Source organism: Stenella coeruleoalba (assembly GCF_951394435.1).
Source record: "Stenella coeruleoalba genome assembly, chromosome: 19".
NCBI lineage: Eukaryota > Metazoa > Chordata > Mammalia > Artiodactyla > Delphinidae > Stenella > Stenella coeruleoalba.
In genome coordinates, this window is record NC_137165.1 from 45,686,617 (window position 1) to 46,589,211 (window position 902,595).

At 42.7% G+C, this 902,595-nt stretch overlaps 14 protein-coding genes and 1 pseudogene across 56 annotated transcripts in view; 9 read left to right on the plus strand and 6 right to left on the minus strand.

The window, feature by feature from the left end:
- MARCHF10 (membrane associated ring-CH-type finger 10) overlaps window positions 1–80,848 on the minus strand; it is a gene marked incomplete at its 3' end in the record, with an annotated part of 82,572 nt that extends 1,724 nt beyond the window's left edge. Inside the window, exons 1-8 of the mRNA XM_079905231.1 lie at window positions 80,753–80,848; window positions 71,622–71,741; window positions 48,783–48,954; window positions 35,783–35,926; window positions 25,133–26,546; window positions 20,084–20,250; window positions 17,280–17,389; window positions 7,719–7,832 (exon numbers count right to left, since the gene is read on the minus strand). Coding sequence (XP_079761357.1) covers window positions 7,719–7,832; window positions 17,280–17,389; window positions 20,084–20,250; window positions 25,133–26,546; window positions 35,783–35,926; window positions 48,783–48,954; window positions 71,622–71,741; window positions 80,753–80,842 — 2,331 coding nt within the window. The 5' untranslated portion in view covers window positions 80,843–80,848. The remainder of the gene's footprint in view (window positions 1–7,718; window positions 7,833–17,279; window positions 17,390–20,083; window positions 20,251–25,132; window positions 26,547–35,782; window positions 35,927–48,782; window positions 48,955–71,621; window positions 71,742–80,752) is intronic.
- Window positions 80,849–133,090: 52,242 nt separating this feature from the next.
- On the minus strand, window positions 133,091–227,276 carry LOC307178166 (uncharacterized protein; the record flags this gene model as incomplete). Of its 6 annotated transcripts, XR_013825137.1 has the most annotated exons (4): window positions 133,091–134,229; window positions 139,447–139,690; window positions 205,781–205,881; window positions 226,867–227,276. XR_013825137.1 is itself a non-coding variant. In XM_079905977.1 (3 exons), 2 exons carry the CDS (start codon window positions 227,274–227,276, stop codon window positions 205,812–205,814), a joined length of 480 nt encoding a protein of 159 aa, XP_079762103.1. In that variant the 3' UTR covers window positions 133,091–134,229; window positions 205,781–205,811. The 6 variants fall into 6 exon arrangements, 3 of the variants coding, with proteins under 3 accessions (XP_079762103.1, XP_079762101.1, XP_079762102.1); XM_079905977.1 differs by lacking the exon at window positions 139,447–139,690; XR_013825138.1 differs by lacking the exon at window positions 133,091–134,229 and having other exon boundaries at window positions 136,072–139,690; window positions 226,838–226,974.
- A 170-nt stretch (window positions 227,277–227,446) lies between these two features.
- On the plus strand, window positions 227,447–584,597 carry TANC2 (tetratricopeptide repeat, ankyrin repeat and coiled-coil containing 2). 11 transcript variants are annotated; one of them, XM_079905965.1, is made up of 28 exons: window positions 227,447–227,579; window positions 259,960–260,053; window positions 315,365–315,436; window positions 342,076–342,258; window positions 398,928–399,038; window positions 428,512–428,660; window positions 437,055–437,241; window positions 447,495–447,758; window positions 461,395–461,520; window positions 487,946–488,227; window positions 492,971–493,104; window positions 505,162–505,393; window positions 514,041–514,207; window positions 517,663–518,270; window positions 541,781–541,889; window positions 548,828–548,950; window positions 549,506–549,742; window positions 554,127–554,312; window positions 556,371–556,464; window positions 562,803–562,936; window positions 564,651–564,774; window positions 568,709–568,884; window positions 569,180–569,312; window positions 569,870–569,899; window positions 570,721–570,812; window positions 572,703–572,849; window positions 575,262–575,362; window positions 576,944–584,597. In XM_079905965.1, exons 2-28 carry the CDS (start codon window positions 259,987–259,989, stop codon window positions 578,898–578,900), a joined length of 6,225 nt encoding a protein of 2,074 aa, XP_079762091.1. In that variant the 5' UTR covers window positions 227,447–227,579; window positions 259,960–259,986; the 3' UTR covers window positions 578,901–584,597. The 11 variants fall into 11 exon arrangements, with proteins under 11 accessions (XP_079762091.1, XP_079762083.1, XP_079762086.1 ...); XM_079905957.1 differs by lacking the exon at window positions 227,447–227,579 and adding an exon at window positions 254,338–254,687; XM_079905960.1 differs by lacking the exon at window positions 227,447–227,579 and adding an exon at window positions 254,338–254,687 and having other exon boundaries at window positions 576,947–584,597.
- LOC307178063 (large ribosomal subunit protein P1-like) lies at window positions 424,650–426,459 on the plus strand. Its single transcript, XM_079905718.1, has one exon. It carries the CDS (start codon window positions 425,450–425,452, stop codon window positions 425,828–425,830), a length of 381 nt encoding a protein of 126 aa, XP_079761844.1. The 5' UTR covers window positions 424,650–425,449; the 3' UTR covers window positions 425,831–426,459.
- A 3,410-nt stretch (window positions 584,598–588,007) lies between the features above and the next one.
- Window positions 588,008–600,966, minus strand: CYB561 (cytochrome b561). 4 transcript variants are annotated; one of them, XM_079904918.1, is made up of 8 exons: window positions 600,808–600,966; window positions 596,431–596,533; window positions 594,588–594,706; window positions 592,120–592,350; window positions 591,063–591,161; window positions 590,719–590,822; window positions 590,171–590,328; window positions 588,008–589,986 (listed from the first exon to the last, which is right to left on the minus strand). In XM_079904918.1, exons 4-8 carry the CDS (start codon window positions 592,322–592,324, stop codon window positions 589,794–589,796), a joined length of 759 nt encoding a protein of 252 aa, XP_079761044.1. In that variant the 5' UTR covers window positions 592,325–592,350; window positions 594,588–594,706; window positions 596,431–596,533; window positions 600,808–600,966; the 3' UTR covers window positions 588,008–589,793. The 4 variants fall into 4 exon arrangements, with proteins under 4 accessions (XP_079761044.1, XP_079761042.1, XP_079761043.1 ...); XM_079904916.1 differs by having other exon boundaries at window positions 592,120–592,353; XM_079904917.1 differs by lacking the exon at window positions 600,808–600,966 and adding an exon at window positions 600,472–600,511 and having other exon boundaries at window positions 592,120–592,353.
- An 18,378-nt stretch (window positions 600,967–619,344) lies between these two features.
- On the plus strand, window positions 619,345–638,725 carry LOC307177036 (angiotensin-converting enzyme). Its single transcript, XM_079903721.1, has 25 exons — window positions 619,345–619,633; window positions 620,248–620,415; window positions 621,030–621,123; window positions 621,837–621,980; window positions 622,400–622,591; window positions 623,170–623,267; window positions 623,646–623,818; window positions 624,162–624,385; window positions 624,732–624,876; window positions 625,161–625,259; window positions 625,515–625,637; window positions 625,977–626,188; window positions 626,807–626,943; window positions 627,804–627,962; window positions 628,234–628,321; window positions 630,272–630,415; window positions 630,570–630,761; window positions 632,041–632,138; window positions 632,324–632,496; window positions 634,320–634,543; window positions 634,838–634,982; window positions 635,236–635,334; window positions 637,543–637,665; window positions 637,901–638,088; window positions 638,256–638,725. The coding sequence occupies exons 1-25, from the start codon at window positions 619,379–619,381 to the stop codon at window positions 638,483–638,485; spliced, it is 3,927 nt and encodes a 1,308-aa protein (XP_079759847.1). The 5' UTR covers window positions 619,345–619,378; the 3' UTR covers window positions 638,486–638,725.
- A 6,294-nt stretch (window positions 638,726–645,019) lies between these two features.
- Window positions 645,020–660,095, plus strand: LOC307177944 (angiotensin-converting enzyme-like protein Ace3; annotated as a pseudogene). The gene is made up of 14 exons: window positions 645,020–645,573; window positions 645,672–645,808; window positions 646,391–646,550; window positions 646,778–646,865; window positions 647,056–647,186; window positions 647,978–648,202; window positions 648,334–648,420; window positions 648,478–648,681; window positions 648,954–649,446; window positions 651,845–651,943; window positions 652,339–652,461; window positions 656,236–656,420; window positions 656,934–657,351; window positions 659,638–660,095. The product of its transcript is annotated as an angiotensin-converting enzyme-like protein Ace3 (transcript).
- A 279-nt stretch (window positions 660,096–660,374) lies between these two features.
- KCNH6 (potassium voltage-gated channel subfamily H member 6) lies at window positions 660,375–681,627 on the plus strand (the record flags this gene model as incomplete). 3 transcript variants are annotated; one of them, XM_079904357.1, is made up of 14 exons in its annotated part: window positions 660,375–660,450; window positions 661,239–661,469; window positions 666,550–666,711; window positions 666,810–667,015; window positions 670,184–670,609; window positions 671,942–672,341; window positions 673,115–673,314; window positions 673,501–673,753; window positions 676,695–676,888; window positions 678,443–678,527; window positions 678,852–678,971; window positions 679,101–679,269; window positions 680,199–680,388; window positions 680,709–681,627. In XM_079904357.1, 14 exons carry the CDS (start codon window positions 660,375–660,377, stop codon window positions 680,943–680,945), a joined length of 2,949 nt encoding a protein of 982 aa, XP_079760483.1. In that variant the 3' UTR covers window positions 680,946–681,627. The 3 variants fall into 3 exon arrangements, with proteins under 3 accessions (XP_079760483.1, XP_079760485.1, XP_079760484.1); XM_079904359.1 differs by lacking the exon at window positions 678,852–678,971 and having other exon boundaries at window positions 671,942–672,096; window positions 672,256–672,341; XM_079904358.1 differs by lacking the exon at window positions 678,852–678,971.
- Window positions 681,628–684,254: 2,627 nt separating this feature from the next.
- DCAF7 (DDB1 and CUL4 associated factor 7) lies at window positions 684,255–711,319 on the plus strand. 2 transcript variants are annotated; one of them, XR_013825145.1, is made up of 8 exons: window positions 684,255–684,609; window positions 698,208–698,366; window positions 699,066–699,177; window positions 699,796–699,914; window positions 702,579–702,788; window positions 703,693–703,810; window positions 706,011–706,248; window positions 708,438–711,319. XR_013825145.1 is itself a non-coding variant. In XM_079906113.1 (8 exons), the coding sequence occupies exons 2-8, from the start codon at window positions 684,472–684,474 to the stop codon at window positions 706,181–706,183; spliced, it is 1,029 nt and encodes a 342-aa protein (XP_079762239.1). In that variant the 5' UTR covers window positions 684,255–684,272; window positions 684,425–684,471; the 3' UTR covers window positions 706,184–711,319. The 2 variants fall into 2 exon arrangements, 1 of the variants encoding a protein (XP_079762239.1); XM_079906113.1 differs by having other exon boundaries at window positions 684,255–684,272; window positions 684,425–684,609; window positions 706,011–711,319.
- Window positions 711,320–717,893: 6,574 nt separating this feature from the next.
- Window positions 717,894–725,980, plus strand: TACO1 (translational activator of cytochrome c oxidase I). The gene is made up of 5 exons (XM_079904655.1): window positions 717,894–718,682; window positions 718,987–719,093; window positions 720,461–720,588; window positions 721,083–721,260; window positions 721,592–725,980. Exons 1-5 carry the CDS (start codon window positions 718,403–718,405, stop codon window positions 721,790–721,792), a joined length of 894 nt encoding a protein of 297 aa, XP_079760781.1. The 5' UTR covers window positions 717,894–718,402; the 3' UTR covers window positions 721,793–725,980.
- A 4,151-nt stretch (window positions 725,981–730,131) lies between these two features.
- Window positions 730,132–792,823, plus strand: MAP3K3 (mitogen-activated protein kinase kinase kinase 3). 3 transcript variants are annotated; one of them, XM_079904920.1, is made up of 17 exons: window positions 730,132–730,450; window positions 738,792–738,913; window positions 740,527–740,619; window positions 749,652–749,692; window positions 757,934–758,033; window positions 762,762–762,875; window positions 769,757–769,877; window positions 778,999–779,132; window positions 782,639–782,712; window positions 784,825–784,892; window positions 785,104–785,196; window positions 785,823–786,014; window positions 786,555–786,703; window positions 787,326–787,457; window positions 787,944–788,073; window positions 788,442–788,619; window positions 789,808–792,823. In XM_079904920.1, the coding sequence occupies exons 1-17, from the start codon at window positions 730,447–730,449 to the stop codon at window positions 790,034–790,036; spliced, it is 1,974 nt and encodes a 657-aa protein (XP_079761046.1). In that variant the 5' UTR covers window positions 730,132–730,446; the 3' UTR covers window positions 790,037–792,823. The 3 variants fall into 3 exon arrangements, with proteins under 3 accessions (XP_079761046.1, XP_079761047.1, XP_079761048.1); XM_079904921.1 differs by lacking the exon at window positions 740,527–740,619 and having other exon boundaries at window positions 789,808–790,052; XM_079904922.1 differs by lacking the exon at window positions 788,442–788,619 and having other exon boundaries at window positions 789,808–789,970.
- Window positions 792,824–792,924: 101 nt separating this feature from the next.
- On the minus strand, window positions 792,925–797,316 carry LIMD2 (LIM domain containing 2). 4 transcript variants are annotated; one of them, XM_079904923.1, is made up of 7 exons: window positions 796,679–797,316; window positions 795,456–795,550; window positions 795,227–795,271; window positions 795,008–795,147; window positions 794,790–794,922; window positions 793,440–793,537; window positions 792,925–793,057 (listed from the first exon to the last, which is right to left on the minus strand). In XM_079904923.1, the coding sequence occupies exons 1-6, from the start codon at window positions 797,007–797,009 to the stop codon at window positions 793,493–793,495; spliced, it is 789 nt and encodes a 262-aa protein (XP_079761049.1). In that variant the 5' UTR covers window positions 797,010–797,316; the 3' UTR covers window positions 792,925–793,057; window positions 793,440–793,492. The 4 variants fall into 4 exon arrangements, with proteins under 4 accessions (XP_079761049.1, XP_079761051.1, XP_079761052.1 ...); XM_079904925.1 differs by having other exon boundaries at window positions 793,032–793,057; window positions 794,700–794,922; XM_079904926.1 differs by having other exon boundaries at window positions 793,037–793,057; window positions 794,689–794,922.
- Window positions 797,317–798,970: 1,654 nt separating this feature from the next.
- Window positions 798,971–828,738, minus strand: STRADA (STE20 related adaptor alpha). Of its 12 annotated transcripts, none has more exons than XM_079903834.1 (13): window positions 828,616–828,737; window positions 820,090–820,145; window positions 817,148–817,205; window positions 814,874–814,902; window positions 808,232–808,334; window positions 807,709–807,830; window positions 805,799–805,907; window positions 805,570–805,693; window positions 803,815–803,986; window positions 803,185–803,289; window positions 800,494–800,735; window positions 800,160–800,202; window positions 798,971–799,881 (listed from the first exon to the last, which is right to left on the minus strand). In XM_079903834.1, the coding sequence occupies exons 2-13, from the start codon at window positions 820,099–820,101 to the stop codon at window positions 799,729–799,731; spliced, it is 1,272 nt and encodes a 423-aa protein (XP_079759960.1). In that variant the 5' UTR covers window positions 820,102–820,145; window positions 828,616–828,737; the 3' UTR covers window positions 798,971–799,728. The 12 variants fall into 12 exon arrangements, with proteins under 12 accessions (XP_079759960.1, XP_079759955.1, XP_079759961.1 ...); XM_079903829.1 differs by having other exon boundaries at window positions 820,066–820,145; XM_079903835.1 differs by lacking the exon at window positions 828,616–828,737 and adding an exon at window positions 828,354–828,487.
- Window positions 828,739–833,545: 4,807 nt separating this feature from the next.
- CCDC47 (coiled-coil domain containing 47) lies at window positions 833,546–851,748 on the minus strand. Of its 2 annotated transcripts, none has more exons than XM_079905655.1 (13): window positions 851,543–851,748; window positions 847,018–847,286; window positions 846,438–846,545; window positions 845,062–845,236; window positions 843,495–843,616; window positions 843,050–843,115; window positions 840,803–840,904; window positions 840,492–840,602; window positions 839,701–839,786; window positions 837,959–838,017; window positions 837,337–837,446; window positions 836,948–837,115; window positions 833,546–834,770 (listed from the first exon to the last, which is right to left on the minus strand). In XM_079905655.1, the coding sequence occupies exons 2-13, from the start codon at window positions 847,279–847,281 to the stop codon at window positions 834,690–834,692; spliced, it is 1,452 nt and encodes a 483-aa protein (XP_079761781.1). In that variant the 5' UTR covers window positions 847,282–847,286; window positions 851,543–851,748; the 3' UTR covers window positions 833,546–834,689. The 2 variants fall into 2 exon arrangements, with proteins under 2 accessions (XP_079761781.1, XP_079761782.1); XM_079905656.1 differs by having other exon boundaries at window positions 851,594–851,742.
- A 613-nt stretch (window positions 851,749–852,361) lies between these two features.
- Window positions 852,362–902,474, plus strand: DDX42 (DEAD-box helicase 42). 4 transcript variants are annotated; one of them, XM_079905651.1, is made up of 17 exons: window positions 859,996–860,136; window positions 860,753–860,790; window positions 862,151–862,384; window positions 864,332–864,482; window positions 883,460–883,521; window positions 884,821–884,857; window positions 885,688–885,837; window positions 891,933–892,037; window positions 893,481–893,600; window positions 894,595–894,771; window positions 895,317–895,445; window positions 896,359–896,458; window positions 897,051–897,098; window positions 897,614–897,711; window positions 898,659–898,935; window positions 899,909–900,135; window positions 901,712–902,474. In XM_079905651.1, the coding sequence occupies exons 3-17, from the start codon at window positions 862,167–862,169 to the stop codon at window positions 901,838–901,840; spliced, it is 2,028 nt and encodes a 675-aa protein (XP_079761777.1). In that variant the 5' UTR covers window positions 859,996–860,136; window positions 860,753–860,790; window positions 862,151–862,166; the 3' UTR covers window positions 901,841–902,474. The 4 variants fall into 4 exon arrangements, with proteins under 4 accessions (XP_079761779.1, XP_079761776.1, XP_079761778.1 ...); XM_079905653.1 differs by lacking the exons at window positions 859,996–860,136; window positions 860,753–860,790 and adding an exon at window positions 852,362–852,506 and having other exon boundaries at window positions 901,712–902,473; XM_079905650.1 differs by lacking the exons at window positions 859,996–860,136; window positions 860,753–860,790 and adding an exon at window positions 852,371–852,517 and having other exon boundaries at window positions 901,712–902,473.
- Window positions 902,475–902,595: the final 121 nt, after the last annotated feature.

Consider the following 902,595-nt stretch of genomic DNA (forward strand, 5'->3'; position numbering starts at 1 on the left):
CTCCTTTTTAAGCACCACCCCAGGAGTGCTCTTCTCCTGCCCTCTAGAGACGTCCCCCTTCCCTGGGGCTCAGGCTTGGAGCCGGGGTGCCCCTTCCCCATCCCCAAGCTGGGGTGTGGGTGGGAGGCTCTCCATCCTGCTCAGGGCCTCCCCAGGCAGCAGGGCGGCAGCGGCCCCCGCTGGGCACTAGGGGTCGCCCCTGCCCAGCCAGACCCACCCGGGCGCGCCCGGCAGCAGCAGGTTTCCTCCAACCGGGAAGACCGCGGGCGCCTCCGGGGCGTGCGCTGGGGAGGGGTGCAGCCGGGCGCGGCGCCGAGACCCTGTCCGGTGCCTCGGGCCACCGAGTCGTCCTGGCCGAGGCGCGGGGGCCCTTTCCGGAGCAGGGGCTCTCGCCAAAGGCCGGGCGCAGAGCGGGTGCGTGCGCCCGCACACAAAGGTCCGTCCTAGACTTCACAGCTCCCTGCCCGCTCTCCCTTCCCGGCTGCCCGAGGGGGAGCAGCCGCTCGGGGTTGGCCCAGGCGACGGCGCCGGGGTCGGGCCGGCCGCCCCGAGTGGCCCCAGGGCCTTGCGAGGGCGCAGGGGGGCGCTGGGCCCTCACCCGGCTCGGCTGGACCCCCGCGGTGGCGCCCGGGACTGGGACTCTGCGGGTTCCTTTTGTGAACGGAGGGAAGGGCCCTCCCCCCCGCTCTGAAAATGGTCAGCCCGGGTTCTCGGGACTGCGCGCCCTGAATAATAGATTGGGTGCTGTAGGGTCGTCATCTGGGCCCCACCCTGCGGAGCTCTGAGCTGGTTTAGCTTCTCCTGCAGACGGGTCTGTTGGGGGTTCCCAAAGCATCACCGTGACCGGCTGCATCAGGATCACCAGGGGCCCACCCCATCACCTGAAACGGAATCTCAGGGAGGGGCCCAGGAATCTGTACTTTTGGTAAGTTCCCCAGGTGATTCCCATGGCGGAGCCAGCGTGGAAATCGCTGTTCTAAACCTTTGAAGGCAGGCAGTTGTGAAATTTCTCGCCAGAACAGCCTCTGGGCATGGAATTGTCACCCCCCCAGTTCACTGTAATGTTTGTTCTCCCAGCTGATGGAGAAGTTCTTCCCAAGTCTGACTGCCAGCCCGCCTGCTTTAATTGAGCACGTTTTCTTCAGTTGGATTTTCTATGGGATAATGAACCTGCTTGAAGACAGCTGTCCCGCCGCCTTTGACTTTGCCCGACACCTGTTTTCCTTGTTCAACTTCTGAATCCAACAGGCCCACTTGAATGGGCCAAATTAGTGAGAAAATCCAGTACTAGCTTGTGAATGACTGTTGTCCCCTCAGGTAATGGCTAAACAGTGCCTTTCCAAGGTTTAGAAGAAAACCCAAGGGGCTCCCCAAGGGCTGGACGCTGGTGAATCCCAGCAAAGGGAAAGGAAGAAACCTGTAGCAAGTTAACCTACACCCGAGGAGGCCGTCCTCCCTTTGTTGGCCTTTCCCCTCGCTTTCGGGATGAATTAGAATCCTTATCTCCTCTGCATCCAGCATACTTGGACACGCCTTCCCGACTGCTGCAGTTAGAGTTTCCCAGGCTTTGTGGGGTTATTTTTGCCTCTGGGTGGTGGTCATTACTTCCTTCCACACCATTAGGTTCAACACAGTCACCGAAAGAGAGCACATTAGCAAACACCGCAACATGGCAGGACTGATCCCCAAACCTACTTTCATTTTCTTCCGGTCTGGGTTGTGGGTAATTTCTTGACAACTATGAGAAAGGAGACAATGAAAAATGAATCATTTTTCCAAAGCAATTGTGAACAGATGTCTAATTCCCTAGTCTCGGGGATGTTCTAGGAATCCCTCACGTCACCTTAAAGGGGCAGAGTAAACGCGCGGAGGTGCTGGGGGCAGTGCGATGGTCAGCACCTGTGGGGCTTAGGCTCCTCCTATTGACAGCCTCGGCCGTGGCCCAGGTCCCCGTCGCTGGTTCGGGGCTTCTAAACTTGGCAGCGTGAACAGACTTGCTTCCTTTCAGCAATTGATCTGAATCGCAGAATCCCATCCTGATGGTCCAAACCGCATTTACAGGCCGCGGGGTGAAGGCCGTGCTAACTGGCCACTTGCCTCACCACTGGCTTTTCAACAATCGGTTGTATTCTCTGCCCGGCAGGAAGCAGCGGGCCCATCAGGGCTCTGGGCTCCCTCTTTGTTCTGACTTTATGGCCTTTTATGCCACAATAAGAAACACTGTGTACTCCACGGGAGCCCATTGTGCCAGGCTGCAGAGGGGCCGCTGCTCTTCCCCCAGGGGGAAGAGGGGCTTTGTGACAGGCTGGGGGACAAAATAAGGGGTGCTGGACACTGTTACTAGGGCAACTGCCTGGCCAGCGTGGAGGCAGCTGTGGTCTCTGGGTCCCTCTCACCAGAAGGCCAGGGGGAGGGCAGGAGAAGGATGGAGTTTCTTCTAGAGCAGCAGTCCTGGTTACCTGGTAAATGATACATCAGGACTGTGCTAGCGATGGCCTCCATTCTCTCCAGGCTGCTAGGATGACCTCCTCCTGCCTCTAGATTCCACGCCAGGGGGTGGCATCTTTCTAAACCAACTCTCACACGCCACCAGGAAGCGCCGTCTTGGTGAGTGGGAAAGCTTTCCCAGCTGCGGGCCAAGCCCGGGCCTTGCATCCTTTGGGTAGATTCGGTCCTCTGAGGCAAGGGTTTTCGGTTTTGTAGAAAAGGTGTGAATGGGGAGGGCCTAGAGTAAGTCCATCTAGCCTCACTCGTGAATGGGCCAGTGGGGTTGCAGAGCTACTTCGAGACCCTCCCTGCCCCCCAGGCCAGCCACTGCAATCCCTTCCCCTCCCGTCCAGGTGAACATTTTCCTACAGGGGAGGTGTCAGTGCAGCGCACCGGGGGCGGAAGACAGAGGCGGGCGCTCACGCCAGGAGGGCCTCACGGAGGGCCTGGGGGCCCTTCAGTGCTCTGCCTTTTGACTCACTGACAGGGATTCTTTCTATTTTACCTAGTTTAGCAGATTAGGCACTTGAGGGGTTTAGGGGAGCTGCTATGGGCAGGCAGGGAGAGGAATTCGGGGTCCCGGGTCATTTCATTGGGGGGAATGGAGAGTGTGGTACAGATCACGCCCAGGGCTAGGAGGAAGCCCAGGACAGGGGCCCCGGGGTGTAGGCCCTGAATACTGGAGTGTCCCGCGTAGGCGCGGAAAGGGAGAACGGGGACGAAGGGCAAGCCCATTTAGCTTCACCTCGCAGGACAGCCCTGTGTCCCCACTAAAGGGTGAGCCCAAGTGGGATCAGGTGAGGCTGGTGGGGCGCTGTGTTCTCTGGAGACGCTCCCATCGTGAACAGCTGAAGTGAGAAAAGGCCACTTTCCTGCTGGGCATTTGCAGAGAATAACAGGCAATGCTCCCTTCAGCCTGTACCTCACTCTGTGCCCTCCTAAACCTGCCCCCCACCTCCGGTGCTCCCCACGTGGGGCCTCTCACCCTGTCCCAGGGCAGCAGCCGCCCAGCCGGGCTTTTCCCCCTCCAGCCCACCCTCCACATGGCCGCTCGAGTTCTCTCTCGGAAACGCAGATCTCCCGGCCTGCCAGCCCCAGGCTAGAAAGCCTTCAGTGGCCTCCCAGAGCTTCACACAAACCCTTCACATCCTGCTTGCTTCCTGCCAGCTCCGGCCACGCTCAGCTCCTTGGCTTTCCCAGACGCGCAAGTCTTTTCCTTTCTGAGCCTTTGCGTTCGCTTCTGCGTGGAATGCCCTTCCCTCCCCAGCAGCCCTGGTCCGAGATTCAGCTCGCATCACCCCCTCAGCTGATCAGTGGACAAGAGCAATAATGGAAGCAGCTTTGCCACCAGGCTCCCAGAGCAGTGGGAAGACTGAGGGCAAAGAGTACAACCTAACTGGGTGAAAAGCAAGCCCTCTGCAACGTTGGCTTGTGTCCCTGAAGGCCCTGACTGGAGAGTCTGTCCTGGAGAAGGAGTGGAAGGAGGGGGTGAGAACAGGGGCCCCTCCCGTCCTCTAACTCTGTTCTGTGTTCCTCCACATATGGCTCCATCTCCTGTCATTACACAAGGTACATTTTTTGATAATCTTGGTTACATGTCTGTCTCTTTAGACTCTTGAGTCCCTTTTAGGCAAAGCGTGTCTTTTTTTTTTTTAATTAATTGATTAATTTATTTTTGGCTGCGTTGTGTCTTTGTTGCTGTGTGCGGGCTTTCTCTAGTTGCGGTGCGCGGGCTTCTCGTGGCGGTGGCTTCTCTTTGTTGTGGAGCACGGGCTCTAGGCACATGGGCTCTAGGTGCACGGGCTTCAGTAGTTGTGGCACGCGGGCTTTAGAGCACAGGCTCAGTAGTTGTGGCGCACAGGCTTAGTTGCTCCGCGGCATGTGGGATCTTCCCGGACCAGGGAACGAACCCGTGTTCCCTGCACTGGCAGGCAGATTCTTAACCACTGCACCACCAGGGAAGTCCCCAAAGCCTGTCTTGATCATCTTTGTATTCCCAGAATCTAGTTTAGAACCTGGCACATAGTAGGCACGCAGAAAATCTTTGAATACATAAATATGCCTTGAACTCGGGAGTGTTCCTTTACCTAGGATACCTTTTTCTCTCCACAAATTTGTACTATCACTTTCTCCAAAACATAACTCAAGACTCGCCTCCTGGAAGAAGCAGGTATTGGTTCATTAGTTCATTGTTTGAGTATCAGAAGGTTACTGAGCACCTACTGTGTGCCAGGCATTTTCTAGGCACTGGAGGACTGTGATGTACAAAAGAGATAAGGAGTCCATGTCCCAAGTTGCCAGTGACCACATCCTCCCCCCACCCTGCCTCTGCAACCCTTAGCAGACCGCATCCTTATCTGACAGGTTAGCAAAATTTACAAAATTTAGCAAGTTTGTGAGCACTCAGTGCTCCTGGCATCCGTAGTGCCTGGGACTTGGTCAGCAGTCAGATATTATTCATTGTGTGCCCGGCATCATGGGAGACACGTGTAGAAGACCTGGGTTTGCCTTCAACAAGCTCACGGCCTCAGTGGGGAGGCAAATTATTTGTTTATAGGATCATTGGAAACCCCAGGAGGCCACAGTCAGGGAAGATCTTGGGTTATCAATGTCACAGCCGCTGGGAAGTCAGTGGGTCCGTTGGTTCTCTTGACCAAGGGCTACTTTCTGATTATTAACTGGTTTTCTAAATATGTGAGTCACATCTTCCCACTTGATCATAAGCTCCTCAAAGAAAGAGACATCATGGTATCATGTTTGGTAGCCATTTTCCCAGATTCCCATCTCAGCATCTGATACAGGCCAGGGCATGAATAGAGGAGTGAATGAACGATCTCTACCGTTGACAGGCACTCATCACTGGGTGTCTTACTGAGACACAGCCAGAAGCCTGGCATGAATGGGTTTTTTAGTTCTGGTAGGTGAAGGAGAGGGAAGGAGGGTTCCTTTCCCATCGTAGTGCCTCTCTTTTGCTAAACGTTACCCTTAGAGTGTGGGTGTTTTCTACAAGAAAATACTGAGACTCAAATCCAGAAGAGTGTGAATTTGACAGAAGGCACTTGTCTTCCGAGTTCCATTCAGGTACCTCTTTTTTTAAAAAATTTTTTTAAAAATTTATTTATTTTTGGCTGTGCTGGGTCTTCGTTGCTGCACGCGGGCTTTCTCTAGTTGTGGCGAGTGGGGGCTACTCTTCATTTCGGTGCGCGGGCTTCTCATTGCGGTGGCTTCTCTTGTTGCAGAGGACAGGCTCTAGAGCGCAGGCTCAGGAGTTGTGGTGCACGGGCTTAGTTGCTCCGCGGCATGTGGGATCTTCCCGGACCAGGGCTCAAACCCGTGTCCCTTGCATTGGCAGGCGGATTCTTAACCACTGCGCCACTAGGGAAGCCCTCTGGGTACGTCTTAACTGATTATTTGTGCCGGTTATTGCTTGGTGGTTTAAATGGGTGAGATCTATTTCAGGGAATCTCAAATTACATGTAAGCTTGTGGGGAGAGAAGAGTGTTGCCCTGTCCCTTCTGCTTCCTTCCTCTCTGGCTCCCGGCCTGCTCCTGGCATCACTTACTGCTTCTCTAGGATAGTTTTTACCAGAACGTTCTCTAGAGCCAATGCTTTAGGGCCTAGGTTTTCATCCAACGGGTTGTACTGTTTGTTGCCTTCTTGTGTGTGCTTTGCAGTCCTGGAGGCTAATGTCACTTGCATTTGTTTGTTGATGTTGTGGCCATCTGTAACCTCTCTCAAACCCTAGGTGCTTTGAAGTTCAGTGTGCAATAAAAAGTTCATTAAAAAGATGTGGAATCATGAAAATGAGGTTACAGACATGTTAAACAAAGGATCATTTCCTGCTTCCTGTACTTCTTTCTCAAAAAAAATGTATTTCTCTGAGGAATTTATGTCACCACTAAAACTACGGAAGAGTGAAAGGAAGGACAGGCCTGGGTCAGAAAGAGGGTGAGATTCCTGAGGAGACAATTTTGGCAAAGACCCAGCCTTTTGTCTTAATTGAGAGCTTAGGGTCTAAGGGGAGAATTGAAGTCAGAAAGATGTAGGGACAGATCTCGAGTTCTTACGATTAATGGTTTGAACCCAGCATTTCTAGCGGGGACGGCTCCAAACGGATCACCTCGGCCTCCAGTGGTGCGAGGACTGAGGCCATGGTGGAGGACTGGGTTGGAGCCAGTGGGGTCCAGCCTCCAGGCAGTGACTGGTGCCGACAGATGCCTCTTGTCCACTTGAGGTAGAAGAGGAGAGACACGGAGAGGAAAGTGAAGAGGAGAGGAACAGATAAGGGGGCAGAGCATCACGAAAGCTGTCTCGCGGCCCCGTCGGTGGCTTGCCCACTGCCATACTGGCTTTCTTTCCAGTGGTGACCTTCTGATGTGAGCAGAGGTTGAGTTCCAAGCCTCAAGGGGTGTACGGGCAACCCCACAACTAAGAAAATGTCAGCGCCTGGCATGGCTTTAAGGTAAGGGAGGTGCCCCTGTGCTGCCAGTGCTCTTTCCTGGCCTGGCCACAGGGAGGCATTTAACCAGGAGGGCAGCCCCTTGGGGCTCAGGGCTCTGACTCGACCACAGCCAAGTGTACTTGTACATTTCAGAGGTCGGCCTGTCCGTTGCCCGCATTTTGGTAGAGTAGCGGACCTAGGCTTCTCTCTCCACGCCACAGGGCCTCCTGGAGGGCCTCGGTTCTCTTATTAAAGGAGGGCAGCCGCAGATGATCATTTCTGGTACATACACTGTCACGTCTCTAATGACAGATGGGACCCCATCAGCACCTCTGTTTCTTGGCACACACACACACAGACGCTGGAATAACACACCCTAGGATCCAAAGCAAAACAAACAGCTTCCCCGGCTGGGGGCAGGGAGGGTTCCTGCTTCTCGTGGATCCTCCTTGCTTGGGCAGGGGGCAGCCACGCGTAACGTACACCCAGACCCCGCAACCTTGCTGGCCTCTATTCTGGGGGGGCAAATACCCCTAGACACTCACTTGCTTATATGGCCATTCCTGACCATTTCATTACGACTCCTGCTTAACAATTACGTGACTGTCACTTACTTTTCAGCCAGAGGGCCACTGTGCCTACACCCGGCAGCCGCTGAGTCCTAGTCCTAACGACGACAGCGCCACATCCCACCAGCTGACCTGGAGGACCTCAGGGGACGCACATCTAATAAACGGCAGGCAAGGCTGGCGGGGCTGCTGCCCGACGGCCCAGGCAGGGCCGGACTCACCCTCTCTCTTGCATCCTGACCGTGGTTGAGTCTCATGAGTTCTGCAAACCTCTGTTCGTAGAGACGAAGCAGCAGCACCAGGCACAAGCCTGAGTTCATCAGCTCGTGTTGTGCCTGCGTGTGGACAAGGAAGCTCTTGAGTTCATCTGTAAAATATACACGGTCTACATCATGGGGTGGAGGGTACCAGGCCAAGAGGGGACAAGAAATAGGACGAGAGCCCGAGCCCCAAGGCAAGCCCTGTCCTGGAGGACCAGAGAACAGAGCAGAAGCGGAATCCAGGGTGGAGGCCGTGCAGCCATCCTGGAATCCGTTACTGCCTAGTGGGGGATGCTTGAGAAAGCTCCAGGCTTAGCCCCAGGCCGTGGACGTTTACTCCGCGGCATGTGGGATCTTCCCGGACCAGGGCTTGAACCCGTGTCCCCTGCATTGGCAGGCGGATTCTTAACCTCTGTGCCACCAGGGAGTCCGCGTGGACATTTACTGAGCAGCTACCTGCCACGGCCTTGAGCTGGGTGTTTGGAGAACACAGGGCAAAAGGTCTCATCTCCCTGCTGGGGCCCCTTCCTGTGATGTGGGAGAGAGCGCCTCGTTCATAGATGGCTCCGGTAGCAGCTGGATGTGTCAATGGCCACGAGGGAGATGCGAAGGGGAAGAAAGAGCCTGGTTGCGTGTGACGTGGGGGATGGCATCTTTGGTCCTTAAAGGATGGGAGGGACTTCGGTAGGTGGCTGTGGGGGGCGGTCGGGGCCTTTCAGACAGAGGCACTGCACGCTGGCACACACACAGAGGGCAGAGCGTATGTTGGGCAAAATTCTCTGCTCACTGGTATGGCTGGAGTATATGGGGAGGGTGTTTGTTCTGAATTTTTAAAAAATCTTGGCATGGGCCGGGGAGATGGTAAGGTGGGAGACCATGTTAGGCAGAACTGAGGTGTTTGGACGTCACGCTGTGTATATGTACGTGTGTAGCTGCTGGCCTCTGAGTAGAGAGGTAAACACGATGAGATGTGTGTCTTAGGAAGGCAGACTTGTCTGTAGGGGAATCTGGGGCACAGGTGCCATGGGGGTGGGAGGGGGCACTTGATTTTCCTAGATGCCTCGTTTGCCCAGGGAAAGGGCCTCAGGCCTTAGTTCTGTACGCTTCTCCCTTTACAAATGGGCTTAACGATGGTCTCACCTAGGGGCTCCCCGACTCCCCACCCGCCCTGGCTGTTCTATGATCATTTGACCCCCAGAGAGGGCGTGCCCTGTGAACCTCAGGGCCTTTGCTCATGCTCTGTCTTGTGTGGTCTCTTGGCTTGTTTAGGTACTTCTGTTGTGCATATGCTCCTCTGCCACTCTCCACCTTTCTAAGGCTGCGTGCACGACTTCCTCCACAGCTGTCACAGTGTCACCTCCTTGCAGAAGGCTTCCTGACGATACCCTCATTTGATCTAGTCATTCCCCCCCGAGTCCTAAGCATTTGTCTTTACTCTGTACACGGCATTTCGCACTTGTTAATGTTTTTGCTTTTTCTCGGTGGGTGGGTTGCGTTGTATTTTTCTCACTGGTGCTGAGAGCACACGGAGGTTCCCAGGGAGGATCTGGCTGTCTGGATGACCACGGTGCCTCTGTCCTCGGCTCCTTTGGGCGTCTGTCCTCCAGAGCCTCAGCCTGTGGACCTGCATCGACCCTCAATAAGTTCGTGGATTGGTGATGACTCCTCCTTGCCGGCCACTTTACACCCCCATCTGTCCTCATGTCCAGTCTCCAGGGTGGGAGGGTCGGGGATGGGCCAGACGGTGCTCAGGAAGCCCTGGGGGTGCAAAATCCCCTGCGGAGGGCATGGCGCTTGACATCACCCTTGGGAAAGCTCGGCACCATCTTCCCAGGAGAACCGAAGCTCGGACTTGACCCAGAGAGCATCTCAGCGCCTCCTCCTTCCTTCTTCGGCGGCCCGAGGTGCTTCACAGGCCCATCATCCTGTTCCCATCCCGTCGAGGGCAGCTCAGGAAGCTGGCGCAGAACACACCTCTTCTAGGACGAAACAGCTGCCCGAAAAGGTGCCCAAGCTGAGCAAAGATCGATTTGCTCTTCCTTCTGCATTGGGGCCAGCTCCAGATCTTGGTGACCGCTGGCCCCAAGGTCACTGCTCGAGACCCCTCCACCACCCTACAGACCCATCTTTAAAGGCTCTAGTCAACAGTCCTGAGCGGTTTGCCTCCTGTTTTAGTCTTTCTCTCCTGACCTTGGCCTAGAGCAGGCAGAGAGGAGGTTGCTTGTTGCTACTTTTCTTCTGTGTTAATGGCCTCCTCCCATCTTCCCCAAGAGCTGGTGCCTCCTTTGCGGTCTTTCTCAGGAGCCACTGCCTCTGGGAAGCCTTCCCAGACTACCTACCGTTTAGCTCCTCCACACAAACCAAGCCTTGTCCCTCATTCGCTTTTCCTGGTGCGGGCGGCCTCCTGTGAGCTCCCGATGGCTCCCTCGCCCCAGCGCTCGCTTCGCCAGGAAGCCTTTCTGCTCACAGACACTCCGATGCGTAATGGCAAATCAATCAGCTAGAAAATGGCTTGGAACTATCAGGTTTGTCACAGCATTCAGGGAAATCATTTACTTTTTATGACTCCATAAGACCCGGAGGCATGCAGATGGGAAAATCTCCACTAATGTTTTCTGCAGATCATTTGAAAAGTCATTTCCAGCAGATTGTGTCTCTTCTCTGGTCTGTGGGAGGGAACCTGTTACCCGGTACCATAAATCTCACTGGCCCGGCTCCTTTATGTGTGCCCTTTGCAGAGCCTGTGATGCTGGACAAAAGGGCCGGGCCAGCCAATCAGTGCAGGCGTTTCATAGTCAGCTCAGAGTCGTCCTCTATACTCGGAGCCACAAGTGGGAGGGATTTGTTATCAGAAAGAGTTCCGTCCATGGTGTTTGTTCGGTCAGGGCAGAATGAGCTAGTTTTTGGAGCGTTATTTACTGGAGCTGCTCCCTCCCCTCCCCGCCCCAACCCAGTTGCATCGCCCTTTGCTGCCCACATGCAGCAGCAGAGGTGGGGATGGGCGTTGGGAGACTTTCAGGGGAGGGAGAGGCACGTGAAGCAGTGGACGGGGGCTCGGGAGCGCTCAGCCCACCTGCCAGATGTTTTTCTTCCTATTCTCCTGCCCCTTCATTTTGTTAAAATTCATTTCAGTCAAGAGATTTGCTACGGGTGGAAATTCTCAACACAATCCGCTCGAAGAAACAGACAGCCTGGCTGAACGTTCTGTCAAGTCTTCAGATGTATTCACGGGACGCTCCCAGGAGTGAGGGTGATTAGGTGACTGCGTGTGTCCGAGGACATCTGTCTGAGGCCAGGATGGAGCGAGTCAGGCCTGTGCTTCTGAGCAATGACAGCCGGAGGCCCTCTGAGCCCCTCCTGTGCGGCAGGGCCAAGGGCACGTCTCCGTCACACAGGGGGCCTGGGCCCCCAGAATAGGCAGCCTGGGGCCACCGTGCCCTGCGAGGTTGGGTAGACTTTTAACTGTGCATGGACAAAGGGACTCCATTGATAAACGGGTAGAAGTAGCCTCTGTTCTGCCTGTTTCTCAAGGCATTATGGCAAAATGAGCTAATACGAGTGGACATGGTATTTCGCAAAACCGAGAAAACATCCAACAAGAGGCAAGAGCTAAAGCTAGGATTCAGGGCAAGGACCACATGTGCCTTGCCTGCCCCTGCCCTTCCCATGTGCTCCTAGTGCCTAGCCCATGCCTGGTATATGGTATGTGCTCAATAAATATATGCACAGATGAAAGAATGAGGAAAAAATGTATAATTTTGGACCAGTGATGACTATTGACTCTAGTGGCCCCAACTTTAACATGTATCAGAATTACTGAAAAGGCCTTTTAAAATGCAGTTGGTGGGCACCCTTTTCCCCAGATTCTTATTCAGTGGGTCTGAGTGGGGCCCAAGAATGTGCATTTCTAATGAATTCCTAGGTGATGCTATTGCTAGTGGTCTGGGGACCACCCATCTTTGAGAACCCCTGCTTTAAACTAAGGATCAACAGTTGGTAGGCAGTAATCTGAATCTGGCCTGTGGATGTGCTCTGGTTGGAAGGAAGGAAGGAAAGGAGGACAGACATGAACTTCTTCCGTTGGAGAGAGTATTCGCAATTTTGTCACAATGGCCACCACTCCCAGTTGATGCCACTTGGGAGATTCTGATCATTTGTTTATCTGCCTGGCCTCTATGGCATTTGAATGTACAATCTATGACCTAAACTTTTCTTAAACCTGTTTTCTCCTGGTCCATTTTGCAACCTGGAATGTTCCTTGGAGCTCTACCTGCTGTCATCCTGGAGTTCTTCCTTCCACTCAGAAACCAATCAACCAACCAGTCAGTCAAGCATGAGTCCCACGTCCAGGTTAAAGAGCACACGGGAAGATGTGGGGTTGCTTCGCGGGCAGCACTGCTGGGAGGTGGGCGGTGGGTGTGGAACGCCTGCTGGGCTTAATTTTCAGGCATCTTTTTTTTTGCGGTACGCGGGCCTCTCCCTGTTGTGGCCTCTCCCGTTGTGGAGCACAGGCTCCTGACGCGCAGGCTCAGCGGCCATGGCTCACGGGCCCAGCCGCTCCGCGGCACGTGGGATCTTCCCGGACCGGGGCACGAACCCGCGTCCCCTGCGTCGGCAGGCAGACGCTCATCCACTGCGCCACCGGGGAAGCCCTCAGGCATCTCTGAGTTAGGGCGGGGGTGAACTGCTGCCAGCCAGTGACTGGACCACGAAATGCCCGTAGCCCAAGGTGCTTAGTCCAGGCCCTGGGCACCCCCCACTCCAGCTGCTTTAGCCTCAGGGGGCCGCTCTCCAGGCCTATAGGAGCTCCTAATCTAGCTGCTCCAAGTCTGGTAACAAGCCTTGACCCTACGGGGCCCAAGGGAACCGCTCAGAGTCTGAGAGATGGAGGGATAATCGGATTTCAGTGTTAGAGGCCGCGGGCAGCAGTGAACCAAACCAGGAAAACATACACTAACCCGAGCCCAGGGGCACCTCAGAGACCACTTAGGGTGCGGACTGGGCACCTGCTGGGTGTGTCCACCGCCTGTGGTCAGAGGCTGAGGGAGGTGTCTGTCTCCCACGTGAGTAGAGGGTTTTGCCCTCACGAGCCTCTGCCGTGGAGGGCTCACCCTTTTCCTCTCCGGTCTTAAAAGGCTCCTCTGTGGGGAGGGTCTCTCTGGTCCTGAGAGCAGGTCAGGCCTCTCTGCGCTATGTCCACAGCTGCTCGTCTACCCCCTGCTCTGATCCTCCCACACCGGGGTCGCTGCCTGCTGGTCCACTTCCCCACTGTACGGCAGTGACTGTGTTGACCGCGGGCACTGCTGTATCTCCCAGCACAGTATCTGGCATACAGCAGGCACTCAACATGTGTCTTAAAAGTTTGGGCTTCCCTGGTGGCGCAGTGGTTGACAGTCCGCCTGCTGATGCAGGGGACGCGGGTTCGTGCCCCGGTCCGGGAAGATCCCACGTGCCGTGGAGCGGCTGGGCCCGTGGGCCATGGCCGCTGGGCCTGCGCGTCCGGAGCCTGTGCTCCGCAGCGGGAGAGGACACAGTGGTGAGAGGCCTGCGTACCGCAAAAAAAAAAAGTTAATGAGTTAAACTTCTGTGTATTTTTCCACACTTAAAAAAAAAAAAAAAAATTGACCCCTGGTCCCATCCCAGACTAATTAAATCAGAATCTCCAGGGCTGAGCCTAGGCATCAGTATTTTAATAGAAAAAAAAAAAAGACATGCAGCTAAATGTTAATTTCAATTATGGGAGACTTTTGTGTGTTTGTGATTTTTATAACTAAGGAAAACCAAAAAAAATCTAAATGTGAAAAATGCACAAGAAAATAAGTTAGTGAGTTAGTTTGCTAGTTAGTGAGTTGAGGTTAAGTGCAGGCCAGTCTGAGCGGAAACCAGTTCTAAGCCTCTTCTGGTTTTGACCCTCTCTGGGTACATGTCTGCGTTTGGCATCAGCTACCCCACTTCTCAAGAAGGGAACCCATTTGCCAAGGAGTGAACGGCGTTGAGGGTTGGCTTAGAGGGCCCAGAGGAGCCAGGGTTTGGGAGTCGGAAGAAGGGCCTGGACCTCAGAAGCACAGGTGTGCACATCAGCCTCCAAGGGTCAAGGGTCTCCCACCTGGGGACGAGCGGAGATTGTATTCCATCCTCGTTATCTTTGTGCTAAATGACAGTTACTCTGGGCTTCATCCATGGAGAGTTTCTAAACTTGTCGAAGTCACACTTCCCTAGTGTCTCAAGTTTAACTCAGACTGTTAGCAGACAGACAGCACTGAATTCACCACGGGCCATCGGAACAGAACTGCTGTAAAAGTGTGAGCCGAACTGCTTTCCATCAGCAGATAAATATTGCACATTGGTTCTTGGGACCTTTGTTCTCCCACCAGGGTGGGTCTGTCAATCTCGTTTCTTCCTGTGATTATAATGAAGGGCATTTTCAAAAGGCTTTGACAGCCTGTCAAGTTCTCACTGAAACTAATTTGAACTCTCTTCTGCTTCTATGTCGTGTAATTACTGTGCTGGATATTTTCCATTTTCCCCTCCAGATACACTTTCCACCCTGCTCTGTGGCCCATCGTTGGCTGGTCTCAATGGATTGCATTAACTAGGCCCCCTTGTCCTCTGGCTCCCCACTGGGTTCAGCCAATGGGAGACCCTAGCTGGAGACCAGAGGGCGGGAGAAGAGAGAGGGGCTGGGGTAGTTATCCCCCTCGTCCCCTCTCTGCTGGGCAGTGGTGTGGCCATGGCAGCTTTCCCCTACTGAAGGTCGCAGGCTGGTGGTGACTCTCTCCTGTAGCCACAGCCCTCCTGATAACTGCCCCCTCCCCTTGTCACTCCAGGCCTAGGGGTGGTCAATTGCCGGTCCCAGAGTGCCTAATCATTCCTCGTTGCTTTCACTATCCACATTTTGGCCCTTCATTCAGCTCTCATCACTCGCCCCTTGTGCACGTGCCACCATCTCTTTCCTGCCCAGACCCTGGCTGACACGATTACTTTCATGGTTCTTTTTAGAATGTGCTCATAGCCCATTCTCTCAGCTGGTAGGATGCAGCGAGGCCGAGGTTACAGGTATGACCCCTGTGGGGGCCAGTTGGCTTTGTTCCGCGATGGATTCTGGCTTGGTCCGGGTACCCTTAGCTTTCTCCCTTGAGTCTAAATAGGTCAGGCATCTCTGGGGCTGTAATAGGACGGTTCTCATTCACCAAGAATCTTCTCTGCTCAGGCACTGTCTTAGGTGATGTACTGGGGTCCTTTCCTACATCCAATCCTTCGGGGTAGGACTTATCATCTCCCACTTCCTACAGATGAGAGAACTGAGATATCCAGAGTTGGTGTAGTTTCCTCAAGGTCACAGGGCCACTCTGGGGAAGGGAATAGGATTGAGGTTCACATCTTAGTCAAAGTTGGAGTGCTTTTTGGCGGGGGGGGCTGCCTCGGGCTGCACGCACGCACACATTTTTGTGCAGCTGGAAAAAGCTGCTGTTAGAGAGCCAGTTCTACAAGTGCCCCTGGTGAGCCAGCAGTGTGGTGGCGGCAGCAGCTTCGCAGAGGGAGAACGAGGTGAAAATGCTTGGGACCAACAGGGGTCTTTACTAGACAAGGCTTTCCCCTGGGCTGCATGGAGGTGGTGATGCCTGCAGAATATGCTGGTGGGATTCGGGTAACCCGGCCTTGCCTGGTCTTGTCCTTCCCGGCAAGTCCCGCAGGCTCCACTCCCTGCAATAATCTATTCTTTGAAATGACCTCAGAGAAGCTGTCTGCATCTAGCTGGCACCCTGACCTCAGGCACTCAGAGGGCCTGGTTCCTTTCAGTTGTTTGACTGCAGCATCCCCAGGGTCCAAGAATGTGAGTCGCTTCTGTTTCTCATCTCAGATCTCAGTGCCTGGGGGTTACGACTGAGTGCTTTGAGACCCTCAGGCCTCAAAATGTAGGGACTCAAAATACTGAATTGTTTTCTCAGGAAACTACTTTTTTCTTCCTTTCTCTCCGCCTCCCTCCCCTCAACTTCCTGACGCCCAATCTTCCAGGCTGGGATGGCGTTCTGTCCATTATATCACACTTACTGGTTGTGCTGCTCAAATCTCCCTTCTTTCTCTCTCTCTCTCTCCTTCCCTCCCTTTCCTTCCTTCCTTTATCCTTTCTTCCTTTCTTGTCTAGCAACCTTAGGATTTTAAAAAGGTAACTACAGGATTGCCCACACTCACGGGCACCATTTTGACTCAGCTGTACTTTTTGCAAAAAAAGGTCTGGATACAGACAGGCTAATGATCTGAAAGCCAAAGCGACTCCTCTGAAGAGTGACATTTTAGTTGCTAACAATGATTTTATAGTTTTGAAATTATGTGCTTTACAGTCGTGATTATTAATCATGTTTTTCCTAATTGTGTGAGGAGGGAGGTCAGTCTTGAATTTTAATGGGAATGATGGGCTCTCTTCTTTTGATAAAATATCTACTGACTGCTTATGTGGTTCAAGGCATCTTCCAGATCAGCACCACCACCCAGTAGAAATACAGTCTGAGCCACCAATGCAAGCCATGTATGTAACCTGAAAACTTCTAGGAGCCACATTAAAGTAGTAAAAAGAAACTGGTAAAATTAATTTCAGTAATATATTTTATTTAACCCAGTATATTTAAAATGTTATCATTTCAACATATAATTAATATAAAATTATTTATGTGATATTTTACTCTTTTTTTTTTATGCTGAGCCTTTGAAATTTGGTGTATAACACAGCACATCTCAGCGGGAAGTAACCACTTGTTCGTGAGCTGCCTGTGGCTTGTGGCTTCTATCTCGGGCAGTACAGCTCTAAATAGAAGATTGTTTGCCTGAGAATTGGGCAGTGAACTATTATCCTGGGCATAAGTCACCTTCCCACCTAAGGTTAACTCTTTCACGGTATTAGAACTTCAATCCAAATGCCACAGGAGAATTAATTCACGAGGTGTTAAAAAGCACCTTTTTAACCAGTAGGGGAATTCCCTGGTGGTCCAGTGGTGAGGACTCGGTGCTTTCACTGCTAAGGACCTGAGTTCAGTCCCTGGTCGGGGAACTAAGATCTCACAAGCCGAGCAGCACAGCCAAAAAAAAAAAAGCACACAGTAGGTGCTTCCTAAACCTTGAGCAAAGCAGTCCCTTGTTACCCCAGAGTTACTTGATATATAAATTGGAGACTATTTCCTCCAAGACCCTAATTTTTTTCTCTTGTTATTAAATTATTTCAGCAAATTTGGGCATGAAGCTTGCCAGACTATTCCTATTTCCGTGTGTCCAGTCAGCTACTGTAACTTCCTACTTTGTCCCTGACAGCAGTGGGACCCCAGCAACCAAGCAACCAAGTCTTCCAACCTTCCAGTGGTCCAGTTTAGTAACAGACCTTCTCAGAGAAGCGAGCTAAATTAGGAGCCTCCCAGACTCACCCCCTGCACAGGGCTTCTACGCTCCTTGTATCAGGGAACGTTTCTTCCTACCTTGTGCCTCTACCCGACTCTAGCCTGTGGACCCAGAGCCGGTGTGAGCAGCTCTTACCCGGGACTGCTGGTGCTTCTGGTAGAACTCGGCCACGTTAAAATCATCCAGGTCGACCAGCAGGCTTTGTTTACACATCTCACAGGTCTCCACGGCGCCAAGATCTGCTCCTTAAATGAAAGAATTTTGTTACACGTAACCCTTTTGGTGTGGACATTTTGCGAGTGAATTTGTGTGTGTGTGTGTGAGGAATGCTGCGTTTCAGTGGCCTTCTTTTTTCTTTTTTTTGGCCTTCTTTTTTAAAGTCAGTCAGTTTTCTTTTTCTTCAGGCTCAAGGTAGAAAATGACCTTGAACCTGAGATCCAAAAACTTTCCTTTGTCATCATTTTCATTATGATGCAAGCTTCCTGTGAGTGAAATTCCCAGGAATTTCACCTGTTTTAAATAACAGGTCTTGCTTTCTGTTTAAATATAAACATATTGGTTCATAAAATTAGAATTACTACATGGAGGCTGAGAGTCGGTAACACGAGCGTTTGCCAGAAGAGTGAATATTATGTCTATGTTACTGTTGTTTTTCCGGGCAGATCTAACACTGGTCCAAGCAAATAAATTAGTAAGGACCGAATTGGTGGCAGAAGCTATCCTCGATCTGTGGCTTAAAAATCTGTCTTTACTCCTGCCCAGGTGACTTGCCACCTGAGAAGAGTGAGGGACCCTGGGGCCATGTGTGGGCACTGGTATGGCAGTATCTGGGGCCAATGCTTGAGCCTGTCAGCCTCATTTGGGAAAAGAAACAGGAGAAGGCTTCCTTTGTTGCTGGTTTGTTGGTTTTTTTTTTAACGTGAATTCTGGATCAGCGCTTTTTCCTCCGCTTATCCTGTTCCCCAGTGCAAAAGTGGAAGATGCAGATCTGTGGCTGTTATGTCTAAGCAAGCATGTTGCCATATGCCCTTTCCCCCTGGCGTAGGTGCTGCATTTTGGCTGATGATGTACTAGTGTTTATTTTATGCATTAGAAAACAGAGGACTGGGAATTCCTTGGCGGCCCAGTGGTTAGGACTCTGCACTTCCACTGCAGGGGGCCCCGGGTTCAATCCCTGGTTGGGAACTAAGATTCCACAAACCAAGAGGTGCAGCCAAAAAAAAAAAAAAAAAAGAAAGAAAACAGAGGACTAATCAGTTACTTGAATTTATTTGGTAAAGATAGGGTTTTATACCCCAGTTCTATTTTTCCCCGCTGGGGATACAAAGAAGTAGTAAATAATAGAGAATTTCAAAAGACAAGGATGAACAGCGATCCCTTATCTGCATTTTGTTGACTTGATTTTTTTTTTTAAAGCATCATTCTATAACACTTAAGGCTACGGAAGGTCCCATGTGTCCTCCAGTCTAATCCTGCCAGATCACACCCAGGCCAGCATTAGCATTTACAAGCATTTAGCAGTACTTTCATCACGCATCTCATGAGGAATCTTTTCTGTGCTAGATGTTTAATTAGCCCAGATTTCTCGTAAGATAAAACATCGCACAGCACAGTCATTAGCGGCTGAGATCCACTTGTTCTTTGCTCTCGGAAGGGCTGGGTACCCTGCTCACTGTGTGGAGATGCATTTATGTAGCTCGGGCAGTGGGCGCTCCTACATTTCTCCTGCAGACGTGGAGAAAGGGCCTCAGGGAGGAGACCGTTAACGGGATCATCCTGTGTGTTCGTTGCCTGATTAAATGGTGTGCTGTGCTTGCTGAGGGGGCGTGGTGACACGCCACGGGGACAGGGTCAAGTTCTAGGTCTCCTGGGCTGTCTGGCACAATGATAACCAAGGAGGAGAACATGGAGGAGAAGCGAAACAGCATCTGGCTCTGGGGTAAAAAGTTTTCAGAAAGGGGAGTCTAAAAGCCTTAGGTCTTTTTGAAGCGAAGTGTTCTTTCCATTGGCGTCCTATTTTTTTTTTTTTTTTTTTTTTTTTTTTTTGCGGTACGCGGGCCTCTCACTGCTGTGGCCTCTCCCGTTGCGGAGCACAGGCTCCGGATGCGCAGGCTCAGCGGCCATGGCTCACGGGCCCAGCCGCTCCGCGGCATGTGGGATCTTCCCGGACCGGGGCACGAATCCGTGTCCCCTGCATCGGCAGGCGGACTCTCAACCACTGCGCCCCCAGGGAAGCCCTGGCGTCCTATTTTTGTTGTTGTTGTTATTCAAGTTGCTCTTGTTCCTAAATGTTTTGAAGAAATCTGTTCTCTGCCAGGGAAACTACAGCCGACCTACTGACATGGCTGTATTTAGGTTATAACCTCCCTCGGGAGCTGAGAACGGGGTTTCACACCCAGTTACAAGATCTGTTAAAGACAGAGCTGACAAAATGAGCACAATGGGACTCTCTTTATCTAATATGGCGGCAGAAAAATTAGATCACTGCTCTTTTCGTTGCCGCAAAAGGGCAGCTGGGCTCAGCTCCTAGGTGCTACCCCAACCCCTCTCCCCAAGTAAAAGGAAGCAGAACTGGTCTGTCTACCAGCTGCCGTGGCCGCTGTGTGTTTACTGAGACCCAGCCATAGCCCCAATTCTAGTTTCCTTCCTCCTGGGAGGCAATCTTAGCATCTCTGCTCAGGCCTCGAGCAGGGGTAAAATTCGACAGCACGTTCCAGGATTCTTCCCTCAGCCTTCAAAACAAAACAAAACAAAACTCATTTCCCTCCCATAATTTGAAGGCAGCTTAGTCCTGCCCCTGTCCTTCGGGGGCTGTGAGCAAGGGCCCCGTTCCCCCCGAGCGACTGCCGCCGTGAGCTGTCGTCAAGGCTGCGAGTCCCACAGGGCGGCGCCTCGTGTTAAGTATTCGGCACGTGTGTCGTTCCGCCTTTCCCACCTACCTGATGTTATTTTCACTTTCAGCCATGTTTTCAGGCACTCCGGATGGACAGACCGCAGGCTTCCCACGCAGCCGCACGGCTCCACGAGGGGATTGGCGGGGGAACCCCCGGCTATCTGACAGATGCGACACAAGTCTCCCTCATCCTCAGAGTCCTCCTCCAGGAGACTAAGTGGAAAACAAGCCCTCGTCACCAGGAGTCTACACGTTTGCAGTTTCCGCAAATACCAGTTCCCAGAGCGTAGGGTGGGGTGGGGAGGAAAAGGGAGCCAGCCCCCCCGCCCCCATGCCTTCCTGGGGGCTAACCCACTGCTCCCTCTGACCCTGCTGAAGATTCTTCCCGGCATGATGGTTACTGATAACAGGGTCAGGGATTCTTTCTCTTTTCTTTTCTTTTTAGGCCGCAGCAGGCAGGTGGTAGAGGTATTTAAAAATTTTTTTTAATTTCCTTTTTTTTAGGCCGCACCCCGCAGCATGTGGGATCTTAATTCCCTCAGCAGGGATCGAAGCCCGCCCCCGCTGTAGTGGAAGCGCAGAGTCTAAACCGCTGGACCATCAGGGAAGTCCCTAGCGTCACGATTCTCAAGTCAGGCCCCTTTGCAGTTACTGATCCGTGTGAGCTAAGCAGGGGCAGCAGCGCTCCTATCGCACATCCAAAGGTTGGGCAAGAGCTCCGGAGGGAACCTGAGCCAGCGGCTGGGAGCGCTTCTCCCCGCACCCGCCAGGGCCTGCCTTTGAGGTCTGCTTCTAAAACTTGTGAGTTTGATGACTTTGGACAAGGTGCTTGAGCTTTCCAGGTCTCTGTTTCCTCATGGGTAAAGCCATGATGATCCGACTACTGCTACCCACTTATAGGGGCGTGGGGCGGCCTGGAGGGGGTGGTGAGGGTGAACCTGTTGTGCAGACAACAAAGTGCATCTGGAGTCTGGTCAAGTATTGGCATGTGGAGACCACTCGGTAGATGCTGGTTGGGATGAGTGATGAACCAGTGAACCTGGACGTGAACTCACCAGTAACTCAACCCTTGCCAATAAACTGTGCCAACATTCCAGAATATAAGCTGCTGGACTGTGTTGAAGATGGAATTAATGAAGATGTAAGCAGACATATTTGTGTCTCATAAATGGTGAGTCAATAGCTGGTTGATGTTTCTGCAGGGAGGCTTCTGAGGAATCTGAGGCTAATCTTTTGTTCTTTAGAATCTTCATGGGCCTAGGGACTGCCTGGTCAAGGAAAGCAAAACTGGCTAGAGACTAAAATCAAAGGAGAGGAAGAAATGGACATTCCTGTGGATATAGGAGTGTATGCTCCGTGTCTTAAAAGAGTTTTCTCCCCAAGAAAGGGACGTTCAATGAAAAGGAACAGAATTATACTATCTCATGGTGGGCACAAATAAAAGAAGAGATATGCCATGTTTACCAAAGAAAGACTCGATGTCTCCAAGATGTCAGTTCTCCCCCAAATAATCTATAGATTCAATGCAATTCCGATGAACATCCCCAAAAGCTGATTTTTAAATGTATATAGTCAAGGACTCTTAAGGAACAAAGTGGGGAGGGAGGCTTTTGCACTTATAAACTTATAAATCTTCAGTCATTGAGATGGTGTGCCTTAGGGCAAAACAACCAAAAAAACAGAACAGACAGAACAGAGAGCCCTGAGACAGACTTATATATTTATAGTTATGTTATGTGACAGATGTGGCTCTGCAGGGGAAAGATCCTGGGACACGTTGGTATTCACAATGCATACCTCACACCACAAATTAAATATCACACTGAAGTCCAAAATTCATTTCACATGAAGTCCTAAATGTGCACAGGAAAACTGTAGAGATTTTGGAAGAAAATAGGAAGAATGTCATAATGACCCCAGGTTAGCAAAGGATTTCTTAAGACAACAGGGTACAAATCACAATCTGTAAAGAAGATGGATACAGTTGGCTACATTAAAATTAAGAATTTATTTTCATTAAAAAACATCAAGAAAGAGGAGAGACAAACTACAAATTGAGAAAAGATATTTCCAACACACAAGTGTCAAAGAATCAGATTAATAGCCAGACTATATAAAGGATTTAAAATATATATATATTCTAAAAGAAAAATGAGCAGAAGACATAGATAAGCATTTTATAGAAGAAGAAATAGAAATGGTCATTTAACATTTAAAAGAGCCAACAGGGACTTCCCTTGTGGTCCAGTGGTTAAGACTTCCTGCTCCCAATGCAGGGGCCACAGGTTCAATCCCTGATCAGGGAACTAAGATGCCGCATGCCACACAACGTGGCCAAAAAAAATTTAAAAAGAGCCAACAGAACACCTGACCTTACTAACAGTCATGAAAATGTAAATTAAAGCCACGGTATCATTTTACTCCCGTGCGACTGGTGACAATTTGTAAAGCCAATCAGTACAAGTGCTGACAAGGATGGACAACAGTATACATCACTGTTGAGACAGTACATTGGCATTACTTGTATGGTGGAAGCTGTGCTACCCACCAGTCCAGCAAGTCCGCTCCTGCATAACTATCCTAGAGAACTGTTCCCATGTGCACCAGGAGACGTTTACAAGAATGTTCATGTAGCACTGTGTACAGAAAACAGTAAAGGACCCAAATGTCCATCGACAGGAGAATGGCGAAATTGTCTGTAGTGGTGAAAGCAAATGCATTAAAGCCCCAGAATACCAACCAGGATGCACCTGGCTAACGATGTAGGGGAAGAAGCAAGTCACGGGAGAACAGATATTCCATTTCTAGGGAGTTCAAAAATAATAGGAACATTTCTACAGAATTCAAAAATATATACAATGTGTTGTTTAGGAATACATATGCTCATATGGTGAAGCCATGAAGCAAAAAAACTTCCAACAAGAAACTAAAAAGCAAAGGAATGATGATTGCAATGCAAGAATGATTTCCAGAGGGTTTAGGGGGTTGGGAGGGAGGAGATGAAGGAGGGAGATGAGGAGATAGAGTGAGTGAGGGGCTCCCAAGCTCCAGTGATGTTCCGTTTGCTGGAAGGTGGGCACAGGGATGCCCAAGTTTTGTTCTGCTTCTAATTCTCTAGAGTGTGCGTATGTTATATGCTTATCTGTATGTATCAAGCTAACTAATCAAGTGAACTTTTTTTTTTTCTTTTCTTTATTTTGCAGTACACGGGCCTCTCACTGTTGTGGCCTCTTCCGTTGCGGAGCACAGGCTCTGGACGCGCAGGCTCAGCGGCCATGGCTCACGGGCCCAGCCGCTCTGTGGCATGTGGGATCTTCCCGGACCGGGGCACGAACCCGTGTCCCCTGCATCAGCAGGCAGACTCTCAACCACTGCGCCACCAGGGAAGCCCTCAAGCGAACATTTTAAAGAGTGTAAGTGGCATTGAGAAATGGGCTTGAAATCTTAAAATAAGGCATATTATAAAATATGAACCAATGTTTACTAAAAATTGCATTTATATGCAAAGATAAAAGACTGGAAAGAGTTTTTCACAGTGCTTTTCTCTGGATTATAGGGTTATTGGTGATTTTTCTTTTATGTTTATATTTTTAATATTTCCTAAAATGAATAATTTTGAAATAATAAGAAAAGCATAAGGTTTATTGTATACAGAAAAAAGAGAGTGTCTGATAAACGAAGTACACAAATAGTAGCTGTTTAATGCATTACTACACCTAGAAGTGGGTGCATTTTTAAAAGAAGTCATTTTTAGCCCGAAGGCATTGCTTTGGGATGGTGGCGGTCCAGACCCCTGCCAAGTGGGTTTGAAGAGTATTTTTGGGTAGGTGAGGATGGATAGGTGCTGAGACCTTTTGGCCCTTAACCCTGGGTCTGTCTTTTGGTAGTTTGTTTGATATGGAAAAAAAAAAAAGGTGCTGCTAACAAGGAAATTACTTCATTCCTGCAGTCGAATGATAGACAGGAGTGTGTGAGCATTCTAAGTCGTATCTTTTCCTCCTTTTTGCATTCAGATTCATTGCCATGGAATTTTCCCACTTACAGATGAATATCAATGGGATAATTAATGACCCGGTGAGCCATGCTAACACAAAAAAGAGGGCTCGCATTCAAAGAATCACTTTCCAGATCAGTAAGCCAATATCAGGGCATGGCAACACCTATCATAAATTAAATGGTCAAATCCCGACATGGTGTTTAACGACAGCTTTAAAAAGTATTGCATTTCATAGTTGTGAAATATCCCAAAATCATCTCACAAGAAAGGAGAGATCAAAGAAAAGAGCAATTCAAAAAAGATCTTATTTCTTTCTTTCTTGTGCATGAGAAGCAGCACATAAAATGGAAGCAGTGGTCACCCCAGCGTGGCCCTTCAGAGAGCTGAGGTAGCTATGGCAACTGTTGGAGACCGGCCTTTTAGTTTGGAAGGTTCAAATTCTAGAACTGTTGGTTGGATTTGCGCAGAGCTCATGGGGGAGAGCTGGTGAACTTCCAAGTGCTGAATGGCTCCTTCTCTGGGGAGATAACAACCATTTCATAAAAAAATCTTGGTTCCTAATTGCTAGGGGGAAAGGGAAGCCCTATGTAGAAGTCAGAAACCCTTGGGACTTCCCTGGCGGTTCAGTGGTTAAGACTCCATGCTTCCACTGCAGGGGGCATGGGTTTGATCCCTGGTCGGGGAACTAAGAAACTGTAAGCTGCAAGGTGCGGCCAAAAACAAACAAGCAAACCCCAAAACCCTTATATTTGGCAAACTTGCCTTTTATTTTCTTTGTTTCTAAAAATTTTATTTATTTTTTATTGGAGTATAGTTGCTTGCCTTTCTTAAAGTTATGGTATTCAAGGAAAAAAACACTTTGGGAATACTGAAGAAATTGGGCTGGAACACCGAACGTTTCTTTGTAGAGACATATATTTTAAAAGCAACAAACTAGACAATTTTCTTGAAAGAAGAAATCATTAAAATGTCAAGGAAGGGCCTCCCTTGACTTAGAATCCCCATGACCCTTTAAGGAGAGCACTGCTTATTTTCATGTTAGAGAAATAGAATTTAGAAATATATATGTATATTCATATAATTATGAAAATTCCTCACCTTTGTTGTAATTTCTTGAGTTTCTCAGGGTCTGCCTTTATTTTAGTGGCTTCCTTTTCATCGGTGATGCCAGGGACCTCCATTCTGCTCCCATTGTCATTTTGATTTGGGAACTCAGACACTGCAAAGAAATTAAAAGGTATATTTTCTTGCAGGGACCTGGGCACATGCAAGTGGCCTTGTAAATTCGTTTCTGATGGAGAAGAGCTGGAAGACTCCACCAAGGACAAGCTGCTTTGAGGATTTAGTAAGAGATCTTCTGTATGTAATGGAGCCTCCTGAGATTGGCTTGTTAAAGTAATATGTTCTGCTCCCCTGACATCAAATTCATGCACACTGTTTACAGGAAAATAACTGTGGTTTTCAGCACTGGCAAATAGATTCCTGTTTCTAATGGGGGACAGTGGTTGACGAACATTAAACCTGGAGCTTCCCTCCGAGTCTGAACTGGGAGCTAAGGTAGGTGATGTGGACAGGTCTATTGGAGCATCATCTCTCAGAGCAGAATGCATGAATGATCCTGGGGTGTTATAAGATGAATTCATTGACGATCTTGGAGCTGTTGGTCTACCAGCAAGAAAACGGCCAAGACGATTATGAGAGTCACTTAAATGGGCCTGCCAATCTCTTTCATAATCATGGGTTCCGGGCCTGTCTTCCGTAGAAGTAACATCACAAAATACATTTTCAGCATTAAGGTCATCCTCCAGACTGCTTTTGGATTTGGTGTCCCATGAATGAAAGGTCTTCTCATTTTCACTGTCACTGCTGTCTTTCTCTTTAGCAGACCCCCCATCAGGCCGCCCAGGGTCTTGGAATATCCCTTGCCAGGTGGAAGGCTGCCCTGTCACTAGCTGCATTGCACTGCTAATTCGTAATGAGCCATGACTGGACTCACTTCTTACAGAATTCGCTCTGCAATTTGCAGGATTTTCTTCAAAGCTTTTATTTTTGGCCTGAGTGGCCAATGTCCCAAGAAATCTACTTCTCTTATGATTGGAAGGAGAACGGAGCGGGTGCATACCAGCCAGCAAAAGTTCTTCCTCTACATGGGTTTCCTCTTCAGTGTCATCATTTTCTTCTCCAGAGTTTGAGGATAAAACGGAATAAAAATCTTCATCTCTGAACCGAAACATCATTCTTCTTGGCCCTTCCAAGGTGGTAGCTATGCGTGGTGGCCCCAAGGACTCGGTCAACTCTTGAGGACTGTTCATTCCTTGGAAGGCCTGGGATAGGGCTGAGTGTGGTTCCTTCTGGGAGAGAGCACTCAGGCCTTTTTTTTTGGCTTTCTCGGGGGTATTCTCCATCACCGTTATTAGCTGTGAGGATGGGACCAAGTTTCTTCTCTCTCGAGTTGGCCTCTTCAGCTTGGTGTCACTTGCCCACATTGGACCTTCTTGTTGAACGATTGGATCTGTATTGAGAAAAGATAAGCTTATCATTTTACTGTAGGTGCTCACAGCTGAGAGACCTCTAACACCAAGGGTGAGGGTCCCATAAGGCAACAAACAAGCTCTGGAGAGGAAAACGGGCACGGTTAAGATGACTGGTGGTACCGAAGGAGCACAGGAGAGCTAGTTTCAGTTTACCGCGTACGAACTCTCTTTTGTTTTTGTTTCTTTTTTTTTTTTGGCTGTGCCGTGTGGCATGCGGGATCTTGGTTCCCTGACCAGGGATCGAACCCTTGCCCTTTGCAATGGAAGCACTGAGTCTTAACCACTGGACCGCCAGGGAAGTCCCTATGAACTCTCTTTTGTACACTTGTGGAGCTCAGGTTGGTCCTGGGGCAGCACAATGACCCTGAGGATACAGATCCTTTCTGCAGAAGCTCTGGGAAGACTGTCCAGCCCGTCAGTCAGGGCTGATGATGGGTAACATCTCTCAAATGATGGTTTCATACCAGTATTTACTGAGAAGGAAAACCAACACTCCAGGAACGACTACTACAAAGCCCACCAGTGCTTTCTCATCCCAATTTGTTCAACATACACTCAGGACACTCCTGCTTCACTTACAGCTTTACAAAACATTAAGAAAGGTACAGTCTACTCTGGCAGATGGGGAGGAAGGCTCTAGAAGCTGCTGCCCAGTTAAATTGATGGTCATGGTTACATTTACTACTCAGTGCAAATAAAAATCATAACCCTCTGATGAAATCATGATCTCCTCTTTGTCACTAGCCCCAAATCAGTTTGTAACCTCTGACTGTGATAGAATTCCTCTCCGTTGCCTCCTGAATCTAAAGTATGAGGAGATGTAGAAAGAGGAGAGAGGTCAAGTGCCCAAAGGGGTAGGAATGTCTACGGGTGGAATGGTTTGGTCAAAACTTGCCTTATAAAAATAACGCGTAAGCACTGAGGGCACCATGCTAATTGCGTCACATGCGCACAGTTAGGCTCACAACCCTGTGGAACAGGTGCCACAATCACACCACATCGTAAGTGAGAGCACCAAGGCTTAGGGAGTCACATAAGTTGCCCAAGATCCTATTTCCAGCAAGTGATGGAGTGAACATTTGAACTCGGATCTGCCTGATGCTACAGTTTGTAACCACTACCCTGCACTGGCTGGACTAACAATTTCCTTGTAAAAACAAGAATCCACTTCATTCCTAGTGTGTGCACTGCTGAGGGTTTTTACCCTCTCAACGTGGATAGGACACTGGACCTGCTTCTCTGATTCCACTCTCCTGTGTTCCCTCCTGCCATTGGCCACCCCCTTCTGCTCCCCGCTCTGCTATCCTGTAGGATCTGGTGAGGCGCTGCCATCCTTATCGTTCGGTTCCCAAAGCGGTTCACCCTGTAGAGTGGACAGGACTCCACAGCTTCGGCAAGGCCTGTGTGGTAACAGCTCAGGCAGGTGAAACGGAAATCCTCCAAGTGTCTGGCTTAGCCAGAGACCAAGTCAATACAGACTTGCTTTAGTGGAGGCGCCTCTCAGGGGAGCAGCAGTCTGCGTCTCCAACATCCTGATACTCCATAAGCCTCCTTTTATTGCTAACTGCATGGGACAATCAGGGACGCAGTGAGAATCTTTACTCATTGCCTCTTTAGAAATCAGTTAAGCTTTCTTATCAGGCCCCTCCCAAGTTTTTATAAACCCCAGTAAGAGACGTAGCAGCGATTCTAGGATGCTCTGGGCATCTGGCTATGGATGTAAAGGATTGGAGCTGTGTGCCCACCCAGGCTGGGCTGATGGCATTTTAAGGAACAAATGCTTCTATGTGACAATCTGAATTCTCTGTCTTTCTGTCTCTCTCTCTCTCTCTCTCTGTCTTTCTATATATATATATTTTTTTTTTTTCTTTTTTTTTTGCGGTATGTGGGTCTCTCACTGTTGTGGCCTCTCCCGTTGCGGAGCACAGGCTCCGGACTCGCAGGCTCAACGGCCATGGCTCATGGGCCTAGCCGCTCTGCAGCATGTGGGATCTTCCTGGACCGGGGCACGAACCCATGTCCCCTGCATCGGCAGGCAGGCTCTCAACCACTGTGCCACCAGGGAAGCCCTTTTTTTTTTTTTTTTTAAGAAAAAAATGATATGGAGGATTTGGAAGTGTAGGCTTTGGTTAATTACTTTCTGTTTTTTTTTAATTTAATTTAATTTATTTTTTTATACAGCAGGTTCTTATTAGTCATCCATTTTATACACATCAGTGTATACATGTCAATCCCAATCTCCCAATTCATCACACCCCCACCCGCACCCGCCACTGCTTTCCCCCCTTGCTCTCCATACGTTTGTTCTCTACATCTGTGTCTCTATCTCTGCCCTGCAAACCGGTTCATCTGTACCATTTTTCTAGGTTCCACATATATGCGTTAATATACAATATTTATTTTTCTCATTCTGACTTACTTCACTCTGTATGACAGTCTTTAGATTCATCCATGTCTCTACAAATGACCCAATTTCGTTCCTTTTTATGGCTGAGTAATATTCCATTGTATATATGTACCACATCTTCTTTATCCATTTGTCTGTCGGTGGGCATTTAGGTTGCTTCCACGACCTGGCTATTGTAAATAGCGCAGCAATGAACATTGGGGTGCATGTGTCCTTTTGAATTATGGTTTTCTCTGGGTATATGCCCAGTAGTGGGATTGCTGGGTCATATGGTAATTCTATTTTTAGTTTTTTAAGGGACCTCCATACTGTTCTCCATAATGGCTGTATCAATTTACATTCCCACCAACAGTGCAAGAGGGTTCCCTTTTCTCCACACCCTCTCCAGCATTTGTTGTTTGTAGATTTTCTGATGATGCCCATTCTAACTGGTGTGAGGTGATACCTCATTGTAGTTTTGATTTGCATTTCTCTAATAATTAGTGATGTTTGAGCAGCTTTTCATGTGCTTCTTGGCCATCTGTATGTCCTCTTTGGAGAAATGTCTATTTAGGTCTTCTGCCCATTTTTGGATTGGGTTGTTTGTTTTTTTAATACTGAGCTTCATGAGCTGTTTATATACTTTAAAGATTAATCCTTTGTTCATTGATTTGTTTGCAAATATTTTTTCCCATTCTGAGCGTTGTCTTTTCTTCTTGTTTGTAGTTTCCTTTGCTTTGCAAAAGCTTTTAAGTTTCATTAAGTCCTATTTGTTTATTTTTGTTTTTATTTCCATTCCTCTAGGAGGTGGATCAAAAAAGATCTTGCTGTGATTTATGTCAAAGAGTGTTCTTCCTATGTTTTCCTCTAAGAGTTTTATAGTGTCCGGTCTTACATTTAGGTCTCTAATCCATTTTGAGTTTATTTTTGTGTATGGTGTTAGGGAGTATTCTAATTTCATTCTTTTACATGTAGCTGTCCAGTTTTCCCAGCACCACGTATTGAAGAGACTGTCTTTTCTGTGTTGTATATCCTTGCCTCCTTTGTCATAGATTAGTTGATCATAGGTGAATGGGTTTATCTCTGTGCTTTCTATCCTGTTCCGTTGACCTATATTTCTGTTTTTGTGCCAGTACCATACTGTCTTGATTACTGTAGCTTTGTAGTATAGTCTGAAGTCAGGGAGTCTGATTCCTCCAGCTCTGTCTTTTTTTCCCTCAAGACTGCTTTGGCTATTCGGGGTCTTTTGTGTCTCCATACAAATTTTAAGATTTTTTGTTTTAGTTCTGTAAAAAACGCCACTGGTAATTTGATAGGGATTGCATTGAATCTGTAGATTGCTTTGGGTAGTATAGTCATTTTCACAATATTGAGTCTTCCAATCCAAGGACATGGTATATCTCTCCATCTGTTGGTATCATCTTTAATTTCTTTCAACAGTGTCTTATAGTTGTCTGCATACAGGTCTTTTGTCTCCCTAGGTAGGTTTATTCCTAGGTATTTTATTCTTTTTGTTGCAAAGGTAAATGGGAGTGTTTCCTTAATTTCTCTTTCAGATTTTTCATTGTTAGTGTATAGGAATGCAAGAGCTTTTTGTGCATTAAAGTTTGTATCCTGCTACTCTACCAAATTCATTGATTAGCTCTAGTAGTTTTCTGGTGGCATCTTTAGGATTCTCTATGTATAGTATCATGTCATCTGCAAACAGTGGCAGTTTTACTTCTTCTTTTTCAATTTAGATTCCTTTTATTTCTTTTTCTTCTTTGATTGCCATAGCTAGGACTTCCAAAACTATGTTGAATAATAGTGGCGAGAGTGAACATCCTTGTCTTGCTCCTGATCTTAGAGGAAATGCTTTCAGTTTTTCACCATTGAGAATGATGTTTGCTGTGGGTTTGTCATATATGGCCTTTATGATGTTGAGGTAGGTTCCCTCTATGCCCACTTTCTGGAGAGTTTTTATCATAAATCGGTGTTGAATTTTGTCAAAGGTTTTTCTGCATCTATTGAGACGATCATATGTGGTTTTTTGTTGGTTTTTTGTTTGTTTTTTGTTTTTTGCAGCACGCGGGCCCCTCACTGTTGTGGCCTCTCCCGTTGCAGAGCACAGGCTCTGGATGCGCAGGCTCAGCGGCCGTGGCCCACGGGCCCAGCCGCTCTGTGGCATGTGGGATCCTCCTGGACCGGGGCACGAACCCGTGTCCCCGCATCGGCAGGCGGACTTTCAACCACTGCGCCACCAGGGAAGCCCGATCATATGGTTTTTATTCTTCACTTTGTTAATATGGTGTATCACATTGATTGATTTGCGTATATTGAAGAGTCCTTGCATCCCTGGGATAAATCCCACTTGATCACGGTGTATGATCCTTTTAATGTGCTGTTGGATTCTGTTTGCTTGTATTTTGTGAGGATTTTTGCATCTATATTCATCAGTGATATTGGTCTCTAATTTTCTTTTTTTGTAGTATCTTTGTCTGGTTTTGGTATCAAGGTGATGGTGGCCTCACAGAATGAGTTTGGGAGTGTTCCTTCCTCCACAGTTCTTTGGAAGAGTTTGAGAAGGATGGGTGTTAGCTCTTCTCTAAATGTTTGATAGAATTCACCTGTGAAGCCATCTGGTCCTGGACTTTTGTTTGTTGGAAGATTTTTAATCACAGTTTCAATTTCATTACTTGTAATTGGTCTGTTCATATTTTCTATTTCTTCCTGGTTCAGTCTTGGAAGGTTATACGTTTCTAAGAATTTGTCCATTTCTTCCAGGTTGTCCATCTTATTGGCATAGAGTTGCTTGTAATAGTCTCTTAGGATGCTTTGTTTTTCTGCAGTGTCTGTTGTAACTTCTCCTTTTTCATTTCTAATTTTATTGAATTGAGTCCTCTCCCTCTTTTTCTTGGTGAGTCTGGCTATTGGTTTATCAGTTTTGTTTATCTTCTCAAAGAACCAGCTTTTAGTTTTATTGATCTTTGCTATTGTTTTCTTTGTTTCTATTTCATTTATTTCTGCTCTGATCTTTATGATTTCTTTCCTTCTGCTAACTTTGGGTTTTGTTTGTTCTTCTTTCTCTAGTTCCTTTAGGGGTAAGGTTAGATTGTTTATTTGAGATTTTTCTTGTTTCTTGAGGTAGGCTTGTATAGCTATAAACTTCCCTCTTAGAACTGCTTTTGCTGCATCCCATAGGTTTTGGATCATTGTGTTTTCATTGTCATTTGTCTCTAGGTATTTTTTGATTTCCTCTTTGATTTCTTCAGTGATCTCTTTGTTATTTAGTAACGTATTGTTTAGCCTCCATGTGTTTGTGTTTTTTACATTTTTTTCCCTGTAATTGATTTCTAATTTCATAGCATTTTGGCCAGAAAAGATGCTTGATGTGATGTCAATTTTCTTAAATTTACTGAGGCTTGATTTGTGACCCAAGATGTGATCTATCCTGGAGAATGTTCTGTGCACACTTGAGAAGAAAGTGTAATCTGCTGTTTTTGGATGGAATGTCCTATAAATATCAATTAAATCTATCTGGTCTATTATGTCATTTAAAGCTTGTGTTTCCTTGTTAACTTTCTGTTTGGATGATCTGTCCATTGGTGTAAGTGAGGTGTTAAGGTCCCCAATTTTAACGTGTTACTGTCGATTTCCCCTTTTACAGCTGTTAGCATTTGCCTTATGTATTGAGATGCTCCTATGTTGGGTGCATATATATTTATAATAGTTATATCTTCTTCTTGGATTGTTCCCTTGATCATTATGTATTGTCCTTCCTTGTCTCTTGTAACATTCTTTATTTTAAAGTCTATTTTATCTGATATGAGTATTGCTACTCCAGCTTTCTTTTGATTTCCATTTTCATGGAATATCTTTTTCCATCCCCTCACTCTCAGTCTGAATGTGTCCCTAGGTCTGAAGTGGGTCTCTTGTAGACAGCATATATATGGGTCTTGTTTTTATATCCATTCAGCAAGCCTGTGTCTTTTGGTTGGAGAATTTAATCCATTCACGTTTAAGGTAATTATCGATATGTATGTTCCTATGACCATTTGCTCAATTGTTTTGGGTGTGTTTTTGTAGGTTCTTTTCTTCTCTTGTGTTTCCCACTTAGATAAATTCCTTTATCATTTGTTGTAGAGCTGGTTTGGTGGTGCTGGGCCTCTGAGGCCCTGCATGGACTCCAGCCCTGACTGGAGTGCCTGCCGTTTCCAGGAGTCTGACTAGGTGCAACCGGATGTCGTGGGTGCAGTGAGATGAAACCAGAAAAAGCATCTCTCTGCCCTAAGACTATGTCTTTGGTCTAGACTTCCGCATGTGCTTGACCAACAGTTTCGTCCATTCTGACAGCCATAGAGTTTTGTTTTCCTCTGGTTAAAAAAGTAGTCGATGTCCATTGTAGGAAATTTGGAAGACACAGAAGAGGATGAAGAGGAAATAAAAATCACCCAATATCCAAAACTCAGAAGACCATTGCTACTGTTCTGGAATTCAGAGGTGGGTTGCAAACTCAAGACCCGTGGGCTATTTTCATCCTGTACTTGTCTGCTGGCTCAGTGTTTGAACACTGAGTTACCTGCCTTTAGGGGGAGCATGTCTGGTTCACCACAGGCCCCACAGCCTTTGTCATGTATTTCTCCTGCCATACCTGTCTGTTCCCTGAAGACATTTGAATTTACAACCCAGGGCTCTCTTATCTAGAAGTATTGTCTTAAAAAACAAAATTGGGATATCTGGGTATATACAACTTTACGTCCTGCTTCCTTTCCCTAAACATTTTATTGTGAGCATTATCTCCTGCCGTTAATTGTGAAGAACACAATAATAATTATACTGCAAGGGTACATTATATAAAATATCATAATTTGTATAACCCTTCTCCTATTGTTGGGTATATAGATTATTTTAAGTTTTTTTGCTGCCACAAATTACTCCAGGATAGATGTCCTTGCTTATAACTCCTTGACTATATGTCTTATTTTCTTAGAATAGATTCATAGGAGTGGAATTGCAAGCTTTCTAAAGACTTTGACACATGTTGCCAAATTCCACTTTGTACCAAGTTACCCTACAGGTAGACTATGAAAGCATCTCTCATAACTGTGTCATCAGGAATGCATGCCAAGGGCTTGGCAAGCACCTGACACATCAGTGCCCAGGAAATGTTAGTTATTAGTTTCACTACCAGTATTGAACATTATTTGAAAAAACCTTAGCCTAGCTAAGGTAGGCCAAATTTATCTCATGTAAGTTTACGTTCATTACTGAGTGAGCTTGAACTTTTTTTCCCTCCAATTTTATCAGCCATCTGTATTTCTTCTTCTGTGAAATTGTCTGCTGTGCCTCTTCCCCAACTTTTCTATTAGGCATTTGTGTTTTTCTTATTATTCGTAAGAGCTGTCTATGTATTACCTCTCTGTCCCATTTGCTTCGAATCTCTCACTGGTGCAATTCAAACATGTGACTCCTACTCCCACTTATGCAAACCACTTAGAATGTGAAAAAAAAGGACTACAGCGAGATGACTGAGGGAATAATTGGGGGAAGATGAGGAGTCCTGGTATAATAGAAAATTGGGACAAAATCTCAGTGAATCTCAGGATCATGGAAGATGTCTTCTGGGTGCAGGTGGCGGATTAGATGAGCCTCCCGGGTCCAGGAACGTCTGATGCATAGGGAATCTCACCTTTCAAATAACAGTCTACAGTTCACTGAGGACTGTTGGGGAGATGGCAGGAGAGAAACTTACAGGAGTTGAGTGCCCACTATCGTCAAGTCCTGGTCAGAATATTAGCTCCTTTAGTTATTACAGCAATGCAGTGAGGTAGATATCATTATCCTTATTTTAAGACAAGGGAACTGTAACCCAGACTGGCTACTTGACCACCCAAGACTCCATCGCTGGGAGGAAGAAGAGCTGGAACTAGAAGTGAGGTCTGCCCTTCCCAATGGAAGGCATTAGATCACTGGGAGCCCGTGGACATCTAGTTGCTAGAGATTCACATAGGCTCTAATCGCCCCTGACTTCAGGCCATCCAGATACATGTTCTATATTTGCGTGTGTCCACCACAGTATATATCATATTTTTAAAGAAAGGCGCCTGTGTTTATCGGGTGGCAAGGAAGTGTGATGCTCGGTGGCTTCCCCAAGGGGAAGAACAGGTCCTTGGCCAGGTGAGCTACCAAGCATCCCTTTCCTTGAATCCCAAGGGGCGTCCTTAGGACCTGTTCCTCCTTTCCTTCTGCCACCGCAGGAGCGTGGCTTAGGCCTTGGGATGAACGCTCAAGACTGAAAGAGGAGGTATCCGCCAACCAGGGCTTTGAAATAAAGCTTATATTCGCTTCGATGTTATTTCTTACACGGTAAGGTCTTGACGCTTTGGATCAGAGGGGAGAAGATTTCCGTGGGAGGTGAGTCGTCTGCCATCCACAGACCCCCCTATCCTTCCCTCCTGGGAAGTGGGCAGGAACTGTGGCCAGGTGAGACATCCCTGGGCTGCAGACTGCCTCTCCACCCCCCACCCCCACCCCATCCCCCAACACCTACCACCCACCACCCAAATACCCTCTCCAGAAGCCTGACGGCGGGCACCCACTCAAAACCATGCACAGTCTCACTTATGGAGTAATGGCAGAGAAAATTACAACTCCTCCCTGCCCTGCCTTTTCCCAGCAGCCTCCCTGGAGAAGGAAATTGGATCCAATAGTTTGCTTTTAAGAGTTTCACTGTAAGGTACACACTCTTCACATAAAAACGGAAGTGTCTAAAAACCACACGGAATTCACCAGGTTACAGCACAAGTCAGTCTCTCTGAGGACTGAGGTGCACGAGCTGCAGGTCCTTACCTACTCCCCTGAGGGCTGGCGCCTTCCCGGGCAGCTGCAGTTTCTCTCTGCTTCTGTCCCCAGACGCTCTCGGGCTCTGCATTTCTGGGCTGACTATTAGGTTTGGCCTCCTCTTGCTTGATAAAATCTGCGATGCCTGGGCTGCTGAAAGATGCAAAATCTTTTCAATAATTTTTACAGGAAAACATCTTCTGTAGAAAGAATGCTCAAAGGGTGGGGAAGGCTTTTAAGGAAATAGACCCAGGAGGTCAGGGAAGAGCTGGATTTGAAATCTGGTTCTATGACCTTCTAGCCATGGGGGCTTGGACAAATCACTTCTGGAAGCCTCAGTTTTCCCACCTGTGACATGGGAATAATAGTACCTACTTCACAAGGCTTTTATCACCATTAATGAGCACCCCTGACACCTGCAATGTGGAGTCTGTAGGGGGTGTTTCCTTTGACTAAGAAGTTTCTAGCTTCCAGTTCTTAGATGTTGGGATGGGCCTGTTGGTAAAACCGTCAAGAGCCTTTTACATTTGGGACACACCACAAGCCCTGCTCCCCACGTGTTCATCCAAGTTTGAATCACAACCTATTTTACACCTGCATATTCATATCCTCAGGTTGTTTTTTAGCAGCTAATCTGGCTTTCCAGAAAGGTTCCAAGCATCTGGGGACCAGATACCCTTTCTCTTGCCTGTGTGCTACCCACCACTGGGCTGGGATGATACACTCACAGGAAGATGGTAGCTGGAGTGCTAACTTGGATTGAGTTCCCAACATTTTTTTTTAAGATTCACATTTTGAATTAGGTTGCTAATTAGTACGAATAATCTCAAGTTTCTTCCTCACACGTATTAAGTGTCAGTGCCCGTGAGTTTAGGGAAAGAGTTTTGTTATTTTCCATGCAGCTCTACAAGTTCTCGAGTTCACAGGCAGTTAAATTGTGAATATCTAGATTAAATGCTTCCAAGAGAATTTGCTTGGCTCATCCCCTTTTGGACAGTTCAGAAATTTCAGAAATAGCCGTAGCCAGCAGGCCACGGGGGCAAAGCTGGGAAGGGTCCCTGAGTCCTGTGCGAGAGAACAGCCTTTCTTGGCACGTGAAGACAACTGAATTTATGTTCCGTGGTGTAAGCTGTGGTTGGGTGAATAGTTTTCATCCAGATTCAGGGAAGGAATGAAAGCTCTCCTTGGCAGTCCGTGAAACCTCATTTAAAACAGTGATTAGGTACTACCTACTTTCCCTGACAGGCCCTGGTAGGGGAAGGCAGTGGGTTCTGTGCTCTAAGACAGAGAGGATCGTGTTCCACAGGGAACTTACTAAAAGGGGGAGCTACCGGTGGTGTGGGTTCCAGCTTAGGGCACGTCGGTGGAGCCCAGAGAGGTTGTGGGCATGACCAGAAAGGAGAGAAGAGAATCCTCCAGGAAATGAGATGGTGTAGGATGGTGGTTACACAGGATCTCACTGACCAAGCGTGGGGAGAGAGGAGGAGGGACCAAGGCCTTACACTAAGGGACCGGCCATGGAGGAAAGCGGGGAGGCACTTAGCCCCAGGAGCTGTGCTCCTCTGGTCCACAGGCTTCTCCCCATCCCCCGAGGCCTCGTTCCTGTCCAGCGCTCAGAAGTCAGCGACTGCCTCCCGCCTAAGCCCCTGGCTGACCGGGGAGAAAGCAGCGGGGGTTATTACTTACTGAGGAGGAAACAGAGGGAGGATCAGGGAAGGGCCAGGCTCAGGGCACAGGCCAAGTCCAGTGTGTGTTCAGGACCTGGCTCAAAGGTCCTTGTCACAAGGATTTTACTCTGATTCCCAGCAGAATATTCAAGTTTCCTTCACAGCCCAGGCAGCAGAACTTCACCCTGCCTGCAGCCCCCTACTCCCCCTGCTCCACACCTGCACACCCTCGGGGGAGTGAACGCCCTCCCAGAGGGCCTTTCTTCTTCAGCCTGCGCTAACATGTGCCAGCCAGCAAGTCCCTGGAGGTCTGTTTCCAGTTTTAGGAGTCTGCTTTGGCCAGACGTTCAGGGTCCTTAGGGCCTTTAGCATTTAAATATTCCAAAATTGCCTCAGGTGTGTGTCTTTTCTCTCCAACTAGACTGTAAGCTCCTTAAGGGTGAGGACCCTGTCTTAGCCAGCCTGTGTGTTGCCTCAAATTCTACTGCAGGGCAAATCATAATCGCCTAGCAGGCCTTGAGAAGATGTATTCAGCTGAAACTATGGGGAAATTCCAGAAGTAGAACCATTTGTTTTTTCTTGTGCTGAACACCAAGGATGACTTAAGATAAAAGGTTAGTCTGTTTTCTTGTTCAAAAAAAGTACCTTCTTCAAAGCGTCAGATCTCTTAAATGATTTCCAAAATGATTTCCATAATCCTGTCTCCTCTAATTGAGTTCTCAGCAAACTAAAGTAATAAAGCTGAAACACGAGAGGCTGTTTGACCAGGTCTGGCAGTGAAGAAAACACTGCTGGTACTGTAAGCAGAATCCTCTGACTTTGGGCAATTTGAATCTCAGTATCTGCAGCTGTAAAGTGGGAATATTCCTATCTTGTAGAGTTATTGTGAAGATTAGCAATAATGTATGTAAATGCTCTAACTCAGTGTTTGGTGCTTATTAGCTGCTAAAAATGGTAACTGCTGCTTCCACCACAAATAGTGATACTACTAATAATAATAATTGGGAATCTGAAGTCACTCCCCTGAGAGAACTGAATTTGACCAGAAATTTATTATTATGCAGGCTTTATAGGTTGAGAATAACTTATTCAGCAGCCTTTATTTCTGTGTTATTCTTTTTTTTTTTTTTTTTTTTTGCGGTACGCGGGCCTCTCACTGTTGTGGCCCCTCCCGTTGCGGAGCACAGGCTCCGGATACACAGGCTCAGCGGCCATGGCTCACGGGCCCAGCCGCTCCGCGGCATGTGGGATCTTCCCGGACTGGGGCACGAACCCGTGTCCCCTGCATCAGCAGGCGGACTCTCAACCACTGCGCCACCAGGGAAGCCCCTGTGTTATTCTTGCTCTCTTCCTTAATCCTGTTATAAAATCCAAGAGGCAAACAGTAACTTGTTTTTTTATTATAATTTGTTCAACAAATACCCATGCACCTTTGCTATGCAATGATCCAGGGGTTCACAGAGATGAGTAACACATTTTGGCCTAAAGATTATAATCTAACTTGGCTGCACCACTGACTTCTTCCCTGTGATACGCTTTAGGTTCAGTGGAAAGCAAACTCCTGGGAATTATTCCTTCTTCTCCATCTGCAACTGAAGTTACAAATGAGGTGACCTAAGCTGCCTAGTTTGTATGTCCATGAATTCCAGTCCTAATCACCTTGCCCGCATCCAAAGTGAACCAAACCTCAGACCTCTGGGGCCTTTCTAAGATGGTCCTCACCGTGGCATGTTACATATATTAATCTGCAGGAAGGCCAAGTTATATTTACACTGAAAGGTGAAATGTAACTTCCTCTCCAGGTAGGAGGACAGACGCTTTGCCTTACAGAGAACGGAGGGGGTTGTGTTCAGGAGTTTCATTGCCAGCCAACCTAACATCCTGAAGTTTGTAGGTGAATTTGGGGAAGACTGTGGCTTGCTTTGGGCACCGTGAAGCCCACACCTTCTAGTATCTGGGCAAAGGGGTACCTCCAGTAGCAAAAAAACCAAACAGCTGTTTACATAGAAGGTGTCTGCCTCCGTTCTCTCTCTTTTTTTTAATAAGTTTATTTATTTATTTATTTTTGGCTGCGTTGGGTCTTCGTTGCTGCGCGCGGGCTTTCTCTAGTTGCGGCGAGTGGGGGCTACTCTTCGTTGTGGTGTGCGGGCTTCTCATTGCAGTGGCTTCTCTTGTTGTGGAGCACGGGCTCTAGGCGCGTGGGCTTCAGTAGTTGTAGCATGCGGGCTCAGTAGTTGTGGCTCCTGGGCTCTAGAGCACAGGCTCAGTAGTTGTGGTGCACGGGCTTAGTTGCTCTGCGGCATGTGGGATCTTCCCGGACCAGGGCTCGAACCCGTGTCCCCTGCATTGGCAGGCGGATTCTTTTTTTTTCTAACATCTTTATTGGAGTATAATTGCTTTACAATGGTGTGTTACTTTTTGCCTTGTAACAAAGTGAATCAGCTGTATGTATACATATATTCCCATATCTCCTCCCTCTTGCGTCTCCCTCCCACCCCTCCAGGTGGTCACAAAGCACCGAGCTGATCTCCCTGTGCTGTGCGGCTGCTTCCCACTAGCTATCTGTTTTACATTTGGTAGTGTATATATGTCCATGCCACTCTCACTTCGTCCCAGCTTACCCTTCCCCCTCCCCACGTGGCAGGCAGATTCTTAACCACTGCACCACCAGGGTAGTCCTGCCTCAGTTCTCTTGACAGTGCTGGGACACTAATTGTTGACTGAATAGTTCTTAATTTGACCAGGAAAGGGAGAAAAAGGTAGAAACCTTGTATTTATACAAGACTCTGATGGCTGAGAACCGAGTCCATTTAACGGTCCACGTTAATTCCACGCACCTGATAATTGTTCCGCCCCTCACATCACCTGCCGTACCCAGACACGGTTCTGGATAGACCAAGTTTGAAAAGCAAGGTGAAGAGAAAGACAATTCCTGAACATTTACCCTCCCCCACACCATCTTCACTTCGATGCCCGGTGCCCAGGAGGTGCCAAGGCTCTGCCTGAGATGCCTTTTGAAAAGATTTATTGCTTCTTTCAGATCGTGGGAAGAATTACAGCTTAATCGCAGGAGCTGCTGTTGCCTTGGTGTAATAGGCAGCTTTCGGTACAGTTACAAATAACAGGCCCTGTCTGTTTGCCAGTCTGAGTGTGCTGGAAATGAGTGTTGTCTCGCATCCCCAGAGGAGCTCTTAATTAAAGCTTCATTATGCACCATAAATATGTTTTATTTTGGGCCCCAGGAGGTGGGATTTTTGATTTGGGGAGGTGTAGGGCCTAATAAGGAGTCAGGAAAGAAACTGTAAGCAGCGACTGAGCCCTTGAATTTGTCTCTCCTCCGTGTGGTCCTGAACCAACAATCAGATCCAGCGTGGGCTGCCCCCAGAGGCCTGTCCCTGGTGCCACCCTCTCAGGGCCGGCTCGGCGGGCATAGTCACACCCCCAAGGCTACGAGTAGACCCGGAGGAGCCTGATCCGTTTCTGGTGGTTAACGATCGAAACTGCGCCAGACGCGGGAGTGAAGAAATCAGATGAGTCTCGAGAGAGGATGGGCTTTTATTGGTCGCTCACTCCTTTAAGTGCTGGAAGAAGGCCGAGTGAAGTGGGAGCAGCTGTCTTGGTCTTCCTGCTTCCCCGCACGTTACACCTCCTGCCGCCGGTCACGGCGCTGCCCTCCGGAAGCTTAACGTCCCCCTGTCCCCACTCCCTGACTCCACTGTGCTGTGTCCTTCACCGAGGGCGACTTACCACACGAGGTAAATTCTACTGGGCCTTCGGGAGTCCGGCAGGCACAGCACAGGGATCTCGGCCGGGCTGGGGCAGGAGATGGGGAAGTAGCACAGGGCTGCCGGTGACTCGGGTGCGGGGCCCGGAGAGGAGGGAAAGGAGACCGGAGGGAGAGGCGGGGAAGTGTCCCGGCCCCCCGGGGAGGCAGGCGGCAGTAGGGGCAGCTGGAGGCTGCAGAAGTTGGTATTGGGCTGCAGGACGGGGGAGAAAGCAAAGACGGAGCAGTAAGGGGAATATTCAACACAGAACAGGGGGCGCTGCCTGCCGTCACCTGCACGAAAGAAAAAGAGCAGTCAGGAGGCAGCCCTCAGGGTGGGAAAGGACATTTGGAAAAGGCTGTGAATGAATCTAAACTCAAAACTCGTTCTTCGGGGGCTGGGGGGTGGTGTGTCTAGGTGGCCTGGGGGCAGCCGGCCTGGCCCCTGCCCAGGAGGTGCCTGGCTTGGAGCTCAGAGTCACTGAAGAGCCAACCGGGGCAGTGGCATCACCATCACACCCTTCTCCAGCCGATGGTCTCCGGCGTCCCTGACAGATGCAGGAAAGTTCTTTCCCACTAAGTTCCCATGTGGAAGCTCGTGGGCCCTTCTCCCCTCCCACAGCCAGTCTAATTAGCTGTTCTGGCGGCAACATATGGTGGCCCGCTGGGTCTCACTTCGGTAACGCTCTCTCCCCCGATTTTCCAGATGCCCCGGGTTGGGAGGTTGTGGTCATGCCCTAATCTGGCCTTTCTGCTGCAGAGGGGAAGCTCGGGGAAAGAGAAAGAAGCAGAGAGATCCTGGTGGGCTCACGGCAAGGGAGAGAGAGCAAGCGGGGAGAAGCAGGTGGACGGGGGAGGTGTCCAAGTGAAGTTAATGATTTGTTCGCTAACCTCACACTCCATCTGCCATCCTTGCTGGACGCAGAATATGGGCACGTGATGCAGTCACGATCCAGAGAGACCCCTCAAGCATGACAGATCTCTCAGCTCTGCCACTAGCCAAGCCGGGTCACCTTGGATCAACGGCTTACCTCCTCAAAACCTGTTTTCTCTAGCCCTGCTCCTGCCGGGGTGGCCCTGAGACCAGCAGCGTGGCTGTCACCTGGCGGCTTCTTAGAAGTGCAGCCTTGCTACCCACTCAAACCTACCGAATCAGAACCTGCAGTTGATTGAGGTCCCCAGGTATTTCTCAAGAACTTCTGAAGTTTGAGAAGCAAGGCTATGAGGTCCAAACCTCTGGGATGAGAATCAGCTGTAGAGCTTGTGGAAAACCAGCTCTGCAGGCCCCTTCCTTGGAGAGTCTGATGCTCTGGGTCAGGACGGGACCCAGGTGTGTGTGTTTTATTAAGGACCTCCCTGGCGATTCTTATCAGAGAACCTGGGGAAATGCTGCGGCTGAACTCAGTTCCTATGCTAAGATGCCATCCGGTTGAAAGCCATGACCTATAACGGAGGGCTCTCGGTCCTTATTTACTTGAATCCGCTGTAGCTGACACTCTAACCCACTCATTTCCAAAGGCCTCCCTTGGCTCCTGGCGTGGCTCCTACTTCTCGGACCATTTCTCTGTCGTTGTCTTCTCCCTTCCCTCCTCAGGTGTTTGTATTTCCCGAGGTTCCTTCATCATCTCTCGTTACCCTGTCCGCTCTCGCAGGGGAGACGTTCCTGTAGTTTCAGCCACCTCTTACTCACTCTAGGCCCTTGGCTTCCTTCCGGTGGCCAAGAGTTCTCTGCTGAGCAGCAGACCTGCATACCCAGGTGCTTCCTGGCATCTCCTCCTAGCCCATCCTGGCTGTTCATTCACGGACAACGGCCACAGGATGGGCCCCACCTACTTCTTGCTTTGTCAGCCTTGCAAAGGCAACTGCCGTTGGCTTAGTTTTCTGGGCCAGACCCCCAAGATCTCTCTGATTCCTCCTTTTTCCTTCTCCCCATCCCCAGTGCTCACCAAGTTGTGCCAGGCTTAACGTCCTTAAACATCCCTCCAGCCCGGGCCCTCTCCCTCTGCTTTTGCTTCAGGTCAAGCCCTTCTCATTTCTCTCCAGGTCCACAGCAGCTTGCAGCTTGTCTCTCGGCTTCTGTCTGCCCTCACCCTCCCAGCCAGCCCCCTTTCATGAACACAGTCAGCATTTTTTTTTTTGCGGTACGCGGGCCTCTCACTGTTGTGGCCTCTCCCTTTGCGGACCACAGGCTCCGGACGCGCAGGCTCAGCGGCCATGGCTCACGGGCCCAGCCGCTCCACAGCATGTGGGATCTTCCCAGACCGGGGCACGAACCCGCGTCCCCTGCATCGGCAGGCGGACTCTCAACCACTGAGCCACCAGGGAAGCCCAGCACAGTCAGCTTTTAACAATGCCGATCTGATGCTCCATCGCCTCCAGCATGACGTCAGGGCCCTCGGTGGCCTGGTCCTTGCCTACACATAGGGCATCAACTTTACACTTCCTAACTTGTAGCCTGACCCTACACAAGCGCTTCTCAAACTCAGATGTGCACACAGATCTCCCAGGGGCCCTGTTAACTGCAGGTTCTGAGTCAGTAAGCCTGGGCTGGGATTCATGCATTTTTAACAAGCTCTCCCGTGATGCCTCTGCCCCTAGTCTGGGGATACGTTGAGGCCCTAGACTCTTGTAGTTCCTCCATGTCTGTCTGTCTGTCATCTCTTCCCCCTCTTCCTTGCTCTCTCCTCCATGCCTTCGCCCCCTCGGTACCTCCTGCCGGGCGCACCTTTCTCGCCTCCCTCCCCGGACCCTGGCTCAATCCGCTCCTTCAGGATTTTCTCCCCGCCGGCCCCTCCCCACACATCCTTAGAACTGGCCTTGGCTGGGGCGTGTTGGTGTCCTGCCCTCCCACTAGGCAGTGAGCCCCTGGAGGGCGAGTCCTGTGTGTGGGGCAGTTGAATGTACCTATGCTAACATCCCATAGGTACTGGGGGTACAAATGGATGAGTTTATTGGTAATCAAAGAGGTAAATTTTTTAATAATCAAGTTACGACCTCTCACATCTCAAACTAAAATTTCTTTGGTTGAGCTATTCTCTTATAAAGGTGCTAACCTGGGAGCAGTCTATGGTGTTGGAAGCAGGCTTCATACATAGAGGGAGGCTTCGAGATTAACCTTTACCTGAAGCCCAGTCTATACGCAGGATTTCAGTCCTCCTGTCTACCTGGTGGGGTTGGTAACGACTCCATTTTACTGACGAGGAAACAGAGTTTGGAGAAGTCGCCAGTTTACGTTTATAGGGCTAGTAGGTGGTAGACCAGGAATCTGAGCCAGAGCTTCAGATTCCGGGCTCTGGGATGCCCCAGGCCCCTCTGTCTTTGGAGCGTTACCGTAAATGGACTGAGAATTATGGTTCTCTCTATAAATGTGGGAGCATTTGCTTATTGTTGGTTGTTCTCTAACTTGGGCAGACAGCTTGGAAAGTTGTTGGATGCCAGTGGACTTGCCTGGAAACCCATCAACCTTGGCCTTTCAGAGGACATCTTCAACAGAATTTATTTGCCAGGTAAGTTATGAAGATTGGGATTCGCCCTCAAATTTCCCTTCCAGGCTGCTCTTCAAATGAATAGTTCCCGGTCCAAAAGAGACCACAGCTGCCTTAGACGTGTACATTTTAAAATCGGAGTTTACTGCAGTTTCTTACTTTTACAGTCTCCACCATAAGCCACGATTAATCTGACTAGGTTTTGCTATTCCTACAAATTCGAATCTGGTAATGACGAACACTGAACTCAATAAGGAGTGAGGAGAATTTCAGAACATTTGGCTTTGTTTTAAAGGGCAAGATTTTGGAAGCAGGCTCACCAGACTCCATCCAGATCCATTTTCCTGGCACATAACTAGTAGGACTCTGCCCGGGCTCCAGGTGAGAGGAAAGGGCAGGAGAGGGTACTTACTTCCTGTGAGCCTGGCACGGGGATCAAGAGTGACTTAGGACTCCAGGTGCCAGACCCCCACAGCACAATGGCCTTTGGATGCCTCTGCGTGTCCTGGAAAGGAAAGGTGGCTCCTTTCCAAGGCAGGATGGGGCTGGTAGGGGTTTTGGGAACAGGCAGGAGTCCAGGAGCTGATGGCCACCATAGCTCCCTGCACTCACGGGGCCTGCTGTCAGCTCTGCTTCCCCCTGATTCATTCATGGGAGGATGCAGATCCTGTGTACAGACTGGGCTTTCGGTAAAGGTTAATCCCCAAGCCTCCCGCTGCTTGAAAGAAGAATATGTAACTCGGCCAGGCTTATTTCTCACCCTGTGTCAGTGTTCACCTTGATCATGAAATAGGATTTCTGAATCAATTGCACATCAGACCCAGCTGGGTCTGGACTCACTGCCTGAGTTTTCCATGTCTTTTTGGAGGGGAAGCAAACCTCTCACTTGGTGAATGCTTTCTGATGGTTCATCTTTTTCCATTTGGTGTTTTGCTTTGGAAATTCAGGGCACAGTAGAAGTGTCTGTACCTGCGTTTGTGTTAGGAGTTTAAAAATATAACCCTGATTTTTGGGAAAGGAAAAAAGATTGGGGTGGGAGGTGGGGAGGAGGTAACGTGAAGACAAAGAAAACAAAGTTTTCTGGTCCATTCTCCCTACTGAATACAGCTGCCTTGTACCCGATACCTTAAGGCTGTCATGTATGAGCTATGGTGTCGGGGGCCGTTCTAATGGCTGAGCATATGTTTATCATTGAATCCTCACAGCCATCCCAGCAGGTAGGATCTGTGCTGACGCCCAGGCTCTGCCATTTTACAGATGAAGACACTGAGGCACAGGGAAGTTACTTGCTCCAAGTAACAGCAGATGAGAAACGGGGCTCAGATGCTAATCCAAGCATTTTAAAGACGCTAAAGCACTTGCCCAAAACTGCACGGAGGGAGATAACAAGGAGAATCACAAGCCAACTCATTTAGAAATAGTTCCGTGGAATGTATGAATTAATTTAAAATGCGTGAATTTCTTCTAACAGAGTGCGAAGTACAATGAAAATCTCAGTTATACATCTATTCGTAGAGGGCACTGATGGTTCCTCTGTTGTATTGATAAGTAGCTGTGTTAGGCGTTCCAGATAATCATTCACATAGAGGGATTATAATGGATTACCATTACATAGATCTGCATGTAGGTCAAGCCACATTCCCCAGCTGCATTGTTTTATTCAGGAAAAGTCTGGCGTAACTCAGTATGGAAGGTTAGCCTATTAGGCAGATGTTGCAAAGGGATGTCACTGTCTTAATGCTTCAGTTTTGCACAGAACTCAGGTCTGACATGGGAAGAAGTTTTGGTGACTTACTGCCAACTTTGGGTGACCCCCCCCCAAAATGCTTTAGAAAAATATTTCCCTACAGAGGTGAAGGAAAGCAGGAACCTATGAGTTTACCCAGTGAATCGGATCAACGTGTCCAGATAATTCAGGTCCCCAAGCCTCTTTTTCTATAATAGCAGCATGTTTATCTGAATTTTCTGAGTTGTCACCACCGCTGGACTCAACTTTGCCTGAATGGACTCAGCTTAAATTCTTGCCATGTCCCTGGTCTGTCATTTCACTGTGCTGATGAAGAAACTCTGAGCGTGAGACTATACATGTGAAACGAATGGATCCTAACACACCAAGGCTTTGCTTTTAGCTCACATGATCAACCCAATTTGCTATAGAACTGAGTCGGCTTCTGTAGTAACTGACATCAACCAGCAGGGCTGTTACGCTTGCTGGACGGCCAGGCCACAGTCCAGCTCATGGCTGCATGGGGCTTGGACACGGTCTAGAGCTATAATATGGTGATAAAGCTGGTGTTTTAAAATTTATTTATTTTATTATTATCATTATTTTTAAGCTGGTGGTTTTTAAAGGCTGTTTACTACAAGTAACATCTCTTACGTGGTGAAATAGATATCTTTCTGCCAACTTGGCTCTCTTGCCTAAACCTTGGTGCTTTCTAGCCTAGTGATTCTTCGAATTTGAGGTTTTATAGAAAGTGAAGTGAATTAATTCTCCCTTTCTGTCAGTGTTGTAAGTTCCGTGTGGAGTCCGCTCAGTCGGAAGAACATCTATATTAATCAGACAAGCTAAGATGGGGTGGGCCTAAGCTGTCCATTAGAATGATTTATCTCTACAGAGGACAAAGCACATCATGCAAACAGCTACCTAGTTTTAGCAAGAAGCCTAAAAATTATATCGAGTGACTGGTGTTGCCTTACTTAAATTTATTTTTTTCTATTAAAGACATCCTCAATTTGATACATGACAACATGGATTTTGAAATATTTGGGGAATGATCTTATCTGCCCTATTTCATTCCTTTTTTTTTTTTTTTTTTTTTTTTTTTTTTTTTTTTTTTGTGGTACGCAGGCCTCTCACTGTTGTGGCCTCTCCTGTTGCGGAGCACAGGCTCCGGACGCGCAGGCTCAGCGGCCATGGCTCACGGGCCCAGCCGCTTTGCGGCATGTGGGATCTTCCCGGACCGGGGCACGAACCCATGTCCCCTGCATCGGCAGGCGGACTCTCAACCACTGCACCACAGGGAAGCCCCTGCCCTATTTCATTCTTAAACAGCTGAATTAAAGACCTAATTCCTACTAAAAGGCTTCAAAATGAGAAGTTGTTAACTACGATGATACTTTCCCCTGGTTAAGGAAAAAGAGTTGGGGCTTTGTCTGAACGGACATCATTTCGGAAGTCAATTTTTCTTTAAACTTCATTAAAGCTATAAAATGTGGGTGGTTAATCTAAGTGAGAGCTGCCATTGTCTAAAAATGCATTAAGACTTAACCAGACGGGCGGTTGCACGACAGGAGCTATTTAGGATTAGAAAGTCATTGTGATTTGGATTTAAGCGAATTGCATGCTGTTTACGAATTCTTCGGCAGTTAATCTAGATCGCTTCCATTCCACCGCAAGCAGAAGGCAGACCTTTCTGCCTCGTTATCCCAACTTCCACGTCAGTTCCCAGAGGAATCAAGTTTGTCCTACAGATGTTGGCTTTAATGGGGATGAGGCTGAGGGACTCTAAACTTTCAGTTGCATTTATCCCCTTTCTGGATACTATTAAGTTTCTCCTGCCTTAAGCAGAGGACCGGTCTTTGCTTCAAAGGCAGCTAAAGAGTGAATTATTTACCAAATTGCACCAAGGGGAAGATTTACCAAGCCCCCTTTTTTTTCCCAGAGAGGACAACCCCAGAACTGGAGGACTTTCTCAGCAGTAAATTATGCCATTCAGATGCTTTTGAAAGCTTCCCTTCATGCTCTGGACTGAGTCATAAAATTTGATACCTGGGGCCAAATGCCTTTACCCCTCCCAGAAGGGTGAAGAAGATGAAAAGGCAGCCATTCTGGGCCAGGGCCACAGAAAGCCGATGACTGGGCAGAAAATGTGGGCAGTGGAGACAGTTACTCTGCAAAATTCACACCTCCTTGACCTGAGGGTCTACTCCGAAATGGATTTTATCATTTGCGTAAGATCATCAGACCCTGCAAAACCTGAATTGGCCGCTTGGAAAACACTAGGTGTAATCGGGACCACGAATTGATTGCTGTCCTTATCTCTGATGCCGGGATTTTAGAGCTTGTGAATTTCAATAAACCCGCCACTCACCTGGAGAGGGTTTGCTGGGGCCCCCGTTCTCTGATTTCTTTGGAGTCGTGGTACTTTTATGTTTGTGCTTGACTGATGTTTGGTCAATTGCTGGAAGTCTGGAATCACTCTTACGCGCAGAACTCTTGGCAGGTAATCCTGGTTCGGCTAGAGCATGCTTCTCACCAGAACTCTGCCGAAAATGAAAGGAGTCTGAGTATCTGTGGTCAATAAGCCATCTTGGCTGGGCAGAGGAAGAAGAGACAAGCCAAATGCAGCAACCCCTCCACAGAGACACTGGAGCATCCTGCGAGCTCAGTGTGCCCTCTCACCAGGTTTCATCAGATTTTCATGGACTGGGCGTATCAGTTTAGAAATAATAGCAAAGTTAATGAGTCTATTTTGTAGAACATTATGAAAAGAATGAATTCCTGACCCTTAAGTAATTGGATGACCAACAAACAGCTCATGTGAAGAGCTACGTATGAAAACAGGAGAAACCATCGTGCATTTAAACTTCTCGCTATTTGCTATTTGAACTACTTTGGGGGGAGGGGGAGGAAAAATGTTCCTTATGTTAATCATATACTTGACAATGAAAAGGAAATTTAGATAAGTGTGTTGGGACTGAATCAATGAGACCTCAGTTTAATACTCTGAATTATTGGGTGCAACATAAGACAGATTAATCTTTTTTTTTTTTTTTTTTTTGTGGTACGCGGGCCTCTCACCGCTGTGGCCTCTCCCGTTGCCGAGCACAGGCTCCAGACGCGCAGGCTCAGCGGCCATGGCTCACGGGCCCAGCCGCTCCGCGGCACGTGGGGTCTTCCCGGACCGGGGCACGAACCTGCGTCCCCTGCATCGGCAGGCGGACTCTCTACCACTGCGCCACCAGGGAAGCCCAGATTAATCTTTTTAAAAGGCCCCTACTTGTCAGTCTTCTATAAAGAAGTCAGTATAAATCTATGCACGGACAAATCCTGACTCATGCGGTGTCAGAATATCTCAACACAGCCTTGCAGACACAATAAAAATTATCCAGGCGTTCAATAGCTTTATACTTTGCCACACTTACACCCACCAAAGAAATGAATGAAAACAAACATGAACAATTAGGAGAAACTTGGTCCTGAAGGGCGATTTAAGTCCTGCCTTAAGGTCTTAGATCCTGGTGTTAATATGATTTGCTAGGCGATGCACCCAACAAACAAAACCACAGGGTTCCCCCCCACCCCAGGGGCAGGGTCACTAAATACTCCTGCACTGCACAGTGGTCTATATTGGCAAGTCCTCTGAAAGTGTAGTCCTCTGCAGACACAGAGTGCTAAATTAACGTCCTCCACGCCTCCCCAGCGGTGCCAATTTGTATTGATTTTGCTTCCCGTTCTCTCTGACAGTTGTGGCATTTTCATTTTAAGCCTCCTGACTCAGGAAAATACTCTGAATAGCTTTGAATTATTGGGGTAACGTAAGACAAACTACACTCTCAAAAAAGTCCCCTGCCTGTCAGTCTTTCTACAAGGATGTCGGTGCAAATCCATAGGTGGACAGATCACTGTTCTCCAGGATTAGAAATCATGTTTGGTCACTTAGAGCCTGGTGACAGCCTTCAAACAAATAATTATTGTTTCTCCCTGCATTTCAGAAAACAGACCACCCTCAGATAAAGGGACGGGAAAAAGGAAAGGACATAATGAGTTGGTTGTTCTCCCTTTTCCCTTTTGGTTCTGGAATTTAACAGAAATCCTTGAAAATGATTCTGAAATGTCAAAGATGAAACGTGAGGTCATTTCTGAACATGAGATAGGCTTTCCATTCTCAGAAAAGGAAATGTGGGCAAATTTTAATTCTGGTGCCTAAGATGGTCATAAGGCAAGAAGAACAGCAGTGAACATGTGACGGAATTTCTTCCACAAACTGCTCAACACGAACAACTTACATTAGCAAATGGAGAAGCCTACTCACACATCTGTTTTTCAGCCAGTGGAAAGGCAGGAAAGATGCTCCGGGCTAAGACTACCAATATCCATGGTTACAGCATCAGGAGCAGTAATAGTGTCCACTCCTGGTGGGTCCGTCCCCTTCACCCTCAGCCAGGACTAGAATTCTTTGCTTACCCCAGGCAGTGGTGAATCGGGAGGAGTTGGTGAAGAGACTTTTTATTGGGTGGGGTGTTAAGCCACGTTTATCCTTCCTTACCCATTCATTGTACCTCCAGCATTAATAGCACCAAAGGTGGAAGAAAACTTGGCCAATTAAACCATGCCAATTACATATGGTATCATGCACCTGCCTTCCAAGTATATCCTTCTCTGGTTCCTGGTTCCATCAACCTTACTTCCAGTTGCAAATCTTATCTATCTATCTATCTATCTATCTATATTTTTGGCTGCGTTGGGTCTTCGTTGCTGCGTGTGGGCTTTTCTCTGGTTGCAGAGAGCGGGGGCTACTCTTCATGGCGGTGCACAGGCTTCTCATTGCAGTGGCTTCTCCTGTTGCGGAGCACAGGCTCTAGGTGCATGGTCTCAGCAGTTGTGGCTCGCGGGCTCCAGAATGCAGGCTCAGTAGTTGTGGCTCACAGGCTTCGTTGCTCCGTGGCATGTAGGATCTTCCCGGACCAGGGCTCGAACCCATTTCCCCTGCATTGGCAGGCAGATTCTTAACCACTGAGCCACCAGGGAAGTCCCTGGGAATCACCCTTGAGTCCAGAAATTACAGCTGGAAGTGGGTGTTTTGTCGGTTGGAAACTAAAGCCACAATGGTGAGAACTATAATACGTATGAATGTGCTACTGGGTCTTTTCGTGCTTGCTTTGAGTAATCTTAAGCCAATCACTTCAACTCTTTGTATCTTCATTCGTGTCCTGTCATGTATTCAGCCATTCTCATGTGTCCTCTCCGTGAAAGCCCATTATATTATCCAAGGAGGATGCTCCTTGGGTGAAAGAAGTTGAAGTAACTCATTCTGGCACTAAAATGTAGTGTTTAAGACTCTGGAGCCCAGCTTCCTGGGAGTGAATCCTGGCTCTTTCACGTAGTGACCGTGTGACATAGGATTAGTTTTAGTTCATCTCTTTGCCGCTCAGATTTTCTCATCTGTGAACAATAGTGCCTTCTTTTTGGTGGTTCTGTGAGGATGAAAGGAGTTAAGATATGTTTATAGCACCAAGAGTAGTGGTGCCAGGCACTGAGAAAGTACCATGTAAGTGTTGGCTTTTGCAATTAGCCGTTCATGTTCAGCCATTTAAAAAAGTAACCAGCTAACCGCTGAAAATTAACTACCTCCTGTTGAAACCAAACCCATAAACCCCACTGAAAAATTCAAATGCGTTGTCACCTGCTTCAAAGAGCAATGGGCGGCGAGGTGGGGCAGTTCTGTGGTCCAAATTCTCTTTCAGACAGTAAAGTTCTAATGGCAAACATTTAACAACACTTAAAGATTAGCAGACAATAAAAATTAAATTATGTTGATTTTAAGCTGATTTTAAAACTGTCTCCTCCTCTCGCAATTTTGAAGAGTAGTTACAATTTTCTTCCCCCATATGTTCCTAAGTTGAAATGTCACATGGAGGTGGAGGCAAGAGCATACTGCTCTTCCTTTAGGGGAAGAAAACTAGCGCTGTGTTTCAAAATCAAAGCCTGAAACATTAAAAAAAAAAAAAAAAACTAAACTAAAAAACCCAGATTACATAATACATGTGTAGACTTTTTTTTTAAATTAATTTATTTAATTTATTTATTTTTGGCTACATTGGGTCTTCGTTCCTGCGCATGGGATTTTCTCTAGTTGCAGCGAGCAGGGGCTACTCTTTGTTGCGGTGCACAGGCTTCTCATTGCGGTGGCTTCTCTTGCTGCAGAGCATGGGCTCTAGGCACGTGGGCTTCAGTAGTTGTGGCACGTGGGCTCAGTAGTTGTGGCTCGCAGGCTCTAGAGCGCAGGCTCAGTAGTTGTGGCGTACGGGCTTAGTTGCTCCACAGCATGTGGGATCTTCCCAGACCAGGGCTCGAACCCATGTCCCCTGCATTGGCAGGCAGATTCTTAACCACTGCGCCACCAGGGAAGCCCCATGTGTAGACTTTAAGTTCTCTCTTGGTAATCTGATGAGCGTCCTAATAAAGCCACATTGACTGAAAGAAGTTATTGTCAAAATTAATATTTTTCTGGAGTATTATGGGTTTTGCAGTCAACATTTTCCAAAGATCCCCAACTTGCTCTTTTGGCATCATCCATAATAAAGTAGAGATATGACCTTGCTAGAAACTCTCAAAAGTTCAGAGCAAGACTCACGCTAGGAAAAGAAGGGACTTACATTAGGGAATTGGGCACTGAAGTAGCGACTTCGAAACATGATAATGGTTCTAGTTAGACCTCCTGGATGATGGAGACCCAAGGATTGCCAAGTGGGATGCGTTTCTTCAGGGATGTTAGAGTGACTAGATTTTTTTTTTTTTTGCATCACAGCTTTCATTAGTATTTAATGCAGTTCTTTCTAATATTTCTGTCTTTGAGTGTATATATAATTAAAACAACATCACCATGGTTATGATATTGGAACTTCTTGGAACTATTTTAGATGTAGGACACCTCATGGTTCTGGATATGTGGGAGAAAAACTTTTATTGTTCTTATCCTGGGATGGCTTCTGCCTTGTTTTTCCAGTTGATTTCTGCTCTCCATGTCACTCAGAACCTGGAGGGCTGGTCAAGTCCTGTGCTGGATAATGAGTGGCAGGGCACGTTGTGGGGAGTATGAACTGGGATTCTCGACCACAATCCTCAATCTTGACTCCTCCTACCCTGTCTCTAGCACTGGTCACCCATTGCAATATTAAAACTGAAAGTAAAATCTCTTCTCTCCTGGATGTTGTACATTGCTCTGGTTTCAGGACTTAATGAAGCCCAGGTTCTTGATGTCTCATCACAGAAAGAATTCAGTGAGAGACAAAGTGGTAAGAAGTGGATTTGTTTAGAGAGAGAAACACTCCACAGACAGAGTGTGGGCCATCTCAGAAGGTGAGAAAAGGCCTAGATTTTTAAACTGGGTCCTAACAATGTTGAGTCTGAAATGGCAAGGTGACAGTGAGCACAGATGATCAGAAAGGCATGGAGACAGAAGAAGTAGTCAGGGACAGAAAAGACCAAGTCATTTTCCAGCTCTTGCCTGATGGCTCATTTCCAAGATCTACAGAGCTGGTTCTCAACTGGTATGCCGCCTCCCTCCCTCCCACAAGGCGTGCTGATGAATTCTGATGGACGTGTACAAAACGCATTGTAGCCACGTGTCATGTGATGGAAGGCTGAGCTGAGTGGATCTTATGACATAGTGTAAAGATCAGGACACGACTTGCTCTGAATAGGAAAACAGACAAAGAGTAGTGTCAGGCTGGTGCCAGAGAAAGACAGTGTGTTTATTACCTTTGAGATAAAACGTTCTCCCGAGATCACGAAAGAGAACGATCAAGGCTGTGAACCTCGACACGCAAAGGTCACAACATGGGAAGGGTGACCAAGGAACTGTGGGTGCAAATGAGTATCTTCAGAGTGCTGTCCCCAAAGTCCACATTCATATCATGCCTCAAACACAAAAAATGGCCTTTGGGAATTAAGGGCAGCTTGTATAAATAGCATTCTGGACAGGATGGGGACGTTTATGGATTCAAGAAATATAAAGTTAGCATGTCCTACACAGAATGCTGATGTATCCCAAAGCTGGCTAAACATTCTCTCTTCTAGAAGAAACTAAGGGCAGCAAAGTCCTTCCCATGTTCAGGACAATTATTTTTATTTTTATTATTATTTTTTTGTGGTGCGCGGGCCTCTCACTGCTGTGGCCTCTCCCGTTGCGGAGCACAGGCTCCGGACGCGCAGGCTCAGCGGCCATGGCTCACGGGCCCAGCCGCTCCGCGGCATGTGGGATGCTCCTGGACCGGGGCACGAACCCACGTCCCCTGCATCGGCAGGCGGACTCTCAACCACTGCGCCACCAGGGAAGCCCCTCTCCTTCATTCTTTATTTGAATTCATATTCTCCTTTTAGTTGAGAGGAACACTTGAAGAACATGAAAGACTTAGTCATTAAATGGAGGTCATCCATGAAAATACTTCCTACTCAGAATAATAGGTCATGAAACATGGGAATTAATTGAACAGCATCATATGCATCTACTGTGTCTTCAACCCCATATAAAGACAAGATACTTGCAATGGGAGAGACACAATTTATACCATACTAGCAAAATGCAAAACAAAGTTTAATTAAGTGATAAATTGGGTGGCACCAATTCTAAACCTCAAAGAAACTCACAGCAAAAAAGTGAGATGTCAAGGGAGGCTTCATGAAGGGGATGGTGTTTTCTAGGAACTCAAGGAGCAGTAGGGACCAGCTTCGGCTGGAGGCAGCATGGGAGCCAAGGTACGGATGGAGTGACGCCCACGGCGTGATTCTCAGGCAGCAAGGCGTATGGCCAGAGCAGAGGGTGTGAGAAGGAGAGGTGAGAGACAAAGTTGGCTGGCAAGCTGGGGTCAGATTGTGGGGGGCTCTGAGAGTCAAGCAAAGAATTGAGAGTTAATGTGATGGAGAATAGGGTCCAACTGAAGGTTTCTGAGAAGAAAAATGCTTAATGTGGTACTTAAGATTAGCTTGTATGTTTCTTTCAGAGGAAGAAAACAAAGCATCTTTTTGTAGTTTCAATGGCTTATTTTTGTAAAGTGTAAGTCTTTTCTTTATTGCCAAAAAAAAAAAAAATCCATGTTCATAATGGAAAACTAAAGACAAAGAGAGAAATTTTAAAGCATTCAAAACTCCATTAACCTTGAAATAAAAACTGCAAATAGCTTGGTCTGTGTTCTTTCAGACACCGCCCCCCCCCCTTTTTAAAACATCTTTATTGGAGTATAATTGCTTTACAGTGTTGTGTTAGTTTCTGCTGTATAACAAATGAGCGTGATGGAGACGACTAGCTTTCCACTGAAATCCCTTCTCAAGTGATAAGAGCTACAGCTGGATGTGGCTGCCCACCTTGAACTGAATGACTCAGTTTCCACTGCAACTAGGTGTGGCCTCAGGAGGAAAGTCTCACCAGTGGAGTGGGAGCACAGGTGACATGTACAGCCTGCTTCAGAGATAATCTCTGGCCCTGCTTCTCGGCTGGAGAGGCAACAACTTTGAAAGTCATGTGTTGAAGACAAGAGAACCATCATTGGCCTGAATCCCTGTAAGTCCTAGTGGAGGAGAGCTGCCTGCTGATCACCTGGGCCATCACAGGTGCAAGAAATAAATTCTTTCTTGATTGAATCATATTTTTGGTCCTTTTGTTATAGCAGCTGACATTACTCTTGCACATATATTTAGGCAACTGTATAAATATTGTTTTTTAACAAAAATAGAATTGAGCCATACATACGTTGTCACTTAACAATACATTGCGTCAATAGATACCTTTCTATAATTTTGTCAACCTTATTTTGAAAATTTTCAAATCAATGGAGAAGTTGAAAGAATAGTACAAATAACATCCATTACCCTTTACTTGCCAATTTGCTTTCTCTCCCTCTCCCCCATCCCTCCCTCTCTCTAGACTTCATAATACTTTACCCCTAAATACTTCAATATGCATCTCCTATCAAAACGGACATTCTCCTACAAAGCCACAATACCATTATCTTACCCAAGAGAATTTAATAGTTCCATAACATTATTTATTATGTAGAGCATATTCAAACCAAACTGTCCCAAAAATGTCTTTTTAGCTGTGTATTTTGATCTATGATCCAATCAAGATACACCCATTGCACGCAGTTATTATGTCTCTTTCGTTCTCGGCCCTTTTTGTCTTTTCATGATTTTTACTCTTTGGAAGAGTCCCAGCCTCATAGAACGTCGACCGTTCTGAATTTGATGGCTTTCTCATAATAAAATTCAGGTTAATCATTTTGGGTTAGAATATTCCATAGGTGGTGTGGTATCCCTCTTCATAATATCACCTCAGTGCCTAACAATGCTGTTTGGTCTCTAGGGTAAGGTGGTGACTGCCGGATTTTTCCACTATAAAAGTACATTTTTCCCTTTTGTAATTAGTCAGAAATCTGTGGGACGATTCTTTGACACTAAATACCCTATTCATGATACATTTTACCCAGTGATTTAGCATCTTTTGATGTGCTTTGCCTGAATTGATAATTACATCAAGGTAGCAAAAGGATGATATTTCTATTTCTATCCTTTCTTCTACAATTATTAGCTGGCATTCTTCTCTAAAGAAGAACTTTCCTCCCTTCTTATTTGTTTGTTTGCCTCTTTGTTTGTTATCGTCATCATTGTGGTTTCAAGGACACATTTTATTCAATCATCTCATCACATTTTTTGAGGCTCAAATCGTCCCAAAATTGGTGAATGGGAGTTCATTCGAGTTTGCTCTGACTTGAGTCTCCGAGCACGTCTACGCTTTATGGCACAATGAAATTTCATAGCCTCACCTTGTACTTTACCTGGCTCAGACCTAGAATCAGCTATTTTCCCAATAAGCTCTGGTTCCTTTTAGTTTAGAAAGCTATTTAGAAATCAGTATCTTCATGCTATGTGTGTTCATTGCTCCTAGAGGGACATTGTTCCTAAGTCCTTTCAATGGAATTAATTAGAAATATGTATTTAACACTAATACATATTTAGTGGAAGGGGTTTTCCCTTCCTTTCTTTTGTTTTATATTTGTATCTTTTTATTTAAATCTTTAAAATCTTTATTTTTAAAGATTTTAAATCTTTATTTAAAATTTTTATTCCTTAATTATATTTAAAATCTTTATTCCTTAATTATATTAATATATGTATTTAATTTAAAATCTTTATTCCTTAATTATATTAATATATGTACTCATTTGTTTTACTCTGTAGTGAACATGAAATAATTTCAGAATCACAGTACAAATATACTCTAAGAATAAACCCATTAAGTAAACTTTAGTCTTTCTTGGCAGTTCTCATTGTCTTTACAATATATTCCTATTGTATGGCTCTGTCATACTTACTTTTGTTGGTCATTTAGGTTGCTTCCAACTTTTTCTATGATAAATAATGCTATGATGAATATTCTTATATATTTATGCACATCATCAATTATTTCTTTAAGTTCCCAAAGTGGGAATTTATATTAGTAGATTAACAGCATCACAAAGATTTACAATATTTTGTTCCCAAATTGTCCTCCAGAAACACTGTACCAATTTACATTTCCAGAGGTACATGAGAATGCCAATTTCTACATAACTTTTCCCACTACATATTATCTTTTTAAAAGCGACTTTGTCATTTTGGGAAAAGACTATAATTTTAATCTGTGACTTGTATGTAATTTTAATTTAATTATTATTATTTTTTGGTCACGCCATGTGGCATGCAGGATAGTTCCCCAACCAGTGATCGAACCCGTGCCCGCTGCAGTGTAAGCGTAGAATCTTAACCACTGGACCACCAGGGAAGTCCCCTAATTTAATTATTAAGTAGGTTCATTTATTTAGCTCATCTATTTAGAATCTATATTCCACCAATTTCTAAAAAGTGACTTAAAAGTTGAACTGAAAACAGTGTAAAGAAATAGAAAAAGAAAAGGCAAAACTAATTTATGGTGAAAATACTCGGAACAGTGGTTGCCTCTGAGAGGGACAGAGACAGGAATTGACTGGAAAGGGTCATGGGGTGATGGAAACTCAAAACATGGTTACATGCATTTATCAAAACTCGTTTAAAAAAGTGAATTTTCATACATTTTTAAAAAGGAACTGGGCTTCCCTGGTGGCGCAGTGGTTGAGAGTCCGCCTGCTGATGCAGGGGACACGAGTTCGTGCCCTGGTCCGGGAAGATCCCACATGCCGCGGAGCGGCTGGGCCCGTGAGCCATGGCCGCTGAGCCTGAGCATCCGGAGCCTGTGCTCCGCAACGGGAGAGGCCACAACAGTGAGAGGCCCGCATACCGCAAAAAAAAAAAAAAAAAAAGGAACTGCATGGACAACCATCAGAAGATAGAGCAGAGGTTTTTTGTGCCGGGGGCTTGGGCACAGTTGGGGAAAACCCCCCTGAGGAAGTGACCTGAGCTGAGATCTGAGACCTGGTGGGAAGGCAGGCCGAGTGCTTCAAGAAAAGGGAACAGCATGTGCAAAGCCTCCTAGCAGGACCCCAAGCCAGTGTGGTTGAAGCATAGAGCAGTAAGGAAGGCTAGATCCCAAAGGGCCTTGTTGGCTACATGATGGGTGTTGGTCCCCATTCTGAAAGCCACAGAACACCATGGAAGGGATTTAAGCGGCCAACAGAGTGATCTGGGTTCCACTTGTCAAATCACGTGTGGTAGAGAAAGTGGGATTTGGGGGCAGGACCAGGAGTTGCGAAGACCTGTGAGGGGGCCTTTGCAGTAACTTAACTAGGTGATAGCAGAGACGAACACACAGATGGATTAAAATGATAAGTAAAATGGTTGGGACTTGGTGACGAATAAGACGGTAAGGAGGAAAGTGTCAGATTCTGATGATACTGCGCAAAAGGAAGAGCAGGGACTTCCCTGGTGGTCCAGTGGTTAAGACTCCACGCTTCCACTGCAGGGGGCGTGGGTTTGACCCCCAGTCAGGAAACTAAGATCCTGCATACTGTGCGGCTCGGCCAGAAAAAAAAAAAAAAAAAAAGGAAGAACGAAGGGCCGGGCTGGGAACTTTAGCACTGGGCCTATTGAGTTTGAGACATCCAAGTAGAAATTATTTAGAAAACAATGGGATATTTAGATCTGGAGATCAAAAGCGAGGTTTGGGTTAGAAATGCGGATTTGGGAGTCATAGGCGGGTAACATCTTGGGCAGGTAACCTGAGGAGAATAGAGCAGGGTTTCTTGGGGGTGGGACATGAATATGCATGGGAAAAAAAATTGCATCTTTATTTCCACTAACCTCTTATTGAAATCTAAGCATATCTTTCATTTACTAATACAGGCGACAAACCACAGTAGTATTAGCCGTACCTGTGATGTGTCACCAATCGAAATCACAGGTATTGTCACATTTCATTAAATACGTTGCAGATGTCTCAAAGTACCTTTTACGCCCATCACTTGTTATTTCATGTGTTAAAAAAGAAGCACAGGGCTTCCCTGGTGGCGCAGTGGTTGAGAGTCCGCCTGCCGATGCAGGGGACACGGGTTCGTGCCCTGGTCCGGGAAGATCCCACATGCCGCGGAGCGGCTGGGCCCGTGAGCCATGGCCGCTGAGCCTGCGCGTCCGGAGCCTGTGCTCCACAATGGGAGAGGCCACAACAGTGAGAGGCCCGCGTACAGCAAAAAAAAAAAAAAAAAAAAGAAGCATATCTATTCCTGAGTCACAGATTTCTAAAAATATCTTGATGATTATTTCAAGGATTGCGGTTTCCTTTGAAATCCTGTGCATCTTATTTTATGCGTTTGAAAATATTATTGTGAGAAGAGGATCCAGAGAGGTCATCCGTATTGCCTAAGAGGCCTGTGATACAAAACCAGGATAAACCCCCAGGTGTAGAGTGAGAAGAGAAGCGAGCCTGGAGGAATCCCAGGACTCAGCGCCGAGAAGGAGGAGAAGCCAGGAGAACGTGGCTTTGCAGAAGCGTGGGGACGCAGCATTTTGAGGACAGTGGAGTGGCCAGGCGAGCTAAAGCTGCTGAGAGGTGCAGCGCAGTGAGGACTGCAAGAGACGCCCTGCATCGCAGACGTGGAAGGCATCTGACGAAGAGCCGTTTCTGTGGAATGACATGTGTGGCAGCCAGATTGCAGTGGTTGCGTTGTGCGTAGGAGGTGGGGAAACTGAGTCAGTCAGCGTAAATGATTCTTTTGAGAGCTTTGTGAGGGAGAAGCAGTAAGTGCAGGGGATGGGGGCTCAGGGAAGGTCTCTTCTGTTCTCTTAAGATTTTTGGTAGGAAACCTTGGATCGTGATTAAATACTGATGGGAAGGGAAGGCTCTGGTACAGAGTTGGAGACGCAGGAACGGAAGGGACAATGGATGGAATGAGGGTCCTGAGCAGAGATGGAAGGGTTGCTAACTGGGTGGGAATGAGGGGAGGGGGGTGCAGAGGGAAAGGGGTGGATGGGCTGGGCAGCAGAGAGCTGAGGGAGCTTCCACGTGAGGACCACTGTGGATTCGGGTGGAAGAGAGGAGGGATTGGGGAAAGGGAAGAAGGCTTGAAGTGGAAGGGACAGTTGACCAGGGAAACTGGGCAGCATCGAAGAGTTGCAGGAGGTTAGTGGCCGTGACCTTCCAGGGGCACCATTTTTCAAGGTTGGGTGATTTTTTTCCGGCAGTCACCAGTGGTATGGGTGCAGACCCAGAGACCGTGGATGGGCAGGATTTGGCCAGAGAGGTGTGTCAACAAAACAAAGGGCAAGGGAAGTGTTAAGAGGATCAAGCACAGAACATAGGCTGCTTGGGAAGGGAAAGGTTGGTACAGAGGGGACAATGAAAGGACAAAGGGAGAGGAACCAAGGGACCAGAGGTTATTCATTACTATATCCCCATACTACCCAACACAGTGTCTTGGACACCAGTGCTTTATAATTCCTTAACAAATAAAGCAATTGTTGTTGTCAACAAAAGAAGGTTTTAGGGTGAAATGCTGTATTTATAGGTTATGTTTAATGCGAGTATGCCCCTGAATAATCATGTCTTGCAACTGACTGAAAAAATTTTAAATTTTGATATCTGAATTTTAATAGGTTTTTAACAAGTTTCTTGGTTTTAAAAAGCAATTAGAACCATTTTTTTAAGTAGGGGATTTTAATAAGATGTTGTAAGCTGAAATATACAGCACTACATAAAATGCGAAAAAAGCCACTTTATCATAATCTTCACTCATGCAATTTCTGAGCCGCTGAGTCTAATTAACAGGGGGAACTCTTGGGGTCAGAGGTCAACATTGCTCGGCACCGGCGATTTCACTGAGCTGGGATGACAATTGGTGTTTGTCTCGCTGGGCCGAGTGGCAGAATCACCCCGTGGAAGGATTGACTCTAGGCTGTCCTGCTTATCTGTTCAAAAGGCAGGACGACATTCTGGAAGCAGCTGCAATTTAAACTGACAGTTGCCCCATTTTCCTGCCATGCCCTATTTTAAAATTACCTAGTGGAACTCAGGCAAAGCACAGAAACGGAGGAGAAAGGAAGCACTGCCGGCTTTGCCCAGACCAATTATCACTCGTTTGTGCCATTTACTGCTGTGAAAGGCTTCTAGGACCCTGGTTTGCCCAGGGGCCTGCACCCCAGGTCTTCCAGTTACTCTATAATATGATCACAAAGGAAACCTTCAGTTCAGTCTGGTGAGTTACCTGGTGGGACATTTAAGCACACCAAGATGACCTCTTGTAAGTGCGAGTGAGTCCTGGGTCAACTTTGGGCTGTTCTGAGTTTCCTCTGTCCACGGAGAGCTGCTTCTGTCTCTGTGTTCTTGCCCACCTGTGACAAAAGGAACTTACCCAGAGCTTTAAGGAAGCCACCTGTTGCTTTGCGGAGTGGTAGGCCAGGAAAAGAACGTTCTCTTTAGCCAGTCACCCTGGTTGCCACCGATGAGGAGGTGGTATCCAAATGGTTGATTGCGGTTTCAGCCTTCAGACCCAAACTGGCCATTGCACGTTGGCGGTCTCAGCAAACCACTCTCTTCTTGATGATTTCAAGCCAGGCCAGCGTCTGCCCACCACTCGTGGTAACGGTACCCCTTTCTTCTCTCGCTCGAGGCAGGGTCCTGCTCCGGCGGTTGTGGTTACACTGCTATGATTTCAACATGTGCACATTCCTAAAACATTCCTGTGACTGGCAGTCATCAAACATTCATGGAGCTCCTAGTGTGTGGTGGAAAAAAGAGCAACTAAGCCCGTGCGCCACAACTACTGAGCCAGCGCTCTAGAGCCCATGAACCACAACTACGGAGCCCGCGTGCCACAACTACTGAAGCCTGTGTGCCTAGAGCCCACGCTCCGCAACAAGAGAAGCCACCGCAATGAGAAGACCGTGCAACACAACTAGAGATAGCCCGCGCGCAGCAACGAAGACCTAACACAGCCCAAAATAAATAAATAAAAATTTAAAAAAAAAAAGAACTTTCTAACAACTAGTGTGTCTAAAACTGCAATGGGTGACTAGACTAAATGTCCTTCAAGGTCCCTTTCCTGTGCTGTGAACCTATGATTTAAAAAAAAAAACAAAAAAATGTGTTCTTCATCTACACCATCCACACGCTCCTGCCCGTGCACATGCGGGCCGCGGTACTCAGCGGGGTGCTCCTGTCTGCCCCTCACCTGGCCATCGCCCTGTGCACCAACGCCCGGGACTGGTTCCCGCTCAAGCAGTTCTAGAGGCTGGAAGTCCAAGATCAAGGTGCCAGCAGATTTGGTTTCTGGAAGAGTCTGGAAGTGAGTGCTGAAGAATGAAGTCTCAGAGAGCTGTTGGTGGGGAGGTGACCTGCCCAACAAGACAGCAGGTCCTAGAGAATGCCACCCTCTGAGGGACAGCATCATCTCTGCTTCCAGGCCCCCTGCACCATCTCTTCCTTCCTTCTGTCCCTCCATCTCCCTTGCCCTGTGCCCTCCCTGGGCACCTCACCTGGGTCCTGCCTTATAACTTCCTGCCCCTGGGTGGGGCCTTTGTCTCAGACTTTTTTTAATATGAAACATGGCAAAGTAGAGAGAATAATAATAAACTCCTATATACCCATCATTCAGGTTCGAAAATTGGCATGATTTTTCGCACATTTACTTCATTTATTCTTTTTTCCTCTTGCTGAAATCTATTAAAGCAAATTCCAACCATCAAAAAAGAGCAAAAATAACCAGTGCCTGCGCCTGAGTGGCTCCAGCCTAAGGGTGAGACAGACAGGAAGACGCATCCCAAGATGGGCTTGAGCCCAGACGGTGTTCTGGGGAATACAAAGGAGGGACGAGAACAAAGCCACCTGACCCCCAGGAGCAGCTCTGGAAGCTCTTCCCAGAGGAAGTGTCCTCAGAGTTGAGGGTCAGGCCATCCAGGGCCTTGAGAGCCATCAAACACTTTGCTAAGGTGTTTGAACTTGATCCCAAAGACATGGGGAACCACTAGACAGCTTTTAATAGAGGAGTGGCATGATCCAGTTTGCTTCTAGACGGATCCACTCATAATGCTGCCTGGGAGACTGGCTGGAAGGGGTGAGGTGAAGACAAAACGATCAGGAAAACGGCTCCCACAATAATCCAGGCCAAAAAAAAAAAAAGACAGGGCCCTGCAAAGGGAGGTGCTGGTGGACAGATTCAAGAGAGAGGAGGGAAGACGGTCTAACTCTGGTGTCTGACGGCCGTGAAGTTGTGAAGGGGCAACAGAAGGAGGCGTCTGAGATAATCTCCAGAATTCCGGCCTGGGCAGCAATGAATTCAGGAAGAGGAACCAATCTGAGGGGAGAAGACAATGGATTCAGCCTCTTGAGTCTGAGGGGGTGGTGGGACAGGCCAAGGAGGACAGACCAACAGCTAAAATGGAAAACAAACTCCAACGAAAATTCCCGACAAACCGTGGGCTGCACTTTCTGCCTCCCTGACGTCCGTGCTGGGCTCGAGACGCTGGGTGTGGAGCTGCATTGTGACTCAGGTGCACCTCGAGGGCACGGAATCTGCGCGAGTCGAGTCGCGAGTCGAGGGGGCGGCGGTGACCACGCCTGGCCAGGTGTTAGGGATGACTCACAGCCTCCCAGGTGGGCCCCCCCCACCCCCGCCCCGGCAGTCAGAGCCAGCATGCATGTGTGTGACCTGCCTCATTTTCACACGGGCCCGGGGCCAGAACGACGGGAGGCCCGGCCCACGGAGAGTCTGACAATGGACAGGTAGAAGTTAGAGAAAATTAAAAGCGTGAGTCACAGAACACATATGCCGTGTGCTAAGCTGGCTGCTTCCGTGACACCATCAGGGGTGTTGGTAGGTTGACACTGACAGATTAATGGGAGAACAAACAGCTCCCCAAGAGCGGTTTGAAAGAGGAGAAGCTGCAGGTTTCACAGGCAGGAGAGGCTGGAGAGGCAGGTCATGAAAGGAGACATGCAAATATACCCAAGTTGGAGGAAAACACCAAATGCAAAGCGAGCCAGCCTTCGCGGACACCTGACTCAGCAACGGAGAGCAAACGTTTGCAAGGAGCTGCGGTGGGCAAAAGCATTGTAGTGTGGAGTACGCGAGGACGGTTTCTGGGAAACAAAACCCCTTGCTGGCCCGTGGGATCTTGTTTCATCTTTTGGACTTGACCATAAACAGGAGCAGTGCTGTCCTATAGAATTTTCTTCAGTGTTGGAAATGTCCTATATGGCAGCCATGGGCCACATGTGGCTCCTGAGCCTGGAACTGCATTTAAAATGTTATTTTAATTAAATAGTCCCACATGGCTAGTGGCCGCTGTACTGGACAGCACAGTTTTAGGCTTTTGCTGCCCTCATGTAGGAATGCACTTTCTGACTTTTTGAGCCACTGCAGATTACTTGAAGAAGCTTTGTTTTTCATTTCAACCTCCAGCGTTTGTGTGGATGATCACGGACAAAACAATTAAGATGTTTATGTCGGGTGACCGCCTTCACACTTAGGCTTGCCTTGCCTTCTGGGAGGTGCGGGCGATCTCACGGATGTAAGCATCCTGCTGAGCCAGGCCTGGGGCAGAGCCGGCTGCTGCTGGTGGCAGGTTAGCCGCCTCCTTCCAGTGTGACGCTGGGTCCCGGTGACCTGGAATCTAAACGTTTAGCCGCCCGGTTGCTGCTCGTGAAAGGATGACAATCCTATTCCTATTACCGGAGCGAACGGTGCTCTTGAAAAACTGAGGGCTGGTCCCCGCCTTCTTTGCCAAATATAGTGACCACATGTCCTCGGTCCTTGAGATTTGTGCTCTTGGAAGTGGCCCATCCAGCAAGGATGCAGGATCTTGGAAGATGAGAAGGGGCCATGATGATTTTCTTCATTGAAGGTTGCTGTCCCCCAAGTCCTGGGCTAATCAGTTTCATCATTTTCTCTGGGGAAATTGGGGGTCCTGGCCCTTCTCTGTGAAGTCTTTTTTTTTTTTAAATTCAATTTCTTTTTAAAAATATTTTTATTTTTGAACTTATTTTTATTATGTAATTTTGGTTGCGTTGGATCTTCATTGCTGCACGCAGGCTTTCTCTAGTTGCGGCGAGCGAGGGCTACTCTTCGTCGCGGTGCACGGGCTTCTCATTGTGGTGGCTTCTCTTGTTGCGGAGCGTGGGCTCTAGGCTTAGGGGCTTCAGTAGTTGTGGCACGTGGGCTCAGTAGTTGTGGTGCACGGGCTTAGTTGCTCCGCAGCATGTGGGTTATTCCCAGACCAGGGATCGAACCCGTGTCCCCCGTATTGGCAGGTGGATTCTTAACCACTGCGCCACCAGGGAAGTCCCCTCTGAGAAGTTTTGAGAGGTCAAAATATCCTGGTGCCCCTGGCACCACAGCAGGCTCCTCTGGGCCAGCAGTGTACCAGGGACACTGTTTGCTGTTCATACTGAGAGACTGCTTTGCTTTTTTTTTTTTTTTTTTTTTTGCTGTGTGCGGGCCTCTCACTGTTGTGGCCTCTCCCGTTGCGGAGCACAGGCTCCGGATGCGCAGGCTCAGCGGCCATGGCTCACGGGCCCAGCCGCTCTGCGGCATGTGGGATCCTCCCGGACCGGGGCACGAACCCGTGTCCCCTGCATCGGCAGGCGGACTCTCAACCACTGCGCCACCAGGGAAGTCCCCTCTGAGAAGTTTTGAGAGGTCAAAATATCCTGGTGCCCCTGGCACCACAGCAGGCTCCTCTGGGCCAGCAGTGTACCGGGGACACTGCTTCCTGTTCATACTGAGAGACTGCTTTGCTTTTTAATGTACTAAATCACCCAAGGTGTAGTTGGTTCTGTAGAGCTGCTGTTTATTTCCCTGTTAAATTCTAATTTGATTAAACAGCTCACAAGGTTGTAGGTAACTTTGAAAAGGGTGTGAAATTAAGTTGCTACGTTAGGTTAGCTCTTTGAAATGTGGCCTGAGATGGGGCTGAGAGGAAAGAAGGTATTCTAGAAGCCTCAGGAGCTGCTCCTCTATCGATAAGTGTTGGAGCATCCTTTGCAAGCATAGCTGGACACCAAGGCAACTTATAATGAATCTAATGTTAGTATGACACTTGAGCATCTCACACGTTCTCACAATGATCCTATGAGATAATAGCATAATAATAAGGATCTCCTTGATGGGAAATTGAAGTACTTAGAAGTAAAGTGCTTTGTCCGAATTCACACTGTAATGAGGGACACTGTAATGAGGGAGCCCTTGATGATAAGTGTTCTTTGTACTGTGTCACACAACTAACCTAAATGCATTTAAGAGGTGCTGCTTTAGTATTATTTTTTTTGTAATTTTTAAAACTTGAAGTACCGTTGATTTACAATGTTGTATTAATTTCTTCTGTACAGCAAAGTGATTCAGTTATACATATATATATTCTTTTTTGATATTCTTTTCCATTATGGTTTATCATATGATATTAAATATAGTTCCCTGTGCTATACAGTAGGACCTTGTTGTTGATCCATTCTATTTTGTGTGTGTGTGTGTGTGTGTGTGTGTTGCGTGCTTTTGTGGGGGTTTTTTTGTGTGTATGTTTTTACTAATGATTTTTTTTAAACTTTTTATTTTATATTGGAGTATAGTTGATTAACAATGTTGTGATAGTTTCGGGTGTACAGCAAAGTGATTTAGTTATACATATACATGTACCTATTCTTTTTCAAATCCTTTTCCCATTTAGGTTGTTACATAATATTGAACAGTAGGTTATACAGTAGGTCCCTGTGTTATACAGAAGGTCCTGTGTTATACAGTAGGTCCTTGTTGGTTATCCATTTAAAATATAGCAGTGTGTATATCCATTCTATTTATAAAAGCTTACATCAGCTAACCCCAACCTCCCACTCCATCCCTCCCCCAAGCCCCTCCCCCTTGGTAACCACAAGTCTGTTCTTTATGTCCCTGAGTCTGTTTCTATTTCAGTTCATTTGTGTCATATTTTAGATTCCATGTATAAGTGATATCATATGGTATTTGTCTTTCTCTTTCTGACTTACTTCACTTCTATGATAATCTCTAGTTGCATCCATCTTGCTGCAAATGGCATTATTTCATTCTTTTTTATGGCTGAGTAATAGTCCATTGTATATATGTATCACATCCTCTTTGTCCATTCATCTGTCGATGGACATTTAGGTTGTTTCCCTGTCTTGGCTATTGTGAATAGTGCTGCTATGGACATAGGGGTGCGTGTATCTTTCTGAACTATAGTTTTGTCTGGATATATGCCCAGGAGTGGGATTGCTGGATCATATGGTTATTCTATTTTTAGTTTTATGAGGAACATCCATAGTGTTCTGCATAGTGGCTGCACCAACTTACATTCCCACCAACAACGTATATAGGAGGGTTCCCTTTTCTAGGAGGTGATGCTTTAAAGAACCCCTCAGCACAGGCTTGGTAGTGATTGCTTTATCTTGGCGTTTGATTGAACACAATCTCTGCATAACCAGCGGTTAAAGCCACGGGTTGGAGTGAGGAGGTTGTGCCGTAAGGGAGGGGCTGCCATGTTAACTGTGCATTTATCTGGGGATCTGCCCACCCCCAGGCAGGTGTTTAGAAATGGCATCTTGATACTGGATCTATTCCTTGATGGTAAATGCCTCACTTTTCCCAGGCCCATCAGCATTGTGATGGTCTAAGACTGGGTTAAGGAATGAACAAGTGATGGAAGTTGCAATACAAGTGTCAAAATTTGGTGGTAGCATGCTTCACATCGTGATTGTACAGTGGGAAAATTTCCACGGATTAAGCAATCCACTGTCACACAACCCACTCAGTCAGGGAATGAACTTGCCTTCTCAAATCAGGGATAAAATGTTCTTTTGAGTTTTCAGCCACAGCAATTTCTAGAAGGAAAATACTCAGGGAAATGTTCCCTAGGTAAGAGGGCTTGGGTTGGGTTTACACTGTCTCATTGGACTCTATCTTTCTCCTGCCACTTTCTGATTGACCGAGGATCTTTTGCAGCTCTAGTGCCTGATGTGACATTCCATACACTAAGCTCTGGAAATTGCATCAGTCCGGCCTGGGTTCTCCTTTGGGAGGTGCTAGCATTCTTTTTTTTTTTTTTTTTTTAATATTTATTTATTTATTTGGCTGCGCCGGGTCCTAGTTGTGGCGTGTGGGCTCTTAGTTGTGGCATGCATGTGGGATCTAGTTCCCTGGCCAGAGATCGAACCCGGGCCCCCTGCATTGGGAGCACAGAATCTTAATCACTGGACCACCAGGGAATCCTGGTGCCAGCATTCTTATCCTGGGAAACTAGCTCTAGGATCTCCCTGGCCTTGGGGACCCTGTAGAAAGAGGTTTCATAAATTCTGCGTTCCTTCAGGATTTGATACAGAGCAGGGCAGCCCCAGATTATGAAGGTTTAAGAACAACCAGATTTTCACAGAATTTGGGTGGGGGTCCAAACCTGGGAGGAGAAATCTTCAAACTAGCCCATGATTGTGGGAGTTGAAGATTTCTGGGCTCTGGTTTGAATGTCATAAGGGCTCTCTGGCTTCACTCGTACCAGGCAAAAGTCGAAGGATTGAGTGAGGAGGGATTGGGATTATAAGCACACAGTCCTGGTGGCTGTTGACAAGGATGCGTTCCATGACACTTCCCCTCACCCTGACCTTCCTGCACTTTTGTATCCGGAGGCAAAATCCTCCAGTATCCCCCAAAGAATATCTGTAACACAGGGAGCAAAGCAGAGGTGAAATTCACTGTGGAAAATTCTAATCTTGTCACTCTTCTTGATAGAGAAGGTGCAACTTGGAAGTTACTTGTACAGTCAGTACCCAAACCCTTGGGATAGCATCATCTGGAAAAAATCGAGAGTATCAAGTAATGTTGTTCCAAGTTCTCCGACAAACTGAGGTGCGGTGACATAAAGCAAACATGAAAAATCCTGTTCGCGTGCTTTAGAAATTGCCAGTTTTATGCACTTTACCACATATTTTTGTCTTTATTTCATAATTACTTTTATATGTACAGCTGCATCCTTTTTTAGATGTGGTCTGAGTGTTTTGCAATGATGCCTTAAAGAATGAGTAATTTGTGTAGCATGAAGAAGGGAACTACAGGAATCTGTCACCAGTTTGTCCCCTAAACACAGTTTGTGGAGAGGAGCGTGAACCTTCAAGTTCTAGAATATCCCAAATGCATGAATGTTGCCATGCGAAATGGCCAAGACTCTGCCTATGAGTCTTTGCATGAAAACAGAAGAACCCAGCTGCCCATTTGTTCAGTAATTCCAAACGAGGAATATGGCTTCATGCTACTGTTTGACTGAAATTACATTTTTTTTCATCTGTCCTTGATTTTTGTTTCTAAGTGCAAAACTGTGAGAATTTATCTTAATGCTAAAAATGTGTTGTTCGAGCCAAACTAGATTTGAGTTTTGGATTAATCTCACTCCCTAAGTTTAATCAGCAGCAGGCATTATATTTAGTCCTTGGCTAACATGAAAAGATGCAGGCAATGTGTTCTTCTCAGCGCTGCCGATATTGTGAGATAGTCTCTTTCACCTTCAGGCTTTAGGTGGAGTATTTTATTGTGTGATTTTATGTTCCTCAATAGGGAATATAGATCTCTCCCAGGGATACATCCATAAACATCAACCACTGATGTTTTTAAGGTGTCCTTCGAACATGAAATAACCACCATGTGAACATCCTAGGTTAAAGAAGAAACCCCAACAAGAACTTGATTGATATCAGGTATCCAGGATCTATCTTGAGGATCCACACCAGTGATAGAAAAGAGAGTCCGTCCTCTAGAGTATATTTCAGGCATAAAACATTAAATAAGAATTCATAAAAGGCATAGTACTCATCTTAATTTGCCATACTAACAACCATTGTTGAATGCAGCTTGCGGTATTCAGTGCTTACGTAGGATAAGTAAAACTCTCACACAGATAAGATCTTAAACATGAAATATGATCCTATAGCTCAGGGGTTCAGAGCACCCTCTCAGGGGTCAGACTGCCTAGAAAGAAAACTCTACTCCACCACATACCGGCTGTGAAATCTTAAGTAAAGTTTCTTAACTTTTCTAGGGCTCAGTTTTCTCATCTGTAAAATGAGGCAAATATATAGAGATTTATGAGAATTAAATAAGGTAATAGGTATAAAGTGCCTAGCACGGTACTGGAACATTGTAATCACTCAAGTAACGGTAACTACTCCTACTGTAATCATCATTTTCATATTGTTCTCATATTATACTGATCTTATTATTTATTATTATCATCCAGACAAAAATATTTGAACAATTTCTAGTTATTACATGATGCAATTATTACTGCATTTTACTCTATTTGAAATAAGCAATGCAATGGGTAAGACTATAAGCCTACATATATATATATACACATATATGTCTATATTAATATAGACAGATCAGGTAGGCATAGATATAGGTATATAGATACATTATGATGCAGTGCTTTAGAAGGCCCGGTGCTTCCGACTCTTAAAATCAAAGAATTGCAGCATTTCTGATTTGGGTGGTACCTCAGAGACCATCTCCATTGGTCTACAGGAGAGAAGAGTGAGGCCCAGCCAGGGGGAAGGGGGAAGGTCACACAGCAGAGGAGGGGCAGGGGTGGCACCCAGGGCGAGAGCTCCTGCCCCTGCCTCTCCCTACCCTGCCCTTTAAGATTCTTCAGCATCTCCTCTTGGGGCTGGCTTTTTCCTAAGTCAGTTACACACACACACAAAGACACACACACAGACACCCTACAGCAAAAGAATGTCTCCCAGCATTCTAAGTACCTGTTTGGAAGATGACCCACTTGAAAACTGGGATCTCTCAAAATTTGTCTCTTGTCCCCAAAATTGATCTCGTTTCTTCCCATTTGGGTCTCTTCTGTATTCCTGTCGTCTCAGACAAGCCTGCAGAACAAAAAAAAGATGTTTCTTTGGTTTAGGTCCACAACTAGCTTTGATAACTTTATACTTAATTCCTGTTGTGAGGAACATGCAATACAGGCGTCCATCTCTAAGTGTTCATCAATACCTGTTACCAGGTGTGAAGACACTCACCCAGGCATCACTCCCTCCTCCCTTTGCCCAAAATGTCAGGTCAAAAAATATTAGTCACTGCCTTAATAAATTCAAACAACAGACATACTAAGAGGCATTTTGTTAAGTACTTACCCGACAATTGCCTTCTTAAGGAAGTACCCAATACACTGCGTTTATTTCTCTTTCTGTTCTCTTTCTCTCTTTTTTAAATTGAAGTATAGTTGATTTACAATGTTGTGTTAGTTTCAGGTGTACAGCAAAGTAATTCAGTTATACATACATATACATGTGTGTATGTATATACGTATTCTTTTTCAGATTCTTTGCCCATATAGGTTATTACAAAATATTGAATATAGTCCCCTGAGCTATATAGTAGGTCCTTGTTGGTTATCTATTTTATATATAGTTGTGTGTATATGTTAATCCCAAACTCCTAATTTATCCCTCCCCCTTTCCCCTTTGATAACCATAAGTCTGTTTTCTATGTCTGTGGGTCTATTTCTGTTTTGTAGATAAGTTTATTCGTATCTTTTTTTAGATTCCACATATCAGTGATATCATGCTATTTGTCTTTCTCTATCTGGCTTAATTCACTTTCTTTTTTTTTAATATTTATGTATTTATTTGGTTGCACTGGGTCTTAGTTATGGCTCCTTAGTTGCAGCTTGCTGGCTTCTTAGTTGTGGCATGTGAACTCTAAGTTGTGGCATGCATGTGGGATCTAGTTCCCTGACCAGGGATCGAACCCGGGCCCCCTGCATTGGGAGTGCAGAGTCCTATCCACTGTGCCACCAGGGAAGTCCCTGGCTTAATTCACTTTCAACTGATATTTCAAATACTCCAAAATAGCAAAACTTCTTGCAGCATTTCTATAGATCCAACGACTGAACTCACCTTTGTCCTACCAGGGCCAAATTACCCACTGTAAAGAAGTACAGTGTAAAGACGGACACTATTGTTCTCAACTAGGCCCGCCATCTCCCTCTTCCTGCCTGTGTTGAGAAAGGAAAGACTCCTTCTCCATCTTTTTTCCCTCTGTTAGAAAATGCATCTCCTTCCTTGATGTAGAAGGACTTGCCAGAATTTCACGGCCAAGGAGAAAGCCAATATTCTGCTACAAGGTTAAGAGTAGAAATGACCTGATATTAATAAAACATTTACCACTTGGACTTGGGAACAGTGAATCAGTTACCTGCAGCTAGTGGAATCCTGGATTCCCAAGAGAAAGGTACTGTTTCACCCCACCTTGCTTGGAAAGGGAGAGCACCCCAAAATGGTGGGGTTCTTTTTCCCCTTGGGTTTATTTTCAAAAACGATGCCATATAGACAGCAACCCATTTTAATAATCCTGGATAGTGTTTGTTTTAATAAATAAGAAGTCCCCCCCCCCGCCCAATGCTGAATAGTAGTAACTATAATAAATAAGTTACACAAACAGACACCAAATAATAGAATAAACCAAGGTAAAACTAAAGAGAGCCAGCTGGAGAGTTTAATGGAGTTCAGCTAAATGTGGGCCTCTTTTTTCTTATTCCTTTACGATGACTTCAGATTGGAGCTCCCTGTTGAGGGGGGAGCTCTGGCCTGGAGTAGAGTATTGTTTCCTGGAGCCACAGATGTCTCTGTTATCCTAACCCACTTGTATTAAAGGCACGAGAAGAAAACGCTGATGGGCTGAAAGTGGAGGAGCCTGTTAGCTATTGCACGCAGGACCGAGGCAGACTTGGTGGGATGAACAGAATTCCTGTGGGCGGAGTGTTTTTTGAAACTTCTCTCCAAGAATGCATGCAACTTAAGTATTTCTTTACCAAAAGGGGAGGAGGAATAGAATGGTTTGCAACGTTGAAAAAAAACATGTTTTTCCCCTCTGATTCCTTATCCTTCCTCTCGCAGAGGACCAGGAGAAGAAACCAGTGGCAAGGTAGGTACTTCCTAATTTTTATCTTGAAACAGCCAAGCAATCTTTCCGTGTAAATCAAACGTTAGCCCTCTCCAAGTTATTGCTTCGCTGAGAAGGAACACGGGGACAGAGCCAAGTTCGGACTTCCAGTCCTAGAAACAGCAAGAACCTAGCCATACCTCCCCCCCGCACCCCCGTCGGGGGCTGGTTTTCTTGTTATTTGTAAAGTGAATGACGTTTTTGGTGTTTTTGATGCTGGTTTTGTTTCTGCTTGGAGGGTCCTGAAGGGACAGGGGCAGAGGCCCCTGAAATCCACAGGAAGGGGAGAAGGAGCAGATTTGTAATTCATCATCACCAGGGGCTCCCCTTACTCTGGCACTTTATTTCCCTTTCAATTTCACGTGTCTGGAGCTAGATTGCTATAAATAAGTTTCTGTTCATGTGACAAAACTGGCCGAGTCTTGAAACGGGAGGCTTCAAGTAACTTCTTCTTTCTTCTTTCTGCGGAGAATCGGGGCTTCCTCCTTTCGCGTCGCGCCCCCTCGCCCCCCAAGCCCGTCCCTCTGACTGCAGTGCTCGCGGTCAGGCTGCCTTCTGTGCAGAAGCTACCACTGTAGGGCAGAACACGGAATGTGCGTCTATGCCTGTGGGGGATGACATGGGTTTTGTGACTCACCGTAACTCAGTACGGGTAAACACGACAAACCACAGCTCTGCCACTTTCTAGCGTTGTGACCTTGGGCAGGCTGACTAACTCCATGGATTCTTGCTTCCCTCCTCTGTGAGAGGGAGATGCCTCCGTGCTGCAAGATTGCCGGGAGAGCATGAGGCACTGTTGGTAAGATGCTTAGCAGAGTGACCGGCTCGCGGTGAGAGTTCAATAAAACTGTTCAATGAAACTCATCATCATGACCATCATCACCACCACCATCACCATCATCAGGCTTTAACCGTTGTTTCCAATCCCATTTCTTGGTTTACTCCCTTTTCTAAACTCAGCCTTTGCTAAATAATGCGATTCTGATCTTGGTTGTGGAAGAAAAAAGACTTGAAGTTCATCCTTGTTTTTCTGAAGGCCCGAAGGCCTGCAGGCCTGAAGTTCATCCTTGTTTTTCTCCCCTGCAAGTAGAGGTCTGTTTCCTAAGACTGCCCGTTCCCCCGGGAAGCCAACTGAGGGAGCTCTGCAAACTGCTTTTTCTTCAGAATTACAGCTTTCTGAACCCACAGCAATGCTCAAAGTTTCTTTTGTTCCTTTTATTACCAGCCCCATTCTTTTAGTCATCATCCGGGCTCCTGGTACCTTAAGAAGCCATGCAGCACAGGGACACTTCCCAGCCTCATGGTTCTGGCCTAAAAAGCATTGTAGCATCGACATATAGACACTACCGAATGTAATATAGATAGCTAGTGGGAAGCAGCAGCGTAGCACAGGGAGATCAGCTCGGTGCTTTGTGACGACCTAGAGGGGTGGGATAGGGAGGGTGGGAGGGAGGCTCAAGAGGGAGGGGATATGGGGACGTATGTATGCATATGGCTGATTCACTTTGGTGTATGAGAGAAACTAACACAGTATTGTGAAGCAAATATACTCCAATAAAGATTTAAAAAAAAAACCACATTGTAACTATGACCCAACTCTACCTCTTCATCAGCAGTGGCCTCTGTCAAGGTTATTGTTACTTGAACTCTGTGAGTGTTTTGGGAAGTAGGACTTGCCTTCAGTTGCTTCTTTTTTTGTTGTTGTTTTTATGATCCAACATGTCTCAGAGTTTGGGGTTTTAATTATCACTGGGGACATTATCGAAGTTCATTCGTTTTAAGAGGTTAAGAAATCAAAGGTGTAAAAAGTTTGACATGATATTCCCCTCGACTGAGTTTATTTTTCTCTTCTGTGAAGAGCAGAGAAACACACATGTCACATGTCCCTCCCCATGACTCCTACGGGAGGGAAAGTTGAATTATCTCCGTTCCCTCAACCCCCTGAGTGGACAGACCCCAAACCCTCGCCACCTGGTATAGTCACCCATCACGTCCTTGAACAAGCTTATATCATCATTTAGTTGTTTGATCTGCACTTGAAAGAATCAGAATGAATAAGCGACATAAAATAAAACCCATTTGAACACATTTGATAGTCTAGAAAATCATCCTGAAACTCCAAGTGTAATCTTTCTCTCTAGCTTTCAGTGGACATTAATGGCTAAATTTCGCCACAAGTTACATAAACACATTTGACGGAAAGAAGGGGAAGAAAAGCTATGCAGCATGAACACCCTTGAAGACATATAGCCAAATTCTGAGATGTCGTATAATTATGTACTAGTTACCAGATTCTGAAATAGCATGTAATATGCCAAATAAGTATCTCCTCTTGTTTTTTTCAAACGGGCCCCACCCAACCACTGGAAGGAGTAGCATCAGAATAATTCAGGGTGGGTTTAACCTTCCTCTCCTGCCACTAGCAGACAGACCTATAAAGTCACTGCTAATTTGGTACCTACCAACCCATAGCATATTTGAGGCTATAGCAGGCATAGTGTATACAGGAGGTTTCCAAGGGCCTCAACCTGAGTCAGTTCATTAAAAGCAAGTCCATCTCAGGAAGGCATGTGTGGCAAATGTCTGTGATTTGGGAGTCATACCTGGTTAGTAGGTCTTACACTATTTGTACACCCTGAAACAGGGAATCCCTTGCACATCGCTGGGCTGCTCGTGAAAGCTGGGATGTCCACGAGTAACCGGCCAAGCTCATCAATGGCCCAAGCTTTCAATATCCATTCAGTGCAAACTCTACCTTAGCAAATAATCTAAATACACAAAGGTCGTATATGGACCAAGTTACTGAGGGGTCATTAAAGACATGCAATTCTTAAACCCCAACTTTAAATCTTTTCTGGAACAAGGCAAGGGACAGAGTCAATAATAAAACTCATTGCTGTTCCCGTCAAAGTAATCGTTTCTGTGGGTTTCTATATACTTAATTCGACAATCCTCAGAACATATGAAAGACAACCATATTTATCTTTGCAGACCTTGTGGTGAGTGGTTTTGAAAATGCTCAGTGAAGGTGGATTTAACTTTGAGGATTAGTTACAAGTCAGCTGGATCTATGTCTGATAAACAGAGTTGGTGGTCAAGTTCGGTAACGCTGGCTTTCATCAATGACAAGGCATTCGGTTCGACAGAGGAGAGTGAGACTCTGTCCCTGCCCTTAGGAAGCTGCGGTCCAGTTTGATAGGAAAACACACAAAAGACAATTTCAATACAATTTCATCAGCAATGAAAAAGAGGTATGAAAAGGGTGCTTTGGTATTGGACCGATGGAAACGTTCTAAAATCAGGTGATGGCAATGATGGCAAATTTGGTCAATTTAAACTTAAAACAGGTGAATTTTATGCTATGTAAATTATACCTCAATAAGGGTTTTTGTTTTTGTTTTTTAAAGAGGGTGCTATGGGAATACAGAGGTTCCCTTTAGTTCTAAGTTAAAACTATGGTCTTAGGACTTCCCTGGTGGCGCAGTGGTTAAGATTCCATGCTCCCAGTGCAGGGGAGCCTGGGTTTGATCCCTGGTCAGGGAACTAGATCCTGCATGCCACAACTAAAGGAGCCTGTAAGCTGCAACTAAAGGAGCCTGGCTGCCGCAACTAAGACCCGGTGCAAACAAATAAATATTAAAACAAACGAACAAACAACTATGGTCTTCACCACCCTTGTTGAGAGAGTAGGGAAGAGGGAAGAGGAGGTTAGAGAAGTGGTCGAGGATTGGACTGGTCTTGCTGTGGTTCTTGGGTCTGGGACACACCTCTACGTGAGAGAAACAACCGAATTACGTAGTTTGCATTTTACATAAATTTCAGTCTGAAAGGTGGCAAGGCTGGAGGCCGGGAGGCCAGTTATGAGGACATTGTAATAGTCTTGGAGCTAAACTATGGACATTGCAACCAGGGCGATGGCCATAGGATGAGAAGGGAGGCACGAGCTCATGAGGTTTTAGGTAAACTCAGCAGGACTTGGTAGCTGGGGGATATGGGTGGTGAGGGCGAGGAAGGAGTCAGGGAAGGCTTGGGTCACTGTCTTCAGAGAGGGGCTACAGAAGAGGATGGCAGGGGATGGACACATGGAGTCCAACTGTGGACACGCTGAATTCAATGTGCCCATGTGACACCCAGATGGAACCATACAGCAAGCAGGTGTGCATGGGATTCTGACACTTTGAGAAGACACGGGATTACAAGTCATCAGTATGATGTGGTGGTTACAAACATAGGAGGGGATGAGATGGGCCACAGGCATTGTGAATTAGGAGAAAATTGGGCTGATGGAAAGCTCGGGGAATTAACCTGTGAGGTGCAGGGAGAGGAATGTGAGTGATACAGGAGGAAAACCAGGAGAGTGCGATGTGAGAAAGCCAGAGAAGTAATGTTGCGAGAGGGAAAGAGTAATGGCGCCAAATGCAGGTAAAGCTTCAGGAAACAAAGACTACAAAGGTGTCTGCTGAATTTCGCTACTGACCTCAGCGAGCACCGTTTCAGGGGAGGTGAGGAGACCGCCAGGCTGCAGCAGGTGAGGGCATGAATGGGATGGCGGGGCGGAGTGGAGACAGAAGTGTAGCTGACTGTTTGGGGACATCTGGAGACTGGAAAGTGCCAGGGCTGTGGCTAGAAAAGGACACATTGTCCACAGACAGCTTTGTTCTCTTGTTCTCAGTGTGAGAGAGAGTTGAGCATGTTTGTGGGCTGAGCCAGTAAGAAGAGAAATTCCAAGGATGCAGCAGAGAGGTCCATGGATGGAGAGGGGCTGGAGACAGAGGGGCATGGACCAGGATCTCAGGTCCGGCACCAGTAGGGAGACTGTCCTTCACCCGTCGAGACTTGAGGGCTGGACGGGCGTGCAGCCTGGGATAGAAGGGGAAGCGCCGAGTGGCTCCCCACCTGACGGCCTCAGATTCTTTGTTTGGTTACACGTGTATGTAAAACAGAAAGAGACGGTCCTTGCTGAAAGTATGGGGACGGGAGGTTTGAAAAAAGTAAAGTTTAAACTGTGATAACGGAGGGAGCTAATGGACAAGAAAGCATGTTGAAGTGAGTCATCCTCTATTCCTCTCTTTCCCTCACTCCGCCTCCCCGTCGTCTATCAGCAAGATGTCTGCGCTGCTTCTGTATCCTGGCTCGGGCTACTTCTCGCCACCCCTGCTCCCACCACGCTGGTCTCTCCTAAATTTCTATCAGGTTCCTTACAAGTTTTTCTGATGCTTCTCTTGCCCCTTTCAGTTGTTTTCCCACACAGCAGCCAGAGTGATCTTAAAAAAACAACAACAAAAAAGGTAAAGCAGATCATACCACTGCCCTGCTTAAAATCATTCAGTAATTCTCACCGGGCTAAGAATAAACTCCAAATACCAAGCTTTGTCCTGAGAGACTCCACACGATCTGGTCCTAGCCACCTCGTCCGCGTTCTCCCTTGGTGTTCCAGTCGCTCTGGCCTTCGTTTGTTTCCTCCAAGTTAGTTCCCGCCTCAGGGCCCCTGCGCTTGCTTTCTTTCTGCTCGGGACGCTCTGATGGGCTCGTTCCCATCATTTACCTCCACGACCAAATGCTACTTCGTCAAAGAGGCTTCCCCGCCTGTGTAAAGGAGCATCACCCCAGCCCTGCTGCCTCTGTTTTTATAGGCTCATTATATTTATCATATACATTATATTGTCTTACCTATTTACTTTACTTTGTGTGTGTAGTTTGTTTCTCAATCCTAGAATGAGAACTCCGGGAGAGCAGGGACTTTGTTCAGGACATAGTAGGCATTTAATACATGTTATTATTTATAAGGACGGTGTTGAAAGTGTCCTTATTAACAAGGACAGTGTTGAAAGCCCAAATGAAGTTAGAAAATAAAACTGCAGTGGCTCCAAGCCACGCAGTTGTGCGGTTTTCTTCAGCAGAGACCATCAAATCATAAGATTGATTTTCTTACGTGCCTGTTCTAGAGACAATTTCAGACAAGTATTTCCAAACCTGGGCTGTGTGGCAGAGGCATCTTTGTGGAGAGGAGAGAGTCCCCCAGTGAGAACCGTTTGGATGTTTACGTTATTGTTTAGTTTGTAGAGACGCCCTCCACTTTACAGCCTTGGAGGTGGACCGGCAAGTGTAGGAGGAAGTTGCTGGCTCCATTTCCAGGCCCAGAGCTAAGCGGTGCTACACAGGTGAAATCAGGTTACTGAGATCGCTCTGGTTTCCTTGGTGCCCCGGGAGGTTCAGTTATATTTGAGATTGCTGAGGAGGAGGAAAACCTGATGACGACAGGCCTGTATTTTCCCTAGGGAAGGAGCGCTTTTCGATACTCAGTTGAGACTGAGGACCTGCCTCCTTGATTGGCGAGGGCTGACCTCCGGCCAGCGGGCTGAGTGACACTTTCTAACTGCTCCCAGAATCCCACAACCCAGCCTGGCAAGTTTGTCCTATGCCAGCTCTTGGTAATTACATCATGACTCCTCAGGCTCCCTGTCTGTTTTGTTTTTGCCTGTAAACACTGTAGCTAGGGCGACGAAGAGTTAGCTTATTGTAGAATGTGCTAACCACCTTTCTTCTGGCCGGAGGACAACAGGAAGGGCGTGTTATTTTATAAATGGTAGGGCGACCCGGTTAACTCCTTAATGTCTTTTTTCTTGGTTGCTGGTTTATCCAGTTTAAGCCCTGATGTCATTGGTTGATAACGTTTGTGTGCCAAGCTCTGTGCTAACTAGTTGAAAAATGTTATTTCCATGACAGTATTATAAGGTGGAGACTATTATCCCCATTGTACAGATGAGGAAACTGAGACTCAGAGAGGTAAAGTAGCTTTTCAAGGTCACACAGCTAGTAAGTGTGGGTTTGGGATTTTAGAAACCTATTACTGCTTATCATATACTGATACTGTAGCCTGAATTCTCTCCTAATACCATAAGTGAAAGTAGAAGATATTCTCACTTCCTGCCATTACCTGATATTCTGAGTCCGTCTTATGCTGTATGTCCCGCAGATATTGAACATCACTGACGAACTTCTGCCTGTCCTTTGCTTCATGAAACATGATTCTTAGTCCGTGACCTGCATATAAAAGATAAATAAATGTGCTGTGATATCATCCTTTGTTGCTTTGCCATATTTGGATTTCTCTTAGTATAATTGCTTTTATTCTCTTATTAATCTAATATCCATTGTTGGAAAGGCACAGATGCTCCTTTCAAACTGAAAGGACTCTTTGTATGGGTGTCGATGCCTTTACAGCCGTCTTGTTCCAGACGTAAATAGTGCAGCCACTTTCATGGGCTGGCTTCAGTGAGCCTGCTCTGGTTAGTCATAGGGAGTTAGACTGGCAGACACCTGATTCAGAAGCAGTTCTACCACACGACAAAAAAGAAAACCCAAGAACCTAGCTAACTCAGCAATGATCAAAGCTCTGAGCCCCTGGTGACTTAAATTCATTGACTCAACAAATGATCACACCCCTATTCCAACTCAGACACTCCGCTGGGCACTGGGGTACGGCGGTCGGCAAGATGACATGGCCCCGGCCTTTGTGTTGCTACCATCTAGCCTGGAAGAACGGCAATGAATGTTGCTGTCCCCCAGCCCCTTCAGACTCCACATGACTTTCTCACATACTTGCTCCTCCTTCCCAGTTTTCTGAAGGAAATGTTGCCATCGACCAGCCGGCTGCCCGGCCAGTAACCTGGGCAGTTTTCTTCACACTTCCTTCTCCTGCCCCATCTATATAAAAAACAAGTCCTGATGATTTTCTCCCCTGAGTATCCCTGGAATCCATCATGATCAGAGCATGGGTACTGGCGTGAAACTCTCTGGGTTCAAATCCCAAGTCTTTGAACATTGACAAGTGGATCCTGATGGTGATAAGTGCGATGGAGCAGAAATACGGGGTTCTCTGAGAAAGTGTCATTGGGGGAGGGGGAGGCAAGGTTTTCCTTAGGAAATGACACTGGGTTTGCTAAGGAGTGAGCTGGGCCAGAAGTGGAACAGAGAGGATCTGGGACAGAAAGGACAGCAGGTACAGAGGCTTCAGGGCTTCAGGGGCTGGTGCAGCTGGAGCAGAGAGAGGAGAGAACAGTAACGGAAGGGCTGTAGGATAGGCAGGGGCTGGCTCACGAGGGGCCTTGGAGGTCGTGATTCAAAGAGTCATGTAAAGCCACTGGAAGGTTCCAATCGGGGGAGGACATGATTAGATTTACATGTTTAAAGGTCCCTCCAGGGAATTCCCTGGCGGTCCAGTGATTAGGACTCCACGTTCTCACTGCCAAGGGCCTGGGTTCAGTCCCTGGTCGGGGAACTAAGATCCCACAAGCTGCAGGGCGCGGCCAAAAAAAAAAAAGAGGTCCCTCCAGCTGTAGTACAGAGACTGGATGGAGTGTGAGGGCGGCGGAGGACGAAGGGAAGTGGATGGGCCACTGGGGATATGTTAGACTAATCCCATTAAGGTGGTGCCCAGACTTGGGTCTCAACACTGGAGGGAGGGAGGGGGAGGTATTGAGCCTCTGGAAGTGCTATGTACTGGTCTAAACATTTACACATATTAGCTCAAGCAATCTTCACAGCCACATTGAGGCAAGAATTATATCTCTAGGGACTTCCCTGGTGGCACAGTGGTTAAGAATCCACCTGCCAATGCAGGGGACACTGGTTCGAGCCCTGGTCCAGGAAGATCCCACATGCCACGGAGCAGCTAAGCCCGCACGCCACAACTACTGAGCCTGCTTTCTAGATCCTGCGAGCCACAACTACTGAAGCCCGTGTGCCATAACTACTGAAGCCCGTGCACCTAGAGCCCGTGCTCCGCAACAAGAGAAGCCACTGCGATGAGAAGCCCGTGCACCGCAACGAGGAGTAGCCACGCTCGCCACAACTAGAGAAGGCCTGCGCACAGCAAGGAAGACCCAACGCAGCCAAAAATTTTAAAAATAAAATAAAAAAAGAAGAATTATATCTCTGTTTTGCAGACGAGGAACCTGAGGCACAAAGGGATTAAGTAACTTGCCTAAGGTTACAGAACTGGTAGGTGCAAGTGTTGGGGTTTGAACCCAGAGAGTCTCATGCCAGTGCCCACGCTCTAATCATGATGGAATCAAGGGATACTCAGGGCAGGGAATCATCAGGAGTTGTTGATAATACGAATGGGATGGGAGATGGAGGCCCAGGTTACCGGCTTGGGCAGCTGGCTGGTCGATGCCAACATTCCCTTCAGAAAACTCGCAGGGATGATCAAGTTTGTGAGAAGGTAATGTGAACTTTGAAGGGGCTGGGGGACAGCAAATGGAGATGTTAAGTAAGCAGTTAGACGTAGGGCTCTGGAGCTGATTAGAGAAGAAAAGAATTGGGCATTGCTGGCATTTTGGTGACAAATGAAGTTGAAGGCAGGATGGCTATTGAAGAAAGGAGGACGACCCAGGACAAAATTCTGAGGACCACTGGATCTTAAGAACAGGTAGGTAGCAGAAGAGGAGCTCTGGAAAGAAGCCAGAGAGGCAGGAGGAAAACTGAGAATCAGGTGGGTGCAGTTTCACAGGTGCTGCCAAGTGCAAGCTTCAAGGAGGGGAATATTAATAACCTTGGTGAGAGCATTTAGTGGCGTGATGGGGCTGAAGATAGATTGCATTGAGTTGTGTAAATGGGAGTAAGGATGTGGAAACGATGCTTTCAAGAAGTTTGTCTCTGACTGGTGTAGTCTAAATTTATGACCAAAACATTGAGTTAGTAAATGGCACTGTTCATAGTGAGTCTACTAGACCTCATCTATAAGGTCATCAAAGGTCCCACACTATTCCTGCTTATTGTCAAGTGAAGCTCTTTCATTTATTTCTACTTTTTTTTTTTTTTTTTGGTGGTCCGTGGGCCTCTCACTGCCGTGGCCTCTCCCGTGGCGGAACACAGGCTCCAGATGCGCAGGCTCAGCAGCCATGGTTCACGGGCCCAGCCACTCCGCAGCATATGGGATCTTCCTGGACCGGGGCACGAACCCGTGTCCCTTGCATCGGCAGGCGGACTCTCAACCACTGCGCCACCAGGGAAGTCCTATTTCTACATATTTTTTTTACTGAGATATAACTGACATATAACAATATATTAGTTACAAGTGTACAATGATATTTGCATGTATTGCAAAAGGATCACCACAGTATGTGTAGTTAACATCCGTCAGCCACATAATTACAATTTTTTTCTTCTTGTGATGAGAACTTTTAAGATCTATTCTCTTAACAATTTTGACATATACAGTATTATTGACTATAGTTACCATGATGTACATTACATCCTCGGTACTTATTTATTTTATAACTAGAAGTTTGTAATTTTTAGCTTCCTTCAGCCATTTCACCCACTTCCTACTCCATGCCTCTGGCAGCCACCAATCTGTTCTCTGTATGTTCTCTGTATCTATGAGTTCGGTGTTTTGTTAGATTCCATATATGAGTGAGATCATATGGTATTTTGTCTTTCTCTGACTTATTTCACATAGCCCTCAAGGTCTATCATGTTGTCACAAATGCCAAGATTTCCTTCTTTTTTTAATAGATGAATAATATTCCATTATATATACACACCACATTTTCTTTATACATTCATCAGTTGCTTCCATGTCTTGGCTATTGTAAATAATGCTGCAGTGAATATAGGGGTGCATATATCTTTTTGAGTTAGTGAATGTTTTCATTTCCTTTGGGTAAATACCCTGGAGTGAAACTGCTGTATCACACGTAATTCTATTTTTAATTTTTTGGAGGAAACTCCATACTGTTTTCCGAAATGGCTGCACCAATTTACATTCCCACCAACAGTGCACAAGGGTTTCCTTTTCTCCACAACCTCGCCATCACTTGTTATTTCTTATTGTTTTGATAAAAGCCATTCCAGTAAGTGTGAGGTGATATCTCACCGTGGTTTTGATTTGCATTTCCCTGATGATTAGTGATGTTGAACACATTTTCATGTACCTGTTGGCCACCTGTGTATCTTCTTTGGGAAAAAGTCTGTCCAGATCTTCCGCCCATTTTTTAAATTGAGTTGTTTGTTTACTATTGAGTTCCTTATAGATTTTGTATATTAACCCCTTATTAGATATATGATTTGCAAATATTTTCTCCCATTCTGTGGGTTGCTTTTTCATTTTGTTGATGGTTTCCTTTGCTGTGCAGAAGCTTTTTAGTTTGACGTAGTTCTACTTGTTGATTTTTGCTTTTGTTGCCTTTGCTTTTGATGTGACATTTAAAAAATCATTGCCAGGACGAGTATCAAAGAACTTACTACCTATGTGTTCTTCCAGGAGTTTTATGGTTTTATCTCTTATGTTTAAGTCTTTAATCCATTTTGAGTTGATTTTTGTGTACAGTGTAAGATAGGGGTCCAGTTTCATTCTTTTACATGTGGCTGTCCAGTTTTCCCAACACCATTTATTGAAGAGGCTGTCTTTTCCCCATTGTATATTCTTGATTCCTTTGTCATAAATTAATTGACCTTATATGCATAGGTTTATTTCGGATTCTCTATTCTGTTGCAGTCATCTGTGTGTCTGTTTTTCTTCCAATATCATACTATTTTGATTACTGTAGGTTTGTAATGTAAGTTTGAAATCAGGAAGCGTGATCTCTCCAGCTTGGTTCTTCTTTCCTACACATACTTTTTAATGACAGCCATGTGAGAGGTGCTGCTCTAGGTTCTGGGGAAACAGCAGGATAAGACAGACAACATCCCTGACCTCAAGTGTCTACATTCTATAGCTTTCTTTCCCTTTTCCGGTTTGTTTTTGTTTTTGTTTTCCGTTTGTGCAGATATCGGCAGAATCAGGTTGCACCTGACTCATGGTGGCCCAATGTCTGGTCTGGTCACTATGAACTCTTAAAAGGTTTATCATGAGCCCCAAACAATATCATCTAAGAACTTGTTCTGGTCCCTTGGGGAATATTTTCTCTCAATTATAGAAGGTTGGTCTTTGTGAGTCAGAATCTAAAACTACCTTCTGATGGGTAGTTCCACAGATGACACACAAAATCTAAATTTTGTCTCTGAGCATTTTAATAGTCATTTATGGAACTCTGCTTTAAGAGACCACTTTTAACTTTTCATGTGAATTTGTACCTGCATAGAATAAAGTTATGTTCCCACGCTTTTCAGAAAACGATGGTGTTAAACCCGGCAGAAAGATGGACCCCTGCTGCTACTGTTGGAAAGAAAAACCTGTCTGAATATTAATCAGGGAGAGCACATAAGGATTCATAATGAAAATATGTTAATGGTCACTAAGGGAGCACATCCCAGAGTCCACTTGGATGATACATTTTGGTTACAAAATTAACATAGAAAAGCCAGCTAATCTATCCTGGCTTTAATGTAGTGTAATTTTAAGGAGGCTTCTAAGTCAAGAGGCATGAAATCACTTCGTCTAAATAGGCAGGAAATAACACTATTTGAATTACTCCTTGCTAGGTTACCTCTGACTTCACAATCACCGAACAAATAAAGGACTTTAAAATTGCCTGCAAAAGTCTCTTTGCCCTCTCATAAACTCTCTATTATTGTACTCTACTGTAAAATGAATATTTAGAAGCATCATGGTGCCACATTTAATCTCTTAAGTACGTCAGTGCTTTGTGGGATTAAACAAATACTCCAGGCCCCAAGGAAACAGATTATTAGAGACAGATCAAGGAGATAGTAGGTAGATCACCACAGTTTAGGCAAACATTCTCAAGTGTCACTTGAACTTCATACTATACTTCACGTTTAAAAACGGACCAGGAGGAACAAGAAACGGAAATAACTCTATGGAAATAAATCCACATGAGATCATGCTTAATTCGTGGATCTCAGCTTTGTGGCCTTCCTCAACCAGATGGCCATTTGAAGCCAAAAAAAAATTTTTTTTCTTAGCAAATACAGACAGGTGGAGGGGAGGAGAGTGATAATAAAATGTGGGCAGGGCGCATGTTTCTAAAATAGCATTCTGTATTCTCTTCCGTTTCTCACCTTTGAACTGCTTTTCAATTTACTATCCACTCATCGTTATGCACGCTTCTGTTTTAAGTCTCTCGTGATGATGTGCCAATTTTGTGTTTTAGAAATCTACATAAGAAGCCATATTAAATGAGGGAGAGGGAGCAGGAGAGGAGAAGGCAGGAGGAGGCATGTGGGAAAGGAAGTCCTGCTTTGCTGGAAGTGAGAGTGAATGATTCATCTTGGCCTCAAAATTCTAGGGAGGAATATTCTAAGAACTTTGTGACATATGTCTTCCTCTCTAGAGTACACTTCCCATGAATTCAAACTGAATTTCCCTAAGGAGAACAAAATCTGATTGCAGAGTATATTTCTTTCAGTTCTCTAAAAAGCAATCATATGCGCTGTCTTTCTGTTCTATGGCTACGTTTGTCAAACGAATTGATTGGAAGGGAGTTCATTTTGTTAACAATCAAGCGATTTCACTGTTTTCTTACCGTGTTCTCATATTAGAAATGTCGTTAAAGTGAATATTTTGTTGGTTCAGTTATAAAGAAAAATGTAAATGTAAGCCCCTCTTTCGGCTGAGGGTTCCTTTGAACCAAAATCTAAATGGCTATACCTGACCATCAGGTTTATAAATTACCCCCCCCCCTTTCCATAACTGGGTGCTGGGAAGAAGCATTGCAGGAGACCTTATTCATCCTTTTACACAATTAATATTAATTAATATGTAATGACAAAGATTACAGAATTTGTTTAGCTTTCAAAAATCTTAGAACTTTGAAAATCTGAACAAAAAATAAAGTCTGAAGAGTTTTTAAATCTTAACTTATAAAAATATTTTGAGTTATAAGCCACAAAGATGAGTGATCTGGGCTCCATCTTCCTAACACCGCACTCCCGAGAGAATACGGTGACCAAAGAAAAAGACGGGGTAGATGGTAGATTGGTTCCATGCAATTTGCTTAGGAAATCAGGGGGCGGGGTGGGAGGTGCTGTGCTATAAAGGGCTTATGAGAAAAGCTCTTTGGCGGTGACTCTTCATTTTATTGTGTAACCGTGAAAGAGCTGGGCGGGCATACACTGACCATCAAGTCCATTGGAGAGACTCAACGTGTAATTCGTTAACTTTGGGACTGGGCCGGGATGTCACAGGCTGGACAAGCAATTCGATGCTCTCAACAATATCAATAATTTCGCACTCAGGAGCTGGAAAGGCCGTGATCCGTATACCTCTCCTGGACCTGCAGAAAAGGGTAGTCTGCGGGGAAGTTATGTACGTGAGGGGCCGCTGCCAGGGTGCAAATAAATGATCATAGAGCCCCCCCAAACCTGTCTCTTTGAGGCAGAAAAATACGGAGGCTCTGGTCAGCCGGAAGGAGGGAGCGGCCAGGCTCCCAGGCTTCAGGCCCGATTTCCCTCCAGAATCGTAGAAGTCGCAAGGAGAGGTGGTCCCCCCGCTACTGCCCCGACTTTCTCGGAGGATCAGGCGGGGACAGGGTTGGGGAGGGCCGGGCCGAGCCGGGCCATTACCTTTCGGGTCAGTCTTTTCCCCCTGCGAGGGGCTAAAGGGGCCGAGGGGCGGGGCAGGCAGACTGGTCCAGGGCGGAGGAGCAGCCCATCAATCGTGCGGGGGCCGTCCCTGTGCTCCTTTTCCTTCTCCTCGCTCTTCTCCCTTCCCTCTACCGGCCCCTCTTCCTCCTCCTCCCCGGAGGCAGCTTTTAGCGGCGGCGGCCGGGCTTTCTAGGGGCGGAGGCGGTGGGGGCGGCTGCCTGGCGTCCTCCCGTTTCCTTGGCAACCCGGTCCTCCTCCCTCGTGCGCGGGAGCTGGGCGCGGCGAGAGCGCGGCCGTGGGGGCGGGGTTGGGCTGCGGCCAGGCGGTCCCGAAACCGGACGTGGGCGCTGCGCCGGTTGCCTTGGGAACTAGTCGGGATGCGGTCGGGAAGGCAAAGCGGTGATGGCGGCGAGCAGGAGGAGGCGGAATGGCTTTGTCTTGAAGTCCAAAGCCCAGTCGAAAGCCCAGATATCGAGGCCTTCACTCCTGCCTCGACTCAGTGCTGTGCTCTACAAAAAATGAGATTAGAAAACGTGAGGGGAAAGTATTTTTAACTGAATAAAATAATATTAAAGGCAATACACGGATAGAGGAGGGAAAGAGTGCAGCCCTGCAGTTTGAGCTGTGCAGGGGATCTCTGAACTATCTGATCCAACATTAAAAGGAAGAAATAAATAATTAAGGGAGGCACCCCATCAGTGGCAGAAACGAGACAGGAACCCAGTTATATCTTGGTTATCAGTAATCTTGGCTGCCTTTCCCAAGGTAGGAGGTTCTTAGAGGCTTAGACTAGTGCCCACAGGTTTAGAAAGCAGGCACTGGAACCTGTGCTAGACACACCCTCTGCCAGGTTTATTTCTGTCTGTGGTTTTCACAGGCAAAGATGACTCTCTTTCATTTATTGTGCACATTTAGGTACTTGATAACTTGCCAACTGGTGTCAAGTTAGGGCATTTTTGACTGGGTAGAGAATAGGGAAAAAGGAGAATAGAAATTCTTGGACCTTTCATCAGTGCCCAGAATCCCCAGGTGTCTGTGGTTTGGGTGTCTTCTCAGCAACCCACAAACCCAGTTGACGTCCATGTCTCCTGCAGCATCACACCCTTCTTTCTATTCTTATCACCACCGCTCTAGTTTTGGGCTGCTTGACCTTTTAACTGGATTATTAGAAGGGCCTCCTATCCACACCCTGGGCCCCTGTCTTCCACACCCTATCGCCACCATTTTCCCTGTTCCATAATGGGCATAGATCCAATGTCCTTGGCCCCATGTTATGAAGCTCTCAAAATTCCTTGCTCCCTGGGGAGTGAAATCCCTTCCCCAGGGCTCACGTTCTTGGTTTTCCTCATTCAGCACTTCTTCAATCGTACTTCAGCCAGATGAGACTCTATTACACACTGAATATTACTCCCTGACTTTATATCAACTTCTAAGGCATATCCTGAGCCAAGCAGAGCCCAGATCGAATGTACTTAGGTGAAGTCTTTGTTTTGGGCACTTTGTCGTCCAAACTTTATTAGTCCTTCCGTAACCCCTAGTACCTTTCCGTCTCCAGTAGCCCAACCCACATTCTGTTCTTGTTCTCAGCTAGCTATCGAGTAATCCTTATTAAAGCATCAACTGATAATTGAAGCATTAACTGGTAAGTACTAACCTAAGACCTCTCCCCATGGTTTGTGCTTTTCAAAAGGAAATGCTTAAAAACGCAAAATCTTTAAGGCACACTGCATTGAAACTATAATAGTGAAATGGTAGGTAGAGAGTTTGTTCTGTTGGAGCTAGGCCCCCCTCAAATAAAAATAATTATAATGATTAATGATTAACAGAGAAGGAAGTTGAAACGCAGGTGAGATAGTCGAAGAGAAGTGACCTGCCCTAGGACACATGGTAAGTGGCAGACCAGGGCTCAAAAGCAGGGCTTCTAGACTTCCCTGGTGGTGCAGTGGTTAAGAATCCACCTGCCAGTGCAGGGGACATGGGTTCGAGCCCTGGTCTGGGAAGATCCCACATGCTACAGAGCAACTAAGACCATGCACCACAACTACTGAGCCTGCGCTCTAGAGCCTGTGAGCCACAACTACTGAGCCCACGTGCCACAACTACTGAAGCCCGTGCGCCTAGAGCCCATGCTCCGCAACAAGAGAAGCCATCGCAATGAGAAGCCCGCGCACCGCAACAAAGAGTAGCCCCTGCTCGCCGCAACTAGAGAACGCCCGCACGCAGCAATGAAGACCCAACACAGCCAAAAATAAATAAATTTATATATATATAAAAAAGCAGGGCTTCCCATTCCCAAATCCCTGATGTTACCTACCTAGTAAGAAAAACATCTTGGTACATATTGGACCCAGATTTTTCTCCTTCTACTTCAACATCTATATAAAATAATTGTTTCTACCTCAAAAGGTTGCCGTGGGGATTCAATGAGACAGGACAAGTGAAGCACTTACCGTCATACTTGGTGTACAGGAAGCACTCAGTAATCAGTAGCTCTACTTTCTGAGGCATATTTTAAGATTTTATTTAATGCGCATTGTGTCAATCATACATTTTTTAAGATTTTTAAATAACAAAGTTTGGAGACATCACTTCATGTCTCAGTTTTAAACTCTTCTACATTTCAAGTGTTTCTGAAAATTAAGTTCTATGAATAGCACCATGGTGCCCTTGAAAGAGGGTGAGAGTGCCAGAGGTCAGCCTGTAAAAAGTTACTGAGCAACTCCTAGTTCAGTGTTTAGTGAGTGAACTTGAGCTTGGCATGTAAATTGCCAATAAGATTCGTTCTAGCTTTAAAGAGCAAAATGCCAAGAAAGTGAAATATTAAAGTGAGGAAGAAACACAATTCCTGGTTGGGGAAAGGATCCTACTCTTCATTGGTCTTTGCACGGTGTCCCTAATAGGTGATAAATAAATTAAGGAAAAAACCCAACTTAAGTAGATAATAGATTCTAATGACTGAGATATTTGGTGTTTGCAAATAAGTGTCAAGAAATTTTTCAGTTTAATCTAAGAGTTCTGCAAAGGGCAACTTCAAGTATATAATTTCAGAAGTAGACTCTGTATTGGGTTTTGGAAATCACATTTTTTTTTAATTTATATTTTTGGCTGCATTGGGTCTTCGTTGCTGCACGCACGCTTTCTCTAGTTGCAGTGAGCTGGGGTTACTCTTTGTTGCGGTGCGCGGGCTTCTCGTTGCTGTGGCTTCTCTTGTTGCAGAGCATGGGCTCTAGGTGCATGGGCTCAGTAGTTGTAGCTTGCAGGCTCTAGGGCGCAGGCTCAGTAGTTGTGGCGCACAGGCTTAGTTGCTCCACAGCATGTGGGATCTTCCTGGACCAGGGCTCGAACCCGTGTCCCCTGCATTGGCAGGAGGATTCTTAACCACTGTGCCACCAGGGAAGCCCTGGAAATCACATTTTTGAGGGCAATGTTGAACTCATTGCAAAGAGGAAGCTGTGCAGAGGGGTAGCTATGCTTTCTAAGCCTCCCAAGTGTTAGGCACCTCATGAGACCTGGCCCAGCTACTCACTTGATCTGGAACAACCCATGCTCTCTTTGTCCACTGAGTATTTCCTCTTCCTAAGAGAGAGTCTAACTAGGTCGCTTTGTCATTATCCAGTCAGGAGCTCCCCTGATGGGCATAGAGCTTCAGGCCAAGTGGCCCCAGAAGGAGATGGGCTCTGTCATAAACAACGTGGTGGTTTTTTTACCTGGGCCTCACTGTGACTAACAGGCTTCTGTTCTCATCAGCTGAGGCCAACGAGGTGACGTTGCCTTCATTCAATGCACAAGCTATGTGCCATGGCAGATTGTTTACAGATAGAATCGCTAGGAGTGGCTTTCCTGAGAAGGGGACTGTGGGCATGTCGTTCTTGAAAGCTTCATGGATTCTCCTCCAGAACCCCTCTGGGTAGGGGATTCATCTGATTAATTTAAAAAAAATTTTTTATGAATGTTTAGTAAATTTACAATGTTGTGTTAGTTTCAAGGGTACAACAAAGTGATTCCGTTTTTTATATATATATATATATATATATAAATATAAAATATATTCATATATAATATATATATTCTTTTTCAGGTTCTTTTCCATTATAGGTTCTTACAAGATATTGAGTACAGTTCCCTGTGCTATATAGTAGGTCCTTGTTGTTTACCTATTTTATATTCAGTAGTGTGTATATGTTAACCCCAAACTCCTAATATCTCTCTCCCCCACGGCCCTCCTATCCCCTTTGGTAACCGTAAGTCTGTTTCATCTGATTAATTTTTAAAACTAGCTAACGGCTTATTGAATATGGCATGGGCTGTTGTGACATTCTGCATTCATCCCATAGAGATAATTTGGCCAGACTGTGGGTATGCAATGTGATCATCTCAACATCACTCATTAAAAGTGCTCCTTTATTGATGTAATTAAGGTGGCTAGAGAGCCTAGTAGGCTGTTTCAAGGTGAACCCTCTAGGCTATGTATACATTTTGATGGAAGTCACTGAAGACCCAGGATTGGGTCCTTGGTCTTTTAAGATCAGAAATGCCATTTTAGTTAATTCAGCGCTGATCTTTATAGGAACTGATTCCCAGTAATTCCACTCAGCAGAGACTAAATGTCCTCCACCTGACTAAGCTGATGCTTTATCCCAGAGACTAAAGCTGGCAGCTGACCAGCCCTGGTCATATGCACAAGGTACTTCCTCCTGGTGGAAAGGCATCCCCGGGAGATCAAATTAAAGATCTGAAGGTTCGGTGAATATTGAATTAAATCAAAGGGGATTGAGTGTTCTTGAGTGATATATCTAGCAGGCCGAGGAGGCTTTAAGGAATAACCTTCCTTCCCTCCAGAGCTGTTTCAGTCCGGATAACTGATTTGGACTATTCACCTCAAAGCTTTAGATTTTTTTTTTTTTTTTTTACCCCATCTTTGTTTCAGTTAACTGCCTTTTTACTCAACTTTACGGGACCATTTCTCTTCCACTTACGCCATTGACGGCATAGTTTGGAGTCGAGAAGCCCTGGGTTTGAATCTCATCGATGGCCCTTGCTGTATGCTAGTGAACAACTTTTATCCCTCTTCACACCTTGAGGTCCTCATTGTTACAATGGGAATAGTCAGAGCCTCCTCACCAGCTTGGTGTGAGGATTAATGAAACAGCAAGTGCAAAGTTTCTGGCCTTGAACCTGCCACCTGATAGTTTCTTCAGCAAGTGGTAGCTGTCATGGTTATTTGTATTATGTAGACTTAATTCTCCTTGTTGAAGTCTGAGGATACATCAAGGTACATCACCCCATGAATTTATAAAACATCTCCAAAAGCTTGTTATTTTTTTAAAAATGTTAATCTTATGTTGCTAATATCATGGTGGTTAATTTTAGATTGATATTTTTTTTATCCTGAATTTCAGAGAGTGACATTTTGTGACCTCATACCTAATCGTGAGGGTGTGTCCAATTTGGGGCTTGCAGCCATCCGTGAACTATTTGAAATTTAGTAATGCCTGCTGGGCTTTCATAGGTCAAATATTTGAGATATGATTCTCTTGTAGAATAAAGTAGACTCTACTAGAGATTGGCAAACTCTCTACAATTAAGTTTAAAACAGCATGTCCTTTGGGGGATCCCTTAGAATTTTCCTCATTTGGAATTGTAGCCAGTCTGTTGTGCTGTTTTACAAAGAGAGAGCAAACTCATTAAAGTTTGCTGGGATATTTCTCAAGAGTTCAAACAGGCTGTGATTTCTTTATCCATTTTGGAAGCTTCAGACTTTTTGAAACCCTTCATTATGGCAACTGATGCAGCTGATACAGGATTGGATGTGATTATAAGAACTTTGAGAACATAAAACATACTGCTTTTCTGAATTTCTGAGAAATTATTACCAAAGGAAAGAACTTGACTTTTGTCCAGAAGGGGTATCTGATTTGTTTGGACTTTGGATAAACTCAAGCCATATATGTTTGGCCAAGAGTTTAATCTGTGGACCGATCACCAAGCTCTGAACAAGACTCGGGCTTCAGAAAAGCTACATCAGGGATCTCATGTGATTATTAAACATGCTTCTGGACAGATGAATATTCAGGCCAAATACAACAACAACAAAAATCCTTCTCATCAACAGGGCGCTGAGCAACTTGTGGACCTTCATGAAATGGATGTTACTTGGTGATGTTTTGTTTGGATAAAAATGCTGAGCAAGTGAGAGAGAGCGCAGAGCAACGACCCGAAGGCAGCTTGCTGGAGGAGCAGGGGCAGCGAGGGGCGGGGGGAGCTCCTTTCTAATCATCTGTTTCCTGATCCTGGCAGCCATGGAGGTTTTTCTCTGTGAAGTGTCCTCTGTAATCACAGGGATGGAGGAGTGATCCATCAGGTGACCATGCCACACAGAGGAGCATTCATCCCTGACACAGAATATTTCTTTTTTTTTTTTAATATTTATTTATTTATTTATTTTGGCTGTGCCGGGTCTTAGTTGTGGCAGGCGGCATGCAGGCTCTTTAGTTGCGGCATTTGGGCTCTTAGTTGTGTCATGCGGGATCTAGTTCCCTGACCAGGGATCGAACCCGGGCCCCCTGCATTGGGAGCGCGGAGTCTTAATTTACTGGACCACCAGGGAAGTCCCTGACATAGAATATTTCTAATGCCTGCACACTCTTCTCTTCAGGACTACTTTTTTAAAATTTATTTATTTATTTATTTATGGCCATGCTGCGGGGCTTGCAGGATATTAGTTCCCCAACCAGGGATTTGAACCTGGGGCCACAGCAATGAAAGCGCCGAGTCCTAACAACTGGACCACCAGGGAGTCCCAGGACTCTTTCTTTTATGATTCACTTTCTGTTTTTCTAATTATATGGAAGTAGCATCAGATTAGTGGCTAACTAATTTATTTCTTTAACCCTTTGTGGCCTCTCATTGCCTCTCCCACCAAGGACAGATGCTTCCCTTCCCTCTAGCGAGGGCTGGGTGGGGGGAAGCCCTCTCAGAGTTTCCGCAGGCAGTGGGAATGGCTTCAAGACTTAGGTGGGTACTAGGTGAGGTGCAGCGGGGAGGAGGAGGGGACACTGAAGGTGGATTACTTGGGACTGCTGCCAGTGTTCCAAGCTGTGCACCCCAAACAAATAAATCTAGAACATTCTGTCTGTTCACTTAACAAATCTTTGAGTGGTAGGTGTCAAGCACAATTTACATGTAGACAAATCAGTAAATACATGCTGACAATGGTAATTAGCACCAGGACACGAATAGGGTGCAGTGAGAGAGAATATTGGGGGTGGCAAAGGGGAGGGTGGGAACCTATTTAGAGAAAGTGGTCAAAGATGGCCTCTCTGGTGAGACCCAAAGGATGGAGAGGAGCCAGCTCTCGGAGGGTGGAGAAGGGGCACAGGTGGGGCAAACAACGTTGGGAAAGTCTTGAGGTGAGAGAGAGCTCAGGGGATTCGAGGAGCTGAAAAGAAGCCAGTATGGCTGGAAAACTGTTGAGAGGGAAGGCTGGTGAGGTTGCAAGATCTAGGGTTGGATTTTATTCTAAGTACAGTGGAAAGCCATGGGGTGGTTTTTAAAGCACGTGTGCCTGTGTACACGTGTGTGTGCAAGTGTGTGCATGTGTTTGTGTGCAAGTGTGTGCATGTGCGTGTGTGTGCATGTGCGTGTCTGCCATATCATGTGGACACCTGTGAGGAGGTTCCCTCGCCAGAACTGGTAAATGTGACCACTTGATGCCCATTCCAGCCGTTGAGGAAACTTCAAAATGTCATTCAAGCATGTGCTTGGCCAGTGGCACAAGATGATTAACGATGAATTATTAGAGCTATTTCTCCTATTTCCAGGACACTGACAAGACCAGAGTTCCCATATTGGGTAGTGTATCCTGATTTTCAACTTCCAATCTCATTTCAGTGCATTTCTTCACGATGTCCCTTAGAGATGCATTTCTGTCCCACACTGAGTCATGCTCCTTTTCCTCCTGCCTCTTTCTTCCTGTCTTGCTTTCCTCCTCCTCTCCTTCCTCATCTTCCCCCTGCCCACCTCATCCCATTTTCCCTCTCTTCTCCCTCTGCCTTTCTCATTAAGAGTCAGAGTACCTTGCCAAACTGCAGCTCTTAGATTTCTATTTTCCCAAACAAATTTCTTGGCTGGTCATTTTGGTCCCTGGTTCTCTCCTCTCCTTCCAGGCTAGAGACTTCTCTGGTTCCCCTCACCTCTCCCCTCCCTCAGCCAGCCCAACCCGAGGTCACTCAGTTTTAGACACGTCAACAGGAAAAAGCTCTCTTGCTCGAGCCCTGTGAAAAGAACATGTGAAGGAATGAACCTCGGTGACATCAGTCCATGGGCATCAGGACCACGGAAGGCAGTTCTTGAAAACCAGATGGAACAGAAGGTATCACTGGGCGGCCTCCCTTCTTGGCTCGCTGCACCCTCTGAGTCAGGATAATGAGAGAACATTCTTAAAACATGACTAAACCACGCTCAGTCCTCAAACAAATTCCTGGATGTGTGTGGAATATGCTCCACCAGCAAGCCCGAGCACAAACGTGCAGGGCGGGCTTGTCAGCACTCTTCTCAAAGTTGCTACCTTTACAAAACCACCTTCCGAGCCAGTTAGTGTGTGTTCGGTTTTTAAAACGTGAAAAAAAAAAAAAGCCAGAGACACAGTGGGGTCTCTTACGGCTGCATTTTCATAGTTTTGTATTATGGTGACTGGGTCTCTATCTTGGGGGATTGGGGGCCCTTGACGTCACACATTAGCAGGAAGAAGTTATGGAAAATTCTTTCAGATAGAGAAAAAAGGAACAGGATATTGTCCATTACCAAAATCAAGCAGAGGGAGAGAGTCACAACTAGGGTGCGGTTTGTCCTTTATTTCACCTACACCTGGAGGGGTGTGTGTGTGTGTTTAACACAGGCAGCTTATCTGAGTGGATTTTAAGAAATTAATTTAACTGAAAATGATTAAATTACAAAGAGAGGAAAAAGCGTTTGGTTGGCCTCATATGGGGTCAGAGGCTGCTGCTAATGCAGTATTTCAGCAATTGGCTCATTGCTATTCTTGAATTGATGTGATTTAGCTTCTCAAATAGCTCTTATCGTGGCAGGCTTGCATTTTGGATACACTGTACAGATGCCTTATAATCATTTCAGTGTGTTTACTTTAAAACTTTAAAAGCAATTAAGCAATTTTAAATATATTCGTGTGTGTGTGTGTGTGTACACATCCACAGAGAGATTTTATAAATGTTCGGACAAGGGTTCTAAGTGAACACTATAGGGCAAGTGTTATATTTATACACTGTAGGGCCCTTCATGCATTTCAAAGAGTTTCGTGCAGACGAATGTTAAGCTTTTTTCATACCCATTGAATATACCATTATCTCCTTTAATACACTGAAGAAACCAGAGGACAAAGAGTCTCCCTGTGTCCCTTATCCAAGGCCACACAACTGTTACTGGAACCGTGGGCTTTCTGAGTGCCAGGCGCTCACATGCTGCACATCACAAGTGCTGGAAAACGGTGATGAGTCAGCTTGTTAAAAAGTAGAATAATCTACTATGGGGGGGTAGGGTTTTGAGATACTCTGCTTTTTATTTACTTTGATACAGGATAGAGCAAAACAAGTCATAATAATGCTTTTTTCTCATTAAAAAAACCTACTGAGGTCAGGGATAAAACAGTAACACAAGTGTCCACGGGAAAAGGCCAAGCAACGTTCTGGCAGCATCTCAATAGGTATGTGAGCACACAGTCGGCGGTATCTTCATGCCCCGACCTGTCTCAGGCCTCTTCCCCTTTGTCTTTGTTTCAGAATGTTGTGTCCAGAGTTGAGAAACACAGGCAGAGTTTGATGCAGGGGTTTGGAACCGAGTGCCACCAGCAGGATGATAGATTCTCCTGGTACCCCGGCCCCCGCCCCTCCCCCCACCATGAGGCAGGGCGGTGCCGTTACGGATTCATTCATCAAACATTTATTAAGCACTTAAGTGCCAAGTGCCGTGCTAGGTTCCACGGACTTAGAGGAATAAGACGCAGTCTTTGTGCTTGCGCGGGAGGAAGGAAAGTAAGACGATGGAGCAAGCCCCACAGCAGAGGAGTGTGTGGGCCTGGGAGACTGGGAGGGGGAGATGGAAAGACGGAAGGCTCTCACTGCGAGGAACGAAGTACCTCCAAGTGTTGCTAGAGGTCCCACTCAGTGCTGCCTGCCGGTGCGCCAGTCCTTTCTGGCGGAAGAATTTCTCACAGCGCCGGCAGAGCTAGAGGACGTCCGTCAGCTCTCCCTGCCTTCCGTCTCTGCCCTTTTCCTCCCTCCCCCACGTTCCTTTCCCTCCCTGTCTTACCAAATTCTGCTTAGGGCAGCTGCACGTGGTGGTCCATCAATATTTATCAAATCGAGCTCACCTAAAAGGTATTCACGTTAAGGTAGGAATGAATAATATGGGGGACACCTGGGAGCACGTGCATTTACCAGGCTTCAAAGCCTTAAGGGTAAAGAGCTTCGGCCAGCTACGGAACAAAATTTTCCTGAGTGTGCTGGAGCGCTCCTGGCACCTCTGAATTCCCAGATTCTGGATAGTTGCCTGCTCTTTCTGCACTTAAAGCTGGCCTTGTTTTTCCATTCAGTCTTACATGTTTTTCCCTCCCTGCCCTCTATTGTGGCTGCATGATAAGGCAAGGGTGGGAGCCAGATTACTGCTAATCTGAGACCTTTTGGCTGGAAATCCCACAAGGCTGCAGAAACAACTGCTTTGAAGCGTTTGAGACACCAGTGATGAAAAACAAAGTTGCTGTGAGTGGGACCTACAGATGCTGTCCCCTCCAAATGCACTCACTTGTTTAATTCATTCCTTATGGTTTGCATTTTTCCGGCTTCAGGACAGAACTCACGTGAGTGCATGAACGGGGAAAGCATCGTGGACCGGTACATATAGTGAAATTATATTCCTAATGTTGGGTGGAAGGAAGGAGGAAGTGGCCACTAACCTCCACATCATTCTCCCTTGAAGTTTTCCACTAGGATTCTCCCAAGGGTCCTGTTTGTACAAGAGTGTCCTGTTGCCAGAGCACTGCTTTTGAGTTTATTTGTGTATCCCCATCCAGATGAAGTTGTGTAGGTTCTATTAAGAATCGTCCCCTTGTAGGAGCCTGGGCAGTAAAGACTGGAAATAAAATGTTTTTCAGACCCCAACTTAGTTCATTCTGAGGAGTTCATTCTTCTTTTAAACACTATAAGCTTCAATGGAAGTTTCAGAAAGTGGACACCTCTTAATCGGCACTGTCCAGTAGAAATATAATGGGAGCAGCCAAAGTAATTTAAAATCTTCTAGTAATCATATTTAGAAAGGTAAAAGCAAACAGGGGAATTTAATTTTAATAATATATTTTATTAAACTCACTATATTAAAACATTGTCATTTCAACATGTGATGGACATAAAAATTATTAATGAGATATTTTACTTTTTTGGTACTAAACACACAAAGTTCAGTGTATATTTTTCAATTCCAGTGCATCTCAATCGGGACTCGTCACATTCCAGGTGTTCATGCAGAGGGTGTGGCTGGCAGTTACCTTATTATACTGTGAAGCTCTTGGTATCTTTTTTTTATTGAAGTATAGTTTTACAATGTTGTGTTAGTTTCAGGTGTACAGAAAAGTGATTCATATATAAATACAGATTCTTTTCCATTATAGATACTACAAGGTATTGAATAAAGTTCCCTGTTCTATACAGTAGGTCCTTGTTGGTTATCTATTTTATATATAGTAGTGTGTATCTGTTAATCCCAAACTCCTAATTTATCCCCCCCGCTTTCCCCTTTGGTAACCATAAATTTGTTCTCTATGTCTGTGAGTCTGTTTCTGTTTTGGAAATAAGTTCATTTGTATCATTTTTTTAGATTGCACATATAAGTGACATCATATACTTGTCTTTCTCTGGCTTACTTAGTGTGAGAATCTCTAGGTCCATCCATGTTGCTGCAAATGGCATTATTGCATTCTTTTTTATGGCTGAGTAATATTTCACTGTATATATGTACCACATCTTCTTTATCCATTCATCTGTCGATGGACATTTAGGTTGCTTCCGTGTCTTGGCTATTGTAAGTAGTACTGTTATGAACATTGGGGCACATGTGTCTTTTTGAATTAGAGTTTTCATCTTTTCTGGATATATGCCCAGGAGGGGGACTGCTGGATCATATAGTAGTTCTATTTTTAGTTTTTTAAGGAACCTCCATACTGTTCTCCATAGTGGCTGCATCTTGGTATCTTTAAATGGCAACAATTTCAATACCTTCTCCAGGATAAAAATATTTACAATATGAGAATCAGTGCACCTTGAACAAGTGATCCCTGAATAGGTTGTGGAGAGTGAATTTAAGGGAGTGGGTGTTAGAATTGGGGCTTCTAGTCCGGGCTTCTTTTAGTGATTTAATGAAAAAAAAAAATTTTTTTAAGGGTGAAATGGATAGCCTTTGCCAGCAATCCGACATAAAGGAGAAATTAACAGAACAAAGGCTATTCTCCTAGCACCCACACCCAATGCCTGAGACCACAAAATTGGAGAATGGGAAGGAAAATTGGAGATCCGGTGGAATCATGTCTCCCCTTGGAGACAATGTTGCACCGTTTCCCTATCTGTACCTCAGAATCACAGAGGGGAGTGTCAGGAAAATACTGATTCCTGGACCCCCATGGCAGAGAATCAGACTCAGGTGATCTGGACCATCAGTATTAAAAAAAAAACCTCCAGGTGATTCTAATGTATGGCCTGGGCTCTGAACCGCAGAAACATCCCCTTCATTTTTTAGGTGAAGAAACAGAGGCTAAGGATGAAGTGACTCACCTCAGGTCACACAGGTTGTTAGAGGCAGCGTGGGGTCCAGAATCCAGGAATTCTTCTCTTCCCCACCTCGTATACAGAGAGACGTTTCAATGATACCTCCATCACCAGTCTTTTTCCTGTTTGGTCCCAGAATTACTCTTGCTCTGAATCGAGATACATTACCCAGCTCAACCTAGATTAGACAAACACTTCCAGTAAAGGCTCTGAGTCCTTATTTCCCAGAAAATCTCCAGATCAGTGATAACTTGGAAGTGATTCTGATCTGGAGCAATGGCCCTAAATGCCTCTCCTTTTAGATTCAATCAGGATCTGAAACTCTACAGTGAATACTGGATTTTATTGGAAAGGATAGGGAGGAACCCAGGAGAAGCTAACACCGGAGTCTGATCAGGCGTCTTCACTGACTCACAGGTGGAGCAAGTTTCATCCAAAGGGGCCTCACATGCAAATATAGCCAAACGCCAAGCAGGAAGTGCACGTGCACATGCGCAAAGTGGGCTGGGGGAACTCTTGAGCCCCTGGGAGGAGAACCGCCAAGGCCCAGCTCCTGTCCCTCTGCCAGGGTGCAGCAACGTTGGTGCTGTGTTGCCAGAACTGCTGATTGCTCAGTTGCTCCGAAGACAGAAATGTAGGTCTTTGTTTATTTCTGTTTTTGTGAAATATCCTGATTTGTGAATGTCGGCAACCAATTCAGTTTTTGGAAAAACACTGTAAAGGTCAGATAAAGTCCATTCATGAGGTCTCTTCTACCTGTAAGCGTTCCGAGTGCAAACTTGTAGTTAAATCTAGGACTTCTTAATACTCAATATTGAGTCTTATTGGTTTACAAAGTGTTGGTCTCATGCCATCATGCTTACTTTTGCCCTGACCCTGTGAAGCTGTTGAAAGCAAGCATCAGTACCAGAACGAAAACTAGTAGAAAAGTAGTACCGTTACCAAAAGTGGGGTCCGGCTGCTCACGGCTCTGAAGACAGTAAAGAGTCAAGCTTGGTGGAAACGAAAGTTTGCTTTATTTCAGAGGCCGGCAAGGGGCTGGGGTGCTCGGACTCCTGTCCAAAGGCCGACTCCCCGCGCCCTCTTCCTCCCCACCCCCGACAACCAGTGGGCACGAGCCTTTGGAGGAGGGAGGGGGCTACATGCAGAGACAGCACAGCCAGCTCTGACAGTCATTTTGAAATTGGTCACGTGTTGGTCTGATCAACATCACCTTGATTGTTTTAAGGACAGTTCGTCTTCAGTTCCACAGTCGGTTTGTTCCTGTTTCCTTGAGGCCAGTTCTCGGAATGGTGGCAGCTCCTGTCATGGCTGCAGTCTGGTCATCATGTAGTTAACTTCTTCCACCTGGTGGGAGTTTCAGTAGCTACAAAACAGCTCAAAGGGTATGGCTCCGAATATTATCTATAGCCCTTGAGGAGGAACTAAAGGTCCTTGACTTTGCTTAATGACTAAACTATTATTTTGTCCAGTTTGCTTTCCTTTGCTTCTGTATTTTCTCATTTCTCTGATTAAACTTATTCTTTGGCTAAAGTTCTTCTACAGACAAAAGGCAGGAGGAAGACGGGGGTTGCGGGGTGGGTGTGGGGAAGGACAATAGGGTCTTGCGCCGTTTCAGTACCTCAGTTTCTTTTTAAATTTTATTCATTTTCTCACCATCCACATTACTTCTTTTGGGTTTGGCACCTGTGACATGTCATACATTTTCATAAGAAATTGAAAGTAGAGATCATTACGGTTCCTAAGATCTAGCATTATTTATTTTTAAATTCTTTTTGAACATATAACAAGTCAGGCTATTATTAGCATTGCCATGGGATAAGCTAGTTCTGCTATGCAGGGCTGTGTAAGGAAAAATGTTTTCATTCACTGTGAAATGAAATGGAAGTTTCCATTGAAGTCCTGGGGCAACCTCTTAGCCAATGAAATGATAATCCAAATAAAAATTAGAATGACTCTTACCCTTATTCTTTATTTCAAGAAGAAAACATCCCGGCTAAAAACACAGTGTGACTTCAAGAGCTCTTGATTTCAAATAATCGAAGATATTAATAACACCTGAAGGCTTTCTCGTTAACAACTTAAGAATTGATGCTAAATTACCCTTTAATCCAAAGTATACAGCAAAGATAAATGTAAGTTATTTGTGAAGCACATTGGAGATTAACGTAGAATATGCATGGCATTTGTATCTTGGCTATCCTCCTTACACATAACCTTGAATTTTGCCATGGTTCTTTTTTTAAATGTACAAGGCTTAAAATTAGAATTTCTACTTGTGAGACTGTGTTTCAGGTATATTTCTGTGAACAGTTCCCCTGTCCTCAAATAACCAGAGGTGGGTAAGAGTTTCTGACAAAATCTGAAGGCAACAAGATTAAACAAGAATTAGAGCGATGGTATTTTCTTTATCTAAAACCTTCGAGTCTTTGGAAAGCTGCTTCGTTTCTATTTTGAGCCAGGCTGCCCACAAATCTTAACGACAGAATTTTCGCATAATTTTGCTCTTCCTCTTTTTATCTCTGTTTGGGTGTATTTATTATTTCATATGTGATGATGCAAAGCTCGTTAAAAGGTCCATTTATATTCTTGTTATCTGTATGGGGATCTAGCTGTTTTTCTCTTACTGTTTATAGAACCGTCACTGTAATATTCAGATTTGCTGGTAACAAGCCCTTTCTAACACCATATACATTCCATTCCCCTCTGTGACTCTATTTATGGGAGCCTCTGTGATTTACTCAAGACTAATAAAGACAGTGCAAAAGGATGGGCCATGGATTTATCCATCCGTGGAATTTTAGCACTTTCAGAGGGAGGTTTATCTTATGTTCTTTTTTTCCAATTTAATTAAAACAACCACCAAAAAAAGCATTAGTCCAAGTGAGTGACAGTTGGCAGATCTACATTATTCAGCTGGAGGGACTCCAGAGCTTCTGATGCTTGGAGATGGACAAGTAATTACCTCCTGTCTGTGACTATTTTCTACCAGGCTAAGCCCAATGTTTATTGTAAACTATCTGCCATTAAAAGCTGTAATAGCAAAGCCTTATGTTCCCACACCATAAATTTGACTTGCACTGTTTTTTTATTTATCTTCATGTTTTATTATATTCTTTGCAATGTTTCATTATAAAGGAAGATAACAGAAGAATGAAAATTGAACAAATTCCAAATTCACACTTGAAAAAAGATACGCTTAGCATACATATCTTTTTTGCATATGCCCGGACAGCCCTGATGGCCACTTTCTGGAGATTGGCAGCTTCCGCTTAACTAACTATTAGATGCAGTTGCTATTAGTACATCACTTGTTAAATGGTCCAGAAAATAGCCTAAAAATTAAAGTTTAGTCAGACCACATAGGCCCGAAGCCTCAGTTCCCAAACTTTTTGTTCTCAGGACCACCCCTCCCTTTTTTTTCACATCTTTATTGGAGTATAATTGCTTTACAATGTTGTGTTAGTTTCTGCTGTACAACAAAGTGAAGCAGCTACATGTATACATATATCCCCATATCCCCTTCCTCTTGCATCTCCCTCCCACCCTCCCTATCCCACCCCTCTCGGTGGACACAAAGCACCGAGCTGATCTCCCTGTGCGATGCGGCTGCTTCCCACTAGTTATCTGTTTTACATTTAGTAGTGTATATAGGTCAATGCTACTCTCTCACTTCATCAGGACCCCTTTATACTCTCAAAATGTTTTTGAAGACCCCAAAGAGCTTTCATTTGTGTGGACTATATCTATCAGTATTTACTGTATAAGAAATGCAAACTGAGACCATTTAAAAATATATATAAAAATATTTATTTGTTTTAAAATAACTTAAACATTGCATGTAACATTCATAACATTTCAAGAGAAAAATTACTATTTTCTTAAAAAAATTTAGTGAGAAGAGGGATTATTTTTAGATTTTGTGTGATTTAATAGAAAGAAGATTCTCATATCTGCTTCTTCATTCAATCTGTTGTGATATGTTGCTTTGGTTAAAGCAGATGAAGAAAATCTGGCCCAACACAGATATGTAATTGGAAAAGAGTATTTTAACAGCCTTTTCAAATAACTATGAATATTCTTCTTTGAACACCAAAACCAGACTCAACAAGTGGTAGCTTCTTAAAGGTTAGTTTAATGAGGAATCTGAAATCCTATCAGTGGACGTTTATTATTTTTTAGACGAACAGACATTTTTAGAGAAGTTCTAGGTTTACAAAACATTGAGCAAGTAGTAGAGAGTTCCCGTAAACCCTTTTCCCTCTCAGTTTCTTCTGTTATAACGTCTTGCATTAGTGTGGTATATTTGTTACAATTGATGAGCCAGTAATGGTATGTTATAATTAGCTAAAGTCCATGGTTTACAATAGAGTTTACTCTTTGTGGCATATAGGTCTATGGGTTTTGACAAATTCATGTCATGTATCCACCATGACAGTATCATACAGAATAGTTTCCCTGACCTAAAAATCGTGTGCTCTACCTACTCATCCCTTCTCTTCTCCCCCCGAACCTCTGGTAACTATTAATCTTTTTATGATCTCTATGGTATTGCCTTTTCCGGAACATCTTACAGTTGGAATCATACAGTATACACCCCTTTCAGATTGGCTTCTTTCACTAAGCAATATGCATTTGATATTCCTTTATGTCTTTTCATGCCTTGAGAGTTCAATTCTTTTTATAGCTGGGTAATATTCCATTGATGAATGTATTACAGTTTGTTATCTGTTCACCTTTTGAGGACATCTTGGTTGCTTTCAGTTTGGGGAAATTATGAACAGAGCTGCTATAAACGTTTGTGTGCAGGTTTTTGTGTGGACATAAGTTTTCAGCTCATTTGGGTAGATACCAAGGAGTGTGATCGCTAGGTGCTCTGGTAAGACTATGTTCATTTTAGGCTTGTAAGAAACTGCCAGGCTCTCTTCCAAAGTGGCTGTACCATTACACATTCCTACTGGCAATGAACGAGATTTCCTGTTGTTCCACATCCCTGCCACCATTAGGTATTATCAGTTTTGTTTTTTTCAAAAAAGTTTAGCCATCTAATAGGTATATCGTAGTATCTCATTGTTTTCATTTGCAATTACCTAATGACATGTGATGTTGAGCATCTTTCCACGTACTCATTTGCTATCTGTATTTTCTTTGGTGAGGTGTCTGAGATCTTTTACTCATTTTTTAATTGGGTTATTGTTGTTGAGTTTTAAGAGTTCTTTGTATATTTTGGATACTAGTCTCTAATCAGATATGCATTTTGTAAATATTTTCTCCCAGTCTGTGGCTTGTCTTTCCATTCTCTAAAATCAATGAACCTTTCATACTGGTACAGTCTGGTGCCACTGCCTTGATTTATGCTAAGACACCAGAAGTTTCACCCACCGTTGTTTAATATCAGTGCAAATTTCAACACAGAGGAAAGGCAAATAGCATCTTGGTATTATTATAAAGAGTTTTAATTTTGTGGGCGTCCCTGGAAGGGTCTCAGAGATCCCCAAGGCCCATGGATGACACTTTGAGAGCCACTGGCTAGAGCAAACAAATACAACCCCATACTGTTTAGCTCAGGCCTTGGAAACACCAGATAGAAATAGAAATCTCTGCTTCCCAAATGTGAAATATGAACTTAGTTTTCTGCAAAAATGATTTAGAAGGCACAGAAGAAATATTACGCACTGAAGTCAGTGTTCTAATTCATTGGGCAGAGTCAATTTTGTTTAGATTTTTTCCCGCAGTGGTTCTTGGCAGGATATCATTCTTATTTTTCAAGAAATATATATAGTGTGTGTGTGTGTGTGTGTGTGTGTGTGTGTGTGTGTGTGTGTGTGTATAAATATATCACCTAAAGTTTGTGAGCCACTGAATGTCTCTTAATGGCCAAAAAACTGGTAGATGATGCCCAGTAATGGGCTTGCAGTATATTTGTATATATAGACAGTACATGGAGTCCTCAACTTTTTACTTCCTTTTCCCAATCCTCCACCCCCGTGTACAAGCACAGAAATGGGGGAAGAACTCTAGTTTTGCAAACCAGACAGACCTGGATTTGAGTCTCGCCTATATAATCTTATTTAACTTCTCTGAGCCTTTTGTTCTCCATCTGTAAAAGGGAACTATCATTGCCAAGGCTGTGAAGATTATAGAAGACAATACATGTGAAGGGTCTAGAACCTCACAGGTATCACTCAAGTAACCAACATCATCATCAAAATCATCCCTTCCATTTTTAACAGATTCATAGCCTCTTATTTTCTGGCCCAGGTAATTATGCCTTAGCGTGAGTTTACTGGAGAAAATACTAATGAGACTTGGTGCATCTCGCTAGGAATACTATGTTTTCACAGGGACCAAAACCAGAGAAATAAATCCAATATTGTCAACCCCTAGCAGAGGGACTAAATATGTGAATGAATATGAGAAGCAGCTAGACCAGAACCTAAGGATGGGACCCGAGGAGGTGTGATGTGCAGCTGATGAGGTGGCCGGGACCCATTCCAAAGGCAAAGGTCTAGTAATGGTCAAAAGTTAAGAGTGAAGGCAAATCATGGGGTGTGTTCCAGAAACAGTGGGAGTGGCAAATCGGTAGTGAGCCAGCAGGGAAATGCCATGGGGATGTACGTGCCCACACAGAACTCCCATGGACAAGATTCGTCGCATCTACCCTTCTTTCAGAAGCACTTTAATGCTGCTTTTGGCAAGTGTGACAAATCAAGAAACAGCTGGAGGAGGAGATATTTTTAGAGCAGAGGAGATCTTGACACCCTTGAAATTCAGAGTTTGGGTTCTGAAGCCATGCTTCCTGTGCTTTGAATCCTAGCTCCTCTGCTTGCATTGTGTGACTTAGGAATCACATAAGGCAGTTCTGCCTCCATCTTCTCATCTCAGAATAGGTGTTGTTTTGAGGCCATCGCTTCATGTACAGCACCCAGGACAGTACCTGGCATGAGGTAAGGGCTCAACAAATCTCAGCTTTTATCATTCATCTGCCACCCAAGTTGCTCACTCATCTGACCGACACCGGGTACAGCTGTGTGAACCTTCTGTGCGTTTACCTGTAGGCCTGTCTCCCTTACGTGCCATGATGCTTTTGGTGAAGTGATACATTTCACTTATGCTCCCATATCTATTTCCAAGTTAATGCAGGGCCAGGATGACCAGTAAATATACCCACAGCATGATGTTATTTATGGAGACTCCAGACCCTCCACCGATGACCACAGCTTCAGGCCATTGGGTTTTAAAAGCTTTTCACTCTAAGAATAACTTACTGTTTTACTCTTTTCAGATATAAAGTGTGATCATTGTAGAAAACTTAGAAGGTAAGGAAACGTAAATCACCCGTAATCCCAGAGTTCACATTGGGATTTTGTTTTGATGAATTTCCTTCTAATCATATTTGCTCCCATACCTAGAAAGCTAAGTTCTTTCAGTCATAAAGTGCAACAACTGATGGAGAAGGCATAGATCAAGTCTTTATCAATTAATAAGCTAATTTTTAGTCAGCTCAGTTCGAATTGTTGAGGTTTCTAAGTGGTAAGAATCTTCGATGCATTTAAGGGCACACGAGGTAAAGAATGAAGCCGTTCAGTCAATGCAGTTATTCATTCAATAAACATTACTTACCTGCTATGTGGCTTGGCACTACTGAGCCCTGGTGATAGAGGAATGAAAAGCAAGCAAAACTCCAACAGTCGACTCCCTTGTTTATTGCAGCATTGTTTTCAGTAGGAAAAAATGACATTTATTACCAACCCTGAATGGTCATCAGTAAACTGGCACAGCCCTCCAATAGAGCTCTTTCAAAAAAAATTATTTATTTAGTTATTTATTTTTGGCTGCATCCGGTCTTCATTGCTGCACACGGGCTTTCTCTAGTTGTGGCGAGTGGGGGGCTACTCTTCATTGTGGTGCACAGGCTTCTCATTGTGGTGGCTTGTTGCAGAGCACGGGCTCTGGGTGCTCAGGCTTCAGTAGTTGCGACACGTGGGCTCAGTAGTTGTGGCTCGCGGGCTTAGTTGCTTTGTGGCATGTGGGATCTTCCCCAACCAGGGCACGAACCTGTGTCCCCTGCATTGGCAGGTGGATTCTTAACCACTGTGCCACCAGGGAAGTCCCTAGTAGAGTTCTTTAAAAGAATAACAGGGAAGGTAGAGTAGATATACTTCTCCTTATTCTTTCCACTAAGTATAACTGAAAACACTGGACACTATAAAGAAAACAAAAGAAGACTCTGAAAGGTGGAGAAAAGGCAGAATGGCTAGGGACTTCGGGACCTGAAAAACAATATGGCGGTGAGTTTCTTGGATTTTCTTTTTTTCCTCATACACCCCAGACTTGGAGCTGAAGAAAGCCTGCAACCTGGAAATGCCAATAGGAGCAGACAAGGAAACCTCAACTAAAGTCTGCTGTCTCTACCCAAAGGATTGGAAAAGGAGCAGCCCAGCAAGACAGAAAAATTTTAGACAATGCTGTGAGCCGTATTCATATGTTGAAACCCTAACCCCCAATGTGTTAATATTTGGAGATGAGGCCTTTGGGAGGGAATTAAGGTTAGATGAAGTCATGAAGGTGGGGCCCTCATGATGGGATTACTGGTTTTATATGAAGAAGAGTGAATGAGAGATTGCTTGCTCTTTGCCATGTGAGAACATAGCAAGAGATGGCCTTCTGCAACACAGGGAGAGAGCCCTCACCAGACACTGACCCTGTTGTATTTAGACCTTGGACTTCCAGTCTCCAGAACTGTGGGAAAATAAATTTTGTTTAAGGTACCCAGTCTATGTTATAGCAGCCCAATCTGACTATAGCAGATTTTGTACGGAGAAGTGGGGTGCTGCTGGAACAAACACCTGTGTGTGTAGAAGCAGCTTTGGAACTGGGTAATGGGTAAAGGCTGGAAGAGTTTTGAGGTGCACGCTAGAAATATGTTACAATTGATTTTGGTGAGATCTGGGACAGAAATGAGAAACAGGTGTTTGGAAACTTGAGGAAAGGTGATCCTTGTTATAATTTGGCAGAGAACTTAGCTGAACTGTGTTCTAGTGTTTTGTGGAAGGTAGGACTTGTGAATGATAAAATTGGATGCTTAGCTGAGATTTCTATGGAAACTATTGAAGGAAGAGCTTGGTTCCTCCTGAATACTTATAGTGAAATGTGGAAGGGGAGAGATGAATTGAATAAGGAATTATTAAGCAAAAAGGAACCAGATGGGGCTTCCCTGGTGGCGCAGTGGTTGAGAATCCGCCTGCCAATGCAGGGGACATGAGTTCGTGCCCCAGTCCGGGAAGATCCCGCATGCCGCGGAGCGGCTGGGTCCGTGAGCCATGGCCGCTGAGCCTGTGAGTCCGGAGCCTGTGCTCCACAATGGGAGAGGCCACAACAGTGAGAGGCCTGTGTACCGCAAAAAAAAAAGGAACCAGATGGGACTCCCCTGGTGTCGCAGTGGTTAAGAATCTGCCTGCCAGTGCAGGGGACATGGGTTCGAGCTGTGGTCCAGGAAGATCTCACATGTCGTGGAACAACTAAGCCCATGTGCCACAACTATTGAGCCTGAGCTCTAGAGCCCGTGAGCCACACTACTGAGCCCACGTGCAACAACTACGAAAGCCCGCATGCCTACTGCCCGTGCTCTGCAACAAGAGAAGCCTCCACAATGAGAAGCCCACATACCACAACGAAGAGTAGCCCCTGCTCGCCGCAACTAGAGAAAGACTGTGTGCAGCAACGAAGACCCAATGCAGCCAAAAATGAAAAATAAATTAAAATATATTAAAAAAAAAAAAGACTGAGGGTCCCCAGAATTATGGTTTGTGATCTCACAGAGCTCAACAGTGGAGGGTGGGAGAGGAGAATGGAGAGGTTGACAGGGGCCAACTACACACTGTAATCACCTGGAGGGAAGGGGGGTTAAAAGTACCAACTAACATCATTCTTAGAGATCCAGAATTCAGCTCATCTATAGCAAGGGCACCCCTGTGCTTCCAGATGGTGGGGGCTGGTACACAGGCTCTGCTTGGGTCTCTGATAGCTCCCACATCCAGCCCTGGCTGAAATTATGGCTACATTAACAACAAGAAGAAAGTCATTGCTTAGAGATACATACCGAAGTATTTACAGATGGGACAGGTTACGGAGAGTATTGAATTCCATGCTAACAGGTTTGCTTTATGTTTTGAAGGCAAAGGACATCTATCGAAGGATTTCAAGTAGAAGTGGTTGCAAGGTCAGATTTGTAATTTTGGAATGCCATTGAGATTTGTCCCAGTAATGTCCTTTATAGCAAAAGAAAGTCCTGAATCACAGGTTGCATTCTGTTGTTACATCTCTTTAGCTACCCTAAATCTGAAATGCTTCCTTAGTGCTTTCATTGTCTCTCATGAACTTGACATTTTTGAAGGATCTGGCCTGTTATTTTGCAGAATGTCTCTTGAGTTGGTATTCATGATGATATTCAGGTTTTATATTTTGACAGAACTACCCCAGAAGTAATGCTGTGTCCTTCTTAGTGCTTGATATCAGATGATGTGCACATTAATTGTGCTGCTAATTTAGATCACTTGGTTAGGGTGGTGCCTGTCAATATCTTCATTGGAAAGTTCTTATTTTTCCTTTTGTAATTTGTAAATTCATTCTTTCTTGTGGAGAGAGATTTTGAGACAATTGTAAATAAGCTGTTATTCCTCAAATGTTTACCCTTTAGTAAAAATTAATGATTCTTGCTTGAATCAGTTATTACTATGATGGTTGCCAAATGGCAATTTTCTACTTCCAACATTCCTCCCATACTTACTGGTTAGTTTTTTTCTGTAAGGCAGAAATTTCCCTTCTCCTCCATTTATTTATTTAAACACACACACACACACACACACACACACACACACACACACACACACACACACAGATTCATGTATTCTTTTATTCAATGAATCCCTCGACTTTTTTTTAAACGGCTCTCTAGAACATTGTTTTGTTTTGTTTTGCCTTTTATTGGTCTTTTTTCCCCCCTTTTTTGTGCTTTTTTCTATTGAAGTATAGTTTATTTACAATGTTGTGTTAGTTTCAGTTTTACAGCAAAGCGATTCAGTTATACACACACACATATATATTCTTTTTCAGATTCTTTTTCCTTGTAGGTTATTATGAAATACTGAGTATAGTTCTCTGTACTATACAGTAGGTCCTTGGTGATTATCTATTTCATATATAGTAGTGTGTATATGTTAATCCCAAACTCCTAATTTATCCTTCCCCTCCTTTCCCCTTTGGCAACCATAAGTTTATTTTCTATGTCTCTGTGTATATTTCTGTTTTGTAGACAAGTTAATTTGCATCTTTTTTTTTTAGATTCCACATATAAGCAATATCATATGATATTTGTCTTTCTCTGACTTACTCCTCTTAGCATGATAATCTCTAGGTCCATCCATGTTGCTGCAAATGGCATTATTTCATTCTTTTTTATGGCTGAGTAGTATTCCATTGTGTATATGTATACCACATCTTCTTTGTTGTTTTTTTTACTTTATTTAACTTTTTTTTAACATCTTTATTGGAGTATAATTGCTTTACAACGGTGTGTTAGTTTCTGCTTTATAACAGAGTGAATCAGTTATACATATGTCCCCATATCTCTCCCCTCTTGCATCTCCCTCCCTCCCACCCTCCCTATCCCATCCCTCTAGGTGGTCAAAAGCACCAAGCTGATCTCCCTGTGCCATGCAGCTGCTTCCCACTAGCTATCTATTTTACGTTTGGTAGTGTATATATGTCCATGCCACTGTTTCACTTTGTCCCAGATTACCCTTCCCCCTCCCCGTACCCTCAAGTCCATTCTCTAGTAGGTCTGTGTGTTTATTCCTGTCTTGCCCCTAGGTTCTTCTGATAAATTTTTTTTCTTTTTTTTTTAAAGATTCCATATATATGTGTTAGCATACGGTATTTGTTTTTCTCTTTCTGACTTACTTCACTCTGTATGACAGTCTCTAGTCCATCCACCTACTACAAATAACTCGCTTTTATTCCTTTTTATGGCTGAGTAATATTCCACTGTATGTATGTGCCACATCTTCTTTATCCATTCATCTGTTGATGGACACTTAGGTTGCTTCCATGTCCTGGCTATTGTAAAAAGAGCTGCAGTGAACATTTTGGTACATGACTCTTTTTGAATTATGGTTTTCTCAGGGTATATGCCCAGTAGTGGGATTGCTGGGTCATATTGTAGTTCTGTTTTTAGTTTTTTAAGGAACCTCCATACTGTTCTCCATAGTGGCTGTATCAATTTACATTCCCACCAACAGTGCAAGAGGGTTCCCTTTTCTCCACACCCTCTCCAGCATTTATTGTTTGTAGATTTTTTGATGATGGCCATTCTGACCGGTGTGAGATGATATCTCATTGTAGTTTTGATTTGCATTTCTCTAATGATTAATGATGTTGAGCATTCTTTCATGTGTTTGTTGGCAATCTGTATATCTTCTTTGGAGAAATGTCTATTTAGGTCTTCTGCCCATTTTTGGATTGGGTTGTTTGTTCTTTTGATGTTGAGCTGCGTGAGTTGCTTGTATGTTTTGGAGATTAATCCTTTGTCAGTTGCTTCATTTGCAAATATTTTCTCCCATTCTGAGGGTTGCCTTTTCATCTTGTTTATGGTTTCCTTTGCTGTGCAAAAGCTTTTAAGTTTCATTAGGTCCTATTTGTTTGTTTTTATTTCCATTTCTCTAGGAGGTGGGTCAAAAAGGATCTTGCTGTGATTTATGTCACAGAGTGTTCTGCCTATGTTTTCCTCTAAGAGTTTGATGGTGTCTGGCCTTACATTTAGGTCTTTAATCCATTTTGAGTTTTTTTTTTATGGTATTAGGGAGTGTTCTAATTTCATTCTTTTACATGTAGTTGTCCAGTTTTCCCAGCACCACTTATTGAAGAGGCTGTCTTTTCTCCACTGTATATTATTGCCTCCTTCATCAAAGATAAGGTGACCATATGTGCGTGGGTTTATCTCTGGGCTTTCTGTCCTGTTCCATGGATCTATATTTCTGTTTTTGTGCCAGGACCATACTGTCTTGCTGACTGTAGCTTTGTAGTATAGTCTGAAGTCAGGGAGCCTGATTCCTCCAGCTCTGTTTTTCTTTCTCAAGATTGCTTTGGCTATTCGGGGTCTTTTGTGTTTCCATACGAATTGTGAAATTTTTTGTTCTAGTTCTGTACCACGTCTTCTTTATCCATTCATCTATCAATGGACATTTAGGTTGCTTCCATGTCTTGGCTATTGTAAATAGTGCTGCAATGAACATTGGGGTGCATGTATCTTTTTGAACTATGGTTTTCTCTGGATATATGCCCAGGAGTGGGATTGCAGGATCATATGGTAGCTCTATTTTTAGTTTTTTACGGAACCTCCTTATTGCTCTCCATAGTGGCTGCACGAATTTACATTCCCACCAACGGTGTAGGAGTGAATCCCTTGACTTTTAATCTTTCTGCCTCATGTTTTAGGTGTTTCTCTTGTAAACAGCACATTGCTAGACTTATTTTTCTTTTCCACACTGACTTTATAACCTTTCAACAGTGAGTTTTATTCCTTTATATGAATTGTGAAAGTAGTATACATGAATTTATTTCTATAAAAAAAGATGTAGATCTACACATACTGATGTAGAAAAGTGTCTAAGGTGTAGGTTTAAGGAAAAAAAACAAATTGCAGAGAAGTATATACAGTATGAGCCATCTGTGGGTGGAAAGAGTATTTGTACATATATTTCCATAGTCATGAACATTTCTGGAAGGTTATACAAGAAGGAGGTTAACATTGGTTACTTGTAAGAAGCTGGACTGGGGGTGGGGGGGGTGGGTCTACTCATAGTCTGATATATTAGTTAAATTTTAGCTTCTGTGAACAGGTATTCTTTTCTAATTGAAAGGCCCAACTTCTGCCAACTAGAAGCTCACAACATAGGACTGAGACTCAGGAACACTTGCACTGCATATTACTGAGGCAGTTAGAGGAAAGCCCAAGTGGGGCGCTATAAGAACAGGCCAGATGTGGGGCGGGGGGGGGGGGGTGCGGCTGTAGAAGACATCTGAGTGCAGCTCTGAAGTGGGGCATCTTGGCTTCATGGAAAGATTGTATGCAGTGGAATCAAGCAGCCCTGGCTCTGAATCTTTTTTTAGCTACTCATTAGCTGTGTGACTTTCAGCAAATTCTGCAAGTCCCAGGGGATTGTTGGGAGGATTAGAAATGATAAAATGTGCATTCAACAGCAACATAGTGCCAGTGTCAACATTCCATGCATTTTTGAAGAACGCATAGGTGTTAAGCAAGAGGAAAGATGGCCTTTCCCTCTTGATCACCCTTTCCTATTCAGAGGAATAGCACGTGGTTGACTGGGTCCAAGCTTTGGGTGCTGGCCTCGGGGAGTGAAGGGTAGCATGGGTACAGCCTTGAATTCCATGCTAAAGAGTCTGGTTTGTATTTTGAAGGCAAGGGGAATCTACTGAAGGATTTTAAGTAGAAATGGTTCCAAGATCAGATTTGTAATTTTGAAAGGTCATTGGCAACATCTTGAGGGGAGAGGGGCTAAAAGTCCGATGGGATTGCTGCAGTAATCCAGAAGGAGGATGGAGACCTGAATGAAAGCGCTTGGCTATGGAGGTGGACTCCTTAAGACCTTATCACCTACTGGATGTGAGAGCGGAGAAGAAGGAAGAAGTCCAAGTAACTTTGTCTTAAGCATGGTTTATATGGTGGTAGGTGCAAGTTGACAGGTGGAGAAGTCAATCTGGAGGAAAGAAGAGTCCAGCTTTAGGCATGTTGAGTTTAAGGTGTCTGGGACATATAAGCCACTGGATATGTGAGTCTGGAACTCAGAAGGAAAAGTCTGTGCTGGAATTAAACCCTGCTCTGTTAGTGCAAGAGAGGACGGATGGCCAGAAACGCAGTGATTATTTTGGGTAATGATCAAGCACGATAGGGTGACGACTCGGTGGATTACTTGGTCTTAGGCTTCTAAACAGAAGGTGGATTAAAAGTTTCAGTAACAACCACCGAGGCCTAAGGATGACACCAGGAGGCTAGTGCTGTTAAAGTAACCAAGTAATAGTAGATGTCTCCAGCAAAAACCTCAATTGTTTATGTTTCTAAGGGGAGCTATTGATATGACGTGTTGAAACACATTTGGCAAGGAGTAGACTTCACCTGAAGCTGACAGGTTATGTTATTTCTTTTGATTAGAGATCTGTAGATATGGACTGGACAGTAGCTGATAAAGCCTATTAAATCAGATGAATCCTGAGCGAAATATTTGAAAGCCCATGTCCACAATTTTGGGTATGGTTCATCCACATGAGGATAATCAGGAAAAATGATCAGAGTGGCATTAAAGAGAATGAAGAATCCAGAATTTTGCCTTCACAGCAGATACACTGTGTAACTGATAGGGTAACTGAAGGTTGTTGCTGTGGGTGAGGCCTCCCATGGAGATTTTCAACCTGGGCCCTAGGTGAGGGACTCCACCGTCCGCAGAACCTGACGGATGGTTTGCAAAGTATTATGTGAATATGTGTAAGGGTGCATTTTCCGGGGAGAAAGGCCCCAAACCACTACTCCAGCAATTAATCCTTTTCTTTCTCTGACTTTCCTCTTCTTTTATTGATTTCCCATGTTTTTTTCTTTCTTGTCCGTGCCTTGGGTTTAACAGACTACAGAAGGAATTTGCTTACCCCATTGTCTAGCCCTGTTCATCCCATATATGGTTGAAATGACTGCTGACTCTTGGTCTAGAATAGCTATTTCAAGCACCCCACCTTTTTTTCTTTAAATATGTATAATAGAAACTCCTCCGAATTTTTTGTTTTATCTAACAAAATCTTGCATGGAGACCAGTTTAAGAAACTGATTTTTTTTTTTTTTTTGTGGTACGCGGGCCTCTCACTGTTGTGGCTTCTCCCGTTGCGGAGCACAGGCTCCGGACGTGCAGGCTCAGCGGCCACGGCTCACGGGCCCAGCCGCTCCGCGGCATGTGGGATCCTCCTGGACCGGGGCACGAACCCGTGTGCCCTGCATCGGCAGGCGGACTCTCAACCACTGCGCCATCAGGGAAGCCCAAGAAACTGGTTTAAAAAAAAAAAAAAAAAACCAGCTCTAGGGACTTCCCTGGTGGCGCAATCGTTAAGAATCCACCTGCCAATGCGGGCGACACGGGTTCAAGCCCTGGTCCGGGAAGATCACACATGCTGCAGAGCAACTAAGCCCATGCACCACAACTACTGAGCCTGAGCTCTAGAGCCCGTGCTCTGCAACAAGAGAAGCCACCGCAATGAGAAGGCAGTGCACTGCAATGAAGAGTAGCCCCCTCTCGCCACTAGAGAAAGCCCGTGCACAGCAACGAAGACCCAACGCAGCCATAAATAAATAAATAAATAAATAGCAGCTCTGTATATACCCAAGTGGGAAAGTCTGGTCCTACCCACCAGGCCATCCCATAGATGTATATTTGAGGTATATTTTACTTTTCCCATAGATGTATATTTGAGGTATATTTTATTTTTTTTTAACATCTTTATTGGAGTATAATTGCTTTACTTGAGGTATACTTTAAAACCACCCGTGTAAAGCAGGGCATTGGGGTGGAGATCAAGAGATCAAGAGATCAACTCCATTAGAGTCCCTACAGGGGAACAGCATCACCCAAGCACACAATAAGTATATTTCTGGCTTAAAACATTATCCCAGTGGGGTGGCTCTTGAGGAGGGAAAGGAAGCCAGCTTTGGCCTGTCCTGGTTAGTTGAGCTGTAGAGGGTAATGTGAGTGAAACTGATGTCGCAGGCCTGATATCTTCAACGGCTCGATTTCATGCCTACGAGGCACACCCCAGGTTGCAGCTGTTCTCTGCAGAGTGGGCTACTCGCGAGAGACTTGGAGCAGGAGAGTTTAGAGGGCTACATGCAAATCCATCTCTAATACCGGAAAATGAAAACCACTTAAACTGCAAAATGGCGCATATGATTTGTCAGTTATAAAAAGAGGATTTTTTCGTATGTATGCAACCTCACATAGCTACTGGATATTTAAGAAATCATTAGAAAGTCATGTCAGATAAAGTCATTAGTCCCTGTTCCATCTTCACCTTTTATTGACTGTCCATAATGAGGACATAGTTATCCTTAGGTGGCTTCATCCTCTTCTTGGGACAATGGTGGGGCCAATCGGACAGTCTTGAAGATTTTAAGGTAGTTGTGGCCACTCCTACCAAGAGCAGAAGTGCCTGACACGCCCGTGGCCCCATGAAGCTACTTCCTTCCCCGGCCCTAGGTGAGGCCAGTTCCTGCGCTTCCCCATCTAGTTGTTTTGATGGATTCCATTACACACTTGGCCAAGGTTTTTTAAGCAGCTGGGTTCAGCTCTGAAGCTCCCCTCATTTATTGCTTTTATCCCCCAATGAAAGCTGTACTCCCTCCTCTATCCAGGGATTCTTTACCTGCCTTACTTGCTCCACCTTCCTCCTTGCTGCTGCTTCCTCCCTGCCACCTTGCTGCTGTCCTCAGGCAGATGTCCTCACTCCCTTGTAGGAGCAGAAACAGCAGAGAGAATCACTTGGAGAGGCCATGCCTTTATTCCAGTGATGATGCCACTGCCCAGTGATTTGTTTGTAACTCTTATTTTAAAGCCAATATCATGTTAAACATGATATTGTTTAAACATCTTCAGTGACTGTATTTCAGGGGTTGACTTTTCAAATGGCCAGACGTTATTCAGGGTCACGCACAATAGCAAAGACCATGATCTAACACGGCACCACTGTTTGTGTCAGCGAAGTAATAAGATTTGATTTTCTCTTGTAACTTGTAATCTGGGCCAAAAGAAATTCCACTAGACTATAACCATGATGGCAGGGGCTGTGTTTGTTCTGCTCATCACTTCATGCTCAGCTTGAAGACTGTAGGCACTTAAATAATATTTGTTGGGGGAATTCCCTGGCGGTCCAGTGACTGGGACTCTGAGCTTCCATGGCAGTGGGCATGGGTTCGATCCCTGGTCAGGGAATTAAGATCCTGAAAGCCACACAGTGAGGTCAAAAAAAAAAAAGAGGTCATTTAAATAATACTTGTTGAGTGAATGAGTCGGACGTCCAAAAATGTCTGGAGCAGAAGCAGCATCCTTTGAACAAGCAGATGATCTCTCATGACACCCGCCACGTGAGGACCCCACTGGCTGAGCACAGAAATCCTGATTCGTGTGTTCTTCTCCCCCTATTCCTTTCTGCTCTTGTGGAGATACACTGCCAATGAGTTGCAAGCCCGGAGAGTTAGTAACAATTAAATCAGGAATGTAAACCTTGGGATTATCTACATGTTGAAGCCATGTGTGCAGATGTTGTTCCCAAGGGAACTGCTGCAGAGGCTGCCGGTCAGTACCATGTGTCTAAGCCTTTCCATGATAAATCGTTATTACCAGAAATCTTTACAAAATGTTTTCAAGTACAGCTCAGTGCTTTAGATAGATTCATTTTTCTCTTCATGTGGTAGAACCACATCTGGACATTAGTTAGATATATTTCATCTAAAAATAGCATTTATCCAATTTACTGTCACTTGAGAGAAACCTTCTTTTTTCCCTTTTTTAAGGCAGACTCCACTTATAATTCTCTGCAGTCTAACGTGGCTCGCTGCCATTTAATATATTAAAAAAAAATAAAGGTATCAGGTTGTGTGTGTGTAAGTGTATAAATGGAAGTACAATGAAATCATGGTTTTTATAGACTGAAAAAATATAACTGCCTTCTCATTGCCCTTTTCTTCATTTTTTCTTTAAAGTCATCAGTGATCTTCCTGGTTATGTTGTTAAGCCCTAAACTCAGCATTGGTATGAACTCCATCAGACTCTCCTGAGTACTTATGTCAGGGCCACAGGACGTGACTTGGGGGCTTTTTGCTCGTTTCCTCTTTGACTGTCTTCTTATCAGTGATCGTGTCCTCTCGTCAGTCAACCATTTGGGTTTTAGAAAGAAAGGTGGAGAGAAATGAGAAAGTGCAGAATAAGAGATGAAGGAAAAAGGAGTAGCGGGGTTCAAGCACCAGGCTCGGGGCACCCTTTGGAGCAGTTTGCGCACCTTTGAAGGCAGAAACTGGAAATTAAATCTGACTAAAGAAAAATCGGCACACTGCTCCTTCTACCTGAGGCATTGATGTTAAGTAAATCAGAGTTGGCTCTGGAAGGGACTTGTTGTAAATAAGGAAGCACTGTGGTTCTGTAAGTGTTTATCTTCAGGGACAGTTCTTAGACCTTTCTTGCCTTGTGACACTTGTCTTGTCCCCCTAAAGAGAACTCTGGCTTTTGCCCTTTTTCTCTAAAGGCACATCCCCCGCACCCACACCCCTTACCAATGGGATCATTATTGTTGTCAGTGTGATGGGATGATTCCTGTTTTCCTTTTCAGTTCACCTTCCAACCAGAGTTAATGGGTCTGACCCATCACTGTTATGCTGTGTTGTCCCTCGAATGTCAGGGTGGCTTCCTTGGCCCTCGTTAGTAGGACCTGAGCTTGGAAGGGAAGGGTTTGACTGACTCCTTCCACATCCCCTACCCTTCTCATTTGTGACCTCCCACAGGGGTGTGTGAAATGGCAGGGAGGTGTCAGGGCCACAGCCTGAGCTGTGGAATTGAGTGACATTGGCTGAGCTGAGTGGCGATTTAACCCAGGACCTTGATATTGTTGGTACCATGCAAGTGTGGAAATGACTTGCCCACTGGGATGAGCTTAAATACATCTGCTCAGATTTTCTTCCAGTGCATTAACACAGGGGCCTTCTAATTCCTAAGCATATCCAGGCTGGAAAGCTTCTGCAGCGTCCGCCCTGAGATTGGAACTGCTGAGCCATTTTCATTCTGTGAAGTATTTTTATAGATTTTTTCCTTCGGATACATCTTGGCATAAATGAAACAACAGACTTAACATTTTAAGAGGAGACTCTCATTTGCCTTCAGTTAGTTGCAACCTTCATTTCTCAGCTATAAAAATTGAACAGATATGTGAGTATCATGGGTGGAATGAAATTAATTTTTACCACCCACAATAGTTCGTTAGTGAAATAAGGAATGTATTTAATGGATCTGTGCTTGGTGCACCTAAAATTATTTCACCATAATGAAAGGTCTTGAAAGACTAAGAAAAAGTATGATGACAATTAAATTGCCTATCTGAACAGTATTACTGTAGAGAAGGAAAACAGAGTCTTAAAATAGCTCATTGTAGAGTTGAAAAAGATGGAGCAATCCACAAAGGAAGCACAGAGATGTTGCAAATAAAATGAGAATCTTTTAAAAAAAAAATACCAACACGGTTCTTGTTCTTTCCTTGCATGGCGTCCCAGATTTTCAGGACCTTTCATGCTTCCATTTCATTTTCATGGGGGGTGTGACTTCAGTTTGATTTCCTAAGCGAGCTCTATTTCTCTGCTTTCAAAGGTAAACCTCCATTCTCCCCAAATGTACAAAAACAAATAAGCAAAAAACCGAAACCAGATGTACAGTAAAGCTTTGTATTCTTCATGGTTGGAAACCTACTAATTAAGAATTTGACACTCCCGGAGAAAAAAGGCCAACGGGGCAGAAAGACAACAGGAGGGAATATTTAACAAACAAACTTTCCCTCAGCCCTTGAATAGCGCCCCTCCTATATAATATCAGAGGTAGAAGGGGATCTTAGCAGCTGGACCAAATAGTCCAACACCTTCTTTTACAGATAAAGAAAATGAAGTATAGAGAGGGCAAGCGATTTGCTCAAGGGCACACAGCCAATTAGTGGTCAAATAAGTAGAGAATACAGTCCAGTGCCTTCCCTCACAATAGCACCCAAACGCCAATTGTCACTTATTTACTTTGATAAAGGCGTGCCAGCACTTCAGCAGGTATCCATTTTTATAGCTATTAGTCTTTATTAATGCATCTAATTAAAAGAAATAAAATTCCTCTGGAATGTCCTCTAATGCAGACATTTCACAGATCCTATTGCAATACTAAGTCCTTTGCGCTCCATCCCAAGCCCCGGTGAGTGCGGTTAGAAGGTTTTCCCGCACATCCTACCTCAAGCCAGTGGTTAACAGGCATTCTTTGGTTTGTTAGGTCAAAGAATGGTAACCCTCCTCAGAGTGAGCACGTTCTGGAATCATCTCAGTCCCATGAGGCTTGTTTGTCTAGGTCTTACCTCCCTCTGCTCCTCTTGACTCTGCAAGAAAAAATCGAGGAATAAAACCCAAATTTCTTTCTCGTTATCTGATAACATTGCGCCAACGCCACTGTTTTACGTTTCTGGTTTTCCAGCTGCTTGTGTTTTTATTGTCTGAACTTAAAACTAATTTTAATGACAGATAGTCGTATTCTGGAAGATCAAGAGAAGGGTGGGTGTGAAGTCTAGAATTCAGTGTGTGTCTTGTCATTTTGCTCCAATAATTCAGTGCTTAACTCTGTGCTGGGCATTTGGTATGCAGGGGGCAGGAATAAAAAAAAATAGATATGAGGGTCCCCGTACTCAAAGAATTGTTAGTCTGGGGTAAACAAAATAAACAACTGGAAATTATAGGTGGGTTACCGATCATAAAATAACCCTTACCGCTGGCCCTGGTAACTCCATAGAGCGAGCTGAATTAGTCTCTTCTTTCTGCCTGTCTGTGGCAGTCCCTCTTCCCTCATCACCCAGGGGGAGAGAGGGGCTAACATGGCTGGAACTAGGGTGAAGCAAGTGAGGCCTTGCCTTGGGCACACAATTTAAGGGGGTACCAAAAATCCAACAGCTAAGATTTTATTTTATTTTATTTTATTTATTTTTAAATGATCTGTCATGACCATTAGTTTCCCTATGGTGATGACTTAAAAAAATTTTTTTTTATTATTTTTATTTTTGGCTGCATTGGGTCTTCATTGCTGCGCGTGGGCTTTCTCTGGTTGCGGTGAGCAGGGGCTACTCTTCGTTGTGTATGGGCTTCTCATTGCGGTGGCTTCTCTTGTTACGGAGCATGGGCTCTAGGTGTGTGGGCTCCAGTAGTTGCAGTACGGGGGCTCAGCAGATGCAGCACGCGGGCCCTAGAGCATGCAGGCTTCAGTAGTTATGGTGCATGGGCTCAGTAGTTGCGGCCTGCGGGCTCTAGGGAGTGTGGGCTTCAGTAGTTGTGGTACACGGGCTTAGTTCCACGGCATGTGGTATCTTCCTGGACCAGGGATTGAACCCATGTCCCCTGTGTTGGCAGGCGGATTCTTAACCACTGCCTGAAGTCCCAAGCAGTCAAGATTTTAAATTGTGCATTAAAATCCAAATTAATGCAAAAACACCCATGAACAACGTATCAGTATTTAAATAGAGAACAAGTACTACTGATTTTTCCTTTTTACCTCAGGCTCTAATATAGTTTGGCATGGCTTTTGGAGTTAACATCCAGAAATGATGCAGAGTAAGTGTGTGTGTGTGTGTGTGTGTGTGTGTGTGTGTGAGAGAGAGAGAGAGAGAGAGAGAGAGAGAGAGAGAGAGAGAGGTGAATCACAAAGCCGGAAGAAACCTTAGTACCCAAAATTTAGTCCAATTTTATAGGTAAGGAAACTGAGAAGTTCAGTGTCTCACCTTAAGCCAGTCACAGATATCTTTAAAAATACTAAAGCTCGGGGCTCTTAGCCACCAGTCCTGTGAATACTTACACAATAATGGTTTCCAAAGCAGAGGAAAACTCATCTCCCCCTGCAAAGGAGGCAAGCTCAACAAATTGGTCAAATCAGAGCATTTTAATGGGCCACAGACATAGAGATAGAGCTTTAAAAATAGCTAAAGATCCCAGAGCACATGCATAGTCTCTCTTTGGATCCTGTGCCTATAAGGATTCCAGAAAAATAAGGCGTGGCCTGGAGACCCAGTCGCTATCTGATTTTGGATGGCAGTGCTTGCAGGGGGTTGAGGGGTAGAAGAGGTCCTGGTGTCAGGCTCAACTGGTTCTCCCCTGGCCCTGGCCATGAGACCCGCCCGGTTTTGGCATTGGGGCAAATACGCTTTTTCTCACGTACCCCTGCCTCCTTCTTTGGCTCTGTTCACAGGTGACTTTGCTGGCACGGCTCTTCCTCACGTTGGCGTGGTTTGACCTGAGGTTTGGGCTTGTGCTTTCGTTCTGATTCAGCCAGAGGAAGCCCTATCAGTGACTCAAGCCAGTTCACTGGAGTTTGACGATAGGGTTTGGGGCCAAAATGCCAGCCAGAGTAAGTGTCCCTTTGCCTCACTTCATCCTCAGTGAGTATAGCTTCCCTTATGACCTTGTAGGAAGGAGTGGATGGTGGAGGGAAGTTTGGTTGTTCCAGACTGGTTCAGACTGGCCCAATTGGACCAGTCATACAGTCCTCAACCTACAAATAACTGTCAAAATCCCACTTTGACAAGACTTAAAATACATTCCAGGTACATGGTGATCATGAAAATTCCTGGTCCTCCTTGCTCCTTCCCCATCCAAGTCTCGGGGGACAAACTATCCTGTACCTACAAGGGTTCTGAATACAGCAAGAGTTCTGAAGAACTGATCAACTTGTCCCTGGCTGCTTGGGACTTTCCTGGTTTTAGCACTGAACATCCCAAGTCCCAGGAAACCAGCGTAGTTGGTCAGCCTCAGTGACCAGCAGCCAGTGGTCACCAGGCCACACGGTGATCTCAAGAGTCATTAAAGAGGTAGAGCATTTGACCCTTTCTCAAGAACAGGATGGAACCCCAAGTGAGTGGAGTAAGGGGCAGCTGAACTTGCTTTTCAAGTTTGGGCATGGGAACTCTGGTAAAACCTGTCCTTCAGCCTCTGATAAGAATCACCTGCTTTTGGTCAGGGTCTGAGCTGAGGGCTGCACTTCCAAAGCAGTAAGAGTTTATTACTACCCCCATGGAACTTGGGCTGCGGGTCAGAGGTGTCCTGTGAGGATCCTTGAGTGATCGGCAAGCACTGATGCCAGCAATACATTTGATCCCTATCACCATCAGAATCAGGGCAGAGGGAACAAAGGCAGGAGCTACAGGACCCAAATCTCCAAGGACAGGGTTTCCAGCATGATACACCCTCCTGTAAGGTCAATCACAGAGTACCTCCACAGGCACCAGGCTCATCCTGTCCTTGGCCAAGCCTCTCTCCAGGGGCAGGGCTGATGGAGGTGTGTGAGCCCCTCAACACCTGCAGTCCCGCACCTGAATTTTTAAGAGGCAGCTGAGGACAAGAAGGCAAGAGAAGAAATGAAGGCAAACCCATCAGTTATCGTTTCCCCTTTGGTGCACTTGTGTGTGCACATACGCACTCTCTCTCCAGCCTGATCAAAGCATGGAGAACTCTTACGGGAGGAATCAGAAATGTGAAGTCCCAAATGAAACCAGAAATGAGAGCAGAGTAAGTGTCTGAGTAGCAAAAGTGGTGTGGGCGCCCAGCAGCTCAGGCAGATTTCCAGTGTTCAGGGTCTCCCTGGGGCATGTTCAGAGTCCGTTGACTCAGCCTATCTTAAAGGCACCACTTAACCTCCAGTGATAACTTCCATCACACTGGAATACACAAAGGCTGCAGAGGTTCCAAAGAGATCACATGCTACGGGAGGATCTCACAAGAGGGTATGGTTATGGAATGAGTAGCAGGAAAGGATGGGTAAGATGTAGATAGAAAGATTGGGAGGTATAACAGATGAGGGGCTGACAAAGGCTCCGATCAGAGAGCTGGAAGAGGTTTAAAGAATGTGGGTTGAAGCAGGTAATAGTCTTGTCTACTCTTTTTTTTTTTTTTTTAATTAGAGTATAGTTGACTCACAATGTTGTATTTCTGCTGTACAGCAAAGTGAATCAGTTACACATATACATATATCCCTTCTTCTTTAGATTCTTTTCCCATATAGGTCATTACAGAGTATTGAGTACAGTTCCCTGTGCTATACAGTAGGTCCTTATTATCTATTTTATATATAATAGTGTATATATGTCAATCCCAATCTCCCAATTTATCCCTCCATCCTCCCCTTTCCACCCTGGTAATCATAAGATTGTTTTCTACATCTGTGACTCTATTTCTGTTTTGTATATAAGTTCATTTGTACCATTTTTGTAGATTCCACATATAAGTGATATCATATGATATCTTTCTCTTTCTGACTTACTTCACTCAGCATGACAATCTCTAGGTCCATCCATGTTGCTGCAAACAGTATTATTTTGTTCTATTTTATGGCTGAGTAATACTCCATTGTATATATGTACCACATCTTTTTTATTTAATTAAAATTAATTAATTTATTATTTATTTTTAGCTGCGTTGGGTCTTCATTGCAGCGCACGGGCTTTTTCTCTAGTTGCGGGGAGCGGGGGCTACTCTTTGTTGCGGTGCGCGGGCTTCTTATTGCAGCGGCTTCTCTTGCTGTGGCTCGTGGGCTCTAGAACACAGGCTCAGTAGTTGTGGCACATGGGCTTAGTTGCTCCGCGGCATGTGGGATCTTTCCGGACCAGGGCTTGAACCCGTGTCCCCTGCATTGGCAGGTGGATGCTTAACCACTGCACCACCATGGAAGTCCTGTACCACATCTGCTTTATCCATTCCCCTCTCGATGGACATTTAGGTTGCTTCCATGTCCTGGCTATTGTAAAAAGAGCTGCAATGAACACTGGGGAGCATGTATCCTTTTGAATTATGGTTTTCACTGGATATATGCCCAGGAGTGGAATTGCTAGATCACATGGTAGCTCTATTTCTATTAGTTTTTTAAGGAACCTCCATACTGTTCTCCATAGTGGCTGTACCAATTTACATTCCCACCAACAGTGTAGAAGGGTTCCCTTTTCTCCACACCCTCTCCAGCGTTTATTGTTTGTAGATTTTTTTGATGATGGCCATTCTGACTGGTGTGAGGTGATACCTCGTTGTAGTTTGATTTGCATTTCTCTAATAATTAGTAATGTTGAACATCTTTTCATGTGCTTTTTGGCCATCTGTATGTCTTTTTTGGAGAAATGTCTATTTAGATCTTCTGCCTGTTTTTTTGACTGGGTTGTTTGTTTTTTTGATATTGAGCTGCATGAGCTGTTTGTATATCTTGGAGATTAATTCCTTGTTGGTTGCTTCATTTGCAAATATTTTCTCCCATTCTGTGGGTTGTCTTTTCGTTTTGTTTATGGTTTCCTTTGCTGTGCAAGAGCTTTTGAGTTTAATTAGGTCCCATTTATTTTTGTTTTTATTTTCATTACTCTAGGAGGTGGATCAAAAAAGATCTTGCTGGGCTTCCCTGATGGCGCAGTGGTTGAGAGTCCGCCTGCCGATGCAGGGGACATGGGTTCATGCCCCGGTCTGGGAGGATCCCACATGCCGTGGAGCAGCTGGGCCCATGAGCCATGGCCGCTGAGCCTGCGCGTCCGGAGGCTGTGCTCCACAATGGGAGACGCCACGGCAGTGAGAGGTCCACATACCGCAAAAAAAAAAAAAAAAAAAAATCTTGCTGCGATTTATGTCGGAGAGTGTTCTGCCTATGTTTTCCTCTAAGAGTTTTATAGTACCCAGACTTACATTTAACTCTTTAATCCATTTTGAGTTTATTTTTGTGTACGGTGTTAGGGAGTGTTCTAATTTCATTCTTTTACATGTAGCTGTCCAGTTTTCCCAGCACCACTTATTGAAGAGACTGTCTTTTCTCCATTGTATATTCTTGCCTCCTTTGTCATAGATTAGGTGACCACAGGTGCATGGGTTTATCTCTGGACATTCTATCCTGTTCCATTGATCTATATTTCTTTTTTTGTGCCAGTACCATATTGTTTTGAAGACTGTAGCTTTGTAGTATGGTCTGAAGTCAGGGCACCTGATTCCTTCACATACATTTTTCTTTCTCAAGATTGCTTTGGCTACTTGGGTCTTTTGTGTTTCCGTACAAATTGTAAAAATTTTTGCTCTAATTCTGAGAATAATGCTGTTGGTAATTTGACAGGGATTGCATTGAAGCTGTAGATTGCTTTGGGTAGTATAGTCATTTTGATAGTATTGGTTCTTCCAATCCAAGAACTGGTATATCTCTCCATCTGTTTGTGTCATCTTTGATTTCTTTCATCAGTATCTTATAGTTTTCTAAGTACAGGTCTTTTGCCTCCTTAGGTAGGTTTATTCCTAGGTATTTTATTCTCTTTGATGCAGTGGTAAATGGGATTATTTCCTTAATTTCTCCTTTTGATCTTTCATTGTTAGTGTATAGGAATGCAAGAGATTTCTGTGTATTAATTTTGTATCCTGCAACTTTACCAAATTCATTGATAAGCTCTAGTAGTTTTCTGATGGCATCTTTAGGATTATCTATGTATAGGAACATGTCATCTGCACACAGTGACAGTTTTACTTCTTCTTTTCTAATTTGGATTCCTTTTATTTCTTTTTCTTCTCTGATAGCTGTGGCCAGGACTTCCAAAATTATGTTGAATAAAAGTGGCAAGAGTGGACATCCGTGTCTTGTTCCTGATCTTAGAGGAAATGCTTTCAGTTTTTCACCATTGAGAATGATGTTTGCTGTGGGTTTGTCGTATATGGCCTTTATGATGTTGAGGTAGTTTCCCTCTATGCCCATTTTCTGGATAGTTTTTATCATAAATGGGTGTTGAACTTTGTCAAAAGGTTTTTTCTGCATCTATTGAGATGATCATATGGTTTTTATTCTTCAATTTGTTAATGTGTTGTATCACATTGATTGATTTGCAAATAATGAAGAATCCTTGCATCCCTGGGATAAATCCCACTTGATCACAGTGTATGCTCCTTCTAATGTGTTGTTGGATTCAGTTTGCTAGTATTTTGTTGAGGATTTTTGTGTCTGTGTTCATCAGTGATATTGGCCTGTAATTTTATTTTTTTGTGGTATCTTTGTCTGGTTTTGGTATCAGGGTGATAGTGGCCTCATAAAATGAACTTGGGAGTGTTCCTTCCTCTGCAATTTTTTTGGAAGAGTTTCAGAAGGATAGGTGTTAACTCTTCTCTAAATGTTTGATAGAATTCACCTGTGAAGTCATCTGGTACTGGACTTTTGTTTGTTGGAAGTTTTTAAATAACAGTTTCAATTTCAGTACTTGTGATTGGTCTGTTTCTATTTTCTATTCCTGGCTCAGTCTTGGAATGTTGTACCTTTCTAAGAATTTGTTCATTTCTTCTAGGTTATCCATTTTATTGGCATATAGTGCTTATACTAGTCTCTTATGATCCTTTGTATTTCTGTGGTGTCCATTGTAACTTCTTTTTCATTTGTAAATGTGTTTTTCTTTTCTTTTTTTTGGCTGCATTGTGTGTTCATTGTTGCGTGCGGGCTTTTACTAGTTGCAGCAAGTGGGGGCTACTCTTCGTTGTAGTGCGTGGGCTTCTCCTTGTGGTGGATTCTCTTGTTGTAGAGCACAGGCCCTAGGCACGCAGGCTTCAGTAGTTGCAGCACACAGGCTCCGTAGTTGTGGCTCATGGGCTTAGTTGCTCCACGGCATGCGAGATCTTCCCAGACCAGGGATTGAACTCCTGTTCCCTGCATGGGCAGGTGGATTTTTAACCACTACACCACCAGGGAAGCCCCTTCATTTCTAATTTTATTGATTTGAGCCATCACCCTCACCCTCTTTTTCTTGATGAGTCTGGCTGAAGGTTTATCAATTTTGTTTATCTTTTCAAAGAAACAGCTTTTAGTTTCATTGATTTTTTCTATTGTTTTCTTTGTCTCTATTTCATTTATTTCTGCTCTGATCTTTATGATTTCTTTCCTTCTACTAACTTTGGGTTTTGTTTGTTCTTCTTTCTCTAGTTGCTTTAGGTGTAAAGTTAAGTTGTTTGAGATTTTTCTTGTTTTCTGAGGTAAGACTGTATTGCTATATACTTCCCTCTTAGAACTGTTTTTGCTGCATCTCATAGGTTTTGGATCATCGTGTTTTTGTTGTCATTTGTCTCTAGGTATTTTTTTGTTTGTTTGTTTTGGGTTTTTTTTGCGATACGCGGGCCCCCCCACCACTGCGGCCTCTCCCGCTGCAGAGCAAAGGCTGCGGACGCACAGGCTCAGTGGCCACGGCCCATGGGCCCAGCTGCCTCACGGCACGTGGGATCCTCCCAGACCAGGGCCCTAACCCGTGTCCCCTGCATTGGCAGGTGGACTCCCAACCACTGTGCCACCAGGGAAGCCCCTGTCTCTAGGTATTTTTTTTTCTCTTTGATTTCTTCAGTGATCCATTGGTTGTTTAGTAACATTGTTTAGCCTCCACGTTTTGTGTTTTTTACAGTTTTCCTATAATTTATTTCTAATCTCATAGCATTGTGGTCAGAACAGAAAGATGCTTGATATGATTTCAAGTTTTAAAATCTACCGAGGCTTGATTTGTGGCCCAAGATGTGATCTGTCCTGTAGAATGTTCCATGTGCACTTGAGAAGAAAGTGTATTCTGCTGCTTTCAGATGGAGTGTCCTATAAATATCAGTTAAGTCTATCTGGTCTCATGTGTCATTTTTTTTTTTTTTTTTTGCTGTACGCGGGCCTCTCACTGTTGTGGCCTCTCCGGTTGCGGAGCACAGGCTCCAGACGCGCAGGCTCAGCGGCCATGGCTCACGGGCCCAGCCACTCCGCAGCATGTGGGATCTTCCCGGACCAGGGCACGAACCTGTGTCCCCTGCATCGGCAGGCGGACTCTCAACCACTGCGCCACCAGGGAAGCCCTCATGTGTCATTTAAGACTTGTGTTTCCTTAATAGTTTTCTGTCTGGATGATCTGTTTTTTGGTGTAAGTGGGGTGTTAAAGTCCCTCACTATTGTGTTACTATTTCCCCTTTTGTGGCTGTTGGCGTTTGGCTTATATATTGAGGTGCTCCTATGTTGGGTGCATGTATATTTACAATTGTTATATCTTCTTGGGTTGATCCCTTGATCATTATGCAGTGTCCTTCCATGTCTCTTGTAACAGTCTTTATTTTAAAGTCTATTTTTTCTGATATAAGTATTGCTACTCCAGCTTTCTTTTGATTTCCATTTGCATGTAATATCTTTTTCCACTTGCAGTCTGTATGTGTCCCTAGGTCTGAAGTGAGTCTCTAGTTGATAGCATATATATGGGTCTTGTTTTTGTATCTATTCAGCCAGTCTGTCTTTTGGTTGGTGCATTTAATCTATTTACATTTAGGTAATTATCAATATATATGTTCCTATTGACATTTTCTTAATTGCTTTAGGTTTTTGTAGCTCTTTTTTCTTCCCTTCCTCTTTTGTTCTCTTGTGGATTGATGACCATCTTTAGCGTTGTGTTTGGGTTGCTTTCTCTGTTTTGTTTGTGTACCTATTGTAGTTTTCTGGTTTGCATTTCCCATGAGGTTTTTGATACAGTAGCCTGTATATATACAATGTTGTTTTAAGTTGCTGGTCTCTTAATTTCAAATGCAATTCCCATTTCCTGCATTTGTACTCTCCTCACAGTTGCTGGTTTTGATATCATATTTGTGTGGGGGTGATTTCCTACTATTACTTTATGTTTGCCTTTACTGGTGAGCTTTCCCATTTGTCATTTTGTTGTTTCTAGTTGTGGCCTCCCCTCCACTGCCCCCCAACCCTGAGAAGTTCCTTTAGCATTTGTTGTAAGGCTGGTTTGGTGGTGCTGAATTCTTTTAGCTTTTGCTTGTCTGTAAAGCTTTTGATTTCTCTGCTGAATCTGAACGTGAGCCTTGCTGGGTAGAGTAGTATAGACATAGTCTTGTCTTACAGTCACTTGTGTATAGGTCTAAATTATAGACATAAATTAGGGGATTTATGTCTATAGGAGATTGTGCCTAATTCCCCTTCCACTCACTTCCTCCACTTTCAAATGACAAGATCCATAAAGACAGGGCTATGTTTTATTCGACTTTGTAACAACATAAGTGCTTAAAACAGTGCTTTTAACATCATAGGTGTTCAGGAAACGTTTCTGATAAAGTTGAAGTGGAATGGAAACAACGATTTATTGAAGTTTAGGGCATACACCTTGGGACAAAGAATTGATGCCATATATGTAAAGATAAACCTAGTGAAGTAAACTGATGTTCACATCAGTTGTAGCAAGAAACATCAGTGTGCCCCCAATACATGATGGATGTTTCTTGTATGTATAAGCCAAGTTTTTAAAACTGAAGCGTGAAAAGTACGTGGACTTCTTCGAGATCATACACATCCTTTCAATGAATACAACTTTCTCTCTTTACAGTTAGTCCGTAAAATCAGAATATAAATCATGTAAATCAGAATGACCAATGTGGGTAAATTAGAAGGGCTTTGTATTTGCAGTACTACACAGGCTGGTTCTACATTAGGGACAGCTGATCCCCCCACCCCCACCCCGGGAGAATGAAGGGTTTTTTATTACTTGCAGCAAATAAGAACACTGGGGTTGTTTCCCAAAGAAGTGTCTCTCCAAACAACAAAATTAGGGGACTCTTAAGCTGTGGGTACATGCATGTCCATGAAGGGGCTCGGACAGTAGGCAGAGTCTAAGCTTTAGTTGATTGATTGAAGGGGACGGGCTGACCTTCAGCACCAGGGAGCTGCTGACTGCTGGCTGACATCAACTTTTGTTGATGACATTTCTTCACTCCTCAGTTAATGCTTATCTTCCTTTTCACTTTGGTTCCTATTATTTTACTTCATCCCCCACCTTCTGTTCTTCTTTCTTTTCCTTTCTGTCTTCCTGTATTAAAGGGACTAATTACCCACATGCCCAGTCCCTTCTAGGGGCCTCTGTCCCTGTACACGGCCCTGCCTGTCCTTTCCCTGCCACTTCACTCCCCCACCAAAATTGCTGCTGGTTCCCGCTCTCCCCGAGGCCCGACTGCTCAGCTTTTCCTCGGGGTCCATGAGAGGATATAACCATCGCCCTCTTACTTGTCTAAGTAGGTTTCTGTTCTTACAACCAAAGGTGTATCTCAAGCCCCTACCCCTTCCTTCCTCTGTTGTAGGTACACCTGCCAGCGGTGCCCGGAGGAGTTGCTCAGCCTCCCTCGTGTCAGCCAGGATGTAAAAGGGAGACCACCTGGCCTGCGTGCTCAGAAGCATCAGAATATTTAGAAATGGGCAGACGGTTGGTTGAATTTTCTACCTTTTGGGGAACGTTTCAGTACCTTGTGGACAAGGCTCTTGGACTGCATTTAAGCACCTTGTTAAGACCACTGAATGAATTTTGTTGTGCAAAACAAGAAGTAGTCACATGGATACTGCCCCTGAGCCCTGCCTAGGTGGTAGGCTTAGCTGGATAGAGGTGGTTAGGGATTTAACTTTTTTTTAAGAATGAAAAGCATTTAAAATTGGGAAAGAAAGTGGACTTTATCTCCTTAAATGGAATGACTGTAGAACAGCAAAACCTTTTTCTGTCTCCAGCAGGGAACTGTGGCAGGAGACTATGAGCTTTATGGGGAATTACTGGTGTTATCAAAGGCTTTTCAAAATAGACTTGAAATGAATAGTTGTGTGCCTGTTTTGTTACTGCCTTGTGAGTTTACATTTTGTTTTTTGTACAGTATTTTTCTCCCCCTTATGAGATGGTTGCTAGGGCTTGCGAGCAAATAACGTTTATTGTGTTGAATTTGGGACTGAACATAATTACCTTACAATTGGGGTTCATAGTGCCATTTTTGACAGTCATATTATGAGCTTTTGGAGGAAAATTGAGCCCACATGCTGTAAGCTGCTTCCTATTCAGCTGCCCTTCAAGCTTTGGTGTCTCGGCTCTCCCTGCCCCCACTCCTCTGCCGCGGGGCAGCCTCGGGACCAAATGCTGCTGGAGGAAAACCAGACAATCCAGTGTGGGTACCGCCAAGCTCCAGCACCGTCTCCTCTGAAAAGCCCCTTGTCCCCAGTGTGTTTTTCCGGATGACTCCGTGGACATGCGTCTCTAGGGATGCTGCAGTTGGCTATCACTACAGGCATCCTGCCTTTCTCCTACCGGGAAAGTCGTGAGTAAACAGAAGTTTTGTAAACAGAAGTTTTGTAAATCGAGTCAATACTCCTAGCAACCTCCTTGACCATTTCAGAGATGCTTCATCTTCCTTTCTGGCCGGTCTTTCGCTGGTAGCACTTCTTACCTAATCTGTCCCATAGCGTTTCTGTAAAGGAAGGTAATGAGCGGTAAACAAACTCTTAAATGCACCAGGGGAGCACAGTGCTTACAGAAATCCTTCTTAAATAAGTCTTTTTTTTTTTTTTTTTTTCCTGTTCCTTCCTATTGCCCTAGCAGAAATTTGGGTTCACCTAGAAGCAGACCTTGAGATAAGGGTTTAAGTGCAAATGGTGTATTAGGGAATTCATGCCAGGGGACACCAGTAGGAGAGGGAATTGATAGTGGGAAGGGAAGGAAAGTCAGCACAAGGTATGTCATGGAGCAGGTTACTACTTAGGCAAGGGCTGCTCAGTCCTGCGGGGGGTCTCTAGGAAACAGTGGAAAGACACACCTCAGATCTGTGCCACCTGAGGGCGAAGAACCTGGGGCGTTTATATACTGGCTCCCTCAGTCGCTGTTGGAGGGCTGCTTCTGGGGAGCGGGTGGGTAATATCATCCTAGCGCTCTACCTTCTACTTGGGGAGGGGCTATCGAAATCCAAGAAAGCTCTTGGATGGTAAATGCTGGCAGTTGGAAGCCAAGACAAATGTAAGTGGCTGAAACGTAAACGGCTGTGGGCAGGACACCAGCACATCTGCTACACTTGGATTCTCAGAATGTGTGTGAGGAGGTGGCTTCTCCATTGCTCCTGAGTGTCACTGCAACAACTCTTCTTTATCGGTAAGTGTCTTCTAGATGCATTTTCTGCAAATCAGAAAAGGTTCTGAGAGACTTATTATTAGGAAAGTGAAGTCTTTCCTTCAAAATATTTTCTTTATACAGAAATACTAGGAAATGGAACCAGTGGCCACGACCAATAGATTAATATCAAGCCTTTTCAAAATGCTCCCATCCGTCATCTTCAGTGGATGGAGGATATAGAAGCAAATATATACAGCCTTTATTCTCGAGATTGTTTTTATTCCACCATCAGTGGATTGCCATGATGAGCAAAGGCTAATCTTAGATGCTTTTTCAAAGTGCCTGTGTATCCTTTGTTACCTCATGGACCATGGTGTGGCAGGCAGACCACTTGTAACTTGCCCAAGAGGGCAGGGGTCAAACAGAGGTATGGGGTGCTGTCCTTTATTCATAGGTACCAGCTCCAAACACTGACAACTGAAAAGAGTGATTAAATCCAGGCATCCTAACTCCCATATCTTGGAGGCCCTGGACCCTCGTGTTCCTGGTGACTCCTGCTACTGTCTTTATTCCTAATGGCACTCTGGCAGCTGAACCAATCATGCCCTGGCTGGTTTCCTACTGTTTTGAGGGTTGATGAGTCTAAGTTCCTAACACAGCATCAGAGGGGGATCTTGGTGCTGAGGAGAATTAAGCTCATGGAGTCTCTATGGCACACAGATGCCACAAAAGAGTGGAGCTGAACTTCCCTTGAGAGGCATATTGATGGCCTACCATCTTGGTAAAATGGAATTCAGCTCAGTGTTGTGTCAGACCTAAGTGGCAGCCTGTATCTGTAACAGATCCATGGACTTTTTCTACTCTGACTCCTAATTCTAGGCCCTGATAATGTAATTTGTGAGGTTTCAGAGCTAGAAAAAGCTTTAAAGATCATCCAGCCAACCTGTCTATTTTGCTGATAAGGATCCTACATTCCAGAATGGTTAAGTCACTGACCCAGAGTCAAACAGGGAGTCAAGAGCTGGGCTGAGAGAGAACCAGTCTTTTCTCACTTTGCATCAAGTTAGTTAAGAAAGCAGCAGAATTTCTCACTGGATTCAGGAGAAGTAAATGTTTGGTGCCACAAAGTTTTCTGAATACCTGCTGAAGATAGTGCAAGAGACCCTGTGCCCTCAGGGATCTTACACTGTCTGCTTGAGCTCTTTGCTCCTTGCTTCCCAGCTCTCTTCCCCTGTTGCCACTCCCAATTCATCCTCCATCCTATTTTCACTTCTCTTGTTTGTTTTTGGTGCCAAAACCTAGGAACTATTTTCTCTTTTCTTACAGCTTATGTCCCTCATTCCAACTCCCTGATTCCCTTCCTCCACCATTTCTCTGTTCCCATTCTACCAGGTTCTCTTTCTCTTCTCTGCTACTATATATTTCTTTTCCTCGTATTTATCTATCACCTCCCTTGAGCTGCCCCTTCCTAGGCCCCCTTGCTCTCCCCTCTGCTACCTTGGATCCTGGAAGCATACTTGGTTATTGTGGTCAGCGGCCTCTGCAATGGCCAGTGGTCCCCACCTACTGGTCTCCATGCCCTCGTGGAATCCCTTCCCTTTTGGTACAGGATGGACCTTGTAAGTCAATTCTAATGAATAAAATATGACCAAAATGATAGGACATCACTTCTACGCTTAGGTTAAAAAAAGCTTTGGCTTCCACCTTAGGTGCTCTTTGACTATAAGGAAGCTGGCTGCCATGTTGTAAACTGACCTACGGAGAGGCCCATGTAACGAGGAACTGAAATCTCCAGCCAACAGCCAGCAAGTACCTGAGGTCTGCTAACCACCACGTGAGTAATCCTCCCCCCGTGGAGCCTGGAAGCAACTGCAGCCCCTCCGATATCTTGACTGTAGCCGGTGAGAGACCCCAAGTCTGAGGCACCCAGCTAAGATGCTCCTGGATTCCTGAACCACAGAAACTGTAAGATAACTTTTATTTTCCAATTGGAGTACAGTTGATTTACAATATTGTGTTAGTTTCAGGTGTACCGCAAAGTGATTCAGTTATACATATATATTTTTTTCAGATTCTTTTCCCTTACAGATTATTACAAAATATTGAGTGTAGTTCCCTGTGCTATAGAGTAGGTCCTTATTGGTTATTTTATATATAGTAGTGAAATGTTTGTGTTGTTTTCAGTTGCTAAGTTTGGGGGTAATTTTTTATGCAGCAATATTAAAAATGCAGAGTTGTCCTTTACAGACCCCCACTCAGAAATGTGTGTCTTCTATGACCTTGAGCAAATCGCTGCTACTGTTTGGGCTTCAGTCTCCTCATCTGGGAGGCTTTGGGCTTAGAGTCTAGTGTCTCAAGTCTTCTGTCCGTGAAGATGTAGCCTGTGAGGTTACAACAAGGCCCATCTCTTCTACTGTTTAGTGTATGAAGCCCGGTTAAACCCGCACATCTTTGTATGTTAAGCTCCACGTCTTTAAATTTGCCTCACGTTTTTCACTCCTATTATCTGAAGTCTGTTTCTAATTTCTGACAGAATTGCAGCGGCCCATTGTGTGCCTCGCTCTGCATGACATGCCAATTTCATTTTGGAGTCACAGCTATTGTCTTTTTCCCCACTAATCTCGTTTTGCAAAATCCAATAGAACCTGTGAACAGAGAGAGTTGCCCTTGTGCTTGATCTGGGCGCTGTGTGGCCCCCAAACAGGGGTGGATGATAGACAGCCTGTCTGCCACCCGAGGCATCTTTTCTTGCTTAAAAATTTGTTCTCCAGATTGCAGACTCCCTTCCAACGCTAGCAAAGACTGGAACATATTAAATAAGAGCAGAGCTGAAATTGGATGGAATGTCTCAGCCACTTAGATTCAGACCTCTCTTTAGGGGGAGCACGTGGGGAAGAGGCCGGGAAGTGCCCACGTGGATAATGTGGAGGAAGACAGCTTCCATCCCTTTCTTATACCATTCAAGCCTTAAACAGGGGTAACATTTTTTCTTAAGCAGGGCCTATAACCCAGGATCCATCACTTATATATGGTGTCCATGGCAACCAGGCAATGGTATGGGATCCCTTCTCACTGGGGAATTCCTTTTATGGCTCATTTCCGAAACCAGCATGGCCAGTACAGGAGCCTGCAGTTTCCCAGTTGCTTAGCAACCAGCTCCTATGCTCTAGTCACTAGGAAAAGCAGACAGTTAAAAAAAAAAAAAGTGTAGTCAGAATCATATGTTACATTCTTTCTACTTTGTCTCTTTAGAATAAAATAGTGTGCGATAAGGATGCGGGAAAGGGCAACCGCTCCCTGTTAATGCCTTCACTGCTCCTGGCGGGCTTGCAGGCAGAGAGAGGGAGGAAAATGTTAGCACGCTTTCGGCTGGAAATTAAGCAGCGCGAGCCATCTGCACGTTGAAAGCTCTACATTTTTCACGTCTTGTGGGGGCATCAAGTAAGTGCAGGGCCAGCAATCTGTGTGCTACATTCCCTCCCCCAAACCAGAAAAGCCAGGCTCCACCCACAGGTGTCACTGGACCACTTCTCCTTGGCTGACATTCCTGGGAGGAGTGAATTGGTTTGTTGGGTTTTTGGTAGAAAGGCAAGGAGACCATGTAGCCCCCTTGAGTTACAGCTGTGGTTTTCAACCAGGGATGATTTTGCCCCCCAGGTGACATCTGGCAAGGTCTGTAGACATTTTGGGTTGTCATAGTGGTGGGGGAGGGGGATGTTGTTGCTAACCATCCTACGATGTTTAGGCAAAGGACAGCCCCCAACACCAAAGAAGTATCCTGCCCACAGTGCCAGTATGCCGAGCTTGAGAAACCCTGCGTTAGACAGTCAGAAGAACCATCTGTCTTGTTAAAGACAAGCACTACAGCCATTTGGAAAAAACGGCACAGCCCCTGTCACCCTGGCCTCAAACAGAAGCCTGTCTAGTTTGGACCACTTCAAATGCCTTGTCACCTCCATTCTTTCTTTCTTATAATGCATCAACCGGAGCTATACGTTCCCTATAAAGGTAATATTTTCTGTGTGTTTTTGTTCCTCATTCTTCCTAATAATTTTGCAAAACTGGTAGGACTTTGGGGGCCAGAGTCTTTGCTGCACACTCTTGCACTGAACCCCAAGTCCTTTTTCTGGGTCACAACAGCTGGTTTGTAGTGGGCAGCGTCTCACCTTCTATAGTTCGTACTTTTCCTCCCTGTCATGCCCTTATTCTCAGCAAAGTTTATCTGCCAAGGTTTTGCCCACTCACCCAGCCTCATTTGATCTCACCCCCGTTGGCTTCTTGTTCAACACCCAGAAGGGCCGGATGAGCTCTAAACACTTAGAGGTTTCACTGCCCCTTCTAGATTGTCGGGGGATCCCACCTGACTCAAGCCTCTCAGGGTTGCAGCTCTAATGTGTCACTGCTAGAATTTTTCTCTTCCGCAGGGGATAATTAAATGATACACTTAGAGGTTGCTTGCTCATCCCTCCCAAGCAGAATGATGGAATCTCACCTGGAAGCAGTGACAACCAGGAAAGGCGGAAGAAGGATGTTTACCAGACACACATGAACTCAGCTCCCCCAGAAGGTAGCACACAGGTACCTCATTTCTGAACAGGTAGCAGAAGCCAGATCCACAGTCACCCCAGGGCTGTGACTGGCTGGAGACGGGATATCTCGAGGTTTACCAGGAGGACCGGAAGCACTCCAAGTATGTGGACGTCACAGCAGTGGCTAAGAAAGAGTCCAGGTGGGCTGGGACATCAGGCAGCTGAGGGCAAGGCAGGCAGCACGTCTGGGCTCCAGGATGACAGATAGGCGATTTAAAACAGGGCACCCTCAGAGCCCTGAAACAAGGCAAGGCTTTATCAGGAAGGGGATCTGAGCCTCAGGAGTGAGAGTAGTACAACTGAGCCTGGCTGAAGACAGATCCTTATGACAATAAAGCAGAAGGGATAACAGAGAGGGAGGGAGGGGGTTGATGCCTCCTCCGGGGCAAATAATTTTCTCTGTATCCCTGTAACCCTCGTACAGGTTCCTAGAAGATCAGTCAGTTGGTCAATTAGCAGGTAATGTTGAATATGTACTCTGTGGGTATCATTCCTTGCATAAAGCTCCCGCAGAACCCTAACCTCATGAGGTGCTCCAAGAAAAACATTCTGTGATCACTATGATTTTTGCAAACTGCAAGTCCCTCTTGGAAATTCATAGTGTACATAAGCATTTTAGAAGCTCAAACTCCTGTGATATAGAAACCTGTTTTTAATCCAGTAACAGTTGACAACAGGATCCTTTTATTACGTGAAAACTATGAACATCCTGTGGACACACCTTGAGAGATATTGTTCTAAAGCATTCCTAATCTGGTGTTCCCAGGCCCTTCGCAACCTGGGCCTGCCCTTGTTTCCCGACTTTACCTTCCTTTATTTTCCTACATTCCAGGCACACTGAATTCTTCCCTTGTACATGCCCCTATTTCACATTTCCTTCTTTTCTCTACAGCAGGTGATTCATCATCTGCCCAAAAAAGGGAAAAAACGCTGAGCCTTCCTCACTTCAGCCCCCGCCCATTGCTACCTATCCTGTAAGGCTCACCTCAAAGGGGGGACACTTGATCCATCTCTGCCCCAGCCTCCCTGTTACTATAAACAATGCATTTTCTCCTCTGATCCCTTGTGTCACACTATCTATTGCTTTTAGAGCACTTAGTACCTTTTAATTTGTGTATGGCCATCTATGCCTTTCTTATTAGGAGACAGTCCATGTCTGGTTCATTTTGATACTCCTAGCCCAGAACACAGCTTACTCGTAGGATTGTCCAAGGGAGCAGGAAGTAAGAAGCTATGACCTCCAAGGCGGAAGTAAGTTTCCCAACACTCAGGCCAGAGATGGCAGATCTCTGGCTCACAGGCTGTGAACTCACACTCACCTGTGGTGAACAGACTCATCTAGCACCACGCAATGCCCCTGGGGCCCAGATGCCGCGCCCCCTCCAAAGCTTCTCAACACAGTGCTCGCAGTAGTCATAATCAACGGGTTAGAGTTGGCATGACAGAGGAAATCTAGTTGTCATCCTTGATTTGGACTTTTCCACGAAGTGAAAGTTAGGAGAATTTAGCAAGCTGAATATTGGAGCTGTTAATACTTCAGATCAAGGACTGTCCATAACAGAAAAGAGCAATTAGCAAAACTGTTCATTATACTTTCATGTTCAAGTCTAGTCTCAAGGCTAATTATCTGTATAATTAACATGTTACCAAATGCAAATAATTGATGAGCCTGATCTCTTGGAATGGAACACAAGTCTTGTGAAATGTAAATAGCTGTGAATTACTAACAGCTTTCCTTTACATGGCCTGTGTAAATAGGGCAGTGCCTGTAAAATTAAACAATTTAAGTATAATCCCAGGTATGCTAAAAGACTGACAAAACAATATGATGTGTGGTTCAATGCACAGAAAATGCACAGGTTTTTAAATTCTCACTCTACTACTTTCTAGCTGTGTGACCTTGGGCAAGTTAATCTCAGTTTACTCATTTATAAATCTATATTTATAATTTATATTAAATTATAACTTACAAATTGTTATTTATACATCTGTTTCCGCATTTATAAAATGGGTGTAACAGCAGCCCCTAGTTCACAGGATTGTTGAGAATTAAATGAGGGTTGACTCATTTGGAAAGAGTACACAATAAATGTGAGCCATTGTTTTCATTATTACATTTTGTATTGCTTAGATTTTGTTCAGAAATAAACATTAGAGGGAAAGGGAACGTATACAGATGTCCCTGCTATAACACCACCTATGTGTTCCTGAAAAGCTCCGTGGTCTACAAAATAGCCCACTGAAAAAAACTGGGCTGCTGGAAAAAAAATAGGGCTGGGCAGACCACTCAAAAAAACCTATGCAATTTTGTAACCCAAGCACTAACGAACAAAAACAATGTCAACATTAGCAAAATATTAGCCCCCACTAAACCTTAGCTTGAATATTTGCAGGCTGCATTCTGCCCTTGAGCCCTGGGGCTTCTTGTGAGATATAAGAAGTCCTGGAGGACATTCATTTCTAATAGGGATCAGTTTCATCAAAATTAAACGTGATTTAAGGAGTAGTGTTCTTCACTAATCTCTCCTAGTTTAAAGGGAAATGTCTTCACAGACTCATCATCAGTACCCTCAGCTTCTCCAGAAAGCACAACATGAGGATAATAGTGATTCTGAAAGTCACTGAATCAGTTGCTTTCTGCAGCTAAAAAAGGCAGCTTTTCCTTAAGGCCTTCACAGAGTGCTAAGGTTTTCTCTTATTAAAGAGATAGTTACTGGGACTTCCTTGGTGGCGCAGTGGTTAAGAATCTGCCTGCCAATGCAGGGGACATGGATTCGAGCCCTGGTCCAGGAAGATCCCACATGCTGTGGAGCAACTAAGCCCATGCACCGTAACTACTAAGCCTGTGCTCTACAGCCCGCGAGCCACAAGTGCTGAGCCCACGTGCCACAACTACTGGGGCCTGCGTGCCTAGAGTCCATGCTCTGCAACAAGAGAAGCCACCCCAATGGGAAACCTGCACACTGCAACGAAGAGTAGCCCCCGCTCGCCACAACTAGAGAAAGCCTGCATGCAGCAACGAAGACCCAACACAGCCAAAAATTAAAAAAAAAAAAAAAAGGTAATTATTATGAGAAAGCTTGCCTCTGGTTGCTTCAGAATATTAACATGCTAGAAAAAAAATTGCATAGGAACCAAAATGACTTCCATGTTATACCAATTCCCCATTTACCTACGGCATGTAAGGTCATTCACATTTAAGAAGCACGTGCTGTAGCAATACAGTTTGCATTGACTATATCCTACCAGTTGCTGTGGTGGGAGCTAAATATAACCATATGAATGAATCTGCACATTAATCTAAGTGTGGTGGGTATCCTTATCTCTGATGAGGCTCAGGGACATTAACTTGCCTGAGATCACAAGTTTTTAAGAAGCAAAGCCAGGACTCCTAGCTGGAATTGAACTGACTCCAAAACTCATGCTCTTTGAGACCACATTACCCCCTTAAGAGTGGCTGGAGGAAGGAAAGCAGACAGACATCCCTGGCTGTGGTGATGAGTGAAAGCCTGATTCCTAACCATAAGTCCCTAACGTTTAGTCTCATTTAATCCTCATGACACCTCTGCTACTTAGGTATTCTTACCACCACTTTATGGGTAAGAAAACTGAAGCTCAGAGGAGTTATAATTGGTTGGTAGTGGAGCTGGGATTCAAAATTAGGCCTACCCAGTTCCTAAAACTGAGGTGTTTCTCCCTATGTCCTTATGTCCTATGTATGTCTTTATGTTTAAGGACACGGTTCCTAAATATCTTAGTGTGTCTGTTTACTAGTTTTTTAAAAAGCTGTGTTATACATCCCCATTCTCTCAGGCAGTGGATTTCACTGTGCACCCATGTGCACACATATACAACTGGAAATCCTCACAGGTGCAGTTTATCAAGCATGTTTCATAGCACACACACAAAACACTAGCCTCTTCTTTCAGTGTTTTAGAATTTTTTCTTTGTGCTATTTAAATTTGCCTTTTAAACAGGTCAGAAGAGAGTTTATAACTAGAAAAATATTACCTACTGAGGATCCAAGAAAAGGAATTTGTTAGGTAGAACATCGTTTATTGATTCTGTTAATGTATTTTTCACTTTGTAATTATTAAAAATTAACCAAAAAGGAAATAGTAGTTTATTTTTAAAGAAGTGTATTTGGTCATTAACAAATTATGATTTATTTGCCATAATAATGCTGTTCTTCATATGGAAACGTGATACCAATCTACTGATTAGAAAACTACATAGAAAGAATGAAATAATGCCATTTGGAGTGACGCAGATTGTCATACTGAGTGAAGAGGGTCAGACAGAGAAAGACAAATATCATATGATATCGCTTATATGTGAAACCTAAAAAAATGGTACAAATGAATCTGTTAACAAAACAGAAATTGAGTCACAAATGTAGAAACAAACTTACAGTTACCAAGGGGGAAAAGGGGGGGATAAATTGGGAGACTGGGATTGACATACACACTACTATATATAAAATAGATAACTAATAAGAATCTACTGTATAGCACAGGGAACTCTATTCAATACTCTGTAATGACCTATATGGGAATAGAATCTAAAAAAGAGTGGATATATGTATATGTATAACTGACTCACTTTTTGCTCTACAGCAGAAACTAACACATTATAAATCAACTATGTTCCAATTAAAAAAAATTAACTAAAAGAATCACCCAGACAGCAAAAAAACCCAAACTTTTGTTTTAACTGATTAGAAAACTAAATGAAATTAGGAAAACAATGCATGAACAAAATCAGAAGTTCAGAGAAATAGAAACCATCAAAAACCAAACAAATCCTAAAGCTGAAAAATACAATGACTGAAGAATTCAATAGAGTTTCAGAAGCAGACTCAACCACACAGAAAAAAGAAACAGTGAAGTAGAAGACAGGACATTTGAAAGGTGCAAAAGGAAAACAAGAACAGTGAAGAAAGCCTACAGGACCTATGGGACACAACAGAAGCAATATTCACATTATAAGAATTCCAGAAAGAGGAGAGAAAAGGGAACAAAGTATATTTAAGACAATAGTGGCTGAAAACTTTCCAAACCTGGGGAAAGAAATGGACATCCAGACCCATGAGGGCCAAAGGACCTCAAATAGGTTGAGCCTGAACAGGGTTACACCGAGACACATTATCATTAAATTGTCAGAAGTGAAAGAAAGAATTTTGAAAGCTGCAAGAGAAAAGAGAGAAGTTACATACAAGGGTACCTCATAAGTTTATCAGTAGGTTTCTCAACAGAAACTTTTTAGGCCAGAAGAGAATGGAATGATATTTTCAAAATATTTTGAATGTGTTTTGATATCAGTATGCTTTGACTTCTTTATCTTATTCTTCTGTGTAATTACTACAGGTTTCCCCCTTGCGGGCACCATGAGGCTTACATAAAATATCTTAAAATTATAACACCCTATTATAAAGTGGTAACTTCAATAGAATTCTCAAACTTTACACTTGTTATTCTCCTCCCCCTAACATTTTAAGTTATGTTATTACAGTTTACGTACAATTTACAGTGACAGAAAAAAAAAAACCCTCTCAACCAAGAATTCTATACTAGGCAAAGCTGTCCTTGAGAAATGAAAGAGAAATAGAGACTTTCTGAAACAAACAAAAGTTGAGGGAGTTCATCATCATTAGACCAGCCTTACTAGAAATGCTAAAGGGAGTGCTCTGAGTGGAAGTAAAAGGATACCACTTAACTTCATAAAAATGTAAGAAGGTAACGTATAACTCACTGGTAATGGTAAACAGTCAAAGTTAGATTCTGTAATATGGTGATGGCAGTGTGTAATTCACTTACAACTCTAGTTTCAAAGTTAAAAAACTGCCACTGCCTCCTCTGCCCCTGCTGCCCCGCGGGCTTGTGCGCCCTGCCCATCACTGCCTCAGCCTCCACCGACCCGGGCAGGCATGCATGTGTGCTCTGGGGCAGCCTCGGGGAGCAGATGCTGGTGGGAGGCCCACACGCAAAGGTGCGGCTGAAACCATAGCTGAGCCTCGGGGCCGTGCTACTGAGGAAGACGAGCTGAGATCTCTCCACGCAGCTGCAGGGACCACAGATTTCCACCCCCACCCCCCCCCCAGCTTTGTAAACTCAGCACCTGTAGAACATCCAAATGGATGAGTGCTCCTATAGCTGAGATGGGTCTAGCTTTAGCAGGTGTGTGGGCTTTGTGGGCATGTAAATGCAGGGATTGGAGCAGGCCAGAATCTGAGCTGCCTCCATAGCCCCCAGGGCGGGTCCAGGTGCATGACTACTGCAGTTCTGGGACCTGACATTGGTGGATCTGCACAGGTGGCCTGGTGAAAATAATGCCTGAGAGACACCAGAGCCAATTGCCCACATACCCATGGTTAAGGTGGGACCGAGAGCAGTTCCAACAGCAGTGTAATTTGTGAGCCAGTAAAACAGGTGAGACGTGACACAACAGAGTGCACTCACAGGTGAACAGCTCCAGTGCAGGAATACTCAGTGGCTTCTCTCCCAGTGGGAGTGCTCCAATCCTGCTCACCTCACACCGCAGATCAGAAACACAGCTCAGAAACAGATTTGGGGGCCTCCAAAAACTAGGGAGCAGACCCTGCCCCTGACAGGGCAGTAACAACCACAGAGCAAAGGCGAGGCCCCACTCAATATCCAGTGCAGGCTCAGGTCACCACAACATCAGTCACACCTCCTATCAAGGGGATAATGGCCAGCTTACACTGAGAAAAGAAGTGGCAGACATCCATACTAAAAACAGCCCTCACACCAAAAATTATTAACCCACACAGGCTATGCAGGGATGTTCCCACATAAAAATAGGCCTCGAAGACAGTCTGAGGGTCAGGCATCAGGAGGAAGAACCCCCAGAGCATTTGGCTTTGACGGGCAGCAGAGCCTGAGTGCATGAGCTCCACAGGGCTGGGATAAGCGGAGACTCCACTCCTGGAGGGTGCACGTAAGACCTCTCACACACTGGGACCCAGCACAAAGCAATACCTCCATAGGAACCAGGGCTAGGCCTAATTGGGGATCTTGGAGAGGAGGCAGGGGTTGGCTATAGCTCACTGTGGGGGCAAGGACAGTGGTGGCAGAGGCCCCAGGGAATACTGATCATCATGACCTCTTCTGGAGGTCCCCATTTTGGCACCAAGACCCAGCCCCACCCAACTGCCTACAGGCTCCAGAGCTGGAACACCTCAGGCCAAATAACCAGCAAGACAGGAACAGAGCCCCATCCATTAACAGACAGGCTGCCCAAAGTTGTACTGAGCTCACAGTTACCTCAAAACACACCCCTTGGCATGGCCCTGCCCACAAGAGGGACAAGCCCCAGCTCCACCCACCAAAGGACAGTCACCAGTCCCTCCCACCAGGGAGCATGCACAAGCCCCTGGACCAACCTCACCCACCAGGGGGCAGACACCAGAAGAGGAACTATGATCCTGCAGCCTGCAGAAAGGAGACCACAAACACAGAAAGTTAGACAAAATGAGATGGCAGAGAAATATGTTGGAAACGAAGGAACAAGATAAAAACCCACAAGAACAACTAAATGAAGAAGAGATAAGCAATCTACCTGAAAAAGAATTCAGAGTAAAGGTAAGTAAAGATGATCCAAAATCTCAGAAAAAGAATGGAGGCACAGGTTGAGAAGACACAAGAAATGTTTAACAAGGAGTTAGAAGATTTAAAGAACAAAGAGATGAACAATACAATAACAGTGAAAAATACACTAGAAGGCATCAATAGCAGAATAACTGAGGCAGAAGAACAAATAAGTGAGCTGGAAGACAGAGTGGTGGAAATCACTGCCACAGAACAGAATAAAGAAAAAAGAATGCAAAGAAATGAGGACAGTCTCAGAGATCTCTGAGACAACATTAAATGCACCAACATTAACATTACAGAGGTCACAGGAGAACAGAAAGAGCCTGAGAAAATATTTGAAGATACTATAGCTGAAAACTTCTCTAGCATGAGAAGGGAAACAATCAAGTCCAGGAAGTGCAGAGAGTCCCATACAGGGTGAACTCAAGGAGTAACATGCCAAGACACATTAATCAAATTGACAAAAATTAAAGACAAAGAAAAAATATTAAAAGCAACAAGGGAAAAGCAACAAATAACATACAAGGGAATCCTCATAAGGTTATCAGCTGATTTTTCAGCAGAAACTGCAGGCCAGAAAGGAGTGGCAGGATATATTTAAAGTGATGAAAGGGAAAAACCTACAACCAAGAATACTCTACCCAGCAAGGCTCTCATTTAGATTTGATGCAGAAATCAAAAGCTTTACATACAAGCAAAAGCTAAGAGAATTCAGCACCACCAAACCAGATTTACAACAAATGCTAAAGGAAACTCTCTAGGCGTGAAAGAAACCATCAACTTAAAACAACCTTGTAAAAACAAACAAACAAAAAAACAACAAAACAACCTTGTGTGTGTGTGTCTATTGCTATATCAAAAACCTCATGGGAACAGCAACCCAAAAACTACAATAAATACACAAAAAAAAGAGGAAAAGCAAACCAAACACAACACTACAGATAGTGGTCAGATCACAAGAGAACAAAAGAGGAAGGGAAGAAAAAAGAACTACAAAAGCAAACCCAAAATAATGAAAAATGTCAGTAGGAATACACATATCAATAATTACCTTAAATGTAAATGGATTAAATGCACCAACCAAAAGACACAGACTGGCTGAATGGATACAAAAATGAGACCCATATATATGCTGTCTACAAGAGACCCATTTCAGATCTATGGACACATACAGACTGAAAGTGAGGGGATGGAAAAAGATATCCCATACAAATGGAAACCTAAAGAAAGCTGGAGTAGCAATACTCATATCAGACAAAATAGACTTTAAAACAAAGACTTTTACAACAGACAAGGAAGGACACTACATAATGATCAAGGGATCAATCCAAGAAGAAGATATAACAATTGTAAATATATATTCACTCAACATAGGAGGACCTCAATATGTAAGCCAAATGCTAACAGCCATAAAAGGGGAAATCAACAGTAACACAATAATGGTGGGGGACTTTAACACCCAACGTACATCAATGGACAGATCTAGACAGAAAATTAATAAGGAAACACAAACCTTAAATGACACATTGGATGAGATGGACTTAATTGGTATTTATAGAATATTCCATCTGAAAGCAGAATACAGTTTCTTCTCAAATGCACATGGAACATTCTCTACAATAGATCACATCTTGGGCCACAAATCAAACCTCAGTAAGTTTAAGAAAATTGAAATCATATCAAGCATCTTTTCTGACCACAATGCTATGAGATAAGAAATAAATTACAGGAAAAAAACTGTAAAAAACACAAATACATAGAGACTAAACAATATATTATTAAACAACCAATGGATCACCGAAGAAATCAAAGAGGAAATCAAAAAATACCTAGAGACAAATGACAACAAAAACACAATGATCCAAAACCTATGGGATGCAGCAAAAGCAGTTCTAAGAGGGAAGTTTATAGCAGTACAATTTTACCTCAGGAAACAAGAAAAATCTCCAATAAACAGCTTAACCAGGCTTCCCTGGTGGTGCAGTGGTTAAGAATCTGCCTGCCAATGCAGGGGACATGGGTTCAAGCCCTGGTCTGGGAAGATCCCACATGCCGCAGAGCAACTAAGCCTGTGTGTCACAACTACTGAGTCTGCGCTCCGCAACAAGAGAAGCCACCACAATGAGAAGCCCATGCACTGCAACAAAGAGTAGCCCCTGCTCGCTGCAACTAGAGAAAGCCTGTGTGTGGCAATAAAGACCCAACACAGCCATAAATTAATTAATTAAAAAAAGCCAAAAACAAAAAACAGCTTAAACTTACACCTAAAGCAACTAGAGAAAGAAGAACAAACAAAACCCAAAGTTAGTAGAAGGAAAGAAATCACAAAGATCAGAGCAGAAATAAATGAAATATAGATGAAGAAAACAGTAGAAAAGATCAATAAAACTAAAAGCTGGTTCTTTGAAAAGATAAACAAAATTGATAAACCTTTAGCCAGACTCATCAAGAAACAAAGGAGAGGACTCAAATCAGTAATATTAGAAATGAAAAAGGAGGGAATTCCCTGGCAGTTAGGACTCTGCACTTCCACTGCAGAGGGCACAGGTTCGATCCTGGTCAGGGAACTAAGATTCCCACATGCCGTGCAGTGCGGCCAAATAAATAAATAAATCATAAAAGACTACTACAAGCAACTATATACCAATAAAATGGACAACTTAGAAGAAGTGGACAAATTCTTGGAAAGGTACAACATTCTAAGACTGAACCAAGAGGAAATAGAAAACAGGAACAGAATAATCACAAGTACTGAAATTGAAACTGTGATTTTAAAACTTCCAACAAACAAAAGTCCAGGACCAGATGGTTTCACAGAAGAATTCTATCAAATATTTAGAGAGGAGTTAACACCTATGCTTCTGAAAATCTTCCAAAAAATGGCAGAGGAAAAAACACTCCCAAGCTCATTCTACAAGGCCACCATCACCCTGATACTAAAACCAAAGATACCACATAGAAAAAATTACAGGCCATTATCACTGATGAACATACATGCAAAAATCCTCAACAAAATACTAGCAAACCAAGTCCAACAACACATACACCGTGATCAAGTGGGATTTATCTGAGGGATGCAAGGATTCTTCAATATTCACAAATCAATCAATGTGATACACCACATTAACAAACTGAAGAAAAAAAGCATATGATCATCTCAATAGATGCAGAAAAAGCTTTTGACAAAATTTACCATTCATTTATGATACAAACTCTCCAGAAAGTAGGCATAGAGGGAATATACCTCAACATAATAAGGGCATATATGACAAACCCACAGCAAACATCATTCTCAATGGTGAAAAATTGAAAGCATTTCCTCTAAGATCAGGAACAAGACAAGGATGTCCAGTCTGGCCACTTTTATTCAACATAGTTTTGGAAGTCCTAGGCATGGCAATCAGAGAAGAAAAAGAAATAAAAGGAATCCAAACTGGAAAAGAAGTAAAACTGTCACTGTTTGCAGATGACATGATACTATACATAGAAAATTCTGAAGATGTTAACAGAAAACTACTAGAGTCCATCAATGAATTTGGTAAAGTTGCAGGATACAAAATTAATACATAGAAATATTTTGCATTCATACACACTAACAACTAAAGATCAGAAAGGGAAAGGAAACAATCCCATTTACCATCACATCAAAAAGAATAAAATACCTAGGAATAAACCTACCTAAGGAGGCAAAAGACCTGTACTCAGAAAACTATAAGATACTGATGAAAGAAATCAAAGATGATATAAACAAATGGCGAGATATACCAGTTCTTGGATTGGAAGAATCAATATTATCAAAATGACTATACTACCCACAGCAAGCTACAGATTCAATGTAATCCCTATTAAATTACCAATAGAATTTTCATAGAATTAAAAGATTTTACAATGTGTATGGAAACACAAAAGACCCTGAATAGCCAAAGCAATCTTGAGAAAGAAAAACACAGCTGGAGGAATCAGGCTCCCTGACTTCAGACTATACTACAAAGCTACAGTTATCAAAACAGTATGGTACTGGCACAAAGAAATATAGATCAATGGAACAGGACAAAATGTCCAGAGATAAACCCACACACCTGTCGTCACCTAATCTATGACAAAGGTGGCAAGAATATACAGTGGAGAAAAGACAGTCTCTTCAATAAGTGGTGCTGCAAAAACTGGACAGCTACATGTAAAAGAATGAATTAGAACACTCCCTAACACCATACACAAAAATAAAGTCAAAGTGGGTTAAAGACCTAAATTTAAGGCTGGATACTGTAAAACTCTTAGAAGAAAACATAAGTAGAACACTCTGACACAAATCGCAGCAAGATCTTTCTTGATCCACCTCCTAGAGTATGAAAATAAAAATAAATGGGACATAATTAAACTCAAAAGCTTTTGCACAGCAAAGGAACCATAGACAAAATGAAAAGACAATCCACAGAATGGGAGAAAATATTTGCAGATGAAGAGACCAAAAAGGGATTAATCTCCAAAATATACAAACAGCTCATGCAGCTCAATATATTAAAAAAAAAAAAGTCAAAAAATGAGTGGAAGACCTAAATAGACATTTCTCCAAAGAAGACATACAGATGGCCAAAAAGTACATGAAAAGATGCTCAGCATCACTAGTTATTAGAGAAATGCAAATGAAAACTACAATGAGGTATCACGTCACACCAGTCAGAATGGGCATCACCAAAAAAATCTACCAACAATAAATGCTGGAGAGGGTGTGGAGAAAAGGGAACCCTCCTACACTGTTGTTGGGAATGTAAATTGGTACAGCAACTATGGAGAACAGTATGGAGGTTCCTTAAAAAACTAAAAATAGAGCTATCATATGATCCAGCAATCCCACTCTTGGGCATAAATGTGGAGAAAACCATAATTCAAAGAGATACATGCACCCTGATGTTCATTGCAGCACTATTTACAATAGCTAGGACATGGAAGCAACATAAATGTCCATCAACATAAGAATGGATAAAGAAGATGTGGTACATATATACAATGAAATATTACTAAGCCATAAAAAGAATGAAATCATGCCATTTGTAGCAACATGGATGGACCTAGAGATTGTCATGCTGAGTGAAGTAAGTCAGAAAGCAAAGGACAAATATCATATGATATCACTTATATGTGGAATCTTAAAAAATGGTACAAATGAACTTATTTACAAAACAGAAACAGACTCACAGATTAGAAAACAATCTTATGGTTACCAGGGGGAATGGGGGATAAATTGGGAGATTGGGATTGACATATACACAGTATTATATATAAAATAATTAATAAGGGTCTATTGTATAGTACAAGGAACTCTACTCAATACTCTATAATGACCTATGTGAGAAAAGAATCTAAAAAAGAGAGGATATATATGTATCTATAACTGATTCACTTTGCTGTACAGCAGAAACACAATATTATAAATCAACTATACGCCAATAAAAATTTAAAAAGTAAAAGTAAAGTAAAAAAACATAGTAGGGCTTCCCTGGTGGCGCAGTGGTTGAGAGTCCGCCTGCTGATGCAGGGGACACGGGTTCGTGCCCCAGTCCAGGAAGATCCCATATGCCGTGGAGCAGCTGGGCCCGTGAGCCATGGCCGCTGAGCCTGCGCGTCCGGAGCCCGTGCCTGGCAACGGGAGAGGCCACAGCAGTGAGAGGCCCGCATACCGCAAAACAAACAAAAAACCATAGTAAAAAAGCATAACTACAATAATCTTATTGGTTACATGATATAAAAGTATGTAAACTATAACATCATAATCTAAAACGTGAGGGGGAAGAGAAGGAAAAGTGTAAAGTTTAGGAATGCTATTGAAGCTGTTATCACTTTAAAATAGGGTGTTATAATTTTAAGATATTTTATGGAAGTGTCAGGGTACCCACAAGGGAGATTTACCTGTAATAATTATGCAAAAGAACATGATAAAGAAGTCGAAGCATACTGAAACCAAAAAACATCAAAACACACACACACACAAAGACAGCAGTATAAGAATAATGGATCTACAAAAGTCAGAAAACAACAAAATGGCAGTTGTAAGTCCTGACCTATCAATAATTACTTTAATAATTAGATTCTCCTATCAAAAGACACAGAATGGCTGAATAATTATAAAAACAAGATCCAATGATATGCTGCCTACATGAGACTCACTTTAGCCTTAAAGCACACAGACTGAGAGTGAAAGGATGGAGATAGATACTTCAAGCAAATGGTAACAACAACGACAAAAGAGTAGCTATCAGACTTATCAGACAATGGTATAGCAGTAGCTATCAGTTACTTAGACAAAACAGACTTGAAATAAAAAATGGTAAAAAGAGAAAAAGGTCATTAATGATAAAGCGATCAGTACAACAAGAGGATATAACAGTTGTAAATATTTGCACACCCAACACTGAAGCACCTAAATATGTAAAGCAAAAACTAACAGAGCTAACAGGAGACATAAACAGCAATACAATAGTAGTTGGGGACTTTAATACCCCACTCTCAACAATGGAGAGATCACCCACACAGAGACTCAATAAGGAAACAGTGGATTTGAACAACACAATAGAGCAAATGGACCTGACAGACATACAGAACACCATAGATAACAGCAGAATTCACATTCTTCTCAAGCACTCATGGAATACTTTCTAGGACAGACCATATTTTAGGCCACAAAAGAAGTCTTGGAAAATTTAAGAAGACTGAAATCATACCAAGTATCTTCTCTGACTACAATGATATGAAAGTAGAAATCAGTAACAGAAGGAAAACTGGAAAACTCACAAACACATGGAAATTAAGCACTCTCCTGAACAACCAATGGATCAAAGCATAAATTAAAAGGGAAGTAAAAAAATGTGTTGAGACAAATGAAATTGGAAACACACATACTAAAACTTACAGGATGCAACAAAAGCCACTGTAAGAGGGAAGTTCATAGCAATAAATGCCTACATTAAGAAACAAGAAAGACTGTAAACAACCTAACTCTATGCCTTAAGCAACTAGAAAAAGCAAATTGAGCCAAAAGTTAGCAGAAGGAAGGAAATAATAAAGATTAGAGCATAAACAAATGAAATAGAGAACAGGAAAATAATAGAAATAATTAACAAAACTAGGAGTTATTTCTTTGAAAAGATAAAATTGATAAACTTTTAGCTAAGTTAACCAAGGAAAGAAGAGGACACAAATCAACAAAATTATAACTGAAAAAGGAGATGTTACAATGGATACCACAGAAATACAAAGGATCATGAGGCTTCTATGTAAAACTATATGCCAACAAACTGGATAACCTAAGAGAAATGGACAAAATCTTAGAAACATACAACTTACCAAGACTGAATCAGAAAGAAACAGAAAATCTGAACAGGCCAGTTACTAGTAAAGAGATTGAATAAATAATGAAGAAAAAAATCTCCCAATGAAGAAAAGGTCGGGATCAGATGACTTTACAGGTGAATTTTACCAAACATTTAAAGAAGAATTAACACCAATCCTTCTCAGACTCTTCCAAAAAATTGAAGAGGAGGGAACATTCCCAAACTCATTTTACGAGGCCAGCATTACCTGCTACCAAAGTCAGAAAAGGACACTACGAGAAAAGAAAACTACTGGCCATTATCTTCATGACAATAGATGCAAAAATTCTCAATAAAGTACTAGCAAATGAAATTCAGTAGCATTTTTTTAAAAATAAATTTATTTGTTTTAATTTTGGCCACATTGGGTCTTTGTTGCTGCACATGGGCTTTCTCTAGTTGCGGCGAGCGGAGGCTACTCTTTGTTGCAGTGCGTGGGTTTCTCATTGCGGTGGCTTCTCTTGTTGCAGAGCACAGGCTCTAGGCACGCAGGCTTCAGTAGTTGTGGTACATGGGCTCAGTAGTTGTGGCTCGCGGGCTCTAGAGCACAAGCTCAGTAGTTGTGGCACATGGGCTTAGTTGCTCCATAGCATGTGGGATCTTCCCGGACCAGGGTTCAAACCCGTGTCCCCTGCATTGGCAGGCAGATTCTTAACCACTGCGCCACAAGGGAAGTCCCTCAGTAGCATTTTTAAAGGGATCATTCACCATGATCAAGTGGGAATCATCCCTGGGATACAGGGATGGCAAATCAATATGATACGTCATATTAATAGAATGAAACAAAAATATGATGCAGGAAATGCAGGAAAACAATTGAAAAAATTCAACATCCATCCATGATTAAAAAAAAACTTTTAACAAATTAGGTTTAGAAGGAATGTAATTTGACATAATAAAGGCCATATATCACAAGCCTATAGCTAACATCATACTCAACAGTGAAAGGTTGAAAGTTTTTCCTCTATGGTCAGGAACAAGACAAGGGTGCCTATTCTCACTCCTATTCAACATAATACTGGAAATCCTAGCTAGGGAAGTTAGCGAGGAGGAAAAAAAAAGTGGAAAAGGCATCTGAATTGGAAAGGATGAAGTAAAGTTGTCTCTATCTGAAAATGACATGATTTTATATATAGAAAATCCTAAGGACTCCACCAAAAAACAGATCTAATCAACAAATTCAGTAAAGTTGCAAGATACAAAATTAACATACAAAAATCAGTAGTGTTTCTATATACTAACAATAAATTATCTGAAAAATAAATTATCCCAATAGCATCAAGAGCAATAAAATACATAGGAATAAATTTAACCAAGGAGGTGAAAGATCTCTACATTGAAAACCACAAGACATTAATGAGAGAAATTGAAGAAGCCAGAAATAAATGGAAAGGTATCCCAAGTTCATGGATTGGAAGAGTATTGTTAAAATGCCCATACTGCCCAAAGCCATCAATAAGTTAAATGTAATCCCTATCAAGAGTCCAACAGCATTTTTTTAAACAAAAGTAGAAAAAAGCATTCCTAAAATTTATGTGGAACCACAAAAGACCCTGAAGAGCCAAAGCAATCCTGAGAAAAGAAGAACAAATTGGGAGGCATCACACTTCCTGATTTCAAGCTATATTATAAAGCTATAGTAATCAAAACAGTGTGGTATTGGTGTAAAAACAGATACATAGACCAATGGCACAGAATCAAGAGCCTAGAAATAAACCCATGCATATATTGGCAAATAATATTTGATGAGAGCCGAGAATACTCAATGGAGAAAATACAGTTTCTTCAATAAATGGTTCTGGGGAAATAGGATATACCCATGTAAAAGAAAGAAACTAGACCCCTATCTTCCCCCACAAAATTAACTTGAAATGGGCTAAAGACTTAAATGTAAGACCAAAGACCATAAAACTAGAAGAAAATATACTGAAAAAACTCCCTGACATGGGTCTTAGTAGTGATTTTTTTGGATATGACATCTAAACTACAAGCAACAAAATTAAAAAAAAACAAGTGGGGCTTCATCAAACTGAAAAGCTTCTGCACAGCAAACCATCAACAAAATGAAAAGACAGTTTATGCGTTGGGGAAAAAAAATTTGCAAACCATATATCTGATAAAGGGTTAATATTCAAAATATAAAAAGAATTCATACAACTCAGTAGCAAAATAACCCAAATAATCCAATTAAAAATGGGCAGGAATAGACAATCCAAAGAAGGCCAACAGTTACATGAAAGAGTCTCAACATCACTAATCATTAGAGGAATGAGTTATAATCTCATGCCTGTTAGAACGGCTATCATCAAAAAGACAAGCAGGACTTCCCTGGTGGCGCAGTGCTTGAGGGTCCGCCTGCCGGTGCAGGGGACGTGGGTTTGTGCCCCGGTCTGGGAAGATCCCACATGCCGCGGAGCTGCTGGGCCCGTGAGCCATGGCCGCTGAGCCTGCGCATCTGGAGCCTGTGCTCCGCAATGGGAGAGGCCACAACAGTGAGAGGCCCGCGTACCACAAAAAAAAAAAAAAAAAAAGACAAGCAATAGGGCTTCCCTGGTGGCGCAGTGGTTGAGAGTCTGCCTGTCGATGCAGGGGACATGGGTTCGTGCCCTGGTCCGGGAAGATCCCACATGCCGGGGAGCCATGGCCGCTGAGCCTGCGCATCCGGAGCCTGTGCTCCGCAGCAGGATAGGCCACAACAGCGAGAGGCCCGCATAGTGCAAAAAAAAAAAAAAAAAAAAAAACAAGCAATAAATGCTGGCTTGGTTGGGGAGAAAAATAAATCCCTGTGCATTACTGATGGGATTGTAAACTGGTACAGCCACTATGGAAAAGAGTATGAAGTCTCCTCTAAAAAAGTTAAAAATAGAGTTACTGTGGGATCCAGCAATTCCACTTCTGGGAATATACCCAAAGGGAAAAAACCACTGTCAAAAAGATATCAGCACCTCCATGTTCATAGCAGCATTATTTACAATAACCAAGACATGGAAACAACCTAAGTGTCCACTGATGGATCAATGGACAAAGAAGATGTGATCTCTCTCTCTCTCACTCACACACACACACACACACACAGGAATATTATTCAGCCATAAAAAAGAAGAAAATCCTGCCATTTGCAACAACATGGATGGATCTTGAGGGCATAATGCTAAGTAAAATAAATCAGACAGAGAAAGTCAAATACTGTATGATGATGACATCACTTAGAATCTTTTTTAAAATGGGGAGGAGAAAAAAACTTATAGAAAAAGAGATCAGATTTGTGGTTACCAATAGGTGGGGGTTAGGGGGATGGGGAACTGGATAAATGTGGTCAAAAGGTGCATACTTACAGTTATAAGAGAAGTAAGTCCTGGGGATGTAATGTACAGTATTGTAACTATAGTTAACAAAAGTATATTGTATATTTGAAAGTTGCTAAGAGTGGATTTTAAAAGTTTTCATCTTTTATTTTTTCAAGAAAAAAACTTATAACTGTGGTGATGAATGTTAACTAAACTCGTGGTAATCATTTCTCAATATATACATATATCAGGTTATTATGTTGTACCCCTAAAATTAATACAATGTTACATGTTAATTATATCTCAATAAAGAAAAAGAGTTGGTTTGGAATTCGAGATATGAGTATTAACTTATGATTTTGTGTGTGTGTGTGTGTGAGAGAGAGAGAGAGAGAGAGAGACTGCTTGCTGTGAGAGCCCAGAAACAACATCACACCAGTAGCAATGAGCACATTAAGAGCTAAGATCTTGATTTCAAAATACTGAAAGCAACCACTGGAAAAAAGAGTAATTCCACATCTGAAATGGGAAAAGTATAAGATGAGCCTAGAAGATCTTGTTGTACTAGAGAGGGCTTGAAGACACCCCTAGTTGCCAAATATGAGACAATTTGAGCATCATAATAAATAATGATAGTGATAGATTATAACCTGTTTAGCAAAATAGGAATCTATGAGCCCAAACAGACATAAATAAATTAAAAAATTAATGCGGGAGAGGAGAAAGCTCTTCTTTATAGTAGCAAGGCAATAAGAATATAGAAGAAATGATGAAGTTTGGTGGTCATCAATGGATGCTAAAACCAGTGGGTAAATTTTTTATGGGGAACAGCATATTTACCTAGTCTCAAAGTATTTCCCAATAAACTACTAATTACAGAGGGAAAAGGAATAACTTTACAGTAGAAGAATTGGGCAGACATTATCTAACCTAAGGATCAAATTTAACATCACCAACATTGGGACAAACCTCCACCCTGTGGCAAGATGTTTTCAACTTATTGTCAAGTTGCTCAGAAAATGCATGTGTGCACTCATGCACACACACAGATTGATAAAGCAAATGTGACAACATGTAATTAGCAAACAGTGGTATAAGGGCTTTCCTTGAACTATTCTTGCTTGCAACTTAAGTTTGAAATTGTATCAAAATAAAAAGTTGCCAAAAAATGTTGGAAAAGATGCTGAGAGAAAATTTTCCATGGGTCTTGCATGTTTCTCTCTATCTTGTGAACAGAGGCACTGATAGCTTTTGTCCCAGTCTAACTTTTCAAGGATATTTGTAAAGTTAAAGAGCCTTAGAAGATAGAGATTGTATCCCCTTCTGGTGCAAAGGACAAGTTTGTTTACTGTCAAGTATAATAATATAATGTCTCCCTCCAGGGCAAAGTTTGGGCAGGATTGCTTGTAGTCCATTTAAAGATTCAGATCCCCTAAACTTAAGGTTCCTCAGCTTTGAGGCACATCCACTGCGTGCACAGCACCCACCTAGACCCCTTTGTGTCACTCTTTGAGACTTTGGGGGCAAGAGGAACCAATGGAATCATGAAGCTCCATGCTGCCAGATGTCCCATGAATAATAAAATCCTTTGTCTCTGACCTTGGAGTGTTACATCTTCTGCCAGCAACCAGGAAACTGTGACAGGCTAACTTCTTGATTTGCAAGTGGGGGGAAATCTCAGAACCATCACAGTTCTTAGCAAAAAGAAATGTAAAAATAAGAACTGTCAACCAATTTGACAAATGTTGATACGTGTTGTTCTATATTAGCAGACACTTAATGGAAGGCATGGGGGAAAAAGATCAATATATGTGGGGGAAGTGTGGCTAGAGAGGAGTCTGGAAGAAGTAGAGAACTGGTGTCAATCAACAGGGAAAGGAGGAGGGAACAAAGGGGGCAGAACAGTCAGCAGGGAGCAATGATTAAGATCAGAATTCTGAGATTCACAGTAATAGAAGTGTCCTGAATCAGTAAGAGTAGTGAAAATTCGTGTCTTGAATCAGTAACATCAGTGAAAATTCGTTTTGGGGGTTATTTTTGGGCACTGTTTGCTTGTTTATTTCTCATCACATATGTACACATAAAATACAGACTGGAGAGAATGTCTCCACTTGGGATTTTAAGATAACTGAGGCCAGAGAAAGTGACTATTTCTTTATTTTGCCCCTAGTAGCATATAACTCAGTGGTTGGTCCAATAAATATCTTTTAATTGATTGATTCTATAAGAAATAGCCCTCTTTTTGCACTGGTAGTAATGGTAAAAAATGAGTTTTCATGAATCCCCTTCTTACTATTTTACTAAAAAGTACTTTTTAAAATCCACATTATCAAAGTAATAAATGTTTACTGTTAAAGAGAAAATAATAAAGAGAAAATTTAGATCACCCTCATTATACTATTCAGAGAAAAATCACCTTTAATATTTTAGCTTATTTTCACTTTGTACAAAATTTAAATTCTATGGTATATAACTTTCTATCTTGCCTTTTTTAACCCAACATTATATTAAGCTATTTTTACATCATTAAATTTTCTTTGAAAGCATGACTTTGATGGCTGCATAATATTATAGCTAATGAATCTACTATCATGTATCTATAATTATTTTTCTGAGTTTTGTCATTTAAACTGTTTTTAATTTTTTGCTTTTATGGGATAAACTCTGATTATTTGGTTAGGATTTCCATGGGTGGGATTACTGGATGAAGTCATTATCAACTAGCTTTCTAGAAAAGTTCTGCTACTTTGCCATTCCATATAGAAACTTTCTGGTATGTATGTGTTACCTGGCAAAATCTTAACCAAATTTAAATAACCAAATTTAAGTAAAAACATGTGTTTTAATTTGTGTTTATTATTAGTGGTTTATATTTTAGAATATAATTATTAATCAAAACAGTATGGTATTGTCACAAAAACAGACACATAGATCAATGGAGCAGAATAGAGAGCCCAGAAATAAACCCATGCATATATTATCAATTAATTTATGGCAAAGGAGCCAAGAATATACAATGGAAAAAGGACAGTCTCTTCAATAAATGGTGTTGCAAAAACTGGACAGCCACATGCAAAAGAATGAAACTGGACCCCTATCTTACACCATACAAAAGAATTAACTTCAAAATGGATTAAAGACTTGAATGAAAGACCTGAAACCATAAAACTTTTAGAAGAAAACATAGGCGATAAGTTCCTTGACATTGGTCTTGGTGATGAAAAATTTTTGAATTTGACACCAAAAGCAAAGGCAACAAAGGCAAAAATCAAGTGGGACTACATCAAACTAAAAAGTTCCTGGTACAACGAGGGAAACCATCAGCAAAATGAAAAGGCAACCTACCAAACGGGAGAAAATATTTGCAAGTCATATATCTGGTAAGAGATTAATATCCAAACTGTATAAAGAACTCATACAACTCAAAAGCAAACAAGCAACCTGATTAAAAAATGGGCAGAAGATCTGCACAGACCTTTTTCCAAAGAAGACATACAGGTGGACAACAGGTACATGAAAAGGTGTTCAGCATCACTAATCATCAAGGAAATGCAAATCAAAACCACAGTGAGATACCACCTCATCATTGTTAGAATGGCTGTTACAAGAAAAAAAAAAGATAAATGACAAGTGTTGGCGAGGATGTGGAGAAAAGGGAACCCTTGGTGCACTGTTGGTAGAAATGCAAATTGGTGTAGTCCCTGTGGAAAACAGTATAGAGGTTCCTCACAAAATTAAACATAGAACTAGTGTACGATCCAGCAATTTCACTTCTGGGCATTTATCCAAAGAAAAGGAAAACACTGACTTGAAAAGACACATGCACCCCCTCCATATTCACTGCAGCATTAGTTACAATAGCCAAGATATGGAAGCAACCTAAGTGTCCATCGATGGATGGATGGATAAAGAAAATGTGATATATATATGGTAGGATATATTCAGCTATAAAAAAAGAAGGAAATTTTGCCATTTGCAACAAAATGGATGGACCTTGAGGGCATTATGCTAAGTGAAGTAAACTGGACAGAGAAAGACAAATACTGTATGATCTCACTTATACATGGAATCTAAAACAAAACAAAATAAAACAAAAAGTGAACTCATAGATACAGAGAAGAGATTGGTGGTTGCCAGATGTGGAGGGTGGGAATGGGTGAAATGAGTGAAGGAGGTCAAAAGGTATAAACTTCCCGTTATAAAATAAATTAGTACTGAGGATGTAATGTATAGCATGATGATTATGTTTAATAATACTCTATTGCATATTTGCAAGTTGCTAAGAAAATAGATCTTAACGGTTCTCATCACAAGAAAAAAATTGTAACTATGTATAGTGTTAACAAGACTTATTGTGGTGATTGTTTTACAATATATAAAACTATCAAATCATTGTGTTGCATACCTTAAGTTAATATATATTATATAATGTTATGTCAGTTATATGGCAATGAAAACAAATATTTAAATATGACATAGTAAGGAATACAATTCACATTGAGCATTTTTCTGTGAAAAGAAATTTTTAAGGGAAACATGACATCCTTCTTTCTAATCTTTGTTATCAAAACAGCTTACTCTAACCCTGTTCTTATTTTTAAAAATTACAATTATTGACATTTGTATTCTTTCACAACTTATCTGTTCGTGTTCTTTGCCTCTAACTTTTTTTTTTACTGAGACATTGATTATGTCATTGATTTGTAAGAATGCTTTAAATATTAAGATTGTTAACCTTTTCTCCATAATTGTCACAAACTGTGTTATTACTGCCTTTTAAATTTTTTGTGGCTTTTTTTTTGATATGCAGAAGTTTGAATTTTTATGTAACCAAATCTATCTTTTATGTTGTGTGTTTTTAAACTATTTTAAAACCTGGAATATATGTGGTACAAATTCTGATGGGAAGCTCTAACTTATTTTTTTCCCCCAATAATTAACCATTTCCCTCAGTATGAATTATTGAATAACTTTCCCCTGTTAATTTGAGATACACTTTTAATCATATATAAAATTCATATTATGGAGAAGTGGCTCTTAGTATTTTTTCTGTCTCCACAAAATTCAAACTCACAACATGCAGTGATTTACAAGGAGGGTTGTAAATGGAGGCATACTAGAATTTCCAATGAATGGCATGCACTGTTGGAAAAAGCTCCGCTTTTTGAAAATCACTACATTGGGAGTCACATAAACTATTTCATTGATCTAGTTATAAATTCTTGTGTTTTATTTATTGTAGCCTTATAGCATGCTTTCATTTCTGCTAGAATTAGCCTTTTTCTTCCAAAAATTTATTGGTTATTTTTGCTTGTTTATTCTTTTATATGAAGTTTAAAATTCCTTTGTTAAACATCTTCTTACTAGGATAGTAATTCTAATTATATTAAATGGGAATGTTAATCTGTAAAGCATTGGCATTTCCTCCATATTTAGACTTAATAACTTTTTATGTTTTCCAGTAATATTTTATGCTTTTCTTCATATAGGTTATTACTTGAAACTTTATCCTACCAGGTCTTAGTTTATTTTTGGATCCTACTCACCATCCAAGTTTCACTCACTTTTGCCTTTTACTCACTCTCCTAACTAGACAGGTTCCGTGATTTTCAGTAATTTAATATGAGGCAGCGTGGTATCAACCGGTGGCTCTCAAACTTTAGTGTGCATCAAATCACCTAAAGAGCTTGTCAAAACACAGATGCTCTGATTTAATAGTTCTAGAATTGGGTCCAAGAATTTGCATCTCTACCAAGTCCTCAGGTGATACTGATGCTGCTGGTCCAGAGATTACACTTTGAGAACCACTGGTAGAGACCAATGCTTCTCAAAGCATTTGTATGCTTCAATGTGCATACAAACTTCCCAAGCACCTTGTCAAATGCAGATTCTGGTTTAGTAGGTCTTCACCAGGACCTGCGATTCACTTCTAACAAGCTCCCAGATAATTCTCCTGCTGCTGGTTCACACCCCATATTTTGAGTATCAAGGGAATAGAATGAAGAGTCTGGACTCTGAATTCTGGCAGAACTGAGTCTGAATCCTGGTCTATGCTTGTTAATTGATGACCTTGAACACAGAAGTTCTTTTTCTTAGCTCAACTTTCTTATTAGTAAAATACTTTATATTAAACCAAGAACAATAAAACTTATTTTATGCAATGATACTGCCTGGCACATAACAAGCACTTAATACAAAGTTGTTCTCTGCCCCATATCTCAGAATTATATCTGCCCTACAGAATACTGATTCAGTACCAGAGTCAAACCAAAGCCCTAAAGCTTTTGTTTACAGTCGAATCACAGACACCTTAACTTGAATGTCTAAGGTAGTAGTATTCAAACTGTGTTCTATTGTGTTCTTTACAGTTCTGTGATGAAATTTGGGAAACAGTTCCATAGTTCATTTCCCTCATGATGCACATGAACACATTTTTAAAATGTGCATTAAAGAAATCTGTGTCATTTTAAGATATATTTTTCAGTTCTAGAATTTCTATTTTTCTGCTGAGATTTCATCTTTTCATTCATTGTGAGCTTACTTTCTTTTATAATCCTTGGACATCGAGAATAATACACTGTAGATACTCTGAATTCTATCATGTTCCTTTAAAGAGTTTTCAGTTTTTGTTTTAGCAGAAAGATAACGTGGCTGAAATCAAATTGCAAACTATCTTCCTTGAGAAGGGCATCAACTAAAATCTCAGTTTATTTATTTTAGTCTTAGCTGGGCTGCTTGGAGTCTGCCCCATGCATGCATGGTACAAATATCAGACAGAGATTTGGGCAGAGTTTATATAAAGAATGTGGGCCTCCCCCTTTCTGGTTCTCTCCTTTCTGAAATGCCTTCCGTTTTCTAGATGCTGTGGTCACCCAGAACTCTGTCTTCTAGTTCTTCAACTCAGTAATACTGAGTTTCTATTTGAATCTTAGCCACTCTGCTTGGCACAGCTGTCTGTAGGGGCCTGCTGTACACCAAGGCCAACAGCTATAAAAATGGGAAGTTCATCCCATGCCATCCCCTTCTTCATAGTGTTGGCCACGTTCAGTATCTGCTTGTATTCAGTTTTTCCAGTTTTTGTTTATAGTTTTCAAGAATTATATTTTCTCAAGAATTTAGCTTTTCTCTGCAGAAGCGTTGTTCTAACATGAGCTCCTGGGCCATCACTGGAAGTGGAACCTGTATAATTTTCTTTAATCTAGGATTCCCGAAAGAGATTCCTCATTTGGTAGAACCTTATGACTATATCACAGGCCTTAGTATTTCACAGAACTCATTTTGGGAGATGCTATTCTAAGATTTTTATCCTGGGAGACTTAAAAAGTGATGATAAAATTAACAGATTAGATAGTTAAGAAGCAAAATGGGTTTTGAGGGAAAGATGATGGAAATTAACTTGAGAAATGCATTAAAAATGCAATCTTTCTCTTAATATTCTCTGAGGGAAGAGTGGTGGTTTTCCATGATAATGCTCTCAGAAATTAGGGATGTACCCCCCAAATTACTTAATTCCTCTTAATCTATTAGGCAGCTGAGATCCACAAATTTTTCTCAACTCTTCTTGAACCTGTTTATATTTTCGACTATTATTTAAGGTCATAGTTAACTCGAAAACAAAACATTTGTTTGGGAGAATTAAGGCCCGTAATATTGTTTTGCTTAAAGTTCTTATGGCCAAATGTTGAGAGCAGGCCATAATGGATCTACACAAAGAGGTATATAATAGCAAATACTATATGGAATCCACACAACCAAAATTCTCAAATAACTACCTTTTTTTCTTTCTGGCCTCTCATTTTATTAGAAAAAGCAATTAATTAAATAATTTGATATTAGAATATGACATAGAATAGTATAGTTGCAGCCTTACCTACTCCTGTTTTATTTTTAACTATGATGTATGTGAAAGTAATAAGATAAAGCTGGGCTTCCCTGGTGGCACAGTGGTTGGGGGTCCGCCTGCCGGTGCAGGGGACATAGGTTCGTGCCCCGGGCCGGGAGGATCCCACATGCCGCGGAGCGGCTGGGCCCGTGAGCAATGGCCGCTGGGCCTGTGCGTCCGGAGCCTGTGCTCCGCAACGGGAGAGGCCACGGCAGTGAGAGGCCCACGTACCGCCAAAAAATAAATAAATAAATAAATAAATAAATAAGATAAAGCTAAGCCATGATAGTTGCTGTTTAGAGAAATCAAACTTGAGATAAAGTGCCTTTTTGATCACAATAGAAGATCAAGTTTTTTTCATTATGATTTTACTGTCAAGTAAATTTTGTTATATTCTCTTTCTCTGAAAATTGGCAAACCGTGTGCCATATGGAATACAGAGGGAGGCTCTCAAGCGTAGGAACCAGACACTCTGGGGTTTAATAATTCTTCAGTGTTGTAAAAATTAAATTAGATAACATTTATGAAATATATACTGTATGTAAAGTACCTAAATAATGCCTGACATTCAGTAAATGTTGGTTTTCTTCTCCTATCTGGTTTTCTGGGACTGCAAAAAGGAAATTCTTTGATACCAAACATGGATAGGAACATTTTACTATTATTTATTTTAACTTTGGACATGGAAAGGAATGAAAGAAATGTGCCTTTCTATTGATAGATCGACAGCCCAGATCCTAAACTGAACCAAAAGTTCCAAAAGGTGAACCTGATCTTGTAATATTTTTAATCCAAATTTTAATGTACTTCATGAGAATTGTTTCCCATCATTTATACCTTTATTCCCAAACTGTCAAAATAGCAACTTCCGACTTAAGTTATATTTATACAAACACATAAAGGGCTTCTTATTAAATTTGCTTTTGGTTGAATTAGATGGAATCTTTTAGAGGAAATAAATCATTCTTATAATAGTGAGGAAGTTGACCTTATGGGCACCTTCCTGAGTATAATGTTTCATTAGTCTTGGATCAGCTTTTGGTGACTGCAAGACAAATCTGAGGTCTGGAAACTCTGAGCAGTTTCTCTCACATGCATACTCCACAGGCTCTCTACCTGGGTCCTAATTTACCTTGACAGTAGCTTACTTTTGTCTTCATTCTTTGTCCCTGTAACATAGACTGGCGTATTTGAGACAAAACAATTAAGAAGGCAGGAGCTGGGAGCTGTTTCCAATCTGAGCATCCTACACAGGTTGAACCTTTAAAGATGAAGATGAAAAAGAAGCTGTCCACTATGGTCCACTGTGAAAGAGGTCCTTTGGCTCTCATCTCACAAATGGAGCAGAATAAAAAATGGGAGGAATGGAGTGAGATGGGGGAGGGTAGGCAGAAATTATGAGACAGGAGGTTAGGCCCTTGGTTTCTCAGCCCACAAATCCTGGCTATGATTAGATATGGGTGCATGAACTTTCCAAAGATGGCTGGAGAAGAAATCACCTGCGAACTGCATTCTGCTGGTTGGATTTGGAAGGAGTAGGTTTTACCCAAGACCTCAATTTTTTACTGCAGATACATGTGCCAGCACCAGAGGAGACTGATGGTAACCAATTGTCTATGTGCTGTTGTTAGTGCCTCTTTCCTGCTGTGCTGGGCTATGTAATTACTGGAGCCCTTGAGAATGCTGATTGTCAATGTGAGTAATTTCACATCCCATCCATTTAGTGAAAAGATGTGAAAGTTGATCTTGCTTCTGCGGTAAGACTGGAACCAGAACGCAGGCTACAAATGCCTTGGAAATAAATATGTGCCCATCATTGTTTTCATTAGGTGTTGCTGTAGCCCAGCCTCCAGGGAAATTAACTCTAGTCTGGCTGTCTTTCTGGAGAAGTCCAGATGTATTCTCAATCTTGTGAAGTAGGCCGTCAGTTTCACTTACTGTTAAATTTTTGTAGTGGTTGTCAAGTTAGATGTTGGCAGCCTCCAAGAGCACAGTTCTCCGTTTTATCCTCAGACAGGGGACATTGTAATTTGACACTTACTGCCAAAGAGGAACTCACCCTTCCAATTCAGCTTATTGTTTTGTTTTCCCTTACAGGCTTTTTATGGTTTCAAAATTCTTCTTAAAAGGGCAGCAAAATTAACCTTAAATAGTATTTCTTGGATTGCTTTTTAACAATGGCAAGAAGGCCAAAACTTCTAGTCTTGACGGAAGTGGTTTCTTTACAACTTGTTTTTATCTTGCCAGAATAAGAAACTTAAAAATGTGTTTTCATTATAAAAACATTTTAGCTGTTTCAGCTTATATCTCCTGCAAGGAGAGAACAACCTGCAAACCTCGACGATTATGTCTCTCTTTAGCTTTCTGCTCCTAAGGCAAAAAGTAGGTTTGTTTGTGTTTTATAGAGGACTTCTGCTTCAATTAGCACATTTAACATATCAAAAAGAATTTGTATGGCCATAAGTTCTGCATTTCACTGCAAGGAATCAGACTTTTAAAATGACATCTATTTACCAAGAGCTGTAATCAAGATGAAAATCTTTATCTTAAAATTTAACTTTGGAGGGACTTCCCTGGTGCGCTCTAGAGCCCTTGAGCCACAACTACTGAGCCTGTGCACCTAGAGCCTGAGCTCCACAAGAGAAGCCACCGCAATGAGAAGCCCACTCACCACAACGAAGAGTAGCCCCCCGCTCACCGCAACTAGAGAAAGCCCGCGCACAGCAATGAAGACCCAAAGCGGCCAAAAAAAATAAATTAAATAAAATAATTTAACTTTGGAAACAGAAGGCAAAAAAACAAAACAAAACAAAAAACCCCACCCATAACAGAAACTATTTTTCAACTCTTTTCCTTGCAGGTGACACTAGCCCGACTTTGATCTACAGACATGATATCATCTACAGGGTGCGCCCAGTGCCAAACTACTGAATTCTTTTGACCAAAACAGTGGTTTTGTGCAGCCTTACAGATGCAGGCTAAATAGCTGCAGAGTTGGCCTGCCTCTTCACAAACAGGTCAGAGCAGATTTGAGTTACACAACCCCTGCAGAAAGAGCCTCTTCCCCTGTGGCCAGCTGGAGAGTTTACTTTTGTCAATTACTTCCTTCAGGGCCTGGCTCAAGATTCATTTCCTCCAAGACTCCCTCTTTCAGGAACTTCCAGGCCCTCAGCCATTCCCTTATACCACATATGCTGATTACTAGTCTGATGCTCTCTGTTCTGCTCCGCCATGCACTGTGATGTTTTACCTCGTGACCATTCTCTAAATTTTACTTTATCCTTCAGCTAAATTAAAACTGCCTTGAAATTAGGACCTGTCTACTACCTCTTTTGTGTACTTCTATAGCATTTAAGTATAGTGCTATAGGTACCTAGTTTCTTTCTTTTTTTTTTTTTTTGGCATGACGCAGGCCTCTCACTGTTGTGGCCTCTCCCGCTGCGGAGCACAGGCTCTGGACACGTAGGCCCAGCGGCCATGGCTCACGGGCCCAGCCACTCTGCGGCATGTGGGATCTTCCCGGACCGGGCCACGAACCCGCATCCCCTTTATCGGCAGGCGGACTCTCAACCACTGCGCCACCAGGGAAGCCCCTAGTTTCTTAATAAAAGAGGAAGGTTTCATGGTGGTTGTGTTGGAGTTGGGATCCTGCCTTTGCCTTCTGTTCCTGAAAACCAGCCTCACCGCTTCCACTTCATGGGATTTTCCCAGACTGCTCTGGTGATGGCATGCCACTCTGGCATATTCCTCTCTGCTCTGACCCCAGAAATCTGTCACACGTTTCTCTCCTAACATCTCATGAATTTGATTTTTCCAAAGGTTAGACTGTCTGTAATCAAGATGGCAAGGGTAGGGAGGCAGGGAAGAGTGAGATCTGCAAAGAGTGATATTAAGTAGATAGCAGAGGACCCAAGAAGGCATGGGAGCAAACCTGTAAGTGTTGGGAGAATCGTGGGGGGAACAGGTAGTTGGGATATGACACGGCAAAGAGCTTAAACTCTTCACAGGCAGCTCAGGTTGAGGAGGGGCTGGGGGAAATTTAGAGCAAAAGTGTTCCAAATCAATGCCGATTTGAAGAATAGTTAGAGATGCAGTTAAAGCATCTCTGAAATAAAGGTTATAAGGCCTCACACATTCCTAAGGGATACATGACAATGTGCCGGGGGAAATATGAAGCCACAGGATAAACAAGGCACTTTTTCTGGAATGTCTATTTTACTAAACAATTTTGGAATCTTTCAGTTAGTTGCACATGAACTAGCTTAAGCAAACCTACCGCCCTTTTCTTGGAGGGGCTCACTTGTCTGGGAAGCCCATGAAGCTTCAGATATGGCTGGATATACAGGGGCTCCAATGATGTCAGAACTCTAGCTCTCTTTCCATCTTTTTGCTCTGCTTGGCCTCGTTCTATATGCAGGCTCTCTCCAGCTTACACTTAAGCTGATTGCTGGCAACTCGGGATCCTTATTTACCTTACTTAGCCAACCACAAGAAGGAAAAGAACTTCTTTCTCCTTATATCCATACACCTATGAAAAGACACTGCAGTTGTGCCTTGCTTGAGATATGTGCCAGTGGGGTGCCATGACTGGTAGGAAGTTGGTGCCTTCCCTAGTCCATGTCAGCATCTTAGCCCTGTGACAAGGGATCAAAGCCATTATGAATAACAGCCCCCTGGCAATGATGCAATAGGTGGACAGTGATTTCCCCCAAGGAAAGGATGCTGGCACAGAAAGCCATCAGGTCCACTACACTCAGTGTCCAATAATTTAAAACATTTTATATTCAAATAAACCCACTTTGGTCTACCAGCAGGGTTAGGGGTACGCGGTTTAACGTCTTCTGCTGGTACTGGAACTTTCATGAAAACGTTTGGGGGGCACTGATCAATACACATTGCTTTTTCAAGCCACAGCTACTGTGTTAGTTGTGACTGTCCTTATCACACAGATGTTATACTTTTCAGATGGAAGTCTTGACACTGTAGATGTTGTAAAATTGCAGGGCCTGTGTTTCCAATTTCATAGACAGCATCCATCTCTTTGCCCCCCAGACCAAACAGACCTGAACTGTCAGACTTGTGGGCAGCTACAATAAAAGCCAGTCATGGGTGTTGCCACCCTCTTCACCCCAGTGGAATGGACACCCTAGAAAATGATAGAAGGGATGAGAAAGGACTGGAAAAGCCACAGGAAAATGTACATAAGTATTAAAAAAAATACTGGCATGGAGGAGAACATGGGGTCCCTGTGCTCCAATCTGACCAGCACATGCTTGACCTGCCTAGCACTCAACCTACCATGGTTTCACGCTCCCCAAATTGAGGCAGAACCCGAACGGAGGAGCAGCAGACACATCAGTGCCCCCCACCCTTATCCCTTTGCCTATCACTTCCAGTAGACGATGACCAGACTTCTGATCGCCAGCATCTGCATTTCCTTGTCTGAGGGTGTTCTCTGGCTGCTAGTGTGGCTGGCTGGAAGTACCCAGATATTATTCCCCCAGTGACTGACTGGCCAGAGCTGAAGCAGCACCCCACCTCCCCATCCCTTGGATGGGATTGCTCCGAGGCATGGTCTGCACTGGCTCTCAGCTCTCCCGATGGGATTAAGCTCCAGTTGCTCGTAGTAGCTGGCTTAGTAACACATCCTTTATTGTCAAGTTTTCCTCCCTTGCATTACCCACTCCCACACTTACACCACTTATACTTGCACTTGAGTCCTTATCTCAATGTCAACTTGTGGAGGTCCCCAAGGCAAGATGAAGACTTCAGGTAAAGATTCAGGAGTTTTCTTTAGGCTAAGGAAGGCTTTCTGTGGTTCTGGATAGGAATGGTGGGCCTATTATGCAACTATCCTTTACTGTCTCTGTTGATTCATTTGGTTATTAACCCTTATGATATTAGGGCTATTCTGAGGTTATAGAACTACCTGGGGGGCCAATATGACCCCATAACACCTCTATTGGTTAGTTGCTGTTGCACAACAATAGTAACCGACCATAGTAATAATAATCCTTTATTATTACAGTTCATGCATCTAGGGATTGGTTGGGGTTGGCTGATCTAGACTGGGCTTGCTCATTCATGGGCAGTCAGCTAGGGGCTCTCTTGCAGGCTGAGTTTAGCAGGGCAACTCTGCTCCATGTGTCTTTCCATCCCCCCTCCTGGGACCAGCCAGCCAGCCTGGGCACATTCTTCTCTTGGCAATGGCAGAGGTAGAAGAGTAACATGTCCAATGGAGCAAGTGCTTTTTTAAGCCTCTATTTGTACCATCTATGTGAATATTCCTTTGGCCCAAGTAAATTAGATGACAAAACTCAAAGGGTAGGAAAATCTCTTCCTCTCTTGGGGAGGATCTGCAAAATCCCATGGCAAGGGGCATGGAGAGAGTGAGGGATGAGGAACTGAGGCCAAATCTACTCAACACCTATACATTTGTCCTCATATGTCTTTAACCTTTCTACTTGTCTGTCTCCTGGGAGAGTCCTGCAGGAAACACTTGGCTGTCATCAATTTTTGTAACTTTTGTAAATTACATTCTGACTTGCTTAGGAAGGACTTTTATCTTTTCTCTTATACAGTAAACAACCTGTTTTTACACTTTAAAATGGATCCAATAAAGGTGTCCATCTGAACTTGTCTTAGTACTGAACTAATGAATTTGAAGTGAAGTGTCTAGTTCAATAGCTGAAGCATGATAGAAAAACCAATTAGCAACCAGAGACACTGCTTCAAGACAACACACAAATTTCCAGAAGTGTTTAATTGGAGGATTCCTTCTCATGATGATTCAGAGGCATTATTTCTTAACCTTGACATAGATGGTCCTCATGCCTTCCCCAGACATGCTGAAATAGCAGTGAAATGGAAACACACATCATCAGTATTCACTGCTGCCCTTTTTTGTATTCTCTGCCCATCAGAGGAGTTAAAAAAAAAAGAAAAAAAGATTTATGACTCATTGTTTTCAAGGATGCTGCTCCCTCTGCAGTTTTCCAAGTTGTTTCTGGATAAGATTTTCTCCTTGTTTATTTTCTCCTTGTTTAAAAGCCCAGTGTTTTTACACTGTCCACTGAAGTTCTTTTTATATCCTAGGTTTGTATGTTTATGGGCCCATTAGCAAACTTCATAATACTCTTTTCTGCCCCTCAGTTGTGTTTGGTGCTTTGAAAGAGACCATACACAAAAGAGAAAGAAAATGTACCTAGGTTCAGCCAGTGCCATTAAAAACAATCATATTGTTTGACTCTCTGATGATAACCTTTTATAATAGTTCTGTTTCCTCAGATCTGCCTTTTGGGATTGCCTTTGGGCCATTTCTGAAGTGGTAGGCTCCCGGGGTTCTCTAGGGAATTGTCCCATTATCTGTGGGAGCACAGGAAGGAATTTTACAGTAATTCTGCTACAGTGAAACATTTGCCTTGAGGCCAGAATCGAAAATAGCAGCTGGAAGGACATTTGGAAAAGGCGGGGGAGAAGAGGGTGTGGGAGTGCAAGAGAGGTGGAGAGGCAGAGTTTTTCACATTTGGATAAAAAAACTAGCTCCAAGGCAAAACTGAGACAGGGCTGGCATCTCCCACCCTTGAAACTATCCCAAACTCAATTTCTCCTCGGGCTTGGCTCTCAAAGCCAGTGATTTCAGTGTCGAGTCGAGCGTGCTGGCTGGGGTCAGCACACTGCTCTTGGCGATGAACAGTGAGCACCAAGATTCCTGGATGTCAACCAGCAGCACCGGCCTCTCTTCCACCCGCACCAAGAGGTGCAGAAATACTGTTGCTCCTCCCACAGCAAGTTAGCCTCCAAAACGTACAGCAGTTTCCTGGAGTAACTTGAAATTGAAGGACTAGTGTCAGTCCTCTGAAAACTTGCAGAAGAGATGCTCAACCTTTACCAATAAGTGTCCTTGCAATAAAGGACACAAATTACAGAAGGTGAGGGCAAGGGCCTAAGAGAAATAAACAAAGGAAAGTAAACTAGGAACAGAGGCACCTACATAATCATGATAGAAGAGATCGTAGCAGCTACTCTGCCAAGATGGCCCCCAGTGAACCATACTTCTCAGCACCAGCCCTTTATGCCATTGTAAAATTTCCTCCCTTGAATCTGGGTTGCCTTGGGACTTACTCACCACTACTAGAATACGGCTTAAATGACACTGTGGGTCTTCTGAAGCTAGGTCATAAGCAGCCTTGCAGCTTCTGCTTTGGTCTCCTAGACAAAAGGAGACACTCCCTTGGGACCTTCCTTCTTGAACCCAGCCACCAAGCTGTGAGCAGCCCAAGCCACATGGGGAATCCAGGTGTAGACATTCTAGTTGACAACCCAGCTTTGCTCCTGGGTGACAGCCTGTATTGACTGTCACTTCAGATGACTCCAGCAGCAGCTGCCACTGGACTGCAACCACATGAGATACAAGAAAAACCGCCCAGTTGAGACCACTGAACACACGGAACATGAGATAAGAAGTTGTTGTGTTAAGCCATTAAATTCAGTGGTGTGTAATCCAGCAATAGGTAACCAGAAGTTATACATTTACACGCATGGACAGATACACTTATGGATGGATCCATCCATTGATGGATCAACTGAATGGCTTTTTATTTACTGACATTAATTTCTCCACAAGTATCTATGGAGCATGCATGTGCCAGGCACTGTGCTAGTCTCTGGGAATACAGTGGTGAATAAATTAATTATGGTGCCTGCCTCCAAGGAGCTTACAGTCTACTGGGCGGGAGTGGGGGGCGCGGAGATGACAATAAATAAGCAAACATATAAATCATTGTAAAATTATAAATTATGGCAAGTTTTATGATTTAAAAAAAAAAAAGACCATAGTGCAATGCTAGATAGAATAAGAGAGGGAGGCCTGGGTGGTCAGGGAAAGTCCCTCTGAGGTGTGATTTTTCTTCTTCTTTTTTTTTTTTGGCCTTGCCACGCGGCATGCAGGGATCTCAGTTCCCCAACCAGGGATCGAACCCATGCCCCCTGCAGTAGAAGCGTGGAGTCTTAACCACTGGACCACCAGGGAAGGCCTGAGGTGTGATTGTTAAGTGGATATCTGAAATATGAGAAGGAGCCAGCCACATTAGGGGTGGGAGTGGGTGCAAAGAACTTTCTAGAATAAGGGAATATAAGGACCCTAAAGTGGGAAGGACCTTGGGGTATTGGAAGAACCGAGAGAAAGCCAGTGTAGTTGAGTTGGAGGAATTCTAGGGGAGAAACCCTGGAGAGGGAGACCTGGGCCGCACTGGGCAGACTTGCAGGCCATGATGAAGAGTCTGGATTGTCTTCTAAATGCAATGGGAAAGCGTTAAAGGTTTTTAAACAGAGGAGTGACAAGATCCAATTTACATTTTAAAAAGGTCACTCAGGCAGCCTGATTGGAAGAGGGCAAGAGGGGAACCAGGGAGGCCGTCATCCAGGTGAGATGATGGAGGCCTACAACACTCCAGCTGGAGCCCTGAGAGACATCCCACAGCACCTGCTTCCCACTGTGTCATCTGGGTCACCGCTCCTCAAAGAGCCCCAGCAGCATTCGTTCTAAGGCAGGTGTTCTATGCATGTGCTTCTGATTGATGACAAATGCCACAGGTCCATCAATTCACATCCAGAGAATCTCTAAATTGTTTCAGTGATGAAAATGCTACCCTTGTTCTGGCCTGATGAGCAAGGCTTACAGCTAGCCCACCCTGGTGAGAGTATGTGTCAGGAGTGCTCAGCAAGCCTGTTTCCCTCACCCACCTCTCCCCATGCACCCTCATTTCACACAGGACACCACCCCAGGCTGGCTGTGCGCCAGGGACTGTAGCAATGCCACCCCCCCCACACAAGCCAGCAGCAAATCCTGCATCTTGAGGCACGTGATGTTCCAAGTGCCAATCCATCTGGTTGACCAGATTTACTGCCTGGGTGAAGCTGTCTTTCCTGACCAAGTTGGCTATTGTTACTAGCAGATACTGGGTCCTTGTGCTGTTGTTAAATTAGCTGTGAATAAAGGGAACCAAAGTAACTAAAGCCTACAATCCTCATAGGCTAGAGAAAAACCTGTCAATAGTAATTATTCCCCAGGATTGTCATTACAAAGGTATTTAGCTCTACAGGCTCAGCTTCTCTCCGATTTTCGCAGGATTTATAGATTGTATTTTCATAGAAACTGCCAGCCACATTTCTGACAAAAAAAATTATGCGTGTGTGTGTGTGTGTGTATGGCAAGCACTAAACTGAGCCCTCAGGGGAATAGATCCCATCACCTATCCCCAACCCACCCCTCAAATCTGCTTCCCCCAGGTCTCCCACTTCCCCCCAGCATTATCCACCCACTGCCTGTCTGGGAGTTGGCCTTGACCCTCCCTCTCCCTATGACCACTCAATGAATCTCTCCCTAAACCATTCACTTTTCTCCCTCCGCCCACTACTACCCTAGTCCAGGATGCCTAGGCAGCAACCTCTCTGGTCTCTGCATCCAGACTCCACCCATCCACTTTCTGCAGCTTTGTTTTTAACTCCCCAGACTCCTCCCTCCCTGCTTCCCCGTCATCCCCTCTGCAGCAGCCATACTGATTGACTGTCAGTGCCTCAAATAAGCTTTCTCTGAACACTGGGCCTTCCCATATACTAAGGAGATGGCAAACTAGGATCTGCGGGCCTGCTGCCTGTTTTGTAAATAAAGTTCTACTGGAACATATCCACACCCATTCATTTATGTTTTGTCTACAATACACATAACAACGTATTATTACATACAACAGTGGAAGTGAGTCGTTGCAACAGAGACTTTGTGGCTTGCAAAGCCTCAAATATTTACTATCTGGTCCTTTATAGAAAAACTTTGCTGTCCCTGCCATGCACGATTCCTTCCTGCCTGGAACTCTCCTCATCTTATGTCCCTTTTCCACTTCTAATCCTTCCCTCCCTTCACTTGGTTACATCTAATTATCCTTCAGCTCTTAGCCTAGAAATAACTTCCTCCAGGAAGTCCTCCCTGACTACATCCCATCCTCTGTATATGTTTCCCTAGCACTCTATTGTTGTATCACAACAATAATTACAAGGGCCTACTAGTCTCTCCCTTTAGATTGTAAGCTCCTTAAGGACAAAGACTGGGTCTGCCTTGCAGACCTGCTTCTCCATTATAGAGGGCCCTGGGGCAAGAGTATAAAGTCCTGCGTATCATTTGTCTAAATTTTTAAGCATTATAAACTACAAGCTAGCAAACCGTTAAATAAAATAACTTTATACTCTTACCCTGACAAGTATTCCTTCATATATGGTGAAAAATACATATCAAGCTATTATTTTGATATGATTAAAAGCTGGCAAAATATTAAAGACAATTTAATTATTATTGTGAATGTCTGAGTATTCCACTGATAGACCAATGTTTAGATGAGTAACAAAAATGACACAAAATTTAAGAACTACTGTATTATTTATTTTGTAAAATTTATTTTTGTTTTCGTTTTGGCAAAACCACCAATCGTTGTATAATCTAGATTTTCACATAATATGTGTTCAATTGCTTGTAATAATCTAAAGGATTAAAAATAAAATTGTATTAAAAGTAACAAAAAATTTGGATTACTTACATCAAAAAAGTAAATTAACAAATACCGTATGCTAACACATATATATGGAATCTAAGGGAAAAAAAATGTCATGAAGAACCTAGGGGTAAGATGGGAATAAAGACACAGACCTACTAGAGAATGGACTTGAGGATATGGGGAGGGGGAAGGGTAAGCTGTGACAAAGTGAGAGAGTGGCATGGATATATATACACTACCAAATGTAAAATAGATAGCTAGTGGGAAGCAGCTGCATAGCACAGGGAGGTCAGCTCGGTGCTTTGTGACCACCTAGAGGGGTGGGATAGGGAGGGTGGGAGGGTGGGAGATGCAAACGGGAAGAGATACGGGAACATATGTATATGTATAACTGATTCACTTTGTTATAAAGCAGAAACTAACACATCATTGTAAAGCAATTATACTCCAATAAAGATGTTTAAAAAAAGTAAAGTAAAAATAAGGAAAACGTGATTTTATATGTTATTTTTCTTCTAAGTTATTCAAAACCATGCATTAAAAAGGCAAAATCAGGAACTTCCCTGGTGGTCCAGTGGTTAAGACACTGCACTTCCAATGCAGGGGGTGTGGGTTTGATTCCTGGTCGGGGAACTAAGATCCCACGTGCCTCGTGGTACAGCCAAAACATTAAAAAAAAAAAAAAAAAGCTAAATTTAAAATTTAATTTTGTGAAAAATTAACGAAATCTTATTATATACATAAAGGATTTCAATTCTAGTGTGTAATGCCTATTAGTTGACAATGTAAAGAATTGGTATCACTCTTCATATAGTATATCTAGACCTACAAATGCACAAATATAATGTAAATTATTTAACATAGTTAATATCATGCTATTTGATAAGTACCCTGAGAACTGTAAATTGGAAGAATACTAAAAAGAAAATGGACTCTCAGCCCCCCTGGGAAATCATACTTCACTCTGCACCAATCTATTGCATTCATGCTGAAAGGAGGATTTGAGAACATATTTGTCTTGTCTCTTACTTAAGACCTTCCACTGCTCAAATCCTCCTTGCGTGCCAAAGAAGTGTGTTGCTCCAACATTAGCAGTGGCACGACACACAAACCTCTGTGGCCCTGACACAGTCAGCTATAGTTTTGAGGACATACTGCCAGGGATGTAATGAAGCATCTTCCTGGGGCCTGAATGAGCTGCAAAGGGTAGTTGCTTAGAGTTACAGGTCATGCTCTGCCAATGCTGAGCACAAGGGCTCAAGTGACAGAAGCAACATGTATTCTTTAATAAATTTGTGTCTGTGTGTATTTGTAATATGCATAGCCTTCTAAAGTGAGGACTCCCTGGTAGGGCTCCCTCTTGCTGGAGTATAAGGGCAATGGCAATATGGGTCTCTTGTCCACGGTTGTATCCCTACTTCTTACCATAGAGTCTGGCACGTCGTAGGTGCTCAGTAAATGCCAAACTGGGCACATTGTGAAGGATTTTTATTCTTTTGGACCAGTGAGACACTAATATATAAATGACTGGTCTCTGGCCTAACGACCATTAGGGTGTAGTCATCTACTAAAGCAGGGGTTGGTAAACCTTCTCTGTAAAGGGCCAGATAGTAAATAGTTTAGGCTTTGTAGGCTACTATGGTCTTTGTTGCAAATACTCTGTTGTAGTGCAAAAGCAGCCATAGACCATACATAAACAAGTGTGACTGTCCCCCAAAAAGACTTTATGAAAACAGGTGGCTGACCATCACCCTGATACCAAAACCAGACAAAGACACCGCCAAAAAAGAAAATTACAGGCCAATATCTTTGATGAATATAGATGCAAATATTCTCAAAATATTAGCAAACCAAATCCAACAACACATAAAAAAGATCATACAACCACAACCAAGTTGGATTCATCCCAGGGTTATAAGGATGGTTCAACATGTGCAAAATCAATATGATACACCACAACAACAAAAGAAAAGACAAAAACCACATGATCATCTCAATAGATGCAGAAAAAGCATTTGATAAATTTTAACATCCATTCATGATAAAAACTCTCATGAAAGTGGGTATAGAGGGAACATATGTCAACATAATAAAAACTATCTACGACAAACCCACAGCCAATATAATATTCAACAGTGAAAAGCTGAAAGACTTCCCACTAAAAACTGGAACAAGACAAGGATGCCCACTCTCACCACTTCTCTTCAACATAGTTTTGGAACTCCTAGCCATAGCAATCGGACAAGAATTAAAAGGTATTCAAATTAGTAGGGAAGAGGTAAAATTGCCATTATATGTAGATGACATAGTATACATAGAAAACCCTAAAGACTTCACACAAAAACTACTAGGAATGATAAACAAATTCAGCAAGGTGGCAGGATACAAGATTAACATACAGAAATGGTTTCATTTCTTTACACTAACAATGAAATATCAGAAAGGCAATGTAAACAAACAATCCCTTTTAAAATCACGTCAAGAAAAATAAAATACTTAGGAATAAACCTCACTGAGGAGGTGAAAGACATACGCTGAAAACTACAAAACATTAATAAAGGAAATTAAAGACGATTCAAAGACATGGAAAGATATCCCATGCTCTTGGATTGGAAGAATATTATTAAAATGGCCATACTACCCAAAGCAATCTACAGGTTTAATGTGATCCCTATCAAAATACCCATGACATTTTTTTTTTTTTAACAGAACTAGAACAAATAATCCTAAAGTTTATATGGGACCATAAAGGACCCAAAATTGCCAAAGCAGTCCTGAGGAAAAAGTACAAAGCAGAAGGCATAACCTTCCCAGACTTCAGACAATACTACAAAGCTATAGTAATCAAAATATCAGTAGCATGGTATTGGCACAAAACAGACATATAGATCAATGGAACAGAATAGAGAGCCCAGAAATAAACCCACACACCTTTGGACAATTAATCTCCTCAAGGAGGCAAGAATATATACAATGGAGAAAAGACAGTCCTTCAGCAACTGGTGTTGGGACAGTTGGACAGCCACATGTAAATCAATGAAGTTAGAACACACCCTCACACCATACACAAAAATAAACTAAAAATGGCTTAAAGACTTAAATATAAGACACCATAAAACTCCTAGAACATAGGCAAAACATTCTCTGACATAAATCATACCAATGTTTTCTTAGGTCAGTCTCCCAAGGCAATAGACATAAAAGCAAAAATAAACAAATGGGACTTAATCAAGCTTATAAGCTTTTGCACAACAAAGGAAACTGTAAACAAAATGAGAAGACAAACTGTGAACCAGGAGAAAATTTGTAAATGATGTGACTGATAAGGGCTTGATTTTCAAAATATACAAACAGCTCATACAATTCAAAAAAAAACCAAACACACATACACCCCAGTCGAAAACGGGCAGAAGACTGAAATAGACATTTCTCCAAAGAAGACATACAGATGGCAAATAGGCACATGAAAAGATGCTCATCATTGCTAATTATTAGAGAAATGCAAATCAAAACTACAATGAGGTACCACCTCACACCAGTCAGAATGGCAACCATTAAAAAGTCTACAAATAATAAATGCTGGAACAGGTGTGGGGAAAAAGGAACCCTCTTACACTGTTGTTGGGAATGTAAATTGGTACAGCCACTATGGAAGACAGTATGGAGGTTCCTCAAAATACTAAAAATAGAGTTGCCATATGATCCAGCAATTCCACTCTTGGGCACATACCCAGACAAAAACTGTAATTTGAAAAGATACATGCACTCCTATGTTAACAGCAGCACTATTTACAATAGCCAAGACATGGAAACAACCTAAATGTCCATTAACAGATGGATGGATAAAGAAGATATGGTGTGTGGTGTGTGGAATGTGTGTGTGTATATACACACACATACCACACACACACACAATGGAATATTACTCAGCCATTAAAAAGAATGAAATAATGCCATTTGCAGCAACATGGATGGACATAGACATTATCATACTAAGTGAAGTCAGAAAGAGAAAGACAAATACCATATGATATCCCTTATATGTGGAATCTAAAATATGACACAAATGAACATATCTATGAAACAGACTCACAGACATAGGGAACAGACTTGTGGTTGCTGAGGGGGAATGGGGGAGGGAAGTACTGGTAGTTTGGGATTAGCAGATGCAAACTATTATATATAGAATGGATAAACAACAAGGTCCTACTGTATAGCACAGGGAACTATATTCAGTATCTTGTGATAAACCATAAGGTAAAGAATATGAAAAAGAATATATACATGTATAACTGAGTAACTGCTGTACAGCAGAAACAACATTGTTAATCAGGTATACTTCAATAAAATTAAAAAAATCTAAAACAGGGCTTCGCTGGTGGCCCAGTGGTTGAGAGTCCACCTGCCGACGCAGGGGACGTGGGTTCATGCCCTGGTCCGGGAAGATCCCACATGCCGCGGAGCAGCTGGGCCCGTGAGCCATGGCCGCTGAGCCTGCGTGTCCGGAGCCTGTGCTCCACAACGGGAGAGGCCACAACAGTGAGAGGCCCGCGTACCGCAAAAAAAAAAAAAAAAAAAAAAAATTAAAACAAAACCCAAAAAACAGTTGGCTGGCCAGATTTGGCCCATGGGTCATAGTTTGCCAACCCCCATACTAGAGGATAGGAGGAAAGGGACAGTGCTGATGGAGAGAGGGAGGCAGAATTGGGAAATAGGAGGTGGAATTATCAGGAGCTGATGACTGCTAAGGGCATGGCCACCCTACTTGGATCCCCTTAATTACCGTGAGGTGCCAGTGGAAGCCCGAGCTGAAACTGTGCTGAGATGTTAAAGGCATCCTGGAGGCTGGCTTTCCTTTAACTGGGCTGCTCCTCCTTGGCTTCCCTGGTTAGTCACGGTGTTCGTCTTTTTATAGATATCTCGTTTTCTGTCTGGCTCAATGCTTCTCCAACCTGGCTGTACGTTAGAATCACCCGGGGAGTTTATGAGAAAGATCCCTGTCTGGACTTTCTACCAGGTGTATTAGTTTGCTTGGGCTGCCAAACAAAATACCACAGACTGGGTGGCTTAAACAAAAATTTAATTTACTCGGTTCTGGAGGCTCGAAGTCCAAAATCAAGGTGCTGTCAGGGTTAGTTTCTGGTGCAGCCTCTCCCAGGTTTCCAAATGGCCCCCTTCTTGCCGTGTCCTCACTTGGCCTCTCCTCTGCGCATGCACCAGGAGAGAGCTTGAGGGAGTTCTGGCATCTCTTTTTCTCATAAGGACACCAGTCCTATCAGACTGGGGCTCTACTCTTGTGACCTCATTTAACCTTAATCCCTCCTTAAAGGCTTTATCTCCAAATATAGTCACATCGCAGGTTAGGGCTTCAACATATGAATTTGGCAAGGGGGTGGGGGGAGACACAGTTCAGTCCTGTGATACTGTGATTTATAATAAGAAGTATATATTAGGTCTTCGTCCTAGCACATAGTTCCTAAAAGCCTTGTGAAGAACCATAGGGGCATCTTTTGTTACAATATTTCATTTTGTCCTCCTCAGTTCTTGAGATAGCTTCAGAGCATAAAGGTGAAATGCGTGTCTTTTGTTATTCATGACAAGCACCTTTCAACCACACTAAGTTTATGCTAACGAGGTAATTTTTGGAAAGCTCCGAAGGACAGGGCAGACTGCCAGGGGAACCAACCACATTTAGAGGGTTGCAACCTATAGTCCCACATCCCAGGCCCCCACCCCCATTTCTGGGGAGGGGAGAGCCGCTGGAGATTGAGTCCAGTTGTTAGAGGAAACACTGACCAACACCGCCTGCCCTGGCCAGGCCTGATAGTAATCACTTGCATGAATTATCTTACAACAGGAGGTCTTGGTAAGGAATGCGGAACTAACAAGCTACTACCAACCAGAAGAACTCGGGGAAAGGTCAAAAGGAGAGAGAAGACACCAGTCCATATGTCCTAACCAACCTCCCAAAATCCTTCTCACTGGAATTCATCTTGGCTTAGAGATGTATGCGACACCAGGAAGGACCCTGAGTCAGAATGATTGGCCAGAGACAACCTGGAAAATTAACCCAATTACCATAAAACTTGGGACTGGGAGCCGCGTGGCAGAACAGGTCTTCTGAGTTCCCTTACCCTGCTGCTCTCCACCTGGGCACCCCTTCCCAATAAAGTCTCCTGCTTTGTCAGCACATGTGTCTCCTCAGACAATTCATTTCCGAGTGTTTGACAAGAGCCCACTCTCGGGCCCTGGAAGGGGTCCCCCTTCCTGCAAGATGAGCACCAATGACCTATAATCTAATTATAGCTATGTTATGAGCCTCCTATAAAACCCCAAAAGGACAGGATTTGGAGAGCTGCCAGGCTGATGAATGTTAGAGTTGGGTTAAATTGTAGGACACTCAGTTGGTGTCACAGAATTGCTTGCAGTGTGGAAAACCTACACATCTGGTTTCAGAAGTGATGTACTGGAGTATCAAAAATAGAGGAGACACACAGGAGGTGTGCTTTTCCTTTCTAAGTCCATAACACCAGATTCTTGGATTCATTGGTTTTAGGTGGGTTCCAGGTACCCAGAAAGATCTAATGCTCAGCACAGTTGAGAAGCCACTTAGATTGGATATCCTGGCTCTGGTCTTATTTTCCCAGCTCTGTCACCTCTCCAGGACAAATCCAGTTAATAGCTCACCATTTCTGCGCTTGAGCTCTCCTTTGACCAGTCCCCATTTCAAGGGAAAGAGAAGTAGACAGTATGTGGAAGGCAAGGAATTAGAGGAAGATTTCAGGGTAGTGGCAGGGCCATTCACTTGGTGGGAACCATAAGGAAAGGAACAGGTTTATCGGGGAAGTTGATGTGTTTGGCTTTGCTATGCTGACTTTGAGAAGCCAGTGAGACAGTCCCATGTTGCTATCAATAAGTCAGTCTGGAATTGAGATGAGAGGTCTTGGCTAGAAATAAAGAATTTGGTCTTTATCAGCAAAGAGTTGGGAGTTACATGCATGGGAGTGACTGAATGAGGAAAGAGGATCAGAAATGGAAACCTGGAGAATTCTAACACTTAAGAGAGGGGCAGTCTTGTTTCCAGTGAACAAGACTAGCAAGGAGCCATTTGAGTTAGCTGGAAAACTAGAGGAGGGAGTATAAAGGAGGAGAAAAGTCAATTGTAAGTTATAACCAAGAAGCTAAGTTTAAAAACATCCGAAGCATCTCCTGGATTTGACATTTAGCCGGCAGTGGCAAACTTTGTGAGACATGGTGAAGCCTATGGATACTTTCAGTTTGTCCCTGCTCTGAGTCCTGGGAAGCTGACCTGTATGGGCAGCATCAGTGGATTTCTTGGCCCAATGGTTTCGGGCTGGGCTTGGTCAAAGGAGGATATTGACAGGAAATCAGAGGGAGGGAGGACAGGAAAGTGGAGGTACCCATTCTCTCCAGTTCCCTTGAGGAGGGTCACCATAGGCTGGCTGCATTCCTTGATAAAGGCCACTACTCCTGTTGGGTGGTTCTTTCCGCATAGCACTCTCTCAGGCTTTGCTCCTTCCCCTTTTCCTGCAGGCCCCCGGACAGTGACAGCTTCCTGCTGTTACCAGCCCCTGGGGTGCCACACTTTTCTGTTGGCTTCCCTGTATCCTGTCAGTATCTTTGTAAATAGTGCTTATATTAAACTCCCCTAAAGTTAGCCAGTTTGAGAGTGCCCTTTGTTTCCTGCTGGGATCCTGAGTGGTGCAGGACACAGTCCAGACTGTAGTGGGTGGGGGAATGAGTGGGAGATTAGGGAATAGAAAGTATTATTTTGAGAAGTACCATAGAAAAGTACAGATAATATAAAACTGTATATCTACTACCGGAATGAAAAAAAGAGGATATTGGATCATTTTGCTTCATATTTTTAAAAAAGAAATAAAATGAAGTTTCTTTTGTTTTCCATCCCAACCCCTATCTCTTCTCTTAATGGAGACCATTGCTCTCATGAATTAGGTATGAACCCTTATAGCCCCCCCTTTTTATCCTTTTAGTATGTATTTTAGAATTTACCTAAATGCTGCCATACTCTATATGTCACTCAGCAGTTCCTTTATTTTCTCAAGAATACACTTTTGAGAACTATCCATGTTGACATTTATAGGGCTAGGCCATTTAATTGTTCCATAGCATTTTTTTTTTTAATTGGGGCATAGTTGATTTACAATGTTGTGTTAGTTTCAGGTATACAACAAAGTGAATCCGTTATACATATACATATATCCACTCTTTTTTAGATTCTTTCCCCATATAGGCCATTACAGAGTACTGAGTAGAGTTCCCTGTACTATACAGTAGGTCCCCATTAGCTATCTATTTTATACATAGTAGTGTGTATGTGTCAATCCCAATCTTCCAGTTTATTCTTCCTCCTCCCCCTTAGCCCCCGCAAAGTTTTTTTTTTTTTTTAACAACAATTTAATTAGCTTATGATACTTTGTGTAGCCTGGGTGGCCCCTTTGGGGGTTTTTTGGTTTGTTTTTTTAAGTATAGTTGATTTACAATGTTGTGTTAGTTTCTGGTGTACAGCAAAGTGATTCGGTTATACATATATATTCTTTTTCATATTCTTTTCCATTATGGTTTATTACAGGATATTGAATATAGTTCCCTGTGATATATAACAGGACCTTGTTATTCATCTATCCTATTTATGATAGTTTGCATCTGCTAATCCCAAACTCCCAATCCTTCCCTTCCCCACCCGCCCTCCGCCTTGGCAACCAAAAGTCTATTCTCTATGTCTGTGAGTCTGTTTCTGTTTCGTAAATAAGTTCATTTGTGTCATATTTTAGATTCTACAAAATGGTATTTTATTTTTTATATCAATTTATTTATTTCCTAATAATGGACATTTTTATGATTCCAGTTCTTCTACTATTATAAACAATACCGTAATGAACATCTTTGTACCTTTCTCCTGATGTATGAGCCTTTCTCCAGGGTAGGTACATAAAAGAGGAATTGATGATGATCGGGTTTGTGCATTTTTGATCTTACTAGACATTACCGAATTGACATCCTTAGGAAGTAGTTCTATAAACTTCCATAAACAGTGGATACAAGCTCTCGTTTTTTCATTTCACGGTCAACATTTTATGTTGTTAGAGTTTACGATTTTTAAAAAATCTGATGGTTGTAAAATCAGTATATAAAAAACAATATACAACTATTGCTATTAAAGATAAATGTATGTTTTTGGAATAGATAATATATGCACATGGCATAAAATTCAGAAGGTACAAGAGCATATACAGTAGAAAATAAGTCTTCCCCCAACCCCTGTCTCTTAGCCACCTAGCTCTCTGCCCTGTAATCTGTTTCTTGTGTGTTCTTCAGATACATGTAACTGCATAGGATGTATGTAGTAAAACACTAAGACAATTCATTCTATTGCACTTCTTTTGTCTCAGTAGGTTCTATACAGTTTTATAGACTCAGTGTTAATTATTTCATTTTACCATAAACCCTGTTTCTGTAGATCCCACAAGCATAGGTTTGGGTGACAACTTGAAGAACTCCTAATTCCAAAGTCAAGGACCCATCAATTCTAAAGGTCCCATCACTACTGCTCTGAGGGGCTTAGGGAACATCTATATCAAGTTCTACTCTCCTAGACTTTCCAATGGAAGATTGTGGACTAGATCCTATTATCTGTCATGGTACCATCAGGAAAACAGTCAGCACTGTAGGTATTTCAAATAGGAAGGGATTTAACACAGGGAATTAGAGACTTTCACAACTCTGGGGAACTGGCAGGAAGGATGGCAGTTAAGATCTGTTTCAGGAAATCTGGAAGTGCAGGGATCACAAGGAAGCTACTGCCATTGATCTCAGCTGCCTGTAAAAGCAACGGGAAATTCTCAGACCACCCACCCAAAAGCTGTAGGCAAAAATCCCACGTCAGCCATCCCATCTGCTGCTGCCTATACTTCTGCCCATAACTGCCTCTAGAAGACAATGGCTTCTCTTTCTCTTCCCTACCAGATCTCATGCAAGTGCCTCTCATTAGTGGAGTCTAAGAGGACATGTTCTCCTGTGGAAAAATACAGATATTATACTGAATATCCACATATGGCAACTAGAAGGATTCTCAATAAACCCTGCTTCCCTTATACATAGGTGATTTTATTACTCACATTTGTAGTATTACATTCTGCTCCTATTAGAGACAGACAGCATGAGAATTGGTAGAATACGTAGGATTTATTTCATAAATTTTATATAAGGCAACAGTAATTAAGCACCTATTTTATCCTCCAAAATCACCCAGTAGGTGAGAAAGACTTTGGGAAGAGTAACAGAAAAGGAAGGAAAAGATCCATTTCCTATTCAAGCAAGCAAACATTATTCATTTAACAAACTTTGAGATCCTACTATGTGTTCACATCAGAAACCGGAGGAAAGCAGAACTTGATATGGACTCATACATATTCAATCAAGGGAAAAAAATCTGCATAGGAAACAAGCTTATGGTTACCAAAGGGGAAAGGTGGGGAGCAGGGATAAATTGGGAGTTTGGGATTGACATATACACACTACTATATTTAAAATAGATAACCAACAAGGATCTAGTGTATAGCACAGGAAACTCTGCTCAATATTCTGTAATAACCTAAATGGGAAAAGAATTTGAAAAAGAATAGATATATGTATAACTGAATCACTTTGCTGTATACCTGAAACTAACACAACACTGTAAATCAACTACAGTCCAGGCTTCCCTGGTGGTGCAGTGATTAAGAATCTGCCTGCCAGTACAGGGGACACAGGTTTAAGCCCTGGTCCAGGAAAAATCCCACATGCTGCAGAGCAACTAAGCCCATGCGCCACAACTACTGAACCGACGCTCTAGAGCCTGCGAGCCACAACTACTGAGCCCGTGCACCACAACTACTGAAGCCCGTGCACCTTAGAGCCCGTGCTCCGCAACAAGGGAAGCCACCACAATGAGAAGCCCGCATACTGCAATGAAGGGTAGCCCCCACTCTCCGTAACTAGAGAAAGCCCGCACGCAGCAACGAAGACCCAATGCAGCCAAAAGTAAAAAAAAAAAATTTAAAAAATCAAATTCTTAAAAAAAAAAATCAACTACAGTCCAATATAAAATAAAAATTTTTTAAAAAAGAAAAAACATACTATCTCAAAAAAAAGAAAAACAACGATAAGTACAAACCAATCTTTGTGGAGCTAATCAACTAGATCAAGAAGAGAAATTACGTATGAACTCTGCAACAAAAGATAAATTCAGTGGTGGTATAAAATTTCTTTTTTTTTTTAAACTTTCATTTTTAAATCAAGGTGTTCAACTTAAAATCCTTCTTGTTCTGGGAGGGAACACAGAATAAAGCTAAAGTCCCACCTCATGTTTTCTGTGATTCTACATCCGACAGAACACTCTATAGATCAAAAATGCAAGTGTAAAGAGATACGAGGTAAGGTGGCGAGCAGCACGAGATGGGGTTTCGCACAGCAGAAGGAGAGGGAAAGAAAAGGAGGGGAAAAAAAGGCAAGCATTCAAAATTCACTTATACTTAGGGCTATATGTTAGATGCCATGGAAAATTAAAAGATAAGACATGTTCCCTGGCCTCAAAGAACTTAAGGCAGGATTTGCCCAAAGGCTCTAAGGTGCCTAGAAGAAGGCTGTTTGCCGTGTGCCTTACAAGAATGGTCTCATTTAATTCACATACTAACCCCACGAGGCAAGCACTTCTGAGCCTATGTTTCAGGTAAGGAAACTGAGGCACAAATAAGTTCCATAACTTGCTCCCCTCCAGCAAGAGGTGGAGCCAGGAGTTTATGTCAGCACGATTCCTAACCGCTACCCTCTCCAGGGCAGAAAGACTCTAGTGGACAATGGAACTGATGTCTCCTAGAAAAAATTGTCTCTAGGAGGTAGAAGCATAACTCATTCATTCCTCAGCCCCCCTCCCCAGGTCCCATAGATATATTTTCTAACTCTGTACTATTTTAAAAATATTTCTTTCTTCTCTTGCCTTCCCCAATTCCCATTTCTCCAATGCTTATCTTCTCTTTCTGTCCCACTTCTCTCCCAAAGTCTGCAACACATACATAACGAATGTAAGCTGTGCTTTTAGTTTTTCCAAATTGTCATCTTTCTTTGGGTCTACACTTGGAGGAGATGGAATAGGTAACCCCTCAGACTAATTTTTCCCTCTGTCCTGCATCATTCCCATCAGCTTACATAGTTTAGTACTCTCATCTTAAAAAAGTATATAGTCACTATTTTAAAGAAAATAGTCCTTGGCCCCTCATGCTCCTGCAACTGTATTTCTCTATGCCCTGTTTGCAGCGTCAGCTTATAAAAAGTTGTTTGTAGCTACTGTCTTCATTTCTTACCTTTTCATTCTCTCTTCAGCCCACTTCACGGGCTTTTGTCCTACTCTCTATGCTGACATCTCCCAAATTTGTATTTCCAGCCCCAACCTTCTTAACCAGCTGTCTCCTTCACTGTGATGTGGATGTTTAATTTCGAAATTAACGTGCTGCCAAGGCAAACCCTTGTTTCCCCAGCCTGATCTATGCCTCTCCCAGCTTTCCTTATCTGGCAAATAGCTCCAACAGGAGCCCAGAGAGTCTGAGGATCATCCATTGCCTCATTCCCCCACCTTGAACCCACCAACAAGAGCTATCTACTCTACCTCAGACACATCCAAAATCTGTCTGCTTCTCTCCATCTTGATCCTCATCCAAGCCACCATTCTCTCTTACTGAGATTGTTATAGACACTTTATGTAACCCATGCTCCATGTGGTAGCCAGAGTAATGTTTTAAAAGGCAGATCAGGTAATATCACTCCTCTGCTCAAAACCCTTCGATGTCATTCCATCACGTTTAGCATAAATTCTGGCTTTCAAGGCTCTGCATTGTTAGGTTTCTGGTCCTCTCTCTGACTAGATCCCCCCCTCCCCTCCTCTCCAAGCCCCAGCCGTACCTGCTCTCTTTCTGCTCCTCGTGCAGGTTAAGGTTTGGAGCTTCTGCATTATTTACCTCCTCCCTAGATTATCAACTCCTTTGATCTTCATTGCTGGCTTCTTCCCAATATTTGGGTCTCAATTCAAATGTCACCTTCTCAGAATGGCCTTCCTGCATCACCCAATTTAAAACATTCACTCATCTACTCTCTATCACCCTGTCCTGTTTTATTTGATATTAGCACTTATTACTACCTAGTGTTCCATTGCTTTGTGTGAGTCTATCCACATTAGAATGCAAGCTCTGTGAGGACCAGAACCTTGTCTTTCTTGTGTTTTGCCACGTGCCCAGCACCTAGAATGGTGCCTAGCACATAGCAGGGGCTCAAATATTTAATAAATTAGCGAAAGATAAGATCCTTGAAATCTAGGACCATTATGACTCATAAATTGCTACATAATTTTCCCAATTGTCTAATGACATTGCTACATAACTTATGAGCTCTCAAAATGTGATTCATGATGATGAAAGCACAGAAAATAACTTTCCCTTAAAAATTCTGGAGAGACAAAGGAAAAGAGAAGATCTTAATATATGCTTTCATCTTAATGAATATTTGTTTTTTTTAGTTTTTTAGTTTTTAGTTTTTTTTTTTAAGGGGGGGATAAGGCACTTCCAAATTAAGTTTCACATTGCATTAATTATTTCTATCACTCAATGAAAATTTCTGATGAAAATCTGTTATGATATACTAACTGCAATCCCCCAAATATGGGAATCTTTTCTAGGTTTGGGGTTCAAACCTTTGAACCAATAAGTGGTTAACAAGTCCCAAGGGCAAAGCATTCCTCCTGCCGTCTGTCACACTTACCCTCCTTTCCCCTTCTACCCTGTGAACTATAGGAGCAGCGAGTATTTAATTGAGAATTCTTTTCTTCCATCAAGAAACAGTGTCAAGAATTCCATGCCCTGAAGAATTTTCTAAGGTTTTCAAGTCTATATTATGAAACACTTTTAAATAAGTGGGTTATAGGCACTTTTCTATCCACTCTGTATAACTCGAATAGATTGTGTAATGCCTTATGAAGGGCCTGGATACTCACCACCCACATCTCCAGTCTAAAACTAGGTTATGAGTAAAATGAAAACTCTGCAAAAAAAAAAAAAAATCCTTCTGCTTCTCATAAAGTCCTCGGCTCAATTCATATCTCACAGGCATGAAAATCCAGATCGTGTAAAGAGGTCAGGAACCTAAATAATGATTCAGCTCATAATGAACAGTAACAGACACTCCCTTTAAAACTGTGGAAATTCTCATTTCCACACTATAGCCAAGGGAACACAGGCATGCCGTCAGCAGGCAAGAAACTGAAAGGGTACTTTCCTTATTTACCTGATAGCTCTTGCCCTACTTCATCCTGAACAAAAGCAAGCCTGCCACACCTAGGGTTCAGGGCATTTTAGGGTGGAGGAGGGGTAGGAGGGAATGGGGAGGCTTTATCTAGTCTGGGAAAGTGCCCAAGTGAAAACAATTGAATACCAAATCATTTTCCCACGAGGCTGACAGAGTTCTCCATAGACTGTTAAGCTTCAACCACTCTGCAAACTCTATGAAGACATCTTTAAGGCCCTACTTTTTTCCCCTCTGGGGAAATGTCTTCACTCCAAGAGGTTAGTCTGGGAAGATAACATTATCTTCAAACCACAACAACAAAGCCCTTAGTCCCCCCATAGTGAAATTCCTGTGCTCCACCCTAATTGAGTTTAGGAAACTGATAAGACAGCTGTGAAAATAAAGCGGAAAACCATTCCCTCTCATTCAAATCAGCTGGCACAGTTTGCACTTTTTAAGAAGAAACCAGGAGGTTGTTTTTTTCCATTTTTTAAAATGGTTATGGACCAACACACAACTAAGCAACCACACATCTTGCAAAGTGAATCTGTCCACCCATTAGCTCATATGTGTATATTCATTTAAAACTCTGTATCATCAATATTTTGAAACATCCACAAAGGTAGAGAGAATAGTACAATGAACCCCACGTACTCGATACCCAACTTCAACGATTATCCACATAAATCCATTCCACTTTAATGTTCTTGCAATAAAACACACCATTCTGCTGTGAGAAATATGCCCATGTGTCTTATAGGCTATAACATGTGTTATGATACATAACAACTGCTTTAGAGTTTTGGGGCAAAAGAATAAAACTTCACAAATTCTGACTAGCTGGCTACAACTCTGTCCAAACTACTGAAAAAGCTGCCCTATGCTATTTTTTAAAGGGCACTTTTATCACTTCCAAGTTAAAGAGTATCATAAAAGCGTTGCCATGGAGAGGTCCTATCTCTCCTCTAATGAACGTACACACAAATGGTAACTGTAAAATGATTATCTTTGCATGCAAATAGGTGCTTCTAAAGTAATGACTGATGTATTTATCAGCTCAGGCTACCAAAACAAAACACCATAAACTGGGCGGCTTAACCAACAGAAATTAATTTTCTCACGGTTCTGGAGGCTGCAAGTCCAAAATCAGGGAGCCAACATGGTCAGGTTCTCTTCCTGGTTTGCAGACGACCCCGTCTAGCTGGGTGCTCAAGGCAGAGTGAGAGCACGCAAGTGCTCTGGCGCCCATTAATCCCTTCATGGATCCCACCCTCATGACCTCACCTAAACCTAATTATCTCTTAAAGGCCCTACTTCCAAATACGTCACGCTGGGCGTTAGAGCTTCAACATACAAATTTTGGGGAAACACAATACAGTTCATAGCAAAAGACATGTTTATTTCCCTTCAGTTTAAGATCTTTTCTTTACAAGTTACAATTATGTAGACATTATTTATTTGCCTAGCAAATCCTTTCAATTCAGGGTGCAAATACAAACTTTGGACAAGTTCATAACAAACATCACAAATTCCACAATAGATAAATTTTATGGAAGAGGTTTTATAGCATAGGAGATAACTATCTAGTCAGTACCTGCCAGACTGTTACTGTTCTCTTTGGGATACATTTTCCCCTAAATAAACTGATAAGGGGCAAGAAATAATAAGGAGTAGGTAGGCTTTCTGAGTCTGCCCCTAAGCCTGAAGTTGGGGGCAGGGTGGGGGGGAGGGTCTAGCTGATTTTACAACAAACAGGCTAGTTTAGGGTTTATAGAGTTAATTATCAAAGCTTACCTAATAATACTTAAAATAAATACTAAGATCTTCGAAAAGTAACCTGAATTTAAACCTTGTTTGTGTTTTTCTAAAGATCAGTAATTTTTTATTAACTGAAATTAGGTTGCTTACCAAGAACCTGGAAAAAATCCACGCCCTCAAAATTCCCCTTGAATCTTCAAGTAGGCAATTCATTATTCTGCTCCTGTCCCGTGGATGCCCAGCTGTTGGTAGCTGAACTCTCCCGCAAAGGCGACCCCCACTTGGAGAAGTGAAGTCCTGATTGCAGAGCACTGTTGAGAGCTCACCTTAGGAATGAAAAGGGGAATCAATTCTCTTCATAAAAGGGCTCTCTGACTACAGATGAAAGTGCTTTGGGGATTTGGGGCCAAACCTCGTGAACTGAGCAGGAAAAAAAAAGGTACTTTGTGAAGGGTATTTGAGTTGCCAATACCCTGAGATACCCTTAAGAATGATCTGCAACTGACTGTAGTGAAACTTATTTTGACATTTTCCCGAAAATGGGAAGTAAATATTGGAAATCAGAATGCTTCGGTTGAGGAGTAACAACAAATTAACTCAAATATGGCTCATTATTACATAAAGCCTTATTATATTGTATTATTGTTTGTGACGCTAAGAGTGTGGGCTTGGCAACACCTCTGAAGCTTCAGAGAGGACCCCAAGTTCCAGATGAGAATGCAACTGCCAACACTTTGATTGTAACCTTGTGAGACTCTGACCAGAAAACCCAGCCACTCCATGCCAGACTTCTAACCCACAGAAAGCTAATAAATGTGTATTGTTTTAAGATAAAAAAAAAAAAGAGTGTGGGCTTGGGATTTCAGGAAGTTCTGAATTCAAATCTTGATGCCAACATTTAGTACCTATGTGACCTCAGACTAATATCTAACTTCCCCGTTTCTTGTTTGGTTTTTTAAATCTATAAAATAGAGGTAATACTACTTACCTTCACTAAGTAAGGAATAAATAAGATAATATATGTAAATAGCTTGGCAGAGTATCTGGTACAGAGTAAGAACCAAATAAATGGTGACGACTATCATTAGCTTAGCATAATTGAACGTCAACAATTATAATTAACTACACTTGCAAAAATCTGAGGACAAGATGGCTTTACTTACTTAACAACCAGAAACACCTTCCCAAGGGGAGGGGAGTGGATTTTTAAAACTCTTCTCAGTGTTAGTTTGCATGTCTTTGGGGTATATTCAAAGGTGGTAAGCAGCGCTTTGAAGTATCCTTCTGGTTCATGGGTTTGGGGAGCTTATTTGCCACTTACATAAGAAGCTGTGTCTTCTTTTCTCACTTTGCAGAAAATAGTGGGAATATTTACCAAGCATTTTTCAGAAATGAGAGGTAAGAAATTCAGTCAAGGTTCTGGGGATACATAAACAGTGCAACAACATAAATAAGGGGTCTCAATGTAATATACAATACTACTAAAAAGAATAGTTTACTTCCCCAGTGATGAAGAAGTTGCCTGAATGGGCTTCTCTGACTATTGCAATCACAGTGAAAAGACCAGCTTGAGCTGACCGTAGCCCTGGGGTGCACCCAGTGAGATAGCTCGGCCTAGATAACGCCTGTTTCTCATTTATGGCAAGAAAAGCAGTGTTTGCCTCAGACAGTGTGAAATTCATCTGCAGATTTCAAGGGGAAAGCTGGAGGCCAAGGATTAAGTGAGAAGACACGAAATCTTTCAGTAAAACATTGGGAAGTGGTAATATGAAAATGACGCTCTTGAGTCCTATTTCCCATCAGTGAGATGCCTGAGAATAGTTGGTCTGATTAAGACAGGGAAAAAAATATTCATGAGCCAGAAAATGAGAAGTGGAAGTCTTGCTTTGTGGTCTTCCTCACTACAAACATCTTCTGCATATTAAGAGCTAGGAAGGGGTGGTGGTGGTGGAAATTTTGGTATTTATGAAGAGTGTAAATCAAGTTTTACTAACGGGATTCTAAAACAGGGGAGTGATTAGAAAATCGTGGAGTAAAATGCTTCATCAGTGTGAAGTTTTGCCAGCTGCTGCAGTTATAGCCTAATATATCCCTGGGTAGAATTATGGCATACTGGTGCCAAGAGGGCTCTAGTTCATCTGGATTTGATAGGATACTGACAATCACACAGCTCCGTGGGCCTGGGACTGTGTGTTACAGGTAAAGTGTTCAGGTTCCTTCACCCTAAAGGCTTTCATAGTGTTTCTCAATCTTGGGTAATATAACGAACTCTTCTAAGAGGAATGAAAATTCTCCAGGGATCCTTACATTTACTTAAATTATCCTTAGTATAATGTTATCTTAAAATGTACACAAATAAAACTAGGTGCAAACTCCTAATAGTTATAGTTCTTATAAACCAAAGGCTTTTTTTTTCAGACTAAATTTAAATAAAACTATGGAGCCAATGATATTTAAATTGACAATACTAATTTAATGAGATGAATAATGTTATTTTGCTGCAACTACATAACTGATTACAAAGTAAACATGCTACTGATTGCCACAGGGCAGGCTCTTTTGATGTTGGTGCATTTATAAAGTGATCTCTCAATTTTTCTTTATTTGAACTATTAGGTTACCTTCATTAATACAGTGGTAGTGTATCATTCACATACTAAGGCCAGCTCTAGTCTTTTCTTATTTGCCCGGGGCCAATTGGAGAATGCTAGATCGTGTCAATATGATCACAAACACAAAGCAAACAAGAACAAAATCATGAGGCTGTACTCAGTGATAAAGTATTTATCTTATTCTTAGTGAAAATGTTCTATATCTGCCCTGTCCAATATGGTAGCCCCTGGCCACATGTGGCTATTCAGCAAAGGGGACTAGAGTAACCCAGGAACAGAATTTTTAATGAATTTCCATTTAAAAAGCCGTATGTGGCTAGCGGCTACTGTGTTGGACAGTGCAGAATTCTAGTTCATGCATTTATTATAGTTTTTTAGATTATCATTAAAATGAAATCACTAGCTGTTTGAGTAGGGCAATGTATTTAACCTCTCTAAATCTCACTGCCTGCATCTATAAATTGGAGATAATGAGATATAATGCATGTAATCACTTAGCACAGTGTCTGGAACAGAAACAACACTCAATCACTAGGAATGTGAATGGGTGACAGGCCAGGAGGAGGGTTTGCCCCTTTTCATAGTCTCCATCACTGCCCCTTCAAGCCACCCCTGGGTGTGCTTGTTCTTTGAAATATGCAATTGACATTTTCTCCATTTTATGTGAACTGCCAGTGAAGGCATCTTTAGACAACATTGCTATCTTTATTAGTCTCTAACAGGCAAACTAAGTAAAACTAATAAAACTAATGTGTTTATCATGCAAAGGTAGCTTTGATAAGTCACCCACCTTCCAATTAGATTATCTCCCTGTGCCCCTCCTACACTGAAAATTTTTTTTTATATATCTTTACTGTAGTATAATGGCTTTACAATGTTGTGTTAGTTTCTGTTGTACAACAAAGTGTATATTGAAATTTTGAAGCTGCCTGAATAACTGGCACAGGGGCATCACTAGCCAAAGTGTTTAGACCTCATTTTTATTTCTCTGGAAAACAGGAAGCCTAAGCCCCTTCTGAGTTGTAGTGGAACACTGTGAAACTGGTTATGTCACAGTCCTTACTGACTGTTGCTGCTCGGACAGGGGATGCTCTTTCATTCCCCAGGCCCAACTCACACCCCATTTGCACCTGGCAAGCATTCAACATCATTTTCCAAAATCTGCTCAAGCTTCACCTCATCCATTACAACCTTTTTTTTTTTTTTTTTGCGGTACGCGGGCCTCTCACTGTCGCGGCCTCTCCCGTTGCGGAGCACAGGCTCTGGAAGCGCAGGCTCAGCGGCCATGGCTCACGGGCCCAGCCGCTCCGCGGCATGTGGGATCTTTCGGGACCGGGGCACGAACCCACGTCTCCTGCATCGGCAGGCGGACTCTCAACCACTGCGCCACCAGGGAAGCCCATACAACCTTTTCTGACTCTCCCAGGTAAAACTCATCCCCTCTCTCCCTGGCCTCACCATGTACTTGACACAGACTTCCATCATAGCAACTGTTAAGTTTTCACATTTATTTCACATTTATTCTTGCCTTGTGTTATGGACTGAATTGTGTCTCCCTTAAAAAGATAGGTTGAAGTCCTAACTCCCGGTACCTCAGAATATGAACTTATTTGGAAATAGGGTTTGTTGCAGATATAATTAGTTCAAAGAAGATGAGGTCATACTGGAGTAGGGTGCGCTCTGAATCTATTATGACAGGGGTCCTTAATGGAAGAGGAAGGAGACAGAGACACAGACACACAAGGGGAGAATGCCATGTGATGACAGAGGCAGAAATTGAAGAGCTGTAGTTATAAGGATTGCAGGCAAACCACCAGGTGCTAAGAAGAGGCTAGCAAGGACTGTCCCCAACAGGTTTCAGAGGGAGCGTGGCTCAGCTAACACCTCGATTTCAGACTTCTAGCCTCCAGAACTCTGAGACATTAAATTTCTGTTTTTTTAAAGCCACTTAGTTTGCGGTACTTTGTTATGGCAGTCCTAGCAAACACCTTACTAAACCACAAGCTCCTTGAGGACAAGGACCTTGTTTGATATATTTATTGGCAGTTGTCACAGTGTCTGAACTAATACGTGGGACGGATAAATGAATGAACACACTACCTATTCCTTTGCCTTAATCTGGTCTCAGATTGCAACAGCAGAAAAATCACTTTAAATACATTCAGTGCAGCTGCATTTGGCCACACAGGCTAGGCACTGCATGACTCCAGAGTTGTGTGACGTGGTGACCTTCAATTATTTATTATTGAATAACTTAATCAACGTAAGGAAAGTCAATAGAACAGTGAACCTCCAGGCCATGTGGTAGAAAAACCACTACTGTTGGGAGGTTCAGCTCTTACCCAGCCAAACAGAAGAAACCATAAATAATTCTCCTCTAGACTGGGAATTGGTAAACTACAGCTTTGGGCCAAGTCCAGCCTGCTGTCTGCTTTTGTAAATAAAGTTTTACTGGAACACAGCCATACTCATTGATTTACATATTGTCTACAGCTGCTTTAGTCCTACAATGAGAGAGTTGAGTGGTTGTGATGGATAGTGTTTGTGATATAAAACCTAAAATAGTTACTATCTGGTCCTTTACAGAAAGAGTTTGCAGAACCCTGCTCTAGAGAGTATAAATTGAGAGACATTGCCAAAATGTTTTATATTAAGTGGTAAAAAAAAAATCTCACCTTGAAACTGAAACCATTCGTTTTATCATACTTTGGAAGATTCTACGTTACTATTGTTAACGTCAGCATGCCAGGAAGACAACTATGTGTAGAAAATAATTTATTTCTATCTCAAAAATGGGAGCCAGGGGTGTTTTTTTATATATATATATATATATGTATGTATGTATTTTATATTATATATGTATTTTATATATATATATATATATATATATATATATATATATGAGCTAATTTATGTGTGTGTGAATAGGGGGTGTGGGTGGAGTAAATTCCAAGCAGATACAACATACGCAACTTACAAAATGAGGTGCTCTATATAGGGAATTTTTTGAACTGTGTCCAGCTCCCCAAATTGGAGAGAAGAAATGGATGGAGATCTGTCATGAAGTCCAGGAGGCGAAATGCTATTCCAATGTTTATGAGAACAGTTCTGCCTGCAGTTTTATTCCTTCTGGAAAGTATTGTGGAAAGTCTTTGACCTTTCTGAGAGGTCCCTTATGCATCAAGTACAGGCCTGCCATGTGACCGCATCACCCTGGCCTCAGCTGACTGGGTCAAGGCTGGATACCTGATCCAAAGGTCAAAGGCCTATATAATGGCCTGGTACAAGGGCTCTGCCCAATAGGGGTGAATGAGGGCCACACCAACCTCATGCTCACTCTTGGGGAGCTTAAAGACTTCTGGAGACAGTGAATCTATGTGTCAAGATTAGCAAAAGCAAAAACAGAGCGTACTTGTCACCACAATGACAGGGCAGTTGTTACCTAAGGGATAGGAAGAAAACCTGTTCACAGGAGCAACACTGCATCCTGAGTGATGCTTCCATTTCTAGAGGTCTCACTGTGCCACTGGGGCACTGTCACTAATCATGGTCCAGTGTGTTCCATTTTCGTGTTATCATTTGAGGATGGGTTTAGTTCATGGTCAGCTCAACTTCTGTATTTCATCACTTCATGCACTTGCTTCCCATCCTCTGTACCCTTCCCTGATTGTTCTTTATTTGTAACTGCCTTGCAAACTCTAACCCTCTACCAACCCAACCGTGTACTTCTCTACTCCTATACATGGGCAGTTTAGGGTTTAACCAGCCCTAAATACGTTACCTAGCCACTGTATTGGTGGCATTATAAATGCACGGTTTCCAACCTCAGTGTGTCTATTGAGAATTCCACTGTATATACATATTTGACTCACTCTCCTACTCCTCACAGCTGATACTGCGAAGCTTCAATGCTCCCCAGGCTTCCATCTCCATTGCTCACCTTACATCCAACCTCAGAGAAAGGAGAGGTATCTGGCCCCAATTTCCAGACTCTCTCCAAGCACGTAAATAAACCTGCACCCTTTGTTTCCTGCTTTCCTGTTCCTAAGGAAGAGGTGAAGCTACTCTTGTTCAAAGCTAATCCCTCTGCCTGTGGTCCAAATCCTAAGATCTTCCATTCTTGATTCTAGCCTTGTTCCTACACAATTATTCCCTCTCATTCCCATATCTTCCATTTCTCCCTTGCCCATGGTCTCTTTCCTTGTGCACATGTATATATGCTCATGTCTCTCCTCTTTAAAAAAATCTTTCTTGACTCTTCATAACCTACTAGCTATCATCTTATTGGACTCATTCATTTAAAGGCTATTCATCTTAAAAGGTATAGGAAATTCTGCTCAATATGGAGAATGGAGGTAATTTAAAAGAGCCCCAGGGACTTCCCTGGCAGTCCAGTGGTTGGGTCTCTGCGCTTCCACTGCAGGGGGCATGGGTTCAATCCCTGGTCAGGGAACTAAGATCGTGCCAGCCGCGAGGTGTGGCCACAAAAATAAAATAAAATAAAATAGCCCCATTCCCAAGTCCCTGCACATAGAAATGCTGCTTAAAATATAATAAACTACATTTTTCTTAAAAGAATAACTAAGCTCAGATTGTGTAAGAGGTCAGGGGTGAGGTCATACTGAAGTAGAGTGGACCTCTAATCCAGTTTGCTGTGTGTCCTTCTAAAACACCACACCATGTGAAGAGACACAGGGAGACCTCTACACGATAATGCTGGATTGGAGTGATATATCTGCAAGCCAAGGAATACCAAGGATTGCAGGCAAACCACCAGAAGCAAAGACCAGGCAAGGAAGGATTCGCCAACAGGTTTCAGAGGAAGTAGGATTTTGGACTTCCAGCCTCCAGAACTGTGAGAGAATAAATTTCTGTTGTTCTAAGTTACCCAGTTTGTGTTTTTTTGTTATGGCAACTAACTAGGAAACTAATGCAAACAGCAAAGCCATCTTTCCTCTCTGCCACACCATTTTAATATATTTAGGACAGGATTGGCTTATATGGGATGAGCAGAGAAAGAATGTGTGCGTAAAGGGTCTGGAGACTTCATGTGAAATCCCTAGGTTCGGAAAGTACCTCAACCATTTGACTTGCATTATGATATTCATGAATGTGAAGAAGTCAGTCCCCCAGTTGACCAAGTACAAGTTATTTCACCAGGAAGAGTACACCAGGGAAAATTAAATGCCCCCCTGGGCACCCTCCCCAACATGTGTTTCTCATTGCCCACCTCTCCACCTCCAAATTCAGAGTGATACCTAGGGACCTCCCTAATTATACCCAAGATGCTTCTCTTTTCTGTTCTTTGTTTTTTCTCCCCAATCTCTACCCCCAGCAACCTTTTTTTTTCTTTAGCTTATCCTGATTTTGCTTTAAAGCTGTCAGTGGCATCCAAAGTAATTTAATCCCTGTGGAACAAAACAGACTACCAAAATATCTAATCCCTACTCTAGCACTTTAACCCACATATATTCCTTCGAATAATATTATAACTCTCCCTGGTGCTGCTGTCAAGACAGGGAGTTGGGGGTGGGGAAGGCAGAGAGAGACAGGATCTGTGTTGCCAGGAGAAGAATAGAGAGGGTAAAAAGGAACATGAAAGTAGACATGGAGGTGGGTGACTAAAGGTCACCAGCCTTTCCTCCTGGAATGGATGTTCTGAAACCTCCTGACCCTTGGGAAAGAAGTGTTTTCCAATGCTTCCTTGCCTTCTGCTCTGAATCTCTGGTATTCTGATTTTTAGAAGTGAAAAAAATATTTTGATTTAAGCCATATGGCCTTTTTCTCCTTACGCTGGAGCTGCAGAAAACTCAGAGGGGCAGGTGTGGAAAGCAGTGGCAGCAGAGTGGGTGGGTACACAGGGTCTGCGTGTCTATAGCTTGTGCAGCTCTGTAGCTATGGCAACCATGCGCAATGCCACTTGCATAGCATCGTAACATGGCCCTAGAGTTACCCCTGGCTATTCAACTATTCCTTGTCACTGCACTATCTGTGCTGCTGTTTCCTAACTACTATAGCTCTATCATAATTTTTTGAAGTCATGCTTAAGTATTGTTTCTGTTGGTTATGCTAGTTTTCAGAACACCTTAGTTCATCTGGTAGAAAAACTAGATAGCAAAACCAAAAACCTATTTCTTACAGATATTGTTAATAGTTAAAAATTGTCTGTACTAGATATAGAAAACAAACTTATGGTTACCAAAGGGGTAAGGTGGAGGGAGAAAGGGATAAATTAGGTGTTTGGGATGAACAGATATATACTACTATATATAAAATAGATAAACAACAAGGGCCTACTGTATAGCACAGGGAACTATATTCAATATCTTGTAATAACCTGTAATGGAAAAGAATATGAAAAAGAATATATATAAAACTGAATCACTTTGCTGTACACCTGAAAATAACACAACATTGTAAATCAACTATACTTCAATAAAAAAAAATTGTTTGTACTTAAACATGTTGCGTTGGAAAGATTCTTGAGGCTGTGGTCTGGACAAGATGACCACTTGGGACTTTTTTTAGTTCTAAAGGTCCATATGCTAGATTCTGTTTAGAGCTAATGATAGTATTGATTGACTGCCTGCCTACTGAAAATCAATTTTTTTTGCCAGTTGTTACAATTTCCTAACTACGAGAGTAATAAAATTTAAATAAAATTCACAACAATATATGCAAATATATTATTTCCTATGGAGCTTTATGCAAGTTATTTATGCATATGTATCCCACAAAAGAAAGCTGCATTGTGTTAATTCTGAGTATATATACACAAATGGTTTCTTTTATTTGTTGTTAAAAGCAATCCCCAAATCCTCAGAAATATTTCTGCTGTAATTAAATATAAATGTTGTGTTGTTGTTTTTTTTTTTTAAATTCATGTGAGTTGGCAATTTACTATGTTCATATTTTTAGCTTCCTTATGTTTGGTCATTAATTGTGGTATCATAAACAGCTAAGATTTAAAGCCCTTAACCTTCCCAGACCCAAGTAGAAGCAAAATGTCAACACCCATAAGTTATGAGCAGTCTCCCACAGGAACTGTAATACAAAATACACTTATAATTGAATTAACTCAGGAGAGGATTCTGGGAAGATGACAGCATCAGTAGCATAGATTTTCATTCTCTCTGAATCCTTACATAGAAACAGAGAGAACAAATGGATAGCAAAACCTAAAACCCATGAACAACATTTACAACAAAACCAAGAACAAAGTATCCTCATGAACTCCAAAATACAAGTAGGAGGGTACAAACCATCAATAGCCCCAAGATCTGCATGGTATCAGTGTCTGTGTGAGAGAAAGGATAAGGAAGTTGCGCCTAGATCTGAGAACAGGACTCCAAAATAGCCAATAGGTATCGACTGAGAAGAGGCCAAGGCAATTTGAGAACATCAGCTGAAACTGGGAGAGGTTTGACCAAAACCAGTATAAAGCCCGTGGGAAAAAAGATCTGATGAAGCTGGAGCAGCCTAGCTCCTATGAACTCTGAAAAACAACTGCTTTGCAGGACAGAATCCCAAACCAAAGAGAAACTACTTGGAGTAGAATAAAAGTTGAATGGGACATGGACAAGAGAGAAGGGAAAGAAAAGCTCCAGACCAAAGTGGTATAATATTATAAAGCAAGTTGCCTTATCTTTTGACAGTCCTCAAAATCAAGAGAGGAAGTTCTGTGAAGTAAGGAAAGGTTTCTTGTAAATAAAAAATATATATATTATTTATTTTTGGCTGCGTTGGGTCTTTGTTACTGTGTGGGGCTTTCTCCAGCTATGGCAAGCAGGGGCTACTCTTTGTTGCTGTGAACAGGCTTCTCATTGCAGTGGCTTCTCTTGTTGCAGAGCACGGGCTCTAGGCCCACAGGCTTCAGTAGTTGTGGCATGCAGGCTCAGTAGTTGTGGTGCATGGGCTTAGTTGCCCCATGGCATGTGGGATCTTAATTCCCTGACCAGGGGTTGAACCCAAGTCCCCTGCATTGGCAGGCAGATTCTTAACCACTGTGCCACCAGGGATGTCCCCAAGGAAAGCTTTCTTGGACACCACCTTATAACAAAAATTCAGGAAAACGAATTTCACATTAAAGAAGCAACAGAAAAAAATCAAGGCTGCATAGATTTTATAAAGAAAAAGAAGGGGAGACAAAGCTGAGTAACATCCCTACAGACAATGAAAGCACTCCAGAAAGACATACCCACAAAACAGATACCGAGAGTTAACCTAGTAGTTCCAAATGAGCTAAAAGACATTAAGAAAATAATAAAAGATATGAAATAACAGAAATAAGAATTTGAAACTCAGAGAAGAAGTGATTGGATTCAGGAAATAATAAGAAATAAAGAAACAATAATTTAAGAAATAAAGAGTATTCTAGAAAGGAAATAAGAGCAAATAAATCGAACAGTAGTGCCTGAAGAGAAATCAGTGAAATAGAAGAAAATATTTTAAAAAAATTTTAGATGAAGAGACAAAAAAGGATTTGAAAGAAAGTGACAGATATTGAAGAGTAACCAAGAAGATCCAAAATATAGATGATAAGAAGATCCAAAATACAGATGACATAAGTCCCTAAAGAAGAAAACAAAAGTAAGGGAACAGAACTAATACTAAAACTATATTTAGAAAATCTTTCTGGAAAAAAAAATTTGAAATGATACACTGATAGAATATACCACAAACACAGAATGACAAATTCTAGTAAAATTACTGGATATTTATGAACTCAACATCTATGAACTCAAGAAATATTATTCCCATGAGCCTTTCCTGAGAAATATACTGGCAAATGAGCTTCAGACAAACAAAATGACTGGGGAGACATCAACATAAGGATTGGCGGCGAGCATTAAATACAGTTTCTGGTATAACTAAGACCAAGTGAGGGTTAAAGGAGAGAGAGTATGATATATAATGGCTATATGCTCCGACAATGTAGATGTAGTCCAACTATAAAACAGGGAAGCAGAACATTAGTAAAAAATGTTTAAATGTTTTTATTATCCATAACGGTGGTAGTATTAGTACTAGTAGTATTATTTTAAGATTGTCCTGGGAGACAAAGGTTGGAGTTCATAGTCTGTAGTAGTCAGGGTTCTCCAGAGAAACAGAACCAATAGGATGGATGAATAGATAGATAGATAGATAGATAGATAAAAGAACAGATTTATTATAGCAATTCCTTTTTTTTTCTTTTTGGCTGTGTGGCTTGTGGGATCTTAGTTTCCCAACCAGGGATCAAACCTGTGCCCTCTGCAGTGGAAGTGCAGAGTCCTAACCACTGGACTGCCAGGGAATTCCCAAGATTTATTATAGAAATTGGCTCAAGGAGTTATGGAGGCCAAGAAGTTCCATGATCTTCCATCTGCAAGCTGGAGACCCAGGAAAGATGGTGGTATAATTTAGTTCAAGTCTGAAGGCCTGACAACCAGAGGAACCGATGATTAACTCCTAGTCCAAGGCTGAAGGCCTGAGAGTGGGGATCCACTGGTATAAGCCTTGGAATCTGAAGGCCCAAGAACCTGAAGCACCAATGTCGGAGGGCAGGAGAAGATGAACCTTCTAGCTCAAGAAGAGAGAGAGAGAGAGAGAGAGAGAATTCACCCCTCCTCCACTTTTTTATTCTATTCAGACCCTCAACAGATTGGATGATGCCTGCCCATTTTGGTGAGGGCAATCTTCATTACCCAGTCTACTGATTCAAATGCTAACGTCTCCAGGAAACACCCTTACAGACACCCCCAGAAATAATGTTTTATCAGCTATTTGGGCACCCCTTAGCCCAGTCAAATTGCCACATAAAATTAACCATTACAGGGTCTGTCAAGGAGAAAGGACTCTGATAAACAAAGAAGGTTTTTAAGTAAAGGTCCTGAAAGGGCTATGCCCTTGAATTAGGGCAAGCCAGTCTTACCTGGATAAAGGCGATATGCCTGAAGTGTCTCTCACTGCCAGAAGGTGAATTCTTCTTTGGAGGAGAGTACCATCATCCAGAGTCTTAAAATTTTATGAAGTCTAGCATTCAAAAAAAAAAAAAAAGAAAAATCAATAATGCCAGGAAACAGGACCAAATGACTGAAAATCAAGAGACAAAACAGACCATGGAAGTAAACCTATAGGGGACAAACATACTTGTATTATTTATTTAGTCACAGTTGTAAAAAAAAAAAAAAGTAGTTAGTATGTTTAAGGAATTAGATGAAAATATGGAGAATTTCAGTAGAGAACTGGTATTAATAAAAAAGAATTAATTGTGAATCCTAGAATTAAAAAGTATAAAAACTAAATTAAGAATCCAATGGATGGGTTTAACAGTATTAGACCTAGCAGCAGAGATTACTGAACAGGAAAATAGAGCAGTACAAAATATCCAGGTTGAAGCACAGAGAAAAAAAGTATGGAATATAGAGAAAAGAATGTAAGAGACATATGGGACACGATGAAAGATATTATTATGATTATCACTGGAGTCTCAGAAGGAACACAGACAAGGAATGCAGCAAGAGCCACATTTGAAGAGATATTAGCCAAGAATTTCCCCAAACTAACAGAAGACATTAAGGTACAGAATCAAAAAACTCTATGAATCTGAAGCAGGATTAATACAAGGAAAACCACACTTAGTCAAACCACTGAAAACTAAATGCTAATATAAAAATGTTAAAATTAGCCAGAGTGAAAAAAGGTACATTATCTTCAAATGAGCTACAGTAAAACAGACAGCTAACTTTTCCAAAATAAATGATGGAAACCAGAAGACAGTGATATTACATCTTTAGAGTGGAAAGGATTACAGCAAACGTAGAATCCTAACAAAAAATATTCGTCAAAAATTAAGGTAAAACAGTGACATCTTCATAAAAATAAGAACCTACAGAGTTCACAGTCAGCGGATATACACTAAAAGAAATAGTATAAAGAATTCTTCAAGTAGAAGTCCAAAGAATCTGAGCTAGAATCCCAGAAATGCAGGAAGGAACAAACAGCACCAGAAAGAAGATATCTAAATTAGTATTTATTGTTCAAAACAATAATAATAAAGATGTCTTGTGATGTTCATTTTCGATTTTTATTTTTTTAACATCTTTATTGGAGTATAATTGCTTTACAATTGTATGTTAGTTTCTGCTTTATAACAAAGTGAATCAGCTATACATATACATATATCCCCATATCCCCTCCCTCTTGCATCTCCTTCCCACCCTCCCTATCCCAGCCCTCTAGCTGGTCACAAAGCACCGAGCTGATCTCCCTGTGCTATGCGGCTGCTTCCCACTAGCTATCTATTTTACATTTGGTAGTGTATATATGTCCATGCCACTCTCTGACTTCATCCCAGCTTACCCTTCCCCCTTCCCGTGTCCTCAAGCCCATTCTCTGCGTCTGTATTCCTAACCTGCCCCTAGGTTCTTCAGAACCATTTTTTTTTTTTTTTTAGATTCCATATATATGTGTTAGCATACGGTATTTGTTTTTCTCTTTCTGACTTACTTCACTCTGTATGACAGACTCTAGGTCCATCCACCTCACTACAAATAACTCAATTTCGTTCCTTTTTATGGCTGAGTAATATTTCATTGTATATATGTGCCACATCTTCTTTATCCATTCATCTGTTGATGGACACTTAGGTTGCTTCCACGTCCTGGCTATTGTAAATAGAGCTGCGATGAACATTGTGGTACATGACTCCTTTATTTATTTTTTTTATTTATTATTTTTTTTGTGGTACACGGGCCTCTCACTGTTGTGGCCTCTCCCGTTGCAGAGAACAGGCTCCAGACGCGCAGGCTCAACGGCCATGGCTCCCGGGCCCAGCCACTCCGCAGCATGTGGGATCTTCCAGGTCTGGGGCACAAACCCGTGTCCCCTGCATTGGCAGGCAGATTCTCAACCACTGCGCCACCAGGGAAGCCCACATGACTCTTTTTGAATTATGGTTTTCTCAGGGTATATGCCCAGTAGTGGGATTGCTGGGTCGTATGGTAGTTCTATTTTTAGTTTTTTAAGGAACCTCCATACTGTTCTCCATTGTGGCTGTATCAGTTTACATTCCCATCAACAGTGCAAGAGGGTTCCCTTTTCTCCACACCCTCTCCCGCAGTTATTGTTTGTAGATTTTTTGATGATGGCCATTCTGACTGGTGTGAGGTGATACCTCATTGTAGTTTTGATTTGCATTTCTCTAATGATTAGTGATGTTGAGCATCCTTTCATGTGTTTGTTGGCAACCTGTATATCTTCTTTGGAGAAATGTCTATTTAGGTCTTCTGCCCATTTTTGGATTGGGTTGTTTGTTTTTTGGATATTGAGCTGCATGAGCTACTTGCAAATTTTGCAGAATAATTCTGTCAGTTGCTTCATTTGCAAATATTTTCTCCCATTCTAAGGGTTGTCTTTTCGTCCTGTTTATGGTTTCCTTTGCTGTGCAAAAGCTTTTAAGTTTCATTGGGTCCTATTTGTTTGTTTTTATTTCCATTTCTCTAGGAGGTGGGTCAAAAAGGATCTTGCTGTGATTTATGTCATAGAGTGTTCTGCCTATGTTTTCCTCTAAGAGTTTGATGGTGTCTGGCCTTACATTTAGGTCTTTAATCCATTTTGAGTTTATTTTTGTGTATGGTGTTAGGGAGTGTTCTAATTTCATTCTTTCACATGTAGCCGTCCAGTTTTCCCAGCACCACTTATTGAAGAGGCTGTCTTTTCTCCATTGTATATTCTTGCCTCCTTTATCAAAGATAAGGTGACCATATGTGCGTGGGTTTATCTCTGGGCTTTCTACCCTGTTCCGTGGATCTATATTTCTGTTTTTGTGCCAGTACCATACTGTCTTGATGACTGTAGCTTTGTAGTATAGTCCAAAGTCTGGGAGCCTGATTCCCCCAGCTCCATTTTTCTTTCTCAAGATTGCTTTAGCTCTTCGGGGTCTTTTGTGTTTCCATACAAATTGTGAAATTTTTTGTTCTAGTTCTGTGAAAAATGCCATTGGTAGTTTGATAGGGACTGCATTGAATCTGTAGATTGCTTTGGGTAGTATAGTCATTTTCACAATGTTGATTCTTCCAATCCAAGAACATGGTATATCTCTCCATCTGTTTGTGTCATCTTTAATTTCTTTCATCAGTGCCTTATAGTTTCCTGCATACAGGTCTTTTGTCTCCTTAGGTAGGTTTATTCCTAGGTATTTTATTCTTTTTGTTGCAATGGTAAATGGGAGTGTTTCCTTAATTTCTCTTTCAGATTTCTCATCATAGTGTATAGGAATGCAAGAGATTTCTGTGCATTAATTTTGTATCCTGCTACTTTACCAAATGCATTGATTAGCTCTAGTAGTTTTTTGGTAGCATCTTTAGGATTCTCTATATATAGTATCATGTCATCTGCAAAGAGTGACAGCTTTACTTCTTTTCCGATTTGGATTCCTTTTATTTCTTTTTCTTCTCTGATTTCTGTGGCTAAAACTTCCAAAACTATGTTGAATAATAGTGTCTTGTGATGTTTAAGAAGGTTTTCTATACCCTTTCATAGAGATAGACCAAACACCATCAATCAAACATGGCATTTACTTTCTTGTCTCTGGGCCTATTGTCTCTCCCTTGCCCATCCTTTGAGGCTAAATTTATATTATAACATCTTCAGAAGAGTTCGCTGACTATTCATTTATATCTCTTCTCCCACCCCTCTAACTCATCACCACGTTGTATGGCTCACTTATTCAGAACTTAAACTGACAACTTTTTGTGTTATTTTTTGTTTTTATTTTGCTTTGTGGTTCTTGGTTTCTCAGAGTGCAAATTTAATGTCCTTTCTAAGTGTCTCCTATATGTTATCTATATAGTATGTGCTCAATAAATGTTGAATAAATTTGTTGAAGAATCAATTGGTAATGAGTGAGATGACCTTGCTGTTTTCTAGAACAGAACCTGCCATCTATTAGCTAATAAATTGTTACACTGAGATTTGATAAAGGCAATTACTATAAACATACATAAGAAATGTTTTAATAACTTCTTAGATGAAACAATCACGAGGGACAGATTAGATGTTCATATTACATCTTTAATCTTTTGAAATTGATTTGATACCTGTTTAATAAAATCTTTCTTGTTATCACTGTCAAACGTATAAGGCTGGTTCGAGTGTATCACAGGTATGGTATTTATTTTATGTTAATGTGAGTCTTTGTACTATTCCTGGATGTTAAGAAATAAAAGGCACAGCTCTTGAACTCTCCAAAAAATGTAAAATTGAACTGGAGGCTAAAGCATACACACAATTTGAGATGAAATCCAAAGAAATATTTTAATAACTGCAAGAAAATATGGTATAGTGTAGAGTAAAGCTGCAATAGATAAGGAAACTAGAAATAATAAATGATCACACTTGCTATGTGATTATTAGGGAAGACATGAAAAGAGGTATCTTCTGGTTTTGAAGGTTAGATGGGAATACATGGAAGAGAAAGGGCATAGATTTTTCTAAGCAGGGAGAAGAACACGCAAAGCACAGAGTGAAAATAGTAAGTCATGTTCAGGCAACTACGTACAGACAGGCTTGAGAAATGGAGGGAATATGTGAGGCTAAAGAGAGGCAGGGGGTAGTTGATAGAAGACATCAAATATGTTTATTTTTGAAATAGTGTGGAATTCTCCTCTTTTCAACAGAAATAATCTTCACTGTCAACAGCCCAGTCAGACCCCTTAGCTGATACAGTGAGGATCTCAGTTCCTAGGCTATTATTTTCAATAATTTCTGCCATATGAGTGTAATGGGGAAAACACACTGCAAAGTAAATTACTTTTATTTATTTATGTCTGTGCTGGGTCTTCATTGCTGCGCACGAGCTTTCTCTAGTTGCCGTGAGTGGGGGCTAGTCTTTGTTGTGGTGCGCAGGCTTCTCATTGCAGTGGCTTATCTTGTGGAGCACGGGCTCTAGGCGCACGGGTTTCAGTAATTGTGGCACATGGGCTCAGTAGTTGTGGCTCACGGGCTCTAGAGCACAGGCTCAGTAGTTGTGGCGAACGGGCTTAGTTGCTTCGTGGCATGTGGGATCTTCCTGGACCAGGGCTCGAACCCGTGTCCCCTGCATTGGCAGGCAGATTCTTAACCACTGTGCCACCAGGGTAGTCCCAAGTGAATTACTTTTGAAATGAATAGCATGCTGACATTTGGGAAATTAGATTCTGAACACAATGCATCCTGATTATTTGAAGTACCGTGCCATTATGAAAAGATAATTTCAGTCCAATAATTTAAAAAAATCTGCATGTTAAATTAATTTAAAGTTCTATCATTTGGCGAGGTTCTTCTCAAAACTTTCGGTCACTATTCAGATGAATAACCGTGGACAGGGATTGTTCCTTGCCTAAACAATCTACATGGGTCTGAGGAGTCCAGAAATGCCCTCATTCAAACATACTTTAGGCTAGCCCCTGGCAGTGACTGCCAGCCTAGCTCCATTTGTGAAGAATTCTCTTGTGCCCATTCTCTATGTCCCCTAATGTGTCACTGCTAGAGATGACCCTGCTCAGCTTTTTTTTGGAAAAAGCACAGCCACGCTCTCTTATGAAGAACAAACAGCTCTTCACTTCTCCATCCCCACTCAGCAAATTCCTCTGGCACCACTGGTCCATCTTGTCATGAATATACATTTGCTTTGGCCCTTCCTCCTCCTCCAATAAGTTTCTGTGTTGATGGGCTTCCAGGCTGAGCCACAGTAAGTCCTGAATCCGGGAGCACAGCTAGGGAATGAGTTTCACAAAGGGCCTTCTGAGAACTGCCATAAATGTTGCTATTTCAAGGCAGAAGCCTTCCTTGTTTACTGAACATTTCCAATTTGTGTGCTGAATAGAACAATGTGATTAGAGTATGGGAAGATGGACAGAGAGAAAATGAGACCTCCCATGAAGACTAGAGAGTAAATCTGGAAATTAACTAGGAATGCTGAAGAGGAATAAGGATATGAATGCAATAGTGGAGGGTCAATAATTTCCACATAAGTGAGATTAGATTGTTATTTTGATCATTAAATTGATCTAAGCATGGATATAACCATGACTTTACATATAAAATAATAGCTCCTGGTCATGAACCTGTGCTTTGGAGTTGAGAGACCTGAGTTTGAATCCTGGCTTTATTGCTTACTAGATTAATGACCTTGGTTCTATTATTTAATCTCTCTAAACCTTCGTTTATTTCTTTATAAAATGAGAATGCTAGTAGTATCTACCTCAGTGGGGTTATTGTGAGGATAAAAAAGTTAATACTTACAAAGAGCTTAGCACTTTGCCTAGCATGCAGCAAGCACACAATAAATGTTAGCTTTTATTATTTTTGAAATTTATGTAAGTCTAATTTCTCTAAGGCAAATTGGTTTATATTCACTAGGAGGAATGCCTAATTAAAAGAATCTTATATTGAGTCTTTGGGGGCAGCAAATTATCAATCTCTGACTGATCTTTTTGTATTTTCATTGAGTTGGCTTAAAAGAAGTTGCACCTGTAAATATAAACACGCCTCTGATACCACTGAGCAAGGTTTTTTGTTTCTTTTAGAAAGCTAGGCAAATATTTAATAGTTAATACAGTTTGCAGTTTCCCCAAAGCAGATTTGGTGAATATCCCTAATACCAAATTCTGATATATATATCATATACGGATATATGATATATATATATCATATATATGGTTAGTTCATTTTTATTACTATACTGCCGTTTTATAGATCAGGAAACTGCATCAGAGAGAGATTAAAGTTATTGCCTGCTGGACACATTTGCTTGACCATTTTCCAGGTGTCTTCTACCTAAGTATTGTCCAAAACTAAACTTATAATTTAAGCCTACAAATTTCCTCTTTTTATATTTCTTTTCTCAGTTAATGGTACCATCATCCACCCAGTGACCCAAGCCAGAAATCTGTGAGTCATCCCAGACTTCTCCCTCCCCATCATTTATCATCACACCAAGCTTTATAGAGTTTTACCTATTAAACATTAGTTTGAATCTGACCTCCTCTTCTCCATCCTTACCACCACTGTTTTCATTCACGCTTCCACCACTTCTCACTCAAACTACTTCAACTGTCTCCTAACTGACCTCTCTGATGCTAGCCATGCTGCCTTCATATCAGTCTTCTACACAGCTGCCAGGATGATAAATCTAAAACACAAAACTGATCATGTCAATCCCCAGCCTAAAAACTTTCAATGGTTCCCTACTGCCTCTGGAACAAAGCCCAGGTTTCTTGGTTTGGCCTTCATGATCCCAAAGCACACCTCTATCTTAGTCCTAACCAAGTTCGATTAAAGTGAAGTATGCATATGATGTTCTCCCCTTTTAGACTCTGGGCTCTTTAAAGGTAGAGACAAAGTCTTTTCATCTTTGTATCTGAGCATCTAGCAGCACCAGTAAAAAACTGTTAAACTCAAATGAAATGGTGATGTTAGGTTTGAAGTCAGGTGGATCAGCTGATACTTTTAAAAGCGATTTTTATACTTAAAAAATTAAGATATAATTCAGGTACCATGAAATCCACCATTTTAATGTATTATATATATACTATAACATTACTAATATATAATACATATTACTACATTCACAGTTGTACAGCCATCATAACTAATTCCATAATACTTTTGTCACCTGAAAAAGAAACTATTTACCCATTAATGGCCTCTTTCTACTATTCCCTCTTCTTCATCATCAAGAAAGTGAAAAGAATGGGAGAAAATATTTGCAAACCATATATCTGGTAAAGGGCTATTATCCAGAATATATAAAGAACCCTTACAATTTAACAATAAAAAGATAAATAACTCAATTAAAGAATAGGGAAAGGATTTGAACAGCTATTTCTCCAAAGGAAATATACAAATGGCCAATAAGCACATGAAAATATGTTCAACATCATTAGTCATTGGGGAAATGCAAATCAAAACCACAATGAAATACCACTTTATACCCACCAAAATAGCTATAATCAAAAGAATGGACAACATCAAGTGTTGGAAAGGATATGGATAAATTGGAACCTACATACATTGCTGGTGGGAATGTAAAATGGTGCAGTTGCTTTGGAAAACAGTTTGGCAGTTTCTCAAAAATTTAAAAATGTTACATATATACAATGGGATATTACTCAGCCATTAAAAAGAATGAAATAATGCCACTTGCAGCAACATGGATGAACCTGGAGATTAGCATACTAAGTGAAGTAAGTCAGACGAAGACAAATATATGATATCGCTTATATGCGGAATCTAAAAAAATGATACAAATGAACTTATTTACAAAACAGAAACAGACTCAGAGAATGAACTGATGGTTACTGGGGGGAGGGATAGGTTGGGAGTTTGGGATTGACATGTACACACTGCTATATTTAAAATAGATAACCAACAAGGACCTACTGTACAGCACAGGGAACTCTGCTCAGTATTCTGTAATAACCTAAATGGCAAAAGAATTTGAAAAAGAATTGATACTTGTATAACTGAATCACTTTGCTGTATACCCGAAAGTAACACAACACTGTTAATCAACTATATTCCAATATAAAATAAAAATTCAAAAAAAAAAAAAAAGAAATGAAAACCAGAGAACCTCTTCTTCCCCCCAAAAAAGTTAAAAATGGAGTTACCGTATGACCCAGCAATTCTACTCCTAGGTATACACCTAAGAAAACTGAAAATGTATATCCACACAAAAACAGGTACATGAATATTCATAGCAGCATCATTCATAATAGCCCCAAAGTGGAAACAACTCAAATATGCATAAAATGATGAATTGATAAATAAAATGTGATAGAGCCAAACAATGGAATATTGTTCAGCCTCAAAAAGGAATGGAGGGCTTCCCTGGTGGTGCAATGGTTAAGAACCCACCTGCCAATGCAGGGGACACGGGTTCGATCCCTGATCCGGGAAGATCCCACATGCCACAGAGCAACTAAGCCTGTGCGCCACAACTGCTGAGCCTGCGCTCTAGAGCCTGTGAGCCACAACTTCTGAGCCCACGAGCCAGAACTACTGAAGCCCGCACACCTAGAGCCCATGCTCTGCAACAAGAGAAGCCACTGCAATGAGAAGCCCACGCACCACAACGAAGAGCAGCCCCCGCTTGCCGCAACTAGAGAAAGCCTGCGCAGCAACCAAGACCCAACGCAGCCAAAAAAAAAGGAATGGAATATTGACATATGCTACACCATAGATGACCCTCAAAAACATTACGCTGTGTAAAAGAAGCCACATATTGAATGATTTCATTTATATGAAATGTCCAGAATAAGCAAATCTATAGAGAAAGAAATGGATTAGTGGTTGCCTAGAGATGGAAGGATTGAGAGGAAATGGGGAGTGACGGCTAACGGGTAAAAGGTTTCTTTTTGGGGTGATGAAATATTCTAAAATCTATGGTGGTGATGGTTGCTCAACTCTGTGAATATGCTAAAAACCACTGAATTATCCACTTTGAATGATGAATCTGGTGGTATGTGAATTACAACTCAATAAAACACTGTATATGAAAAAGAGCTCCCCCCCACAAAAAAAAGCAACTTAAATACAAAACTGGCCATTTACACTTAAAAAAGAAAAAGAAAAATGAAAAAGATGGCTAGTCTGTCTTTCCTGCTTAAGAATTGCAGAATCTGATCAGGTTGGCAGGAATTATCACTATGATAAATTGCTTGGAGCAAGAGAAAAGAAAGGGAATTTAAATATCCTTTAAATAAGAGATAATAGGGGTTAAGGAGGCAGAGGAGGAATTTTACATTTTCAAGTTCACCCCCAAACTCTGGTTTGAACAGTTGTTTCCAATTTGAGCTGCTAAGCCACTCTTGAAAATAGCTATCTAGTCCTGCATATTCTGACTGAGGTCTTGAAAGCGTAACTGAAAAGCACTGGCACAGTTTATCCCAGTCCAGGGCTTGGCTTGCATGCCAAATTTAGCCTTTGGCAACTTCTTTCTGTTGAGAGTCCCTGGGGACTTGTTTGACCTCCTTTTGGAGAGCTGCAAGGGAATTCACTTCTGGACGGTGGCCTGGCAAGCAGGGAGTGGCTCAGCCGGCTGCCTAATCCTCTATTAAATTAATGATAAAGTGTTCCTGGGCACAGTCCACTGGAAGGTCAATTCCCTATATGCAGCCTTTGGACTAGGAGTTTTCCAGATAACCCAAGGTAATTCCCAGCAGTAAATATTATAATCACCTTGAGAGGAAATCTTTCAGAATGTATCGTATACATTCCTGCCTTTTTGTACTTAGGCTTTTTTTCAACTGATAATAAAGTATTACATGCCACTATGGAAAACCTGGAAAGTATAATACTATTCTCCTTCCCTAGAGTTAACTATTGTTAATGGCTTGGTGTGTATCCTTTCAGACCATTTTTAAAATTTGTTTATAAACATAGCTATGCACAGATACACACAACTCACACCCATAGCAGATTTTTAAAAAACTTTTTAAAAAAAACACAAATGGGATCATACTCTACCTCTTGGTCTGTCACTTGCTTTTCCATTTAACACAACCTGGAGATCTCTCCATGTCAGTGCATTGTCAGTACATACAGATCTACCTTATTCTTCTATGCCTGCACACCATTCCATGGATGGATATACTATAATTTATTTAACCATTCCCTATTGATGCATATGTCCTACATTTTTAATTATTATTTCTAAATATGAACTCGTACATATACATCTTTGTGTATATGTGAGAAATTTGGGGGATAGATTCCAGGAAGTAGAATTATTTAGATTTTTGATACATCTGGAAATTATTTTTACGACTTTTTATTCTGAAATAATTTCAAACTCACTGAAAAGTTGCAAGAGTAGCATAATGAACTCCCATAACCTATGTGCTTGATTCCCCAATTATTATCATTTCATTACATTTGCTTCATCTCTTCTCTCTGTCCCCCACCTTACATATATGTTATATACATGTAGTATTTTTTTTCTGAACCATTTGAGACATCTGATCCATTGTGGACATGAAGCCCTTACCTCTAAATACTTCACTGTATATTTCCGAAAAACAAGGGCATGCTCCTATATAACCTTAGCACAAGCATCCAAATTAGAACACAGATATATAAAACGTTGAGTTCACACCAATTCCTCCAATCCAAAATTATACAGTTCATTTTAGGCTTCTCACTTTCCATACTTGCAACTCCCTTCTCCAAAAGAGAAACCTGCTCTCACCATCTTCCTTTATTTCCCCGTTTGCCCAAGAGCCCTGGACATAACAGATCTCCCTGCCATGTCGTTTCCTCTGCCCCACCCTGTGGCCTGCTGTCTGCTTGGCTTCAGCTCTGCCCATCCCAGCCATGCTGGCCTTCAACCTTGCTCTTCAGGCCTTGACCCTGACCAGGCCAGTTTCTGGGAAGGGGAAGTTAATTAATTTATTTTTGAATGGTGTGATGTAAGAGATATATCTTTTTTTTTTTAATGGATAACCAATAGATGTCCTGACATCTATTTTCAATTATTTGAAATGCTCCCACATATATTTGTGTCAGTAGTTGATGATCTATTCTCTTTCATTAATCTATTTTTTTAATTTGTGACCCAATATCACACTTTAATCACTGTGATTATATATTTTGATATCTGGTAGGAATAGGCCCCTCATTATACTTCAAAAAATACCTAGCTATTCTTAAGTATGTACTCTTCCAGATGAATTTTAGAATTAGCATGTCAATTTTGTTAAAAATCCTATTATAATTTTGATTGGAATTACATTGAATTTGTAAATTATTTGGGCAAAATGGCTTCTTTACAATATTGTGAGTCTTCCCATCAGGGAACATGGTATGCATTTTCGTTTATGCAGTTTTTATTTTCCTTCAGTGAATATTTGTAGTTTTCTTTGTGTGGGTATTGCATATATAGTTTTTTCCTAGGTTTAAAATTTTTTTTGGTGGCCATCATTAATGAGAGCTTTTCATCTTCTATGTATTCTGTACATTGTAGAGATTATGTTGCATATACAATTCTGTATCCTGTATTTTTTAAATAAATTTATTTATTTTATTTATTTATTTTTGGCTGCGTTGGGTTTTCGTTGCTGCACGTGGGCTTTCTCTAGTTGCGGTGAGCAGGAGCTACTCTTCGTTGTGGTGCGCAGGCTTCTCATTGTGGTGGCTTCTCTTGTTGCAGAGCACTGGCTCTAGAGCACAGGCTCAGTAGCTGTGGACAGGCTTAGTTGCTCCATGGCATGTGGGATCTTCCCCGATCAGGGCTCGAACCCATGTCCCCTGCATTAGCAGGAGGATTCTTAACCACTGCACCACCAGGGAAGCCCTGTATCCTGTTTTTTAACTTAAAATTATGTCATACAAATTTCCTGACTACCAAAATATAATTTTTATGGTTGCATAATTGTCCATCAAATTTTTATGTACTATATTTTATTTAACCATTCTTTAAGGTTGGTAAATTGGATTGCTTCCAATTTTTAAAATGCTAAATACTGCCATAATGAACATCTTTGTGCATAAATCTTTGTTCTATTTTGGATTGTTCCTTAAAATATATTCCTATTAGTGATATTCTCTATCTTATGCATAATACAGATATCCCCTGAAAGGTCCTGGATAACACAAAATCAGGGTAGGGTGAAAATATCTTCAGACTTGTTTAAAGTTTTAATATTTTGCTCTCATTCATTTTACCTACTCTTATAAACCGGTCCTGCCTTCTTCCCATCACTTAGCCACTTTTTGGACATGATTAGAAAGTAACAAAATGGGGAACAAACAAACAGTAGTGTCATAACATGAGCTGATGCAGCGAGAATCTGCATGGGGACAAAAGCCATGCAAGACTGACCATGGAAGGCCATTATCTCCTTGAACCGGCAACCTCTGGCCTTGTACACTTATTTTGCAGTGTTCATTTACACACTTGACTTCTTTGCATTTCTCAATGTGATATGAAATCTCTCATATCTTGGGGACTTGGCGGTCCAGTGGTTAAGGCTCTGCACTTTCAATGCAGAGGGCACGGGTTCGATCCCTGATTGGGGAACTAAGATCCCACATGCCGTGTGGCCAAAAAAAATAAAATAAAATCTCTCATATCTTCAAAATTTCATTATGTGCCTTATGGAACTACTTACATAACGTTGAGTGCTGCAAAACTCTGAGAATGTCTGTATATTGAATATAATTTTCTTGATTTACTCAGGGTTAATATAGACTCAGACTTAAAAATTTCTTCCCCAAGCTCTATGGAGGTACATAGAACTGTTTTTCCCTTGCTAAAGGCACTAAATTCCTGTGCTTTTTTGATCATTAAGTCAATTTTTATGCCTCTTTTCCTCTCTGCCCTGCTTACAGACTTGCAGTGTTCTCTTCTCACTGCTATCTGCATGCCTACATGGGATAGTTTCTCCTTCCTCTTCTAGTTTACCGCTTCTAATTTTTTATGAGTTTGGAAGCCACGTTGCCAGGTCTTTTAAAATCGAATCCAAGTAAAAATTAATAGCCTCTGAGAAAGGGCTTCGATAAATCTCTAGGAGTAATGGGCGTGATCTTTAGGGCATGGACTTTGGTGAGCTCTATTTTGTTTCTGCAGAGGTCTTTTTCCATCTCCTTTGTTTCCTTGGTTCCTTGCTGTACTTCAGATAGATAAGATTGTCAGATAGCAGAGTTTCACACAAATGAAGTTTTATTACAATTATCAGGTTGATAATGTAATATTAAAATGCCTCCTTTCCTTTTCCTCTACTGAATTCTGATTCTTTACTTCCTTTTGTTCCTTTCACATTGTGTGCCAGGTTGACTAAATCTAGAGAAATTGTTAGTTGGGCTTCGGAACCAATCGAAACCTTCATTTCCCTTTTCTTTCTCCCACCTCTTTTTAATAACTAAAACATCTCTACATTTCACATCAACAAAGCTATAATTCCCTTATATTAAAAAATCATTTCCTTGGTACAAATGAACTTATTTACAAAACAGAAATAGAGTCACAGATGTAGAAAACAAAGTTATGGTTACCAAGGGGGAAAGGCAGGGGAGGGATAAATTGGGAGATTGGGATTGACATATACACACTACTATATATAAAATAGATAACTAATAAGAACCTACTGTATAGCAGAGGAAACTCTACTCAATACTCTGTAATGGCCTATATGGGAAAAGAACCTAAAAAAAGAGTGGATATATGTATATGTATAACTTATTCACTTTGCTGTACAGCAGAAACTAACACAACATTGTAAATCAACTATACTCCAATAAAAATTAATTAAAAAATTATCTAAGGCCTCTTTTTATTAAAAAGAAATTAATTCATAATTCCATTATGTGAAGAAAACAAAGACAATTTACACAACTCTACTGCTTTCTTACCTTTACTCTTACTCATGGCTAATTGATAAGGGCTGTGGTACTAAACCATGATTGTGTGGTCATTCTCTGTAATGGCCAATCATTCTCCCTTTGCTGCTGATTGCTTCTCTTAATATTTAACTACATTGCAACTACTTAGGTGCTTTGAGTGAGGGGATATGGCAGGTTCAATAAAACCCACACAATGCTGGAGAGTCAACTCAATCTTCACGTCTTATTAGTGGTGGGTCAGTGGCATCATCTTTGTATTAGGGCACAATAAATACCCTTGATGATGACAGTGTTGTGATTCCTTTAGTATGTTGTCCTTGAAGAAAAAATGTTTCAAGTACGAGTGCAAAATAGGTGGTCATCAATGTTTATAGTTTCAACTTTGGAACAACTCAAACTTTCTTATACAATGCCACTCCTCAGTTATTTTAAAATACATTGAATTATAATATTCATGCATTTGCAGATGAATGAACGTTTTATGCTCTTACACAGTGGTGTAGCCTACCAGTCAAGAGTTTATTTTCAGCATCATCACCATTTTCAGTATTTGTTTATGCAATTATTTGAATATTTTATTACATTTTTTTACCACTATTTATAAATGAGTAGAAAATGGAAGTGCTGATACTAGTAATAAGAAGCATAGGTTTCCTAAACATAACCCAGTTGAGCAAAGGTGGAGTCATTAGCTATATACAAAGCAGGGACTCTATCGTCAGTCAGGTAGATGTTAGGACAAAATTAGGAAATATAATACACGCTGGAAATACTTTATCAAAGATCATATCTTAAATGTGAGTTGCAAATAGCAACTGAATACTGCTTTCAGCTCTTTGGGGGAAATGCTCTTGTATTATGTGTGCATTTAATTTTTTCATAGTCAACTTTTGTATATGTTACCAGGATTGTACTGAGAAATTGCATGGGGATGGGTAGGGAATAAACTAGGGGTCCACCTATAGGGAGTTCCAAATGGAACTTTATTTACCCTCCTTTTCCCTTCCAAGCATCTTTTATAGAATTTACATGATCAATACTAAGTACCTTCAAACTCTGTAGAGAAGCGAGGGAGAAGTCTGTGCCTAAAACAGTACCAGACATACAAATGTGCTTTCTGCCTATTGCTTCTCTGTATCCTTTGTTGACTTCCCTTTCCCCAAGTAAAGGTGTTTCTCAAGGTTCAGCCATAACCTAGGGTGTCTGAGTTTTAATCGTAAATGTACTTTCACAGTTTCAAGTCGTTACGAATTGAAAGGGCATGGCAAGAAGGTGAGGGTTCTTTGAGGAAGTTTGGTTGAAAGGTCAACTAGGTCCAGAGCCTTGTCCTCAGTTTTATAGGTCCACAAATTCTAGCTTGTCCATAACATAGAGTGGACTAGACTCTGAAAGTGTGGTTTAGGCTAACTAAAATCATGAGAAATGATTATATCTTCCAGAGGGCCAGTATTTAATTTTAATATGCAAAATTGTACATGGATTAGAATGGTTATGTTGGTATGAACACTCTTTCCATCCCCTTTTTTACAGATCTGGATGATTTAATAAATTTAATTCACAAATATATATCCAGCATCTATATGTGATAGACGCTATATGAGATAGATGCCGAATAAATATATATATACATAATTAGTATATACACATATATACACATTAATTCTTAGGATAGGTAGTATGCTCTATTAATTGTAATGAAAATCTTCCTCTTCATTTTCTATTCAAATATTCTGTATTTTAATTTGGATTTTGTCTCTTACTGTGGGATCTGGGGCAAGTTATTTTGAGCCACAATGTTTTCATCTAGTAAAATGGGAATAATTCCAATCCTGTAAAGTTTTTATGAGGATTAGATTAAATAATATAACATATGTGAAATGCCTAGGTACAGGCCTGTTACATTGAATGATAATAGTCCATAGAGACTTGCTATGGACCAGGTACTTGCACCTGTACCAACCTAAGCCTCACATCCACCCTATAAGGTAGGTATAGTTTTTAATCCCCAATCCACAGATGAGTATCCTGAAATCTAGGAATGCAGAGTAACTTGCTTGTGGTCACGCATTTAGTAAACAGTTAAGTTAGGATTTGAGTGCAGTCTGGGTCCAGGGTCCTTGCTCTTATACACCTGTGCTATATTCCCTCTCCTTGAGTATTCACTATGTTCCCTTTCTCACCTAAATCCCATCTTTCTACCAGCTATTTCCAAGTTACTTTAAATTAGGAGTTCTTACCTGGAGCCCATGGGTGGGTTTCAATTAACACCTTTAACCTGTGAATTAATCAGACCTCTCATATAAATGGCAGAAATGTGGCTCAAACAAGCTGAACCATGGAGGAATTCCAACAAAGGACTAGGAAACGTCCTGGAATCCAAGAATAGGAATGTGAAGGATCCATGGACTCAAATGCATTTGAGCATTCTTCGTTTCTCGGGCTCATGTGTTAGGAACCACATCAGCTAACAGCATCCATTGCTTCAGTTATTAGGGACAGATTGACTTGATCCTTTGGATATAAAGTACAAAAATTCCAGAAAGGGCTTTAATGTGCCCAGCTGGGGTCAAGAGCTCTCCAGCAGCCAAATCCATGGGTGTCCATTACAAATCATATAACATGTATAAGTATGAATCCATTTTTTTTTTCCTGAGAAAAGGATCCATTGATTCTGTCAGATTCTCAAAAGAAGTGATTTGTAACTCAAAAGCAGTAAAGAACTACAACACAAAATATGCCAAAACCATCTCTTTCTTCTCCTTAACACCAATCCTCTGACTCCCCTGCTTCTGTCACAGGCACCACAGTCTTCTAGGCAGTTAGTCTTGTCATCTTGCTGTATTTTCATTTCTCACTGTTCTTTACCCTCTGCATTCAGTTATTCAGAAAGTTCTGTTAATTCTTCCCACGCAATGGCTGTTGGGACTATTCCTTTCTATCTCTACTGTCACAGTTCTTGACTAAAGCTGTCCTCTTCTTTAGCTCCTTAAATAGTAATAGTAGTATCTTACCCATATCATTATTACTTGTGCCTCCATGCTCAAATCTACCCTATGAGATGAATATTTTAAACACTGTCTTCTTGTCACTCTTCTGCTCAGAGATTCCAGGGTGTTTCCCTTCCTGGGCAGTGCCCACTTCAGTTCAGTCCTGTCCCACCTTTCCAACCTCTTACCAACTGATGTTTTCTCCCCTGATTAGTAAATACTCTTCTGTTCATTCACACCTGTTGCTTTCTGGTCTGTTTTTTTGACTTGCAACATGTCTATTTAGAGTTCACGCCATTGCTTGTCTTTGTTAAGAAATAAAATAGCAACTCAGACTTCCCTGGTGGCGCAGTGGTTAAGAATCCACCTGCCAACGCAGGGGACACGGGTTCAAGCCCTGGTCCGGGAAGATCCCACATGCCGTGGAGCAACTAAGCCTGTGCACCACAACTACTGAGCCTGTGCTCTAGGGCCCGCGAGCCACAACTACTTAAGTCCGTGTGCCACAACTATTGAAGCCTGCGTGCCTAGAGCCCGTGCTCTGCAACAAGAGAAGCCACTGCAATGAGAAGCCTGCGTACCGCAACAAAGGGTAGCCCCCGCTCGCTGCAACTAAAGAAAGCCCACGTGCAGCAGCGAAGATCCAATGCAGCCAAAAATTAAACAAATGAATAAAATAAAAAAAGCAAAACCAAAAACTTACCTGATAGGATGTTGTGAGAATTAAATGAAGTAGTATATACAAGGCATTTAGTAAAGTATTTGCAGCCAGTAGGCAATCCATCAATGGTAGATGTTATGACTCTTTATTCAGTAGGGAGAGAGAGGTGGCCCTGATGCTTTACTTAAGAGACTTGGAGGTGCCAGGGAAGACATATGCCATATGCAGAGGTGAGTGAGTGTGCAGAGTTGACAAAGCAAGGAAGGTAATTTTGAATGGTATAGATGGCACTGAAAAGTTGGGAGGTATAGAGTATGGTTGGGCCACTTTATGGACAATTACTTACAGCTTCCTCTTACATGGCATAAATTATGTTTCCAAGTTTAAGTTATAGACTAAATTATCATCTTGACTAGAATGGAGTTTTAGTAGGTTAAAAAAAAAAAAAAAAGCATTCTCAGGATTTCAGGTATTAGTGACCGAAAAGGAAATCAGGGTGAGGAGTTGAGAACAGAGGTGGCTTCTCTCTACATTGTTGCTTTCCATCCCTACCGTACCCCACCCTTACCTCTGTCAGGGACAGACTGTTTCCTCCACAAAGTTAAGAGTGTGGCAACAAATAGCAAGACTTAACAGCAGAACTATGTGGAAGAGAACTGGCTGAGTAGCATCATGTTAGATGATTGAAACAGAGAAGCAATAAGTTCATTCCAGTGGGCACTGGCACTGCTCAGTGTGAACATGGGATCTTGGAAAGGTCGGCTGAAAGAAATGGAGACGGATCTTTGGAAGTATGATGAGGATAGTGAGTCAGAGTTACTCACTTCATCAGAGCAAGAGACCCTGTGGGTCACAGCTATTAGAGTTTACTGTGGGAAAATCCAATAAAGAGCTCTGCTGCTAAGACTGAACAGTTACAGTATTTTTCCCATTTCCAGGAAGAAGGGATTTAAAGGTTTTCATTTTGTGAATTGTTATTAAACTTTTGGTACTTTCTAGTGAAAAGTTGCAAACAAATTTTAGAGGAAAAACGCAGATGTATTATTTCTTAAAAATACATTTTTTTAATATGTGGGAGATCTGCATAAACATAATGTAGCCAGATTTAGTGCTAGTAAAATTGTGTCAAGTCCATATGGCAGAATTCAATCTAACAATATTTCATGGTGTTCCACAATGAGCACCATAATTTCTAAGTATCACCACCTGAACCAGTTTGAAAACCAATACATTACACCCCAACCGCCTTTTGTTATTTCTTAGGGAAAGGAATATTAGCTCAGTGAAACTCACAGGCAAAGGCTCAGAATCAAAGTAATCTTTAAAATAAATAAAAAGACCAAAAGAGAATTAAATAAGGTAAATTTGAGTGCAACAAGAATAGCATAACAATAGCTAATGTTTCCTGAGCGTTTATTATATACCAGGCTCTGTGATAAGTACTTCTCAAATATAATTTCACTTAATCTTCACAACCATCCTGTGAGGTAACATCACCCATATTAGATAAAGAAAAAGAAGGCTCAGACCTGCTCAAGGTCTCATAGGCTGGTAAGTGGTGGGTGACACTGACATTCAAATCTAGGTTTCCAGACTCCCATCTTGATGACGCTGTAATGCCTCTTTTGTGTATACAATTTTTAAAAATCTCTAAAAATTGAGATAGAGTAAAGCACACCAATTGTTTTGCACATATGTTAACCCTTGTAATCATTAACAAGATCTAGGTATTGAGCATTTCCAGCAACCCAGAAGGCTCCCTCCTGCCCCCCCCACTCATTCAATTCCTCCAAAGTAATCACTACTCTGACTCTATCACCATAGATAAATAGGTTTTAGTTGGAGTGATCTAACTTTTTGGAGTTATCACCAAAAGATTCCATAGACCAATCCTTCATCTTGCCATTTTAGCTGTAGTATTCAAAGCTGCTCTAGCTCTGACTTTTCAAGAATTCACTGTAGAGACTAGCTGTTGCAAAATGGCTTCATATTCAATTTCCTGCATTATTCTGAAATTAATACTAATTTTGAAAAAAACACAAAGAAAATCCTGGATGCAGCAGATTAAAGGACTGTTATCAAATCTCTCCATCTTAGAAACACCACAGACACAGGTTGCTTGACTGAAGTAATCTGGTGTATCTATTTCCAATCATGGTGTCTCATTAAGGAACGGATGACCACGAAAGGTCATCTCAGTTTACGGAAGAAAGGCTAACCAGGCAGAATAGGTAACAGTGATTGCTTTGCATCATCTTAAAGCACACGAACAAATTTATGTGCCGATATCTTCCACAGTTGACTTGTTGTTCTACGATGCAAGGGAAAGGAAGAGTAAAGGGGAAGAAGATCTAGGTGGAGGAAAGTGAGGGAAATATGACCTTCAAGGAGGCTTTGCTGTGGTGGCTTTCCGTGCCTTAACAACTAGCCCTTAAAATCACATTACTTCTTGTCCAACCTGGCAGCAACAGAAGCAGCGTCACAACTTCACCTCAGGCACTCAAGCTGTGGTTGGTGAATTTCAGCAATGATTCTAGATAATAGCTCTCCCTTCTCTCTCTCCCCTCCCCACTATCCCCCCATTCCTGGTTTTGCACTTCATTCTGTTTCCTACACCAGCCAACTATGGCATTTTGAAGCAGTCTACAGATTACAATTGAGCATCAGGGAAAGAATAACTGACATTTGTAGGGTTCGACGACTTATAGGAGTGATATGTGTATGAGGTGACTTAAGTGGGGAAAATCTAGAGGAACGTTCTGGCCATCAAAGCATCAGGACAGGCCCAGAAGTGGGCGCACGTGACAGCAGCAGCACCTCGAGAGTGACATCACCCTGGGGGCGGAGCCGAACCATCCAGGGCCTTGTCTGCTATTGAGCTCCCCTCCCCTCTTCCCCACTGAATGCCCACGACCCCACCAGTCAAAGCCCCTTGAGGAAAGAGAAATGCCCAGACCTCACAGAGAGGCAGAGCCAGGGCCAAACCTCTTCGCGGAGAAAACGGTTCGGTCTTCTCTCTCTCTCCCCGCCACTCCCCACCCCCAAACGGTGGAGGGGGCGGGGGCGCGCGCTCCACCACGCACGCGCTCCCACGCACGCGCTCTCCCTCCGCGCTCGCGCTCCTCCCCACCCCGGCCCGGAGGGGGCGGGGCTGCGGGCGGCCTCTGAGGGTGCGACGCCCCCGGCGCGGCGGCGGCGCTAGCGAGCGGCCGGCCGGGCGCGGGTTGCTGGGTACGCTGCTCCGGCGGGGCCCGCTTGCACAGCTGCCTCGTGCGAGCCGCCCGCCCGGCGGGTGAAGCTACGAGCGCTCCGAGTGCCGGGCCCGGGGCCGCCAGCGCTGCCCTCCAGCCGCCGCCCTCCGTGCCTCCTTCGGGCGGCCCCGCCCCCGTTCCCATCCCCCTCGCGCTCACCTCCTGGCTGTGCAGCGCGCGAGGCGGAGCAAGTTGCCCGCCGCCGCCGCCGCCGCCGCCGCGCTGGGCGAGAGCCTGCACCCGCGCCGCCGCTGACAGGAGGACCGCCGAGGGCTGCGCTAGCCGCCGGGCCGCGCCTTTCCCGGACGCAGACCCACAGCGGGCGTCGGAGCGCAGCGAGGTGCTCTGGGATCGCGGGCGGCGCCGGCGGGCGGCGCGGTTCTCACAGGAGACCCCGGGGACGCGGGCTTGACCCCGAGGTGCAGCGAACCCCTCTCAGAGCGGCAGGTGAGGGAGCCCGGGAAGGGAAGGTTGCTTCAGTGACAGCGGCGTTCGCCTCCGACGCCTGGGCTCCAGGGAGAGGGGCGGGGGCGAGCGGGGAGGCAGCGAAATGGGCAGTGGAGTGCCTCCGGTGTCCAGGGCGTGGGGAAGGTTGGCTCCAAATGTGGCACTCGGGGTGGCTTCGGATGGGTCCGGGATCGGCCACTTCGGTGTCACCGAAGGTGTCATGGAATTTGGTACCGAGAGAGTCTCTGGATGACGGGGACCCCGGAGGAGATGCGAGGCAGATTGCTGAACGTGGCAGGGAATGTGGTGCAGAACGAGTTGTAAAATGTGCCCCCTGAATGCAGCATGAAAGTAGTTGTGAAATGTGCCAGGTAAGGCACAGGGTGGGTTGGCCTGTGTGGCGTTGAAATTCACGGTAGAAGTGTTATTAGTGATATTATTAATTTCTCTGGGAAAGGAGGCGTAGTCTAAGAAGAGATTAATAAGGCTCATGGCTAGATATTTTAACACAGGGAATCGAGAGGAGCTATGATACGCTATTTTTTGAGATAGAGATAGTGCCCACGTGAAAGAAACAAGCAAATTGTGTCTGGTTGTGAGATGGGAAAGAAAAAATAGGGCTAAATAATTCCAGGGTTTGCCGTCAGCGTGTAGAGCACTGATATAATTGTATCCTGTGTTGTGTTCCAGGTGTGGAATGTTTAAAATGGTTTTCACCAAACATAAACAATGGTAATTAATATTAGGAAGAAGATTTGGTGTTTTGGGTGTCTTGCACTGTCTTCTCTGCTCCTCTCCAGGAAAAGGAAAAAAACAAACCAAAAAAAAAACCACACAAAAAACCCACCCCACATCTTGACCATAATTCTGAGTTCAAGATCATTAGGCAAAGGGACCTTTTTTCATAGGTGCCCCTTTCTTCAGTTTTATACAGGTGAAAATTTCTGGAATGAGGAAAACAAAACAATATGGTGAACAAAAGGGATAAATTTTCAGGCATTTTGAGGGTTTGAAGCCAAAAGCTGTTGCAGTGGCTAATTATGGTGAATGACAGTAGTGAAATATTCTTGATGTTGGGGTGGCAAAATAGGAAAAAAATTGAATACAATAAAGGTGGCATAAAAAGCAACAACATGGATACTGTCAGTGGAACGCTTCTTGCAGCATTTCCCAGGTAGATCATCTCAGGAATGTGAGCACAGAAATGAAATATTAAATATTCTCATTCTCTCTCTCTTTGTGTGTGTGTGTGTGTGTGTGTATATATATATATATCATTATCCACATGCTGCAAAACATTGTGACTTCCATTTAAGAAGAACATCTGTGTTTTGAGAGGATTGTCAGAACATAGCTGGAATTTCAGAAGTAACAAAAGACAGCTCCATGAGCTATTTAATATAACTTATATACATTCAGTGAGTGTATGTCTGTATAGTATGAAACAAGCAGAAATATCGGCATGTGTTCATTAGGGTATAGTTAATTATTGATGAGATTTTAGTGTCTTATGTTACAATTCTTGCAGAGAAACGGAGTTACTTGCCTGAATGTTGTTCTTATAAGAAGAACAGTAAGTAATTTGCCAGATAATTAAAATTCATACTGATTGGCTTCCTCCTGGATCCAGATTTAGCCATTGAGGGATTATTTGCTTCAAAGGCAAAACTGGATTTTCTTTGGTGATTAATTTTGGGTTTTAGTCTTTTCTGTTGATATGTCTCTCACCTTGAGGCTGTGTTGGGCCTAAAACATAGAGGAGAGGGCCTGAGGAGAATAAAGAGCAATTCTGTTGGGTCTTCCTGTTTTGTTCTGACTGTAAGCCATATGTACTGCCACCCCCTACTGTCTGTAGGAGGAGGTGTCACAGAGCCCAGTTCTTTTCTTGTTATCACTGCCCCCTTGTGTAAGGGAAGAAATTGATAGTTGCACTTTGGAAAGCCGCTCTCCCCAGATTGTTCTTGATAGAGTGGTTATGTAGATTTATAATCACCTATTCAGAGTTGCAGGGCTTTAAACTTACTGTCAGTCAGGCTTCAGGTTTAATGTCTATTTTTAATAGTATCTGATTTTAGCCAGTAATTCGAATTGCTAAGAATGTTTTCAGTATGTTTGGGAAGATGGTACTACTAGTAGTGCTAGTAGTAATGGCTCACCCTTACATAGCACCTACTTCGTGCCAGTCCCGTTACACAGGTTTTAATCAGTTCCAACACCCTACGAGGTATGTACTGTTATTTCCATTTTACAGATGAGAAACTGAAACACTGAGATGTGAAATAGATTAGTTAGTTAGCAAGTGGAAGAGCTGAATTCCAATTCAGGAACTCTGGCTCCACACTCTGTGCTCTTCATAAATATACTATATTGCCCTCAATCAAATTAGTATTGACACACATCATTAAAATGCAGGTGCCCATCATAAAAAAGCAAATACTGTAGATGTGGATAGGCCCATGTAGGTAGTAAGACTCATAAATGCTAAGCCTACACATACACCAAAAATACAGTTACTTACAGTATGAACATTTCTCTTTAGGAATTTATTTTTGTAATTTATTTCTGGGATTATGAGTAGAGGAGTATCAGTATTTTTTATGGGGTTAAGGTAATATTTGTGATGGAGGTTGGTTTTGGGGGGATCTTTGGAGGTAGAAAGTTTTACTTTAAAGTAATTTGGTGTGTATGTCTGTGTGTATATGTGTGTACACGTAGTGTGCAGGAAAGGTTTAGTGGTGCTTTTAAAGAAATAGTATATAGATCTCTGTGTAGAGCTATAGAAATTGTTTTCTACAGGAAACTTATTTTCCTACCTACTTACGTTTTTACGATCTCTATTTTAAAAATTTTAATTAATTATTTACTGGCCACACCTGTGCCCCCTGCAGTGGAAGTGCAGTCTTTTTTCTTAAATTCTAACCTCCTAGTAAACTTTTTTAAAAAACTTATTTAATTAATTTATCTTTGGCTGCGTTGGGTCTTCGTTGTTGCGCACTGGCTCTCCCTAGTTGCAGCCAGTGGGGGCTACTCTTCATTGTGGTGGAAGCGCAGAGTCTTAACCACTGGACCGCCAGGGAAGTCCCTATGATCTCTATTTATTTAAAAAAATAATTAGCAAAAACTGATTAGATGTATATGTACTTTTTACCTCTTTTTTCCAACAAATATTTGCTCAGATTTTTCTTGCACTTAAACATTGTTTTACAGATGTCGACTACATCTGAAATAATATTTATAAAAATGTGTAAAGTGTGGAAGACTAGTAATGCAGCCAACACTTATATACCTTCTACCCAGTTTAAGAAATGGAATATCTCCTCCTGTACTTAACAATTATTTTCTTCTCTTAATCAAACTTTGTGCCATTCTGTGAATCACATATGTCATGTAATCAAACACTTCCTTCATTTTTATATACATTGGTTGATAAGGCAATTTACTGATTATGGCTAAGACTTATTCTTGTATGTTTATATATTTTAGTTTATTTAATAAACCATCACAGACTCAGATCGTGCTCTGTATTTATATTGATTGATGGTTCATTTTAGCATACTTATAAAACCTAATTTGTTGTTTGCATCTTTATCATAAAGTTTTACTAACATGGTTAAACGGTAGTAGATTTATTTCCCTCTTCTGTCATTGATTCTTGACTGTCTCATGCTAACTCTCTAGCTTCCCCCGCCCTTCCTCATAAAGGCCTTTGTTCTTTTAGTATTTTCTGAATGACTGTGTGCATTGTTTTGAATGGAGAAGGAAGTAGGCCTAGAAAAGAGTATACTAAACCAGTAGTTCCCAAAGGGGAATTGTAAGGTAGTTGATGCTAATTAGATATAAGAAAGAATAAGTATGATTAAAGGAATGCATCAAAATTCTCTCCTTGTCGTATTACTTCCTCTTACAACAGAATTAAAATTGAATCTCTGAGATGTACGGATTGGGCACACTAGTTGAATTATGTTGGATTGTACTTACACATGATCACCAATGTTAGCTGTAATATTTTTCCTGATGGTACCCAGATTTTATTTCAAGGAGCTAGAACAAGCGGTTGCAGATGGTTGTTTACTTTTCTAGTACGAGTCTGATCGAGGTAACAAATGTTATAAAATAGTTTGGAAGTTAGTTTAATTATTTGGATTTTTTTTTCTCGGCATTGTATCTGTTGAGTGCCTGTAGTCATCAAATACTATTGTCATTTGGAGAGAAGGCACTGTGTAAATAAATAGTTTAGTCTTTGTTATAATACCATGAAAACTACCACTTGGTTTATTTGAATAGCATCTTTTGTAATAACTTGTATTAGATGAAGATTGTTTACAATTTAAAAAAAAATGAGTCAAGGAGATGTCTGTATGGTGATTGAGAGACTACATCACGACCTTGATGAATCTCTAAAAGTCTGTGGAGAGAAATAGTTTATAAGAAGAGCTTAAAGACTTACAGCTATATTTCCCCACCCAATGTCCTTTTTCTTTCTTTTAGAGGATATTTTTACCTTGAGTATTTACGATTCAAGATAATATTAGATGGGGCTTCCCTGGTGGTGCAGTGTTTAAGAGTCTGCCTGCCAATGCAGGGGACATGGGTTCGAGCCCTGGTCCGGGAAGATCCCACATGCCACGGAGCAACTGAGACCGTGCACCACAACTACTGAGCCTGTGCTCAAGAGCCCGAGAGCCACGACTACTGAGCTCGTGTGCCAGAACTACTGAGCCCATGAGCCTAGAGCCCGTACTCCGCAACAGGAGAAGCCACTGCAGTGAGAAGCCAGCACACCACAACAAAGAGTAGCCCCTGCTCTTCGCAACTAGAGAAAGCCCATGTGCGGCAACGTAGACCCAACGCAGCCAAAAATAAATAAATAAATAAATTTTAAAAAGAGATAATATTAGATGGAGAACAAGCTGTTTGGGCCTGGGTTTTAGGAGGCTAAAGCAGGTTGAGGATGCAATCAGTGAAAAAAGTTTCTGGTAGGGATCTTTCATATTCTAGAAAGCTCTTAAGTAAATAATTGTAATACCATAATTTTTTTCGGGAAACAAATTTCTTTTATTAGGTCAAATTATTTTATTTACAGAATGTTTATAAATCATTTGAAAGCTATGTTTGTGGATGTTATAAGTATCAGGTAAGTTGCTTTTTTATGGGCCACACATTACAACAGTATCTTGTTATGTTCAACTTCTGTTTGTTCTTGAGTAGTTAAGGGTAAACATGACTAAGTTTAAGAGGCAAAAGAATTAAGTTGGTGTTAGTCGTAATCACACCCTTTCTTTACCCTTTCCTTCCCCATAATATTAACTTCTGCCTTTATTCAGTGAATGGTATATCTTACTTCTCAAATGCCTTTCTTTTGATCGGAACTTGAGAGATTCTGGTGTCAGTTATTTAAACCAAGTAGTTGCGTTATAGTGAATAATGTTGTTGGTATGTTTTAAAAAAAGCTAATTGCCTTAGTAATGATTTATCTGACAGGCTCATCTTATGCCTCCTTATGACACCCATATTATGTCTACCTGAAGAAGTTTCTGCCAAAATACATTATTCGATTCTACTTTTTTTTCTCAGAAGAGGTATCCCAAGTGGAGAGATTTTGGAGCACAGCATGTAAGAGAACATTTTTCTTTGTTTGCTCCGGTTTTAGTCTCTCATATACTTATTTTGTATAGAAAAGGTCGTATGAAAAAAACATTGATTTTTGTATATTAGTTTATTGTACAGACACGTTATGTTTAAGGTATATGAGTTGAGTTAGATTTGTTATGTTGGAAAAATTGGAGTTTTATGCAGTATATTAATATATTAAATCCTTCACTTAAATATTTATTGACTACTATGTGTAAGTAGTTACCTTTAACTACTGTAATCTTTCAGTTGAAGGTAGACATATCATATTCTTCCTTAAATAACTAAATTTGCGGTTCAGAATTGTGTCCTGGGTATTCACTCTACCTCCAGGAAAAATATAGTTGAAAAAATATTTTAAAGTTTGTCACTTCCCTAAAGTTTCACTGGCCAATGTTGATAAATTTTACTGTCTTCTTTAGATGGCAAAGGTATCATGAAAAGAAAAACAGTGACTTATATATTTCTTTTTGTAAATATTAGCAAGTACTACAGACATAAAATTCACAATGAAAAGTATGTGAGCAATAATAATGGAAAACTTTTGTTATTCCAAGCAGATGTCTTTGGACCAGGTAGCCATGCTTGTCTGTAACACCATGCTTGCATTATCATATATGATTATATCAGATGACATATCTGATCATAGAGATGAACAACATGAAGAGATACGGCACCAGTTTTTTATTGCCATGGAAATTCCCTTTCCCCACCAATGGATCTATCCTTATAAGTCGATTCGTTAGTTACTAAATTTGGAAATGGGAGTGGGTATGTAGATACTGTGATTTAATCATTTAGACAGGAGACTCTGCCTCACATCTCAGTAAATTCCCTCTGCCTAAATGAAGGAAGTCTCTTTGTAGCCCTTTGTTCCTAATCTTGTGTTGTGAGGTCCCACAATTTCTAGCTCTAATTGCTGAAATTTGATAATGCAAAACTAAGGAAGCTTGATGGGTATTTGTACTCTAGAATTCTGTTTCTGTTCAAATTCCATGGAATCCTGTAGAGCTCCCAAAGATTGTGAATTAGGGTGAATGAAGGTAATTAGCTTTAGTAGACACGTGGGATGTAGACTTACTGCACACTCAAATGCTGCTTCAGCGTCAGAAAATCTTAGCTCTTCCTTTTTAGGGATTTAAAGAGGAAGAGAGACTTCCTTTGGAAGCTATTATTCAGATGTTGCTATATTGTAGGATGTGACAATACTGTTGTTTGGTTGTAAGTAGCTTTTGAAATTTTACAATCATGAGACCCTTTGTATAGTAGAGAGAACATGAATTTGTGAGTTTTTGAATCATGAAAACAGGTTGAGATTATCACTCTGTCACTTACTAGCTGTGTGAGGGGCTAAAACCTCTCTTGCAGGGTTTTGATGATGATGAAATGAAATAATGCCAGTGAAAAATCCTTAGGACAATGTCTAGATCTTAATGAATGGTAAGTTTTATTAGGTTTTGGAAAGTGTCCTGGATTTCTGTTTTTGTTTTTTTTTTGCGGTACGCGGGCCTCTCACTGTTGCGGCCTCTCCCATTGCGGAGCACAGGCTCCCGACACGCAGGCTCAGCGGCCATGGCTCACGGGCCTAGCCACTCCGCGGCATGTGGGATCTTCCTGGACCGGAGCACGAACGCGTGTCCCCTGCATCGGCAGGCAGACTCTAAACCACTGCGCCACCAGGGAAGCCCTGGATTTCTGTTTTTTTGATGTGTGCTTCACATAGCTCCGCCCCACAGTGTTTTACTAGCATTGTCTGTCCAGCTTTTCCTTGTTATTTTGTCTTTTCAGCCTAGCAAGGTATTTAAAACAAAACAAAAAAAAAAAACTTGTGGTAATTCGGCTACTCATTAATTTTGTGCTTTGAAATTTTCTTTTATGAAGGATTTGATGAGAGCTGAGAAAAAGTTCTTGAATAACTGTAAACTTAAAAATATAAACTCTTAGGCAGACTCCTAGTATGCATTTCTTTTTGCACTATTTCCCTTTAAGTACCACAAACTTGCGAAAAATTAATTTTTAATTTCCTCTATAAAATAGCAAACCTCAGCACTTCTTGAGACATTGAGCCCTTTGACAATTTTTTTTTTCAGTTTGATCATGTGCATATTTTCTACTTTTACAGACATTTCTCATTTTTGTGAATAACTGAAGTGTTCTCTGTCTGATACCTTTATCCCCCACTCACCCACCACCATGCGCCATGTTGTTAGCTTTTTGTAATTTTTCTTTTTAAAAAATTTGTGACAGTCATGGTGGTTGATTGTCTTTTGTGATCTACTTAATAAAAAGGACTTGTCTATTTACAGTGTAAAATTATACATCAAAAGAAGTTTGCCCCTCTTTCTTTAGTATAACAAGCTATCAAAATCTCACTTTCTTCCCAAGCTTCAAGGATTTCTGTAACATTTTGCCCATTTCTGCTAATCTGTTTACATATCATGCGAACAGTAATCCACCGACTATTTTTCTTTAAATGGACGTGACTCACTTTATCTTAGTTTTATTCTTGGTCGTTGTAATATCCATGAACTGATCAGTTTGTGCTAGTTGTAAGATAAAAACTAGTTCATCCTGAAGACATCTTGCTTAATGCCTTTAGAAAGACCACTTATATGCGACTTTGGTTCCAGATTGGATTGTTTTGTATTTTTAATCATTCTTTTTTTTTTTTACCTTTTTAAAAAAAATTATTTATTTATATTTATTTTTGGCTGCGTTGGGTCTTCGTTGCTGCGTGTGGGCTTTCTCTAGTTGCGGCGAGCGGGGGCTACTCTTCCTTGCAGTGCGTGGGCTTCTCATTTCGGTGGCTTCTCTTGTTGCGGGGCACGAGCTCTAGGTGTGCAGGCTTCAGTAGTTGTGGCACGTGGGCTCAGTAGTTGTGGCTCACGGGCTCTAGAGAGCAGGCTCAGTAGTTGTGGTGTACGGGCTTAGTTGCTCCCCGGATGTGGGATCTTCCTGGACCAGGGCTTGAACCCGTGTCCCCTGCATTGACAGGGGGATTCTTAACTTCTGAGCTACCAGGGAAACCCCAGGATTGTTTTGTATTTTTAAGTAAATGAACTTCATAATGATTCCTCTCCTTGTTTTAGATAATATAATTCTATCTTGTCTTTGGATGTATTAAAGGTAGCCATTTATTAGTTGTTAACAAATGTTAATTTGTCATTAATTATAGTAGGTAATTGGTATCTCTCCCCTTCCCCCCCACGCTTCTGCTTTTTTTAAAAAATTACAAAAGTATTTCTCCGCTTGCAACCACTAAAGTAACCAAACCGGGGTGAATAAAGAAAAAAATAATATTTTCCTTTCCTTCTCCACTTTGACCTTGTTGGTTTAGCCAGCATTAACCAACACTTTGTTTTTTACCATCTTTCTCTTTGCTCAAAAACCTTTAAGCGTATACACACACACACACACACACACACACACACACACACAGGCTTTTTGTAACTTGCTTTATTTATTTAAGAATATGTCATGGCTGTCTCCAGTTTAGTAAATGGAGCTTTAATTAATTTAAAAAGCTGAATAACATTCCATAGCATACTACACCATAGTTTAGTCTGTTGTTCTCCAACAGATGGATACTACGATTGTTTTCATTTTTTTTCTATTATAAACATCAGTCCAGTCTTACTCATAAGTAGACAAGCAAACATTCTAAATAAAATATTAGCAAAATAAATCCAGCAGTGTATATAAAAGACAGTATATTCCAGGAAGGCAAGGACAGTTAAATATTAACGTAATTTGTTATGTTAACAGATTTTGAGATTAAAAACTGTATGGTTCTCTCTCTCTTTTGGGGTGAGTTGGGGGACTTTGTATTGTATTTATATAAAACAGCAAAAGGAGATGCCTGCAGACAGTAGTCTAAGTTTTGTAGAATCCTTTGATCCTCAGAGTTGATAGACAAAAACCTTTTTTTCTGGACTCTTTGGGAGGACTCTGTGGGACCTGGGCTTTGGCTCTCACCGTTTGGTTGCTAAACCTGGTACTCTTGACAGTATGAAAATAAGCATACTTCTAGAAGCTGGGATGGATGTTATGGGTGAGCCCGTCCGATTTAGGGCTGGCACTTTTTAAGATCTTGTATTTGATTACTTTGGGCTTAATGAGCGCCTCTTTGGCCTCTGTACAGGTGCTCAGTGTCTTGAAAATGTTGGCCTGAATCTTTTTGAGGCCTTTCTTGTTGTGCTTGTTGGCAAAATATACATTCCTTAGGATCTACGTTTCCTGAAGTCATTTCTAGGACTGGTCATATATGATATTGTTATTGGGTTTGGCCACATCTCTACTGCTAGCCACAACTCTGGGAGTGGTGGAGACTAGAAAAAAGAGACTATCTTAATAGTCTATCTTAATAGGTGCTAGAAAAACATTTGATAACATTTTGGAGTCATTTCCTCAGAGTGTATGTGGCATAATTTCTGAATCCTTGCTTAAGTGAAGATGCCTTTCTTTTCTCTTGATCAGTAAAGGGTATCTTGGCTGGATATAGTGTTCTTGGATCATAATCCTTTTTTTTCCTACATAGCGTAGGCACCTTATACCACTGTCTTTAAGCTTCTTGTGCAATAGGTAAGTCTGATGCCAGTCTGATTCTCCTTTCTTTTTAAGTATCAATAACTCGTTCTTTATCTTCTACACAAAAAGTCTTGCCACCTTTTATGCCTTGAGATTATCAGGTCTAACCTCATTATGCACTTTATCCTTTTTATATCATGAGAAACTCAGTATTGCCAGTTCATCCCTCATTTATTGGAGTCTAATTCCTATCTGTATAGTTCTGTATTTCTTCCTTACTGACTCCAGTCCCCCCCCCCCTTTTTTTTACTTCTTATTCTTTAATGTTTAGTGATAGTAAAGTCATTTTGGTCATTCTGAGTTGATATTCTCAGGTACACATTGTGCACTTTCAAAAGGTAGTCTGAAATATTTTTTTATTTCATAAAAGTGTTTTTGAATTATTGTTTTGACTGCGTTCTGTTCCTTGCTTTGATTTTCTTCTTCAGGAGTTCCTATCAGCTGTATGTTCAATCTTCTTTGCCTGTGTTCAGTATTTGTCACTTTTTCTCAAATCCTTTTTATCTCTATTTTTGAGTTTAAATTTTTTTTCTCTTTTTTACCTTCTATTTTTCTTAAGGGACTGTTTTTATTTACTCTTGTCTTCATTTCTGGAATGCGTCTTTCCTTTTATTTTTAATTCTTACCTGAGTTATGAGTTTTTATAGTTCTTATATTTGTTATTCTTTCATGTTATGTCATTTTCTTAAGGTCTTTTAGCTCATTCTGAAATAGCATGTTTTAATTTTGATCTGTTATGTGGGCATGTCTTTCTGGCATACTTTCATTGTCTGCAGGGATGTCATTCCACTTCATGTTCTCTCTTTTCTTGTAACAACTTTATATGGGATTGACCTTGATACGTTTCCGTGACTCAGTTTTCCTTGAACTTAGTTAAATGAATCTTTTAGAATGTGGCTGGGTTCAGGAAAGCTGCTTCTTTCACTGAGCTTTTTCTTCTGTTGTTTTTGTGTAGTGTTAAAAAATACGGCAGCTTGCTTTCCGAGATTTCCTGGCTTTTTTCTCCTCCAGTAGTTTCATCTGGACCTTCTCTTTCCTTCATCTCTCTTGCCTGATCTCAATTTTCATCCCTTTATGATTGTGAAACGCTTCTCTGTGCCTTCTGGGTCTCATTGTCAGTCATCTGCAAAACTCCCTTTTATCTTTAACCTCTTCTCTAAACATTACTACCTTCTTGCTCTGACTGAAACTTAGCTCTCCGCTGAGGGCACTTACTTATCCTGGAGAGTTCTTAAGTGGTGGTTCCTCCTGGTGAGGTGGGTTAAATATTCTCTTTGCTTTTTCATATTTGCTTCTAGACTTCTTCTGGACTCACTGCTAGTTTCCTACTACTCCAGCTGTAATTATTGACGATTTCAGTATTCACGCACATGATCCTTCTGATATTCTGGTCTCTTGACTTCCTCTCCTCCACTCAGCCATTCACTTCTATGGCATGTCCTGTGCAGATGTTTTTAAACTCTCAGTGCATCTGCATTAACTGGAGAGCTTTGACAAACTACAGATGGCTAGAACTTACTCCCAGGGAATCTGTTTTGCCTGGTCTGAGGTGTGGCCTGGGATAATATTTTTAACAGTTTTCCAGGGTGACTTTAATGTGCAGCCAGGATTGAGAGACACTGCCCTAGAACTTGTTATTACCCCAAAACTACAAGTTTCTATAATATCAATTTCTGGCATTTTACTCTCCAATTACCACCTACATTTTTTCAGGCTTATTTCTTCTAGTACCCAACAACCTTAATTCCTTGATCTCACGGGGACCTTTTAATTTACCACCTTTTCAGCTGTTCTTCAATGCATTCATGTCCTCACTTTTTTTTTTTTTTTTAAACTAGCTGAATTCCCGTAGTCCATCATTACAATTGCTCTCCTGCCTCTACCTCAACCCCCTTGATTTTAACTTTTTTCCTTGGTTGTTATTGCCTGGTTAAAACTAAGTCTACTTATGTTACACCTGTATACTTGTAGCTGAATGTGGCTGGAACAGAACAACTGTGTTGACTTTAAATTCTTGGCCAGTACCAAATGACTTTAAATTCCTTGCTTAGTGCTGCCAAGCTGTCCTACTGTATTATTCTAGTTCTTCCATACTCCTATTCACTTAGATGATCCTGTCCTTCCCCTGCACCCAAATTTTCCACATTTCTCTCTTTCAGCTTGTGACTTTGCTTTCTATTTTACTAAGAAAACAGAAATAATCTTCTTACCACCTGCATACCAATGTTATTGTGAATTGTCTTTTCTTCTCTTGAAGGCCATTCCCACCAATTGTCCATTAGAGCTCACCCCTTCTTGCCTTCTCAAGGACATTCTTCCTGTAATTCTTCTCTATCTCTCCTTTTCTGGATTGCTGTCAACCGAATAAAAACATTGTATTGATAATTCTTTCATCTTAAAGGAACTCCCTCTTAACCTTACTTCTCCTTCCAGCTACCGCCCCATTTCTTATCTCATTTATACCAGACTCCACAAAAACAGTTGTCTTTGTTCACCTTATCCAACTCTCTTTTTTACAGCTTTATTGAGGTATTATTTACATTTAACAAAATTCAGCTATTGTAACAGCATAATTCAGTGATTATTGGTAAATTTATAGAGTTGTGCAGTCATCACCACAATCCAGTTTTACAGTATTTCCATCACCCCCCAAAATTCTCTTGAGCCCATTTGCATTCAGTCTCCATTCCCAGCCCCATCCCTAGGCAACAGAAAGATCTGCTTTCTGTTTCTATAAATTGGCCTTTGGGCATTCATATAAATGGAATCATGCAATACGTAGTTTTGTTTTATACTGTGCAGTCTTTTGCTTTTGTCTTTTCAGTTAGCGTAATGTTTTTGAGGTTAATCCGTGTTGCGCATGTATCAGTACTTGATTTTTATTGCTGAATATTATTCTATTGTATAGACATACTGCGTTTTGTTTATCCATTCACCAAATAATGGACATTTGGATTGTTTCTGGTTTTTGTTTCTTATGAATAGTGCTGCTGTAAACATTCAGGTACAAGCTTTGAGTGTGGATATATGTTTTAATTTCTGTTGGATAGATTCCTAGGAGTAGTCCCCATTTTGTTTCATATCCTTTTAATTTGCAAATGCTGGTACTTCATATACCTGTTTGGGCTGCATTGTTTCTTCTTTGTAGTAACTACTTATTAGAATGTGTTTGTGTACCTTACTTATATAAACATGTCAAAGAGCTTATAATAAGATATGTATAGGTGGGGATATTACAACAAGGAGAAATTATTATTTACACTGGGAGAAAAGCCTAAGTTCTCTTCTCCTCCTCCCTTCCCCACTGCCAGGATTCAAATCCCGTGGACCCCAGTGATTATAATTTGGTTGGGGAAGAAGGTTTGTCTTAAGGAATAGTGGGAATTTCCTTCTCTCTCCCAGTGGGAAACTTTGAATGTCAGAATAATTAAACTAAACGTATCCTTTCAGAAAATATTTATTGAATTTTACATGCCAGACAATGAGCTACATACTAAAAAATTTTTAAAACATTTTCTCATAGTATATAGGGAGGAAGTGATTACAAGCACAGGTTTTGGAGTTTGACAGATTTGAGATCACATTCTGACTTGTTTTAGTTGCTAGGTGTATGATTTGTGGCAAGTTATTTGACCCATGGAAGCCTCAGTTTTCTCATCCTGTAAAAGACTCGTTTCATAGGATTTTGGATTAAATTAATGCACCTAAAGTGCTTAGCCCAGTTTCTAGCATATAGTAAGCATTTCAATAATTATTATCTGCTGATGTGATGATGATGAAGGTCGTCATTAACCTTTAGTAGGGAGTAAATACAGTGGAGGGAAAGTGAGGTTTTTTTGAGGGGTGCGGTAGGGACAGGAGACTAAAATGTAGAAACAAGAGAAGTAACACGATTAGAAAAGCATGTTAGGAAGATTGATATTCTCCATGGTTTTTATAGTCAATATAGTAAATCTTTACTAAACACAATCTTTTTGATTCACCTGTGGTATTTTTGCTTGGTGAGAGCAGTAATTTTTCTTGCAAGATAAGGGACAACTATCTGGGAAATCAGATTATTTTGGTCTCAGGATGTCTTAGATGGGACCTACTTTCTTGCTCTAATTACTTTTTTGTAGATTTTCTTCAGCTTTCCTCATATTATACTAACATTTAAGCTTTCCTCATACTATAATGAGGTTTTTTTCTGACTGTATGTTGAGAACAGCAATGGTGTTCAGGTGTAAGAATAATTTTTGAAGTTTAAATGCAGTTGATGTACAGTGAGATTTTGTATTAAGGCATAGTAACAACTTCTTTGGGTTGTAGCCCCAAATAGTCAAATCAGGAGTTTGGAGGAAAATAAGGAAGGGAAATTTATTTTAATGATATGTAATTTGGGCTACATAATTAGGGCAAATATAATAAGGTGATTCTCAGTATGATTTGGATACCCCAGATTTACATATGCAGCACACAGGCGCAGCTCTGAAGTTCCTTTCAGAAGACAGAACCAGTGCCAGCTCCACTTCTTCAGCGTGCCCAGGAACCGAGCATAGAGACAGAAGGAGGCAAGGTTAATTGTCTACCTCCTTCAGGATGGAGAAAAGGAGTCGTGGTTTCTCTGTAAACTTTCCCTTGAACTTTATTTCAGAGAAGCTGTGAAAAATTATTTTACTTGTGCAAAAGTCTAGTCTGGGAAGATGACTTTTTTTTTTTTTTTGTGGTACACGGGCCTCTCACTGTTGTGGCCTCTCCCGTTGCAGAGAACAGGCTCCAGACGCGCAGGCTCAACGGCCATGGCTCACGGGCCCAGCCGCTTTGCAGCACGTGGGATCTTCCCAGACCAGGGCACGAGCCCATGTCCCCTGCATCGGCAGGTGGACTCTCAACCACTGTGCCACCAGGGAAGCCCGAAGGTGACATTTTTAAAAAGAAGAAATAGGCAGCCAGTGTAAGAGGCATATTATAAATCAGGAATTAAGGGGTTTACTAAGTGTCCATCATCGGATGAATGGATAAAGAAGATGTGGCACATATATACAATGGAATATTACTCAGCCATAAAAAGAAATGAAATTGAGCTATTGGTAATGAGGTGGATGGACCTAGAGTCTCTCATACAGAGTGAAGTAAGTCAGAAAGAGAAAGACAAATACCGTATGCTAACACATATATATGGAATTTAAGAAAAAAAATGTCATGAAGAACCTAGGGGTAAAACAGGAATAAAGACACAGACCTGCTAGAGAATGGACTTGAGGATATGGGGAGGGGGAAGGGTAAGCTGTGACAAAGCGAGAGAGTGGCATGGACATATATACACTACCAAATGTAAAATAGATAGCTAGTGGGAAGCAGCCGCATAGCACAGGGAGATCAGCTCGGTGCTTTGTGACCACCTGGATGGGTGGGATAGGGAGGGTGGGAGGGAGGACGCAAGAGGGAGGAGATATGGGAACATATGTATATGTATAACTGATTCACTTTGTTATAAAGCAGAAACTAACACACCATTGTAAAGAAATTATACTCCAATAAAGATGTAAAAAAAAAAAAAGAATTAAGGGGTTTAGAAGTGATGATCAGAAAATTTGGGAAAAATTGATGATGGTTTATATCCTCAATTAATACTGATTTTCATTGAACACTTTAATGTTTATTGATCGCTTAGTAGGTGCCAGACTGTGCTAAGTGCTTTACTTGCTTTAGTTCCCTTAATTTTCACAAGTGATTGGAAAGGTACTTTTCTGTTATTAGCCTCAATTTATAGATGGGAAGCTGAGGCTTTGAAAAGCTAATTAGTTTGCTCTTGCGCACAAAACTAGTAACTGGTGATGGGGACTGTCCCCCAAACCCCAATTCTTACAATTATACTATTATAATTATGTCTCTTATTTGTTTTGTATGAGGATTCCAGGACAGATATTGGGAAACTTGATTTCTATTACTGGTTCTGACTTGGTGAAAATTCTGGGAAAATTAAGCAATCTGCTCTGCATCTTCTTCTGAGCCTTCCTCTCATCAAACTTGGCCTCCCTTCTGGTATCTTCTGCTTCCTATGTCTGTCAATTTCAGAAACCAGAGGCTGGTACTGGCATTATCCATAAATGTTCAAAACAGACAGCTGGAAATAGGGTTGAAGCCAAGTAAAGGTGTATATAGCATTTTTGGAATTTTGAAGATGATTTGATCAGTTGATTTAACTATGTCCATATTTCATGATGAAATCATGGAAAAACTTGCCTTGGAAGACAGATACCTGGTAAAAGTAGTTAATTTCTTACTACACCTAGTCATCATTATTGTCATCCCTGGCATTAACTGTTTTGGTCAACAAACGTTAGCGTTCTTGTGGGTAACTTATTTTGATCTCCTTAATGATAATGACGCTATTGTATTAATAGCTTACAAATTATGAGTTTATTGACAGGTTTTTGGTTTAGGTTATTGCAGTGTCTGAGTCACTGCTTGCTAAGGATGTTCATTAGGAAACAGTAAATTGTTTCCCATCCTCAATACCCTAAAAATTGAGATTTGAGTATTTTCTTTCTTCCTTCCTTCTTTCCTCCCTGCCTTCCTTCCTTCCTTCCTTCCTTCCTTTTTGTATTTGGTGAACAGAAGCACTTATTTAGTCAGTTCTGCGATACTGCTTGTTTTGAGAATGTGAATTCTAATGTGATTGATAGACATTTACCAACTACCTCAGTTTACCTTGTGTGTTGAGTTATACCCATCCACATTTGGTGTTAAAACTTTATACTTGGTATCTGATAACCCTCCTTCTGTCACTTTACAACTCACAAGTTGCAACCCTCTGACATTCACTTCCACAAGCAAATCTTAGGTGTTTCTCAAGGTAAAGTACCATATTTATTGTGGTATTTATTACTTAGCCATTTGGTATGTGTAAAATTGTGTTTGTTTTTTTCCCATAAGTGCTCTGGTTTTTATTGCATAATTGTGCGTAGAATTGTAGGATGGGTTTTCTTATTATGCAAGTCTATTCTTTTTATAGTTAAATATTTTGTAGTTACATTTTTATTATGTCTAGAATTTATTTTTGTATATGGGTAAAAGTAGGAATCCATCCATCCCTCCCACCCCCTTTTTTTTCCTTTAATGGCCAGCCATTTGACCCAGCATCTACTGAACCTCTTCCTCTTTTGCTCTTCCCTTAGTCTGACATTTTATCTTTATCCTATACTTAATTTTGGGGGGGTTCTCTCTGTACCTATAACAATAAATTATTATTTTAATTATTAATGCTTTATGTCAACTGAAGCTTTATCTCTGGGTATCTATTGGGAATTAAAATAAATTAATGTATTGGTATAGATGGATTCTTGTTCTTAAAAGTCCTATTAGTGTTTTGACACTAATAAGAATGTTTAACTTTGTTTGACAATTAGTGTCTATAAACTGCCCTAGAAACCATCCTTAGGTCTAAAAACCATGCTTATAAAGATAATGATTTTTGTGATTGTATTTTTAAGATAGGGGATATGATGAGAGGATGTTACTTACACTTTTTTCTTTAAGTATTTTTTAACCCCTAAAAAATTATGTCAGTAAACCAGCAGGATAGTTTTAATTCATTAGGATTATTTTCACACACTATCTAAAGGTGGGTAGATAAGCATGTGAAGTTTTTTGTACTACCAGGCATTTTGTGAATACCTCTGTCACTGAATTTTATAATAAGCCATTTATAAGGTTTCTTGTTCACCTATTGGCTCTACGTTTCTTGAGGGCAGGACAGTGTTGCTATCCTAGTATCTAGCATGGTGCTAGGCACACAGCAGACACTTAAGAAATGTTTGTTTACTTAATCCTCTAAGTAATCTCTCCCTCTTGTAAATTCCCATTACATTTTGTATTTCTCTTGTGATACCTTTAGCACCTTCTCTCTTGAATTGTGCGTGGGTTCACTTTTCCTTAATTCTCATTACCTGCCTGGATGCTCCTTTTAGGCAGGAACTGTTATTAACCTTTTAAAAATTTCCTCCAGTATCTGTTCAAGGCCTTATCTTAGCTCGTTCATAATAAAGATTGAATAAATAGTAGATCAAAAGACACTTTATTTAAAAAATTTATTTCTAGGTTACTACTAGAAAAAGATTAGAGGTAGCTTTGCCATCTGTATTTTACGTGTTTTAGAAGTAGAGAAGTATTCCTAAGCCCAAGAATATAATTTGTAAAGAATTTTAGCTAATGTATGTTATTAAAATAAAGTTTCTGCTGTGTGTGTATATGTTTTGGTTGTTTCTTGATGTTATTTATAAGAATGCTTAGTGCCGGGACTTAGCCTCTAAAATAGTTTAATTTTAACTTCACAGGCATGCTGGACCGGTTCATTATATGGTTTGGAGAAACCAAGGGAAAGCAAATGATGCAGGGAGTGGTAGTGACAGTTCTGTAAATACTCTTCTTTTCATTTGACCTTTTACTGAACTGGTAACAAAACAGTTCTCTAATGTAACTTTAATTTTTTTTTGTTAGAAAATGGGTATATTAAGAAGGATCTAAACTTTTAAACTTAAAAAAATGATTTTTAATTTTGGGGGTATATATGTCACTGGGTATGCATTGAAACAATGTAGGTTGGTGGGATAACTGAGGAGGCAGCCAACTTGAAAGGCAAAGGTTTTCTAGAGTGCTCTCTCATCCTTCACCCTGTGAGATCTTATCTGCTTTTTGGGGGAGTCAAAGAAAATTTATGTCAACTTAATAATTTAAAAATTTATACTGACATCAATAATGAATAAATACTTTCGAGATGATAAAAATGTTTTGGAACTAGACAGAGATGGTGAATGTACTATGGGTCAACTGATTTTTATTTATTATTATTATTATTATTATTTTTTTTTTTGCGGTACTCGGGCCTCTCACTGTTGTGGTCTCTCCCGTTGCGGAGCACAGGCTCCGGACGCACAGGCTCAGCAGCCATGGCTCACGGGCCCAGCCACTCCGCGGCATGTGGGATCTTCCTGGACCAGGGCACGAACCCACGTCCCCTGCATCGGCAGGCAGACTCTCAACCACTGCGCCACCAGGGAAGCCCTATTATTTTTTAACATTAATACAAATACATTTAATTAAAAATTCACATTTATCTTCCTTTCAACATTGTATTCATCTCCTACGGAAACCACTGAGAAGTTTTGTGTATCTTCTCTCACAAGTTTTACTCCACAGTTTTAAGTACATATGTGTATCTAGTACAGGTCAACAAACTCACAGTTTTTAAAATTATAAGACTGTACTGCACACACTGCTCTGTTACTTGCTTTTTTTCACTTAAGGATAAAGCTTGGAGAATTTTTAATCTTAGAAGAGATGTGCTGCATACTGTTTAAACCATACACAGTGTTCCATAGTTCATAGTATTTCCTATGCCAAAATTTAATCATTTCCATATTAATGGGTCCTCTCTTCCTCTCTACCTCCCTCATTCTGTGCCTTCTTTCATTCTCTTTTTTTAAAAAATTAAGAAGCTTTATATTTTAGAGCAGTTTTAGATTCACAGCAAAGTTAAGTAGAACGTACAGAGTTCTTATGTACCCCCTGTCCCCACAGATACACAACCTTCCCCACAGTCAGCATCCCACATTTCAGTGGTACATCTGTTAAAATTGACGAACCTACATTGAAACATCATTATCACCTGAAGTCCATAGTTTACATTAGGGTTCGCTCTTGGTGGTATACATTCTGTGGGTTTTGACAAATGTATAATGACATATATCTACAATTGTAATATCATACAGAATATTTTTGCTGCCCTAAACATCCTCTGCTCTGCCTAATCATCACTCCCCCCAACCCTTAGCAGCCACTAATCTTTTTAGTATTCATAGTTTTGCCTTTTGTAGAATGTCACATAGTTGGAATCTTACAGTCTTTTCAGATTGGTTTCTTTCACTTAATATGCATTTAAGTTTCCTCCATGGTTTTTCATGGCTTGATAGCTCATCTCTTTTTAGTGCTGAATAATATTCCATAATCTGGATACCACAGTTTATTTATCTACTCACCTGCTTAAGGACATCTTGGTTGCTTCCAAGTTTGGGCACTTATAAATAAAGCTGCTATACATACCCATGTCTTCCTTTATTTTTCATACACTGCTAGAGTGAGCATCCTTGTGTGGACATTACAGTGAGATGATTGAGAGTAAGATGGAGCCCATCATCAATTTCTCCCCTTACTTGAGAAATTAATTGCCCTACATTCCTTCCTGTGCCCTCAAATCTTGAATGAGATTGCATGATTTGATGCTATTCAGTGCAGTTCAGAATTTCTCAGAGAAATTACCATTGTTTATCTGTGGACAGAGCTCAGCTAATTTTGTTCAGTCCAAAGACTTCTCTGGATATAACTTGTTCAAAAAAGTTAAAGTATGAGCAGACATTTTATGATTATTGTATATTATACTGGATACTCTGGATTTTCCCTTAGTCCTTCCGTCTTTATATTGTCACCGTCTCTTATCTTTGATTAATTGTAGGTACTTCTGGAGTTATTTAATGGAATGTATCTGACACATCTAGCAATTTACCTCAGTCAACATTCAGTGGAAAGTCATTCTTGATAATATACTGGTCATTCAACATGCCTTTCACAGATGGAAAAACATGCAATTTCCAGATAGTGGACAGATGATTCTTCATTCTTGTATTGATTTTGTCCTATCATTGTTTATCCTTTTTTTTTTTTTTTAACGTAGAGTTTTAACCATTTTTCAAAAACCCCAGTTTATGCTGCTGGATTTATTTTTTTTTATTATTATTTTTTTTTGCGGTACGCGGGCCTCTCACTGTTGTGCCCTCTCCCATTGCGGAGCACAGGCTCCGGACGCTCAGGCTCAGCGGCCATGGCTCACGGGCCCAGCCACTCCGCGGCATGTGGGATTCTCCTGGACCGGGGCACGAACCCGTGTCCCCTGCATCGGCAGGAGGACTATCAACCACTGCACCACCAGGGAAGCCCTGGATTTATTTTTTAACTAATATTCTCATGGTTCACATTATTGCATTTGTCATTGGTTATTTACTTCTCCTGTTATAGTTATGTGCATACTTTTTTGAGATCTTCTTTTCTTCTCTATTTCTCTCTTAGATTATTTGTGAGTCCATTTTTTGGAACCCCCTCATGCCTTTAACAAATACTCACTAAATGCGTTTTATGTACCAGCTTCTGTGTCTGGTGCAAGGTTTTCAGTGGTAACCTCGCTTTTACAGTCTAGTGAGATAAACATATACTAAATAAACACTAAACAACTTTATAGTCATTAATTACATTCTTGTGCCATGTTTTCTTTAAGGTTTTCTGTATGAGGAGTATGCTATCTTTTAGATATTTTAAAATCAAGGATATGTACTTAAGTGCTTAGCATCTTCCATTAAAACCATGTATTATAAAATGATATTATCATATTTTCCAACATTTCCATCATATCTGCATCATTAAGCACTGCATCTTTCCCTGTAATGTTTAAAATTTTTCTTTGAAATGTTTAGTAAGCATGGGTGTGTGTGTGTGTTTTTTTCCCTTGCGAAACTTTCTCTGAAGGGAAGGGTAATGCTCAAAAATGAGTGGCATCTACTTTAAAGATCTATAGTTTACTTTTCACAGTTATACCAACAGATTTGTTTTCAAGGGGACTCTGATAAAGGCAGTATCCAAATATTGTGGAGAGAATTCTAGAAGGAGATTTTGTTGGTTTTCTGGATAGGGAAAGGTGATAATTCATCATTTGGATCAGTATGTATTTTTGTTTTTGTAAATAAAATTCTACAGACAATATCTTAGTTTATTACTTTTCCTTGTTTTTTATTTTCTTACTGTTGAAAACATTTTCTTCAGATCCTGTAGAACTTTAACAGCATGTTAATAGTATAATTTATCTACTAGGTATAGTTCCAATGTCAAGCAACTTGTTTCTAGAATGAGAAAACAAAAAAAAGTAAGAATAAATTAATCTACCACAAAACCAGAAATAAGAATAAAAATGATACCAAACCACTGATAATGGAAGACAATTTAGGAGCACAGATTATTTTTTTTTGAAGCTGGCTAACAGAACGCAAAATGTCTGATATGGAAAAGTTAAAGGGAATTCTGCGATTATTTAGCCTGAATGGTGCAGAAGTGCTTAAGAGTTAATTTGATTACATTATTATTACATAAATGTTTGAATGAAGGGGATATTGTGCTCCTTTTTTGAATAACAGGATAAGAAAAGGGCTTTCTATGTGCAGGAGGGATGAACATTGAAAATGAAAATTGATTATCCACTAATAAAATAGTGCAAGAAGGTATTGAGATAGGACATTGAATTTCCAGCCTTGGTGGATCATTAGGGCCAGAATAGCCAATACTTTTCCTGAATGGTTTAAGCCGTGTGTCACAAACATAGAAGCTTCGGGGTCATGTAGATAACGTAAGGTTTGAATCAGTTAAGTACAAGACACTTAGAAATGATTGGGGGTCTGTGAATGTTGTTCATTATTCTCCTGCCAGAGATTCACTTGCCAGGACTTTAGATTATTTCTCCTAGAGAGCTAACATTTAAAAAAATTTGGATCTGAAACTTGGAAAAGTAGGGTGAAACTTAGCCAGATATTACTGTCATAAATCCAATTAGATCAAACTGTCATTTTCCACTTAGCTTCAGGTTTGTAGAGTTTCTGTATTAATATTTTATTACAATAAATTTTCTAGTGGTGGGTTAACTTGAATAAGAAAGTCATTTTATCAAAATGTAGCAATGAGATGGATAATTAGCCTTAAATAAGTATTTTATGTTTCATTTCATTCTTTATACATTTTAGTCAATTTTAATAAAATGTTTTAGGACTACCAAAGACCAAAAAAACCCCTCTATACTTCAAAAAGTGATTATCATTATAATTAATTTATTTCACCTGTCATCATTTTTACTTAAATTAACTGTAGAATGTTATCTTGGCTTATTTTTAGATATAAAATTTTTATTCTTTTTTACTCCTAGTTTTAGTAAATTTTAAGCAATAATTCATTTTTCTTCTAATAAAAATCTGTGCCTATACTTTTTTTCCTTTTGAAACTTTGAAGAACTATACATATATAGCAGTAAGGTCTGAGTTAGGCAGAAGTTTGAAGTATGTCTAGAATTTTCTTGATTTTTCCTCAGATAAAAATTTGGACTTGACTAAAATTTCTGTACCCTTCTCTGACGCACAATCATTTTAGTCTTCATTATTCTAGTTAGTTCATAACCTGTTTTTGTCTGTTGAAGCTTACTTATATTATATCTGTTTACCTCTTTACCAAGTTAATACTCTGATTAATCAAGTCTTTGCTCAATTATTCATTGATTTATTTACTAATTTAAGAAGTGTTGAGAACCTCCTATGAGCTAGGCATCGAGGATAAAAAGAGTAAGATCAGATTTCTCTACAAGAGATTCGATTTGGACAGTGATATACAAACTAAAGAAATTAATTGATTAATTTAGTAAATATTTATTTGGTACCTGCTGTTTACCAGGCATTATTCTCCAGTTATGGGCTTGCAGCAGTGAGTTAAATAAGCAGCTTTCATACCCTTGTGAAGCTTATATTCTAGTGGGGGAACTGACAGTAAAAAAAAACAGGTATATAATACATCATTTAGAGATCAGTATTTGAAGAAAAATAAAGAATAGAAAGAGATGGGTGAGGGCTTTGGAGCATAAATCACAGAGTTGCCCTCCTTGAATTAAAAGGAGCTGGTCTTTTGTACTCCTGCACTAATGAGTCATTGGTGGCTCTAGTCAGTCTAGAGCAGTTGTCTGGTGAAGGGGGACCAGCTCTCAGCCAATAGTAACACCTGGAGGGACGGATGCACTGATCCTGTAATGAGGATCTGGGTGGGACATCATAGTGTCCACTAAAGCAGGATATCTTTTCTCCCCCCACCCCCAAATGAGTTTTGTCATAATTTTTCTTGATGCATTTGCAAAGACTAATGCCAACCTGTAGCAGTACTTTAAAAAAAAAATTTACTAGAGTAAGGTAAAATAAGTATGTGGTAGTGCCACAAAAAGATAAATAAACGTATTTTAAAAACAAGAACCAAATGGAATACTGCTTCTGGGAGTTTTAATTTGGAAAGCTAGATTTAGAAATTTCATAGTTTCAGCTCTTTTAAATAGATTTATTAAGCGTTTCTTATTTAAGAAGAGACACTGAGGAGGAGGACAAAGAGCATGGGTTCAAATATGACCTTAAGCATTTATTAGCTGTATAACTGTGGACATGCTATTTTGCTTTTCTTTAATTCAGCTTCCTTTTCTTTAAAATGAAGCAAATACTACCTGTCTTAAGGAGGTTTTGATGAGGACTAAATGAAATCATATGTGTATAATATTTTACATAATATGTATTTTTCTCACTTGTACACACGCAGAGAATCTGATATATAAGAAAATAGTTGTTCATTCTCTTCTAAGAAAATATAAATTTAAGAATTCTAAAGTTTGCTATTTAAATTTCATGGTATGTTTTAAAGCATGAAATATATTTTTTATATATCCCTACATATAAAACAAATTTTTTAAGTCTTTCAAATATTAGTGAAGTAAGTACTTATCAAGCTTGGAACTTTTACTTCTCAGATAGTCTCTTAAAGTAAGATTAGGGGGCAGAAACCCTAAAAATGGCTCTCAAGTGCATATATAAAAGGAATATTTCATAAATGCTTGAAATATTTTTAGGATTCATCACCATATTTATCTTCACTGGAAAAAGAATAAGTTTATTTATTTTTTTTTGCGATACGCGGGCCTCTCACTGTTGTGGCCTCTCCCGTTGCGGAGCACAGGCTCAGGACACGCAGGCTCAGCGGCCATGGCTCACGGGCCCAGCCGCTCCGCGGCGTGTGGGATCTTCCCAGACCGGGGCACGAACCCATGTCCCCTGCATCGGCAGGTGGACTCTCAACCACTGCTCCACCAGGGAAGCCCAGAATAAGTTATTTTTTGATGTTCACCTTAAATCTTGTTTTACACTGTATCTAATGACCTTGCTAAATTCACTTATTAATTCTAATGGTTTATAAATTCTTTTAGGTTTTCTAAGTAATCATACTGTTTGTGAAAGTGGCATTTTTGTTCTCATTCTTTATACTTTCTATTTCATGTTCTTAGCTATTTGTACTGGCTAAGACCTTCAGGGCCATGTTAAGTGCAAGTAGTGATAATAGGTGGTCACATTCTTCAGTCTCGGGGAATGTTTGCAGTCATTCACCATTTAGTATGATGTTTGCTATAGGCTTTTTATTTTTTTTAATAAATTTATTTATTTTTGGCTGCGTTGTGTCTTCATTGCTGCGCACGGGCTTTCTCTGGTTGCAGCGAGCGGGGGCTGCTCTCTGTTGCAGTGTGGTGGCTTCTTTTGTTGCGGAGCATGTGCTGTAGGTGCGCAGGCTTCAGTAGTTGGGGCTCGTGGGCTCAGTAGTTGGGGCTCACCGGGTCTAGAGCGCAGGCTCAGTAGTTGTGGTGCACGTGCTTAGCTGCTCTGTGGCATGTGGGGTCTTCCCGGACCAGGAATCGAACCTGCGTCCCCTGCATTGGCAGGCAGATTCTTAACCACTGCGTCACCAGGGAGTTCCTCTATAGGCTTTTTAAAAGATACACTTTATGATATTAAAGAGCTTCTCTTTTACTGTTTTGTGTAAGTTTTTAAAAAAATAATGAATGAATGTTGAATTTTATCAATTGGTTTTGTTTCATCTATTGATAATATGATTTATTTTGTTACATGGTAAATTATATTGATTTTCATGTGTTAAATTATTTTTCATTTCTGAATTAAACCACCACTTGGTCCTGATCTATATATTGGTAGATTTGATTTTGCCAATATTTTGTTTAGAATTTTTGTACTTGTGGCAAAAGAGGTCTGTAACATTTCTTTCCTGTAACAACCTTGTTGACTTTTGTTATCAAGCTTATGCTGTCTTTAGAAAACATGTTTGGAAATGCTTCCTATTCTTCTGCGGTCTGGAACAATTTGTGTAAGATTGATATTATTTTTTCCTTAAATTTTTGAAATCATCTGGGCCTAGAGTTTCTTTTGTGGCAGTGTGTTTTTACCTCATATAAAAAAATTCAAACATATAGATATTTAACATAATTTTACATTTAACATATGTATATCTACTACTTAGAATCTTGTGTTAGCATTTTGCTATAATTGCTTTATTACATGTGTGCCTTCACTTCCCTCTATCCATCCATCATTTTGTCTTATTTTTTTAATGCATTTCAAAGTAATTGGATATGTCAGTATGCTTTCCTCTAAATATTTAAGCATGAATATCATTAAGTAAAGTTGAATATTTTCTTACTTTTTTCTTCTGAAGTAAAATTTATATGCAATGTGATGCATAAATCTGGTGTGAACATTGGCTGAGTTTTGACAAATGTATGCATATGTGTATCCCAAGCTCCCTCAAGATACGGAATATTGCCATCATACTGGAAAATTTACTCATGCCTTTTCTCAGTTAATTCTCATATCTATTCCTAAGAGACAACAATTATTCTGATTTTTTTCTTACCATATATTAATGCATACATTTTATTAATTAATTTATTTTTGCTGTGTTGGGTCTTCGTTTCTGTGCGAGGGCTTTCTCTAGTTGTGGCAAGCGGGGGCCACTCTTCATCGCGGTGCGCGCGGGCCTCTCACTATCGCGGCCTCTGTTGTTGCAGAGCACAGGCTCAAGACGCGCAGGCTCAGTAGTCGTGGCTCACGGGCCTAGTTGCTCCGCGGCATGTGGGATCCTCCTAGACCAGGGCTCAAACCCATGTCCCCTGCATTAGCAGGCAGATTCTCAACCATTGCACCACCAGGGAAGCCCAACTGCATACATTTTAATGTAAGTTTCTTTCACTCAACATACTATATTTTGAGATTTATCTGTGTTGTTGAACATATTAATAGTTCATACCTTTTTATTGCTGAGTAGTATTCCACTGTAAGAAGATCCCACAGTTTATCCATCTTCCTGTTGATGGGCACCTGTGCTAGTTTTTGGCTGTTATGAATAAAGCTGCTATGAAAATTGTTGTACTAGTCTTTTTAAGTACATATGTTTTCATTTCTCCTGGGTAAATATGTAAGGGGTGGAGTCATATGTTAGGTATATGCTTAGTTTTATAATAAACTCTCCAAAGCAATTGTATCATTATACTCCTAAAACAATGTATTAAGAATTTCAGTTGCTCTCCATCCTGGTCAATATTTGATATTGTCAGGCTTTAAAAAATTAGCTCTTCTGGTGGGAATATAGAGGTAGCTCGTTGTAATTTGTATTTACCCAATGACAGAATGTTGAGCTCCTTTTATATGTGTGTTAAAAAAGAAGATATATCTTTTTTTTTAAAGTGTCTATTCAAATCTTTTACCCATTTAAAAATTGAATTGTCTCTTTATTATTGAGTTGTAGGTGTTTTTTATATATCTTGGATGTTTATTTGTGTTAGATATATGTTTTGTGCATAATTTCTCCCAGTTTGTGATTTGTCTATTCATTTACTTAATGTTATTTTTGATGAGCAGATGTTTTTTTTACATTTTAATGAATTTTTATGGTTATTACTTGCTGTGTCTAAGAATCCTTTGCCTGCTCTAAATAATAAAGATATTCTCCTGTGTTTTCTTCTGAAAGCTTTATGAGTTTAGCATTTATGTGATGTTTGATGTTTGATTTACTTTGAATTAATTTTCATGTATAGTGTGAGACACAGATCAAGGTTAAGTTTTAAGAAATGGATATATATTTGTTCCACCACCATTTGTTGAAAAGACTTTCCTTTACCCGTTAATGACTTTGTTGAAAACAAATGACGGTATTAAGTATAGGTCTTTTTCTACACTAGCTATTCTGTTCCATTGATCTATTTGATGAATCTTACGACAGTACTGTACTGTCACAGTTACTGGAGCTTTATAGAGTTAAGTCTTGATTTCAGGTCTTATAAGTGCTTTAGCTTTTTTTGGTAGTTTCCAAGATTGCTTTGGATGTTCTAGGCTCTTTGCAGTACCATATGCATTTTAGAATCAGCTTCTCAATTTACACACACAAAAAATGCCTGCTGGAATTTGGTTGAGATTGTATTGTTTCTTTAGAGCAATATAGGGAGAATTGACAGTTTAACGATATTGAACCTTCCGATCTGTGAACATAGTATATAGGCATACCTTGTTTTACTATGCTTCACTTTACTGTGCCTTGCAGATATTGTGTTTTTTACATATTGAAGATTTGTGGCAACCCTGAGTTGAGCAAGTCTATTGGCACCATTTTTCCAACAGTATTTGTTCACTTCATGTCTCTGACACAATTTGGTAGTTCTTGCAATATTTCAGACATTTTCATTTTTTATTATATTTGTTATGGTGATCTGTGATCAATGATCTTTTTTAAAATTGAGGTATGATTTATACAATATTATATTGGTTTCAGATATACAGCATAGTGATTCAATATTTTTACAGATTGTACTCCATTAAAAGTTACTACAAGAAATGGCTGTAATTCCCTGTGCTATACAATATATCCTTGTTGCTTATCTATTTTATGCACAGTAGTTTGTATGTCTTAGTCCCATACCCCTAATTTGCCTGTCCCCTTTGGTAACCACTAGTTTATTTTCTGTATGTGATCAGTGATCTTTGATGTTATCACTATAACTTGCTGAAGGCTTGGGTGATGGTTAGCATTAAAGTATTTTAAAATTAAGGTATATATAATGCATTGTTTTCTCAGACATAATGATATTGCATACTTAATAGACTACAGTATAGAGTAAATATAACTTTCATATGCACTGGGAAACCAAAATTCGTGTGACTCACTTTATTGTAGTATTTACTTTTTTGCAGTGGTCTGGAACCAAACCCACAATATCTCCGAGGTGTGCCTCTGTCTCTACTTATTTAGGTCTTCTTTAATTCTTTTTAAAGCAACCTTTTGTAGTTTTCAGTGTCTTTCGTTAAGGATTTTTGAGTCGATGTTCATGAGGTATGTAATCTGTAATTGTCTTTTCTTATAATCAGTTAGATTTTGTGATTAAGATCATGTTGCCCTCTTAAAATGTGTTGGGAAGTATTATTTTTATTTTCTTAAAGAATTTTTATAAGATTGGTGTTACTCTTAAATGTTTGCCAGACTTCACCAGTGAAATAGTCTGGCCCGGTACTTTTCTTTGTGGGAAAAGTTTTGATAAATTCAGTTTCTTTAATAGAGATAGAGCTAGTTGAGATTTTCTGCTCAACTTTGTGTTTCATTAAGTTGTATTTTTCAAAGAATTTGTTTCATGTAAAATGTTAAATTTGGTGTAAAGTTGTTCGTATATCTTCCTATTTAGAAAAAGGCTTTAGTATCTGAAATGATGTCCCCTATTTCATTCCTGATATTGGTAATTTCCATCTGTTTTTCTTGATCAGCCCTGCTACTAGGTTTTTCAATTTTGCTGCTTTTCAGAAATCCAGTGTTTGACTTTGTTGATTTTATCCATTTTGGATTTGTTTTCTGCTTCACTCATTTTTACTCTTTACTGTTTCTTTCCATTTACTTCCTTTGGATTTGGTTTGCTGTTAGTTTTTGAACTTCTTGAGATAGAAGTTTAGCTATTGATTTTGACCCTTCTGTTCTAATACTGCATTTAAGGTATACATTTATTTATAAGCATTGCTTTAGTAACATCCCATATGTTTCCCTAAGTCATTTTTTCATTATCATTCATTGCAAATTTTTTAAAATTTCCATTGTGATTTATTTATGTTTTTTGACTCATGGGTTATTTAGAAGTGCATCACTTAATTTTCAAGCAGTAGGGGATTTTCTCAATTTTTAAAAATTATTCACTTGTAATAATTTGCGTTGTAGTCAGAGAATATACTCCTAAAGAGTTCAGTGCTTTGAAATTTATTGAGACTTGCTTTATAACCCAGCATATGGTCCATTTTGGTATATGTTTTGTGTATAGTTTGTGTATTCTCTTTTTATTTGGAAGAGTGTACTATACATATACCTTGTAAGTCTAGTTGGTTAATTATGTAGTTCAAATCGTCTATCAATATATCTTAAGTGAATTTTTTGTCTGCTTGATCTTGTAGCTATTGACAAATGTGTGTTAGTCTCCCACGTGATTACGGATTTGTCTGTATCATCTATTAGTCTTGGATATTTTTGCTTTATATATTTTTAAGCTTTGTTGTTGGGTCCATTGAGGTTTAGAATTAGGGTATCTTCTTGTTGGTATGACTTTTTAATTATTAAGAAATATCTTGCCTTGTCTACTTTGATATTGGCATAGCTATGCTAGCTTCTTTTTAATTGATTTTTTTGTGGTATATCTTTTCTCATCATTTTATATTTACTCTTTCTGTGTCCATAAATAGTCTTTTAGTAGAGTATTTAACATAATAACAGATATAATTTAAGTTTAAAGCTACCAACATACTATTTATTTTATATTTTATCCGCAGGTACCGTGCTTTTTCTCTCACTTCTTACCTTCTTTGGTTCAGTCAGATATTTTAATCATTCTTTTTCTCACCTCAGTTAGCTTTTAATGGCTATCCTAGAAATTACTACATGAATTTTGAGTTGTTGCAGTCTAGTGTAAATTATTACTTCTGCCACTTCCTGCACAATGTAGACAGATATCTTGGACACTTTAACTTCGTTTACCCCACTCCTCACTTTTCTGTCATTGTCGTTATGCATTTAAAATCTCTATATATTTTAAACTTAGCAAATTAGTAATGTTATATTTTTTTACAATTATAGTTCATTCATATTTGCCAATATACTTACTTTTCTATGGCTCTTCCTTTTTGCATTTCTATGTTTTTTTCTAGTATTATTTTCCTTCTGTTGGAAGAACTCCCTTTTAGTATTTCTTTTACTGATAAATTCCTGTTTTTGTTCTGAAATCACCTTTATTTCATTTTCATTTTTCAAAACATTTAAAACTGTGAATAGATTTCTTGATTAGCACCTCTTTTCTTTCAAAAATTTTAAGCAGTCATTCCATTGTCTTGTGCCATTCAGCATTTCTATTCAAAGTTATCGCTCAGTCTGTTGATTGTTGCTTCTTTCAGTGTGGTTATTTTTTCCCTAGCTGCTTAAAGATGTGGCTTTATGTCTCATCAGTGTTAGGAAATTCTTGATTGTTGTCACTTCATATAACGTTTCTTTCTTATTTTTTCTTTCTTTTTTTCTGGGATTTCAATGATATGTATGTGAGAACCTTTCAGAGGATTCCATATGCCTCTCATACACTTCTGTAGTTTTCAACCTTTAATTTCTCTGTGCTTTGGTTTGGAGATTTTCTGTTAACCTCTGTTCTAATTCACATTTGCTCTGTTCAGTCTGCTGCAGGTGCCGAGTACTGACACTTGGGAAATTTTGCTGTGCATAGCAAGGATATAGGAGCAGTAATTGGTCCTTGTGGGAGTACAGAGAGGGGCTTACTTACTTGTTTTTGGTTAGGACGTACTAGCATGTTTATGTTATGACTGGAATGATTCAGTAGAGAGAAAAAAATTAAAGCTGCGTGAGAGAGAAAAGGAAGATGACTTTTAGATAAAAGTTCTTGAGGTGAGAGAGGACATAATCCAAAGCACAGTCAGCAGGATTTTCCTTTGATAGGAGCGGGACATAAAGAGGTTAGTAGTATATCTGTATACTGATGTACTCATGTATATTAGTAGTCTCATGAGATGGAATTCTGGCTTGACCAATGGGAAATAGGCATCCGTTCTTAAGTTCTGAACTCTTAAACTTTGGGTGTGTGTATTGAGCATATGGGACAATTGTCCAAGAAATGGAGAGCTTGGTGGAAGGGTAAACTGTATTTATAGCAACCTAATTGTTTTCTATTTCTGTGTACCCTCAGTGATGTCTACCTTTGTCTCTTAGGGTACTCAAAGTATTATAGTATATTTTTAAGAAACAACATAAATGTTTAATTAAATTAAATTATTTAAATAAATGTTTCTCTCATGTAGTTAAAATTTCTGTACTATATATTTAAACAGAGTAGTTAATTCCTTATAGCACATTTAAAATTAATTCTTAATAGTATTTTGAATAGAAAACCAAGTTTTCTAATGTTTTCCCACATTTTCTTTTACAGTTTTGTGAATACCAGAATAGCACAACCATGTTTCGGAATAGTCTCAAGATGCTTCTTACTGGAGGGAAATCAAGTCGTAAGAATAGATCAAGTGGTGAGTGACTCTGCTACATTTATTCTGTGTGATGTTTTAGAAAAGAAAGTTTTCTTAGGGATCTGAATTAGTGCTACAACACTTTATATATTTATTAAATAGCTTATTTAATTTAGAAAAAAAGAAAGTGTACATTCCTATAGGCTGTCAGACTCTTTATTAAGAGGAACACTTGATGAACACTCATCAGGAATAGTCAGGTAAAGGAAGAGTTAATGAAAGAAAAATATTTATTTCTGATATATGAGGGTATAATGCTTCTGTGAACTATGTATTAAAGACTTTCTAGACCTAAATTTACTTTTGAATTAACATGTAAAATTATTTCAGTCCTAGATACTCTTTGGGGAATGAGACTAAAAATAATAGAAACTGTCCTCAAAGGGTTATACAGAAAGTGAAATATAAGTTGAACATTTTTCTAGTCATTAAAATAAAGATTTTTTAAAAATAACAAGAGTGTAATTCTTAGGCTTTTAAGGTAAAAACAAACCAAAACTGTATAGATACTTTTTTGGGAGAAATGTTGAAGATTAATGTACTAAATGTTTGTTTTCTGCAAATGGGTTGTTGGTATTTATCATATTCTTTTCTTTAATTGAAGTATAGTTGATTTACAATATTGTGTTAGTTTCAGGTGTGCATCATAGTGATTCAGTATTCTTTCAGGTTATATTCCATTATAGGTTATTATAAGATAATGGGTATAATCCCCTGGGCTATACAGTATGTCCTTGTTGCTATTATATCCTTTTAATCTTTTCAATTTCCTAATTTTTATGTATTTTACAAGTTTTCATAAGTAGTATGTTCATTATCATTCTCTTCAAATGTTTTTTAGCTCTCTTTGTGATTTCTTCTTGATCCATAGGTATTTAAAGTATAATTGTTAATTTCCAAACAGTTGATGATTTCCTGGTTATCTTATTATTAACTTACCTTATTTGTACTCTTATCAGAGAACCTATCCTGTATTTTATTCTTTTCATATTTATTGAGATTTCCCTTACAGCTCAGCATATGATCAATTTAGTCTAATGTTCTAGATGCACCAAATAATGTGGATTCTGCAGTTGTTGGGTGTAGTGTGGGTCAGTTTTTGTTAATGGTAGTCCTCAAACGTTTTATATTCTAACTTATTTTTTTTAAATTATTTACTGAGAAAGGTGTGATTAAATCTCACACTATGATTGTAGAATTGTCTGTATTTGAAAGATATCTTATTAGATGCATTGAAATTTAGACTTACTATATCTTCCTGGTGAATTAACTGTTTTACCATAACAAAATGTCCCTCTATATATATATATATTTTTTGGCGGTACGCGGGCCTCTCACTGTTGTGGCCTCTCCCATTGCGGAGCATAGGCTCTGGACACGCAGGCTCAGCGGCCATGGCTCATGGGCCCAGCTGCTCTGTGGCATGTGGGATCTTCCCAGACCAGCGCACGAACCCGTGTTCCCTGCATCGGCAGGCGGACTCTCAATCACTGTGCCACCAGGGAAGCCCTGGATTTTTAATAATGCCTTTTGTTTGAAAGTTGATTTTGTCTAATGTTAGTATAGCTGTACTAGCTTTCTTTTGATTAGTATTTATAAGGTATAATTTGTTCCATTCTTTTATTTTCAACATATATATATGTTTATACTGTTAATAGCACATAGTTGAATTTTCCTTTTTTATTCATTCAGACAAGTTTTTCTCTTAAGGGAGATGTTGGTTCGTCTATAGTAATTCAACCAGTGATATATTTGGGTTTAAATATAACATATTGCTGTGTGTTTTGTGCTTGTCCTGACTGTTCTGTGCTTTTTCTCTCTCCTGTATTGCTTTATTTTGGATTGATCAAAAGATTTTTTATATTCCATATCTCTCCTTATTGACTTGGAGATTATATACTCTTATAATTCATTCAGTGGTTAGCTTAAAGATTAAAACATCAATCAAAGTTTGGTATCAATTTGTACTTTTACCCACTTCCTGGACAATGGAAGAGCCTTAGAATCTTTTCACCTATATTTATTTAAATGCCACAAGACATTATTATTGTTTTATGTAGTCACTGTTGTTTGGGTTTATTCATGTATTTGACATTTTTATTGATATTTGTTCCCTCCTGCTTCCTTCACTTTCTAGATGGGATCACCAAATTTCTTTTTGTTTGTAGAACACCCTTTAAAATTTCCTTTAGTTGGGATCTTGATGTGGTGATTTTACTTTGCGTTTAGTTATCTGAAAGTGTCTTTATTTTGCCTTTATTTTTTGTAGGATGTTTTTGCTGGGAGTGGAATTATAGGTTGGCAGTTATTTTCTTTCAGCACTTTGAAATATTGTTCATTGTCTTCTGGCTTCTTGAATTATTTCTGGTGAAAAGTCAACTGTCTAATTGCTCCCTCTTTAAAGGCAATCTGATGTTTTTCTTTTTTGTTTTTAGTTTTCTACATTTACATTGATGTGCCTAGGAGTGGTTTTCTTTTTAATCTGTCTTTGTTTCTCTTCTATTTATTTATGTTTGTAGGGTTTTTTGAATCTGTGGCTTGATGAGTTTCATCCGTTTTGGAAAGCTATTACTCATTATCTCTTCAAATTTTATTTTTTTCCCCTTTTTCTCTTTCTCCTTTCTTTCTAGGACTCCAGTTATGCATTTGATAGACTACATGCATGTCATCTATGTCTCTTACACTCTCTTTCTATCCTTTTGTCTCTATATACTTTATGCTGCATATTTTCTTTTTATCTATCTTATAGTTCACTGATTCACTTTCCATTGGTATATAATCTGTTCTTAACCACATTCAGTTCTTAATTTTAGTTTTTGTATATTTCAGTTCTAGAACTTCCATTTGCTTTTTAAATTTTTTTTTAATTTGGAAATAATTTTTTTTAATTAATTTTTTTTGGCTACGCCGTGTGGCTTGTGGGATCCTTGTTCCCCGAACAGGGATTGAACCCAGGCCCTTGGCAGTGAAAGCACAGAGTGCTAACCACTGGACCTCCAGGGAATTCCCAAAATTTGGAAATAATTTTGAGCTTACTGAAAGGTTGCAGCAGTAGTACAAAGAACTCCATATACCCTTGCACAGATTCATGAACTTTTCACCGCACTTGTTTCATCATTCTCTCTCTATAAGTACACATGCACAGTGTCTCCATTTCTCCCCTACTTCACCCTTTCTCTCTCACTCACTCTTTTTTAAATCACTTGAGGGTGGGTTAAATACATCATGCCCCTTTACTCCTAAAAATTTCAACGGGTATTTCTTAAGGAAATTCTTTTTTATACCACAGTCCAGTTATCAACCTCAGGCAGTTTAAGATTGATATAATACTTTTATCCAATCTACCATCTATTCTCCAAATTTTGTCAGTTTACCTAGTAACTTTTAAAAAAAGAATTTTCCCTCTTCCTTTCCAAGATCCAGTCTAGAATAAGGTATTATATTACTTGTTATGTCTTTTTACTCTCATTTAATTCAAAACAGTTTCTCAGCCTTTCTTGACATGCTTGATGAATAACTAGAATGCTCCTAATTTTATATTTGTTCTGATTTTTTTTAATGATTAGATTCAGGGTATGTTTCTGTGGTCTGAATGTTACATACGTTCTTTTCTTTTTGGGTTATCACAGCTGGAGGCACATAATGTCCATCTGTCACTCATTAGTGATTTTGATGACCAAATCAGTGTACTGTCCAGTTTCTCTGCTATGTAGATCCTAATTTTCCCCTTTCAACTTAAAAACAGTCTGCAGGTAGACACCATTAGGTTTTTATTTTTTTCTGTTCTTTGTCAGTACTATTCTCAATCTTGTCTTTTATCTTTTATAAATATAGACCTACTATATTTATATCTATATTTTTTTGTCTAACTCTAAATGTGTCTGTTTCTGTTGATTTTTACTAATATAATTTTATTTCCTCCTATTCCTCTTTTTTTTTTCCATGAACTTTTCATTTTGGGTTAATTTTAGTTTTACAGAAAAGTTGCAAAGATAGTACAGAGAATTCCTGTATATCCTTTACCTAATTTTCCCAACTGTTACATCTTATATTACCATGGTGCATTTGTCAAAACTAAGAAACCAACATTGGTATATTGCTGTTAACTAAACTCCACACTTTTATTTGGATTTCATTAGCTTTTTCATTAAACTCCTCATTGTGTTCCAGAATTGAATCCAGAGAACTACATTGCATTTAGGTATTGCATCTCCCCAGACATTAACTGGATTTAGCAGAAGACGAATAATAGTTGATGTCACCCCACTGGTCACTTTTTGAAAGACACACACGCAGAGTAACTCATACATGTCAGAGATCCAAGCTGCCTCCACATTTGTCACTTAAAGAAATGGTTTATCCAAAATTTATTTTCTGGTCAACAACTATGATTTCCTTAGACACCTACAGTTGTTTACTTTTGACACCAGGAGTAGGATTTTCTGTCACTTCACAACAACTAATCCATATAAAATAACTAGTAGAAAACAGTGAAGCCATATTAAGATGCAGATGCTGGGTAGACTTTTTGCCCTGAGTACCAGGTGTGATTTATTTCCACATACTACCCTTATTAGAGGTAGGCACCAAATTTGTGCTTTAGCAAAATCACAAATTATTGTATCCTAGACTTCTGAGTAACTACTGCTTTAGTAGCAATCATATTATTAAATCCATATATGTCAAGGTTCTACTGTATTATTAAAGCTTATTATTTTGATTTACTAGGTATTTAATTATGTCAGTAATGATTTCGGGGGGTCTTATTCTAGTGTTTATTCTTCTCCATGGCTTTTCATGTAAAATGTTTATAATTTAGAGTAGTTGTAAGTTAGAGTAGTTATAAAAATAGTGATTTGTATTCTATATGGCAAGAATTTATAGAGAAGCAGTATTTTTTTTCAAATGTTCTCTAGGACAAGAATTCCAAAGCAAGAATAAATTTGATATTAAAAGAAAGAGTGTGTTTATGGGATGATATCATTAATGTTTTCATCATTACAGTTTTTTTCTTTAATCATTAATGAATAATTGGGTGGGTACTTTATTCTTTATATTAACTTTTGGCCCATGGCTTATTTTTAAAATTAGTAAGGTAAGTTTTCTCATGGCATAATCATTTGTTTTGTTTTGTTTTAGGGAACCAATTTAGTTTTTAGTTTGAAAAGCACTTGTAATAAAGGATATTGACTGTTCTAATTTGTCCTTTAAATAGTTGATCTCAACTCTTGTGTGGGGCACTACATAAATATTTAACAGAAATAGATTTTATATCAAGTAATAACAAATGAATTTTCTCAGGCAAAGTTTTCCCTCTAAGGATATGTGAATATCAGCTTTGAATTTTATAGCTTAATTCAGTTTTATGATGTGAAAATTGTTTCTGAGGTACGTAGGACTTGGAACTCTTGCTTTGTGAAAAGACAACTGTGTGGCTCTTTTGAATTATGAGTTATAAAGAAATCATGTGTGTTTTTATGTTTCCTAAAAATTAAATGTTTATTTATATTTTTCTTAACTGTTGTTTTTATTATTTAAAATCATGCAAGTAATTAGTAAAAGTTCCAATATGTTTCTTTGATATAACTAATGCCACTATTTGGTATCATTGTATCATTGTTTTGGTAAACCATCATTCAAGTATGAGGGGGGCAAAATACTGTCAATTTCAGATATTCAAGAACTCAGGAAGTATAGTACCCTTAATATAACGCAGCCATTGGGAGAAAAAAAATATCTTGAGGCTGTCTTCTACCAAAATAAAAAATAAATGTGAGGAAAGAAGGAGATGCAGAAAGAAAAGTGAGCAAAGTAAGTAAAACTTATAGTTAAATATAAATAATTCCTGATTGTGTACTACAACAGTAGAATTTGTTCCAGGAATGCAAAGACGTTTCTATATCAGAAAATCAATGTAAGTTTTTTACTTAGAAAAAAAATTTAAAACCACATTATCATATCATTATATTCTGAAACAGCATTTTATATATCTAAGCAGCCATTAAAAGCATTAAAATAGAAAAAGGATACTTTAAATGTAATAAAGAGTATTCACCAAATCCAACAGCCAGCATCATTCTAAACAAAGAAATGGATCAGCCATTCTCATTAAAACAGAAACATGATAGAGATTTCTCCTGTTACCACTCTTTTCCAAAATTGTTTGGAAGGTTCTAGTATACAATAAAGACAAGAAAATAAAGTGACTAATATAAATATTGGAAAAGACAAGACAGTGTCATTTTTATTTTTAAGCTAGGTAAAAACCCCAGAGAATCCAGTAAATATTTACTAGAAATAATAATGTAATTTGGCAAGGTGGTTAGCACTTTTATCCCTACCAATATTTCCTGATTAGAAATGTAAATGAGAAAAAAATTACATTCACAATGATAACAGCCATTAAATTCTCAGGAATAGATTTGACAAGAAACCTTATTGAAGTGTGTAAGACTTGGACAAATGGAAAAACATATCGTGCTTCTGGATTTACACATAAATTTGTTTCTTCCATTCAGGAAACAGCAGGTTCATTTTCAGTTGGGTAAAATAACTTTAAAATTCTGTGGAAGGGCTTCCCTGGTGGCGCAGTGGTTGAGTCCGCCTGCCGATGCAGGGGACAAGGGTTCGTGCCCCGGTCCGGGAAGATCCCACACGCCGCAGAGCAGCTAGGCCTGTGAGCCATGGCCGCTGAGCCTGCGCGTCCAGAGCCTGTGCTCCGCAACGGGAGAGGCCACAACAGTGAGAGGCCCGCGTACCGCAAAAAAAAACACAAAAACAATTCTATGGAAGAATAAATGAAAATAAGTATGAAAAGGAATAATTGATTTTGGTCAGGGTATGACTTAACAAGATATTAAAACTAGCTATAAATACTTGGTTACATAGGCACTTAGGCTAGACATATGTCTAGGAAAGAGAGCAAAGAAAACCATGGCATTACTGAGGCAAGAGCATTATTGCCACTTCATTTTGTGGCGCTGTCCAGCACATTGTAGGACACAAATGCCATTATGACCAAAAGATACATTCTAAATTTGAGAACAGCCAGAGGTTGCCTTTGATTTAGACTTAAACTAGGGATAGAATGGAGGTGTTAGAGCTTATGTTTTCTGGCATCATTGTATTACCTTTAATGCTTGGGGCACTGATTCTTCTGTGATGTTTTGTGACTTGTTCATGGTGGATCATTTCCGATGTGTTTTCTAAGTTTGTTTGTAAGCTCATCTCAGGCAGGAATTGTTTTCTGTGAGGATCCTGTGCTGTTAGTTATTGTAATGGTCTCTTGCTAGGCACTGCACTGGTATCATAGGCCACGGACTGATTTTTTTTAAGTTTTTTATTGTGGTAAATATATATAACATAAAGTTCACTATTTTAACCTTTTTTTTTTTTTGTGCGGTATGCGGGCCTCTCACCGTTGCGGCCTCTCCCGCCGCGGAGCACAGGCTCCGGACGCGCAGGCTCAGCGGCCATGGCCCACGGGCCCAGCCGCCCCGCAGCACGTGGGATCCTCCCGGACCGGGGCACGATCCCGTGTCCCCTGCATCGGCAGGCGGACTCCCAACCGCTGCGCCACCAGGGAAGCTCTATTTTAACCATTTTTAATTGTACAATTTATTGGCATTAATTACATTCACCATGTTATGTAACCACCACCACTATTTCCCCAAATTTTTCACTACCCCAAGCACGAACTCTGTACCCATTAGGCAGTAACTCCCCATTTCCTCTTCCCAGCCCCAATAACCTCGAATCTTTCTGTCTCTGTGAATTTGCCTTTTCTAGATATTTCACGTAAGTGTAATCATACTATTTTGTCCTTTTGTATGTAGCTTATTTCACCTAGCATAATGTTTTCAAGGTTCATTCCTGTTGTAGCATGTATCAGAAGTTCATTCCTTTTTATGACTGAATACTATTCCTTTGTATGTGTATGCCACATTTTGTTTATCGGTTCATCTGTTGATAGACACTGGGTTATTTCCATTGGAATAATGCTGCTCTGAGCATTGTCATACAAGTATCTGTTTGAGTCTCTGTTTTCAGTTTTTGGGGGGAATATATCTAGGAGTGGAATTGCTGGTCATATGGGGAAATGTACAGGGTTTTGTGTGAAGATGTGCTTTCATTTCTTTGGGGTAAATGTCCAGGGGTACAGTTGCCAGGACATACTTTAGTTGCATGTTTAGTTTTTAAAGAAAGTGCCATCTCTTTCAGAGTGCCTGTACCATTTTACATTCACACCAGCAGTGTGTAAGTAATCCAGTTTCTCCTTATCCTTGCCAGCATTTGGTGTTGTCACTATTTTAATTTTAATTATTTTGATAAGTGTGTATTGGTACCTCATTGTGGTTTAATTTTCATTTCCCTAGTGGCTAAATGATACTGATCATCTTTTCATGTGCTTATTTGCCTTCTGTATGTCTTCTTTGGTGAAACATCTCTTCATGTCTTTTGGCTGTCTTCTAACTGGGCTGTGTGTGTGTTTGCGTGTGTGTGTGTGTGTGTGTGTGTGTGTGTGTGTATTAAGTTTTGAGAGCTCTTTATATATTCTAGCCTTTGTCAGATATGTTGTTTGCCAGTATTTTCTCCCAGCCTGTTGATTGTCTTTCTATCCCCTTAGCAGGGTCTTTTGTAAAGTTTTTAATATTTATGAAGTCCAGTTTATTGTTTTACTTCTATAGATCATGATTTCATTTCTGTCAACAGATGTTTATTCATTAATCACTAAGTACTGGGTAGTGTACTGGTTGCTTGATATTTGAGTTTGAGTTAATTTCTCTTTAACCACTTCATGAGCAAAAATCAGTCCGTCTGTGAAAATAGGGCACTTTGTTAGAAGCATTTGTTATTGGCGTTCCCTCCGCCCTCCTCACCACCACCAACTGGGCATTGAAATTAATTAAAATCTTCATTGCTGTCTGAATAGTGAATGTTCATAATAAAATGTTCAAAGAAATATGTACCATAGCATTCATGTAAATATATTTTGCTATAAAAATATCTTTTTCCTTCCAGGGACATTAAGTTTTATTTCATTAGTAAACCATGAAATTACGGCATAAGCTTTTCAAGGGTTTTTACCTTTTCTGTACCCTGTTCTAACAAATTTGGTTAGAAAACATACTCCTGTTTAATATGAGGAAAGGATTTTACTTATTTAATTGTAGAGCTATAGCATCTTCTGTAATAAAACCCAAACCTGTCATTATTGACTGCTGTTTCCCTTTCTGTTCTCTGCCCGTCTATTTGCCCAATTTGTGTTTGTCAGTTGAGATATTTACTCTTTATGAAATTCGTTTGTCCTTGCCAATTAAGATAGGCTGTCATAGAACTTGAGGGGAAAAGTCATTAGAGGAAGTGACAGAGTGTGGCTGTGTTAAAAAGAGGAAGGATTCTTATTCGGTGGTGGGCTATGAAAATGAACATGACTGGAGAGTGAAAAAAGTGGTGAGAGCCTTGAAATTGCATTTTGAAACATATCTGATTTGACTGGTTTTATTTATATTTCAGGTATTTGTAGTGGTTTAGCAATTAAACTAATAGCACTTCTCATCAGATAGACACATACACTTGCACTCATGTTTTCACCTCTATTTCCAGTTTTATTTTTATCCTATTTATTCAGAGTTGTTTGAGTTTTGCTAACTTTACAAGATGAATTGTCATGGTTTCATCTTTTACAGTGCTTCATGTATCATATAAATTATTTATTCCTTGAAAGTTCAGTGGAACTCAGACATAAAAATGGCTAGCCTGAGCTTTTTGGGGGTTTTTTAGGTAGTTTTTTGACAGTATTTTCTATTTTATTTTCATCAGTGTAATTAAGTTTCCTTTAGGCAATTTGGATAATTTATTATTTTCCTAGAAAATGTCCATTTCATTGAGATTTTAGAATTTATTTGTATAAAGTTATAAATATTGTATTCATTTGAGTTTAATTCAGTTTCTCCTAATATTGAATGTTTTTATATTTTCTGTCTCTTAGCTTTGAGGCTTATCTATTTTATTAGCTTTTTCAAAAGATTCAACTCTTGATTTTACTAATTTTATTTTTCTTCTCATTTACATTATGAATTTTCTATGATATAGCTTATACTGTATTCCATAAATTTTGATATATAGTGTTCTCAATATTAACTTTTTACATAGTATGATTTTACTGGAACATAGTCACACCCATTTGTGATAGAGACTGTGTAGCCCACACTCTCGAAATACTTATGATTTGACCCTGTGAGAAAAAGTTTGCCAACTTTTGCTTTAAAACATTGAGGGTTTTGCTTTTTTGTTTTTGGGGGTCTTTTTGGCTGTATTTTGATCAGATCTTATAACTATCTAATGGATGCTAGAAAACAAAATGTATTTTCTTTTTATAGGACAAAGTTTGCTATATTTATTAAGTAAACTTTACTGCTTTTTTTAACTACTGTATGTTAATGTTTTGCTTAGTTGAGCTTCTGATACTTTGGCTTTAAGTCTATCTAGATTTTGTATTTAAGGTGTATCTCTTGTTGTAAATATGTAGTTTTGTCTTGTTGTTGAATCCAATCTGATTTTCTATTTTTAAGTGGTATATTCAGTCCATTTACATTGACTATATAACTATTGATGTGATTTGGTTTAAGTTTTTCATCTTGCTCTTTGTTTCTTTTGCATTCATGTGTTCCTCGTTCTTTTTTTTCCCCTGTTCCCTGTCATTTTTAGAATTTATGAAATATTTTAAATTCTGTTTTCTTGGCCTTTTAGCTATGCCTTCTTGGATTTTCTAAAAAAGAGACTGTGCAAAGGATTACCATATGCATCTTTAACTTTTTATGGTTTAACTTCAAATTTTATTCTACTACTCTGTGAGCACTGTAAGGACTTTAGGATATTTAATTCTATTTATATCCCACTTTTTGTTGTCTATATTTTACTTCCACTGTAGTATTGATATATATCCCACAATACATTTGTTACTTTAAGTAGTCATTAGTCTTTAAGGTGCTTTTTAAATGTCTTAAAAAAATTAACCCATATATTTCCTTCTTCTAGTATTCTTCATTCCTTCTTATAAAATGGTGTTTTATCTGGGATATTTTTTTTTCACCCTGCAGAACTTCCTTTGCATTTCTTGAGGTGTAGGTCACTGGCAGTGAATTACCTCAGCTTTCATTTTCTCATAATGTTTTAATTTTACCTTCATTTTTGAAGGATATTTTCCCTGGGTATAAAATCTTAGATTGGCAGTTCTTTCAACACTTTAAAGATGTTGTTCTGTTATTTTTTCTTTCTGATAAGAAGTTGGCAGTCGTTCTCATTGTTTTTGCCTTTGAATGAAATGTGATTTATTTATTTATTTTATTTAGTATGGCTGCTTAAAAAATTGCTTTATCTTGGCTGTTAGCATTTGGCTATGATATACCTAGGTGTATGCTTTTCTTTCTGTTATATTGTTTGGATTTTGGTGAGCTTCTTGAGTCTAAGTGTTGATGTCTTTCATCAGTTGTGGAAAACCTTAGTCATTATTTCTTAAGGCATTTCTTCTATCCTTTTTTCATCTGTGTTTTGGAACTTTAGTTTGTACGTTAAATTGTTTGATATTACCTAATGCATCTCAAACTGTTCTTTTTCTTTGTTTTTTTTGGTAATTTTCCCCCTTTGGTTAATTTATGTTGGCCTGACTTCAGGTTTATTAATATTTTTCTGCTGAGTCCAGTCAGCTTTTAAGCCCAGTCAGTTAATTCTTAATTTAGATAGTGTTTTTCAGTTATAGAATGTTCATTTGGTTCTTTTAAACATAGTTCATTTCTCTGTTGAAATTTTTAATCTTTTCATCTGTTTTTTCTGTTTTTAACCTCCTTTTTTTACTTTTACATAATAGCCAAAAATAATAGTTTAATAGCTGATGTGTCTGCTAAGTCCTGCATTTAGGTCAGATGTGTATCTGCTTCTGTTAATTCTTTTGCTGCTTCACACATCTCATTTTTCAGTTGTTTATCAGACATTGTGTTTAAAAGATCTGTAGAGGCTAGAGTAAATAATATTTTTCCCTTGATGAAATAAAATTCATATTTTAAGGCAGGACAAGCAAAAATAAACATAAAATTCCCTCTCTGTGTTTGTTTGGGCCTTCTCCCTCCCTAATGCGCAGTGTGCATCTGCATTACACATTACCCAGAGCTCCTCAAGGGTGGGAGTGCCTGCTCAACTGTAAAGGTAAATTTTTTTTTCTTCCTTCTGACACTAGCAATGTAATTTTTTAAAAGAATAGTGTTCTTTCCCAGCTCTGTAGGGGTCATGGTGCCTTGCTGTTCGCTTTGTACATGTTTACCTGCACCGTGTATCCTTGGTGAACTTTATGTAAAATCAGTATATCATTTTGATGTATGATCCTTTGTCTCAGAAATGTATATGACTATGCCTTCAACTTCTAACAGGTGGAACAGTTCTCAGAGCTTCTGAGCATCTGCTTCCTGGGTTATAATCCTCAGTTTGGCTTGAAGAAAATTCTCTTTTTTCTTCTTAACTTGATAGTTAATTCAATTTTCATCAACATGTAGAGAGGGAAAGCTTTTTCCTATGTAAGACAGCTGTGGTGAGGGTCTGCTCTCTTGGATCTGATGGAGGGTTGAGGTGGATAAGGGCTAGGTTGCAGTTTAGTTTGTCTCAGTTCACATGTGTTTCAGATGTCTAGGTTGAGGCCTGTTCTGTGTGTATGTCAGTCCTCTCCCTTTAGCAGGACTCTGGGATCTAAGTATCATCTCATTATGAGATCTTGCTCAACATTATTGTCAAGCTTCCAGTCTCCCGGATTGTTGCCTCCCTGAATTTGGTAGAAGTCTTGTGTGGAGTATCAGTGGACAGGGAGAACTAGCTTTGAATTTGGGGTTCCTTCACTTTTTATACCGGGAGTTGACAAACCATGGCCTCCAGGCTACATCTGGCCTACCACCTGCTTTTATAAGTAGAATTTTATGTGGCCATAGCCATAATCATTTGTTTATGTGTTGTCTGTGTCTGCTTTCATTCTATAAAAGCAGCATTCTATAGTTGGGAAAGAGACTAAAATATTTACTGTTTGGCCCATTCTGGACAAATGTGATGGTCCCCGTTCTATACTGTCAAGCCAGTTCACACAGTCGTTAAAAAAATTCGCTGATTTCTCTTTTTTCCCATATTTTTGTTCTTTCTATTTTTTAATTTATTTCTTTAATTTATTTTTATTGAAGTATAGTTGATTTATAATATTGTGTTATTTCAGGTGTACTTGCCTATGGTAGACCAGTCTTCCTCTTACTGCCCATGCTTTGACTTAGTAAATGGCTTTAGTGATCTTAAATCAACTTCATCGTATTATATCAGTCCTAATCTTAGAACCCTGCAATAGATTTCAGTAGGTTTTAGAATAAAGTTTGAAGTCTTTCACTAAGCTTATAGAGCCCTTGGGACTTCCTGGCAGTCCAGTGGTTAAGACTCCGCACTCCCAATGCAGGGGGCCCCGGTTTGATCCCTGGTCGGGGAACTCGATCCCACATGTTGCAACGAAGAGCCTGCATGCCGCAACTAAAGGATCCTGCATGTCACAACTAAGACCCAGTGCAGCCAAATAAATAAATGTTAAAAAAAAAAAAAAAGCTTATAGAGCCCTTGATAATATAAACACTGCCTGCCTCCCCACTCTCCTCCTTTTTTTTTTTTAATAGATTTTTTTTTTAGACCACTAAGGTGCATAGCAATATTGAGGGACAGATACAGAGATTTCCCGTGTACCATCTGCCCCTCACATGCATACAGCTTTCTTTTTTTAATAGTCATTGGTCTTTCTTTTCAGTCTCCTCACCAGTCTTCCTTCTCAGTCCCCACCACATTCAAACTACATCCAGTTACCCTTTCTGTCTTTTTTGCACATATCACTCTTTGAGGTATTTTACTTTGTTTGCATGGTTTTGTTTATTGTTTGCATTCCTTCATAAAAGTAAGTCTTACAGATTCATTGACTGTATTATTCCCAGAATCAGGAATAGTGCCTGGAAATTAGTAGATCAATAAATATTTGTTGAACGAATGAATAAATATACTGTTTTCTCTGACTCACCAGCACTTGCCCTACTCTCATCCTGCTGCCATATTAATTTTCTTAATTAGAAAATTCTTAGCTTGGCACCTGACCTTACCTAACTTCTCTAGCCTTATTCCCTATAACTCTTACTCAGAAACTTTCTACTTTATCCAAGTCGATCTTCTTAATGCTTTGTATTTTCTGTGACCCTTTGATCATGACATTCACCCTGTCTGGAATAAACTTGCCATTTATACTTAAGTCACCTCTTTAAATACTACCCAGTCAATCATTAAAGTCCAGCTTATATCTTATTCAGGTTCACAGTGATCACTCTTGTGTCTCATGTACTGTAGTGTTTATCCCTAATGTGAAACTTAATAATGTAATGCCTTTTATTGCATATAAACTTTCTAGAAAGGCTTCCCTAATACAGTTTAACTATCCTAAGGGTAAGAAATGCTCACTGCCTTTTTACTCTCCATCAGTTCATACTGTCATTATATTTACATTTATATATCTATATTTCATTGAAAGAGAATGTAAGAGGTTATTTGGTTAAATATCTTGTCTTCGATAAAAATGTATTGAGTAACAGTTACCTTACATTTACATGTGTTCTGTGGTTCACAAAAGGAAAAGACTTTAACGTGTTACTACCTCATTTAATCTGTATAGCAAACACCACTCCATTTTACTGATGAGAGATAAAAAGACTTGCCCAAGATAAAAAGACTTTCCCAAGTATCTATAGCTAGTAGACAGCCATAGGAGTAGAAGCAATTGAATTCTCACTCTTCATATGTTGCTGTCTCTGAGTAAATGAGACAATTAGTAACGGAATTAAGTCTAAATTGAGATCTGAACACTACTAAATGTATTTTCTTTGAAGTAGCAGGTCAGTTTTTAACAGATCTTAAGTTGCTAATGGTTGTATCAAAGCAGAAAGTAGCCAAGAGTTTGGTGACTTCTTTTGGTAGTTGAGAGAGATTTTATTTTAAATTGCATGCATTTTTGCTCTCTGATTTTTTTTTTGCTCTCTCATTTTTTCTGATTGATTGTCATGAAAACATTTTAAATATGGGTACCAATTATACATTGTGAGTTGATAATTTATAACTATGATACTAATTTTATTTCTGTAACAAATATGGTTTTACTTTCCTCAGATGAATCTGTGGTATATGTACATAAAGATATAAAACTTAGAAAAATACTTTGTTCATCTCTGCATAAAGTTGATTCAGATTTAGCATGCATTTATCGAATATTACGTTTTTTGCACTATATTAAACACTTTAATGAAACACTCATACATTAGTCTACATTAATGTGAAATATGTGTAATATGTGAAAATTGTGGGATGATTTCCTTTTTGCTCACTGAAGATTTTATTTTAGGGCGCCTATAGGTTTGATTAGGAATGGTAAATATCATTTATGGCTATTGTAAAGCATTTAGGTAATAGTCTGATCAGACCACGAATGTTATTGGGAACAGAGACATCTCTTATCCATTTTATTATCCTTGGTCATTGTTTCATAATAAATGTTTGTCACATAGCATGAATTTTCTTAAAAAGTTATGACATTATTTTGTCTTATGTTTTGTTATTCTTTTAAAAGTCAGATAAAACTGGTTTTGAGTCATTTTAAAACAAATTAACCCTTTAAAATAGTGCTGTTTGATAGAACTTGATGTGATGATGGATATATTTTATAAATCTGCATCATCCAGTACTGCAATGGAAGGAACTTATGACTGCCCCCAAATGTGGTTCATTAAATCATTCCACAAAGATATTTTTAGTGTTTACTGTGTATCAGTCATTGTGATACATGTTGGAAACAGTTGCTACTCCCAGGGAACTCAAAGTCTAATAGAGGAGAGAGCTTGCTAAACCAACAGTGACAGCAGTTGGGCGAGAGGCAGGGAGGAGAAGAGAATGCAAGTTGAACTTTAAGGATAAGTATGCGTTAGGGGTCTACATAGAGAAAGTCTCATTTGCCAGTAGACGAAGATAGGAGACTATATGGTGCATTCTAGCAACTACAAGAATTCTCGATTCCTGGAACCTAGGGTGAGTTAGAAAATTGCTTAAAAAAAAATGGACAGTTAATCACACATCAGTTAATGCAGTGTCTTGTATGCCCAGCTAAAGAGTTCAGATTATATCCTTAAAGCCTCAAGTGAGCCATTGCAGGATTTTAAACTGGTAAGTAAAGAAAGATTTTAACATCTAAACTCAGTACCTCTGTTCCATATTTATTAAATTTGAGATTTCTAGAGGAAATAATAATTTTATGTTAAAATTTAAATTTGATTAGATTCTATAGTCATTTCCCTGGTCATTTTTATTTGCTCTTGTAACAGAGTGGTTAGAATTACCAAAGATCCAATTTACAATGACTGAGATATGAAGGGGATTTATTAGTTCACATAATAAAGAATTTCAGAGGTGTGGTGATTATAGATAAATTAATTCTGAAACTCGATAACATCATCAAGGACCCAATTTCTTTCCAGCTTTCTGCCCTGCCATTTTTAGAATTTTGGTTATTCTTCTCAGGCTTATCCTTGCATAGCTGTGCGAGGACTGCTGTACTTTCAACTTGTATATCCACACACAGCATTGTTCAAAGACTTGTAGAACAGCTGCCCCTTTCTTGGGTCCATCTTTAAGATTGAGAAAAACTTTCCTGAAAGCTACCTCTCTCTCTCTCTCTCTCTCGCATTTGCCTCTCGTCCCACTGGCCAAATTTTAACACATAACCTTTCTTATACCAATTAATGGAATTGCAGCTGATGTTCTTAAGATTCATTTACTAATTAAAGTTTGGCTCTGAGGCTAGGGAGAGAACCAGCCTCCCTTGAAGCAAATACCAAAAATAAAATTGGGATTCTGTTAGTGTGAAAGAAGGGGTTGGGTAGGCAACCAGAGGAGTCCACCACTTTGTTTTACTAACCTAGTTATGGGTTTTGTTTATTTTAAAAATTAGTGGTGTTTCCTATGCCAAGAGTCAGAAGGACAAGCCCATACTTACCTCAAAATAGGAAAGACAGGACCTTCTTACATTTGTCAATAATACTAATATTTTGCTATGAAGTTTGCAGATGGTATAGAGCTGTTATGGTGTGACTCAATCTTTGAGTTTTATCCACTTTGAAAATCTTTAAAGACTTGGTTTCTGACCTACAAGGTTGAGGACTGGGCCTTGAACCATAGGATTTTACTGTATGAGAGGCTTTGCCTGGGAAATAAACCCACTGATCGTCTCAGAAGACAGATTTCTGTGATTGTTCTTGGCCAGGGGAATTCTTTTCTAGTCTAGAGTAAGAGTGGATGGGAGATTTGCTCTAAATTTTTTTCCTGAATATATATTTTTTAATGATAGGAAGGCTTTTTTAAAAAAATAATTTATTTGATGGCATGGGATTTTAGTTGCAGCAGGTGGGCTCCTTAGTTGTGGCACGCAGGCTCCTTAGTTGAGGCATGCGAACTCTTACTTGTGGCATGCATGTGGGATCTAGTTCCCTGACCAGGGATCAAACCAAGGCTCCCTGCATTGGGAGCGCGGAGTCTTACCCACTACGCCACCAGGGAAGTCCTGATTGGAAGCCTTTTTGTGTCTGTAAGGGGCCAGGTCAAATATTTGGAACAGATTTGTCTGCTTTCTTGCTGTCACCTAACCACAAAAAACTTGGCTGCTTGAAAAAGGGGATGTTTACTGGGAGAAGGACAATATTGAATAAAAAATTAATTTTTTCAAAATAATGCCTAGCTTTACTTTTTTGCTCTAAAAATTTACCTCAAGCCTCATTCCATTACCTCTGATATTTTTCATATCAGCCATTTCTTTACTCAGAGTATTGTGTTACTTTGCCATTCTTCTTTGTTCCTATCTTAGAGACTGATCGCCATACTGCTAGTAAATCTCCACTCTGTTAACCTTCCAGTCACTTCATACTCTGAGGCTACAGTACTATTAGATACTATTTAGATGCTTCTTTCCTTCCTCCCTCTCTGTGTTCTGTCTTTTCAACCCTGATTATGTAGTGAGTGCCTGCTGTGGGCCAGGTAAAGTCCTGAGGGATACAGTTTGCTTAGAGCTATAAGACATCGTCCCTATTAGATTTGACTATATGGCACAAGTAATCCAGTACTATTAAAATAGTGTGAGAAGTATTAGGATAAAGTTCTGCACAGGATACTATTGGAGTACAGAGGAAGGACTCCATCTCAGACTGGGAAATAGAACAATTCCTGGAGGAGGTAGTGGCTATTGTGGGACCTAATTAGTAGTTAGCCACTTTGATAAATGGAGAAAAGTAAGTTTCAGGCAGAGGATACAGCAAATATAAAGGCATGAAGTTGTGAGAGAGTTTGAGAATTAGCAGATGGAATGAGGATTGGTAAAGGGCAGTTTGCAGAAAGGGTGTGTGTGTGATGGTGGGCAGGCAACACGTCATCCTTAGGAGTGATTGCAACAGCAACCAGGGGGGAGTGATGAGAGCCTAAAATAAGAGGGTGGCAGTGGGGATGGAGGGATGTCAAGAAAGAATCAGCTGAACTTGATAGGTTGGGTGTGGGTCCAATGAAGAAAGAGCCCTGGTCTTATATTTATTCATTCACTCAACAAAACTATTGACTGAGCACTTGCTATGTGCTGGATACAGTTAGAGTTACTGGAGATACAGTAGTGCTATAGATCAAGTTACTGTCCTAGTTACGTAGTAACTCACAGAACTTATACAAGGACGACACCCATGTTCTGGCTTAGGTGACTGGGTGAATTGTGGTTGCCATTCATTTGAGGTTTGTGGGGAAATGTAATGAAATCAGTTTTAGAGATATTAAGTTTGAGGTGATGATGGGATAACCAGGAGAAGTTAGACACATGAGTTAGGTTCCTGGAGAAGAGGACAGAGTAAGAGATCTTAGAACCTCTGTAGTAGTGGGTAAAGTTTTAAAAACTTATCATAAGGTAAAATTTACTTTGTGTGTGTGTACCATTTAGTGAATTTTAACACGTATAGATGTGTGTAGCTGCCACTACAATTAGTATACATGATGGTACAGGTTGTATTATGATATCCTTTTCTAGTCATACCCTTACCCTACCCCGGATCCTGGAAACCAATGAGCTATTTATTCTCTATCTTTGTTGTTTTTTTTGTTTGTTTTTTTTAAAGAATGTCATTTAATGGAAAATGGAATAATAAAGCCTTTTAAGACTGGCTTTGTTCATTCAGCATAATGCCTTTGAGATTCATCCAAGTTGGTCCAAGAATAGTTTTCTTTTTTTTTTTTTATTGCTGAGTAGAATGCCATTGTATAGATGTATCACAGTTTGTTTATTCATTCACCCACTGAAGACCATTGGGGTTGTTACCCATTTTTTGGCAGTTACGAATAGAGCCACTATAAACATTCATGGACAGGTATTGTGTGAACATAAGTTTTCATTTCTCTAGGGTCAGTGCCTAGGAGTGAGATTGTTGGATTTTATGGTAAGGTTATGTTTAACTTTATGAGAAACTGCCACGCTATTTTTTTTTAACATCTTTATTGGAGTATAACTGCTTTACAATGTTGTGTTAGTTTCTGCTGTATAACAAAGAGAATCAGCTATACGTATCATATATCCCCAAATCCCCTCCCTCTTGTGTCTCCTTCCCACCCTCCCTATCCCACTCCTCTAGGTGGTCACAAAGCACCGAGCTGATCTCCCTTTGCTATGCGGCTGCTTCCCACTAGCTATGTATTTTACATTTGGTAGTGTATATATGTCAATGCCGCTCTCTCACTTCATCCCAACTTACCCTTCCCTCTCCCTGTGTCCTCAAGTCCATTCTCTACGTATCTTTATTCCTGTCCTGCCCCTAGGTTCTTCAGAACCTTTTTTTTTTTTTTCGATTCCATATATATGTGTTAGCATACGGTATTTGTTTTTCTCTTTCTGACTTACTTCATTCTGTATGACAGACTCTAGGTCCATCCACCTCACTACAAATAACTCAATTTCGTTCCTTTTTATGGCTGAGTAATATTCCATTGTAAATATGTGCCACATCTTCTTTATCCACTCATTTGTTGATGGACACTTAGGTTGCTACCATGTCCTGGCTATTGTAAATAGTGCTGCAATGAACAGTGTGGTACATGATGCTTTGAATTATGGTTTTCTCAGGGTATATGCCCAGTAGGATTGCTAGGCTGTATGGTAGTTCTATTTTAAGTTTTTTAAGGAACCTCCATACTGTTCTCCATAGTGGCTGTATCAATTTACATTCCCACCAGCAGTGCAAGAGGGTTCCCTTTTCTCCACACCCTTTCCAGCATTTATTGTTTGTAGATTTTTTGATGATGGCCATTCTGAGTGGTGTGAGGTGATAACCTCATTGGAGTTTTGAATTGCATTTCTCTGATGGTTAGTGATGTTGAGCATCCTTTCATGTGTTTGTTGGCAATCTGTATATCTTCTTTGGAGAAATGTCTGTTTAGGTCTTCTGCCCATTTTTGATTGGGTTGTTTGTTTTTTGATATTGAGCTGCATGAGCTGTTTGTATATTTTGGAGATTAATCTTTTGTCAGTTGCTTTGTTTGCAAATATTTTCTCCTATTCTGAGGGTTGTCTTTTTGTGTTGTTTATATTTTCCTTTGCTATGGAAAAGCTTTTATGTTTCATTAGGTCCCATTTATTTTTTGTTTTTATTTCCATTTCTCTAGGAGGTGGGTCAAAAAGGATTTTGCTGTGATTTATGTCATAGAGTCTTCTGCCTATGTTTTCCTCTAAGAGTTTGATAGTGTCTAGCCTTATATTTAGATCTTTAATCCATTTTGAGTTTATTTTTGTGTATGGTGTGTTAAGGAGTGTTCTAATTTCATTCTTTTACATGTAGCTGTCCAGTTTTCCCAGCACCACTTACTGAAGAGGCTGTCTTTTCTCCATTGTATGTTGTTGCCTCCTTTATCAAAGATAAGGTGACCAGATGTGTGTGTGTTTATCTCCGGGCTTTCTATCCTGTTCCATTGATCTATATTTCTGTTTTTGTGCCAGTACCATACTGTCTTGCTGACTGTAGCTTTGTAGTATAGTCTGAAGTCAGGGAGCCTGATTCCTCCAGATCTGTTTTTCTTTCTCAAGATTGCTCTGGCTCTTAGAGGTCTTTTGTGTTTCCATACAAATTGTGAAATTTTTTATTCTAGTTCTGTGAAAAATGCCAGTAGTAGTTTGATAGGGATTGCATTGAATCTGTAGATTGCTTTGGGTAGTATAGTCATTTTCACAATGCTGGTTCTTCCAGTCCAGAACATGAAATCTCTCTCCATCTGTTTGTATCGTCTTTAAATTTTCCATCAGTGTCTTAATAGTTTTTGCATACAGGTCTTTTGTCTCCTTAGGTAGGTGTATTCCTAAGTTTATTATTCTTTCTACTGCAATGATAATTGGGAGTGTTTCCTTAATTTCTCTTTCAGATTTTTCATCATTAGTGTATAGGAATGCAAGAGATTTCTGTGCATTAATTTTGTATCCTGCTACTTTACCAAATTCATTCATTAGCTCTAGTAGTTTTCTGGTAGCATCTTTGGGATTCTCTATGTATAGTATCATGTCATGTGCAAACAGTAACAGCTTTACTTCTTTTCCTATTTGGATTCCTTTTATTTCTTTTTCTTCTCTGATTGCTGTGGTTAAAACTTCTAAAAATATGTGGAATATTCAACTATGTTGAATAATAGTGGTGAGAGTGGGCAACCTTGTCTTGTTCCTGATCTTAGTGGAAATGGTTTCAGTTTTTCACCATTGAGAACGATGTTGGCTGTGGGTTTGCCATATATGGCCTTCATTATGTTGAGGTAAGTTCCCTCTATGCCTACTTTCTGGAGGGTTTTTATCATAAATGGGTGTTGAATTTTGTCAAAAGCTTTTTCTGCATCTATTGAGATGATCATATGGTTTTTATCCTTCAGTTTGTTAATATGGTGTATCACCATACACATTGATTGATTTGCATATATTGAAGAATCCTTGTATTCCTGGTATAAACCTCAGTTGATCATGGTGTATGATCCTTTTAATGTGGTGTTGGATTCTGTTTGCTAATATTTTGTTGAAGATTTTTGCATCTGTGTTCATCAGTGATACTGGCTTGTAGTTTTCTTTTTTTGTGACATCTTTGTCTGGTTTTGGTATCAGGGTGATGGTGGCCTTGTAGAATGAGTTTGGGAGTGTTCCTCCCTCTGCTGTATTTTGGAAGAGTTTGAGAAGGATAGGTGTTAGCTCTTCTCTATATGTTTGATAGAATTCGTCTGTGAAGCTATCTGGTCCTGGGCTTTTGTTTGTTGGAAGATTTTTGTTTTTCTTTTTTTTTTTTGTGGTACACGGGCCTCTCACTTTTGTGGCCTCTCCCGTTGCAGAGCACAAGCTCCGGATGCGCAGGCTCAGTGGCCATGGCTCACGGGCCCAGCCGCTCCGCAGCACACGGGATCTTCCTGGACCGGGGCACGAACCCGTATCCCCTGCATCGGCAGGCGGACTCACAACCACTGCGCCACCAGGGAAACCCTGTTGGAAGATTTTTAATCACAGTTTCAATTTCAGTGCTTGTGATTGGTCTGTTTATATTTTCTGTTTCTTCCTAGTTCGGTCTCAGAGGTTGTGCTTTTCTAAGAATTTGTACATTTCTTCCGGGTTGTCCATTTTATTGACAAATAGCTGCTTGTAATAATCTCTCATGATCCTTTGTATTTCTGCAGTGGCAGTTGTTACATCTCCTTTTTCATTTCTAATTCTATTGTTTTGAGTCTTCTCCCTTTTTTCTTGATGAGTCTGGCTAATGGTTTATCAATTTTGTTTATCATCTCAAAGAACCAGCTTTTAGTTTTATTGATCTTTGCTATTGTTCCTTTATTTCTTTTTCATTTATTTCTGATCTGATCTTTATGATTTCTTTCCTTCTGCTAACTTTGGGTTTTATTTGTTCTTCTTTCTCTAACTGCTTTAGGTGTAAGGTTAGGTTGTTAATTTGAGCTGTTTCTTGTTTCTTGAGGTAGGAGTGTATTGCTATAGACTTCCCTCTTAGAACTTCTTTTGCTGCATCCCATAGGTTTTGGGTCGTTGTGTTTTCGTTGTCATTTGTTTTAGGTAATTTTTGATTTCCTCTTTGATTTCTTCAGCGATCTCTTGATTATTTAGTAGCATATTGTTTAGCCTCCATATGTTTGTATTTTTTACAGGTTTTTTTTCCTGTAATGGGTATCTAGTCTCATAGCATTGTGGTCGGAAAAGATACTTGATACAATTTCAGTTTTCTTAAATTTACCAAGGCTTGATTTGTGACCCAAGGTATGATCTACTCTGGAGAGTGTTCCGTGAGCACTTGAGAAGAAAGTGTATTCTGTTCTTTTTGGATGGAATGTCCTATAAATATCAGTTAGGTCCATCTTGTCTAATGTATCATTTAAAGCTTATGTTTCCTTATTTATTTTCACTTTCGATGATCTGTCCATTGGTTAAAGTGGGGTGTTAAAGTCCCCTACTATTATTGTGTTACTGTCAATTTCCCCTTTTATGGCTGTTAGCATTTGCCTTATGTATTGAGGTGCTCCTATGTTGGGTGCATAAATATTTACAATTGTTATATCTTCTTGGATTGATCCCTTGATTGTTATGTAGTGTCCTTCTTTGTCTGTTGTAATAGTCTTTTTTTTAAAGTCTATTTTGTCTGATGTGAGAATTGCTACTCCAGCTTTCTTTTGATTTCCATTTCCATCCCTTCGCTTTCAGTCTGTATGTGTCCCTAGGTCTGAAGTGGGTCTCTTGTATACAGCATATGTAAGGGCCTTGTTTTTATATCCATTCAGCCAGTCTTTGGGTTGGAGCATTTAATCCATTTACATTTAAGGTAATTACCGATATGTATGTTCCTATCACCATTTTCTTAATTGTTTTGGGTTTGTTTTTGTAGGTCTTTTCCTTCTCTTGTGTTTCCTGCCTGGAGAAGTTCCTTTAGCATTTGTTGTAAAGCTGGTTTGGTGGTGCTGAATTCTCTTAGCTTTTGCTTGTCTGTAAAGGTTTTAATTTCTCCATCGAATCTGAATGAGATCCTTCCTGGGTAGAGTAATCTTGGTTGGAGGTTTTTCCCTTTCATCACTTTAAATATGTTCTGCCACTCCCTTCTGGCTTGCAGAGTTTCTGCTGAAAGATCAGCTGTTAACCTTATGGGGATTCCCTTGTGTGTTATTTTTCCCTTGCTGCTTTTAATATGTTTTCTTTGTATTTAATTTTTGATAGTTTGATTAATATGTGTCTTGGCATTTTTCTCCTTGGATTTATCCTGTATGGGACTCTCTGTACTTCCTGGACTTGATTAACTATTTCCTTTCCCATAATAGGGAAATTTTCAACTATAATCTCTTCAAATATTTTCTCAGTCCCTTTCTTTTTCTCTTCTTCTTCTGGGACCCGTATAATTTGAATGTTGGTGCGTTTAATGTTGTCCCAGAGGTCTCTGACACTCTCCTTAATTCTTTTCATTCTTTTTTCTTTATTCTGCTCTGCGGTAGTTATGTCCACTGTTTTATCTTCCAGGTCACTGATCCGTTCTTCTAACTCAGTTATTCTGCTACTGATTCCTTCTAGAGAACTTTTAATTTCATTTATTGTGTTGTTCATCATTGTTTGTTTGCTGTTTAGTTCTTCGAGGTCGCTGTTAAACGTTGCTTGTATTTTCTCCATTCTGTTTCCAAGATTTTGGATCATCTTTACTATCATTACTCTGAATTGTTTTTCAGGTAGACTGCCTATTTCCTCTTCATTTGTTTGGTGTGGTGGGTTTTTACGTTGCTCCTTTCTCTGCTGTGTATTTCTCTGTCTTCTTATTTTGGTTAACTTACTGTGTTTGGGGTCTACTTTTCACAGATTGCCAGTTTGTAGTTCCCGTTGTTTTTGGTGTCTGTCCCCAGTGGCTAAAGTTGATTCAGTGGGTTGTGTAGGCTTCCTGGTGGAGGGGACTAGTGCCTGTGTTCTGGTGGATGAGGCTGGATCTTGTCTTTCTGGTGGGCAGGACTGCATCTTGTGGTATGTTTTGGGGTGTCTGTGAAGTTAGTATGATTTTAGGCAGCCTCTCTGCTAACGGGTCGGGTTGTGTTCCTGTCTTGCTAGTTGCTTGGCGTGGGTTGTCCAGCACTGGAGCTTGCTGGTCAATGAGTGGAGCTACGTCTTAGCGTTGAGACAGAGATCTTTGGGAGAGCTCTCACCAATTGATATTATGTGTGGCTGGGAGGTCTCTTGTGGTCCAACGTCCTGAACTCGGCTCTCCCACCTCAGAGGCTCAGGCCTGACACCCGGCCAGAGCACCAAGACCCTGTCAGCCACATGGCAGTTTTGCCATTCAACCAAGTGTTACCAAACTAGTTTGCTCTTGCCTGACATCCCACAAACCAAGATACTGAGATGTAGAGGTTTGCAGCGAAGAGAGGGTTTATTCACAAGGCAGGCAGGGGATGAAATGGGAGAACGAATGTCGAATCTGCCTCCCTGAAGGCAGGGTATTTGTGGCATAAAGAAGCAGCATGGTGTGAGGGTCTCAGGAAATGTCTTCCGAGCTATTTTTCAGAGTGGCTGTATCATGTTGATTCCCAGCAGCTATGTATGAGAGTTCCAGTTGTTCCACATGCTTGCTAGCACTTGATATTGTCAATATATAAATTTTTTATTTTAGCCACTCTATTAAATGTGTACCGGTATCTCATTGTGGTTTTAATTTGCAATTCTCTAATGGTGAATGACGTAGAACATCTTTTCCTGTGCATATTTTTCCTTTTGTATATCCCCTATGGTGAAGTGTCTGTTTAGGTCTTTTGTTCAGTTTTTAATTAGGTTGTTCGTTTTCTTACTCTTGAGTTTTGAGAGTTCATTGTATATTCTAGATACAGGTCCTTTGCTGGATATGTGATTTGCTTGTTTTGTTTATTCTCGTAACGGTGATTTTTGCAGAACAAAGTTTTAAATTTTGATGAAGTTCAATTTATCTTTTTTTTTAAAGTGGATCATGCTTTTGGTATATATCTAAAAATTCTGCTTAACTTGGTCATAAAGATTTCTCCTATTTTTTCCTTAAGTTTTATAGTTTTATATTTAGATTTATGATCCTTTTTGAGTTTTTTAAAAATTATTTTATTTTTGGCTGCGTTGGGTCTTTGTTGTTGTGCGTGGGCTTTCTTTAGTTGCAGCAAGCGGGGGCTACTCTTCATTGTGGTGCACGGGCTTCTCATTGCAGTAGCTTCTCTTGTTGCAGAGCATGGGCTCTAGGCACACGAGCTTCAGTAGTTGTGGCACATGGGCTCAGTAGTTGTGGATTGCAGGCTCTAAAGTGCAGGCTCAGTAGTTCTGGTGCACGGGCTTAGTTGTTCCACGGCATGTGGAATCTTCCCAGACCAGGAATTGAACCCATGTCCCCTGCATTGGCAGACGGATTCTTAACCACTGCACCACCAGAGAAGTCCCTTGAGTTTTTTTTAATATCATGTCTGAGGTTAAAGTTGATGTGTATGTTTGTTTTTTTACATCTGCATAATGCAGTTGTTCCAACAACATTGTTGAAGAGGCTATCCCTTCTCCTTTGAATTGCTTTTCCACCGTTGTCACAAATCAGTTGACCATATTTGTCGAACAGGTCTGTTTCTGCACCGTCTGTTCTGTTCCACTGGTCTGTTTCTATCAATTTGCCAATACCACACTGTTTTGATTACTGTAGCTTTATAGTAAGTCTTAAAAACAGGGCCGTGTGATTCCTACAACTTCGTTGTTTTTCAAACGTGTTTTAGATATTTTAGGTCCTTTACCTTTCTGTATATATTTTAGAATCTTTATCTATAAAAACATCCTTTTGGGATATTGGTTAGAATTGCATTAAGTCTGTGGACCAGTTGGAGTAGAATTGAAATCTTTCCATGTGGGATCTTCCAGTTCATGAACATATGTTTTTCATTTATTTAGGTCTTATTTGATGTCTTTCATCACACTTTTTAGTACTGCCATACAGATCTTGTATTTGTTTTGTTAGATTTATAACTATTTCTTTTCTTTTCCTTTTTTTTAGCTATTGTGTGTTTAACATGTTTGTTTCTAATTGTACATTGCTAATATATAAAAGTCTAAATAAATAATTTAATTAAAAAACGATTTTTTTTTTGACTTCGTACTGTGACCTTGTTAAACTCACTTAGTTTTAAGAGGTTTTTGGAGGGGTTTGTTTGCTTTTGGTAGATTTCTTTGAATTTTTTTAAGTGTAAAATAATGTCTTCTGAGAACAGGGACAGTTTTATTTTTTCTTTTCCAGTCTGTATACACTGATGCGTGCTTCTAGTATGATGGTGGCTAGGAGTGGTGAGAGTGGGTGTTCTTGCCTTGGTCCTGATCTTTGGGGTTTGTGGGTAAGCATTCAGTCTTTCACTGCTAAGTATGATGTTGGCTGTAGGTTTTTTGTAGATGTTCTTTATCAAGCTGAGGAAATTTCCCTCTCTTCCTAGTTTTCTAGTTTTTATCATGAATGGATGTTGGAATTTATTAAATGCATTTTCTGCGTCAAGTGATTTTTCTTCTTTGAATCACTAATATAATGGATTACGTTAGTGATTTCCAAATGTTGACTAGCTTAGCATTCCCAGGATAAATCCCTGTTGGTCATGGTGTATGTGGGTCTTTTAAAAGTACACTACTGGGGCTTCCTTGGTGGTGCAGTGGTTGAGAGTCCGCCTGCTGATGCAGGGGACACGGGTTCGTGCCCAGGTCTGGGAGAACCCCACATGCTGTGGAGCGGCTGGGCCTGTGAGCCATGGCCGCTGAGCCTGGGCGTCCGGAGCTTGTGCTCCGCAACGGGAGAGGCCACAGCAGTGAGAGGCCCATGTACCGCAAAAAAAAAAAAAAATTACTGGATTTGATTTGCTAATATTTTGTTGAGGATTTCTGTTTCTGTGTTCATGACGGATATTGGTCTATACTTTTCTGTGGTGTTTTTGTCTGCTTTGATATCAGAGTGATTTTGTCCTCATAAAATGAGTTGGGAGTGTTTCCCTCTATTCTGTTATCTGGAGGAGATTGTGTAGAATTGTTATTTCTTTAAATGTTTGGTAGAATTTACCTGTGAAGCCATCTGGGCCTGGAGATTTCTTTTTATAAAGGTTTTTTAGCGCCAAACTTTATTTAATAGTTAATAGGAATATTCAGCTTACTATTTAATCTTTGGTGAGTTTCAGTAGTTATTAATTATTTATTAAAAGATGTGGGTAGAAATCCAGGTTTTGCTACTGACTGGCTGTGTGACCTTGGGAAAGGTACTTTAGCATTAACCTCTCTGGTTCTTAATTTGTTCATCTGAAAAATTAAAGAGTTAGATTTATTTGTCTTCTTTAAGGTTTCTCTCAGTTTTTAAATTCTATAATCCTGGTAGAACAAAAGTGTATATGTTTGAAGTTTATGTGAAAGGATTATGAGCTTCTGTTTTTTGTTTCATCCGTCAGTGTTTGAACAATGGTTTACTTAGGTTCACTTTGCCTTTTAACAGATAAGTTCTGTATTTTCTTCTTATCAATGGATTATTTGTTGTTGAAAAGATATGGTTAATGGTAGGCCTATTTATACATTTATTCATGATATACTTAAATGGTATGTGAAAAATTACTTGTAAAGCCATTCACGTAAGACGATGTAAGACATGTCACTTGTTACTTTTTAATGTTACACTTTCTTGAAAAAATTATCAATTTAAAATTTTTAAAATGTTAGAAATGTATTTCTTTTTTGGTGATTATTCCTCTGAATCTTCATAATTTGGTAATTATCCTCCTGATTTAAAAAGTCAGTCATTTTTGGCTACTTAATAGAGATAATATCAATATAAATATTTTGTGTAAAATGCATTTTTAAAAGATGCATACTGTTGTGTATCCTGTCCATTTATTGGGTTAAAACAAAGTGAAGGTAGCATACAGATCTGCTGCTGAAGGAAACACTAAGTTACAGGCTGCAGCTGGAGGATTTTACGTAGGCACCTGTGGGTTTGAGTGCGTTCAATATACAGACTGCAGTAGGAGGCTGGCACTGCCTCTGCTGACTTCAGTACACTCCTTCACTGCTGTTCTGCCGAGTTCTCCACTGTCCAGAAGACAAACAAAATGGTGCAGCACGTAGAGGGCATGGGAAAAAAATAACCGACAATATGATCCAAAGGTGGGTTTGCTACACTGAATAGCAGAGAAAATTGTCTAACAAGATTAAAAGCTTAGCTATAGTTCAGTATGTCAGATATCCTTAGCTGTTTTAATATTTGATTATGGCCACTTAAGAGTGAAAATGTATAGTTCTGAAATCTGCATGCCCTCTATATATAGAAGTTTCAGGTATATTGCATGTGTAGCTTTAATAAATGCATGCATGGTAGCTTATAAACAGATTTATACTTGTACTAAATATGTGTAATGTGTATATATAAAAATAGATACACATATACATATACATGAAGGGTTTTTTTCTTATTAATAGTAGATTTTTTTAAAAGTAAGCACTTACAGGTTTTATATTTTCTGTTGCATATCTGTCGCAGCTCCTAGCAATGTCTCTTTCCTAATAGTGTTCATTTTATAATAGTAGAGAGTGTTAGTAGAGCATTCTCTGGTGAGATGGAGAATAAGGAGAATGAACACTGGAGTTGGCACTTCATATTTTATTGATGACTGTAATGCAGTGTGAGTTCGCATTGCACATAGTCATGATTTAAATGACTACCTCTTTTATGAAAGCAAAATGTTAGTAAGAACGGCCATGTTGTACACAGTGAGTATAAAATAAGGAGAGGAAATAGGACAAGTAAAATTTCTCTGTCCTTGGTTTCTTGAGCAATGCTCCGTATTGACTCAAGGCACTGTCATTTTAGAAGTACAGTAAAGAAACAATTGAACATCAAGCTTAGAAAAACATGGGGGTTTAGTTTCTCACCCTCTCCTGGGAGCACTTATGTACTCTATATTTTGGGTGTCGGTGGCTGCATGGTACTGGGGAGCTGTCCAGTTGAGACAAGATGTATTTACTTAAGCCACACCCAACAGATTCAGCTTTTTAATGCATTCAGGCACTATTTTAATCCTGTGCTGATTTGTAAGCATCAAATGTGGGATGCCTTTGAGTTGTAAAAAGAAAGAAAAGACTAGATTCACAGGTTCCAGCTGGCTTTATTCTTGAATATCTGAGTTGTTATATTAATAGCACAGAAGAGCAGTATTTAAGTTATGCAGCATTATCTCTAGCAGAGAGAGAGAGAGAACATGAATATTTGCGTGGTTCCAGTAGAAGTGTACTGCAAGTATTCTGATCATATAGGTTAACAGTGCTGCTGGTATACTGTTTTTTTGGTTGGTATTGTGGGTGTTTATTTGGGCTACGACATACAGAGTTCAGATTTTCTTGTTTGAGGAAATATTTGTTTAAATATTAAATACTTAATTTTTCTGTGCTTTAAAAAAATTAGCAAAAGTTTAAGCCTGAGTTTAAAATCTATTTATAATGTTTTATTCTATACTAATGACATGTTGTATGTGATAAGAATTAACAAACTACATGGCTGTTTGCTACTGTGTTGGATTACCTCACCCACTTTACTGTAGACAGAAATAAGAAGAATCAGCATTAATCTTACTAGTCTGCAGAGTGCTTATATTTTATATTTTCAAAAACTCTTTCTTTTAGACAAAGCAAATTCATTCTATCTTCTCCCCAAAAAGAAAATATAACCTTTTCATCTGTACTGTATTCCTTGATTTATCGAATGACACAGAAGAATAATAGGGATTTTCATGTGCCAAATTTAGTGACAATAGATAACTAACTATAGATCGAAATACACTGTATTATTAGAATGTTTCATGTATCTAAAAGGTTATATAACCCTGATGGAATGTTGCAGATGAAACAAAGAAATCTGATTGGTTCCTCACAAGACACAGCAGCCTTGAAATCCATTCTAACCAGAGGCTTCTACAGCAGCCTGGATGGTTAGTTAACATCACAGTAAAAACAAAAGAATGCCTTGGAGGGCTTTGGAAGAGAAAATGAAGTTGTTAAAGCACTTTGATAATCCTTATTCTTGAGCATTTTATGTCCTTGTGGGTTTTTATCCCCTTCAGACTCTGTTGTTCATTGTTATTTCAAGGAAGTGTTATATTCTATTAAGTTAACAAACTTTCTAAATAGTATTATTTAATGAGCTAGAAGAGTCTCTCTAAAAGGAGTTTTATGTTAAGTGGAGTGGGTTAATGAATAATATAATTTCAGAACATTTATTAAATATGGATGAGTGGAACTTATTGGGGGAGGGGGAAGGATGGGATGGAAAGAGTTCTGAAGAACAACAGGACACTAATAGAAACTCTGGCCCTACCCTTTCCCATCATATTAAAATTGCATTAGATAGTTTGTCATCTAAGACTTTAGTGATGCTTGGTGGGGGCACATTGTTATTGACATTCAAACAGCAGGCTATCGCAAGTCAAAACAGGTGAAGACTTGTTTGCTGTCCGCTGGTTACTAGAAACACCCTTGAGATGTGAGAACAATATATGTTAGCTTTTAAGTATTTATTATTCTTGGCTAGGTGGCCTGCTGGAATATAGGTGTAAATTACAGTACCAAATATCCAACCCTTTTATCCTTTTACAGAACATATTTAAAATACACTTGTAGTTTATCCTATTAAAATTGGAAAAGTCTTATATTTAAACAGTAATAGGTCAACATCATTTATAGGACTTGGGGGAAGAAAAAATTACTGTGAGCAGGAATGAGCATTTATATTAAAAAATAATTATTAATTTCAATTATTATATTGAAAAGAAGTAGAGAAGCATCATTTTAAAAGCATATTTAAAGAGTATATCTATGTATTGTTATATTCTGATACAAACCAACTATATCTTTTAGTTCCATTTCTGTGCTTCTTTCGTAAATTATCCGATATGCTAATAGAGTCAGGCTGAAGGCAGCTGGCGGCTAGTGTTACAAACTGAAAACAAAATGGCTGGCAAGGATTAGTACTGTAAATTTGCAGTAGAGAGCTGGATGCAATTAAGATATCTTTTGTTGAAGGAGAATGTTGCAAAGTAAGTTGACGACTGAATGACTGTTGTATTAGGTGCTTTGACAATAAAGAAACATCATTTTATTAAAGAAAACGTACAAATACTCTTACAGAATAAAAACAAAAGATTTTACTCTATAGAGAATAATTCATTTTCAACTAAGCAATAAAAAAACTATTGCTAATATTCGTTTAACCATCTTTGTATTTATAATTCTAAGATCCAGGTAGTTTCTTAGGGTATTATTTATGATTTCACAGTAACAGTGTAGTTAAGAATAAAAGGGATAAAAAATGAAAACATTCTTAGAATGGGGTGAAATTTAGAGATAAGTTTCTGGGAGTTTTATTTATTCTGGGAGTTCATTTTAGTATTTGCTTTGTGTTACTACAAATAATGCTGCAGTGAATATCCTTACATACGTATCTAGGGGCTCTACCTAGAAGTGGAATTAACCAGATGTAGATTATTTGCATTTTCAGTTTTATTAGATAATTTCTCTCCTGTGTCACTATATCAGTTTAGACTCTTCTCAGAAGTGTTTGAGACTTCCTGTTTTGCCATATCCTTTCCAACATTCACATGGTCAGACTTCTCCATTTTCCCCAATCTGGTAGATGAAAGGTAATACCCTACTGCTTTAATTTCTCTTTCCCTAATTTTTAGCAAGGCTGAATATCCTTTCATGTGGTTATTGGCCTTTCACATTTCCTCTTTTGTTAACAGCCTTCTCATATCCTTTATGCATTTTCTCATGGATTATTTTTTTCTTATTGAGTTGTGAATATTCTTCATATATTATAGGCAGGGTTCAGCAAACTATATAGCCCATGGGTCAGATCCAGCCCACCACCTGTTTTTGTGCAGATAGTTTTTACATTTATTTTAAATGATTCAGAAAAAAATAAAATAAGAATAAAATGTCATAATGTGAAAATTTATGAAATTTAGATTTCAGTGTCCATAAATAAAGTTTTATTGGAACAGAGCTTTAGCACTACAGTGGCAGAGTTGAGTAGTTGCAACAGAGAACATGTGATCTGCAAAGCCTAGAATATTTGTTCTCTTTACAGAAGTTTGTATACCCTTACATTGATCCTTAGTCTGTGATGTTTAGGGCAGATATCATCTCTCAGTCTCTATCTGGTCTTAAAACTTTGCTTTTGGTTATGAGACTAAAACTCGAAACTCCTGTTGAATAGAAGTTAAAATTTTTAATTTATTCATATTTGACATTCTTTTCCCCCATTTTGTTTCACAAATCTTTCCTTAAAAGATTGCCAATATATACTCCTGTATTTTCTTAAAATGGTTAAAGTTGTGTTTTTCAGTTTCAGATTTTTAGAACATTTTGGTTTTCTTTTTTTCTTTTTTTCCATTTAATATTTGGTGATGAGACTATGGTGAGAGAAGAGGATATAATTATTTTTTCTTATATGGAGAAAGACAATTTTCCCACCTTATTTGTTGTTGAGTAACCTTTCCTTACTCCAGTGTTTTATAATACTATTTTCTCATATACACAGTTTCTTTATTTTTATGCAAGTCTGTTTTCTGGTTTTTTATTCAGTTCCTTGCTTATTCTTTGATTAAATATTTCTGTATTCTACTCGATCCTCAAGATCTCTATTATTCAACCACTTCATCATTGTATTCACGTTTCCAAAGTTCCTTGGGAGAAAAATACAAATTGGTAATACTCTAGTCTTACCTTACCAGTGGCATGTTTAGGGAAAGGAATATTGTTTTTGAGTTTTGTATATTATGTATATCAAGGTCATATTGTTAGCTTTAATAGCATTTTTTCCTTAAAGCATTTTGATCTTTTTTTTTAACATCTTTATTGGAGTATAATTGCTTAACAATGGTATGCTAGTTTCTGCTTTATAACAAAGTGAATCAGTTATACATATACATATGTTCCCATATCTTTTCCCTCTTGCATCTCCCTCCCGCCCACCCTCCCTATCCCACCCCCCACCATCCCACCCCTTTAGTTGGTCACAAAGAACCGAGCTGATCTCCCTGTGCTATGCAGCTGCTTCCCACTAGCTATCTATTTTACATTTGGTAGTGTATATATGTCCATGCCACTCTCTCACTTTGTCACAGCTTACCCTTTCTCCTCCCTATATCCTCAAGTCCATTCTCTAGTAGGTCTGTGTGTTTATTCCCGTCTTGCCCCTAGGTTCTTCATGACCTTTTTTTATTTTTCTTAGATTCCATATATATGTGTTAGCATACAGTATTTGTTTTTCTCTTTCTGAATTACTTCACTATATATGACAGAATCTGGGTCCATCCACCTCACTACAAATAACTCAATTTCATTTCTTTTTATGTCTGAGTAATATTCCATTGTATATATGTGCTACATCTTCTTTATCCATTCATCTGTTGATGGACACTTAGGTTGCTTCCATTTCCTGGCTATTGTAAATAGTGCTGCAGTGAACATTTTGGTACATGTCTCTTTTTGAATTATGGTTTTCTCAGGGTATATGCCCAGTAGTGGGATTGCTGGGTGGTATGGTAGTTCTATTTTTAGTTTTTTAAGGAACCTCGGTACTGTTCTCCATAGTGGCTGTATCAGTTTACATTCCCACCAACAGTGCAAGAGGGTTCCCTTTTCTCCACATCCCCTCCAGCATTTATTGTTTGTAGATTTTTTGATGATGGCCATTCTGACTGGTGTGAGATGATATCTCATTGTAGTTTTGATTTGCATTTCTCTAATGATTAATGATGTTGACCATTCTTGCATGTGTTTGTTGGCAATCTGTATATCTTTGAAGAAATGTCTATTTAGGTCTTCTGCCCATTTTTGGATTGGGTTGTTTGTTTTTTTTGATATTGAGCTGCATGAGCTGCTTGTAAATTTTGGAGATTAATCCTTTGTCAGTTGCCTCAATTGCAAATATTTTCTCCCATTCTGAGGGTTGCCCTTTTGTCTTGTTTATGGTTTCCTTTGCTGTGCATAAGCTTTTAAGTTTCATTAGCTCCCATTTGTTTATTTTTGTTTTTATTCCCATTTCTCTAGGAGGTGGGTCAAAAAGGATCTTGCTGTGATTTATGTCATAGAGTGTTCTGCCTATATTTTCCTCTAAGCGTTTGATAGTGTCTGACCTTACATTTAGGTCTTGAATCCATTTTGAGTTTATTTTTGTATATGGTGTTAGAGAGTGTTCTAATTTCATTCTTTCACACGTAGCTGTCCAGTTTTCCCAGCACCACTTACTGAAGAGGCTGTCTTTTCTGCATTGTATATTTTTGCCTCCTTTATCAAAGATAAGGTGACCATATGTGCGTGGGTTTATCTCTGGGCTATCTATCCTGTTCCATTGATCTATATTTCTGTTTCCGTGCCAATTCTGTACTGTCTTGATTACTGTAGCTTTGTAGTATAGTCTGAAGTCAGGGAACCTGATTCCTCCAGCTCCGTTTTTCTTTCTCAAGATTGCCTTGGCTACTCGGGGTTTTTTGTGTTTCCATACAAATTGTGAAATTTTTTGTTCTAGTTCTGTGAAAAACGCCAGTGGTAGTTTGATAGGGATTGCATTGAATCTGTAGATTGCTTTGGGTAGTGGAGTCATTTTCACAATGTTAATTCTTCCAATCCAAGAACATGGTTTATCTCTCCATGTATTTGTATCATCTTTAATTTCTTTCATCAATTACTTACAATTTTTTGCATACAGTTCTTTTGTCTGCTTAGGTAGGTTTATTCCTAAATATTTTATTCTTTTTGTTGCAGTGGTAAATGGGAGTGTTTTCTTAATTTCACTTTCAGATTTTTCATCATTAGGTTATATGAATGCAAGAGATTTCTGTGCATTAATTTTGTATCCTGCTACTTTACCAAATTCATTGATTAACTCTAGTAGTTTTCTGGTAGCATCTTTAGCATTCTCTATGTATAATATCACGTCATCTGCAAACAATGACAGCTTTACTTCTTCTTTTCTGATTTGGATTCCTTTTTCTTCACTGATTGCTGTGGCTAAAACTTCCAAAGCTATGTTGAATAATAGCGGTGAGAGAGGGCAACCTTGTCTTGTTCCTGATCTTAGTGGAAATGGTTTCAGTTTTTCACCATTGAGGATGATGTTGGCTGTGGGTTTGTCACATACAACCTTTATTATGTTGATAAAGGCTGTATGTTCCCTCTATGCCTACTTTCTGGAGGGTTTTTATCATAAATGGTTGTTGAATTTTGTTGAAAGCTTTCTCTGCATCTATTGAGATGATCATATGGTTTTCCTCCTTCAATTTGTTAATATGGTGTATCACATTGATTGATTTGCATATATTGAAGAATCCTTGCATCCTGGGATAAACCCCACTTGATCATGGTTTATGATCCTTTTAATTCTGTTGGCTAGTATTTTGTTGAGGATTTTTACATCTATGTTCATCAGTGATATTGGCCTGTAGTTTTCTTTCTTTGTCACATCTTTGTCTGGTTTTGGTATCAGGGTGATGGTGGCCTTGTAGAATGAGTTTGGGAGTGTTCCTCCCTCTGCTATATTTTGCAAGAGTTTCAGAAGTATAGGTGTTAGCTCTTCTCTAAATGTTTGATAGAATTCGCCTATGAAGCCATCTGGTCCTGGGCTTTTGTTTGTTGGAAGATTTTTAATCACAGTTTCAATTTCAGTGCTTGTGATTGGCCTGTTCATATTTTCTATTTCTTCCTTGTTCAGTCTTGGAAGGTTGTGCATTTCCAAGAATTTGTCCATTTCTTCCAGATTGTCCATTTTATTGGCATAGTGTTGCTTGTAGTAATCTCTCATGATCCTTTGTATTTCTGCAGTGTCAGTTGTTACTTCTCCTTTTTATTTTCTAATTCTGTTGATTTGGGTCTTCTCCCTTTTTTTCTTGATGAGTCTGGCTAATACCAGGTTTTAGTTTATTGATATTTGCTATCATTTCCTTCATTTCTTTTTCATTTATTTCTGATCTGATCTTTATGATTTCTTTCATTTGCTAACTTTGGGGTTTTTTTTTTCTTCTTTCTGTAATTGCTTTAGGTGTAAGATTAGTTTGTTTACTTGAGCTGTTTCTTGTTTCTTGAGGTAGGATTGTATTGCTATAAACCTCCCTCTTAGAACTGCTTTTGCTGCATCCCATAGGTTTTGGGTCGTCGTGTTTTCATTGTCATTTGTTTCTAGGTTTTTTTTATTTCCTCTTTGATTTCTTAGGTGATCTCTTGGTTATTAAGTAGTGTATTGTTTAGCCTCCATGTGTTTGTATTTTTTACGTTTTTTTCCTGTAGTGGATATCTAGTCTCATAGCATTGTGTGGAAAAGATACTTGATACGATTTCAGTTTTCTTAAATTTACCAAGGCTTGATTTGTGACCCAAGATATTATCTATCCTGGAGAATGTTCCATGAGCACTTGAGAAAAATGTGTATTCTGTTGTCTTTGGATGGAATGTCCTATAAATATGAAGTCCATCTTGTTTAATGTATCATTTAAAGCTTGTGTTTCCTTATTTATTTTCATTTTGGATGATCTGTCCATTGGTTAAAGTGGAGTGTTAAAGTCCCCTACTATCATTGTGTTACTGTCGATTTCCCCTTTTATGGCTGTTAGTATTTGCCTTATGTATTGAGGTGCTCCTATGTTGGGTGCATAAATATTTACAATTGTTATATCTTCGTCTTGGATTGATCCCTTGATCATTATGTAGTGTCCTTTGTCTCTTGTAATAGTCTTTATTTTAAAGTCTATTTTGTCTGATATGAGAATTGCTACTCCTGCTTCCTTTTGATTTCCGTTTGCATGGAATATGTTTTTCCATCCCCTCACTTTCAGTCTGTATGTGTCCCTAGGTCTGAAGTCGGTCTCTTGTAGACAGCATATATATGGGTCTTGTTTTTGTATCCATTCAGCCCATCTGTGTCTTTTGATTGGAGCATTTAATTCATTTACATTTAAGGTAATTATCGATATGTATGTTCCTGTTACCATTTTCTTAATTGTTTTGGGTTTGTTTTTGTAGGTCTTTTCCTTCTCTTGTGTTTCCTGCCTGGAGAAGTTCCTTTAACATTTGTTGTAAAGCTGGTTTGGTGGTGCTGAATTCTCTTAGCTTTTGCTTGTCTGTACAGCTTTTCATTTTTCCATCAAATCTGAATGAGATCCTTGCTGGGTAGAGTAATCTTGGTTGGAGGTTTTTCCCTTTCATCACTTTAAATATGTCCTGCCACTCCCTTCTGGCTTGCAGAGTTTCTGCTGAAAGATCAGCTGTTAACCTTATGGGGATTCCCTTGTGTGTTATTGGTTGTTTTTCCCTTGCTGCTTTTAATATGTTTTCTTTGTATTTAATTTTTGATAGTTTGATTAATATGTGTCTTGGAGTGTTTCTCCTGGATTTGTCCTGTATGGGACTCTCTGTGCTTCCTGGACTTGATTATTTCCTTTCCCATATTAGGGAAGTTTTGAACTATAATCTCTTCAAATATTTTCTCAGTCCCTTTCTTTTTCTCTTCTTCTTCTGGGACTCCTATAATTCGAATGTTGGTGTGTTTAATGTTGTCCCAGAGGTCTCTGAGACTGTCCTCAGTTCTTTTCATTCTTTTTTCTTTATTTTGCTCTGCAGTAGTTATGTCCACTGTTTTATCTTCCAGGTCACTTATCCGTTCTTCTGCCTCAGTTATTCTGCTATTGATCCCTTCTAGAGAATTTTTAATTTCTTTTATTGTATCGTTCATCACTGTTTGTTTGTTATTCAGTTCTTCTAGGTCCTTGTTAAATGTTCCGTGTATTTCCTCCATTTTATTTCCAAGATTTTGGATCATCTCTACTATCATTATTCTGAATTCTTTTTCAGGTATACTGCCTATTTCCTCTTCATTTGTTAGGTCTGGTGGGTTATTACCTTGCTCCTTCATCTGCTGTGTGTTTCTCTGTCTTCTCATTTTGCTTCACTTACTGTATTTGGGGTCTCCTTTTCGCAGGCTGCAAGTTCGTAGTTCCCGTTGTTTTTGGTGTCTGTCCCCAGTGGCTAAGGTTGGTTTAGTGGGTTGTGTAGGCTTCCTGGTGGAGGGTACTAGTGCGTGTGTTCTGGTGGATGAGGCTGGATCTTGTCTTTTTGGTGGGCTGGTCCACATCTGGTGGCGTGTTTTGGGGTGTCTGTTACCTTATTATGATTTTAGGCAGCCTCTGTGCTGATGGATGGGGTTGTGTTCCTGTCTTGCTAGTTGTTTGGCATAGGGTGTCCAGCACTGTAGCTTGCTGGTCGTTGAGTGAAGCTGGCTCTTGGCATTGAGATGGAGTTCTCTGAGAGATTTTTGCCATTTGATATTACGTGGAGCTGGGAGGTCTTTGTTGACCAGTGCCCCGAACTTGGTTCTCCCACCTCCGAGGCACAGCCCTGATGCCTGGCTGGAGCACCAAGTCTTTCATCAACATGGCTCAGAATAAAAGGGAGAAAAAATAGAAAGAAAGAAGACAAAGTAAAATGAAATAAAGTATTTAAAATAAAAAATAATTATTAATAAATAATTTTTAAAAAGTAAAACAAAACAAAACACAACAATAAACGGACAGACAGAACCCTAGGACAAATGATAAAAGCAAAGCTGTACAGACAAAATCACACACAGAAGCATACACATACACACTCACAAAAAGAGAAAAAGGTAAAAAAAATATACATGTCTTTGCTCCCAAAGTCCACCTCCTCAATTTGGGATGATTCGTTGTCTATTCAGGCATTCCACAGATGCAGGTACATCAGGTTGATTGTGGAGATTTAATCCACTGCTCCTGAGGCTGCTGGGAGAGATTTCCCTTTCTCTTCTTTGTTCGCACAGCTCCTGGGGTTCAGCTTTGGATTTGGACCCACGCTGCCTGTAGGTCGCCTGAGGGCATCTGTTCTTCGCTCAGACAGGACGGGGTAAAAGGAACAGCTGGTTCGGTGGCTCTGGCTCACTCAGGCGGGGGGTGGCGGGGGAGTGAGATGAATGCGGGGCAAGCCTGCGGCGGCAGAGGCCAGCATGACGTTGCAACAGCCTGAGGCGCGCCGTGTGTTCTCCCGGGGAAGTTGTCCCTGGATCACAGGTTCCTGGCAGTGGCGGGCTGCACAGGCTCCTGGGAGGGGAGGTGTGGAGAGTGACCTGTGCTTGCATGCAGGCTTCTTGGTGGCTGCAGCAGCAGCCTTAGCGTCCCATGCCCGTCTCTGGAGCTCCTTTAAGCGGTGCTGTTAATCTCCTCTCCTCGTGCACCAGGAAACAAAGAGGCAAGAAAAACCCTCTTGCCTCTCGGCAGCTCCAGACTTTAACATTTTGGTCTTGAATTTTTATTTTCATTGTCATCACTATCAAAATCGAATAATATGATAAAGATTAGGTACTCACAAGTGCATGGTACTGTGCTGAGTACTTGAAAAAAAGTATGTATATATAAATATAAAACAGTAGCAACAAAGTATTATTTACGGATATAGGATAAATAAAGAATAATTTATTTGAAAAAGAATTGAAGAATTTTTAGATAATGTATGATTTGGGGGCTTTTTAATTACTTTGGGTTTTCAGTGTGAATACATTTTTTTTTTCATTTTACAATTTTATTTATACTGGGCTTTTACTTAAATCATCTCTAGCTGATAACCATGGCTCCCTGTATCTATAATCCCCTTGTATGTTAACACTACTTTTAAATTTATGATGCTGTTTGCAACCCACAGATGACGAAGAGAAGTGGGTGGTACTCAGTGAGTTAGGGAATTTGTTCATAGGAAGTTCCTGCTGAGGAGTAACAGGCTGGGGTGAAGCCAGGCCTTTGTGCCCTCCCCCAGTTGATTCCCTATCTGCTCCTGTAGTAGTACTGATGTTCTACACTCATCGACCGAGGTTGCATTGCAGCTGGGCTAACGTGGCCATGTCAGTGTCAGTACATTTAAACATACTTATCAGTCAAAGCAGAAAGATGCTGTGCCTTGGGGATGAAGTGGGGAAGGGGAGATTTGAGTTTTAGTCTGTCAGTAGCTATCTTTCTTTTTAGGGAGTAGGAGGAATAAATATAAAGGTTTATTTTATTGTGAGCTATATGACATAAAATTCTCTATTACTAGTGCATTTGAAACTTATCCTCATATATGAAGGCAGGAATTTTGGATGAAAACCATTTTATCCTGACTCCACAAGTATATAGTAGTTGTTTCTTAGGTTTCTGCTCTAGGTATCCTGAGAGTAGAGATCAGAAAATGAAAGAAAGCCAGTATTAGGAAAACAAAGGAAGAACTAATTAGAAATGAAGCTGGAAAAGTAGAACCTTATAGATCATGTTAAGAATTTTTATCTATTCTGATGGCAGATCGTTTAAACATTTTAAACATTAAATGGGGTAACTACTAGATTTGCATTTCTAAATGATTACTCAGATGCTTTGTGGATAAACATTTAGAAGAGAATCAATATAGGAATGGATACAGGTTGGATATGGAGTCGGGAGGATGGATTCAAGAGACATTTAAGAAGGAAAATCAATAGTATTTGGTGATGAATTCATTGAGATGGGGAACTCTGATAGAGAGTTTCAGGTCTGAAGGGTGAGGGGAAGGTCAGAATTTCACGTTTGGATATTTCGAGTTTGAAGTATATTTAAGACATTCAAATACACGTTGCAAAGAACAGTTGTCATGTAGATGGAGCTTTCCAGTTTTCACGCAGATAGATGAATGAGGAGCTCCCTAATAGAATAATGGATTTTAAAGTAGAACATAAATATTTGGGTTGAGAATTGAGAATCAGTACAGAACTCTTATTTGAGAGTGAGTAATTTGGTTTTCAAGGGATTAAATAATTTCATTTCTGGCTGTTCATGTTTTCCTCCACCTGGTTCTAGATCTAGAAATTGATGAGGCTCTAAATAGAGGTGAAGATCAAATCAGATTTTAATTGACTCCTTGGTTACAGTGGCTTATTTTTTCTTCTTCCCAATCTCCCATCTTCTATTCTCTGTCTTGGTTAATGACATTATAATCAGTGCAGTGGAATTCTCAAATCAATAATTCTAAGGCATCCTTAGAATTTCTTCCTTTTACTCATTTCACTCATGCAAATTAATTCATTCAAGAGCTGTTTTTTGAGCACCTATTATGTGTCAGATACTGTTATAGGCATGAGGGATGAGGGATAGAACAGTGAATACAAAATTATTTACCCTCATGGAACTTAAATTCTAGTGGAGAACATGGCCAAAATTAAGATAAATAAGCAAAATGTAGAGTACGTTAGTGATAACTACTAAGAAAAATTAAGCAGGGAAGGGAGAAAAAAGTCTATTTGTGTAAATATGGTGTGTGTGGGGGGGTACAGTTTTAGATAGGGGTGGTGAGGGAAGGCATTACTGAGGGGACATTTAGGTGTCTCCCTGAAGGAGATGAAGCAACAAGCCATACTGATATCTGAGAGAAAAGTATTCCAGGCAGAGGTCTTGATATGGGTATATTCTTGGAGTGTTTAAAGCATGGTGAGGGGAACCAGTATGCTTCCAGAAGCAAGAGAGAAGCCAGAGAGGCAAGAGTAGTAGGAGGTGAAGTCAGAGAGGGGATGGGGGGCAGATCATATAACGCCTTGACCTAAGGACTTTGACTTTTACTCTTATTAAGGTGGGAAATCTTTGAAGGGTTTTCAGGAGAGGAATGTCATGGTCTGATTTGTGTTTTCACAGAACCATTCTGCTTGCTCTGTTGAGACTAGATTGAAGCCAGGCTGGGGCAGAAGCTGAGAAACCAGGTTGTAGATGAAGGTGGCTTGGACCAGTAGCAAAGGGTGAGAGATAGTTTTGATATGTTATGAATGTATGGCTGACAGGTTTTACTGTTGGTTTGTCTGTGCAGTGTGAGAGGAAAAGACGGGTTAAGGATGACTCCAAGGTTTTTGACTTGAGCAGCAACTGAAAGAGTGGAGTTGCTGTTTACAGAGATGAAGAAGATTGTGAGAGGAGCAGGTTTATGGAGGAATATTAAGACATTAAATCTTGAGATGTTTATTTGATATTCAAAGTAGAGAGGTAGGGTAGGTAACTCTATAAATACGGAATTAGTTCATGGATGAGGTCCAGATAGAGATATAAATTTGGAAATCATCAGCATATAGATGAAACATAAAACCCTGGATCTGTTTGAGATAACCAGGGGAATGTACACAGCAAAGAGTACAGATTAGAAAACTGAGCCCTGGGGCAGTACAACATTTAGAGATGGGGGAGATGAAAAAGAACAAGCCAGGGAGACTGAGAAGGAGGAGACACAGAGGTAGGAAAGTGTGGTGTCTTGGAAGTTAAGTGAAGACAAAGCTTCAGGGAAAAAAGAATGATTAACTGCATCAAATGTTGTTGATAAGTCAAAAAATAAGAAAACTGAGAAATGACCGTTGGATTTAGCAATGGACTTTATAGGTGATGCTGGTAAGTGTGAATATTCTGCAGTGGTGTGGGCAAATGCCCGATGGGAGTAGATTCAAGGAAGAAAAGGGAAAGAAAATTGATGATAGTTATTAGAAACAGCTCTTTTAACCGGCTACAAAGTCTTTGTACTTCTAAGTCCCAAATAGTCCGTGAACCTACCTTTTCCTCTTTATTCTTAATGTTAATGCATTTACTCAGGCTTTCCTTTCCTGCGGACTTACTTCAGCGATCTCTTTCCCTTTAGCCTGTGACCCCATAGAGCCAACTTGTATACACATGCCAAGTTTATGTTCTCAGAACACTAGTCAGATCATGCTCCTTCCCTGTTAACGCCCTTCATTTTCTTCCCCACACTTAACAGGATAAAGGTCAAATTGATCATCGTAATTATGCCGTTTGATTTTGCCTCTTGATTTTTATGATTTTGCCTCTGCCAACTTTTCTACTTTTATGTTCTGCCTCTTCCCCATACTTTTCTGTTCTCTAGCCATACCAGACTCTTTGAATTTCCCTAAATGCACTATGTTCTTTTACTCCTGTCTTTGCAAATAAAATATGGTACTGTTTCTGAACAACCCTTCTCATACTTTAGAAGCTATGGCTTCCCTGAGACTCAGGTTAATAGGAAGAAGCAGAGGCTATTCTAGATTTTAGAATCTTAGGGAACTTTACATTTAGATGAAATAATCATCTCAGTAATGTAACTTATCAAGCCCAGTACAGAGATGTACATTCAGACTAGTTAACTGTAGGTTAAACTCTTCTCCACTTTACTATCCCAGTTTAATCTACAACCCTCTGTGCAAGTCACCAAAGTAAATTATAATAAAAAATAAACAGAAGAGATCGGAGAGTGAACCTGTGAATATAATCTTTGTCCTCAATTGAGAGATCGTATCCTTCTCTGTAGTTAGTATCTTTGACTTACAGCATCTGTCTGTTAGCACTGGAAAGTTTCAGGTGGATTCAGTTCATCACTGTATCACAGCACCACTTAATCTCTACTAACGTTTCCCAACTTCGGCTGCAATTTGTAATCATCCAGGGAGCTCTAAAGAAATATTCATGCCTGGGTCTCTCTCTCAGTGATTCTTGATTAATTGATCTGGGGGAGTAGCTTGAGCACTGAGGATTTTTCACAATCCCTGGATTCCTAGATCATTCAAATGTGCAGCCAAGATTGAGACCCATATGTATGCTCTTCAGCATCCAGTTTCAACAGATAAGAACACTAAATATAAATAAAGTGTGTGTGTGTATATATACAGTTATTGTTGACATTCAGTTATATTTTTAACTATTATAAATTGCTGTGCTGGACTTTTTTTTAAAGCTTCAACTTCACAGAATGTTAAAAAAAAAATAATAAATTGACAAAAACAAAGAAACCCCAGATTCCTTCTGGCCCTGTCATTCTATGAATCTAAGAACTACTTATGTGTAGAGATATCTGTCTTACTAGGAAACTCCATGTGGAGAAAACTATTAGCTCAAGCTCAAGAATTTAAGTGAGCTATACTGAGTACCCAGTTTGAGGGGAAGAAGTTTGAAATCAGAGATTATTTCAAATTCACCTTGGAATTTTTTCATCTTTTTTTTTATATCCTACAACCATATTGTTAGAGCTCCTTAACATGTCATGGTATGTTTGTATATAGATGTGAATAAACTGTATTCCCTTTTGCAAGGAGGTGACCTAGAATTGAGAAGAAAACAGGCCTTAGAATCAGGCCATTTCAGATCCTGCGTCCTGCACTTACTAACTCTACAGTTGTGACCATTTTTGCTTAAAGTCTCGACTCCTGTTTCCCGATGTAGTAAAAAGAAAACTAATATTTATCTCATAAGGTTTTTTTTGTTTTTTGTTTTCTTTTAATTTTTGGCTGCATTGGGTCTTCATTGCTACATGCGGGCTTTCTCTATTGCGGCGAATAGGGTCTCCTCTTCGTTGCGGTGCATGAGCTTCACATTGTGGTGGCTTCTCTTGTTGCGGAGCACGGGCTCTAGGTGCATGGGCTTCAGTAGTTGTGGCTCGCAGGCTCTAGAGGGCAGGCTCAGTAGTTGTAGCGCGTGGGCTTAGTTGCTCCACGGCATGTGGGATCTTCGCAGACCAGGGATCGAACCCCTGTCCCCTGCATTGGCAGGCGGATTCTTAACCACTGTGCCACCAGGGAAGTCCCATCTCATAAGATTTTACTGAGAATTGAACTACATAAATTCGTAAAACATTTATCATAGTGCCTGACATAGTAAAGACCAAGTAGGTAACGACTTTTTTCATTAATGTTGTCACAGTCTAAGAAGGCTTGAGCTTCACTTTTTCCTTTTCAGTTACGTAGGATATTTATTTAACTAGTTTCATGCTATTAATAGTATGTATTCTTGAAATGATATGGTGAGGATGGCAATTTGCCTGTGTCTTCCTCCCCGAAACCTATAATCTCAGTCTAATCCCAATCTAATCATGGGAAAAACATTAAACAAACCCAGCTGAGGGACATTCTACAAAATTCCTGACCATTACTCCTCAAAACTGTCAAGGTCACCCAAAACAAGGAAAGTCTGATAAACTGTTATAGTCTGAGGAGACTTAGGAGACAGGATGACTAAATGTAATACGGTATCATGGAATGGAAAAAACATTAGATAAAAACTGAGGAAATCTAAATAAGTATGGACTTTAAAATAATAATGTCAATATTGTTTGATTAGTTTGGACAAATGACGAGACTCATCTAAGATGGGAAGCCAGGTTTAGGGTTTATAAGATCTCCCTGTACTATCTTAGCAACTTTTCTGTAAATCTAAAACTATTCTAAGATAAAAAGTTTACTTTTAAAAAAAAGCAAAAAATATATAATTGTAGACACCTTTGTTTTTAACAGAGTTACTCTATTAATTTAACTCAGTGTTAGGCTTGATATTTTGTATATTCATTGTGCACCTTGAAAGCATAGTAATCAACTTTTAAACTACTGACATTATTACTGGTGATTGCTCCATTTACAATTAGCAAGTCTGCTTTGTTTCCCTGTTATTAGTCATCATCATCATTGATGCATTAGCTACATCATGAGAATCAGAACATTCTGTGTTTAGCAGAACTTTTCTTGAGCTACAGATCAGACTTTCTAGGACATTTTGGATGCCTTAGGCAAATACAAATTAATAACTTATCATAGAGAAGTTATTATTTTTTTAATTTAGAGTATACAAGCTAGGTCTATGAAAACCTGTGAACTTGGCAGTTTTATATTCTGGCAAACTTTGAAAATATTTTATAGTATACTTTTGAAAAGTGTTAGCTGTAGTACTGATGGCATGTTAATCAGTGTATTTTATTTGGTGTAGAATGCTTCCTTTTCTCTTTAAAGAAACTCTGTATATGTTTTCTTAAGAACTAAATAAACTTTTAGGTGGGTCTGGGATTCCCTATGAAAATTTTTATTGATAAATAAAGATCATGGAGATAGATGTGGTGGATAAGGTCATAGTGCTTTCGAATGATGCCGCTCATCTTTTCTTTTCATAGAAATAGTTTGGATAAGAAAAGAGGAACACTGAACTCCTAAAACTGTATCTCAAACCATATCAATACCACTTTTTGGTTTTTTCCTTGAACTTAATTTGATGAATACATTAATTTTAGAGCTGGCTCTTGACAAAATTAATTCAACTGTTGTTTTTCTTTTCAAGGAATACCTTTTGACTCCCAAGTTGGCACTGAAAATACCAATATGAAAAAGGCTTTCAAAGGCACACTTAGAACATTTTACAGTCCAGAGATAGTCGTATAAATAATTATTATACAGTGTGGCAGCGCTATAAAACAGATATGTATAATGTGCTTTGGAAGCACAGAAGAGGGAACATTTAATTCTTTCTGATAGGCCTCCAGAAAGTCTTTATAGAGAAGATTGGAAATGACATTTAAGCCATCTTTTGGTGAAAGGATGTTGTTGATCATGATGATGATAGATAAAGAGTACAGTTATCATTTAATAAGTGTTTACTTAGTGCCAGATGGCATGCTGTGTTTTATATTACTACATTTGTTTCTCCCCACAACTCAATAGGGTATTACTGTATCAATTTCACAGAAGTATGTAGATGAGTGATCATGACTGTGTTCTAATAAAACTTTATGGGCACTAAAATTTCAATTTTATACAGTTTTTATTTGTCACAGAATACTATTTTTTAAACTGTTTTTCAGTTATTTAAAAATGTAAAAACCATTCTTAGCTCACTGGCTGTCCAAAAAAAGGCGTCAGGGTAGATTTGGCTTATGGACTAGTTTACTGACCTCTGGTTTATATGATGAAGGGGATTTATTGGATTATATAACTGTAGTCCAGAGATAGAGTAGCTTTCGTCAGTAATTCAGTGTCAACAAGGATCTTAGTGTCTTCTGTCTCTCTGCCATAATTTTCATAGTGTTAGCTTTATCCCATAGTTTATTCCCCTTGTGTTTACAAGATGGCAGTCAGAATATCCAGGGTCTCCATGTGTAATCTTCCATGTCTAGGGAGAGACAAGACCTTTTTCAGAAGCTCTTTCTAATCTCTCTTGAACTTAATCCCATCAGGTTTTACCCCTACCACTCCACAGGAACCATACTAAATCATCTACATTGACAAATTCAGTGATCAATTCTCACTCTTCATATTACTTGACCTGTCAACATCTGATCTTTTCCCTTCCATGAAACTCTTTAGTTGACTTCTCTACTCTTCTAGTTTTGTTCCTATTCTCTGGCCACTACTTCTTATTGTCTGCTGGTCTCTCCTCATACCTGCAGCCTCGACATGTTGAATTCAGCCCCAAGGCTTACACCTCTGACCTCTTTTCTCTCTCTCTGTCTCTCTCCTATCTGTACTCCCTTCCTTGGGAATGTCATACACTTTATTTATTTATTTATTTAATAGGCTATAGTTTATTACAGCAAAGGGATAAAAAGCAGGATCAGTAAAGGAAAAAGGTACATCAGGCAGAAGCTGAAGGATACCAGGTATAAGCTTCCAAGAATCCTCTCCCAGTGGAGTCACACAGGACATACTAAATCCCCCAGCAATGAACTGGAGAAACACATGCAAAATGTTTTCTGCCAGGGAAGTTTGCTTGAGCCTAAAAGTCCAGGGTTTTTATTGGGGTAACTTCAGTGCTGATTGCAGTTACTGAAACTTCAGACCCCCCAGAAGGAAAGCAAGTGTTCATCATAAATCACATTTTTTACACACACTGTCCACACAAGCTGGTATAATGTGGTTCAAGACCTCAAGCATGCACAGTGCCCTAATCAGTTAGTAGCATAGGGAACATTCTAAGACCTCAGTTCCTAGGAGCCAGCCAAAGGCTAGTTATACAAGTAAGCCCTTCTGAGAATGTACAAGATTTGAGTAACTCAAGGCTGCTGGGTTAATTCTTTACTTCACAGATAGGTATCAAATTATCATGAACTTAATGTACTATATATACATACCTGATAAAGCAGTACATTATAAAATACATATATCAAATTATTAAATTATAATTAAATGTAAATAAATATATCATAAATGTTTTATGACATATCATATATATGATAAGCAGCACATTAAGTGCAAGGTATTATTTTTATTACAAATGAGTAATGAGGGCTGGAGCTGTCCTAGGGTGTGACTGAGCAGAGCAATAATGGACATTTGCAAGGCAACTCCTCAGAGCAGTGAATGGCAGGCTGTAAAAAAATCCCACTGAGGAGTTTTTCTCTCTGATGGAGATAATTTTGTCACTAGAACCATTTTGTCCCTCTCCAGTTTGTGGGAATGTCATACACTTTAAATGTGATTTATGTAATGATGGCATATGTATGTCAATCTCTGCTTATTTGTCTGTTAGGCATCTCAGACTTAGTATGTCCAAAACTGAGCTCCATATACTCTTCTCATCCCCAAACCTCTTCTCTCTCAGTCTTTCCTGTCTCAGTAAGTTGCAGATCCATTGTTTGGGCCCCAAATAGCAGAATTACCCCTGACTTCTTTCTGTATCTTTCTCTTCTGACAGCAGATTCTCTCCACTGTTCCTTCAGAATATATCCAGAATCTGACCTCTCCTCACCACCTCTACTACTCACTTAGTCCAGGTGTTTATCCTTGTCCGGTTTTTTCAGCAGCCTCTTAATTGGTCTCTACTTCTGTCCTCTTCTGTTCACTTCAGTTCCAAACCACTACCACCACCATCTTAATGATTTGTTTGTTATAGTAAAAAGACAGTGGAGGGTCTGGAAATGAAGACAGATTTTTGAAACCAGACACTTTAAATTTTAGGATTGCTACTTACTAGCAGTGTGATTTGGGGAAAGTCACTTTTCTTCTCTGAATGTGTCTTACATTTAAATGGGCATAGGGCTTCCCTGGTGGCGCAGTGGTTGAGAATCCGCCTGCCAAGGCAGGGGACACGGGTTCAATCCCTGGTCTGGGAAGATCCCACATGCCGCGGAGCAACTAAGCCCGTGTGCCACAACTACTGAGCGTGTGCTCTGGAGCCTGTGAGCGACAACTACTGAGTCCGCCTGCGGCAACTACTGAAGACCGCATGCCTAGAGCCTGTGCTCCGCAACGAGAGAAGCCACCGCAATGAGAAGCCCACACACCGCAACGAAGAGTAGCCCCTGCTCGCCGCAACTAGAGAAAGCCTGCACGCAGCAACGAAGACCCAACACAGCCAAAAATAAACAAACAAAATAAATAAATTTATTTTTAAAAATGGGCATACTACTTGTTTCATTGAATTATTATTAGTATTAAATGAGATAATGTTGTAAAGACCTTACTGACCCCATAGCCAGCAGAGAATAGATACTGAACAAATTGTAGTTCTTTTCTCTTTTCTACACCAAACAGATGAGCTGCTTTTCATCTTTTCTGGTTATCATCGTGCATACGTAGCCAAGGAACATCTTCTGTATGTACCCCTTCATAAGTGGACCTTGGCTAATAAACAAATCTAGCTTATGTTCTTGGTCCATACTTTTGCATTTTCATTACATTCCATATATGTCCTCCAATTCATGTCTCCCTTTGTTGGCATTAAGTGTATACAGTTCTTACAGATTCATACCTGAATAGTAAAAGAGACCAGAGTTCATATCTGAATAGTAAAACTTTAATCTATATGTATAATAGATTATATGTATATAGTTTTAATACTTCCCACTCCTTCTATTAAGGTCATATATTTACACTTCTAAAGGAGGATTGAAGACAGTCAACTTCAAAATCTTAATTCATAAAATCTAATATTTATTCTGGCACATTATTTAACTGAGAATACTAAAGATGGGCTGGGGCTACCAAATTCAAGGTCACTTAAGTTGTTTATTTTTCAACTGTAATATTTTGATCCTGGACTGAGAAGAATAATCATTTGAAGTATCTTCTACTTGCAGGAAAGAAAACATTTGTTTTGGAATTAGGCACTTTCTTATAAGCCTTTCTCTAACTTAAATTTCTTCATAGGAAAACACTAAATATGGAATATCGCTATGTAGTTGGTATTTTTTTTACTTAGACTATTTTAGTGCATTTATGACCTGAGTTGAAAGCTGTTCACACTATGAAGTAAATATTCCTATGACATTTTTCCCTTTGAAATAATGGGATGAGGAAGTCTATTAAAGGTGTGTTGTTTTATATTATTTGCTGGATTTAATTTAGTATGCTGATAAAAAAAAATGTTCTCTGATGAGAACAAATCTAGGAAACCTAAGCTCTAATTTTAAAAGCTAGCACTTAAATTGGACATCAGGTCTTTTAAAATTTTGTACCCGTTACATTGAAGAAAGTCTTTAACTCAGCTTGATGAGTAAATTCTAACTTCACAGACACAGCCCCTTTCTCCCCCGTCTGCACTTCAGGGTGAGGTAATGAGTCTTATGCAAGTAACTTGACTTGCTTGATGACTGAAGGTCTTCTGTTTTGTCCATAAATGTAGATGTATGTATTATGTGTGGGAGGTCTTATCTGTACTGAAGGAATTGTGTTTTAAGCAAAGCAAAAATAGGCAAAGTACTGTACATCATTGCAGTCTTGCTGTTTTGGTTAATGGAGCCGTTGATTGCATAGCATACCACAAGACACTTTTAAAGAGCTTGAACTTCCTTTCTATACCATCTTGGGTCAATGGTGAGTTTATTATTTAAAAGAAAATCTTTAGCTGTTTACTTTTACCTGAGAGTTAATCTCAACTCTTATGACTAACCTCCACTAGAGTAAGACATGGTTAAGATTTCAGTTGTAGAGGAGTGAATTGCTCAAATTTACTGCAATGTAGTTCTAATTTAATTTTTTTAATTCAGGCAATTAAAACATTTTAGATTATGATGGTATCAGAATTGGTGACTTTTTGTCTTGCCATTGGCTGGCTGACTCAAAACTGTCTTAAACCATTTCTTGTCTGTAGTTTTCCTGTAGGTTGTTTTATTGATACGCTGACATACTGCAGATCGTGCAAATTTAATTTGTTTGAAGCCTTGTTTTTTTATTTCTTTTTCTCCTTTTATTATTTAGAAAGACATCCTGGTGAGGGGAAATGTCTGTATTTTATTCGTATTACCTCTCACATACTTCAAGGGCATGTTTTGATGTTAAAACAGAGAATGTGATGCATGTATGTAATTTTATCCATGTGGAAAATGAAAATTTAAGACAGGCCTGAATACAAGTGTTGCTCATTGTAATTTATTCCCAAGTAAAAGAGAAGAAAGAAATTTGCCTTAAAAAATTAGATGATCAGTAGGAAGGGAAATTGACCAGGACTGTATTTACACATCCTGATCCCTGATATAAGATGCCACAGATTTCTGGTATAGTTTTATCTTTTCATAAAATGAATTTTTGTTTCACAATAATTTAGGACCTCATAATACTTTATTTTTTTTCTTTACCTGTTGAGAGACCTGGATTGTTTGACCTGTAGAATTTCCCACAATCAGTATTTTGTTGATTATACACTCAGGAACAATTCAGCATTTTCTTCTGTCCTTTGTTTTTCCTGGAAACTGACAGCTAGTTTCAGAGGTTTGACTAGACTCAGGTTTGATTGCTTTGGCAAAACTGTAGTTGTGTTCCTATCATTAGGAGGCATATAATGTCCAGTTTTTTCTCTTTTTTGAAATTATTAGCCATTGATGCTCGATGGCTGCAGAGATACTAATTACTTGCAGTTTGTGAAATGGTGATATTTTATCTTTTGTTTCCCATTTATTTGGAATAATTTTATAGAGAGAGCTCTCATATACTTTTTGGCTACTAGTACAGTTTATATAGGGAATGTAGGATGAATTGCTGATTCTTTCTCTTCCACAGTTTTCAAGATAATGAACTGGGCCCCTCTCAACCTCAGAAGATGATCAGTTAGTGTAGTAGTGCTGTGGTTGGTTGGTTTGTTTTTTTTTTTAAAAAAACCATTACGATCTATAGTCAATTGTACACTTAGTTAGTTAGTTCTCTGGTAGAGCTAGGAAGAGGCCCATGGGACAATATTCCCTGAGTTCTTGAATGTTGATGAGCTTCTTCACTGTGCTTTTTTTTGACATGACCTCAATTTTACATTGTCTTTAATAGCTTCTTTACTGTTGCATATGTCAGGGTGTTCCAAGTTCATCTAGTACTTTTCCTTTGCTAAACCAGCTGGTTCTTTAAGAACTTCTGATTTCTTTTAATGGAGAATGGCATTTCAGGATAACAGTCTGGGCCCTAGGAGTGGTTAGTACTACTTGATTAGTCAAGGTGTTAGGTGTTTTAAGTGGACAGAGCTAGGACATACATGTGACTTGTAAGACTGTACTGATGTTTCCAATATAAATTCAATACTAAAGAGTTTTTACTTAACTTCTTCTGTATTCTTATATCTATAGTTCCTTTCTTCCACCCAGAGAATGCTGTTTCTCAAGGAGATGATACCATTAGAGTATCCCATAATTTTTCATTTGCTTTATCAATAATTTTATAATTATTCATTTGCTTTTTAAGTACAGTGGTCTCACAACATTCCAATTACCAATTTTGATTTCTGAAATCAGTTACTTTTTGTTTATTCTTTCTTCGTTTGTTTTGGCTGTACTGTATCTTCATTGTCAGATCTTATAGCCATTACATATTATAATCTCTCCATTTAAAACTCTCATTTAGTCTTTTTTTTTGAACTTTTTTTTTTTTACACAGCAGATTCTTGTTAGTTATCTATTTTATACATATTAGTGTATATATGTCAATCCCAATCTCCCAATTCATCCCCCCTGCCCCCACTTTCCCCCCTTGGTGTCCATACTTTTGTTCTCTACATCTCATTTAGTCTTAATTCTACAGTCAGTTGTATATGTATGCTCACCACCAGTCCTTATTTAATGTCTCTCTAGTCACTTTGGTTGCCTAAAGTTAGTTTTCTGGTAGAGCTAGGAAGAGGCCCATGGGAGCAATATTCCTTGAGTTCTTGCATGTTAGTAATAGTTTTTCTTTACTCTTTATACTTAAAGGTAAGTTTTACTGGTTGTAAAGCCTTTGGTTCAATTTTTTTTCCTTGTGTGTTTTAAATATATTATTTTGTTTTCTTCTGTTGTTTTCCCTTATTAATCTTGTGATGTATTTGCCTAAATGCCCAAAGGATTCTTTTTCCCTTTAAAGTCCATTAGTTTTAGTAGAAATTGTCTTGGTGCATTGATCTGAGTTGATGAAGTAGGACACAGGATGCTCTTGAAATATGTAGTTTCAAATATAGATGTGTATATATATATATATATATATATATATATGTGTGTGTGTGTGTGTGTGTGTGTGTGTGCATGTATAAATGTATTTATACACACGTATAACTATATATATTACACATACATAGCCACTTTTTTTCCTCTGGAAAGCTTTCTTGAATTATTGTCTTTCAGTATTTGTTCTATTCTCTCACTTTGGTTTTCTTCTTCAGGGACTCCTATGTTTATCCTTATGCTGGATCTTCTTTGCCTATCTCCAATATTTATCCCCTTCTTACAGATCCTTTTTAATCTATTTCTTCTTTTTAAAAAATTTGTTAAAGATTTTCTTCTTACCTTCTATTTCTTTTAAAACCTTTTGTGTTTGTTTGCTCTTGTATTTCTTATAGTCTTCATTACTGAAATGATTTTTGTTTGATTTCTCATTATTTCTTGGTTTCTGCCTCCTCATTTCTGAGTTTTTCTGATTCTGATTTATATTGCTCTTTCATGTATTATGTAATTTTCCCATTATCTCTCATAAAACATGTAAATGTAAATTTTATTAGAGTAAAATATATAGCCCTAAGGATTATTTGACATACTTTAGATTAAATAAGCAGCTGTAATTAATTTAGACATTGCTTTAAATCAAGGCTTTTAAATTGAAATTCTGTTAATGAACTTCAGAGTAGATAACATTGCTTTATTATATGCAAAGTAGGGTGTATATGTATGGGGGTAGGGAAAGAACACCTTCACTTTCTTTAGACTTCCAGAGAGGAGTGTAAACCATCCCCACAAAAGTAAGGGTAAGGACCTTTGCTTTGTGTATGAAAAATCCTCACATGTTTTAATGATTGAGCTTATAAGAAATGAAAACAAATGATAGATATAGTAGTGTTAAGATATAGATGTCGCCAGGGATGATATTACATCAATTTCATTATCTATTCGCTTATGATCGCTCTAATTTTATGCAGATGGAGGGAACGAGGAAGCACCGGATCGAAGACAGTCAAGTGTAGACTCTCGCCAAAGCCGCTCTGGGCAAGGTAAATTTTCCTCAAATTTATTATTAAATTAAAAAGAACAGATACCAGCTATTCCTTTCCAGTACTTAATCTGAGGACTGGGGTTTTCACTGGGTCAAGTTTAGATATTCTCATTTCTCATTTAGGAGTTCAGATGTTACAGTCTAATTAGTTCCATATGATAGTCATCTATTCAGTATAAAAGAAAATGAGAAATGGTCTCTTTTTTAACGATATTAAGGTTTTAAGTAATTTTGGAGCATTGTGGTGTATGTCCGGATATCACTTTTGGAATATAACCAAAAGTAAATTTTTAGCAGTAACGTTTGTTGCAAGTATCATCACACTGGCTTTTAAAAGTTCATCAATGCAATATTTGTTGTCTTAGCTGTCTCAGAAGAAATGGGTTTTGTTTATAATGATTACCTAAAATTAAGATCTTCTTACTTATTTTCCTTTTCTGTTTAAAATTTATTACCATAGGCTTTTGACTGGTTTTTTTGAAGTGACCACTTCAAAACTAGGTTAAAGTATTCTCTACCAGTGGGTTTTCAGATAGGCCTTCCCTAAGGAACATTTAAATTTGCAGGACTAGCACCTCCACATTTTTCTTTATAGTACTTATCACCTTTATATTTGTTTTCTCTATCCAAAACTAGAATGAATGTTTCATGATTGCAGAGATTTTTGGTTTTCTTTGTTCACTGCTGTATTTCCAGTGCCAAGAATAAGTACCTGGTATATACAATAATAGTTACTGAGTAAATACTGTTGGATGAATGAAGTCATCTCTAAGAGAATGAGAGTTAGGAACCCAGACTGATTAAAATACTGCAAAATTTCAAGCAGTCATTACTGAGTTTAGTTTTTTGAGAGTATTTACAAATAAAATAAAGCCTTAGATATACAAATGTGTGATGTTTTAATCCTGTAAAAGCTCCTGGTTCATTTATTCTGTAATTCTGTTCCCTTTTTTCTCCAACTTTGCTCTTCCCAAGTATCAGAGTTGTACTATTTTTAATACAGTGGTTTGTCGCAGAATAAAAAGTAGAATAATATATGCAGGTTGATTTGGAAATTTAAATTTACACCAGTACTTTTAATCATTTTTAAATAATATGCACGTATTATAAATGTCAGGAATTTGTATAAGTTTTTACTTTTTCATGTTACATGTATTTTGATATAAAAAAAGAAATTAAGAGAAAAACTGAATTGTAATATATAACTATATCAAATCAACACATTGTACACCTTAAACTTATATAATGTTTTATGTCAGTTATATCTCAGTAAACCTTGGTGGCGAGGAAAGAAAGAAAATGAGTTTATGTGTTTAAAATCCTTGTTGGGCTACACCCCGCAAGCCTGCATGCCCTGTACTTGCCCAACCTCAAGACAGAAGAAAGAGCCCAGAGTCAGCAACAGAGACATCGGTGGTTTAATGGATATGAGAATCTTACATGTCTGAAGCAAGGTCCTGTGTGCAGCAGACAGTGGGCAGGATATGGCAGCAGTCTTCACTCCCGGGAGCGGGGATGGGTGGAGGTGTTTACCAGTTATAGGGGGAATTGATGTCAGGTTGGCTCATCGGTTACCAGGGAAACCAGCAGAGGAGCACACCCCTCACTGCCCCTTTGATACTTATCGTGGTGGAGATGTTCTGATCTGAAGATTAGACCAGGCATTTACTGATTAGGCTCTATGATTAAGAGGGAAGGTCAGTCATGTGAGTAGGGTGTAGGTGAAGCAGGGACTGGTGAACAGGGCATGTAGAGAGAGCAAGAGAACAGCCACCTTGGGTGCCCTCATCATATAACCCTAAAAACAAAATTAGTACAAATTAATAGAAAAATAATTATACTAATTTTTATTAAAGTTTAATTTTATTTAATGTCACAGATATAGATGTGGGAGATTATTAATTTACCTTGTGCCCTCTGAATTATGTCAGTTGAAATATTTTTCAAATCAATGAGTGTAATTGAATTTTAGTAACGAAAGCTGAACTTAACAACAAAATCAGTGATTTTCATGATCTGAGCACAGGTGCCTGATCTCAGAACTCATCAGGACTGATCTCAATTAGAAGTCATCAGGAACTGTATCATTATGAGAGTTAACTGATATAAAAGCATGTTTCTCACCTTCTTAGAGAGTTTATTTGTAATACAGTAAGTCCCCTACATACGAATAACTTCAAGTTGCAAACTTTCAAAGATGCGAACATGTGTTCGCATGTCCACTCACGTAAGTTAGTTCACGTCTGACGTATATTGTCACGTACGTGCATCCTCTACAAGTGGTTGTGCTTTTGTGTACTTTACTGTATAGAGTACAGTTGTACAGTATCTTTATTTCTTTATTTCAAGCCCAGGATGTCTGGAAGCAAGCATAAAAGCAGCAGTGTATAGCCAACTGTGTTAGTTGTGTTGGACTTTCGAACAAATTGGACTTCCGAACGCACTCTTGTAACAGAACTCGTTCGTATGTAGGGGACTTACTGTATCTTTTTATTCAAAAGACAGAAATAAAAATACAAAGCCATCTATAATGAGTTGGAATGAATGAGAATCCACATTATCAGGAATGAAGAGATAGGATGAACACATACTTCTACTTTTTCTCCTTTCAGAAACCTGCTAAAAGATCAGCAAAGGGGAATTAGAGAGGAGACAAAATCAACACAATTTTAGAAACTAGGGAGTATATGAATAATTGTAGACTGGATGCTAAACTCAGTAGCAGAGAAAATCAAGAAAATAATCTGATTTACCCTCCAAAAGACTAAAAAAACTCAAGAATGGCAGCATGTGGAAGTGGAAGTGAAAGGAGGATTGGTTGAAAGTCAGTCAAAGAAGCCCTTGGTTCCTGGGACCTCCTTCTCAAAATTAGCTAACCAGTTAGCTTGACAAGTGCCCAGCTCTTCACCCCTAACTTTGGCAAAGGCCAGAAATTTATTCTTTGGAGAGAGCAAAAGTAGAGACTCTCTCTAGAGCAGAAGACACCAGGCATAGTGGAGGGCAGGAGTCCCATACTGAAAATAATCAACCTTTTAGTCTTTTCTCCTAACTGTGAGCAGCTGACCAAGGATTACTAGATATTTGAGGAAACCCTGTAAAGTATGAAAGGTAGAGATTAAAATAAACAGGATAGAGCAACTGAGAACAGATCTTTTGCAGAGGAAAATAACAACCATTATAAACAACTTCAGGGAAATAAGAGAAAATAATACAGCCATGAAATAAGAAGGAGTTACTGTAAAAGAGTTATAATTCTGATTTTTAAAAGAGGCTCTTAGACATTAAAATTCTGATAGAGATCAAAAAAGCTTTGTAGAAGTACTTAGAAAATTAATGTTGAAGAAATCTGTGAAAAAGTCGAGCAAAAGAACAAATGTTACAGAAGAGAAGTGAGGAGTATTAAGAAACTTACAGGGGCAGTCCAGGAATTTCAGTATTCAAATAATAGTAGTTGGGACTTCCCTGGTGGCACAGTGGTTAAGAATCTGCCTGCCAGTGCAGGGGACACGGGTTCAAGCCCTGGTCTGGGAGGATCCCACATGCTGTGGAGCAGCTGAGCCCGTGCACCACAGCTACTAAGCCTGCACTCTAGAGCCTGTGTGCCACAGCTACTGAAGCCTGCGTGCCTAGATCCCGTGCTCCGCAACAAGAGAAACCACACAACGAGAAGCCCACACTCTGCAACGAAGAGTAGTCCCCGCTCACCACAACTAGAGAAAGCCCGCGTGCAGCAACAAAGACCCAATGCAGCCAAAAATAAATAAATTAATTAATTAAAAAAAGAAAAACAACACCAGTAGCTCCCAGAAGAAACAGAGAAAATGGGGAAGAAATCATCAACAAAATGATTCAAGAAAACTTTCTTGGACTAAAGAACATGAGTTTCTGGTTCAAAAGGCTTACTGAGTACTCATTACAATGGATGAATATAAACACAAACTAAGACACATCATGGTGAAATTTCAAATCACTGGGTGAAACAGAAGGTCTTTTCATGCTTTCAGAGAGGGAAAAAAATGTGTCAAAGTAACAGGAATCAGTTGGCTTTGGACTTCTTAATGGTAGCATTAGATACTAAATGAGAAATGGAGCATCACCTTCAAAATTCTGAGGGAAAATAATTTCAACCCCTTTGTATTTCATATGCATTGAAACTATTAATCAGATGTAAGAGTTAAATTAAGATGTTTTAAGACATGTAAGGTTTTTTGTTTGTTTTTTTGTTTTGTTTATTTGTTTGCCTACCTTGTACCCTTTCTTAGAAATCTGTTGCAGGATGTGATCCATCAAAATGAGAAAGTCAGCCAAATAATAAAGGGAAAGGTTACAAGAAATAGGAAATTTAACAAAAGAGAAGCGTAAAGAAATCTTCAGCATACAATGAAAAGACAGGGTTGGAGGGTAAACAGACCAGATTGGAGTAGCTTAGAAGCTTCCAGAAGAGCCATTCTCAGGAAAATGAAATTGGTAGAAATCTGATGCATTTAATTATCTTTAGAAAAGTTTTAAGTAATTGATGAAAGCCTTAGGGTTGAATTGGTGATAAATACATAAAGTAGTAAGTGAAAAAAGATCTAAACTCAAATAAAAGCAAGTAATGTGTGAAAGGAGATGTTAGAATAAGTTCTCAGTCCTTGGGGTAGTGTCTGGAGTAGCTGAAGTTCATGTCAGTCACCTCCAGTGGTAAACCATATCTGTTTTTTCCAGTGTGGTACAAATATTTTTATTATTTGATTTGGACCATTATGGTTGAGCAGTAGTGCTCTAAAGCAGGGTGAGCAAATCTGGCCCGTGTGGCCTGCTTTTGTACAGTTGATAGATTTGATTTGCTAAGACAGTTTTAATTATTTTTGTATCTGTGTTCATGTGGGATATTGGCCTTTAATTTTCCTGTCTTAGGATGTCTTTGTCTGATTTTTGTATCAAGGTACTCCTGGTCTCATAGAATCAGTTGAAAGTTGAGAGATATTTCTCCCTCTTCAATTTCCTGGAGTATTCTTTATAGAATTGGTATTATTTCATTCATATATGTTTGATAGAATTTCCCAGGGAGGCATCTGGGCCTGGAATTTTCATTGTGGGAAAGTTTTAAAATATAAATTAAATTTCTTTAGTAAATATAGGACTATTCAAATTAACTCCTCCTTCTTGGACTATTCAAATTAACTCCTCAAGAAAAACCTTTTTTTTTTGTTTTTGTTTTTGTTTTTTTGCGGTACGTGAGCCTCTCACTGTTGTGGCCTCTCCCGTTGAGGAGCACAGGCTCCGGACGCACAGGCTCAGAGGCCGTGGCTCACGGGCCTACCCGCTCCGCGGCATATGGGATCTTCCCGGACCGGGGCACGAACCCATGTCCCCTGCATCGGCAGGCGGACTCCAAACCACTGCGCCACCAGGGAAGCCCGAGTAACCTTTTTAAATCTATAGAATCTGTAATGGTGTCACCTCTCCTCATTCCTAATATGGTTAATTTGAGTATTCCTTCTCCTTGTCTTGATCATTCTGGATAGAGATATATCAATTTTATTGATCTTAAAGAATCAGTTTCAGTTTTCATTCATTTTCTGTATTGCTTTCCTGTTTTCTATTTTATCAGTTTCTTCTTTGGTCTTTATTATTTCCTTACTTCTGCCTGCTTTGGGTTGAATTTTCTCTTCTATTTCTAGCTTCTTAAGGTAGAAGCTAAGATCACTGATTGGAACTTTCTTTTCTAATACAGGAATTTTAGTGCTATAAATTTCCCTCTATGTACTGACTTAGCTGCATTTCACAGACTTTGATGAATAATGCTTTTCATTTATTTCAAAATACTGCCTAATTCCCCTTTCGGTTTCTTCTTTAACCCATGTGTTATTTAGAAGTGTGTTGATGTAGCTTTCAAACATTTGAGAATTTTCCAGATACCTCCTCATATTAATTTCTAGTTTAATTTTGCTGTGGCCAAAGAACACATATTCTGAGTTAGATCACGTTTTATTGAGATATGTTTTATGGCCCAGGAAATTATCTATCTTAAATGTTCTGTGTGCACTTAAAATATGTGTATTAGGCTCTTTGGGGGTGGAAGGTTCTATGAATATTAGTCTGGTTGAGTTAATTGATAGTGTTGTTCAAGTCTTCTATATCTTTGCTGATTTTATGTCTGCTCATTCTGTCAGTTATTAAAAGAGGAATATTGAAATCTCAGACCGTAAGTGTGGATTTATCTATTTCCCCTTGCAGTTCTACTACATTGCTCATACCACTGATCCTGTGGTCAGAAAGGATTCCCTTTCCTCAGAGATTTAAGTATCCCCTACAGCTGCCATTACTGAAATAGTCTTACCTATAGGCAGGGCTGGAAGAGGAAGGTAAAAGAGAAAAAAGCCAGATCTTCCCACTCTCACAGTCCTATATGGACTGTCCCCCCACCACTGCCCCATTTATACTCTCTAATCAGAAAGAGAAGACTTGTATCTGTTTGACTCTGGTGTGCCAATCCAGGATTTGGATTTCCTTTGAGTTCAGGCTGGGAGTTCGGTGACATTAAAAAACAACAGGAAATGCATCACTGAATTGGTTGTCTTTCAAGTTCTGGTTTCCTTCCACAATTTGCCTGCCACTGTTTAGTTTTCAGAGTCCTCAGATTGCTGCTCCATCATTCTTTCCAGGGTTTTCAGTTACATTCATGGGTTTTAGTTATATTCAGTTAACACAGGGTGTGCTTACTCCATTTTAACCCAGAACCAGAACCAGAGCCCTTCCATTTTTTAAAAAAAATGGATTGATTTATTTTGGCCACGTTGGGTCTTCGTTGCTGCGCGTGGGCTTTCTCTAGTTGCGGCAAGCAGGGGCTACCCTTCGTGGTGGTGTGCAGGCTTCTCATTGTGGTGGCTTCTCTTGTTCAGAGCAGGGGCTCTAGGCGCATGGGCTTCAGTAGTTGCGGCACGTGGGCTCAGTGGTTGTAGCTTGTGGGCTGTAGGGTGCAGGCTCAGTAGTTGTGGCACACTGGCTTAGTTGCTCCATGGCATGTGGGATCTTCCCAGACCAGGGATCGAACCCATGTCCCCTGCACTGGCAGGAAGATTCTTTTTTTTTTGGCGGTACGTGGGCTTCTCACTGCTGTGGCCTCTCCTGTTGCGGAGCACAGGCTCCGGACATGCAGGCTTAGCGGCCATGGCTCACGGGCCTAGCCGCTCCGCGGCATGTGGGATCCTCCCGGACCAGGGCACGAACCTGTGTACCCTGCATCGGCCGGCGGACTATCAACCACTGCGCCACCAGGGAAGCCCCTGGCAGGTGGGTTCTTAACCACTGTGCCACCAGGGAAGTCCCTTTCCATTTTATTATATTTTGTGTTGGCCTGTCTGGAGGGTAACATTCAAAATATTTAATAATTAATATGCCAAAAATATCAACCAACCAGAACAGATGCCAGTCTATTCAGAACAAACATTATCTTTAAACAACTGATATGCCTGTAGAGGGCCATAATGCTTGATAATCTGCCCTGCCTAATTGTGGATATAGTTGCTATTTAATGTCTCTTCTCAGTAATAATGGCAGACACGTAAGGTAAGGTGTCTGGTGAGGTGTGTTAGTCTTTGGGCATGAGGGCTCTCTCCTGTGTGTTAACTAACTAGTTTGGCCTCTGATCTGTCTTTCAGATGCAGTGGATTCTGACTCACACATACCCACACTCATTGCTCTGGTTTAGGGGCAAAGACCTCTGATGTCATCTGCTTATCAAATGTAGGAGATGGGAGATGGCCTGACTACTTGGACTGAAACAGATCCCATGCCACTCACTAAGATTGCTGCCCCTGAGAACTTCCTGTTCCTTGCATCTCTTGCTTTTGTGGTTAAAACAGACCTGGAAACACTCTCATCTTTTACAGTTATCCTCCTACACATGCTGTGGGCTATAATTTCCTCCCTCCAGTTGCATCTAGTTTCTGTCTTGCATGGATTTCTTAACATTCCTCCTCCATTATTGGCTTTTTGTTTTGTTTTATAATTCTTTAAGAATTTGTTCTTTTTAAGATATATTTTCTATCATTTCCCCACCACCTATATTGTTGTCATTTTAGTCTGAACTACCATCGTTTCTTTCCTTTACTACTATTATAGTGTCCTAACTTATTATTTCCATTCTTGCCAATATATAATCTATTGTCCATTTGATAGCTATACTGCTCTAGTTAAAACAAATCAAATCGTATATTTCCCCAAACTTGAAAAAAAATTCTCCAGTGGCTTCCTATCACATGCAGAATAAATTCCAAAGTCTTTATCATTCCCTATGTGACCCTGCCTAAGCTACCCTTTTCCTAATACTTTATGTCCTCCCACTCCCTTCATTACCCACTTTGTTTCATCTATGCTGGCCTTTTTGCTTAAACATGTTAAAGAGTGTTTTCTTGGAAGGGCTTGTACATTTGTTCTTTCTTGACTAAAGGACTGTAGATTTCTTCTTAAGTGAGAGAGGCCTTCTCTCTGACCACCTAAACACCCAGCTCTAACCTTCATAATTGCCACTACTTTACTTGTTCATTGTTGTCTCAACTACCAGAAAACTGGTTTCATTTGAGCGGAGATTTCGTCTTATTCACCACTCTAGCCTTAGAACACTTGCATATAAAATTTTTTCAGTATTTGCTGAATGAAGGAATGAACAAATATCTGGCACTTAGTGTGCGTGGGAAAGTATGTGGATGTGCCCAGGTCACATATTGATCCAATATTCACTTCCGTTATTTACGTAACTGAAAAAGTAAAGCCGCAGTGTGAGGAATTTGTTGGATGTATGTAGTTTGTCAGACTATCAACTATCTATTGATTTGTGAATTGAGGCTCTTGAAATAAGACTGTAAAACTGATTGTGACAGTTTAACCTAGTATAGCCTTTTAAGGTTGGCTGGTTATTTTCTGCTTTCCAGCGTAGCATTTTGTGCATTATTGGGTTATATTATATACCACATCTGGTCTTATTTGTCGGTTGGATCTCTGTTTTTCTTAGTAATCTAGGAGTTCATTAATGGTAGGATCTTAGCATCTAGCACAGTACCAGTGTCTTGCATTTAGGCCATCGAATTGATGAAGGAAGCTTATCAATTCTAGGAATTCTGGTTCTGTATTTCAGGAATCATGGGGTACTTCATCAGAATTGTTTTTTTTTATTGTACTAGCTCCATTTTCTGAATCAAATGATTTTTCATTAGAGGTCATCTGTACATAAGCTGACTTACTGCTTCTAGATACTAAATAGGTGCATGAACTAATGTAATATGGCTGAAACCCAGTTTTGACTTACTCCTGCAAAGATAACATTATGCAGGCATTAGACTCTGATATATACGATATGTATTGGTATAATAATGCCTATGATCAGTTCATGCTGGAAGACTGGGAAATTGCACAGTATTTGACTTTGTGTGATTCCCATTATTTGTAGCTGGTTTCATTTGATTATTGCATGCTGGTGTATCTATAGTAATAATGTACTAAATTTTCAAATATGCTATCTCCTGGTTCTTTTTCTTTCCTTACAAACATATGAAATATTTCGTAGAAATGAGATGTTCGTGTGCTTGAAACGTATACAAATTATCTTTAGTCTGGTGACGATGATTTCTTTATTAAACCCAGAGTGTTTTATTATATAGAATGATAAGGAAAATTATTTCAATATTCAGTATATCATTTCTTTATCTCAGTGTAAGAGTATATCTGGCATAGTGGCATCACTAATGTACAGGATTATTTTGTTGTTTTAGTACTTTCTCCTTCTGATAAAAATTATTTAGCTTTCAACATAGATTGCTTTAGGAATAAAGAAAAAAAATTTAATAATACATATGTGCCAGGCTCTGAGCTAGGTGCTTTCACAAAATCCTCATTTAATTCTCAGAGTAATGCTGTGAAGTATTATTTTCAGTCAGAAAATATTTCAGGCTTTACACTAATCTATGCCAAAAGTTTCAAATCAGCCTTGTTGGTAGCACATATTTAGAATCTTTCCATTCTTATATTTAAAACACAAATTTGTTTGTTGGTGGTTGGACCAACAGAGTTGAAAAGATCTGACCTTAAATGACAAATCCCTCTGAAGTGTCTTTATTTCTTGTCATATGTTTCTTCTGAGATTTAACTTCTTGTTGATAATTCTTTGTGTAACACTCTTTTTTCCAAAAAATTAAACTTGAAATTGGCCCTCTAGCCAACAATTTCTTATTATCTTAGGGTGCTAGGGGTATGTCAGAATGTGTTTATATATTTCAGTTACACTTTATATTTTTTAATGTGAGATATAATAATTGTATTAAGTAAAAAATTACTTTTACCAAACAATGTAGACATTTAAAAAGGATATGTTAGGGCTTCTTCCTCTTCCACTCCCCTAAAGTAACTAGCATTAATTGTATTCAGTCTGTATCCTTCCATGTTTTCCGCTAAAGTCATACTGGCACATGCATGGATATGTGTGTGTGTGTGTGTGTGTGTGTGTGTATGTATTACTTTGAAGATTTAAAAAAATAAAATGCATTTTTTTGTTTTTGTTTTTGTTTTTCTGCGGTAGGCGGGCCTCTCACTGTTGTGGCCTCTCCCATTGCGGAGCACAGGCTCCAGACACGCAGGTTCAGCGGCCATGGCTTACGGGCCTAGCCGCTCTGCGGCATGCAGGATCTTCCCGGACCGGGGCACGAACCCGTGTCCCCTGCATTGGCAGGCGGACTCTCAACCACTGCGCCACCAGGGAAAACCTAAAATGCAGTTTTAATTCTCTTCTCCCTCAGTTAACAGTGTAGCATGGCCATCCCTCCAGGAACATACTTAAATTCTAATTTCTTAAAATCTGTATAATCCTCCTTAGCTAAGTAATCCATAATTTATTCCACCATTTCCTCATCAATGAGTGTTCAGATTTTCAAAGTGATTCATAATAATTTACTTAGTAATATCTTAAACTCTAGGAATATGCAACCCTAATCACGTTTTGTGTCAGAACATATTAAGTATCCTACTTAGTATTATGATAATTGGACTAGTTAACACTAGAAGGCTTGTAGAAGCCACTCCTTGCTTATCCATATTTATGAATGAAATGGAATAAAAGCATGGGAACTAAAAAGGTTGGAAAAGGTATGTTGGACATTTAGAAAGATTCTGATTTAAAATATTTTTATCTGAATTCTTCTCGCAAGAGATAAAAATGACAAAAACCTCTTTGAAAAACTTCATAAGTTTTATTGAAGGGTCATAAAGAGTTGGATAACAAAGGATGAGGAAGGAACCTATTAGTGAAGCCTAGGGTAAAATTATTATCTAATAAATACATTTTGTGTTTTGTTTTGTTTGAGGCCAGGCTGGATTTAATAAATTTTATTCCTAGTGAAAGATTGAAGAGCTGGTTCCCACAAGGGGGCAGACTAAGACAGTCTGAAATCCTTGACACTATAAACAATATTTATTTTACATTCATAATTGATTTACTAAGAAGGAAGGGGAAGTCACCAGGGACTAGAAATGAGTAGAGAGACAACTGACCAACCATCGCATGAATGGTACCGTGTATTGGGGGCATCCACCTGCCTCTTCCCCAGTGCATGCGTGAACTTTTGGCAGGTTGGACGCTCAGCTGTGGCTGTAGTCAGGTTGGCCTCGGTGAGCAGAAGCCCATATTGCTGAGCCCATGTATAAATTGCATCCTGCTACCATGGCCTCTTTGTTAATGAGCCCACTGGGCAAAGATAGAATGGCTGGGTAAAGAGACTGGCTTAGTCCTCCAAACTGGTCGTCTTATCTACGGGGTTATTAAGCACCTTCTCTGTAGAGTTTGCCCTTTGGTAAGCATTCACATGGGACATAAATTGCTTCATATTCTGTGCCCTTTCAAAGAGGTCTGTCCATATACCTTATCCCCAGATTTCCTTGTCACCAGTTCTCTAATTATTCCTTCCAAATCTCTGAATATCCAGTCGTACCATTAAACACTGTCCTTGAGTCAGTATAGAACAGTATCTCTGTCATCTCTCCTCCCAGGCAAAATGAACAACTAGGTACCCTGTTCATACTTCTGGCCCTGGAAGGGTTTCCCTTCACCACTGTCCTTCAGGACCCCAGAATGGGGCTCTAGTATTGTTGTCATCTGCATGTTATCATGCAGAGATATCAGTAAACAAGATTAATTTTTTTTCCCCCTCAGTGAGATGGTCATAGAGAATTCTCCATGAGATAAAATATATCCAGATTGAGAGAAAAGAAGCAATATAGCAGGAATTAGGAACCTTGGGCATCTGGGCCACTTGCTTATGCAAATTATTTATGCCTTCAGGACCTGCTCAAGCCTGATCTCATGTACATCCCTTCCTTCTGATGATGAAGTGCTTCAGTACACACCCAACCATATTGCTTTGTTGGTCCAACAAAACTTAGTTCATGATGGACTGCCCAGGTCACATGGTAACATGGTGGCCCATGATCAGGCATTCATTCTAAGGCCCTGTGGTAAGCCAAAAGCTGTTTTTCGAAAAAGGGTGATAGTTATTTGTACCGGATGACATAGCTTTTTTACAGAATACTGGAGATCTGGCCTGAGATTCACCTAAAGTTGTGCAATAACCGTTCAAGATCCCTATCTAGCACAGGTCTGTCAAGCAACGCTGGATCCTAGTGGGTTATATAACCCAGGTGGCAAAGCAGCTTTCACAGCAGCCCGTGTGTGTTGCAGAGCCTTCGATTGTTGTGGGCCTCTCTCACATCCAGCAGTCTTGGTAAATGGTTCATAGCTGCATACCCAAATGAGGAACAGATGGCTTCAAAAATCCAAGGAGGTCTACTGGGCATTGCACTTCTTTCTCAGTATTAAGAGAGAGTAGGTGCAGCAACTTCATCACCTTGGAAGGGATATCTTGAATTGCTCAAGACCATAGGGCTCACAGAAATTTTACCAGTGTGGAAGACCTGTGAATTTTTGTGGAATTGATTTCCCACCTTCTGGAGTGCATATATTTTACCACAGTATTTAGATCAGTTGCTGCTTCTTGTTCACCAAGTCTAATCAGCATGAAATTATTAGTGTAGTAGACCAGCATGGTGCCCTTAGAATGGAAAGGCAGTTAAGGTCCCTGTGGATTAGATTATTCCTAAGACCAGGAGAATTAATAGCAGGTAGGCCAGTGAAAATGTATAGCTAACCCTGACAGCTGAATGCTTACCACTTACGATGATCTCATTCTCAGGTCTGTAGCTGCAGACCTGGTACCAGGGATATGTTGATTTGCTTTAGCAAGAAAACCACATCTAAAGCAGCAGCAGCAGTGGGATACACAACCTGAATAAGTTACAAAAATCCATTGGCATTCTCTAAGGTTTGTCTTTCTTCTGCTTAGGCCGTATCGATGAGTTGAATGGGAATGTGGTAAGAGTCATCACTCTAGGATCTTTCCAGTATTTCGTGATTGGATCATACTTTTTGCCTTATATTCTAGAAACTAAATGAACTTGATTCTGGACATAGGTGTAAAGCTTTACTGTGCAATACAGTAGTTATTGACCACTTGAAAAGTGACTGGTCCAAAAGGAGATGTGTTGTATGTGTAAACTACACACTAGATTTTGAAATTTTCTGTCTTCCCATTCATTCAATAATGTTTGCCTTTACTTATTATTTCTTTTAATTTTTAAAATTTTTTGTTTTTTGCGGTACGCGGGCCTCTCACTGTTGTGGCCTCTCCCATTGAGGAGCACAGGCTCCGGACGCGCAGGCTCAGCAGCCATGGCTCACGGGCCCAGCTGCTCCGCGGCATGTGGGATCTTCCCTGACTGGGGCACAAACCTGTGTCCCCTGCATCGGCAGGCGGACTCTCAACCACTGTGCCACCAGGGAAGCCCGCCTTTACTTATTGAAGCATTGTTGTAATAGTTACTTTAAGGTCTTTGGTGTTTAATTCTAATATCTGTATAATCTTGGGAGTAACATCTGTTGACTTTTCCTTCTCATGTTGAGATTTCCCTGTTTCTTCATATGCCATATTATTTTGGATTGTATCTAAGACATTTTGAATATTATGATATGAGACCCTAGATTTTATTTAAGTTCTAAGGAGAAGGTTGGTGTGTGTGTGTGTGTGTGTGTGTGTGTGTGTGTGTGTGTGTGTGTGCGTGCGTGTGTATGTCAGTGGCTAGTCAACCAGATTATGTTCAGGAAACAGATTCCTACCTGCATTCTCGGGGCTCTAGTTGCAACGTCAGTTCGGTTTTCTGAGCATTTCTATTTAGATCATTTCCACGTGTGGGACCCAGTATCCATTCTGGGACCAGAGTGGTAGTAAGTATGTCTTGTTGCTCTGTTCTTAAAGCCTATGGTATGGATGTTTAGGGTCACGTCCATGCACGCAGAGCTCAGAGGTGAGCCCTGAAGTTCATATACAACTCTATGGGATTGTTTGCTTGATACACCTCCACACCCCAATCTTACCAACATTTTCCAGCTCTCAGACTCTCCCTTGCCAGTAGTCTGGCTAAAAAACAGGGACTCTAGTTTCCCTGTTCCACTGTTCAATTCCTACAACTGTGTTTGTATCCAAGCCAAGTGATAAGAGGACAGAGAAATAAAAAGCAGTGAGGATTTGCCTCACACTCCTGGGATTACAATTCCTGGGGTCAGAAAAAAGGGTTCACTTCTCCCAGGGTTTTAGGTCCCTGCCCAGTCACCACTACCATCTCTCTGCTGCTACTGCCGTAGAATTGGCTGGAGACCAGGATAGAAGAGAAGGGAAAAAGGAGGGATTTCCCCTAGTTTCTCAGACTAGCAAGGGCCCCCTTCCCTGTTCCTCACTAGGAAGGGAGGGATTTTCTTGGAGCTTTTTCTTACCCGGTGTACACTTCTCAGTTTTGGGCTGCCTTTGAGTCCAGGTGAGGCAATACCTGAGAAAAAACATGGCAAACTCACCACCACTTCAATGGAACTTCACATTCTGTGCTTCTTTTCCAATCTGCCTGCTACTGTTTATTTTCATAGTCTTCAGATATGTATTCTACCCATTCTTTTTGGTTGGTTTTTGGTTATAGATTTATTTGTTTTAAAAAATAGATTTTCCGGCTTCCCTGGTGGCACAGTGGTTGAGAGTCCGCCTGCCGATGCAGGGGACACGGGTTCGTGCCCCGGTCGGGGAGGATCCCACATGCCGCGGAGCGGCTGGGCCCATGAGCCGTGGCTGCTGGGCCTGTGCGTCCGGAGCCTGTGCTCCGCAATGGGAGAGGCCACAACAGTGAGAGGCCCGCGTACCGGAAAAAAAAAAAAAAAAAAAAAATAGATTTTCTATTTTAGAGTAGTTTTAGGTTCACAGCAAAATTGAGTGGAAAGTACAGAGTTTCTATATATGCCTCTTGCACCCACACACCCACAGCCTCCTCCACTGTTAACATCCCAGCACCACAGTGGTACATTTGTTAAAATAGATGAAGCGACATTGACACATCATTATCACCCAAAGTTCATAGTTTACATTAGGGTTCACTCTTTTTCATTAGGGTTCACTCTTTTTTTTTTTTTAAGGAAGCCTTTCATTTTTATTTAAAAATATATATTTTTTAATTAATTTTATTCTTTGGCTGCGTTGGGTCTTCATTGCTGCACGTGGGCTTTCTCTAGTTGCGGCAAGGGGAGGCTACTCTTCATTGCAGTGCGCGGGCTTCTCATTGTGGTGGCTTCTCTTGTTGTGGAGCACAGGCTCTAGACGCGCGGGCTTCAGTAGTTGTGGCACGTGGGCTCAGTAGTTGTGGCTTGCAGGCTCTAGAGCGCAGGCTCACTAGTTGTAGCGCACGGGCTTAGTTGTTCCGCAGCAGGTGGGATCTTCCTGGACCAGGGCTCAAACCCGTGTCCCCTGCATTGACAGGTGGATTCTTAACCACTGTGCCACCAGGGAAGTCCCTAGGGTTCACTCTTGATGTTGTACATTCTATGATTTTGACAAATGTATAATGACATATACCTACTATTATAGTATCATGTAGAATAGCTTCACTGCCCTAAAAATCCTCTATACTCTAAATGTTCATCCTTCCCTCCCTACAATCCCTGGAATCCACTGATCTTTTTACTGTTTCCACTGTTTTGCCTGTTTCAGAATGTCATATAGTTGGAATCATACAGTATGTACCCTTTTCCGATTGGCTTCTTTCACTTAGTAATACACATTTAAGGTTCCTCCATGACATCTCATGATTTGATAGCTCATTTCTTTTTAGTGCTGAATAATATTCTATTGTTTGGATGTACCAGTTTATCCATTCACTGAAGCACATCTTGGTTGCTTCCAGGTTTTGACAGTTGTGAATAAAGCTGCCGTTAATATCCATGTGCAGGTTTTTGTATGGATATAAGTTTTCAACTCATTTGGGTAAATGCCAAGGAGCATGACTGCTGGATTGTAAGGTAAAGAGTATGTTTAGTTTTGTAAGAAACTGCCAAACTGTCTTCCGAAGTGGCTGCACCATTTTTCATTCCCACCAGCAATGAACGAGAGATCCGGTTGCTCCACATCCTTACCAGCATTTGGTGTTGTCAGTGCTTTGGATTTTGGCCATTCTAATAGGTGTGCAGTGGTACCTTGAGTTGTTTTAATTTGCAGTTCTCTAATGACATATATTGAATGTCTTTTTCGTATACTTATTTGCTTCTTTAGTGAGGTATCCGGGTCTTTTCCCATGTTTTAATTTTTTTTCTTATCATTGAGTTTGTATACTTTGGATATATTTTAAAATATTTTCTCTCAGTATGAGGCTTGTGTTCTCATATTCTTGACAGTGTCTTTCGTAGAGCAGACATTTTAAATTTTAATGAAGTCTAGATCATCAGTTATTGCTTTCGTGGATCATGTCTTCAAGGTTATCCAGATTTTCCATGTGATGTTCTAGGAGTTTTATACTTTTGCATATTACATTTAAGTGTGTGATCCATTTTGAGTTAATTTTTTATGAAGGGTGTAAGGTCTGTGTCTAGATTTATTGTTTTGGAGGTGGATGTCCAGTTGTCTAAGGATCATTTGTTGAAAAGACTATCTTTTCTCCAGTGTACTGCGTTTGCTCCTTTGGCTATATTTATGTAGGTCTATTTCTGGGCTTTCTATTCTGTTCCATTGATTTGTCTGTCTGTTCTTTCATCAGTACCACACTGCCTTGATTACTGTAGCTTTATAGTACATCTTGAAGTTCAGCAGTGTCAGTCCTCCATCTTTGTTCTTCCCCTTCAAATATTGAGTTGGGTATTCTGGGTCTTTTGCCTCTCCATATAAATTTTAGAATCAGTTTTTCTTTCTTATTTATTTAATTTTTATGGCTGCATCTGGTCATAGTTGTGGCACATGGGATCTTCGTCGAGGCATGCAGGATCGTTCGTTGTGGCACATGGGCTCTTTGTTGCTGTGCACGGGCTTCTCTCTAGTTGTGGCGCGTGGGTTTTCTGTCTCTACTTGCAGCACGCAGTCTTCAGAGCACGTGGGCTCTGTAGTTTGCAGCACGTGGGCTCTCTAGTTGAGGCGTACAAGCTCAGTAGTTGTGGCGCATGGAATTAGTTGCCCCACAGCGTCGTGTGTGGGATCTTAGTTCCCCGACCTGGGATCAAACCTGCGTCCCCTGCATTGTAAGGTGGATTCTTTACCACTGGACCACCAGGGAAGTCTCTAGAATCAGTTTTTCAATATCAACAAATACTGATTGGGTTTGCATTAAGTCTGCTAGATCAGTTTGGGGAGAATTGACATTTTGACAGTATTGATGCTTTGTATCCATGAACATGGAGTTTCTCTCCATTTATTTGGATCTTCTTTGACTTCTTTCATCAGAGTTTTGTAGTCTTCCTCATATAGATCTTCTATATATTTTGTTAGAATTATACCTAAGTATTTCATTTTTTTAATTCACAATTTTATAATTCCAACATCTTTGCCATATCTGAGGCTGGTTCTGATGCGTGCACTGTCTCTTCATACTGTTTTTTGTTCATTTGTTTGTTTCTTTAACTTTTAGTATGCCATGTAAGTTTCTGCTGAAAGGTGAATATGGTGTACTGGATAAAATGAACTGCGGCAAATAGTAATGTAATTTTAAGGTGGGAGTGGGGTGGGAAGCATTCTGTAGTCCTATGATTAGGTCTCAGTCTTTTGGTGAGCCTGTGCCCCTGGACTGTGAACTTTACCAGTGCCTCTGAGTTGTTGTGTTCCATTGATTTTGTGTCCATTCTTTTACCAATACCACATACTGTCTGGATTACAGTAACTTCACATTAGTCTTGAAATGAGGTGCTGTGAGACTCCAAACTTTGATTTTACTGTTCAAAATTATTTTATCTATCCTAGTCCCTTTGTTTTTACATGAGTTTAAAATCAGCTTTTTGATTTCTACCAGAATAATTGACTGCTGGATTTTCATTAGGATCGCTTTAAACCCGTAGATCACTTTGGAGACCTAGCATCCTAAAATCTTCAGATCCATGAACAGGTCAATAGTACATCTCTCCATTTAGGTCTTTGATGTCTTTCATCAGTGTTTTGTAGTTTTCAGCATACAAATATTGTACATATATTGTTAGATTTCTTCCTAATTATTTCATGTTTTTAATGGTGCTATTTTGGTGTTACTGGTTTAAATTTTTTTTAATTTTCTGCATATTCATTGCTGGAAATTTGCTTCTTGGATACGGACTCTGTAATCTTTGAGTTTGTCTAACCCACTTGTTTTTTTCTAGTGGATTTTTTTCTAGATTACTTAAAATTTTCTGCATAGGCAGGCGTGCTGTCTGATTACATGACCCCATACTAGCTATTACACTTCTCTTGGCCTGTTTCCTGTCTGATATTATGGACACGTTATGAGACTATTACTGAGTCACAGAGTGCTGTAAGTTAAAATGATATTTGGAATAATTTCAGGCAAAACCCCTTTGTTTCTGAAATATGTAAAAGCCCTTTGACTTTAGGGACTAGTTTATCACCATGCTCTGTTTTGTTTTGTTTCTCTGTGTACTTTTTAAAAATAACTTTTAATAACATATAAACTGGAAAATTCATAAGTAATGTATACAGTTTAATGAATTATCATGCTAGAGGCTTTTGATTTATAAGTTTTATTTGTGGTTATTTATGTAACTTGAAAAATTAGAAGGCAGTTCTGTAGAATAGGTACGGCCTTCAGCTAAAGAATTTCTTTATTAACTTGAACTTTAATATCTCGTAATCATCTGTACTAAATATAAGACTTAGGACTGAAATTTTTTTGAGTCATAATTACTCCTAACATTTCTTTAGTGTCCATATACTTGATATCCCTGTGCTATCTTTATTTTTTTTTAAAACAAATTTATTTATTTTATTTATTTATTTTTGGCTTCGTTGGGTCTTCGTTGCTGCATGCAGGCTTTCTCTAGTTTCAGGGAGTGGGGGCTACTCTTCATTGCTGTGCACAGGCTTCTCATTGTGGTGGCTTCTCTTGTTGCGGAGCATTGGCTTTACGTGTGTGGGCTCAGTAGTTGTGGCTCTCAGGCTCTAGAGTACAGGCTTAGTAGTTGTGGCGTACGGGCTTAGTTGCTCCGTAGCAACTAATGGGATCTTCCTGGACCAGGGCTCAAACCCGTGTCCCCTGCATTGGCAGGCGGATTCTTAACCACTGTGCCACCACGGAAGCCCTCCCTGTGCTATCTTAATTCAACTTTTGAATATCTAATCTCCGGGTATCCAGCAAAACTGATTTTTTTCTGTCACATTAGCAGTTTATTTTATTCTGCCATATCTCTATCACATTATTTCAGTAACTTTTATTCAGTTGATTATAGCAGGAAAAGTGAGTGGTAGGAAAATGAAGATTGAGTAATTTGGAGTACCAGTAAATATCATCTTACATGCTTGGTAAATTGGATTTCTTTTTTTTTTTTAACGTTTATTTTTTTACTTGGCTGTGCCGGGTCTTAGTTGCTGCACGGGGGTCTTCATTGCTGCATGTGGGATCTTTGTTGTGGCATGCGAACTCTATATTTGCGGCAAGTGGGATCTAGTTCCCTGACCAGGGATTGAACCCGAACCCCCTGCATTGGGAGTGTGGAGTCTTAGCCACTGGACCACCAGGGAAGTCCTGGTAAATTGGATTTCAAATTTTTTACTTCCTTCCTGTTATAAAATTATACATCCATTTCTTTTGCTATGCAGCTTTTCAGTGGTTCCCACTGAAATGCACCAGGTGTATTTCCATGCCCCATTGATGTTGTTCTTGGACTTGCTTGGGCCAGTAAAATATTAGTGAACAGAGGTCTTAAATATGCTCCTCTGATTTAACTTGGTCTCCTGCAGCCCTGTGATCTACCATGACAAGAGTGTGCCCCACATATTCACTGCCCCTTCAGTGACTAGGCCCAATATGAATGACACATTGGAATAGTTCTGAACGTGATAACCCAGCCAAGATCAGCTGACCCACAGTCAATCTACAGATTCATAAGCATAAAAGTGAATGTTGTAGACTACAGATATTTTGAGGTTGTTAGTTACCCAAGAAAAAATGGCTAATGCAGTCAAATTCTGTTCATGCATACCAGTACTTTTCTTTACTTGAAACATATATTTTTAGTTTTTTCTCTGTATTTATAGGGCAGAGAAGATAGAGGAAAATATTTTTAAGCAAAAAAGTAAACTAGGACATCCATACTGGACTAATTGCAGTATTATTCCTTAAGGAGTATTATTAGATTCTAAAATTATCAGCTAAGTTTTAACATTAGAACATTTCAAATGAAAAGAGATACTTCACTAAATCAAATGCATTCCTCTAGATATATTTTCTTTAAACAATCTAGTGCTGATTTTTCTTTAATTAGGGAATTATTACACTAATGACATACCTCTTTGTAAACCTGTAAAATACTATAATTCCATATAAATCAGTCTCATGTCTATTCATGAAAGCCCAAAGATTAGAAATCTATTAATAAAGAGACTTGTGAAATAGGTCTAGGAGATTTCATCTGATCACAGTTCCAGAGAGAAAGAGAAGAGAACGGTTGGAAGAAAATAATTGGTCAATATAGTAAAGGAAAGGACCCAGTGACTAATGAGAAATAAAAAGTTAAGACCTATTCTGGTAAAAGTTTTGAAATCCAAAGATAAGGAATAAGTCCTAGATTTCTAGCAACAGAAGTTTGGGGGAAAGATAGTAGTGATCTGGACTATGGTAGTGATAGGAGAAATGAAGAGAACATGGTAGATTTGAACTCTATATGAGGTTGATACTCTGCAGAATAGCTATTGCATTTGTTGCAAAGGGAAGTGATGGGAAGAAATGAATGATTACTAGTCTTCTGGTTTGAATAAATATGTGAGTGGGTGGTAAATATCTACGTAATATTTTTTAATTGCGGTAACTTACCATTTTAACCATTTTAATGTGTACAATTCAGTGGTTTTAGTACATTTACAGTGTTGTGCAACCATCACTGCTATATAATCCATCACCCCAAAAGGAAACCCTGTACCTATTAAGCAGTCACTCCTCATTCCTGTAGTCATCCCTGGCAACCACTAATCTACTTTCTGTCTGGATTTGCTTATTCTGAACATTTCATATAAATGGACTCATACAACATGTGGCATTGTTTTTGTCTGGCTTCTTACACTTAGTAGAATGTTTTCAAAGTTTATCAGTGTTGTGGCATGAATCAAGCCTTCATTATTTTTATTGCTAAATAATATTTCATTTTATAGATATACCACATTTTGTTTATTGATTCATCAATTAATGACATTTGAGTTGTTTCTGCTTTTTGGCTATTATGAATAATGCTTCTGTGAACATTCATGTTCAGGTTTTTGCTTGAAAACCTGTTTTCATTGCCTTTGGGTATATACATAGAAGAGGGATAGCTGGGTTGTATGGTAATTCTGTGTCTAACTTTTTGAGGAACTGCCAAACTGTTTTACACAGCAGCTGTACCATCTTATATTCCCACCAGCAATGTATGAAGGTTCTAATTTCTCCACATCCTTACCAACACTTCTTTGTTGTTGTTGTTTTAATAGCCATTCTACTGGGTGTGAAATGGTATTTCATTGTGGCTCTGATGTGTATTTCTTTAATGAATGATGATATGAGTATCTTTTTATGACCTTATTGTCCATTTGTATTGTACATTTCTCTTTGGAGAAATGTCTGCTCAAGTTTTTTGCCTACTTTTAAATTGCATTGTGTCTCTTTTTGTGGTTGAGTACTAGGAGTTCTTTTTATGTTCTTGATTCTAGACTCTTTTTTTTTTAAGTTTTTTATTTTAAAAACTTTTTTTGGCTGTGCCACTCTGGCATGTGGGATCTTAGTTCCCCAACCAGGGATTGAACCTGTGCCCCCTTCAGTGGAAGCACGGAGTCTTAACCACTGGGCTGCCAGGGAAGTCCCCTCAATTCTAGACTCTTATCAGATAAATGATTTTCAAATATTTTCTACCATTCTGAGGGTTGTCTTTTCACTCTCTTGATAGTGTCCTTTGATGCACAAATGTTTTATCTTCCAGTTTGCTAATTCTCTCTTCATCTGTGTCTAATCTGTTTTTTCAATCCACCTATTGAGTTTTTATTTTCATAATTCATTGCTGAAATTCTAAACTTTTACTTTCTTTAAATATTAAGCATGTTGGGCTTCCCTGGTGGCGCAGTGGTTGAGAGTCCGCCTGCCAATGCTGGGGACACGGGTTCGTGCCCCGGTCCGGGAGGATCCCACGTGCCACGGAGCAGCTGGGTCCATGGGCCATGGCCGCTGAGCCTGCGCGTCCAGAGCCTGTGCTCCACGACGGGAGAGGCCACAGCAGTGAGAGGCCCGCGTACCGCAAAAAAATATATATATATTAAGCATGTTAATTTTTTTCTTTTTACATAACATGACACAATTTTAATACAGCATTTGGTCAGTATTTCTCAATAGAAACTCTCAGCACTTTTGTCTCAGTAATTGACTGTGTCTAAGAGCCATGATGTATATTAGGTCTCCAGAACTTATTCATCTAATAACTGAAAGTTTTTACCCTTTGACCAACATCTCCTTTTGCCACCACCATTCTCCTCTCTACTACTATGATTTTGACCTTATTTTTTAGATTCCACATATAAGTGAGATTACATAGAGATTATTTCTTTCTGTGTCTGGTGGCTTATTTCACTTAGCATAATGTCCTCCAGGTTCATCCCTGTTGTTGCAAGTGGAAGGAGTTCCTTCTTTTTTAAGGCTGAATAATATTCCTCAGAGAGAGAGGGAGGGAGGGAGGGAGGGAGAGAGAGAGGGAGAGAGTGTGTATGTGTGTGTGTGTGTGTTTGTAAAATCACATTTTCTTCATCCATCCATCCATTGACAGACACTGAAATTGTTTCTATATTGTGGCTACTTTGAATAATGCTGCAGTGAACATGGGAGTGCAAGTATCTCTTTGAAATAGTAATTTTACTTCCTTTTGATATATGCTCAGAAGTAGGTTTGCTGGTTCATATGGTAGTTCTAGTTTTAATTTTTTGAGGAATCTCCATACTGTTTTTTGTAATGGTTGTACCAATTCACATTCCCACCAACAGTGTATAGGGGTTCCTTTTTCTCTGCATCATTGCCAATACTTATTATCTTTTGACTTTTTGGTAATAGCTGTCCTAACAGGTATGAGGTAGTATCTCATTGTGATTTTGATTTTTGTGATTGATGATTGTTGATGTTGAGTACATTCTCATGTGCCTGTTGGCCATTCGTATGTCTTCTTTGGAAAATATTTATTCAGGTCCTTTGCCCATTTTTTTAAAAAATTTATTTATTTATTTATAATTATTTTTTTGGCTGTGTTGGGTCTTCGTTGCTGTGCGTGGGCTTTCTCTAGTTGCGGTGAGTGGGGGCTACTCTTTGTAGTGGAGCGTGGGCTTCTCCTTGCAGTGGCTTCTCTTGTTGAGGAGCACGGGCTCTAGGCACGCAGGCTTCAGTAGTTCTGGCTCACGGGCTCTAGAGTGCAGGCTCAGTAGTTGTGGCGCATGGGCTTTGCTGCTCTGCGGCATGTGGGATCTTCCTGGACCAGGGCTCGAACCCATGTCCCCTGCGTTGGCAGGCAGATTCTTAACCACTGCACCACCAGGGAAATCCTGCCCATTTTTTAATTAGGTTTTTTTGTTTGTTTGTTTTATTTTGCTATTGAGTATGAGTTTTTTACATATTTTTAGTATTAACCCCTTATCAGATACATGGTTTGCAAACATTTTCTCCCATTCTGTAGGTTACCTTTTCATTTTGTTGATGGTTTCCTTTGCTGTGCAGAAACTTTTTAGTTTGATATAGTCTCACTTGCTTTACTTTTGTTTTTGTTGCTTGTGCTTTTGATGTCAAATCCAAAAAAATCATTTTCAAGATGAATTTCATGTTCTTTTCCCCCTGTGTTTTCTTCTAAGAGCTTTATGGTTTCAGGTCTTAGGTTTAAGTTTTAACCCATTTTCAGTTGATTTTTGTGTATGGTGTAGGATAAGGATCCAGTTTCATTCTTTTGCATGTGGATATTCAGTTTTTCCAATGCTAGTTATTGAAGAGACTATCCTTTCCCCATTGTATATTCTTGGTGCCTTTGTCAAAGATTAGTTGACCGTATATGCATGGGTTTATTTCTAAGTTCTCTGTTCTGTTCCATTGATCTATGTGTCTGTTTTTGTGCTAGTACCAAATTGTCTTCCTACTGTTTTGTAATATAACTTGAAATTAGGAAGTGTGTTATGCCACCAGTTTTGTTCTTCTTGCTCAAGATTACTTGATTACGTTAGCTATTCAGAGTCTGTTGTGGATCCATGCAAATTTTAGAGTTGCTTTTTCTATTTCTGTGAAAAAATGCCATTGGAATTTTGATAGGGATTACATTGGATCTGTAGATTACTTTGGGTAGTATGGACATTTTAACAATATTAATTCTTACAGTCCATGAATACAGGATATCTTTCCATATATTTGTGTCTTCAGTTTCTTCATCAGTGTCTTATAGTTCTCAATGTATAGATCTTTCACCTCCTTGGTTAAATTCATTCCTAAGTATTTTAATCTTTTTGGTGTTAAGCATACTAGTTTAAATTCTGTGTCTTATTGTTCCATAGTCTGTATTCCCTCTAAGACTTTATTTTGCATGATCTTTCTGACTTGCTTTTTTCATGTTCTCTTTTTGTTATTGTTAGTTAAGGACCAGATATTGTATATGAAAAATTGTGGAAGTATTTTGAGATCTGTGGTGATGTTATCTTCTTCTAAGAAGATTTATGTTTGTTTTTGGCAGGGACTAGCAATCCAAGATTGCCTTAATTAAATTTTGTGGTAGACATTTGGAGCTGAGCTTCAGTCCTGTAAAGGCCAGTCTAGTTTTTTTGTTGTTGTTTTTTTTAAAATAAATTAATTAATTTATTTTTGGCTGTGTTGGGACTTTCTTGCCGCATGTGGGCTTTCTCTAGTTGCAGAGAGCAGGGGCTACTCTTTGTTGTGGTGTGCAGGCTTCTCATTGCGGTGGCTTCTCTTGTTGAGGAGCATAGGCTCTAGGGTGTGTGGGCTTCAGTAGTTGTGGCATGCAGGCTCCGTAGTTGTGGCATGTGGGCTCTAGAGCACAGACTCAGTAGTTGTGGCACATGGGCTTAGTTGCTCCGTGGCATCTGGGATCTTCCCGGACCAGGACTCGAACCCGTGTTCCCTGCATTGACAGGCAGATTCTTAACCACTCGCCACCAGGGAAGTCCCTAGTTTTGGTTTATACACACTCCTAGAATGTAGCCCTTTGGGGTTCCAAACAAAAGTGTTGGAGTTACACCAGCTCCCCCTTCGCAACTTGGTTCTCCAGCCATTCCAGTACTTGTCTTCCCAGCTCTGTAAAACTGTCAATGGCTTCTTAGCCTTTCAGATGCCACAAAGTAAAAAGTGGCCCCAAATACCAGGTCTCAGTCTTCTTGTAATTCTTCATCATGCTATTAACTCTCCAGTGCCTTCAGGAAGATTTTTAAAATGTATATAGTTGTAGTTTTCTTAGGGAAAGGTTGGTCTGAAGTATATAATCTGCCATTGCCGGAAGTAGAAGTCAACAGTACGTAAGTGGAAGTAAACAGCATATCATTTACTCTTTTTTTAAATGTTTGAGCAGATTCAAAAATCACCATATAATGTTAGTCTTACCCATTTATATTTTCAGGTACATTCTTGGAGAAAGAGAATAAGAAATAGGGTTACAGTGATCCTACTAGGAATTGCACAGATTGGATTGTCAAGCAGGGGAATATCTTCTTCCATGTTTGTCTTCTCAGGGACAACTGAAGACCATTGCTGTAATCTAACACTTGTTGCATTGTACTGTAATTACTTTTTATATGACTACATTGTTCATGAGACAGTGAGCCCCTTACGAGGAGGAATCCTGTCTTATTCATGTTCAGTTCCCTAGTGCTGGACCTGAAGTTAAGTACCCAGTTACGTAGAAATGAATCTGTGTTGGGAGTTCCTTATTTTCTTTTCACAGTGAAAAATCAATATCAGTGTACACTGTGCTGAGTCATCCAAAAAGATAACTTTTAATAGAGAAGAATTTTAGTAGAAGAGTATTTTCTCACCAGCTCTTTTCTCCCATTCTCTTCTATGTAACAGGTGGCATCTCCACAGAAAGCGACTGTGCTTTTGAGCCAGACTACGCCGTCCCACCACTTCCAGTGAGTGAAGGTATGCAGCACATTCGGATTATGGAGGGCATGTCTCGCTCTCTTCCATCCTCCCCCTTACTCACACATCAGTCTATCAGTGTTCGGCTCCAACCTGTGAAGAAGTTAACTGGTAAGGACTTTACCTAAATTTAGTATATTTAACAGGAAACCTAACAGTGTGGCACTCTAGGTCATATCAGATATGTTTATGTGCAGCTCTAGGTTTTTCCTCTTTGGCCTTACTAATGTCACAGACTCTTGGAAAGTGGAGCTCCTACCGATTTTAGTTTAGGGAATTAGAGTAGTGCTCCATTTGACAGAGTGTTGTATTTATTTCCTAAATGATCCATCTGTTGTAGACATATTTTTCTAGGCTTTCAGGAAATTTTCAGCTTTGCCAGAATATACTGTTGTTCTGATTGCATTTATCAGCTTGTTCGTGTCAGATTACCAAATGGAGATATTGTAATTCTAGAATAAGAAACGCTTCATAGTTTAGCAAAGGTACGTCAGTTTGAAATCCTGATGTGTATATTTCATACCTGTTTTTAAAAGCTGATCTAGATAGTTACCTCTCCATGGTACAGTCCAACTTGTTAGGATATTTACCATAATTGATAAGTTGTGGATTAACTTTAATATGATCTCACAGTATGTATTGTGCAGTCAGGTCTAGTTGTTAGGTGTGAAACTGTGTCTTGATTAAATGAACTTTTATCCCTTAAAGCTTTTTCAGGGAAGAAATGTTAATATATTAAATGATACTTATGTGCGAAAATACGTACACCTGGATCACTTTGTCAGGTTTCTTTTAACATTATTGGTTTATATCAACATCAGGAAGTTGACTGGTGTTGAATGGATTATGAGTGTATGGAGGCAGGAAATGAAGTCATTCCCAAAGCCTATATTGACTTCCTCCTATGCGTCTGGCATTGAGTTAGACAGTAGTGTTGATTATCGAATGACAATTCAAAAGAAAATAAGATGATAGAGGGGGAAATGAGATTTTTCACTCTTCCATCTATTTTGAATGGAACTTTTGCAATGTTTATAATTTTCATTAAAATAATAGTATTTCTTTATTCTGTAGTTCCACAGAGCATAACTTATGCTTCTTTACAACCTGCACAAAGCGTAAGTTATGCCTCTTATATTTTTTATTGTTTTTTTAGGCATCTTCAAATGACTGAGTCAAAGTCTACTTTGATTCTTGGGTCATTAGGTAAAAATCAGTAAAGTAGCTTAATAACATTTTACTAAAATACTTATTCCTTCTGTTATCTAAAAACAGGGTAAGTTTTATGTGATTGGGCTTGAATAAAAATTTCAATGCTTTGAAATCCCTGCTTTTTTTTTTACAGTTTAAGGTATTATTGATTACTGAAAATACAAATAATCAAATCTGATGGCAGTCAAGTGATGTGCTTCATTTTACTACACATATTGGAAGAAATAGTAAGAAAAATTCAGTTTCCTTATAGAAGTTAGCTGCATTGCCTGAGGTTTTAGAGATAGCACTTTCCTACCCCATTAGCCTATCTCAGTTTGAACTTTAACTTAAGTAGACAACCTTTAGATGACCTAAAAGATAAATACATATACTAACAAAGTCAACAACATGCCTGATATCACAGAGATAGTACAGGGAAGCAGTAATAGGAAGTGCACTTGGTTAATTACAGGTATGAACTATTCAGTTTTAATTTTACAGTGCTCGAAGTATAAGCATCCTCTCAAATAATTTTATTTACTGAAGAGGTTGTCAGAGGCCTAAGAATTTGAAGTTTGAGAATGCATTTTTAAATATCTGAATGAAAGAAATCTCTCTCCTGAAAGAGGATGCCATGAAAATTTTTCTGTGGCCAATTTTCTGCCAAGTGAATTAGATGATAAGAATTTTCTGGTTTAACCTGGAATTAAATTACTTTGAAATTTAAATTAAAAATATTATTTAGGGGCTTCCCTGGTGGCACAGTTGTTGAGAGTCCGCCTGCCGATGCAGGGGACACGGGTTCGTGCCCCGGTCCAGGAAGATCCCACATGCCGCGGAGCGGCTAGGCCTGTGAGCCATGGCCGCTGAGCCTGCACGTCCGGAGCCTGTGCTCCACAACAGGAGAGGCCACAACAGTGAGAGGCCCGCGTACCTCAAGAAAAAGAAAAAAAATTATTTAGTAGATTATTCATCAGTTATCTTTCCTTTCCTAATTATATTTTGTTATAAATAAGTAAAAAGAACTTTGTATGGGAAAAGATTAACTGACCATAAGGAAATGTCCTTCAGAGAATGGTTCTTAACAAAATACATTAATATGGCCATTAGGGCTACAGTAACTAATTTATGCATTTCCATTCATTTAAACTTCCAACTACCTTATCTTTCTTGTATTCATATTACAACCAAACCGAATAAGTAGGGCCAGAATAGTTATTTTCTTCTGTTTTCTTTCTGGCTTTCTAATATTTAGTCCCCTGTCTCTGCTATGGTCAGGGTAGTTTGCTCATTATTCTTCTGTGCTTTTCACTGAATCACTAAACAAATATTTGTTTAGGACCTACTATATGCCAGGCACTGCTCTAGATACAGTAAATAGAGTTGAATCTCCTGCCTTCAAGGTATTTATATTCCATTTGGGAGGGAGACTGATAATAAACATATAACCAATAAATAAATAATTTTAGATAGTAACTAGTACTGTGAAGGTGATAAAGTAGGAAAAGGGATAGAGAAAGACTGGGGTAGAGGTAGGTTCTTTCTATGAAGTGATCAGGGAGAGTCAGAGAAGGAGGTATTTGAAATGAGGTCTGAATAACAAAAAGAAGCCAGCCATGGGAAGATCTGGGATCAGAGGCTTCCAGGCAGAGGGAACAGCGAGAACAAAAGTCCTAAAGCAGAAAGCAGCGTTGGCATGTTCAAGGATTAGAAAGAAGGCAGGTGTGTTGTCAGCAAAATAAGTCAGAGGGGAGGGGAGTATGAAATAATTGAAGAGGTAGGCAGAAGCCAGAGTTTTTAGAATCATGGTAAGGAATCTACTCTGTAGGATTCTAAGCAGAGCTGGAATGGGAATAATATGATCTGATTTAGCTTTTAATCAGATCTTGGTGACAGATGTGCTCAGAGTAGAGAGTATGGGGGTCTGGAGTATCCCATTAACCTTGGGTGTGTTTTCCTGATCTTTAATAGATCTTTAACTTCTAACAAGTTAGTAGAGGTTGAAAAGACAATTAATCTTTTTTTTTGTTTTATCTCGTAAAACATAATGGAGCAACTTTTCCTATTACTATATAACCTTTGTACTCTCAACGTATTTGTTTTATACACAGAGGTGTATATGAAGATCCATTTCCAAATACTTTGATTCTCTTTAGTCTCGAGGGAGTGAGAATGGGGAAAGGTTTGCTCAAGAATAAAGACATGTAATTTGAAGCTGGAAAAATAATTTTATATATATATATAGAATATATATAGCTCTACCCTGTACAAAAACAAGTTACTGTAAAAGTGATCAAGAGAAAAACAGGCTCCTCTGTGGTCATACTGCTTGAGTTTGTATCCCAGCTCTGAGAAAGTCACTTTACTACCTGCTTCTGTTTCTTCATCTGCAAAATGGGGTTAACAATACCTCCTACCTCATGGATAGTCAGGTCTATAACCCATTGATGGTTATCACATTGCTTAATACTTGATTAAAACTGTGTTTGGCAAATAATAAATGCTCAGAATGTGTTCGCTGTTATTGTTAACAAAATTGTTAAATTTGGTGAGAAGTTTTTAAAAATTTCTTTTAGCATTAGACACCAATTCGGAACTTTAAGACTTTGCACGTTTTAAAAATTATACTTTTTAATGAGTAATAGTAATAATGATAATAATTCTCATTTGAGTGCCTGTTGTGTTGACATACACATGTCAACTCACGTATTCTTCACATGTATCTCAATTTTACACATGAATAAATTAAATCTTAGAGAGGTAAAATGTCTTGCTCAAAATGATACAACTAGGAAACGGTCAGAGCCAAGATTAAATACCTAGGCCTTTAAACCCTAAATGTGTCTCATTTTACCAATGAAAAAATTGAGGTTTAGAGAACTTAACCAACTCACCCAAGGCATCTGGTATATCGCTTAAGACTTTTTTGTTAAAAAAAGTAACATAGCCAAATGGTTTAAGCCAATATAGGGAAACTAGAAGACCTAGAGGTTAGTCAGGCCTCAAGGTTCACTTGCTCAGTGGATGTTGCTCTGCACTGGGGGAGGCGTGGAAGAGAGTATGCAGAGACACACCGTTGGCCCCAGTAACTGTGGTCGTGGGATTGCCCCGTTCTCTGGATTCTTACTCAGTGACCTTTTCCAGATGCTTTTGTTCATAATATCATAAAGCCCCTCAGCATACTTCTTAAAATATAGATAATTGCGAGTGCCAGTAGTTCGCTCATTCAACACCTAATGAATTTACACTGTCTGCCTACTATGTACACTGTAGGTTTAGTAAAAGCTAAATTTTGAGTATTCATACTGTTAGTAGGGCTGTAAATTGGTACACCCTTTTTTTATTAAAGTTTTTAAAAATTTATTTATTTATTTATGGCTGCGTTGGGTTGCTGTGCGTGGGCTTTCTCCAGTTGTGCCAAGCAGGGGCTACGCTTTGTTGCAGTGGGCGGACTTCTCATTGTGGTGGCTTCTCTTGTTGTGGAGCACGGGCTCTAGGCATGTGGGCTTCAGTAGTTGCGACGTGCGGGCTTCAGTAGTTGTGGCTTGCAGGCTCTAGAGCGCAGGCTCAGTAGTTGTGGCCATGGGCTTAGTTGCTCCACGGCATGTGGGATCTTTCCGGACCAGGGATCGAACCCGTGTCCCCTGCATTGGCAGGTGGATTCTTAACCACTGCGCTACCAGGGAAGTTCCAGTACGCCCTTTCTGTAGAACAGTTTGAAATATGTATCAAACTTGTAATGCACATAATCTTTGACACAATAGTTTTATTGCTAAGATTGTATTTTATAAATAAATTTGAAATGTATGTGTATGTATATATAATATTGTTTATGTAGTAAAAATGAAAATCTAAATATCAATAATAGTAATCCACTTGTGTTTTAAAATGATATGCAAACATACACACATCACAGGTGTGTTCATTTGGTGGTGGAGTGGAGATACGATAGCTCTAACTCAAAAGCAGGAGAATGACATGAATTTCGTTGTATATCCTTCTATCATGTTTGTATTTTTATGTGTAAAACCCAATGTATCTCATGAGGCAATATAACGAGATGGACCCTGAGTGCCCTTTTCTAATTGTGTCAACTTGTGCAAAGTTGCTTCGTCTCTGTACTTCAGTTTTCTTGTTTCTAAAATAAGGATAGTAATAGTATTTACCTCATAGGACTATAAGAGAATTGGATGAGTTGGTTTGTGTAAAAGCTCATAAAACAGCATCTGGCGTAGAATAAGTAGTCCAATAAATGTTAGCAATGGTCATTATTATAGTTTTAAAATAGATTTGGGTGACTTTGTGTCAGCTGTCAAATATGAATTCTGAGCCTTTGGAAGATGACCTTCAAGTACTTTATTTAATAGCCTTAAGTAAGTCCCTCTCCTGTTCTGAGGAGTAACCTTAAAATACTGATATCAAAAGGATTAGTATCTGGGAATACTAATTAGTGTTAGCCTCTGGGAAAAGATTTTTTGGCCTGATTTTTAAAGTATTTGCTACCAATAGATTGTAATGACCAAGTGGCAATCCAATTTAGATGGTAAATAAGTTACAATAACCAGTCTGATCATGCTACAGCCTAGTTATTTTAGATGCTAGCTAAGGCCAAAATATTATTTTAAAATACATTATTAATAAAATGGAATCATTGACTTCTTTCTGAGACATCCTGGGAAAATTGCTTACAGCTATTTTGACATTAAAAAGAACCTATACATAGTTAGTCTACATAGTCTGATATATTATAGTGTACTTATGATATGTTCTTCACATAAGAATAATTATCTTGCAATTGTTAGAAACACTGGAATTCAAGGTGTACTTTAGTAAATTTTATTAGAAAAAATACAGGGTTGCTATGAAGATTAAATAAGATTTCTTAAACATACAACCTAGCATGTAATAAACATTGATAAATGTTACTTTTTAAAATTTAATTAATTTTTTATACAGCAGTTTCTTATTATTTATGATAAATGTTAGTTTTCATTTTATATCTTGGATAAAGTGGAAATATAGTCTTGAGAAAATTATTGAAAAGCCAGTTTGGACATATAAAGAGCCTAGAGATCATGTTAGTCTTCGCAGTTTGATTTATCTTAGTGTACATGCTACTGTAGGATAGGAGTAAATACAGCTAGGGATTTATAACCAGGGAGGAAGATGGCAAGGGTGGCAGTGGATAGAAAATTACTAAGTGGAGACATCAAGGGTAGGGGAAGGGTTTGCTGAAGGCAAACCAGGGAATTAGATAAAGTGTGTGGGGTTCTTGCTGAACTGACTTTGCAGGATTCTTGATACAACTGGTCTAAGCTGGGTGTAAGATAGGCTACAAGGATGTACTGTACAACATGGGGAATAGAGCCAATATTTTGTAATAACTGTAAGTGGAGTGTAACTTTTAAAAACTGTGTAGATAGGTAGGTAGGTAGGTAGGTAGGTAGGTAGGTAGGTAGGTAGATAGATAGATAGACAGATAGATAGGGGGCTCAGAGCAGCCTAACTACATTTTAGTTAAGGAGAGAGTCTTTGTCATTATGTATATTTTGAACACCTAAATGGCAACATACATTATCAAATAAAGAGTTCTTTATTTGATGTTTGCATGTGCTGAATTTGCAACATAATTAAATCTGCTCTTTTTAGATTTTTATAGGAACTCAAGAGTTTGTATAGAGCAAATAATTTTCTCTTCTACTATTTTTTTTATATTTAAATGGAAGTCACTCATACAGAGTAAAAGCATTATTTATACCATTGTGGTATTTATAGTGGGATTATTTAAGGCAACTGTAGTGTTGCTGTGTATATTCCACTGAAATACAGTAGTTCTGTCTTCCTACCTCTATTCAACCACTGCTGGGTAAAGGTTGAAAAAAAATGCCAAAATGTCCCTTAACGGAGAAAGGGCCAAAATCCTCTGGTGAGGATCAACAGTGCCCAGGAACCTCTGGAGTCGAATACTCACATTTTAGGGTCTGAGTTGACTTAGCCAAGTATATGCAAGATTGTAAGAAACCATGACAGTATTTTTCAACAGAACTCTTATCAGTACCTACCTATGAGAAGTTGTTCTTTATAAACTTGTGCTCAGTTTCCCATTTCCTTGTATCTCTCTAAATGGTCATTACCTCCTACAATGTATTCTTTTTTATTTGTAGACTAATATTTTCTAGAAGAAAATAGTGTCTTTCTAGGAAAACTATAGCATATAGTACAAATGAGGGTAATTCCCAACACGATGTTTTTATAATTTTCCTGTGAAACTGTTATTTTTAGTCTTCATCTGTGTTTTAAAAAAAAAAAGTTCCTGAGAGGTGTTCTTTTCTTTGATGTAGAATTTAACTGGTAAGCAAATGAGCTGATCCCCTACTTTCTTTTTCTATCTTAGTAGTTGTTTGGTTAGGATCTCAGTTGTAGAAAACTGAGTTGCCTTGGCTAGTCTAAACAGAAAGACATTTAGTGAAGTGTTATGATAGCTTTCAGAATCTCCAGGAAGACCTGACTGCAGCCAGAAACTCCACCACCCTACAATCCTAAAGGAACAACACAACTACCTCTATCACAGTTGCCCTGGAGGAACCAGATGTACCCTCACCTTAGTGTTTATCATATGCTAATTGATTTCTTTTTTTCCAGTGTGCATATATATATATGGTGTATGTATGTTCAAGTGCTTTTATTAGAAAACAAGAAATACCGAAAGTAAATTTACTATTAATTTAACTCAAGGAGATAGAAGAAGAATAAGTAAACATAAAAGAAGTAATCAAAAAATTAAAAGCAAAAATGAGTAAAACTAAAAAACAAAATAAAAATTCTTGATCAGTGAAGCCACAAACAAGTTCACTGAAAAGATTAAGGGAGTGGAACAATCTTTGACAGGTATGATTTTTCCACCAAAGAGGAAAAGAGGAGAGAGAAAAGATAACATATGCGATACATAGAACAAGGAATGAAATAGCTGCTGATAATAATGTTCTTTATTGTAACAGAATATAGTATACAGGCTTATAGCAGAACAACCTAAAAACTAGATAACTGGAAGAAAACAAACTGTAAAATTGACTCAAGTAAACTTAAAAATATGACTAGCTCAGTAACCATAGAAATCAAAGAACCCTAAGACTCAGCAGGTCCAGATGATTTTACAGTCAAGTTTTATTAAACTTTTAGGTGATAATAATAGTTATAGTAATAATAGATAATGTATATTGAGCTGTTTCTCTGTTCCAGACGGTATGAAATGCTTTACGTAGTGAGCAGATTTAATTTTCATGGCAATCTAAGTGGATAGTCAGTGGCTTCTATGTGAAAAATTTCAGTGATGGCAAGCTTTCTACTTTGTACTTAGCCTATTTTGTTGAATAGTTTTAACCATCAATTTTCTCTTTACACATATGCAAATGTCCTCTATTGTTCCCACCTGCTAGTTCTAGTTCTTTTTATTTATGACATAAATGAACCTCCTCTTTCACATGGCAGTCCTTTATATCCTGGGAAGCCATTTTCATATCTGCTTTCTCTAGCTTAAGAGACTTCATTAAGACCTGTCCAGTATCAAGATGGTCCTAGGTCTATGTTATTTCCTTTATCTTCTAGTCTAGTAACTATATCAAAATGAACACGAGATTATTTCGGAATTACTTTTCTTTGTGACCCTTTATTGACTCTTAGTGAGCATTTTACCTTTTATGAAGGTTTTTAATAAACTATTTAAAATGCATATTTTCCCACTTTCTAGTCCTGTAGCCCTCCTAATTTCTTACGTGGGTTTACAGAGAATGCTATTAGTAGTTTCATGTTCCTGTCTTCATGTTCTTTTAGAACTCAAGTGTAAATTGTGTGGGCCTGGATTTCAAGTATATGTTTTTAAACTCATAACTTGGACTTCAGTGACTTCTTAACAATGTTTATTCTACGCTTTTTAGTTTAAATGTAATTAATGGAAAAGACTAAAGCAAAAAAAGGGAGTAATTGTTCTATGTCTCTTGCTTGGAGGCAGGTTGTTGTTAACCTTGGCAAACTTTGGAGGCAGTTATACTTGTTATGCAAGGTTCAAGCCCTTACTCTGCCACTTATTAGCTGTATGACCTTGGTCAAGCCACTTAAGTCCTCTGAGCATGTTTTCTAATCTGTATTATAATATTATTATTATCATTGTTCAAGGCTACTTAGTAAGATACAGTCTGGTAACAATCACTAAGAGGAGGTCTAAACAGACCCTAAACATTAGGGTGATCAGCTGTATGTAACTGGTTGTGTGAACAGGAAAAGGGTGAAACCTGTTAATCCAAGGGAATCTTGGGACAGACAGCAGGCACAGTTCCAGGGGGGACAAGTGGTTAATATTAAGGAAAATGTTTAACAGTGAGAACCCATCATAAAGCAATGTTTTGTTGTCAGCAGATCTTTATGGAAGAATGATACTGATATATCTATAATGTGGCAGAGTTAAGGCTCAGAACTCTAGGCCCAAAAGAACCAATAGTGCCATACTGGTCAAGAGCCCAGCCTTTCCAGTTGGACAGAGAACCAGGTTAAAATTCTACACTCATTCATTTGTAAGCTGTATGTCTGGACAGGTGAATACTTTTTGAGCTTCTCTTTCCTCTATAATATGTATAGTAGGAAAAATAATACCTTAGGGCTGAGAGGAATACAGAAATGTTTGTATAGAGTTTCTCTATGTTCCTAGCATTTACTGTGTCAAACATTTAAGTATGATTTGACAGTTACTACCATGAAGCTCTGTTACATTCAATACTACACCCTGGATGTAATTCTCAATATTTGAAAGAGCCTAAAAGAAAACATACATTTACTTGTCATAAAATTATACAGGCTAGCTTATTTTGTTTTGGGTGAAATTATATCACCTTTCTGTGATCAACTTATATTTATTCAAAACTCCATTTAATAGTTTATTATATCTCTGTTTAAATTAATAAATAAAATTTTTGACAGGTAAAACCTTTTAAAATTTAAGTCTATATGGGAGGAAATAATAAAAGGAATCCTAACAGGTGAAAAAGTTGGCAATTACTTGGTTGATAATCTCTGATAACCTTTTGAGCTAGTGTGTGATGTTTCTAAGAGTTGAATATCACTTTTAAAGATGGCAGTGAAGTTTATAGAAAAAAAATTCTTCATTGTCGATTCTTCCTTTGTGATTTCCCCAGAAAACTCACCATGATTTTCTGGCACAGTTCCTAGGAAGTCTATTTTTAAAGTTAACTGTCCCTGTTTTCCCTACTTATCTACCCACTTGCTATGGAATATGAGCAGTTCAAAAAGTGTCAGATACTGAATGTAGGTACTAAATAATGTTGGTCATCAGTAATACTCTTCAGTCACAAAGCATCATAAAAGGCAAATAAGTAAATATCCATGATTCAAAGGAAATCCTCTTAGTGACTCTCCAAACAGGAAGTAAATTATAGTATGGGATTATTTAAAGCTTAGCATAGAATATATATTCACATTATAACAGTGCTTATTATAATGCTAAACCATGTTTTTTTTTCTCATTATAGAAAATTATGTGCCCTAAATGATGTATTCAGCTTGTAAGAGTAATAAATACACGGCATGACAGAATACTCCCTCTTTGATGAACATTTTAAACACCAGAGGGCAGAGTGTTCCAAAGGACATTTTCTATTATCCCATTATTCATTCTTTCATGTCATTGGCTGCATTTTAAAAAAGTAAGAAATATGGCCATTTGAGAATCACCTATGTATCTGAGTGATCTGTTTTGTTTAGACAACATAATGAACAATGTTCTGATACATGCTAGAGTTGGTTAATCCACATGTTCCCTCCTTTTCTAGTTAAAGTCTATATTTCTGGCTTCTGAAAGTGACTTTTTTTAAGTCATATGTACATCTGTATCATTTAGTGAGTTTCATAAATTGAAGATTTATTTAGTGAATTAAGTAAAGTGAGAGAAAGGTGATCAATATGTATGTCTTGTAGTTCAGTATGCCCTTTTATGTTCTACTTATCCATAAAAACATTCTGAAAGAGCCACCTGCCAGCTAATGATCTTTTTCAAATATTGGGATTGTAATGTACAGATAGCATCACACACATTTGAGGAAATTTTATTCAGGGCTTAGGTAATAAAGTCAACATATCAAGTAAAAACTCTATATAATAAAAATTATCCTCTGAAATCCCTTAAGAGGATAATTCATAGCATTCATTAAACAGAAATACTGCTTTTCAATATGTCCAACCCTGCCAGTTTTTTAAACTCATTTATTGACCACCAGATGAATAGTTGACTCATGTATAGAGGCTACATTATATGATTTTTAAGAATATATTTCTTTCTCTTCTCTGTTAGTCATCACTCTTCTCTTGGAAGTTGAAGTCCTGATCTGGAACAGTAGCCATTCCTGGGAAAGGAAGAAACCAAAATTAGAAATTTGGCCAAAGCTTGAATTGCTATAATAAGTAGGATGGGTACTTTCTTACTTCTGTGCCAATAGAGATTTCATATATTCACCTCTTCATAAGTATTACCCTGCCTTTAAGCACTATAGAGTTTAACACTGATAATTACTCCTTAGAGAAAGCTTATAAAGGGAGAAGATTGGAAAAAGAATAAAAAGAATATAAAACTCTGCATAAGGTTTAGAATGACTTACCTAAATTAATCGTAAGGGAGTTAAAAATTAGTAGTCAGGGGAATAGCTTAGTCTCTTAAATCTCTTTCTACCCTTACCTTAAGTGAAATCCAATTTTTAAAGAAACAAAAACACCTATGTACTTTGTCTTTTAAAGTATCTTAACCATATCCTCATCTCAGTCAGCTCCTACAGAGCATAAGCAACATTAAAATGAAAGCCAGTGGAAAAATGATTTGTTGTCCAAGTTTGCATTTTTTCCAGAATTATTCTGGAATCCATCTAATGCATGGATCAGCTCAACTTGATTTGGGGGAGAAGGGAACTTGCCCTCTTTTTCCTGAAGTATTGAGTTATTGGTATTCTTAAAGACACAAAGAGAATTTCCCTGAAAAATAACCATTGGGGCAAGAAAATATTTGATTTAAAAAAAAAAAACACTAGATTGATTAGACTATCAGGGAAACAGAACAGAGCTGTGCTGTCCATAGAATTTTCAAACCTAACGGAAATGCTCATTTTTAGGTTTGCCTTACAGTTTTCTGGTTAGGTGAGAGAAAAAGTAATTGAAGATCATTTGAAACAAGTTTCTTACTTTGCATGATCTTTAGTATTACCATTCTATAGAAATTGCTTATACTTCTGTATCTCCAAGTTATCATTTTCTAAAGATGTTTATAAGTCATGTTGGGGTAGTAAAATTACTTTTGCATGATTATCTTAAATACTTCTTTAACACTAGTCCACAGAATCTCTGTTTACTATAATTCTAAAATGAAGTGTTTCCTTGCAACAAATACGTGCAATATGTTGACACCAAATATTCAGTCAAACATAAAACTAGCTGAAAAAATATTTACTCTTTTAGGCTATTTTCCATGTCTACTGAGTTCTATTGAAATCCATTTTTCCTTTTCATCTTTGCTATTTTGCTTAATTAGGTATTTTTAAATAAGATGACATAGATTTTTAGAATTTCAAGCCTTTGCATTACATTATTTTATTTTATTTCCACACTAGCTTTAGGAAGAAAGTAGAAAATATGTTATTATCCATACTTTACTCATGAAGAATTTGAGGGTTGGAGTTAAGTGACTTACCCAGGGTTATGTCTAATAAGCAACTGAGCCATTATCACACCTACAATCAAAAGTCTAGCCAAGTGCATGTCCTTCCTACTACATTGCAGTCCTTTTAATTCACGTTTTACTGAATTACGCAACATAATTAATTAATTATGTTAATTAATTAATTAACATAATTAATTAACATAATGCAGGAGAGTTATGCAACATAAATCTATGACTAACAAATATATAATTATACCAGAATTATTATTACAGTGGTAATGCTGCCCACATAAGAGAACAATATAGGGCTTCCCTGATGGTGCAGTGGTTGAGAGTCTGCCTGTCGATGCAGGGGACACGGGTTCATGCCCCAGTCCAGGAAGATCCCACATGCCGCAGAGCGGCTAGGCCCGTGAGCCATGGCTGCTGAGCCTGCGCGTCCGGAGCCTGTGCTCCTCAACGGGAGAGGCCACAACAGTGAGAGGCCTGCGTACCAAAAAGAAAAAAAGAACAATATAATAAAAAAAATTACCTTTTTTGCTTTACTTTGTTTCTGAGCATTTCATTAAATATGTGGTGATGGGAAAGAAACCCACACTGATTGATATAGAACAATTCCATATAGAATTGCCCTATCTAAATAGGTGAATATTTCCAGTGACCCATGCTTCAGAAGCCTAGTGAAAGATTTTTTCTCAAGTCAGTTCAGAACCATGTCTACAATACTGCAGAGAGAGTGCCGTTACCACTGCTAGATCCATGCATTGACACTTTCCCTAGCTCCCCCTTCTCCCATGGTTCTTTTTTGAAGCTATTCTGCTGTCCACTGAAAGAGAAGGGACTCTTCTGGATTCCAGGGAGGTGAGGAGAAGCTATGACAAGAGAAAAGTTCTCCAGGCCCTGAAGGGAAAGTTCATCAGAAGCATGGAGTGGGCTAGTAACCCTTTCTCACCAGTGACCGACACGAAGAATTTCCTTGATCACACGTGAAGACTGTGAGCGTTTTCAGGGCAGTTAGTGTCTTTTGTACCTTTCTGCATCTGTAAGGAATATAGGAGGTAGTGTACCTCTCTTTGAAATTGAAACCATTGCTACTATGTTAGTCAACTGATGGTTCTGCAGTTTTGGTCTATCTGATGATCCATCTGATGAATGAAAGGCACTTAATCAAGTTTTTAACATCTCTATTTAAAAATAAATTTTCTGCTGTCTCACATTTTAGACAGTTCCTTATTTCTCAGTGTCTAATTTTACCATTTAACCCAATAAACTGTGATGATATTACAGGCACATATTAGCTTGCTAAAGTATTATTAATCTTTTTAGAAACCTCAATATTGCAATTTTTTGTGTCTTATTTAGTTCCTTTTTTTTTTTTGATTTAGGAATTCAGAAGAGTAAAATCTTAGGAGAAATCAGTAAGAAAGGAGTTAACAGCTTTAAGGCATGAGGAGCTTACAGCTTTTTAATATAAATCGTTCCCAGAATCCATGTCACAGCTCCTTATATGGTGCTGCTTTTTTCCCTTTGGTTGCTATGACAACAGCAGCACTGCACCATTCATCAGCTCTGGACCTGGGCTGCACTGCTAGCCTTCCGTGTTACTCCTGAATGTTAAGAACATCCGTGAATCATTCACTATGTTAACGCTGCGCCATTAGAAACCTAAGAACCAGTTCTTCCAGCATTTTGCTGTAACAGAAGGGTAAACTAAACTGCGCCACAGAGGAAAATTGTACAAATATTCCTTTTTTCCTAAGGGAATCTTACAATCTATATTTGCTGCAGTATTCTGAAAGGATAAGCTCATGTCAAGCAGTCTAATGAAAAGAACTCGTCTGTGTAATCTTTCTTGAAATCATTAACTGTTCAAAACAAATACCACATTGCATCTCTGGATACAGAAAGCAGCAGGTGATGTTGTTAGGGGTTCTAAGGTCCTTTGGGAGCATCACTTGTGCTTTGGGACCATAATCAGCATCTGCTATGAGAAGTATCACCTGTAACACACAGTAAGTTCTGAGCAGTGTGAATTGCTGGCTGGGGAAGATTAAAGTGTGGATCGTTACTGACGTGTCAGCTCTGATAACAGCACGACCGGTGAATAAAAAGAAGCCTTTCAGGTTTTCAGGAGAAAAGACCATATAGTATTGACTAATGAGGAAGAAAAACTAAAGCCTGTGAGTATGAGTAGAGTATTTGTGTATTAGATGGATTTCTGAGCTATGAGGCCTACTTTGAGCTTTGTAGAAAAGCAAACGCCACCTAAGAGGATTTTACACTTAGTTTTCAGGGAAGCCATTAAGAAATGTCATTAGGTACATTTATTTAATTTTTAATTGTGTTCGTTTACTTGTGTGTGTGTCTATATGAATCTTTTAAAGTGATATATTTTTAAAAATAATATTTCATTGTAAAGAATGCTGTTTAACTCAATGTTTTAATGAAATGTGGTCAGATTGCTTTTTTTGTTAGATTGTGATTCCAGAATAGATTTCTACTTCCTATTGCAATATCCTTATAAGTAAAATACATTAAAAAAAATAACAGTATGGAAAACTAGAATTTTGTAAGCACATTTCCTTAATACATCAAATCTTTCGTATTAACTGGAGTACTTGCAGATGGATGTTCTTGCATAGTTTAAGGACTTTTTTTTAACTTAACATTATTTGCTAGTTGTGTTAATTTATATTATCTGTTTTCCCAAGTGAGAAAGGTGAATTAGAGATTTACCATTCTTACTTGTATTTTTAGACCATTTGGTAATTATCAATTTAAGAGAAATTGAATTTATAGATTACATTTTCTCAAAAGACTCTGTCCATTTTCTGGCTTCTAATTATTTTTTCTTTTTAGTTCTTCAGCTAACCATGGTAACTTGGAAATGTACTAAAAGTAGGAACTTGATTTTTCAAAATTAGAATATTTAGACTGATCTTCAGCCACCTCACAAAAGAAAAAGGCATTTCATCTGCACTTATTCTTGTAGTTATTCACCTTCTTAAATTGTTCTTCTTAAATACATGTTGTTCAGAGTAGATAGACTTCAGGGACATAAGTGGGTTCCTTTAATTTAGATTAAATTACTATCAGTTTACTTGTAAATTGATAGTGTTTGCCAGTACCATATTTTGATTTGTATTCCTTCCGTTTTTGAGATTTTTGCCTATAGAGCTAAACATAAGACTTTGCGCAATGTTTAAGAAACCTTTAAATAGGGAGAATTAATATATTAAAGGATAATGAAAGTACTAATCACTTATACTTACTGTCATTTCTGTCATTAGTAGTAATATTTTACTTTTATTTGAAAGCCTATAATTAATAGATTAAATAAATCGGTTCACATTTTAACCATTGCCATGCAAGAAAATACGAATTTAAAAATTTATGTATATTTAATAACTGTGTACATTGTAAGTTAACACTCCTTTTTGACTAGTCTATCCTCATAAGTATTCAAAGGATTTTGTATTCCATTATCTCTGAAACTATAATTCTTATTAATAGTAACAAAGACTGATTTGGATTTTTATTTTGTCTGCGTTGGGTCTTCGTTGCAGGGGCTACTCTTCGTTGCGGTGCGCGGACTTCTCATTGGTGGCTTCTCTTGTTGTGGAGCACGGGCTCTAGGTGCACGGGCTTCAGTAGTTGCAGCACATGAGTTCAGTAGTTGTGGCTCTCGGGCTCTAGAGCGCAGGCTTAGTGGTTGTGGCACACGAGCTTAGTTGCTCCACGGCATGTGGGATCTTCCCAGACCAGGGATTGAACCCGTATCCCCTACATTGGCAGGTGGATTCTTAACCACTGCACTGCCAGGAAGTCCCTGATTTGGATATTTTAAATAAGGATAGTATTTTTAATATCAGATTTATTCATTTTAAAGTAATTTTTCTTGGCACATCCTGTGATTTTTTTTTTTTTTAATGTTTGGGTCCTTGCCTAACGTATGTATTCCTAAAAGGTTGTATATAAGTATATTTGTTTGTAAATTGTCTAATTTAAAATCCACTAGTGAAGCTTCCTGTTTTGACAGATTCTGCCGTTAAGTTGATTTGGTGAATCTATATCATATCCTAGGTTTTATTAAAGAGCCATCCAGTTTATTTCAGTATCTAGGGATTCAAGTTGCAGATTTAACTGGCAGCATTCTGTGAAGAAATTAAACCTCATGCTTCGGACTAAAGTTTAACCTCTCAATTTCAAATTAGTTTGACATCTTCAGGTTTACTTTCTGAAATCCTTTAGTGTCTTTACAATATTTTTCATATAACAGATAACTGGGTAAAATCTTACTTGAAAGTAGGCATTGCTTTCATTTGGGGGGAAATGTGCTAGTGAGTAAATAATATATAAAATTTATAAATATAAAAGGCTTAGGGGGCTTCCCTGGTGGTGCAGTGGTTGAGAGTCTGCCTGCCGATGCAGGGGACACGGGTTCGTGCCCCAGTCCGGGAAGATCCCACATGCCGCGGAGCGGCTGGGCCCGTGAGCCATGGCCGCTGAGCCTGCGCGTCCAGAGCCTGTGCTCCGCAACGGGAGAGGCCACAACAGTGAGAGGCCCGCGTACCGCAAAAAAAAAAAAAAGACTTAGGTTTCTTCCCTAGTTTCCATTAACTAAAACTTAAATTTGTCATCCTAATACCACTTCTGAATATCTGGAAAATTGTTAGTACCACTAATAAGCTTTTACTAGGAAATAGGTGCCTAATTTCTCTCAGGATCTGCATTAAGATTGAAAGTCTCATATTGGTGATAAATTATTTTAAAAGAGTGATTCCTAGTTATTGTTTTCTCATGGACATCAGTCATAATATATCTATGATAAATGTGTCTTCTTTACACTCCAACATTATATAGTAAGACATTCTAACCACTTTTATAAGCTCTGCAGCTTGGGACATGTTTATCTCTCTGAAGTTTCTCTTTTATAAAATTAATGAAATAATGCCTTTTGTAGTGTCATTATAGGCATTAAGGAAGATAATATATGTGTGAAATATCTAGTATAGTACTTAGCACAAAGGAAACATTTTCTAAGTAATAATTCTCCACCCTTCCTCTCCATTGTCCAAAAGTTCTTGGACTTTTCCCTCGGAGTACCTTAGGACATAGGAATTTGAATGCATACCAAAAGAGTATGCGATGTAGCCTAAAGGGGCATCTAAAAGCAAATCTGGAAATTTCTTGGAAGTCTCATATTTCCCCTTTTAAAATAGTCTACGTTCTATATTTTTTTAAAATCATAAAAATGTTTTCCCAAAAAAATCTTTGAGTAAAACTCAACTTTTTAGGAAAATATGCCACATTTTCTCCTGTAAATTTGCACCAACATACTACTACCTATCCTTATGAATTCCCAAGTTTAAGACATACTACTCAGATCTCTTGGTCTGGGTATCATTTTTTTTTTTAAGATTTAACTTTTATTTATTTTTGGCTGTGTTGGGTCTTCATTGCTGCACACGGGCTTTCTGTAGTTGTGGCGAGCAGGGGCTACTCTTCATTGTGGTGCACGGGCTTCTCATTACAGTGGCTTCTCTTGTTGAGGAGCACGGGCTCTAGGCGCACAGGCTTCCGTAATTGTGGCACGCAGGCTCAGTAGTTGTGGTGCGCAAGCTCTAGAGCACAGGCTCAGTAGTTTGGCACATGGGCTTAGTTGCTCCACAGCATGTGGGATCTTCCCGGACCAGGGCTCGAACCCATGTCCCCTGCACTGGCAGGTGGACTCCCAACCGCTGTGCCACCAGGGAAGTCCCTGGGTATCACTTTTTAAGAAATAAAGATCCTTTATTAAAAGACACGTGTTTCTCTGGAGAAACAGATTGAGAATCAAGAGGCAGGGACGAAAAATGAATCTGGTAAAAGCTGAAAGGCTTATTACTCAGTTCAAAAGAGCGAGCAGTGGTATGGAGCTGGGTCAAGCTGTAGTGGGATGAGAAAGGAATACCTTCATGTCAGAAATGAAGAACGGTGATGGAGGAACAGTTTTAGCATTTTTAAAACTGCGAGAAGTCCTGAAATAAAGCAACCTATTTTAACTGCTTAACCTAGCATCTCTAAAACTTACATCAGGCCCCCTTACACAACTCCTGCAAACTCATGTGCAATAAGTAAGTGTTCTAAGGAGTACGTCTAAGGAAATAAGTGGCCAAAGGAAGTTATGTCATTCAGAAGGAAAGAAGAATGGATAACCGTACAGAACAAAGTATGAAAACAATCACCTGGGCATTCCAGACAATTATGGGAAAGTTACACTTTACTCAAATTCCCCAGATAAGTTGTGCTTTAATATTTTAAAGAATAGTATGTTTTGTTTTGTTTTTTAATGAGAGAAAAGGTTGTATTTATCATGTGGATTAGAAAGTGAAATGATAAATAAAGTGACTTGAATTAAAACTTGAAACAAGAGTGTACAGGACGCATTCAAATGGTAAATCAGTTAGTGTGGACAGAGGTTTCGCAAAGGATGATGTGGAAGAGAAAACTGCGACTAGATCGAGGAGGCCTTTGGTTTGGGGCAATGGTAAACTAAGATGGTAGCAGTGGAAAAGGTACAAAGAGATGAAGATTTTGAGGAATAAGCAAACTGGTGACTGACCAGTTACAGAATCCAGGAATATGGAAGATCTGTCCAAGATGAGTCCGAGACTTTAAGAATGGGAATTGGTGGCTTCATTAATAGGAACAGAGAGATTAGGACAGCTGTTTCTGAGAGAATGAAACACATGGATGGAGTTCAAGGTGATAGCAGAATATTAGAGTGGCAGTGCAGTTTCAACACTTAACAAGAGTAAGATTTTAGGATATAAATTTGGAATTTATATTCCAAATTTATATCTATATCCATAGAGAGTACTTAGAACACTAAGAATAGGTAAAAAAAAATCTCTTAATGAGAATAGAACAAATAAAGAGAAAAAGGTGGGAAATGAATATTTTATGAGCATTTACCAGGCATTATCACTTTAAGTCATTTGAGCTTTTCAGTAGCAGTTTGAATTATTATGGCCATGATCTTTTAGATGAAGAAAACAAGACCTAATCAGGTTAACCATTAAGCAATTTAGGCGTAAGAGATCAGGATTCCAACTTAGGTCTTTCTCTAACTATAGTTCCTACTCTCGGGAGTCAAGAAGTAAACCTTAACACGGCAGTTTCGGATCATAATTGCTCAGTCTTTGTTAATTTGTTATTAGTTAGTATGTGTGTAGTTTATCTCTTATCTCCTTACAAGGCAGAAACAGTATTTATCCTCTTTATTATTATATCCCCAGTCTTGAGTGCAATGCCTGGTATATAGTAGATATTCACAGTAGATTTTCAATACACATTTGTTGATCAGTAAAACATTGAGCTTACATAGTAGGGCTTCAATAATATTCTTAGCTTGAATACTTTCAGCCAAGCAGACCAAAGCAGATAACCCTCGCATAGTGTTAAGAGGTTTGCTTTGCTCACTGAGGTTTTTTTTAAGTGAAATCTTGAGCATGCTCTACTCACCATTTTGTTTATTGATCGCAGTTGTGATGGTAAACATTTTTAAACTGAGGCTAGAAGTAGGTATGACAAATGAGTGAGGCTCCTCCTCTCCTCCCTCATTCTTAGGATTCTTTGTAGACCTTGTAATGCCTAGAAAAGGAAGAAATAGCTTTCTTCATGCCAATTTTGACCTGGTTTAAGAACTTCTTACTGAAAAGTTGCCCCAACATATGAAGTCAGTTTACCAAGGCCCAAGGTTGGGAACATACTGCAGGTATGACAAAGTTTCTCATTTTTAAGTACCTAAAAAGGTCAGATTTAACTTGGCAAAACTGAAATTAAAATTTGCTGTTACTTTCTTACTCTCACCACTAGGTCTTCTCTATTGTATTTTGGAATTCTCTTCATTGTACCAGATGCCTAGTATTTGCTACTCTCCCCCATTCTGAGGATAAATCATTGCTTTAATGAACAGTTTTTTTAGACATGTCAATATCTAATCTATTTAGCTTAGATTATTTTTTTTTTTTTGCGGTACGCGAGTCTCTCACTGTTATTGCCTCTCCCGTCGCGGAGCACAGGCTCTGGACTCGCAGACTCAGCGGCCATGGCTCACGGGCCCAGCTGCTCCGCGGCATGTGGGATCTTCCCGGACCAGGGCACGAACCCGTGTCCCCTGCATTGGCAGGCGGACTCTCAACCACCGCGCCACCAGGGAAGCCCTAGCTTAGATTGTTTTAAACAATATTTCATTTGTCTGTGCAATGTGACATTGAACCGTGGGCTACCTCTTCTACTTCAGACTTAATTTTAATTTAAATTCTAATTAATATTTCCTAGATTATTTATGCCTTGGATTTTGAAAAGGAATATTTTTGGTCAACATTTATCTGTCTGAAATGGCTTTGTTTTATGTTTGTAGTGTTGCTTTTGACCCTTTACTTCTCAAATAGTTTCTTGGTAAGAGTATAGCTAGTAGAATGTCACAAAAATAGTATAGTTTTAGAGGATGAAACATGACAAAGTATAAACAGCTCCCTCTGGGGAAATCTATTCATGCTTTAATTTCCCACTCCGTCACTGTTTAGGTCATCACTGTCCTTTTAATTATGGACACTGGCTCTCATTAATCACCATAGGGGACTGGCAGAATTTTATACTCTGTGTTTTATTTCCAAATCTCAGTCTTAATAGTTGGTGCCTTACAGGCATGGTGACATCTGAAGATGTTCAGTTAGGCATCTGAGTCCAATCTTACGTTTTCATCTGCATTCTGCATGTAATCATGCCCCAGGCAGGGTAGATTAGCTCTACCAGTTACAGGAGATGCTTTCTTAACTGACCTTCACCTAACCACTTGCAGGATTAATGCTCTCCATTAATTAATTAATAATTAATGACACCTACTGATGGTTGCCAGGACAAGGTGGATTTTATAGGCCAGTAGGCTACCTTCTGATATACCCAGGTACTTCTGTTATCCCTGTAGTGGCATGTGCTTACTTACTGAGAGGCAGTTAAATTAATGCCCATTTTATGTCCTATTATGATAATATAGTTAAATATATATACATTAACTAATGAAATACCAATGCAAGTAGGAGAGCATTTATAAAGTTATTGTTCTTAGAAAACTATGTTAAAAGCTTGGAAAAAATCAATTAAAATGTCAGTAAAGGTAATTTGCTAACAAAAAAAATGCTATAATGAATTAGTGTGAAAACACTACATGGGGGATAAGGTTGTTAGTATTTAAGGGTAAAAACTTATAATGAGTAATAAATAAGCCATAGAGATCTAATGCACAGTATAATGAATATAGACAAAAATCCTGTACTATAATTACATAATGTGATAAATAACACTACATCAGCAGTCATATTACAGTATATCAGTATATCAAAATAACATGCTGTGCATCTTAAATTTACACAGTGTTACATGTCAAATTTATTCGGTTAAAAAAAAGCACTTTAAAAATCCACCTATACTTAGGTTGTCTATGTTTTTGTTTTATTTTAAATGAAATGAATAGAATACATTTTAGTGCAGTTTATGCCAGAAAGAAAAATTGGAACTGATATGCAAACAAGAAGGTCTTGGCTTTACATTAAAAGTTTGATGAATAAATGTACTTACATATTAAGTTAAAGAGCTTCATACATACATCATTTTTGTCTCTTCCCACTTCTTCCAAGATTTTTGATAGATTGATCAGCTGCTAGTCCCTATCAGGGTAGGAAGAGAGAACTTCTAGTATATATATAGCGCCATCATATTTTTTGATAGCCCTGATCAAGTTTGGGGGAATCATGAGACAAGCTATAGAATAGCATGGAACAGACCTATGAATTCTGGTTTTACCTCATGTGAGTTAGGTCCAGGTTTAACTGTAAGTGGAGATTTGTGTTTAGTCGCATGTCACCCCCCTATCCGTTGAGCATATATGCCCTCTAGCAAACCAGGGCTGTGTATAAAGCACTCTTGCACTGCTGGTGGGAATGTGAATTGGTTCAGCCACTATGGAGAACAGTATGGAGGTTCCTTAAAAAACTACAAATAGAACTACCATATGACCCAGCAATCCCACTACTGGGTATATACCCTGAGAAAACCATAAGTCAGAAAGAGTCATGTACCAAAATGTTCATTGCAGCTCTATTCACAGTAGCCAGGAGATGGAAACAACCTAAGTGTCCATCATCAGATGAATGGATAAAGAAGATGTGGCACATATATACAATGGAATATTACTCAGCCATAAAAAGAAACGAAATTGAGTTATTTTGTAGTGAGGTGGATGGACCTAGAGTCTGTCATACAGAGTGAAGTAAGTCAGAAAGAGAAAGACAAATACCGTATGCTAACACATATATATGGAATCTAAGAAAAAAAAAATGTCATGAAGAACCTAGGGGTAAGACAGGAATAAAGACACAGACCTACTAGAGAATGGACTTGAAGATATGGGGAGAGGGAAGGGTAAGCTGTGACAAACTGAGAGAGTGGCATGGACATATATATACACTACCAAATGTAAAATAGTTAGCTAGTGGGAAGCAGCCGCATAGCACAGGGAGATCAGCTCGGTGCTTTGTGACCACCTGGATGGGTGGGATAGGGAGGGTGGGAGGGAGGACGCAAGAGGGAGGAGATATGGGAACATGTGTATCTGTATAACTGATTCACTTTGTTATAAAGCAGAAACTAACACACCATTGTAAAGAAATTATACTCCAATAAAGATGTAAAATAATAATAATTTAAAAAAAAAGAATCTTCTGTTCCTTTGGGTAGAAGTGCATACTTTAAGGCAGTTTATAGAAGTAGTTAAGTTCCTGGATTTTGTAGTCTGACATACAGAGTTCAGGTTCCAGCACTACCACTCACCAGCTGTGTGACTTTTTACAAGTTATTCCTACTCTGTCGGTTTCAATTTCCTCATTGACGAAATGTGCATAATGAGCAACTGCCTTGCAAGAATGTTGAGGGTAAGCAAACAATGTATGTCGAGTATCTAGCAGTGCATAGCCCATAGTAAGCACTTATGCCATTAGTATACTTTTAAGTGGTCTTTATTACTAACAGTTAAATCATTTTGAAAGTTGTACAGAAATATGTGATAGAACTACTAAGTCTAAAGTACACCTGTGCACGGAAACACATAGCAACAACTAAGAGCAAGAGTCTTGGTATCGTATCTACAGTATTCTACCTGTTGTTATAAGTCCAATTAAATTGGAAAAGTAAATTATACTCACCACTTCCTATTTCCCTGTAGTAATCTTCTGTTATATGTCTACACAATTATAAAATAGGAAATAAAATTGGGAAAGCTATTTTTTTCCTTCAGTATTTAAATTAATTGTTTTTCTCATCTTAACCAAATTTTTTTCTTATTTAGGTAGCACAATAAAAGATTTACTGTCTTTTGTTAGCTATTTGTTAATTATTTTCTTAAAAGGAGTCAGTATTGACAATGACTTTATAAATCTGTTAATTTGCTGTCTGTTTAGGTTTCAGGGGACGTGGTCTAACCTAACTTGTTTATAATTGAATCTATACAATAGTAAAATGTTTTATTATGGTTATTATTACTAGACAATTCTACATATTCTTTATTAAGAGCAAAGTAGTTTATTTCTGCCTTGAGATTCCCCTAAGAATTTAAAGCTCTGATTTAGTACAGTTGCAATTGTATATAAAACACTAAATTCAGAAATAGCTATTGTAATATACATAACTCATTGAAGCTTACATTGGTATGTAAGAATACCACTAAAATCTATGGATAATTGATAATCAGTTTATTTTTCAGGAATCTAAAAACAAAATACATTAACTCTTTGTTCCTTCAAAGCTGTGGAAAAATGAATTTAGCAAAGTTTACAAGAGTCAGACAGCATCAATGAAGAGTAAGCTTCAGGGAGTTCAAATTGAGAAACATGGAGCAGATCAGAAACGCCAAAATACTGACTGGAATTTAGAAACCCAGGAAGGGTTTTTCTAGAATTGTGACTAAATAGAATTTAATTAAAAGAAAATAGCTCTAATCACATTGCTGTGGAATATGTTGTATTAGAGCTGTAGGAATATAGGCCTGATTCTCCACCCTGTTTTTTCAAGCTCATAGCACAGTTTGATAAAGTAAAATGTTTAAAAGTGAGAAGGAATACCAAATGATTTCACTCATATGTGGAATATAAAAAACAAACAAACAAAAAAACAAAATAAATGAACAAACCAAACCAAAACAAACACGTAGATACAGAGAACAGAGTGATGGTTTCCAAAGGGGAAGGGGTGGAGGGAGAGGAAAATGGGTGAAGGGGATCAACTGTACAGTGATGAATGGAAACTACATTTTTGATGGTGAGCGTGCTATAGCATATACAGAAATAGAAATACACTTTTGTACACATGAAACGTATACAATGTTATAAATCAGTTACTGGAATGAAAATAAAAATTTCTTAATTTTAAAAATTAAAAAAAAAGAATGCAGTTACTGCTACATCAATGTGCAGACTAAAATAAAATCGTAATAGAAATCTAGACTAAAATTTTGCCCTGTAGAAAGTCTGTGGCTGTAATGGCTAAGGATATAAAAATGACTGGGGAAAGGAAAAGGTCTAGATCACTTGCTGATTAGTTGTATGTTCAAACTTTTTGGAAGTACAGATTCTTGGGCCCACCCCACCAAAACATACAACTAATCAACAAATTCTTTTCTTCCTGAACCATCCCTTCTTCATCCCATGAACAAAAGGGAAGGAGAAGATTAAACATGTGTATCTTACCAAATGTCACATCATTATTACTTTTTCAACAAAACTTCTTTAGTTTTTCCTGGTTTGCACCAATTACATGGGTTTGTATGAAAATTTGCTTTCATCACAGGGCTGATAAAACCATCTGGTATTAATGGATATTCAAATCAAATGGAAACAACTTAACTTTCAAGACATTTTTTATGATATTGTTTCAGAGTGTTCAGATTTTGAATGAACTTTGGAGATCACCTAGATTCGTGAGTCTTAACATGTGGTCTACGGACCAGCAACAAGGGCATCAGCATCCCCTAGAAACCTTTTGGAAGTACATATTCTTGGGCCCGCCACACCAAAACTACTGAATCAGAAACTGTGAGGGTGGGGCCCGCCAATCTGTGTTTTAACAAGCTCTCTAAGTGATTCTGATGCATGCTAAAGTTTGAGATTCATTTTTCTAGACAACACAACCTCTAAGGAAGGTATTTTCACCATAGTGCTTCAAGTAGAATTATACACTACTTGCTTTTGAGGTCAGCTGGAAAGGGAACTCTACTTCCCAGGCAATAGGTACCTTGTATTATATCTAGAACAAAATGGCTATCCTTTGTGTGTTAGGCTGCCTGGCTATTCTCTCTGTAGTTGAACAGACTGGATATAAAGTTTTGGGGACAGCAAACAAACTAGTCTTTGGCCAGGGTTACCCATCAAGTTGGCTGTAAGATAGACTTGCCTTGTAGGGAAAAACTGCAGAGTTCTTAATTGCTTGAACTGCTTTACTTTAGAATTGGTGGGAAATAGCTGCGTTGCCCAGACTTCACAATGAAAAGAAAAAAATAGACATACCAGTATTCCCGTAGGAGTAGTGGAGACTTAGGTGACATTACCACCACTACTTATTAGACTCTAATAAGCGCCCTAAAGCAGAAGGTTTGGCACTTCTTTCTTGGTGAATGCTTCATGATGGCCTGTTATCAGTGTAGCTGATTCTGTTCTTTCTTGTGTGAAGGAAAGAAAGAGAACATTAGAAACAAAAAAAGAAGTCAAGACTGTTGGTTGAAAGTGACATGTTTATTTTTCTTTTTCATTCTCTCTGTGCCCTACATATTTTTTGAGTTATCCAGGGATTAATAAAACTTTTAAATGGATATTTATTCCATTTTAGTATACCTAGTAATATAGATTGTGCTATGAAAACATGTCTCTAACTTGCTATATAAAGGTTCTGCTACTTTAATAAGTGAGAATGAGATAAAATTGACTTTCTGGTAATGTTGTTATTAATAGTTACACTCAAACTAGATTGATCATTTATGACAGAGATCAGTAGACTTTTTCTTTCTTCCAGCTTTTGTACATTACAGGTTTGGTGTACAGCATAATGATTTGACTTACGTTCATCATGAAATGATTATCACCATCAAGTTTAGTGAACACCCATCATCTCAGATACAAAATTAAAGAAATAGAAAAAAAATTTTTTTCCTTGTGATGGGAACTCAAGGTTTACTCTTTTAACAGCTTTCATAGATAACATAGAGCAGTGTTCATTATATTTACCGTGTTGTACATTACATCTCTAGTGCTTATTTATTTTATAACTGGAAGTTTGTACCTTTTGACTGCCCTCATCCAGTCCCCCCTCTCCCCACCCCCTGCCTCTGGTAACCACAGATGGAGATCAGTAAACTTTTTTTAAAGGAACAGATAGTAAATAATTTAGGCTTTGTTGGCTAACAGGCAAAATCAAGGGTGTTATGTAGGTATTTATATAACCATTTAAAATGTAACTATTTGAAACAGTAAAATCCATTCTTAGCTTACAGGTCATAAAAAGATAGCCAGATGGCCAGATTTGGCCCTCAAGCCATAGTCTACCAATCTTTGGTTTATGATATAGAGAGGATTCTTAGATATTTACCCTTCATATTTTGAGATGGTGTAAGTCAGTGATTATATTATAGATTAATTATGTATTTCTACATAATATTGTTGACACTATAAATTTGATAATTTTTCCAGAATACTTTAAAAACTACAAACATTAGTCCCTCTTCAGATAAATTAACAAGCATTCCAAATTGTAGAGTTTAATTTCATGATACCTTACATTAATGGGAAATCAGGAAGATGGGTTCTTTTTTTTTTTTTAGAAGCCCTTCAAGATAACTTTTGAATACTGTGAAAGTATTATAGATAGAGATATGAAAATTTACATCAATTCATGAATAAGAAACCCTTAAGAAACTTATTAGTGACAGAAAAGGGGGAAAATGCATGATAATAAGAGAAACTAGTCATGTTTTTTTTTTTTTAATATCGAATATTTTTATTTTCCCAAGTTCAACTGACTTAATTTCAATTTTTTGAATGAAGAGAACCTCTACGATCTTACAAAAAGTCAACCAAGATTCCTGCTTTATATTTGGTTTTCATTTAAAATGAACATTTAGCGCAATGTTCCCCAAATTTAGTCGGAGTGAAGTAATCACTTGGGGTACTTCTTAAACTTAGGGATTCCAGAAAAATCTGGAAATCCATATTTTTAACAATGGCCGCAGTTTATTTTTATCATCAGCAAGTTTGGGAATCACTAATTTAGCCCAAAGCCACTTGAAATTTAACCTTTGATTTCTTTTTTTTTTTTTTTAACATCTTTATTGGGGTATAATTGCTTTACAATGGTGTGTTAGTTTCTGCTTTATAACAAAGTGAATCAATCATACATAAACATATGTTCCCATATGTCTTCCCTCTTGAGTCTCCCTCCCTCCCACCCTCCCTATCCCACCCCTCCAGGCGGTCACAAAGCACCGAGCCAATATCCCTGTGCCATGCGGCTGCTTCCCACTAGCTATCTACCTTACTACGTTTGTTAGTGTGTATATGCCCATGACTCTCTCTCGCCCTGTCACCGCTCACCCTTCCCCCTCCCCATAACCTCAAGTCCGTTCTCTAGGAGGTCTGCGTCTTTATTCCTGCCTTACCCCTAGGTTCTTCATGACATTTTTTTCCCTTAAATTCCATATATATGTGTTAGCATACGGTATTTGTCTTTTTCTTTCTGACTTACTTCACTCTGTATGACAGACTCTAGGTCTATCCACCTCATTACAAATAGCTCAATGTCGTTTCTTTTCATGGCTGAGTAATATTCCATTGTATATATGTGTCACATCTTCTTTATCCATTCATCCAATGATGGGCACTTAGGTTGTTTCCATCTCTGGGCTATTGTAAATAGAGCTGCAATAAACATTTTGGTACATGACTCTTTTTGAATTTTGGTTTTCTCAGGGTATATGCCCAGTAGTGGGATTGCTGGGTCATATGGTAGTTCTATTTTTAGTTTTTTAAGGAACCTCCATACTGTTCTCCATAGTGGCTGAACCAATTCACATTCCCACCAGCAGTGCAAGAGTGTTCCCTTTTCTCCACATCCTCTCCAGCGTTTATTGTTTCTAGATTTTTTGATGATGGCCATTCTGACTGGTGTGAGATGATATCTCATTGTAGTTTTGATTTGCATTTCTCTAATGATTAATGATGTTGAGCATTCTTTCATGTGTTTGTTGGCAGTCTGTATATCTTCTTTGGAGAAATGTCTGTTTAGGTCTTCTGCCCATTTTTGGATTGGGTTGTTTGTTTTTTTGTTATTGAGCTGCATGAGCTGCTTGTAAATTTTGGAGATTAATCCTTTGTCAGTTGCTTCATTTGCAAATATTTTCTCCCATTCTGAGGGTTGTCTTTTCGTCTTATTTATGGTTTCCTTTGCTGTGCAAAAGCTTTTAAGTTTCATTAGGTCCCATTTGTTTATTTTTGTTTTTATTTCCATTTCTCTAGGAGGTGGGTCAAAAAGGATCTTGCTGTGATTTATGTCATAGAGTGTTCTGCCTATGTTTTCCTGTAAGAGTTTGATGAGGCTGTCTTTTCTCCACTGTATATTCTTGCCTCCTTTATCAAAGATAAGGTGACCATATGTGCGTGTGTTTATCTCTGGGCTTTCTATCCTGTTCCGTTGATCTATATTTCTGTTTTTGTGCCAGTACCATACTTTCTTGATTACTGTAGCTTTGTAGTATAGTCTGAAGTCAGGGAGCCTGATTCCTGCAGCTCTCTTTTTCTTTCTTAAGATTGCTTTGGCTGTTTGGGGTCTTTTGTGTTTCCATACAAATTGTGAAAACTTTTGTTCTAGTTCTGTGAAAAATGCCATTGGTAGTTTGATAGGGATTGCATTGAATCTGTAGATTGCTTTGGGTAGTAGAGTCATTTTCACAATGTTGATTCTTCCAATCCAAGAGCATGGTATATCTCTCCATCTATTTGTATCACCTTTAATTTCTTTCATCAGTGTCTTATAATTTTCTGCATACAGGTCTTTTGTCTCCTTAGGTAGGTTTATTCCTAGATATTTTATTCTTTTTGTTGCAGTGGTAAATGGGAGTGTTTTCTTAATTTCACTTTCAGATTTTTCATCATTAGTGTATAGGAATGCAAGAGATTTCTGTGCATTAATTTTGTATCCTGCTACTTTACCACATTCATTGATTAGCTCTAGTAGTTTTCTGGTAGCATCTTTAGCGTTCTCTACATATAGTATCATGTCATCTGCAAACAGTGACAGCTTTATTTTTTCTTTTCCAATTTTGATTCCTTTTATTTCTTTTTCTTCTCTGATTGCTGTAGCTAAAACTTCCAAAACTGTGTTGAATAATAGCGGTGAGAGTGGGCGACCTTGTCTTGTTACTGATCTTAGTGGAAATGGTTTCAGTTTTTCACCATTGAGGACGATGTTGACTGTGGGTTTGTCACATATGGCCTTTATTATGTTGAGGAAAGTTCCCTCTATGCCTACTTTCTGGAGGGTTGTTTTATCATAAATCGATGTTGAATTTTGTCGAAAGCTTTCTCTGCATCTATTGAGATGATCATATGATTTTTCTCCTTGTTAATATGGTGTATCATGTTAATTGATTTGTGTATATTGAAGAATCCTTGCACTCCTGGGATGAACCCCGCTTGATCATAATGTATGATCCTTTTAATGTGCTGTTGGATTCTGTTTGCTAGTATTTTGTTGAGGATTTTTGCATCTATGTTCATCAATTATATTGGCCTGTAGTTTTCTTTCTTTGTGACATCTTTGTATGGTTTTGGTATTAGAGTGATGGTGGCCTTGTAGAATGAGTTTGGGAGTGTTCCTCCCTCTGCTATATTTTGGAAGAGTTTGAGAAGGATACGTGTTAACTCTTCTCTAAATGTTTGATAGAATTCGCCTGTGAAGCCATCTGGTCCTGGGCTTCATTTGTTTGAAGATTTTTAATCACAGTTTCAATTTTAGTGCTTGTGATTGTTCTGTTCATAGTTTCTATTTCTTCCTGGTTCAGACTTGGAAGGTTGTGAATTTCTAAGAATTTGTCCATTTCTTCCAGGTTGGCCATTTTATTGGCATACAGTTGCTTGTAGTAATCTCTCATGATCCTTTGCATTTCTGCAGAGTCAGTTGTTACTTCTCCTTTTTCATTTCTAATTCTGTTGATTTGAGTCTTCTCCCTTTTTTTCTTGATAAGTCTGGCTAATGGTTTATCAATTTTGTTTATTTCCTCAAAGAACCAGTTTTTAGTTTTATTGATCTTTGCTATTGTTTCCTTCATTTCTTTTTCATTTATTTCTGATCTGATCTTTATGATTTCTTTCCTTCTGCTAACTTTGGGGTTTTTTTTTGTTCTTCTTTCTCTAATTGTTTTAGGTGTAAGGTTAGATTGTTTATTTGAGATGTTTCTTGTTTCTTAAGGTAGGATTGTATTGCTATAAACTTCCCTCTTAGAACTGCTTTTGCTGCATCCCATAGGTTTTGGGTCATCGTGTCTTCATTGTCATTTGTTTCCAGGTATTTTTTGATTTCCTCTTTGATTTCTCCAGTGATCTCTTGGTTATTAAGTAGTGTGTTGTTTAGCCTCCATGTGTTTGTATTTCATACAGATTTTTTCCTGTAATTGATATCTAGTCTCATAGCGTTGTGGTCAGAAAAGATACTTGATACGTTTTCAATTTGCTTAAATTTACCAAGTCTTGATTTTTTACCCAAGATATGATCTATCCTGGAGAATGTTCCATGAGCACTTGAGAAGAATGTGTATTCTGTTGTTTTTGTATGTAATGTCCTATAAATATCAAGTCCATCTTGTTTAAAGTATCATTTAAAGCTTGTGTTTCCTTTTTTATTTTCATTTTGGATGATCTGTCCATTGGTTAAAGTGGGGTGTTAAAGTCCCCTACTAAGATTGTGTTACTGTCGATTTCCTCTTTTATGGCTGTTAGGATTTGCCTTATGTATTGAGGTGCTCTTATGTTGGGTGCATAAATATTTACAATTGTTATATCTTCGTCTTGGATTGATCCCTTGATCATTATGTAGTGTTCTTCCTTGTCTGTTGTAATAGTCTTTATTTTAAAGTCTATTTTGTCTGATACGAGAATTGCTACTCCAGCTTTTTTTGATTTCCATTTGCATGGAATATCTTTTTCCATCCCCTCACTTTCAGCCTGTATGTGTCCCTAGGTCTGAAGTCGGTCTCTTGTAGACAGCATATATACGGGTCTTGTTTTTGTATCCATTCAGCCAATCTATGTCTTTTGGTTGGAGCATTTAATCCATTTACATTTAAGGTAATTATCAATATGTATGTTCCTATTACCATTTTCTTAATTGTTTTGGATTTATTATTGTAGGTCTTTTCCTTCTCTTGTGTTTCCTGCCTAGAGAAGTTCCTTTAACATTTGTTGTAAAGCTGGTTTGGTGGTGTTGAATTCTCTTAGCTTTTGCTTGTCTGTAAAGGTTTTAATTTTTTCATCAAATCTGAATGAGATCCTTGCTAGGTAGAGTAATCTTGGTTGTAGGTTTTTCTCCTTCATCACTTTAAATATGTCCTGCCACTCCCTTCTGGCTTGCAGAGTTTCTGCTGAAAGATCAGCTGTTAACCTTATGGGGATTCCCTTGTGTGTTATTGGTTGTTTTTCCCTTGCTGCTTTTAATATGTTTTCTTTGTATTTAAGTATTGATAGTTTGATTAATATGTGTCTTGGTGTGTTTCACCTTGGATTTATCCTGTATGGGACTCTCTGTGCTTCCTGGACTTGATTAACTATTTCCTTTCCCATATTAGGGAAGTTTTGAACTATAATCGCTTCAAATATTTTCTCTTGAAAAAGAGAAAGTCCCTTTCTTTTTCTTTTCTTCTTCTGGGACTCCTATAATTCGAATGTTGGTGTGTTTAATGTTGTCCCAGAGGTCTCTGAGACTGTCCTCAGTTCTTTTCATTCTTTTTTCTTTATTTTGCTCTGCAGTAGTTATGTCCACTGTTTTATCTTCCAGGTCACTTATCCGTTCTTCTGCCTCAGTTATTCTGCTATTGATCCCTTCTAGAGAATTTTTAATTTCATTTATTGTATCGTTCATCACTGTTTGTTTGTTATTCAGTTCTTCTAGGTCCTTGTTAAATGTTCCGTGTATTTCCTCCATTTTATTTCCAAGATTTTGGATCATCTCTACTATCATTATTCTGAATTCTTTTTCAGGTAGACTGCCTATTTCCTCTTTATTTATTAGGTCTGGTGGGTTTTTACCTTGCTCCTTCATCTGCTGTGTGTTTCTCTGTCTTCTCATTTTGTTTAACTTACTGTATTTGGGGTCTCCTTTTTGCAGGCTGCAGGTTCGTAGTTCCTGTTGTTTTTGGTATCTGTCCCCAGTGGCTAAGGTTGTTTCAGTTGCTTGTGTAGGCTTCCTGGTGGAGAGACTAGCGCGTGTGTTCTGGTGGATGAGGCTGGATCTTGTCTTTCTGGTGGGCAGGTCCACGTCTGGTGGTGTGTTTTGGGGTGTCTGTGGCCTTATTATGATTTTAGGCAGCCTCTGTGCTAATGGATGGGGTTGTGTTCCTGTCTTCCTAGTTGTTTGGCATAGGGTGTACAGCACTGTAGTTTGCTGGTCATTGAGTGGAGCTGGGTCTTGGCGTTGAGATGGAGATCTCTGGGAGATTTTCACCATTTGATATTACGTGGAGCTGGGAGGTCTCTTGTGGACCAGTGTCCTGACCTTGGCTCTCCCACCTCAGAGTCACAGCCCTGACGCCTGGCTGGAGCACCAAGAGCCTTTCATTCACATGGCTCAGAATAAAAGGGAGAAAAAAAAGAAAGAAAGAAGATAAAATAAAGTTATTTAAAAAAATAAAGGATAATTATTAAGAAAACAATGTTTTAAACTAAAAAATACAAAACAAAATAAAACGGGCAGACAGAACCTAGGACAGGACAAATGATAAAAGCAAAGCTATACAGACAAAATCACACACAGAATCGTACACATACATACTCACAAAAAGAGGAAAAGGGAAAAAAATATATGTATCTTTGCTCCCAAAGTCCACCTTCTCAATTTCGGATGATTTGTTGTCTATTCAGGCATTCCACAGATGCAGGTACATCAGGTTGATTGTGGAGATTTAATCCTCTGCTCCTGAGGCTGCTGGGAGAGATTTCCCTTTCTCTTTGTTCACACAGCTCTTAGGGTTCAGCTTTGGATTTGGACCTGCCTCTGCGTGTAGGTCGCCTGAGGGTGTCTGTTCTTCGCTCAGACAGGATGGGGTTAAAGGAGCAGCTGATTCGGGGGCTCTGGCTCACTCAGGCCGGGCGGAGGGAGGGGTACAGAGTGTGGGGCGAGCCTGCGGCGGGAGAGACCAGCATGACGTTGCACCAGCCTGTGGCGTGCCGTGCGTTCTCCCGGGGAAGTTGTCCCTGGATCACGGGACCCTGGCAGTGGCAGGCTGCACAGGCTCCCGGGCGGGGAGGTGTGGAGAGTGACCTGTGCTTGCACACAGGCTCCTTGGTGGCTGCAGGAGCAGCCTTAGCATCTCATGCCCGTCTCTGGGGTCCGCGCCGGTAGCTGCGGCTCGCGACCATCTCTGGAGCTTCTTTAAGCGGAGCTCTTAATCTCCTCGTGCACCAGGAAACAAAGAGGCAAGAAAAAGTCTCTTGCCTCTTCGGCAGCCCCAGACTTTTTCCGGGACTCCCTCCCGGCTAGCCGTGGCGCACTAGCCCCTTCAGGCTGTGTTCACGCAGCCAGTCCTCTCCCTGGGATCCAACCGGAGCCCGAGCCTCAGCTCCCAGACCCCACCCTCCCTGGCGGGTGAGCAGACAAGCCTCTCGGGCTGGTCGGCACCGATCCTCTGTGCGGGAATCCCTCTGTTTTGCCTTCAGCACCCCTGTTTCTGCGCTCTCCTCTGTGGCTCCGAAGCCTCCCCCCCTCCGCCCCCCGCAGTCTCCGCCCGCAAAGGGCCCTCCTAGTGTGTGGAAACCTTTCCTCCTTCACAGCTCCCTTGCAGACGTGTAGGTCCTGTCCCTATTCTTTTGTCTCTGTTTTTTCTTTTGCCCTACCCAGGTACGTGGGGGAGTTTCTTGCCTTTTGGGAGGTCTGAGGTCTTCTGCCAGCGTTCAGTAGGTGTTCTATAGGAGTTGTTCCACATCTAGATGTATTTATGATGTATTTGTGGGGAGGAAGGTGAGCTCTGCGTCTTGCTCTTCCGCCATCTTGAAGCTCCTCCTGGTTCTTTTTTATAGTTTCTGCTTCTCTGCTAAGATTTCCTCCCTTTGTAAATTAAGAGAATATATTTTTTTACCATGCTGAAACTACTTATAATAGCTGCTTTTAATTCCTCATCTGCTAATTACAATATCTGGAGTGTTTTAGGGTTGGTCTCCATCTTTCTCTTGATAATGGGTCACATTTTCCTGGTTCTTCATGTATTGATTAATTTTCATGTATTGTATCATGGACATTTTATTTAGTGGATACTCTGGATTTTGTCATGTTCCTTCAAAGAGTGTTAATATCTTTCTTTTAGCAGGCAATTAACTTAGTTTGACTCAATGGAAAATTCTGTCTCTTGGGCATCAGTTCAGTTCAGTTTAATTGTTTTATCATTAGCCAACCTGCTCCATGTATGCATGGGTCAGAATCAGCCAGAGATCTGAGTGGAGTTTATACACAGAATCTGGGCCACCTCCTCTAGCTCTCTCTCTCTTTTCTGGAAATCCTCCTCCCCTCACTTTTCAGAGACTGTTGTTGCCACAGGCTCTGTCTTTAAATACTTAAGACTAGAAAAACTGTAGGTATTCTATTGGAGTTTTAATGACCCCATGCAGTGCTGACTGTGGTCTGCTTGTAGTCTAAAAGCCGGGGGAGAAAAAGAGAGAGAGAGAAATCCCAATCTGGTCTTATCTTGCAATTGTCAGCTCTCCTCCAAGAATCTCTTTATTGTATTCAATCCTCAGAGCCTTGAGGTGGTTGTGTTTTGTCCAGAGTTTATGGTTATTATCCGTGAGAGGGTCCATCAGATAGAGAAGCTTACTGTACAGAAACAGAACCTCCCCAAATAGGATTTTGAGATTTTTGTCTTTCATTAACACTGACACTTTCTCAAGTTATTTATTTCTAACCGTAGAAACATTTATGCATTGTGGAGCTTACATGTACCAAATTTTATAGAGACTCTGATTTTAGTGTTCTTTTCTTTACCATGATTTGTTACATACTTACATGTTTTCGCTTTTCCATACATCCAGTGAGATACATTATTAAAATGACAGAAATCATAAGAAAAATTTATAAACTTTTTAATTTGAGATTTACTTTTTGGCTTCCACTTCTCTTTACTGTATTATGTAACATTGCTTCTTACTAACATACAACCAAGAAGAGTAATAAAGCAAACAGTATTTCATGCCTTTGTATATTTAAGGAAAGCCAGAATAAAAATCTTGCTTCTACTTCTAAATCAGAGCCTTGCCTGGTAGAACAAGAGTTCTGTTCCTCCAGTTAACTCTCTTTTTTCATGGTTTCATTTGCATTAGAGGCTACAATTCATCTTTCCATACCCTGTTCTTCTTAGGAGCTTATCATCTTATTTTCCTCTCTGTTCCTTCCTAGTCAGAGATGATCTCAAGGTTTCTGAGTGATGTGGAGCAACTTGTATTGTTACAAAGACTGGGAGTTGCTGACAGATATTCTAAGATTAGAGAAATGTTGTGATTCTCTACCCACAGTTAGTGGATAATAAAGTATTCTCTGTTGTAAGTTCTTTATTATAAGATCAATAGCAACTGTACACTCCAAAAACAAGGCAGAAGGTATTGGTCCTTCACACTTAATCTTTGAAAATGTCTCAGTAGTCATTTTTGTCCATAGGACAAAGGTTTCATTTGTTGTTATCTATCCTTGTAGAATTTTATCACAGCCTGGCGCAATGTTTCCTTTTACGGCAGATTGCAGCGGTTCTCTGCCTCCCACCTTGACTGCTTAGGATGTTCTTCAGCATACTTTCCTGAAGTTTCGTAAAAGAAAAAAAGGGTTTAATTTCCTTCCTTAATTGTTAACTTTCTGTTTTCTTTTTAACCCTAGTCCTTTTGGAGAAATCGATTTGGAGTTGTCAGGAATTGATGGCTGACCATTATTTACATGCTAACTGACTATCCACATCTATTTCTCTTCACTTCCTAAGTATATGTAAAACTATTTTTTCCAAGGAATTTTATGTTATTGCACCTAGTCAGCATATTTTCAGCCATCATTGATAGCTGATGCAAAATGGAAAGCAGCAGTGTGATGGCATTATACATCATTCTCAAAACATGGTTCTGAGATGATTATTCTACAGTCCCTGCCTCAAAAGAGTTTATAATCTAGTAGGGTTTGACAGTTCAGGCGAAAATAATAGAGGGATGGAATTTGTACTTCAAATTTATAATTCCTGGATCCAATAACTTAACACACTTTTAAATTATACTTTGTAAAATGTTCAAAAAGGAGGTAACCACTAGATTTCTCATATTCTAAATACCACTTTTCCAACATACTGTACCTTTCCCCATCATATATGTAAGAGGACCTATACTAGTACTCTTGTTATAATACATATTTCAGTAAAGAGAATAACTTCATCCATTAAATAACAGCTATCCTTTTGGGTACAGAGAGATAGACAGAACTGAGGCAAGAAGCACGAGTAGATTAATTCTTGGCACTTTGACGTCATAAATCATCCCCTCTAGCTACCAAATTCTGATCAGCTCTTAAATTTATGGGGCTTCCCTGGTGGCGCAGTGGTTGAGAGTCCGCCTGCCGATTCAGGGGACACGGGTTCGTGCCGTGGTCCGGGAAGATCCCACATGCCGCGGAGCGGCTGGGCCTGTGAGCCATGGCCGCTGAGCCTGCGCGTCTGGAGCCTGTGCTCCGCAACGGGAGAGGCCACAACAGTGAGAGGCCCGCGTACCGCAAAAAAAAAAAATTTATGTAACCTCCATGTTCCTCTACTACCTGTGACATCCCCCTCCTCCTCCTCCTCCATCATCACCATCACCATCACATACTATTAACAACAACAACAGCTAGTATTGAGCGCATTCTGTGTGCAAGGCAGTATGCTAATTGCTTTACAAAGATGAGTTTGTTTAAACCTTTACAATAACCTTGAGGGGTAAGTGGCATATCATTACTATGATTTTGTAGGCCACTTAGTTTAGAGATGTACAGAGCATCTATTGTGGCATTATGGTTGATCCATGAATCCAATCACATTTTAGTTTCTCTTCCAGGGGTAGCTCAGTCTGTGGCCTTGAGTAGCACATTATGCTTCAGCTGCCTATTTCCAAAGAATGATAAACACTAATATCTTCTTTTTTAGCTTTATCTGTACTTTATTCTTTAAATTTAATCCTTATAACAACTCTGCGAGAGAGATTATGGCTCACATTTTACAGATGTGGAATCCAAGCTTGGAAAAGTTAAATAATTTGTTGAACCACATACATAGGCCATGTAACATAAGTCTCACTTTAATGTTCTTTCTTTTAATCACCGTGTTCTTTTCTTTATCCTGTTTCTTTCTTCCTACTTTCTCATAGGTGTATGATGAGAAAATATGAATTATACAGATGTAATATTTCTGTCATAAAGGTGCTAGAAAAGGTGTATTTTTCCTCTAATAGGGGAGAGATGGTGACTAATTTTTAGAACTCATTTTTAGAACATTTACAAGTACATCTAGCCTCATGCCTTCCAGTCATATCACATGTCTGTTCTGTATTATTGCATAAATTACATATATAAAGTACATATAAAAATGTTATATATTTATAAGTTACATATGTAAATTTGTTTGAGGCATTTTATATTTTGAGAAGGTAAGAGGCATTTAACAAGGAAAAACCTTTGGCTAAATATTCAGGTTTATATTAGTGATGCAGCTCTTCTCAGGCATCATACTGTCTCACTTCATGTAAAATGTTGCTCAGTGAATTCACTTGCCATTTTTAGGGTCTTAAGTATTCCTTTCAGTCATTTTTAGCTGCTTTAGTTGGCATTAATATTTTATATAAAATAAAATAATAGGAAAGGCCATATGCTCTGAAACTTTAACAGAGGTAGGATTTTGATCATTTTTAGTTGCATTATTTTTGCCTCTTATATTTTCTAGTTTTCCTGTGATGAAACATGTTTATGTACTATTTTAAATTTTCATGTAGTTATATAACGTAGGTACTTTAGAACTCAGAAGCTGGCCTTACAAATATATAGAATTGCTTATATCAATAAATCAGTAATCATACATAAGCCAACATACCCAAAATTTTGAAATTTGGAACTCTTTTTTTTTTAAACTATCAAAAACCCAGTACTTCTTCAGATGTATGGAAATGAAACCTAATACCATTAAACTACCTGGCATTTGAATATTGTATAAGCATATTTAAAAGGTTTTTCTAAACTCTGATTATTGATTTGTATATGCAAAGATATTAAAATGGGTAATTGAAATCTATGCTACCTTATTTTATCTCAGACACCCCAAGTTTTGCCATTCACTGCTGTAAAGAGATGGCATTTACAGCAATGAGTTTGTAGGCTATAATAATTTGTCTTTTTCTTTGTAGTAATGTATATGGTAAACAAAGATTTAAATCTCAATTTCTTATTGAAATGAGAATTTCTATTTAATTTTATTAAAAATTCCATTGAAGTAATGTCTTGTGGGAATGTCCTAAAAGTTATTGCCCTCATTTTTGGAGTAACTGTTTCTTTGGAGCACCATGTTGTCTCCATACTTATTGCTTGTATAGTCTATCTATATATCAATTTGTCTAGTATATCCCTTTGTATAGCACAACATAATTGCATGAAAATAGAACTTATGTGGGAGACTTACTCTTGAGTTAACCTTGGATACAGCTTAGAATCACCAGTTTCTTAGGCTATAATCACTAAATGGATGAAAGACATAAACAGATCATTTATACCTTCAAAAATATATAGGTAAACATAAATAGTTAATTCATTTAACAAATAATAGTACTTGCTCTGTGCCCTGCACTGTTGTAAGCATTATTAAGGCTGCAGTAGTATATAAAACAGGCAGAGGTTCTGCCTTTTGTCAGCCACATTATGAATACTAAACATCTGGAAAATGCAAATTAAAACACCATGAGAGACTTCTTCCCATCATGATGGATTAACCAGTACTGGACTTGCCCTTCCACTAGAGACAACTTTTTTCAGACATTGGACAGTTGACAGCATAGTAATGTGATCTCTGGGAGAAAGTGTGGTGGAGGAAACTAGGTGAATCCTGGCTTTTTGCCTAAAGGTATTCAAGGTGTTGTCCTGATGATGGAGAATTTAGAGAATGACAGTCTTGCCGAACTGAGGAAACAGATTAGAAATTGGTGTTGGTAGATGCAAACTGTTACATTTAAAACAGATAAACAGCAAGGTCCTACTGTATAGTACAGGGAACTATGTCCAGTCTCCTGGGATAAACCATAATGGAAAAGAACATAAAAAAAGAATGTCTCTGTGTATAACTGAGTCACTTTGCTGTACAGCAGAGATTGCCACGTTGTAAGTCAACTATACTTCAATTAAAAAAAAAAAAAAGGAAAGAAATTGGGAAAGCCAAGGCAACTGGAATTTACAGAGTACTGAAGAATGGGGAGCTAAATAGAAACATAACTACAAAATTCTGCATAGGGGCCCTTTTGAGTCTTTAACTTAATACTGAATGGCACATAGGTGGGGTGAGACTCCATGAGGCTGAAGAAAGAATAAATACCTATAAACAAAACAATTCTTAGAGTTCTCCCAGCAGTGGGAGATTTTTTTCATTCTGACCAGCCAGAGTGTAGAGTTCTTGTTAAAAACTTGGAGCATTCAGTAGAGATCCAAGAAAGGACACACTTTCGTAGTAGGGCTAAACGTCTTCTGAGTAAAAGGTTACTGCAGACCTGCCTAAACAAAGCTTTTAAAATAAGACTCAAAAAGATCAGACTGATCAGCCAGTGACTGATATGCCTTGGAGGGTCAGAAAGCAGCTGCTTAGCTTTCCTGGTGAAAGTCAAGAATAAAGAGGATGTTGACTTCCTTTGTTGATGCATCCTTCAAATATCCCTGAATGTGGAAGAGCTTGGACACAGCCAAAGTTTCTTTTGTAGTGTTTCCCTTTTAACTCGACTATGTTCTCAGCATATTTCGTTGGATAATTTTTATGGAAAATAAAGCCGAAGTTAAATAATTATAGTCTAATTATAATGATGATTTATACAATGTTTGTTTTCTGGAAGTCTAAGTCTCTCAGTGAGATGATTCATTCATCCATTCATTCATTCATTTATTTTTGGCTGCGTTGGGTCTTCCTTGCTGCGTGCGGGCTTTTCTCTAGTTTCGGTGAACAGGGGCTACTCTTCATTGCGGTGCACGGGCTTCTCATGCGGTGGCTTCTCTTGTTTCGGAGCACAGGCTCTAGGCGTGCGGGCTTCAGTAGTTGTGGCTCGCGAGCTCTAGAGTGCAGGCTCGGTAGTTGTGGCGCACAGGCTTAGTTGCTCCGCGGCATGTGGGATCTTCCTGGACCAGGGCTCGAACCCGTGTCCCCTGCATTGGCAGGCGGATTCTTAACCGCTGCGCCACCAGGGAAGCCCTCAGTGAGATGATTTATAGTGTGATTAACATTTATATTATCCACGAGTGCTTTTTTTTAATGCACATTATTTACAAAATTTAACTTTATTTATTTATTTATTTTTACATTTTTATTGGCGTATAATTGCTTTACAGTGTTGTGTTAGCTTCTGCTATATAACAAAGTGAATCAGCTATATGTATACATATATTCCCATATCCCCTCCCTCTTGCATCTCCCTCCCACCCTCCCTATCCCAACCCTCTAGGTGGTCACAGAGCACCGAGCTGATCTCCCTGTGCTATGCAACTGCTTCCCACTAGCTATCTATTTTACATTTGGTAGTGTATATATGTCAGTGCAACTCTCTCACTTCATCCCAGCTTACTCTTCCCCTTCCCCATGTCCTCAAGTCCATTCTCTACATCTGCGTCTTTATTCCTATCCTGCCCCTAGGTTCATCAGAACCTTTTTTTTTAAACATCTTTATTGGAGTATAATTGCTTTACAATGGTGTGTTAGTTTCTGCTTTATAACCAAGTGAATCAGCTATACATATACACATATCCCCATATCTCCTCCCTATTGATCTCCCTCCCACCCTCCCTATCCCACCCCTCTAGGTGGTCACAAAGCACTGAGCTGATCTCCCTGTGCTATGCAGCTGCTTCCCACCAACTGTCTATTTTAGATTTGGTAGTATATATAAGTCCTGGCACTCTCTCACTTCGTCCCAGCTTACCCTTCCCCCTCCCCGTGTCCTCAAGTCCATTCTCTACGTCTGGGTCTTTATTCCTATCCTGCCCCTAGGTTCTTCAGAACCTTTTCTTTTTTTTTTTAAGATTCCATATATATGTGTTAGCATATGGTATTTGTTTTTCTCTTTCTGACTTACGTCACTCTGTATGACAGACTCTAGGTCCATCTACCTCATTACAAATAACTCAGTTTCGTTTCTTTTTATGGCTGAGTAATATTCCATTGTAAATATGTGCCACATCTTCTTTATCCATTCATCTGTTGATGGACACTTAGGTTGCTTCCATGTCCTGGCTATTGTAAATAGAGCTACAATAAACATTTCCACAAGTGCTTTTTAAAGCTCACTTTTTAAGACATTCCTTTATTAAAACTATTATTTTTAATGCCTGGCTTTGCTTTGATTTTCTACTATATGCTCTTCATTAGCAAATAGTTACTAACCAGGTACCACATGCGGACGCTGTTCTAGGCACCGTAGTCTAAAGCATTACACTTGGATAAAAATAATCATGTAGATTTAGGCTGCTCCTAATTCTCGGTGATGTATGTTCAGCCCATTTAAAAGAAAGGGGGTGGGTGGGATGAATTGGGAGATTGGGATTGACATATGTACACTATTGATACTATGTATAAAACAGATAACTAATGAGAACCTACTGTATAGCACAGGGAACTGTACTCAATGCTCTGTGGTGACCTAAATGGGAAGGAAATCCCAAAAAGAGGGGATATATATATATGTAGAGCTGATTCACTATAGCTGATTCTGTAAAGTGGAAACTAACACAACATTGTAAAGCCATATACTCCAACAAAAATTAATTTAAAAAAAATAAAAAAAGAAAGGGGCTGTTTATATAGAATTTGCTGCTTTGTTCATTGGTTCCACTAATGAACAAAGTTCCATCTAACTTGTATGAATTTCAAAGCTGCTTTGTAGAATGTGGCAAAGAATACTATGCGTTCTCCAAAACCTATTCTCCTTTCCTCCTGCGCACACAGATAAACTATATATCCCAGCCTTCTTTGCAGATCAGTGTGTCATGTGACTGAATTTTGAATAATATGAGTGGAAATAATATATACCAATTCCAGACTGGGCTGTAAAAACGTCACATATGCAGTTCTTCCCTTTTTCCCCTGGTCTTTAGCTTGATGAATAGAATACACCAGAAAACTCTGAGCCTCTAAGATAAGACGCTGCTTACTGAGCATCCGTATTGAATGAGAACTCTATTCTGTTGTCTTAAGCCACTGAGATTTTAGGGTTGTTTGTTTTGGCTCTTGGTTTACCCTAACACAAAGAAGAACCGTGATTGTCCTATAACTGTGGTTATATGTCTGTGGGAGAGGACCATAATTTTTATGAATACAGAAGTCTAAAAGTGGGCTTGAGAGACTTAAGTCTTTACCAGCCAGTTTGCATGTACACCAGTTGATTAAGATGAAAACACCTGCCTTCCTTTGGGCTCTGGTGCTGGCTCTTAGTCTGCTTGAACTATGGGAAGGGCTGCTTTAATCTATGTACTTCCCATATCCTGTCCCATTTTCCCTGTCAATCTGTATCCTTCCCACTATCTCCCTGAAATAAAATACTTTTCTCTTCTCCATCTTCTCTATATTTCCTTTTCTCTTTCTTCATGACAAGAGGCAAATTTTTCAAGGGTTTTTCTTTCTGTGGCAAGTATGGTGAGTGAGCATATGAGACCCTTTACATATTATGAAGTGCGGTAGCACAATTTTGAAACTATAGTGTTAGAACCCTCTAATCACCTGTTTACCTCTAAGAACAACCTGATGGTTTATTCTCAGTTTAATAAAGTCATTAATGCTTTTTCTATATTGACAGACCACACTTGTCTAAGAATGCCACAATATAACCCTGTATGTAGGTTCTTCAGAGTTTGTGTATTGTATGTACAGCTGATTCACTCTGTGCTTCCTCTTTCCCCACTTTTGACCTCTGACGGTGCCATCAGTGGCTATTACAAGTATGTGGAATTGGATTGGCCCTCCTGAAAAGATGGCAAAAAACTTAAAGAGGCAACTGCTCTGATTATTTAATCAAATGACTAGATTGCTCAAATGACCATAAATCTATTCATATAAGTCTTTTTTTAAGTTATTAATTTATTCTCACCATTTACAACTGTTGTCTCCTGATTCTTTTATCTTTAATGCCTAACCAATATCCCAGTCATGACTGTTATAGATTGTTCATATTACCAAAATATTTTATCAGTTCTATTCATCCCTTCATGCTGGATACCAATTTAAATGTAGCTGCCTAAATAGTTTGCTAACAACTCAGCGTAGAATGAATTGAAAACAGATCAAGAGCTACGCTGCTGAGCTACAGTTTGGTACAATGCACTGTCTGAAGTTTCATTCACTGGCAGAGCATCTTCATGTTCTTGCCACATCTCCTCTTAACCTTTTTTAATCTAATGTTTTCTTCGAATTTCATGTTTTTATTTAAATAAATTTACTTTAAAAGAAACTATATTACTAGTCAAACTGGAAACTCAGTATCACATGCTATAACTATAAGATTAACTAGAACATTAATTCTAGCTAAATACTTTCACATGGCTCTGAAACTAAACTCTTCTCCCTCTTTGTTAAAAAGGAGGATTAGCTAGTATTAACACTACATTACATTTTTCTTCTTGACATATTCAGAAGAATTGAAAGATAATTGAAAAGGGAATAACATTGTAGCTATTTCATTAGTCAGAATAGGCTAGACTATACTGTCATAACAAAGAACCTTAAAAATCTCAGTGGCTGGGCTTCCCTGGTGGCACAGTGGTTGAGAGTCCACCTGCCGATGCAGGGGACACGGGTTCCTGCCCCGGTCCGGGAAGATCCCACATGCCGCGGAGTGGCTGGGACCGTGAGCCACGGCTGCTGAGCCTGTGCGTCCGGAGCCTGTGCTCCACAACAGGAGAGGCCACAACAGTGAGAGGCTCCGTACCGCAAAAAAATTTCAGTGGCTTAATACAACAAAGGTCTATTTCTAGTTTATCCAGCAAGCCCGGGCAACTTTCCAGGACAGCTGTCCTTTATGCAATAACACAGCAACCCAGGCTGCTTCAATCTTGTGTCCCCACCATCTCAACATGATACCTGTCTGTGGTTTGTGTGCCAGAGGAAGAAACAGACTGTAAAATCATTCAGGCACTGTGTCACCTCTGCTCTTATTTCCTAAGCCAGAACTAGGCACATAGTCCTTCCTAAACGTCACAGGAGCTGGCAGTTGTAGTCATCCCTGTGCCTAGAAAGGAATGGAGGCTGCAGGATGCTGGTAGGCACTTGTAAAGTCTACCATACTGTGTAATTCAGTGTACTGCCACTTTTATAGATTGTGTAAAATCATCTCTTCCTAAAATGAGTGCCACCTTTTGAAGAACTATATTGTGAATGAAATAATATTCTGAATCAGAAGTCTGTAATCTACCACTTGAATACTGTGATCTTGGGCAAGAGATCTTTTGATTCTATTTTCCCATCTGCAAAACAAGGTTAATGTGTTCATCATGAAGTATGAACGTTGAATGAGTTAGGTAAACTGTTATACACATGTTAGCTGTTGTTCTGTTGGTTGTTGCATATCTTTTTGAAAGTGAGATATTTTGTTTTTAGAGCTATGTACCCAGCATTAGAATTAGGCTCCAGCAAGAAGTTAGTTTCACTAACAGAAGAGGCTAATCAAGTCTCAAGCAGAATTACCCTTCCCACTGATCTTTCTAAAACAAAGTTTAAGCATATTTTTCTACTATTGGAATGCTCTTTCTACAAGATTTTTTTGTACTTAATTTTGCTTTGAACTACCAAATAAGATCAGAGCAAAATTATAATTTTTTATAACGCTTTATAAGAAAACTATTATCAATAGATGTAATATTGGAAAAAGCTTAGTTTTTAAACTTTTTTATTTGATAAAACTTAAAATGGTGTCATATTAACTAATTTTTAAAACAAGGCAAAAATGTGATGATATTTATTTAAGTGCTTAAGCTAAATATGAATAAACTAAATTCATAAATTAAATAAATATCACTACAGATTTCTTGTAGACTGTTGATACAAAATCTAGCCACATGTACCTAAACTAACCTGTTTTTCTAGGTCTCTGGCTCCTGTCCCAACTTCTTTCCTAATTTTCTGATAGAGTTTGCTCTTATTTCTTCTTTAAATATTTGGTAGAATTCACCAGCGAGGCCAACTAGGATTGGGTTTTTCTTTATGGGAAGATGTTAAATTACTAATTCAATTTCCTTACATGTAATAGTCTATTCAGATTTTCCATTTTTTAATGCATTAATTTTGATCATTTGTGTCAGGAATTTGTCCATTTCATCTAAACCGTCTAATTTGTTGGCACAAAGTTGTTCATAACATTCTCTTATAATCTGTTTCATTTCTGTAGAGTTGATAGCAATGTCCTCTCTTTCATTCGTAAGTTTTGTGTCTTTGCTGTATTTTCTTGGTCAGTCTGGTTTAAGATTTAAAAAAAATTTTTTTTAGGTATAAATCCTTTTATTTTTGTAAAATCTGAAAATTGTATGTAACTTTAAAATACAGTGCATCTTTTTTGTTTGTTTTTTGAAGTATAGTTGCTGTACAATATTATATAAGTTAACAGGTATATAATAGAATAATTCACAATTTTTAAAGGTTATACTCCATTTATAGTTATTATAAAATAATGGCTGTATTCCCTGTCTTGTACAATATACCCTTGTAGCTTATTTTATACCTAATAGTTTGTACTTCTTAGTCCCCTACCCCTTTTTTGCCCCTCCCTCCTTCCCTCTCCCCACTGGTAACCAGTAGTTCTCTATATTTGTGAGTCTGCTTCTTTTTCATTATATTCACTAGTTTGTTGTATTTTTTAGATTCTGCATATAAGTGATATCATGCAGTATTTTTCTTTCTCTCTCTGACTTATATCACTTAGCATATTGCCCTCCAAGTCTATCCATGTTGCTGCTACTGGCAAAATTTCATTCTTTTTTACGGCTGAGTAGTATTCTGGGGTGTGTGTGTGTGTGTGTGTGTGTGTGTGTGTGTGCGCGCGCGCGCGCGCGCACGCCTGCGCCACATCCTTATCCATTCATCTGTCAATGGATATATAGTTTGCTTCCATATCTTGGCAATTGTAAATAATGCTGCTAGGACCATTGGGATGCATGTATCTTTTCAAATTAGTTTTTTCGGGGGTTTTTTTGATATATACCTAGGAGTAAGTCGCTGGGGCATATGGTAGTTCTATTTTTAGTTTTTTGAGAAATCTCCATACTGTTTTTGACAGTGGCTGCACCAATTTACATTCCTACCAACAGTGTACAAAGGTTCCCTTTTCTCCACATCCTCACCAACATTTGTTATTTGTGTTCTTTTTTTTTTTTTTTTTTTTGCGGTACGCGGGCCTGCAGGCTCAGCAGCCATGGCTCACGGGCCCAGCCGCTCTGCGGCACGTGGGATCCTCCCGGACCAGGGCACGAACCTGCGCCCCCTGCATCGGCAGGCGGACTCTCAACCACTGCGCCACCAGGGAAGCCCTATTTGTGTTCTTTTTGTTGATAGCCATTCTGACAGGTACAAGGTGATACCTCTTTATGGTTCTGATTTACATTTCCCTGATGATTAGCAGTGTTGAGCATCTTTTTCATGTGTCTGTTGGCCATCTGCATTTCCTCTTTGGAAAAATGTCTATTCAGTTCTTCTGCCCATTTTTAAAGACTTTTTCATTTTGTTCATCTTTTCAAAGAATTAAATTCTGATTTCATTACCGTCCTCAATCCTCAGTTTTTTAATTTACTATTTAATGCTTCTGCTCTAATCTTTATTATTTCCTTTCTCTGCTTGATTTTAGGTTTAGTTTGTTCTTTTTCAACTTTTTAAAAACACATACTGAGCATTTTTTCCCCTAGTACCTTTTCAACTATTGTAACCATAAAACTCTTCATTGAAACTTTAAAAAAGGTGATAGCAAGATTAGTAATTCTTTCAAAATTAGCTTCTTAAATTAACCTTGTAATTTTGATTTTAATAGAAAATTAATTATATTTATTAAACTTCATACTGAATTGGGAGACATTCTGAAGTAGAGATGCTCCCCTGATTTATGATGGTTTTATTTAAGATTTTTCAGCTTTATAATGATGCAAAAGCAATATACATTTAATAGAAACCATACCCTGAACGTTGAATTTTGATATTTTCTTGGGCTAGCAATATGTAGTATGATATGCTTTTGCCATGCTGGGCAGCAGCAGCCAAAGCTCCCAGTAGCCAGGCAATCATGAGGGTAAACTACTGGTGCACTTAGGACCATTCTCTACTCAAACATCCATTCTGCTTTTCACTTTCAGTATGGTATTCAATAAATACATGAGGTACTCAACACGGTATTATAAAATAGGCTTTGTGTTAGATGATTTTGCCCAGCTGTATGCTAATGTAAGTGTTCTGAGCAAATTCAAGGTAGGCTAGGCTAAGTTATGATGTTTGGTAGGTTAGGTGTATTAAATGCATTTACAACTTTGGATATTTTCAGCTTACAGTGCGTTTATCAAGATATAACCCCATCATAAGTTGAGGAAGATATGTACATTTTTCTCTTCTTTAAACCCTGTAGCTTCAGTTTTGTACTTTTTTCATGGCACTTTCTCTGCTTCTTATCATAGCTGTTCTTGTTCTGTCTTATCCCATTGTTGCATTCCTTCAGGTCAGAGACTGCCTTAATCATGTTTGAATCCCCTGAAGTGTCTAGTACTGTGCTTTGCACATGGTAGGAACACAATAGCATTTATTGAATTGAATGGAAGAGCTCTTATGGAATTTTTTGTATGGAATTGGTTTACAAATGGTTGTATGCAGTTTTTTAAGAAAAAGAATTCTCACTTTAAAAGTATCAGTATTTATATGTAAAACTTTCATTTAGGATTAAATTTACGTTTTGAGTAAATATGAATTTTCATGTTAGTGAAGTATCCTAATCCTGTCAAATGATTATGATAATCCCTAAAATGTATTCTGATGCCTCCATTTTTATTACCTATTAGCATCTCTAGTAGAGGAGGTGCCTTTGTTATGTTGTGTTTTTTTTTACAAGATTATTTAAGTAAGGGGTACCTTAAAGATGAAAAAATTAAATAGGAAGAAATTAGATTCATGTTAGAGTTTTCAGCTATATGTGTTTATATATAAATTTATACCTCACAGCTATAACTTCTGAAGAAGAAAGTACTAAAAAAAATTTAGCACTGATCTCGCAACCTCTATATTTTGGTGGATAGACAGCTTTATGAATGTATTTGAGGCATCCTATTGCTTTGAAGTTGTTACTTGTAAATAAATAAATATACCAATGTACTATCTCAAGTTCCATTTACTGTTATTTGTAGCAGTTTGCTGTGTCACTGTTAGTGAATAGTTGTTCCATACTTTATTGAATTCTTTATAAATTAAAAATTTTTAATGTCATTTCAGTTATTTGGGTTTTGTTTCTTCAGAGTTTTTTGTTTTGTTTTCATTATTAGGAAGTTAGTGTTAAAGTTTTTAGGTGATAGGTACTTTAAAAGAACTTATTTTGATATTCAGATTGCTAAATTTCTCTGTACTTGGATAGCTTCTGTATTCTTTGTGTTATGTTCAAGTGGGACCTTCTATTCAGTCCTTACTTTCAGTGGGACCATAATGCTGTAAGTTGATGCTGATCAGCTACCTTTCAATTAAAAAAAAAAAGTAGATGTAGTTGCTGTTAGTTTTGGAAACGGTAAAACTATGCAATGTTGCTTTTTTGCTCAAATAAAATGAATTCTGGATTCCTTCTTTATAAAGCTGTTCACTGTGATCAGCGGAGATAGGAAATGTTCACAGGCGAGCCCACCCACTAGTTATCCAGGTGACCACACACTAACTGATATTTGTATTGGTAAACATAGTTGACTTTGTCACACTGCACACATTTCATATTTCACTTATATTTGTATAGGTTTCAAAGACATCAGATCTCTAATAGTCTGTTGTCAAGAATAAATATTGTATTTCTAGCTATACTAATATATATTTAGATTTAAAATAAATGCATTCTAATTATTTGATACTTCACTGCATAGTCTGGGTGTAAAACAACATGCAACAATTTTCATTTGTAGCTTAGAGTCTGGAAAGTGGGGAGACTAAAGAAGGTAACACATGGTATTTGGGGAAGAAGCAGGGTAAAGAGAAATGTGTAAAACATATACTTCATTTTTTAATACTTTTATAGAAGAAAAGAGAACCAGAAAAATACTTTGCCAGCATTATGTTAATTTTGTCATTGGTTAGAGCAGCAAAGTTTTATTTTTCATTATAATGAGTCGGAAACTCTTTCTGTAGTAGACTAGCCATTATTTGATAAAGACTGTCGTGTCACGTTTTAATTTCCTCTTTCTGGGTTGCCTCTGAGGGTGTTCATTTGTTTTATATGTATTTTCTTTTCTATAGACGGATACTTTCTCCTTGCAAAAAATGGGGAACTATATGAATTATAGTTTTCTCTTTGTCTGTGTTTCACTTACATCTAGCATGTGTCAAATTGTCAAATTCCGTTGGTTTTTCTTTCTCAGTTTTTTTTAGTTTTTGTTCCCTCTATTTTGGGGGATTCATTTGTTTATTGGTGCATAACTAAAAAAGAAAAGCTCCTTGGCATTCTTTCTTTCTTCAAGGTGTGGTTTATGTCACCATTGAAGCACAATTATGACAAGCAATCAGGATATTAGATAAATTGGAAGGATGCTGTTACCACCTATTTCCCGATTTTAAACTCACCATAGATTGGGGGTTAAGAAGGAGGAAATAAAGAATTTCTCAAATCTCTTTCCTTTTACCCCTTTTTCCCACCCCCACTCCAGGAAATCCATTTTTACTGAAAGGTTTATTTTCTAATAAACGTTTAGGAACGAAAATTTTATGAATGTCCTAAGATTCTGCCTATGAAAGCTCTGTTAAAAACTTTTAAAAATACAGTTTTCTCTTTCCAGATAAATTTTCCACTGTTTCTCTCTACTTTGTTAACAATTCTATAGTTCAGATCTTTTTCTCTTATGTTTTCTTCTAAGGATTTTATAACTTTAATTTACATTCAGGTTTTTGACCCATTTTGAGTTAATTTTTGTATATGGTATAAGATAAGGGTCCAACTTCATTCTTTTGCATACACATATCCAAGTTTCCCAATGACATTTATTGAAAAGACTATCCTTTCCTCATTAAACGGTCTTGGTACATTTGTCAAATCATTTGACCATAGGTTTTATTTCTGGAATCTCTATTCTGTTCCACTGTCTATATGTCTGTCCTTATGCCAGTACCACACTGTTTTAATTCTGTAGCTTTATAGTAAGTTTTGAAATCATGAAGTTTAAGATCTCCAACTTCATTCTTTTTAAGATTATTCTGGCTATTCAGGGTTCCTTGAGACCCATATGAATTTTAGGATGAGTTTTTCTATTTATGCAAAAAGTGTCATTGGGATTTTGATAGGGATTGCATTGAATCTATGGATCACTTTGGGTAGTATTGCCATCTTAACAACATTAAGTCTTCCAATTCGTGAACAAGGGTTATCCTTCCATTTATTTGTGTCTTTAATTTCTTTCAGCAACATTTTGTAGTTTCAGTGTTCCAAGTCTTTAGCTTCCTTGATTAAATGTATTCCTACGTATTCTTTTTGTTATTTTAAATTGAATTGTTTTCTTAATTTCTTTTTCAGATTGTTCATTGTTAGTGTATTTTTGTGTATTGATTTTGTATCCTACAACTTTGCTGAGTTCATTTATTAGTGGAATCTTTAGGATTTTCTACATTTAAGATTGTGTCATCTGTGAACAAAGATAATTTTACTTCTTCCTTTCTAACTTGGGTGCCTTGTATTTCTTTTCCTTGCCTATAGCTAAAATCATTTTACCCTCCTTTCACATTTAGTAGATACCATATTCATTTGACAGTGAATTTGTTTTTAGATGAAGCTTACTGAATATGCTTTTAATCTCAAAACCAACTTTGTGAAAGTACTTTCTTGGTACTTTATGTTCTGCACATCTTTATATTTATCCTTCAGTTCTCATTTTCCTGGTCCTTGCTTTATTTTATCTGCCCCCATACCATTCTTCCATGAGTATCTGAGTCTTGTGACAGTTTATCCCTAAAAATTCCCCTTTGCTATGAAACTTTTATCAAAGACAAATATTTCAATAGTTATTAAAATTTATATTTTAATGCCTTTGTAATTGCTTGAATTAGGTGTGCTTCAGCATCATCTATAGCATCTCAGTTTACAGAGGATCTCCATAGGTGGATTTTCTCTTTCACCATTAACATTTCTTTGTGATATATCTGAGTGCTCTTATTACCCTGTCCTCCACCCCTCAATGATCTTGGTAAGAATCAGTGAGTACAGACATATTTGGTCTCTCTTCAAAATAGGCCCCAAATAATGGATACTTTATTACTTGGAACTGTTTAAAAAAAAAAAAAAAAACCATAACACAAGAGTTATATTGCTAAAAGAGTGACTGAGAAGAAATCCTAACTTTCACGATAGACGTTAATTCTTTCAGAGATGAGGCCTTGATTTCTGTTTTCTTTCAACTTTTTTCTTAGAAAAGGCCTTTTAATGATCTGTTTTCATGAGGTATTTATAGATCTCTCTCTCTCTAATTCAGTGTCTACAAACTTCAGTGTGCTTCAGAATCACTTGGAGGGCTTGCTAAGCACAGATTGCTGGGACTGTACCCTCTTGAGTTTCTGATCATCAGCTGATTTGACATGGGGTCTGATCATCTGCATTTTTAACCAGCTCCCAGATGATGCTATGCTGCTGGTCCAGGCACCACAGTTTGAGAACCAGTGGTCTAAATCGTAGTGTTTAACTTTCTTTATGTACCCACATATTTCTCATTGTCTAGCCTAGACCACTTTGATTTGGGTATTCTACCACCTTCTAAGGTATAACATGTTTTCTTCAACATTATTCCCTTCTCAATTTTAAAAACAAAATTGGTAATATCACCATTTTTGTCATTCCACCATGCCATCTTAAAGGTCTTTGTTTTACCCCCCTCACACACACATTCAGACTTTCCAAATAGTGCTGCATCTGTGACGGTGATAATGATGACAACAACAGCAGAAACAATGATAAAAACAGCTAACATTTATAGAGGAGTGATTCTGTTCTAGGCGCTGTTCTGAGCATTTTATTTGAATTAATTAGTGTAATCCTTAACAACTCCCCCATGGTGTAGCTGCTGTTATTAGCTCCAAGTAACTGATGAAGAAACTTAGGCACAGAAAAATTCTCACAGATGGGAAAAAGTGGAAGAGATGGGAGCTAACTTAGGCTTTCTGGTTTCAGGGCTCAGACCCTTCATTCCTGTCTTATCCAACCCCTCGTTACTATATTACCGTGTTATACTGCCTCTCCATGCTATGTCTTGGAACCCCATGCTTACTTTGTTTTCAATAGCCATTGCCCTCCCTGCTCCATGTCTTAATAAACTCCTAGATGAACTATATCATCATATCCAAGCACTATGCTAAGTACTTTACATGCTTGGAATTATTTAAGCCTCATAATAATCCTGTGACTTTTTGAGAAAACTGAGCCTTAGTAACGTTAACTAACTTGCCCAGTTTCTTATTACTTATAAGTACTAGAGCTACAACCTCAATCTTTGAAATGACTAAACCCATATTCTTAACCAGCATGCATCCTCCTCTCAACTCTGCCAGATTCCCAAACTCAAGTCTCTTACAGCATAAGAATCATATTCCCATTGTTGGTAGTAGTTTCCTGTTCTCTCTCATATCATAATAAAATACCTGGTTTGGTTTTAGAGTCCCCTACCCATCTCATTTCAACCACTTTTTAAAAAAACTATCTGGTAAACCCTTTTGACAAAGATTTCTTTTACCCATCTGATTAATCTTATATACCATTTATTTTACAATAAAATATATTGGAATTCTAGGCTTCCACATGAACTACTGTGTCCCATCTTCCATGTTGACCTGTTATGTTCTCCACCAAGTAGTGTTAAGACTATTGGACAATCTGTCATGCCTGTGATTGTACCTCCTCTGTGTGATTGACTTACAGGTAACACTAGTTTTCTGTAATTTGACTGAGAGTGACATTATTATCTACCTTATAGAATAATGAAAATTCATTATTAGACATGTACAGTGTCCCATGGATCACAGTTAGAGATGAAGGTAGAAAAACAGAATTAAATGTCCAGTATGAGCTATAAAGGTAACAGTTGGGATTCCCTGAGAAGGGAAAAGAGAGAAAAGTCTGCATGGTGTTGAGTTTCACAGATGTCTAGGATCCTGATTTTCCCCCTTGACTCCATCTCATAATTCTTAATACGTTCTTCATACCTCCCTCAATTTCTCCTGCCATCTTTCAATTTCTTTCTTACATATCTACCCTAAGTTGCTGATTTCTGTCTGTCTACTAGCCCCAAATTTCATTATAGAAATTGTTAAGATTTTTAGATGTATAGAGTCCCTTGAACAGGGACCAGGGCTGTCTTTGTCAGAACTCAGCAGGTAAAATAATTATTCTACTGCCATGATAAAATAGAATAATAAAATTCTAGTAAAGGACTTAAGAGATTTAAGAATTAAATTATAATAATTTCTCCTATACAAAGCAATATTGGATAAATAAAATGTTTCATTATTTTCGAATTGGTGAGATTAGAGTGAAAGAGATTCTAATATTGGCTATAAGTAGCCTGCAGATTTGCGTATAAATCATTTGAGATCTTTGTTTGTGATAGTGATTTTTAAAAATAGGCTCAAGTTTTACCTCTCATCAGAGGTGAGGGTTCTGCTATTCCAGAGCTTGCTTTTGGCAGAGAACCATACTGTTAGCACCCTTAGCCTTTGTTGCCATGGAGACAGTAAGGCTTTAATCTGTTTTTTTTAACATACACTTAAAATATACATACATACCTTAAGATTTAAAGTGTGGTTTAGTTGACTGCAGGTTTTGAGTATTGGCACATATCAAAAATATTTTCTATTTTTTAAAAACTTTATATTTTTGTTCTCCAAAGAAAATAGAGGAGAATTCTGGTCATTGTAATGACAAAGTTTTATATTACTTTTTACAGGGTGTTTTAGGAATAACTTAAAATCCCCCTGTGAATCAGTAATGGATGAGGATTTTGAAGAACATGCAGAAACTTTTGAAAAAAGTAATGTGATCTTAAGCACTCACATGTCTGGGACACCTATAGTTATGATATGTGTAATGCATATAAGTCAGTTTCAGATTCAACCGTTACTTTTGCACCAGTATTATGCTAAGCACTTTCACCCTATTACAGTTTATTTAATAGAACTCAGTTTAAAAGTACCAAAGCAGTCTTCATAATTATAACTTTTAATATATTTAACTGATTATTTAAATGTATATCAATAATGTTCCTTAACTTTTCCCCCTAAAACCATTAAATAAAATTTATAGGAGCTTTCAATATGAAAACTTTCAATTCATGAATTATACTTTTTTCATTCATTCATTTCTTACAAGAATGAATGTTTTCCATGGCATGCAATATTACTGTTCCATAGACCTCATGATTATATTTGTAACTAAATCACATCTCTTTATCTTTAGCATCCAGTTGTAAACTGGCATGGCCTAGTTAATATTTTAGTCCACTAGCAGTTTTGACTTCTTACCTAACAGCTGAGCGGTTAGATAATTGATTTCCTTGTTAAGCTAAATATCAATAGATTAATCTTACTTAAGGTATTTATCACAACCCGGTATTATATAATAGTTATTTCTAGATAAAGAAGACTTTTGATTACAATTATTGTAAACAAAATCTTAAAACTTAGTCCTATACTTTACTCAGTCAATACCTGTATTTAACGGCAAAGGAAGACAAAATAAGAAAGCTCTTGCTTTATAAGGAGAGAGAAAATAGCTAAAGGTGATAGACAGTTACAGCTTATGCTCATAGTTTTGATTATTAGATTTTAGCTTTTCCAGTGTGCAGTGACTTTTTAACAAGACCCATCTCCTCTATGTAGAATGCAGTTAATTTTTTTTCTGGCACAAAAAAAATAGGGTAACCTGATCTGAGTCTGACAGAGTGTGTCGTTCATTTAAGTGCTTCCATCTGTTGCCTGCTGTTCCCCTTACTCATGACCCCTCTATGTTTCTCTTTCCTTTCTCTTTCCCTCTGTTTCTCTTTCCTTTTTCTTTCTTCCTTCCTTTCTATTTTCCTCTCTCTTTTTTTTTTCTCTCTCTCTCTCTCTCTGTCTCTCTTTTGTCCTTAGCCCCTCTGAGGAAGGCAAAGTTTGTTGAGAGCCCACGAATTCCAGAATCCGAGCTTGGCTCACCAACCCTCACTTCAGCTCAGAAACTGGACGTGGATGCATACTGCCCTGGTAAGCATGCATGCAAAGTATCTGCTTTGAAAGAGGGAGGTTTGGATCAGGCCCATCAAGCGGAGCAGTGTTTTGCACGTATATTATTCATAAAAACATAGCCGCTACCTCTTTTGCAACTGTGATTGCATATTCTCCTCACTAGAGCACTGTTTTTACTGAACATCCTTTTTGATTATTGATATAATTATGTAAGTATTGAAAACAGCTTCAAAGATAATTTTCAAAAGAATTAAAATAATTCTGTAGATACGTTTTCAGGGTGATTTTTGTGATCTGAGATACTTGAAATTTTGCTTTGGCCATGTGTAGTCAGGAACGTTCAAGTGTGAATAAAAATATTCATTCAACACTGGCCCTTTGCATATGACCTTTTTTGCCTAATCCCTGTTGGTTTTCTGGACAGTTACAGAAAATAGTTGTGATGGTGGAAACATTATACTTGAATTAAAAAAGAAACATTATAGGTTCCTGATTTGGACTCCTGGACGCTCACTGTTAGAAATACCTCTTCTCATGAATGGCCTGTAAGCACATGTGGGAGTTCACTAAAACCCTTCTTGTGTGGGAGCAAACCTGAGACAGACTCATTATCAAGGCTTAGATTCTTCCAAACTTAGACGAGTTGCCTGGCAACATCCTTTACACTCACTCTACAGTGAGTCTGTAGAGCTGTGTCAGAAATGTTCACAGCTCTAGTTGAGTATACAGATCAGAGCTTCAGTAAAAAACTTTACAAGACTTGGTTTTAGGTCTTTTGTTTATTCCTGCTCATTAAAATTGCCCAGTGGATGCAACTACTACATATTTAGAGCATTACAGATCAGCAGAATAAGGTGATTTCTAGTTCTAGGGAAGTTATCAGTAGCTGTAATCTGAAATAGCAGGATACTATACCTCTGAAGGCAAATAAGACATGTTTTAAAAAAAGACAGTAGGCAAAAACTTGAGCCAAACCTAATCAGAGACATTTGATTCTATGAATCAGTTTTGAATATTGAAAGACCTAGGGGATTTCGCTTGCAGGTTGCGGAAACTTGGGCTTCATCCACTGTTGTAAATGACTATTCAATTTAAATCACTCGCAGATATGTGTTAGGAATAGCTTTTCTATTTCTAAAAGGAACAAAATTTTTTCATGTTTTGAGGTACTGTCACATTTCTTGGGCAATGGAATATTATGCTCTGCATTTCCTTATGCAAATTTTAGTGTAATAAAGTAAAATAAATAAATGCACTAATTCTCTATTCCTGCATTGAGTTTTGGAAGAGAAACCCTATCAGAGGCCTTTTCTTTTCCAGATTTGCAAATCAGAATGATTGTAGGGAGACTAATCTTTCACTTCCTGATTGCCCATCTGACATCCTTAATCTAATCTAGCTTTTGTTATTGTCAAGAAGCAAGGTAGCTGCTGTTGGTTAGATTGCCAGTGCTGAATCACGGTGAAAAATCTTGTCCGTGTTATTACTTACGTATATTTTCCACAAGCAGGAATCTTTGCTGAACTGGAATTGAACCAAACTAAACCTCAGTTAAGATTTTCAGAAAACCGGGAAGAAACTAAAACATATTGCCAAAATGTTAATTGCCATACACTGCAGTCTCTCCTTTTCTTATCTGAAATAGATTTAAGGCACAGAAACTTTTTAATGATTTGTTCTTTTATAGTAAAGTTATTAAGCTCTGTGGAAATAAGTTTCTACTGAGATAAGATTAGTGACTTGAGGGTTGAAGCTATTATCTTCTACATAGTACCAAAAATTAACAATAAACAAATGAATTTAGTAGACTCATAAAGCAAACAAATAATCCATCCTCTTTGAATTTCTCTTGCATAGGATATATTAACCAAATAATGATCATATTTTATTGTATACTCATGCATAATAGTGCAGTTAAAGCTAGTGATCTGAAATCTTCCTGTCCACCTGCTTTATTCATTATCACATGCAGATTTAGGAAAATAGTATATCAGACAGAGGCAACAGTCCTAAGCTAAAGGTTAAACGAGCAGTAGTTCTCAAATTTTAGCATGCTTCAAGAATTACCTGGAGGACTTGTTCAAATACAGATTGCAAGACCCACCCCCAGAATTTCTGATTCAGTAAGCCTGGGTGGGTTGAGAATTCAATTCTCTAACAAATTCTCAGTTAATGGTGAAGCTGCTGGTTGAGGTGCCACACTTGGAGAACCAACTGGGTTACGGGGCTGCTGGAGGCTGCTTACAAACCTATAGGGTTCATTCTGCTGTTGACTTCTGAGGAGTAATTGGGGATGTTTCCTTATTATCGTAACTTAAACCTTTTGGTACCTGTATTTTAGGTGGGAAGAATAAAGCTTTTGTGTCTGAGAAATTGACATATATTTTTCCTGATCTGTCTTTTTGTACATGGTATCTGTGTACCCATGACTAGTTTTCAGTGTTGTCCTACAAGAAAAAGGAAACTGTGGATCAAACCAGAGCAAGTTGTTGATATTTGGTCTGCAAAGTTTAGGGAGAGCTGCAATGGGATATAGCTGTTGATCCAGAATATTTGTCTAATAAACTGAAGGATTCAGTCTACATAGCATTAGATTCTAGAATACTTAATTTGTTTTACTCTTCCTCAAATCAGATTTGTTATACGCAGAAAACCTGAGGAAAAGTTACAAGTTAACAGTATGTTTTGGTTCTGCAGCTGAACCATGGAGATGATTGATGATGTTATATAACTGAACTACCAGCGTAGGCGAGGTCAAGTGAATTGTGTTTGATAATCGTCTTACAGTGGGGAAATTAGGCCTAGAGAATTTAAGTGATTTGTGGAAGGGCACAAGCAGGATTTATTGTTGAACTCTTGAAGTGGACACAGTATAGTCCAGAAATACATTGTCCCTAATTCTATTGCTGTGGAAATTCTATAAGCACCCCTTGACTGACCCTTAAATTAAAAAGTAGAAAATTCAGTTTTTTCATATGAGACAGGGCTGTATTCTCTTTTTAGGGTAACCAACTGATATCAGTGATTTCAATAAAACAATTCCCAAAATAAAGGAACATGCTCACCCTACACTCTGACTTTTCTACCTACAGCATTAGGTATTAGCTGTGTGATTTTAGGCAAGTCACTTAACCTGTCTAAGCCTGTTTCCTCAGTTGTAAAAATGGAAATGGTAACCTTAGATTAATAAATCTAGAGCACTTAGCACAATGCTTGTTTTATAGTAAATGCTTATACATGTTATCTAATTCTGTTATTATCATAGTGATGATCCTGAGGTGTATGACACAAGATTTTAAAGTTTTTCTAAACAATCAGGAAAAACAAGGTGTAAAGGTTTAGGGTCATTTTTAATTAAATGTGTCTTATTGTGTTTCAATTATGATTTTCCCCTAACTAGTTCTGTGATCTTAAGCATGTCATGTAACGTCTCTGTGCCTCAGTTTCCTATCACAGCAACGTTACATATAACATGATGTTACTTATATAATTTAACAAATTAAGTATATATTTGTATAGATACATGAGTACACATTCAAAGGGGAAAATGTCCAGAAGAATACCCCAAACTAACATCGGTTGCCTGAAGAGGGAGAGAATTGGGATTGTTTGGGTGTCAGAGGAGAAAGTAGCATTGGTGAGATAATGATCACGTTAGCAGTGGTTGTATCTGGCTGGTGGGATTACAGATGATTTTACTTTTCTTTATTGGGCAATATATGTTAGTGAATGAGAGCTCTGGTTCTGAAATCAGATGTGAGTTTAATTCCTGACTCTGTCGCCTACTAGCTATGTGAATACATGTAACATTCATAGTCTTAAATTCCTTGTCTATAAGATTGTGATAAAAGTAGGTCTTTTATTATTTTTTACAATAAATCTATCTCGTAGAGTTGTTAAGATTAAGTAAAATAATGTATATGACAAATGATTAGCTCAGGCAAAACAAACGAGATATGTAGCACCCTTCCTGTTATTGTTGTTCATCATCATCATCATCATAATTTTCTTCATTTTCTAAAATTTCTGCAATGAATTTGTATTGACATTTTTCAGTAATCAGGTGCTGCTAAAGGATAGCAACATTCCTTATGTCTTAGTTTTTTAAGTTTTTAGTTTGCATGTTATAACACATAATTTCAAGTGTAGAAATGACCCTTGATGCAGATGGCAGGCCATGTTGACAGTTTTATGGGACTTTTGACTACATGTGCAAGGTTAAGGGCCAAAGTCCAGACCAGTGTTCTGAAAATAGACAGGCTTTTATCCACAGCAGATACTTTCAGAGGAATTTGAGATTAATCTTTTTGTAATAGATTCTTTTAAATCTCTTTAAAAATGGCACTGTCCTTCAAAGGACAGTGTTATTTAAAGTGACAACAAAATTAAGATGTATTTGCAACTCAAGAATGGAAGAGAGTTTTATGATACTTATTTGAAAGTACGTACTCATATTTATATAGTTTTTGAATTTGTAAAGGATTTTTCATTTGGATTTCTTATCAGCATGGTACTCTATAGCACAAGTACAAACCACTGTTGATAGCTGAAATATTTTACATAAAGTGAGTAGTTCCTTGAATCCTCTTTTTCCAACTCCTGTATAGTCATGGTCATTCCACTTAGAAGAAAAGGATGATTTGTTTTCTCATTTTCTTCCTTCCATGTTTTTCCTGAAAACATTATCAAATGTTATCTTTATCCTAAATAGTTAGGCATGCTTCTTTTTTTTTTTCTTTTGGCTATGAATTTTATACTTTAGACATAAAACCCTCTGATTTTTGATTGGTATATGGATACCAGAAGCCTTTTTCTTGTAATTCACGTCTTCTGTTATGTTGTATTTGTATTCCTTAAGTCTACTATGTTGTAAACACAATAAGTATACAGCAAGATTTTTAACCTGAATTAAACAGGTGAGCTTTAGGGAGGCGGGTTCTAAACTCCTTAAAATTACATACAAACACCATTCTATATGCATATATGTACTTCTTCGTATAACAGGTTCTCAAAATGGTCTGTAACACATACTTCCCCCCACCCCCAAGAAAAAGGAAAAAAGAAATGCTGTTATAAAGGTTGACATGAAATGAAGGTTGTTAATGGTACAACTGTTAGAACAACAACAACAAAAAGCACCTAAAAGTTGGATAGTGGACAGACTTGTAAATCGGATGAAGGGTATAAATGAACTTCAGTGCTGCCCTGATTGGGATATGAAAGTCAGTATAGCAACTAGAGATAGGAAGCAGAGAGATAAACAGGAATAATTTCAGTATATTTTAAGTATGAGAGATACTGCCTGAAAACTGATTATGAACATAAACACACCAAAGAGCTAGAATATGAAAATAAATAGCTTTTCATCTGCACACTCCCTTATCCAGTAGTAAGTTCTTAACATGTTAGAAAGTTCTTTCCATGGACAGATGCTTTGTTGAATAGAACTTTTCACTTTGAACATTTCCAGTTGTTTTATTGATTCATATTTTATCATTATTTAAAAGGTTAACCATCTTTTAACTAACTTTTAGATTAACTTGTTTCAAGGTGTTTTGCATCACAAATCGTAAAGACTTGGGCTGTGAGTATGGTGCTTAGATCCGTAATTTAGTTAGATATCCAAATGGACAGTTTTTTCATTAACTCTGAAAACCCTTTTAACTTTTGGTTTTTTGAGGCAGTAAAATGCACTAGTTTAGACAACAGACCCTGGAGCCAGACTGCCTGTGTTCAGATACTGACTCTACCACTTAGTGCTCGTGTGACCTTGGGCAAATTACTTAACCATAAGAATGATTACTTTCCTTATCTGTAAAATGGGGATTATAATATTACCTGTATCATAGGAATGCTATGAAGATGTAATAAAATACGTAAAATAATAAGGACAACTATGTGGTCCATAGTTAGTGCTAGATAACTCTTAGCTACAATTTTTAAAGTGTTTCAGAGCCTTTACTACCCTTTATCTAAGAATGTTATGGGTAAGGTTATATCCTTTTTATGAGCGCTTTGCAAAGAGGATAAAATTACACGTATAACCTGTTGTCACTGGCCTGTTTTCATAAGCAGTCCATGTATAGATACTAAGTTTTGTGGGTTTTGGTTGTTTTTTTAGTGGAGGCAGCTTTTCATAATGGTAAATAGCCCTGGGGTCAAATGAGCTTGGTTAAGTTCTAATTATGCCACTTACTAGCTGTATAACTTTTATTACTTAATCTTTCTAATTTTCTGGTTCCTCATCTGTAAAATAACCCTACTCCATAGGGTGTGATGATTAAATAAGATAATACACATAATGTGCTTAGCACAATGTCTGGAACATCAGTTATTATGACTAACAACATCTCTCACATTTATATATTATTATACATTTATTTCTAAAAAAAAAATGTTTTGTGTTTTTCTTTTCTTAAACAGTATATACATTCCGGCAGCCCAATGTTCATGAAAAATTCAGTGGGAACAAGGAAGAGACAGAAAGCTATTCTTGACTTGTGTGTTTTGTTTTTGTTTTTGTTTTGTTTTGTTTTGTTTTTACTGTGGGCGGGCCTCTCACTGTTGTGGCCTCTCCCGGTTGCGGAGCACGGGCTCCGGATGCGCAGGCTCAGCGGCCATGGCTCACGGGCCCAGCCGCTCCGCGGCACGTGGGATCTTCCCGGACCAGGGCACGAACCCGTGTCCCCTGCATCGGCAGGCGGACTCTCAACCACTGCGCCACCAGGGAAGCCCCTTGACTTGTGTTTTGATACCTAAGAAACTAGAGATTTATGAATTTTGTATCTGATATCACCACTGCCATCCTTCATCTCTAAGTCACTTAAAATCCTCTTTGTCATTTTGTTTTTTCCTTATCTGGAAGTTATTCATTATAACATTTTTTTTAACATCTTTATTGGGGTATAATTGCTTTACAATGGTGTGTTAGTTTCTGCTTTATAACAAAGTGAATCAGTCATACATATACATATGTTCCCATATCTCCTCCCTCTTGCGTCTCCCTCCCTCCCACCCTCCCTATCCCACCCCTCCAGGTGGTCACAAAGCACCGAGCAGATATCCCTGTGCCATGCGGCTGCTTCCCACTAGCTATCTACCTTACGTTTGTTAGTGTGTATATGCCCATGACTCTCTCTCGCCCTGTCACAGCTCACCCTTCCCCCTCCCCATATCCTCAAGCCCATTCTCCAGTAGGTCTGTGTCTTTATTCCTGTCTTACCCCTAGGTTCTTCATGACATTTTTTTTTTCTTCTTAAATTCCATATATATGTGTTAGCATACGGTATTTGTCTTTTTCTTTCTGACTTACTTCACTCTGTATGACAGACTCTAGGTCTATCCACCTCATTACAAATAGCTGAATTTCGTTTCTTTTTATGGCTGAGTAATATTCCATTGTATATATGTGCCACATCTTCTTTATCCATTCATCCGATGATGGGCACTTAGGTTGTTTCCATCTCTGGGCTATTGTAAATAGAGCTGCAATAAACATTTTGGTACATGACTCTTTTTGAATTTTGGTTTTCTCAGGGTATATGCCCAGTAGTGGGATTGCTGGGTCATATGGTAGTTCTATTTGTAGTTTTTTAAGGAACCTCCATATTGTTCTCCATAGTGGCTGAACCAATTCACATTCCCACCAGCAGTGCAAGAGTGTTCCCTTTTCTCCACACCCTCTCCAGCATTTATTGTTTGTAGATTTTTTGATGATGGCCATTCTGACTGGTGTGAGATGATATCTCATTGTAGTTTTGATTTGCATTTCTCTAATGATTAATGATGTTGAGCATTCTTTCATGTATTTGTTGGCAGTCTGTATATCTTCTTTGGAGAAATGTCTATTTAGGTCTTCTGCCCATTTTTGGATTGGGTTGTTTGTTTTTTTGTTATTGAGCTGCATGAGCTGCTTGTAAATTTTGGAGATTAATCCTTTGTCAGTTGTTTCATTTGCAAATATTTTCTCCCATTCTGAGGGTTGTCTTTTGGTCTTGTTTATGGTTTCCTTTGCTATGCAAAAGCTTTTAAGTTTCATTAGGTCCCATTTGTTTATTTTTGTTTTTATTTCCATTACTCTAGGAGGTGGGTCAGAAAGGATCTTGCTGTGATTTATGTCATAGAGTGTTCTGCCTATGTTTTCCTCTAAGAGTTTGATAGTTTCTGGCCTTACATTTAGGTCTTTAATCCATTTTGAGCTTATTTTTGTGTATGGTGTTAGGGAGTGATTCATTATAACATTTAAAGTTAGGGAATTCCCTGGCAGTGCGGTGGTTAGAACTCTGCGCTTTCACTGCCAAGGGCCTGGGTTCGATCCCTGGTTGGGGAACTAAGATCCCACAAGCCTTGTGGCCACCAAAAAAAAAAAAATATATATATATATATATATAAGATATGGGAAGTGTTGGTTATATTCTGTTTATCATTATTGGGTATCCTTGTGAATATAGGTCCTTGTATTGGTTATCTATTGCTATATAACCAATTACCATAAAACTTGGTAGCTTAAAACAGCAACATTTACTGTCTGACAGTTTCTGTGGGTCAGGAATCTAGATGCTACTTAGCTGCGTTCTGTGGGTCAGGGTCTCTCACAGGCTGCAGTCAAGATGCAGCCTGGGGAGTGTCCTGGCGGTCCAGTGGTTAGGACTCTGCACTTTCACTGCCAAGGGCCCAGGTTCAATCCCTGGTCAGGGAACTAAGATCCTGCAAGCTGTAAGGAGCAGCAAAAAAAAAAAAAAAAAAAAAAAAATGACAGCCTGGGCTGTAGTCATCTCAGGGCTCAACTGGAAAAGGCTCCCCTTTCAGGTTTATGCACGTGGTTGTTGGAAGGATTCAGTTCCTATGGGCTGTTGAACTGAGGGCCTCAGTTCCTTGCTGGCCTTTACCAGAGGACACCCTCAGCTCCTCACCACGTGGGCTTCTCCACAGGGCACCTCACACATGACAGCTTGCTTCATGAGAGCAAGCAAGCAAGAGGCAGAGAGAGTGCAAGCAATATGAGAGTAACAGTTTTTTATAACTTAGTCTCAAAAGTGACATCCTGTCACTTCTTGTTATATTCTTTTCATGAGAAGCAAGTCACCAGGTCCAGCCCACACTCAAAGGAGTAAATTGAAATTTTAAAGAAAGTTGTTTAAATGAAGCAGTGAGTTTTCCTTGCTTTTTCTACGTATTTGATATGTACCTTTCTGTGTCTGGAAGCATGAATCCTTCTCATCCTTGTCTTCCAATAGAAGAGTTCCATAGTATTCCTGGTATCCTACCCTTTTATATTCAGAATTCCCCTGCTGCCCTTCTAATAACTGTCTGTAGTTCTTTCTTCTTGCCTAACCTATACTATTATGGTCCAGTGAAATACTTGTTCCTAGAATGGTGTTTTTCTCTTTAAGTCTGGGTAACTACATCATGTCATTTTAACAAGTGCAGGTTCTAGAATAAATTCCAGATTTGGAAGCCAACAGAGAATACATTTGCCATTTAGACAAAGGTGACTCTTGAGGATAATACTTTTCTTACTGTGAGCAATATATAAATGCCTTGCTTTCCACATTAGAATACATTGTACGATGGGTAAGGAAATCCAGGTCAGTAGGGGAATAATATGGAAATACTGTATTACACAAGTAACACATTTTTACCATATTTTGTATCTCAAACATATGTCTGTTCAAAGCAGTTGTTAGAAACCTCAGTTTAAAATCCAAAGGAACATTCAATGATAAACGTCAGTCTTACAGATTTCAGTGAAGCGTTTAAGGTTCTTGAGCTTGTCAAATACTGCTTTTCATTTCAGCCAAATAGTCCTCATCATACATTGACGCGCACATAGTACTTCTTGTACATTGGGGGCAATTATGTAGGCAAGGAAACTAGTGTAAGTTTTGCCAAGCAATGAGTACTTTCTATCTCTAGGTGTCCTGCCTCTACAGTGATTCCCACTTCCAATGGGAGAGAATCAGAATAGTGGGATGTTGTAATGGAAGATTATAAGCATTTAAAAGCCTGTTCTCTTAGCTAAGTGCTAAAGTAATGAATTTTTTAAAATGCAAAGAGTCCCTAATCTTATAAAAATTTTATTCCTAAATAGCACAAGGGAGAACCACCGTCTGTGTGTGTGTATATATGTGTGTGTGTGGTGTGTGTGTGTGTGTGTGGTGTGTGTGTGTGTGTGTGTGTGTGTGTGTGTGTGTGTAGGACTTTTTTCCCCCATTTATTTGTGTATGTCTAAGTTATTAATAAAAAGTATAGGGGCTTCCCTGGTGGCGCAGTGGTTAAGAATCCACCTGCCAATGCAGCGGACACATGTTCGAGCCCTGGTCTGGGAAGATCCCACATGCCGTGGAGCAACTAAGCCCGTGTGCCATAACTACTGAGCCTGCGTTCTAGAGCCCGCGAGCCACAACTACTAAGCCCATATGCCACAACTACTGAAGCCTGCGCACCTAGAGACCATGCTCTGCAACAAAGAGAAGCCACCGCAATGAGAAGCCCGCGCACCACAACGAAGAGTAGCACCTGCTCACCACATCTAGAGAAAGCCCGCACACAGCAGTGAAGACCCAACACAGCCATAAATAAATTAATTAATTTTAAAAAAAAGAGTATAGGGTTATTAGGAGATAAATTTACTTTCTAGGGAGCATTTTTTTCCTTTTCCAGCTTTATTGAGATATAACTGACATATAACATTGGGTAAGTTCATTGTGTACAACACTATCATTTTATATATATATGGATTACTGATGACGTTTATGGACAGTCTTTCCAGAAAATTGCACCCACGTGCAAAATTTTGCATATTGTCTGAGTTTTGAAGAAATTAATAAAACATTTAGGTTTGTTTTCCCTGTGTAATAGTTTTATCTGAAAACTAGTCTAAGCAAACCAAAATTAATAAGAATCAGACTAGAGTCTTCTAAGGAAGTTACATTATTGCTAACTTCCATTCCATACCCTAAAGCTAGGTATCTAAATAATGCACCTGTAGAGATTCCATAAAAGTTGGTTCTTTAACTTAGGCTCTAGGTGAGTTAATTTAAAGAAGGCAGTTATTTAGGAAGGAAGTAGGGAAAGGAAGGGTAAGTAGGAGAAATTCAAACACTTCTGTTTTAAAGAGATGGGGTCCTGTGATTAAAGGTTCCTTAGATTTCTCTGCACCTGCCCCAACTAAGGCACTTTTTTTCCCTCAGTTGAGATTGACAGTGACCTGTGTCACTGGTACCCTGACATGGATCTAGTTTTCCCATCTACATCCAGGGACCATTCTTCCCTATTTTCTGCCCTCCTGATCCTCCATATTGAGAGGTGGCTCTCACTTAGAACTATGGAAAGCATCTCAGACCAAGACCACCATCTTAACCTCCAACTTATATTTAATTTTAAAACAGTAGACACATTTTTTGAGATAAGGTATTCAAAAACTGTTTAGCAAGCACATTGAAAAGAAATAGAGTGCCTTCAGCCTGGCTGTATATTCTGCAGCTCAACATACACTTTATCATTTCCTGCTACCATCACCCCTAGCCATGCCAGCTATATTAAAATTTCTTATATCCTGAAGGTATTTGAGTTTGCAACCTCTGCTGTGGGTTACAGGAAGTCGTTAACTTTTTTTAGGAGGTGGCAAAGAAGAACTGGAAGATGAAAGAATGAAAATTTCCCTTACTCTCTCCCTATTAAAACATGCAAGTTCAGGAGATTCATAGACTTCCAAAAGTGTATCATAGGATCTCACATCAAGAGTTCTTGATTCAGATCATTCATTAGCTGACATAAGCTACTATTTAGAATATCATTTGTTATTAGCTGCTGTGGTTTAGCTCTGCTAGGAGGAAGCATTATGCATGATTGAACAATTGAAATGTAATGTTACTTTAAAAAGAGAAGAACTAAAGGAGAATTTCCTCAACCAATAACCTCTAGTGGTGTTAGGGAAATATTCACCTTTTCCAACACGGTGTTCATCAAATGACTCTTATTCTTGTAACTCTCCCACTGCTCTCTCCTTCCTCCATCTCCACCACTCATCTTCCCACACACTCTAGCTCTTTTCTACCACATTTTTACAATATTATATTAAGAATAATCTTAAAAGATTGACTGTACTACTCTAACCCTATGACCTTTATCATTATTTCTTTTGCCTATTATTCTGCTAATTCTCTTGCCTTTTCATACCCCTAATTATTTTTGTGTGCTGGATTTAATATTTGAAAATATGTGTAGAAATAATCTGAAAGTAGGATGATTTCTTTTTTTTCCAGAGAGGGTTTTCATTTGCTTCCACCACCTGTGACCAGTTCAATCCAAGTTCAGGGTGTGAAGTTTTCCAAGCCAATGAAATGACACAAATCAGTACTGCAGGACCTAGTTTACTTCTGGTTCATCTTTACCCTTAGGTTGTAGCTCTTAAGGGTCTCAGCCTAAAGTATGGGGTGTTTTACTAGATTTCCCACTCCTGGAAGATCCTAGACTCCATTTTTGTTCCCCTGACCTTGTGAGACAGCTAAACACACAGCTCAGCTGCTCAGTCGTTTCTTCCCTGTTAAGAAATGCCCCCAGTGCTAAAGTGGCTCTCCGTGCTGGGCAAGATCTCCATTTCTGATTTCCATCTTCTCCCTGTTCTTATAATGATGACTTACCACCATCTTGTTGGATCTTTAATGCTTTCCAAAAGATTTTTAAAATATATTTTGTCCAGTTTTTAATAATTGTCATCAGCTGGAAGGTTTCCAATTACTAAAAGGTCCCTACCATCATTATTTCCTTTGGGGGAAAAAAATTCTAGCATTTGTATTTGTAGATCATGTATACATCTGAAGGTATGTATACATTTTTATTTTTCTGTTCTATGCTCCCCATGAAGCTACATGGGAACAGACTGTATGCTAAAACAGTCTTAGAACACTACCTTTTTGGACAAACCAGTCCCCATAAATTCTGGGAGCTATCTACTAAGAAATTGAACTGATAATATTAGCCGGTTGATTAAATACCAATATAAAGAACTTCTCTTTTCAAACAGGCCTTTAAAAATTATTTATTTATTTATTTATTTTAATTTATTTATTTTTGGCTGCGTTGGGTCTTCATTGCTGCACATGGGCTTTCTCTAGTTGCTGCGAGCAGGGGCTACTCTTCGTTGCAATGCGCGGGTTTCTCATTGCAGTGGCTTCTCTTGTTGCGGAGCACGGGCTGTAGGCACGTGGGCTTCAGCAGTTGTGGCACGTGGGCTCAGTAGTTGTGGCTCACGGGCTCTAGAGCTCAGGCTCAGTAGTTGTGGCGCACGGGTTTAGTTGCTCCACAGCATGCGGGATCTTCCCAGACCAGGGCTCGAATCCGTGTCCCCTACGTTGGCATGCGGATTCTTAACCACTGTGCCACCAGGGAAGCCCTGAAACAGGTTCTCAGAGTTGGTTCATGGTCCGTCTCTTTGAGCAAGTTGTCTCCTGTTTGGACTTGGAACTTAATCTCAAAGAAATTAGTATTTTGCATCAAAATTTTGGCAAGTTTTGCCAAGTGTGATTATGATATTACCCATGATACTGAATTGTTGAAAAACTTGCCTTTCTGTGCCTGATGTCTTTCTGGTGTTATTTGGTCTATTACTATTAGATTGGGGAGGAAAATGTCTGTTTCATCCAGTCACAAATCCCAAATGTATTTCATAGATTACTGAGGTAAGTTAAACATTATTATGTTTTCAGCTTTCATCTTACCTTCTACAATAGCCGTAATAGTTAAATTATAATTGTGAGTGGATGAAGCTGATGTTTATATTGCTGCCAGACAAAAAATTTTAAATAGGGAATAGGAGTCATCATGCAAAATGATTGGAGAGTTTCTTTAGTGTTTGAAGAGGATCATGAGACACAAGCTTACTACAGTCTGGCTTTCTATTGCTTGGCTCTGTTGCAAACCAATTTTAAAAGGAATGTTCTAATCTGCTGGTTAATGTTTCATTAAAACATTGAATATCAAAAGCCATGTAATCTATTTTTTGTATTTACCACAAAATTCCTAGTACATATATTAAAGACTCAATTTTCTATTAATCTATGTAAATCATCTTTGATACTATAGAACAGAATGCTACCCTTAAAATGTAAAGGTATTATTTGTTTCATATAAATAATTTTTCTGTTTATAAGTCTTTTTTTTTTTTTTGCTGTACACGGGCCTCTCACTGTTGTGGCCTCCCCGTTGTGGAGCACAGGCTCCGGACGCGCAGGCTGAGCGGCCATGGCTCATGGGCCCAGCCGCTCCGCGGCATGTGGGATCTTCCCGGACCAGGGCACGAACCCGTGTCCCCTGCATCGGCAGGCGGACTCTCAACCACTGCGCGACCAGGGAAGCCCTGTTTATAAGTCTTAAAGTGAAAGAACTCTGGTTAGAATTCATTTGTATACAAGTAAAACTTCCATTACAGTCAAGGACATAAAATATGGATGCTGTTTTCTGGTACCTTACCAGAGCAACGATGCTTATTTTCTGAGTTAAAATTTATTCTATACAATGAATTCTCTAGTACAACACATGCCTTATCTGGTCCCTAATCAAGTAACATTTTTTATAATGACCCAGATTATATGCTCTCTGCCTTAGAGAGAAGAAAGAATTAAACTATAGGTGAATCATCACAGCATTTCTCTAATGAAAGCTTTTGAATAACAGTTATCCCTAAATCATTTCTTCTTAAATATTCAAACAAGAAGAAAAGAAGGAAAAAAAAAACACACTAAAATGACCAAAAACACTCATCTGGACAATTTACACATTTTCTCCTTTATGCTTACCACTGTATCCACAGTGCCTAGTGCAGTGACTGACTAATACATAGTAGGTCTTCATTCAGTGTGTGTTGAATGAATGAAATGAACCTAAAAAGTCAGAGGAAGGCAAAATGAAAAAAAATTTAGTATGTTATAAATATGTGTAAATTACATGGTTTTCTCTCTACTTAGGAATATGTCTTTTTCTAATTTACTACAGAGGGGGCCTGTGAGTGTGAACAGCTGGAACCATGATTTCTTAATCTGTGCTTATAATGTAATTTCACTATGGTGTTGAGAAAGGGGAAGTAGTATTTCTTTCAGTGGTTTTTTAATTTGTGGTATCTCATTTGCTTTAAATTCCTAAACTTTCTCCTTCCATTGATAGACGTCTACCTACAAGGCCAATGTGACTAGCATATGGGAAGGGGCTTCAAGCTTCACTAGATAAGAATTCGGCCATGGCAGCCAACTGAGATCAGTCAGCTACGAGTGAATTGTAATAAATGTAATTAGAGAACATAATCAATGAGTATAAAACAAAGAATGAGGATTTCAGGAAAATATCTGCCAGCCAAATGTGACACATTTATCCTCAGAGGTCAGGAAAAAGAAAATAAATACATGAATAGGCTTAACACTATCCTTTGAGAAACTGAATATATATAACAATGACCAGACCATGTATAAAAATAGAGTTCTGACACCCAATTTGCAGCAGATAGCCTAGGAACCCAACTTACTATCTACAAGTCAGACTTGTAGGAAGTAAGACTACTATCTCTAATAACCAGTCCAGGAAGCCAAAAGTAACCCCTGTAACTATTGGAACTAAATGACCAGGGCTTGATTTTTAACTGACAGCTTCCCTAGTATTTGCCCTCACTTCCAGCTTAGGAGTAACCAGAGAAGGCTAAATACACACACCTAGCCGGTCATGTAGGAGGCTTCTAGCTAGCCCACCTTCAGCTCTTCTGTGCCAGGTGCCTCCGATCAGGGCATGACCTGAAGCCTCTCCCTTTTTTCCCACTATAAAGCTTTTGAACTCCTCTGCCTGCCTTTAAGTCTCCTCCAGGTGCAAGTGATAGTAGCTGATTCCCTTGCTATAGCAAGCTCTGAATAAATAGCCTTTTCTTGTTCTTATTTGGGTGGTCTTCATTTATTTCCATACCGTTTTTTCACATAACATCATTCCCAGTGACAAAGGCAGATCTTGACATGACCTTGGAATCTATTAATGCCTTGGTGGTGTATCACTTTCCACATTAACTGATTTTGATTTAGTCATCTCATGGCACTGAAGCTGTGCTGTGTGAGGTAAGCGCTTTTTTAGTATACCAGTATTACAGCTCTTGTCAGACTTCTAAATTAGAATTAACTTACTCTTTCGGTTCTGTACAGTACCCCTGGTTTTACAGCTCTTTTATTAGCCTCATTTTCTTACACCCTTACACCACCTCTATTCCCCTTACCTTTATCCCCAGCTGGAAGAACTCAGAACCAGGTTCCTGCAGTTAAGTTCGAAGGTACTGGAAGTGGCATCTCGTCTTCCACCCCAAATTGTTTCCCCTAGGAGCACTAAAAAAAAGTTTCCATATATGTCAGTATTTATGGACTTGCCTGAGAATTTAGAAGATAGTCTGTGACTATCTTCCTTTCCTGTTTAAGAATCCTAATGCCAGAACTAGGTAACACCTGAGTGTCTCATCATTGTTTCTCCCAAATTTGGTGTAAAGCAAGCCTCTGATAAGCTGCCTCGATATGTCAGTGTTCTATGTGGACATGGAGATTCCCACCCCAACTCTAACTACCTTTATATTATATAAATATGTTTATATACTAGCAGAGCAATACACAAACACAGACTAATACTTGCAAGATACATTTCCAATAACATTTATATAAATGCATTTATGTAAGTATAAAAGAAGGACAGTGAGGTCAGTATATAAAAATCAGGAGTGTTTCTATATTCTAGCAAAGAACAATTGGAAAATTAAATCTAAAAACAACTTCATTTACAGTAACATCCAAAATCATGAAATATTTAGGGGTAAATTTAACAAAACATGTACACTAAAAATTATAAATAAAACAGTGCTGAGATAAAGATCCAAATAAATGAAGATATCATTTATGGATTAGAAGATTCAGTATTGCTAAAGTAGCAATTTTGATTTACTACAATTCCAAGAAAAAAATGTTTGTAGAAATTTATAAGATTTACATGATTATAAATTTAGAAATTTACATGATTTTAAAATTTTTATAGGAATGCAAATGACCTAGAGTGGCCCCAGTGCTTTTTCAAAAGAACAGCAAAGTTAAAGGACTTCCATTATTCTTCAATAAAGGTGTCAGGGAAATTCAGTGGGGAAGTGAACATCAGTCCTTACATCATACCATGCACAAAAGTTAACTTAAAGTACCATAGACCTAAATGTAAGATCTAGGAGCAAATCTTTGCAATCTTAAGGTAGGCAGAGTTTTCTTGGATAGGACAAAAGAAGTGTGAGCTATAAAAGAAAAAATTTAAAAGTTGGGCTTTATCTAAATTTAAAACTTTTGTTCTTCAAAAGAGACTTTTGAGAAAAGGAAAAGGCAAGCCATAGAACAGGAAAAATATTAGCATACATATGTCTGACAGATTTGTATCCAATATAAAGAACTCTTACAAATAATAAGAAGAGAACCTAATTTTTTAAAGTACAGAAGATTTGGAGAAACATTCACAAAAGAAGATATAAGAATGGCCAGTAAATACATGAAAAGGTGTTCAGTATCTTTAGTCATCAGAGAAATGCAAAGTGAAACCGTGAGATACCTCTCTGCACCCATTGGTATGGCTAAAATCAAAATGGCTCACAATACGAAGCGTTAGCGAGGATATGCAGCAACTAGAACTCTTACACACTACTTGGGAGTGTGAACAATCTCTTTGGAAACCGGCAATTTCTTACAAAGTTAAATGTTTAAACTTTATAACCCAGCCATTACACAACTTTGTATTTGTCCAAGAGAAGTTAAAATATATATCCACACAAAGACTTTTATAAGAATATTCGTAGTTTCTTCATATATAAAAGCCAAAAAACTATTGTATATGAAATAACCCAGTGTTCATCAGCAGGAAGAAAAAAAAGGTGGTATAGCAATACGAAGGAATACTACTCAGCTATAAAAAGAAACAAACTGTTGAAACATGGATAGATTTCAAAAACCGAACGAAAGAAGCCAGACAAAAGAGAAAATACACTATTTAATTCCAGTTATATAAAATTATAGAAGATATAAACTAAGATAACAGAAAGCAGTGGTTTCTGTTTCTGATAATAGAAAAAGTGGTTGCCTGTGGCTAGGGTTTGAGAGAGGGTTTGACTTCAAAGGGACCTAAGGAAACTTCTGGGGATGATAGAAATGTTCTATATCTCAATTTTGGTGGTAGTTTCACAGATGTATATATCTGTCAAAATTCATTGAATTGCACACTTTATTGGAATATAATTTATTGTATGTAAATTACATCTTTAAAAAGACAAGATCAATAGGTGAGTAAGAAATAGAATAGAGTCCTGGAATAAGATGACAGCTAGAAGTGAGTGGGTATGAAGGTGAGTGGTTGAGAATGAGAGAATGGTTATACTGAACAGAAAATACATGGTAAGAGAAATCACCAGGGTTTCATTTTGGTCTACTAATAAGTTATGGTTGCATTTGAATCAAATTAAGTACCTAAAAAGTAAATGCTCATAATAATGCTGTGTAACAAACCACCCTAAAATTTAGAGCAACCAAAAAATAAGCAGTCATGGATTTTTTTTAGTCATGGATTTGCAAGTGTGGGTTGGGATGGCTCTGTCTCAGGCTGCAGGTTGGCTGAGCAGCTCTGGGGTTCAAGTTGGGCTCAGGCCTGTGGGTGTTCATTCTGGGGCCCAGGATGAAGGGGCATCCACTGCAGAGAAGCTCTTTCTCCTGGCGGATCACCAGAGCACAAGAACACAAGCCCAGCTGCTCAGGCACATTTCAAACCTCTGCTCATAACATTTCAAGGTCCAAATAAAGTCGCATGGCCAAGCCAAAACCGTCTTTCTTCGTGTGAAGCTTTAAACCTACCCAAAGAACCTCCCATATACCAACCCCACAGTATCAACAGTCATTTCATGTATTTTCTCCCCCGCTTCTCCAGTTATGCCCAAGGGAACTAAGAAGTGTAGGGATATGCTTTCAGGTCAGCCTCTATGAGTAGAGATGGGCTAGTGGTGTTGCTTTGATTCTTGATCACTGGATCACTGGCAGTGACTCTCACGATCAGGAGCTCAGTGTGGGGAGGATGTGGTAGAGCTCCACTCTAGCACTTCCTGCGGCAAACTGCAGAAGCACTGCTTTTGTCGGTCACCCATTTCCAATGTTCATCAGAAAAGGAGAAATTTAGGTTGCCATTTAAGAACTAAGAAATGAAAATATAACCGGGTTTGCTTTGGCAGTTGGGCCAAGCTAATCACAGGTTTTATAACTCTGTTGGAGAGAAAGCATGGGTTTCTTTATTTGATTAAATGTAGTACGAAGTTCTGAGTCTTGAAATAGATGAGAACAAGCAGTTTATAATGAACAGATCATAAAGGAAAATGTAAACAGCCCGATGAGAAAATACTAAGAGAATGCTGAGAATTAAGAGTCTGTGGAACTGTTCTATGTGTAGCCTGCCATGTTAGGAATACAGATTAGGGATTTGGATACATTAGCTAATTGTATCCAAGAAATGAATTCATTTCTTGGCACAGTTTTAATCATTGTTTAATCCCTCTGCAGTTTGGCTACTTAGAGTAAAAAATACTTTTTGCAAATGTTGTAAAGTATAAACCATCTCTGAAAAGAAAATTGATGTCATCAAAACACCAAAATATTCTGAAATATTCAGCATTTGCTTTTTTACAGCATCCTATTTCTTGCCTGCATTATATTTCTCAGAGTTTAATTTGCTATGATTCAAATTATTTATTTTCCATTTTTCCCCACAAGACTATAAGCTCCTTAAGGGATAGGGACTGCGCCCATTGTTCACAAATGTGATCTAATACCTCACACAGTGCTGGACACACAGAAAGTACTTAGTAAATATTTATTGAATTAATTCATGCTTTCTTGTATTGTCCATGGAGGTTATTCTGCTGGATCCCATTAATAAATAAAGTAACCATTTAAACAATTTGTCCTTAATAATCACATATTTCCTGGCAAAATAATGATTTCAGCAGCCAGGCAGCCTGGACTTCAACGTTGACTTTGTCACTTGCCTAACCGTGTAACTGTGGGCGAGCAAAAGCTTGATCTGTGTGTGCCTCACTTTTACTATCTGTACGATAAGGAAGGTATTGTGAAGATTGAATGATTTAATACATGTAAAGCACTTAGAAAAGTACCAGACGGTAATGCCTCAATAAGTTATTATTACTACTAGTACAACTATCAATATTATTATTCCAGAAATAAACTTAAAACACTCTTTTAAAACAATACTGAATATGCTATATTACTCAGTTTTGATCTCAGAATTCTATCTTTGTGTTGAACTGGTAAGTCTTACAGAATTTGAATCTGAAAATTGCTCCTCCCTCTGCTCTTTTTCCTTAACTCTACTGTTAAAAAATCAAACAAGTATGGCCTCCTGCAAAAAACCTTCTTTCCTCCTTTTCTTCCTCCATCTTTCCAGAACAAGTTTGTTTCTTTCTCTGTGCTCTCTACTACTTCCTTTAATTTACAAAATACTTCTTGTATATATACTGGCTTCTCTCTATCCTTAGGTCATTGCTCCACTTTAAGTTAACGGATGTAAGAGGGGAGTGGTCAGATAATTTTTTATTTTACACTCAATTTTTAATTATATATAGCATTAGTTAATTTTTCATAGCTGTAGACTCCTTTCTTGGAGGAAAAAAAGTATTGTGAATATTGTTTCATTCTCAAACCCAGTGTCCTATGTCCTTAATACACTTTCTGTAAGTTTTGAAAATTAAAATATAACATAATTACAGAAAGGTATACAAATAATAATTATGCAGCTCTATGAAATTTTCAGAAGTGAACACACTTGTATAACCACTACCTAAATCAAGACATAGAACATTACCGGCACCTCATAACCTTTTCTCATGTTTCCTCTGCATCATAATCCATTCCCTCTAAGCTTGACCACTGTTCCGACTGCATCATCAATGATTTCTTTTACCAGTTTTCAAACTTTATATAAACGAAGTCATTTAGTATGTACTCCTTTGAGTCTGTCTTCTTTTGTTTAGTAGTATGTTTGTGAGATTCTCTTTCATTGCTGTCATATTTCATTGTATGTCTACTGTTGATGGACACTTTCAACTTTGGCTATTATGAACAATTCTGTGAATGCTTGTTACATCTATTTTGATGCCCCTACATATACTTTTCCTTTCGGTATATACCTAGTAGTAGACTTGCTGGGTCATGGGGTTTCAGTCCCCAGTCTAAATTTTTTTCCAGATTTGATGCTACCAGTTTACATTCACACCAGTACAACAGGATTTAACTGTCCTTTTACCCCATATTATCAGGTGTTTTTGGTTTGTTTCTTTTGTGTGCTATCCTGCACTACACATACGTAGTGGTATCTCATTGTGGTTTTGATTTTCATTTCCGTACAATGTTGAACATTTTGTATAAAACAGGAGTTTTGTAAATTCCCGTGTGGAATTTCTTTTGTTCATCTTTTAATCGTATTGTCTTTATTTTTCTTATTGATTTGTACGAGTTCTTTGTATATTCTAAATACAAGTCCTTTGTTGGATGTATGAACTAAAGATATTTTTCCCACTCTATGGCTTGCCTTTTTACTGTTTTGTTTTGTTTTTTTGCGGTACGCGGGCCTCTCACTGTTGTGGCCTCTCCCATTGCGGAGCACAGGCTCCGGACGCGCAGGCTCAGCGGCCATGGCTCACGGGCCCAGCCGCTCCGCGGCGTGTGGGATCTTCCCAGACCGGGGCACGAACCCGTATCCCCTGCATCGGCAGGCGGACTCTCAACCACTGCGCCACCAGGGAAGCCCCTTTTTACTGTTTTAATGGAGTCTTTGGTGAACAGAAGTTTTTCTCATTAATAAACTTACCCATCTTTTCTTTTTTGTGTTCTGTTTAAGAAATCTTTGCCTAGTCCTAGTTCATGAAGTTATTCTATTAGGCTATCTTCCAGAAAATGTATTATCTTTCGTATTTGGTTCTTTTATCCACCTGGAATTGATTTTTGTGTATGGGATGAGGTTGGGACAGGTTTCATTTTTATTCATACATACTGATCCGTCACCAATGATTGAAAACACCATTTGATTACTAAAATATTGCAATGGTATCTCTGTCCAAATAAGGTGATTATACATGTATAGATATGTTTCTGGATTCTTTATTCTGTTCTCCTGGTCATTTTATCTATGCTTGTACCAATCATACTCTGTCTTAATTACTTTAGCATTAGATTAAACCTTGATATTAAGTAATAGCAGTCATTCTTCTTCACATTTTCTTTACTATTCCGAGACCTTTCCATTCCCATGTGAATTTTAAATCCTTTATTTTTTTTAATGTTTAATAATAATTCCTATTAACTTTAATGAAAGCTTTTCAAAATTACAAAATCCATTAAAATAGTTCATCATACTAATAGCTGTAAGAGAAATAAAAACAACTAGTTTTCTTCATAGAGGCTAAAAAAGGCATTTGATAAACATTCAATAACCACTTCTGCTGTGGAAAAATATCCAAGCATAAGAATCCTTTAGTTTTACGGTGCTGTAGTCCTCATTCAGTATTCTGGGAGCAAAGCCTATTGCATAAACACACTGCTCCCAAATAGCCAAGATAAATTTCAAGAGTTTTAATCAACATAATGTATGAATGATATGATTTATTTTGTGTATAATAGTGTCACGGTGATTATTTTCCAACAACCTACCAGCCATCTTGTTTTGTTGTGTATCATACTCCAAATTCATCATTATTATAAGGAGTCACAGTAGAATTCCACTCAAGAAAAGTACTGTCTTTGTTTAGGGACATACCTTAATTGGGCGTGTTTGGTTATGAAGATGACACCTTCTTCACATCGCCTGGATGGTCATGGATGAGACAGAAAGATAGGTAAAATATTTGGTATGAGGATTTAAAAGGAATTTTGAGAGTTTTGAACAAATACCCTGGGCAGAGGGGAGGTAGGAAGTGATGCCCAACAAAATGGTGAGAGACTGGAATCAAGGATGACAGTAGAGCTTAGGGGTTAAGAGCCTGAGTTCTAGATCCAGATTTCCTGGATCAGCTACTTATTAGCTTATGAATTTGGGTAAGTTACTCATCCCTCTGTGCTTCACTTTCTTTATTCATAAGAAGGGGATGTATGTGCCTACCTCATAGGGTGGTTATGATCATTAAAAGAGTTAATGTATATAAAGTACTTAGAAACAGTACCTGGCATATAATTAATCCCCATATGTGCTAGCTGTTATTATAATTAATAAAAGATAATCTGAAAATTTGAGATATATCATATTTTTTAGTTTCATTTAATTGTTCTGTGTCATGATATAATCCCCCACCCCTAACAAGCTCACTGTAACCCCAGTAAAGTCCTGTCCACACACCACCATAAGACTAAGGTTCGTTGAAGACTGAAAAGATTACAGCAGAATCTAGTAGTGCAGAAAACAGACCCTACACTCAGGAAAGAAATAGCCCAAAGACTAAAAATTCATTGTAAGTTAGAAATTGAAGTAATTTTAAGAATCCATGGAAGTAACAGGTTGGACACTGGTTTTCCTACTGACTGTGTGTTAAGAGTTCATCCAATTTGACAGATTTTAAAGGATAAGGTGATTCTAGCTGTTTCAGGGTTTCTCAACCTCAATACGATTTAATGACTTTAGGGGCTAGATAATCCTGTATTGTGGAGAGCTGTCTTGTGTATTGTAGGATGTTTGGCAGAGTCCCTGGCCTCTACCTACTAGATGCCAGTAGCAGCACCGCTCCCTGCAGCGTGACAACGAGAAATATCTCCACTCATTGCCAAACGTTCCCCGGGGGGCAAAATTGTCACCAGTTGAGAACTGCTAAGTTATTTAAAAGAAACTTCCCTGCATAGAGTTTTTTCCTCAAGTTCCAAACATTCACAAACAGAGAATAAAATAAGGCACTACTATGTAGTCATTTCCTAGCTTCAATAATTTTGACAACTTTGTTTTATCTATATCTTCTCCATTTTTTTCTGTAGTAATTTCAGCAAAACCTGGTCATTATATCATTTCTCCCATAAATAATGTATATAAAGTATATGAGCTTGTGGACTTCTTAAAAATAATAAATATTAGTATCTTTTTAAGAAACTAATATTTAGGGGAAAAAAGCACTTAAGAGAAATAGAGTGATATAATAAGACTAAGAGTAACATGAGTATAAGAGCCTAGAAGAAAAAGGAAGAGTTTGGTTTCTTTTCCCCTAGCCTCTTTCTTAAGTGAGTAACATTTGGACTTTTGCAAATAATGCATGAAATAATAATATAATTATCGCCTCTTGCCTGCCATTTGTGTATAGTGTAGTAGTGTGTTGTGAAATTTAAAGAGGTCAGGGACTTCTACATTTTATTATAGATGTCTTCATAATCACATTTAGCATTTTAACCTGAAACTGTTTACTTCAAATTTCATACGCTATAAATATTCTTGTTATCATAGTAGACTTTGATAAATTTTAATAATATTAAATAGTTGACTCAGTAGTTTAGAAATTCTACACACTGTGGTAACGAAATGAAAAATTCTTCATAGCAAGGGTTTAAAGGTGGAAATTTGCTTGAATGACGGATAGGGGATTTGTTTGTTTTTAATTGAAGTATAGTTGATTTACAGTCTTGTGTAAGCTTCAGGTGTACAGCATAATGGTTCAGTATTTTTGCAGATTATATTCCATTATAGATTATTACAAGATAATGGATATAATTCCCTGTGCTATATAGTATACCCTTGGTGCTCATCTACTTATATGTAGTAGTTTGTATCTTAATCTCATACCCCTAATTTGTCCCTCCACCCTTCCCTCTCCCCTTTGGTAACCACAGGTTTGTTTTCTATCTCTGTAACTCTGTTTCTGTTTTGTATATACATTCATTTGTATTATTTTTTAGATTTAGGGTACTTGTTTTGAAGATGCATTTGCATGCATTTTTAACACAGCTTTTTCCTGAGATTTTATGTTAGAGTATCATAGTTGGGCAGAGGTAGAGAGATAAGGAACTGTCTATAATGTTGGACATTATAGAGGTAATAAAGCCCCTGGGATATCTTTCTGGTCTGTGGCAGAGAAATCCGTTTTTGTTGCCTCTTGCAGAGAAGTAGGGAAGGGAATATAGATCCTGTTTTTCTACTCTGGCGTAATTTCAATGCGAATTCTTTTTTTTTTTTAATGGGACTTTAACGCTGGTAGAATTAGGTTTGAATGCCAGTCTAGGCACTTTCTTTTTTAATTAATTAATTTATTTATTATTTATTTTGTCTGCATTGGGCCTTCGTTGCTGTGCATGGGCTTTCTCTAGTTGTGGCGAGCGGGGGCTACTCTTCATTGTGGTGCACGAGCTTCTCATTGTGGTGGCTTCTCTTGTTGCGGAGCACAGGCTCTAGGCGCGAGGGCTTCAGTAGTTGTGGCACGTGGGCTCAGTAATTGTGGCTCATGGGCTGAGTAGTTGTGGCTCTCAGGTTCTAGAGCGCAGGCTCAATAGTTGTGGTGCGCAAGCCTAGTTACTCCATGGCATCTGGGATCTTCCCAGACCAGGACTTGAACCCATATCCCCTGCAGTGGCAGGCGGATTCTTAACCACTGTGCCACCAGGGAAGTCCTCAGTGAGAATTCTATATAGATTTTCCACAGATGGAGCACTTGAGTTCAATAATACTATACAAGGATACACCTGTAGTCCCTTCCTCTGACCTGCAACTTGTGACTTTAGTAGAGAAGTTAAGATAAATGTTAAATTGAATAATAAGAACATAAACCTCACTTTCTTGCCATTAGGAGTGATTTAATGTGCAACGCTGAATATCCTAAAAAATTAAGCTATTATATTTTAGCATCAAACCATATGATACTCTAGTTAATGCTTGCTATGGTGGAAGGACATATCTGACTCCAAAAAAAAAAAAAAAGATTTTTGTAATATCCTATATAGGATATGTGCTACTGTGGATTGTTAGCAGGTTAGACTGAATGCATCTGAACATAAAACAAAATCTGAAAAAATGTTGACAATGAATCAAGTTAATGTAAAGGGATATTCAGTTTAGGTAAATTAGTTCTGCCTCACATTTAAAATAGATCATCTTGAGTTCCCTGGCTATTTTTTATGTCTATAAATTTCTGTAAATTCTCTATTTGGAAATAAATTGAGCCCAAGGAAAAACCTTACACTGACATTATTCAGCATCCCTCAGTGAAAAAGTTTGAAAAAGAATAATTCCTGTAGTTGGTAACCACTGAAAAATAGCCTAAATAGAAAGAAAATTACGCTTTCCTCAGCTGCCGCTAAGGTGCTCGGTCCTTCTGAGGAAGCTAAGGCCGCATTGGGGTGTAGGCCCTCACTTCATCTGGCGACTGCACCATGCCCGGGAGCCCCTGCCTAGCACTCGCCCGCACCATGGCCTCCGACTCAGCGTTCACCTGCATCTACTCGGGCCTCATCCTGTCCGACAATGAGGTGACAGTCACCGAGGATAAGATCAATGCCCTCATTAAAGCAGCCAGTGTAAATGTTGAACTTTTCTGGCCAGGCTTGTTTGCAAAGGCTTTGGCCAGTGTCAACATCGGGAGCCTCATCTGCAATGTGGGGGCAGGTGGACCTGCCCCAGCATCTGGGGCTGCACCGGCAGGAGGTCCTCGCCCCTCCACCACTGCTGCCCCAGCTGAGGAGAAGAAAGTGGAAGCAAAGAAAGAAGAATCTGAAGAGTCTGATGATGACATGGGCTTTGGTCTTTTTGACTAAACCTCTTTAGTAACATGTTCAATAAAAAGCTGAGCTCTTAAAAAAGAAAAAAGAAAATTGCGTTAAAAGCTAATTGTATGGGAAGAGTGTAGCAGTCAGGAAGCACAGGATTAAAATGAATGCCAGAGATCAGGAATTTTAGGGGTCTAAATTCCAGGGCAAAAAAATGAACCTGAATGGGGTTTCTTTTTGGAGTGATGAAAGTATTCTGGAATTAGAAAGTGGTGATGGTTCCATAAACTTATGAAGAGACTAAAGCCATTGAGCTGTATACTTTAAGAGGATAGAGTTTATGGTATATGAATTATTTTGAAAAAATGACCCTGACTGTGGGGGAAATGATAGCTCAGGGCCATCTGGCATAGGGTAGGAACCCAACCAGGGTGAGTAGTGCACCTGTGTGCAGGGTGGCAATGAGCAGCGGTGAGATTTGTTACGTGTAGGGGGATAGATTAAATAAGTATAGTATTAAATAAGGAAAACAAGAACCAGATTGTTCACTATTGGAGAACAGAGTTATAACTTTGGAAAGGAAGAAATCTAGAATTAACCCTATGGTATTGAATTGGAATTGGAGCATCTTTGTGAGCATTTAGAGTGTATGTTTGTATATGGATTTACAAATAAAAATGAATATAGAGTTGTGTGTATGTATATAAGTGTATGAGCATACTGCCTAACTCTGTTGACGGAGTGGACCTGGGGGGCAGTGACATCCTGATCTCAATGAGCATACCTGATATTCTAAATATCTTTCCCCACTAAAAAAAAAAAAAAACCAACTCTTCTTGGGAAAAGGACTGATTCTAGGACTAGGGCAGGGAAAGTACAAGATGAGCCCGGAAAATCTGATGCCGGAAAGCAAAGAAGTGCTCAGAAAATGACAGGGATATATCAGAAGGTTACAGGAGCCAAATCGAAAGGGCTTACGTGGCCAACTTTGGGACAATTTGGGCATCAAAATTAATAATAATAGTAACAGGTTATAACTCATTGAGTAAGATAGGAGTCTTTGAGTTCAGATAGGTAGGTAGATAGGTAAAGGAAAAGAAACTAAACTATAGAAGAGTGATGGATTTAGAAAATATCACTATTTGGCAAGCATGATAGTAATTCTACCAAGAAACATTAATGGATGCTAAAAATAGTGGGCAAAATTTTATTGAGGAGAGATTCAGACTGCTACTTGTAAACCCATGTTCATACTACCATTATTCATAATATCTGATAGATGGAAACAGCTCAAGTGTCCAACCTGATGGACAGATGAATAGATAAACTAAATGTGGTATGTACATAAAATGGAGTCAGTCATAAAAAGGAGTGAAATTCAGACCCATGATCTAACATGGGATGAACCTTGAAAATTTGCAAAGTGAGATAAGTTAGACATAAAAGGACAAATACTGTGTGATTCCACTTATATGGGGTACCTAGAATAAGTAAATTCATAGACATAGAAAGTAGAATAGAGGTTACTAGGGCTAGTAAGAGGGGAGATTGGGGAGTTTTATTTAGTGGATACAGAGTTTCTCTGGGGGATGATTAAAAAGTTCTGAAAATGGAGATGGTTGCACAACATTGTGAACGTACTTAATGCCACTGAATCGTACACTTAAAAATGGTTAAAATGGCAAATTTTGTTACGTGTATTTTTATCACAAAAATTTTTTTTAATTTAAAAGTTTGTTGAAGAATGGTATACTTGCATACTTTCAAAGTATCCCCCCATTACATACTTATTAATTACAAAGAGAAAGAGTATAATTTTAGAGTGGAAATACCTGGCAAACACTGCCATAACCAAGTGATCAAAGTTAACACAGCATTGCTTCTGCAATAGTCCTACCAAAAATGCATAACTTGAATTAAGTCATGAGATAACTTCAAATTGAGGGACACTGTGCAAAATAGCTGGCCTGTAAGCTTCAAAAGTGTCAAGATCATGAAAGTTAAGATGAGACTGAGGAACTGTTCGAGATTAAAGGAGTCAAAGAGAACTAAGAACTCAGTGCAGTTGCTTAATCCTGAATTGGATCTTTTTGCTAGAAATGACATTACTGGATAAATATCAAAACTTAAATGGGGTCTGTGGATGAGATCATAATAATGTAAAATGTTAGGTTCCTGATTTCTCTGCTAGTACTGTGGTTATGTAAGAGAATTGCTTGTTTATAGGAAATGCATACTGTCTGGGCATGATGGGATATCATGTCTATATTTTCAAATGGTTAAGGAAAAAAATGTTCTTTGTACTATTCTTGAAACTTTTTTGTAAGTTTGAACTGATTTTAAAATAAAAAAGGATATTTACACGAACTGTAAGGAAAAAAAAAGGTAAAAGAACCTGAATGAAGGTGGTGATTATGGCCAGGACTAGATCCCAAGACTAGGACTTGTATTGGAAGGCTAACTGCCAAAGAAATGGGAAACTTCTATTCAGTGAGTTACAAAAACATTCTCTCAAATTCAAGGGTTTCAAGTAAATATATTGAGGATTCTGAGTAGACTATCAATTATAATATGTAACAGTGGAAAAATCAGCTTCTAGTCAAGGACCTAGTAATTTTGCATTTAGAATGTGAAAACAAAGGAAATGACCAAACTGAATGTAAAAATAGTTGCAAAACTGGCCATTTTATTTTGATAGATTCAGGTGTTTCAATGTCTTCCTGTTATAGGTGATGCTGAACAAGAACTTGGTCCCCCTCCATCTGTAGATGAGGCAGCAAACACACTCATGACTCGTCTGGGTTTCCTCCTTGGAGAGAAAGTCACGGAAGTTCAGCCAGGTGACCAATACAACATGGAAGTACAGGATGAAAATCAGGTAAACTGCTTCCTGTCAACTTAGTGAAACATGGGATGAAACAGCCTATTGTAACCAGGAAAGGAAAAATGTTGCAGGGTGTCAGTGTTCTGAGAAGAATAATCCCAAGTATAGAGTGCCTTTTGAGGCCTGGAGATATAACTTAATTTTCCATAATCACTGTATTTCTTCAGTTTATAGAACGTCTTTTAGTTTCCTTCTTAAGTTTAAAAAGCCACTTTAAGATTTTGACTTATTTATTGAATGAATGAGGAAATAAATAAGTAAATAAGCCAACAAACAAAATAGACATATATATGAGCACCGCACCCCCAAATTGCAGAATACATATTGTTTTCAGGTACACATGGATTATTTGCCAAATTGACAATATGCTGATCCATTGAACAGATCTCAGCAAATGTCAAAAGATTTCAACTACTGTGACCATAGTAGAATTAATCAATTATAAAATAACGTAGAAAATGATAGCTAAAAGATAACTCAGAAAATCAAAATCCCCAAGTGTTGGGATATTGATATACTCCTAAGTAGTCTTTAAGTCAGAAAATCACAAGAAATTGGAAAATATTTTAAACGGAAATGATAAAAAAACGAAATATAATAAAACTTGTAGTATATAAAATATGCTTTAAAAAACTTTAGTTTTGGATACATATATTAGAAAAGCAGAAAATCCAAAAAATTAATGATCTAGATATTTATCTCAGAAAGTTAAAAATACTAGCAATTTGAAAAAACTATTATTTCATAGACTTTTTTCTTTTGTCTATTCCATTCTTTTCAGTTAAAATGTAGCAAAAGAAGTATTAGACTCAGATTCATTTATGCGGTCTTAATCTTTAAAATGAACGTCCGGTAGTGAACCATTTTACTCAGAAGATGACAAATTAAATTCAAATTGCGTATTCTCAGTAATGTTGGTGAAGATTCTATGTCATATGTTAGCTTCACCATAAAGTGTACAAGGATTATTTGAATATATTTGTCGATCATGTGGTTAATGCTCAGATGTTCCAGCTCTCTCCTCAGACTTTTCCTTTCTTTATATTCTCACTCCTAAGGTCATTGGTTTTGCTGGCTGCACATTCTGATCACGTGGGCAGTTTCTGTAAAATTCAAATACCTGGAGATTCTAATCAGATTGAAACTCTTCCATTCTTATGTCTTTAAATACTGTCTTAACTCCTAAACTATCTCTAGCCCTGCCTTTCCCCTTAACTCTAGATCTGTATTTTTAGCTGCCTGCACTACCTTTTCTACCTATGTGTCCAAGATACATCTCAAATTTAACATGTCAAAAAACTGAACTCTCGCATTTTTCCCCAGAACCTGCTCCTTCTACTGAGTTTCCTGTCTGAATAGGTGGCATCACCTACAGGCATAAGACAAAAGCACTGGAGTCATTCTTGGCTTTACTCTGTCACACTCTACATTCACTCTTTCAGCAAATCACGTAGGCTTTGTCTTCAGAATTTATGCTAAATCTGATCCCTTTTCATTACTTCCACTGGTACACCTAAATCCAGGTCACTGTCATCTCTTGCCTGGGCTAGTGCAATAGCTCCTAGAATGTAAGGTTAGAAGGCTGGAACGTTTGCCTGTTCTATTTACGGCTGTATCCTCTGCACCTAGAACAATGTCTACTATTAGTAGGTGCTCAATAAATACTTACTGTCTGAATAAATGGCCTCCTAATAGGGCTCTGCTTCCACTCTTGCCCCCTGTAGTCTGTTTACACAGAAGCCAGCGTGATCCTTGAAAATGTGAGCCTGGTCCTTTGACTTCTCTTCTCTCAATCTCCCACTGTATTCCCCCACATTTAACATTAAATCTGAAATCTCTACCATGACCAGCAAGGGGCTACCTGATCTGACCCCTCGCTGCCTCTCCTACATCATTTCCTACCCCTCTCCCTTTCACCTGCAGCTCGCCAGCAACACTGGCCTTCCTGTCATTCCTCAAACACATAAAACATTCGTTTATACTGGAATGTTCTTCCCACATAACTCACTTCCTTACTTTATCCAGTGCTCTGCTCAAATGTTACCTCCTCCGAGAGGCCTCTTCCTTAATTACTTTATCTAATAGCATCTGCCCATCACTGTATCCCCTTATCCTGGTACTTTATTTTTTTTATAGCTCTTATTAATTTATTACATTATATATTTAGTTGTGGAGGGGGTTGTGTATATCATACAAGAATGTAAGCTGCATGGTGATAGGGATTTTTTTTAACTAATTTACATTGTAACTATGTCAGTATGCTGTGATCTGTGAATAAAAAATAGAAATGATACATGTTGAGAGCTTCATTTAAATTGGTATAAATAAAACATCTATTTTACTTTTTATCTCTTTATATTCACAGCAGGTTAAAATATGACTGTTCTAATAATGACCAAGAAACATGACATTACAATCTGAGAATTTGCCAAGGACCCTGTGTTTCTAAAAAGCTACATTTCTTGAGGTGCTAAAATTTATATTTGGTTGCTTTTGAGATGCTTCATGTCACAGCCTGTTGCAGTAATTTCTAAATGAAGTCACATGACTTGTGACTTCATTTAGAAATCAGGTAGCCCCTTCCTGGTCATGGTAAATAAAGATTTCAGATTAGAGCGTGCTTTAATCTGAATCTTTATAATTCGTCATAAAATAAGTAAATGAGTAGTATCATTGATTTAATGTAATTAAAGTGATATAGTATAACAGAAAAGTCACTGAACCAGGAGGTAGAAGATGTGTAGGGTTCATTTATATTTCAATTTTCGGGTAAAGAAAAATGGAAGCACACTGCCAGAAAGTGATGGACTAGTATTCAGATCCAGGCAGTCTGCTTTTACAACTTATGTTCTTAATAGCTACACCATACTGGTCCAGTATAGCATGAAATAATGACAGGATTGTTGTGAAGATCAAGTTAAATCATGAATATGAAATCACTTTGTAAGCTGTAAAGTGTCATATAAACAAAAGATATATATGCAATATAATTAGTATGTAAATGTATGCAGGAACTGTATGATTTGGGGGAAATTGCTTCATAGCTTGCATACTTAGGGTAGTTTCATTTTCACATTTCTCAAATGGGGAAATAATATTTATTATGCCTCATACTTGGTTGATAAGGAGATAATGAAGTATCAATTATAACATTTAAAAAATTTTAACTACGAAACATTGAACAAATGTAAAATATTAATAATGAAGCTACATGATAGCCCTCTTGGAATATAATATACCGTGAAACTATCTTGGAACCACAGAAGAAAGTGGCTGAATTGACCATTGGAATTTCTAGTCTTAGGAAAATTATTAAGAACTAGGAGGTCATGTTCACTTAGTGACTTTCTTCTGTACTAAACAACATACTGACAAAGATAGATTGCTTTGTTTAGAAAGACCCTATATAGTAATGGTGTCCTCAGAATAGTGCTAGTAATGACAAAATCCAGCAAGGCAAGTCAGCATATATCATTTTTTTGCAAAGGACAACATATTGAAAGTGATATTCAACTGATCACTATATTTTCTTCTCTCAGTAGTTTCTGGTGTATTAGGATGTACCTTATAAATTCCATCATTAGATTCTTGCCTTGGGTATTTGTAGAACCTTGAAGAGATCCGATTGGGAGTTTGGGATCCTTCTGGAGACCACTAAAAGATCAATGGGAAAACCACTGAAAGGTTTTAGAAGCGGAGCGGCTTAATTAGATGTCCATTTTAGCCTGCAATGTGGAGAGTAGATAATGTTGTCTTTCTGTGCCCAGAAGAGATTTCTATGTGTCATTAACTAGCCTCCTTAAATAAATATAAGGCTTGCCTTTTAATTCACAAGCCGTGAACAATTTTCTGCCTTCTGAATGGCTTGATCTTTAAGCTTTGCTTTTACAGTTAAAGCTTTTAAAGCATAGTCTGTGATAAATGCTTTATTTTCCAGAAAATAACTTGTAGTAAAAATTATGTGTCATTTGAGCCTAACCTCCACATTGGCTATATTATGCATATAATACAGTTTCCTTTCTCAAAGAACCGACTGAGAATCTTGTCTAAAAATGGAAATCAGTTGCTATAGAGGTAATAGATTTATACCCAAATTAAACTTTTTCAACATGGAATGACTATAGTATACATATATCTAATGTAGAAGACTCTAATACAGTTCTATTACAGTACCCACATATTTCTTAAACTGAGAATGAGGCCGTTAAAAATTGCCATGCCAGATTCTAACTAGGGAGGATTCTAAGTCAGTAAGACTGGGGTGGGGTTCAGTATCTGTCAGTTTTGTAGGGGAACTTGTTTTTTACATTCCACAGGAAATTCTACTGCAAGCCCAGTTTTTAAAAAATTCATTGCTCTGGTAGACCAACATCATTTTATAGAAACAGAGGAAATTACACAGAAATTGAAACTCCTCCCTCTTCTGGAGAAAAATTATATAGAAGAGAAATGGCATAGATTTGAGGGCTTATTGTGTTGTTAAGAAAAATCAGTTTCTAATATTATTCATATGATTGAAAAGATTTACTTGGTTGCAGGGTTCTGAGAATGTCACTTATGCTTAGTTGAGTTGAATGTATCTTTTATGACCTGGTTATAGCATTTAAATTAAAATCAAAACCTGGATTCAACACAGATAATTAAATATAAGAGATTGCATCTGGAAATCATTTGGGGACGAGTCAAAGAGCCTTAATATTCTCATATTCAGTGATCAGCATATTTTCCAGTCAAGTTATAAAATATAAATCTTCAATTTTAGCAGAGAGATTATGAATAGACTCTGTATGTAAAGTTGAAATGCTTTTTTTTAATTTAACATTTAAAGATGTTAAATTTATCATTAGTACTCCAAGTAATTTTGCCACTGATCAGGTACTGTTTTGAAAAGGATAACATTTTTTTTTAAACATCATTATTGGAGTATAATTGCTTTACAGTGGTGTGTTAGTTTCTGCTTTATAACAAAATGAATCAGCTATACATGTACATATATCCCCATATCCCCTCCCTCTTGTATCTCCCTCCCACCCTCCCTATCCCACCCCTTTAGGGGGTCACAAAGCACTGAGCTGATCTCCCTGTGCTGTGCAGCTGCTTCCCACTAGCCATCTATTTTACATTTGGTAGTATATATATGTCCATGCCACTCTGTCACTTCATCCCAGTTTACCCTTCCCCCTCCCCGTGTCCTCAAGTCCATTCTCTACATCTGCGTCTTTATTCCCGTCCTGCCCCTAGGTTTTTCAGAACCTTTCTTTTTTTATTATTCCATATATGTGTGTTAGCATACGGTATTTGTTTCTCTCTTTCTGACTTACTTCACTCTGTAGGACAGACTCTAGGTCCATCCACCTCACTACAAATAACTCAGTTTCGTTTCTTTTTATGGCTGAGTAATATTCCATTGTATGTATGTGCCACATCTTCCTTATCCATTCATCTGTTGATGGACACTTAGGTTGCTTCCATGTCCTGGCTATTGTAAATAGTGCTGCAGTGAACATTGTGGTACATGACTCTTTTTGAATTATGGTTTTCTCAGGGTATATGCCCAGTAGTGGGATTGCTGGGTCGTATGATAGTTCTATTTTTAGTTTTATAAGGAACCTGCATACTGCTCTCCATAGCGGCTGTTATCAATTTACATTCCCACCAACAGTGCAAGAGGGTTCCCTTTTCTCCACACCCTCTCCAGCATTTATTGTTTCTAGATTTTTTCATGATGACCATTCTGACTGGTGTGAGATGATATCTCATGTAGTTTTGATTTGCATTTCTCTAATGATTAGTGTTGTTGAGCATCCTTTCATGTGTTTGTTGGCACTCTGTATATCTTCTTTGGAGAAATGTCTATTAGGTCTTCTGCCCATTTTTGGATTGGGTTGTTTGTTTTTGGATATTAAGCTGCATGAGCTGCTTGCATATTTTGGAGATTAATCCTTTGTCAGTTGCTTCATTTGCAAATATTTTCTCCCATTCTGAGGGTTGTCTTTTCATCTTGTTTATGGTTTCCTTTGCTGTGCAAAAGCTTTTAAGTTTCATTAGGTCCCATTTGTTTATTTTTGTTTTTATTTCGCTTGCTCTAGGAGGTGGGTCAAAAAGGATCTTGCTGTGATTTATGTCATAGAGTGTTCTGCCTATGTTTTCCTCTAAGAGTTTGATGGTGTCTGGTCTTAACATTTAGGTCTTTAATCCATTTTGAGTTTATTTTTGTGTATGGTGTTAAGGAGTGTTCTAATTTCATTCCTTTGCATGGAGCTGTCCAGTTTTCCCAGCACCACTTATTGAAGAGGCTGTCTTTTCTCCACTGTATATTCTTGCCTCCTTTATGAAAAATAAAGTGACCAAATGTGTGTGGGTTTATCTCTGGGCTTTCTATCCTGTTGCATTGATCTATATTTCTGTTTTTGTGCCAGTACCATTACTGTCTTGATTACTGTAGCTTTGTAGTATAGTCTGAAGTCAGGGAGCCTGATTCCTCCACCTCCATTTTTCTTTCTCAAGATTGCTTTGGCTCTTTGGGGTCTTTGGTGTTTCCACACAAATTGTGAATTTTTTTATTCTAGCTCTGTGAAAAATACCATTGGTAGTTTGATAGGGATTGTACTGAATCTGTAGATTGCTTTGGGTAGTAGAATCATTTTCACAGTGTTGATTCTTCCAATCCAAGAACATGGTATATCTCTCCATCTGTTTGTATCACCTTTAATTTCTTTCATCAGTGTCTTACAGCTTTCTGCATACAGCTCTTTTGTCTCCTTAGGTAGGTTTATTCCTAGGTATTTTATTCTTTTTGTTGCAATGGTAAATGAGAGTGTTTCTTTAATATCTCTTTCAGATTGTTCATCATTAGTATATAGGAATGCAAGAGATTTCTGTGCATTAATTTTGTATCCTGGCACTCTACGAAATTCATTGATTAGCTGTAGTAGTTTTCTGGTAGCATCTTTAGGATTCTCTACGTATAGTATCGTGTTATCTGCAAACAGTGACAGCTTTACTTCTTCTTTTCCGATTTGGATTCCTTTTATTTCCTTTTCTTCTCTGATCACTGTGGCTAAAACTTCCAAAACTATGTTGAATAAGAGTGGTGAGAGTGGACAACCTTGTCTTGTTCCTGATCTTAGTGGAAATAGTTTCAGTTTTTCACCATTGAGAACGATGTTGGCTGTGGGTTTGTCATATATGGCCTTTATTATGTTGAGGTAAGTTCCCTCTATGCCTACTTTCTGGAGGTTTTTTTTTATCATAAATGGTGTTCAGTTTTGTCGAACGCTTTTTTCACATCTATTCAGATGATCATATGGTTTTTCTCCTGCAATTTGTTAATATGGTTTATCACATTGATTGATTTGCATATATTGAAGAATCCTTGCATTCCTGGGATACACCCCACTTGATCATGGTATATGATCCTTTTAATGTGCTGTTGGATTCTGTTTGCTAGTATTTTGTTGAGGGTTTTTGCATCTATGTTCATCAGTGATATTGGCCTGTAGTTTTCTTTCTTTGTGACATCTTTGTCTGGTTTTGGTATCAGGGTAGGATAACATTTCTTGAGTGTTTGAAAAAACATAGACTTTCATTCATTATTTCATTAATTTATTTGGGTAGAAAGAACTAAAGAAAAGCGAATTTAATTAAATTAGGTAAACCAGAATATATTAGCATCAGTCTTTTTGGTGATTATTCATTACTTCCCATCAAAAATGTGAAAAGGAGGTAACTTTAGGAGTAAGAATCACTCAGTGATCTCAGTCTGTAATCAGTTTCTACAGAGAAATTATTTCATTTTGTATTAATTAATATTGTTTGATCTATTTTATTTGACAAACTTTTAGATAAAGCATTTTCCCTGCATTCATGTATTGCCTCTGAGCAACCACCTGTGTATCAAAAAAAACCCATTTATTTGCATTAAGAACTTTATTTTTATTTCTCTTTGGCTGCAGAGATATTTTTTTTCTATCCAAAGAAAATTATTAGCAAGAAAAAGTTCCAAGCCTTCAGAAAAATTTCGATTGAAAATAGCAAGAAAATTTTGTGATTAATAAATTCCTCTATTAGTTCATAGCAGTGATAAAGACTGCTGGTCACTGTGAGTTTCCTAGGCAGAAAAACAGGCCAGTCTCTGCTCATGTTAAATTTATCAAGTTTCACCTTAATTATAGAACACAGGATGCTTTATCCCGGAAGGCAAAAACAAACAGAACCTAATAGATGTAAAAGTTGTGCATGTGAATTTTTTTTTTTCTTATCAAAGCATAAGAATTTTTTTTTGTTTTACCATAAGATATATTGTTTTACCATAAATTGTTTTACCATAAGATATATTTTACTTTAACAGCTGATCAGTTTATCTCATTTTTCATTTAAATTTTTCAGACCTCAGCAATCACCCAGAGGATAAGTCCCTGTTCCACCTTGACTAGCAGCACTGCCTCTCCACCAGCCAGTAGCCCCTGCTCTACTCTCCCGCAAGTCAGTACAAATGCAACTGCCAAGGATAGCAGCTATGGGGCTGTCACTAGTCCAACCTCCACCCTTGAAAGCAGAGATAGCGGTATCATTGGTAAGTTGGTTTTTATATTAATCATTAAAAAAGAAAGGATTTTGTGTCTTTTTTTCTTTTTAAAATAATTACACAAGCTCAAGGTTTTCAGAAATTCTGCTTTTGAGTTACTGAGTTGTATATATAAAATGTGTCCTTTTCTTTTTAATGGTACAGGAGAGAGACATAAAGGGTAAACAAAATGAGAGGTATCTCTCCCTGCTTAACCAGTCCTTTAAAGATATTATCTGATAAAAGAATGGATGAATAGAAAAAGTTCTTTCTACTTCTTCTTGTAAATTCACATGCATCATCTGTCTACCAACAGAAGTGGTTCAGAAAAAGTTTATCCCTCACTGAGCTAGTAGTTTCTTGGCGGTTCTCAGTTCTTCGTATTATTGCCTGTTGTATACTTGTTAAGGGGAGTCAGTCACATGTGAGCAAAGTTTTGGGAAAAGAAGACTCTGAAGACAAAGAAATGCAAAGAGAAGAAAAGAAGACTGAGCACAGAATCTTAGGGCATGTTCAAATTGAGCAGGGGGTGAGCGGTGTGAGAATGAGCCAGTAGATACAGAAAAAGGGTAGTCAGACAGATAGGAGAAAAACTGGGGCAGTATAATGTTACCAGTGCCAAGGAAGATAAAAGTTTCAAGGAAGGGGTGAGGAGAGGCTGTTCAACAAATGACAGAAGCTGAAGAGACTAGGAAAGTGAAAACGATAAAGGAATAAAGACAATGATAACCTTTAGAAGGAATGGCTTCCTTCTAAAGGTTATCAAATCAAAATATTTATTTGTTTAGATATTATTGCAAATATTTTAATGCCATGTCAACTAAGCATATCTCTAGTACTTAAATGAATATACATCGACGTGAATTTATTCACTTTAAATAAATAATGAGTTGATAAAAAGAATATTTTTACAGCAAAGTTACAGGATACAAAATCAACATACAAAAACCAGTTGCATTTCTATACCCTAACAATGGATAACCAAAAAAAATAAAATTAAGAAAGCAATTCCATTACAGTAGCATCAAAAAGAATAAAATACTTAGGAATAAATTTAACTAAGGAGGCAAAAGGCATTTACACTAAACACCACAAAACATTGCTAAAGAAATTTTAAAAGACTTAAATAATTGGAAATATATCCTGTGTTCATGGATTGGAAGACTGATATTGTTAAAATAATATTCCTCAAAGCAATCTGCAGAATCAGTGAAATCCCTGTCATAATCCCAACAATGTTCTTTGCAGAAATAGAAACACCCATTCTAAAATTCCTGTGAAATCTCAAAGGACCCCAAATAATCAAAACAATTTTGAAAAAGGAGAACAGAGTTGGAGGACTCACATTTCCTGATTTTAAAACTTACTATATAGCTCCTAAAAGGCAGGATTCATGTCTAATAATTTAATGTACCCTCAGTATGTAACATAATAATTTGTGACTTGTGCTTACTTTATATGAGAAGTCATTATGAAGGTATTATCATTAAATAGCTAAATATTTTAACTAAATAAAATACATAGATAAAATATGATGAAAATTGACCTCTTTTCCTAACCTCTGAAATAGTTTATAGAAAATTGGAATTACCTGTTTCTGGACTATTTAGTAGGACCTGCCATTAAAATATTTCAGACCTGTTATTTTCTTTATGTCAATCTTTTAAACTACTATTTCAATGTATTTAATACTATAGGACTTAAATTTTTTTCTTTTTCTTTCTGAATCTCTTTTCCTTAGTAATGGTTTTTCTTTCAAATTTATTAGCAAAAACTTGTCCAAAATATCCTCTTACAATGACATCACTACCTACCCAGGAACCCAAGCTAGAAAGCCAAGAGGAGAGTCCTTCCCACCTTCCTTCCCCCTGTATTTCTCATCCCTGTATCTTTCCTAGCATTGCCTTGATAGTCCGCATTATCTTAGACCTAGATTAATACAAATCTAACTGTTCTCTCTGCGTTTTTTGCCTTGTCCTAAGTCTATTTTTCACACAGCCACCAAAGTGAATTAACTGAAAAACAATTACTGTTTTGATTCTGTTATCTATAAGATGTAGTGAACTACCTGAAAATCAAATCTGATCAGATCACTCCTTTGACTCCCATTTACCTAGCAGATAAAGGCCAGGCTCTCTGATCTGACCGCAGACAATTTCTCTAGCCTTCAAGCCCACTACTTTCGGCCTTGTATATATTATTCTGGCAACTTTCGATTTTGTTGTTACCTGACACATTCATTTTTTCATCTCTGTGCTTTTGCTCATATTGATCATTCTGCCTTGTAATCTCCTCTCTCCCTCTTAAATTTGACTAACTCCTACATATTTTTTAAGATTCACCCTGAGTATTCTGTCACCACTACTACCACCACCTCTCTTCGCTTCTCCACTCCACCTCCTATCCAATACATATTATTATTCCATGTTCCCAGTAATACCTGTGCATATCTGTACCATTACATTTAACACATGGTATTATAATTACTTTTGGAGCCTGCTTTTCACCATTAGACTGTTTCTTGTTAGGCAAAATTGTGTCTTATTCATCCGTATCTGTAGCACCTAGTCCAGTGACTAACATATGGTAGCATAGTAGGTGCTCAAAGGAAAGAAAGCTTAAGTGTGGAAGGATAGGGGATAAAGGACTGACCTGGCACTTTACTTTTTGACAGGTGTTTAGAGTGTTTAGAGTGACCATTGGGTACAAGATGGAACTTTATTAAATTTTTAATAAATAATAGAGATTAGAATTCTCCATCGACTAATCTTATTCTCTTAAATTCTCTTTATGATTCATTTTGGCCCAGTGACTTTTATAATCCCAGCCACACCTCTTCCTGGGTTCTTCTGTTGATCTTATTAGAGTGTCTGTAACTGCATATCATCTATTCTGCCATACATTAAAAAATAGCTTTAGAAATACATTCATCCAAGCAGAAGGCATGGTACTGACAGATTGGATAAAATCCGTTTACAAGTAGTTACCTTTCGAAGTGGAAGCTTAACATGTCAGTGAGTGTTCAGAATAAATGTTCATAATGTTCGGAAAATTAAAAATGAGATCCTGCTTTGACTTATAGCCGACAGTGTTCCTCATTTTTTTTTTCTGATAAATTTCCAAAATTGTGTTCCTTGTAAATATAAGTGCCTTTGTGGATAAGAGAGCTAATTTGAAGAATAATGAACTTCCATTCTTTAATGTGTATAAATACTGAAACAGATTTACTTGCAAAATAATGAGAGAAGAAAGAGAATAATGTCTGTTCCTAAAATTACATAAGACTATAGAGTAGTTATCGAATTATATGTGAGCAGCTTATCTTGAGAAATGACTTGTTTCCCTTTAGTTTTTTTTCACTTCAGTCTGATTTGGAAGAAAATTGTATATGGCATAAGTAATAATAGTCAAAGATATTGTTATTACCTTGGAAATCTCAAGGCTAGCCTGCCTTAACTGTTAAATATGTTTCAAGTATTTTCCCCGCTGATTATAGAAACATCTGCTTTTCCAAATTAAATATTGCTTAATTATTTCAAACAAAAACTTCCAAGATGGTCTGTTGTTTATTAGTGTTCCATATTTAAATCTTGCCCTGTCAGCGAAAAGCACAAAAGTTATTAAATGTATTAATTTAAATTATCTATTTTTGATTTCTTTATATATCAGTCAGTTCAGTGTGAATTCCTTATGATTACATTTTGTAATTATAGCAATCAGAATTTCAGTGATGCCTGCTGTATTACTCTTACAGCATGCCAAAATATGTAGAATTCTAGTTATAAGAATCAGAATACTAGAAATGCAGAGTTCCTGAATTTTTAAGTATTGTTAATGTAAAAAGTTCCTCTCTCAGATTCTAAAAGGTTGTAAATAACTGTAACTTCTTAGATTCTATGTGGTCTAGATTCACCCCAGATGTAATTTAATTTTTACCACAGAAAGCATTCTCTGTTCCAGTCATAGCTTCCCTTTCCTCAAACTCACAACCTTTCTTAAATATGTGGTAAAATGTCACTGACATGATTGTCAGGTGTTTACAATGTAATTTCATATTTGTTACTTTTTTTATTTATTTTTTTTTTTGTGGTATGCGGGCCTCTCACTGTTGTGGCCTCTCCCGTTGCGGAGCACAGGCTCCGGACGCGCAGGCACAGCGGCCATGGCTCACAGACCCAGCCGCTCCGCAGCATGTGGGATCTTCCCGGACCGGGGCATGAACCCATGTCCCCTGCATCAGCAGGCGGACTCTCAACCACTGCGCCACCAGGGAAGCCCCCATATTTGTTACTCTTTTATTTTATTGGTATAACTTTAATGGTATAATGGTCTTATATATGTGGCTAGTTAAATACCACCAACTACATATAATCTCCTATTAGCTTATATATAAGCTCCTATATAGCTTCGAGCAAAAATCTTGATAATCATAAACTCTGTGAGATATACATCATTTTTATATCCTATTCCTTTTTCATGTTAAGTTTTAATAACGGGCTGTTTTGGTATGGTGTTACGTAGCAAAATGAATTTAAGCATGGATCCATTTAGGCATGTTTCTTGCCTTTTGTTTATCTGGAGATCACAGTTCCTTCCAGAAGGGTATAATTCTTTTTAAATTTCTTTTTTTTTAATTTATTTGTTTATTTTTTATTTTTGGCTGCACTGGGTCTTCATTGCTGCACGCGGGCTTTCTCTAGTTGCGGTGAGCGGGAGCTACTCTTCATTGCAGTGCATGGGCTTCGTATTGCTGTGGCTTCTCTTGTTGCACAGAATGGCCTCTAGGCAGGCAGACTTCAGTAGTTGTGGCACTCAGGCTCAGTAGTTGTGGCTCGCGGGCTCTAGAGCACAGGCTCAGTAGTTGTGGTGCACAGGCTTAGTTGCTCCACGGCATGTGGGATCTTCCTGGACCAGGGATCAAACCTGTGTCCCCTGCATTGGCAGGCAGATTCTTAACCACTGTGCCTCCAGGGAAGTCCCAGAAAGGTATAATTCTTGAATTCCCTCTTTTAATTAAATCTCAGAATTTTTTTTCTTTAGGTTCTGATTTATTGCCAAATTTGTTCTTATATCCTTTAGCCTTATATCACTTAACACCTAGGAAGATGAAACATCTACAGCTTTGCTCATTGTTCAGTGATTATGTTTTCCTAGTATTTCACATTAGTAACTAAAGAGCAAAATCAGAAACTCCTAATCAAAGACCTTTGTTCGTTTAGTAACATATATTCCAGTAGGATGTTGTATGTTCTTTTTTTGATCCAAATTTTCACGTTTAAAAAATCACCTCCCTGAGTCATAAACTTGAACATTAGATAACTTGAGTTATTTTTTTATATTTTCTCCAACCTGTTTTCAGAAATGTGCAATTGTATCTTCACTGCTAAGTTTCTCCAGTTATTGTGCCAGTGACTGTCATCCTTCCCACCTTCTACTTACTTAGCACTAATAAATTTTTGGTAGCTGTAGCGTTATATTTACATGGCATGGCATATATGTTAAAGAAGTCTAGATACTGCCTATTAAATTGATCAAGGAGACCAAACAGAGCATTTCTCTTGCATAATTGACCTAACTAAAATAACAATAATAATAATAGTAGTAACAACAACCATTGATTGAGTACAAAGTACGAGGCAGGTACCATTACTTATTCCTTACAATCATCTTATAAGAAAATAGTTGTAAAGGTTTCACAGGATCAGATAATTGAAAGCGTACATAAGACTCCGCAGAAAAATGCTTACAAAAAGGTTTTAGTAAAGATACAGTACAGCAGGCGAAAGAGAATGCCGGCGAGCACCGAGGATCCATTCCCAAGTGCAGTTCTCCACGTTCTTTTTTTCTTTTTAACATCTTTATTGGAGTATAATTGCTTTACATTGTTGTTAGTTGCTGCTGTATAACAAAGTGAATCAGCTATACATATACATGTATCCCCATATCTCCTCCCTCTTGCGTCCCTCCCACCCCCACATCCCACCACTCTAGGTGGACACAAAGCACCGAGCTGATCTCCCTGAGCTATGCGGCTGCTTCCCACTAGCTATCTGTTTTACATTTAGTAGTATATATATGTCCATGCCACTCGCTCTCTTCGTCCCAGCTTACCCTTCCCCCTCCCCGTGTCCTTAAGTCCATTCTCTACATCTGCGTCTTTATTCCTGTCCTGCCCCTAGGTTATTCAGAACCATTTTTGTTTTTTTAGATTCCATATATATCCAGGTTCCTTCTTAATCAAATAGGATGTGCCTGTCCCCAGAGTATAAATCACCGAGATTTCTATAAGGAATCTTGGTTTCAGGAGAGCTCCCCAGAAGTTTACAGTGAAGCTTTTTATGCCCCTCTGGTCACATAGCTAAGCCAGGCTGTCTAAGTAGTCCAGGTGTAAGCTGTCAATAAACAACTAGACCTGGTTGCTACCAGGGGAGTTTCAAACTTTAAACAGCAAATTATAAATCATTAGTTATCCCTGTTGACCTTATCTTGGCTAAGAGTCAGTACCAGAGTTCCAGGCATCCCCAGAGATAAGTGTAGGGCTGGCCCAGTCTAGCTGTAAATTAATTCTGTCTTACATAATACTATAACAATCTTTCTTAGACTTAGAAAACTGAGATTCAAAAATAATTGGTCCCAGATCACATAGATATTAAGAGGCAAAGCTAAGATTCAAGTTCAGGTCTGTATAACTTCAAAACCCATGGTCCTAATTATTACAAAACAGTGCATGGTTCTAAAATAATTCTCTCTCAGAACAGATGACCTAAGACTATTATCCAGCATTAAAAATTTAGTTTTTATCAGCAAAAGCAAAGTAGTGAATCAAGATAAAAATTATTACTATCAGTTATTTTTAATATTTATTTGTTTGTTTATTTGGTTGTGTCGGGTCTTGGTTGCAGCAGGCAGGCTCCTTACTTGTGGCTCATGGACTCCTTAGTTGTGGCTCGAGTGCTTCTTAGTTGCAGCACATGGGCTCCTTAGTTGTGGCAGGTGGGCTCCTTAGTTGAGACATGCCTGTGGGATCTAGTTCCTGGATCAGGGATCAAACCCAGGCCCCCTACATTGGGAGCGTGGAATCTTAATGACAGTGCCACCAAGGAAGTCCCTACTATCAGTTTTTAATTATTATAGATGACAAGCAAATGTGCTTGTACCCATGTACACTTACAATGGGTGCATTTTATGGTATATAAATTGTACCTCAATAAAACTTAAATATATGGAGCTAATTTTATTCACAATGAGCCTGTTTATAAGCCTGTAATTCCTACTTCCTCACACTATCTTCCTGGCCTATATGGCAATATAAACAGAAATGCCATGTAAGCAGTTCTTTGTACTGAGGTAGCAATTTATTTTTCTATATCAAGGAAGGAAAATGGAGAAATTCTCAGAAAAATCTCCTTAATTACTTACAACTCAATATTTCCCACTATTCTTTGTTCCACATGGGAATGACTAGGTCTAGAGAATTAAAATGGAGATAGAATAGGTCTAGTGGAAAACAAATATATATAATTTTCAATGCGAGGCCATGTCTTCCTCTTCAACTCCACTCATAGAAACTTTGCACATGGGAGTGCTTAATTTATGTAGGCCAGTGTCTGACATATAGACTGCTTGGGCTTTAGACTTCTGAAACTTGTAGTAGCCACAGGAATCAAAATATCATTGCATTCTCTGGAGCTTCATTCACCTTGTTGACTTTAAGTGATATGATAAGTTCTCACTCTAGAGTGGTTGAGTAAAATAGGAGCATCCATAAAATTGACTAATATGCAGACATTAGCATGTTGTTATTAAAAATAGCATTTCAGGGCTTCCCTGGTGGCGCAGTGGTTGAGAGTCCGCCTGCCGATGCAGGGGACACGGGTTCGTGCCCTGGTCCGGGAAGATCCCACATGCCGCGGAGCGGCTGGGACCGTGAGCCATGGCCGCTGAGCCTGCGCATCCAGAGCCTGTGCTCCGCAGCGGGAGAGGCCATGGCAGTGAGAGGCCCGCGTACCTCAAGAAAAAAAAAATAGCATTTCAGTTTGTGATTCTTCATTTTTTCTGTGTGTGGCCTCTTTTGCCACAGGATTGTCCTTTTTCTGGGATTAAAGATTTAGGACCTATCTTGTTCGCCACTGTAGTCTGACACATACTAGTTGCTCAATAAAATTTTATTGGCTAGATAAGTGAATGAAATAAACTAAAAGTCACCATATTCTGTGAAAAGCATCAATGAAGCAAAAATGTACAAAATTCCTAAATGGGAATGGTTAACCAGAGGATTTTACTTCTGGTATTTTATGTGAGTTGTCTGTTTTCACTCTTTCTGTGCCCCAGTGGTTCTGGACCATTGAGCATCCAATAAAACTAATCTATTCATCCTCTCAACAAATATTTGTTGATCATATACTGTGTGCCAGGGACTAGATACATTTCTCTCTAGTGAAAAAGGGCAAGGGATACTTTGGGTTTGAAAAACAAGTGAACTATGTAATAACAGGTTTGGTTCATGCAGATAGTACAGTTGTAGTGCAAAATGACATCACTGCTCTTCTCACACTGGGAAACTGGATGTCTTCCTTGTCTTTACTTTTAAATACCATGACCATAGAAGCCCTTCCTTATTATAAACTTTATCATTTAAATGATAAAATAGGGTCCATAGGCCAATGAATAATTCTTTGTACCATGAACTAATTCAAAGTTTCTCAAATCTTTTCACCACCAATGAGGACTTTTATAATTTTTATTGACAGGCCCTGTATTTTTGAAAAACTTTTCAGCATCACTCTATTCATTATCCAATAGCTTCTATCTCATTTTTTATTTATCAAATGTTATATATGTATGATATATATATATATGATATGTATGCATATACATATATATATATATATGCCAAAATTTCTGTTCAACGTGAGATAACTAATGTTATCACCCTTGATATAATTGCAGCTATGTTTATAGAAGCTTGATGTTTTAGGTAACTAGTCAACATATTATTACTTATAAATTATTTGAAAACATATTATTACTTACAAATTATTTGAAATATTGAAAATAGTGAAACCCATTACTACCTTCTCAGACCTTTAAAGGTGTCGTGTTCCAGTGTTTGGAGCCTACTGAATGTGCTCAGGGTTTATCTGGAGAAAAGGGGTATATTTTTGGAATATATACCAGGGTGAGACCACACAGATACAAGTGAATCTTAGCCAGCTCTGATTTGGGACCTAAGGATTAAAAACTTCTGCTGGGACACACCACCAAAAAAAACCATGAAAGGCAAAGGGTTAACTAACAGACACTTTACATGTAGACAAGTCCTCCGGGAAACAAGTTTTACATTCTCCAGCTTTCATCATACTGACCCTAGCAGCTGTGTGAACTCCAAGCCTCTAGCTAAGAATTAAAAGCCAGCTGAATCACCACATCTTTACACCAAATGAAATTATACTTCAGTCAAATTCTACAGAAAGAAAAATGTTTAAATATATTTTAAAGTAATAATACAATTTCCAGAAATTAGGAAAAGACGCATGCATCTGTTTAAAAAGAACGCACACAGACACATACACACATAATATAAATTTACACCTATATATTATCACTGAACATATTTAGAAATTATACAGTATGCTATAGAACCCATAAAATCTCATTGGGGAAGGTGTAACATTGTGTTTGGTGGCAAAAAGGTTAGGATCCGTTGGGCTATTTATGACTGAAAGATAAATATATGAACTGAATTTTTAATTAAAAACAGAGGCCTTGTAGTGTTTCCTTACTTAGACAGACTCTTTCTCCTATATTAGCATCTACTTAGGGAATGTTTCTATTTTCTCTAATTCTTTGTTTCATATAAAGGGCCAGGAAGGAAAAATATAGGGTAAAAAGACTATAAAGATCTTTTTGACACCTCTGGGGCTCTCCAGCAATCCATGAAAAGTATGTACATTCCCTTTTGATGAAATTCCACAGTTTTTACCATTGATGGGCCCTATTTGTAGGCGCTTTGGCACTGATATATGAATTTAATTCATTCAAATAGAGTTGTTAAAAGTAAATCTTTGAGAGAGAACCTGTGTGAGAGAGTTATATTTTGGTTTCAGTTGTTTAAACTTCATGATGGAGATGAGATCATCAGTAACTTTTTAAAAATAATGTTTCTGATATTGTCATTATCTAGTCATGTATTTGGAGAGTAGTAAACAGATTAACCTCTAGGTTTGGTTTTCTTTTTTAATTCACTTTACTCTTTTCTTCAGCTACCTTGACAAGCTATTCTGAAAACATGGAACGCACAAAATACGTTGGAGAAAGCAGTAAAGAATTAGGATCTGGAGGAAACATAAAGCCTTGGCAGTCTCAAAAATCCAGCATGGATTCCTGTTTATATCGAGTAGATGAAAACATGACGGCTTCCACCTATAGTCTGAATAAGATCCCAGAGAGGAATTTGGAAACAGTTTTATCACAGTCAGTACAGTCTATTCCTCTTTATCTTATGCCACGGCCAAATTCAGTAGCAGGTAAGTTTTATTTGTTTTAAATCACCATTTTATTGGCATATATATTGAAATGAAGATAAATTGTGCTCTCACAGTATTTAAATTTTCCATTCATCTTCTTCAACTAAGCTATTCTTTTATGTTTGGGTAATATACATGTGTATATCTTTTTGAACCTGGGGGAAGGTTTTGTGTTCTTTAAGTGATTGTTTAGTTCTGCTTCCAAAATATAAATATAAAATAGGGACTTCCCTTGCAGTCCAGTGGTTAAGACTTCACCTACCAAAGCAGGGGCTGCGGGTTTGATCCCTGCTCAGGGAGCTAAGATCCCACATGCCTCCGGCCAAAAAACCAAAACATAGAACAGAAGCAGTGTTGTAACAAATTCAATAAAGACTTTTAAAAAAAAAAAGGTCCACATCAAAAAAAATCTTAAAAGAAAACCAAAATATAAATATAAAATAAAAACACATAAAATCAAAAAGAGAACCTATATATTGTCAAGCTGTTAAAAGTCTTTTCTCACGTCAGAAGTCTTTCAGATGATTTCACTTCGAGATTTTAGGTTTTAAAAACTTTCGTTTTAAAAAACATTATTTGAGAATTCCCTGGCAGGCCAGTGGTTAGGATTCTGAGCTTTCACTGCCAAGGGCCTGGGTTCGACCCCTGGTCAGGGAGCTAAGATCCCACAAGCTGCGCTGTGCAGCCAAAATAAAATTTTAAAAACATTATTAAATTGAAGTATATTTCAGTAGAATTTATATTACCAGAAACATCACCTATAGTTTGAGAGAGTGACAAGCAGGCAAGAATTCAACTTCCCCATTCGAAGAGCTCAGTATTTTCACAGTACACTGGCTATCTTACCATAGTAGAATCATCAGGTACCTACATTGCTAAAGAATAACTCAAACACCACTAGCAGTCTCAGTCATAAGGGGATGATACAGATAATAAGTGGCTGGAATATGGAGCCATTATTCTTTAGCAGCTGTTCAGAACTACGTCAAGGGATATTTTTAATACAGCTAAGTTGCTGTTTAATAATTCAGACTAAGACTTTTGCAGAACGGTTGGGCATTCTGACATTTTCAAAATGCATCATCATCTGGACTTTGTCCATGCTACAAAATCAAAGTTATGTTTGTCTTTCTTACTTGCCTGATGAGTGTCAGGATGGGTTTATCTCACTGACACAAGATAATAAAATACTTATTGTAGTCAAGAGCTCTTTCCAGATGTAATTATTTATGTTACGCAGATGATGGTGTGATGCTTCTTGCCTTTCCCGTCTCCCTTCTGTACCTTTTCTAAACCATTACTCTTTGTTCCGTCCTCTGGAGACCATCAGCATCTGTCATCAGATGTGATTACGAGGAGCATGGCTCATCTGGAAGATCAGTAACTGCAGAAGATTTTAATATTAATTTTTCAAGATTATTCACTTTTATATAATGACAGAAAACTTTCTCTCCTGGGTTCTTTAAAATATGATGATCCCCCACCATGACATCATTTTTAGAATCCTAGACTGCTATAACTTATGAGAAATTGCTAGGCAAATTCAATCTATCCAAAAGAGAAGCATTTAAGTCCTTGCTTACATAAAAACAGAAAATATAGCTACCAGCCTTAATGGTACATCCCAATTTACTTCTTAACCAAGCTGCAGTGATTTCTAAGAGAATTCTGGCTCTGTTATTTGAGAAGAACACTGAGCACTTAGTAGGAAACAGAGGTATAAGCTTCTTTTGTTCTCTTTTTAGTTCACTAAAGAGATTATAAAATACTTTTCCCTTCTTGAGAGTAAGTGTCTGTAAAGATTCATTATTTTACCCTATGCAAAAACTAACTTTAGGTTTTACAAAAAGTTGTACAGGACTAATTAGACAGATATGATTCATCCCTCACTGTCTCTAAAGGTTTCTAACACTGTTGCTTTCCAGAAATTGTCATAAGGCAGCTGTCAGAAGCATCAATAAGTTATCAGACATTTCTCTAACTAATAGATATTGAAGAAATTGACTGTATAGAACCCAGGTTTCTATACCAGGTATTTTAATCACCGGGTAAAAGTATAATTTGAAATATGTTTTTTAAAAAACTTTAAAAAGCAAGCAGTATTTTATCAGGTGAAGAGTACATTCTTCCATTATATGGATTGTAAGATTTTTGTCTATTTAGAATTTTATCTTGTAAGCACTGTTATTCTAGTTACTTAATAAAATCTTTTAAATTGTGGTCAACTTTTAGGGAATTATTCAATTTGTGAATTTTTCAGACTTCTTAACTGCCTCTCATGGTATATTTTTGCAAACTGCCATTTAGCAACTTCACTGTTTGTAGTCGTCAACATACTTGTGGCTACAATTGTACTTCGGTAACTTTTTGCATATCCATTGGAACAGTGACTGAAGCAAATATTAAGATTTTTTGGGAGAATTACAGGAGGGAATTCTAACTGACATCCATTGTTGTTTTGGTAACCTACTTGGCTACAGTGTGATAAATGCTATAATACAGTAATTTATGAAGTACCATAGGAACACAGAGAAGGAAGCATCTAAGTGCAAAGGGGAGAGTAGGGTAGAGAAGAACAGAAAACATCACAGAGAAGGACAAATAAGAATTCACTAGAAGGACTAAGAGAAGAAAGAGGAAGGAGGCACCAAGAAGTTAAAAAACTTGGCATATAATTGGTATTTCTCCATGACTAGGACCTGGGGTATATGGAAGGAATGGTAGAAAATGAGGTTGAAAGGGATGCCAAAGACCTTATGCACTCTGATGTTGGGTTTACTTTGTTGATAGTGAGTTTAAACAGGAGCCATATTATCACGTTTGCAGTTCAAAAGAATGACTGTACGTATCCATCCCTTATAAGATAGACTGAAGGGCAAAAGCCTGCAGTTAGAGAAAATAGTTAAAAGCTTCTGGTATTGTGCAAAATTATAGTGAATTGAATTGCCAGGTTATATCAATAGAGTTGAGAGAGTGGCTTGAGAGATCTTCTTCTTTTTTACCTTAAAAAATAACATTTATTAGATTTTTTAATACAGAGAGATATAAAGAAGAAAACAAAACAAGAAATGAGCTATAATCTCCTTGCCCAGTGGTTCCTGCTGACATATTCTAGAAATTAAAGATTCATATATATTATATATGTAAAATAAAAATTCAGATTCAAACACAAAAGGAAAAGCCACTTTCCCCTCTCTTCTTAGTAAAACGTTAATATTATGATTCTTTAAAAAATATATATTATACATACAATATTCATATTATATACGTAATATAATATATATTATATAGCTACATGTGATTATAATATATGTAAGAGACATGTGAGGTCAAAAATCAATAAGATTTATACAAGAGAAATGAAAGCATATGTTCTTACCCAGATTTACACAAATCATAGCAGCTTTATTTGTAATGACCACAAATTGTCAGTATCCCAAATGCCCATCAACAGGTGAATGGATAAACAAATTAAGCATATCTTTACAGTGAATACTACCCAGCAGTAAAAAGAATGAACTGATACTGCAACAACATGTATGAATCTCAAAATAGTTAATGCTGAGTGAAAGAAGCCAGAGTTTTAAAAAGTACATACTGTATTACATTTATATAAAATCCTAGAAAATGCAAGCTAGTCTATAGGCACAGAGGGTCTCTCTTGCAATACAACCATCTGCACGTGCGAGTTTCACCGAGCCCTCTTTGTATGACCCTGTGGGAATTGGGGCTCATAACTGACACAATGTCGATACTCTGGCTACTGTTACTCCTCTGAGTAATAAACTGTCTTTCATTTATGACCTAGATGTCTCATGTCTTCTTCCTCAAGCATCCAGGCTTGTTAGCTTACAAGTAGGATAAAATATCAGATCCTTCACAGTTCTTGACAATGAAATACCATTATACCCATACCTAAAAAAATTAAAAGGAACGGCAATGCCAAGTGTTCGTGAGGATGTGATGCAATTGGAATTGTCATACATCGCCGATGGGGGTATATTAATAAATTGGCATTACCACTTTGTAAAGCTGCTTGGCAAGATCTGTTAAAGGTGTATAAAGCTATATGTGCATGTTATCTAAGACCTAGCGATTCCACTCCTGCATAGACTAGCCATCAAAAATAAGTCCTTATATTCACCAAAAGACAGATATAAGAATGTTCATATCAGTTTTAGTTATAATACCCCAAAGCTGAAATTAATCCACATGTCCATCAACAGTCTTGATGAATTGTGTACAACAATGAAAAAGAATGTACTACTGCTATAGACAACATCGTGGAGAGTGCACACTATATGAAGTATGTATATTTATATAAAGTTCAGAAAGACAGACAAAACTATGGCACTTCTGTGGTGAAGAACTAAAGTAGTGGTTACCTTTGGTGGGAGTATCAATTACGGGAGCCTTCTATATCTTGATCTGAATGGTGGTTGCATGGGTGTATACACAGATAAAAATTTATTGAGCCAAATACTTAAGATTTATGTACACTATGTATATAAATTATACCTCAACTTAAAATACATATAAAGTATATATTTAAGCTCTTGTCTTTCTAGAAGGGTTTTCCTTTGTCTTTGGTTTAGAAATAGCAGTCCTAGGTGACATCACTAGATCTTTGAAGAAATACCTATTTTTAGTGTTGATTAAAAATATCCAAATAACTTCAAGAACTGGATGATTTACTTAAGGTGTATCAGAAGTTTGTTCCTTTTTCTTGCAAATAGTATTCCATTGTACGTCTCTACCTCATTTTATCTGTCCATTCACCAAGTTGATGGACATTGAGGTTTTTTCCATTTTTTAGCTATTGTGAATACTGCTGCTATGAACATTCTTGTGCCAGTCTTTGAATGGATATATATTTTCATTTCTCTTGAATAGATACCTAGGATTGGAATTGCCGGATCATAGGGTAAATCTATGTTTAACTTTTTAAGAAACTGCGAAACTGTTTTCCAAAGCGACTGCACCACCCACAGTGTGTGGAGACTCCTGTTTCTCCACCTCCCGTCTACCATTTGTTATTATCTTACCTCTTATTATGGTTATTCTAGCAGATGTGAAATGCTGTCTTGTGGTTTTAATTTGCATTTTCCTAGTGACTAATGATGTTGAGTTTATTTTGTGTGCTTATTAGCTATTCATATATCTTCTCTGGTGAAATAACTATTTTTTATGGGCTGTCTGTCTTCCTATTAGTGAGTTGTTAGAATTTGTTGTATATTCTGCATACGAATCCTTATCAGAGATGTGTTTGTAAAATATTTTCTCCCACTCTGTTGCTTATCTTTTTGTTTTCTTATTGATGTATTTTGAAACACAAAATTTTTTTAAATTTTTATTCCTTTATTGAAGTGTACTTGATTTACAATGTTTCAGGTGTACAGCAAGGTGTTTCAGTTATACATATATATTTGTATGCTCTTTCAGATTCTTTTCCATTATAGGTTATTACAAGATACTGAATACAGTACCCTGTAGGTCCTTGTTGGTTATCTATTTTATATATAGTAGCGTGTATCTGTTTATCCCAAATTCCAAATTTTTCCCTCCCCCCTCCCTTTCCCCTTTGGTAACCATAAGTTTGTTTTCTATGTCTGTAAGTCTGTTTCTGTTTTGTAAATGAGTTCATTTGTATCGTTTTTTAGATTCCACATACAAGTGGTATCATATGATATTTGTCTTTCTCTGTCTGGCTTGCTTCACTTAGTATGATCATCTCTAGGTCCTTCCATGTTGCTGCAAATGGCACTATTTCATTCTTTTTTATGGCTAAGTAATACTCCATTGTATGTATAGACCACATCTTCTTTATCCATTCATCTGAAACACAAAAAATTTGATGACATCAATTTATCAGATTTTTCTTCTGTGGACCATGCTTTTGGTGCCATTTTTTTTAAATCATTTTAACAGAAAGTAAAACTGTTTATATCAAGTATTATAAAACACTGATTTTTCTTTGTTATTGAAGTTTATTTTAACTCAAGTACTGAAAAATACTTCCTTACATAGTTAAATGCTTTCTTCCTTCTTTTTTTCCTTCTACCCTCCCTCATGTTAAAACATAAATAAAAGGGATAATATTAGTCTAAATTGTTATTCTGATAAACCTTAATTATTGATTAGTTTTTCATCTATCACAGTGGTCATCTCATAACACTGGCCTTTCTGGCTAGCAGAGATTTTTCAGATTCCTAAGCAGTACTGATCATGCTTCTTCAATAGATCTGTCCTGGAGAATAGGATTTTATACTGTTGGAGGAGCACTTACTGACTATGTTGAACAAAATACTTCATCAGAGAATTATTTCTTGTCAATGTTGAATGTAATACAAACAGACCTGCTATTGCCTACAGGGCAAGTCATAGGTCAAGGAGTAGTTTGTATGGGAAACCATGTATCTGTATCTGTGACCATGTTCTGTATCTGGAAACCATGGTTTCAGATCCTCACACAGAGGCAGGAAAGTAAACCAAACGACTCAATTATTTTCAAAATTTAATAGATTATAGGTTGAAAGTGTTTCCAGAATGTAGAAGGACAAAATTACTTTCACCTGCTGACTGTATAATGTGTGTAAATATATGATAAGACCACAATCTCTAGTAGCTTAAGTGATTAGATACCTAAATCAGTTTTTACAGTAAATTGTATTAGCTCAGGAGGGTCCTCTCTTCTCATTTTAGCTCTAGATATATATGTTTTCCTTTACTTTCTAATGTACGTAGAAGTGGTTCCCCAAGCTGGGGGAAGATCAAATACTCACATCTCCTTGGTGAACAGGAATGATTGATGATTTCAAATATGAGATGAGTTTGAAATAGGGAAAAGAGTCAGTATATTTTACTTACTAAATTGTTCTAAGTATATGAATGGGGTTGGGGAGTGATGAATGCCAGTAATAAAAGGCTTTGTTCAAACTCAGCTTTTAAATTTCCTTCTTTTTTAAACTTTATCTCAGTATGAGTGATATAATTATTTATTTTAGAGACCAATTAATGTTGAATAATGATATGAAAATACCATTTTCATCACATTTTTAAAAACCTAGGGAATTAGTTGTTTAATTGGTCCTTGCTGTGTTCTAGACTTCTCCCCACCTGGGGAAGAGAAGCATCCTCTTTAGCTTGAGCTTTGTGGCATCTTTACAGGACCACATTTGTCACGACCAGGAAATTGTCAAGGAATTATATGAGGCTGATGCTGGATTGAACTCTGAAGAGTAAAACTGTCTGTGTTATTCCGTAATTCTTGATTTTAAAGAGAATTGGAAAGGATATGTGGCTTTTATAACACTTTTATTTTCAGGGAATGGAGTCAGCACATATAAAATGTTTATGGTGATTTATTTTTTTAATATTTTCTGAGATTTTAACTCACTACAGTGTATTGAAGTAACATATGTAATGAAATTTTTTAAACAATCATGTACTTTTTATTGATTACGAAAGTAGGTCTGATTGAATAAATATATTGGTCAGTTAGATTTAGCTATATACCTTTAGCAACATAAAGATTCTTAAACAAGTGAAGTCTAAAGTTAATGTACCAATTAAAAGCTCCATATACCACAAATGAAAATAGTACTATTTACTGAAAACATAAAAACTTTTATCTTGAATGATGAAGTGATTAAAGGTGAGTTTTGGCAGCCTAGCATTAAAGGTTGGGTTTTTCCTGGAGCAGCTCAGTTTTCTGAATATAAATTTAGAAGTTTATGCACCTTTAAATTAAAATCGTAAAATATGAAAAAATCAAAACTGTCTTTTATTGTTTTCAAAATGTAAATCACTATTGCATATTTTTAAGCCTGTTGTGTTGGAAGGAAGCAGAGAACCCTTGTGGACTTGCGGTTGCATGGCAGAAATTATCAGAGTAGGCTGTCTGTGGTCATCCTTGATGTCTTAAAATGAGATTGGCAATGAATTGGAGGGATATGAGAAGCAGGAAATGTTCACTTACAACAGCTGTCCTCAGTGCTTTGTGTGAAAATGAAGAGTCTATCAGGGAAACATGCAAACAACAGAAGTCAGTTAAAATATAAACCCTCACCATCTGCTTCTTAATGTTTGGTGCTGCACATTTTCCTAAGAGAAGGATCTTAAGAATCAGGTAAATGCAAAATGGGAATCCTGGGGGATTTAAATGAATCCAATCGGAAACTGTAATAAAGATTTTACCAAAAAGAGTAAAATCAGAAATGGGCTTTTCTGCAGTCAGAATGTTGGCTTTATGAATCAAGGGTGTAAGAACAGCAGAGTGGCTTCTTGCCCAGGCTGTAGCAAACATAAAGTGTCATTCCAGGCTCCCTGCTCAGGTCAGCCAGAATGGCAATTGTGCTACTAAAATCTGTTTGCATTAGTGGCAACTGATAGAAGAAGAAACAATTTAAACTGATTCCAAACTCTGTAATACAGAGTTGCCTCTGGAATGTTTTGTACCAAATGTCATCTGCTGGATTTCTTCCTGCCCACTTGTGTATTAAATTCAAAAAGTATGTCAGTTAAATGTTCTGTAAATGAGTCAGCTGTTCCAATCTGATGAAATCTCAGAAAAATATATGCTCCCTGTTTCCACTTCCCTCTTCCTTCTCTGAAAACAAGGATTTTTAATGACATAGATTTTATGGGCTTACTTTTTTAAAGCATTTTCTTTTTACATAAAACTTTTTATTGTTGACTTGTTTTTCCTATTTCATCAGTTCACTTCAACTTATCTGATTAATTCTTATATTTGTATCTAGAAAGTGTTCATTAAATATTACAGTATTGATTTAATTTGACAGAATTATCTCAAAAAAATTGCCAGGACAATTTCACAGTAAGAGTAGCACTACAAGGTGGGAATATATGTGTCCCTATAGATCTATCACTGGTGTTTTTATGGGATGATGATGTACAAGGCATTGTTGTTATAGCCACCTCCTTCATCCTTAGCTTTCAGATAACCCAATGAGACAAAACCTAATTTGTTATTCATTGATTGTTTAAGTATAGGCAAAACACAACGTGTATGTTAAATACAATTATTTAGTCATTAGAATAGCACTTATTGAGCATATGCTATATATGCCAGGCACTCTTCTAAGCACTTGAGAATCATCAATAAACAAAACAAAGATTCTCACCCTCGTGGAACTTACATTCTCACCAGGGAAAGTAAAATAAACAGAATAAATAAGTAATTTATATAGTATTCAATACAGTAGAAAGTGATATGTGTTATAGAAAAAAGTAAAGGATCAGCAGTACCTGAAGGAAGATTTTATGAATATCATTGGAGCCAAGCATATTACCATAGTGATGTCTGTTAAACATTAAGCAGAGCAATAAGGAAGGTGAGGATAGAGCCAGACAGATTTCTAAATCTAAGTAGGACTAGCCTGGAATTTAGTTCTGTATTGAGCATTACGAGCAGGGCACTCTGATTTACTCTAAAGGAATGTAGTTATCAAAGAAGAATCAGACATTTCCTAGTTGCCCTCAAGAACCTACCATAATCTAGTGAGGGAAGACAGACATGTAAACAATTAGCTGAATAACACAAGTTCTAATTAGCCATATATGTATATGGTTGCTGAAAGGGAGAAGCAATTAATTCTGCCTGGGGGATCTATCAGGGAAGCAGAAAAAGTGTAGCCTGAGCAAATTTTGACAATGAGTGAGATGTTTGGCAAAGTATGACAAAGACTTTTTCTCAGAAATTGGCTTGCAAATAGAAAAGATTCATGTGACTACGCCGGAGAGTACAACTACGTACAATTAGTGAAACAAAGGCCACAGCGCATAGAATTTCAGATCTCTTGGCTGATCTTTCCAGTATTTGTCTGCTAAGTCTTTAAATACTATATTTGAAGGGACAAGAATTTTGAAAATGATGAAGCAGAAAGAAACTGAAAATAAGACTAAGGAAAACAACTTAATAAGGAAAAGAGGCAGTAAAGAAATTATTTTGGATTATTTGATAAAATAGTGATAGATTCAGAGATCAGAGAAAAAGATATTATTGCCAAAATAAGAAAAAGAATGAATGTTTTAAGAGACTTAGGTAACACTAACCATAACTCAGTTGCAGTCTAGAATAAAGCAGTAGTTCCCCATTGGCTGGTTCAGAGCTATAGTGCTTGATACTGAATATCTCTGCTTTTCCTTAGTTCAGTTTGCCTGTGAGTATTTGGACTTGTAAAGGAATGACCTGTTTTTCAGTTCGGTTATTGCAATATTTTTTCTTTTTCTTCTAATGTCATTTATCTGAACTGAGAAATGTGCTGATTCCAAAATATATTTTACTACATTTCTTGGTTTTGTGAAAAAAAGCAATAGAACAACTGATGTTCATTTTTCTAGGAATTACTATGGTAAAGCTTAGTTTAGTAAAACTTGTTAAGTTCACAGTAAACATTTACATTTTATAAAAGCGGTCAGTAGCTCTTCATTTAATATAAGAAGTTGAACCTGTGAAATGAAGGCTGTGCCAGAAGATTTTTTTAATACAAAGAAATTAAAATGGATTATGTAACTGCTATTTAACTTAAATCTATACTCCAAGTATAGATCTCCCATAGTTTAATCTTTAAAAGAGTCATAGATGGATATAACGTATAAAAAGGAAAGACTTTAGGCTTCTTTTTTTAACAAAGCTTTTTGCTCCACTTCATGTTGTGTATTTCTATATCATTCTGCCTACTGTTAATGAAATATATATTCTCTTTTTATTAAAACATACCAAACCATCTTAGTGTGTTAGCATATAGAACCATTTTAGTAAAAGTACCCTGCTAGAACCTTGCTTTAAAATCATATAATGTACCATTAATATTGCCATAATGATAACCAGAAATTTCTATCACTCATCCAGCTGTTACAGTTTTTATTTGAATTTTGTTTTAATGTGAATAAAAGAAAATAAAAAATTCTCATTGTCATTGGTCTTTTCATATTACTCTTTAGTTTATCAGCTTAAAAAGTACCTTATAAGTATTTTTCTTATTAAAAAAATAACAAATTTGGACTTTTGTTCTTTTGTTTCTTCTGCAGAAAATTTTGAAGTGCAGAGATGTATTGGTCTGTGACATGCAGGGCACCTTACTGTGCATTGGCAAGGCCTTTATTGCCAAGTTTGATCACTGCTCTTTGAAACCATAAAAAACAGAGAATTCAGGGAAAGTGACAAAGATGAAGAAGGAATGAAAAATAAGCTTTTTAAGAAAGAATTAGATTTGTTTAGGTTTAAAAGGAGAGGAGGGTACAATGCAAATAGTGCTCACTGGATTGAGAGTTAAGATAGCTGGTTTCCAGGCCTGGCTGTCCAGTGAATAAGTGAGTCACTGTAGATAAATGACTTCACTGTCTCCTAAACTGTGAAAGGAGGGGATCTGACTAGATTGGGGTCAGCAAGTATTTTAGGCTTTGCAGGCCATATGGTCTGTGTCGAAACTATTCAACTCTATGGTAAACAGCTATTTAAACAAAGAGGCAAGGCTGTGTTCCAGTAAAACTTTATGCGACAGGCCAGATTTCATCCACAGGCCATAGTTTGCTGACCTCTAGTCTAGATGGCCTTTAAAACATCTTTTACATCTGCGTTCTGTGATATTGCTTTATTATCAACATCACATAGTAAAAGAATTGCTGTTCTGTTATTTTCTATGCTATCTCAGCCAGGGGCTAGCCAGGAGACAGAAACCCAGAGATATTTTAACAGAAGATGTTATATATAAAGAATTGTTAACTAGGTTTTAAAGAACTGAAAAGGTAAAAGAGAACACTGAGATATCATGGACTTAGCAACTTCAGGAAGCAGCTACCACTTCTGAGCCTGTAAACGAGAAGAGGTTGGGATGATTAAACCATAGAAGCTTGGGGGAGAGGCCCCACAAAGCTGAAACAAACATCTCTGTGAAGGGGCCATGCTCAGCTGATGCTAATATTTCTGAGTTCCAAGGAGGGCTCTGTGGGGACAGGACTTCTGGGGGCTGCCCACCCCCCACCTTTTTTTTTTTTTTTTTTTTTTGGTAGCTACACACATATGGATAAAGAACCTAGCAAAAGAAAATAGACTTTGGTTAAAACAGGAGGGATTGTATGAAACATAAGAAAGAACTAATTCACAGAACCAAATTAGAACCAGTGGGGATGGTGTAATTGTCTCCAGTGTTTTTAAATAAGAGATTAGAAAGTTATCTATTCTGGATAGTTTTAATTTCAGAATGCAGAAATCGAGATTATCTTTTATTCTTCTGATATTTATTCTCTTTCTGTCTCTGGTGTGTCATGTGTCATTTGGCTTCCCTTTCTTGGTTTAAGTTCCCTGGGCTAGCTTTCAAAGACTTTTATTTCCTTATAGAAACTATATGTATAATTTGGATAACTTCCTTTTGTGTGGGTTTCCAGTAGATCCAGGTAAATAAGACAGTTGAGGTAATTGAAGGGTGAGGGGAATATATGTCTCTTGCACTTGTTCTTATTCTTTTCTCTCTCCCTCTCCCTCTCTTCGATTTTCTCCATCTTTTCTCTCTCTTTTTCAGCTCATGGAGCTCTTTGTAACTGACTTTGTGCCATTCATCATAGCCCTCTTTATGTTATTGTTATGTCTTACCTTGACTGAGGATGTGGACGTTGCTTCACTGGAGCTCAGCAGCCAAGAGTGATCTCAGTTTGCTTCCTTTCACCCACTCCAAAATGTCCCAGAGGTAGACTAGCAATGGAGCCAGCAAGGGCACCAAGAACAGAGCCTGGCGCACAGGAGTCTCTCAGTAAATAATTGTCATGGAATTACTGAACTAACCCCCAGCACAGTATCTTACATAGTTGGCAACAGATTGAATTAACGGTTTAATTAATCACGTATGAGCTCTAAATAACCATTTTCTGATGGAAGTTTGGGGGTTTTTTCTTTCTTGTTAAAAGCTTTTTGTCTTCAGCACTTCCTGATTCTTGGACTCAATAGCTCTCAGTATGTAGCAGTGCCGTTTTACCCCCATCTTCTGCCATTTTCTCTTTCTCTTTCGTGGCTAGGTTAGGGGTTAAAGGATTTATAGACGCAGTGGGAAGCCACTGTTACTTGACCTTCATCTTCAGAGAGCAACAACACGTTCTTTGGAATTCATGGACATTGGCATTTCCCTAAATGCTATTTGGCAATTCTCTGTCCGTTGTCCCAGGTGCCCACCTTTCCATTATATACATATATATACACACATGTGAAAATTGTTTTTAGGATGTTTTCATATTTCATTCTTTACCGTGAATGGGAAATGTTGAAAATAGAGCTTCATGGTTCTTTTCTAGCTTAATATAATTTGGAACAGATTTCTCCACTGATGTTTATACAGATGGGATTTGTGACCCAAAAGAAGCAAAAACTAATAATCTTTGTTGTCAGGTACTAATGTGTTTGCCAACTTGTTGCTAGTATTCTCTATAAGCTCAGGCATTTGATAGTGAAGGAGCCACAGACAACTCTTGACATGTTTTCCTGGCACATGTTCCAGACACTGATGAGGACTTTGAGTTGAGCAAATTCTCAGTAAATGTATCTGCTCTGATTCTGAAGTCTGGAGATACAGACTGACAGTTTTCTAAACTTAGGTATTCTGACTAAACTCTTCTGTCTTATCAGCCACAAGCTCCACCCACTTGGAGGACCTCGCTTACCTGGATGAGCAGAGACATACACCTTTGAGAACTTCTCTTCGAATGCCAAGACAGAGCATGGCCGGTGCTCGCACACAACAGGATTTAAGAGGTTAGAACCACAAGAGGGCTTTGCATGGGGATGCCCAGGGGAAAATGGAAATGGGCAGTAGGCAAAAAGTTCCTTTGTTTCCAATTTCCACACCTATTTAAGCCTCCCTTAAGTGAGGATGTAACCAGTTCATTTCTGCTGAATCTAGAGAGAAAGGTGAACACAAATACATTGTATTCATCATCATAGAAAGGCAGTGTAATTACCAACAGTTGGAAGCATTGATTCCTTGAAATTCTGAAAGAAAACAAGTGGAAAGAGCTAGGGTTGATGGGGGAAATAACCTTTTTAAGGTCCTGGATTTTAGAAGTAATTGTTGACCAATTTCAGCCCTAGCCCTATTGCAGGTGAACTTGATGCTGCTAATTTGTTTCACTAGAGAATGCATTTCATTTACATTCTAGTGGCCATTTCTAGTGACATACAGTACTTTTATTTTCTTAGAATTTTAGTGCATCTAAACAACTTATCCTTTTCCCATTCAGACACCTGTTTTTTGTGCATGCTACATGCTTCTGCAGTCAGGAACCTGATGTTTTTGAAGACTTTTCATTTTGTTATAACCACAGTCTAGTTGAGAGGCCTGTTATTGGTGTCTCTGTTTGTGCCTCTTGTTTGTTCAATTGAACCAAACTGTCTGTGATAGTCTTAACAGATGGTCTGCTTTCTCTAGTATCTAGTAATCCATAGCTCTACTACCTCAGGTGCATTATTTATTTTATCTTATAGATTATTTGCATCTTTGCTCTTCTCCTCACCCCTTTTCCTGTGCCCTACTCTAATCTGTATAGTGCCACATGCATAACTCACACAGGAAGGGACTCAAACACGCCTGCTGTCCATTCTGGAAGTCATTATGCTGACCGTTTTTCACTGATGGCTCAGAAACTAGGAGCATAAGATAATTAGTTGTATTGCTACAATTACCATACCTCCCATCAACAGTGGTGAGTTGATGGCCTCAGTCATGGTTTTAGTTCCCAATCCTATCCATCCTGCTTGCTGTTTCTTCAGTTAGCCACATCTTAGTTGCTTATCCCAGAAAGTGGAATTATGTCAAGTATTACTTTAGTGCTGCTATACTGATCATGTCCAAAGCCTGAATAAATTTATTCAAAGGCCAACTAAATTATTTGTGCCATGACCAGAAGGCATAATAAAGAAGATGGGATATAACTATTGATCTGTATAGACCTTCAGATTTGATTGAAAATCTGCCACATTGGCATCACCTTGCATTGCATTACTGAAAAACATACTGACATTGTTGATTTTATTTTCTGCTTTGCTAGTCATTGAATAATGGATTTTATACCACATCAAAAACAAAATAAATGACAGATTCCAGCTATGTATTTTTGAGAACTCTTCATGTTGGGTTTTATTGATACTTGATGACACATGTCTACTTCCAGTATCTAAAGATTTTAGTAAGGTCTTCGGCAGATACGTTCTGGTGAGCTTGATGTTTACACATAGATATCAGCTGTGTATAGAATACAATGAAAATCCTTTCCATTTCACTGAGCTTCAGCCTAAACATTCAGCAAAACCAAAGTGCCTCCAAAGATTTTTCCAAAGCATACCTAAATCTTTAGGAAGCTCTCCACCTGAATAATGCATTCCTAACAAAACTAATTTCATATCCCTTGCAGGTAGGGTTTCAACTTACTGCTTACATTAATACTTAAAGATGGAGTTCGTCCGTTGATGAGTGTGCTATGGTATTAGTGTTTCAGTTCCTTAAAGCTGTCTTTTCTTTCAATAAGTTTTCTTTTAGCAGTCCAAAGGGTTGGAACATGCCATCCAGTTGAGTGTATTAATCCATAAGAGACAGGGTGTTTACTAAGTATTTTATCTTCTAAAATTAGCATACTTTTATTTAGAACTTTGAAGCCCTAGACAATAACCTTCCCTCAAAAACATGTTATCTTGATCACTATTTACAAATGAACTCTGTAGCTTAGACATTAACAAGAAAGGAAAGCAAACTTGGACAGATTTTCCTTGTGTTTCTGTAGACCTGTTTGGCAAGCCTTTATAATTTGTGGTTATTATATCCAAAACAGTACACTTTACTATAGAAACAGAATCATATTGTTTTCTTGGTATAATTTTAAAAAATCATGTCACATCATGTTTTCTACTTTTATTTTAAGGAACATACAAATTGCAGTCATATTTCAGTTTTATATCTTCTGCTAACTCTGGTTATGATTGAAGTAAAACAACTTTACCCCAGAAAAGTAATAAAGTGATTGAAAACTTTTTTAGTGTACATTAAGGCATCTCTTTCTACATTAGAGGTATATCTTTCTGTATTTTAAAGTATAACTCAAACAAGTCCTATGAAATAGTTTTTAAATCACAATTCCGGTTTTAAATGACCCTGGATCTTCAGAAGAAGGTAGTTAATGGTCATGTACACTGTAGTATATCCAGTGGGTACTAAATTAACTGACTGGTTTCAAGTGCAGAGATTATCTGAAGTAAAATCACTGTGATATATGAAGAGATGGCAAGCATTTATTGGGCCCTTCATACAGGCAGTCCTGCACTATTTTGTTCAGAGCTGTGGTTCTCAAACTTTTTGGTCCCAGGACCTCTTTCCACCTTAAAAAATTATTGAGGACCCTAAAAAGCTTGTGTTATATGAGTTGTATTGATTGATATTTACCATATTAAATTAGAACTGATAAATTGTTAAAATACCTATTCTTTTTCTTTTTTAATAGTAGACACATTAAGTGTTAATGTAAGCTCTGGAAAATTCCACCCTACCCTTGTGAGAGAATAAGAGTGGAAAAAGACAAATAATCTCTTAATATTATGAACATAGTTTTGCCTTTGTGGACCCGCGAAAGTGTCTTGAGAAGCCCCAGGGGTCCCAATATCACACTAAGAAAGACTGGTTTAGAGGATACCATTGTAACTGAAGATAAGTTTTATGCCTTTAAGGATCACGCAGCCTGTTTACAGAAATGTGGAAAAGTGTAGTTTGAGAGTTGGTTAGAAGTTATTCATGAACATGGTTTAATAGTACAGGCATAGTTCATTTAACAGTTATCTTAATAATAACTGCAGTTGTTTGATCATAATAATAGTCTTTTGACCGCTGAAGCAGAAGTTGCTGAGGTAACCCATGAGCTACAGTTTGGATCTTCAAGTTCAGTATTAACATTTGCTTCATTAGTAAAAAGTCTTTTTTTTTTTTTTTTTACTTCTCAAGACAGCTGTTTTGAACAACTGTTCTCCCAAAATTGATGTTTCCAGAGACCCAGCCCAACAGTGGGGAGGAGGTCACATAAGTGCACTGTCCAGGATTTTAGTGCAGCAAGTCAGTAGATTTCTAGCTGTCAACCATCCAAGAGCTTGAGCTCTAATGACAAAATAGTTACAGTAGATTGTGTCCTAATGCAGAGTATACAGCTAGTTAACCTACTACATGTGCCTTTTAAGTCCCAAAGCCTAATGTCCTTGACAGATATTAATTTGAAATCTTAAAGTTTTTAAGTCAAGTTTTTAAAATTATTTTCAGGGTCCATTTTTAATTTAATCACCTTGTGTAAATGTGGAGTCATGCTAGACCTGAAACCTCTCACTCTCTCTGACCACCTTAATGGAATCTCTTTTTACCCAGATAAAGAAAGAAACTGTTTACTGTCCAGTAAAAGGGAAGAAGAGGATGTTGGTTTTTATGGATAAATGTAATAAATCTGAAGAAAGAATACATAAATGCAACCAGGGGAAGTTAAAATACACAAAGCAGGGCTTCCCTGGCGGCACAGTGGTTGAGAGTCTGCCTGCCGATGCAGGGGACACAGGTTCGTGCCCCGGTTCGGGAAGATCCCACATGCCGCGGAGCGGCTAGGCCCGTGAGCCATGGCCGCTGGGCCTGCGCGTCCGGAGCCTGTGCTCCGCAACGGGAGAGGCCACAACAGTGAGAGGCCCGCCTACCGCAAAAAAAAAAAAAAAAAAATACACAAAGCAAATCATAGCATAATGACTTTGAATAGTAGCTACTTGGGGTAAATTAACAACAGATCATTATTGCTAAGACTCTGGAACCTGCCTGATGTGAAATCATCATCACAGTATTCTGCTTAAAGAGATTATACATTCCTAATTAAAACTTCATTTCTCAATATGTGTTGGTTTCCTTAGGACTTTTACTAAATCCCATTACATAAATGGCCATTTGCAGGCATTGGATTTAATTAATAGCTGCTTTAATAGATACTAGGTTGGGGCGTATGTGCAAATGATGGTCTGACTCATTGGCAGAACTGATGTGAAATTGACCCTGACAAAGTTCACTTGGCTTTGTCAAAGCAAAAAATTGAATTTTTATCAAATCAAATCAGTGTTTCATGCCATTTGTGAGTCCCCTACTTTTCCAAAACAATGAATCCTTTCTGAAGATGGCTAAGTTGTATGTCATGAAGCTAATAATCTTGCATTAGCCTACTGAGTCATACATCCCTGAGGTTGCTTAGTCATCTTGATCATTGCCTGGCTAGCTCTCACATTTACAAGGGAATATTTCCATCAGTCTTTTCTGTCTCACTGGTCATTGTTTTATTTTTCCAAGATAAAATTTCTTTCTTTTTAGGTAAATTGAAAATCCAGAAATAAAGTTGCATGCACATAACTGCCTATATATAAATATTAGGATAGATTGTAAGCTTTAGTTGTAGGAGGTGATCCTCTCACCTCCAGCCAGCTCTTTTGCAAAGTACCCTAAAATTTTAAAATGCAGTACTCAAACTGGATGTCTTTGTCTGCTAGAAAACTGATTTATACATTTTGGAGTAGTCTAGCTGTAGTTTTTTAAAGCAGATCGCTACTTGTTAAAGTAGCTCAAATCAGTACACAGATCTGGTTTTTATATAAACCAGCTTTAGTTGGTAAATCTGTCTTAAAATTTGAAGGCACAAACAGTGGCTAATATACAACCAAGTTCCTCCACAAGACCTGAAAGGGAAAATTAGCCTTTGGGAAAGAGAAGAGTCTATAAACCATTTAATCTTCTAACAGGGCACGTATTGACCTCTCGCATTAAATAACACACTACTTAAAGAAAGGCTGTGGAGTAACATGAAAGAAATTCTAATCGTGATATCTAGTTCTGCAAGAATAAATCACTGAAAATATTTTTAAATGCCTTAAGTGCAATAAAGAAAAATAACTGTTAAGCCATTTTTATGTTTTGATCTAAATTAGATTTAAAGAATAGCTTCCCAGTTAATCTTTCTATCATTATATTCTCCAAAAGTGACTAAATCTTATTAAACTAACCATAATGCCAGTAAATTTATTTAGGTAACACTTTGTAAAACATTTTTGATTCAGTAAAATGATCTAAGTATTCCAATCTTGCAGTATGTAATAAAAGACTTTTTATGTAATAACTTCCCCAGATACTAACAAAATATAGCACAGGAGAATTTCCTTTGTAGGGCCATAGCTGTTTCATCACTGAGTGTTCACTTTAAAAATGTTGAATCTGGGTTTCCCTGATGGTGCAGCGGTTAAGAATCCGCCTGCAAATGCAGGTGATACGGGTTCGATCCCTGGTCCAGGAAGATCCCACATGCCGCGGAGCAACTAAGCCCATGCGCCACAACTACTGAGCCTGCTCTCTAGAGCTCGTGTGCCACAACTACTGAAGCCCGCATGCCTAGAGCCCATGCTCCGCAGTAAGAGAAACCACCACAATGAGAAGCCTGCACACCGCAACACAGAGTAGCCCCTGCTCACCACAGCTAGAGAAAGCCTGCGTGCAGCAACAAAGACCCAATACAGCCAATTAATTAATTAATTTTTTTAAGTTTAATCTTAAATTTCAAGTAATTAGCCAGTTCTGATTCCCCAATAAAAATCTCACCTTCAAGATCAACAATCTAATAGCACAAAACTATGTTGACATAGTTATATAATTCTTTTATCAGATGTTTCACATTTTAAAAGGTTTACCATTTTTATACTTTCCCCACATTTTGAGATATTAAGTGTGAGGAAACATGTGAAAAGTAGCAACATTTAGGAGAGTTGGATTTTCCCTATTTCTTCCACTATTTTTCAAGGATCATTGTTCCCTTCCTGAAAATTCCACTCAGCAATGATTCCAGGTTTTTCTCAACAAATGTTTTTCTATAAGACGGATGTCAGAAAGCTGAAATTTAATATACAAGTTTTTCAGAGACTCAAAGTGTTATTTTCAAGAGGCAAATAAGCCTTTTCCCTTTTTTATCCCCACATTAGTAGAATACAATAGACTTCTTAAAACACTAAGACAAATGCTGAGAATGGGGCACTTTTAAACAGATAAAAATGATAGCTTACATTTATTGGAGTTCTTATTCTTTATAGACCCAGTGTTAAGAGCTTTAAACATGTTATTTAATCCTCACAACGCTTTGATGAAGTGGGGCAGTAAGGAAACTGGGACTTAGAGAGATTAAGTAACTTGCTTAGAGTTACAGGTCTAGTAGTTGGCAGTGCAAGGATTCATTTCATATGTGGAAGACTCTGGAGCCTGTGCTCTTAACCACCATGCTATCCTATGTCATAGACAATATAATATAAAAAGCTTTAAGTAATATAATAATAGCAATACGATGGCTTATTGTACATAGTTCAGTACACCGGGGTGTTAGGGATGGGAAACAGTTGCATATAAACACTAATTGCCGGATGGTGGTTGCTAAGCCCTGCAGGAAGTGGAAAATGGGGAGTTGCTGTTGATTGGGCATATAAAGTTTGAGTAATGCAAGATGAAAAAGTTCTAGGGATCTGCTGTACAACATTGTGCTTATTGTTAATCATCTCATATGATTATTTGCCATCAGATATCTTTTTTAGTGAAGTGTCTATTCAGATATTTTGTCCCCTTTTATTGGATGGTTTCTTTTCTTATTAATGAGCTTCAAGGGTTTGTTATATAATTTGGATACAAGTCCTTTATCAGATGGGTACTTTGCAAATATGTTTTCCCAGTTTTGGGCTTGTCTTTTCGTTTTCTTAACAGTATCTTTTAAAGAGCAGAAGTTCTTAGAAGTCCAGTTTATGAATTTTTGCCTTTGATGGATTGTTCTTCTGGGGTTGTATCTAAGATTTCTTTGACAAACCCAAAGTCACAAATATTTTCTCCTGTATTTTCTTCTAGACGTTTTACAGTTTTAGGTTTTACGTTTAGGTCTGTGATTGATTTGGGGTTAATTTTTGTATGTGGTGCAGTGTGTGATATGTATCAAAGTTTTCTGGGTTTTTGTTTTTGGCATGTAGATATACAACTGTTCTAACATCATTTGTTGCAAATACTGTTCTTCCTCTACGGAATTCCTTTTGCACCTTTGCACTGTCAAAAATCAGTCATCCATATATGTATGGATCTGTTTCTGGACTGCTTCTGTTCCATTCATCTGTTTGTCTTATCTTGATGCTAATACCACACCTTCTTGATTACTGTAGCTTTATAATAAAGCTTAAAATCAGGTATTGTTAACCCTCCAATGTTGTTGTTCATTTTCAGAATTGTTATGGCTATTCCAGGTTCTTTGTATTTCCATATGAAACCTTGTAAATTTCTACCCATAAAGCCTGCTGGAATTTCGATGGGGATTGCATTGGATCTGTAAATCAATTTGAGGAAAATTGACTTCTTATCAATGTTGAATCTTCCAATCCATGAACATAATATATCTCTCCATTCATTTAGGTCTTCCTTAACTTCTCTCAGCAATGTTTTGTAGATGTACAGAGGTTGAACATATTTTGTCATATTTACCCTTCAGTATTTCATATTTCTTATGCTATTATAAATAGTATTGCTTTCTGTTTCTAATTGTTCATTGCTAGTGAACAATTACATAGAAGTACTATTGATTTTTGTATATTGCTTCTGAATATCCTGAAACCTTGCTATTGCTTCTGTATCCTGAAACCTTGCTAAACTCATTTATTATTTCTAATGACTTTTTTTTTTTTTTTTTTTGCGGTATGCGGGCCTCTCACTGTTGTGACCTCTCCCATTGCGGAGCACAGGCTCCAGACGTGCAGGCTCAGCGGCCATGGCTCACAGGCCTAGCTGCTCCGCGGCATGTGGGATCTTCCCGGACCAGGGCACGAACCTGTGTCCCCTGCATCGGCAGGTGGACTCTCAACCACTGCGCCACCAGGGAAGCCCCCTCTAATGACTTTTTAATAGATTCCATAGGATTTTCTACATTAAGATAATCATATAGTCTGCAAACATAGTTTTACTTCTTCCTTTTTCTTTTTCTTATCTTGTGACTCTGACTAGAACTAGTACATTGTTGAATAGAAGCAAAGAGAGCAGAAATCCTTACCTTATTCTGATCTTTGAGAGAAAGCATTCAGTCTTTCACCATGAGATACATTAGTGATAGGTTTTCAGTAGATGCACTTTATCAGGTTGAGGTTGTTCCCCTACTATTGTTAGTTTGTAAGAGTTGTTTGATTTTTTATTTTTTAATCAGGAGTTTATGTTGGATTTTGTCAAGTGGTTTTTCTGTATCTGTGGAAATAATCATATGGTTTTTTTTTTGCTTTGTTAATATGATGAATTACATTGATTTTTCAAATGTTAAGCCAACTTTGAATTCCTAGTATAAAATCCACTTGATCATGGTGTATTTTTTTATATTGGCTTCAATTTACTATAATTTTTATATTTTTTTGCATCTGTGTTCATGAGATATATTGGGTTATAGTTTTCTTGCAATGTCTTTGTCTGGTTTTAATACCATAGTAATGAGAAAGTATTCTCTCCTCTTTAGTTTTATAAAGAGTTTGTGTAAAATAGATGTTATTTCTTCCTTAAATGATTGGTTTTTGCTCATGAAGCCATCAGGGTCTGCAGTTTTAATTATGGGAAGGTTTTAACTATCAATTCAGTTACTTTAGTAGATATAGGCTATTCAGGTCATGTGTGGGTTTTTTTAGTGGGCTTCATTAGTTTGTGTCTTTCAAGATATTTGTCTATTTTATATAACCTGTTGAATTTATTGGTATAAAATTGTTCATAGTTATCCCTTAACCCTTTTAATCTGTAGTCATGTTACCCCTCATTCTTGATTCTATCCTTATTGATATGTCTTCTCTTTCTTTCCTTATTAGTCTGCTTAGAGATTTATCAGTTTTATTGAGCTTATTAAATCTTTTATTTTCATTAATTTTTCTATTGTTTTTCTGTTTACTATTTTATTTCCACTCCGATTTTTATATTTCCTTTCTTCTGCTTACTTTGGGATTTTTTTCTTTATTTGCTAATTTGCTGAGGTAAACGGTGAGGTCATTGACATAGACCTTTCTTCTATTCTAATATAAGCATTTTAATGCTATAAATTTCCCTGTTAAGTACTGCTTTAGCTGTATTTCACAGATTTTTGTATTTTCACTTTCATCCAGTTCAAAATACTAATTTGCTTTTTGATTTCTTCTTCATCTGAGGGATATTTCTGGGGAATTTCCAGATATATATCTGCTGTTGATTCCTAACTTAGTTCTGTTATGGTCAAAGAACACACTTTGAACAGCATGAATTCTTTTACATTTATCCAGAATTTTTCATGAGCCAAAATATGGTCTGTCTTGGTAAATTTTTCAAGGCCTTTATAATACTTGTGTCTGGGGTGTCCCTCAGGTTCACTGATTCACTAGGAGGACTCACAGTACTCAGCATATAGTCATTCCCATAGCTATGCTTTATTACAGTAGAATGATACAAAACAAAATCAGCAAAGGGAAAGGTAGATGGGCGAAAGTCCAGAGGAAAGTGGACACAAGCTTCCAAGTGTTCTCTCTCAGTGAAGTCACACAACATGCACTTAATTCCTCCAGCAATAAGTTGTGACCTGTGTGAAATGTCTACCAGGAGATCTCATTAGAGATTCAGTGCCCAAGATTTTTATGGGGGTCTGGTCACATAGACCTCCTTGCCTAAAAAAAAATACCAAAATTCCAGATTTCCAGAAGAAAAGCAAGTATTCAGCATAAACAATATTGTTTGTACAAACAAATTAGGCACAGTGAGCCATTCTTCTTAGTTCTTGGAATGGTGTGAATCCTCTTGAAATCTACGTTCCCAAACTTCAGTAAGGGCCAATCTTGTAAGCAGGCTTTCTAAGGGTTAGTAGTCTTAGGCCTGTTATGTTAACTCTTTTCTGCACAATAGTATATTTCTGTTTCTCTCCTCTGAGCCTTTATGTTATTGTTGTGAGACAGTTTATTTATCTAAATGTTATAAACCCCACCATATAAAAGTCAGTTATCTTTTAAAGAGTTGTGAAAAAAATCTTATATGTTAATCCACATAGTTCCCATTTCTGGTGCTCTTCATTTCTTTTGTCGTATTTTTGTATCTGATGTCATTTTTCTTCTGCCTAAAGGACTTCTTTTAACATTTCTTATGTTATGGGTCTGCTGGTAACTAATTATTAATTTTTTCAGCTTTTATATGTCTGAAAATCTTTATTTCATCGTTATTTTTGAAAGATATTTTTGGTGGGTATAGAATTCCAGATTGACATGTTTTTTCTTCTCATAATTTAAAGCTTTAGGTCTACTGCCTTCTCATTTGCATTGTTTTTGACAAGAGATCTGCTGTCATCCTTATCTTTGTTCCTCTGTACTTAATGTGTCTTTTTATTCTGTGGCTGCATTTTTTTCCTCTTTATCACTGGTTTTGAGCAAGTTGACTGTGATGTGCCTTGGTGTCATTTTCTTCATGTTTCTTGCCTTGGGGCTCATTGAGTTTCCTGGATCAGTAAGTTTATAGTTTTTGTCATATTTGGAGATTTCATAGCCATTATTTACTTAAATATGTTTTTTTGTCCTCCACCTTTAAGGACTCCAGTTACACCTATACTTAACCACTTGGAGTTGTCCCACAGTTCACAGATGCTCTTTTTATTTTTTTTAATAGTTTTTTTATGTTTATCTCTTTTTTCTCTGTGTATTTCATTTTGCATTGTTTTTTTGTGGGTTTTTTTTTGGCGGTACGTGGGCCTCTCACTGTTGGGGCCTCTCCCGTTGTGGAGCACAGGCTCCGGACGCGCAGGCTCAGCAGCTATGGCTCAAGGGCCCAGCCGCTCCGCAGCATGTGGGATCCTCCCGGACCGGGGCACAAACCCGCGTCCCCTGCATCGGCAGGTGGACTCTCAACCACTGCGCCGCCAGGGAAGCCCTTGCATTGTTTTTATTACTGTGTCTTCAAGGTTACTCATCTTTTCTTTTGTAATGTCAGATTTGTCCCAAATCCCATCTAGTGTATTTTTCATTTCTGATGTTTTTTTCTGTAGAAGCACAATGTGGGTCTTTTGTATCTTCCATGTCCCTTTTGAACAGATAGAATATAGTCGTGGTTTTAATACTTTTCTCTGCTAATTCTAACATCTGGGTCAGTTCTGGGTCAGTTTCGGTTGATTGGTTTTTCTCCTACTTATGGCTCATATTTTCCTGCTTCTTTCTGCTTGCCTGACAATCTTCATTTGGATGCCAGACATTGGGAGTTTTACCTTATCGGGTGTTGGATATTTTTGTATTCCTATAAATATTCTTCAGCTTTTTTCTGGAATGTGACTTACTTATTTGGAAACAGTATGATCAATTTTGGGTCTTGCCTTTAAAATTTGTTGAGTAGAACCAGGACAATATTTACAGATCTCATTATTCCATACGACTGAGTCAAGGTCTTCCTGGATTTATCCAATGTCCTGTGCATTGTGAGGTTTTCCATGCTGGCTGGTAGGAGCAGGCACTATTCCTGGCCCAGTGTAAGCTGCAGATATTCTTGTCTCCAATCCTCATACTTGCGCTAATCACTATCCTGCTGATTACTCAAGGGTTACTCCCCACAGGTCTCCAGAATTACTTCTGTACAGCTCTCTCCTTTCCAGTACTCTGTTCTTTGAACAGTGGCTGCCTTGGTCTCCCTGGATTCTCAGCTCAGTCTACTCAACTAAGGGAGTCTGCCAGAATCTGACTGGGCTCTCTCTCCCTCCATAGTGGTCTGAAAATTTTCTCAATGTTGTGAGTGGGCATAGGGTTTACCTCATTTGTTTTTCATCTCTCAGGGATTACTGTTTTTCATTGCCTGTGTCTAGTGTCTTGAAAACCGTCATTTCATATACTTTGTCTAGAGCTTTATATGTTTGTTCTGGAGTTGTTTTAGGGGGGAGGGCAAATCTAGTCCTTGTTTCTCCTTCACCAGAAGTGGAAATTCATGTCAGATTTTTAAAAAGAAAATTATAGATGAAATGAACCAGAGCATCAACCCATCTCTCCTTAGAAAATGACTGGCTTGAGAGTTAGACTTGGGTTTTCTGTAAGCTAAAATACATATTTACTTATAATGATGAAGAAAAATATGGTTATTATTTGCACAGAATAAATCCCACATGTCACATTAGCAAGACTTTAGTTACTAAGTGGATATGTGTGACTTCAGCCTTCTCAGTAACTTTTCTAAAAGAAAGGAAAACTAGTCTTTAAAAAAATATATCCTGTCCTCTCTGGACACTAGCTCTAAGGCACATTTTCTCCCTTCCCCCAGCTTCCTGTAGGAATATGATTGTTTGTGTCTTGGCCAGCATCCAGGCCTTGCCTGTGATGTGTACAGAGCTTCGAAAATAAGTTTTTCTTCCCTGAATGTCTTGTTACTTAATGGCCCTCTTGTTTATGACAGAAGCCTTTAAACAGGAATTTATCCTTGAAAGGTGTCAAACAAATGATTCATTTCTTTTTATTATAATATGGTTCAAGTGATTTTCAAAGACTTTGGTTTGCATCCTATAACTGTCTTCCTGTAGCCCTGCTGTCCTACCAAAGCCAAGTCTATAAACATTTCCCTGCCGTTAAGAATGGAAAATTCATATTCACTGTTTTCATTCACTAATTCATTTATTAAATGTTATTAAATGTACATACCCTGTGACAAGAACTGTTCTAGTTAATAAGGACTTACTAGGTTGGGTGATTGTGGTAGGGTAAGTTGATGATATATGAGGGTAGAAGTGTAGGGGCTGAAATGATTATATCAGATACATATCATTGATGACTATACAGGAGGGCTGTGTGGAATGCAAAGTTATTCATTAAAAGCTTGTTTAAGTACATGGTAAAAAGCAAGAGACGTTGAGAATCTGAACTATATGACTGTCATTCATTGAGGATTAACTAGGTTCTGAACTACGAACTTAATGTACATTTTCTTGTTTAGCCTTATGAGATAGATGTTCTTATTATCCTCATTTTACAGATAACAAAACTGAGGCTTAGAGTAATCTGGCAACACCTCCAAAGATTATATCATTATGAGCAACAGTGGAATGGGAAAAGAAAACAGAAATTATATCTGGGAGATATTCCTCAAGAATAATTGATAGGACCTGTGACAAATTAGATGTAAAGGTCAAGAAAGAAGAAATCCTGGTGAGTCCCAAGTTACTATCTTGGGAGACCAGGCAGATGGTGATATTTCATTAACTGAGATAATGAATGGAAAATAAAGAATAGGTTAAGGTGAGTGAGAAAATAACTTTAGTTCTGAACATTTTAAGTTTGAGATACCTATTGGAAATCCACATAGGTAACTCTTGTAAATTGCTAGAAATGCTATACAGGAGTTTAGGAATGGGATCTGGAACAGATATGTAAACCATCACCACTTAGATGGTTATAAAAGCCATCAGTCTGTTCCTTTGAGATTACCCAGGGAGATCATGAAGAAGAAAAAAATAATAAAATATAGAACCTAAGATTGGCAATATTTTAGGGATGGGCAGAAGAGGAGGACTCATTAAAGATATATCAGAAAGAGAGGACCAAAAAAAGAACTAGAAGAAAGTATTATTATGTAAAGCCCAAGAACAGAATGTATTTCAAAAAGTGGGGATTTATTAGAAGTGTTAAATACTAAATCATGGTTAAGTATAAAGACTGAAAATAATTCATTGAACTTAAAATTTAGAAAGTCTTTAGTGTTATTACCTAAAACAATTTCAACAGAGTAACATGGGAGGAAGCCAGGCTAGGATGAGTTACTGCTGTGGAAGTGAAGATGGCAAGCATGGCCCTTTCAAAATGTTGCAGGGGGGTGGGGGTGAAAGGGAGAAGGGACATAAGTCAGAAACTCAAAGGGATGAGGGCTCCAAGAGAGCCAGTATGTTCTCAATATCCTTTTCATTATGTTTGTTTTAAATAAATGTGTGTGGGAGGGAGGTGATTAGGTTACACTGGACTCTTTTTTGGCTTGATCATGTGGATAGTAGTAGCAGCTACCAGAGTTAACCAGCAGACTCTGTCCTAGGCACACTACATGTATTAACTCATTTTAATCCTCACATGTCATGGTTATCCCTGTTTTAAAGATAAGGAGAACTGAGATCCCAAGAACATAAGTCACTATCTTAAGGTCGCACAGCCCATAAGTAACAGAGACTGGATACAAGCTGAAGCATCCTGGCTCTGAGTCCGCAGTTTTACCCACCCTGCTCTCTATAATAGTTTCCCTGCTCACCCAAAAAGTGACTCTGCTTTATTTAATCTTTTTTTTTTAAACAGAAGTTATCTGGAATGAACATTTCTCAAGCTATTATTTTTAGATTGTTTTCTAGGACCTGCTTCAAATTGCTTTACATTCTTCCAAAACTCATTTCCTGGGGTAGGAGTACCTGCCAATTGTAGTCCTATTCCTTAGTGCCATAAATAAGGAACAGATCCTAAAGAGATTTGACTCTTGTAAATGGAATAATGAGTCTTCTAGAAACTCAGTAGACAAATGAGCCCTGCCTTGGTTTAATAAATATACTTGAGAAAAAAATAAGCATGTTTTTTGACTTACGTTTGGCACTAAAGTGATACCAGGTTTTGTCTGAAGAACATGTTTTTATCCTCTGCTCCGTGTAGGGAATAGCATACATGGCCTGAACCCTAAGAATAAGCCTGAAATTATCTTTTGTTCTGAGGAACAGAGGTACTTCCAGGCTAGGCTGTGCAGCCATAATGGAAGAATGTGAGGAAATACAGCTCTGCTCCTGTTTGCACGAGACCTTTGTCTGTATTACATACACCCTTTCTTCTGCCAGTCCTGTGACTGACTTCTTTTAAGATGATTCATAGTTGTTTTCCATGAGTAAATAAGCTTTAGTCTAAATCCAGTTAGAGCTCTTTTGCCCCCACTTCCCCTTCCCCTTTTCCTCTTGCTGCAGCTGTTTATATTTGCCTTTGGACGAGCTGGTCTGTTAGCCTTAATGCACTTTTGTTTGTTTTTTAAATGTTTACTCTTTGCCATAGTTAAAGAAAGGTCAGTTTTCTCTATAAGCCTAGATATATAATTATTTGTATTGATGGTCTCACAGAGACTGTTTCCTAGAGAGTATTCATTTGTCTGTCACAAGCCTAATTTGCATTGAAGAGATGCACACACAGATCTGAGTCTTGAGTGGTTATTAAATTTCTTTAAAAAACTGCCTTCCAAAGCTTGTCTTATTTGTATACCCTGTTGGAATGTTTTTCCTCTTTGTGTATTTTTCTTCAACATTTTATTAGGAAAATTTTCGGATATACCCCAAAAAAGGACAATTTTACAGTAAACCCTCGTTTACTTGCCTTGATTATATCATTAATATTTTATTATTTTTATCACATATCTATCTATCCGTCCATCTCTTTAACCACGCATCATTTTTTACAAATTTCAAAGTAAATTCCAGATGTCAGTATACTTTGGAATATTTTGAGAAGGATGGGATGGTGTTCCCGTTCTGTTGCCACCCTGGGACTGCCACTTCTTGGGTGCCAGGGGTAAGAAGACCACATCTGTTACTAAATATATGGATTAGCTCATCTTTTATCCCTTGGCTCAGCTATAGTTGCAGTGGTCATTTCTCACTGGATTATTTCAGTGGTTTCTGCCTTAGAAAATCTCTTGGAAGCCAGTGGATATCCTAAACAAAGAAGCATTTATTTAGGAATATGAACTCCACAGAGGGTATTCATTACCTCCGTGTTTCACAGTGCAGGCCAAAGTGCCTTCTTGTTCGTATGCCCTAAATTTATTGTTGGTGCATAGGAGGTATGGCTTTCTTTTATCATATTGATCTGACAAAAGCATTAGATTCTGAGGTACAGAAATTGTTTCTAGGCTGTTCTTGGTGTCTACAGTTGTTTTACCATATGGTGCTGGGCTAATTTTGTCTGTTCTTCCCTTGAGGCTTTTGTAAATTGATTACATTTTTAGAAAAATTTTAAAATAACTTTTTAAAATGTCAAAGCTTTCTCAGTAGAATAAAATATGATGAGAGATTACATCAACATGAGAACAAGTTATCTTAATAGAGTTTTTCTCAAAAACTTCAGCATTTAAGTTGAATCTTTACTTATCCCATGTTATAAATTGGCACCGGTCATATTCATGAAACACCCTTTTGATGCAAAATGTTAAGTAATCTTGGACCTGAAGAGACAGGTCTGTTAGTTTAGAAAGCAACTGAGTGTCTCAGAAGCTCTTCTCTCTCTGGAAGGTCAAGCATGTAATTCCTAAAGGGGAGCACAGGAGAGATGAAGGAGAAAGAAGCCAGCCTAGCCAAGCAGCTAAAGTCTACTCAATTCTGGTCATCAGTAGTATAACTCATGACCAGATTTCAGACTTAATAGTGACATCCTATAGAGCAGCAACATAAAATAATAGAAAAAAAAACTGAATTTTGGAGTCAAAACTAGGTTTTGATTCTAGTTCTGAAACCAGCTGTGTGACCTTAGATCTCTCTAGGCCTAATTACACTTATCTCAAACCAACTGATCTATTTTCTCCTTCCTCGCTGTGAGTCCTGTGACTGCTCAGCCAGAGCTCAGCATGTCTGTCTGAGTGGCTGCCCACGAAGGGCACTCGGATACCCAGGAACCCCCCTGCATGGTTAGCAGCCCCCTACTATCAAGTGACATTATGGAAAATGGAGTAAGGAGCTGCAAGAATCAGTCCCTCCACTGAAGCAAGTCTGACAGAACTCTAGAATTGCTAAGCAAAGCAAGAAAAGCAGATTATGAAACAGTACCTATAGTATGATTTTTGTCTTAAAAATAAGTATATATAATACAGACAAAACTCGGGAAAAAAAAAAAGTGAATTGTGCAGGACTTCCATGGTGGCGCAGTAGTTAAGAGTCCGCCTGCCAATTCAGGAGACACAGGTTTGAGCCCTGGTCCGGGAAGATCCTGCATGCCGCAGAGCAAAAAAGCCCGTGCATCAAAACTGCTGAGCCTGCGCTCTAGAGCCCACGAGCCACAGCTACTGAGCCCATGCACCACAACTGCCGAGCCCATGTGCCATGATTACTGAAGCCCACATGCATAGAGCTCGTGCTCCCAACAAGAGAAGCCACCACAATGAGAAGCCTGCGCACCACAATGAATGGTAGCCCCCGCTCGCCACAACCAGAGAAAGCCCGCATGCAGCAATGAAGACCCAGTGCAGCCAAAAATTAAATAAATAAAATAAACTAATTAAAATAATTTATTTTAACTAAATAAATTGTTTTTAAAGTGAATTGTGTTTCTCTCTAGCCAATGGGAGTAAAATTATCATTTTGTTTATCGGCTATTCCTAAATTTTCTGTAGTGAGTATGTATTACTTCCATATAAAAAAGCAAAAGTAAAATAGAACAGTTTGGAAGTTTCTCAAAAAGCTGAAACATAGAGTTTCCATATGACCCAGCAATACCTCTCATAGACATATACCCAAGAGAACTAAAAACATCTGTACATAAAAACTTGTACATGGGAGGACCTTCAAGATGGCGGAGGAGTAAGACATGGAGATCACCTTCCTCCCCACAAATACATCAAAAATACATCTACATGTGGAACTTACAGAACACCTACTGAACGCTGGCAGAAGACCTCAGACTTCCCAAAAGCCATGTGACTGACTGGGTCTTGGTACTCCGGCCGCGTGCCGGGCCTGAGCCTCTGAGGTTGGAAAGCCGAGTTCAGGACATTGGTCCACCAGAAACCTCCTGGCCCCTCATAATATCAATTGGCAAGAGCTCTCCCAGAGATCTTGATCTCAATGCTAAGACCCAGCTCCACACAACGACCAGCAAGCTACAGTACTGGACATCCTATGCCAAACAACTAGCAAGACAGGAACACAACCCCACCCATTAGCAGAGAGGCTGCCTAAAATCATAGTAAGTTCACAGATACCCCAAAACACACCACCAGACGTGGTCCTGCCCACCAGAAAGACAAGATCCAGCCTCATCCACCAGAACATAGGCACTAGTCCCCTCCACCAGGAAACCTACACAACCCACTGAACCAACCTTACCCACTGGGGGCAGACATCAAAAACAACAGGAACTACGAACCTGCAGCCTGTGAAAAGGAGACCCCAAATGTAGTAAGTTAAGCAAAATGAGAAGACAGAGAAATACACAGCACATGAAGGAGAAAGGTAAAAACCCAGCAGATCAAACAAAAGAAATAGGCAGTCTACCAGAAAACGAATTCAGATTAATGATAGTAAAGATGATCCAAAATCTTGGAAATAGAATGGAGAAAATACAAGAAACGTTTAACAAGGACCTAGAAGAACTAAAGAGCAAACAAACAATGATGAACAACACAATAAATAGAATTTAAAATTCTCTAGAAGGAATCAATAGAATAACTGAGGCAGAGGAACAGATAGTGACCTGGAAGATAAAATAGTGGAAATAACTACTGCAGAGCAGAATAAAGAAAAAAGAATGAAAAGAATTAAGGACAGCCTCAGAGACCTCTGGGACAACATTAAACACACCAACATTCAAATTATAGGGTCCCAGAGGGACTGAGAAAATATTTGAAGAGATTATAGTTGAAAACTTCCCTAATATGGGAAAGGAAATAGACAATCAAGTCCAAGAAGTGCAGAGAGTCCCCTACAGGATAAATCCAAGGAGAAACAAGCCAAGACATATTAATCAAACTATCAAAAATTAAATACAAAGAAAAATATTAAAAGCAGCAAGGGAAAAGCTACAAATAACATACAAGGGAATCCCCATAAGGTTAACAGCTGATCTTTAAGCAGAAACTCTGCAAGCCAGGAGGGAGTGGCAGGACATATTTAAAGTCATGAAAGGGAATAACCTACAACCAAGATTACTCTACCCAACAAGGATCTTGTTCAGATTTGACGGAGAAATTAAAACCTTTACAGACAAGCAAAAACTAAGAGATTTCAGCACCACCAAACCAGCTTTACAACAAATGCTAAAGGAACTTCTCTAGGCAGGAAACACAAGAGAAGGAAAAGACCTACAATAACAAACCCAAAACAATTAAGAAAATGGTAATAGGAACAAACATATCAATAATTACCTTAAATGTAAATGGATTAAATGCTCCAACCAAAAGACATAGACTGGCTGAATGGATACAAAAACAAGATCCATATATATGTTTTCTACAGGAGACCCACTTCAGACCTAGTGGCACATACAGACTGAAAGTGAGGGGATGGAAAAAGATATTCCATACAAATGGAAATCAAAGGAAAGCTTGAGTAGCAATTCTCATATCAGACAAAATAGACTTTAAAGACTGTTACAAGAGACAAAGAAGGGCACATAATGATCAAGGGATCAATCCAAGAAGAAGGTATAACAATTGTAAATATTTATGCACGCAACATAGGAGCACCTCAATACATAAGGAAAATGCTAACAGCCATGAAAGGGGAAATCGACAGTAGCACAGTCATAATAGGGGACTTTAACACCCCACTTTCACCAATAGATCATCCAAAAAGAAATTAAATAAGGAAACACAAGCTTTAAATGACACATTCAACAACATGGATGTAATTGACATTTAGAGGACACTCCATCCAAAAACAACAGAATACACTTTCTTCTCAAGTGCTCATGGACCATTCTCCAGGATAGATCATATCTTGGGTCACAAATCAAGCCTTGGTAAATTTAAGGAAATTGAAATTGTATCAAGTATCTTTTCTGACCACAACACTGTAAGACTAGATATCAATTGCAGGGGGAAAAAACTGTAAAAAATACAAACACATGGAGGCTAAACAATACACTACTAAATAACCAAGAGTTCACTGAAGAAACCCAAGAGGAAATCAAAAAATACCTAGAGACAAATGACAACAAAAACACGATGATCCAAAACCTGTGAGATGCAGTAAAAGCAGTTCTAGGAAGGAAGTTTATAGCAATACAATCCTACCTCAAGAAACATCTCAAATAAACACCCTAACCTTACACCTAAAGCAATTAGAGAATGAAGAACAACAACAAAAAAAAACCCCATGTTAGCAGGAGGAAAGAAATCATAAAGATCAGATGAGAAATAAATGAAAAAGAAATGAAGGAAATGATAGCAAAGATCAATAAACTAAAAGCTGGTTCTTTGAGAAGATAAACATAATTGATACACCATTAGCCAGACTCATCAAGAAAAAAAGGGAAAAGACTCAAATCAATAGAATTAGAAATGAAAAAGGACAATTAACAACTGCCACTGCAGAAATACAAAGGATCATGAGAGATTACTACAAGCAACTATATGTCAATAAAATGGACAACCTGGAAAAACTGGACAAATTCTTAGTAAAGTACAACCTTCTGAGACTGAACCAGGAAGAAATAGAAAATATAAACAGACCAATCACAAGCAGTGAAATTGAAACTGTGATTAAAAATCTTTGTCAGGGGGCTTCCCTGGTGGCGCAGTGGTTGAGAGTCCGCCTGCCGATGCAGGGGACACGGGTTCGTGCCCCGGTCCGGGAAGGTCCCACATTCCGCAGAGCAGCTGGGCCCGTGAGCCGTGGCCGCCAAGCCTGCGCGTCCGGAGCCTGTGCTCCGCAACGGGAGAGGCCACAACACTGAGAGGCCCACGTACCACAAAAAAAAAAAAAAAAATCTTCATCAGGGCTTACCTGGTGGTGCAGTGGTTGAGAGTCCGCCTGCCGTGCAGGGGACACGGGTTCATTCCCCGGTCCAGGAAGATTCCACATGCCACGGAGTGGCTGGTCCCATGAGCCATGGCCACTGAGCCTGCGTGTCCGGAGCCTGTGCTCTGCAATGGGAGAAGCCACAACAGTGAGAGGCCCGCCTACCACAAAAGAAAAAAAAAAATCTTCCGCCAACCAAAGCCCAAGCCCAATGGCTTCACAGGCAAATTCTATCAAACATTTAGAGAATAGCTAACACCTATCCTTCTCAAACTCTTCCAAAATATAGCAGAGGGAGGAACACTCCCAAACTCATTCTACGAGCCCACCATCACCCTGATACCAAAACCAGACAAAGATGTCACAAAAAAAGAAAACTACAAGCCAATATCACTGATGAACATAGATGCAAAAATCCTCAGCAAAATATTAGCAAACAGAATCCAACAGCACATTAAAAGGATCATACACCATGATCAAATGGGGTTTATCCTGGGAATGCAAGGATTCTTGAATATATGCAAATCAATCAATATGATACACCATATTAACAAATTGAAGGATGAAAACCATATGATCATCTGAATAGATGCAGAAAAAGCTTTCGACAAAATTCAACACCCATTTATGATAAAAACCCTCCAGAAAGTAGGCCTAGAGGGAACTTATCTCAACATAATAAAGGCCATATATGACAAACCCATAGCCAACATCATCCTCAATGGTGAAAAACTGAAACCATTTCCACTAAGATCAGGAACAAGACAAGGTTGCCCACTCTCACCACTACTATTCAGCATAGTTTTGGAAGTTTTAGCCACAGCAATCAGAGACATAAAGAAATTAAAGGAATCCAAATCGGAAAAGAAGAAGTAAAACTGTCACTGTTTGCAGATGACATGATACTATACATAGGGAATCCTAAAGATGGTACCAGAAAACTACTAGAGCTAATCAATGAATTTGGTAGAGTAGCAGGATACAAAATTAATGTACAGAAATCTCTTGCATTCCTATACACTAATGACGAAAAGTCTGAAAGAGAAATTAAGGAAACACTCCCATTTACTATTGCAACAAGAAGACTAAAATACCTAGGAATAATCCTACCTAAGGAGACTAAAGACATGTATGCAGAAAACTTTAAGATACTGATGAAAGAAATTAAAGATAATAGAAACAGATGGTGAGATATACCATGTTCTTGGATTGGAAGAATCAACACTGTGAAAATGACTATACTACCCAAAGCAATCTACAGATTCAGTACAATTCCTATCAAACTACCATTGCCATTTTTCACAGAACTAGAACAAAAAAATTCACAATTTATATGGAAACACAAAAGACCCCGAATAGCCAAAGCAATCTTGAGAAAGAAAAACAGAACTGGAGGAATCAGGCTCCCTGACTTCAGACTATACTACAAAGCTACAGTCAGCAAGACAGTATGGTCCTGGCACAAAAACAGAAATATAGATCAATGGAACAGGATAGAAAGCCCAGAGATAAACCCACACACATATGGTCACCTTATCTTTGATAAAGGAGGCAAGAATATACAATGGAGAAAAGACAGCCTCTTCAGTAAGTGATGCTGGGAAAACTGGACAGCTACATGTAAAAGAATGAAATTAGAACACTCCCTAACACTGTATACAACAAACTCAGAATGGACTAAAGACCTAAATGTAAAGTCAGACACTATAAAACTCTTCGAGGAAAACATAGGCAGAACACTCTGTGACATAAATCACAGCAAGATCCTTTTTGACCCACCTCCTAGAGAAATGGAAATAAAAACAAAAATAAACAAATGGGACCTAATGAAACTTAAAAGCTTTTGCACAGCAAAGGAAACCATAAACAAGACGAAAAGACAACCCTCAGAATGGGAGAAAGTATTTGCAAATGAAGCAGCCGACAAAGGATTAATCTCCAAAATATACAAACAGCTCATGCAGCTCAATATCCGAAAAACAAACAACCCAATCCAAACATGGGCTGAAGACCTAAACAGACATTTCTCCAAAGAAGATATACAGATTGCCAACAAGCACATGAAAGGATGCTCAACATCACTAATCATTAGAGAAGTGCAAATCAAAACTGCAATGAGGTATCACCTCACACTTGTCAGAATAGCCATCATCAAAAAATCTACAAACAATAAATGCTGGAGAGGGTGTGGAAAAAAGGGAACGCTCTTGCACTGTTGGTGGGTATGTAAATTGATACAGCCACTATGGAGAACAGTATGGAGGTTCCTTATAAAACTAAAAATAAAACTACCATATGACCCAGCAATCCCACTACTGGGCATATACCCTGAGAAAACCGTAAGTCAAAAAGAGTCATGTACCACAATGTTCATTGCAGCACTATTTACAATAGCCAGGACATGGAAGCAACCTAAATGTCCATCAACAGATGAATGGATAAAGAAGATGTGGCACATATATACAATGGAATATTACTCAGCCATAAAAAGAAATGAAATTGAGTTATTTGTAGTTAGGTGGAAGGACCTAGAGTCTGTCATACAGAGTGAAGTAAGTCAATAAGAGAAAAACAAATACCGTATGCTAACACATATATATGGAATCTAAAAAAAAAAAAGTGGTTCTGAAGAACCTAGGATAAAATAGATAGCTAGTGGGAAGCAGCCACATAGCACAGGGAGATCAGCTCGGTGCTTTGTGACCCCCTAGGGGGGTGGGATAGAGAGGATGGGAGGGAGACGCAAGAGGGAGGGGATATGGGGATATATGTATATGTATAGCTGATTCACTTTGTTTTACAGCAGAAACTAACACACCATTGTAAAGCACTTATACTCCAATAAAGATGTTTAAAAAATTTAGTCATTAATTTTAAAAAAGAAAAAGAAGCAAAGAAACTTGTACATGAATGTTCATAGTAGCATGATTCATAATAGACAAAAAGTGGAAACAACCCAAATTTTTGTCAGCTGATAAATGGGATAAACAAAATGTGATATATCCATATAATGGAATATTGTTCAGCAGTAAAAAGGATGAAGTAATGATACATGCTACAACATGGATGAACCTGAAAAACATGCTAAATGAAAGAAGCCAGACACAAAAGGCCCCATATCATATGATAATATATATATGTGAACTGTCTCGAACAGGCAAATCTGTAAAGACAGAAATTCTCTGGTTGCCAGGGGCTGGGGGAAACGGAGACTAGAGAGTGACAGCTAATGGGTGTGTGGTTTTTTGGAGGGCAATGATGGAAATGTTCCGGAATTAAATAGTGATGTTTGCAACTTTGTGAATATACTAAAAATCACCAAATTGTATGCTTTAAAAGGGTGAATTTTATGGCATGTGAGGCTCAATAAAATAATGTTTAAGAAAAATAAAATAGAATCTGTTTAGCTAAGACACTAGAATTAATATTTTTAGCAAATTAAAGTCTAATTTTTCACTTAATTCTGTAATTATATGTGTATTTTAAAAGAGTACGTTCTGATAAGGAGATGTGAATCAGGAAATTATAAGTAACCATGTAGGTGTATCTCCACAGCCTTTTTTTTTTTAGTGAAAATTTGGGACATTTTAAAACTTACATAGGAAACAGTTTGCTTCTATTATTAGAGTTTGGCTTTATATTTTTAATTTTTGTACTACTTTTGGAATTGTTACCTTTTTTTTTTTTTTTTTTTTTGCGGTACGTGGGCCTCTCACTGTGGTGGCCTCTCCCGTTGCGGAGCACAGGCTCCGGACACGCAGGCTCAGTGGCCATGGCTCACGGGCCTAGGTGCTCTGCGGCATGTGGGATCTTCCCGGACCAGGGCACGAACCCGTGTCCCCTGCATCGGCAGGCGGACTCTCAACCACTGCGCCACCAGGGAAGCCCTGGAATTGTTACCTTTTTGAAAATGCTCAGCTATCATTCTAATGGCTTTCAGACGGTTTTAAATGAGTGTTTACATGAAGTGTGCTTGTGTGTGTTTTTTGAGTAAGCTGCCATCTCCAGGTCCCAATTTATGATGTATAAGTGGTTTAAGTATGTTCTAGAGTAATATAAGCCATACTAATAGATCTGATTTCCCCCTTTATGATTTCCCTTTCTCCTATCCTCGTTCCCTTCCCACCCCTGGACTTTATTCTTCAAAATATAAAATGGGGTGAGAGTGTAATACCTTGTTTTTAATTAATTCTTTCAGTAAGCATTTATTTAGCATCTACTGTGTGTCTAGGTACTGTGCTCTACTGTGTGTCAGGGTACTGTGCTAAGGTAAATGATACAGAAAATGAACTTTTAAAAAATAATAAAATGAAAAAAAAAGATACATGTAGAACTGCTCTTGAAACAGTTAAAAAGGGAATTCCCTGGCGGTCCAGTGGTTAGGATTCCGGGCTTTCATTGCTGGGGGCCCAGGATCGTTCCCTGGTCGGGGAACTAAGATCCCACAGGCCACACGGTGTGGCCCAAAAAAAAAGAAAGAGTTATGAAGGCATTTAACGCAGATGAGGGAGGTCAGGCAGGACTTGTTTTTACCGTCAATGTAATTAGAAGGTTGATCATTGAAACCAGGTTATATCTGTTATGCGTTTTTAGAGAGCAGGTAGAGCTCGTGCTTGGTTGGCCCTTAGCGCATCTCACAACTACATAAGCACAGAAAAAAATCTCGAGAAAAGCAGTAGGGATTTGTCCCCAAGACGTGTGTGTGTAAACCAGAAATCTTTTTTTTTCTTCAGTTGGCATGAATACAAGCATTACAGGTGCAGAGACATTAAATGAAAATTTGGTTTCTGCTTCCTTGACTGCTTAACATAGTGAAAACCTTTTAAACCATCACAGTTTTTAGGGGTTTGCTTCCCTTAATATACTTACTAGATTTTTAAAAACTACCATTGTGAACTTAAAGGAATTACTGTTTTTATTGGTATTTTTAAAGACACAAGTTCTCTTTACATTGCTTTCTACAGGACTGACGCTGTAAGCCGTCCCGATTCCCTGCCACACCCCAGCCTCTCCCCCAGAAACTCCAACCCTACATCTCCCCACAATCCAACATTTTGAAGGTTATCCCCAGGCATAGAAGGAGGCCTTAAGAACCCTGCATTTTGTTACTTTTGCATCCATCCTGATTGCCGGTGCCTGGGCCATCTCCATTGCTTAATAATTTTGAATATCACCCTGACTTTCTGCCTATAATGTAAATTATTACTGTTTTAACTATGCTTGTGTTCTGCCAGCTACAGTACCAAATAGCTCTAGCTCATGTGCCATTGCTTATCTGTGTAGAACCAAAATTCAGAGTTTTATTATTTTCTGAATAACCCAGAATACCATCATACTATAACTCCCAGTGGTCTCCTAAACCATACTGGTTTTTTTGTTTATTTCTTCAATGTTGATGGTTTGGCCTAAGTTCTGTATTCTCTTATTGTTCCTTCCAGTTCGCTTTGCACCTTACAGGCCTCCCGATATCTCCCTGAAGCCGCTGCTCTTTGAAGTGCCCAGCATCACTACAGAGTCAGTGTTTGTTGGCCGGGATTGGGTTTTCCATGAAATAGATGCTCAACTTCAGAGTTCAAATGCCAGCGTGAACCAAGGAGTAGTGATCGTGGGGAACATTGGGTTCGGCAAAACCGCCATCGTCTCCAGACTGGTGGCCCTCAGCTGCCACGGAACACGGATGAGACAGATCGCCTCAGACAGCCCACATGCCTCCCCAAAACGTATGTATCCCTTTTTAAAGAACTCCATGTGGTGGGATAGGGAGGGTGGGAGGGAGACACAAGAGGGAGGAGATATGGGGATATATGTAAATGTATAGCTGATTCACTGTGTTATAAAGCAGAAACTAACACACCATTGTAAAGCAATTATACTCCAATAAAGATGTTAAAAAAAAAAACACTAAAAAAATTTTTTTTTAAATAACTCCATGCTTCATTGCTCTGAAATTTTTTCCGGCATCTTTGTATTAAGTCTTATATCCTTTCATTTTCTGATCTGCAAAACCTGACTGGCACGTGAGGACCATTAACTCAGAGTCGAGGGAAAGAATGTAATACTCTGTTGACATTTAACCCACATATCCAACAGTCACCTGAGAGTGACTGAAAAAACCTTTCTCTCAGAATAAATGTATGCCTCTTCCCTCCTGACTGTCTGGCTGGTCTGTCCTTTGGATGATGACTACAGCAATTGCCCATAAGAGCTTGTTTGCATCCATCACTGTCAGCTTTTGCTCAGCCTGTGTGCAGGCTTCCTGTTCACACCGGCACAATCTGTTTGCGGCCTTCATTTCCTTGCGATCGATGTCAGTGTTGCACTGCTTGGGCTTGAACTTCATTGTGTCCTTGAAGGGTTTCTCCTGCTTCTATGTGAAAAGATGCTGAGATCTCATATATATTTATGCTTCTTTCATCACAGGCAGGTGCAGCTTAATGATCGCCATCAGGATCCTGTTTATTTGTTTTTAAAATACTTATATGGTCCTTAGTACCAGGCACTCTCTAAGAGCTTAACAAACATTCATTCATCCAACCCTCTTATCTCTTTCAGAGAGGTAGTTCCTGTTATCTTCCTTTCACAGATAAGTGGTTTAAGGCTCAGAGAGGTTAAGTAAGCCTCCCAGGTTTCGTAGCCAGTAAATAGTGAAACTAGAATTTGAGCCTAAGCAGTCTGGTTTCAGAGGCCAGTGTCATGCATTTTGCTGTGCTCCCTCTCCTTATTGATGGAACTCCCTTGAGTAAAGGAGATAAAAAGAAATGTACAGGGGTTCTTCCTATACACACTATATGTATCGAACCAGTCTACCTGGCTTCTGCTAGTTATAAGAAAACAAAAAGAAACTCTTGCCCTGCTAGTCCAAATCAATAATCTAGCTCACCACAGATTTCCAGACAGCAACCACTAGAAATGGTTTGTTTGGGATCATAGTATTGTAGTTACAGAGTCTAGAACGGTGCTGTGGGAAGTCAACAGGAACTCACTGGACACCCTCCAAACATCCTGGCTTCCTGTTGAAATTAATTCCTGTTTCATGTTGTTAAGTAGTCAGATTGCCTCTGGTAAACTTATGGATATCTGACACGTAGAAGAACTAGTGTCTAGAAAGAAAACTGGTTGGATCAAGAGTCCCATTTGCCAGGGTGTGGTAAGAATTGGTATGGAAGAATTCATGTCTTAAGAGCAGTATCATGCTTAGTCTCTGGATTAAGTTTATCTGAGGTAGATCGGCATAATGTCATGGGAGTCAAGAGCCCATAGTTTGGCTCCAGCGCTCAAACTTACTATACTTTGTAACCTTGAGAATTTTACTTTAATTCTTTAGACCTTGGTTTTTGTCATCTGTAAAATAAGTCAGTGGGATTAGGTGATCTTTAAGATTCATTCCTATGCTAAAATTCTGTGATTCTAAGATGTCTACATGGTTGAAAGTAACTTTCCATACCTATTCCAGTATTTTCGTTAGAGTGCTTAGCTTAAATATCACGCCAGACTACTTCTTATCTGCGTAATCCAAGAGGTTAACTATTTGAGTGTGTCAGAAAGAAAACCAGCTAGGTAATAGTCTCTCTGACTCCTCTATATATCCATCACTGTTGCAGATAACAGATGGTAGAATCATGGCTCAAGGGCAAGAAGAGCTGCTTTCTCTGAAAGCAAAGGTGCCTGGAAGTGCCCCCTCTAAGCCTGGGAGAGCAGGAGTTAATAGAAAACAGCCCATGTGCTCCCCAAAGCAGAGGTCCTTTAAAGATAGTTCATTAAGTTATTCTCTAACATCCATTGCCTTTTACCTCCAGAGAAACTCTAAAAATACCCCATTCATGTGATAAATGTCCACATGTCGAGACTATAGATTTGACCTGATAGTTAACGTAGAAAACTTGAAAAGGTGTTAAAGGGGATCGAGTATGTGGTTATATATTTATCAGAACTACACAGAACCAGCATTGCCTTGTCGTAATTTGATGTAATAATTTTTGTTGTCCGCTTTGATGTCCAAACTACATTCCACCTCTGCCATCTTAACCGAACCACTTAAGAAGGTCAAGAATAAGTGGTTGATGTCATTTACTGGTATTTAAATATTAACTCTGAAAAACAAAATCAACTCTTGAAATTACCCCAGTAGCTACACACATCTGTAAAATTTTCATTTTCTGTTATGCAAATGATTAATAATAAAATCTAACTTCAGTTTGTTTTAGAACTGGCTCTCATTAAATTTTCTAGTTTTGAGGACAAATGTTTTGTCTTTCTTGTATTATCCTTACGAGGTTTTGGTTAAAGCTTTTCAAGTATCAGCGCTCAAAAATGTTACTTTTTTAAAAAAAAATCAGTGATCTGTATGTTTCTGTTTTATATTTGTTATTTCTGTAAACAAATATGAACTGAATATATCTTAACCAATTTAAAGATATTTCTTTGAGGGAAAAAAAAAAAAAGAATAAGTGGTTGATAAAGAACAAGCTGTTTTTCGGCATTGATCTGTTACTTTATGAGCCGGCACTGAAAATGTTACTGGCAGTAGCAGAATTTTTTTCATTAGTGAATAAGAATGATGTCTTAGCGAGAGAGAGTTGGCTTAATGTTTTACAGTTTAATTTACATTCAGCTTTGATAGGTGTATTTGGGATCCCACTGGCCTTCCCAACCCTAAGTCAGTGATGCAGTTGTAGTAGTAATGAAAATAGGTGGAAGATTATTGGAGCTCCCCACCTCCGTTTCTGCATCCTGTGTCATTCTTTCTTCTGTCCCTCACTCCTCCACGCTGAGCAGCGCTGCTGTGGAAGACATGAGCAGTCGAGCCTGCAGCACTGCATTGCCTGGCTCTGTCCTTCCCCCACAGACACCCAGCCCCCAGCCGCCCCCTCCTTGTCATTTCCCTGGGAAGGCACAGAGAAGCTGTCAAGGCAGGCACTAGCCTGTCATCTTGCTGTCCACCTACACCCCGTCCCAAACCCAACTCCCCCATCAATCTCTACCGTCACCACCCACCCCGCAACACGCACGTACAGAGAACGGAAACATTTTGTGAAAATGGACCTGTTGTGTAATCCAGGCATTGTTACATTAACTACAAGTGTACTCAGTACAGTAGTTAGGGAAGTTCGGTCTAATTACAAGACTGTATTTTCCTATCACTGAAAGTCTGAGGGTAGTTACTGTTTGGATTTGACATTTGCCAACAGCTGCCATGTCCCCAAATAGCTGTTCAGTGAGTAACCCCTCCCCTCCCCACTCTGCTCATTCCAGAAGTCTGTGTTGCCAGTTCGCTGTGCACGCTGACTGCTCCTCCCTATTAACTTTTATTTCTACTGTTCTCTGAATACCAAGCGGAAAGTAAAGACACCCAGACAAAAAGGAGGGCCTCTCCAAAAGGGAACAGCTAGAAGACAGAAGGTACTCAGACACTAATTACCCACAAAACCAGATAAGGGGGAATGGGGTGGACAGAGGGAGTGAACAACAGGCATGATACAGTGACAGTCACTGAACTTTACTGCGCACATTTCTTCAGTCTTTTTCACTGCCGTCTCCCACACCTACCCCCCTACAGTTTATTCAGAACTCTATGCAGTGGCCAGGGAATTTACTTTGCCAGTTGGATGGAAGAAGTCTCAATTAAGTCCTACTGGTAGGGAGTTAAATGAGAACTATTTTCCCCTATTTCTTCTCCTTTTCAGTAGTTATTGACCATCAAATAACAGTCTACTTATTGTGTACCCATTTTTAAAATATGGTCTGTATTTATAAATAGAGTCTATAATTTCTAGTAGTAGTTAAGATGTTACCTAAATAATGTGAACGAATGGAATTTTTAAAAAACAGCTTTATTAAGCTACAATTCACGTACCGTATAATTCACCCATTTAAATGGTTCAATTCACTGCTTTTTACTGTAGTCACTCAGTTGTGCAGCAATCACCATAATCTTAGAACTTTGTCATTCCCCCCTAAAAGAAATCCCATGCCCATTAGCAGTCAGTCTTCATTTCCCCCCTAAATCCCTATCTCTACCCCTAGGTAACCACTAATCTGCCTTTTGTCCCTATGGATTTCCGTATTCTGGGCATTTCAAATAAATAGAATCGTATGCTATATGGTCTTTTGTAACTGACTTCTTTGAGTGAGTGTAACGTTTCAAGGGTTATCCATGTTGTAACATATATTGGTATTTCATTTCTTTTTATTATTGTTGAGTAATGTTCGACTGTGAGGCTGTACCATCTTTTATCCATTCATCAGTTGATGGACATTTGGGTTGTTTCCGTTTTGGGGCTATTATGAATCTTGCTTCTTTGAACATTTGTGTACAAGTTTTTGCATGGACATATGTTTTTAATTCTCTTGGGTACATACCCCTAAGAGTAGAATTGCTGGATCAAAGAACAAATGGGATTTAACCAGTCTTTCTTTAGAGTTTTATGATTATCTGATGCAAACATCTCATCTTTATAATACAGATATGGATGCCAACAGAGAGCTGCCACTCACACAGCCACCTTCAGCCCACTCATCCATCACCAGTGGAAGCTGCCCAGGAACTCCAGAAATGCGGAGGCGGCAGGAGGAGGCCATGCGGAGACTAGCCTCGCAGGTACAATAGGATTCTCAGGTTGCGGGCATGCTAGTTCCATTTTAACATCAAGGGGGCAATGGTAGGGAGACCCCTGGCAAAGTGAACAAAAGTATGTACAGGTGGACCATGAGAACATGGATAAAAGTTTCTCTCTCTTTGCTGTTCCTAGAAAAATACTTCGTTATTATGGAATCAGAACCTTATTGTTGGAAAGGCCCTTAGAAATAACCAAAGTCCCACAATGAATAGATAAGGAAATTGAGACTCAAAGAAGTTGTATGATTTACCCAAGATCACAGTATAAGTAATCAATAGCTTTGTATTTTCATTCCTAGCTCAAAACTCTTCCTGCTATACCACACTATCCATAACTTCTTTATATGTTTGCATTTTAATTTTCTGTTTTTATCAAAGTAACATATATACATAGTTTAGGAAATCAAGTAATGTTCAAAGACTTATAATAAAAACCAGAAATTCTTTTCCCCTCCTGAGCCCACCCTCTCCCCAAAGGCAGCTACTTTCAACATTTGGAGATGTTTCTCTGATGTTTACCTCCATGTTTCTAAATAATATTCATATACTGCTATAACTTTTTTGATCAGTTTTGTACATTATCTATTCCTTCTTATTATGGATGTTGAGAATGTTAGCTCTTTCACCTTCCTTCCTCCCTCTACCATCTCAGTACAGTTATATCATGATTTTAGTCTGAATCCATGTTACAGTATTTTCAGTATTAATACTACACAAATATGGTTCACTGTGGAACCAAGGATAACATTTTCTTCTTGAGCAGTTTTGTTTTTCCTGGGTTATGAAATACCTCATTGTAAAGTTTGCTTATTTTCCTTCAAAACTATGGCTGTCATTCCATAAGCCTTAATGCTTTGTAAAATGCCTCTCAATACAGTTTTCCACATCAGTTACATTCCCCCCCCCCCCAACCCTGGAAATCCTAGAGCTCTCCATCGAGCTAATCTGGACCTAGGATGCTCTCAAGTCTTACCACCTACTTGTTATCCTGGAAATTCCTGTTACTTCCCTTTTGTGTTTGATCCCATGTCATCGTCTTTCTTGATTGTATTCCTTATTTTGACGGAGCACGTCCTCTGGTAGCTTCCTAAGAAAGAATGCATAGGAGGTAAGTTTTTTGAGACTTAATGTTCCTAAAAGCATCTTTATTTCATTCTCATACATTACTCTTTGTTTGACATAATTCTAGGTTAAAAATTATTTTCCCTCAGAATTTTGAAGGCATCCATCTTGAACTTCCAGTATTACTATTAAATAATATGGTACTATTCTTATTCCTAATTCTTTATATATACCTTTTTTCTCTCCAGAAGCTTTTAGAATCTTCTTTTTTTTTTTTTGCGGTACGCGGGCCTCTCACTGTTGTGGCCTCTGCCATTGCAGAGCACAGGCTCCGGACGCGCAGGCTCAGCGGCCATGGCTCACGGGCCCAGCCGCTCCGTGGCATGTGGGATCTTACCAGACCGGGGCACAAACTCATGTCCCCTGCATCGGCAGGCAGACTCTCAACCACTGCGCCACCAGGGAAGCCCAGAATCTTCTTTTTATCACCACTGTTCTTGGGTCTTTTTTTCATATTCTGTTGGTACCTAGTGAGCCCTGGAGATATTTTTTGATTCAGGGAAATGCTTTTGTAGTATTTATTGAAAATTTTCTCACCACCACTTCCTCTGTTCTCTCCTTCTACAACTCCTTTTAGTCAAAAATTAGATTGCCTGTATTGTTACTCTTCTTAACTTTTCTGTTTCCTATTTGTTTATCCACTTTTAGGAGATTTCTTCAACATTACCTTTCAATCCTTTCACAAAAAATTTTTTGGCTATCATAGTTTTAATTTCCAATAGGTCTTTATTTCCCCCAGTTGTTCCCTTCTTTTTTTTGTAATTGAGGTTTTTTTTTTTTTGGCTGCATTAGGTCTTCATTGCTGCACGCAGGCTTTCTCTAGTTGCAGCAAGCAGGGGCTACTCTTCGTTGCGGTGCACGGGCTCCTCATTGCGGTGGCTTCTCTTGTTGCAGAACACGGGCTGTAGGCGCACGGGTTTCAGTAGTTGTGGCGTGCAGACTCACTAGTTGTGGCTCACGGGCTTTGGAGCACAGGCTCAGTAGTTGTGGCGCATGGGCTTAGGTGCTCCGTGGCATGTGGGATCTTCCCAGACCAGGGATCAAACCCGTGTCCCCTGCATTGACAGGTGGATTCTTAACCACTGTGCCACAAGGGAAGCTGACATTTTTTTTTTTTTTTAGTTTAGTTTTTGGCAGCACCGCTTGGCATGTGGTATCTTAGTTCCCTGACCAGGGATTGAACCCAAGCCCCCTGCATTGGAAGCACAGAGTCTTAACCACTGGACCACCAGGGAAGTCCCTGTACCCCTCTTTTTTATAGCATACTGTTTTTGTTTTATAGATGCAGTATGTTCTCTTATCTCTTCCTTAATAGTTAGGCACCAAAAAACTGATGGAAGCTTGTATATATGGAGAGCTTAACTATAGAGCATTAAGATGACCCACCAGCCTTTATGGGAAAACCCAAAAGTCAGTGTCCATAAGTTTTTTCCTTGCACTGTTCTAGCAAAGAATCCACCAATTTCCTGGAGGGTGTATAACCTGGTCGCCAACATTCTGGAGCTAGTAGGAGGTGGCGGAGTTTCATCATTTAGGCTGCAGCCTTTTACCTAAGCCCCTTGTTTTCAGTCCTGCACCTGATTCTCACCTACTCTATGTGTCCTAAGCCTAGATTCTCTGCTTTAGTTTCTCTAGTGATTTTAATTTCTCTTTCCTGTGGGTTTTGGGGAAGGTAGTCACCTGGCTGGGCAGGATAGGGATGGATATCTGGGAATCTAAGTGCTCTTTATATAAACTTCATATAATAGTTTCTGTGTTTGCAACTTCCTTCCTCACCCCCATCTTCCATAGTACCTGGTGCTTCTAACTCCTATGCTTTTCTGAGGTTTGACAGATGATTTGGCTCATTCCTGTTGTTAACCCCAGCAGGCATTTGTTTCCCCTTCTTCTGTCTGTTAGGTTGTTTAATCCTACATCCACTTTCCATCTTTATATATTATAATCTAAGATTAGAGATAGATATTCCTAATCAATGGAGTTTGCATTTCTGTTTCTTATTCTCCTTATTTTTGAGGATTTTAAGGAGAAGTATAGAGTGCAGAGTGCCTGTCTCCAGTATTTAAAGAAATCTCTTGGCATGATTAATTAGTAATGAGGAACAGGGAGCCATCTTCAATGTCATAAGGTTCTAATTTCCTCATAGAAATCCTGTCCAGCTTATAGCCAGAAACAGCACATTTCCCCCAAATACGTTTTCAGTTGTCCCCACTTATTGGTACACATCCATTTATAAATGGGCTTCTGAAAACGGTCTGAGATTTCCCTTATATTCATTGCTAAGTCAGTGCAACTTTAAAAGACATCTTTGGAGGACTTCCCTGGTGGCCCAGTGGTTAAGAATCCGCCTGCCACTGCAGGGGATACAGGTTCGATCCCTGGTCCAGGAAGATCCCACATGCCGCAGAGCATCTAAGCCCGTGTGCCACAACTACTGAGCCTCTGCTCTAGAGCCCGCGAGCCACAACTGCTGAGCCTGCGCACCACAACTACTGAAGCCCACATGCCTTAGAGCCAGTGCACCACAAGTACTGAGCCCATGCACTGTAACTACTGAAACCTGCACGCTCTAGGGCCTGCGTGCTGCAACTACTGAAGCCCACACACCTAGAGCCCATGCTCTGCAACAAGAGAAGCCACCACAATGAGAAGCCCGCACACCGCAACGAACAGTAGCCCCCACTCGCTGCAGCTAAAGAAAGCCCGTGCATAGCAACGAAGGCCCAGTGGAGCCAAAAAAAAAAAGAAAAAAAAGACATCTTTGTTTTACTTTTCTAAATATTCCATTTAAGCTGACTCCTGCCTCTTCTTTAGAACAATCAGAATAACTGTCATCTTAGAAATACACAAATGCTAAAAAAAAAGAAAGAAAGAAATACACAAATGCTGAAGAGCTTTCATCATCACAGTCATTTATTTATTCATTTAGAATATATGCTTGGAATGCCTATAACACAAGATTGAAGTTAAAGCAGTGAACAAGACAGGCACAATCCCTGCTGTTATGTAGCCCACATTTTTGTGGTGGGAAAAGGCCAATTAACAAACAAATATGTAATATGTCAGATGGTGATGAGTGCTAAAAAGGAAGTCTCCCCATGCTGTCACTTCTTAGCCTCTCTCTCATCAAGAGAAAAAGTCCCAAGATGTTTATGTTCAGTATTTGGAAAATGTTATTTATTTTTAGTAGGTAATTAGTGACTGTACTTACTTGAAAAGTGATCACATTTTAAATTCCATGGTTATACCTTCCTTAAGCAAAATATAAATAAATGTCTTTTGTACCTAGAAATGGGATATTTTTAAATTTATATTAAACATTATATAAGAAATGGCCCTTTAGATTAAAATTGATGTTTAGTTCAATATTTGGAAAATGTTAAATATTATAAGTGAGAAATTAGTGATTATTTACACTTACTCAAGGAACATATTTAAAATTTCACACTTATTTCTTCCTTAAACAAAATATAAATACATCTGTTCACACCTAGAGATGGGATATTGTGAAGTTTACACTAAAAAAAAAAATCTAAAACAAATGGCCCCTTAGATTAAAATTGAATATTATCCCAGTAATTGTGCCACAGGTTGCAGTTCAGGTGTAAGTTTGTGCTGTAGGAGCATAGAGCAGAAGCCAGCAACCTTGCTTCTCATCTGTAACAAACTGGTAAGCAGAAATTATCTTTTCAAACCAGTTAGTATTTTGATAAAGTAAGCTAATATACGAGAACTAAAAGTGTCCTTGAAAAACTTCTTGATTTGCTAGCCAGAGTTCTTAGGATTGGTGCTTGTATATCATCAGTTATCATTGGTATTTCGTGGTATGCCTGCCGCTTCTTATGCTTCTTCGTAATTGAGAACATTGAAGAGTTCTTGTCACAACTTTCAAGCAATTTTATTTATTGAAGAAACACTTCCCACTTGAAGTAACAGGTTTTGCTAGATGTACATCTCTTAAATGTGTTTCCAGTTAATCTTACGTGTTCTGAAGTATAATCACAGTAGAGCGGTGCAGAGATCTCATCCGGGGCCTCTCCTGGGTGTGTGACTTTATAACAACCAAAGATTTTCCAGGCTTTCAGTCTGTTGCCACCCAGTGATCATACATGCAGACTTCCCCAGACAAGGGGAGGCTGACTTCCATTTACTGAGGGCTTAATGCGTGTTGAGCTTAGTACTTTTTACATTATAGTTGTTATTTCACTTCTTCATTCTTAAGCCTGCGAGGTGGTCATTATCATCCCCATTTTACAGATGAGGAAACTGTGCTTCAGTGATAGTTCATTTTCCCAAGGTCTTACTATTAGTAAATGGCAGAGCTAGGATACAGAGCCAGTATTCACCCCAATGAAGTGAGTCTTCTTCTTCTCTCCATTTCACAGGTAAACAGAGGCTCTGAGGTTACACAACTTGCTGAGATAACTAGTACATGACTTGAGACCAGATTTAAACTGAGGCAGGCAGGCTCCAGAGTCCATGCTTTTAACCACTGTGCTGCCTCTGTAGTGTGACAGGAAGGATTTTTGTTTAGTGTTCTTTTGGAAAATCTGTCGATAATTGAGTGGCTTTAAAGTAAGGAAGTCATAATGAAGGGGCACCTTTCAGAAATTTTGCTGACCTAAAATTCTTCTTCAAAAAGTTTTTATGCAGGACTTCCCTGGTGGTCCAGTGGTCAAGACTTCACCTTCCAATGCAGGGGGTGCGGGTTTGCTTAGCTTAGCTTCCCTGGTTGAGGAGCTAAGATCCCACACACCTTGCGGCCAAAAAACCAAAATATGAAACAGAAGCAATATTGTAACAAATTCAATAAAGACTTTAAAAACAGTCCACATCCCAAAAAAAGTCTTTAAAAAAAGTTTTTATGCATCTAGAAGCTCTTGTCACATTAGGTAAATTGTCACTAGCTTAGTCCTTATATTAAGAAGCTAATACATCTGAAATAAAGCTAATTAGAGAAGCCAGCTAATTTTAAGAAGTGTCACAGTGATACAAAAAGCAAAGGTTTTTTTCACCGAAGGAAATCTATGAAAGAAAGAAAACTGAAATGTCATCCTTGCCAAGAGACTAGTTCTGTACTAAATCAGGAGGATGTCAAGTGATACGGTTCCTGAGATTGTTGCTGATACTGTTAAAGCTATCAGCCAAGGAAGTGATCATTTCAGCAGTTCACACATGTGTGTTGAGCATAATACAGAGACTTAAGCCACACATACACACATGGAGAGAGAAAAACAAAAAATGACAACAGTGAAGTATAAGATTTGGTTTGTGTTCCAGTTGGGTATTTTTTAAAAGATTTACATTTTAGGAGAAATGTGATCAGAACTAAACAAGTAACCTATAGATGATGTTTTATAAAATGTGTCTAGGGCTTTTTTCCTCTAAAAATTAACACTGAAATTTTATAGTGAGACCCAGATTACATCTACATTCAGGATACTGAATATGGGAAACAACCTTATGTATTCCTTTGTCAATCTTGTGTTTTTTATCTGTCTCCTTCACCAGAATGGTCAGTATTTAAATTATTGTTCACCACTCTGTCCCCAGCTCCTAGCACAATGCCTTGCACAGAAATATGTGTTAAATGAGTGACTAAATTGTAGTCTGTTCTCTATACTGAAGCCTGAGTAATCTTTCTAAAACGTATTTTTCTTCTTGCTACATAAAACCTGTCAATGGCTCCTCCTTGCCCTTAAATGGAATCCACACTCCCTTCTTGAAACATCACATGTATTAGCATAAAGGGCTTTTACCTTTTATATCTAGCTCAGGTTTTCTCAGCCTCAGCACCATTGACATTGTGGGCCAGAGGATTCTTTGTTTGGGGCCTTCCTGTTTATTGTAGTATGTGTAGGAGTGTCCTTGCCCTCTACCCACTATCCAGTAGCATCCTCCCACCCCCGGTTGTGATGACCAAAGCTGTCTCCAGACGTTGCCAAGTGTCCCGTGGGGAGCAAAGCCACCCCAGATGAAAACCTCTGCTCTGTCTTATCTCCTACTACCCCCAGCTCACTTCCACTGTAGCCACACTAAAACTGATTTCCTGAAAGTGTAAAGCTGTGTCTTGCCTGAGGGCCTTTGCACGTATTGCTTTCCTCTGCCTGGGACACTCCTGTGCCTGTTCACTCCACCTCATCCTTTAGATCTCAGCTTAAGTTTTACTTTCAAGAAGACTTCTCTGGCTCTCCTATTTACTTAGATGTGTTGTACCAACATCTTATATTTCCTCTCTCATAGTGCTTTTCCCCCAGTTTTACTGAGATAGAATTGACATATAGCATTGTATTAGTTAAAGATGTACAGCATAATGATTTGATATGTGTATATATTGTGAAACGATTACCACACTAAGTTTAGTTAATACCCATCAGCTCCTGTAGTTACAGAATTTTTTCTTGTGATGAGAACTTTTAAGATCTACTCTCTTAGCCACTTTCAACTATACAGCATAGTATTGTTAACTATAGTCACCGTGTTGTACAGCATCACAATAATAATAATGTTGCAGACAGCAGCCACCGATGGATACTAAAAGTAATGGGCAAAAATTTGTGGAGAAACAGGATTTGCATTCTCTCAAAGTATCTCCCCCAAGATATTTATTAACTACAAAGGGTAAGACAGTAACTTTACAGTAGAGAAACGTAGAAGAAACCTTTATCTTAGCCAAGCGATCAAGGTCAGCATCACCGGTAACAAGACATGTCAACATCATGAACCCCATGACATGATTCACTGAGAGTGACACAACATTGTTTTTGTGGTATTCTTGCCCAAAAGTCTCAGTTGGAATATGAGGAAAACATTAGGCAAACCCACGTTGACTGATATTCAACAAAATAACAGATCAGGATTCTTCAAAAGTGTCAAGGTATGAAAGACAAAGACTAAGGAGCTCTTACAGACTACAGGAGTTTAAGGAGAAACGACAACTAAATGCAACACAGGGTCCTGGATAGAATGCTGGAACAGAAAAAGCTCATTAGTGGAAAACTGACAAAATTCGAATACTGCCTTTAGTTAATAGTGTTGTGCCAGTGTTATTTCCTGGTTTTGATAATTATGCTACGGTTATATAAAATGTTAAGGGAAGCTGGGTAAGGGATATACGGAAACTCACATCTTTTTGCAACATTTAAGTCTAAAATTAGCTCAAAATAAAAAGTTTTAAAAAATAAATAAAAGTCATACTGACAAAAAAAAAAGTTAGAGCTCCAAGCTGGAAAATTACTGAGGCCGAACCCAAGTCTGGAATTATTCTTAGCTTCCAGTCCCAGGATGGGGATTAGAGTCAGAGTTGAGGGACAGGAGAAAAGGCAGAGAAAGTAGTTTTTGACACTGAGCCTTCAGGTCCCTAGAAACACAAAAAGCCAAAGTAACCCGGAGTGTTGGAAGGGATGCGCTGAGTCAGAAATCAATCAGGTGGTGGTGAGGGCATTCAAGAAGTGATGAGAAGGAGACAGGGAATAAGAATATGAGAGCAGACCTGAAGGAAGGTCAATGACAACATTAGAATTTAAGTAATGCAAATGCCAGTCATGATGTAAATTAAATTTTTATGTCCAAATGAGTTCCAGATATTCAAAGCTGCCTTTTCTTTATGTGAGATTAGCTTAATCCTGTCACAGATTATTCATTTGAAGTAGAAAAGACTCTTTAAAGAGTGAAGGCCTGGGACTTTTAACACAAGCCTGACAGGTTTGCTGCCATTCAATCATTTGATTAAGGCCTTTGATGAGGATTTTGCTTAGTTGTATCATTTCTTGTGTATAGCTTTAAATCAAAACCTTTTTATACCCAAGGCGATACTGACCTCCAGTCTTCTTTTTTTTTTTTTTTTTTTGGTCTGTATAGTCTACAAACCTGGCCTTTTTTTTCCTCCCTCACAGCATTAATCTAAAAGTTACTCACTGTCCTCTTCAAAGAATTACTACACTTTTGGTTATATTAGATATATTTTGGATAGAATTGTTTTAATCAAAAGTATAGAGATTTAACATAAGGAAAATGTGAGATGGAAAAAAAGTAATAACATAAGAAAAACATAGCTGAAAATGAAATTTCAACAGGTCATTGTGAGAGACAAGAGTTCACCAAGCAGAAAGGTTTTACCTGCTGATTTATTGAGGGTGGACTAATTCTGAACCATTTCCAAGAAGTTGTAATAATAGTGACTGAGTATGGGTGGCTGTGATGACTTCCTCAGAGCTGTAGGGAGTGATCTATTATCCATCACTGAACACTAGTACAATGAGAGAATGCAGGAGAAAACTACATTCCCAGACTTGTTTCCTATTTGCATATGTAGGAAAAGTTGTAGATAATGTCAATAGACAATTTAAGGGGAAGTACCAAGTGTTTTTGACAGATTGTGTGTACATTTACATACTATGTAGCTGCTTTGAAATGTCTAATAGATGATCAGTTCTGAGTCAAACTACAAATTTCATGAAGATGTTGAATGGTCTTTCTGCCTGAATTCTTCAGAGGAATCGAGATTTTATATTTAGAATGCCTAAAAATTTTTTTAATTAAAAGAAAGAAAGGCAGCCACAGAAGGGGCAACTTTAGCAATGACCTTTGTTAGATAAAACCTCATACAGCCAAGAGCGCAGATGATTTTTAATGAAATCAGTAAAAGAACCCTCTTCCTAAATTTTAGAATTTTTATCTTCAAACTCCTATCCCGTTACTTTAGGTAAAGGGTAAGTTACAGCTGATTTGCTCAGCTGTGCTTTGCCTCGACATGTGAAATCAATTGAGGTAGAATATGATGAAAGTTCATATTGATTCAGAGGTTTGCTGTTTGCTTTTTATAAAGTGGAGATCTGTGTCCTTGTGGGCATAACCATTGACATTCACTGTTCATTGAGAGCACAGATGGATTGCTGCCAAGTTTTCTCTTTGGGTTCCTTATGTTGTGCTTAAGGTCGGTAATCAATCTGTCTACAGAAAGGAGTGGAGATTTCTAAGTACACTTCCTCATTTCCAGTTCCACACTGTGCTCAGACATCATTGCTTCACTCACAAGCAATTCCTATCCTCAGCTTAACATGTGTAGTAACATTTCCTGTATTGTTCAGTTTTCTTAATGCTTAATGAGAACAATTTCAGGTGTTTTTTAAAAAGTGACATTTCCAGCATTTGGGTTTTTGTTTTGTTTTAATTTATTTACCTATTTATTTATTTTTGGCTGCATTGGGTCTTTGTTGCTGCGCGTGGGCTTTCTCTAGTTGCGGCGAGCTGGGGCTACTCTTTGGTGTGGTGCACGGGCTTCTCCCTGTGGTGGCTTCTCTTGTTGCGGAGAACGGGCTCTAGGCACATGGGCTTCAGTCATTGTGGCACATGGGCTCAGTAGTTGCGGTTCATGGGCTCTAGAGCACAGGTTCAGTAGTTGTGGTGCATGAGCTTAGTTGCTCCCCAGCATGTGGGATCTTCGCAGACCAGGGCTTGACCAGTGTCCCCTGCATTGGCAGGCGGACTCCTAACCACTGCGCCACCAGGGAAACCCCAGCATTTGTTAAAGAGCTAGATTAAGTCTTTTCAAAGCAGAACACTTTCGTGGATGACTGTTCTCTGAGAGATGGTTGAGGAGCTGGGGTCCCAGTGGTATATCTATGCATGCTCCTAGGGCAAATTTCAAATGCCTGTAGTTACAAAGCCAGTAGCTGAAAAGGAGAGGGTATACAGAACCTTGGTGATGACCGTGATGTTGATGGAGATGATGTGATGAAAGAGGAGAAGGAAGGCAATGATGATGGTGGTGGCGGCATCAGCTAACATTACTGTGCGCTTGTATGTTCTGAGCACCATGTCAATGCTTTCCATACATTCAGGCTGAATCTCTCCTGCAGTTTCTTGTCATCTGCACAATCCCATCACTTTTGTAGGTAGTACTGAGCCAACAGAGTGGTCTAGATTAAAATCACCCTCTGCACTTGACCTTGAGGCAGAGGGAACAACCAGAAGGTATAGAGCGAATCCTGTGCAAATTCAAACAAACAAAAAAAAGAAAACAGGGCTTCCCTGGTGGCGCAGTGGTTGAGAGTCTGCCTGCCGATTCAGGGGACGCGGGTTCGTGCCCCGGTCCGGGAGGATCCCACATGCTGCGGAGCGACTGGGCCTGTGAGCCATGCCACTGAGCCTGCGCATCCAGAGCCTGTGCTCCACAACGGGAGAGGCCGCAACAGTGAGAGGCCCGCGTACGGCAAAAAAAACACACAAAAAAACCAGAGCTTAAAATTGCAGGTTCCAGCCTGACAGGCCAGACCGTGAACGGTATTAAGATGCATACATTTTCTAAGTTCTTTGAATTTAACACCTGCATCTGACAAAAATCTCACTCCTTTTCTGCTTCCTGTTATCTAATTCTGATTCTCTCTGGGTGCTCAGGAAATACATAGTGAGAATTCTTAAGTCAGAGTCATTTTATTTTTTATAAGATGTTTATAATGAAATTGTAATTTTTTAATAATTTTTAAAATATGCCTTAGGAGCATATGTTTGTTGAGTCTAACATATGGTATTTCTCTGGTTATTTTATCCCTAATGCTTTGTTACAATATCAGACTCTTTCCTCTACTACTCTATGCTGAATAAATATTAGAGAGATTAATATAAATCTTTATTCTCAGGCCTGCTTCCTATTTCTTAAAATCCAGAGGGAAAACTCAATTTGTATTTATAAATTTTAATTATGAATTATGATACCATACATATACAAGAGAAATATTGGGTCAAATTTCTGATCTTAGATAAATCAGGCAGTTTCAAAGTTTAGCAGCTTTTATTTTTACTTGAAGAAGTTGAGGAGTGGGGAGACAGAAGACAGTGTTAGAGAATGATTGTACAGTAACCATGACTGTTGCTCTTGCTACTGATAAACCTGTCTGTGTTCTCATCTTTCTTTTTTAGGTGGTTGCCTATCACTATTGCCAAGCAGATAATGCCTACACCTGCCTGGTGCCGGAATTCGTCCACAATGTTGCTGCCCTGCTCTGCCGCTCACCGCAGCTGGCGGCCTATCGGGAGCAGCTTCTCCGGGAGCCTCACCTACAGAGCATGCTGAGCCTTCGGTCCTGTGTTCAAGATCCCATGGCCTCCTTCCGGAGGGGAGTGCTGGAGCCCCTGGAGAATCTCCACAAAGGTACAGATGAGGTGCAAAGCAGGTGGAAGGTGGAGGCTCTGAAGCCCAAGTTCACCTGGGGTCATGCTATAAAAATGATCATTTTTATCACACTGCAAAAACTAAATGTTCCTACAGGATACAGTTAACAAATAAGAGGTTTTACCTGAAAAAATAAAAATTCCTCCAGGAATTGCTACTTCCTCCTTTATTTGTAAAAATTCTCATTCTTATTTCCAAATATAAAGCATTTCTCTTGAACTAAAGGTAGTAGAGCTACCAGTCCTTCCGTGGAGTTCAAATAAATCAGTAAAGCCATGACTCCAACCCAGTGCTGTGGAGTTTCTATGGTTAGAAACATCCTCAGTTTTTATATTTGCTATTTTTTTTTATTACTCCACAGTCAGGTAAAATGAAATGGCATGTAGAGTTGCATAACTGTATATGCTAAAAATTACTTAATTGTCCACTAAAAGGTGTTAAGATATTTTTAAGAAGTGGGGGAAAATGAAATGGGATCCATCCCCCTCTCACGCCTCGTGCCTTTCCTCCGTTTTAACTCTGTAGCTCAAGTGTCGGCTGTGACCTAAATGTAACCATCTCCTCCTTCACCCGTCTCTCTGCCTCACCCCCTTCCTAATGTTCTGTCAGTGCTGGAAGCCGAAGAAAAGGACCTGAGTAAGCATGAGATTGCTGAGCAATCCTGTTTATTCCTGAGAGACTTATATACTTTTCTCGAGCATTTCAGAGATACTTATAAGAATTTACATTCTTCCGGCCTCTATCTTCAGTTATGTGAACTTCCATGCCAGTTACTTGGATATCAGAGTTTCTCTTCTCAATGCTGATGACGTCTATCTGTACTTCTACGACCTACCTATTAGCTTTACCATACCCTAGACTTTTTTAAACATTGGAATTTCTCTGCAAGTATTTTGAGCAAACTTAAAAAGAAATTTCTGTACATTCAGTCAATCTTTAAATCCTGTTAATTCTGCCCTCCTGATGTCTCTCACATCCGTTAATCTCAGAGTCATTCCTACCACTGTTACCTTGAAGGCTGCTCAGCTGCCCATGATATCACATGTGTGTTGCTACCCTTCCTGGTCTTCTCTGGTTTTCTGGTCTAGTGCTTCTTTCACATCATAACACACTTGGAAAATTATTAAAATTTGTTTAGCACATTGAGATAAAAAATCATGCCTCCTCGTGGCTGGACATGGCTGGCCCTGAGGCTACAGCTGCACAAATCCCCCGAAGCCCTGAGGGCTGAAGGGATTCATCTTTAGGCACACCTCTAACCCATTAATGGCATACCTGGTGGGTAGTCTCTGCCCAGTCTCTCCAGTCTTCTAGACTTTATGTACTGCTTCCAGATAAAGCTTCGTAAAGCATTGCTCTGATCACTAAATTTCCCTGTTCAGAAACCTCCAGTGCTTCCCTATTACCTCACTGAATTAACTTCCAGCTCCTTGACCTATCATTTAAGGTACTTAATGGCCTGGATCCAGCCTACTTTCCAGCCTTATTATCTACCTTTTACCCTTATGAACCCTGTATTTACATGTAAACCAAAGTATCCATTAATCCTTAAATACTCCCCTCCATTTTCCTGCCTCCATACATTTGTTCATTGTTTCCTTTTCTTGATATACCTTCTCCTCATATCTCTACCTGTCAGAATTCTACCCATCTTTCAAGGACCACCTTAAATACCACCTCATTCATGAAATACCTGCTGATCCACCTGCCCCCTCCAGTAAGTTACAGTATCCTTCCAAATTGACAACAGGTTTTTCTTTTTTAAATCTCACTTGTGGTACTTCATACATTACTGTTGTATGTATAGTAAGAACTTAAATTTTTATTACTAACATTTATTGAACATTTATTATACGTCAGATATTATACTTTGTGCTTTATAAGAATTAGTTATTTCTGTACTTATTCCTTTGACTAAATTGCATGCTTTTGAAGTTAGGAACCTTTTCTTGTTCAACTTTTATCCTTCATAGTGGTTACCTCACCTTGGACATAGGCATTTCAGGAAATAAATTTTGAACAAATAAGTGAACATAGAAATTGCTCACATGTAGGGGTACCTTGAAGGAAAGTCAGTGATACAAGGATCTACATCTTAAGGCTAATTCAAGGAGAATATCCAGATGCATGCAGACTCAGCTCTGGATTCTCAACCATAATTCATGTGTTTTTTAATTTTGCTACTAGATATATTTGCTTCTCATTTAGGTCTCCATAACCAGCTTTAGATATCCCCATTGGTAAATGTTGTTCTGAGTGAATTTAATTATTCTGTCAAATTCCCATGTTCTTACCCTTAAAAGAAAATCACCATCATGAGCAATAACTGGAAACACAATTTATAAAATTAATGAAATACTAAAACTTGTTTGATTAATCCAAAAGAAGCCTGGAAAGAAAGAACAGAATATTTTTTTTTAGTATGGAACAAGATGAGAGATTAAAATCAACCATATCAATAATTACATTAAATTTAAATTGACCAAATACTTGTATCAAAAGGCAGAAACTGTCAGACTGGATAAAAAACAAGACCCAGGGCTTCCCTGGTGGCGCAGTGGTTGAGAGTCCGCCTGCCGATGCAGGGGACACGGGTTCGTGCCCCGGTCCAGCAAGATCCCACATGCCGTGGAGCAGCTGGGTCCATGGGCCATGGCCGCTGAGCCTGCGTGTCCGGAGCCTGTGCTCCGCAACGGGAGAGACCACAACAGTGAGAGGCCCACGTACGGCAAAAAAAACAAAAACAAAAAAAAAAACAAAAAAAAACAAGACCCAACCATATGCTGTCTGCAGGAGAGGTTATTTAAAGACACAGATTTGAAAGTGAAAGGATAGAAGAATATATACTCTATAAACATGGAGCATAAGAAGGCTGTGGTGGGTCTATTAATGTGAGGCAGAGTAGACCTCAAGACAAGGAGTATTATCAGAGGGGCATTTGATAAACATAAAGGGACCAATTTATCAGAAGATAAAGTAATCCTAAATGTGTATGAACCTAATAATGGAGGTTCAAAATGCATGAATCAAAAACTAATAGAACCAAAGAGCTAAATAGACAAATACCCAGTCATAGCTGGAAATTTTAACACCTCTCTCTCAGTAGCTGTTAGAACAAGTAGACAAAAATTAGTAAATATATAGAAGATTTTAACAACACTGTCAACCAGTTTGATCCAACTGACATTTATAGAACACTACCCAATAACTGCACAATATACATTCTTTTCAAGTGCATATGGACCTTATTCTGGACCATAAAATCAGTCTGAAATTTTCAAGAAATTAAAATCTTACAGAAAATGTTCTCTGAGATAATGGAATTAAATTAGAAATCAATACACATAAAATCCCCAAATATTTAGGAATTTAGCAGTGTACTTCTAAACAACCCATTAGAGAAAGAAGAAATCACAAAGCGAATTACAGAATATTTCAAACTGAGTAATACATAAAATCAGTGGTTAAGTTTATGACTTAATAAACTAGAAAAAAATGAGGAAAATAAAACCAGAGGTAGCAGAAAGAAGGAAATAATAAAAAGCAAGAGCAGCAGTCAGTGAAATAGACAAAAATTAATAGTTAAAATGAATAAACCCCTAGGAAGACTGATCAAGAAAATGAGAGGAAAACACATCAGGCATGAAAGAGGAGCTAGCACTGCAGTTCCTACAGACATTAAAAGAAAAATAAGGGATTATTATGAAGAACTATATAACAAATTCAACAGCTTAAATTGGGCAAATTCTATAAAAAACACAACTTACCAAAAGTGACTCAAGAGGAAAGAGAAAATCTGACTAGCTCTTATCTATTTAATTTGTAAGTTAAAAGAAAACTCCAGGCTCAGATGGCTTTACTAATGAATTGTATCCAACATTTAAAGAAGAAATAATATGAATCTTACACAAATGTTTTCAGAAAATAAAGGAAAAGAGAACATTTCTCAGTTTGTTTTATTGGACAAGCATTAATGCTGAAACCAAAATATGATAAGGACTTTATAAGAAAAGAAAATTACAGACATGTATTCCTCATAACCATAATAGCAAAATCCTGAAACACACTAATAGCAAAATGATTAGTTTTACTTGACCAGGAATGCAATGTTAGTTTAACATTTGAAAGTTAATCACTGTAATTCATAATATTAACAGAATAAATGAGAAAATCTATATGTCTTTATATAAATATGTATCTGTAATCTCAACAAATGCAGAAAAACATTTAACAAAATATTACAATTAATAAAAACTTTCTGCAAACTAAGAATAGAAGAAAACTTAGTCTCCTAAAGGACATGCAGGTAACGATGAAATATTAAATACATTTCCCCTACTATCAGGAGCAAGGCGACTTAACATTCGACATTCCATGTGTGGTCCAAGCTAGCACAATAAGAAAACAAACAAGCAAATAGTATAAAGATTGGAAAGGAAGACGTAAAACTGTCTTTATTTGCAGATGTGATTGTTTACCTAGAACAGTCTAAGGAATCTACAAAAGAAAAAAAAAAGCCTACGAGAATTAACATAGGTGGAGCTACAGTCTATATGGTTCATAGGCAGTATCTGTTGTATTTATATACTAGCAGCAAACAACTGAAAACTGAAATTTAAAAAGTAGTGTGGCAGTTTTAAAACGTGGCTGCAAAATCTTTGACATTCCTCCCATCCAGATTTAGGGTCTGTGTCTCCTTCCCTTGCATCTTAGCAGACTTGTGGCTGCTTCAACCAATAAAATACTACAAAATGATGCTATGTGATATCTGAGGCTAGGTCATAAATGGTCATGCTGCTTCCATCTTGTTCACTGAAACACTTGCTTTTGGGGGTATGCATTGCCATGTCAAAAGACTGACTACTTTGAGTTTACCCTGCTGTGAGGAAGTACAAACCACATGGAGCAGCCGTATGTTAGTGTTCCAGTTGACTGTTCTAGTCATCAAGTCGTTCTGGCCGTGACACCAAACATGTGAGTTTTTGTTGCAGATGATTCCGTTTCCCAGCCATTTGAGTAACTCTTAGCTGTTTGATGCAGCAGTAGATAACTGGAGCAAATACGGTTTTCTCTAGAATCAAAATGCTTAAGAATAAATTTAACAAAAGATGTGTCAGACTTCCACAGTGACAGCTACAAAACATGCAGAGTGAAATTAAAGAACTTAGTAAATGGAAGAGATATGCCATGTTTGTAGATCGGAGTTTTTCCCCAAACTGATCTGTAGATTCCACATAATCCCAATCAAAATCCCAGCAGGACTTTTTTTTTAATTGACAACTTTCAGAAATTCAAAGGACTGTGAATAGCCAAAGCAATCTTAAAAAAGAAAAAAAATTGGAAGACCAACAGTACTGGAAGACCAACAGTACCTGGTTTCAAGATTTAGTATAAAGCTACAGAAATCATGACAGGCAGTAATATGTTAGTAAATGTTTAACAATCAGTCCAGGGGTGGGGCCTGATTTGACCATAAGAAATTTAGCAGTCAGCTCCCATGAACCAGCTTGAGCTGGCTCTGCACTCCCCTGACAGGGTGGTATTCCCACAAGGATAGATAAATAGGTCAGTGGAACAGAATGGAAAATCTAAAAGGAAATCCACACATATGGAGTCAGTTGACCTTTCTCAAAGATGCCAAGATAATTTGGAAAAGAGAATTTTTGTCATCAAATGATGCTACAACAACTGGATACATGTATGGAGAAAAAAATGAATCTTAATCCTTACCTCACACCATAGGTGCACAAAAATAAATTCAAGATAGATCATGGTCCAAAATATAAAAGCTAAATCTCTAAAGCTAATAGAAAAAACTTAGAATATCTTCACAACCTTGGGGTAGGTAAAGATTTCTTAGGTCCTAAAAATCATTAACCATGTAGGAAAAAATTAATAAATTGGACTTCATCAAAATGTTAAATGTCTGCTCAACGTAAGATACACTAAGAAAAAGGAAAAGCAAATCATAAAAGGGGAGAAAATAATTCACTCTGTGTACGTGTGTCACAAAGCACTTGTATCCATAGTATCTAAAGAATTTCTATAAATCATTGCTGAAAAGATAAATAACCCGATTCTTAAATGGACAAAAAATTTAGATGCTTCACAAAAGAAGATATTCAAATAGGCTGCCAGCACATAGAAAGGTGTTTGCCATCGTTAGTCGTCAGGGAAATGCCAATTAAAATCACAATGAGACACCACTTTACTCCCACTACAGTGGTTAACATTTTTAAAGTTGAACATCAAATGTCGGTGAGGATGGTAAGCAGCTGGAACCCTCACACGTTGCTGGTGGGAGTTTAAAATGGTACAACTACTTTGGAAAACTATTTGACAGTTCCTTATAAAGTTAAAGATAAATCTGCCTCATGACCAAGCAATTCTATCCCTGTGTATTTACCCAAAAGAAATGAAAACATATGTCTACAAAAAGACTCATACAAAAATGTTTATATTGACTTTATTCATAGTAGTTAAAAACTGGAAACAACCGAAGCTCCTTCAACAAAAGAGTACATAAACAAATTGTATATTCATTCGATGGATATTAAATGAAATCTTAGTATTAAATTCTCAGTATTCTTCTTAGTAGTAAAAAGGAAGAAACTAATAATACCCTCAACAACATAAATGAATCTCAGAAACATTATATCAAGCATAAGAAGCAAGTATAGTCTATGGTGATATGAATCAAAACAGTGGCTGCCTATTGAGAACTGGGAAGGAACCTCAGGGAACTCTCTGGAATGATGGAGATGTTCTCTACTTTGATCAGGATGTTAGTTACATGAGTATACATGTTTGTCAAAACTCACCAAAGTGTACAGTTAAGATCTTCACAATTAATTGTATTAATTATATATAAATTTTATCACAGTAGTTTTTAAAATAGGGAGTTTTTTAAAGGTAGCTGGAGTTTTCTTTCCAGGAAAGTTCAGTTGAAAACACTTTCAATTTCGATTCAAGAGCTAGATTTCAAATTATATATTTTTCTTTAAAAAATGAGAGTCAGCGTTTTGCACGATACTTTAAGGTTCTACTCAGTAACAAAGGATAGCTCTAGTATATCAGCAAGCAGAATCAATTAGAAAATTCCTCTATGGGAATTAAAAACACAAGTATGCTAAAGGGAGCCAAGGTCCTCAAAATCAAGAACTTAAGAGCCCCCATTTGTGTGGGTAAATCGCAATTAGTTCCAAGCAACTCCTCTCTCTTCCGGAATTCTTTGGACTCCCTAAAGGAGTAATGTGTTTTCTTAGCCCTACATCATCTAGAATGCCATTTCATTAATAATCATTGTTAACAGTTAGAGAGCTGAAATCCATAGTTCATTTCTCTTCCGAAAGTCACCAGATGAAAGTAATAGTTGAAACTCTTTATAATTTGAGAACTAATTTATAGTACTTAGGCTATTGAAATTAAACTCCTTTATGTAAAGCTTGTACTTTAGAGGGGAAATATAAAGATTTATTAATCATGCAAAAAATCTGCATATTTTCAAATGTGAAACAAAAATATGTAGAGTTTCGATTAGCCTTGACGCTTTCAAAAGCTAAAAGAGCCAACGTGGTACAGAGTTCCTCAGAGTTTTCCTTCTGTCCCCAGCTTCACTTCCTTTTTCCTCCTCAGATATAACCTATTTCCTGTTTCAGGCATCCAGTGACTTCTTTCTCTCTTCCCCTGCTTTCCTCTCTTCAGAACCTGTAAGGTCCTAGCAACTAGGAACTTTTACTTGTTATTTGCAATTCATTTATACTGAAATATTCATTCAGGGGATTTTTTTAATCTCTAATTGTTCAGTATTGTTTAAGAATCAGTAAGCATTTAATGGGAGTGGAAACCTGAAATCTTACCAAGTCTTCTGCAGCCTAGCCCTAACGATAAACTGATTTTGTCAGTTTAGGATAGTATAGACTCCAGGCGGGAAAGGGAAACAAAAGATATTTGTCTTTCCTACATGGCTCCTGCTCCCCTGGAAAGATCACGTAAGGGTCTGGTCTCCTTGAAGCTGCTTTAGGTATAGTCTAGGAAGCTGCTGGTTCTGTAAGATCTTGGAATCCCGCCTGCCTAGTGTAGATCTATCTGTTGGTTGGGATTCCTTTTCTCTGTTCCTCCATCCCTTCCTTCCTACTACGTATTCACATACAGTCTTATATACTGCTGTGGACTCCAAATTAGACCTTTTTTTTGGAAATTCCCCAAAGAACATGTGATACTGTTCTCTTTAATGCTGTCAGATTCCGGGGGGCTGAGGGGGAGAAAAACATTCTTTCCAGCTTTTTCAGGTATGAGAGAAAAATAAATTTACATGTGCAAATTCTCATAAATGCATTGCTCAGGCTGTCTCACAACTGATAACATGGGGGAAATGATGATGATGATACATATGCCTTATATATTATTTATGTGACAAACACATTCATACCTGGTGAAAAGCAAAGTGAACCCACTAAATGAATTATTCCACGTGTTTATAATAAATTACGTACCCTTAGCATTCACTAAACACACAACAGACCTTTTCTGATTTTTTCTTCCAAGAAGATATGTGATCAAAGACCCAGAAAGAACTCACTTATCCACTTGTAATTATTAAGTAATTTGTTTCTTTCTATCTCAGAGAGAAAAATCCCAGATGGAGATTTCATCATCTTAATTGATGGATTAAATGAAGCAGAATTTCACAAACCGGATTATGGGGATACAATTGTGTCATTTCTGAGTAAAATGATTGGAAAATTTCCTTCCTGGCTGAAACTAATTGTAACAGTTAGGACCAGTTTACAGGTATGTGTTTGTTTGCTTTTGGACCATAAATTATTTCCCTTGGAGAGTTCTTAAACTGAAAAAATTCTAGGTCCTTGTACCCTTAGTTCCAAATCTCTACCATGTCCTAGAGCGCTAGCAAGAGTAATTCCCAACGAGCATATTTTGAGAGTAAGAGATACAATCTAGAGAGAGCATTCTCTGTATACTACTCTCTTAGCTCAAATTCCCATTTCCATCGCTCTGGGTAAGTTTTGATAAAGTGTCCCTCCAAAAAGCATGAAAAGAAAGTCCACTTTTCTAGACTTTGTCATGAGTATAGCAAAGCAAATAGATGGTGTAACACTCTAATTCACTGTTTGACTTTTGTTTTATGTTTTTTATCATTTAATGCCAGGCAAAATTCAGTTCAATATACAGTGTAGAGTCAGATTTTTTAGTTCTTCCCTCTGTTTCTCAACTTTCTATAGCATGAAGATGGACTTTCTTCTATATATTTCTTTTTCTAAGAAATATTGGCAATATTAAGGCTTTATATTAAATTTACTGCAACTGGGAGATAAGAGTTTTTTTTAATTACCATCCCTGCTCACTCACTGATCACTCAGTTTATGGCCTAGAAGAATGACTAGGAATGTTGGAACTGTGCCTGTAAAAGGCATACAGGCTGAGGAGAAATGACTCCACCTTCTCTACCACTCACAGTATAGCTGAGCTGGTTTTTTCCATTCTTTACATATTCACCCTTGGTTTGAAACAGGGTTTCTCAACCTTTTTTCCCCTAACCATAGCCTCTTTTAAAGAACATTAAAATTTTGCATATTATACACCCATCCCACTATTTTGATGCAACTCCCTTAAAACAGTTGTTAATATACAGAAAATAGTCTCGGTGCCCTCCTTTTCCCCTCTCCCAGGCATTTAGTATTTTTCCTATAGATTGACCAATTTAGGTCAGTCTGCCTTCTTTGATCAAAGACTGTACTTCTGATCCTGACCACCAACTTGCAGATGTTTGTTATTAAAATCTCAAAGTAATTTGAGGAATGTGAATGAATCAACGTAAATGCATCTTTACAACTGAAAATTATGTAATCCGCCATTATTGGTCAGTAGCTTGTGAAAGATGAAAGATGAATAAAAGAAACTTCCAGGAACACAGTCTCTGACTAGTTTTACTAAGTACGTACTTAGGAGATAGCTTCGTTTATATAATTTTTGTTTGTTTGGTTTTGGTTTTTTTCTTCATTTATATTTTTATATAATGCCGTGTGCAAGCTCAAAAGACGTTTTAAGTATGACTTGGTAGACCACGTAACTTTAATTTTTCAGCTGTGCCAAAGAACAGGAAAAGTACTATACACTCAAAGTCCAAATGTCAATGTCTTCATAGATCAAGACCTGCAACAACTTCCCAGATACTTCATTCACTTCAACCAATAACTTTTTAAAATTATTTAGCTGACAATGAAACAATTCCTAGGTCTTTAAAAGTGAACCCTCATAATCGATCATTCATTATTTCCACAAACATTTTTTACATACTTCAAGTATAAAAGGCTCTTTCTAAGAGCTGAGGATACGATGGTGAACAAGACAGACAATATCCCTGCCCTCATAAAGCTTGTATTCTAGTGAGGAACACAAATAATAAAGTAAAAAATGAACATATATTAAAAATTTAGGTAGTGTTAGTGCTATGAAGACAAACATAACAGAGTAAAGGGATAAATGAGGATGACAGATATTTTAGAAAGGGCAGATAGGAAAGGCCTCTCCAAGGAACCTTGTAAAGTGATAACATCTGACTTACTTTCTCTGGCTGCTGGCTGTGTAGATAATAATATGTAGGGGATCAAGAATGGAAGCAGAAGTACAGGTGAAAGGTGATGGTGGCTTAGACTAGAGTGGGAACAGTGGAGACCCTCTGAAGTGGTCATATTTGGAGTATATTTTGAAGAAGAATCAAAAGGACTTGATGATGGGCTGGATGTGGGAATGAGCAAGAGAGAAGATTCAAGGATGAATTGTGGGGTTTTGGTGAGCAACTGGGTAGATGCTGGTTTGAGGAAAAGAGAAGGATCATATATAGTTCCTACGATTTGGTGGTAGGGTTAGTGGTAATACCATTTATTGACATGTGGAGGTTTTGTGGTGGGGGGAGATTTTAGTAGTTCTGATTTGATCACACATTAAGTTTGTCTATGAAACATCCAGGTGTCATTGTTGAGTAGACGGAGATATAAGATGAGAGCTCAGAAGAAATGACTAAGCTGGAAATATGAAATTAGACATCATCCATGTATAGATGATATTTAGAACCATGGGACCCAACTATTCCAGGGAGTGAGGGTGGCCAGATAAGAGGAAAGAATGGAGACGTGAGCCCTGGGTGGACTGAGAAATGAGAGAGGAGCCAGCCAAAAAGGCTGGGTAGGAGTAGCCAGTGTGCTAAGAGGAAGACGAGGGGAGCATGCTGTGGAAGCAAAAGCTGCAGGAGGGGACTCGAGAAGAAAGATGTGTTCACCTGTGTCAGATACTGCTGAGAGGTTGAGGGGGAAGAGAAATGAAACTTGGTTATTGGATTTGGCAAGATGAAGATTGCTGATCATCTTGGCAAGGACCATTTCAGTGAAGTGACGAGATTGAAGCCTGATTGCAACAAGTGGAGGAGAGAATGGGAAGGGAGGAATGAAATACAGTAAGTAGAGAAAACTTTTCTGTTAGGTTTTGCTAAACATGGGAACAGAGATATAGTAGTTGGAGGGAGGAATATGGAGTCACATGTCTGTGTGGAGACAAGACAGAAAGAGAAGAGAAGAGGAAATTAATGCAGGAGAGGGAATAGATACTTACAGGAGCAAAGTCTATAAGCAGATAAGAAAAGATGGATTCCAGAGCATGAGAGTCACCACAAAGCCCTGTCACCTTCCCCCAATGTAATTTCCAAGCAGATCACCAAGGTACCAAGCTTCCCACTATTAGAAGTGTTCCTTTGGGCTAAGGCATCTCCAAAAAACCTACATTAAAATAAAGTCATTTTATCAAGTGGGATAGAAGGTCACATTTTTATATGACATTCTTTAAGTCCTTTTACATTTATCTTAGTGAGTTGTACTTTGACATTAGGCTATGGTTTACGCTGAGAAAAATTACAACAGAAGTTAGATGGCATTCTCTTTTCTATTTTAGGAGTGAGTGTTATTTAGGATAGTGACCATTAAATCACTCCTAAAGTGCCCTTTATGAAGACCCATAAAAGTTATTTTAAGTCTCAATATTAGGAAAAGTGTCCCTCCTGTGCAACTAATATGTCTTAATCTATGGACACTAATACTCGATCGTATTTCCCTCTTTTCTTTGACCACTCAGAAGTTCAGAATAAATTTGTGGACCTCGTAGTTTATCACAAGAGTTAGGGGAAACTGAAGGTCTTTCTCTCTCTCTCTCTCTCCCTCTCTCTCCATCTGTTTTAGGAAATTACCAAGCTGCTGCCTTTCCATAGGATTTTTTTGGATCGACTAGAAGAGAATGAAGCCATAGACCAGGACCTGCAGGCTTACATCCTGCACCGGATACACAGCAGCTCAGAGATCCAGAATAACATTTCACTTAATGGCAAAATGGACAATACTACATTTGGCAAACTCAGTTCTCATCTCAAGACACTCAGTCAAGGGTCCTATCTATACCTGAAACTCACATTTGACCTCATAGAGAAAGGCTATCTAGTGTTAAAGAGCTCTAGCTACAAAGTAGTTCCTGTTTCGCTCTCTGAGGTTTACTTACTCCAGTGCAATATGAAGTTCCCAACCCAGTCTTCCTTTGACCGGGTGATGCCTCTCCTGAATGTGGCAGTGGCCTCTCTCCACCCACTGACTGATGAACATATCTTCCAAGCCATCAATGCTGGCAGCATTGAAGGCACGCTAGAATGGGAGGATTTTCAGCAGAGAATGGAGAACCTCTCCATGTTCCTAATCAAGCGCAGAGACATGACTCGTATGTTTGTACATCCTTCTTTTCGAGAATGGCTTATCTGGAGAGAAGAAGGAGAGAAAACCAAATTTCTCTGTGATCCCAGGTAAGCCATAGATCTGTAATAAGCAATTTGTGAGCCTATTTTGTATTTATTGCATGGAGCATGGGTATTGAAAACAGTGAGAAGTGTTCTTCATTGAACATTTCACATAAAGGAAGCATCATCTCTGTTTCTTCTTAAGACAAGGCTATGATGAAGTTTATTTTCTCACAATATTATTTCCTTAAGACTCAAAATCTGCATAGATGTTTAGAATGCTCCTTACATTCCTGTATTTTTCTAAACAACTTTCTCTGATTCCACTAGGGTTCACAGGCTATAATTAATTTTTTTTAATTTATTTATTTATTTTGGCTGCGTTGGGTCTTCGTTGCTGCATGCGGGCTTTCTCTAGTTGCGGCGAGTAGGGGCTACTCTTCGTTGCGGTGAGCAGGCTTCTCATTGCGGTGGCTTCTTTTGTTGCGGAGCACGGGCTCAGTAGTTGTGACTTGCAGGCTCTAGAGTACAGGCTCAGTAGTTGCGGCGCATGGGCTTAGTTGGTCTGCAGCATGTGGGATCTTCCCGGACCAGGGCTTGAACCCTACTTTGGCAGGCGATTTCTTAACCACTGCGCCACCAGGGCAGTCCCCAGGCGGTAATTAATTTAACCATTTAACAGACTTCCTCAGTATTCTTCAGAAAGAATTGATACATTGTTCACCTCTTTGACTTAGAGCAGAATTGTTTTAAAATTGTGAGTGCCCTTTTAAAAGCCATGCCATTGTTAAAGTCACCAATGACTGACCCCATTAGAGCCCAGCTGATGCTAAGATTTACAGTGGCAAATGGAATCTTACACCTTATAGCTGAAAAAGACTTGAGGAGATCAGCTGATTTAGCCACCCTTACCTTTAGATAAATAAAGTGTCATTATCCCTATTTTACTATAAAGGCCTTAAAATGCTGAATCACTTGTGAAAAGCCATAAGGTTAACAGGTGGGAGAAAGGAAGAGGAGTTAAAAGAAGAACGGCAAATGCGCTGTGTGTACCACCGCTCCCCTATCCTGCACCCATGGCAGACGTCACTGATCTACCCCGGCACTCTCTCCTGATGAGCTTGACCCTGGCTTAATCTCTCTCAGCTCAACAAACCAGACTCGATATGAAACTGTTTCCCATTCTCTTGGGTAGAACCTAGATCTCTAGCATCCTAGTGAGGTGTGCTTTCTACTCCTTCACACTCCTTTTTGAAAGAACTGTTCCTTTAATAAAGTTGATGTTTTCAAAAGCAGGTATAGTCCTGATTTCCTGGAAACAAAGAAGATACCAACAACATAGCTGACAAACGCAGAGCTTATTGTGACTCAAAAAGAAGATAGGCCAGGTTTGCCTCTGCCTTCCGCTGTGAGTCATCAGAGGCTGACCGTCTCTGACCGTGCTGGGATTTTATTATTACTCGTGAGGCATGTTCTTCACCAGGTCCTGTTAGAGACACCTGTGCTTGTGGGCATGCTGCTCAGCCTACGTCATGCTGACTCATTAGAAAATCAGTTCCAGACTCTGATGACGATATTAAGCCAGGCAGTAGATTTTGTGCTGTCTTCCCTAAGAGGGAAACTTTTTAAAGAAACATGCTGTAGTGGAAAGAACATAAACGTTAGAGTCAGATGACCTGCTTAATAAATCCTACCTCTTCGAGGAACTGTGGCCTTTGGAAAATTACACAATGTTTCTGAGACAGTTTTCTCATCTACATAAAAGGAATAATAATTCCTAGAGCTGTTGAGAATTGAGGTCATGTAGTGTAGTGCCTAGACTAGCACAGAGTACGGAGAAGGTGGTCAGGGGATGTTCCTTGTCCTCCTCTCTCTTCGCAGTAATAGACCTTTCAGGGGCACCTTAGCTAAATCCTGTGGCTGATTGGATAGGCAGCAGGAGTCTTCTGCTATCCGCATCTGGGGGCACAAGATTTTTTTTAAAAACCCTGGGTCTGAGTCTCGTCTATGAGTTGCATGCCATTCCCAAGAGGATTTTATTGTAAATCCCACTAGTACTGCTGCTGATGTTGGTACACAGAGTTGGCAACGACATAGTTAAGAAAAAGAGACCAATCTAGAATTGCCTAATGAACACTGAAATCAGTTTCCAGAGGAACTTTGCTGGCTGATCTGCTCTCTTATCCTGGAACGTCTCAGAGGATTGAGAACTGAGGTCCAAGGGAGCCAGACGAACGCTGAATTAACAGTATCCTTACAACAGATAAAACCCTCAGGCTTTCAAAGGGAAAAAGATGGTATTTATGCAGCCATATCATGGCTCTACAGGCTTACCTTCTCAACATTGTTTATTAACTAGAATCATTTTGGCAAGAGGCTGATGCGCTGGGACAAGGAGAGCAAACACTTCTAACTTCAAATGCTGTGTAGTCTGTTCCCTGGTGATTGAATAACACTCAGGGCTGCTGAGGGATCATCGTATATCACTTAATGGCAGAGAGTAAACAGGACCAGGCATTATCAAAAAAGCTTTCTTACACGTTTCATCTCAGTTGGAATTCAGCCTTCTTCCCAGCACTGTCTGGCACCAGCTTTGTTACTAAGGTATTGATCTCAGAGCTCGAGGCCCCCTGGGTCAATGAGATGGAAATTCACTAAGAATTAAATGTCACTGGCAAAGCCCAGGCTGGCCTTTCAAAGAAACTGGCTGTAATTGCTTTCCATTGTAGGCGAGTCTGATTAGCAGGACTCCCTCCAGGCAGGGTTTGCCATTATGGCTTCAGCCTCTATTTCCTGTACATTGTTTCCCACTCTGTTCTCCACTTCATCTCCAGCTTCTCTCTAGAACATCTAATGTGGTTCAGTAGACCAGGGAAGACTAACTCAGTGCCTCTGAAGTCACATTATGTAGGCCAGTGCCTGACATGCATAACCTTGTGTAAGGAGAACTTTCAGAAGCTACAGAACATCTCTTCTAGTCCGTTTTCCTGGGCTTTCAACACTCACGTCTTCACCCTGAACTTATTGACCTTATTAGGGAATTAGACACCGATGAGAATATTCTGCTGAAGCCAAAAAGTAGTTGACCTTCATCAGAAATAGGCCACCCAGGGAGGTACTTCTGCTAAGTGAAGAGAGTCAGTAATCTGAGGATGGCACTAGAAAGAGGAAAAAGCAGAGCTGGAGGTCAGTGCAGCAGCTGAGATAGAGTTTTCCTTATTTTAAATATCAGATTTCCTGTTGTCCCAGAATCAGGGCAGACAATTGACATCCCAGAAAGAGTGACCTAAGGTTGCATACACGTCTGTCACAGAAAGAAATGAGTTATAGATACCTTTTCTTGGCTTGGTATTTGTATATATATGCATGTTGGTGTTTATCAAACTGTAAGCAAAGTATCACTGCAAAATCTTTTATTACATCAAAACTTCTAAGATTTTAGATTTACATTCTAGATGAAAGTTTGCCCCTTGAAGCACTCATAAGCCTTAGACCTCACCGCCTTATTCTGCCTTCTGTTTCCCACTATTCATCACTGTCATATTCTGTCATACTCTGAAACTAATCTTTCTTATATGTTATTCCCTCGGCCACTGAGCTATCAGATTAACTCACTAATCTAATAAACTGATCTCTGTTGTTATGCTCATAACAGGGAAGTAGAAAACATTAAATGCAACTTGCGTATTTTAAGTAAGGCATTTAAGAGAAGTCACCAGCCTTTATAATCCAACCTATTAATGACTTTGATAGTTGAAATGTGAGGCTGGTAGAGTAGACAGTTGGGGCCACCAGCCTTGTGGTGCTGTCCAATTACTGCCTAATATTTCTACATAGCTTTAGGCTACCCCTGAATGAATCCCCACTCTTTTTTTTCCTGTTTCTTTCCTGTTATCTCTGTTTTCATGGTATTAGCCTCCCCTTCCCTAAGAACAGCTCTCAGATCAACATTTTGATGTGTATATACATGTAAGATTTTGACATAGAGATTCAAAGACTCAGCTGCCTTATTTTTAACTGTTTGAATAAAACGCAGGAAGCCTGTTGTAAACTTTAACGAGTCTTAAGCTGTAGAACCAATGAGGTTTGATTTGGAAGCCTAATTTGAGCTGGCCTGATTTCCTCAAACTAAGAGTAGCAGATTTATAGTGGGTGGAAAAGGGAAAAGGCTACACAAGTCCTAACTGTACCTGTGAGGACAGTTGAGGACTTACTCAATTCCTTGTGGCCAGAGTTGATATCTTACAATAAATGTTCTTTAAGATTTTTCTTAATTATTTTGGCCATGTTAGCAAATTACACATTGGAGACTGGGTGCTCCAAAATCCATGTCACAAAGCATAGTGTCAGAGTAGAAGCAGTTTGTCAAAGGGAAAAAAAAAAAAAGAGGCCATTCTCCCTATAAAGGAAAACTAATTCTGTGTCAGGAACTTGTACAGCCTGGCTTCTTAAAGAATACGTAAGGCTGAAATGACCACAAAATGGTGAGTTGCAGGGTTGTGGTGGTTTTATTTGTTTTTGTTTTGTTTTGTTTTGTTTTTGCGGTACGCGGGCCTCTCACTGCTGTGACCTCTCCCGCTGCGGAGCACAGGCTCCAGACGCGCAGGCTTAGCGGCCATGGCTCACAGGCCCAGCCGCTCCGCGGCATGTGGGATCTTCCCGGACCGGGGCACGAACCCGTGTCCCTTGCATCGGCAGGCGGACTCTCAACCACCGCGCCACCAGGGAAGCCCTGTTTGTTTTTTTAATCCAAGCAGGAGCCTCCAGGCAGAACGACACTTAACCTTACCCTCACTGAAGCACGAACTTGAGGTTACTGCTCCTCAGCCGTTGCAGGCTCCCACAACAACCCCTTGAACTGGCAGATGGATTTTGCTTTCTAAAAGCATTAGGAAAGAATTCAGCAAAGTGATAGATCATGCTAAGAAAAAAAAGGCTTCTGGAACTAAGTCAGCCTTTAGGAGGTTTGGAAGAGTTAATGCAGAGAGAGGAGAGGTGTACCAAACACCATATCCCTTAGTAGATGACCTTACCTGCCTAGAAATATTAGCTCTCTAATCACTGTTCTGGGTCCAGATCTGCTTCACTCCTAATTCTTTTCTACCACTAAGGGGAAGTCAGTCTTCTGGTGTCATGATTTCGATATGTGATTTTCATGGAGAGATTTCACTAATCTATAATAATTGGGGGGATTTGTCTAATTTGCAATAAATATTTTGTCCTTATTATCTAAACCATTTTCTAACTCCCTATTGGCATCAAGAATAAATTTGAGACTCAGAATAATAATGGAATATCTATTATTCTAGTGACCCAGGGTCATGGTTTTGTAATATAATGCAAGGAAGATATTACATGAAATCTAATATATATCTGGGAATATGTCCAGTTTCCCCAGGCATGATGTCCTTAAACTTTACAAATTTGTTTCTCTCAGCATAAATCATGGAACCCACATCTATCAGTCAAATAGGTAAATTGTCCCCATTGTTAAAACTCTCATGTCTTCACAGATGTACAGCTATAACATATTTTTTTTCCTTTTCCAAGTCCAAAATTAAGTTTGGGGAAAGCTGGTAATCAGAATTTTTCTCCACACCTATTTAAAACTGAGAACTACTTATTTTTACTGTCATAAAAACTCATGTGAAGTTTGCTAAGTTAATAAATATACAGAGAAGTAGTTCTGCTTAGAAGATGGAGAGAGAGCATCATTTTATGACTTGGCAGGCATGCAGAAGAGTCAGCTAACGAAAACACAGAAGGCACTTGTACTCTCCCATATTTGATTTTGCTACAAACATAATATTGCTTTATATATTTAAATTTTATATATATATTGCTTTTTTAAGGTGTAGCAAATACGGGTTAAAGCAACTTCACATAAGAAGTAGAGCAGGGAGGGCTTCCCTGGTGGCGCAGTGGTTGAGAGTCTGCTTGCCAATGCAGGGGACACGGGTTCGTGCCCGGGTCCGGGAAGATCCCACGTGCCGCGGAGTGGCTGGGCCCGTGAGCCATGGCCGCTGAGCCTGCGTGTCCAGAGCCTGTGCTCCGCAGCGGGAGAGGCCACAACAGTGAGAGGCCCGCGTACCGCAAAAAAAAAAAAAGAAGTAGTAGAGCAGGGAAATTTTAAGGGAAATTTTTGGTACTGAAAGTAGCCTAGGAAATAGAGCCTAATTTGTCCTGTTAATGAGTCTCTGAAGCAACACTGGCTGAATGAAAAGATGGGAATCCCACAGGCTTTCCTAGATTGTCAAACCAAGATTCATGGCACAGCGATCAGAATGCGTTACTGCCAGCTTAGTGGGATATGACAGCACATTTTCTTTTTTTGTGAGCGGAGCAACTTACTCGGCTGTCTCTAGACTTTCAAAAGCAGCTGATTCTCCACATTTGGTAAAATCAACACTAATAGCCTTCTAGTCACTCAACCATAAGGACCCACAGCTGTGAGACATGTATCCACTGTAGCCATCAGCATACTCACTTGGTTCTACCACCCAAATTTTACTTGTAAGTATCCACTTATTTCCACCTCTACTGACCACACCCTATGTAACCTCCTCCTGAAAATCCTGCAGTGGCTTCTTGTTGTGATTAGAATAAAATCAAAGCCCGATCCTTCAAAGCCCTGTATTACAAAGATAGCTTCTGCCGACCCTCTCTAATTAAGTTCATTTGTTCTCCCTCTTACTCACAATTTTCTGGTCATAAATGGTCATCTACCAGTTCCTAGAATTTGCTAAGCTCTTTTCCACCCCTGGCTCTTTGCACTTAAGAGTTCGCTCTATCCGGAGCTCACTTTCCCTCATCACATGGCAAGATCCCTCACTCCTTCAGGTCGCAGCCTAATGGCCACCTCCTAAGACTTCCACGTGTCACCTTATCTAAGAAAGTCCTTCCTGGCTTTAACATAGCAACCTTTTTACTTTCTAGTCTTTTATTAATTTATTGTCTGTGAATACTTGTTTATTGTCCACTTGCCCGTCTAGAATGTGAGTGAGCTCCATGAGGATAGGAACCTTCCTATCACGCTCACCTTGGTCTTCCTAATGATTAATAGAGTGGCTGGCACACAGTCAGCACTCAGCAAATATTTTGTTAAATAATGAATTAATGAATGAACAAAGAAGTGGTAAGTGGTACTAACTTTAAGCTTGCAACTGGAAGTATTTGAGAAACTCTTCCCACAGTTAAGTAGTTCCGTTTTTCTGCTCCTGCACGTCAGTAGAAAGTGAAGGCATGCATTTCGGCACACACCCAGTTTGTTAGGTAACATATTCAAGGCTCTGTGTTAAGCACTACAGCGGATACAAATACAAGTAAGACAGATCTGTGTACCACGACTTACAGGATAGCAGTTTTAACAGACATATTTATAACCAGCTATAATTTAAGGCCGAGTGCTGTGCTGGAGGTACAAAGGAAGAGCTGAGGAACGTGAAGGAAGAAGAAGTGATCCATCTTCCTGTGCCTGTTGTTGGCGTTTCAAACTGTGGCAGTTCAATGGCGTCACAGCTCTGCCGCCTCATGAAGCCCTGCCAGCTGCCTAAAGGCTTCACTGGCACAGCAGAGGCAGACAGCGTCCGTTTTCCTAGGGCCAGTGATGCATTAACAGAACAGAAGCACAGGAGGAGACTGTGAGGCATAGCGGGAGAAAGCAGCAAATTTCTATCCAAGTCCTATGTTTAAAAAGAAATCATGCTGTTGCACCCATTTCTACAAAGGTACATCTTGGGCACGCTTTACTTATAGCCTCCTTATCGTTAGCGCTTCCATCTCCACGTTGAATATGAAACAGTAAGACAAGCTGACTAGAGATGTATTTTGTATTCCGATTCCACGAGAAAGCCACAAAAAGAACATGCCAAAGCAGTTACTAACTGAAAAGCTGAAGATAGAGGCGAGCATTTTTGTAAAGATGTGGGTGTCATTTGCAATAAGCAGACTATAAGTTTAACTGCAGGCAGCATTTTAAGATGAGAGATGAAAAAGATCAGGATTGTCAGTGTACGGTCAGTATTCGAGTCGTGGTCACACTCATTTCACAGTTGATCCGTGGCAACAGAGATGCCTGCCAATTCAAGGTTGAATTGGGTAGTGCATTAGACAGTGGGTCTGGAAGGCCCTGTGTTGCTTTTCCATGAACGCATCTGCGTGGCATTTATTCATTCATGAAACATTTATTGAACTTTTACTCTACACCAAGGACTCTGCTAGGTACTAGAGAAACTTAGGTGACTGAGACACCCCCACACTAGAGCCATGACCTTCTAGAGGAACGCCAAACACATAGCAACCAATGACAGTGCCATAGTACTGAGTACCATAGGGACCTAGACAAAGAGAAAATACTTTGCAGAGTAAGTGACAGGTTCAGCCTTGAAGGATGAGTTGATTCCGTTTAGCAGCATTGGCACAGGAGAGCACTGTAAGCAGGCTAGAAAACATAATGGCAGGGACAAAAACAAGTGTGAAGACGTGAAGTGCCCTTGGGGAATTGTGAGAAGCCATAATTAGAAAATAAGACACATGGTCAGAGAGAATGATAGCAAGTGTCACTAGGAAAAAAGTCTTGAATGCCAGGTTTAAGACTTTACAGTTTATTCTCTAGATAACAGGGAGTCTATAATTTTGTGAGAAGGAGGAGACAATGATCATATAACTCTGATAATGTGCAAAATAGCTCTGACAAGTAGCATATAGAAGATGGGTTGAAGAAGAGGAGCGACTGCAGGTCAGGATACTAGTTATGAGGTTTAGAGCAGTAGTCTAGGTGAGAAACACTAAGGCCTGTAATGTGAGAACAGAGAGCAAGGTAGACATTTTGGAGATACTCAAAAGCACTTGGTCTTTTTTTGTGTGTATGGGAGGTAAGGGTGGAGGGATCAAAAATGACTTCAGAACTTATCTTCAATGATGGAAAATAGTGAAGCGACTGACCAGCATAGAACATTCTGAAAGGAGGAAGGGTTTTAGCATGAACAAAGGCAGGAGGAAGAACAGGCTTATGGGGAGAGGTGACATCCTATTTTTGGCATGTTTATAAAGTATTGCCTCCAAGGGAAGATGAACAAATATATGTAGAAATGTGACCTTGGAAAACAGGAAAAGAGACAGTTGAAGGCATGAGGTTATGGACTGAAGAGTTATCAGCAAATAACTGACAGTAGAAGCCATAGAACTTAACAAGATCACCCAGGTTAAGAGCATAAAGCAGGAAGTTTGGAAGCATGAAAACAGAATAGATATATTTTTTTATTGACATATATTTGTTTTACAATGTTGTGTTAGTTTCTGCTGTACAGCAAAATGATTTATATATATATATATATTTATATATATATATACGCACACACACTCACACACACATTCTTTTTTTTTGTATTCTTTTCCATTATGGTTTATCATAGGATATTGAATATAGTTCCCTGTGCTATAACAGTAATACCTTGTTGTTCATCCATTCTATACATAATAGCTTACATCTGCGAACCCCAGCCTCCCACTCCATCCCTCCCTCAACCCCCTCCCCCTTGGCAACCACAAGTCTGTTCTCTATGTCTGTGAGTCTATTTCTGTTTCATAAATAGGTTCATATCAGAGTAGGTGTATTTAAATGCTAGAAGAAAATGGTGAGCCAAATAATAATTTAAAAGAATAATATTAGAGAAACAAGAGAAAGTAAGGTCATGGAAATCAAAGGAGAAGATTTTTCCGGGTTAGGTCTGAAGTAATGAATATAATTTCTGCCTGTATTCCATTAGCCAGAACTGTCAAGTGACCCCACTTGAATGTGAACGCAAGGTCCCTGGCAAAGTAACTGCTTCCCAACAACTCTCGACTGTGGATGGGAACGCAGACCTTTTGCAGACAGATATCCTTCTCTGCCCCATAATTCTAATCTCACTAGGTCTCCCTAAATAATTCCCCACAAGTACCTCTATAATATAAAGACATTCCACAGCAGCACATGTTATTTCAGCCCACATTGTAAGATAGCTAGGATAGGCTTTAGGTTGTAAGCAGTTCCTCGCCAGCTGGCTGTCCCTGTACCACTTTATCACATCTGAGCACCACATAGAAGAATATCAGAACACTTAAGTGTTATTTCTCTGAAACACTATAGTGTTGTATATCAAGTTTGTCATCACCAGAGCTGATGAAATCTATGTGACTACACATTAGTGACTCTGGCTAGAACAATGGAGAAAACATCCATGCTGGAAATATTTGAGTCCATTTGTTAGTGTGTTTCAGTACTACAAATAGAAACTTTAAGATTAACTATCTCCCTTGTGTGCCAAGTGAAAATCTATTAGAAAAACATAGTGCCATTGTATATTTTATGTATAACAACTGTTATGAAACTTCCAAACCGGTAAATGGGCAGAGGGTAGGGATGCCCTAGAGGGTAGTCTTGCCTTAGAAAGAGATTTTGTCTGAAAAGATTCCATAGTTCTGAACTCTTGTGGTACAGGGGCATCAGGTAAGGGCAGTTCCTCACTGTCTTATAACCTATAGTTGTCCAAGGGTGAGTATCACTTGTCTCCCATTATCCTTATCGAGGGGCTGCTGATGCCTACAGATGGAATGGAGGTTGGATCTACCCTCTGTTATTCTGGATACGCCCTTCCCTGCCTTTTGTCAGGAGAGGGGAGAGGAGACAATTCTGGGGGGAAGAATCTTTAACTCTGATACGTGATTGATTCTCTCCTAAAATATTGCAAAGCAAATATATCTTGAATGTAAGGTTTATATCCTCCTGAAAACCTCTGATCTACATGAGAGGTTAATATTCCTCCTGTTAGCTTAACTTTTACCTTATTTCTTAGGGACTGGTTAGCTCTGTCCTTATCCCCACTCTCTGCCTGAAGTTACACTACCAAGTTTTCCTGCAGTGACTAACAGTGAATGACATCCATCCCCAGTCATTTTTCCCTGATCCATGGATTTCCTTTCTGGCTGTAAAGGTAGTGGGGTTAGGTGTGGAGGGGCAAAGATTGGAGTTAAGGATAGGGTACTGCATTTCACCCTGCTGCATAACGTTAAAGATTAAAGTTCTGTTTGAGCACACAGTCATCTTTTAATATGTTTAAAGTCTTTTATGGTTAACGTTCATTCCTTTAGTCCAGCAGTGTGCTAGTTACTATGGAGGATATAAAAGAAATATAAAATACATTTTACTTAATATCTCTCACTTAATTCTCACCACAGTCCTGAGAGACAGGTGTTACTACCCCTGTCTTACAGAGAGGTTAGAAAGCTTATTCAAGGCTATAAAGCTTGTAAATGACAGAACTGGGATTTGACTTTCTTTCAGGGATGGAGTCCGCAGGGTGACTGAATCACAAGGTGACCTCATTATATAAGCTATGTGGAAATACTTCTTCTGCCCTCACCACTGCCACCCCCCCATTGGTCTTTATAACCACATATGAACCCACATTAATGTTTATTTTGATCACCATCATCTTTAATTATAGGGGAAAACATAGTTGTGTTCAGTCATGCGTAAAATGTCACAGTGACTAGGGCTGTCTCTATTTCTTAACTACTCTCTCCCAAAATGCTAATCGAAAAATGTCAAAATTAACAGTTGCTGATTTTAATTGTAAGAATTCAGATTGTACACTGTAAAAATGAACGTGTTGTTCTTTACATTGGTCAACTTTTTCATACAAATTTGCCCAGAAATAAAAACCAGTTCCTAATCTTGTCAGTGTGGCAGTGGAACAAGGTTTCAGAAGACCTTGGGTTCTCATCTCATCTCTTTTACATCTGAGCAACGTGAGCTAGGATCTGTCCTTCAATCTTCCTGAGTTTCAGTCAATTTTCTACCGTATTAGGAGAAATAATGTAGTATAGGTGTACAGGAGAATATAAGTGTTGTAGTATTTGTAGTATTTCAAAAATCATGAAGTAGGTTATAAATGTAAGGGATTATTATTCATTCTGCAGCTATTCACTCCTATTAGCAGGTTGTACATATGTGAAAAAACTTAGCTTCCGTCCTCAGTACAGTCTAGTGGGAAGACCGACGTGCAGACAGAGAGGGAGTGCTGCAGTTGGTGCAGTGATGGGGATGTGTACCAGGTACAACAGCGTCTAAAGGAAAGAATCCCTGAGTCCATCTGGGGGCACCAGGGAAGGCTGCACAGAGGAGATGGTGTGGACTGAGACTTGAAGAATGAGAAGTAGTTTGCCTGATGAACTAAACGGAGAAGAGAATTCCAGGCAGAGGGAAAGCATGTTTGAAACTCTAGAATGAGTTACTCTGTCTGGAATTAGAAGTACAAGGTAAGGAGGGAAAGACAGAGACAGATAGATGAGGGACAAATTGTGAAGCGCCTTTGAATACCATGCTAAGGAGTTTATTAGATTATGTACAGAAGGAAATACAAAGCCATTGAAGAATTTTGAGGTGAATTTTGATCAGGTTTCTGTGTGGGCCAGGAAGGAGGCAGTGGAGAGAATGAGTGGATTGCAAGTATCCAAGAGAGACGATGCAAAGGGGGGAGAAAAACAGCAGCTGACGTTATGCCTGAGTGACTGGAAGTATTTTTTAAAAATAAAGAACTCTTAAGGGGATTTGGTTTTAAGAGAAGACTTCAGCTTCAAACAGCATCGTTTGACAGGTCATTTGGAGGTAGAGGGATCAGCAGGCAGCTAGAGAAGCAAAGGAAATCTCAGTGCTAGAGATGCTGTTGCAGTGAGAGCTGAAGCCAGGAGTCGAGGGGAGGGCTACCTGTGAAAGAAGAGTGAATGGGGAATAGAGCAAAGAAGTTAATGTAACCGAAGGAAAGGAAAAGTGCCAAGGTAGTGTCACAGATGTCAAGAAAAGAGACAGTTTCAAGGAAAATAGTCCATAAGACCTAAAGCTGGAGGGAGAAAATAGAAAGAAAAAGATCAAAGGCTAAAAGAAAACCAATTAAGAGGCTCCTGGTGATCTTAGAGAATGGTGAGTCTCGGAGTCAAAAGGAATAAGGTTTGGCTTCAGTGCCTCCCTGTTGCCTGTGGTGTTGAATACCGACTCCTCAGCCCAGAATCTTAACTTTCCTGGGAAGCCAAAGCAGTTGACTTGTTTCTCCCCATACATCCTCTGGGATTGTAAAAATTCGCCTTTATATGTTCATTCATTCTGTTCCCTCCATCTTCTACGCCTTTCCCCACTTTCCTATTTTCCTACCTATCAGCATCACACTCAAACTTCCAGGACCCAGAGACAAAGGATTTCTCTTGCAGGAAGACTTTCAATTCCCTCTCTCTCCTCAGAATCACTGTTACATTTAATTTCAGGAACTCAGTAGCAGTCAAGAGGTTCAGAGCACAAGCTTGGTAATCAGATAGACCTGGGATGGAATCTGGGTTCTGTCACTTACTGTGCTGTCTTAGTGGAGTCACTTCCCCTCTCTGATTTTTATATCTAATATCTGTAAAATGGGGATAATGATATTTACTTATTTGTGGTGTTGTGGGAAGTAAATGAAATGATGTATATGAAACAGCATATTGCCTGGTTCATGTTTATTTTCAGAAATGGACTCATAGTAATGTATTTTATATTTGTACTTCTTTGTAGCACATACCACAATCAGTGCCCACTCTGCTCCATCCACCACTCCAGCCAGAATGCTAGCTTCTTGCAAACTCATCTCTGTATCATTGTCTGGTAAATTGCATCATGGACTTTAATTCTTTGTTCTTTCTTGTAGCCAAGCCCTTGGTCATGTGACTTTGCAGGGACTTGTTTTGGTTAACACTTGCCATCTTCAATGAGAGGGATGTAAACAAAAAATTAGAAGTGTTATATTTGAAATTTATAGCCCTAAATAAGTATAAAAGAAAGTTAAATAAATGTTCAAATGTTGTATTCTTAAAAAAAAAAGGTTTGGGAGTGAGCAAATAATAAGAAAAATAGACATAAATGTAGACAACCCCAGATATAGGCACATTCAGACTATGGATTAGCCAGTGACATCATATTTTGTCAGAACAGTAAGGTACAGGGGAGGGACCTTCAAGGTGGCGGACGAGTAAGATATGGAGATTGCCTTCCTCCTCACAAATACATCAAAAATACATCTACATGTGGAACAACTCCTACAGAACACCTACTGAACGCTGGCAGAAGACCTCAGACTTCCAAAAAGACACCTTCAGACGACCTACACGCAGAGGCGGGGCCAAATCCAAAGCTGAACCCCAGGAGCTGTGTGAACAAAGAAGAGAAAGGGAAATCTCTCTATGCAGCCTCAGGAGCAGCAGATTACATCTCCACAATCAACTTGATGTACCCTGCATCTGTAGAATACCTGAATAGACAATGAATCATCCCAAAATTGAGGCAGTGGACTTTGGGAGCAACTGTAGACTTGGCGTTTGCTTTCTGCATCTAATTCATTTCTAGTTTTATGTTTATCTTAGTTTAGTATTTACAGCTGATTATCATTGGCAGATTTGTTTATTGATTTGGTTGCTTTCTTCCTTTATATATATATATTTTTTCCTTTTTCTCTTTTTGTGTGTATGTGTATGCTTCTTTGTGTGATTTTGTCTGTATAGCTTTCTTTTACCATTTGTGCTAGGGTTCTGTCTGTCCATGTTTTTTTGTTTTTATAAGTATAGTTTTTAGCACTTGTTATCATTGGTGGATTTGTTTTTTGGTTTCGTTGCTCTCTTCTTTCTTTTCTTTTTTATTACTTTTTAATTTTTTTATTTTAATAACTTTATTTTATTTTTTTTTCTTTTTTTTCTTCTGAGCCAAGTGGCTGACAGGGTCTTGGTTCTCCGGCCAGGTGTCAGACCTGAGCCTCTGAGATGGGAGAGCTGAGTTCAGGACATTGGTCCACCAGAAGCCTCCTGTCGCCTCGTAATATCAGTGAGCGAGAGCTCTCCCAGAGATCTCGATCTCAACACTTAGACCCAGCTACACACAACAACCAGCAAGCTACAGTACTGGACACCCCATGCCAAACAATTAGCAAGACAGGAACACAACCCCACCCATTAGCAGAGAGGCTGCCTAAAATCATAGTAAGTTCACAGATACCCCAAAACACACCACCAGATGTGGTCCTGCCCACCAGAAAGACAAGATCCAGCCTCATCCACCAGAACACAGGCGCTAGTCCACTCCACCAGGAAGCCTACACAACCCACTGAACCAACATTACCCACTGGGGGCAGACACCAAAAACAACAGGAACTATGAACCTGCAGCCTCTGAAAAGGAGACACCAAACACAGTACATTAAGCAAAGTGAGAAGACAAAGAAATACGCAGCAGATGAAGGAGCAAAGTAAAAACCCACCAGACCAAACAAATGAAGAGGAAATAGGCAGTCTACCTGAAAAAGAATTCAGAGTAATGATAGTAAAGATGATCCAAAATCTCGGAAATAGAATGGAGAAAATACAAGAAACATTTAACAAGGACCTAGCAGAACTAAAGAGGAAACAAACAATGATGAACAACACAATAAATGAAATTAAAAGTTCTCTAGAAGGAATCAATAGCAGAATAACTGAGGCAGAAGAATGGATAAGTAACCTGGAAGATAAAATAATGGAAATAACTACTGCAGAGCAGAATAAAGAAAAAAGAATGAAAAGAATTGAGCACCATCTCAGAGACCTTTGGGACAACATTAAACGAACCAATATTTGAATTATAGGGGTCCCAGAAGAAGAAGAGAAAAGAAAGGGACTGAGAAAATATTTGAAAAGTTTATAGTTGAAAACTTCCCTAATATGGGAAAGGAGATTGTCAATCAAGTCCAGGAAGTGCAGAGAGTGCCATACAGGATAAATCCACGGAGAAGCACGCCAAGACACATAGTAATCAAACTATCAAAAATTAAATGCAAAGAAAACTTACTAAAAGCAGCAAGGGAAAAGCAACAAATAACATACAAGGGAATCCCCATAAAGTTAACAGCTGATCTTTCAGCAGAAACTCTGCAAGCCAGAAGGGAGTGGCAGGACATATTTAAAGTGATGAAAGGGAAAAACCTACAACCAAGATTACTCTACCCAGCAAGGATCTCGTTCAGAATCGACGGAGAAATTAAAACCTTTACAGACAAGCAAAAACTAAGAGAATTCAGCACCACCAAACCCACTTTACAACAAATGCTAAAGGAACTTCTCTAGGCAGGAAACACAAGAGAAGGAAAAGACCTACAATAACAAACCCAAGACAATTAAGAAAATGGTAATAGGAACATACATATCGATAACTACCTTAAATGTAAATGGATTAAATGCTCCAACCAAAAGATATAGACTGGCTGAATGGATACAAAAACAAGACCCATATATATGCTGTCTACAAGAGACTGGCTTCAGACCTGCGGGCATATACAGACTGAAAGTGAGGGGATGGAAAAAGATATTCCATGCAAATGGACATCAAAAGAAAGCTGGAGCAGCAGTTCTCATATCAGACAAAATAGACTTTAAAATAAAGAGTATTACAAGAGACAAAGAAGGCCACTACAGAATGATCAAGGGATCAATCCAAGAAGAAGATACAACAATTGTAAATATTTATGCACCCAACATAGGAGCACCTCAATACATAAGGCAAATCCTAACAACCATAAAAGGGGAAATGGACAGTAGCACAGTCATAATAGGGGACTTTAACACCCCACTTTCACCAGTGGACAGATCATCCAAAAAGAAAATAAATAAGGAAACACAGGCTTTAAATGACACATTCAGCAAGATGGACTTAATTGATATTTAGAGGACATTCCATCCAAAAACAACAGAATACACTTTCTTGTCAAGTGCTCATGGACCATTCTCCAGGGTCATATCTTGGGTCACAAATCAAGCCTTGGTAACCTTAAGAAATTTGAAATTATATCAAGTATCTTTTCTGACCACAACACTATAAGACTGGATATCAATTACAGGGAAAAAAACCTGTAAAAAATACAAACACATGGAGGCTAAACAATACACTACTAAATAACCAAGAGATCACTGAAGATATCAAAGAGAAAATCAAAAAATACCTAGAGACAAAAGACAACAAAAACACGACGACCCACAACCTATGGGACGCAGCAAAAGCAGTTTTAAGAGGGAAGTTTATAGCAATACAATCCTACCTCAAGAAACAAGAAACATCTCAAATAAACAACCTAACCTTACACCTAAAGCAATTAGAGAAAGAAGGACAAAAACACGTCAAACTTAGCAGAAGGAAAGAAATCATAAAGATCAGATCAGAAATAAATGAAAAAGAAATGAAGGAAACGATAGCAAAGATCAGTAAAACTAAAACCTGGCTCTTTGAGAAGATAAACTATTAGCCAGACTCATCAAGAAAAAAAGGGAAAAGACTCAAATAGAATTAGAAACGAAAAAGGAGAAGTAACAACTGACACTTCAGAAATACAAAGGATCATGAGAAATTACTACAAGCAACTATATGCCAATAAAATGGACAACCTGGAAGACATGGACAAATTCTTAGAAAAGCACAACCTTCTGAGACTGAACCAGGAAGAAATAGAAAATAGAAACAGACCAATCAGAAGCACTGAAATTGAGACTGTGATTAAAAAAATTTTAAAAAGATGGCTTCACAGGCGAATTCTCTCAAACATTTAGAGAATAGCTAACACATATCCTTCTCAAACTCTTCCAAAATATAGCAGAGGGAGGAATACTCCCAAACTCATTCTATGAGACCACCATCACCCTGATACCAAAACCAGACAGAGATGTCACTAAAAGAGAAAACTACAGGCCAATATCACTGATGAACATAGATGCAAAAATTCTCAAGAAAATACTAGCAAACAGAATCCAACAGCACATTAAAAGGATCATACACCTTGATCACGTGGGGTTTATCACAGGAATGCAAGGATTCTTCAATATATGCAAATTAATCGATGTGATACACAATATTAACAAATTGAAGGAGAACCATATGATCATCTCAATAGATGCAGAAAAAGCTTTTGACAAAATTCAACACCCATTTATGATAAAAACCCTCCAGAAAATAGGCATATAGGGAACTTACCTCAATATAATGAAGGCCATATATGACACACCTACAGCCAGCATCATTTTCAATGGTGAAAAACTGAAACCATTTCCACTAAGATCAGGAACAAGACAAGGTTGCCTACTCTCACCACTATTATTCAACATAGTTTTAGAAGTTTTAGCCACAGCAATCAGAGACAGCAAAGAAATAAAAGGAATCCAAATAGGAAAAGAAGAAGTAAAACTGTCAGTGTTTGCAGATGACATGATACTATACATAGAGAATCCTAAAGATGGTACCAGAAAACTACTAGAGCTAATCAATGAATTTGGTAGAGTAGCAGGATACAAAATTAATGCACAGAAATCTCTTGCATTCCTATACACTAATGATGAACAATCTGAAAGAGATATTAAAGAAACACTCCCATTTACCATTGCAACAAAAAGAATAAAATACCTAGGAATAAACCTACCTAAGGAGACAAAACCTGTATGCAGAAAACTATAAGACACTGATGAAAGGAATTAAAGATGATAGAAACAGATGGTGAGATATACCATGTTCTTGGTTGGAAGAATCAACATTGTGAAAATGACTGTACTACCCAAAGCAATCTACAGATTCAGTACAATCCCTATCAAACTACCAATGGCATTTTTCACAGAACTAGAACAAAAAATTTCACAATTTGTATGGAAACACAAAAGACCCCAAATAGCCAAAGCAATCTTGAGAAAGAAAAATGGATCTGGAGGAACCAGGCTCCCTGACTTCAGACTATACTACAAAGCTACAGTCAGCAAGACAGTATGGTACTGGCACAGAAACAGAAATATAGATCAATGGAACAGGATAGAAAGCCCAGAGATAAACCCACGCACATATGGTCACCTTATCTTTGATAAAGGAGGCAAGAATATACAATGGAGAAAAGACAGCCTCTTCAATAAGTGGTGCTGGGAAAACTGGACAGCTACATGTGAAAGAATGAAATTAGAACACTCCCTAACACCATACACAAAAATAAACTCAAAATGGATTAAAGACGTAAATGTAAGGCCAGACACTATAAAACTCTTAGAGGAAAACATAGGCAGAACACTCCATGACATAAATCACAGCAAGATCCTTTTTGACCCACCTGCTAGAGAAATGGAAATAAAAATAAACAAATGGGACCTAAGGAAACTTAAAAGCTTTTGCACAGCAAAGGAAACCATAAACAAGACGAAAAGACAACCCTCAGAATGGGAGAAAATATTTGCAAAGGAAGCAACTGACAAAGGATTAATCCCCAAAATATACAAACAGCTCATGCAGCTCAATATCAAAAAAACAAACAACCCGGGCTTCCCTGGTGGCGCAGTGGTTGAGAGTCTGCCTGCCGATGCAGGGGACGCGGGTTTGTGCCCCGGTCTGGGAAGATCCCACATGCCGCGGAGCGGCTGTGCCCGTGAGCCATGGCCGCTGAGCCTGCGCGTCCGGAGCCTGTTCTCCACAACGGGAGAGGCCACAACAGTGAGGGGCCCGCATACCGCAAATAAATAAAAAACAAAACAAAACCAAAAAACAACCCAATCCAAAAATGGGCAGAGAACCTAAGACATTTCTCCAAAGAAGATACACAGATTGCCAACAAACTTATGACAGGTTGGTCAACATCACTAATCATTAGAGAAATGCAAGTCAAAACTACAATGAGGTATCACCTCACACCTGTCAGAATGGCCATCATCAAAAAATCTACAAACAATAAATGCTGGAGAGGGTGTGGAGAAGAGGGAACCCTCTTGCACTGTTGGTGGGAATGTAAATTGATACAGCCACTATGGAGAACAGTATAGAGGTTCCTTAAAAAACTAAAAATAGAACTACCATACGACCCAGCAATCCCAGTACTGGGCATATACCCTGAGAAAACCATAATTCAGAAAGAGTCATGTACCACATTGTTCATTGCAGCTCTATCTGCAATAGCCGGGACATGGAAGCAACCTAAGTGTCCATCGACAGATAAATGCATAAAGAAGATGTGGCACATATATACAATGGAATATTACTCAGCCATAAAAAGAAACGAAATTGAGTTATTTGTAATGAGGTGGATGGACCTAGAGACTGTCATACAGAGTGAAGTAAGTCAGAAAGAGAAAAACAAATAGCGTATGCTAACACATATATATGGAATCTTAAAAAAAAAAAAAAAAAAGGTTCTGCTGAGCCTAAGTGCAGGACAGGAATAAAGACACAGACGTAGAGAATAGACTTGAGGACACAGGGAGGGTGAAGGGTAAGCTGAGACGAAGTGGGAGAATGGCATGGATATATATATACTACCAAATGTAAAACAGATAGCTAGTGGGAAGCAGCCGCATAGCACAGGGAGATCAGCTTGGTGCTTGTGTCCACCTCGAGGGGTGGGATGGCGAGGGTGGGAGGGAGACACAAGAGGGAGGAGAAATGGGGATATATGTATATGTATAGCTGATTCACTTTATTATACAACAGAAACTGACACATCATTGTAAGGCAATTATATTCCAATAAAGGTGTTAAAAAAAAATAGTAAGGTACAAATGGAAATGCCAGCATGTAATGGAAATTGCTGTTTTACCTTTTGTGTCTTAAACACCATAAGCTTTGAGTCCAGTGAACTAATCAGAATCATTCTTTTATGAATAATGTAATATGCTTGTATAAAAAGAAATAAACTAGTGTTGTCACCTTCATCTTTTCCTTGACCCATATGGCTTGCTGTTTCTCCTCAGTGCCTGATCAATAATAACAAAAGCAAAAGCACTGTCCTCTATAGCTGGCTGAAATGCACACTAGAGAGATGGAAGCATCTTCCCAGGGTGCCCTAGTCACGGTAGTAAAGTAAATGCACTAGGGCAAGTCAGTTCTGTGTCTAACTGACAATTCATATCCTTGTCAGCCATGAGCTTTATCCTTATTTCTCACCGGCGTGGATACTCATTAATGGCCTGAAGCATAAGTGGTGGATCGTATTCAGGAGTTCTAGTCACTATGTACAGCCATGGATGAGACGCTTAATGTAATAATTCTTACACCAGGGAGGCTACAATAATTTCATTGTTAATAACTGGTTAGGATTTTGAGAACTTGAGACAGGGAACTTTTAGAAATGGTTCTCATTAACTTCTGTTAAAATAGCCTACCAACTACATTGGGCTTTCAAGGGATATATAAAAGTTCAGTAGCAATTTCTAGATTTTGTGAGTGTGAAACAACCCTGGGCTCATATCTTCAGATGACACTGATGATTCCATACAAGATACAGTTGTCTGAGACATTCTCTCAATTAAATAACTTTCTTTCCTTTATGGTTAGTCTTGTCTGATCAAGTAAGATGACCTGGTATCCACTAGAATTCAGAAATTCTATGAAGCCGAAGGTTAGAACATGGTAGAAATTCTTTTTAAAGTTTTATAGGATGATTCCTACCTAAGATGGGAACTGTCCCATCCTCTGTTCTCCAAGTTCTTTACTGAAGCTTAAAAAAAATGGAGGGAGGAAGGGAAGAAGGAAGGAAGGATATGTTTGTTTTTCAGACTTCAGTATTAGACATCTTCACATGTTAAACCTGGCAGAGTAGCCAGTGTTAAATATGAAAGAAAATCGTCCAGTAGACATTTGGGCCTCTTCTCAGCAAACAGTCACCAACAAAAATTCATTTGCTGTTTTTCCTTCTGTTTGATTAATTCATTAGGCTTGAAACTGAGATAATAGTTTGATTTTCCTCCTCTATGACACTTCAAGTGAAAGGAGTAAAAGAGTTGTGTTGTCAGTAGCATAGAGAACTCCGCTGACACTAACCTGGTTGGGGAGTAGAGAGACAGTTCTAAGTGTCACAGTTCCTACAGACTACAGCAAATGTGGTAAGAAGGCACAGCCCAAAGGTGACCCAGTATCCTTTCTTGAATGTCTGATCTTGCTTCCAAAAAAAATTTTTTTTAATAAATTTATCTATTTATTTGTTTTATTTTTGGCTGTGTTGGGTCTTCGTTGCTGTGCGCGGGCTTTCTCTAGTTGCAGCGAGCGGAGGCTACTCTTCATTGCGGTGCGTAGGCTTCTCACTGCAGTGGCTTCTCTTGTTGCGGAGCACAGGCTCTAGGCGTGCGGGCTTCAGTAGTTGTGGCATGTGAGCTCCAGAGCACGGGCTCACTATTTGTAGTACACTGGCTTAGTTACTCTGTGGCATGTGGGATCTTCCCGGACCAGGGCTCAAACCTGTGTCTCCTGCATTGACAGGCGTATTCTTAACCACTGCACCACCAGGGAAGCCCCCCAGAAAATTTTATTGAGAATTTTTATGTGCAATACACAATGTTTGGCACTGTGGAGAGTATAAACAACTCGGGATTTCTGTCATAAATGTAAATAAACATACAGAATCCTGCATGCATACACATACCTTACATACGTACACATATACATATATACATTCACACTTAAAGGCATATATCATTAGTATGCTTTGAGCTGGAAGAAATAGGAAACATCAACTCAAATGGATTAAACAATAAAGAAATTTATCACTTCATATAACAAGCAGTCCAAAATTAGGGCCGCTTCTGATGCTGTACAGTCAGGACTCAGGCTCTATTTTTCAGCAGTTTTCTCAGCTTAGCCTTTTTGTTGGCTTCGTCATCAGGCCAGCTGACCACGTGATTACAGGAGGGCTGTGGCAGTACTGAGCATCCTGGGCAGATAAGACAACATGAAGAGGCAGAGAAAAGGGTTTTCTCTTTCATGAGCAGATTGGGGATCTGTTGACGAGGAGATGGGGGGTGAGAATGATGCCATCAGGAAACCTACAGTCTAGTAGAGGAGAGAGCATGTAATAGTGTGGTAGACACTGTACTAAAGGCATATACAACCGATGATGATTGCACCAAAGACAGAGTGCTGTGTTCTCGGCTGGGAGAAAATGTTAGAAAGGATAGAGGCTTGGTAGAGGCTGATCAGAGAAGACTTCACTTGGGGAAGAGGTTGTTAATCCAGTTTGGGACATGTTGAGTTTAAGGTACTATAGGACCTCTAGGTAGAGAAATCCAGTAGACAGTTGATGTATATTGATCTAAAGCTGAAACATCTAGATAGAGAAAAAGATAATAGGGTTTAGGTGGTGGCGAAGGCTCTGAGGATGGATGAGCTAAATCCAGAAGACACACTAGGACCAAAACTGAGATCCTGAGGAAGCAGGATCCTGACTTTTAAAGCATGGGTGAAATAAGAGGAGTTGACAGAGACAGAAAATAAAAGTGGATCTTTTAATGCCATCTATGTGTGGGATGGGTGTAAGCCAACTAGAAATGACATTCTGTGATATTCACACATGTGATTTGGGTAAAGGACCGGTAAAAGCTAGGAACCGTTCACTGCCCGTTACTTGCCCAATAGCAGGTGCCCTTCCCTAAGAAACTGGTTGAATGAGACAGAGTTTCATTGGAGGTATGGCTAGACCTGAACAGTCGTCCACCCAAAGGAGAAATGGAGCATTAAATTTTCTAAAATGGGTCTTTTTTTTTGGCAGGAGTGGTCACACATTACTTGCCTTCTGGTTTTCCCGCCAAGAGGGAAAACTAAACCGACAGCAGACAATTGAACTGGGACATCACATCCTCAAAGCACACATTTTTAAGGTAATTAAAGAAGTTGGAGGTGTTTTTCTTTCCATTTCCATCAGGCTTTCCTTAACACTGTGTGTATGAAGCTACTGTTATGTCAGTGTGGCCCCTGCTTTCTGAAATCAGTTTGTTGCAAAATTGGTCCATCTCCTAAAATTTCTGACCCGTTCCTCCCTAGGACTTTGAAAGAAAGCCACATTTGTCATCTCCCAGTGTAGTGGATTGCTAGGCTTTCCAGGAAAGGTACATATATAATCATTTAGGTAAGAAGCGTATACACATACACATGTGTACTCCATATATGACCCACCATCTCCTGAGAAGAGTCACGTTGTAGCATTAGTTGCAGGTTTTCACAATGTCTAAAAAAAATCGCTGAGAGCAGTTTACTCTCTCAGTGTTCTCATAATTGTTTTAGTGAAGATTTTAATATTCCTGGTGCTGTGATTTTCAAACTCTTTGTCTAGAACCAACTATAACCTTCCTTTAAGCTACTTCCCCCATTCCCTCTTCAAATTATAATCCCAGTTTTTCGCAGTAGTTTCAAAACATTTAAGGACTCCAAGCATCAGCCTCCCTGTCCCAACATCCACACGGCTGGAGTGGAGGACCCAGAGAAGGGCACGTAATTCATCTGTTTGTGCTTGTATGCATTCATTTGTTTATTCAGTGCTTACTGAGGCATTGTACTAGGTACTAGGGATACACAAACCAAAAATATACAGCCCCTAATCTCAAGGAATTTATTGTCTAGATATCAGTTGTGGGGCAAAGGACAGAAGTCAAGGAAAAAATTTGTTTTCCTGATTTTCCTAGCCCACAGCTTGCTATTTCATCTGCCACCTACAATCCCTACAATCTCTTCAGACCACTTTTGCTGCTCCCAGATTGAGAAATACAGAGATCTTAAATAGTCCTCTGGCTTGGACTTCCCCCAAGAGATACTGTTGAAGATAAAACAGTTCTGTTCTCTTCAGAGAGAAAAATGGCATTAAGGGCAACTTCAGGAGCCTAGCAAATTCTTCCCAGTATATAAGTACACAGCTAGAGAAGCCTTTTCATCAGATGGACAGAAGTAAAACCCACAGTGACAAGTCCTTTATTTGAATCATAATTGTCTTATTAATAAATCACTCTACCAAAAATGACCTTACCTAATGAGAGCAGAATGAGACTCTTTTAACAGGAAAGGTGTCTCATTCCAATTTCAAGTGGACCAAAAAGTATCTGCTACTTCTACAAACTGTAAGATGAGTATCCTTCAATTAGACGGGAAAGTAACTTACATATTAAGCATCACTGCTTTAAACGCTTGAACATTTGTCATCACCCTCTGCCTAGGATCAGATGCAATGAAGATGATGTCTGTCTTTATGCCCTGCACCATAAAATAAATACCACATGAAACAGATAAATGATATGAAGTTTCATTTGATCCCCTGTGACTTTATCCACTACAGGGAGATCTACATTTATTTTTTTTTTTATATCCCCATGGCTTAATTTATTTTATAACCAGACGTTTGTACCTCTTGATCCCTTCACCTACTTCATCCTCCCCACAACCCCCTCCTCTCTGGCAACCACCAGCCTGTCATAGAGACCTACACTTAAACCATACACTCCTGTCACTGACACAGTTTTATCTTATGTTGCTGCAGACAACATGGTTGCCTGAGATAAGACTGGCTCCGTGTGTGATTCAGGCCATAAATACTTGGGTGTATAGCATGTGGTGATGACATGACTGCAAGCTGAAGAATGTGGACTCGGACCATGGTTTTCCTGATGCTGCAGTTTTCAGGGTCCTCTAAATGCAGTGTGCTCCCTGTTGATAGACTTAAGCCTCTCTCAGACTGCCAGAATTCTCACTTCCTATCAGCTGAGGGTCATGAAAAGGCAAAGACAGACTCAATGCTTAGACTCAGCGCCACTTAGAACTGCCAGTCAGCAATGACATATAGTCCAATTCATATTTCTTTCCAATTAGTTTTAAATTTCCCTTATTTTATCTTTGTTCATGAAAAGTTACATATGATGTCATTAATCACCTTAAAAATATGAGGTTGAGTGTCTGTAATTCTGGATATTTGGTATATTTACAGAGTTGTGTAATTATTACCACTATTAGTACATTTCCATCACCTTAAAAATAAACCTTGTGTCCATTTGTAGTCACTCCCCATGAGCTTCCCCCAACTCCTGGCAACCACTAATCTACTGTCTATAAGTTTGACTCTTCTGGACATCTAGTATAAATGGAATCATACAATCCCTGGTTGTCTATGTCTGGCTTCTTTCACTTAGCATGATGATTTTAGGGTTCATCCATTTTGTAGCATGTATCAGTACTTGATTCCTTCTTATTGCCAAATAATACTCCTTTTTGTTTATCCATCCGCTAGTTGCACATTTCAGTTGTTTCCACTTTTTGGCTGTTGTGAATAACGCTGCTATGAACATAGCATACAGGGTTTTTTTTCCTCTTTTTATTTTTTAAAAATAAAATTAGACATATTAAAGTGAATAACTCATTGGCATTTAGTACACTTACAATGTTAGTGTTCAGGTTTTTGTGTGGACATGTCTTCAGTTCTCCCAAAGGAGTGAGAGGTCTGAGTCCCTCATCGGGCTCCCCAGCCTGGGTGTCCTGCACCGGGAAGATGAGTCCCCAGAGCATTTGGCTTTGAAGGCCAGTGGCGATTACTTTTGGGAGTCCCAAAGAGCTGCAGGAATAGAGTGGCTAAATGGACTGAAAAAAAAAAAAAAAGGCCTGTATATATGCTGCCTACAAGAGACTCACTTCAGTTCAAAGATACACAGACTGAAAGTAAGGGGATAGAAAAAGGTATTCCATGCAAATGGAAACAAAAAGAAAGTTGGGCTGGCATTACTTATACAAAATAGACTTTAAAACAAATACTAGCGAAGAAGGGTAAAGGGATCAATGATAATGATAAAGGGATCAATGATACATAATGATAAAGGAGTAAAGGGATCAATCCAACAAGAAGATGTAACAATTGTAAATGTGGATGCATAGTAGCACATAAATACATAAAGCAAATTTTAACAAACATAAAGGGAGAAATTGACAGTAATATAATAATAGTAGGGGACTTAATACCCCACTCATATCAATGGACAGATCATCCAGACAGAAAATCAACAAAGAAACACTAGGCTTAAGTGACAATTATGGAATTAATAGATATGTACAGAACGTTTCATCCAAAAACAGCAGAACACACACTTCCTTCAAGTGCACATGGAACATTCTCTAGAATAGAGCACATGCTATTCCACGAACAGTTCTCAATAAATTTAAGAAGATTGAATTATATCAAGCATCTTTTTTGACCACAGTGGTATGAGAGTACAAATCAACTATAAGGAAAAAAACTACAAAAAACACAAACAAGGGGCCTTCCCTGGTGGCACAGTGGTTGAGAGTCCACCTGCCAATGCAGGGGACACGGGTTCGTGCCCCGGTCCGGGAGGATCCCACATGCCGTGGAGTGGCTGGGCCTGTGAGCCATGGCCGCTGAGCCTGTATGTCTGGAGCCTGTGCTCCACAACGGGAGAGGCCACAACAGTGAGAGGCCCACATACCGCCAAAAAAAAAAACACAAACACGTGAACTCCAAACAACACACTACTAAACAACCAGTGAGTCACTGAGGAAATCAAAGAGGAAATCAAAAAATATCTAGAGATAAATGAAAATGGAAACACAATGATCCAGAGTCTATGGGATGCAGCAAAAGCAAGTCTAAGAAAGAAGTTTATAGTGATAGAAGCCTACCTCGGGAAACAGGAAAAATCTCAAACAATCTAACCTTACACGTAAAGGAACTGGGAAAAACAAACAAACAAAACCCAAAGTTAGTAGAAGAAAAGAAATCTTAAAGATCAGAGCAGAAATAAATGAATAGACAAAATAGAAAAGATCAATGAAATCAAGAGCTGCTTCTTTGAAAAAACAAACAAAATTGATAAATGTTTAGCCAGACTCATGAAGAAAAAGAGAGGGCCCAAATAAATAAAATCAAAAATGAAAGAGAAGTTATAACAAATAACCACAGAAATACAAAGGAGCATAAGAGATTACTGCAAACAATTGTACACCAATAAAACGGACAACCTGAGGAAACAGATAAGTTCCTAGGAACTTACAATCTCCCAAGACTAAATAAGGAAGAAATAGAAAATATGAACAAATTGATTACCAGTAATGAAATTGAAAATTGAATCAATAATTAAAAAAAAATCTCCCAACAAACAAAAGTCCAGGACCAGACAGCGTCACAGGTGAATTCTACCAAACATTTAAAGAGTTAATGCCTGTCCTTCTCAAGCTGTTCCAAAAACTTGAAGAGGAAGGAGCACTTCCAAATTCATTCTGTGTGGCCAGCATCACCCTGATACCAAAACCAGACAAAGACACCGCAAAGAAAGAAACTGACAAGCCCAGATCACTGATAAACATAGATACAAAAGTTCTCAACAAAATATTAGTAACCCGAATTCAATAATACATAATATAAAAAGGATCATACACCATGATCAAGTGGGATTTATCCTAGGGATGCAAGGATGGTTCAATATCTGCAAATCAATCAACATCTTACATCACATTAACAAAATGAAGGATAAAAATCATATGATTATCTCAGTAGATGCAGAAAAAGCTTTTGCCAAAATTCAACATCAATTTATAATAAAAAGTCTCAACAGAGTATGCAGAGGGAACATACTTCAACATAATAAAAGTCGTATATGGCACATCCATAGCCAACATCATCCTCAGTGATGAAAAGCTGAAAGCATTTCCTCTAAGATCAGGAACAAGACGAGGATACCCACTCTCACCACTTTTATTCAACATAGATTGGAAGTCCTAGCCACAAGAATCAGAGAAGGAAAAGAAATAAAAGGCATCCAAATTGGAAAGGAAGATGTAAAATTGTCACTGTTTGCAGGTGACATGATACTATATATAGAAAATCCTAAAGATGCTACCAAAAACCGTTGGAACTAATCAGTTAATTCAGTAAAGTTGCAGGACACAAAATTAATGAACAGATACCTGTTGTGTTTCTATACACTGATAACAAACTATTGGAAAGAGAACTTAAGAAAACAATCCCATTTACAATTGCATCAAAAAAAATAAAATACCTAGGAATATATCTAACTAAAGCAGTAAAACACTTCTACCCAGAAAACTATAAGACACTGATGAAAGAAATCAAAAACTACACAAACAAATGGAAAGATATACCATACTCATGGATTGGAAGAATTAATATTGTTAAAATGACCATACTACCCAAGGCAATCTACAGATTCAGTGCAATCTCTGTCAAAACATGAAAGGCGTTTTTCACAGAATTAGAACAAATAATTCTAAAATTTGTGTGGAAATGCAAAAGACCCTGAATAACAAAAGCAATCTTGAGAAAGAAGAACAAAGCTGGAGGTATCATGCTCCCTGGTTTCAAACTATACTACAAAGCTACAGTAATCAAAACAGTATGGTACTGGCACAAAAACAGACACATAGATCAATGGAACAGAACAGAGAACCCAAAAATGAACCCACACTTATATAGTCAATTAATCCATGACAAAAGAGGCAAGAATATACAATGGGGAAAAGACAGCCTCTTCAATAAATGGTATTGGGAAAACTGGACAGTTACACACAAAAGAATCAAACTGCACTACTTTCTCACAAAGCAAACAGAGCAGATTAAATTTTTTAAAAAAATACCTCCTCAGATCTACTTTGTGGTTCCCAAACTTCATTGTTAATATCTTGTGGCCCTCAGGATTTCCTGCTTTAACTCACTTGACCCAGATATTGGCAGAATAATAAGAAGATTGCTGTGAATTCCCTGGTGGTCCAGTGGTTAGGACTCCACACTTCCACTGCAGGGGCCCCAGGTTCAATCCCTGGTCAGGGAGCAAAGATCCTGCAAGCCACGCTGCACAGCCTTAAGAAAGAAGAAGAAGATTGCCAGAGAATCTTGCCATCACAGCAGGAGATTTTAAAAAACAATTTATTCTAACTTCCTTTTGGAGAAGTCCAAGTAAAAGGGCAAGCATTAGTACATACAGTGGGACTTAGGCTAGTCATACTAGAGAAAATTTGTTGCTGATGGCAATCAAACCTATGTTGTTTCCCTGAGGATGAACAGATGTGATTATTTTAGGCTATGTTAGGGTGAGCAATGCTAGCTACTCTAACAAACCTGCACAATCTCAGTGACTTAACAAAGGCTTATTTTTCACTTTCGTTGCAGTCCAGTACAGATCATTGGGCAGGCTTCTTCCACATAGTAGTTCCAAAATCTCCTAGGGCCTCAGGATCCTCCATTGGATCATCTGACCTGCAATCAAGAGGAATAATAGAAAGTGCGGAGAAGCACACAGGGAATTTGGGGCCAAGGCTGGACATGACATATTACTTCTGCCCACATTTTATTAGCCAGGAGTCAGTCCCATGGCCCACATAACTGTAAAGGAGGCTGGGAAATACCGTTTTCACAAATGCCCAGGACGGAAATGAGATGGAGATCAGTGATCACACTGCATTATCTCTGTTACCGTGTATACTTTACTAACTTGAATTTAAGAGATTGATTCAAGAAGGCTAGTAGAAAAGATCTGGGGGGAGGGGGGATTATATCCAGATAGAGCAGAAAAGAGAGGTATTAAGTAGATTTGTTTCCGCAGACTGCCAAGGTGGAGACAGTTTAAGTTAGCCTGTTCCTGCAGGACTAGTCTTCGTCTGCATCAGTGGGTTGGCTTTGTTATGCCTGGGTATTGTTTGAGCAAGACTCTCTTCTCATTTGTTAGTACCACAAACCTAGAGGCTCCTAACTTAACTACTGATGGTACTTTTTAGCTGGGCTAATGATTTAATTGTCTCTATATTTCTTTTTCAGGGTTTGAGTAAAAAAGTTGGAGTATCATCCTCCATCCTCCAAGGTCTCTGGATCTCCTATAGCACAGAGGGTCTTTCCATGGCATTGGCATCTTTACGAAATCTCTATACTCCAAATATAAAGGTAAGTGATAAATTACAGTCAGATTAAAGAATTAACTATGAAAACCTAAAACTAGGAGGACATTTAAGTAGCTATTTAATCGATCTTTGACTTGCCTTAGACTGTCTCCTATTAACCTTTTACTGATAATTTGATATATTTTACATTTTGTTCTGTGAGTTGAAGACCAAGCCTATTGACCTTGTACCTTGTATAAGATGACTCTGATTTGTAGAATAAGTCCTGCTGCTTCTAGGGAGTAAGTCATTCTTGGACCACCTTTGTTCTGATAGGGTTTTTTCTGACTGACAGCTCACTTCGTGGAGACTCTGACAGCACTACAGTATGGGTGGTGTTGACTTTAGTTACTGGGCAGTTTATATAAAGGAGATATTTCACATCCCTTTCCAAAGGCAAGGTATTGAAAAAGGAACAAATGAAGATTTTAAAATAAAGCCGTCACTAAATGCTTCTGGGCACTTACTGTGGGGTCCCAGAGGACTTAATACAAGATGACTAATAGGATATAACTGATATTTATGTGAGTATTATTTCTGTTTATTCACTTATTTCTAGGTCAGCCGACTGCTGATTTTGGGAGGTGCCAACATTAATTACCGGACAGAGGTTTTAAATAATGCTCCAATTCTATGCGTCCAGTGTCATCTTGGTTACACAGAAATGGTGGCCCTACTGTTGGAGTTTGGGGCCAACGTGGATGCCTCCTCGGAAAGCGGCCTGACTCCTCTGGGCTATGCTGCAGCCGCAGGCTTCCTAAGCATTGTCGTGCTGCTGTGCAAGAAACGGGCCAAGGTAGTGGCTGTCCGGCTCTGCTGCCTTTTCTTCTTCCCTTTTCTTTCTTCCTGCTATAGACTCTTCCTTATCTCCTGCGTTACCTCCTGAGTGTAGGTAGAATACATCAGATCCTATTAGGGAGCAGATCAAAGGGAGAACTAGCTCTGATTACATCCTACTGTTGCCCACTTGCCATGGCCAGTTCCATGCTAAATTTGCACAGTTCTAAAACTTCTGAGAGTCACTTAGGAAACTGCATTTATCAGCAGCCACAAAAAGTCCCTAACAGCCAAGAAATTCTCTCCTGAGCTCAGAGTGAGGAAAGAGAAGTGGGGGAGCAAGGAGATGGCCCTGTGAAGTCTGAACTGAATGGTGCCTCTAGACTCTAAGCCTTTCATGTTAGAGTCTTGAAGATACCCCTGAAGAGGTATGGGGAGAAGATGATTCTCTCTGACCAGAGGAACTCAGAAGTGTTTCTGTTAGTGTATTTTAATTCTCTCAAAACATTTCTCAGAAATATATTTGCTTTATAGTATCTCAAAGGCCACTGATAGAACTCAATTTGAAAATATTGGTGAAGAATGCTGGTCTCAAAAATGTAGGCCTCTGGGGAACATTGTAGCCCAATGGTATTTTGTTTCCATCCTGAAAACAAACTGAGGAATTTGGTGGGTTTGCAGTGAAATATAAGTAATATGTATGCCCTCGTTCTGAGGTGTCCAGTGTCCTTACCAGGGAAGAACTGTGTCTCCTGAGACTCCTTTGGGAGCTGGGACCTGGGAACCTCAGTGAAATCTCAGAGCTGTCGATGTTAACTGTGACACAGGAATGGTCCTAGTCATTTGAATGAACACCTCTAGAAACAGAGTGAAAATTGGGCCTTATTATGACTGCTGTGAATTCATATTCTAATCTCAGCTGGGTCTTTCCTGTTGCTCAGGTATCATTTTATTCATCTCTTGTTTTCCCCAGAGCAGATAAATAAATAATTTGTGATCTTTTCAAGACCCTATCAAACCTTTTTTGCCCTCCTATGACTACCAAGATTGATTTTAATCTCACTGTGCCTTGATCTCAAAACTCTATTAATCCTTACATACACTCACCTTTACTTCTGCCTCAGAGAAGGAAGTGTTTACCTTCCTTTCCAGAATGCTTGCCTCCATTTTATATATATATATATATATATATATATATATATATATATATATATATATATGTATTTTTTTTTTTTTTTTTTTCCGGCAATGCTGCACAGCTTGTGGGATCTTAGTTCCCGACCAAGGATGGAACCCATGCCCCCTGCAGTGGGAGTGTGGAGTCCTAACCACTGGACTGCCAGGGAATTCCCCACCTATATTTTTTAATCTCAGTATGTTGCTCTTTCTCTCACATCATTTCATTCTTTTTCTAAATTCACACTACCTTTCTTCTCCGTTTCTACAACCTATGATTGTCTTCTCTAACCCAAAAGAGAAACTCCCCTCTCTCTCCTAACCAGAAGCCACCATCCCATCTCTTCCCACCCATGTCCCCCAAGCCTGTCCTAAGAGTCATCTCTACTTGCTACCACTGCTTCCTTACTACTCCTGAACCATTTGTGGTCTGGCTTCCGTGACAGAAAGAGGAGGCAAGTCATTAAAATCATAAACTTCGGCTTCAAGCACGACCTGGTCAAAGCCTGCATTCACACTCGCTTTCTCTGAGGGCTTGAACGAGTCATTTGACCTCTCTCAGCCTCACTTGTTTAACCTAGAAACAGGATGAAGAGGGGCATTGTGACAATTAAAAGTGATCGAGCCTTTTTAAAAAGAGATGAAGTCTCTTTTAGTTTCATGCAGTGCCTAATAAATAATATCCTTAAAAAAAGAAAAACCCCAACCTCTTGGCATTCAACTGAAGCTGCTCTCAAAAGTCACTAACAACTGTCAGTCGCCAAATAAAGTAACTATTTCTCATTTCTCACCCCTCTAAACCACTTAAGTATTTAGCCAGTTATTTTGTTGCATAACTGAATTGAATGTTCTTCAATTATAGCTGGTCTGGTATTTTCTCTTCATTAGATTGAGTTTGTATGTTTTTGGCAAGCACACCACAGACATGACGCTCTGCCCTTATTCATGCAGCACTGCAGGAGGTGCGTGATGTTGAGATCTCATTACAGGGGATGTTAACCTCTATCACTTGGATAAGGTGGTATCTTCCAGGTTTCTCAACCTGAAGTCACTGTTTCTCCCATTTGGAATTAAGAAGTATCTTTTAGAGAGATGCTTTCAGACTAGGCAGATACCTTGTATCTTTTTTTTGTCCACTAATTTTTTGGTCCACTAATTTAGGATCCATCCATTGATGGGTCCATTCTTGCTGCAGTAATTATTGCTATGATATTTGCATTATAGCGATTTTCTATTTCCCTCTTCCTTCTACATTTATTAATTGGAATTCTACTGTAAGGAAGAGCTGTCCCTTCTCCTCAATGGGTTCATTTACTTATAGCACCATGGATTCCTGGATATTTATTTTATTCTGTGATCTATAACTCATTGCCGGTATTTTCTTTTTTTGCTCAAATTGCCCCAGATTTGGCCACTGGGAGCTTCTTCACGTTGGTTCCTGTGTCCTTTCAAGCCCCCCCCCCCATTATTTCATGAGTGCTTCTGTACTTTCTGGCACCACAAGATGTTCCAAACTCATCTTTTGCTATTACTGTCCCAGCCCTGGAATCAACCATTTCCCCAAGAAGCCAAGGGTTCTTTTAATTCATTCCTTTAGTTTTAAAAAATACAGTTCTGAACATGAAAATTCTCAGTGACTCTCCATTACTTATGAAAATTCAGACCACTAGCCTGGCATTCAAAATATCCATGCTCTTGTCCCAAAAGACCCTCTCAACGTTGTAGTTTGAACCCCCCCTTAATGTATTTTACCCTTCAAAAACTAGAATTAATCATTTCCTATCCCAGCCAGTTGAGATAGCCCTTTTCTTAGTCCATTTGGGCTGCTGTAATAAAATACCATAGACTGAGTATCTTTAAACATTTCCTTCTTACAGTTCTGGAAGCTAAGTCCCCACAGCATGGCGCCAGCAGATTCGGTATCTGGTGAGAGCTTCCTGGTTTACAGACAGTGCCTTCTCGCTGTGCCGTCACACGGTGGAAGGGGGCAAGCAAGCTCTCTGGGGCCTCTGTATAAGGATACTAATCCCATTCATGAGGGCTCTGCCCTCATGACCCAATCACTTTCCAAAGGCACCACCTCCTAATTACCTCAGGGGTTAGAATTCCAACGAATAATGGTGGGAGAACACAAACATTCAGACCATTGCACCTTTCCCTCTGAATCTGTTCCTGCTTCTGGCTGGAAATTCTCTGAAATTTTATTGCACTTTTGCTTTCCGGCTGACATTTATTATATTACACCTTCGTTGGACACGTTTTTGTTGTATTGGTCGCATCGCCCCTATCTTGTTCAAAACTTTGAGAGCAGAATCTATATTTTACTCTCTTATTTACCTTTTTATCCTATCGTGTACCTTGTACATGGTAGGCATTCAGTAAACATTTGTTATATGGATGGCCGGGTGAAACTAAAGCTGGAGAGAACCAGATACAGAACTTAGGCTTCAAGTGCTCTAACTACCACTGGAAAATAACCTGCCCACCTGCCAGAAAAGGCTGTTCATCTATTGAGACTTGTAGCTGGGGACCTTCTGGTACATTGACCTTAGTCAGCCTTCTCTTTCAGCCTAAACTTGTAACCAGCACTGCAACTGTAAAAACTGCTGTTGGAACATAGTCTAGCATTAAGTTCCAAGTACCTCCAGCCATTTTGGCCAGATGGTTGAGATTCCGCCCTCCCACGGGAAGAGAGCAGTGGCCTTTGCCAAAGCATGGTGGTCAGATGTGTGAGTCATGAGATGAGATGTTTTGCCTCCTTGGAAGACCAAAAAATTTGAGCTTCAAAATTTTTTTCTTCCCTTTCATGATTTCAAAGACAGTTTTTTGTGCCAACGCAGCTTACAAGTCTTTCAAATTTGGGTCTAAAAAGAACTATTTGAGGACAAGGGAGAGTGTACCTCAGGAAAACAAAGCTGGAGCTGGAAGTTTTGGTGTTTTGTTTTTGGGTTTTGTTTTTTTTTTTTTTTTTTGGTTTCTTTTGATGTGAAAACAAAAGCCTGACGTTATGCAAAGAGGTTCTCCCCAGAGGGGCATCTACCAGAGTTGTAGCTCAGTAAAGATCTAGCCTGAGTAGGAGAGTATCTTCTAAATTTTCTCAGGGATTGGTCCAAGGAATAGGAGAGGATGAATCTTAGTAGTCCCGACCTGTGCAGTGGGCTGATGTGACTAGATTGGGAATACAGCCACAGTCTTTTTCACATAGGTTTCTCTGTCCCCTCCCGTAGGTGGATCACTTGGATAAGAATGGGCAGTGTGCCTTGGTCCACGCTGCACTCCGAGGTCATCTGGAGGTTGTCAAGTTTTTGATTCAGTGTGACTGGACAATGGCGGGCCAGCAGCAAGGGGTGTTTAAGAAGAGCCATGCCATCCAGCAGGCCCTCATCGCTGCAGCCAGCATGGGTTATACTGAGGTAAGAAAGCGGATAAGGCTTGGGGGGTTTTTTCAAGCTATGTATTGAAGGACCTAGGAAACCAGGAAAAAGAGGTTGCATTATTATAAAATTGCCAGCCTAGGGCTTCCCTGGTGGCGCAGTGGTTAGGAATCCACCTGCCAATGCAGGGGACACGGGTTCAAGCCCTGGTCCGGGAAGATTCCACATGCCGCGGAGCAACTAAGCCCGTGTGCCACAGCTACTGAGCCTGCGCTCTAGAGCCTGCGAGCCACAACTACTGAGCCCGCATGCTGCAACTACTGAAGCCCACGCTCCTGGAGCCTGTGCTCCGCAACAAGAGAAGCCACCACAATGAGAAGCCCACTCGCTGCAACTAGAGAAAGCCCGCGCACAGCAACAAAGACCCAACGCAGCCAAAAATAAATTAAAAAAAAAATTTGTTAGCCTAATTAATGTGAATTAGGTTTTTGGTCATTGATCTGAGGAGTAGGGAGATTCCAGGGTACCTAGAATTATGTTGGAAAGGACCTCGGGAATTATCTAATCTGATTCCTCCCCATCTTTCCACCCCTACTTAACAGACAATGACACTAGGCTCAGGTGGATTATTTTTTGACCTGTGTTCACATGGGTAGACAGAGTGGCATGGAAAGGGCACAACAGTTGGAATCTCAGAAGGACCAGGTTTGAGGCCCAGCTTTCCTACTCATTAGCTCTGGACCTTGGGCAATATACCTAATCTCTTAGAACCTTAGTTTCCCACCAGTAAAGCGAGGCTAATAAATTCTTTTTTGCAAGGTTGATATGAGATGTAAACTGTTAATCACTGTGCAAATGGTATTTTTGCTAATGAATTGTGTAATACTCTTAACTGAATGCTTTTGTTGATTTTTGATAAACGTATATCCGTACCCAACCTGTGGTTACAACTCAACCATGATTTGATAAATGAAGTTGCACCCCTATTTGCTCTTTTCCCAATAATTTTGTCACTAAATCTGATGTGCGATCTACTGTTAAATTACTTCTCATCCTCATACAAATGATATTCATTAAACTGGAACCCCTTTTAGCTTTAGCAGTAAATCAAATCCTCATTTACAAAGTTTGCCAATTTCCAGGGTATAAGTACCCCCACCGTGGCTGATTTCAAGCTGCCAATGTTACATCACCGAACACAAAGTTTCAAAGAGATGCACAGGAGCACACCATTATATAAAATGTCCACCATACACATACAGTAAATATAAATAACCTGAAGAGCATAGATAATAGTAAAATGTAATTAAATAATTAAGAAGTTATAACATTTGATATTTTAACCTTTTTTAATTTAATTTCTTTAATTGTTATTTAATTTTTAATAAACATCTTTGTTTACTGACTGGCTTGCAAAATTCCGAAAATTTAACAGTCCGCTTTCATGGGCCAGTACACGTTGGCTCGCCACTGCTTGAGATGCTTCAGTGACACAGCTACCCCATCAGCTGACCTGACGTATCACCAAGGGAATATTAAGTAAAATTGGAATTTTTATTATCTACAGAAGGTTTTTTAGCTCTCTCTACAGTGAAATTCCTGGAAACAGAGCTGTCACTTTCCTTTGTTGTTAGCAGCCATTCTCCTTTTATTATCCGCAAACAGTCCTTGTAATTCCAAGAGGAAAAAAGAAGATAATAGCTCCGCTCTGAAAAACTACAGGCCCTCCGTTTTCTCCATATTTATTTTCTGGGTTTTGTTTATTGATTTTTTTCCTGTTTATTTCTTGGTAGCATTTTTATTAGGAGGACGAGGGTTTGCTTTTTTAACTCAAATGTGATAAATATGTGATTTTTAAAAGTCACATGCTATGTAAGTTAATTGTGTTCAAGGGAAACATGTAAACTGTACCTGGTAGAACAAATGCTCATCATGGCAGCTTTGGGTTTTTAGGCGAGGACAGTCAGTTCTGATGCCTTTTGTGTGCAAGAGAGAGCGTGACCCTTGGGTATCCGGGTATCTTCCAAACCTCACAGGCTAGTATCAGTAGTACAGTTTTCCACCTGACCTTTGAGCTGACACAGCTTCTTGTTTCAGATTGTCTCCTACCTACTTGATCTTCCAGAAAAAGATGAGGAAGAGGTGGAACGAGCACAGATCAACAGCTTTGACAGTCTCTGGGGAGAGACAGGTACCTCCTGTGGACATCTCTCTCTTCTCTGTGAACGTGTCATGTCTGTGTGGAGATATTCTCTGCATCTCACACCCTGATTTTTTTCTCTGCCAGACCAAAGGTGGCCGTCTCTGTCTTATGGCTATTGTGTTGGAGACTGATTCAGCCAAAGGAAAAGTCACAAGTTTCCTCCTTTCAATCCTCTTTCCCTTTGGGTGCTCCATGCCGTTAGCCCCAGAGTCTTCTTTCAGACAAACCTTCCCCCGCTCTTGTTTCCAAATATTTTAAACAACTGGAAGTTTCCTTACAATGTGCCAAACCATAGCAGAGAAGAGTTGTGAACTTTTTTTCCCTGTGATCCTTATAGCAGTTAGGAGTAAATATTTCTCCCGTAGCTATAAACCAAGAAGTTAAATTTTTATCGACACCTCTGGCTTACTGAACCAAGTGTTAGCGTGGTGGAGTGGTCCTGACATGATTAAACTGATACGTCATGAGTACAGTTGCTATCAGGATGCAAAATGTAGGTCCCCCCTGTAGGGCACAGCCCTGCGTAGTCTCTCACGATCTGCAGCAAAGCCATTTCTATATTGCTTGGTACTTACTCCACAAACAGAAGCCTCTTCCTTGTGGCCTTTGCAGGAAATGATTGTTGTCTTTCCCCCAAGTCTAAACTGGAACATCTGGAAAAACATTAGTAACCTTTTATGTGTTTATGAAACCAGGGCAGTAAAAACTGTAGAGTCGCCACAGATATGTGTCGTGTTTGCCAGGATAAGTAGACCAACATTGATGGCCGATTTTAGGGAGAGCGTTTTACTAAACAAGAAGGGGGTATGCTTTGGTTAGGGTCAGAATGTTATTAAAAATGAGAAGAGGCTTGAATTCACTTAAAATGTATAATTACCTATTGAACTGTGATGTCTCCACACATGGCAGTAATCTTACATAGGTTTCATGGCTTCTTTAACATCATGTAGAATGGTCCAGAGCTCAGGAATTTGCTTCTCAAACAATCCCTCCCTCTGTCAGAGCCAAAGGGAGCAGATGCCGGGCAGCTGCAGCTTAAGAGCCCATGACAGATTAAAGGAAAATGTGCAGCTGGCAACAGCTGCTGTCTCTGGGGCCCCACCCTGAGGGAAGCCAGAGGGCAGACCGAGGGGAAGGGGCTGGCCAGGTCGCCAGCGGTTGTGGAGTGTGCGTCCTGAGACCTGGAGCTGCAGGAGAGACATGAGGGTTCACATCCCGTCAGCACAGCCTCCCCGGCACAGCCCCTCCGTCCCTCCCAGAGTCTCCTGTTGCCAGGCCACCCGCGTGCAACCCTAACCCTGACTGGGGAGCGCAACAAAAAGTAGTGGCCCGATGGCGACAGTGGACAGAAATTACAAGACCAACCATCATAGTGATGACTGTCACACACGTCCTAGTGCTGTCCTTGAAAGAATTCCTTAAAAATGTTGAAGAAGGGTGTGAACTAAGTGGAAGACTACTTTTATTGAGATGAATTTCTTATTAGAATAAAACTTTACAGCCTCAGGACTTTTAAAAGATTTCCTGCTTTAAAGTGTGCAATAAAGTTCGTTACATTCGTTTTCTTACCTACATACCGTATCTCAAGATTGTAAAAGAAAATCAAAGTTTCATGTCAGTTTGCTTGTAGTCAGAATTGTGTTGTGTTTAATTGTATATTTATATGAACTCATTTCAGCACTATGAACATAAGACATTATTTAAATATGAGTTAGAATGAAATACATTTGTAATATAATTTATAGAGCTATAAAAAGTTATTTGACTTCAGAAAAATTTCTGGGAAATCATGTCTTTGCTATGTTAAAAAATGTCCCTACCACTCACCACTAGTGTAGAGTAGACTCTGAGTTGCTTTTCTGTCTATAGTGATGGACTTACCAAGTACACGTTTCTTTTTAACTTACAGCACATAATCATTTAAAATTTATAATGACTCATTGAATTGTGATGTTTCCTCCAATGGCAGCATCTTATACAGGTTTCCCTTGCATAGAGAATGAAGGTCTGTGACCTGCAGCCAGCTGGTTAGGGTCTCGTATCTGCAACCCTGGCCTAAACAACCCAATTTTTACTTAGGGAAAATACGATGGTAATGATGTTTCCAACAATTTGTATCATTTACTGTATTAAATCCAAAACACCAGTAACTATAAGAAACGATAGAACCATTATCTTATGTGCCATTCCAAAAAAAACCAGAAAGAAAAACCCTCTGCCTATAAAACTGACACAGTTCTTTATTATCACATCGATTATAAGATGCAGCCTGACTTTGAGATGTTAAAAATGCGGAGGGAAGAAAGTACATCTTAGAATCAATGAAATGCATCTTAGCATATAGTGAAATATTTATGGAGATGTAATTTTTACATATCAGATTTTCTAAAAGCAGGTCACTGGAATATCCTGGTTGTCTTCGTCCTCCTTTTATGGCCTTTTTGTCCTTCCAAAGAGCACCTTCCTACATCGAGCTTTCACCGTCTGGCTGACCCCCTCCCATCCTGCAGGGTTTTCACAGATTTCTCATGGAACACAGAAATCTGTATTCCAACACAGAAGAAAGGCAATTAAGATGACAAGATTCACCAATCCCTCCTCTCCTTTGTCTTACAGCTGTAGAACAGAACCAGCATTAAAAGCTTCTGGCAACTCTGGAGAGCCTGAGCCATCCATGGCCCAAAAGTAGCGAAAATTCAGAACATAAACAAGATACCATTAATTCATGCCTTCATCATCTTTTGTCTAGATTATTGCAACTACTTCCTAGCTGATCTTCTTGTCTCTGGCCTCACCCTTTTGTGATTTATCTCCCAGACTTCAGCCAAAGTGATCTCTCTAAGCCACAATCTGTCCATGTCACTTTCCTGCTTACCACCCTTCATTGACCACCTGTAACATTAATGTAGCATAAAAAGGGACTTCCCTGGTGGTGCAGTAGTTACGACTCCACGCTCCCAATGCAGGGGGCACAGGTTCGATCCCTGGTCGGGGAACTAAGATCCCACATGCTGTGTGATGCGGCCAAAAAAAAAAAAAGGTAGCATAAAAAGACGTGTCGTGATCTCTAGCATCATCTGTTGCCTGTCTTCTCCAGTAGGAGTAAACGTGCCGTTCCCCACCTCAGTGCCTTTATACGTGCTCTCCCTGTGCCTAGAATGCCTCCCTGTCGTCGTTGCCTATAAGTCTCCTATTTCTCTTTCAGCATCTTGTTTAGATTGTCATCTCTTCCTGGAGACCTTCTCAGACACTTCTTCCTCTGTGCCACCTCCAGACAACCCCCGTGGACTTATCTCTGTTGTGCTTATCACACTGTATAGTAATGTATTTGTTTGTCTGTTATCCTTATTCAACCCTGAGTTCCTTGAGAGCTGACAGTATCTGACAAAATAGCTCTATAAATGTGTAACTAATGAATGTTGTTTTGGATAGCAGTGATCAGTATAAGTCTTCCCCACCCACCTCCATCCCATCGGTCTTCCATGACCTGTCTGTGCTGTACACTGTCAAGGTTGAGAAGAGATAAAAGAACTATTTGCTTCTCTGCATTCTATTCAGCATCAGCATCCCATCGAAGCCGACTTTGGCTATTCCATCAACTCTGAGCTGTATCCTATCTGTTTCTTCAAACTCCTTAGCTGTTTCCCTTTGAAAAAGGACCATTTATTTCAAATAATCTCATCAGATGCTGACACGCTAGGGAACGAATTCTGTTACTGGTCTCTTAGGAAGAGAGATTTGGCTCCAAACTGTTAACATTTGCTCTAAGAATCAGGTTGTTGTTTTACAGAACTGGCTTTGCCTTATTCGTCTCACTTTCAAAAAGTTTTAACGGTTTTTGATAAGAACTATATAAAATCCAGCCAAAGCAACTCCTTGCTCTTGGATTTTGAAAAGTACAGACCCAATTTTCCATAGTTGTGTTGTTCTGAGATGAAGTTGGCCAGCTGTGTTAATGACCGTGTCCAGATATCAGCTGGAGATTCCTGCCAAATTACGTCATAACCTAAGTAACAGAGATGATACAACAAAGAAAAAGGCCAAATGGAACATTCCCTCTCATATAAACATGTTGTCCGGTGGGTTGAGATGGGCCAGCCCCCAGCAACATGACTCCAGGTTAGAGCAGACAGTATATAAGTTCAGCTTTCAGGATGGGCACTGCTTGTGAATTTTTATCTGTGTTCTGTGAACTAGCATCATTGACGAGAGGCTTGATTCTGAAATACTGTCTGTATTTTCTCCAGAGTGCTATAAATTCTTGCGTGAAAAAGAATGTATCTGCACACACACACACACACACACACACACACACACCACGCCATACACAAGACATTGAAAGGGAGGCTTGCTGCGTCCCTGCCCCCTGGTAGCTACTTTAAACTTGGGAGAGCTAGAAATTTTCCAAACCCTTTGTTTTATGTACCAACGAGGTGATTCTTACGGTTCCTAACAAGTGTCTAACCCAGTCAAGTTCTTTCTTTTTCCCCAGCTTGACTGAGATATAACTGACATCCAACATTGTGTAAGTTTAATGTATACAATGTGATGATTGCCAGTCAAATGCTTAAGCTACTCTTGTGTTCTGACCCAAGAACTAAAGTTGTTTTTTTTTTTCCTGAACTATTAGAAATGTGAACTTGGAAAAGAGGGAACATCACTTTGATTTAAAGAACAAGAGACAAACTTCTCAGTCAAGTAAACAATCAAACCCATCAATACTTGTAACTTATCCATTCGGAACTTGGAAATGACCCTCACCTCAGATAGGATGAAGCCTCTGCCCTTCTGTGAGAACAGGATGGAAATGCCTATGTTAAGAATTCCAAAAAATAAAATGAAAAATACACATAAGACAACGCCTAGATACATCTAGTTTAAGATCTTCTAAAATTGCCACATTTTCCTTCATAAGCCCTTTCTATCCTTGAAGAAGGAAAAGATTACTTTGAAGGTTTATCTCAGTGGAAATTACAGGTAGTTTTAGTTTTGCATATGAGTCAGTCGTGGGTAAATTTGGCCAAGCTCAAAGACAAAATGCCTTAATTTGCACTTAAATGAAAAAAATCACAAGTGACCATTTGATTTGATTTTCAGTTGCTTCCCTGATTAGATACCAACACTTGCAAACTGAAATATCTGCACCTGCCGTGTATTATCTTCCTCTGATTTGTCATTGGAGTAGGTGGCCACAGCAAAGGAAGGACCTGCTGACTACCACATCTGTTTTTCAAGTCTGTGTGGGGAAAAAGGTCTCCATACTCTTTCTTTAAAAGCATAACTCCTGCCATTTTCTAACAGCGTTTACCATCTTCCCTACCCTCATCCATTTAAAACACTGAGTGTACACACTTGAGATCCCTGGTTAAGAAACAAATACATATTTGTTCAAATATGAACTTAGTAGAAAGTATATTGACAAATTCCTCTTACTGCTATTGAAACAGTACTCAAAGGATGAAATAAGCACTCTTAGTATCCTCTGTATCAGAGACCATAAACAATGGACAGTAGCACAGAAGGAAGAATGTTTATGTTTCTTCCTGCTGTGTGTCCTTTATCCTCGCTATAGCTGTGCTTTATCTGTGACTCCATTATCCTGTATTCAGAAGAAAAGAGCCTTTGTCACACTCCTCTCATCTTTAAGACTATTACTTTGAACAGTTTTGACCCTCCTATGAAAATGGTCACACATGTACTAGAAACTTCTGTCCCAACTGATGAAAAAAAAGAAAACTGGCCCAAGGCTCTTAGACTGCAATTTCTTTTTTTCTTTTTTTTTTTTTTTACATTTTTTAATATATTTTTATTGTAAATACTCCCTTAAAAGCAATCCAGGAAACTGTCATTTAAGAAATCAACAAAATTAAGACTGCAGTTTCTGACTGGTTCTCTGAGTTTAAGGGCCCAGGGGTAGAAATTGGCCAGAGGTGGTTCCTAGCTAACTCTAAAAGACCATAGTCTGCAAAGACCCTTCTCTCTGCATTCTTACCCATGCACATACCAGTAAAAGGTTTGTAGCTGGGACGAGGTACCAAAAAAGAGAGGGATTAAAAGCAGAGAAGATAGTCTGGGTAGGAAACATGAAACCAAGTAAGTTTGGTCAAAAGTGATTATTTCAATAAAATTATTATAACTGTCTCCGTATATGTAAGCCCTTTTATTTTTCTTTGAAAATTTCCTTCATGGCAGAAGTAGCCAGAATCATCATTCTTGGAGGTAAAGTAGCAATTACATTCATCAAACACAGGTGTGCTGCCCTGCTTACCCTCGAGGGCTGGAGAAGGCAAGACCCCCTGTGCTCATTCTGTGCTCTCTGCCCTTAGCCCTGACAGCTGCAGCCGGAAGGGGCAAACTGGAGGTGTGTCGTCTACTCCTGGAACAGGGGGCAGCAGTGGCCCAGCCAAACCGCCGAGGGGCAGTGCCCTTATTCAGCACCGTTCGCCAAGGCCACTGGCAGGTAAGCACGTAGCTACTTCCAGTGCCCCAGGCAGGGGTGAGTTCTGGGTGGGAACTTTTCTTTTTTTTTTAACATCTTTATTGGAGTATAATTGCTTTACAATGGTGTGTTAGTTTCTGCTTTATAACAAAGTGAATCAGTTATACATATACATATATCCCCATATCTCCTCCCTCTTGCATCTCCCTCCCTCCCACCCTCCCTATCCCACCCCTCTAGGTGGTCACAAACGACCTAGCTGATCTCCCTGTGCTGTGCACCTGCTTCCCACTAGCTATCTATTTTACGTTTGGTAGTGTATACATGTCCATGCCACTCTCTCACTTTGTCACAGCTTACCCTTCCCCCTCCCCATATCCTCAAGTCCATGCTCTAGTAGGTCTGTGTCTTTATTCCCATCTTACCCCTAGGTTCTTCATGACCTTCTTTTTTTTTTCCTTAGATTCCATATATATGTGTTAGCATACAGTATTTGTTTTTCTCTTTCTGACTTACTTCACTCTGTATGACAGACTCTAGGTCCATCTACCTCACTACAAATAACTCAATTTTGTTCCTTTTTATGGCTGAGTAATATTCCATTGTATATATATGCCACATCATCTTTATCCATTCATCTGTTGATGGACACTTAGGTTGCTTCCATGTCCTGGCTATTGTAAATAGAGCTGCAATGAACATTTTGGTACATGACTCTTTTTGAATTATGGTTTTCTCAGGGTATATGCCCAGTACTGGGATTGCTGGGTCATATGGTAGTTCTATTTTTAGTTTTTTAAGGAACCTCCATAGTGTTCTCCATAGTGGCTGTATCAGTTTACATTCCTGGGTGGGAACTTCTCAAGCAGAAAGCAAAAAAATCACAAAATTTGGGTTATCCAGCAGTCACTGGGTTTGAAGACTTGGGCCTCTGTTATTAATGTTCTGGTTAATTGAAAATACATCCGAAAATTAACATTCATACATTCTATATAATACAGGTCATACCTGATGATCTGTATCACATAGAAGGACTAGCTACTTTTGGCCTGGTGGTGCAGCGACCTCCTTCTCACACTTCACAACATCCCCAGGGTCTCTGGAAGGTTCAAACCTCAGCAGATCCCTGCTAACCACTTACAGCAGGTGTGCCTCAGACTTGCAAAAAGAAAATGTGGTATTTGTAAATTCTAGTTATGTGATCTTTCCAGATGTTTGGATTCTGGATAAACGCTAATTTATATATTTAGGATGGAAAAAAAAAGTCTATTGGTTATAATCTTTGAAAATGTTTAAGTAGGAAAGAAGTCCTAGGAGCCAAACAGTGCTGAAGAGTTATCGGAGGCTGTATTCTGTAGTTACTGTATTCTGTTCAGTTGTAAATATTCACTGCAGGCAGGTTTGCAACCCCTGGAGGCCAGTAAAATGGCACTGACATAGGTGTTGGCGCTTCCACCATGGGGTTGTTTAGTCTACATCTTGGCCTTTGTCATCTTGAATTCTTTTTTACTGAGTGGCTGAGTCGGACATTTAGAGTTGAGTTCTTCTCATTTGGCTGTCCCTGAGACAGTCAGAGATCGAATCCCATGGTACTAGACCACGCAGGGGGTTCTTGCAGTGGAAAGTTTCTTTAGGGGTGACTAGCGGGGAGTTCTCACGGTGTGGGGGAGGGCGTGCGTGTGTCTGCTCAGCAGCGCTTCCTGGCTGATTGGGCCCTGCTTCTCTGCACCTGCAGATTGTTGATCTTTTACTCACCCACGGAGCTGATGTCAACATGGCGGACAAGCAGGGCCGCACTCCCCTGATGATGGCAGCCTCCGAAGGCCACCTGGGAACTGTGGACTTTCTCCTTGCTCAAGGTCAGTCCTGCAGTGCCAGAGCTTGATGACCAGTGCCCATAACAACCCCAGGAACTCATGATTTCCAGGGATGGATTCCAAGAGGAGTTGAGAACGGATATTCTTAAGCCAGTTGGTGAGAAAATGAAAGTCCGTCTCCTCTCTTCTCATATACAGTGGGACCCTTCTAATTCTGACATTCTCTATTTCTTTATGGCTTGAGGGGTTTTTGGTATCCTAATCAAATTTACATAATCTAAGCTCTTTAATCTCCCAACTTTGATTTTTTTTAACGTACACTCAATAAATGTTTATCTTCCAGGGATCGTATTTTGACTTGATCAATTGTTTTGTAAGCCTGCACAACTAATATTTTTCTTGTATCCTAAGGAGGCAAATGGAAGTTGAAATGATTGTTGACCATGGGACCCTATTTGAGGAATCAGGGTATTATTACCCTCCTATTGTAATAAATTCCTTTTGACATTTACCAACATTCATATATTCCTGGTGAATGGGAAATAAGTTAAAGGAGTTTGTGGTCATACTATCCAAAGCATTCCCTTCAATGGCTCCGACCTCAGTCATCTATACAGAATAGTAGTGAGTGACAGGGGAACGAACCTCTGTAGTAGAAAAGCTCCAGTCACTGGTGACTCTGCAGTACCATCTAGTGGAGCTCGAGCATTTGCATCAAGCAGGAGGTGGTGTGACTGTGACCAGCTTTTACTCCATTCCAGCAAGCCTCCCCTATGAGTAAACGGGATCTTCTCATCGATAATTAATACCCACAGGTGCACACACTTCAAGAAAAACAAGCCCCTGCAAATCGTGCCCAGGCTGGAGCAGCTGAAGGGTAGTTGATTTAGGAAGAAGACAAGGTTTCTTCTTCTAAGATTTCAAACTACAACTCAGTCAGAGACTTACTGGATCTTTAGCTCTCTCCTGCAAAGATTTGTTTCCACAACCTTAGACTCACAAAACTGGGTCAGAATCAGAGAACTGTTTTCCCCGTGTACAGAGTGGTTCTTGCTTCCCCAATACAAGCCACCAAACAAACCTGTTTTCATGGTTTCTATCCTTCTGCTAAGAGGGGGGCTGGAGGAGCAAGGGAGATACGCCTAGCTCCTCAGGATAAAACGTGGCAGGAGTAAATGTCCCAGAACAACCTGAGTCTACTGGAAAAGGCAGGACCCCTTCACCACAGATAAGCGGTAGATGACTGCACACAGTCTGCCGTGAGCCCGTGGAAGCTCATCAGACACAGATCCCAGACATGTGTTCCCTTTACGCTGCAGGCAGTCTGGTCTCCGGTCTTCTTACCGTTTCATTCTTTCACACGTAAATCAGAGAGTTTCTCTCAATCAACAAATCCTACCCAAGTTTATTTAGCCTACGTTATCCGCAAAACACTATGCTAGGAACTGAGTGATTTTTTAAAATAAATACACTACAATCCATGTCTTCAAAGGGTCTAGAATCTGGCAAGGAGGGGATAAAACAAAGATAAGGAACTACCTTAAAAAGCAGAGAATCCTAAGTACTCTGATGATAAAGGTATTTGAGTTAGAACAGGACAGACTTTGAAATTTGAATGGGAAAAATGTTCTATATTCAGGGAGAGGACGTAATGTAAATGAAAGGTCAGAGAGGAGAAACAGTACACAACAGGTTTGGGGAAATAATGCAAGTTGTCCAGTGACGTACATGAGGACTGTTGGGAAATAAAATTGGAAATGTATGTGGAAAGGAATTGAAAAGGAGCAGATTAAAAGAGTTTGGACTTATCTGAAGGCAGTAGGGAGCCTTTCAAGATTTTTAAAAAGGAAATCAGTGCCAGAGTTGCGCTTTAAAAAAAAAAAAAGAAAAATCACTTTGGCAGTAGTGTGAACAGTAGAGTTGATGAAGGGATTATAGTGGACCTGGGGATCAATTAGGAAGCCATTGTCATTGAGTAGATGAGAGGTAATGCCGAATCCAGGTGCAGTAGCTGTTAGAACAGGAGGGCCAAGTGCAAAAAAGATTTTGGATATAAGGGTTGATTACATGCAGGTCGTAAGGACAGATGAGTTGACGGTAACTCCAAAGTTCTAAAATGGATGTTTGGGACAACTGTGATTCTGTTAACTGCCCGGAGAAGAAAAGAGAGAAGAGGAAGATTTCAAATTGAATTTTCAGAGGAAATTGAATACCTGGTTTTTTTTCATCTGTATCTCCTTTTAATTTCTTAAATTCCGGCTTCCCTTATCTTTGTAAAATCAATTTATCTGTAACATACATCCAGAACCTTCTTATCCTGCTTTTTCCACCCCTGAAGACTCTGTCCAGGAAATTTATAGATGTTGCATCTGAGAAAACTCCTTAGATTCTGTCCCATATTCAGATTCATTCCATGTTAGAGTCAGTGTTTTAGTTGCAAACTACACCATTGTGAAAAGATAACCCACTACATGGATGGCTCTCCTCAGGGTTAGAAGTATCGTACTTTCCAACCCTCCATCCTGTTACGGGAAGCCACAAAGTCTGGTGGTCTGACCTCTAGGGATACAGAGGTGATAGGCCACATATCTGCTGAGTAGCCCCAGAGCCTGGCTGTGGCAGGTCCTGAGCTTGATCTGACATCTGAATCCTGTCCAGCTGAGGACGCAGCCTGGAAAACGTACTGTGTGTGCAGTAAGTTGATCTCTAATTTAGTTAGTGCGCATGTCATGCCAACTGTGTGGAAAGAGTCATCTTAGGTACTCTTCCAAACTAGCAAGGGAACGACAGGCTCTTTGCCATCCAAGAGCTTACAGTCTAGGCTGAGAACCAAACGTATATTGAAGTTTAGACTAATTACAAAAACAGTATGTCAAGTGTGCTTGCTCCTCACAGGTGAAAATAGAAATGTTGAAGGGAAGAAGATGCAGAATATAAAATAGGCTAAAAGAGTGGGGATGGGGTTGTTGAAGGTTGACTAGTTTAATTAAACTCCTGATTTCTTTCCTGGCCTGGGCTCAGTCTCTTCCCATGAGTCCGTTTCCCTCCCATTCTAAGGCGGGAGAAGGTGGCCTGGTACTATCATCAATGATAAACGTGTTCTGAGCTCCTTATTTTATGAGAACCTCTCAAGGAGTTTATACCATTAGAAATCGAAGATTTTTGCCAAGTTCAGAAAACATGCACTGAGAATTTATTACAAATAAGTGGGATACATTAAAAAAAAGATTAATAACAGAATAAGGTGACATGTCAAGCAGGTTCAAGATGAGGTAACAGTGAATGCGAGAAGCTTTTTGGAGACAGGGAGGGTTTTTTTTTGTTTTTTGGGGGGTTTTTTTTGCGGTATGCGGGCCTCTCACTGTTGTGGCCTCTCCCGTTGCGGAGCACAGGCTCCGGATGTGCAGGCTCAGCGGCCATGGCTCACGGGCCCAGCCGCTCCGTGGCATGTGGGATCCTCCCGGACCAGGGCACGAACCCGTGTCCCCTGCGTCGGGAGGCGGACTCAACCACTGTGCCACCAGGGAAGCCCCGACAGGGAGGTTTGAGATGGTTCCTAGAGAACAGGTAGAAGTGAGGTAAGTCATGGGGAGATAAAAGGTATCCACACATGGGGCAGCATGACCGCAAGTGTGGATACAGGAGTACTTGTGGGAGATTCTAGAGGCGGTGAGCACATCCATTTTGGGCAAAGTTGAGGATTCTCACAGAGGAGTAATGAAACTTAAGGATAAACAGTAAGCTTGGGGAGAGATTATGCATAACCCAGGACAGGCTGCCCTGTCAAAGAACTGGACTCTTGTACTGACAGCTTGTGGAGCAATTTTGTTAACAGTTTTATCCAAAGACAACTCACATCCCAGAAACATAGCTGTGCTTTGGCCGAGTGTACACCTTAAATACCGGCTTTCCCTCCTGCTGTGAATTCTCATGTTTTTCATGTTTCCTCAGCCCTGTATTATGCCTGCTCTTGTAGGTGCCTCCATTGCACTAATGGACAAAGAAGGATTGACAGCCCTCAGCTGGGCTTGTTTGAAGGGTCACCTCTCAGTAGTACGTTCTCTGGTGGATAATGGAGCCGCCACAGACCATGCTGACAAGAATGGCCGCACCCCACTGGATCTGGCGGCTTTCTATGGTGATGCTGAGGTGGTGAGTGCCTTTAACCAAGCCTCAGGGTGGTAAGAATAGGGAAGGTTCTCTGTCCACAGTGTTATCTGGGGTTGATGATTCCTGATATAAAGTTCTCAGATCTGTACTTGCTCCAGGGCGGAACATTGAAAACACCATTAAAGACCGGGAGCGTAGGTCTGGCCTGGAATACCATGACTGTCCAGCCTGGCTCAAACCAGTAGCTGAATAAAGCGCAGGCAGCAGCCGGAGCCCTGAGTGGAGCAGTGTGAGCCGTCACACCTGCGTTAACTGCGCTGCTTCGTCCGTGTCCTAGGTCCAGTTCCTGGTGGATCACGGGGCCATGATTGAGCACGTTGACTACAGCGGAATGCGCCCTTTGGACAGGGCAGTGGGGTGCCGGAACACTTCTGTTGTTGTCACTCTTCTGAAGAAAGGAGCCAAGATAGGTAGGAAAAAGGAAGAAGGTGCTGGCCATCTGTGCCCAGGGGCCAGACTGGTCCGGCGGTCTGGCTGCCCTGGGTGTGTGGTGTGCGTGTATGTAGTTTCCCCTCTGCCCTGGCCCAGTTATTGTCCAAGTGAACAGAAGGCTCTTGGCCCAGAGAAAGCACCATCTGAGCCATGGTCTACGCTACCCTGTGTCCAAAATCACACGGTTATCTGCGGTGCCCCGAGTAGCCTTAGCCAGGAGGCTGCTCCGACCTTAAGCACATCTCAGCGCTGACACCTCGGTAGCAGCCCCGCCCTGTGAGCATCCTGGATCCCTGCACCGCCACAGCCTTCGCTTTCCCTTGCTCTGTGTGTGCTTTGGACTCTCGAGTCCCTGCGGCTGCCGTCCCATCCACTCCCCGTCCCTCAGGCCTGTAGACAAGGGTTGGCTGATATGCTGGCTTTTTTGCTGCCTGCCTCTCACCGCTGCTTTTTCCTTCTTTTTTTTTTTTTTTTTTCACCTTCATCCATTTTTTTTTCCTCTCCTACAACTTTTTGTTTTCTCCTTTCTTTGAAGGTTGTCAGACGTTACCGAGTCGCCCACGAGGTATATTTCACCGCTGTCAGCATCAGGCGTGGTCTGATGGCTTGATCAGCTTTGCCTTCTCCTCTTTGATTTAGCCTGCATGAGTTCCCTACACCTCTAATCTTTTAATTTACTTCACCTTAAAAGAAGATTTTTTTTAATGACTGTTGTAGAGAATAACTTGAACTTTTGATAACTAACCCTGAAAAGCCTAGTTGGTAAATAATTCAGGCATCCGTAAACTAATCGAGTTAACCTTTTCTTTCTCTTTGTGGGTAAAGTGGTCCTCGGTCATGTTGGCTTGTTTCACATTGGAACCGTGCTCCTGGTTCAGCATGAATCCCAGGAGTCCTATTCAGTACTTACAGATTAGGGGAACCTTTAGAGTCTTTCATGGTTTCCCTTCTGCAAAGAACGTATTTAAAAATTGAGACTAAACAGCTGGGGCTCTTGAGTCCCAGATTCTGAAATAAATTACCCTTTTTAGATTTTTAAAATCTTATGGTGACATTTAATGTAAACCCTTTCTCCCAATTTCCTTATTTAAAATAACTCCAAAATAAGCCATCGCCTGCCCAAATACAACACGCAGGCTTTGCTGCCCTCCAGTGGTGCAAACTCAGACAGTTCAAACATTCTTATTTTAAGGTGAATACAAATCCAACGCAGCTTCTTGGCAGTGGGAGTTACTAAGACACTCCCAGTTCTAAAAGATGAGGCCATTGTTGTGGAGCAAGTTGTTCTCTCAGCAGAAATTCCCCAAGGGTGTTTTTTTCACCTAGCTTCCTGCCACCCTTACATTGTATGAGTTTTTTACCCATCATGCATCCTGTACACTACAGGTCCAGCCACATGGGCGATGGCCACCTCCAAACCAGACATCATGATCATCCTGCTGAGCAAGCTGATGGAAGAGGGAGACATGTTTTATAAGGTGAGCGGAGGAAGGAACCGTGTCCTCCAGACAGCCCTGACTGTTCTCTCCTTGTAGAACCTCCCGAAGTCTCGGCAGGTCTCACCCTTGGTTCTAGAGGCAGTGCCATCCCTCGGTGGTGGGCTCGTAAGCTGAGGACCCCAGGTTTTTGCTTTCTCAACAAGAGAGCAAGAGTAGCCTGCACATGCCTGCAGCTGATGGACCTAAAGACCTGGTCTTACCTGGTCACTAATAGGCAGATGCGTAGATTCTACATGGAATCTGTTCATTGGAGCCTGGAAACCATGGGACAAGTAAAAGAAACGTTATATAGTGCAGATATTTCCAGTCTGTGGGAAAGAGGCATCAATCTTAGCTTTTATATTTAATATATATGTAGATTTAAAACTCTGTAGTAATAATGGCTTATCAGCATCCCTGAGGAAGGAAAGGAAACCAAGACAAATAGCAATTACAAGATTTACTTGAAATGACAACAAAAAAGGTATGAAGTCTTCTTGTACTCACAGTTCAAGCTGAAGGCTGCATATCCCTAACACACACAAACTCCCATGGGCTGCAGGAAGTCCCTTAAGAACTTCCCATGTCAGAGTTATCTCATTGTGTTAAGATTAGCTGAATCTTCTTTTCCTAAAGTAAATACAAATCCGGCCCAACTTTTGGCAGCGGGTGTCACTGAGACATGCCCAGGCCCAAAGATGAGGAAATGATTGTGATGCACGTTACTTCCGCCTTGTGTAAGGAGTATACAGAGCTCCTGGGAGTACCGTTGTATTTCCCAAAGACCCTTTGAGTGAGAGTTATTGTAATCTAGGACTCCTGGGCTTCTAGGAAACTTGAGTTCTGACCCAGCCATGATTTTACATGACTTCAAAGAAGGGCCTCTCAGGGTGTCATGTTTATGGACTCGAGAGTGGCACTGCTGTCAAGAATCTCAGCCCTGTTCATGACATAACTTGTGGCACCCTAAGACAAGGAGTCCTACCTCCTAAACAGGCAGAGCTACTCCTGCTCCTACCCAGAATTCTGCCTTGGAAGACTCCCAAGTCTATCCTCAGTGAAAGGGTCTAAAGAGAAAATAAAAGATCAGGATCCCTGGTTGGAGTTGCAACTATACAGACAGAATGGAGTGGATAAAGGGCAGCTAACAGTGTGAGATGCCTCCTGCATCATTCTGGGCTCAGCTTATAGATTTTCAGATGCAAAATGTAAGAAAAGTTCAAGGCCCCTGTGACCAGTTCCCTAGGTGGGTCACAGATTTACCTCATCTTGGAAAATCCCTCTGACACAGATGGAATCACAAATTCTAAATTTCACTTGTCTACCACCACCCTACCCCATGCCTTTTCGAAAAATAGGGCAAGACTCATTGATATTCTTTTATGCCATGAGATTAGGGGAGCAACAGCTAGACTGCTTTAGCTCCCACATCCTTTGTGAGGAGGAGAATGGCCTCTTGTAGAGGACTGGCAAGGTGGAACAAAAAGAATTTCCAGATAAAACAGATGTAAAGAAGTAGTAATAACCTTGGAGTGATTGGGACTGGGGAATGCTATGTGTCCTATAGGGAGATCAGGTCGGGGAAAAACCTCCTTTGAAATGAACAAGGTCAGTTCCTTGGGAGTCCAGTTGGGAAGCTGGGGTCCCAGGCCTTTCATACGCCAAGACTTTGTTTCTCTGGCTTGTATCTTGGGAATCCCCTTCATCACCCCTCACCTGCCAGGTGAGCTTCCAGTAGAAAAGACTGGACCCTGCTGCTCTCACCGTCAGGGCTGGTGTTGGGAGGGCCTAACCCTTAGTAGTAACTGCGGAGAGAGGAAGGGAGTGGGGGCAAACCTCCTCAGCTGCTCAGCAGACCAACTGTGTTTTGCTCTCTTGTGCTCCCACTAGAAAGGGAAAGTAAAGGAAGCTGCCCAGCGCTACCAGTACGCTCTGAAGAAATTCCCTAGAGAAGGGTTTGGTGAGGACTTGAAAACCTTCCGGGAACTAAAAGTGTCTCTCCTCCTCAACCTCTCTCGATGTCGCAGGAAAATGAACGTAAGTCCCTCTCATCCCGGCTCCTTTCTGCAGTACTGGAAGTTGACGGTCCGTGTCATGCACTGGCTTTTACCAGGCCCCTGAAATCCTTGTCTGCCCCATTTGGAACTTGGTTGTCCTTCACAGAGCACTGACATTTGCAATTTGAAAGAAATCAAGTCTAAGTACAATCCGTACCTCAAACGATAAAAAAGTTAATCCTGTGGGCACTTTGTAGCTTTCTGAATTTTCCTAATTCCTGCTGAAAGTGATTGGAGTGCCATCATCATCCTGCCCTGCCCCCAGGTCAGTTTTCTGGTCTTTGGGAAAATGTGAGAGCAGTGGTCACTGGAATTCCAGATGCAATTAGATACAAATTTTAGTCATTCCCTTCTTTACTGGTAGACCCCCTCGTCATTTAAGGAAGGGCTGGAAAGAGGGCCCAGGACCATGAACTTCAAGGTTTAATTTCTAAGGCTAATCTTCAACTTTTCACTTCTTTCTTCGTCCTTTTATTCTAACATGACGTGTCCCTTCTTGTCACAGAGGGAGTCTTAGAACTCCTCCTGGTCCTTTATTATCCCCTAAATAGTCCTTGGTCCTTCTTGCCTGCCTTGCAGATACAGCCTCTGATGGCCTCAGGCACTGCTCCCTTGACCTGCAGACACTCCTGGGCCAAGAACCCTCTCTCAGATCCTGGGAATAGCCAGGATCATGTCAGGCATCTCTGACGTCCACTAGCCTGAGGTCTCATGGTTCCTCAGGAGATAAAAATAATCCAGGCCAAACAGGAATGTTTGAATAAAGGGATAGAGAACTCAGGCGTACAGAAGTGAGCTTTCAGCCTCAGTAGCAACAGATCTGCTGTCGGTTCTGGAAAAGTGACCTTTATATCATCCATCTTTAGATGGCAATGAAAAGAGCACCCTGATAAATAGACTTGGGTATCTCAGAGGGCACCGTGATGCCCTAAGAGGCAGCGTTTTCCCAGGTGCCGCGGAGAGCGGGGATGTGGGAGAGGTTCTCCGGGAAAGGTGGTGAGGTTCTTACGTGAAGCAGAAGAAACAGCAGCAAGGGTCTCCTCCAGTTAGTAAGAGTTAGACAAAGCTCCGAAGCTGCTGCCAACCTGCTGGCTGCCTTTTTGCCTCACAAATAGTCTGCTTCTTAAAAATACTCTGTAATCTTCCCAGAAATAACAATTGTCCCAAAAGAAAAAATGAAGGGGAAAGGTTGAAACAGTAGAGCTGGAAGCTGATGCTATGAAATAGAACACTTCCTCTGTAGCTCCACGTTGGATCAGAAACAGTTAATCACCTCCCAGGACCACCTGAAGTCTGTCGTCCTATGTCGAAAGTTGCCCATTAATTTTTTTTTTTTCAACTTTACCTCCACCCCAGGACCTTTGTTCTGCCTTAGGATTCACAAGTGTAACCAGAGGCTACTGTGCTGTACTATGGCTTTGATAGTAAAAGAGGAGAAAACCTTCCCCTTTAGTTTAGTATGTAAGGGTGTCTTGAAGACTATGGCTTCGTTTCCCTGGTTCCTGTTCCCAGGGCTTCTCAGAATGAGGACAGATGGGACCGTGTTCCTCCAGGCAGCCTCAGTGATTAAGAGATGAGGTGACAGCACAGGCCCCAGTGACAGCCAGTCTTCTCTCTTGTCTTATTATTATTATTTAAATTTTAAATGTTTCCTAAGTAAGGAACAAGTTAAGAGAAGGAGCAGGCCAGAGAAGCCTCTATGAAACAGAATGGAAACTACCGTTCATTGAGCATCTCCTGTGTGCCAGGGACTGTGTATGGAGCTTTCAAATGCTTTATTGCTCTTAATCCTACCTGGGAGGTCCGTATGGATAAGAAAACACACAACACACCCCGAGGGCTTACAAAGCGGAGCAGAGAATCGAACGCAAGCCTGTCTGACGTCCCTCCTCCATCCCGTCTCCATAGCCAGTCATTTCTTTTTTACACAAATCCCATCTTCCTAGACTTACTTCTCATCCCTTTAAAGCCAAGGAATAGTGGGTGCGGCAGGAAGGTGGGGGGTAGGATGAGGGCACACACGAGGCGTCGACGTGTGTGTTTGCCTCATATACGCATGTGCAGCGAGAGTTTGGGTTTCCAACTTCAAGAGCTTCAGTGGGTTGACATTTGGCTTCTGGACCAGAAAGAACTATGTTGCAAAGGCAGAAAGAGGACAAATTAAAAATATTTTCATACTTTTGGGCAGATGAATTCCTGTGAGCCATTGCAGGGCCACACAGGGCAAAAGGCAGAAGGAACTTTGTGGCTAGAGCCATGCCAGGCATGTCAAGAATCCCAGGTGTTCCGTCCATAAATGTCAAAGAAATGTACATATAATCTGTTTTATTCCCAAGATGTCTATTTTTCATATCTCTTCAATGACTCATTTGCACACCTATTGTAATGACAGGATTTTGGAATGGCGGAGGAATTTGCTACTAAGGCCCTGGAGCTGAAACCGAAATCTTATGAAGCTTACTATGCAAGAGCAAGGGCAAAACGCAGCAGCAGGTGAGGAGAGAGAGAGAGAGGGTGAGAAGCAAGAGCTCTCTTTTCTGAAAATCTGGCCAAGGCAACGTAGACCATCCTGGGGCATATCGGACAGACCCCCATGTCTGTCCCTGAGGACTCGCAGGACCAAGCTTTGGGGACGGCTCCCATCGCACAGAACGCATCGTACAGCTGGCAGCTCTTTGGGGCTGTGGAGATCTAGAGCATTTTCCTTTGGGAGAAAACTGCCTTTTCATTGTTGGAGAATGGCACCTTCTTCCCAGAAGCCTCTGCCGTATCTCAGTCGCTCTTTAACCCCCAAAGCAGATAGCGTAGAGACACTGGTGGCTTAAGAAGAGGTCACTTGAGCAAAATATCCTCCCAGCCCTTTAGAGGGGAAAGTAGGACGGGCATATATCACAGGCCCCTCTTTCTTTTCTTACAGGCCTTTGGGAGATTCCCTGGATCATTTAGTCTTCCTCCTGGGGCTCTCCTCAAGTCTGGTGGGATCAAGCCTCCTTCTCCCATACCCACCCCTCCCAGCACCACACCACACATGCATGGAGACAGGAGGTCCTGCTGCCAGGACTGAGAGGGCCCAAGAGAAACCCCATCTCTCATGCCCCATCTGCTGTGGTTTGGCCAGTGGGCAGGAAAGCCTCCAGAAAGATCTAGAAACTGCCATCAGTGATCTTTAGATAACTTGTCACTGTCCTTAATGCCTCCTGCCCGGCGCCCTGCCCTTCTCCCCAACTCTGCCTGTAAAAGAACTGCTTCAGGTTCACAGCTATGACCAGGGAGCATGTGGTCCTGAAAATCAAACCCAGGTTAAGTCTAGTGATGACGGTGGCAGTGATCTTAGTCTTAATTAGCTGGGGCAACAGAGTTCTTACAGAAGCTTGACTGTCAAATTCTCTTTCCCCTTGGATTATTCCTTCCCCACAAGGCCAATTGCCCCTTTTCTGGGCAAGGTTAATAGAGAGGACGGGAGTATCTCTGACCGTTTGTGTCCTTATCTGTAGACTAGAATCTGAGTTTCCTCGTCAGCAAGCCTAACGCCTGCCCAGCTTGGATGTAGCAGAATGGAGGAGCCGCAGTGCTGTGGGGCGAGGGGTAGAAAGGGCAGAGGACAGGGTTCTTGCCTAGGATGGAACAGGCCTGGAAATTGGAGCTAAAATATAAAGAAAAAATTCTGCTGGATCAGCAAGATTTTAAATATTGTAGTTACTGTTTTGTTCCTAAGCTAATTGACAGTGGCCCTGTAAATGACAACCCCACCCAACCCTCATACTACCTGGTGTGCATTTGGACACTGAGAGAAACTTCCTGAAGGGCCTCGCTGGACTGACAAAATGGGGACATTTCTCCACTGATCCCAGAGAGGCCAGAGGGAAGATGGAGGCTGAACTGGCTAGGGAATCATTCTGGACTCTTCTGGAATGACAGCCTACCTATTTCCTTCCTTACAAATCAGACGAAACCAAAGCCCCCCAGATGCCCCCAGACGCTAACAGTTCTCTGAAACAGTGACCGTGTTCTCAGCTCTTGGTGGTTCCTGTTGATTCAGAATAACTCCAGTTCCTGTGTTTACATTTTGTCAAGCAGACAGTTTGCAGCAGCCTTAGAGGACCTGAACGAGGCCATCAAGCTGTGTCCAAACAACCGTGAGATCCAGAGGCTTCTGCTGAGAGTGGAGGAGGAGTGTCGGCAGATGCAGCAGCAGCCGCCGGCGGCACAGCAGCAGCCTCAGCAGCAGTTACCGGAAGAGACAGAACCCGAACCCCAGCATGAAGATATCTACTCCGTGCAGGACATACTCGAGGAGGAGTTCTTGGAACAGGATGTTGAGAATGTGTCCATCGGCCTCCAGACGGAGGCTCGGCCCAGCCAGGGGCCCCCGATAATCCAGAGCCCGCCCCCCTCCCCGGCCCACCGTGACGCGGCCTACGTCTCCAGCTCGCCTCTCGGCTCTCACCAGGTTTTTGACTTCCGGTCCAGTAGTTCTGTAGGTTCTCCCACTAGGCAGAGCTATCAGTCCACCTCACCTGCTCTTTCTCCGACTCACCAGAACTCGCATTACAGGCCTAGTCCCCCGCACACTTCCCCAGCTCATCAGGGAGGATCTTACCGCTTCAGCCCCCCTCCTGTGGGAGGGCAGGGCAAGGAATACCCGAGCCCTCCCCCGTCCCCTCTCCGCAGAGGCCCTCAGTATCGGGCCAGCCCTCCCGCGGAAAGCATGAGTGTCTATAGATCCCAGTCAGGCTCCCCCGTGCGCTATCAGCAAGAAACAAATGTTAGTCAGCTTCCTGGAAGACCGAAATCTCCATTATCCAAGATGGCCCAGCGGCCCTACCAGATGCCCCAGCTTCCCGTGGCAGTGCCCCAGCAAGGGCTCAGGCTCCAGCCGGCCAAAGCGCAGATCGTGAGAAGCAACCAGCCCAGCTCAGCAGTTCATTCGAGCACTGTCATCTCCACAGGGGCCTATGGCCAAGTGGCCCATTCAATGGCTGGTAAATACCAGTCTTCACAAGGAGACATAGGAGTAAGTCAGAGCCGGTTGGTTTATCAAGGGTCAATCGGGGGGATTGTAGGGGATGGGAGACCCGTGCAGCATGTGCAGGCCAGCCTGAGTGCAGGCGCCATCTGTCAGCACGGAGGGTTGACCAAAGAAGACCTTCCCCAGCGACCTTCCTCCGCCTATCGAGGTGGCATGAGATACAGCCAGACACCACAGATTGGGCGTAGCCAGTCCGCATCCTATTACCCAGTCTGTCACTCAAAACTAGACCTGGAGCGTTCCTCCAGCCAACTAGGTTCCCCCGATGTGTCACATTTAATCAGAAGACCTATTAGTGTCAACCCTAATGAAATCAAACCCCACCCACCAACTCCCAGGCCATTGCTGCACTCCCAAAGCGTAGGCCTTCGTTTCTCTCCATCTAGCAATAGTATCTCATCTGCCTCCAACCTAACTCCTACCTTCCGGCCATCTTCCTCGATCCAACAAATGGAGATCCCACTGAAACCGGCATACGATAGGTCATGTGACGAGCTGTCGCCAGTGTCTCCCACTCAGGGAGGTTACCCTAGTGAGCCCACCCGATCCAGGACCACACCATTCATGGGGATCATAGATAAAACAGCCCGGACTCAACAGTACCCCCACCTTCACCAGCAGAATCGGACCTGGGCAGTGTCATCAGTGGATACCGTTCTCAGTCCTACGTCTCCAGGCAACCTGCCTCAGCCTGAGTCCTTCAGCCCACCATCATCCATCAGCAACATTGCCTTTTATAACAAAACCAACAATGCACAGAACGGCCACTTGCTGGAGGACGATTACTACAGCCCCCATGGGATGCTGGCTAACGGGTCGCGCGGAGACCTGCTGGAGAGAGTTAGCCAGGCCTCCTCGTACCCCGACGTGAAGGTGGCTCGGACCCTCCCTGTGGCTCAGGCGTACCAGGACAACCTGCACAGGCAGCTGTCCCGGGACTCTCGACACGGGCAGACGTCCCCTATCAAACCAAAGAGACCATTTGTGGAGTCTAATGTTTAAAAGACGTGTGTTGGAGTGAGACCCCTATGTGTTCACTGCACATTTTCAGGCTTGGTTTCCACATTCGAGGTAGTTCTCTGGCTTAATTTCTCATGTAGTTTCCGCGTGGTGTTCAGAGGTGGCAGCCCACATGCCGAAATCCTTTGCATGCAGCCAACTGGGAAGCTGGCCTCCGGGGAGCCAGGACTTGGGTTTCTTTTGTCTGTACCCTAGCCACACGCTCTCTCCCTCTCTTCAGATGCCAACGAGGAGATTGTTGTACCGTGTGCTTTAACCCAGGGAGATCAGACACACTGGTCAGCTTTTTCCAGGAGACAATCGCTTTCACTGATGTTCTTGTTGTGTAAAACGTCTTTCTCCTTTTTTTACAAAAATAAGATGTTCTTGTTCGTTTTCTTCTAGGAACTTTAGAAAGAGTGTGATGCCCCTTTGCCTTTGCATTCTTATCCAGTGTTATCCAAATAGCAGCCCCAGTGCATTCTTGTGCCATGGTCTCCTCCCCTGGACCGCCAGCTCCCTGCAGCCATCCGGTCTAGAATGTTCGTTTAGATTATCGCTGGTCTTCCTCTGGGGGTAAAGGATCAAGGAGAAAGAGAAGAAATAAGAAAGCACCAATGCAGTTATTTGAAATGTCACTACATGGATTTCCCAAGAGGCATTTTAGGAACATTGAGAAAACAACCAGCCCTTTAAATATTCCAGTCAGCCGAGGAAATTGGATGAGAATCATGCATACTTCTAAATAATTCACTGAGTTATTCTTTACGTTTTTAGCCAAATTAACCATTAAAAGCTACCGATTTTCCATGGGTGGGGGAGAGAATAAATAAATACATAGAGAGAGAGACTGTTCTGGATTCTCAGTGAAAGGCTGTAGAAAATCTGTCTTGGAGAAATCTACTTTTTGGGTTCTGATACGTCACTGAGCATCGTATTCCTCAAAAAGCATTCTCTTCCCGGAGGTTGCCTGGTGTAGTAATCCTGTTAAGTTGGATCTTTGCCTAGAGCCAGATTTTGTTCTACTGGCCCTCTTTTTGTTTTTTTTTTTAAACCCAGATGGTATAGTGAAGAATTGGTTTTGGGGGAAGGAAGTTGAATTCTCTGGGGACGGTAAGACTTATTCCCAGAGCTTGCACCCAGGGCCATTGCATTCCATGGCAAATGCTGTCTAACTCCATTTCAAGATCTATTGTTTCATTATCTGTTATTACAGGAATTGTTTACTCTTTTCTTTTTCTAGGTAGGAGTGTTTGGGGATTGATATTTAAAAGCCAGGCACAGCAAAGTGTTTCCGGGTGAAGAAAGACCCCTTTCAGCCCTGGGTAGGAGCACATAAGGTAGACAGCAAGTCTTCTGATCCAGTCACCCTCCAGACATCTCCTGTGTCTGGTGGCCCTTTGCTAACCGGTCCTTTGAGTGACTGAGGCCAGCATGAGAGGGACGGCAAGAACACTGAAATCGAAGCCTTAGCACAGGCCTGGTAGCGACTGCACATCAGCTCTTAAAGTTAACAAACTAAACAACTAAAAGTAAACAAAAGAGAATTCGGTCACTGTTACCAGGAATCATTCTGCTCTTGTTAGTAAAGGGCTACAGGAAGGGAGGTTTCCTGAATAAAAATCCAGATGTGACCAGACCTGTTTGTAATAGTAAGTGTCCTCTGAAAGAATCGTTAAGACATGGGGAGCATGAAGCTGAAATCAGAAACACTTCTTTACTAACTTAGATTCTGCCAAACAGATGAACCCCTCCACCCCCAAGCCTGGAACAGGCCGGGATGTGTGTCCTGTGCTAGAAGTCAACAGCAAGGCTAACTCAAGACCCAGCCTCTGTCCACTCTCTCTGATGCTTAAGGACTGTCTCCCACTCACCTAGCCCAGAGTGGACATCAGTGTCTCTCTCTCTCTCATCAAGAAGGTGAAATGTACAGCTATAGCATCAGCCTACAGCCAGGAGCCCGGCAGCCTCTCAGCTTTTTTTGTCCAGATCTCAGCCCTGTTGGGCTCTTTGCATCTTACCCTTTTTAACTACTACTCACTGAGGAGCTGCTGCTACATTTTGAAAATTTCTCAGTGTTTATTAGAAAAGTGCCCCTTGTTTATTTGGAACACCACACGTACCACCTGCACTCACGTGAGTGGGCAAGCAGGTGCTGTAGTTTTACAAATACACCACTGATGCCACTTCTCCCGAGCGTGTCTCTTAGAATTTTCTAGGACAGACAGATTTAGGGTCCATGCCTTACTGGACAAAACACTAAACTGTCAACAGTCAAGATGCAATTCTTTTTTAGCCATCGTAAGAGGGAGTGAATATCACTACTGGGCGCCCGTTGTTTTTGACTAAAAATTGCCAACTGGACCTTATTGGAGCAGGAGACAAAGCTCTTCCTTGTAAGCAGACTGCCTGTGCCCTGTTTTGCTACTTCACTGCCACGGGACGATCTCAGTGCTGTACCTTAGAGATGCCTCCTCCCCAGGCAGCACTTGCTCAGTCAATGTCTGGGTTCAGGTGGGGGGGGGGGGAATTTTTCACATGAAACCGGTAAGTTCCACTCAGCCAATTCACATCACCCTGAAATGGAGACAGTGGTGACAGACTTCAGCTTATAGGTTTCTCACCAAATCCTACCTTCCGTTCACCCAGAATTCTTGCACTAATGGGTTTCCATCACATCATGTCTTTAAATGGGTGCACTTTATTGTTTGACTTTGTAACTGATAAATACTGGATATTTAAGCGTGAGTAATGTCTTCATTAGAAAATAGCAAAGCCGCCCTTGTCTTTTAGTGTATTTTTCAAGGGAAAAAAAAAAAAAAAGGAAAGAAAGCAAGCAGTGGATCACAACATTTATAGCACAAGAAATAACTGTTGTATATAAGCATCAAAAAGATTAAGAGTTTTTAAATACAAAAAAATATTTGCCGTGATTTTAAAGTGCTTTTCCAGCAATTTTCTTAGGGACTCCTGAGACATGGTTACTTTATTTACTGGATCAGTAAGGCACACAATTAACAATTAAAAATTAATGTTTATTTACAAAGTAAAGGGAAAACCTGTGTAACATGAGAATTTGGCATGGACAAAATGGAGACCATTTTGTATCTGCTGTTGTATCTTGTCCGGGTTGCAGACGTGCGCTATTAAAAGTCCCAAGTTAATAGAGCACAAACCCTTCTTGTTCCTCTCCCATGTGCCCTTCTTTCTAGATGTGTTTAACTTAAACTCGAAGGCTCAGGAAAATTCCACTAATTAGAATCATGTACAGTACCCCAGGTCGTTGTCCAGAGGTAACAAGTTTGCTAATTTAGTTAAGCCTGGATTATTGTAAACAGAACAGCTTAGAGAAAGGTATTCTCAGCCCTTATATTGTATAGTAGTTTATGAACCCCCTCTCTAAATATTGGTATTTTTATATTCCAGAGATGTACCCAACAGAAAAATTAATCAGTATCTAATTTAATATCCATAAGTATTTTCCTTAGATTTTAGTCATAGACAGTGGGTTTTTGTGGATGTCACCTTGCTTCACCATACTTTACCACTAGGTGTCACTGTGGCTCTGCACCAGGCTTGTCTGGTAGCAGAGAATGGCAGCATCTCTGGAGGAGCGACATCCAGGCCAACAACAGACAGGCTCATAGGCTCAAGAGGGTTCGAGAAGGAGGGAACAAAGGCCTGGAAAGGGCTCTTCATACATCTGTGCCAGATGTGGTGAGATAAGCTCTTTGAACACTTCCTGCTTTGGACCTTCAGCCAGGCAGAGGCTGGGGGAAGGTTGACCAGAGCTCCCTTTCTCTGGTGGATGAATGGGTATGCAGAAGACCCATTTCTTCCCCAGGAGCATCCCTCTCAGTTCCTCTCGGCCTCCAACTTTTATAACTCCAGAGGTGTCACGGTTGGATGGTTTGATTCAAAGATAGTTATTTTTCTCCTGCAGAATTGCCTTGGACAAAACCAGTTGCTTGCTGAATCTTTGCCACAAAATGGAACAGGCTCCCCAGGGGGCAGGATGTACCCACCCCATCCCAGCCTCGCCCGCCCTGCCTGTCTGTCCCGGGGCTGCCCCCTTCTCGAGAAGCTACCCTGCAGAGGCAGCCTGCAGCTGCTCCCACACCAGGCCTGTGCCACCCGGTTGCATGTGCACTGGGGGTGTGTGTGGCTTTCTCTCCTTCTCCTCTAGGAATTCCAGACTGACCAGCAGCTACCATGACTGACAACAGTGAACAAAGGGCTTAGGGGTAGGAGCTACCTACAAAGACGTGTCATGGAAACCTTCACCATGCAATGCCTTGAACTCAGCTCTGGCTGCTCCCAAGAAGAGGTGGCTGGCTGGGGGCCTGGACACAAGCACAATGGGGCTGGTGGAGCCACTGTGCAGAGCTACTTGAATAATCACTGGGACTTCATCAACTTTTATAACACAGACCACTCAAGGGCTGAAGTGTTGGTAACCTGCATTTCGGTGTCCAATGCCTCACAGCAGCTGAGCCACCCTGAGATGCTTGTGGCCAGCTGATGGCCACAGTCAGAGCTTTGAAAGTCAGTACCAAATGAATGCGTAATTGGACACCAAAAATCAAGTGTTACTTTCGTGTTTCCTCACCCATATCCTCTCATTTCTTCCTGCTGACTCTGTGATATCTCCACTAAGCTGACCTGTCAGGTTTTAGCTGGATGCATATAGGTGCAGGCCGGCATTGCTCTCGTTTTTTCCACCTAGTCTGTGGAAAGGAAGGAGCTTAGCGGGCTGTGTTGTAGCACTTGCTGGCTGGATTTTTCTTTTGCCTAATCGCTAACCAGAACACCTGGTTAGGGGGACTCAACTCAATCCCTTTGGTCCCCAGGACCAGACAGAGAGTCAATTCTGGAAAATTCAGTACTTGAATGTACCTGCCTTATTGTGAACCAACTTACTGGAAAAGTGTTAGAAATGCTGGCTCCAGATCTCTACTTCATTCACAGGTTATTTTGGAAGTTCTGTAAGTTACACTTCCTGTTCTGGTTTGGTTTTTTTGGTTTGTTTTTGTTTCTGTTTTTTTTTCCTCTTTGGCTGATTCCTGCTGAGTGGGACCAGTTCCTCGTCAGGCTCAGGGCAGGTGCCATTCTCAGGCATGGCCTCCTTTCCATCCAGCATAGCATCTTTGTCTCTGTTCTGTCTCCTCCAAATCCAAGATGATTTTAATTAGTACAGACATGTACAGTCTACAATTAAAGAGTGATTTGTACTAATATGATTTTGATTCTTCCTCCTCTTTGCTGTCCTTTCAAGACACTTGCTGGAAAAAGCTTTAATGCACTTAGTTTTCCTTTAGGTTTTCTATAACTCAGATGTAAAGGACTTTCTCTGTACAGTATATTATCCAATGCATGTTTGTTCTCTATCCTGATATATTGAACACCACACAGTTGTGAACTCGTGCAGTGGGGATGTCCCACACCCAACAGAGGCATCTAGGCCCCTGTGTATAAGGAAAGACGTTTTCCTTTGCTGTACTTGCTTGAGCAGTTTTATTGTCTGTACATGTGAGCTGTGTGAGATAGATGTGAAAAGTTAAATGAATGCAGTTTCCTGCCCATGTATACAGATCGCCATCTGTACAATGAACTGTATGTATGAAAGCAAATGTACTTATTTATAAATGGGTAACACTTGGAAAAACATGGCGTTGTGGTGCACTCTCCTTTCATTACAGTACCTCTCAGGGGAGCTGACTTGCGCTCAGCTACACTAAGGCCTGCAGTGTGAGGAAGCCTCCCCCAAGAACAACTGGCAGAGGCCAAATTCCTAATGATTTGGCTGGTCTCTTAAGGGATATTAAGAGTCACCCCTTCAGGCTCTGGTTCATCAGAGAAGTTACTGAGCACCTCTCTCGGGAGTTGGACACTGCGGTGGGCACGCAAGAACCATGCACAAGACGGTCCTGAGGGCCCATCAGCCAAGGCTCACTGCATTCATTGAGAAAGGGAGGCTTTTTCTTCCGTGGAAGAGCCTTTCTCCAGCCATGCCTAGGGAGCACTGAGTTCCTCTCCTTTGATTTTAATAGCTGAGGCTACACCCCAATCCAGCTACCGTACCAAAATCCAAGGCTGCCAGTTAGAACTGTTAGGGTTAGAGACCGCAGGCCCGAGGCAGGGGGACAGCACCAGCTCCCAAGGCTAACTTGGTTAAAGTTGGAAGCCTAGTGCTTCCAGTGACTTTATTTTTTCTTCAGAAATCCGGCCGGAATTACCAATCCTTGCCATATAGAGAGCTAGGCAGCTGCCCTGGGAACGGAGAGGTTGCAGGTTTTCTGAAATTGGCTGGAGACTCCATACCCTTCGTTAAGGACAGAGTCCTGTGGTCTTTCCTGCCTGGCTTCGACCTCTCTGTCTACTTCAGGCACAAGCAAGGAAGGAGACCACCTCCTCTAGACGCCAGACTTTGTTGAACAAACGCCCCTGCTGTATAACTACATCCATTTCCCCCAAAGCACCAAAGCTGGGGAAGCAGGAAAACTCCAGGCGTGCAGTCATCCCAGCCTGGACGCCACAACTGCCTTTAAAGAGGAGAGGACTCTGGAAGGAACTACCTGCTCAGTCTGAAAAGCATTCCTGGGCTGTTCCAGTTATTTCATTATAAGTTAAAAATGGATAAGTGGTTGAAAGAAAAACAGTGTTTATTTTTTGGTTTGGTTTGTTTTTTTATAAACTTATTTTTGGCTGCGTTGGGTCTTCGTTGCTGTGTGCGGGCTTTCTCTAGTTGTGGTGAGCAGGGGCTACTCTTCGTTGCAGTGCTCAGGCTTCTCATCGCAGTGGCTTCTCTTGTTGCGGAGCACGGGCTCTAGGTGTGCAGGCTTCAGTAGTTGTGGCCCGCGGGCTCTAGAGCGCAGGCTCAGTAGTTGTGGCACAAAGGCTTAGTTGCTCCGCGGCATGTGGGATCTTCCCGGACCAGGGCTCGAACCCGTCTCCCCTGCATTGGCAGGCGGATTCTTAACCACTGTGCCACCAGGGAAGCCCAGGGAAACAGTTATTTAAGAATTCCTGAGGCACTGAATGATTCCTAAAAAGCTAATTTTTAAAAAAAAATAAATTTATTTATTTATTTTTGGCCGCTTTGGGTCTTCGTTGCTGTACGCGGGCTTTCTCTAGTTGTGGTGAGCAGAGGCTACTCTTCGTTGCGGTGCGCAGGCTTCTCATTGCGGTGCCTTGTTGCGGAGCACGGGCTCTAGGTGTGCGGGCTTCAGTAGTTGTGGTTCACGGGCTCTAGAGCACAGGCTCAGTAGTTGTGGCCACAGGCTTAGTTGCTCCTCAACATGTGGGATCTTCGCGGACCAGGGCTCGAACCTGTGTCCCCTGCATTGGTAGGCAAATTCTTAACCACTGCACCACCAGGGAAGTCCCAGAAAGCTAATTTTTAAAGAACTGTTTGCCCTGAACCTAACTAAAGAGCCACTCAGAGCAGCAGGAAACAGTGCACTCAACACATTCTGGTAGGTATTCCCCTAGTCATTTTCATTCCCTGGTAGGTGCCCTTTAGTTGCTCTTTATATAGCTCGACACACCGCTGTGCACACATGCACGTGGGCAGTCAGACTCCCCTTCCACAGGCCAAGGCTGAGGGGGGAACATAGCATCATCTTCTTTCACCTTTAAAAATGAAAGCTGGAGGAGCTTGAAGAAACTTGGAGACTGAGTCTTCCCATTGCCAGGAATAAGGATAGGACATTCATACTAAGGACATCATGTCTGGAAGGCCCTATGATAAAAAGGGCCTCATAGAAGAGACAGAGCTGAGTCCATTGTAAAGGGCCGTTCTCTTGAGATACCCCTTATGTCCCAGACACTGTGATGGGGACTTCCCACATGTTCTCTAACGTATTCCTCATCCAATTTCTGACAGACATTGCCGTCTCCAGAACACAAATGAGGAAGCAGATCCTGAGAGTTTAAGTTGCTCAAGGTCATGGAGTCAAAGGTAGGACTCTGAATCAGATCTTCCCAGAAAGCATTTTCCCTGTACCATGCTGCCTGCCCGCTTCCTCAGAAGGGGGTATTCCAAGACAAGCAATCTGGATGACCCCGGAAGCAGCACAGGCAGTCGTCCAGAAGGAAGCTTAGAGAAAGCTACTCTGTGCTCCTTTAGAGAAACAACTCTGTGCCACGGGCAAGAGGAATAACTCTGGGACCTCTCGAGGTTCCAAACCCAGTGAGAAGGTAAGTGGGTTAAGGAGTAGCTCCCTGGAGGGAGAGGCAGCATCTGGGATTATGTGAATATTCAAACACAAAGAGACCCTTAAGATTCAGAGGCTGGCACAGAAGCCGCAAGGGAGATGTCACCCTCCCAGGGTCAGGATGCCTCTGCCCTGGCGCGGAGAGCCAGCCCTGACCCTGACCGAGAGATCACCTCGTGACATGAACCAGGCCATGCTTTGCAGGCCTTTAAAGCAAATGAAGGTCCACGTAGACGCCTTGATCAGGAGACTGTACAGATGCATCAAGCAAAGACCTCTCAAGCTCTGGCTGAGACACGCCAGAGACCAGATTCCATACGGAAACTAAAGTGCATGCTAGGAAGTGCGAATCCACGGCCCCTTTCAATAGTGAGCCCTTAGTAAGTTTTTCAGCCGAGTGACAGTGCTTTTCAGGAGCACACGGTAGATCCCGGTGGGATCTGAGTCGCACCCAGCGTTACTGTAAACACATCTGCCTGAGCCTCAGGAATTGACCTAAGTGGAATCTCAGCTTGTTCTCAAAACTTTGCTCCTCTTCTTAAGGAATGAAGAGACACGTTTTTAAAGGGAAAAAGGTTAATTGACTACCGGGGAGACTTCTTGCCAAGGCCCTTGTCAGGCTCTTACGGCTCCACCCTCCAGACCACTCTGTCTGGGTTGAGAAGAGAATCTCTCTAACCGTGTGGAAGAGCCTCCCTCGCTGGGTCCAGAGTCAGGACAGCCACTGGGCTGTTTCAGAGCCTGTGTCATCATAAATATCATTAATCACTTTACCTTCTGTGCCCAGCCTGGGGATATGCAAATTCTTTCAACCCCAGTAGACTAACTTCATGCATCTGCTAAAAGCACTGGCTCCTTTTATTGCCACAGTAAATGAAGATAACAGACAAGAGACCTGCTGTAGACATTTATTGAATCATCTGTTGTACCAACACTACATTGTACTTCATAGAAGACTGGCCACAGGCAAAATAAAATAAACCACCACAGAACAGCTTGGGGGTGGGGGGGAGGCTTTTTGGCTCATGAATCGTCCAGCATACGCTTTGGCAAACAGGCCAGTTTATAGACTTTTCTTGCAAATCCAAGGTTCCATTTCTCTCTGTGCCTTTCTGGCAACGGAGATACACAACTGTACTCTTGTAGTTTGTCTAAGGTGGAGTTTTCCCACGTGTAAACAATGACCATACCAGGTGATCAAAGAGTTGCCGGAGCTCGTGCCCTTGCGGAGCGTATGATATAAACAGGGTGCGGAGACACCCTGGTGCTGGGGCTGTAGCGGAGCCCGGAATGCCCACGGAAGGGAGCAGGGAGCCCTGCTGGTAAGGCGCCCAACACAGCCACCTGCTCTGAGAAGCAGCATCGCCTGAGGCAGGACCCACCACAAAAGCTGTTTTAGAAATCTGGGCAATAGGGGAGACAAGCTCCCTTTCTCGAAGGCAGCATTTAGGTGTGAGAAAGGCAGCCGTTAAAAAAAAAAAAACAGTAGTCATTAATAGAATTTGGAAATTCTATTAATGTCTTCATTTAAGTAAACTGTGTCTTGTCTCAAACAGTGTCATGCTCCTCAAAGCCCAGAAAACGAGGAAAACAAGGAGAGAGCATTCACCAAGTCCAAGAAGCACAAGATCGATGCTGTAATCACGTTATTTCTAGACAGAAGCCAAACGGTGACTCAGCTAACAGCATTATACACTCATGGGGTTGGGGGAATTAATCCGATTCTGACTTGGTCCCAACTTCCTGCAAAGATGGGCCCCAGGTAGGAGAGGATGAGGCTTTCCTCCTGATTAGGCAGCCCCTACCCCCGCTATGGAAAGGGAAAGGGGGCAACAGCGGCAGCTTTTTGTTTAAAGCAAAAAGGCTTGTGTCCTGGGCCTCTTGTCAGAGCAGCGCCTGAGTGAGCTCCGAGGGTGGGCAGCTGGCTCGCGAGGCCGGCCCCCGCGGGGAGGGGAGCCCCTGCAGGCGCCATACGGGCCCGCAGCGCCCGCCGAGGCCCACCTCCTGTCTCTTCTTCGGGCTGCTGGGCCCCAAAGGCAAAGAAGGCCGCCCTGGGGCTAAGGGGTTAAAGAAAGAGATGGCTGCAGAGCGCAGCTGGGCCCAAGCCACGCGTCCAGAGCTTCCCAAGGGCCAGTCCCTCCCCTCTCCTGGGGAACCCTGCCCTGACACCAGCATATTTTACACATAATATCACTTGCTCCGCTGCCAAAGGCTGGGCCCGCAAGACTCCTGGTTGGAGTTCGGCGTTACACAAAGCAAGTCTTGGCCTCGCCGGGCCCGGCGCTGAGCCCCGCCTTCTCCGCGGACACAGCCCAGGCCCCCGCTGCCCCGAGCGGGGAGCCGCCTCCCCCTCCCCAACCCCTTTAAGGATCTGTGCTTCTGCGACCAAGCCCAGCCGCCCAGAACCCTACCCAAAGCTGCTCCATCTGAGGGGGTGGCAGAGGCAAGGGGGGCGGGGGTCTGTGCAGGACTAACACGACGGCAGCGGCGGCGGCAGCAGCAGCGAGGAGGGGAAAGCGGAGGGGGCCTGAACCCCGGAAATCAGCGCTCAGGGAGGAGGGCTGCCCCACCCCCGCTCCCCACCCCCGGAGCCTCGGCGGGTGCGGGACAGACACCTGTCGGGGCCCCGAAACGGCGGAGACCGCCTCGGGGGACAGGACGGGATGGCACGGGGCGCGCGTCACTGGGAGCTGGGGCTGTCGCCCTCCGTCAGCGTCTTGAAGTCCATGGAGAGCGCTTGCTCTTCCGCCTGGAGGGGCCGCTTCCAGTCGGCGCGGGTCAGGATGTAGAGCACGACCGCGCCGAAGGCGGCCAGCAGCAGGCCCAGCACGTTGGCCAGGACGCCCTCGGGCTCGAACTTGCTGTACTTGGTCCTGCGGGATTGGGGCGGAGGGCGAGGCCACCCGAGGCGTCGCCGTTAGGCCGAGTGCCATTCGCCCCGGCCCACAAGATGCAATGCGATCCCAAGCCCAACCCCGGCCCCCCACCCCCACCCCCACTGGGAGAAAAGCCGCTGTTCGGCGGCCCCACACAGAGCCGCCGGGAGGGGGCGCTCACCCGAGCTTGAACAGCAGCGCCTCCTTCAGGCCCAGCAGGGCGGTGCCCACCGAGAGGAGGAAGATGGCGCCGCCAAGGAAGACGTGCTGCGGCCGGTAGCGGCTCCGCAGAGAAAACGACGCGCCGGGGAACAGGAAGAAGCTAAAGCCCATGAGCCACTGGGAGGAAAGGCGAGGTGCTGCCGGAGGCTGAGCTGCGCTGGAGACTGGAGCCCGAGGACGCCCCAGGTGGGCCGCCGCCCGCGAGGACCAAAGGCCCCGCCACCCCCACGCGGTGGCCTACGGTCCGGAGACGCAGCGGGAACGCTGAGCACGTGGGGAACGTGGGCCGGCGCTCTAGGCCGGTCTCAGCCCCACACTGTGCGCCCCGAGGCGGGGCCTGGGACCAAATCCACGTGCCTGTCGGCCGGAAGGGCGCCGGAAGGACGCCGGTCGGAGGCAGCGCTCGGCGGGCAGGAGCGCCTTTCGCCTGTGCGCACACCTGGCCCCGGCCCTGTTTGGGCCCTGCTCCCCGCCTCTCCCCAGCGCCGTGGAGCCGCAAGGACTCACCTGCACAAAGAAGAGGACGAAGACCAGAATGCCACACCAGCTGTGCAGGCTGTACAGGTCGGCGTAGCCTTCCTTCCTGTGGTAGTCGAACACCGCCACCAGGCCTAGCCGGAGGGGGTCGCGTGAGGACTGGGCTGATGGCGACGGAGGGGGTGCGGTGACCCAAGGGAAACCCGACCCGCCGGGACTTCTGGGCTCCAGTCCCAGCTCGGTAGCTGCCAGCACCAGTGTCCCTGCCCGGAAGGGGGAGGAGGGGTGGGGAGGGGGGACTGGACAGTAAAGCAGCTCCTTCCCCAAGTCAGCAGAGGTGGGGGAAGGAGGGCGGGCCCGTGCCTGGAACTCACCCACCAGGGCGATGACGAAGGCGAAGACGTGCAGCAGCCCGTGCAGAACTTTGGTGGTGCGTTTGGCCTCATTCCTGAAGACGCGGTAAACCAGCAGGGCTGGTGGGCCGTGAGAAAGGGAATGTCAGGGCGCTAAGCCGAGCACGAGGCCTTCCTGCCAGGGCAGCGAGGAGACACCCCCGGCTGGAGAGGGGAGGGCTTGTCCAGGTACCCCAGCCACAGGAAGTGGGGGAGGAAACAAGGATCCGTATGCCCCCGCACCGCCCACCCCCTTCTTAGCTGTCCTGTATCCCAGGCTTTGTTTTAGGCTCATCGTGCAGTCACATCAAGGTGCCACCAGGCTTCTGAGTTCACCTCTTAGCTATGATGGTCCTCAGGTTGTATAGCACTGAAGCCAGATCAGCCTTTCACTACTCTTAGCCAGCAGGCTCCCTGGTTGGGAAACCCCAGGTTCTCAAAGAACTTTGCAGCCCCAAGCTAACTCCCCCTCTTCGGGCTGAAGCAGTCAGGGCCAGGGGTCCTGCGGAATGCCTCTCAGGAGTGTGCTGCTGAGGAGGTGGCTGTCACCAGGACCACATCTAGGAAGAATGCATAGATCCAGCTTGCTTGTTACCAAAAGGAGAAGGCCAAGGCCCCCTGGCCTTGAGGCAGGGTGGGGGCCAGCCACGGCCTGAATCCTACCCCAGAGAGAGGAGCTCTAGCTCCTCCAAGTCCAGCGTCTACACACACACACACGCACGTACCCTCACGCTCACACTCACGCTCACTTTCTCTCCCTCAATTTCAAGCCGCCTCTGCAGAAGACGGGCTTTGCTCACAGCCCAGCCCCTGGGCCTCTGTGTGCAGCACACACACCTTCGGATGCTCCTTGTTGAAGCACGAGGTGAAAGCTCTGGGATAAGTCAGAAAGGAGTTGCCACCCACCAGCCGTGGGGCCCTGGATCTGGATTCCCAGTGTCCCCAAGGTCCAGGCCAGCTTCCTTCTCTTACTGGGCAGATTCAGGTTTGAAAGGGTCCCTGCACATCTCCTCTCAGGTGGCATCGCCCAGGGACTCACCATCTCCCTGCAAGAAGACCAGGCCTATGACCATGCAGAGAGGATGCACGTTGAACTGCAGGGCGCTCTCCCAGGCGATGCCTCCTCGGTACACACCGAGCCAGGTGCCAGTCATGGCCACCACGGCCAGGCCCAGCAGCTGGGAGAAGGCCACATAGTAAAGCAGGGCCGCAGGGGCAGGTGCTGGGCGGGCAGGGCTGTCCATGCTGAGGCGGCTCTATGCCGAGGCGACTGCTGCAGGGAAGATGGTGGAGATTAGAGGAGCGGCCCACAGCCTCCAAAAAGACATCGCAGGCCTCCCTTGCCCACCTCTGCCTCCTCCCTCGGCCCACAACCCCAGGCCTCCGTGAGAGTGCTCCCGGAGCACCCGGCGGGGGTGGGGCGCCTTCCTGCAGAGACTGACCCACACCTGGCTGCACTTCCACCTGCAATGAGGGAGCAAGTCAAAGTCCTCCAAGCTCTGGCCGGAGCAGGAGGGCCCAGTGCCAGTGCTTTACTTTCTGTTTCAGGAGGCCCTGGGTTTTCTCAGGTGGGGTTCACAGGTGAAACAGAGAAGTGAGCAAATTCCTTGAAGGTGCTGGAATTTTTCCTCCAGATGAATCATAAAGGACATCTAGGGTGAGAAATGAGGAACCTGACTCCCCCGTGCCTGCTTTTTCAGCTCCCAGCTGGAGATGAAAGAAGTCCTGCCCACAGAGAGCTGCAGGGCAGCTGCCGGTAGAAGGAATGTTCTCTGAGCCGCTTCAGTAGAAAGGACCAGGCGACAGGAGCCTCCGAGCTGCCCGTTTCCCTTCCTGCCTCGTCTTCCCCTCCACACCTGGGGCGTGGGCCTGCGCCCCTCCCTCAGGCCAGGCTTCCTGAACTGAGATCTACAAGGTGAGAACTCCTGGGGTCACTTAGCGCACAGGGATCCTGTGAGAAAAGGTGTGTCACTGCTCCCGTTGTGCAGACAGGGAACCGGGGGCTCAATGGGGTTTGGGGAAGCGAGGCTCAGGGCCAGTGGGAGGCATTTCCTGGCTCCTCTGCCCAGTCCCCAGTGTCTCCACAGCCTCGCCCGGGCTCAGGGTGGCCTGTGTGCCAGCTCTTCCCGCTGAACCTGCTGGTTCTCCCCACACCCAGGCGGGAGAGGCACTGGAAGATGGGAGGAGAGGAGGCGGTTGATGAACAAGTATGGTGTCCATTTGCTGGGCCTCGGTGCTGGCGGCCTGGGGCCACAGAAAGACGCTGCTGCAGCTCCCAGAGGGCCGAGCACTGCATCCCATCTTGCCTCTCCCACTGCCCCAGCCTCTCCCAGCAGCTCTGGAGACACCCTCCTTCTCCTTCATTACCAGCAGAGAACAGCAGCTGAGCAGAGATGTTTAACTAACAAATTTTGGGGTCCCCCCAAAAGCGAGCACACACCCTGTACCCTGTGCTGCTCAAGAACTAGTTTCCAGCTGGCCTGGCCTTGTCCTCCTGGGGACTGGGCTGTCTTTACCCCCAGTTCTCTCTGCCACCTTTGACAACTGTTGGCAATTCCATCATTTTTTAAAAAGGGGGGCAGGCCGTGTAACATACCTCCCTGCAGTAAAATACAGATAAGCAAAAAAAGAGAAAAATTACAAGTAATCAACATTTTGATTTATATCCTTTTCTCCTGGAAATACATGTACCTTCTTTCATAGAAACGTGACCATACCAATTTCTAACCTGCTTTTTTCACTTCATTATAGATCATGCACATCTTTTCATGTCAGTACATGACAGGCTATTTCATATTTTAACCAATCCTCTAATCTCCTGTTGTTAAATATTTAGCCAGCTTTCACTAAATAAACAACACTGTGATCATTTTTGTACAACACTCGTCTAATTCCTAAATGAAGAAATAGAATCCTGAGCAAGGGCTAGGTTCTTTTTTAGGTTTTGGATACATTCTGTCAAATCATCTTCCAGAAAACACTCCCAAGGCAGGTGGGAACACCTGTTTCCAGAAGCCGTGGGCAACAGTGAAGCCATATTGCTGGAACTCTTGCCCTCGTGCTTATCTGTCACCTCTACACTGATGACTTCTAAATCTAGTGCCAGTCTGTCCTCTCCCCCAAATTTAAACCCCATTTCTAACTGTCCACTAACATCTCTACCTGGACATCCCTCCAACACTTCAAACTCAGCACATCCAAAGTTACACTCCTCCCCTGACCTCCCAGGTCGCCCTTCGAGTCCCAGTGCCGAGTCCTCCTGCTTCTCCCCCACGTCTCGCCATTGCTTCCCTCTTGGCCATCTTCATTTCCACCACCCAGCAGGGCCTGGAGCTTCTGCCCCCGTCTCCCTACCCTCCTCAATCTGCCTGACCGACAGGGACAAAGCCAGATCCCAGTCATGTTGCCCCACCAGGCACAAAGAGCCACCAGCGTGTGGTGGTCAAATGCCAGCTCCATAACTGACCCTAACCCAGAGCCCACCGGCAGCCCCCACTGTTCTCCTACCACGTCCACTCGGAAGAGATGCTCGCAGTTCCCCAGCTCTGGCAGCGCGGCCTGTTGTTATCCCCTCCACCTCACACCCCGGCTCCTCCTCTTCCGCCTCTGTCGATTTGCTCCACGACCTGAAATGGGCCTTTTGTTCACCACTCTGTCCCCCTCCTCTCTGTTCCCAAGGCTGGCCTGGCACGCACTTACCCTCGGTGTCCTGCCTCACGTTAAGCCCTGTGAGCCTCTCTGCTGCAGGGCCCTGTGAGCTCCCAGAAGGCGGGGAACGCATCTACCTCCCCCTCGGGAATCTCATCCCTGGGCCGACTCTGACAGGAAGAGTGTACTGAACTGAGAAATGCTGTCCTCCTCTGCTTTATTAGATTCCTCCCCGAGAGCCTGGGGCGCAGTCAGAATCCGATTAGCCCTGAATTAGGAAGACTGGAAGGAACGTGCTCTGCCCCGGCAGACCTGCCACAGCGTCCCCGCCAGGTAGCCACTGAGTACAGAGGGGGAGCTCAGGGCTGCAAAGACTGCCCCTCCTGGGTCCCGAGCCGCTCTGTGGTGACGCAGGCCAGAGCCAGATGCCCCCCCACCCCCAGCCAACCTCCTCGTGAGTCGGGCAGAAATCAGACTTCTCTTCGCAGCCATGATAGTGTGATATTAATAAGAAATATATGGGACTGAGCCTGTAAAACCCTAGGAATTTTCCAGGTGACAAAGCAGTCGTTTCTTTTGTTATGTTAACATTACGTCTTGTTACTGAAGCCCCTCGGAAACCTGAGGGTGGGGCTGGTTACCAGGGGAACCAACCACGTGACTGGAGGGTTGGAACGTTCAGTCCCACCCTTGACCTCCAGGGAGGGAGAAGGGCTGGAGACTGAGTGCAGCCACCAGTGGCCAATGATTTAATCAATCGGGCCTGTGTAATGAGCCCTCCATAAACCCCCTAAAGGACGGGGTTTGGAGAGCTCCCAGGTTGGTGAACACATCCACATGCCGGGAGGGTGGTGCACCCCAGTTCCCCGGGGACAGAGGCTCCTGTGCTCCGGACCCTTCCAGACCTTGCCCTACATACCTCTTCATCTGGCTGTCCCTGAGTTACATCCTTTTATAACAAACCAGCAATCTAGCAAGTTTCTCTGGGTTCTGTGAGCTGCTCTAGCAAATTAATTGAACCTGAGGAAAAGGCCGTGGGAAGCTCTGATCTATAGCCTGTTGTTCAGCAGCACAGGTGACAACCTGGACTTGCAATTAGCATCTGAAGTGGGTGGGGGCAGTGTTGTGGGACTGAGCCCTGTGGGATCTGACGCCGTCTCCGGGGAGGTAGTGTCAATGTTGAGTTAAATTGTAGGACACCCAGGAGCATCTGCTGAGAAATGGAGACTCGCTTGGTGGTGTTGAAAAGAAAACACGTGGGAACAGCACAGTGACTGAATACATGGCTTTAATGTCCTCACTGAAAACTCACAACCTGAATTCCCTTCAGAGTCCAAACCCTAGTGCTGTCTGCACCCCAGGGTGGTGGAGTTGCGAGCCTCAGGGGTAAGGAGCCCCGCTCTGTACTCAGTTCAATCTTCGCAATAACCTATGGTGATAACAGGAGTATTACCCCAATTTGACAGATGAGGAAATGGGACTCAAAAGAGGATAAATGACTTGCCCCAAATCAGCCGCAGCAAAGAAGTGCTCAACTCAGTTGTTTATCAAGCGCCTGCGATATGGGGGTGACACTGCTGGATACAGATGAGCCATGGCCCCGCCTTCCAGGACCTTGCAGACAAGGTGCAGAGCAGATGCCGATTCTAGAGTAAAGGGCCGTAACAGCTCAGGCTATGAGTTAAACTCCCAGAGCACTTACCACAGTCCACGCTGGCTTCACCACACTGGGGTGGCCACTCCTTTGGATTTCCTACAGGGGTTGCCTGCTCGGGGTGTGGCTCTGCACTTTCTCAGGCCAGTAACTAGGGAAGAAAGGCAAACTTCCTGAATACTGAAGCCAGTATTCAGAGGATCTGAATCTGCTTGGAGGCAGGGTTCCAGGAAGGCCTCTCCCCTCACACGCCAGTCCTCCTGGGCCCTCCCCACCCCTTGGGGAACCATGCTTCTAAGGCAGTTTACACCCACCATAGCATCAAGCATTGGTGTCCCCCATGGGCTCTCCTGGGAGAAAAGGCTGCAGGATGGAAACAGGTGGGTTAGAGAGAAGAGGTGATGGGGACAAACTAGCTGCAAGATCTTCATGCCAGCTGCTCCAAAGGCATCTCTCCTGGTCCCTGTGCCCTGGTAACTAGGCATCCCAGAGGAAGCCAGAGATAAAGAATGACCTTTGGACTCATGGAGGCCTAAGCAGTCTCCCCTGTGGCCCCTTCCAATTTGAAGGTGATTCTAAATCCAGGTATGAGGGATGACAGGAAAACGCACACAGAAAGACTAGTCCTCCTCGGGCAGGCCTGTAGCTTCCCCATAGGTGACATCACAGCCAATAAGATCTAAGTGAAAAATCCAGATTTACAGAAAAGACAAAGCCTCAAGTGGTTCTGTGCTTCACAGAAGATGAAAGACCCCTTCAGCAATGCCGTTGCCCTATTGCTTATTCGGTTCAACATAATTGACGACGTACCTTTGTACACAGAGGGGCTGCTTCCGATGATGGGGGATACAAAGAAGACATTTCAAGGACTCTGGTTGGAATCTGACTCACCCACAAACACATTTGCAAACCTTGAAATCAGTTGAGATTCACTCCCTAGTAAGCAGATTTTTTTTTTTTTTTTTTTTGTGCGGTTCGCGGGCCTCTCACTGTTGTGGCCTCTCCCATTGCGGAGCACAGGCTCCGGACACGCAGGCTCAGCGGCCATGGCTCACAGGCTCAGCCGCTCCGCGGCATGTGGGATTTTCCTGGACCGGGGCACGAACCTGTGTCCCCTGCATCAGCAGGCGGACTCTCAACCACTGCGCCACCAGGGAAGCCCAGCAAATATCTTTTATTCTGCTCCCTCATTTCCCAGTCTAGACAGTGGGAACATTCTCTTGCCCTCCCTCCCTCCCTCCCTCCCTTCCTCCTTTCCTTCCTCCTTTCCTTCCTCCTTGCCTCCTTTCCTCCTTTCCTGTGGAACACCAGAACACTGGCTGCTTTGGGATCTCCTGTGTTCCCAGCGCAGCAGTACAGGCAGCAATGTCAACAGTCTGGAAGCAGCCCATCTACACCCCCAAAGGCTTCCTCAGCCCAGTAGACCAGAGTCTCAGAACCAGGGCGAGCTCTTGTGGATCCTTACCCGGCCACCCTCCTTCCTGTCAGAGCACAGGATGGGGATGTCAGATCTCTGGCAGCTTTTGGGACCTTGGGCTGTGACAGTCACCCCTCCCCTCCCACACACACCTGCAGCCAGACTCCACTTAATGTGATCAACCAGGGCCAGGAGCTGCCGCAGGGCTTGAACGTGCTTACGAGCATCCCTCTCCCTCCCTGAGCCCAGCGGCTTTCACTGAAAGGCCACCAGGCCTAATCTCATTATGGGGACCAGACACCGCAGAAGTGCCACAGCCTGGAAGCAGGGAGCCTGGCCTGACCACAGCCTCCTTATCCGAAGCAGGGTTTTAATTGGGTTAGAAAAGATTGTGTTGGGGGCTAGATCTTTTCTTGATGGGTGAGGGGGAGAAATGACTCAATTGTCCTAGAATGTCCTCGAATGTGATCAAAGAAAAGGCAAAATGAGGGCTGAGCTGTTAGGTGGGGCACTTTCTTACTACCCACACCCAAGTAACCCCTGGGTAGAAAGCGTGAAGTCAGACACTGAGCCCAGTTCTCCACTGGGCCCAGGGACTCAGTGTTGGGGCTCCCAGTACTTGTGGGGACTCACAAAAAATGTTTTGATTTCTGTTAAAATCATAAGAAAAAACAAACTTCTAGGGTTGAAAAAAATATTTTAATTTTTAATCCAGCCTGGATTATATTCATCTTTATACCAATATGGTTGTAAAATATAATTCTCTTTTTTTTTTTAATTTTTTTTTTTTTTTGCGGTACGCGAGCCTCTCACTGTTGTGGCCTCTCTCGTTGCGGAGCACAGGCTCTGGACGCACAGGCTCAGCAGCCATGGCTCACGGGCCCAGCCGCTCCGCGGCATGTGGGATCTTCCCGGACCGGGGCACGAACCCGTGTCCCCTGCATCGGCAGGTGGACTCTCAACCACTGCGCCACCAGGGAAGCCCTCTCTTTATTTTTTTATGGAGGAAGGGGAAAGTCACAATGCAGCCCTGGTCAGACGGATATGATTTCAAAGCCAGCCCCACTGTTCATGACTGTGTGTGCCCGGGGTGGGGGGTGGCGGGCAAGCACCCTCTCTGAGCCTGCTTCCTCTTCCATAAGGTAGGGGGATGTTGAGAGCCACCTAACTGGCCTGTAGCAAAGATTAAACAGGATAAATATGTACCAGTGCCTAGCACACTGCCTGCCACATAGGTATTCATTCAGTTAAATAGCAATCTAACAAAAACTAAACCTGTTCCTAATAGCACCTTAGGAAGAGTCATGCATCCGAAGCTGCTGACACATGAGGTTTGGGGCCACAGAGAGCCAGATGGCAGCAGACAGCACGACCCCTTCTAATAAATCCATACCCCGCCTTCTGTCTACCATGAATCCCCCCACTGGGCAGAAACCCCTGGATCTGGCGTGAATTCCTCCACCAAATTCTTCCAGTGCTGCTGAACCCCTTTGTATTAGAAGCCACCCAAGCTCTGCCTGCCAAGGGAAGGTGGCGCAGGCAGGGAAGAAGTGGGACAAGCAGGGCATCCACTCAGGTCCAGGAGGCTCCTCCTGCCCTGGGGGCAGGGTTGTAGCAGCCCTTCTCTGTATGGGGCTCCCCTCGGCATTTACAAGTTGCCTATATTTTCTGCCTCAATCCAGTTTCACAGGAGAAATCAAGATATGTATGAGAAGGTAGCACGGCTCTGTAGGGTGTTGTTGTTTGTTTTGTTTTCCATTTGCTATGAAAAGGAAGGAACTGGGCTTCCGTGGTGGAGCAGTGGTTAAGAATCCGCCTGCCAATGCAGGGCACACAGGTTCGAGCCCTGGTCCTGGAAGATCCGACATGCTGTGGAGCAACTAAGCCCGTGAGCCACAGCTACTTAGCCCATGTGCCTAGAGCCCGTGCTCCACCACAAGAGAAGCCACTGCAATGAGAAGCCTGCACACCGCCATGAAGAGTAGCCCCCGCTCGCTGCAACCAGAGAAAGACTGCACACAGCAACGAAGACCCAACACAGCCAAAAATAAAATAAATGAATTTATATTAAAAAAAGAAAGAAAACGAAGGAACAGAATCCAGATAAGATAGAGCTTCATTTAATGAGTCTTAGAAAATCCTCAAAGCCAAGGTAGAGTGAGAGTGGAGAGGGGCAACCAGAAGGGAGAAAGACTTGGGAGGGGTGCCAGCTCCTAAAGACATGTCTGGGACTCCAGGGTCCACCTGGATCCTCCTCTCTGTGGTGCCCTGGGGGGAAGGGCAGACAGAGAGGGGAGGTACCCCCCCACCATTCCCAGGTGTCTAAGGCAGCAGCAGATCCCTTCCTCAGCTCAGTTCTGCATCCCCTGTACCCACAGTTCAGGGGCTACCAAGGCTAGCCCAAGGAGTAAGGATTTCCCAAACGGGAAACTCCTTGCACCCAAGAGGCTGGAGATGTTGGAGGAGAACAAGGAAGGGCTCTACTAGCTAGACATCTCACGCCGAGAGGAAAGAGGCAGAGGGAGGGAGGCCGCTCCACTAGCGAAGCAGTTTGGCAGCTCGGTCTCAGGTTTCAAAAGAACAGTCGTGGCAAATGCTGGTTGATCCACTTCTATGCCACCTAGTTTCTAGAGTAGGGCAAAACATTACGCCGTACATAAACTTGGGATCACCTGCCGCTCCGTGCTAACTTCCGCGGAGACTGGGCACAGAGGCTGACCCGGGGCCGACGGCTGACAGCTCCAGGCAGGAGTGGGATGAGCTCCTAACCTCGGGCCTTGCTCGGTGGCCCCGAGCCGGGGGAAGCAGGTGAGGTGAGTCAGGTGTGGAGGCAGGAGAGGGAAAGAGAAAGACTGGCTGCGGCGCCGGGATCCCGGCCTGTCCCGGCGCGGGCGCGGTCCCGTCCCAGGCCGAGCACACCTGAGCTCGCCGTCCCCCCGCACACACCCGGGGCCCCTCCCGACTCCGCGCCGAGCCTCGACTCTCCCCCACCCGCCCCGGCCACCTACCTGGCTGGACGTCGAGCCCGGACCTTGTCCTCGCTGCGCAGCGTCGGGCTGCCGACTGGCCCGCGAGCTGCCCGCGCCACGCCCGGGCTGTTCTGCCGGTTCGGCCAGCCGCGCGGACTTCGGAGCTACCGCGTCTCCATGGCGACCGGGCGGCTGCAGCGGGTTGGCAGCCCGGCGGACTACGCGACGGGCGGGGGGCGGGGGCGCGGGGACCGGAAGTGCCCCCGGCGGGTCCGCGCACCTGGGACCGGGCCCGGCCCCCCAAGGTCCCGGGTCTAGGGACAGGGTCCCGCCAGCCTCCGGGCCCGAGCCTTGACGCCCGCGTGCTGGCGCCTGCGGCGCGAGAACGGCGGCCACCGTGACCCGGCCTCCGGACCCGAGCGCGGGTAACCTTCGAATCCGGGCCTCACGACCTGGCTTCCCGGGTCCGCCACGTTCGGGGGCGTATGGGGTTCTGCGACCCACCCGTGGGTGTGGGAGGCCTCCAAGTCCAGGCCTGACTCGGAGGCCGAGGGCGAGGCTGAGGGGGAATGGGCTGCTGGGGCTGCCAGGGCCGGGCCCCGGGCAGAGGGACGGGGGATGCTGGCCGGGAGAACGGGAGAACAGGCCCCCTGCTCTTCCCGCGCCCTGCCCCGGGCTCAGGTGACCACTAGGTGTCAGGCGTGGCCGGACCTTGGCCTACCTTGCCGGTCCTGCAGCCCTGAGGGACTCACCCCTTCCTTGCAGCCGATGGTGGAGGTGTCCGCAGCACCCGCTCTCTCTCTCTCTCTCTCTCTCTCTCTCTCACACACTCACTCACTCACACACACACACACACACACACACACGGCGCGCGCGCGCACTAGGTGATGTTTCTTGCCCCCTTTCCCCAAGCCAGGGACCTTTGCCAGGCTATAGCGCCCACCCCACACACACCCCCTCCAGCAGCCTAAAGATAAATACCAGTTCTCACCAGCCTTTCGTGAAGGCCTAGACCTTGCCATGGGCAGCCTCCCCGGCCCCAGACGCTAAGAGAGGAAGGAACCAAGGCCACGGCTGGGAGCCAGCCCCTAGTGCAGTCCCGTCCAGGCCCCTATCCAGGAAGTGCTGTGGGTAGATAACAAGTCCAGCTCAGACTTCCTACAAGCTCAGAACAAAAGGTTCTTTCCTGTCGGCAGGACTCACCGAGGGCCTGGTGGTAGTAGGGAAATGGGGTTTCCTCCCCTGGAGACATAAAAGAACCTCGGCAAAGGGACATCACCCCCACCCCCTGCCCCAGCACTGTGGGCTTCCCAAGGGCCCTGGCCAAGGTGGGCCTTGGGGATCCAATACCTCCTGACAGAGAGAACATACTCTCAAGCCAAGGCAAGACACCTAAGGGTGCCCACTGCCCTGGGCACACCTTCCGATGGGGCAAACCCAGCTGGGCCCCCGCCCTCAGAGCGACCAAGCTTAAACCCGCCACAAACAAGTTTTGTTGGGGTAGCTTTCCAGCTGGAGGGAGTTAATGGACATTTTAAATTAAGAAACAGCTTCCTTCACAGGCCGGTAGGCAAACAGCAGGCAACAAGTGTCTTGTGAGTTGAGTCCTTGGAAAGGAGCCATTTCCTGTTCTTTGGCCTGCGTATTTGAGGAGGACTGGGGTGGGCTGGGCTGCACAAAGGAGCAGAGCCTCACTGGGGACCTGATTTGAGTTTCCTGGTGTAGGGCTTTCAACCCGTTCCAAAGCCAGGAGAGAGACTCCTGCTGCGGTGAGATGGAGCCCTTTGCGTCCTCCCCACCCCGTGGCCCTGTGGCCCTGGGCTGCAGCATTTTCCCTGAAAAAGGAGCGCACACCTGGCTCCCAGCAGTGCTCTCGGGAGGGCATGGAGGTGGCTCTCCACAGGGACCAGTCACATGGGGTCTTAGCTCTAAGCACTCATGGCTCCATGCCATTTTTAAGAGCTGGAGACCCCACCAAACTGCAGTCAAGAAGCAGGCCCCGTGGCTTTGCCGCTGCTGCCAGAATCCCTAACCCCAGACGGCAGACACTCACTCCCTTCCTCCCCCATCTTTGCCGCTGAGACTCAGCCTTGGAGGCCAGAGAAGCATCCACCCTACAGCTGGGGGCGGTGACCAGCAAGGAGTGCAGCCTTAAGTCCCCTTCCTGGAGACCACGGATGTGGCCCAAGGTCTTCCATGTAAACCCCTCCCTTCCTGCACTCACTCCACTCCACTAGCCTTTATGTTCCTCAGACTCACCAAGTTCACACCCACTCGCCTTTGGAACGTTCTTCCCCAGTCATCACTTGGCTCATTCCTTCAAATCTCAGCTCAAACATACCCTCCTCAGAGAGGCCTTCCCTAACCGTCCAGTCCAGTAGCCTGGGTCAGGGGTTGAGATGCAGGGAGATACAGTGGATTAAGTGTGCGAGTGACAGCCCTGGGAAACCACGTCTTGAGCTCACCTTGTTCTTTGCCCAAAAGCATTTAAAGAGCAGGAAGGACCCAGACAGTGAACAGAATGTACCTTGTAGAAGGACCTCAGACCCCCTAGCACCTGGCGCATCATGTCTGCCTTGCTAGGGTTCCCAGACTTAAAAAGAAGGAAAATACCCCAGGATGCCCCATTCCATCTGAAATTAATATTTTTTTGGCATAAGTATGTCCCACGTATGACATGCAATATACTAAAAATGTATTTGCTGTTTATCCAAAATTCAAATCTAACGGGGCGCCCTGTATTTTGTCTGGCAATCCTACCCTTGCTCCTGTGTGGGAAGGACAGAGGGCCTCCCAGCAGTTCCGGCCCCTCCCAGCAAAGCGTCCCTACCCCAGCAGGCGGAAACACCCAGTTAACTCCTGTTCAGCACACACTTTAGCCAGAGGCTTTAATCTTGGGCTGCAGTGAATACCAAAGGCATTGGAGATGGGGCTCCCCAGTCCTAACGCACTGTAAGATGCAAACACACACAATTCATTCACTCTTTACAACAGTTTTTATCTAGTCCCTTCAGTGTGCCAGGCGCTGGGTGACACTGGGTATAACAGTGAACAGGACAGGCACAGCCCTGTTCTCTTCAGGCCCTAACAGTGCATAGAAAGGGCGCCTAACCCAGATGTGAGGGTCAGGGAAGGCTTCTGGGGCATGGCATAGAATCGTAGAGCTGCAGGGCGAGCAGGGGTAACCTGGCGAAGGGACAGCAGGGTGAGAGCAGGAGTGTTGGCTGGAAGGCAGGTGAGGAGGCCCAACCAGTACTGCTGGACTAGGAATCAGGAATCCATACGCCTGAACCAAACCCTGTGCCAGCTCTGGGAGGTGGGCATGGCCACTCGGGTGGCAAATACTCGAAGGACACATCTGCTAACCTGTATTCTGAGGGTGAGAGCATCCTTCAGCGGGGGTGGCATCGTCAGGTCCGCTTCCTGGGGGACTTGCCCCAACTTGCTGGAAAAGAAAACTGATTTGAATCTGAAAGTACATGGCTACTTTGATGAGTTTAAAATGGAACAATAATCACTCAGGGGGAAAATCCTATCTTCCAGCCTCAGGGGCAGCAAAGGAGGCCAGAAAATCATCGGCAGCCCGAGCAGAAGCAGCAGCGATGGTGGCGGGAGCGGCAGCACGCGGGGGACTGACCACAAAGCTCCCAGTGAAGACGGTGAGTCACCTGCGACCTCCAGCATGCGTGGGGATGGGGCTGAGGGGTGTCACAGGCTGTGGGTTCCCGGCTGACCCACAAAGTTGGTCCAAGTCTGGGAAAACAAGACTTAGATAAACAAGAGTCCACAAGCCAAGAGAACACTGCAGGTTGGATGGAGAAGCGATGAGAACGAAACAGTCAGGCCAGCTTTCACTGCTGCTGGCCCTGAGCGAACAGACGTGGGAGGCATAAGCGGCCAGGGTGGTGCAGGGGACTGGCCCAGTGCAGGAGGTGGCAAAACAGCACTGGGCACCTGAAGTGGGTGGCAGTGGAAGGGGTGGGCTTTCCCAGCCTCTCAGGGAGCTCTGTGCAGCCCCCTGGGGGAGGGAGGGATCAGGAGGAAGTCCATTTTTCCTCCCTTCCTCCCTCCCTCCCTCCCTTCCTCCCTCCCTCCCTCCCTCCCTTCCTCCCTCCCTCCCTCCCTTCCTCCCTCCCTTCCTTTCTTCCTTTCAACAAAGGTCTATTGGGCATCTACCTATGCCAGACATTGTTCCAGGCCCTGGAGAGACAGTAATCCATAAGACAGACAAGGTCCCCGCTTTCATGTAACTTACATGAAGTGGGGGAGACACATAATTAAAAGGTAAACAAACAAACAACACACACAAACACACAAACCTAATCGCATGTAGTAACAGATGATGCAAAGAAAATTAAGCAGGGGAAGGGGATGGAGTGTCCCGGGAGGGAGGGCTGTTGTTGAGGGGTGCCAGTAAAGGCTGTCTGAGGAGAGAGAAGTGAGGGTGCAGCCACGTGAAGGTAATTCCAGCCGATGAAAGAGGAGGGAAGAAGGACAAAGGTCCCAGGACAGGAATGTGCATGGCCATCTCCATTCCACCCTGTCCTCCAACACTCCTCTTCCCCCAACACAGGAGAAATCAGCCACCTGTGCAGACAAGAGAGCAGGGATGTAGACGGGTCGTTAGAGAGGGCAGAGGTTGAAGATGTGAGGTGTGCAGCAGGGACCCCACCAGAGGCTCCTGGGGCGTCGGAGAAGTGTCTCTAGGCACGTAGCTGTGGTTGTGTCTGAGCACTGACCACGTCTGTCACCCACTGGAGAATCCAGACATCAGTCCCGGTCAGTAGGGCACCACCAGGCTCCCCTGGTCCAGCCCAGGTTTACCTGTGGCTGGTGGTACGGCCCGAGAAGGAGGCATTGGAGCCCAGCCCCGGCATGACATCCACCCAGGCCAGCGCTCCCCTCCAGACAAGAAACCATGAGGAGGCGTGTTTCCCAGTCGTGTCCTCAATCCCACCTCCCCACTCTTCTCCGAGTCCATCAGTCATTGAGTCTCAGTCAAGAAACATTGAAGACCTGCTGTGTGAGTGCTAGACGCGTTGTGGAGAGCAAGAAAGGCCCAGGAGGGCAAGGGTGTGAGGCCGGGGGTGAGGACTGGCTAAAGCTTGGGGTGGTGTCAGCAGAGACATGAAGGGGGAGGGCGTGAGCTGCTGCTGACAGCCATCTAATCGCCTCCACTAACAGCCATAAACCGCACAGGGCCAGGACGCCTGCACTTTGTTCAGAGCCCGTGACAGCTGAGAGCTCATCTTGGCTCCTGAAGCTGCTCCAGCTCCGGCTCCACACCCCCTGTTTCTCAGCCGCACGCCTCATGCTAGGAGTGTGCTGCGGATGTGGAGGCCACCCTGAGCCGAAGCTGTGGGGTGACAAAGCCGCGGCCCGAGGACGCCCGGGCGGGAGACGCGCAAAGGCTCAGGCAGCGCTTCCCGGCTGTAGCTTTGTGATGACCCCAGAGCAGGATGCAGCTGAGCCCAGAGGAGCAGAACGAAGGGGAGGCCAGGCCAGGCGCTGTCCCTGGTGAGGGCACGAAGGCTGGTGACTCTCCCAAGGTCACAGCCAGTCAGCAGCCTGCTTGTCCTGAGTCAGAGGGCTCACTTTGCCCCGCTCTGCTCTGCCCCTCCCCTCGTCCTTTATACTTCTCCTGACCTTGGCCATCACCTCCTGACTGTGCTCCTATCAGGCCATCTGGTCCCTGATTTGAGAGCAGATGATTAGAAGGTACGCTGACCTTAGCTCAGCACTCCCCTCACGCAAGAAGCCACACTCCTCTGATCCCTCCCAGCCAGTGGGAGACCCTAAGAGGTGGGCTGGTGCCAGGGAGAACCACGCCCCTCAGCTGGTCCCCTAGTCTCTTGCCTCATGGCCTCCTGTGGGGCCGTCATGCCTCCTGCTCTTGCAGGGATCCAAGGGGTCAGAGCTAGGCCTTCCTGCTCCTGCAGCAATGGATAGCTCAGGTCTCTGGATAGGCTTCTGGGTAGCTCACCCCAGAGCTCCAGGGCCCCTAAATGATGACCCTAAGTGCCATCTCTCGGGTTCCACGGACTGAGGCTGTTGGAAGGCAAGGGTACTGCTTGGAGTCTTCATCCACCCCAACATCCCATTGTCGGTGGTACCTTCACAGCTTGGAAGGCAGTGTCAAGTCCAACCGGGTGTAACTTTGAATGCTGTCATCCATCTGGAGGAGTTTTTCTCCCCTTCCACAGGCCCCTCCTCATCGGATAAACCCAGGCACCTCCAAGAGCTTATTCCGGCCCAGGGCTCAGTCCTGGCTTCAGCTGGCCACAGAGTCAAGACCAATGGTGCCATTGCCAGCGAGCCCAGCTTCTAAGCTCGTTAGAGACCCCGTGCTCGTTTCCCGCCCCCCATGGCCTCGCTGCAGCGCTCAGGTGGCCAGGTTAGCAGCCGTCAGGTGCAGTGAACAGCACCAGCTACCCCGCGAGATGACTGAGTCCGACTGGGTCCTCTGCAGAGCCCGGCCCCATCCACGTTCCTCCGTGGAGAGGCTTCTCCCCAGCAGCCCCAGCACCTCCCTGGCCAGCTGGCCGTCAGAGAAGGTCTGCTAAGGCAAAAGGGTCTCAGCTCAGGTTCTTTCTTCCTCTTATGCACATTGGTCAACCCACCCACCCCCCTCTCAAGGGGCGTGACCTGAGGTGGCCTCTGCCCAGCCACAGAAGGCCACTGCCTCCATCTCCTCAACAGACTTTCATCCTCTTTTTTTTTTTTTATAAATTTATCTTATTTTATTTATTTATTTTTGGCTGCGTTGGGGCTTCGTTGCTGCATGCGGGCTTTCTCTAGTTGCGGCGAGCGGGGGCTACTCTTCGTTGCGGTGCGCGGGCTTCTCATCGCGGTGGCTTCTCTTGTTGCGGAGCACGGGCTCTAGGCACGCGGGCTTCAGTAGTTGTGGCACGTGGGCTCAGTAGTTGTGGCGCACGGGCTTAGTTGCTCTGTGGCATGTGGGATCTTCCCGGCCCAGGGCTTGAGTCCGTGTCCCCTGCATTGGCAGGCGGATTCTTAACCACTGCGCCGCCAGGGAAGTCCCCAGACTTTCTTCTTGATGTCTGCATAAAAGGCCCTCTCAGGACTTCCCTGGCGGCCCAGTGGTTAAGACTCCATGCTTCCATTGCAGGGGGCGCGGGTTCGATCCCTGGATGGGGAACTAAGATCCTGCATGCCGCGCGGCACGGCCAAAAAAAAAATGGCCTTCTCAACCTGCTAAAGCAAAGCAAACTACACCGAGTTAACTAAAAGACAAAATGTCATTTTCTCCCTTAGGGGCCCCTCCTCTGACCCATCCTTGATGCCTTCCAGGGAGTTTGATTATTGAAGGGTCCCAGGGAAGGAATGTGGAGACCAGGATGCTGCTGGAGATGGCAGGGGGGCTGCAGGCCTTTCAGGGGCCCGGGGCATTCAGAGGGCCTTGCTGGGCCCTGGACATGTAGAGGTGGGGGCAGACCCCAAAGGTGCATTTGCCTCCTATGACAGAGACCGTATTAGGGGGCAGCAGGAGGATGCCTCTCCCCAGCCCAGCAGGAGGCTGTCCAGACCCCCGGCTCCAGGCTTCCGCTGCCCACCGTTCCAATGACAGCTGTCCTTCCTGACCCCCTTCTCTCTGGGTCCCCCACGTTGCCCTCTCTGCTGCCACAACAGGCCTTGTTTTGTTTCCCCTGACTGTCTCTCTCTTTCTCAGTTTCTCTCTCAGTCTCTCCCCCTTCCCCCCACCTCTGTTTTCCCGGCTGACCTGACGTTTCCTGGGCTTCCAGGAGGGAGATGATGATCTCCAGCATTTCAGGGCAAGGGTGGTTTCACTTGGTTTCCTGACCCCCTGGGAACAATGAGTGAGATACACACAGGTGCCGGGTAGCACTTTAGGGCCTGTTAAGATTCCGAGCTCTGACCTGGGCCCCACTGGGGTTGGGGAAGAGTCGCTGGCACCCAACCGGGCCTTCAGAGCAGGAGAGAGCTGGCCGTGCCCCAGCCTGACAGCTGAGGCCAGCGGAAGCCTGGACACCTCCACCCACTGCCCCTCACCACCACACACTCAACCTGCTGCAAAGAAGGCTGGAATTCATTCATTCTAGTCAGGCTCTCAGCAAACCTCCAAGTACATGGGTAGCTGGGCCTGCACCAGGCTCTGGAAATGTGAATATGATGGTGCTGCAGACATGCTTTTTGAGAAGGAAGGTCAGGCCTGAGGCATGGTGGGTGATGACCAACACTGGGTCAGGGGGTGAGCATTGCAGACGGAAGGAATGAATGGCAGGAAAGACTCAGGAACCTAAGAGATCAGGGTCTGCTTGGCATGCCAGTGGGGCAAGCTTCCATCAACCCCTGAATTGTCAGAATAAAAAAGGAATCTGACTAGAGTTGCAGACATTTTTTAGTTTGCCAAGTAAGGACATTAAGGGAAAAAAATCCATCATTTTTCTCTCAGCACCATTTTATGAAAGACGTATTTTCACTATAAAAAAATAGAATACTTAGAATAAAAGATATTGTGACCAAGAAAGGGCAGCTAGCAATTTGGCTGATGTATGCCGATCGATTTTATATATCTCACTGTTCTTGTTTGTCTTGCTTTATTGCTGACTATCGAACACTTTATCAAAGACCAGACCAGCCAGTGGACTGGCCTCTGGGAAGTGCTGACAGAGGGGCCTGTAGAGGCAGGGCAGGAGCTGGGGACCTGGAGGAGGCAGGGGCCACACCGGGAAGGACTTTGGACTATGCACTCGGGAGTTTGGATTTTATCCCCCAGCTGATGTGGAGCCAGGAGGGGCTCTCGGGGAACAGATGCTGTGGTCAGATCCGTGCTTTGGGACGAGCATTCATTCTCACAGCTGTAAGGATGGACCAGAGGGAGAGAGACGGGGGAGCCCGGCGGAGGGAGCTGGCAGAAATGATGAGGGTCTGTCCCAAGGCGGGGACAGTGGTGGGACTGGAGAAGGGGGAGGAGCTAGGAAGAGGAAGGTGTCATCCCGCTGTCACATTCACGTTCTCACAGGGACCGTGAAGAGAGATAACCTCACTAGGGGCAGAACCTGAGGAAGTGGGCTTAGGATTTGGGATTAAAGATAAGAACATCCTGACTGTAAAGAATATGAAACACGACAGTCGGTGAGAGTAGACCAAGGCAGTGAGCATTCTGGAAGGCGGGGGAGGAGTGAGCAGTGGGGCAGCTCACAGTGGGGGCACTTGTCTGACTTTGCACTTGGGCTCCACCTCTTGTGCAGCCTTAGTCAACTTCCTAACCTCTCTGTGCCTTAGTTTCCTCCTCCGTAAAATGGGAACCGCATAGTACCTAACTCATAGGGTTGCTGGGAGGTTTACATTAATTAAGATATGTAAAGCGCTTAGATGCCCAGCTCCATAGAGATGGCCTGATATTATTATACGTTGTCACATCCCCAGCAATCACACAGCCCCCAGAGAATAGGAGGGGTTGTTAATGTTGGTGAAAATACTAGGCCTGGCTTCGTGGAAGGCCCTGGGCTCGGAGCCCGCCTTCCGGGGTGCTGGGCAGGGTTTTGAACCCTCCTGGGCTCTCTTGGGGCAGCTCTTCCCCGCCACTGCCACACATACCTAACGCTGACTGAGATGGAAACTTGGTGAGCCTGTGACTGAGCCCAGGAGCGGGAAGGGACTCGGCACCTCCTGGAAGGTTCTCTGGGGTGGATGCCTGGTCCAGTGGCAGGAGGCAGGCAGAGAAAAGGGGGCAGAGGGCCTGGGGGCCGCAGGAGGGAGAGCAGACTGGAGGATGCCCGGTGGTGGCAGCAGTGAGAAGAGCTGGCTGCTCAGTCACCCACCTCCTCCCAGCGAAGGACCAGTGCCCTCCAAAACCAAGCCCTCATCTCCTTGCCCCCCACCCCCGAAGCCTGCTTCTAGGATGTCTGCTGCCTGGGAACGTGCCTTTCAAGGCACCTTCACCCCTCAGCTCCTCCCCGCCCTGCCCTCATCCATTCGGCCCCTGTCTCCCTCAGCAGACCCTGAATCTACCACCTCCCTCAGTCTCTGGGGGACCCTGAGCCCTATCTTCTCCTGCCACCTCTGGGCCTCCAGAGTTTGCTAATCACTTATCTTCACCGAACACCCTGAAATGCAGTTGTGGCGTTGGCACTGCCCTCTGCGAGCCCTTCCTTAGGAGGAAGTCTGACTGCCTACCTTGACTTGGCAGCCGCAGCCTACTCTCCAGACCCCCCTCACATCCGTGTGCTGACGGGGGGAAACTGCTTTCTCTTTCATCTGCTTCAACTGTGAGTCCTCCAACGACTGACCTGATCAAGTCCTACCCCTCCTTTCATGGCTCAGCCCAAGCAACACCCCCCAGAGGGGCACAGGGCCTGTCACCACTCTGGGAATTGCTGTTAAACATCCAGAGAGGGCTCCCCTGGTGGCGCAGTGGTTAAGAATCCGCCTGCCAGTGCAGGGGGCACGGATTCCAGCCCGTGCGCCACAACTACTGAGCCCACATGCCACAGCTACTGAAGCCCGCGCGCCTAGAGCCCATGCTGGCAACAAAGAGAAGCCACCGCAATGAGAAGCCCGCGCACCGCAATGAAGAGTAGCCCCTGCTGGCCACAACTAGAGAAAGCCCGCATGCAGCAACGAAGACCCAACGCAGCCAAAAAATAAATAAATTTATAAAAAAAAAAAAATCCAGGGAGTCTCTGCGCTCCCAGTACAGGGGTGTGCGGTTTCCATCCCTGGTCGGAGAACTAAGATCCCTCATGCCACGCCAGAGTCCCTAAAGAAAACATCCAGGGATTCTGTGTTGGTGAGACCATCTTCAGCACAAGCACAGTGCCTGCACCCCATGGTCTCAAGAGAAATGTGCAGAGGAACCAGTGAATGAAAGAAAAGGAGGGAGACATATTTTTTTTCTTTTACATCTTTATTGGAGTATAATTGCTTTACAATGGTGTGTTTGTTTCTGCTCTATAACAAAGTGAATCAGCTATACATATACATTTGTTCCCATATCTGTTCCTTCTTGCGTCTCCCTCCCTCCCACCCTCCCTATCCCACCCCTCTAGGTGGTCACAAAGCACCGAGCTGATCTCCCTGTGCTATGCGGCTGCTTCCCACCAGCTATCTATCTTACGTTTGGTAGTGTATATATGTCCATGCCACCCTCTCACCCCGTCACAGCCCACCCTTCCCCCTCCCCAGAGGGAGACATTTTTAATGAAGACCAGGCAAGATTAGGCAAGAGGAGACAGGACAGGTGTGAGTTAAAGATTACTCAGATGTTCCCGGCCTGGGAGACAGACCTGACCGTCACCGCCCACAGCTGTGGCAGAGCTGGGCCTCAGCCTGGGCCTGGAGGGATGCGGTGCACCTCCCCTTCCCCTGCTTCCTGGGGTCAGGGGCCTGACATCCCAAAGGCAGAGCACAGAGCAGACAGGGTCCACGGATGCTTAGTTGCCATAGGGCACTGTCCTGGGGATGCCAAAATTTAAAAAAAAACAATATCTTGCTGACTAAATCTGTGCTTGCCATGGAGCTGAGGGGAAGAACAAAGTGAGACATGAAAGTAAGAAAAATTTCTCAAAAGATAGGATTACTGAGTCAAAAGCAGTAAGATTGAATTTTACATACATTCTGCGTTCAGACAAGGGGGAAGTCAGATGCACAGAAACAAACTGGTGATTTTTCACATGAAAAAACATCTAAGGGTTTTCATCAAATCCCAGGTTCCGTACGAGCCACAGGGCCGATGAGGCTGCCAGAACAGCCACGGCCCTCGGGCTGCACCAATAGACTCACGTTAACCGGATCAGGACCCCTCTGCCCCAGCCCTGAGGTTAGACCAGCCCTGGGGTCTTCCTCAAACACGGGCGTGCGGTTTACCAGGAATATGGAAGCTCTGCAATCCATTCACGGGAGGATGAGCTGGTACGGAGAGATCTGGAAACCCTCTCTTCCCGGGAGTCACTGGAGGTGATGGATTTCTCCTGGAGAAAAGGAGACCTGGACAGACAGACCTCTCCTGTCGGAGGATGGTCGTGCCAAAGAGAGAAAAGACGAAGTGTGTCTCTAGAGAGCAGAGTGAAGAACAGTAAGTATAAATGGTGAGGCAGGAGACACAACAGAAGAAGGCAGTTCCTAACAGCTGGAGCAATCCGGCCCACCAGAGTGGTGAGCTTCCTGTCCCTGGAAATGTCCTCATGGAAGCAGGATGATGTCAGGGATATCATGGCCATCACTGGCAGGAGACCAGCGTTTCCTAACCTCTCTTCCCCTTCCGAACATCCCACTGTTCACGAATCCCATGTTTGATAATAATGTATCTATTTAATAAATTGTACTTATGCAAAGTAAAATTTATTCCATTTTAATAGTCAAAAACCTGTGTATTGTCAGTTATCTGATGCTTAGCCAGGCTTGGGGCCCACTGAACAAGGAAGGAAGAAATGCTTCTGTGAAGAGGAGGTTGTGCCTTTCCTCCCGAGCCACCATTTTCCAGTAACTCACAAAGTGACCAACACAAAAGCGGGGCGGAGAGGCACTTACTGTACGTTCTCCAGGCCTTTCAGAAAACAAGGAGCGGTTCCTTTGGCCACATTCACGTGAATCTACAAGAAAGGTGATGTTGTAGACGTGAAGGGAAGGGGCACCGTTTAAAAAGGAACGCCCCACCAGCGTCCCCATGGCAAAACAGGAAGAGTCTCCAGTGCACACAGCATGTGGCTGGCATTGTTGTAAACAAACAAGGGCAAGATTCTTGGCAAGAGAATTAAGTTAGGATTACTCCACCAGCAGAGACAGCTTCCTGAAACATGTGAAAGAAACTGATCAGAAAAAGAAGGAAGGAATTTACTTGGGTTCAACTGAAGCGCCAGCCTGCTCCACCCAGAGAGTCCCGCTTTGTGAGAACCAGTGAGAGGAGCCTGCACTGCTGGAACGCACTCCCTGTGAATTCATGGCTTGATAGCTGTAAAAAAGTAAAGACCTCTGGACTGTGGGGAAAAAAGAGAGAGAGAAGGAGAAGAGAGGGAGAGGGAGGGGAAAGGGAAGAGGAGCAGAGGGGAAGGGAGGAGGTTGTGCCAGAGCTGGGATTTGAGGAGTGATGGGGTTCTACGAGCAGATGAAGGGAAGTCTTTGCAGCCAGGACAGACTCAGGGGTGAAAATGTGAGCTCCAGAACAACCTACTGAGTGTAAAGTGGGACTGAGACGAGGCTGGATGCAGGAGGCCGTCCATGCTCTGCTCAGAGCTTATCAATTCAGCAGGGACCATGCAGAGGCTGTGACCAGGAAATAGGCATGATCTGCAAGGAATGAAGAGGAGCTAGCCAAAAAAAGGAAAAATAGAGAAAAAAAAGTACGACCTTCTCTTATTAAAAGACACCACAAGGAAATTCAAACGAGTTACATACTGGGAATGATTTCTGCAACACATTTAAATGACACAGGACTAATATTCAGAATATATAAAGAACTGTATGAGTTGATAAGAAAATGAAAAAAGAAAAGGGCAAAGGGGTGCAAATCAGTACAACTATTTTAGAAAGCAGTTTGACATTGGGACCCCCTTGAACTTTTGCATATCTCTGAACATCTGCATATCCTTGGCCCAGAAATTTTACTCCCTAGAGCAATATTTCTCAATGAGGACCAGTTTTGTTTTGATTTTTAATTTGTTGGGGGAATAATACTTCCGTAAAATACAGTAAAAATGAATTCCTAAAAATGAAGTGAAAATAGACATACAGTATACAAGCCTGATATTATTAGATTCAACAGACATAAAGTTACGTATGTATACCAAGGAGACATGTGCGAGAATGTTGCTGGCAAATTGTTTTGTAGTAACTGAAAACAAGAAATAACTCACATGTCCAGTGACAGGATTAGAGGTTGGAAGAAAAAAATGTGGCGTAATCACATGATGGATTATTATGGACTATGAGAAAGTTATAAAAATAAATGAACTGTAAACATGCAACAGCAACGACAAAGTCTCAGAAACGTAATTGTAAGAGAAAAAACAAACCTTAGAAGACTCTAATATGATGCCTTTAAAAAAAAAAAACTTTATCAAAGTGTAATTTACATTTCCACGTTTTAGCATAATTCACCCATTTTAAGTGTACAATTCAATGATTAATAGATTATTTTAAGATTGCAGTGCATTTCCATCACCTTCAAAAGAACCCTCCTGCCAATTTTCAGTCACTCCTCATTCCCACCCCCTGCCCCAGGCAACCCCTGATCTATATTCTGTCTCTATAGATTTGACTTTTCTGGACATTACATATAGGTGGAATCATACCATATGTAGCCTCTTGTGTCTAGGTTCTTTCACTTAGCATAATGTTTTTGGAGTCCATCACGTTGTAGCATGTATCAGAACTTCATTCCCTTTTATCGCCAACTAATATTCCATTGTGTGGGTCTACCACATTTTGTCTACCCATTCGCCAGGTGATGGACGTCAGGTTGCTTCCACTGTTCAGCTCCTTTGAGTAACACTGCTCTGCACGCAGGTCTTCGCACAGATGTGTTTTCATTTCTCTTAGGTACATACCTAGGTGACGCCGTCTTTATAAAGTTCTAAAACAAGCAAAACTAAACAGTGTGATGTTTAGAGATACATACGAAGTGCTGAAACTCTTCTTCACAGGAGAATGATAAAGATAGCATTCGGGGAGCTGGTGTGGGTGCATGTGGGTGTGGGGGAGGGAGATGGGAAAGGGAAGGACCAGACTCAGCTAGACAAGAGTAATGTTGGGCAGTGGATTTATGGGTCCTCACTTTATTATGCTTCATAACTTACATATACATTAGATATCATATATACATACTGCTTATATTCTATGTAACACATATTACATTATAAGAGGACACTTTAAAAAATGAAAGCCTGTCACCAATACCCAACAATTGCACTGGGTTCTCGTCTCAAGATAACCGGGTCCCTGCTCTGGCCGCCTGTCCACACTCAGCCTATTCTTGTCTCCCCCCGCCCCAGCCGCACTGGTGCCTTAGCTCTTCCTCAACTCAGGGAGCAACCCTTAGAGGGAGAATGGGTAAAAATGTCTATAGCTGTTTTACACATGAGGAAACTGAGGCTCAGAGAGGTTATTTTGCTCAGGTCATAAGGCTTGTAAGTGTGGCCCAGATTTTTCTGGCTCCCGATCCAGTGCTATCTCCCCTACACCTGGCTTTTGGAGTCCATGTGAGTTAATGCTGAATAAATATCGAAAGGCGAGGTTATCATTGGTTGAGGAGCTAGAGCTGCTCATGTTAGAGGCAGGACTTGATCTGGTCTTTGAGAGATGGGTAGGTTTTGGCTAAACAAAGAAGAGCAGGTGGGTATCCAGTGAGAGAACCACGGCTCCTCTGAAAACCAATCAATAATCGTGAGATTCCTGAGGAACATAGAATGACAAAAGTCAACATTTGGGCGTATTTTTTAATAACAGCTTTATTGAGATACAATTCATGTGCTATAACATTCCCCCTTTTAATTTGTATGATTTGGTGGTTTTTAGTATATTTAGTATATTCAGAGTTGTGCAACTACTAATTTCAAAACATTTTCATCATCTCATAAGGAAACTCCATAGCATTGGCAGTCACTCCCATCCCCTCTCCCCCAAGCCTCTGGCAACCACTCATCTACTTTCTGTCTCTATGGGTTTGCCTATTCCAGACATTTCATGTAAATGGATTTATACAACATGTGGCCTTTCACTTAGCATCATGTTTTAGAGGCTTATCCATGCTGTAGCAAATAGTCAATTCTTCATTTCTTCTATGGCTGAATAATATTCTGTGGTATGAATACACCACATTTTGATTATCTCTTCATCAGTTGGTGGACATTTAGGTTATTTCCCATTTGGGGCTGTCATGCTTAGGAATGGAATTGCAGGGTCACATGGCATCTCTGTTTAAAGTTTTGAGAAACTGCCGATGTTTTTTCCAAAGTGGCTGTACTATTTTACAATCCCACCAGCAACGTATTAAGTTCTCCAATTTCTCCGTATCCTCAACATTTGTTATCGTCTGTCTTTTTGACTTTAGGCCTCTTGGTGGGTGTGAAGTGGTATCTCACTGTGGTTTGATTTGCACTTCTGCAATGACTGATGGAGTTGAGCATCTTTTCATGTGTTTCTTGGTCAGCTCTCAATTTTATTCCATTGTTGGGCATATTTTCTAAGGGATATTTTTCTCAAACTGTGGTGACTTGTGACCTGTCCTCCCCTGGAAGAGAGGTGGAGAGATGGGGAGCTCTCCCAAGCAGACTGCATTTCCTTGGTGTGTCAGGCCTCTGGGGGGTCATAATTACATCCTCCTGCAGGATTCAGAGCCATCTCCATTGTTTTGATGGCAGCTGGGAGGTAGCTGACTGAACAAAGGACCTTATCTCTTTACTACCTCTCAAGGTTATTATAAATATCAAATAAGATCACTTACACAAAAAGAATTCAGAAAGGTCTAAAATGCTATCCAGATGTAAGTTGTATTTACTTTTAGATTATCTTCCAGCCCCATTTAGCCTTTGCTCTTATGGTTTTCCAATGAGGCCGAGGCTCCTCCATGCTGAACCCAGATGCTCCATAGACAGCGTCACGAGGCCACCTTAGAGCTGAGGATGGGCCGTGGAGCAAAACCCCTGCCCTACCCGCCTCCCAGACACGGCGCTTGAGAGCTCTTCAGAGACAAGGCCCTGCTCAGACCTGCTCAAACCCTTCAGCTTTCCACGCTGTTTCTTTCCTGGTAGAAGAGAAGGGCTCCCCGGTCACAAGCTAAGCGCCAGGCTCTCTACCCCCTCTGCCCATCCTTCCGCTCCAGGACCCCTTCTTTGGGCCCTGAAGGGGTGCCACTCACAAAATCCCCCCCACCCATGCCTTAGCTGGTGGAGAGACTGCTCTCTCCCAGCAGACAGCAGCTCACTGTGCACACACGGCCCATTGCCCTCAAAGCCTGGAGAACATAGTTGTTAGAGCCACTCGAGAGCTGGCGAGTTCTGAGGAAGAGAGGCCAGGCTCACTGCGTCGCCCTCAGCCGGGCCCCTGCCCTCGATGGGGCTGCTCTGATCACAGGTGTCCAGTTCGCCAGCCCTGAAGTGTCCGCTGGAGTGAAGGAAAGCCAGGGGCCCAGGACTCCTCTTCCTCCCCTCCCGCCTTCCCCCACACTGTTGAACAACAGCACTGACGATGCCCTGCTCCCCCTCCTAGGGCTGGGGCAGCCACCCTCCTCTTCTCCCCGCCTTCCTCCCTCACCCCCCCTTTCACACACCACCCTGGCACCATGTCACCTGGCAGCTCAGCACGGCCTCGGGCCACACAGCCTCCTGCACACACTCCAGAGGGCACAGCGAGCCCACGTGTCCCTCAGAGCCCCAGGCGCCAACCTGCACACAGATACCCAGGAGCCCAGGTGATTCCCAAGGTGCCCAAGCTGCGGATGGGTTGGGTCTCCTGAGCAGCTGTCACTGACTCCTTCCCTGCTCCCTCTGCCCAGCCTGTGCTTCCTCCGTCGCCCTGCCCACACCTTTGTGGGCGTCTGCTGGGGGTAGGTCCTCCCGCCTCTGGGGACAGACACCATGATGCTGAGGAGTTAGGGGCGAGCCCTCAGCCTCCCCAGCCGCCTTAAGAGGATGCCACTCTCCTTCCTCCCCCGTGCTTGTCACTTGGAGGAACGCGTGGTGAGACAGGGAAAGACTGATGGGAAGTGTGGAGACCTGGAGTGACTTGGAGCAAGCCATTCAACCTGAGTCTTCATGTCTTCCCCTGTTGAAGGAGAGGTTGCTGTCATCTCTGCGCTCATCTTTGTAGCTAGCTCTCAAAGTCGGCAAGTCTGTGACTGTTTCTGCCTGAGCGAATGACAGCTCGTGTGAAGAAAGCAGGTGTGCCAGTGCTCCTTTGGCTTTATTACCCGCCCCCTCCTCCCAGAACAGCTCCTCTATTCTTCCCCCCGCCTTCTGACAGCCCCCCTTCCCCAGTCCGCAGGTGAGCCGGGGGCTCTGAGCACCGCCCCAGGCGCCTGCGGAAGCTAAACTCTCCCCTACCCGCGCAGGCCACACCCTCTCCCCCCAGGGCCTCGTGAAGAAGCTGGACCGGGCGACCATCCTTAACCCTATCCGGCAGCACTAGCGGCACTGCGGACAGCTCCCCCACTTTGTCACTCCCGAGTCCAGAGAGCCCTGGGGCGGCGAGGCCGGGAGATTGAGCGTCAGAGACCGCTGGGCCCCGGGTCCCTGCGCCGAGGCTGTGAGATGGAAGGGGAGGGCACGCTGGCAGGCTGGGGTGTTCCAGCAAACTGCTGGGTCCCTCAGCTTCAGAGGTGTGTGTGTGCGTTAGGGGGCTTCTTTCTAGCCTCCCTTGTGAGAACCTGACCTAAGGCCCATCCGCCACCCCCGGGCTGCATCTCGCAGGGGGCCGCCTCGGGCTGGCGCCCTTGCCTGGGGCGGGCCAGGAAGCCTCGGTCCCCGCCCCGCTCCGTTAGGCCCGCGTAGCGGCCGGGGGACTTTGGAGCCGAGGAGGAAGCGCGGCGGGGCGGGGAGGTGAGGGTGTGTCGGAAGGCGGCGGCGGCTGTCGGGTTTTATAACCCGCGGGGCGGGCGCGGCGCGGGAGAAGGGGCTGCACCGCGCACCGCGCCATGGGGGCCGCGTCGGGCCGCCGGTGGCCGCGGCCGCCGCTGCTGTCGTTGCTGCTGCTGCTGCTGCCACCACCGCTGCCTGTGGTCCTGGCGCTCGACCCCGCGTTGCAGCCGGGGAACTTTTCCGCCGACGAGGCCGGTGCGCAGGTCTTCGCAAAGAGCTTCAATTCGAGCGCCGAGCAGGTGCTGTTCCACAGCACGGCCGCCAGCTGGGCGCACGACACCAACATCACCGAGGAAAACGCGCGGCGCCAGGTGGGCGCGCGGGCCCGGGGCGGGGGCGGGGCCCGGGCGCCCAATCACAGGCGGGCGGACGGGCGCTGGGGGGCGGGGAGTCATCGCCCCGCGTGCGCCCCCGGCCCCTGAGCGGTGGGGACCGGGCTGGGCCAGCCGGCCTCCCCGCTAACCCCCAACCCCAACGCCGTCCCAGCAAGACAGGCGGTCGGTTTCCTAGCACGGTGCTGGGCACATGCCCAGTAAGGAACCGAATGGATGAGGCTGGCCCCTCTGACCCCGAGTCCCCCCAGGTGGCAGCGCCTGGGGTTGACGACGGGCTGGGCCAGCGGCAGTCTTCGCTGAGGGTGCCCGCTCTGCTCTGGGTTCTCATCCTCTCCGACTGCAACGTACCCCTCTCTCACTGTGCCTGTCATCGCTCACCACAGTTCACACTCTTCCCCCGCCTCTCCTGGCCCCAGTTTCTGCTCCACCGCCTCCCTGAGGCAGACTCCCCCAGTTCTTCACCCCGAGGGCCCAGGAGGAGGGAGCCGTGCTCCCACAAGCCCCAGTCTCCTGAAGCCCTTGGCCTTCCTCCCCTCCCCCGCGCCACGGCTTCCCCTATTTACCCTCTCGTGCCCTCCTGGTACCCACAGGAGGAGGCAGCCCTAATCAGCCAGGAGTTTTCAGAGGTCTGGGGCCAGAAGGCCAAGGCTCTGTTCGACCCAATCTGGCAGCACTTCACCGACCCCACGCTGCGACGCATCATCAGTGCCGTGCGCACCCTGGGCCCTGCCAACCTGCCCCTGGAGGAGCGGCAGCAGGTGGGCCTGGTGGAGCGGTGGATGCAGAAGTGGCCTGGGTGCCCCCATTGCCCCGGAGGGGTGGGGCCTGGCAGGGAGGGACCCTGGGATCTCTACCGGCCCCGACTGTAGGGGAAGCCCCGCAAACACAGAACGGATTCCTGAAGTACTGATCTTCCTTGGAGCTGGAGTGAGAGAAGTTCATTTCTATCAAAGCAAGTATTATGGAGCAGAAAGCAAAATTCAAATAAAGAGAAAAGGATGAAACAGGGGTTTTCAAACTTTCTCCATAGGTGGTTTGGTTTATGGGCTTCCTCAGAAAGATTGGGAAGGGCTGAGAAGGCATCAAGGTCAGAGAATGAGAGGGGTTTGCCCTCGCTCAAGGTGGTGGCTGGGCTCAGAATTGAACCCTGATCCCTAATTCTCAGGACACTAGTTTCCCAGGCTGCTCCACTGGAAGGGGAATCCGTGCATTCATGCTCAGCTGTGCTCTGGGTGCCACAGCGTGGCCTTGCCCTAGCCACGTCCCCCTCTCCAGGCATCTCCCCTTTTCCTCCCAGCGGAAAGAGTAGAGGGCGCCAGATTACCTCCAAGGGCTGTTCATCGCTAACATTTTCTCAACTCTAACTCCCCAGTACAACTCTCTGCTAAGCAACATGTCCAGGATTTACTCCACGGCCAAGGTCTGCTTCCCCAACAAGACTGCCACCTGCTGGTCCCTGGACCCAGGTACTGCCCTGTGTCTACTCTCTCTGTCTTCGGGGGCTTCCTACCCTTCCCCATTGGCCTGCTGCACTCAGGAGGATGACGTGTTTTTGCAGAGAGAGTGGGTAAACTCAAAGGCATTAACCTCCAATTGGGACTGGACTGTCAGATGCCCCCAGACCCCTGCTCCTCCAGGCAAACTGATTTCTGGAATCTCCAGCCTCCAGCCCCCGCTCCACCCCCACATGCCTGTGTGCTTTTTCCTCTCTCATCACAACCGGCTTTCCTCCTGGCTGCCTGGTTTTCCCTTTCATGGGTCCTCTCATTCCCCACAAGAGTGCTCCACAGGCCTTAGACCCCTCATGGCTTCCCTTGCAAACCTCCTCCTCTCCCCCCACAGCTCCCCCGCCCCGCCACCTACCAGGCAGCCTTGAGGTCAGCCACTCCGTCCAAGGAGCCATGAAGGGTCTGCCTATGTTTCAAGTTGTGGGTGTCCTCTTGGTGTCAGCCACCTTAGAATAATCATTTCCTGGGAACCAGGACCCTGCCTGGCTCCTTACTTTGTATAGCTCCCAGTGCCATCCTGTCCAGCTTGTAGGTTGCCCTTGACTTTGAGGGTATCATGATGCTGAGGAAGTAGGTGGAGATGGTGAGGACCGGTGTGGGAGCTCTGGTGAAGGCTACTGCTGACTTCAACGCAGAAGTCTCCAAACTGACCCTGCTCACCTGTGTCTCAGAGCTCACCAACATCCTGGCTGCGTCGCGAAGCTATGCCCTGCTACTCTATGCCTGGGAGGGCTGGCACAACGCTGTGGGCATCCCGCTGAAACCCCTGTACCAGAAGTTCACTGCCCTCAGCAACGCGGCCTACAAGCAGGATGGTGAGCATGGCCACCCTGTCCCTTTTGTGGGCGTTTCCCTCTCATCTTCTCTCTCCACTGAGCCCCGCCCCCTGAGGCAAGCAGAGCGGCTATTACAGTGACTCCATACACTGGTCCAAGGTCACACAGATAGTGGATGGTGGCATGGGCATTAGCCCCATCGCCCTCATGCTGCGCTCCTGGCACTCCTCCCAGCCCTAGGGCTCAACCTTGCCTCTCCTGCTCTCTAGGATCTGTTTAGCTGGAGTTGGAGCAACCCGTAGTTAGAAGATTGTAGAGCAGCAACCCCCAAGCTCTCCCTTCCAGCTAGCAGGCAGATACACTGGCCCTGAGCCGGGAGAACGGCCAGGTGGTAGCTGGGAGGCGGAGGGGCCAGAGCCTGGGGCCTGAGCTGCACCCCAACGCCACCCTCCGGCTAGGCTTCTCAGACACGGGGGCCTACTGGCGCTCCTGGTACGACTCCCCCACCTTCACGGAGGATCTGGAGCACCTGTACCATCAGTTAGAGCCCCTGTACCTGAACCTCCACGCCTACGTCCGCCGCGCACTGCACCGCCGATACGGGGACAGATTCATCAACCTCAGGGGACCCATCCCTGCTCACCTGCTGGGTAAGGACCTGGCCTTGCCACCACACATGTCCAGGGTCCTCCTCATCGTGTGTCACATTTCAGAGCCCCGCACTGCTCGATCCCCTGCACATGAGCCCATAAAGCAGGTGACCCTCCTCATGGTCACTACTGTTCCTACTTTTCACACGGGGACACTGAGGCTTAGGGTGCGCGAGTGACTTGGCAGAGGGCAGAAAACTATTAAAAGGCAGAGCCAGGAGTCACACTGGAGGCTTTAGCTCCAGGTCCAGTGGAGGAGGAGAAATAAGCCTAGTTTATGCCCCAGGAAGCCAGCCCTGTGGCCCTGCGTCAGGGTTGGGAGGCAGGGACCCTGGCACCGTCAGAAAGGACCCAGCAGCATCACCTGGGCTCACACTTGGCCTCTGCCAGCCCCAGGGAACGTGGAGCACTCGGGGGTGTGGGTGGGACTGATGTGTGAGCCAGCTGAGAGGGCAGTGGCCCTGCAGCACCCTGGGTCCAGACACCAGGCGCCCAGGGTGCCGTTCAGTGACACACATGGGGAAGCAGGCACTGGCTGGACTGGGAGCCAAGCTGTCTGGCTCCCCTCCTCTGTCTAGGGGACATGTGGGCCCAGAGCTGGGACAAAATCTACGACATGGTGGTGCCTTTCTCTGACAAGCCCAATCTTGACGTTACCAGTACTATGGTGCAGAAGGTAAGCTCGGAGTCAGGCCAGGTGGGGGCCACAGGAGTGAACCAGACATGAGGAGAGGGACGGGAAGGGACCTCAGTCCCTCCCTTTCTACAGAGCAGCAGCCTGGAGTGTGTGTCCAAGCCATGAGCTGGGGTCTGTGTCCTCGTCCTCGCTGAGCTGCCAATCCCTCCTCCGGGGCCCCTCGGGAGTGGGGGCTGTGAGCATCGGTCCATCCACTCTAGCCAGCAGGGGCCGGACATCTGGGAAGGGAGGCCCCAGAGCAGAGGTGCTTTTCATGAGCAGGGAGCTGAGCTGGGTGGGGGACCACAGACGTGCCCCTGGGGCAGCCATGGCGGGCTCCAGCGGCTGGCCCCTGACCCGTGCGAACACCCCTACCAGGGATGGAACGCTACACACATGTTCCGGGTGGCAGAGGAGTTCTTCACCTCCCTAGGGCTCTTGCCCATGCCTCCTGAGTTCTGGGCAGAGTCCATGCTGGAGAAACCAAGCGACGGGCGTGAGGTGGTGTGCCACGCCTCCGCCTGGGATTTCTACAACAGGAAAGACTTCAGGTCTCGATTCGGGAGGAGGGTTCTGGGGCTCCCACAGGGCAGGCAGCCTGGGCACGGAGAAGCCAGTTCCCAGGCCCGCCTCTAACCCAGCCCCAGCACTGGCTGGGGGCGGGGTCCCTTCCCTGGGCAGCTTTGACAGGCAGTCAGCTCTGTACCTTGGAACGGAGGGAAAAGGCCAGAGTGTGGGCTGGGGCAGGGGAAAGTGTTTGCCTGTTTCCGCCCGCTCCTTCGAGCCCCGGGGCAGTGCCCACCTGGCTCCTTTCCCTCAGGCGCCAGCCCCACTGTTCTCTGGTTCCTGCCCCACCCATCCTTCACCCTCACCCACGCCCTCTCCCCACCCCAGGATCAAGCAGTGCACGCAGGTCACTATGGACCAGCTGTCCACGGTGCACCACGAGATGGGCCACGTGCAGTACTACCTGCAGTACAAGGACCAACACGTCTCCCTGCGCCAAGGCGCCAACCCCGGCTTCCATGAGGCCATCGGGGATGTGATGGCACTCTCCGTCTCCACTCCTGCACATCTGCACAAAATTGGCCTGCTGGACCATGTCACCAACGACAAGGGTATGGGGGTGGGTGGAGAGAGCCCAGTGCAGCCGCCCCCCCCAGACCCCGCTGGATCCCACAGCAGGCCCGCACTTGTCCCCACTCCCCTCTGCCCTTCTTGTTTCTGCCTCACTGCCCCATGTCAGGCAGGTTTGGGGATCCACCCAGACCCTCACAGCCCACCCTGAGTCCCAACTCCACTGCCCAAGCTCCCTCTTCCAAGCGGGGCCCCAAGGTCCCAAAGCCTGGCGCTCCCTTCTATGCGTCTGCCCAGCCTCACCTCCTGCTGGCTTCTCCCCAGGCCCACCCTGTCCCAGCTGGACTCCCCTCTCCCTCTGACCTCTCTCTTTTCATCTCCCCACAGAAAGCGACATCAATTACTTGTTAAAGATGGCACTGGAAAAAATTGCGTTCCTGCCCTTTGGCTACTTGGTGGACCAGTGGCGTTGGGGGGTCTTTAGTGGGCGTACCCCCCCTTCCCTCTACAACTATGACTGGTGGTATCTTCGGTGAGCAAAGCAGGACCGGGAAGGGCCTAATCCCAAACGGCCCTCCCCCCGCTCCCGGGCAACCTGCCTCCTGCCTCCCTCCTCTCTAATGATGCCTCCATCCTCTTCCGCAAGGCATTCTTTCCTGCCTAAAACTTCCTCCGTCAGGCAGTCTCTCCTGGTTCGCCAGGATGGGGAAGGTATGGCCCGTGGGAATGTCTGCTTAGCAGACTTTTCTGCAAAGGTAAAATCAGCCTGTGTACAACCCTTGGGTCCTAAGACAATTTAACCACATCCTCTTCCAGAACCAAGTATCAGGGGATCTGTCCTCCAGTTGTCCGAAACGAAACCCACTTTGACGCTGGAGCCAAGTTTCATGTCCCAAATGTGACACCATACATCAGGTACTATTGCCCCCACTTCCAGCACACCTTTAGCCCCCTTCCCCCTACTCTGGGACCCCCATTCCCAGGGCTTGTTCCCACACCCTTCTGGACCCCTCAACGGCCTGGAATTTGAGGGGGCCTCTCTCCTGAGCCAAGCTCGGTTCTCCCTTCTCCCCCAGGCAGCCCCTGGTCTGGCCTCTGCCCAGCGGAAGCTGGCTGGGACCTGGGCGAGGGGCCTCCACCATCCCCCTCATGCCCACCCTGTGCCTGCAGGTACTTCGTGAGTTTTGTCCTGCAGTTCCAGCTCCATCAAGCCCTGTGCAAGGAGGCGGGCCACCAGGGCCCGCTGCACCAGTGCGACATCTACCAGTCCACCCAGGCGGGGGCCAAGCTCCGGTGTGTGGGGCACAGGGAGGGCAGTGGGAAGTGAGGGGAGCGACCAGTGAAGGGCATGCCAGTGAGGGCACCACCACCAGACCAGTGGAGGGGGCCTTTCTCCCCTCCCCCTCCCTTTCTTTCTCTCGTCGAATGTTTATTGAGTGGGCCTCTTGGCTGGCATGGGGCAAAACATACGTTCCCCCCTTCACAGAGCTCCTAGGCCCTGGGTCTTAATGCTGCTGTTCTTGCCATCCAGTGGGGGCAGAAGTGGCCGGAGATGGGGCAGGTGGGCCAGGGCAGCGGTAGTGGCCCCTGGCCCGAGAGCCCTGTGCCCACTGTGCCCGCTCTGCCTGACAGGGCACTGCTGCAGGCAGGCTCCTCACGGCCCTGGCAGGAGGTGCTGAAGGACATGGTCGGCTCAGATTCCCTGGACGCTCAGCCGCTGCTCAACTACTTCCAGCCGGTCACACAGTGGCTACAAGAGCAGAACCGGCAGAATGGCGAGGTCCTGGGCTGGCCAGAATATCAGTGGCGCCCACCGATGCCCGACAATTACCCAGAGGGCATTGGTAAGGCCCGAGGGAGCCTGGGGCGGGGCGCTACCGCAGGTTCTCAGTTCCAGGCTCGGGACCAGGCCCCCGGTTCATGGTTCCCCATCAGCTTCTCCCAGCCGGGCCCTGGCGCCCTGCCTGCAGGGCCAGGCAGCCCCCTGAGCTGGTTGGCAGGGCCCTGGGGTGGGGCGGGCACATCTTTCCCAGCATCCTGGGGAGGGCAGGCCCAGATCTGAGGCCCCGGCCGGGGGTTGGCTGGCAGGCACACTGCTCTATGAGGTCACGCTGACGTCACACTGCAGGCTCCGCTCTTATAGGCCAGGGGGAGGGGCTGCAGGACTCTGCTCTCCTGCTGCCATGGGCCAAGGTTGGGCTGCTCCGGGACTGTCCCGCCTCCTCCTCCTCCTCCTGCTCTGCTGTGGGCGCCCCCTGCTGGCCCCTGGCCAGGGGACCACCGGCCAGGTGTCAGTCAGCCAGGGAACAGCCAGCAGCCAGACGACTACCCGCCACTCGACAACCAGCAGCCCGAAAACCCAGAGCCCAAGTGGGACCAGCTGGGGGCCGGGGCGGGGAGGCCGGGGCAGCAGTGGAAGGGCAGGGGGAGTCCTGTCTGTGTCTCTCTGCTCTGTCCCACAGACCTGGTGTCCGACGAGGCTGAGGCCAGCAGGTTTGTGGAGGAATATGACCGGAGATCCCGGGTGGTGTGGAACGAGTATGCCGAGGCCAGCTGGGATTATAATACCAACATCACCAAGGAGGGCAGCAAGATACTGGTAGGGGCCCCTGCACGCCCCCTTCCCCCCACCAGAGCTCGCGCACAGACTCAGCACACGTCTGCTCCTCCCCCGGGGGCCACCCTCTGAAACCCAAGGCACTGCAGGCCGCCCTTCCGCCCCCGACGTCACCTCAGTGGGAACAGGCTGTCAGAATTTGTGAAGAATCCCAATGGCATATTGAAAAGCGTCCAATTTCAGGCACACACCCAGTGCCTAAACAAGTTGCCTTATCATTCACAACCAACCCGTTGTTGGTAACGGAATAATTTGTAGATAAGTGATGCTAAAGTCAGTTTTTAAAAAGATTGAACGCTCCCGTTTGCCACCATTGAGAGGGCTGTGCGTCCCCTCCAACCCCCCTCCCCGCCTGTGTGGCTGAGCGCTGACTAACCAAGGTGAGCCGCAGAGGACTAACATTTCTTGAAGACCCACTGTGTGCCGGCCACTTTTCCTTGGCACTGGACATCTGTTGCCTCATTGATTCCTCAACAGCCTTGCAAAACCAGTGACCTTATTCGCATTTTACAGCTGGGACCCTGAGGCTCAGAGAGGCCACAGAGCAGACACCAGGCTGCATCTATCCTAACAGCCTTTAGGACACGGGGTGGGGTTTCCTTCTCTGCCGCTGCCATCAGATGTCTTGCTCGAAATGGCCATCTGTTGAGGGGCAGGTACTGCACACAGGATGTTATAGACAGTCCGGGTCGAAGAGGGTCTTCATAGGCAAAGGCAGCCACTTGGTGAAACCGGCCCCACCCTGACACCCTCAGTCCCTTTGGCTCCCCTCAAGGCGCCTCCTCCCAGGAGGCCTTTCTAGAGCTCCTGGGCCTCATGATACGGTTCCCCCGTGCCTTCAGCTGGAGAAGAACGTACAGATGGCAAACCACACTGTCAAGTACGGCACCTGGGCCAGGAAGTTTGACGTGACCAACTTCCAGAACGCCACCATGAAGCGGATGATAAAGAAGATTCAGGATCTAGAGCGGGCGGCGCTGCCTGTCAGGGAGCTGGAGCAGGTGTGTGCCTCGTGGGGCGCATGGGGCGGAGGATCCAGGGTCAGGGGAGGGTCCTAGCTCGGGGGACAGCGTCTGGCCTTCATGCTGCTTCCCCTTCCTCGATTTGCCGTGTCGTGACATCTGGCACGTCAACACACACCTACAAACTTACTGAGAAGGCAGAGCTCTGGGAGCACCCGCCTCAGCTGCAGAGCCCCGGTCCACGATGGTGCCGGGGGCGGAGCAGGGAGCCCAGGGCTCAAGCTGGCCGCCCCTCTCCTTCCCCCTGCAGTACAACCAGATCCTGCTGGACATGGAGACCACTTACAGCGTGGCCTCTGTGTGCCATAGCAACGGCACTTGTCTGCAGCTCGAGCCTGGTGAGCACACGTGGGGAGCGAGAGGGAGGCCTGGGGAGGTCAGGGGTGCTGGCCGTGAAAGGGCGGAGTTCACGTCTGACTCACGGGGTCCGCGCGCCCGGGAGACTCACTTCCCTGTCTCCCACCGGTGGTGCTCCTCTGCCCCTGCTTAGAACCGACACCTCCTTCATCGCTGCCCTGGTCCCCTGCCCTGCCCTTGGCTCCGCCCGTCCGCTCCCGCTGGGTCCCCTCTGTTCCTCCCTCCACTCCGCCCTTCAGAGCAGGTGTATCTCAAATTCATCTCTCAGGGGCTTGGACTCCCCAGTAGGGAGAGTAACTCTAGGCATCTCCCCTCTGCGCTCTTTCCTTGATCCGATCCACCTTCCCCATCTTCCCTGGCCCTTCCCTGGCCCCCTCCTCCACCCAGAAGTTGAAGCCTCAGCCAGCAGAAGCCACGTCCACGCCATTCCCACTTCACTCCCTCTGCCGCCACTCGTCACTGGAAGGAGTGGGCCAGCTCTGGCCTGTCCTGTTTCTCTCGCAGGAGACTGGCTGGTCCTTCTTACCTTCTCCTCTTTGAAGGAGCTCAGCCCCGACACCCCAGTACCTGCGCACAGATACACTCCCTTCCCTCTCTGACCCGTGCTTCCCAGGGTCGAGGAGCCAGAGGCATAAACATTTTTCCTGAGGAGTCTCCACCCAGAAGCAGTCTCTTCCTGGCCCTCCGCCCAGCTCCCACATTAGAACAATGACAAACAGAAGGGGAAATGGAAAATAAACAGGAGAGAGAAACAGTTTTCCTGGGACAGGGTTTGGCCTGAGGGTTGTGTATGTGGGTAGGCACGCAAAGTGGGGGGAAGGGGATGTGCATTTGTGTGCATTTATGGAGAAGAGCATTAAAGGGAGTATGGCCTTCACCCCCCATCGGTCAGCCCCTTAATCCAGGGCTGGGCCATCAGGTCACTGCCAGTAGTAAAAATAAGAAGCACCCACAAAAACAGAACACTCACATCAGCAGAGGACAAAATTCTCAAGATATGTTTTTTCCCCCAATAAAATTAACTTGAATGTACTTTTTCTGTGAAGAGTAGGTAGCGCATAGCATGTTTCAGGATAGAGCACAAGTCCATGAGGTGTGGATGCCCTCAGGCCTCCGTCTCAGGCCAGGCCGGGCAGGAAGGGGAGCCACCTTCAGAACCGACACGTGAGCTCACACCATCCTCATCCCAGCTCTGTGAGGTAGATGTGAGCTCCGTGTAATCCCTAAGCCAGGAGGCCACTCGTATAGTCACGGCTTTGACAGGACACAAACGCAAGATTTCTGGCTCCCTGATGATGCTTGAATGGATCTCTGTACTTTGCCTTCACAGCTGTTCTTTTATTAATCAGTCCAGTCACAATGTGGGAAAGATGCCCTGGGCCCTGTGGGGACGTGGGGATGAAGGAGGCACTGTCCCTGCCCAGGGGCGTCCTGCCCCTGGGCCGGCATAATCCCCATTTCATAGTCAGGGAAGGAGGGGTCCCGTGATTCACCCAAGGTGATTTCGAGGTCAGGAGGAAACCGAACAAGAACTCGGGTCTTTTGACCTCCAAGCCATTTCTCCCAGGGAGGTGGTGGGCAGGGAACGAGTTGGGAGCAGCGGCTCTGGGGTCTGGGCCCTTTGTGCCCCAGCTCAGCCACTTGCTGGCTGGGGAACGCAGCCGTGTCACCAAACCGCTTGCGTGGAAAGAGGGTCAAGGGCATCCCTCACAGGGCTGTTGCAGCCCTGCAGTTGCCTGAGATTGTGTACGGGAAGCGCTGAGCCCCGGGCCTGGCGCCCTGTAAGCCCCATGGAAAGGGCACCAGCCTGTCTCCAAGTTCCCTCGACTTGCTGCCTGTACAGTCCCTTTCCAGTTTTATTCCACCTCTGAAGGAGGTGGGAGGTGAGCCAAGAGCTGGAGGCTTAAAGCCATCCAATCCCTCCCACCTAGATCTGACACATCTGATGGCCACATCCCGGAACTATGAAGAACTGCTGTGGGCATGGAAGGGCTGGCGAGACAAGGTGGGGAGATCCATCCTCCCATATTTCCCCCAATATGTGGAGCTCAGCAACAAGGCTGCCAGGCTCAATGGTGAGTCCTCTCTGCCAGTGTCACTGGCTGTCGGGTCCCAGCCCCCAGCGAGGCCCTCAGAAAGGTCCTCTGAAACCCAAGAGGTGAGGGGGGAGGAGGCAGGGCGCTCAGGGGTTGGTCAGGTGTTGAGAGCCTGGCTGTGTCCCCTCTGCAGGCTACAAGGACGGAGGGGACTCCTGGAGATCTATGTACGAGATGCCATTCCTGGAGTACGAGCTGGAGCACCTCTTCCAGGAGCTGCAGCCGCTCTACCTGAACCTGCACGCCTACGTGCGCCGGGCCCTGCATCGCTTCTACGGGTCCGAGCTCATCAACCTGGAGGGCCCCATCCCAGCCCACCTGCTGGGTGAGGGCAAGTGAGACAGTCAACAGTATGAGGGAGGGGGCAGCCCAGGGCTGGCCAGAGGGCAGAGGGCAGACTGGGAAGGGTCTGCAGATGACACCTGAGGCTGGGGAATGTTGCCAGGGCTGGAGTGGGGTCGGGGCTGGGGGTGGGGAGAAGAGCCCCCTCCCTGCATTTGGTGCCACGTTTGCTACAGATCCACGTTACACAGGTCATCAGGGATGGGGCAGTGGGCGGAGTTCATAGGCCTGTCGTGGGGAGACCACATCACCCGTCGCAGCTCCAGGCAGCATGAGGGAGAGGAGGGGGCCGTGAGTGGGAGCTGAGAAGGCCTCCCCAGGAGGTGGCATGTGAGCAGAGCCCTGAAAGATGAGAGGTTCTGACAGATGGAGAAAGTAGTCGTGCGGAGAGAAAGGCAGACATGACATTCAGGCAAAGGGAGCTGTGAGAGTGTAGATCCTCCTCAACTTTGGGCGCCTCATTCTCCAGGGGTTGTAAACTCAGATGCCCTGAACACTTGAAGCAGGCAGTGGAGGACAATAAGGGATGGTGGGGACTGCGGCAAAGTAGAGGCTACTGGGTTCCTGTCTCTGTCGGGCCATCGGGAACACGTTTCTGGGTGCTTCTTACTGTGAACAGAGAGGCCAGGCGGGGCCATGGACCATTGACAAATCAGAGGGAGACCACCCCCCGCCCAGCTTTGGGTCTAGCTCTGCTCAGCCTAGAGGGTCTTTGCAGCCCAAGAGACCAGCCATTTTTGGTCCCTCTGTTGTGAGACCAGAGAATATCAGCTCCATGGCGGAGAAACACAGACCCCGGGAGGGAACACAGGTGCCCGGCTGGCCCTGGGAGCTGGGGCTTAGAGCTGAGCCCCCAAGACGAGCAGAGCAGCCAGGCCCAGGCTCGCTCCCCCCTCCCATTCTCGCTTCTCACTCACTCTGACTCTCACTGGTTTGCACTGTAGGCTCCACTTGATGTCAGCTCAAGCTTAGTCCCCTTTGGCTGTCAGAGCCTCTCCAAATGTATTTCTGCACCTTTCCACTCATTCTGAATAGCTTCCTTATCTCCACTCTTGTGGTGAATGCAGAGGCATCAGCCTCTCCAAAAGGAGGGTGGTTCTTGCCAGCTGACCTGTAAACTGACCTCAGGCGACAGGGAGGGGACAGAGCAGTGGCTGGTCAGATTATGATCAGTGTTCCCTCCCCCTGCATGACGGTGCTGAGCCTAAGATCTAACACCTGTCTCTCGTCTCTCCGCCATCTCTTCCTCTACCCGCCTCCAGGGAACATGTGGGCACAGAGCTGGTCCAACATCTATGACTTGGTAGTACCCTTCCCTTCAGCCCCCAGGATGGATGCCACAGAGGCCATGATAAAGCAGGTCCGCACCGACCCCCTCCTTGCACCCCTGCTCCTCCAGGGCACAGGGGAGGGGGACCCTGCCCAGGTGGGAGAGGGCCCTCTGATTCAAGACTCCCAGCTTGGCCCTCTCCCAGGGCCCTCCCACTGCGGCACACAGTCCATCCCCACAATCCCCAGCTTCGGCAGAGCTCCCTCTGCTTGCAGGGCTGGACACCCCAAAGGATGTTTAAGGAAGCAGACAGTTTCTTCACCTCCCTGGGGCTGCTGCCCGTGCCCCCCGAGTTCTGGAGCAAGTCTATGCTGGAGAAGCCGACCGATGGGCGGGAGGTGGTGTGCCACGCCTCCGCCTGGGACTTCTTCAACGGCAAGGACTTCAGGTATGTCTGGGCTACAGGCCAGGGGGACCTGGTCCTGAGCCCAGAGGACAAGGAGACGAGTCAAGTACAGGCTCCGCTGCTGTCTCCTCAGCCAGAACAGGGGACGGAGGGTTAAGAGAGTTGGGTCTGGCCGCAGCTTAGCCACTGGCTTGTGGCAGGGTCTCCTCGAGTGCTGACCAGCTCTGTCAGCCCAGCGTTCAAGGTCCCAGTCCTGGGGGTGAGCCCCACGTGAGCTGCCAGCCTTCCCTCCCTCTCAGGCGGCCCCTGTGTACAGCTGGCCCTCTCCCTGAGTGCCTGTGCCTTAACACGGAGGCACATGGGGACGTGGGGGCTTTGCACAGATCCACTCTCACCACTGATGGGCTCAGAAGCTGTCTTCATTGGAGGACAGTGTTTCAGTTACCTACTGCTGCATAACAAACCAGCCCAAAACCTAGTGGTGTAAAACAACCATTTGCTTACGCTCATGATTTTATGGGCCAAGAATTCAGGCACAGTGGAAATGGCTTGTCCTGCTCTGCAGTGGTGGAGAGCTCCGCAGGGCTAGAGAGGGCTGGCGTGGCTCAGTGGGGCCGTCTATCTGGGGCTGTGCTTCCGGCTGTCTGTTCGGTTCCTCAGTTTTTCTCTGTGTGGCACGTGCTGGGGCAGGGACGTTCACGTTGGGCTCCTTCACTCACGTGCTGGGCACCTGGGCTGGCATGGCTGGAGCAGCTGGGGTTTGGTGGGACATCTCTCTCCAGGAAAGCTTGGACTTCCTCACAGTATGGCAGCCTTAGGTGGTCAGATTTTTTATTTTTTACCTGGAGGCTGGCATCCCCAGAGCAAAAGTAGAAGTAGCCAGATCTCTTAAAGACTAAGTCTAAAATTGGGACAGGTCACTTCTACCACATTTCATTGGCTAAAGCAAGTCACAAGGCCAACCCAGTTTCAAGAGAAGGTAAAGAAGATTCCACCTCTCGGGAGAAGTGTCTGATGAAGTGTCTCTTATGAGAAGAGTGGGCACAGAGATCCTGGGACAAAGCAGCCAGTTTCACTGGCTCACCTGGCCTTGGGTCCTTCCTTCAAAGGCACAAGGACCAGAGCTGTAGGGCTGGGCGCAGACAGAATCAAGGGGGTGAGGGCTCTTTGGGGATCTTCCTTGTATGGGGAGTCATAGCAGAAGGTGGACAGCTCCCAACCTCATTGTCACCAGGGTGCTGGGCAGCTCTTTCCCTAGAATGACAGACAAAGGGGGTCAACTGAGCTGAAGAGCTCTGGTTAGATCCAAGGGAGAATTGCTTTGGCTCACAGAAGATGGAAAGTGATGCAGCCTCTGGCTTGGACTGCTCAGCAGATGTCCCTCTAGTCCTGGCCCTGAGAAATCCTGGGATGAATATCCTTGCTGGCATTGGGCACAAGGGATGCAGAAGAGCTCAGACGCTGTTGTTTCCTTCAGGAAGCCTAAGTCTTGGGAGAGACAAAGCACGTAATGAGGAACCACATGACTCACATGACCCAAGCCCTACACGGACCGTGACCGAGGGTCCCCATGCCTCTAGAGCACATACTTCGTACAGTTAGGAAGCCACACGGCTGTGTGGGCTGGAGTCAGTTGTTCAGGGAAGTTGGGGGCAGAGGAATAGTCTGGAGGACCAGACGTTCGGGGCTTCTAACCCCCAGATTCCCTCTATTTCCCCTTTCGGCTTTCCTTCCCATAATGCTGTGTTCCTTGCATAAAGCAGTCCTGTGGGTACGCTCTGCATCCAGTAAGGACAGAAGGTCCCTTTGCCCCAGGGATCCTCACTGCCCCCTTCCACACCGTCTCCCCACCCCCGTGTTCCCAGGATCAAGCAGTGCACCACTGTGAACATGGAGGACCTGGTGGTGGCCCACCATGAAATGGGCCACATACAGTATTTCATGCAGTACAAGGACTTGCCGGTGACCTTCCGGGAGGGTGCCAACCCTGGTTTTCACGAGGCCATTGGGGATGTGCTGGCCCTCTCAGTGTCTACCCCCAAGCACCTGCACAAGATCAACCTGCTGAGCAGTGGGGACGGCAGCTATGGTGAGAGAGGAACGGGGAGATCCTAGTGGGCAGAGGGGCCAAGAAGGGGCAAGCCTGGGAGGCGGAGAGAGGAGACTTCATAGCCCACAGGCAGAGCTGGGACAGAACAGTGGGGAACAAGAGGGGCAACCAGCAGGGAGAGTGGGAGGATGAAACCCATACCATCCCAAGAGGCAGGTCGCAGGACCCAGAGAGGTACAGCTCGCCCCGCCCGCTCCCCCCATCGCGCCCATCACAGCCCCACTGCTAGGAGGCAGGCCTGGATCTGATGCCAGGGCCCCCTTCCCTTGGCAGAGGAGGACATCAACTTTCTGATGAAGATGGCGCTCGACAAGATCGCCTTTGTTCCCTTCAGCTATCTTGTGGACCAGTGGCGCTGGAGGGTGTTTGACGGAAGCATCACCAAGGAGAACTACAACCAGGAGTGGTGGAGCCTCAGGTTCTGGAATGCTGCTGTGGGCTGGGGGGGCCTCCGTGCCGGGGTGTTTGCACCTGTATCCGTGTGCACATGGTGCGTCTGCGTCTGTGGCGTCTAGGGGTGTGTGTGTGTGTAAGTGCCGTGATGCGCAGAGGCACAGCACACAGGAGTCTGGAGCGCCCAGTGCAGGCGCCATACTTCAAATCGAAAACACCAACTCTCCCGGCTTGATTCTTCCCAAACCCTCCCTCTAATGTGTCTTCCTCCCCAACAGGCTGAAGTACCAGGGCCTCTGTCCCCCAGTGGCCAGGTCTCAAGGCGACTTTGACCCAGGGGCCAAGTTCCACATTCCTTCAAGCGTGCCATATATCAGGTAACAGGAAAGGGAGGAGGGTGCCGTGAGGGGCAGCGCCTCCGCTCAGCGTTCGGGCTGCCCTTGCTGCTGCCCCCCGGCAGCTACCGTCAGGGCGACCTGGGCACCCGGCTGCATGGCCCACTGTGTCTGGGCCACTCACCTGTGACCGGGCCACTCACCTGTGACCAAGGCTGGCCGTTGTTTCACTCTTGTGATGTGACAAGAGCCCGCACCCTCTTGACAGCTGAAAACAAAAACTTCACTATAACTGGCAAATGCTTATAAGACCTTTGTTAGTTAACATTAACCATGACCCACGGCCGGATCATGACCTGAGCACTGTTTTTTTATTTTTACAAGATTGTGATTCCCTTACTATATACTGAACGTATTTCCTCTGATATAACTTAAGTTGTACCTGGAATACCTTCTATCCACTAGAACTAGGATTAGAGACCCAGCTAGATTGGGAGTCTGTATTATTAGGGGCATGGGGTCATAGGCTGGGGCCCAGACAGAACTGGGTTCAAATCTCGTCTCCACAACTCTGTTTCCTTGAGTAAATTCCTCAGTCTCTGTAAGCATCATTTTCCTCAGCTGTGGAATCCTATTTCACAGGATCATTGCAAGAGCTAACTTCTTATCACACTGTCGAATACATAGCATGTTTGGGAACTGGTGGCCATAACCCACCATTATTAAGTTACTGACTTTTTTTTTCTCTTTTAAAAAATTTATTTATTTTTGGTTAGGTTGGGTTTTTGTTGCTGCGCGCGGGCTTTCTCTAGTTGCGGTACACGGGCTTCTCATTGCGGTGGCTTCCCTTGCTGCAGAGCATGGCCTCTAGGCGCACGGGCTTCAGTGGTTGTGGCACATGGGCTCAGTAGTTGTGGCTCGCAGGCTTAGTAGCTGTGGCGCACGGGCTTAGTTGCTCCGCGGCATGTGGGATCTTCCCAGACCAGGGCTCAAACCCATGTCCCCTGCAATGGCAGGCGGATTCTTAACCACTGCACCACCAGGGAAGTCCCTAAGTCACTGTCTTAAATGGAATACAGAAACATAGCCGCGTTGTGAGTCATGCAGCCATAGCGTGAATGCACCCAGCGCAGCCCCTTTCCCTCCATGTGCTGCAGGGGAGCACTTGCTGGGGACTAGGAAGGGTGATTAGAGGATCTGGAGCCCTTCCCAGAGGTAGGGATCTGGGGACACCTCAGGGTAGAGGGCTGGGGGCCCCTGGGCTGCAAGTAGCCCAGGCCACCCGTGAGGCAGGACGTAGAGGGCACCCCAGCCCTTGCCTCCTTTGCTCCCCGGAAGGCAGTGAGGGAGGGCTTATGCCCACTGTGCCCAGTCCTCCACCCCAGCACCTGGCACAACGTCAGCACATAGTCAAGACCTAATAAGTAAGCATAGGGTGGGTGAATTCTGTCCCCGAGTCCAGAAAGAAAGAGAAAGCCTGCTCAGATGCTCCAGAGAGCATAGGTGGGCAGGGAGCCAAGGAGACTCAAGGGCGCAGCACAGGCCTGACCCGGCCAGTGTGCCAGGATGACCCGCAGGGAGGGCCTCCGCCCGCCTTCCCGAAGGATTTCTGAGCTTCCAAGCTGGCACTCACTTTCACACAGAAGCCAGGCCCATGTGATGGTTAGCTTCCGAGCTTAGCACAGATAATTCTCTAGGCGGGGGTGCGCAGAGGGGATGCACTCCAAATTCTGACCAGCAGCCTTGGCGAAGCACTTTAGGAAATGCCAGGAAAGTCAGTGACACACGGCTTGTGCCCAGCCTTCAAAGCGGGAGGCCTGCCCTGCTGGTTCAGGACATTCACAACCTCCCCAGGCTCGGAGAGGCGACCCCCACCTGCACCGGCAGACTTCTGCAGGGAATTCCTGCTGCCAAATTTGGGATAAAGGAGGTCCTTCGGGCTGGCCTCCCTGCCTCGTCAGAGAGGTGACCCCTTGGGCAACACCCGGCCTCTCCATGCACGTAGCCCAGGGACGGAGACCTCGCTGCGTCCAGAGCAGCCTGCCACGTCCGTCCGTGAAGGGCTCTGCCAGTGCCCCTGCCCCTCCTCGCCCACGAGGGACGCCCAGAGGCGCTCAGAGTAGGCCCTGCTGAGAAGTGCAGGCAGCCGCGTGGGCGTGGGCGGGAGGTGCCGGGGCGGAGGCAGTGGTGGCCGGGGGCGGTGACACCGCCCCTCCGCCCTGGTCCCAGGCCTCGCCTGTCCTCCCGCAGGTATTTCGTCAGCTTCGTCATCCAGTTCCAGTTCCACGAGGCGCTGTGTCAGGCGGCGGGCCACAAGGGCCCCCTGCACAAGTGCGACATCTACCAGTCCCAGGAGGCCGGGAAGCGCCTGGCGTGAGTCTCCTCTGGTGTCCCCCTGCCTGCTGTCCACCCTCTGACCTACTTCCCAGGGCCTGAGGAGCCCCTCCCCCAGCCCGCCCCCGACCTGCCCTGCGCGGGCCTCTCAGGCCGAGGGAAGCTGGCGCGGGGAGGTGGGGTACAGAGAGAACCCGTACGAGGCTGGGGCAGACGGGCAGGGAGCCCCGAGGCCTGTCCCTCTGACTCGGTCCCCTTCCCGGGGCTCCCCCAGCGACGCCATGAAGCTGGGCTTCAGTCGGCCGTGGCCCGAAGCCATGCGGCTCATCACGGGCCAGCCCAAGATGTCGGCCGCTGCCATGATGACCTACTTCAAGCCGCTGCTGGACTGGCTCGTGACCGAGAACACGCGGCACGGGGAGAAGCTGGGCTGGCCGCAGTACAACTGGATGCCAAACTCAGGTACCGCCACCCACCCCCCTCGGCCCCAGGCCGCCCTGGGGCTTGCGCAGGGCCAGGCCCCCCCAGGTTCAGGCAGGTGGGAGGCCGACCTCCGGGCGGGGGCGGGTGGGAAGCCAGCCCGTGGCCCGGGACCGGCCCAGCGCCCGCTCTCCTTCCTCCCTTCCCAGCTCGCTCGGAAGCCTCCTTCCCGGGCTCCGGCCGTGTCAGCTTCCTGGGCCTGAACCTGGAGGAGCAGCAGGCCCGCGTGGGCCAGTGGGTGCTGCTCTTCCTGGGCGTCGCCCTGCTGGTGGCCACCCTGGGCCTCGCCTACCGGCTCTTCAGCATCCGCCACCACAGCCTCCACCACCCCCACAGCGCGTCCCAGTTTGGCTCCGAGGTGGAGCTCAGACACTCCTGAGATGAGGGCTGGGCGGGCCTGCCGGGGAATGCGCCACCGGGAGACCCAGGGACCGGGAAGGCCCGGGGATGGGCTGACAACCCGCCACTGCTCTCAAGGCTCACCCCAGCCCTCCTCCCCCCTCCCGCCCCTCCTCCCGCCCCTCCTCCCCCTCCCGCCCCTCCTCCCCCCTCCCCCTCCCTCCCCCTCCCCCTCCCGCCCCTCCCGCCCCTCCTCCCCCCTCCTCCAGTGCTCTGGACCATGAACCACCTTGGCCCCCTGGCCCCTGGGGACCAGGCCACCTAACATGGAACCCCCTCCCCATCTCTCTCTGAATTCAATTAAAGGTCCTGCCCTCCCCATCTGTGTCCATGTCCCTCACAGGGAAGCCAGGGACAGGGGAAGCTCTCTCACCTCCTGACAGTCAAGGGGTCACTTCTCGGGGGTCTTCATCCTCCTCCAAGAAGAGGCTGGAAAATACCCAGAGCTCTGGCCCCAGCACCCCCCAGCGCCCATCCCAGTCTCCCCTTCAGCCGGGGCAGCTGGCCCCTGTCCTGCCATGGCAGGCAGCCCCTGCCAGGCCTGGACACCAACTCAGGAGGGCTCTGGGCAGCAAAGAGGAAGCAGACATTCTGGGCTTCTGGAGCCCTGCCCCAGCTGTTCCATAAATGGCTAAGTCCCCCAGATGGAAGGCTCCGGGCTGCCCTCTGGTTCCCTCGGGAGGGCGCCTTGCATGCTGAGGCTGTAGAACTGGCCAGCTGACCCCGGCGTCACCTCAGGCGCCTGCCTGCCCCAGTTCCATTTCCACTCGAAACAGTGGACAGAGCCACCAGAGTATTGCCCACAGGGCCCGGGGTCAGGACCCGTCACCCCAGCTAGGCAGTAGCTGGTGCCCACGCAGGGACTGACTGCTAGGGGACACCCCTGCCCATCCCCCCAGCACATGCCCTCACCCTGAGCCTTCCTTGGAAGGCCATTATGGGTTTGAGGGAGTATCATTTTGAGAGACATTTAAAAATCTCTTATCTACATGTTTATTGTAGAAAATCTAGAAAACACAGAATAGTATAAAGAAAATAAAAGCCCTTTATGTCAACACAGAGATAAGCACTGTTGACATTTGGTGTATATCTTTCCAGCCTTTTTTTCTCAGCACATATTTTAAGTGGAGTCACACTGTATTTACAGTTGTATAACCTTTTTTCCAGTTAACATGACTAGACCTATTTTTTTAGATATTTAAATGCCAAACCTAGAAACTGTCCAAAGGCTGGCCGCCTCTGTGGAGACCCTCGGCCTTGAGCCTCTTCTCGGTTTTTCTGATGACTTGGCCCAGCCCCTAGTATCTGTCCCCCAACATCCTTTAGTCCACAGCTTTTGCCCAGCCCCCCAGTCTCCAGCTGCCATTGTGTGTGTGTGTGTGTGTGTGTATGTGTCTGTGATTGTGTGTGTGTGTCTGTGTGTGTATGTTGTACATAGACTTAATTGTACAGGCCTGTTCCATGGGGCATGACGTGGAGTTGAGGTATTTTGGATTTGCAAGAGGGTGGAAGTTTATGATTACTTAGAACAATGGAATCTATAAACATAGCCTCTAAATAGTTCCAAGCCTTCTACCACCAAAGACTTCTGTAATTACCCCCCTCCCCAGCCTGATGTTTCAAAAACTGTTTGCTAGACGAAGGTCACTGTCACATCACCCCTTTCCTATCTTTATGAATGACATAGGTTCCTGCTGCCTGTCAGAGCTGTGGGCAGCGTGAGAGCAGCAGCATTCAACACCCAAAGGTCTGAGGTGCAAAGAAGACTTAACAGCCTTATCCACTAGGCCTCTTGAGATATTAAAACTGTTCAGACTCCTGTTTCTGCCTCCTCGGATGAGCGAGGAGGGGCCGTGTCTACCTGGGAGGTGGCCTAGGGAAGAGGAGGTGGTGACAGCAGGAAGAGGGGCTGTTCCAACATTTTCTCCCAGTGGCCTGAAGGCTGAGCCCTGCCCTGCGCTGCCCGTCAAGCAGTCATTTCTCAGTGACAGCTCTGACGCACACAGGCCAGGGGTGATGGTGGTTTCTCTGATCTCCCCACCCTGCCCCCAGCTGCTCACTGTGGCGCTCATGAGTGAGTCCAGTGGCTTTGGATTAGGCCTGAGTCAAATCCCACCTCTGCACTTACCACCTATGTGACCTTGAGTGATTTACTTCCATTTTCTGAGCCTCCATTTTCACACGTGTGAGATGGTTCTTATGATGCTGCTTATAATTATGATGGTTCTTATGACGCTGCCTCATGATTGCTGCAGTTGATCGAATGAGATAATACAAATTCCCGGTGCCTAGTCTCCTCTCTTTGTAATGACTGCATCATCTCCTGATAAAGATTGCTTCATATCTGCCTCCCACTTCAAACATCCCTTCGAGTTGCAAACTGGAGAGCTGGAAGGGCAAGCCCCTCACTAGAGAGACAGAGAAAGTCTTCCAGAGCAGCTCACTGCCAGCTGGATAGACATTTCTCATGATTCCTCCGTGCACCATCGGACGCTCTCGCCCCGGCAGTGCAGTGAGCTTGTTCACTTCAGGGACTCGGCTTCCATCAGTTCTCAAGACGCTCAGCCGTCATCTCCTCGTCCTTTTCAGTCTCCTCTTCGGGACTCCTGCCAGACCCAGCTTGGAGCTTCTTTCTTTGTCCTCTGTGTCTCCTCATTCCCACTCGTATTTCTCATCTCTTTTTTGTCCTGTGCTCCAAGCGATTTTCCCCAGCTGTGTCTTAGCCTGTGCATCGAGATTACTGTTTTTCCAATTTAATAACTATATTTTTTATTTTTGCATCTCTGTTACTTTCAAACCTACTGTGTTTCCACAAAAGTCTATCCTTGCTTCACAGATCCTGTTCCTTCTCTCATCCCTTTAAAGACCTTTTTTTTAAACTGTTGTAACATATACATAACATTTACCATTTTAACTTTTTTTTATTTTTAATTTATTTTTGGCTGCATTGGGTCTTCGTTGTTGTGCTGTGCAGGCTTTCTCTAGTTGGGGCGAGTGGGGGCTACTCTTTGTTGCGGAGCACGGGCTCTAGGCACGCGGGCTTCAGTAGTTGTGGCGCACAGGCTTAGTTGCTCCGCGGCATGTGGGATCTTCCTGGACCAGGGCTTGAACCCACGTCGCCTGCTTTGGCAGGCGGATTCTTAACCACTGCACCACCAGGGAAGTCCCATTAACCATATTTAAGTGTACAGTTAAAAATGGCATTGAGTATATTCAATTGTTGTGCAACCATCACCACATCTGTTCAAGTCTCTGACTTCTTTTGAGTATACACCCCAAATTGAAATTCCTGGATCATATGGTAATTCTACGCTGTTTTCCACAGTGCCTGAGCCATTTTATAGTCCCACCAGCAGTGCACGAGGGTTCCAGTTTCTGTACGTGTTGGCCATCACTTGATGTTTTCTGGGTTTTTTTGTTTGTTTCTTTGTAATATCCATCCTAGTGGTATCTCATGGTTTTGATTTGTGTTTCCCTAATGATTAGTGATATTGAGAATCTTTTCAAGTGCTTATTATCCATTTATATATCATCTTTAGAGAGATGTCCATTCAAGTCCTTTGCCCATGTTTGAACTGGGTTGTTTGTTCACTGCTGAATTTGGGGAGCTCTTCATATATTCTGGATATTAATCACTTATCAGGTCTATGATTCGCAAATATTTTCTCCAGTTCTGTAGCTTGCCTTTTTACTCTGTTGTTAGTGTCCTTTGATGTGCAAAAACTCTTAACTTTAATGAGGTCCAACTTGTCTGTTTTTTTCTTTTGTTGCCTGAGCTTTTGGTATCATATCCAAGAAATCATTGCCAAATCCAATGTCATGGAGTTTTCCCCTGTGATTTCTTCAAAGAGTTTTATAGTCTTAGTTCTTATGTTTAGGTCTGTAATCCATTTTGAGTTAATTTTTGTAGATGGTGTAAAACCCAGATTTTAAGTCCCTTTCAGATTGCTCTAACACCTGCCCTTCCTCAGGTCTAATCCATGCCTGTGTCTGTAGTTTAGCACAGACTCTGGAGTCAAACTATGTGGATTTGAGTCCCACCTTCACTATTTGCTAGCTATGTAACTATGAGCAAGTTTCTCAACCTCTTTGTGCCCATTTTCCTTGTCTGTAAACTGGGGGAGTTGATCACAGTACCTACCTCATGGGTTTGTTGGGAGGATTCATGTCCTGAAAGCCCTCAAAGGGTCCCTCGCCCCTGGGAAATGCTCAGTGAGGGCTGGTAATCATTATTAACACCGACTACATTGGACTTCCTCTTTCACATGGAAATCTTGACCTATGAGCCATCTTCAGTGGGACAGCCTTCTGCAGGGGGACCCTTCCCATGCAACACCAGGTTGTGAAGATGTCCTCCGGGTCGGTTTCATGGTTGCTTCTTGCAGGGCTCCCTTAGAAAAGAAGCCATCTGCTGGCTCCCTTGATGTAGGCAGTACTTCCACTATGACTGGCTATCCCCAGGCAGGCACCAATGCTGCAGCCCTTTGGGCATGGATGAACTTTGATTTACCACATGGGCCCCCACTCACTGCTGCATGAGCCCTCCTTGTCTCCCAGGCATCTGAAGAGTCCCTTTTCTTGCTTTCCATCTCAGCTCTGTATTTTGCATTTTTAAAAATACTATGTTTTGACCCCAAATAGACAAAGCAATCTTGAGAAAGAAGAACAAAGCTGGAGGCATCACACTTCCAGATTTCAAACTTTATTACAAAGCTATAGTAATCAGAACGTTATGGTATTGGCATAAAAACAGACATGTAAAAAAAAAAAAAAGACACGTAGGTCAGTAGAACAGAATAGAGAGCCCAGAAATAAACCCATGCTTATATGGTCAATATATTTATGACAAAAGTCAAGAATATACAATGGGGAAAGGATAATGTCTTCAATAAATGGTGTTGGGAAAGCTGGACAGCCAGATGCAAAAGAATGAAACTGGACCCTTATCTTACACCATAGACAAAAATTAACTCAAAATGGATTAAAGACTTGAATGTAAAGCCTGAAACCATAAAACTCCTAGAAGAAAATATAGGAGGTAAGCTCCTAGATATCAGTCTTGGTAATGAATTTTTTTGGATTTGACACCAAAAGCAAAGGCAACAAAAGCAGAAATCAACAAGTGGGTCTACATCAAACTAGAAAGCTCATGCACAGCAAAAGAATCCATCAACAAAATGAAAAGGCAACCCCCAGACTTGCAGAAAATATTTGCAAATCATATATCTGATAAGGGGTTAAATATTCAACATATATAAAGAACGAATACAGCTCAATAACAACAACAAAAACAATTTGATTAAAAAGTGGGCAAAGGGGCTTCCCTGGTGGCGCAGTGGTTGAGAGTCCACCTGCCAATGACAGGGGACACGGGTTCGTGCCCCGGTCCGGGAAGATCCCACATGATGCGGAGCGGCTGGGCCCGTGAGCCATGGCCGCTGAGCCTGCGCGTCCGGAGCCTGTGCTCCGCAACGGGAGAGGCCACGGCAGTGAGAGGCCCGCGTACCGCAAAAAAAAAAAAGTGGGCAAGGATCTGAATAGACTTTTTTTTCCAAAGAAGACATATGGATGGCCAAAAGTACATGAAAATGTGCACAACATCACTAATCATCACTAATCATGAAAATGCAAATCAAAACCACAGTGAGATATCACCTCACACCTCTGAGAATGGCTGTTATCAAAAAGACAAGAAATAAGTGTGGGCAAGGATATGAAGGAAAAGAAACCCTTGTGCACTGTTGGTGGGAATGTAAATTGGTGCAGCCACTTGGAAAACAGTATGGAGGTTCCTCAAAAAATTAAAAACAGAATTGCCGTATGATATAGCAGTTCCACTTCGGGTATGTATCCAAAGGAAATGAAACCAGTATCTTGACATCTGTACCCCCATGTTCATTGCAGCATTATTTACAATAGCCAAGATACGGAAACAACCTTAGTGTCCATTGATGGACACTGAAAATGTAATACACACACATACACACACACCCACACACCCACACACACAAGAATACTATTTAGCCATGTAAGAGAAGGCAACAACATGAATGGAACTTCAGAGCATTATGCTAAGTGAAAGAGGTCAGACAAAGACAAATACTGTATGATCTCACTTATATGAGGAATCTAAAAAACAAAAAAACAGCCCAAAACAAAACAAAACTGAACTGAACTTATAGATTGGTGATTGCCAGAGGCAAGGGTGGGAGGGTGGGTGAAACGGGTGAAGGCAGTCAAAAAGTGTAAACTTCTAGTTACAAGATAAGTCCTGAGGATGTAATGTATAGCATGATGACAATAGTTAACAACAACCAAAAAGTACTATTTTTATCATAGTAGATGGTCCTCTACCTTCCGTGCCTCCTCCTGACAGCAAACTCATAGTATCGGGCTCTCCCTGGGGAAGCAGGTGTAAGAACAGGGAAAGGGAGGAAGGGTCCTGCACAGCCCTGGGATGGTCATACATCCCACAAGAGAGAAAAAGGCCAAAAATATGAACATAGGAGGTCAAGTCAGAAGAACACGGAGAGACAACTGTGCTTCCAGAGTCCAGAGACCCGGAGATGTCATTTCCTTCCATCCATCCATCCTCCCACCCACCTGCTCAGAGGTAATCTCAGCCTGTGGAGGGAGGAGACGCATCAATCCCTGGTCATGGCCAAGGGTGGCTCCAGTGCCAGGGAGAAGTGACCGAGTAGAGTGAGACAAGCTCTGGTGTAGAAGTCAAGAGCCCTGGTTCTCCTCTTGGCTCTGCCACTGACTAGCTGTGTGAATCAGGTTGTATGGCTAGACCATTCTGGACCTCAGTCTCCTCACCTGTAAAATGGGGACAGTTGGACCAGAAGGTAGATGGGGGCTTTCCAGTTCTGACGTTCAATGGCTGACCCTTTGGCCCCTGTTGTTACAATATGGAGCTTGATCGTGATTAGCCCATAGCCTCACCCAGCTCTGCTGTTCTCCTGGCCATGGGAACAAGATGGACTTGCCCTGGACCTTCCCTACTTGTGCTCTTCTATTATGGGCAGCTCTTGCCATGGCTCAGGACTGAGGCTGATCAGAACTCAGGTAGCGCTGGGACCTGAAGGAGCATGGGATCAAACAAGGGCACCAGGCAGGGGCAGACGCCTCCCAGGGCAGCATTATACCCGTCTCCTTCTCCGCAGACAAGCTCTACAATGAGGCCGTGGCAAAGGCCTTCCTGCAGTTTTATGAGCGTACAGCCCAAGTTGTGTGGAACCAGTTCATGGAGGCCACCTGGAACTATGTCACCAACATCACCAAGAAGAACCGCAGGGAGATGGTGTGGTACCACTTCCACCCCAGCCCCTTCTCCCCTTGCTCTTCTCAGGGGTCTCGGTGGGGGGATGGGGGGGAACCACACTTTTTTGCCCCCTTTCCAGAGCTAGAGGAAAAAGGGAAGCCCCAAAGTACATGTCAAAACAGACTGTAAGCTCCAGGCCTCTTGGTAGCCCTAAAGATCTCTAAGTAAGAGGCTGTTGTTTCTTTCCCCTTGTAGATATCCCCTGCTTGCTTTTAAGGACCAGGCTCCCTCCTTTCTCCCTCTTAGCAAATTTTTAATGATTCCAAACCCTTAAAGTGGGCTTTGGGGGACTTCCCTGGCAGTCCAGTGGTTAGGACTTCACCTTCCAATGCAGGGGGTGCGGGTTCAATCCCTGGTCGGGGAGCTATGATCCCACATGCCTAGCGGCCAGAACCAAAACAGAGCAATATTGTAACAAATTCAATGAAGACTTTAAAAATGGTCCACGTCAAAAAAAAATCTTTTAACAAAAAAGTGGGGTTTGGGAGGAGGTTGAGGGGCTGTGAGACCCTGACACTCTCCCTCAGCCTCACATGACAAACACAGTGACCCTCCTTCCAGCTGGACAAGGACGTGGAGCGGTCCCAGCACACGCTGTGCTCTTGGCACGCGGGCCCTCCTGTTTAAGGTCGCCAGCTTCCAGGACCCAGCCGTGAAGCGCATGTTGAGTAAGCTGCAGAACTTGGACAGGGCAGTCCTGCCCAAGGAGGAGCTCCGGGAGGTGAGGACAGGCCCCCAGGTCTCCAGGGTGGGTGGGCTGCCTGACGGGGAGCCGCCGGGGGCAGGAGGGAGGTTGGCAGGCAGGGCCAGAGCTTCCTCTGGAGGAGGAGGGAAGCAGAGGCTGGCGGGAAGATGCCTTGGCCGGGCCTGCCTCTCCAGGCTGGTGGGGCTCGTACCGGGGTGGGCCCACAGGTACCGGCCTGCCCTGGGTGACACCCGTCCCCCCAGTACAACCAGATTGTGGTCCACATGGAGACCACAGACAGCATGGCCCAGGTGTGCCTGAACGAGGGGCCCTGCCTGCCCCTGGAGCCTGAGGAGCACCCGAGCCCACCCCTCCCAGCCCCAGAGTCTCAGCACCAGCCCCTTCCAGGAGCCTCTAGACTCCCACCCTGGTCCCAGCTGCCCTGTTGGGGGGGGCGGGGAGAGTGGGTGCCTGGGGCAGGTGAGGGCAGAAGACCACCAGCCGGAGTGGGGTCCCACCTTGGCTCCTTTTCCGGGCACAGACCTCCAGGAAGTCACGGCCTCCTCCCGGGACCAGAGGGAGCTGCTGTGGGCCTGGCAGGGCTGGCGGGATGCTGTGGGTCACCAGCTCCGCAGCACCTTCGAGCGCTACCTGCAGCTGCGAAGCTCAACGGTGAGGCCCCTCCCCCGCCCCACACCTACCAGTCAGCCCAGCCGGGGGCCGACCAGGTACTGCGTGGGGCTCAGGGCAATGCTGGGAAGGGCGAAGCAGAGTCTGCAGAGGGGAAGGGTGGTGGTAGGACCTGGAGATGGGAACCCTGAGCCCTGCCACTGGGGAGGGCAAGGTGGCTCACTCATTGTGTGGTTCCACGAACGGGGATGGGGCACTTACTGTGTGCTGGTGCTGGGGAGGTTCTGAGGATGCATAGGTGAAAAGACAAAGAAGGTGCCCACCCTCCTAGGGCTTACAGTTCGCTGGGGGACAGACGCACATCTCCAGTTGTTGCCAGCCGGGATGAATGCTGAGCAGGAAGGGGCTGCAGAGAGAGAATAGGGGAGCCCTGCTTCAGCTAGGTGGTCAGGGAAAGCCTTGCTGACGTTTATCCAAGGCCTGAAAGATGGAACGAGCCAGGCAGCAAGAAGAAAAGAGCATCCTGAAGTCCTTGGGAGGAGCTAAAGGAAGGCGGACTGGATGGGTAGGGCTTGAGGTGGGTGAAGAGCGGAACAGGGCTTTACCCAGGTCCTATCCAACCAGGCAAGGGGAAGAGCACACAGTATGTACTTTGCTAAGTGCCTTTCCACCCTGATCTCATCTAATACGGACAGTGGCTTTGGGAGGTGTTTTTCCTGTTTGGCAAATGAAGACCCCTAAGGATCTAGGAGGTCAAGTGGCTTCCCTAGAAGGTGCTTGGGTCTCCTGCCAGCCAGGCCAGGCTGAAGGGTGGTGAGCGCCTCTGAGCCCCCTCCCCTTTCCTGGGTTACAAAGACATGGGGGCCTTATGGCGGTCCACGTACAAGTCCGACACACTGGAAGAAGACCTGGAGCAGCTCTTCCAGGAGCTGCAGCCGCTCTACGTGAACCTGCACGCCTGCGTGCGCCTGCGTGCGCCTGCGTGCGCCGGGCCCTGTATCGCTTCTACGGGCCCGAGCTCATCGATCCGAGGGAGCCCATCCCAGCCCACGTTCTGGGTAAAACCCCAGCTGGCGGCAGAGGCAGGGCGGGCGGAGTGGGCCTCCAAGCAGGCAGGCGAGCAGGCAGGCGCTCAGGCGGGGGAGAGCCGGTCTCCTGCCTCCTCTCAGCCCTCCCCCTCCCCTTCCAGGCAACATGTGGGCTCAGTCCTGGGTCAGCGTCTTAGACCTGGTCCTGCCCTTCCGGAGAAGCACCCCAAGGACATCACGAAGATCACGTGAGGCCAGGTCAGCGCTCGGCCTCGGTCTGCCCCTGCCCACTCCGCAGCCCTGAGTGGGGCCCCACGCACTTCCTCTTCCTCACAGCAGTGGAAGTCTGAGAAAATGTTCCAAGAGGCTGAAAAATTCGTCACCTCCCTGGGGCTGCTTTCCACCCCTCCTGAGTTCTGGAAAAATGCCATGATGGAAAGGCCAACGGACGGGCGGGAGGTGGAGTGCCACGCATCCGCCTGGGATGTCTACGAGGGGAAGGACTTCAGGTGCTCAGCCTATGGCCAGCATCACCCCCTGCCTCTGCTCCTTCCGCTCTCCACCTGTCTGCCTGGCTCAGGAGGGCAGCGGGGGCGGGGGGTGGGCCAGGTGGGTGAGAGCAAAGGGCTTGGCCGCTGCTTGGATGTGAGGCCTGGAGTAACAGCATAAGGCCCTGCTGGTCTCTGGCTCGACCACCCCCGTCCCTTAACAGAGCCTGAATGGAGAAATCTCTCCTCCCAGGGCATCCCCATGCTCCTTGACCCCTGCCCTTTAACCCTAGGATAAAGAAGTGCACTGAAGTGGCCATAGAAGATCTGCTCTCCATCTTCCACCAGATGGGCTATATCCAGTACTTCTTGCAGTACAAGAACCTCTCTGTGATCTTCCACACAGGCGCCAACCCAGCCTTTGAAGAGGCCGTGGGGTCGGTGATCACCCTCTCGGCCTCCTCCCATAAGCACCTGCTCAACAGAGCCCTGCTCAGCCACCAGCACCAGGATGAAGGTGATGGGGACCAAGGGGATCATAGGAGGCCAGTCTGGGCCTGGGGCTGCAGCTGGGGCTCTCCAGGCAAAGCTGAGGGGAGGGGGAACTGGGAGCAGCCTCCTAACGGCCCCACTTTCCCCAGAAGAGGAGGTCAGTTTCCTGATGAACGTTGCCCTGGAGAAGATCGCCTTCATCCCCTTCGCCTACCTGGTGGACCTGTTTCACTGGAAGGTCTTTGACGGCACCATCGAGAAGGCCGTGTACAACCAGGAGTGGTGGAACCTCAGGTGGGGAGGACCGCTGATCGGGCGCACTGCCCAGGCCCAGCGCTGCTGTGGGCTTTCCCAGGGCTTTCAGGGCAGCCTCAAGGGTACCACCTGCTACTAAAGAGCGCTGCTGCCTCTCCTGTGAGGGCAGAGCTGGGAGTGAGATGCTGCTGACCTGGGGCCATGGGGAAGCCCTGGGGTGGCATTGGCTGTTTGCTGTCACCGGACAAAAGCGTTCCTGCTGAAGTGGGTGGGGCCCGAGCGTGCAGTCGTGGGGGATCACGTCGAGTGCAGCACCAGCTGAGCAGCCCCCTTAGCCTCTCTGGGGATCCTGGGAGCCCGGGAAGCTCGCACATTCGTTGCGCCTGGGCTCCTCCAAGAACAGGACACTGCCTGCCGGGCAGGCCTTCCTGCTCACCCCCTCCCTTTCTGTGCCCACCAGTGGGACCAGCAGAAGGGGTGTTTGGGGGGCTGAGATCCTTCCCTCCTGTGGAAAGAGTCCTCATGGGACAGGGGCAGGCCCAGTGCCCCCTTTCCTGCTACCTGGACACGCACACACACCTGCCTCTGACTTAGCATCCCCAGACCTGTCTGCGGGCAACAGAAGGAGCACCACCAGCAGTCGGGCGGCATCAGTCTTGAGCGAGGGGCACCTGTGTCCATCCCATCACTGACCCCTGGCTGTTTGCTTGGGTAATAACTGCCCATGACTATGGCTCCTCCATCTTCACTAGGCCTCAGACTGACCAGCTCAGGTCTGCTTGCGACAGACGACCCTGATGGGCCTGCTAGCTCTGCACCAGGCCCTTACGTTGGCCATTCACAGAAGAAGGTGTGACCACCCTGCGGTCACACCGCCATCCAGGGATGGCAGAGCTGGGCGCCCCTCCCTTTGTCCTCTCACCCTCACACCCCCGCCCTGAATACAGGGCCAGGCCTCACTGGAGGGACTGGCGGAGTCTTGACTTCGTGCCCCCTCCGAGGGCACCCCCACCAGCCATCTGAAGTGCCTGCCCAGGACCTTTTCCTTCCTCTCCCGCCCATGCCCACCACCACCTGAGTGATGGAAACCTGGGGTTGAGGGAGAGGGACGGCAACTCCCTGGTCCTTGAACAAAAACCTGTCAATGAGAGAGGAACTTCCCTCAGAGGATAGTTCAAGGCTCCAGTGGGCCAACAGTGAAACGATGAGCTTGTTCACAGTCTTTGTCTCATCCCAAAGATGGGTCATTTTATCCCCATTTCACAGACAACATTTTACAACAAGGCTCAGTGACAATAACTTTCCCATAGTCACACAGCTCAGAGGGGCAAAACCAGACCTGAACATGAACGTTATTAGGGTCTGCCCATGACTGTTCTGTGTCCTGCTACCAATTCCCTGATCCCTAAGCCTCGGTTTTCTTCATCTGTAGAATGGGAATAGGAGTAGTACTATACCACAGGGATGTCACTCTCTTTTCTTCTTGGTACTTCTTTTTTTTTTTTTTTTTATTGGAGTATAGTTGACTTAAATGTTGTGTTAGTTCCAGATGGACAGCACAGTGAATCAGTTATACATATACATATATCCACTGTTTTTTTTTTTTAAGATTCTTTTCCATATAGGCCATTACAGAGTATTGAGTAGAGTTCTCTGTGCTATACAGCAGGTTCTCAGAAGTTATCTATTTTATATATAGTAGTGTGTATATGTCAGTCCCAATCTCCCAATTTATCCCACCCCGTTATCCCCTGGTATCCTCTTGGCACTTTTTTTTTTTTTTTAAATATTTATTTATTTTTGGCTGTGTCGGGTCTTGATTTCTGTGAGAGGGCTTTCTCTAGTTGCGGCAAGTGGGGGCCACTCTTCATCGTGGTGCGCGGGCCTCTCACTATCGCAGCCTCTCTTATTGCGGAGCACAGGCTCCAGACGTGCAGGCTCAGTAGTTGTGGCTCACGGGCCTAGTTGCTCCGCGGCATGTGGGATCTTCCCAGACCAGGGCTTGAACCCGTGTCCCCTGCATTGGCAGGCAGACTCTCAACCACTGCGCCACCAGGGAAGCCCCAGCACTTTTTATCAGATGAAACGACCTTGTTGGTTGGTCTACAACCGTCCCCCATCATTAGGATGAAAGCAGTGACCTTGCCTAGCTTATTCCCTCCTGTGCCCCCAGAACCAGGACAATGTTGAGTGAGTCTGTGTGAAGAGCTTGGCACGGTTCCTGCAGAGAGGAAGTGCTCAGTGTTCACTATTGTTATTTGATTCTGATTCCCAATCCCGTGTGTTTTCAACTCATTTATTTAATCAGTAAAAATGCATTAAGTGTCCTCTGCATGCCAAGTCGCTTTGATAGCTGTGCAAATGTTTCAAAAGGAAAAGGCTCTGGGAACCCTACCGGATGGCACTATCAAGCCCCCAGTTTGCCCCCCGCCCCCAGGTTGAAGTCCCAGGGCCTGTGCCCCACTGTCCCTCGGACAGAGGATGACTTTGATCCGGGCGCCAAGTTCCACATCTCTGCCAGCTTGCCCTACATTCGGTAAAGGTCTGGGCCCTGCCAGAAGAACCGGCTCTTCGAGTTGGGAGTTGGGGGCATAGGACCCAGGCTGAGGATTTCCAGGAAGGCAGCAGATCCAAATGTCCCCCTGCACCCTCCCCACCTCCTCCCATCAGACGGCACAGCCTTCTGAGGGCCATGCCCTGAACCCACTGGGCTTTTACGTCAGCTCCCGCGTGGAGGGCAGAGCTGATGGGAAAGCGTGTCTCATGTCCCTGAGAGGAGGGAAGGAACGAGGGAGGCCAGCATAGGTTTGATTCAGAAGGCTAGGAAGGAGAGCCCTTGCAGTGCTCCAGGGCCAGCCTACCCCACTGTGACTGCGGACCCAGGCCCACCTCTGCCACCCCTCCCTAGCCAGCCTCGCCTTCTCTCCCCAGGTACTTCCTCAGCCTCGTGCTCCAGTTCCAGTTCCATGAAGCACTCTGCAAGGCCTCAGGCCACGTGGGGCCCCTGCACTGATGCGACTTCTATAACTCCTAGCTGGCTGGGAAGCTCCTGGAGTGAGTGCCTTCCTCCCTCCCCTGTCCTTGGCTCCCCTTCCCCACCTTGCAGGAAGCCTGCCCCAGGGCCCCTCTTCTCACCTGGCCACCCTAGGCCCCCTGAGCAGAGCTTGTGTTCTAGTGGAAGTTCTTCCTTCTGTCAGACTGCAGTCTCTCCTATGTTAATCAAAGCTCATTTCCTCTTGTGTAGCCCCTTGTGGTCAGAGAGACTGTTTAGCCCCTCCTGCTAACACACACACACACACACACACACACACACACACACACACACACACACACACACACACACACACACACACACACACTCACTCCCTCCCTCCCTCCCTCCCTCCCTCACTCACATAGCCAATAAACCAAACTGTCCCAGATCAGAACCCAGTGTTGGAGTCCTGCCTCTGCCTCCATCTTCCATCTGAATCCCCTTATTCTTTCCTGGCAAGTCGCTTGCCTAGCCTCTCAGCAGCATTTGATAAGGTGCACTCTGCTTTTTCCACCTTTTCTTGGAAGCATCTGAACCCAGTTCCCAGGCCGATCCAGGTGGCTTTCACACCAGCCTCTTGGCACACTCTGATCAGCTGTGGTCTACTTTGACCCCCTACCCGCAGTCTTTTTTCCTGCACTTGGTATCTAGCCCATCCTTTCCATCCCTGCCTCTGTGGCACTGCTTTCTGGTCCTGAAGCAAACCTGGAGTGGGGCGAGAGGCTGACCTGATGGTGGGAAGCATTTACTGCTACAGGCTGGGCTCTCTAACAAGCGCTCTTACAGTGTTTCACGTTAGCAGCTCATAACTTTGCAAAATGGATATTATTATCCACATTTCGTAAATGATGAAACCAAAGCTAAGAGAGGTAATGTGATCCCCTAGTGCACATCGCTCAACTAGGAAGTGGCAGAGTCATGCTTTGAGGCCCAAACTGACTCCAGAACACAATATCTTTCACCCTGTTGCTTCCATAAGTTAAACGATACTGGTCTGGTGAAGTTGACCTAGTCCACTGGTCCTAAGATCAGCGCTCCAACCACTGAGACATGAGGCCCACCCAGTGACATGGTCTTTTCCCCATTGAGTTTCAACCGATTTCAGTAGGTCCATTACCCTAACATGTCAAGGTCATGTTGAGGTTTTTTTGGGGTTTTTTTGTTTTTTTTTTTTTTGCGGTGGTGCGTGGGCCTCTCAATGTTGTGGCGTCTCCCGTTGTGGAGCACAGGCTGCGGACGCGCAGGCTCAGCGGCCATGGCTCACGGGCCCAGCCGCTCCGCGGCATGTGGGATCTTCCTGGACCAGGGCACGAACCTGCATCCCCTGCATCGGCAGGCGGACTCTCAACCACTGCGCCACCAGGGAAGCCCCAAAGCCTCTTTTTAGTATCCTAATAATTACCCACAATAATTTAGTATCCTTTGCAAATTTAATGAGCACATTTGTGATTCCACCATGCCATTCATCAGTAACCACAAGGCCAGATGGAGTTGCAGGACTGGTCCCTGCCTTTGCTTGCAGGAGGGCTACACCTTGCATGCCTTCTTGTCTGCCTAGTCTATTTGCTTTTCTATCTTTTCGTACTACAGCAGTTTATTCTAGTTGACTGCCCAGGTTTGAGCTTCTCTGAATGTGTGAAACGTAAGAGGCCTCTCTGCTTCCTGCATTCATGTCTCTGGCTGCCTATCATTTATTCATTCAGCAAACATTTACTTGTGCACGTGCCAACCAGCCTGCCCTGCGTCCAGCAGGGGGCAATGGGCCACAGGATAAATCAATAACCGTAATCCAAGAAAGGAGATGGTGCAGTAAGAAAGGGCTTTGATGAACATGTAAAGAGAGTGAGGAGGTCATGCCAGGGGATCAAAGAGGGATCTCTGACCCCCAACGCAGGAGTAGAAAAAATAGCAGACATCCATTTTCTATACATCAACTCACTTTTGTTTTGTGGTGTTTTCTTGTTTTGGCCGCACCGCGTGGCATGTGGGATCTTAGTTCCCCGACCAGGAATCGAACCCGCACCCCCTGCAGTGGAAGCCTGGAGTCTTAACCATTGGACCGTCAGGGAATTCCCAACATCAACTCACTTTTGACTCTGAGCCTTCATCCCGCTTGGTCGCTGGGACTTTTGAGCTCAGTCATTCTCATCACTTCCCACCCCCACTCCACACAGGGCACACAAGGCTCCCAGGGTGTGACTTGACACCAAGCATGTAGAAGCCTTGCCGGTCGTCACTAGGCATATTGTGGAGGGATGGGGCAGGCACGTGCTTGCAGGGGAGAAGGGGAGGGGCAAGATCCTTGGCTGCTCTTTTGCCTAACACAGCTTAAAACTTGATTTTGTTATTTTTGACTCATCTTCCTAAATGTGATTGCCGTGGGACAGCCTCTGGGTTGGTTCTCCTGGGAAGAGAGGGTCAAAGTGGACTTGGTCCAAATTCCCAAAGTCCCCTGCCTCACCCAGCCAGCCATGAGGACCTGACCCTGTCCATGGGGCCCGTTGCTGCCACGTTGGAGTTGAGGGCTCCAGGCAGTGCCCAGTTGTCACCCTTGCAAGTCTCATGTGCTGCCCACATCAAACCTCTTGTCCCGCCCAGCCTGAAAGACTATTTCTGAGTAGGCAGACTGTGAGTGGTTGAAACTTTTCCCCCACCAGGTCCTTCCTTTTTCCCAGGACCTGGCATCTGATAAAAATCTTCTAACTTAAAGTTAGTTTTGTTTGTTTTTTTCTTTCTATCTTGATGACTTTTCTCCTCCATTTCTCTAGGCTCATAACTACATTTCCCCCCAGTGGTTTCTTCCAAGGATCCGCTGACCTTTAGTTTCCCCACCTCATTCTTTCCTAGCTGTTTATTAAGCGATGTGTATAAGTCTTTGCAAGCAACAAAGCCCTCTGTGCTGCCGTTATGTGACTTAATCCTCACCACAGTGAGATGCAAGTACTAATGGAACCCGGCTTTACTGATGAAGAAGCTGAGGCTAAGAGAGGTTAAACTGACTGTCTGTGGTTGTGCAGCCCGTAGCTAGCACTGCTGGATCTGAACCTGGGTCCTGTTAGTCTAGATTCCACACTCTGACTTCTGGGCCTCTCAGCCCCACCTCTCTCCTGGTCGGATCAGGGGAAACAGGTTGAGAAGCATCAACATACGCCTCCTGCTACCTCTGCCTAAGGCTAGACCCCCTGCCACCAAGCACTAGGTGTGCCTTGAGACAGAGCTGACATTTCTGCAGCGCTGCAGGCAGTGCACAGGACACATCCCATGCTTATTATCTCTCTAATCATCCCAAACGCTCCCTGTGAGACCGGGAGAGACTGAAGAGTGACCTCTCTCTACTAACACTGAACACCTCATGGGAAACATGAGGTTTCCCTCTTGACTTTAGGCTTATTTGAGTCCAGGAGAACAATAATCATCACAGTAGTAGTAGTAATAATAAATAATAATAATATTAGGCAAACATTTATTGCCTACCTAGTATGCTCCGAGAATTGTGTTTATTTGGCCAACACAGCAACCCTAGGAGATAGGTACTGTTATTTTCTCCATTTTATGGATATGGAAATTGTAGTTCAGAAAGGTTAAGTACTTGCCCAAGGTCCCACAGCTGAGCCACAGAGGACTCAAACACAGGTTGGTGTTATTTCAAAGCTTATGATTTTATCCACTGTGCTGAGCTCTGTTGGAAGAGTCTGGGTATCACAGCCCTAAAGGCGGGGTTGGGCATACGGAGGGGTCCCAGCAGCATCAGCTGACTCCCCCACACAGCCTCACAGCTGTACCCACTCTCCCAGGGATGTCCTAAAGCTGGGCTTGAGCAAGCCCTGGCCAGAGGCCCTGCAGAAGATAACCGGGGAGACCAAGGTGTGTACAAAGGCCCTCATGACCTACTTCAAGCCCCTGCTGAACTGGCTGGTCACCGAGAATGTGCGGCGTGGGGACATCCTGGGCTGGCCAGACTTCAGCTGTTCCTTTGAAGGTTTGGTAATCTGACCCTAATCCCACCACTGTTCTAGCCCCAAGCCCTACCCTAGCCTGCCCTGGGCCAGCCCTTACTGCAACCCAGCCTTCACCCCTAGCCCATCTATGACCTGACTTTCTGCTGTGGAGCCCTGTCTGCACCTGATGCAGCCTCGGCCGGGACCACAGCCCACGCCCCAGCCACTAGGTCGCTCGGATGCTTCCTTGCCCACTCTCCAGCTAGACTGCCGGGCTGGCTTCTGAGCACGGGGTGGGCACCTTGCCTCCCGACCCTTGCACGGAGCCACTGCTGGGTGCCATGTGGTACACAGCCCTATCTGTACCATCCCTTCCTTCTCTTCCTTTTGCTCTCTTTCTCACTCTCCTTCCCAGGCAAGGCCCTCAACTTTGGCTTGGAAGGTGGGTGCCAGAGGCTGAGGGAGAAGGCCCGTGGCAGTCAGATCCTCTCTGATCACCATGAGGTACCCTCCCCAGTTCCACCTGCTTGGCAAGATTCCTATGTCTTTCACAGAGAAAGAAACAGACAGGGAGGCATTCCTGGGTCTGGAGCTGGACCCTGCCCAGGCCAAATCTAGGCAGTGGGTGTTGCTGGCCCTAAGCTTTGTCATGTTACTGGTGGTCCTGTTGCTGGCCTACAGGCTGTACATCCTGGAAAAAAAGCTCACTGGCCCAAGACACCAGTGCGCGGGACACCAGTACTCAGGACACCAGAGCACAGGACACTCAAGTCACCACCCAAAGCCTGCTTTCTAGGCACAGCCATGGAGCCCCACCAAGTTGTCAAAGAACAGTGGCTGCTGCTGGGCCTCTGCCTCATCCTGATGCTGCGCTCAACCGGCCTGACCGTTCGGATTTTCACACAGCACAGCAGGAAGCCCCCGTGGATGAGAGCTGAATGGTGGAGCTGGGACTAGACACCAGTGTGACTGGTGAGGCTGGGGGGCAGGAGGAGGGTGGCCAAGCCAGAGAGGACGTTGGGGAGGTTGAGGAGGGGGCCGCTTGCACACATAGTGCCCTGCTGTAATGGGTGCAGCTGTGGCAGATCTGGGTCCATGCGGAGTTGTAACTGTGTGTGTGTGAACTCGTGTATGTGAGGCCATGTGACTGTGTGATTCCATGTACGCCCTGGGTTCCAGGCCAGCCTCCTTCCCTGGGGGCGCAGGAACCATGGTTTTAGTGACTCAGGGGCTTTGTTCCTCCAAGCCATCCCCCAGCCCCAATTCATGCCCAGAACTTGTTCTTCATAGTCATGCTTTCTTTAGGAGCCCAACTGTGGGGCTGGACAGGGACTGCAGTACCCGAGGAGAATCTGCTCTGGTTAGAAACTGGACACTGCTTCAGTCCCCTTATAAAATGTATTCAAGTAGAGCCAGACGCTCCTGTACAAATCATCAGCGCCCAGTTCATGAGCACGAGGCTCTGTATACTGGCCGGCACCTCTTTCTGCTGATCCTCTGGCCTGCCCTGTGTTGGGCTGCATAATCCAGCCCCCAAAAACTGCTTGTTAGCTGTCTGAGATGCAAGTAGCCTTACAAACTGCCCCATGGCCCTCCCTGCCCCAGTCCAGGCCCTCCCAAATGGAGAGAGTGGGTAGCTAGGCACCAAGAGAAGCTTGATTAATGATTGACTTCTTTAATATTTAAACAAAGCTCATCTCCAGCCACTGCGCTCCATAGATGGCCTGGTTCAACACACACACCTGCTGCCTGGGCTGTTGCCCTGGGGATTGAGCACAGGGCAAACAGCACCTTTCCAGGCTCAGTGGGGGAGGGGAGGATGGGGAGGGAGAGCTTTAGGAGGACATTGGGGAATGAGTACTCCAGGGGCAAACCTAGGAGGAGAGAGGGAAGGCCTCTGCTCCTGCCTCTTCTCACCCTTTCTTTCTTGTGTTGTCTGTCTAACCCAAGGATGCCACACCCAATATATGGGAACTTATTGAGTTTGGACTGAGGCCCCAGGGGCTGCTGGGGAGGCTGAGAATCAATGCCTGTCGGAGATTAGGGAAACCTTGAGGAGAAGTAGCATCACAGCCAGTAACCACAGAGGGGAGGCACAGGAGCTCCAGTTGAGCTAGTGGGAAGGTGGCCAAAAGATGGAACTGGCTCTCTCTAGATTAAGGATCTGAGCCCAGAATTCAGGGGTTCAGGGTACAGAAGGACTGTACCCATAGGCTGAGACCTCCATGGATCCTACCTCTGCCCAGGTTTCAAGAGGTCTTCTTGAGTTCTGGCTGAGCCCAAGCACTTCCTGTTCTGACCGCAGGCTCCACAGGCTCCTCGTTTGATGTCTCTGTCACTGCTCTTGCTTTGCTGTGCTGCAGTGTCCTTATTTGTCCCCATTACTAGCTGTCAGCTCTGTAAGGGCAGGACACTGTGTAACACCTGTAACCGGCACAGGCCATGGCACATAGTGGGGACTTGGAAAATGTTTGAGTAAGTGAAAGAATGAGTGTCCCACTGCCCAAATCCCTCCTCAGAGCTCAGCACCCCACACACTGAGCCCATGAGAAACAGCCCCACCTTTCCTCCACAGACAGCTTATCCCCCTACACACAGGGTCAGCCAGGACAACTCTGCCCCCAGCAGGAGGCCACACTTGCAGCCCTGCCATCCCCCAGCCACAGTGGCCAACGAGGCCCCCAGCAGGCATTGTGGCTCTGCGTGGCAAAGGCACATCCGACCCAGGACTCTGAGCCTCTCACCTGGACTCCAGCAAAAATCTCACTGAGCCTCCTTGTCCATCTTCCCTCCCCCACCCGCCATTGTAAAATTTCTTTCACTGGACTATTTCCTTCATGCGTAATTGCTAAACAACTTAGTTGTCCATCAGTTAAATCTAGATGTTCAAAATGGCATCTGAGGGTCTTTATCATTCCCTTCTTCTCCCACCTGACCTCTCCCACCCCCCCAGCTCAGACCCCTGCACTGATCCCACCATCAGCCTTTGCCTGAAGTGCATGCCCCATTTGAATGCTTGCCCTCCAAGGCCTGGCTTGAAACTGGCCATTGGACCCTCTGCAAAGCTCCAAGCCCACCAAGATGCTCAGTAAACTGTGGTCCCCTTCTCTCCCTCCTCTCCAAGAAGCCTCTTTCAATAAACCTCACCCCATCCCCATCTGCTTATTCTATTGTATTCATTTTCAACCTGTACTCAGACACTTTAATCAGTGGTCACTTGCTAATAGGTGGTTTTAAATCTGTTCTCTTCCCAAGCAGTGCCTGTATGCTAAGAGCTCAAGAAAGCACCTCATTGCATATTTCTTGTACATCACTCTGCCAGGACCAGGTCCTGGATGGGCTTGCCACTAGGAGTTCTACGTGGGCACTGGGGTTCAGCTGGAGCGCACCTGGTAAGGATGGGCAAGAGGTCTACCCGTACCATTGCTGGAGTCCAGCCCAACAGATCAGGAAAGAGACCTTCAGCAGAAAACCACTTGAGGCCTCTAACACCCCCTTATGCGCCACCACCCCCCGACCCCCCATGGCCTGAGAGAGACCGCCTGGCAACGTCTGGACTGCCCTCTGGTACCGGGAGCGGGTCTGAGAGGGGCCGAGACCACAGGTCATTGGGACAGAGCAGAAGCTCCTCCAAGAAGTCCTGGAGCGGGACTCCCGCCCAGCTCCGCCCCCTAGGAGTCAGGGCCCCGCCCCTGCCCCGTTGAGTCCCGGAGAAGTTGCCCCCGCCCAGCCGCCGCCGCGCGGCTTCTTTCAGCACCGCGTCGCGGACAGCTCCCGGGCGGCCGCGGAGGGGAGGAGGCGCGGCGAGCGGCCGGCCGGGGAGGGCCGGGGAGAGCAGCAGAGGGTAGACGCAGGCGGGCGGGCGGGGCACGAAGCCCCGCGGCCCTCCCCGGGGGCGGCGCCCGCCCGGAGCCGGACGCTGCGGAGCCAGAGGGCAGACGGAGACGCAGGGAGCCGGGGCGCTGGTGGCTCCAGGCAGAGGCCGCAGCCGAAAGATGCCGGTCCGCAGGGGCCACGTCGCGCCCCAAAACACTTACCTGGACACCATCATCCGCAAGTTCGAGGGCCAGAGTGAGTGTGTGCGTCGGGTGGGGGCACGATCTGGAGCCCTGGTTCGGTGGCCGGAGTGGCCGGAACCCTTTACTAACTTCAGATAGAGCAGGGTGGGGGGGTACCTGAGGCTGAACGCAAAACCCTTCTCTTTAGTGTCCCCGAAACACCTTCTCCCCCAGGGAGCCCCCGCTTACCTCCAATGCTGCCCTCTCTTCTACAGCACGGTGGGCAGAGCGCAGTGCTCCCCTCCACCCCTGAGCTGTTTTTTTCCCCTTCCAAGCCCTGACCTCCCCTTCTATCACTGTACCAATTCCCTCTTGAACCGCCCCCCACCCCCCCAAATTCCTTCAGAGGTTTCCTTTTCACCCTCCTTTTCACCTCCTAACCCTAGCCACTCTGGTCTTTCCAGGAGCTCACCCAGGTCTGGCCCCGGTCTGGTCACACCCCTTTCCCTGCCTCCAGGAAGCCTTGGGCCTCCCTCCCTCTTCACGACCCCATTCATTCCTGCCCTGGTCTTCCCACAATCCCCAGCCCTGACTCCCCTTCCCTCACTCCTCTAATCACTCTCCTGCTTCCCCCTCCTGACCACCCCCTCATTACTCCCAGGAGTCCCCTGACCTTCCCCCATGGCTCTGGCCTCCGTGGTCTTCCCACCCTCCCCAGACCTGACCTCCCCCCTCCCCCATTCTGATCACCGCTCTGCTCCCCCATCCAGATCCCCCCTGACTGCTCCCAAGAGTCCCTATGATCTTTCCCTCTCTGCTGCTTGATCCTGGTTGCCATGGGCTTCCCACCTCCCACCCCAGGTCGTAAGTTCCTGATCGCCAATGCTCAGATGGAGAACTGCGCCATCATTTACTGCAACGATGGCTTCTGTGAACTCTTCGGCTACTCCCGAGTGGAAGTGATGCAGAGACCGTGCACCTGCGACTTCCTCACAGGCCCCAACACCCCACGCAGTGCCATGTCCCGCCTGGCGCAGGCCCTGCTGGGGGCCGAGGAGTGCAAGGTGGACATCCTCTACTACCGCAAGGATGGTGAGGTGCCCTCAGGCCACAGGTTCTGCAAGGCAGGCTTGGCCCCTCTCTTGTCCAGGCAGAGTGACCATGGGAAGGGCACTGACCCAGAGGACCAAAGGGTCTGGATAAATCTTGTCTCTTCTCTGGGCCTCTGTTTCCTCATCTGTAGGGTGAAGTGATGGACACTGGATGAAATGCCTTCTGAGGTCCCTTTCAGAGGCCAGGGACCAGACTGAGCCACCAACTGGTCCTGGCCCCATGCAGGGCCTCCCACACCACCATCCCTCCCCCATGTCCCTGGTCTCCTGGCTGTCCACTCTGTCACTGTCAGCCCCAGCTGTCAGGCAGCTGGGATGGAAATTAACCTTTACTCATCTCCATCTGCTCTGGGGATTAGGGGAGGAGTCACCCCCTCAAGGCCTCTGTGGCGAGGCAAGGCAAGGGGCAGCTGGCTTGAAAAGAGTGCTGGGTCTGGCTCACCAAGCCCTAGCTCCCTGGGGAGATAGGGTCTGGAGTTTGCCATGACCTGGAGGCTCATCCTGTTTGGGATGTTATTGCCAGCCCAAGCTTACTGCAAACAGAACAAAAGCATAGGTCAGGGGCTGAGGATGAAAAATCATGAAGCCCTTTAAGACCCTCCCCCCAGTGCTTCACTGGATCCGTGAGGGGAGGGAAGAGAGGAGTGGGAATTAGGATCCTGAAAGTCCCTTTGAAATCACCTGGATCAATGGCCCCACCAGCCTGGGTCTGAATCAGAATTACCTGGAGCTTGTTTTCCAAAACACACCTTCCCTAGAGAGAGGCTGACTCAGAGGTGTGGAGGGAGGACAAAGCAGGTGTATTTGTAAAAATCTCCCTGGCAGTTTGGGTGTTTTGCCAAGTTTAGGAGCCACTGGCTTAGATAAATCCCTTCCTTTCATGGATGAAGAAACCAAGGCCCAAGAAAAAGAAGGGACTTGGCCAAGATTCTACTGCTTGGGTCCAAACTGGGACTGGACCCCAAATCTCTGGATTCTTCCCTCAGAGATATCTGGTCTGAATAATCCCAAGAGGGGAGAAAGGAACCCAACAGCCTCTGTGTTTGGAGGCAGGACTCTGGGGGAAGGAAGCCTCAGAAGAGGGCCTTCCCTGGGGAAGAAGGAATGAGGACCACTGGAGTGCAGGTAAACGGCAGGCACTGGGGCTGAGGGGTGCTGACAGCCGGGTAGCAGGGGCCTCGTGTGTGTGTGTGTGGAGCATGAGTGTAAGTGTGAACCTGAGCATGTGTGTGTGTTTAAGGGCTTCCGGGTGCTTCCTGGTCAGGTCCTGGCTGTACCTCTGGCTGTCCCCTGCTGCTGCCACCCATGTGAATGGGGTAGTGATTACGGGACTAGGAAGAACCTGGCTTAGCTTGGCAGCGCTCACAGGGTTAATGAAGTCAGAATATTTTTAAAAGCTGTGACCTCACACCACTGCAGAGAGGAGGTGACAGTCAAAGGAGTGAGAAGGGTCCCAGGGGAACAGGGTGGGACAGCAGGAAATGATAGCGGACAACAAGTCCTTCTCTGTCCCTCCCCTTGACCCCAGAGCTCTACCTGGGCCCCAGAGGGGTGAGGACTGACCACAGACTCCTAGTGATGTCAAATCAGAGCTCTTAGGGTCTCCTCAGCACGCTGCATGTGCCTGGGCAGGGGCTAGAGGTCAAGGCCAAGCCTTGACCCTCAGATCAGGACTCCGGTCTTCAGAACCCTGCTGGGGTCCTCTAGCAATCAGAAGGGGCCCTAGAGACCTAGTCTTGGAGGTTGTCCCTGGGTGAAAATGAAAAATTACCCACATGCCTGGTGCCCCATAAATCCCAGTCTACTCCCACCCCCATCCTAAGCCCTTCCCTGTCCTATAGTCCAAGACTTTGACCACCTGGACCTGCCCCAAGCTGGCCAGAACCCAGAAAGGGGAACCTCCTGGCTTGCATTCCCCTAAGGGAAGGATGTAATGCTCAGATAGCTTATGTTCACCTTATGGTCCACTCTGACTGCATGATTGTTTTTTATCATAGTCACATACATTTTATAGCCCTGCTGGAGGGCATCCTAATGATGATTTCTTCCCTCCTCACGATACCTCTTCTCCCCCCTCTTTCCCCCCTCTGACTCCAGGGAGGTGAGAAGGGAAGGGGTCCTGGACAGAATTCTAGCTGATTTATAATCCTCTTTTCCTCTAAAGGGGTAATCCCCTGACAGTTCTCCAAGTCAAAGTAGAAGGTCTGTGTCCACATATCTCCACATTGTGCAGCTGTGTAAAGTTGGGCTCAAAGAGGCCAGGGCATGTGATAAAAATTACCCCCTGAGACAGGGCTCAGAGACCCCTGAGAAACTGGCTCTGCCGCCATCTGCCTTCACTGGGACAAGTAAGAACCTAACAGCTGGAAGGCATGGGGATGGCCGTAAGACTAGAACGAACGAAAGTCTGCAGGGAGGGATGGAGGGCACTCAGATCTCCCCCCCGGCCCACGCCCCTACTGGGGGCCTGTCAGAGGGGCCCATCCCTGCCTGCCTTGGCCAGATCCTCTTCTCTGATGACCCCAAACCAGAGAGTCCCTTAATCCGCAAGCCTGGGGATCCTCTAGTCCTCAGCTCCAGATCAGGAGGGTAGGGCAAGGGCTGAGGTCTGAGGTCCCAGTGTTTTCTTTACACCCACCCATGAATGTCAGAAAGACCAAGTCGGGAGGCGGTGTGGAGCCGCCCTCTCAGTGGCAGCTTTTGTGGCACCAGCTCCTCCCTGAGGGCTCACCACATGCTGGACGGGGGTGTGTAAAGAGATGGGGGCAATAGACAACAGGGAGGCTCATAGGGGAGGGGCGGGGACTATAAGAAATTGAAGGAAGGGACACATCCAAAACACAGAGCAGAGCGGAGAGCAGTGAGGTGTCCCAGGGGGCAGATGCGCCTGCTGCCCTTGGTCAGAGAGGTGACCAGGAGGAGCCCCTGGAAGGGAGAATGAGCACAGCCTGTGGCCCCCCGTCCAGGGAGCGGGCAAGGGCACAGAAACACTGCCACTCCTGGGCACAACCTAGGGTGACCACACTCACCCCCTTCCGGTCACCCGGACACAGGTGCTCATGAGCAAGGACAGCTTAGGGATCAGGAAAAGAATGCTCTGAACTCGTCCAAATCCTGATAGCCTCCTGTCTCCACCACCCCACAGGCAGCAAGCGTGAAGGTCAGGCATAGGGTGTCACGCACGGCCCCCTTCCAGCCCTCACTGCTCTGATGGGCTGGTCTTCGGTCCATTCCCAGCCTCAGTTTTCCAAAGATAGCATCAGTGGGTACAGACTGGGCCTTGGCAACCCCTAGCAGCATAGAACCTGGAGGCCCTGCCCTCTGCCCAGGTCTGCCCTCTCCCCGCCTGCTCCCAGGCCAGATTTCTGCAGTGCCAGAGAGAGTGAGGAGATAGTCTGGCCTTGGGGGCGGTGTCTCAGGTCACTGGCCAAGGAGGCTTCCTGGGTGGGTCCCAGTACCCAAGCCTCGCCATGCCCCGGGCTGACAAGAGCACCAGGCTCTGGCCTGGGAGGCAGGCCTACAGCACTGCGAGCCCAGGAGTGGGTCACAGAGGCGAGCGGGTAGCCTCTCCTCGGGGTGGATGTCTCCCGTGGGGCCCAATGCAGCAGCTGGCAGATGGCTGCCTGACGCCTGGTGCCTGGGAGTCCGGGAATCTGATCCTGGAGATTCCTGCTCCCAGGGAGGAACGTGGGAGGGAGGATGGGGGAAGCTTGGCTGCCCCCCAGCAGTAATGGTGAGAGGAAGCACACCAGAGGGCAGCTGGGGGAAGCGTGATTCTGGTGAAACCCAAAGTAGTAATAATCCTGTGAGCTAGCCTCCCACCCACTCACATTTACACACATTCTTCCATTCACTCAGTTAACAGCACCTGGAACAGGTCCTGGCAGCTGGCAAATGGGACAGACACAAACCTGCCTTCTGATAGTCATTTTACCTGAGGCCCCTGCCCTTAGCATCCATCCTGACCCTTGGGCCTGACACCCACCAACACTTTGAACTGAGGGACATGGGATGACCGGGTACCATGGAGGGGGGCTCACGGGGCATCCAGCCAGCCCACAGACTGGACTCTGGGGTACAGGGAAGTTTTAGCTTGTTTTGTTCCACTCACCTATGGGAGGGGGAGTGAGACCCTGGAGCAGAGAAAGAGGAAGAGTGGGGTCAATGGCTGGGTCTGGGCTTCCTGAGAGAGCAGGGAGAGTGGCTGGAGGGCCCATCCTGCCCCCACCCTGCCATCTATCTCCCTCTCCCTCTCCAGACCCCAGGCCACTGCCCTGCCTGCCCCGCCTCCACCCCCAGTCCCAGCACCAGCACCTCTGCCTTGAGACCATGGGCCCCTTCCAGGCCTGGAGCAGTAGCCTGGCCTTCATTCCAGTGTCCTCGCTCCAGACAAGTCCCCTCCCCTCTCCAAACTGTTATGTACTGAGAGCCCAGGGCTCCCCGCTCCAGGGCCCCAGCCAGCCCCAGCAAGTCAGTTTCTCAGAACCCCAGGCTCAGCGGAACAGGGGTCCGTGTGGGCCCTCCAGGGATCCACTGGGTGCCACCACGGAGCTTGCGGCCACATGTGCCAACTGGCTCAGTGCCCAGCACTCAGTATGTTCTCAACAGTGAGTTCCTTCCAGCATCAGGGGAGCAGGACATCTTTGTGAGATGGGAATATGGGAGCTGAACCCAGGGCCAGCCAGAGCTACATGGGGGTAGAACACCCGACCTCACCTCCCCACTTAATCCACCCCCATCTGCTCGGCTTTAATTACAGCAGAAGCGAACCTCAAGGTTAAGCCCTGAGCTGAGGGCTGAGTGTGGACTTGGGCCCGATGCTACATTATTTTCTAATGAGAAGCTTAGCTGCTTTCTCCACCTCTGCCCTGTGGGTGGGGCACCTGCTGGGCAGTGTCACCAACCCTCTGCCCAATAGCTCTGGTGACTCTGCAGGCCTCCTCACCCCCCACGGCTGCTCTTAACTTGACCTTAACCCAGATCACTCCCTAGCTTCCCCAGGCCAGGTTCCTGCAGGAGAGGACCCCTCCAGTGACACCCCCTCCCCACGGTGTTTGCAGCCTCCAGCTTCCGCTGCCTCGTGGATGTGGTGCCCGTGAAGAATGAGGATGGGGCCGTCATTATGTTCATCCTCAACTTTGAGGACCTGGCCCAGCTCCTGGCCAAGCGAGGGAGCCGCAGCCTGTCCCAGCGCCTGCTGTCCCAGAGCTTCCTGGGCTCCGGTGAGGCGGGGAGCAGGTGGCCGGGGAGGGGCGGGGAGCACCAGGTAGAGCAGTGGGTCCCCCAGCCCTGGCTGCTCTGACCCCAGCCCTGGTTTCAGAGGGCTCTCATGGCAGGCCGGGTGCACAGGGACCTGGCCCGGGCAGGGTCAAGTACAGGACCATCAGCCAGATCCCGCAGTTCACACTCAACTTCGTGGAATTCAACCTGGAGAAGCACCGCTCGGGCTCCACCACGGAGATTGAGATCATCGCACCCCACAAGGTGGTAGAGCGGACCCAGAACGTCACCGAGAAGGTCACCCAGGTGCGGCCTGCAGGGCAGGGTGGACGGGGCTCTGCTGGGCCTTGAGGGTCCCTCCTCAGGCCATGGACTGGACTCCTCCGGGGCTGGGCTAGCAGAGGGAGCCGGCCTGCCCAGCCCCCTACTGTCTGGTCTGAGCTCCAGGCCCCTTGTCCTGCTGGAGTCTGATTCTTTAGACCTAAAGACCAACCCCAAGGCCACCACCCTGATGCTCAGCTCCCAGAACCAGGGGAGGATGGGGTCAGCAGAGCCTGTGACTAGTGCCACATCCTAGGCCTGGAGGAGCTGGGAGGGGGGAACCCGCAGGTCACCATGGAGGCCCACCCAAGGCTCTGCCAGTCCCGGAGAAGCAGAGAGAAGAGGTGTCAGGGCCATACTGAAGTGGATGGGGAAGCCCCAGCCCTGCCTCTGCCCCTTGCCTTTGAGGCGACAGCCAGCCCCCCCATGGCAGGATCCTTCTGCAATCCAGGCAGAGGAGAGGTGGCCCTGGCATCTTCAGGTCCCTGGGGATCAGGCCCGAAATGCCTCCCTCCCCACCACCCCACCTTGGCCAGGCCAAGGCGAACCCCCCTGGGTCCTCTGTTCCAGCTGACCCCCGTGTCCCTCCTCCTGGGGCCTGATGCCCCAGTCCTCAGCTGACCATCCAGGGGGAAATGCAGAGGGCCGTGCCCAAGGTTCAGGTTCCCTGCCACCAGCCCACTCTGTGACCTTGGGCAAGAGGCCTTATGCCCTTACTGGGCCCCGGGGCTCCCATCCGGAGGAATGGGTTGGACCGCACCGTCTCTGAGGACTCATCTGACATTGAGTGTGCTGGCCCCACAAAGCACTGAGGGCTGCCTAGGCCGGAGATGGGCAAGGGGCTGCAGGGCGAGGTAGGCACCTACTCCAGCTTCCCCTGGGACTTTGCTTCATAAGCGGATGGGAGCAGCTCTTTTGCCTCCCTACCCCTTTTCACCTGAAGCACTGTCTGTGCCGGAGCAGATGGAGTAGAAACTCCTTGTGACCCAGCCCCTCACCAAGCACAGGAACCCTGGGAAAGGACCCCAGGTTGAGGGCTGGGCGCTTGGAGGTCAGGCAATGTGGCCCAATGACCTGGGAAGCCCACCTAGCTGCACACCCCGGGGCCCTCAGGTTGGTGGTAGGGGCCATGGGGGCTGTTGGACTGGAAAGTTGCCCGTGAAGCCCGACAGAGCTGGCTGGGGCTCGTGGTCCCTGCCCGCACCCAACCTGTCCTGCTGCCCTTCCCCCTGCCCCAGCCCCTCTTGGCTTTACTAACCCACTGCCTGTGGGCCCTAAGGTGGGGAGGAGCCTGACAGAGCTCAGGCTGGCATGGCCCAGAGCACGGAAGTCACACCAGCCTCAACCCGAACTCAAAGGGCCTAGAGGGCTGTGATCCCACACCTGAGTTCCTACGTCCTGAGAGCCCACTGAGAAGGGCCTCGTGCTGGCCTCAGAGGCGATGGGAGACTATGGAGGTCTGTGGTGGGGGAGATGGCACCCCTGTCTGGAAGTCCTGAGGATGTACACTTCCTCGGACCCCATCCCCCCAAAGTCTGACTGCCTCCCTCCCACTCCCCGTGCTCTGCAGTTTCATCCTGGCTGGTCTTGAGCAGCCAGGGGCGGAGGTGGCCATAACAGCCAGGCTTTCAGTGCTCGTTTGGCCCCTTTTAGTTGAGCCCCTGTGTGGACCAAGTGCGGGGCATATGAGGCGGACGTGCGGCACAAGGGATCTGCAGCTCTAAGTCAGTGGGGGACAGCTGTGTGGTCAGGGTGTTTACAAGGAGCAGGGAGAACATTGGAAAAGATGGTTTGAGTCTGTGCAGGGTTAGAGGAAACATCCTGGGGAGGCAAAACAGGAGCCGAGGCCAAGGCTGAGCTGGAGGTCACCACAGGGTGGGGACACTGTGACCCCTCCCAGGGCCTTGGATGGCAGATGGGGGACCGTCTGGTTGGAACCAGCCCTTGGGTGGATCTTCCTTACTGTGATCCCATCTGCTAATGGACCTGGTTTGCAAGGTCAGAACCTTACATGGTAGATTTTCTTAAACCAGGACCACCGGCAGGGCCCTATCTGGTAGTGCTGGGCAGGGGGTGGGGCGTGGTCCGTGAGACACCCCTCAGGCCCCATCCTTGTTGGGGCAGCGTCTGACATGGGTTGAGTGGGGAGGAGGAATTATCGTGTAGAGCGACATGTGCCGTTGAGACGTACCAGCTCATTTACTCACAACAGCCCCATGGAGTTTGTTGTCCTTTGTCATCCCCTTCTGCCAGTGAGGGAACAGAGGCTCACAGAGGTTAAAAAACTTGCCCCAAGACAGACACACAGCAATGTCCGACCTGGGATCAACCTGGGAGGTCTGGCTTCAAAACGCATGCATGCCTTCCTGCTGCCCCAGCTGTTTGTTGTGTTCAGCAGCTGGGCAGAGCCTGGGTATGTTGGACTGGGCCCTGATGATCCTGTGTTGGCCGTAGGATTGGAGGCGGGGGTCAGAGGGTCAGAGCAGAAGGGCGTTCAGCTGAACGTAATGATCAAAACCCCCTCGGACGTGTGAAGGAGTCAAGGCTTCCGGCACACAGCACCTGTCGAGGGCTCAGATTAGCTACTCACCCCCAAATTTGGTTCTTTCCACGGAGGCTCTGAGGGTTGGCCCCAGGCAGGGCCCTCACAGGTCCAGGCTCCACAGGGCCCTCAGGAATGCAGAGGGTATTTTGGGGGTGACTTGTTCCCATCGGGAACCTGACCACTGGAAACTTCCCAAACCCACCAGAGAGGACTGATGCCCCGCCCCCCGCCCCACCACCCTCTCAATCTGCCTGAGCCTGGCCCTCTCCTCTCCCCTCCCCCAGCCCTGTCTCCACCCGTTCCAGGCTGGCCTGTTTGGGAGGGAGTTTGTGAGCTTCAAACCTGGGATCACTGTGGGACAGAGCTGCACCCCTCATATGGAACCCCCCTCCTCTCTGCACTTCCTGCACACCTGTCCCCTTAAGAACTTGCCCTGTTATACATGCACACCCCATCTTTGTGTCGTCCCCTCTCCCCGGCACAGCCCGGATCGCCCACCCTCTCCCACATCTCCCTTCCTAGGCCTCAGCCCTGCATCTGCACCCCTCCCAGACCCGTCTCACCAGCGGCGGCCACCCTGCTGACTGCCCCACGGTCCCCACCCCCAGGTGCTGTCCCTGGGTGCGGACGTGCTGCCGGAGTACCAGCTGCAGGCACCGCGCATCCACCGCGGGACCCTCCTGCACTACAGCCCCTTCAAGGCCGTGTGGGACTGGCTTATCCTGCTGCTGGTCATCTACACGGCCATCTTCACGCCCTACTCGGCCGCCTTCCTGCTCGGCGACCAGGACAAGCCTCAGCGCGCGGACTGTGGCTACACCTGCAGCCCGCTCACCACGGTGGACCTCATCGTGGACATCATGTTCGTCGTGGACATCGTCATCAACTTCCGCACCACCTACGTCAACGCCAACGACGAGGTGGTCAGCCACCCCCGCCGCATTGCTGTCCACTACTTCAAGGGCTGGTTCCTCATCGACATGGTGGCCGCCATCCCCTTCGACCTGCTCATCTTCCGTACTGGCTCTGATGAGGTGAGCAAACCCTGTTCAGGCCGGCCGCTGTGGCCATCCCCTGTGCCCCAGCCGTGGGTGCAGAGAGTACCTGGCGTTGGGCACCTTTGCCAAAGCAAGTGGTGGTGGAAAGGGGGGGCCTCAGACATCTGTCATCTCCCAGCCCTGGAGAAGGAGCAGCTGAGCACCCCAGGCCTGGGTGCCCTCCCTGTGCTCCAGAATCCTGCCCCTTCTGGGATGGGCACTCCTGTGCCCCAGCCCCTCGTGCTGACTTCTAAACCACTCTTACCCTGGCGTTAGCAAAGGAATCCACAGGCTGTCCCTCCATGCAGCCTGACCCCCTCCTAAGCCCCAGCCCCTCCACTATGCCCACCCTGCTTCTCATAGCTGATGTGAGGGCATTTTCATGCTCTTCTCGTAGCTTGCAGTCCCACTATGTCCTTTTGACCCACCTTCTCGGGATCAGCTTTCCGCTGAAATCGGCTCTGCCTCTTGCAGTCACCCAGTCACCCAGCCCGTCCAGCACGGGGTGTCCATCGTGACTACCTGCTCCCATGACCACCCACTCCCAGCAAATCTATCCCCAAGTCCGCCCTCCCACTTTCCACCCACACTGCCCCTGCCTGCACACTAAGTGGCCTTCTTACCCACCTCTGCCCCAGCCCCACACCTGCCAGCCTCAGCCCCTGCACGCAGAGGCCAGAGCAAGTTTCAGATCACTTGTCTGACCCTGTCCCTTATCTGACCCAGTCTTCAGAACTTTCAGTGGCTCCCCAGTGGCTTGGAATAAAAGCCAAGCTCTTTGTGGGCCCTGCGGCCACCTTCCGCAGGCAGCAGCAGCCCCTGCCCACCTTCCAGGCTCACTCCTCACTCCTCCACCATCTTCTACTCTGTGCTCCCAGCTGCAGCATCACCCTTGGTTTTCCACGTGGACTGTGCCCTCTCACACCTCCATGCCTTTGCTCATGCTGCTCCCTGTGCCTGGAGTGCCCTTTACCTCTCCCTCCTGTCTGCCTGGAGACCCAGCCTCCTCTCTCAAGACTCAGCTCCTGTGCCACCTCCTCTAGGAAGCCTTCCCTGCCCTGCCGCTGCAGACTTGACCTCCCCTTCCTCTGTGCTCCCTGTAGACTTTTGTGCGAGCAAACATATGGCTATTTTGAACTCTACACTGAGAGCTCCTAAGGCCCTGCACTGTGCCCCACTGCCAAGAGCCTGGCCCAAAGCAGGCTCTCCATAAGTGTTTGTTGAATGACTATGTGACCACATTCGCAAGTGAATAAACGTGGTCTTAAGCACAGCCTTTCAAGGGCTGACCCCCAACTCCGTGTCCCCGCCCCCTCCCTACCCCTCCAGACCACAACCCTGATCGGGCTGCTGAAGACGGCTCGGCTGCTACGGCTGGTGCGTGTGGCTCGCAAGCTGGACCGCTACTCTGAGTACGGGGCAGCAGTGCTCTTCCTGCTCATGTGCACCTTTGCACTCATCGCACACTGGCTGGCCTGCATCTGGTACGCCATCGGCAACGTGGAGCGGCCCTACCTGGAACCCAAGATCGGCTGGCTGGACAGCCTGGGAGCGCAGCTCGGCAAGCGCTACAATGGCAGCGACCCAGCCTCAGGCCCCTCGGTGCAGGACAAGTATGTCACGGCCCTGTACTTCACCTTCAGCAGCCTCACCAGCGTGGGCTTCGGCAACGTCTCACCCAACACCAACTCTGAAAAGGTCTTCTCCATCTGCGTCATGCTCATCGGCTGTGAGTGTCCCGGGCCTTACTCATAGAATCCCAGTTTCAGTTTTGTAATGAGATATAACAGAGGGTGTATGATAGGCAGATCCTAAGTTGGCAGCACAATGAACTTTTGCATATGTGTACACCAACTATACACAGAATTTAACACCCATGTAGCCCTCGCTATATACCAGGGATCAGGACAAGCTACATCATTTTCAGGGCCCGGTGCAGAACGAAAACATGGAGCCTTCTGTTAAAACAAAATTATTAAGAATTTCAAGACGGTGACAGCAGAGCATTAAACTAAGTCCAGGGCCCTTCTTAGCATAGGTCCACGCCCATGAAGTATTTAGAGATGTTAAAGCCCAGAAAAACAAAAACAAGGGGAAAATGGGTGAAAACAAGAGACCAAGAGTTTTCCCTTTTTTATATTTTTACAACTTGAAAGAGAAAACATATCTGAATTTAAAAAATTCATTGCCCCCCCCAAAAAAAAAAAATTCATTGCCCTGGTTTCATCTTCTCAGGAGTTTGGCCTCTGGGCCCAGGAAGCTGCCAGGAGGGAGGGCAGAGGGAGGAGGGCAGGAAGCCCAGGGGTCTTTGTCCCCCATGTGCCCTGGCGCCGTCCTGGGCACTTGTGACTTTGCCCTGGACAGAGGGGTCCCTGACTGGGGGATCCCAGGGAGAGGGAGGGGGTCCTGGAGCAGGCCCCGAGGTGTTGTGGCCTGGTGGGGATGCTCAGGAGCTCACCCCGCACCCTGCCCCCGGCCCATATCCCCCGCTCCCCGCCCCAGCCCTCATGTATGCCAGCATCTTCGGCAACGTGTCGGCCATCATCCAGCGCCTGTACTCGGGCACGGCGCGCTACCACACGCAGATGCTGCGAGTCAAGGAGTTCATCCGCTTCCACCAGATCCCCAACCCGCTGCGGCAGCGCCTTGAGGAGTACTTCCAGCACGCCTGGTCCTACACCAACGGCATCGACATGAACGCGGTGAGCCCCCGCCGCTCTGCCTGGGGCGGGGCGGGCGACCTAGCCCAAGTCCCAGCTCTGGCTAACTCCCCGAGGGAGGCCAAAGTCCCGCGGGCGCAGGGCGTCCCCAGAGCCCTCCCCACCCGTTCCCCCAGCCCCACCCCCACCCCGGCCGCGCCCCGCTGGACGCGACCGCCCTTCTCGCAGGTGCTGAAGGGCTTCCCCGAGTGCCTGCAGGCCGACATCTGCCTGCACCTGCACCGCGCGCTGCTGCAGCACTGCCCGGCCTTCCACGGCGCCAGCAAGGGCTGCCTGCGCGCGCTCGCCGTCAAGTTCAAGACGACGCACGCGCCGCCCGGGGACACTCTGGTGCACCTCGGCGACGTGCTCTCCACGCTCTACTTCATTTCCCGCGGCTCCATCGAGATCCTGCGCGACGACGTAGTGGTGGCCATCCTCGGTGCGTCTGGCGGGGAGGGCTAGGCCGGCGTGTGGGGTGCCCTGCCTGGACCAGGCCATTCCCAATGATGACGGTGGCCCCTTCTGCTGACCTGCCATGTGCAGAGCGTGTGCCACGGGGGAGCTTTACACCCAGCTCACTCAAGCCTTAAAACTAACCTCTGCCACAGGCCCCATTTTCCTGATAGGGAAGTTGATGCTCAGAGATGTCTGGTGGGTGGACAAGCAGGGATTCCAGGGCTACGGGGCTGACTCGGAAGTCCAGGCAGCTTCTGACCTTCTCCCACCCTTGGGAAGCTCAGGGTGAGAGGACGAGGGTTTGCCTCGGATGGAGGGGGGTCCCCAGTCTCGGTGCAGCTGCAGGGACAGCTGGACACTTCAGAGGAAGGATGCGAGCATTGGACAGGGGACAGATTTGGGGCACACACAGCCCCTGCCACTTACGTTGGGCAGGTCACCGCAGCTGTCTGAGAGCTCATCTTCCTTGCCTTCCCGCTGACTTCAGCCCACCCCAAGTCCCTGCCCAGGCCGTCACTCACCCTCCCCTGCTCGCCATGGCCGGGCTCTACTCCAGCCCCTCCACCCAGTCCTCTCCCTCTGGCCTGCCCTCGGCTGGTGTTCACCAAGTGTGCTGCTCACTCTCTTCTCCCATTACATCCTCACCTGGGCCAGCTCCTTGCTCCTGTGATCTCAGCCTCACCTATGCCACAAGGACCCCCAGAACTGTGTCCCGACCCCAGTCTCTCCTTAGACTGGACTACCCCATGTGTTCTTGGGCATGGCCACTCTTATATTCCATAGGCAGACCACACAGCATATCTCAGTCTGAAATCATCTGCCCTCAAAGGCAGCTCCGTCGGCATCCCCATCACTGTGAACCTTCCGTTGCCTGGGCCAGAGACCTGGGAGTCAACCAAAGAAGCACCCTCCTCCTTTCTGCCCCACCGCCACCATCCAGGCAGCCACGGAGCCCTGTCTGTTCCCCTCATTAATCTCGCTCTGTCCCATACCTGTCTGCTTGTCCCTGCCTGGGTCCACCCCTCATTGTGTCCTTCCTGGGCAGGTGTCAGGAGCTCCTTTCCCATGGCCCTGAATCTGGTCTCCTGCCATACTCCATCTTCCACCTTCTGCCGGTGACCTGAAATTCACATCTGGCATACTCCTCTTCTGCTCAAAATCCTTCCATGGGTCCCATGACCCATGGAACAAATGTAAACCCCTGTGCATGGCATGCACAGCCCTCCCCATTCTGGCCACCTTAAGTCCTGCCAGCCTCCCCCCAGTAGTTCACATTCCAGCCATACAAACTAGTTAGTTCTGTAAACCTGCCCATCTGTCACACCTCTGTGCCTTTGCACGTGCTGCCACTCTGCTCAGAGCACCTATCTTGCACCCCTGCCTGGCGGACCCCAGTCATCCTTCAACGCTGAGCTCAAGCACGGGCTCCTCTATGAGCCCTTCCCTCAGTCTCAGCCAAGCTTAGAAGTACCGTCCGTGTGGGAGAGACAATAATTATTATTAATAATTAAGAAGCCAGTCCAATTTAAGTTTTATTTAGAGACATGAACTCCTCTCATTTTTGTCCTGAGTGGAAATGGACATTAGGTCATAATCCTTCATCTACTGGAAAACCATCACTTTATAATGTTGCCCAGATTTCCAGCTTCTTGGGTTTCATATGTGACCCTGGAGGGTCCCTTCCTTCTCCAAGTCTCGGTCCCTTCCTCTGTAAATGACCTTTTATCCGGTTCTCTTGGGGCACATGTCTTGGCCTCTGTCCATCATTGTGCAAGCAATTAGCACCTCTTGTGTGGTACGGCCAGGCTGGGGGGCTGGACTTTGCTGTGGGGAGTGGCCATCCAAGTAATCATGGTCCCTGGCACCCTGACCCTGGGCTTTCTGCCCCCAGCCCTGACTGTGCCACACGGACCACATGCTGCTTCCTCCACCCCATTGCCTTTTTCCAGTCCTCCTAGAGTCTCACAACACAGCCCCCCCCACTTCACTTGCTCTGTAAGCCCCCCTCTTCCCTGCTCCCAACCACTCCTGGTGGAACGAGCTTCTCCCTCCCCCATAGCCCCATTGCTCTTGGCTCTTCCCTGTTCTAAGGCTCTAGAGATCATTCTGTAATCTGTCTCTCTGGGATTTGGGGGGCTCCTTGTGCATGGGACAGCATCTTATTCATGTTGACATGCTGTGGCTAGCACAGTATCTGGCGCCAGGAGGGCCCAATACCCTCACCACGTGCCCCTGTATCCAGCCCGTGTCCACCCTGTGACATCTGTCCCTCCCTGGGCCTTGCATCCACCTGTCTGGTGCGTCTTGCTATTCAAGCCACTTCCTCAAGCATCACATCTGCTTCTCTGGGCAGCCCATGGGGGTTGACAAGGCAGATATGGTTATACCCATTTTAGAGATGAGGACACTGGGGTCCAGAGAGAGGAAGTGACTTTCCCAGGCTTCCTCTGCTGGGGCCATGCTGGTCACTTGGCCCCACAAAGGGAGCGGGAACACGAAGAGAGGGAAGCCTCAGGCCCTCCCCTGGGGAGCTGGGTACTCCTGACGCTGGGTCCCGTCCACTCTGCAGCACCGCGGCAGCCCGGAGAAGAAGAGATTAAGCAGGGAGCCTCTAGGGTCCCTACTGCCCACTGTCCCCTGGATGGGGGTGGTAGGGGCAGTTCCAAAGAAAGTGGGAAACAGGAGGGGGGAGTCTAATAGAGGATGGTCCCAAGGGGCCTGGAGATAGCAAGGGGCCCCACATGCTGGGGTAGGAGGGGTCTCTGCAGCACCCCTCAGCCAGCACATCCAACCTTGTTCCCAGGCCCCAGCCCAGAAGGATCCCTGAAGTGGGGTGAGGTCATGGTTAAGAGGTCCTCAGGGAGGCTCCTCAGAAGAGAGCTTGGAGCCAGGCCCTAGAAAGACCCCGCCCCTCTGGCTGGCAGGAAAGAATGACATCTTTGGGGAGCCCGTTAGCCTCCATGCCCGGCCGGGCAAGTCCAGTGCAGATGTACGGGCCCTGACCTACTGTGACCTGCACAAGATCCAGCGGGCAGACCTGCTGGAGGTGCTGGACATGTACCCCGCCTTCGCAGACAGCTTCTGGAGTAAGCTGGAAGTCACCTTCAACCTGCGGGATGTGAGTCCGGGCTGGATAGGCTGGGTGGGGGGTGGCCCTCGGCCAGCTGGTAATGGGCAATGGCCAGTCAGCCGGCTGAGAGCTTGGCCTGCCTGGCCTAAAGGGACCCATCCGGCCACTTGCCTTCCTTTCAACCCCCTCCTGCATCCTTTACCATAATTTCTTCTGTGCCTACCATGGCCAACATAATGCTAAATATGAAGGTAGCTACCAATTATCGAGCACCAACTATGTGGTAAGCGCTGGGCTCCTTTTACATGATCTCATTTAGTCTTCTCGCAAGTGTGGTGGTGTTATTATCCCCATTTTCCGGATGAGGAAACTAAGGGTCATAGCGGACAAATGACCAAAGCCACACAGCCATACAGTAAGCCGTATAGTCAATGGCGCAGCCAAAATGGGACTCAAGTTTGTGCATCTCCATAGCCCGGGCTTTTCCCACCACATCCTACCAAGCTGCAAGGGGCGGGTGCGAGGCGGGGGCAGCGGTGTCTGCCATCCAAGAACTCACGGTGCCAGGTCCCAGGGGTATAAACAGTAATAGAGCAGTCTCTCCTCTCAAGTTTATCACTCAGCGGAGGAGATTATAATAACTCAGGAAAAAGAAAGAGCTGCATAGTTAAATAACCAAGGAAGTCTCAAGGGTGTGCAGGGAGACCAAATATTTGTGGAGCTCAGGGTTGCCAAGGCGTGGGGCAGCCAGTATGGAGTGGAAGTGCCCGGAAGGGTCTGTATGGAGGAGCAGGTCTGGAACCAGCTAGTGGGAAGGCGGGGGCAGGCACACCCGGCAGGGGCAGCAGCAGCTGAGGCCCCGATGCTGAGCCCCCCATCCCCGGTGTCAGGAGGAGGGGTCCTGCTGGCCCAGCCCCACACCCAGCTTCTGGAGGTGGTGCTGAGGCAGGTTTACATGCTCTGGACAGCCCTCCGCACCCTCTGCCCTCTGCTGTCCTCCCCTTCCCCGGTCTGCCCCCTTCCCACCTAGGGGACATCTTGCAAAGACCCTGCCTTGGGGGAGGTCCAGCAGCCAGGAGCCATCAGGTGGCCCAAGTGCTCAGTGGCTGGACTCCAGGGCAAGAGGGATGCGATCCCCATGGCCTGGGATATCTGCAGCCCCTGGATACCCTCAAATCTCATGGTGCCAGGAAGGTGGGCTGCCAGGGGCACTGCTGAGGGCACCCCCTGAACGGACTGGGACTTCCAGACCCCGTCTCTTCAGAGGAAATCGCCCCATTGGCCCACGCTGAAGGCGGGGACACCAGGGCCTTGGGGAAAAAGGGAGGAGAACAGCCCCCCTGTCTCCCACGACCCCAACCTTGCTGCTCAAGGCGGCCTCTCGCAGGACTCTGTGGGGGTCTGCACGTCTCCAAGCCCCTGTTCATCTCCCACCCACACACACAGGAGAGGAGCTGCCGGGAGCACAGTCAGGGAGCCCAGCCACCTGTCACCACTTTCTCACCTAGTGGCCACAGGGCCACGGGGGGAGGGGGAGGGGAGGGCAAAGAGGCCCTGTCCTGGCTTTGGTCCCTGTTACTTGATGCTCTCATTCTCCACAAGGCAGGCGAGGGTCTCCAGTCATCACCCCAACAGGCCCCAGGCAGCCAGGACCACCAAGGCTTCTTCCTCAGTGACAACCAGTCAGGTGAGCAAAGCCAGCCCCCACCAGTGTCTGCCCCTCCCCAGCCCGAAGCCCCTGCCCAGCCTCCTGCCCCTTCTCAGGTCCTCCCCAATCTGCCTCCCCTGGGAGAGGCCTCCCCAGTCCCCTCAGTGAGTGGAGAGGGGCTCCCTCCCTAGGCTCAGTGTCGGAGGCCCTTGTACCCTTCCTCCCCCTGTGTCCTCAGAGCCTGAGTGAGGGCTGCCCTCAGGGGTAGATACTGGCCAGCCCCTGGGGCTCCACATCAAGGCACCAAGGGCCCTGCTGGGCGGCAGCTCCCTGGACAGTGAGGCCAGGGCTGGACGTTCCCAGCCAGCCAGCCACCCACCCCCGCCAGGCTGGGGGCCCAGGCCCCCTCCCAGGGCTACAGCCTTCTGGGTCCCAGAAGCCAGACCTCTATGGGGGTAGGACCTCGTACTTCAGGGCGCCCAGGTAAGGAGATCCACTCCTCCCACCCTGTGCTCCCATGGCAGGTAGGGGGAGGGGCCCGGGCTCTGCTCAAGAAGGTCAGGCCTATGGAACCGGATGAACCGAAGCTCAAGTTTCCCTTGCCCCGTGCAGGTGCAGCCCCTTCCCTGAGCATCTCAGATGCATCTGGCCGCTGGCCTGAGTTGCTGCAGCAAGTGCCCCCCAGGCCAAGTCAGAGCCCCCCAAACCCTCAGGGAGACCCAGACTGCTGGCCTCGGGAGCTAGGCTCCAGGCTAGAGCAGCTCCAGGCCCAGATGAACAGGTGAGTGACCTGTGGGCCACGGGTGGGGGCAGCCACAGAGGGCAGGCCCAGTGGCAGGCTAGGCACGGGTGCCCCCTCCTGGTGCCTCAGGGACATCGCTGGGTGCCCCATGGGTTTGAGAATGGCCAGCCCCATTTAGCTGCAGACCTCCCCATCCCTGTCGCTAAGTGCAATTCCTTGGATGGCTTGTCCCAGCAAACCCTGGAGCATGCCAAGGAGGACTTCTGGGGAGATGGGCATAACCTCATGCAGAAACAAATTCCACAGGCCCTTGGAAAGGGGGTGTGGCCTGTGGATGGTACGGCTGTGGTGGCAGAGTGAGGGCTTGGGGGCACTATAGTCCTGGGTTCCAATTCTGGCTCTGCAACTTACCAGCAATACTGTGGACAAGTTACTTAACCACTCTGAGCCTCAGTTTTCCCTTTTGTGAAATGGGGATAACCAGAATACCCACGTCAAGCTTCATTATGAGGCCAGAGTGTCTCTTTGACAGGCACCCTCTGGGAAACAGTGTTAAGGAGAGCTAAGCCTTAGGCTGGCTTCTTGTAGCCACGGGGATGACGTCCCTGGTCACCAAGGCAGTGCATGCATGTTTGGGTTACCTTCACCTTTCCTAAGGTGCACCAAAACATCTACTTAAGTTCTTTCCATAGTACCATTCCGTCAAATAAAGTAATTTGGTTACCCACCCCCCGCCAAAAAAAAACTTCATTATGAGGACTAAATGATGTATGCACCGTGCCTGATCACTGTTATTATCAGAGTCAGGGGTGTGCTAAGGGGAATTTGGGCAGGGGCTGTGGATTACAGCAGGGAAATAGCAGGGACAGCATGCAGGCTGCAAAATCGAGAGCTGCCCTCAGGACCTAAACTGCTTTTGCCAGCCCCAGCCCTGACCCTGACTCCGACTGTGGGTTTCTGCCTGACAGGCTGGAATCACGCATGTCCTCAGACCTCAGCCGCATCCTGCAGCTCCTTCAGCAGCCCCCGCCCCAGGACCACACTGGCTACATTCTGGGAGCCCCTGCCTCCAATGACCTGGCCTTGTCTCCTTCAACCTCAGCAACTCAGAGTCCGGGAACTAGACTACTACCCCAGGGCGATCTGCCCCCTGCACAGGTAAGCAGCTGAGGAGATCCCCAGGGGCTTGCCTGAAGGCAGCTGCATGTCTTCCCCCACCCTTAACTTGGTCTCAGTGGGCATCCAGCCCATGGCCTTTGTGGTCCGAGAGCAGCTATGACTTTTGCTGTCCTCCTTTATGGTCTGAGTCATGACAGGCAGCCTGGACAGGCGGTGACAGAGCCCAGATTGTGACCAGGGACGCCACATCTGGGGCAAGGGCAGCAGGACACAGCTCCTGCCACTTCCCATCGCTGAAGTCGGGGTGGCCTGGGGAGGCTCCCCGTACTGCATGCCTCCCTCTTTCTTGCCCCTCCCAGGCCCCCAGTTATGGTGACCTGGACGAATGGAGGCCGAAGCTTGGGAACTCCTCCTCCAGGATGCTGGCCCCAGCCACAGAAATGGACAAAACTACAACACCGTCCTCAGAACAGAAGCAGCCTGAGGGGCTCCCGTCACCCTTGGCCTCGCCTCTGCATCCCCTGGAGGTACAGGGACTTGTCTGTGGTCCTCACTTTCCCTCGCTCCCTGAACACCTCAGCTCTGTCCCCAAATAGCTGGAGTTCCGGAGACATGGCTCAGATCCTGGATTTGTGAGGAGCTAGAGCCACTGTACCCCAAGATAATAGACACCAGGAAGGAACTGAAGGCGGGTGAGGCGACAGTTAAGGATTTGGGGGAGGCAGACAGCCTGTAAACTGAAAACCATTTACCTAGAGTAGCTACAAACTGCCAATCCAGGTGACCCAAGATGGCTTGGGCCAAGAGGCTCAGGACTTCTCCCAACCTCCCGCAGGTCTCTATTTAGACAGCAGGCCTGGTGGAGGGGGGGTGAGCCTCAGGTGTAGAGGTAGCTTATGGGACAGAGGGCTCAGTGAAGAACAGAGACCTTCCTGATCTACTGTGTGAGAGCCTTGCTCTGTGCCAAGTACGATCACCTCCCAGCTCAGAACTCTCCCCCACCACCCAGCCAGCCCCCAAGGTTGGTCAAGACCTCCCGCCGAGAGCTTGTGAACCAGCTGGAGATGAAAGTGTCCTCTGTAGTGGACACATCAGGGACAGAACTCCAGCCCCCAGCCACTCTGCCCCTGATGGTTCTGTGAGGACCTTTGGGACCCTAGGGGACAATGGAGTGAGTGTCTCAGAGCTAATAAAGTCTGCACACTTCATGTTGGGCTGGGTGTGTAACTTACGTAGGGTCATCAGGTCCTTGATTGTGCTGTAACTGACAGCTGTGATCTTCTCCAAGTCCCTCTCCCAAGGAGCTGTGTGTTGGGAACCTGAAGGTGGATCCACCATGTTCAGGAGTCCCCGGAACAGGGGGCTTTTAGCCAGGCTGGGGTGAAGGGAAGCAGAGAGGCGCTGGCGTGGTGGCCATAGGGAATCATGACAACAGCCAGCGCTTCCATAGCACTCACCCTGTGTTGGGGGACACCGTGCTGACTGCCCTGCAGATATTAGTTCATCAACTCTTTACAACAACTATATGGGGTCAGTATTATTATCCCCATTTTAAAGATGAGGGATCAGAAGCAGAGAGACACTAAGAAATTTACCCAAGCAGGAGGGAAACTTCTGGGGTGCTGGTACTCTTCTATTTCCTGATCTAAGTGCTGATTGCATCAGTGTGTTTCAGGTTGTAAAAACATGTGCACTTCTATGTGTAAACTATACTTTGATTTAAAAAAAATATTTCCCAAAAACATATCAAAAGGAGGACATAATTTCAACACAGATGGTCTGGCTTGAGAACATGTGCAGTCAACTACTCCACTGAAATTGGCTGTTGTCCAGAAAAGTCAGTGGTCCTGTCCTTTTGCAGTACTCCCTAAAAGAATTTTGAAAATCTATTTTCCCCTCACACATTTTTAGTTGACATCTGAAGTATTTCCTGATAAGTTTAAATAGTTGAAGAGGACAGGACTTCCCTGGTGGTGCAGTGGTTAAGACTCTGCCTGCCAATGCAGGGGACATGGGTTCAAGCCCTGGTCTAGGAAGATCCCACATGCCACGGAGCAACTAAGCACGTGCGTCACAGTTACTGAGCCTGTGCTCTAGAGCCTGCAAGCCACAACTACTGAGCCCATGCGCCTAGAGTCCGTGCTCTGGAACAAGAGAAGCCACTGCAATGAGAAGCCCACACACCGCAACGAAGAGTAGCCCCCCACTCGCCACAACTAGAGAGACCCAACGCAGCCAAAAAAATGAATGAATAAATTTTTAAAATAAATAAATAGTTGCAGAGGACATAATTTCCAGTGTGTTGTAAATATTGACACTTTATAAACTGTTGCATTCATATCAATCTATTTCAATCCAAATAGCAGTGATTCAGAAGCCAATATCATTCATTTAAAAACAGGAGAGCAAGCTCTTCTTTAACATAGTTCCTTTTTCTCTGCTCATAATTCCACTCTATTCCATCCACAGTTTATCTGACATGTAATTTATTTCCATGCTTGAAAGTCTATTATTAATAACCTCATCATATCTGTTTGGAAAACACGCTCGCTGCAAATAGAGAAAGCCCACACGCAGCAATGAAGACCAAACACAGCCAAAAAGAAATAAATAAATTTATAAAAAATAATAAAAAAAATTTTTTTAAGTAATTGTAACCTTACTAAGGCTTTAAGGGTTACACTTATTAGTACTAGGTTTTTCAAAACAACATAAATATCTCTTTAAATTTTTATAGAAACTAAAATTGTATTGGATATACATCACTTACAAGAGGGAATTTTCCTCTCAATTAGTTCATGTGTGTGGATGAATATTAATTTTTTATTAGAGTAAAACAGAAGCACAGAGAAAACTTGTTCGCATAAGTAGATAGTACTATAAGGGGTTTGTTATATATAACAGTGTCACTCAATTCTCTGAATTCTTTCTGAGCTGTGTTAACAATCACATTTATCATTAAAAACTATATTTAATGATATCTAACAATTCAATCCTCCTTTAGTTTTGTTGAAAGCAAATTATTGGAAACCATTTAAATTATAAAGAGATGTTACCTAGGTTCGGACCCTTCTCCATTTCAAACTCAAGACACAGATATAGTATTTAGGGCTAGATTAGCATTTGCCTTGGGACCCTCGGTGGGGAAAAGATGGAATGGGAACTAATAAAAAGTGAGAGCCACACTGGTCGGGCTGCTGCCTGCTGAAGACCAACCCTAGAATTCAGAGCATTTCTACAGTGGCCAGGATAGCGCAGGAAAGCCTGACTGAAGCTGGCCTGGCCCTGAGTACATCGGCGTGTCCAACGGTGTGTTCGCCTTGGGGCGCTGGGAGAACAACATTCCGGCGTAACGGGGGCGTTGGCACGACAGGGAATTACGGTGGTTCCCCTTTGGCGCAGGCCAGGCAGCCAGGCCGCGGAGCTCTGTGCCGCGGAATGCAGCAGGCCCTACGGTAAGGCAGACTTTTCTTTTTCACTCGACAGAGTGGAGAAGCCGTTGGAAATAGCAGCTGCTGTGGGGAAGTCAGAGCACGTCACAAGAGCTTTCACGCTCAGACTTGACCTAGAACTTGAAGGCCCGTAAGCCAGCGCGCTAGATTCTATGCACCCACGCCCCCATTCACCCGCACTGCCCTCTTATCTCTCTGACTGACATCTTTGTCAGCCAATGACCTTTGGGGCTGTGAAAGCGCCTCCCCCCGCGGAGTTGGGCGGGGCAAGTAATTGGAATGACAAAACACACCAATAGCAAGGAGGTTTCAGAAGCCCCGGGTACAATAGCCAATGAGGAGAAGGCATCGTTCGAAAGGACGTGTCAGGCAGCCAACGGTCGGCGCCGCTGCGAGGGTCGCGTAGCTTCCGTCCCGGGTGGGCGGGGCGGTGTCTCAAACGGAAGGTGGCTGTCGTCCGAGCCGAAGCAGGTTTGAAACTGGGAGTTGGGCTCGGCCCTCGTTGTCTCTCGCTGCGGGCCCTCTTCCGGGCTAGGCCGTCCTTGCCCGCCCCCGCCCCGCCTCCCTTCGGACCCCTGGGTTCCAGGCCAGGCTCCCTTCCCGATTGGCGCCCCCGCCCTCAGCAGCCCGCTGCCGTCCCGGTCCGCACTGCGGCCCCGCCGCCGCCACCATGTCCCTGCATGGCAAACGGAAGGAGATCTACAAGTATGAAGCGCCCTGGACCGTCTACGCCATGAACTGGAGCGTGCGGCCCGACAAGCGCTTTCGCCTGGCGCTGGGCAGCTTCGTGGAGGAGTACAACAACAAGGTGGGCCGGGCAGGGGCTCGGAACCCGGCTGGCGGGGAGCGGGCCCCGGGGGCGCCCTTTCCGGGCCGGAGCCCAGACCCCAGGACCCTCCCGCGGACTTGCCCTAGCGCCACGGAGCGGTTCCTCTGTGTCTGGCCCTGTGCAGACAGTTTCGCTCTCATTATCGCATTTAATCCTTGCAGCATTCCTGGGTAGTCAGGAGTGTAGTTACTCTCATTTTACTGATGGGAAAACTGAGGCACCGTGTTGTGACTTGCCCGAGTCACACAGCTATTTCGTGACGGAAACAGGTCTCAAACCCAGGTTTACACCCCAAAGCTATGCCATTTATCACTCCTATCCCCTCCGCTCCTGCCGCATTGCTTCAGTTAGGGGGCGGAAGAAGGATGAGGGAATGGTGGCTGTGAAGAAAATGCTGGCGCCTCGGTGGTCACTCCTGGCCACGCTAGATCGCTATTAGGACTGTTTACTACGCAGGCTTCCCAGCCCCCTACATCCACCCCCAGGTACTCTTCCTGGATTCCCCCAGCCCTTTGCCGGGATTGCCATTGCTATTGCTGCCTCATATTCGTCCTCTTCAAAGAGACCCTCTTTTTGGAAATCTTGGCCAATGGCTGTAATCCCGCCATTGTTTTCCGAACAGAGAAGGATGATACTTGCCGTATTTTTTTCTTGGCATCTTTCGTGCTAATACAGATATGTAATCTTGAGTAGTAAGTCTTTCTGGACATCCACAATTTGAGAATCCTTCATAGAAGCACGGGTAGTAGGAGGAAGCTTTAAGCTGGCAGTGCAGCATAAATTTATTTTTGAAAGTTGTTGAATAAGTTAGTGGGAAGAGTTTTCTTTCCTTTATTCCTTAATCTCTTCCATTTATTGTATTAGAGTAAACGTGATTGATAGTGATCAGAGCAACGGAGAGCCGTGCCTAGCGGTGTTGAAAGCCTGTACACCTGCTTAACACCATGAACACCGTGACTTAAGAAGAATAAAGTGTTGGATGGTGACAGGCATGGGGCAGGGAAGAAAGCCAGGTGCTCTTGGGTTGGGTCCTGTCTGGTCCACTGACCAGCTGTGGGGCACTGCACAGGTCAGTTTTATTATTTCTGACCCACAATTTGTTGTAGGAAAGTTCTTTTTACACATAAAGGTCCTGTAAAAAACATTTGAACATTGTAATTTTGTTGACAGTTTTTCAGGAGCACATCTGTTTCTCTAGAGTTAGGTCTTAACTATTTTGGAATCCCCTTTGAGAAAGTGACGAAAACGATGGACTTTCATTACCCAGACATCACAATTTACAAACAAATCTTGGGGAGTATGCACTGATCTTGGAGTCCACCCATTGCCCACAGAAAGCAGAGAGTCCTGACAAGACATAGCTTTATTTTCTTTTCTCTGGTGCCTCTTTCTTCTTTATGGCCCATAGTGGACGGCAGAGCTGGGAATGGAATTCAAGGCCCTGATGTGTAAACTGAACTAGTAAAATTGAGAACATTAGAACTGTTGTTTAAGGATACATGTTTAAAAGGGGAAGAAAAGTAAAATATATCTTTCAAAGGGCTTGAATCTTTTCACACAGATAGATTTTTTTTCCTTGCAAGTTCTTCCAGGGTCGATTTGGGTAAGCAGTAGTCCCATTTCTAAGAGAGGAGAAACTGAGCCACAGTTAGGCTGCTGGGGGAATCAGTGGAGTAATTGGTGTCAAACCTCCGTTGCAGGGACTCTACCCCAAAGTTTGTCCTTTCATTTAGTAACCATGTGGAGCCCCTTCTTTGTGCCACAGGCACACAGGCCGCGTGGTCTGATGATCCCAGGGGTAATAGGTTAAGCGGTTACCTCTGTCTCAGTTCACTTGCATGATGTAGGCAGTGCAGTGTCTTGCCTACTGTTTTTGTGCCCTCACCTATCTAGGTCAGAGTTCTTAACTTGTGTGTGTGTGCGTGCGTGTGTGTGTGTGTGTGTGTGTGTGTGTGTGTGTGTGTCTGTCATGGACACCTTTGGCAGTTTGAAGCCAGTAGATCTCTGTTCATAATTCTGTTTTCAAATGCATAAAATACATAGGATTACAAAGGAAACCAATCATATTGAGCTATAGTTATTTTTTGTTTGTTTGTTTGTTTTTCGTTTTTTTTGTTTTTTGCGGTATGCGGGCCTCTCACTGTTGTGGCCTCTCCCGTTGCGGAGCAACAGGCTCCGGACGCGCAGGCTCAGCGGCCATGGCTCACGAGCGCAGCCACTCCGCGGCATGCGGGATCCTCCCGGACCGGGGCACGAACCCGCATCCCCAGATTATAGGAAGCCCTGAGGTATAGTTATTAAAAACATTTTTTAAAAAGTGATAATCTGGGGGCTTCCCTGGTGGCGCAGTGGTTGCGAGTCCGCCTGCCGATGCAGGGGACACGCTGAGCCTGCGCGTCCGGAGCCTGTTGCTCTGCAACGGGAGAGGCCACAACAGTGAGAGGCCCGCGTACTGCAAAAAACAAAAAACAAAAAAAAGTGATAATCTGTACTTTTAATTAAGTTAACTCATTAAATTACATCATCCATTATAATCATTAATCTTGAAGTAGGGATGAGGGTAAACAGCATTTCAAGATGTTCACTTTGATGTGATATGAAAAAATCAGTGATTTTTATTGGTAACAACTCACAGATCTTGATGCCATGGTGAGTAGCTGCCTCCATTTGTAATGGAAGGAGATGATAAATTTTAGCTAGAGGTTTGTGAAAATGTAAATGTGATTTTCCGCCTCAAGTTCATGGACCTCAAGGTAAGAAACCCTGCTGTAGAGGATCTGTGCCTAGGGGCTGGCGGGCAATAAATCTCACTTTAACACAGTGATTATCAGGCTCAGTTTCGGAGAAACCTGGACATGGAGGTGCCAGACTTCATATTTTAGAGGAATTTTAAAATTATTGGTTGAAATTCTCAGACCTTTGGTTCCTGTTTGCTGTCAATAGTAATTGCCAGTAGAGGACAAAATAAATTGACACAGCAAATTAACATTGATGAAAAAGCCTAGAAACGGTCATCTTTTTTTACTGTGAGACATTAAGAAAACGTGATTATAATTTAAGAAAAATTTTGTATTCATGTCATCACATTTTCCTGTAGTAAAATTATTTGTAGTTCGGTAGAATTAAATCTCTTAGCATTTCAAGAACAACTTGACTTCCAGGTGTTCCATCATCCGAATAAATTTGGGAATTGTGGAGTAAACTAGGTTCTATCAACTACACCTGGAATAAAGAGTCCTACTATTGGTAATTGTGTTTGATGTTGTTTTTTTGTGGTCTCTGCTTGGGGATAGAGGAACACTGGTGTTGGAGAATGGTTTTCTAAATTTTAGCTTGTGTATAAGAATCCTTTGAGGGACTTATACATTCTCAGGCTTCACTAGTTAACAGACACCCAGGTGATTCAGACACAGGTGGTCCAGGTGGTGCTCTAAGACCATTACCCTGGAGTTACCTTGGCATCTCCTGACCAGAGACAGGAATCCTTCTTTTTGCATCTGCATGTGCCTAAATATTGATTCCATCCCATGAAAAAAGCTCAATTACCAAATAGCCTCTTTGAGGTAGTCTGGGTTGAGATCTCAGCCCTGCCACTTACCAGTTTTGTATGGCCTTAAGCAAATGAAACTCTGTGCCTCAGTTTCCTCATCTGTAAAATGAGAGTAATAAGATTAAATGAGTTAATATATGTAATGGAGTTAGGAACTCTGCCTGGCACATAGTAAGCAATTTAGAAATGTTAGCTATTATTACTTAAACATCATCACTACTCTATCTGTAATCGAAATATAATCAAGGAGCATTATATGGGTGTTAGGTAAATTTGACTTTTGTATTTTCCAGAGAAAAATCAGGACCTTAGGTCAGAAAGGTACCTCAAAAGGTCATTATGTTCATTCCTTTGCCTTTTAAAGACCCAGGGGAAAAAATTCTCTTGGTTTCTTTCAACCAAACCCATTTTGTGGTGTAGAAGCTTCTTGTTGTCGGACTCCAAGTAGTGTAATATGCTAGTTTAAGCCCATTTTCTCTTGTTCTACCTGGATTAGACACAGTAACTCTGATATAAGAACTCTGGGGCTTCCCTGGTGGCACAGTGGTTGAGAATCTGCCTGCTAATGCAGGGGACACGGGTTCGAGCCCTGGTCTGGGAAGATCCCGCATGCCGAGGAGCAACTAGGCCCGTGAGCCACAACTACTGAGCCTGCGGGTCTGGAGCCTGTGCTCCGAAACAAGAGAGGCCACAATAGTGAGAGACCCGTGCATCGCGATGAAGAGTGGCCCCCGCTTGCCACAACTAGAGAAAGCCCTCGCACAGAAACGAAGACCCAGTACAGCCCAAAATAAATTTAAAAAAAAAAAAAAAAAGAACTCTGGTATTTCTCCTGAGTTTTGACAATATCTGTCATCTTTAGACGAGTGGTATTTCCCTTGTTTTATGGGGAAAGATGGGTAGCAGTTCCTGGGCTTCTATTCCACTTAGTTGCATGTTTCAGGGTTGGTTTTGAATAGAATTGACAGCGTGATTGGGATTTATTTTGCCCCAATATTTAACTAGCTGACCATATGTGCGTTAAGATTTGGCATCTAGAAAACATTTTTTGAGGTTCTGAGGAGAGAAATCATAGGTATACCTGATGCTTTTTGAAGAATACTGGTAGTGAATCTGAGTAAGACTACCTTGTACTTGAAATGCACATGGGATGAATGCTTGCTTTGTCAGCCTGTGTTGATTCCTATGAGATCTTTAATGTAGAATTACTTTATCTATTTGGCACGTAATGGTTTTTTTTTGTTTTTTTTTCCTGCGGTACGCGGGCCTCTCCCTGCTGTGGCCTCTCCTGCCACGGAGCACAGGCTCCGGACGCGCAAGCCCAGCGGCCATGGCCCACGGTCCCAGCCGCCCCGCGGCACACAGGATCCTCCCGGACCGGAGCATGAACCCATGTCCCCTGCATCGGCAGGCGGACCCCCAACCACTGCGTATTTGGCACATAATGGTTTTGACCCTGGCATATAAGTTTTCATTTCTCAGTATTTCTGGCAGCCTTTCAGGATTCTCATTCATTTGTTCATTAATTCAACAAATACTTATTTGTTGTGTTTTAGGCACAGCGATGATACTTGGTAACCTTCTGTATCCTTTCTTAGCAGATTTGAGATTGGTAGCAGTAAAGAGAAAGTGTTTTAATACACATAAGTATTTTTGATAGATATTTAAAATTTTGCAGTGCTCCATCAGTCCTTGCCAAGAGTGTCAGCAGGGGAATTTAAAGTATAAAACTCTTCTGGTTTTAACTTCCTCCTTTCTTTTTTCTAGACAGTGAGGGGACTAATTCCTCCATGAGACCACTGAATAAAACTTCTGCTATATTGTTTTTTGCCCTAACCTGGTTCACACAGACTTACTGGAGATGCTGTGATTTGAACAAGGAGTGAATCTGTGTTCTGTAGGTAGTCTGGCCTGCCTGGGGCTGTGATGCCAGAGCTGATTGATTAGCCTCAGAGCCAGGAGCTGAAGGGGTGCTGTGCCAGAGTTCATTTCAGAGTTTGACAAGGCAGGACCTCTCTGCAGATGTTGATCAACAATAATCAAGTCAGGAACAGGCTTGAAAGGAGGACAAATGGAAAAGACCAAGAAAAGCTGGTTTATTCTGTCAGAATTTTGCCTTAGCTGATTTTGGTTATATTAACAATTGTGGGGAAATGTTCTACTGTCAAGAGTGGTATTACTGGTTTAGATAACTTGGTTTTTTTTTTTGCGGTATGCGGGCCTCTCACTGTTGTGGCCTCTCCCGTTGCGGAGCACAGGCTCTGGATGTGCAGGCTCAGTGGCCATGGCTCACGGGCCTAGCTGTTACGCGGCATGTGGGATCTTCCCGGACCGGGGCACGAACGCGTGTCCCCTGCATCGGCAGGCGGACTTGCAACCACTGCACCACCAGGGAAGCCCCGGGTTTTTTTTATTATTATTATTAATTACATATATGTGCACACATATTCATATGCATTCACCTTCATGTTCTGGTACTAGCACTGCATGTAGTTAAAGCGGGATACACAGTCTCCTCCCTCGAGGAGCATAGTAACAAGATAAACACAGCAGCTTTTAAATTTTAAAAAATACAAGGTATGAGTAATGTGAATAGTAATTTATGTTGTTGTTCATGAAAGTAATTGAAAGTGAAGGTGTGGTCATGCCTCCAAGGAATAAATATTTTATGTTTTATATCTGCTCCTTAGGAGATATCTGACATAGTAATATCCACAGTTTAAAAATAAGTAAAAATGATCTTATTTCACAGTCTTTTCTTTCTAGGGGGCATTTGTTTCACATGTTGGGGTAAAGCATTGTGAAACAATAGTTGCAGAAAGGCAGTGGAGGTGGGAGATAGAAGAAGTTTAACAGGAGGACAGGGAAGACTATGGAGGAAAGAAAAGGCAGAGGGGTAACCTAAATGTTGACAAGATGATTAAAGACATACTTTTTCCTTACGCTCCCACAATAAGTGAGGAAGGATGGCAGTATAATGAAAATCAAATGGATATAGGAAGATGCTGAGAAAGGATGTCTGTGGCTGCAGATTCAAACTCAGAAGAGCACAGTTCTCCAGGATAGGATTTTGATGGGCAAAACCAACAATCCTTTGTTTGGGACAGTGAGAAGAGGGTGCACAGAAGGCAGCAGGAGCTTCTCTAGACCGCACTTGACACCTTGGATGAGAGGGAAGCTAAGCTGTATAAGGAGACATGGAGACATGCCATCGTCTCTAGAAGCACTAGATGAGGCAGGTTGGAAGAGATTGAATTGTGAGCAGCTTGACAGCTCTTCATCTCTGTTGGCTGGGAAGATGCAAAAGCCTCATGTATTTATGCTAACTTGGAACATGGCCCTGACCTCTCTCCCATAGGAACTTCCTTCAGATCATCTAGAAAGAACTTGCCTCATTCAGGAACCAGCATAGTAGCAATAGAGAGATACTATAAGAAAGGAGGGGGAAAAAATGGGAAACAAATGGAAGGTAAAGTATCTACACTAGAAAATTGTTTTCACCTTAGTTGAAAATTAATGGCCACCATGAATTCAAAGAACTTAAGAAAATAAAGAACTCCAGGTGGAGATACAGGAGATCAGGTAAAATAGGCATGGTGACAAGAGAAAATGGGACCACCAGCAGGTGCAGCCCAGGAAAAAAGTGGAAGAGAAAAAAAAATTATCACAGACCTAAAAGCCACATTAGAAAGAGAATTAAAATGAATACAAACTGCTGAAAACAGTGAAAGATAGGGAAGACAGATTGAGAAAATGAAGTGGAAATGAACAATTAGAAAGTCTGTAATAGATGCAGAAAATAAAGAATGTCTAACTTAGGTATAATTGGTGTCTCTGAAGAAGACCAAAGAAATGAAACACAAAAACTCAAATATGTCATTAAAGAAGACTTTATAGAATAAAGGTTTGAAGTAATGAGTTCAAACTATATCTCAAGAGAAATGGACACAAAACAATTGGCACTGAAAACTTTCCTAGGAAAGTGTCTACATTTTCCTAGGGTGAAGAAAGAATCTTTGGACATTCAGGCAAAATGATCACATCCTCTTGAAGAGGGGAAGGAAAAGTCAGGCTAGCCACAGTTGATGATAGAAGGCATGGAGCAGTGTCTGCAAATCTGCAGCTATTACAGATTGTGCTACTGTGAATACCTGAAAATATACTTGAGTATATAAGATTTATATGGGGAATAGAATGCACTTTTTAAAAAGATAATTTATAAAAATTGGCCATGTATTAAGAAAAAAATTTTTCTTAAGGGAAACCAGCTGATTGGTAAAAATAATACATATCAGAACTTATGGGAAGATGAGGAAGCTGACGCCCAGATGTGCTAAGTAACTCCCCAAAGTGACATAGAAGGTAAATGCGAGGCTAGAACTGGAATACTATTTGTCTCCAGAGTCTTAAAAATAAATGTATACTGATGTCCAAAAAAAAAAAAGGGAAAAGATGTTTTGAAAACAGAGAGGGGAACACTTGCCTACCAGATCAGAGTAAACATACTGGAATTGGTATAGTTACAGCCAATACCACATATAGTTGGTGCAATCACACACACGTTCCAAAGCAGAACTAAGTATATATAGAAATGTAGTTATTGATAAGATAGAACTTTAACTCACTGGGGAAAAAAATAAATTGTACGGCAGAAAAATTTAGAGCCCCCTAATTCACGTCATATATGAAAATCAATTCCAGATCAAGTAAAGAACAGTCCCCCAAACATAGTAAAAGAAAATTGACTATGAAATTTGTACTGGGGCAGTGGAGGGTGCGCAGAGAAGGTGATCTTTAAGCCAATCATTAAATCCAGAGTCAACTAAGGAAAAGATTGACAGGCTATAGTGCAGTTGACCCTTGAACAGTACGGGTTTAAACTGCACAAGTCCACTTATAAGTGGATATTTTTCAATTAAGTACTACACAGGGTCCATGGTTGGTTGAATCCAAAGATGCAGAGGACTCAGATACTAAATTATACGTGCATTAACCCCCCACCTTGTGCAAGGGTCAACTGTACATACAAATAAAACATTTCTATGTGAAAAGATATCCTGTGGACAAAGTCAAAAGACAGATGATAGGACAACGAAAAAATATTTTCAAAACATGACAGCCAGTAGGAGCTAATTTACTTAGTGTGATAGAAAAATGAACAGAGTATAAATAGCCAGTTTGTAGAAGAGAAAATGCAAGTGATCAATAAACAGGAAAAGATACTCAACCTCAGGTAGTTAAGGGGAATGAGAATTGACCCTGTGATGTTACTTTTCCCTTTCAAATTTATAAAAATTAAGTTACTGCTTCTAGTGTTGCTGATAGTATGGGGAAGTGATAACCTTTGTGATCCTGGGCAAGAAACTTAACATCTCTTTTACTCCATCTCTTAGGAAAGTGGGAAGAATAAGAGTACCTACCTCATGGAGATGTTGAGAGGATTAAATGAGGTATTGCATGTAAAGCAGTAAGTGTAATGCTTATACTTGGTCCATTATAAGCACTCATTTTAAAAATTATTATTCAGAAGTAAAAATAATAAATATGCTCACCTTCAGTAGTAAAATGCCATTTTTCATCTCTCAGATTAACAAAAATGTTAAAAGATTATTTTCAGTGTTTTCAAAGGTATGGGGAAATTGGCACCCTCATATACTGTTAATGAAAGTGTAAATGGAAGCAGCCTTTTCAAAGGCTGCTGGACAGAATCTGTGACTTTTTTTTAGCTTAAAACAACACACATTTATTATCTCATAGTTCCTGTGGTATTAACATCTAAAATGTGATGCAGCAGTTACACTTTTAGCAATCTGACCAATAAAAGCCTTTACACATATATGTACAGAGCATTGTTTATAATAGCAAAACAATGGGCTATAACCACAGTAACTATGAATAGTTAAATTATGGTGTGCTTACCACAGTCTGCTGTGGAAGAATGAGGTAGAGCTATTTGTACGGACGTGAGATCTTCCAAGATGTTGTTAAGAGCAAGTTACAGAATACATTTTATGGTCCAAACTTATCTGGGGTTTTTTTTGGTGTTTTGTTTGGAAAAACATTTGGAAAGTAGTTCATATCAAACTGGTTTGAGAGTCACTAAGTAGAATTGAGGGTGAAGTTAATGGGAGACTTTACCACTTCATTCTGTATTATATGAATATTCAAGAGAACTTACAGTCTCTTTCATTAAATTTTTAACATCTGCGTATATGAACAACAGTTGAATAACAGTGAAAGCAAAGTGTTATTCCTTTCAGTACTTGGTTGGCAATTTGGAGCAGAAGAGCTAAAGCGAGTTAGGCCAAGGATGAAACACGAGTCTGTGCAAACACATGAAGTCTTTGGGAAGATCAGGAAAGATCCCAGCCATTTCCTGGCTTCTTCCCTAGGTTAGGTACTGTTGTGCAGAGGTTGTCAGACCTTGCTGAATCAGATCACCAGGGAGGGTCTTAAGAATATAGACTCCTGGGCCCCACTTGACACTTGTTGAATCAGAATCTTGGGCTAACGGTGGGGAGCCCAGGAATGTGTAAAGCACTCTAGGTAAATCTGGTTGCCAGATTTGAAAACCATTGCTGTTGGCAGTACAAGCAGGAGTAAGACACAGGCCCTGTTTTTTTTTAATTTTTAATTTTTTAAATTTTTTAAATTTTTATTTTTTTTAACATCTTTATTGGGGTATAATTGCTTTACAATGGTGTGTAGGTTTAATTTTTTATTTTTTTAATGTTTATTTATTTATTTGGCTGTGTCGGGTACCGGTTGTGGCACACGGGCTCTTCATCACGGGCTTCTCTAGTTGTGGTATGTAGGCTCAGTGGTCACGGCACACGGGCTCAGTTGCCCCGCGGCATGTGGGATCTTAGATTCCTGACCAGGGATCGAACCTGCGTCCCCCGCATTGGAAGGCGGACTCTTAACCACTGGACCACCAGGGAAGTCCCTACAGGCCCTGTTTTTAAGGCATTTACTAAGAGAAATAGCATAAGACAGTCATGCAGGTGCTTTCATGAGGCAGTGTGGGATTAGTCACCAAATGGATGGAATAGATAAGTACTGAGAGACCACTGTGCTGGGAAGACTGCAGATGGTTTATGAAGGAGGTGAGGTGTAAGAATATTAAAAGCTCATACACTGAGGAAGGCATCATACTGAACAGTTTACAAACAAAAGGTGTTACATACAACTCTGTGAGGTGTAGGTACTGTGAATATCCTAACTTTACAGATTGGAAACAGGTTTAGCAAAGTTAAGTAACATGTCCAAGGTCCTACAACTAGCAAGTGGTAAGTAAGGAGGCCTGGAAGGCTGATGCCACCGTTCTTTATTAATACTGGGCAGGATTTGGATCAACGGAAGGAGGTATGAGGATTTTATAAGTGAGGGCAGTGTAAGGAGAGGGATGGGAAGCACTGACTAGATAAATGAAAGTGGAAGATAAGGTAGGCTAGCGAAAGCTTTGAATGCCTGCTTAAGTGGATCCTAAGTGGCACGTGCTCATGGGAGCTGATATTTTGAGGTTTGCAGAGAAGCCTCCAATGGCTGGAAAGCAACTTTTAGCAGTAGCAGCATTTTCCCCTTCTAGTTTAGCCTTACCTGCATGGCTAGAAAGAGGGATTTTGTGCTTGCTGCCTCATCCCCAGCACTTAGGGCTTGGCACCTAATAACCACTAGGTAAATATTTGAATAAATAGATGAATGCAATATCTGGCTCAGAATCTATATGAGAGGCTTACGCTTTATTCTGCCCAGTGAGCCACAAAATTTACCTTCTCATCTATTTTCTCCTCCTTCCCCCACCAAGCCTGATGCCAATTTTCCCTGTTCCATCTAGAATCTTCCTTTACATTTTGTTTTCTGCAAAGGTCAGAATGTCAACTTTTTAATTCCATAAGAACTGTTCATTCTGTCAAAATCCTTCTTGTGGCCATCTCGGGTTATCCCTTGCCATTCTCACTACCGGTCACCACAGGCCCTTAACCTTTCCCACCTGTTCCCCTGTGGGTCTCCAGGCTGAGCTCCCCGCCTCCAGCCTCTTCCTGGATCCAGTCAGTCCCGCCCAGCATTACCAGGCCCCATGCTCATACCTCCACGGTCTCACAGTCCTACCGCTGCCTCTCAGACGCCTTCACGGGGGAAAACCCACCTCTGTTTTCAGTTTGCTGTCAGGGCTCTCGAGCCTGCCCTAGGCATGTTTCATCAGCCTCCTCTGCGGGGCTCTCTCCGTTGGTTCCTCTTGCTGCCCGCCAAGTGGGCCATCTAGTTAGTAACTCTGCCCCACTTGCTGGGGATGCCTTCCGTTTCTATGCCTCCTCAGAACCTTTCCATACACTTTTTTTTTTTTTTTTTTTTTGCGGTACGCGGGCCTCTCACTGCCGTGGCCTCTCCCGTTGCCGAGCACAGGCTCCGGACGCGCAGGCTCAGCGGCCATGGCTCACGGGCCCAGCCGCTCCGCGGCATGTGGGATCTTCCTGGACCAGGGCACGAACCCGCATCCCCTGCATCGGCAGGTGGACTCTCAACCACTGCGCCACCAGGGAAGCCCACCGTACACCTTTTAAAATTTTATTTATTTATTTTTTGCGCGGGCCTCTCACTGTTGTGGCCTCTCCTGTTGCGGAGCACAGGCTCCGGACGCGCAGGCTCAGCGGACATGGCTCACGGCCCCAGCCGCTCTGCAGCATGTGGGATCTTCCCGGACCGGGGCAGGAACCCGTGTCCCCTGCATTGACAGGCGAACTGTCAACCACTGCGCCACCAGGGAAGCCCCCACATAATGCAATATTATTCAGTGATACTGTACACCTAAAGTGAGTGAATTTTATTGCATGCAATTGTACCTAAATAAAATTGTTTAAACAAAAAAAAGATAGGAAGATACTGGTATCTGAGACTGGAGTCAGCAAGACAGGAGTGGAAGGAATCCTTTCTGCTATATGGTTAGTGCCTATCCTCTCGTTTATCCTCCCTACCATTCCATCTTCCAGCTGGTGGAAGTTCATAAGCAAATGTATAGCAGGTGGCATTTCCTACTGAGCCAGATTGAGTTGGACAGCAAAGGATGGAAGTCAATATTGGTCCAAAACTGACTCAAAGAAAAGGTGGCCAGACCAGCTGGGACTTTCTCATCAACAGTACCCGCTGCTTTGCCAGTTACAGTGGTTTGGGCTCCCGAATGCTTGTTTGGCACAGCCTTCTGTGTCAGCATATTACCAGCCAGTGGGGGCGAGGGTGGGGGGCTAGAGGAGGAGGCGGTTTGTGGATGATTGCCTTTTTTATTAAAATAAATTTTATTTATTTTTATTTTTGGCTGTGTTGGGTCTTCGTTGATGTGCATGGGCTTTCTCTGGTTGAGGGGAGCGGGCTTCTCATTTCGGTGGCTTCTCGTTGCGGAGCGTGGGCTCTAGGTGCGTGGGCTTCAGTAGTTGTGGCTCACAGGCTCTAGAGCGCAGGCTCAGTAGTTGTGGCTCACAGACTTAGTAGTTCCGCAGCATGTGGGATCTTCCCGGACCAGGGCTCGAACCCGTGTCCTCTGCATTGGCAGGTGGATTCCCAACCACTGCACCACCAAGGAAGCCCCTACGATTGCCTTTTTAGGTGAGACGTTCCTTTGTTGGCTGTCACTAAATGTCCACAGCACTTCTAGTCGTGGGGTCACTAAAACCACGGCTGCACGTTGTCAAGTGCCTCGGCTTGTGGGGGAAGGTAACCAGCTGGGCAGTTAACACAGCTCTAGGGTGTTGGATCAAGAGGGCAGGAGTTGGAGTCAGAAAACCTGTATTCAGATTTTGTCTCTGCCTCTGACTAGCTCTGCAGTCTTCAGTGTAACTCAACCCCTCCAAGGCTGGGTTTCCTCGTCTGAGCAGCAGGCCCGTTGGACTAGATGCCCTCTCTCTCTTAGTTCTTGCCTCTGCAGTGAAGGGTAGTACAGCGTCAGGACGGCTGTCACTGACAGGGGTCTGGTGTATTTGGTGCAGCTCCCGAGAAGCAGATGTTTACGTGGCTGGATTCTGCTGTGTTACAGGTCCAGCTTGTTGGTTTAGACGAAGAGAGTTCGGAGTTTATTTGCCGGAACACCTTCGACCATCCGTACCCCACCACAAAGCTCATGTGGATCCCTGACACAAAAGGCGTCTATCCAGACCTGCTGGCGACGAGTGGCGACTATCTCCGCGTGTGGAGGGTAAGCAGGTGCTTGACGGGCCTCCGCAGAGTCAGCTGCTCGCAGCAGCGTGGACTCACGGAGGACAGGCCGGGGCTGGAGGCCAGATCACTGCAGCCGGGAGAACAGGTGGGAGCGGATCTGGACTGAGCTTGTTTGGCTCAGCAGATTTCCTAGTGAGTCCAGCCAAGATTCCTTCAAGTCCTGCTGCCGACTGCAGTCGGCCTGGAAGCTCAAGGCTCAGTGACCGTGATGTAAGCACGAAGGCCTTCTGCAGGGGTGGGGACACCGGCGGCCTCTTATTCTATTTACAGCCAGGATATTTTTGAGTAAATTAAACAAAATCCAGGCCGCTGCTTCTAGTGCAGCATGGGAGTGGATCCTGGAGCCTCGCCTCCCCTCTGCCGAGCCGTCACCATGGCCTCTCCTGTAGCTGGAGGTGTGGCGTCCAGCCAGGCAGGGTACAGATGCCCCGGTTTGGGCAGAGTGAGAAGACTTCTTGTCTAGAAGAATTTGGGGGTGAAAATTTGGGAAACAAAGCTGGGCAGAGGAGAAAGCTTGGAAAGAAGTAGCATTCAAGTAGTTCCTCTGGTTTTTATTACTCTATGATAAAAATGTCCCCCACGTCTTAAATTTACTAAAATATGGACTAAAAGAGGCTTTAAAGATTTTTTGTGAAGATAAGACTGGCTGAGTTTTTAAAGATTATTGTTCCTTCAGGTTGGTGAAACAGAGACCAGGCTGGAATGTTTGCTAAACAATAACAAGAACTCGGATTTCTGTGCTCCTCTGACCTCCTTTGACTGGAATGAGGTGGATCCTTATCTTTTAGGTAAGGGAGTGAGGGAGGGTGTATTCCAGTGTGAAGAAGCAAAGATACATTTTCTCAGATATAACACTGGGCCAGTTTTTAACCAGGGCCCTGAGGTCCGTGCAACATCCTAAAATGGGGCCGAGTGGGGAAGAGGCTAAATATGGAATGTGGTTATTAATTCCTCCCGTGGAGTTGAGCTTCCCACGTGTGCATGTCTTGTCTCTCCAGGCAGAGTCCAAGGCCCTGGGGTGAGGATGGAGTACGTGACTCTTTTTTTTTTTTTTTTTTCTTTTTGCGGTACGTGGGCCTCTCACCACTGTGGCCTCTCCCGCTGCGGAGCACAGGCTCCGGACACACAGGTCCAGCGGCCGTGGTTCACGGGCCTAGCCGCTCCGCGGCATATGGGATCTTCCCGGACCGGGGCACGAACTCACGTCCCCTGCATCGGCAGGCGGACTCTCAACCACTGCACCACCAGGGAAGCCCACGTGACTCTTTTGGGGTCTCCATCCCTGTACTCAAGAAGTGTTTGCAGTGCGTTGTCTCTTGGGCTGAATAGATGAATAGGGACAAGGAGAGAAGCTGGCGTGGGAACTTCACCCCCGTCAGCTGCTGACTTGCACTGATTGTTTCCAGGTACCTCCAGCATTGACACGACGTGTACCATATGGGGGCTGGAGACCGGGCAGGTGTTGGGGCGAGTGAATCTTGTGTCCGGCCATGTGAAGACCCAGCTGATTGCCCATGACAAAGAGGTACTGATGCTGGTGCGCAGCTGCTTTCTATGCCTTCAGCGTGAAGGCAGGCTGTTCTCTCCCTGTTTTGCAAATGACATGGAAAATCATAATGCTGACGTCGTCTTGTTTAAATTGAAAATAGTAATGTGTCAGAACAGTGGAAAACAGCACTGTTGTAAATGAGTGTATTTTTTTTTTGGCTGGTGTAAGCATTCTGTAGTCTGTTGTTTTTCTGTTTGTGCCAGAGATTACTGGGTTTTAATAATGAGATCTCTTATAGACAAACTTGGACTGGATGTGATTAAAAAATAATCTTAGAGTAACACTTACCTTGAAATATATTTACTTTTTTGGGAGCAGGGAGGCAAGAAGAGGGAATATTTCCTGGCAGACAAAACTAAATCATTAATTTTTCTCTAAACTTGTTTTATGAAATTCTAGTATGTTCACTTAATGCTTATACTTTAAGACTATTTGGAATTGAATATGGTTTATTTTGATGGTGATGTTTCTCCTGTGTTTATTGGCAGAGCCAAAGGAAGCTATCTGTAATTGTGTTAACAAAGCGTTCTTCTGAGTGATTTTGTAAAGTGGTCATAAATCTTTAACTGCCAGAGCCGCTGCATGCTGGTCCTCTACCAGAAAAATTATAGGACGTTTCCTGTGGGTAGTGTTTTCTTTTCTATCGTACCCTGCACAGTGAAGATTATTAGTATCTGTACCAATAAAAAGGATGCCTTGACATGAGGTGAGAAACTTGAGGTTGTCCACAGAATGGAAAGCTGGTGACTAGATTATCATTCTTAGTGAGAGGTTGTTCTTTGGCTTTCTGTGCTCCCAACGGTAAGATCTGTTACAAATCTGCTGGACTTGGCTGCCATAAGCCAAGGGGCGAGGGAAGAGTTTGTCCTGCCGAGAAGATCGGTATAAGGAGGTTCTGGGAGCCCTCTGGGCATCAAGTGGAGCAGGTTGCCGCATTTTGGTTCTGTGACAGCTTAGCCTGCTGTCCTCTGTCAGGGTCCAACCCAGAAACCTAGAGCTACTTTAAATATTTAAACTGAGGGGATTTAATGAGGAGATTGCTTACACAGATGATGGTAAAGCTGAGAAGCCACACCGGAGCTGCAGTGAGGTAGTGCAGTGTAGACAATGGGAGCAGCGATCTCAACAGCCAACGGGCCCTGGGCCAGCACCCCGGCCTCGAAGAAATGAATCGAAGGGTGGTTGTTCTGAGAGGAACATGACGCCTCCTGGCACCTTAGATTTTTCTCAGCCCACCTCTCTCTGTTGAAGTAAGGACTTGCCAGGAGGTTCTCGTTGCTGCTGGCGGATTGGTGCAGAGGAGGGTAGCATATATCTGGGAGTTATTTCCCTCCCTTGGCTTATGATGAAATACACTGGTGGAGCACAGAAGAAGAAGCAGTCAGAGCTGAGCTTTACACACTCGGCCATATTGCCTGTGAGAACCTTACTGCTTAGTGGTGCTGCCATGGTGTCCCTGTCCCTGCGAGTTACTGGGAGCCAACCCTGGGTGCACATATGGATAAACACAGCCCAGCCCTAAGGTAGCTGGTCGGTGTTGGACAGAGCCTTGATCTGTCAGGCCTCCTTGTGATGACCAGCCCAGTGTCCCATTGAACCACTCCTAATTCCTACTACAGAAAGAGAAGTGTAATTTCTTCATAGTCAGCCAGAGGAAAAGGAAGTTACGAGGTTGAATAGAAACAGATGCTTGTTTGCCAGTGTCCCTTAGCAGGTAGAACCTCCAGAAGGCTGGAGTCACGGTCCTGAGTGAGGGATTCCACGCATGTCTCCCCAGAAGTCAGCTGTCTTTGCCCTTGGCCCCAGAAGATAGGTTTTGTTTGGCATTTTGTTTTCCTTTTTCAGATTCTCTCTCTCCGCTTGTCTGGCTCTCTGTTGCTCTCTGCCTCTGTTTTCTCATAGACATTAGCAGAGTGCAATGTTTGTAGCAAGTAATAAGTGCAGAAAACAATGATTCAAAACCTAAATTGATTCACTTATGAGTACAAACCAACTAGGAGAAGAGATAGCGTGTCCTAGGACAAGAGAGCGGTATTAAGCCTCTCCGTAAGTATAGGAACACCTGAGCCTCCCGAGATTCAAAACTCTGTTACTTCTTTCTCGCAAATGAATCTCAGGTCCAGGTTTCTCAGCAGAACCGTGGCTGCTTCCACCCAGCAAATCGATGATCTTGGCCTTAATGTGCTCATGGATTTGCCTCTGATCACACACAAATGAAACCACGAAGGCCCAGGAAATAAATGTCTCCATCTTGTAACAGGGTGGCAGGAGACAGCCACTGGCTCTCGCTTCACTGAGCCTGTCCAAGCCTACAGAATACTTGCTCCGAGCTACTTGTGCTCTGCTGGTCAGCAGGGTATGTGCTGTTTGTTTTATCACGGGAGGTGGCGGAAGAGTCCTTGGAAAGCAGGAAGTGAGAAGAAGCCAGCCAGTTTCCAGAGCAGAATGACCTTCACTCTTTGGAAAGTCACTGATGTTAGCACTCTCAGGTCCCAGTCCTCACAGGCGCTGCTTGGCTTTGTTTACCTCCTTCTGGGTCATGAACAAGGGTTTGGATGAACTAGGGATAGCAGATTTCCCTGTTACAGGAAAGGGTGGTAACAGAGCTGAATCCGACTGACGCTTCTTATTCACCAACAGGTCTATGATATTGCATTTAGCCGGGCCGGAGGCGGCAGGGACATGTTTGCCTCTGTGGGTGCTGATGGCTCGGTGCGGATGTTTGACCTCCGTCATCTAGAGCACAGCACCATCATTTACGAAGACCCACAGCATCACCCACTGCTTCGCCTCTGCTGGAACAAGCAGGACCCCAACTACCTGGCCACCATGGCCATGGACGGAATGGAGGTGAGAGCCCCGCTTGAGGCTAACATAGGCCCTGCCACTCAGCTCCGGCTCTGCGTACTTACTGTATCTAGAAGAATGGTTTGCAACTGGTCGCCATTGTCTCCTCAGAGGATTTTTGGAAATATCTGGAGACCTTCGGGGTGGGAGGGGGAGGGGCAGTGCTACTGGTGTCTAGTGGGTGGAGGCCAGGGATGCTGCTGCACGTCCTGTGGTGCACAGGACCACTCCTCACAGCACAGAATTATCCGACCCGAAATGTCAGGAGTGCTGAAACTGAGAAAACCTGATCTAGAACAAGGGCTGTGAGTTAAGAACTTTTACTACTTGGAGAGTTGGAGTCGGAGCCAAGAAAAGCAGTATCTAAAGAGTAAACCAAATCTGCTGTGCTTATGGTGCCGAGTAAAGAAACAGGCAGTTTTCCCCTCTGTAGTCTGGACAGATTCTGCCAGCCTTAGTGAACAGATGTGGAAGTGGCAACTCTGTAGCCTGTTATTTGATAAAAGCAGTAGACCGTGGGTGGAGATGATGCAGTGATGAATTTTATTTTGATGAAACCAGTACCTTGGGCTGCTTACCTTTCAACTTTTGCTGCAGGGGTTGGGGAGAGGGCTTCCATGCTGCCCAGCTGAGCACGCACAGAGTCCTTAGCACATGCACCTAATAGGACTTGGTGGATTATTCAAATTCATGTTACTTGCTCTGCCTTCTCCCCTGCAGCCTAAAGGCCCTGAGCTGCTTATGACACAGACTAGAAACTAGCTGTGCTGAGACCCTCTGTCTCTAAGAGTCTTTAAATCTACAAATGAACAAGTTAAACAAATTTTTTTTCTCTCTCTTGTGTAGTGTCTTGTTTTTTTCTGTCACACCCTGAAGTTTCTGGGCCTCTTCCTTGTTATTTCTGCAGGTAGTGATTCTGGACGTTCGAGTTCCCTGCACGCCTGTCGCCAGGTTAAACAACCACCGAGCATGTGTCAATGGCATTGCTTGGGCCCCACATTCATCCTGCCACATCTGTACTGCAGGTAATTACTGGCAGGGGGCGATGGGGAGGGAGCGGTAAGGAGATCTTCCTCTTGTCTCCTTAGAATTGTAATCCTTACTGTATTCCAAGGATAGTTTGAGAGGTTTACACAGAGTAACTCCATTGAGAGCCTCCCTATGCTTGTGAAATTGAAGCAGTCCGGATTTCCAGATGATTTTGTACCCTCAGTGATGTCAGAGCATCTGTATACTACTTACATCATGTACCCGTTATAGGCTTGTACCAACTACTGTGCGCCTCTGAAATCTAGGTCGGCACAGAGGACTCATCCAGGAGCATGAAGGAGGGCGCAGTCTCTCTTGGATGTAACTGGCTCTTTGGGCCTGTCGCCTGGGAGATACCAAAAGCACATGCCCCCTGCCCTGAGTTCTGGGTGCATGGAAGGGCCTGCACAGCCTGCCCGGGTCCGTGGTGTGTGACGTGTAGTTCCCATCTCTCCATTTGCCAGACCCAAAAGAGTACCCCTTAAAAATACGCTGGCCGTCAGTGTGCTTGTATTCTAGAAACAATGCCTGCTATTAAAAATTCAACAATACAGAGATGTAAAAAAAAGGAAGGTGAACGTCATCTTCTCTGCTTCCTTTCCCATTTCTACTTCAGCCCCACTTTGTTTAGGTGGCACCACTCACGACGGTCGGTATGTCTCCTTCCAGACCCTTTTAGGTGGATCCATGTGTACACATCCCTCCCATATGAATACCTGTCCCTTTGTTTTACAGACAGGATTCCACTCTAGCCCCATAATGCTGTGCTCCTTATCTTTTTCAGAGCCTTGGGTTTCCTCCTAACATACTTTTCCCCTCCTCACAAATCAGTAGCATCCTCATTTCCTTGTTCATTATGGAGCCAGAGGAGCGATGTAGTTTGGTGGGTTTCTGCCATTTTAGCATGAGTTCGAAAGGCATGAAGCTCTTCCTGTTTGGGGCCCTCTGCTCATGCCTGTCTGTCTCCTTGTGGAGCAGTTGAGGCCCAACGCCGTCCTGCGTGCCTCATGTTGTGGCCTGACTTCTTCACTCTTGCCCGCTTTTTCCCAGGAGTGTGGCTAGGGAAGGGCAGGAGGAGCAAAAAGAAAGAAAGGAGAACAGTATCAGCCCACCCAGCAGAAGCCCACCTTCGGCTCCCAGTGGCCGCCTTTGCAGACCTGCTGCTGCCCTGGGTGCCGCACCCACCCTGTGTCCTTCCAGTGGCAGGAGCTGGTGCTGAAGAGCGTGCTCAGTTGAGGTTGAGGAAAAGGCACTTACTGCTTTAGAGGTGCCGAGTGTTTAAAACGACTTCCCAGATCTCTTGATGCAGATAGTCCTGGGAAGGGTGTCTCTCACCCATGCCCAGGTTATGCGGCCTCTGAGGGTTTAGTTTATTCAGGAGAGAGACAGGCTTTCACGTCGGGATGGGTGATGGGACTAGGGGACACTGTGGTGTGGAAGGTCATTGCCCTTTTTTTCCTCTCTTAAATTAAGAACTTATTATTTTGATCGTAAAAGTAACATGACCACCACATCACACATCACTTAGGAACTAGAGAAAAGTAAACATAACTCATTACCTTGCGGTCCTAATGGTACCACTGGTCTCATTTTGATATATTTCTTTCCAGGCACTTTTCATGTGCTTATCTGTCTTTTTAAGGTGCTTTCCTTCTTTCTGGTATTTCCCAGGGCCCTTTTCTTGGGCACATGTCCCCACAACACTGTATCTCATTATCTGTATAACACCTCATTGATGTATAAATGTCCATAAGATGGAGGGAAAAGAATCCCATTAAATAATTGAATCGTCAGAGAGGGATCTTTAATCACTCAAGTACTTTAAGTGGCTGAAAATGACATGTTTGGGGATCGTTTTTATCCCATCCCTTCTTCCTTTCCTGATGCCTGCCCCAGATGAGATGAGGTGCCCATCCAAGTCCCTTCCGCCATCCCAGCTCTGCTGTGGTGAATGGGTCAGAGGCAGCGGCCTTGCTTTGCGTCCGGGCTCTGCCACTCACTGCTGCATAGCTCTGTGGTTTGGGGCATGTGCCTTAACATTTCCTCATTTATAAAATGGCGGCTTGCAGTAAAACCTCCCTCACTGGGGTTTTGGTGAATGAACGCTTTGTAAACTGCGATCCCCGCTGAGGTGCAGGGGTCATGGTCCTCACTGCCTGAGTTGTGACCTTGCTCGCTTGCTCTCTGTGTCCATAGCGGATGACCATCAGGCCCTCATCTGGGACATCCAGCAAATGCCTCGGGCCATCGAGGACCCTATCCTGGCCTACACAGCCGAGGGAGAGATCAACAACGTGCAGTGGGCGTCGACTCAGCCCGACTGGATTGCCATCTGCTACAACAACTGCCTGGAGATACTCAGAGTGTAGTGTCGGTGGCGCCGTGCCCACGAGGCAGGGGCTTGTGTGTTTCCCGCCTCTGTCCCACCCCCAAAGTAAGAAGAAACATGTTTCCGGTGGCCAGTACGTCTTTCATTGCTTTGCACCCACTGTTCCTAGAAGCTGCTCTAGGAGTTCCCGGCCAGTCGCCCCACTGCTCTCTGGGCCGGACTCAGTGCCGTGTGGCGCCTCCTCAGCCCAAGGCTGAGTTTTAAGATTTTCTCTCCTTTCCTCATGTCCTTTGGTTCCTCAATTAAAAATTTCTGTATATTTGTTTGTCAGCCGTTGTGTTAATGAGCACTGTGGGCACCGGCTCTGTTTGTATTCATCTGTCCCAGACGTCTCTGTCTGCTGCTGCCCGAGGCAGCAATCTGTGTCCGTGTCCATGTGAGCACTTAGGTGGGAACAAACGCCAGTTCAAAGTTGTCTTTCCTCCTGTTATCAATGTCTTTAACAAACTTCAACTTTGTATATTTTTTATCTATCAGGCTAATTTTTTTACGAAAAGAATTTTACTCCCTGGTCTCTTCCTTTGTCTCATAGCCCTCCCTGTTAGCACCTTCCTCTCTTCCCTCCCTGCCTGGGTCTGGCCCCAGGTCCTTGACCCCATGAGCAGTTTGCCTTCTTGAATCACTGCCTGAGCGGAACATACCTGACCTGGAGTCCCAAACCGCCTCGGTGCTCTGAAGTCAGCCAGCTCTCACACCTTTGCTCAGCCTGGCTCTTCTCAAGGGCATTCTGAGCTCCGAAACAGACATGGGACTCCTTCTGTTAACTCCCGGAAGTACCCCTGTCCAGCCCCCCAGGACCTCTTGGGCACGTGTTAGCTCTGAGCTAGCCAGGCTGATTGGGGCGCCTGACTGAGGGGAACAGTGGCAGGAAAGCTGAGCTTAGAGCATGTTTCCAGTACCTAGTTTGAGAGTCTGTTTTTCCCTCCAGATATAAGCCCCCGGCCCGTCTCTTTCATGTCTTGAATGATAGGCAAGAATGAAGTATAAGGTGAACTTCAGTATCTCTGTTTGTTCAGTTTACTGTGAGTGGCAGTATATTGGCCACTCTTTGGATAGAGTGCTCTGAGGTGAGAGAGCCCTGCTTGACAGGTGCACAGTCTGAGCATCTAGCCTGAGCAGGATCTCCTTTAGAGTGTGGGAGACTGTCAGCTCTTGCAAAGGGTGGACCAATAGGCTGTGGTGATCCCAGGCCATCAGTTATATAGAGAGCAAGAAAAGCTTCAGAGACCCAGGGTCAGCCAGTTCAGAACTCCACAAACCCCTGTCAGCCACCCTGACCCCAGCTTAGGTTCTGAGCAGTACTGGATTGTAGGCTGTGGGTGTCTGTGTCCGTTATATGAGCGAGTTCCGTGGAGGGGGCCTGTGTGTGATTCCGGTGGTAGGTGAATCCTTGGGCAGGCAGAGTTGGGGACGTGCTCAGAGTCGGCGCGGGGTGGCGGGGGGAGTATGCCACGCTCTGCCAAGTGCCGGAAGGTTTCTGAGACCCTCTGAGTTGAGCATCCGAGAGTAGGAGAGAAGCAGACCTTGAGGCCAATGGTTTTGTCCAGTTCTCATCTGCTTTTGAGAAACAAAGCAGTTAGCTTTGTCCTCTGCACACTTAAACTCTCTCGGTTGAGTCCTACTTTTCAGAAGCAGATGTATTTGTATCCCCAAAGTCATAGCTCTTTGCTTTAATACACGGGGGCTTGGCCCAAAGAAAAAGGCTCTTCTTTTTAGTCAGGGTATTTCCCCTTCTCCCTTTATACATTGTTCTGATTTTGAGGCTCTTTGGCTGGCCGTCTGCTTGAGGTCATCTCTCCTGCACTTACCACCAGATTTGCACTGCATCATTTGGAGATGTAAAGCGAACAGTTCTTGGTCAGAACACTCCTCTGCTTGTTATTGTGTTTGATGGTTCCAGGGTCCTTCCCTCAAGGGTAGCAAGTATAAATTGAGTGTCACTTGCTCTAGGAGGCTGTCAGTTCCTTCCTGTGGAAAAGGGTCTGAAATGAAGGTCTAGTGGTAGAGGGGGCTGGTCCTGCTGGGGCAGGGCTTAACTACACTGAGCTCTCGGTTAAGATTCCTTTCCTGATCTCCACTTTTGTGGTCTGAGTGCTGAGAAGATTTATCCACTCTAACTTGAAAATAATCTGGAGAAAAAAAATTTGTTAATAAGAATAAGGATATATTTGGATAAAGTTGCTATTTACTGTGGAAAACAACAACTTTGAATGTTTTTTTTCCTTGCCCTGCAGACTCCCAGCCCTGTCACCCTCCTTAGGCCCTGCAGTGTGGTCTGGTCCTCTTCCTTTCAACATCCCACTTGGGCCCAGGTGAGACTCCCCAGTCCCCCCAAGCAGACACAGACACACAGTAGCTGGCATGCTGGGATTTTGAAGTCCCGGCTCCCTCACTCTCCCTTTATGCCATGGGCCAGATGGCCTCATGGCTGAGGAGGGGATTTCTGTAGTCTCAGGATTTAGAAAGCCTCTTAGTCAGCCACGCCACAGGAAGCAGAGATCTGTTGTAGTTTCAAAAGCAAGTGTTTGTTTAATGTGTTTAGGTTCTCAGATTGCCAGCCAGCGAGAATAGGTTGGGAGGCTCTGTCTCTGCACTCCTTGAACATGAGAAGAGCCACTGCCGGGACTGCACTGGAAAGGCTGCGGCAGCACCTCTGGGCTCTGGCTCTCTGGGCTGTGGCCCTTTGACATGCTTCTGGCCCCCAGAGCCGCAGCCGCCTTTGTTTTCCTTGTCTGCTCTGAGGGGAGGGGGCTGCTGAATAGATGAGACCTCAGGTTCCCCATCAGAGAGCTGGTGAGTGGATCCAGGTCCCTCAAGAGCTCGAGTTGTTTACACCCAGGAGAGTCAGAAGCCTCTCTTTCCAGGGAGGAGCCAGGCTGAAAGATGAGGACTTGAAGAGGGAAGAAACTTGATAGCCAGGTGAGAATTTCTTATCAGAACCAGGATCGGCTCTCAGAGAACTGGTTAAGAAACAGAAAACATTAAGACTCCGATGAGTTTTTGATGGCAGGTGTGTCTGAAATTTTAGGAGGAGATTTAGGATGTGGGGGAAAAGCAGTGGTAGCAAAGGAGAAAATATTAGAGGGCAGTAAAGGTCTGAGCTGGGGAAGCATTCAGACCGTCATGTGGCTGTGGAGTGAGACTGTGCTCTCGGCCTGTGTCAGCCTTCCTGGACTGTTCATCAGGTGCCTGTGATGTGGGGTAACTGGGGACAGGGGGACAGGGGGACCCCTTCCTGCTGCAGTTCAGCCCTAGTGTCGTTTGGTGGTAGAAACTTGCAGGAGTGGGAGTCCCTCGATCATTCCAGACAATGGCTCTTCTTGGTTGTAGGTTTGTAGAGAGAAGAAGCAGAGGTTGTAAACAGTCATGCTGACTTCCCCCCCCTCCCTTTTGTCTTTTCTCTTCCTCTTTACCTTCCCACTGCCTCTCCACTGTAGAACTTCCTCCCTGCTGCAACCTGGGCCTTGAATTCCTAGGCTGTAAGGTATGTAGGAGCTGCAGGGTCTGCCAACCACGGGAGGCCAGCCTAGTAACTTCCCTCCACTGTCCCCAGCTCCTTTGACTGCCTGACTTGGGAGAAGGGAGACCAGTAAAGTAGAAGCCCCAAAGCAGCCTCTTCCCTTTCCTGTCTGTGCTCCAGGATGAGGAGGGAGGGTCAGCTTGGCACTGAAGTTGGGTTTTCCCTGGGAGGAAAGCTGAGCTGAGCAGTCACTGTGAACCCTGGGCCAGGCTCTCCAAGAACTGCCATCCCTGCACTGGCTGGGCCAGCTACTCAGTGTTGCAGAGCCTCGTCCTCTTTTCCCACCGTTGTCATTGCTGCTAGTGGTCAGAGTTAAATGTGTGACCACATGGGATGGGCCAGCTCCTCTCAGGCTACTTCCTAGATGTGATTTTTTAAGTGTAGAAACATGCAGGTGCCTTTCCAAGAGGCTTGGACTGGTGTATCAAGCCAGAAACAGATAAGCTAATCAAAGTATAAACTCAAGAGGAAGGAGGATACTGGCAGTCTGTGTAAGAGCTGGAAAACTTACAAGTACTGGCCTTTGGGAAAACCCAGTGAATAAGAACTTGTGATACCTGCTATTTGAAAGAATGTTCTCACCTTGGGTTGATTGTGGTAATACAGTGTGTTATGAAACTCGTGGAGCTGAAGCTTTGACTTGCTTGAGTCGAATATGGATCATTTGATATGGTTCCTGTGTATTTGATGACCCCTCTTTCAGTGACTTTCCATCCTTCCTCCCCCGAGCGTGAATTTGTAGCATGATTGTACAAATCTCTATGTAGAGAAAATGGAGATTCCTCGTTCTCTGAAGTGTTAAGCGCTAGCCAGTCCATTTCTGTCCCCTTTAGCCTAGTGTGTCTGAACTTAATTTCCTGTTATATATTTAAACTTTTCCTCTACATTATAGGTTTTGTGGCATCCCATGGTCAGGTGGAGAGGAAGCTGCCCCTTGCAGAACTGTACTGTAACCATTTTTTTAAAAAAACATTTTCACAGGATTGATTATACACAGGGCTTGTAAAAAATTTTTTAACACTGTGCTGTGAAACCATGATGGTAAAGACATTTTGATTGGTTCAGTGAGCCAAAGGCACCTGAAAGTGGAGTGTTATCTATGATTTTATTTCTTGCTTTCTGAATATATTAAACCTAATTTTCACCCTTTCATTCTGTTCAGCCTCCTGTATAAGAAGTACCGTATTTTCTGCCCATCATACTTTGTAATAAAACTTGAACATGTATAGATTGACTGAATTTCTTCTTGTGATGAATTCAGTTCTTCCCATTCTGCCACTGTGGTCATGTTCCAGACACACTGGCTGGGGGATTAGACCTCCAGCCCAGCCCATCACACTATCTGATGGCCTAATTCATCACCTTTAACAAAATACAGACCACCTACTGTCTGCTGGGGGCCATGACCCTCAGGTCGCTCACAGTCAACGAGAAGAGACATCTCCATAAAGAAACACTGGCAGTGTTGTGCAGTGATGGGTGTGTTCAGGTTCTCTGGTGGCCCTGAGGAGGAAGTGATCACCTATGTCTGGGTGGGAGCCAGAGAGGGTCAGGGAAAACTTCACAAGACGAAGGATGCTTGAATGGTTTATTTTGGTGGTTGTTTTTTTAACATCTTTATTGGAGTATAATTGCTTTACAATGGTGTGTTAGTTGCTGCTGTATAACAAAGTGAATCAGCTATACATATACATATATCCCCATATCTCCTCCCTCTTGCGTCTCCCTCCCACCCTCCCTCCCTATCCCACCCCTCTAGGTCGTCACAAAGCACCGAGCTGATCTCCCTGTGCTATGCGGCTGCTTCCCACTAGCTATCTGTTTTACGTTTGGTAGTGTATATACATCCACCCCACTCTCTCACTTCGTCCCAGCTTACCCTTCCCCCTACCTGTGTCCTCAAGTCCATTCTCTACATCTCCGTCTTTATTCCTGTCCTGCCCCTAGGTTCTTCAGAACCATTTTTTTTTTCTTTTTTAGGTTCCATATATATGTGTTAGCATATGCTATTTGTTTTTCTCTTTCTGACTTACTTCACTCTGTATGACAGACTCTAGGTCCATCCACCTCACTACAAATAACTCAATTTCTTTCTTTTTATGGCTGAGTAATATTCCATTGTATATATGTGCCACATCTTCTTTATCCATTCACCTGTTGACGGACACTTAGGTTGCTTCCATGTCCTGGCTATTGTAAGTAGTGCTGCAATGAACATTGTGGTACGTGACTCTTTTTGAATTATGGTTTTCTCAGGGTATATGCCCAGTAGTGGGATTGCTGGGTCGTATGGTAGTCCTATTTTTAGTTTTTTAAGGAACCTCCATACTGTTCTCCATAGTGGCTGTATCAATTTACATTCCCACCAACAGTGCAAGAGGGTTCCCTTTTCTCCACACCCTCTCCAGCATTTATTGTTTGTAGATTTTTTGATGATGGCCATTCTGACTGGTGTGAGGTGATAACCTCATTGTAGTTTTGATTTGCATTTCTCTAATGATTAGTGTTGTTGAGCATCCTTTCATGTGTTTGTTGGCACTCTGTATATCTTCTTTGGAGAAATGTCTATTAGGTCTTCTGCCCATTTTTGGATTGGGTTGTTTGTTTTTGGATATTAAGCTGCATGAGCTGCTTGCATATTTTGGAGATTAATCCTTTGTCAGTTGCTTCATTTGCAAATATTTTCTCCCATTCTGAGGGTTGTCTTTTCGTCTTGTTTATGGTTTCCTTTGCTGTGCAACAGCTTTTAAGTTTCATTAGGTCCCATTTTTTTATTTTTGTTTTTATTTCGCTTGCTCTAGGAGGTGGGTCAAAAAGGATCTTGCTGTGATTTATGTCATAGAGTGTTCTGCCTATGTTTTCCTCTAAAGAATTTTATAGGGTCTGGCCTTACATTTAGGTCTTTAATCCATTTTGAGTTTATTTTTGTGTATGGTGTTAGGGAGTGTTCTAATTTCATTCTTTTACATGGAGCTGTCCAGTTTTCCCAGCACCACTTATTGAAGAGGCTGTCTTTTCTCCATTGTATATTCTTGTCTCCTGTATCAAAAATAAGGTGACCATATGTGCGTGGGTTTATCTCTGGGCTTTCTATCCTGTTCCATTGATCTATATTTCTGTTTTAGTGCCAGTACCATACTATCTTGATTACTGTAGCTTTGTAGTTATGAACTGGGTTTTGAAGGCTGAGTTGGAGTCTTCTGGGAGTAAAGAAAGATATTTAAGGCAGAGAGAACATCCATGTATAAATCTGTAGAGGCAAGAAGAATATGGTTCTATTCAGAGAATGGTAAGGTGATGTGGGGTTTTGTGTGGGGAGTGGTGGCAAGTGGGTCTAGAGAGGAGAGCAGGAGCAGGTGGTCTTGTGCTTTGTAGAAAGTTTAGACCTTCCTCCTGTACGAGACTTTGGAAAATTTACACAGAGGGAAGTCATGCTCAGTTCTGCATTTTAGGAGGCAGTGAAGAACATGCCTCTGAGTGGGGGTGAGACAAGGAGTCACCTCACCTATTAAAATAGTCAAAATAAGAAAAAGCAAAAGCCTCACTAAGGCAGGAGCAGCAGGGAAGGAGAGGGCAGGGCACAACCGAAGAGATTTAAGGGACAGGCTAATCAGGATTCAGTAATCTGTTGGCTGTGAAGGCTGACCAAGAAATGATAACTCCCACGTCCCCTGGGTGAGGACATCAGGCTCTGATGGCTGACTAGAATTTCCAAGTCCAAGCTGGTTTCCCGAGCCTGTGCCCCAATGTGATAGGATGGAGGAGTTTTATCCCACTGCTATTCAAATGCTGTTAGTCCTAGATGAATACTCCCTCTGTTTATTTTTATTTTCAGTCTGTGCTCTTGTTGAGCCATTTCAAAGGAAAAGAAGAAAGACATTTTGATTGGTTCAGTGAGCCAGTATTTAGTAAGTGCCTTCCACTTTAGTCACGTCATTCAACCTAACTGCAAGGAATGTATTTTTCCTGTGTGCCTAGGAAGAGGAAATAAAGTAATGTCTCCACCATACCATCAAATTAGCAAGAGTATCTGGAATAGTAATGAGTGTGGTTCTATTCATTGAGAGCCGTTAGTACTAGACGACACCTGTTCAAACCTAGTAGAATGATGCCTTCAGCCAGTCTTTAGAATCCAAGGTTCATTGTAAGTTAAAAATTTCAGGGACTTCCCTGGTGGTACAGTGGTTGAGAATCTGCCTGCCAATTCAGGGGACATGGGTTCAAGCCCTGGTTCTGGAAGATCCCACATGCCGTGAAGCAACTAAGCCCCTGTGCCACAACTACTGAGCCTGTGCTGTAGAACCCGTGCTCTGCAACAAGAGAAGCCACTGCAATGAGAAGCCCATGCACTGCAACGAAGAGTAGCCCCTGCTCACAGCAACTAGAGAAAACCTGCGTGCAGCAACAAAGACCCAAAGCAGCCAAAAAAAATTTTTTTTTTTCAATGATCTTGACAGCCAGGTCTCTAGGGATGGTTCAGTCACCTGTGAATTCATTTTGAGACATGAATATTAGCTCAGACTGAGAAAGTAAAAATCTGCCCTGCCATTCATCACAGATAAACAGACACAGATAAAACCAGGTGCAAAGTTAACAGGAAACAATATTTCTCCCAAGCACACACTGCAACTTATCAGATAATAATTCCCTTCTCTGGGTGGCTTTTAAAAATTCACTAAGAAACTGTTCTCTAAAATCAGACTGGGAATTCCTTGGTGGTCCAGCGATGAGTCCATGCTTCCACTGCAGGGTTCAATCCCTGGTCGAGGAACTAAGATCCTGCGTGCCACGTGGTGTGGCCAAAAATAAATAAATAAATAAAATAAAATCATAGACTGTCGGGAAGTTTGCTGTTTGAAATTATGTCCAGTGAGAATGAAGCCTTACAGTCTTGCTTGGAGAATCTAAGTTGCTTTGACAGAAAAGCAGCCTTGATTTCCAACCCAGGTGTAGAACTTCAGGGCTTTCTGAACACAACTTTCCACATTTAACATTGTAGTTTTCAAGGAAACTTAACCTTGGGTCTACTTTGCAGTCCAGAGCTGATGTTGACTCTCTTTTCATATAACTCTGTATTCCTTTGAGTATATCAAACCCTGTTTCATTGAAATTTCACCTAACCTCCACTCATTCCCATAATTATATAATAGAGATCTTTTCCTTTAGTGAGACACTCCACCATCCCTCTGGTGTGCAGTTTGCCTTGTTGCAGTGAGTTGATAGACTGACATTGTTGGACTACAGCTTTGCCCTGGTGGGTTTAGGCTGATTGGACCAGGACTATCTCAAACTTTGTTTTGGCCTCTACTCTTTTATTTTCAATTAATTTATTTATTTTTGGCTGTGTTGGGTCTTCGTTTCTGTACGAGGGCTTTCTCTAGTAGCGGCGAGCCGAGGCCATTTCTCATCGCGGTGCACGTGCCTCTCACTGTCGCTGCCTCTCTTGTTGCGGAGCACAGGCTCCCGAGGCGCTGGCTCAGTAGTTGTGGCTCACGGGCCCAGTTGCTCCGCGGCATGTGGGATCCCTCAAACCAGGGCTCGAACCCGTGTCCCCTGCATTGGCAGGCAGACTCTCAACTACTATGCCACCAGGGAAACCCTTGGCCTCTACTCTTATTTGTGATTATAGATTTCCTTCATTTGCTTTTTGCTACTTGAAGTAACATTTATGTTAAGCTATATTCTTATTTATTATTATTATTTTTAATAATTTTTTTTTGGCTGTGTTGGGTCTGTTTCTGCACGCGAGCTTTCTCTAGTTGTGGCGAGTAGGGGCTACTCTTCATTGCGGTGCGCGGGCTTCTCATTGTGGTGTCTTCTCTTGTTATGGAGCATGGGCTCTAGGCACGCGGGCTTCAGTAATTGTGGCACGTGGGCTCAGTAGTTGTGGCTTGTGGGCTTAGTTGCTCCGCAGCATCTGGGATCTTCCCTGACCAGGGCTCAAACCCCTCTCCCCTGCATTGGCAGGCGGATTCTTAACCACTGCGCCACCAGGGAAGCCCCTAAGCTATATTTTTAAATTACAAAAAGTAATACTCTATATGAATAGCTAGCAAGCACATGAAAAGATGATCACATCATTAGTCATCTGGGAAATAGAAATCAAAACCACAATGAGAAAAAACAAACAAACAAAACCACAATGAAATACCACTTCATACCCACTAGGATGACAACAGCTAGAGTCAAAAAGAGATGATAACAAGTTTTGGCAAGGATGTGGAGAAATTGGAACCCTCATGCACTACTGGTAGGGATGTAAACAATGCAACCATTTTGGAAAACACTCTGGCAGTTCCTCAAAAGATCGAACAGAGTTACTGTATGACTCACCAATTCCACTCCTAGGCATATACCCAAGAGAAATGAAAATATATGTCTACGCAAAAACCTGTATATGAACGTTCATAACAGCATTATTCAGAATGGTCAAAAGGTGGAAAAAACCCAAATGTCCATCAACTGATGAATGGATAAATAAAACGTGGTATATTCATGCAATGGAACATTAGTTAACAACATGGATGAACCCTGAAAACGTTATGATAAATGAAAGAAGCCAGTCAAAAGAACCACATATTGTATGATTCCATTCATATGAAATGTCCAGAATAGGCAGACCCATAGAGACAGAAGTAAAGTGGTGGTTGCCTAGGACTGGGGGAACTGGGGAAAATGGGGAGTAACTGCTAATGGGTACTTTCTTTAGGGAGTGATGAAAATGTAAAATTTGGGTGATGGCTGCACAAATCTGAATATACTAAAAAACATTGTACGCTTTAAATTGGTGATTTGTATGATATTTAAATTACATGTCAGTAAAGTTTTTGTTAAAAAAAAAAGCTGTACTGGGCACAGGAGTACAGTCCTGCTCTCAAAGAATTTAATATCATGGCAGAGACAAACATTTTGATATTAAAAAAGTAAGTGTTAAGGTACAGACATGTATGAAGGGTTATGTGAACACACAGAGTAGAGCATCTGAACCCAAATGGAGAATTTGCAGATGTTTTCCTCTGGTGGGAAATGATGCCTGAGCTGAATCTTGAAGGAAGAACAAAAATTAGCCAGAAGTGAGGTAGAACAGCAAAGACACAGGTTTGTGCTTAATACAAGAATTGGGAGAAGCAGTAGGAGCAATCTGGTGTTTCTGCGTAATCTGCAAAGTACAAGGAGGAGAGTGCCCAGCCCAAGTAGCTTCGATAATAAAAAATAATAAATTAACAATTCATAAGTGCACTATTAGTTACAGCTAAAAACTCAAAGAAGGACTCTTAGGAAGGCTTTAACCAAGGAGGGGACAGCTGAACTGGGTCTTGAAGCACGATGAAGATTTTATCACCGAGACAGTGAAGTTCACTCCAAGCAGATAGGGGCAAAGAGGTGATAAAGACTTGTATTCAGAGTACAGTGAGTATAATTCCCTCCAACTGGACTGTAGTGTCAGGACATGAGACCAGAAGAATGAGTAGATCTGAGATTATGAAGGTTCTTACATAATAGCTAAAAAATAACATAAAACCTATGCCTGTGTATTTTATCCATTATCCCATTTAATCATAGCAAGGCCATTCTACAGGTAAGAAAACTGAAATATAGGAAAGTAAAGGAACTTGCCCAAGGTTACACAAGTAAGTGTAACAACCGGGGTTTGAACCCACCAGTTCGGACCAGAGGCCACAAACTTAACCTGCTCTCTATCTAACACACCAAGTTTTTGGATTTAATCTCACCAGCCTGGGGAGCCACTGGAAAGTTGTTCACAGTTCCTGCTTTGTTTGTTCTATACCTTCTCCTCCTAATGGCATCGGTTTTCTCTTCTGTGAGAGCAGAGGGAAAATGCAGAGGCGAATTAGGCTCCAGGAAACTCTTCTGATCATCCTCCCTCTCCAGGATGGCAAGCGTCTCTTGCATTTAGGGACTTCATCACTATGATCGCTGCTGCTATTTACATAAGATTTTATTACTTTAACGCTCCAAGAGCTTTTTTCAACCCTCTTACGTTGGTAAAGCAAGTAGGAGCATCCTTATTTACAGATATCGAAGAGGAAGTTCAGAGAGACTAAATGATTGGATAAATCACATCTCTGGGCGGCGATTTCCCTACCTTAAAGTGAAGTGATTGAACTACCTATTTCTTTGCAACAACAAAACATTTATCATTCTAGGCCTGCTTAGAGTTGGGAAGTCATTCTGAAGCAAAATCAGTTTCATAACTAAGATGTATCTCTACTAGATCATCGTGGGAAGTAAAGTCCGGCGTTCCCCAGGCAACCAGGACGGATTGAGCACAGGGTTGCCCCACCTCCGCCCAGGCTCTGCGCAGCTGCAAGCAACAGAAAAGCAAGTACCACGCGACGGAACGGCTTTTGTGGGCGGTGGGGACGCGTTTTTGGAACGGACCGGGAAAAGGAAGTGTGCTACACCATTGAATGTACCCGCTCCCGGCTGCCGCGGGGAAGGTGCGGCGTACTTCGTGTTCCGGCTGCCCGGGTTGGGCTGCCGCGGTGAAGGTGCGGCGTACTTCGTGTTCCGGCTCCCCGGGGTGGGCCTGAGCCTTTGGCTCTCCAGTGACGGGTTGAGGAGGCCGCAGGCTCTGGACCTGCTTGTTTCAGTGGCGGACTCGGCGGACTGACCTCGGCCACTGCTCTTGCTGACCTTGGCCCAGGGTCGGAGCCGATGGCGGCTTGGGCCCCTGTCACCTTGAGCAGGGCCGCTGCCCAGTGCTTGTGGGCGCGAGGCCCCGGGGTCCGGGTGGCTCGTCCGCGCTTCCCCCCGGCCTTCCAGCCTGAGTCCCCAGGCTGTAGCCCCTGTGAGGGCCGGACGCTGCACCTCACGGCAGAAGTCCTCGCCGGGCACAACAAGTGGTCCAAAGTCCGGCACATCAAGGGTCCCAAGGACACCGAAAGGAGTCGCGTCTTCTCTAAGCTCAGTTTGAGCATTCGCCTAGCGGTTAAAGGTGAGAACTTGACGGTCACCCCCCGGTGGTAGCCACTTGCCCTCACTATGCCCACGGCTTTGCTTGCCTCCTAGAGTTGGGCCAGGCCCACCCCGATCCTCGGCCTTTCATTCAGAGCGAATTGAAAACTTCTTTTCCAAAATACTTACCCAGATCTCATTCAAACACTGGATAAAGTGTCCTCAACAAGCCGAGATCTAAGTGCTGACTTGTCGCTCTTTTGGCTGATGGGGGTAGGAGGCGGAAATCCCTTTTTTCTCTCATGTCATAATGAGATGTCTCTGCTTACTCTTTTCTATCTCAGAAGGAGGCCCCAACCCCGAGTTCAATAGAAACCTGGCCAGCATCTTAGAGGTGTGTCGCAGCAAGCACATGCCCAAGGCAACAATTGAGGCAGCACTGAAAATGGAGGTGTGTCCTCAGTTTAACTTTGTTTTTGATCACAGTCCCTACAGGGCACATGTCTGGAAGGCCACCACACACCCCTTAAATTATCAGAGAAGGGTAATGATGTCGTTGACACTCAGCCCAAAGTCTCCTGGTGACTCTTCTCTCGGCCATTGGTTATGGGAGCACAGTCAGGAGCAGGATGTATAGACAGCGTACAGAACTATATAGCCTAGGATTGCTGAGCTGAGTTTTGAGGAGATGGGGTAAAAAGAAGGGCCACAGTATGGGGAAAGCCCTGGTGTTAGTTTGAGGAAGGGTTTGTTTTTCTGATATTTATGCCTTAAAGGAGAAAAGCCAGTAGAAATACAGAGGGTGCAGATGATAGTGATAGTGGGAGGGGCTGGGATGTAGAGCCTAGGTGTGGGAATTGTCTGCAAGCCCAGCTGAGGGGACACCTCTTCTCTAGGACAAGGGGGAAGGATCTGAGGAAGTAGTAGTCATCTTAATTGCTAACAGTTATTGAGTGCTTATTCCAGGCCAATTTCTTTGATAAGAACTTTGTATGCATTACCTCACTGACTCCTCAGAACAACCTTAAATGGAAACTGAGGCACTGAAAGATTAGGTGACTTGACCACGTCACACAGAAAATGACAGACTGGGAACCAGACAGACTCCAGAGCCTATGCCTAACCGTCATTCATACTGCCCTCCTGTCAGGTGTGGTGCAGATAAGGCGGTGGAGGCAGAGGATTTTCCCCCACCTGGTGTCCTTAATTTCCTTTGTGAAAGAGGAAGGGAGAAGTCATCAGTTGAGAGTTCCTGGGAAGATGGCAGGGCAGGGTGATGGAGAGAGTGGTGAAGATCGGATGCGCGGGCAAAGAATGAGCAGAGGCAGTGTGGGAGATCCAGATGAGATTGGTCATTAGAGTTTTTGATCGATTGTTTGAATTTTGAGGCTATGCTATTTGATAAGGCCCAGATGTGTCATTTCACGTGGCAGTACTCAGCAGCGCTGGGGTAGGAGCACAGGTGGGTTTCATGCGGGATAAGGTGTACGAGAATGAGTTTTAGTAGGCGCTATGGCGGGGTGGATGTGGGATTCAGCTGGGGAGGGGCGAAAACAAAGCTGGGAGATGGCAGATTGATTGTTCAGGGACAAGAGAAACAGACTGCCTTCCAAGTAAGGGATAGTACTTCCAATTATCTCAAAAGTTGGTCCCAAGGGCCTCCTCTCAGAGGGGAGGACAAAATTGAAGCTTAACAGCCTAGGCTCCAGCCCAGGGAGCCCATCCCATGGAGTCAACTTTGTGGTGCCTGTGGTGCCTGGGCTGGCATGTAGGAGGGAACTAGGAAACCGGAAAATGTGATTATGTTGTTTATTGCAGAAAACCAAGGACATTTATTTGTTGTATGAGGGCCGAGGCCCTGGTGGCTCTTCTCTTCTCATTGAGGCGTTATCTAACAGTAGCTCCAAGTGCCACTCGGACATCAAACATATCCTGAACAAGAATGGGTAGGTGTGTGTCTGGGGAGAGTAGAAGGGTACAGAGTCTTTAGGTTCCAATTCTGTGCAGGGAAAGTACTGTTGTTCCTGGTGGCGTTTCAAGTTTTACACACACTTCATCCTTAGCAGAATCCAAATGGGATCGTTTATTCTCCCTTAATGTGTTCTGTACTGGGCAGGATCCAAAAGACTTGTTCATCAGGTGTAGAACGAGCTCTCTGTCCCATTATCCCATCTGTCTGTATAATGTCCAGGTCTTAAAATGTACAACCAGGAATGGAATCTTAATTGCACAGGAATTGATGAGCAAAGTCTTTGCATCCTCCAAACTCCAGACAGGGCAGAAAATAGAAGGTTGGGGTTATGTTTGGATTATTCCCTTGCCCAGTGGTAGCTGCATCTGCCTCAGGAAGAGAGCTGCTCCATGTCTGTTTATACTCCAGGGGCTGGGTGGGAATGAGTGTCTAAAGGCATTCTTTCTGGCCCATTTCCTTTCCTATTAGGGGAATGATGGCTGAAGGAGCTCGCCACTCCTTTGACAAAAAGGGGGTGATCGTGGTTGGAGTGGAGGACAAAGAGAAGAAAGCTGTGAATCTGGAGCGTGCCCTGGAGCTGGCAATAGAAGCAGGAGCTGAGGATGTCAAGGAAACTGAAGATGAAGAGGAAACGAACATTTTTAAAGTGAGTGTGAAGCCTTAGTGTTTGGTGGACTTCCGAGAGGCCCCTGATTGACATGTTAAGGCATGCTTCTGTCAGTCTCTTCTTTCCTGTGCCCGGGGTACAGGTGAGATAAAGAGCTCACATATTGCACAGACATTTACTAAGAGAATACCGGATAGGGCTTACTCTCTTGAGGACGATGAGAAGGTTTCAGAACATTGAAAACTCTGTTTCTGCCAGTGAAGACTTAAACCCAGTGATACAGTAATTCCATTCAGGTTTTGCAAACTTCTGTCCAGCTTTGTCCTGTTATCTCCTGGCTACTTACCTCCTGACTTTCCTTTGTTCCTAGTTTATTTGTGATGCCTCTTCACTGCATCAAGTGAGGAAGAAGCTGGACTCCCTGGGCCTGTGTTCTGTGTCCTGTATGCTAGAGTTCATCCCCAACACAAAGGTGCGGCTGGCTGACCCTGACCTGGAGCAGGCTGCCCATCTCATCCAGGCTCTCGGCAACCACAATGACGTGATCCACGTCTATGACAACATTGAGTAGCCAGGCTGTACGTGCCCCTGGCAGCCTATTCTGGAGCACAAGCTTCTGCAGCATCCTCTGAGACTCAAGCAGGTCAGGGCGGTGGGTGGTCTAGCAGGTTAGGAAGCAGAAGACCTGTAGTTTGTGGTCAGCGGAATCCCTGCACTTTTGTGAAGCCTATTTGTCAGCTCTGCTGGTGTCTCCGTGCCCTCCCAGGTGAGCCCCTCCACATCCTTCTGGATGCAGAGTGAGGCCAGTCAGCTGGTCAGATTCTGATCTCAGGAAGTTGGCCCTTGTGGGGATGGTAGGTGCCCTGAGGGCCCATGTACTAGAAACTGCTCTTAAATAATAACAGTTATTGATCTGGGTTTGCCGCACTGCTGTTGTATGACTCTTGAGTGTTCCTGGGTTTGTGTCCAGTTGCTGGGACCCTCTTGACTTCCTTTCAAGTCTGTAGGCTTAGTTCCACTACTCCAATCCCAAGACTTTATTTTTTTGATTGACCATAGAAATGTAGCTCCCTCCAGGTACTTTGTGCTCTAGTGCTCATCTAATGGCTTAAACCTGTCATTCTTTCACATAACTAATATTGATCAAACACCTACTGTGTACCAGGAACTGCACTTACAGGCTGTTCAATTGATGCCCTGTGTTAGATCCACTCTAAGACGTAGGACCTCATGGGGAAGACACAGGATTGCTCTCTACCGGAGCTGTCCCAGGGCAATGTGAGGTGCTGTGCACGCATCCTTGTTCTCTTTGTGTGGCCTCTGTACCCTTCTTCTGTCAGAGAGCTTAAGGCTGTGGCCCCGAAGGAGATCAAGTGCCAGTGATAAGGGACTCCAGGCCCTGCTTTGCCTGGGTCCCTCTGTGTTCTGAGATTGCTCAGAGTGGACCTGTCAGCGGGCTGCGCTCAGGAAGGGCTGTACCAAGCTGGTTTTGAAAGCTGCTTGATCCCCAGAATGCCCAGCCCTGGCTCCTTTCCATCCCTGATGCCAGATGATGGGGCACTGGGAACTGGAAAGGAGATAAGAACAGAAAGAAGGCTGAGTCAGAAGCCTGGCCAGGTGGGAAATAGGGGCCTTGGTGCCTTTTGTTCCTGAGCCACTTCTGGGTTTAGAGAGACAAGGAGTGCCAACCACCTGTGCTGGAGCCCGTCAGGCGTGTCGGTCCCGGAGCGGCTTTTTGATCCCTGTTATCCACCTTCTTGTAAGTTGTTTAAGCCAGTTCTGAGCTCAGAGTAATTTTCCTGAAGGACTCGTAGGTAAATGAGGATGGAAAAGAACTAAAACCAGATTGGCTAAATGATAACTTCACCTTCTAGGAAAAACAGATTACTAATTCCATGATGACTTCAACAGCTGGAGAGTGAAGGCTAGAGGGAGGAAAACCAATGAAATAACCTGTTATCGTGCCAAAGCATATGCTGTTATACCTCATTTCATAATTTTGGTACTACCTGGCATTCTTTAGTTTTTATAGGAGATAACTCATCTAAATATCTGAATAGCACATCATTAAAATAGGGCAATGTAAAGTTTAAATGCCACTTCCTAACTTATAAGATACTTTCATATTTTATTCATTTGATTTTCAAAAAAAACCTACGAAATAGTCAGGCCAAGTATTTTATGCACAGATGATCTCATACCAAGCAGGTGAGAACTACATCTGTATGAAATAAACCAAGGTCTATTATAAATGTTGAATATAAATTAATTTGGAAGAATGTGGTCATGCTGATCTGAGAAATCCGTACTAAGGAAGCCTGCTCTAGAAGGGAACTTGGTTACTCATGTGAATAGTCCTCTAATCTAATAGATAGGATTTGTTAATGTGAATTCTTGTGTAACCAGTTTTCTTGCATAAAGACATACTAAACAGCTCTGCACTGACCCCTGGCGGTGCCCTGCAGTCTTTCCTGCAATTAGTATGGGAAAGGCAGAAATGAAAGCTTACTTGGACCTGCTCTGCCTCTAGATCTGGTAAAGAGACCCTTAGCTCTACAGGTTAAATAGTTAACTATTTAACTGAATAGTTAAGTAAAGAGGGTATGAGTTATTCTGCCACTAGAAATTATTTTTCAAAGAATATTTTATGTCAGAGAAAATGTTTACAATATAATGTTAAGTGAAAAACAAAGATGCAAAACTATATGTATAGTATGGTCCAAATTTTAAAATATATATCATACTTTATATATGAACTTTTAAAAAAAGACTAGAAGGAAGTATACCAAAATATCAAAACTGGTTATCTCTGGGTGGTGATGTTATAATTGAGTTTTATTTTCAATAATCGTATCTTACTTTATCAGGGAAGCATTTTTTTAAAAAGAAAACTAGTCACATTATTGTCCTGTTAGGGAGACAGCATGTGAGAGGGTGGGATTCAGGTGTACCTTAAAGTCAGAAGAATAGCGTCTGGTCCTGGCTTGCCTTTGCCTTATCTTTGGTCATTGTCTTAGCAACACAAAATCATTTAGAGCCTTGAGCTGGCTCGGGCTCATTTTCAAGTTTCCTTTCAGTGGGATGGAAGTATCAGTGACAGGCTCTGTCCATAGCCTTGACTCTTACGAGAAGCGCTCGTGTGGTATGTAGCTGCCCCAACTCTGCCAGGGGCCCCCGCTGAATCAGACAGGAACAGTGAAGACTCTGCCTCTAGCCAACTCTGGAAATTCAGTCGTGTGGTTGAGTTACTTTTTTTCTCTCTCGGAAATATATAGCACAGCTGTCAATAAAGCTTCACACTCTAAGAGTCCTCAACTTTTGAATCCCTGAGGACTCCTCTGAAGACATTCTATGAAGAGAAAATAAGTGAGCCAGTAGATCTCACAAAAGAGAGTGTCATGATAGATACTACGCTCGTCTTGACTGAAATCACTTTCTCTCTTTATTCTATCCCCAGACAGTGAATGGGATAGAAGTTTTTACTTTTTCCTCTTTTTATCTTTCTTTGGTTTGTGCCAAAAAGGTAACCTTTATTGTTTTTTAAAAAGTCAAACGTTATAGAAATATACAGCAAAAAAATTAAAGTCCCATCTAATCCTAACCTCCTAAAATAACAACCACCATTAACAGTCTGCTCTTCTCATTGGTGTCAATCTTCTGGGGCACAAATTCTGACTCTTGTCAGTTGCTAGCAACCTTGGGGAAGAACTTAACCTCTTTGTACTTATTTCTTCATCTATAAAATGGGGATAATAGCATCTATATCATAAGGCTGTTTTGAGAATTAAATAAGTTAATATATGCTAAGCACTTAAAACAGTGCCTGGCAATAGGAAGTGTTCAGTGTATGTTGGCCTTTTTTCCCACTAAGTGTGAAAGAACTATTTTAAAAACTGAAATGTGATCACCCTATATATATCTGCTTTATAACCTGTCTCCTGCGCCCCCTGCCCCCAGATATATCCTGGATTCCTTTTGGTATTAGAATGGAGACGTCTGCTTCATTCTTTTTAGTAGCTACGTAGTATTTTATTGTATTAATTAATGTGCCATAATTTATTTAACTAGTCTCTATCAATGGACATTTGGGTTGTCTATCTTACAGAAGATGCTACGATGAACATTCTTTACCTTTGCTCTCTTGCAAAATATTCTTTAGGATAAATTTATAGAAGTGGAATTTCAAAACGAAAAGCAATTTTTCTTTAGAAGTAAATGTCCATATATAAAAATGTAAAGGAGGTGTAAAAATCTTCTGTGTACATCACTTCTTAACAATGCAGATAAACTAACTGGTTGAACTGGTAATCTGAATATATTCCACTTTACCTCTGAATTAAAAGAATTTTCATCAAATTAGGTGATAGGTTTTTTGGTTTGTTTTTGTTTTTACACCAAATGCATTGAGCTATCCCTTAAGGAAATTTATTCATTTGTATTTATTGTTCCCTGTCATGTGTCCTGTGCTCTTGGAAGAAAAAAGGAAAATGTGCAGCTGGTGTGTGATTGGCTGCCTAATGAGTCTTGGGGTCAGGAGTGGCTCACGTGCTTAACCAGGAGCATCTACTCAGTGTAAAACTAGGGGAATAGACTTGAGAAGGCCTGGCCCAGTTGGGAGCCTTCACATGGGGAAAATGAAGAGTGAGGAGAGAGACAACATAGAGTAGATAAAATACATAGCTAAAAGGGCACACCTGTGGAAATTACATTCCATTACTAACATACCCATTTGAAGTTCACTTATTTATTCAACAAATAATTGTTTTTTTTAAGAATTATATGTTGAGCACTTTGACTATTTTTAAGAGCCAGTAGAGTGAAGCCTAATTAATTTATATCTTGTGAATTCTGAGTTTTTTAAAATATTTATTTATTTGGTTGCACCGGGTCTAGTTGCGGCAGGTGGGCTCCTTAGTTGTGGCTCGCCAGCTCCTTTAGTTGAGGCACGTGAACTCTTAGTTGTGGCATGCATGTGGGATCTAGTTCCGTGACCAGGGATCAAACCTGGGCCCCTTGCATTGGGAGCACGGAGTCTTAACCACTGTGCCACCAGGGAAGTCCCAAATATTTGTTTTTTTGAATGTGCTGTGAGAGATGCTAGACCATCTTTTTTTTTTTTTTTTTTTTTTTTTTTTTCAGTACACGGGCCTCTCACCGCTGTGGCCTCTCCCGTTGCGGAGCACAGGCTCCATTGGTGCAGGCTCAGCGGCCATGGCTCACGGGCCCAGCCGCTCCGTGGCATGTGGGATCCTCCCAGACCGGGGCACGAACCCGTGTCCCCTGCATCAGCAGGCGGACTCTCAACCACTGTGCCACCAGGGAAGCCTTAAAGTTTTTAAGCAGAGCATGACAGGATCAGGTATCCATTTTAAAGGATCACCCTGTGATGGGAGTGATCTTGAGAGGCTGTTAAACTAAGTAATCCAAGTGAGAGATTTTGGGGGTTTGAACTAGGATGGTGGAGCTGGGGCTGGGAGAGGAGTGGACAGATTGGAGACATGGTCGAGATTAGCTGTGGGGGAAGGGAAATGGAGAGAAAGAGCTCTCCAAGTTAGATAACTCAGAAGCATCCAGCTTGGGGAACTGAAGATGGAGAGAGGATATAGAGAACTATGGAGGAAAATGATCAGTTCAATTTGGACCTGTAGAATTTGAGGTGCCTGTGGGGTACTCAATGGGTGATGCCTCTGAAGTTCAGAAGAAAGCCCAGTATGGTAAATGCAGCATGGGAATGTTTGAGATGGCTGGTTAAGCAGCAGGCAACAGAAATGAAGCCCTCAAAGAAAGCAGTTGATAGTAAAGTAGAAGAAAAATCAGAAGGCTCTTTTCAGCTAAAGACTTAATGTAGTTGTATTGCATGTGCTACTATGTACGAGGCACTGTTCAAAGTGCCGGTGATAGCGCAGTGAACAGGACAAAATCCCTCTTCCTACACGGCTTATGTTCATTGTAGTTGGAAGAAAGACTAAGTATATAATTTCAGGCACTATGAAGAAAAATAAGGCAGAATGTAGAAATACAGAATGATGGAGGGGAGAGGGGCTATTTTGGATCGTGTGTTTAGGCGCTCTTAATAGTTGATATCTAAGCAGAGACCTGAATGCAATGCAAGAATTAGCTGTGGGAACATCTTAGGGAAGAGCATTCTAGGCAGAACAAATGGCAAGTGCAAAGGTCCTGAGCTTGGTAGGTTCAAAGTATGGTGAGAATGCCAGTGTGGCTGGAGCGATTGAGGGAGCAGGAGAGTTGTGGTAGGAGAGGATGGCTGGAGCCGGCTCCTGTTGGGCCTGGAAGATTCTATTCTAAGTGTGGTGGGAAGCCATTGGAGGGTTGAGAGCAGGGGAGTGACATGATCTGAATTACATTTTACAAGGATCACTCTGGCTGCTGTGTGGAGAATCATTTGCTGGGTGGCCACAGAGGAAACAGGGAAACCAGTTAGGAGGCTAGGGCAGTTATACAGTAGAGATGGTGGTGGCTTGCACTAGGGTGGAAGTGGTGAGTAGTTGGATTCAGATACATTTTGAAAGGAGAGCTGAAAAGACTTGCTGGATGACTGGATATAGGGATGTTAGGGAAAGTGAAATCAAGGAAGACGCCTCCTAGGTTTGTATTTTAACAATTGGGAAAACAGAGGAGCAAGGTTTGTGGGGGGAGGGGGAAAGAATCAAGAGTTCAGTGTAAAACACATTAAATTGGAGTTGTGTTTTAGACATTCCAGGAGAAGCTCCTGAATGGACCTTTGAATACAGGCAAGTATTCCTAAATCTAGGAGTGGGTCCTACATTTCCACTGGCATAAATGTCTTTTTTTTTAAATATTTATTTCACAGCTCAGTAAAATTAAGGGTCAGATCTGAGCCTCAGATTGGCAGATTGTGACCTCCAGCACTGGCCTATTACACACATTCTTAACAGGGTGATATCCCCAACAGGACGAAAAATGATTCTTACGAGGTGAAAAAAATCTTCGATAATATGATGGTATATGGGCTTCAAAGCTCAGCCCTACCTGACAAAATCTTATCCCTTAATATTTAATTTCTCACATTAGGGAGAATTTAAATTTAAGTAATTAAAAATTTTCTCCTTGGGGGGGTGATAATGGAAAAAACAGTTGAGAAATGTGCAAGAGCATGGCCTTTGGGTGTCAGAAAGCCCTGATGTGGATCCTGGCTTTACCACTTGGACATGATACTTACCTTCTCTGAGCTTCACCTTCATCATTCAAACACCAGTACTACTACTTACCTCAAAGTTACTGAAAAGATTGAGAGGATGTGCCTGGCACATAGAAAATGACTGATAAATATTAATTCTCTCTGCTTTACCTCCCCTTCCCAGAAAAGAGAAGTTATTATAGTTAAGGAACTGCAATAAACTGGGTAGGGATCTACTCAAGTGGGAAAATGACAGACTTAAAAGCTTGTTGGAGGAAAAAAATAACAGACAAGGGGCCTGATTGAATCGTGGTGGTGGCGGGGAGGGGTGGGTGTAAAGAAAGAGAGAAGAGAGAAATCTAAGGTAATTCTTAAGAGATTTGATACCAAGGCAAAGCCACCACTAAAGGTTCTTAGTTGACAGTTGAAAACAAGAGGAAGATGATTCTGGCGTCTGATTTATATTACAGTAGAACAGAAGCCAGAGGAAGGGAACCGGGATTGTGGAGGACTTGGAATCTGAAGATCTGGGTGTATAACATGTTGAACAATGGGGGTTGGGAAAATTAATTATGGTCATCTCTATTTTGAAATATCATGCAGCCAGTACAATTGTTTTGGAACAATATTCAGTGGCCCCGGAAAACACTTACGATAAAATGTAAGCACACTACAAAACAATGTGAAGCCGTTTTTATCAAACATTGTATATTTAGGTAGGAAAGATAAAATTATCTCTGGGGTGGAAGTTTTATTTTTATTTTTTTCAATTTTAATACAAAGAGCTTGTATTGCTTTTATGACCAGGAAAAAAAAAAAAAGTTTTCTTCCCGAAAGAACCTCTCTGGCTTTGCACTTAATGGTTTCGGCCCTGGCCAGCAGATTCCTAGGACCCACTTTCCGGCACTACCCCAGCCCCTTGGAGAGTGTGGCCCTGGAGGTGTGAGACCCAGGAAAAGGCGGGCAGTGGTAAGCCGCTTCTGCCTCCCGGCAAGCGCAGCGTCTGGACCGGAGGACTTGCCTGGGGATCCGGCGGCAGAGGTGGCCACATGCCGGGAAGCGCTCAGAGCCAGAACCCTCCCCGCTTATTACGCGCCCGGTGTGGGCACAGGGAGGGGCAGGACCTCAGCATCAGAGACCGCCGAGAGCCGGGAGGCGGGAGGCCAAGGGGCCCCTCCAGCCGCCTTCCCAAACTCCAGCCCCAAAGTAGCCGGCAGGGAACCGCGCCAGCCCGCGCGCCCGCCGAGCCTTGGGTGACTGACGGGAGGTGGGAATGTGGGCGGAGCCTCAAGCGCGAGCTGTGATTGGAGCGACCCACACCTCCCAGGGAGAGAGGGAGGGCAAGCCTGCGAGGGATGCGCAGAGGAGGGTGCTCAGAGACCTCTATGTGATTGGCTAGCAGCGGAGTGAACCGGGAGCTGTTTCAATGATTGGCAGGCGGTAGACAGCCCTCGGAAACTGCCTTGGCTTCGCCTATTGGCAGCCTGAGAGAGTAGGCGGGATTGGTTCATCAAGTGGTGCTGATGATTAGCTGGCGGCTGAGAGTTAGGATGTTGGAGAGAGAGCCGGGGCGGGGGGAGGAGGGGTGGCGGGGGCAGCGACTTCCTCCTTGGTATTGGCTGGTGAAGTGAGTGGGGGGTGGTACCAAGGTCCAGCGGCTGCCTAGGATTGGCGGGTGCTGGGGTGAGTGACAGACAAGGGGGCGAGCTGCGCGACCAGCGGTTTGTTTTTCGGAGCGTTCCTGAGGTGGAGAACGGCGGCCGGACCGAGCGACTGCGGGACTGAGGGACTGGCGGTCGGGCGGGCCGAGCGGCGCCGCCGAGGCCGGGCTGGGCCGAGCCGAGGAGCGCCGGGGATGTAGCGGGCCACCCTGCCCATGCCACAGCGCCCGGCTGCGGGCGGAGCCGGAGCCGGAGCCTGGGGAGGCGGCGGGGGCCCTGAGCGCAGCCCGCGCCCCCTGCGCGGAGCCAGGCCCGCTGCCGTCCCCGCCGCCCGGGCCCCCGGCATGCAGCCCCGGCTGCGGAGGTGACACTCGGGCCCAAGACGCCGCCGCCGCCATCGCCACCATGGGTGAGTGTCGCCACCGCCCCGGCCTGTGCCCGCGCTGCTTCGCGTTGCCCCGCCCCGGACTGAGGGGAGGAGGACCCTGGGCCGCCGCCTGACAGGCATGGACAGCCAGCCGGGCCGGGGCTGCGGACCGCCGGCGCCCGCCCGCCCTGCTCGCGCCTTAGCGGCTCCGCGGCCCGGGCGGGGTTCTGGCTTCTCGGCCCGCCGGGGCGGCCCCGGCCGACGGAGCCCACTCGGCAGCCTCCTTCCGGGCCGCGCGGCCGGCGCATCCCAAAGAAGCGGCGGCGGGTCGAGGGCCCATGCTCGGCGAGGCAGCCCGCTCCGGGCCGAGCGAGCCGGACCGCGAGCCCGAGGGCGGGGGAGCGCGAGCGCAGTGTGGGGCCCGGGCTGGAGGCTGGTGCAGGCCCAGCTGCTGTTGTGTCTTTTCCTTGATTTGCTTTTTTTTCCTGCCTGTGTCATTTCCTTCCCTTTGCTCACACAGGCTGGCCTGTGAGAGTTCCCGGGGCTTGCTCTCGAGCCCTGTGCGCGCCCCAGCGCAGGGGGGAGGGCGTGCAGGGAGATAGGTTGGGAGGTGATTAAAACGGCAATCACTGTTATCAACCGCGCGGTTGAGAAATGCGAGCTGCGCTCAGATTGCTGGAGGTTAGGAATTGGTCGCGGGCTGCCACTTATAATACACATCCTACCTTTCGAAAAATCTAGTAGTGTTTTACATCCATTATTTTAATCTAACTGTATCCCTGAAATTATGTAACTTTTGAAAGAGAGAAACATTCACTACACAAAAGAATCTCTATGAAATCATTTCCTTTTTAATCGATATTTGTAACTTCTGTTGTGAAGATGTAATCTAAGAAAAGCTTTTAATGTCTTCCACACGCAGCATTTGAACTGAATTATATTTCATGTCCTTTTTGGTAATTTACCAAATGACTATTGGACTAGATTAAGTAGCAAATAACATTTTAGATGTACTTTGCTTCTCTTGTTGGATCAGTTATTTTGATACTGTTGTTTGCAATGGCAAGTTCTGTAAAGTATTTGGTATTGTCATAAATAATCAAGGGGTAAAAGTCAGTAAAAAGATCATTTGCACGACCATTGATTGCATCTGTGAAGAGGGAACGTTAATATTTGATTTGCCCTATAGCAAGGTCAAGTCGTTTCTGTAGGGGGTTAAATGTTTGCTGTGTCACATGGGGCAGATATTCTTTTGCGGCCCATCTTTACACTCTGGCTTTGAATGAATTACCTTGTTCTGTTCCATACTGCCCCTCATACAGTAAGAGATGGGTTTGTTCATTTGTTGGGCTTACTGTTTCCTTCCCATGCTTTACTTCAGAAGTGCTTGCTTTTCTGGGAAAAGTCTGTGACAGTAAGCAGAAAAGGAACCCAGTGAGGCCTGGTATTTAAATACATAATTCACCAAATACTCATTGAACATTTACTATAAATGGGGAACATAATTCTTCTTGTCCTCCCCAGGTTTCATACATTTATTTTGTGTTCTGGAATTTGATGATTGAACTAAATCTTTGAATTGATTTGTGAGCCTACACTTGCTATAATCTTTCTAAGTCTTTCCTTTTTGTCCTGCGGGGACAGTCTTAAGTCCCAAAGGGTAGTGTGAAATACTTGAGGGTGTGCAGACCTACTTCCCACTTTCTCAACTGCTAAATCAGTTAGAGTGTCCAGATGCGTTGACTACATTGCATCCCTAGAAATAAAATAGATGTCAGCCTGTTTTCACATTTCAAGATATTTTCAGGGGCTTCCCTGGTGGTGCAGTGGTTGAGAGTCCGCCTGCCGATGCAGGGGATGCGGGTTCGTGCCCCGGTCCGGGAGGATCCCACATGCCGTGGAGCGGCTGGACCCGTGAGCCATGGCCGCTGAGCCTGTGCGTCCGGAGTCTGTGCTCTGCAACGGGAGAGGCCACAACAGTGAGAGGCCCATGTACCGCAAAAAAAAAAAAAAAAAAAAAAAAAAATTCAAAAAGTTTAAGTGTGTGAGTATATGGAGAGACAATAATGAGGAGGAAAGGAACTATATAGGTAGGGTCCAGAGCCCCAAACGAAAAAGGACCAAAAATTCAGTGTCTTCTCATTTGTCCCCATGTCAGGTTTTACATGAAGAAAGTGAGACAGTGAGGGGAGAATTAACTTGCCTGGTGGTTGCAGTATATTAGGCAAGCTGATTTAAGAACCACTGCCTGGCTTTCTTCAGCACTCTCCCCTCATACCATTCTCGGTTTCCTTTTAGTAGATGACCTTGACGTGCAATTAGAGCTGATAACGAATTCTCTTAGAACCTGGCCTTTAGTTTGCTTTGTATAGGGCTCAGCAAGCATGTATGTACAAACACACACACAGAGTCTCTCTTAAATACTAGTTTCCATTTTGGTGACATAAATGATGAAAAATCAAATTCCCAGGTTAGTATGCTTTAGTTGCTGCAGGCAGTCCTAAATAAATTCAAGGGGTAATAAGAGAGAAGCATAGACTTATTAATATTTTTATTATACTTGTTAAACTCCAGCCCAGTGAGGAAAGGACTAAAACTAATTTGAGTTCCTGCCCTTCAGGTTCCTTGGTTAATAGTCATATTTTCCTGAGCTGTTCTAAGCCCCAGACTCAAGCTTGTTTGACAACTTGGGTTGGTAATGAAAAGAGGTCAGATTTTGTATTGGCTGTTAGCCCCAGTAAATTTCTAGTGGAAATTACACTTATCCTTGTAAATAATAGGAAATAGTCTTTTTTTTTTTTTGGCTTTGATACTATGTGGTTATAAAGAAAAATTTGGGCTTGACTGGTCATTTTTTCTCGGTCACACCAAAATTCTCTCCTAGTTTTAGTAATTATAGTGGCACATGCTGTTAATAACACCTAAGATTAATTTACTAGTGTTTATTTGGACTCTATAAATGCAATCTAAAATTTAGTGGGAAGTATTACTGAAAACTATGCAACAACTTGGAAATGTTACTGGAAACGATCATGAACTGAGTATAGGATTTAGGATGTTGTGGTTCTGGTTTGATAACTTGGTTTGAAGTCAGAATCGTTGTGATTTACAGATGCCTTGTGTCTCTAGGGTTTCAAGTCTGTTGGGAGCTCCCAATTAGACCAAGCTAGAATCTGACCACCTGTGTATACTCTAAATAGTTAGCAACTGTTTTGATTGAAATTGGGATCACAGTTTAATGAATCAACATGGCTATGTCATGACTAGATTTCTGATACTTTACAAAATGATGATTGGTTTTTAAAACTGAATTTTAGGCATTGGTAAAAAGTATCAGTCCAACTTAGCATTACTTAGGGGAATACATAGAGGAAGAAGCAGTTTTCTTGGTTCTGACTATGTAAGCTATCCATTTTTTCTTTGCCCATTTATTGAGCATCTCTTATGTGTCAGATATAGTGTTAGGCCCTGTACATACATGTATCCTGTGTTTAAGAAGTTACAGTTAGGTGAGGTGAACCAAAAACATGAAAACAAATCAGTGCAATGAGGTGTTATAGGTACTTCATCAAAACTGTAAAGGTACATAGGAGGGAGAGATCAGTTCTGTAGTTTTGGGATTGACATACATTATCCTATAGTCCTCAGACCTGTAAGGTCAATTTCATTAACCATTAAAATAAAATATGATGGTGATATATTGATTTTTACGAGGAAGCAATAGCTTACTTTGTAATATGTATTTTTTAATTTTAAGTCATCAGTTAATATTGAAGGGCAGTTATATCCCAGAAACAGAAAAATAAACACCAGAATTTGACTTTGAGATTTAGCGAAGATTCAACCAGGGCCTTGAAGGAAAAAGGAAAAATGTTTCTTGTGAATTGAGGATCAGACCTTTTTGCTTATACTTACTATGAAATGATGTTTGCCCAGGTATGGAGAGGGTGGAGGCAGTGTGAGTATGTAACATGTCATGAACAGTAAGATAGTAAAATCTGACTCACAGACACTCTGAAGCACAGGATCTCCTGAGTGAGCAGTGTGATCAGATGATCTGGCAGAGTTGGGTAGAGCAAGGTGAAGAAGTAGTTTGTTAAATGAAAACAAAGATTAAATTTGGGGGTTGTATATATGGAAAAGAGTGAGTGTCTGGCATCATGCAGGACAACAATGTTTATCGAAGGACATGTTGCTTCTGGAAACTTTTCTGGGTTTTAAGCCAAGGGAATTTGTAAATGGGAGTGCCTTAGGACCCTGCTTTTAGATAGAAGTAATAGCTCAGTCTGGAAGAGTGACTTCCTGCTGGGACTAATGAGAGAGAAGTGTGTTGCCTGGCAGCCCCCATGCCTTAGGTCAGGGTATGGGGAGAAGGAAAAGTACACGCCGCTGGATAATTATGGATGGCTGTCTGCTTGAGACTGCTGAAGAGCTTCCACTTTTTAAGCCTGAACTGTAAACCTTGTTTCATAGATTCCTTCTTTTCTTTTTCTATGAATATTCCTCACCCCTAGATCCTTGACCTCCTAATCTCTAGAGTTAACTTCTTCCTCTGTGCTTCTTTCTGGTAGCTTTTAAGTGTGTCAGACCAACCCCATCCTTCGGAAATCTTTTCAAGGTTATATAGCATACTATTACCTCTGCCTCAACTTGTTCACGTGTAAAGTTCATAAGTGAATTGTTGATTTCCACTACTTCCAATTTTCTTTTAATCTCCAGCTTCTCTATTCCCTGTAAAATTGTTTCTGCCTCTACTACCCTATTGGACCTGCCTGGCCTCTGCGTGCCCCTGCTATTCTTTGGTCTGAGCTTCTGTGGTGTCACCCTTGTTTTTTCCCAATCCTCTTAAAGGCTTCTGTGCCAGCACACCTTCTTCCTACTCTACTTGATGGCATTACTATTCACTGAGGATCAGTCCCTGACCTTTTCTTTTCCTCCACCACTCGCTTGCTTTCATGTCCTTCTCTCAGTTTATTTGTAAAGCTCTCTTGCATAGCTGGTACAACTTGCTTTTCTGGAAAACTCTTTATTCTGTAAAATCATCTATATAATCTCTTGCTACTCACACTGTAAAAAAATTTTTTTACACATGTGTTTATGTATTCTGGTTTGTTTCTTGTCTAATTCAGTCTCTTTATTTGTGTAACCTTGTATTTGTGTGTTTTGTCTTTTTACCCCTAGAGTTTGAATACCTTAAAGTATCTTTCAAAACTGTCTAATGTATAATACATGATAGGTATTCAGTAAATGGTTATTGTTAATGATTAATAATAAAAATTCAGAAATACAATTAAATATTAGGATAGATGGTGGCCTCCATTAACCTTTTCTCCATTGCTAATAATAATAGCCAGCATTTTTTTCAACATTAACCTTTTCTCCATTACTAAAAATAATAGCCAGCATTTTTTCCATCATTACTAAGTGTTAGGTAGCGTGAGGAATAATTTGTAAGGTTTTTTGTTTGTTTGTTTTTTCCCTTAAGTTTCACAGCAGCTCTGTGTAATGATACTTTTATTATCTCCATTTTACAGATGAGGAAATTGAGGTTTAGGGAGAATAAGTAATTTGTTTAAGGCTTCTTAAAGCCAGGTCTTTCTGACTCCAAAGTCCATATAACTGACTACTGCACTCTAAGAAAGCTGCTATTTGTTTTTAAAAGGTTTGTTTGTTTGTTTTTATTTTTTAAGGAAAGAGTACGATAGCACAGATAATTCAGTTAAAATCCCAATCCAGGAAGAAATGCCTAAAAGAACCACTCGATTTGCTTCCTGTCTTTATCCATGTCCTCAGTTTGAAGTATCAGTTTAAGAACCAGGGCTTCCCTGGTGGTGCAGTGGTTAGGAATCCGCCTGCCAATGTAGGGGACACGGGTTCGAGCCCTGTTCTGGGAAGATCCCACACGCTAAGCCCGTGCGCCACAACTCCTGAGCCTGTGCACCTAGAGCCCATGCTGCGCAACAAGAGAAGCCACTGCAGTGAGAAGCCTGCACACCACAACGAAGAGTAGCCCCCACTTGCCGCAACTAGAGAAAGCTCGTGCACAGCAACGAAGACCCAACACAGCCAAAAATAACTAAATAAATTTATTTTTTAAGAAAAGAACCCGTTTGCCTCTAGAAATATATGCAACTTTGACACAAAATCAGATTCTATTACTTTGTTTCACTTGGGTCAGTTGCCCCAGATTTCAAGAGATAGAACCAAACCATTCCTCTAGTGTGTTCGCACCACTGGAACTACCAAACAAGTTTTATCCATTAAGTAATGCCAGGAATTGGTTAGCTTCCTGGAAACAGAATTTGTCAACCTGATAAACCAGCTCTTATAATAGCATCATCTTATACAGAATTAGAAACAATTTCTTTGGTCATACTTGTCATGGATTTGACTTGGAAAGCATGTGCGTGTGTCTGTGTGTGTATATTCACATCCATCTTGTTTCAGTATCTGAGTTGAGACAACTGAAGTTCTCAATTCTAAGGCTGGTTACCTTGATACTGAAAACCATATGCATTCTGCTGTTAGGACTATCACTGGATGCTCCTCAGAAAACACCCACCTAGTCATAATCATAATGACCCCAATTTACTGTTACAGTTGGCCCAATAAATTTATACATATATAATATTTAATGATATATAAGCCAATTTAATATATAAGCCTATATATATATGTTATACATATATATAATCTAGTCATCCTAGCTTAGATGTTTATGCTCTAGTTTGGTTGGGAGGTTAAAAAACAAAACAAAAACCAAGCAAGTTCCCTTTAAGGAGCCTATAGGTAAATTGTGAGAAAGTACAAAATAATTGATGGGATGTATGTGTTTTAATTTTTTTTTTTTTTTTTTTTGCGGTACGCGGGCCTCTCACTGTTGTGGCCTCCCCCCTTGCGGAGCACAGGCTCCGGACGCGCAGGCTCAGCGGCCATGGCTCACGGGCCCAGCCACTCCGCGGCATGTGGGATCCTCCCAGACCGGGGCACGAACCCGTGTCCCCTGCATCGGCAGGCGGACTCTCAACCACTGCGCCACCAGGGAAGCCCTGTGTTTTAATTTTGACAGATGTCTTTCTGTAGACACCCACTTCCTCATTCGTTATCTCATTTACCTCATTCTTTTCATACTACAACTATATCACTCTCATACTTTTGTATATATTTTGAAGTGGAATTAGTTGGGAAGCTACTCTACTGGTGTTTTTCCTTCAAGTCTTAAATCTAATTTTACTTTTCTGAGCAGACAAAAATCTCTTCAGGGGCACCCTTCTCCTTCCTTTGCTGCATCTCCTCAGAGGGCATGTAGGGCACCCAAGCAGATTTGGTTTAGGAAGAGGGGAGAGGCAACTAACGCCGCTTTACTTCCTCTACTCCATGCTGCTCTTTCCTTTCCACAGGATATTAGAGTATTTTCAAGGGACAGTGATAAAGCGCAGAAGATAGGCACACTCTGTGGGTGGAGTCTTGTACTTCTTTTAAGGTGTGCCCCAAGTCCCTAAGTGACTCATTTGTCACTAAAGCAAGTGTAACAGCTCATTCCTCATGTTTCTTTGCAGATCAGCAGATTTATTTTCAACTCCCCAGTGCTGTTTGAGTAGACAAGGATCTCTTGAAGGGCCTAGGAGGATTTTGCAAAACATGGAATTGGGCTGGTTTAAGTTCTGGGTTTTGGCCAGTTGTCTTCATTGCATGAGAACTGTAGTGATCTATGCTATGTCAAGAAAGGGGGATTAAAAGTAATACCAGTAAGGCAGAGACAATGCATTGCTTGGTCAGTTAGGGAAGAAAAACAATAGAACTGCCTTTTGACTTCCCTGTGGGAAGCAGAAGGCCTATAAAATTGTAAAGAGTTGGGAGGGGGCATTCAGAGGCTAGGCTTGTAAAACAACATTTGTTCAAAGCAGCGACCTGAGGTCCTTGTTTGGTACCTTTTAAATATGCTCTCCTGTGTATGATAGTTTAGGAATAAGTCTGACTGACTATGTCCCATAATCAGCTCTCCATGAATTCATCTTTTCACTCAGTACCCTACTACACTGTGCTTTGTTGTTCTTCACTCCAACTCTTCATCTATTATTCCTGGTTGAGTTTCTCTGGCACTGGAAGAATTGGTCTGTTTGAACACCTCCCTTGCCCCCAGTGAACTGGTAGATATTGCTGCCAGAAATCTGATTGGAGAGCTGTTAAGAATCCATTAAAATTCAAATTGCCGTAGTCTGACCTCAGTTATCTACTTTTCACAGATAACAAATTCATGAGATTATAGTTACAGGGTCTCTCACCTGGGCAGAACTCCCTGAGTGTTAGTTATATAATTTGTGAAAGTACTTCTGTGGTCTGTATTAAAGTACCTTAGCCCATGTGCTCTCTTTCTTTGCAGACGAACAGGAGGCATTGAACTCAATCATGAAGGATCTGGTGGCCCTCCAGATGAGCCGACGTCCCCGGGTGCCTGGATATGAGACCATGAAGAACAAAGAAACGGGTCACCCAAATAGGCAGGTGTGTGCGGCCATGGCTGTTAACTAAATTTGTTGGGGAGGGGTTTTCAGGTGGCAAATATGTGAGAAGCCAATGATACTCTGATACAGGCTTGAATGCTATTGGTCCCTTCCCTTAAGTCTGTTAAATGGTAAGTGATATGTACTAACCAGGTGTGGGTTGTGATCTGGAGTCCCAATGCCTTGTGCATCTCACCTTGTAAATACTGTTTCATCTTTGGAGAGTTAGAATAATTTCTTCACTAATTATGGGGACAGTATTCATATACTTTTTCCTTTACTGATCATTTGGCAAATATTTTATCCAGATTCACGATCCCTAATTCAGAAACTTTTTAGCTATCTTACAGTATATACTCAGAAAAAATTAATTAATTTTAGTATTGGTTTATTTAAAATGTAGTTAGGAAGGGAAATTTATTTAATAAAACATCATATATATTCTGAAAGTAACAATGAGTGATTTTGTTATTGTTGTTTACAGTTGTTTCCCCCCATTAACTCAGGTAGTTGAGAGTGCCTGTTTTATTGAGAGTTGTGTGCTTCTTTAGGAAAACAGCTTCTATTTTGTTAACATTTAAAGTTGTGCGCTGTTGAGAACCTTCTTCTCGCCTCCAGTGTCACTGACCTCCCTGTTGCCTAGGCCCTTTGGCCCACAGAGAGGAGTGAGTGACGGGGAGCTTTCCTTCCTGGTGGGTATCAGATGGCCAAGTTTGGTGTGTTTGATGATATCCTTCCTTGTGGTTCTCTTCGTTATCAGCTAATCTTCTCTCTCCTCATTTGCACCTTGTCTACCAATTCTTCAGAAGTGCTCTTGGTTCCTGGAGAAAGTATAAGGGGCTAGAACTTCTTCTGTCTGAGGTTGGCTAGATATAGCCTCCCAGAATATTTCCTGCCTTTAGGAAAACTAGGGACCCGAAGTCCTTTTGTTTCAGTTGTAACATAAGGAATAGTTTAGAAAGCTGCTTTTATTTTTTGTGTTTACCTTACAGAACTAGGGGAACAACAGAATAGGGCCCATTCTTGTACTGTTGTACATTATTCTAATTGTGTGGGTTCTCACTTGCTGTAACTCACTTCTATTCAAAGCTGCTTTTGGAAGGAGCATTTTACCAGAAGTGAATCCCCTCCCCCAGGCTTGAGCCTAATGACCTCACTTTCCTTCCTGTCTTCCTATGTAGAGTGTGCTTGTTAACGCCGCTCCAGTCAGCTGATCTTTCTCCAAATGGGACTATTAGCGTGGATGTCAGTTAGTAGGTGAAAAGGGGAAGCTTTCTTGAGTTGGAAGACCTAAATGGACTCTGTGGAGAAGAGGCAGGGTGGAGTGGTCTCTGATCATTCCTTGAAGGGAGATTACCTTTTAGGAATCCTGTTTAGGCCTAAGAGCTATTATAAGAAAAATCCTGATCTTTTACCATGCCTGCTGCTGTGTTATTGGGGTGAAGGCAGTGGTTATGAAGGTAGAAGCCTGTGAAAAGGATTGACTAGTATAGAGGAAATAATCTTAACAAGCGGTACTAGCTCTTTGGACCCACGGTTTACTTGAATATCGTCAAACTTTTTCTGTTGCATGAAGGATACAAATTATTAACCTCAGTTTTTTTGCTTTTAAAGAAAAAACACAACAGCAGCAGCTCAGCCCTTCTGAACAGCCCCACAGTAACTACAAGCTCATGTGCAGGGGCCAGTGAGAAAAAGAAATTTTTGGTAAGGAACAAAATTACCCGTTAAAGCTAAAATGTGCTTTTAAATCTACTAGTGCTGGAAGAGTGTGGAATTCATTTCCTGGACAAATTGTTTTAGTGGATTTGCAGGGAGCACTGGTTACTCATTACCTGTGTGCTGTCACCATTTCTCACAACAGTATTATTCATAAGCAACCTCTGTCAGTGCTGTCCAGTAAACTTCTGTGATGATGGAAATGTTCTATATTTGTACTGCCCAGTGTAGTTGAGGAACTGAATTTAAAATTTTATTTAATTTTAATTAATTTAAATTTAAATAGCTACATATGGCTAATGGCTATTGTCTTGGATAGCACAACTTTATATACTGTATAAGGGACTATTGATTTGTTGGGCAAGAAATTAAGTACATGCTTGGAGATGTGCACATCTCCTTGGTACATTCGTTCCACCACACAGGTCATGAGTTTCTATGCATTGTGATAATCTCATCAGTGGGAATCCCAGCTAAGCGTCTATTCCAGGGGGCATGGGGATCTGGGGGGAATATGAAGCTTGGAACTAGCATGGCTGTTTAGAAGTTGAAGCTCAAAGTTTTATGCTAATATTGGGTAAAAGGGCAATGAAAACGTCAAAATAGCTTCCCCCTTAATAAAGTCAAGGTTGTAGAATGGTCTCTCCTGGGAAGTATAGCAGATGTTCAGCTTCTGACCAGGAGAAATAGTCTTCAGCAAAATCGTGAAAGCAGAAGGAGAGAGAGAGTCTCAGTGATTGCATTTCCAAGGAAGGATGGGGTGAGATGGGGATGGTGGGAACATTTAGGGGGAGAAGTGTTTACAGCTCAATGTAATGAAAAGAGTGCAGCCTGAGTCTTGAGATGTTAATAATCTGTTAAGGTAGGACTTTACAGTTTACACAGTGAATTCCCTTTTTAAAAATTCTTGTTTTTGTTTGCTTGGGCCTAGGATAGGATTAAACGGTTTTCTCCAGTAGCAATTCTTCTGTCAGAAGGTCCATGCTTAGGAGGAGAGAGGACTGAAAGATCAAAACCTAATTTAAATGGCTAAGAGATGCCAAATTGGTCTAAGAAATGTCAAATTGGGCTAAAGATTCAAATTGCAGAGTCCCAGTTGAAAGTACCCGAGTGTTTTGGCCACCAGGAAAGGTGGTTTGTTCAGGGATGGAATGATGTTGGCAGAGGCAAGCAGCGCCTCAGAGTGAGAATGGCAGTGCTGAGATTGGCATAGCCTCATGGGGCTCAAGCTTGGCACAGCAAGGAATGCCACGGGAGCTGGGGGTTCACTGACAGAATCGTTTGGGGGCTGAGGCCTGGAAGAACGGGAAATCATAATTTAATACCTCTGCTTGGCAAGACTTCAGATACCCTCTTCCCTGAGTAAACAAGCTAGGCAACTAATTGAAAAAGAGAATACATTTGAGAAAAACTGAGCATTCTGAGCAGCTACGGAAGTACAGGGGTATGAGGCGCTTGGTTATTCAACTATTTGCTAAGAGTTAGGATCTGTGCTCTCTGTATTCTCCCACCTGGACATTAGGTCCCTGGAAGCCTACAGCCGGTTAGAGCTGGCTGCATGTTCTTAGACATGTGTGGCACATCCTCAGCTGGGGCCTGTGGCTGGTTTTATAGGCCATGAAGGGCAGACCCTTTAGCAGTCATCAACTAACAGTGCTTTATCAACAGGTGCTATTTCTCTGTGAGGGCGACAGCTTAGTGTAGTGAAAGGAGCACTGGCCCAGAAGTCATTGAGTTGTTAATAATCCATTAACATGGATCTTACAGTTTAGAGAGTGCTTCCAACAACAACAGTTAACAGCAATAACAACAACTATAAGCTAAACTATAAGCATGTGTATAATACTTTAAAGTTTACAAAGTGCTTATGCAAAGATATTAAGTAGAGCCAGGAAGCAAACCCAGATCTTCTGACTCCCGGTCACAGTAATTTTACCATGTATAAGTCTGATAACCTTTTTAAACCTCAGTTTTTCCATCTGAAAATACAGGCCTAGTGTCTACCTCTGAAAGTTGTTGTAAGATCATAGACAGAATACAAAAGATTTTATACATTGTAAAACAAGGTATGGGTGTAAAGTGGTAGTGACTACATCACTTCTGTTAATGTTCGGGCATTGTGGGTATGAGCGCTAGTGAAAGCATCTAACCAGAAGTATGCAGATTGTCATGGAACTGAAAGGGTTAAGGTTTTCTACCTTTATTGGACTGACATTACTATATATCAGATGGTCCTTTGCAGACTTAGGAAGCTAATCTGATATATGAAAGTCCCAGTAGAAGAAAAAATAGAATCCTTATTACCATGGATTCCTGTTTCCCTTGAATCTTATCACGGTGGTAGGTAGAGGCTTGAACAGAGCCCAGGGTCTGGGTCTGACCCTCCAGATGTTCACTAGTGGGTGCTTAAGAATGGAAAAGTTGCTTTCTTCATAGCAGGTGCTAGAAGGGCAGGCTCTTGGCTATTAGTTACAGAGGAGGAGAATTCTAGGAGCTGTTCCTCCGCAGGGTCAGTGATTGAGCAGACTGTCTTTTGCTTTTACTGTGATAGACCTGACTCTTGAGGACTTCCTTTCTCTTTCATGGGTTGTTGATAAGATAGGCTGGCTAGTTTGAAAATAAAACATAATACAATATACAAGCCTCATATTCTATTTTATAAGAAGCTTCCTTTTTTGTGTGTGATAGTTTATTAACTAGCAGTAAATAACTAATACACTATTTCATCATTGATTTATTCAGATACTCACTGAGCCCCTGCTGCATGCCAGGCACAATGCTGGGACTGGGGATATAGAAAGAATTAGGGTAGGGAAGAAGGTTGCTTTATAATCACCTCTTCCACTGATCTCTTAGGACTTTCCTGAGTCACACAAATAAAATTATTTTTGTTGCTCTTTTCTTCTCATTTATTTACTTTCTTTGGCAAAGTAAGGACTCCAGTGCCAGAGATGTGGGAGCCAAAGGTATATGGCAACTACAGGGAGGGGGAGCACTGCAGAGTCAGAGAGAGGGCACCGGAGACACGGGCTGGCCGGGGCCTCTGCCATGTCAGAGGTTCATAAGCCTTTGTTTAATAAAGGTTGTTTTGAATTCTTGGGAGTCTTTTTGGGTTACATATCCAGTTGTTGAGTTCAAACTTTGAGAAGGTCACGTCTGCTTAAGTTTGGTAGCGTTGGTTACTCCTACTGCCCCCTGAGTTCCCAAATCCGTAGCCCCGCCTGGAGGCCTGCAGCCAGGCCTGGGCGCGCTCTCACTCTTCCTTTCACCAAAGTAGCTCTGGTGGGCGGGGGACTTGAACCTGCCTAGACCGGAATTTTTGTACTGGCACTTCTTTCTCAGCAGCAGCACCTCTCCATTCAGCTCAACATGGGCCTATACTCAACCTTCTTAGACAAAGAAATATAAGTTATATTCCCTGTACCCTAGGAATCATGCAGTCTTATGAGAAATGAGAAATATGTAAAAAAAAAGAAACTAAGGTACTATGTGACTATGCCTAAATATATGGTACAGATACTGAGAGCCACAGGAGGCCAGGAAAGTAAAAGACGAACTTGGGCCGAAGGAGTTATGGAGTCATTTCTGGAGGAGGTGGCACTGGAACCAGGCAGTGAAGGATGTATAAGAGTTTAGTTAGGTGGAAAGGAGGAAGTGTGGCACTCCAGGTTGGGAAGCTGAATTATTAAAGGCCTAGGGGAAGGAATGAATATGGCATATTTCAGGAAATAGGGTGGGCATTGATCTGGCTGGAGAGAGGGTTCCCTTTGAGAACAAACGGTGTGAGATGATTAGGTAAACTGAGTGAGCTTACATTCCAGAGGGCTTTGAATGACAGTAAAGAACTTAGACTTTATTCCATAGGTCATGGGTATCACTGATTACTTTTTGAACAAAGAAGGGGTGTGGTGAAAGCGGTGGTTAAGATGACTGAAACTGTGGAGGAATGTAGAATGTGCTGGAAGGGGGGAGCTGAGAAGTACAGAGGCTGCTTCAGGAATTCAGGAGGGGAAAGGGGCTCCGAGAGTGACAACTGAGAGAATGGGAAGCAGAGTCTCATACTGGAGTCCCTGGAGGGGAGAATTGGAACTTGCTGTCTGGCTGTGAGAAAGGGAAAAGAAGGAAAGAATCAAGCAGAACTCAGAGGTTTGAGCCTGTAGCCAGTATTAGAAATGGCAACACTGAGAAGGGGGACTAGTTCGGGAGGGTAGTTGATGCAGACACACATGGCTAGGTTGAGTTTGCGACTACAGTGAAATACTCTGAGAGGTATGTGTGTATATTGCTTTTGCAGGTACACAATCCCTTATCTGCAACTCTAAAATCCAAAGAGTACTGCAAACTAAAAGATGTTTTTAAAATTTTATTTCTTTATTTTTAAATTTGCAGCAAATTCATTTGGCAACAAAACTTGGCCTGAATGGACACAGGGCCATTTACAGTCTTTATTTATTTGACTAATTGTGAATATTCATACTTTCCAATACAAAAACTAGCTTTTGCTCTTAACAGGTAAACCCTAAATCTTAGTGACTGTACAGATACGGCCAGCACAGGGAAGGGGGGACAGTGTTCCCCACAGTCACTTAGGGACCCTGATTGAAGGTGGCTCCATTGACCTGGCACACGTGGCTGCCAGGGAAGAGAGTGTAGAACTCAACTTTGTTCCCAGCTGCTGGTCAGAAGTAGTTACAAAATCCCAAACTAACTTCAGGAGAGGCTAAGCAGCGCAGAGGGGTGCACGGAATGCCTGTGAGCGTTCTGCTGTGCCGTGGAGTGCTGCCCAGACACCTTCCCCCTGGAGGGGCATCACTTAACATACAGAACACGTACCACTACCTCTCTAAATCCAAAAGTGCTTTCTGAGACACTTTCGGCCCCAAGGGTTTTGGCTAAAGGACCTGGTATTACCATTTTTTGAGCACTTATTATGTGTCAGGAACTTTTCTCATATCTTTATCCAGTTATTTCATTTAAGTATTTTGATAACTCCATGAGATAGATACTGTCACTATTTTCACTTTTCAGATGAGGAAACTGAGTCACAGAGAGATTAGTTCAAGGTTACAACAAGGAGGTTATAGAGCCAGGATTTGAAGCCAGACAGTTTGACTCTAGTGCTGCATTCCTAACAATGACTTATCTGCCTTATATCTGTGGCAGACGGATGAGGTTTCGCTTGAGAAATTGGGGCTGGACATAGAGATTTGGGAATCTTCTATTTATAGGTTGCCTGATTTTTTAATTCCTGCCAAGGGGAAGATGTGAGAAGAGGGAGAGAAATCCAGAGGCCAAAAGTCCAAACATTGAGGCACAGTTACATGTTGGGGGAGGGGTGTGAGAGGGCATGAGGAAGAGGAACCAGCAAAGAAGCAGAAGTGGTTAGAGTGGTGGCAGGTTCCCTGGCTTGGGATAGAGTCACAGAGGCAAGAGGAGAGAACCTCATGACAGAGGACGCCGCTACCAGTGCGAAATGCCTCGGAGGGGCAAGGAGGATGGTGGGCAGGAAGGAATTGAATCTAGTTAGCTGTATCTGAACTTCCTTATCCATGGCTTATTCTAGTCAGCCTGACAGGGGTCACTCAGATTTAGGAACTTGGCAGATTTGGGCACACCATGTGGTACATGGAAGCCTGCATCCTGCTCTGGAAAGGCTGTAGCCACATCAGACAAGGGATTCAGAAGGCTAGGCATCTTTGTTTACACTGCTTACTAATCACAGGCTAGGTTAGTCTTGAGTGGGAGTGATTTGTGGTTTGAGGCAAAAGTTTAATTCCCTTTCTCACTGAATTCAAGTAGAATAGTATTTGGATTGTGGCCCATCATGAAATAAATTTAGTTCCTTCAGTCCCACAAAGGGACAGAGGGGATTCCTTCATAGGTGCATCTAAATATAATGTCCCAGTTTAGAATGAGAGCTATTGTTATGTGTTTTTATGTTATGTGTTTTTTATTACTATAAAAAATTAGATAAAAATCAACAGAGGAATAATTTTTTTTTAATCAACAGGAAAAAAGGGAAATCTGAATAAACTATGGGCTTTATTTAGCACATCAATATTGTTTAATTAGTTGTAACAAAAAGAAATGTACCATACTAATGTTACTGATAGGGGAAACTGGGGGTGGAGGGGGGAGAAGGGTATATGGACACTCTGCTCTATCTGCTCAACTTTTCTGTAACTCTAAAGCTGTTCTAAAAATAGAATCGATTAATAAAATATAATAATAATGAGTGCTACACCAAGGTGTGCTGGGCTGTGAGCAGGAGGAGGTGAAAGGAGTGGTAACCCAGCTGCAGGGACAGACAGGGCTGCAAACTGCGGTGAGCACTTGGGATACTCCAGAGCTAGTTGTGGAACCAGACAGCATGGGAAGCTGGAGACAGCATGTCAGATGCGGCAGCGTGTTGCAGGCACTGTGCTTCGGAAGGCCTTGCCACGGGAGCTGCTTAGTAGTTCAGGGGAAGGAGAAAAAGAAGACAGTGAAAACACTGCTGTCACTCATGCAAACCTTGAAGCCCCATGATAACTTCCTCTGCAGCAGTGCCTCACCTTTCTGCTTGTGTGCTCATGTTCACACGCGCATGTGCACACATACACACACAGTCTCTCTCACCTGCAATGCACACCAGAGGGGGCACACTGCCTTTCCATGCCACCTCCTCCATCTCCACCTACGCACAGCCTCAGCCAGAGCCTCCCCTACTGGTTCCCCAGGCCCCATAGCTTCCTGCATGATTGCTACCCTGGTCTCCTGATGCTGGCTCCATTATTATTACTCCATCTTCTCCATGAGTTCTGAAAAGGTCTCAAAAGATCCTTTGATAGTTTCCTTCTTTCAGTGCTCCCATTGAAGCCCTGCATCTGTGAGTAAAATAAACCTCCCTTGCCTGTGTGACACTTAAGTTATACCATATCTGAGCTTCTTTTAAAGCATTATAATCTTGAGAGAACTTGTTTAACTTCATTGTAAATTAGGTTCTCCTGTAAAGTAGACACAATAATAGTACCTGTTGTGAGGGTTAGTTTAATTGATACATGTAACATGCTTAGAACAAGGCTTAGTATATAGTAAATCCTCAGTAAATGTTAACTGTTGTCATATTATTAGTAATGGGATCAAGTGGCCCATATGTTACATCAAAGGATGAAAGGACTGTATCAGGGCTGTATTTTGAAAAGTTGTCACATCGCAGGCCTACTCCTCAGGGGAGCTTTGCTGTCCACTGTTTAGTATGTGAGCTTTTCAGGGTCATGAAGCTCTTTGAGCTTCCATTTCCCTGTCTTTAAAATAGTGAGTTAGAGGCTGTATTCTTATATTTTAATTCATTGACTCTCAAGGTGTGTTCTAGGACCCCTAGGAAGTTCTCAAGAACCTTTCGAGGGTCCATCAGGTCAAAACTATTTTCATAATAGTACTAAGATGTTCCTTGCCCTTTATACCCTCATACTCTTAAGAATGTACAGTAGAGTTTTCCAGAGGCTACACAATACGTATTATCACAACAGTTTGAAAGCAAAAACTGATATGAGAATCCAGCTGTCTCCTATTAAGCCATGCATTAAAGAGACTGGCATTCTCTCACTTCACTTTTTTAAAGTTTTTTTAATTAAAATGTATTTATGTTAACACATAACGTTTTTAAATTATTTTTAAATGAATAAAATCTAAATTTTCTCGATTTTAATTTCTAACATGGCAAATATCAGTAGATATAATCTACATAAACAAAAGCTTTTTGGGGTCCTCAATAAGTTTTAGAGTGTAAATTAGAAACACCAGTCTAGTTCATTTGACTGGAAGGGAATTCTAGCCCCCCAATCTCTTGGGAAAAGGAAGTCCTGTGTGCACCCACCCTACCTTTCAGCTTTCTCCCTTTTCTGTCATCTTTTCTGTCTGCTCTGTGTTCTTCATCTTCAGATACTCTGAAACCCTCTTCTTTCCTCCAAGCCACAGTTTTTTAATTTGTCAATCTCAGTATAATTTTCATTCATTGACCATGAACTTTCTTACCTCCCCCTCTATTAGTTGTTGGTTTCCTGACTATCTTAGTTTTCTTTTTCCCCTGTACCTGTTCTTTTCTTCTATAATATCTTCTCCCTTTTCCTGTCATTTTTAACTCCTTCAAATTGTTTGTTTGCCCTTTACAGTATCTCTCGTCCTCCTTGATTTGTTCCTTAACATTCTAACACTCCTACCTCGTCTTAATTTCTGACACTTAACGCCCAACTCTATTCTTCAGTCAATCCGTTTAATAAATATTGTAAGCACAGATATATACTATTACCTTTGCTTATCACTGGAGCTACAGAAACAAGAGAGACATGAACCCTGTCCTCCTGGAGCTTATAGGGTACACATGATGGCCATTTAGGCTAGAGCTGGGGACAATTATAAGGTATTTGTCCAGAGTGCCACTTTACTCCCACTGAGGGCAGCCTTGAAAGGATTGTGGAAATCATTAGTAGCAGCAGCAACCATTTATTGCATGTCTACTATGTATTAGGTATTTTACTTACATTTTCTCGTTTAGTTCTCATAGCAACTCTGTGAATTAGGTATGTTTAGCCTTACTTTGCAGATGGAAAAACTAAGACTTACAGAGGATAAGTAACTTGGTTGTGGTCGTAGAGCTAGGAAGTATCAGTATTAAGGTTTCTTTTTCTGTCTAGTTACATCAGCCCAGAAGGAACGGTGTGCTGGCCAGGAGGTGGTGATATAGTGGGAGAAACTCCAGAGCCAGTTGTGGAAATAGAGAATGTGTGAACTTAGAAATGATATGTCAGAGCAGAGCACCTGAGCTGGGGCAGCCACCAAAGGATCTTGTCCCAAGAACTTTGTTGCCGCTGGGGTTAGAACTCATTGAAAGGAATGCCTGTCGGGGTAGAGAAGCTCTAACAGGAGCCATCAGGGATGTCTGCCTAAGGTTGCTAAAGGACTGCCTGAGACTTACCTGGGAAGGGCAGGAATGACACACACCAGAGAAACCGCTAACCTGTCTATCATTTCTTTGGCAGAGTGACGTCAGGATCAAGTTCGAGCACAACGGGGAGAGGCGGTAAGTCTGCCTTCTGATGAGTGGTTGTGTTCATGTATGCTGCATTTCTTAGAAAGTGTTCAGCTTGTGGAAGCCATTGCCCTGGAGTGATTCCTGTGGGGTCACTGGCTGGGGAATGGGGTTGATAGGGCATAAAGGGGAAAGTTTCACCCTTGGTTTGGCCTACTGATTGAACCTTGTTTCTGGTCTTAAAATTGGAAGCCGTTTCAACTGCTAATGTTTTACTCTTCTGCTCTTATTTTGCTACTGTGAGATCCACCATTGTGCTAGGGGAGGAAGTCAGGACCCCAGCTCTACTGAGTCATGGCTTCCAGACACACTGACACTGTGCCAGCCATGGGCATCAGAGGGAGATGAGGATTCTCCTGTTACGTGGTACCATTCCCATCCCCGGTAGAGTGTCCCTGGTTTTGTCCACATCAGGGGTCAGGTTGGTGAATTGGAAGTTTTTCTTTAAAATGTCTTGGGACTTCCCTGGTGGCGCAGTGGTTAAGAATCCGCCTGCCAGTGCAGGGGACACAGGTTCGAGCCCTGGTCTGGGACGATCCCACATGCTGCGGAGCAACTAAGTCTGTGTGCCGCAACTGCTGAGCCTGTGCTCTAGAGCCTGTGAGCTGCAGTTACTGAAGCCTGCGCACCTAGAGCCCGTGCTCTGCAACAAGAGAAGCCACCGCAGTGAGAAGCTCGCACGCCACAACGAAGAGTAGCCCCTGCTCGCTACAATGAGAGGAAGCCTGTGCGCAGCAATGAAGACCCAACTCAGCGGAAAAAGAAAAAAAAAGTTTAAAATGTCTCTAGGTCATGGGAAGCTGCATCGAGTCCCTCAGTTGTGAAAGATTTCAGTTCATTTGAGGACATAGAAAGGGAGTTTTCAGTCTGCATTCTGTATTTTACCTTGTTAGGGAAGTGAAAGTAATGTTACAAAACCCTTGTATCCTTTTCTCCATTGTCAGTATTTAGTTTTTTGTAGGAAGTCAAGGTAGAAGTTCTCAGTGGAGAAAAATGACTCCACTGAATTTCTCAAGTTATTTTAAGGAAAACCTTTAAGAAAGCCTACAGAACTCTGGTCAGGGGATATTTGAGACCCTGTGTGTGCATGTATGTGGCACAAGCATGCGCCCAAGCAAGCTTTTCAGTACCTGTTTTCCCCCTCTTTGCCTTTCTCTGCCATTGATAACTGCCCCGCCCTTTTTCCTTTGCTTTGAGCATTTGGAGGGGCAAAGAGCATACCCATCAGGATAAGATCCACCTACTTTAGGAGGCCCACCAGAGGACCTTAGTGCCTTCAAATGCTCTTGTACTGGTAGTTCTGTACTGCTGGCATCTTTCAGCCCAATTTGAAACTAGCTCCGGAGAGCTTTGGCTGCTGTTCTCCCTTAAAAAAGTACATTCGGAAGTCTGCAAGGTTGTCAGAGGTTGCCGGATGGAAACATTGTACAAAGAGTGGTCTGCAGAGCCAGGGTTCTGCTGCCGCCATGCGAATTGTAGGGCTGTTCCAGGGCCGGAGGGAAGAAGGTCTTCTGAGCTCTGTCCCCAGCTGTTTGTCCTATGACCTGCCAGTAGCATGGAACTTAAATTGTCACTTCATTGTTGCTCCTTTTCACACTTCTGACCTGACTGGGTTTTGGAGGGATTGCCAAACTTGGAGCAGCAGAGAGTTTTCAGAAGTATGAAGATAGGAAATCAAAAGCTCAGTTGTGTTGGAGCCTAATTACACAGTACACGCTCCTGAATTCCTGTTCCCTAAGTGGTGTGCAGTTACAGTGAGCGGACTTACACTGAGAAAGTGAATGTGTTTAGTTTCAGAGATGCTGCCAGATCGAAACCACAAATATTTAAGGTGGTCAGGCTTTTGAAGCCCTAAGCGGCAGTGTTGGTATCAAGGTTTTGAAAACTGCATTCTCTTTTTATGGAGCTGTTTTCGGGAGCCATGGCATTTCACTGTTTGTGTACTGTGTGTGGAATTGAGGACTTTAAAAGTCGGTGCGGGGAAGCCAAGTTCAAGCTGCTCTGTGCCAGACAGCTCTGGTTTCGTGTATTTCATGTCTTAGGATTTTGTAGAAAGTGTTATTGTGGGCTTTCTTTACTTTTTACAGGGAATATGGACAGTATGTACCTAAATGTTGTAGGCCCTTATAGAATAAGAATTTACAGAAAAGAGGAAAGAAGTAGTGACTTTTCCCATTCGCCATTGCCAGGTATCCATTCTGGTGGGCTAACTTTCCCTTTGCTTTGGAAGGGTGGGCATCAGACTTCTACCCTTCCTCCCTCTTAGCCTCAGGAGGGCAGAAGAGGACTGTAGATTAGGATCTCCTTCCCTTCATGTCTGAACACTGGTGGGGATGGTTGTCCTGGGTGTTAGACCCCTCTTTGAAGTACTGGCCTAAAAATGTCTGTTATTCAAGGTGGTAGCAGCAGCTTAGATCTTACCAAACCTGGGAGTGCTGGTTTCTGATCTTGACCAGACTTTTGGGCTGCTTTTGGGGGTTTTGAATGGCTCATCACCAGGCCAAATGCAGGAAAATTTATCTCTGAGCCTGATGTTTTTCTAACTGTGCTAGAGACATCTGAGTGATCTCCTGGTATTTTATTCAGAAAGGCTGGCCCCGGGGACTTCCCTGGTGGTGCAGTGGTTAAGAATCTGCCTGCCAAGGCACGGGACATGGGTTCGATCCCTGGTCCAGGAAGATCCCACATGCTGCAGAGCAACTAAGCCTGTGTGCCACAACTACTGAGCCTGTGCTCTAGAGCCTGTGAGCCACAATGGCTGAGCCTGCGAGCCACAACTGCTGAGCCCACATGCCGCAACTGCTGAAGCCCGTAGGTCTGGAGCCATGCTCCACAGCAAGAGAAGCCACCGCAATGAGAAGCCTGTGCACCATAAGGAAGAGTAGCCCCTGCTTGCCACAGCTAGAGAAAACCCACACGCAGCAACGAAGACCCAATGCAGCCAAAAAAATAAATAAATTTAAAAAATTGATTTAAAAAAAAAGGCTGGCCCCTTTTGAATTAATAGAAAGGTATTCTCTCAAAAGAATCCAGAAAACACTCATATCTAGATAACCCATATCTAGATTGCACCTAATTATTGTTTGGGACAGTTGATTTGAGGGAAAAATAAGGATTACAATATGGATGGATTTCCTGGTAGATATAAGCTAATACATTCAGCAGTATAATTTCCAAAAATGAAAGGTAGTGATGGATGAAGGAAAAGTTATAGAGAAATTATCTTCCTGAGATGTTATGCTTTGTGTGAAGGATAGATTATGGTTTATAGTAATATCCTATCAATGTTGTTCAGTAGAACTTGCTGCTGTAATGGAAAGGTTCTATAGTAATCCCTTGGTAGCCGAGGGAATTGGTTCCAGGACCCCCTGTGGATACCAAACTCCTTGGATGGTCAAGTCTCTTAGGTAAAATGGTGCAGTCTTGGCATATAGCCTATGTACATCTTCGTGTATACTTTAAATCATCTCTAGATTACTTATAATACCTAATACAATGTAAATGCCATGTAAATAGTTGCCAGCATGTGGCAAATTCAAGTTTTGCTCTTTGGAACTTTCTGGAATTTTTTTCAGATTTTTTTTTTTTTTTTTTTTTTTTTTTTTTTTTGCAGTACACAGGCCTCTCACTGTTGTGCCCTCTCCCGCTGCAGAGCACAGGATCCGGACGCACAGGCTCAGCAGCCATGGCTCACGGGCCCAGCCGCTCCACGGCATGTGGGATCTTCCCGGACCGGGGCACGAACCCGTGTCCCCTGCATCGGCAGGCAGACTCTCAACCACTGCGCCACCAGGGAAGCCCTTTTTCAGATATTTTTGATCTGCAGTTATGGACCTGTGGATATGGAGGGCCGACTTATAGCTGAGTTCTCCAGTATACTAGGCACTTGCCACATGTATCTAGTGAGCACTTGCAATGTGGCTAGTGGGACTGAAAGAGCCAATTCTAAAATTTAATTTGAATTTAAATAGCCACATGTGGCTAGTGGCTACCATACTGAACAGTGCAGTTCTAGATGATAACAGCTTTTATGGTGCCCACTGATTTCAGCCAGCCAGATTTCATTAAAATCCAATGGCTTACCTATCAAATTACCCATGACATTTTTCACAGAACTAGAACAAATAATCCTAAAATTTATGTGGAATCATAAAAGGCTAAGAATTGCCAAAGCAATCCTGAGGAAAAAGAACAAAGCCAGAGGCATACCCCTCCCAGACTTCAGGCAATACTACAAAGCTACAGTAATCAAAACAGTATGGTATTGGCACAAAAACAGACATTTGAATCAATGGAACACACAGTAGAGAGCCCAGCAATAAACCCACATTACCTACCATTAATCTTTGACAAAGGAGGCAAGAATATACAATGGAGAAAAGAGAGTCTCTTCAAGTGGTGTTGGGAAAGCTGGACAGCCACGTGTAAATCAGTGAAGTTAGAACACACCCTTACACCATACACAAAAATAAACTTGAAATGGCTTGAAGACTTAAATATAATACACAACACCATAAAACTCCTAGAAGAGAACATAGGCAAAACATTCTCTGACATAAATCATACTATTTTCTTAGGTCAGTCTGCCAAGGCAAGAGAAATAAAAGCAAAAATAAACAAATGAGACCTAATCAAACTTACAGGCTTTTGCACAGCAAAGGAAACCATAAACAAAATGAAAAGACATCCTATGGACTGGGAGGAAATATTTGCAAATTGATGCAACTGACAAAGGCTTAATTTCCAAAATATACAAACAGCTCATACAACTCAATAACAAAGAAACAAACAGCCCAATCGAAAAATGGGCAGAAGACCTCGTTAGACATTTCTCCATAGAAGACATACAGGTTGCCAGCAGGCACATGAAAAGATGCTCAGCGTCGCTAACTGTTAAAGAAGTGCAAATCAAAACTGCAATGAGGTATCACCTCACACTGGTCAGAATGGCCATCATTACAAAGTCTACAAATAACTAATGCTGGAAAGGGTGTGGAGAAAAGGCAACCCTCCTACACTGTCGATGGGAATGTAAATTGGTGCAGCCACTATGGAAAACAGTATGGAGATTCCTCAAAAAACTAAAAGTAAAGTTGCCATATGATCCAGCAATCCCACTCCTGGGCATATATCCAGACAAAACTATAATTCAAAAGATACATGCACCCCTGTGTTCACAGCAGCACTATTTACAGTAGCCAAGACATGGAAACAACCTAAATGCCCATCGACAGATGAATGGACAAAGAGGATGTGATACATATATACAATGGAATACTACTCAGCCATAAAAAAGAACGAAATAATGCAATTTGCAGCAACATGGATGGAACTAAAGATTATCATACTAAGTGAAGTAAGTCAGAAAGAGAAAGACAGGACTTCCCTAGTGGCACAGTGGTTAAGAATCTGCCTGCCAATGCAGGGGACATGGGTTTGAGCCCTGGTCTGGGAAGATCCCACATGCTATGGAGCAACTAAGCCCATGCACCACAACTACTGAGCCTGCGCTCTAGAGCCCGTGAGCCACAGCTGCTGAGCCCATGTGCCACAACTACTGAAGCCCGCGCTCCTGGAGCCTGTGCTCTGCAACAAGAGAAGCCACCGTAATGAGAAGCCCGTGCACTGCAAGGAAGAGTAGCCCCTGATCACCGCAACTAGAGGAAGCCCGCACGTGGCAATGAAGAACCAACACAGCCAAAAATAAATAAATAAATAAATTTCTTTTAAAAAAAGAGAAAGACAAATACCAGATGATATCACTTATATGTGGAATCTAAAATATGACACAAATGAACTTGTCTATGAAACAGAAACAGACTCGCAGACATAGAGAACAGACTTGTGGTTGCCAGTGGGGAGGGGGGTGGGGGAGGGATGGATTGGGAGTTTGGGATTAGCAGATGCAAACTATTATATATAGAATGGATAAACAAGATCCTACCGTATAGCACAGGGAACTATAGCCAATATCCTATGATAAACCATAATGGAAAAGAATATGAAAAATAATGCATGTATATGTATAACTGAATCACTTTGCTATACAGGAGAAATTAATATAACATTGTAAAATTAACTATACTTCAATAAGATAAATTTTTTAAAAAATGGCTTAGATCCGTCTTTGCTGTGGCTTATTGCTTCTTCCTCTGGTTATACCACTTCCCAGTCTGGGGGAGCAGGGAGTATTTGAGAGAACCACGCACTTCTTCCTGTCAGTGTGGAGGAGGGCAAGAACTATAGAGGCTGATGGCTGAGTGCTGCTAGTCCGCCACACACTAGTCAGATTTCATCTAAGTCTAGACATGCTAACAGATTAAGGTGGTTTTAATATACATTTTCCCCTATCACATTAAGCATCTTTTCATGTGTTTATTAGCCATTCATCATATCCTTTGCTTGTGTTTCTATTGGGCTGTCTTTTTCTTATTGATTTTTGCAAGTATTTTCTCCAAGTTTGGTATTTCTTTTTAACTTTTTTTTTTTAAAGAAGATGTTGGGGGTAGGAGTTTATTAATTAATTAATTTATTTTTGCTGTGTTGGGTCTTTGTTTCTGTGCAAGGGCTTTCTCTAGTTGTGGCAAGCGGGGGCCACTCTTCATCGCGGTGCGCGGGCCTCTCACTATCGCGGCCTCTCTTGTTGCGGAGCACAGGCTCCAGATACACAGGCTCAGTAGTTGTGGCTCACGGGCCTAGTTGCTCCGCGGCATGTGGGATCCTCCCAGACCAGGGCTCGAACCCGTGTCCCCTGCATTAGCAGGCAGATTCTCAACCACTGCGCCATCAGGGAAGCCCTCTTTTTAACTTTGTTGATGGTTTATTTTCCCATCAAAAGTTTAAATTTTTGTTGTCAAACTTGTCTTCTTCCTTTTTGTCTTATCTATTTTATGCAATGCTTAGGAAGACCTTCCCTGCTCTAATATTTTTTTCAATCCTGTATTTTCTTTATACATATATATATATATGTATGTATATATATATATATAATATATATGGGTTTCTGATATTCTCTTCTGTTTATCTCTTTGCTTATTTTTTTTAAATATTTATTTGGTTGCGTGGGGTCTTAGTTGCGGCAGGCGGGCTCCTTAGTTGTGGCTCATGGGCTCCTTAGTTGCAGCACGTGGACTCCTTAGTTGTGGCATGCGAACTCTTAGTTGCAAAAGGCATGTGAGATCTAGTTCCCTGACCAGGGATCGAACCCAGGCCCCCTGCATTGGGAGTGTGGAGTCTTAACCACTGTGTCACCAGGGAAGTCCCTCTTTGCTTATTTTTGTTTTAATTATTTAAGTTTTAGAGTGTTGGGTTGGTCCCATATAAAATTGCCACTTTTATATGCAAAAATTGTTGACTACCTCCAGTATCATATAGTTAAACCTAATGCATTAATTAAAGCTTTTTATTAAAAACATTTCAAGCACACACAAAAATAGAATATGATACTCAACCCCCAAGGACCTGTCACCCAACTTCAACATTATCAACATTTTGCCAACCTTGTTTCATCTATCCCCACTTGTAAATTTTGCTGTGACATTTAACGACAAATCATTTTAAGACCTCTTTGAACATGTTCTTACTCTACCATCTATTTATAGAAATTGTTCTTTGAACTGACCTAGAGAGTCTCTCTAGAAGAGCATCAATATCAACGCTACTTACATGCATGTGTCACTGGTTAAGAAAAAACTGATCAGGCATATAACCAACTCAAGGGGAATTCCTGTGACTATGGCAGGAAATGTCAGTTCTGAGGATAATCAGCATTGAGATTACTGTGGCATCTCAAAAATGAACAATGGAAGAGACCTTTCAAGTCCTGGAGTTGAGTTGTTTATAGGAGTTAAGACCATGTTTTCAGGACTGCTGCTCCAATCCCCAGGTTTTCTTCCTAACAGGAATATTTGAAGCATAGTTTTTAAATCCAGGTATCCTCCTATGATACTGCACTGTCATTGACCGAAAGAGCTGAGATGAAGTGGAAGAACAATGGCTGAGATTGAGTACTGCTCATAGGTACTATTGACAAACCTGAGAGATGCTCAGAAGAAGGGTGAAAAGATAAAGGTAGACGTAAGAGAAGAAAAAAATACAGAGAAAGGCAAGCTGCATGAAAAATAAAAAGAGAATTCTATGTTGAAAAGAAAAGGAAGATAACACTCAGGAGCCATAGCTTCTAAACCCTGCATTTAAAATATACAGTTAACCATGATTTCTGTTCCTTTTCAGAATTATAGCATTCAGCCGGCCTGTAAGATATGAAGATGTGGAGCACAAGGTGACGACAGTGTTTGGGCAGCCTCTTGATCTACATTACATGAACAATGAGGTACGAAAGATGGATGGTGTGCGGGCAAGGGAGGCCCAGCTGCCTACCTTTTTTCTCTCTGTTTAACTGAGGATTTCCTAGTTTGTTCCTTTAATGTCATCTTCAGGTTTTCATTTTCTGGAGCCTCTTTCCTTAATTCCAGTAATTCTGCGATTTCTCTTTTTTATTACATGGGAGGTTACATAGCTATGTCCATTCCCTCTGCTCATTGAATGCTGGTAGCTCTAATACTCCATGGTGGAATCAGGTACGCGATTAGGGTCAGGGCTTATATTGTCTCCTTTACATTTTGTAGGTTATCTTTTTCCTTCCAGCACAGCCTTAGTAGCAGAGGGTTCAGTAGGGCTGGGGAGGTGTGGAAAACTGGTGGGTAGATCCTCTATTGACAGGCATAAATGCTGGATTCTTCTCTCAGAGTTTAACTTCTAACTGTAGCTGGTTCCAAACGTTAGCACCTACTCTAATGATTTCTTTAACTCTTAGTCCTCCTAACCCCGCCCAACAGCCATTTTATTTATTCATACTTTGAACATCACCCAGGAAGGAATTCTTTTGAATGTCAGTTACTTGGCTGCTTTCCCAGCTCCAAGGAACGTACTAGAGGCTGCAGTCTGCTTAGGCTGGTGCTTTGCATTAGTCTGAAAGGCACTGTTTGTGCCCAATAAGGAGCCTGCACCTTGAGGGAACTGAGTTGGGGGGAAAGACAGGAAAGCTGGGCAACCTCATGGCTCTTTGAGAGTCAGGTCCTTACTTTGTAGTTTTTCTTTTTTTTTAATTTATTTATTTTAATTTATTTATTTTTGGCTGGGTTGGGTCTTAGTAGCTGTGCGGTGTTTCTCTAATTTCGGTGAGCAGGGGCTACTCTTCGTTGCGGTGCGCGGTCTTCTCATTGCAGTAGCTTCTCTTGTTGCAGAGCATGGACTCTAGGCACGCAGGCTTCAGTAGTTGTGGCACGTGGGCTCAGTAGCTGTGGCTTGCAGGCTCCAGAGCACAGCCTCAGTAGTTGTGGCGCACAGGCTTAGTTGCTCCGCGGCATGTGGGATCTTCCCGGACCAGGGCTTGAACCCATGTCCCCTGCATTGGCAGGCAGATTCTTAACCACTGCGCCACCAGGGAAGTCCCCTTACTTTGTAGTTTTATTTTATTGGTTGAAAAGTTAAGAATTTCCTCTACTTTGGGGCTTAAATCTGTAGGAGATGACATTTGTTGGCAAAAACTCTGTGGTCCTCTTCATATAAAATGTACAACCACAACTGGATATATGCACTGCCAAATAGCTAACAAAAATAACACCATCTGATTTTTGCTTTTTGGATAAATTTTAGAAATACAGCAAATTTGAAAAATAAACCACTAACTCTATAGTTAATAAATAACACAGATGTAAGTATTTTAAAATATGTAAAGTAACACATTTTAAATACAGGATTTGAGAACTCCCCCCCAAATACAAATGTCAAATCCATAGAAGTTTAAAAAATTGCAGCTCAAGCATCAGTGACTATATAAGAAAGTGAGGCTGAAGTCAGCTAGCCAATCAGCATTAAAGAAGGTGTTCTTTAGTTAGTAAAGACTTTTCTGGATGATTTAGTACCACTTGTTTCTCTTTCCATTAATATTTCCATTAAGAATTTCAGATGTCCCAAAATCCATTTTCAAACTCTTTTGCCAAGGGAATGGCTGCCCAGAATGTTGAGCATTCCTTTATTCAAATGTTTATACAGATAATTGATTTTAAAGCCAAATATAAGTAATTGTCATTATTTTTTGAGTCAGTGAAGACTAATTTATTTGAGCATTTATTTTTCATCACTTTGTTTTTTGTTGTTTTTTGTTTTTTGGCTGTGCTGCACGGCTTGCAGGATCTCAGTTCCCCGACCAGGGATTGAACCTGGTCCATGGCAGTGAAAGCCTGGAATCCTAACCACTAGACCACCAGGGAACTCCCATAATTGTTACTATTTTAAATCATTCACGTCTTTCCGCAGTCTGCTAATGTCAGTGACCAAGAATTGACTAATTTACTTACATCTTATTAATTTCAAATGTCTCAACTATTTTTCTTTTCTTTGCCCTCTAAACCCTGCCTTGTCAGGATTTGTGAACGACAAATGAAAAAATCTGTTGAGATTTTATTTTATTTATGTTTATATTTTTGTAATAATAGCTTTATTGAGATATAATTCACCTGCCATAGAATTTACTCTTATTTTTAAATTTACATTTTAAACTGTATAATTCAGTGGTTTTAGTGTATTCACAGAGTTGTGTAACTAACATCACTACCTGATTCCAAAACTTTTTCATCACCCCAAAGAGAAATCCTGTAGTTCTTAGGAGTCACTTCCCATTCTCCCCACTCCCCAGTCCCTGGCAACCACTTATTTACTTTCTGCCTCTCTGGATTTGCCTATTATGAACATTTCATATATATGGAATCACACAATATGTGGCCTTTTGTGTTTGGCTTCTTTCACTAAGCATGTTTTCAAGGCTCATCTATGTTGTAGCATGTCTCATACTTCATTCCTTTTTATGTCTGTATAATATTCCATTATATGGATATACCACATTTTGTGTATCCATTCATCTGTTGATGGACACTTGAGTTGTTTTCACTTTTGGCTATTATAAATAATGCTGCTATGAACATTTGTGTACAAATTTTTATATGAACAAATGTTTTCAATTCTCTAAAATATACCTGAGTGGAATGATGGTTCTTGTAGAAACTCTGTATTTAACTTTTGGAGGAACTGCCCAACTTTCGCATATCAACTGGTACCACTTTACATTTCTACCAGCAATGTACGAGGGTTGCAATTTCTCTACATCATCACCAATACTTGTGATTCTCTCTCTTTTTTTTTTTCTTTTTTAAAAAAATTATAGCCATCCTAGTAGACGTGAAGTGGTATCTTATTGTGGTTTTTAACTTTCATTTCCTTAATGACTAACGATGTTGAGTAGCTTTTCATGTGCTTATTAGCCATTTTTTTATTTTCTTTGGACAAATATCTATTCAAATCCTTTGCCCTTTTAAAAAATCGGATTGTTTGTCCTTTTATTGTTGAATTGTAAGAGTTCTTTATATATTCTGGATACTAGACCCTTATCATACATTTGCAAAATTGTAGTTTTTTTTTTTTTAAGTTAAAACCTACTCCAGTAATTTCTTTATCTTCCCCTGTCTCCAGCCACCCCTTCCCCGCCTCCCCCAACACCAGTCCTTATTTATCCCTACTTTGAGTGTTACCCAGGAAGGAATTCTTTTACAATATGATATGATTTGTAAAATTTTCTCCCATTCCATGGGTTGTCTTGAGGTTTTATTTTAAATACTGTTTTTACTATTTGTTTTTTCCTGGCCTGGGGTTTAGAGTTCTCACTTCCTTGTATTCTGAATGGGGAACTGAAGAAATTAATTGGATTTTTGCTTTATGTTTGCCACAAGTACATAAGATCTGACATTTTTTAGGTCTTAGGCAAAGCATAGTTTTGCATCTTTTAATACTAAGTACTCATAATATCTTTTGCTTCTAACAGTGAGTGAGGCTTATCTGTACCCTCAAGAACCATCTCTTTAATACTTCAGTGGAATGAAAACAGAGGAAGTAGTTTTTCGTTCTAGTCACTGATTTTTTTTAACCTTTATACATTAAGATACTAAACCCTTCTATGCAGTCTAAGTTTGTGTTCTTATTTGAGTAACGTTTTCATCCTCTGCCTGACCCCTCCTCCTCCTGTGCCTTTTCTGCTTATTCTGTTAATGTCAGCACAGGGTAGAATGGGACATGATTCTACTGCTTAATCTAGGAAGAAATATGGGGCCTATAACTGTTTCGGATTTGATGCTTTGGAGTAAAGGGTATTTTTAGAGACGAAGCTTTTCTTAGAAAATATCTTGGGGCGGGGTGGGATGAATTGGGAGATTGGGATTGACATATATACACTATCGATACTATGTATAAAATAGATAACTAATGAGAACCTACTGTATAGCTCAGGGAACTCTACTCAGTGCTCTGTGGTGACCTAAATGGGAAGGAAATCCAAAAAAGAGGGGATATATGTATACGTATAGCTGTTTCACTATAGCTGTTTCATTTCACTTTGCTGTACAGTAGAAACTAACACAATATTGTAAAGCCACTATACTCAAATAAAAATTTAAAAAAAAACTGAAAATATTTTTAAAAATATTTTTATACCATCAAAAAAAAATACCTTGAAATAAAGTACTGATATGTGCTACAGCATGGATGAACTCAAAAACGTTAAGCAAAGTGAAGGAAACTAGATGCAAGAGGCTATGAATTGAGTTGAATTGAATATGAATTGTGTGATTTCATTTATATGAAATGTCCAGAAAATGCAAATCTCTAGAGACAGAAAGTAGATTAGTGGTGGCCTGGGGTGAGAGGTAGAAAAGGGGAGTGACTCTGAATGGGCACAGGAGATCTTTTTGGAGCAATGGAAATGTTTTGAAATTGAATTGTGGTGATGGTTGCACAACTCTGTAAATTTACCAAAAATCTTTGAATTGTAAACTTAATAAAAAGGGAAAGAAAATATCTCTGTGGTTTCAATTAGATCTTTTAAGACCCCATAGTATCCACTGAGATTGTTTTCCTCCAAATTTATTTTTTTGTTGCTTATTTTGCTTATTTTTGCAAACTAAAGACTTATGTTTTATGTGATTTCCTTTTTCTGTGTCCTGTGTCCCAGCTCTCCATCCTGCTGAAGAACCAAGATGATCTTGATAAAGCAATTGATATTTTGGATAGAAGCTCAAGCATGAAAAGCCTTAGGATATTGCTGCTGTCCCAGGACAGAAACCATGTAAGTAGCCCCTGTCACGGCCTGACAGCTGAAGACAAAGCTTGCTGTCCTTCAGGAGTCCAGCTTGCTTCCTTGACAGAATTTTGTGTTCCTTAGTCACTGCTAAAGCGAGAACGTAGGTGTGGCCCAGCCCACTGGGTCAGTAGCCATTTAGCCTTCTGCATTTGATTTGACTGCGAAGCCAGATCATTGGTGTTAAAATTGCAACTGAAGGTGACTTGGCTTGTGGTATGGGAGGAAGGGAAACATTTTATGATAAAGGAGGAAATTCTTTTTCTCTGTATTTATGTTCTTTCGACTAGATTTGGACCCCAGCAAGAGAGATTTGCTCAGCGTGGGGGAGCTGATTAGTAGAGGCTGTCAAGGATTTGAGACTATCATGCTTTGTAAACCCGACTCCCACAACTCCTCGGCAACCGTGACTTTCCCTTGGGACACATGTAGGAAACAAACTTTCCCTTCTGTTCAGTGGAAAAAAGGCCATGGTCTAAAGGGCCTCTTGTAATTTACCAGCTGCTACCTTACCAAATGGCAGCAATCTGTGGGGGCCTTCAGAAGTGAGGGATCATCCCTCATGTAGTTTCCTCTCCTAAAGGGTCCCTGGGGGCCTACATTTCACAAGAATGCTTGTAATCTGGGTCTGTCTTCTAATCACTGATGGCTCTACCAGTTTTCTTCAGATGCATGTTCCTGAAGGTTTCTTGGCACTCTTTCCTTTCCTTATGCTTGAAGACAGCCAACTGTGGACAGCTGACATTACTGTCTGAGAACTATGGACGCTCCATACCAGGACAGAGTTTAGATGGAATGGTGCTTTATGCTGACTATTTATTTATTTAGTTAGTTAGTTAGTTAGTTAGTTAGCGGTACGCAGGCCTCTCACCGCTGTGGCCTCTCCCCTTGCGGAGCACAGGCTCCGGACGCGCAGGCTCAGTGGCCATGGCTCACGGGCCCAGCCGCTCCGAGGCGTGTGGGATCCTCCTGGACCGGGGCACGAACCCGTGTCCCCTGCATCGGCAGGCGGACTCTCAACCACTGCGCCACCAGGGAAGCCCCTGACCATTTATTTTTAAAGACACCTTGGACTGTCTATTGATTAGCGAAAGACACAGGAGAATGCGGTTAGGAAGGCTTAGAGTAAAGAAGACATTTTCTCATATTATAGAAGTGTCCTTGAGCATGAGGACTGGTCTTCTCTCTCACAATGTCTTCTTTTCTGGATGTGTTTTGGGAAGTATTCTGAAGTAAAATATATACTTTATTATTTCATTTCTCTGTTCAAGTTACTCACCTGCTCCTTGTAGGCCTTCCTCGTTGCCTATCATGTAAGATCTAAATTTAGCCTGGCACCCAAGGGTTATCACTAACTACCCTTCCTCTCAGCTCCCCAGTCTCATCTTTCCAAGTTCTTCAGCATACTTCCACTATTCTGCAGTTCTTCCTGCTTCCTCTTTGCCAGACCATGGTCAACCTTTTTTAAGGCTCTAGCTTGATTTACCTGCTGCAGTTTGGTCAGTATTTTTGACTGAGACCATTTTCATTATTCCGTGTTCCTTTAGTCATTGGATATAATTTGCACACTAGTTTATAGGTTCCTGAGTAATTGCCCTCTAGTTGTTGCATATTTGTAAGTTTTACCCCAAAAGATTATAAGCTCCTTGAGAACGGGAGCTGTGTCTTGTTTTGGAACCCATTCTCTTAAGAGAACACAGTGAATACTTCTTGAATTGTTAGCAGGAGTCAAGCAGAAATCATATTCTGCCAACCCCTTCTTTACAGAAGAAGCTGGAATTGGGGTTTAGTTTAATGATGTGATTGTTTAACTGGGAGCTAGCACCCCTGATTGTGATCCCTCCACTCCCCTGATGAGAAACTGTAGACAACTGGTTCTTTGCATTCGCTTTCCCATCCAGTAAGGGGTGCACTCAGCTGCAGATACTGCTGCAACACCAGAGCTGTTTGAAAGATGACCATCTAAGCTCTGACACTGATGGTGTGGCATTAGATATCACATAAAATAAGTGCCACGTTGATGCCTCTCTCTCTAAGGATGTGTATTTTTTAAAATTATTATAAAGTCAGTATAACTTATTGTAAACTTAAAAAAAAAAGAGGACCGTCTTACATAATCCTAGCACCGTAACACATTGATTGATTTTTGCATACGCCCCTCTTTGGCCATATGTATACACACTATAAGTGTTGTCATGGTATTTATACAATTTTCTACTTTAATTTTTCACTTAACATTGTCATGTACATTTTTCTGTTAATATACAGTCTTCATGATTATAATTTATAAGGATGCATAAGTCCGTTGAGTGGCTATACCATAATTTAATTAAATAACCATTTTTGCTACTGTTGGAACACTTAAGCTACTCCTTTTTTTGCATTTATAAAGATTTGCATTTAAGACTAATAGTGGCATTGGTGGTGATGAAATCTTTCCTTGAGGACTTCCTCAGCTAGACCTCAGGCTTCTCAATAAACAGAGGTATCATGATCCAAAATTGCTACGTGCTTAGGAGTCCTACTTCTGGAAGTGCTTCTCTGTTTGTGATGAAATATCAGTTTTCTTCTAGTTTCTAATCTTTTATGGACCAATTCTTTTTTAAAAACATGAAAAGTGAAATGGAAAATTTAACTAGAGACGTATAAAATACAAGCCCACAACTTTTATTGTTAAGTTCAATAGACATGAGTCACTGCCAAATTGTTGTAAAAGTGCTTAAAGAGTTACTCTTCCATTTTGGTATTTACCTTGTTGAGGACTGGTATACACCGCAGGTTGTACCCTGGCACCAGCCCACAGATCACACTTTACATACACTTCTCCAGGATACCATATCAACCTGGTCTTCATCTCCTCTTGATGGTAACTGTGAGCCACTTTGTTCTCTACTTAGTTTCCTCCATTTTTAGCAATCTGTCAACTCATCCACCTTTTGTTATCACCTATACCTTTACTTCCCTTCTTATTCCTGTTTCTAAATGTACTATCTCTTTCTACTCTCCAGATTCCTTTTTTATTGATCCTTCTATGACAGCTTCTGATCTTTCCTCTGTCTTCATCCCTCACCAAGGTGGAAAGTCATACTCCTCCCATCGCACCTGGCCAAGGCCAGGACTTAGGCTTCAATATTGTTTTTACCTGAGAACTCCTGGATTTGGGCAATCACAGAACCTCCTCTTAATCTGAAGAGTCTTTCTCTAGCCTTGGTTTTACTGCCATTTTAAGATACTTCACCGTCTCCTTCAGTAGTTCTTGCTGCCCTAGCCCTCTGCCTTGGGCCATCAACTCTTAGCTGTTTTCCTATTACAGACTTCTTTTCTAAACATGTGTGCATCTAACTCTTAATTTATCTTTCTGCTCTTGACTTTCTTATAACTTTCTCGACCTTTCCACTGTCATAACATAATCTCAAGCTTAACATTCTGTTGTCACTTGTACCTGCATATGATAAAAACTAAATACCCAACCATCTTAAACTGTGAATGGCATTTTGTTTTGTTACCTCAGATTCTCTCTGACAAAAGTAAACTTATAATCTTCTCATCTAAATGTTGCCCACTTCCCAAATTTCCCATCAATGAATTTAACACTATTTAAGTTCAAGATATCAAGGATAATCTAAATGGTAATTATTTTCAGTTTTCCAAGAAACTAATGGGGCAAGTGCAGGAAGTTAGAACGAAACTTGTTGGGCAGAATACCTTCAGTCTGGCCCCTGTTTAAAAATCATTACACTTTACATGTATAAGGTACTTTCAACTTTCATTTGGTTTTTGCAGCTTTGAGTGGTTGGTTAGGCATCTGTTATCGCCAGTCTACCCCCTGGGGAAACTGAGGCTTAGAGTGATTTGGCCTAGGTGAAACAGTAGATAGCGACAGAGCTGGTCTTGAATCCAGATGTTCTGACTGTAGTCCAGTATGTATTAGATACCATCCAGGAAAGGGATCTTAGAATTATTGTAGTCCTTGGGAAACCTCACCCAGGTTCTTTCACAGTTCATTAGAAACAGAACAGAAAGTATAATGTTGCCCGTGAGGAAAACTTGTGAGATGTGTCATTCTCTTCCCCACAGCTCAGAAGGTTAACTGAGCTAGGAAAGGTCCAAGAGAAGACAAACTTTTTAAGGGGTTGGGGTCAGTTTTATATGTGTATGGCCTAAAAAGCCTGGAACTCTTTAGTCGGGAAAGGAAGCCGAAGCATACCTATGTATAAACAAAGCCTGTGACGCATTGAAGAGCAGGGATAATAAAAACACAGATTTGTTCACCTAATCTCAGTTTGGATGAGCCCCTTGAATATTGAGGATTATCATAGAACAAAATGGAAATAAGAATTTGTATAAGGGGTATAAACATGGCATCCTTTATTCAAGTTGTATAGCTTCAAAGCAGATTTTTTTAAGGCTTTTAATAAATTCATGGATGTTAAAGCTGTAAATCTATTAAATAACCTGGATGCTTCCACAGCTATCATAACTGTCATGGTCTATCATGGAAATGTCTCGTTGCCACCATTGAAGCAGAGGACTAGTGACATCCAAGGTGCCATTTCTCAGCTCATGTTTCCGTGAACCAAACTAAAGCAAACACACACACACCTCTTCTTTTCCCCCTGCATCATTGAATCCACCTGTTCCCTTTGTCTGACACCACCAAATCTTTTATCGAGATGATTTGTGGGTCAACTTTTATAATCTCTTTTTCTGCTAATCTCCTCGCTTCCAGTGACTGCAGTCTTTGTGCATGTGGCTCCCTGGTAATTTTTCATGTTGTTTGTGTCGGCCACAGCACACTGCTACCCCCAGAGCCTTTCAGTGAGGTTTTCATTGAATGGTCAAATGAAATGACCATTCTATTTGCTGTCTTTAGAATGTTCTGCCAGCTACACACTTTATACCTGTTGGCTCTCCTTTCACTCTCTTACAGGTCCCTTTTATTTTTCCTAGTCCCACCTTCCTCCTTCCTCTCTTGCCCACTTCTAGGTCTTGTTCAAGTTTCCCTGAATCCTTGCATCAACCTCATTTTTGTTTACCATGCCATTCTCTTTTATCTCCTTAAATCAGGGTTTTCTGAACTTGACTGACTTATTACAAACACTTGGGGGAGATTTAAAAAACACCAGTCCTTCGGCCTTACCCCCAGAGATTCTGTTGTAGTTGGCCTGAGGTGTTAAAAACCCCACAGGCAGTTCTGCTGGTCGGCTCGGGCTGAGAACCATTGCCTTAAACCCAAGTGTGACTCACCTCCTAAGACCTTGCTGCCGCCCTGTGTCAGCATCACCTGAAAGCTTGTTAGAAATGCAGATTCTCAGCCCCAGCCCAGACCTACTGAATCACAATCTGCACTTCATCAAGGTCCCAGGCGATTTGTGTGCACACGAAAATGTGAGAAGCCCTGCTTTGAAACCTTCCCTGATTCCCTTCATCTGTTTTCCCACTGTTGCCACAGTCAGCCTTTCGTTTTAGAAACCTACGCTCGTGCTGGCTGTTGAACCTCCTCTCCTGGCTCAGCTTTTAGATTTAAAATTGAGAGTTTAGAATCTATGTTCTTTGATACGTTTCAGATTCATGTTGCCACGATGTATTGAATTCCCACCCTGTGTAAGGCCCCGTGTCTAAGCAGGTGTCCTTGGGGTGCTCAGCGTGCAGCTCTCCTCTTTCTGACTCTAAGGCTGTGGCTTTTTCCTTGCCCTTCACTGGCCTGCTTCCCCAGCGTGTGGCTTTGATTGTTTTTTCCTTTCTGACCCTCGGCAGAGAGCTATTGCACATTGGAGGCTTTAGCAAGAACACTCACTTCCCCTTGGTCTGACTTCCCGTTAGAGCAAGACAGTTTGTCAAGACAGCCCTGCATGTGATAGAGTCTGGCGTGGGGGGACTAGAGGAGGCTGCTTGGCAGCTGAACTTAGCCCTGAGAGCGGGAAGCCTTTTTCCTGGAGGACAGGATATAGTTTGTTTAGGTTGGACCTTTTTTTTTTTCTTACAGGAGGTAAGAGAGAGAGAGAAACAAGTAGAAACTTTGACCCAAATTATTTATAAATTCTGAGCTCCCACTCTCCACAGTGCTCTGCTTATTTATGAGCACATCCTGACATCACTTAGCTCACCTTCAAGCTGCAGTTTTAAGCTTTCTCAGTGCAAGGGTCCCTTTCTGTTGCTTTGTTTTCTCTCAAGTGCTCACCTTGAGGCCCAGCAGGGTCAGTGCAAAGTGAGGTAGATGTGGCAAGGCTGCTGACCCTGTTCTGAAGTCCTTGACCTCTGGCAGAATGGTGCCTTGATAGCCTTTCTGAGATGAACACAATCCTGAGATGGTTCACATGTAAACCCCAGTAATATGAAGCATCTGAGACCTTCTTACCTTAATTTTCCAGGAGTGATTATGGTTGGGGAAGAAGCAGCATATCAAGCTATTTTTTAAGTTTATCAACCAGAATTTTTGGTGCAGAAGTTGCCACCATTCTCCATTCTGACCCCCCACGTGGCAGGTGATCTTGCCACTGAAATAATTTCCTGCTTTTCCTGCTATTCTTCCCAAGCTCTCTGGAGAGTTTTATGAGAGGGTATTTACAACGCTTTTCTGTTTGGCACATTATTACAGGAATGCCTGTTATTCTTCTGTGTCTGGGTCATCACCTAATAAATTGGAGCACTGAGTCTCAGTGCTCTATATCAGTGAAGCTGGATAACTACATTGAGTAAACAGTGATTTGCCAAGATGAGTTGAGGAGTGAGATTTGAGGGAAAGCTGGGTAGCTCATGTATTGAAAGCATGATGGCGGCTGAGAGCATGGGGAGGCCCAGGGAGGGGCGGGGGGCCTTTCTAAGCCTGCCTGCTTAACGAGCTCAGCCTTTTTCCTCTTATCTTGCAGACCAGTTCCCCTCCCCACTCCGGGGTGTCCAGGCAGGTGCGAATCAAAGCTTCCCAGTCTGCAGGAGACATAAATACCATCTACCAGCCCCCTGAGCCCAGGAGCAGGCACCTCTCTGTCAGTGAGTATCTCACCCCTTTTTTCCTCTCATCTAATTTATCTGGCCATGTATTTTTTTAAATATTCTTTTTAAAAATTATTAAAAAACAGTCATCAAACGTTATTGACTGCTACGCTGTTCAGAATAATGTTCCATGCTTTTCTTTGGGGAGAAGAAATAGACAAGTGACTGGGATGGAGTCCTGACCCTCCAGGAGCTTACACTCTCATGATGTGGTGGCAAAATCAAATTCCTTTTCAACAGTCCTGAAAAAGTGATCTCCTCAAACATCTGCTTGAAGACCTCCAGCAGCAGTATACCCTCGTTTTTGACCATTCTTTCCCCAAAGGACTGGGGACTTGTGAAGTTACGAATCAGGTCCAAGATTGAGTTTTGACATCAAACCTCTTGCTTGTGATTCCTGAGGAGTCCTAATGCTTCAAGGAAGATGGGACAAAGTTTCTCCAGTGAAACTCCTGGAGAGTCAAACTAAGTTGTCTGGGAAGGGCAGGAGACTGTTGACATAGTAAATACAGTTGGCTCATTAGGAAGAAAGCTACGAAGCTGCTGACGGGCCTCCCCAGGAAAGGAATCTAAATCAGGTCTGTGCATTATACCAGGCAATCCAGTTTTGCTCTGGATCCCATTTCCCACAGTCTGAGGAGAAAGCTCATTTCTTGAATTGTGCAGTTTGTTTCAAGAGGGAAGTCCGGCCTTAACAATATTTCTGTTGAGGTTGCTGCCCTAACGTCGCTGAGACCCCTGCTGCTGTCCATACAGGTTCTATCCATACAGGTAGAATTGCAGCAAACTGAACTGCTCTCTGGAGATCCTGAGCTGAACTTGGGGAGGTCTGAGCATCAGTCCTGTCACTGAGCCTGTCTGGGAGTGATAAGCCTCCTCGGGGGGCAGCCGGAAGAATGTGTTGCTGAGGCACTGACTTTGCCTCACTGAGTAATTTCTGGAACCCTAGCAAGCACTGGTAGTAAGTGTTGCCAAGCTGAAAGTCTGTATATGTGTTTCATATTTCCCTAACATTGTGGATAATTGGTGGCTGCGTTTTCAATAAGCTGGTTGAGGAGAGAGCCAGCACCCCAACAAGGAAACCTTATCTAGAGTATCTCTGGCCCTAAAATCCAGGTGCCCTGGAACCTGGGAATCTCTGCTAGTTTGGCCTCTGTTCCAGAGCCCTTGTAGAGAGCAAGGGGCTGGAGGAGGGCAGCATTGCTCCTTTGCAGAGTAAGCTGTGAGGATGGACACAGGGCAGTGATTGGGCCTCCGGCTCCTGAGCAATTTCCTGTGACTTGTGTGTGGAAGCTACATGCTGGGCCCTCACTGTAGGGGCCGTATATGGAATTTCCTTGTCTGAGAGTGCTAAAATCTTACGGGGAGTAAGATTTCTATGAACGAGTTCCTATCTCTCTAGAGAATGGGCAACACAGCCTCCCAGCACACACAGATCCTGGGTTCCTTCAGTCAGCAAGCATTAGGCACCAGCCTTTGGGCTGGCATGAGTGCCATGGTGGAGGCATCTGGGAGGCTGAGAGTGGTGCGGGAGCACAGAGCAGGCAGTAACCAACGGCGCCCAGGACTTTGGGGAAAGGTTTCGCTAAAGAGAGGGAACATCAGAGCTGACAAACTAAGGAAGATTTACTGAGTGCAGGGACAGATACTCCGGGCACAGAAAAGGGCATCTGCCAGGCACGATCACAGAAGAAGGTGGTGGCTTCTGAGAACCCCAGGTGGTTTGGAGTGGTGGGTTTGACGAGAGAAGCAGGCAGAGCCTGGCAGCCTTTCTAAAAGCTGGAAAATGGCAGAGATTATTTCTAACTGGAACGACCTGGGAAATGCATTCTGGGATTTTTATAGATTATGGAGGATTTCCATAAGCAAGGATGAGGGGAGAGGGCATTTCAGTGATTTGCTGGTGGAGATCCCACTTATCCTTCAGATTGGCTCGTGTATTGATATTTGGAGAAGTAGAGAAGGCTGGGAAAGAATGCCTGCCTTGGCTGGGGACCCTTGTCTGCACATGGGCTTGTTCGGTGGGCAGTGGAGAGCCACTGGGAACAGTGACCCCTTGTACCCATCTCTATCCTAATGCTTATCACATTGTCTTGTTATTGTATCCCTCTCCCTGTCAAACTGCATTTTTACTCATTTGTTCATTTATTCATTCAAGAAATAATTGCCAGAATCATGGGAAGCAAAACACACAGTTCCCGTCCCTATGGCCCTTGTCCACCTGTGGGAAGTCAGACCTTACGTGTCATGATGTGATTCATCTATAATTACAGGCTGCGACCAGAAGGTGTGTGGTGCTGGGAGCACGTATAGCAGAAGGATGTGACCTGATTTCGGGGCCAGAGAAGCCATAGGCTGTGACCCAGAGCTTGAAGGGGACTTACTCAAAGGGGATATAGGGAGGAGAGCTCCAGGCAGGAGAGCTGCCCATGCGGAGGCCTCATGGTAGAGGGAGTGTGGTGTGTTTGAGAACCAGAAGGAAGCCCTGAGGGCTGGAGAGCTGAGAACAAGGGAAAGGAGGATGGGCTGAGGCTGGGGAGGGAGACTGAGCCTTGGGGTCCTTACGTTGAAAGCAGTGAAAATACACCTTAGGATTTTTAAGTGAAGAGGAATGGGTGGCATATTCGGATTTGTATTTTGAAAAGATTGCTCCAACTGCATACAGTGTGGAGAGCCAATCACAGGGGGGCAAGCATGGGTCCAAGGGAGAACCGTATTAGTTAATGCAGTGGTCCAGGTGAAAGAAGACAGAAGCGTGGATTAGGCTAGTGAGGGTAGTGGAGAGAGGAAGGAACAGGTGGATTTGAGGCATTTAGAAGGTAAAGCCAACAGGACATGGCATCGTGGTCTAGGGACATGGGGGGGGGTGCGGTCCCTGAGATCCTTTTAGGATCTGGAAGGTCAAAGCTATTTTCATAATAATACTAAGACATGATTTGGCTCTCACATATATCTAGTGGAATTTTCCAGAGGTTACCTGCCTGAGGTAATGTCATTGCTCTATGGCTAATGGAATGTGTACTTGTGTATTATTGTGTTTTAAATTTTTTTGACCCTTATTTCTGATACAGTAAATATCAATTGATATAACCTGTATAAATAAAAGCTCTTTGGTGTCCCAAATTTTAGAAGTGGAAAAGGGTTCTAAGTTCAAAAGGTTTACGAACCACTGTGGTATTGGATTGGATTTTCAGGTGTTGAGAGAACAGGACGTAAATTACTGGTTTGTGGATTTGGGTAATTGGCAGTGCCTTTCACCAAGACAGAGACTAGAAGAGAGCCTGGTTTCAGGCACTGTGAAGGGCAGACCTTAAGTTTTAGACAGGTTGAATTGGTATAATTATGGATATTTTGGTATGATTATCAATTCACCAATAAACATATTTGTGTTTTTTTTTTTTTTTTTTTTTAAAGAGAGACAGCCAAGAGGTGATAGCAGATGGGCAGCTAACTATACAGATCTCTAGCTCAGAGGGGAGAAAACCAGAGGTAGAAACAATTGGAAATTGTCAAGTCGAAGCCAGGGGCCCAGATAAGAGTTTCTAAACAGACTACAAAATGAGAAGAGAAGAGGGCCTAGGACTGAGCCTTAGAAACCCAGACAGTGGCCAATTAGAGGAGGATGAGCCTGCAAAGGACGCAGGAAAGGAGTGACGAGAGAAGTAGGAGGGAAAGTAAGAGAAGGTGGGAAGAAGACGTTACATGGTACCAGCCAGGTTGGAAAGGACAGACCAAGAGTAAGAGACACAAACTTGTCATTTTCATCCACAAATGTCTGAGTGCTTGCTGTGCTGGTACAGGGTAAGGCCTTACTGGAATAGAAGGAAACAGAAAGAGAGAAGTCAAGGTTTAAGCATGAGGGACTAGGAGAAGCCCTAGCTATACAAATGGGGTTAAATGAGAAGCCTTAGTGATCCAACTCCCCACCTACAGGAGGGGCTTCTCTGCCCTCCTCCTCCACCAGCATTAATGTACTTGTGCTACCAGTGCATATGAGTGAAAGACTAAACATGCAGGTCATTCAGCTCCCACTGCAACATTTTCAGTAATGAGGAAGTGCAAGGAAGCCCAACCCAATTTTAGACAGCTCTCTTTATTCGACGTTCATCCTTATTTTGAAGCGAAATTCTGCCTTCTCTCACTTTACGCATTGACTCTAGTACTGCTCTCTTGAGCAACACAGATAACATCTTTCATATGACAGTTTTTCAGATATTTGAAACCAGCTATCCTGTTCACCTTTTGTTTTTTCCATCATAATATACATACCTTGAATTCCAGGTTTTTTTCAAGCCAGTTAGTCTGCTAAAAATAAAATAAAATAAATAATAAATAAATAAATAAATTTAAAAAAACTACTAGGGAATGTGTTAACCCAAAAGAGAGACCCCTGTGGGAAGATCTGCAGACAAGGCAAATGGAATTTCCCTACGCGAATTTACCCTTCCTTGTGTCTTTGCCTGTAGAAATTCTGTCACCTTTGAAGCTGAGCTCAAGCACTGTTTCTTCCACAATGCAGTGGGCGGTGCCCTTAAGCCATCGACTAAAGGACTTGTCCCTGCCACATCTGACTCCCATTTGGTCTAGTGTATCTTAAGTCCTTCGCCTCTGTTCTCATTCCATCTCGCTCCTCGTCCTGCCACTGCGTCCCACAGCGGGGCAAGCCAGATTGCCCCACTAAGGAATGGGTACCTGATGAGTAGAGGCAATCAGTTCTTTCAAGGGGTTTGGCCATAAAAGAAAAAAAGAGGTGGGCTAGTGGCTTAAGGGAGTGGCAGAAATAAGGTCAGGATATTTTTTAGGCTAGAGATCTGAGCATGTTTATGAAGGGAGGCACAAAGACAGCTGAAAAGGAGATTGAAGGTGGTGAAGAGGGGACCATAGGGGAGCTGACTCCTGCTGGGGGTGAACTGGGGAGTCCAGGCAGAGGGCTTACAGTGCCTTGGTAAGGAGGAGGGCAGCCCTCTTCCTCTGAGAACAGAGGAGGAAAAACTCAGGCAGAGGGAAAAGGAATGTTGAAAGGATGAGATGACTTACAGTGACACCCGGGCAGTAACAAGTTAGAGAGCTATACACAGTGCACACCTCCAGTCCTGGTAAGATATGCAAGAGTGGAAACCAGGACTGCAGAGGTAGTGACCACATACATGGAAACAAAAAGGTCAGCTGCCTTCACTGCACAGGATTTTTTTCTCCTTCTTGCTAAAAATTCTTCTGTGATACTAGATGAGACCAGAAACTGTTTAGTGGTGGTCACAACTTCAAAATAAAATGGGAGTTTTGAAAGTTGAAACACAGGATGTTCTCAAGGTCTTACGAGATGAAAATATTGCGGAGCTCTGCTCTGCACAACCTGGTCCAGTGCGAGGATATTGAAGAAGAAAAAAAGATTTGATTCTTCCCCTCATCAGCTCCCTAAGAGAGAACAAGGTTTAGAGAAAATAGTCGATGGCCAAAAAAAGCTTTCTCTTTGTACTTGCAATGACCTGCACATTAACACTGACCCAAAGCCCTAGAACTAACTCCCTGTGGAGGCAACTTCCTGACTGCATCAGCTTCCTGACAGGAGTCTCCTATGAGAAGGGCTAGAGTCTGAGAACCTAGCTTTCAGCTTTGAGTCAGAAGACAGAGCAAAAGAATCAACCGTATCATAGGGTAAGGGTTTTGCTGCCCCAGATCAAGGAGGTAAGCAGAGAGCCAGCAAGCGCTAGAGGAATGCAGACAGCTGGCAGCTGAAATCCTTGTTCAGAAGAGAGCACTTCTGAGCACAGGATTACTACTGTGTTCTTTTACTTCAGCTGGTGCTGAGAGGGGGCCCCTTGGTATAAGTGCCCTGATGAGACTAGAGCAAGATCAGGCTGGAATGCCAGGGAAGGGTGGCCCAGAGAAGCTGCCTGCCTTCTGAGACCTAGGATGAGCTGTGTCTTGCATAGCACTGTGTTTGTGCTGTCTGGCTCACTGTTGTCCCTGCTGGTAAATACGCGAGGATCAGTGAGTCTTACAGTTCAGTATCCTGTCCTATTCAGGTCCCCTGTCTAACTCGTTCTCAGATGCTGTTGTGTGTCTCATTAGCCCCTAATTTCTGAAATGAAGATAAAAACAAAACTGAAAATGCTCTGGAGCAGTTCTGCCAACTCCTGGTTTTTCCATTCGCTTCCTCTGATAGCCATTGGTTTGGGGAGACTTCCCTTTCCTGCCCCAAGCTGTGGGCCTGTGCACAATAGCCCCTGGCCCATTGCCCATCAGATAACAAGGCTGGCTCTCGGCAGGCAGCAATGTGTATTGGAAAAAGTGAAAGTCTCTGGCTGGAAATAAAAGCTCAGAAAACCTTTGCTGTTTTCCCCCAGCCCCTCCTGGGTCTGTAGTGCTGGCCTCATGTGAGCTAGTCCCATCCCACCTGCAAAACCAGGGGAGAGTTCAGTGGCAGCAGTGAAGGAGAGAATGGGTGTTGAGGGGCCAGGGATCTTTTGTGCCGGGGAGGTCTCACCCTAGATGCTCTGATGCTCAGATCGAGGGTAGTTCAGCCTACCTGGGGGTAGTTTGGACTAGTGTGTGGGATTTCATCAATATGTAAGAGTTTTTCTTTCTCTCTCATCAGTTCCTCACAAGAGACATTTTTTGTTTGTTGTAGGTCAAATATGTAATACCTTTTCGCTCCAGAATGTATTGGTCAGGGTTCAGTTGCACAGAACAGAATCCACTCTGACTAGTTTCAGGAAGAAGGCATTTGGTGCACATTCTGGCTTGTAAAATCATGAAGAGTGAGAAACAGACTCTAAGTCTAAAGACACACTGCAGAGCTCCTCTTCCCTCTGTAATGAGGAAGCCACCGGATCCAGAAGCACAGGGCCCCTGTGCTCTGTCCACACACCACTTACACAGGGATACCTGCACCTGTGTCTTGAGATCAGGTGTGGGGTCTCTGCTGGTGTTGCAGCAGAAAAACCAAGGCTTCTAGGACTGTGCCCAGGAACAGCAGGAAGCCATCCAGATCTCACACAAGTGCATCTAACTGGCTGAACCTAAAGGAGGTCTTAGAATAGCTTTTAGCTGATGAACTTCTGAAGTGCTGGAAGGCACACTAGAAGGGTAGAATGGCTCTTGAGTCTATCTAACCCATTATATCTGCTACACAGAGTGAAGGGAACGAATGGAATTCTATTGAGTTCCTACCACGTATATGTGTACCTGTGCTACCACATTTCATTTATAATTTCCAAAAACGGTTATGAGGTAGATAGTTGTTTCCTTTTTGAAATGAGGAAATTTAGGTGAGAGTTTAAATCATTCAGCTAATAAGTGACAAAGCCTGATTTGAACCTCTGTTTATCTAATTTTCAAGCCTAGGCTTTTCTCACTATACCTTGCTCACCTTTTTAGGTCGCTTCTGCTGCTGACAAATGTTGCCAACATAGGGATTGGATTTCCATAGAACGTGTGGGCTACTGGAATGTTTTCCAAAGCCGGAAGTGGGAAGTAGGCACTGGGCTAATGTTTGTAAGCCATGTGTTAAAAAAGCGCTCTGTGCTTTAGGGCACGCTAGGGCTTAAGAAAACTATCTTTTTCTTCATGGTTACACTGGCATTTTGTGCTACAGTGGCAAGGGAAATGGCCGGCTGCATGGGTCTTTGACATCTGGCCCTCTGAAAAACGGAGTAACTTTCTTGTTCGATTTCCCCTTACCTCCATCTTGTCATTGCCTTCGAGCCCTCTGTTGGCCAGATGGCATCTTGCATCCAACTCACAAGTGATCACTGACAGAACAACTCTGAATCTGAGCTGCACGAGACATGGCACTGTGTTTCCCTCGTGCTATCAAGAAATCCCCATATTTGCCTCCCTCCTGCTCCTTGCAGAAAGGCTGTCACATTTCCCCATGGGTGGGATCCCCCCCTCCTCTGTTTGGATTGCTTATGGGGAATGTATGAGTAGCATGGCTGCCCCTTTTGGAAATAAACTGTGGTCTCAAAATTGCCTTGGCTGAAATATACTGGGAGTCACAAGGCCTGTTTTCTAGATGCAGCACCACCCTTAAGACACCACATGACTTTGGGCCTTGGCTTCCCCTTCTGCACACTGTGGATGATAATAATGTACCTCCGCTGTAGGTGTGTTGTGAGAATTAAAGACAAGGTAACAGTATAAAAAAGAAAAGAAGGGCTTCCCTGGCGGTCCAGTGGTTAAGACTCTGTGCTTCCACTGCCGGGGCGAGGGTTCGATCCCTGGTCGGGGAACTAAGATCCCGCATATTGTGCAGGTGGCCGGGGGCGGGGGGGCGGGCAGAGAAACAAAAGAAAACTTGCCTTGGCTGATTTCGTTGCTTTGTTAGTTCATGGCATAGCATCTCTAAGTGTATACTCTGAGCAGCATCAGTTTCTGCCAGGGCTTAGAAAACTTGGACAAACAGACTCTTTCCTCCATGGGCTGTCTGAGATCATTTGAAAGGCATGGTTCAGGTACCTCCTTATCTCAGAATTGGTAGCCTCTACCCTGTGAGTGAGGTGTTGCAAGTGGAAATCCAGCATAATTCTGTGCCTGTTTTTAGAGCAGTTTGGTTTCTGGCCTCTGCCCTGGAGTCACGTGGGGAAGCCAGACTACCAAGAGCCTCAGGTTAGCCTTCCCACCCGAGATCGTGTCAGTGGTTCTTGGAGAGAGTATGGGTTGATGCCTCCAACAAGAGATTGGAGCACCAAGCGCTCTCGGTGGCGAATTCATTAAAATAGCGTCTCTACGAAACGCGTGATCCTTGTATTCTGACCGAGTGACTTCGTGAAGAAGAATGAAGGAGTCAGTTTCTTGAAGGACATTGAAAATAATAGTTTAAAACTCCTTAAAGACTATCTTTCAAAGAGCAACCCTACCCACCATTCTTTAACTTTTCTCTTAAGTATTTTTCTTCCTTCTTGAGGTCCTTGGATTGGGGGAGGAGCTGCCTGGCTCAGGAAGTTTCCTTCAACCTCAGCACTTTGTTAGGCCCTCCCTCTCCTCCAGGATGTTCAAAGAGCCAAACCAGCTCTCTACCACCAAGCAGATGCTTTGTCTGAGCTGGCCCTAAGTCTGCTCCTCTCAGGCTGCAGGTCCTGGCTCTGCAGTCAAAGGTCGTGTTTCTGTGCTCTAGGCTCCCAGAACCCCGGCCGAAGCTCGCCTCCCCCTGGCTACGTGCCTGAGCGGCAGCAGCGGATTGCCCGACAGGGGTCCTACACCAGCATCAACAGCGAGGGGGAGTTCATCCCAGAGACCAGCGAGCAGTGCGTGAGTATAGTCTGGGGATGGGGGTTTTGGGGCTGGGGTGTGTCTTGGGACGTGTCAGACCACGCTTAGCAGGGGGAGTTCTCAGTGGGCATGGTGTGTAGGTGAGGGACTTGAGTCCTATCCAGTAGCTTTTTTGTAAACCAGGCCTGCCAAAATATGAATTTTTCCTTTCTAGGGGCCAAATATCCATTTCTACCAAAGACAGAATCTAAGCTGCCTAGCCTCCTTGGTGCTGCATGTGCATTTGACAGATTCTTCCTCTTCCGTGGTCCTCTCACTGGTCTCCCTGCAGAACACCACTCCGCTGTTTGTATACTTCCTTACAACGACCTGTCATTTCAGCAGAGTTTTAACATGTGACCAGTCCTAAACAGATTTTGTTTTGCATTTCAACCAGATTTTAGTTTTGCTATTTCTTAATGAAAGGTAACGAGTATACCAGTCCAAAGTAGGACTGTCTCCTTTGGGTGGACTTTTATGATAGTAGACAGCTGTATTAGTTATCTATTGCTAAGTAAAACAACCACAAACTTAGCAGCTTAAAACAGCAGACATTTATTATTTTACAGTTTCCTTGGGCCCAGAATCCAGGCATGACTTAGCTGGGTTCTCCACTCAGGGTCACACAAGGCTTCACTCAAGTGTCAGCCAGGCTGCATTTCTTTCTGAAGCTTGTGGTTCCCTTCCAGGTTCACATGGTGGTTGGCAGAATTCAGTTTCTTGTGGTCGTAGCACTGTGGTCCCTGTTTTCTTGCTGGCTGTCGGCCAGGGGCCACTCTGAGCTCCTAGGAGCCACTTGCAGTTCCTTGCCATGTGGCCCTCTCAAAATATGGTAGCTTCTTCAAGGCCAGCAGAAGAATCTCTTGCTCTGGTCTGCAAAGATGAAGTCTCAGGCTTCCCTGGTGGCGCAGTGCTTAAGAATCCGCCTGCCAATGCCTGGGACTTAGGTTTGAGCCCTGGCCCGGGAAGATCCCACATGCCACGGAGCAACTAAGCCCGTGAGCCACAGCGACTGAGCCTGCGCTCTAGAGCCCGGGAGCCACAACTACTGAGCCCATGTGCCACAACTACTGAAGCCCACACGCCTAGAGCCTGTGCTCCACAGCAAGAGAAGCCACCGCAGTGAGAAGCCCGCACACTGCAACAAAAGGGTAGCTAGCCCCCGCTCACTGCAACTAGAGAAAGCCCGCACGCGGCAACGAAAATCCATCCTCTCTGCCATAGTCTATTGACTAAAAGCAAATTACAAGTTCTACCTATACTCAAGGGGCGGGGGTTATATGCAAGGCTTTGACTTACTGGGGTGGGGTGGAGTGAGGACATCCTAGGGTGCGTCTACCACAATGGCTTACCCATTTTAATGGCTAGCTTTTTTAACTTGTGGCCCACTTGATGAAAATGGCACTTTGGCTTAGTGAATTCAGCAAGAATGAGATCTCTGGCTTCATTCTGAAGTTTTTTCAATGAGCTTGCTTTGATTGCAAGAAAAAGATCTGTCTTATAAACTTTTGGGATTTGATCTTGAGAGGGGAAATTTCTTAAGGGTAAAAGCATCCAGTAGAAGGCCAGCACCATCACATGGGGGATTTTACCAAAAAAACCTGATTCTTGTAACTTCTTTTTCCTAAAACTGATTCTTACAACTTTTCTTCCCCTCAATAGCTAATCTCTGTGTAGCATTGTTCAAACTATATAGGCTATGAGAAGCATTTTTAAACTGCCTCTTCTCTCTTCTACAGTCCTGCCTTCCAGGTAAATTTATGTTTAGAACAGTGACCTAGAGTGCTTTTAGCTGCAGAGTCCCTTCTTGGATATCTTACTGACCATCCTTTCCATTTTCTCTAACCAGAGTGCTTCCAGACGTCAGCTGTACTAGGGGTGACTTTGCTAATGAGTTTGATTGCCTTTGCTTTCTATCCCTCCCCATGGTCCTATATCCTGGTCCTTTTACTTCTTTACCTGCCTGGCCCTGGAAAGCATGGGAGTATTAGACTTGTAGTGAGGATAGACTTTTAGAAAGAGGCCAAGGAAGCAGGAGAATGCCTAGGTCCTTCCCCAGTGCCCGCCTCTTTAGCTAAAGAGAATTGCTGCTGCTAATGGGCCATTCAAGATAAATCCACTTAACAGAGACCAAAACAGCATAGTATATAGTGAAAGAGTATCCAACTGGGACTTTCTTGAAAAATGAAACTAAGATAACTTTATTTTGTTTTTTCTTTAATCAGATTTGAGTAATAGTTGCATCTATTTGCTAATTTTTAGAATGAACAAAGCATGATTCAGGCTAATTTTTTTTGGCTTAATTTTTCTAACAAAAATTTTACTAGCACAACATAACTTCCTTCACTTCCTCTTTGACTTCTGCAGCACTGTCCTAAAGAGGCTCCTTTTTTTTTTTTTTTACAGAAGCCTTCACGGGGTTCAGTGTATTTTCCACAGGCCTTTCTTGAACCTTTGGTATTCTTCCTCCTTCGTCACACCTGTCATGTTGTTATACTTGCTCATTCTCTGTTCTTCTGTTATCTGATCTAACTTTGCCAAATATGCACTTTATGGTTTGGGAGCAATTCTTTCCCATGTTGGTTTTATCCTCTTGGGGAAATCCTATATCCTTATCAAGATTTTGGGGATTTTACTTTTCAATTAATTTGCCTTGATTGGCAGTTTAAAAAAAAATCATATATGACAATATATGAGTGACAGTATGGGTGAGGTGGACTCCAGCATTAAATGGGAAGAGATAATTTGAGATGGAAACCAATTTTATGAAAGTTGTTCATGAATTTTCATGGTTCTGATACTCTGCTTCCCTATGTAATGTTTAACTTTGGATCTCAGATAATAAATTCTCTGGTAGTGAATACCCCCCATAGGCAAAATGAAGGGGAGATTAGTTGGAGAAAAAGCTAATCTGAAGGCTTTTTGTTACTGCATTTGACCAAGGGCCAGAGAAACATTTTAACTTACATAGATACTTACTGGCTCTGCAGGAGAACTAGGAACTGGGAAATTTTTGTTCTGTGTCAGCTGTGTACTAACTAGTTTCATGACTTCAGACAATTCTCCTAACCTTTCTAGACCTGCAGTGGCTTGTCTGTGAAATGAGGGCAATAAAATTATGAATTTTAAATTATAAATTGTGGAGTGTAAACAGAAGCATTATGGTCCCACCCAAATGCACTGGAAGCCTCTGCAGGGTAGGACCATCTCCAGCACCAGGCTCCAGCATTCACAAGCCAAGAAAATGTCAACAAGAGAAGCAGCGTCTCTGCTTTGCTCTCCTGGCAGAGCTCCTTGGGATGCCAGCCAGGCATTTTTCTCACTCCTGGAAACTTGCCTTTCAGACTGCGGGGGAGAATGGTACCTTCCTAACCATTCTTCCCACTGCCCTGGCGGAGAAAGGGCACTTTCATATTTTGGAAAAGAAAAAGGACCATTTGCTGGCCTTGGCTGGGTCACCTGGCTGGGATTGGGGCTGGGGTTTTATTGTATGACTTGCCTTGCAGATGCTGGATCCCCTGAGCAGTGCTGAAAATTCCTTGTCAGGAAGCTGCCAATCCTTGGACAGGTCCGCAGACAGGTATGAGACTGTGGCTGGTTCGGGGGTTAGTGCATAGGCATTTTTGGAACTGATGAGCTGAGGAAATGGAGTCAGCTAGTGTGTGTGTCCCTGAACTGCACATTGGTCTGCAGGCCCATGGTTAAAACATCATGCTTCTGGGAAAGAAACCTTTCGCTAGCATTCCTAGCCCTCTCCTTAATTTTCCAAACAGGGAGAATGTTATGTTTGTATAATTAGATGAATGTAGTAGGTTATAATAGCAGCTCACATGTGTTAAATGCTTGCTCTGTTGTTCCAAGCACTTTACATGTTTTGACTTCCCACATAACACATGCTGCCCTTGTACCCTTAGCCTCATTGCTGAGATCTGGACAACCTTCAACCTTCATTGCTTGGGGGACAAAACTGAATTATCACCTTTGGGTTTACTTTCTTTTTTTTTTTTCTCCAAGTCTTTCTGGTGGAGTAAGAAACTGGGATATAAAAACCAGAAAACAAGATATTCAGACTGCCTAGCTTACCACACTGCATGCTTGGTGTGTAATCTTGTTCTTACACTTTGGGAGGCAACAAGCGTCATCCTTCACACACCACGTGGTTCTGTGGAGCTGATTTGCCCGTCAGCGGGGGTGTTTGGAGGTGGCTTTGGCACCTATCATTGGCCACCTATCATTGGTGGCTTTGGCATATCTATCATTGATGTAGCCAGTCTCTCTCCTTGACCTTATTATGCCCAAGAGCACATTTTGACCACATCCAGCTGGGCTTAGGACTGTGGTCAGAGGCTAAGGAACAGTTCTGGGGATTTTCTTTTCTTTTTGTAACTGATTAATTGCTCACATGGGTAATCACCTTGTGACCATGGCTGGATCTGTACCGTGTCTCTCCTAACAGACCTGTGAGCTGCTGAGCGTGGTCTCCCCTCTAGGTATCATAGAACAGTCACAGTTGCTTATTGGCATCCAATCTGCAGCCTTATTTTAGGCTTGCTTTCCAACCAAAAGAGTAAGAAGGCAGGGCTTCCCTGGTGGCGCAGTGGTTGAGAGTCTGCCTGCTGATGCAGGGGACACGAGTTCGTGCCCCGGTCCGGGAAGATCCCACATGCCGCGGAGCGGCTGGGCCCGTGAGCCATGGCCGCTGAGCCTGCGCGTCCGGAGCCTGTGCTCCGCAACGGGAGAGGCCACAACAGTGAGAGGCCCGCGTACAGCAAAAAAAAAAAAAAAAAAAAAGAGTAAGAAGGCACAGGTGGAGGTGCCAGAGTTGCTGCTGCAAACTGAGAGCTCTGCCAGGACAGGAACTGACTCTGGCTTTGAACTCTCTTCTAAGCCTTGTGGCCACGCTGGTGGGGGAGGGGAGCTGTGGGACAGGACCACAGAAGGTCTAGCAGTTGGGAAGTAGGGGACAGCCCCTGCATCACTGCCTTGAGACTTTCTTCTGACCTATGACCTTTTCCAAAGGCACTCTCACATGAGGGAAAGAACCGTTCAGGTGGATGCTGGGAAAGATAACTCACTTGATTCTTGAATTCTTCCTCTGTCCCTCCAATGCTTTGTTTTCTTCTCCTTGGGAGTCAGACTCAGTGACCTGGACTTTACTTCCTTGAGGGCCAGCATAACCTAAGGTCAGAGCTTTCATCTTCCCTTCATGGGATCTGGAGCCATATAGACCCAGCTCCACCAAATATTAGTTGAATAGTTTTGGACAAGCCCTTTAACCTCTCTGTTCCTGTTTTCCACGTCTCTAAAATGGGACGGTGGTGATTACTCTGAAAGGAAGATGCTGTTGCTATCTTTATTACTGCGCTGGGCAAGGGGCTTTGTGCAGCTCTTCCCCTGTCACCAAGGTGGGAGGGAAGGGTAAGATAAAGCACTGTGCAGCCAGGGTGGAGGTCGGTAGCACTGGAGGGCTTCATTATTCAGGGTCCCGTCAGATGTGGGCCTCAGACTAGTGAAGAGAAAGTAGTAGGCTGAGAAGAGGGCTGTTTCTCTCCAACTCTGCTTCCTACCATGCAATGACACGTGTGGGAAGGAGCTAGGAGAAGCAGTCTGTGTGAGTATCCTCTCTTCTGCCCTGTTGAGCTGCTTTGGAGGTACCCTGAAGTCTACTTTGTGATTCATTTTGTTTTTCTAGCCCATCCTTCCGGAAATCGCGAATGTCCCGAGCCCAGAGCTTCCCAGACAACAGACAGGAATTCTCGGGTGAGTTCTCCAGAGCCTGGGTGAGCACTGCGGGGTGTCCGGGTGGGGCTGTAGGCAGTCTGCTTTTGATGGCTGAGTTGGGAAGAGAAGCCAGGGCTGTATTTTAATTCTCCTCGGGCTTGCTGCTCTGAGGCCTCAGGTGACCTAGAGGCTTAAATGGATCACTAACATTGGCCTGTCGAGAAGCCAGTGATTCCTCTCTCCTACTCAGATCGGGAAACTCAGCTCTATGACAAAGGGGTCAAAGGTGGAACCTACCCCCGGCGCTACCACGTGTCCGTGCACCACAAGGACTACAATGATGGTGAGTGTGCCTCCACCCTGCCCCCTGCTGGCCACCTCAAAAGGGATGTGGTTAAAGCTCCTCCAGGAAAAGCCACTGGAGCGGGTGGCCCAGGCACTCCAGGCCCCATGTTCCCTTTATTCCTGAGGAACTGTGCCCAGGCTTGAGGCAGTAGAGTCAGGGTTAAAAAAGGGTGGGGGGAGGCTGGTATTTGTAGACTGATGCTGCCTCTGGGAACTCTGTCCTTTGTCTGAGTGCACAGCATGCTCCAGGGCGCCAGCTCTCCAACGCCCCCTTCTGCCTCACGCAGCAAACGGAATGGAGCTTCCTCAGAGGTTTAGGGTTAGAATGCCAAGGAAAATAGATCAGCCGTGGATTGGCCCTGCGAGTGACGTAGGACATAGGGACCAGCCCTATGCTTTCGCTTTGGCTAGGTTTCCCTAAACCATCTGGCTGCTTGCTAATTCCTGCTTTTGTCCTGATTCTCAGGATGCTTGAGACATTAGCCATTCTGGCACGAGTCAGGTGGGAGGGCAGATGGGTTCTGGAGAGCTCACCCAACTGGAGCTGCGGTTATGGCCCGGTTTGCACATTCAGCCTGTGGCCAGGGGTCTGACTTGCTCTATTCTGGCCCTGCAACCCTTCAGGCAGAAGAACATTTCCCCGAATACGGCGTCATCAAGGCAACCTGTTCACCCTGGTGCCCTCCAGCCGCTCCCTGAGCACAAATGGCGAGAACATGGGCCTGGCGGTGCAGTACCTGGACCCCCGAGGGCGCCTGCGGAGTGCGGACAGTGAGAACGCCCTCTCTGTGCAGGAGAGGAACGTGCCAACCAAGTGTGAGGAGTGGGCCCTGGCCAGGTGGAGGCTGCCCAGGGGATGCTCAGACCAGCTGCAGGGCGGGAGGCCAGCGGGTCCACTGGGGCTGTTTGGCTCAGCAGTTGGCAGCTCTGGCCCATCCGCACCCAGTGGAAGAGCCCGAGGGTGGGCAGCAGATCCCCTGGACCTTAGTCCTCACTCCACTGTTGTGTGACAAGCACTTCTCTCTGGCCTTTAGTTTCTCCATGTTTAAACTGAAGAGCAGTCTCCTTAATCCCTGACATAATGAGATATTTGGGGGCCTTGGAAGTATGAAGGTATTTAATCAATTCAGATGAACATTTAACCACTATTTTAGCCAATCCTCTGCTTCTCAGGCCTTGGGCCTTGAGGTCTGATTGACCAGGGCACTGAGCCTGTTCCAGATGGGCGTGGAGATGCTATGCTGAGAGATGTGATGATGCCGGGTGAGGGGGCAGCTCGGGCCTCTGTAGGATGAGGCAGGATATCGGTAACTAAGTGCACGAACTCTAATGCTCTTTCCTTCTGTTCTCCTGTAGCTCCCAGTGCCCCCATCAATTGGCGCCGGGGGAAGCTCCTGGGCCAGGGTGCCTTTGGCAGGGTCTATCTGTGCTATGATGTGGACACAGGACGAGAACTTGCTTCCAAGCAGGTCCAGTTTGACCCAGACAGTCCTGAGACAAGCAAGGTATTGCCTTCCCCATGGTCTGACTTCCAGTTCCTCCCTCTCAAGAAAATACCTGTCTCGTTGCACAAATTGCTCGAGATGCTACAGGTTGCTTCTCCCATCATTCTTCCTCCCAGGCTCCCTTGCTGTTGACCCTGGCCCAGGGGAGAGATTGGGTATGAGGAACTGAGTTGGTGCCAAAGTACCAAGCAACCCAAACTGGGAGGTGATGGCCAGTGCTACAAAGAGCAGTACCTGCCCCACCCTCACCAAACAGATGCCTCTGTCTCCCAGCTCTCAGACCAGGAAGGAGCCTGTCTTTGGAGCTTAGCTTTGGATGTGACCTTCATTCCCGTTTGAGTGGATAAATACAGCAGTTATCTAAACTGCTTAGTTGCCCCCACAAACCCGTCTCCCACCCCACTGTCTGCTGTCTTCCAGCATGGGAGTGCCACCATCCCAAGGCTTAGCCGGCATTGTGGACAAGGGCCAAACAGTTGAGAGAGTCCCCCCTTTTCTCCAGCTGAAGTTCCCAAGGCAGACAGACTCCTCTGAGGCCACTGAATAGGGCAAGCTGAGCTGATCCTAGGCAGGTAGAACCAGGGCCCTGAAAGCCTAGGTGACCACTGGGCCTCTCCCCTAGGAGGTGAGTGCACTGGAGTGTGAGATCCAGTTGCTGAAGAACTTGCAGCACGAGCGCATAGTGCAGTACTATGGCTGCCTGCGGGACCGTGCCGAGAAGACTCTGACCATCTTCATGGAGTACATGCCGGGGGTATGTGCCCCTCATGCATGTGGGACACGCAAGAGAGGACCTCTCCTGGGGCTGTGGGCTGTGGAGGAGGGGTCCCTTTGACATGGGTCTGATTACCTGAGACTCCAGAGGCTCAGGGGGGAAGGTGAGGCAGTGGCAGGACTTGGAGTCAGCAGGCCCTGCGTCTGGCTGCAGTGATGGTGTGGGATGAGAAATGTCCCAGGCTACCCTAACCTGAGGCTTACAGGGCAGCTGCACTGTCCAGTAAGTAGCGCCTTTACCTAGAGTAGACAGACCTCCCTTCTGGATTTGGGTCATCTGTTGCTTGAGGAAGGGACTGTCTCAGACTTTTCTCCAAGCTGCCTGACAGCCCCTAGCAAAGTGCCTGGCACATCACAAATGGGAATCGGAAGAATCACTCCTTCGCCGAATGCCGGGGGCTGGAAGTAGCCTTGCCCCTTCCCACCACCTTCCTGCAGTGACTCCCTCTGACTCCTGTGGCTTTAGGGCTCAGTGAAAGACCAGTTGAAGGCCTACGGAGCTCTGACAGAGAGTGTGACCCGAAAATACACCCGGCAGATCCTGGAGGGCATGTCCTACCTGCACAGTAACATGATTGTTCACCGGGACATCAAGGGTGAGCAGGGGCAGGCTGTGTGGTCCCCGTGACCTAGTTACTTGGGAACTTTCGACCTGGTCATTTTGAACTTTCTGAAAAGTGGAACCCTAATTGCTTCCTTGGGGGATTGGCATGAAGATCAGTTAAGCAATTTGGGAAAATACTGTGAAGTGCTCTGCAGATGTTGGCCATAGTGATGATGGTTTGGTGCTGTAGGGCTGAGGCTTCCCGTCACTAGCCTGTTTGTTCTGTGCAGGTCATGTCTAATTCATGGTAGCCCCCCATCCTCCCCAGCAGCCCTTTGACCTGGGAGGGAGAGACAGAGGGAGGATGGTGGAAAGTGCCCAGGGGTCCAGGGTTGCAGCCTCTGCCCTTTCATGCCTTAGGAGCCAACATCCTCCGAGACTCTGCTGGGAATGTGAAGCTGGGGGACTTTGGGGCCAGCAAGCGCCTGCAGACCATCTGCATGTCAGGCACGGGCATGCGCTCGGTCACTGGCACACCCTACTGGATGAGCCCTGAGGTGATCAGCGGTGAGGGCTACGGAAGGAAGGCAGACGTGTGGTGAGCACTGGGGACGTGCTGGGACCCCATCTCCCTGTCTGGGCTGTAGCGGCTCCAACTTAGAAATGAGGCTTGGGGGCTTTGCAGTGTGGCAGGAGGGAGTGAGAACTCACCTCTGGCCAGCGAGGCCAGGTTGCAGGCTCCGTGTGGGCAGAGGTGGTGGTGCCTGCAGCGGTACATACAGCAGATGCGCTGTGTTTTAACTCTGAATAGCAACTGTTTTGTTATCACTGAGAACTTAGGCCATGGAAAACATCCCTGATGTTTGCTAAATCCCTGAAAGAACTGGGATCCAATCTGAAGGCCTGATCTGTCTCTAAACAGCAGCAGGCTTGCGCTCCCTCCTCGTGCTCAGGTGGCTTGCATCTGCTCTACCTAACTTCATGTCCATCCTCTGAAAGGGCCTGAAAGTTGTGAGAGCATCACTTCCTCTTACAATGTTACTGTGGTGGGATGAATAATGGTCCCTGAAGATGTCCACATACTAATGCCAAAAGGATTAGTAAATGTACCTGTGTTACCTTATATGACAGTAAGGCCTTTGCAGATTAAGAACTTTGAGATGGGGAGATGATCCTGGATTATCCAGATGGGCTCAGTATAAGCACAAAGGTCCTTATAAAAGGAAGGGAGGATATCAGAGTGAGCAGTAAAAGGTGACAAAGGAAACAAGAGGTTGGAGTGACGCAAGGCACGGGCCATGAACCAAGGAATGCAGGCAGCCTCTAGTAGCTGGAAAAGGCAGGGTGATGGATTCTCCTCTCAGAGCCTCCAGAAGGAACCATCCCACTGATACGTTGACTTTAGCCCAGTGAGACTCACTTTAGACTTCCGACCTCCAAAATGATAATAAATTTATGCCACTAGGTTCGTGGTAATTTGTTACAGCAGCAACAGGAACTAATACCGTTATCTCAGAGCTCTTTCTGAACATGCTAAAGTGGTTCTCTTCCCCAATGTCAGGAAGCACCTGGGTGGGTGTAGGTTGATGAAGCCCACATGGACGAAGCTGACGGGGCTTTGAAGCCTCTTCTGGCCTTGGGGACCCCTCTACAGGGGTGTCAACCGTCAGCTTGGCCCATCCTGTCTCAGTGTGTTCTGGGAAGGGCACCTCCTTTCACAACAGTGGGCAGGGCAGCTGGGAGCCTGGGGAGGGTTGAGGGGGTGACACTGGGGTTCTCTCTCCAGGAGCCTGGGCTGCACTGTGGTGGAGATGCTGACAGAGAAACCACCTTGGGCAGAGTATGAAGCCATGGCCGCCATTTTCAAGATTGCCACCCAGCCCACCAATCCTCAGCTGCCCTCCCACATCTCTGAGCACGGCCGGGACTTCCTGAGGCGCATTTTTGTGGAGGCCCGCCAGAGACCTTCGGCCGAGGAGCTGCTCACACACCAGTTTGCACAGCTCGTGTACTGAGCTCTCAAGGCCACGCTGTTGCTGGCCGCCCCCTGCTGCATGGGCGAGGGGCTGCTGTGGGGCTCAGCAAAATTGCTGCTTCTCCCAGGCAAGGCTGTGGACCATGGAGCTGCAGTCCAGCCAGCGTTGTCTGTGCCCTTCTGCTGCTGGGGCCCAGAGCCAGGTAGGGTGGCTGCAGCCTCACGGACTGGGAGCCCCCAGCCTGCCAGACCTGAAGCTCCAGCATCCTAAGCTCAGCCTGGAGGGGAAGGGGCTAGCAACAGCGTGCGAGGCGCCGTGGGCCCCGTCCTCGGCACTGTGTCCTGACACCACGGTCAGCACCAGACCCCCGGGAGTCTGGGGGCACAGGATGGACACGAGGGTCTGAATAGTGTTACTTTCATTCAGAGTGTTATTTTGTTTCTCCTCCCCATGTCTGGAGACCACCAGGGCATCTCTGGGCTGGATGAGCCCACCCACGCCTGAGGTAAAGCCCAGCATCCCGCAGCCAATGGAAAGCGGAGGCCTGGGCTGCACTCCCCCTGGAGCCCCAGGCCAGCTTGCCAGTCCCTTTCCTTTACCAAAGATGAATGAAGCAAATGTTATGCTGCCTTATTCAGGGAAGGAGGAGCCTGTCCTGCCTGCCCCCATGACCCTGACCCCCTCCCACCCTCAAGCAGGGGCCTGAGATGTGGAACTGCCCCCACTGAGAGGGAGACCCAGTTTTGTCAATGCAATTGTCTCTGTTTTACAAGTTGGAGTCACTCTTATGCTGTACCCAGTTTCTAAACTGGAGACTTCGTGTGCCCTCTGGGCTCTGAGTACCCCTGCTCTGGGCTTGGGCCTTGGGCCAGATTGGAAAGAGCTGAAGGTCATGGTCTTTGTGCTCCTGGCCTGGCACCTGTTCCCCTCCTGGGGCAGAAAGGACGATGGACAACACAGTGAAGGCATCTGAGCCAGCTGGCTACCCTGAGTGGGCCGTTCAGGGCAGCCAGGGGAGTTGTATCAGGCTGTCTGCGGGTTACGACCTGCTAGGCCAGAGCTCTCTATGATGCCACCAACTGTGTCCCAAACTGCAAAGCTCTGTTCCTCCCTGGCCAGCCTTGCTCATCCCCATGAGGTCTCAGCCTCTTTCCCTTGTTGCTCCTATGGGGGAGGAATGGCAGCAGGGGTCAGGGAGCCAGTATCTCCAAGCAGCTTAGAGTTGGCCTTATTTACCTCAGCCTGGGCGCTGGTCCTTTCTTCCGGCCCCTCCCCTCCAAAAATGTGCCTATTGCTAGAGCTCCTCCCTCTCCAACACCCAGTTTCCTTGGGAGTTGTCATTAAAGGAAGGAAAAAAAAAAAAAAAAAAAGCCAGTGCCCAGGGATGGGTGTCTCCAAGGAGCTGGGGATTAGCGCCAGGCAGCTCATTGCCAGCCTTGCCCACTTCCCCACGGGCACCAGAACAAGCCAAAGCCTTCGTTGTATGTTGACGATGCACTTTTATGAATGTAGTTTCTATCGCTGTTTTTAGCCTTTTCACATCATGTAATGTGAGGCCTTGTACTTGTTAATTTATATCTCAGATCATATTTGATGGTTTTTATATATATCAATTCTAGACTGTTACAGGTGATGGACGCCTCAAGAGAGAGAAGAGAAAATGAAAGCAGCTGGTTTTGCAGGAATGTGTGTTGCACGGTGCCAGTTGGGCCTGGGCCCCTGTTTCCATCCTTTTCCCCCAGGGGCCTCTGTCAGGCACCCCCAGGCGGGCGCTCTGAGGACAGTGAGCATGTGCTCCTGCCTCCACCTTGGCTCTTGGCCCAGGGTGGGGACTGGCCCCTTGCCTTGACCAAAGCTGCCGAGCGGCAGCTCGGCCTCTCCACGACCCCGTCCTGATGGCTGTAGCACTCTTCTTGGGCCCACACCCCCGCCCCCAGTCCCTGACCCCCGCCAGGAAACGGCGTGGTGCCGGTGCCGACAAGATGAGACGACTCTGTGTCCCAGGTTCAGGCTCTCACAGAGCCCCCCCGCCCCCCCCCCGGGGTCTTGCCGCACAGGGAATGTTTTTAAAAATGAATTTGCGAACAAGCCAACAAATCCTACACTCCAAAAAACCACGACCCTGATTTTTTGTGTGCCAAAAACTGTGGACATGCTGGCTCAGCATCCTCAGGACCAAGCTGTTGCTTAATTTTAATTTATTGTTTTTTTATTAAATAATCCAGATGAAAAGTTGTGGGGCCTAGGATGGCCTGGCCCAAAGGATCTGAAGGGCCGTCTCCTAGCAGCCCCAGGCTGGCTGTGGGAAGGGCCTGCCACCACTTGCTCATCAACCCGTGGGGTATGTCAGCCTTGGCCAGCCCGACACGGAGAGGCCAGGGCTGGGGACAGTCCACACTCCACCACCCTCCTGCCCACCCCAGCTCTGTGTCTGTGTCTGAATTGTGGATCGTGCAGAAGAACCTGCAGCCATAGTTATTTTGACTATATCTTGACCGAGGGCTTGCAGTGCAAAGCCAGGCCAGTGTCGTGCATTACTTACAATAAAAGGGATCATTTATACCCAAGGGGTCCTGTGGCAGTGCTTTTGGTTGGGGGGTGGAGGGAACAGGTGTCTACCTGGGAGAAGCTGGGTATGGCGCCTGGCAACAAGCTTGCCTCCCTTAGCAGATGAGAACTTGACTCCAAGAGGGGTCCTGGGGTGGTGTGACTTGGCTGGTACCAGTCTGCTAGCTCAAAAGTGGCTCCCTTTCTTCCCCCCATTCCTCGGAGCTCTGCCGAGGGTGGTTCTACCACAGCTGACTCACTGAGGTGGCACTGTCAGCTCACCTGACCCAAGTATCAATGTGGCTCCGTTTCCAGGACCTTTGTGGCATCCACTGGTCTTCCCAGCCCAGGGAAGGACTCACCTGAGTCATATCCTTGCAGGGCAGGGATCAGGCACCTCCAGGAGCCACCTCTCTGATAGCTCCCCCAGGGCTATCTGCTGCTGTTGCTTAGCTCGGAGCAGAGAAGGACCATCCTTGTCCCCATCTGAGGCCTCTGATGCAGACGTTGGACCTGCCCCAAGTGAGGCTCTCAGCAGCCCTCCTCACGCTCTGAGGACCCGGGCTCGGGGTGCCAACTCTGCTTGCTGTTAGCTCTGCCATTTCCAGGGGCAACATAGCACAGTGGCCCCCCCACCTGCCTTCAGAGTTTGAGGCCCAGCTCCCTGCCCTGTTCTATGGGCATGAGGTCACTTAGGAACTTAAGGACGTATATGGGGTGGAGGTAGCAAATCCCCCAGGAGTCTGCCCTCTTGTTCCACCAAGTCACATAGTCCACAGGCAGTTGGGGGAAATCGGGATGGTTGGGTCTGGGGCAGGACAAGCCAGACATCCTGCCTGTATTCTGTTGGGGTGGGGGTGGGGGCAGGGGAGGATCTTAGGTCCTCCAAGCTTGCCTTGTTTGTTGTAAACTGTTGTCCCCTCAGAAGAGCAGATGAGCTGTTTCTCCTTAGACTGCTTGGGATGGTGACCACGGCTGCCCCATTCCCTGGAGCTTGAAAAAGCAGGAGGAAGAGGACAGATGGGGAAAGGGCACAGAGACTAGGAGACCTTTGATACAAATTGCTGGATCTGCTGGTTCCCACCATTCCAGGGCAAAGGGGGCTCAGACGAGGACTCAGCAAAAGGATTCTGTCTTGTACCCCAACATACTGAAGTGCAGCGAGGCGCAGCACCATTACCCACTGACGGCCTGAACTTAAGCAACACAGACTGAGGGGCAAAGTGGAGTTCAGTCATCAGACACTCTGGGTTTGACAGTATGAAGACCTGGCTGGGAAGCGCACCCCCTTTTCTCAGGCTGCCCAGTGTTCATTCCCCTGACACCCATCACCATTAGCCCCCCACCACCAATCAAGGCCAGGGGTGCTTTGGGCTGACCCTGTCCCCCTTCACTTCTGTGTGGTGACTCTGTATCCTTCCTGCCACAAAACCCCCCATCAGGCCACATAATACAGAGTCAGGATCTGTTGAAACGTGTTTAAAACAGGGTTGATTACAACAGTCAAAACCGGCAAAAATGGGAGAAGAGGGGAACGTGACCCTGCCAGCTCCCCACCAGTCTCTGTGGCTCTCAGCCTGGCCGGTGCTTTAGCTTCTGCTGCTTCCGTGGTGTGGGATGGTCCCAAGCCCTAATGGGCATGCCCTGCCTCGCCTGGGGGGGGGGGGGGATGAGGAGGGCGGGGCTCTTCCACTTTCCCTCCCCTCCCCCACTGGGTCCTGGTGGGCATTTGGAGAGACCCAGCAGGGGGCATCCTGGCTCACCTTCCTGCAGTCTCCATGGCTCAGGACCAGGCTAAGGGCAGAGGTAGATGGGGAGATGTGGGGGCCACACAGGGCCCTGGGTGGCAGTGAGGGAGCTTGGGACCCTGAGGGGGGCATGCTGACTCCTTGCTGGAGAAAAGGCACCTAGATAGGGAAGCTGGGTTGGGGGGCCTTCCCAGGGGGCCGTGGGGTAAGGTGGGGTAGGCTGGAAGCAGCAGGAAGCGGGCTGGTGAGCAAAGCCCAGTCCTGGTTCCCTAACCCCCCCACCCACTGAGGGAGAAGGAAGGAATCCCGAAGCAGAGCCCTGCCCCCAAGACCCTCTGCCCGAGCAAGACGGCCTCATCCCCTTCCCACCCTGACCCCGCCGGGGCCCGGTCCAACCTCTCTCCCACCCTGCCCGCTGCCTGCTCCAGGCCCTCGACGGAAGGAGGAGGGAGTGGATGGTGAGAGGTGCCTCAGGCTGTCTTGGTGCCGGGGTCCACCTCCTTGTGGGCCCAGAGCTCCTTGTGCTGCTTCCGGCCGAAGCCTTCGTCGTAGTTGCCTTTGCTCTTAAACAGCTGCTGAAAGTGGGGTTTGCAGTAAAATTCTCCGTGCAGCGCCGCGTAGCTGCCCAGGCTGTAGAAGCAGAACAGCTGCGCTCAGGTCGGGTCGGGTCGGGTCAGGTCAGGAAGGCCAGGGCGGGGGTAGGGCAAGGGCGCACCTGAGCTTGGTGTGGCAGTGCTTGCAGCAGAAGCAAGAGTTGTGGAAAATGAGCTTGTCGGCCACCAGCCGCTCCATGGGGTACACGGTCTTCTGGCAGGCAGTGCAGGTCTCCTTCACCTGGGCGCGAAGGCTGAAGGACTGTTTCGGGAGAGACCCCATCAAGGGCCTGACCAGCGACCAGCCCGCCCTCCCGCACACCCCAGCCTCAGGGCCCTACCTTGGAGCGCTGAACCGCGCTGCTGCCACTGCCACCTTTGGCTTCCTGAGGGAGAGGGCAGGCGGGGCAGGGTCAGCTGAGGAGGGCCCCAGACCATCACCAGCCCAGATCCCAGGGACAGTCAGGAGGAGGGGAAGGGAGACAAGCAAACACGCCGCTCAGCACGCCTTCACCCTCAGGCCAGACACCTGCGGGAATGGAGTGCCCTCCCACCCGGCTGAGCACCTACGTGGGGGGGGGTGGCCTGGGTGGCTCCTGCAGCCTGGAACATGGCTCGCTGGCGGCGATGGAGGCCCAGTGTGGAGCCGCGGCACCCGCTGGGTTCTGCAAGGGGAAGTCGGTTGAGAGGGCCCCACAAGCCCTTCCCCAGCCCGCAGGGTGGGGGTGGGGTGTTTACAGGCAAGGGGCTGGGGGACCGCGGTTGGGGCTTTCCCTAAGTCATTTCCTGTTGCTCTGGGTCTTGCCACTTCCGCCCCTCACCCACCTCCCCCTTGGCCCGCTCGTCCCCCACGCGGCTCCGCAGGGGGCAGGGGTCCCTGAGTGGAACCATGTGTCGGGGAAAGAACAGTTAGCTGGCAGCGACTAGGGGAGGGGCTCCGCGCAGCGGCCTGAGCGCTTCGCAGACCAGGACCCCGCCTGGTGCGAGGGGAGGTCAGGAGAGGGCGGGTCCTGGTGGGGGGCGGGGGGGGCGCGGCCAGAATCCGCTGCCCCGGCCTGACCCCGGCCCGACCCTCCCCAGCTCGGGGCCGAAGCGCGGGGGCCCGGGCGCTCCTCGCTCGGCCGACCCAGCCCCTGGACAGCGCTCGCGGGCCGAGCCGCCCGCCCCGCCCGGCCGAGCCGCCGCCCGCGCGCCCCGCTCCTCCGTCCCGATCCCGCGTACCGGAACCCAGACCCGGGACTCCCGCGGGTCCAGCCGAGGAGACCTCGGCCCCGCCTCTGTCTGGAGGCCGGACCCGGAGGGCGGACGCTGGCCTCGGGGCCACGGGCGAGCGCGACGGGTGGAGGCGCTCGGCGTCGGGACCCCGTGGGCGGCGGCCCTCGCGCCCACAGCCCCGACCTGGGCCGCCCGGATTACGAGCGTGATGCCGGCCCCTCCCCTGGCCCGCCCGCGGGTCTCACCGGGCCCCGGCCTGGGCCGCGGGGCGGGGGTCGGTCTCCGGGGAACGCCTCGGGTGCGAGGAGTGCGCGGGCACGAGCTGCCGCCGCTGCCAGTGGTCCCCGAGCGGCCGCGGCCGCCGCCGCCTTATTACGGCGCCGCCCCCGCCGGCCCCCGCCCCGCGCCCGCCCATTGGCTCCGCAGCGCCCGGAGCCGCCTCCGGGGCCCCGGCGCCGCCGCCGACCCCCTTTCTGCGCTTTGTCTTCCCCTTGCTCGGCGTCCCCCGCCTTTGTCTGCCCCCAGCGCCGACCCCGCTCTCCCAGCGCTCCGCACCGCCCCTCGGCCTTGGCGCCCACCATCCTCGCGAAACCGGCCGCCCCGTCGGCCCGCTCCGGACAGAGGCAGGGACCGGAGCTGGAGGACCCGCGCCGCAGGCCTCGGGCCAGGGGCGAGTCCAGGTGGAGCTGACTGGGGTCGCGGGACAAATGGCGCTCCCGACGAGGCCCTCGCGGCGGAAAAGGATAACCCGGCGCGCCTTTCGCTGCCTCCATTTCCCCGCTCCGTGGGCCCTGCGGCACGAAGGACCCGCGGGGGCCGCCCCGGAGGCCCGCCCAGCGTCCCCGTGCGGCTCCCACGCCCCCTCGGGCGCCTCGTCCTCCCGCCGCCAGGGGCGCCTCGCGCGCCCATATGGCCGCCGAGGAAGATGGCAGGGGCGGCCGGGCACGCGGTCTGGCCACGCGAGGCTGCGAGGCCCGGCCCGCGCCGCAGAAGGGCCCCGGGGTCTCCGTGTTCGGTCAGCTTCGGCCACCAGCCCTCAGCGCCTTCTCTTGGCGCCCCGGAGAGAGGGAAACCGGGAGCCTGCGGCTGTGGTGCCCAGAGGCTGCCGTCCTAAAGCGCTTCCGTGGAGGGACTTTGTGGGCTTCGTCACCCCCCAACTCCCAGCCCCTGCCGGCACCCCCTTCAGGGAAAGAGATCTCCATCCTTGAAACAAGGAATCCTAGGTTCAACCAAACCTCATTTGACACAGGGAGCGAGGCCTGAAGATTTAAAGTGACTCGTTCAAGTAACAAAGCTGGAGCGGCAGGGCTGGCGTAAAAGGCCAGGCCTCCTGACTGCCCCCCTCCCCCCCAGGCCGAGCCGGCTGCCTGGGATTCTCCGGCACACGGCACTAAGGGTCCCAGGGAGCATCACTCACTTGTGGGGTAGAGCCTCAGCTCTGCGGGGAGCACAGGGAAGCCACCTCCCGGTCGCAGCTGGAAGCTGTTTCACGAAGCATAGCCCTAAGCATAGCTGCCGTGCGATGGCAGGAGTAGAACTAGTGGCTAAAGAGCGAGGCCCACAGCCTTGTCAGGAACAGAACAGCTCATCGTGCTCACCTGGCAGGACAGTGAGCGGGGCAGCAGGCATCCCCAGCCCCCGGGTGTTCCCTTGGCTCGCTCAGGGCACCCAGGCTGTGCTTCACTCTTCCCCTCAGCCTCCCTCCCTCTCCGGAGGAAGTTTTACGTTTGGGTTGAGCTGCAGCCCCCCGAACTCCCTGGATGGGGTGTGTGAGAACTTCTAAAACTGTTAACAGGCATCTTTACCAGACAAGCTTCCACACCTGTCGTCAGATGCTCAAAGGGGGCTATGGTGATGCAAGAAACGTGAAGCTCTCTGAGGCGCTTGGCTGGTGCCTCAGGCCCCCACAGAATCAGCCCTTGGGGCGCCGACAGCAAGGTGGAGCAAGCAGATCAGAGGGAAAAAAAACAAGCTGCCGAGGGTGTTAAGAAAAGGGAACTTGAGGTTTAAAAAAAAAAAAAACGAGCTGGCAAGAGGGCTGGAAATAAATGTGACCTGGCCTTCTCACTCCCTCCGTTTCAGGTTTCCCCACGCCCTCCCGGCTGGTGCGAGTCCCTTCCCCTCAACCCCTGTAACTGCCCAGGGGAAGAGGTTTTCTATTTTTCTTTTTAAAACTGATGTTACAATTTCTGAGGAAAGGGAAAGTGAGGGCATTTCATGGGTTAAAGCAGCTACAGGGAAGAGGGAGGGGCACTTCCTTGATCTGACATTTGAAGTACTCAGGCTAGAGAGGGGCACCCACCTGGGGAGACTGGTGGGGGAAGGGGCCCGGCTGGGGGGCGCGTGCAGGCTGGGACGCACACGCAGGAGCCCGAGGTGAGAATCACCCCCTGGCCTGGACTCTCTGGCTGCCAGCCAGGACGACAGGAAGGGCGGGGGCCGGGTCTTAGGTTACCTGCTCTTTGAGTATGAGTCCCAACGGTGAGGAGACACTGAGTCCTGTTCCAAAACAACCCCGTCCACCGCCTTTCCTGACAAAAGTGAGCCTCTTCTGCCTGGGCTCCAGTGGCCCAGAAGTGGTCCTGCAGAGAGGCCGGTCTCCAGCGCTCAGACCTTTCCAGCCCCAAAGCAGTTTGATGGCCACAGGCTAAAATTAATCGTCTCAACGTTAGATAGTTAAGAGACAAATCCATTATGGGTTTTAAAAGAAACGTGTGCTGTGAGGCTGTCTAGCTAAAGAAGGAAGTCACCGCTGTGCTTCCACAAGCACTCGTGGGACCACTCAGATGGCAGAACCGGGGGTGGAATGACTCGCGTCCGAGCCTGCATGGCCAACACACAACAATGTCACTCTCCAGTGGATTCTCTGGAACTTTTAATTTGTTCTGGCGATGAAACCAACACTGCATAAGGACTCAGGCCCTCAGGTTAGGCAAAAATTATGGCCCTTGGAGGAAGCACCAAGGCGGCCAGCAGGAGTCGGTGAGATGGACCCTTCGTGGGAAAGGAATGAGCTACAAAGATGAACCAAGGGAAGGTGTCAGGTGTCAGGGCCCAAGCAAAAAGGGGGAGGAGGACGGACTGCCCTAGCCTTAAGCTAGTGCTTATAAAGAAACAATACCCTTGCCTTCAGTTATCAGGGAGAGGTCCGAGGGGAGGGGAGTCTTATTGCTTGCCCCTCTGGACCTATAGGATCTGAGAGCAGGGGAGAAGGACGCAACTAGGCTGGTAGGAGAGCCAGAGTGGGAAGAAGTCGCACAGTTCCCTGGGTGGGTGAGTCAAACCCTGGCCTTGGACTTCAGCCGCCACAGCCAGAAGAGCATCTATTCCTTCTGAAGAGGTCAGGTCACCTGAGCTCACAGGACTGGGAACGTCAGCTTTCCGGCCCCTCCCAATCCCTGGTTGTTGGGATTCCCTCGTGTCTCAAAAGCCTTTGGAGCAGTAAAAAAAAAAAAAAAAGTTTCCTTCCAGGAATTTCTTTCCCAGTCAGTAAGCAGCCAACACTCCTGGCAGAAATGTCCTTTCTGCTCAATCTGCCCCCAGGAGGGTGGGAGTGCAGCCAGCCCTCAGGAAGCGTCCCGGAGGCTCACGCAGCCTGGGATGGAGAATGTGCACCTTCTTCAGAGGCTCAGAACTCCCAGTCGTCCACCTCCAGCTCTTCCAGGTTTGTTACCAGGCCAAAGATTGCACTGTGATCCTGAGACTGGCTGCCTTCAAAACTGGTGATGGGGGTGACAGGACGAAGTAACTCCGGCAGAGCCTCTGAGGCACGTCGCTTGATCTGGGGGAGGAGAGAGAGTTGGGGTGGATGCTGTTGCTTTGAGTCTCAGGACATCATGGGGCAAGGGACCACGGCCCAGGGACAGATGGGCTGTTGGAGCCACGAGTCTCTGGGAGGAAGGAGCAGCGCCTTTAAGGGGCTTTGGAAACATGGTCATTTCTCTGATTTGAACGGAGGAGGAGAGAATATCTAAAGACCCCAAAGCTAAGGGGACTGAGGGTGGTTGGAACCACAGGCAAGAAAAAGAACCAGGGAGCCTTGGGAAAGTGCTACTGTACCTGCTTGAAGAAAGAATGGTTCAGGAGGGTGCTAGCACTTGGTCTGTAGAGGAAGGGGAGGAGAGACCAGCATCAGCCCTGTGCCCGGATTTCCCCAGTCCTGCTGCTTCTACCTTACCCTCAAGTGCCCCCTCTCCTTCCTTCAGCTCACCAAGAAACAACAGCCAGAGCTACCCAGGCTGGCTTCCTAGCAAACCCCTCCTGCCGAGGGGGCTCTGGACTCGTCCCAGGAACCCAGACTTTTACAGGACAGAGGCATCCTCTCAAACCCAGCCTTGCACTCCAGAGCCCCCTGGGCTCCCCACAAAGCCCACTCCCAGCCCAGCAGACATACCTTACATCCGGGTTGCGCTGAAGGCACTGCTCCACAAAGTGGTGGAAGTGGGGTGAGAAGGTGCGGTGATAGGGGTGGGACGGCGTGTCGCCATTGGAGGTCCTGGGGGGGCTGGGGGCCAGGCTCTCACTCAGGCCAGAGTTGGCCGCTGAGCGCGAGGTGCTCATGGTCAGCTCCTCGGCAGGGATGGTGCTGGTGTCCAGCAGGCAGGGTACGGTGCCGTTCAGCTTCTCCAGCAGCATCTGGGGAGGACAGAGCCAGGGGCTAGGCTGGAGGGGGCCCCTGGAAGGCCTATAGAGTTTCTTCACAAGTATACTTTCCCCAACACATGAGTGATTCGGGAGAAGTAAAGAAAGAAGTGGAAAAAGTCTGACTTTTCCAAAGGACTGGCAGCCACACCCTAGCAAGGCCAAACTGACAACGAGGACTGCAAAGGAGTACCCGCCTCCGCCGTGGTTGGAAGGCAGGGGCTTGCAGTCTCTCCCCCTTCGTAAGGCATCAGATCCTTCCAACTGTAGAGCCCTCACCCTAGGGTCAAGGTGGCAGCCAGGTCCTTTCTTTAAAGCCCAGCCCCAGTGTGCCATGCCCAGGTGGGTCCGATGGGGTTCATTCTGGCCGACTGTCACTGCAGCGGGCTGCACAGCAGCAGTGCACCCAGGGGCGGGCTAGGCAGCTGTTCCGAAGTCCTCAGACTCCACACATGTAAAAGCAGCCCACCTTGGGGACTGCTGTCCTCATGGACCTCGTGAGCTGTTCAAGGCAGAAACCTGGAAATCCTTCTAGAGCTGTGCTGTCCAATATGGGAGCCACCAGCCACATGTAGCCATATATATATATATATATATAGAGAGAGAGAGAGAGAGAGAGAGAGAGAGAGAGAGAGAGAGACAGAGACAGACAGAGACAGAGAGAGAGATTTTTTTTGGTTGCTCTTGGCCATGCCACTTGGCTTGCAGGATCTCAGTTCCCTGACCAGGGCTTGAACCTGGGCCCCAGCAGTGAAAGCACTGAGTCCTAACCACTGCACTGCCAGGGAACTCCCATAGCTATTTATCTTTACTTAAATTCAGCTTAAAATCCAGTCCTCAATCTCGCGGGCCACAGTGCTCCACAGCCACAGGTGACTAGTGGCGGCCACGCTGGACAGCCCAGGTACAGAACATTTCCATCACCTCAGGAGGTTCTCCTGGGCACTGCTGTTTCTGCATCCGTACCTTGTTTACCTAAAAATGGCCTTTTAAGTCTTTCCTGAGCATCCGTTTCTGTCTTACTTAGACTTCCTAGACTCCTTACCTAGATAGATTTCCATACCCTCCTAACTAGTCTGCCAGAACTAAGCCATCTGCGAGAGTCATCTTTATAAAATATGTATCTGATGCTATCACTCCTTCAGCAATTCTCCACATGCTTTGGGACAGAAACCAAACACCCTGGCGTGGCACACAAGCAAAGTCCTTTGTGATCTGCCCTTGCTTCCTTCTCCAACCACGTCACCTAGCAGCCCCCCAGAAGCACCCGTACTTCAGCCATTTACAACTACCTGCTCTTCCCAGATCCTGTTTTTTTTTTTTTTTTTTTTTTTTTGGCGGTACGCGGGCCTCTCACTGTTGTGGCCTCTCCCGTTGCAAAACACAGGCTCCGGACGTGCAGGCTCAGCGGCCATGGCTCACGGGCCCAGCCAATCTGCGGCATGTGGGATCTTCCCAGACCGGGGCACGAACCCACGTCCCCTGCATCGGCAGGCGGACTCTCAACCATTGCGCCACCAGGGAAACCCCGGTCCTGTTCTTTCTTGACTCTGGGTCTTTGCACATGCTGCTCCCTCTGCCGAAAAGAGTTTCCTTCCAGTTCCCATTCTTCACACAGTTAATTCCTATTTGCCTTCAAGTCTCAAGGGTCACCTCCTCCCAGAAGCCTTCCCAGATCCCCTCCTCTAGAGCTACCCTGTGGCCGTTCTCTAGCTCCTCCTCTCCCCACAGGGCAAGCAGTCTGTGGGTTCTGGGAGAGGCTGACTCAGAGCCTACACGCCCGCCCTCACCCCCTCTCAGGTCTAGATCATGCTCCAGGTACTTGGGACCCAGGTAATCCTTGCCCAAATGACCCAAGTCCACTTCCTGGACTTGATAAGACCTGGATAACCCTCTTCCCTGGGTCTGTCTCCAAGGGTAGACGATGCCACTGGCTGCATGTATACCTAGAAGCCAAGGGCGGTGGTTAAAAGGGGCATGAACAGAAGCAGAACGTGCAGGCTGGAGGTTGCAAAGGTATTGACTGGAACGTGGTAGCGCAGAACCTGAGAAGTCTAAGAATTCTAAATTAGAAACTGGTCTTCCAGGTATATGGATCAAGTTAAGAATATAGAACATATTTTATACATCTATAAAACTTTGTTAGCTTAATTTATATGTTTTAAATAGACACCTGGTGTGTGGTCTCCAGGCCTGAAATTGTGAGCCCACACCCGCCCCCCGCCCCCCCCCCGCCCGGGCTCCATTACCACCACAGTTACCACTGACAGAAGTAAACAGTTACACAACTATCTCCCCACTGGTGGGGCTCTTGAAGGAAAGAACTGGGTCTTTCATCTTAATATCCCAGGCTGGTGTCCTGCGTGTGGCGGTTCCTCATCAAGTGTTTGTGGAAGGCAGACAGGCGGGAAGGCAGAAGGAAGCCCCTGGGCTGCAGGCTCACCTGGGTGGCAGGCATATCCTTAAAGGGGACGTGGCCATTGGCTAGTTCACAGGCCGTGATTCCCACACTGTAGATGTCAGACTTGGCATCGTAACCCTGAAGATTCTAAATCAGGAGAAAAGAGCCACAGGTCACTCCACACTGTAGCCTTGGCCATTGTTCTTAGAGAAAGAAGCGAGTGGAGCAAAAACCGGGGAGAGGAAAAGAAGGCCTGTCCCCAAATCGGGACCGGCTGCGGAGACTTTCCTCGCCTGTACTACTGAGGGGTCACTGCTGTTTTAGAAGGAACGAATGCCTTGCTGATGCTCTGTGGCAGCAGGAGGACGTGCTCCTGCTTAGGACAGGGATGTAGAGAGCGCCAAACATTTCCCAAACGCTCTTCTTCCCAGGAAATGGCAGCATCTTTGAAGGGAGCCTCAGGCGCAGCTTGGGACCCTCCCCAGGTGGGGGGGGGGGAACGAGATCAGCTGCTAAGGGCGTGGAACACCCGCGCGAGAAGCGTCCCAGTTCCACCTGCCACCAGGGAAGCCCTCCCTCTGGGAACCCCCATCCCCGGAAATTCCTGAAGGCCTCCTTGGGGAATCACGAGCTGGTGGGGAATGGGGGCCCCTTGAGACCCAGTTCACAGACCTGCTGGAGGACCTCTGGGCTGAGCCACGGCAGAACCTTGATACTGTACTTGGGGAAGTCGTGGACCACACGCTGCCGCTGCCCATGGCTGATCATGCTGAGGTTGCTGCGTAAGCCAGACAGGTAGACCTTCCCATCCGCTGAGATCAGAACATGGCTGGCCTTGACACTCCTGGGGGGCGGGGAGGGGGTCACGGGGCAGCAGGAGCCCCTCACACCACAAACCTTGGTCTTCACACACTAGACCCAGTCAGCCCTCTCCCCTGGCAGGTGTGTGTGTGTACTATACGCATATACATCGCATATATATACACGAACACGCATTTTTATGAAAATTTTCAAACATACACAAAAAGAAAAAATAGCATGACCCCATTTACATGTCACCAGACTTTAAAACTTATTTATGTTTTGTTAAAGTTCTCTTTTATGCTTACAGACCACTGCTTCCTCTACCATCTACTGCCTTTAATCTGTACGTTCTGTTTGTAGGTATTCTCGAAAGTGTATTGTTTTTTCTCATGTGTTTTCTATTGACCTAATGGTACTGTGCTATGCAGCCCATTCTTCAGTGTAATGTTTCCAAGGCCCATCTGTGCTGCCAACTGTATACACCTAATTGCTGCTTCTAAATGCCACCTGCACTCTGGGGTGGGGTCTAACACTTACTAATCCATTCTTCCAGGAAGGACACTCGTGCTGCCTCTCATCACCACAAATATGAACACAGATGTCCACATACATGTCCCCTGATGGGCCTGTGGGAGGGTTTCTTCGGGGTATGCACCCAGAGGCAGCACCGATGGTCCTGGTTCTAAGTGACTCCGACTGGCTGTGTTGGGCCACCTTCCACTATCCGGACAGGAGACCCACCTCTTCACCGCACTGGTCCTCACCCAGCCTCTGAATTACAGCCGGTCCCACGGGTAGAAGGTGACATCCTCCTGTTTTAACTTGATTTTCTGATTCTTGCTAGACTTGAGTGTCTGTTCATATGACCATTAGTCTTTCAGGTTTTCTTTTATAAACTCCACATCCTTTGCTCATCTTTCTGTTGCTCTGCTATCCTTTTCTTATTGAATCACAAAATTTCCTTGTTACTAATCTCCTGTGTGTTTTAGACAAAACTAACACCTTCCACGCTGTAACTCCTTTCTTAACTTTGTTCCTGGTGTCCTGTATTGGAGAGGAAGTTTTAATCTTGATATTATCAATTCCATCCATTTTTTGCCTTGTTTTGTGCATGTAAAACATTTAGAAGTTATGCCTCAGGTCATGAAAATATTTCCTCGCGTTTCCTTCTATCTAAGTCTATCGTTTCCATGTAGGCCTTTAATCTATCTGAAGTGCTCCTTTGTATGTGGAGTTAGGTAGGGGTCCTAGTTTTATTATCTCCCCTACCACGAGCCGCTTTTCTGGACACCATCTACAGAGCAGTCTGTCTTCTCCCGAGCCTCCCAGCATAGGGCTGACTCCAGGGCACACCCCAGTATGGGTGCTCCAAGGAAGGAGAAGGTGGGGTGCAGAGGCCCACGTCAGGTGTTCCCCTCGTACTCGGGACCAAGCTGCTCGGTAAAGAGAAAGTCAGTAGCTTTAGCGCTGACAGGGTAAATGCTCTGCCCTCCCAGCAGAGGCAAGGGCAGGATTTGACCCTTGCTTTAAACTCTGGCTTCACTAGCTTCAGTCAACCTTTACTCGAGGGCTCGTGGGCCCAGATACCACTCTTATAAAGGGTTAACAGGCCCAAGAAAGCACCTGTGCACGTATCCCATGTGGTGGATGTAGTCCAGGGCCTTGAGCGCCCCCTGCAGTATGTAAGCAATCGTCAGCTCATTCATGCCGTCCGTGAAGTGTGTGCAGATGAGGTCCTTTGCAGAGCCTGAGGGAGAGGATCGTGGGGACGGAGCACAGGGTGACAGCACGTGAGCAAGCTGACAGCAGAGTTCTTAGAACCCATCCCTGCCAGGACACCTTCCCCACTCACCATATGCCATGAATGATGTGACAACCCACAGCTCATTGTCTGCGATAAAGGTGGCTCGATATGGCAGGATATTGGGATGGCTGAAGAGCTTAGAGACATGGAGCTCCCCCTGAAAGCAATGGTGAGCTGCAGTCAGAACCAAGGGGCCCCGAGGAGGACGCTCAACATGAAGGTGGCAGCACGAGTAATACGGGGACCAGGCCTCCCTGCGTGCCCTGCTCAGAATCCTGGGAGCAGCCCGAGCAGGTGCCGCCAGTATGAAAGGAACCAGGCTCTGCCATCTCAGCAGGGAAGCCAGCCCTCCTTCGCCAGCTTCTGCCTAACTTGGGCTCTGCCAGCCAATCCTAAAGCACCTCGAGAAACCATTCCCTGCCAACAGGGAAACTGCTAACACCACAGCAGAGGGTCACAGTGCACCACCTCGGAGGCCATGAAAACAAACTGCCTACTGCAGACTTAGGAAGTTATAAGCTTAGCTCAACTTCAAGGGCCCAGGCACAGAACTCCTCTTTAAGATAAGAAAACAAGGACTTCCCTGGTGGTGCAGTGGTTAAGAATCTGCCTGCCAATGCAGGGGACACTGCTTCGATCCTTGGTCTGGGAAGACCCCACACGCCGTGGAGCAACTAAGCCCACGCGCCACAACTACTGAGCCTACGCTCTAGAGCCCGCGAACCACAACTACTGAAGCCCGCGCGCCTAGAGCCCGTGCTCCGCAACAAGACAAGAAACCACAATGAGGAGCCCGCGCACCGCAAGGAAGAGTAGCCCCACTCGCTGCAACTAGAGAAAGCCAGCACGCAGCAACAAAGACCCAAAAAATTTTTAAATTAAAAAAAAAGATAAAACAAATAAGTGTTTTCCTATTATAAAGGAAAATGTTGTTAGCAATAGAAACACGGAAAGAAAGCATTAAAGAACAAACAACAACTACTAAACATTAGAATAGATTTCTCCAGCGACCTCAGGCTGAGAGCTCCCTTCCTCAGAAGCAGCTATGAAAAGCGTAAGACCGATGGAATTTTAAAATAAATTTGGACAAAAGATGTGAAAAAAAATTTGGACAAAAGAACTACAGCAACTCCAGGGTCCTGGCCTCTGGGAAATGAGCCAAGGTCAAATAGGCAGCAGCACCTTCTGCCTGTCCACGGCTGTACGGGATAAAGACAAGAATCACAAAGCTCAAATGTGCTCTAGAACAAACTCAGGTAAGTTTCTTCCCAAATAACTGAGCTGGGACTGACATTCTGTTCCATCCTCAGACCCCAAAACTACTCTGAACACATGAACTGGTACTGGAGCACTGTCAGATAAGCGTGAGTTCAGAAAAACATTGTAATTGAAGAAGGGGGAGGGGCTGCAGCCAACTGTACTGAAAATACACTGAGCCAGGCCCTAAATCTAGGGAGTTCCCAGGGCAAGCCTTCATCCCCAGGCACTTACTAGACCTGCAGTGTCTCCCAGTTTAACAAGAGGGCAGCTACTTGCTTCTCCAGAAGAAAGGAACCTCAGGCAAACAGGACACTAAGAGTCGGAAGACAGTCGCCCGTGGCCAGGTGAGCTGCCCCGCACCTGGAAAGAGACTGTCTGGGTGTGAAGCCTGCCTCTGCCACTTACTAGTGTGAGCGACCAGGGGCGAGTTACTTAGCCTCTCTGAATAATAAATACGTGAATAAATGAGTCACAGGAGGATCTGGTGAAGAAGAGGGGAATATAAATTGGGCTGAGCAGTGTTACAGAACCCTTAATGCCAAATGCCCAAGATTCTTCACCAAGAGCTTCCGTAACTTCCTGGCTTGGTCTACCTTCGTTTCCCGCCAGCTGTTTCAGAAGACAGATGTAAAGATGCCTTGTGGTTACTGCTGGAACTAAGAGCCCTCCCTCCAAGTGTCACATTCACGTTCGATTACCTGCAAGAATGTCACCATCTCATTGGAACAAGCTTCTAGGTTAATCCTTCGTACTGTCACATACTCTCCCGCTGGTTTGTACCTTGCTAGGTTCACTGTCATCAGGTCCTCAAATCCTTTGCCTAAAAGAAAAGGGAAATGCCATAAACAGGGACGAGAGCAACACAGGTTTTCATCTTCCTTAAAGAGACTTGATTTTAAAAGAAAATTCAAGTTAAAACTTTCATTTCTGTTATTTCTTGATTTTTCTTCCATCAGTTCCTTCTCAGCCAACTATTCTAACTGACTATGGCCCAGGACACCAGAAGTGTACAGCCCAAAAGGAAAAATTGAAAAGAGCTTCTCTCCTGGAAACATGATCTCTTCCCCTACACTTGGAAGAAGAAAACCATAGAAGAACCACAAAAGCCAGTTTTGTCTCCACGAATCCTGCCAACTGGCTGACAGCTTCTGGCACACATTCACCCGAGGATGCTGAGACGGCTGCCATGATTCCCTGGAGCATGACAGTCCTGGACATTACCTATAACGGTGAGCAGCTCATAACACCCTCCCTCCGGCAGAAAGCTACTCATGATCTCCTGTTTAGAAAAGGATGCTATCGACTCTGCGCTTGCCTCATTGGTCTAAAGAAAAAGAAAAACAGGTTAGTAAGAGGAACTTGGGGACGGGATGAGAGTGGGGAGATGGTAATTCAGACCCACAAGGAGACTGGCATGTAAACAAACATACAAACTCTGACCCTGGAGCAAAGAAACAGTTCCAGCCCTACTTGATGAGAAATAGAAAGTAAAGCATCAGCTGTTCAATGCAGTCACTGGCACTAATATCAGAGCAAGCGTGAGCGCTATCTACGAGTGGGGGTGGGGACAAGGGCCAGCTCTAGTCAACACTTGGTTTGCTTGTCCTTCCCAACAGCTGGCTCATTTGCTAAAAACTATGAAATTCTTACTTGGGAAAGGATGTCTGGAGAAAGGCACATTTAGAAAAGAGAAGGGGAATGGAGAGGTGGGGTTTCTCTTGAATTTCCTGCTACATTAGGGTCCTTTTTTTTTTTTTTTTTTGGCTGCGTTGGGTATTTGTTGCTGTGCGCGGGCTTTCTCTAGTTGTGTCGGGCAGGGGCTACTCTTCCTTGCGGTGCGCAGGCTTCTCATTGCGGCGGCTTCTCTCGTTGCAGAGCATGGGCTCTAGGCTCATGGGCTTCAGTAGTTGTGGCACGTGGGCTCAGTAGTTGTGGCGCATGGGCTTAGTTGCTCCACAGCATGTGGGATCTTGCCGGACCAGGGTTCGAACCCGTGTCCCCTGCATTGGCAGGCGGATTCTTAACCACTGCGCCACCAGGTAAGTCCCTAGGGTCCTATTTTTAAGGTCCTGACTAAAAAAACCCAAAGATCAGATGTTGAATCTTGCTATAGGCAAAATGTGGCCATAAGAGGCCCCCTTGTTAGCAAACCAAGAGGCCAGACCAATCATTCCCTGACATTTCCAAGTGAAGCCAGAAAACAGCTAACACACTGGGCTGCAGGCAGGGAACAGAGCTGTCAGGTCTCAGCCATCATCCCAGGCAGCAGAAGTGACCTGCTCCCTCGTCCCTGTGCACCCAGGCTGCAAATGAAGCTGGATTCCAGCCATTTAGGATGTGGGTGTCACATGTGAGGTCCTGATGGAAAAGTGCCCGGCAAAATACATGGCAGGCCAATGGCTCTTCCTTCAGTTTAATAGGTTCAGTTTCCTTCTTCCAAACCTAAATTTATTTGTACGATTTAGGGACTGTGAGTAGTTTTCTTTCTTTGGGATCCTCTTTCTTGAGATGTATGTCTAACTGAAACAAAGAGCCTTAGGCCAGCTCACATGTCATATGCTGCGTTCCTAAACCTGCCCTCTGATCAGGAAAAGGTCTTTGAATACACGAAGGCTCTTGGCTCAGCACGAGACAGAAAAGTGCTGGAGTCGCGAATATTCTGACGTGCTGGTATCACCTTGGGGTGGGGGTGGGGTGCCTGATGTTTGAAACACATCTGGTTTCAAAACAGTTGATGCTGCCAGTGACGAAAGAAACCAAACGGGGTTTTACCTCCAGCACCACTTAACGTTAAGAGGAGCCCAGTCAAGCAGAATTGAGCCCTGTTAGCAAATCCCAGTTCCAACTCGATCAACTTTCTATTTCTAAGATTCACCTATATTGTTGTATTTAGCCATATTGGATAATGCTCATCTTGTGAACATACCTCAATTTATCCTTCCAATGCTGAGGGGCTTTTGCAGTTACTTTTCATTCTGCTATTATGAACTGTGCTGCTACAAACACACTTGAATGTGTTTCTTGACACATAAATGCAGGGGTTACACTAAAGCTTACACCCAGGAGTGGAACTGGAGGTCACAGAGCATATGAACATTCGACTTTAGAAAAAAATGCCAAACGGTTTTCCACAATGGTTATATCAATTTACATGCCCGCCAGCGATACATGTATGTTCTTGTTGATCCATCTTTTCCCCAACACTTGGTATATTCAGACTTCATTTCTGCCAGTCTCATTGTGGGTCTGATTTACATTTCCGAGTGCTAATGAAGTTGAGCATCTTTTCATGCATTTATTGGCTACGTGGGTTTTCTCCAGAGTGAAAATGCCTATTTCTGTCTCTTGTCCACTTTTCTACCTAGTTGTTTTAATGCAGGATTTCCCCAAAGGAGGCCCCATGGAACACAGATCCTGCCAGTTAACGCATGAAAGAAGTTTACACGTCCAATTAAGTTACAAAATGCAGCACTCTCCTTCTCATGGACAACCACAAGGGGTACTCCCATATTAAGGGCTTTGAGAAGTTCTGTAATTTGACAAAGTATAACTTCGTTTAACCTAACATTTCCCAAAGATACCTGTCCAGAGAAGTCTTTTTGTGCCTAACATCCGTTAAATTTGGGGGAAGATGATTTGGGAAAGGCTATTTTAAGTAAAATATATGGTATAATGTGAAGACTCGAGGCTTAGGGGCCAGGGATAGGCAGAACTTGAACTCAGTCTATCCCTTGCTCTGTGACCCTGGGCAGGTCCCTCTAAGCCCTGAGATCTTCATCATCTCATCCGTGGAACAATCCCCACTTCATAGGGTTGTTGTGACTATGAAATGAGATAAAATATGTAAAGAGCTTAGCACGACTTGGTGTATCACAGGTATTCAATAAATATGAATTCTTTTCTTCCCCTCTCTCTTTTGCTGTCTACTTTTTGGTCACTCTCCTGTTCAGCAAAGAAGATGGAACAGAGAAAATGGAGAAAACAGAGACTCCTAAATAGGGCTTGATCGATAGTTAAAGTCGGTTTGATTTTGTTTTTTACAGGTTTCTGTGTTTCCAAATGCTCTGAAAACAGATTCTAGGATGACTTAATAGCCACTGTAGCTTCTTGAAACTATCTTGTCTTCAAAACAAGATACTGGTGCCAGCCAGTGCCTCACACAGACAATCAAGGAACAAAATGGAGTACAGATTTCGTAACAGGGAAGAACCAAATCTGACTCCATGTTGGATCTGTTTTACTTTAACCTTTGCTTCCATTGCTTTTGTTCACTAAAGGATACTGTCTATACACAATGGCCTGCCTCAGGGAACCCTGCCCCTCTGCCTGAATGTTAAACCAAAGTGCCTTTGTTCAGGGAAGCTTGTTCAGGGAAGCATCCTGACCCCCGTCCACCTGTGGATGGCTGCGAGAAAGAAGAAATGAACACATCCCCTCCCCGAGGCTGGCCATTCAAGGTGATATTTGCAAAACTTACGGCCTTTTTACTTTACTTCCTCATCTCCTCCCCGCTCTGTTCTATAAAAGAAACTGGCATCCAAACTCCGATAAGATGGTTTTTTTGGAGACGCTAGTCCGCCATCTTTTCGGTCTGCCGGCTTTCCGAATAAAGTCATATCCCTGGCCTCAACACCTCGTCTCCCAATTTATTGACCTGGTGTGCGGCGAGCGGAGCAAGCTTGGACTCGGTAACAATTTGAGCAAAAAGCCTAAACCAAGAGCTCCGACACGGCGACTCCCCAGCTGCTGAGAACGTCGCCGCCGGCTAGGCTGACTTTGGGGAGTCCCAGCTTCACCTCATACCTCTAACCCGCTGCACAGACTCTTGCTCTGTTTTGCTGTTTTCTCAAGTATCGACCTGCCCTCAATAAAATCAGTGTCACCGGTTAACACAAAACTCAGGGGCTTGCTTTCGGACCCAACACCCCCTACTCTGGCCTGTGAGGATCCACACGACCCGGCCGCTGCCTACTTCCATGACTTCGCCCCACACGGGGCTGCCCTGACCCACCGCACCTGACCCCCACGAACCAGCAGTCTTAGCAACCTCGCACCGGCTGTCCCTCCGTTTGGGACACTCCTGCCCCACTATTTTCCCATCGCTGCTTCTCCTCGTCCTTGAGGTCTCAAATGTCACCTATTCATTGAAGACTCTGTCCCGCCGAGTAAAGCAGCTCCCAGTCACTCTATTATGTCATCTTGCTTGATTTTCTTCATAGCGGTCACTGCAGTTTATTTTGTCTACTGCCTGTCTTCTCTACTAGAACGCAAGCTCTGTCGGGGCAGGGCCTGTCTGTCTCCTTCACTGATGTATTCCCCAAGGCCTACAACAGTACTGGCATCTACTTAAAAAGTAATCATTTAAGCAACGTTTGAACTCAGGAGGTTTTCTGCCCATGACCTTGTTATTCCCATGGGCTGGAGAGGAGAGCAAACGTACCAGTCGGTTCCACTGGAGACAGTTCCACATGCTGACTTATACCGCAAACGCCAGCCCTCCTACAACACATTCCCTAGCTTCCCTGTTACCAGGGGAACTTCACAGATCAGAATCTGACACCTGCATGTGAGAAAGGACTGCATTTTTTAGCAGGTAACAATATGGCCCCAACGAGGACAAACCTAGAATGACTTTGTATTTGAAGGTCTCTCCTCTGATCTCTAGGCAAACTCCTTGTTTCTCTAATTTGAAAAAAAAAAAGGACTATGAGGAACAGCTGAGACCTGAGATTTAAAAAAATTCTTTTATAGGCACTTTAAATAACTCCCTTTGGATAAACTACATATAGGATACTTTTTTCTTAAAATTACCTATCTCCCTTTTCCTTGCCAGGAGTGCACGTAAGACATACTACCTACCAGGCTACACACTGAAGCCACACTTTTGTTGAGCCTAGGTGAGAAATGATTCATTAAACTACTGATATGATTAGTTCGTAAGTTGACAATATTTCTACTGTCTTCGTTGACTATGGAAAACTACTTCAAAGTGTTAGGTTTAGAAAATGAAATTCTTTAGGTAATTGGGAAGATGAGTTCATTGGGCAAATCCAGAATCGCATGAAATGAACTCGTCTGGTGGCTGCTGTGACCCCTCTACCATTCTGTCCCCAACTCCCCGGAAATGACCCTAAAATGGATGCTTTCTACTTTGTGGATGTTCTATAGTCTGAACTCAGACAGAAGGCGACCTTTATTTAGGAAAACAAACAAACAAAGGCACTATTTTGAAAGGAAGAGATTTGGTCTGGTTTTACCACAAGAAAGGCAGGTTAGTCCATTATACTGCTTCCGATTTAGAAAAGGTCAAAATTCAGATGAAAAGGAGATATTTAGCCCATTCTCGTTAAACATAGCATGGCACGGTTTTATTAGTATAATGTATAATCTCAAATTGCCTAGAGAAAGAAACGAATTCTATCGAAGTCTTTTCTTAGTTTCCCCCACCATGAAAAGCACTTTGTTCATTTTGAAGCATTTGAAAAACACATAAGCTACTGCTATCCAGAAATGACCATAAAAGGATAACTTTGTTTAAAGAGCTTGTTTAAAGACAAAATGCAATAAAGCCCACAAACACAATATTTATGAAATGTCCAACAAATAAGCACATTCAACCTCCCAAAGGTTTCACACAGGATAACTTTTGGTATAACGTCAGCCGCTGTGAAAATATAAGAACTATATATAATTGGCGCTGTACTCTGGAAAAATACCCAACTGATCCTATAGGGCACGTTTTTGGTCTCCTGACTGGAAAATATTGGGATCTGATAGTGAAGTGCTCTTGGCTAGGAAAGCGCAGCCAAGCTTTACTCAGAAAGAAATCCCTAGTCAGCAGCATCACCCTTCACTCACCTTGGAGCTGCCTGCAAAAGGCACAAAGGTCTGTTATCCGAAAAGAGGAAGACGTCTATGGAGAAAAGGGCTCTTATCCTCTCTGTATAAGACACTGATTCACAGTATCAAAAGGAGCTTGGGGACTTCCCTGGTGGGGCGTAGTGGTTAAGAATCTGCCTGCCAATGCAGGGGACACGGGTTCGAGCCCTGGTCAGGGAAGATCCCACATGCTGTGGAGCAACGAAGCCCGTGAGACACAACTACTGAGCATGCGCTCTAGAGCCTGCAAGCCACAACTACTGAGCCCGCATGCCACAACTACTGAAGCCCACGCGCTCTAGAACCCATGCTCCGCAACAAGAGAAGCCACCGCTTGCCCCAACTAGAGAAAGCCCGCGCGCAGCAACGAAGACCCAAGGCAGCCAAAAATAAATAAATAAATAAACAAATTAAAAAAAAAAAAGCAGCTTGGCACGCTGCTGTTATTTCCACTGGTAAAATAAACTAGAAGAGTAAGAAGCAGGGCAAGAGTCTTGAAACTTCTGCCAAAAAAATACATTTTCTGTTTTGTACTTTAAAACATGGGGTTTTGTTTTTAAACTAGATTTGACGTCCTGCCTTATAATCTAGACAGAGATCTATATTATCTCTGTGGACTGAAATCTATTATTAATAGACTAAGGATGGGAAACTTAGTACTACTAGCCACTGAAAGATAACCACATGTTAGAGTGTTGAAACTGTCCCTTTTAGTTTTTGGTGGGGGTGGCTGGTGACTGGTAAGGCTACAAAGGGGAGGAGACGGAAAAAGTGCCTGAGAGTTTTTCAGTTTTCAAAGTACACATCAGAATCTCTCTAGCGTGAAACCTAAGTCCCCACAAGGAGAACAATTATACCATGTATAAAACTCAGTGACAGATGAGCAGAAACATAAAATGATAAGCCAACCAAAAAAACATACAACATTCCACAAGTCACCTCCATGCAACAAGCCACAGTGCTAGAGCCTGGAAAATCACTTACTTTTCTCCGAGTGTCACCCGGAGGCTGCTCTGGAGTGGAGAGATTGAGTGTTGGCATTTTGGGTTTTGGAAGAAGACACACCCACATTCAGAACAGCAATTACTGCACTTAGGACTACATTTACTAATGGAAACCACTTAAGAATCATTACAGCAAAAAGTGCCTGCAGTGCTACATATAAACACACACACACACACACACACACACACACACACACACAGCCCCAGAGATCCACAGTAAAAATGCTGCAGATAGATGGAGTTTTAAACATGAACCTATGGCTCTTCAAAACTTGGCAAGGCTCTTATTCTACGGGTATTCTTTACTGAGTACAACTCAACTGCTATAGTTCTGGTCATACAATTACTTTCCATCAGCACACAATGTTACTTTCAATAGGCTACTTTCAGAGTCTTACACTGTGAACAAAAAATTCATTATAAAATTATATGCATGGTTGGCTATTTCCCAGGGAGTGCAGGGACTAGAAAACAGGTTTTCCAAAAAAAAAGACAAAAAAGTTTTAATACAGTCACATGTGTTTGTGGGACCATTACCCAATTTGATTCTCCAGTCAGATACATTCTATTCTAAATGAAAATAAAGCAAGGGCTTTTTGGCTCTCTGCTACTCCTGATGAATATGAATAAAGCAAAGGACAACTTAAATGACTTTCTGCTCCAAAAGAAGACGAATTCTGTATCTGTGCTTTTTATTTTCTCTATTCTGAAAAGTGATCAAAGTAAAGATTTTAACTGTAAAGTATTGGAATGATTACACATCTCCAAATATCTTAAATTATATTGCTAGATATTGGGTGCAGAGTAAATTAGCCTCAATTTATCAAAATAAGATTTGTGTGTGTGTGCCACGGACATCAGTTTTCTGGTATATAAATGGCAGGAGCGGCTGCTTAAGAGGGGCTTCTTACAAGTCAAAGATAAGCCAGGTGAATAGGTAAAAGGAAATCAAACCAAGGCTTCTTAGAGCAGAAGGCAAATTCCAAGCTGTATCAGCTTGGTAACATACACTTCATTAAGCTGTAAACAATATACAGAACAATCTCTTCATCCTCCTCAGACCAGAGACTAGGGAATTATCAAAAGACATCCAGAGATCCTACACTCAAGACACTGAAACCAAAATCCATTCATCTAATTCACATAACTGGAATATTTTTAGCTAATTAATGTAAACTGGACTTCCAACTCAATTTCCATCGATGCCAATGTTTACTTTTAAACCACTGTATTGCCCTTAATGCTGGGGAAAAAAATGAGAATAGCACCAGAACATAGTATTTTTGTTCCACTAGCCTTTCCTTTACTGTGCAGATTACTTTTATTCTTATAACCAAAACAAAAATAACTCATCATTTTTCTAAACTCTTATTTATCTTCTCTAAAACCCTTTGACAAAGTTTATGAATAATTCAACTCCAGAAGTTCTTTGAGTGGCAGTAGGGAAAATAAATTAATAGGTGCTACCTAGTCACTAGCAAGTTTGAGTTTTCAATTACTCAAGCCTCTCGAGGTAGTTTGGATCAGTTAACCAACACACTCTATCTGATAACCCATTTCTTTAGCTATAGGAGCTGAAGAGAGTATCATGGTGTACAGATAAAAAGAAAGGGGCTTTACTACTATTATTTTTATAGAAAAAGAATTTTCCTTGCCTTAAGTCAAGATCACAGTTCCCAAAACAGCTCAGTTGGAAAATAGCCAAAGGGGAGTGCCTGGATTTGTTAAACCTCAAAATTGCAAACCTACTTTACTTCTGAATCAACATTTAGATTTTACAATAGGAAGTTAGTATTTTTATCCTGACAGATTTTTTTTTTCTCTAGTCTCTAAGTCTCATGAAAAGATGAGTCAACTAGATTGATCAGAAAAACCATAACTTTTATATCACTGCTACCTTTGTCCTGACTATAATTTTATTTTTTAAATCTTCAAGGCTAGAGACTTTTAAACACCTACTTTGTTTTCCTTTAAGAATATGTATTTCATAGCCAAATACTTAGAAGAAACACGTGTGCTTTTAAGTAAATACTGGCTTTCTAACAATCGAGACAGGCCAAGGACAACTGCCAGATTAGTCCTCAAATTTTGGGGAAAGCATGGATTCAAAAAGGAGCCAAGTAAATATAACAGCTGTAGCCAAACAAATATAACAACTTGCCCTTAAATTGCTAATTTCTATAAATTGATTTAATCAACAAAAAGGCAGCGATATTTATCCTGAAGTGATGGCTAAATGCCATACTGTACTTACCTCCAAATAGTTCCAAATCTCTTAAGCCCTCAACAATGAACTTTTCCGAGACCCACCGCTAAAGAGGAAAACCCCAAAGAGAATTAGTATTTCTTCCAAGCCACAGAAAATTAACTATCAGCCATTAGACAGATAAAAAGACAACTACAAAAAGCGAACCATGCAGTACAGTTAAGCTACATTTCTGTGGAAAAGTTTTGAAAAGAATCTTGGATTTAAATCAACTGAACACAATAGATTAATTCCTTTCTCTATTCTTCTTTGCCTAATTTGATGAACAATTCTTAAATCTGACAGATGAGAAATAAGTAGCACTGGCCCTGATAATGGAGCATGCTTTTGTCCTTCCTATACATAAAACTGCCTTTTGGTTCCATCTTATTCATCCCATGGCTGTCTATTACAGATGCTTTGGATCATTAATGCCAATTTGAAAACTACTGGAATTCACACACAGAAAATAGGGATGAAACAGTTTTTCACAAGCCCCTATTAGTTTGTAAAAGGAAATAGCAAACTGCATATTCTTTCATCCGCTGGGATTTCTAAAGACATCACCAACGTTTACATTTTCTACCAAGTTTACAAGGACCAAACTAGCATGACTAATCTATGGTTCACTTTACTGGACTATTTCAAACTAGTATTGGATTTCCATCATACTGATCAGCGGTCTGGTTTCACCTGAATCAGGTTAGGTTGAAATAGAAAAGCAGCTCATACATAAAAGCAATGGGATCAAGGTTGTATTTCACTCAAGGGCTGGTATTAAAGCTTGGCTTAGGGGTATTCTTTCCACTGGGTAGAGTTCAGGCTAAGGAGGGATTCTGTTTTGTTTCTCTTAATTAATAGCGAGGTTTACTCTTTCCAATATAAGTTATTCTTACCACATAAACATAAGAAAAAGGAAGATTAAGGAACATTCAGAAATAAGTTGCATAATATGGACTATGAATTTAAACTATAACGTCATTCTCTATATCAATTTTTTCCAAATTAAAAAAAGAACACTGTAAATTTAAAAAATTGATATAAAAAATTTATATTCACTGGAACACAAAATATAATTGACACCTTAATATTTAAAGAAAGTGGTATATTAAGGGAGTTCCCTGGTGGCCTAGTGGTTAGGATTCCAGGCTTTCACTGCTGTGGCCCGGGTTCAGTCCCTGGTTGGGGAACTAAGATTGCATAAGCCGTGCGGCCAAAAGAGAAAAAAAAAAGAAAGTGGTATATTCACAATGTCTCACAGTACACATACAGTGTTACAGAATTTTAAAATAATTACTACAGCAGTTAGAAATTGAGTACTTGATAATAAACAAGATAGTCTTTTAGGAAATCATTTAGGAAGCTTGTAAAGAAGCTAAACCCAGTATTTGTTCTTGAGGTCATTTTAGCTAGTGAAGTTCTCAGGTGTAATAAAATTTTTCAAAAAGCCTTCAATTAAAACCTATGATGGGAGTTCCCTGGTGGTCCAGTGGTTAGGACTTCGTGCCTTCACTGCCAAGGGCCCGGGTTCAAAAAAGTGTTCCAATGATTACAATCTGATGCTGATTTTTTTTTTTATTAATTAATTTATTTGTTTTCGGCTGCATTGGGTCCTTGTTGCTGCATGCGGGCTTTCTCTAGTTTCAGTGAACGGGGGCTACTCTTTGCTGTGGTGCGTGGGCTTCTCATCGCGGTGGCTTCTCCTGTTGCGGAGCACAAGCTCTAGGCACACGGGCCTCAGTAGTTGTGGCACACGGGCTCAGTAGTTGTGGCTCGTGGGCTCTAGAGCACAGGCTCAGTAGTTGTGGCATGTGGGCTCAGTAGTTGTGGCTCACGGGCTCCAGAGCACAGGCTCAGTAGTTGTGGCACACAGGCTTAGCTGCTCTGTGGCATGTGGGATCTTCCTGGACCAGGGCTCGAACCTGTGTCCCCTGCACTGGCAGGCGTACTCCCCACCACTGAGCCACCAGGGAAGTCCGATGCTGATTTTTAAAACACACAAACTGGGCTTCCCTGGTGGCGCAGTGGTTGGGAGTCCGCCTGCCGATGCAGGGGATGCGGGTTCGTGCTCCAGTCCGGGAGGATCCCACATGCTGCGGAGCAGCCAGCTGGGCCCGTGGGCCATGGCCGCTGGGCCTGCCCGTCCGGAGCCTGTGCTCCGCGACAGGAGAGGCCACAGCAGTGAGAGGCCCGCATACCGCAAAAAAAAAACAAACAAACAAACACACACACACACAAACTCACTGAAAATGTGTAGGAAACAGGCAGATCATTAGTGGGTACACGTCTACACTGAAAAGGGCCAGCAACTCATTTAATGTTGAATGACTGATAATCATAAAATAAGCCACCTTGTTTCTTCTCTATCAGACAAGCTGGTGGGTATATTCTATGTCTCTGGCCAGCCTCTGCCTGCAAAGTCGTTTCTTTTTTTAAAAAATTTATTTATTATTTATTTTTGGCTGCGTTGGGTCTTCACTGCTGCACGCAGGCTTTCTCTAGTTGTGGCAAGCGGGGGCTACTCTTCGTTGCAGTGCACGGGCTTCTCATTGTGGTGGCTTCTCATGTTGTGGAGCACGGGCTCTAGGCGTGTGGGCTTCAGTAGTTGTGGCACACAGGCTCTGTAGTTGTGGCACACAGGCTTAGTTGCTCTGCGGTACATGGGATCTTCCCGGACCAGGGCTCAAACCCGTGTCCCCTGCATTCACAGGTGGATTCTTAACCAATGCGCCACCAGGGATGTCCCTGCAAGTTCTTTTCTTAGGCGTGGAGGCTGCAATACCTACTTTACTTTCTACATCCCTCACTTCTGTATGATTCTGAACATCACATAAAAAAAAACCCCAAAAACCTCCTAAAATATCTGCCAAACACACTGCTTTTCAGAAAATAAAAAATAGTAAAGCCAGAAGAAGAGAAACACTCACCCTAATTCGCTCTGGTTTACTTACAAGAAAAGACATGAGTTCCTAACGTGTAGACCTACTTCAATTTCAAAAATTTAAACCTAAAAGGAAAATAGACACAGGTTGTTAGTCAAATCTGCTTTTATAGAAATATTTGTTGATTAACAAAAACTTACTATGAGTCTACCATTCAAAGCACTGTGCTAGACCTACAAATTCCTAGATTCTAAAGATTTGTTTAGAGAAACTTTAAGTGACAATAAACCTGGATGTACTTTGGCCAAATACATTCTGAAATACTGCAATATCTGTAAGAGAAGTTTTTTATAGGGTTTTTTTGTTTAAATTAATCTTTAAATTTCTCATGACCCAACCCTCCACTGACCCCTCTGCAGAAGCAATTACCTTCAATTCTTTTGTCTGTTTATCCTCCTTTTTATCATCATTCTTAAATGCTGTTTATGTGTCATGACTTATCCATTTTAGACATTTATCTACTAACTTCCTACCATGGTAGGGGAAGACTAAGCTCTCCTACATCAACTTCCTGCACCCTACATTCCTGCCTTCATTCTCCCAACATAGTTCTGACATAAATTTTGGTTAAAACAATAGTCCAAATTTACATTACTAGGACTATGCAAACATGGTTCTTCACTGAGGCAAACAGAGGTGACCACGTCTTCTTCCCCATACACTCATTTTCCCCCCCTAGAGGGGGAAAATAATGATTTAATAGAGTTAATAATGGCCTCATTTCTTCACTTGTTTGTTTTTCCATGTAGCTATTAACTTTTCCAAATACTTCAACATTTCTGCTATTAGTCTCATCAGTGTGTTTTTCCATACACTCAAACTCATCCATTCCGATTTTCCCCTGGAGACGGCCTTCCAGAGGCCCTCCATCCCGCTGCGGTCTGGACTAGCTGCTTAGTCAGTTGCACTTAGTCAGCCTTTATAGTGTGGAGATTTGGGGCTTCCAATTCTGGGGAATATCATTTCTTTGACAAGAAATAGGAACAGAAACTCTAATAGTTAAAGGTGTACTGCTAGAATTAGCCCCCAATTTTGTATTTATTTCACTCATACTTTACAACTCTCTGCTTTCTAGGAGACGTCTTCAAACTTTATTTTCCAACCTTTCTACTAAGTTTTACATTTTTGTTACCCATTTCCAAGAGCTTTGGCCATTTCTCAAATGTATCTTTTTTCATATCATCCTGATCTTATCTTATGTTTGCTATTTATAGTTAAGAATTTATATCTAGAATGGCTAAAAGCATAATACATCATGACCGAGTGGGGCTTACTTCAGGAATAACAGATTGGTTTAACATTTAAAAATGAGTCAATGTACACAAAACTGTCTTTGTTTGAAGTTGTTTGCAAATAAAGAACAACCAATTTTAAGGAATTTTAAAAAATGAATCGATGTCATTTTACCTTATTAACTGAGTAAGCAAGTAAAAATACAATCATTTCAATAAATGGAGAAAAAGCATCTAACAAAATTCAACACTAACCCACAAGTTAAAGAAAAAAAACCTCTTAGTCAATTGGGAATAGTCAACTAGGAATAGAATAGAAATAGAATTTACCAAGTCAACTTGCTAAAAGATACGTATAAAAAATTTCAGGGGAGTGGGGATGGTGGTGTGCTGAATTGGGCGATTGGGATTGACATGTATACACTGATGTGTATAAATTGATGACTAATAAGAACCTGCTGTATAAAAAAATAAAATTCAAAAATTAAAAAAAAATTATAGCTAACATCTATTAACAGTAAAAAGAATGAATGAGTTTCTTCTAAGGACAGAAGGAAGGCAAGAATGTTCTTATCACTGCTATTCATCATTGTACTAGTGGTCTTGGCCAATGCAAAAAGGCAAGAAGAAATAAAAGGCATATAGATTGGAAAAGATGTAAAATTCTTTATGATTTTCTATGTAGACATGATTGTATACATAGAAAACTCTAAGTATTCTATAAAAAAATCATTATACTTAAAATGAATTTAGAAAGGTCAATTATAAAATGCAATTGTATTTCTATATACTAGCAACAACCAAGTAGAAAATGAAATTTAAAAAACAATACCATCAATAATACCTACAAAACCATAAAATAATTAGGAATATTTTAATAAATTATGGATAAGACCTGTACGTTTAAAATTATAAAACACTGCTAAGAGGGATTAAAGATGATCTAGATAAGAGGTCTGCACAATGTTCATAGATTGGAAGACTCTATATCATTAAGATGTTAATTCTCTCCAAATTGATCTACAGATTCAGTGCAATGCTAATCAAAATTCCAGCAGACTTTTAAAAGAAATTGATAAGCTGAGTCTAAGGTTTACATGGAAATACAAGAGACCTAAAATAGCCAAAACAGTTTTGAAAAAGAAAGTTATGACTTACATTACCTGATTTCCAGACTTACTTTATTGCTATAGTAATCAAGACAGTGTACTTTGGTCTAAGGATAGACAAATGGATCAGTGGAACAGAAAAGAGAATCCAGAAATAGACCCATGCATATATGGTCAATTAATTTTCAAAAGAATGGCCAAAGTAATTTCATGGGGAAAGACAGTCTGGATACAACTTGATATCTGTTTAGAAAAAATGAACATTGACCCTTACCTAACATCGTACACAAAAATTAACTTGAAATGGATCATAGAACTAAACAGAAAGTTAAAACTACTAAAGAAAACAGAGGAGAAAATCTTCATGATCTTGGGATAAGTAGAGATTCAAAAAAAGAACATCAAGAGCATGAAATATAAAACAAAAAATATGATAAATTGATCTTTATCAAAATTAAAAATGTCTGCCTTTGAAAGACACCACTAAGAAAATGAAAAGATTGGGAGAAAACATATTGTGTGTGCATGTATATGTGTGTGTGTGTGTGTGTCTACAAAGGACTTTATATACAGAATATATAAAGAATTTCTATACTCAATAATAAGACAACTCAGCTTAAACAACGGGCAACATATCTGAACAAAAGATATATGAGTCGCCACTAAGCACATGAAATGATGTTCAACATCACTTGTCATCAGGGAAATGTTCATAAACCAACAATGAGATACCACTAAACAGCCACCAAAATGGCTAAACATAAAGACTGACAATACCACGTGTTGATATCAACCAACCAGAACTCTCATACGTTGCTGGTGGGAATGCAAACACATATGGCCACACTGGAAAATGGTGTAGCAGCTTCTTATGACCCAACAATTCTGCTCCTAGGTAATCTACTCAAGAGAAATGAAAACATATTTTCTCATAAACTTGTACATGAATGCTTGTAAAAGCATTATTCACAAGAGCCCCAAACTGGAAACAATCCAAACATCTGCCAACTGGTAAATGGATTTTTAAAATGTGGTACATACACCAATGTAATACTACTCAGCAATAAAAAGGAACAAACTACTGATATAGGCAACAATTTCATGTTAAGTGAAAGAAGTCAGACACAGATCTACATACTGTTTCCATTTACATGAAATTCTAGAAAAAGTAAAAATGCAACAGAAATCAGATCTTTTTTTTTTATAAAGTTATTTATTTTATTTATTATTTTTGGCTGCGTTGGGTCTTCGTTGCTGCGCACAGGCTTTCTCTAGCTGTGGTGAGTGGGGCTACTCTTTGTTGTGGTGCACAGGCTTCTCATTGCGGTGGCTTCTCTTGTTGCAGAGCACGGGCTCTAGGCACGCAGCCTTCAGTAGTTGTGGCACACAGGCTCAGTAGTTGGGGCTTGCGGGTTCTAGAGCACAGGCTCAGTAGTTGTGGCGCACGGGCTTAGTTGCTCCGTGGCATGTGGGATCTTCCTGGACCAGGGATCGAACCCGTGTCCCCTGCACTGGCAGTTGGATTCTTAAACTCTGAGCCACAAGGGAAGTCCCATAAAGCAGATCTTGCTTGCCTGGGACCAACAGTGAGATGAGGGACCAACTTCAAAGAGACACATGAGAACTTTTCAGGGTGATGGAAAAGTTCTGTATCTTTATTGCATGGTGGTTATGTGAGTGTATCTGTCAAAACTCAACAAACTGTACACTTAATACAGGCGTATTTGAGACTTCCTTGGTGGTCCAGTGGTTAAGACTCTGCGCTCCCAATGCAGGGGGCCCGTTGATCCCTGGTCAGGGAACTAAGATCCCACATACCGCAATTAAGCCCGCACACTGCAACTACTACTGAGCCCAAACGCTCTAGAGCCTGTGCGCTGCAACTAGAGAAGCCTGCACGCCACAAGAAGGCCCAGCGCAGCCAAAAAAACCAAAAAAAAAAAAAAAAGTGTATTTTGTTATAGGTGAATTACATCTGAATAAAGTTGATTTTAAAAGTAAAATGATTAAAATAAATACTCAGAAATGCTTTTGAAGAATCTAGAAAAAACCCTGCCACATTTCCCTCCTTTCTTTAAGGTAGGGTAGGGTTGTGAGGGGTTGTGGCAGTGGTACGGCAATGGGGGTGGGGACTTAGTGTGGTACACAGAATCTAAAAGTCCTTAGAACAGCTTCAGAGAAAGCGAAGCAATGGTTTTCAATCCAGGGGAGTGAGGAGGCCTTTCAAAATCATCTATAGATTTTTACCAAATTGCATTTATTCTCACCCCAACACTGATCGTATAGAAGCCCCACCCCACCATGCTGAGAATAATTTATCCTGCTACGAAATAGTAAAAATATAGATTGAATTTGGGAAAAAAAGATTATTAGAATGCACATTGTCTAATAACATTAAACACAAAGCATCAAGCCAAAGAAATTTAAGAGAAGACAACATCCACGTCCATCTGTAGTCTACAACAGAAAGGAAAGAGAATATTAATGTAGATAAAGAGATGATTTTTATCCTCAGAAGGAATTATCTATGCTCTGGAAATAGAAAATAAAGTCAATTCCAAAACACTGTATAAACAAATATAACTGCCCAATTGGAGAGACCCAAGAACTGGTTCTAGGCTGCCACTTCAACAGCTTCTCTAATGATCTGAACCACTGGTTCCCAAATCAGGATGTGTTTCAAATTCATTTGTGTTGTTAGAAAAATCTATGGATGCCCGCCCAAACTCCCACCTCCAAAGATTTTAATTCAGCAGGTCTGGGGAATGCAAAAGTAGAAATGGGCAACACTTTATGAAGTTCAGCAAAGGGAAAGATTACAGTTAGCTAGGTGGACCTGGATAGTTTCATTGAAGAGGTGGGGCTTGAATGTCAAACAGGACTTAAAGAAAATGGGAATTCCAAGCATAAAATAGTATTAGCTGCTGATTATTTAGTGCTTACATATCCACAGGTGTATCTCCTGGTTTCTAGAGTAGCGCCTAGCACAGAGGAGGCACTCAGTAATACTGAAGGACTGACCAAATGTGCCGAGCAGTATTTCAGCACTTTGCATATACTCTCCAATTAATGTGAGGGCGGTTACAGAAGCAGAACTCCACACATATGAGAACAATTAACAGGCCTTAAGTGCATGCTAGCTCACGGATCTTATTCAGCAGGCAGCAGGAAGCCACTGTAGGTTTTGAACAGAAAGGTGACAAACACAGAACAGTGGTCTACAGTAGTGTCTCTCAAACTTTATTGTGCATGTAAATCACTTGGGGATCTTGTTAAAATGCGGATTTTGATTCAGAAGGTCTGAAGTGGGGCCTGGTAGTTCTAACAAGCTCCCATATGATGGTAATGTTGCTGATCTGTGGACCATCATATTGACATTTGAGAAGCCTTGTTCTAAGGAACATTCTAAGGAATATTAATCTGCAAAACGATGGGAGAGGGGGAGGTGAAAATAACCCAGAAAAGGAATGCCAGTTAGAATACAATTATACTGGACCACATCTGTGGTGATAAGAGCCTGTGGCAGAGGGAATATTAAGAAATAGATGGATAGGGAGAAGGAAAAATAAAGAAATTTAGTTAGTAAGTACACCATAAGTCATCGAGCCTATCCTCCACCCTTTGGAAGAACTGCTTTTAAAAACTCCTGGGGCTTCCCTGGTGGTGCAGTGGTTGAGAGTCCACCTGCCGATGCAGGGGAAGTGGGTTGTGCCCCAGTCCGGGAGGATCCCACATGCCGCGGAGCGGCTGGGCCCGTGAGCCATGGCCACTGAGCCTGCGCGTCCGGAGCCTGTGCTCCGCAACGGGAGAGGCCACAACAGTGAGAGGCCCGCGAACCGCAAAAAAACAAAACAAAACAAAAAAAACTCCTGAATATAAGGTTATCTAGTCTCTGCTTGAAAACTTCTCATGCCAGAGACTCACTACCTAATCAGGGAACCCATTCTAACTGTGAACAACTCTGATGACTCCGACTTTTTTTGTGTGTGCCCAAGTAACTGGGAAAAGAGTAGCGTGTCAAAGACAAAATGGGAAAGCTCAGAGATGGAAGTTTTGGTGGAAAGATGAGTTTGAGTTTTTAGGTCATCCTGAGGTTGAGAAAACAGTTATATATCCCAAGTAGAAATAGCATTCAGTTAGAGAAGTACTGAAAAGACTGATGCGTAAAAGAGGGGTTAGAGATGGCTATGTGGACTTGGAAGTTAGCAGTTAAAGCTATATGGGCGACAAAAATTCACTAAAGAGGAAAATGGTGAGAGAAAAGCAGAGAGCTGGGAAGTAAGCCTTGGAATAGGTCCATATTTAGGACATGCAGCTTGAAAGGCAGGTAGGAAGTGGAACCCAAAGAAAAACTTTAACGATCCTGCTTCCCCTTGTGGACCACTAACACTCTCCCAATCTGTTAACTTTTACCTGTCCTTCACTACTCATCTCAGGTGTCCTGTGCTACAGGAAGTCCTCCCTGACCGCCCCTCCCTACCCATGTTAGATGTCTGGCCTCTGTATTCAACCCTTATACCTACCACTCTCTTAATTGCCTATTTATCAGTTTCCTCCACTAGAAGAGAGACTCTGTCAAGGCAGGGAACGCATTTCATTCACTGTTGCATTCCCAGGGGCTACTGTGACCAACACTTAATATTGGCACTCCTGTATCTGTTAACTTAATAATGGTAAAAATAATAAAAGCAGCAGACACTTATGTGAACTTAGTATGTGCCAGGATCTGTGCTAAATGCTTCATGGAGATCAGCTCACAGCAAGTATTATAGATCCTCGTTTCACAGATCAGGAAATTAAGACTCAGAGAGGTTAAATGCCCAAAGTTACACAGGCATGGGACTTCCCTGGTGATCCAGTGGTTAAGATTCCACACTTCTACTGCAGGTTCGATCCCTGGCTGGGGAACTAAGATCCCACAAGCTGTGTGGTATGGCCAAAAAATAAAAAACACGCAAACAAAAAAAACAAAGTTACACAGGCAAGTGGTGGAGGACTGATCAGGTCTGTTCCAAAGCCTGTGCTCTAGAAACCATGAGTGATAATAGAGAAGCTTAGGGAGAAGTGTCAAGACTGTGTGTGCAAAGATATAATGACTGAAAAAGCATCACCTGATTGGACATTGAGGTTGACCAGATGCCAAGTGGTATAGACAGGAGTTCATTTACTTTGATTTTTCCTTTTTTCCCTATTTTTGTCACTGGTTTTCTAAACTTCCTCCATGTCTGCGATGACAACTATAAACACTGCATTTGCGCCACAGTACCTCTAAGAAACCTAGTTAAAGGGTGGGGGTGGGGCAACAGATTTAACCCGTTCAGCACTAACATATGGCTGAATAGGCTCCTGGCCTGAGGAGATTTGAAAATCAGGAAAGATTTGGTTTCTTCAACTCTCAGGGACAAGAAACAGTCTCGGGGGTCTCTAAAGAAAAGTATCCATCAATCAATGAAAAACTGTTTTAATGCCACAAATACATATTGGAATACGGTTCTACCCCAACAGATATTACAATAAGGAAAGAATCAATTCGAACGGCTTTTGCTCTTTTGGGAGAAGTCAAGTTAGAATATACTAGGATATCTTAGCAGAAGGCTGGGCATAGAAGTTAGTTCCCCATTTCCTGAAAACTTGAACAATTTTATTTAACCACACCCCTTCTCTCTCGCTCACCTCCCTACCCCCGCCCCTCATCTCCACCCCAATCTACTGTGAGCACTTAAACATTTTGGAAAACGAGACAGTCAGAAGCTCTGTTTAGGCTGATTCAGGGAGTACCTGATCTCTGTTCTTACGAGGGCCTGACCCCCTGGCTATCCAGCCTGGGATGAGATGGGGATGTGGTGGGGGGATGCGGGGAGAAGGCAGCCTAGGATATGCCTCCTCTTTGCTAGATCAGGACAAATTGCCACCTGGGCCCCAGGTTTCCCACCTGAAAATGAGGGGGGAAGAGGAGAGGGAGCCCGGCAACTCTGCTCCGGTGTCTCCGGGCCAGGCCCAAGCCTATTCTGCTCTCGGGCTGCAGCCCCTCATCGCGGGAATCGAGAATTCGGGTGAAAAGGGGCCCGTAGAAGGCGAGGGGGGGCTTAGGATGGCCGCTCTGCCGGAGGCCCGCCCCCGAGGAGATGGAATCGGCGTCAGGGCAGGAGGGACCGTTCCCTGGAGCGCACCAGGCGGCCCCGCCAGCCCGGTACCTGGTCCTGGAGTTAGCAAGCAGTCTCGACCCAATCTCAGCTCCGCCTCCTTGGTTTAAGGCCGCGTTGCCGCCAGGCCAGTTGCTGGGAGGGAGGTACGCAACGTGCCATGCGCAGTAGAGGGACCCAGGGAGGGCTGGTAGAGAACCGCCCCGCCCCGCCCCGCCCCGCCCCGCCCGCCCCGCCGCGCCCCGCCCCGCCCCGCGCCGGAGAGGAAGGCCCGCCCCGGCCCGCCCCGGCCCGCCCCGGCCCGCTAGGCCCGGCAGGTGGGGAAGTTCTTCCTGGTTTCCGCATCTCTGCTGGTGCGGCCGGCCCTCAGCAGCGGCCTCTCAGAGAGCGGTTTTCCAGTGCTGAGTTACCTCATTACGCGCTGCGCATACCTGAGGGCATTCGGTCTCCAACGGAGGGGACACGTTTCCCCCCCGCGTGTGGAAGCCAAAGACCTAGCTTGTCGTCGGTGTGGCCTTCGGGGTCCGAAAAGGGCTCTCCAGAGCCTCCATCCCCGAAACAGGAAGGCAGTGGGATGATTTCAGTAATGTAGAGTCAAGGGGACTAGAATAAGGCAAACCAACACTGTCTGCTGACTTGGCTACTTTGAGTACTTTAAACTTCTTTTTTTCGTGTGGTAGGACTTCAGTGGGAAAATCAGTCTCGCAGTTTCCTTGAAGATATCTCAAATGCCCCTCACTTTGGCCTCTCGGGCACAAGACTGACAAGCTACAAAGGGGAATCCCACCCTTTCTCTGTGCCACCTTAGGTAAAAGGAGGAAAATATCTCAACTATCTTTTTTTCCCCCTCTGGACATTTTTGTTCCTGGATCCTTCCTTACCCACAACTCTGAGAGACATGTTCTGTTTGCAGAAAACTGTCAGGTTTGCCTTGCTGGGGAAGTTAGCCTAAGCCAAGGCATGCAGGGCTTGAGAAAGGATGAAGCAGTAAGGGATGGAGCAAGGCTTCCTTCTGCGACACTGATTTTTTTCTTTTTTTTGCGGTACGCGGGCCTCTCACTGTTGTGGCCTTTCCCGTTGCGGAGAACAGCCTCCGGACGCGCAGGCTCAGCGGCCATGGCTCACGGGGCCAGCCGCTCCGCGGCATGTGGGATCTTCCCGGACTGGGGCACGAACCCGTGTCCCCTGCATCGGCAGGCGGACTCTCAACCACTGCGCCACCAGGGAAGCCCCCGACACTGCTTTTTTTTTTTTTTCTTTTTTTCAGTGACTTACTCCGCCCACGGGGGTGGGGTGGTCTAGATCCAAAACTGGATATACGCCATCAAGTAATGAACACTCGCCCTTGCCAGCTACGACCCTTGACACGGATTTATACTGGTCTCACTTCCACGATGGGAAAGAAGTTCGCTCCATTCAAACAGGGACCGATGGAAATTTGATGCCGAAACTGAATGTGAACTCTGCCAGTGCATCTCAGGATCTCACTGAATTTTACACACATCACTTTGCTCTTATCTAGTGCTTTAACATTCCAAAACAGTATCCTCACTATTCTGTCATCAAATAAGATACTAGCTGCAAACTCGGTAAATGGACAAAGCAAGATAGTAGCAGAAATTGAAGTAAAATCCCTGCAATTTTTTATTTTGAATTACTTTATTTTTATTTATTTATTTTTGGCTGCGTTGGGTCTTCGTTCCTGTGCGCGGCGAGGGGGGGCTATTCTTCATTGCAGTGCCTGGGCTCCTCATTGCGGTGGCTTCTCGTTGCGGAGCACGGGCTCTAGGCAGGTGGGCTTCGATAGTTGTGGCACATGGGCTCAGTAGTTGTTGCTCGTGGGCTCTAGAGCGCAGGCTCAGTAGTTGTGGCGCATGGGCTTAGTTGCTCCGCAGAGTATGGGATCCTCCAGGGCCAGGGATCGGACCTGCGTCCCCTGCATTGGCAGGTGGATTCTTAACCACTGTGCCACCAGGGACGTCCCCTGCGATGTTCTCTTGAAAAGACCTTCTTCACATGTGGTCTTGGGAATCAAGGATACTAGAGGAGTCAGTGCCTGAAAGATGCCAGACTTGATGCAGCCACCACAATGGGGAGTTTAAACACGTAAGTACTTCTCATTTGTTCTGTCCAGCCCAGTAGCTATGTCATTTTCTAACTGGATGTCAGTTGGTCAAGGGGGCTAAGAGATCTCATCATCTTCAGGACTGCCCACAAAAGATATTTTGAGAAACTTTTGGCCTAGACTCTGTTTCAGGGAGCAAATTTCCTTACAAAAGGGCCTCCAAAATCCAGATAACTTAGAAAACTGGTGTCATGAAAGGTCAATTTTGAGAGTTTACAAACTCAGTTTCTCCTTGCTTTGCTTTTGACTTGAGTCACAGGATGTACAAACTCCCTATTCCTTTTCACTTCTGGATCATAAGGGCTGGGACTCTCCAAGATTTCTGGAACCTTCTGAAACTTGCTTGAAGCCTGGAGGAATGGAGATGGACTGAAGATCCTGGCTATTTTGTTTTAACTCTGAGCACCCGGAGTGCACTGCCCTCTTTAAGATACCCCATAAATTAACTGTGAGAAAGGTAAAACTAATTGCCTAGAATACTCAAGTGAGAGCTAGAAATGCTTACAATGTGTAGTTTAACAAGTTGAGCAGGATTATTTAATTTATAGAGCATTTTATATGTCAAAGCACTTTATGCATGTTATCTAATATCCTCTGAAAAGGCATTTTAGAAAGGGCAGAGTAGATGATGCCCACTTATAGATAAGGAAAGAGACTTGTTACAGCACTAGGACAGCACCTGGGTCCCTACCCACAAACCCAGGGCTCTTTCCTGAAGCAGAAAATAGCTTCAATTCTAGCTTTGCTACAACCTTGCTAAGTGATGCAGTTAACATGCAAGAAAAAGAGGCAAAAGAAAGCTATTTAAGCATTTAAGTTGGAAATGTGATAGGAAAGCAAAGTTGATACAACAAACAACCTAGGCGGATATGATATTATCTGATCTCCAAATAACTCCCATGGAACTAAATATTTTAAAAGGCCTGGGTGTCTTTTACATAAATAAAAGTTACACTATTTGGAAAAGCAAAATAGGTGAAATTAAAGAGGACAATTAATTTTAAAAGATGAAAATATAACCTAATAATAGCCATTAAGAGCAGAATAGTAGTAGACACAAAGTTCTCCCTTTCAGGGAAAAAAAAACAAAACAAAAAAACTTTCTTCTGAAATTGGTATTATTTCTCAGTTCACAGAGCTGAGAAGATGGCATTCAACTTGTACACAGATAAAAACATTACACTTTTTTTCCAAATGCAAATAAATCTTTAGCCCATCACCAAACTCCAGAAACTGAGAAAATATTTTCACTATTGTTTTAGTAGTGTGTAACAGAAGCCACTCTTACGGGTATAACTGTCTTCTCCCTCTTACATGCTTTCAAATAATTCAAAGCATGAATTTGAATTCATGGAGCCAGGAACAGTAAGGAAAGAGAATCTGGGGTGATTAAGTACAGTATTTCATCCCTCACACCAAAACTAGATCCTTGTACAACACTGCTCTAAGTAATTTTCACGTTTCCAATTCCTATTGGATGGGTGGAATGAGAAAGCCAATTAATGTTTTTCTTTGGTCTAAGTTCCATCTAAAGAAAAGAGTTTCACATCTGGTGCCTGACAAGGAAAGTTTCTATTATTAAGGAAACAGAATTGTAAACTATACCCCCCCCCCTGCCCCAATAATACCCTGTCGAGTTTTGCAGATAAAGTTAGAGAACTCTGGAAGGATCTGCTTGGTTTTCACTGAGAGAAAGAAAAGCAAAACAGAATAAAGCAAAAATACACCACTTGGAGAATAGGCCTAGATGATACATTTTTTGAAGTGCTACCATTTACAGGAGAATTTTACACATATTACCTCTTAGTGTTGACCTAATGTGAGATAGGTAGAGAAAATAATTACTTCCCTTACTTTGTAGAAGGAAGATCAGAACAGAGACTCAAAGAGGTTAATGACCTGCCCAAAGTCAAAGGATTGGTAACTGGTTTTGCTGGCACTAAAGGCCAAGTCTTTATCTTCCAGTCCAGCACTTGTTGTGGTATTGCTAAGTGCCCAGGCAATGCAGACAATACTGGAGGACAAGACAGGTTTTCCAACGTGTGACAGTCAACAACAGTCTCCTCTCTTTGTCCTCTCAGTCATAGGAGAGACAATGGTGTCTTAACTCTAGTGGGGGACTTTGGGGAGAAGCCCATCAATGACATAATGGGGCTCTAAAAATATAAAACATTAATTAACTAGTGGGAATTCCCTGGTGGTCCAGAGGTTAGGACTCCACGCTTTCACTGCCGAGGGCTCGGGTTTGATCCCTCGTTGGGGAACCAAGATCCCGTAAGCCGTGCAGCACAGCCAAAAACAAAACAAAACACCAAAAACTGGTAACAACTATGGGCTTATACTCTTGTAGGGCAACCCCAGAAAAGTAAAGGCGGCACTCTGAGACTTTTGTCAATTAGTTTAATATATGTCCATAGGTAGTTCATACGAATGCTTAAATTACAAAATTAGCTGCCATGGTCCAAATGTGTGGGACTTTAAGAAAGCTTTTATTAATCAAAAGATAGCTAAGCATACCAACTTTGATTTCTAAAATGCAGGTTAAAGGTTTGTAAAACAAGGCTAATTCTAGAATTATATAGCATTAAGGTAATTAAATTTTGTTATTTTAATAACTTAATTTCATGAACTGTTAAAAAAAATATTACATTTGCATCTCCCAGTTTATACATTTCTGCATTAACCTAGAGAAAAACCCATGTGAAAAGTTTCCATGCAGTTACAAAGGCAGCAGCACATGCTGTTTTCACAGCAACTTGTTATTGCCTCAGAACACACCTGCACATAAAGCATCAACAAAAAATACCCACCCACCCCTCTCCCACAAAAAACCCAACCCCTTCCCATCCCCAGCAAAAATTACCTGGTACAAGCAGTGACTTAAAAAATGCTTTCTTAGTAGGAAGCATTTATAAAATGCAGAGATCTGAACAAGCTAAATGCTTGTGCAGGTAGATGGGCCTCTCCCCCAAGAGTTCCTTCCTCAAGAGGCAGAAGGAACTCTCAATAGTCTAGGAAAGTTCATTTTTAAAAGTATGTTTATGCATATTCATGGCTATTTCTTTGAAAGAATATACCCAGCCTCAACTGTGGAAGAGATAAAAGCAGAAGGAGAAGCAAAGGGATATGGCCATAACACAGAGAACAGAGCTTCTCCGTGAACATCCCATACGTTGCAGCGACCAAGAAGGAAAACTTTTGTGACTTCACATAGACCACTGATCTCATCTAGGTGAAGCAGTTAATTTTTCATGCATTTGTTACTCAAGAAAACATACAACCACTTAAAATACAGCATTCACATTGTCATTAGCTCATGGTATCAGGTAAGGAGGAAACCGTGCTCCTGTATTATCTATCCCTAGAATTTTCCACATACATGTAAGTATCCTAAAGCCTACAGATATCCTATCATACTGCCATCAGCACCTCCCACCTATAAACATATACTGAACTAGACTGTTGAGTCCCTGAAATCTCAACACCACATATAGTGTTCTGAATTTTATTTTTTTACAAGTTTAATGTAGACACAGAAGAGAACACCAAGCAATGTTTATTGTGCAATTCCAATAGTTATCTGTGGAATCTTGGTTTAGAGTCAGTCTTCATAGCCATTTCAACTGCCTAGTTTAAACAAAAAGCAACAATCTAATTATATATCTATAAATTTCATGATATTTCTTCAAATATCAAGCACTAAAAGTACTGATTCATGTTATAATTTTTAAGATGTTTTGAAACTACACAGATTTCATATATTATTCCTTTTATAAAATAATCAAAATAATTTGATTATCTGGAAGAAAATTACTGTAACAGAGTCCTTCCAATGTATCTATGACCTTTGTAAAACTCCAAACCAAAAACAGAACACATGATGAAATAAGGATTTCTCAGTCACTGGGAAACTTTAAGATAAGAAATGAACTGGTATTTTTTGTTTCCTGTGAATTCAGAGCTTACAGGTGGCATAAGGACTCAGATCTCTTGGATGACTTTACATGGCTTTCACTTTGATTTGTTTCATTTTCATTTGCTTCTTCTCCAATTTCTTTTGCTCACGCCTCAAGGCAGCTTCCTAGAGAGAAAGAGGGAATGCAAACTAAGATTTCAGTACTTGTTTAAAAAGAAGTCAAAACTAGAATACTGCCTATACTATTTAGGCTAGCATCACAAATAACGTTCCAGAAGATAGTTATAAGAATTGCTGGGGCTTCCCTGGTGGCGCAGTGGTTGAGAGTCCGCCTGCTGATGCAGGGGACATGGGTTCATGCTCCGGTCCGGGAGGATCCCACATGCCGCGGAGCGGCTGGGCCCGTGAGCCGTGGCCACTGAGCCTGCACGTGCGCGTTCGGAGGCTGTGCTCCGCAACGGGAGAGGCCACAACAGTGAGAGGCCCGCGTACCGCAAAAAAAAAAAAAAAAAAAAAAAAAAAGAATATGGAAAGACACTTTCTTGAAAGATTGCTATATTTTTAATATAAAAAGTTTATAAGATGATCTACATTAAGAAATGAAATAAGTACACTGAATATACACAGTTGAGGGACTAAATAAACTATATAGTATTAACAGTGGTTGGTTTTAGGGATGGGAACTGAAGGATTATGTTACATTGTTCTTACATGGTAGAATTAAGGTTAATTTTAATGTCTGTGTATATGTTTCTCTATACTTTTCAAATTAAATATGTAACAAAACAAAACAAGGCTCTACCAGTAGTGGCAGGAAGGTCCAGATCATTGGTATAAATGAGCCATTCAAGCCAGAAATTCACTATAGGGTTTTTTGTGTTTTGTTTGGCTCCTTTCCCATTTAATTCACTGGATCTTTTTACAAGGTACCTAGGCCTAGATACTATAAAGTGGTGGTTCTAAAAAAAAATACATGGTTTACACCCACAAGCAACTTACAATCTGACTTAAGTTCTGGGCCCCTCTTTTACTTAAACCTACTATAGTTTCAAACTCTAGAAATAACTGGAGAACTTTTTTTTCATAGAAAAATGAAAGGCATTATCTATTAATGAGTCCATGTAGATTCTTCCTGTATATCTGTTAAAAAGCCATTTATATTTATAAAGAAGATTGCATAAACACAGAGCTCTATTTTCAGGGGAAAAATACCCATCAACTAAACCAAACCAAACCAAACCAAACCAAAGACTGATGAGAAAGGATGAGAGGAGGGCTGTGGTACTCTGGGCACTTCACTCAACAGCATTAACGACTCTACCAGCAACTAAAGTGCCACACAGGGGCTCACTTTTTTTTTTCTTTTTTAAAAATTAATTTATTTATTTTTGGCTGTGTTGGGTCTTCGTTGCTGCGCGTGGACTTTCTCTAGTTGCGGGGACTGGGGGCTACTCTTTGTTGAGGTGCGCGGGCTTCTCATTGCGGTGGCTTCTCTTGTTGCAGAGCACGGGCTCTCGGCGCGCAGGCTTCTAGTAGTTGTGGCGCACAGGCTTGGTTGCTCCGGGGCATGTGGGATCTTCCTGGACCAGGGCTCAAACCCGTGCCCCCTGCACTGGCAGGTGGATTCTTAACCACTGCGCCACCAGGGAAGTCCAGGGGCTCACTTTTTCTTGGCAGCTTGCCTCCTCCACTTACAAGAATTTTCTTCAATTCTTGAGGTTATTCACATTAAAATTCACATTTCCCAGAACTTTGTTCTCCTCTTTTTTGATCAGCATTTACAAGGTTTAAAATTTTAGAGCTGGACTGCAGCATCTTACTTCACAAAACATGAGAACATGCTGATGTTTGAAACATAACAGACTACAGCCTTATTAAAGCTCTTGAGTTTGAGATTCTACTTATGTACAAAATAGAAAACAAAATACAAAGAAAAAATATTAGAATTCTCTAATTCTATAGTCAAAATAAAATTTTTATAAAACAAGTTTATGTGGACCATAGGGCACATGTCCTGGCTTCTATTAAAATTCCAAATTTCTTTCTACCTTAGTATGTGTTTGGCTTGAAAGATGATAGTGGAACTTTCAAAAAGGGCCTATGCTGGGGGAACAGGATAATTCATATCATTCTCCAGGATTGAGGTTCAATCTAACATGGTTTGAACAGGAAGGATTATTCTTTTTTTTACAGCGCTATCAATTGTCCCAAGTGCTGAGAAAATGCTAAGCTTTCAGCCTGTGTACATTCCTACACAGAATTACCTTAACAGCCAATATGGCGCAAATAGGCATTCTTATAAATCTGAGTTTTACCCCAGTGATAAGAAAAGTTTGTCTTACCTCCAGCCTGCGCTGTTTCTCAGGATCTTCCTCATTCATGATTCGCTCCTTCTCTGCTCTTTTCTTCTCCTCACGCCGAGACTGGGCAGCTTCCTGTCTTTGCACATGCGTCAGCTTCAGGAAGTTCTCCTCCACTCGAGCTCGGTTCTTGTCTGCTTTTTGTTTGCCCTTTCCCCAGGAAACAAAGCAATTCATAAGAAATCCATTTCAATCCAAACAGATACAAAATCCCATTTAATATTCTTTCATAAAACCACTCCCATGTAGCACTTTTAAGTCAACTAGCAAAGATAAAATCACTGAAATAATCGAAAGCTGGGCCCCCTCCCCACCGCCCCTTGGGGGGAAAAACACAATAAAAGCCTCCAACTTAAGGCTGCAGGTCTTACTTCTCTGTTGAGTCGAAACTTTTTGGCTTTATCAATAGAATAAATCACCATGTTCATCAGGGGTAGTAAAGCCTCCATATCCTTTGGGTAAGTGTTACCTGAGCCAGGCACTGGAAAACAAAACCATTTTCCTATTGAGTTAATGGCAGCATTCATACTTCTTGTATTAATTTTTTTTTCTTTTTGTATTAATAGGCTCCTTTCTCCAAATTTCTTAGGCAGCTAAAATACAGCAGAAAATAGAAATTAAAATATATAAAAGGATCTCTTACTGAAGAAATCAAAAAACCAATAAGCTGGCATGAGGTTTTTTTTTTTAAAGATTTTCTTTTTGATGTGGACCATTTTTTTAAGTCTTTACTGAATTAGTCACAATATTGAATCTGTTATTATGTTTTGGGTTTTTTGGCCGCAAGGCATGTGGGATCTTAGCTCCCTAAACAGGGATCGAACCAGCACCCCCTGAATTGGAAAGCAAAGTCTTAACCACTGGACCGCCAGGGAAGTCCCTGGGGTTAGTTTTAATGTAGTTTTTTATAGCTATTGTTTAGAAAGAAACAATACTCTCCTTAAGATCATCTCACAGAAAACAAACAACTCAGACAGGACACAGAACACTTACCATTAAATGTAAACAACAGTGTCCTCTTAGTGTCAGGTAGCTTTAAAGGCTGACCTTCCCTGTCATAAAAGAAAGAGCTATTTAGAAGGAACGCAAGAGAGAGTTACTTTCCATGCACATAAGTCACCCAATTCACTTAAATGAACAGATAACTGTGCAGATAATCAGCACAGTATTTGGCTTGGCATCCCCAAGTTAAACACAGTCTCAGAGCCCGAAGGAGCTTTACAGGTCATCTGGTCCACTCGTCTATCCGATGGATGCATTCCCAAGTATCTTTATCCTATCCTTCAACACCTCCAGTGATGTCCCCTCCAGGCAGGATAATTCCATCTCACCTGGGGAGCCAGAAATGAGCCTGTATTTAAGTATGCGGCCCATATTTTAAATAACCTTTTATTTATTTTTATTTTTATTTTTTTTAGATGTTGGGGGTAGGAGTTTATTAATTAATTAATTAATTTTTGCTGTGTTGGGTCTTCGTTTCTGTGCGAGGGCTTTCTCTAGTTGTGGCAAGTGGGGGCCACTCTTCATCGCGGTGCGCGGGCCTCTCACTATCGCCTATCGCGGCCTCTCTTGTTGCGGAGCACAAGCTCCAGACGCGCAGGCTCAGTAGTTGTGGCTCACGGGCCTAGTTGCTCCACGGCATGTGGGATCCTCCCAGACCAGGGCTCGAACCCGTGTCCCCTGCATTAGCTGGCAGATTCTCAACCACTGCGCCACCAGGGAAGCCCTATTTTGATGGATTTTTATGTTTTATTTCTAACTCTTCATCTATCTTCCTATGATGAAGGATCTTATTTTTGAGTCAGGCTCAGAATAAGTTGAGAAATAATCTACTATAGCATATATAATTTAGTTCTGACTCTTCAAAGAATCCTCTTGCAATCTTTGACTTTCAACCCTCCACACCTCCCCCCACACACAAAATGCTCCATGAATGCCGCAATGTGATACTTTGTCCAAAGCATTATTACTGAGTTCAGCAAGGCAAGGATGATGCAACACCATCGAGAGGCATAAGTAATTTTGATTACCTTAGTGATTTTGACACAAAATTAAAATTCAAATTGGCTTTTAACTGTATTCAACTCCACAGTCCTTAGCCAAAAATTTAGGTCAGAACCAATTCTACACCAAGGGTAAACTTAAATACGCTCTCCTGCAACAGGATGTGAAATCAAACAGCAAATTCAAACCCTGAATATTTACATTCGAACAACATTACTATAAAGCCAGAAACTTTACGGGCATCAAGGGTGTCTGATAATACACTAGAAAGAATATAATCACTCAACCATTCAAAGTAGAAAGCCGGAAAAGGCCATGAATTACAAAATGCATACACCTGCAATCAAACACAAATCAAACGTCACAGATTCACATCATAAATTAAAAAGGAAAAAAATCCCCAAAAAACAACCATCCTAGACTACAAAGGACAGAGACTACCAATTGTATTTTCTTAGTATTAGCCATTCTGTTAGATTCTCATTTACCTCACTGAGTGGGTGATGCATACATGCGGTGACAATTGCAAACTGGGGAGGCTTATTTGATTGTCCCCCATAGGTTTTCAATTACCTTCACGATGCATGCAGTCAAAGCAAAGGAAAACTTGGATGCTGTCACCAACTTCCCTCACTCATTTGGGAAGGGAAATTGCAGAAGCACCTTGCAGGTGTTTCAACACAGAAAGCTAGTGAAGAAAACTGATTTCAATATTTTTATTTCATACGTACTCTTGCATAATTTTTGGACCAGAGAACTGGTCTGAAAAATGAACGGATTCAATCTTGTCAGCATAGTGTGTAAGAAAGTGAACCATCTGAAATAAGAAAAGAAAATTATTTTTTTTAAAGTAGGTTTGATGCACTTCTTTTTTCATAGATATTCACTCTTTAATCCTCCTTACTTTTGCACATGATGAAGGCTAAAGCTTAAAAAAAATTAAATTTAAATAAGGACTCTCCCTATGATGAAACTACTGCCCTTCTTTAGTCACACCAATGATCAAAATTGAGCAGCTGAAAATATATCTCAAAATAGTGTTCAAAATACGAGTGAAAGCATGAACATAAAATCTAAAATAATTTTAGGAATTCTTCACAACCACATCACCCAGAACTTACATTTAGAACTGTCTTTGAGCTATCCTATATTTTTATGATACTAAGATGTGCTGTTACCATACATAACCAATAGGAAAAAAATAGCTCTTTATATACCTGTCTTCTACACAAACTGAAACTTTAACAAACGTACTAAATGACATGGTGATAAGGATTAAAGTAGTAGTCCTTTTTCAAAAAACCTGAAAGCCATTGGCAATCCTAGGGACAATTTGTTCTTGATTTAGAGAGAATTTCTTGACTAATAAAACTGTCTTTTTGACAAGTGAATCTATTGTTTAAAGAAAGTATTTTACCGGTTGTGTGGGAAAGGAAGATAAAATGAAGAATTTGTACAGTGTAACTTTCAGGGAGACTGCCCCGTAAATGGTCTACAAATGTATGTCTTCTATTGTATTTACCTTTGTATCCATCATTCCCTCTGTGACTTCTCCCATCTCTGACAGGATGGCCAAGGAGTCAGGCAGTCCATACTTCGCTCCAGACTTAGGTTTGTCACTACAAAACTCACTCTAGAGGAAGACGTAGTTGAAAGTAAGACATGATATTTTATTATGCACAAGGATTTTTTTTCTCAAGAGAATATGTACTGACCTATTTCAAAGTGATACAACTGTTCAAGTGATATAATTACTTTATGCTCTGAAGTCAAACATTTATGTAATAAAGAGGCACAGTTTCCACATATTATTTGAAAAAGAACCTGACATACCAGATCCTGCATCTCTTTCTGTAGTCGTACCAAGGCTTTCCGAGTACCAACAGCAAACACATAGGTATCCATATCTTCATCATTCATGGTTACTTTTATTTGCTTTAAAAAAAAAACAACAAAACTCACCTGTTAGGTTCTGTGATAGGCAGATTTCTAAGACAGCCCCCAATATGCCTGCCTGCTGGTGTATACATCCTCCCCTCGAATGTGAGCAGGACTTATGAATGTGATGGTATTATCATTACCATGATTATGCTGTGTTACATGGCAGATGGTCCCTAATCAGGTGACTTTCAGTTAATCAAAAGGGACACTATCCTGGGTGGACTGACCTAATCAAGTGAGTCCTCAAAAGGGACTGGACCCTACTTGAAGAAAGAGTGAAAGTGTGAAAGGGCTATGGGGTGGAGGGGAACCACGTGGCAAGGACCGGAGAATGGCCTCTAGGAGCTAAGAGCAGTTCCCAGCGACAACTAGCAGGAAAATAGGAACTTGCAACCACAGGGAACTGAATTCTGCCAACAGCCTAAATGACCCTATGAAGAGGGGCCCAAGCTCTAGAGGCATGGAAGCTCTGTGCACCACCCCACCCCCATGCCTCTCTTCCATTTGGCTGTTCCTGAATTGCAGTCTTTACAATAAACTGGTAAATGTAAGTAAAGTGTTTTCCTGAGTTCTCTGAGCTATTCTAGAAAATTATTGAATCTGAGGGGAGGGCTGTGGGAACTCTAGATTTATAGCTGGGCAGTCAGAAGTACGGTGGCCCGGGGCCTGCAACTGGCATCTGAAGTGTGGGCAATCTTGTGGGAATGAGACTTTTTAACTTGTGGGATCTGGCATTAACTCCAAGTAGATAGTATCAGAATTGAATTGAATTGTTGGACACCCAACTGGTATCTGGAGAATCAGAGAATTGGTTGTTGGTGTTGGAAACACCCCAGAGGCAGGTTAAACAGTTTTGAATACTCGACATTGGGCCAGAGAGATAAAGTTATAGCCTAAAGAGTCTGGTATGATAAAACATGGCCCTATTTGTCTTATTAACTATATCTTTAGAAGTTTGGGTCAAAATTTACCAGTATATATGTGGAAGAAGGGAAATGTTAATGAAGGGAAATATGGCAAAGATCTGGCAAGATGTCAGCTGCTAAAGAAAGGTTTTCTGCTCTTTTAAGCAGAACCCACATAAAAAGGCTTAAAAATATAAAAAACCCATATGTTTGTTGAGGCTGCTTTTCATTGCAGGGAAAAAAACCCCCAAAACAGCAAAAAAGGTAAAAGGCTGGCTGGCTCAGAGGAAAAGAGAAGATTAAATCTACCTCAGGAAAGAACTGAAAATGATTAACACAACACTCTAAAGAATAATTTCTACAAAAAGATGGCAGAAGATGCAGCAAAACTTCCTCCTTTGAGTTTTAACTGAGGAGGCTCTAAAAACTAGTGGGTTAAATCATCAGCAGCCACATTAGAAAAATTAAAATAAATAAAAGAAACAGGTTTCCAACTAACAATAAGACCTTTAAAATAACAATTGAGTTTCAATCCAATAAAAAGTACCTAATTATATTACCAATATAGCACTTATTAACCAAATACTACTTTGTATTTTGATATATATGCATACATTTCTTGTTCCACTAGCTTATATAAAAGACTGTCTCATGTATTTTTGTTTCTTGCTGCAGTGGGAGTCAGCACAATTATTTACTGGAAGAATGAAGGGAGGGGGAATGTGGCATTTCTAATGAAGGACACAATTTTCAGATTAACATGTTAATTTAACAAAGGAAAGAAAGTATACCAAACAATAAGGTCTCCATATTGTGTTATGAACTCATTCAGTCCAAGATGTATTACTTGAGGCAAAAAATATTTGAAAAAAAACCCAGCCTACTGCCAAAGATAAAAGCAGATACCAAAAGCAGAGTCAGATGTGAGGGCAAATGGTCTGTGACAACTGTTTTACCTCCATCATCCAGGTTGATTCTGTTGATCTACCTGGTGACAAAGTATTACCTCTTTCCCCACAAAAAGCACATATGTCTCCTCACACCCACCTGCACCTCCACCCCCAGTTTCACACTGAGTGGAAGATGATCTGTCTAGATAGAAAAGGTTCCATTTTTTGGGCAAGAGACACAAGTTGTTAGAAAGTCCAAATATAATCCTGGCAAGAAATAGAACAAGCTCTAAGAAGTTAAGAATTCAATCTGTACAGAGAAAACCAGCAGGAAGAATACATACCACTTGATCACTCACTGGCCTCATCATCCGGGCCAGGACATTCAGTAAGTCCTGTCTCTTGAGGAACTAAAAAACAAAAAGCCCAAGAGAACAATTGCAATTTCTGTTTGCTATAAGGAGAAGACGTTGGAGGGGGACTCAAATGCTTCATCAAATATACTCTACATTTGCCAGTCAGTAAAAAAGATGATTTTTATTTACTTATTTGGCCGTGCCACATGGCTTGCAGGATCTTAGTTCCCTGACCAGGGATCGAACCTGGGCCTCCTGCAGTGGAAGCACAGAGTCTTAACCACTGGACCACCAAGGAATTCCCAAAAGATGATTTTTAGATCTCATTTTAAGTCAAACATGAAAAAAATGAGACACTGATCTTACAGGACTTGGGATCACACTGGAAAAAATGAAAGGAAGATATACACTGTACCAGAAATTCCCTACTTACCCTCAGCTGGATAAGCATCCCCTCACAGCACACTCGACCAGAACACCATAGGTTGTAAATGTGCTCATTCTCCTGGTTCAGCTTTCCTGTGCTGGTGGCTTCTTTGTTAGTTCCATCATCCCCTAGGGGTAAAACCATTAACATGATTCACTGGAAATGTTGGGGCCTAATCACCACACACTCTTCTACTCTGACCCCAAACTGACGGTACCTTTAGGTTAACAATACTTATCTATCTTATAGAACTCTCCTTTAGACATAGATTACAACAGGTGGGCATTATTCCTTTTACTTTTAAAATGCTTTATTGCTGCCATTAAAAAATTATGGACTCTAGCATTACTTGTGTGTCCTTGTTAGTTAACGACATTCAGCTTGGAATATAAGTATGTCAAGAGTAGGTACAAAATGGAGCAAAGTCAGTTTAAATGTCTCTGCCAAAAGTTAAAAAAAAAAAAAAACCTATGTAGTGAATTAAAAATACCATTAATACTAACTATTCAACACTCCCTCACTGTTTCCTTTCATTTAACTTTATCCAAGTTTGTTTTTCCTGCAGCAAAATGATAACAGTGGTATTAAGAGCTACAAAAAGCTCAAATTCCAATAATTTCCTCTCTTCATTTAATTCACTAATGTACAAAAAAGTGTCCAAATGTACAAAAAAAAGTGTCCAACTTTACAAGGTAAAGCAGACTGACACACCAAATGAAAACACACCAAGGGAAGTAGAAGGCATTAAAGGCTGCTTATTTTTTTCCTAATTTCCAGGTCAAAAAGTACTGAAATAGTATATGGTACAGTGGACAGCATGGACTTTGGGAGCAGGTAGACTAGGTTCTAATATCATGGTTGCAGTTGAACAGCTTAGACAAATTTTAACACTTCTCTGGACTTCAGTTCCCTCCTTAGGAAAACAGAAACTATATCCAACTGACAGTATTGTTCTAAATATTAAATAAGAAACAATGTATGCAAAGTACCTAGCACAACATAGTACACATTCCTGCTAAAGGGCAGAAGAGATGGATACTTGCTTGCTATCAAAGGGAAACAAAGTGTTTAAAGCCAAACTGAAGTGAAGGTGAGTGAGTCTACCTTACCCCCTACACTACACCATTACAGGACTTCCTCTAAGGTATCAGTGTACATCTTGTACATCTCTACAGTGGGTCTGACACTAAAGTGCCTAAAACCTGAAGGAATTTTGAAGGACTTCCAATTTCTAAAAGATGAATTGAAAGCATTTATCAAGCTACAAGCTACCTAAAATGTCAAAATTCTTTGCTTTTGGCTAGATTTTTATCAACTTGTTTTGATAACACTGATTGTCTCATTCTATCTGAAGCTGTACAGCAAATGTTTGATGAAAGGTGAGAAAATTATTTCATGAATGCAATTTATTCATTATGCAAAACCTAACAAAAAAGGGATCCTTGAGAGAAGAAAAAAAAGCATCCTCTTCAGCAGTCCATGAAAGTAGTTAGATGCTTACACTGAGCAGAATAAGCAGTTCTTACCAGAAAGTTTTCAAACAGGTGGCTAGACTTGTATTAGCCTAACTTACCTACTAAGGTAAAGTTGCTCTCCAAAAGCTCCCTATGAGTGTTAAACCAGGCCTGAGCAAGGCGACTGTTTTTATTCTTCCCGATGATATAATTCATGATGTAGGCAAGCAGACCAGTCACCATTAAAATCTCTAGATAATAACTCTCCCAACTGTTCTGGAGGTGTGCAGGAACCTAAAGAAGAACAATTGTTCCATTTAATGTTGGCTGAGGCTAAAGGACGAAGTCTAACTCAAGGTATGAAGGAGAATGAGAAAACCCATAAACAGAAGTGGATACGTTAGGTAACTGTCACTGAATATGGTTATACTTTGAAAAATATGCCCATTTCGGTTTTCCAGGTCATCATTTTTTTTTCAGTGTTACTTTTTTTTTTAATGAAGGTTTTATTATTTATTTATTTATTTATTTGGCTGTGTTGGGTCTTCATTGCTGCACGTGGGATTTCTCTAGTTGCAGCGAGCAGGGGCTACTCTTTGTTGCAGTGCACGGGCTTCTCATTGCATTGGCTTCTCTTGTTGCACAGCATGAGCTCTAGGCATGCAGGCTTCCGCAGGCATGTGGGATCCTCCTGGACCACGGATTGAACCCGTGTTCCCTGCGTTGGCAGGCGGATTCTTAACCACTGCGCCACTAGGGAAGTCCTTCCAGGTCATCTTTGTAAAAGATTCTTTAAGGAAATATGAGGATAATCAAATGGGATGAAACGCTGGAAAGCCCTCTGTATTCATCTTGATTCCGAGTCCCACCTCCCAAATAAACCCAACGTCTATCCTCCTCATTCCTTGGTAAATAAAACTAGGAAGGCTAAAATAAAAACATATGGGTTGTGGTACTTCCCTGGTGGCACAGTGGTTAAGAATCCGCCTGCCAATGCAGGGGATATGGGTTCAAGCCCTGGTTCTGGAAGATCCCACATGCCGAGGAGCAACTAAGCCCGTGTGCCACAACTACTGAGCCTGCGCTGTAGAGTGCGCGAGCCACAACTACTGAGCCCGTGTGCCGCAACTACTGAAGCCTGTGCGCCTAGAGCCTGTGCTCCGTAACAAGGGAAGCCACGACAATGAGAAGTCTGTGCACTGCAATGAAGAGTAGCCCCCGCTCACCGCAACTAGAGAAAGCCTGCGTGCAGCAACAAAGACCCAACGCAACCAAAAATAAAATAAATAAATAAATAAATTTATATAAAAAGAACCCAACAAAAGATACAGGTTGTTTTTCCGTGTGTCCACTGCATCAGAAGAACTGATGTCAAACTCTTTCATGGCTCCCACGTTACAGCAACACCAGCTACGTGTCACTAATTATATTTCTGAGATTAATGACAGCAAGATATTTTGTTGGTTAGTTTGGGATTCAAAACCTGTATACCTACATCGACAATTGTTATTGGGTCTTTATTTTTGCTAGAAGAAGTATCTGGTTTGTCTTCATAACCTTCAAATTCTTCATCATCATATGGTTCACTCTCGGTATCTCCCTCCTACGAAAATGAGGCACAATCTGTTTTCCCCCACTAACATCACCAGCAATTTTATCTCATTTTTATAGATAACATTTGTAAGGAAAAAAGAACATGAAAGCAGCAAGCACAGAACACAGAGATCTTACATATTTTAAACAAATGATGACCCCCCCATGCATTTCAACCCTGAGTTCTAAATGATACAATTCCCACCCACCCACATACCAATACATATCCACCCCCACTCCACCATCCTCCATCCAGGCTTTCCATAGAGGAGAAAAATACAATTCATTTTTTGTTGAATGTAAAAGGTGAGAACATACCACAATCATTTAGAAGAGCTCCACCTACTGAATAAACATGAGCATACCAGAGGGTAAAGGTCTCCTTAGACCTGGGCATTACTTTCAATGTCTGGGAAAAGTGCTAGTTACACATTGTCCCATCCTTCCACTTTCCCAAGAAATCAATAAAAAAGAACCTTTACCTGGGTATCTGCATCTTCAAAATCTCCTTCTTGGTTTTCATCCTGCCCTTCCAACTCCACAGTAGTCTCGTCTTCATCATCTTCAGTGGTTATCACTCGTTGAGGAGATTCAGTAACAGAGTCTTCTGTGATATCCTCAAATTCAGCAAAGTCATTATCATCATACTCTACGATGTCTTCCTCATCCTCGAAATCATCAAACTTGGCTTCAGAGACACTCCCAAATATCAAAAGAACAACACAGAAAGCATGGAAGGCTTTCATTGCCCCTTAAAAATGAGTCAAACAAGACAAAAACAAAAACCCTAAGTGGACTGCCATTCTACACATACCGATCACATTTTGTAAACAGTTAAAAATTAAATATAAGACTCTCCCACTTTTCTCTTATTTAATACTGTTCATTTCAGATAGCATTATGTGAAGAATAATAAGTTGAGGTTCAAGAGGCCTGGGTTCTAGTCTGGACTCTCTCACTAGTTACCTGTAAAATCTTGTACTAGTCATTTAATTTCTTTAGGTTGGTTTCCATTTACACTGTGTATTCAGTACGCAGTTTTTGAACGCCTATTAAAAGCTTTATATAGAAACTGGGAGAGGGATAATGAAAGAAGAATGAGATGCAACTATCTGTTGGTTGTAATAAAAATAATACATGAATGGAAAAGCTATTCATTCTTAGATCAACTGTATGTGTGCACATCATCATCATCATCAAAGCACATGTTTAAGACACAAAGTGCTAGGCACTGTCCTAAAGGCTTTACAAAAAGCAACTAATTTAATCCTCATGACAACCCTCTGAAGAAAGTGGTTTTATTAACATCCCCATTTCATAGATAAGGAAAATGAGGCACAGAAATGCTAAGTAATACAACCACCAAGTGACAGAGAACTATGTTCTGATGCCAGTTTTGCCTCCAGAATCCCTGCTATCATCCACTTCTCAGGCAGCATCTCCAACGTAAGCCAGTAGCAGTGATTTTGTTACTTATTTAAAGTAGCAATTTTCGCTAACACCACCTACTCAAGAACCACAGTATTATCCTAAATGGTCTCCCCTGCTCAACTCTCTCCCTACTCCCTACTTCTCACTAAAAACTACCGTTATCCTTCTAAAACAGGACTTCTGTTACATAAGGATTCAATCACCAATGAAGGCTAACCAATTACCCAAAGAATAATATAAAACTCCTCTGGCTTTCACTGCTTTTCATAAAATGATCCTACCATATCAAATAAAATGTTCCCTCACTGAGCATATCACCATGTCAGATACTATGCCAAGGGAACCTAGCTTCAAGGACGTGAGTTACAGTATGACAGGGAAAATCTGAAACCGGTTAAACCATACATACATACAAAAAACAAACTTATTTTGTTTATTAAAAATTGTTATGAATGAAGTTAGAACCCAAGTTGTTTTAGAAGCAAATACACAAACAAAAAGGTTTAGAAGGTCATACATACATCTACATATAAATAGTAGTTATTATGTATGATAGGATTATGGACATTTTGCCTTTATTTTTCTTTATATTGAATACTTTTCTAATTTTTCTATTACGTTCTTATAATAAAATGTTCTTTAAAAAATAAAATAAAAGGATAGTTCCTGCACTCAAGAAGAGGCACTGCAGACTGAGGAACAGCTATAGCACAGAGGGCTGAAACATCGCATTTTAGGAGTTTGGTATGATAGAACATTGGGTTTGTCGACCCAAATGGGGGAAATGAGGCTAAAAAGGCCAGCACAGGCCAGATCATGATGATCCTTATTTATTTATTTATTTGATCATCCTTATTTAAATACCACACTGAGAAGTTTGGATGATTAGAATCAACTAAAGGATTTAAGTAAGAGAGTGACACAATCAGATTTGCAATTTAACCCTGACAGCTCACACAGAGGGTGAATTAGAAAAGGGCACCTGAGGTGGGAAAAATAGGAAGTGGCTGAGATAATTAGATAAGAGATAAAACACAACTGAACTGGCAGTGGTATTGGGAATGAACAGGAAAACAGATTTGACAGGTATTAAGAATTATATTTGTCAGCATAAAGTGACTGAATATAAGGAATGTGGGGAAGGAAGATCTGGGGTGATTCCAAGTTTTGGCTTGATTAACAGCTGGACAAAGTCATCCTTGAAATAAAAAGCAATAAAGGAGCGAAAAAATTGGGGGAAGGCAATAAATTAAATTTAATACTTGTTGAAAAGTTTTAAGTGTTTTCAAGCAGTATGTTAGATGATTAACATTTATCTCTTAATTTTCACAATATCCTAAAAGGTATTATAACCTATTTTACAAAGGGAGGAAAGGAAGCATTTGAAGTATAAGCCTGGAGTTCAGGATATGCGCCTAAGCTGGAAATAGAGATGGTGTGAGAATGGAAGAGATCCCCAGGGAGTATTAAGAGTTAGGTTTAAAAAAAAAAAAGCACCAAAAAGTCTTGAAACAAATCATAACAGCTAAGAGTTGTGCATAATAGGGAGAACTGGAATGGGAAACTAAGGAATGGTTAAAGAAAAAGAGACTTTGGTCGAAGTGGTAGCACAGAAGTCAAAGGAGAAGCATATTTCTAAGAAGGAAACAGAGCTCGGTTTCAATTGCTGCAGAAAGTTCAAGTAAGATATGGACCAAAAATTTCCCAATGTTAATAAGGAAGTCATTATTGGCAACTGCAAGGAAGTGGTAAGTATGAAAGCCAGGATGCACGGAGCTGAGTACTAACAGAGTGAATGGGTGGCAAAAGGGAGTGTGTATTGGGTTGGCCAAAAAGTTCGTTCGGTTTTAAGTTCAAAAAAGACACATTTTTCACTTTCGTGAAGAACTTTATTGAACAACACATTCGCTAACTGAAAGAACTTTCTGGCCAACCCAATACTGATCTCTCAAGGTGCTCTGGCATAGTGAATATTCTATATCTCATATTTACAACACCATAAATTCATAAAGGAAATTGGCTCAATATCAAAGGCTATTGCCCAATACCTTGCAACTCATGGCTGCTCAAGAAATGTTCTTAAAATTGGACAAAGTTCATAAATTTTGAAAGGCACCAATGATTTGAGAAATGCCACCAATGATTTGAGATATGCCACCAAGGATAGGCCAATATTATATCCTTTCCAATATTTGATCTTTGACGTTAACACCAGCGGACATTTTATGGGAAAACATAGCTGCCCTCTTGACAACAACCTCAAAGAGGCTTGCGATGTGTCTCCAAACACCCTTAGCTTCACAGTCAAAAGTGGAAGACATATGAAAAGGAGCACGTATGTTGGTGGAGTTAGGTTTGGTTCAAAACATCAGCTCTACCATTCGCCAGCCATGTGACCTTGGGCTAATTACTTAAACCCCTGTTCCCCACATACAAAAAAGGGATAGTCATTCACTATTTGCCTCACAGGGCTGTAGTGGATATTACAAGAGATACGTGCTTGGCACATAGAAGGTACTCAATAAATAGCAGTTCCCATTACTTCCTTCCACTGTGCCTTATGAACACCCTTTAAGGTGTAAAAATACTTCATTTTTAGTGTTTCTCTTTCAGATCTCAGTTTTAAACTTTTTCAAATAGAAGCAAATAAAGGTTAACACTGGCACAGTCAACTTGATTAACTCCCTGACAAAAGGTCTGGTCATTTCAAAGTGAATTTCCACTTAGAACGTTCACACCACAGAAGCACTTCTAAGTTAACTCAGCCCTGTAACAGAGCTCCTTTAAGGATATTTAGGTTAAAATTATCCAAGCCATCCGTGCCTTGGCCTTCCTTCCCAGAAGTCTGTCTGGTGCACCTGTCAACTCATTTCTCAAACGCACAACTCCCTGCCTGAGAGGCAGTCCTGAGACTCCTGGGGCAGGGCACCCCAGCACTAACAAGTCTGGTCTGATTTCTTCTGCTAGCTCACCTGGCAGTCTCAGCGATTGGGTCTGGACTTAAAAACGGAGGAGGACTAAGTGCAGGAATCATTCCTTGTTGGCATTTTAGAGTAGGCCTTTCTGACAATGGCCAGACCCTGAGGCTTCTGGAGATCATGGAGACATTCCCGTCTCCTTACACATGTTGGATAAAAACATGTCATGTTAGAAACCTTCAGAGAAGACGGACCACAGAGGTTGCTGCTTCTGTTAAGCCTGCGGGGTCTAGTCTTTCCCCAGCAAGCAGAATCAATTCTACGCTCCATTCTTCCTGCTGGCACGCTGTGGGCTTGCTCTAACTTTGCCCTGTGGGTTGGCATTTGCTCACAGTTCTGGAAGTTCCCAAAAACCGTTAAAAGTCACTCCTACCCTGATCAGAACTCCCAACAAAAAATGGGCCTTGGGGTGGACAAAGTCTGGTTTGTTTTTAAGAAAGTCGGGAAAGGCGAGAAGGCGCGGGGACCGAGGCATGTCACCATAGGCTGGACTTAGGGGATGGGGTGGGAAAAGGGACCTGGTTAGGCCACGCAAATCAGCGTCACCGCTCGGCCCAGCCCGACCCCACCGACTAGCGCGTCACGGCCCGCTCCCTACCTGTACCGAGTGCTAGAACCCGGCCCAGCGCTCCTGCGGCTGCCGCCTTACCCTTCCTGCCTCTCGGGCCGGCCCCCGCCTGCCGGGTCACTGCGGTTTTACTGCCCTCAACGCCTCTAGGACACAGCCTGACCAGGTAGCTCAGTCACGCCGCACCACTCTTCACGTAGCCTCCGCCAGCCGTTACGTAGAATGCGTGCGGCCCGTCCGCGCCTGCGCACGGCGCGGGGGCGGGACACAGCTCAGGGGGCCGAGCGAGACCTCCTCCTCCCCCGCCCAGCTGAGGCGAGGTGTGGAAGCTGGGAGAGTTACATAAGCCCGGCCCCTGGGCCGGAACTGCCCGCGCCTATCCCTGTGCTCTCCACTAGGGTTCAGTCAAGTTGTCATCACGCTGAACCCGTGCTCCGGATGCTAAAAGTCGCCATGCTCTACGGGACCACGTGGCCAGAGGCACGCGGGGAAATCTTGCCCAGGTCGCATTTGCAAAGGAGCGGACTTTAGAGGATCGACGATTTTATGTACATGTGGTTTCCACTCGAGCCTCTTTCTTGGGATTTTTTGGCGGCTCCCAGTCAGTGCTACTTTCTTCACTTCCAGGCCCACTTCCTAAACGGGCCGTGAATACTCTTCATCCAGCAGTAGTGCCTGTTAGGTGTCTGAGGTGTCTGTGAGGCAGTCTGGAGCTTTAGGGCCAGGAGCTCGCGGCGCCTTCCGGGAGCCATAGCTCAGGCTCCGCCCTTCGGCCCGCGCTCTGCACTGCGCATGTCCGGTTTTGTTCCCCTTCCTCGCGTCAGCTACGGGCCGAGAGGCGGCGGAGGCGGCGGCGGCGGCGGCGGCGGCGGCGAAGAAGGGGGCGGAGAGCGAGGAGCGCGGTGGGACGGGGTCTGGACCGCTCGTACTTCGGGCCGTGGGATTCTCTCCGCGTCGGCGGTAGTAGTAGCTGCCTCTGCAGCCGCAGCAGCAGGTTTGTGCGAGGTGGGTCTGGACGCGGGGCCGTAACCCCTCGGGGGCACCGCAAGGCAACTGTGGGGCCTAGCGAGGGCCAGGGAACCGCGGCCTCTCTTAACAAAGAGTCGGCGGAGCCTCGGGGAAGCCGAGGCGCAGGGGGCTGGGGAGTAGTAGGAGTGCGTGACTGAAACCTCGAGGGGCCCTTCCGAGCCTCGCCGTCCTCCCACGGCTCCCGCTTCTCCCGCAGCTCTTAACGAGGCCCAGTTGGCGGCGTTCCGGAGGCGGCGCTCTCCCGGCCGCCTGCCCTGCAAGGGAAGGGATTTGCAGGGTGCTGGGCTCCGGGTGAGGGATACCCGCGGGGAGGATTCTGACCCAAGCCAGCAGCAGTTAGCAGATGCTAGTCTCCAAGTCGGGGGACCTGATAGGGAAAAGTTGCCAAATCTGAGGACAGTAAAAGATATAGTCGGTAATCTTGGTGTAGCTTTGAGTACATCCGTGATTAGCATCACCATCGTCACACCAACTTTTTTGCGGCCTACTTAGGAGCCTATCTGATGTGGGTAAATAATTTATATGGAGTTGCAAGCATACGCGCCAATAATATAAGGAAGAACAGTCGTACTAGTCGAGAGTTTGGGGGAATCATAGCTTCCTTATCACCTTAGTGGAAGCTTTGCCCCTCACTCCTTTGGTCAGTCATTCACATTCCTCTAGCTTCCCATACATATTGCTTTTTGTAAATGATCTTTGTATATCTATTGTCCCCTGTATACACACCCCCGAACTCCTAAAGAGCAGAGATTCTGCTTTAATTCACTTTAACTTTCCAGATCCAAGCCCAGTGGAAGGTGGGCAATAAGTCTTTCATACCAAAATTAATTTTTAGACTTTAAGCGGTGGAGGGAAAAAAATGTATGTTGTATTTTCCTGTACCCAGAAGGGGCATTATATGGCCTAATCTGCAATTCATTCACTCAAGAAATATTTTTGTTGATACCTTCTGTGTGCCTGTTCCCTACCACTGTTCGAGGTGTGTGACCCCGGCCTTCATGAAACTTACTTTCTGGTGAGGGAAAGAGAGACAGAAAACACATATATAAATTATACCGTATGTTAGAAGATAATTAATGCCTTAGGTAAAAAAATAAAGCTGCAAAGAGGGAAGGGGAGGTGTTGCATTTTGAAATAGCTTGGTCAGGGAAGTATTTACATACAAGCTGATATTTAAGCAACTAGAAGGAGGTGAGGGAGTGACCCCAGCTAGTTTCTGGAGGAATGATCATTCCAGGCAGAGGGAACAGCAAGTATAAAGACCTTGCAAAGGACAATGCTGGCCTGTTAGAGGAACAGTTAGAAGAGCAACATGCTTGGAACACTGTGAGCAAAGGAGGGAGTGGTAGGAGATAAGGTCAGGGAAGAACTGGGGGGACGGGGGTGCGGGTGGGGGGAAGCACAGAACAACCAGGACCTTTTAGGCTGTTGTGAAAATTTCATTTTTCTTCTGCCTGAGATGGGAACTGTCTTAGGGTTTTGAGCAGAGAAATGGTAAGAACTGACTTACATTGTAATAATTTAGTGTAATTTGTGGAAGAGTACAGTTCTTTATATTTTAGTTTTATCAAATCTTTACGTAATCAGCTCTTAGTTTCTTTAAGCCAGCAGAGAGAAGAGAGATGCTTTTAAAATAAGTGTAATCCAGCATTTACTTGTATTTGGCTTTAGAAGAATGTGTTGAAATTCTTGGGTTTTGAACAGATTCTTGTTAAAGAACCGACAGATTTATAGTGTGAGTTGTTCTCAAGGCAGATTATTAGAGTGGATGGTGATCAGCTGTCACTAGAAATCTTTCTTCTCCCAAAACACAAGTGATAATGTAGTTTTATAATCAGTTGTTTTTAGTCCACTATTTTTAAAGTCATTTAGATCGTATCTTATTTGATTGTCCAAAACATAAACTCTCGCCAAATTATCTTCTTTATGTTCCAACTTATTCTAACTCCCTAGACTGCTATTTCTAGCTTTCCTCCCTAGAATGTCTTCTTCCTTCATACTTCTCTACTCAGCTTACATCTTTCTGTATAAAAAACCCCATTTTCTGGGTTCTAGCTCTCTTATGAAGCCTGTCCCCATTTGTCAGCTCGTAGTGATCTCTGACATCTTCAGTGTCATGTGGCACTGATGTATGGGATCCCTGAGTTGAAAGAAACCTGAGAATTCTAGCTTGATATTCTCCGTTTACCAATGGAGAGATTGATTTTTGGAGAAAAAATGATGATGATAAACATGACAGCTAATACATATTGTGCACTATTTGGCAAGCTTTGTTCTAAGTGTATTTCTGTGTATGAATTCATTTTTTCACACCAACCTTGTGAAGCAGGTGATGGTCTCACCATTTTACAGATGAAGAAGCTAAGGCCAAAGAATCTGAGTAACTTCCATGAGGTTCACATCAAGTTAGTGGCAAAGCCAGTGTTTAAACATAGTCAGCTTGGCTCCATAGTCTGTACTACTTTACTATGCTATTATGATTTTCTGCTAAATCACAACATTTCAGCGCCTAAAACAGTACCAAGCAGGTATTTCAGCTGTCTTTAATTTTTCTATTTAGCCAAGTTGTAGATTGCCTTGGGTCTCCCATATATTGAATAAACCTGAATAATGAGTGTATTCTCTGGAAAACAAAAGAGAAGAAAGTGAATAAGCCTGCTATTTTAGCCATAGAACTTGTAACATGGAGTTGGAGAGATAAAACAAGAACACAAATAGTTATGAATAGGTGTTGGGTGTTTTAAGACTAGAAAGGGAGTTTGAGGAAGGAGATACCACTTCTCTTGGGGAATCATCTTCATGTCATAGTTCTACGAGTTGGTATTTGAGATAGGCTTTGAAGGATAAGACTATGGTAGGTATAGGATTTGGTGGGGAGGGTATACAGGTAGAGGGAAGAGCATTCACCAAAGTGCGTGTAAAGTAGTTCTTGCCACAATGGAGAGCCTCATTCCAGCCTGATTGAGTAACTGTGGAGAGCTGTTGAATTGAAGGGAATGACAGGGTCAGAAATGTACGGCCGGGAGGTTTGGGGCCAGGGTCTGGAGGTACCTGGGAGAAGGTTTTGCGGAGCATCTGAGTGCTCATCTCCCTTGAGCGTGACTTTCCCTAGTTCCACTATATTAACAAACACCTGCCGAAAAAAGACGGAAATTCATTTTCTCTTTTCACTATTTATTTCTGACCCACTATACTTCATTTAATACTTTACCACATAGAGTCGCCTTTTATAGATTATGGGAAAGGAGAGGTGTTATCCCTCAGTACTGGGCACATAGCAAAAAGTGGCTATTGATCTATATAAAACAATGTTTGTTATTTCTAAGACCCAACTCAGGTTGTTCTCTTTAAAGCAAATGCTTATACATTTTGTTTATGCTTCTATTATACAGCTAATTCTTTTCAGATTGGATGTTTTATTTTAAAAAGCACTATTTTTTAAAGAGAAAAAATGTAACTGAAATTTCACAAATATGTTTGCATTTCAGAGTAGAAACTGAGGTCTAGACAGCATCATTCTCTCATAAACTGGATAAAATAACAATCTAAAAATACATGTGCAAGTGGAATTCTGATTCTTAGATTTTCAAGGTTTTTTTTAACTGGTAAACTACACGTAAAAAAACTTAACCATTTTTAAGTGGGCAGTTCAGGGGCATTAAGTACATCCACATTGTTTTGCTACCATCACCACCATAGTGTCCACAGAACACTTTTCATCTTGTAAAACTGAAACCGTCTCCCCATTAAGCAGTAACTCCCCATCCCCCAATCCCTGGCAACCACCCTTCTATTTTCTGTCTCTGAATTTGCTACTCTAGGTACCTCATATAAGTGGAATCATACAGTATTTGTCCTTTTGTGACTGGCTTATTTCCTTAACATGATGTCCTCAAGGCTCATCCATGTTGTAGCATGTGTCAGAATTGTCTCCCTTTTCAAGGCTGAATACTATTGCTATATATTTATCTCACCACATTTAGTTTACCCGTCCGTGGACACTTGGGTTGCTTCCACCTTTTGGCTGTGGTGAATAATGCTACTATGAACATGGGTGTACAAATGTCTGTACCTGCTTTCAGTTCTTCTGGGTCTATACTCATAAGAGGAAATGCTGTATCATATGGTAGTTCTGTGGTTAATTTTTTGAGGAGCCACTGTACTGTTTTCCACAGCAGCTGAACCATTTTACATCCCTACCAGCAGTGTGCAAGGGTTCTGGTTTCTCACATCCTTGCCAAGACTTGTTATTTTCTGTTGTGTAGGTTTCTTTTTTAAAAAAATTTATTTATTTATGGCTGCGTTGGGTCTCCTTTGCTGCGCTCGGGCTTTCTCTTGTTGTGGCGAGCCGGGGCTACTCTTCATTGTGGTGCGCAGGTTTCTCATTGCAGTGGCTTCTCTTTGTTGCAGAGCACAGGCTCTAGGTGGCACACGGGCTTCAGTAGTTGTGGTGCACGGGCTTAGTAATTGTGGCTCACGGGCTCTAGAGCGCAGGCTCAATAGTTGTGGCGCATGGGCTTGGTTGCTCCAAGGCATGCGGGATCTTCCTGGACCAGGGCTTGAGCCCTTGTGCCCTGCATTGGCAGGTGGATTCTTAACCACTGCGCCACCAGGGAAGCCCTTTTTTTTTTAATAGTAGCTATCCTAATGAGTATGAGGTGATACAGTTTTGATTTGCATTTCCCAAATGATTAGTGATGTTGAGCATCTTTTCATATACTTATTGGCCATTTGTATATCTTTGGAGAAATGTCAAGTCCTTTGCCCATTTTTAAAATTGGATTGTTTTTGTTGCTGGTGGTTGTTTTTAATGAAGTCTGTGAGCTTTACCTGGGTGTCAGAAGCCATGTGGTGATTTTTCACCTTTTCCGTCATCAATTTGAGAAGTGTTTATGGAGGCAGAGGTGAAGTTTCAGAGCTATTTGATATGAGTTTGCCAGCTTGTGGGAAGGATGTACCAGGCATATTGTAACCTGAGAGAAGGCCCAGGGTGGGGGGGTGGGGTGTGTGTGTGTGTGTGTGTGTGTGTGTGTGTGTGTGTGTGTGTGTGTGTGTGTGTGTGTGTGTGTGTAGACCAAATAAAGGGAGCTTTGAGGAGACCCACGAATAGCAGGACTACAGTTAATTTTTTAATATCCTCACTATGTTTTGACTTTCTTATTAACTGTTTAATGGATGTCTCTTCTCCAAACAATGTTTGCTTACAGACTGAAAATTAATTTTAATAGCCTCAATAGCTTAAGCAGAGGAGGGTTCATTTTTTTTTCTTTTTCTTTGAACATCATGAAACCAAATAGAGATTAGGTTGGCCATCTTGTGCTTCTTATATCAGCTACAGCCCCTCAAACCTCTGTTTGTCAAGGATCTGTAGCCATATACATGGACTAATAGTAGGAAAAACTGTTGTCAAGAAATTAAGAATTAGTGGTGCACTGAGGATGAGCTGGCTTAGATTTAATCAGGACTGGTTGGCTAGATAGCAAGGTTTGTAATAACGGGAGATGATGGTTTTCACAAATACTGGGATGAATTCTGAAGAGCCTGAATGCATGATAGTTATTCATTCATCATAAAATTTTTTGAGTACTATATACACTAGGCACTAAGGATACTATGTTGGACAAAACAGGCAAAGTTCCTGCCCTCACGGAGCTGACATTCTAGTCAGTGGGGTATAGATAGCACAGTTGTTTGGCCTTGCTAGAGGCAATTAGTTAGGGAACGTGGGCAGTGTGACCTAGCTCACACTAGTGTAAGGCTTGGGGGCACTTAAGTGTTCTCAGTCTTTTGGCTGACCCAAATCTCCGAAGAGTTAAAGAAACGCATATTTCTTTACGCATATTCTAAACGCATATTTTGCGTCTTATGTCTCTAAACCATTAAGCAACTCTCACTCCCCTAAAGTCACATTGCTTGCCTGTTTGTGGCAGAAGTTGAATTTTTAAAACGAAGTATTTGATTTATTTCTTTTGTAATTTGAACCCTTTATTATTTAGTAGGATTAATTTATGCCCATCCTTTTCTTCTATCCTCAGTCTAGGGGGAAGAGTTACTTACTCCTTATTAAAGGTTTTGATCTTGTCTCTTCAGGTCTCTGCAACACCTTGTTCCTATGATTTTTCCTGTCATCCCAAATCTTTAGTTTTTCTTTTTGTTGGCTTTTCCTCTTTAGCATATAAACATGCTTACATTTCTTCCTTAAACGAAATTCCTCTAGTTAACACCTCATGCTCTCCTTCCTGTCATTGGTAAACAGCTTAGGAAGTAATCTGCACTCCTTGTGGCCTAGTCTTCATCCTCTACCACTTACCAATCATTCCTTAACCCTGCCCCCACTCCTTCAACGGAGGCTTTTTAGTTCTTATCTCACCTGTCTTCTTTTTAGTTTTTAACATTAGACATTTCTTTCTGCCTGTAAAACTTGTCTCACCATCTGTGTCACTTTCTCTGCTATCCTCCCTTCCTCTTCGTTCGTCCTCAAGTTTCCACGTGAGTTTCTCTTCCCCTGCCCATTCCTAAATATTGACATACACTATGATTGTCTCTCCCCTTTTCTCACTCTCTGCTGGCTTATCTACATCAGTAACCTCAGATGCAAATGTCTCATATCAAATCTATAGCCCCATCACAGATCTCTCTCTGCAGTTACAGACCTTACTTGCCAGCTGTCCTTAGCTCTCCCATAGGTACTGAACTGATCTCACTTTCTACCTGCTTCTCCATGCCTGGCTTTTCTAGGTTTCCATCTCTACTAATGGCACCACCATTCACCCAATCTGTAAAAGCCAGAAACTTCCAGAGTTATTCTAGACTCTCCCTTCCTCCTTAGCTCCCACGTCTAATTTGGTTACCCCAGTTGATTCTTCCTCATAGATACCTAAGTAAATAACTCAGATCTACAACCCCCCTTCTCCTTCCTTATAGCCACTTCCTTAGTTGTTCAGTACCTTGTCACTTTATATTTGTATTTTTATAATAATGTCCTAACTGCTTTCCTTGTGTCCAACTTTTCCTGCTGTCTCTCATCTAATCATTCTAAAATACTGATCTGAAACGTGTCCTTTTTTTTGCTTAAAATTATAACTGGCGGACTATAGTTTTGTATGGTGTGTTCTTAGCATAGTATACTAAACTGTTCCCCTGGGCCCTGCTTGTCTTTCTGAACATGTGCCCTGCAATTTTCCCAAATGTCCTACAGAACTCTAGCTGCACTGCAATATTTCTAGTTCTCTGTGGTAGCACTTAACAGTGCCTTCTATCTAAAATTCCCTCTCCTGACACTTCTTCCCTGATATAATGCCTCTTCAGATTTAAAAAGTTAACGCCAGTGTCATCTCCAGAAAAACTGTGCCTTGTCCCCAGTTCATCATAGGTTGGGTACCCTCCTCCTGGGCCATCAATAAATGCACTTTGTGTAGTACCTCTATTAGAACACATTTTTTTTTTTTTAAGCTGGCTAAAACTACACTGTGAACTCCTTGAGAATGGGACTGTATCTTTCATCTATAAACGCCGAGCACCCAATGCATTGCCTGACCTTCCTCAGCAAGCTTTCGATAAACCATTGAAAGTCTTCCTGCTAGGAGATTGTTAATGTAATTCTTTTTTAAATAAATTTATTTATTTATTATTTATTTTTGGCTGCGTTGGGTCTTCGTTGCTGCACACGGGCTTTCTCTAGTTGCGGTGAGCGGGGGCTACTCTTCGCTGCAGTGCACAGGCTTCTCATTGGGGTGGCTTCTCTTTGTTGCGGAGCACGGGCTCTAGGCACACGGGCTTCAGTTGTTGTGGCGCGTGGGCTTCAGTAGTTGTGGCTCACAGGCTTAGTTGCTCCGTGGCATGTGGGATCTTCCTGGACCAGGGCTCGAACCCGTGTCCCCTGCATTGGAGGGTGGATTCTTAACCACTGCGCCACCAGGGAAGTCCCTGTTAATGTAATTCTTAACATCTACCAAGGGTGGTTTTTTCCATCCTTCCTTTGCCTACGTTCTGATTTCAATGGCTTATTTATTACTAGCCTCTTATTATGCATTATATACACTAGGAAAAAGGTTAAAATTCAGAATCCATCGTTTTTGTTGCTTAGGAACAGCCCTTGGAAAGCCAGGCTCACAGATTGGTTAAACGATACTATCAGATGCTAAAATTTTCTGGCTTGTAAATACTCTTACCAAATCTCATCTCACTAGAATTATGTTGATTCCCCTTAAGGAATTCCTGAAGAAGGCAGGAGATGGTCTAAATTAAGTGTAAGTAAACTATTACTTATAAAGTGCTTATTCTAGCCATGAATCACTTTTATGCAAAGTCCAAAATGGGTAAAGACAGTCCCTACCTGGAACTAAGGGCAGTGGTTGACATGGCATAAATCAACTTTAATACTAAACAGACTGAACTAAGTGTTGTATAATAGTTAAAACAAAACCTATAGGTTATATATGGGGGAGGGGCATAGAACCAGAAAAGTAGAGCGTGTTGTTGCTGTTCCTGGTCCCTTTAACAATGCCATTGTAAAAAGCAGTTTTTGGAACTCTGTTCACATTGGCTTCAGAGTCTATTATAAACATTTAAACTTTTCTTATTAATGGTAAACTTTAATACAAAGAAAAAAGTAAAACTCAAATAACTGCTATTAACATTTTGATAAGCAGCCCTCCAGCTATCTCTGTACATGTAAGACATGCTTTTACATTGAATCATACCACCCACCTTGTTTTATGCCCTTCTCATATTACTCAGTGTATAATGGACACTTTTCTGTAAATGTAAAACTTCGAATGCACATTCCCGTTTGCTAAGCAATTGCATTTAAAAAAATTGATCCTAAGGAAATAAGAGTATGCACAAAGATATATGATATGTTTCATAACTTTAAAAAAACAGAAGTAGAGAAATGTATTTATTGACATTTAAAGATGTTCATGTGTATCATACTGTGAAGAAATCAGTAACTAAAACAATTTGTACAGTATGGTTTCAGTTTTGATTTTAAATGGGGTGTGTTTGTGTATACACATATGCATAGAAAAAAAGAAAAGATACCAACAAAATTGCATATCTGGGAGAGGAATTTCAGGTAATTTTATTTTGTTCCTTTTCGCGTTCTGAGTTTTCTGCTATTCTATAAAACGTAGGTAACTTGTGTCATTAAAAAAAGGTTTTTTGGAACCAAGACTTATAAGAGATAAGGTGTTTTTAAACCCATTTGATCGGTGCTTAGGAAATTTCTTTGTTATCCTTAACAATAGGCAAACTGAATGAGATGTTAAATGAGCAATCAAATCCTTTTGAAGGGCATGGTATTAAATACTGCATACCTGTTCAGATTGAGATCTCAACAAAAGAAATAACAATTTCTTCAGTGTTTCAGAAAATGTGACCGTTTCATTGAGGTTAGCATATTGCATATCTGAAGTACAGAGTTAAATTTTTTTAATTGAAATATAGTTGATTTATAGTGTTGTGCCAATCTGTGCTGTACTGAAGTTAAAATTTTAATTGAGAGGCAAAGGTTTAAAATAAAATTGTAGGCAAAGGTTGGAACTGACATAAAAATCAGTGGTCTGTTTATAAAGTTAAACTTATGTAAGTGTCTCTTGTTCCTAACAGATCAATCATTGACACCATGAACTGGAATAAAGGTGGCCCTGGCACTAAGAGGGGATTTGGCTTTGGAGGTTTCGCTATTAGTGCGGGAAAGAAGGAGGAACCAAAACTCCCACAGCAGTCCCATAGTGCCTTTGGGGCAACCAGCTCTTCTGGATTTGGAAAGTCGGCTCCACCACAGCTCCCTTCCTTCTACAAAATTGGTTCTAAACGGGCCAACTTTGATGAAGAAAACGCGTAAGTGGGAATACCTGGTAATTTAGCAAAGGTTAGGCTTTGAGGTATTCATTCCATCAACAGAAATTGAAGCAAAGAAACCATTTGTTTCTCAAATAATAATATGACTTGTTAAAGTGGTTATCTCACTGGATTGCATTGTTCCTAACAAGTTAAATTGTTAAGTTTACTCATTCATAAGGAGTATACTTTTGTGGTCCTTCACTTTTGCTTGTTCCAAAAAGGATTTGAGGCCATTTAAACCTAAATGTGGCCGAAGAGTTTTAAATAATTCATGTGGCTTTTGATGGTCTTTACTGAAGTTTTTTTTTTTTTTTTGCGGTACGCGGGCCTCTCACTGTTGTGGCCTCTCCCGTTGCGGAGCACAGGCTCCGGATGTGCAGGCTCAGCGGCCATGGCTCACGGGCCCAGCCGCTCCGTGGCATGTGGGCTCTTCCCGGACCGGGGCACGAACCCATGTCCCCTGCATCGGCAGGCGGACTCTCAACCACTGCGCCACCAGGGAAGCCCTGAAGTTTTTGTTTACACCATACAAGTTGTTTTGGAAACACAGGCAGTTGTCAGAACTGGCAGAGGCATAGTTTGGCTCAATACCCAAGTCCTTACAACTGTTATGTTTAATATCTTATAGTGGTAGGAAGATCTCAGATTTTTGCCCACAGTTCTCAGGAAACATATTTACCGGTTACCTTTTTTAACTTGATGTCTAAGAAGGTGATTGTTAAGAAGCTGGGGCTTGAAAGTTTGAGCTGTAATTCCTTATAGATTATAACTTCTCTCTTTGCCAAGTCTGAAGAAATCTTTTATTGCTATTATTCCCAACCTGGTTGTGACACTGCTTGAGGTTTTTTTTTAGTTAAAAAAAAACACCTCAAGATCAGAGTTTTTAAAGTACACAGCAGCATTTAAAAAAGTTGGTATGTTATTTAGCAATTAAATACAGAAGTAAGTGTTTAAGATTCAGCAAAGTCAAGGATCATTATTCTAGAGAACAGTTTACCGGCTCAGAGATACTTTTAAATGATACATTAATGAAACTACTATATAAATGAATATGCATTTATGTGTGTGTGCAGCACATAACAGTGGCTAGAGCTTTTAAAATGAAGACTTGAAAGGCTATAAAATTTTAGGCTGTAGTAGTGATTTCTTTAAACTAATATTTGGTTGTATTACTATTTCATTTAATTCTGAGGTAAGATCTAAACAATGTTTTTGTTTTGTTTTAGTTGATAGCTACATAGATATTCTTTTCTGGGATATTTGTTAGAGGGAAAGTGATACTTTTTACAGATGTTGAAATTCTTTTCTGAATACTTACATAGTATGGTGAGGATTTTGGATTGAACATTTTAAGTATAGTTGATGTACAATGTTATATAAGTTTCAGGTGTACAACATAGTGATTCACAAATTTTAAAGTTTACACTCCATTTATAGTTACTATAAAATATTGGCTATATTCCTGAACACTTATTTTTAATTTTAGAAATTTTCTGTTGGTTCTCAGAAAACAGCCCAGAACTTCTGAAGAAAGTTTCTAGCCTCATGAATACATCTCAAAATTTTTTTTAAGGATTATGAAGAATAAACTAGCTTTATAATATTTCATACAAAGTAATTTTTTCCATGGCATACACTTTAATATTTGCTATATCTATGCAACAATAATATACTAAATTTGTACTGAAAACTTATCCCTTTCGAGAGAACTGGAAATGTGATTTTTAACAGACACTATTGAAATGGAGAATCTGCTGTGATTTTTTTTTTGCAGTATTAGAATTTGGCATGTATTAAGTGATAATTTAATAATTAGGTCCTAAGCCAAAGGACCAAAACCTCTTAATTGTGACATATACTTTAATAAAAATTTGTGTTAAATGAAAGATTCACCTGACCCCAAATTAAACATTCACTCTATCAATCATGCATCTTAATTTTCAGATATTTTGAAGACGAGGAAGAAGATTCTAGCAATGTTGATTTACCTTACATTCCTGCTGAAAACTCACCTACCCGCCAGCAATTCCATTCCAAGCCAGTAGATTCTGATAGTGATGATGATCCCTTAGAGGCATTCATGGCTGAAGTGGAGGCAAGTATCAACTCTGTTATGTTAACATTTTCAGTGATTAGAAATAGATCAGATTAACCTAGTGCTTTAGTCCTCAGTCAGTTTGTTTCTTGGCCCTTTATTGGGAGAATTTTGCTTTTGTATTCTATAGTTTCTTAAATATGCTTCCACTGGCCCTGTAGCATTTTCAGAGATGATTCGTGCCTAGGAATTTGAACTGTATCCCTTGAACATAGTAGCTCAAAATTTGTGTGTTTGTTGTGTGTGTTTTGTTTTAATAATTCTTGGTATATTCTTGAAAGAATATTATCTCATTCAATCTAGCACTTATTAAATAAATATGTAAGGTAATTAAACTTAAGGAACTTGCTAAAATTACAAATTCTGTATTCTGTACTTTTAATGTTTATTTCTTATTATCAACATTATCATCAACATTCATGACCTTGCTATGGAAATTGAAACTTGTGACCTCTTCCTTCCTAAAACTCTTCTCACTAGGCTTTTGTGATTTTGTATTTTGTTCTTTTCTCCCATCTCCCTTTCTGTTTATTTGCTATTTATTTATTTGCTATTTATTATGAAAAAGTTCAAACACATACAAAAGTAGAGTAATAAAATGAGCCCCCATGTACCCTTCACCCTGCTTTATCAGTTAACAACTTGGCCAGTCTTTTGTTATCTAACAACTCCACCCCTCTTTCAGATTATTTTAAAGTAAATCTCAGACATATCATTTCATCCATCAGTATTTCTGTATTTCTATAACTCTTAAAAAACATAGCTACCATATCATTGTACCAAAAAATTCTTACATAGCCATCTGTTATCTGTCATTCTGTGATTCTCTTCGTTTCTCAAATATGATTCTCCTACAGTTCGCTATATTGATTTGCTATTGTCACTCTTTATACATTCCTTAGTGACCTCATCCTCTTCTAAAACATAACTTCTATGTGAATAATTAATATCTTTAGTTCCATAGTCTCTCTTTGGTTTCAGCTCTGCTTTTCTAGAATCATATTGACCATTTTTACATGGGTGTAAAAATGGCACCTTAAACGCAATTCATCATCTTTTCCTCCTCAGCCAGGTATTTCATCTTACTTCTCTTAATGGCACCAAAATTCACACAATCACATTGCCTTTTTTTTTTTTCCCTTGGCCACTCCACTCAGCTTGCAGGATTTTAGTTCCCCAACCAGGGGTATCGAGCCCCGGCCTTCAGCAGTGAAAGTGCAGAGTCCTAACCACTGGACCGGCAGAGAATTCCCACATTGGCTTTAATTTCTTCCTTTAATTTGCCCCTCTTCTTTTCTTTTTTTTAAATTTTATTGAAGTATAGTTGATTTACAATGCTGTGTTAATTTCTTCTGTACAGCAAAGTGACTCAGTTATACATATATATATTCTTTTTTATTCTTTTCCATTATGGTTTGTCATAGAATATTGAATATAGTTCCCTCTGCGATACAGTATGACCTTGTTGTTTATCCATCCTATATATAATAGTTTATCTCTGCTAATCCCAAACTCCCATTCCTTCCCTCTTTTCCTCCCCTCTCCCTTGACAACCACAAGTCTGTTCTCTATATCTGTGAGGCTATTTTCGTTTCGTACATATGTTGATTTGTGTCATAATTTATCAATAGATTCCATATATAAGTGATATCATATTGTATTTGTCTTTCTCTTTCTGACTTACTTCACTTAGTATGATCATCTCTAGATCCATCCATGTTGCTGCAAATGGCATTATTTCATTCTTTTTCATGGCCGAATAATAATCCATTGTGTGTGTGTGTGTGTGTGTGTGTGTGTGTGTGTGTGTACACATACGCACACCACATCTTCTTTATCCATTCATATGTCGATGGACATTTAGGTTGTTTCCATGTCTTGGCTATTGTAAATAGTGCTGCTATGAGCATAGGGGTGCATGTATCTTTTGAATTATGGTTTTGTCTGGATATATGCCCAGGAGTGGGATTGCTAGATCATATGGCAGCTCTATTTTTAATTTTCTGAGGAAACTTCATACTGTTTTTCCTAGTGGCTGCAACGATTTACATTCCCACCAACAACGTAAGAGGGTTCCCTTTTCTCCATACCCTCTCTAGCATTTATTATTTGTAGACTTTTTAATGATGGCCATTCTGACTGGTGTGAGGTGTTACTTCATGGTAGTTTTGATTTGGATTTCTATAATGATTAGCGATGTTGAGCATGTTTTTGTGTGCCTGTTGGCCATCTATATGTCTTCTTTGGAGAAATGTCTATTTAGGTCTTCTACCCATTTTTCGATTGGGTTATTTGTTTTTTTCTTGTTGAGTTGTATGAGCTGTTTGTATATTTTGGAAATTAAGCCCTTGTCAGTTGCATCATTTGCAAATATTTTCTCCCAGTCCATAGGATGTCTTTTCGTTTTGTTTATGGTTTCCTTTGCTGTGCAAAAGCTTGTAAGTTTGATTAGGTCCCATTTGTTTATTTTTGTTTTTATTTCTATTGCCTTGAAAGACTGACCTAAGAAAACATTGGTACCATTTATGTCAGAATGTTTTGCCTGTGATCTTTTCTGGGAGTTTTATGGTGTCATATCTTATATTTAAGTCCTTAAGCCATTTTGAGTTTATTTTTGTGCCTGGTGTGTTCTAACTTAATTGATTTACATGCAGCTGTCTAACTTTCCTCCCACCACTAGCTGCAGAGACTGTCTTTTTCCCATTTTATATTCTTGCCTCCTTTGTTGAAGATTAATGGACGGTAGGTAATGTGGAGTTTTCTCCTGGGTTCTCTATTCTGTTCCATTGATCTGTATGTCTGTTTTTGTGCCAGTACCACACTGTTTTGATTACTGTAGCTTTGTAGTGTTGTCTGAAGTCTGGGAGGGTTATGCCTCCTGCTTTGTTCTTTTTCCCCAGGATCGCTTTGGCAATTTTGAGTCTTTTATGGTTCTGTATTAATTTTAGCATTATTTTAGTTCTGTGAAAAATGTCATGGGTAAATTGACAGGGATCACATTAAATCTGTAGATTGCTTTGGGTAGTATTGCCTTTTTTTTTTTTTTGGCGGTACGTGGGCCTCTCACTGTTGTGGCCTCTCCCGTTGCGGAGCACAGGCTCCGGATGCGCAGGCTCAGTGGCCATGGCTCACAGGCCCAGCCACTCCGCGGCATGTGGGATCTTCCCGGACTGGGGCACGAACCCGTGTCCCTTGCATCGGCAGGCAGACTCTCAACCACTGCGCCACCAGGGAAGCCCTAGTATTGCCATTTTTAACATTATTAATTCTTCCAGTCCAAGAGCATGGGATATCTTTCCATTTCTTTGAATTATCTTTAATTTCCTTTATTAATTTTTGTAGTTTTCAGCATATAAGTCTTTCACCTCCTTGGTGAGGTTTATTCCTAAGTATTTTTTTTTGATGCCATTTTGTTTTGTTTATTTATTTAAAAATATGTATATATTTTTTGGCCACACTGCACAGTTTGCGGGATCTCAGTTCCCTGACCCAGGAGGATTGAACCCAGCCCACAGCAGTGAAAGCGCTGAATCCTAACCACTAGACCACCCCTGGTGCAATTTGAAAAGGGATTGTTTGTTTACATTTCCTTTCTGTTATTTCCTTGTTGGTGTGAAGAAATACAACCACTTTCCGTATGTTAATGTTGTATCCTGCTACCTTGCTTAATTCGTTTATCAGTTCTAGTAGTTTTTGTGTGGAGTCTTTCAGTTTTCTATGTACAATATCATGTCATTTACGTATAATGACAGTTTTACCTCTTCTCTACCAATTTGAATACCTTTTATTTTGTTTTCTTGTCTGATTGCAGTGGCTAGGACTTCCAATACTATGTTGAGGAGAAGTGGTGAGCCATGGGCATTCTTGTCTTGTTCCAGCTTTTGGGGGGAAGGCTTTCATCTTTTCACCATTGAGTATTATATTGGCTGTGGGTTTGTCGTAAATAGCTTTTATTATGTTGAGATATGTTCCCTGTATATCCATTTTTGTAAGGGTTTTTATCATCAGTGGATGTTGAATTTTATCAAATCCGTCTGTTGAGATGGTCATGTGGTTTTTGTCATTTCTTTTGTTTTTGTGTGTTTGTTTTTCTTTCTCCAACACCGTAAGTTTATTTCTTGCTCATGTAAAAGCCAAAATGGGTGTTTCTAACCTGTGGGTGGTGCTCCTTCAAGCAACATTCAGGGCTCCTCCATCTTGTGGCTCTACTCTCTTCAACATATGATTCCAAGTGGCAGAAGGGGACTGAGCATCTGTCGTTTCTTTTGTTGATGTGGTGTATCACATTGATTGGTTTGTGTATGTTGAACCATCCTTTTGACCCTGGGGTAAATCCAACTTCGTCGTGGTATATGTCTTTTTTTATGTGTTGTTGGATTTGGTTTGCTAATATTTTGTTGAGAATTTTTGTATCTATATTCATCAAAGATATTGGCCTATAAGTTTCTTTTTTGGTAGTGTCTTTGACTGGTTTTGGGATCAGGGTGATGGTTTCTTCATAGAATCTCTTTGGGAGTGTTCCTGCCTCTTCAGTCTTTTGGAAGAGTTTGAGAAGGATCGGTATAAGTTCTTCTTGGTATGTTTGATAGAAATCCCCAGTGAAGCCATCTGGTCCTGGACTTTTCTTTGTAGGGAGTTTTTTGATTACAGATTCTATTTCATTTCTAGTGATTGGTCTGGTCAAGTTATATATTTCTTCTTGATTCAGTTTTGGTAGCCTGTATGTTTCTAGAAAGTTGTCCATTTCTTCTAGGTTGTTGAATTTGTTGCCATATAATTCATAGTATTCTCTTATGGTTTTTTGTTATTTCTGTGGTATCAATTGTGATCTCTTCTCTTTCATTTCTTATTTTGTTTATCTGGGGTTTTTCCGTGTTTTGGGTTTTTTTTTTTTCTTTTCTTTTTCTTGGCTGTGCCACGCAGCTTATGGAGTCTTAGTTCCCTGACCAGGGATTGAACCCATGCCCTTGGCAGTGAAAGTGTGGAGTCCTAACTACTGGACCACTGGGGAATTCCCAAGGTTTGTCATTCTTGTTTACCCTTTCAAAGAACCAGTTCTTGGTTTTATTGATTTTTTTCTATTTTATTTTTAATCCCTATTTTATTTCCTCTCTTTTCCTGATCTTTATTATCTCCTTCCTTCTGCTGACTTTCTAGTTCATTGACATTTAAGGTAACTATTGATAAATATGTATTTATTGCCATTTTAAACCTTGTTTGCCCATTGATTTTATATATATTTTTTGTCCCTTTTTGTTTTGTTTTGTTTTTCCTTTTGTGGTTTGATGATTTCCTTTTGTATTATGCTTAATTATATTCTCTTCTTTTTGGTTTTTGCGAATCAGTTGTGTTTTTGATTTGTGGTTGCCCTGTTTTTCAAGTATGTTAACCCCTTCCTATATCTACTTGCTTTACACTGGTAGTCATATAGACCTAAACATACTCTAGAAAAAAAAAGTCTACATTTTTGTACTCTCCTCCCTCACATTTTATGATTTTGACGTCCTCTTTTGCATCTTCATGTTCATCCTTTTGCTGTTCATTGTGGTTATCATTCTCTGACAGAAATGTTTTGATTTTTTTTTTAATCTTACTTAAGTGATTACTGGCTTAGTTAAGTGATTTACTTTACAACTGTGATTTTCTCTTTCCTGTATATTCTTTTGTGTGTGTGTGTTTGATTTTTTTTAACATATTTATTGGAGTATAATTGCTTTACAATGTTGTGTTAGTTTCTGCTGTATAACAAAGTGAATCACCTATACATATATCCCCATATCCCCTCCCTCTTGCTACTCTATCCCACCCCTCTAGGTGGTCACAAACCACCGAGCTGATCTCCCTGTGCTATGCGGCTGCTTCCCACTATCTGTTTTACATTTGGTACGGTATATATGTCCATGCCACTCTCTAACTTTGTTCCAGCTACCCTTGCATCTCCCCTTGTCCTCAAGTCCATTTTGTTTTTGTTTTTGTTTTTGTTATGCGGGCTTCTCACTGTTGTGGCCTCTCCCGTTGTGAAGCACAGGCTCAGCGGCCATGGCCCACAGGACTAGCCGCTCCGCGGCATGTGGGATCTTCCCGGACCGGGACACGAACCTGTGTCCCCTGTTCTCCACAGTGGCTGTATCAATTTACATTCCCATCAACAGTGCATCAACAGTGCAAGAGGGTTCCCTTTTCTCCACACCCTCTCCAGCATTTATTGTTTGTGGATTTTTTGATGATGGTCATTCTGATCAGTGTGAGGTGATACCTCATTGTAGTTTTGATTTGCATTTCTCTAATGATTAGTGATGTTGAGCGTCCTTTCATGTGTTTGTTGGCAATCTGTATATCTTCTTTGGAGAAATGTCTATTTAGGTCTTCTGCCCATTTTTGGATTGGGTTGTTTGTTTTTTTGATATTGAGCTGCATGAGCTGTTTGTATATTTTGGAGATTAATCCTTTGTCAGTTGCTTCGTTTTCAAATATTTTCTCCCTTTCTGAGGGTTGTCTTTTCATCTTTTTTATGGTTTCCTTTGCTGTGCAAAAGCTTTTAAGTTTCATGAGGTCCCATTTGTTTATTTTTGTTTTTATTTTCCTTTCTCTAGGAGGTGGGTAAAAAGGATCTTGCTGTGATTTATATCACAGAGTGTTCTCCCTATGTTTTCCTCTAAGAGTTTTATAGGGTCTGGCCTACATTTAGGTCCTTAATCCATTTTGAGTTTATTTTTGTGTATGGTGTTAGGGAGTGTTCTAGTTTCATTCTGTTACATGTAGCTGTCCAGTTTTCCCTGTACCACTTATTGAAGAGGCTGTCTTTTCTCCATTGTATATTCTTGCCTCCTTTATCAAAGATAAGGTGACAGTATGTGTGTGGGTTTATCTCTGTGCTTTCTATCCTGTTCCATTGATCTGTATTTCTGTTTTTGTGCCAGTACCATACTGTCTTGATTACTGTAGCTTTGTAGTATAGTCTGGAGTCAGGGAGCCTGATTGCTCCAGCTCCATTTTTCTTTCTTAAGATTGCTTTGGGTATTTGGGGTCTTTTGTGTTCCCATACAAATTGTGCAATTTTTTGTTCTAATTCTGTGAAAAATGCCATTGGTAGTTTGATAGGGATTGCATTGAATCTGTAGATTGCTTTGGGTAGTATAGTCGTTTTCACAATGTTGATTCTTCCAGTCCAAGAACATGGTATATCTCTCCATCTGTTTGTATCCTCTTTAATTTCTTTCATCAGTGCCTTATAGTTTTCTGCATACAGGTCTTTTGTCTCTTTAGGTTGTTTTATTCCTAGGTATTTTATTCTTTTTGTTGCAAAGGTAAATGGCAGTGTTTCCTTAATTTCTCTCTCAGATTTTTCATCATTAGTGTATAGGAATGCAACAGATTTCTGTGCATTAATTTTGTATCCTGCTACTTTACCAGATTCATTGATTAGCTTTAGTAGTTTTCTGGTAGCATTGTTAGGATTCTCTGTGTGTAGTGTCATGTCATCTGTAAACAGTGACAGTTTTACTTCTTTTCTGATTTGGATTCCTTTTCTTTTTCTTCTCTGATTGCTGTGGCTAAAACTTCCAAAACTATGTTGAATAATAGTGGTGAGTGTGGGCAACCTTGTCTTGTTTCTGATCTTAGTGGAAATGGTTTCAGTTTTTCACCATTGAGAATGATGTTGGCTGTGGGTTTGTCATATATGGCCTTTATTATGTTGAGGTATGTTCTCTCTATGCCTACTTTCTGGAGGGGTTTTATCATAAATCAGTGTTGATAAAAGTTTTTTCTGCATCTATTGAGATGATCATACGGTTTTTATCCTTCAGTTTGTTAATATGCTGTATCACATTGATTGATTTGCATATATTGAAGAATCCTTTCATTCCTGGGATAAACCCCACTTGATCATGGTGTGTGATCCTTTTAATGTGCTGTTGTATTCTGTTTGCTAGTATTTTGTTGAGGATTTTTGCATATGTATTCATCAGTGATACTGGCCTGTAGATTTTTTTGTGACATCTTTGTGTGGTTTTGGTATCAGTGATGGTGGCCTCGTAGAATGAGTTTGGGAGTGTTCCTCCCTCTGTTGTATTTTGGAAGAATTTGAGGATAGGTGTTAGTTCTTCTCTAAATGTTTGATAGAATTCGCCTGTGAAGCCATCTGGTCCTGGGCTTTTGTTTGTTGGAAGATTTTTAATCACAGTTTCAATTTCAGTGCTTGTGATTGGTCTGTTTATATTTTCTGTTTCTTCCTGGTTCAGTCTTGGAAGGTCGTGCTTTTCTAAGAATTTGTCCATTTCTTCTAGGTTGTCCATTTTATTGGCATACAGTTGCTTGTAGTAATCTCTCATGGTCCTCTGTATTTCTGCAGTGTCAGTTGTTACTTATGCTTTCTCATTTCTAATTCTGTTGATTTGAGTCTTCTCCCTTTTTTTCTTGAGGAGTCTGGCTAATTAATGGTTTATCAATTTTGTTTTTCTTCCCAAAGAACCAGCTTTTAGTTTTATTGATCTTTGCTACTGTTTCCTTCATTTCTTCTTCATTTATTTTTGATCTGATCTTTATGATTTCTTTCCTTTTGATAACTTCGGGGGTTTTTTGTTCTTTTTTCTCTAATTGCTTTAGGTGTAACATTAGGTTGTTTATTTGAGATTTTTTTTGTTTCTTGAGGTAGGACTGTATTCCTCTAAACTTCCCTCTTAGAACTGCTTTTGCTGCATCCCATAGGTTTTGGGTTGTCGTGTTTTCATTGTCATTTGTTTCTAGGTATTTTTTGATTTCCTCTTTGATTTCTTCAGTGATCTCTTGGTTATTTAGTAGTGTACTGTTTAGCCTCTATGTGTTTGTATTTTTTTATAGTTTTTTTTCCTGTAATTGATATCTAGTCTCATAGTGTTGTGGTTGGAAAAGATACTTGATACGACTTCAGTTTTCTTAAATTTACCAAGGCTTGATATATGACCCAAGATATGATCTATCCTGGAGAATGTTCCGTGAGCACTTGAGAAGAAAGTGTATTGTGTTGTTTTTGGATGGAATGTCCTATAAATGTCAATTAAGTCCATCTTGTTTAATGTGCCATTTAAAGCTTGTGTTTCCTTATTTATTTTCATTTAGGATGATCTGTCCATTGGTGAAAGTGGGGTATTAAAGTCCCCTACTATTATTGTGTTACTGACAATTTCCCCTTTTATGGCTGTTTGTATTTGCCTTATTTATTGAGGTGCTCCTATGTTGGGTGCATAAATATTTACAATTGTTATATCTTCTTTTTGGATTGCTCCCTTGATCGTTATGTAGTGTCTTTCTTTGTCTCTTGTAATAGTTTTTATTTTAAAGTCTATTTTGTCTGAGATGAGAATTGCTACTCCAGCTGTCTTTTGATTTCCATTTGCATGGCATATCTTTTTCCATCCTCTCACTTTCAGTCTGTATGTGCCCCTAGGTCTGAAGTGGGTCTCTTGTAGACAGCATATATACGGGTCTTGTTTCTGTATCCATTCAGCCAGTCTGTGTCTTTTGTTTGGAGCATTTAATCCATTTACATTTAAGGTAGTTATCGACATGTATGTTCCTGTTACCATTTTCTTAGTTGTTTTGGGTATGTTGTTGTAGGCCTTTTCATTCTCTTGTGTTTTCTGCCTAGAGAAGTTCATTTAGCATTTGTTGTAAAGCTGGTTTGGTGGTGCTGAATTCTCTTAGCTCTTGCTTGTCTGTAAAGGTTTTAATTTCTCTGTCGAATCTGAATGAGATCCTTGCCGGGTAGAGCAATCTTGGTTGTAGGTTTTTCCCTTTCATCACTTTAAATATATTTATTTTTATTTTTGGCTGCATTGGGTCTTCGTTGCTGCACACAGGCTTTCTCTAGTTGCAGCGAGCAGGGGCTACTCTTCATTGCGGTGTGTGGGCTTCTCGTTGAGGTGGCTTCTTTTGCTGCGGAGCATGGGCTCTAGAGCGCATGCTCAGTAGTTGTTGCTCACGGGCTTAGTTGCTCTGCGGCATGTGGGATCTTCCCAGACCAGGGCTTGAACCCGGGTCCCCTGCATTGGCAAGTGGATTCTTAACCACTGTGCCACCAGGGAAGCCCCTTTTCATCACTTTAAATATGTCCTGCCACTCCCTTCTGGCTTGCAGCGTTTCTGCTGAAAGGTCACCTGTTAACCTTATGGGGATTCCCTTGTATATTATTTGTTGCTTTTCCCTTGCTGCTTTTAATGTTTTTTCTTTGTATTTAATTTTTGATAGTTTGGTTAATATGTGTCTTGGCATGTTTCTCCTTGGATTTATCCTGTATGGGACTCCCTGCACTTCCTGAACTTGACTATTTCCTTTCCCGTATTAGGGAAGTTTTCACTATAGTCTCTTCAAATATTTTCTCAATCCTTTTCTTTTTCTCTTCTTCTTCTGGGACCCCTATAATTCGAATGTTGGTGAGTTTAATGTTGTCCCAGAGGTGTCTGAGACATAGACTGTCCTCAATTCTTTTTGTTCTTTTTTCTTTATTCTGCTCTGTGATACTTTTTTCCACTATTTTATCCTCCAGATCACTTATCTGTTCTTCTGCCTCAGTTATTCTGCTATTGATTCCTTCTGGAGAATTTTTAATTTCATTTATTGTGTTGTTCATCATTGTTTGCTCTTTAGTTCTTCTAGGTCCTTGTTAAACGTTTCTTGTATTTTCTCCATTCTGTTTCCAAGATTTTGGATCATCTTTACTATCATTACTCTGAATTCTTTTTCAGGTAGACTGCCTATCTCCTCTTCATGTGTTTGGTCTGGTGGGTTTTTACTTTGCTCCTTCATCTGCTGTGTATTTCTCTGTCTTCTTATTTTGCTTAACTTAATGTGTTCGGGGTCTCCTTTTCGCAGGCCGCAGGTTCGTAGTTCTGTTGTTTTTGGTGTCTGCCCACAGTGGGTAAGGTTGGTTCAGTGGGTTGTGGAGACTCCCTGGTGGAGGGGACTGATGCCTGTGTTCTGGTGGATGAGGCTGGATCTTGTCTTTCTGGTGGGCAGGATCACGTCTGGTGGTTTGTTTTGGGGTATCTGTGAACTTACTATTATTTTAGGCAGCCTCTTTGCTAATGGGTGGGGTTGTGTTCCTATCTTGCTAGTTGTTTGGCATAGGGTGTCCAGCACTGTAGCTTGCCGGTCGTTGAGTGAAGCTGGGTGTTGGTGTTGAGACGGAGATCTCTGGGAGAGCTCTCGCTGATTGATACTACGTGGGGCCGGGAGGTCTCTGGTGGTCCAATGTCCTGAACTCGGCTCTCCCACCTCAGAGGCTCAGGCCTGACATCCGGCCGGAGCACCAAGACCCTGTCAGCCACACAGCTCAGAAGAAAAGGGAGATTAAAAAAGAAAGAAAAATAAATAAAATAATATAAAGTTATTAAAATAAAAATATTATTAAAATTAAATAAAATTATAAGTAATAAAAAAGAGAGCAACCAAACCAGTAAACAAGTCCACCAATTATAACAATCGCTAAAAACTATACTAAGATAAATATAAAAATCAGAAAGTGGTCAGTTTCATACAGCAAACCCCAAGTCTACAGTTGCTCCCAAAGTCCACTGCCTTAATTTTGGGATGATTCTTTGTCTATTCAGATATTCCACAGATGCAGGGTATCTCAAGTTGATTGTGGGGATTTAATCTGCTGCTCCTGAGGCTGCACGGAGAAATTTCCCTTTCTCTCCTTTGTTCTCACAGCTCCTGGGGTTCAGCTGTGGATTTGGCCCTGCTTCTGCATGTAGGGCGCTCTCTGGCATCTGTTCTTTGCCCAGACAGGAGGGGGTTAAAGGAGTGGCTGATTAGGGGTCTCTGGCTCACTCGGGCCAAGGAGAGGGAGGAGTACGGATGCGGGGCGAGCCTGCGGCAGCAGAGACCAGCATGACGTTGCACCAGCCTGAGGCGCGTGCCATGTGTTCTCCTGGAGAAGTTGTCCCTGGATCACGGGACCCTGGCAGTGGCCGGCTGCACAGGCCCCTGGGAGAGGAGGTGTGGATAGTGACCTGTGCTTGCACACAGGATTCTTGGTGGCTGCAGTAGCAGCCTTAGCGTCTCATGCCTGTCTCTGGTGTCCACGCTGATAGCCGTGGCTCATGCCCGTCTCTGGAGCTCATTTACGCGGTGCTCTGAATCTTCTCTTCTCGCACACCCAGAAACAATGGTCTCTTGACTCTTAGGCAGGTCCAGACTTTTTCTTGGACTTCCTCCCGGTTAGCTGTGGCACACTAGCCCCCTTCAGGCTGTGTTCACACAGCCAACCCCAGTCCTCTCCTTGGGATCTGATGCTCCCACCTGCCCCGGCGGGTGAGCAGACAAGCCTCAGCTTGGTGAGTGCTGGTTGGCACCGATCCTCTGTGCAGGAATCTCTCCACTTTGCCCTCTGCACCCCTGTTGCTGCGCTCTCCTCTGTGGCTCCGAAGCTTCCCCCCCTGTCACCCCCCCACCATCTCCACCAGTGAAGGGGCTTCCTAGTGTGTGGAAACTCTTCCTCCTTCACAGCTCCCTCCTGGAGGTGCAGGTCCTGTCCCTATTCTTTTGTCTCTGTTTTTTCTTTTGCCCTACCCGGGTACGTGGGGAGTTTCTTGTTTTGGGGGAAGTCTGAGGTCTTCTGCCAGCATTCAGTAGGTGTTCTGTAGGAGTTGTTCCACATGTAGATGTATTTTTGATATATTTATGGAGAGGAAGGTGATCTCCGCTTCTTACTCCTCCACCATCTTGAAGGTCCTCCTCTTTCCTATAGATTCTTACTTTTCTATTAGGGAAGACCTTTCAATATTTCCTTTAGTATAGGTTTAGTATTGCTGTATTCTTTTAGTTTTTGCTTGTCTGAGAAATTCTTTATCTCTCCTTCCATTCTAAATGATAACTTTGCTGGGTAGAGTGTCCTAGGTTGCAGATTTTTCCCTTTCAGGATGTTGAATGTAGCTTGCCTCTCCCTTCTGGCCTGAAACACTTCTGTAGAGAAATCAGCTGATAGCCTCATTGGGGTTTCCTTGTAATTAACTTTTTGTTTTTCTCTTGCTGCCTTTAGAATCCTCTCTTTAACTTTTGCCATTTTTTTATAACGCATCTTGGTGTAGGTCTGTTTGGGTTTATCTTGTTTGCCACCCTCTGTGCTTCCTGTATCTGGATATGTTTCCTTCTTAAGGTTTGGGAATTTTTCAGCCATAATTTCTTCAAATAAATTTTCAATCCCCTTTTCTCTTTCTTCTCTTTTTAGGATCCCTGTTATGCATAGATTGGCACTCTATATTATCCCATAGGTCTCTTATATCTCCTGCATTTTTTTTCGATTGGGTTTCCGTCTGCTCTCCTTACTGGGTGATTTCCATTATTCTATCTTCCAGATCACTTATTTGTTCTTCTGCATTATTCATTCTGCTGTTCATAGCCTTTAGTTCAGCTTTCATCTCTTCTAATGAATTCTCTAATTTTTCTTGTCTCCTTATAGTTTTTAGTTCCTTTTTATAGTAATCTGTATTTCTGTTGATAGCCTTTCTTAGTTCCTTCAGTATTTTCATTATCTCCTTTTTGAACTTGGTGTCTATTAGACTGAAGAGGTCTGTTGCATTGTTTGTTCTTTCAGGGGAATTCTCTCGATCTTTTAATTGGAGTAGTTCCTCTGCTTCTTCACTTTAGTCATATTGCTTTTGCTGTATGAGTTTAGGAGAAACAATTATTTACTGTTGTCTTGGAGGGCTATTTTTATGTGGTATCGTCCCTGTGTAGCCTGTATGGGTTTAATAATTTTGGGTGTGAGGGCTGTTCTTAGTATGGATGTCTGCCATCTCTTTCCTCAGTGTATGCCGGCCGTTATCCCCTTGATAGGAGGTGTGACTGGTGGTGTGACCAGAGCCTGCATTGAGCGAGACCTCCTCTTTGCTCTCTGGTTGTCACTGTCCTGTCAGGGGCAGGGTCTGCTCCCTAGCTGTTGGAGTGGAAGCCCCCAGATCTGTTTCTGAGCTGCATTTCTGATCCGCAGTGTGAGGTAGGTGTGATTGGAGGGCTCCCACTGGGACCGGAGCCACTGAGTATTCCTCCGCTGGAGCTGTTCATCTGTGAGTACCCTCTGCTGTGTCACCTTTCACCCATTGTGCGGGTTCACAGAGTACAGTGTTGTTGGTGTGGCCCCCGGCCCCACCTCAACCTTGGGTACACCAGCAGCAGGCCCTGGTATCTCTCCGGCGTTGTTTTTGCACGGCCAGCAGCACAGATCCGCTGAAGTCAGGTCCCAGGACTGCAGTAGGCATGCACCTGGACCTGCTGTGGGAGCTGTGGAGGCAGCTCAGACCCTGGCCGGGCCCAGCCCCCACGTATACTGGTCCACAGAGCCCACAACTGCTAAAGCCAGACCCATCACAGCCGCGGGAGCACCTGTGGTCTGTTCGGTTGTTCCACAGGCACTGAGTTTACAGAGTTGGCAGCAGAGGTCTAAATCCGTGGTCACGCAGCTGCTGGGAGAGATCTCAGCTCTGCTCGTGAGTCGCACAGCCCCTGGGGCTCAGCTGTGGTTTCACCCACACCTCTGCATGTGGGCAACCCACTGGCGTTGCTCCTGGGGTTGCCGAGGTGGCTGGGGCACACAAGCCTGTCCAGGCGGGAGGGGGCTAGGGTGGCAGCTGTGGCTCGCAAGCCTGCCCAGGCAGTGGCCAGTGCCTGGGGAAGGAGGCCGCAATGGCAGCCCCACCCCTCCCTTCGCATACCACTTAACATTGGTGCTTTGGTTCTGTGGTGGCCCAGGCTTCTTCTGAAAATGCTACTACTGCTGTGCGCCCCGCTCCAGTCCCTTCAGGCTGTCTCCATACAGCCAGCAGCAGTCCTCCCCCGGGGTCTGTTCTCTAAACCCTGCATTCCAGCACCCTCCCCCCACCCCCTTACCAGCAGCCGAGCTTCTCATGCTGAGGCTCCCAGGGCGGTGGCACAGACCTACGTGTAGGTCTCTTTCTGTCCTGCCTGCCACAAACTGGTTGTTGCACTCTCCTCTGAGCCTCTGAAGCTCCTTTTCTGTCCCAGCTAATCTCCCTGCTGGGGATGGGACTTCCCAGGGTATGGGAACTTCTCTCTTTCAGCTCCTTCCCAAGGGCGGGGGTCCCGTACCACTTCCTCTTTTTTTAAACTTTTCATTTATTTATTTATTTATAAAATTAATTTTATTTATTTTAGCTGTGTTGGGTCTTCGTTGCTGCGCGCAGGCTTTCTCTAGTTGCGGTGAGCAGAGGCTACTCTTTGTTGTGGCTTCTCATTGCGGTGGCTTCTCTTGATACAGAGCACGGGTTCTAGGGCACATGGGCTTCAGTAGTTGTGGCACGTGGGCTCAGTAGTTGTGGCTCACAGGCTCTAGAGTGCAGGCTCAGTAGTTGTGGCTCACAGGCTTAGTTGCTCCGCGGCATGTGGCATCTTCCCGGACTAGGGATCCAACCCGTGCCCCCTGCATTGGCAGGCAGATTCTTAACCACTGCACCACCAAGGAAGTCTCTGTAGATATATTCTTGGTATATTTGTGGGAAGAGGTGAGTTCCATGTCCTACTACTCCACCACCTTGATTCTTCCCTCTCTTCTTTTCTTTTTTTTTTTTTAACATTTATTGAAGTATAATTGCTTTACAATGATGTGTTAGTTTCTGCTGTATACCAAAGTGAATCAGCTATACATATACATATATTCCCGTATACCCTCCCTCTTGCGTCTCCCTCCCACTCTCCCTATCCCACCCCTCTAGGTGGTCACAAAGCACCGAGCTGATCTCCCTGTGCTATGCAGCTGCTTCCCACTAGCTATCTGTTTTTCATTTGGTAGTGTATATATGTCCATGCCACTCTCTCACTTTGTCCCAGTTTACGCTTCCCCCTCCCCATGTCCTCAAGTCAGTTCTTTACATCTGCGTCTTTATTCCTGTCCTGCCCCTAGGTTCTTCATAACCTTTTTTTTTTTTTAGGTTCCATATATACGTGTTAGCATACAATGTTTGTTTTTCTCTTTCTGACGTACTTCACTCTGTATGACAGACTCTGGGTCCATCCACCTCACTACAAATAACTCAATTTCGTTTTCTTTTTTATGGCTGAGTAATATTCCATTGTATATATGTGCCACATCTTCTCCCTCTCTTCTAGCAGATGATCAAGCATGTTCATGACTTGCTTCATTTAATCCTCAGAATAACAAAGGAGAATAGGCAGAAAAACTATATATAAATATAATTTTTTAACTAATAAGAAAACTGAACCCTAAGATAATTCAGATTCATTCTCCAAATCACATTGGTACTGTGTGGCAGAGCTGGGACTCAAATCTAATTTTTCTTGCTTCGTAGTCCTGAGAACTAGCTCTTGTCCAGTACATGATGCTGCCTTCCTCTTGTCATTTGCCAGGTTCTGTCAGTCTTTACAGTATCTCTTGCATCTGTTTCTTTCTACGTCCCCTATAGTCATCTTACCTTACACCTTCGTTAACTCTTGCCTGATCTAAATTCTCTCCCAGCTTTAGGCTCCCTGCTCTCCCGTCGATGTGGTGTTTACAGCTACAGAGTGATTTCCTGTCATGCGACTCCTCTTGCTCAAAAACTGTCACTTCATTGCTTATGAAGTGAAGTCCTTCTAGATTCCTCAGTTACTTGTTACCTAAAGTCTTCAGCCAGAATTCATCTCTCCTCTAAGGAAGTAGGGGAAAAAAAGAATCCAATATGGATGTGTTTTTGTTTGGCCTAAACATTGCTTTTCTAAAATATGAGCCAACATTTTTAAGATCAGTAGATTTTGTTGAAAAGATCAGACTCTTGAAAAGTGGAAAATCTGGCAAGACTAGGCCTGCATTCTTATGTGGCAAAAAATAGCCTGTTGTTGAGGAAATAGCTGCCTGCTTTAGACAAGGCAGCCTTTTCCTACTTCACCCATCAGTCCCTATTGTCTTCTTGACACTGAGGCCATCGTTTAGAACCATTTACCATCACACTTGTGCTGTAATTTTCTTAGAGTGGAGAAATATTTTTCTCGAGCTTGGGTCTCTTATCAAATATTAGAAAGTAAGACTCAGAGCTACGTGTTAGAAGAAAAATTAGGGCATGCTTCTTTAGAATATTCCTACTTACTAAAGTGCAAGCAAAGCATGTCTGTGTCAAAAGAATAGAACTTTTCTTATCCTGGCTTACTTCATTCATTGTCACATTGGTACCCATTGAGTATTTTGAGTTTCCCACCTTTGATTTAGAACATCTTGAATTACTTTCCAAAGAATATATACATAAAAGGTAGCAGAGCCAGGATTCAACTCCAAAGCCCATATTCTTTTTGCTATATCATTCAGTATCTGAGTTCTTGTAGCTTTGTGTATCTCTGTCATAATGCTTAACCAAAACTACTCAGAACATACATGTGCTTTGCAACATGGTAGCAATTTAGTAAATAGATTATGTTAAATGATTCTCTCTAGAACTAAAGGCAATAAATAAATGGTTTGTCGTGTTTGAGATGTCTTATACATGTCTTTTTTTTTCCCCCATCTTTTTGAGATATGGACATTTCCCAAAGGGCTATGTTTCTCATTTCTTCAGATCCCTAGTGATGAATTAGAATAAAAAATCAACTTTTGATTTTCTGTGTTTAAATTTAGATTTAATGTTTGGTGATGCATGCTGGCATAGCCCTTTTTGAGTAGGAGTATCCAAGAATGGCCCACATTCACTTGCTTGGAATTTCAAGTAGTTGAAGCTGTTTGGAGGTTAAATCTTTCTGATATAGTATCATTCTTCTGGGTATTTTTTTGGTATAGTATCCAAAGGGGTTTTGCTGATTTTAGGACAGAGAGATTGGATATTATCTGATCTTGGGGAGAGTGTTGTTGCCAAGGTATTGCATTAATCCCTGATCTCAGGTGTAAACTTTTCTAGAAGGTGTAAACTTTTCTAGTATTTGAACTAGATGAAGATTGATTTTTAGCTAGTGTTTCAAAAAAGATTTATGTAGGCTAAAAAATATGTTCTGTAAGTGTTTGTGGCCCTTTTCTTATGTTACGTTGCATAGTCATCTTCACCCATAGGCTTTACTATATCTTATGTATAGCTCAGTCCCTTGAAAAATAGTGTTTATGTGTAATATTTCTTTTTAAAATAATTCTTCTTTATCAGGAACTTTTGATTAGATAGAACATCTGACTATGCCAGGTTATATATAGTGGCATTTTTTTACATCAAAGAAGTCAGAAAAACTCACGTTACTTTGTAACAAGAAACAGTTATGCAGAATGTGTTTTAACCTTGGGGAAAATTACTTAATTCTTCTGACCTTGATTTTCACATGTATAAAACAAAGAATTAATTTAGATCAATAATTATCAATTTGCTGTGTATAAGAATTGCCTATGGAAAATGGAAAAACTACATGCATTTAAGTCCAACCCAAAGGATTCTGATGTAGTAGGTTTATTTAGATTGAAGTTTTTCAACCTCAGGATTATTGACATTTAGGGCTGGATAATTCTGTGTTTTGTGGACTGTCCTGTGCATTGTAGGATGTTTAGCAGTATCTATGGCCTTTACTCACTAGATGTTAGTAACAATCCCCCACCCCAAGTTATGACAGCCAGAAGTGTCTCCTGACATGGCCAGATGTCCATGGGGGACAAAATTACCCCAGGCTGAGAACCACCTTCCCAGAGCCAGATCTAGAAATCTGCACTTTTTACTAGCCCCATTGGTAATTATATCATTAACTCTTAAAAGTGATCAATCAAGAATTTTTGCTAATTTTTCCATGCATGGTATATTTGCAGATAAAAATTAAGCAATCCATGTACAGTCAAATTTTTAGAACATTTGGGTATTTCTCTTTAAAAAATAATTGTCAAACAATTTGATTGCATCGAAATGCAATTGTTAAAATGCATAGCTAAAACTGTGGTGGTGCTTGTTTGAATCTAAAAATTCTTTATAAAGAAATTTGCCTTTCAGTGTTTTTAGTTGGTGATTCCTTGCGGCCTTTTGTTTCATTAGGATCAAGCGGCTAGAGACATGAAGAGGCTTGAAGAAAAGGACAAGGAAAGAAAAAACGTAAAGTAAGTTGTTTTCTTCTCCCTCAAAAGTTACATAAAAATTGCTACAGTATTGCAAAGCCTATACCCCCAAAGTTTATAGAGAAAAATTAAAATACACAAATGACTTAAAGTTATTTCTGTATCTTGAATAATATTTCTTATAGTAATTAAAAAGCATTCTTTTTGGTATTCAACTATAAATAGTTTTTAGTAAACACAAGAATGAGTTACAGAGAGAATCGAGAGAGCATCATTACTAAAGTTTGGGTTCATTTTTCAGTCTTGTCCCATAACTGATATAAAATAGACTTATGCCTGTGTGATTGATTTTAAGAAGTAATGGTGATTGTACACAAAAAACTGTGTATATTTTTAATAAATAATAAAAATTTATTTAAGGGGTGACATGCTTTAGCCACTAGCCAGAACTTGAAATACTTTATTTTCTAGGAAAGAGAATTCTCCTCGTCCCCTTGCTGAATATACTCTTCTTAAGGCTTTTTTACCAAGTACAGGGAGGCATGGTTGGACTTTCACCTCTACTTGGCAGTCAGTGCTCAGGCCCTCCCCAAGGTTCCTGTGCCATATGGAGGTTCAGCCCTCTCTTTGGCGTTTACTGTGTGCTGCATCCTCTTCCAGCTGCCCTTCACTGGCGGTGCTGCTTGCCTTAGGGATACCAAGTGCACTAGGTTAGGAAGAAAGTCTGATTAAAAAGAGATGCTTATGGGAACTAAGCAACCATACTGTCCACAGCTCCTGAGAGATGCAAGTGGCGATGGTCCGCTTCTCCATGTGAACTGTTTGGGAGTTTTAGTCCCAAATTTTAAAAAGAGTTGATGTAGTTTTTCTCTCTGTCCCCAAGGATTTTGGCTGAACGTAGTTACTCCAGGGCTAGAAACTCTGGGGCACATTAAGAAAGTTGTGACAGTCTTTTTAGCATGTACCAAATGCAGGTTTTTTTTTTTTAATATAAAATGCTTTATATTAAACACTGTACTGTGTTTGTTGTATGGGGTTGACAAGCCTGGGGTCCTTGGGTATCTCTCTTCAAAAGTTTTTACTCCCTATGTTCTTGTTAGTATTTGATGTTTCTAGGGGTACCATATCATCCCATTCAAAAGAAATGCAAACTGTGGCTTACAGAGTGAAACCAGACGTGTATGATGGATGGATAGTTTACAGTGTGCTTATTGCTGCTTTGTTATTGTTAGTGTTGAGAGTTCCTGTGCTGTATGGAATTCAACACTAATGTGCTATAAGTATGGAGCTGGGTATGTGGAACATTTGCAGGGAAGTTTGTTTCTCCGCTTGTTTTTCCAGGGGTATTCGAGATGACATTGAAGAGGAAGATGACCAAGTGAGTTCCTATGCAGTATTTCTTTTACTTTTACCCCACAAAGTCTGTACTGGGGACAAGCTAGAGCTTGCCTTCACTGAAATGGCCATTCCTGACGTTCAGGAGGGAATGTCATTTGACTTGCTGCTTTTCTGCGTGTGTGACCAGTTGGTAATATAAAGATTCATGTGACTTTCCCCCATGTTGAAGATGGAATTTTTGATCAACTATGATATCAAAAGCAAATATGAGCTTTATTCAACTTGATTTTTTTAATCCAAAATTAATGTTTCTTCTGATAAGTCAAGGAGTAGAGTAGAGTGGGATCTACGGATGGACTCTAGCAACATCTAACCTCTACCTGTTTCTAAGAGTTCTGTTTGTGATTCTTGTGTTTCAAGATGGAACATTAATTAAATGACTGTCCTTTAGGGTTTTTATTCGTTAGTATTTTTTTTTCCCCATTCAGTTGTGGGATGGTGAGAAGGGAACCAGAGTGAGCCTTTCCCAGGTTTGTGACCCTTCTAATCAGTGTCACCTTCCAAACTTGGATTGGTAAAGCCACAGCATGTGTTCCACAGCTCTGGGCACCCCACCCGAGGAAGGCTGTGGAACAGACAGATATATGTCTTCTTTTAAGCAAGCTAAATCATTTTATGGTAGTAACCGTCTCATTCATTTCCTCTGATTGTCCCTCTGAATACTGCTATTGTTAAAGGAATCATTGCTAGTAAGAGTCTTGGTAGGTATTTAAACTGTGCAGTTATCTGTACACTGTATGCACTAATTACAGGAGCAGAAATGTTCTCATTTATACTTGGGTATGATTATGTTCTTGTGCTTTCCTGCAGGAAGCTTATTTTCGGTACATGGCAGAGAATCCAACTGCTGGCGTGGTTCAGGAGGAAGAGGAGGATAATTTGGAATATGATAGTGATGGAAATCCAATTGCACCTTCCAAAAAAATCATTGATCCTCTTCCTCCCATTGATCATTCAGAGGTATGGTGTTTCTTGCTGAATTTGACTCTTCTTTCAAGCTGATAGTTTTCTTTAGCTTTAATATTTAGGTTTTCCCAATATCCTGATTCGTACTCCTTATTATGTCATGAGACTATTTCTTTGGACTCTTGTCATCTTTACCAAATGGTTGAGTCAGAAGGTGACTGAGTGGTTGAGACTTTGTAGCCTATACTGTTGAAGGTACAGCTGAGTCACTTGCTCACATTCAGTTTTTTTCAAGCAATTGTACTTGTTTTCTGCACCATCACTTACCATCTTCATCTCACAGTGGGTCCGTGGGCCTGCATTTGCTTTTCTAAAAATTAATGAATTATTTTTTAAATTTATTATTTATTTTTAAAATAAATTTATTTTATTTATTTTTGGCTGTGTTGGGTCTTCGTTGCTGTTTGCGGGCTTTCTCTAGTTGTGGAGAGCGCGGGCTACTCTTCGTTGTGGTGCATGGGCTTCCCATTGCTGTAGCTTCTCTTGTTGCAGAGCATGGGCCCTAGGCGCGTGGGCTTCAGTAGTTGTGGCACACGGGCTCAGTAGTTATGGCTCACGAGCTCTAGGGCACAGGCTCAGTAGTGGTGGCGCACGGGCTTAGTTACTCTGCGGCATGTGGGATCTTCCCGGACCAGGGCTCGAATGTGTGTCCCCTGCATTGGCAGGTGGATTCTCAACCACTGCGCCACCAGGGAAGCCCCTGCATTTGCTTTTTAATTGCTGTAAATCTTTAGTATTTCTCCTAGATCTGGAACAGATGAGGGGTTGTTCCTTCAAAGTGGAACCAGGAATTACATGGCCCTTAAATCAGGAAAAGGAAATGAGGATATCAGAGTACTCACTTGCGGTGGGGGGGGAAATCAGTATTTCATCCAGGTTAAATATCAGACTAGACCTTGCATACAGTGATTCTAGATCTGGAGCAGTGGTTCTCAAAGTGTGGTCCAAGGAGTCCTAGAAGGATCTTTTCACAGAGTCTACAAAGTCAAGAGAATTTTCATAGTAATGCTGAGATCATTTACCTTTTTCACTGTGTCAGCATTTGCACCAATGACTAAAAGCAATGCTGATGCATTAACATGAATCAGGACAGTAGCACCAGTTGCTTCTCCCTGCCAGATCATCACAGTCACACACCGCTCCCCCCAAAAAAACCCAAAACAAGTACAAACCAGTTTCACTTAACAGTATCCTTGATGAAACAGTAAAAAATATTTATTAAATCTTGACCTTTATGTTAACATGTCTTTTTATCCTGTGACAAAATGGGAAGGGCAAATCATTTCTATTGCATGCCAAAATATGACAGTTGTCTCAAGGAAAGGCACTTAGGTGTTCGAGTTGTGAGCTAAGCTAGATGCTTTTTTTTCATGGAACACCATTTTCACTTGAGAAAATGAATGACACTTCAAGGAAAACAAGTGTCTATTGCCAATGGTAGAAAATCAAGCTTTCAAGCAAAAATTAGAATTTGGGAAACATATTCACCATGGTGAGCTTGATAGCTTTCTAATACTTAAAGTCTGTTGATAATCAACCATGATATATGTAGTTTTTTAATTATATAATGAAATGTTTTGGATGATCTGCAGACCATTTCAGTGAACCATTGTTTTCAAATGGCCAATACACGATGTTACAAAATCATGCGTGAGTAAAGGCTGCATTCAAAGTGCGTGATAGACCGATGAATTGTAATGTAACAGAATGTAAAAGTTGGTTGATACAGTTTCAGATTACACAATGAAAATAATCTTTAAGAAATGTCCATTTGTCAAGGTTTAGTGTAGTATTGAAGAAGAGTTAAAGTCCACAAGCATCTGAAAAGATTATTAATAAATACTCCTGTCCCTTTTCCAACTACATATCTTTGTGAGGACAGATTTCCTTGGCTTTAATCAAAACAACGTTGCAACAGTTTGCAGTAGGAAATATTTTCTTAGTCAGACATTAGAATGATTTGCAAAAATGTAAAGGAAAGTTATAAAAAAAAGTTACTTTTATTAAAGCATTTATGTTAAAGTGTGATGGGTTTGTTGTGGGGTTTTTTTAACATCTTAATTGGAGTACAGTTGCTTTACAGTGTTGTGTTAGTTTCTGCTGTATAACAAAGTGAATCAGCTATATGCATACATATATTCCCATATCCCACTCCCTCTTGCATCTCCCTCCCACCCTCCCTATCCCACCCCTCTAGGTGGTCGCAGAGCACCTAGCTGATCTCCCTGTGCTATGTGGCTGCTTCCCACTAGCTATCTATTTTACATTTGGTAGTGTATATATGTCAATGCTACTCTCTCACTTCGTTCCAGCTTACCCTTCCCCCTCCCCTTGTCTTCAGGTCCATTCTCTGTGTCTGTGTCTTTATTTCTGTCCTGCCCCTAGGTTCATTAGAACCATTTCTTTTTTTAGATTCCATATATATGTGTTAGCATATGGTATTTATTTTTCTCTTTCTGACTTACTTCACTCTGTATGACAGACCCTAGGTCCATCCACCTCACTACAAATAACTCAATTTCGTTCCTTTTTATGGCTGAGTAATATTCCATTGTATATATATATGCCACATCTTCTTTATCCATTCATCTGTTGATGGACACTTAGGTTGCTTCCATGTCCTGGCTATTGTAAATAGAGCTGCAGTGAACATTGTGGTACATGACTCTTTTTGAATTATGGTTATCTCAGGGTATATGCCCAGTAGTGGGATTGCTGGGTCATATGGTAGTTCTATATTTAGTTTTGTAAGGAACCTCCATACTGTTCTCCATAGTGGCTGCATCAGTTTACATTCCCACCAACAGTGCAAGAGGGTTCCCTTTTTTCCACACCCTCTCCAGCATTTATTGTTTGTAGATTTTTTCATGGTGGCCATTCTGACTGGTGTGAGGAGATATACGTCATTGTAGTTTTGATTTGCATTTCCCTAATGATTAGTGATGCTGAGCATCCTTTTATGTGTTTGTTGGCAATCTGTATATCTTCTTTGGAGAGATGTCTATTTAGGTCTTCTGCCCATTTTTGGATTGGGTTGTTTGTTTTTTTGATATTGAGCTGCTTGTAAATTTTGGAGATTAACCCTTTGTCCGTTGCTTCATTTGCAAATATTTTCTCCCATTCTGCGGGTTGTCTTTTCATCTTTTTAAAATAAATTTATTTATTTATTTATTTATTATTTTTGGCTGTGTTGGGTCTTCATTGCTGTGTGCGGGCTTTCTCTAGTTGTGGCCAGTGGGGGCTACTCTTCTTTGCTGTGTGCGGCTTCTCATTGTAGTGGCTTCTCTTGTTGCGGAACATGGGCTCTAGGCACGCGGGCTTCAGTAGTTGTGGGCTCTAGAGCACAGGCTCATTTGCAGTGCACGGGCTTAGTTGCTCCGCAGCATGTGGGAATCTTCCTGGACCAGAGCTCGAACCCGTGTCCTCTGCATTGGCAGGCAGATTCTTCACTGTGCCACCAGGGAAGTCCCTTTTCATCTTTTTTATGGTTTCCTTTGCTGTGCAAAAGCTTTTAAGTTTCTTTAGGTCCCATTTGTTTTTGTTTTTATTTCCCTTTCTCTAGGAGGTGGGTCAAAAAAGGATCTTACTGTGATTTATGTCATAGAGTGTTCTCCCTGTGTTTTCCTCTAAGAGTTTTATAGTGTCTGCCCTTACATTTAAGTCTTTAATCCATTTTGAGTTTATTTTTGTGTATGGTGTTAGGGAGTGTTCTAGTTTCATTCTTTTACGTGTAGCTGTCCAGTTTTCCCTGCACCACTTATTGAAGAGGCTGTCTTTTCTCCATTGTATCCTCTTGCCTCCTTTATCAAAGATAAAGTGACCATATGTGCATGGGTTTATCTCTGGGCTTTCTATCCTGTACCATTGATCTATATTTCTGTTTTTGTGCCAGTACCATACTGTCTTGATTACTGTAGGTTTGTAGTGTAGTCTGAAGTCAGCCTGATTCCTCCAGCTCCGTTTTTCTTTCTCAAGATTGTTTTGGCTACTCGGGGTCTTTTGTGTTCCCATACAAATAGTGCAATTTTTTGTTCTAATTCTGTGAAAAATGCCATTGGTAGTTTGATAGGGATTGCATTGAATCTGTAGATTGCTTTGGGTAGTATAGTCATTTTCACAATGTTGATTCTTCCAATCCAGGAACATAGTATATCTCTCCATCTGTTTGTGTCATCATTAATTTCTTTTATCAGTGTCTTAGCTTTCTGCATACAGGTCTTTTGTCTCCCTAGGTAGGTTTTTTCCTAGGTATTTTATTCTTTTTGTTGCAAAGGTAAATGGGAGTGTTTCCTTAATTTCTCTTTCAGATTTTTCATCGTTAGTGTATAGGACTGCAAGAGATTTTTGTGCATTAAATTTTGTATCCTGCTACTCAACCAAATTCATTGATTAGCTCTAGTAGTTTTCTGGTGGCATCTTTAGGATTCTCTATGTATAGTATCATGTCATCTGCAAACAGTGGCAGTTTTACTTCTTCTTTTCTGATTTGGATTCCTTTTATTTCTTTTTTTCTCTGATTGCTGTGGCTAAAACTTCCAAAACTATGTTGAATAATAGTGGTGAGTGTGGGCAACCTTGTCTTGTTCCTGATCTTAGAGGAAATGGTTTCCGTTTTTCACCATTGAGAACAATGTTGGCTGTGGGTTTGTCATATATGGCCTTTATTATGTTGAGGTAGGTTCCCGGGTTTGTTGTTACTTTAACATGAATTTTAAAATTTGTCTGTTTTAAGTTTAATACAGTAAATATCAGTAGATTTAACCTACATAAACAAAAGCTCATTGTGTTTCTGTTAAGTGTAAAGGGTACATGAGACTAAAAAGTTTGAGAACTACTGGTCTAGACTGGAGTATGGGTTATATTCAGCTTTTTAAATGTTTCCTTTGGCACAGCTGTTACCACATAAGGAGTTGGCATTTTTACATGTGGCAAGTTAAATATCTGAAACTGATCTAGGAGGATGCATGCATGATAAAGAGTGAAAAGCTAATAAGGAAAAGCTCAAATATTTGAAATATTCATTTAATAAAATATTTGAGATATTTGACAAAGTGGTCAAACTTCATTATCCTGCCTGGGGTATCCCACAGTTGTCTTAATATAATGAGAAGTCTGCCAGGAGAGACCAGATATGAAGAAAGGATACCCCTTTCTTCACATTCTTCTTTTTTTTTTCCTCTCTTCTGGGTTAAAAAAAAAATGTGTGTGTGTAAAAAATTTACATATTTGTAAATTTTTGTGAACAAAGACAAAAATTCTTGCCCTCATGGACCTTCTGTTCTGGTAAGAGAAGAGAACTGAAGAAAAGGGCTTAGTGCAGCATTGTGGGGAGCATAACCAAAGGTCCTGTTAATAATAAAACTAAATTCTTTCTTTTTGTTGATAGTACCATAGAAAGATAATTAATTTTAGGCTGTATCTCGAGTTATGAAATTTTTGACCACCTGTGAAAGGCATAAGTTCTCCTTAAAGAATAAGTTTATTGTAGACATATCATGTCAGAAAGAGAATCATTTAGCCAGATTCACATGTGGTAAATATGCTAGTGTTTTGTATTCTTAGTACAGTAAGCTATGAAAGATTAGCAGAAATGACTTCTTCCCTCTTTGGAACTGGAAATGCTTGGCCATACATTTCTTAAAAGTTATGTAAACAGTTCCATGTTTTTAAAAAGAATGGAACTCCCTCTAAAGGTAGAGCTCTCCCCAAAGGAAATATTAGAAATGTTTTTAAATGCCGAGATCTAGGTGAACAGCTTACTGCAAAACATATTTAAATGTTATATGATGGAATATCTGAGTCCTTTTTGGCATTAGAGATTCCCTAGTCTGCATCAAGGCTGTTCAAACCTGAGGTGTCCTAAGAGTCTCTTTAGGAAATAGGTTGGTGTTTATATTGAAAACAGGAACAAGAAAAAGTACTGGCTGTACTTTCGGGATTTGTGTCATGAATAAATGAATTCCTTTGTTCTCTCTAGCTGGTTATGGCTTTACTTGTATAATATTTGTGAAAGGTTATTTTGCATTAAAATCAAACTTACAGGATTGACTCTTGAATTCTAGACTAACTTTGAATAATTGGACCTGCAGATTGACTATCCACCATTTGAAAAAAATTTTTACAATGAACATGAAGAGATAACCAACCTCACCCCACAGCAGCTAATAGATCTTCGGCATAAGCTCAATCTTCGGGTAAGTCAGCCATTAAGGCAAATATTCATATTAATGTTAATTAGTGCAGGGTTAGTATTACTGCTTATCCAAACTGAAATAATCTTGAACTTCTTTTCTAATAGTCCCTGAGCTATCTTTGATAAAGTAATAATTAGATCCCTTGGGCTCTTGTGTCTTGATTTTGTTGTTTTAGTCTTATAGCTGTTTTAGGATAGGATTATTCATTCTTTCATGTGATACACATGAATACTATATGTATGTGTTCAGTCAACTTTGTGTGTTGTGTTGGAACAATAGGTCATGTGACCTTAAAACTAATCAGCAAGTATTTCTGCAGTGAGAACAGTGTGCTAAGAACTGCGTTGGGTGGGCTAGAGATGAAGACAAGGGGTTCCCATCTTCAGGAAGAGGAGACAAGATTAATAGATGTGGACAATATTGGAAGTTTTAGACTATTTCGAAATTAAGATACACTTGCTTCTCAAACTATATACAGCATGCATTTTTAATTAGAAGAAGAAATTAACAACTTTAAAAAATATGCATGTACTAATATCAGAATAATGGTTTAAATTGTGCACTAAAAAGCTTTGGGTTGCACACTGACCACATTGTTTAGGGTGCTGCTAGATGTTAAGTGAAACACACAGATAATACAGTGATGTATGCTCTTGTGTGGACAACTTTCTGGCCTTACCAGTTGCTACATGATGTTTGAACTTGTGTTTTCTGAGGGTAGGTGTGTGGGAGTGTGTGTGTGTGTGTGTGTGTGTGTGTGTGTGTGTGTGTACACGTATGTACTTGTCTGTTTTCCAAGAAGTACCCCTTCAAAAAACCTTTAAGTGAAATCCTGGTTGGAAATATCAGCATCACCTGAGAAACCTTGATGGAGGTGGAGCCCAGTTCTTCACCTGGGTGCAGTTCAAACAACGTTTGGCAGTGTCTGGATCATCACTAAGCGGGATGTTAGCTCTTCAGGCATCACTGAAATTGGAGACAGTAGACAATATCTTTGTAACTAGTGGGTATAGACGTGTCTGAATTTGGAGCTCATTTGCACTCTTTATTTCAAGAGTAAATTTTATTTTTTCTACCACCTGGTTAATAGTTATGCAAATGGAAGAAGTATATTAATGGCTTTTTCCAATTTACTGAACATCTTTTTATTTCTTATAAGAAAATTGATTTTGATTTAAGAGATTTCTAGGCCCTTAATCATTTAAAATGATATGACTATTATCTCAGGAATATTTATCTTGGAGTTTTTTATATGCGGTTTTAGACCTGTTATTATTTGAATTTTACCTTTTCAAACAGTGTAGGCTCTTAGCTACAGACTTATATTTTCACTTCTTCATACTCCCAACTAAATGCTAGGTAGATACAGGCAAATATTCTTGAACTTCTAATGCTGTTTGTTTTGAAGTACAAGTCATTCCTGCAAGTTGTCTTTATCTCTAGGTTTCTGGTGCTGCACCTCCTAGACCAGGAAGTAGTTTTGCTCATTTTGGGTTTGATGAGCAACTTATGCACCAGATTCGAAAATCTGAGTACACACAGCCCACTCCAATACAGTGCCAGGTAAGTAAAACATATTGAAAGAAAAATGAAGTAGAATGACATTGTGACTTTTTTTTTTTTTAACAAGTCAAAGCAATGAAAGTTTAGTATAGAACTGTATTGACATGGATAGAATTTTTGAAACGTTTAAAAATTAAAGAGCAAAAGTGAATTTTTTACCACTCTTAAGAAGTTGCTGGCTGTTCTCACCTTCTCAGGTTGACTGCATTCTGTCTATGGAATGTGTGTCTTTCTAAATAAACTGCTTTCACTTTACTATGGCTGGCTCTTGAATTCTTTCCTGTGCAAAGCCAAGGAAGGACCCTCACTTGGCAGCCTGTCCTAGGAACTTGCCTGTGACCTAGGACATGAGGTGGTCTTCTCCTCCTCCGCACTTTTCCTTTGATTATAAAAATGTCTGCTTAGTTCTTGGGGCAGAGCCCTCTTGCCTGCCCACTTGTGTCTTTCACAAGCAACCTATATTAATAAATCTACTTAACCTATTTTTTAAAAAAGTTGCTAAGGGGCTGGGAAATGTTCTTTTGTGTCTGATAAATGTCTTGAAAATATGATCTGAAGAAAATAGTTCATTAGGCCTAGACTGAACAAAATAAAATTTGTGCATGGAGAAGTTTAGCACTGTCGATTATGAGGATTCCTTTGTCCATGGCCTGAAAATTCTCATAACTGAAGGTAATAGCTTCTGTTTCTCATTTATATATGGATTTTATTCATTTCTACGCAGTTCAGTATGTGGATGAGACAGTCTACCTTCACAAGGGGGACAAATTTTTAAAAATTTTAGCAATGATAATATTTCCTACAGATCAAGAAGTTAATGGAAATTCCAGGTATTTCTTGTTATTCCATAGCCAGTATGCATAGCCCAGGACATTTTTGTTCCATTGGAAATAAATGTCATTAATAGTCATTTACCCTTCCACAGAATTTCCTTCAGCACATCTTTAAAATTGAAAGTTTGGAGTGGATTTTTTTTTTTTTTCTTTTTCTCTAGGGTGTACCTGTGGCATTAAGTGGTAGAGACATGATTGGTATTGCCAAAACAGGCAGTGGGAAAACTGCGGCCTTTATCTGGCCCATGTTGATTCATATAATGGACCAGAAAGAATTGGAACCGGGTGATGGACCAATTGCAGTGATTGTGTGTCCTACTAGGGAGCTTTGTCAGCAGGTATGTGCTTTGTGTAGAAGCCCCCCTCCATATTGTTACCTGATAAGGGACTAGCCAGTCAAATGGGTAGAATTACCAGGAAACTTTTTTTTTTAATTGTAGTGAAATACACAAAATTTACTATTCTAGCCATTTTTAAATGTACTGTTAAGTGGCATTAAGTACATTCACATTGTTGTGCTACCAGGAAACTTCTGGAAAATATTATGTGTTACAGATTTTCTGTATAACCAAATTAATATGGGAACTGTATTATAAGTTTTCCTCCTGGGTTAATTCATTCTGTCTGGTAGAAGGGCAGTAACAGGGTCGGGAAGAGACGTGAAAAAGAATAATCACAACAAGATTTTAGATAGCCTGTTAAGATATGATAATGGTACTCTGTTCATTTACTTTATAAGTAAAATTGTGTTTTTAAAGCATTTTCTGGCTTTTGATTTTCTATTGATATCGCATTCTGTGTGTTTTTCATAGCTCCCTTTTGGGTTATGACAGAGGTGTCTGTTGTCACAGTTTGTTAATACGTCATTATGTCAACTTTGTAGATCCACGCAGAATGCAAGCGGTTTGGGAAAGCGTATAATCTCCGATCAGTAGCTGTGTATGGAGGAGGGAGCATGTGGGAGCAGGCCAAGGCCCTTCAGGAAGGGGCAGAGATTGTTGTCTGTACACCAGTAAGTATGTCTTGGGTTTAAATATCAGCCTCTCTTGGTATGAAGAAAAATGGTTAGTTGTTGGAGGGCATTTCCCCTAAAATGTGGTAAAGCAGGGTTAAGAATACTCTGATGCAATGACAGCTGGTGGCTTTGGTTTAATTTTGATTGCTAGCCTAAAATAGCAGTCCAATAAGATTCTCTCTGCTGTGAATTCCCCTCTATAGCAAACAGTTTTTCTTATGCTCTCCTAGAAAAGGGATCGATGCTTACTGAGAGCACCAAGAATCAGAAAGTTGTTCAGGGTATGGTCAGAACTGCCTAGAAGATTGTAGTTTAAACATTAAAACCCATTAATAAGGCTTTAACTTAGGTAATTTCAGAATGCCTCACAAAAAATAGTTCTGACCATCTTTCCACAATTTAAATCAAAATTAATGTAAAGGAAGAATCCTGTTGAGTTTTCAGATTTTCTGTTCTTTTGGGCTCTGTAGTGCGTAAAGTCTGAGGCTGTCAGACTAGTGTCTATTACGGTCTAAGACTGGAGTATTAGCACTTTTCCCAGGAGTGGAACTCTAGAAAGTTCTTGTAAATGCCTTTATACCATCGGCCCTCCACATCGGCAGGTTTCCCTGTGAGTTTCACCAACCAAGGATTGAAAATATTCAGGGGAAAAAAATTCCAAAAAAGCAAAACTTGAATTTGCTGCGTGCTGGCAACTATTTACGTAGCATTTACGTTGCGTTAGGTATTATAAGTAGAGATGGTTTAAAGGATACAGGAGGGTGTGTGTAGGTTGTATGTGCAAATACTCCTTCATTTTGTTTAAGGGACTTGAGCGTCCTCGTGGGAGGTGAGTGTGGGTGATCCTGGAACCAGTGTCCAGCAGACACTGGGATGACTATGCTTACTATTCATTTTCTGGATCTCATAGGGTCGACTTATTGATCATGTGAAGAAGAAAGCTACCAACCTTCAAAGAGTCTCTTACCTTGTATTTGATGAAGCAGATCGAATGTTTGACATGGGATTTGGTATGCCTTGAATACCAGTTTCTTCTGTCCCCGTCCTCATGATACTAGTTTTTTCCATATCTTTCTAGACTTAATTTTTTCTCTGCACGAGAGAAGCTAAAAATACTCCTGGATAGGATTAGACCATAGAGATATTGCTAAGACATTAACTATTTTTAGGAGTTTTTTCAGGAAAAGTATGTTAGGCTTAACTGGGTTGAGGACATTTGAAAGTACCTGTGAATATAAGGGAAATATCATCTCTAGGCTTTATTTTTATTCATATGCCTTTGTGAAGGTGAAGGTCTGTGTTCTTAGGTAGGTGGATGTCATATCATTCAAGGCCTTTTGCTTTCCTGTCCTCCTTGACTTAACCAGCTGTGTGAAAATTCTAAATAGCTATCTTTATGGATTGGATCATCCCTGGGCCCAGCCAATGGTGCTGGGGTAAGTGTTTCTGAGTTTCATACTGAGTGATAGGTCTAGGAGTTTCAGAATTTCCTTAATTCTTATAATGTCTCATGTGAAGATTTTTACTAAAATGACTTTTCCCAGGCATCCCAAACTGTCATACAGAGGTATGATACTAATTTTACTGTTCTACTTCTTCCAGAGTACCAGGTGCGATCCATAGCAAGTCATGTCCGTCCCGACAGACAGAGTACGTATGAAGTAGTTTCATTAAGCCATGTTTGTACTCAGAATAAACACCTATTTATTTTATAAGCACTCACAGCTATGGCAGCAAAAATGATCATGTGTGTTCTAGTGAGGAACCATAAAGGGGAAGATAATGATGGTGACAGGACCTTAGAGATCATTAGATAGAACTTGCTCATTTTTATAGATGATGAAACCAAGGCTGAGGATTAAATTACTTGCCCCAATTCATAAAGTTTTATCACTGGCTAGAGGCAATACACAGTGCAGATATGCTGATTTGAAGTCAAGAGCCTTTTTCTGAACCATGCTGACGACCCCTGTCTTAACTGAAAATGCATAAAGTTAGAATAAGGGCAAGTTTTTTTTTTTCCTTAGTGAATTAATTTTTAAACTAAATTTAAAGTTCAGGTGGGTTTACTTTTTTAAAAACTGAGCAGTGTCAGTGGGAAGCTTAGTGGGTATTCAGAAAAGAAGTCATACTGTTTCTTTAACAGAATTTACTTTACCTTTTAGCTCTCTTATTCAGTGCAACTTTTCGGAAAAAGATTGAAAAACTGGCCAGAGACATCCTGATTGACCCTATTCGTGTGGTGCAGGGGGATATTGGAGAGGTAACCCTAAGCAGGGCTGGATAGGATCCCAGTGGGTTATTTCTCTTACTATGGTGACATGGAATTAATTTCTCACTATTGAGAAAAAAATATTATGCGTTTACAGATGAGGCAACATGTTTCAAATTTGCTTTAAAAACACCAGGGTTGGGGGAAATAGGTGAAACGTGATTGGCAAAATGTTAGTAATTGTTGAAGCTTGGTGATGGATACATGGGAGTTGATTTTGTTCATTTTACTCTTTTTGAATGTTAAAGTTTTTTCCAGAATAAAAGGTTTTTTTTAAAAAATATTTTTTTGGGGTAAAAGCAGGTTTTGCCTGAAAGACTACTGGTCAGTTAGGATGGAACTGACATCATAAGTGATTGTGGGAGTAGGCCTGCACAGCGTGGAGTGGGGAGATTTGAAAGGCCTGGTGAAAATGAGTTAAGGGTTTTTTTTTCCTTACCTATAAATATGTCCTATGTGGAAAATTTCTCTGAATTGTGATTTGGAAATCAATTAAGGCTGCTTTGAGAATTCCTTAGTTTGCTTGGTATATTTATTAAAGTTCTGTGCAGTTAGCTTTTTGACATTGTCTGCTTTTCATCACTAAGTGCCTTCTATTTGCATTTATGAATTGTACTAGGAACAGTAAGTGGGAAGGACAGAAAAGGAGCTTACTCTATTGGGAATAATCTGAATAGGCATATAGAGAAGTATTGAGCAAAGTACTGGGGCTTACAGATTATTAGGTATATGTACACGTCAGGGGAGGTGGAGAGCACTGTGATTTGCTAAGGGATGTAAAATTTGAGCTACACTTGACTTGCTGAAGAAAGGCCCAAGGAGAAGAGGGATTATTCAAGGTTCTTCCAGATGCAGGTAGAAAATGTGATGGCTGGTCCTAATTCACGTGCCCTGTGGCACAAATGTCGCAATTATCTTTTTCATTTATTTCTTTTCAGGCAAATGAAGATGTGACTCAGATTGTGGAGATTCTGCATTCTGGGCCTAGTAAATGGAACTGGCTCACCCGGCGTCTAGTGGAGTTTACCTCTTCAGGAAGTGTCCTCCTGTTTGTTACTAAAAAAGCCAATGCTGAAGAGCTAGCCAATAACCTTAAACAGGAGGGTCATAGTCTTGGCCTGCTCCATGGTGACATGGATCAGAGTGAAAGAAACAAGGTTATTTCAGACTTTAAGAAAAAGGACATCCCAGTCCTCGTGGCCACAGATGTTGCAGGTAGGGTATGAATTTCCCCAGTAACCATGCTATAAGGGTGCTCTGTCTTGCTATATAAGACCTTTAATATCTGAGGAGGCTGATTGAAGGCACTCTGCTGGCCTGGCTGGCCACACCCCGTGGTGCAGCAGTTCAGAGCACCGTGATTACAGTCTGGAGCTCTGGGTACCACTTTTTTTTTTTTTTTTTTTTTTTTGCGGTACGTGGGCCCCTCACTGCTGTGGCCCCTCCCGCCGCGGAGCACAGGTTCTGGACGCACAGGCTCAGCGGCCATGGCTCATGGGCCCAGCCGCTCTGCGGCACGTGGGATCCTCCCAGACCGGGGCGCGAACCCGCGTCCCCTGCGTTGGCAGGCGGACCCTCAACCACTGCGCCACCAGGGAAGCCCACCACTTTTCATTTAATGTTCCTCTGAAAAAAAGAATCCCTGCAGTTGGAAGACACTTGGGGAAGAAATTGTTTACACAGTCACATCGTGGGCTGTGCCCCTGTTGTGTGTCTGAATATAGTGCATGCCTTACATTGATTATTTAGTTTGGCATCTTCACTCAAGAGCAGAAGAAGTTTTGAAGTGTGATTTTTGAGTTTGTTCTGCTGAGTTTTAATAGCTACCCTTAAAAACTGGTATTTTCTCGCAGAAAGGAGATCACTTCTCAGCTTCAGGACACATTTGATGTTGGTTTTACTTTTTTTTTTTTTTTTTTTTTACATATTTCTGGTGCAAGAGTGAGGCCACGGCAGGTTATTGATAGTAGAAGATAGATGTCCCTTACACACTAAGTTGACCCAGCATCATAGAATCTACGATAGTGGCATTTGTTCTAGAAGGGCAGCTTACATGCCTGTATCTCAGCACACCAAATCATGTACTTTGCTTAGATAAGAGGAATGTGGGTTCTTAGGTTAGCATTTGGGGACACTTTGGTGTTTTGGCTCCTGATAAAGAATAAAAGAATTTTGTTTTTTGTTTCAGCCCGTGGTCTGGACATTCCTTCAATTAAGACTGTCATTAACTACGATGTGGCACGAGATATTGATACCCATACGCATAGGATTGGCCGAACAGGACGAGCGGGTGAGAAAGGCGTGGCCTATACCTTGCTGACACCCAAGGATAGCAATTTTGCTGGTGACCTTGTCCGGAACTTGGAAGGAGCCAATCAGCATGTTTCCAAGGAACTCCTAGATCTGGCCATGCAGGTGAGGGGCTGGACACACTTCAGGTTGCTCCAGGTTGTAAAACTAAGCGAAAAAATTTCAGTATGCCAGAGGCAGATAACATAGAAACATGACAGCAAAGTTGGGCGGGCGGCACTTAGGAAGTGTAGATTGGTATTGTAGGACATTAAAACGCATCTGGTCTGTCCGCTCATCCTCTCTTTTCAGCAGCATTTATGTTGAAAAGCCATTCCTTTGTGCTAAAATCTGTCCCTGTGACATTTCTCTCTGCTTGCCCCATGTCACACTTGTGAGCAAATTTAATATCAAAGAAAGCTACTAGTCTCCTCACTGCCCTTTTCCCCAAAGTTTTTTCTTTGGGGGGCTAAAAATGTATGATGTCTTTAAAAAAAAAAATGTATTTCACTACTTCTCAGACCTAGATCTCAGACCTTTGACTACACTGCTTACCCATTTAAAACTGAGTGAGGCATTCTACTGAATTCAACCTTGAGTTGTCTTAATACACACAGTCCCCAAATTACAAATGGATTTGTAGAGACTGATAGTAGAGACTTATGTGTTTTTCAAATTCATAGGCCAGCCTACAGAACTGTTCACCCATAATGCAGTTGTACTGTGGTACTGCCTGTGCTTCCAGACCTGGGAGTAAAGGACCTGCATTGCAGGGGAGAGTAGAATAATGTTTCCTTTCCTTTCGCGGAGAGCCAGTCCTGAATTAAATACAAGATGTATTTTGTCTGTGGCATTTTCCTACATCTCATTGTGCCTCAGGCTTTCTCTGCTCTCAGACTGATCAGCTTCCCTGATTAGCACCTTGCCCAGCCTGCCCTACCTTTCAAGTACTTTTTTTTTTTTGATAAATTTATTTTATTTTTGGCTGCGTTTGGTCTTCGTTGCTGTGTGCGAGCTTTTTCTAGCTGCAGTGAACAGGGGCTACTCCTCGTTGCAGTGCGTGGGCTTCTCATTGCAGTGGCTTCTCTGTTGTGGAGCACGGGCTCTAGGCGCGCGGGCCTCAGTAGTTGTGGCTCACGGGCTCTAGGGCGCAGGCTCAGTAGTTGTGGCACTTGGACTTAGTTGCTCCGCGGCATGTGGGATCTTCCTGGACCAGGGCTTGAACCCGTGTTCCCTGCATTGGCAGGCGGATTCTTAACCACTGCGCCACCAGGGAAGCCCTCAGGTACTTTTTGAGTGTAACGTGATTGTCAGATAAAGCTCTAACCACCCCCAGAGATGTTATATATAGATTGTCTGAGAAATAGAGAATAAATTCATTTTCCTCAAGGAAGTTAGAAATGGCCAGAGTAACAGCTCTGCATCTGAGGTGTATCTTAATCACTTCCCTTCCTGGAGCCCCTGAAGGAAGGAAGGAGCAGTAAAAGGAAGCCTTAGATAAGGCTCCTGACAAATATGACGGATGAAGCTACCAAAAAGCAGCTAATCTGTGGTGCCTGTGAACAGTTCCTCCTTTGCTACAGATACATTCGCAAAAGATGAAACAAAAAGTTCTTCCCATTTAGTTTCCTTTTTGATCTCGTCCCGTTCCTCTGGGCGCCTCTTCCTCCCATGTCTTAACCTTGAATTGTGTTCAATGCAGAATGCCTGGTTTCGGAAATCCCGCTTCAAAGGAGGGAAAGGGAAAAAGCTGAACATTGGTGGAGGAGGCCTAGGCTATAGGGAGCGGCCTGGCCTCGGCTCTGAGAACACGGTGAGTCCTGGATGTTAGGATTATTCTTGTCTGAGAGCCTCTTAACGTGACTTTCTATTGAAGAAGCACCTGTGTGTCCTTGACTGACTAGGCGTGCTCAGGATACCAGTTTAGATTAGCAGTGGTTCTTAAACTGTGGTCCCTGGACCAGTAGCACATGCAAACTCGTGCCCCACCCTAGACCTGGTGAATCCAGCTCCGGAGGTGGGGCCCAGCAGTCTGTCCACCAGCCCTCCAGCACTGGCCTAGAGCTGAGGGTCACTCTGTAAACTCCAGCTACAGCTTGTAACTAAACTCAGGAATAATTCCTACATTCTGGGAAATCGAACCAGAGATATGAGAGCTAGCTTTTCTCACAAAACAGTAACAGAAGCTCCCCCGACTGGCTTTCTTAACTTTGTTTCCTGTCACTTTCTTAAGCCAAGGAAGAAAGCTGCCAGTCTCCATTTCTGCATCATCACAGTTAACTTGGTGTCTTTGTTACATACAAAATCTGTCCCCATGTTACAGTGATGATGACGATGTGGGTCATGCAGATAGATGGTAGTGAGAACTGAATATGTGCCAGGGCCAGCCCAGGCAGCCACACGTTAGCTCAGTCTCCACAGCCACTCAGAGTAAGTACAGATGATAAAACGGAGGCACCCGAGGTCACACTGTGCTGAGCACTGAAGCTGAGGTTTCAGACTCTTTAGGGTCTGGACTTGGAGGCTGAGCAGTCATGTATGTGCTGTACTGCCTTGTGGCCTTTTCAGCCTTAACGTAATTTTTAT

Bases quoted from the DNA above. Each gene is read 5' to 3' on its own strand.
- TANC2 (XM_079905957.1), top strand. From the start codon at position 254,583: ATGTGGGATCCTCCTAGACCAGGGCTCAAACCCATGTCCCCTGCATTA. The intron at 548,951-549,505 runs GTAAGTGATAAA...ACTTATTTCTAG, and splicing joins TCTATACTCCAAATATAAAG to GTCAGCCGACTGCTGATTTT. The intron at 568,885-569,179 runs GTGAGTGCCTTT...TCCGTGTCCTAG, and splicing joins TCTATGGTGATGCTGAGGTG to GTCCAGTTCCTGGTGGATCA.
- LOC307178063 (XM_079905718.1), top strand. From the start codon at position 425,450: ATGCCCGGGAGCCCCTGCCTAGCACTCGCCCGCACCATGGCCTCCGAC.
- CYB561 (XM_079904919.1), bottom strand. From the start codon at position 592,324: ATGGACAGCCCTGCCCGCCCAGCACCTGCCCCTGCGGCCCTGCTTTAC. The intron at 591,162-592,119 runs GTGAGTCCCTGG...ACGGCCCACCAG, and splicing joins GGTCTTCTTGCAGGGAGATG to CCCTGCTGGTTTACCGCGTC. The intron at 589,987-590,170 runs GTGAGCGCCCCC...CCAATCCCGCAG, and splicing joins GCGCTGCTGTTCAAGCTCGG to GACCAAGTACAGCAAGTTCG.
- LOC307177036 (XM_079903721.1), top strand. From the start codon at position 619,379: ATGGGGGCCGCGTCGGGCCGCCGGTGGCCGCGGCCGCCGCTGCTGTCG. The intron at 620,416-621,029 runs GTGGGCCTGGTG...CTAACTCCCCAG, and splicing joins CCCTGGAGGAGCGGCAGCAG to TACAACTCTCTGCTAAGCAA. The intron at 627,963-628,233 runs GTGTGTGCCTCG...TTCCCCCTGCAG, and splicing joins CTGTCAGGGAGCTGGAGCAG to TACAACCAGATCCTGCTGGA.
- DCAF7 (XM_079906113.1), top strand. From the start codon at position 684,472: ATGTCCCTGCATGGCAAACGGAAGGAGATCTACAAGTATGAAGCGCCC. The intron at 699,915-702,578 runs GTACTGATGCTG...ATTCACCAACAG, and splicing joins TGATTGCCCATGACAAAGAG to GTCTATGATATTGCATTTAG. The intron at 703,811-706,010 runs GTAATTACTGGC...CTGTGTCCATAG, and splicing joins CTGCCACATCTGTACTGCAG to CGGATGACCATCAGGCCCTC.
- TACO1 (XM_079904655.1), top strand. From the start codon at position 718,403: ATGGCGGCTTGGGCCCCTGTCACCTTGAGCAGGGCCGCTGCCCAGTGC. The intron at 719,094-720,460 runs GTGTGTCCTCAG...TGTTTATTGCAG, and splicing joins AGGCAGCACTGAAAATGGAG to AAAACCAAGGACATTTATTT. The intron at 721,261-721,591 runs GTGAGTGTGAAG...CTTTGTTCCTAG, and splicing joins AGGAAACGAACATTTTTAAA to TTTATTTGTGATGCCTCTTC.
- MAP3K3 (XM_079904920.1), top strand. The intron at 784,893-785,103 runs GTGAGTTCTCCA...TCTCCTACTCAG, and splicing joins CAACAGACAGGAATTCTCGG to ATCGGGAAACTCAGCTCTAT. The intron at 788,620-789,807 runs GTGAGCACTGGG...TTCTCTCTCCAG, and splicing joins GGAAGGAAGGCAGACGTGTG to GAGCCTGGGCTGCACTGTGG.
- LIMD2 (XM_079904923.1), bottom strand. From the start codon at position 797,009: ATGGGCGCGCGAGGCGCCCCTGGCGGCGGGAGGACGAGGCGCCCGAGG. The intron at 795,148-795,226 runs GTAGGGCCCTGA...CTCCCGAAACAG, and splicing joins GCGCGGTTCAGCGCTCCAAG to TCCTTCAGCCTTCGCGCCCA. The intron at 794,923-795,007 runs GTGCGCCCTTGC...CTGCTTCTACAG, and splicing joins CACTGCCACACCAAGCTCAG to CCTGGGCAGCTACGCGGCGC.
- STRADA (XM_079903829.1), bottom strand. From the start codon at position 820,101: ATGTCTTTTCTTGTAAGTAAACCAGAGCGAATTAGG. The intron at 807,831-808,231 runs GTAATGTCCAGG...CTTTTCTTTTAG, and splicing joins TGAGCTGCTCACCGTTATAG to GCAAAGGATTTGAGGACCTG. The intron at 803,987-805,569 runs GTGCTTTCTTGG...CCCGCCCCCCAG, and splicing joins CACATGGGATACGTGCACAG to GAGTGTCAAGGCCAGCCATG.
- CCDC47 (XM_079905655.1), bottom strand. From the start codon at position 847,281: ATGAAAGCCTTCCATGCTTTCTGTGTTGTTCTTTTGATATTTGGGAGT. The intron at 843,617-845,061 runs GTAAGTTAGGCT...TTTTACCCCTAG, and splicing joins GAGCAACTTTACCTTAGTAG to GGGATGATGGAACTAACAAA. The intron at 837,447-837,958 runs GTAAGTGTTCTG...TTTGTTTTCCAG, and splicing joins ACTGTTGTTTACATTTAATG to TGCCTGGCTCAGGTAACACT.
- DDX42 (XM_079905653.1), top strand. From the start codon at position 862,167: ATGAACTGGAATAAAGGTGGCCCTGGCACTAAGAGGGGATTTGGCTTT. The intron at 883,522-884,820 runs GTAAGTTGTTTT...TTGTTTTTCCAG, and splicing joins AAGGAAAGAAAAAACGTAAA to GGGTATTCGAGATGACATTG. The intron at 893,601-894,594 runs GTAAGTAAAACA...CTTTTTCTCTAG, and splicing joins CCACTCCAATACAGTGCCAG to GGTGTACCTGTGGCATTAAG.